Raw genomic sequence first — 1,153,433 nt, 5'->3', positions numbered from 1 at the left:
AGCAGGCATTTGTATCCAACAGATTGTAAATAAATAATTATAAAATGCTCTGGCAACTTATTAACATCTAATATCTAAATTTACTATTTTAAAATTGATCACATTTGGCAGAATTTGTTGATATTCATTTAGTAACTTAAAAATGTATCAACTTTGGACATTATATAGAAGTCAATGAGTAGGATGATTATGGATAACAATCTAGGGAATTTGGGAGGAAGTTGTCACCTCTTTAAGGTACTATCTGTTCTTGTTATTCAGTTTTTAGGAAGCAGTCTGCAAGCTCTTTCATACTCTGTAACTCTAAACTTTATAGTTAAAAGTCTAAAACAGAGAGGACTGTCAATAAATGTCAAACATACTGAAATTCAAATTATATTGGAAGTTACAGCTAAATCAAATAAAGAAATAAAATTAATCTGCATTACCTGAAAGTTTAAAGTATAGAATTTTAGAAAAGAGTTGTTTTAATTATTTCTCTAAAATAAATCACTCATGCTCTTCAAATGTCCTTGTGTTGTGTTCTCACTCACCACTGTCCTGGCTTCAGCAGCAAGACGAGCAGCGTATCTTGCAATCAGTCGGTGCTCATCATCCAGACGAGTAGATTCAAGACTCGACGTGTATCGCCCTGGACTGCTTGAACACATGCCACTGTAACATCGACAAACACCACTTTTCAAAACCATGTCACATTTAAGCATGTAATATACATATTTTAATTAAAAAATACAACAAACTTGAATCACGTCTAGAATATTTATATCTGCACTTTCTGAAGTTGAATAAAATAAACAATACAAATATTGGGAAGAAATGAAAACAGCTTTAATGCATGGAAAAACAGAATGTTACACAAATAAAAAGATACCGAATTTAGAAAGAATGAACAATGAAAGGAATACAAATTGGCTTATAAATATAACCAAATATGATAAAGCACTAGGAAAAACAATGAAAACAGTACTTGCAGGCCTAATGTGTGATAACAATAACTTACCTTCTGCCTGTAGAACGGCTATCCATAGAGCCTCCATCAAACGGTGAAGCAAAGGAACTCTCGGGAAAACCGTTATGGGACGGCAATGGAGATGGAGGACTAAAACACAAAATAAAGAATTCACAAATAAAAATAAACAATATTTGTAAACTTGAGCATGCAAGATTGGCTTTCTGAAACCAGATTTTACGCTATCACAGGCTTTAAAAAATACACGATATCTAAACTTTGCATGATTATTCTTCTTTATATGATGTAACACATGCGCCAACTTACACTATATGGGAGAGATTGAGCGTTTTCTCTGGCTCTTCGGGGAATCGTGGGATATTTGTCTTACCCTTCTCAGGCACACAGCGGAATGATTTGCGCAAGGAGTGACCAATCTGCTTACTTGGAGATTTCTACAAGCAAAAAAAGTTATTTTTTATACTCCTTTAACACATTTACTGCACTGATGATAGCCGTTCAAGCACATGCAGTCTCCCATTGCAACTGTTAGCTCAGTAAATATATTTTATCTTTTCTATGTCAGATGTTAATCAACTCACTGTCTGATGCTATCGAATTACCATCAACATATTCACATACCACAGAACACTTCTTAAATAGAGCAATACATTCAGAAGTCTAAAATTTCATAAACAAACTGCAATAGTCTAAGACTTAAAAATAATGTTATTTCACCATATGATACAACACAAAAAAGAACTTGCATTTAATATAATCTTGCATTATTTCAACAAATTAGATGTGCTGTATCAACTGATATTGGAAATATACTATTTAAAAACAAAATCAATTAATTACACAAATGCTAGAACTGACTCTACAAATTATCATAACTGACAGGAGACAGAGCTCAGATGCAAACAGACGCAGTACTTCACCTCTTACATTTCAGGTAAAATTCATTTCAGAAACAAAACACAAAATTACAAACACAGCATGGTAAACAAAACTGTGATCATATCAAGTAACTCACATAAGTTGTGTACTCCTTGACTTCATGTTCATTTGTATGTGGACCAGAAACACGACCACGCCAGAAGCAGTCTTGACATAGCTGATAACTATGACACTTCTGGCATCTGTATCGAAAACCTGAGAAACCCTCCTTCTGGCATGCATCACAGGCCATTGGATGAACAACTGAAATATGAACAGATGTTGTCATTAACTTATATTCATGCAGCACGTCCATTCCTTAAAATATTTACATAGATATGACTAAATTTCAGTTATCTCTTGTATTCACTGGTCAATAGCTCATACTCTTTTAGTTGTAATATAGATTTACAGAGTACCTAAGTTAAGAACACTGCTACACACAGTCATGCAAGTACATTAAATGCTTACTACAGTATGATCCATTTAAAAAGTAACCTTGACTACAGTGTATGAACCCCTTCACTACAAAATGCAATGGCAATATTAGATTCACGCAGACATATCCCATTGTAGCAGATGATGCGCTACTTGAAATCAGTATTGCTGTAATTTCAGCTGGTTTGTCACTCGATGAGCACTTGTCACAGACAAACATTTCTTTAAGGTTCAACATCTCTAATGCTAATAACAGCCAATAAATACACCCTCATCATTTCAATCCAATTCGCACACCATTTCCCTAAGTTCAATTTTATATTATGCTCTTGTTAGCTTATGTTCTTCCAAGTATCCACTTTGCTAGGGAAAACCAAGATAGCTGGCCTGTGAACAGATGTTCGAAAGAGGGATCTCCCAAACACGAAGTAGTGTTAACCACTTGATGTTTGGCTTCATTCTCTAATACCCACAATTTTAACATACCTTCACTCCACATTCTTCCCTCAGAGTAAAATAACTAGTTTAAATTATGAAGGATAACTTACCAGTTTCTACACTGGCAAGGCGATGTAACAGCGGGAGCCATACCAAGCAAGGTGGCCCAGGATCTGACATCATTGTATCCATGAAGTCATTGACTGTCACCTTCCCACCCTACATAACAACATGCTACAGAATATACTGTCAGTTTACACAGAAAGTAATAATAAATTGGATAACTTAGATATGCTCAAATACTCATCACCACTACAAGGTCCAATAGAGACACAGACTGTAGACAACAGCTGTCATGCTGGGAACTTCCTCAAAAAAACAGTAATTTTAGGCTCACTGATAATATTCAAAGTGTGCACAAAACATATGGAAGACAACTTCTCTCTCTCTCTCTCTGTGAATGTGTACAGAGTCATAATTAGGTCCTAATTTAAAGAAACTATAATTCTGATATGAACAAAGCTGCAGACATTGAGCACATAAAAAATGTAAATTGTAAATACAAACTTGAGCCAGTTTAGCAATCCACTGAAAAATCACACAAAAATTTCAATACAACCACAATGTCTTGAAATAACCTATTACTACACTTGTTTTATTAAATCTTTATGAAAAAATCCCTACAGAGCGTATAATACTAGGCTTGACACTAAGAGAAAATAAGTTATTAACATACCCCTGGAAATATAGATGTGGCAAGGCCTTCCGTATAACTGAATGACGGTGATTCATATACTGCTGCAGGCAGTGCTAATACCTCTTGGAGATATTCAGCAAACCTCCACACAACCATGTGACCATTCCCATCAGATATCTGAGAGAATATATCTGTAGACATTCATCAATAAGCACAAATCAGCAACAACAAACATAACACTTCTTAAACTTAATGGATTAGGTTACTGGGCCCTCAGAATCAATACTGAAACTATAATACATATAAAGATTTCTGTCTTCTGGGTTGTTGCACTGTGTAGTCTGGTCGATGTTAACCGTTTCAGAGGTCATAACTGCCTCTGAAATGTTGGTTAACATTGACCAGACTACACAGGGCAACAACCCAGAAGACAGAAATCTTCATACTCGCCGCTGTGAAAACCTCAAATCTTATATAATACATATCCTTAGCTGTTGGAGTAATACGCCTTGGATTTGGAAACTGACATTACTATAACAGGAAATAACACAAGCAACAGAGAAAATCATGAACATGCATCTATGCCCTCAATGGATTTACACTCACAATCTGTTTTTGAGGGATCCAAGGCCATACATGCATTACACTGCCCAGTCACTGATAAATATGCTACTGCAGAAATTAATAAAAAAAATTAATACAATATTCTTAATGAAGAGATAGTGACACAATTTTTTGACTAGGAATTTCCATTAGACTCTAAAGCTTTAAAATTAACCTTAATTGGGTGTGCTTCACATCCTACATGTGGTCCAACTGGCTGTGTCTCAGAAGAATACTACCAAAACCATTAAATCCCAGAATTAGTCTGGCTGAAAGTGTTGTGATTTTAAACCCCTATTTTTGTATGATAAAGGACAAATATCATTCCACATTGTTTAAAACCTATAATGATAATTGCACAATTTACACAAATAAGATTGGTCGTAGAAGTGTAACACACATAAAATGCTCTATTATGCTAGTAATTTTAAATTTAATCAAAAACACATGATGTGGTACTGCAGCAATAAAATTTAAGACCCCAGAAAACTTCTTATTTTTTACTATGTGCATTTTGATGTGTGATGACAGCACCAAGCAGCAGCAACAAATCCTTACATTGGAGTATTTTGTGGCCTATTAAAATAGTTAAAAACAGAATAAGAAAGGAGGAAGGGAAGAAGGAAAGATGGATAAACAAAGAGAGTCAGAAAGAAAAAGTAGTGGATTTTTTATAAATGCACTTCCAATGCTTGAATACCAAGAAGAAGAAGCCAGTATATCTTTCTGCTGTGAATGATTAAGCAAAACTGTACTTACACCTTAGTTTATCCATGAGCTTCCCTGCACACATTGTAGCTAATGCAACTTTGATAGAAAATACTCGGATTTTACCCACATTTTCCCTATAAAAACAGATAAAATACATTATTAATTACATCATATAAACTGTGCTTGATTCCTGTAGTAAAGACACTATAATTCTATATTGTATTTAGTACGTATGAGATTACAAATAGTAATGATTTTACTTTTTGGGCATTGTATATGCATGTCTTGTGGGTGTTTGGTTCAACTCTTGAACTGTATTCTATATTGTGATTAAATCTGAGATGGCAAAACAAAATATTTATTTAAAAGCCTGTAATAGTAAGCCCCCTGTCATGATTAAATTAAAGTAAATCAATACACCAATTCACAGATCAATCACAGCACATTATAATCTAACAGAACTGTTCTGCTCACAATAGTGACAGAGTTAACAACATTTTATTACTTTTCAAGCCAACGTGTTAGTCAAATATGGGACAATTATATACGCAATGGGACAAAACATTGAAATAAGAGACATTCTTGCTTATGCGGAACGTCTGACAACCCTTCTTAAGTCAACACTGAGAGGGTTAAAAAAATTCACTTCAATTTGGGAAGCTGACAAGTAACACCCATGGCTACATATTACCGACTTCAGTGATACACTGAATCACTCACACAGAATAAGCTGCCAGTAGCCAATTGAGCAAGAGGCCTGAACAGGACTCCACATGAACCTGCTGAGCCACTGGAAGTCTCTTATTGAGGTTATGGTATAAACTGGACACCAGAGTCTCCAGTCGGGAAACATTCACCTCTGTTTGAGGTTCCAGCGTGTTCAGTCCATTTTCTCGGAAAGCTTCAATCACATTCCAAATATCCACAGCATGGACTAGAAAACAAAAAATCAAATAAGATATATAAAATACCTCATCTGACCCTGTCACTTCATTATCAAATGTTTTATCACTTATGATTTACGTCACATATGCAGATAGGCTTACATCATGAGAGCAATTTATTTAAAGCAAATGGAAAGGGTTCAATGAAGGTCATGTTCATTTCAGAATACAAAATTAAAGCACCAGGGGTAAGTAAATCTCTCAATGTAGAATTTATTCTAACAGAGTTTAGAATGTTTATAATGCATATTTTTACTTGAAATCCTCAGTATCACCCTATCATATTGAAACCATCGTGCCAGAAGGGTGCATCAACATATCTGCATAGTCAGAGATACCTGGTCTAGCAACATAAAATAAATGGATGTATGTCAAGGCTTCAGTGCTAATGCTCTCCACGACCAATGCAATAACAGATCAGAGAATTTAAAATTAATGATAAATGTAAAGATTACAGTTTCTAGCGAATATATATATATATATATATATATATATATATATATATATATATATATATATATATATATATATATATAGGTTGAGTCAGAAGTATGTTTACAAACTTCGTGTACATGTTCCAGGATCAAAAATAAGAAAAAATGTTCCTATGAACATGGGGTCGCAAATGTTGAATTTTCAAAATAATAGTCAAAACTTTATGTTTACAGAAACCCATTTAGGGAAGGGAAGGGAGAAATTAACCCCCACATATAAAAACAGATACAGAATATGGCAGTGATTTGCACAGGATTCAAAACAGAATAAAAAATCAAATATGTGAAGTATTCCTGCATGCTCCAGACATGCAAGGATTAACATTTCCCCCCCCCCCCCCCCCCCCATAATCTTGGACCAGGCTTTCAGCTTAAAGGAGAAAATATTTTAATAACAAATTAATCTAAAGTGACTCGCAATTGTTACTTTCAGTTTGGCACTAATACTAAATAGAGATTCCAGCGAAATACAGCCAGGGAACACAGGGTAATAAAGAAATCCGTGGTAATTAAAGAATACAAGCAATCGGATTGGATAAAAGAGCAGGAGAGAAGGAAGAATACAAAAAAAAAAGGACAGCTTCCCACAACAGACACATGTTAAATATTCCAATGAGTGTTTTTTAACTTACGATTGACTTTCTTCTGCACAAATCGCAGTTTGCAAGCTGTGCGATAAGAAGCAAATCTTATCATGTCAAAGTTCTGACCTCGCATCTCTTGGAGTAGCTGGAGCCTATGATCCGAGGATGCACGGCCTGTGCCGTCTTCTGTGGCCATGCCTGCCAACCTCTGCTCAACAGAACACATTAAATCAGAATAAGAATGCCAAAACTTATTGAAAGTGTGTAATGAAAATTAGTTTGGAACTCTGCTACAATAATTACAACGAGAAAATATGGAAGGAAGTTATCCTTACATTTTATAAGAAATTATCCTGGTTGATATTCAAATTCGATACCACTAGAATATAAGTCAGACAAATACTAACCAATCCAACATGCATAGTCTTCCATAGAAATGCAGAATATTTTAAATAAATACAAAAGTAAATCTTCAAATAATGAAATTATTGTGTCCTGTAGTTTGTAGAGAGACATATTCTTGGTTATCTATTATAGTTTTCTTTATAAACCATGCATACACCTCATCCATTGATTAGTTATGTCAATAAAAAATAAATGATTAAACATTTCAGTCTTATTTTCTTGGCCAAGTGTATAGATTACAGAGTACTTAACAGGGAGTAGAAGAGAGAATGAAGAATATTAAATTGAAGAATGCAAAATGTAGTTGTGTCCTATTAAGGTATTATTAATAACAGACTAAAGGACTTATAATAATAAGTATTTCTTGTGCCCTTGGTTTCTTTAACATCAAGTACAGGTATACTTCCATGCACTCTTAGCCTTGACACTAGATGGAGATGAGTGGTCAGCTGAATGCTCTGACCACTTTACCCCTGAGAAAAGAACCCTGGTATCACTGCATAGGAGATTAGGTGAGCCCTAGAGTCACTGTCGACGTTGTGGCAAAAAAGAAAAACTACCCTGCCGGGAATGGAACCCAACACGCAGCCCAGTCACTACTAAATTGGCTAAGAGTTTGGAAAAATATTTGTTCACCATCCCACTCGTGTTGCTCCAAAGAATACAACTATGTATTATGAAGGCGTTAAACACGTGGCAGGCCAGTTAATGATATGTAATGAAAGATGTCAACACAATCTCAGTTCGCATCTGTTTTAAACCCTTGGAAGAGTCTATTAAACTGTTTTATGAATCAGTCTAATTTATACTGGAAGGTTAATAAGCAGTTAAGGGCATGCCTGTTCAATAACAACATTAACAACTGCGTAAGAACCAATTACGTTGACATTTAGACTACAGAAGGCATTCAGATAAATACATGCACGCAAAACCGAGACGTGAAATTTATGTAAATTAGGAGGTCTCGTTAAATTACGGAGCAGCTCCGGGCGGAACCCCAACTATACAGACTTCCATTGATACAAACCTTGTGTAGTAAATTTTATATTCAAGCAACAAAATGCAATATAACTGACGGATTAGCTTACTGAGCTTTTGAGATGGTCAAAGAACAGAATTTTACGTCCAGTATACCATTTTTACGGCTTACGAGAGTAAATAACGAGCCCAATGTCGGTAAAACGAGCATAAAGGTTATATGCAAATTCCCGCCACCATTTATGTACTAATTCGATGATCATTATCAATCAACACTACAGTCAGAGCTGCGTAAACATTTGCAGATTCATGGAAATCATTCATATAAGCAAATTCGTTATGAAAGAAATTATGGGTATTTTTTTCAGTAACGAAATTACATCACGCCCTGCTTTCATTAAGTGGTTTTTACAGGACAAACGTTCTAATTCAGCCGTAAAACCTAAACCTTACTCCCTCACTGCTGAATGAGAAGTAATGTTTTTTCTATGGTAATGTAATATGAATGCGCTGCTTTGTTCAACCCCTTTCCATCTATCAGAGGGGTGAAGAAATGAGGGAGGGTGAGTGGCCCCAGGAAACGAAATTATCAGAAACATTTGTGTAAAGGAAAATGATACAGGCAAATTCGCACACACTCCTTTTTACCAACTCCAGAGAAGGGTGGAGTATTCACAAAACCTCCAGCAGCAAGTGTTGTAGAAAATATATTTTAAACTAATATTTAATTTAAACTGATTTTTAAATCATATAAACGACATTCCTAAGGTCAGTGGCACATTAAAAAATAATGGACATAAAGAGAATCACAGCAATAAACAAAAACTAAATATAATCATTCTGACATAGTGACTGACTACGGGGTGGACGTTGTTTATACGTATGTTATTGGTTCTCCGACAATTTTCTACATTTTCCACCCATCTCTTCAGTATTCTGAAAATCTCCCACAGACGACGTGCGTGAACTTTCGCGCTCTCCCTCAACTGGGGCAAATTTTTTATCGATTAACCACGCACTGAATGACACAAATTAAACTAAACAAAGGAATAAGGAGTCGAGTGTCAGCGAAAGAGACAGGAACGAGAAGTAGACAGGGTGGTTGGTGTGTGGGTCTTCGGCAATCTTACGATCTGAAAGGAAATTTGCATTAAAGCGTTCTTGACGTCTTCTTTGGTCGGTTGGCCGTGAGAAGGCAAACCCCACGCAGATGTTCCTCTATCGAGCGGTTTTGGGGCAGACCAGAGCTCCCACAAATGGACCACGAGGACATGCAGTAAGCAGACTTTGTAACTGCAGTTATAACAGCAGAATATTCTTGCAAAATTCATAGTACATGCGCGTGTATTAGCATCATCGACCCTCTGTACAGTCTCAAGTCCTTAAATCTCAGCTTAAGTTTTATATATAAATATATATATATATAAACAATAATACTAGTTACGCTAAGAAGCCTTTATAACTGATTCAGTTAACAATCCCATATTTGAGGACCTCTCTCACATCCCACAACATACAGTGGACCTTTTTACTGTAGAAGAACAGAACTCCCTTATCTACTTGATGGCAATACTTCACTATACAGCTAGACAGAAATGATAAGTTCAACAACATGACCTACATGCAAGTATTAATTACATATCTTTAACTACCATGTAAGCAATATGCTATACATTATGTGATGAGTCTGACGTTAACAACCGATAAGCCAATTATCACTCGAGCTTTAATTAGCTGGAAATGTCATTCTTCGGTTCTGACTGAAGTACTGTACGTCTACTGTACAAACGTACATTTTACCGTCTCATATTTACTCGTACTGAGAGACTGGTGTTAAAAGGCAAATAATTACAATGTACGAATATAAAGAGCCGAGGAAGCCACACAGAAGAACGCTAGAAAATACGGTATAAACGTATAACATTTCTTAAACATGAAATACATTGACCGAGAAATTTTAAGACATATCAGTAGTTCTATAAGTAGCTGCATAACTGTCATTCATTTCACTAAATAACAATTGGCATAAAACCTGAATCTACAATTAAATGAGATTGGCGCGTTTTTACCAAACTTACCGAGTTACGACGGGAAATTCCAATTTAATTTGTTCCCATGACAAAATCCCCAGAGCTGGCCAAGTTCTGTGGTGCAGGTCTTCAATTCCTGTGAAATAAGAATGTGCAGAATTACAGAATTATATTATTTTTAGTTTCAGTAGTAAAATTCTCATAACCCACAACAATGTACTAAAATTAAAAAATAAAGAAAACCAAATGATAAATACGAGAAAAGCGTAACAATGCTAACGCTTTCGCCAGAATTTGACCTTTACGAAAGGCGACAGTGACGTCAGAGTTGCTTGGATGGCTGGGGATTCCCCAGGTAACCATGCGGTTTGTCCAAAGACGTATCGTAGCTACAAAGATCGAACGAAATGAGAGAATTTCGTACAGTAAAATGGAAAGGGCGCGACAGATAGGCTTCGTAACTAAGACGTCAGATATCAAAACCAATCGTGAAACGTAGTAAAATAAAAGATACAATTTCGCCGTGATTACGCGGCAACTTCTTCAGCATACGCGATGTGCGGACAGGTATAACGAACCAGCAGTCCGCTTGAAAACGGAGAGCATCATGTCGTAGGACCACACAAACGTAAGCCCATATTAACGTTTCTGTTGTTACAGCACTAAAGCAAGCATCACTATACCTAATCTGTAATACACATAGATTAAGCCAGCAGTTAGGGATATTACACTTTTTGGATGATCCCCACGCGCACATGTGCCCTCAAAATAAATACAAAAACTAAAATTTCATCACAACCACGAACTTCTGTTAAAACGTTCGGGATCAAACAATAGCCAGTTGTCCAACGTCTTCCATTTTTGAAAGAATTTAATTATTTTATAAAGTTGTGCGATTTGTCTCTACCTAAAACTGTAATATTAACTATACAATTATTTTGGAAATCCCTTTTGTTTCTATTGAATCTGACAGGACGCTCAGCTAGACAAGAAACTCCCATCTTTTACGAAAACTGAAGGCTCATTACCATGTTCACAACAGCGACCATTCCATATCCCGAGTCAGATGAATCCACCCCATATCCTCCGACCCTATTTCTCAAAGATCCAAGATTCGCCTAGGTCTTCAAAGTGATCTCTTCTCTTCAGACTTACCAATAACAATTATGTGCACAATTCTCGGCTCCCCAACTCTCTAATTAGACCAGAGTGTTTTAATGGTACGCCTACTGCACCATTACTGCAAAGGTAGCTCAAGCGACAACAGCTCTTCTGACGTGTATTTGCGAGAAAATGTTAAAGACTCCTACAAATATCCATCAAAGTATAATCTATGATTTCCGTAGTCTTCCTCAGTTCTCCAAGCAAATAACAAGGTAGCACCTCAGACAGACAATATCGTTCCCTGCCCATTGTTTCCACTTCACTATACATAATAATCCTAGAATGAGTCAACGCTAAAAAATTCGCACAGTTTAAAAGCGTCTCTAAACAACCTACAAACCAACCAAAAAATTGTGATGTGATGGGTGAACCGAGAACTAAGCTTAAATCCAACTACAATTCGTTTAAAACCTATTTGGCAGTGGAAAACGTACTTTAATACGCCACTATCGTAGAGCGACACTCATTTGAGTCTTAGCAAAATTCCATATAGCCTATCGCCGACCTCAATATGCAGCCACATACTTGAGAATGACGAGAAACCAAAGGGTTCAAATCCAGAGACAGCCCGGATGTGTGTATGTTTCAACCACCACCAATAATCTTACCCTTCGCCATAATCACAGTAAGATTCTGTATGAGATATGAGGTTCTCACGATGGTGAAAAATTCGATATAGATACTGCGATTAGTAACAGGAGAACAAAATATTCGAGAATAAAACGCTGAAAAGAAATGCTGGAACATACAAGTTTTAATATTCTAACGACAGGCAAGACAGGCTTGCAACACTATTTGTTGTATTTACATCACAATGAATTTAAGAAGTGTTAACAGCAGGATAGAAGTTGGAAAAGTATCCCGTCAGGTCGGACTATGTAAAACATGTTGAGAAGAAGGAAAGCACCTAGGACAGAAAGAGACGGAGGTAAACGTAGAGCGACGGGAGATGAATCAATACACGTGGATGTGGTACTGAGCAGAGAGGGGAGAGACGAGAAGCAGATGGGTGTGGGTACCTTGAATACAAGATGGGTGTAAACCAACGGGTTCAATATTACACCACGTTGCTCAGACAAAATCTGTATGTCTTTCTCGCTGACCGTTTTAAAATGTCTTCACCCTCCCTAACCTAAGCTTTCTGAAACTCGCAGGTCAAAGAATCGATTAGTGTCTACGAATGATAGAGATTAAACAGACGAAAAGGTCAAAAACATTCCTTACTCTCCTTTTCGTACAGACGATCTACACCTGGTTACTCCAAGTTACGCAGCTGCACTGAATACACTTACTTCTTATAATTCCGCTGCCCGTGATAGTCTGTTACTTCGCCGCTAAATAAAATCAGCAACCAGGCATAATTTATTGATTGGGGATTACATTTCTCAAATATCTTCCTCTACAGAATATGAATTTCCACAGACCAGACAAATTACACCATCCACACAGCTTCCAAACAAGAAATTCAACCCGAAGACTCAGACCGTGTTCACAAGAACCGGTCCCTGGTTCATATCCTGCACAAAATGATTCCTTTCCACGCCCTTAAAATCCATTTCCCTCAGATCCAACTTGACATCATCCTCCCTCCTTCGCCTGGGTCTTCGGAGTAATCTCTTCCTTTCAGGTTTTCCACCCAAAATTTTGTGCGCATTTTTCATCTCCTCCGTAAGCGCTACGTACACGGGAAATTTATCAAGGTAAGCGCCTATTAACTTTTCAAGAAGAATTAGCTTCAAGAATTCAGTTAGTTAGAATTCTAGGTGACTAGGATGCTAGAAACGGCCTAAAGGCTGCAAACCACTCGCTATGATGCATTAGATTGCAGTCACTGGTAAACAAAGAAATTGCGGACATCGATGGACTGGGCTGGAGCGGTCACCGGTATCAGCACTCCACTCTCTATCTATGAGGAAAAAGTATTATCTCGTCGTTGGTTGCCACGCCACACACAGAAAGTACGACGTTTAAGGATAGATGTGTGCGCAATGCGGGTCGAAAGACACGAGGCAGGGCCGAAAGTGAGGTGGGATTGGCTTACCAAGAACACCGACAAGACGAATCCGCTTGAACATGACTGTGGTAAAGCCACTTTTACACTCGGAACACAATTCACAGACGCTGATTATAGTCCTAAGAACACGTAGTAAAACTTGTTCCAGTGGCAATTCGTCCAATACGAAGCTCACTTGAAGTCACCCGGGTACAGCGTAAAATTCCAGGGCATTTTGAATTGCGGGGAAAAATAAAGAAAAAATCCGGTACAAATAAAAAACAACAACGCGGTTTTCAGTAACAGAAAAGCTAACAGGCCTACTACTTCAAAAACTGAAGAACGTATCTATTTAAAAAAAACTGATACATTGTCTTACTGTTGTATGGCACCAAAAGGTCTGCTGATACTTTCACAAATTTGAAACGCCTCTGCGATCTCACAACAAAACAGCTTGTATCACTTTTGCGACAACAAGAAATAATTTTATGGAGGTGAAACAAGTTACAGAACTCCAGTGACCATTAATAGTGCACATAACAGCATGTATTAGCGTCCCGAGACAGGCCATTGTCCACAGAGAAGACGATATGACCACAATGAAGTAATCCGATGAGCTCATTCAACTGGACCCACCAAACTTCTTGCTGAGAATAACAGTCCCACTTCCCACGTCGACTAACTGGCTACAACTCCAAAATCACACGATGAATCTATCCACGAAGATGTGGCAAACGTAATACAATGCATATTATACCATAACGAGTGGGATGGGGTGTTACATTCGTGCGTTTTTTGAAATTCTAAATTTCTCATTGGTCTAGATGCAAATTTCGTGCAGGTACGAATCCACTGCTGGTAGAACCATTCAAAAGGAGATATATATATATTACAGGCCCATTGCACATATTCTATTCTCGCTAAAGTTAAACAACAAATAGAAATATATTAAAATGGAACCTATTCAAATAATAGACTTTAATAAAATATTATAATTTCATTATTAATTCTGATCCTCTTTTTGGGTTATGGCATCGAATGTTGCCGACGTTTCATTATCTCCCGGAATAGTGCTAAGCTGTCTCGGTATGATACATGTCCCGCTCATCTCATACGCTTACAAATCTAAGCATACAATTATAATTACAAAACTAACGTCTCACCCGAGAGGTTCGTATTCGGAACGGTTGGGGTTCAAACTTCGGACCGACGACCGGCCATACTGAAAGAGGTTTCCACAGTTCATCGGGAAAATAAAAGACACAGTATCTTAAATAAGCCGCAACAGCTTCCCTCCACATCCTTCCCAATTCATTAATCATTCTATCATCCAACATCATATAGTCTGAGATACCAACTGCGTCGTTAAATACAACAGATTACATTAATCGGCTTCGAAATTGGGCCTCTATTCCGCAAACCCTTAAACCGATATTGTCGCGAACTAGGCATAACCTTGACCTAACCCAATTGCACATGATTATAGCCATTCAGAGACCTACAGTTCGGAATCAATAAGCTTTAGAGAAAAATGACCCTGAGGTGACCTTGAAATTTTTAAAAGCCTCTACTCGGCAAACCCTTAGTCTGAAATTGTGGTGACCTTAACACGACCTAGATATATCCATAACCTCAACTTGGCACGTGCATGGTCATTCAAATACCTGCAGTTGAGTAGAAAAAAGCGTGACAAAAAGGACCTTGAAATGACCATGGACATTTTAAAGGCCTCTATTCGGAAAACTGTTGGGTTGATATTGCAGTGATCTTAACATGACCTTGACCTATCCCTGACAACCACATAACATGAATATTGTCATTGAAATCACCTTGACAATTTTAAAAACTTCTACTCAGCAAACCCTTAGTCTGATATTGTCGTGACCTTGATATATCCTTGACCTCAACTTGACATGAGTACAGTCACTCAGATACCTACAGTTTGGCAGGAATAAGCGTGAGAAAAAATTACCTTCAAATTTTTAAAAGCCTGTACTTGTCAAACTTTTTGTCTGATATTGTATAAAACACTGTATGTAAGATGTACACGTGAAATCTTCCTGGTAAAAGTTGCAATTTTATGGCTTACTTAGATATAAACCTATATGCAGACAATAAAGAAGTAATTTTAAAACAATCTTTGCAATTAATAATTCATTATCATGGGAAAGTTTCTGTGCCTTCAAAGCACCTAGAATGGCCCTGGGGTATTTTAATTCTTGTATCCAACAAGCAGTAGAACCTCTTTCTATGGCAGTGAAGTTGGTGAAGAATAAACTGACCACTGACCTTTATCTTAAGCCAAGGTTAAGAATTAGTAAAGTTTTGGATTCATGTACTAACTATACCTCATGGAATCATGTGTATACACAGTGGAAACTTTAAATTTACCTTCATATTCACCATCCTTTCCAGAAAACTAAGAGCAAATCTGTGGAATATTAAACTGCAGAAATAAATTACCACTTTTCTTGACCATGAAAAATGTTTATTAATGAATAAGTTAAGAAATATGTTGCTAACAGCACGTCACATGTATTTACACTGTATGGCAATGGCCCACTAGAATCTAGTTAATTATTCTGTATAGTCTGATACAGTAACTTCAGGCATGGTATGCAGAGATACAAGGTTAAACAACAAAGTATCTTTCGAAGTTAGTTTCAACTTGCATTACTTCAGGAGACAGCTACCTCTCAGACAGTTTCATGCAAAAGCAGATAAAAATATACATAAACACATAAGCTGTTACTTGGAATATTATAAAAATAACCTCAAAAGAGAAACAATGTTAACAGATATCTCATTATATCACTTTTGGACTAACTGCTTTTTGCAAAAATAAAAATAAAAGAATTTGTCTTCTGTTTGCATGTCTACCTAACATTAATTAACATCTTTTTTGTATTATGAAGGACACATCACTGGAGACAATAAAAACATCATAATTTTAACCCCTTCCTGTTTCACACACACAAACATTATAACTATCACCATTAAATGTTATGACATCTAACCCCTGGAGCACAGTCTTTTCTGAGATGCTAATACTTGCTCAGACAGTCAATAAATCACTACATCTTGTTGAATCTGAATGCCCATTACCATCTTCACAAGAGCCTACTTCAGGGTCATATCCTAAGGATGAATCCAGATCACAACCTATTTCTACAAGATCCATGTTAATATTTATCCACAGGTTTCTGAAGAGCTCTCTTCCATTCACTTTTCTGTCTAAAATTTTGTTATGCTTTTCTCATTTCCTTCATACATGCTACTTGCCCATCTATCTTATACCTCTGTATTTGGTATCATTATTTGGATAAGAGTAAATTTATGAAACTCATCATTGTGCAATTTTCTCCAGCCTCCAATCACATTAGATTCAAATACTCTCCTCAGCACTTCATTCTGAGACACACTAAAATATATTTTTCTCTTAGGTTGAGACAAAATTTCAGACCCTTATATCTCAAAAATAAGTAACACTCATTAACCTCTAAAGTATGTGCAAAGTAAAGTAAATTCTTTATGATATTTATATTTTTGCCCAGTACACTGTCATCAGCACAGGCCAGAAGTTGATGTGTCACATTCAATTCAAATCCCACTATCTTTTCTTGGATCATTCTAATGGTGTATCTTAATTCAATGATGGAAAGTGTTGGTGATAAAGCACCTCCCTGTTCAGGTAATCCTGAATGAGAAATGCATCAGACAAATGTTCACTAACATGTTCACAATTGTTAACACCTTTTCAATACAATAACCCTTTTTGTATGTGTGTGTGTATCATGTAGTCTATCAATTTTTTTTCCAATGATATATTTTTAAAAAAATTGACCAAAGTTTGTTTCAGTTTCATGTAAAATGAACAACTGATAAGGATTACATTTTCTCAACAAGTTAAAAAAGTTAGAAAAAAAGATCTGTCAGCCTTTATTTCAAGTTGTTTCACATTTAACTTAAACAGTGAAATGGAACAGATGGAATTAAAGGGTCCAGTGTTTCCCGCACTCTACAGTATAACACCATAAACATTCAAGCAATCACATCCTCTTTAGAATCACTGTGTTACTTATCTGCAGGAGATACCTAAGTAAATATTATATGCTTAACAAGATAACCTGAGACCTACAGAGACAACTCTGTTTCCTTAACTTCAGCATTTTGTAGTGTACTGTACTATTTACTAAATTCCTAGGTAAGAAGTCCAAAGTCTGTCAACCTCACATATGTACACACAAAATAACAAGATGCTTGCACAGTGTTTATGAAAAATATTTCTTGTTGGTAAGTTTCCCATAAAAATAAGCATCATGCCAGAGGGCATGGAGGTGAAGCTCCACACATTCTAGATTTCAGATGGTGAGTAATTAGCTTCATAACTAATCATTCCTCAGGGAAGAATCAAAGCATCCAATGATTAGGAGGGTGGGTAGATCTCAGAATCATATTAGACAATGTGTTGAATAGGAAAATCATGATGCCTCTACAAAGAATCTAGAACCCAAGCAACCCAAGCCATAATCAGTCCTATTACTGCAGGACCTATTACAGCTTCATCCTAAAGTCTCATGTTATTTGCAAGTCACCAACTGAATATTAACTTTCAACAATTCTGTATAAATCTATAATTAATAAAAATGTTTCAATATTAATAGAACTGGACATTACTAACTGTTAAAGCTGACAGAAGACTTTCTTAAAAATGCTTTATCCTATGGATATCAGGATCACTAACTAGCCATCATCCCAAATTCGTAAGAAAAATTTTATGTATATTACATAGTTATTGCTATGACTAGTTTTCCAGCAATATAGTCATAAGTAGCAAATCTTCCTATTCCATACTAAGTTACAACCAATCAAATTCATACCATAACATATACTGTAAAAAAGACATACATTAATGGCACTATTCTAACACCTCAAACACTGGTAGAATTTAAAATTATGGAGTGTTGTCAACATCCGTTAACAAACACAATTTGAAGTGGCTATTAAAAATAACTTGGAATATTTCACACAACTTTCCAGTTGGTTTCCAATACCAGAAATATTTACCCAGGATATATTAAAGTTGCATAAACATTGAACCTAATACTACAAACATGCATCACCAGTGTACAAATATATTCCACTACATCGTTTTCATAATATGCAATAACAATGAATAGAGAGATACTTACTTTCATTTATACCGCAAAACGGTTTTACCACTTTTGTTATTTTTATTTTATTTGAGTATACAACTAACCTATGGTACTGTAAAAGGTTATAGGGCCATCTTGAACACTTCCAATTATAAAACAATATTCATTCAAGTCAACGCAGTAACGGTCTTTACTTTCTACCGATGCTGTAAATAACTTCTAAGATAAGAAATGTAATTAGAAAAAAGTAAAATAAAATACATTGCCGCAACTGTCAAAAGCCTAAACAGTTTCGGTCCATAAGGGTTTATTAACCAAGTACTAAAAACAAAACAGTTGTCATACATCAATACTCACTATCAAGTATGGCATGTATATACTTACGTTGTTTCACTCTGATCAGAATATTGCAAATTTCAAACAATATCTTTGCAAAAAACACATTTTTATACTCATAAAATCACTAGTCAATAAACAAACCGTGCAGCACTTGAATGTAGTAGCTTCTTAGTCCAGCAGATGACAGCACGCTTTAGAAAATAATTGGCGCCATATCTAAAACAAAGTGGAGAGGGTAAACACGTTGGAGCAAGGCTACCACACAAAGCGACAATTCTTCCGCGTATTCATTATTTTAATACTTTATCATATAGTTACAACCAAAGCATACTGACAATTGGTTCACATCTTTATCGCTATATCTTTAATTCAGAAAGATAACGAATGAAAAATCAATATATAACAGAATGAATCAAAATGCCAATCAATCTCAATATTTGGATGCAATGAAATTAAATCTAATCATAATAGCCACCTGTAGATAACATATTTAATTTTAATCCCTGTAAGAAAATGTATTGTATATTACTGTTAATTGTTATTAAAGCCTTCTACGGCTATTACTAAAATCATAGCATTTTAAAACACATGTTGACAATTCCCAAATTACAATGTATGCCACCTGGCGGAGCTTTTAAAATACAGAATGCTCTCTCCGATTTACACAGATAACTAAATTTTGAAATCTGGTTCTAAAGCATTCTTTCCAAACATACATTTTTCATAATTTATATTCATATAATATATCTGGTTTCTTCTCTAATGTCTCATGTTTATTGTTTGCTGTTTTGCTTTCCCCACAATTCTCAATTGTTCTTTCAACAAAATCCAACATACTGGTCTACATAGAATCGTAAGATTTCAGAAATGATTGTTTTTGCCAATAATTTTATTAACAGCAGAATTTATAACTGCAAAGTAAAGCTGTTACCTGTTTCTTTCTGCAATAAATGAACATGAAAACCTACAACAGATGAGAAGTCATTAAGAATGCATGTAGACTCTCTGTATGTTGTAAACTGTACCCAAAATTTTGTTACGTAACTGATCTAACTGAAATGATCACGTAGCCTACATTATTATTGTTACAAAAGGACATTGCACAAACTGCTGTCTGTATCATCATAAAACAATATAAAATATAGTTGTTTGAAGATAGAATTCAAACGTCAGCAAGATGCTGATATTAAGACTACCCAAGATATGTGCAGAAAAATCTTAATCTGATCCAGCTAATGGTCAAATGTGGAATCTTCTAAATAGGAATATGATGTGAAATCTATGTAAAAAGAAAATACAAATTTCTATCAAAGAATTATTGATTACTAAAATTATATAAACATCAATAAAACCTGAGTTCATAACTAAAATATTTTAAATGATCAAGAAATGCTTTAATTCATGTTGTTTCCATCCTTCCTCTCATTACATTTTTCAGGTTCCCTTAAGGATGAGTAAGTCAATAGGAGACTTCAGCTTCATAAAAAAAGCTTTTAGTAATATATACTATTAAACAAAGATATATATCTGGCATGCCTTTACACTTTTCTGTGTTATTGTTAAATAATTATGTTTCATGCATTAAAATAATTATATTTTTTATCAAGTCTGTATTTTCAAGTAACTGCATGCTGGGAACATTTTAACTTGTATAATAATTTTATTTATATACCAACATCTGTTGGTATTTGAATGAAATTATTATATGGGAAGGTACATGGTGGACAAAATATTTAAATGTTTACATTTATGTTATAAAACAATAAAGACAAAACGTTCCAATTTCTTTTTCAAAGACCATGACTATGGTACTAAACTTGAATGAAGACAAACTGTTTAGTTTAACTGTCACCACTGTAAAGGAAAAGGGAAAGAATTTCACACATGATTATTTTTTTAATAATTATACTGCGAGCTAGACAAACAGATTCCAACACTGTTGTATTGTCAGTAGAAAAATGTTTGGATATATATATGTGTACTCTTTGCCAGATGCAGAAAATTTAATAGCATGAAGATGTTGACCAATTAACGCAATTAAATGGTTTGTGCTTAAGATTAATTTGAAATAACATCTTATGACCACAGAGGATTTGTAGTGAACTCATCCTTCATCCAAGGAGTCCTACTACTTGTATTCTCTACAGTAGTTGAGGCCTGACCTAAATTTGAATGTAGCAGGAAGAAGAAGATAATTATTTTTATACTACAATACTTTCTCTGTGTAGCAAATATTGGTATTTTTGTGTTACAAAAATAAATACATTTACAAAAGTTTTAGAGGAAAATAACAGCACTTTTTGTGATAATATAAATCTCCATTTCACAGTACAAACTTTTAATCTTTCATATTCACACTATGCCATGAATCAGTCATAACAACTAGTCATGCATGAATTTTATGCATATTGAAAATTAGTAATTGCATTGCACTGCGTAAAACAAAATAGTAACCAGATACCAGTCAGTGGATTTTGTTACCTTATGTCTCAAAGTACATCCTTCATAATGATATGGCACTTGCTGAATTAAAATGGCATGTAAAAATAACAAAAGTTATGAAAACAATCAGGTTCTTTATACAGTATTCTTTCTAGGAACACATGTTTGCATACCTTATTCTATATTATGAAATGAAATATCTTTACAGGTTTGGTGATGATGTGGTTAAAATCCACACAAAACCATTAATAAAATACTTATAGGAAAATTAATTTTTAAAAAGTCAAATGACTACAGAGTAGGAAATATAAATGTTATTTAAACAATAATTAACTGTAACATAATTAGTGTGGCAGTGATAAAATAAAACCTTGGGTAGGTTTACATCTATGTGACTTCATAGCAATATTCATGGTTGATCAGTTCACTTTATGTTATTTTTAACTTACATGTAATAATTTATGTAAGCGATACTATTACCAGTCACTGTTATTATTTTTACATCAGAGAGGGCATAATAAAGTACAATACAAAATAACTGAGAAGTCACATAATTCGTGAGGATTACAATAGTTTTCTCTTAATGTAATTTTTGACAGTACTTTCCACAACACTAGCACATACACATTCCCTGAAGATGTTGAAAGTTATATCCTATTGTCTTTCAGCACATTCACTCCAGATTTGATTTACTGTTGATGTTCTGTCACATAAAATGATTCATGTAATGGTATATTGTTCCTATATTCAGAACCAGACAATCTGGAAATATGTATTTGCAAAATGACACTGGTACAACAAATAATTTCATTTCATGCAAAGTCCAACTCACATTTAATGCCAATAATATTTTGGAAAATTTTATACATTGCAACTAAACTAGAATTTTAATATAAACAACTAGGCTCTCTTTTCTTCAGATTTTCATTAATTGCCCCATCATTTACCAGGCTTAAACAAAACAAGGAAGCATCCTAGTTCAATTTTGTAATTTCTTGCTTAATGTTGTGCCTTAACAGCATTCAGAAAATTAACTCTTTATTACACATAATGCTCATATTCTCTAAGAACTAACACCATGTCTTAAACATAGTATTTTATCTTTTAATTACTTGCACACTTTGTGATGTTATAGTATCAAAAATTAAAATTTTAAATGTGACTGAACACAAATTTCTTCAAAATATTAACTTAAACTACAGGCTGTATCTTTGACACAAGAAGTCAGTACAATTACTTAATGATCTCTAATAGTTAATAAAAATCAGCCAATGATATTCAAAATATAAAGCATATAAATTAATAACTGAAACTATGTAGAAACCATTCTTGAGCACTGTAAAGTAGTACCCATACCTGACTTGGTGTATGGTAATGAATATACCCTTAAATATATTCATCCTGAATACAATGTAGTTGGTATGTTACATGCTTGAGTCTTGTCAAATGATTAGTTTTTGACAAGTAGTAATATTTAATAGTTCCTCATAAATTGCTTAGTGTGCAATGGCAAATGGTGATGCCCAGAAGAGTAAAGCTGATATATCTTCTTCATGATATCTATTCACTGCTAGCACTAATTTTTTGCATTTTATTCCATATATTAAAATGGCACCACATCAATCTATATTTCTGTTATACAAAATACTTGATTATGTTATGAGCACATTGTTTAAGGGATTGTTTACTTATGCCCTCACTGTTTTAAATATCCAATTCTTGTTGAAAACTAGGGAACACCTTTTCAGAGAGGTGCATTAGTGCATCATATACACAGTGGGTTGTCAACATGGTTAACTTCAGTAATTTCTGCAGAACAGACTATATAAGAGAAAGACCAGAGAGCAGTACACAGTAAAGAATTAAGATGACAAGTTTGAAAAAATGTCAGTACCTTCATCTGTAAAAATCTGAGAGTTTCACATTTCTGTTGATTTATAATAACAATAAAGCAAGTCTTGTAATGCTTAGATTTCATGTCAGAAAGTTGTTTAATTTCTACAATCATTCACTGACACGTATGCTTAAAATGAGAGCTGACATAATATATCAAATCATGATAAACGATAAATATACCTGAATTCACTGATTGTCAGATTTTAGTTTGTTAAAAATAAGATTATTAAATAACCATAAATCAACCAGAACCTGTAAATGAGTTTTTTTCAGAACGTTATATTATATTACCTAACTATAATTATTTTATTGGCCTGTTATACAATCTTAGATATTTTATTTATAAATACAGATCATATGATAGATTTATTATATGATAATTACTCTGTTCCTACAATAAGAAAGAATTTGCCTAGATTGTACATTTTCTGTTCTGAATGAATTTTCATCAAATTTTGTAATCACAACTGTATATAGCATTAATGGCACCTCCCCTACTAGTCATTAAAATTTAGGAAGCTGATATTCAATCTATCATGGCCCCTTGGAGTTGCCACCAGAGCGTGCAGCTACAGCTTGCAGGTAGTTTGTGCTGGCATAATTACAGAATTCACAGAACCCAGGAGCTCCTTGGGGGCCTGGGGCCCCACGAAGGCCAGGTAGACCTGGAGGAAGAAAATCATATGTAATACAAAACCTAACAGAACTTATTACCTTATCACACCATACTATATATGAGAAAATGAGATTACTGAGATTAGCTGCCCTCTCCTAAATATGAGAAAACTTAAAATATTAGACATTAACTACAGCTCTTACTATAAAACAGTAAAATAATTTAATATAGGGGAGAGTGGGACATGATGACAGAATTCTTAAACTTGCTGGAATTATAAATTATAAGGAAGAAAAGATAATGTAGGCTGAAAAATAGGTATTGTGACCATATACTAAAATGAGCTGAAACAGGTTGAATTACTGTTGTAAATAAACACATAAACAGTGTCTGAAACCATAACAGGCCATTGTGCCTAAGATGTGGAAAGTTGATGATGAGAATATTTAAAAATATTGTCTACACTGTGATGTTTTAAGCAGGTACTTTTACAATAGTTATATTTCTGAACACACAGTTTGCAAACATTATAGAATTTAACTATGTAATGCATCTAACACAACAATGAAATTGAAAGTAACTGGAAAAGAACAATGGGAATTCTAAGAAATCAGTGAATAAATAAGATTAAAGAATGAATTAATAAAAAAAGAGAATATGATGGAAAGATTTAATATATGGACAGGCATGGGAGAATACAGGAATATAAAGGCATCCATAGACAAGTTATGCCTCTTCTTTCTGGTTGATATTTGTAGAGTTTTTTGAATGCAAGCATATTTCTGTAATTTTAAAATGTTCCAGTCATCTTGTCTGAAACCATCTTATTCTTGTATTTTCATTGTAACATATTTGTTACTTATCTTCTGCTTTTTAGTTTCCTTGTTCTTTATCTCATGGCAGTTGGTATATATTCCTAGATGTTAATGAAATATAGAAAAACCACATAACTAAAACACTGATTTGTAAGTATGTATAAGTTACCTGGTCTTCCAGTCTCTCCTCTTTCCCCCTCTCTGCCTGGAAGCCCAATTCCATCTGGTCCAGGAGGTCCTATAAAAATGTTTTACCATGAATTTATCCATTGTTTTCAATTCTAATATGAAATACAAAGAATCAGTTTATATGATTTAAATTCAAAGAATTTATTACAGGAAGTAAGCCTGATTTGCATTATAAGTCTCCACCCACAATATACAGTAAACAATTACATTAACAAAGATGCTATATACATTCTGATAAAGGAAGTGATGTGTACCTGACAATATACATATTGTATTTTTCAAAACATGTCCAATGTTTGTCATTTCATAAAAAGTTCCATGATATACTTGTGACTCGTGGTTAGACAAACTAACCAGCAGGACAAACTTCACTCACCAGAAAATATATTTATGACTCACAAGCTTGTATAAAAATATATTAATGCAATAACTTTTAACAAATTCAGATGGTTATATCTTGTACTCTGCTCTACAAAAGCATATGGACTCCCTAGTACAGCTTTCATAGAGAAAGTTCATCCATTATTATTCTAACTCAGTGGGATAAAGCTGACCTACAGCACATATGATTCCCATTCCAAAAGTAGGTATAATTAATAAAACTGATTGTCTTGAGAAAGCTTCTTATTTGCTTTTCCTTCTCAACATCTGGTAAACTTAAATACAATAAGTTTCACAATTTGCATGCATCTTCAAATATTATTTGGGTGATAAAATCAAGAATGATAAGAAGGGCAGAAACTGTAACATACATAAGGGAGATAAGAAATACATACACAATTTTAGATGCAAAACTAAAAGGAAAGAAACTAACTAAGAGACAAAGGAATAATACCAGTTACATTACTGTGGATCTATATACCTGGTAATCCTCGTGGTCCAATGGGACCCTCAATGCCAATTCCTTCTGGTCCTCTATCACCCTTATCTCCCCGTTCTCCTTGTGCACCAGAAGAACCAGGAGGTCCAGGGACACCTGGCAACCCTGTGAAGCCTCTCTCACCTTGCAGTCCTGGAGGTCCAGGATCACCTACACAAAGACATAACTCACATGAATCCTTTAACTAGTGCAAATCATAGCATGATCAAAAACAAAAATTCATTCTTTTTGGTAAAGAATTCTACATTTGTAATGTATTTTTTTTAAGTTACTTTAATGTTATTTGAATGGTGTCAAAGAGATAGATCTTACTAAACTTTATCAACTATTTTGGTTAAAGGAAGTTTATAATTTTCTTCTTCTTTACAACACACTGATATAAGATCCTTGCATAATTAGTCAGTTATAGTTAAGTTGCTGTCACTTATGTGAAATGAAAGTTTAAGCATATAAATTAAAGTGCAACATTTAAAAAGGGATGCAGACACAACTGGTTCTTAAACTCTATCTTGTGGGAATAATGGATTTAATTCCTTGTATCATCAAGTTGCTGGCTAGACTTTAACTCCAGAGTTAATAGTTTAGTAGTATGCTAGTGTAATGCATGGCCAACTGTGCTGCATCACATAGACGATAAAGGTTACGAAGTAAGATATTCTAAAATGAAGTAAAACGTACAAGGGTTAATAATTTACAGATACCATGTCAACCATTGGGGTTGTGAATTGTGGATTTAGTAATTACATGTATAATAAAGTTCCAAGCATTGGTCAGAATACAAATGATTGACTATAATTGTCTTCTACTACTAATGTTAATGAATTGCATTAAATTACCAGTTTAAAGAAGCAAATTAAGTATAAAACTTATATTGTTATCTACAGTTTATGGCATTTTGTTGAGGTTGGTAGCTCTTCATTTGGATATACAGTTACTTAAATGGCAAAGCATGGTAAAGGATATTTATAACAAGGCCCAGTTATAATTGTTTTTTCATTATAATTTCCAGGGTTAACTATGTTACTACCTGTCATGTACTATCCATGCTATTTGCTAATTATATATAAGAGAAGAGAAATTTTAAACAGTATACATAGTTATAAAAACTGAAATGAACAGGGTGCATCATAAAATACCACCATATTTTAATTAAATTTAGTAAGAAATAGGATATATATATATATATATATATATATATATGAAAGTTGTAGTAGTCAAATATTAGTCAAATCTAAAAACACAAGACATAATATTCACATAGGGGATAAAGTATTTGGTGTTTTCTATTGCTTTCTTAATATTTAATTTCACTTGCATTTACATGCCAGTTTTTTCCCACTTAAATAACAAATAAGTATTTCACATATCCCTATGATTAATTTTACAGAACAGACACACAAAAATATGCTATGAAAACAAAAATCTTGACTGCATATCCCTTTAATATGAACATAAATCTCATGTTGTTTCACTTGAATTTAATTAAACCCAGAGAGTTATTTATAATGCACCCTGTAATATATGAAATTATGTAACATTTATAAAGTATAAAGGATTTTATTAATATGGGTAATAGGTATTTTTATGGAAGGGTCAGGTACCTGGGATGCCTGGGGACCCTGCATACCCTGCTCTACCATGTCTGCTTATACCAGGAGGCCCTGGGGCCCCGCGAAGGCCAGACGTTAATTCCTCCATACGATCTGTGCAGACAGCAAGGAGCAAGCAAATAAGGCTATGTTCATTATTGTAAACTGCAGCAATGAAGAGTAAGCAGTTGGTGATGTGGGTGCACTGCCTGGGAGGGTGTGCTGGAGGAGCTAAAATAAAATCAAACCTGGAGATCCCTGAAGTCCAGGTGGCCCTGATCGACCAGACTTGCCTCTTCCAGGAGGACCAGGGGGCCCCACTAATGTTGCTGTCAACTCACTCAGCTGGTCTACACATTAAAAATGCAACTTAAACTATTTGTTTACAAGTTTACTTCATGTTACATATGATAGCTTAAAAAATTTTCAGGACAGGAGACATATTTTGAATTCGGGAGCACAAAAATGTCATTAGACACATTTGCCTTCAAATTACAGTTCTGCCAGCAATCTACAGTTGTTCATAACTATTCTCTTACAAATTGCTGGCAAAATGTTTTATTAGATTGCTGCTCAAGCTGAAGAATTTCACCACTCTAAAACTTTCTATGCATCAGGCTCTCTTGTGGGATCTATCATGCCCTCTACTTTAATGGTAACTGAAAAATTTTGTTGTATTTAGAGGATGTGCATGCCTTAACATGCATCCTATCTGCCATAACATCAATGTTTCACTTCTGTCCTGGAATTTCTGAAGCTACCACTTATATGTTCAGTAGCAAAAGTATTCATCACATAGTAATACAGCATTGCCAATGGAGGTTTCTTTTAACTTTTTGAACTTTTTACTGTTAGAAAAGAAAAATGTGTTAGTCAGCTGTGTATTAGCCAGTATTTACAATAATTTGGGCATTATAACAATATGTCATCCTTGCATAAATGAATATATTATAAATCTCTTATAAGACAATAAATTTCATACAATTTTATTTGTTGTGGAACTTCTCAGAGGAGTTCAATGACTGACTAAATCATTCATAAGTTATGGTAAAAATATAAGCATGATCTGGCTTTCAAAGAACTAATCTGTAATATACAACAAACTGGCTAAAATTAAAAAAAAGAGGTGAGATCATTTCTTACCTCGAAGAACAGCTGCACATATGTCCCTGAGTTCAGATTCTGTAAAGCTGCGGCCCTGGTAAATAAACAACGATACTCCTAAATTAATTTGTTTACTCTATCATCCCACCCAGAAAATTCTATCCCCACCACTAAATAAAAAGTTTGGTGTATATTACTTCTCATCCTAAGAGTCAGCATTTTTATTGCCATCTTTCAAGAAAACTACCTTATGTCCTCCTTATGTAAAACATTTCTGACAAATGCCATGTTATAGGCCTCACATTAGAGGTGGTATACTTTGTTGCTATAAAGTCTGCTGTACTTACAGGACTGAGGACGCTCTAGCAAACTAAAGAAACAATACTGTGCTTAAAAGACTGGTTACTATAATTGCTGTTTTTGAACTTACAGGTGGGCCTGGAAGACCATGATTTCCTGACTGTCCCCTCTGTCCTGGTGGACCTGGCAGTCCTGGTGCTCCATCCTTACCAGGAATTCCCATATTACCTGGTATTCCTTCAGGCCCTCTTTCTCCTGCTGCTCCTCTTTCACCTGGCTGCAACATATGAACATTCATTTTAACGGTGTTTGTAATTTTTTTATTTTGATTAATCTTTGAAGATCAAGCAGTCTGCAGTGACCTTTAACATGACAATATATTTTATGAGAAAGAGTATAAGAAGATGGCAGCCTTCTGAGATGTTGCACCATGTAGTCTCATGGTAGTTGACTGATTTTTCAAAGGTGCCTACTGTCTCCATTATCAGACAATCAGTTATCACCCTGATGATGGAGGCAGTATGCACTGCTGAAATGCTGATCAACTTCTATGAGATTTTACAGCACAATATCCCAGAAGGCTGTAATCTTCATGCTTGCTGCCAGGAGAACCTGGAATTTCACAGGAGTACAAGATTAGTACCATTAATTCTGTATATCAGGGATAATGATGGTGAAACAAATAATGGGGAGAAAAATGGCAAACATGTAAACGCAACAAATGTCAGAAAATAATTTTGGCAGAGGAAAAGAATACTTTCAACAACTATGGGTATGGGTAACCTATGAATTACATAAAAAATGCTTTCTTAGAGATGGCAATATTGTGATGGAAGTAGGAAATCACTTAATCTTTGGTTGCAGTTATTACTCTAAACAGTTATATCAGGCAGAAATGCTTTTGAATTAAATTTATTTACTGTTACTTAATGTTATTTAAGTGAAATAACACATACTGAAGTTACAATAAAAAATTTTCCACAGTGGAAAGTACTGGTTATCTTTTAGTACCGGGTGTAAGGCACAGAACAAATTGCGAACCTGCTGCTGAACTTCAGTATGATATAACATGTACATGAATCGGAAAGTGTCTGTTTTATGTATGACAGCTGTACATACTTGCCCGAAGGGTCCAGGTGGTCCTCTGGGTCCCATTGCACCAGGCAATCCATTTCCATCTATTGCTGTGATAGTGTTGGGGATATAACTGCTATCAGCACCTGGAGGTCCAGGAGGACCTGGGGGACCTGGTGGGCCAGCAACACCTTGAAACCCTGGCAGACCAGGTGGTCCAGGTGGACCATGAGTACCTGGAACTCCCTGCAAGATATACATTGAGTAGAAAGCTTGTATGATTTCTGTCAAACTGGGACTTCCAAACAGAAAACTAGTTTTAGTCTGGTGATAATAATAAAATCTGCAGAATCAAAGAGAATCACTGTTATAAACATAGCACCACATGCAATCACCTTTTCATTGTAGCAACTTCAAGCAGGATAATGATGAAGAGAGAAGCTAGGTAATCTACTTCCTTAGCTCCCTTTAAATACACGCAACAGGCTAATTTGCTTACCATGGAACCTGGTAAACCTCTGGGTCCTACTGGACCTTGCTCTCCACTTTCACCTTTATCTCCCTTCACACCAGGCAACCCGATAAGTCCAGGTGCTCCTGGGCTGCCTATCTGACCCTGCACATAATACATTACTACCATAAATAACTGAAGTTTCTAAACTCATGGCATCTAAAAGAATATTTAAGCCTTTAGGGCCAAGTTCTAGTGACTTCATACACAGAAAATAAAAACATGCAAAAGTTTTTGTATGCTGCAATCCAATATGATACATGTCTCAATTATGGCAAACCAGTCTGATTGGTATATAACTTTTTCTTAAAATTTATCCTATGTGGCACCGTAAAGGTTGCTGAGGAGATGCCATTTTGCACTTTAAAATTTGATATTTGGCGTGTTACCACAGTTAAATCTGTTAGAGTCTCACCTCTGGGCCTTCCGGACCTCGTGGACCATTCTCACCCTTTGGACCTGGAGGACCCTGAAATCAAGAGTTATTTCAAACTATCAGAGTACTGGTTTCCCGCAGAGATAAAGATGTCAGTCATGGTTTTCTGGGCTGTGATTCCACATAGTCTCATAGGTAGTTGTCAGTGTTCCTACGGAAATGTTGGTAAACATATATGTCTAAACAGCATCATAACTAAGAAGACCATGCTGACATCTCTAACTATTAGGACTATTCAGGATCAAAATACTTATAAACTACATAGACTGGACTTACATGAAACAAGAAAATTTAAAAACAATCTGTAGTAACAGTATCCTTATGAAAATTTATCAGAGTGGGGTCTGTATGGAAAGAATGAGACTTTAAGGGTTAATATCATGTTCGGAGTACTTTTAAAGTCTATAATATACAAAAAGTGAAATGTAATATAAAAAGGACAGGATATGATGCATTTAAGGATTGTACAATACCTGTTCTCCCTCTTCCCCCTGTAAACCTTCTCTTCCTGGAAGCCCACTAGGGCCAGGCAAACCTGGTAGACCTGCTTCACCACGATCACCTTTAGCACCTCTGTCTCCATCTTCACCTTGAGGACCAGGAGGCCCAGGGGCCCCAACAGGTCCAGGGTCACCTGCAGCAGCTGCAGTTCCAGGCAGTCCAGGCTCTCCTGCAATGCCCGGTTCTCCCTTCTGACCAGGATTTCCAGGACCTCCAGGGGCTCCAGCTGGACCCTACCAACAAATGTCATCAATCTGCCGATGTTTCTTCATTCAGAATTGTAAAGGTTATACAACGGCAATGATACAATGACTGTAAAAATGAAACAGAAAGGACACAGGAATACACAATCTAGCAAACCTGTTTTAAAGTAATATCCAAATATTCCTATTTGAGAACAGACAAATACCTGACAAGTGATTAAAATGTTATGTATTTCACTAGATAATAAAAGGAATATAGATAAACATTCTTTCAAAGTTTTTTATTGGGGGGGGGGGGCACAGTATAATGTAGTTTTGTCAGTTATGAACTACTGAGAGTAATGCAACAGAAAACTGCCCTGTGATGGCATATGATGATGATTTTAACAATTTATTGTACTCTTTTTTCTTTCATCCCCTTCCAGTCTCTCTCTTTCATTTATTCTTAGGTGGTGTAATATAGTTTATGTCCTTGTAAACATATTTAAATTTCTTAACAACATCCTTAATATGGATCTATAAACAAATCATTTTAACCTTAACATTTTTTGTTTATGTTTTTCGACTGTATGTATTTTTCAGTAACGCTTGGACAAACGATTCTGAATGATGAACAGCAAATGATGTGGAAAGAAGTGGTCATAGTTTATTCAAAGATAATATCCAATAATTTACATAGAGAAACTAAATAAAACCATAAAAGTAATCTTCAGGATATCTGGTTACTAGGCTAAGATTCAAATCTGGGGCCTTCAAATACAAATTCAGAGTGCAACCAATTGTGCCGCAACGTTTGATCTCACGTATCTATTGTAATAATGTCTGTAGCTTACTGGCAGTCCAACAAGCCCAGCTTGTCCTTGAAGTCCAGTGGAACCTGAAAAACCCTGTTCACCCTTCTGCCCAAGAGGTCCAGGTGAGCCATCTCGTCCTGGAGGACCTCTTGAACCATCTGTTCCAGGCAGTCCTGTTAAACCACGCTCACCTAGATATGCATAAATGATACATTATTTGACCTTCAGATATCTAGAAAAGTGCACAAATTTCTAAATTAATTTATATGACTGTAAGTGATTTAATCTCATGAAGTAATACAAAATTAGTTTTGAGACAGAATAATATCTCCAAACACTTCTAACAGCCTTCCAATAAGATAGTGAAACTTCAAAGTAAAAGAAGCATAACGTACCAAGAGACTCTTAGTTATATCAGAACTTAAAATTATTCATTGTCAGGACTTTTCCATCCACGACGTTTCGGAGGCTGGTTCTGTCTCCGTCTTTAGGTGAGAGATACCTACTTTGTTGGGTCCCTTAGATAGAGCTAGTCACTGTCACTGGACTTGTCAATGAAACATAAGTACATATAACACTAAATAAAACAACAGGCCATCGAAAGATAAATTTGATCCAAGCACTCTACTGAGTTCCCATATATTCTGTCTTAATATGGGAAAATGCAAAATTTAATATATTAATATGTGACATTATGCTTTGAAGTCTCTCAGCAGACTTCACCAAATCAGCTAAGCTTATTTTAATTTCATGTCTGTAAATGTTATATGAACACCTGAATCAGTCTTTAACTAAGTCCCTGGAGTAGACTGTCCATCTGTTGTTATGAACCTGGACGTTCATCACACAACGACTCCCCACTCTCAGATACTTCAATACAGTGCACATCACTACACACTATTACTATCCATTTCTATACCTTTGTCTCCCCTGGGACCACTCTCTCCTTGATCACCCTGTGCTCCTTTATTCCCTTTGGGCCCTGGAGGACCCATAATTCCAGGTTCACCTGGAGATCCAGGAGGTCCAGCAGGCCCAGGAACAGCCTCGCCCTCCACTTGAGCACCAGGAAGACCTGAAGGGCCTGGTGGACCCTGACAAAATTAAACTTTGTTGTCTGCTGAAGTACCACAGTTTTGCTACAAAGGTTATACAGGCAGATAAAATGTTCATAAAATTTGGCTAGCATTTGTATGTACCTGGAAACATATACAGGAAAGTAAGCGTCATAAGTTATTCCCATAAGAAACTCCACAGATTAGTAGATGGCTCTCTTCTGGGTAATAGCACCAAGTAGTCTGGTATGTTTACCAATGTTTCAGAGGTCCTTGTTGCCTCCATCATCAGCAAGGACCACTGAAACGTTGGTTACTTCTACCAGACTACATGGTGCTATAACCCAGAAGACAATCATCCTTGGACTCACTGCCAGGAAAACCTCATATCCTACTTCAAATTAATTTAAATACAGTGAAACCTCGATGCATCGTTTTCGAAGGGGGTGGGAAATAAAAACGATGAATGCGGGAAAACGATAGATGCGGGAAAGCATTAAAATTTTAAAAAAAAACGATGTTTCTCTTTCAAAGTTACTTCTTTGTACCAAAAAAGTCTTTAATGGTCAACTGGTTTGTCGAAACTTTACGTTTTAGACCAAACAGAGCACTTTCCACGTTCAAAATGTTTTCCTCGTCACGTTCACTAATATTAAGCGCATAAAAGAACGACTTCACTTTTGCCAATGCTTCGGCAAAACTCGGCAAAGCTTCGGGCTCGCATTCGTCGTCTTCCTCTTCCTCACCACTCCCACCCCCTTTGCGGACAATAACAGGAAGAATGGAAATACTATTACTGCCGAACTCAACGAAACGTAGCTGTAGAAGACCCTGAACCGCTGGAAACGAGATGAACCAGAAGAATGAAAAGTGCCGCCAGTCTTTCCTTTGTACTTGTAATAAAAGCATTTGTGAAGAAATTCACACTGCACATGCCATCTGGCATCGCTGGAACGAAATATGAGTGTACCCTAATTAAAATCGTAAAATTTCTGACAATGAGCACCGCCATTCACTCCAACCATCACCCCTGCACCGCTGACCCTCATTCCAAAAGAATGTACTGGTTGGGCGACATAACAGGTTACCGCTACTGTGTATTCCAAAAACATTATGCGTCTTTCGGTATTAATTTATCTCTAAACCCAGCATTTTAAATTCTCAGGAACGATCATTGCGGGAAAATTGTGGGCCGGGACTAAGATTTTTGAACGATCGATGCGATAAAACGATAGTTCGAGGAACGATAGAAGCGGGAAAATGTAACATTATTTTATATGGGATGTATTCGGGACCGAACAAAACGGACGATGCATCCGGGAAAACGATAGTTCCGGGAACGATGGATAGAGGTTTCACTGTATATAAATATCTTCAATGAAGTCTTCGCAGGCAATCAGCTGTATCAAATGGCTATAAGAAACCAATATTTTGAGAGCCATCTGGTCCTCATCATCAAGAATCTACATCATATCAGATCCCTGAGGATGAGAACTGATGCAGATGATAGCCTGTGAATACTACATTAAATTCAGTCACCACAAAGCAATGGATCATGTATTAGCAATTTTTTATTTTATACCTTAAATTATAACACTTCTGGAGATTTAAGACTTTGATAATTTGTAATGATATGGTTTATTTGAATATCAGACAATAATAACTTGACTAAGCCTATTCTTTCAGGAAGTCCTGAAAGTAAAAAATCTACTCATTTAATTAATTCACACAAACAAACTAAAATTATAAGTTTTAAGAACTTACTGCAAGACCTGGAAGTCCCCTATTTCCTTGAAGTCCAGGTTCTCCTCTCTCTCCTTTCAGACCTCTTTCTCCATTACTACCATCTCGACCAGGTAATCCTGTAGGACCAGGCTCCCCAGACACTCCTCTCCGGCCTTGAGGTCCTTCAGGACCAAGTTCTCCTGGCAGGCCCTAAAACAGTGTATTACTTCAGTTAACACAATAGAAAATTAATGGGTAGTTTTCCTTTCCTTTGTTATAAACAGGGCTGTGGAGTTGGTACTAAAATATCCTACTCCAACTCTGGCTTCGCCTCTGAATCTTTCATAAAAGCTCAATATCTATCAATAAGGGTAAAACCAACTAAAATGGTAAATGGCACCATAAGAGATTTCATCACCACCACGTGAATCATCAGCCTACTTTTTAGACTTATAACCTATATTTAAGTATGTGTCTAATGGTTATTGCAGAAATCGGTTGATTTGTAGACACACTGTGTTCTTAAGGTACAGGAGCCAAAGTTACAAAGCTTTATTCCCACACCATGTGGCTCAACGTGTCGTTGGATCTCCCTAAGCATGAAGCCACCAACGGCTCACACGGTATAGAAATTGTTCTTAAGATTTTATATTGAGGTCGGTGTCGGTACATTTTTACCAACTGTGACTCCACCTAAAATTATTTCTGACTCTTGACTCCACAGCCCTGGTTATAAATAGGACGTTTCCACCATGCCGGCAATGGTATCTTTCTGACAAATACACAAAATGCTCTTACATAAATCATTAGGTTCAGAGAAGAAAGCAATAGGAAAAAAGACATTTAAAGGATGGTAACAAGTTTTAAAAGTGAAATACGAGATTCCTATATGATATGCATATAAAATGCTTCATTCATTTCAGTCTGCCAATAGGGTCATTACTGGATACAAACTTCTGATTGACATAATTCTTTAATAGGGAAAGACTTGAGTTTTCATATAACAAACCCCTACATCATAACCACAAGTTTCTGGTACTCACTGGTGGTCCAATTGGTCCTGGTTGTCCAGGTGGACCAGGCACTCTCTCTCCTACTCCACCACCTTCACCTGGTAACCCACGTGGTCCAGGTGGTCCCTCAAGGCCAGGAATTCCAGGTTGACCATCATCACCACGTTCCCCTTTTATTCCTGACAAACCAGACTCTCCCTAGGATTGAATACACAAAACAGATTTAGAGTACAGTATGGAAACAATAAATAGTGCGGGACTAACAATTCTGAATATGATATTATAATTATTTCTGATTGTAGATACTACTATCTGACTAACTCCAAGGAATGCAGACCTCTCTGTAAATGTGATAGTCACTAACATAGACTAGACATTCACACCTTTTATGGAAATTGAAGATTCATTACCATTCATCACAAGAAAACTCAAGTCATATGAATCCACAATCTCACAACCTGTTTCCTTAAAATCTATTCCAATATTACATACTGTATATTATATTATTATGTCTCCCAAGTGATTTCTTCCTTTTAGGTTTTCCAGCTAAAGTTTCATATTAATTTCTCATGTCTCCCATCCATGATACATGCACCACCCATTTCATCTTCCTTGCTTTAATAACCCTAATGTGTGTGGTAAAAAATACAAATTACAAAGCTCTTCATCGTGTACTTTTCTCCAACCTCCCATTACTTCCTCTGTCTCAGGTCCAAATATTTTCCACAAAACCTTCTTTCCAAACACCTTCAGTCTAGCTTCTTCCAATTTTGACATCCACTTCAAACAGGATACTGACAGGTTAAAGATTATGAACTGAATGATAGCAAGTATTCTGTGAGTTTAATATGATCTTAATTTCTTTGTGAATGTACTTTTTATTTATTAATGTTGATCCCAAAATATTTTTGCTTTGCTAAATTTTAAACAATTTATTAGCTACCTTTAAATCATACTTTTGTCTTGCATTCTACTTAACTTTCTCTGCATTCATTTCTAGACCGATCTCCTTAATAGTATGTAATATAGTTCCCATTGCTTTTCCCTTGTGATACATTCTCATCTCACAAATTACAATCATCAGCATAGAACTGAAGCTGACACACTCTATTTAATTCCAGTACTTGCTGATTTTCTTTGGCACCTTCCTACTGGCACATTAAAAACTGTCGAAAAGCAACACAGATGAAGCATTTTCTTACTTCAAACAATTCTGAATAGGAAATACACAAAACAAATGAGATTTTGGGTTCTCACAATCATGAAGATGTTGATGGCCTTCTGGATTGTGATGCTATGAGGATTTGTAGGTAGATACCAACATTCTGAACAAAAACACTGCCTCCACCTTCAGGCCTGAAGTATGAAGATTGAGAGAGTATGTTTGTCTGAAACACAATGAATCTGCCAACAAGTCTATATGGTGTTACTAACCAGAAGACCAACACTAAACATGAGAATAATATATATATATGTACACAAATTTTATTATAGTTTTTGTTGAAACATATTTTAATTAGCCTAATTAGTTTCATGGGTGTACCAAATTCAATGAGAAAGTTATATACTACTTATCTTCATATTATTAAACTTACTTGAAGTCTATAAATAGGTCCCGATTTTATTAAAAAAGTAGGTATTATTACAGAAACTTACCCGATCGCCTTTAGCACCAGGTAAACCTGAATCTCCTGGGGGACCTCTATTCCCTTGAGTTCCAGGCAGACCTCTAGCACCAGAAAGCCCTTGTGGTCCTGGTATACCCTGTATATTGACACAGGCCCAATTAGTTTTGTTGTGTTCTCTGTTAGATATTTATAATTACATTCATGAACTACAAACTTTCTACACATCATTAGAAAGTAATATTTTTATCAGGATTACTCATTATAAAATGGTAATTGTTTTAGTGTGTAACTAACCACAGTAAATGTAAGTTATAACTCATATTTAATTGTATGCAAGTTATTAATCTAGAATACGAATTTATGAAATAACTAGAATTCACACGTCTCTACACTACGTTCAATTAAATACTACATACTAGGTGTGTCTGCATGCTATATTCTGACCAGAAATACTAATGTTATCTCTGCTATGTTGCAAATACTTCAATATTTTTTTTAATGTACACTTCAGTCTACCTTGTAAATAAGTAATTTAATAAACAAGCTAATTCAAGTATTTACTAAGAAAGTATATTTTTGAGCTTTGATTCATACTTATAATATTCTAATACTTTTTTTAAAATTTCAGACTTAAAAACATCTTAAGACCTGGAACACTACACTAGAAAAATTCATTGATGAAAAAAGTCACTTTTGCAACCATCAGATTTTCACATTAACCATTTTAAACAATTGTTGCTATCAGTAATCCACTCAGACTTCACAAGTGGTATTACTAACTGAACTCATGACTAAATTCCATTAATATATTTTTGCATTACTGACAGACAAATGACATTGGTTACAATTTTATTGATTCAAATTCCATTTTCAGGGACCTAGCAATTTAACTATTTTAACAAACCTAATCATCACTATGTTCCTCCCTATAACAGTGGTAATTCATTACTGTACAACAGACAGCAGAAAACTTCTTCAAACAGCCTGGCTCTTATACCTCCACCAATAGGACCATCAACCACTTATCACCACCAACATCATCTGTGCCATTAGAAATACAATTTATCAGCTCCTTTGTATTAGTATAATACTTTCAGAATCCACATACTTGCAGCTGTTAGAAACTGAAATTTCTCCAGATGTTTATTTTTTCCTTTCCTTCTCAATCTGTCCCCAAATTTAGATCTTGTTTACCAGTACACTTCAACATACTGGATCCTTCCTAGCACAACAATACACTAATGCTTTCCTTGAAGCAATCTCCTCCCATTGTTACAAATTAATACTCATGTAACATTAGCTAATAATGAAGTACCATTATTGGACAATGTGCATTGACATTTCAAAAAGCAAGTCTCGATAACACAATAAAATTTCTTTTTACCAACTTTCAATTAATTTTCAATTATATTAAAACAAATATGTGTGTAACCACATGTAACATGACTGGAGAACATTGTCCTTGTATAACTCAAAATTATTAGAACAGTGTTTGAGTACAAAAGCAAACAAGCTAATTCAATTTTAGATGTTAAGAATGCATTAATGCTTCATTTTAATATTAATATCCCATACCTGCCAGTGGCTCCTACTTGTTCTTTTCCCATGAGGATTGACAAACAAGACTTTCTATATGCATTCCCTTTTACCCCTCATCCATGCTACATGCCTCACTTATATCATTCCTTTTTAATTAGTCACCTTAAAATACATATTCTTAAAAACTAACGTATGAATAAACCTAGACAATAGGTAGTTGTTCCACAAAACTACTCTTTATGATTCTCAGTTATCAACAAGTGTAGAATACTTGAGTACATAGCAGAATCTACTCCGTGAATTTCAGAATTTTCCACAACAATCTTAGAACTAAAGCAACTTATTGTTAAATCAACAGATGTAGAGGATCTTTGTGTATATTTTTACTTTCTACTCTAAGTAGGATAATTCATATTTAATTTGAAGGCAATTTTAAGCCTTTTCTTGAAGAGACATTCCATTATGAATGTATTTAAGTGATATCAGAAAGCTTATGAAATATTTTTCATCAAGCTCCTGAGACTCTTAGAAACTTTAATCACTTCTGTTAAGGCAAATATTTCTTTAATTCATATTGCAATGTGAGTATTAACAGATTCCCAACTAAAGCAGACTATATTGTTACTATAATACATGTGGCATGATAATGTATGAATGTGAATTCAGTATGCAGTGTGCAGTGATGTGTTTTGTGTAATGGGGTGAGTTACCGGCAAGCTGTTAGTGGGGGTTGGTAACCTACAGGGCGGCCGGGAGGTCCGGTAGCTCCCTTCTGGCCGGGAAAACCCGGTATTCCCGGCTCGCCGATAGGTCCAAGAGGTCCGATCAAACCCGGCAAACCCTATGTAAGACAACAAGAAAATGAGACAGTGGTGAAGAGGCAACATTATTTTACCAAACCTGAGAATCAATATACCAAGTTCCGCACCCACTTGTGTGTTGGAATTAACTAGACATAAGATTACTACATTTTCATATGTTGTCTAAATGAGCTCTCAAGAGTTACATAGTTCATATCATTCTTCCAACCACATAAATAAATGTAATACTTCTAATGTGAAAACCTAACACTTTACTATGCTTATTTCTTTATAAAATTGCAAATGAAAACTTAATGTTTCAACCTGGATATTAACAAAAACTATGCTTATATTTCCCAACAACATTTTGTGTAAAGTAAGATTTGAGGTTCTCACAATAGTGAAGTTGCCAATGTTGTTGTTCTGGGTTGTGACACCATGCAGACTCATAGAAAGATAGCTATAAAATAAGCAAACAAACAAACTATTAACACTATAAAAAAGACAATAGTGCCATACGCGTTTCAACCTCAAGAGGTCATCATCAGTGGCAACAGAGAAATTAATTCACAGGTACGGATGACGCAACAACAGCTCACCGCAGACCAGCTATGGCCATCAGACCATCGGATCAATAGCTAAGTGCAGAGTTCAACTCCTGTGAAACCAACATCTAGTGTAGTGTTGCTTGATATGCTTTTGTAAAATAACTCCACTTCATGATTTGTTTTCTAAACCATATTTAGACCAATTTTAAACCATTCTGATTAAATGAATTAATTTCCCTGTTGCCACTGACGATGACTTCTTGAGGTTGAAATGTGTATGGCACTAGTGTCTTTTTTATAGTGTTAATAGTTTGTTTGTTTGCTTATTTTATATTCTAATACACTACACGGTATGCAAAGTTTTAAAGATAGCTATGTTTCTCCAAAATGGCTGTATCAATGTGTGAGTACACATGGTATCATGACACAGAAGAGAAATATTGATGTTTGGACCAATATTTCTTCACTGTCTTATGGTGTCTATAGGCTGCAGTTATCATCAATACCAGTACAAATTGAAATTACTTCTTTTTTAAAATTTATAAGATCACAAAGCATGTTTTTTTTACCTTAACATCCAGGCTCTATAGGTATAGATATAGGGAAATATTCTTGAATCTACATTAAAAGAGAAGACAACTGTTACTAACAAAACTGGACAGTCCTTCTGAAGGACATAATAAAAAAAAATATTTTAATTATTATTTGGAAAAATGACATGTTTTGAGAGCTAGTTTCCAGAAGCAGCTGATTGTCACCATGCTGTTATGCGAACCTCTGCTGCCTCAACTTGTCATCCACGCTGAACTCCAGGCCTGGGTTAAAACAGAAAGAGAAGAAAAATACATCTACAAGGAATTTCACCTTCAAAGTTTGAGTGGTTTCGATATTCAATACTGCAAGACTCAAATGTGAGGGAGACAGAAATTTCATAGCATATAGTACACACAAATAAAAATTACTCTTTTGTAGTTGAAAATGTTACACACTCAGTGGAATCAGCTATTTTGGGCCATATTAAAATGTTGCCTTGTCAGGAATGTAAGTAAAGCGTAAAAGAGGTGAACATGATAAGGAGATAAAAAATTAGGAAACAAATAAAGAATAATTTTTAATATCAAACTGCTGAAATAAATGTAAAATTTACAATTCTTATAATTTTCATATGTACAAAGAATGAGGCTAAGGTCCAAGCTAAAGGTCAAACAGAGTGAAGAGCTCTCTGACACACCCCTTCAGCTTTGCGTAAATGTATATAACTAAAAAAATAATAAAAGTAAATGACATAATGAAAGTTGGACCTTCATATCCTGCATTAAAATGTACACAATTTTAGAACTGCATGTTATTACATAAATCAAGGATAGTAACTTGCTAAAGAGCAGAATGGCCAGTGAATCGGATTTGTGGAGTCAGCTTTTATCTTTATCCAGCAATCAAGTCAAGACAGGTCACTGGTAATACACGCTGAGTTAATTTTATAAAAGGAATTTCTTTTTAAGTTACTGTAGACTTGCATGATATAAAATATTCCTTATAAATGGAGAATTTAATTTAATTTGAATCAACGAATTTGTTTAAAACCACTCAATCTTTCTCGGATTTAATTACGAATACCATCAACTAAAGCTTACAGAAAACCTTAGTATTAATAATACAACAAACTACAAAATCTGTTAGACAAATTGGAACGATTTTGATGTGTATGATGTTCACATGACGTACTGGCAATCCAGGCTCTCCTGCTTCACCATGTGTGCCCCTCTGCCCTCTGATGCCTGGTGCACCTTGAGGACCAGGGACACCTGGAAGGCCTGGTGGTCCATTTGTACCCTTTCACAATCAAACAGTTTCACAACACAAACACAAGAAACATTAAAAACAAAACTTTTGGATCACTCACCTTTCTGAGTAAGAAAGTACTTAAGCAATCTAGACAAACCAAGGTAAATTCAATGGTAGAGAGACCATGAGTTAAACACTGAAAACAAAACTTCAGTATTTAAACACTGGAGATTTCTCCTGAAATGTACATTCATAGAAATAATTTTATATTTACACACACACATGTAGTTGACTGGAACAAAAGCGTGGTATCATTGCAGTTTATATTTTCATGTGGGAAATTAAAGCGTTAAGGTATAATTTATCCTCCGTGTACATTGCCAGATCTAAACCATACTCAAATGTAATCTGTTTTTCATATTTATGAGATTTTGATTTAATCTCAGATTTTGAACAAAACATACTTCTTTCTTTTTTGTTGGTAAAAGATAACTTGAATGATGGTTAAATGGTTAAAATTCAAATGTCTCCCTTCCATCATGCACCAAATGACAGGAAAAAAAAATAATTTGGTCACATTTAGTTTGAAGAGAAAAACTTGGATTTTTAAACCACCTTGAAAATTAAAATTAATTTAAAAAATATGTTTACAACAGTGTGTCAAAGAAACCAGAATTATAATAACTGTGCATCTTGAATTTAATCTGCTCTCAATGCGATTACTCTACATTGAGGCATATTCAAGGCACTGACGATTTCCATTATATATGTTGTCAGCAAGAGGGAACCTTTATGACACTACTTGTTACAGTCATAATAAAGTTAAATACTGAGTTTTTGAGGCAGCAAATCATTATGAGTTGTATACATTACAAAAATCAGTAAAAATATAAATTTGATTGTAGATATTATGACTACATTTATGTGTAAAGAGCATGAATTGTATTTTCACTACATAGACACAAATTTATTTCTTTGTAAATAATAATGGCTGCTGAATTTTATATAAATGTTGTTATTCCTTTTTACAAATTTTTATTTTGGGTGAGCCACTTACATCAGTGCCATTAAAGCCAGGTGGGCCCTGGGGACACACTACCTCACAAGATGGAGTAGCTGGCAATGGACTGCTTCTCTGAAACATTTGAAAAAGATTTTGATTAATAACTGACTTATATATCATTTTAATACATTAGAAGAGATTTATATCTACTATTAAAATTAAATTGAAATTAATAAAAGTTGACAAAAATTACACAGAGAAAGAAATTTCAATGCCTGAAGATAACGCTGCCCTCTGTCATTAACTCAGTTTAACATTCATAAATTTAGTAAGATTGGAGCATACATGGTAATGTGCTAAAATCACCTTGGGTTATCACATCAAAATTTAGATAAAAAAGTTTTGAGACTTGCTCTGTCTCCATTCTCAGATTGACTCTGAAGATAATATCAAGGAAAGAAAAACAGAAATTCCAAAGTTACAAATGTTTATAAATTTTAGAAATTCCTAATAATAATCCAAAATGTAATCTAATTTAAATAGGCTCAAGACTAAAATTGTACAAAACAAATGCTTTTCCATCCCTTTTTATGGCAGTAAAATTTAGATATTATCACAATGCAAGAAATATAAACTAACAGCTGCATGTGCAAAATGTTTATCAAAACAGTACGGTATATTCTTCACCAAGAAGAAGAAAAAATTTCAGAATTGAAACAGTTGGAGAAAGTATTGATTTTAATTAAAATCTTGTGTATAGGATAAAGCCAAAATTTTGTGACAGTCATGACATACAGCAAAAAAATCAGAAGCCCAAAATAAGTAATTCAATGGACCAGTTGGAAGATGTGGAGAGGGAAGATAGGAAAATAAAAGTGGTTGGAGGAAACTGATAAAGGAATGAAAGGAAATAATTTGAAAGATATTGGATTGATCAATAGTTACAGAATATGAGAGTGATAAATCTCTGAAAATTGCAAGAACGAGAACAAAGAGTTGTGTATGATTAATCTTTGTCCCAAAATAATGGTAAATGTCCAAGTTATTCAAACATAAAGAGAACTCATCCTATGATTCTCTAGGTGTGTGTCAATGATTGATTCATTTACTAATATTATGTTGGACACTGCCCATTGTTTAGACCTGCATTTAATACACATGATGTTTTTGAACTTTACTATACTTCCTCCTTCAGGTGACAGGATGTCAATTCTCATTACTTTTTATATTTAATATTAGTGGCAATGCCTAAGATTGAACCCAGTTCCTATTTGTTATTAGGCTAGCACTTTGTCACAAGGTTTCTTTTTCTGCTTTAAAAATTCTTCCTTGTTTCAAATAGAATTAATATGAAATTTGCAGAATCCTGAACAATTCTGAAACAAATAACCACAACAAACAATTAGCCTCCTAGCTATAATAATGTAATTTAGGGACTTACAGGCAACTCATCACAGCTTTCCCTTTCTGGGCGTGTTGGGTCACAACTCAGCACCATCCACTGAAGATCAATCTGAAATCATACCAATATTAAGCAGTATGCTTACTGGGACCAAGAAATACTCTTTGAAATAAAAGTTTATTATGAAAGAATCAAACTATAAACTGTTCTGTTTCAACAGACAATATTACAAAACATCTTCCAACTATAGTAAAATTGTCATAATTGTAGTTGTGTGGTATTTTTATTTCATATTGTGACTTATGTTTTCAGTTTCCTGCAATTGTTTATCGCTTACAATATCCATTACCTATTATTAAACATTACTTTAAATTCACTTTTATCTAACTGTTATTTTCTCCTAAATAGGTACTCATTCGTCAAAAAACTGAAGTCCTGAAACACATATGTCTTCAATCCAGCCAATTAGGTCTATGTAACTTGAAAGGCCGTCTTTCACTTCATTCCTCTTTCACAATGTAATACACATAACATTTCTAACTTACAAAAAGTGTATTTTATTTAGTTGTATAACATAGTGATTTTGTAGCAGCTGACATTCAACTACCAGACATCTAACTTCTGACATGTTCTGAGCCAAACAATTAATTCTGGAACCAATGAAACTACAATTATACACTAAAAACACTATAATTACAGGCAATAAGGTTCACTTGAGGTAAGTTCATAGTGCCAATCAGTTTGTTACAGCATTTTATTAGATGAAATTAATGTTAGATGATACTTACAAGTTGTGAGACCTGTAAAACAAACAAAGACAAAAACCGAGGTTAGTTTTGTGCATTGCATCATGTAACAGTGCAAAATGTGGTGCACTTTGTAGTGGTAAGAGAAGTTAATAAAGGTTAAGTTAGGAAGGGTTAAAATGTGTATGGGTAGAGGTTTAATTTATTGAAGGGCAGTCAACAACATTTTATATAAACAGTGACATAACTGTAGTAATTTTTGACCAACTAGACTAACACTAGTTTGCACACAGCTAGGTTCACGAAAAGAGCAAAATACTTTGTTCCTATAATAGGATTCATTATCTTTCCCTGGTGAAACTGTCTTCATATTTATGTCTATTCATAGACTTCCATCCTATGCTGACAGAACATGTTCTTGCAGTTACTAAGGTATAATGAAATTATATTTTATAACAATGGTGGAGACCGTGTAACATCATTTTGTAACTGACTTACAACTAAGGAAACATTTCCAATTTAATAATACAATTAAAGAACTTAATTCATGTTGGCATAATTTTATGCAAACCAATATCTAACTTTTACTGTCAATTTTTTTTTAAATGAGGGGTTTTCATAATATTCGTATTTCATGTCAGTTTTATTAATTTGTGCTGGTGCAATACACCTTAGTTACAAATTGTGATTCAGAGGTTTCATTAGAAAACTTCATAACTGCAAATTCTTCATGCTAAACTATTATTTTAAGGCTAATTTATGAACAAAAAAATTTGCCCTACATCTTATATATATATATTTATTGGATTTACTGACTGAGGGGTTCATTGAGTATTAACACATAAGAGCCACCAATATTAGGGATCTTAATATTTATTGTATGGGAAAATGTAATTTAAAGCCCTGTACTATAGGATGCTAGTCAGTCTTTATGTCTAGGGTTAACAGTAAAGGTGAATGGTAGTGAAATGCATGGCCAGCTGACTACACATAAGGCATGACACAGGGTCAGTAAACGTTAACAGCTTTGGGTGACTTTATACATCTAAAATTACACAAATTTAGTACACATTTATTTACATATTCATTATGTGAAACTAATCTAAGTTAGAACATAAGACTGCAGGTTACTTCTAAAGCATTCAGATTGTAAGCATATAACAGACTGAGGATTAGCTGTCTTGTGCTCCCTTTACCTCCTACGTAAAATCATACCTGATGTAAACTGTAAACAATGAAAACTGATACATACAGGCACAGTGTTGCGACTTCCAGCAAGTTTGGATATCGTGATGTCACCATTAACATCAATAGGGCCGCGTGGTTCCAGAAACTCTGCCATATTCTGTTCACAATCCACATACAGCACTACCTGGTCTCTGTACACTCCAAAATGGAGCTTGTGCCAGTTCTTGTCAAATACCTACCAGCAACAAATCAGGAGAGATTGGACTCACACAAAACCTTCTAACTCATGGAACAGATTATTTGCAGGAGAAATTACTCCTTCAGTATGTCACACACATGAGAAGCTAAATATTTACACATAACACCTGTACTGAAGAGTAACCATGAGTTTGTTTATACCAGTCCATTCTACAACCCTATATTATAAAAGGGTACTCATTGGAAGAAAGAATTATTTGTAAATGTTAGAATTACCATTCTACAACAATGTACCACAACATATACCACTCAGATCAAACACACTAGGACTCACCAAGCTGTGAAAAAAAAAAACTTAACATTTTTATAATTTTTAACTTCTTAACCATTTTAAAACATTATAACACGTAATTTTATCATTATTTATTGACATCGAGAATAGATAAAATGATCCCTAATGTAATAAAATAAAAGCAGACAGCTGAACTTGATGATAGCTACATTTGGCCAAAATATATTGTTCAAGTGAACAGACTGTATGAAAAGTGACATAAAAGAAAAACCAAGAATCAACATTGTAATTACTTTGTTGTGTTAGTTGCTGGGAAAACTTCAGATCATACATTACACTTTCTGTGTTGAAGGTGTTTAAGGGTACATAGAGTGCATTTGTATACACACACACACACCAACATTTGAGGGACCATCTCCGTCCCCATCACACAAATACATCATAGACCTCATGGTAACATAGATGGTTTCTGATACATCAGTGATGTTTAACCAACTGATACAGCTGATAGCCTAAGAAGATTTTATTAACAGAAAGTTTACTTTTTAATTCCTCAGTCTGACTTAATCCAACATTAAAAAAACATATTCCAATTCACTGTCAATCTGAGTACACCAAACTTAAAGTTAAAATAAATAAATAAATTCAAATTTGTCTTAATAGTATGTCACATATTAAAACAGCCAAAACTTTCAGTTGTACATACGTAATCCATATTTGAGTACCATTACCCTGAAATTCTGAAAATGACATTGTCAATTTTAAGCTGATAATTTTAAAATCAAAACAAAATTAATCAAATCTTGTGAGTCATTTATGTTAAAATAAATGAACTTATATGGACTCATTTTTATATAACTTTCAGGACATTCAATTTATCATATTAATTAAATACAATATTGGCTGCAGTAATAGCATAAGTTCTTACTTGTATTCATATTATTGCATATTGCATCTTACCGGTGCCTTATTGAAGACAAGCGTCTGAAGTCTCCCTTCAAAATTTGTTATGGAAAACTCAATTGACTCCTTCCTTGGATTTAAAGTGATGAGGAACTGAGGTTTGTTTTGAATGTCAGATATTCTAATTATATGCCAAGGGCTCTTTGCCAATTTTCGAGTTCGAAATGTACTGATGAATGAAAATTGTTCAGGTAGGCCCAATGGAAAGACATCCCTGCAATCAAATGGTAAATTTAAAATAATTAAATCCTTGATCCTGTCTCAAGGACTTCGTAGTTCAAACACACAATGTGTATATGTACAGTGCCAGCTGCTTATTTGAAAATTTTATATCAATATCTAAACATGCAATTTATAATTTGCACATAACCTGTAACTTCTTAATCTTTAGTGTTAAATAACAATTGAACTAGTCTTCAATTTTTGGCAAAGCAAATTTCACAAAAATGTATCATAATATTCTACACAGAAATGTAACAATAACAGTTCTTGAATATGAGTTTCTTAAATGCAGCACTTTATTGTTGTAGATTCAAAGCTGTGCTGTTAGAGAAAGGAAAGATGAGTGTTACCTAGTTGGCAGTGTCAGATCAGCATCTCTGTCTAGTCGATATGCTGTCTGCATTCGATTTGATCCCCTGACTCTTGTGACTCCTGGATACTGAGTCTCCAAGACATCCAATCGAAACTTGCGTATGAAATCAAATGCTTGGAGATCATCTTCTCCAGGTTTATAGTCTGCACATGGTCCATTGTTTTCTGATAGACTATTCAGTTCTGAAAGGAAAATTAAAAAAAGCAACACACAACATAGAGTTCTTTCTTTACTGCTATTGTAGCTCAGCAAGGGAGTTTTGTACTGTATTCTACTCCAACAAAAAGATTTTAATGCAAGAAAGACAATAATGGACTAAATGCAATTAAATAATTTTATTACATCTTCCAGAAACTTTGATTATATTATCTTCCCTTTGTTTCTAGAAAACAAGTACTGTATTTTGTACATATACAATATGGCCATGGCTTTCCAGTTTAAAATAAATCACTTAGAATTTAATTATATACCAGGAACAGTTAACTTCATAAGTAATGGAATATAAGGACTTGAAAAATAGGCTCAACAGTTGAAACTAATAAAACTCTCATAAACACAAATGAAATTAGATTCTTTCAAATTATACAAATGTTTCTCTGTTTCTTGAGAAAATGCCATTTTTGAGATCAAGGCTTCATCGATGATGAAAGTGGAATTATTCAGTACTTCTGCAAATTAACATTAAGAGTTTCTGCTAAATTGACATACTGTATTAAGAAATAATATGGCGCATGCAAGTACATGGCTATTGATTTTAAAACAAACTTTCCCACTGTTAGTAATGAAATTATAAGACGGCTTAGCATTAGCCAATATTTATCTGTCAGCATTTGGATATCCATGCAACATTTCATCCCTAAATATAATTCGTACAGTATCTTTAAATGTATGGTCTGAAGCCTAGCCTCAGCAACATCACTAACCGAGCATGACAAATGTCATTACTGTACTCAGACATCACTAACCGATAATGAATTATTTTAATAACATAGCATGACCAAGATCACTCACCGATCCTAACCTCACAAATGCAACCTGATTAAAATTACCATCATTATAACCGTGGAAGGAATTTCAAAAGTGGGCGGCAAAGTCTACACTGGGCAGACCGGACGTTCTATCGGAAATAAATAATTCCGCAAAGGAATACAGTCTCTCCTCATGCGTTCTTTGCAACTACAGACATGCTCATTAAATTTCAAACCAACGTGAAGTGATTTATGTCAAGATGTTTCTGTATGCCCTTGTGCCCATTAAGGGAACTATGCTATTGCATTACCATTTTGCCCGTAAGGCTTCTTTGAAACTGGTGCATGCTATAAAAAATCCACGTAAACACAAACATTTTTTCTTAGCTATATCGCTCGAGGGAAAGAGTCTCTAATTCATATATAATTTCTGTCAAGGGCCATTAGTATGCTGCCATTCTATTATGTTGTGATGTCTAAAAGCGTTAGGAGATACGGCTTTCTTACATGAAGCAATTTCTGAAATTATTAATTACACCATAAGCCTATCAATATCTTGTACTCTGCTTGCTCTCAAGATGTATCCACAGAAAAGCGTTCTGTTGGGCTGAAATTAAGTTACTTGCACAGAAGAAAGGGCTGTCCTTGAGCAATTTACGTGAAGAGTAGCCAGGCGAGAAGTGGCTTATTTTCTCATAAAACTGAGGAGCCAATGTTTTTTATGAGTGACCTGAGCGAGCTCATTTGCAGGAATTTCGTTGTGATTTCAAAACTGAAGATGAAAAAGTTTCAGAAGGTTCCTTCTCATTCCTTGACTGTGATTGGCGTTATATAAGCTCTCAACTTACCAATCACCACTTTAAGCCTGAAAATGGAAACAGTATGTTTCTCCGAAACGTCGGTATCTACCTACCAGTCTACACGACGTCGTAACCCAGAAGTACAAATCTTTACGCGCTCATATATCTAATATAAGAACAGGAAACATGATATTTAGCAAAGAAAGGCCCGTCATGTACAGATTCTCAAATATTTACTACATGTGATCATATAACAGTCTCACAAACACGACAACAAAGAAACGCCTTCTCGTCTTAAAATTTCCTCGTTGCGACTCGAACGCCCGATACTGGCTACATGCTACTGACAGGTCTAGAAGAACGTAGGGAATTTTCTTTGAAATTCAACACAACCAACTCTTAGAGGAAGTTCTGCATGCCTAGAAAAAACAAACTCTTGAGATAACAGACTATGAAATGATGACACTATAAGCGTCTTAAGTTTTTCACTTAGTTTGCTTTTTCTGTGAAAAGAAAAGCGGATGTTTCATAAATACTTTCAGCTGCTCTGCTGGGTGCACTGATTTCTTCAAACATTCCTGCTAATGTAACTATTAATAATACATGTGACAGAGTGCAGAAGACAATGCACCTGCAAGTTCGTGTATAGTCAACCCGCTACTGAAAAGAGTAGCATGTTCAGTCTACGTCCCACGGCTGACTCCCACAGTACGAACGCAGTAATAACTCACAAAGCAACGAACATGCGGTCTCCCACAAGGAACTCTGAGGGTTCTAACATTTTAGAATATCAGTTAAGTAGGATGTAGAGTGAGGGTCTGAGGAATGAATGGTTGGAGTTCAATTGCATGTTGGGATTTTACTTCACCAAATAGGTACAGCAGAAGCTATATCTTCTTGGGGTGGAATATAAAACAAACCTCTCCGTTTATAGTACATTGTGTAATATAAAACATAAAGACAATAAAAGTATAATTAAACCCATAACTTTTATTTTAAACGCTCTGAATAAGATTCACAGTAAAAAATCAAAGAGATGAGATTGGAGAGAGATGTAGTACGTATGGGAGAGGTGAAATACGCATACAGAGTATTGGACTGCCGAGAATAAATAACAACAACCTACTTATAGATGGGAGAATAATATTAAAACGAATCTTAACCAAATTTGTATGGGAGGGTGTGGACTGAATTTATTAGGCTCATAATACGGACCAATGACCGTCTCTTTTGAACAGGTTAATTGATCCCTGGGTTCCATTGGCTGAGTGGATCTGTCCCAAGGATACAGTCTGTGTGGCCTTTAATATTTATTTCTGCTGGTGGTTAGTTACCACAACAACATATTTGCTTCTATATCAGAAGTCTGTGTTCAGAGATAAATTTTCAAAGCACGCCTTTTGAAACTATACTCCAAAGTGGGCTTGGCGCATGGATGCGAGATGTCAGGTCAATTCCAAACCCTCTTCTTTGAATGTACTGTATTCGAGTTTGGGAACTCTGAGCTTCAGTACGATGCATGAATTATGAGTTATGGCTGGTGACATTAAGTGAGTATTTGGCATTTGAACTTTCTATGTGGGCTTGCGGCAGTGACATTCCATTCATCGTTTCGCCAGACTAGACTGCGAAACAGGGCGATCAAAAAGCCTTTATACACTTGTAACCTTGCATTTTGTCAATCTCTTTGGAAATTTCTTCAAGAGTTCAATGAGCTGTGTGACCGTCCCATTACTACAACAACATTTTGTATATTCCAAAAATCTCCCACTGCAAGTTATGCTAATGTCAAGCCCCACCTAATAAGTTTGTTCTTCCGCCATGTTAGTATTACAGATTGTAGAATGTCGAAAAATGCTAGAAAATCTGGCAGAGAAATGCTGCAGAAAATGACAACTCTCAGAGTGGGCTATAACACCCAAAGAAAACACACATCAAGCCACTGAAAGTTTAACGTGCTGAATCACCGGAGCTTAAAGTCAGAGTCAACAAGTTCTTACTACACAATGGAAAGCAAAGGGCTTAGTCGTGAATTATTTACACTGATTGAAGACAACTTCTGCTCAAGTTCGTACGCTCGTCATATCGGATAAGCTAGTCGACTGCGTTTTATAAACCACTGCAATCATAACCAATTGTTCATATCGCAGTTATTTATATAGGATTTGAGGTTTTCACGGCGGTGAGTCTGAAGATGGCTGTCTTCTGAGTTGTTGCGCCTTGTAGTTTGGTAGACGTTTACCGACGTTTCAGATATCCTTGCTGCCTCCATCATCAGGGCGATAGCAAGGACCTCTGAAACTTCGGTAAACGTCTACAAGACTACAAGGCGCAACAACCCAGAACACAACCATGTTTCAGTTATTTATATCTGTTCTTTCTTACATTGTTCTATAACCCAACAACGTGAGCAGACAAACAAAATATCTTTTACAAGTACAGAAGTAAAACGTCTTATAACGTACTTTAATATTAGATACTGACCGTGTAATGACTGGTTGTAAATTATTATAACGGCATTCATCTGATTAGTTTATTAGATCCGCCTATAGGGTTTAGAACTAATGACCATATCAACTACACAGGATATTTAGTGTCGAATGAGATAAGGTAATGAATGGTAAACCGGTAAGTATTGGAAGGCAACCGATGGTGGACTTTTCACTTATTGTACCAAACGCAAATTACCCAGAACAATAAAGACGTAAGTGTTGAACTTGTCTCAATGTTGACTTTATCTTACATGGAATTTAAGTAAACTTTTTGTGAAAAATTTCTTTGTAAAAATAAACTGAACTGAATTTGGGGTTAAATGAACGTTGCAGACGAAGAAAACACAGGAAGTCTCCTACAGAGACCTCACACTGATGTGTAAATTTTATACAGTGCAAAGGAATGTAACGTTTTTACAGCGCCACGATTAACTATGACGTCATAGTTGAGTGAACCTATAATTCAGATCTGCAATATGCTTTTGAAGTCAGTCTCTTCTACGAACATGTCTGCAGTGGCCTAAGCATGTCTCCAGATATCAAACAAAGAGTTCCTGGCAGAACTCTCCTATTGCGTAAATTTCTAGAGCTAAACGCGTGCTGTTAATGCTATGTCCAAAGAAGGTAAATTTATAATCAAACAATAAAATTAAATTTAGTTTGTTTGTTTGTTAGCATGCTTTACTCATGCACAGACGATTATATGACCAAAACCTGTCAGAGCCAAAACATTTTTATCTATTTAAATTGTAAATGTGTTGTTATTTATTGTGAAGAGCGTATTCTACGTTACATTTGTCACATGCAACTCAAAGTTTAGTACCGCTGCCATGTTTTAAATTACTGACTTATAAATAATTTTCCACAGGTAATTTATACAATATTTATAATTCATCTTACTACAAACTTTTGTATTGTCACCTTCAATAGTCTATTTGTTACAACGGTCAAAGTGAAAGTTGAATGAAAATCCGTAGGGTACCAGGTTGTAAGATTTGGCTGAAGGATTCTGACGAAAGCGTGTTGTAAAACTGTTGCATTTTTTGAACAATTTTCCTCGTATGATAATTTTAAAAGTTTCAAAAACATACTTTTCGAAAGCTGGTTCTACTTCAGCTATTAGTTTACAACTAAATTGTAGTTTCACATTCTGCACCATAGCAAATCGGTGAATACATGCGAATGTAAAATTTTTACAGTGGTGCCATGAATGCGTGCTGAAACAACTGACTGTAATTGGAATGAGGTTTATGTTTAATGTATTTGGACAGTAGGTTTGTGGGTTCTGCTAGAAACCCACGGTCCGTATGACGTAGTCTTCCGCCTTAGAGGAATAGCCATTAGCGGGACGTTCGAAAATAGTATCTGTATTTACACAGGTTGAATTTACGCTGCCTTAAGGATAATGAGCAGAAATTCAGTCACACAGCTTAGCCTCGTGACAGATGAGGCTGAAGGCTATAGATGTCATGAACATGAGATTCTGCTTACTCTTAGCGTCTAGCAGTCTCAATACTTAAGCATGCGTACAGTTTTCACAAGATAACAAGCTCTGTTTGACACATAACCCGAGGGTAACGTTTTTATTCAAGATTTTGAGAATCAGCTATGGGTATATATTTATTTACTTTATTCTGAAGAACACGTGTTTGAGTATGTATACATAAACATACATTTTCTCACTTTATTTTGATTTTAACGCACAGATTAGGTCAAAGTCAAAAGACGTTGCAAGATTGCTTATTAAACAGAACAGAGAAGATGGCGCTCTTTAATTACGGTCTTCTCAATCATTCAAGTCAGCTATAAAACATGACGTTATTTTGAGGGAAAGTATCTTAGGATGAAGTCACGACTATGATGTCAGAGTCGATGACATCGTAGAAAAGGCTGCTCGTCTTCTTCATCTGTTAAATTGAGCGCATCTTTATAAATAGTTCATAATGTTTCTAACTTGTCGAAAATCATCTCTTGTTAAAATCTGCTCAATTTTACACGGAAATTAATTACTATTTTTTCATACAAAACTAAGACGTATCTACATAAAAAAAATGGTGGGTGAACTCGATTCTTCCCTTAGTTGGCAGAGTGAAGCAGCCCATACACAATTACACGTAATTAATAGTTGATCCATTGTAAACAGGCTCACAAACACCAAAACACTGACTGCACTGGGATGTGGAACTCGACCGGTTTGTGTTGGCAGCCGCAGGCGGCGACCGAAGCGGACCTAACATGTTGCAGTCGTTTCTCTTTTCGATCGTGTTAGGTTCTTTAGATGTTTCAAAGAACGTGATCAGAAACAACTGCTCATGCTACGGAACACTACGCGAACCAACAATGCCACTGAGCAATAGGTTCTTTGATTGACCGTGCGCCTAGATTTCGGTAAGAATTTGTAGATAAACTGAAAATTCAATTCGATTATGAGGACAGACAAAACTACTGCGTAGAAAAGCTGCCTTCATGTCATATTATCTAACATTTTTGATTGAATTATTTCAGATAGACTTCGTCGATTTTGTGTCAGCTGAGAGGGTCACCTCTGAAGACCTTCGAATCTTTGGACTTTTCTTGTTTCTTTGGTACTGGTAAGCTGCAGCTCTCCCACTGTTTTCCCCAACCTCACTTAAAAACTTTAGGCAACGCAAATGGGGGTAAGCAGGTCATTTGTTAGGTATACGGATCAGTTGCAGCCTGCATTAGAAAATGAGGACTAATAAATTTTTAAACATCATGGAGAAACAATGTCTCCTATTCTGCATTGTTTATTTGGAAGTTTGAAGTTAATTTCTGTAATTAATTGTTAATTGGTATATTGTCGGTAATTAGTTACTTAAAAAAGGTCTGAATTGTTCCTTCTGTTTACTAATACAATGTGTTGTAACAATTTTCCCCTTCACTGTAACAACTAGCACCATAACAGGGCACTTTGTTACAAATCATCTCTCTTAAATAAACAAGTTTTGTGATGAAACAAAAAAGAATAGGCATTTGAAAAAATGTTATTAATATAGCCGAATAGTAGTAATACCTGAAGCCGTAATTGTTAATTTTGTAAATTTTAAGAATAAATGCACAAAAAATCGTAATTGAAAATTATAAGAACAAGCCCCCTTCTCCCCTACATATTGCAAACATCCGACGGTAAAAGAAATGTCACGCTTAATTATAAATAGTAACACTTCACACATCATTACAGATTATTTATAAACATTACAAAACGTCCAGATTTTATACATTGCAGAGAGAGAGAGAGAGATAAGGGACGCAGAAACGTGCCCTGAACCTCCTAGCTCTGCAGATTTCAGCAATGTGCCATCTTACTTACATGGGTTCAAATCACACGAAACTGTTGAGCTTACTTTACACTGTACATGAACTTATAATCTTGTTCAATGTTATGACAAGAACGTTATTAACAACATATTTATTAGCCGACGACAGAAGCTGCGAGGAACAAGGCTCATGCGTCTTGGACCGTTTAAACGCTGGGATTGTGGGTTCGAGTACCAATCGGGGCACGAACTGCATCCACGTATTTTATGTGCTGTATTGTCGTGTATATCAAACGTACACAGATTTTGTCAACTATGGAAATGGATTCATTGTTTCAACATTAATCTGAGCAAAGACGTCCAATGAAGAAATAATCTTTACACATAAAGCTGATGAAGGTTTATAACATACAAATTTCTTACCTTAATTTCCCTTCGATTTAAATTATTTGTACAATTTTTCACTTATGGCAACTGATTTAACTTAAGTTTATTCACTTCGTGAGTTGATCAAGTTTCATGTTTTGAATTCTTAATAAATTCTCTTGAATAATACCAGTCACAGATGGTTTTCGGTACGGATGGCAAAACACAGAGATACGAACTGAGATATCATCTAGCACCGGCAATTAGATGTTTTGTACGCAATAACATCCAGAGTCACTTGATAGAGTTCACTAAGCCGTAATTGTTTGTATAACAAAACATTTTTAGTCTTTATTTTGTTTTCCCACTAGAATTACCGGAACGCAGGCTATGGTTAGCAAGGGAAAGATTGGTACCAAAAAACCCATTTTATTTTCTTCTCCATGCCACTTATTGCAAATGTTTTCACCCGATAAATTCACATAATCATATTCAAGAAGTTGTTTCACAAACGAAATGAATGACGTTCGCTCTAAAAGTAACCACATACAAGCCAAGTGTCTCCGTCATCTTAATCACATCGCAGCACGCGGTGCAGAAGTGGCCGACTGGCCAATGGCATTTATGCAGAGCGAACTGAAACAACAAAAATACTTAACTCTGCTCTGTTATTTCAGATAATCCGATATAGTACTGGTCCTGATTAGTAAGTGGATGGCTGAGGTGTGGGTCCCATACTTTGGGCGTATAATTCTTCAAGTTCAAGAACCTGCTGACCTCGCTACAACAATGCAGACTCCTTCATCTGTCACAATGGGATGTTTAATGTGGGGATTAGGAATGCGTCAAAACAGCTTCTGTCTGAATAACTGACTCACCGCCTTACATAAACACTGATTACCAGACGACCACTCCCTACATACTGAGAGAGGATGGTTTGTAAGTAATTTAGCGACAGGGGATGTTCATTGGGGGTAAGTCAGGCATAGGGGGGCTAACAAAATGTTACCGCAAAGAAATTAGCATCTTTTATGGTCCGTTCTGAGATAGAACGAGCCCGGTAGCTGAACATGCCTCTGGAGTACAATGTACGTTCGCACGGGCTCCTTGTATTGGCTGCTTCCATAGCAACGCTCATTATTCACATCATCACACATTTTGTAATACCGTATAATTATTATTGGTGATAAGGTGTGCTGTTGTGGAGTGGGTGTAGCTAAGGCGACGGGTGCATATTCTCGTCTATTGTTTCCTGTACCTAGTTCTTACTGCAACAGGGTGTAGCTTCGCTTTTTTTTGGGAGTGAGAAGTTTTAAGGTGAGGCTATGCGTTAAGCAAATGATATTCTGTAGGAACTTTCATACATTCTCATCCCATGAGTTCATCACTAATTCAACATTCATGAATGCGTGATAAAAATCCTTTATTAAAACGAGGGAAATGAATTCAATTCTTTTTTAGTTATGCTACAATTCATTTACAGTGTTCTTTAATAAAACGATTAAGATATCTTTTAAATTATCTTTTCTCCTTAATAGAGTTGGCACTGTCCTATTGTTCCCTGTGCTTACACGACGGCAGATACAAACTATCTGTAAAGTGTGTCCAAGGTATCTTGCACTCGCCTTTCCAGAGGTCGTCTTCCATCACGTGGCAGAAGTCTCAAACTTCTCACCTTGGTGTATTGTGCTGATGATATTTGATGAAAGAATTTGTAATTTTTCAAACGAAAGATTTTCGTGGTACTAAGGTATCTGTTTTTGTACCTTTATTCCTGATTGCTTCAGAACTTTTCTCAAAAATAAATAATGAAATGAGCGTATCAAAATTAGTTCTTTAAAGCGGCATTTTAACGCTCTGTTTATGCAGTTAAAGACACTTGGTTTTGTGTTACTGAAATTAATTTATCAGATTTAATTTTGGTCCCCGAATTATATGTTATGGTGATGTTTTTGTAAAATGTAAATTAAAAATATGGTGGCCATGCAGATGTGTTCTGCATCAAGACAAGAAATAGCAAACGATTGTAACCAGTCATATTAAATCTCGTATAGAGCTAGTTCACTTCCTTATGTGCTACATACTATAAACATGATGACAAAGCAAACATTTTACGTTTTAGCTGACAAACTTCCGGTTGGTGTAAATCTATAGAACTGTATAACACTGTAAATTATGCACGGGGAAAGCTCACTAAGTTTTGTAACTATGCAGAATGGTGCAGAAGTCAAAACACACTTACAAATTAAAACCCCAATGAATATTTTTTTTGCCTTATGAACTTGCATTTAATTTGCTTTTTTATGTTTACCCTTACAAATACCTTTACTCTAAATATTCAAAATGGATGAGACAAAGATATTATATTCGAGGAATGGACAGTGAGTCCTGAATTTTGCACCACTCTATATGTATATGTTCTCTATTAATGTATCTGTATTTATAACTTATGGCATTCTTTCTTTGTAGATACAAACACACGAAAGGAGAGAAAGCTCCCAAGTTCTTTCTGAAACTTCATTTTTCCTTGCAGTCTTTAAGTACGCATCATATTTTAGAAAACGTCTCAGATAAACGTAGGGGGCAAATACGAATACTTTGCGTGATAATACGTTCTGGGAATTTTAATGCAATTCCGTTTCAGCTTCATAATTAGGATGTACGCTAGACCCCCCAAAATCAAATTAAATCAAAAACGGTACTTGATTTGAGAGATGAGACATGCGAATGGCTGGATGGATATCACATGTCCACAAGTCTTTAGAATGTATTAACTTTGTTCAGAGCACAGAACCACACAAACTCATTACACTCGTAATTTTGAAGAGACAACAACGAATTCATATTAATCTTATAATATTTAGTTTATCCATAATTAATAATAATATGAATCACACTAAAATATTTGGCAGTCCTCATGTTAGTCCAAATATATTAATATATATGTAAATACGTATATTAATTATAATATATTAATATTATAAATTACTGTTAAAGTGTTATATATAAATATAATAATAACAATTATATAATGTAATATGTATTAATTGTTATTAACACATATTCCATTCTTAATTGCATCGATAACATTATTATCCCAAGTAGGTACTACTTGAAATAAGTAAGCAAACAAGCAAGCAAATGTTTTCAATTGTGTAAAATAAAAAATCCCGTTTTTAACACTTCACTGTTGCAGATTGCTACTGAATCAATTCACAGCCCATCGAGTCGTTAATTTACAACAGTCAAGCTCAGATAGCAACAAGATATTCAATAATCAGTTCTGGTCTCCTGGGTTGTGACGCCAGAAACCCTGAAGATGTAGGAAATACGTTCAACCGAAACGTTGGTAGCCATCTACAAGACTACAAGACTACAAGACGTTAAGTCCCAGGAGATCATAACAAACATTTTCACCTCTGTAAGAAACCAAATATAAGACACTCAATCCATTTCTGACAAACTGGCATCCAGGTCTATTAGACTTCGAAGAGTGTGTATATATTTTACAAGGCAAGTCGTCGTTAATAGTAGACAACTGTTCAAAAAATTAAACAATCAACCTTTTGAGATTGATCTATCCTTGACCTGTGTTTATGAGCAAACATGCTTCTACAAACTTGTGATGGAGCTTTTGTGTTGTGTTTAGGTGATCTGCAGACATTTCAGAGACAGCTGTTTATGTCTTCGGCAATACGATGAATTTGGTACAGAATACAATTATCCTCGACTGCATACAATCGATTCAAATGGATATCGACGTTTCCTTATTTGTAAAACGGCCGGAGCTTAATGCTTACCGGCTCACATCAATACAAAATGGAGTCAGTGTCTGACAATCGAGTACATATAGCATTTAATAACGAAGTTTGCCTTTATTTTATCTTTCTTCAAGACATGCCCCTCTGAAACGTTAGCACACCACCATTCAAAAGTTCCAACACATCGTAGTGCAAATTTAACAGATGGGTCTGCTGAGAGCTTGAGGCTTCTAATGATATGGTTAGTGCTCGTTCTATCATATGACATGCGTCTTATAGATACGGTGTCAGCGTACCATTATCCTGGACATCTGCTTCATCGTCTTCGAGATCGTCGTCGGTGAAGAAGGAAATATAACCACTTTCTGCACGGGAGAGAATACAACAGTGGGTTCTCAACCTCGGCGTTCTGCTGTCGTACTCCACATCATATTAATTATTCGGTTTTTGTCCGTCTAATCACAATTCATATATACAATTTTATAATTAAGATAATTAAAATATCATTTTGTGTTCCTCATCGAACAATCGATTTACAATTGGAACATCTTTTTACAACATGTTTCGGTTTCTATATAAACCATCTTCAGGTGTAAAAATTAAAATTATAAACTTAAAGCTTAATTACAATTTCTGATATGCAACATTTTTACACCTGAAGATGGTTTATATAGAAACCGAAACATGTTGTAAAAAGATGTTCCAATTGTAAATCGATTGTTCGATGAGGAACACAAAATGATATTTTAATTATCTTAATTGTAAAATTTTATATATGAACTGTGATTAGACGGACAACAACCGAATAATTAATTAAATTTCACAATATGACGCAACTATATCATCTTATCCACATCATATGTTTCGGCGTGTTTTTTAAACCAGTGTTTCTCAACCAGAGACCCGTAAGTTGTGCTTACGGGGTCGACAAGTTGAGTAGATTCTATTCTTTTATTATTGTATTATTTAGTGTTGCTGTTAGTTCAGACTTTATCACTTCAACACTGGAGTAAAAACGTAGAATACTACACGTTGTTTGTATACTTTAATTAGTCTAAAGTCTGTTTAATTAAAATTTGTAAGATAATTTTTAGAGAGAGAGAGAGAGAGAGAGAGAGAGAGAGAGAGAGAAAGTCAGCGGTAGAGGTGTGTTGAGAAAAACTGGGTTAAACAATTCTGGTAACAAATTTTAACAGCTGATATATGGAATAACTCCATCTGCTACAACTTTGCTTAAAAGATACTAACGCCATTACAATTTGGTGTGGAGTACTTGTGACAGTATTTAATTTGCAATGTACCATATACCGAGATGTATTATTATTTTAAGCCAAAAAATATATTTTCTTTAAATGTAATTACAGAGAAAGAACGTTAACCTTATCAAATTCTGCGCGTTTGAAACACGTATGACTCGCTGTTTCTGAAAGAGGAAATGCCAAAAATTACACAGCGAGGAGCTTCACAGTGTATACTAATCATTTAATATAATTAAGATACTAAATCAAGAATGACCAACGGACGGAATATGTGGGGAAACAATGCACCCCATTCATGAAACAAAGTACGTCACGCAAAGGTAAGGATGGAACCTAACTTAACCTAAGCTAAGCTAACCTAACCTAACACAACTTAACGTAATCTAACCCAACACAATGTAGGCACTGAGTATATTGCGACTTATACATGACCTTGACACATGCATGACCTGTAAATGTTGTCTGCAACGTCACTCAGATTCGTACAGTTCTCTATGTAGTATATACGTGAGAAAATAGTATTGCGAATGATCTTGAAAATGTTTGAGGCCTCTTATTCTCAAACAGTATGTGTGATCTTTGTCGTGGTGTTGCCATGTCCTTGACCCATCCGTGACCTCATTTTAACATGAATATAGTCAACCGGGTATTTACGGTTTGGAGGAAATAAGCGTGAAAAGATATGACCTTGAGATTTTTGAAGACCTGTATCTCGCAAACTACTTGGCCGATCTTGTTGTGACTACCATATGACCTTGAACTCTATATGGCCTCATTTTGACATGAGTATGGTTAACCAGATATTTACCGTTTGGCAGATATAAGCATGAAAATATATGACCTTGAGAATTTTAAAGATCTGTATCTGGGAAACTAGTGGGCCGATTTTGTCGAGACTTCCATATCACCTTGACCTATACATGGCCTCATTTTGACATAAGTATGGTTAACCAGCTATTTATCGTTTGGCAGATATAAGCATGAAATTATATGACCTTGAGAATTTTAAAGACCCGTATCTGGGAATCTAGTGGGCCGATTTTATTGAGACTTCCATATCACCTTGACCTATACATGGCCTCATTTTGACATGAGTATGGTTAACCAGATATTTATCGTTTGGCAGATATAAGCATGAGAATATATGACCTTGAGAATTTTAAAGACCCGTATCTGGGAAATTAGTGTGCCGATTTTGTCGAGACTTCCATATCACCTTAGCCTATACATGGCCTCATTTTGACATGAGTATAGCTAACCAGATATTTAACGTTTGGCAGATATAAGCATGAAAATATATGACCTTGAAAATTTTAAAGACCCGTATCTGGGAAATTAGTGTGCCGATTTTGTCGAGACTTCCATATCACCTTGGCCTATACATGGCCTCATTTTGACATGAGTATAGCTAACCAGATATTTAACGTTTGGCAGATATAAGCATAAAAATATAAGACCTTGAGAATTTTAAAGACCCGTATCTCGGAAACTAGTGGGCCGAATTTGTCGAGACTTCCATATCACCTTGGCCTATACATGGCCTCATTTTGACATGAGTATAGCTAACCAGATATTTAACGTTTGGCAGATATAAGCATGAAAATATATGACCTTGAGAATTTTAAAGACCCGTATCTGGGAAACTAGTGGGGCGATTTTGTCAAGACTTCCATATCACCTTGACCTATATATGGCCTCATTTTGACATGAGCATGGTTAACCAGATATTTATCGTTTGGCAGATATAAGCATGAAAATATATGACCTTGAGAATTTTAAAGATCTGTATCTGGGAAACTAGTGGGGCGATTTTGTCAAGACTTCCATATCACCTTGACCTATACATGGCCTCATTTTGACACGAGTATGGTTAACCAGCTATTTATCGTTTGGCAGATATAAGCATGAAAATATATGACCTTGAGAATTTTAAAGACCCATATCTGGGAAACCAGTTGGCCGATTTCGTCGAGACTTCCATATCACCTTGAGCTATACATGGCCTCATTTTGACATGAGTATGGTTAACCACCTATTTATCGTTTGGCAGATATAAGCATGAAAATATATGACCTTGAGAATTTTAAAGACCCGAATCTGGGAAAATAGTGGGCCGATTTCGTCGAGACTTCCATATCACCTTGAACTATACATGGCCTCATTTTAACATGAGCATGGTTAACCAGATATCTATCGTTTGGCAGATATAAGCATGAAAATATATGACCTTGAGAAATTTAAAGACCCTTATCTGGGAAACTAGTGGGGCGATTTTGTCAAGACTTCCATATTACCTTGTCCTATACATGGCCTCATTTTGACACGAGTATGGTTAACCAGCTATTTATCGTTTGGCAGATATAAGCATGAAAATATATGACCTTGAGAATTTTAAAGACCCGTATCTGGGAAACCAGTGGGCCGATTTCGTCGAGACTTCCATATCACCTTGACCTATACATGGCCTCATTTTGACATGAGTATAACTAACCACCTATTTATCGTTTGGCAGATATAAGCATAAAATTATATGACCTTGAGAATTTTAAAGACCCGTATCTGGGAAATTAGTGGGCCGATTTTGTCGAGACTTCCATATCACCTTGGCCTATACACGGCCTCATTTTGACATGAGTATAGCTAACCAGATATTTAACGTTTGGAAGATATAAGCATGAAAATATATGACCTTGAGAATTTTAAAGACCCGTATCTGGGAAACTAGTGGGCCGATTTTGTCGAGACTTCCATATCACCTTGGCCTATACATGACCTCATTTTGACATGAGTATAGCTAACCAGATATTTAACGTTTGGCAGATATAAGCATGAAAATATATGACCTTGAGAATTTTAAAGACCCGTATCTGGGAAACTAGTGGGACGATTTTGTCAAGACTTCCATATCACCTTGATCTATACATGGCCTCATTTTGACATGAGCATGGTTAACCAGATATTTATCGTTTGGCAGATATAAGCATAAAAATATATGACCTTGAGAATTTTAAAGACCCGTATCTGGGAAGCTAGTGGGTCGATTTTGTCGACACTTTCATGTCACCTTGACCTATACATGGCCTCATTTTGACATGAGTATGGTTAACCACAAATTTATCGTTTGGCAGATATAAGCATGAAAATATATGACATTGAGAATTTTAAAGACCCGTATCTGGGAAAGCAGTGGGCCGATTTTGTCGAGACTTCCATATCACCTTGGCCTATACATGGCCTCATTTTGACATGAGTATAGCTAACCAGATATTTAACGTTTGGCAGATATAAGCATGAAAATATATGACCTTGAGAACTTTAAAGACCCGTATCTGGGAAACTAGTGGGCCGATTTTGTCGAGACTTCCATATCACCTTGGCCTATACATGGCCTCATTTTGACATGAGCATGGTTAACCAGATATTTATCGTTTGGCAGATATAAGCATGAAAATATATGACCTTGAGAATTTTAAAGACCCGTATCTGGAAAGCTAGTGGGACGATTTTGTCGAAACTTTCATGTCACCTTGACCTATACATAGCCTCATTTTGACATGAGTATTGTTAACCAGCTATTTATCGTTTGGAAGATATAAGCATGAAAATATATGACCTTGAGAATTTTAAAGACCCATATCTGGGAAACTAGTGTGCCGAACTTGTCGAGACTTCCATATCACCTTGACCTATACATGGCCTCATTTTGACATGAGTATGGCTAACCAGATATTTATCGTTTGGCAGTTATAAGCATGAAAATATATGACCTTGAGAATTTTAAAGACCCTTATCTGGGAAACTAGTGGCGCGATTTTGTCAAGACTTCCATATCACCTTGACCTATACATGGCCTTATTTTGACATGAGTATGGTTAACCAGCTATTTATCGTTTGGCAGATATAAGCATGAAAATATATGACATTGAGAATTTTAAAGACCCGTACCTGGGAAACCAGTGGGCCGATTTCGTCGAGACTTCCATATCACCTTGACCTATACATGGCCTCATTTTGACATGAGTATGGTTAACCACCTATTTATCGTTTGGCAGATATAAGCATGAAAATATATGACCTTGAGAATTTTAAAGACCCGTATCTGGGAAACTAGTGAGCCGATTTCGTCGAGACTTCCATATCACCTTGACCTATACATGGCCTCATTTTGACATGAGTATGGTTAACCACCTATTTATCGTTTGGCAGATATAAGCATGAAATTATATGACCTTGAGAAATTTAAAGACCAGTATCTCGGAAATTAGTGGGCCGATTTTGTCGAGACTTCCATATCACCTTGGCCTATACACGGCCTCATTTTGACATGAGTATAGCTAACCAGATATTTAACGTTTGGCAGATATAAGCATGAAAATATATGACCTTGAGAATTTTAAAGACTCTTATCTGGGAAACTAGTGGGGCGATTTTGACAAGACTTCCATATCACCTTGACCTATACATGGCCTCATTTTGACATGAGTATGGTTAACCACAAATTTATCGTTTGGCAGATATAAGCATGAAAATATATGACATTGAGAATTTTAAAGACCCGTATCTGGGAAAGCAGTGGGCCGATTTTGTCGAGACTTCCATATCACCTTGGCCTATACATGGCCTCATTTTGACATGAGTATAGCTAACCAGATATTTAACGTTTGGCAGATATAAGCATGAAAATATATGACCTTGAGAATTTTAATGACCCGTATCTGGGAAACTAGTGGGCCGATTTCGTCGAGACTTCCATATCACCTTGACCTATACATGGCCTCATTTTGACTTGAGTATTGTTAACCACCTATTTATCGTTTGGCAGATATAAGCATGAAATTATATGACCTTGAGAATTTTAAAGACCCGTATCTCGGAAACTAGTTGGAAGATTTTGTCAAGACTTCCATATCACCTTGACCTATACATGGCCTCATTTTGACATGAGTATAACTAACCACCTATTTATCGTTTGGCAGATATAAGCATAAAATTATATGACCTTGAGAATTTTAAAGACCCGTATCTGGGAAATTAGTGGGCCGATTTTGTCGAGACTTCCATATCACCTTGGCCTATACACGGCCTCATTTTGACATGAGTATAGCTAACCAGATATTTAACGTTTGGAAGATATAAGCATGAAAATATATGACCTTGAGAATTTTAAAGACCCGTATCTGGGAAACTAGTGGGCCGATTTTGTCGAGACTTCCATATCACCTTGGCCTATACATGACCTCATTTTGACATGAGTATAGCTAACCAGATATTTAACGTTTGGCAGATATAAGCATGAAAATATATGACCTTGAGAATTTTAAAGAACCGTATCTGGGAAACTAGTGGGACGATTTTGTCAAGACTTCCATATCACCTTGATCTATACATGGCCTCATTTTGACATGAGCATGGTTAACCAGATATTTATCGTTTGGCAGATATAAGCATGAAAATATATGACCTTGAGAATTTTAAAGACCCTTATCTGGGAAACTAGTGGGGCGATTTTGTCAAGACTTCCATATCACCTTGGCCTATACATGGCCTCATTTTGACACGAGTATGGTTAACCAGCTATTTATCGTTTGGCAGATATAAGCATGAAAATATATGACATTGAGAATTTTAAAGACCCGTATCTGGGAAACCAGTGGGCCGATTTCGTCGAGACTTCCATATCACCTTGACCTATACATGGCCTCATTTTGACATGAGTATGGTTAACCACCTATTTATCGTTTGGCAGATATAAGCATGAAAATATATGACCTTGAGAATTTTAAAGACCCGTATCTGGGAAACTAGTTGGCCGATTTCGTCGAGACTTCCATATCACCTTGACCTATACATGGCCTCATTTTGACATGAGTATGGTTAACCACCTATTTATCGTTTGGCAGATATAAGCATGAAAATATATGACCTTGAGAATTTTAAAGACCAGTATCTCGGAAATTAGTGGGCCGATTTTGTCGAGACTTCCATATCACCTTGGCCTATACACGGCCTCATTTTGACATGAGTATAGCTAACCAGATATTTAACGTTTGGCAGATATAAGCATGAAAATATATGACCTTGAGAATTTTAAAGACTCTTATCTGGGAAACTAGTGGGGCGATTTTGACAAGACTTCCATATCTCCTTGACCTATACATGGCCTCATTTTGACATGAGTATGGTTAACCACAAATTTATCGTTTGGCAGATATAAGCATGAAAATATATGACATTGAGAATTTTAAAGACCCGTATCTGGGAAAGCAGTGGGCCGATTTTGTCGAGACTTCCATATCACCTTGGCCTATACATGGCCTCATTTTGACATGAGTATAGCTAACCAGATATTTAACGTTTGGCAGATATAAGCATGAAAATATATGTCCTTGAGAACTTTAAAGACCCGTATCTGGGAAACTAGTGGGCCGATTTTGTCGAGACTTCCGTATCACCTTGGCCTATACATGGCCTCATTTTGACATGAGCATGGTTAACCAGATATTTATCGTTTGGCAGATATAAGCATGAAAATATATGACCTTGAGAATTTTAAAAACCCGTATCTGGGAAGCTAGTGGGACGATTTTGTCGAAACTTTCATGTCACCTTGACCTATACATAGCCTCATTTTGACATGAGTATTGTTAACCAGCTATTTATCGTTTGGAAGATATAAGCATGAAAATATATGACCTTGAGAATTTTAAAAACCCGTATCTGGGAAACTAGTGTGCCGATCTTGTCGAGACTTCCATATCACCTTGACCTATACATGGCCTCATTTCGACATGAGTATGGCTAACCAGATATTTATCGTTTGGCAGTTATAAGCCTGAAAATATATGACCTTGAGAATTTTAAAGACCCTTATCTGGGAAACTAGTGGGGCGATTTTGTCAAGACTTCCATATCACCTTGACCTATACATGGCCTCATTTTGACACGAGTATGGTTAACCAGCTATTTATCGTTTGGCAGATATAAGCATGAAAATATATGACATTGAGAATTTCAAAGACCCGTATCTGGGAAACCAGTGGGCCGATTTCGTCGAGACTTCCATATCACCTTGACCTATACATGGCCTCATTTTGACATGAGTATGGTTAACTACCTATTTATCGTTTGGCAGATATAAGCATGAAAATATATGACCTTGAGAATTTTAATGACCCGTATCTGGGAAACTAGTGGGCCGATTTCGTCGAGACTTCCATATCACCTTGACCTATACATGGCCTCATTTTGACTTGAGTATTGTTAACCACCTATTTATCGTTTGGCAGATATAAGCATGAAATTATATGACCTTGAGAATTTTAAAGACCCGTATCTCGGAAACTAGTTGGAAGATTTTGTCAAGACTTCCATATCACCTTGACCTATACATGGCCTCATTTTGACATGAGTATAACTAACCACCTATTTATCGTTTGGCAGATATAAGCATAAAATTATATGACCTTGAGAATTTTAAAGACCCGTATCTGGGAAATTAGTGGGCCGATTTTGTCGAGACTTCCATATCACCTTGGCCTATACACGGCCTCATTTTGACATGAGTATAGCTAACCAGATATTTAACGTTTGGAAGATATAAGCATGAAAATATATGACCTTGAGAATTTTAAAGACCCGTATCTGGGAAACTAGTGGGCCGATTTTGTCGAGACTTGCATATCACCTTGGCCTATACATGACCTCATTTTGACATGAGTATAGCTAACCAGATATTTAACGTTTGGCAGATATAAGCATAAAAATATATGACCTTGAGAAATTTAAAGACCCGTATCTGGGAAACTAGTGGGACGATTTTGTCAAGACTTCCATATCACCTTGATCTATACATGGCCTCATTTTGACATGAGCATGGTTAACCAGATATTTATCGTTTGGCAGATATAAGCATGAAAATATATGACCTTGAGAATTTTAAAGACCCTTATCTGGGAAACTAGTGCGGCGATTTTGTCAAGACTTCCATATCACCTTGACCTATACATGGCCTCATTTTGACATGAGTATGGTTAACCACCTATTTATCGTTTGGCAGATATAAGCATGAAAATATATGACCTTGAGAATTTTAAAGACCCGTATCTGGGAAACTAGTGGGCCGATTTCGTCGAGACTTCCATATCACCTTGACCTATACATGGCCTCATTTTCACATGAGTATGGTTAACCACCTATTTATCGTTTGGCAGATATAAGCATGAAATTATATGACCTTGAGAATTTTAAAGACCCGTATCTCGGAAATTAGTGGGCCGATTTTGTCGAGACTTCCATATCACCTTGGCCTATACACGGCCTCATTTTGACATGAGTATAGCTAACCAGATATTTAACGTTTGGCAGATATAAGCATGAAAATATATGACCTTGAGAATTTTAAAGACCCGTATCTGGGAAACTAGTGGGCCGATTTTGTCGAGACTTCCATATCACCTTGGCCTATACATGGCCTCATTTTGACATGTGTATAGCTAACCAGATATTTAACGTTTGGCAGACATAAGCATGAAAATATATGACCTTGAGAATTTTAAAGACCCGTATCTGGGAAACTAGTGGGAAGATTTACTCAAGACTTCCATATCACCTTGACCTATACATGGCCTCATTTTGACATGAGCATGGTTAACCAGATATTTATAGTTTGGCAGATATAAGCATGAAAATATATGACCTTGAGAAATTTAAAGACCCGTATCTCGGAAGCTTGTGGGTCGATTTTGTCGAGACTTTCATGTCACCTTGAACTATACATAGACTCATTTTGACATGAGTATTGTTAACCAGCTATTTATCGTTTGGAAGATATAAGCATGAAAATATATGACCTTGAGAATCTTAAAGACCCGTATCTGGGAAACTAGTGTGCCGATCTTGTCGAGACTTCCATATCACCTTGACCTATACATGGCCTCATTTTGACATGAGTATGGCTAACCAGATATTTATCGTTTGGCAATTATAAGCATGAAAATATATGACCTTGAGAATTTTAAAGACCCTTATCTGGGAAACTAGTGGGGCGATTTTGTCAAGACTTCCGTATCACCTTGACCTAAACATGGCCTCATTTTGACACGAGTATAATTAACCAGCTATTTATCGTTTGGCAGATATAAGCATGAAAATATATGACATTGAGAATTTTAAAGAACCGTATCTGGGAAACTAGTGGGACGATTTTGTCAAGACTTCCATATCACCTTGATCTATACATGGCCTCATTTTGACATGAGCATGGTTAACCAGATATTTATCGTTTGGCAGATATAAGCATGAAAATATATGACCTTGAGAATTTTAAAGACCCTTATCTGGGAAACTAGTGGGGCGATTTTGTCAAGACTTCCATATCACCTTGGCCTATACATGGCCTCATTTTGACACGAGTATGGTTAACCACAAATTTATCGTTTGGCAGATATAAGCATGAAAATATATGACATTGAGAATTTTAAAGACCCGTATCTGGGAAACCAGTGGGCCGATTTCGTCGAGACTTCCATATCACCTTGACCTATACATGGCCTCATTTTGACATGAGTATGGTTAACCACCTATTTATCGTTTGGCAGATATAAGCATGAAAATATATGACCTTGAGAATTTTAAAGACCCGTATCTGGGAAACTAGTGGGCCGATTTCGTCGAGACTTCCATATCACCTTGACCTATACATGGCCTCATTTTGACATGAGTATGGTTAACCACCTATTTATCGTTTGGCAGATATAAGCATGAAAATATATGACCTTGAGAATTTTAAAGACCAGTATCTCGGAAATTAGTGGGCCGATTTTGTCGAGACTTCCATATCACCTTGGCCTATACACGGCCTCATTTTGACATGAGTATAGCTAACCAGATATTTAACGTTTGGCAGATATAAGCATGAAAATATATGACCTTGAGAATTTTAAAGACTCTTATCTGGGAAACTAGTGGGGCGATTTTGACAAGACTTCCATATCTCCTTGACCTATACATGGCCTCATTTTGACATGAGTATGGTTAACCACAAATTTATCGTTTGGCAGATATAAGCATGAAAATATATGACATTGAGAATTTTAAAGACCCGTATCTGGGAAAGCAGTGGGCCGATTTTGTCGAGACTTCCATATCACCTTGGCCTATACATGGCCTCATTTTGACATGAGTATAGCTAACCAGATAATTAACGTTTGGCAGATATAAGCATGAAAATATATGTCCTTGAGAACTTTAAAGACCCGTTTCTGGGAAACTAGTGGGCCGATTTTGTCGAGACTTCCGTATCACCTTGGCCTATACATGGCCTCATTTTGACATGAGCATGGTTAACCAGATATTTATCGTTTGGCAGATATAAGCATGAAAATATATGACCTTGAGAATTTTAAAAATCCGTATCTGGGAAGCTAGTGGGACGATTTTGTCGAAACTTTCATGTCACCTTGACCTATACATAGCCTCATTTTGACATGAGTATTGTTAACCAGCTATTTATCGTTTGGAAGATATAAGCATGAAAATATATGACCTTGAGAATTTTAAAAACCCGTATCTGGGAAACTAGTGTGCCGATCTTGTCGAGACTTCCATATCACCTTGACCTATACATGGCCTCATTTCGACATGAGTATGGCTAACCAGATATTTATCGTTTGGCAGTTATAAGCCTGAAAATATATGACCTTGAGAATTTTAAAGACCCTTATCTGGGAAACTAGTGGGGCGATTTTGTCAAGACTTCCATATCACCTTGACCTATACATGGCCTCATTTTGACACGAGTATGGTTAACCAGCTATTTATCGTTTGGCAGATATAAGCATGAAAATATATGACATTGAGAATTTCAAAGACCCGTATCTGGGAAACCAGTGGGCCGATTTCGTCGAGACTTCCATATCACCTTGACCTATACATGGCCTCATTTTGACATGAGTATGGTTAACTACCTATTTATCGTTTGGCAGATATAAGCATGAAAATATATGACCTTGAGAATTTTAATGACCCGTATCTGGGAAACTAGTGGGCCGATTTCGTCGAGACTTCCATATCACCTTGACCTATACATGGCCTCATTTTGACTTGAGTATTGTTAACCACCTATTTATCGTTTGGCAGATATAAGCATGAAATTATATGACCTTGAGAATTTTAAAGACCCGTATCTCGGAAACTAGTTGGAAGATTTTGTCAAGACTTCCATATCACCTTGACCTATACATGGCCTCATTTTGACATGAGTATAACTAACCACCTATTTATCGTTTGGCAGATATAAGCATAAAATTATATGACCTTGAGAATTTTAAAGACCCGTATCTGGGAAATTAGTGGGCCGATTTTGTCGAGACTTCCATATCACCTTGGCCTATACACGGCCTCATTTTGACATGAGTATAGCTAACCAGATATTTAACGTTTGGAAGATATAAGCATGAAAATATATGACCTTGAGAATTTTAAAGACCCGTATCTGGGAAACTAGTGGGCCGATTTTGTCGAGACTTGCATATCACCTTGGCCTATACATGACCTCATTTTGACATGAGTATAGCTAACCAGATATTTAACGTTTGGCAGATATAAGCATGAAAATATATGACCTTGAGAAATTTAAAGACCCGTATCTGGGAAACCAGTGGGACGATTTTGTCAAGACTTACATATCACCTTGATCTATACATGGCCTCATTTTGACATGAGCATGGTTAACCAGATATTTATCGTTTGGCAGATATAAGCATGAAAATATATGACCTTGAGAATTTTAAAGACCCTTATCTGGGAAACTAGTGCGGCGATTTTGTCAAGACTTCCATATCACCTTGACCTATACATGGCCTCATTTTGACATGAGTATGGTTAACCACCTATTTATCGTTTGGCAGATATAAGCATGAAAATATATGACCTTGAGAATTTTAAAGACCCGTATCTGGGAAACTAGTGGGCCGATTTCGTCGAGACTTCCATATCACCTTGACCTATACATGGCCTCATTTTCACATGAGTATGGTTAACCACCTATTTATCGTTTGGCAGATATAAGCATGAAATTATATGACCTTGAGAATTTTAAAGACCCGTATCTGGGAAACTAGTGGGCCGATTTTGTCGAGACTTCCATATCACCTTGGCCTATACATGGCCTCATTTTGACATGTGTATAGCTAACCAGATATTTAACGTTTGGCAGACATAAGCATGAAAATATATGACCTTGAGAATTTTAAAGACCCGTATCTGGAAACTAGTGGGAAGATTTACTCAAGACTTCCATATCACCTTGACCTATACCTGGCCTCATTTTGACATGAGCATGGTTAACCAGATATTTATCGTTTGGCAGATATAAGCATGAAAATATATGACCTTGAGAAATTTAAAGACCCGTATCTCGGAAGCTAGTGGGTCGATTTTGTCGAGACTTTCATGTCACCTTGAACTATACATAGACTCATTTTGACATGAGTATTGTTAACCAGCTATTTATCGTTTGGAAGATATAAGCATGAAAATATATGACCTTGAGAATCTTAAAGACCCGTATCTGGGAAACTAGTGTGCCGATCTTGTCGAGACTTCCATATCACCTTGACCTATACATGGCCTCATTTTGACATGAGTATGGCTAACCAGATATTTATCGTTTGGCAATTATAAGCATGAAAATATATGACCTTGAGAATTTTAAAGACCCTTATCTGGGAAACTAGTGGGGCGATTTTGTCAAGACTTCCGTATCACCTTGACCTAAACATGGCCTCATTTTGACACGAGTATAATTAACCAGCTATTTATCGTTTGGCAGATATAAGCATGAAAATATATGACATTGAGAATTTTAAAAACCCGTATCTGGGAAAGCAGTGGGCCGATTTTGTCCAGACTTCCATATCACCTTGGCCTATACATGGCCTCATTTTGACATGAGTATAGCTAACCAGATATTTAACGTTTGGCAGATATAAGCATGAAAATATATGACATTGAGAATTTTAAAGACCCGTATCTCGGAAACTAGTGGGCCGATTTTGTCGAGACTTCCATATCACCTTGGCCTATACATGGCCTCATTTTGACATGAGTATAGCTAACCAGATATTTAACGTTTGGCAGATATAAGCTTGAAAATATATGACCTTGAGAATTTTAAAGACCCGTATCTGGGAAACTAGTGGGGCGATTTTGTCAAGACTTCCATATCACCTTGATCTATACATGGCCTCATTTTGACATGAGCATGGTTAACCACCTATTTATCTTTTGGCAGATATAAGCATGAAAATATATGACCTTGAGAATTTTAAAGACCCGTATCTGGGAAACTAGTGGGACGATTTTGTCAAGACTTCAATATCACCTTGATCTATACATGACCTCATTTTGACATGAGCATGGTTAACCAGATATTTATCGTTTGGAAGATATAAGCATGAAAATATATGACCTTGAGAATTTTAAAGACCCGTATCTGGGAAGCTAGTTGGTCGATTTTGTCGAGACTTTAATGTCACCTTGACCTATACATAGCCTCATTTTGACATGAGTATTGTTAACCAGCTATTTATCGTTTGGAAGATATAAGCATGAAAATATATGACCTTGAGAATTTTAAAGACCCGTATATGGGAAACTAGTGTGCCGATCTTGTCGAGACTTCCATATCACCTTGACCTATACATGGCCTCATTTTGACATGAGTATGGCTAACCAGATATTTATCGTTTGGCAATTATAAGCATGAAAATATATGACCTTGAGAATTTTAAAGACCCTTATCTGGGAAACTAGTGGGGCGATTTTGTCAAGACTTCCGTATCACCTTGACCTATACATGGCCTCATTTTGACACGAGTATGGTTAACCAGCTATTTATCGTTTGGCAGATATAAGCATGAAAATATATGACATTGAGAATTTTAAAGACCCGTATCTAGGAAAGCAGTGGGCCGATTTTGTCGAGACTTCCATATCACCTTGGCCTATACATGACCTCATTTTGACATGAGTATAGCTAACCAGATATTTAACGTTTGGTAGATATAAGCATGAAAATATATGACCTTGAGAATTTTAAAAACCCGTATCTGGGAAGCTAGTGGGTCGATTTTGTCGAAACTTTTATGTCACCTTGACCTATACATAGACTCATTTTGACATGAGTATTGTTAACCAGCTATTTATCGTTTGGAAGATATAAGCATGAAAATATATGACCTTGAGAATTTTAAAGACCCGTATCTGGGAAACTAGTGTGCCGATCTTGTCGAGACTTCCATATCACCTTGACCTATACATGGCCTCATTTTGACATGAGTATCTCTAACCGGATATTTATCATTTGGCAGTTATAAGCATGAAAATATATGACCTTGAGAATTTTAAAGACCCTTATCTGGGAAACGAGTGGGGCGATTTTGTCAAGACTTCCATATCACCTTGACCTATACATGGCCTCATTTTGACACGAGTATGGTTAACCAGCTATTTATCGTTTGGCAGATATAAGCATGAAAATATATGACCTTGAGAATTTTAAAGACCCGTATCTGGGAAACCAGTGGGCCGATTTCGTCGAGACTTCCATATCACCTTGACCTATACATGGCCTCATTTTGACATGAGTATGGTTAACCACCTATTTATCGTTTGGCAGATATAAGCATGAAAATATATGACCTTGAGAATTTTAAAGACCCGTATCTGGGAAACTAGTGGGCCGATTTCGTCGAGACTTCCATATCCCCTTGACCTATACATGGCCTCATTTTGACATGAGTATGGTTAACCACCTATTCATCGTTTGGCAGATATAAGCATAAAATTATACGACCTTGAGAACTTTAAAGACCCGTATCTGGGAAACTAGTGGGAAGATTTTGTCAAGACTTCCATATCACCTTGACCTATACATGGCCTCATTTTAAGATGAGTATGGTTAACCACCTATTTATCGTTTGGCAGATATAAGCATGAAAATATATGACATTGAGAATTTTAAAGACCCGTATCTGGTAAACCAGTGGGCCAATTTCGTCGAGACTTCCATATCACCTTGACCTATACATGGCCTCATTTTGACATGAGTATAACTAACCACCTATTTATCGTTTGGCAGATATAAGCATAAAAATATATGACCTTGAGAATTTTAAAGACTCGTATCTGCTAAATTAGTGGACCGATTTTGTCGAGACTTCCATATCACCTTGGCCTATACACGGCCTCATTTTGACATGAGTATAGCTAACCAGATATTTAACGTTTGGAAGATATAAGCATGAAAATATATGACCTTGAGAATTTCAAAGACCCGTATCTGGGAAACTAGTGGGCCGATTTTGTCGAGACTTCCATATCACCTTGACCTATACATGGCCTCATTTTGTCATGAGTATAGCTAACCAGATATTTAACGTTTGGCAGATATAAGCATTAAAATATATGACCTTGAGAAATTTAAAGACCCGTATCTGGGAAAGTAGTGGGCCGATTTTGTCGAGACTTCCATATCACCTTGGCCTATACATGGCCTCATTTTGACATGAGCATCGTTAACCAGATATTTATCGTTTGGCAGATATAAGCATGAAAATATGACCTTGAGAATTTTAAAAACCCGTATCTGGGAAGCTAGTGGGTCGATTTTGTCGAAACTTTCATGTCACCTTGACCTATACATAGCCTCATTTTGACATGAGTATTGTTAACCAGCTATTTATCGTTTGGAAGATATAAGCATTAAAATATATGACCTTGAGAATTTTAAAGACCCGTATCTGGGAAACTAGTGGGCCGATTTCGTCGAGACTTCCATATCACCTTGACCTATACATGGCCTCATTTTGACATGAGTATGGTTAACCACCTATTTATCGTTTGGCAGATATAAGCATGAAATTATATGACCTTGAGAATTTTAAAGACCAGTATCTCGGAAATTAGTGGGCCGATTTTGTCGAGACTTACATATCACCTTGGCCTATACACGGCCTCATTTTGACTTGAGTATAGCTAACCAGATATTTAACGTTTGGCAGATATAAGCATGAAAATATATGACCTTGAGAATTTTAAAAACCCGTATCTGGGAAACTAGTGGGCCGATTTTGTCGAGACTTCCATATCACCTTGGCCTATACATGGCCTCATTTTGACATGTGTATAGCTAACCAGATATTTAACGTTTGGCAGACATAAGCATGAAAATATATGACCTTGAGAATTTTAAAGACTCGTATCTGGGAAACTAGTGGGAAGATTTTCTCAAGACTTCCATATCACCTTGAACTATACATGGCCTCATTTTGACATGAGCATGGTTAACCAGATATTTATCGTTTGGCAGATATAAGCATGAAAATATATGACCTTGAGAATTTTAAAGACCCGTATCTCGGAAGCTAGTGGGTCGATTTTGTCGAGACTTTCATGTCACCTTGACCTATACAAAGACTCATTTTGACATGAGTATTGTTAACCAGCTATTTATCGTTTGGAAGATATAAGCATGAAAATATATGACCTTGAGAATTTTAAAGACCCGTATCTGGGAAACTAGTGGGGCGATTTTGTCAAGACTTCCATATCACCTTGACCTATACATTGCCTCATTTTGACACGAGTATGGTTAACCGGCTATTTATCGTTTGGCAGATATAAGCATGAAAATATATGACATTGAGAATTTTAAAGACCCGTATCTGGGAAAGCAGTGGGCCGATTTCGTCGAGACTTCCATATCACCTTGACCTATACATGGCCTCATTTTGACATGAGTATAACTAACCACCTATTTATCGTTTGGCAGATATAAGCATAAAATTATATGACCTTGAGAATTTTAAAGACCCGTATCTGGGAAACTAGTGGGGCGATTTTGTCAAGACTTTCATGTCACCTTGACCTATACATAGCCTCATTTTGACATGAGTATTGTTAACCAGCTATTTATGGTTTGGAAGATATAAGCATGAAAATATATGACCTTGAGAATTTTAAAGACCCGTATCTGGGAAACTAGTGTGCCGATCTTGTCGAGACTTCTATATCACCTTGAACTATACATGGCCTCATTTTGACATGAGTATGGCTAACCAGATATTTATCGTTTGGCAGTTATAAGCATGAAATTATATGACCTTGAGAATTTTAAAGACCAGTATCTCGGAAATTAGTGGGCCGATTTTGTCGAGACTTCCATATCACCTTTGCCTATACATGGCCTCATTTTGACATGAGTATAGCTAACCAGATATTTAACGTTTGGCAGATATAAGCATGAAAATATATGACCTTGAGAATTTTAAAGACCCTTATCTGGGAAACTAGTGGGGCGATTTTGACAAGACTTCCATATCACGTTGACCTATACATGGCCTCATTTTGACATGAGTATGGTTAACCACAAATTTATCGTTTGGCAGATATAAGCATGAAAATATATGACATTGAGAAATTTAAAGACCCGTATCTGGGAAAGCAGTGGGCCGATTTTGTCGAGACTTCCATATCACCTTGGCCTATACATGGCCTCATTTTGACATGAGTATAGCTAACCAGATATTTAACGTTTGGCAGATATAAGCATGAAAATATATGACCTGAGAACTTTAAAGACCCGAATCTGGGAAACTAGTGGGCCGATTTTGTCGAGACTTCCATATCACCTTGGCCTATACATGGCCTCATTTTGACATGAGCATGGTTAACCAGATATTTATCGTTTGGCAGATATAAGCATGAAAATATATGACCTTGAGAATTTTAAGGACCCTTATCTGGGAAACTAGTGGGGCGATTTTGTCAAGACTTCCATATCACTTTGACCTATACATGGCCTCATTTTGACATGATTATGGTTAACCACAAATTTATCGTTTGGCAGATATAAGCATGAAAATATATGACATTGAGAATTTTAAAGACCCGTATCTGGTAAAGCAGTGGGCCGATTTTGTCGAGACTTCCATATCACCTTGGCCTATACATGGCCTCATTTTGACATGAGTATAGCTAACCAGATATTTAACGTTTGGCAGATATAAGCATAAACATATATGACCTTGAGAACTTTAAAGACCCGTATCTGGGAAACTAGTGGGCCGATTTTGTCGAGACTTCCATATCACCTTGGCCTATACATGGCCTTATTTTGACATGAGTATAGCTAAAAAGATATTTAACGTTTGGCAGATATAAGCATGAAAATATATGGCCTTGAGAATTTTAAAGACCCGTATCTGGGAAACTAGTGGGGCGATTTTGTCAAGACTTCCATATTACCTTGACCTATACATGGCCTCATTTTGACATGAGCATGGTTAACCAGATATTTTTCGTTTGGCAGATATAAGCATGAAAACATATGACCTTGAGAATTTTAAAAACCCGTATCTGGGAAGCTAGTGGGTCGATTTTGTCGAAACTTTCATGTCACCTTGAACTATACATAGCCTCATTTTGACATGAGTATTGTTAACCAGCTATTTATCGTTTGGAAGATATAAGCATGAAAATATATGACCTTGAGAATTTTAAAGACCCGTATCTGGGAAACTAGTGTGCCGATCTTGTCGAGACTTCCATATCACCTTGACCTATACATGGCCTCATTTTGACATGAGTATGGCTAACCAGATATTTATCGTTTGGCAGTTATAAGCATGAAAATATATGACCTTGAGAATTTTAAAGACCCTTATCTGGGAAACTAGTGGGGCGATTTTGTCAAGACTTTCATATCACCTTGACCTATACATGGCCTCATTTTGACACGAGTATGGTTAACCGGCTATTTATCGTTTGGCAGATATAAGCATGAAAATATATGACCTTGAGAATTTTAAAGACCCGTATCTGGGAAACTAGTGGGCCGATTTCGTCGAGACTTCCATATCACCTTGACCTATACATGGCCTCATTTTGACATGAGTATGGTTAACCACCTATTTATCGTTTGGCAGATATAAGCATGAAATTATATGACATTGAGAATTTTAAAGACCCGTATCTCGGAAATTAGTGGGCCGATTTTGTCAAGACTTCCATATCACCTTGGCCTATACACGGCCTCATTTTGACATGAGTATAGCTAACCAGATATTTAACGTTTGGCAGATATAAGCATGAAAATATATGACCTTGAGAATTTTAAAGACCCGTATCTGGGAAACTAGTGGGCCGATTTTGTCGAGACTTCGATATCACCTTGGCCTATACATGGCCTCATTTTGACATGTGTATAGCTAACCAGATATTTAACGCTTGGCAGATATAAGCATAAAAATATATGACCTTAAGAATTTTAAAGAACCGTATCTGGGAAACTAGTGGGAAGATTTTGTCAAGACTTCCATATCACCTTGACCTATACATGGCCTCATTTTGACATGAGTATGGTTAACCACCTATTTATTGTTTGGCAGATATAAGCATGAAAATATATAACATTGAGAATTTTAAAGACCCGTATCTGGGAAAGCAGTGGGCCGATTTCGTCGAGACTTCCATATCACCTTGACCTATACATGGCCTCATTTTGACTTGAGTATAACTAACCACCTATTTATCGTTTGGCAGATATAAGCATAAAATTATATGACCTTGAGAATTTTAAAGACCCGTATCTGCGAAACTAGTGGGGCGATTTTGTCAAGACTTTCATGTCACCTTGACCTATACATAGCCTCATTTTGACATGAGTATTGTTAACCAGCTATTTATCGTTTGGAAGATATAAGCATGAAAATATATGACCTTGAGAATTTTAAAGACCCGTATCTGGGAAACTAGTGTGCCGATCTTGTCGAGACTTCCATATCACCTTGACCTATACATGGCCTCATTTTGACATGAGTATGGCTAACCAGATATTTATCGTTTGGCAGTTATAAGCATGAAAATATATGACCTTGAGAATTTTAAAGACCCTTATCTGGGAAACTAGTGGGGCGATTTTGTCAAGACTTCCATATCACCTTGACCTATACATGGCCTCATTTTGACACGAGCATGGTTAACCAGCTATTTATCGTTTGGCAGATATAAGAATGAAAATATATGACCTTGAGAATATAAAGACCCGTATCTGGGAAACAAGTGGGCCGATTTCGTCGAGACTTCCATATCACCTTGACCTATACATGGCCTTATTTTGACATGAGTATGGTTAACCAGCTATTTATCGTTTGGAAGATATAAGCATGAAAATATATGACCTTGAGAATTTTAAAGACCCCTATCTGGGAAACTAATGTGCCGATCTTGTCGAGTCTTCCATATCACCTTGGCCTATACATGGCCTCATTTTGACATGAGTATAGCTAACCAGATGTTTAACGTTTGGCAGATATAAGCATGAAAATATATGACCTTGAAAATTTTAAAGACCCGTATCTCAGAAATTAGTGGGCCGATTTTGTCAAGACTTCCATATCACCTTCACCTATACATGGCCTCATTTTGACATGAGCATGGTTAACCAGATATTTATCGTTTGGCAGATATAAGCATGAAAATATATGACCTTGAGAATTTTAAAGACCCTTATCTGGGAAACTAGTGGGGCGATTTTGTCAAGACTTCCATATCACCTTGAACTATACATGGCCTCATTTTGACATGAGTATGGTTAACCACCTAATATCGTTTGGCAGATATAAGCATGAAAATATATGACATTGAGAATTTTAAAGACCCGTATCTGGGAAACCAGTGGGCCGAATTCGTCGAGAATTCCATATCACCTTGAGCTATACATGGACTCATTTTGACATGAGTATGGTTAACCACCTATTTATCGTTTGGCAGATATAAGCATGAAAATATATGATCTTGAGAATTTTAAAGACCCTTATCTGGGAAACTAGTGGGCCGATTTCGTCGAGACTTCCATATCACCTTGACCTATACATGGCCTCATTTTGACTTGAGTATAACTAACCACCTATTTATCGTTTGGCAGATATAAGCATAAAATTATATGACCTTGAGAATTTTAAAGACCCGTATCTGCGAAACTAGTGGGGCGATTTTGTCAAGACTTTCATGTCACCTTGACCTATACATAGCCTCATTTTGACATGAGTATTGTTAACCAGCTATTTATCGTTTGGAAGATATAAGCATGAAAATATATGACCTTGAGAATTTTAAAGACCCGTATCTGGGAAACTAGTGTGCCGATCTTGTCGAGACTTCCATATCACCTTGACCTATACATGGCCTCATTTTGACATGAGTATGGCTAACCAGATATTTATCGTTTGGCAGTTATAAGCATGAAAATATATGACCTTGAGAATTTTAAAGACCCTTATCTGGGAAACTAGTGGGGCGATTTTGTCAAGACTTCCATATCACCTTGACCTATACATGGCCTCATTTTGACACGAGCATGGTTAACCAGCTATTTATCGTTTGGCAGATATAAGAATGAAAATATATGACCTTGAGAATATAAAGACCCGTATCTGGGAAACAAGTGGGCCGATTTCGTCGAGACTTCCATATCACCTTGACCTATACATGGCCTTATTTTGACATGAGTATGGTTAACCAGCTATTTATCGTTTGGAAGATATAAGCATGAAAATATATGACCTTGAGAATTTTAAAGACCCCTATCTGGGAAACTAATGTGCCGATCTTGTCGAGTCTTCCATATCACCTTGGCCTATACATGGCCTCATTTTGACATGAGTATAGCTAACCAGATATTTAACGTTTGGCAGATATAAGCATGAAAATATATGACCTTGAAAATTTTAAAGACCCGTATCTCAGAAATTAGTGGGCCGATTTTGTCAAGACTTCCATATCACCTTCACCTATACATGGCCTCATTTTGACATGAGCATGGTTAACCAGATATTTATCGTTTGGCAGATATAAGCATGAAAATATATGACCTTGAGAATTTTAAAGACCCTTATCTGGGAAACTAGTGGGGCGATTTTGTCAAGACTTCCATATCACCTTGAACTATACATGGCCTCATTTTGACATGAGTATGGTTAACCACCTAATATCGTTTGGCAGATATAAGCATGAAAATATATGACATTGAGAATTTTAAAGACCCGTATCTGGGAAACCAGTGGGCCGAATTCGTCGAGAATTCCATATCACCTTGAGCTATACATGGACTCATTTTGACATGAGTATGGTTAACCACCTATTTATCGTTTGGCAGATATAAGCATGAAAATATATGATCTTGAGAATTTTAAAGACCCTTATCTGGGAAACTAGTGGGCCGATTTCGTCGAGACTTCCATATCACCTTGACCTATACATGGCCTCATTTTGACATGAGTATGGTTAACCACCTATTTATCGTTTGGCAGATATAAGCATGGAATTATATGACCTTGAGAATTTTAAAGACCCGTATTCTGGAAAGTAGTGGGCCAATTTTGTCGAGACTTCCATATCACCTTGGCCTATACACGGCCTCATTTTGACATGAGTATAGGTAACCAGATATTTAACGTTTGGTAGATATAAGGATGAAAATATATGACCTTGAGAATTTTAAAGACCCGTATCTGAGAAACTAGTGTGCCGATCTTGTCGAGACTTCCATATCACCTTGACTTATACATGGCCTCATTTTGACATGAGTATGGCTAACCAGATATTTATCGTTTGGCAATTATAAGCATGAAAATATATGACCTTGAGAATTTTAAAGACCCTTAACTGGGAAACTAGTGGGGCAATTTTGTCAAGACTTCCGTATCACCTTGACCTAAACATGGCCTCATTTTGACACGAGTATGGTTAACCAGCTATTTATCGTTTGGCAGATATAAGCATGAAAATATATGACATTGAGAATTTTGAAGACCCGTATCTGGGAAAGCAGTGGGCCGATTTTGTCGAGACTTCCATATCACCTTGGCCTATACATGGCCTCATTTTGACATGAGTACAGCTAACCAGATATTTAACGTTTGGCAGATATAAGCATGAAAATATATGACATTGAGAATTTTAAAGACCCGTATCTCGGAAACTAGTGGGCCGATTTTGTCGAGACTTCCATATCACCTTGGCCTATACATGGCCTCATTTTGACATGAGTATAGCTAACCAGATATTTAACGTTTGGCAGATATAAGCATGAAAATATATGACCTTGAGAATTTTAAAGACCCGTATCTGGGAAACTAGTGGAGCGATTTTGTTAACATTTCCATATCACCTTAATCTATACATGGCCTCATTTTGACATGAGCATGGTTAACCACCTATTTATCTTTTGGCAGATATAAGCATGAAAATATATGACCTTGAGAATTTTAAAGACCCGTATCTGGGAAACTAGTGGGCCGATTTTGTCGAGACTTCCATATCACCTTCGCCTATACATGGCCTCATTTTGACATGAGTATAGCTAACCAGATATTAAACGTTTGGTAGATATAAGCATGAAAATATATGACCTTGAGAATTTTAAAGACCCGTATCTGGGAAGCTAGTGGGTCGATTTTGTCGAAACTTATATGTCACCTTGACCTATACATAGCCTCATTTTGACATGAGTATTGTTAACCAGCTATTTATCGTTTGGAAGATATAAGCATGAAAATATATGACCTTGAGAATTTTAAAAACCCGTATCTGGGAAACTAGTGTGCCGATCTTGTCGAGACTTCCATATCACCTTGACCTATACATGGCCTCATTTTGACATGAGCATGGTTAACCAGATATTTATCGTTTGGCAGATATAAGCATGAAAATATATGACCTTGAGAATTTTAAAGACCCTTATCTAAGAAACTAGTGGGGCGATTTTGTCAAGACTTCCATATCACCTTGACCTATACATGGCCTCATTTTGACACGAGTATGGTTAACCAGATATTTATCGTTTGGCAGATATAAGCATGAAAATATATGACATTGAGAATTTTAAAGACCCGTATCTGGGAAACCAGTGGGCCGATTTCGTCGAGATTTCCATATCACCTTGACCTATACATGGCCTCATTTTGACATGAGTATGGTTAACCACCTATTTATCGTTTGGCAGATATAAGCATGAAAATATATGACCTTGAGAATTTTAAAGACCCGTATCTGGGAAACTAGTGGGCCGATTTCGTCGAGACTTCCTTATCACCTTGACCTTTACATGGCCTCATTTTGACATGAGTATGGTTAACCACCTATTTATCGTTTGGCAGATATAAGCATGAAATTATATGACCTTGAGAATTTTAAAGACCAGTATCTCGGAAATTAGTGGGCCGATTTTGTCGAGACTTCCATATCACCTTGGCCTATACATGGCCTCATTTTGACATGAGTATAGCTAACCAGATATTTAACGTTTGGCAGATATAAGCATGAAAATATATGACCTTGAGAATTTTAAAGACCCTTATCTGGGAAACTAGTGGGGCGATTTTGACAAGACTTCCATATCACCTTGACCTATACATGGCCTCATTTTGACATGAGTATAGCCAACCAGATATTTAACGTTTGGCAGATATAAGCATGAAAATATATGACATTGAGAAATTTAAAGACCCGTATCTGTGAAAGCAGTGGGCCGATTTTGTCGAGACTTCCATATCACCTTGGCCTATACATGGCCTCATTTTGACATGAGTATGGTTAACCAGATATTTATCGTTTGGCAGATATAAGCATGAAAATATATGACCTTGAGAATTTTAAAGACCCTTATCTGGGAAACTAGTGGGGCGATTTTGTCAAGACTTCCATATCACCTTGACCTATACATGGCCTCATTTTGACATGAGTATGGTTAACCACAAATTTATCGTTTGGCAGATATAAGCATGAAAATATATGACATTGAGAATTTTAAAGACCCGTATCTGGTAAAGCAGTGGGCCGATTTTGTCGAGACTTCCATATCACCTTGGCCTATACATGGCCTCATTTTGACATGAGTATAGCTAACCAGATATTTAACGTTTGGCAGATATAAGCATGAAAATATATGACCTTGAGAACTTTAAAGACCCGTATCTGGGAAACTAGTGGGCCGATTTTGTCGAGACTTCCATATCACCTTGGCCTATACATGGCCTCATTTTGACATGAGTATAGCTAACCAGATATTTAACGTTTGGCAGATATAAGCATGAAAATATATGACCTTGAGAATTTTAAAGACCCGTATCTGGGAAACTAGTGGGGCGATTTTGTCAAGACTTCCATATTACCTTGACCTATACATGGCCTCATTTTGACAAGAGCATGGTTAACCAGATGTTTTTCGTTTGGCAGATATAAGCATGAAAATATATGACTTTGAGAATTTTAAAAACCCGTATCTGGGAAGCTAGTGGGTCGATTTTGTCGAAACTTTCATGTCACCTTGAACTATACATAGCCTCATTTTGACATGAGTATTGTTAACCAGCTATTTATCGTTTGGAAGATATAAGCATGAAAATATATGACCTTGAGAATTTTAAAGACCCGTATCTGGGAAACTAGTGTACCGATCTTGTCGAGACTTCCATATCACCTTGACCTATACATGGCCTCATTTTGACATGAGTATGGCTAACCACATATTTATCGTTTGGCAGTTATAAGCATGAAAATATATGACCTTGAGAATTTTAAAGACCCTTATCTGGGAAACTAGTGGGGCGATTTTGTCAAGACTTCCATATCACCTTGACCTATACATGGCCTCATTTTGACACGAGTATGGTTAACCGGCTATTTATCGTTTGGCAGATATAAGCATGAAAACATATGACCTTGAGAATTTTAAAGACCCGTATCTGGGAAACTAGTGGGCCGATTTCGTCAAGACTTCCATATCACCTTGACCTATACATGGCATCATTTTGACATGAGTATGGTTAACCACCTATTTATCGTTTGGCAGATATAAGCATGAAATTATATGACCTTGAGAATTTTAAAGACCCGTATCTCGGAAATTAGTGGGCCGATTTTGTCGAGACTTCCATATCACCTTGGCCTATACACGGCCTCATTTTGACATGAGCATGGTTAACCAGATATTTATCGTTTGGCAGATATAAGCATGAAAATATATGACCTTGAGAATTTTAAAGACCCTTATCTGGGAAACTAGTGGGGCGATTTTGTCAAGACTTCCATATCACCTTGACCTATACATAGCCTCAGTTTGACATGAGTATTGTTAACCAGCTATTTATCGTTTGTAAGATATAAGCATGAAAATATATGACCTTGAGAATTTTAAAGACCCCTATCTGGAAAACTAGTGTGCCGATCTTGTAGAGACTTCCTTATCACCTTGGCCTATACATGGCCTCATTTTGACATGAGTATAGCTAACCAGATATTTATCGTTTGGCAGATATAAGCATGAAAATATATGACCTTGAGAATTTTAAAGACCCGTATCTGGGAAGCTAGTGGGTCGATTTTGTCGAGACTTTCATGTCACCTTGACCTATACATAGCCTCATTTTGACATGAGTATTGTTAACCAGCTATTTATCGTTTGGCAGATATAAGCATGAAAATATATGACCTTGAGAATTTGAAAGATCCGTATCTGGGAAACTAGTGGGCCGATTTCGTCGAGACTTCCATATCACCTTGACCTATACATGGCCTTATTTTGACATGAGTATGGTTAACCAGCTATTTATCGTTTGGAAGATATAAGCATGAAAATATATGACCTTGAGAATTTTAAAGACCCGTATCTGGGAAACTAGTGCGACGATTTTGTCGAGACTTCCATATCACCTTGACCTCTACATGGCCTCATTTTGACATGAGTATGGTTAACCACATATTTATCGTTTGGCAGATATAAACATGAAAATATATGACATTGAGAATTTTAAAGACCTGTATCTGGGAAACTAGTGTGCCGATTTCGTCGAGACTTCCGTATCACCTTGGTCTATACATGACCTCATTTTGACATGAGTATAGCTAACCAGATATTTAACGTTTGGCAGATATAAGCATGGAAATATATGACCTTGACAATTTTAAGGACCCGTATCTGGGAAACTAATGGGACGATTTTGTCAAGACTTCCATATCACCTTGACCTATACATGGCCTCATTTTGACATGAGCATGGTTAACCAGATATTTATCGTTTTGCAGATATAAGCATGAAAATATATGACCTTGAGAATTTTAAAGACCCGTATCTGGAAAGCTAGTGGGTCGATTTTGTCGAGACTTTCATGTCACCTTGACCTATACATAGCCTCATTTTGACATGAGTATTGTTAACCAGTTATTTATCGTTTGAAAGATATAAGCATGAAAATATATGACCTTGAGAATTTTATAGACCCGTATCTGGGAAACTAGTGTGCCGATCTTGTCGAGACTTCCATATCACCTTGACCTATACATGGCCTCATTTTGACATGAGTATGGCTAACCAGATATTTATCGTTTGGCAGTTATAAGCATAAAAATATATGACCTTGAGAATTTTAAGGACCCTTATCTGGGAAAGCAGTGGGCCGATTTTGTCAAGACTTCCATATCACATTGAACTATACATGGCCTCATTTTGACACGAGTATGGTTAACCAGCTATTTATCGTTTGGCAGATATACGCATGAAAATATATGACCTTGAGAATTTTAAAGACCCGTATCTGGGAAACTAGTGGGCCGATTTCGTCGAGACTTCCATATCACCTTGACCTATACATGGCCTCATTTTGACATGAGTATGGTTAACCACCTATCTATCGTTTGGCAGATATAAGCATCAAAATATATGACCTTTAGAATTTTAAAGACCCGTATCTGGGAAACTAGTGGGGCGATTTTGTCAAGACTTCCATATTACCTTGACCTATACATGGCCTCATTTTGACATGAGCATGGTTAACCAGATATTTTTCGTTTGGCAGATATAAGCATGAAAACATATGACCTTGAGAATTTTAAAAACCCGTATCTGGGAAGCTAGTGGGTCGATTTTGTCGAAACTTTCATGTCACCTTGAACTATACATAGCCTCATTTTGACATGAGTATTGTTAACCAGCTATTTATCGTTTGGAAGATATAAGCATGAAAATATATGACCTTGAGAATTTTAAAGACCCGTATCTGGGAAACTAGTGTGCCGATCTTGTCGAGACTTCCATATCACCTTGACCTATACATGGCCTCATTTTGACATGAGTATGGCTAACCAGATATTTATCGTTTGGCAGTTATAAGCATGAAAATATATGACCTTGAGAATTTTAAAGACCCTTATCTGGGAAACTAGTGGGGCGATTTTGTCAAGACTTTCATATCACCTTGACCTATACATGGCCTCATTTTGACACGAGTATGGTTAACCGGCTATTTATCGTTTGGCAGATATAAGCATGAAAATATATGACCTTGAGAATTTTAAAGACCCGTATCTGGGAAACTAGTGGGCCGATTTCGTCGAGACTTCCATATCACCTTGACCTATACATGGCCTCATTTTGACATGAGTATGGTTAACCACCTATTTATCGTTTGGCAGATATAAGCATGAAATTATATGACCTTGAGAATTTTAAAGACCCGTATCTCGGAAATTAGTGGGCCGATTTTGTCAAGACTTCCATATCACCTTGGCCTATACACGGCCTCATTTTGACATGAGTATAGCTAACCAGATATTTAACGTTTGGCAGATATAAGCATGAAAATATATGACCTTGAGAATTTTAAAGACCCGTATCTGGGAAACTAGTGGGCCGATTTTGTCGAGACTTCGATATCACCTTGGCCTATACATGGCCTCATTTTGACATGTGTATAGCTAACCAGATATTTAACGCTTGGCAGATATAAGCATAAAAATATATGACCTTAAGAATTTTAAAGAACCGTATCTGGGAAACTAGTGGGAAGATTTTGTCAAGACTTCCATATCACCTTGACCTATACATGGCCTCATTTTGACATGAGTATGGTTAACCACCTATTTATTGTTTGGCAGATATAAGCATGAAAATATATAACATTGAGAATTTTAAAGACCCGTATCTGGGAAAGCAGTGGGCCGATTTCGTCGAGACTTCCATATCACCTTGACCTATACATGGCCTCATTTTGACTTGAGTATAACTAACCACCTATTTATCGTTTGGCAGATATAAGCATAAAATTATATGACCTTGAGAATTTTAAAGACCCGTATCTGCGAAACTAGTGGGGCGATTTTGTCAAGACTTTCATGTCACCTTGACCTATACATAGCCTCATTTTGACATGAGTATTGTTAACCAGCTATTTATCGTTTGGAAGATATAAGCATGAAAATATATGACCTTGAGAATTTTAAAGACCCGTATCTGGGAAACTAGTGTGCCGATCTTGTCGAGACTTCCATATCACCTTGACCTATACATGGCCTCATTTTGACATGAGTATGGCTAACCAGATATTTATCGTTTGGCAGTTATAAGCATGAAAATATATGACCTTGAGAATTTTAAAGACCCTTATCTGGGAAACTAGTGGGGCGATTTTGTCAAGACTTCCATATCACCTTGACCTATACATGGCCTCATTTTGACACGAGCATGGTTAACCAGCTATTTATCGTTTGGCAGATATAAGAATGAAAATATATGACCTTGAGAATATAAAGACCCGTATCTGGGAAACAAGTGGGCCGATTTCGTCGAGACTTCCATATCACCTTGACCTATACATGGCCTTATTTTGACATGAGTATGGTTAACCAGCTATTTATCGTTTGGAAGATATAAGCATGAAAATATATGACCTTGAGAATTTTAAAGACCCCTATCTGGGAAACTAATGTGCCGATCTTGTCGAGTCTTCCATATCACCTTGGCCTATACATGGCCTCATTTTGACATGAGTATAGCTAACCAGATATTTAACGTTTGGCAGATATAAGCATGAAAATATATGACCTTGAAAATTTTAAAGACCCGTATCTCAGAAATTAGTGGGCCGATTTTGTCAAGACTTCCATATCACCTTCACCTATACATGGCCTCATTTTGACATGAGCATGGTTAACCAGATATTTATCGTTTGGCAGATATAAGCATGAAAATATATGACCTTGAGAATTTTAAAGACCCTTATCTGGGAAACTAGTGGGGCGATTTTGTCAAGACTTCCATATCACCTTGAACTATACATGGCCTCATTTTGACATGAGTATGGTTAACCACCTAATATCGTTTGGCAGATATAAGCATGAAAATATATGACATTGAGAATTTTAAAGACCCGTATCTGGGAAACCAGTGGGCCGAATTCGTCGAGAATTCCATATCACCTTGAGCTATACATGGACTCATTTTGACATGAGTATGGTTAACCACCTATTTATCGTTTGGCAGATATAAGCATGAAAATATATGATCTTGAGAATTTTAAAGACCCTTATCTGGGAAACTAGTGGGCCGATTTCGTCGAGACTTCCATATCACCTTGACCTATACATGGCCTCATTTTGACATGAGTATGGTTAACCACCTATTTATCGTTTGGCAGATATAAGCATGGAATTATATGACCTTGAGAATTTTAAAGACCCGTATTCTGGAAAGTAGTGGGCCAATTTTGTCGAGACTTCCATATCACCTTGGCCTATACACGGCCTCATTTTGACATGAGTATAGGTAACCAGATATTTAACGTTTGGTAGATATAAGGATGAAAATATATGACCTTGAGAATTTTAAAGACCCGTATCTGAGAAACTAGTGTGCCGATCTTGTCGAGACTTCCATATCACCTTGACTTATACATGGCCTCATTTTGACATGAGTATGGCTAACCAGATATTTATCGTTTGGCAATTATAAGCATGAAAATATATGACCTTGAGAATTTTAAAGACCCTTAACTGGGAAACTAGTGGGGCAATTTTGTCAAGACTTCCGTATCACCTTGACCTAAACATGGCCTCATTTTGACACGAGTATGGTTAACCAGCTATTTATCGTTTGGCAGATATAAGCATGAAAATATATGACATTGAGAATTTTGAAGACCCGTATCTGGGAAAGCAGTGGGCCGATTTTGTCGAGACTTCCATATCACCTTGGCCTATACATGGCCTCATTTTGACATGAGTACAGCTAACCAGATATTTAACGTTTGGCAGATATAAGCATGAAAATATATGACATTGAGAATTTTAAAGACCCGTATCTCGGAAACTAGTGGGCCGATTTTGTCGAGACTTCCATATCACCTTGGCCTATACATGGCCTCATTTTGACATGAGTATAGCTAACCAGATATTTAACGTTTGGCAGATATAAGCATGAAAATATATGACCTTGAGAATTTTAAAGACCCGTATCTGGGAAACTAGTGGAGCGATTTTGTTAACATTTCCATATCACCTTAATCTATACATGGCCTCATTTTGACATGAGCATGGTTAACCACCTATTTATCTTTTGGCAGATATAAGCATGAAAATATATGACCTTGAGAATTTTAAAGACCCGTATCTGGGAAACTAGTGGGCCGATTTTGTCGAGACTTCCATATCACCTTCGCCTATACATGGCCTCATTTTGACATGAGTATAGCTAACCAGATATTAAACGTTTGGTAGATATAAGCATGAAAATATATGACCTTGAGAATTTTAAAGACCCGTATCTGGGAAGCTAGTGGGTCGATTTTGTCGAAACTTATATGTCACCTTGACCTATACATAGCCTCATTTTGACATGAGTATTGTTAACCAGCTATTTATCGTTTGGAAGATATAAGCATGAAAATATATGACCTTGAGAATTTTAAAAACCCGTATCTGGGAAACTAGTGTGCCGATCTTGTCGAGACTTCCATATCACCTTGACCTATACATGGCCTCATTTTGACATGAGCATGGTTAACCAGATATTTATCGTTTGGCAGATATAAGCATGAAAATATATGACCTTGAGAATTTTAAAGACCCTTATCTAAGAAACTAGTGGGGCGATTTTGTCAAGACTTCCATATCACCTTGACCTATACATGGCCTCATTTTGACACGAGTATGGTTAACCAGATATTTATCGTTTGGCAGATATAAGCATGAAAATATATGACATTGAGAATTTTAAAGACCCGTATCTGGGAAACCAGTGGGCCGATTTCGTCGAGATTTCCATATCACCTTGACCTATACATGGCCTCATTTTGACATGAGTATGGTTAACCACCTATTTATCGTTTGGCAGATATAAGCATGAAAATATATGACCTTGAGAATTTTAAAGACCCGTATCTGGGAAACTAGTGGGCCGATTTCGTCGAGACTTCCTTATCACCTTGACCTTTACATGGCCTCATTTTGACATGAGTATGGTTAACCACCTATTTATCGTTTGGCAGATATAAGCATGAAATTATATGACCTTGAGAATTTTAAAGACCAGTATCTCGGAAATTAGTGGGCCGATTTTGTCGAGACTTCCATATCACCTTGGCCTATACATGGCCTCATTTTGACATGAGTATAGCTAACCAGATATTTAACGTTTGGCAGATATAAGCATGAAAATATATGACCTTGAGAATTTTAAAGACCCTTATCTGGGAAACTAGTGGGGCGATTTTGACAAGACTTCCATATCACCTTGACCTATACATGGCCTCATTTTGACATGAGTATAGCCAACCAGATATTTAACGTTTGGCAGATATAAGCATGAAAATATATGACATTGAGAAATTTAAAGACCCGTATCTGTGAAAGCAGTGGGCCGATTTTGTCGAGACTTCCATATCACCTTGGCCTATACATGGCCTCATTTTGACATGAGTATGGTTAACCAGATATTTATCGTTTGGCAGATATAAGCATGAAAATATATGACCTTGAGAATTTTAAAGACCCTTATCTGGGAAACTAGTGGGGCGATTTTGTCAAGACTTCCATATCACCTTGACCTATACATGGCCTCATTTTGACATGAGTATGGTTAACCACAAATTTATCGTTTGGCAGATATAAGCATGAAAATATATGACATTGAGAATTTTAAAGACCCGTATCTGGTAAAGCAGTGGGCCGATTTTGTCGAGACTTCCATATCACCTTGGCCTATACATGGCCTCATTTTGACATGAGTATAGCTAACCAGATATTTAACGTTTGGCAGATATAAGCATGAAAATATATGACCTTGAGAACTTTAAAGACCCGTATCTGGGAAACTAGTGGGCCGATTTTGTCGAGACTTCCATATCACCTTGGCCTATACATGGCCTCATTTTGACATGAGTATAGCTAACCAGATATTTAACGTTTGGCAGATATAAGCATGAAAATATATGACCTTGAGAATTTTAAAGACCCGTATCTGGGAAACTAGTGGGGCGATTTTGTCAAGACTTCCATATTACCTTGACCTATACATGGCCTCATTTTGACAAGAGCATGGTTAACCAGATGTTTTTCGTTTGGCAGATATAAGCATGAAAATATATGACTTTGAGAATTTTAAAAACCCGTATCTGGGAAGCTAGTGGGTCGATTTTGTCGAAACTTTCATGTCACCTTGAACTATACATAGCCTCATTTTGACATGAGTATTGTTAACCAGCTATTTATCGTTTGGAAGATATAAGCATGAAAATATATGACCTTGAGAATTTTAAAGACCCGTATCTGGGAAACTAGTGTACCGATCTTGTCGAGACTTCCATATCACCTTGACCTATACATGGCCTCATTTTGACATGAGTATGGCTAACCAGATATTTATCGTTTGGCAGTTATAAGCATGAAAATATATGACCTTGAGAATTTTAAAGACCCTTATCTGGGAAACTAGTGGGGCGATTTTGTCAAGACTTCCATATCACCTTGACCTATACATGGCCTCATTTTGACACGAGTATGGTTAACCGGCTATTTATCGTTTGGCAGATATAAGCATGAAAACATATGACCTTGAGAATTTTAAAGACCCGTATCTGGGAAACTAGTGGGCCGATTTCGTCAAGACTTCCATATCACCTTGACCTATACATGGCATCATTTTGACATGAGTATGGTTAACCACCTATTTATCGTTTGGCAGATATAAGCATGAAATTATATGACCTTGAGAATTTTAAAGACCCGTATCTCGGAAATTAGTGGGCCGATTTTGTCGAGACTTCCATATCACCTTGGCCTATACACGGCCTCATTTTGACATGAGCATGGTTAACCAGATATTTATCGTTTGGCAGATATAAGCATGAAAATATATGACCTTGAGAATTTTAAAGACCCTTATCTGGGAAACTAGTGGGGCGATTTTGTCAAGACTTCCATATCACCTTGACCTATACATAGCCTCAGTTTGACATGAGTATTGTTAACCAGCTATTTATCGTTTGTAAGATATAAGCATGAAAATATATGACCTTGAGAATTTTAAAGACCCCTATCTGGAAAACTAGTGTGCCGATCTTGTAGAGACTTCCTTATCACCTTGGCCTATACATGGCCTCATTTTGACATGAGTATAGCTAACCAGATATTTATCGTTTGGCAGATATAAGCATGAAAATATATGACCTTGAGAATTTTAAAGACCCGTATCTGGGAAGCTAGTGGGTCGATTTTGTCGAGACTTTCATGTCACCTTGACCTATACATAGCCTCATTTTGACATGAGTATTGTTAACCAGCTATTTATCGTTTGGCAGATATAAGCATGAAAATATATGACCTTGAGAATTTGAAAGATCCGTATCTGGGAAACTAGTGGGCCGATTTCGTCGAGACTTCCATATCACCTTGACCTATACATGGCCTTATTTTGACATGAGTATGGTTAACCAGCTATTTATCGTTTGGAAGATATAAGCATGAAAATATATGACCTTGAGAATTTTAAAGACCCGTATCTGGGAAACTAGTGCGACGATTTTGTCGAGACTTCCATATCACCTTGACCTCTACATGGCCTCATTTTGACATGAGTATGGTTAACCACATATTTATCGTTTGGCAGATATAAACATGAAAATATATGACATTGAGAATTTTAAAGACCTGTATCTGGGAAACTAGTGTGCCGATTTCGTCGAGACTTCCGTATCACCTTGGTCTATACATGACCTCATTTTGACATGAGTATAGCTAACCAGATATTTAACGTTTGGCAGATATAAGCATGGAAATATATGACCTTGACAATTTTAAGGACCCGTATCTGGGAAACTAATGGGACGATTTTGTCAAGACTTCCATATCACCTTGACCTATACATGGCCTCATTTTGACATGAGCATGGTTAACCAGATATTTATCGTTTTGCAGATATAAGCATGAAAATATATGACCTTGAGAATTTTAAAGACCCGTATCTGGAAAGCTAGTGGGTCGATTTTGTCGAGACTTTCATGTCACCTTGACCTATACATAGCCTCATTTTGACATGAGTATTGTTAACCAGTTATTTATCGTTTGAAAGATATAAGCATGAAAATATATGACCTTGAGAATTTTATAGACCCGTATCTGGGAAACTAGTGTGCCGATCTTGTCGAGACTTCCATATCACCTTGACCTATACATGGCCTCATTTTGACATGAGTATGGCTAACCAGATATTTATCGTTTGGCAGTTATAAGCATAAAAATATATGACCTTGAGAATTTTAAGGACCCTTATCTGGGAAAGCAGTGGGCCGATTTTGTCAAGACTTCCATATCACATTGAACTATACATGGCCTCATTTTGACACGAGTATGGTTAACCAGCTATTTATCGTTTGGCAGATATACGCATGAAAATATATGACCTTGAGAATTTTAAAGACCCGTATCTGGGAAACTAGTGGGCCGATTTCGTCGAGACTTCCATATCACCTTGACCTATACATGGCCTCATTTTGACATGAGTATGGTTAACCACCTATCTATCGTTTGGCAGATATAAGCATCAAAATATATGACCTTTAGAATTTTAAAGACCCGTATCCGGGAAACTAGTGGGCCGATTTCGTCGAGACTTCCATATCACCTTGACCTATACATGGCCTCATTTTGACATGAGTATGGTTAACCAGCTATTTATCGTTTGGAAGATATAAGCATGAAAATATATGACCTTGAGAATTTTAAAGACCCGTATTTGGGAATCTAATGTGCCGATCTTGTCGAGACTTCCATATCACCTTGGCCTATACACGGCCTCATTTTGACATGAGTATAGCTAACCAGATATTTAACGTTTGGAAGATATATGCATGAAAATATATGACCTTCAGAATTTTAAAGACCCGCATCCGGGAAACTAGTGGGCCGATTTTGTCGAGACTTCCATATCACCTTGGCCTATACATGACCTCATTTTGACATGAGTATAGCTAAGCAGGTATTTAACGTTTGGCAGATATAAGCATGAAAATATATGGCCTTGAGAATTTTAAAGACCCGTATCTGGGAAACTAGGCGACGATTTTGTCGAGACTTCCATATCACCTTGGCCTATACATGGCCTCATTTTGACATGAGTATAGCTAACCAGATATTTAACGTTTGGCAGATATAAGCATGAAAATATATGACCTTGAGAATTTTAAAGACCCTTATCTGGGAAACTAGTGGGGCGATTTTGACAAGACTTCCATATCACCTTGACCTATACATGGCCTCATTTTGACATGAGTATAGCCAACCAGATATTTAACGTTTGGCAGATATAAGCATGAAAATATATGACATTGAGAAATTTAAAGACCCGTATCTGTGAAAGCAGTGGGCCGATTTTGTCGAGACTTCCATATCACCTTGGCCTATACCTGGCCTCATTTTGACATGAGTATGGTTAACCAGATATTTATCGTTTGGCAGATATAAGCATGAAAATATATGACCTTGAGAATTTTAAAGACCCTTATCTGGGAAACTAGTGGGGCGATTTTGTCAAGACTTCCATATCACCTTGACCTATACATAACCTCATTTTGACATGAGTATGGTTAACCACAAATTTATCGTTTGGCAGATATAAGCATGAAAATATATGACATTGAGAATTTTAAAGACCCGTATCTGGTAAAGCAGTGGGCCGATTTTGTCGAGACTTCCATATCACCTTGGCCTATACATGGCCTCATTTTGACATGAGTATAGCTAACCAGATATTTAACGTTTGGCAGATATAAGCATGAAAATATATGACCTTGAGAACTTTAAAGACCCGTATCTGGGAAACTAGTGGGCCGATTTTGTCGAGACTTCCATATCACCTTGGCCTATACATGGCCTCATTTTGACATGAGTATAGCTAACCAGATATTTAACGTTTGGCAGATATAAGCATGAAAATATATGACCTTGAGAATTTTAAAGACCCGTATCTGGGAAACTAGTGTGCCGATCTTGTCGAGACTTCCATATCACCTTGACCTATACATGGCCTCATTTTGACATGAGTATGGCTAACCAGATATTTATCGTTTGGCAGTTATAAGCATGAAAATATATGACCTTGAGAATTTTAAAGACCCTTATCTGGGAAACTAGTGGGGCGATTTTGTCAAGACTTCCATATCACCTTGACCTATACATGGCCTCATTTTGACACGAGTATGGTTAACCAGCTATTTATCGTTTGGCAGATATAAGCATGAAAATATATGACCTTGAGAATTTTAAAGACCCGTATCTGGGAAGCTAGTGGGTCGATTTTGTCGAGACTTTCACGTCACCTTGACCTATACATAGCCTCATTTTGACATGAGTATTGTTAACCAGCTATTTATCGTTTGGAAGATATAAGGATGAAAATTTATGACCTTGACAATTTTAAAGACCCGTATCTGGGAAACTAGTGTGCCGATCTTGTCGAGACTTCCATATCACCTTGACCTATACATGGCCTCATTTTGACATGAGTATGGTTAACCACATATTTATCGTTTGGCAGATATAAGCATGAAAATATATGACCTTGAGAATTTTAAAGACCCGTATCTGGGAAAGCAGTGGGCCGATTTCGTCGAGACTTCCATATCACCTTGAACTATACATGGCCTCATTTTGACATGAGTATGGTAAACCAGATATTTATCGTTTGGCAGATATAAGCATGAAAATATATGACCTTGAGAATTTTAAAGACCCGTATTTGGGAAATTAGTGTGCCGATTTTGTCGAGACTTCCATATCACCTTGGCCTATACATAGCCTCATTTTGACATGAGTATAGCCAACCAGATATTTAACGTTTGGCAGATATAAGCATGAAAATATATAACCTTGAGAATTTTAAAGACCCGTATCTGGGAAACTAGTGGGGCGATTTTGTCAAGACTTCCATATCACCTTCACCTATACATGGCCTCATTTTAACATGAGCATGGTTAAGTAGATATTTATCGTTTGGCAGATATAAGCATGAAAATATATGACCTTGAGAATTTTAAAGACCTTATCTGGGAAACTGGTTGGCCGATTTCGTCGAGACTTCCGTATCACCTTGGACAATACATGACCTCATTTTGACATGAGTATAGCTAACCAGATATTTAACGTTTGGCAGATATAAGCATGGAAATATATGACCTTGAGAATTTTAAAGACCCGTATCTGGGAAACTAGTGGGACGATTTTGTCAAGACTTCCATATCACCTTGACCTATACATGGCCTCATTTTGAAATGAGCATGGTTAACCAGATATTTATCGTTTGGCAGATATAAGCATGAAAATATATGACCTTGAGAATTTTAAAGACCCGTATCTGGGAAGCTAGTGGGTCGATTTCGTCGAGACTTTCATGTCACCTTAACCTATACATAGCCTCATTTTGACATGAGTAATGTTAACCAGCTATTTATCGTTTGGAAGATATAAGCATGAAAATATATGACCTTGAGAATTTTAAAGACTCGTATCTGGGAAACTAGTGTGCCGATCTTGTCGAGACTTCCATATCACCTTGACCTATACATGGCCTCATTTTGACATGAGTATGGCTAACCAGATATTTATCGTTTGGCAGTTATAAGCATGAAAATATATGACCCTGAGAATTTTAAAGACCCGTATCTGTGAAACTAGTGGGCCGATTTCGTCGAGACTTCCATATCACCTTGATCTATACATGGCCTCATTTTGACATGAGTATGGTTAACCAGCTATTTATCGTTTGGAAGATATAAGCATGAAAATATATGACCTTGAGAATTTTAAAGACCCGTATCTGGGAAACTAGTGTGCCGATCTTGTCGAGACTTCCATATCACCTTGGCCTATACACGGCCTCATTTTGACATGAGTATAGCTAACCAGATATTTAACGTTTGGAAGATATAAGCATGAAAATATATGACCTTGAGAATTTTAAAGACCCGTATCCGGGAAACTAGTGGGCCGATTTTGTCGAGACTTCCATATCACCTTGGCCTATACATGACCTCATTTTGACATGAGTATAGCTAACCAGGTATTTAACGTTTGGCAGATATAAGCATGAAAATATATGACCTTGAGAATTTTAAAGACCTGTATCTGGGAAACTAGTGGGCCGATTTCGTCGAGATTTCCGTATCACCTTGACCTATACATGGCCTCATTTTGACACGAGTATGGTTAACCAGCTATTTATCGTTTGGCAGATATAAGCATGAAAATATATGACATTGAGAATTTTAAAGACCCGTATCTGGGAAAGCAGTGGGCCGATTTCGTCGAGACTTCCATATCACCTTGACCTATACATGGCCTCATTTTGACATGAGTATAACTAACCACCTATTTATCGTTTGGCAGATATAAGCATAAAATTATATGACCTTGAGAATTTTAAAGACCCGTATCTGGGAAACTAGTGGGGCGATTTTGTCAAGACTTTCATGTCACCTTGACCTATACATAGCCTCATTTTGACATGAGTATTGTTAACCAGCTATTTATCGTTTGGAAGATATAAGCATGAAAATATATGACCTTGAGAATTTTAAAGACCCCTATCTGGGAAACTAGTGTGCCGATCTTGTCGAGACTTCCATATCACCTTGGCCTATACATGGCCTCATTTTGACATGAGTATAGCTAACCAGATATTTAACGTTTGGCAGATATAAGCATGAAAATATATGACCTTGAAACTTTTAAAGACCCGTATCTCGGAAATTAGTGGGCCGATTTTGTCAAGACTTCCATATCACCTTCACCTATACATGGCCTCATTTTGACATGAGCATGGTTAACCAGATATTTATCGTTTGGCAGATATAAGCATGAAAATATATGACCTTGAGAATTTTAAAGACCCTTATCTGGGAAACTAGTGGGGCGATTTTGTCAAGACTTCCATATCACCTTGAACTATACATGGCCTCATTTTGACATGAGCATGGTTAACCAGATATTTATCGTTTGGCAGATATAAGCATGAAAATATATGACCTTGAGAATTTTAAAGACCCGTATCTGGGAAGCTAGTGGGTCGATTTTGTCGAGACTTTCATGTCACCTTGACCTATACATAGCCTCATTTTGACATGAGTATTGTTAACCAGCTATTTATCGTTTGGCAGATATAAGCATGAAAATATATGACCTTGAGAATTTGAAAGACCCGTATCTGGGAAACTAGTGGGCCGATTTCGTCGAGACTTCCATATCACCTTGACCTATACATGGCCTTATTTTGACATGAGTATGGTTAACCAGCTATTTATCGTTTGGAAGATATAAGCATGAAAATATATGACCTTGAGAATTTTAAAGACCCGTATCTGGGAAACTAGTGCGACGATTTTGTCGAGACTTCCATATCACCTTGACCTATACATGGCCTCATTTTGACATGAGTATAACTAACCACCTATTTATTGTTTGGCAGATATAAGCATGAAAATATATAACATTGAGAATTTTAAAGACCCGTATCTGGGAAAGCAGTGGGCCGATTTCGTCGAGACTTCCATATCACCTTGACCTATACATGGCCTCATTTTGACTTGAGTATAACTAACCACCTATTTATCGTTTGGCAGATATAAGCATAAAATTATATGACCTTGAGAATTTTAAAGACCCGTATCTGCGAAACTAGTGGGGCGATTTTGTCAAGACTTTCATGTCACCTTGACCTATACATAGCCTCATTTTGACATGAGTATTGTTAACCAGCTATTTATCGTTTGGAAGATATAAGCATGAAAATATATGACCTTGAGAATTTTAAAGACCCGTATCTGGGAAACTAGTGTGCCGATCTTGTCGAGACTTCCATATCACCTTGACCTATACATGGCCTCATTTTGACATGAGTATGGCTAACCAGATATTTATCGTTTGGCAGTTATAAGCATGAAAATATATGACCTTGAGAATTTTAAAGACCCTTATCTGGGAAACTAGTGGGGCGATTTTGTCAAGACTTCCATATCACCTTGACCTATACATGGCCTCATTTTGACACGAGCATGGTTAACCAGCTATTTATCGTTTGGCAGATATAAGAATGAAAATATATGACCTTGAGAATATAAAGACCCGTATCTGGGAAACAAGTGGGCCGATTTCGTCGAGACTTCCATATCACCTTGACCTATACATGGCCTTATTTTGACATGAGTATGGTTAACCAGCTATTTATCGTTTGGAAGATATAAGCATGAAAATATATGACCTTGAGAATTTTAAAGACCCCTATCTGGGAAACTAATGTGCCGATCTTGTCGAGTCTTCCATATCACCTTGGCCTATACATGGCCTCATTTTGACATGAGTATAGCTAACCAGATATTTAACGTTTGGCAGATATAAGCATGAAAATATATGACCTTGAAAATTTTAAAGACCCGTATCTCAGAAATTAGTGGGCCGATTTTGTCAAGACTTCCATATCACCTTCACCTATACATGGCCTCATTTTGACATGAGCATGGTTAACCAGATATTTATCGTTTGGCAGATATAAGCATGAAAATATATGACCTTGAGAATTTTAAAGACCCTTATCTGGGAAACTAGTGGGGCGATTTTGTCAAGACTTCCATATCACCTTGAACTATACATGGCCTCATTTTGACATGAGTATGGTTAACCACCTAATATCGTTTGGCAGATATAAGCATGAAAATATATGACATTGAGAATTTTAAAGACCCGTATCTGGGAAACCAGTGGGCCGAATTCGTCGAGAATTCCATATCACCTTGAGCTATACATGGACTCATTTTGACATGAGTATGGTTAACCACCTATTTATCGTTTGGCAGATATAAGCATGAAAATATATGATCTTGAGAATTTTAAAGACCCTTATCTGGGAAACTAGTGGGCCGATTTCGTCGAGACTTCCATATCACCTTGACCTATACATGGCCTCATTTTGACATGAGTATGGTTAACCACCTATTTATCGTTTGGCAGATATAAGCATGGAATTATATGACCTTGAGAATTTTAAAGACCCGTATTCTGGAAAGTAGTGGGCCAATTTTGTCGAGACTTCCATATCACCTTGGCCTATACACGGCCTCATTTTGACATGAGTATAGGTAACCAGATATTTAACGTTTGGTAGATATAAGGATGAAAATATATGACCTTGAGAATTTTAAAGACCCGTATCTGAGAAACTAGTGTGCCGATCTTGTCGAGACTTCCATATCACCTTGACTTATACATGGCCTCATTTTGACATGAGTATGGCTAACCAGATATTTATCGTTTGGCAATTATAAGCATGAAAATATATGACCTTGAGAATTTTAAAGACCCTTAACTGGGAAACTAGTGGGGCAATTTTGTCAAGACTTCCGTATCACCTTGACCTAAACATGGCCTCATTTTGACACGAGTATGGTTAACCAGCTATTTATCGTTTGGCAGATATAAGCATGAAAATATATGACATTGAGAATTTTGAAGACCCGTATCTGGGAAAGCAGTGGGCCGATTTTGTCGAGACTTCCATATCACCTTGGCCTATACATGGCCTCATTTTGACATGAGTACAGCTAACCAGATATTTAACGTTTGGCAGATATAAGCATGAAAATATATGACATTGAGAATTTTAAAGACCCGTATCTCGGAAACTAGTGGGCCGATTTTGTCGAGACTTCCATATCACCTTGGCCTATACATGGCCTCATTTTGACATGAGTATAGCTAACCAGATATTTAACGTTTGGCAGATATAAGCATGAAAATATATGACCTTGAGAATTTTAAAGACCCGTATCTGGGAAACTAGTGGAGCGATTTTGTTAACATTTCCATATCACCTTAATCTATACATGGCCTCATTTTGACATGAGCATGGTTAACCACCTATTTATCTTTTGGCAGATATAAGCATGAAAATATATGACCTTGAGAATTTTAAAGACCCGTATCTGGGAAACTAGTGGGCCGATTTTGTCGAGACTTCCATATCACCTTCGCCTATACATGGCCTCATTTTGACATGAGTATAGCTAACCAGATATTAAACGTTTGGTAGATATAAGCATGAAAATATATGACCTTGAGAATTTTAAAGACCCGTATCTGGGAAGCTAGTGGGTCGATTTTGTCGAAACTTATATGTCACCTTGACCTATACATAGCCTCATTTTGACATGAGTATTGTTAACCAGCTATTTATCGTTTGGAAGATATAAGCATGAAAATATATGACCTTGAGAATTTTAAAAACCCGTATCTGGGAAACTAGTGTGCCGATCTTGTCGAGACTTCCATATCACCTTGACCTATACATGGCCTCATTTTGACATGAGCATGGTTAACCAGATATTTATCGTTTGGCAGATATAAGCATGAAAATATATGACCTTGAGAATTTTAAAGACCCTTATCTAAGAAACTAGTGGGGCGATTTTGTCAAGACTTCCATATCACCTTGACCTATACATGGCCTCATTTTGACACGAGTATGGTTAACCAGATATTTATCGTTTGGCAGATATAAGCATGAAAATATATGACATTGAGAATTTTAAAGACCCGTATCTGGGAAACCAGTGGGCCGATTTCGTCGAGATTTCCATATCACCTTGACCTATACATGGCCTCATTTTGACATGAGTATGGTTAACCACCTATTTATCGTTTGGCAGATATAAGCATGAAAATATATGACCTTGAGAATTTTAAAGACCCGTATCTGGGAAACTAGTGGGCCGATTTCGTCGAGACTTCCTTATCACCTTGACCTTTACATGGCCTCATTTTGACATGAGTATGGTTAACCACCTATTTATCGTTTGGCAGATATAAGCATGAAATTATATGACCTTGAGAATTTTAAAGACCAGTATCTCGGAAATTAGTGGGCCGATTTTGTCGAGACTTCCATATCACCTTGGCCTATACATGGCCTCATTTTGACATGAGTATAGCTAACCAGATATTTAACGTTTGGCAGATATAAGCATGAAAATATATGACCTTGAGAATTTTAAAGACCCTTATCTGGGAAACTAGTGGGGCGATTTTGACAAGACTTCCATATCACCTTGACCTATACATGGCCTCATTTTGACATGAGTATAGCCAACCAGATATTTAACGTTTGGCAGATATAAGCATGAAAATATATGACATTGAGAAATTTAAAGACCCGTATCTGTGAAAGCAGTGGGCCGATTTTGTCGAGACTTCCATATCACCTTGGCCTATACATGGCCTCATTTTGACATGAGTATGGTTAACCAGATATTTATCGTTTGGCAGATATAAGCATGAAAATATATGACCTTGAGAATTTTAAAGACCCTTATCTGGGAAACTAGTGGGGCGATTTTGTCAAGACTTCCATATCACCTTGACCTATACATGGCCTCATTTTGACATGAGTATGGTTAACCACAAATTTATCGTTTGGCAGATATAAGCATGAAAATATATGACATTGAGAATTTTAAAGACCCGTATCTGGTAAAGCAGTGGGCCGATTTTGTCGAGACTTCCATATCACCTTGGCCTATACATGGCCTCATTTTGACATGAGTATAGCTAACCAGATATTTAACGTTTGGCAGATATAAGCATGAAAATATATGACCTTGAGAACTTTAAAGACCCGTATCTGGGAAACTAGTGGGCCGATTTTGTCGAGACTTCCATATCACCTTGGCCTATACATGGCCTCATTTTGACATGAGTATAGCTAACCAGATATTTAACGTTTGGCAGATATAAGCATGAAAATATATGACCTTGAGAATTTTAAAGACCCGTATCTGGGAAACTAGTGGGGCGATTTTGTCAAGACTTCCATATTACCTTGACCTATACATGGCCTCATTTTGACAAGAGCATGGTTAACCAGATGTTTTTCGTTTGGCAGATATAAGCATGAAAATATATGACTTTGAGAATTTTAAAAACCCGTATCTGGGAAGCTAGTGGGTCGATTTTGTCGAAACTTTCATGTCACCTTGAACTATACATAGCCTCATTTTGACATGAGTATTGTTAACCAGCTATTTATCGTTTGGAAGATATAAGCATGAAAATATATGACCTTGAGAATTTTAAAGACCCGTATCTGGGAAACTAGTGTACCGATCTTGTCGAGACTTCCATATCACCTTGACCTATACATGGCCTCATTTTGACATGAGTATGGCTAACCAGATATTTATCGTTTGGCAGTTATAAGCATGAAAATATATGACCTTGAGAATTTTAAAGACCCTTATCTGGGAAACTAGTGGGGCGATTTTGTCAAGACTTCCATATCACCTTGACCTATACATGGCCTCATTTTGACACGAGTATGGTTAACCGGCTATTTATCGTTTGGCAGATATAAGCATGAAAACATATGACCTTGAGAATTTTAAAGACCCGTATCTGGGAAACTAGTGGGCCGATTTCGTCAAGACTTCCATATCACCTTGACCTATACATGGCATCATTTTGACATGAGTATGGTTAACCACCTATTTATCGTTTGGCAGATATAAGCATGAAATTATATGACCTTGAGAATTTTAAAGACCCGTATCTCGGAAATTAGTGGGCCGATTTTGTCGAGACTTCCATATCACCTTGGCCTATACACGGCCTCATTTTGACATGAGCATGGTTAACCAGATATTTATCGTTTGGCAGATATAAGCATGAAAATATATGACCTTGAGAATTTTAAAGACCCTTATCTGGGAAACTAGTGGGGCGATTTTGTCAAGACTTCCATATCACCTTGACCTATACATAGCCTCAGTTTGACATGAGTATTGTTAACCAGCTATTTATCGTTTGTAAGATATAAGCATGAAAATATATGACCTTGAGAATTTTAAAGACCCCTATCTGGAAAACTAGTGTGCCGATCTTGTAGAGACTTCCTTATCACCTTGGCCTATACATGGCCTCATTTTGACATGAGTATAGCTAACCAGATATTTATCGTTTGGCAGATATAAGCATGAAAATATATGACCTTGAGAATTTTAAAGACCCGTATCTGGGAAGCTAGTGGGTCGATTTTGTCGAGACTTTCATGTCACCTTGACCTATACATAGCCTCATTTTGACATGAGTATTGTTAACCAGCTATTTATCGTTTGGCAGATATAAGCATGAAAATATATGACCTTGAGAATTTGAAAGATCCGTATCTGGGAAACTAGTGGGCCGATTTCGTCGAGACTTCCATATCACCTTGACCTATACATGGCCTTATTTTGACATGAGTATGGTTAACCAGCTATTTATCGTTTGGAAGATATAAGCATGAAAATATATGACCTTGAGAATTTTAAAGACCCGTATCTGGGAAACTAGTGCGACGATTTTGTCGAGACTTCCATATCACCTTGACCTCTACATGGCCTCATTTTGACATGAGTATGGTTAACCACATATTTATCGTTTGGCAGATATAAACATGAAAATATATGACATTGAGAATTTTAAAGACCTGTATCTGGGAAACTAGTGTGCCGATTTCGTCGAGACTTCCGTATCACCTTGGTCTATACATGACCTCATTTTGACATGAGTATAGCTAACCAGATATTTAACGTTTGGCAGATATAAGCATGGAAATATATGACCTTGACAATTTTAAGGACCCGTATCTGGGAAACTAATGGGACGATTTTGTCAAGACTTCCATATCACCTTGACCTATACATGGCCTCATTTTGACATGAGCATGGTTAACCAGATATTTATCGTTTTGCAGATATAAGCATGAAAATATATGACCTTGAGAATTTTAAAGACCCGTATCTGGAAAGCTAGTGGGTCGATTTTGTCGAGACTTTCATGTCACCTTGACCTATACATAGCCTCATTTTGACATGAGTATTGTTAACCAGTTATTTATCGTTTGAAAGATATAAGCATGAAAATATATGACCTTGAGAATTTTATAGACCCGTATCTGGGAAACTAGTGTGCCGATCTTGTCGAGACTTCCATATCACCTTGACCTATACATGGCCTCATTTTGACATGAGTATGGCTAACCAGATATTTATCGTTTGGCAGTTATAAGCATAAAAATATATGACCTTGAGAATTTTAAGGACCCTTATCTGGGAAAGCAGTGGGCCGATTTTGTCAAGACTTCCATATCACATTGAACTATACATGGCCTCATTTTGACACGAGTATGGTTAACCAGCTATTTATCGTTTGGCAGATATACGCATGAAAATATATGACCTTGAGAATTTTAAAGACCCGTATCTGGGAAACTAGTGGGCCGATTTCGTCGAGACTTCCATATCACCTTGACCTATACATGGCCTCATTTTGACATGAGTATGGTTAACCACCTATCTATCGTTTGGCAGATATAAGCATCAAAATATATGACCTTTAGAATTTTAAAGACCCGTATCCGGGAAACTAGTGGGCCGATTTCGTCGAGACTTCCATATCACCTTGACCTATACATGGCCTCATTTTGACATGAGTATGGTTAACCAGCTATTTATCGTTTGGAAGATATAAGCATGAAAATATATGACCTTGAGAATTTTAAAGACCCGTATTTGGGAATCTAATGTGCCGATCTTGTCGAGACTTCCATATCACCTTGGCCTATACACGGCCTCATTTTGACATGAGTATAGCTAACCAGATATTTAACGTTTGGAAGATATATGCATGAAAATATATGACCTTCAGAATTTTAAAGACCCGCATCCGGGAAACTAGTGGGCCGATTTTGTCGAGACTTCCATATCACCTTGGCCTATACATGACCTCATTTTGACATGAGTATAGCTAAGCAGGTATTTAACGTTTGGCAGATATAAGCATGAAAATATATGGCCTTGAGAATTTTAAAGACCCGTATCTGGGAAACTAGGCGACGATTTTGTCGAGACTTCCATATCACCTTGGCCTATACATGGCCTCATTTTGACATGAGTATAGCTAACCAGATATTTAACGTTTGGCAGATATAAGCATGAAAATATATGACCTTGAGAATTTTAAAGACCCTTATCTGGGAAACTAGTGGGGCGATTTTGACAAGACTTCCATATCACCTTGACCTATACATGGCCTCATTTTGACATGAGTATAGCCAACCAGATATTTAACGTTTGGCAGATATAAGCATGAAAATATATGACATTGAGAAATTTAAAGACCCGTATCTGTGAAAGCAGTGGGCCGATTTTGTCGAGACTTCCATATCACCTTGGCCTATACCTGGCCTCATTTTGACATGAGTATGGTTAACCAGATATTTATCGTTTGGCAGATATAAGCATGAAAATATATGACCTTGAGAATTTTAAAGACCCTTATCTGGGAAACTAGTGGGGCGATTTTGTCAAGACTTCCATATCACCTTGACCTATACATAACCTCATTTTGACATGAGTATGGTTAACCACAAATTTATCGTTTGGCAGATATAAGCATGAAAATATATGACATTGAGAATTTTAAAGACCCGTATCTGGTAAAGCAGTGGGCCGATTTTGTCGAGACTTCCATATCACCTTGGCCTATACATGGCCTCATTTTGACATGAGTATAGCTAACCAGATATTTAACGTTTGGCAGATATAAGCATGAAAATATATGACCTTGAGAACTTTAAAGACCCGTATCTGGGAAACTAGTGGGCCGATTTTGTCGAGACTTCCATATCACCTTGGCCTATACATGGCCTCATTTTGACATGAGTATAGCTAACCAGATATTTAACGTTTGGCAGATATAAGCATGAAAATATATGACCTTGAGAATTTTAAAGACCCGTATCTGGGAAACTAGTGTGCCGATCTTGTCGAGACTTCCATATCACCTTGACCTATACATGGCCTCATTTTGACATGAGTATGGCTAACCAGATATTTATCGTTTGGCAGTTATAAGCATGAAAATATATGACCTTGAGAATTTTAAAGACCCTTATCTGGGAAACTAGTGGGGCGATTTTGTCAAGACTTCCATATCACCTTGACCTATACATGGCCTCATTTTGACACGAGTATGGTTAACCAGCTATTTATCGTTTGGCAGATATAAGCATGAAAATATATGACCTTGAGAATTTTAAAGACCCGTATCTGGGAAGCTAGTGGGTCGATTTTGTCGAGACTTTCACGTCACCTTGACCTATACATAGCCTCATTTTGACATGAGTATTGTTAACCAGCTATTTATCGTTTGGAAGATATAAGGATGAAAATTTATGACCTTGACAATTTTAAAGACCCGTATCTGGGAAACTAGTGTGCCGATCTTGTCGAGACTTCCATATCACCTTGACCTATACATGGCCTCATTTTGACATGAGTATGGTTAACCACATATTTATCGTTTGGCAGATATAAGCATGAAAATATATGACCTTGAGAATTTTAAAGACCCGTATCTGGGAAAGCAGTGGGCCGATTTCGTCGAGACTTCCATATCACCTTGAACTATACATGGCCTCATTTTGACATGAGTATGGTAAACCAGATATTTATCGTTTGGCAGATATAAGCATGAAAATATATGACCTTGAGAATTTTAAAGACCCGTATTTGGGAAATTAGTGTGCCGATTTTGTCGAGACTTCCATATCACCTTGGCCTATACATAGCCTCATTTTGACATGAGTATAGCCAACCAGATATTTAACGTTTGGCAGATATAAGCATGAAAATATATAACCTTGAGAATTTTAAAGACCCGTATCTGGGAAACTAGTGGGGCGATTTTGTCAAGACTTCCATATCACCTTCACCTATACATGGCCTCATTTTAACATGAGCATGGTTAAGTAGATATTTATCGTTTGGCAGATATAAGCATGAAAATATATGACCTTGAGAATTTTAAAGACCTTATCTGGGAAACTGGTTGGCCGATTTCGTCGAGACTTCCGTATCACCTTGGACAATACATGACCTCATTTTGACATGAGTATAGCTAACCAGATATTTAACGTTTGGCAGATATAAGCATGGAAATATATGACCTTGAGAATTTTAAAGACCCGTATCTGGGAAACTAGTGGGACGATTTTGTCAAGACTTCCATATCACCTTGACCTATACATGGCCTCATTTTGAAATGAGCATGGTTAACCAGATATTTATCGTTTGGCAGATATAAGCATGAAAATATATGACCTTGAGAATTTTAAAGACCCGTATCTGGGAAGCTAGTGGGTCGATTTCGTCGAGACTTTCATGTCACCTTAACCTATACATAGCCTCATTTTGACATGAGTAATGTTAACCAGCTATTTATCGTTTGGAAGATATAAGCATGAAAATATATGACCTTGAGAATTTTAAAGACTCGTATCTGGGAAACTAGTGTGCCGATCTTGTCGAGACTTCCATATCACCTTGACCTATACATGGCCTCATTTTGACATGAGTATGGCTAACCAGATATTTATCGTTTGGCAGTTATAAGCATGAAAATATATGACCCTGAGAATTTTAAAGACCCGTATCTGTGAAACTAGTGGGCCGATTTCGTCGAGACTTCCATATCACCTTGATCTATACATGGCCTCATTTTGACATGAGTATGGTTAACCAGCTATTTATCGTTTGGAAGATATAAGCATGAAAATATATGACCTTGAGAATTTTAAAGACCCGTATCTGGGAAACTAGTGTGCCGATCTTGTCGAGACTTCCATATCACCTTGGCCTATACACGGCCTCATTTTGACATGAGTATAGCTAACCAGATATTTAACGTTTGGAAGATATAAGCATGAAAATATATGACCTTGAGAATTTTAAAGACCCGTATCCGGGAAACTAGTGGGCCGATTTTGTCGAGACTTCCATATCACCTTGGCCTATACATGACCTCATTTTGACATGAGTATAGCTAACCAGGTATTTAACGTTTGGCAGATATAAGCATGAAAATATATGACCTTGAGAATTTTAAAGACCTGTATCTGGGAAACTAGTGGGCCGATTTCGTCGAGATTTCCGTATCACCTTGACCTATACATGGCCTCATTTTGACACGAGTATGGTTAACCAGCTATTTATCGTTTGGCAGATATAAGCATGAAAATATATGACATTGAGAATTTTAAAGACCCGTATCTGGGAAAGCAGTGGGCCGATTTCGTCGAGACTTCCATATCACCTTGACCTATACATGGCCTCATTTTGACATGAGTATAACTAACCACCTATTTATCGTTTGGCAGATATAAGCATAAAATTATATGACCTTGAGAATTTTAAAGACCCGTATCTGGGAAACTAGTGGGGCGATTTTGTCAAGACTTTCATGTCACCTTGACCTATACATAGCCTCATTTTGACATGAGTATTGTTAACCAGCTATTTATCGTTTGGAAGATATAAGCATGAAAATATATGACCTTGAGAATTTTAAAGACCCCTATCTGGGAAACTAGTGTGCCGATCTTGTCGAGACTTCCATATCACCTTGGCCTATACATGGCCTCATTTTGACATGAGTATAGCTAACCAGATATTTAACGTTTGGCAGATATAAGCATGAAAATATATGACCTTGAAACTTTTAAAGACCCGTATCTCGGAAATTAGTGGGCCGATTTTGTCAAGACTTCCATATCACCTTCACCTATACATGGCCTCATTTTGACATGAGCATGGTTAACCAGATATTTATCGTTTGGCAGATATAAGCATGAAAATATATGACCTTGAGAATTTTAAAGACCCTTATCTGGGAAACTAGTGGGGCGATTTTGTCAAGACTTCCATATCACCTTGAACTATACATGGCCTCATTTTGACATGAGCATGGTTAACCAGATATTTATCGTTTGGCAGATATAAGCATGAAAATATATGACCTTGAGAATTTTAAAGACCCGTATCTGGGAAGCTAGTGGGTCGATTTTGTCGAGACTTTCATGTCACCTTGACCTATACATAGCCTCATTTTGACATGAGTATTGTTAACCAGCTATTTATCGTTTGGCAGATATAAGCATGAAAATATATGACCTTGAGAATTTGAAAGACCCGTATCTGGGAAACTAGTGGGCCGATTTCGTCGAGACTTCCATATCACCTTGACCTATACATGGCCTTATTTTGACATGAGTATGGTTAACCAGCTATTTATCGTTTGGAAGATATAAGCATGAAAATATATGACCTTGAGAATTTTAAAGACCCGTATCTGGGAAACTAGTGCGACGATTTTGTCGAGACTTCCATATCACCTTGACCTATACATGGCCTCATTTTGACATGAGTATGGTTAACCACATATTTATCGTTTGGCAGATATAAACATGAAAATATATGACATTGAGAATTTTAAAGACCTGTATCTGGGAAACTAGTGTGCCGATCTTGTCGAGACTTCCATATCACCTTGGCCTATACATGGCCTCATTTTGACATGAGTATAGCTAACCAGATATTTAACGTTTGGCAGATATAAGCATGAAAATATATGACCTTGAAAATTTTAAAGACCCGTATCTCGGAAATTAGTGGGCCGATTTTGTCAAGACTTCCATATCACCTTCACCTATACATGGCCTCATTTTGACATGAGCATGGTTAACCAGATATTTATCGTTTGGCAGATATAAGCATGAAAATATATGACCTTGAGAATTTTAAAGACCCTTATCTGGGAAACTAGTGGGGCGATTTTGTCAAGACTTCCATATCACCTTGACCTATACATGGCCTCATTTTGACATGAGCATGGTTAACCAGATATTTATCGTTTGGCAGATATAAGCATGAAAATATATGACCTTGAGAATTTTAAAGACCCGTATCTGGGAAGCTAGTTGGTCGATTTTGTCGAGACTTTCATGTCACCTTGACCTATACATAGCCTCATTTTGACATGAGTATTGTTAACCAGCTATTTATCGTTTGGCAGATATAAGCATGAAAATATATGACCTTGAGAATTTGAAAGACCCGTATCTGGGAAACTAGTGGGCCGATTTCGTCGAGACTTCCATATCACCTTGACCTATACATGGCCTTATTTTGACATGAGTATGGTTAACCAGCTATTTATCGTTTGGAAGATATAAGCATGAAAATATATGACCTTGAGAATTTTAAAGACCCGTATCTGGGAAACTAGTGCGACGATTTTGTCGAGACTTCTATATCACCTTGACCTATACATGGCCTCATTTTGACATGAGTATGGTTAACCACATATTTATCGTTTGGCAGATATAAACATGAAAATATATGACATTGAGAATTTTAAAGACCTGTATCTGGGAAACTAGTGTGTCGATTTCGTCGAGACTTCCGTATCACCTTGGTCTATACATGACCTCATTTTGACATGAGTAAGGCTAACCAGATATTTAACGTTTGGCAGATATAAGCATGGAAATATATGACCTTGAGAATTTTAAAGACCCGTATCTGGGAAGCTAGTTGGTCGATTTTGTCGAGACTTTCATGTCACCTTGACCTATACATAGCCTCATTTTGACATGAGTATTGTTAACCAGCTATTTATCGTTTGGCAGATATAAGCATGAAAATATATGACCTTGAGAATTTTAAAGACCCGTATCTGGGAAACTAGTGTGCCGATCTTGTCGAGACTTCCATATCACCTTGACCTATACATGGCCTCATTTTGACACGAGTATGGTTAACCATATATTTATCGTTTGGCAGATATAAGCATGAAAATACATGACCCTGAGAATTTTAAAGACCCGTATCTGTGAAACTAGTGGGACGATTTCGTCGAGACTTCCATATCACCTTGATCTATACATGGCCTCATTTTGACATGAGTATGGTTAACCAGCTATTTATCGTTTGGAAGATATAAGCATGAAAATATATGACCTTGAGAATTTTAAAGACCCGTATCTGGGAAACTAGTGTGCCGATCTTGTCGAGACTTCCATATCACCTTGGCCTATACACGGCCTCATTTTGACATGAGTATAGCTAACCAGATATTTAACGTTTGGAAGATATAAGCATGAAAATATATGACCTTGAGAATTTTAAAGACCCGTATCGGGGAAACTAGTGGGCCGATTTTGTCGAGACTTCCATATCACCTTGGCCTATACATGACCTCATTTTGACATGAGTATAGCTAACCAGGTATTTAACGTTTGGCAGATATAGGCATGAAAATATATGACCTTGAGAATTTTAAAGACCCGTATCTGGGAAAATAGTGCGACGATTTTGTCGAGACTTCCATATCACCTTGACCTATACATGGCCTCATTTTGACATGAGTATAGTTAACCAGCTATTTATCGTTTGGCAGATATAAGCATGAAAATATATGACATTGAGAATTTTAAAGACCTGTATCTGGGAAACTAGTGGGCCGATTTCGTCGAGATTTCCGTATCACCTTGACCTATACATGGCCTCATTTTGACACGAGTATGGTTAACCAGCTATTTATCGTTTGGCAGATATAAGCATGAAAATATATGACCTTGAGAATTTTAAAGACCCGTATCTGGGAAAGCAGTGGGCCGATTTTGTCGAGACTTCCATATCACCTTGGCCTATACATGGCCTCATTTTGACACGAGTATGGTTAACCACCTATTTATCGTTTGGCAGATATAAGCATGAAAATATATGACATTGAGAATTTTAAAGACCCGTATCTGGGAAAGCAGTGGGCCGATTTCGTCGAGACTTCCATATCACCTTGACCTATACATGGCCTCATTTTGACATGAGTATGGTTAACCACCTATTTATCGTTTGACAGATATAAGCATGAAAATATATGACCTTGAGAATTTTAAAGACCCGTATCTGGGAAAGCAGTGGGCCGATTTTGTCGAGACGTCCATATCACCTTGAACTATACATGGTGTCATTTTGACATGAGTGTGGTCAACCAGGTATTTAACGTTTGGCAGATATAAGCATGAAAATATATGACATTGAGAATTTTAAAGACCCGTATCTGGGAAACTAGTGGGCCGATTTTGTCGAGACTTCCTTATCACCTTGGCCTATACATGGCCTCATTTTGACATGAGTATGGCTAACCAGATATTTATCGTTTGGCAGTTATAAGCATGAAAATATATGACCTTGAGAATTTTAAAGACCCTTATCTGGGAAACTAGTGGGGCGATTTTGTCAAGACTTCCATATCACCTTGAACTATACATGGCCTCATTTTGACACGAGTATGGTTAACCGGCTATTTCTCGTTTGGCAGATATAAGCATGAAAATATATGACCTTGAGAATTTTAAAGACCCGTATCTGGGAAACTAGTGGGCCGATTTCGTCGAGACTTCCATATCACCTTGACCTATACATGGCATCATTTTGACATGAGTATGGTTAACCACCTATTAATCGTTTGGCAGATATAAGCATGAAATTATATAACCTTGAGAATTTTAAAGACCCGTATCTCGGAAATTAGTGGGCCGATTTTGTCGAGACTTCCATATCACCTTGGCCTATACACGGCCTCATTTTGACATGAGTATAGCTAACCAGATATTTAACGTTTGGCAGATATAAGCATGAAAATATATGACCTTGAGAATTTTAAAGACCCGTATCTGGGAAACCAGTGGGCCGATTTTGTCGAGACTTCGATATCACCTTGGCCTATACATGGCCTCAATTTGACATGTGTATAGCTAACCAGATATTTAACGTTTGGCAGATATAAGCATAAAAATATATGACCTTGAGAATTTTAAAGACCCGTATCTGGGAAACTATTGGGAAGATTTTGTCAAGACTTCCATATCACCTTGACCTATACATGGCCTCATTTTGACATGAGTATGTTTAACCACCTATTTATCGTTTGGCAGATATAAGCATGAAAATATATGACATTGAGAATTTTAAAGACCCGTATCTGGGAAAGCAGTGGGCCGATTTCGTCGAGACTTCCATATCACCTTGACCTATACATGGCCTCATTTTGACATGAGTATAACTAACCACCTATTTATCGTTTGGCAGATATAAGCATAAAATTATATGACCTTGAGAATTTTAAAGACCCGTATCTGGGAAACTAGTGGGGCGATTTTGTCAAGACTTTCATGTCACCTTGACCTATACATAGCCTCATTTTGACATGAGTATTGTTAACCAGCTATTTATCGTTTGGAAGATATAAGCATGAAAATATATGACCTTGAGAATTTTAAAGACCCGTATCTGGGAAACTAGTGTGCCGATCTTGTCGAGACTTCCATATCACCTTGACTTATACATGGCCTCATTTTGACATGAGTATGGCTAACCAGATATTTATCGTTTGGCAGTTATAAGCATGAAAATATATGACCTTGAGAATTTTAAAGACCCTTATCTGGGAAACTAGTGGGGCGATTTTGTCAAGACTTCCATATCACCTTGAACTATACATGGCCTCATTTCGACACGAGCATGGTTAACCAGCTATTTATCGTTTGGCAGATATAAGCATGAAAATATATGACCTTGAGAATTTTAAAGACCCGTATCTGGGAAACTAGTGGGCCGATTTCGTCGAGACTTCCATATCAAATTGACCTATACATGGCCTCATTTTGACATGAGTATGGTTAACCACCTATTTATCGTTTGGCAGATATAAGCATAAAAATATATGACCTTGAGAATATAAAGACCCGTATCTGGGAAACAAGTGGGCCGATTTCGTCGAGACTTCCATATCACCTTGACCTATACATGGCCTCATTTTGACATGAGTATGGTTAACCAGCTATTTATCGTTTGGAAGATATAAGCATGAAAATATATGACCTTGAGAATTTTAAAGACCCCTATCTGGGAAACTAGTGTGCCGATCTTGTCGAGACTTCCATATCACCTTGGCCTATACATGGCCTCATTTTGACATGAGTATAGCTAACCAGATATTTAACGTTTGGCAGATATAAGCATGAAAATATATGACCTTGAAAATTTTAAAGACCCGTATCTCGGAAATTAGTGGGCCGATTTTGTCAAGACTTCCATATCACCTTCACCTATACATGGCCTCATTTTGACATGAGCATGGTTAACCAGATATTTATCGTTTGGCAGATATAAGCATGAAAATATATGACCTTGAGAATTTTAAAGACCCTTATCTGGGAAACTAGTGGGGCGATTTGTCAAGACTTCCATATCACCTTGACCTATACATGGCCTCATTTTGACATGAGCATGGTTAACCAGATATTTATCGTTTGGCAGATATAAGCATGAAAATATATGACCTTGAGAATTTTAAAGACCCGTATCTGGGAAGCTAGTGGGTCGATTTTGTCGAGACTTTCATGTCACCTTGACCTATACATAGCCTCATTTTGACATGAGTATTGTTAACCAGCTATTTATCGTTTGGCAGATATAAGCATGAAAATATATGACCTTGAGAATTTTAAAGACCCGTATCTGGGAAACTAGTGGGCCGATTTCGTCGAGACTTCCATATCACCTTGACCTATACATGGCCTTATTTTGACATGAGTATGGTTAACCAGCTATTTATCGTTTGGAAGATATAAGCATGAAAATATATGACCTTGAGAATTTTAAAGACCCGTATCTGGGAAAATAGTGCGACGATTTTGTCGAGACTTCCATATTACCTTGAACTATACATGGCCTCATTTTGACATGAGTATGGTTAACCACATATTTATCGTTTGGCAGATATAAACATGAAAATATATGACATTGAGAATTTTAAAGACCTGTATCTGGGAAACTAGTGTGCCGATTTCGTCGAGACTTCCATATCACCTTGACCTATACATGGCCTCATTTTGACATGAGTATGGTTAACCACCTATTTATCGTTTGGCAGATATAAGCATGAAAATATATGACCTTGAGAATTTTAAAGACCCGTATCTGGGAAAATAGTGCGACGATTTTGTCGAGACTTCCATATTACCTTGAACTATACATGGCCTCATTTTGACATGAGTATGGTTAACCACATATTTATCGTTTGGCAGATATAAACATGAAAATATATGACATTGAGAATTTTAAAGACCTGTATCTGGGAAACTAGTGTGCCGATTTCGTCGAGACTTCCATATCACCTTGACCTATACATGGCCTCATTTTGACATGAGTATGGTTAACCACCTATTTATCGTTTGGCAGATATAAGCATCAAAATATATGACCTTTAGAATTTTAAAGACCCGTATCTGGGAAACTAGTGGGCCGATTTCGTCGAGACTTCCATATCACCTTGACCTATACATGGCCTCATTTTGACATGAGTATGGTTAACCAGCTACTTATCGTTTGGAAGATATAAGCATGAAAATATATGACCTTGAGAATTTTAAAGACCCGTATTTGGGAATCTAATTTGCCGATCTTGTCGAGACTTCCATATCACCTTGGCCTATACACGGCCTCATTTTGACATGAGTATAGCTAACCAGATATTTAACGTTTGGAAGATATATGCATGAAAATATATGACCTTGAGAATTTTAAAGACGCGTATCCGGGAAACTAGTGGGCCGATTTTGTCGAGACTTCCATATCACCTTGGCCTATACATGGCCTCATTTTGACATGAGTATAGCTAAGCAGGTATTTAACGTTTGGCAGATATAAGCATGAAAATATATGGCCTTGAGAATTTTAAAGACCCGTATCTGGGAAACTAGTGCGACGATTTTGTCGAGACTTCCATATCACCTTGACCTATACATGGCCTCATTTTGACATGAGTATGGTTAACCACCTATTTATCGTTTGGCAGATATAAGCATGAAAATATATGACATTGAGAATTTTAAAGACCTGTATCTAGGAAACTAGTGGGCCGATTTCGTCGAGACTTCCGTATCACCTTGACCTATACATGGCCTCATTTTGACACGAGTATGGTTAACCAGCTATTTATCGTTTGGCAGATATAAGCATGAAAATATATGACTTTGAGAATTTTAAAGACCCGTATCTTGGAAAGCAGTGGGCCGATTTTGTCGAGACTTCCATATCACCTTGGCCTATACATGGCCTCATTTTGACATGAGTATAGCTAACCAGATATTTAACGTTTGGCAGATATAAGCATGAAAATATATGACCTTGAGAATTTTAAAGACCTGATCTGGGAAACTAGTGGGCCGATATTGTCGAGACTTCCATATCACCTTGACCTATACATGGCCTCATTTTGACATGAGTATAGCTAACCAGATATTTAACGTTTGGCAGATATAAGCATGAGAATATATGACCTTGAGAATTTTAAAGACCCGTATCTGGGAAACTAGTGGGGCGATTTTGTCAAGACTTCCATATCACCTTGACCTATACATGGCCTCATTTTGACATTAGCATGGTTAACCAGATATTTATCGTTTGGCAGATATAAGCATGAAAATATATGACCTTGAGAATTTTAAATACCCGTATCTCGGAATCTAGTGGGTCGGTTTTGTCGAGACTTTCATGTCACCTTGACCTATACATAGCCTCATTTTGACATGAGTATTGAAAACCAGCTATTTATCGTTTGGAAGATATAAGGATGAAAATATATGACCTTGAGAATTTTAAAGACCCGTATCTGGGAAACTAGTGTGCCGATCTTGTCGAGACTTCCATATTACCTTGACCTATACATGGCCTCATTTTGACATGAGTATGGCTAACCAGATATTTATCGTTTGGCAGTTATAAGCATGAAAATATATGACCTTGAGAATTTTAAAGACCCTTATCTGGGAAACTAGTAGGGCGATGTTGTCAAGACTTCCATATCACCTTGACCTATACATGGCCTCATTTTGACACGAGTATGGTTAACCAGCTATTTATCGTTTGGCAGATATAAGCATGAAAATATATGACCTTGAGAATTTTAAAGACCCGTATCTGGGAAGCTAGTGGGTCGATTTTGTCGAGACTTTCACGTCACCTTGACCTATACATAGCCTCATTTTGACATGAGTATTGTTAACCAGCTATTTATCGTTTGGAAGATATAAGGATGAAAATTTATGACCTTGAGAATTTTAAGGACCCGTATCTGGGAAACTAGTGTGCCGATCTTGTCGAGACTTCCATATCACCTTGACCTATACATGGCCTCATTTTGACATGAGTATGGTTAACAACCTATTTATCGTTTGGCAGATATAAGCATGAAAATATATGACCTTGAGAATTTTAAAGACCCGTATCTGGGAAAGCAGTGGGCCGATTTCGTCGAGACTTCCATATCACCTTGAACTATACATGGCCTCATTTTGACATGAGTATGGTAAACCAGATATTTATCGTTTGGCAGATATAAGCATGAAAATATATGACCTTGAGAATTTTAAAGACCCGTATTTGGGAAATTAGTGTGCCGATTTTGTCGAGACTTCCATATCACCTTGACCTATACATGGCCTCATTTTGACATGAGTATAGCCAACCAGATATTTAACGTTTGGCAGATATAAGAATGAAAATATATAACCTTGAGAATTTTAAAGACCCGTATCTGGGAAACTAGTGGGGCGATTTTGTCAAGACTTCCATATCACCTTCACCTATACATGGCCTCATTTTAACATGAGCATGGTTAACTAGATATTTATCGTTTGGCAGATATAAGCATGAAAATATATGACCTTGAGAATTTTAAAGACCCTTATCTGGGAAACTAGTGGGGCGATTTTGTCAAGACTTCCATATCACTTTGACCTATACATGGCCTCATTTTGACATGAGTATGGTTAACCACATATTTATCGTTTGGCAGATATAAGCATGAAAATATATGACATTGAGAATTTTAAAGACCTGTATCTGGGAAACTAGTTGGCCGATTTCGTCGAGACTTCCGTATCACCTTGGACAATACATGACCTCATTTTGACATGAGTATAGCTAACCAGATATTTAACGTTTGGCAGATATAAGCATGGAAATATATGACCTTGAGAATTTTAAAGACCCGTATCTGGGAAACTAGTGGGACGATTTTGTCAAGACTTCCATATCACCTTGACCTATACATGGCCTCATTTTGAAATGAGCATGGTTAACCAGATATTTATCGTTTGGCAGATATAAGCATGAAAATATATGACCTTGAGAATTTTAAAGACCCGTATCTGGGAAGCTAGTGGGTCGATTTTGTCGAGACTTTCATGTCACCTTGACCTATACATAGCCTCATTTTGACATGAGTATTGTTAACCAGCTATTTATCGTTTGGAAGATATAAGCATGAAAATATATGACCTTGAGAATTTTAAAGACTCGTATCTGGGAAACTAGTGTGCCGATCTTGTCGAGACTTCCATATCACCTTGACCTATACATGGCCTCATTTTGACATGAGTATGGCTAACCAGATATTTATCGTTTGGCAGTTATAAGCATGAAAATATATGACCTTGAGAATTTTAAAGACCCTTATCTGGGAAACTAGTGGGCCGATTTCGTCCAGACTTCCATATCACCTTGACCTATACATGGCCTCATTTTGACACGAGTATGGTTAACCATCTATTTATCGTTTGGCAGATATAAGCATGAAAATACATGACCCTGAGAATTTTAAAGACCCGTATCTGTGAAACTAGTGGGCCGATTTCGTCGAGACTTCCATATCACCTTGATCTATACATGGCCTCATTTTGACATGAGTATGGTTAACCAGCTATTTATCGTTTGGAAGATATAAGCATGAAAATATAAGACCTTGAGAATTTTAAAGACCCGTATCTGGGAAACTAGTGTGCCGATCTTGTCGAGACTTCCATATCACCTTGGCCTATACACGGCCTCATTTTGACATGAGTATAGTTAACCAGATATTTAACGTTTGGAAGATATAAGCATGAAAATATATGACCTTGAGAATTTTAAAGACCCGTATCCGGGAAACTAGTGGGCCGATTTTGTCGAGACTTCCATATCACCTTGGCCTATACATGACCTCATTTTGACATGAGTATAGCTAACCAGGTATTTAACGTTTGGGAGATATAAGCATGAAAATATATGACCTTGAGAATTTTAAAGACCCGTATCTGGGAAACTAGTGCGACGATTTTGTCGAGACTTCCATATCACCTTGACCTATACATGGCCTCATTTTGACATGAGTATGGTTAACCACCTATTTATCGTTTGGCAGATATAAGCATGAAAATATATGACATTGAGAATTTTAAAGACCTGTATCTGGGAAACTAGTGGGCCGATTTCGTCGAGATTTCCGTATCACCTTGACCTATACATGGCCTCATTTTGACACGAGTATGGTTAACCAGCTATTTATCGTTTGGCAGATATAAGCATGAAAATATATGACCTTGAGAATTTTAAAGACCCGTATCTGGGAAAGCAGTGGGCCGATTTTGTCGAGACTTCCATATCACCTTGGCCTATACATGGCCTCATTTTGACACGAGTATGGTTAACCACCTATTTATCGTTTGGCAGATATAAGCATGAAAATATATGACATTGAGAATTTTAAAGACCCGTATCTGGGAAAGCAGTGGGCCGATTTCGTCGAGACTTCCATATCACCTTGGCCTATACATGGCCTCATTTTGACATGAGTATGGCTAACCAGATATTTATCGTTTGGCAGTTATAAGCATGAAAATATATGACCGTGAGAATTTTAAATACCCTTATCTGGGAAACTAGTGGGGCGATTTTGTCAAGACTTCCATATCACCTTGACCTATACATGTCCTCATTTTGACACGAGTATGGTTAACCGGCTATTTATCGTTTGGCAGATATAAGCATGAAAATATATGACCTTGAGAATTTTAAAGACCCGTATCTGGGAAACTAGTGGGCCGATTTCGTTGAGACTTCCATATCACCTTGACCTATACATGGCATCATTTTGACATGAGTATGGTTAACCACCTATTTATCGTTTGGCAGATATAAGCATGAAATTATATGACCTTGAGAATTTTAAAGACCCGTATCTCGGAAATTAGTGGGCCGATTTTGTCGAGACTTCCATATCACCTTGGCCTATACACGGCCTCATTTTGACATGAGTATAGCTAACCAGATATTTAACGTTTGGCAGATATAAGCATGAAAATATATGACTTTGAGAATTTTAAAGACCCGTATCTGGGAAACCAGTGGGCCGATTTTGTCGAGACTTCGATATCACCTTGGCCTATACATGGCCTCATTTTGACATGTGTATAGCTAACCAGATATTTAACGTTTGGCAGATATAAGCATAAAAATATATGACCTTGAGAATTTTAAAGACCCGTATCTGGGAAACTATTGGGAAGATTTTGTCAAGACTTCCATATCACCTTGACCTATACATGGCCTCATTTTGACATGAGTATGGTTAACCACCTATTTATCGTTTGGCAGATATAAGCATGAATATATATGACATTGAGAATTTTAAAGACCCGTATCTGGGAAAGCAGTGGGCCGATTTCGTCGAGACTTCCATATCACCTTGACCTATACATGGCCTCATTTTGACATGAGTATAACTAACCACCTATTTATCGTTTGGCAGATATAAGCATAAAATTATATGACCTTGAGAATTTTAAAGACCCGTATCTGGGAAACTAGTGGGGCGATTTTGTCAAGACTTTCATGTCACCTTGACCTATACATAGCCTCATTTTGACATGAGTATTGTTAACCAGCTATTTATCGTTTGGAAGATATAAGCATGAAAATATATGACCTTGAGAATTTTAAAGACCCGTATCTGGGAAACTAGTGTGCCGATCTTGTCGAGACTTCCATATCACCTTGACCTATACATGGCCTCATTTTGACATGAGTATGGCTAACCAGATATTTATCGTTTGGCAGTTATAAGCATGAAAATATATGACCTTGAGAATTTTAAGGACCCTTATCTGGGAAACTAGTGGGGCGATTTTGTCAAGACTTCCATATCACCTTGAACTATACATGGCCTCATTTTGACACGAGCATGGTTAACCAGCTATTTATCGTTTGGCAGATATAAGCATGAAAATATATGACCTTGAGAATTTTAAAGACCCGTATCTGGGAAACTAGTGGGCCGATTTCGTCGAGACTTCCATATCAAATTGACCTATACATGGCCTCATTTTGACATGAGTATGGTTAACCACCTATTTATCGTTTGGCAGATATAAGCATAAAAATATATGACCTTGAGAATATAAAGACCCGTATCTGGAAAACAAGTGGGCCGATTTCGTCGAGACTTCCATATCACCTTGACCTATACATGGCCTCATTTTGACATGAGTATGGTTAACCAGCTATTTATCGTTTGGAAGATATAAGCATGAAAATATATGACCTTGAGAATTTTAAAGACCCCTATCTGGGAAACTAGTGTGCCGATCTTGTCGAGACTTCCATATCACCTTGGCCTATACATGGCCTCATTTTGACATGAGTATAGCTAACCAGATATTTAACGTTTGGCAGATATAAGCATGAAAATATATGACCTTGAAAATTTTAAAGACCCGTATCTCGGAAATTAGTGGGCCGATTTTGTCAAGACTTCCATATCACCTTCACCTATACATGGCCTCATTTTGACATGAGCATGGTTAACCAGATATTTATCGTTTGGCAGATATAAGCATGAAAATATATGACCTTGAGAATTTTAAAGACCCTTATCTGGGAAACTAGTGGGGCGATTTTGTCAAGACTTCCATATCACCTTGACCTATACATGGCCTCATTTTGACATGAGCATGGTTAACCAGATATTTATCGTTTGGCAGATATAAGCATGAAAATATATGACCTTGAGAATTTAAAGACCCGTATCTGGGAAGCTAGTGGGTCGATTTTGTCGAGACTTTCATGTCACCTTGACCTATACATAGCCTCATTTTGACATGAGTATTGTTAACCAGCTATTTATCGTTTGGCAGATATAAGCATGAAAATATATGACCTTGAGAATTTGAAAGACCCGTATCTGGGAAACTAGTGGGCCGATTTTGTCGAGACTTCCATATCACCTTGACCTATACATGGCCTTATTTTGACATGAGTATGGTTAACCAGCTATTTATCGTTTGGAAGATATAAGCATGAAAATATATGACCTTGAGAATTTTAAAGACCCGTATCTGGGAAACTAGTGCGACGATTTTGTCGAGACTTCCATATCACCTTGACCTATACATGGCCTCATTTAGACATGAGTATGGTTAACCACATATTTATCGTTTGGCAGATATAAACATGAAAATATATGACATTGAGAATTTTAAAGACCTGTATCTGGGAAACTAGTGTGCCGATTTCGTCGAGACTTCCGTATCACCTTGGCCTATACATGACCTCATTTTGACATGAGTATAGCTAACCAGATATTTAACGTTTGGCAGATATAAGCATGAAAATATATGACATTGAGAATTTTAAGGACCCGTATCTGGGAAACTAGTGGGCCGATTTCGTCGAGACTTCCATATCACCTTGAACTATACATGGCCTCATTTTGACATGAGTATGGTTAACCACCTATTTATCGTTTGAAAGATATAAGCATGAAAATATATGACCTTGAGAATTTTAAAGACCCGTATCTGGGAAACTAGTGTGCCGATCTTGTCGAGACTTCCATATCACCTTGACCTATACATGTCCTCATTTTGACATGAGTATGGCTAACCAGATATTTATCGTTTGGCAGTTATAAGCATAAAAATATATGACCTTGAGAATTTTAAAGACCCGTATCTGGGAAACTAGTGCGACGATTTTGTCGAGACTTCCATATCACCTTGACCTATACATGGCCTCATTTTGACATGAGCATGGTTAACCAGATATTTATCGTTTGGCAGATATAAGCATGAAAATATATGACCTTGAGAATTTTAAAGACCCTTATCTGGGAAACTAGTGGGGCGATTTTGTCAAGACTTCCATATCACCTTGACCTATACATGGCCTCATTTTGACATGAGCATGGTTAACCAGATATTTATCGTTTTGCAGATATAAGCATGAAAATATATGACCTTGAGAATTTTAAAGACCCGTATCTGGGTAGCTAGTGGGTCGATTTTGTCGAGACTTTCATGTCACCTTGACCTATACATAGCCTCATTTTGACATGAGTATTGTTAACCAGCTATTTATCGTTTGAAAGATTTAAGCATGAAAATATATGACCTTGAGAATTTTAAAGACCCGTATCTGGGAAACTAGTGTGCCGATCTTGTCGAGACTTCCATATCACCTTGACCTATACATGTCCTCATTTTGACATGAGTATGGCTAACCAGATATTTATCGTTTGGCAGTTATAAGCATAAAAATATATGACCTTGAGAATTTTAAGGACCCTTATCTGGAAAACTAGTGGGGCGATTTTGTCAAGACTTCCATATCACCTTGAACTATACATGGCCTCATTTTGACACGAGTATGGTTAACCAGCTATTTATCGTTTGGCAGATATACGCATGAAAATATATGACCTTGAGAATTTTAAAGACCCGTATCTGGGAAACTAGTGGGCCGATTTCGTCGAGACTTCCATATCACCTTGAACTATACATGGCCTCATTTTGACATGAGTATGGTTAACCACCTATTTATCGTTTGGCAGATATAAGCATCAAAATATATGACCTTTAGAATTTTAAAGACCCGTATCTGGGAAACTAGTGGGCCGATTTCGTCGAGACTTCCATATCACCTTGACCTATACATGGCCTCATTTTGACATGAGTATGGTTAACCAGCTATTTATCGTTTGGAAGATATAAGCATGAAAATATATGACCTTGAGAATTTTAAAGACCCGTATCTGGGAAACTAATGTGCCGATCTTGTCGAGACTTCCATATCTCCTTGGCCTATACACGGCCTCATTTTGACATGAGTATAGCTAACCAGATATTTAACGTTTGGAAGATATAAGCATGAAAATATATGACCTTGAGAATTTTAAAGACCCGTATCCGGGAAACTAGTGGGCCGATTTTGTCGAGACTTCCATATCACCTTGGCCTCTACATGACCTCATTTTGACATGAGTATAGCTAAGCAGGTATTTAACGTTTGGCAGATATAAGCATGAAAATATATGGCCTTGAGAATTTTAAAGACCCGTATCTGGGAAACTAGTGCGACGATTTTGTCGAGACTTCCATATCACCTTGACCTATACATGGCCTCATTTTGACATGAGTATGGTTAACCACCTATTTATCGTTTGGCAGATATAAGCATGAAAATATATGACATTGAGAATTTTAAAGACCTGTATCTAGGAAACTAGTGGGCCGATTTCGTCGAGACTTCCGTATCACCTTGACCTATACATGGCCTCATTTTGACACGAGTATGGTTAACCAGCTATTTATCGTTTGGCAGATATAAGCATGAAAATATATGACATTGAGAATTTTAAAGACCCGTATCTGGGAAAGCAGTGGGCCGATTTCGTCGAGACTTCCATATCACCTTGACCTATACATGGCCTCATTTTGACATGAGTATGGTTAACCACCCATTTATCGTTTGGCAGATATAAGCATGAAATTATATGACCTTGAAAATTTTAAAGACCCGTATCTCGGAAATTAGTGGGCCGATTTTTTCGAGACTTCCATATCACCTTGGCCTATACACGGCCTCATTTTGACATGAGTATAGCTAACCAGATATTTAACGTTTGGCAGATATAAGTATGGAAATATATGACCTTGAGAATTTTAAAAACCCGTATCTGGGAAACTAGCGGGACGATTTTGTCAAGACTTCCATATCACCTTGACCTATACATGGCCTCATTTTGACATGAGCATGGTTAACCAGATATTTATCGTTTGGCAGATATAAGCATGAAAATATATGACCTTGAGAATTTTAAATACCCGTATCTGGGAAACTAGTGTGCCGATCTTGTCGAGACTTCCATATCACCTTGACCTATACATGGCCTCATTTTGACATGAGTATGGCTAACCAGATATTTATCGTTTGGCAGTTATAAGCATGAAAATATATGACCTTGAGAATTTTAAAGACCCTTATCTGGGAAACTAGTGGGGGGATTTTGTCAAGACTTCCATATCACCTTGACCTATACATGGTCTCATTTTGACACGAGTATGGTTACCCAGATATTTATCGTTTGGCAGATATAAGCATGAAAATATATGACCTTGAGAATTTTAAATACCCGTATCTGGGAAACTTGTGGGCCGATTTCGTCGAGACTTCCATATCACCTTGACCTATACATGGCCTCATTTTGACACGAGTATGGTTAACCAGCTATTTATCGTTTGGCAGATATAAGGAAGAAAATATATGACCTTGAGAATTTTAAAGACCCGAATCTGGGAAACTAGTGGGCCGATTTCGTCGAGACTTCCATATCACCTTGAACTATACATGGTATCATTTTGACATGAGTGTGGTCAACCAGGTATTTAAGGTTTGGCAGAAATAAGCGTCAAAATGTATGACCTTGAGAATTTTCAAGACCTCTCTCTGGCACATAATCTAATCTAAACGAACACACTGATCTGACCTGATGTAAACTAAACTTATCTAATCTAATCCAACTTAACCGAAAGCACCGTAACATACAGTAACATAACCCTACCTACCCTTACCTAACCTAACCTAACTTAACTTAACCTAACCTAAATTAACCTAACCGAACCTAACGTAACCTACCTAACCTAACAACCAAACCTAACTTAACATAACCTAACCTCACCCAACCTAACCTCACCCAACCTAACCTAACGCATCCCAATCTAACGTAATATAACCCAACACAATGTAGGCACTGAGTATATATTGCAACCTATACATGACCTTGACATATCCATGACCTCTAAGTGTTGTCTGCAATGTCACTCAAATTCGTACAGTTCTCTATGTAGAGGGTGGGTTGGAAGTAAGTAGGCATTCAAAAATGGTTGTAACCTCTATATTTCCAATAAGAAATAATGAAAATAATTTTTATTTGTACCTTTTTAAGTGGGAATGCCTACTTACTTCCCACACACCCTGTAATTTACATTACATCAACACAATAATCAGAGAAATATTAAGTTGTTAGGAAACAGTATTCACGGAAGTCCGATATTTGAACCTAACCTCAGAAAGCTAAATACAATATACAACTTCACATCCTGTTTATGTAAAAAAAATGTCTCCCTTGAGGTTTCAGACCAAAACTGCATAGTGAATCCTCATTTCCTCCATGCGTGCTACATACCCCGCCCGTCACACTCCTCATGTCTATAACTTTAAGTATATTAGATGGTGTACAAATCATAAAGATCCTCATTATGTAATGTTTTTCGTTGTTTGACACTTCCTTGTTCTTAGGTCTAAGCATTCTTTCGTCTGTGCTTTGTTCTCAAACATCCTCACTATGTCCTTCACAAAGAACAAGTTTCACACATACATTTATAAACGATAAAGTGTTGTTAAATAAATTAACAATGAACAGAAAGAACAGTGTCCTTGCAGCCGAGGCACTGACCTTACCTGCACCACACCACAATGAGTGGTGACCCCGACCTCTGGGTATCTGTGGCATATCGCTCGAGGCTCGATAATGATTGCATAGTTTAATGAAGAAGCGGATACTCACGAGCGCTAGCTGTGTGCAGAACGCAGGTGAAGATCAGAGGCAAGGCAAACAGCATCACAAATCGAGAACATGACAAGAGCTGAGACTGCGGGAAACGTCTCCATCTGTAACAGAAAACAACCACGTGTGCTGGGAGTCTTGGAGCATGAGCGATGACTTGCTGCATAATTTAGGATGGTCAACCGAGTGTCTTAAGTAACTTAATAACTAATTAAATCTAAAGGTATGTGACGATGGTGTGTTATCAATATAACAAACTTCTTCGACATTAACCAAGGTCTTAATTTAATTAAAAGACGATGTTTCGGAAACTGGGATATGTCTTAATTCTCACGTAAAATCCGAATCATTTCAAAATATAAATATTCACCACTACAAAATTGTCAAATTTTCTATCTCAAAGTTCTGAATATAGAAAAATTAAAAAATCGATCATATCTCGGTTCAGCCCAATCGATTTCCGCAGACAGGGACTAACTATGTAAAACATAAATGAAAACAATAGTAAATGTATTCAGCGACAAGTTCGGGTATGGATCCACGCAGCTTCCTACACAATAGGTACTAAGGAATAAAGCGGCCGGAACGTAAAATCGAGTTCCCGCGTATTTCTATTAGAGAAATTATGAAGGCATGTTTGTTGGTAGCATTGGGAAGAAACTGCTGTATTATTATTATTATTATTCAGTGTTCTGTCTTACGACAGGTCCATTGCTCTGCCCAAAAAAAGCTCTCCAGTTTTCCCTATTCTCAGCTTCTCGTTTCTCGTTTTAATTCCTGGAACTTCATCTTCTAAACTGCTGTATTAGTTATAAATTGCACCGTAAAAATTACAAATATAACATGATTAAAATGAAAGGAAACATGATGATGAAACTTCGGTTTCAATAACAGGCTTGAAATTTTGTATAGTTGAGAGACTCCTCCAAGAGTTAATTAGTTAGTTCAGGCCAAGATTCGAGATGGATACAAGTCGGGAACATTACCGCTGTGTTTGCCATGTGGTAAAGCAAGCACTTGTCTTCCATGGCCAAAATCTGTCATTTCCTCTTATCTGCTGACACAACGGTCGCATTCTGTGAGAACTGTGTACTTTTCAAGAATAGTGAGTGTTTACTTTGAAGGCGTGGGTGATCAACTTTTTTGAGAGACGTTGCCCACTCACCAGACAAGACCATGTTCCATTATTATTCAAAACTTAATCTGCAATTACTAAAATTAATGAAAAGTTCGTGAATTGTAGGCTACTGATAGGTGAGGATGGAAGGATATTCTATACACGATAATGAATTTTTATAAAGCTCATTTAATGTTATGTTAGCCAAACATAGACGGCTGCAGGCTACCAGGCGAAGCAAGTCTTGGCTTTAAAACTTCAGCTTAAAAAGCAGGAAAATTTTGAAGGCGAAGCGTGTTGCTTTGTCTAATGACCTCTGCATGTAACTAGACTGGGGAAACAAGAAGTGCGTACGGGATTTTAGTGGCAAGATCTCTCCAAGGACGACCAATTTGAAGAGAGGAAATAAGAATTTAATAAAAGATTAAAATTAAAAACTTAAGAAAATAAACAGGTAAGAAAAAATGTGAAGTGGACTAAAGTGGCTTCCGATCATGGTCTTAACTCTAACCGCAAGGTTCCAAAGACAAGAAATTCGTAAATAAAATAAAACTTTACCTTGTACCGATTTCATCAAACATTTTTTTTTTTTTTGTTTCTACTCTGTCGAAATTCTTCGCGCAAACTTGCAAACTTTTTATGTTTACTTCTTTTAGGTCTACATCCATGTTGAGAAACCCGACATGACGCATCCTTCATGTGTGTTGTCCTTGTTTTTATTCTGTGTTGAACCAGCGAGTCTTTTTATGTTTTGCGGGGATTTTTCATTTATCCAAGAAACCCATTAAGGCGAAATCTTCCAAGACCGTTCTTTCTTTACGTTCGGAAGGAACAAGACAATAATGACACTTATACAGAGAGCAAGAGTGACACAAGATTGAGTTCGATGCGGCAATCCTTTGAGGTGACATTTATGGCCTATTCTGCGCAAAGAATTCTGTCTCGAAAAGAAGTCTTGTGTTTATGTCTTCGAACGACGTTATATTGTAACAGTTTAACACAAGAATTTACATTCTTTGGCAAAATAACTAAATATAGAGAAACAGTGGAGAGTCACAAATAAAAGAATAGATTTTATATCCACCATTTTTAAGCGAAATAATGACCAATTAAAACTTTATGTAAAGTAGAGTTTAGAAGTCAAATACAAATATCTTTCCTTCCATATTATTTAAGGCTAAAAAATAAACACAAGACCGCTTAAAAGAAATGAAGACTTCAAAAAAATTATATAAAATTACGGGCAGGCTTGAGCCGAGTATCTCTCAGAAGCATTAACGCTGTCCTAAGATATAGGTATGCTGAATTTAAAATAAACCATTTAAAGCCAAGTGGTATCTATATGCATTAAATTCGGTAACTCGGCTTTTTCTATTTACACGTTTCATAAGATTCTGGGAATAATCTGCGATTATTTCCTTAAGCAGCGTTAACCATGTGATCTTTGTAATGGAAATGCGTTGCGTTTTCTTTGCGGTACGAATTGTATGTTTAAAATGCTATTTAGATGAGCTTCAGCTTTGAAGGGTTAATAAAGCGATACAATGAGAAAGGGATAAAAGAATGTAAATTACTTCGCAGCACTGGAGCAGACAGTGGCGTTATTTAGCGCCGGTTAATGGACGTCATTAGATTTCATTTAAGAAAACTTTCCCAGTTAAAATATGACTGTCTTCCAGAATACTGAACCATTTTGATGATGGAGGCAGCAAGGACCCATGAAACGTCTGTCAATATCTATTAGACTACACGGCGAAATATCCCAAAATACAGCTGTCTTCATAAGCGCAGCCTTGAGAACCTGAAATTTCCCAACTGAATCAAATAGCGTCGATTCGGAAGAATGATGACGTTCCTTGTTATAACGTAGAAACGCATAAATAAGTTTTTGCAAACGAAGATGCATTGCACAAATTTATGGACGATACTTTCACAGAGCGAGCAAAATTGAGACCAGGTAAGAGTATGAAACTATTTAAGATTTGAGGTTTTCACAGCTGTGAGTATGAAGATTTCTGTCTTCTGGGTTGTTGCGATGAATCGCCCTGATGACGGAGGCAGTATGACCTCTGAAACGTTGGTTAACATCGACCAGACTACACAGCGCAACAACCCAAAAGACAGAAATCTTCATACTCTGATGATGGAGGCAGTATGACCTCTGAAACGTTGGTAAACATCGACCAGACTACACAGCGCAACAACCCAGAAGACAGAAATCTTCATACTCATCGCCTTGATTATGGAGGCAGTATGACCTCTGAAACGTTGGTTAACATCGACCAGACTACACAGCGCAACAACCCAGAAGACAGAAATCTTCATACTCATCGCCTTGATTATGGAGCCAGTATGACCTCTGAAACGTTGGTAAACATCGACCAGACTACACAGCGCAACAACCCAGAAGACAGAAATCTTCATACTTATCGCCCTGATGATGGAGGCAGTATGACCTCTGAAACGTTGGTTAACATCTACCAGACTACACAGCGCAACAACCCAGAAGACAGAAATCTTCAGCATAAAGCTACATTTGACACATAGGTCGGTCATTCTCGCACCTCACAACAATGACAGCCACAATAACCTTGATTAAGTTGTGTGTGTGTGCGCGTGCGTGCGAGTCCCTGGGAGCTGAATTTTATGGGGTCAATTTCAGAGTTCTCAAAAGAAAAGGGTGATGAGCAACAGAAGGGAAATAATTCCTGTGTAGTATTTTGTAATGCAGAAATTCCGAAATATTCTTCTGTGATGTTGCGCCGTGGTAAATATTAACAGACGTTTCAGAGGAGTTTACTGACTCCATCATTAGAGCTTCATGTTCGTGAGAACCTGAAATCTCTCCAAAATACTTCTTTCTTCAATCTTTAAAAACAACACAAAAATTTCTTACGTTACACCACGCCATCGCAATTCAATTTTATCGTCTCTTCGTTTCAAAGAAGCTGTTTTCTTCACTAGGGATTAATTTGTTATAGCATAGATTACAAAATACACAAAATTTCATATTCAACTTAGAGGAGTCGATAAAGGTGGTTAAGAAGGCCACGAAACAGCAACATTTAAATTAATAATATAAACGCAGCAAGACATTTTAGAATACCTTACTAGGTCTATTATCTGTCATTTTAGTTTTCCCGTTTCTACGAAGACACTCGCACAGATAATAAACTCATAATTACAAAACTTCAACGCTTATCTCACATTAAATAGGTAAATATCTCACACTTTCATATCTGTCCCAATTAATTATCCATTAATCATCCAACGCTGTATAATCTGAGCTGTTGACAGCACGCTATGTAAACCACAAACAGGCGTGAATATATGAACATATAAAATTATGAGCTAATTTCTCACTACTTTGCTCAGTAATATAATAATTATGCGACGAGAAGATCAATCTTTCGTGTTTCTGTTATCTTATTGTTATATTGATTAAACCAAGTGAATTGTAACATGAGAGACGTGTAGTAAAAATGCATATAACATTTTTATTTATGGATCCTCGAGGTAAGACCATTTGGAAAATGTAAGGGAAGGTATGAGGACAATGCTAAATACTTCTTAGAGAAACAGACTGAAATATGTGGTCTGTGTTAAACGTACATTGGATAAGAACAGTGAGTAATGTGTGACGACAATAACAAGCTTTCGGTTTGCATTAGTCTCTTCTTCAGTCGAGGAGCAAGTTGTTTGGAGCTACTTGTAAGTCACACGCCTAAAGAACTCCCAAAATGCGTTGTTTCCCTCCGAGGCTTTGGAATATATGAGGACCTCCATCGACGTTCACTGCCTGTGCACGGGGCGGCACTGAATCATAAGAATGGCATTGCCTTCGCGCCTAATATGGAGAGACAGGTTTATGGTATCATTCCGCGTGTTAGCCCCCTCTTAATAACATTCGGACCAGCTATCGGAGTTTCACGATATTTGATATGAAAACTATTCCACTACATGCCACAGAACTTTATTTGTAATTATTAATTTCCTACAATCGATGATACAAACATGGCGGGTGCGCAGACTTCTGAAATGGAATCGACACTAAAAGTTAACCAACTTTACTCCAGGATCATTCAAGTCCCGGGTCAGAGACGAAGCCCCTAACTTAGGACCATGGGTGTGATGATTTGCTGCTTGGTCAGGGTTATCGCACACTTCATGGGGCGGTGATAGATGAGTATGGAGCTATGGTGGAATGGTGATTAGCGGGGAGAAACCGAGGAACTCAGAGACGATCCTCCTCCAGCGCTTTAAGTCAACCAGAAGTGAAGCTGCGTCTCCGGGGAAGGTGAGTTTTGATGATGGAGGCAGCAAGGACCTCCGAAACGTCGGCAAACTTCTACCAGACTACATGTCACAACAGAGGATAGTTCTCGCCGCAGTGAAAACCTCAAATAAAATAAAGTAGTTGTCATTTGCTTCTCTCCAGATATGATTTGCTGACGTCGGTTCAGCACTAGGTGGAAAGATCTACGGACCTTGCATGGCTCCCACTTCTGTGCTGGCTGATCACCAAAAAAATGTCAAGACGGTGAGGGTGTGGGCAGTACAAGTCCTGTTAGAGGCTCAAAGATCATTTTATTGTCGCAGATAGATTCTGTTGGGCTAAACCGGTCCAGATCAATAACGCAATTACCGTAACGCTTTTCATTTCCTAAAGAACGTTTTGCCAGTTGATACTCCACGGTAAGAACATTACTTTCGATCTGCAGCTATCAAAACTTTAATTAATTCGCCTCATTACTGGAGTACTAAACTTTCCTAAGAACTCTTCAACAACTTGCCGATTTTCTTATAAAAGATTAGTACCCCAGTAATGAGGAGGTCTATTAAAATAATGGTAATCTATATATATAATAGTTACATCCTTTCCCTGGTGTAAGAAACAGCATTTCACGAAACTTAGTATGAACGTTATGAAACTGTAAACCACACAGTGTCGTATATTCAAATTATTTATAATCAATCGAACTTCTTACTATTTAATTAACTATTGCCAGTAATTAAAATATGGCGGAGGAGCGAAACTGAGAGTCGACAGTAGCACTAGCGATACAGAGCGTACTACAGGATTCTGAAATGATATAGGCTTTTCGTAGGCAAATAAATGTTTAAAAAATATGCATTGCTATGGTAGTTTTTCTTTCTTATAAAAGTAAAATAACCATTAAGGTGTTCGTGTAAAAAGTTTTCTTTGGCGTACACTTTGACAGACATAACTAACAAAAGAGTGAAGCGAGGGTGTGAGGAATCTGGTACAGGTGACGTGCCTGCAAAATATGTACGATATATTATAAGTAAAAAAATAAACATGGCGAATGTGCGAAACTTTGAGGTTACGTCCAAAAATTAAACGTACTGCACTCAATTAAGAAGTTCTTCAAAGTCTGTTTAGTAACAAAGCTTTCTGGACATACTTATTATTCCAAGGAACAATAAAAGAATCTTACCCAAGTGGGATTCGAGAGTAAGACCATTTACGCAAAATTTTATCACGCATAAACCAGTTTTCCTTATTCTTTCGCTACGCATATAACAAATCCAACTGCGAAATGAAACAAAAACTGCCATGTTTAGAAAGTGCAGGAAACCAATCACATCTAAGATTGTATATTGGAAAAGCATAAATTATAATGATCGAAAAAAATATCTGAAGAGTTACAACCTCGCGTTAACCGGCTTTGTTGTCTTTTTATCTTAGCAACGATGTCACTGTCAACATCCAAGTCATCAATCACCACCTTGACACGGGGCGATGTATCGAAATGTTCAAAAACAATTAGCTGTCACTGGAAGTGAAGCCTAAGGCATTCGTTTGAGCGGACGAATCAACAGCTCCCAATGGAGTCTTCTGACGTTATAATAGCTGTGGTTCAGAAATATGTAATAATTCTTTTGTCGCATAGTTGAGTAACCCCCTAATAATCGCCACCAAACAGTACCTACCCTTCACTTTCTTTGTACGGAAGATGGCTACATCGAAGGCAGACATGTTTACGTGCATGTGAATTCTGTACGACACAAGAAATTTGCAACAAGTTAAATTTAAATGGGTATAAATCAAAACAGATACGTTTCCAGACCAATGTGTATTTGTATTCTTTAGTTGTTCAGATTTATAAAATGAAATATTAAATCACTTTCTATAACGACATTAAATAGAGTTTTCATGTTAATATCACAAAATAACATGCGTCGATCATAGCTGATCGCGTGATCGCGTTCAAAGTTCAGATGTATGCACGTGTTTCTCTGTGTTGGGCTGCCCTGTGTACGTAGAGACCTCGTTATGGGGGGTCGGCTATCGTCAAAGGAGTCCAATCAGACATTTAAAAACGATTCAGAGTTTCAAAATTCAACTCTGAATTGAAACAGACAAGAATACCCATTCGCAATCGATAAATACTGTTAAGAATAATAAAACGTCAGCTGACGTCATTGTGTAGGTCTCTATAAGGACTGAAGTATTTCTTTGCAGATATTGTCCTAGATGATTCCACATAATTTATTATTCACGACCCAAAATTCCACGAGTTACTTTACTGAGCTCAGTCAGAACATACAGAATTACATTCGTCATAAATCTAATACAATTAAAGGAAACAATATTCCAGCTAGAAAGACAATCACCAAACCCGGGACGACTCATTGCATTTATCATTTTGACGTAACAGCGATCACCCGAAAACAAAGTGTCATTCGTTCCTTTGGAGATTGTGTTGCGACTCCGAGGCAGCATAATCGATCACAGCGTCTTGACGCAGGTGGCGAAATGATGAATGACATTCGGGCCTCTAAAGCTACACATTTTGATTAGATCTGCGATACAAAGAAAATGAAGCAATGCGTCTGAATAGTTTGCATACAATTCTTATTCTGTGCATGATTTTGTTCTGCTGAGGTCACGTATCTTCTTTATTCACTGTTGGCGATTTGTTAATTGCACTATGAGTGATGCTGAGGTTATTTAGCGAAAATTTAGATTTATTAAGAATAATTATTGCAAGAGTGTTCACACAGCCTTTTAACTCAGTTTTCTAATCCCTGATTGACTCACTCCTTCAAACCCTATATAAATCCCTCAACTTTCCAGTATCGCCATTTCAGCCCTGAAGATAGAAACATTCTTTCTCCGAAACGTTGGCATCTACATGACGAAAAAAGAAAATAACATAATTTCAACCTCACTTCGTGTGAACATCAAATCTCACAAATAAAAATATTATTGTGACGTCATTTGTATGATGACATTGAGTGACATTGATGGGGATGAATTGGAAGGGATATGGAAGGTGAGGAAGGTACAGGTGACTCAACGTAGCATATTTCATACGGCGGCGACTCGAGAGTTTATGTGATAACGTAACTAATAGCAAGAACATAAATAGCTTGCATTGCCTGTCTAGAAATGATTAATGACTACTTTCGAAGACGTAGGCGTATCCTCGGCAACTTACAGGCTCAGAACTGTTGACTCAGAACGGCGAAGGAACTACGTGAAAGCTCGTTCCACGATTTAACTAAACCTCGGACCATCCGAAAGCGAAACTCAAGAACGCTGGTTTGGCGTCATCGCAACTGACTTGTATTCGGAGGTACCACAATCAAGTCTTCCACACAGCGCCGATTAATTTGCCGAAAATTTACATTGTTTTTTTCAAAGTCTATGCGAATATAGGGGTACTAACCCTCAAAATAGGCCACAACTGCTTCCTTACCCTCCTTTGATTCACTGCAGATCTATGTGTTCCTGTCATGTCATACTTAGCTAAATAAACTCTGTGCTTGATAACATCGTTATTAAATGGCCTACACGTATAACTCACATGCTGTCACTTAGGACATTGTTGTTGTTTCTTATGACAACCGCGTAACAGAACGTTGCATAGGAACAGTAGAAAGTACAGATGTTGAAGTCCCTGAAGATGGAAGCAGTATGTTCCTAGAGGACATTTTTTGCAATCAATTTTCTTTGAGTTATACTGTGAAGCACAAATTTTAAGCTCGGAAATCAGAATACATTAATTCAATACCCAGGAAGTAAACGAATATTCAAAGCATTTACTTTGGCATTTTGCAATGTAGGGCTCTGAAAAACTAAACTTCATATGTTCTCATGGTACCTACAATTGAATTACACTTACCTTCATTAAAACGAAACAATTCACGTGATAGTCAATTCGCTACTTTACATATACTTTCATAAAAAATCTCACTAATTTCTAGGTTATGTCACTGTAAATTATACATTGAATTGCGCTAATGTTTAAAAAAATCGCACAGCAGCCATTTTAATTATGTCGATAATATAAAAGGTACCAAAAAGCAGTCTCCTTTGACACGATGTTCTCACTGACTGTCAATTGTTTAAAGACGCTATATCAAGTGCTGTGATAGTATATAGCATTTGATTAGATTTGAATATAATCATAAACAGAAGTAAAGGTATGGAAGAACCGAGAAAAACTAAATTCTCATCGAGATTAAGAGATAAGCCGGACGAAATTCAGTTAGGGTAAGCTTTGTCGCTCTTTCAAATCTGTCCGTCATTGAGTGTGTAAAGGTGAAGGTAAAATTGCTCTTGGTTCTTAAATAAACAGCATTTCATGCAGACGTATGAAGGAGTGGTGATATAGCTTCACGTATTTCTAACCTCCACATTCAACGGATGATAGAGTGTTAGTTTCACTCCCCGGCTCCCTAGGAAATAATCCCAGTGTTAATTGGACAGGAGGCTGGGTGGGACCTAGAGCCGGTTTGGACGTATTTGCAAAGATTAAAAATCGTGCACTGCCGGGAATCAAACCCCAGTCGCATAACCCGTAGCCTAGTCATTGACTGAACTAAACCGGCTGTCATATAGATGTTTGTGCTTGAATAAGAGGGGGCACAGTCAAAGACCTTCCAAAGAAGACGCATGTTTATGGTTTCTTCAGAACGGATCTCCGAAATCATAATTACTGCCGTGCAAATGAATGGAAGCGAAGTGAGCAACTGTGTCTTTATTACGTTGTTGCACGCAGCGAACCTTGGGCAGTTTAGAATCGTCCTTGACCGCCCTGAAGCAGCAGCCTTCTTACATGGGCGGGATATTACACGTTCCAGTAAAAGAATACTTAAAAAGAAAAGGACATTCAAAATTGACCATGCTTAAGGTTGCTTCCGAAACTAAAATAGACTTCTGCACTTTCAAATTAAGATATAATATGTACATACGCGGCAAAATCTTAGTAAAACGTGAATGCATGAGAAATTATTAGCAGCCGAAGAGTGGAGTGACTTATACGCCTATCATTGATTAGTAATGAAACTTAAATATTAATATTATAAGATAAGAATGGCAATGAGATCAAGGAGGGTGAGATGAGCACGGCGTAACATATAGAAGAAGCATACAGCATTTTTGTCGTAGGGAAGAGACCATTTGAGAGACCCAATCGTAGATCACAGGATAATATTAAAATGTATATTATTAATCTGGCTCAGAATACGAGCCATTGAATGCCTCTTGTAAACAAGGTAATACAGCTCCGTGTTCCATACAGAAGAGAAACTTCTTGACTGGTTACGAGACGATTAATTTTCCAAGAACTCTCTTCCACAGAGTTAGCTAAAAAGTTTAGAATTAATGTAACTGAACTGGTTGTTATTGAACCTAATTATAGTGAACATCAGAGTATTAAATTCGCGTGAGTTTCTTGATTTCAAGGGCTTCTAATCTGCGAAAGCACATATTATATTTGACATAGAGAGTTACTAAGTTAGATTTCATGTTATCAAGGCGGCAGGAATGATGATGGGAGCAACAAGAGACTCCGAAACGTCGGTTAATTTCTACCAAACTACACGCCACATCATCGCAGAAGACAGTTACCTTAATACCAGCCTCCAGAAGGACCTGAAATATCACAAAGTGAATTACTTCACGAAGATTCGCTGCTCAGAGCCTCCTTTGTAAACATGGGCTGAACCACTTTAACATGAGTTGGCATTACTTCAAGATTTAAGAGATTTAAGAGGTTTTCCCCAGCCTTTAGTCCCCGTAAAGAATTATAAGATCTAACAAAGAGACTGTAGATGTAACAAAGAGACTGATGTGTGTTAGTTTCGCGCCGTGTTGATACATAATTATCAGAAATTCAAAAACTTTCAAAGATGGGATGACGTTCATACAAAATTTCACGAAGATCCGTCAGTTGGTTCAAACATTTTAGAGAGATACTGACAGGCGGATATAATAAACCCATTTTATTTTACAGGCAAACAGTAAAGAATTCAGACTAATAAAGAAATGTTTAAATAGTACAAATTCAATTCTTCGTTATACTGCGGATCAGTTTGCAGTTTCACGAGGTTAACAAGGATACAGGTCCATTGCAAAGAGCGTCAAAGATTGACGTATTTAAAGACGTGATCTAGTGACTCTTTCATCGTACTTCAATTTGTTTAAATTAAATGCATTGATGCTTGTCAGGTTAGCAATTGCGAGTGACAATTCCATGCATGTTTCGCCATTAAGCCTTTCGTCTGACTGATCTGTGGTGAGTGAAGGATTGGGTTTATATCCGGATTTGTTTAGACACGTATACTGCATTAAGTCGTAAATAAATTCACGACTATCTAAAGTTTCAACTTGCATTATCTGCGGTAAATGGTTCCAGACCGATTTAAAAACGTTACATGATATTCTTCTTAGACACGATGCAAATTAAGTCTTACCAGCAACAAAGCCCATCGCACTTAAAGATAAGACGTCTGCACTCCGTGGGCAGAGGCAGAAACTGCTCATAGCTGTCATTATGTACTTCGGCATTAAAGCAACCATCCCGACCACTTTCGAAAATACACTAACGCTATAGCTCGCTGTCGGCGTTACGAATTTTAGGATTCCAAAGAGTTGCATATTTAAGTTATTAATAGCACTCACAGTTCTATAAAATCGTGTATAATACGTCACATCAGGACACAATAATTCATCAGTTTATTTCACCACATATACGTACATATATAAATATCTCTACATGTACAGGTGATATTAATATAAAAAGAAAATAGTTGCTTTTAAGTTTTTATTTATTATTAAAAATTTACAGAACAGCTTTAGGGCAGATGCTAAAAATGTCTACCATCTTAACGAATGAAAACATCTATCATTTTTAGTGTTTTATAGGATTCTACGAAGTGTTTCTGGGGTCAATGTTAACAACAGTCCTTTCAGTATTGTGTATTAGTTCTTTCAAGTATGGTCATATTGTTTAATTTACCATTTTACCGTAAACAACCACCGAGTGTGTTAGTGCAAATGTAACGTTCTAGACTGTTACGCGAGAGGTATTATTTATTATTTATTTAGTGTTCTGTCTGACGACAGGTCCATATGAACAGGATCCTTCCATCCTTTTCTCGGACTGGGACCTGTTCATATACGTTCTTGGCAGATGATCCAGAAGTGGTTTGCCATTGCCTTCTTCTGTGTGTGAATGGAGTAATTGTTGGGATGCCACGGAGGAAAACTCCGTGTTGCCTAGACCACGGCCTTGCCCAACACAAGTTATAAATTCGGGCACCGTCGGGAATCGAACCCGAGACCCCAGGATTACAAGGCCAGCGTTCTAACCGCTAGATCACCGTGTAAGGTAAGCGAGAGGTACCACGATCTAATTTCATCCGATTTGCTGTAAATTTTGGTTAGAGCTTTGCGTGGGTTTCTTCGGTCTCTCCAGAGGCACCATGAAACATCACGTCCTCTTCCTTCCAAAATCCACAATTCATGATAATCTTCCACACACATATTTCGTTATATCATTTTGCTGCTGAGTAAAAGACCTTAGGTCAATTAGAATTTGATTTGTCTTAAGCCTTTATTTTCCGAGTACCAGATTGATAATATCTGAAGTTGGAAATGTATTTTTAAATATCTTTAGATTAAATTAATTGTAAAAGAACACTTTAATATAAATTGTTAACTAACAAACGGTGGTATAAAAGTCCAAAGGTTCAACATCGCTGAAACAAACATACTATACAGGAGCTGCACGAAATAATCTGTGCTGAAAATCACGACGTATCTGAAAGAGTACATACGATCTTTAAATTACAAAACCAGTATTACAATGGACTACTTAGTATATTTAAATTAAGACGCTAAATGTGTGCACTGTGTTGACAAGCGTAACCACTTAAACTCTGAGAGATACAATCAGATGAATGCAGTGCTATAAGAGTACAGATGTACTCCAAGTTGGGAGTACGAGGACGAACTTATGATATAGGACGAGAAGGGGAATTTAAGCTGGGTGTGAACGTCTGTAATCTGTCTACACCAGTTCAAATACAGCCACACTTGTTTTAATATTTTTCAGCTTTAACGGATTAGGTACTATACCTCATTACAAATTATAAGACACTGAATAATTTCTTTGATCATCACAGCATCACCATACATGAAGACTTTGTTCTTGATTCGGGTTTTCTGTCATAATATATATTTACTTCTAGACAAATCTCGTTTATAATTAATAAACTTTCACTTTTATTCATTATTATATTGATGCCTCTTATGGTGTGTGACTCAGAAAATACATAGACATTTTAAGTTTCCCGTTTTATTCGTTTTCGAAAGACGCGGAGATTAGAGTTAAAAAACTCCGCGTATATCGAAAGTTAGCTATATACTGTAGTAACCGTAATTAAACTGCTTGATTAAGGGGCGGAAGGACTTCACCCTGCCTTACCCCGCGACCAGAAGTCAAAAGAATACGGCATTGCTACGGTACGAGTTCTAAGCTGTCTTCACTCGCCAGGACGCCGCTCTTCGTATAATACTTTAAAAGCGATGTTCCAGAGATCTAAGACAGAAGATCAGAAACTAAATTTTGAAGCAATAGTTTCCAGCTGGGAGACAGTTGAATAACCATGTTTTATCTCGTTTGAACGTCTTCCATAGTAAAGTGCTATTGAGTTATATTCAATCTGCAGACCTTAGTCGGTACGCTGATTATTAACAGCAAAAAGGAGTACGCTGCACCTTCACAACAACAGAAATGGGAGGTCCTAGACACACGGTATAATGAAGTGCTTGTATATTTAGCGAAGATGTAACCTCTGCTCTAACGCTGTTACACCTCCCCACAATCGGAAGCCAGTGACAGGTTCGATTATCGAATAATGTATGGTGTATCGATAAAACGCTACCTACTGTGTCGGTATGGGTCGTATAAAAGGTTTGATGTAAGAAGGGTGCAACTTCTAACATGCTAATTGTTGTCATCTTTGATTGATAAAAATGGGGAAAAAATAATGTATAATTATTTTCTATGCCGTAGGCCCACAAATATTTTACAAATGCTTTCTTTAAGATTTTACACACTTCTTTGGTCGTGTTTTTTGTTTATTGTTGATACGCTTCTACTATTGCTAAGCTAATCACTCCAGTATCGGAAATAACTTTCCATTGTACTTAATTAAATAGATCTATTTACTATATCAAGAAATGGCTCAAACACGACCAGCAGTATTTAACGAAAACTATATTTCATATCGAGCATTAAGCTTCTCTACGACTAGACTTTTCTCACACAACTGCTAAAGATTAATATGAACTAGACGTAGAGTCAAAAATACATATTATTTTATAGAAAATAAACCAAAATAATTTATTCTTACGTTTATTACATATCTCCAATACATCATTCAAATCCGTGTAGGCTAACAGATTCGTGGATAAAATACCCTGATACGGCCTTCCGTATGTGCGTCCATTTCTTACATTTTGCAAAAATAATGTATGCGCAACAATATCGTAAATGCAGTCAGTTGCAAAACCTGTGCAATTCATTAAATTTCTACTTCCTTCACAAGTCTATAAAAGTAGAGCTACATCCTTTTTGCACGAAATCCCTCATAAGTTTAATTCAGAGCTTCAATAAAAACACGTTGCGTGTTTACAGAAGTTTTGTTCTGACGATTACCTCTTCTTGTTCCTTACTTCACGCCCACTTCAGAAATTGTAATAAGATAACGCCGTATGTCTGCTCTAACACGTTCGTGGATATGTTTTGTTTATTAGCATAAATAAATTAGTGTGAATGTATGAAGTAATAATTTTACCAAACAATAGTTTTACGACCTTCAGCTAATACTTGCTGGCCCATAAAATTTTATACACTCTGGCTGCACGCTCGTAAGTCCTCAGAATAGGGGCGGATTGCGTGGAGTAAATGAATGTTTCATAAGACCTTAATACAGGCGACCACAAATTAAAAGGAATACAACTATTTATTCAGTGCACACATTGGAAAACTAATTTCTCCGCAACAGAGGCCCAAGTTTCAAGTTTTTGTTCACAGATGTTCGATGTGGTTCCTTGGTTCTTTCAGCACATTCCCCATCTGAATGCAAAATCGTCCTATTACGTAGGATTATTTCATGGCTACTTCTACCCGATCATGCCTTCTGTCGTATTGTAGCAAAGGAGGAATATAAACGCAGTTCTCGACTTAGCTCCAGAAATTAAAATGAAGGGTCGTAATGTCTGGTGACCATGCTGAGACAATCCACGATGCGGTAATTAGTCTCAATGGAGATAAGCTACGTACAGTAGGGGACTAGACTGGTATATAACGATATATTTTATTAAATATTTGTAGGCAGTTATTTTATCTAACCCAGGACAGGGGCCAGTGGCCGGCTGATGTGAAAACAGTAATGAAATTTTTGGTACCCTAATGATGCTGGCAGCAAGGACCTCTGAAACGTCGGTAAACTTCTACCGGGCTACACGGCGCAACAACCCATAACACAGCCATCTTCAACTTTTCTTTCATTAGTGTTCCTGTGTAATATTTAGAAGTTTTGCAGGCTTATGGATCTGAACGCTAAACCAGATGAAATTATAACTACTAATATCGTGTTCAAATTAATTATTATTAATATACTTTTGTACATTTTAATATAGGAATACGTGTTTTCAGTTGATGTGAACAAATAATAATTATTTAACAACTTAATTTTAAACTGTTTCTCACGAAGTTTTTGATCTGCAATCATTTCGAGACATATCCACAAATCAAAAATTATTTCCCTCTTATAGCCTACATAATTCAGAGACCATAACAAATATACGGCTCAGGAGGAAATCCCCCGTCAAGATAAAGTTTTATTTTCGAGATGTCGTCCTTATTTAGTCAAAACAATTTAATCAACCAAGCTATATTAGGAAAAGCTGGCCGAGACATCACAATTGCGAAGGCTATTGACTCAATGTGAGTGAATAAATGGAATGGGTAGCAATACTAGAAAGTTTGTTTCTTTCCAAATCACTGCCTGCTTGATCATTAGAGCAGCCCGGATATTCAGCATTCCTTAACGTAATCTGTGCCATTCGTATCAGCCAAGTTTCCTTACGAAGACAATCATAAACAAGGACCCGGAGCGGGTCCTACAGTAAATTTAACAAGTTCAATCCCACTGCCATTTATACAACTTTTGAATTCATTTGTCGTCGTATTTATTCATTTGTTTACGACGCTGTTTTACGTGTTGAGATTGTGTAGCCACATGACAAAAGGTATGATGATGATGATGATGAAAGCTGATGAAATGGGAAGAATAAGGAAGAAAATTGTGGTCGCCTATTTAAAGATTAGAATTTTGCATTTTTAAAAGAGTTGGCGCGAGAAACAAAATAAAATTTACGTTAGATCTTAAAGCCACTATTAAATATAACAGCAGTGATTAACTGAGTAATAAAAGATCACCATTATCGAAGTAACATCTGATTAGTTAGATTAACGATAACATTTTCTACGCAAAAAACGGATTTTAAATAACACAGTTTGAACAGATAACATCGCCGAAATTATAAACCGAGCAGACCTATAATTAATTTGAAAGTCACGTTTTATAATAAGAAGTTTTGGGAAAAACTTTTCAAGTCCATTTTGTTAAATTTTTAGCCTGTATGGTGAGACTAGAAGGAAATAAACATTACCGATTTCAAAATTTCCTGATCCAATTCAATGCACAATTTTCACTAAATACATATTTTTAATAAGCTAAATTTGTTTCTAGCTCAAACATTTGTACAGTGATCATGTCACTATTTCTAATATAAAATGTATGGGTATATTTTTCATTTATCTCCATACTAAATTACAAATATTTATAGCAATAAAACCGAAAGTTAAATATGTATAAATTTTCCGTGGCCGTCATATTATTGTTACATAGTACATAGTGGATCGCCCTGAAGGTGAAGACATCAAGCATCCCTGAAATGTCAACAAATTACATGGCGCAATATCCCAGAAGACATCCGAAAATTGTTTTCCGTTTATCGAATTTTTAGGACTTATATCTCATTACCCTTTCACAGGCGAAACAACCCCATCAAATATTCATATAATTTTCGTTAAAACTTTTACATCGCATCAGAGATGCTGCAAAATGATGAAAAGAAGACAAAAACAGGGCACAGCTGATGAGGTCCGAATATATTGAGACCACCAAGCGCGGTGCTGCGGAGAGAACAGTTGAGTTCCATTTCTGTTTGCAAGTAACGTCTCTTTTTTGTTAGTACGCTCGAAATTAATAGTTAAAGATAAAGTTGACACTACATGTCCATTAAGTTCCTTATCTGATGTAAGTTTCTAAGCCGTTCGTAAATTGGGTGGCCGCGCTAACAAGGAGCGTCGTATCTTTCTCGGACTCTCCGGTTGGCGGATTCAGATAAAGATACAATGGATGAAGAGAATACATAAACCAGTATGCAATCACAGCTTTATCATACTTAGCGACTCTTCTTACAGTACGCTATGGTACTGATGTTAAACTGGCAGTGACTCTGTAACGTCGGTCAATTTGTACCAGACATGGCACAACATTGAAAAAGACAGCCGTGAGAATCTGCAGTCTCATCCAAGTGCTTTTATTCCTCAGCAAACGGGAACAAAATACATTGGCTGTTTTAAAGAACGTGTGATAAAAACGTAATGCGTATGTCATAGGTAGAACAGCGATAATTTTAGGGCTGTGTAATTATAACCCCGTTGAAAGTACAATGGAGTGCTGTGCCTTCCTGAGCTTGTAAGTATGCAAAATCTGTTTCCACTTCTTCTCAGGTAAGCCCGGTTTGTTACAATATAAACTGCTAACAGCGTTTAAAACTCCGAACCATGTTCATGCAGGCTGTGTCATTCAAGTATCTGTAATTTATATAAAAAGAATTAAAACACCGAAGACTAGATAATAGTCTGTTTCATTCAGTTGTTTTGTGTAAGATTGTTCTATCATCACTTATGTGATTTTTGCTGTTCATTCAGCCATAAAATGAAAAAAAAAACAAGATTCGGTATGAAATAAAAAACTGAGAAAATTCGGTAAATGAACGTTAAAATAAAATTGAAACTAATATATTTTATCTCGAAGACGTCTGCTGAGTTGTTGCGCTATGTAGTCTGTTAGATAATGACCGACGTTTGGGGGATGCTGTGATCAACCTGATGATGAAGGTTGTAAGCACCTCTAAAACGTCGGTCAATTTCTACAAGACTCGACAGTGAAACATCCAATAAGACACATCTTGAACATAAGACCTGCCACTAATTTAGGTCATGACAAAATTAGTACACATGACATATACCATTCATGCGCTAAACAGCGAAATGTTGGTAAGATAAAGATCACATATTATAGTTGGCAACAATAAACATCGTGAAAGTTTCCGCATCCCCCCTCCCGGCCCCGCCCGTGAATTCGACCCAAACTCTTTAACAGTTTCATGGCCCTCGGGTCTCAGCAGTACAATGCAGCGTTGTACTTCAGCAGTTGCACTAGACCATGTTTGCTACGTCACTGCGCAGTAATGAATGCTTAATCACGATTTTCGTACTCCTTTGTTTTCATTCAATGTTATTTTACCGGCTGTGCCATAGCTCTGGGGGCTAGACGCTGGCTTCTCATGCTACTTCACTGGGATGGAGCCATTTCAGACTGCCTGAACAGTGCGCGTTAAATGTGAGGTTTGAGGTTCTAGCGGCGGTGACTATTAAGACGACCGTCTTCTGAGTTGTTCCACCGGGTAGTCTGGTAGAAGTTTACCGACGTTTCAGAGATGTTTGCTGCCTCCATCATGAGGTCGATCACAACAAGCATCCCCTAAACATCAGAGGTGCTTGCTGACTATCATCAGGATGATTAGCGAATCTGAAACGTCGGTAAACTACCAGACCTCATGGCTAAATAACCCAGACAACAGTCACCTTAATAACCTTTATAAGGTTCAACCTTTCCAAATAAAGTTTTAGGATTATTTAGTTATAATACTAGTCTATGAAGTTCATTACTATATTAATAAATATCTGATGTTTCAATATATCACAGGTTGAATATGCTAATTACAGAGAAGTGCAGATATTAAAATTAATTAGTATATTAAGTATTTACTACCTGAAGATGGCAAAATTAAGTTGAAACACGCAATACTTTTGATTTAAAATATACACAGTAAGGTGGTAATATGAATGATAAATTGTAAAATCGCGTAGTAGGACGTGGTAGTGTATTATTCCACGGCAGCCTGAATATGGAGGAGATACGTTCCTTCGAAACGTCGGTAATCACTTTCAAGACAATACGTTAACCTGAAGATTGAGACAATACGTTCCTCCGAAGCTTCGGTGACCACTTATAGCAGTACACGGCATAACAATCCAGAAAACCGCAGCCAAAATTCTGCATTGAAAATAATGCACTATTCGTTTGTAAACATTAAATGCAGTTTGATATTGTCTTTAATTTCTTCAAGTGACTGAATAACTTTTGTTGACGATCCACTTTATTTCCAATCACACAACACGACGCTAAAATAAACGATGCATCAGCTCCCAAAGTCTGTTATAAATGAACGAGATGCCAGAAAAATGATACATGGTGAAAAGAGAGGGTTGTGGAAGAAGTGGTCGTGGCATATCTGAAGATACTTTTTCGGAATGCCACTGAACGGACAGATGAAGATTAGAAAGAAATATCCGCTATGATAGCTGGTGTCATCCCAAATACAAGTTCAACGCTTTGCGGCTTCACTACACCTGCTACGAGCAATGCGGATCTACTTGATTCTTTCTTTCGAATTCCTCAGCTTTAATTAGATCGTTTCAAATAGATCTGAATGTTGCCCGGTGCGATGTTGATGCAGCATGTGCTGAAAAGTGCAAATAAAACGGTCCAGATGTGTTTTGTAGCTCGAGAGACCTGTTGACAGGAACATTTCGCGTTCCAAACATTCGTCGGACAGACAGCAAAAGGAATATTTGCAATGTCCGGAACGCGATGGTCGCATTCTTATCTCCAGACGTGGCAAAGCAAGTCAGGCGGCCGAGCATCGACTGTTACTACAGAATTATCTTAATGAGATTACCTTACACTCTGGTAAAGGAATTCTAAGAATACCACTGAGGTTTGTTGGTTTCTCTATATTAAATGGAGCTTCCTTAACTGTATAGATTTAATCTTTAGCCCTTCATAGGGTCGATCTCAGGGTCTATAGGTTTCACCTGGTTCTCGAAACTAAAGAGAATTTATTTTCTAAATATGATTAGCAGAAGTTCGTTTAAAATATTTAGAAAAAGGTCCGTATTGCAAAAAAAAAAAAAAAAAAAAACACAACGCTCCTCCATTACCACGACCAATTGGTTATTTCTGTTAAATAAAATTATCTCTATTGACACTGAGAAACATATGAAAAGCATACTTAAAAATGCACCGTTACCAGCCATTAAAACGCGTAGTACATACAGATGCCAATCGGCTTTAAATGGTTAATACAGTCTACTTAATCTGTAAAAGGTGTTGTGTTGTATTTTATTTGTGGAGTTTCTATAATCTCCTATTCAAAGTAAACAATTTTAGTGTTGATACCTTTCTTCTCTTGCGTTTATTATCCTACTTATAGAAACCATCGTCACTGGGAATCGAACCCAGACTAATTCTTTGGCATTCTGGTCCACGTTTCTGCAATCTCATCTTCCATACAAACGACTTTGGTCCAGATGCCATTCTTCTATAGTGCTTAGTTTCCGAAATCGAACTCAGGGACACTTTTTCCGGAGTTTTGTCTCTCATGTGACATCTTCTTGGCTTCAAGAAATAAGCATGTCAAATTTTGTGGAAATCGGTATATTCATTCTCGAGCTATAAGCGAACAAACACATAAACTCACAATTTCAACTTGATATGTATGTTTACTTACGCGATCTTCGGCTTTAAAGGGTTAAAGAAATAATCGCTGTTTACACTGAGAATCAAAAATTGCAGACTTTACGGAGTGTCACGCAGGTGGGGCAGATATTTTCCACTAGCCATTAAACGGTTAATGTTATGGGGAGAAAAAAAAACATCAATTAGCATATCAAATCTAAAACTTCTTGACGATGGTGAAGAGTCATTTGAATAAAAATTTCCTTGGATATTATCCATCGTCTAGTAAAATATAAAATATAAAACGTAAAACGACGTTTCGGAGATGGGACTCTATCTCCGTCTTCAGGTTCCTACACAGTTGAGATAGAGTCCCATCTCTGAAACGTCGTTTTACGTTTTATATTTTATATTTTACTAGACGATGGATAATATCCAAGGAAATTTTTATTCAAATAACTGTATTAGCAGTTTGTTGTTTGCTAACAGAGACAAACTAGGCGCAAGAAACCAAATAAGTCCACAGCTAAAATTAGATGTTTCTCCAAATTACAGGCCATGGACTGCAGTAACTTCTTATTTTACAAACACGTAAAACGAATAACGAGTGTTGCAGTAAAATAACAGGCATTTAACAAAAACAAAAGTCTTGACATGACGAAACTAAGAGGTGATTATCTAAATATATTTAAGAAATCTCCTAAAAACTGATAATTACTTGATGTTTCCTTCCCTGAAATAACCGTTCATTTACTTGGCATACCCCTGAATCCGTGCCACATTAGCATTTACCAGTGAAAAGTGTTTGTACGTACACCAACATAAAGAATCTTATAGTTCAACGTAACTCACCTTTACCACCTACTTTATAGCTATGCATTCTCTTTACGTGTTCACTGAAGGAGGCTTCTGTTAGCAACTATTCATTATGCATCAAGTTTTTTCTACCACTTCCAGACTTTGTAGAATATTCTACAGGGTGTCCCAAAAGTTAGACAATCCAAATCCGAATGCCAAATATTATATTATATTATAATTTCACATTAAGATTATGATTACAAAAACATATGTTAAAATTGCCCTCATAGGTATAACCCATTTGAACATATTTGTGAAAACTACGAAGAGCTACGTCGTTGATTAAGATATCAAATAATGTTTGACTTACTTTGAACTAAAAACCTCAGGAAAGCGTATCTGATATATTTATTAAACTGATTCATACGATTTCGTTCGGAAATAATGTTCAACTAAAACGTGTTGAGAACGAAATGTTGCATGTTACAAGAACAATTGACCCAGCAGCAACTAAGACGAAGGATCTAAAACTTCTTGACGATGGTGAAGTCAAAAGTCAAGTTCCTTCGTCTTAATTGAATAAAAATTTACTTGGATATTATCCATCGTCTAGTAAATATAAAACGGTATGGAGCCAGAGTATTATTAACAGAACCCAATACCATCTACAGAAAATACAAGGAGGCGGCACACATGGCACTACTCGCCAATCCTATCAGCCAGCCTAGTTTGGATTTATCTCCTATTTGGATACCTGTCATCTCTGAAGAAATCCAAGTTGGGCATCGAGTTTCGAATTAATATTCCTGTGTATTTATTCCCACCTTTTGTGAGTTTTTGTTTTTTGGCTTTATCGTGTTCAATGAATTTTGAGTTCTACTTCTATTCTTTTACGTCCCACGGATGGTTGGTGTGTTAATGCCTTTTTATTCCGGGACTTTCACTTTTTTACTTTGTCCGGAGATAGGGATTAGCTTTATCTAGTGGGCCCAACTGTGTGGGAACCTGAAGACGGAGATAGAGTCCCATCTCCGAAACGTCGTTTTACGTTTTATATTTACTAGACGATGGATAATATCCAAGTAAATTTTTATTCAATTAAGACGGAGGAACTTGACTTTTGGGACAACCCGTAGAACCAGTTTTATTAAGGCTACACGGGTATATCCCAGGTTAGAGAACGCATTCGCAAAATGCGTTCTTCGCCAGTTTGCATAGCTTATTAGCCTTGGTGTTCCTTCGTCGAAGACTCGCGTTAATTATTGCAGGAAGGAATCTGTGTTGTGAAACCAGTCAACATTACAACAACTTCAACACTGTAAAAGAGTCATAAATTGTGATTTTGGCTAAACCATATAAATACACCAAACAAGACTACTTTTCCTTGTGCTTCCCACATTAATTCCGCATCAAAAACAAGTTACAAACCAAATTTATATATTTTAATTATGTATTTGTCGCTACCTAGGCATTTGTATCAAGTATATTCTTTTTTTAAGTTTGAGCTGTCTCCATTGAAAAATCCCGATTGCATTGAATTCAGCTGAGTGAATCCCACATGCGTTATGGAAGTAATTATGAAACGGAATTTTCTAATAGTCTATCTAGAACAGTTTATTTAGAAAATGAAATATCGTAACAGGTTCATCTCGACCAAAACAACAGATATCCTGAGTGAGAATTTATCATTTCTCACGGAAAACATGTAGAGTAGCTCATAAGTCGCTTTACCGAGACAGTTTTTAGACGTTATACTGGTATTTTCTTGTGCAACAGAATGTTGAGATACTTTTCTTTTGTTTCTGCCAAATGTTTTATTATTTGTTGTCGACTATTCACGTAGAGTAATTAAATAAACTATTGTTTAACGTGATGAGTACAGTCTTGGTAAAACGACTAATGAGCTATTCCTTTTAGCAACAATTCACCTCCCCAGCCCTTCTAATTCACTATTTATAATCAGTCTCACATTTTTATCAGATTCTAATTAATCTGCCAAGTTTAAACCGCAGTGACGACTAATCAACAATAGTGTCTACTGTATAAAATAGAGCCGGTTCGGAAATCAGACGGAGGATGAATTTATTACAAATGACAAAACTAAAATTAATAACCCCCTTTAACGTTAATGCTTGAAACGAGAATGCGTAGTACAAATCTTGTATTTGTATCGTACGGCCTACGGAATACACGTGGAGGCACCATGACTTGAAACACAACTCTCATTAGCACACAGTAGGGGCACACATTTCCGAAAGATGTTATCATAATGGATTGGTATTCCTCTCCCACGCGTCTTTTTTCCCCTCAAAGCGGCACTTAAAACCAGAAACACGAAGTGAAAGCAATTTGAATAATGCTAACATTAGGCTAAACTGCGCGCCTAAGATAAAACTTAACACATTATCTCAACAGTCTGTCTATGTTATACATTTAGCGTCTTTTTCTTAGTCTTGAGTCTCTAAGCAGCACAGAAATTTCTGGAATGTTTTATACGTCTCTAAACGGTTATCTACCAGAGTCCACACCGCAAAGAAAACACAACGTATCTCTATCACAAAGATCAACTAATTAATATTGTTTAAGTAAATAATCACTGTTTCCTCTGAGAATTACATGAAATTTATAAATACACTTAGTGGACAAAATAAAGAATTCTGCAGGTGGTACATGTAGTTACCAGTGGTCTTTAAAGGGTTAAGATGCCAAACATGTAATGAAATATGAATTCTACCTAATTAAGGTAGCTTTTAAGTGAATTCTGCTGAATTCATGAATCAGTATGAGATGGATCGGATATATATATGGTTAACATTTTTATAGAAAAAAACCCAAAAATATAAAAAAGACCAATATCATTCTCAGAAATAACGTGTTGTGTAAAATGGACCGAACTGTCTAAGGGCGGGATTCAGTGATTGATTGTGTGAAGTTTCTGATTAGAAGGTAATGAAGTTTAATATAATAATCTAAATATGTTTCATATATACTCAGAATTAGCTTTCCCCCACATTTTGTCATGACTTAATAGTTTAGTATTTTGTAATTCTTGACCACAATTTTTAATGAAACGTGGATTTATGATCCTTAGATCAACTCAGCGGATCCATTTAGATGTTACTACTTTCCCTTCACGTCTAACGTCACACATCCTTCAATAAATGACTTCCAAATTTTGGCCAGACTAAGCCCATTATTAACGTTAATTTGCTCACGGCACTGAAAAGAATAATTTGGTACGGTCGCTCGAAACGGAACCTAATCTCAAACAGAAAACTTGCTACAAAGAATTAGATTATCTTCCTAATTTTCTTTAAAGACACTTGATAACTTAGTAGTTAATTGCATTTTTAAATAATCGGCGAACTAATGGGTAGACCAGAGCAGTGTAAAGGGCCACCTACTAAGAACCACTTTAGATACCTTCATTGAAAATAAGAAAACCTACTAACCTTGATTTTTAAGCTTCTATGTCTGGGACCACTACAAGTTGGATGTTACTCAGAATCTAAATTGAAAGAAGTAAAATTTATATCGTGACTAAACAATGAGACATTAAGGCGTATGGGGGTAGCGGAGGTAAAAATTCTACACTAAAATCGGTAATACATACAGGAGAATGGTCAGGTTTATGATATGGTTCTTTAACCCCCCGATTGCTGAGGTCTTCAAGACGCTTCAGAGAAAATAAGGAATCCGAAAATGCCAATCGGATTTGTATCCCTAGCATGCATTTTATTGGCTTGAATAGGTTATTATGTTTCACAAAACACTTAGAACAAAATTATAAAAATGTTTAATTAGATTTTTTGAATCGGCTGAAAGGGAGTGATGGGGTTCCAAATAAAGCCTGGTTTACATAAGTAACAACTAACATATTTACGTGTATATCAATTTGTTTAAGGTAAAACTTCAGGTTAATAAGAAACCTCACATCCATTTAATGCCTAATGGAAATTTATCTCTGTGTTTTCAAAGAGCGTTGTTTTAGTACAAAGAAAACCTTACGTTTACCATAGTCAGCGGTGAGCATAACTTATTCTGTACAAACTTTTAGTTGAGAATCCTGAAAGGAATAGACCACTCGGAAGACCTTTGCACAGAAGGGAATATAATATTAAAATGGATATTAGGAAAAGAATGTTGGAGCGTGTGAATTGGATTTATCTGCAGAGGACAAGGACTTGTAAACACGGCAATAAAACTTCAGGCTCCACGTTCCGTAAGAGGCCGGCGACTTCCAGACTAGCTGAGTATATTATAAGCTTCAGAAAGACCGTTCCATGGAGACAATACAATTAAGTTAACTTTTTGTCTCCAAAGTGTGTATAATCAAACATGAACATTGTCTACAAGGAACAGCTGTGAGTTCCAAGAGTAGCAAAAAAAGAACAATTATGAAACTGTGTCGTTAGACTAATGCTGGTAAATAAGCGAATCTATGACACAGAACCATGTACGACTACATTAGTCTGTCAATTCATGACAAGGAAAGCAGCTCCTCGCGTTTGGTGGCAATTACTGCCCTAATGCTAACACCAAAGTCTATTTCTGGACTAACACATAACCAGATACGAAAGTATTCATTTAATTTCAAACGCGACGCTCGCTTCATAAATTAAACACCATCCAGCGCTCAGAGGAACGGTGAATGTATCGGCCGCTCTCTGTGTCTAAGTTGTTCTGCTGGATTCTCGACAAAGATATGAGGCCAGAAGCAGGTCCATTCTTCATGTTAACGCGCTGTAATCGAATTGAATTTTTCGGTCTTTTTGTGGGCATTCTATATAATAATTTAAGCTCACGACCGACTAAGAATTGATCGTTCTAGAGATGCTAGTCACGTGGATAGGGAAGAAGCAACATCACTCTGTTGGTTCCGGTTTGATTCGGATAACAGGCCCGGTCTGTCAGACCGTCTTACAGGACAATACTAACTTCTCCATGCAAAACTGAGACAACTATTTGACACTTTCTAGCGCGTCGGGTCGTTCTTGTTCATCTTTGGTGCTACAACTGACTCGAACTGCTGTTGGTAAAGTCTAGATACACGTAGCCGAGCGTTCATGTTAGCTATGTTAGACCGGCTAACACTATGGGAAAAAAGAAAGTCTTACTTTTACGGTTCAATGATACTACACACGCACTTAATCCTGGACAGATTCAGGAAAAGGCAAATCACCACACTGGCTTTGTATCTTGCTGACATGGCGCTTAGCGAAAGAATCCATTCATTTCTTCCCAAAGGTCAATGAGTTGGTAATTAATTGCCTGTTGCACTTTTAACAATTGAACCCAACAGGTTCTATTTCATTCAGTACTACATCATTGACATCTAGATTCAGTACACAAGAAGAATTGGTTCATGTGTTTCGGAACATTCTATATATGGAGGTACCACTTTGTTTTGTACCATCTTATTTAAATCTACTGGAGCGTATCTTGTTGGATGGAGCTTTCCACAACTCCTATGGCTGCAACAAGCATGTGCATTACCGGCTTCAGTTAAAGAGTGACATAAGAATCGTCTTCTGCCTTATGTCTATTGAGAGCGTCAACGATTTCCCATTTTTCTGGGTCCTTCGTGCGCTGTACATCCCTGTTTAAGATGCTTCCACGTGTACATGTAATGTTGCATAAATTATACATTAATATAAATTATTCCTGTGAGGATACATATTTTTACCAATTTACATTTTCCAGAAAACAATCTTGACACAAATTTAAAAAGTTTATGATCGGTCTCTAAGAAACTTAAGAAAGTTGTCAATGGTCCATCAGTCTCGAGAACAAACATAAACCTAAATATAGCAAAATTTTGTAAGCTATTCGTAGTTATTCATGCTGAAAAACATGACTTTAACAAAAATCTCATGTTTTAAACATTTATTATTAATACACGCCATATTAATATCCCATTAAATGATTTTAATGTCGGCACTATATTAATATTATCCATGGTAGAGGATAAAACTGTTAATAAAATCAAGTTAGAGGAAGAGAGTTACTTCCCAAACGGACACGACCATAATTTACGCTTGTACGTACCCTAATATAAAAGTAGTCTAAATAAACTAACTTATCCACAACTCGTTTGTTCAATTAGGTATGATTATTTTAATTTCAATACGTCACCAAGTGCTTAATGTTTCACAGGTATGGATTCATGGCAGTTATCCTAAAGGCAAACCAGTCTCGTTAATTTCTTTGCCTCTGATTAAAATCAAATCACACCTCTGGATCTCATTTTAAAATCGTTGGTCTTACTCTACGAGTATTCCTTTTTTTATCATTTTACGTGATTTATACGTTACGAAATGTAGACAAGTTATTTTGTTTGGCTCCTACACACAAGAGTCACGTAACCCAAATCAAGAAGAGTGCGCTTTTGAAAAGGAGGGAACTATAACAGATTATAAAAAGTTACTCTGCTGCTACTTCAACTGATAGGGAAATAAACAAAAACTAGATATCGCAATATGACAGCGAAGTTTACTTCTTATGAAACAAAAGAGGAACGGAAGCCACATATTAGGTTCAACATCATATTTGCTTGACTGCTCTTTACTGCTTTCATGTAAATAAAAATAAATGTACCTCTTGGACCTTCAAACCCATCCACATGGACAAGAAAAAGAAGACCAAGGTTTTTGCTCCCATCATCTGGCTGATGTAAGATAATGTCTCGAGATATGAGGTACGCCATATTAGTCAAGATAGGTTGCGGATTGTGTTGTGATGAACTCTTAGAACCAGAGATCAACAAGAGACAGCGACTGGAAAAAGAAGTAACCAACTGCTCCATTGGGAAACGAATAAAATTTCAAAATATGCCCTCAAGGATAATGAACTGACAGTTTATTTGGAGGGGTGTCAACTGAAATCACGTTCTGTGTATTCCGTGGATAGATTACCGAAGAGAATATATATATACTGATCGAAATGTAGACGAAATCTCTACAGAGACTGTGTGGGATGGACCCCGTACAGAATGGCAGTAAATAAAAAATCTGGGCCCCTTGAATCTATGCTGTTCTGCAAAAAAAAAAATCAGTTTCAAATAAACAGCTGAACCAGAGAGATGAATGAAAACAGTGTTTAAAATGCATGTTCATTCATTTCGAAAAAGACTTTGAAAATGCATATTTATTAGACCACAATTCGCTTGTGTTTTGTTAATAAGAAGATAAGTAGATAAGGGTCCAAAAAATAAATCATATGTTGAGAGACATGCCTATGTTTTTAAATTGCCTGAAGCCTGATATTCATTTTAAAAACTGAGCACCAACTAACCAACACTTGTCTATATTTATACAACCTACAAACGTAGGCGTAGTGCAAAGAATTCTGGTTCTTTCGATCTGTTATTGCCTCTTGATTTCTATTTCTTTAAGTGGAAACTTTTGTTGCTGTCTTACGAGTAGCATCAACAGCAGGGAGCACGAACAGGTTCCCCTAATATAAAATTCTGTGAAAATCAGTCCAAAGGTTCTCGAGTTATTAGATGACATGGCATAAAATTCCCTTTTGTTTAATTATCTCGATTCTCTATCACTTTTATTCGAAAAACTTTTTGTTACCATAAACATGCAGCTGGTTACGGTCGAGATGCGCGCAGAACAGTTGGTCTTCATGTAAAACAGCGGAAGCCAACCTTGGGCCCGCAAGCACCTTGGTGCTCTCAGATGACCTTTGGAATATCTGCCAAAATTATTGTTCGATTACTTGCCACATACTCGCAGTATTTCCTCCGGAGACTGCTGAGCACAAAAATCTGAACACACAGTCGCAGTTCAATTAATTATTTCAAGTCTTAACTTTCCTTCCTTGTACATTCATATTGTGTCCACTATAAATTATAAGCTCCCCTAGTTGTTCGTCACCCAGGAAAGGCTTGCGAACCTTTACGTAAAATGTGCGATTATAAACAAAATTGGAATGTGCGGTCAGATTTTACGAACACACCCCAATATCAAATTCAATGAAAATCAGTTCAGCGGCTCTCGAGTTATTAAAGATGGACGGACAAACTAAAGACAAATACGGAAAAGCTAACAGATTTTACAGTTCTTCGTTGCGAAAAAGTAAATTATATCTGAAGAATTTTGCTTTATAGCAAGAATAAGTGGGGTCTTGCCCTGACAGAAATAAGAATTACAAGTTCTTTTTAAATGTCGGAGAAATATTTAGACCCAAGACGAAATCCGAGAACTTAAGCACCCTAAGCAACGGCAAAGAACGTGATTATTGGAGCTCCGAAACCAATCACCTCCAACAAATATGCAAATGGAACTGCAGCGCAGAATTATAAAAAAATGTACGTGGAATACAAATGATATTATTATTGAGATAAATAAAGCAGACAATTTTAAATTATATGAGTAATACATTGACTGGAACCTTATTAGCCTAAATGTTGAGGCTACTGGTCGTTTTATGCGTTACAAAATTTCATCAAGCAACAATTTACAACAGTCAGGTTGTTTCTGTAACATTTATATTTTTTAAAGATGGTTGTCTTTTGGGTTGCTGCGCCGTGTAATAAATTTACCGACGTTTCAGAGGTCAATGCCCTGATGATGGAGGCAGCATGGATTTCTCAAACGTCAGTAAATTTCTACCAGACTACATGGCTCAACAACCCAGAAGACAACCATCTTAAAACTTGAAGACTCACAATGTAGGATTTATATATTTTTTAAATGAAGTTTAATCGACTGCAGGTCTAATACATGGTTCATAAAGTTCTAATCCTCGATTGTCTCTCGATTTTGGTTGAAGAGGGTAACGTAATTAAATTTTATTTAAAAACTTATTTCGTATAATGCATATTTACACAAAATATAAGTTAAAATAATATATTTATGTCTCGCAATAATATATGTGCCATTTTATTTACGTTTATAGTTTATTTAACGGCGCGTTCCTTATACGGCGTTGAGTGACAGGCTGATTAATGAATTGGACAAGATATATAAGAATGCATTTGTGATTTAATTCACGGTAACACCGCGTCTCCGGGCAGGGATCTGAACCCGCGACCTATCGTTTATGAAGCACAAGTGTTGACCACTCGGATGCCACGTTCAAAGCTACTAAAAAATTTAACTGCGTCTGCTTTATGTAAATACGTAAAGGAATTAATAACTGACGGCCAAAAACATTTGAAATTCTAATTCATTTGTGGGTTTATGTTAATAGTATTTTAGTGAAATGACACTCGAGTGATGAGTGAACACATAATGGATACTAAACCCATCAAAGTAAGTGACCACTTTAGTAAATGCACACTTTTCTGGTATTGTTACATGTGTCAACTACTACACAAGCTAATAACAACTGCCTTGCAAACAATGAGGTGCTTATCAGACACTCAGGAAACCAATAAATATGTAATTATGGTATGTCTACCTTATACTGTATGAGCAAATGGCAAGATGTACAACAAATGGACAGGGTACCCGGGGATGGAGAAGAACAAATTTAGAAATTTAAATCATAAATTCAATGCACTTATAAAAGTTCTTAAAGATTTAGTCTAAACTGAAGAATTTCGTGGTTAATTTCTCTGAAAAAAATTATTTAATTCACATTGTTATAATAATGTTTCAAAAATATAAATGGAGACATCAGACGTGAGAAGATAATTACGGACGTATAACTGAATTCCATAGAGCTAAGGGAAATAGAAAAACTGTGAACAGGAAGAAAGCGGCGATGAGTGGACATAGTCCTATTTATGAATGGACACAACTCAATAAATGTACATATAATAGGGATGAGCCATGATTAAGTCCCGATTTAAATAAAAAAATTCGACTGAAACAAGCAAAGCTGCTGACATGATAAGAGGCACATCATATTGGAGAAAATTTCAAGTTTGTTTTTAAAATTTACATTTTTACAAATGTTTAGAATGGCTGTCGTGAGTCCATTTCAAAGTCATAATTTCTTTAAATCGGGACCTAATCGTGACTCATCTATATATGGAGTTAGGGGAATAGGATATAAAAACACAGTTTTATAATACAGTAGGTTAATTACATATATTATTGATAATTCGATGCTGATTACATTTCTTTTGACATCCCATTTAACTAATCCCATCGTGAGTCTCTTTTTAATAAAAGCGCAGACTTGTGGGAATTTCGAAAGGCTGTGTCTGTTACTCATTGGTAAATGACGTAGGCATACACCAGAGATGCTTAATTATTTCAAGCAGATTCTCGAGACGTTTTCGGCAACCATCAAGAGCTGGTTAGTCGGTCAGTCACTGAAGTGACGGAGACGAAGGCGAAGAAGTGATAATGACATATTACGAAAGCGGAATGTCAAAGGAGAGGGCAGCGTAAAATTAATTGGCCGGCCGAATGCATCTTTAACTTCAACAAGCGTAATCTGTTTAAGAGCACGAACAAATCTCATGAAGCAGATTTTAATTATGGAATTTTCCACAATAGTAGAAAGGCCAGCTGATATTCAATGGGCAATGATTTCATTACTTCAATCAAACCTCGGACCTCTCCGAATGGAAGAGGAGAATTGGGGAGGCCACGGACCGGAGAGCCATAGAAGAAGAAGAAGGAGAAGAAGAAGAAAGATTTTATTAATGTCATCACCCCTTATCAGTTCTCACCATCGAAGACACTGACCTAAGGTTTCTTATTATTAAATAACACTTGATTTAAGTAGGATTTGACGTTCTCACTGCTGTGAGCACGAAGATGACAGTCTTCTGCGTTGTAGCGGCGTATCGTCTGGTAGAAGTTCTCCAACGTTTCAGAGGTCCTTGCTGTCTCCATAATCAGGGCAATAAACTTCTACCAGACGACACTACAACCCAGAAGACAGCCATATTGGTATTTTATTCGGACGACTAACTGTACCACAGAAGCTGTCTCACTTTACTGTGTTTACTTCTACTGAGGTTTTGTTTTAATCATTCCGACCGCTAAGTTCCAACTCATTATGCTATTAATAGGACCTGCGTCTACCCCTTCTCTTAAGACGTGTCCCCTGTGTGTTTATGTAGCAACTTCGAAACTTAATGGCCAACACCAAGTTTGGTCATGCTTAATTAAGCGTCCAATGAACTGGTTCAGTAAAACAAGCTCGTGCTTTACTAACGAAACATTCATTTAACTGAAGACAGTAACTCCTTTAATGGCGTGCATAAAAATTCTGTTTGGTTAACTCTTGTTCAATGGATTCGATGGGTCTGACATGCAGCACGCATGACAGATATGATAAATATATGTTACAGTTCAGTTGGAAAAATTTGAAGGGAAGAAACAAATTGGATGTCCAAGGCGTTGATTATATGATAATATTAAAATAGATTTGAAAGATATATGGTATGAGGATGTGGACTGGATTCATCTGGCTAAGGTTAGAGACTCGAAGCGCATTCTTGTGAAGTATAATACACACGCTACGCCTGTGTTTGTTTTGTGCAGTTCTGTTTCGAGTTAGAAGTTTCAGCTCGATGAAGCTTTCACCCTTTGGCATTTTCTTTCCAGGGTTTCAGCGACAGGATGAGGGATAGATTTCGAAGGAACGTGTTACATCCTTCAGTAACGAAGTGAACTAGAACCCTGAAGAACGCAGCAGAATTTAACCCCGAAACATAGATAATATTTACCATTTTTGATATGGTGCGGTAACCAGGATCCCTTGTAAAGATTACGGACCGTTGTAAAACCCTTAAGTCTCCTTCACAGGCACGTTCATTCGTCGTCAAGCTGCGTCGAAGAGTAATTCGTAACGCGTATCAGTCCATGAAAGAAATGCTGAAGACAAGGCAAGAAGTTGCTGAATAATTCAAGGTATACTTGTTTATACAAACTGTAGAATTAATTTAATTCAGTAAGTGTAAAGTCGGTACACGCACAGCCATACTAAAATTTCAAGCACCCACCCATCTTTAGGAGAACGTGATTGCGCCATTCTTTACCATGGCATTCAAACAACGAACCGCCATTGATACGCAGAGAATGGAGCGTTATGTTCTCTCCCGCCTGTTGTATTATGATGCTTTCTTCTGTTTCCATTGAACACTAATTATGATAAATGCATTGAATTAAAGTTTACATTAAATACGCCGTTGAATCCAGATTATTTACAAGTACGTAAAATCGTTTGCAGAAGTTGGCCGACGTTTCAGAGGTACTAGAGGTGCAAGCATCTCTGAAACGATGGCAAACTTTTACGAGAGCACGCGGTACAATATTCCAGAAGGCTGTCACTTTCGAGACACTTCGACAGAGTTATTTTATAGGTAGGTTATGTTATTAAAGCATGCTTTATCAGTTTCAAACGTTATTCAGAATACAAATGTATGATGTACGCCAGAATTAAACTGGTGCATATACGATGGTTATTTCCTTTGAAAAAGAAATCAGCTTTACCGAAAATGCATGTTACTGGCCTGGATAATAATAATCCGTGGCGTAAGAGCCCTCTGAGAGCCAACGCCGACTAGCTGGCTGCTGGCCTCACGTTCACATGCCTAAGCAGAGGTGAACGATTATCCAACCAGATATAGGGTGACGTGTGGTCAGCACGACGAACCCCCAGCCATTGCTAGCTTTCCTGACCGGATTACGCTACTCATTGTACATCCCCAATTTACTCACGATGCTGGGTTGGCACCGGTCCCATACACCGGTCGAAAATCTCATGAGAAATTTCTTTCCCGAAGACTCGAACCAGCGCGCATTCCGAAGCATGATGCCTCAGACCGCGCGGCTACGGCGCGGGATTACTGGCCTGGATACTTTTTAAAAATAAACTATAAGATTGTTTCAGCCTTACGTAACAATTCTATATTCTTTAACCTTTTGACTTAGTCTACTGCAAGAAACAGTGGGTCATTTCACTTTAGTAAGATTTGTGAGTCCATCATCAGGGCGATTCTGATGATGGAGGCAGCGAGGACCTCTGAAACGTCTGTAAATTTCTACCAGACTACACGGCGCAACAACCCAGAAGACAACCATTTTTATTTTACTTCACTCTGTCGGAAGTGATATTCACCTACAATATCACACAGCGTCACAACATAGAATGTCATGATCAACGCGTTGCCCGTCCTGAAAACCTCAATCTCATCTTGAGACACGACTTTCGTTTAAAGAAACTACATTTAAACAGAGGACTGCTGTATCCATGTAGCACAGCAGTGATACCTTTCTAGCAGTACACCAAAAATACCAACTGGAAATTATGGCAGCGGACAGCAACAACATTCAGGTTCTACAAAAATATGTCTTTTACTCATCTTGTATAATTCCCTATATGAAACCAAAGGTCCACGTGTTTCTTAGCATAATTATAATATGCTGAAACTCGCCTTAAATCTTTGTAATTAATGACATACAGACTTCGTGCCCCCAAGGGCTGTATCCTGCATTTACTGCCTTTTAACTTCTTGCTGTATAATTAATCTCAGTAGACCCAAGTTTCGTTAGCTTAACGTCAAAATGAATAAATCTGACAACTAAATGGATTTACAACCTTAGTAACAAGCGGCGAAAAGCAAAGATCTAGTTGCTAGGTTCAAGTTTAACGTGTGTAGTCGTTGGTATTTGCACAGTTCATGTTTGGCTAAAATTTTAGACCTGATAAATTATATGAACATCATATTTCGTAAGGAAGATTATGATATTTTTCAGGTTATTATAATGTAGTGACATTGAACGTTTAGCAGCTGCGAATATCACTTATCAGTTCAGGTCATCCAAATTCCCACAAACGAAAGTCAAAAATATATTTATAAAAATATACGGGACCGACCGATGTCACTATGTACACATCAAAATATTGAAATTGTGTGTCCTCCTTACTGTCTCCTCACTGCTTAAATATGTAATTCGACGTGTGCCCTTCCTTTAATGCAGAATGGTGGTTCGGAGTACTTCTGTCCTACTGTCAGCGTGTGCTGTCTGCAACCACCTTTGGCGATGACAATTCTGAGATACCCGTTTCTTTAAGGTAGGTAACACTCAGCTGTTGGCAGCTGGCGAATTGGTGTTTGCCCAGTGAGGCAGACCGTACCACTTGATTGATCTACACACAGACGAAAAGCAATGCGCTGTTTTCGGTATTCGTGTGCCCATAAACGTTTCTTAACCATGAATTACAGAAAGCAGAAGCCGCTAATGAGATGGACTACTAGGTTCACTGCTCCCCACCGAACACCTGGGTATGTGGATTGATCGATGGCTGGGTATAGATCATTTGTAGTCGTATCTCGCGAGCGATCGGACAGCGTGACTGTCTCGTATTCCACTTCAAACGAACAAATTCGTGATCCTCGTTACACACCACAACCAAAGAAGCCGATCTAGAGCACGATGTTATATTGGGGTTGAGTCTACGTTCTGTTCACGAATGTTTTGACTGGTTACTGGCCAGACAACCGGGAATCGATTCCCTGCAGGGGAAAGGATTTTATTTTTTGTCCCAAGGTCCATACCAGGGCTGAGTTCAGTGTCCCCTATCTAATGGAAATGGTTGGCTGTTTCCTAAAATGCCGGTATGTGAAATGGCCATCTCGCGCCGAGATTAAGAACGTGTGTTGTTTCGTTTCGAATCTCCCATAAACCTTCATGGAGTGATAAATAGCTTCACCATATCATAAAACAAATGATGCCAGAGATGCAGAAAAGGAGAAAATTAAAACTTACAACAATTCGTTTCATAAGTGAGACTTCAGGTTCTCACAGCGAAGAGTATGAAGATGGCTGTCTCCTGGAATGTTGCGCCATACAGTCTCATAGAAGATGACCGACGTTTCGGAGATTCTTACTGTTTCCATAATCAGGACGATGAGTAACTAAACGCTCTGATGATGGAGGCACTAAGCACCTCTGAAACGTCGGTAAATGTCTACCAGACTACACGGCGTGACAAACCAGAAGAGCGACGTCTTCGTTTACGTATACATCTGTGGTTCGTTTAACGACGTTTTCTGTAACACAAACTATAGTAAAGCCTGGAATGATAGAATCATTAATACTTTGTAAAAATACTATCCCGGAATTTGCCTGGAGGATCTGAAGGAAACGACGGCAACCTTCAGTCAAAATATTCTGTCACCGGGCCGAGATATGAACTAAGGATATACCGGAAAAGAGGCAGGAGAGTTAACCACTCGATTGAGACGTTCGATGTACAAGATTTTTATACAATTCAAAGTCAGTCCCTTTATCCGATTGTTAGCTTGATAGGAAAATCGGCTATGTAACAAACAAGATGAGCGATGACACGTGTATACAAATAACCCTGCCATTGTGACATTTTCTTTCGTGTGGTGCAGTTAACGTATCCACGAAACGTTTAGTTACTGGCTCTGTGAAGTCCACAAATCCCTCAGCTCAAGGATAATTATCTGACGGATAAACTCCCGGAGTAAATGAACGTCTACTGACCGAATGCGCATAGACTCGTACACGCCCATCTCTGCTATTTGACCTTACGACACCGGACAACGATTTCGCAGTTCCGATTATAAGAAACAAATTTCGTGAGATCACGAATCCGTGCTCAGTCTTCGGTAGCCGCGCGGTTTAAAGACGACCTTCGTCAGGAACTGCAACAAAGGGAACCGGTCTTGAGTGTACGGTGTTAAGAGGACTTGAAAAGACTCGTACGGATATATTTTATCGCTAAAATATCGGCTAAGTTGGGAATTAATCTTCCCCGAATATGTATAATGTAACGGGATGACGTCATGTTTTCAAGGAAGTAAAACTTCTTGTTAAAAATAACTCTCGGCAACCGAATGAAAAGTAAAAGACGTGACCTGTAGGACAAGCGACAGGCGAGAGGATACATTTCTAAGTACAATTTAAATTAGTACACTTTCTTAAACATAGCAGACATAGCGTCAAAGATTTCCGTCAACCTTTTAGTACATCAACAAAATAAATAATTAAAAAAATAATTCATACTGTGTATGTATGTAAATTATCATTGTCTAAACCAGTTTTATATGATTTGGTATATCAATCCCTTATAAAAAGATTTCAAAAGAAAATATGGAAAAACCACGGAATTATTTCACATTCTGTCTCAAATAAAAGTCAGAGCATTACAATGAACGCCGACAATCTTGCTGACACCTTACAAATTTGCGCGCCCACCACGTTGGTATGGAATTCGACAGTACAAACGTGGCATGATATACATACCAAGTTTGATAAAAATACATCCAATATTCGAAAGATAATTCAAGCGTCCTGTTGTGGAGGTTTTAACAGCTTCCTGTTTCGGTCTGGTATACCATCTTCAGGCTTTTATTTTACATCATACATTGCATGGAACAGGAGATTAATATATATCGCTGAATATTATTGTAAATATAATTCTATCACCCGCATTATAACATACATAAACGTTCAAATTTTAAATGCTTAAAACTTGCTGGATCCAACATTGTATAGCCAATTTTTTAAAAGCTCTTCAATACGTACGTTATTATTTCAAAGCATATACGTTTTACAATCCAAAGTCAGAACGTTTTTATGTATCATAGTATTAGAAGAATATTAAGGTGTAGAAAAACTATCAATTTCAACGCTGCCTTTACGTACTTAAGGGCACATATTAACCTATTGAACTGTTCTAGCTACAAGCATTAAAACTACTACTTCCATATTTTTGTGGGACACCTTAAATATATTTCAATGTTTCTGTATATGTTAATACAGCAATTTAGGTTCCAGCCCCACTTTACAATGTTCTAGCCAGTTTATAGTGTTTTTATTATCTTATTGATAACTGCTGTTACCAGTTCTGTCCTAATATAATCGCTACAGACATTTTTGGAAAACTGCGTCCGCCAGCCTGGAATGCTGATGATTTGTTTATGCAGTGATGTGTGCGATCTGGTCTTCGTGATGGCGCACCTAAGCGTTCGCGTAACCGGGTACGACCAGAATGCCTCACTTGTTTACATAACCAAAAATGTACAATCCTGGACATTCTGGTCAGCCCACATCCCACCCGTGTGTTATCCGAGGTCCACAAGTCATTCCCTCATTGTCACCAAACATGGCTGCGACTGCAACTTTCGACAAATTTTATAATAAAAATACTCTTCTTTGTGTCCTTACTGCTTCCATCATCAGTGCCTCTGGAACGTCGGTAAACTACCAGACTACACGGCGCAACAACCCAGAAGACAACCATCTTCAGACTCACCGCCGTGAAAACCTCAAATCTTACAAAAGAAACTTTGTGTGGGTAGAGACGCCGCGGTGTCAAAAAGTTGGCAGTTCCGAGGCGGATGACTACTACCCGGCCTTGGATCGACTCAAGAGCTGTAACTTGCGTGACATTACGGCCACACCAAGACGGTTTATGTTGATCATAAGCCGTCTCACCGCAATCTAGAAACATCTATTAATAATCAGAATGGGGGTGGTACGTGATACATGAATTACACTTTGATTGGTACCTCCACCAGCTACATATATCATTTGAAATAGTCCTGTCGTGTGTCTCTCTTAGTGAGAGGTGGAATTTGTGATGATGGATGGGATGAAGAATATGTACACTCCGTATATGACGTATTCCTATTGTATGAAAGAACGAACAGTGGAACAGTGCAAATTGACATACTCAATTTTAAACCAGTAGCTCTTCAAGAGGCATCACTAGTTTGTACAACGTTACAACTTACGAACATTTCGACCCAAATGAGTTACACGAAAGCAGATTTCTTGCAAACAAGGTTTTTGTTATCTGTATGATTTACATAAACAGTTGTATCAAAATGAGTTTAGTGCTGGGTACATTTTATCCATCACCAACTTTCAAGCCTCGCTTTGGCACCCAAGACGGAAGCACTTCGTAAGCCTACATAAAAAATACACGAAGATAAAATGTACGCAAGCCGTAGCCTATATTAGACATAGCAATCAAAGCAGGTTGCTTGAAGTGACTGAGACAAACTGCGAACAACTTTAATCAAGATCTCTTTTAACACTAAATAGGACATTGGTTATTATATTTATCACCTGTTTTTACATTCAGTAAGTCTGCATGGGTTGCATATGATTCTCGGCGTAAACAGCGATTATCTCCTCAAACAATATCAACCACTTGATATCTGTAATGGAGACGTGTTGTTTTCTTTGAGGTTCGGGTTAAAGTTTTAAATGTTATTTGATGGTATGACACCTATTGGTTTAGAAATGGAGAAATCATAGAGAAATGTTAATAATATATGTAACTAGATGCAAAAAAAAAAAACTTTTAAAAGTGTTAACCACAATATTGAAACAAACCATAAAGCTATTCAGGCCAGTAGGCTAAATTTGGTCAGTGGTTTATTTAACGATGCTATCAGTTTCAAAGGCTAGGATAAGTGATGAATAATGAATTTGAAAGGATACAGAAGAAAACGGTCTAAACCTATTTTTGGGCACAATCCCGAATTTGCCTGGATGGGATGAGGAAATGACTATTCTGTTTGCATAGCCGGTCTCCGGGGCGTCGAGATACGAACCCAGAACCTTCCGAATGTGAAGGAGGACTGGTAATCACAAAGTCGCAAAGTCTGATAAGCCCGTAAAGCAATAAATAACTTAATTTGGATATGGGGGAATAAACACATAACGGCAACAAAGAAAAATGGTCGCATGTGAAGCATCGATTATGATCATTTTGAAAATGAACTGGAGGTGTGACAGGTACCAACGAAACAGATTAATAGTTACCAAAATGAATTTTCTTAGGAGATCGGACAGTATGCCTTTTTTGGTCAATGTCAGGAAGATAAAGTTAAGAGAAATCACGAGACCAGAGGACAAGTCAGATATTACATTAGAAAAGAAACTATTATGTTAGTTTGTGCACGTCTAACATATTACTAAAAGCAGTAATGAATTGGATACCTGAAAAAACAAAACAAAATGAAAGCCAAGAAGTTGGCATGAAGAAGCAGAGAGAGCAATGAGGAACAGACATTTGCAAGTTGAACAATGGACAGAGGAATGAGTGACGTCTGTTTACTGGAAAAGGGCGTCAGTCGATGTGTAGTCTAGTGGTAAGTGTTAGATGTTCATGCGTCACTTGCGCCACTGTTGTTCTGAGGCAGATAATCTGTTGCATATTTCTGGTTTAGCACTCATACTTTGGCAGTACAGATCTTACATGAACATCTGCTTACCCCCATATGAATCCAGCAAAATCATTTGCACATTGATTCACAATCGATAAGAAGTTGGTTTTGAAAACTGCATCGTGTGATGACTATTAGAACACGTGTTTAGACATGTAATTAATGACTCCCCTTTGTAACTTACATTCACATTTACATCACCTACCAGTAGATGAATGAAATCTTTGACAAATATCTCAAAAGCGTACATTTCAATCTGTTCAGATAACATCACAGGCTTCCTTACCTACTGAGCAAGACAAGTTGCATGAACAAACAATTAAATCAGTCATTCCCTGCCCAGAACAAATGCATATTTACTTACTCGTCCAATTTTTTGTGAAGAGCTATTATGTACGCCCACATTTTATCCATTAATTCGTAATTAATCGTATTAACAAGATTTCCTCTGAGGAAGTGTATCGAAGTATCTTCGATTATCTGTTGTGCTGTATATGTAAAAGCCTTGCAGTGGGCCAACACAACGAAAGAGTTAAATTAATTACCACATATTTAAAGGAACTCTTTCAAAAATAATTTTTAATTTAAACAGACCACGTGGCCCAATGCGTAATATCTGAATTTTACAAAAAAAAGATTCTTCGAAATTTACTGCAGAGAATTTTGTCACTGTCTCTCGAATATGAATGTAGTAACTATTTCTTATGTAACATAAATACGAAGTCCATACAGTGTGGCATCCTACAGCCTCCTTCGATTACTTTATTTTGAGTTAAATCAATACCTGAACATTTGCAATGTTTTTGTTATTTCTCTTCTGGAATGTTGCGTTGTAGTCTAGATCAGTGGTATTCAACCTTTTTTGTTCGCGTACCCCCTAATATAATTTATCTTCAAATTTGTACCCCCAAATTTGTTGGTGTATAATTCAAGTTATGCATAGTATATAATCCACATCTAAAATAAACCAAATAAATTACATTACTGATTATTCAGTGTTTAACGTAAATTTTTCTTTTTAAATTTCACGTCCCCCCGGGGGTACGCGTACCCCAGGTTGAATACCACTAGTCTAGAACAAACCGACGCACACCTCATTTCAGGAGACAGTCATCTTCATGCTCGCAAACGTGACAGCATGAAATCTCACGTATCTGAATAAATGTTCAATAGTTTATTAAGTAATTCTCCCACCTGTATCAAATATCACGGAACCCACAACCTAGTCACCGATAACTAAAGTTGAGTGTAGACTGAATAATGTCCGATATGCCAATCATGCTCATATTTTCTTTTTCACTGACGTGATGGTAATAAGTATGTAACCGCCTATTTTTCCGACAATTTTCTCTGACCTACGCAGCTGCATTACGGTCCACAATATCCTATTCTAAAACATTAAAGGCAATACATAACTATCCACTTTTAATGCAATTCAGTAATTCGTTAAATCTGATAAGCACTTCGGTGCAAAAAAAAAGAAAAGTAGACATGAACAAAATGCCATAAACTGAGATGATGTCATAGTGAGAAGTTAAATGCCTGAATCTGGAGGCCTGTCCCAGCATGGAGTAGTCTGGTGTACAACGCGAGGTCTGCTTTGCAGACATCGCTCTGTTTGTTAGCTCCAATATCGCTTACAAACAAAGTAGACTAAATGTCGTGTCACTGACCTTGCATTTCCAAACTATAGTCATCCATGCACATAGCAGGAACGGATTTAATACCGAGCAATATAGACCAGCGGTTTTCAACCTTTTTTGTTCGCGTACCCCTAGATATAATTTCTCTTCAACTTTGTGCCCCCAAAGTTGTTGGTGTATAATTCAAGTTTTACTTTGTATATAATCTACATTTAAAATAAATTAAATAAGTTACATTACTGATTATTCAGTGTTTATCATAAAATAATATATATATATATATTTTAAATTTCACGTACCCCAGGTTGAATACCACTGATATAGACGATGGCTTAGGGGCAATGGTTAAAATATTATAGTTTGTGATCGCCTTAAGGATAAATAAAATATTTCAGACTATTTTCTAGAAAAATTCGTTGTGGCCTCTTTACGTTGTGTCAATATTATTTTCACGCAAACTTCCAAAGAATAATACTGATACCTCAAACAAATCTGATTTACGAAAAGCGTAGTTTCACGTACAGTGACTCGATTTTATTAAATTGAAAAGTGTAGATATATATATACTTTCTAATTTTTGCATAAAGACTTAAATGTTATGATATGGGTCCAATGAAGTGCGTGTCTAGAAGTAGAAAAGAGGATAAGTAACGGACTTTTTTTTCTGTAAAAGTATAATTTCAGGTTTCCTTTACTACTTTTTTGACGCTACAGCTTGCAAAAATAAAGAAACTTGAAATGGCCGTGGATATTTCTAACCTGTCTGTGCGTTAGTCCAACAGCAGACGTCACAGATGTAAACTTGTCAACACATGAGCATGAAATACGTACAAAAGCCAATCTTATTTTGCGGAAGTGGCGGAGGGCGCAAACAAATACTGACAATGTTTTTACATAAACACCACATCGACACCGAGAGAGTTATATAAATTAAAAATGTACATTTTAGATTGTTACCAACCAAAGGACACTTATGCAAGATCCACAAACGTATCACAAGTTTGAACTTTGACTTGAGTAATTTCTCTCTGACACCGGCCACCAGCCGTGCTTTATGCAAGCCTGAGTGAGTGGCGGTGGAAGGTAAACAGAAGTGAGAAAACACGAACTTTCTGAATGAAGTGCCAGAATTATATACGATGCATTAATTGATTACATAATTCGAATTGAAAGTCTGCTAAAAATTTAAGTTTTTCAACACAGTTATATAAATTTCATTTAAATACTTAACCAAATTACACGCTTATTTTCAACCACAGCGATAAACCGGTTTCTTTTAAATACAGACACCAACAGATCTTTTGTTACCGAAGAGAGATACCAGTTTTACTATCGTTGCCTATAAGTGACGTGAATTTGAGCCCAGTAGCTTGGTTACAGCGTACTTTAGCCCTTTGCTAAGTTCTTGTAGATGATTCTGACATGTAGCACGCGTGGAATAAATGAAAAACACATTCAAATTTTAATCAAAACGCCTCAAGTTACTTTAACAAATTTAGTGTAGTTGGAAGGACAGAAATGTGGATCTCGGAGAAGTACTGTGTGATGAGATCGACTGCCATCCACTAGCTCAGAATCCAAAGGTGGGATTTTGTGAACACGGTAATCAATTTCGTACTTTGATAAAAGCATGGGATTTCTTGATCTGACGAATCAAGGACTCTTAACATGGAGTTGGGTGTGTGTAACATGAAGGGAATTGAACTAGAGAGTCTATGTTGAGATCCTCTGCCTTGATTTCTCTTTCAAGACTTAAGCCAAGAAAGACATGTGAAAGTTATATAAAATAAGCAACTTATTTGCTCATAGAACACTTTTGTCTTTAGAAGGATACATTAGAAAGAGTTCTGGTGCAAAATAAAGATATTTATCTATACGTTGGTGAAACTTCATACCCTGCTATTTGGATGTCAAATACCTCTGTCAGAATGAAGAAAAGTTCTTAGAAAAATAATACGAACTATACAGTGACAAGATAAAAAGCAAAGTTTTTGCTGGCACCGCAAAGCATGACCAGTGTAATTCTTAGTACTTGTCACTACAGAAATATCTGATTAAATGTCCAGTATAAGTTTATGTTCAAGAAGGCGGATATTATGGCAGTTTCCGCTGGGAAGTTGAAATGTCTTAGAATTAATATCTGGGTAGGAGGAATACGTAGGTCTATTTTATCAACAGACAGAAATTCTGAAGCTGATATAACAATAAGAATCTGAATATGTCAAATAAGAGACATGTTAACGTTTGAACAAAATAAAATAATAACATTAGAAATTCTTGTCCTTAGGTTTTCGCGACTAGAGTTCAAAAACGTTTGGTTTTCGGGGAATAGCTGGATAATAACCAGGTCTTCCGCTCCACCAATCAGCACCATGAAATCCAACTAGCCAGCTACTGCCTGTCCTATTTAAGGCTTCCAAAATCATTACGCATTCACCTGAAAGTTGCCAACCAAAATGTTTGCTGATCCGTTGAATAATTCTCAACATTTGACGCTCCTCATCACCGAAAGCTAGAAGTGCTTTTTCGTACTTTATTACTTTTAACACTACACTACAGCGCGGAGAATTGAATTGGCGTCAGATTGACTCTTTGGAGCTGAAGCTCGTCTAAATATTATTTAATAATTCAGTTGCTTCCTATAAAACACATAACGTCTCCATTAGAAAAGTGGATTGATTGATTGATTAATTCTTTTAAGAAAATAACCGCTGTTTACTCAGAATCATCCGAATTCCATGAATAGGCCTACATTTTGTGGGCAAAATGATGAGATCCTGTATTAAAGCAGGTAGTACATATAGTTAACACTAGGGTTTTAAAAGGTTACGACGATAATTTAGGGATAAGAATGCTCGAACAAGATATTAAGATAGTCGTTGAGTTTATATTTGGTGTATTGTTTTCCTTCTCGCAGTTAAACAGTCACGAAAGTCGTTGCAGCAGGCTTGACAATGCATCCATCTTGAGAATGGATTTATCTAAAGCCCCCCGGGTGCTGGTGTTTGTAAGACATGATGCGATTACAGTATAAAGGAAATGATTAAGTTTCCAGTCAAGTTTCAGAAACACTAGGGCATGGTTATTACTCAGTATGGAAACACGCAAGAAAGTGACAAGGCACAGAGATTCCTTTTCTTTAATACTGGACAAAACAGAAAGTTCGTTCGTACACCTCTAAACCTTGAAAGGTAATTCGTCAAGAAGGGCTTAATTTAAAGAACTAAAACGATTGACGATAATAATAAATTTCATTTCAGGTTCACACTTGACGAATATGAAGTTGGTTGTCTTCCAGTTTGTTGCGCAGTGTAATCTGGTAGAAGTTTATCCACAATTCAGAGGTGCTTGCTGCCTCCATCCTCAGGGTGACTGATTGCAAGCACCTCTTCATATTCGCCGCCGTGAGAACATCAAATTTCATACAGCCATTGTCTTATTTCCGCTTTCACCTTGAAGATTTGAATAAGACAGAAAACAATTGTAAGAGTCAACTGTACTTTTGGTGTCTAGATTTTGTCACATGCTGTACTTGTTCGAGTCACGGCAGTCTGATAATAAGATAAGTTTTCGAGAGCCGAACCAACCAGTCGTGATTTCTGGACTACTTAGGGTTACAAGTCCATGTTCCTCAATGACCAAGAATGATTTTACGCATTCAAAAGATTCAGTCAATCGTGGTAATCCGACGTTTCGGAGCCTGTCTCTGGCGAGCAAGAAACAGAACGTAAAATGAATATACATTAATAAATCTTTGTCCAAATGAATAAACTGTAAGTTGTAAAAATAAATCACTAAATGAATGTAAAGTATGTACAGACAAACGTAACATCCTTGAGATATCTTTAGATTTTATTAACATAAACAGAATTTGTGATACACAAAGTCACATATTGATCACAAAAAACTACAGGCCACGTAAGCCAGCCTGTAGAGAAACCTGTAACAGTCAATCTCAGTAACATCGAAGGACCAACATACAACAGCGACTGGTAGGCGTCATAGTACATTAAGTAAATCAACAGATATCTAGGGCATCATGCCAAAAGGGCGTATCAACAAAATTACTTATTTACAGGACGCTAAATCCTTACGATTATTTGGTTTGACAAATGCTCATTATTAGTGTTCATACGCCCAAATGTAACTGTCTGTACCTCTGTGCTAAGCAGCATCAGCATTACGTCCTTCTGGCATGATGACATACGTCCCACTATTTTCTGTTGTTGGACCAAATATCTACGACTATGCAAATATGCGAATACTCTTTCTGGCATGATGTCCTTTATTATTAACACCGACTATAATAGTAACACAGCTATAAGGTAACTAAAAATAATAAGTTTGTTGTATTTATATAGAGTGCAATATTAGGCTTATAATCAAACATCTTGGAATGTATATCCATTACTATATGACAAAATCAGGACAGGACATTAAAATTATTCAATCACCCTCATGTACAAACATTGTTAATACCCACTAAAAGGGAATATAAATAGTTTTCAAATGTTTGATGAGTGACATAAATAATTAATGTAAGACTTTTAATTTACACATTAGATGACCCTGAGAATAGTTGAATTTCGCTTTTATATGTCTCATATTTTTCACATTTAATAATAAACTGTAAGATATTGCGTTATGTTATTATTAAACTTGCTGCTTATAAACTGTTTTCAGTACCATCTTACAGAGAAACGTAGCTAGATTAGGCCTACCAGTGTGTGAAAACAAACGAAAAATTAGTCTTGGAATGGGTATCAACGCACGACTCAAAAACATTCAAAATGTCTGTTCCAAATGTCGGATAAACATTACACTAATCCATGACACTCATAAACGCATTCCATGTATTCCTACACTCGATTCTTACCGAGCAGTAGTTATAAACATCTTTGTACTTCTTATATTCAATTTCATTATTTAAAGTGATTCCACGTATTTTCTGTTTAATCGAATATAATTTTTTCCCCATTTTCGAACAGAAAATTTCATTTCTATGTAATTTGAGTAATCACAACACGTCACAAATGCATATGAAGAAAGCAAGAATTATTTTAGTTAAATTCTCAATCCAACCTCCAGTATTAGTTCATTGGAGATTAGTTTTTGTTCTACTTTATGGCACAAAATAAATGTTCCCATAAAGGCAGATGTCAGCCGAAATCAGTTTCATTCGTAGAAGATTTTTGTTGCATATATTGAGGCTTTTAAGTACATTCACATTTGTCAGTAGGTGTGTGTAACAAAACGAATGCTGTGATGCCAAGCATTGAAGTACTTCAATACTAATGAGATAATTCAAGAACCTGTGGGAAGCAGAATACTCCACGAGACGTGACCCCTGAGGTGAAGAAGACGATGAGTTTCTTGAGGAGCCAGTACACAAATAACAAGTGGAGCCCTTCTGAATGTTTATGAGTCGTCGCGAATCGCCTGCTCATTAAAAGCATTATTGGACCACCTTCCATGGTCATGTGACTTCTACGGCGCCAGCTTTCTCGAGCTTCAAGCTTCGTGGAGCCAGAGAAATGAAGACCAAAAGATCTGAAGTGCCTTATTTCTCACCTACATTCTACGGAAATTAATTATCATTTTTCCATTTGTTACGGAAAACAGAGTTATAGCCCGTTCATGATTGAATAATATAATCATGTACTGGGCCGATTATGTACAACCGCAATTAAGTCTCGTTTTAACGTCACCGACATATTTATGTTCGTTGTCTCGAGAATGAAGACGCTAATGAAAACTGGGGAAAAAAAGAAAAAAAATGGTAGACATGACGAGCATGGCAAGGATTTAGAAGGGGGCGGTTTTTTCCCATTTGAAGACATGCTCCAGAAATTAGTCCGGTGCAAATGAGGAAAAATAATGAAAACAAAACTCAAAATAGCTGTAACATGATTCTCGTTCGAACCGAATATCTTTAGAACTCAATTATACCTGCAAATATTTGTTTTGTACCGTATTTCAACCCGCATATAGAAGTATTGTGGGGGTTATTAAATCAAGAAGGGCGTGATAGCAGAACGTCAAAGAAAGGGAGACCTTCCTCTGACCGTATATAAAATCTGCATTTCCCTGAACTTCCATTTCAGCCCTTAAGATGAGGACAGAACGTTTCTCCAAAACGTTAGTATCTACCTACGAATCTACATGGAGTCACAGCCCAGAACATCATCGTTAAAATTCTATTCGCTTGGCTCCCTGGTCGAGCTAATCCAAAGTTCAAATGCGGGACTGGCTCTGCTAGGTGAATTGGTGGCAGAATTAGTTAACATCAGTGACTGGGTCTGTAGGTACACGGTATTTACTATATACTTTCTTTATGGACATCTGACTGTCTGTATCTAGAAGCAAAACTATGCAGATGTGTATCAAAGCTGACTGCGTACCGTTTTGTGTGAATATGTTTCATAGTCGTAATAAATTGTAATATGTATTGCAGTGAAATATTCACGTTATTACCATGCGCTTATTATAATGCACGTGAGATTATTAAAGGCTAAAACACAGGAATTGATTAGTATAGGATTTTAAGAACGTATAGTAAATAACTCACCTAATCTATTTCTTCGAAATTTATTGTATGGTTCGTTCAGAATATCCCAGCTCTGTTCTATTTAGTTTTTAAGTACGAAAACCTCTCTCACTTCAACTTCTTAATTTATGTTACTGAAATATTTGTTTTCGGCTTCAAAATTCTGATGGTACGTGACAAGAAAGTTCTGTTTTATTATCTCTTAAACCACCGACTACATCAAAATGCAAATTACAAATTTACTCTTTTTTGCAGACAGTCTTTAAGGATTATACCAGAGACAGGTTTTAGACCAAGTAACGAGTTAACTAGAAATATCTAAAATAAAAAGAGTCCACTAAAACATTTACAGACCCGAAAAATGCAGACGACAAATCTGAATTAAACGTTTCTTCGAGTTCACAATCTGTTTTATATAAAACTAAATTTAATATTTTTCATGTCTGCTTTTTTTTAAAGAGAGATTCAGGAAAGATAGTAAAACGATATACAAAAATATTATGGCAGAAATTAATAAAATTGCGAACACGGGAACATACAGGTTTGTGTTAAAATATCTGGATGTTTCACTGTAAAATTGAATGGACCTAAATAATAACGACTGTTTTTAAAGTCCTGTAGGCACATAACTTGGAGCAGGCCAGCATTCCTCTCATCAGATTAATCATCCACAATCATCCTACGATACCTAAGTCAACGCTAAATAACACAAGAACTTTGCATAAGTTCGCGATCCACTGTTTAAGAAATTATGTAAACAATGATTTAGCGCAGTTTTCTGTAGAGCGCCACTTCATGGGTCAGGATGACAACGTGACAAGATTAAGTGCGACACCGAGACAGAGCTATATATTCCAATCATGATGACAGACACAACAAGCTATGCGTTCTGCTTGCAGACCGACAAAACTTGTCGCACAAATAGATTTATAACACTTTATTGTCCATTAAATTCCTATTCCCTTGTCAAAGCAATCAAGTGTTAAAGGGTTAGTAATGTTCTCTGCACTTTTTCTCTGTTGCCGTTTGAGTTTATTCAGTGGAAGGTGTGACTGTTTGTACGGAGTTAATTTAATCAAACTGTTTATTTAGTCGCAGCAAATAAAGAACAAGAAATGTAACGATAGTTATTAAAAAGATCACGAAAAATTAATTAACCAATAATTGTGTAGGACGTACAAAGAAAGATACAATTAACAGTTTTTCTTGTAACATTCATTAAAAGCTATGAAGTCTGGAGCAAAGAAATACCATTAAGATTCTAAGGAAGCAATTTATTAGGGCGACAAAGAGGTTACATCAGCGTCAGAGGTTCTTAGCCTTCCAGTAGGCGTTACGATGAGGATGAAATCAGATTCGAACCTCTTGCTGTCTTTATCCTCGTGGTACGTTGCTGTTTGATACACTATTTCTGGTCAAAGCATCGCTCAAACAGCACTTTGTTACCCGAGAACTTTTATAACAGAAATTTGTGTTTGTGTGTGTCGATATATATTAGAGGGGACCGCAGTGGTCGCGCTGTCTGAGGCGCTGGCCTTGTACCTCTTGGTCGCTGGGACCGTGGGCTCGAATCCCACTCAAGCCATGGATGTTTTTCTGTGTTGTGTTGCCCTGTGTACAGGTAGAGACCTTGCGACGGGCCGATCCCTCGTATAAGGGGTCCTACCGAATGTCTATAGATCAAGCCAACGAAAAGTTGGGACCCGCAGTGCTGAGGCACTTGAAGAACGGGTCGTTCCCAGTATCCAGTGTATATATATATATTAGACACGTGGTTAGTGATCATTCCTAAAATAAGAATTTTAACTACGTTAAATCGTATTATATTCTTTAATTTCGCAAAGATAAGCAATGACTAATTTTTATATGCTAATTTGGTACACTTTTCAATAAAAACTTGTTTTTCCTATCTTTTAGTAGTCTGTCAATCAATTAATTTACTCCATGGAACAGCGTCCTTTAAGTATGATCTGAAGCTTCCACGGAGACTAAGTATAATAAATTCTTCTCTGTCTACCAGCCGTGTAAATTGGCTTAATGAAGAAAACACCGAAGTTTCGAGAACGAAGATGGTTCTCGAAATGTTAGTGTCCTGTAAGATTCTCACAGTCGCTCAACTGATCAAAAGAACTATATCTTCTGTAAAACAGGAGGGTTCGTTACAGTTTCCACAACAGCCAACCACTGCCCCCTATCCTAAATCAAATTAATCCAGTCCACATAATTACATCCTGTTTTTATAAAAGAAATCATATTCATCTTTCCGTTTATTCCAAAATATTTTGAGTGTTGTTGTCCCTTCAGACACTCCGGCTACAGTTTTGTCTTATATCTTATTAAAGAAATTTTCAAGCTCTGATACCTATTACCGTCGATATTATTAAATGGCGAAGAAAATACAACACAACATCAAATTAAAAAATGTCACAAACAAAAATATTTTAACATAATGTAAATTAGTACATACAAGTTTTTGTATTTGGCAGCAGATAAGTCGAATAACAGAAGGTCGGGTGATCGGGAGTCTACAGTAACTAGTGATATTTAGTTGGTGTGCCTTAATTCATAATTTATCGTCTGATTCAGTTAGTAGGGCCAGCTCATCTGCGTACAGTAGACCTATTACCGCAATTATTCTACTGGGTGCCTGCAACAACCGAATTCCATTTATAAATCATATTTTCCATTCTTGTAAGCTTTTGCTTATGTTTATATTAAATAGTAGGCTATATGTCATAAACCATATCCTGTCTGAAAGACTTCCTTAGTATCAAAAGTTACTCATATTTCCAAGCACACGAAAATAAATATCCACGTACTTTTCTTCATGACAAATATTTCCTTCATATTTTCCAAGTAATTATGTGTCAAAACGTAACTGACCTAATTAAATTTCGTTACTGTGCCTTCACGTCCTTCGTGAGAGATTAAAATGTCGGAAATAAGTTTCTCTATGTCAATTTTTGTTTTTGTGTCCAAGAGCGTTAGCACCGTAAACTTTAACATGTTGCTGGCAGATACACGCGACGTATCAATATTCTTTTTGTAAAAAGAATCACGCATCTGAAGGCCACTATGTTTATAACTCCAGACTTACGCATAATAATCACGTAGTGTGAAAAGTGAACGCACAATAAGCAGATAATGTCAACCCGTCCAAATTTTTAGTAAAAGAAATCGATCGACATACGAAATAACGTTTAATGTATGGAGTGCCTGTATAAAACAAGTGTACAACTGTTAGGTGTTCAGAAGTGTCAATGTTTAACACATCTTTGAAATCCTTTGCCACCTTATTACGTCATCATCTTCTCGTGGAGAGTGCAATTTTCACAAACGAGGCTCTAGCAACCGATCCATGGCAATGGGCGAATTTTACTGTCGTACCTAATTTTGAAAGTTTTAGTCGTGACAGAACAAAGTTGCATATATCGTGATATAAATTCCTGCAGAAAATTCCATAAAGCCGAGTCACGTCTGTGCATTTACTTTATATTTCACTGAAGACCGGCGAACCTAATTTTTAAACGAATTTCTGTTAGTTTGATTGTTTTCTTCATTTGATGACGGGAACACCCCCGAAACTGTACTGATTAAAAATACGATACATTTAATTGACAGCTAGAATCAAAATCAAAACTGCTAAAAATTCTTTTAAAAGTTTTAATCTTAATGTGCCTTCTTTAACTCTATAAATACTACTTTAACATTTAGAACTCTGCATTTTCTCACAGAACATATTTATTGGTTTTATGCCAATCTCAGATAAACAACAATTATTTCACTAAAACAGCATTAATCGATCGAAGTAATGGGGAAAAAGTGTGATTTGACGTTCTGAATATTCTTTACATAAGCTTCGTGCTTCAAAGGGCTAAAATAAAGCGTAAAAGTACACACCATTCAAAAAGTATCCCAGTTACTGGTACAAGCACACTATACCAAAATTTACAGCCCGTATCTTACCTGTGTCTCACAACCTGCTGAAACTTGCTTCCCATTTTCTCGTCTCTGTTTTTCGAAGTCGTTTTCCCCTGAAGTCAGCTCAGAATGATGATCTTTTCACTTTGTTTTACTCGTTTAACAACAGGCTAATGTCAAACACTTTACTGGTGGTACTGCCATCGCGTTGCACTCACATTACCGACAGGCAGTCAGTAACACTTAAAAAGACAATTACAACACAGTTTTAAAGCTAAACTCGAAGGTCATTCCTAAATGCAAATAGCCTGATTACGTATACTTTACATTCCAACATGAGAGAGGTAAAGAATTTTACACACCTAACTAAAATAAAAGTTCAGTTTGGGTTGTGTGTGACATTTTCTTGGAGCATGCTGCCATTATATATTCATAAAATATTTTATCTCAAAATCTGTACTAAAATAGCGTGTCAGATATAATTATAACGTGAGCAGACAAAGTCTGAGCACCGATCCGTAGAAGCTACGAAGCCACCACTGATGGTATAACACCAGATTCAGTAGCATCTAGAATTAATTACATACAATAATTTGTCAGTGACTTTAATAATATTACTGTTTGGACCGTGGGCGAGGGAGGGGTGACAAAATACCAAAACATATGCACCCAAATTCGAGTCCCATTCGCCCCTTTTGTCCATATTCTGCTCTATTCTGTGAAAAGGGAGGCCTTAAGATGAACTGAGACTTACCAGACGAGAGAGGCTGTAGACATACATTTAAAGGGGACAAATTTCAGTTATGAAGGTTCCCAGGCAATGCCCACTTGTCCTTCTGGTAAAGTCAGGTTAAAGAGAAGGTAAGGCATTCCGAAATGGAAAAGGCAGATCTTAAAATATCAGTCCCTGTCTGCAAGAAAACGTAACTCATCTCCATAACAATTATCAATAGCGCAATTGTGTTACGAATTGTGTTTTTCATGAGAATAATATGAAACCAATAAATAAGTACATTTTATAGGCAAAATGCCGAGGTTCTAAAGGTTCAAGCAGATGGCACATAGAATGTATTATTATTTTATGTTGTAATGAGGTGAGACTCTGCGCTAGTCGGCCCACTGATACTCTGTGAAGATGGAGCAATAGTCGAATGAGACTGACAGGAAAATACCGAAGGGCTCGAAGAAGAAGATTGGTCTATTTCCACTTCGCGTACTACTTGCACTATGCTTTACATAGTCAATTGGGGATGCGCGAAAGAGAATATTCTGTATAAGACAATTTGATTTAATATGCCCGATATAAGACTCGCAGTACAGCTGACCCGTGATTTGTTCCACACTTTTCTGATCACTATTCCGAGGGGTTTAGGTGCTTTATTGCATTATATTTGATGTGAATTTCAATTAGAACAGGTCATAGTAGTTCTTGCCTTCCTGACATCCAATTCTGTTTCCACACACACATCCTGCAACTTTCTCCTCCTAAAGTTCATACAATTTTGAGACAAATGTGAGTTACACAACATTTCATAATCAATCTATCATTTGTTCTTTCAACTTCACAGCTGGTTTATCACACCTTAAATATAAACCCTTGTACAGTCATTCACAAAATGTTAAAAGTCCTAACTTTTGTAGCCTTCGATCTGTGGGGTATTCAAAGACTCTCTATGACCCGTGAACGTCATTCAACGTCGATGAAAATAATTAGACCCTATGGACGGTGAAGTGAAATAGATTCGGCCGTCGCCGGGAGCCACTGGCATAAACCAAGCTGTCATGGTAGGCGAGCTTCGTATTTGGTGGTCTTGGTTTCGGAACAACAGACCCGAGACTGGTTATCGTGTTTCAGGGTTTCTATGGTTTTCCTCAGCTCCCCCTCACAGGGGAATCCCGGAGCACGACTGCATCAATACAGATTTTCCCAGTCACTGTACACACTTTCCTCTCATTACATTGACACTAAATAAACAATGAAATTGATGCAGCGTCTTTAAATAACCTACGCACTAACAAAAGCAATTATAACATTATTAACTGGATTCGTACGGCTATGACTATGAGGCGTCTTATGCTACAAATACTGGGAAAAACGCTACGAATTTTATCAAGAAGCAAGAGTCTTCCTTCGTAAGTTAATACATGAACATCTTGCATCCATGTTCGTGACCACCATGACAAAAGTCTACCACTGGACCATATCCTGAGCCACTTCTATCCAGTTTACATATTCACAATCTATGACTTTACAACATACTTTAATAATATCTTCCCATCCACGCCTATGGTTTTACAATTGTTTGTTCTCCCCATACGTAGGCTTAGCAGAAACTTGTATCTTTCCAAAAAATGCCGAGACGATTAGTCAACTAGTATTTCCAAAATGGCAAAAACTTCACTCCAATCATAACATATACACTACAACTACCGTTAGAGTAATAGTTTTGTAAATATTGATGGAGCTTAATAACTTAAGTACAAACAAACCTTAATTCATAATGTCGCTTCTCCATTAGATCTGTGTTTTATATAAACAGCGAAAAAGGCTAATGCACTGAAAAATGTAACACACAACCTACACTTTCTTGATATCTGTTAAAATCTTAGTGCAAAGATGTCCGCATATTATAGCTTTAACACTTGTCGTAAGAGTGCAGTAAACTCTTGTGCACAAACTAGAGGCGGACTGAGACTCTTAACTTATCTCGTGTTGCCGGCGCTATGAGCTAGGCGCTACTGAGAGCGAACCGCTTGGATCCGCTGTTCGAGGTAGGATGATCTGCACGGCTGAATGGGGCTTGGGGGGGGGGGGGGGGAGAGTGGACGACTCGAACCATTTGTAACCCACACGCCCTTGCATCACCTACAAGTCGACAATAATCACTGACGTATCTGAATTCCGGTTTCATCCAAATTAAAATATGCCCTTCTCCAACCACTGCTACAGTCTGTCTTGACGGAAAAAAAATTTACAAAATGTTCAGTTCTCCAAAGGTTCTGAATTCATTCTTCAGGTCAGAAAACATAACCCTCGTCGTAAAGGTCTAAATAATGTGACGCTCCTTGTAAAGTTTTCTTTTTCATTTTCTGTTACTTCATTTCTCTTAAATACGTAATAACGGTATATTTTTTTAACTTGTGTTGGTACAGCACGCGGTACACAGTCTGGCCATCCTTCAACCTACGTCTACAACTTTCTCTGAAATAAATAGCCGTCCCCCTCCAGCAGGAAACAAATTACATGTCCTGTTTTCACGGACACTTCGCTGTTAAGAACTAAGGACATTTCAGAAGTGTTTAGATATCGTAACTCAATACTGATATAATCGAAAGGACGAAATGGTGATTAAATCAGTACAAATGGCAAGTGACTGACAATCTATCTAACCGGAAACCATTAACAAGGCTCAATAAAGTTATGTCTTCTATTCCAAGTTTTTACCTGAGATTTGCCTCCTTAAAATTCCTACTTTTTCCCAGGCAAATACCAAACTTGGCCCGCCAAGTAGATGACACGGAATCTCCAACTTCTAAGTAGTGAATTTAAGATTAATAAATAAAGAATTTAACTTGCATTAGGCAGTTATTCGGTACGAATACGAATATGGTATTAAAACGTTTCGTAACAAGAAAGAACAGGGAACATTTTTTATTAGTGAATAGTTTATTATTAACGATGAAGAAGCTTATAAGAAAATTATAAAATATATTAAGAATGTAGAATTAAGGAATATAGAAGAACACTTATATAAAGTTGAGTTTAAATGAAAGAACCAAACTAGGATGATAAAAAATGGGAATAGAAGAAGGTATGTTTGTAGTTACAGGAATCATGCAATTGTGTGGCGCCACTGAAAATATATTCGGCCACGATCCTCAAAAAGTTGGTGTTGGACGGCCACAGTCTTCTGTTATGAGAACTCAACTCATTGAATGATGACACGAATGTACTCTTAATGTCATAAAGTGTGAACACGAATCACTTGATATTATTTTCGGTTACCTCCATCCTCAATATTCTTTAATTTCATATATTTAAAAAAGGTTTCTCAACACACATTTTTTAATATCATATCAGATGCATAGCAAACGGTATTTACCGCTTAGATTAAAAATAATTTTAAAATAATAATTAATAAAATAACAAATCAACAAGCTTATTAAAGACAATTGCTGAGTAATTCGTGGGCCTGTTAGTGTTAGAAAGTTGGCAGTATTTTTAATAAGTTGTTATGAAGTTTAAAAATCTCATTCCTCGGAGCTAGCTAGTCTATAAGAAAGAGCGAAAGTTGACGCAGTTCTTAGAAGGTTGAAAACCACTGATTTAAAACATCTTCAGACACTGACACGTCGGTAACTGCAGAGACAGCTAAAAACGTAATAACATGGTATAAGGTTCACTAAACACACATCTCGCATGCATTCAACTCCTTAACTTTATAACTGCTACAAACAGTGGCAAATTCCCCCAGTCGCATTCATAAATATAGGTATACAAGGCTGAGAAACGTTTACATTTAAATTAATTTAATGGTCTAGCTACGGGCGGAACAGAAATCATTCTGTGTTGTGCTGAGAGATAATTTTCTGTACTATAAATTAAACATGTGAAATGAATAATTGAGAAAATCTTTCTATTCCTTACTTTCGTAGTTTTCCTCCTCCTAATTCTTTTCCTTTGTCTTGTCGCCATCGCCCAAATTTTTTATCTTCCTCGATTGAAGAGACATTTTATATCCTGCGAGACTGTAACACCTCCCCGCAGAGAACATGTAGATTAAAGCCTTCTGCGACACTACGCAGTGTAGTCTCACGATAAATCACCGTCCTGATAATAGAGGCAATCTAAGCTCCTCCGAAACGTCTATCAATCTCTACGAGACTACAAGATGTGACAGTCCAGAAGACAACAAACTTCAGACTCACCACCTAAAGACCCTCAAATATCTAAACACGTGATCGTAATTTTAATTTACTGTGCTTTCTAAAACATGACAAAATCTTGGGGCCCTCTTCCCAGATTCGGAGTAAGGCTTATACAAATATTTATCAGCCATCAGAGTTTCCTACATCGTGTTTAAATTAATTATTTATAAATCACGATGTGGTGTGTATTATGTTCAATTAATACGAATACGGGGTTATTCTGCCTGCGGTCACTTTGAAAGAACCCATCTGATCCCTAGTCTACAGGGACTATCAAAGATCAGAAAAACGTCAGTCCAGCCGAGACAATAGGGTGGGTTGTGTGGACGGGTGTATTTTAGAAACAGCCTCAGTTGAACACAACAGGGAGCTGAATGCTAGTCTATCAAACAGGCAAGACCTACCTACACACGAGCAAGCTCTGCATGAATGAATATTAGCATACCGCACACAGGTACAGAGGCGAACAAGAACAGTGAAACGCGTGATGTTCAGATCGAATGCGAGGGCGAGCCACCAGCAAGTCAACATATTCCTCCACTGATAAGAAAAGATGCTTCTGCTTTCGCTTTACTGTTTTTCTTCTTATTTTTGCATTCAATAAAAGAAAGAAAAATGTTACAACTTGTACCTGAAAAACACAGACAAGCTACATAAATAGGATCCATTAAAGGCCATATTTTATTAGCACTCAAAATAATTCTGCTGAAAAGTTAATGTCGTGTCAGTCGGTGGACAACTGATACAAGCTTTACTGCGGATGGCATTAGAATCAGGTAGTGCCAGAGGATAACCATGTACAATGAAAAATCCGGTATTAAAAACGTATCTCAACGTTATGTTCTTATCAGGGATAAACTAAGGAAAATCTTATTCAGCGCTGCAATATTGCAAATCTTGAATTTTATTTATTTTGCGATGAGATTCATTGACCTCAAGATGGAGGCAGCAAGCACCTCTGACATGTAAACGGCGCAACAACGCAGAAGACAGCCATCTTCAGATTCACCACCGTGAGACCCTCAAATCTCACAAATTTTAGAGATTGAAATCATGATGTACGGAATACACATCACTAAAACTGTATACAGCTAGTAAAATTTTCCCCTCGTAATCAACGCGATCAGGACTACTACCACCTGTTTGTTACAGTAATGCTTGTGGATCAATTAGAATCCATGTCAAACCAGTTTTCTCGGGCGTGTGATCTATATGCATTACTAAATCATGTAAGTCTACAGTGTAAGCCTATGATTACGCTAATGACTATTCCTTAATGGGTTAACAATATAGGCATTTATGTCGTGCACTAAAAACGAAAAAAAGAACGTTTTTTGCAAAAATAAATCTATAAATTGCAAAGTACATTTGAGTGATGGCAGTCACAGTCTGAGTTTGTGAAAGTGAAATATGTTAACAAATGTATCTAATTACAAAATAATAACTTAGAACTCTGCTACATGAAGTAAACTATAGTTAGCTTTTTTAAATGGTATTTTATCTGTATTGAAGAGAGAGTTCTTAAAAAATGTTAATGCCCTTGCCGATAAAGTGGGGTAAAACGCCTCTTAGCATATTTTATTTTTTTGTCTATTAATTTTAAATTATTTTCATGTTTGGTTTATCCTACTCAGACTTCATAATAATCGTTAATGATCTTCCCAAATTTTCATTGTTTCGGTTTGTATTGAAATTTTTTTTGTTTATATATTTATATATTTTATTTCAGTAGCTCAGAGTGTATAGCATTGAATGAGATGATGGTAGTGAATAACGAATTGGAAAGGATGTGGAAGAAAGCGATCTTGGCCTAATTTAAGGTACTGGGAGGACCACATAAGGACTGAAGACAACCACGAAAAACTCCAATCAGGATAACAGGGCCGAGATTTTAACTCACGACGTCCCGGTTACGAAGCAAAAGTACGTTCGGTGTAGTGAACGGTGAGCGAGCTATTATCTATTCCGTGTTGTAAACATCTGTTGCTATTGTCTAATAAATTTCCAGTTTAATATTATTTAATGTATAATTTATCTTTTCTTTGTTTAATGATTTTACTTCCATTACTTAAATCTTACATTTTTAAAACAAAGTTTAGTAATGACAACAAAATTATCAGATCAGAGTTACTTTATAAAGTTTAATTTTCCGTCTACAACTCATGCTCATTAACATTTATATATTTTTAATTAAATCGTTATCGGTATTTTAGTGCAAGTAAGTTTATTAAACGTACTACCGAAGCTAAAATAGTACCTTCGTAGCAGTTTGGATCTCTTCATTTACATGTAATTTCATTACAAGTTTTTAGAAAAGTCCTGCACACAGAAACGTGTTAACTGCCACTAAATACGAGAACGGAAACTAAAAACGAAAATCTGTTTTTAAAAAATTAAAAGTGCCACTGCTCTTTCATCCAGCAGGCGGCAGAATTTTCAATTGACTAGCAACAAATAAGTCTCTCCAAACTAGTTGAGCTTTTAAAAAGCTACTTGGATTATAAATAAAGTGCTCAGTCATCTGACATTTGTTAAACGCAGTTTTATACGTTTACCTCAGGTACACATTCCCTTAAGAACCATTTTTAGTAAATACTCTCTGTCTGTGCATATTGGCTGCAGAAAAATGAAGGAACCACTTTGAAATCACGCTGTGTCGTGAGAGAGAATTTAACAAACCTAAAAACAAATTAAATATATATTTAATATCATTATTGTTAGAAATAATGTTAATCAGAGGCCTAATGCGAAATATCTTTATTCTCGGTTTACATTAAACAATTTCTAAACCTTATGATTTTGTGAACCGTGAACACATCGGTGTGACATTTTATCTCTTACTTTGAAGGGGGAAAAACATAAATAACAAAGGTTTGAGAAAAGTGCTCAGAAAAATACTTGATTTAAGAGGGCTAAAGCAAGTGAACAAATTAGGACGTTACATAACGAGAAGCCATGTGATTTACACAGCTTTCCTCTTATTCTTAGGACGTTAAAACGTATGTGGCCAGCCCATGTAGATACAGTGGCGGAATTTAAAAATTGTTCTCAAAATTACTCTTAGGAAACCTCTTGGGAAACGTCCACTTGAAGACAAGGAAAGAAGTTTAAGACTCGAACCGTGTACTTCCTGGATGCAAATCAATGGGGTCACAGCTTGAGACAACATATTTGACCACGCATACAAAGAAACATAAAATGTATAAAGAATCGTAATCCAACATGATAATGGCGGTTTCGATTAAATCTCGTTAAATACCGACCGCCGAATAATGGATTTCTCAGCGGGGCAGGGAGAGACAGTGATTGGACGACCCTCAGGTCGTATACTCTCAGTACTATGCATACACACTCCACACTCCGTCTGCAGTACTTTCGACTTCTTATCGTGATACTACTTGCTGCAAGAGCCAGGTTCGAGCCTTCCTCGCTTCTTTTTAAGCGAAGTTGTCGATGTTGGTCTTTCAGGTTTTAACGCCTTGTGGACTTCGCAGACACCAACGTTTCGGAGAAAGTATCCGTTTTCAGGGTCGAAGGAGGCACTGTTTTTCCCCAAAACGTGCTACGTACAAGTTTACACTACGTTACAACCCAGAAGACCAACAATGTTTCTTCACCGCCGTGAGAACCTTACATCTCACAAAGTTTCATTCTTTTGAATGTTACAAGAACCTGTTATCAGTTGTTAAAAAAAGGCTATTTCACTTGTGGAAAATGGCTGTTATTTCTGGACCCTGTAATTTCTGTGTAGGCTGTTTCATTAGAGATGGTCAAAAATAAACTGAAGATGATGTTAAAACGCATCTCCATGCAGCTGTTAGAATGGGACAGTAGACCAAGCGAGTCCATTGCCAGAAATCCAGCTCCAGCTCGGCATTTCTGCAGTCCTTGCGTGGGTTGGAATCAGTATGTTCACTTAGGGACAGTACCATGACCCCTTCACTAGCTAGCCACATTCAAGAACTCGAGCATTAAAAACTCACTGGATATCTGCGAAGAATTTCTCCATGGAGATTTTGTTCTTTCGTGTTCAACTAAGCAGTGCCATGCAGATATTAGAGGAAGTGTTTCTCGCTGTTGACCGCGAACTAATGCAAAGTATACTTTCCACCCTCACCTCCAGATAACCTCCTATCTCGGCATCAAATTTCACAGTCCTCCCATGCACAATAAGTGTCATACAATACGTCAATAAAAAGATACCATCGATACGCATTGGACCTCCAGGCCCTTGTTTTCATATCTATGAGAGACGTCGTCATTCATAATCGATGTCTGGGCGTGGCTGGTCTAATGTCCAACTCATCCTACACGACCTGCCTGTGATTACAGACCAGGGAAACGCCAATTACTATCTCCCGCTAATAGTTTGGTCGTTGCTACTTCATTGTGCCAGCGACGTTAATTGATTGGAATATTATGCATAACAGGTGAAAGGTACGAAGCCGAGTTACATCGGACGTCGCTGTCGAATGTTTAGCACACCTGTTTCGTATCCGAGAGACCCCGAGCTCAAGTGTTTGGCCGCCAACACGTACCAAGGTATTGGCCAGCCCCTCCAGGAAAATGCTTATTTACTTTTAAAATAAGTTATTACCACTTCCTTCCACAGCGTTTCAAATTCATCGTTCACAGACCATTAAACCATTCCACACTACATAGATCTAACCAACGCAGCTCAAAATATCGTTAAATAATCCAAGGATCAATTGATAATTTGGCTGGACAGAACTGGATAGCACATACTGTTCGTATCTAGGAGGTTCCCTCACGAGACACTCTCCTGAGGTTTCCAGTTATATTCCTTACAGTTTTAGAATGGACCAAGATCACTTCCTCCCACATATTATTCTGTTTGTAATTCATTATAATTCTCTAATCTCTATTCTATGTAACTCATACAGCTGTCATAACACCAGTCTTAGTAATGACGCGAAAGACTCATATTTGGGAGGACTCGTGTTTTAATTTCGTCCGGCAAATAGCCGTCCTGACACCGGTCTCCGGTTTTCTTCCTCAGCAGCAGCACCATGCCTTAAATTGACCCTAAAGAACAGCAACTCTTCTCAACAGAATCTTAACAAATGTTTCATGTAACATGAAGTTGTAAAACAAAATAAGACTTCCCGAATAAATTCCACTTCGTAGAAAAAGCTAGTGGGCAGTTAGTTAAGTAGCGTAGAACGAAATTTGTTTGGAGGATTGTATGGAATGGCCTGTGTTAATGTCCTATTCAGGAATATAACCGCCAGAACATCTAAGGACATTCTGTCTGTATCGAAATTCGAACCTGGTACCCTAAATTGCGAATTGGAAGCGTTACAGCTCTGACGTTAAGGTAATTTTAAGTCCCTTTTGTGTGTGAGATTTGAGGTTCGCAGGGCGGCGAGAATGAATATGAATCTCTTATTCGTTCTTGTACCTTATAGTCTGGTAAAAGAAAACCAACTTGAGGTGCTTTCTGGCTTCATCATCAGGGTACAACATCCCAGAAGACAGTCATCTTCATACGTTTTATTAGATCTATTTCGTCCCATTCAACTAACTTCTCGGAAGAAGAGTCCTTCTTCAGAACTGATAGTCGCGCATGTAATCAAAAAAATTTCCCGCAGTTTAAAGTTCGTTGCTGTGTTCATCCGAACAATAGTCTTTACGAGGCGAAGAGTTTGTTTTGCGAAGTGCAATGTGTCTGTTGACAACGTACCGAATTCATGTGTTGAGGCCGCCGCTGCATGGCGACAGGTTACATGCTACAGGCATGATATAATCACCTTGACCTCTGGTTCGACCCGTCCTCCCTGCAGGCACACCGTATTCAAACCACAGCGCAACCATCGCAGATGATCAGCCGGAATATTTCTTCTTCTTAGCTTCATTTTTGTGACGGTGACGAGTGTTAAAATGTCTGTCTTCTGGGATATTCAATCTTGTATTCTGTTTCATACGGACCGACGTTTCAGATGAGCCTACTTTCATCATCATCTTGGTGTCAGGGCGCTAAGTCATTGAATGTTATCGGATGAAAAATCTGTGAGTAACAAAAAAACTCCCCGAACATCATCAGTACCAATTATACCTCGGAAAACAGACTCTGCCAAACCTAGGGAGCAGTATTCATATAACATCTAACAAGTTCTCACTATACCAATCATTAGGTATCCAAGCATTTACAGATTCTGTCAACTACTGCACTAACTAGCCATCTGCGAGGTCCAGGTACCGGGTTACAGCATCCACATCACCAAAGTCACGCCTCGTCTTATCAAGCCAAGATCCTGCCAATTCCACTTAACACCAGGCAGCTATGAATTTGACAGCCAGCGTGTGCAAAACAAAACATAGGAATCATAGGACCAAGTGCGTGTGGTGTTTCCTTCATGCGCTGCCTTTTCTGACTTAGTGATCCACCATTAACATAGCGAGCGTCAATTTCGTTCACGTAAGACAGTCTAAAAACAGCTTAATTTATCAAGGCGCGCAAATCGTGTTCTAGTATTAGCGTCGATAGTATCGATAGTAAGTCTGTGTGTGAAGTGACAGATTATTTCCGGAGGGTGAAAGAGCATCATTTTGTTAGAAGGTTCCCAGTTTCTGCCTACTCGTCCTTCTGATAAGGATATAATAGGTGTGAATATCTCAAGATGTGAGAAGTATAAATTTGAGAAAGGGCAGAATTTTAATTTTCTAAATTACAAAAATCATTGCTCAACGATGTTTAAGGAAACAATCGCTGTTTGTTGTTAGAATCATACGAAATTCATAAATTCATTATGAGGGCTAAAAGTATAGTTATTAAAAGTTAAATCATATAGTTACCGTTGTTATTTTAAGGTACAAGAAAGCGTGGGGGTATAACTCCACTCGCCCATGTGTCTTCATAGAGGAGTGAAGTTATAGCTGCAAAGATTTTTAATCTAGATATTAAATTGGGATGACTGGCTAGTATCGCTCCCCGGCCATTTTAACCCAGAGGGGAAAACCCTGTCACCTACTGGAATAGACCAGGTACACACCAGAGACGTTATGGCCGATGTCACGAAGAGAAGAATTCTGTCCTGCGGATAATCGAACCCCGGTCTTCCGACCCGTAGCTTATTACTAATACTGAATCCCTGTACCTCTCTCCCTACAATACCATATTCTTTTACAAATTGATTACTTAGTTATGGAAATGAAACATACATACAGGCAAGGCCTCTTATTCACATGTTCATTTCAGACGCTTCACGCAAAGAATGCAAACAAAGAGATTGCATAATCAGTCATTTGAAAACGATGTAACTGCTCTGTCACGACAGTACTGCGACAGACTGGTTGACAGGAGTTCAATTCCCACTAGACGCAGATAAACACTCATCACGTCCAGAATGTCTTTTCAGCCGAATCTATTTCCTACTCTGTGGATACAGTAAAATCTTTCCTATGACTAAAGCAGCTGGAACGTGTATCTGGCTTCTTCTCTCTATCTACTGGCGGCATCTAGAATGAGCTAAACTTCATTTCCATGCTTCCTAACCACCTTCATGCAGAGTGTACCATTATTTAAAATGCAACCCAATTACAGTCATGTATTAAAGAACAAAAATAAAACAGAGCAGATTCAACCACGTGTAATACACACTCCCAAACTGTCCTTGACACCCAAGCCAAGGTCACTGTTGTTGCTAGGCCTCTGCGCACGCAAAATCGGTGCAGGTGCGAACATGGCGTATCCTCGAGCTGAAAGCGTTCATTCTAAAACATTATTTCTCATCGAATCAGTTTCTTGCTGTTCGTGAAGCATTTACCAACGAGTATACTGACGAATAAGTTCCGAATAAGACAACAATACATCTATTGGTAACAAAACACGGAACACAGGAAGTGTTGGTCTGTGGCAAGTGCTCCTCTAGCGATGAAACAGTCGATATTACGGCTTTATCGATTTCAAGCAGTGCATCAGTTGCAACAATTCAACACTGACATCGGTTTCATCGCTTTGTGCCAGAATGGTTTCATTTGGAGCAGTTAGGTTCCGTTTTAAATGGAACACACTGTATTGTTATGTGCAGGCCCTGGGGTAAACGTTGTCTTTTATCTCTCAAACACAATGATATACATTGGTCAGTAAATTCAATGAGGGCATGTTAAACAGAAGACTCACGACTGCGTGTCATATTCACCACATCCTGCTCCGAACGACTTGTCTCTATTCTCTGAGATGAAGGAAATATTTTGCTGATGTCATTATGCATCCAGATATAAACTAAACAATGGCGATGTGTGTGCTGGACTGTAATAAGAACGCTTCTGAAAGGCGTTATAAAATAGGTTAAATACTACATAAATTCATACAGGATAAGAGACAGCAAACATTTCAGCTCCAAGACTCAAGGCTTGTCTTTCCCTGGGACAGAGGTTTCTTAAACCTGAATGAGACATCAGGTTCTCACGGAGGCAAGAAGCTTGCTGTTGCCATCATCAGGACCCTGATGATAGAGACAGCAAGCACATCCGAAACGTCCGTAAATGTATACTACATTACACGACAAAACAACACAGAAGGTATTCGTATTTTCTGTATCATGTTTTGAATGTAAACATTAATAATCACAAATATTATATATGTACAAGGGAACAGAGAAAAACGCAGACAATATCCACACACTGATCAGGAATCAAACCTGTGTTGAAGAGATAGAATACAGTCTCAGTCTATGTGGTTAAAGTAATAGACTAATTCATTAAAAAAAACTTATTACTGATCAAGTCCTGAGAATCTCATAGTCCTCAGCTATTCAAGAAATTCCACTCCATCTATGAAAACCGAAGGTTCATGGCCGTGTTCGTAAGTTTGCCACTGGACCCTGCACTGAGCTATTTGGAATTCAATCAAACCAATCTACATATTTCTTTTAATATTATCCTCCTATCTATGTTTACACATATTGATTTACGACGAACATTTTGTGCAGGCCTGTATTTCTGAATCTCCATAATCGCACTGTTTGTCCCATTCATCACATCATCGTCTTTGATTTAATCACGCAAATAATATCCAATGAAGAGACCAGATTATTAAACTTCTCACTATCCAACTTATTTCATCCTTCTGTTACTACTCTGTCTGAAGTTCAGACTTGTTTTAGCGATATTGATACAGTCCCAATATAACACGACGCCATTTATGAGAGAGGCCAGACTTGTTTTTAAAACCTGTTGTTAATCTATTAACAATTTACTCTCATGAATAGCAATTATATACAGGGTTTCAGGGCAATGAGCAGCATGTCCCTCAAAATTAAACCACCCACACAATTATTCTGAGTTGCCCTGTGAACGTACAATTTCCTTCTGGCGAAGGAATACTGGAAATAAATCTAAGTAGCTTTGCAATGATGACGTAACGATCTATGTCACTGTCAGACAGTGATATGTCTTCCAACTTTTCTTGGAATCAGTTCACTTGAACAAACCTCTGTACCACTTTCCGATTCTCTGCTAGTATAATTTCTTTACCAGCCGCCTACGATCCTGGCATTTGAAAAACACACGTAAGAAACTATAATAGAAGACCGGTTAGATATATTTAGAATTTTAAAATAACCCTGTTATATTTTCCTCCACGATCCGTTAGGGGATTCCGTGTCTTAATAACATGTAATAACATTATACGTATATTACCTAAACGATTTTCATAAAACTCAATATGAATTGCATATCATTTTATAGGCACGACATTATAGAAACCACAATTTAACACTACGGTATTCAAATTACAGTTCTGAAGATTTTCATAGCAATAAATCTGTGAAAAAGCAAGCAACTTTTACTACTTTAACTTTGTATAAAAATTAATAACTCTAAAATTTCAAGTCGCGAAATATTCGTGTCTCAATGTAGGATATAACTGGTCAATATTTGTAACTTTTTATCACATATTTATATAGTTATAAGACATATATTCACTCGTCATAATAGTAGCACTAAAATTTATAAACGACCAACTTTCCGAACAACAGGCTACTCTACGCCAATGCCCAACGTTTAAATTAATATGAATTTCTTGTCTTACTTATCCATAAATGTATCTCATAAAACAGTTAATAACACCTTAGAGTATAGGCAACCCACATCACGTGATTGTTTGTATATTACCTGACGGAACGCCTTAAGGCTGAAATACATACAGCACTGAGAAGGCCGATTCGAAGTAAACTGACTGCGATAAAAAGTAGTTTCAATCGCGTATAAGTCCATTATAGAAACGCAAATCAGATTGCCTGTGACCAAGAACTAAAACTTATCACCAGGTGGTATGCGTTAAATCTGTGGAACATGCGTTTAAAAAGGTTGGAGCAAAAAGTAGCATTGAAAAATGCACACGCGTTATTCTTGAAAAGGTAATAAAAATAAATCTGAATTCACTCATGCTTGCAGGATGCTTTATTCAACCCATAAAGGCAGAGAAAATTATCTAAATTGGCTTCAACTTAGAAACATTTTATGTGCAGTAACACAAAGAAATTACACGCAGTAAGACCAAAGTCATTTGCTGGCAGTAAGTGGAGTCTTTGAGAATTGTAGTGGGTGTATAAATGAAAGCTTTTATGAAGATATTCTTAGAATTTCAGCTTTTAGTTTCGAGGACCTCACATACTGCGGAAATAAAAGCTCAATGGCTCGGCAATTTTCGGAATGGGCATAGGGCGAATATAAGATTCTTCTGTGGGCGTTATTAAATACAATTTAAAACTTGTTAAATTCTCTTTTTACAGTTTCGAGCGTTACGAGGAGAAAGAACACAAACTTCAAAAATAAAAATAAAAATGAATGGGAGAAATGAGTAAAAATTTGATGCTCAAATTTAGTATATGAACAACCATATCAAACCCTAAGTCCTACTAACGTAGTTATTGGTTAATGTTCTCTTACTATTTACTGTTATTTATAACAAACTGTATCACACCCAGAAATAAAACGTGTACAAAATATTTAGACACCCGGTAGAACTGGATCCTAAGATCCGCTCACGGGATTTAATGCGAAGGAAGTGATTTATAAGTTGAAAGTTGCGGGTGAAATATGTGGATTACAGCGCAGTATTGACATCTGGCTGCAGGACGTATCAGACGCCAGCCCCAGACATGCTGACCGCGTTTAATGAGATGTCTGCATCCATGTGGCTCGTGCGTCAAGCACACGAAATCATCAACATTTTTTGTACAGCCATTTTGCAGAATTAAGATGGCTGTCTTCTGGGTTGTTGCACCGTGTAGTCTTACAGAAGTTTACCGACATATTAGAGATTCCTGCTGCAAGGACCTTTGAAACGTCGGTAAACTTCTACCACATTACACGGCGCAACAATTCAGAAGACAGCCATCTTCTAAATAGATGTTATTTAAGTAAAAGCTGTCAGAAGTGTTACTTTACTTGAAAAGTAAAGTAAAGTAAAATAAAGCTGTCTCACTATACGCCATGTAGGCGCTTGGGGGGAGTGGGGTATAGCTCCTACTCATTCTTGACCTCGGCACTAGATGGGGTGAGTGGTCAGCATCACGCCCCCGGCCGGATTTACCCCCGGGAAAGGACCCCGGTACCCATTGGATAGGAGGCTGGGTGGGAACATACCAAATTTGGCATATATTGTGAACTAAGCCCATGGGTAGAGGAAAATGTCGCCTTTATCTTCACTCCGAAGGTCAGATGTGGATTTTTTCCTCCAAAACTTCGATATCGACATACGAGTCCACAGGGCATCGCCGTTAGAACATCAAAATTCACAGTCGCTTAGTTAGTTTGTTAGTTCCTCAGGAGGTTACTCCCATTTGTATATAAGGCCATTATTAATTATAAGAGAGATAGAAGTCACATGAGAGAAAAGTCATTGTTTTGTTCGAGCTAATACGACCCCTCGCGGATATATCGCACGATTAACCGATTAATAACGGTTGCATGATAAATCAGTTTGTTGTCGAAGATATATTTTAATCAGGTTGATTTCACTGCCGTTGCACTTTATTTATGAATGTGTAAAAGAGTGAAGTTGAGGCCAGGGGGCGAAGCTGTGTTCCAGCTGCGCATTCACGCAACCAACCTGCCGCGTTACTCAGAACCAGACAGGTCAATCGAAAAGTTAACCGCTTGTTTTTAAAACAGAAAACACGACTACAATTTCTTTGTTATAAACTTTGGTTAAAGTTAAATTTAATTATACTGAAATTCCATACGATTTAAGTATTTATGCGATGGACGTATTCTGGGTTATAGCGCCGTATAGTCTGGTAGAAATTTATAAACGTTTTAGAGGTCTCGTCGTCCTGATGATAGAGGCACCAAAGACCTCTGAAACGTTGGTAAACTTCTACCAGTCTGCAGGACGCTACAACCTATAAAACAGTTATCTTCGTACTGACCGCCGTGAGAACCTCAAATCCCATCTAAGTATTTATTTCGTTTCAAACATATGTCCTCTTTAGTCAGGTACACACGCGTCTGCTTTTACATTAAATGTGTTTTACATTGAATCTATTAAGTCTGATCAGAGTCAGAAGAAATTCATTGTTATAATTACTCTTATTTCTTTTGTAACTGCCTTGAAATGTCCTTGAGCGTAAATTTCTTTGAGATTTTAATAGGTTTTTCCCCATAATTTTTCGACTAAAATTTGCTATGCATTTACAGTTTCCTCCATGAGTGCTAAATGCAACCCTTGCCATCCTTCTTCGATTTGCTCGTCATACACCGTAACATTATGTCTCCTGTAAGACTTGAGGTTCTCACAGCGGTGAGTATGAAGATTTCTGTCTTCTGGGTTATTGCGCCTACACAGCGCAATAACCCAGAAGACAGAAATCTTCATTATGTCTCCTGTCTGTGCAATTTTCTATATTCTCATGTTACTTCTTCCTTCTTAAGTCAAAATATTCTCCCCAGCACCTGGACCGTAAGAGGAAACACTAGCTTTTAAAACAAACATAAAGAACGATATATAAATTGATAGTGCTGTTCTTCTTCTGGGTTTAAATTATGTAAACTGTTCGTTCCAGACTCGCTGAATGTTTCCGGACTGAATCTATTTTAGCGGAAGGCCCCTCAAGCTGCACAGTGATATGAGTTACGGCTTGTAATGTAATATAATCACGGCTAGGAACAATCTGAAAATGATATTATACGCATTCCGAAGCCACGAGCCAGAGAGAACCGCGGATGGCTAACGCGTTAAGCAGTCCCGAGGGCAGAGGCTTTAGTAAGCGGCCCCATCATTCTTCCAATGCGATATCCACGCACCGAATCGGACAAGGGGGACCTTCACCTCCACTAAAATTACTATCATGGAAGCTACACCTACAATGAAAGCTGAAACTATTTTATTTTATCCAGACAAGAATATCATAGATTTAAAATTATACATGTGGTAAGGAACCAGTTTGAAGACGCATTTACTTCGCAAGAAGGTGACTTTAACGACACTCAAACACAGTCCTACGTTTTATTTTGTTCCAGTTTGTGGGTAATAGGAGATGTGATTAAATAACTAACATTAGGAATGTGGAAGTTGGTCTCTCATTATTTTAGAAGATAAAGATACAATATCATTTATAAACCTCGATAGAGTGTACACTTTAGATCGCATGCATATTATTAGACGTCGAGCCGTTTCTGAATAAGTATACTGAACAAGAGCTAGTCACAAGTCAAAATTAAACTCGCCATAAAAATTTTAATGTAAATGTCCCATATAAAATTTTGCCGAAATCTGACAAGTGGTTCAGGAAATCAAAAGCAAGGCTTCACATTATACATTGTACATACGCCTTACGTATTTTACATAAATACGGCACAGATGTACCCTTTGGACAACCCTGGTCTAAACTTGGGCTGAAATCAAAGGCGATTAATCCCAAATACTTGTTATTCAAAGAACGTGGCCTTGAAGTTTAATTATGCTTTCTTAAGTGGACGGTCCTTTAGTTGAAATTATCGGAATCTGATTATATATGTAAGCCTGTAAGTTATGGAGTTCTGTCGCAAGAATTTCAAATGAAGGCTTGTGGTAACTTTCAGTTATCATTCTTCGGAACTACTAAACAAGATTGTTAATAGGATTATAAGACACACCAAATCGACTGCAGCATTATATCACAGAATGATTTAATGAGGAATGCCTCATATTCAGAAGGCTGACAGATCACATCCAATGACATAACCTGACGAAGGCCATTAAAAATTCGTCAGCCTCTTTCGAATATCCTTTATCAGCTGAACAAGCCAGTTAGGATTTGAGGCTCTGTTGTTACGACGCCTCTGCATAAAATGAAAGCAAAATGGAGATGTCATTCCTGACTGCATGTCGTCGTGTTTAAATTTCGAAACAAATGACAATTTTCCTTTGTAATTTGATATGAGAAATTTAGACTAAAATAATCTGGTTGAACATCATTGCCGCCTGTTTCAACAAAATAAACTCTTAATATAATAATCGATGTTCAATTATGCTTGACTACACAAGTGTTCCGTTGGTACTATGCGGAGAAAGAATTAAATTCATTTCTGAATGTGGCGACTCTGGTATCAATAAATGCAAACAAGGCTATGATGGCGCCTACGGTGGGGTTTGGTGGGAGTCTGGCTTCAGTCGTGAGGATGTTTTAAAGGTTTAATTTACGTAATAAAAAGGTATATATATTGTACTTTCAATGTGATTTAAAGATAATACTGTAATAAATTGTATTAATCTTCTACATAACAAAGGTTAATTCCTGTCAACTTTTATGGGCCATACAGTACTTGAATTAGTATAATAGGAAACTGACTCTTAAATTACATGTATTCTGCTAGCAGGTGTACAGCTAGTCATTTGTGAACCAGTAATGGCAGTAAAAAGGATAAAACTATAATAACAGTGAAATATCAGAAAGGAAATTCTTGCATTACAAATGCCAATTAGGATAAAATATCTTCTGATTTATCTAGAGATTGTACATGATAAATCAGGCCACCTTACTGAAGCCCATTCCATCGGAGTTCCTAGACTTGGCTACAGTGGCCTCTTCTGAACAAACAGATGAAGTCTCCGCAAGTGCCAATAATTTAGCGGCATGACTAACATATTTCTAGCTCACTGCACAAAACTGTCGACTTTAATCGTGAGGTTGAATAGAACCATCAAAATAATTTTTACTGATGTTAAAATACACGATTGTCTACACAAGTATTATAAAACGACGGAAGAAGTTAGCTGAAGTCACTTGTGAAAAATACCACAAACGTGCCCTAGCAACGACCACGACCACTTCCCACCAAGTACTCCACAGTTTACTATAATATAATCTACCTCTCATGGCAGTGGACGATAAATAACATCTGATACTGATACAACGTCATTGAAATTTTTTCAACAAACTGCTTTAAACAACAAAATGAAAAAAAAATAAAAGTCAGAATAAATAAGAGTTAAATTCGAATTTGAAACTTCATTTACAAAATGTTTCCCGTAAAATATTTAAAGCATGATTGCCTTAATATCTAATAGCTTCTCACGAAGGGCATAGCTTCAAGGAGTTAGTTGGTTAGTTTGTTATTAGTTAAATGTGCCGAAAATAGAAAAAAAAGTTCTGTTGACCAAAAAATGACGTCAATTTAAAATACATGTAATTCAGCTACCGCGAAAAGCCAGACGTTGTTATTAAGACCATCTTTTGGAACAGTTTTGATATGAAAGCTGGTTTGCTTTTCTTCACTCTCGCAACTTAAACATTAATTGCTCGAAGAATGAGATCGCACACTTAGCTTTATTCAAACAACAAGCGCGGACTAGGGGCCCTATTCGCTTAACATAATTCTCGTGAAACCGGCTACTTCTATTAAGACGGACGAAGTGGGGTCTCTAGTTCATAATCCGCAGCGTTCAATTTAATGTTCGGATAATACAGAGTAATTCTTTGTCTCATTTACGCAATTCAACATTCTTGTATCACGCAGGATGAACTGATCGCATTCCAACACTCACTCTTACGGATTCACGGGTATTAAAATAAGCTACGTCAACATATGTAGAATGGCTGACTTGCTCATTTCCACTTCCATTTTCAGAGAGAACTTAAAGCCATGTTAGTTCAAAAATAAAACTCTACAATCCTCAACACTCTAGAACAAATGGTATCGTCATACAGACTCTAAACGCGCACGTATATAGGCAAATACAAGCAACATATAAATATTCTAAGTAGGGATTATCTGATCTTTATATGACCACACCAAGGGCCCTATTTATTCTTTCCCTTTCAAAGTACTGGGTCAAAGAAGATAATCTCTGCCTGGTACAGTAGGAGATGCAAATTGTAGATCTGTAACTCAACAAACCTACTGGAGTATCATCCACACTCTACGCCGTAAAAAGTTGCGACCATAATTTTAATTTGCGCAGAAGATAAGTGATCTTTGAGAGGCTGATTCCATGGTCCATGGTCTTAAGCAGTTGATATTTATTGCGCCGATCAAGAGTTTTTACTTAGTGGTATGCAAACCGAAGGGTGACCACTGTCATTAAAGACCAGTAATTGGAACATTTTCGGAGCTAATTTATTCCAAGTGACATTTAAGTTTCTCGCGGCGGCCAGTATGAAAATTATTTCGTTCTTCGTTGTTGCAGTCTGGCAGAAATTTACCAGCGTTCAGAGACGCTTACCGCCTCCATCATCAAGGCGATGGTCCATTTCACATCATCACAATGCCTCTTCTAAAACAATTTTTATGTCATTCCCAATTACACGCCAAGTCCCCTAAAGTATCTAGGTTTTCGAAGCAAAATTTGGTAAGCATTTTATGTAACTGTTTCTGCGTAACAATTAAAATTCTGAAACTCCACAAAATATAACTTTCCACATTCTAGTCATTTCTTATCATCATATATTTTTCTCGGCACTTGTTCTCAGCGATCTTCATTTTCACTTCCTTGAGACTTACAGATCCAGTTTTCGATCCTTCGATCCGTATTAAAAATATAAATTACATTTCCACACAGCTAAGGATTCAAGAATCCTCCAAGAGTTCGACCTTACTCTTTTCCAAATTAAATCTTCGAAAGATTTTGTATTTTGATTACTAAAGAATTCTTCTCATGTTCTGTATGGCACGGAATACGTACGGCGAGAGTATAATGGATTGTTGTCGGCTTCTTCGTATTCGCTTGAAGAAATTTATGAATACCAGGATATAAGTGAAATTTGTATTCATCTTGAATCGGATAGTTTTGTCGTCATCAGTATCACATGTTAAGCTCCTGTTCTGTTCCTATTACAAGGATTAAATCTGATTCTTCCATCTTTGGTCGGACGTGCTTTGCATATTCTACACTTCGGTTTAGTGTCTCTTATAACATTAGCTTCGAGATTCAATTGTCATGCGTTCTTTACAAATGATCTATGAATTTCCTTCAATTCTATTTTATTTTCGTATTTATATAAATTATTCACATTTCTTATGTAATACCATTATTATGTTTATGATTCGTCATGATGTGGTCAGTAATCGGTCTGAAGAAAGACATTTCCTGCGTCTTCCATTCTTCTCACTTTCCTCGAGTTTGAGAAGAAATTTTTTCACATTTTAAAATTTCTGAAATCGTGGCGCGTGTTACAATCGATAGCGTCTAAGAACCAATACATCACCCTTTTTATTGAAAACTTATTATTAAATCAGAAGAACGTCTTACAGTCGATGGAGTCTTACAATCGTGAAAATGGGGTATTTCCAAAATCACTATTATGGAAAGGAAGATGACAGCGTAACTAGAATTTGGATCAAACCAGATTACAAACAGGTCTGAATGGGATAGAAGAGGTTTGTTGTTTCACTTGCAAATTTATGGTTTATTAAACGACATTGTCAGTAGCTCAGTTTACAAAGAGTCGAATACTGGAATGATTAATTAATCAGTGATCATAAATTGTATGAAAGGAAGTGGTTGTGGACTGATTTTAGATGCTATTCCAGACGGATCACGATTGTTGTTAATTTAAGTAAACATTCCACAATTTAGCGTTTAAATAAACCAGAATACACCGTAAAAGCTTTCTAAGAAGTACATTTCCATTAATAATACAATTTCATCTCATAAATACATATATTAGTTTACATAATATGAGCTTAAAAATTTTCGTGTATACCTGGATGGAGTGCAAAGGACAAACAGCACGAACGGAACGAAAAATAACTTCGGTTGGACAATCCAAATTACAGTGTCCACTTGGAACATAGTTATAAATGGGATGAAAATACTAAACAGGAGCGATTATTTCCCTAAACAGCATTAACTAATTAATCTTTAAAATGGAAAAGCTTTTCTTTGAGTTAGAATGTAAACTTTTTGATATTGTAATAGGTTTTCAGACAAGCAAACATAATTTCGAATTCTCAGAATTACCGTGAAATTTTAAATTCAGCGTATAACACATCTGTTGTATTTAATTGTAACTTTCAGTACGAATGTGGCCATTCTTGTAATTCAGTGTTTAGAGTGTGGCGATTATGTAGGGAGATCAAATCTCGCTTAAGTTTTCCGTGACCAAACAGACTTTCCAGCTGTGAATTCTATAAAAGCAGTTTGTCTGCTGATGTGTGCATTATGCTGCAGAGAGAATTACTTTTAACAGTGTCCATATTTGTACAAGTGTCATTTATTTTCATTCTTTTTATTTTAAAGAAATCAATTTGTCCACTTTCCTTGACAGACACAGAGCGTGTCTCTGCTCGTGACTTACTCTGATCACTGTAACAGTGACATAAGTAAGCCACACTTAACAAAAATTTCTTTAATAAGTAAAATAAAGAATAACAAAAAAGTATATAATTTTGGTTGTCTGTACCTTTGATTCATTGCACATTCTTTTCCTATCTCCTCAGAATCAATAAGTGCATATCTGATCACAACCACAGATACAAATACTCAAAATACTTGATTTAATCACCCTAATCGTACCGGATGGAGTTGAAATTATAAAGCTCGTCATCATAATTTTTCCACCCTCCTGTCACTTTATCCCTCTAAACATATAATAGATTAATAAATTTAATGCAACAGGGCTATAAATTCACTTGAGGCCTTTTTACACGACTGTCTCACAAACACATCGATATCAAATAAACATAAAGCTGCCAGTTCTAATTGGTCTGAAAGAGTAACTAATCTTTTAGTAAATTCATATTTATCGGGCTGAATTAAGGCTAGGATGATTTCATTGCTTACTGGATCCGTACAAGGCTTGATGCTTTAAAGTCGTTTATGTTGTAGAAAGTCACAGCTGTGGAGTAGCTAACATGAACTTTTTATTAAAAGTTATTAGCAAGCCTTTTAAAAATATTATTATACATTAAAGACTAATGATATATTACTCATGGTTTTTTACATATTAAAATTTATTCTCAATATTTTTTCGTCATGGTGTTAGTTCCGTGGGATTACAAACAACAAACGTTCTTAATGTTTATGAATATGTAATCAGGAAAACACGAGCAACATCTTAGTAATCCTTGGCAGGGTTAAGACCTTTAATTTATTCTGGAAGATTCAAAGTTATTAACTTGCACGTTATCAAATTTAATGCAATGTTATTAATTACAGATCAAGAGAGACCAACATAAGTATGTTTTATAAGCTACGTATAGAACATTTTAAATACAATTTCATACAACGAAAAAAATTACCAAGCGCAAAATATTCCTTCTTCTACAAAGTTAGTTTCGACAATGAAACTTAAAAATACGTATTTCTAAGTATATAGTCCTATTCAGAAATATCCTATTTGGTTTGACAATGGGACTTTGACACAGTTGTTTCAGAAACTGAAACACCCATAGAGTTGACTTCAAGGTTGGGATTTTAGAAGCAATCAGTTTAGAAATTCTTCCCTGATAATTATTAGTTCTGAAACTGGAACTATGAAACAGCCATTTTCAAGACTGCTTGTAAATTCTCAAAGCTCTGGTTCTGACAAAAATCCCGCCAGGTTCCTTACGCCCGTGTTGCTCTAATTGGTATTCTCGCTGCAGACCTGTCAGTAGCCGTCACTGCTATCCTTTTTAGTTGTCCAAGTACAATCTGGTTCACTGAAACCTCCCAACGAAATATCTGATGAAACTCAACGGCGCATGACATGACAGAATCTGACTTCCAGGGCTAACACTACCGACTAGTCTTCGGATTTGGAAGAAATCCGAAAACATCTTATCTTTTCCAATTCACGAGCGCGAGGTACCTTGGTTACTCGAGTGAAAAAATTCCTTTTCATAAGCCACGTCATGTCATAATTCATTTGTCTCTTTCTCTGCAAAGGAGATTAAAAGCAAAGTCGGGGCTAAGACTTATTCTACAAAGATATAAATAATGAAATTTACCTCAGAAAAATAAGTCTATATGCTAATATGACTCAAAGCGACGTAGCGCCAGAAGATGAAAACAGAGACAGGTGCTACTCGTATATATTGAATCTGAATTGTTTAAAACATTTTGACAATGGTTAATGTCTTGTCAAGAAACTACTCGTACGTTTCTACATAAACGTTTATTCTTTGTTTATAAACTGCAATGTGACGGTTTATTATAAAAGAAGCAAATGTAGAGTGACTTTTGAACATACCGCAGTGACACAAATTGAACATATTACATTAATTTCCCATTTTTCATAAACCAATCAATGCCAAAAAATTAAACTCTGAATATCACAGTACACAAACTCGTAATGAGGTTAACCATATTATAATTTATTTTTTAATTTCTAACGCTGTTAATTTGTTATAAAAACGTGGTTATCAATGTAAATCGTCTTGAAACTATTATTAGTTTAACACTAACATAGAACATCGTCTGAGTGGCCCTTCCTCTGAAGTTTTCCGCATAAAATTCTATTTTCATTTTTTATCCTCCATGATATAATTACTCTACCAATATTTGGCGAAGAATATATATTGTGAAGCTCCTAATTACGAATTTTTCTCTAATATTCTATTACATTCCCCAGTATCCTGTTTTCAAGCACCAAAACAATTTATCACATCAGCCACGGAAGAAATAAAATTTACTTCAAAGACGTTTAAAACACACGTTTAAAAATACAAATTCTGAGCTTACAGACTTCGAAATGTGTTACTTAAAGACGTTATAATACCTACTACAATGTTTTGGTAATTTCGATAATTATAATAATGAGTGAAATTTCAGTTCATGCATGGATATAGGCTATTCCACAAAGCTTTATCAACAGTAGTGGTTATTTAGCATCAAATTATATGAGAAAACTGTGTTCAGTGAACTTTACATAACGGAAGACAAAGCGATCTTAGCCTATTTTAATCTGAGGAAAACCAAGGATATTTCAGAATAGTCGGTGTTCCGGCCGAGATTCTAACAGGACAAGTCTCCAACCAACCAATCCAGTCACCAATGCAGAACGACTGCAGTAGGTGACCTAACTTGAAGGTACTTTCAGAAAGAGTAGAAAATAAAGAAGACTGGGAGTCTGTGTCTTCTCCCACGGGCGTTGTAAATTTTTCATTCCTCGGTTCACATACCTAAATTTTACATGAGGGTAGAGGCATAGAACTCGCGACCATCATGTCATAAATTGTATTACCGTCCACCAACACGTAAGGAGACGGGCCACATTGAATATTTGAAACAGTTTATAGTGAACTGTGTTTCTGACTTCGTTAGGTTCGGTGTATGTCACAACAGCCATGCCCGTTACGTCATTCTCGCACAAAACATTTTGGAGCCATAAGCCAAAACCCGCTTCAATACCCCTGATACAGGTTTTTACACGCCCCCTGGAAACTGACGCAGAGAATTTTGACGCTGCCAAAAGATGCTATATTGAGGTTGTGAGTTTACCGATGTTTTTCAACAACAAATTGGAAAACCGACGCTGCTACAAGTCGCCATATTTGGCATAAACAAAGTTCGTAACGACATCTGACAAAAGTTACAAACACGACGCCAAGCGTCGCGACACCTTTCATTATGACGGCCATGATGATGTGATTCTCTCTTTTGCAGTTTTGCAATGGAAAATATTTTTAAAGTGTAACTTCTTCTGGACAGACAATGGACAGACAATCTTGTTGGCCCAATGTTGTGGATTACGTAACAGGTTCTTATTGCTTTTGTGGTGTAATAATAATAAATTTTACTGTAAGACTTAGGGCATCGGCGGTGCTTTATTTAACGCATGTTTGATATTACACGAGGAACTTAGTGTGAAACTTAGAAAGCTTAGATGACTTGCCATGCGAGTAGAATGTGCGAAACACGGGGAGAATAAAGAATTTTTGTAAAGAAATATACTTGAAAAATCGAGAAGGATATTCAAAGATTGATCTTTGGATGATCTGTTTGGGTGATGGGAGGTTGACTTGTGACAAAAACAACATTTAAAGATTTGTTGTTTTACACAAATTAGCTTTCCTTATAAATATTAGACAAAGATTAAGGTAACTGTCTGATTACATTACAAGCATTCATAAACACGAAGACAGACGCGACAAGATCTTCAATAAATTATGTGACTCACTTTATTGGAAAGTTGTAAGCTACATTAGTTCTGAAACGCCCAATACGCCTGTAATGATCGTATGAGAAGCTCTGATATAAAATTTCTTCGCTCTGTTTACACAGACTTAGAAGCCTGATTACGTGTTACTAGTTCCTGGTTATTCCATGGCACTGTCTAATTAAGTGAGGATGCAAATTAACTAGAAATAATGGAACCCCTGGAATATGCTGAGCTAAAGTAGGATTAACATGCTCTCTTCTGCCAATAATTCTTTTTCAGGCCACTTTATCGACTTATATCTAGAGACAGGTTCAACAGGTTTTTGTATTGGATTTGCTCATACAATTCTTCCATTGCCTCTCACAAATTTTATCCGCCCCTTGCAATAAATTCTGCTAGCTGTTTGTATAATTAGACTGGACTTGCCATAATTAATTCAAATAAATTACCAGACAACCTACCGATAGGTCACGAATTATCAAGGCACATAGAAACATACAGAATTCTGTACTCTGATTTTGATTAAGAGGTTAAGCAAGGATCAACTAACAGACGATGTACGAACCAGGGATCATAGTTCTGCTAGTCCCTGTAATTTTTAAATTTTTTAACAACTTACGAACTTTGTTGCTAAAATTAAATTAATTTTATAACATAGGCTTTGTATAATAAGTACGACGCTAGATCGTATAAAGTCTCACTTAATCCCGTAGGATATCCTTCGACTTAAAATCTGAAGTTACTCGGCATACATAAGAGGTCCACAAGAAACTGCATAAAGTAATATACAGCTATGGGCAAATCCCAAAAGTAAGAATTTCGGAGCAATTAATTTCTTCTAAATTTCGTATTTTCAAAACGGTGAGTAAAATGTGCATTGATAAGAATACAAATTTTTGTTGTCCCATTCTCCTCTGGAAATAAATATATAAAGTGTTTAATTTTCAGTATAAAATACGGGTTACATGAAACACCTGCAGACATATTAATTTTTATATCGTAAGCAGGAGAGTAAATGTAGAAGAATAAAAGTTTTTAGAATATAATTTGGTTTGTTGGGTAGAATTTTGTTCCTCGAAATTTGTTTTTTTGTAGGGGTAGAATTAATAGGATTGCAATTGATATAAATAGAGCAATTTTTTTCTCACTACCTAAACAAAAGAAGTTGTTGAATTTGAAAGACTGTCTAGAGATTGCCCCTAATTTCTGTTTTGTCAGAAATTATCGTGTAAGTGGTAGTTGGTAGAACACTTTAAAAAGATTAAAGTTCTAGTAGGAGCTTACCGACGTTTCAAAGGTGCTTACTACTTTCATCATCAGGAGACAGCAATCTTTAGTACGAATTGCAGTCGATATTGGATAAGAATAGTTAAATGACCTGGAAAACCAGCCAAATTAACAAAACGAAGTCACTAAATATACAACTATCTATTCTAGTAGATGAAGGCAGAAATATATTACTACCACATCGGGGCTACGGTCCACCGTGACCGGTGACGCCTCTGAAGAATTTTTTGAACGGCAAAACTGTCCTCGTATCTAAATCATGGCACGAGTGTATACAGAGAGCGAAATAAATACCAGAAATCCATGGAATCGAAGTCTTAATAATATGTCGATATAGATTCATTCGTCACATAGGCCCCTCTGCCTTTAAACGAGACTAAACGTGATTTACACAACACAGTTGTTCAGAAGACACCGATGAATTGTAAAGCAATGAGAATTATAATTTTCGTAGCTGCTAACTACAAAATTATGTATGGGGTTAGAACTTGTATGTCTGTGCTATCAGCTTGTTTAATGCCTCAAGCAGCCGTAGCCTGTAATTAATTCCTGATAAAACTGAATAAATCAAATCATATGATTTCTACAAAACCGAATTGACATCTTCTTTAATGAAATCCCAATACAGAAGCAAATCACGGGTGCAGTCTGTGTTAAGATGAGCGTAGGATTGGACCGTTCAACACTAGAATCGCGGGTTCGAATCCTGCTAAATGCATAAATAAGTATTTGACTTGAGATGGACCGGTGCGTCGTTAAAGGAGTCTTAACGGAATGTATAAAAGCTTCATTCTTTTATAGTTAGTCCTAAATTGGAAAAGGACACAGGGCATAATTTATAATTTTCTAGAAGACACAAGCGTAAAAGAAATGCTGACAATAGTAGTCAATTCTGGAACGAATTTGTTGTGTAAACATAGGTGTTTTACGTCTGCCACATTTCATGCTTTTGTTTTGGTAAGAAAACTATTTTGTACAGTCCCAACAAAAAACAAGAGCGGAAAGGTGTTCTCCACTGCAGAACACATATTTTTGACAAGTCATTGATTGGCCTTAGTGCTCATCTATTACAGATAAGTCAATCGCATTACACACACAATGAGTGGCCAAATTATGTTTTTTCTTATTCCAAAATTGTTTGAAATTAAAGTTACAGGTCTTAATGCCTGCATTTAATATCATATGCCAATTTTAGCACTATAAGCCGCTTTTGTGAAAAATGGATTAAGCTGAATTTTGCTCCGAAAGGTTGGTACCCACTTACAAGTCCACTCACATCACAACCCAGAAAACACCCATCGACAACTTCACGTCCATGATAACCTTGTATTTAATAAAAAGTTTACAACCTTATAACTGGAGTAACACTCTTACCTTCATGGATCTGAGAGTTGAAAACTGTTGGTCAGTTAAATTAACCTAACAAAACACGTGAACATGGCCAGAAGTGATTATTCGTAAGGCCATGAAAACATCTGCATGATCTAAAGCTTTTATAAACAGTATTAATATTCTAAACTAATATTCAGTTCATATGCTTTACTACAATTTCTAACGCCTTCAACGTAACTTAATCCGAGGCCCGTCCATAAACTACTTGAATTTATTTGGCAGTAAATGACACACCCACAATCAGAAACTAAAGAAATTCAAAGTATATGTAGGTTAAGAGACATGGCAAGGGTATCTCCAGGGGCCCACGCACGCGACTGTCTGATAAAGAGGCAAGTTCGTGTTTTGTGAGTCGATTAAGATATCGATATTACAGTGGTAGGCGAGCTTTGGAAATGTAACTTAGCAGTAATACGTACACTGCTCGAGTCATATGTTGTATTTCGTGATAAAACTAACAGCTTCATCCTTCGTAGGCGAGAGATACTTTATTCTTTTCTTAAATTCATCTGGCCTAAAACATGCCGTTTTTCACCGACAGACAAGAACAGACATTTAAAAACGGTTACTTCTAAAAGGGTGTAAGTACAAATTTCAATTCTTCAAAAAATGACTTTGAGGTTTCTTAAACTGTTCAGAAATTAATGTTTTTAACGTACAATCAGAAATAAATCGTGCAATGTGTCGCAAATTCGCGAACTAAAATAATGAACTTCGCGGTGTTGTACTAAGTACTAAAAATTTGTATTAGTGAGGTTCTGAGTTCGAGCCTCGGCATACGTATGGCAATGCGAATGAGGCTTGGCATTGTTTCCTTCGTGATATATAGGTCTAACCTAAGCAGTTGGTAAGGTCTGCCCAAGAAAACAGAGCTTACAATTCTTGATGGGGCAATGCATTTCCCGACATAATCTAATTCCTTCTGCTCTGTGTCCACCCATTTGTGGGCTGGTCCCATCTGTCCGCGGAAGGCCAGAATGACGTCACAACATGCTTATATATAACAGTTATCGGCATAGTAAGAACTCTAGTCAGGGAAATCCAAAACACAGTTCTTGTTCTTTGGTTCTGTTTATGCACAAACAGATAAACTAAAAAAATATGTTAATTTATAACGTTTCTTGAACGTGTTAACAGTTTCTGGATCGCAGGCTAAGCAAAATAAATACCCACTTTCCCATTAATTTTTCCGACTATAAACTTGTAGTAATTTCAGTTCCGTCCCATGCGTGCTACATGCTCCGCCCGTCTTATCCTATTTCACTTGATCGCCCTAAAATAAAGATGGAACAAAATCTGTGTTTTCCTTTAAATGTTTGCATTCTTTCTCTATTTGACAATCATTCATTACTGAAAGATGGCTGTCTTCTGTGATGTTGTTCCTCGCAGTCTGGTAAAAGTTTACCCGCGTTTAAAAGGTACTTGCTGCCTTCATCATCAGAGAGATGAATAACTCATTGCCCAAACGCAGCAAGCATCTTCCTATAAATACTCAAATAAGGTGCTCAAAATAATTAAACTCTGAAGACTGTCTTGTCCAGTTCTGTAGAGAAAGATGCTTGACGTATTTCCTCAGCGTATAAACTTATGTCACTTTCGTACTAAAAGTGATAGGAGCGGGTCGGAAATTTTACGGCCAGATTGGAGACTGTCGAACGACAATGTGTCACGAATAAAAATGTCAATATCAAAATATGAGAACGGGATTGGTCCTTGCATCCATGTCTCATTTAATAGTCCTAGTATCTGGAAAATCGTAAATGCAGCGACAGCAAGTAGGAAGGACGTGTTGTAACGCCACGCGGACGGTATCAGCTCGCATTTGTGCAATTGGAACATTTAACCCAGATTATTTTAAATATGAACTCACATATCTAGAACAGCGTCCTGAAGCATGTGCATTACACTTCAACGCTGTACTCCAAACAGCGCAAAGTACCAGGAATTAGTTATGACTCTTACTTTGATTTTAAATGCTTTCAATGCAAATCGCTAAGTTTATGAATCATATTAGGCAACTTGTTTAATTCTAAGACGTGATATCACAGTCTCACTATTACATGCATAATGAAACAACCTGTTTGAATACTGACTGATCATTTTCAGGTGAAAACGAGACGAATCTTATCCAAGTCTGGCATTGTCAATTATGTAGTTGCTGTGTCATACTGTACATACCCCAAAATTGATTGCAGCATTTAAATGTGTGGAAACGTCTATTCTGTTAAAATAGTCTAAATTTTGAAATTGATTATATATAAGGAGCTAAATATATATATATATATATCTTTGTTTTTAATTTTGTTTATTCTGATACATTTTATTTCAGCTGATTTGCAGGTGCAAGTAATGTGAATATAGACTAATAATCCCTCCTTGTGCAAGATTATAAATAATCATAACCTATTTGAGGTGTACCTTTTTAAGTAAAACAAAGTGTATTTACATATGGATGTCAATAAGCATTTCCAACACACATTACATAGATATCCAAGGTTAAGAGTGAAATTTACAGCAGTAATAAAATAAAATTGGAAAAGCAGGAAATATTTAAGTTGTCAAAGATTTTTCCGAGTAGACTATTATGAAATTAGGAAAGTCCCATAAAGTTATTGCTACAATCATGCTAATTTGACATTTGAGACTAAAATAAAAGGAAGGCCTATTTTGTAGACAAACTTTTAAAGAAGATGAAGTTTCAGGAATTAAAACGAGAAGCTGAGAATATGGAAAACTGGCGAACTCTTTTTGGGCAGAACAACGGACCTGTTGTCAGACAGAACACTAAATAATAATAACGTAATATTTGTATCTTGGTTTGCTGAGCTTCAGAGAGCATAAAATATAACAAATCTGTAAAAATTAAACAAGTAAAAGTACTAAAAAGTTGTCACGTATAATTTGTGTTCTGAACGGTTGGTCTGGGGTAAGAAAAGTCGACCGGAAAGTAATTTATGAACACCTATTAAAATATTCTTACTTAGGAGGCCTATTCCTTCGGAACCCTAAATCACACGACGCCTCGCCATTAATTTTCTTTGTACCAACATGTGGCGCGTGGATCCTGATGTCTTCTACACAGTTCTACTGTGCATTTGCTCACAGCTACCCCAGAAGGCTGAGATTGTGTTTAAGAGTCTATGACATAATCACATGGGTCGCATGTCCTTATGACACACATGTTTTATGAACACAAATTAAATGCCAGCAAGGTCTCATTTCAGCTGTTTTGCAAACGGCAGACATACTGCTCTTGTTTGTCTGTACACACTCTACAGCAAATAAACTACTTCTTAATTTCATTCTTCGTCTTTCGTACTTTCTTTACATGAAGTGCACAATGGGTAAGACCCGAATGTACGTTTAGCCGCAAATGTAATCTGTGAAATCATTTAAGGAATTTAGGTTAAACTTGTTACTGGGTGGGGGGGGTGTTCACTGAAAATTGTAGGGTGAATTCAATATTGACCTTTTCAGCGCAATACAAATTTCACACGAAGGTCAAATCAAACTTCTGTTGTTTTAAGAAATGGCCGGTCATACATAAACAATTTTGATCATAATAAATAATAATAGTTTGGGCCCTTATCTCTGGAAAGCGATTGAGTCCAGCAGAGTAGGTTTTGCCTGAGGACTGGAGACAAATTCCAGTCTCCGAAACGTCGTATAATTAAAAATAGGATTACGGGTAATGTCTAAAAACTTGTTTGAATGATACACCATCGTCACAAGTCTTCAAATTTAAGCCTTAAAGAAATAATCTTCATGTATGAAATGATTTACCTTTTCATCAATATGTGCTGTGGCAGTTCTGTGTAAGATGGGGTCAGGTATCAGCTTTGTCGCGGAAATGTATGATAGAACGGATGTGCTCTAGACTACAAAATTGTTAAAAACCTGTTCTGGGACAGGATGTTCTGAACGAGATGTTTCACACTTTCGTTTGCCTCTTCAGACGAATATAATTACAGACTTCAGTTCATGCTCAGTCCCCATTTTGATTTTTGTCCGCAACTTTAATCGAATTTTCCTATCGATCTATAGTGTCATAAATCTATTAAGCGGCATAGGAACAGGGGTATGTGACTTCTCGAGACAACAAAGCAACGAAAAATACCATTAATTCCTGCATGTCAGAAACTGACGTAATAAAGCCGTACTATAGGTCAATGCATTGCCCCGTAGGCTGCACCCATATTGTATTTAGAGCATACTCAACCTCAAATAATATAATGGCTTTATGATTGGGTCAAAATGCTGTGTCAAGTTTGCCAAACGAAGTGTTTTCAAATTTTATTGCCTCTTCATATAGTGAACGCATGTGTGCGTCACTTGTCATAGTATACATGTGAAAGAGCAGAAATGTCACTCTTACCCGTCTGATTGGTTCGTTAAAACGAGATACAAGTCATAGAGAATGATTTCTGAAAATCAATCCGCAAGAAACCTAAATCAAGTAGTACAATGCATTATATAGGCCTTTCTTTGTTACATCGAGTGCAAAATGTCTGAGCATGCAAACTTCTGAATCTTTACATTCGACTTATTACGGCAATTTATCTTAAATTAATAAATTCCTGAGGGAGATTTCAGGTTATCACGGCGACGATTATGAAAACAGCTGTCTTCTGGCATACTACGCCATGTAGTCTGGTAGAAATTGATCTTCATTTCAAATATGTTTGCTGCCTCCATTATCAGGGCGATGAGTCACACGATATTGGCCTACAGCATTAATTTGTAAAAAGTATAGGCTTACTTTGCTCAGCATCTCTGAATAGGTTCTTTTTATTTGGCTAAGGAGTTCCTTAAATAAAATTTTATAATAAATTAACTGAATTTTATGTGACATGTGATTTGCTTTCCAAATAATTCTGAGCAAATAGAAGTAATAGGTTATTCCAAATATGGATCATCAAACGATAAATTTATTGCCACTTCTCTAGTGTATTTTTTACTGTTACAGACGCTGGATTTAAAATATTCATCACTAAAATTCAACAGCTAAAAAAATATGTGACGTCTGCTTCGAACAGCCTCATCTTTATGTGCCAGTGTGAGTCCTCGTAATACGATAAACATCCTTCAAAGCACTCGTATATGTCACACCAAGACGTTAGTTCGTATTCATACTGTGATTTATAAGATGAACTACATATACCCGGCATACATAAATGGTAGTTGGGTAGCCTGCCATTAAGGAAATTTCAAAACATCTTATACTTCAGATTCTCACGGTGACGAGTATGAACGACTGTCTTCTGGGTTACAAAGCGACGTGGGGTTGTCGTCCCGATATTTGCCTATGTTTACCCTAGAGGTTCATCAGGAAAAGTGAAATATATCCACGAATTTGGACTTCTGATCCAAAAGTTTGCACGGATCTCCCTTAAGGAATATAGGCCTATATTAATGTATACATAGACCCTAAATACGCCAATTTCGCCAGTGAATAAATATACTCTGCCAGGAATTTTTGGGATTCGTAAATCTTATTCCCGCTAAGACTACAAATTCTAATTCTATTCAGTAGACTGAATCATTACGAGAATTCTCTTTCGGAGTGGAAAATTCCAGAAAAGAAAGTATATACTGTGTGACACACAGAATACTAATATGCCATGTTTTGTGTCAGAGACTTGAAGAGAACAATGCTAGCTCAGTCTTTGTACTCCGACTGATAAATTATTCACTGTCATGCTCCCTGCCCCGAAAGGAGAGTGTCGAAACATTATCCAACACCATTTATGTAACGTAGAATTCAGTTTGATGGAAGATGCAAGATGAAGTCGGAAGACACTTATCACGAACTGTTGTAACTGATGTAACCATTTTCATAAAACCTAAGAGCAATTCTTTCCAAAGTGTGATTCGCTCGTTGGTGCAAAAGGCAAATAATTTACATGGATAGCAAAAATGAAACATGTAGACCCAACGGCAGATATTTAATGGTTCAATATTATCCTAAGGCAAATTCACCAAAAACATTGATACTGACACATCTACTCTACGCGTTTCTTGTAGAAAAATAAAGCCCTGTTTTTTTTCATAATGTTAAAATCAAGGTATAGTCAAGGTGAAAATTTCACTAGAGTAGCCAGTTCATTTTCGTGTAGGTTCCTTTATGGACTATACTTCTTCCTGAGAACCTAATAGTTGCTCAATTAGTCATGAAATTCCTCATCTTTTATGGAATCCGAAGGTACATTACTGTTACCATTCTTATACTGAATCCAGTTCAAATCTTTCTACTCTCTTTAAGACACATTTTAATATTACCCTTACATTTACGTCTAGGTCTCCCTACATATCGCTTTCCTTTAGATTGCGAACGAAAAATATATTCAATTTTCAACTCTTCTATTTATACCACATTCCCCGCCTATTCCATCCTCCTTAATTTTATCACACTAACATTTAATAAAGAGTGCAAATTATGAAATGCATCAGAATTCATAAAAGACCGTGAAAAGGCCTGGATATCAGAAATGTTTTTAGTCAGATACTGATGGGATAACCTCTTTTTTTTTTTTTTTTGGGGGGGGGGTCATATTTGATTGATGCTTACATATTCTGAAATTTGAAAGAATAGATTTGTGAGTGACCATGTCTTTAAGATCACATTTATGTAAATCGACGACAATTGACATGTAAAATTATGCGCCACTCCCACGCAGAGGGTGTCCCGTCTCGTCTCTAACTTGCCCAAACACTAATTAAAGCACAGTTCCATTCAGAGCGACGTAAGGAAGTATAATGACTAAATTGTTGACCTTATTTTCTTAATTTCGTTCTAATATTCTGCACAGGGATGCGAAGTTCTGATATTTAAAATTCATTGTGAAATCAGTTCATCGAACCAGCCTTTGCGTCAGACGAGGTGCTTATTACACATGCGCCCTGCATGGTCATGACTCGCGAGACATATAAATACAGAAGTTCCTATGGGAAATCACGACAGAATTTGTTCAAGTGTAAACGAGGACGCGATCTTTTTTTAAAATAATTTATAATCTACAATTTTATGAACCGTGATATTTTATTTGAATGTTTTAATAGCTCCTCTCTGTTGCAAACGTAATATCCGGAGTTTGACACAATGGAACTTAAAGAGGGCTTCGTACTGGGTCTAAGAATATCCTGCCTGATGTATATCCTTCCCACATTCAGTGGTAATCCACTGAAAGGGAAATATCACCCTATTGGACCGGGCACCGACGCTGGACTCTACAACAGAGGGTTTTTCGAAGGAGATATCGTTCCTAGCGTGGACGTAAGTATCAAACTAGATTACCACGTGTGCTATTTTACATAAATATTAGTTGGTACTGTGTGATATTTCACGTTCTCACAGTGGCGAGTATGAAGATGGCTGTCTTCTGGGTTTTTGCACCGTCGTTTCAGAGGTCCTTGCTGCATCCATCATCAGGGCGATCGCCCTGATGACGGTAGCCAAAATCAACCGTCGCAACCGATTTGGCACTACTCCTGCTTTGTATTCGGAAGATCCCTGGTTCAGATCTCGACTAGGAGACCAGATGTCCTGAGTTAGGTTGTTCGTGGTTTTTCTCAGTGCTGCAAGGCAAACGGGAGGATAGCGCATTTCTTCCGTATCCTTTCCAATTTATTATTCATCAAACACTTTATCATTCGATGTTATGCAGTCTAAGCTACTGACAGCGTCGTTGAATAACTCACGAATGAATGGATAAATACATCTGCACTTCAGTGGGTGAAATAGTGGGCGCAGAAGGCAGAGATCTGACTCAGTTCCTTGATCTTCTCAGATAAACTGCACTAGTAATCGAAAACGTAATGTATGTTCGTTTGTTTTATAGATGAAAAACGCAGTTGCTGACCCGGAACTGCTATGGCAATATGGAACAGTCATATATAAAACAGAAGATGATGTCGGTAAGTTGAATCACTTCTTTGAATAAAGTTTTACAACAGTCATTGTAAATCTTATTCTACCGAACGCTGCGGTTCAGTGGCTGCCACCCGCACTTCACATACGGGAAACCTGGGGTTAAAATCCTAGACCGAAGGCCGACCATCCTCATTCAAATAGTTTTATTTTGAATATCACGTCTTAATTGCTTCCTACTTTCTACTTCGTTCCATTGAATTAAAATTAATACATAAGACACGTGTATTATACTATATTTACTTCTCATCACACCATACTTGCATAAATTTTATCAGAAATCACCGTATTTTTAATATTGTCTTTTAATTATTTTAACTGATTTCCTCTTAACAAACGACTCTTATAAAAATGACTCTCTTTTACAAAACGGGAATTAATGTATTTTTTCTATATATCTTTCTTCCATCTCATTTTCGTGTTTTAAGTACACTGGGATTTGTTTTGAATTGAATGATGATAAATATGATGATATACAAGCAAGACGACATGAAGTAGCACATGCAATAAAAGGATGAGAGAATGCCACACAAAAATTTCGAACTTTTGTCGAAGTTTGAGGTCGAATCATGTTATAATTAAATAGAAAAAAATATCTGCAAAAAAATATTGTCTCAAAGCATTAGTTGCTCGGCAAGAAAAGCCGAAAATGAAACTAGAGCTACTTTACATTTCTCGTCGTATTTATGTGTCATTTCAGGGTGTCCAGAATCTCCTCAGTGCGAGATACTAATGAAGGCAATGGACCATTATCATCAGCATTCTTGTATCAGATTCAAAGAATGGACGGGCGAAAAAAATTACGTCAACATTTTCTTCAATCCGGACAGGTAATAATGTCTGCGTTAACAGAAACCACAAACTTCTAATTAAATTTTACTTCCCTTTAAGAAACTTTCTGTAAACAATTCTGGTTTCGATAAACAGTGTGAGAGATATAACACTCGTTCGGTATTGGGTTCGAACCCCATTCAGAGTGTAAATGTATTTACGTGTAAGTTAGGTGGTTCTGTGTATGTAGAAGCCTTACGATTAGCCCATTCCCTAACAAATAAATCCTACAAAACAGATTATTATACCAATTAGGGTAGCCTAAGACCCGTAGAAGTTAACGAAAATAATATTTTTATGTGTTGAAGAGTAATGCAATTTATTGCAGCAGTGTCTTTATAAATCGCGCTTAAATTACAAAACTTGAGGTATTTCTTAATAAAATTAATTAAATTTAAAACATCTTCACGGCTACTGAAAACAGATTCTTGCCAAAAAACACAACGTAAAATCGTGTGGTGCGACGACCATTTTGTTATCCTGTACAATGCTTTCACCTCAGCGATTCGCGTGGCTTTTATGATTTTAATGGGAATTAAGAATTAAACGGCTGGATGACTTTAGCGGTATGAAGCCAATCCGAAGTTTAAAAGTTATTAGGGGAAACACACACGCGTACATGTATACGGTTTCACAACTCTTCAGTTTTAAAGCAAGAAAGTGAAGCCAGTAATATGTGTGACGTATTGCTCAGTGGGGCCTGCTGGTCCCCAGTGGGACGCACGGGGAATGGTGAACAACGTCTATCGCTTGGACAGCGATGCTGGTACCTGGGAATTGTGATCCACGAACTGGGACACGCGATTGGATTCTGGCACGAGATGAACCGTCCGGATCGCGACAGCTGGATTTACGTGTACTGGAGCAACATCATCTCCGTAAGTGTTACAAATCACGTGGTTTATTTAACTATACTGTCAGTGACATACCATTTATCGTCCAATGGCAGCATTATCAACAAATAACAACTGTAAATGATTTCTAAGAAAGTGGCCGTGGTTTAATTTAAGAACCCATCGCGGTAGTTTCCTGGAGGGAATTATGTTCTTGGGGGGCAAAGCAGCCGAAACAAACTACTCGCCTATACATAGTAGCAATATCAGTTTCACTCGCGCCATCTTGGCGTGGTGATTGGGCACAGAGCACAAGTGAAATATTGGAATCATTCTACACACTACGGATTAGTTACAGAAACTAAGGAATTATATTTTGTACTCCACACCAGCTGCAGTACGACTTAATCAGCTAGGTCATAGCATCCAGTGGAGAAATGAGTGTGTACCAAGAAGATAATACAGCGATGAAAAGAAAAATGTATCAGGGTAAGGTTTGTGCTCCTTCAGAGGCCGATGAAATCCTCAGAATAGCCGAAATTCAAATCAGGTGCATTTCAAATTAAACTATCAGTGAGATAACAGATATGGCGGAAGTAGGCCTATATAAATTGACCGTTAATTTTTTTTAAATAATTATCCTACTACTTTCTTGGGCTGTAATTAACTTCTTTCGACGTTTCACGTGCAGGGTTTTGCATCAGCTTTCGCCAAACACGACCAGTCCACTGTCGACACACTCAACGAGAATTTCGACTACAAGTCCATAATGATGTATGACGAATATGCTTTCTCCAAGGTACGTATACCCTACAAACTTCAAGGATAACATATGTGTCAGCTACATTCACCTAAGTTTCATTACCATCTCTGTCTCATCACCATAACTGATAACGGAAGCAGCAATCACCTCTGAAACGTCAGTCAAGTGTTTCCTGACTTCACGGTGCAACAACGCAGAGACAGCCACTTGCCGTGAGAACCTCAGATCACATTTATCTTTTTCTACACTGGAAATGTTAAGACAGAGTAAAGCTTTGTTAGCACCATCTGTCAGTAAATTATAGCGCGATGTATACGCACACAAGTGAAATCCCATAATCCTTTGCAGGATGGCGTGTCGCCTACGGTACAAGCGAAGAAGCCGGGTGTGGTGATCGGGCCGATCTGGAAGAAGCCGGGCCTCAGTGCCAGCGACATTCGTCGCATTCAGAAACTGTACCAGTGCAAGGGTAATACAAAATACAATTTTGCATGTTCTTCTATCATTCTTTCTTGTTTTAATTCTTTTCTCACTCTTCCTCACATTCCTAAGCTTTCATTCTTTCGTATTCTGTTGTTTTCTTCCATTGTTCCCTGCTCACAATTCCCTGCTCAACTACCAACATTATTTTATAAATTCTTGTTATCTGTGGACTGTGGTATCCTGAGTTATGACGCCGTGGTCTTGAACGGTCTGTCTGAGAGTAGAACTGAATCGACCTTCGAACAGAAACACCGATTTCTGCAGGTGCACAGCCGTCCTGATACGATGTATAGAATTCTCTGTTCTCCATTAGTTGTCTTCCTTTTTGGTGTTTCTTGTCATTATTGTATTTTGATTATTTCATAGTTTACATAATTTAACACATTAGTCGAGTAACACACCCAAGTTTGTTCAAACAATGGGACCACTTTTAGTAATAAACAATTTTTTAAGACACCATTCAGCATGACATCATGACTTCAAGGTCAAGTCAATTCTCTGCTGAAACAGATAGTAGGTTACACATTAATTTTTGTGTAACCTACTCAAGAGAACCGTTAAAACCTCTCCATGCACTAGAAACATAACAATACGACAGATTCATGAGGATTGCCTTCGTGAGGCACAATTGGTGAGATGGAGCAGACGTCTAATTGAAGATATGCCTAAATAGCCTGGACAAATTAAGAATGTCGATCTTCATTATACCATTTTATAAGTATTTGCTTTAAAATATATTATTTGCAATATTTAAGACTTACCAAACTCTGAAGCCGTGATCGACAGTAAAGACCCTGACCTGGTTGTAGGTTGATTGATTCCTGGCAGAAGCAGAATTTCACATTTTAGGTTTATATTAAATTGTATATATATATAAAGAGAATTAAACTTCCTGAAAAGTCTCTCTCGATTCTGAAACGTAACTTTTAGAAGAGACAGAAAGAGAATGAGAGAGCGCGCGAGAGAGAGTGGGAACATATGATGTGAACCTTTCGCGGCGACGTAACTCAATAAAACCTTCTCGGGCGATCAGCCGCAGCAAGTGATGGCCTGAGAAGATTTTAAAGTGAGAACAGTTATGAGAGACACTGCATTTAACGAAGAGGTGGAGGGGCAAATCAATTTCAGGCTTTTTGATTCCTTACTCTATGGGGAAAATGCAGATTTACTTACTGTTAAGGCAATTGGTACGTATCTATATTTACCACTGGATTTTAAATGGCTAATGACAATTTCATGAGAAACAGTTCTTATTGTTGTAGGAATATTCCACATACTTCATACCACAAACTTATATAACAAAGGATTTGAATAGAGAATTTCACACTTGCAATTGCCATGGAATTAATCAGGTTATGTATCTCGCAGGTAACAATCCAAAGCCAGGATTCCCGTACGACGAGATCTGCAATTTCAACCAGGACACCTGCGGTTTCAAGAACGGAGGCTCGTCTGTTTGGAGTTGGAGGACAGTGAACAGTTCAGGTACTGAGTGATACCATTATCCAAAAGTAATTGGCCCAGAAACTACAAAGTTCAACACAGAGATTTCTAAGTGTTATGTTGGTGTCTTACGTCTCCAGGCAGAAATTCTTAAATGACATCGGATCTTAAGTATCAAGCTATTCGTAAAACGTACTAGATGCTCCTACCTTATTCATTTTATTTAAACGATTTTTCAGAATAACATAAAATCACTTAGAAAGCAAAACAGTCACCACGACAACTCCTCCTCCCCTCACACCTTCTGTCCGTAAGCCGACAACAGTTTTAGTTCCGCGACTCTACAAAGCGCTGTCGACGCAGGCGTTTCAGTCGAGATTTCTCGAACGGTTTCATGTGACGGAAATCAACACCGATTTCTCGAACCATGTACATCTGAATTAAAAATAAGTTAAAAAGTCTTCCTTCCCAAAAATGATATACATACACAGTGTGCTCACGGCAGGAACTGCATTACTTACCGCTGAAAGATATTGCCCTATTCGAGTCAAGTATCACTCCATAAGAAAATAAGGTTAACTTATAAGAGGTACTAAAAATTTATATCCCTGTGACAGAGTTCCGGTTCACCAGTGAACAAGGCAGTGTTTCAGTGGAATATCTGTGGAGATCGCTCTTCACGTAAAAAATACAAAGTAAAACCTTAGATTAACAAATATGCTTTTGAAAAGTAGTACGTCAAGCCGAAGTATACTCGTCAGCTAATTACATAATTTCGCCTCTGGCAAGCGGGCGAGCGTATGTTCCAGTAATTCATTATACAAATCGGTGATAAGCCGAAAAATATTCCGTATTCGAAGATTTCAGGCGTTATAGCTGTTAAATATAAGGGTACACCTGAAAACGGAATCCATATCAAACAGTTCCAAACTTTTAAAATTATCGTTATATCATCCAGTTTATACAGTTATCGGTTTCGAAGTCTGTGGATCAATACCCGTGCGGTGCAGATGGCTTTGTTATAAATAACACTTTCTCATTTAGTTCATATCATTGCCATTGCCCTGATTAAAAGTCCGTAGGCTATAATTGATTTGGCTTGGATGCCTTCACCCTTCAAATCCGCCAAGGACAGTATATCGTTTAATTGTTTTGTTATGAATACGTTACTACTGTTTAAGTTCCACAAGTCCGTTAATAAATAACTTTATGCAGATGGTTATGTGTATTCGTCGTTCGAGAAGGCTGGCGTCACTCCTGGATATTTCATGTCCGTTAACTTCCACGGGGTATCTGAGCAAGACAAAAGGGGCCCAATGGGGTGTGTTCGCTTCTGGTACTTGCTGCAAGGAGACTGCAGTATGTACATCAAGTTGTCGCAGGCTTACCTCAGCAGCTCCACTCAACTATTCTACGACCCTGAGACGATGTACGAGCTATGGGGTAACGAGACTGTCACAGGAAAGTGGAACCACGTAGAAGTTTCACTGTACGTAACTAGGCCGTTCAAGGTAAGCATACGTGGCACATGAAATTTGAGGTTCTCAAGTTGGTGAAGATGTCGATATTTAATCTTTTGAATTTTAACGCCACGTGGACTTGTAGGTAGATGCCAGCTTTTTAAAACAGCAAACTGCCTCCATCTAGTCCTAAAGATAACTATGGCTGTATTTTATGTTTTTACACCGTGTAGTATGGTAGAAGTTTACTAAAGTTTTATAGGGGCTACCTGCCTCCATCAACAAGGTAATTTTCCTTCTACTAGACTACAAGTCGCAACAATCTAGAATCTTTAAACTCGCCGCCGTGAGAACCTAAAATCTCACCTAGTCCTTAAAGTTTCTCCGAAATGCTGGTAAATAACACACAAAGCCAACATTTTCACGATTATATTCCGAAAAACGAAACATGTCTTAATTTAAAATACTGGTATCAGATTGGTTGAAAATGATGCTATTAATAGTACTTACATGTTAACCCCAAGGACAAAATATAAATATGTAGCACATGGGAGAAATAAGACATACCATACATACAAAATTATTCTTCGAAAATCGCACAGAAATAAACCATTTTTCAGAGTATAATACTGCAATAAATCTTAGACATATAAATTCTGTGTATTTAAGTTGGATTGACCCATCTCAAGACAGAGTCAAACTATGAGTTTCTGTGATGACAGGATTGAACCATTGTGTAAGAAAAGTAAATGGTAAATGTTTTGTTCAGTTGAACAGCAACTGCTCAAAGAACACTTTGTAATGTGAAATGAGTGTTTGGGTGACTGGATCAGTGTGTTATTACATGTCATATAGCAATACTAATCAAGTGATTCTCTGCTCAAGTGTTTACATTCACATCTAAAACCATGGTTTTTCTCCAGCTGATCTTCCTGTCCGGCTTCAACCAGACCTGCACATATGGAAACATTGGCCTGGATGACATTGAAATATTCTATACACCCTGTGAGACAACCAGCACCACACAGCAACAGCTGCACACCACTTTTTCCTTCAACAGCAGTAGTACCAGCACAACCAAGACCTCAGAAGAAGAAGCCACAGGATTATGTGTCACAGACACCCCAGTTCCAACAACCACAAATATCCCATCCCACTGGATAATTTCTCAAACTGTGCCCCACACCGCCACTCTGAAGCCACCACTTCACGATTTTACCATCTTCCCTCAAGACTTTATGAAACCTTTGACCACTACTGAATAAGAACAATGTTTGCTAAATACTAGTAACAGACTTGCAGCCATTCCAAGCAGTGATTTTATATATCTTAAGATAAATTTAGGTCCAACATCTGAAGTCATTCAACATCTTCATTATTATTATATATTTTGGCTATGTAACCATTATGGCCCCATGTGTAATTCTTAGAATTCAATCCAAGAACATTTGAAACTGTGAAGTCTTAAAATTGGCCTCTCCATCACATCTTCAGATACAAGAACACTGTATCTGCCCTAGATGTTTCAGCAAACAATCATCCATCATAGGGTTTTTCTTTATATTGTTATGAATGCAGCAATAAAACAATGAAACAAGAAATCTGTATCATTCAGTTCAGTTATAATTTCCTGACATGACATATTATAGAGATTCTGCCTTATAGGTATTGTGTTGATGAGTTCGGTCATGTTCTGGTCAGCTGTATATGAACATAACCAAACTTTTCAGTTTATAAGTCAAAGTATTTGTAGGTTAAATCATGTGAACACTGAGAATGACACATGCACTTATTTAACATCCTACTTACATGTCAAACAAGTTAGAAATATTTCCACATTGCAGAGACATTGTATTTTGATCTTCAGTCCCCCTTCCCAAAAGAACCGGGCTTTATATAAGTAAATTATTATAATTTGTTACCAACAGCACTTGCTAATTTCTTCTTCTTTAGCGCATAAAATGTGACTTGGAAAGGCTGTAATCTAAAATGCATATCCTAAGTAAATTAAATTATCAAACAAGCATTGATGAGGACAAATTTTAATAAACTAATTTTGAGAAAAATATGGCAACTCTCGGAACAAAAAAAAATAAGATGAGAATAATGGAAATGGATTTCCTAAGAAGAGCGGCTGGAATATCCAGAAGAGAGGGAGTGAGGAAAGAAAGGATTAGAGAAATCATGAGGGTGGATCGAGATATAATAGAGGAGATAGAGAAAAGACAACTGATTTGGTACGGACATGTGCAAAGGATGGAGGAGGAAAGGTTACCAAAAATGACTATGAAATGGCAACCAAAAGAGAGAAGGAAGAGAGGAGGACCAAGACCAGGATGGAACGCTGGAATTACAAGAATCATGATAGTGTGGAAACTACCTCCAGAAGGATGGGAAAATAGAGAAGAATGGAAGAAAATATTAGGCACCGAAAGACCGAAGGAACGGTCAAGAAACGGAAGAAGAAGAGAAAAATATGGAAATGTAAATAAAGAAATTTGATATGAGCTGAAAGTTAATTCTGACAAAGGATGTGATAAATTGCAGGTAGGAGATATTTGAAGGATGTATAATGATGATAATCACTAATCATATTTAAATACTTGATTTATTTTTTGTCACTATAATGCATAACACACATGATAATCATTCATAAGGCAGTTGACAATTCTTTGTAGATGATTTTCAATGGACATCAATACAATACTCCATGAAAAGACATAACTACATTTCAAAATATATTCAGAAATTTAACCCAGGCTTAAATTAATACTTGGGGTAGCAATAATCACAAAAGACACCCAAGCACCAACTGATGAAAAATTTCTGAACGGCACATATCCCTTGGCTTTGGCAGCTCAGAGCAAAGTAAAATTGTTGTTATTAGAAATGAGCAAACATTTCAATAAATATCAATATAAATTGTGTTCACCTTAAATTTAACTAAATCATGGAATTACTGGGCAGTATCTTGTAGCATACAAACAGCAAATCACAGTACAAAGTTTGAGAAACAGGAAGGGACAGGGAAGGAACTCATTTTTAAGTGTCGTGCACGTGGCAGTGATACATTGTGATTTTAATATTATTATTATCATTATTAGAAGAAAGAAACTGTTATCATTCTGACAGATGCAAGCCAACGTGGAAGCACAATGTCAGATTTACTGCAAGAAAAGAATGCAATCAAACATTTAACTATAGTTTCAATTGCAGTCTCTTAGTTGCCAGATGCAAACATGTTATGCAAAGGAAAGTGAATGACAGCAATCATTTTTTCTTCCCTAGAATGATGAGGTATTAGATTTCATTCCAAATCGCCAACACCACTAAATGTAATGTCTTGCAACATATTTTAAATACAATTTTAATCTAAATTTAGAAATGCAATCCAACATTCCTGACTAGTAAATGAATAACTGGTGAAATGTATAAATTTACACTGAATACCCAATAAAATATGTAATGTGTGTTTCTTCTACTACAAAAATTTTGAAACTCTATGGATAGATGCATCACTATATGAGCTTCAATTGTCTCAACAGTGCCCGTCTACCTATAGAATTATTAATATACAGCATTTATCTTTGGTTAGTTTTTTGACAGTTTACACAACTAATGAAAAATTTTGCAGTAAAGAAATTACTGTGGCATTAGGAGGTGATCACTAACAAAATTACATTTATCTATATCAGCTATAAATATTACACATAACAAGACCAGTGGAGTTCAAATTGCAGAGATCAGGTTACAATGAATGCCTAATATATCCTACCCACACTTTGAGCATTGAGGGAAGACTCCATATTTAAAGCACTTGTCAAACGCTGACAATAAATTTCCCTGTGCTAAATGACTACTGGAATTACAAAAGAGAAAATCGCAATGTACAAATATTATATAGACTGTTTAAGTAGGCCTGCCCTAAAGATAAAAAAAAGTTTGGCGCTTCGTGCTACTGGCTAAAAACATCATACAATGAAATAATTCTACAAGTCAATGAATGTCTGAAGTACTGGATTAGTTTCCCATCCCCCTACTTCACTTACAGGTTACTGGCCTACCCTCCTAAATCTCCTTTTTCTTCCCCAATGCGTATTCTTAAAAACCTACACTGGTAAATGTACTTAATCTACATTTAGTCAATTTTAAATCACTGCATCAAGACAATTTCATTAACGTGACAAGTATCATTACTTCTTGAAAAAAAAACCTGATTTGTTATTGTAATGCATTATAATATTACAAAGAGACACTCTCCAGGCTTGTCTGGACAAGCTGCTGGTGACCAACACAGCACTGATAAAAACCACCCAAAATTTCAAGAACAAAATTGTACCGACTGGTAAAGCAGGGTACATGGATCACACAGTGAAAGAGGTCACTGAGATCTGGGTATAAAAAAAAAAAACACAATGAGACACTCAACATACTGAAACACAGTAGGGCTACTAAGCAACGACAAATCAGTAACAACCAGTTAAACAACACAGATTATGTGATGACTGACAGCCTGGACCAGGACGAGAAGCTCTGAGAACCAGTCATGGGTATGAATCATCATTACGGAGGAAGACAGTCTCCTAAACCTTAGACTATAACTTCATTACATTATTGTGCGTACGCTGCAGTTTACAGTCCAGATAGATGAAGCATTTTCAAAGGCTTCCATTAAGGAACTCCATCTTAATGTGCGTATGCCAATGCTTTTACTTCGTTCAAGGATTTCAAAAGCAGCGACTTATGCTTGCAATACTTCCCCAATTTAAATCACAAACTACAAAACATATAAGGGGGTGATAGGTTTAACAAAAACTCACAAAATGGAATGTAAGCAATACCATAATTTATAAAAAGTCTGCTGCATAATATTATTTACCAACTCTTTCTGAGTTGTAAAGCTATGTGGACTTTTAGGTAGATACAGACATCTCCATCTTCAGAGCTTTTTCTGTCTACATGTGCCTAAATTTCTGTATTAATTATAACAAATTAATAAAAATGTGGCAGTGAAATGTGAAGCTTATGCATGCATTTGTTCAGGCACTGTTTGAATTTTTGTTGACATTAATATTTCACAAGTACAGTCATACTGGTGTAGGAAGGCGAAGAAGTGTTGAAGACGAGGTAAACCTGCATGATGTCATCCACCTTCCCACAGCAACTGTTTTGCATCCATACAAATAAATGCAAATCACATAACATCCTCGCAAAAAATCTGACATAGCTTGTTTTCAAATCAGGCTTTACACACATGAACAGACCTAAACCTCGTAATCAGATGTCTGAAAGCATGCACCTCTAATGCTATTGCTTATGACATGGCAATAGATTAAAGTGGCTGCTAACAAAGATTTGCATTGTTTCTTTGTATTTCAGCCACATAAACATTTATTCTGTAGACCTTGCACAACAATTTGGTAAAATGTAAATTCACAAGCATCTATTCCATCACCAGGTTCAATAATAAATTAATAGATACATAATTCAAACATAAACATGTAAGACTGTCACGATCTCTGCAAAACTCAGATTACATAAATTCATTTCATTCCAAACCCAAAAATTACGTCAATACAAAAAAAAATTTACCAGCCTCTTACCATTTGACAGATTAAATAATAATTATTTGATCATGTTCTCTGAAATCCAAAATAACAAGATTGTGGAATATTTATAACAAAATTGGTATACAATATAACCACGACGGGCCAATCCTAAAATTGCTACCATTTTCTTTAAGTAGCCATGAAAAAGAAAAGGACAATGTCAGGTGGTGAGTTTATGACCACAATGATACAGTGCAAATGGTCAGATTACATTGTAACATTAAAAGGGCCGATTCCACAAACACTTCCAATACTGATATATATCTACACATATCACTTATAATAAAATCTGAAAATGGACAGTACAGTGAATATCTGAATCACATATTCTAAATCTGACACCAGAAAATTAGTATCCTACAGACGAATGGAACACAGAAGAATCAAAGAAGATTTACATTCAGCCAAAAGAAATCTCTGCACTGCATGACTGCAAAAAAATGGGGTGTCAAAATTCATAGTATTCACCACATTTTACAGACAAATCAATGGTATCCTTACAAACTGCAATTGATTAAATGAACAGTTGCCTCAACACTGGACTGGAATGTGGGGGACCAGTGGAATGACCACCAGTCTCCTGACCTTACATATCTTGACTTCTACCTAAGGGACCATCTGAAAGCCAGGGTGTACGCAGTAAAATACATGTCGTGCATCTTTGGGACAGAACTGTTACCAGACAATGATGTCATACTACAAACAATTCACATCTTGCATTAGCTACGTCAAAACTACAATGCCGTCCATTATTTCAAACTTACGGAATATACTGTAGTGACATCTGCTAGGCAACAAATGTCAGAAACCAAGTGACCAATCCTGAACAAGTTACTGGAAACATCAGACCAACATATTATAAAGAATTTGAACATATGAAATCTAAACTTGTTTTAAAATAAATTATTCTGATTGCAAAAATGTGTCCATTAACCCTCTAACAAGTATGAACATATATTTGTATGTAAATGGAACTGGAGCACACACAGCATGCATGTTAAACTTACATTTTCTTAGTTTTAGAATGTTGATCATTTTTGCTTGTTGTATATCAGTGAAACTACATTGAAATTTTGTTTTGGATTTTGCAGTTATGAAGAATATTTCACTCACTGGGATAAAGTACATGGCAAGAAATCCAACGAATGTACAGGTTAAAATTACTTTATAACTATTAAATGCTCTCTGACTAGTTTCGTGTTGCTTTGTTGTATGATTTCCATTCTCCACAGTTCAATACACACATGAGTTTGGCACAAACCAGAAAACAGAAACTGCCTTTCAGCAGCAACAAAATCAGAGCATGAGAGAAAAAATGGTCCCCTTGTTTCAAACTTACAATTCCAAATGCAAAGAAATTAGTTATCTATGAAGTGCTGCAGCTATCCTTATCAATCTACTTCAGTTTATCCCAAATAATTATCCTACTTAAAGTGAAAATAAAGAAGTGGTACCAAATTATCTAGTTTAGAAAAAAATCAGCAGCAGACGACATAATATCAAACATAATCTCTCAAATAGAAGCAGCTGGTCAATCACACTTTAAATAGCAAATTAAATATCCATTAATGTATAAATTTCAATCATATCAAGGAAACAGAAAATAAACATAACTGGAACTTAGTGTTCACCTCCTTACATTCAAAAACATCATACAATATTTGACAATTCTCAGTCCTTTTCTGCACTATATTATAAAAGTATCTTGTTCTTATGACAATTCTCATCTACAATAAGTCCTTAGCATTTTTCAATTTTTAAATCAAACTTTATTCCCATTTACTTAACATAAAGAGAGAGATATCTGTAAGTTCCCTAAACTGTAGTATATATATATTTTTATAAAACATACTAATTTTAAAATTGAATCAATAAATTAGCTTTTCTAAAGGTATTACACAATAAAAACATCTATGTCATTAAGAGATCACAAGTTGATTCAAATAATATATTATATACCAGTGAACAAGAAGACAGAAGCAAGCCATTTTGTTACCTAATAGACACTTGACCTGCTTATGAAATACTTCACACAATAAAACACAAAAATAAGTTAACAGTTCATCTAAATTATAAGCTAAGCCTGGTTCTCAGCATTGCATTTCTAGCCAGAAAATGCCTTGACCTATCTATCTCCTTTCCATACAAACTTCTTTAAATCACTATAAATAATCAGTTAGTACAAACAGCTATCATGTGATTATTACTGATAACCTGTTTTAAATTTAGCCCAAATAGTCTCAAGGTAATACTTTTAAAAAAGTTATTACAAAGGGAACTACACATTAATATCAATGTATCTAACTGCATGATGGAAGATATATAACAGAAGACAAATCTAAATAAAAGATATATAACATAACATCAATCGACATTTAAATATATTGTTACCTTCGACCAGTGGACTTCAACTATCATTCCCTTAAGATTTCCAGTGATTCAGCCTTAGATTTTAGAAGTAATGATTTCCTGAGCACAAATTTTCAATTACATATTTCTGACCTATGCTTTCTTTTTCAACACAAACTAACAGAAATATGACAAAAATAGAATGGGACTGCTTCACTCACAACCTTATAAACCTATATATCTCCACAATCTTCTATATAATGACATTAATAGAACCAACTCAAGTTCTCTCACATCATACAGAACCCAATATTTTCATTAATTAATGATGTAACCTGCAATTGCACGTGGTCTGGTAACTTACGTCATAGTCCACACTTTTTCATCGCTTATACTCTTCATACTATGAACTATAAACCTCAATGGCCCCTATTCCCTTAAATTTGAGGCTAATACTGTACTGGACTTCATCCATTGCCTGACTGAGCGATCAACAGATAAGACAGCTTGGACGAATTGAAGATAGTACATTGGCAGTGGTCATGACACAATCTTGAGCACTTGACACAGTTTGGTTGTAAATTAGGAATCAAATTAACTGGCAGTGATGTCGCTACTACTGTGTTCTTCAAAACGACTCAGTTCTTTTTCAAGTTCCTGAAATAAAAATTATAGTAACAAATAAGAGCTTTACAAAAATTCAGATATAAAAACCGAATTATAACTGCCAAAATGTGATCATTTTAAACTGTTCCATATACATTTTGTATTATTAACCAATAACTGTTAGTTGTTAAGATACACACATAACTTGGCAGAATAAACAAACATGCATGATCCTTGTTCAAACCACACTGTAAAACAGAAACTGTCAGAAGCAGCAGATAAAAGACTGGAAAATAACATTCAAACAATACATAAACTACAGTGAAGGGCGAAGACACTAAATGTAATCATCAAATACGACATATCAGGGAAAGGTATGTGTGGTATTACAGAAATGTGGCAAATATAATTTTTAAACTTGGCACAAAAAATATATTTGAATGAAATAGAACAAAACTGTTTTCATAATCATATCAAAATTATTTCACTGATACAATACACTACAAACTACAAGCAAGAAATTACATCCATCGGGTTTCATAATTCTGTGACATCTTACCTGAGGTAGTGATGTTCTGGTCCACAACTTACTATGCCTGATCACACATTTGTTTAGCTGAATGTATAATTCAACTAATGTTTCCACTTGACAATGCTTTGTTATCTTCACAGCTCTAGCCAGTAAGTGCTTTAGCTCATCCACATCAATTTCTATTGTTCTTGTACCTAGATCTGAGAAATATTACAATAAACATTTCTGCACTTTTAGGAAGGCAAAAGAACACAGTAAATTAACTCCTTCAAATAATGTTCTTCCTTAACATTTTTTAGACCATCATTTCCTCATTTATTCAGTACTTCCATAAATAGTTAAAATCTGATTTATTACAATTCCAGAAAACTGCCTCATATTTAACAACATTAAGAAATGATACTAGATATCCATATATTAGTTCAGTTCATCTTACTTTGTAGGGCTGAAATCGTTCAATAAAGAGAGAAAACTGATGCTTCTAATACTGAAATGACACTGCAGACATGTAAAAACACAGCAAAAGCATTTATAACAAGAGTATAACATGTATAGTAATAAGAGAGTCATGAAATAGCCAGTATTCCCATCCCCTAACTGGCAGAGTTAAGCCACAGCAAATTATCCTTATCAGGTAACCTTGCCTATATGACCCACAATGTATGCCTCAAGAGAGGGATGAAACTAACCTCACGGGCGGGGGGGGGGGGGGGGGGGGGGGGGGGGGCAGAATGAAAAAGTACTGATAAACCCTGAAATCAGAAAGCAACATATCAAAGAATTATATGCCTTGATCAAGACATTTCAAAAATTAGAGCAGATTGAATAAGGATTAAATTTTAAAAATATACTTTCCAGTCTTAAAACAATGAACTCTCTGGACATTGTCTGCCATCTTGATTTGCTGTTATAAATACAACGTTCTGGAGACTGGACTGTCTCGATCATCAGATAAAACCTACTCTGTTGGGCCCAATCAATACAGCCATTCCCTACCTCCTGATAATATGGACTAGCTCTAGTCCCTAGGATGGATACAGAGTCCAGTCTCTGAAATGAAATTCTTTTAATAAAAAATCAACACGGCACCATCTTCTCGAACCTTTAATTTAACTTACCAGTCTGTTTCTCTACATATTGACTACTGAGAACACTAATACATTGCTTGCTGACTATTTCACCAGCATCATCTTGACTAGCACCATCACAAAAGCTGATTAAATCATCAGCAGCATCATTATCATTCAGGGTATCTTCAATAAATGACTCAGAGATACTTTGGCAGTGGGAAGACATTGGTGTCAAACATCGATTCAGAGTCTGAGAAACATCTAAAACAAAATACATTTTCAGAACTTTGTGTCATGTAATACAGGGTTTCCTAAATAAAAAGTGTCAACATAATCTTTCACATCAATTTATAGACATACTGTTTTTAAACAAAAATGTAGTTGCATCCAAGAGCAGCATAACAGCATATGTTGTACCCCATTCAATGCTTATTACTGATACCAGTAATGTTTGTACCTTGGTTCTCTTCATTTGACGACTCTGTCTTTGCCAGGGCAACATCAGCAAACAAAGTAGGACTTGCTGTACTATTCAGATGTTCACCATTAACTACAAGCAGACAATTCTTTGAGAGATTGCTATCATTGGTATTAAACTCCTTGCTGGCATCTTGAAACGCATCATCTATTCTCCAAGGTCCTCGATCTTCCTTGTGTCCCTGTGAGCTTGTATCTTGCATCAGGGATGCACAACTTGACTCCTAGAAACAGCAGAATTTCACAACTAGTTTCTCAAACCATGAACATGTTATCTCTTATGAGATTCAGTTTTAAAAGCCCAACTTCAAAAATTCTTTCAAATTGACATTTCTCTAACATAATAATTTCAGGATTCAGTGGTTCTAATGACGACTACTAGTTACCAAAAATATGTATCTGTAAACATTTTTGTTTTATGGTGATGCGCAATACCATATTTGCTCTTAAATATCACGTTCATAGTATGCATTTGTTTTATGCGATTTGTTCAAATAATGCATAAAAGGATAACATCTTAGGACATTACATAATTTAGTGTTTTAAATATGCTTACAGTTGAGGCATTGGTTGATGAAGGGGAGGCTGTATGGTTGGAAGCATGAGGTGGAAATGAAGACACAATTCTACGCATAGACATTTTTTTGTTCTTGGCCTTGATAAAACCTCTTGCCCAAGTCCGTCGCTTCTTAGGGCGGGAATTCTCACTCCCACTGCCCCCAAATTTCCAAACACGTTTCCTCATTCCTGTTGATTTGAGAGAAAAACGCTATCATGTATTAAATACATAAAAAATAGCAGAATCATGTAACTACAATATAAAAGATAACGTATCAAATTATATTTAACATTACAAACTACAGAAAAAATTAATTCAATTATCTTGTAATCTTTTTTTTATACAAACTGTAAACACTTCTCTCTAAACAGGGGTGAGAACAATGTGGCCCAAATAACCATAATTTATTACCATTTTGAATTTATGTTGTGCTAATGGGGATATGGATCACTGTTTTGAGTCACACAAAGATGAATTACTACATGAATGTCAATCACATCCACATATTCTGCAGATTTACAGGGCTGTCCTAGTCAACACAAATTTTATTAAAACTGCAATGTTACAGTTGTTTTAGTAGATGCATATATTTTCTGTAAATTTAAAGCAATGTGTCCTCCATTTTCAGGTTATTTAAATTCATATAAATTCTCCATGCTGGGTTAGAAGATGGTTCGTGCGTGTATTCCATCCTGTAGTATGTAAGGTAAACCAATGACCTGAACCATTTACATTTGTCCTCATTCCTAAGTTCTCACTCGCCAGTCCCCTTGGCCTCATTCTTCTAACGCTACATAAAACCACCCACTTCCCAAAACTCCATACTTTTGCCCTTAGTAGCAGCAGTAGGTACCTCTGAAATGTTGATACCAACCCACAGGTCCACACAGCATCACAACCCAGATCACCATCATGGATATCTTTATTGCTGCAAGAGCCTCAAATTTTGCAAATCAAATGCATAATTTGCATACCTGGACTCCCATTTGTACCACATGTGGGGACACTTGTTTGGTTGACTGACTTTGCTTCTTCCTCTTTGGTTGCTACTCCCTGTGATTCTTTGGATAACACTGCATTTTTCTGAGACTCACCTAAGCACAACAGAAGTATAGGTACATAATGTCACATTAATGCTTTGAAGTTCTGCAGTACCATTCTGCTCCCTTAATATACAGTGAAGCTATTTCATCCCAAGTGCGGCCACAAATCTTGAAGGGCCGCTCTGGTGGTATACTGGTTTGCATGCCACTTGGGCCCTTTTTGGTGATGCTTCAGAATAAACATCCCAGTATGCTAACCACAGATGGGGAATTCCCTACACAATTCACAAGGGTCAAATTCTAATTAGTCACTGTGAAAACATCATCACCTAACCATAGTTCAGAAAAACATGTAGATCTTCAAATGAAGGGCTATATATTGTTGCCAAATTTCAATGAAAACTGGAATTGGTTAACATTTCCTAAACCTTCCAAACATTAAATTGAATTAAAATCCATTCAGCTGTTCTCAAGCAAAGATTTGTATACAGATAAATAGATAGATGGATGGATGGATGGACAGACAGAGCAATTTTATTAGGCACACCAAATGGATGTGAACAAGACTAAAATTTAAAATACATGAAAGCAGTATAAAGCAGAGAACACATGCAGAACATATCTCCCTCTAACTAACGAAAAGTTTATTAGGATATGCACAGACCGTCTCTCAGGGATAAATGGTTAAATACTTAAAAATAAGTAAATTAAATCTTAACTGTACAAATCGTTTTACTTCGTAAACATGGTAGACAAGCAAAGGAATAGCCCATAAACCTAACCTTCATCTGGAGCTACTTGAGAAGCCCATGGTTTGGTGCGCACAAATTCAGGTGCAAACCTGGATGGAGATTCAGCCCGATGTCTCCTTGCTCGAGATATCTCTTTACACTGTTCTTCAAAGTCAGAATCCATCTCAGCTTTTATTAAAGTGTATGCAGTATCACGTAAAGAACAGGCACGGTGACGAATCAACTTATCAGCAGGATCTCTGTAATACAGAAGGTAAAGAAATCACTCACGGTTTTGAAACATGCTACAGGAAAATAATAACTGGTTTAATTTCAGTTGTCCCCAAACATAATTTTCACTGTAACCACAAGCATACCTGTCTGGATTATATTCCAGTGCATTGTGACATAACAAGTCAACATCATCAAGGAAGTCCTGAGCGCACACATATCGATGTAGATCTATTTTTGTCATCATTGTCTCCAAGTCCATTGGTTGCTTTATGATGGTCAAATAATCTGGCACTTCTTGGATATCAACTGGCTTTGTGAACATGAAGAACCTTTAATATACAAGAAATATATCAGTTAATAGTAAATATTATTACAACCAAGCAAACTTCATTCTACTGGATCTTAGTAATTCTGAATTATAAGATATTTAAAACTTGGCTTCACATGAAGGTTAGGCCATTCAGTTATTTTGCTCAGTAATTGACTTTATCTCTGGCAAAAAAATACAGTGACACTCATTTTCAGTATGTTTTTGACCATCCTTCTGAAATATTAAAAATTAATGGTAAAACCACGAAAACACAAAATACAGGATTTCATAATGTAAAATACTGAATATACATAATGATATATAAATAGCTTCACAAGTAAAACTGCAAGTACACTTGGTGCAAAATTCACATTACAGAAGTAGTTGCTAGTTATACACTGTTCATTAAAATGATGCTCTTGTTTTTCGAAATTTCCCAAGCAACATTAAGGAACTGACACTGCCAATAATCTTCTTGCTATAGTAAAGTTCTTGTTATATGTATTCTATAGCAGTTTCAATGTATATTTTCTGAGCATTTATTAAATACTGCAATAATGACAATTAAATCACAGACCTCACCTGTTCTTTCAATTAAAAAGTACTGATTTGATATGAAGATTCTATTTGGATTTTGTGTGGAAGTGGTGGTTAAATCAGTTTTTATAAAGATACACTATTCTCATTCCAACAACAGTGCTTAAAGTGTACTTACTAAATATACCAGTATTATGGACAAGCAAAGGAAACAAAACCCATAGCAAGCTTTGCACAACAAACATAACATCATGAAACTAGCAGTAAATTACACTTACTGACGATTGCGTGCAAGCTTTGCACATATTTCACGTAAAAATATTCGCAACTCTCTCAGAGTGGCTTCTTCCTTTTCATATAAGGCTTTTAGTTCTTCTTCAGTCAGCTTTAGAGGCTCTGGAGGAGGAGCTAAAGGGAGTTCTTCAAGATGATCGGCTATAGAATAAAAAAAACTATACCATTACTATAACCAGTTCAAGCACTAATATCATAATGAGGAAGCTAACAAACATTCACCAGTCTGCAAAACTATTACAACATATATGTAACTAAACTACCTTGTCAAAGCAGTGCCCTTCTTGAGAAGCTAATAGTAGGGTCAGCTAGTTAAGAAATTTACCATCTTTTATGGAACACAAAGATCATTACCATGTTCACAATAGTCCACCACCAATCATTATCCTGAGTAAGATGAATCTGATGCACATCTCCTAACCCAGTTCCCCCAACATCCTTTGGGATTAAAACATAATTATACAGTGCAACAGGAGAAAGAATTCAGCATTTCTAAGCAGAATAAAAGACAAAGAATGCTTCCTTCTTCGCATGGAAGTCTCCAAACTTAAGAAAGTGCTTAATCGTCACACTTTATTTCTTCACATTACATTATAATCTTGAATCAATGCAGTTTCTGTGGCGCAACAAAAAATTTTAACTTACACACTTTCCGAGGCTCCTTTGGTGGACGAACAGCTTCAGTTATGAATAATGGCTTGAAAAATGATTCCCTGTCACTTGCAGGTGGATCTTGCATAACTAACACCTCATCTCGATACTCACTAAACAGTGAGCGAACCTATATATCAAAAATGAAGGGAACACTGTAGCAATTTAACATAACAGTGCTTTGCTTTCAAGGTAATATGTAATAAGATCCAGGCTAATGTTAAAGATGATTTATGTGACAATGGATGAAGATAAATTTTATTAAAGTGTCTCAAATAAAAATTAATGAGAAGTCCTAGGAACCTTTTCAACATGTTCTTACTGCAAACAAAAGAACAAGCCATATCTTGAAATCCAAATCCAAATACACAATCAAAAATGACACACACACACACACTACAACTCACCTCATTAGGCAAAGCATTATATGGAACATCAGCTGTTGCAATAAGTAAAATTGGTGCACTTGGATCCAATTTGCAGAGATGTGACAAAAATACTGCATGAAGAGTCTCTGGAACCAAACTCCACCACTGAGCAATTGCAGGAACGTATATTACTGATGGCAGATTACGACGAGCCTCTTGAAAAATCTGTCAAAGTATATAATAAAAGTTCAATATAAAAAAATAAAATATTACAGAATACTGTCTCTTTTGCTGACTCCAGTGCACTATGTCATCAGATCTTATTTCTCTCGTAAGCAAGTCACAATAAAGAATGACACCTCACCTTGTATAAAAAACACACTCAAAAGTATGTTCACACAATAAAATACATCAACACACAATAGTGTTATTACTGGGTAATGCACAGTCTCCTAACATACATAACTTGACCAAAAGTGAGAGAATTAAGAAAACAAGAAAATACAGTGAAACCTCGATTCATCGTTTTCGGCGGGGATGGGAAATAAAAACGATGAATGCGGGAAAACGATAGATGCGGGAAAGCATTAAAAATTTAAAAAAAACAATGTTTCTCTTTCAAAGTTACTTCTTTTTACCAAAAAAGTCTTTAATGGACAACTGGTTTGTCGAAACTTTACGTTTTAGACCAAACAGAGCACTTTCCACGTTCAAAATGTTTTCCTCGTCACGTTCACTAATATTAAGCGCATAAAAGAACGACTTCACTTTCGCCAATGCAGGGTGTGCTTCGGCAAAACTCGGCAAAGCTTCGGGCTCGCATTCGTCCTCTTCCTCACCACTCCCACCCCCTTCGCGAACAATAACAGGAAGAATGGAAATACTATTACTGACGAACTCAACGAAACGTAGCTGTAGAAGACCCTGAACCGCTGGAAACGAGATGAACCAGAAGAATGAAAAGTGCCGCCAGCCTTTCCTTTGTACTTGTAATAAAAGCATTTGTGAAGAAATTCACACTGCACATGCCATCTGGCATCGCTCGAATGAAATATGAGTGCACCCTAATTAAACTCAAAATTTCTGACAATGAGCACCGCCATTCACTCCAACTATCACCCCTGCACCGCTGACCCCTCATTCCAAAAGAATGTGCTGGTTGGGCGACATAACAGGTTACCGCTACTGCGTATTCCAAAAACATTGTGCGTCTTTCGGTATTAATTTATCTCAAAACCCAGCATTTTAAATTCTCAGAAACGATCATTGCGGGAAAATTGTGGGCCGGGACTAAGATTTTTGAACGATCGATGCGATAAAACGATAGTTCGAGGAACGATAGAAGCGGGAAAATGTAACATTATTTTATATGGGATGTATTCGGGACCGAACAAAACGGACGATGCATCCGGGAAAACGATAGTTCCGGGAACGATGGATAGAGGTTTCACTGTATATTCAAGAAATTACATAATGAGAATAACAATATTGAAAAGAATGTTCCTTTAAAAGGAGAATAAAGATGAAGTTGTCTTCTGGGATGTTGCACAGCGTAGTCTGGCAAAGTTTATTGATGTTTCAGAAGCAGCACACACCTCTGTAATGTTGATAAACTTCTACCAGACTACAAAGCGTAATATCCCGAAAGACATCTTCATATTCAGTGCCATGAAAATCTGTGATCTCACTGAGAATAAAGACAATTAAAATCAAGAACTTTTCAGATTAATCTCATTTTATTGTTACTGTTAGTTATTCAATTACTTTAAAGTCCTGCGTCAACTGAGGTTATGTAGTAATGAACAAGATACACAATGAAGCTGTTACAGCGTATTTTATGGCACCTTCCAAGTATTCCTCTGAACCAATTCAGAAAAATTAAAAGTATTCAATATAGCACACCTCTCATACCTGAATACATGCTTCTTCAGGAGTTCTTCCTGACACCTCAAACAGAGATGACAGATCAAGAGTGTGAACAGCCACATGTTCCATATGGTGCAGAAGAGATGGTCCAAGATGTGACGTCTGACCTTGTCTGGGACTTGAACCAACCAACAGCAGACGTGGTCTATGAATGGTTCTAGAAGTTCCCACTATTTTTGAGTTACTGTAAAAAACAGATATAAACATATAGTTAATTCAATTTGTGTAGTGGAACAGTACTCGCTACAAGTGATATTCAGAATGTATTTTTTAAGAAGTGAAACAGTAAGTTACCTGGCAACTGAACGTGATATGCCCTGTGGAAATGATTCTTTCAATGAACGGATTGCATGATCAAGAGGTTTCTTCAGCAATGGTTCAATAAAAGCAGACAACTTTCGGCCTGCATTTGGCATAACTCGATGTGAAGCAGGCACAATGTGACACCTAGCTCGGATGAAATCAACTCTTTCAACCTAGTGAAAGCAAAGTTAACAGTAAATACAGCAACAAGTATATGTGGCACCTATTTCAACAGCACAACAAAAAATACATGAAGACAAGAAAAACCATGACAATGACACACAATCCAACCCCAAAGAACAGGAATTCACAATATAAATAAATTCTAATAAGCATTTAATCGTGTTTTCATATCCTGTTTTATTCATTTTAAACCCAAAGCTTGCATAAAGTATTATAAAGTGAACATAAGATGACCAAATTATGTTTGAAATATGTTGTTCCAATGTGACCCCAGTGTTAATTTGAAGGAGATACCAAAGATATTCACAGATGTGACAAAAGGGCCAGCTGTAATACAAATATATTAACATTTTTAAAATGTTAAATTGAAATCCTGTGAAGATGAATGTTTTCTGGGTTGTTGTGTAGTCTGGTGTAAACTTCTACCACACTACGTGGCGCAACAACCCAGAAGACGCCCATCTTCAGACTCATTGCCATGAAAACCTCAAATCCTACATGAAATCCTGTGAATTATAATTGCTGCCAGCACAGCCTTGAAGCGGCCCATTCACGTATGAGTCTGACTTGCGAGTTTGGCTCGGCGAGCTTGACTCATGAGCCGGGCTTGGATATATTTCACCACACATGCATAGCAGACTCGGCTCGTGACACCCCACTCACAAACGAGTTTGGCTCAATGGATCCTGAGCCGAACTGGACTCGCAAGCCAGACTCATACGTGGATGGGCTGCTTAAGAGTCTAATCTTCTTGTAGCACTAACAACACCTGTCAACACAATTACTATATGTTCTATGAAATTGCTCACCTTGACAGCATTGGGGTCAAGGAGCAACTTCTGAGAGGACTTATAAATCTGAGGATATCTTCTTCGGAGACCTTGAATTACAGCTTCAGAGCAAAGTGCTCTAAGGTCTGAGCCACAATACCCAACTGCTTGTTCTGCCAGGTGACTCAACAAACCAGCACTGGGAGGTTGTTCCCATTGGCTTACATGAATTCGTAAGATCTCTTGGCGCTCCTGCCAAAAAGAAAAAAAATCAATTCTATAAATCAGTAAAAGTGCAATGTTAAAAGTATAGTCTATTAAGACAGTACCACCGGTATAGAGGAAGGCTTTTATGAACAGCACTGTATCCACAAAATAGGTGATGTAAAGGGAATGAGAGATTCAAAAAGCATAAAATGTTATAAAAAATAAATTTATTATTTTTTTATTTAGTGTTCTGTCTGACGACAGGTCCACTGTTCTGCCCAAAAAGAGTTCGGCAGTTTTCCCTATTCTCAGCTTCTCGTTTTAATTCCTGAAACATCATCTTCTTTCCTTGCTTGAGATCATCAGTTATCTGTATCAGTCTTCTTCCTAGTTCTTGCTTTCCTTCAACCTGGCCTTCGATGATATCACTCAGTAATCCATTCCTTCTCATAATATGTCCCAGCCAGTTACCTTTCCTTCGTGTAATCGCCTGCAGAATGTTTCTTTGCTCGTTGACTCTCCTCAATACTTCTTCATTGTTCACTCGATCCATCCACCTGATCTTCTCTATTCTTCTCCAACACCACATTTCAAAACTCTCCAGGTATTTCTGTTCCTTCTTCCTTAGTGTCCAAGTCTCTGCTCCATACATAACACTTCACTGGTTTCTTCTTCATCTCCAAGCCAAAATTTATTATAATATAAATGTTATTAAAATCAAATCTGTAAAAGATTCATAATAGTTGAAACAATACCAGCTTTGTGAAAAGTACGCATTACAGAACATTACCTCTTACCTTTTTGGCAGGAAGAGGGAAGTATAATTCACGATCAAAACGACCAGGCCGCCGCAATGCTGGATCTATGGCATCAATACGATTGGTTGCGCCTATGACAATGATCTCTCCTCTGTTGTCAAGCCCATCCATTAGAGCAAGGAGAGTAGAGACAATACTTGCATGGATCTGGTCCTGCTTTGATGATCTTACTGGAGCCAAGCCATCAATTTCGTCAAAGAAAATTATAGATGGACGCTTCTGATAAGCCTGATAAATGCAAACAGTTGTTCTTCAAGTGTACACAAGACCTTCTAAACTTACAATGATATTATAAACTGGAAAGGATAAACCACTAGACAATAAAACACCACACATAAACACAAGATACAGTTTATCATTTTAAAAATCTGCAACAAAACAACATACAATTTCACAACTGTGACTTCATCCTTTATGTAATATTCCAAACCACTACTGTACCTGTTCAAATAACAATCTCAGCTGACGTTCAGACTCTCCAACCCATTTGCTCAGGCAATCAGCCCCTTTCCGCATGAAAAAGGACACCTTACGATCCCCTTGACTACACTCATTTGCCAGGGCTCGAGCAATAAGTGTTTTACCAGTACCTATGTCAGAAATCAATTTATTGATGTTTTAATGGCAGTGAGGATGACGATGATGATCTGGGTTTTAGCACTTTGTAGACTCAGCCCTGAAAATCGAGACAGTGTGCTTCTCCAAAACATTGGCATCAAGTCTACATGGCATCAAAACCCAGAAGAACATTAATCCGTGTAATTTGTCTGCTACTTTATGGAGATAATGAATAAGATGTGCACACCATATTTTAAGAAATATGTGAATTTATGGATGAATTCAAGGACTGTGTATGTCAAGTGTGAGAAAAAAGTGCCAATTCTTTCCTTTCATAAGTCATTAGATGAAATCAACAAACCTGGTGGTCCATGAAAGAGAACTCCTTTGGGAGGCTGGATATGAAACTTTTCAAACACTTCTCTGTACAGCATTGGAAACACAACCATCTCTTTAAGGCAGCGAATGTGGCTTTCAAGTCCACCCACATGACAAAACCTGATACTACGGTCAAGTGACATTGGGTCTACATCAGCTAACGTTGATACAATCTGTTTATGGTCTACAGGACCACGTGCATGATTGCTTGAAGCTGGAATAGCAGTTGCATTGAAGTTCAGTGGCAGACACCTGATACTGAAAATGTCAATATCTGAATTAAAGCTGCAATGAAGAACACTCTAAAGTAATTAATTCATTAAATTCTGGTTTACTTTAAAATTTACAATCTTATACCATTAACTTTTTTAAACCCAAAGTAAAAATTAAGCTTCAAATATTATATATATTTTCTATATAGTACATGTACATATTCTGTTACTTATTGCAAGTTTTAGTTTATAAACTTAGTATAATTCTCCCAACGTATTTCTTTCTTTGAGGTCTAACTGGAAAGAAACCTTAATTAAGTTATTCTACCTGCACACTTCAAACTACTTGCATGTCATCAACTTACCAACAGTCTCTAGTTCTCTCATGCTTCTATTAACCACTTAATTTAATCAGATTAATCAGCTGATCAGAAAAGATTTTGTGGACACTGAATGGGCGAATATGAAGAGTTGGGGAAAATAAGTTCCAGTTGTGCTTGACATTATCTTTCTGGACAAGCCATAATAAAAATATTTTTCTATTACACTCTTACTGTGAAGGGAGATTGTCATATTTCAGGCCAGCTTCTAGTTGGATAAATATGATGTCTTAGAAGTACAGCTATTCCCATTGTTAAAAATAATTCAGAAATAAAATCTGATACATTACAGAGGCAAAAATTATGACTACACAAATCAAACTGACTACAAATCCAACATATTATAAGCATTCACAAAAGAGTATGCACCTGTTACGAGTCTTCGTACGTCCCTTATTTTTCTTTCTATCAAACCTTTCTTCATCACTGCTGCTAGAAGAGCTGGCATCCCGCGCTGGGCCGTGGTGACGACGCCGCCTGACAGAACTACACAATACCGAACGTAGAATTCGTGATGAACGGCGTGGAGGATCTATAACATACAGACTCAATTAGGGCACTAAGTAGTTTCTATCCTGTGAACATACAATGCATAAGTCGCAGCATTACCATGCAGCGTGTTATTAGTTTTAATTCCTGGGATCTCTAAAAGTCACATAATCTTCATATAACTGCTTTATCAGAGAAGTATAGAGAAAACTTACCAACATTGGCCTGGAATCTATCAACTGTTGGTTTTGTCTTTCGCAGATGGTATTTTCCTGTGGGCCCATCAGCTCCACTTTCATCATCTGTTGAGCTGCGACTACTTTGTGTTTCAGTGGGCTCTTCCTCACTGCCATCTGTGTAAATTAAAAACAGCACATATTTTAAGGCATTAAAATGTAACTGATTAATCCTGTACCACAACGTCCTGTTATGTTATACAATATATTGTTGTTATAACAACACAATGCTGCAGTAGAGAATCGAAAATAACACTAAACAACAAATAAAGTTAAATGAGTAAATCATGAGAAATAAACTGTGTTGAACAATAGCAGTAGTTTGAAAGTAATACTTTTGTTACAATGGAGAATGTCTTACCAACATTAATGTCATGGTTCAGCAACAAAATCCATTTATAATGTCAAAGCATTCATAAGGTAGATTATGTTACTCCTTTAACAAAAGCTCGGAATGACTATTACAACTGATTCGTACCAAGTTTTGACTGAGAGAAAAATCAGGCACAGATCTAATTGGGAAAAGTAAACAGAATCTTCTGATTAAGTCCTGTGCTTTATCATGCAATCAACAACAAAATTAAAGCAGTTTTCATTATACATCTGATCCACAAATTCCTTCAATGTTTCCTTCTGAAGAACCATCCACTTACAGAAAATTCCCACTACATTTATTATTTTGCTGAGGTCCATGAATTTTAAACAACATATGCGAGACAATGCTGCATGAGAGAAACAACTCCATCATGCAGAATCTTTTTCATGGTGATAATTGTCAATTGGTCAAGACATTCCTTGCTCTTTATAAAACCCTAGTGTTCACTACCATAATAAAAAACCCACTAAACTCTATTCTGCACCAGTTCACATCCTCACATCATATTCAATATTACTCGCCTTTCTATACCTACATCTCCCAACTTCTTTTTTCTCTTCAGGTTTTCCAATCAAAATCTTGTTCACATCTCCTCTAAGCATGCCCATCATACCCAACCTCCCTTGCCTTAATCACGCTAACAACATTACATTAAGAGTACACATTATAAAGCTATCCATTAAGTAATTTTCATCTTCCTGATACTCAGAAAATATTTACAATATTTACATACATTATTACATTATACTATGTTCACAAATAAAAGGTCACCATGCAACCATAAAGCTTTGTTCTATAAAACTGAAATTCACCCATGAGCTTCGTCTGATGTGGTTTATTCTTCTGAGGAGAATACATCATGCCTTGAACAGGTCGACGAGGTCGTTTCACTCTTGAATACATGTCCTCATATCCCTATAGTAACAATACAACATATATTACAATGTTGGAGACATGAACTCAACATTTATGCTTTAAGGGCAAACATTGAAAGAATAAAAATCAATCCAATTTTTAATCTCACAGTAAACTTAAACTCATACCATGGGCAATGGTTGAGAAATTATGGATTAGAAAATTACATAAATTAGTTTAAAAAATTGCATTCATTGTTAACACAACTTTCTGCATGAGCAATGTAAGTACATCAAGCACAACAACAAAACCCAGTTCTCTCAAACATCCCTTAACAGGCTTGAATAACTGAACTATATTCAAACGCATACAATGCTCATATACTTACATCATCAATAACAGCAGGTTCCAGCTCTGACAATGTGCGTCGCTTCTTGTGAACCTCTTTTACGTCATCTTGTTCCTCACCAGGCCCCACTTGCTCCACCTCTTCTTGGCGAAGCCCCTTATCAACTCGTGTCCCAACAGGTTCCTTCACCGACAGAAACATAGGATAGCCACGCAGAGTCTGAGTGCCTAGGATCCAACTTGTATTAAAGTTGTCATAAATCAGCTTCCGCTGACGTGTGCTGCGACGTACACCTAAAACAAGAGAGTACTCTTTTCAGAAAACTGTTCAGCTTCTCAGAAAGGATACTCCTCCATGGCATTAAACTTAACTAAAACCATTTAACTCGTATATGGCAATGAATGAATTTATTCAGTGCAAATGGTCATTATATTGCATTAGTACATTCAAATGTAAATACAGCCAGAAGTAAAGAAATATCACAGCACAAATCAATCTTACCTTCTCCTTCCTGGTTGTCATGTGCATCGTGTTTCTCCGAGCTGCTATCATGTCCATTTATTCCTTGGGTGTCAATTTCCTCTTCTTCCTCCTCCTCCTCTACTTCAACTTCCAAAGCATGTGTCCTCATTGGTTTGGTTCTGGCTCCAGTATGATTCACATGGTGGCTTCTGGATGAATCAGCTGCTGAACTTGTCTTCTGTCGGAGAGACAGAGATGCCCTCAAATTTCGCCGACGAGATCTTTGTCTCCGAACTCTGATGGAACAAAACAGTTTTTCCCAAGAACTTTAACAAGATATTTAAAACAACTCTTTAGGAACAGAACTTCAGTTCAATACCACTGACACCAAAGTCAGCCAGTGAACATTATCCTTTGAATACTTCATTCCAGTTCACATATTCTGAATCAATTTCTCTAAGACACAATTTACTATATTCCTCCCACCTCCCTATCAGTTCTCTGAGCAGCATAATTCTGTATGAATTTCCTGCTGTGCCCAATCTACAACCTCTACACTATCCCAAAGTGATAAGGTGATAGGCATGAGGTACATATCAACAAGGATCTTCATTATATGATATCTACTCCTAACTTGCTTCACCATCTTAAGCTTCTCTTACAAAAACAATAGAAATAATAAAGAGCAGTACCTGGGAAAACACTAAAGAGTAAAGATTGTCCTGCTACGTGCCATACAGGCGCTTGGGGTGAGTGGAGGTATAGCTCCTCTTTTTCTTGACCTCGGCACTAGATGGGGGTGAGTGGTCAGCATCACGCCCCGGCCGGCTTTACCTCCGGGAAAGGACCCCAGTACCCACTGTAGAGGAGGCTGGGTGGGCCCCAGAGCAGGTCTGGATGCAGAGGCTACAGGAAAAATCCTCTGCCCCCGTCGGGGATCGAACCCCAGTCATCCAGCCTGTAGCTAGTCACTATACTGACTGAGCTATCCCGGCTCATGGGAAAACACTAAAATAATGCACAAACTTTATACAAGTGAAGCTGAGTCAAGGCAGAAGTTCCTTCATAAATTGAAGATGTTTGTTAAACTAATGTCGAGCTATGCACACTTTCTAGCAAATAGCTCATGGCCTCAGCAGCTCACTTCACACACCTTTTCTCTACCATACCCTTGCCTGATGTGTGTTCTTTCCTTATGTGATGCATCACATGACCCATGGCAACCATTCATTGTTTCCTTCTGCCCTCTTTAAGTTGATCTGGTGTAGACCTCAGGTTGCTCTCTTTTGCTGCTGACACCGAAGAACACAGACACAAAATTCCAGTCTCAGTAATGCTTTGAACAAAACGTTGCATATTTTCCAAAATTAAGTTTCAGCTGGTGACTTTAGTGATGCCAGGACAAGCATGTGTGCAGTAGTTTTTTCAGGCATGTTCCGGCTTTCAATTACAAACAAGTGACTAGTGATTTTAATCTTTGCATTAAAATTTAAAGTTCTCCTCAGTGTCTTACTGAGCCTCAGGCTTAAGCAACACTGCCACAATTTTCGTCATAAATTCCCCTGAAGGGATATGCGAGCAAGGATGGATATAACATCATTGGAGAACCATAAATTTGTGTGGAATGAATGGCCTGAATTGTAGGAAAATCTTTTTATGTGGAAAAGTTGTTCCTGTCATCTTATCTGAAAAGTTTGCCTACATAGTTTATATGAAGGAATTCTTTGCTTTGCAGATAAGCCACATTTATTACTGGCAACTTTTATTTGCCTATTCAACTTGTATACAAAGAAATTGAAAAATTCTCCATTAAATTTATATACATTTCAACTTTTAAATCCCTATTCAACTTATTCCCTAATACATTTAAATATTTCTAAACATTTACATGGCAGAATTCAAGATCTGAATGTGAACACAGAGAAACTCATGTGGTCTTATTAAACACCTTCACATGGGGGAATATATATATATATATATATATATATATATATATATATATATATATATATAAAGCTTTACGTGACAAAATGGGTTTCAACTACAAAGTACAGAAGTTTCAAACTCTTTTGCACAATTTGGGATCTACAAATGGCCTTTTGCCCAACAGTATAAAAAACATTAGCTTTCACTCTTCCTTGACGACAAGTTTTATAAATGGATTGCCCAAAAAATTGACAGTGGAACCACGGTTCCGGAGAATCTGACGTAAATACGTCTCTGTATTTAAATTATATTTCAGCAATAAATACAATGAAAGGAAGTTTATATATTAGCTTTATTCTAAATATTTCCTTTATACATGCTTTACAACTTAGTAAATAGTTTGATTAAGACTGCTTATTAAACTTGAATTAGTTACGCTTAAGATGGCTCTGTGGTAGCTGAGTGTAATGTATTGTAATGTAATAAAATGTAATTTAATGTAAGGATTTTTTCTCTATCCCCTGTGTCCAGACCGGCTCTGGGGCCCACCCAGCCTCCTCTACAATGGGTACCGGGGGTCCTTTCCCGGGGGTAAAGCCAGCCGGGGCGTGATGCTGACCACTCACCCCCATCTAGTGCCGAGGTCAAGAAAGACAGGAGCTATACCTCCACTCACCCCAAGCGCCTGTACACACGTAGCGGGACAAACTTTACCTTACTTGTACTTGTGATATTCTAAAACGTTTTTCCAGCACAAAATTATCTAGTCTACGACGCACTTCTTCTACAAGCGACTCACAGCTCAGCTCTTTCCGCAATAACGAAAGTGGACTGTTGACAACATTAATGTAACACAACAATGCCGAGTAAACAGATGATGAAACAATTAGTTTCTTAGGTAACAACAATGCACGCAAGCTGACCATTGTTGGTCCATATTTACACATCTTCGTTATGCTTTTTTGCCGAATGACCCTTCTGTATAGACGTATTTACATTTTAATAACTCCATTTTTGGAAATAGCACTACATATATTTCAATAACTTAACCACAAAACTGATGAAGATACTTTTAGATAAACATACACCTATAGGGCAATCCAAAATGGAAGAAAAGATTAGCCAAAAAATTTGATAACTCTAAAACTCAAGAGAGACAAATGCAGAAAACTTCAATGTAAAGATGCTATTGCTAATGTATGACATGATACATGTGATGTACAAGTACAAATTTTGTGCACCAATCCAGATCCTTAAATTGATGTCAAGAAGACCACAAGGAAAAGAGCAGGAAAAACACTTCCACTTCATACCCAAAAGCTGTAGTAAATTATGCAAGTAGCAGAGGTTACACTGACAGGGTAGAATGAAAGAGAGATTATTACGAAGTGGTAGAAATATCCGCCCCTCCAAACAAATAAATTGCAAGCAAACCTAGTTTTTAAGGCATCACTTTCAAGTAAGAAGAGGAAACTGTTAAATGTTGCTAGGTCACAAGAACTGTCACTTTCTAGCTTACAATGCATGGCAGTCAAGTTCAAGAAGAAGTCTACCGTGTCTGTCTCTTTTGACACAACAAACCACCATGTTTGAACCATAGTATACACGTAAAACTATCCATACTGTAAACGGTCTAAATTACACTGTAAGAACAGCTGACCATTTTCCTGACCTGCCAAGTGACACAATATTTTTTAAAAATTTAATAATACAAGTGATACGTGTGTCAAGTTAAGAAACACACGAGATTAAAATCAATACTCAGCATGAATGTAATCTCTTAAACATTAAGAATTGCTTGAAACAGAAAACCTGCTCCCATTTACTAGTCCATACTGAATCATCACTAATTTGCAGAACCTGCTTCACTGACTCAATTAGTTCACTGGCAGGGACAGGGTTAAGAAATTATAGCCTACCTCTCTCTTCTTTTAACAGGTGTAAAGATATCATCGTCGTCGTCATCATCATCATCATCAGCCTCCTCAAACATGGCAATATCATCTGAATCTTCCATCATTTCATCTTCTTCATAAATATGGCCTCTCTCATCAAGCGAGACAGACACTCTGCAACTGCGCAAATGCCGACGACGGGAACCCACTGCTACTGTAAACAAGCATACTCTAATTACTAATCTGGATCAGAGTTCTCCAATGTATATGCTTACCTGTATTCTTTTAAAAAATATATAAACATATTCATTGCAAAATAAAATGTATGATTTGATGTCACAGTAAGGAATTTCTGGTACAAAGACAGGAATGGCCAGTCTAAGTGAGATTTTAAGTTCTCACGGCAATGAGTATGAAGGTGGCTGTCTTCTGTGTTGTTGCACCATGCAATGGCATCCTGGGCTGTGGAGTCGGAGTTGGCCTCCATTATCAGGGCGATGAGTAAGCCGTGCGAGTGGGAAGTACTAGTCCCAGCCGGGCCACTAACCACTACTCTGCCCTTTTCAGGGTACATCCGGCCCTGGCCAGTGCTCCCTTCCAATATCCTTGTTTCACCTCCATCACGACCACCCACCTCCCTTATGTACAGTGATCCACCGGCCGAACTCTGAGGGGCCCTTAAAAGGGATGCTTTCTTGGACCTATCTCTTTCACATGCTGTGACATGCCCACACACTCCTATTGGTTCACACATCCTTGCCTGATTCTGATACCAGTCCCCACTGGTTAGGATTAGGCTATTCCTTTCCTGTCTGGTCCCTACAACTCCAGCTCTTTCCACTCGCATGGCTTACTCATTATCCTGATGATGGAGGCAACAAGTACCTCTGAAACATCAGTAAACTTCTGCCAGACTACATGGAGTAACAACCCAGAAGACAGTCATCTTTCAACATCAACCCCACTTGGATGATGACAAATAGAAAAATGGGAATGCTTACTGATCTTAGGTTTGGGTTCTAGAAATCACTTCAAAGATTCAGGAAATGCAAGACCTTCCATTACTTTTCTTGTACATCTTTTTCATCTACAGAAACTGAGTATGGAAGAATACTACCACAATTAACACAGGAGGTTTCAGACACCATGACCATTCTCACCATAATGACCACACACAATGCTGCAGTAAGTAGTTTCAGTATAAAATATTTTCAGCATAAGAAGCAAACATATGTAATAATTAGGGTATAATAGAATTTCACTACATTGATGCCTCCTTCCACCTGCCTCAACTACGCCTGACTCACATTCAGCCAACTGCTCAAGTTGTGATGTAGGAAATGAAAGGCACAGACCATTCACATCTATGGATGAGAATAGAATGTATGGTTTGGTTATCATATGGGATAATACAGTAGTAACAACCAGTACATTTTACTCACTACGACTGTGCACAACATTAACAAACGCTCCAACCTAGCCTAGTCTTTGCACAGACTCTTTTAAGACACATAAAATGGTGTCCATATGACATTCATTTCATCATTTTAATAGGTGCTATGATATCTCAATAAATTTGAATAAAGTAATGTGATTCAATGTATACCAAGAAGTTCACAAACACAAAGCCATGCTCATAACTAGATTTCAGTCCTTGAAATACAATAGTTAGTTTTAAGACTAGCACAATCCCAAGGAATTGTGCCATAAAGTAGTAAAGTACCATGTCAGTACATGCTTTTAGTGCCACGCCTAAGACTACCTTGTTCTGTGTAACGGGAGCGTAAGGTATAGTCTGTTGAGGTCCGGTCACGCTCATTATTGTTAAATACAAAACGGTTGCGTAACTCACGACCCCAGCCAGAACCAGACTGCGGAGGGTAGGAATCATCCTTTTCCGTTCTCCGCTGACTGGATCCACTCTCGGCATCCTGTAACCACATCCAGTAAAATAATCCATTTTCAGTTTTGCTTTGGTATGACGGGCTTTGAAGTTTATAAAAACAGGCTTGCAAAACTGAATGGAAGCAAAAATGCTTAGAAACAAAAGGATCTCACCTCAAGGATCTCCTCTTTCACGGACAAGTCTCTAACAGGCATAGCTGCTTCCAAATCTTGACTTACGTCGCAGCTTCTTGTCTTCACCATTTTCACATGAACAGCCAAACTGAGGAGTTGCAAATATTGCGACCCACAATTTTTTTCAACATCAATACCATTCTTGATTCTGAGTCTTCCGAATTCCCAGTTCAATGGCCGTTGCAAGTTGCACAATACACAAGTCAATTTTCACTTACTGATCTTCAACTGGGTCTAAATAACCTTTTACCATTCTGAAAATAGTCATTTCAAGTATCAATTTCACCACTCTAAACCACAGTTGTAATACATCACTCAGATCCAAATTTTAAATGATCCTAACAATAGCAACCAACGCAAATGATACTGCCTTCCTTTCGGTCGAACACACACCGGACACAGCCAAAATGGCGGTAATTTATCATTCATTGTGAGCAACATGTAACATGTAATATACCTTTCAAACATATTAAATTGAAGTTCGCGTTTTTAAGCATTGATTTGTACCCAAAGTTTGATTGTACTAGCCTTTATTAAATGTATTTGCGCAGTTACCAATGCAGATATTTTAGGAAAAATAACCTTATTTAAATCTTCAAGCAATACCCATATTAGCAAATAAATGGAAGTACAATACCCAGCCTGTTGAACATTAAAATCAGTGTACCACTACGAAAAATAAAAATAAAACACCATTCATTTATGAAATACTGGTATAACCTTGAAAGGGTCTGCTTTTTATCATACTGTTACACATATTCAACTTTCAGATGTAAAACTAGTGTTGTGTAATGTACTAGAAGTGTTTAGGCCTTAGGTACCTTGGAAAAGAGCTGTCGGGTAATATGATGTGCAACTGAAGTGTGTGCCCATTTTATGAATTAGTTTGCAGAACAGGACATCAAGCATGCTTTTACAAATCAGCAGCATAGTAACGTATGCTAAAAATGTTACTGGTAAGCGTTCTAACTATACTAGGCCTAGTACTTTTGTAATTGTGTAATCCTGCTTATACATGTCCATTATGTTTTGTCCAGTCAATATGATGACCTATATTACATGTATTACTGGTACAATTCAGGAATAACTTTAGCCTAAAAATTTGTCTAACTCTGTGTATTCATTTCTTTAATTAAACTTAATTTCCTTTCAGTGGATTACATAGACTTGGACTTCACTTTGTGGCTAACATGGATGCTTACACCCTTAATTATTACATTCCTTTTGCCATTGATTATAGTACTTCTCTTGTATTTAAGTGTATTGATTTTGTACATCTACAAATTGCATAGGTAAGTCTATTCATAAACAATCATTATGTTTCAAATATACATTCATAAATAAGTATTCATTCCTATAAATTTTCAAGGAATGACAGTTGGTGACTGGAGACATATGAAGAGGAGTTAGAAAATGTTTATAGATTTGAAGTAGGTGTAAGAATAAGGAATTAATTGTATTAGCAGAAGCTGATACTAATATAAATATACTACTAGAAAACTTAAGGTAATCCAAGTCCAAATGTTGTCATTCATGATCATATTCAGGAAAGAATATCACTTGTGAAACCTCAAGCACTTTATTTAGATGATTTTACAAGTCAGTACTTCTGATGTCCTCTTTCAGACATCGTTTACGCCATGCATATGAAACAGATTTCTGGGATGGTGCACGGAAGACTGTTGCAGCTGTCTGGGATGCCCATGGCTGGATCTGGCATGGTAGCAACTTATTTCTCACATCCAGCTACTGGAGACATTTCTCAAAGCTTTGAATACATTCTATAGTATAAAACATAGTTCATTGTTTAAAACATTATCCCCTTGTAATAGGCAATGCATGGAAGATGTTTAATTGCTAAAGTTAATCTCTTATTCAAAATTCAATCTGCATATAATAACTACAGTCCGCAGACCAAGAGAAAATCCCTGCTAGGAATTTGTTATACACAGTGAGTGACGACCCATCCTAAAAGCATACATTCCACAACCATTGAACGAACAACAGGCTTTCATGTGTTCTAATGGGTACAGCTTTAAGATTACCTCACAGCGGCACAGTGATTTAATATAGAATATTATTGCAACATCCGCAGAACACATTAGAGGTGCGCTCACTACACGCTAATCTCAACTGCTTGATGTTTTCAGTCTGTGTGTAGTAGCCTTAAACTGTGACATATCACACTTCCCACCAATAGCAGCCCTCTAGTCCAGCTGATAAGTAACATTCCCCCCACACCGACCAGAAATGACTTCCACTTGCAGGGATTTTCTCGTCATCTGTGGACAGTATGTATTTGTATGTATATTGTTGCAACACTGAACTTCGGTCAGTGTTGTAACATTTTTGCATCAATGAGAACTGGATCGCAGTGTTGCAACAGTTGTGACAATTATTTTCTTGGGTATTATTATTGCCTTTGTTATAATTGCATTTGTTATTCCCTTGGTGATCCTCTAATGTCACCCTTAATATTGGCATGAAGAGCACCTTTGGAATATCAGTGCGCTCAGAAGAATACACTTTTACGGTCTAATTAATATGACATGGATGCTCATTATTATTCCCCGATTTGTTTCATACTTTAAAAATAACTTGTGTAATGAACACTCCTGTTTGGTCAATGTTTTTTTATATTATAATGGAATATAAGAGTGTAGGCATATTTATGACATTGGTTTTCCATAAATTCAAGCCCACTGTTCTAATTTGGTCTAAAATTAACCATGTGGTTTGGATTTGTTCATTAAAAAATTTGATAATATTCACTAATCATTCTATCAGTCATTCTCTTCTATATAATCTAAGCAATTGGAAGTTTCATTAAATAAATCATTACTAAATAAATATTCAATATGATCACTACTTTCATTTGGGTAAGGGTATAAACTAGTGGTTCCCAAACTGTCCCAGTATTATTTTAAAGTAAGTTCACAGAAACACAGTGATGTTACTGACACTGTTCTTTTTGTTTTATAAAGAAGTATTATTTGTTGTAGTCTGTTCCAGTTGCATAGTTGAGGTATACATTAGCTTCCTTTGTTTTCAGAAGGAAAATTGTGAAACACTGCAAAGGTATAGCTGCATGAGGATGTGCTATGTCAAGGTGGAATGAAAGTAGATGGTAGGTAAGGGAGAATGTCCTAGAAAAACTTATAATTTCAAATGGACAGTAATGTATTCTTATCTTTAAGGAGTGAATGTATGGAGCAGTAGTTTGGGAACCACAAATACAAGCCCTAAACCAAGAGATCTCTGTGACATTTTCAACTGTCTTTTCCTTTAAAAGAAATGTTCCAGTGTACATTAATGCATAAAATCACAACTATGTCTTAAGTTCATAAATTGTAATAAACATGAAGCCATAAGCAGGAAATTGGGAAAGTTCTTGTCATTAATTATTGTTCTGATAATTTTAAACAAAGAAAAAGAATCTTAGTTATATTTTTTCAAGCACTTCCCCATTTTTCATGCTGCAAGGTGTGAAGGTCACAAAACACCTACAGTATGTACTATCTCTTTTCGTAAATTTCTAAGCCATATGATGAATTTCAATAAAAACTTATAATAGAAAAGGCTAACAAAATCTTATGTAGGAAATGTATTTCTTGTATGACATAATGGCCTGTCAGGACTTCAAATTTACATTGGGACAGAAAAGAAATTTGTTTGTGGTGAATGTATGTAATACCAAAAAATTTTCTGAACAAAAATTATAGAATTAGACAATGTATATTGATCATTTTTAAGAATTTGGTTTTATTCATTTATAATTTGTGTTAAAGGTTAACTAGCTGTAATTAATCATTCCTTTGAAAGCCTGTGGAATATGCCTTTTCACCATTTTTATTTCTTTGTATTTAGGTCTTCCAAGTACATGTGTCTTGAATTTCATTCCATTTCACTGAAAAATATAAAAAAAGTAGTAAGCAGAAAATGCAGTTGGGACTTTCAAAATATATAGTCCCTTTAAGCTTAAAGTGAAGGACATTCAGAAAAGCTGTTGTGTGTAGGTGTACATTTACTCCCATTAGACATAGTTCTTTGTTATCGAAAATTTTCATTATGGATATTTTCTTCTGCATGCTGTACTGTCCAGGTTATGAGGTCAGCGGTATGGAAAACATTCCAGATGACACCCCAGCACTGATCGTGTACTATCATGGTGCCATCCCCATAGACTTGTATTATTTTATCTCAAAATCTATTCTATTTAAGAACCGTTTGATTCATACAGTTGCAGATCGGTTCCTCTTTAAAATACCAGGTAAATATGAAGAATATAACTTCTGTAATTGTTATAATTGAATTTGTTGTGATCTAGAGCAGGAATAATTAACCAGGAGTGTACTATGTGGATGCAAGGGTGGTGGGTGTAGTGCACTGAAAAGAAATGTCTGTAAGCTTTGATCATGAAGGAAATTAAAAGAAGAATATTTGCTTATATATAGTTGAACTGAGACTTGTGCAGATTTTAGGTTTGCTGAAATTATCACTTGATTGTCATTTTACCTTTCACTCAACTGATCAAAACTCATGAACAACTTTCTATCCAAAGAACAGTATTTTTGGCAGCAGGCTCAGATAAAAATAGGATAGATTTAAATTTATTTCAACAAGATAAAGTTTGTATTAGATTTTGCTAAAACTTTGATTTTGAGTCTGGTCAGTTGTAGGCCCAAGATAAGGTCTCAGTTCAGGACTTAAGTTATATTATGTAAATGTCCTCAAATGCTGTTTTCAGCAAAAGCAATATTAATTTTGTGACCTATTTAACATGTGTAAGTATTCATAATTACTCAACCAAAGTAAACATATGAAAGTCCCACATTTTAAGTTAATGTGAAGACTGTTATTTACATAAAGTGATTTTATAAACTGTATGCTCTATCCATCTACACAGGCTGGTTAATCATCTCCGAAGCAATGAAGGTGATACCAGGCACAGTGCAGATATGTTCAAATATTCTGAAACAGAACAATTTATTAGCCATATCACCAGGAGGAGTTTATGAAGCCCAGTTTGGTGATGCATATTATAGACTTATGTGGAAAAAAAGACTTGGATTTGCAAAAGTGGCCTTGGATGCCAAAGTGGTAAGTAGTCACAAAGCTGTACAGAAATATTCATGGGTTTAAACCTTTTCTCACCCATGGCATACCCCCATTTGTCAAGGACATGATGGCACAACATAAAATTTCACCTCACAGAAGGGGATATGAAAATGTACATTTCCTTAAATATGTATTACATATATATCCTTGTCCTATAAGAATGCAGGCATATGAAAACAAAACATTACATGTCGATAAAACTATTAATGATAAACGAGTGTGTTTGTGTATTATGAACTTTTAAGTATAACATATGAATAATTATACCATTTCTTATAAAAATTTGTGGCACACCCGAAACTTTATGGTGGCACACTGGTTGTGGAACACATCTGAGGCAGAAATACAAGGACACGTTCCTTTCTTGCATCAAAATCACATCTAAATCTTTTAAATCCCACATTATATATATGTATATATAAGACATACTGAATGCATTTCAGATTGAGTGTTGTATCATTCTTTTCATTATAATTATGTGCTTTGGACAACTGATTTGTATAATGACAAACATTTGTTATCTAATACAGCGTTTCTCAACCTGAGCCAATGTTGAGTGGTACGCAAAACTAAGTAAGAGAATCAAAAGATAATATTAACATAAATAAGTTTTCCCTGAACGCATTTGGTTAGTGGTACATTTAATGTGTTAAATTAGAATTAGTGGTATGCTAGCATAAAAGGGTGAGACCCCTGACCTAATACATTTTAACTTTGATTTTTTAATAAAATCATAGTTATTACACATCTTGTCTTCTTTTGCAGCCAGTTATTCCAATATTCACACAAAATCTACGAGAAGCATTTTGCAGTGTGAGTTTTGGCAGACGTTTGTGGCTGAAATTGTATACAATAACAAGGTTTCCAATTGTGCCAATATACGGGGGATTTCCAGTGAAGTTACGCACACATGTGGGGAAGCCAATTCCTTACAACGGTAGCCTCACCCCTGAGCAACTTCAGATCAAGGTTCATAACATTAATAGATTGTATTCTGCACAATAACACCTTCAGATAACAGACAACTTATCACGGTCATTTCACTGTATCCCATCAGGCTAGTTACGTACGTTTTAATTCTGTTACATTATATTGTATTGGGTGTAGCAAAGGGTTAAATTTTTCAGTCTCATAATGTGGACACATAGGGAAACTTCATTTAGAAATACTTATTATTAGATGAACCCTCAAAAATATACTCTTATTCTAGAATAGATATCTAGGACATGTTTATTCCCAAATTAAAATTTATGTTGTGTAAGGAATTTAATTTAACTAGAAACTCATTACATTTTTACAGACGTTGATTATTAATGTTATTTATAGTACAGGTTTGATGTAATTTAAGTCAGTTATGGCAAACCATTAAACAAAGCCTGTTGTAAGGTCTTTATTGGTAAACGTCTGTATGGTGCATTTCCTACTCAGAATGGTCTGAAAAGAGAAAATTCTTCATTGCCATTGCTTTTGAACATGCCATAATTAAGGAAACAAAGGACATTGTAACTGAACTGGACACATCAGCTTTTGTTCTGTGATGCTGAGGGGGTACATAAATACTGTAACTCTGTTACATGTTGTTAATGGTATGGAAGATACTAATATTCAAATTCCAAATTTAGATCACCGACTAACCAATTTAAATGATTTTCACTTTGACATAAGAATAAATAGGGTAGACCATTTTTAAATCGCGTGCAGTTATGATGTTTATCAGTAAGATATTTCTTTACATCTTTTTCTTTTGTTTTATATTAAATTCTAGGTAGCTCAAGCACTAGAGGAATTGATTGAGGAGCATCAAAGAATTCCAGGCAGTATAATGCGGGCACTGGTGGAGAGGGTATATGCGCTACCAAAAAAGAAATCCAAATGATGAGCATATTATTGATTTGGAGCAGTTTTGTAAATGAGTTATCCATACATCGAACTGTAAGCACTGATGTGCCATTTGAGTGTCATAATAAATAATATTCAAAATATGTACATAATACCACCTGGATACAACAATTATTATTACTTTTGTTGTAGGCAAGCATTCCTAATGACTGATGGGACGATGTTGTGAAGTGTGTGACTTCTGCTGTAATTAAGAGATGTTCCAGAGGATGACCCAGCACCTAAAACATGCCAGGCCTAGTAGTAGTAGTAGTAGTAGTAGTAGTGGTAATAAATAATTTTATATATACATTGTAAATACATTACAAAGGTATGCATTCCAGGGTCAAAATAAAACATTGTCCTATTTATAAGTGTAGTGTCATGAAGGAGTATAATAAATAACATAGCCTGTGTAACAAATTAATATTATTTTCATATGCAATACAAGTAAAAATGTTTAATCTGTTCTGATAAGAATTGTGCAGAATGATATTTTTTAAACCATGACACATTCCATTTATTGGCTTATTTCAATGTTGCTGTCTTCTCTTGTAAATATAGTACCAGACCTCCCGTATCAAGAAAGCCTGCAACCTAATGCTTTTCAGACTTTAGGATTTTGGATGATTATGCAGAGGAATTTTAAAACAGTCAAAATAAATAATAAAAATTATATGCTGAAGTATGCTTTATCTACAGTTCACAATTTTTTTCATGACAAATAGAAAAACCTCAAAAATGTTGGTTGGTATATCTTCAGTCTAAAAAATTTATAAAAGCTCTAAACTTATGCTATATGCTGATTAGACAAGTTTAAACAAGAAACCTGCCTTCTACTAGTGGTAAGACCGTTAACAGTGGTCCCACTCACACATGGTGGTGAGTCAAAAGAACTATGATGATGAGCATAGGCAACTACCACCATAAAAATCACCAGGAGAAATGACAAATTTTAGGTCCTTCAGGATTTTGCAATGGCAGATATGGGGTCTGACACTATATTTACACTATTTAACATATTGTACTTAAAACTCTGTGTGATTATTTATTTATTTTACTCCAACATGGTTTTGTATGTAAATATTAACTATTCTTATATTTGTTGTTTTAAGTTACCTGACTTTATATAAAATAAATATATATATATATATGCATTTAAAACTCTGAAGCATTAAATTTGTTTTTCTTTATAAAGAGAAAAACTAAAAAATTTGGGGTGATATATTTTCATTGTCTAAATAACATGTAAAAGCCCACAGCTTATGTCATCTGTTGATTAAATAAGTGCAAACAAGGAAGCAACCTTCTGCAGTTGGCAGCAAAATAACTTTACTTCATATTTATTCAGAATGGGGACTTTAAGAAATAATTAAAACATTTTTTTCTGAGATTACTACAGAAGATTCTGCATATGTGTTCTTAAGGTATGCTATAACATTGAAACTTGTCTTTGTATCACTGTATATTTTTACTTCTGATTTGCTCTGTACATCTTATTATGGAACAACATGATTTCCAGTTGCAGCTTATGCCTCTTTTTTCTGGTGGAACACCTCTACATGTAAAATAAAAATGTGAAATTCTAAAACAATGTGATATTATCAAATGAAACTGGCATTACTACAAAAAAACTACTGTGTCATTTTAACATGAAAATGTTAAAATGTATTACCCTAAAAATAAAAATACTTTTATGAATACTGCTGGGAGTTTTAACGAAAGATAAAGAGTAGCAAAATACTTCCTATAAATGGACAGAATAATGTTACATATGCGTGCGCTTCCTATCTTTTAGACATCTTCCTCTTAAAAATGCATGGTCTAAATGAAGAGCACACCATCTCAATCTTTCTCTCCAGAGCTCGCTTCCTTGCCTCACCACTTCCCATGCCAGTAAACTACAAACAGCCTATAGTGTACCACTTTTCTTTATTTTCCTCCAAACACAGTGATGTACTGCTTATGCCCTAAGATGAATGAGTGTTTTAAAACAGCTTATAAGCTGCAACTCTAGAGACAGTTGCTGGCATTGGTACAGGCATTTCACTGTATTATCCTGAACTGATTTCCCATTAGAATGTAACTACATAAAAACAGTAATTAGTGTAATACCGTACAACTTTCAGTCATCTAACAAGATCTCTACTTCAATACTTCATTAGTGTAACTAAATGTCTGGCATGCATTACATGATCGAATGGGATTATTGGATACCCCTAAACAAGGCACCTTTATAACCCCTGAGCGCTAAAGCCTGTTATATAGAGCTAGTCCAAGCGTACCTTTCTATTCCAATCATTGAATCCTGCACAAGAATGCCTTTATATTCAGATCTTAATGTCTAAGAAATTCAGAAAATGTAATCTCATATACACATCTGGCATATGCAATTGTTTCTGTAGAGAGATTAAGATTACTTTTCTGGCACGAAAGCATTAATTTGACCGGAATAGCCGTTGTCTTTCACCACCATCCACAGTTGACTGTAATTAATACTAATGTTCATGAATCCTAGACTACATACTAAGGACGAAATTTGTATTATTACAAAACTTGACATGAATTTACACGTACTCGTAACTAATTAATACCTCTATCTATATCCTCTTGTGACATACACTGTGAGTGGGTGCCATTTTTTTAGTTGCTGTGAATACAGTTGGACTAGGAGATTGTGTAGGGAAAAGGAGTGGTCGTTTAAGGGGAAGAGGGCCTCTTTTAGTTTTAAAATCATACTGATTTGCGTCAGATTTAATATCTGTTTTTGAAGTTGTGTTTGTTTGTATTTATTTTTTAAGGGCCAAGTTTTTCAGTTATGGGTGTGGAAGTAGAAGTTGTTTCGCCGGGTGATGGTAATTAACCCAATTTTTATAAGGCTTGCTAAATTTGTATTTCTGTGGACGTGTCGACGTTTATCGTAATACACCTTTATATGCATATATTCTTTCAGGGCAGACATATCCCAAATACGGGCAGACTGTTGTTGTTCATTATACGGGTATGTATGATTTTGTAGTTCAGATTCATGGAACACTATATTTGAAACTTGAATATGGGTAACAACTTTGTCATAGTTTAAGAATGGGAATTTTTGTAATTCGGAAATATGCATATTCTGTTTGCATTTAGACTTTCTGGAAAAAAGGAAATACGATTTTCATTTTGTAAATCAACACCTTTAATTTGGATTTGACATTCGATATCAAAGATTGCTCTCTGCAGTACTAAATTAATAGCTGTTTTTCAGATTAATTGTATGTTTTTTTAGGTACTTTACAGAATGGTATGAAGTTCGATTCATCCAGAGACAGAGGAGTACCATTCAAATTTCGTATAGGAAAGGGGGAAGTCATAAAAGGATGGGATGTAGGGGTTTGCCAGGTAAGTTCACAGACAAGTTTTGGCGTATTTAACCACCCTATGACAGTAATGTTAACACAAGGAAAACTTGCTGGCTCTGTAGGTTATTGATTTTTTAATAATGTGTAATTATCATATCTTTCACTGGGATATAGCTTGCAAAATAGTAGGATTGTATGATAAGCTGTGTCAATATGGACCCATAGTCCAATATTTCAGAGACCTGCTCCACCTCCATCATCAGAAAATTATGTGATAACATCATTCCTGTATCCATATTGATACAGCTAGTTGCCTGAGAATATTTTATTGTATTTGGGTACCACGAAAGCTTCAAGTCAAATATGATTGTAAGGTGAACATTTCTTTCTGGTTGATTTGTTGATTATTTATGAACCAGTATGAATTGCTGAATGTATTTGAAAAATATCCTTAAGTGACTGCTTCTGATTGATGCATTTCCTGTACTTGTACAATCCAACACAGTCTTTTATTATGGACCAGACCACCCTTCTAAGTTTTTAAAACAAATGATGGTGGCATATGTTTAATCACAACAAATGTACTACAACTCTTTCAAAAATAAGAATGCTTCAGGTACTGATAAGAATATTGAATTAATGAAGTAATCTTTTCTCTGTTGCAAAGTCTGCTTATTCCATGTCAGTACCAAATAACACATCCCAGATGAATAGAAAACTTGTAAATATTCCCATCCTTTAAAACAATTGCGAGAAGTGACTGGGAACAACAGTGGTGTGAGCTTAGTAAAAATGATACAAAATATATGCAAAGATTCTAACAAGTATAATTAATACATGTGATAACAGAAGCATTACTATTATAACAACAGTATAACTTTAGAAAGGGGTTGTGATATTGCTTTGTGGATTGGAGCACTGGCCTCTTCCCTTGAATTGGTTGAAGCAGAATTTTATGTTTTGCTTACATCAATTTAATTACCCTAAGTGTTAGGTGATAAGTACAACTTGTGAAATTCCTTTTCATGAATTTTGCCCACTCTTACATCCTCATCAGGTTCATATAGTCTTCTGAGTACATTGTTTTCAAAATAACCGAAAGCCATTCATCTCGTGTGTTTTAAACTTATGCTTGAAATATCAAGTTGCATATTAGCTCATCGCTATAAACAGAAATTCTCATGATATAGAATTAATGCTTCAAATTACAGCATCTGGGATTGGAACCTCTTCGGTTGGCATGCATTACACTGCGTTAGAGATCATTTCCCAAAGAAGTGACTAGATGTTTTTCACGTTGGAAGATTATGTGATTGCTTCCAATTCTAATCATTTTAAGTGTGCTAGCAATAAAACTTGATCCATCTTTATAAATTATGCCACAAAAGATTTACATAGAATAAAGATATATTCGGAGCCAGGATAGCTCAGTCAGTATAGTGACTAGCTGCGGGCTGGATGACTGGGGTTTGACCCCGACAGGGACAGATAATTTTTCCTCTAGCCGCTGCATACAGACCGGTTCTGGGGCCCACCTAGCCTCCTGTCCAGTGGGTATCAGGATTCTTTCCTGGGGGTAAAGCACGGCCAGGGCGTGATAATGACCACTCGCCCCATCTAGTGCCAAGGTTAAGAATGAATAGGAGCTATACCTACATCCCCCCCCCCCCCCGCGACATCCATGGCGTGTAGTGGGATGGCTTTACTTACTAAAGATGTATTCATATGGGTCAGTAGTTTTGTTTTCTGAATTAGTTTCCAAATATTCCAATTTCAGACTCCAGATGTTGGTATAATAAAGTGTGTTATGGTCTTAAATCTGGTAACATATTCTAAATGGTTTCAGATGTGTGTTGGTCAGCGCGCTCGCCTTGTGTGTACGTCTGATTTTGCATACGGACCTCGTGGACATCCTGGAATATATCCTTTCTCAATTGATTTCTTTTTAAATTGTTTTGGATGAAGTATTTGAGTACTGTACCCCTCTTCATTCCCAAAAAACCATTCTTCTCTTTTCCTCTGCAACTCATAATTCAAAGTTTATGTTCCAGGACCATTTCCTTTTTACAAGCTCCTTCTAGGTCTTTCTCTTGTGTTGTCCATTTCACATTATTTTCATCTGTATTTTCTTCAGTATGACCCTTTTTTCTACAACTCCTATTTGGTCTTTATTCCAGGCTCTTCCAGCATTCTGCATGATAGAAGGAAGCCGGTTTTTGTTACAGTATTTTTCTGATTGTGGATGGTATTTGCCGTATCTCTGTTCTGAGTCTGTATACTTACGTGCTCTAATATCTAATAAAATTAAAATCTTTGACCCACAAGATTGAAAGTTTAAATTGTGCCTTGTGTATTTCAGTTTTTCTGTTCTTGGTTATTTCAGCATATAATACTCAGTTCATGACAATGTGAATTTACATGCCAATGTAATAGTTCCTAATTTCTGTATCCCATGTTCCCTTTTCTCCAGTCATAATTGAGATATTTATTGAGATCACAGTTTTCTGCCCTTCATGTTCCAGTGCATGTTTTTTTATTTTCCTTATTTACACAAGTATATCACAGAAGAATTATACTTGATGGATACATTGTTGTACTAGTTGTGACATTGTTATTCTTAACTTGCTGATACTATTCCACCTGATGCCACTCTTATCTTTGATGTGGAACTCTTGAAGGTGGAGCCATGAAGAGCGTCATCTGCTATCACTGAACTCCAATACTTCGCAACAAACCACTAGATTAACAATAAAATTATATAATGCTGTCTGTTCTGTCAGAATGTTTGTATTAATTGTTTTTGTTTTGTTGCTTGTCATCTAGGAATGTGTGATCCATAACAGGAATGGTTATTCAGGAAATTAAGCACATTCTCATAATAGTGTAACAGAATTGGATATACTTTTTTGTCATTTTTTTTCTTCTTTGTTGTAAGGTTGCTATCAAAATGTCAGTGGTGATGTTACCATTTTTATGTTCTTTCCACGGCACATACATGTGCTCCAATAAGAATAAAATATATCAGTCTAATTTAAGTTTAATATATTTGGCTGGTTTTGATAAATGTCATTAAACCGATTGTAATGCCCATTATTTTAAACCCGTTTTTATGTATTGTAATATTTTGTATCTCTTTGGGGTGGTGATTTACAGCTTATAAATGGCCAGGATTCTTATACTCAGAATAAAAATAATATTGTAGCTTAAGAGATTATGTTTAATATTCAAATGGTTTTGTGGAGACGTATTTGGATAGCCTTATGACTACAAACCTTTTAATAGGGCATACAATAAAATCTAAGTATAACTGACTTTATGTGGACTTATATTTCATTATAATGAAAGACAGAAACAAATTAATTCAGTAAGATTCATTGTTTTTACAAAGGTCAGTGCATTTTTATCAAATAAGTGGCACATCCTATGTCCATAATTATATTCACAAGTGTATAGGCAATCATTCATCCTGCTTTTGTTGCATAAAGTAGAATGATCTATGTGTGTTGTAACGAAGCCCCTATTTTCTTCACTCTTTCTTTGGCAAGCACACAGCATTTTTAGTAGGGTTCTTGTCCATATTTGTGTTTGCAACCCATGGGTTTAAACCAACAGGCTCCATTAGTTGGGTAAAATCCTGCTGCCTTTTTTTTCAGAGCTTCCACGCAAAATTAACTAAACCTCTTTTAAAACCTGGAATTTTCTACATATGACCATGGCATTTCAAGATGATTCATAATACTCTTATCTTAATAAACAGTAATTATTTGTGTTAGACAGAAAACAACAACAAATTCAGTATAATATATTTGTCATAAGGCATATACAATCAATTTGTACTGACTTACTTGCATTTTAGAGTAAATACTGCAAAATACATTTGCACTTCAAATACATAATTACATGGTTACTGAGCAATCTGTACACTTTATAATGTATATTTATATAAATTTTTACATAATGCATTATAATATGTACACAATATTATATACTACCTAGACTTACACTTTTAAGGGAACTCTGTCCACGTCCCCAAGCCAGGTGTACCATTAATATGGTAACTTGGAACACTTAGCTTTCAAACTTCTTGGATTCACTCAGTTTCCTTTTTTCTGTTGACACAATATGTAGTTGTGACGGGAAGGTAAGGTTTGTTTCACTCAGAGATGGTTGTCAATACTGGAGGATACCAATTTCTTTCTGAATGCTACTACTGCATATGAGAACAAATCTTGTGGATATCGTAAAACCAAAATCTGTTTTTAAGCAATATCAATCACATTTTGATATACCTTCATAAAAAGTTTTTCAATAAGTGAATTTGTTATGTTATTAATTCAAAATTGACAGTGTTCTGATTAAGAATGCAAATATGCTTATTCTAATATTTTAGAATCATGGTTCTCTCTTTTCAATTTTGTACTTTATAAAAGGCTTTTATTTAATATTAATTCTGCATAATTATCTCTGCTCAAGTGTCTTTCAATAGAAATTTGTGAATGTTATACTTCTAATTTTTATTGTTCTAAAAATCAAATTAAGTAATGTAACTAGAAAGATATCTAATCACACTGATCAGTCCTCTTGTAAATACTGCAGTAGGCATAATCACTGTCATATCGACACTGAGTTAATGTTGATTCCTTTCTTTCTCTTTGGCTGAAACTGCAGTGATTGACAACCACCTCACCTCAATATGACATTTGTGTCATATCCCTGCTCCTTGGAGTCCCGTTGACCAGACACTCTTCTAAATGGGTTCCATGTGAGTTTCTTATGTTGGTGGTGGCTTGTTACACTGCCTGCAGGGCTGGGCTGTCCACTTGATACCCCTGAGCTTGAACTACTGCTAGTTGAAACTGAGCCCTTTGGTCCACCTTTAGGTTGCTAAAAATACCAGTACATCTCTTATCAAGTTGTGTGTTAAAAGGATTACAGTTGTTTACTGAACAGGTAACAAAACTCGAGCTGTGGTTAATCAGAATATAAGTTTTTACCACATGTAGTGGCAGCACTTGTTTCATATTCAAATGTCCATGGCTCTCATCTATGCTGGCAGATCAACTATCATGATAATTTTTTTTCATGGTTTTCCTTAATCCCTCCAGGGTGTTACCAGGTTAGTTCCTCAAGGTAGGTCACAATCATTATCTTCCACCTCCTTAGCATATTACTGTAATCACCATATCATTCAACACTATATAACCTCTGCAAATGATACAAATGAACAGACTGCAATATAAGTTTGAACCGAAATGAATTGGTACTCCTTACCTGACAGATGTAGCTTCCAAATGTAGTGTTCTGATTGTAGAATATAGGGAAATGGACAGTATCAAAATATAACTTTAAATGATAAGTTTAAATTCTGTTTATAAACAACAGAATGTGATTGACTGACAGGCTGGCCCCAAGTATGTACTTGCTACAAATGTAAAAGTAAAATAATGTCTAAGCACCATGCCATGATATAGTACACAGTACATTCAGACTGAACACTCGTACATTTTGGAGCTGGAGAAAGGTGAATAATCAGCTTCATGCTGTAACTGCTTTACTCCTGGAGAAATTGCATCTTCCAGGAATCAAAGCTTATCTTCCGCCTGCAACCAGTTACTTCACTGACAGCTATCCTGGCTCATTCCTGTTTTTCATTAATACTGTATTTCTTAGTGCAAAATTGATACTGTACCAGCTAAGCAGCTATTGTCTAAGGCACAGAAAGGAACGTTCTAAGTTTTCCTTATTAATTCTTTACACACGCTGCAATTGAAGTACTTGCCCTTCTGGTCTTTATGTATTTGGCATTTGAAAAAAATTAATGAAAGAAATGTAATCCATCTTCACTCTACAGTTAAATCTGACTACTTACTGCCATGGAAATATACTATCAGAAGAAGGTTTATCTAAATAAAAATCAACATTTAAAATGTTAACTGAACATAAGACAATCATTCATCTTAATGTTACCTTTGTCAATAGCATCAGATTGGCTTTCACATTCACTTCATAACACATAAGACTACTGTTTGCCAAAGAGGCAAATTTCTGACAACTAAATTTTTAATTTAACTCATTCTTAACGTCAGTACTTTGGGCCTCTTTATCCCTATGGTAAGTACCCTGGTACCTATCTGATAGGAGGTTGGGTGAGCCCCAGAGCCAGTCTAGACATTTCAGTGAAGGGGAAATCCTGCAGAAGGCAGAAACTGGTGAATTAAGGATGTGCTGTGGCTGAAATGTGATTATTTGTATCAAAATTGTAAAAGTGTGGGGAGAACGAAGCTCCCTATAGCCTGCTAGATGGCAGTAAACTTTATAAATTAATGGGTTAAAGTACATGAACTGCTAATCTTTCCTTACCTTCAGGTAATTTCTGTCCATGAGTGTTACAAGTTTGAGGCTAAGTGTGTCTCCAGCATCTTTTATTAGTTTTACAACATCTTCATGTGGAGACCACTTGACATCTTGGTCACCAATTGTGACTATGAAATCGCCTTCTTTCATTCCTCCGAACTAAATGTGACAAAATATAAATTAATGTAGTTTCACTTTTCCCCTCTAAGCCTACTTTCCACAGTACTAAAATTGAGTTATATACAGCAGTTATTTTGCCCATCATTTTTTATGAATGTACAATATGGGGAAGTACAAAAATTACAAGTATTTGAAAATGAAAGCATTAAAGGAAAATATATGGGCCTAAGGGAGAAGAAATAAGTAGGGAGTGGAGGAATTTACTTACCAAAGAACTTCATATTTATATTCATAAGGTAGTTATATCAAGGTTTTAATGGGCTGGACAGAATAAGCAGAAAACATGCAGAGTTTGGATGGCAAACCTTATGAAGTGCAACCACGTGAAAAATGAACATGGGGATTGGAGGGTAGCACTACAATGCATGTGTAGTGGATGAAAGTGGACCACTATCAGATCTGATGACAAGTTTGTAAGTTAGAGTAAAACCTTAACATTCTAAAAGAATGACTATCTTTCTACATGATTTAAACCTAAAAGCAATGACACTGTCTAATCCAGAATTATGTTCCTTGGATTTTACATGTGTTTCAAGCTTGTGTTAACTATTAACTAAATACATGCTGCCATTCTTCCTTCATAGGTTAACAGTTATAGCTGACCAAGGACTTTCTAAGAGATATCTGAAGAATCATCATTAAAAAAGCATAACATTTTGCCCTATCAGAAGAAAGTTTAATACAGTTTAAATGTTCTCCACTTGTGTCGCTAAGATCCTTGGAGGTTTCATGACCAAAAATTGTGCAGGTATTTTTGTTTCCAAATACATGAATTGTGTGTAAGGTAGGAAACCTACATCAGCAAGGCTTCCTTGATCCACTCCAGCTACTATAACAGGCCCATCACCACGGACCGAGAATCCAAATCCTTCACCTCCTCCAAGCCTTTGCAACTGAATAGATCTTGGTGCTGTCCAGTGATGTTTTGCTGAAAAGATGGCTACTGGTCCAAGAAAACGAAATAGGTCGTCTACACGGAACTGAGAGAAGTCTGGTGGCGTCAGTGACAGCTGGAATTTGGTAGATGCTAAAACATTTAACAACGCATCTTAATTAAGAGTGGATAAATGATCTTATTCTTATTCAAAGCTTAGGTCTGCTGGCCTATTTTGATCCCATTTTTATTATGTGAACCAATCCTTACATCTCATAAATGTATTCAACACATTAGGTCTACAAAATAAGTGTGAAAATGAACCTCTGAAGAGGATTAAACCATTTTATTTCTTCTGAGAGGAAAATATTCAAGATTGCAGAAACAAGTAGCTGAGTAAAATCATAATGAAAATCTTTGAAACTAATTGCTGTAGATGATTCTGTAAAAGCAAATTTCTTCAGTTTAAGGATAATAAATTACAATGATATTCAACAATGTCTATAAAATTGTCATGCTTATGATACGCTTAGTAAGAAATTGTGGAATTTTGGTGCAGTACGACTACAGGTACTCTTCTAGTCATATTATATTTAAGTATAAACTGAAATGTTCATGTGAATAAATTGTGTGCATGTATGTACATGTTTACTTTGGTAATCATATAACCAAACTAATTAAGGGAAAAAACTACTGCCAAATAAATTTCATCAGGAAATTTCCACATGTAGAAAGAAAATAAAAATTTGTGGAGAATTATTTTCACTCTCGCTGAATACCCTACAAATTTGGTTCTTAGGCATAAGAGTGGCATTATAAATTTGACACAACAAAGTTGATACTGCCTGTTGTTCATATGTTAACTTTTGTGAAAGCAAGACAGTACAATGTTAATACCTAGAATTTGTGGAGGATCTAGTAACTCTCGGAAATCATCTTCTTCCTCTGCCGATGTATACGCTTCCAAGGCTCGGCTATGAGACTTTTTTAGCACTCCTGCAAGTGCTGCCTTGCCCTTGAGTTCTCTGCACATTCTGTGTAGTCGTTGACTTTCTTCATGTCTTAGCAGTGCTTCACGTAAGTGGGCACGGCCTGAAACAAACACACCGGTTTAATAAAATGTGTAATGTGTCTTGTTCTGGTAAACACATATGGGAATAGGCCTAGTGTGTTGTTGAGTAGAATTAATTAGAAGTATGAGTGTTCTCCCCTTGTTTACTGTATGGTCTTACTCTATTTTGTTGGGACAGGATTTAAGTTTGATGGCGGTTTTTGTCTGTTCCTTTCCCTGGTTTGATTACTTTTAGAGTATTTAGAATAGGCTTTGGTATAAAATTGCCCCCCCCCCCACCTCCTTCTGGGTCAAGAAATTATGAACTAAGGTGTTTGTTCCTAGTAGTGTTTTGAATTCTTTACGTATATTGTTTATTAATATGATTAAAAATTAGGCAAGAAAGGAGAAGTATTTGCTCAAGTAGTTTACAGCATGTCTCTGGTGATTTCACTGCTGTGAAAAAAATACTGAGTCCTTTTTCACAACTTCTTTACATTAGTATTTGAAAATTCTTGCCTAATAACTTTCTTTCTGCATCGTCTTGTGGGACTCGGATTTCCAGCTGTGTCTTTGGGTCAGAATCTCCATGGAGATACTGTAGAGCATCCTTGGTCCTGTCACTGAGTTGATTCAGTTCTCGGCTCAGAATTCCAACAGCAACGTAATGATGTGCCACAGCTGAATAATGCTCCTGCTTCACCAAAACAAGAGACACCCAAGAATAGGGAACATAGTCTTTGACTGGAGCAGATGAGATTAAAGCATGTACATTGCTGTACACGTCAGACACCTGTTAACACAAAATATTTGTGTGAGACTAAATACAAAACAATTTACATGTGACTTGTAGCAACTATAGTTTCATTACACTGCAAATACAATGGACACTGACTAAGGTGCTTTTGATATGCACAATATTTTACTCTGTGTATTGGTTATACTCAGATACTGACGTGATTTGGACTCTCAGAAATTAAAGACTATTAGCCAATGAAGAAGAATTTTCATGTTGGTACTTAATGCGAAGTGTTGAATATAGGGGAAATTTATGATAAGATACCTGTACTAACACCTGTTTACTGGACATATCTAGTCTGTGTAAGAAAGTGTATATTTTGTAAAACTGACCTGTGCTGCTTCTTGGGCAAGATCCAAACACAAGTCAACATCCCTCCGTTCACGTGACTGCAGTTCCAGTTTCTCAAATAAGCATTCACGAGCCTGTGCCTAAAAATGAAATATTAATATACATCTAAATCCTTCATCTGGAGTGAACTGAATTTAAATTGTGATTCCTTAAGTCTTTGTCTCTATAAATCAACAAAAGGGAAAATAACTATGTTCCTAAAAAGAAAATGTTCTGTTACTGTCAAGCTATGACTTAATGGGACTTACCAGCATTAGTTGTGACAACATATCCAGCATTTCTGGTCCAAGGTCCATGCTGGGTGCATTGGTGAAATTCTCGTGAATATACCGAAATGTTCCGGCAGCTCGTAAAAAACTATCTACAGCACTGTCCAATCCTTTGGGAGTCAGGCGATCCTGTTTTGCTCCAATCTGCGTGTATACTGCACCCATGTTGAACAGTACGCAGGCTTTCTCAAATGCCACGGTGCGCTGACAGCTAGGTACTCCAGTTAGAGAATCATACCTGAGCAAAATATCGGTTTTATTTACAGTTACTAAATTTGGGGATGCTTGCTACCGTGCAATTCAGAATCTTTTGTCTTCCAGTCTGCTATGTAAAAATATAAACATTAAAATATACAAAACTATAATTTAACCTGTTTTGTATTAGTGTGAAACCCAGTCATTTCCTTCAAAATTTCTTCCAGTTGGTAATTATCTTCACATTTAACGTGACAGTATCACCTGCAGCTAATACAGAATACTACTAAATCATGACAACAACACTACTCACCATTCAAAATAAATGCCAAGGCTCCGATCAGGAGGGAAAAACCTTCTCTCCACAAAGTACAGTTGATTATAATATTGGAACAATAGCGCCACACCTGAACTGTCCCGCAGAGGTGTCCGCATTGCCTGGAAACAGAGGTTAACGCTTCCTAGAATACTTTCATGAAATTACATGTCAGTTCACAACTGACTGCCTGTCAAGTCTACAGCCTGAACCCATGCAAAATACAGTGGATTAATCTCCTTTATAATGAAAGAGAGTTAGTAAATTTGCTACAAAGAATTCTTTAAAAAAAAACGTGAAGTGTCTTTCAACATTCCATGACAGTTTGGTTCAGACTACAGAAGAACTTCATGCTTGACTAACCACACTACTTAGAGTTTCCATACCAATTCATGGAATTGATCCTCTTACATTGCAATAAAAGACTTATTGGTAAATGTCACTGCTCTGTCTTCACTTCTCTTGAGTTCTTTATTACTATTTCAAATCAAGAAAGCAGCTCCACTACCAGCACAATTTATTAGTGCAAATGTCATCCAGTTTCAAACTAAAAATTATGGTATGAACTTTTACTAAGGTGTAAGATTTGAGGTTTTCACAGTGGTGAGTATGAAGATTTCTGTCTTCTGGGGTGTCGCCCTGATGACGGAGGCAGTATGATCTCTGAAACGTTGGTAAACATTGACCAGACTACACAGCGCAACAACCCAGAAGACAGAAATCTTCAAGATTTTCTTAGTTTTAGAGCAACCATTAGATTCATCACCGTTTCAAATATTCTCTTCGATACACTTCAAAACAAGGTTGTTTCTGAGTGCATCTTGCAATTAAACTTGCCACATATTAAACAAAGCAAGACATGTTTTGAACAGGATATGCACACTGTGTTGAATATACTTTTGCTGATTTTATTTATTGAGAAACAATGAACAATGTTATATGGCTGTTGGCGCTGCCATTGTTTTATATAATTTTATTTCACTCGGTGTTTCATTTCCAATTTTTGCCCGCCTGTTACGCACGTAACAGAACTGTGTAATTTTCCTATCAATCGATGCCACTGTCTAATGTGTCAAGATTCGTCGTAAAATGCGGAAGATCGTGTGAATGAGTTTATGAGCACATTGAAAACAGCATTTCAAAGGCCTTCTTTCTGATAAGCGCTTACCTGCCGAATGTCCATGAACTCTGCTATGGAATCTTCATACTGGCTCCCATCCTCACTGTAGTGTTCCAAAATGAAATCCTGTAATTTTAACACCAAATTAGCTACGCTGAAGGCATTCTCCAGCATTTTAACTCTATGCACCTCATCAACTGACAACTGAAACAATGCTACATATTGGGAACAACCTGTGTTAAACATGCAAGGCTTTCAGTCCTCTGATTACATTTTTAACAAAGTATATTGTCCTCTGGATCACTGACACCAATGTCAATGACACATAGTGATAGAATAGTGAGCTATCTTTGAAAGTCAGTGATGCTGGTTCACTCTTAAGACACGGCATGGTCATTGACAGTGTTGCCAACCCACAATAGTGAGCTGATGATGCATATGATATCAGTCTTTGAATTTTCACGACCTGGCAAGGTCTCAATCTTTTCTGTCTTGCTCTCTCAACGCAACAAGCAATCCCTCACCTTCGTGTTTGAATCCTACAATAGTATATAGCCTTATAAAGTGGCATCCTTGTCATTATTTTTTTAGCGGATAATATTTCATTATTTGTTCATCAGTCTATATTTTAAATTAGGTGAAGTGTTAAAACTAATTATTTTATGTCATACAGATTTTATAATTCACTTTCTTCATTTTGTAAGAAAAGATTATGTTGGCAATTTATCAATGTTATTCGCACTATAACGACTTGTCTCCGTATTTTATAATCACTTGCCAAAAATAATACCAACATGGCGATCATGTAAACTTCTGATGTGGAAACGACATTTGCATTGACGTATGGTCCTGAAATCCAATGTCTTAATGTACATTCATAAGTAAGCAACTTTTGATAATTAAATATCCATTGAAGCTTGTAAACAGCGGCGGCGAAGCAAATCACCAGGCCCTGAGTGAGACTGATTATAATAATTATCGCTGCCCCTTACGGAAAAGGACACGTCTAAGGAATTTAGGCGATTTCAATTATTATTATTTTTTAACGATTTGAAAACCGCATCTCTGCGGCTGACTCACGTAAGTTTTCCGCCGTCTCCCCCATTTTCACCCAAAATCTTTGTCGCTTACATTTACATCGTCTTTTATTTCAAAAAATTTAGAAGTGGCCCACTTAATTCTAGATTCTATCGCTCTACTTAAGCTTTCCGTTTTCCTTTAGATGCGCCGAATTCATAATTTCTTCTCAAACCACGACTCCCTTTAATACCCAAAATCGCAATAAACAAAATACACACAATATAGGGTAGAATTTGAGGTTTTCACGGCGGTGAGTCTGGTAATGGCGGCAGTATGACCTCTGAAACGTCGGTAAACTTCTACCAGACTTCACGGCGCAACAACCCAGAAGCCAGCCATCTTCTTTAATAAACGGTAGCCCTGAAAAATCTATCAGTAGCATTCGGGCGAACCTACAGGACACTGTACAAAGCAAAATGGAAATCTCTAATTAATAATTACGACGTTATATCGTGTCTTCACGTAACAATGGAAATTACTCCGGAAAACAACGCCCCATCCTCTGCTTCCACTTCCTGTGTATTTACCGCGAGGCTCTGGAATATTCCAGTCGCAATTTTCCGTGACAGTATACACGCATTGCTTGCCTACTGAAAACATACGAGCATGCTTTTTTTTTAGAAGAAATCCAGCAGCAACTTTCTTTAACAAACGTTAGGGTAAACAGCTGTTTATTCATGCACGCAATATCCATTGAGTGCGCATACAGACCCGTCCTTTGTTTGTTCATATTGACTATACAAGAGAAATCTATCCAATGAATTACACCGTCTTTCTACCGTACGTGTCTGAAATGTCAACACGAACACACAGTAACGTCTGATACTGGATATATGCAAAAATGGACAGCTAATTACCTCGTGACTCTGTAACAATTGCTAAATTTATGCAGCGTCTAAGGCGGAGCGTTCATGTTAACGGCTAAAACTTTGAAAAATTAAAAGTCTTCTGTCTTTATTTTCGTGGTTCAGTATTACTCCACACATTGGAACAATGCAGAACGCCCGCTGGGGGCTTAAACCTCAACTAGTTGGCTAACGATGCTTTTTTATTAATTACTTTTGCTATGTTCCAGTGATTGGTAGAACTGAAATTAAATGTAAGACTACTAACCGCGGCTCCGTGAAATAAATTATGCGGCTAGAGGCTTCAGTTCAATTACCTGTGAACAGCTTAAGAATAGGCGTGGTGGTTATACCATATAAAGTGTCAATAATCCTTTCTAGCATATTGCATTGACCCGCCAGATATACAAACAACAGGCCTATCCTTGTCGTAAACTTGTGAGAGTTGGCACAGCGTGACAATACGATCAGTGGCGGCTCGTGACATTTTACAATAGTCCAAAGAAATCATACTCGTTGTAAATCATACTTTTCAAACGCATTTATTTCTATATTGTATCCCTCGTTTTAATAGGTTGCTTACTGCAGACGCCTACACATTGTTAATGGGTGCTATCAACAGCGCACAGACTTGTTTCGTGAAGTGTGAAAATCTGGAAGTTATTAGCAGAGGGAAGAAGATACACAAACTTGGTTTTCGCATGTCTAATTGCGTCGAACGGATTGAGACGGAACCGATAAGACTCAGTGTCCATGTTGTGGACAAATCTACGACATTTCTTGACACCGCTCGGACATAGCTTACGAACTATTGTTACTGAAGGAAATGTATTGAAACTTATCGTTGACCCTGATGATGGATTACGTCCTTTCGAAACACTGGTATCTACCTACAAGTCCACTCGGCGTTACAACCCAGAAGACCAACGTAGACATCTTCATTGCCGTGAGAACCTAAAATTTTGTACAGAAACTTTGCGGTACGAACTAAATTCTTAAATATTATTTCGACTATCCTTGGTCTCAAAAGGTTAATATTTGTGTTTTATATGCCACGTCTTTCTCGGGTAGCTCAGTAGAAGCAGAGAATGGAAGTGTCACAGTTCCGGCAATATTTCTATATTATTTACTACGACATGTAAAACCCAGAAAGATGTAGGACACCCACAGTTAGCCATGTGTTACAAGTCACAGGACATTTATCCTACTCAGGAGTGCGGATAAGAGACGGTACTTAGTCACTGTCATATATTTAAGACTAGTTGCAATAGGTGTGACTTTCAGATGGCTTATAGTCGAGTCAGTGGCGGACAACTCGTTCCAGCAAATTCGTTTCCTTCTGCTGGAATACTCGTTCAAATTCCAGTGATTACTGTAGTGGATTTGAACGATGAAAAACAGCATTTCTCAGGAAAATATTTAATATATTTGTTATAAAATATAGGCAGTACCAAACGTCTGGCGGATACACGCTAGCTTTCTATCACGAAGACACGGGTTCAATTCCAGTGACTTCAAGTGAGATTCATGGTGGACAATGTGGCACTTCGGTTTTCCCCTCCACCATAGCTCCATGCTCATCTATCACCGCCCCATGAAGTGTGCGATAACTCTGACCAAACAGCACATCATCACACCCATGGTTCTAAGTTAGGGGCTTCGTCTCTGACCCGGCACCTGGCTGTACTTGGAATAAATGTTATTTTAGCTTAAAAATGTGGGATAATAGGTGTTTACTACCTTTATCATCGGGGTTATGATGGAGGTAATAAACACGTATGAAAATTTGGCAAACTTCTACGACGCTACACGGCGCAACAACCCATAAGACAACCATCTTCGTACCCACCGACGAGAAAACCTCAAATCATACAATGATGTAGGTCATTACCCTTGAATAATTGATGAACGAGAAGAGAATTAAATTTTCGGTTCGCCAGACATGTGGCCGCAAATTAACTGTCATCGGAAAATGATCACAGCAGTTTCACATTTTGCTGACGAAGCAAAGATAATTACAGGTTTCCAGGTATGTCAGGTACGCAATTTCGCAATTGCCGAAATACATTCGACGGCCAATAAGAATCTAAATTGCAGGGAGGCCATATTCTTATAAACATATAGTCATAAATGGCCTGAAGACATACAACAGAATTATAAAATCTATACCTCCGCCATTTTTATATGCCCTAACAATTATTCGGCAGAACATCGATGTGTTCAGTTAACTCCATGGAGCAAGTCTATAGACGTCTTTGAGAAAATTATAGCATCTCGGTTGGTCGAGTAATCTCTCTCATGTTATGATACTCAAAACTTCACTGTCGTGTTCACAGACATAAGCCAAAATAATCCAGGCCCTCATATACTGTTTAAGATCCATTTTAATACTATTTTCTCATCTACGCTTTGATCTCCCTTAAGATTTTCCTACTGCAAATGTGTACACCTTTCATATCTCATACCATTCTTCGACGTTCGACATCCAAGGAATAACTGCAGAAATATTGACAGACGCCAAGGTCTCTTAACCTATTGTGTCTTAATTCATATAGTGATGGGTCGCCTGAAGCACTTTCTTAACGTCGAATGAAATACGATCATCACGAATGGAGAAATGTAAATGAGGGAGGTCGTGCAAGTGGAATTACTCTCCCAACGGCTGCCTTGAAGGGCAAAGGAAAACAACAAATATTTTGTAGATTTTATTCAAAATACATAAATTTGCAGTTGATATAGTGCACATTAATACTCCACGGGCATAGTGTAGTCTGTAAATGCTAACCCTTTGCTGATTTACTGGCTAATGAAATGCAGATACGTCAGCACGAAGACGAACATCTTACATATAAAAAAAGCAAATTTCCTCAGAAAACACTTCTAACGGCGAACACTCGAGACTGAGAAGACGTACAGTACCTTCATTACCCGTTACAGCTTGTTGTTTTAGAAGATAACTTTACTTCTATTCGCGGTTTCGTGAAGGATCACACTAAGCTTGCCAGTCTGACACTGACATGCGCGGTATATATGCTTGTTTATATTTTATAATGCTGTAAAATATCTCCTCTCATCCATACGAATAACCGGTCCTTTTGCTGTGACACTATATATTGGGGCCAGCAGCCACAACAACAAATTGATTATCTGTCTGTACCAATGGCCTACTTGAAGACTAGTCTGTAATGAACCTGGTGCTCAACTGAATTGCTTAAACATCTTCACAACTACCTTCTAACATTCGATGGGCACAAACGAAACTTATTACGTTGAAATATTAACTCAAAACGGTTTCTGCTTTAGCCTAAGCACTGTGATGAAACCCATGAGAGTCTTCCTTGAAACTGGTCAAGAAACGACATTCTTTTACGGAACCTTTGAAACTGGTTTCCCCGTAAGCGAAAAATACAGATTAAAGGCTGTTAAGACAAAGTACTAACGAGAATAATTAGAACACAGAAAGTACCGGAAGCACCATCGCCCTGATGATGGCGGCAGCAGGCATCTCTGAAATATCGGTCAATTTCTACCAGACTATACGATGACTTTGTTTCCTAGTTGAGAAGACTGAAAGAGTCCTTGTTGTGGGGAAATTTGGATGTTTCGCTTCGGGGCCGTAAAATCATTCTGGGTGTTTTATAAAGGTAGGCTACATCTAAAGACTTAGAACTGTGTAATGACCTCTTCCATAAGACGCCATGTCTTATTTCTATGCGGAAGAAAACTGGATCCAGTTCACCTGACTCTATAAAGACCGTAATGGTATTTACGTGATATCAGATAGAATTATGAATCAAGTCTCAAGCAGAAATGTGAACCAGAAACACAGCTATGTCGTCTGTTAGAAATCTGACTAACGTGTCCTCTGGGAAACGTGCACTAATAAAATGTGTTGAATATTTCTTTGTAGTTTAAATTAGTGTTACATTACTCAGCTCATCAAGGAATATAGTCTGCTGTTTCGAGAACCAATAATTTATAACAAAACCCCACCGTAGTCACCTTCTTCTGGGCTATTTAAATCCAGTTCACATTCTTTACGGCCCGTTTTAGTACTGCCCTCGTCTACAAATACGTTCTTCAAGTGAGCTCTACTCTTGGGTATTCAATGTCAATATTATCATCGCCTACATAATTTTATATTACATAAAAATGTCACATGACAACACGTTTAAAAACTTATCACCCGGCCAACACCGGTTCTGTTTTTCTTCAATTTCGTGTGTTATAAATAAAAAACAATCAAACCTAGTCGATCACATAGTTCTCACGATACTTTGTCTTCATAATACGACTTTATTTCACGCTTTATTGATCTAGCAGAACGCAACACTTCACTTCAAGTCACTGCCTCGCTTCTGCCGCGTGTCTGTCTTTCCTTTCCTCAAAAACTATTCTTTGTGGCGGAATGATTTTGTCCACAACTATTCGCCATCACATGTTTTCGGATTAGAAACATTAAGATGTTTATAATTAAGTTTGGAAGGACAAAGTACGACTTGTAAGACTTGAGGTTTTCACAGCGGTGAGTATGAAGATTTCTGTCTTCTGGGTTGTTGCGCTGTGTAGTCTGGTCGATGTTTGCCAACGTTTCAGAGGTCATACTGCCTCCGTCATCAGAGTATGAAGATATCTGTCTTCTGGGTTGTTGCGCTGTGTAGTCTGGTCGATGTTAACCAACGTTTCAGAGGTCATACTGCCTCCGTCATCAGAGTATGAAGATTTTTGTCTTCTGGGTTGTTGCGCTGTGTAGTCTGGTAGATGTTTACCAACGTTTCAGAGGTCATACTGCCTCCGTCATCAGAGTATGAAGATTTCTGTCTTCTGGGTTGTTGCGCTGTGTGGTACGGTCGATGTTAACCAACGTTTCAGAGGTCATACTGCCTCCATCATCAGGGCGATGAAGATTTCTGTCTTCTGGGTTGTTGCGCTGTGTAGTCTGGTAGAAGTTTACCGATGTTTCAGAGGTCATACTGCCTCCGTCATCAGAGTATGAAGATTTCTGTCTTCTGGGTTGTTGCGCTGTGTAGTCTGGTCGATGTTAACCAACGTTTCAGAGGTCATACTGCCTCCGTCATCGGAGTATGAAGATTTCTGTCTTCTGGGTTGTTGCGCTGTGTAATATGGTCGATGTTAACTAACGTTTCAGAGGTCATACTGCCTCCGTCATCAGGGCGAAATCTTAAAAGTGCGGCTTTTTTCAATGTTCTACGCCGGAATTTAAATTATAGTGGCTGTTGCCGTTTCAGTGGATTACATTCAGTAGGCTATAAACCGTCGCTAAGTAAGGAACAAAGCAATAATATGACGCCATACGAAGTATAGGCCTAGGTTTTGTATAAAACATATTATAGTTTCATGCCTTCATGCTTGCTTGCGCTCGAGATGACATCGCAAACGCGCAAATAACGTAGCACGGCTGATTTTACCTCTCCTGTTCTGTAACGGCACGTTTTTGAGGGAAGGAGATTAAAATTACGAAAAGGACAAAGGATAGGAAGAAGTGGGAAGAGGAATAGCGCTGGACTTAAAAATGGGGAGTACGGGAGAAATGAGGGAATGGGATAAAGATAAGAAAGGAATAAAGGACAAGACGGAGGATGACGATACGAAATAAATTATCCCCAGGATTCCAACGGGCTTTCTACAAGTGTACAAACGCTAAGAAGTCAGTAATCCGCATAAAGGCAGCCACTAGATGACTGAAAGTGAGGTTTGATTTTTTAATTGGCCCATTCTTAGATTGTTTTTGCATAAAACTCTAAAAAAAATTCACGCAGTAAATCCATTCCTTTCGGCAGATACTTTCGGTTTAAGCCTAATACACACGAAGCCCAGTGTTCGACTATTTTCGTTCCTTTTCATCTTCATTTTATATTCTGTACACCTTTACCAGATTACCATTTTAAATTGAATTCTTCTGTTATTGTGAAGAGTTCGCATTTACGACACAAACTAGAGTGTGTGTGTGTGGGGGGGGGGGGGGGGGTTCCACTGATGTAAGTGCCGCCAGATAACATGACAAGGCCCGCTAAAATTAAATGTCATGTTTATGGCATGGGTCAGGCATACCACGTGGAAGCCGTCTTATATTTTAACGTATATTTTAAACGCTAACCGAGAGTTGTATAGTTGGTAGCGAGTCGTGCAATGCCTGCTGGGATCAGGGAAGTGACAGTTGCTTGCAGGTGCATCAGTGAACGCACTGTATGTATGTGCATGAACAATACATAAATGTAATATCACTTTTACAGGTACTGCAGACAATATGCTGAAATTACAGTCAAGCCGTCTTCGTCCGCAAGACAAGTCAACCCCCGATTAGTTCGTGTCCGTTAATACTCCGTGTCTTTCGGAAACCAAATTTGGACAGCTAGACTATAATGACAATTCATTCTGAAGCGAACATTCTGGAAATACTCAATCATGCGTATATAACAAAGTGGCGATAGAAATCTAACTCAAACACACTGTATTTCATAAGAATTAATATTCATAACAAAAGCGGACTGGAAAAATTACAAGCTGTTAAGTCTTTCGGAACGCTAGGCAGCTAAGTGAATGAACTTCCCCCGACCCACAACTACTTTCAGGCGTATTTGTGACTTACGTATTATTCTCCACCTCATATATTCTGCAATCCCTTAGATGGTATGTTCTTGTTTGCACAAAAAACTTAATCTGAACTTAACGTCTTCTTTTGAACTGAACCAGCAACACAAGAAACTTCGAGGATGAATTGTGGGTAATTACGTATTTCGGCTGCAGAAACAGATTAAAGTACAATGCTCGAAAATTATTATTATAATACTGTTTTGTTGTATTTCTTATTTTTGTTTTATCTTGTGCTACATCTGCAACCGGTCATCTAGTTGTTTATGCAGCTCACTAATAATACAGAAGTGGACTGAATTGGCATCATCATGAAAATAAACATTATTTGTAGGTTAAGTGGTGGCGGCGATTTCCAAACAGAAGACCTGTATGACGTCACGATACGGCATATCTACATGAAATTCGGAATAGGGGTGTCCTGGCAAGTACCAGAGTGCAAAGGGGCCAATTTTAGCAGGCAAGCGACTAGACCTTCACTTTTGTCTCGATCTTCAGTTCACTCCTAGGAGCGGCCTGGGATTGAATGGGTTAGCGGTCATTTACTGGGAACTGTCTATTCACGCCGGAAGCAAGGTTCTCGGTGGTTAACACTGGCATTGAAATCTGGAGATTCTTGAAAGGGGAAAAGCCTTAGGTTACGTAACTTAACCTTACGAGGCATCCGTGAGACAGCACTGCAAAGAACAGACCGTTTCTGAGATCACTGTTTCACGGTGCTGGCTGGCATGCAATTCATTGACTAGAAAATTGCTTACAGGACAATAAGGTTTGTTACAATGCTTGAAATTTTCTTGTTTCCCAGAATGGGAAAGGAATTCTGCACTCAACAGCGTGTCTAGGGTTGGGAAGAGGATCTTTGAAAAAATACAATGAAAAATATATCTCAGAAATTAAAAATTCAACTACGTTAATGATATAAATGTTGAATTACATCAGAATAAGCTGTCATAATGAGGCAAAAAAAATTGGTCTTCGTAACTTTTCTGTCGGCCTCTAATTACCAGAACAGTGTGTTTATCATACGGTCCCCGACATTTTTGGGGGGAATCATCCCCAAAATCGCTTCTAATAGATTCCTGGTAGCAAGCTATTGACAGAAGTAAGTTATATGTAATTATTTTGATATTTCCTTTAACTCTGCCTATTTGAAGACCGGGGAATATAGTAATCGGTTGGGAGATGTGAACAGAAAATGTGAAAATGGCACCAGAAGGTCTGTGAGAAAGAAGCCCTGCTCTGAAATCTCTCAACATCACAGAAATTTTTATGTGTACCAATACATTCCATATGGATGCGAAGTTTGGTTTTGATAATTATAAAGGTAATCCAGATAACAATTATGAAAATAAGATTGAAAACTTTGAACTCACCGGCAGTGGCGCGAGGCAGGACAGGGCATATTTTCCAGGATAAGATTAAAGACAACTGAGAAAATGGCTTCTACATGCGCATATAATAGAATATTTTAGAATTACCAAAATGATTTCAGGTTCTCGCAGTGGCGAGTATGTCTTCTGGTAGGAGTTTACAGACGTTTCGGAAAGTGCTTACTGCTATATTAAATAGACCCACATGAAGAAGAATGTTATATTGTCAAAATGTTCGTCATAAAAATGTGTTATAGTAGGCCGGTACCTGACTTTATTAGAAAATCATAATTCAAAGGCTGAAGTCCACGGAACACTTACACCACTCTTACAACGAGGCGGTAGAATCCTTTCATATAAACAAGACGGGAACGTGTACAAAAGCACACGGAATTCTATGAGACATGGCATATTCTCGGACAATAAAAGGCCCAAGCAATGCTTTATTTCCGCTGAATATGAAAATCGAGGTGCACGAGAAGCTATGAACAATAAAGTATGGAAGGCACGAAAACACACACAGGGCTACCGCTTCCTCCCACACACTTTAAAATTAATTATTCATTAATCATCCTACAATTCCAAGCCACATATATAGTCTAAGCCACTGACAGCTTCTTTAAATAAACCAAAAAAAAAATTCACTACCAGTAACTGTGTTTTGCAAGACCCAGAGATTTTACAACACGTGATGTACTTTTAAACAGCAATAAAACGACATCTTTTGTTACATAAAAAGAAATATTTCCAAATTCAATCGGCCTTGATATGAAATTTCAGGTTATCAAGGTGGTGAGTATAAAGATGACTATTCTGGGATGCTGCGCAGTGTAGTCTGGTAAAAGCGTACCGTCAGACTTTTCATCGCCCTGATGACGGAGGCAGCAAGCACTTGTTAAACGTCGGTAAACTTCTAGCTGACTACACGGCACATCATCTCCGAAGACATTCATCTCAATCAGCCTCATCTGGCTGATTAAGGAAAGCGTCTAAATGTAACTAGAATCAACGAACGAACATTCAAGTCTGATACAGATATCTTACCATTTTATCCACTGACGAGCTCATAACCCAGAATTAACCAAAACCCGCAATAACTTCATAGGAGTCCGAGGATAGTAAACTGCAATCATCCTTAATCACATAAATTAAAAATATTGACCCTTACTGACCTTGAAAGGTTCCCGGAAGTCGATTTCCTTGGTTTCCTTCAGGCCAAGTGGAATCATGGGCATGACAGGTTCAGTGCTGGAAACCAACGACCAACAACTATTACAGCCTATACATAGCACCAGGAACACAATAGAAAGTAGCAGGTTCAGGGCACATCCGTTGCAGAGATGAGTTTGTGTGTGCGAATGGTTCGTGGGTAGAACATCATTTCCTCCGGTTTCCTTTAAACCTTGCAAACAATTATTCAGCAACCGAAGTCCCCTCTACTTAAACTATTTGTATAACTGTATATTTCTCAAATTTTCATTGTATTCGTCACTAACCTTAACCATTTTTAATCAGTCGACTTTATTCTGACTTCATTTTCCTTACACAAATCTCACTGCCGTGTACTTGTACAACCAATGTTTTATAGAATTATCCTATAGTTAAAATTTTCTTCATCCTCCCTATATGAAACGTATAGTTCTACACACTCCCAGACCCTGAATACAAAATGTATTCGATTACCGGTGGCTGTTATCACTATGAAGTAGCATTCTACACGTAAAGATCACACTTGCGTTTCTGGAGCTATACAGCATAGTACACGCAATGAGGCGGAGAAAACACGGACAAGCGGCAATGCTCTGTCTGTTTTATGTGATAGAAGAAAGCATTTTAAAAAAACAAAATGGCGGAATAGCGGAATTTTTCATAGTCACCGTGCTCAAACAAGACCGAACCTTCAATCTCTGGAATTCGATACAAAAAAATTATAAACCACAGCGCTCTTAGCTGCTTACTGATGCAAAAATAATGTGACTTCAATAAATAATAGAACAAATAATGTAACGTCATTCCCGATTTCAGATCATCGTTCGTCGTGTTCATTCTGTTATTTTGCCACGCTGGATCAACTGCTGAGGTTATGTATTTGGCGTCGAATGACATATGACAGGGCGATCGGAATAAATGTACTGAGATTGTACAATATTTTTCCGAAATGTTAGTCGAGTGCCTGTTTTGGCAGTGACTTTATGATCCTCTTTGATCATACGCCGGGATCACAGGTTAGAACAAGTCGAAACATGTGGCCTAGATATCATATATCATAAATGGAACGATAAATAATACTTAAGGCCCAATTATCAAATCCGATATAGAAAAAGTATTCAGTTACAAGTTCTACATCTTAATCAGATTTGTGTTTTATGCCATGTACTAAAGTTTTCGTGTTGATTTGTGTCGAACAAAACCGATTATATTCGATTTGAGATACATGTAAGGCAGATATTACGTTGGACTAACATGAATCAAAATTCCCTTCATCGGACAGATTTTAATACGGATCCACCAACACAAATGCGAAGTAATATGGGAGCAGGCGGACAGGTAGAAAAAATGTCATACATGACCTCCTCATAACGGAAACATTCTACGAAATCTGAGGAGAAAAATAAAAATGCATTTCCAGACGAAATTTAGCCAAAAAGAAAAAGACATGTTAAGGGACCAGCAAAATACTGACGTCTGAGTCTACATAACAGCGTTCAGTCGTTCTGAACACAACCTGAAAGGAAAGGAAATTTCAAAATACGCTGCAATAAGGGCCACGGTTTCATTTTTATCCGTCATACAGAACCTGGATTATTATAAAATGGGCACAGCAGACTGACAGAATCTACATTCCATACTAAATGAGATATCAGACAGACAGACAGACAGACAGAACGTAACAAAAGAAAACAAACGACTACTTTTAAAGAGCAATTAGGCTGCTTCGTGCTGTCTAAGTCACCTCGAGCGACATAGCTTTATTAAACAATATATAATTAATGTGAATTTTAAATTTTCATTGTGGTGAGGTGGATGATGATGATGATGATGATGATCTTCTAGGTCTCGGAGCTGAAGACAGATAAACATTTTTCACGAAATATCGTCACCCATTGACGATTATACACGGCGCCAAAACCCAGATCATCAATATCTCATGACGTTCTCGTGCACTGAATTAATTCGATTAAAACTTTACTTGATTCATGTGTTTAATTTAACTGCAGAATACTTTGGTCAGTATAGTGACCGGCACGAGCTGGACAACTGAGATTCGATTCCCTCCAGGGGGCGGAAGTTTCTCTCTCTGCCACCAGGTTCAGACCGGCTCCACCAGTCTACTGTTCTACTCATATGGGGGGGAGGGGGAGGGGGGGGGGGGCTCTTCAGAAAACACACACCACTGAAATCGCTCTATCACCAGGGTTAAGAAAACATGGAGCTATACATCCATGATGTGGTGCTTAATTAATGGTAGAAATATCTCACCTGTCATTTTGATAAAGCTCCACTGAGCTGTTCAGTTCCGCAAGTTGTTCTTTGAGGAGCTGCAGATTTGAGTTGACAAAACTCAACTCCAAAGCCACCGTTTCTTTCAGCTTCCTGTTTGTAGTAGCTCTGGAAAGATAAAAAAACACACGCGAGGGTTCTGAGAGAAATGTACATTAAAGGCGAACATTTATACGTATAGGTCACGTTTTATGCACTTTGATACTAAATATATGTAGCAGTGCTTTTGATATGAAACCTATATTAATACGGGGTGGTGAGAAGCAACAGAAATTACAAAATTCCAAGACCGAATAGCTGGGCCAAAAACGGGGGAGCATACGATCAAATAAGCTGTCACGCTTTCAACCCAACAAACGACGAAGCTGTAGGTGACATCAGGTTCTGACTGTGGCCAGTAATCTGGTATGATGATGGAGGCAGCAAGCACCTCTGAAACGTCGATAAACATCTACTAGACTGTGCGGAGCAACAACCCAGAAGACAGTTATCTTCATCACAATGTTTTTTTGGGTTATGACGCCATTGAAATTCGTAGATGGATACCAAAGTTTCGAAGAAACATACTGCGTCCATCTTCAGGGCTAAAGACGGGAGACAATATATTTCGCCGAAACGTATCTACGTACGAGTGTGCATGGCGTCATAATACAGAACAACACCGTCATATTCTCCCTTCTTCAGCAAGCACACTGTTAAATAAACGAAGACATGGAGAAACAATGTAATTAGCCTACGTAGAAAGGATGAAAGTAAACTACAGGAGATGACACGAAATTACAACTTCCAGGGCGAATATTTAAACATAAGAACAAAGAGATGCTGAAATGAGTTTTAGATACCTATCCAGCGATCAAACTGCCTCAGCAATGAAAACATAAGTAGAATACATAAACTCACATCAACTTACCTGACTTATTAAATATACGAGACAGAACAAATTGTAGTCTTCCCCAGTACTTTTGGGTTATATGATTTGCTTTAAGCAGGCACACATGTGATTCGCCTGGTTCAGGACAGAGGCCACAGACGCTGAGCGACTATTAGCTTCTCAAGAAGATTCTGTTTCATGGAGTCTGGCACTATTCCAGCAACACAAGTCAGTTTTATATTTACGTAAAGGAACGAAGATCACATTTAGCATAAAAACATAAGACATGTCATAATGTAGGTAAAGCACTGAAGCCGGAGGGGGGCGTCCCCGCAGTGACATTGAAAATGCACTGCGTTCATCATTACATCATACATTAAACGAAGCATGTCTTCATTTACATTTTTCTCGTCTCCCTGCAAGGACGCAGAGTTTAATTGCCCGAAGCACGAAGCTGTTCCGACCATCACCTGCTGCTGTAAGACAATACGAGGGAGGGTATGCCATCATACCTACACGTTGCAAGACAATGCCTCGAAGGGTATTTGTTTGACGAAACAAAGAAGTGTAATGTCCGATGCACAGGACAGATGAATGTGCACCGTACACAAACAAACAGGATTTAGACATGGAAATCGTGGTGGTGGTCGGGGGCAACGTAAGTCAATATATTCCAATTTCTTAAAAATTCTTGTATCAGTACAGGCAACAACAGTATAGTATAAAAATACTCGAAAGGTGTGACAAATGTTTATATTTTGTCTTACTCATCGCCCTGATGGTGGAGGCAGCAAGGACTCTGAAACGCTGGTGAACTTCTACCACATTACACGACGGTACAACCCAGGAGAACGCCATCCTTATTATTCAAACAGATGTAATTGACGTAATGCTGTGCTAAAACACATTAACTCCCTTACGAAATTATAAGTAAAACCTGTAACTTTCTGCAAGGTCCTCAAATATTAAATATAATTAAAACCTTTCCAGCGATTCTCCAGTTTATATATACGGACACCGTCGGAGTTTCTCATAAAGCCCACTTTCCTCTTGTACAACTCATTCTAACCCCACAAATCTTGTGCTGTTGATGCTACATTAAGATAGCGTGGATTTGTGAGCTAACGAGCAGACAGCCCGCAGTGTTACTGCAGGAAATCCGGCAACTAACATTTACACAACTGTTATTCTACTCGTTCGGATTTTATTCCTTTTCTCGAGTTACAAAACCAGCGAAGACTACGATAAAACAATGATAAAGGTGGGAACACATGCCTGAAATCAAGGCAATGAAACAGCATTAATTTTAAAGGCTTTATGCACGAAAAACGTAAAACATTTAAACGTAGGCCTATTCTAACGTTTGCACCAAAAAGACACGTGTACAAACGAATAGACACTTGTGTACGATCTGTAAATTCACAATTCCTGCGTTCACTTTCAGCATTCAGTATTATGTAACTCACACTTCTGGGTGAATTTTAGTATTCTGAGTCTGTCTTCCGGAGATGCCTGGCAAATGCTTCCATTGGCACACAGCCCGAAGGTGAGAAGGGAAAAACTTTAAACCCAAAAAAGACTGCCTTCTGGCATGTTGCGTTATGAAGTCTGGTAGATGTTTACCGACGTTAAAAAGGCGATCACCCTGATGATGGAGACATAAGCGTCTTTGAAACGTCGGTAAACATCTACCAGACTTCATAACGCAACATGCCAGAAGACAAGTCATCTTCATACTCGCTGATGTGACAACATTAAATGTAACCTTTAAACTCATTTCTTCACAACTACACGAGAGAACAATTAAAGTGAAATTTAACTTAAAACGGTCTATCTAGATATGAACTTAACGTTCCATTAAGGATTAGCTGAAGGTCAACAAGGAACTTTGTGAAGGGGTCATCATGGACTTCATTAAAACCAACACAATAGTAAGACCATGGCACACACGTAGAAATAAATCAGATGCACATAAGCGATTTTATCAACTTTGTTAAATGCACAGGCGGTAAGACTTAAAGAGAATGGGGTAATAATCGGCGCAGAATCTATGCGGTATAAAAATTTGTATAAATTCGTTAAAGAGATCGCGATGTGAAGACGTTTCAATACATTTATAGAGGTGACACAAGAAATAATTCCCAGGCTACATGAGAATTTAACTCTCCGTAGAATCTTTATGCTGATGGCCGCGATTTCATAAGACGTAAGCGTGTTCATGTGCGTTGTGGCAGCTCTGTTCTAAGGGCCAGGGATTCATAGCAAGATCTATACCGCCCGCCCGGAGTTCCACACATATTTCAACTAGGAATTAAGCCTGCATCGTGTAATTGTTCCTCGGCGAAAAAGCCAGAACGTGATTCTCTACACTTTCGTTAACTTAATACTCGAGCTCTCGATTATTTTCGAGTTAGGACGAGAAGACGTTTAGCGATCATTCGCCTCTTAAAACTAGTTATTCGTTCCACCACATTTTATCATGTGATGTCATTTCTGATTTCACGTATCCAAAACGGGAAAACCTATAATGACCAATTCACTACGTAAAATTTAGCTGCGCCTTAATATTCATTGGGAACAACAACAACGTGTGTAGTCGGACAGGTCGTAAGGTCAACGCGGTCGCTAACATCACAGATTATTTTTCACTAGCCATTCAACTCCACGGTTAAATCTTCCTTGCGTTATGACGTTGGGTACACCAACGTTTCGGAGGAATATAATTTTAATTTTTAGAACGAAGACCACACAGCGTCGTAACCCAGAAGACCATTATCAATTTACAGGAAACCTGTTACATGCATATCCGCGGTTTTATTTCAACACGAGGAGCATAAATATCCTACCCACGGCCCAGATAGCGGCTGCTGCGCAGGCGCACTGAGCACCATTTTGACACGAGGACTACAAATTAAGATATTTGATGATGTATCACTCAGAAAATCCACGAGCATTTATACCTTTCCTGTTTCACGCGTTTTCAATATACGCTGCGATTGTACAGCAAGAGTAATTTACATTTACTTCGCGGCAGGAACTGAACTTTTCCAAACATTATTTAAATGAATTTTGGGTTTAAAGGATTAAGATTCATTTTATCATTGCCTAGCCTTACCAAATGACATATCATGGCATTGTTTGCAAAACGGCCCTAAATTGGTCATTACTTTCCATCTCATTACTTTCACAAATGCAGAACAATTTATTATGGACGTAAAAAGTTTATATAATAATGTAATATTAGATGTGGAACATTTCGGTTTTTTCATCAGTAGTTCGATGCTGATATGAATCTAGCTTATAGACAATTATTTTGATATGGGCTGTTCTGTCGACGTTTCGGAGAGTTTAATTGCTCCGTAGCAGTCCTCACCGACTTGTGGACCTGCACTGCATCAAATGGGACCCACAAGGCCTTGACGACATTCAGTAAAGGTTTGTAAGACGTCTGTAACCTCACAAACAGGATCCACATTAGCAATGAATGAGTTAGGTGTTTGTCCTGAATCATTCCCAGGTGGTCAGAATTACCGCCTGTCAGTGTCATTACACGGCGGATGAAATATGAGGCTACGTAATTAAAGACGTGCGTCTAAAAGCGCCTAATGAATCACTGCGGGGTCACTTCGATCTAATCCTCACTCCGCCTGCAGTACTGTTTCCCACAGAACAGCGCCAACATTGTCCTTACGTATGTGAAGTAATTGTGTATGCAATTAGCATTTGAAGAGAAAAGAAAGAGAATCCTGTCTGCCACGCCTTATGAAGTGAAAATGACAGGGTTGGGCGGGGCAAATGGGATGGGGCAAGGCCCCCCTGAGAAGGCACGCGCTGGTGCACCTGCATGCCAAGTCAGTCAACAATCGTGTCCATTGCATCACAAAGGAATGTCATAGGGAGTTATCACGAATGCACGAATGCGCGTTCTGTACAGACTGCAAAGGCAAAAACCCTGTATTTCATAGACCCTTGAGTCGTCGAAAGTTACTACTGACCACATCAAGAATCTTCATATTTCCCACCTACGTCTCTCGCATGAGAATTTCAAAACCAAACTTATGAACCTATTTTTCCCGTCAATGGGTGCTACACGCCACGCCCACTTCATTTAATCGCCCTAACAATGTCAGGGCAAGAGTACAAATGTGAAGCTATTAATTATACCGTTTTTCTCCTGTAAAGATATTTCCCTTAAATTTAAACATTCTCTGTATTTTTCAAAGACGTGGAATTTAGGGTACTGATAATAGTGATAAGTAGTATTAATAGTGATAAATACAATGACCTAATTAAAATCTGATTCAAGGAAATTGAAGACTTTACAAAAATAGTCATCACTGCTTCTGTTATATGAGAAAACTAATTTGTCCCTTAATTTCAGTCACAAGCGAATTATGTTAATCAGGACGCCGGCACACGGCATACTCACAGTGCTGATAACGGAGGCAGTAAGCACCTCTGAAACGTCGGCAAACTTCTACCAGACTACACAACGCAAAATCCCAGAAGACAGTCATCTTCCTAATCGCTGTCGTGAGAACCTGAGGTCTCGCCTAAGCAGGAGTTCATTTTCCACTTACTCGTGCGCAAACCACAAACATAGCAGAAGACAGAACACCAAAAAACCCGCGCAGTCTGTATGCGCATATAAGCAGATTTATGTGCGTAATGAAAGAACCACATCAGATAAGACCACACGCTCTGGTCGTGACAAAGCCATAAGGAATATCAAGTACGATGACAGGCGATTAATGCGGAATGCCAAATGCTAAGCCAAATTTAATTGTCTGGAACGTTTAATTCATACGGTAGCCAACTTCGTTAAACAGATATTCTGCTACCGGCACTAGTCTACATTTGAACAAATCTTTCAATGCATAAGCCTAGGGGAATATCCCGTTTACTATGAATTCAGGCATATAGCATCCAGTCAATCTCCCATGTTTAGTATGAGTATGTGTGCCTTAGCAGTGCATACGGATACAATGCACGTTACAGAACCTTTCAGACGTACGGCCGACATCAGCCGAATCGCAGTGGACAAAATGTAGGTTAACGTATTTGACATTTGTATTCCTTCATTTACGTAGAACTTCGTCGAATTTAAACATACTGCAAAATCTTTGTGTGCTGAAAAGTAGAGGATAATAAGCTCTGGTGTCATAATTAAATTCACACAGCTTAGTCCTCCATGAGAAGCTAACAGTCGCTCAGCTAATCAATTCCCCGCATTTTGTAGAACTCGAACATGTTACAGAGTTCACAACCATCCTGCTCTCAGCAAGATGAATCCAATCCACACCCTCACACCGCATTTATCTGTTTATTTAAAATAATTTTTAGTATTTTCGTCTCAACTAAGCTCTGATAACTTAAGTGGTCTCTTCGTTCGAGGTTTACGACGAAAATTTTGTATTAATATCTGATCTGAACATATGTACACTCCTGGTGCATAAATTACAGAGATAAGTATGACACAAACGGAGAAAGACAATATTGAGTAAGACCTATTTTAGGATGAATAGCGGACCTCATTTTAACGGCCAGAAAAATTATTTAGAGCAGGTGGTTAGATACTACGCCAACATATCTGAGCTAATGGCATACCAAAAGTTCAATTAATGAGAAACATTGTGGACGAGGATTAAAACGGAGGCCTTGGAGTAGATGAAAGATAAAAGGCTGTTTTATGGAAATTAACTCGTAAAAATGGATTGGATATAGGTGGCTCAGAATAGGATCCAGTTGTGAGCTTCAGTGACGACCTCTGGATTTCATAATAGCAGATAATTTCTGTGTATGATCACAATTATACAGATAAAATTCTCAAAATCGTTCGTATTATGAACATCTTAGGATAGACAAAAAATAAATATACTGTCATAAATGTTGTTTTTGCTGCCATTTTTATTGAAAGACTCATTATTCAAGTTTCCACGCACATTCTTATTATTGCCGGAGGAATCTAAAACTTCAGTAATTAACTTCCTGTCATTATATTTCTTGAAAAGAACTTTTACTATTGAAATTCAAAAGGATTTTTTCATTCATTTTGTTCCCAACTGATATTAATGTTATAGAAACTAAGATTACATTGACGAAAAAAAAACACCTCATGTATAATCAATACGTACAGACATACAAGTTTCTGTAAGTGGTTTACGGCTGTCATATTAAAGAAAGGCTATAAAAGAATTAATATTCAAGTTTCATTTCTAAATAGCGTTACTAATCTTCTAGCAGAACAGAGTTTTTATAAAGTCGAGGAACAAAAAATGTATCAATTTTGTGGCGTCACTAAGTTCTTTTAAGGTCATCGATGTTTTGAACTGACAGTAAATAAAACACTTGAGTATAAATTTCCGCATACTTTGCAGTCCAGAACGACTTTCTTTTATTTTCCAGGCAGCCACTGTACGCTGTTATTCTCCCCAGTCCATTTCCTAACTGCATTATAACTGATGCTCATGCAAGTACCTGATCGCTGCACCAACACTTTCAACTTATTTGGAACGCCGTGCTTTCCCGGCAACTTCTCTGACACAAGAGTGAGGCAAGGAAGTATAAATATTTCTCTTAGGCGTTGCGCTGGAGGCCAGCAGTTTCCGTTACGTTACTCACTTTCAGAGATAGCAAGTAACTGTATTCACTTCTAACGACGTACACTTCCCCGAGCAAACCTGCGCGTAATGCAGTAATAACTAGGCTCTACTGATACATGCTCTTGGAAACAAGTTTTCAAGTTCTACTTCTTTTGCAACGACGTTCCTCGGCAAGCCTCGGCGTTTCCTGTACTTCTCTCATAGTCTGTTCACTGCCTATTCATTTGAACAACATGTTTCGGATACATGTGGCCATAATCAGGTTCAATTCCCTGCTTTTGTGTCATTACACTAAGGATCTCCTCCCCGATGTCCAAAAGTAATAACAAAACTATATATCAACCTTTTCCAATTTAGTTAAAACTGTTGTTTTCTCTCTGTTGTGCGTGTTGCGGTGTGTCACTGTGAAATGAAGGAACCCGTGAAATGAATAGAACGTGCAAACGTTTCCTCCAATCTGAAATACGTCACGATTTCCTTACATTTTCTTTGCAACGCTCACTTTCGATACTTTATTGCTGATACAAGCTGAGGCTTTAACAGTGCACTTACTACGATGCATAAGCCAAAATTCGTAGTTTTCTGTCCTGTCTATCCTGAAGAATACCGCGTCTGCTCTCTTCCACATCCATCAAAATCAATCAGTCATAACCATCGTGTCATTTCCCATTAGACGTTATATAACTAAGCAAGAAACTTCCAAAGAAACGTCGTTTCGGCAACAGAAATCAGTAACCCGTACTGTAGAGCTGATTCATCAGCTTATGCTTTAATAAGCATAGATGTGAGCCCTAAAGGTACGGGTTCTCAGGCCTCTAGCACAACGGACCAGCGGGTCCGAATGCTGTTCGCTGCAACAAAGTCTGTGGGTTTTTTCTATAGGCCTTCAGACTGTATGATCCTCTATCAACTGAGTCATACCGCGTGTCTAATAGGATTAAGAAACTTATATACCATTAGACAAGGCGAAGACGACTCAAAAAGAGACTTACCGCCAATGCTAGCAACGACTTTCTCAATTTACAGTCTTCTTCAACACGATTGAAGATTTTATTTCATTGGTTTCTATCCGCTAGGGGCATGCCCTAGAAACTGAGGACCGTAGTTCGGTCTATCAGCTATTACATTATGTGCATTCCTACGTGTTCCGTGAATAAAAAAATTCAATGTGAAGATTGCTGTCTTCTGGGTTGTTGCGCCGGGTAGTCTGATAGGTGTTTACCGACGTTTCAGAGGTCCTTGCGATTCGCCCTGATGATGGAGGCAGCAAGACCTCTGAAACGTTGGTGGAAATCTACCAGACTACACGGCGCAACAACCCAGAAGACAGCCATATTCAGACTCACCGCTGTGAAAACCTCAAATCATACATAAATATTCAATGCCACTGATTTAGAACTCGGACGTCAGGGTCCGGAAAATTGGGACTGTACTCACTTGAAAAGGTTTTCTGCGCCTGCTCGGAGTCTTAGCTCTTTGTTGATCTCCTGATTGAGCTTGGAGCGTTTGTTCTGCAGTTTGCCACGGCATGTTGCCACGCGTGGATCGGAACCCTGAAACAATACAATTGTTAATACAATTACTTCGAATATAAACCAGTGACACACTGCATACAGTAGTTCCCTATACTGTCTGCAGTCTGGTGGATACTGACCGACATTTCGAAAGTGCTTGCTACCTCCATCAACAAGGCGATGTTGATGGAGGCAGCAAGCACCTCTGAAACGTCGGTAAACTTCTAAGAGACTATACGGCTCAACAATCCAGAATACAGCCATCTTCATGCTAGTCGCCGTGAGAACCTGAAATTTCAACGTTAAATATACTCAGTCATAATAATTGCATTATATTCCACAAGACAGTCAGCGTCTACCTACATATAAGGTACAGTAGTTCGTTCTGAAAGGCTTATTACTATAAAAAATTGAGATAATTATATGATGATAATGATTTAATCGAACATGGAATCTTCAGAAAGATTTAGACGTCAGTTTTATGAATACAATGTTTCAACAACGTAAATAAAACTAGATTCAAAGAGTAAAGCGACTTCACAATTTCACTCCGTTCCTCAGCAGAGCGAAGGGGACGCTGTTTGTCTCCAAGCAATTCACACAAAAGCACTATCATCTGACCCGTCGACCCTTGGAAAGCGTCTGTCATAACAAGCCAAGAGTAACGAACTGACACTTTCGTCCAGACAAAACCTTGAGCCACAACACATTTTCTCTAAATATTGCAAAGTGTTATGCAAAATCTAACACTTTCACTGAATAAAAAACCTTTGAAAATCAAGCGAGGAGTAAATTATTTGTATACTTAACCAGATATTATTATTGGTGTGACAAAAGGTGAAGGGCGAAATGGAAGGGCCTGTACCAGGAATGGGAGAAATGAAAATCCAAACAAACCTTTAGCCGGAAAAATAGTTGCACCTTCAATATTTAAGATATATCTTACAACCTTTCATAAAATGATACTCGTTCCTGACCTCATCTCTTCAGCGCTTAAGACAATTAAACGTCGTAAGGTTCAGAACCAAATGCATGCGTCTGATCGTACTTGTGCACCTTGGTCTACATACAGTATCAATACTCAAAGTTCTGAGAGTAATATTTGCACTTAAAGAGAGGTAGTAGCGGAATAATTCAGAAAATCAGGTAATGATGGCCAATAGAACAGACAGGAAACACGAAATGCAAACAATATTTTCGTCAGCCTTGGGACAAAGGCTGGAAAATGGGGGAATATATTTAGGGTTAAAGGAAGGGAAGGGTGAGGGACAAGGTCAATTAGAGACGTCACTTCAGCCCCAGAGATGAAATGCTGGTATCTTCCTGCGATTCTACACGGCGCTAATACCCTGAACAACCGCCAACATTCCTTCTAATTTTCGTTATTCCCGTAACTTAAGAGACCAAGCTGAAATGGAGTATGTATCAAGTCAATAACAATATTTATTTAAATATTAATGTTATGAAAGCCTATATTTATTAGCATTTAAGTAACTGTTCTGCCATTTGAATGTTGTCTTTATGCTTACTTTCTTGCATGAGCGCAGCTGCACTTCCAGAGTGAACTGAGTGACTCACTCACTGCTGTTGGCATGACGAAAAGTTGAGGCGTAGGTTTCAAGTGGTGTGGTGCCACTATCTGCTGTTTTCCGTGTTCTGGACTGTGTCGTATACAGAGTTGAATGCATCCGTGTTAGGCTTTGGTCATATGGACTTCTATTATTGTTTATATAGGCTCTCAATGCAATATTTATTAAAGTATTAAAATTGTCTTTCGTATTCCCAATACGTTAACAGTCCCATTAAACATCGGTAATAAATTTTCGTCTCTTCATTTAGCCTCTTCTTGTTCCTTCTTCGGGTGCTTCTATTTGTGAGAGGAAGAACGAATATGCGAAAAGGGAAGTTCAAATTACAGTCAACATTTGTTAGCAAGCACTCCAGCATTGCAAACGGCAAGTCATCAGCGAAATGAAGTACTTGATGTTTTTACAACCATCAAACATCTCTTAAGAAAAGGATATCGAAAAAAACACATAGCAACGATATTAGAACTATAAATTCTATCTCTTACTGAAATGTGAACTGTGTTGGTAAGGGAGAAAAATGCCAACATTAAAACATCTTCATATTCGTCGCCATGGGAACCTCAAATCTCACCTAGAATGAGAGAGTAACTGCTACATGTTTCAGAAACCAAAACTGGGTATAAGTATAAATTGTCGATAGCCACGAATTGTTCCGAATACGAACAGTCTACGGTAGCCACGAACTACACTACAACACCAATGCGTAGGTCGTAACAAGGAAGCTACCAAATCGACATTCGGGCAAGGACCTCAAGTAATCTTCAGATACGTGAGTCGTAGGTGTTTTACCTTAAGACTACTAGAGCAGTCAAGCAATCCCATTGTAATGTGATGACGATACCGCCTCAGGCGATAACAGGGTTGCAGGAAGTTTCACAACACACTTGTTCACTTTAGCGGTTCAAATAACGAAATGCGGAATTAATGAATTTTCAACAGCAGAAGTGTCTTGCCGCTGCCACCGACGAATACTTTCACTTGACCCGGCCAACCGGAAGTCTTAACAGAAGTAGACGACTACTGTTCGCCCTCCAGCTTATATCGACATCAACCATCCATTTGAACGCAGTGACGCAGAAACGGTGCTAACAACACAGCATTTAAGACAGGAAGTTAACTTTAATGGGTGAAAATGAGAACTATACACATTCTGTCTAGCTGCAGACGGTATGTTCATTTGCTGAAGCAATCTCTTTTCAAAATATTTACTAAGAAAATATTTCGTTTCTCCTTATGTCGTTTAGTCCTGAATACTTCAGTCTTATTCAAACTAGTTCTCCACTTATGCTGCTTTCTTCAGGAGCGTATCTACAGCGTAAATGGACAGATGGCTGCATTCATGTTTCTGCTTCAGTTACATCCTAAATAGCATTTCTTTACAACGCAGCTGTTTTCCCTCCCAATACAAGACCTTCGTTCCAGAGAAGTGAAAGCTTTCGTCTTTTCGCTGTCTGCATTGTATGTGCGTTGAATATTTCCTAAAAAACGGTCAAGACTCTCTGCTGCTATCCTGTCACTCCGCATGCCAATTGTAATTGTCGTCATATGCTACAAAATGTTACCATTAAACGTAAAACACTCACTGCTCCTAACACGTCACTTGTTTAAGTAACTCAATCCAATCATCTGCTTCGTGGCATTAAAATGCGCAGAGTTGTAAACCCTGTAGGTTACAATAATTGTAGCAATAAGCTCGAATGTTATTTTGAACAGTCAGTCGTCTTGATAATTTGTTAAAATCACACAACGTTTCGGAACCTGGTGTCTCCGTCACCAGTGAAGTTAAGAGAGAGGACTGCCCTACTTTGGTGGGTCTCTTGGACACAGCTCGAATCCACCACTGGACCAAAACAACATCTCGAATGTAACAGCTTGGCGACCAGCACTGCTAATCCGTCATCAAGACATCATTCTCGAATATCGGCCGAGATATAACATACCATGACTGAGGTTTTCGTATTCTTCCTCAGACTATCCAATAAAGTTCTTAAACATTATCTTAAAGTAGGCTGCTCCTAGTTCCACATTCAATTCTGTGAAAAGAGCATTTCTAACAATATCCTCGTTAAATAAAAGCATTATTCTATAAAAGCAATCTAAATATCTGACACACCGTAGTCAAAACCAGCAACTCACCCTGACTGCTAATGCTAGAAATATGTAAAACACGCAAATGTAATGAAAGGGTTTTTTTGCTGTATTCCAATAGCGTATTAAGAAAGTGCAAACAATGTTTGTGGTATACCATGACAGTGCAAGATACTGGAGACCTTATGGTAACCAAAACAAATATTTGGTTTCAAATCTGTGTAACGTGACGTCACGGTTTGACTCGGGTTGATGCTCTAGTAGTGCAAAGGTAATATGAGCACAGCCTACAGTGAACTGATCTCGCAGACTTAAGATCTTTCGCCTACAACCACGCCAACTAATGCACAGCTGCGTATAATTTAAACATTAATAGCCAACCGCAGCTCTGTTTCTCCTCCAGTAAACCAATTACGCAAATTTCCGCAATCTAACAACTTTTACGCTGTTTAATACAAAGACAAAGGATATGATTCTCTAGAGGTTTGTTTAAATAAATATGGCTGTCTTCTGGATTGTTCCTACGTGTTTTCTGGTAGACGTTTACCGACGTTTCAGAAGTGTTTGCTGCCTCTTTCATCAGGGCGATGAATAAGCTAAGCTGTGAGCGAGAAATAACCCTGATTAAGCAGCAAGGACTTCTAAAACGTCGGTAAACTAATACCAGACTACACTGCGCAACATCCCAGAAGTCAGCCATCTTCATGTTCGCCGCCTTAAGACCTCAAACCTAACCTTTAGAAAATGGTGTTGCTGACTTCGTTATTGACAACAATAACCGACGCTTTACATTAAGACCTACTTGCGTCTCTGTGCGTCATAGTACCTCGGTCGAGAATTCCGATGCTGATGGTGATGCTATGGTTACCACACTGAAGGCCGAAGATCCGGCTCTGGCAATTATTTTCCAAAATTCGTTCTATTATGTGCCGAGGCTTACAGAGTTATCTGTGTATAAACTGTTATACACAAATTACACACAGTGGAAAGAGCAATTGCCCGAACAATCACGATTTGACAATTACGTTCATGCGTCTGTAGCTTTCACCTTACATCTTCATTTCCCCACCCATCCCATAACTTTACTCTTATTACAGGTAATATATGCTGTAATCCATTTTATCGCCAATAAATTCCATACAGGTACACGATAACATACTCTTTACTTGCAGACATATCAGATTAGACCTCTAAAAAATATTCCCGACATGTACAATATCACATGGAATAATCTCTCAATATTTTATAGTTAAATAAAGTCATTAAGAACGTACAAAGTCAGTCAGTCGGACAAGTTTATGACCACAAAGTACAGGTACAATCATTTACATTACCGACTTTGCACGATCTTCAAGACACTTGAAACGGACAGGGCATGTAGCGCGCATGAAATAGTGCTTACAAAATTTGTCGGAAAGAATGAAGGGAGGAGACCACTTGGAAGACCTAAGCGTAGACGGGATGATAATATTAAGACGACCCTTAGGGAAACAGAATTGAAGAGTATGATTTGATTCATAAGGCAAGCTCTTCTTAACACTGTATTGAACCTTCGGGTTCCATAAAAGGGGAAGCTAACTAAAGAGTCTGGATTCAAATTTAAATCACAGCGGTTTAGTTATTAAAACTAGGTCTACATGAATACTCTTTATTTGAGAAGGATGAGGTTCTAGCGACGGTGGACACAAAGATGGCTGTCTTCTGGGTTGAATTCCGGTAGAAATTTACAAACGTTTCAGAAGTCCTTGCTGCCACCATCATCAGAGCGGTGAATATATGAATACATATAATAATGTGTCATTAAACATGAGCGGTATTCTGAGCCTGCTGCATAAGATTCGGATTGAAGTTGCTAATGAGGAACGTAGTAAATTGGACAAGTCTTACACATGAAAATTGTTTGGAAGCGTAAATTAATGAACACCTTAATAAGTGTAATCCATTTCATCGATTATTTTTAAACACACAAATTCAAGGGAAGCTGAACAAAAAAAAAATTGTGCGTTTGTGCTACATTAAAAGAATCACACTCCAGAAGTCAAGAACGAACAGACAGACAGACAGGAAGCAAGTCAGTGACCTCGAAAAACACATTACTGAAAGAGGACTACGGGCTGTGGCATTCAAGGTACTAAACCCGACCACAAGTCCATGCCCCTGAAGGCCCCCTTGTATATATCCGATTGAAACGAACACGGCTTAGCCATTCTCTCTTGCATATAGTTGGTAAGGAATTCGCGCCTAAATGGAAGATACGAACGGTTGAAATTTTACTTGCGTCATCTAACAACGAGTCTTTTAAACATCAGAGGCAGGTAGATTGGAAAACTGATTTTCACTTTAAATTCATCAATTGCTCTTTTGATTTGCGGATATATTTTTTTATTATTCAGTGTTCTGTCTGACGACAGATCCATTGCTCTGCCCAAAAAGAGCTCTCCAGTTGTCCCTATTCTCAGCTTCTCGTGTGGATATATATATATACACATATAATGCCTTTAATAAAGAGCCATTATAAAACACTGAACGAGTTAACAAGTATTTCAAAAGATAAAATTTCCTATAAAAATGGCATTTTTATATGCAGCGGTTGAGAGAGAAAAAACGCCAACACACAGAATTCCCAAGTGATTTTAACAGCCCGCTTCAGACAGTTATTTCAACGCCTTGATACGGTTCTAAATGAGGCCATTAGAGAAGAGATAAAAATAGCTTTGTTGCGATAACGGACAATGTGAATTACCACAAGGAGAAACCTTTTAAGAACGAATGCTGTCGGGTGGGATTTCACGTTCTCACGACAGCGAATATGAAAATGACTATCTTCTGGGATATATGTAGTGCAGTCTGGTAGAAGTTTACCGACGTTTCGGAAGTGCTTACTGCCTCCATCATCAAAGCTTCAGTCAGGATAATCTTTACCCCCAAATACCGAGAATGCAATTCAAAGGTGTTGCCGCGGGAGCCAACTTTCTCTGCGAATGCATGGAGTTGAGGTTCAGTTCAGTCACAGAGGACGATGCAGTAGACGGTCACCCTCACAATCGGCCCATTGTTACATGAACAAGAACATCGTGCCAGATAGGTGTTTGCTGAAGTAACCCAGTGAAAACGCGTATTCCTAAACACTACCTGTGAATGAACTCTTTGTTGTAAGTGAACGCCGAGAAGACGTTCATTGTTGTTTCTTAGATGACCGATACGAAATGGGAAGAGATACAGAAATGAGATGGCGGACCGCAACAAAAACACGTTGTTAAATGTTATCGAAATAACACGGTAACACATACGACGTTATTAAGGTATCCTTCTCCTTAAAGAGTAGCATTTATTTGTTATCTGCCAACTCAGTCATGTAACACAGGAAAAAATATTACAGATACCAAGTGATCGATTTTCATAAAGCTGTGCAAGTGTTACGCTACTTGAGACCCTACCAACATGGCGATTGTGAGCTCGAGCAAGAGACATTTTTATAACACAGAAAATAACGACATGTCTACAGAGCGAAATATTTTATTTTGATGATATCTAATGGCTCGTGAAATGTGTTTGGCAACACGTGTTCCAGTCAGTTCCATAAACCTCCCTTCCTCATTATCGAACTCTGTCAAATCCACCTCAATGTTATCTTACCACTTCCTCCTCGTCTTAAAACTGACCCGTTTCAAGATGTTCCACACTAAAATTCTGTATGCATTCCTTGTTTTCCTACACAACATTTCCTGAAATTAAAAATGTAAGGAAGTCGTCGTCCCCTGACACACATAAATTAGGCTGTAATACCCGCCGAAAAATATTTGAAGATGTCGGTTTTCTGGGATGTTGCGCTGTACAGTCTGATGGAAACTGTGCCACCGTTTCAAAGGTTATTACTGATTCCATCGATCGCCCTTTGAGCGCCTACGAAATGCCATCAATTTCTATGATACTACACAGCGACGCATCTCAGAACACAGACTAATTCATACCCGTCGCGATAAGAACCTGAAATCTCACGACAAATATATGCCGTTATTTCGTTTTCTCCCAGCCAACATTTATTTCAGTCACACGAAATAAACCAGCCACTCCTGAGGGGACACACAGCAATTTATACATCTCCACAGCAGGTCTGCACACAGGGGAAAAGACAACCAGCAGTAAATATTAACAGTATTAAACTACATACAGTAATCACTTATTTATCCTCTAAATTAGCCTACTCTGCAGCTGTTTCAGAATTCTTTATCGGCTGACAACACTTCTCACAATGCACCTGTTCTTATTTATAGTGATTTTATTTTTTCCTTTCCCTCTTTTTGTAACGGTTTGGAATCTGTATACAGCTCACGTATAAGGAAATGGAGCTGCCTCTGTGTTAAAAGACCTACACTACACTCGAGAGGAGAACCGCCATCACGTAAACTCCTGCTGTGTTACTATCCAGTCTCGTCTGCCAAGTAGAAATTTAGCTGCTGTCGTCTGTTTTGAATAAATTTACATGACGCTGTAATGCCTCAGATAATATAATAATAATAAGGAAATAAAATGGAAGGAAGTCTGAAATCACAAAGACATCACTCTAACCCCAAGGTTTGGTTGTAGTCGGTTGAAATTATGAAATGTTCATGTCAGAGTAGGATATAAATTCCAAGAATAAGATGTACGACAAGACAAATGGCTGCCTGAAAATTTAAAAGTCACAAAATTCAGAAGCAGAGAGAAAGATATTGAAATCTGAACATCCGTGTAAATTCCACAATGTTCCTGATTTATGTATAATACTGTACCCGATTATAACAAGTTTACATTCCTTATAAAAGTGGTCTCAAAAATGGAAGGAAGGAGTTAGTCTCAACTTAATTTTTAAACAATTCACCTAATTAAAAAACCTCGTTCTGTAAAAAACACATGTTAAAGAAATCTCGTATTTCGTCAGAAATAAAATGCACTGACAATGGGCAATTTTTGTTAAAACTGAACTACACAGATAATAAATTATTTTCACAGACCTAAGTGCTACATCAATCGAAAGACGTTCCAGACAGAGCGTTCAGGAACCACCAGTAAAAGAAACGAAACACTCTCTTAAGATCTGTACATCTTTCATCCGCCAAGTCTTTTTATAGATAACGATCGTGAAACACTAAATTGCACTACATGACTCTACGAATACGAGCAGGACCTATCTGTGACGTGATGTACATTTTGCCAATCATGTTTATATGAAGTCCACGGGCAACCACCGTAATTAAACCACAGCACAACAGGGAAAGATATGCACGTATCTGAGTCTTGTTGCACGTAAAAAATGGTTATTTGATCGCTCGAACTACAGTCGGTTCGAATATTTGGAGCTCCCAGCTTTCAATCTAGTATGACGCAAATTATGAATCAATTTATCCCAAACAGAGAACTGAAAAATCTGACTGTCACGACAGTCGAAATGTTGCCAACATTCTTTATTTAAATTTGTTTTCCAAGACTTGTAAAAATACAAACTTTAGCTGATTAAATCAAAATAATTAGTATATTAATTATAACTTAATGAGTTGTTAAACGAGTCTGACATGCTTTGGAAAGTAACATTGGCTCTCAGCTTGTTAGTGACTGGAGAAAACACTGCGTAAGTAAAGAAATAATTCTCTGACAACAGAAATCGAAAATACATTCAACACTTCTAACGTAAGACCGCCACTAGACACGATTCTGTGCTATTAAAACATACAGACTCTCATTCTTTGAGCTATACTCGGCCGCTGCGTACAGAATTATAACAATTGCGAGCTTATTGACGGGATACTTTGTTAACCCAGTCGCCTAACTTTCAAATATCTATGCCAGGACAGGAGCCAACCTCATGACAAATCCCAAGAAAGGAGGCAAAGCCCGTGGTTCCTTGATGCGGTGGATGTGGAAACTAGACAGGAAGATACAAGGTCGCAACGAGAAAATGCTATTACATCACGCCAAGTAAGACTTTGCACACACACTGTACCATTGTTGGTTACTGTTAAATCAGTCCTCCCTCAGCCTTGCAACTTTGTCAGTAATCGCAAATAAAGTTTAAAACAATAACCCAGAAGACAGCCATCTTCATAGACGACTGTCTTCTGAATTGTAGCGCACTGTAGTCTGGTAGTCTGCCAACGTTGGAGACATCCTTGCTGCCTCCACCATCAGGTACATTGTCCTTTCTATTAAAAGCTTTTACGAACCGTCAAGGGCTTAGCATAACCTACGGCTGCATCACGTCTAAATCCGACATCGACAAATTCCAGACAATTTCAAACACTCTAAGATGTGTATTCACGACATGAACACAAGTATAATCTCGTACGACCTAAAAGTATGAAGATGACACATTTAAACACCGTTTACACCTTGAATTACAATAATAATGAGGCATATCTGCAGGAATGCACATGGCATGACATAAACAACAGTAGCCTTCCTGATGTCAAAATAACAGAGGCGTTCTCGAGTGTCCGTGGTTAGAACTGATCAGAAGAACACAAGTGTAGGCCTGTGTACCGTAAAACAACGATAATTATTATTTCCTCGTCGACGTGCAGTGCTAATGAATTATCTTCACCTATCCACGACACTCCAGTGCGGAAAATACAAAGGCAATAATGTGTAAAGATAAACTGAAAATCATAACTTGCAAGTGTGTTAATTACACATGTTGTAATGAATACCGACAGACACAGGACACCGCAATTTTGCCAATAGAATTTTGTACCGTATTCATGTCTTAATCTTTCAATTCCCATTTTAAATTCCTTAAATTGAAGCCAAAGCTCGTCGAAATAATATTTAAGGAGCCAGTCCCTATCACGCAAAGAAACACAAAGCGTTTCCAGTACACAGATCATTTGGTTAATATCGTTTAAGGAAATAATCACTGTTCATTCTTAGAATCACGGGAAACTCATAAACACATACTGTGAGCGAACTGCAATTATTAATTATTAAGGCGCATGTAGGATTTAACGAATTAATTCAACCACTCTTAATATAAAATATGATAGAGATAAGACATTCCTGGGGTTGTTACGCATTCCATTCCAGTTCACATCCTTTGGTCTGAATGTCTTCTTCGCCACTTTGTTTACGTCATTCTCTCAAGGGAAAGATCAGTTCTCACAACCGACTTCATTATCTTAAACATCGCCTACTTTGTAAACTGGAGCTGCCAGCTAAAACTGGAAAATCGGGTATCAAACGTTCGGCTCAACCTTCCCTGAAGGTTGGATTGAGGTTCTCACGGCGGTGGGAACGAAGATGGCAGTCTTCTGGGTTGTAGCGCCATTCATACCAGCCCGATTATGGAGGCAGCAAGTATCTCTGAAACTTCGGTAAACTTCTACCAGACTTTACGGCGCTACAACCCAGAATACGGCCATCTTCCTTGAAGGTTGTTAACATTTCTTCGGCCGCGGAGTGTCAGTCAGTTCTGCACGGTCACGTGGAACTGCAATCTGCAGCCACTTGGTACGAATGACCGACCTCCGTGCAATTATCATCCACACACAGCCTCCAGCAGGTACTGGAGTGACATAACGGTACTAGACACAGTTCTGCTGACGTAAAGCCTCCCGGCTGAGCTGCAGGGAAAAGCAGGGAAGCAATTTTTCATGCGGAGTGAACACTTCGAAAGGTAAGTCTGCAAGCATATAGAAGCACGATAAAAACAATGCGCGTTTGGAGGCAGAAGTGAAAAATGATCTTGTACTTCTGACAGGCAGGCTTCAACCACTGCTAAAAACGGCGGTGAAAAGCTTTTGATGTTTTTAGCACTATGACGCCGGCGTCACAATCCTCATTTATACCATTGCTCTGTTTAACATCTATCATGGTTTCACTGACCCGTACATTTCCACGAAACTTTTCGTCGGCTGTTGTCTACGTACGTATTTGATTTTTGTTCCAAGCATGTTACATAGCCAACTCTCACTGCATGTAAAACCATGTTCTGGCGCAAGGTAATGGTTGAATTTGTTATTAACGCTGAAATATGGATGGAAGAAACTACACAATGAGGGTAGGATAGGAATCACAAGTAACACGCAAGCACTCACTCAAATGTTTAGTTCAAAAACATGAATATATCACTTAAGAGGTTTAAGAGTAAATGGGACAAATATTAAAAGGCATCTTAAACTAAAATGTTGTGAGAGCATGGACTGGATTAAACTGGCCCGAAAGAGGTCTAATGACGGGCTCTTATGAACATGGTAATAAATCTTACATGGGCAAAGCTGCCACAGAATAAAGCTACCTACTTCGAATAGCTTTACCCCCACGCCCTCGTACATCGTATTTTACTGCATGAGATGCAAAATGCAGTTCCCACGCCCATGTCGTTTCTAGCAGAAAGGTGCAGCATCAGCACACAACAGATGGAACGAAAATCCTAGCAAATATAACGGTACGTGTCGTGTGGTAAAAATTATCTTCGTGTCATTCTGATTTTAGCCTTGAATCGAAACAATATGAACTTTGAGATTCAACTGCAAAATAAGACAAGGAACTTGCATTCAAATAGGGTCTCCTGTCGTTCACAAAATTTAAATTCCACATTGCAGTCACAGCTCACGTGGTTAGTTGATCCAAAGACCTTATTTCAAATGCAGAGGTTATTTAACACAGATTGTCATGTTCCGTTTGGTTACAGCATGAAAGACAGATATATTTTTAATAATGTTCTACTAGGTTTTGGTGTGGTGTAGATTCATCTGTTTTTTTCCCAACGTTTCGCAATTTATGAATTTGTACAGCTTTTTGTGCGTAATGTTAATCAGATGGAGTTTATGACTGACTACACTGTGCAGTACTGATTGGCTGTCAGTACCACAGAAGCTAGTAATAACAGACCATTCTAAATAAATGGTCGAGATCATTGCAGGATGCAAAACTGCGAATAACAATTTCTGCTCCCCGCTTGATCCTGTCCTACGACTGCCAACACTAGGAACTAATAGCGAACTCTTCGTTTCTCGCCGTCTCGAATTTTACAAGCTGTGACACGACCGTCAGTTAACCAGCCACGAAACAGCGTTCAAGTCCATGCCGTTTCTCTAAACATATCACCACCACGTGTAAGAAATACAGATATTTCGCAAACTATTAAAATATTGTGGTATTGTTTTATGTTCTTGTTTCTCTGGCTGATGAAACCAAAGCAACAAACAGCAGATTCCCAGGCTATAAAACGGGACAGTTACTACCCACCATCTCAATGTTACAAGACTTTTAGATTTGCTCAGCATGAAAGCGGAAATATAAAGGAGACTATTAAGGTTCTGTTTGCTAGTTGTTTAAAAATAACCTGTGATAATAAATTAAATAATATATCCATTGCTAATAGTGGCAAAAAAAATGTTCATTTGTATGCACAATGGGTAAAACATCTGTTAACTTTGTTGTATTTTCTAACGCTTGATAAAACAACGTTGGGCTAGGGATTGCATGACCTTCAAGCTCAGATGTTAGCTAAACCTAGACTGCTAACACGCTACTTGCTTGTGTACTGGATTTTAACACAGCGCCCTGCATCACATTTCGCGCGATTTTAATCGCGTAACCTCTGTTGTGCGCAATGTTCCATATTGCAAATATTCATCATAGAAAACATACTCAACTGTCGAAACTTTCAAAAGCCTCGGACGTACAGTTAGTTATCCTGTCCATCGTGGTCTTCTCGGTTGTGACGCCGGGTGGCCTACGAAACCTCATGACGTCACAACCGAAAATGTCGGCACGACAAACACCTTCGCCCCCGTCAGAACCTCAGATCTCAGCTGCCATTGAGCATTATAAAGACTTCAATATAATCATAAATATCCAACTAGAACTTTTAGATGCTCTAGCCGATTATACGCATCGGTACAAATGCGCACTGTCCATACGCTACGCTATGACAGGGGTAAACTGTAATTTTATGCATGCCTTCCTCGTATAAGGCGCGTTTATGTCTGTCTGTTTTTGAAACTAGTGAATGTATATCGATTATATTCGGTATCGATTGTCTACATTACACACTTATCTGCGAATTTTATTTTGGTTAGACCATTCTAAAACGTGACGATCAACTCTAACTTACCCACGTTCTAGGAGCTGCCAACGAGCCTGTTTGAGTAACGGATTGACAGGAATCTTGACCTGGTCTAGTTAACTGGCCCGATAATAACCACAGCATCAAGATGGTTTTCATGTACCCTCTAGGAAAGTGAACAGTTAGGTTCCATCACGTCCGACTAAGAAGAGGGTATTCTGCGGAATCAGAATTCACCGCAGTCCAGAAACAGAAGTACCTGCCGAATACAGTTGTAAGAGTCCGAAGGTTCGCACTGCTAATATCCAAAATCGCCATCGAAAACGGTCCTGTGGCAGTTCGAGATCACACACTCAAAACATATTTCCTTGAGATACAGTTTGATATCGAATCTCTACCGGACTTCTCATGGATTTCCCCAGTCCTTCCAGACAAACACAAAAGGTCACATCTCAAAATTTGCCACAGCAGCTTTACACCAGTGTTTTTAATTCCAAGCTTTATAGAGAATTCAATTCATATCCTTCATTTAAAATGGTACACAGGGCCGACTCTATCAAATTATTAAACTGTCAAAGACGTTTCGAGGCATATTAAATCGCAAATCGCGTTTCTACCTGTATTACATGAAACAGAAGTTATACGTCGCTTTTGCATTTATCTCGTAACTGACAAATATGGGCAGCAGCTATTATGACGTAAGTTTCTGAACACGATTAACACTGACTTATCTCGTAGTTTACATGGTCTGTCCTTGTGGAGTAAAGGTTATTTGACTCAATTAATGGCGAACTAGGTTAGCTAAGGCATACTTCTGAAATTATGTGGACAAATAAAGTGTCTTCCACATCCGAATAAGGAATACAGGTCAACGAATGGAACGCATGGGAATGTAAAATGAAGACTCATCAATGACCTCTAAATGTGAATTCTACAAAACGAAGGTCTTATTGAACCTACCACTCAACAAACTTTGTCTGATATTGTCACCTGCTAAGAAGTTTAGATCACTGAAGAATGCACTGATTTTCTTTTCAACTGTCATTAACGAATAACATCAGCGCATATCAAATCACCCTGACGATGGAGGGAGAAATTACCTCTGAAATGTCGGCAAATTTCTATCAGAATTATGGAGCGATGAAGTGAAGGATGTCCGAAAAATCTTCACGCACGTCGAAACAATTCCTTTCATTTCCACATTCATACTGCAGAAGGCTGTTCCTTTCAATAAGTTCAACACTTACCTCAAGGCATGTTTACATGAATCATCATTTTCATTCGGATTCCTCTTAGCGTATTTGCTTGGATGAATGAATTTTCTGACCAACATCGTACAGGAAACGCCGTACGTTATCAGTTCAAGTCCCAAAAATATTCACACACATTACAGTGAGGTATTTTAATTAGCCTTGTTATCGGTCTCCGTGTGTTGTGTTTGTGGAAGACGTGGACGGTTGCCATTTTAAACAACTACAATAGATTAGGTAATTCAGCGTGTGCCAGTGCCAATGTATGTATTGGCTTAGTTTATTAAAATACCTTTATTTCATTCACTGATGTGTGTATATATATATATTTTGAGGGGGGCCTTATATAATCGGGCAACATGGCGATTAACAGAAACGACTAATTCGCGAACTTCTTTCGAGATAATCTGACGAACCAAAAGAGACTTGAATATTTTTAACAGAACATTTTGAAATCACACTTTCTTCACATGGAGTTTAGAACTCACATATTTCAACGTTTAAGCCAAATGCCATAGTTACGACCCAACAAAATGCATTCATATGAAACTTCTCTTAGCGTTACAAATCAACATTCTTTTCTCTGTAAGAGACAAACGCTAGCTTTTACCTTGTTAAAAGTTTCTAATTCCTTACCTTTTGACTCGCTCGGTGCTGCGCACGAATAACAGCTGCCTGGGCCATGACGTCACTGATAGACGCTACTAATTGTCACGTCGTCTGTCTCATCACACACAGAATATGACCCACTTTTCCTTCTCGAAAGTTTATCGCGGACACAAATGAAAATTCTAAATAATATTAACTATGGAAAGACAATATTTACACAAATGTCACAAGCCTCTATCGAAACAAAACCTGGTTGACTTCGAAATTTATAGTCACACTGCGGGAAGAAACTGTTTTCCGTTCTAAAGTACGTAATAAACTTCTGCCTCGCAATCGAATTATTAAACAATACGCTTTTAACAGACACAGCGTATGCCTACTACACCTCACTTCACTAGATACTGTTCAACGAGAACATAAATTTTCCGACTAAAATTATTTTGTAGTTTTATGTAGTCTTCCCGAATGATTCAAATCGAACACGAATAATGTCTGTACTGTCACCACACTGAGTCGCTTCTGACGGCGGAAGTTTGCCCAATTCGACGTCGGCGACGAAGCGTAGTAACGGTGGATCGCCGCAGGTGCGCTCACTGGGCCACGCGACTTAAGACTGAGTGAGAGGTTCTCCTCCTCCTCCTTCAACCACCAGAACTCTAGCAGCGACCAACAGCAGGAAGAGAAAAGGAGCGCCTCCACTGTCGTTTGGTCGACCGCGCGGTGTAACTAACTGCAGCACACGACCGAAGAACGGCAACCGGTCGCGACAGAGCATAACCGCTACAAGGCCACATAGCATCTTGATAGGACGCATTTTGGACAATAAATATAGTTGCATAATAACGAACTTCGTCACCTTTTTTATTCACTTCATATAGTTTGGATGATTAAACCAAGAAATATTACATGGGCAGGACATGTAACACGTATGAGACAAACAACCGATAAAAAATAGTGTTAAATCACCAAGGGAACAAACCAGTTCAAGAGAAATACTTTGTTAAAGGTTTGTTTAACAACGCTGTCAACAGCTCAATTTATACAGCGTTTGATGACGCAGCGATTAATCAATAATAAACTAGAAAGGACTTAGAAGCAAACGATCACAGACAAATTTAATTTACTATCCTGAGCATTTGCCTAGAAGAACTGAGGTAAATCTCGGGAAGTGTAGCCGGTCTTCGGGGCGATATCTCAACACCGGACCGCTTGAGTACAAAGCAGAAGTGGCAAACACTCAAGCGGTAAGTGAATGGTTAAATAATTATATGAACTGTTACAATTAGTACCTTACATTCCTGACATAATTTAATATATTATTTGCACTAAGTTCATAAGTAAACGGAAGGTGAGAAGGTAACTCAGATTTAATCTACCTAACCACTTAACACATTACTACTGAATTTGGCACGGCAAAAGTTGCCAAACCAACCTAACATACACTCGTACATTAACTCCAATGGACCTATTTAAATTCTCTCCAAACGAATGGGCACGTATAGGCTACTGAAGGACACGGAGGCTATTGAAATCCGAGGTTCGTCAACACAGCGTGTCAATGGTGCTCGCGTCATTGTCCTACGTGTTTTGGCTACGTGTTTTAGGCTACGAGAACAGGCTTGGTATACTAATTACTGTCTCGAGCAGACATGGCGTCCTCATTATGCTCTCGCTTTTACGACTTTCTGTATAAACGCATAAAAGAAATGCTAAATAACACTAAAGGCGTTTTAAGCTCTATGGCTACGAGTATAACGTGATTCGCTTTATGATCTGTTGTTAAGAACCTAACATGATTCAGCTTTGGAAACAACAGCTTGTTACAAATGTAACATCACTCAATTGACAGAAATCGTCTTGAGAAACAATAGTTGCTCAGCTAGTCAAGAAATATTCCCCACCCTTTATGGAACCCAAAGTTCATTACCGTGTTCCCAAGAGCCAGTCATCGGTTCCTATCCTGAGTCAAATTACTCCAATCCACATCCTCCAACCCTACTTCAGTACGGTCAATATTAATATTATATTCCTATCCAGGTTTTCTGAGTAACCTATTCCCTTCAGGCTTTTCAATGAAAATTCTGTACAAACCAACATTTCTCATCTCTCCCATACGCGCTACATGCCTCGCCCATCTCGATTCTTAGTAATATCTGGTGACCAAAACAAATTATGGCGCTCCTGATTTAAATGTAAACTATTGCAACATTCAGCTATGCAGATAAATTTCTTTATTCTCCTTTGTTACGACTATAACGCTGTTAAACTGTTTATGGTCTATTGTCAGGAGGATAACGTGATTCAAGTATGGATTTGTCGCCTCCTGATGATGACCAATTCCGGACCGCTGCCTGAAGACCACATACATCAACGTTTTCACGCTGGAGAAACGAAACCCTTTCTGTCTGACGACTACAATAACCTTCGTATGTATGACACATGGCAGCTGTGAATCTGAATCCACTTCGAGGACAAAATAAGGTTATATATGGACACGATACAGCAATAATCACAAATTTCCAATTCGATACTTCGATACGAAATGAGCTGGTGTTAGACAGGATAGGCGAAGGAAGAAGTCTATGGAAAAATCTTACGAGAAGAAGAGGTAAGATGGTGGGACACATTCTGAGGCACCCAGGATTGGTTAATTTGGTAATGGAAGGAACAGTTGAAGGGAGGAATTGCAGGGGGAGACAAAGATTGGAATATGTGACGCAGATTTTTGAGGATGTGGGCTTCAAAAAATATGTGGAAATGAAGAGATTGGCGCAAGATAGGCGAAAATGGAGGACCACATCAAACCAGTCGAAAGACTGATGACAAACAAACAACAAATTCGGTAAGACCAATTCTTAAAACATTAACAGAAATGAATATGGCTCTATTCTGGGATGTTGCGCCGAGTTATCTGGTAGAAGTTTACCAAAGTTTCAGAGGTACTTGCTGCCTCCATCGCCCTGGTGATAGAGCAGTAAGCACCTCTGAAACGGTCAGTATCGAGTTATAACAAGACGCGCACAGGACATACAGAAAGTATTTGTCATAAAATGTGTTTCATTCTTAATTTCAAGTTTTGTTAGATACATTTATGTTCCGACAAATATCTGGCAAGTTTCGCTGAATGCGTCATTTTTGCAGTACCATGAATATGATAAAATTCTCAACACAACAGGCTTTCAATATTTTCCAGGCCAGTGTACACTAAGCACAAAATGAGGGAATACATATTCCCATTTTGTCTCATACACACAATCACAAGACACCGATTTCTGGCTGGGAGTGCCTCATGTTCCATATCTGGTCTTTCATGACAGCCACCTGTGGGGTCAGCTGTTTAAGTTGAATAAGGCAGGAGGAAGCTGGCAAGCCATTTACCAATGAATGGCAGGGAAACAGCAAATCTAATAAAGACAGCAGACAGAAAGAGTAAGACACGGTCCAGTAACTGCAAAACAGAACGAAGCTTCGTACGCCACTATGCATTAAGTTGAATAAACTGTGTGACAACACATGTGTTTGTGTTTATGTAAACCACTAGAACTCCCTAGCAGTGTTTTATTCCGTGAGATTTCTCGTTCTCAAGGCGGCGAGTATGAAGATGACTGTCTTCTAGGTTGTTGCGTCGTGTACTCTGGTAGAAGTTTACTTACCTAACCTAAACTTCTATCAGACTACACAGTGAATAACTCAGAAGACAGCCATCTTCGGTATTAATGTTATTCGTAATATATTCAAAGACGCCGCCATGAGCTCAAACAAAACAGCGCTGATCAATGGATGATTAATGAGTAATGAACTGGAAACAGTCGTGGTCTATTTCATGGTTTAGCGGCATTTCCGTGTAGGAGATGAGGATATTCGGTCTCAACCTGGGAACTCCCCGAATACGGAGCAAACGAGCCGATTATTCGGCCGCTATGGAGGTTATAACGTTTTAGTACGAATTAGCAATGTCGGTAAGGAATCCACCACAAGAATGTATTAGATCGGCCAGTATCACACTGGATATGGCGAAGGGACCGGCGTATTTTGTCTTGGAGTAATAAGGCACACATTCAAGCTATCAGTTTCGCTTCTTCAGTAATGTAAAAAACAAAAACATCATAAGCATCAGTCCTGTTTATGAAAAATCTTGGCGTTCCAGCCCAAGACAAGTCCACCTACCGTCGCTTGTAATCATAGGTGTTTTCTAAGCACGTTCATACAGGCGGTAGGACACGTCGCACGGCATCTGTAACGACACGACACGGGAACAAAACCAAGTATCCTTCCACCTATCCGAATACGTAATCCTGACTCTCTACTGACCATGTAAGACGTACAAAGCTCACAACACTCACAGGCCTTATACCACTTACCGGAAGTTATAAGGCCTCTACTTCAGACGACAACACAAAGAAACAAGTTCGAATCCAGCGTTTAGAAGACCTAATGGTGGGCGCGATTCTGGCTGCGTTGTCGTAGGAACACGCCGGATTAAACGTTTCAAGTCAATTGTCCTTTGTTCTGAAATAACTAGGGGAAGAAGTTCTGTCGTGCGGGTTGTATCCTTTTTGCACTGATTTAATTTGCCCACTCCGCTGCTTGCCAAGTCGGGTGAAGCGCACTCAACCGAAGAAATTACCATATGCAGCTTGCTGTCGGTGCCACAACTTACAGGTGCAAAAACCAATTGCTGGAAGTGCACATCTCTTAAACAAGCCATTTTAATAACGTCAAAACGACCCAGGAACAAGTCTTCAAAATGTACGAACCACTCTCAAGCCTCTTCTGCCACTAAAGGGTGAACTGGTAGCACTGTAAGGGCATGAACCCGGATTCGAACTAGGAGCCGTGTCATGCAGCGTCATGAAGCTTCAGGCTATACATGATAGATACGAGTCAGATGTTGTTACATATCACAACAAGAAGTAACGCGACCAATGACGAATTATACCGGCTTCAGCGTAAAGATGGTTGAATATGAATCTGTACAGATTTTTCGCACTAATCGATTTCTTTAAAATCCTAAACAACGCACAAAATATTTTAAAACGGTGATCGACGTCTCCGTTTCTGCGATAAATATGGATGTTTCGTTGCTTCCTTAAGACGTTACACATTTATCTTCCGGTCTACGGCGTAAGTTCTTAAAGTATTATTTATTTAATGACGCTTTTTGGCTCAGATATATAGCGTCCAATGAGAGTATGATAGTGAATAATGAATAGGAATGGACGTGGAAATGTTTCAAGCGAATTAGCAACCTCATCAAAGTTCAGTTTCCTATTTATGGAATAAAATCAAATGTCCTTTAACACTAACGATAGATTTTCATAATTAGGCATTATTAAAGTAATGTGAAATATGTAATTTACAAAGTAGTATAAATTATGTGCAAACAGTAGCCTGTAATTTATCCATTCAAACTCGAATTTCATATAATGTTTAAAAATGTAGTTCCTACCGCAAAATTAAACACAACGCGTCTTCATTACAAAAATAAAGTTATTAATAATGTTTCGGAAAATAACCACTGATATTCCAAGAATAATTCGAAGTACACTTTGTGGACAAAATTCAGTGTTAATGAATTTTAAAGCAGGCCGTATATATAGTTGCCACTGGGATGTAAAGTGTTGAGATGTTTATCTACTAAACTGCAAATACTCTAAACCATGTTAGCATCGAGTAGGGTCCTTTGAGAGAAGTCAAATGTTGTATAACCTTGCCTGCAACATGTGGACAAAATGAAATATTTTTTCTTTCTGTCATGATTTCATGCATCAACAAATTTAAATACATTTAATATCGATGTATTAGTAACATCCGCCACGAAAAAATATTAATTAATTCCGACTATTAAATTTCTAGGTAGGGGGCAAAGAATGTTCTTGCAGCTGACAACTTAACCTACTGGCCTCGTCAGTACGCATGGCATTCAAACGCTTCAATACAACGATTTCATTACCTTACATCTATTATTAACTTCATTAATCACTCCTCCTCTGACTGGCCGGACATAATGAAATCATTCTAAGAATGCTGTCTAGTATTATACTTGCGTAGCTCGGCGTCATACTTTACCTCAGGATTCTTCATCCATGACATATCAAACGGTGCAGAAATGTAAATTTGCTACATATTCAACTGTTTATAAGGAGGACGCTGAAGTGTTTCTGAATTCTGAAGCGTCTACAATAATCATATAACATCATAGTTTGGTGTTTAGCGAATACAGAACAAGATGGTGACAATGAGTAGAAAATATGATCTGAGCAGACCATATAAGCCGTATTTCCTTTAAATACTTCATCTGTATGGGAAGAAAGAATTGTGAATTAATAAACTGTGATATGTGTCTCAGTATATATGATTCTTCGTTACCTCAAAGTTGCAAGCCCGTGTTTTCATGAGCTGCAATGCTTGTAATCTGTAACATACAAACCTATTTGCCTATAAAATTTGTACACATATTTATAATATATCTTCGTACGAAGATACGTCCTATGACCAGGTATTTCGTTAAGTCACTATGACGTTCATTCACACCAGAAGAATACTTTACAAAGAGTTTCATTTTCATAAGTTATCATAACACGAAATTTCTGAATTTCACAAAGCTGACAATTTGTTATAATCGATCTTACGGAATTTAAAAGCGTAAAAGTCTAATGTCCTAAAGTGGAACAATAGAATTCCGAATTTCCATGAGCAGTTATTAGCCGCGAGCAGGAGATAGGCACAGACGTACAGCCACATGGGCATACTGAGGTATAAGTGAATTTACACACATACTAATAACTAGACAATCGCTGTAAGGCTTTTCATGAAATTTGGTATAGACGTTCATCAGCAGTCGCCTTATACAGCGGGAAAAATTGGGAAGAAAGAGACTATTCATTTTATCCTAACAATCGTCTGGACAGTGATGGCAAGAGATCTCAGGAAAGCTGGTACTTCAGCCGAGGCTTGAACCACGTAGTTTCTAATGCACGTCACAAATATTACTTCACACATCTGGCTCCGTACATTTTTCCAGTGCCAACTTTGATGATTATGTGAAATCACTCTGTACAATTTCTGGCGCTGTTTGCAGGCTTTTGGATACGACCAACTTTATGGCTACTCAGACAGTATCATGAACTGCAAAATAGATCATGTATCTGTGAAAAGTGGGTGGGATAGGCCTCCATTATGCAAAGTGCTTCATCATCGACTTCCCATTTCACCGCCTGATTAGCCACGATTTTGCATGCAAGGACGTTGAACTGTGTGACATGTTGAGTGAGTAGACCGGTGGGCTATTTTTAAATATCAGTAAGATCAGGTTCGTATTTATTATTGTAAATGTCTATTTTCATGTTATGGCTAATATTTCTATTACCATGAATCTAAATGAACCCCGGGACTAGCACAGTAACTGGGACTCTATCATAAACAAGAATTGGAGTGTTACAAATAATTGCAGAATCTTCCGAATAGAGCACTTTGCCTAAATGACAAATTCCTGCTTCCTCTTCAAGATAGAAGTCAGTAACATTACCGACATGATCATTACTACACTAAAATACATTATAAATAATATAGAACCCTGTGAAAACCTCAAGATTTATAAATGAGTACGAGGTTGACGTGTAGATTGTAGAAATACGGCCGCGATGTCGTGCAGTCTTGTACCTGCTTACTAACATATTTAAGAATGTGTCGCCTCAATCTGCAGGGTTGAAGTGACACAATTAAAATAGCGGCTAGTCCAAGCACCTGAGCGTCCTTGATGATAACACAAATGTGGACATAAAGGTAGAGTCAAGCGCCCATTTTATAACTTAGTGACCAATGTTATGACAAGGGCTTCACGGCGCTACGTCAGCGCGCCACAAATTTCACTAACACTGGGCACGACGTTACAGCATTGTCACGTAACTGGCGTCTTGCAATGGCGTCGTGGAGAATGCCGCCGCGACTCATTTCTAGCCGTTTACACACATCTGTTATCTTCTGTCCACCGCTCAACCGCCCTGACCCCTCTTTCTATGCCTCCTAAAAACCTACCATAACCTAACATAGGTTAACCGCTTGATATCGGGTACTGTTTGGTTATCGCGACGCCTGGCGACGACTTGACATCGTTCCGAATTATATTCCACTAGGGGTCGGTTTCACAGTGTCGCTTCCACTGTCATCCAGAGACGTACGGTAAATCTGGCGCCGCCTAAAGACGTCGAATCGGTCAGCGTCGCGAACCCTGCAGTATATTTTATAACAGTGGCCAATGTTATGATAAGGCCTTCATGGCGCTACCCCAGCAAGCCAACCCAACCTAAACCAACCTACACTGTCGTCAACTCTCTTTTACTCTCTTCATTTCTCCTTTCGTCTCTACTCTTTGCCTCTCTTCTCCCATCGTCCGAGCTCCTTTCTTCCTTTCTCTTCCGCTCTCATCAGTATATTTATCCTCTCCATCTTACTTTGTACTTTCCACTCTCTCTCCTATTCTCTTCGTTCTTCTAGCACATTTTTATCTCTTATCTTCCCTTCTGTATTCTTCTGTCTTCGCCTCTCTCCACTTATCTCCTCTCATTTGTTCTTCTCACGTTTTTCCTTACCATATTTTCCCTTCTTCGCCTCTCCTCTCTCCCTTTACATATGAATTTTTTACGTATCTTCCCTCCTCTTGATGATTACGGTGATGACAGAAGAGAATAATTGAAGAAGAGAAGTATAATTCAAAATAAAATATTTTAGGAGGGGACTGGAATCAGTCTGAAAAACTGTGATACTTAAAAAACTTATTACATTCCACAAATGTGGAAGTCAGTTATTCCAGAAGCGAGAATTTCCTACTAGTTAGCAACATCGTTGGGCACAGTATTTAAGACGAATGCCGGAAACTGTCTCACATCGTCAGTCCTGGGTCGGAGAGGTCATTTGATTTGTTTGGGTCCGATAACCCGCCATCCATGTAAACTACCGTGTCCAGACACTCCCATGTTATCCGCTCGGCCTACGGGCATCACCAAACTAGAACCTCTCGCTGATTGTGCAACTGAAGCCTTGTTCGCCATTTCCGGGCTATACTAATTCCTGTATCAGATCATACACATGAAGAGACTTTTGCTTTTTCACTCTTGATTGTGCTCATTAAGGAACAACATTGAAACTTTTTCTATTCTTTTCCGCTACATACTCATTTCCCGTGATGTGTTATTATATGTTTCCTTTGCACCAATGTCGTAAGATAAACTTGTCTGTTCATCCGTTCGAATAATTCCTCTTCGCTAACATACTTCGATAAAGTACGGTATTTGGTGCCTATCCCAGGCGTCTGGTCAACGCGGTTTCGGTACACATATTCCCTAATCTGAGACTTACGTTCATGTATTCATCACAAAACGTGCAAAAACAGGACAACGTAGAATCGAATATGTTTGTCGACGTGCAACGTAGTTCAGAGGCGTATAATATTGGTCAGTCGTAATCATAGTAAACTACGGATTAAATCTGGGCATTTTTAACAACTCAGAACCCTTCCGCGCCTGAGTATATTTTTTTCTAAAATTAAGACTTTCATGACCATTTTAGAACAGGGACAAACTCCTATGCCACAGAAGAGAAATTTAGAGACTTAAGGTTAAAGATACATAAAAAGTACCAAGTCGGTGTTTTATAATGGGCATTGAAGATAAATAAAGCTAACATGAAGAAGCAAAATTTACAAAATACTAAGCAGGATTTGAGGTTCTCACAGCGGTGAAAAAGCCGACAGCTGTCTTTTGAGTTGGACCGTAGTGTAGTCTGGTAGAAGTTTACCAACGTTTCACGGTTCTAGATATTTTTACTTTGAAGCTGAATTCCTGTATTAACATTTCTGATTATGCGAAGCGAGACCTGCCACTTGAAATGAGGGCGGAAATTGTAACACAGTGACCACTATAGTTAAAAAAAATTGACAAGCTCAATTTCGGTATTAGCAACATAAGCAATGTAATTTTTTTCATAAATGCTATTGAATAATCTCTAAGAAATAAAATTATCAGACATAATTCATATTTCATTGACAAACACACAAGTATTACGCTTCTAAAGGAAATGTCTAATTCTGCCGAAGACACGAATCAAAAGTCTTCCACGCCAGCCGGCAGAATCCCATAGAACAACTGTTTAGGGTCTAGACTCTAGACAATGATTTCCAGAAACAATGACGACAATGAAGAAGACTTTTCCCCCTTACTTAAAAGCATTTATGGTTCCTTATGCAGTCTGGAATTTACTTCGTGTGAGTTTTGCCATAACAACCGCATCAACTTTATGTATTTTGATGAGTATAAGGGGAGCGGAGGTTAAGGCAGATATCTGCCATCGTACCACTAACGTCCTAGCAACCTGGAGTTATTATTCCTGCTTAGAAACTGGGCTTAAGTAACAACCGACGTGATCCGAAACACAGAACTTTCTTACAGAACAATTGATCCGATGTAGAGATTATTCCAACACGAATTTCAAGATAATCTGGTCCAAAGAACTTTACCGACTCTTACGGTACATCACGCTTCGGGCACCCAGTTATTCTTTCATTGTATTTCCCCTCCTCCTTTTAAGGATAAGGTACTGTAGCCTCTTGAAGTTCAGAATTATTTATTACCGTGAAATCTGTTCGACACGCTGGAGAATTCAAGGTCTCTACCGAACGAGGAAACGTACAAACGAGGATAAATATCCTGAGGAGATTTAAACCTGCGGCACACCCAGGACGTTAGACAATCTTAAAGTTGCCCTTCTGTCTGAAATCATGCATGTTATGAGAAGGTCAACACGCGCTGAACACCATGTCCATGTAACAAGACTGGTTAGTTTCGCACTTAACCGCTTTACATCGCGAAAAGAAGTGTCCGATACGCGTTACATAGGAAGTTCATTCCAATCATTTTGTCATGGGAAGATGGTTTGGCCTCGGAGCCTTTATAGACCTTGCAGCGAAGAGAAAACTCTATCTCTGCCGGAGAGGCAAGCCCGGGGTTCGAGACAACACCCAGTAACTTATTGTCATACAATGATGGAATTGTTGGTGATGGTGTTGCCTTATTATTGTTATTATGGAACTGTATTACAATGGATCATTAAATTCATTAAAGACAGACAAATACTGGTGATAGTACAGTAGGACAGTAATAAAAATCAATCAAATTAATCGGCTAGAAAATCTGCAACAGAATCCTGTATCCTATAGGGACAGAGAAATTTGGGGCTGCCACCGAGAGACAGGGAACACATTCAGAATATTCGACTAATAGTTATTTGGAAGACCGAGAAGAAAATCAGAGTATAACATTAAACGGGCCTTAGGGAGACATGTTGGCAAGATCAGATATAGATTTAACCAGCAAAGAACTGTGTCCAGATGAGGGCTGCGATGTCAATCTTCTGGGTTCGCTACCACATTGTCAATTTACTTCTGCTACCGTTGTTGTACATCTGAACCTCGGGATCTCTCGCAATCAACTTGGCAACTTACAAGTACTGAGTACTAAGCATCGTGGCGTTAAACGGTTAAAAATCTTCGTGCTACATGCGAGCGGTAGAATTCTTAAAAGGGAACTTGAAATGCGACAGATAAATGTCAGTAGGATAGAAAGCAGTGGTGTATCACCGATCTATGCAAACACCCGATCACTTTCTCACCGTAATTAGCTCGTTATTCTAATAGGAGGGAAGGTTTCGGTCACGGCGAACTGAATTTCCCATGAAATACTCTTCAGCGTTTTTGGTTTTCATGTTTCAGATTAGATGATGTTACGCATAATTGGTTCTATTGGGAGAAACGGTAACAAATTAGACGTGGGACTCAAATATACCATTACAAGCATGTCACGATCTGAGAAACGATTATGAAGGTATGCGCGTACAAATGAGAGGCACATGAACCTTGTCTTCTGTAATTTGAAATTACGAAAGTGGAAAAGCAATTAGGGACCACACAAGCATTTTAAAAGCCATGTTTCTATTCGATAGCATCTATGCCTTTTCATCTATTACGTCTGAACCTTCACCAATGTTAAGTCATACCTCAGATATGTTAAACGCCAGCATGTTAGATTCAATTTAAAAACTTAATTTCTTCTTAACTGGTCTTATTTTCTGATAAATGGCTTCCATCAACTGGTGGTAGGCCATTCGACTGCTTGAATCATAAATAAGGAATTCCATCGGAACCTGGCAGCTAGCTTCTTATATTCAAGTCATATTTTGAAGAAATTATTAGGTTAATCGGAAGCTAGAAAATTTATTTGTAATTTATTTTGGGTGCATGTTGCAAGGATTTTCGTATACATTCCATCAGAAGTTCATCTCTAGGGCCCGTTGTTAAGGAAAAAAAATCTTACGAAATATAAGGCCGAACAAGGTCCAGACCATATATACACATACATTTTAACAACGCTTTCTCAACTGCAACGGTTATTTAGCGTAAAATGCACAACAGGGATGTGCCTTCGACGGAACTTCTATACTTCGGGACAGAACGGTTTATGATTTCTAAATTCAATGAACAGATTTGATGCAAGAAAATCACAATTATTAATTTCCTCTCTTAAAATAACTTAAACATGCACGCAGATTTTGGCAAGGGACTGAATACGAATCTCACTGTCCTGTTCCTTGATGTAGGCATGTGGGTTATTATTCCACAGCTTAGAGGTGACTTTAACGGGTGTTATCCTAACAACAAAGAAGGAACTGCAAGCCATAATAACGGAGCCTTTGGTGAATAGTGGTCGCGGAGACTTATGCACGCAGCACTGGACAAAGTTGCTAAATCACTTCTTCAAGGTACCGGAGAGTACGTATCATTAAACATTTACAAAGAGATTCTTTCAAGCGGCCAGAGAATATTTTCACTAATAATAGTTATAAAGAAACAAAACTGAAGGTGCTATAAAATGTTCGAGAACAATGTTTCCGTTTGTATGAGCTCTGAACAAAGAGCAGAAAATAAACTCATAATGGAGATGACGTGTCAGTGCATATACATGTTCCATCTCCGTAACTACTAGGTTGATTTCGATTAAATTTGGTATTGTAGTTTGAATAAAAATTGTCTCACGCAATGCGACCATTACATCTGGTGTGACGACATTCCCAAACTGTGTGTTAAGTTGAACGTTTTGATGTCAAGTCTGGGTTCTATTTGTTTGATTTGTCTGAAGTCGCAAATGAATCCAATTTAAATCAACCAATCAATTAATTTATCTACCCCTATTTGGTCGATTCATACTAAACTGCGCACACACATACACACACAAAAATTACTTTCCCTATTGTAAAAAGATTTGGTTAGAATAACTTACCCCAACTCTTTTTCGTGCGTCCGTTCCTCCTGTATCACCTCGTACCCACTTCAACATGGCGATCTGGCATCATATATTTCAGCCCACTTCACACTTCACACTTTATCTCACTGTTTCAAGACTCTCTCACTTCACTTGAAAATTCTTCATCAAACCAGTTAAATAATAAACTTCAATCCTGTTTACAGACTAAATTGAAAACTACACGGTATACCCGTATGAATGTTTCCAAATTAATGCTACTGAAGTGGTTATAAGGTCCTAAAAATTACTACGATAAAATTAGTTATCGCTGTGATTTTAAATTCTCACGGCGGTCTCATCGCCCTGAAGATGGTGGCAGCAAGCACCTCCGAAATGTCAGAAAACGGCTATAAGAGTACTCGGCTCATCATCCCAGAAGATAGTTATCTTCAAATAATTTATCGCCTCGCGGCAGTAAGAGGCGACAATCGTGGTTAGATAATTTCCAATATTCGACGCGGCTCACCCCCGAAATCTGAATTTGTACAGTGAACTACAGCCGCAAAAACCTATAGACAAAAATTAATTTGAAATGCTGAAGATACCAAAATACGGCTACCTCTGTCATGGCTTCTTCAGAATAACTGACGACAAAGATCTTCAACATCGGCATTTGCTTCCTCTTAAAAATGACCGCTCGCCAAGTGGCCCACAACGTAATTAAAAGCCGAAGTCTTACTTTTGGGATTAAGAAAGAGAATGTAGTCTATCAACAAATCGAATCTCCTTTCAAGGTGAAAGGGAGAACACACTGAACACTTCCAATGCTGAAACATCGGAATTTACTTGACTATGTGAAGACAGAAAAGCATCGACTAATACAGACAGTTATATGGGGCTAGTTTCTAATCTTGAAATGCGATAACACGTAAATGGACACGATCACTCCATTAAAAATATAACATTATAGTACTTAAGTACCGCGTACTTATCAAGCCCGTTTGAATTTTACTGGTAATAGCCCGACCGTCACTCAAATTACAGTCGATTCAGGCCTACTCTGTATCATCAAGCGCGTTACTGCTGTGTAGAACAGTCAGCACAGCGATATAAGTTGGGTCTACTAAATGAGTGAGTCCTGCTAGATGTCTTCAAATTCACTTTCAGATATAAATCTGAATCGGAACAGCTCAAAAGTCGTGGAATAAAACAAATGGGTTTTATATACGGCAGATACTAATGGCCTCGCAGTATTAGTCGCACCAAATCAAACTGCAGATACATCGATGTCGTCAGATTCCGAAATAGACAACAACCATTTTCTCTAACACTCTTCCAACTCACCATTCATAATATCCCTTCAGTTCATCATATTATTATTGGACATGCAGTTGTAATAAATAGCTCAATTGGGGCAGCGAACAGTTCGTTGTGTTACATTTAAACCACCGAAGAAAGTTCATGCCTCAAAAGACAAGAACTTGTCATACAGATCTGGTCATGGATTTTCTTATTCGTAAGTCTGATACTTCGGTTAGGAAGCGAAGGGAGAAGCCTTACAACTTTCCTTATTATTTATATCCTAATGGTGTCGCGAGCATCAGCCTTAACCTCTTCCAACGGTGTATTCAATTCTATCAGACAAATGATTATAAAATATTAGAAGAGCTGTCCAACGAGACTGACTCGGATTCAGACGGTATCCAATCGAACCCAGACCAGGGATCTACTATACTTACTTGCATTATTCGTGACCTCTTCAGTCTATGTAAGCTTTGGGACATTATATATAATGTGGTGTATTTAACAACGCCATAAATAACGAAGTCTATATATCGTCGGATAATACGATAATTAATGAATAAGAATTGTAAAGAATACGGAAGAAAGCGGTCGTGTAATAATATGAGGCAGTATCCGAGCATTTGCTCATATGGTCTGAGGAAATCTACACGTGGGCTAACCGGTCTCATTGCCGAGATTAGAAACACAGGATCTCGAAGCAAGAGTAACGTAGGAGGAGTAAGGTCAAAACTGTTTCCTTACAAATCCTTCCCGATTCATCGTTTACAATATCTGACGTTAAATAACCTTAGCAGTCGTAAAATAATTTATTAAATAAACCAGAAGTCACAGCCCTCAGAATTCTACTAATATGAAATCTAACATTAAATCCTCTCTTCAGATTAAACCACCAAGAAAAATTAATGTGCGTTATTCACTACACTCAGGCAATTTCAGAGGTTTTACATTTATCACAACGTAAAATACAATCGTACAGGCCAATATAAATTGGTAAAACATTACTTGAGCCATCTTGCGCAACCCTATTCCGCTAAAGTAAAGTATGTAATATTAAGAATGAATAATGAAACTGACTTCTGAGGTGTATTCTGGCAGAAGTTTACCGACGTTTCAGAGAAGTTTGCTGCCTCCATGGTCAGGCAAGCAGCTCTGAAATATCGGTAAATTACACAACGCAACATACCATAAGGCAGACATCTTCATACCCGCTGCCGTAAGAACCTGAAATCTTACGAAGAACGAATTAAATCAATTATTTAAAGCTCTTTGTATTTGTCCTTCCATGTACACAGCGTACAATACACAGTATGATTTTCTAAGAGAGAAACAACCTGTCCTCAAGGTCAACTATTATTTATGAAAATAAGAGCACTTTTCTGAGCCATCGAACTACGATTCAGGTCACGGTTTTCCAACTAAGAATTCGTAGATACTGATAAAAAGTGGTATTCCTTGTTAAAACACGTTTACTATCACGAAAGAAGAGAAACTTCCGCTACCCTTACATGTCACGTTACAAACTCACGAGAGCGCAACACGGAACTGAATCACCAGCCACACCGAGATGCAATTAAAATAGCATCCGGTCATGTCTGTTACTCGCAGGTCGCTAGAACCGGAAAGTGCTATTCGGGTTTGTAACGAACACTGAATGATGAATTCTTCTGTTATCGTGTCGGAAGACAGTGCAAGAAGAAGTCGACCCCGGTAGGCGAGCGACATGAAGCCCGGTCTTACTTAGGCCGATCACACACTTGAACCGCTACTTCAAATACTCCGGGTCTCGAGAAATTCGTTAATGTATATGACACCAAATTTAGATTTCTATTTGATTTCTTAAGTTTTCGGCTCCGAAACGCGACAGACTTTTGTCCCTTTTCCTGATACTCACATATAGACATTGCAAACTTACGGTAGTCGGGACAAATCTGTGCATTCCGCGGCCTTTAAAAGTATAACGTAAGGAGATCAAAGGTGTTGGGAAGGTTAGCATATAATGTCCAACATTACTCCCCAGCGACAGTGCTTTGTTCCTCACTGTCCCAGTTTCTGCGTTGGTAATGTATTTCGTTTGCGTAGTACATGCGTTTCTTTTCCTTATACCCGGCAAGATTGTGACGTAGACACGGTTTCGTCCCTTCTACTTTAATGCAATTTTCGCTGAGCAATTAATCAAAAATGAAGAGAATAATCCCAATTCAGAGCGCTTGTATGGGCTAAAAGAACATTGCAGTTCCCTCCTAATGTCGGTTAGGGAAATTAAACTCAACACAAAGAACCGAGACCTGATCTTAATAGCCCAATTCTTACAGTGATTTCACGCCTTGATACGATACGAAATGAGGCCATTAGAGAAGAGATAAAAATAGTTTATTTGTAGAAACGGACAATGTGGACTGCCACAGGGAGAAACAGACCTGTCATCTCTTCAAGAAAGAACGTTACACCGAGAGATTTCAGGTTCTCAAGGTGACGAGTAAGGAATCTGCTGTCTTCTGGGATATTAAGCTGCGTACTCAGGTATAGTTTGATGTTTCAGAGGCACTTACTGCCTCCATCATTATGGCATCGCACGGCGTGTATCACTAATAAGGAAACAGAGACCCTGACATCCAGACTAAGAGAGTTTGAAGTCTGAATAGTAATTTAATTGTGGATGTAGAAGATTTATGATCGACTAGATTCTTAAACGAGAATAATTTATGTTAGCGACACTGTTTAACGTAGCATCATCGTACGAGAGTCGCCATTGCCTGTGTGAACGGTTGAAATTCATTTCACGCGACTTAACGCGCCGTTAGTTTAATTTCACGAATCATTCATTCTTCACTTTGTCCGGTAGCCTGGTAACTCCTGTCTCAGAAATACGAATATAGGTAATATCGGTAATCTCAAGTGGTAGCGGGTTTAATTTATATGCAGAAGATACGCGGTTCTATTCTCGTCCAGGACACGGGCTATTGTGATTATTATTCTCATTTTAACTAAAGAAACAAAAATATCACAATATTCTTATTGTTGCTACAGCTTGATTCTAACCTTCAATCACAGGTCTGATAGGTCGATTCTCCTTTTAATCACGATGATTTTTCGACAGCGCTGGTTATATTGTTAAATGATAGTTTTTCTGAGAATGATAAAATTGAAAGAATTAAGATGGATGCACCAGTGACCCCTCTGGAGACTCTGTAACGGTATTTTCCTAGAGATACTGAATAAAACCCGAGATACATCAGTCAGGATAACTAGTATGTGGGTCAAAATTCGAACTCTGGGCCTATCAATACAAAGACAGATTACCAACGAATCATAGACCCAGAGGGATGAAAGCGTCTTTGACTTAAATAAAAACTCCTAGTTGGAAGAAAAGTCCATTGCAAGGCCTCTACCTTCAAGCAACAAGACAGAAAAACGCGAACAGCCATACCCTAAAGGGGATTCAAATCGGTGATCCCAAATGAATCGCCAAATCACAATCTAAATAAGTATTACGTTCTACAACACACACAAAAAAAAAAACATCTCAGCAGCACTTTTAAATAGTCCGCAACTTCACAAAACACGAAAACACTTTTTGCACTTCACGTGACGTCGAGCGACAACAACCAAGCAGATCTGTACGGAAGCAGCAGCGTGTTGTAACAGCTGAACTGCCCATGTTACCACCATCGGTACGCTCTCCTTTCATCTAGGTCATGCCACATTAACATTCCGCCAACGAGAAAGTTGATTTCAAGCAAAATTTAATAGCCGTGCCATTTCTCATTAGCACAGAATTGCCCGGATAAAACGAAACACAAAACACTGCTGGAAAACAGTGTTCCTTTTGTGTTCTGAGTAGTGTGAAATAACCCGTGCGCCCTGTCGGAATTTTTAATACAAGAGCTATTACAACCTTTTTGTTGTTGTTTCAGTTTTGAATTTACAGTGGCAAATCATTATAAGTTCTTTGCTCATCGCGGCCAAGTAGTTTACAACCCCGCTTTGTATTTGGGAGGTCCCAGGTTCAAATCTTGGCCCTGAAATAGGCTATCCTGACAATTGTTCGAAGTATTCCTAGTCACTCCAGGCAAATGCATGGACGGTACCTTAAATTAGGCCTTGACAGCTTCATTTTATACCTTCTTCCATTAATTTCTTAATTAATCACCCTACTATTCCACGTTTAAATACACCACAAACAAACAAATAATCATTATACAAGTTTTAAAAAATTGATGGGGGGGGGGGGGAATTTCACTACCTAAAACACTCGTTTCAGGGCACAGAATATAAAAATAAAAATCATATTTCCGTACGATTAATCTCTAAATCTGCTAAATGTATTTCAATTAAATTTTGTATTTTGTGTGTGTGTGTGTGTGGGGGGGGGGGGGGAGTATCACATTAAAGTTGCAAATCGCTTTGCTGCTTTGGTGTATACCTTTCCATTCTTATTTAATGTATCACGTAGTCTATAGTAAATATGCCTAGTCTTGGGCCGCAAACTACGCGACTATCTACTTGTTAACATTGCTACACTGCCAGTTCTGTCTTGCGATTAGACGCAAAACTGTTTAGTAATAGCCTGTAATTTAAATATGGAACTTTGGCCTTGTGTGTCAAGTAACCTGTTCTACACTTTCGTAAAGTGGCATTGAACAAATACGCAAACGCCAATGGCATAGTTTCTGATGTACCATCGCCGGGAATGAGCATACGTGTACTAACACAGCAGAACATGTGCTGACACTGGAAGCGCTATCCAAACGCTATTTCTCTCGAGAAGATTTGCCATAACGGAAACTTCTTAGTTCCATGAACTTGTCAGAAACTGTAATCATCAGCCAGCCACATCGTATAACTTATTCTTTCCTGTAGTTAGACAATGTTCTCAAATTATTAGACTAATTAGGAACAGCTTAGTACTTCCTCGAATTTCATTAATTAACTACATTCTATAACATATCGAAACATTTTTACAAAAAAATGTATACATTCCTTCTACAAAGCTCGATATTTTAAGTCGTCACATTTATTATATTATGGTATTTCTAAGAAAATTTATGGGGTTTGGTTTTATGTTTGTGAAGTAATGAGTGTAACAGACCGATTATAATTCAACTCTCTGTACGAACCTCAGGACCAGCTGTCAAAATCTTTCTCACAATTAAACATGTTGATAGAGACTGCTTCATTGCCCGTTCTCTTTAAACACGCCGTTCAACGAACTCAGACGCATTCTTAATCAGAAAGGTGTCAGCCTCCACAGACTTGCTCTAACAAACTTGACAATCGTTAAGGCCACGGGTTCGAAGTCCGTTAAGGTCAGGTTTCCGCTTGTATCTTATTTCCCCACCGCTAATAATCAACACTCATCAGTCTCGCAATCTACTATTCTGCCAAGTGTATAAGTAGGGAAGGAAACATATGTTCAGGTTCATAATAAGATATTATCAGAACAGCGAGTGCCCTGAAGAAGCCGAAACGATTTCCGATAAAAAAAATCGGAAAAAGGATTTTTCTAAATTTGAAGACATAGGCATGCACTGCTTTAATATCATGGAACTGTAAATTGTTATCGCGACAGGTAAGTCAGTCAGCGACTGGCTACGAGTTATTCGGCTGGGATTCTGTTTCCGGCACGTGCCTTGCAATTTTCCTCTTCAACAACAAAATTAGAGCAACCACAGATTCATATATCCTTCTGGCCAAATTGAATGCGGGACTCTTATCAGGAGGTAAACATGATCACACACTTTATGTAGTACAGAAATTAAGAATTATTGGAGTCCTACCTCCGCGTCCTTATCTGCGTTAATGCTGTTCTGTTAGGCGCAAGGATTAAAGTGTTGCAGTCGTTATCACACGTTTTATGACTTCGAACGATGCCTCAAAGTCTCACACTTTAAATGGTTAACTGGTCGCAAAGCAACTTGAAAATGGCTGCCGAACGTTATGAAACACTTTACTTTTACTTACACTGGGACCGTGGGTTTGAATCCCAGTCAGAGACTGCATATTTTTAGCAGTATGCCTCCCTTTGGACTCATCCCCAGTCTAGGAACTTTAATCGTATGTCCAAAAAATCCAGTATACCGAAATTAATACGAAGCTGGGGCAAGCTAAAGAGTAAATTATTCGTGCAAACAGAAAATTTATAATTACGTTTATTACTTACGTATACTTTACCTGCATAAACCACATGTAACGCTAAATAAGAAATAAAAATTATCCCTAAGAGCGATGAGTCAACGGACGCCAGTAACCTTAATCACCATTTACTGCTATCTGCTTACAAAAACAACAAAAAATTACTAAAATTCTCGTGAATATTCGTCATTATCATCTGGTTGCGTGCTAAACACAGCGCCAGACCCCAGATACTGCATGTAAGACGTCATGACACCCATTCCCTATCCTACGTTAAAAGAGACACGAATTTATAGTTAACTTAAAGGTGTCGTCAACAACTTACATTACACATCACCAAATGACAGCATTACTAGGCTTCTACTATAAAAATTTGTGATTCCTCGTTGTCGTCAATAAATTACGTCATCAACAATGCCGAGTATAAACAAACTCGGCATTGTTGTGGAACACGACAATGCCGAGTACAACACAACAATGCCGAGTTTAGTGTCTTACTCAAGATTTTAAAACGCAACCAACCCCCCCGAAGGGGTTCGTTGCTTTTTAAAAACTTGACCAACCCCTCCGAGGAGCTCCGAAAGGAGCGTTCTGCCCTAGTAGTAAATAATGGGTAACAAAGGATGTGGAAGGAAGTGATCGTGGCCTAAAATACCGGGATATTACCTAGAAGGACTGAGGAAAATCACGAAGGTTTTCGGGCCGAAACCTGAACTGCGTATCTACCGAATTAAGTCCTTTTATGTTATGTATTAAAAATGCATATGATTATGGAAGGAAGACAGTGTCGTTTGCCAACCCATCATGTAAACTTCTTAACAAAAATAATTACATAGTAGAGGATTCATTGACACCAGCATTATTTTGAGGAAAATTCACAGATGAGAACAGCTATATTGGTCTGCTTTAATAAGTTAATTTGGTTAATCATTTCTACTTGCGTATTTGAGATGTGGGACTGTAATTACGTCAACTGATTTTATTTTTTGAAAAAAACCTTGTAATATGCCTATGAAGAATCAGCTGCGTGCGTGAGGATTGGTTAGTCAAATGAAGACAAAGGACTCGTCAGGGGACATTCTCAATCACTCATATTTTCGAGGAGAACCGTATATCCTGATTTTCCAAGAATGGTATTCATTTAAATTACTTTTTATACTCGCTCCTTTAAAATTAGCTATCCGCCACTCGTACGATTGGGTTAGCATACCGGTCTACGGAAGTCTTTGGGAAAATGTTGTTTTAATTCCCACGGACAACCTTAATTCCTAAATGTTCTGACGTGATTATGACGCAATCATAAGCTACAAGATATTTAATATTTACATAAGTTTATCTCGAACATGAACAAACAGATATGGCGGCTCTGATATTAATGTGGAAAAGGAGGGGACTACATGCCTAATTAAACAATCATAAATTATCTGATAACAAAAAATGTGCAGAAATAATTTTAATGAGACATACTGCGAGTACAAACAACGTATACCACTTTCCTTTATATAAGATTTCGGGTTCTCAAGGCGACGAATAAGATGTTAAGCTTTGTAATCTGATAGATGTTTGCCGAAGTTTCAGAGGTGCTTACTGCCTCCATCATCAAGGCGAAGAGTAAGCCATCTTCATGGTAGACCTTCCGATATCCTTGAAGCAAAGTCATGGCAACGTCCAAAAGCAATCAATCAGCGAAAGGCAATTTTAAAATGAGTTCTTGTACGTCATTAACGAAAACCTGATTAGAACCTTGACCTTCGCATCAACTTAACCACGTAACAGGGCGTTATAAAAACACCTGTTCAGCTGAGTCAACGAGAAAGCCTACTTTCACCTCTACCAACTGATTTTAAATAGCGCAAACAGTTGTTTAGCATTTAGAACACGGGCTTTAGCAATTCTTGACAAAGTAGGCCACGATAAATGAGAAACATTATTTTAATAAACTAAATCTGCAAGTAGTCTTGAAATAAGGGCTCTTGATGTAAGCTTCGATCTCAACTTTTGCATTTACCGATAAATGAAAAACAAACGAAAATGACGAATACACAAAGAAAGAAAGAAATTAAAGGAAGGGAGACAGAAGGAAAAAATTCATCAACTAAATAACTTAATGAGACACTGTAACATAAAGGTCACGAACAAGCTCTTGTACTTAGAAAACTGCACAGATTCCATTTTCAGTCCCTGTCGTCTCGTGAAGTTAGTCGACAGTTTTGTTGGAATTAGCTCCTACACATTCTGTCTCATTCTCCTCACGGTATGTGTAACTACTCTAGAACTCATATTGGTACAAATTTAGTACCCGGTGATTTCTCTACTTCTCGCAAGTGCATATTCACAAACTCAAAATTATTCTTTACTACAGAACGGAATACGGGCCTATATTATTAAATAAAAACGAGCCCAGAAATAAAAGAAGTAGGCCTAATTATTTAACAGAATAAAACAAAGCGTTCCGTAATAAATGTTGTTGCAGACACGTGCAGTTGTCCGGATCTTAATTTATTTAACCAGACTATATAAACCATGGGGCTATACTATATAGTGTTAAACGATAAATATTCACAACTGGTAAAATTCTGAATTGACACAAGACGCTGAAAGAAATGGTCGTGGCCAATTTGAACGCACTATTCTGGCACGGTCAGCATCCAATGTACCGCGATATAGCTACTTACCCAAAATAGGAGCATATCAGTGTGAACCAAACGTATCATAAAGATAAAATCCACTGAACATTAAATCAGTATACTACCCTAATCAAGTCCATTGAGCAGACTTCTTGAGAAGCTGACAGTTGTTCGGTTCATAAACAAATCTCCCAAATTGTATTTATGTAAACCGATAGTTCATCATCATGTTCACACAAGCATGCCACTGCATTCTTTATCTGAGCCAGATGAATCCATTCCACACCCCTAAGCCTTGTTATCGAACTTTACTTGAATCTCCCATGTCAGATAAGTTTGTATCCCCAAATGCACACTGCAACGTCCTTCATACTAATACTCCGATAAATATTAAGCTCCACATAATTGCACTTCGTCAAATGTGATTGTTACGTCATTACCACATAATTTATTCACGCAAAGAATGTGCACGATTACTTCAATCTGATAGAAGAAATACATTTACAGCCTATGTGTAATACTGATTCTACATATGAGTTTCAGGTTAACATACCATATATTTAAAACAATATATTGTTTACTGTTGTTTAACGACGCTGTAGCACGTGTACATTTCATATGGCAGAATTATGTAGTTAATATTTTTTATTAATCTGAAAGAAGCAGGGGACCAGACACTACCTCAGCATCTGTTCTGAATACTGAGTAAAACCACGAGAAGCATTTTTCAGTGTACCCGATGTTCCGAACGTGATAAGAACCGGTTAAGGTTGGAGTGATTGATGAACACTGGGCCAGGACGCTCGGTTCGATAATGGTGGAACAACTAAGTCGTGATAAAGTTGTTAATTAAAGAAGTGCAAAGGTAACATTTCTACCGGTAATTATCTTTCGAAAATACGTTATGAAATTAAGGGTACTACGTGAGCTTGCTGTTAAAATATGATTTGATTGGTCCTAATAAATTACCATTACGACAAAATCCGCGCGATCAGATACAAGGTCTATAAGCTTTAACTAAGCATTTCCACCACTTCACACTTTACGCATTGAATTATAAATAATCCAATAAAACAGGCAAGACAAATGAACACTACACTCCACTTCACTACACTCAGATCCCACATGCATTCAAATCGCAGTCCAATTTCAGTGGCTAAACTCTCTCACCTCACTTATTATAATAAAAGGTCACTATCACGTCCGGCACGGCAGTTATGCGAGAAACAACTGAGGAACGGGGTTTGTGGCAGCACTTTTCCCGCCACGCGCCATTACGTCTGGCCCGGAACCATCTGCGACTGCGCAATAGTACCACATGTACAGTAATAGCACTTCAATGATTACGGTCCGGTCACTCCGGACCGTACGATGACCACTTTACATGGTACAGCACTTTCGTTTAAGAACAGCATGCCACACAACGACACACATTTTTCCCCCTTAAGTAAATGTAATTTTATTTAACAACATCACACGTCAACCTTTCCACCAAAATAAGTGAGCGGTCTTCTTTAAATACAAAATTCAACGAAGCGTAACTTGCGGTAACTACAGCAGCAGAGAGATCACGAAAAAAATCACCAATTGTGTTTGTACAAAACGGTACTTTTACGATACAGGCTTACATCCCACAATATCAAAAATGCATTTCATCAAAACATAAGATTAACCACATATGGTTATAACACGTAACTGTTCCTACAATACAGAGTAAATCGGGTTCAAATCCTACATAAGGTTAATTCTAACATAAAGACGCAAAATTCTCATACTTTATGCAACAGCCATGTATGTATTCGTCCAACTAATCAAATGTAAACCTGAAGATAACTGTCTTCTGGGTCGCTGCGTCGTGTAGTCTGGTAGAAGTTTATGGACGTTACAGAGATGCTTGCCGCCTTCGTCATCACGGTGATGAATCACCGTGAGTACCTCTGAAACGTCCGTAAATTTCTACCACACTACATGGCGCCACAACCAGAAGACAAACATCATTATATACAGAGTACCATATTATTCAGAGTTCCCAGTGTTACTGGGAGAGACATTCAAAATGTAAGCCTACCCACCGATCTATACTTCCGACTACAGCCAATCCTTCGATCCTTTTGTACTGTGCACTTATTTTGTTAACCGCAGTTTCTCCGTTGAGTTATCACAACGAAATATTCACATTAATAAATGAACGTCGATTGAAGTGTAACTGAACTGAGGAGAAGAAAATTGTTTTGAAGATATTCTACCGATCGATAGCTCATATCAGCAACGTGTCTGTTTACTCGTAGTTTTCCTCTTATGATAAACTTAGATATAACGAATTTCAGTATGAGTCATTTCGAGTAAGCAGAATTTAGACCGATATTTTTTTAAAAATTATGCATGTGTTTTGTTTAGTATAGAAATATATTTGCAATACGCATGCCTATACGATTGAGTATTAGAGAATACTTTTCAATCTCGTCCGCTTCACAAATTCTGAACTGTTAAATCAATAATGAAACCACATGTTATCAGCAGATGTTACGATAAAATGTTTATCGCATTTTATACCGTCTGTTCGCATTAACATGCCATAAGGAATAAAACACTCCTTCCATGAAAAGCACGAAAGCTTGAGCAGTGTTACAATGGTTAAGGCATTGCTCAAACCGACGAAAACATGAATAACTTACACGTCAGGTCGAGCGAAAATGGCGTTTAAGCGTAACAATAATTGCTTCCTCTCCAATTCTTTTACAACCATCTTCAAGCATGAAAAGATTTTAATATTTGGTCCCGTTCTTCGTAACCTATAGCGCTCAGGCAAGCAAAAATAGCTTCTTGTACATTGTGACATATTAACTATAGGCATACAAAACAAATTTGACAATGTAGAATTTGAGGTGAGTCTGAAGACGACTGTCTTGAGGCTTGTAGCGCCGTGTAGTCTGGTAGAATTTACCAATCTACACGGCGCAACAACCCAGAAGAGAGCCATCTTCAAGTTCGGCAATGCAGGCATAACGTAAGAATTCTTTAGCGTTCGCATTGTGCATGCCTTTAGACACAGCGCCGCGTTTTTTTAAAAATTGAACTACGCTTTAAGAGTGACAAATCACCCAGAGTACATCCACTCGATTCAGATTGTCAAATATTAACATAGCGTTCCGACCGAATTCGAGAATTTGCATAAAAGATTGTGTTATATCGTACTGTGGCTACAAAAGAAATTAATTTTTTGTGTAGGAAAGCGTTTCCTGTACAAGCCGGGGCAGTTCAAACATTCACCGATGGTGCACAGAACGAAGTCAGTTATTACTCAGGTGTGGGAACATAATGGGGTTACGTGCACAAATTTCAGAAGATACGATCTCAGTGGGAATTGTTTCTAAGTGAGAACATTTGTCAAGACTTCGAAGGCGTTCTGTAATTTAATTATTAATCTGATAACTTGAGAGATAAAGAAAGGTTTGGGAACAGCTGCTTGTACTCTTGCAAATAAGAATAGTGTAGGCGAGATATCAGGTTCTCACGGCGGCAAGTATGAGACGACTTCTGGGATGCTGCATCGTGTAGTCTGGTAGATGTTTACCGACGTTTCAGGGGTGTTCATTGCCTCCTGATGATTGAGGCAGCAAGCACATCTGAAACGTCGGTAAGCTTTCACCGGATTTCACAGCGCTACAACCCGAATGACAGCCATCTTCTTGTTTGAACCACTTTTCTATATGGAGAAATGTTTAATATTTAATGGTACAGGAAAGAACGTGTGAATGCACAGTGCGTTACAGTTTTATCCTATGTCAATTTAACACAACGTACAAGCATATAGACACATAACTACAAGGAAATAATAACAGGATGCTGCGGTATGAACTCAACTGTAGTAAAATAAACACAGAGGTCAATGAGAAGTGAAAATAACAGAGAACGTATTTTAAGAATGTGTGAACTTGACTGACTCTTTTTCACTCTAGCCTTAAACAGATACAAGAGCACCGTAACTTCATTGTGTAAAACGGCCTTCATGATCTACGTGCTGATGCCTCGGGAGGTGATCAAGCGAAACGCACACATAACTGTTGCCGGCTGTGATGATATATCGCACCTACCAAAGACCAGAGGTGCTGACTAACAGTTAATAAGGCTGTTCCCTTGAGGCACCAGCTTCCCGTGTTCCTTCCCGACACGCCTCAGTATGCGTCACTAATAATATTGCAAAACAAAAATGGGGGATGCGAAACGTAATTAAATATGACATTCACGCGTCTGTAAGTCTTGTCTGACTAATTTCACGGTATATATTCTTCCTCCGTTATTCGGTGTTTACGTAACCGGAGAATCCTGTTCTGTGAAACCAAAAGCTTCATCACATTTAACTGCGTCGGCGATATAACTTTCAGAAGTACGATACAAAAACGTTCTTTTAATTGTAGAGGTCATATACTGTTGAATAAGCGATGAACAGCTAAGGACATCGGAGAAGACAGTCCTAGCTATTTCAAAGCCCAGACCGAAAAAGAAACTGAGTGAAGCCATATCATCCTAAAGAGCTAAATAAGCACTTCCATTTGCTCCTTGACGCTAATCCGAATCAAGTCTTGGTCTCCTCCACCGAAAATGTTCTCATTGTGGCGAGTCTTGTGTCGTTGGGCCGCGCAGTCTGGTAGAAGTTTGCCGACGTTTCAGGGTCGTTTGCTTCCTTCTTCATCAGGGCGTCGCCCTGGCAGCAAACACCTCTAAAATATTGGTAAAATGTTACCAGGCCACACGGCGCAACATAGCAGAAGGCAACTATTTCCTACAACTTTCCGGAGAACAGAGAACTCCTTAGATTGGGGATAAGTCTGTCGTAAGAAAGAACAACACGAAAACTACCAGAACTTCCACGCCCATATCAGAATTCGAAGCCGTCATCTCGCGAGTACAGAATTTCTTGATTACAGGATCCACATCACTAGCTCTCGGTTATTACTGCTGGCGGAGATGAGACCTAGTACCGCTCGCCTCTCACTTAGCAAAGCACACGAGTCAAACGTCGAACTCAACGATCCAAAATCGTGAAGCAAATATAATTTTCAATCTGATATGATCATAGAGATTTTTGCTCTTACCCAGTATCAAAATATAGAATACTGCAATGAAATATAACAGAAACAGAAATATTAATATTTTGGCACCTTATATTACGGAATGAACTATGGAGTACCAGTACCAGTGATCCACAGAAGCAAGCCCTTTTTTCGTTTTTCGAAGTGTTAGCTGGACTAACACTGCTCCGCTCTTGCTATATAACCCAAGTGCACAGTTGCCCAAGTGAACATCGGCAGAGACTTTTTACTGCAACCTTATTAACAAGACGTACTCTGACACATTCCTATCCCAAGGAGCAGAGAACATTATGTATGCATTCAGACTGGCGGCATTCGTAACTGACTAGTAGAGTCTATTATGATTCAAACTGGCACTGTGCAGTAGGCAGTATGAGCAATTAATCTAAACCTTTTCATGTTTCTTTTGTGGGAGACATTTCAGTACCACGGCAATAAAACGTGAACAACACAGAATAATAAAGTAGCTCTGTTATTATATTCACCACGCAAGAGGATTATCAGGTGCATAATAACATTTTCAGGGCCTCATGATATATGGGTACTGCCTCTCTGATCCCAAATAATGTTCTGAAGCCAGCCGATAATAAGGCAATATATGTGAAAGACATGTTCCTATTGAAGGGATTCAGCATAGCTCATACATCATTCGGTGATAGTGAGGCCTATCACTTTGAAATTCGATCTTACAAATGTGGCCCAGCATGTAACATACCAGTTTACTGTCGTTTTTACATTACCAGTTTAAAAAACAGAGAATAATTGGGGCGTTTTAATACTGCAATTACACGATACTTTAATGTCAATATACTTTTTTTCTTACTTCTTCCTTCATACATATCAGTTAATAACGTTTCACTGCAGAATTCAGATTATAATACTTTACTGCGCGTTCTGTTCACAAAGGGGCAAAAAAAGCAACTCGTACAGCGTCTATGGGCGGCCGCTCCCATCATTCCCCACGTCCCACCTCCGAAACTACTGAATTGTTTCAGGTGTTCATAAACTCGTGTTTCCCTTAGTGTGCAATTCGCGATTTCATGTGTTTACGTAGACGTGTCTTGAATGGTAATTAACGAAATCGTTCAGTCAAATTATATGACCAGTTCCAGACCAGATGTTTACCATAATATTAGACGATTCTCAATATTCGACGCGGCTCATCCTCTAAAGACGAAGTTACACAAATGCACGAGAGAACAATTAGTAAAATCACGAGTGTCTCTAATCAATAAAATGCATGATCTTTTAAATCAAAATTGTAATTATCAGTGATATGTCAGGTTTTATTCAAAAAAATTGTTTTTGATTTTCAAATGTACTTTATACAAAATCTGTAGGTACTTTGCAGTGAATTTCCATAACTACATTGCTGCTCTCTCTTTTACCCATTTGTATTTAGAAGAATATTTATTATCCTCAGAATTTTTTACCCAAATGTCCTTAATCTGTCCTTTTTTCAGAGGGACGGATTTGCAAATAAAATAACAGATACAGTAGTTTTAAATACTCACCATTAATATAAACCTAAGGTGGCCTTCCATTCTCCCTGATTGGCTGTAACAGGTTGACTCAAAGACGTTATTCAGTGTCACACGACAGTAACTCAGATCAAGTTTACATATCCATATTTAACAGCACTGAACCGAGTGCCAAGACTGCATGCGAGATTCAAGACTGTCTTCCCTGATAACCACGTTCTGAGTGGAGCTGGAGACCGAACTGCAAAACGTCAGAATGATCAATGTCACAGCCTTGCACGTGGTTTAGAAAAGTAAATTCTTCACTGTCTCTAACTCTTCAAAGATAAACTTCCGCATCTGCTGGTACAGAACGCGTATTGAACCAAACCGCCGTAGCATAACAGAACTAATCATCCATGCCGGAACTAAGGCTCAAACCGAGAACGTGAACCACATAATCCATTCGTGCCTGTTCCCGAGTGCGATTCTGATCTTTATAAAGGAATAATATTAATCTTGTTAGTCTTTTAGAATACGACAAAATCTTGTTGTATGTCTTTACGAGTCTGGAAGACTACTGCGCTGGAAATGATTCGTGCTGGAAGTGCAGAGGATGGAACAGTCACTGACAGGCACCTGGTACAGTGTCTCTTAATGCCACTCAGTGAACCATAAGTCATGCGAACTTATCAATCAAACAAAAACAATCAAGTTCCCAGCACCTTCCAACATTTTTCACAACCTGTAAGCGCATCTAACCAACAGCATTCAAATATCAGGTCTAATTTATTTTAAAGCATAAATGCGGGATAACTAAATAGTCGCTCACCTAATCAAGAACTTTCCGCCTTTTACGAAAGGTTCATTATCATATTCACAAAAAAATTTTGGCATATAGACCACGAACATATATAAAACGAGACATAAAAAACACAACAAGCACCTCTGAAACGTCAGTAAACGTCTACCAGATTATATCAACTAGGTGACATCTATATACCAACTGGTCTATTTCTAAAATTTTCTAGGTTTTAACGAGACACAACTCGTGCGCATATTTTCTCAAACCAAACAACTGTAACTGACATTCAGCGTCCGTACATTTCTCCAATTCAATTAAAAATAATATGGGTGGGGAATGTAGCACGTATGTAAGAGGTGAGAAATATCGGTCAATTTCTACCAAACTATACGGCGCAATATTCCACAGGACAGCCATTTTCATACCGTGAGAACCTAAAGACTCAGAAAATTGATGTTCCCTATATTTTGTTAATGTCGTCAAAATGAAATCGCACCAGCGCGTGCAACTCACCATTAAGAGCTACAGAAGAAGTTCTTGACTATAAAGCATCGGCAACAGCAAGTAGAAGAAGCCTAATGGGGTCAATGGAGTCGGTGAGAGGCTTAGTTTATTTTCAAGCACCACACATTCACCCAGGAGAAAGAGAAAGAGAGAGAGATGATTTCTACGTGTTTCATCTGGTACAGTCTCAAGTTGTACTTCCGATCGGTCAACCAACGAAGTTCCACTTGGAAACAGTCTGATTGGTTTTGAACGAAACAGACTTCGTGACGTGAAGAAAGTAGGAATGAACTGTTTTGGGAATGTCACTACCAATTGTTTGCGTCCACTGCTCATACTTCATCTCCCATGACGCAATGACCCTGGAGCAAAAAGCTGCTCGAGTTTCTCTTTATAATCCTGAATAGTAGAATGCAAATTACTCTTTCCGCATTTCTAGATTACATAACATGTGGGTCAGTCTTGTTAAATTTGCTTACCAGTACATTACAAACTAAAAACATACGTGTGGATGTTCCTTTAAATTTTACCAACAACCTAATATCGTAGAATACAAGTTTCTATAACCATTTGAAGCTCTTAATTATGCAGTTCTCCATTCTCATGTTACTTTTAAAAGACAGGAAATAATATCAAGATGGGGGAATGTACATAATAACGGCTATAATTTTTATTGTCAAATTTCTTGTTCTCACGAGGGCGAGGATGAAGATGACTGTCTTATATGATGTTGCGCCGTGTAGTCTCGTAGACGTTTACTGACGTTTCAGAGGTTACTGCTGCTAGCATAACAAGAACGACACTCATCGCTCTTATCACTGAAGCAGCAAGCACCTCTGAAGCTTCAGTGAACTTCCACGGCGCAACAACTCAGAAGGCAGCCATCTTCATGTCACCAAATGACAAATTAGGTGTGCTGATAGTTACAACAAATAATATATCATCTGTACTGATATCAGAAACCCGTTATAGCACCAATCTAGAAGCAGTTGGTATAGTGTTGTCGAATAAGTTGTGAATTAATCCCTGTGCCCCATATACTGAAGAGAGTATGCATTGCAATTTGTAATGGAGGATAAACCTGCTGTGCTGGAATACGGCCAATAGCTGTTGAGTTGCTACTTACTACTTATACCCATGGCGACCTATAATGGAGGAGCCATTCAACTCTTGTCGGCGCATCCGGACGGAGTCTTTAAACAGCCTCAGGCTGATAACTGGAAGGATCATCTTCATCCACAGCAGCTGTTTCTCTCTCGCCAACTACCTGTCTGCCTTTGGTATAACGGGATGACCAAGTTCCTTTTTTAACGTTCTTGTGTTTTTATATTACTTTGTCACGGTTGTAACAACCGAGTCCTTTCCAACAGGCGATCCTGTCCGACAACAAAAATTCCTATACAATGGCAGGCCTATATATACATATTTGTAGCCTTTCAAAACGAACAGTGGCATAAGTAAACACAGAGCGACCGCATTTAGATCATAAATATTTTCTAGGTACTGCCTTCGAGACTTGGATTTTTCCTGGTCGATGTTAATATATTGGAGATGGAAGTAAATTCATAAGTTTTCCATTGTTTTGAAGTTCAACCATCTGCAAATCCCCGGTCAGGAGAATTGTGTGAGGGGTAGTTTCTATTACCACTTCAAGTAATACATCTAAACTACTATTCATGATGAAAACATCAAGTCAGAATTCCAACACTCTTTACAAAGTTACTTAAAATTGTTGATTGAAAGTTAATGCTTGTAAGAAATGTATAGTACTGAATTTCATAATAGCATGATAATAGCAATTCTGAATTCGAATTGGAACAGAGTTTCTGGAACTTTTCACTCATGGTGCAATAACGAAAACTCAAGATTTCACGCAAAAACAAAATAATTACTTTTGATTTTCCTACTGAACCGTCTTAAAAAAAACATTGTATTATTCTCATGCCAGTGCAGTGTTTGGACCGAAGGTCTCATCTTCTGATTAACCGTTCATTAATGCAACTTTACTTATCACTTTCCTAATATGGTTTGCAATAAAAGTCGCCAGGATGTGTGACAGTCGTAAGTGTACAGGAAATAAGCGACAGATTTATTTTCTATTATCAGGGCGATCGGTTTGACGACGGAGGTAACAAATACTTCCAAAATGTAGGAAAACGCATGCCAGACTACACGGCGCAACATCTCAGAAGACATCTCAACTCGCCGCCGTGAGAACCTGAAAACGTCACCACGTCCAAACTGCCGCGCGTGCTTTCGTTCCCTGTTGTTCCACGTGTTTCGAAGAATCCAATTCCGAGACCCGTGAAGCATTTCGTAACAGGGTGAGGAATTGTTAGCATCCCCTCCCAAACCCAAATATGTAGGGTTACCCTTTATCGGCTGTCCGCGACACTTATGCATACGGAGAACCTACTTATTTAATTCAAGTTCAGTTCTTGGACAGTTCTGCTGCATAAAGTCAACTGCGTTAAGTGCAGACAAAGGGAAGTACCAATGTGTATCTGTCGTTAAGCACCACACTCGATGAATTCGTATGGAGGAAACGGAAGTAAAGCTACGAGTAGCCTTAACCTTGGCATTAGATGGATGTGAGTGGCCAGCTTCACGGTCCAGAAACCTTCCTTCCGATACGCACAGTACATAATAAGTTACTAACAGAGCAGAGACAGAAATTACCTGCAATGCTGGTGTCACCCATAACCAAGACACTGCTATCAAATTTCTGGGTTGTAACACCGGTGGACATACAGGTAGATACAAGCGTTCTGCATGAACATACTGCTTCCCCAGTTCTAAAGAAGAAGACAGTGTATTTCTTCGTAACGGTCGTACCAACATACGAGTCCACATATCGCAAAAACCCTAAAGACCGACATCAACATCTTCACCGCCGAGGCAACTTCAAATATACAGTAAGACGTTTAGAAATGTACAGGAAAATAAACTTAAAATCTTTCAACAGAAATTCAGCATGGCCAGTGTTTTTTTCTACGCCGTTACAAATGCATATAGTCAATGCTTCCAACAAGTATACCAACAAGTGACAATATGCAGTTTTCAACTTTCGAGCATAGCAAATCTGTAGTACAAAATAATACAGAACATATAGTCATATATTCTGTGGCTAACAGAAAAGTTAAATTTTAACACTACTTAATGTACCCAATATCGAAAAAAATAAGTAAAATATAGGCTATATATCTAATGATATATATTTTATTATGTTACATTTCTTTAGACAACGATCTCTCCTTTTAATAGACCTAATTAATAACATTAAATTTGAACTTAATGAAAAAGACAGTTAACTGTTACGGGCCAAAATATAAATTCCACTGAAAATTTAATGTAGACACCATAAATACCAAATTTAAACCCATTAACTACTATTCGAGATGAAACATGGCTTTGAATAAATAGGCAAACATTGTGATTCCTTTTATTTTACGCCGTTGGTGCAAAGAACTCTTAACGCATTCGTAAAGCGTGCTCAAAGACGTACAAACATGAGATAATAACATGTTTGTCATCACTCAGAAACAAAAACACACGAACAGTCTATGAGATAATAATAATTGTGTGTAAATTTCCCACTACCACCACTAATCTCGACGATACACGTTTATTAACAACCGTGAGAGTGAAAAGATAAACAAAACAATGCTGCAATCCTGAATCTTAATATTGTTCGTGAAACAGGAAAACAAATTCGCTTTTGCACCGATGAATGCTAGTAACGTGCTTTTAACCAAGATGGCTGTCTTCTGAGTCTTCGTACTCACCGCCATGTGAACCTCAAATCCTACTTCCCTTTTAACTGATGATATTCTGCTGAAAACTGTAACGCTGGGTAAATAAGATCTAGGTAGAACATGCTTCTATGTGATAACACTACGAACAACAATTAAGACTTACAGGCTTGTAGTTATAAGATACATTCTTATTCATATTTACATCAATACATATTTCGAGTAGGCCTACGTTACGTGCAAAATATGACATAAATTTTACCACCTCCGCCATGTAGAAACTTATTCCTTGTAAGATTTGAGGTTTTCACAGCGGTGAGAATGAAGATTTCTGTCTTCTGGGTTGTTGCACTGTGTAGTCTGGTAGATGTTTACCAACGTTTCAGAGGTCATACTGCCTCCGTCATCAGAGTATGAAGATTTCTATCTTCTAGGTTGTTGCGCCGTGTAGTATGGTAGATGTTTACCAACGTTTCAGAGGTCATACTGCCTCCGTCATCAGAGTATGAAGATTTCTGTCTTCTGGGTTGTTGCACTGTGTAGTCTGGTAGATGTTTACCAACGTTTCAGAGGTCATACTGCCTCCGTCATCAGAGTATGAAGATTTCTGTCTTCTGGGTTGTTGCGCTGTGTAGTCTGGTCGATGTTTACCAACGTTTCAGAGGTCATACTGCCTTCGTCATCAGAGTATGAAGATTTCTGTCTTCTGGGTTGTTGCGCTGTGTAGTCTGGTCGATGTTAACCAACGTTTCAGAGGTCATACTGCCTCCGTCATCAGGGAGATGAATATTCAATAACGGTTTAAAGAAATCAAGAAACGTTATTAAAATACCGAAGGATGAATATTTTGGGACGCGCCTTATCTTGGATTACTACCAATAACATGCAAAAATATAGATATGGTACCTGTGAAGCGATTACATCCGACAGCAACAACATGTTGTTGAATTAATCACTGCAACATCACGAAACATTACGTGAGAAAAGGCAGTACACTGAACCGCGACACTCAAGAAACTAAACGTATGTATCGCAGTTTCTTGATGAGACTCTTTCCTTGGCTGCATACGAAGACAATTTACTCGCGCCGAGAACAATGAAGTGCTCCGTCGCTATGTAATTACGAGCCCAACAACCGTAGCGAGCCATCTCAATGTGCTCACCTGTACAGGGCAAAACGACTACCTCTTATGCGTGAACTCGGCACCAAATTAGAAAAGGTCTGTCTGGCTGTCTGGAACGATGTCGGGTACCAGTAACTTGCGAGTACCTGCACCATCTATCCCCCCTACCCAACATCCCTGAAACAATATATCACCATACTAAATGGCGCAACAACCAATAAGACAACCATCTTCGTACTCACCTCCGTGAAAACCTCAAATCCTAAATGTTTTACGACTTTTACTAGGAATTGCATTCTTTTACATTTGAAGTCAATGAGAACGGGTCAAGGTGCCGAATGGTGGGACAAAAACAGGCAGAACATTGACCTCTGAGGTGTTGGAGGTGTGTGGAGTTCTTGAGACTGATGAAAATATAACGAACCAGCCGACCTCAAATAGACCACTGTAGCAGAAAAAAAATGTGGCAACACTACTACTAAATTAAATGCTAAAATGAACAGTTAATATTGGCTTGACATAACTCCGTATAATATCCAAATAAACTACAACATCTCTTTAAACCAACACCGTTTTCCACTTGTAGAATTTCCCCCCCAAACTACTTGCAGTTTGCTCATCCTTGCAAGCCGACTGGGACTGCCCGCCCATTCACTCAAGAAACACTACCGACCGACCGACTCACACAAAGAAACGGCTCCCGCACGATGGTATCGGTAGATACAGAGTGTCGATACGCTCCACGTATCAATATGAATTTATTATTTTCAGCCCCGGGCTGCAATTACCGTGGTATTGTACGGTATGTTGTACAGTAAGGCTTCCTGTGCTTGCAGGTTCAGAAGCCAATTAGCGTGTCGGGAACATAGATGTTTTCGATGTGTGAAATTAAACTATTTTATGACAATATGCTGAAGCGACTAACATAACACGAAGGTACCAAATACGAGTGCTGGCCTCACCACTATTTAACCTGACTTTTCATGGTTTCTCTCAGGCCCTTCACGTGAAAGCCCGGAGAGCATAATTGGACTCCACTCATTTCCAATTCACAGTACATAATCAACTTCTTATGTCATCCGAGAGTTATTAACCTCGGCTATATTCATCATTACACTAGCCGTCAACATTGTATCCTTCAAGGGCAAAGTAAAACTGTTCGACGTTGACACATGAAACAGTGGAGTCCAGATGAATGGAAGACAGTTCAGAACTCGCAGCGTAGCACAGCTAACAACGCTGTACTGTTGACTTTGAAGTCCTTCCATTGCCTTGAAGCATGCAATTGGTGACACATACAAGCAGATACTTTGCAGAGAATAGCAGACACAGGCGGCAGAAACTTCATACTGGAGTCGCTGGAGACCGATCTCGTTTGACCTGACATTGTCGACACGGCCGTAGAGAAACGCACGTTATAAAAACGCAATAAAATAACTATTACTTTCTGAATGCAAAACACGTGTCTGAGTATAAAAGGGGGGCAACATATGGCCAAAGCTTGTCATCTGCCTCACTATTCGAAACGTCCTTTGTGCCTGTCAGACTTGGCAGCTGTCTGCATGCACTGGGGAGCCATGTTCTTCCACATTATTATCTATAAAACCACTAAACGCATTTCGAATAAATGTGGTATCCGTAATCTAAAAATTGTCAAGCAACGTTCGTTTTCACCAGTATCGTTGTTTATAACAACCCTTTTAAAATTTTACTTCATACGGCAGTCAAAACATTTTTCTTATATTTTTCTTCAAAAATAGCCAATTCTGTAGACAAATTGGGCACAGGCGAAAACAATACAGAATAAAAGCATACAGCTATCTATATTTCGAATATTAATATATAAGAAAACAGTATATTATAGATCTGCTTTTGTGAAACCTTTAAATTCATATGTATTAAGTCTAATGCAATTCAAAACACCTTTTTTATTTTTATGGCGTTTATCATTTTCACTTTCAGTAAAGAACTTCAACATAAATGCCTACTATATTTCCTTACTATCGCCTTCATACCATTATGGCACAGAACACATGGCACATACCACGCATAATCCGTGGATGGCGCATTAAAATGACAGAGCGACCGAAGCTGCAGTACTAGTTTGGACGTAAGAGGTTCCGCATTAAATTTACTACAACAGTAGAGAGTAGGAAGGGAAATTTACCTGAACGTGAAATAGGAATCATGATACAGTCTGCAGGAGGTCAAGAACCTGAGAGAACTAGTCTGCAGACAAAATCTAAACGCTGGAGTCTCAGGCTGAGGTAAGGGTAGGCCTAGGCAGGGCTCGACTGTGTCACGCAAGTGAGTCACAAAGAAGTAGAAATGAATGCTGTGCAATTCGTACCAGAGCCATGCCAAGGGACGACCCATACAAAGAGTTTAGAATAAGGTAAGCTTCACTTACAAATAATTACTAAAACTGTGGTGATACGTTCTCTCTCGTAACGTTGCAAGCAGTGTCTTTGTCATGTAGTTTATTTCAAGAACCACTTGTTCTGATTCAGTATTTATTATGAGAAATACAGGACATTCCGAAAGCGTTTCATTCTTAGTTTATTTTAAATCGCTTTCTGAATCTTCCGTGGCCTATTTGTAGGGATTTTCCCAAAACTGGGCTGTAAGGACTGAGGAAAGCCTAGAAAAAACTCAGTCAAGTCTAGTCAAGACTTAAACCAGGGAATATCCCAATACGATACAGGAAATGTTCGAAATTAACATCTTTGTTACTAAAAATAAAAGGGACGGGTCAGTTTCGGGTTGGAATAAATGAATGTCAATCATGATATGAGTCTGTTATCGATATTAATTAATTATATCTTTACATTTCTAATTGAACTGCAAACAGCCTACGAAATAAACACACTTAGGAAGCCCACGCTTCCGTCTCAGATGTAACGAAAATGTATAAAAATGGCTGCACATCAAAACAATAAATGCCGGAAAATAAACACAAACACAAACAAATATAATTAATGTCTATAACTTAATCCAATATCTTACAAATGTCCAATGTATATTTAAGATAATTTAAACAAATAATAAAAAACATCACCCAATGTTGTGGTCGAGTGATTAGAACTCCTGCTTCATTAATATTCGGGAGGTCCCGGGTTCAAAGCTTGCCTCAAAGACAGTCCTTTCTGGCTTAATATTTTCGTGGCTTTATTCAGTCCCTCCAGGCAAACGCTGATATAATACCTTAAATGTGGCCGCTTTATTTCAAATTTTCTCACATTCATTATTCATTGAACATCCAGCTACGTAATTTAAGCAACAGAAAACTTCGGTCCATGTGCACGTAATCTCTCTACTGCTGACTATTTCGTCAGAAACAATATTTTACATCTCCGGGCAGTGTACTGTCTTTAAAATTTTATTAAGTCTGTAAATTGTTGAACATAAACGCCGATGAGGTATGTAATTTACCAAGAATGCGTTTTAAAATAGGCGTTCAACCCTTTTTATAATCTTACGCTTAGCCCATATTAAGAAAACATAGAAGATAATATACAAATAAAAACTTTTATATCTTTGCGCCTGTTCTGTTTGCCTGATGACACCATATCCACCCCATCTCCCCCTCTTGGGTAATTAAATTTACACTCTACGTAGTTATATGACGCACACTGAGTAAGTAAACAAACGATGTTGTCAAACGAAAGACGATAACATTAATTTATGTTTACTCAGTTTTAATAAGTTAACCTAAATATGTACTTATCCGACATGAAATATTGAGTTTGAAGCACAGTCACGTGTTTGTAGTATCTCTGACCCCAAATGGAGACTAACGTGAAAAAAACAATAGCATCTCCTGTGTAAGTGAATGTTGCGTGAGTAAGAAGCCAGCTACAATCACTATTGTTCGAAAAGCAGCAAACAATAAACTGAGCCCAGAGAAATGGGACGCAGCATCGGTGTTGTGTTCGCATCAGCACGTGCGCAGACTAGTTCTACCAAACTCAAATGGTTTCCCTGGGCTGAAGGCCTTATGTTCTGTGACGGAGTCCGGCAAATCACCTTCAAAGATTAAAATTTAAATGTGTTGAAACATTTTTGTAAATATTCCCCAATATCAAACTTTATTAAAATCTGTTCACTGGTTCTCAAGTTCTTACATTCGGACTAATGGATATGGCGAAACTAATACGAGATTTTTTAAACTTTTAGTTGATAATGCCCCTGAAATGTCCCCAAAGAGTAATTATAAAAATAGTGGCCAGAAGAGGTAAGGTACAGCACGATCTGTCGTCACCAATCCTAGGGGTAACATGCTTTCCTGTGACCTGCACTCAGTGCAAAGCAAAAAATTTAAAGTTTGAAGCTTTGCGACTTAAATATGAAAACTTGTACCTCCAACATTAAACCCTGGAGATGGAGGCAGCATTGTCCTCCAAAAGACTGGCGCCAACCAATAATATCACACAACTCGAAAGACCACCGATATATCCTCACCGCCGTAAAGAACACAGATCTCACTAATAATAATGGTTTACGTTCCGCGCAGGTTGGGAATTAAGATATTCGGAATTGAACTGGAGGAGTGCACTTGCCTGAAGTGTGGGCAGCCTGCGAATATCTGCAGCATCGAGATCCTAGTACTGTTCTTCTTCGCGGGGGTGTATCTCTTTATAGTGAGTGTTATCTTGATGACTCTCGCCTTCAGCACAAGAAACGACACATCTGCTGTGGGACAGCGTCACACAGGTACCACAGGGGCAATAAATACTTTGGTACTGATACGATTTTATCTGTGACATGCCAGATTAACCCAATCCACACACCCCAAATCTTATTTCCCCAAGGTTAATTTTAATATTATCCTCCTATCTACAGATCTCTTCTGTTCAGGCTTTCCAACTAAGATTTTGTACTCATTCCTCCCCATGCACGCTACATACCCTTCTCATCTCATCCTCCTTGATTTGATGCAAGTATAAATTATGAAGCTTCTCAACGTTCAGAGATCAAGTTTTACGCCCACAAAAACACCATGCAAAATCATGTTTATATACACTCTTTCCTTAATACCCATCATAATATAAACTCGCCTTTACTTCCTAGTTTTTAAGCGGTTGCTTTTTAAACCCTCTCCTCTCAAGCTCACTTCACCTTAATCTATTTCATTTCGCTCCCATAACAATAGCGGGTAAAGTTTATACATTGCGAAGTTCTTTGTTGTGTGATATTCTCCACGAGCTTCGAAATATTAGAAAAGTCACTTGTACAATTGGAACGTTGTACTGAAACCACATCCATGCATGACAGATAAACCCCCTAAGGAGTGCAATCAGCCCTCCTCCTACTCGTAATAAACTGCTACATCCACATATTTTCAAAGAGCTCTGTCTCCCAGTTTTCTCCTTCCTATAAGAATTCCAATGTTTGCTATTCAAGGACTCGTCGAATATTCTCATAATTTCTTCGCACGTCCAACCACTCCTCAATATCGTGGATACTATGATGTTGGCCGGTGTAATGACTTTTTATTCGTCTATTTATTCAAAAAATAAGGTTTTGTGCCATAAGTAATACATAATTGTTCCGCTAATTTATTAGTTTGTTCAACCATTCTCCTATGTCCTAAATACCATGCTGTTGGCTGCTGTCTTTACTTTAATTTAGAAAAATATAACCTGCTATTCTAAGAATTCGGTAATGTCATAACGTTTCACATGATTGTTCCATTCATTTCTTTGTTTGTTCGACCATTCTTGTGTCCTGGATACTATGCTGTTATCTGATGTATTGGTTTCTTCTTACAAAGGCTCATATACACCTACCTATGGGTAAACAGTATTGGAAAACAATTTACAAACAAGTTTCGTCCGTGTTAGCAAACAGTCCGCAAACAAACATTATACGTTTCATGTTTCCCGTTGGAAATGGGAAGTAAGATACGTGTGCCATCATTAACCCGAGCAAGTGCTCAGAATGTGAACATGCGAAAATACGACGCAGGTCAATATTTTGCAATAAATAATTTGTAGGAACACTTCAAAATTGGTCTGTGTCATTTTTATAAAATTTACAATACCACTTCCATCTTCTACTTCTAAATCACGTTCCTTCTTTGATAAAGTGCCTAGACCACAAACACACATGTTACCGCCTTTCATTTAGCAGAAATATACGTCGAGTGCAATTTTCATTCACAGGGCATTATGTTTTGAACCGGCTGATGAGTTAGCTGTATGGACGCAAAACTCTTTGGAATGTTCCGCAAACACAGTCGGCAAACTGTCTGCAAACATTCTTCATCGACAATGTCTCTAAATGTGTACAAAAGCCTTTGCTCTAATAATCCCGTTGCTACTTTCTTATTATGCTATTTATTCGTTTATCAAGCATTCTTCTGTGTGACTGTTATTACGCTATTGGGTGAGGTCAGCTTCTTTGATTCTGGTTTTTCTCGTGGTCGACCCTAGGTTTTCCAAAACGTCGCTTAGTCTTAAGTTCCTGCTCTTTTCCCTGTTTAATATATAGATATAACAATTAGTAACTCATAGAACGTTCTGCAGGCACACAACGCAGCCAAGCACCGGACCTCCATGACAGCCAAAGCGACGCCCACACACATCCCAGGCAATCAACACCCGTTGCTGGCGTTAGTAACTTCGATCTAGCATCACGTCTTCGCGAATTGAACGGAGATGAAGATCCGAGCACAAGCTACATGTCAGGTGAAGTCCTGAGACATCAGCATACTTCGTCCAGACCGGTGGCACCCCTCGTTGGAATGTCTTTCAACACAACCGCAACAGAACGGGTCCGTAGCAGGTATTCCAACACCATTTTGCAGTTACAGACTCCGAACTTCGACTAATATAACGCATTGTGAGATATCAGGTACTCGCGGCGGAGGGTATGGAGACAACTTCTGGGATGCTGCATCGTGCAGACTGGTAGAAGTCTGCCAGACCAAGACTAAACGGCGCAGCATCCCAGAAGACGGCCATCTTAATATGTGAAACTACTACGTAAATTAAAAACATAAAGCAACAACCAATCACCTATAAGACGCCAGCACATGTATCAAATATATCCTAGACAATTAACAGTGTCCAGCATAATTATTTGGTGCAAGACTATCCAGATATTGTAACTGCTTCAGGTCCACTAACTTCGAGGCTAGTCGACTTGACTTCCCCGGTCACAACACGCCAGCCAGCCATGGCGAAGATTCATTCTCATCTGGGTATTCAAGGCGGGACAGATCCTGTCCCATAGGCAGACAAATCGCAGGGCCTCACACTCCCAGCAACGCTTCCAGAAGGGTTTCTTCCAAAATCATTCAGCACAATCTGCAACCCGCACAGTACTGGGTCTAGGTTACAGCACGCAACGATTTCTTGTAAATATCCCAGAACTGAATAAAGTTTCAATGTATTGTACATTACGCTTTAAGGTAAATTATCAACGAGTAATCAAAGAATTGGGCAACTTGTTGACCCGTTCCGCATTAATAGGCCAGTCCTTTTCAAAATATAGGAGGTTTACACCTACAAGAATACACGGTGTCAAAATTCAGAAGACCACAATCCACAATCTACATTTTATACGTCGATACGAAGACGTATCACAGGGGGAAAAATATATAATATATACACCAGACAAATACAAAATGATCTGAGCGGTATAAAATACGAATTTAACAAAAAATAACCGACATAACGAAACGAAACACATAACTGAAAGCAGACCTTCAGCAGGTTTTTATACCAAGCGAAACAAGCAGCAATTCAAGCAATTTACTGATCCAGCAACTTCACTACAACTAAAACGACTGTCTTACAACATTTTCTTGACTATGGACATAAAACATCGGCCACTCCGCAGCCCGACCTGTTCGGTACTCGGTTAAGTATTGTTTCGCAAAATTACTTTCCCGACTTACATTGTGATTTTTCAAAGTCTCCTCTCGCAAATTACGAAACGGCACTGGACTGCATAAAATAAGGTAAGGCTGACATCTCCCTTATGCTCGCAAATTCATTATTCGCAATCAACCTACTACATCCCATTTGACGCTACACATCCTCACCAGTAGATACCACGATGTAAAATGAGCAAATATGTAAATGCAGTTTCTTCCTCAGGACCTTCACCACACCTCGTTTACTATATACGGATAAGGGACTTCGTTTAACACTTTAAAACCCAGAGGTAACTGTATATACCACACACTTCGACAATCAGTAACTCTAAATTTACTCAGAGAGCGTATATTTTACATATTTTTTTGTTTCTCATAATAAACGGCAATTATTTTCGAGCTGATCTTTATAATGCAGAAGCGTTGTTTCATCTGAAATAAGACCTGAATTTTTAAATGTTATTTGGAGGAGAATCTGTCACATTCATTCGACTTCAAAGGGTTTATTTAAGTCGGTCAATAAATTTTCTCTGGTGCCGGGTTCGATTCCCGGCGGTGCCCGAATTTATAACTTGTGTTGGGCAAGGCCGTGGTCTAGACAACACGGAGTTTTCCTCCGGGGGCTTCCCCGGTTTCTCCGTGGCATCCCAACAATTACTCCATTCACACACAGAAGAAGGCAATGGCAAACCACTTCTGGATCATCTGCCAAGAACGTGTATGAACAGGTCCCAGTCCGAGAAAAGGATGGAAGGATCCTGTTCATAATATGTCGCCAACCTCCTGGCGTAATAAAGAACAAGAATAAACTTTCCGCTTTTACAGAACGTAGAGATTCATTACTGTGCTCATAAAGGCATATCTGGGCTCCATACTGAGCTACAAGAACAGTAATCCACACTCTACTTCTCCTCTAAGATAAACGTAGATTTTATACGCCCACACAGGCTACGCCAAGGCCTCCCTCCCAAATGGTCCCTCCTTCCTTTGAGTAATTCACACCAAAATTATGTACCTTCATCACGTTGTTTGACTTGCATTATAACACAGCAATTCTGTTCCATGTTTACGTCAGACAAGATGAAGACAGAACATGTGTACTGAGTCGATTTATTTACCGTGAGCACTTGGATTCAGCGATAGCATTCAGAAAGCCAATAAAATGATCAAACAATACATCAAGTGAGTAAAGGAATATATGACCCTCTCTGTCAAAGATTAGATGCTTAGAGAATGTTCACATAATTATAGTTTATGTATGATGTCTGTCACTATGTACTTAGCTTACAATTTTATGGTGTTTGCGCATCGTCTTCCCACAAACAGGTATATAAAATAATTTTCAGTACACAATAAGCAGTTTTCGTGTTGTAAATATGGCATATGTGCGTTATTTTTAACAGTTGGAAATAAACAGTCGTAAAATAAGTTTAAATGAGTAACTGCGATAATTAACGTAAACCATTACGACTGTGCTGGTACAGAGAGTGTGTCTCTTGCGTCATAAATTTAACACGACTCGTATGAATAGCACGGGTGGGCTAGTAATAACCTCGTTTGGTGTTCAACCGAGTTCAGCGGGACATCAGATGACACTTTGTGTTTAACGGCACGGCAATTACTGCACAGATTATTCAGTGACGAATAAAAATAAAAGACGGTTATGTGTGCCAAATTTTATAAAGAATGCAACTCATGTAATAGTGTGGGTTGTTTCAAGATACCATCCAAAATGTTTCGGGGAAGGAATGAGGAAAACCACGAAAATATCAGTAACTCCAGTGCTCCGGGTGAGATTTGAACAAATTGTCCTGAGTAAAAGTCAAAGGCGACGCTGATGGATCAGCTTATTCGATCAATCACAAAAAATTAAACATATAAATACCAAACAAACTCCTGAATCGACTTCCAGAATTGGTCTGTAAAGTATTATAATTCATTACGACTGGTGAACAATCAAACCACGTCGGAGCAGACACACCAATGCACAATTCGCTTGCCAGCAGCCTGGCCGTCTTTTGTTAAGTTATTCGAATAGCGTATTATTGTAATATTCCTCATTTCACTGCAACTAGCAGAGAAGGCCCGTTTAAATTCAACGGGGAACGACTGCTTTCGTATCTTCATCCCTTACCCCTTTTCTGCCTTTATTTCATCCCTTTCGTAAAATTATCTCCTTTATATTCATTTCTAAAAGCTGCCTAATGATAGCAACACTTGTAAAATAGAATTATTACTGAGAACTTGGGCAGTCATGGATAATAATAGGTTTTCCTATTACATATATGTGTGTGTGTGTGTCGTCATATCGTATATTGGTACAGTCCCGTCCAAGAGTCTCACCCAATATTCTCTCATCTACACCTAGGTATTCAGAGTTATATCATCCTTGTAGGCTTTCGAACCACAATTTCTGTAAATAATTTGCAGTCTGTATCTGATAAGTAGTACATTCTACATCAACGAAGGACCTAAAATAGCAAATAACTTTCAATCATACATGAAAATACAGATTGTGGCAAGTAATTACATACACAGCCAGCACACGTCTAGCCTGATGTAAAAAAAGATCACGGGTTCGATTCCAACCGTAGGAAATTTACCTCAAGATAAAACCAATTTCTGTTTAATGGCAATAATTTATCTTAAAATGAGTGTGGAGTCAAATACCAAAATGTCGTGTATATCAAATATACCTCAACCAATGAACAATTGGCAACGTAAAATGTTCATACAAGGAAGAAGTACTGAAGACTACAAAGCTAAATTCATAAGTAATCGTGAAATTACGTTAAGTCAGATGAGAAAAAATTATAGTCCCAGATGGCACTAACTCATTCGAGATGGAGCGCGTTCTGAGTGGGTCTAGGAGTAGTGGGAGACACTGACTTTCTGTACGACATGCGACTTTTAAATTGCACAGAAACTCAAGAGCTGGTTTTTTATCTGATGTAAAACTCGTTTCATATGAAAGAGAATGGAATCTTTTTTTTTATTCTGAAGATACGAGATTGAAGGCAAACATAATTTATTTTGACTTTCTCACTGTGCTCTAACAGCTTCTTGTCGATGGACTATTAGTTCGCTGCTAAAGACGATCACTTCACCTCTGGCCACTTTCTCCACGAATGTTGGTTGAAGCGTACAGAACCTAACCTAACCCAAATGTTAAAATGGCATTAGTCTGTGTTTGTAATCATTCTTAAGAGCGTAAGATTACCATCACACAAGAATATTTGCAGTGGACAACACCATGCATACAGCATATGTCCGGACCGTAAGTTTTCTGTAACTTTAAAATTTCAATGTTTGAAATAATTCCGCAGATACAAATAAGTTCACTTTCACTAAACTGAATGCAGAGTAAAAAAAATGTCAATAAAATTCAAGAGTTAATAAAACTTTCTTCAGTAATATTGAAATAATTTCCAAAGTTAATAACTGGAAACTGAGTACCGATAGTCTGTAAAGACCTGTAAAACGAAAAGTTGAGCAACTCCATTTGTAAGAAAAAAAATACGCCCAGAGTTGCACGCTCAACTGGGCTGTGATATATACACAATACAAACATAGCTGTCACGCCCCACCCAGACGGCCGACATTTATTCAAACACACGAAACGCTATCGTGAATAGAACCTTATAAACAAGGGAAACTTTACTACAGAACTGATATATAACAGCCATATCCCAGTAAGCCACTCCACCATCCAAAAACAGACAATGCTTTATTACGGAGTATTTGGTGTCCGTCTGGCAGAAAACAGTACAAAGTATAACGTACAGCGACAGGACCGTGAACTTGTTTGTGAACGAAACTAAACGTATCCTACATTAAAGGACTGCCTCATCTGACTGTCTTCTGGGCTGTAACGCCACGTGGTCCACGGAGCCACTACCAGGAAAACTACAATCGATATATTCAGATACTTTCTCATCGCTCGATCCCAGAAGATGGCTGTCTTTTGGGATGTTTTGCAGTACAGTTCAGTATAAGTTAACCGACACTTCAGGCCGATTCGCCCTGAGGATGGAGGCAGCAAGCATCTCCGAAACGTCGGCAAACTTCTACCAGACTACAACCCAGAAGACAGCCATCTTCATACTCGCCGCTGCGAGATCTTAAAATCTCACTAAAATACTCCTCTAAACGCTTTTAATATGTGATCCGCCGTAATTTCAAGGCCTTCAACAGCTTCCCAAATGTAAGCCTCCTTAGGCTTCGCAACAGAATTTATTTAAGGAGTAATCAACTTCTCCTACAGCATAATTTTCCTTCGTCCTTCTTGGCTACATGCATTCGGGCATCGGCGATAATAACCTACATTCTGCGTCTCAGATTGCTGTAAAGGAGAGGGGAGTACAGAATTTCCATTGCATATACATACGTACGCGTGTAAGGAATTTCCTATTGAAATAATGACGTAATGTATGTGCACAGAGCACGCCATATTGTGAAATACGAAGAATATGCTAAGGTTTTAACACGTAATGTTATCGCAGACCTGAAGGCCGTTTAAATTAGCAACGACATGTTTCCATGCGTGTAAGTAATTCCATCTTTCGACTTTGTTCTGCCAACTGATTTCGCACCAAATCTATGTTTTAATTTGTAACGCACTTCGTACGCCTACCATTAACGAATGCCTACCTATTTTCCGACTATCTGGTAATAGACCTGCAGGTCAATACTAAAGATCCAATAGTTCTTATATTTGAATCCTGCTAATGTCTACGATCCTGTAAGATTTGAGGTTCTCACGGCTCTGAAGATGATCTTGGTCTTGCACACAAACAGGTAGATACTAAAGATGGCTGTCTGCTGGGTTGTTGCGCCGTGTAGTCTGGTATAAGTTTACCAACGTTTCAGAAGTTCTTCCTGCCTTCTACCAAACTACACGGCACAACAAACCAGAAGACAACCATCTTCAGACTCACCGCCGTGAAAACCTCAAATCCTGTACAGGTAGATACCAACGTTTCAAATAAACACATTGTCTCTCCACACTGCCATCAACACTGGCTTGCGTTTTACAATCTGCCATTCTACCTGTTACATGTTGAGGAAAAATTCACTCTGAAGCCTGCAGAACCCGGAAAACCATCGTCAACTTAACCGCCGTGTGGGTTTAGGTAGATAGATAAAACCTTTTGGAGATGCATAATGTCACCATCTTCAGGGCTTAAGATGGATGAAGTACATTTCTCCGAAAGAAGGCAACGATTAAGTCTTCAGCAATTTAATTACAAGGTTAATTAGTTAATCTCAAATTTTACTTGTGAACCTAAACACAATTTTAAAATGCTTCAAAGGCCATGTGGAATTGAGCCGCGTCCCACTTCTGTTCCGCTCAACAAAGGTTGAACCTTCAGGAGGATGAGAAAGTTTGTATGTGAGTGGTACGCTAACGTTGAATTACAAGGTCTGTCTTCAGATATACTGAAAGTAATTTGTTGGTACTGATTAGATACAACCGTCTGTAATTAGTCCCGAAGTTTCAAATATAGTCTGATCCTTAGGTTGAACAGTTCCAGTTCCCACGAACATAGTACACATCTAAGCTCGATTAGCCGCTTAGTATGTAGAGCTTTTTGAAATGCACTGGGTAAATGACCGGGGGATTTATAAATTAGTGTGTCGATTTGAAAAGACATGGGAGGTAAGGATAGTGGCCTATTTTCAAATACTTAATCTCTCTGAGATGACTAAGGGAAAACTATGACGACACCCCTCAAAAAATATACAGATCTCGACGAGGGACGAGTTTCCAGCCCAATACTTCCAGGATATGAAGCAAGAATGCCATATGCATCGAAGGTAAATTAATAACAACAATACTCTGTATGCATTTGATTAAAGAGGCAAAAAAAATACGAAATGCAATATAAAATAATGTCTGTGAGTTATCTTTGTGGGAAAGACAGAGGAATACACTGTAACTACCTGCATGGAACAGAGTCTTTCTTAATAAGTTAGCAATATCCTCAGCTAGTCAAGAAATTCTTTGCATTTTATGGAAACCGAATGTTTATTGCCGTGTTCACAAGAACCCGTCACAGTTCATATACTCGGGTAAACAAATTCAATCCTCACCACTAAACCTCATTTTCCTAATATCAACTTTAACACTACCCTTTCATCGGCAGGTTTTCCCACTGGTATCTTCCTCCAGGCTTTCCAACAAAAATACTTTAATTTCTCATCTTCCCCCCCCCCCCAATGCGCGCTACATGTCCAGCCCATCGCATTATCCTTGATTTGATCATCCTAATAATATCTGTTGAAGAGAACGAAGTGTGGAGATCCTCATTTCACGGTTTTCTTCAGCCTTCTGTCACTCTACCCCTCTTTGATATAAATATTCTCCTCCGCATCCTGTTCTGAACCCTCAAACTGTGGTCTTCCCCTAACGCATGTCACACACCCATACAAAACAACCGGTAAAATATGCATATAGTTGTATATTTTAATCTTCGCGGTTTCAGACAGCAGACGGGGAGACAAAAGATTATGAACTGCGTGATGGCAAACATTCCCCGAATTTCACTCTGTTCTTAAATTCCTGGTGAACGCAGTTTTGGTTTGTCGCTACCAAATTTTTGAAGACTGCTACATTTTCAAATTATTTATTAACAAACTTTTATATCTCTGATGCGGTTCCTTGTGCACCCTTAGGTCTGTATCAGTATCAGGCTGTACTCTTAAGATGCTCTTGTTCATAAGACGTGATTTTGTAGTCTCTAAATTGGCACGAAATTACAAACCATGAAGAAAGAGAAAGAACAAATGGTCCGAGCAAATAAATGGAGTTGGAACAAATCAAATTACTGCCTAATCCGTAAAGATATAAAAACAGTGCAGTACTTAAGTTTGCAGGTGGAATCCACTGAGAAAACAAGGGCAAGTTCCTCGCCCAACGAAAAGTAGGTTAGTTGGTTAATACTACTCAAGATATTCTTCTGAACAATAACTGTATGACGTCACTAAATCTAATTAATTCAGTGACGTCAAGTAGTGTATATTGATTCATATTAATCATCTTTCCACTTAAAAGCAATTATGTTCTACATCTTTCTTATCTGTGAACATAGCTATAATCCGTCTCATAATTGCGCCTATCTGAACAGATTAAGTTAAATACAGGCCTCCAAGTTGTTACATTTAGTACAATTACAGAGATATAACATAAATTCGTTCTCATGTCCGTCGTTTGGTGATACCATCATACCTCCCCTGTTATTGTTTCTTCCTCAGAGCGTTATTGTGAAAAATGGTGTAACAATAAAGTGCCTGACTTGAATGAAGAAGATGCTCGGTTCAAGTCAGTTTCTATCGTGGTTTTCCTCATCCTCCGGACGAATGCTAGGGCAGCAAGCCTACCTCCTGCGTCGACAGCACTATTTCCTCCACAAACCTTTCCAACACAATAATAAAGTTTGCAGCCGGCAGAGAATCGTTAAAATAACCTATGAACCTAACACTAGCTCAGTCTTCCCCCGGACTTCCCGGAGTGTCCGTAAGCTGACGAAAACATGGCGGTTAAAAAAAAAAGAGAGCTCGAAACATTAAAGAAGTACTCGTCTTAAATCGAATTCAGCAGATATCATCTTACCATTCTCAAACCCCTTCTTTATACTCCGTCCATAAAAAAACAATTATTGTTTTGTGTGCCCCAAAATGCTGCATAGTAATAGATTGGATGATAGAAGTTCTGCATTATTCAGGATACTCCCAATGATGTCAGCATCTATGAAAGAATATTATTAAAGTGTTGACGTCATTAAGATAGTCAAGGTTAACGAAGGACCTTATGACAAACTAATTTTTATTCCAAGAATTTCCGTCATATCTAATATCAAGGTTATGCTCAAAGTTATAACAACTTAGTAACAGTTCAAGCTGTAAAGTTCCCACCGTGTGTTCAGTTCCTTAATACGTTCAGGAAAAATGCTAAAATACAATCACAGAATGACGAGCTCCGTAATTTTCACTCTTTGTCATACATTATTAGACCTGTACAATAAATAAAGATGGTATGGGCGGGGCATGTAGAACGCACGAATTGTGTGAAAATTATTCAAAATTACTTTAAGTTCAACACATAGATACCGTGTGCAATTTCACTGTCCCGACACTATGCAGTATAGTCAGAGTTACTAACGACGTCGTTAAATAAACAGCAACTAATAAAACCAAAACTAATGCATTATAGGATTTGAGGTTGTCACGGCGGTGACTACAAAGATGAGTCACAACCTTGATGCGGCAGAAAGGACCTCTGAAACGTCGGTAAACTTCTACCAGACTACATGGCGCTACAACCCAGAAGACAGCCATCTTCGTAACTTCATACAGTAGATCCCTTCTTAATAAGCTAATATTTGCTTCTCTAGTCAAAAAATGTCCTCTTTTACGTAACCCGAAAGTGCATTACCGTGTTCACAACAGCCCGCAATAAGCCGCGAAGAAATTAATGAACTTACCTAAAACAGAATTCATTTCGGTGAGCGTCTCCAAGTGAGGAAAGCACCAATGAACTATGATTTCTTTCCTTCAACCATTCTACATTTTTTATGAATTAACAAATATCCTTCTCTAAAGAACGTGTAGATGAGACCTTGAGATATACATGTGTTGCCCTGAACTAGATCAGAAATAAACGTCACCAACTCATTCGTGGACAATTACTTATATTCCTTCATACCAAAAGCAGCACAACATACAATTAGGGGCAGGAACGTTTACATCTTGCACCTTTTACAGCTGCAATCAGCATTAACTTTCTGCGCCTTTTACAAATTAAATCAACATTAGGTTTCTGTAATTTTACAACCAAAATAAACGTTAGCTTTCTCAAACCAATACTCTATAAATAATTTTTAAACATGGCCGCAAATGAATTTGTTTTCTACTGTTATTAAAGTAACGTATTGGTAAGTCGACACGCGACGCACCTGCTCACCTGACGTGAACCTCAGCATGTCGTAACAGACTTCCGTAATGACAATTTTGTATGGGATTCCATAAAATCACTTGCTCGCCGGACCATATCGCACAACGAGACTCTGGCACAATGCTAGGACCTAGTGATACCCTACATCAAGACACGATCTCGTTTAATGTTTGTTCTTATCTCGGACAGGCTGGCAAAGAAACTGCTCTAGAAGTGCGTATGATGCTAAATATAATACAAGACCACTACTTATTGTAATAGATCGTTTCAAAACGTTAACAAATTAAGTGTTAGAAAGCAAAAAGTAGAAAAAAGTCAAAAGTTGAAATTAAGAGAAAAGTAAATATATTTTTAAATTTTATAACACCATCAGGTTAACTTTACAAATTAATGAGTGGAAGATACGAAGTAATAAATAAAAAATGTTAATAATGTTAATCTTATGATATTCTAAATTAACACGTAAAATCATATACTTAATGAATTGAATTATTATATTACTTAGGCATATTAATTAGCCCATTTTCTTTTGATTCATCACTCAATAAAGGAATTGAATTTAATTATTATTATTACTAATATGATACATTTTTATATTTAGTTTCATTGTTTGTTTTTGTATTTGTAATGTTTTACTTTTATTATTATTGAAATGAATGTAATCATTGTATTATATTTCATCCTGTAATGTTGTACAGTGCTTGACTGTTATTGGCCTTACCTGGCTGTTGTCAAGCACTTAAATAAATTAACTGAATTGAATTGAATTGAAAATTCACTATGCTTTTAATGCTACCGAGGTTGCACAGCCGAAATTAAGTTGCAGGGGAATCAGTCTGTGGCAAGTGTTCAAGAAGATACGCACTGACAATTTCGAACGGTATGCGAGATAAAGAAAGAATGTTGTTTTTGTAAGGTCATCCCCAACATCAGAGAAACTTTCTCCATAATGTTATATAGGCAGCACAGGCTCGGGGTCTGGCTTGGTGAAGAACCTCTCACTCTCCATACGCGCTGCACGCAGCCCGCCTGACCTGCTCATCAACAGACAAGTGGGTCGGCAGACCACTCGGCGTTCATCTGCCTCGTCTGTGGCCACTCACCTAACTGCCGAGTTCATGGATGCTGAATATATATTCCATTGCTATGTTCTCACCATGCAGTGCATCCAAATACCATCCTTGAACTTAAAAACTAACTTTACGAATAAACTATTTTCATGGAGTCCTTATGAAGCTAGTCGCTCAGCTAGACAAGACATCTCCCATCTTCTATGGAACCCCAAGGAGCGCACAAAATTTTCTTTTCAATACCCAGGTTCTCACGACGGCAGTTTTCATCTCCCTGATGATGCAGAACGTAAGTACCCCTGAAACGTCGGTTAATTTTTACCGGATTATGCGGCGCAACATCCTAGAAGATTGCGGCAGACGTGGCGTCTCGAGGAACTTACTTGGAGACTGAGAAAAACCATGAGGAAACTTCAGTTAGGACACCCGGCACTTCCGCTGAGATTCGAACAGGCTGCCTCTAAAGTACAAATCCACAGCCATACCCCACTTTTGTGCAGCCCGAAAGTTCGTCATGTTCTAAAAAAATCCCACACCAGACCCAATCTTCAGTCACCTAAATTCAATCCGAACCCTCCTACCATATTTTTTAAAACCACATTAATATTATTTTCCAATTTGTCGTGCCTGGGCAAATTTAATGTTTATGCATTTTCGATACTCAACCAAAAAAGTCATACTTATTAAAAGCCATGTCCGAAATAATGGAAGAATCAATTACCTCCGATGACCATGTGAGAAAATGTTACGGCATTGGCCGCGGATTAGCCCCAAGTTCTTGCACAATCGCCCACAAGTATCATATTCAAGGAAAGCCACAGTGAACTGGACCAAATTTGCTTTGGGTTTACATGGTAGACTGGAAATTGCTGCCATCGTGCTATGGAATGGCTTCTCAACAACACGTGATACCTGAAACCCCACAACTAAGTTCACAAGATTATAGAGGTACGCCACGGCACGTGACATCCAACGCAGGTTCCTAATGATACAGTATATGCATTCACCTTAGAGCATGAGTGGCGTATCGGACTGCAGCATGTCTCTGGTTGTCAACGATATCGTTTGACACAAACAATAACCAACCTAGTTGCATAAACGATTGTGATTTGTAATCGAAGGGTACACAGTTCATGTTTAGCCAGAGCATCAGTTACCAAGCTGAGGTTTCTCGTGGTTTTCCTCATCCAATCTATGTAAATGCCAGGATAATACCTTGAAAGAGGCCATAAAAATGTCCCCTTCAGGACATGTGGTCATTCTCTCATCTCGTTCAATGTTCTTCAATAGATACAGCGACGTTATATAAACTCCCCAACACACGCACTATTTTTAATCGAATGGTACGAAACCTACGATTTACTGCCTGTGTTGGCCTACTTCGGTATTTCATCAGGCCATTAAACAAAAATCACATCCTTACACGGATTTTACGCCATTGTCAAGACTTGTGTGAATTGTCTGTACTTTCCCAGTAGCAGCACTCTTTCTACCTGTCCGAAATAAGAGCACGCTTTCTTATTTCCTGCTCTGTGCAAAATAGTTCTCGTTTTACGTCGTATTTAACTCATTCTTCGTCAGATTCAACCATGTCGTATACAAGTAATGATAAACATCCTTTTGACGAAATCTGTATAACATCTAAGTGAATGAAAACTTTAACAATTCAGTTTTTAAATGTGGTCTTCGGGGTTGTTACGTCATTGTGTTGCAACGTATGGGAAGAACATGGCTGAAGGGCTACTCGCACATTGGGATAATTGGTTCGAAACCCACTCGGAGCACTGACGTAGTTTCTCGTTTATCTGCGTTATCTTACGTGCGTACAGGCATTTTGATTCAGATTGAAATCTCGCAACAAAATTTTCATGTAAAACTAGGGAGTTGAGCAAATATAAGCTGTCCTTCGCATCATCACATTTATCCTCAGATGAGAAGGCAGATTCAGAATAACATCATCATCATCAAGCCAACGTCTTCTTATTATGCTGTGACCAACAAAAAATATTTTCTTAAACACTGACATGATTCCCTTACGTATGAGAAAGTATGCACAAGTTTTGATTAGCATGTCCACATCCGTACAAAAATACAAAATTGTCTACTGGTTCAGTGCCACCCTTGTCCCTTCCGACTTCCTGCACTCCCACGTAACCTAACTACAGTTTCCTAATTTTCTTGCTATCGTTTTTCAAAAAACCTGGCCTATAGAGACTCTAGACATTTCAAGTTCCAAACGTCAGGTCAATTTTCCGTAGTTTAGCTTTCTCCAAAGTACTCGTCCATGTCTGAGGTCCTGTGTAGCATTTTGTAATATGCTAGTTGTTTACGGTGAGGGATTCTTGGGCCTCCCAGGAGAAGGACCACCCCTTGTCAGCTGTCTGTGACTACTTATTCAATATATTCGCAACTGCCCTCCATATCTGGAGGCCTTCTCCGTCGACAACCTGCAGGAACGCCGTGACGATGAATGGAATCTATTTAACTTGGAAAATATACTCAAACTGGAGTAATACCTTCCTATTTTTATTTGCTGTAATGGTGGGATTACAGCGACAGTGAACCCTGAATACAAATATCAGCATTCTCCCACCTACAGAACTTCATTATCGTACTTAACCCGTAATTTCCCATTCATCACTTACCGTCTGTACAAAAGTCTAGAAGTAACGATGGCCAGACCTGATATACAGGCACATCTGTTTAACAGTGAGTGCGCAAAAAAGCCCAAGGTTATAAGCCTAAAGTACAGGTAACTGGCAGCTGAGTTAGAAGTGTATCATATACCGCTTATGCTGTAAAGAGTCTATATCACGAAGTACGGGGCAGTCATGGAAGTAAGACAAAGCGCATGAAGAACCTCAATGCATGATGAAATTACATTCATATAAGCAAAGAAAATCGGACGTGATGAGCAGTCAGTCATAAAATCATTATATAGATACACAAGATGATCACAGACGAATTTAGAACTTCCAATGTTCTTGTTTGTTCTTCAAGTACCAGTAATAATTCAAATGTAACAGCAAAATTAGTGGTTAGAAATAGCTGGCTTTGCTACGGGGTTTATCTCATAGTAACCACAGCCCACAGACACACACGAACACTGAAATTCCCACGCAATAGAAACTGACAATTATTTAATTTTGTAACAGTCGCGTCGTTTCTTCATAAAGCATCAATAAAAGCCAAAAAGGAAAAAAACACAGAGGCAGACACGGGAGCGGACTATGATTATTTTTTTCCTTATAAAATTAAAATGAGGAAAGTGGGCAAATTCCTAACGTTAGAATCTTCATAAAGATGATTCATGCGGGAATTATGGAAACGTTAAGCAATGGCAATACTAAGAGGTTAGAAATGGCAAGAACAGTCAACTTGTGATCTGACTATCATTATCATTGAGAGACAAATTTTCACAAATATTAATTAAGGGTGTTAAATTCCGATCAAGTGTAAAATCGGTGTTTCTTAGTTGTTTTCAAGAAACATGAAGTACGCGGCTAAGAACGACCACGATATAGGCTGAACATAACATGCATCTACACTCCAAATGAAAAGATATGTTCCAACTAGTTTTGTGGCAAACCACTAATATCATCTAACTATACAAAACACGTTACTTAAGATATTATGAACGGGCCAGCTAAACCACAAAACGTTTTGTAAGTTAATAAATAGTCTTCATCAATTAAATGTTGTGAAGGTACATTAAATTGTGTTAATTGTCAGCCCAAATAACTCAACACTACCGTTTGTATTATAAAACTGCAGAACTAGCTTCATTCGACTCTAAATATTAGTGACTTCTAATGGGGGTGTGGCGAGTAGAGCGACGGGAATTCGGTGGCCGTTATCCTGTTATTCCCCCATTGCACACTCTGGGTCAGTAGTATCATTAGTCTAGCAGATGGCATGAACACATGCATTGTGAGTAGTGGACCGGTAAACATCACAAATTAAGAAATACAGCAAATATTATAACTACTGCTGAGTAGTACATTTCAATTTAGAAAGTTCTCTAATTACGTAAAAATTAATCTCTCTTCAGGACTTACCCTAATTATGGCGAAGTTTTCCTTCGTTATTTTCAAATCATCTTTATTCTTCGTAGGTGTCAATTTGTCGGGCGTATTCATTGCTGGAACATTGTTAACCTCGTGTCTCATCTCATCGTAAAAGTTTCGTAAAAATAATACGGAAGTACAAAACTCACACACTTTACACTAACTAGACACATTCACTACGAATCAAAGAAACGCCTATCTTACTTCTTAATAGTGTACACTCGTGCCGAGAACAGGTACGGCCTCAAGCTAGAAACAAAACAACACGACGCTTCGGAGTTCTACCTATCGTCAACAGAGGCGGCTACTGCTGCTCATGCGCATTGTCCGTGAAAAGTCTACCCATAACGTTTACCACATACTGGAACAAGTAGTGAAACTGTTTTAATTATAACGCGTTTGCAATCGGTACATTTCAATCCAATGACCTTAATTTTGTTTCATCGCACTCCAAACTGAAATGCCCATAATGTAATGCCCGACTTTAATTCAAACCTTCCATCTTACTGTCCACCAACTGCCCCTACAGCATTTAACCTAAAAACAAACTCACGGCACAATAGATGCTCTGAAAAGAATTTTTTTTTTAGATTACATGGATCTACTATATATATACATATTACTCCTTTATTGTTGAAATTTTAAATGTACAATAGTGCAAAAAACCACCACATGTGGCATCAGTGATAGGTATTCCATCAGAGGCATCACCAGATAAAATTTAATTTAATTGATTTAACACATTTTGACTGTTAACAGATGGCATAAGTGTTAATGTGTTCCAAAATTTCTTCATGTGACACATTGGGTCCCACTTTCTCTTCTTACATACCTCATGTAAGAAATGAAAAAATTGATTACAAATTTAAACAGTGTGTTGAAAGATCAAACAGAATGCGTTATTATATCTGCATCATTTATACTTAGGTTGATCATTATAAGTCAGTTTCTTACTCTACTGGACAATCATTAAGGAAAAAATTATGATATGCATGAGCACTGTGTGCAGGGTTGCTGAACTTAACCACTTGATAATTTAGAAAACTGTTCCTTGAATTTGATTCACTTCTCATAGAATAACTTACATAACTTCTTTGTAGTACAGACTGGATTCTTAAATATTATTTAGATGAGCTTTCACTTTAAAGGGCTAATGGAAACATTTTTTTGTGTGGCTACTTGCATCCATTTTAACATAATAGTGTGAATCATAAATACCTTATTAAATGGTGTACAGATGTACATTATCAGTAACAGCTGTCTACTTAGTTCTAGCAACCTCAGAAAATCAAAAGGCACAGTCCACTCACACAGCATTAACATAATGTTGCAGAAACTTAAACATAACATTAGCAGGCTGAACAGCAGCCACGATGGCATTCTTAATAAGTATAGGAGGAAAAATATAACACGGAGATATTCAAAAGTGAGAAAATTAAAAAAAATGTAAAGACAGACAACTTGGAAGGCAAATTAACAAACAGAATAAGATGGTATAACCATGTTTCAAACACAAATTATGTGAGATCCTAAAAATGAAAATAAGAGAGACATTACAAAAAGGGAGACTAAAATTAATCACGTCAATCTGGTAAGGACAAATGCACCACAGGAAAAGGGAAGAACACGAGAAGAAACTGAAAAGGAGCTGTGGGAAGTGAGATACAGATGCCCAGGCTTTATTGTCAGACAACCCATACAAACTGGAAATGTCTTAGGAAAAAGAATAAGAAACTGAAACTACTCTTAACATACTGATCTTAGAGAATATTACTCTTAATTACACAACTTTCAATTCTACTTTATTTCGTAATTGTAAAATACAAATATTTTACATCAAGTTCATTTCACTGAACAAATACATGTGTATGTGCTGCTTTTTAAACCATGTACTCTTGGATATTTTACTTAGCTTACTTTAATCTCAATTCAAATTATTCTGCACATACACCAAAATAGGTGAGGAATAAAATTAAATAACTAAATAAGATGTTTCATTCTGAATGCCACATTTAATTAACGATAAACATATGACTGTCCTGTTCAACAGGTGCGCTAAGTTTAATTTGCAGCTACCTCCATTTTGTCATCATATGACTGAAGTTCACAATTTCACAGTGCAGTACCAAATAAGTTCAATGTGAAGAAAATTCAACTTTTGAAATTCCATTCCAAAACATAAGCAATTCAACAAACCTGCTGATTATTCAGTTTCTATTACGTGTCTGCTTACCAAAGTGGCGCTTTAGGTATAATAACTGAGCTTTGCTTTCCAGTTCTGACAATTCCTGAACAGCTGGTGCCATTTGTGCCACATGGTTTTCATAGCCTGAACCTTGAACAAGTAAATATTTACACTTTAGTATGCCATCCCTGTGCCCGAAGTACTTACTAAAATTAATAAATAAACACACGTTGAATTTGTCATAGTCATAATCAATAACGAAATTATGTTAACAAGCTGTATTAAATATAATTTTAATGTAAATGTTACAAAATATTAACAAATTAAAATTACTGTACAAGGAAAAAACATCCAGAACCAAATTTATTCTGGATCAAAGCAAAATCCCAAGATACAAAGAAAATCAGAGAACCCTTAAATGTTGTTACTATTGATCCTGCAGTTTTCATAAAAACAGCCAGAGGCTGTACTTCAGAATCACAGGTCTATGTATGCAAATAAACCTACCTGCCTGTGCACGCTTCTGTCCGTAAGTCACTTTCCCATCAAAATCGTCTACTGGTACTTTGACATCAGGTTCTACTTGCTGGATTGTAACATTAAGATGGTCCTCTATTTCAGCCAGAAACTTTAAATAAACACCAAAGGTTAAGTACAGAGCACAAATCAGATTTAACATGCCACAAGCCAATTACTGAGCCTGTAAGCAGTATAAAGAACAGCACACATGAATATAAACGTATTACCAGCTACAATGAAGAAATTTCAATATCTCTAAAGAAGTCTTACAAGTGATGTACTTCACATGATAAATATTTCATTTCACTTACAGTACAATCCCTGTGCATTATTCAACTTGAAAAACAGTACCTTACTGTATATTGTCAGTGGATGTCCAGAAATACTTACTCTAGGTTCATTGAACCAAATACAGCATCCACCTTCATCTGTGAGCCTGGTGTTCCAGCAATTACGACCCCTAGAAGAACACCACTCTCCATGGTACCAGACCTTTTCTGGCACACTGGATACTAGCGAAATAGCCAGACCCATCCTTTCTGCTCGCCCAACACGACCAATTCGATGCACGTAATTTGATTTCTCATCAGGCAAAGTGATGTTGATCACTAGAATGTAGAGCAAAACACTGCAATGATATACAAAGTACAAACTTTGTGGTTTTACCAGACTAAAACAAAGTATCATCACATGCTATCAAAGTCTTAGGCAGCCCCAAAGATCATGATACATAGCAGACTTTTTAAGTGGGTCTAGCTCACCCTTTTCATATTACATTTATGATTTGTCTCCATTTGACAGATGAGTTGAAACCAACTGCAGCCATGTAACTTTTACACCATGATATAATTTTCATAATTTCCTTTGTAGGTCAGATGATGGTATCGAGTCTTTCATCTTACAAATTTCAATTATACATGCCATGCCTTAAATTAGGTGACTGATTCCTTCATGTCTGTTCCAATTCATTTACATTAACATCCCATAACTTGACACTAAACAGTCTGTGCTACAGTGGTGTTAAATAAAACACAATTTCTAGGCTTTCTATATATATATATATAGAAAGCCTAGAAATTAGAAATATTTACCCCTTTCACAAAAATGTCAGTACACAGTCCACAACACTTACATTTCTCTGACTCATTTCCATCTATGAAGTATAGTTACACCAGCAACACCCAAACAGTTTCTGCACAGGACAGAAATGTTCTGTGCCAACAGTCAAACACTTTAAATTGTGTAAGGAAATTCAATACACTTACTGAAAGGAAGACCTCTAATATCCAGTCCTCTAGCAGCCACATCTGTGCAGATTAGAAATTTGGCTTCCTCCTTCTTAAACCTTTCAAGGTTTGCTTTACGCTCAGCTGGCTTGCGATCTCCATGAAGACAAATGCAGGAGTATAGGTTGTTGCGACTATGAGAACCTCCACCTTGAATTAAACTGTGATACTTAGTTATGGGCAATCATCGAAGTGCCTTGATTTGATTCATTAGACAATGAATGGGAACCTACCAGTCTGTCAATGGCAGCAACTGAACCAAAAATATTTCAGTACTTATGAATTACAATCTGAACTAATGGTACATAAATTTTTTTAAATACTTTAACATAATTTCAGTCACACCAAGAGTCAAGAGGGACTGTGTGGAATATCAATTTGTTTTGTGTCTACTGTAATAACAAAAGATTAATCTCATTATACCCTCATCATATCATCGTCATCCTGCGAGATATTAGGGCATGTGACATGTTATGTCTCCTCAGTCACCTTCATAAACTCAAAAACATGCACAATTATCATTACCACTCACCTATTTGATTGAGATACTTCTCCAAGTTGTCACAGTCCAATTTGGTACGACAGAAAATTATTGCACGATCCATCTTATGTTCATTGATAGCACGAACACAATATTCACCTTTGAGCATCTTCACTGCTTCTGATAGAGTCTCTGGAAACATTAATATCAGTTGGCACTCCTTCCGCAGATAATGAATCACAAGTTTTTATTTCATAATGGATAAATTAATGGAAGCCTCTGTCATCAATAATCTGCAGGACTTTCATACGATCAGTAACTTATATTTTGTAAATCAAATTATTTTGAAGTCCAATATTAGAAGATTACATTTCATAATATTTAAATTTTTAATTACTGTTAACATAAGTGTCACTCATATTCTGTATGAAAGATAGTGTCTGTTAATCACATGCCTACTAAACAGAAGAGAATTTATATATTCCTGGAAATTTTGTAAAAACAGATTCTGAAAAAAACTTTATGAAGAATTCCTGTTACAAAATGCTGTTCAACATGAGCTCAATCTTTCTTGTTCAGCTGGACCATCCTGGCTAATGAATTTGTTACCTATCATAGGTCTCAAATTCTTAGCAAGGACAATCTTCCTCTCCAACACAGATAAATAACAGAAAATCTCCCAAAAAATGTAAGCAAGCATTTTAAGTAGGATTTGAGGTTTTCAAAGTGGTGAGTCTGAAGAGTGCTGTCTTCTGGGTTGTTGCGCTGTGTAGTCTGGAAATCTACCAGATCACACGGCACAATAACCCAGAAGACAGCAATCTTCAAGAATTTTGGGGAACAAGAATTTGGATTAATTACTCAACGCATCTAGCAGTGTTAAACTATAATTCAACATGTATATGTGTACGTTCCTATTCATATTATAGTTATAAATTTATCTTACAAATTCAAAATTATTACTGAATTTATTATTTCATGTTTTACAAACTCTGTAAGGCACTGTGCACTACTGTACATGTTGTTCACCTGCAGTATTGTTTCCAGGACGAACATTATCTTTGGCATGAACACCATCTGTCTGAACATGTTTTCGTAGGCTTTGCCAGCTTGTATCCTTCTGAGGGTCTACCATTACCACAACATGATGTACTGTTTCAGGTACAGCATCTTCACCCTTCAAATCAACCCACGTAGGAAAATGCATCAACCGCTCCTGTAAAACACAACGTAATAGTTCCCTTCACTCAAAATTTGTAATTGTTAACTGAAAAGGACAGTCTATATATTGCGTGAGATTTCAGGTTGTCTCAACAGCAAGTATGAAGATGGCTGTGTTTAAAGCTGTTGTGCCACGCAAACTTACAGCCATCTTCTTAACTTCGAATGCATGAAGTGTTGCTGAACAAACTATCATTTGAAGGCGTCGCCCATCAGATGTGATCTTGGGTATTTGCCTGTGCAGTCGATCAATCAGATCTGTGTATCCCTGCTTCAGCAGTCCATCAGCTTCATCAAGTACAAAGAAACGACACTGAGTGAGAGAGAGGTGTCCAGCAGAAATCAAGTCTTCCATTCTTCCTGGAGTACCAACAACAATGTCCACCTGAAAATAAATACAAATTTTCAACAGACCAACAAATTTGACATCCATTCTGTAACAAAACTTCTCTTAATAGGCATGCATTAATAAGCATGTACATGCATACTCCGACTTTGTTTCAGTCAGGATGCTCATATACTTACACTGTGCTTTGTTTTAGAATTGGTCATGTGTTACTTGGTGAAACTAATTTGAGAAATTTTGAAAAACTGATATTGAATGCAGACATTCCAGTGCATAGGAAAAACTAGAGATTTAATATTAAGAAGGGTGTGAACTATTATCTATTTAGAACTGACTGAACATTTCAGTTATCTGGTTAGCATTCCTACTTCATATGCTGAAGATAAGGGTTCAAATGTCAGCCTGGAGAATGACAATCCCGAGTTTTTTATGGTTTTCTAGAGTCCCTACAAGCAAATGCCAGGATAGCGGCTTAAATTAGGCCAAAACTGCTTCCTTCCATACATATCCTTTCCAGAAAAACTACTCTTTAGGTATGATAAAAAATATGAAACCTCACAAATCAATGGGTTACGTATAATGGTAAAAGCATTCATTCATTTTGACTCGCATGTTTCTTTACTGTAACTGATTTCTTGCAATTTATGATAAATCAAAACAGCACTTGAGTGCTCACAATACATATATAATTTTGTTCAAGAATTTTCTTAATGTCATTAAACTATTACATGGTGCCAGACACATATGACAAAAAAGAAAAGCATCATATGCTTATGTCTGCAAGTGTACAAGGGTAAATGCGTAATAAAATCAAATGTACAAACAAAGACAAAAATGAACAATGTTTGGTACTGGTGAATGCTCAGGCAACTTTTTTCACAAAAGCTGTAATACCTGCTTTGTTCTCTGGTAATTTTCCAACTTCAACTCTCATAATTATGAGAACTTAAGTGGAACAATGTATAATTATCATATGAATAAAACCAAATTCTCAGTAATCATTTATATCCTGTACCCCACAAATATAAGTTTCATAAAATGAAACCATCCCTTTCCTATCATATTTACTACCCCAGTAATGTCTAAAAAATAATAACTACCCTTAACAAATGAGACAATGTTTCTCCATAACTTTCTGACAAGAAAATAACATAGTAACTTACCCCAGCATTAAGTGCAGATATCTGATCCTTGACATTTACTCCACCAATGACTAATAACTCCCTTACTGAAGGATTCTCTAGATGTTTCTTGAATTTTACAATCTGGTTGTAAGTTTGTTCAGCAAGCTCACGAGAAGGCTAGACAAGAATGATAAATTATAGTTTGTATACACATAACAAAATGAAAGTAACGTCACAAGAATTACAACAATTACCAAAACAAAGAACCAAAAACATACAAGAAAAAAACTGGTCTGTCCAATCTTCTTCAACACAATGTTCACATATTTGTCTCCATAAACCTAAACATAAAAATAATGTTGTCCCTGTATCTTAAGCACCAAGAAATGAACCTTGTGAAAAAGCCAATTAACAAAAAATAAAACTAATAAAACAAATAGACATAAAACATGCTTTCTTAACCTCAGCAATAGATATGAGAAAGTAGTCAGCTTCACACTCCATCAGTTTTATCCCATGAGAAAACCTCCAATACAAATAAAAAGGAATAAGCAAAGATACAAAAAAAATTAAGAAAAATGTGTGAAAGATTTAATTTGTCCTCAAAACAGGTTCTCACATAAAAAGTGGTCTAAGAGAATGCATTAAATCAGTGACAAAAAAGGCACATACTATAAGAGCAACTTACTTACAAAAGAACAAGAATGCTCATGTACCTGAATTTCCCTCCTTCTCACATTATCATCTTTTCAGGATATCTTATACTATGAAACCGACACTTTTTTCAACCAACAGTGAAAAATGAATTAAAGGACAAACAAATGATAAAATGCTGCAGAAACTACCTGTCTGCAGTAGTGGATAAATATAATAGCAACACAGATTGGTAATTCTCAACTGCCAACACTAGCTAATTTCATGAATAATAAAACTGTTACAAGGAACTAGATTTAAGGTGTTAACTAGAGAAGTGAACTATGATAAAGTAAATAAATATTTCCTCTTGTTTGCTGATGCTAAAGCTTACCTCAATTATGATAGCCTGTGGAGCATTTTTGACAGATTTGCTCTGTGATGTAGCACCTCCACTTCCTACATCATTCTGCTTCAAGTTTTCCTTTGATGTCTCACACAACGCAATACAACCAGACTCAGGAACATATTTAAAAGGTTGGGCACCAAAATTGAATGACATTTCAGCATTCTGAGGAGCACAACACAAATCCAATTAATGTTGCTGCCATGTCAATACAAACTTAGAATCAAATGTTAAGTGCAGCATGGACTCAGGACACAAGTGTCCACAAGACTCCATATACGGCTTTTTCAAATGCAAGCAGGGCAAAAGTGACATAAACATATATGTCTTGAAAAGGTATTAAATGTTAATTATACTTCAGTTAAATTTGTTCCCAAATATTACATGCAAATTAATATGCATAATCAAGAAATTTATGAAGTGAGGAATTGTCATTATCCAGTCTTTACATATATCACATGAACTTGAATGACAGCAACATCAATTAACAAGAGCACCCAACTTAATCTTTCTTGAAAGCCTGACCACCATGAACCTAATATCAAGTGGCCGACAGTTGAATCCTAAATGCAGTTTTTAGCACTTTCAGTATTCCATTTGCTGTCATCTCAACTTTCATACAGAATTTAAAAACATACATCTTCTACTTAATATCTGTCATTAAAAAATCTGATTTGTTCAATTAACACATATGTACAAAATGATTAGTTTCTCAAGACAAATATAATGGCAACGTATTATCAGAGAGGGGAAGGGGGGGTGACATCAGGATTAGTTGCCTGCCACCTACATCACCTGCTTAATATTTCTACTTTCTGCTTCATTTCCTTACAAATAACTGTTCTGGAACATAATGATCATATTTTATTATCAAAGAAATGTATGTAGTATCTTGAAGTAGTGGTTTTGGCCTACTTGGCAGCTAGTCTCCTTAAAAAATTGAGGAAAAGTGAAACATTTCAGTTACAGTAGATATTCAGCCTCACAACTCTTAAACACGGTTCTCAATAAAGAATGTCTGTTCCTCTAAAACTATTTTACTTTTGCTTGTTATTATACATTTTTATGTAAGTAACAAATTTAAATACTTTATTGAGGTTTGATGCATACTTTTTTATGTTTACGTCTACATTTGAAGCAATACGTAAATTCAGAAATAGGTTCATAAAAATAATATGGTCTCACTTACCTTAAGAACAACAGCTGGAAAGAAAGCAGACGACTTAAGCTGTTGTGGTATGGTGAATGCTTCCCCCAAATCAACACCATTCTTGGAAAATTTAATCTCTCCAGAACCCAAGTCCAAGTAACAGCCAATCACATCATGCATACCAAATGCTTCTCCATAGTTATCAAACTGTTTATTGTTTGATTTCTTGCCTGTTCCTCCAAAGCCAAATCCAAACCGGTCTGTCCCAAGGTCAAGACTTGCCTAATAATTGAATTAAACTGTGCTATATAGTGTAATGCCAATCAACACAAGAATACTCAAAAGAAAACTGACATATAACGGGGGGGGGAAGAAAGGCCATAAAATATGCTGAACTAAATGTTGTTATACCCTTCCCAAATTCAATATGCTCTATCTTCATTGCAAACAGTTAATATTTACCACTGCTAAAACAATGCAACACAGTTGAAACAACTCTTAAGTATAAGATATACCTATGAGCAGGGCTGCACACATTTCCTATAAATTTAGGAGCCACTTCCAGAAACTAGGAGCCAGAATACATGCATCAGAAATGGAAATAATATTTATATACATTTGATCACCAAAGCAAAAGTTTCCACCCACACACTGCAACTGGAACTACACTACACAAATTTCACAATGTTACATAACTAACTAACTCCCTGGTAGCAGAACCCGCAGGTTCAACATTGGCAACACCAAAACCCGCAACTCGCCACGATCCTGAGCCAACTCAATCCATTTGCCATCCTCACAACCCACCTTCCTAAGATCCATCTTCATGTTAATGTTACATAACAATATGCAAAAATAAAAACCATCAAAATAATACGTAGAAAATCCTTGGGGTTATAATGACAATTTTAGGTGCCATAATGACCTAGCACCTGAGATTTGTGCAGGCCTGCCTATGTGTAATTTGAACCTATAACTTCTAATTTTTCTTCTCTACATGAGAAAGTACCTACTTGCTCAACATATTTAAATTATGTTCTTGAATGTGCCCATAAATGTTTAAACACAAGTCCAAGTACTGTGCTGGTACCTGGCTATATTTTTGGTCCTTATTAATACTAGATGTCCAGATCATTTGCTACAATTTGGGCCAAGGTTACTGAGAATGGATGTGCCGTTCATCTGTAGAATGAGTGCTATAGAGCCAGCCCCAATCCTGTGCAGTCCAGTCTTCTCCGTTCACTTACTACGAGTGTGATATTACTTCTTGGTCACAAAAATGATGCCAACACAAAGTACAAAATGTAAACCCAGAAATGACTAATGATAGTGCAACAAAACAAGCAATGGTAAAAAACAAGAACACCATCAAGAATGAAGACAGTGAAATATGAATAACGTTATAAATCAGTAAAATGGTGATAGGTTTATACAGCATACACCCGTCGATGGCTGAATGTAGCCGAAACTAGCAGTGTATTTAAATGATGTTTTAAATCTTTTAATATTATTTTATTATTATAATTGTGTGTGACTGTAACTTTTAATATATATTTTAATATACGAATCACAATATGACGCAATTACAATATCTGCTATAGAGCAGTTAAACAGTTTCGTTATACATGAAATATAACTGCTATTATACCATGACTTAGTTTCCTAGAAGTATGAAGTGGAATTTAATCCACAACAGACAATGATATTTGTATGTCGTTAACTGTGTGCTATCCCACCTGTTGTGTTGACCAACCAACTCGGCAAAGTCCTTCATCTGTAACAATGGCCTCATAATAATACTTCCCCTTTCCTTGAACCCCTTTTGTGGCACGACAGCCATGCCACTCCTTTTGTTCCCGTGACTGACAGCGCAATCCATCTGGTGTAACAGCTAATGCTGTACCTCGATCAAAGAAGCTTAAAGTCCAATGTGGAGCTAAAATGAAAGACCACAGTCAATTTGCATGAAATACAGACATAATACATGTTCTTAATTTGGTATGTTTTAAGTACCACTAAAAATTCGGAATTTCTTCATTTAACACTTACAGATCTGTACAATGATTTTACTTCCTTTCCCAGCTTCTAAGTCCTTTAATGTTTCCCACACAATTTGAATAATTGGAAGGCAGAAAGCTCCAGTTTTTCCACTACCAGTCTCTGCTGCCATCAAGACATCTCCACCACCCAAAATGAGAGGGATGGCTTCTGCCTGGACATCTGTTGGAAGCCTAAATATTACAGATAAAACAGTTGGAGAAAAAGTAAACTGAAAATGTTTAAACTTAAAATAGGTCATAAAATATTACACACTTCACTCTTGTTGATTAAAAAATATGTCAACCAACTGTGTATCAGCCCACCTGCCAGAATTCAGATAAAATGCATTATTTTATCTCAGTACTATTTTTTCTTTATCTTTAAAACTGAATTTGTGCTTAAGTCATTTATGACTTCATTCTGCTCACTCCCCCCTCCCCTTTCCAATTTTATATGTACTTCCTGGAAGCAAAAATTGATACCTGTATACTCAGCAAAACAGTTCTGTCCATAATGAATAAGAACGCTTTGCCACATAACAGAACTGCTCCATTCTTTACAGTGAAAGGGCTGTAGTTTCCTGTGCTGATCATCATCCTTACATTCACCCTACTGACCATTGGATGTAATGGTATTTGCCCTATGAGTGTTCCCACCTCAGATATGTATTCCAGACTTATCTATGATCAGCAGAGACTAGGGAAGACAATACCAGACCACCCCCTGGAGATATCAGAAACCCACCCACCTGAAGCTTTGGATATAATAAATTACAGGATGGACCATTTAAAATGCAACCCCAAAAACAACCACATACTGTGGTATAAAAACAAAATAAGAAGCATGTCCAACCCCATGTGATACTTGGGTCAAGGTCACCCTTGTTGCTAAACCACTCCCCAAGTCAGTTGCATAAAAGTTGTGGAGGTGCAAAAATTGTGTATTCACAAGCAGAATGTGTGTCTACTCTCAAACATTAATTTGCATCAAAATCATCTGCTGCTTTCACTGTTCATGAAGCATTTATCAATTTGTATTCTTACAAGAAATTACTGACTAAGACAACAATATACAGAATGGTAACAAACTTTAAGGGCACATGAAATGTCTGTGTCCCTGAGAAGATGGTAGACATCCTATAAAGCTGTTCAGCATAATAAAAAAAAGGAAACTTGTCACCAAAGTTCACAAATACTGTTAAAATCACAGTCAAATTTTAAATGGAACAACCTGTAACAGAGTAAAATATGGTTTATAAAAATTGAAAGCACCACAGAATCTTACATGACATACTTACATCCAATCCATTTCCTCAACTGCTTTGCCTATTTCTGGCAAAACTCCCATTTCTGAAAATAAACAGTTTTTGGTTGAACCAAAACTCCATTATTTACAATCAACATCAATAATAAAATCAATCCATCCAACCTTCCATTGCATATGAAAAACTACAATTACTTTCAACCAGAATAAACTCCTAAGCAGTTAGGTGAATGATAACTCTGCTAGTTACAACAACTGAATCAGACACAGACCTCTATGATAATATACAAAATCATCTACTTATGTTAGAAATACTCTTGTCAAGACCAACCAAGTGATATCAATATGAATGTTCTTCAGGCTATCAGGACTCAAAATCAAATGGAAAAAACAAGAACTTGTATCACCTAAATTGTACTTTCTAGGAAAATGATCGGAAAAATTTAAGATTTAAAACACAAATTTAAAGTACTGAAACCATTTGGCCTAAATCAATATAAAAGATGGCTGTCTTCTGGGTTGTTGCGCTAATAAGTCTGGTAGAAATTTACTGACGTTTTACAAGTGCTGATGGAGGAAGGAAGCACCTCTAAAACGTCTGTAAACTTCTTCTACCACACTATACGGTGCAATAATCCAAAAGACAGCAATATTGATACTCACTGCTGTGGGAAACTGAAATCTAAATAAACATCCTCGCTAATCTCCACAAAATTAAAAAAAATCAAATAGTATTTCAACCACGCAGAATTATGCTTAAATTTACGATTTTTTTTTATAAAGCTCCCTTCTTCCCCAAAACTTTTCATGCAATAATGTGTCTTCCACCGTTGTAGGTTATACCGGCATGTTAAAATAAGTGCATATACAAAAATAAATGAATAAATAATTTACAGTTAGCACAATGAAGGTATTTAGTGGCCACAATTTTTGAATCAAAATGTATTCTGATACGACTATAACTTTTTTCAATTACTCTATTTAACATATCTTCAAATCAAAGTCAAATATGGTGCTCACAGACTTTACAGACATCAGACGGACAATTACCTTCAAAGGCTGTCATCTTGATGAAGCGTGGAAATAAACAATGATCACTATGAAAAACAGGATATTAAATTTCAAGCAAAACTTTTCCGATCTTCACGGCATCCAACACAGTACAACAAAACACGGACACCAATAACACGTGCATTAACTATATTACGTTACCACCATAGATAACTCACAGACAAGTGTATGTAATATCGGGCTTTTATTTCGAGATATCAAATCTTACGAACTGGAGTGTTTCCAAGGATTGTAGAAATCATTCATGTAGGCGTACGTTCATGTGACCCTTTGCAGGCAGATTCTGTATTCACAGGGAGGATCTGTGTGTGTTGAAGAATATCTGATGTATCGCAGCAATAAATTGTTTTATTGATGTTGTGTGGAGAAATGATCAATACAATTTCAATAAAGTCACTAGGAATGTATATTTGAAATACATACCATAAATAAACAAAATTAGTCTAGATTAAATGTAATTCTTCTAAATGGGAAATAATAAAGAAATCATCCTATTTTGCGAATCTGTGTATTACCTGATTCATTTTCAATTGTCCGTTGTAGTTCATTAAAGTTCCTGTACTTCTGACTGCTATCTACCCATAGCTATGCCCATTTCAAGTAATGTGTCATCATCAAAGATTTTACTATACATAAAGAAATCAATACAACCTACTCTGCCTAACCTTAACACAAGCCTATGGAACTTATACATTTCTGTTCAAATTTTATAATTTGTTCTTGGAAACCTAAATAATATTAGAAGAAGAAAAGATTTAACCATTACATGGTAAAAAATAAGACATGTAATTATGCTTTACAAGTATATGATTAATTTCAACTGTTATAATCATTTGTTTAAGACTGACACTTCAAAACTTCATTCAACTCAGCAGTATTACATGCAGGAGAGGCACATCAAGGCTCAGAAACAGTAGTAAACACAACACACAGTTTTCTATAGTACTGTTATGAAATTTTATGTTTTGACATGAGGGCAAAGAAAGTGTTATTTTCCAACATCTAAAAGGCATAATGGCCCTCCGTAGGCCAACTGTTTGACAAGCCTGCTGTAATATGCCACCTGGTTACTAGTTGTAGTATAATTCCTTCCAAATTACCCAAGTGATGAATATGTCTCTGTTTCAAAATCATCTACTTTCTGAAGCCTGATGAAATGGTATCAAGGAGTAATTTCAATGACAGTCCTATTTATGACTGCTTGTTGAATGGTATGGTCTTTAAAACCTTGACCAAGGCCAACTGACCTATATACAGCATTTACATCACCAATGCTATTTTTTCCTGCCAGATTTATCTACTGTACAATAATATGCAAAAGTCTGTTCATAACATTAAATCCTTCTTTTCTTAATTTCCTACAATAAAAAGCACACGTGCAAGAGTTAATGAAGTAACACATATCACATTATTTGACTTCAAGTAAACCTATCCAATTTTTAATCACTGAAACTAAAAAACTATATGTTACCTTCAATCATATTTGTAGCTTAGTGCATTATATTCTCTCCTGTACTTTGTGTGCCAACAATTTTAGACTCTTTTTTATGAAACCTACTATACTGCATGGTCAGTTATATTGTGAAGCCTATGTGGTCAGCATGAAAGATGAAATAAAGAAAGAGATAACAGAAAAGCTGCTGCAATACTATAAACATGGTAGGTTTCATACATTTTCACAACATAAAACATTAGTTTAAATTTCACCCAGTTAATGCTGCTGTAATTTCTTATAATAACCTCATACTTTTTATCATTCCACTGGGGTTACACAATGTCTTAGACTAAGCACAGCAAATTGGGATCTGTATTGAATCCCAAAACATTCAGAATGATTAGTTTAGTTTTTAATCTCCCTTAAGTGATTACATAAAATGCATACATAATGCCAAACTTGAACACTTCTCATAACAGTGGACATAGTAAAAGTGACAGGAACAATGAAAGCATTAAATCAGCCATTTATGTTCTTGGATATTACTTCAGAATTTAAATGGTGTCTGTTATAGAAAATAATTAAGGAATAGATGAGAGAAGTAGAAGTTTGTTGAGTGATACATCTTAAGGGAAGAGACCACTTCAGAAACATGATCACAGATTTTGTCAGCTGATTCAAGATAGGGACCAATGGCAGGCCCTTGTCAAAACAGTATCAGACCTTCAAATTCTGTAAAAAGAGGCTAAATTGAATTATCAGATAAGCAACTATCAAATTCTAAAGGTAGATCTGATATCATGTAGTTAATTCTTTTTTGTGAAGTATTTCTTAAAAAAGTTCTGTAACTAATTCTTCCACTTCAGGAAAATGGAAGAGTATTATCAATTTATTTCATGAGGAAGTCAGAGAAGGGAATGAGAATTTCTACGATGAGCGTTACCTCTGGGTACGACCTTCTGAGAATAATCTGCAGTTCATCAAACAGCAAACTGTGAAAGCTGGATGCTATCAGCTGGTTAGCATTGGATGTGGAACTGGACTACTGGAATGGCTTATACATAAAGCTACTGGTAATATCTAAAATTGCTAGAAAAGAAAAGAGTTATTTCAGCTTAGGAAATCTTTAGTTTTAAATTGCTAGCTAGCAAATGATTATGTTTAAGGAAAGAAGTAGAAAATATTCATCAAAAGAACCTCACACAGTCTGCGTTCTCTGTTGTATTATCTAGTACATTATCACCACATTTTACCCAGATATGAAAATTTACCAAGAGATTATCAACACTTGGTCAAGGAGGGGTATTATTTAGCAGGAATCCCTTGCAAGTGAATAAATGTGGTTAAACTTCACCCTTGATTGTCATTAGGTTTGGAGGTTACTGGCATAGAAGTGGACCGAGGTTGGTGGGAATCCTCACATGCTCCACCAATTTTCTTGCCATTAATCTATGCAGATGAAACACATGGAAGTGACATCACTACAAACAAGAATGCAGCTCTCCTGTTTTGTTATTTCAATAATGGATCAGCATTTTCTGAATATATGAGACAGTATGAGGGTAACTGCTTCATTGTGATTGGTCCAGGAGAAGGGAGAGGTACACACACACAACCAGCACCTTTCAATATTCAACTTGAAAGTGAATTTACTTGGAAACTGGAAGCTTTTCAAGAAGTTCAATGCACAAAGGACTTCATTGCTGTATATGTAAAATCACAGTCAGAGCTTGAAGTATCTCCTAGTAAGATTGTAAGGCTAACACAGCAAGATCATTGTCCTTTCAAGGAGGTCCCCTGATAGACTGAGACTTTTGTCTTAGTCCAATGTTCACTCAGTCTACAATTAAAATTGAATCTTGTAGTGCACATATTAAAATAATAAAATAAATGTAAGAGTATTAACTAACATATCACCAGCACTTCAATCCTTTCAGATACCCTGTAAGTGACTTTAAAAAGCCAAGAAGACAATAAAAATGGCTATTGTGTCATGCGGAGATAAGACCATTTCTGACAAATGCTGCCCTTTGAGCTACAAACGTGAATGTTCAATCTCTACTGTGTGAAGAGAGGAATACCAGACAGGGAAAGGATGTCAGTTGATATTGACAGTAATCCAGCTTCAAGTATAAGCTATTCACTGACACACTTGTATTAAACACATCCACATACTATGACTGAATGCATTTGTAAGATGTAAGCTCATAGTTTGACATCATCACAAGTTTTGCAATTTTAACCAAATGAAAAAAGTTTCTGATTCTGACCTATATTTATGATCTATATATACATGAAATATGACATGTCACTTATAGCAAAAATAAAAACTAACAAAGACATCAACTGCCCTGATATTTCATATTACCTTGTTGGTACATACATAATGACATTAGCTTCTCCTTCTACATCTAATAAATAATGGGCTAATAGTTTCCATACAAAAGTAATATCTATTTATTTATGCACATATGCTTACAAAAATAAATATACTGTACAATAATACTTTGTTATCAAAATCAGTTCTATACATGCACAACATGATAGAATCTAACAGAGAACATCTCGTATACAGTAAAACCCACACATACATAAATGAGTATTTGGCCACTTGTGTGTCTTTAAGCCCTTATTATACTGATTGTTAATCAATATGTTTAGTCTTGACTCTTTAAGTGAAATCATAAGGATTTCCTCATTATTTACAGGAACACTAAAGAAATTGTATACACAAAACTGAATTCTGCCAACACAGAGATGCAGACAATTTTTGCCACCTGTTGATAATATAATTAGTAAGAACCTACAGACACACAGAGAGATGAGAGTAAACAGTATAATTTGTTTACACTCAGCTTTCTCATCAGAGAGGAGATTTTGAAGAAAATATGTCATAAAAGCTGCCACATACATATGGATATAATACTGCAAACATTTGAACATAAATGCCTCAATCTGAATGTCTGTACTGTGGTACAGAAAAGTACTGTGATCTCACTTAGACAGAACATAGTATAAAAAACGAATCAGAGATTATAATAACCATTAAGTACATCTACAATAAGTTTGAAATCAAAACAGTTATATTATAGAACTAAGCATTTTCATGGAAAACATATCTGTAACTGGATCCCCACTATAATGTAGTCTGTAAGTTCATAAAAGAGAGCCAGGTAGTTCAGTCAGTACAGTGACTGACTACAGGCTGGACGATTGCAGCACAATCCCCAACAGGTGCAGACGATTTCCTTCTAGCCTCTGCATCCAAACCAGCGCTGGGGCCTAGCCAGTCCTCCTGTCCAATGGGTACCAGGGGTACTTTCCCCAGGGGTAAAGCATGGCTGACGAATGACATTGACCACTCAGTACCATCTAGTGCCGAGATTGAGAATGAGTAGGAGCTATACATCCTCTCTCCCTGAGCACCTACACAGTGCATAGCAGGATAGATTTACGTTTATACTTTGAAGACAAATTACACCCATGTCCTTTCAAAGTTTTAAAACAGAAGGTTGGGTCCCAACATAAATTTTCAATACGTGCAATTTCTATGAAGCCACATCTTCTCCAATTTTGAATTTAAGTTCTTGAGGTTCTTTGATGTCCTGAATGTCTCCTGTAATCTGCTCAGCTTCAAATTCTGGTGTCAGTGGCATCTGTAATTTACAGTACCCTTTAATGTGCAGCAATTACAGCTGATGCATGAGAAAACACTGTCTCTCATGGTGAAAAAGACTGTATAGAAATGGTACAATGTTACAGAAAGACACTCTACAAATAACAGGCTAACCTGAAATAGCAGGACTGGATGCATTTTTTGATGATCATGAAGCATTAATGGATAAATGCTGAAATGGTTCAATTGATGAGCAACAGATGTTTCTCCATCAAGAAGTTTTTAAATAATTTTATGGCATTTGTTTTGTAATATGACAAAATGAAGTCAGGAGTTTTTAACAACTTCAAATGATAATTTTTTTTCCTTTTATAAGTGTTCCCTTATTACAAGAAAAACAATCCAGTTATGCAATTACAGGATTGATTTTCAAAATAAGTTGGAAGCATAACACATAAATGTTCTTAGCTGAATGTAGTCAGGGTTATGTGCCTCATTTTTCCCAAACATAATGCTGTATGACACCACATATTCTCACAATAATATGTGCTAACACAGCTCACTTCATATGTAGCAGAAGTTTAAACTTTGACGATTTAAAACATGAAATAGAAATGGCAGCCCACACTATCCACCTTAAAAACATTCAACATTTAGAAAAAGCATTTAGGTAGGCAATGTGTTTAGTTAATAAGCAAATTTAATATCTGTAATACCAAATTATGGGTGATGAGGAAGGCAACTGTGAATAAACATGCAATTTTAAAAATGAGTGTTACCTCTGTTACTGTCTCAATGTTGGCTACACATAGAGTCTGCACATTTTGTGACACAGGTTGACCACTGGTGTCACTGTTAGCATCCAAATTTTCTACCAAGTGAATCACAGAGTCAGCTGACATTTCCACTCCAAACTGCCCTTCAACTTCCTGCAGTCACAAAATGTTACAAGTTATTGCCACTCTTTCCATTTGTAAGAATGTTGTGTATGTTATTTTAAGAAACTTTTATAGATGTTATAACATTACATGTATGGTGTACCTGTTGCATTATGTAAAAGGTAAAAAGAAGAATTTTAGTAAAAATTCTACACAGTCATGTTCACATACAATACTTCATAAACCATTTTAAACATAAGTATTAATTCTTAAACAGGCAAAATTAATTCCAGTTTATGTTCAATCTGCAGGCCTTATTGCAGAAAGTCAAGTTCTGAAGGATTAAGTATCTGAGAATTCACAAAAATGAAGCTAATATAAATTGGAAATGACAAAGAGTGAGAACGAGGGAACTAAACAATGCATATTCTATGTCCCAACAGAAAATCATTATGGTCACTGCAAACTTTACAAAATGTGTCAACATCCAACATTTCAGTCTATAACTTTTAAAATCAGATACAAGGTGCGATCGGAAAGTTTCAAGACTGTGTCAATAGAGGGTGAACCGGATGTAGTACGAGCTTCTGCCGCTAGGGGGTGTGGCCTACATTCATAGTGAATCAGCGTGCCAGCCGGCATCATCGAATTAGCATTTGTTTCTTAGTTACGGGCATTTTGGTAGTGCATTACACCGACCCTCCTGCGATTTCGGAATGGCGTGTGCATCAAATTTTGCCAAAGACTCGCCAAAACAGCTACGGAAACCTATGAAATGCTAAAGCAAGCATTTGGGGAGTCTGCAATGGGTCGTGCACAAACTTTTGTGTGGTATTCACGTTTTAAAAATGGCCAAACCTTTGTCGATGATGACGAGCGTTCTGGACGACCATCTTCGAGCACAACGCCCGAAGATTTTACGAAGATTCGGCAGGCCATTCACGAAGATCGACGTCGTACCATCAACGACTTGTGCGACATTGTTGGGATAGGCTATGGGACCTGTCAGCTGATTCTAAAGGAAGAACTCCACATGCGACGCATCCTGTCTGAGGACCAGAAGCAGAATCGACTTCTCGTTTGTCAGGAGCTCAAAGATCTTGCAAGAACCGACCCCAACTTCCTTTCTAAGCTCCGTGTGACTTCTTCCTCTTCCCAAAGATGAAAATTCAGCTAAAGGGAAGGAGATTTGAGACGATAGAAGAGATTCAGGCAGAATCGCAGATGGTGCTTGACAGGCTGACAAAGAAAGATTTCCAGGGATGCTTCCAGGCTTGGCAGCGGTGCTGGGATCGTTGTGTTCACTCCCAGGGGAACTACTTCGAGGGTGATGGAGGAATTTAATACCTGAGATAAGTGTACGGATTTTATACGCGCAGTCTGGAAACCTTTCGATCGCACCTCGTACATACTTCAGTGATAATACTTTAACACTTTACACAAGGAAGTTCTTAAAATGTTTGTTGTCAGCAGTATATCTGTGATGTATCATTTCATTCATAGTTTATTTCACAATTCTGTATCATTTTCAGTGTCCATTTAATGTTAAATGAGACAAGATGATAACTGTTCATGGTGAATGAAAATGGACTGAGAGGGCAGCCACAATGAACAATTTCAAGCCACTGTTCCATCATCCACTTGGAAGATATTGACAAACACAAAAAAGTCTGTGGTCTAAACTGGATAACATTAAATTATAATTAGAGAGGCACATAAACCTATGAGGGTAGTTGTGACCTGTCTGAGGGATAAATTGGTTACCTTTCAAATACAAGTCAACCCAATTATCTCTTGAGATAATATTCTTTCATTTTACCTTTCCATTTCAACAGTTTCATAACTGAGGAAATTAAAAAACATTCAAACATATACATAAAAACAAGAAAAATTAACTTATAAACATTCTCCATTACTAACCTCTGAAGTTTGCTGAAGAAGTCCTTCCACAGCACTACCATTGTAGATGAGCTGCACATCATCAGCAGATTCAACATTCTATAAAATAAGATCCGATTTTAAGTATATTTACTATTAACACAAGAACAGTATAAATTACTAAAAGCAATTGATAATACAAAATTAAAAATGTATACATAATTTTTAATTTATGTCTTACTTATTGTATTTCATAGCCTACTTTACTTATTTTATGAAAGAATTAGGCTTATGAGTCTGTGTGTGTGTGTCCTGCTTTCAATTTCTTGAACCATCTACTCAAATTTCACAAAAAATGACATGAGTATTATCCTATTGGAGGCCATCCAAACCTAGTATATTTTAGTTTCCTATAATCAGCATTAACATGGCAAATGTATAAACTGTGAGGTGGTAATGACACTTATTCCAGACCTCAAACTATGCATGATAGCAGATAATTTAATTTCTCAAAGTAATTGATGGATTTTGATGAAATTTGATAATAGCAAAGTAGAGTGATGAATTTTGCTTTTTGTTTATGTTAGACCTACAAAACACATTCTGAACGTGACTGTCTAGTGTGATTACCTTGTAACAATATGTTTCCATTTACAATAATTGAATATCAAGTCAAATAAAGTATGCAACATTTAAAAAATGAATTTAAAAAGTATGTTCATCATACACATTTTCTGAATTTTTAACACAGAAATATAAATTAAGCTCAACTACATTTCTTTACGGATTTAACAGAAATTCTTATTATTAGCACTTATTATATTATAATTTGTTCTCCATTCTGGTAATAAGCATATATATGTTCATTTTCTCTGCATTTACTTTTAGTATCTAATAATGTAGTTTCAATGTATATTGCATCCTACAATTTTCTTACATTTCCAAAAGTCCCTCTATGTCATAAACCAAAAAGTAATTGTAAACAACCATTCCAGTGGCTTGAATTCCCGTCAACACTTTATTATTACTTTGTTGAAGAATATTTTCATGACTCAGAACAGATTTACCTCATGTAATGTGCCTTCTCCAGACTCCACAGGAGTGATTATGTGGGAAATGTTGATAATTGTTGGAAGATGAGACTTCTCCAACCTGGATGGATTTTCTCTTTCCTGAGTTTTCTTATTTGAATCACTCTAAAGAATACAATTATCCTTCAATCAGTTTTTCTGTTTCAAGTTTAATTAATAATAACCTTTATAGAACAACTTCCTACAGCTGACAAGAGATTAATACATAATTTTAATTCAATAAGTTAACTGATTAAAACAGTACACACTGTCAAGACAATAATATTCACATTCAGTTGATAATAAGCATGTAAAAAAAACACGTGATCCAGTGCACTTCACAACTATTCAATGCATACAAAACATAAATGTACAAAAGTCATAAGCAACACTAACATCAACCAATTCTAAAGGGTTCTGATATTAATATATTGTAATAACTATTACTGGGTTTCTTGGCTTGTCTGTAGACTAGTATTCAGAAGAGAATATGGTGTTTTGGAAATTGGATCCATTTTTATCTTCAGGAGAAAAGGTGGGGAGTACCTTTGCAGCTGGGTCTGTTAAATGGAATTAATTTCAATCACTGGACAATAATAGTCAATCAACTGAAGCCCCTATAAACAGGTTTTAGCAACAAGTGATAAGACAGTTTTCAATAAAAACTGTATAAAGTTCATGAAATTGTAAAATTAACAAAGCAACTGTTACTCCTCACTGAACTGGTTATATTAAGTAAACTGAAATTAAATTTTCTCTGAGATAAAATTTCAGTTAATTTCAATTTCAAAACTAAATATCAGTTGCAGTGGTGCATACTAAAGCCAGTTTAACAAAAGCAGTATTTCCAAAGTTTACAATATGAAAGAAATGATGATTTCATGTATCAGTTTCTTTATTTACCCTTAATCTGGAAACTATGCAACAATTTAGAGTACTGCAATGCAACATTTTATAGCAACCAGGGCTTATTTCAGTATATCAATACCTACATGCTACCTTGAGAGTATTTCCAGTAATTAAAACTGTGCACAAAGAATTGATTGACAAATCAGACACTTTTTAACTTACTTTCCTTTCTTTAGGAAAGAAAACAGGATTATGTGATCAACAAGCAATTAAAAACCTGATATGTACAATATGATTCTATGACCATCTACACACGAGTACAGAACACAACCCATAAGCTAAAATACATTCTATAGCTGAACTGCAAACTTAATTACTTAAACATAAAATTAATAATATTGTAAATCTATACTACAAGGAAGTAGGACTTATGAGTTTTGCAGCTTCCATTCAGCATCACAGACAAAAACATTGTAATTACAATCACAGGAAGACCAGGATAAAATACCTGAGGTTTTAGACTGTGCTTTCTGTGTCTGTTAGTTGGATATGACTCATTTTTATGTTCTGCAACATGAGCCAAGTAGTTGTCTTTACGTACGGATCGGAAAGAACATGAATCACAGTTAAACATCAACCCAGTCTCCATACCTGCAAAAGACAGTGTAGATGAAATACTATTTGATAACAATTAGAGCTCTTTACATAGAAATCAATAAGCAAAGAAACCTAATTTAAGGTTTCAAGTTAAGTGGCAGTGAAGTGAGTAGACATTAAGGTTTAAAAGAATAATTTTATGTCTACATTTTAATAAGAATTCCAAAACTTCACTAAGTATGTTCCCTGGTTCCAGTTATACTATGTTGTACATAGACTGACAGAATAACTAACTAACAAACTCACCAGGGTGCTTGGTATTCAGGTGAGCTTTATATGTGCTGGACTGAATGCAGGCATAAGAGCAATGTGGACACTTGTAAGGTTTATCTCCAGAGTGCCGCATCTTGTGCCGTCGAAGAGAATTATGATCTGCTGTTGCATACTCGCACTCATCACAGTGGAAAGGTTTCTCACCTGTGCAGTAAAAATAATGAACTGAAACAACCACTCACTGGTCAAAGGCATCAACATAGATACCACAGGGAATGTAGTTTGGCATGTTGTAGGATTATAATAAGTTACTGTCACTTATTGTTTCCTTTACATCTAAGTCAATGTAGTAATAGATATTTCCTGTAGTAGTTTCATATTTAGTATTTACAGATTCGACACTCTTATCCTGAACTTGACATGTATGGGAAGATATCAAAAAAGCATTTTATGATAAAATATACAGTAACCAGTATAACTAATTTATAAATATGTCATATAATGCTCTTTTAACTGACTTTCTTTTCAAAACACCCTCCTGAATGAAATCCTGTACATGCTATAAGTAGGCATAGCTAGAGACAGTCTAGTGAACAGTAAAAGAGATAACTAAGAGAATTCATACTGAACAAAATAATTCATGACTTTGATTCCCTTCCTATTCTTATATTATAATCAACATCTGGTATTTTTTCATTTACCAGTATGAAGCCGCATGTGCATCTTCAGTGTGCTACGAGAGGAGGCAGAATAGCCGCAGAAGTTACAAAGGTGTGGCCGCAATTTACCATGAACATTATCTTTGTGAACTCGCAACATACGTGGATTAGTGAAAGAACGGCCACAGACATCACATTCTCCACCAGGACCAGTTTTCTGCTTCTGTTTTGCCACATGAATAGCCTGCAGTAATACATAAGTCATCAATTCCTTTTAAATAACTACATGCCTATAGTGTACTATAGTCTACAACTGCATAAGTTATGCAACATCAAATACATGGATGATTATGATGATGAATTAGAAAATACTTTAAGGAAGCATCCCTGGCATGTGACTGAAAAACTGAGGAAAACCACAAAGAAACCTCAATCAGCACAGACAAGATTCTAACTTAAAAACCTACAGAATAAAAAGTATAGGTGACTGTTGTTATAAGCAGGGGCTGTGTTCTTGCAAATCATCATGTATACAACTCATGCAGTGAGAAACATGGATTTTCTGAGTGGTACACCATGAGAGATCTTAATTTGTAGTCCCTGGAGTGAAAATTGGGGGCGAGTCAGTAAAACTGCATGTGCAACTCAGCCCCTACCATGCAAAAACACAGATAGTGAAAGTATATATGAGAGTCACCTGTGGATTGTTGGGTTTTTGGACTTTGTCCATCATCTGGTTTTGGACAAAGTCCAAAAACCCAACCATCCAAACTGTATTACACCATCATCAGAACCCTTCAGATTATACCTACATAAGTGTTAATACTATAATGTGACATTTGGTTCCAGCTATTTCTTTCTCTCAGATTTTATGCATCACAGACAATAAATACTCTCTGCATTCATTAAATCTTAGAAATTCTGAGTTTTAATAAGCTTCTGGAGTACACAAAAATTACCAAATACAAACAATTTATGTAGCATGGATATAAAACTGTTCAGCAAGATTTTTCAGAAATTGCGCAATTTGATAATTTAGTGAAATCCCAGGTAACAGTCAACATTATAAAAGCCAGGAGTATGACCAAATCAATAAATGTGTTTTATCATGGGCATGTTCACCATCTCACCTTGTGATTACGTAGCTGTTTTTGGTTCTTAAATCCCTTCCCACAAGTATCACAGAGGAAAGGTCGTTCATCCCCATGGATTCGATGATGCAGATTCATTAGTTTGCTGTAGCTATAAACACAGCACTGTGTCAGGTACAGACATATCATGAACATAATGGGTCAGAAGCAGTAACATTGCTTTCTTACAAATTTCAATATAACAAAGACCTCTATATAATGAATAAAACTGTAGGCCCCAGAAAACAAAACATATTTATACATGGTTTCACTCAATATAATAAATGCTAAAAGATGTTCTGTTTGTACAACAAAACTGCTTCTGATAAATTCAGTTGATCACCAACCCTCTTACTGAAAGGAAAGAAAAATTAATTAGTTAACTCTTTGTCAGTCAATATTAGCATTATCAAGTCAAGGAGGAAGAGATGTATTGATAAAAGCAAAATGCACACAGCATTTTTGCTGGAAAGTCAGAACACCTAGGCATAGATGGGAGGACAATATTAAAATGGATCTAAGGAAAATAAGATTAGAGGATATGGATTGGATTCATCTGGCTCAAGACAAGGATAGGTGGTGCATTCTTGGGAACATGGTAATGAACCTTAAGAATCCATAATAGGTGGGCACTATTACCTTCTCATGAAGGGTTCTGCCTCATAGAATTAATTATAAGCTTATATTCACAGTACCTGTTTGTTTTATAACTGCACTGATCACAGGCAAAGAGTTCCATGTCAATCACATGGTAACGCCAAAGGTGAGTGCTGAGTGACTTCCAGTGGGCTGTTTCCTGCGAGCACTCAGGACACAGAAACTTCTCATCATGATGGCAACGTCGATGGTACTCAATGTTGTCGTGGGAACGCAAACGGACTGTACAACCATCTATATCACATCTATTTAAAAAAAAAAATACTTACACACATTCAAAGTACTTTATATCACACATCTCATTATGAACTGGTTCATGCAATGTAATATAAGGAGATTTATCATTATGACAGGAAATAAATTAAATAAACTGAAAACAAAAATACCCTAGAACCTAAGCTAACAGACATCCTTCTAAACATAATGTCACAGAATTTCAGCCAAATACAAATGCTGTTTAGAGCAAAAGAGATATTTAAAGGTTTTAATTAAAATAACACTTCAATGACAGATAAAGTCCAACAGATTATGCATAAAAGAGAATTAGATTGTGTTAAACCTTTCAACATTACAAATGGAGCAGTTGTGTTGATATTTTTGGCAAAAAAATTCTAAAATATACAGACAGCTGTCACATATATTTTTTGTTTTGAGAAATTCAACAAAAAGAAGGAAACAGGACAATGCCTTAAGTTTTAAAGATAAAGTAATAAACATAATAAGCCTATTAGGATGAACTATAGCTCTCATGCTGAAATTCTGACAATGTGGTGAATATTTTCTGATGTATTCATAAATCTCTTTATCAACAATGGTGCCTTTTGTACTTTTACCCTCAACACCACTGCTTGTCTGGCTAGTGGAAATAAATGTCATACTGTATGAGTCACACATAAACTTCTACCTTTCTAGTATAACACACACACTTATTCAGGCTCATTAATGCACATGCATTATGGCATCATGAGGACAAAAAACCACAAACCTGTAACCCAACTCCTTCTCCATGATTTCCTTCTGGGTAGAAGATAATTTTCGATAACCATTATCAGAGAAGTTCTTAGAACCTTTCGGCCGACCTGGTTTCTTCTTTACTGATAGGTATGTGCCTTGGTTAGACTTCAGTTCTTGTCTTTGCTCCTTCTGCCCCAAAGAATTATTTCCCGCATCAAAAAATACTACTATTTCAGAGTTGGTCCCTGATCCAGCTTTGTGTTCTGTATCAGTCTTGATCATCTGGATAAGAATAACACAGTTAATAAATAAATTAACTGATTAATTAATTTAGTAATTTCATATGCTTAGCAACAATAGATAATCAGTTGTAACTACAAAATTGATAAGTAAATTTCATGCCGTAAATTGTAATTATCATTTTGCATTCTACACAAAACCCATAACAATAATTGCTCCCTTTTTTGTGTCTACATGGACACCATGCTGCCATCAAGGAAGCTAGCTTAGAAAACAATTATGTTAAGTATATTTCCAAGGACAGAAAAATAAAAGTGAATCAGTTTGATAAAAATATGTTAGTAGTTTTTACCAATTTTAATTGAAGTAAATTATTATTTTACTGAACTTCATTGTGTAAGTAAATTACTTGCTATTACCTTCAATTCACAGCCATCATCCAGTGTTATCTTTGTACGCTTCTGCTGTATCAGAGGATTGTCATCTATGACCAATGTTCCCTCTCTTACATCACCGTCAGACACACCATTGCTACTCAGACTGTCTTCATCCCTAACATCATTAGCAATAGTGATGTCAGAATGAGAGGCAGGGGTTTCCTCAAGCTCAGACAGTGCTTCGCTGTTCAGATTCCTCACTCGAATCTTGCCGCACTCATCAATTAATACTTCAGGAGTTGGAGAACAGCTGACTTCCATGATACTATTGGTAACATCTGGCATCTCTTTATCATCATTGCGTTCATTAGCCATTTCAGGAGGGTGAGTTTTAACTATGCATTTTCTTCTTTTCTTATCAAACTTGTTCTTTGCTTTAACATCCTTATACGATGATCTGATTACTACTTCAAGTAATGTCCTTAATTCTTCATCTCCCACTTGATGATCTTGTGAAAGATGAACCCTGAGAGACTTAGAAGTAAAGAAAACATTTTTACATCCAGGACACTTAATGTTGTGTCTACTTTTCTGTTGATTACCTGTTAACTGTGAACCATGTACAAGCTGAACATGCAGTGCTACTCCTTTCTTTTCAAGTGTCAAAAAAGGGCAAAATTTACATTTGTAGCAAACAACTTGTTCTACATAATTCTCCAGTTCCACATCTTCAATGTTTTGCTTCTTTGTCTCTTTACTACACTTTGTATTTGTACGTTCATTGCAAGCTTTCTCATCATTGACATCCTGCAGTTTTCGTTTTCTTGTCATATTATCTCTTGATCCATCACCCCCAGCTTTATTATTAACTTTAAGATTTAAAGAATTTTCAGAATCCTCTTGTTTTATAAACACTGAAACAATTCGCTGTTCAGAATTCACATCACTACGATGAGGCTTTGTTAACAACTCACTTCCACGTTTTGGCATATCAAGCTTTGAACCTATGTCTCTTTCAGTCAAACTGGCAGTTATAATGTCATTAGGAGCCAAATTAAATTTAGAAACTGTCCTACGACAGATGGAAGATGTATGTTTAATAGCACTTGCATCAATTCCTACAGAACCTATTACCCTAGGGTCTACCTGATGTCTCATGACTCTGTTTTCCTCTGATACCTGAGTGCTACCTGTGGAAGGAAGATTTGAAATAGAAGTCTCTTTTTCTGCAAGTGAAACACTGGAAGGTAAAGAAGCTACAACAATATCAGAACGTCCATTTGTGTGGTTTAAAAGGTGTACGTGATGCTCCATTAACCTGTCTCCTTCTGCAAGGTGGATCTCATTTAAAACACCGATCACTTTGTTATGTTGGGAGTCTATATTAATGTTGCAACCCAACTCCACTGTATGACCCAATTCCAGATCTTCTGTCTGTGTTAGAGTTGATACTTTATCTGCAGATGATGACAGGTGCATTACCTGTAACAAACAACCAGTAGCAGCTGTAAAAAAATATGTTCTATTCATTTAAAAAATTTTGAAATTAATTTTCACAAGGAGAAATGAGACAAATATAGTATAAATAGTGTTTCTAAATTGTATTTGTCACATAGTTCTTGCTAGTTCTAAATTACTAACTTGTCACTAATTTAAACTTACACAAAACTTAAGAATAATCATTACATTGATACACATAACATAATTAGGACTCCACGCGATGGACTAAAAGTAAGCCTGTATCTTATCACTTAATACTAACAAAACCCTGTTAATATATGTCATCTGAACTCTTCCATTCATACCTGGTGCTGAGTCATTAGCTCTACATGATGTGGGCTTTCAGATTCAAGGTCTAAATGGCAACCATCTGATGCAAGAGCAGACAGTACTGATGAGACCTGACTGCTGCTCATGGTGGGAAGTACACCAGCCTTCGACAGTTGTGACAAGATCTCTGCTGGAGATTGCATTGCGTATGTTGAAACTGACTCCACAGATGCATTCTGGGTTGCAAATACCATTGTTGTAGTTGTATTGCTCGCTGACAAGGAAGGTACCGACACACTGATGGAAGTCACGGGTATTGAATCTGTACTAGAAGTAACTGGAATCATGACCCCTGGAATTATATACTGCTCATTAGATAACAATTATCTTGAGCAATAATTCATGAATAGTGCATAAAAATTCACAAGTAACTGAAATCAACTTTCATTCAAATTCGGAGATATTTCTCTTTGGTTCATAGATTCTTCTTTGCAATGCTGCATCAACTACAGAGGTTATTCAGTGTCAAGTGAGATGAAAGGATAATTACATATAGAGATAGTGAAGGAAGTGTTTATGGATTACTGCAAGGCACTGTTCCAACATGAGGAAAACCAAATTATCATCAGGATGGCTGAAGCACTCACAAAGACTTGAGTCAGGTACCTCAGGTATGTTAGCACTGAGATAAGCTCCAAAATTTCTTAAGGCAAGAGACAGACACTCATCACAGCCTTCTGTAAAGGTTAAATGACTAAATTCATTCTTGTAATAAAATTATAATATAAGAACAGTGTTAAAATATACTGTATATTCATAAGCATGTTATGGAATTCACTCACTTGTAAAACCACTACAATTACAAACTAAAATATAAGTAGCCTAAAGTTATTGACACATTTAAATTATTTTTCTTCTTCAACAAATAATAAAAAGAAGAAGAATGATGATGATGATAACAATAAACATATAATATACATAAGACTGGGCACTGAAATCAGGATCTGGGAGCCCATTTTATTGCAGATACATACCAGATACTCCAGTAGTTGATGCAGATGTTACAGATGTCATAGTATTTGCAACCGAGATTGGCAAAGCCATACTTGAAGTCACTCTTACTAAATCAGAGATGTCTGATGAGAAGTGAGAATGTTGCTGGACTGGAGTTCCTGCAGTGTTGGGGCTAACTGATGGAACAGCTGTACTAAGGTAAGATTGAACAGAACCAGTAGCTGGAACCACCTGACCAGTAGTTTCAGAAGCAGGGACAGGTGCTGGATTAATACCGGCTGTAGTGCTGGAAACTGGTATCAAACTGCATGACATGGGTAACATATTAGAAGAAACTTGCACAGGCATGGACAAAGGAACTGCATTATCAGTAATTGGTATAGAAATACCTACAGAATGACCATAAATTGCACTTGAAGTTAGTGGAATTGTAATTATCTGGCTAATATCCTGTGATGATAGGACATGATCATCCACTTTGCTTGAAGAAATGCTACTGGAAACAGGAATGACGATATGATTTAAATCAGATGATGAATCACTATTTGTCTGAAAATTTAACGAATGTGAAACAGATGCATTCTGAACTGAACCAACCTGACTCAATTCTTCTGTAGAATCATGACTTTCATCTAATTTAATTGGATTTGTATTGCTACCCTGGGTGGGTCCATCTGAGACAGGAGTAGAAAGTACTGAGATACTAGTCCGAGATGTGCAATCAGGAACAGACATAATATCAGTGCTAACTGGTACTACTTTACAAATGGTACCACCACCATTATCACTGTGGCCATTAACAGAAACACTAGAAGAGTCATTGACTTTGCCATGGGACAATGCACGCAGATGACTAGTACAACGAGATTTCATTTCTGACATTGGCGGAAGCGGAGTAACCTTCTGGGAAAGGTGGTGAGAAGTATCCAAGATGGATGGTTCCATTTTTGGTATGGATGAATAAACTAAGGTAACAGAATTCTCTTTAGAATGTGCAGAAGTCTGGGTCAAGACATGAGATTCAGTGGATCTGTGATCTGATGACGACAGTGACACTAGAACTTTCAAAGAATTGGTTCCAAGTTGAGGAACTTCATATGCTGGAACCTCAGAGAGAACAGGTACATTGCCTGAACCACCACTGAAAGAGGTTGGCATTGCAGTAACAATGCCTGGACCTGGCAAAACTGCTGAAACTATATTCCTGGGAGATAATGAAGCTGAGCATCTGAGTGAATGAATATTCCCTGGACGTGGAATTTCTGAAACAGGAGGCAGAGGACCTGATGTTAAAGACATGAGAGGCAAAGTTCCATGTGAAAATGTTCCAGGTGTGAAAGATACTGGAGGTAAAGAAACAAGTGGCAAGTTTCCCAAAGGTAAAGATCCTGTTAAAACAGTTCCAGGAGATAATGATTTTGACTGACATGTTCCATGAGTCAATGCTTTTGAAGGGAAAGATACCTGTACATTTTCAGGAGATAATGGACCAGGAGAAGAAGATAATTTTACATCACTGACTGCAATTGCCTGAGTCTCAGTTACACTGTCACTCTTCTTGCCAGTCATGTTTCTGAGTGGTTTCTCTTCCTGACCAGAGTAGCTGAAAGATAACAGTGCCTGAAAAGTAAAAAAACAGCAAGTAACAAACCATCAGTCTGATTGTATAAATCACCCTTGCTATTGTGTTAAATTGTTCCTTAGGATTCATTCATCGCCTAAATAAGAAATTACAATGCTTCAAAAGTTGGATTCTACTTCCATCATCACGTAAGAAAAGGAAGACAGAAAAACCTGATCATTGGATTCTCTGGTTTGGATAATCTTAAACCTGAAAGTATAATCAAATTTTTAAAACACTGTTATTTTATATCATTTAGTTGATGGGCAAAGTCCAAAAGAACATTTTCACACAATATCATGCACCATTGTCACAAACCTTCAAATTTCTCCCTTGCCAGTTTGGCAGATATTCATTTGATAAAAAAATTCCCTGTACTCCTTCTTAAAGCAAAATTGAAAACTTCTGTCCAAATGGGAAAATTATGGATTAGAATAACTGCCATCTTGTACAATACTGCCTATTGTGATAAAAGATAACAGAAAATTTGACTTTGTATGGGTATCAATGTTGGTCATCTGGTTTGTGATGCCATTTGGACTTGCAGACAGGTACCAACTTTTTAGAGGAACATACTGCATTTAGTACCTACCTATAAGTTTACATAGTGTCACAACCTAGAGGACCCACGTTGACATCTTCACTGCTTTGAGAACCATATATCTTACACTGGTATGGGTAACACCATTGGAAGTAAATACCTACACAAATACAGTAATTTCTACTTGTCTGAAAAACCACAGCAAAGATTTTGTTGCTCTTACATTAATAAGAACAAACCAAGTAAATACCTGCCGCAAAATTCCATCACCAGATAACAGCACAGGTGTCTCAGATGACAAATTTATAGAATCTTGCTGATTGACAGATGGAACAACATTCACCACATCTACATGTTTCATTTTTGATAGTTTAGCCCCTTTCTGCTGATGATGTGGACTTGCTGACACTGCCTCACCATTTGGGGAAATTTCTGTGATTTGGTCAGCTTTATGTGAAATATTTTTCAACTTTTTCCCTGCTACATGACTATGGCTTTTGCTTTGGGTACTCTGTACTTCCTGTTTTGTAACTTTCATGTCTTTAACATTAATATTTGAATCCCAAACATAGAAACAGGCTTACAAAGTTCTACAGTCATCCATCCTGCAACAAACACAATGGAACATCTACATAAAATTCCAACATTTTAAATGTGCCAAATTAATTTTGCTTATACTACCTTGGTATATACTAACAAGGTTGAGTATAGAACTGCGGAGGAAGTTTGAAAAAAGTGATTATAACACCCTTCATAAATTTTGAACTCAACATATGTATAAAATGATTTACTACAAGGTTATCAGCAACGATTTTAAGAACTTTCCATCCCATCCCTCACTAAAGGAGAGCTTTTTGTACTGATTTAACTAATTAACTAATCATGTATCAAACAGTCTCAATCCATCTGAATGGAAGATATTAAGTGCACTAAATGATCCGTAACGTAATTTTACACTTTCAAAGTACGTTATGAATATTTAAAAATATATGCAAACCATGACAACAGAAGCAGGGGTTATAAAATCCCTACACATAGAAATCAACCTAGTTTCTATGGGCAAAGTAGTAATGATTTTAATCATCATTACTATTCGCAAAAGTTCTGCGGTGATATAACTTCAACCCATTTATTTATATAACGGCATCCTGTTAGGTTACGCCCACTTACTTTGCCTACTCTCTACACTCTGTACTTCCAATGAAGTGTAACTTTTGAACAAATTAAAGAAACTACATCCCTTTACCTGCTATGAGGCTAGTAAACAGCCTGACACTTGGGTCAAGGACGTTCCGCCTAGGCTGGCTCCTTAGATTAGTAACCAAACAGACATAAACTCAATAACAAACCAAGAAACAAGTCAAAGGGTCCTCCGACTTCATTGCCATCTATGAGAGTACATTTTCTGTCAAGGGCTCATGCTCACAGATGATAAAGACCAAGATCCACCTTTAGTTATCGAACAAAGTGGTAATTGTTGGCACTGTCGGTTTATGGGGTTGTAACTACGAGAAATTGTACTTTAATCCTTACTACCACCCCCTACTTTAAGAGCATGGATGTTACAGATTTAATTCGAAGTATTATAAGGATTCTGCAAAAACAAGTTGCGGACTGCCAACTTCATGAAGAAGTACAGAACGTACTGAACCATTTTGAGGTTAGGAATCTCTCAAATATATAGCAATGACATTCCATATATATGTATATATACAAGGCTGAAAAGATTTGCAGATTCCTGAATTTTTCATTGGTGAATTTCATTTTGTCTAGCTATTTGTATGTACAGTTTCTATAACCCTCTTGGTGCACACTCAAGGGACCTAACCACAACATGCTATGCCATACAATTATGAACATCCCACCTGCTTTGTATTCAGAATATCCCAGGTTCAAAACTTAGCCCAGAGACCAGCAATCCTGACTGAAATCTTTTGTGGTCTTCCTCAGTCCTTCCAGGCAAATGCTGAAATAGTACCTCAAATGAAGGCCACAGTAACATCCTTCTGCTCTTTCCAATTCAGAATTTATTCATTATCTCATGGTTTGACAGCCTCATAAAATGAACTATGGCATATAAAATTATGCCACCAAGTCTTTTTTTGCCTTTAATGCTAGGAGCAAAAAGGGATCCAAAATGGCAGATGTGGAAAATCAATTTAATTAATGTGGTGCCACTGATCTAATCAATGACTACCTATTTTTAATAAATGTTGTAGTTCCTTGGCTCTACAACCCAGTTGTGGGTCTTTGCCACCTCCTTTTCAAAGTTTTCCTACTCTTTGATGTGTGCATTTGTGAGTGATCAGCCCACTGACTGCACAATTTCTACTCAATACCTGATTTGACTGCCAGAACCATCTAACAGTGAATCAGGAGTGAATTCTGGGTGAGAAATGGCCACTGAATTTTGCTTATGAAACATCTCATTCATGCTCGTAAGGTTCTTTTACATACCGTAAACCTAAGACATGGGAACACTGGCTTTAATTCCCCTCCAAAGGAAGTTGTGCTACAGATTCTTATCACCCTTAAAAATCCATAAACCTCAGCCGTGTTTTAACCCGCGAACCTAGTGTCCAGCAGCGAGCACACTAAACACTAGTCCACCAAGAGCGACTTTTAATAAATGTATGAGCCGGGATAGCTCAGTCAGTATAGTGACTAGCTACGGACTGGACGACTGGGGTTCGATCCCCGACGGGGGCAGAGGATTTTTCCTCTAGCCTCTGCGTCCAGACCGGCTCTGGGGCCCACCCAGCCTCCACTACAATGGGTACCGGGGTTCTTTCCCGGGGGTAAAGCCGGCCGGGGCGTGATGCTGACCACTCACCCCCATCTAGTGCCGAGGTCAAGGAAGAGAGGAGCTATACCTCCACTCACCCCAAACGCCTACATGGCGTATAGTGGGACAAACTTTACTTTACTTTATCATTATTTGAACTATTTCATTCAGAAAAATTATACAATATAAAAAAAGGTATGCTGAACATGAGAAATATAGATTTAAAATAATTCTAATAGCATGCCAACTATATCCTGTTTGCTACATCAGGAAAGAACAAACAAATATGTAATCAAGGGATGTCAAATTAAAAAAGTCTGTATTACATTACTGTAGTACAGAACCTTTCACAGATTACTCCAAAAAATTATCTACCTACACTATTTAATAATGGATTTAAAAACTTGAAAACAATGATCATGGAAAAATTATACACCATGAACATAAATACTCAACATGAGGAAGAATATAAGGACATAAAATAGAAACCTTAAAAAAATAAGAATTAAATGCTTTATCAGATCTAAAACTTCTTGACGATGGAGAAGAGTCAATTGAATAAAAATTTTCTTGGATATTATCCATCGTCTAGTAAATATAAAACGTAAAACAACGTTTCGGAGATGGGACTCTATCTCCGTCTTCAGGTTCCTACACAGTTGGGCCCACTAGATAGAGCTAATCCCTATCTCTGGAGATAGAGCTAATCCCTATCTCCGGAGATAGGGATTAGCTCTATCTAGTGGGCCCAACTGTGTAGGAACCTGAAGACGGAGATAGAGTCCCATCTCCGAAACGTTGTTTTACGTTTTATACGAGGCGCGTCCACAAAGTACGTTTCCCACTCGTCCCACAGCTAGCAAACCTTATATTGCGCGAAGCGACTGTGCGTACATGATAGAGCAATGACGTAGCATGGCTCATGCACTAACGGCACTTCCCGCGTTCTCACAGTAGCATCGTTGCAGCTGTTGAAGATGGAGGTTCTTATTCCAGCTCCCGCCGACTGTGAAGAGCGGTCAGTGATAACGCTAGGCCGCACACGGCTCGACGGACAGCAAGTCTCCTGCAGGAGTTCAGCTAGGAGGTGTTTAATCATTCACCCTATAGCCCGGCCCTCACTCCCAGTGATTTCCATCTTTTCCTACACCTCAAGAAATTCCTGTCCGGTCAGCGTCAGCGTTTTGAGAATGACAGAGAGGCGGAGATGGTTGTCACACAGTGGTTCCAATCCCAGGCGGCAGACTTCTACAACACAGGTATTCAAAAGTTGGTCCCACGGTATGACAAATGTCTCAATTCCGGTGGCGAATATGTCGAAAAATAGCTGGACACTTGCTGTATCTGTTGCAATAAATATTTCCATGAAATTGTGTTTTGTTTCTGTAAACGGCCCCAGGGAAACTTACTTTGTGGACGAGCCTCGTATTTACTAGACGATGGATAATATCCAAGAAAATTTTTATTCAATTAAATGCTTTATCTGATAAGTTTCAAAACTTAAGCTTCTTCTTTATCATGACTTACGATGTAATAAACCATTTTCCAAAAATTTGAACAAGTTAACTTTTATTCCATAACTATCAGCTTATTTATGCTGCTTCTGTACAATCATATAATCATCCATCCACCAAACAGCATATAAAGGTATGCTGCTCTAGAATCTTCATTACTAGAACACTGAAAGCAAAAAGATGGAAACTTTATTTCCTTCAAATGAAACACTTTATCATGTTATGAAATCACAGATTTTAAAACATATACACATACATACACTGCTCTTAATTATCTTTCTTACGCATGGATTTGGATTGACTAATCACTGATTTTGATGCTACATCAAACTAAGTACCTAACACTGCAACAGTTTACTTCCATTCTCCCTTTTCATAATCAAATTTGGAACTGATGCCTTCTATAGGATTTACTCTAAGGTCAATCATACGCTTCAGCTGTGCTTTCTTGCTTTCTTCAGAGAATGATGTAGGCAGTTCTTTGTATACTGAAAAGAGGAAGACCTTAAATGAAATGTTAGTCTTTATATGTGCAATAAAATAATCATAATGCAACATACAACAAAAATAATTAATTCATAGCAACAAAATCTATGAAACAGAATGAATCAGGGTATTTATGTATAAAAATACATTTTGTTTCTAATATATATCAGCAAGTTTTCTGCCCTATTAATTAAAGGTTCAACCAGAGTCTTGGTTCCTTTATTATTTCTGAAACATGCAATAAAAATTCTAATTTCTTAATTAAAATAATTTCCACCACACACGGTGTTTCACAAATGGTCTTCCACACACTGGAAAGATCATTCTTTCTCCAACAAATGCACTGACTTGCTACAGAACATTCATAGATAAAAAATAAAATACCATGAAAGACCCACAAATAAAATTCACACCCAAGACAAGATTTGAGCATGCCAATTACAGAACCAAGTATAGACTTATAATAATGATTAATGGATTCAAATTTCATATACAACACCACAGCTGTTTTCTCACCAAACAGTCTTTCCAAGATGAAAACCCAAATCCCAATGGATATTAATACACATGCAATTCCAATGATGGACTTCCATTCACCAGTTGGAGCATTCATTTCAGTAAATGTCATACAAAAACTGGCACGATAAAGGGCTTTCTTCTCCTCCAAGGTCAATTTTCGCCAATCTCCCTTCTCTTTTTCTCGCAGAGCCTACAATTAAAAGAAATTACTTTTCACTGTGATATAAACTATTATATACACACATTATAGATACTGTTGAAACCAATATAAGAAACTATGTAAAATATCAGTGTGTTCAAACTATCAAGTCTCCAATTTTTTTCTGTGAATTTATAAAACATAATGTAAGGCACCACTACATATGTTTATTGCTTCCTCCTCCTACAAAATGGCAGAACTATTCATACCAGAGAACAATATTTTCATATCAATCAGCAACATCTAGTACCATTTAATAATGGCATAAACACACCTGAAAGTAATACTCTACTGAAATCTTCACAGCATAAAAACAAAAATGCAAAAATGTAAGGAACCGTTTAAAGGCTACATTAAGCGGAACCTGGAATGAGAATCTGTACAGTAAATATTCTTAAAACAGAAAATCATCAGGCCCTACTACGTAGTTTCAATCTTTGGTTGTATGTATGTTATCTGTAAGTCTACCATGTATCATTCTTTCGTTGTATTCTGATTTAGTGTTCTGTGGATTATTTAAGTTGTGGAGTTCACAAGAAAAGTGGGTACTTCGGTTATCAGGACACATCGCTTTAAAAATAGGTTAGGTTAATGTGTGTGGATAAATGACATATACTTGAAAGTTATTATATTTTATTTCAATAAATGACAAATTGTTATATTTTATTTGGATATGCATGAGATGTTAGTTGTTGTTACAACCTGTCTCCAGAGTGAATGGTAAATCCCAAACTTTTAACATGGTACCGAACAGCAATAAATAACTGAACGAACTAACAGATAAAAACAACTGAGTATACAGGTATACTGATACGCATGCACAGTTTTCCGTCCAATCCAAGTCCAGATATTCAACTCTCCCGTTTTGTGTCCTGATAACCAACAAGTACCAAAAAGTGTTTTCACTTGACACTAGAACAATAAAACATTTTCTAGCCCCTATTAACTCTGTGCCCCCTCCCGTCTTCCAAGCCACATCTATTCCTTTCTCTTGTGGGTAGTACAAGTTATTGAAAAATCACAACACTTCCAATTATGATATATTACAATACAAATGTCTTTATTTTCCACAGTGTTTTGACATGTGTGTATAGTTGAATGGCACCTTTTTGGGGGTGGTATATGACAATTAAGAAATTGTCAAACAAATTCTGTTGTTAAGGCAGGTTTTATTACATTGGCAAGAGCAAAACAAAAGTTTAGTGATAAGTCTAGCAGTAAATCATATTATGTTGGTAAATGCTAAAAGTGCTCAAAGAATATGGCCACTATATTATAAAGTTCTTCTCATACAAAAATGTACTGTTTACATGTTCATATCATCCACTTTGGAAATTTCACAAAAAACAAACATAGTATAACCATTCTGACATATAAAGAACTCTTGTAAATAAATATAGAATGTTCTACTGACTGAAACATTTATATAAAACATACTGAAGCTGAAAGAGTTCCAAATCATCAAAAGAAAAATTCTCCCATTATCTGCAACATACACTCACAAGATGAATTAGTCTAACGGAGAAAATGTGTTTCAATGTTATACATACAACTGAAGTCAGCTAAGGGTAAAAATTTACGTATAATGTTACATATTACAAAGCAAATAAATAATTAGCTTGATGTGCCATCCACATTAAAATTTGTACATATTTATTTTGCCACTATAATAGGCTCTGACTTCGCACAAGCTTAAGTATGCTCTCAATATAAGATAATGTCCTGAAGATGTCTGTACTTACTACAATGTCTGGTGTGCTTTCCTTGAAGCGAATTGCAGGCATTGGGAAATCTATTCTGTCTTGGTATGAATACTGGCCATTGAAACCAAACCCAACAACTTCACGGTTTCCAATTCGGCTACGTCCATGGATACAGGCTTTCTGAAGTTTCTGCACTTGTCTCAGTGATGAAAACAATAATCGACTAGCCATACTATCTAAAAAGTGCAGTGGCATTTCATTAACTCTTCTGAAACTTTTAAAGCATGTTAATTCAGCAGTAATACTGTTTACATTGTCAAATCAACCGTCAATTTTTCTAAATAAGTCGTACCAATTACAAGCTGGCTCATTTTCAGAAAAACGGCTTCACTTGTCAAGCCGCACAAATTTAGCAAGCTCCAAGTCTCAAACAATATGCAAAATTATCATGAAATTGTAGGAATCGAGACAAATGGGCTCACTTACGATTTACAATGAAGAAAACCCCGCAACACTAATACTGTTCATCCTAATGTATATCTCTCTAATAAAGGGAAATTATTCCACCAAAAATATGTTAATGTCTCAGATTTTTCTATAATTAGTATACTTTAAATGTACATTCATTTCTACACATCTTATAAATAATACATCAATAATCTTAAGTTTACACAAATACGTCCATTAACAGAAGAAAGTTGCTAGCCATCACCAACAGCAGACAGTACAATAAACTTTAAATTATAATCACTACAGTTAATGAATGTAATATACTAATTAACAGAATCTATTACAAACTGTTGCGCACATACAACAGACAAACTACGTAAAAATTATACTGCAATACATCTATTTCTACGAACCGTTCAGAGCTCTAAATATCAAGATGGTACGAACCAATCCTCAAACCCAAAAGGAAGGTTATATGACAATATCAGAAATAACAACAAGAGCCTATATTCACGTAAATATTTACGTGATATTCTTAAATGTGTGTTTTAACTTAATCCTAATGTCATAAGTTTCTTATTAAAACAATTTTCATTATACAAAAATATAAGAATATTTACATTCGATTACAAGGATCGATGCCTCGGTTTTGAGGTTATCAATCAAACACAATCGATGGTATCGTTGGTGATCGAATGATTCTTACTTTTCGATAGCAGAATGATGGCAATTATGCACATTATTCGAGCAGAAGAGCCAACATTCGAAAAAGAATATTTTAATTGAAAAAAATTGAAGGTTTATATATATCTTATTATTTCTCTGCCTTTTTTTGTGTATCCTTGTAAGGAACTAAGCAAAGGTTTTATTGTGTCGGCCTGTTTATCAAAACTACTCTTGGAAATTTTCGAGGTGGGGTGCCCACTGATTTTCAGAAGGGCCACGGAAGCAACCACAAAGATATTAGAACCCTAAACTTTTTCTTAGGAGCTTGATCAAGAATGTTGAGAGACTCTTTCAATACTGATCCAAAATGTGATTTGTTCAACCAGATTCCCTTTATAGCCAATAAGTAGGTTGCCAACCCCTGGTTTAATTTAATGACACTGCTTCAAGCTTACGCTATATGAAGTTAAATGATAGGATTATTAATGCTTAATCAGTTGAAAAGGATGCAGTCTTGACATTAACTTGAAGCGATTGACAAAGGTGAAATGAAAAACTAGTTATGTTGCTTTCTTTGAGAGCCTGAAATAAGATGAAATCTTCATCTCCCATTCATGTAAATACTAATTGTTTCCATATGGGGTTCTGAAATTAATCTTGTATGATTCTGCATATGTCAATACCACAAAACTTTATTTGCAGTCATTAGTTGAATATGACTAGCTCTACAGCACAAGATCTTCCTTGAGATTTTGCCTCAGCTAGTTAGATATTCCCTGCTATAATGAATCTTTAAGGTTGACCACCAGGTTTACAAAAGCCTGACCCTGAACCCTGTCCTGAGAGTATTCAATATATTTGGTGTCTTCATCTGATTTTATAAAATCTGACTTATACGTAGTATTATTGTCATCCTATATATGCCTATTCTCGCAAGTCATGACTGACATAGCATGAAAATGGATTCAAATAATTTAACACCAACTTTATAAATGATTGTGAATTGTTGTTTCTCATTTAGAACAGCCATCTAGCCTTACTTTACAGTAATTTTTAAGAGAATAAAAGAAAACAGTTTTTATTATGTTTATTTCTTACAAGAGGTTACATAAAAAAAGAAGTCTCTCTCACACACACACACACACTCATTCTCTCTCTTACAGTTCAGTGGAAATGTAGATCATACAATCTGGACATCTGCTGCAAGAAGGTAGTTTTTCAAATGTGCAAGATCATCATGTGAGAGACCAGTGCTTAAAAGTGGACTCAGCTGGCCAGGATATGCAACAGACAGCCTGTGCAGACTCTCTGCTAAATGAAATCTTGGTTCGCTGACACCTAACAAAACAATGTTATCATGTTAAATACATGCTATAAAATGATATAAAAATAGCTTACCAACATTTTTAAACTCAAAAATAAAATACAAATTGCGAGCATTAAATATAAAAAAGAGAGATGAAAGAATTTATATAAAGCCTGTTATGTATCAAACATTTTGAATGTATATAGCTCTTTCCTTTCTACAATCATGGAATGTCAAAACTTACAGGTCATCTTAGAACTGTACAAACAAGGCATTAAGCCATCACCCCTCAATATGATGTATATGATCAAAGAATAATACAGGACTGCATACCATGCAGAGGATCATGATCCTTCTTGTTTGCATAGGCCAGTTGTGAATAAGCTGCTTGGTATCCAGGTGTATCCTCAACTTCAACGTAATGATCATCTGGTAATGTTGACTCAAGCACTGGTAACTCAAAAAAACCAATAAGAGTTTGCAGAAGTTGTGCCCTGCAGCAAACAAATTTATCACCAATTTTCACTTAATGTCTGAGACATCATCAAGCTCAGTCAATAAGAGAGCTACAAAATTTATTATGAAATTCATTGCATATTTTCAATAGTACTTCTGCAAATAAAAAAATCGTTAATCTTGTTACAAATGAAATTTCACTGAATTTAAGAATTTGACAGTTTTAATACAAAAAATTAAAATGCAATTTTCAACAGACATGTCCAAACAGATACTCAAATCATTCAAAACTGATATAAAAGAAATAGCCATTTAAAACAATGTTTACCAGAGGTGAGAGTAGGAGCCATCCATCATCTCCTTGCAGTTACAGAGAATATTTGTGATCCCTACTGCTACTATTTTGCGTTCAACACGACCTGAAATCTTCCGAACATCAGGGAAGATTACTTTATCCAGAAATCTGCCAAACATCCTGGCAGTAGAAGAAGAAAAACTCATTTTTTATCTGAATTTTAAAATGTACTTAATAATACTTCCTACATAAATGGAGGTAGTGCAAATGATATTATTCACTTCATCTCCCTTAAGACACATCTGGAGACTTTCAGTATTTTTATGTATTTCCTTTATTGTCAGTCATTTGTTGGAAGACAAATTTGCTACCTGAAAATGCTTGACTGTAACAGAAAACTAGGAAAAAGGAGGAGTGCTAGTGTAATTTGTATGGAAACTAACAAATAGTTAATATGAGATTTGATAAAAATAAGGTATTTCACCATGTGACCCTGAAGAAGGATACAGAAGATTTCTCTGAAATGGCAGCATCCTTATTACTTCACATGGTATTATAAATACAATACAATGGAGTGATCTATATTTCTCCGTTTAGTTTTATTCAGATGATTTACATGATAATTTCAGTGACTCCACAGGAACAGCATTTCCCACTTACTTTGGCTGGATACTGTCAACCATTCCTACAAGATTTCCAGCTCCATATTTGACTGCATATAAGGAAAAGAAGACAATCAAGCCTTTCACAAATTTTGTCGTCTTTGATGAAGACAAACGATGAAACAGGAGAACAAATACTTGCTTCATGTATGGTGATAGGTTATCACTGAAAACAATCATACCAATAAATTATATGAAGCATACTTACGCATGATTAATAATGCACCAACTTGTACTTCAACAACAGACTGCAACTCTTCAGTTATTTATGATTTTTCAGAGTAGACTTTAATTTATAACATTAAAATGCCTATAATTTTGGTATTAATTAAAACACATAAAACTGTAACTCTGAGATCTGTGAAGCAGCAATAATAAATAACATGTGCAGATTTGATTAATTTGTTGTATTTATTTCTAAATCTTGCATATGGCTGTATGAAGCATAGTGTTGTAAGTATTTACACCAGTTTTATAAATTCTGGTTACGTTGGATTCATAATGTACCAACTGTAAGTCAACTTCCTTTCACAGTAGAAAATGTTAAGGAAAATAATTTTATTATTTGAACATTCGTAATTCTTAGCTACAATTATCTGGTATAAACACAACTTTTTGTCACAGAACACTTTTCCAGTAAAACTTACACCTAGTAATCCTTGTGCTTCCTATATTGCCATACTTTTGCCTCAAAAATACTGAATTTCTTGGATACCACATGATTACCATATTTACCCAAACAACATGCATATCTTTTTCCTAAAACTGTTACATAAAAACTAAACGTGCATGATATTCAAAGATTCACTTGTTGTTTTTACAGTCTTTCATTTGTGAATATGAAGTGACCATACAGGAAAATTAAAATAAACATCATCACATATTCTTGTAAATATAACATGTATAAAATAAGCACTACTTACTCAGGAAAATGCTCAACTAGAGATTGTAACAAGTAGAAACCTTCATGGTCATTAACTTTTGATGCAATAAGCTTCTGAAACACTCCCAACAATCCACTCTGAAATACACACAAGTTAAGTTTATTTTTCTAATAAGAATCACAAGAATTTTAAGATGCCCAACTATCTCACTTCATGACATAAATATTCTGGTCCAGTGTGACAGAACTGTTGCACCTCTACACATATCATACAGCGACATCTGACTGCAGTTATACTGTACAGGTAAACCTCGATTTACGCTGGGGATGCGTTCCTGGACGGACAGGCATAAATGGAATCGGCGTAAATTGAAACTCTTTTTATAATGTAAATCAATGGGAAGTCAATGACATGCATTCCCGGCACCCAAACATTGACAACTTAAGTTCCTCAAAAATTGACTTCGCCTTATCCGTGATAGCAATTTCAGTCAAGGGAATGTTTTTTCAATTCATGTCATCCACCCATAACAACTGTAATTTCTCCATTCTTTCTAAAAGTTTACTTCTGCTATAACTCACTTGCGTTGCACTTACTCTCGTACCCTGTTGCATTGACTGTTTTATTTTATATGAATTTTTCATTATGGTAGTCAAAGTGGAAGGAGGCAACTTCATACTTCTGCATACATTAAGATGGGTATCACCACCTTCTATTCTATCTTATCTTATCTTCTAACGCAATAGACCTACGCAACTTTTTAGCAACATATTCACTTCTCTTACCAGACATGGTGGCTCTTCTACAATTTATAAGTAAGAAACAGTTGCTACTGCAGAATAGTAGTCGAACAACAACACAAACATGTTTAACACACAGTTTTCAGCACATTCAATGTGTCAACAAGAAGCGAACTGAGCGCATTTTTCCTTACTCCCTTATCAGGCTGTGCGCAAATGACTCACCGTGAAGAGTGACCAATGCTCACGTGATTGTTGTGCAATTTTGGTGGATTTTTAGGAGATTATCTCGCAACTACTTAGCAATGAGTGCAGAGGTGACTGTGTTTATAATTTTTATTCAAAATCAGCGATGTAAGAATTACGATTCAGTATAAGAATCAGTACAAGAAACATTGTAAAACGTTATAATAGTAAAATATACATTTTTTTTTTTTGACTTGCTGGTTTCAAAAGCGGCTTTATTCTGAATTGGCGCAAACTGAGGTGGCGTAAATCGAGGTTTACCTGTATATGTATAATTTTATCTGCCTAACTTTTGTTGAAATAATAAACATACACAAAAATTTAGCTTAACACAGGGAAAGCACATAATGTACATCAGGTCTCTTTTGCAGAAGTTGATACACTTACTGCAGATGGTGTGATGGTACCAATCACACTTTTTCCAGCATACAGTGCATGCGCGCACACACACACACACATTTATCATTTGGTACATGAAAACCATTATAGTTACAGAATTTTGCTGAAACAAAAGCTTCACATTTGTTGTCATCGTTTATGTCACAGATGGCTCTCATGACATTTTATATTAAAACAAAAGGAGAGGGGGACATTCTAGAAAAACACAAAGTGACAACCTTCTGGAAAGATGCATGCCATATGTGATGAAATGAAATACTTTGAGGGGGGGGGGGGATAGATATATATATATATATATATATATATATATATATATATATATATATATATATATATTTTAGCTTCACGAGTAGATATGGCTGCACAGTTAGTCAAAGGATTTTCAACCCAGTAGTAATACCTAAGGCAATAAAGTTTTTGAAAATAAGGTGATTTACAGGAAAGCATATTTTATACTGTTTAACAAATGAATGAATTCTTAGAATGACATATGGCTCTAGAATATATTGTTAAACTATACATTAACTTACCAATTTCTGCGAAGCAGATATTTGAGCAGCTCCAGTTTGAACAAATGCTTGCAGTAGTTGTACCAAAGGATGAATGTTACCAGGGCGCTCCCAGAGCACAGGAGCAAGCAAGCAAGGGAACAGAATCATGTATGGCTCTGGTATTGTACCACTCCCATGCTGCTCCAGAAGGAGTGACAAAATTTGGAACACATATGGAACAAATTCTGAGAACACAGTAAAAAAGAAAACACACACATGACAAATGTGAACATATATGAAGAAATCACATCACCTACTAAATACAATTCAAAAATGAAACAGGAAATTTAAATTCTCACCACTCAGTGACACTTCAAGGGTGGCTCATCTCAATAATTATAAAAATGATTTATTTCAATTCTACTACCAGATAATTACATTCAAACACAAAAAACTTTCAGTCAATTTTCACCTAACCCTATAAGTAGTTTGAAGATAGCATAAAGATAGTCAAGGATAAATGTACAGAATATTTGTGTCTAATAATGTTCAGGATGTTGAGTAAATTTTAAACAGATTGGATTAATGGCCACATTTTTATGAAAATTATCACTAACATCATGCTACTGGAGAGCACAATGTCTTTTTTGCTTTTAACTGATGATCCCAAAATGGTTTAATATATATATATGCAACTTTTGCCAAAGTCGTCTTTTTTGTAGACTGTAAAAAACTGAGACTACACAAAATTCATATTTATCATTAGTGCTTATGGTATAGTATGAGAAATGCTGATGCAGAGAGAACACAAACATACCTGTTACCATGTATCTCAGTAGCAGCCAGTAACAAGTACCCATATGTCTGCATTCCAACCTTGCTTTTATTTTATTTTGATGACAGTTTTGAACAATGGAATTTTTATAAAATCACAGAATATATGAACAGAATGTTAGCATTATTAAGTATTTAAAAAATATCTTCATCTAGCATTGCTTCAAATTTTATATGTTCTGAAGGATGAAAAGTCTCCAAAAAAACATAACTAAGGAAAGAAAACAAATGTGAACTGTTTGGCACAGCACACATGAAATGAATCTGCAGTACAGGAAATAAAGTTAAATATGATGAAGAGCTGATAGAATAATTATACATCACATTCATTCTACAAATTTTGTAATCACCCTAATAATGGAGGCAGTAAGCACATCTGAAATGTAGTAAATTTTAACCAGACCACATAGTGCAATATACCAGAAGACAGTCATTTTTAACATACTGTTTTGTTTTAAAAAATTACAAACATGGCAAGTATGCAAAACTCTGGTAAGCTTTGAGACAGTGGAATTCTATAACAGCACAAATTATACACTGAAATATATCACAAAGTTGTAAAACTATTAATTTGTATCTACTAGCCTCTACATACAGATGATCTTACTTATAGCAGTTTCATTAGTTTTGCCCAGAACTTCTTCTTTCTATCATACAAGTAGTTTCTGCTTTATAGTAATAGGTTAGAATGGTTTCAACATACCTTGAACATCTTGCTGAAGAATTCCCTGAAATATTGGGAACAAAGCTTCTTCAAATGAAGCCACTGCATTTGAATCAGTGGCACAAACAATTCTGAAAGAAGTAAAGAAATGATCAATCTTGTTCAATCTGACTACCTCTAACTTCAAGCTAACATGTGTCTACTGTGAAATTTTGTAAACAGAAAAATAAAAATATATATAAATGAATGAAAAGCTAAACTGGATTGCTAAGACACAACCATTGTATGTAAATATCTTTTCTTACCTGTATGACTTTTACTATTACGGACTTTCTATAGTACACTATGCTCATTACAATGAAGTTATTGCTTAACACTTTAAATAGCAAGGTTTATTTAAAGAGTGATGACAAAATTTAGCATAATCTAACATAAAGCAATCTTTCTCAGGCTAACATTAAACTCTAAGTTAAAAAACAAAGTTGTATGTAACTAGACAGATTCCTATAGAAATATATTGTAAAATGAAAATAACTTTCTCAATTACAATTCGCTTACCTGATAGAAATGCTAAGTGTTTCAAACAGATAGTGATTGAAATGAGGGCGGCTTGGATTGCGAGCTACAAATGATAACTTCTCTGTCAATTTGGGTAACAGCTCACCAAGAAATGGAATAACATGTTCCTGCAGAGATGAAAAACTACGCATCACAGCTGCAAAGACAAAAACGTAAAAATTAAAATTTACTCTGTATATATAAAAAAACTAAACAAAACCTTCAAGAGAATATAACATTCCTTCATGAATTCTCAATACCTTTTCCTTTTGTTTACAAACTAATATAAATACAAATGTACTTTCAATAACATTATGAAAAATTTATGACATTTATTCAAACATTAAATTTATGGTTCCAGAGTTATTATTAGGTAAAGCAAAAATTTAAACTCAAACTTGCAACATTTGTTCAATGTGAGCTTCACAATTTGGAGGAAGGAAACTTGACAGATGGGGTGGAAAGAATCGACCTTCACAATTTTACAGTTCTAAACTTTATGTCATACAAATTAACCTGAGATCAACCAAAAAATTATGGTTTACATTACTGACATTGGCTACGCATAAATGAAATCTTCAGCTCTTCATGGTTACAGCTGACAGATATTAGAGGGATTCAGATTGGGTCTGGGCCCTATCAGTGCAATCAGGGTTCTATGAAAGGCCCTAACAAGATCAGGGGTGAACAATGGACCCATCAGTAGCGTGACTGCCTGGCACAATTAAAACAATGAAGCTAAGAGATGGAATGAAAAGGTTTTGGCTGTTTACAAATATGCAGTTCATATAATACAATGTATGCTACTAATAGTCTAACCCCAGTTCTGTAGATTCTTGTTCAAAAATAAAGAAGAAGAGCTAGAAATAAAAGGAGTGGACTGTATGTTGTGTTAAATATTTTCAGTATACTTATACTGTACTTGATGTTTATAAATTATTAAATATAACAAAGATTACAGCTATTCCATAATAACACTATCTTAGGTTGCTTAGCCTTACTTTCTTTAATATCAAAATACATAACAGTTTATCAATGGTATTACCTTTCATAACATATGCATTTTCCTCAGAGCCTGGCAAATTCATTGTTTTAAACAAGTTATTCAAAAGACTTGGTGCAACTGGAACTATTTCATCACTCTTCACCCTACAACAGAAGATTAAATTCTATAATTAAATAATTCTAATATAATAGACGTACTTCAGAAGTTTCCTGTAAGGCAGCAAAAGTTTGCAATGGTTTGGTCAAGCGAGCTATCCTTAAACCTGGCATTAGTACAGGTGAATGAATTATGAATGCATTCATTTAAACTCAAATTGAAGTGGTTGGTTGTCCAACATCCCATCATAAAGAAAGAATGTACAATATAATCAACACTTTGAAAGTGATGCACATCATATTTTTACTCAAAGATTTCTGTCTTCCGGGTTGTTGCGCTGTGTAGTCTGGTCGATGTTAACCAACGTTTCAGAGGTCATACTGCCTCCGTCATCAGGGCGGAGGCAGTACAACCTCTGAAACGTTGGTTAACATCGACCAGACTACACAGCGCAACAACCCAGAAGACAGAAATCTTCATACTCACCGCTGTGAAAACCTCAAATCTTACATGTTTTTACTCATCAGAGATTTGTGTCTGACTATCCCATACCACTGTTAATGGTACACTGTTGCATCATTCTTGGATGACAAGCTGCAATCTGCCCTGTCCCAAAAAATAAACCACTGGAATGTGCCATCACTTTCTTCAAGATGTGCAAAGCTTGAAGGCTTGGTCATGAAAGGTGATAGGATATCCTCCTTATTCCCTGGACATGAATCCATGTGATTTCTTTTTGTTTGCTTGGATGAAAGAGTCACTTCAGGGACACTAGTAAGAATGTGTAGAGGCCACTGATAAGGCTGACACAGTACTTTTACACTGTCTGAGCACAGATAATTACAGTACTGTAACTAACTCTATGCCTCATTGATGGAAATTGTATCAATATTGGTGGTGAATACACTGCGTAGGGGACACATGTTATGTTAATATTTAGATTAATTTGTTATTACTGTAGTGTAAGCTGATCAAATACAGGAAACTTCTCAAATGTCATTCATACATAAATGAATTGTTAGTTCATGCACCTATCTGTACACTGTGTTTTATTTCAAATTTTTTGATGGAATGAAGGCCTAAATGTAGAATTACAATAAGAAAATGTCCCCTTCTGTTCCCCAAACTCATTTATAAAAAAAGGCACAGCATTTCACAGAGACAAGATATGGTATGCTGAGTCAAGAAACACACAGGAGTAAAAATGTTTAAGACATTCCAAATTCTTATACTTACATGGCACTTCCATCAGGGGTTTTCATGACCAATATCTTTTCAATAGCACAAGCTGCATAAGTATGCACAACTTGGCTGTAAGCAGTCAGATGGCGCACTAGCTGTGGGATTGACCCCACTACGACCTCTCTTGGTAAAATAGTACGGAATATCAGTACATATTTAATGCTGTCAGCTATCAGAACAGGCAATGTATTTACTGTCGGTAAAAAGAATAACACAAAACATTATCAAGAGTAACGATGAGCATTAAAATTGAAAACCATCACAAACAACATTCTTAGTGACCATATCAATAACATCAACAACAAAATATTGAACGGACCAAGTCCCTATATTTGAAGTTTGCCATTTTGGTGTATGGTGGTAGAGGTGAAAATTATGCCAGCAATGTTTAATTCCTTATTAAAACAATCTTATAACTATGTATTCCTACTGACAAAATAAAAAGTTACCAAATGTACCCATAAGCAGTACTGAAATAATGAAATTGCTATCAGTCTCTTAATATGAATTACCACTTCTTCTTCTACCTCAGCGCTAAAGCCTGGGGTGGGCTTTGGCCTCCCTATGAATTACCACAGACTAAAGTTTTATCATTCATCACGCATATCACATGATTAAAAAATGATTAACTGCCCTTTTGCAGCATATGGAAGTGAAGGCTGGAGAAAGAGTTTCACAAAATACATTACTTTGTACACTGGATTACCACAAGATATAACAATTAACCTACTATTACAAGTACCTGCTAAACAAGGAACTGACAACTTTCCCTTTGTTCGTACCACCAATCCACTATCAACCACTTTCAGTAAAGTGGATCCTGCACAAAATCAATTGATTTATTCCATTTTGTGCATTCTTCATGCTTTAGGATAAGTAAAGAATACCTTATAGGTCCATCCATGTTTGTCTATCATATTTTTCAGCTTAAGAATTAGGCAACATACATGGCTTGAGACAGACCTGGGGTCAAGACTTTTAGTGTTCTATGTCTCCCCCCACCTCCCAGAGTTTCTAGCTCACATTCTGCACCAGCAGGGTTCTTTCTCCCTACATCTTTGCCTCCTTTGGCTTGCCTCACTTTAGGGCCTGGATCACAAGGCTTGTTCCAACATAGTTTTGTCCTGCTGGACCTTGCCCTGGGTTAGAAACCACTGGGCTTCTATAACCTCAGGTTAGATCACCCAGGCCCTGATAACATCAGAAGTGCTCTCAAAGGGCTTGACCACACAAAGGCTAGGCCACCTCCGAGGACTCCACCCCCTGGGTGTCTCGAACTTTCAGCAAGATATAATTATTTTTGCCAATATTTCCTAAATCTACCGAATTGAAAGCTTGCATATATTGCAATGTAAAGTTATTTTATCAATGAACGTACCAGCATCTTTCTGCAGTTCAGGCAAGACATGTTCATTGGCGAATGATGTCAAATCAACAAGTTGGCTTGTCTGAGTGATACCATGACGCTCTGTCTGGCCTTTAGACGCTAGTGAAGTCACTAAATACAGTACTGTGTCCTTGTCTCTCCAGTTCTGCCATGGGTTCTCTTTGTACTTTTGAAGCATAACCTTATGAACAATAAAATATAACACTACACAATCTCAAGATTTTGCACCATTACCATGCTTAAAATTGTTCATTTATAAATAAAACTGCATAATTTGTTATGCTATGCATATTTCATAACTTGTTTTATATGATATTATCAATATTAGTATGACACTGTTTTTGTACCACCTCACTATAATACAAGATACATACCTGTACATAGGAGCTGAAGATTTCTGTTATTTTTTCCTCGAAGTACCGTGACAAAACCTTGACCAAATCACAAGCTGCTCTCCGTCTTGTATCTACATCTGAACCCTCAATATCTCGACGGATATATTCTTCAGCATTATCTACAAACAACTCCTCATCTGAAACTGAACGTATCATACATACCCTATGTATTGAAGGCTTCATGACTACATCTCATACACATTCCATATAGCAGAAAGACATAATACAGAAAGCCTGGAAGAAGTTAAATCTATGAGAATTGGGCAGTAACTGTACTCTGCTGTAAGGTGCTATTATTATCTTTCAACACTTTAAATGTTACAGAAGATGAACTGGCTTCTATTTTACTTCCTACCTCTGAAGACCATGTTTGGAATGATAACCTTCTCACATATGCTGGTGAGAACATTTACATCTTGAAACAGGTATCTGTAATGGGACCGGTCTGCCACAGTCGCCAGAAACTGAAGAGCATTGCTTACAAGCTGAAAATATAAGAATTAAGAATAATGTAGCATCATCTCTCAAAAACATCTGTATGAAACTAGGAAATAAAATATTTGGCTAAGTTTTGTATTATAAACTTTTTGAACAAAACCTGGATATCCCTGGCTAGCATAAACTACAGCATGTCACTTTGCCTAGGACATCCAATTCTGTTACTTGTTCTACCTCCCCCCCCTTCCCCCTCCTGACATCTGTATGATCTGAGAGAGAATATGTATCCTGTGCCATCAATTGACAAATGAATTTCTTGAGGTCACCAGTAAATAGCAAGAGTGCTGGTGGATGTATTATTATGCTATGTATGGTGCTCCAGGCTAATGTATTCTTGAACAACATAGTCATGATGCTGCCACTATCCTGTCTCATTTAAAATAATCAATTCTACAGTACTGTAAATTTCTGCAAGTTTAATACCTCAATTTTTATGCTACATTAGGAATATCCAACCACTTATACAGACTGTGAAACACAACTTACCAGATCATACTTAGGTTCTAGATCGGTGGTCACCAGAAGGTTCCAGACAGAGGTCACAAACTGGGGCAGATAAGGCTGAAACTCTTCATCATATTTTTGTGCATACAGTGCAATGTTATCACAGACCTGCGATTTCAACTGTTCCAAGAGTCCTGCATCATCTTCATCATCCTTAAAGAATTATTAAGATTTTTGCAATACCACAGTTACAGAAGAAGATCCAACTAAATTAGTTCTATTTATCACCACTTACATAACAAGACTGGAAAGGTGTACACTGAAATTCCAAAGTTGTTCTTCATGTCACAACATGGGCAGTAATATGAACATGTTACTTCAATAACAACCATGGTTCAAAGAAATTGTAAGCCTAAATCACTCTTGCTCAAAAGGGACAAAGTCAACATTTTTGTGATAATGTAATATTATATATATTGTGAACCAACAATTACCCCAGTTCCCACAGTTGTTACTATGTGTTCCAACAATAACATAGGTTCCCATTCTTGTAACAATTCATTCCAACAATGGCTTTGGTTCCCAAATAACAAACTGTACACACTCTGCCATCCTGTGACAAATGTTAGAAAGTATTTGTATGTTCTGACCAACATGTAGAAATGAGGAAGCTAAGAAATACTCAGCAGGCAAAGGGTTCAAAAGGACTTAAAAATAATTAATAAGGATTTAAAAAATAACTTACAGAAGTTTGAAGACATTTCACATCTGCTGTTAGCAAGTTGTGGAAATTTTCCATCCAAATTTTCATGTTATCTTCAAAGAATTCTGGTAAATCCTTAAAAGGAAATAGATTCATACAATTACCCTACTGAACTACTGTAATTTAAAAAGAACAGAAAAATATACCCAAGTGCCCCTTTATCAAAATAAATACAATTAAAACTTCAACGTGTATTCCTCGTTTTTCTCTTATTCTCACAATATATGGGACTTCCTAGTTGCTAAATTTATATAGATTTTACTTTACAGACATATTTTATAAAATTTATAGAAAAAAACCCAACAAATCATCAGTAAACATAAGTAAAACCAAATGTTATAAAAAATATATAACTATTTTATTCTGTTAATAAGGCTGCAGATAATTGACTGGCATGTTAAAAAGGTATTACATCTCCAATAGTGTACAACCTGAAGCAACATTATGAAGAGTGAGATAACAGATGAGGTGGGACATTTGAAAACTCAAGTTCTAGGATACATTTTCATTAAATATGTGGAATGGACCACAAAATGAAACTATATAAACTGCCCAGAAGTATAAATGTGATTGACATACCTACTTTAGAATATTCAAGCACACTAGTTCAAAAAACTTGAATCACATCAAAATGACTTTCACATTTATTCAGGAAAATGGATCCACTATTACATCATCCAAAAGCAACTACACGAAACAAGCAGCCTACCTTCATTTTCAGCACATTCAGATTACAAAGTATATCATTTCAGTTCCAAGGCCAAAATTTTCAAACATATATTTATAGCATATTTTAAAAGAGCACTATAAATCTAAATTAATAAATAAATATGAGACAAAAATAATTCAAAAATGATGGTTAAATAAATATGATGGCTAAACAAAGTACAAACACATTTAATGTTGTCAGATACTTGGAATCTAAACTGTTTTAAGGCAGTGAAAATTATTCAGTAGACTGGGACTTCTAATAACATGATTGGAAATGTGTACTCTTTGGAGTACACGGAATTCAAAAGGTGTTCTTTACGCAACTGCCTAGTTCCTACAAGAACAGAGAGATAAACATGGACAGACCCTTCGTCATTCATGCTAGTACAAGAAGACCACCTACAAATTCATTATGTCAAAAGTTTTAAATGTAAATTAAGTTGTAAAGAAAAAAATACCTAGGACCATTATGTAGGCCTATATTAACTTTTAAACAATAAATACTTCAAATTCTTACCTGGAAATTGAGGGAGTAGAAGACTTTACAGATGATAACAAGAGAATTATAAATTACTTTGAGTGCCTCAGTGTTATTCGCATGAACAGTTGTTAAATTTATTGTTGCCTGAGGAGAAAGGAAAAATAATTGTCACGCCCAATGAAAATACAGAAACTAAGACATAAAATATTAAATCCAGAACTTATTTTAACATTAATGCACATTTTTACTTACTGCTTACCTGGAACAATTCTGTGAGAGGTTTAGCAAACTTATCCAGAACAAACTTTATTTCAGTCCAAAGCTCTTGAGATTTGAATTCAAAGCGATATCGTTTAAAAAGGGAATGAGCAGTGTGTAAAACACCATTGATAACATGGAAGTCACCTATTTATGAAAGAGAAAATCAATTTAAGTTAATCTTATGTATAGTTAATATTCTGAAATGTAATGTTGAGAGATCATAACCCAAACCTATGCATGGTGTTATATCTTGCTACAGACAATTTGTTACATGCATGATGATAGAGAATCCAACAAACAAGTTAGTAAACTGTATTTCCACAGCATACTCCCATACCACAAAACTGATTTTAAAATGCAAAATAACTGATAGTCATGATTTTTACATTTTTGGTATATGGTAAATCATAAAACCAGTAAGTTTCATCAGGACCCAAAATCATAACTTTTAAGTTCAAAATACAATAAATAAAGATGACTGTCATCTGGGTTCATGTGACTGGTAGAATCTAATTTTACTGCCTCCATCAGGGTGCCCTAATGATGGAGCCTAATGTAGCAATTTGTGGTTTTGCCTATTTAAATCTAATGGTAATGACATACAAGTACCAGTAGCAAATTTTTCAACCATCTGTGATATAAGGTCTGGCCACTTGTTTGGGAAATCATAGCGACCAATAATGGACACTGCATCACTTAGCTGTTTCTGGATTGCTTCTGGAGAGTGAAGCATCAAGTTCACTATAAGTTGTTTGACTGCTTCTCGATCTTGCATGTGAATCCGATCACCTGCATCATCATCCTGGAAAGAATTAAAGATCAAATAATTTACTAGACTACATATTGAGAGCATAACCATTATATATCTGTACTTGATAAAATCCACTGCATTATACCCAAAGCAATGGTGTATAATATTACATCTGCTGTGGGAAATATGCTACTACTATGTAAGGCACAGTACCTCATAAAGCGAATACATATTGCCATAATAAATGTGCGTCACAAAAAAAAATGCACATCTGTAGTAATGCAGCTCAGTGAAATCTGAAACCCACTAAATTTGTCTCATTTTGCATTTCAGGTGGAGGACAATATTCATGAGTGATTTTAAGTTATCCTGACAACTTCCTGGAATGACCAAGAAAAATATAAAAATCTGAGTCAGAATAGCCAATCAAGAATCCACATGGCTTGTTGATATTCCTTCCTTTACAAATTCACGTGGAGCCAATTTACTTTTTCATACAGCAGTAAATTAAAAAATGCACCATACCCTTATGTAAATTTAATGAAGACTGAAGAACTTAGACAACTTATTATTAAGATTAAGAATAACTGTGCCAAAATTTTATTCAGCCTGAAAAATATGCTGAACAGCAACAATAAAAACACTGAACTCACCACTTTCCAATTTCGCTTAACATAATTTTTGAATGCAACAGCACCTGCAACTCGTATTGTTTGGTGGACATCTTCTTTGTCAACCAGATGTAACAAAAGCAGGGGATAATTCTGATTAACTTCAACTGATTCAAGGAATTTCTCAGCTGAAGAAAGAAGAAATGTCATCAACATAACAAAATATAGCACATAATGTTCTAATTAACATGAGCTTAAAGACTGACAATGTCACTGTGACACTCACAAGGAATAATGGAGTGTGATGCATACACGGAATTATGAACATGGCTCCAGAAATATAATTTAAATCTACTACTCATTTTAAAATGATCATCTTACCCAACAATTCATAGTATTCTTCAGACACACATACTCATACCTCATAACAGGTCTCTTGTGTTACATTCTCAATGAAAAATAGGCAAACACATTTCTGGAATGAATGATAAGAAAGCAACCAGCCATTTCAGTTGCGAAGTTAGCATCCATTTTATAAGCAAGAGATCCCATGTTCCATTTTGTTACCTAAGGATTGGTCTGTCCTACTATGTTTTGTAGTTTTCCTCAGCACTGCCAGACAAATATGAGCCACTACATTAAATGAGCCTTGACTACCTTCTTTTACATTTACTTCAATTCATAATTACCTTCTCATTCAAAACTATAAAATCTGAAATCTAAAAAAAACTGACCTATTTTAAGGTTATATCTGGAGAGAGAGGGGGGGGGGGAAAGAAATAGATTATCTGCAGTAACAGGCATGCATATCACCTTCTTATTTACAGTGCATCTTTGTTACTAAGTCAAACAACTCTCATTTTTTAACTATAGGCCAAAATTACTACACTATTTGTTTTGGTTCTTGGCTCTATTCTACCCTACATGATTAGCCTGTGCAGATATTATCCTGTTTGCGTAAACAGATAAAACATGTAGTACACAATAAGGGCAAGAATGAGAATAAAACAGTGACATATCTGTTGGGAAAGTATCATAACTAGAGAAATACAGTGGTGTGAATAATACAATGTTAAAAACTTGTTATGAATACTGAATTTGGGGAAGAAAAATATTGAACTTTCACGCAACTGATGTAATAAAAATAAAGAAGGTAAAAAATATTTCACCATCTAAATACTTTTACTTTCATAGGAAAGGTCTATATTGACAGATCTTTAACCACACACAGTCTAGTGGTAATCACTATGGTCCACCTTATTAACAATCATTAAGTATGTAATTTTAATTTAAATGTTGTGTGTTTCTCAGTATAAACACAGATTATTTCCTTGAAGAGCATTACAAACTGATCTCTGCAATCGTGAAGTGTTGCATTTTCTTTGTGGTATGGACTGAATTCTTAACTACTATTTTGACAAGCTTTGGCTTTAAGGGTTAAAGAAGAAATTACTAAGTAATTATTCCGCGATATGGCACATGAATAACTATGAGATGTGAAGGGGGATGAAACAAATTAGTGGAATTAATATTTTTGTTGGAAAAATTAACTCACCAGGTCTCCTGACATTGACATCAGGGCTCAATGTATGTTGGAGGTAATTTGAAAGGGTTCTTAAGTTGTCATCTGTTAACTCCATACCTACAAAATCAAAACTCATAAATTAGTCCATCATTTCATCAAGACACTCAGTACTTCTAGATAGTAAACAGCCCATTCGAAGTACCTTACAACACACTACTTGAACAAAATTAGCCAATCTTGAGCAACACACAGTGCATCTTTGACTCTCTTTCTCTCAAAAACAGTTTCTTTTGTGGCAATCTGCACGAATTTAATTGGCACATAATTTCAAGTTTATTTCCATTAGCTTTTTTTTATTAATGAATTTGGGATAAAACGTAACAATTTTCTAACCAATGAACATGGGGTCTGCCGAACAATATTATTTTTACCATTATTTTTTTAAATAATTCTCCTCGTACTCTGGCATACAATGACCAGGAAAACAACTAGAAATACTGAAATTATAATACGTAATATATACAACTACAAATGTATCGGAAATCCAATAACCTCCACTAAATTCTTTATGAACGTTACGAACACACACACACATATCTGATATGAACCCTAGCAGTATAGTTAAAAAACTACAAACTAAATTAAATTTGCTTGAAAGTTCATACATCAACACGTACCTAGAGCTACAATTCTAAATAAAATATATCAATAAAGTTTACACATGTAACACCACAAACTTCAGGCACACATACATAAATTTGTATAAATCGTTGGATATTGCCGGTAGGTGTCACTTTTAGTCAGTTATTATCAGGATGTTTGTAAGCATAAATAATCCAAACGATAAGTGTACCGAATTTCGATTATAAAGTTCGATATAAATTTATCTCAAATATCGATTTCCTGTGCTGTTAGTCGGTATTCTGTGTGGTTTGGTACAATTGTTTTGTACGTAAGATATATTGACTGAAAGGAACGTGAAAAATGGTACGACCTTACCATTTTTAAAATTTATTTAATTTCTGATATTTCTTCATAGTTTTAATGCCGGTGTTTGAGCTGTTCGTAACTGTGTCTTTCCTTTACAGGCCAGTGAGGTGGAAGAGACTATGAAGAGGATACAATCCCATAAGGGAGTGTTGGGCACAATTGTTGTAAATTCAGAAGGTAATTAAATTTTGTAGTGTCATCGCGTTAAGCTTTTTGTTGCACAGTTACACAACTCACTCTATGCTTACTATATATATATATATATATATATATATATATATATATATATATATATATATATATATATATATATAAATAAATTGTCATAGAACTCCTTTGGACGTCTTTGGGGCTGTGTCAAGGATATTGTATACAGCAAGAAGTGAATTATGTTGTGGACATGCACCACAAAATTAACAGAAGTATTCACTTCTGTATATCCTGCTATGACTGTCTGGGTCTTGAGTAAACTGAATATTGCTTTGACATATGCAGAGTTGTTAGAGTAGAGTAGAGTTTATTTACATTCCATAGATCCTTCTTAGGACTCAACCAAAGGATGTAGAACATGTCATTTCATACAATATACATACACTTCAGAACTTTCAACACAAGTACAAGAACGTATTTCACATATCAATGTACATAAATTCCAGATTCTGCAATACAAGTATGAAAAATAATTTTACAAATTAATATACATAAACCTCAGAATTTTAAATATAAATACAAAACTAGAAGCAGCTCACATTGAGTTGTACTAAATAATACGAGTGTTTGGACATATTTGCTGCTATAGTGAAATGAAAACCTTCCATGTCACCATTGTACATAAATATAATTAAGAAGTAATAATAATAATAATTATTATTATTATTATAATGCTCCATGTTGAACCTTCAGTGTAATGCACTTATTATTTATTGGAAATAATCATTCATTGAATAATTTTGATTGAATGCCATTCTGTATTTTACTGTTTATAAGCACAAAATCCAGTGTATATTTCCCTCAGACGTACTTTTCAACAGGTATCCCAATTAAAACAACAATGGACAACACTACTACTGTTCAGTATGCTGGACTAATAAGTCAGCTGTCGGACAAAGCAAGAAGTGTAGTTCGAGATTTAGACCCCACCAATGACCTCACATTTCTTCGCATTCGCTCCAGAAAGCATGAAATAATGGTTGCTCCTGGTAAGAAAATGTTGGTGTTACTAAGACATAGAAAAATGTGTTATATAATTTGTCTTTGAAGCAGTTTTAATTTTTAAAATATTTTAATGTTTTTTTTCAGATAAGGAATTCATTTTGATTGTCATTCAGAATCCAACAGAGTGAATTATGTTTCAGGAAAGTGGACTACGTGGTGTGAATATCTTGGAAACATTATGTTTAAAATCATAAAATTACCTTGCATCCAGGAAATAGGATCTTAAATCTTTCTGTGTGTAGTTTCAGAAAGTAAGCTTCTTATATCAATTATTTATTTTAATCCGTCACAATATAATTTTATTTAAAATTTCTTATAATTAAGATAATAAAATATCATTCATGTTCCTTATCGATTGATCGATTTACATTTCGGAACATTTACACAACATGTTTCAGTTTTTATAAAACCATCATCAGGTGTAAAATATATCTAAGAGCTTAAAACTCAATTATGATTTCTGTAGTTTTTTGGTGATGTTTCATTATATTTGTTTTTCCATATTTGGGCGAAGGTGTTGTTTTTCTTAAATGTTATTAGATGTACATATCGGCCAAAGATGTGGGAGTGAGTGTCCAGAAGTACTAGTGTCTTCGAATAGGTGTGGGTCAATACTCTTGACCCACACCTATTCGAAGACACTAGTACTTCTGGACATATCGGGACACTCACTCCTACATCTTTGGCCGATATGTACATCTAATAACATTTAAGAAAAACAACACCTTCGCCCAAATATGGAAAAACAAATATAATGAAACATCACCAAAAAACTACAGAAATCATAATTGAGTTTTAAGCTCTTAGATATATTTTACACCTGATGATGGTTTTATAAAAACTGAAACATGTTGTGTAAATGTTCCGAAATGTAAATCGATCAATCGATAAGGAACATGAATGATATTTTATTATCTTAATTATAAGAAATTTTAAATAAAATTATATTGTGATCAGACGGATTAAAATAAATAATTGATATAATATTCACAATATGACGCAATTACACTATCTTAAGCTTCTTATGTTGTACCTTCTAATTCCAACGTGTCGCATCAAAATATTACACAATATGCTATTGTTACAGTCACAATTAATAGGTATTGTATACAGAATCGTGCTTAATCTTGCTTGTAACGATATTCATTTCTACTGTTAAAATATACTTTATCATATAAATTGTGTTATATAATGTTGGTAATTGCAATATTCATCCTTAAATGTCAGTATAGGATGTGAGACATCCTTCCAGTAGTTCCTTTTCCTTGCACACTACAGTATTTCAAGCACTTGTTTTCATTTTTTAGGTATAACACTTGTGTTGTGGTGGGCTAGTTTTGTAAAAATTATCAGTGTCCATCTTCAAGGAAGGTGAACAATATTTGATCCACCACTTCTATATTATCCACAGCCTAATGGACTAGTACATTTATATAAATGTAAATACATGTAACAATCCACTACAAAAGCCTAAAGATTTAAAAAAAAGTAAAGTAATTCTAGTCTGTGGTTGTAGTTTTAATTACAAGTAGATCTAAAGATAAAGACAAGGACTGAAAGGATGTTTATGTTGTGGTGAGGAAGGAAACAATGCAAATTAAATCAAGAGTGTAACAGTACAGAATACAGTCTTTTCTTTCTGTACTTCATCCTTCTGTAGTCTTGATTTTACTTTATTGTAACTAAATAATTATTTACACAGCCTTGTGTACACAAAATAAATGTTTCAAATAAGAATTATAACTCATGGTGAGGTATGCATCATAAGAAATGTTTGTGTAATAATTGACTATTTTGATAAACTTGATAGACTGAAGATGACTATCTTCTGAGATGTTGCACTGTGTAGTCTGGTAGAAAATTACTTATGATTCAGAGGTGATTTGCTACTACTATCATTGCCCAGATGATAGAGGCAGTAAGCAGCTCTACACCAGTTTCTAAAACCATATGGTTTTAAATAAATTAAAGTTTCTGATCTTTGTAAACTCAGATATTAATTTTAATGACTGTATTCATCTCCAAGTGCATGAACCATATTTTATTAAACAATTATTGTGTACTATAAGAAACATGTCCTGTATTAACTTTGTGTATACCCCTGATGATGACCCTGGTGGTCTGAAACATGTTGGGTGAATAAATTTCCAACATATATTTTGATGATATTTTTATTGTGTTAATGTAAAGGTATGGCATCCAATGTAAACATTAAATTCATACTCCACATTAGCCTTCATAGAAATTTTACTTCAAATTACTCTATAAATATATACAAACATAACACTGAAAAATATATGGCTCACATCATGAAAAGGCCTATAAATATTATGTACAGTTAATATCTTATTGTTCACTTGTGTATCACATCACTTTACAGTACACATCAGATTTCTTAAGATACATTACAGTTACTGGATTTTTATTTGCACTAGTATAAAATTGACAAGAACAGGGCCAGATACCTTCTGTACCATTCTTACATATGTGGTTGATCCTTATTCTCTTTTGTGTGTGTCTGCATGTTAGAAACATGCTTACTGTCCACATAGCAGGTGAGAAGGCTGGAAATACTGGAAGCATGCACTGGCATGTGATAACAGCTTTCTCACACTCTCACTTACTGCATGCCTCAGTATGCCATTGACTACTGTTTCTGTTCAGACGTTGAAATTTCTTCCTGACCATTTAGATTTTGTCTTCATTGGTTATGAAAATAATTTATCTCAATTTCTTCAGTGGGGGAAAAAAAGAGAGAGAGAAGAAAAGGAGAGGAAAACTGAAACTGCTAGACTAACAGTAAATATTGTAGCTGAAGTTAATCCTTTTGTAAAGTTTCTTGTCATGTGTGAACCCACTAGAGAATTCTTTTTCCATATTTAGTTCTGGTAATAATAAATAAATACTTTATCTCAATTTTCTCAGTGGCAAATTCAGGAGACTTTGAAAATGCAGAACAACCTGTAAATGTAGCTGAAGTTTATTCTTTTGTAAAGTTTTTTGTCATGTTTGACCCCACAAAAGAGAATTATTTTTACAATTTCAGTAATCAAAAATTAGTTTATACATCACTACCTTTCAAATTTGTATAATTTTCACAACTTTGGAAGTGAGCTTTGTGCTGCCTTGGCTACAAGTAGGCTGACATGGACTTTGATTTTCTTATTTCAGTTTTACATTAGTTCTGAAGAGATGAAGATAATATGTGAAGGAGGAAGCGCACAAATATGTGAATGTGCATTCTACTGAAACAAAGTTAGAGAATGTTTGTGTATATGCATACTTATGAAAGTGTTAACAACACAACACATTCGTATCTGTTTAAATGGAACAGAAATTAAACAATGATATAATTATTACACAGACCATCCACTTTTTACTTCTTTCACTTCAAACACTGAGTATAAATAAAACTGAGTAACGCTACTTCCCACTGATGGCTGGTAGATTTTGGTTCCAGTTTTGGAGACATCAATACAGTTAAATAAATATTACAGTAAAAATTAGCATTTTCCATTAAATCAATTGAACTCTTTTGGTACGCTTTGTACTTTACCCACAACTTTTTAATTTCAAGTCAGTTGTTAATGTAAGCTGTGTGAAACTACCTTACAATCCTTAAATATTAGCATTCTTTTCACATATAAAAATATTTTCTAATGAGAATTCATAAGCTAAATGTTTATTATCCTTGAGGTTCTGAGGTATTTGTGTCATCTGCTAATGCAGAATTAAAATTTGACTGAATGTGGTTTGTTGGAGAGATTCCCTTTGGATGACAATACATGTAATATAAAATCATGAACATAATTCCTATTATAAAAGGCACAGTGGAAAATATGAGCAGTGGTAGAAAATACCATGTATTTTTGACTTGAGGATATGCCTCTATGGCCCACATCACAGTTGATATCAAGTTCTCTACAAAGCAAACTGTGTAATATACTAAGTACCTTGTACGTGTTCTGCCCTCACTGGGTGTGATGTATGTGAAAATGTAGACTAACCCCAAGGTAGCAGCAAAGAGGATTTCACCTACACGTTCCTTCGTTGTAGCACCATTTGGTGAGGATTTGCAGAAGGCTGTTCGATCCAGCAGAGATAGCCATGTAGTCATTACCAACCAATGGATAGCACATGCTAATGCTGTCCATATTGGAAATAAAGTTGCTATGACACTTATTGATAATATACGTGAAACTGAAATTAAATAACAATATATAAATCATGATCATATACCAACTAACTTTGATAATTTAATGAACTTCTTATATGTATTCCACTTGCACAAATATGAACATGTTCTTCTGGGTTTTGGCAATATTTAAGAGAAACATACTGTATCCATCTTCAGGGTTTTTGGCACTATGTAGATTCATATGTAGATGGCAACATTTTGGAGAAACACGCAATTTACATCTTGAAGTATGGAGACAGGGTGTTTCTCTGGAGCACTGAAATCTACCTATGAGTCTACATGGTGCCAAAATCCAATCATCATCCTCACCATGAAAGTCTCAAATCTCATGAACATATGTTCCTGCTATTGTCCAGAGCTGTTACTTGGAAACTCGGTAACTTCTTTTTTGTATCCTAATGTTTCTTAATAATGTCTAAATTTATAACACAGAAACTCAACAATGAACAGCTGCCTGAAATGAGATAGATAAAATAAATGTGCATAAACTCCACAGAAAAGAAGAAAAATATATTTCAAATTTAAAAATATGAGCAACTGGTGTACAGCTATCAATGCAAGAAACAAGCATTGTGAATTAAAAGAGGCATAACTTCAAGATAATTTTACTATGTAGAATCATATATTTCAGGATTCTGTGAATAATTCAATAATTCTGAATGCTGTGGTCGAGTGGTTAACACTCCTGGTTTGTTTTTGGGAGGTCCCAGGTTCAAATCTCAGCCATGAGACTGGCTATCCTCACTGGGGTTTTCGTGGTTTTTCTCAGTCCCAGGAAAAATGCCAGGACAGTACCTTAAATTAGGTCACGATCACTTCCTTCCACGCCCTTTCTGATTTATTACTCACTATCATCATCTCATTCAATGCTATACAGTCTGAGCTACTGAAAAAGCATTGTTAAATAAAATATAAATAAATAAATATCAAATCACAAATATCTGTCATACTTATTTTCAAATAACAAACTTGTATGATTTGAATCTTATTAACACTGGTGAATGTCTGTCAACTGAATATTTCATTATTTCAAATGGGAGACCATGTTTGTTTTTCAGACTACTTAAGTGTAGTGAGTGGACAATTCTGTAGTTTTCCAACTAAATCATACCTGTTATCATAAAGTGCCACAAGAAGTGCATTACTGTACCACTCCAAGAGATATTATCTTTCTTGTCTTGAACAAATCGTATAGAGCGGTGATATGAAGCCATAGACCATGCCATGCTCAGTAGTGAGCTGATGATGGAACCAGCTTGATGCAACCCTTAAAAAAAGACCAGACAATTATTGGAAGAAAACGAATGCACGTTTGAACTTATGCATGTGAGGGCAAGCATAACTTCATATGGTAGCCTGTTACTTGTAACTAATTTGTCCATATAATATTCTGAAGTCCTACTAATGACAATAATATATTCAAAATTTGTAATTGTACTTATACCTTCTTTTTTATACGTCTCTGACAAATTCATATCTGGGAACAGGTTAAGTTAGAGTTGCTTAGTTGCCAAACTACTATACAGTGAAATAGCTCTATCTCAGAAACCATTCAGAATAGGACATGTACATATACATATTTTTGCTTAGAATGACCAATACTATGACCTCCCAGAATATTGACCTTTCCTCCTGGGACACCTGTATAGTGGATGCATTTATAAATATGCTGTTGAAATTGCAACAGGTTAACCTTGTTAAATTTGCATGTATGCCCACAAAAGAAGCTGTTAATACCTCACGTGTTGTTAGTTTTCTTTGATCTTATGGCAATGGTGACTTACACTGGAAAGTTGAACCATCTCTAGTATCAACTAATAAAATAGATATTTGTAGAATTTGCTGTGGAGCAGCTTCTAAGAAACATTCAAACACACGCAGTAATGCCACATCACAATCTTCCTTCAGCATTTTTTCATAATACCGCCACTGGTTCACACTATCTTTTTGTTTCTCTGCACGTCTAGATTTCAGTGCATAGCTTAATGAATCACAGTACCTGTACAGAAATAATTAAATTAAAACATTATGTATTCTGAAGTATTTAGAAATTCTATTGCTAATTATTCCTTTTCTAACATTTCCATTTAATCTATAATAATTAATTATTCCTGCTATATAAATTTATATTAGGAGCCTGTGGCATGGGGGATAACACCATCATATTCTACAGTTAGTGCAGGCCTTACCTGCAAAACATGAATCAAATAATTGAAATAAATTTACATCCTCTGGCTTACTAATAAAGATTACATAGATTTTCATTATATTATCAGGTAATTCATTATATCAAGATGAAACCTTATTTTCAATAAATCAGATAATGTTAGATGTTATATCAAACCAGAATGAAACCTGTCTTTTTTTAAGGACCAACACTTAATTCATTCAAATAATTGATATCCTTGGATAGGCACTGTGACATAGCCTGATTTCTCCTAATTATGGAAGCCAGTACTCTTTATTTTGAGCAAACTTGGTTTCACACATATATTACACAGTCACAATAACAAATAGTACCTCAGGACTGGTGCAAGTTGGAGTAGCAAGACAAGAATACGAATTACCCATTTTCTAGATGCCATCTTTGATACTGAATTACTTTCCTTATCCAATGCATACCTGTAATGCAGCCACTTGATGAAAGGGTACAGCAAACCAGTAGAACAACATTATATTTATTACAGCCTTTAGAAAACATCACATCAGTGGATAAGTTCATCAAAATACACTGTCAACAGTATGCAACAGAAAACAGTTAAATGTAGAAAAAGCAGCATGTTTTATTTGTAGACCATCATATCATAAGAAGCTACCACTGCATACATTTACAGTAGAAATGGCAGTTATAATACATGATTTTAATATCATTAATTCATCAACCTATATTTGCAAAAATTCCATCAAAAGAATTGCATAAAATTGTAATGTCAGATGGCATAATAAATATAATTAAGAATGATTCACGCAACAGTAAGAACGTCTAATTTCAAACCACATGAATATGAACTCCTCAAACAAAACAAAAATGAGACTATGAGCAACATAGTACTCACATTCTGATACTGATGATAGTGTTCACCAAAGCAGGAAAGAGTATAAATAACACGGTAAGAATAAAATATTCAGTCCTACCGCCGTGGAAATAACGGTAGGCTAAATTAATATCTAAGCCAATATCAACTATATGGCTAATTATCGACACTGCCAGAGCAAATATGTCGAAATTAGTAACATGGGCATTATTTGGTATATAATCCACTTCATCTGTGGTATACACTTTCGCTTGAATTGTATTACTCTGCAAAGTGACTTCTTCTTCTTTATTATAACATGGACTCTTACTGTCACTTATTAAAACCGAAGACATATTGGAGTAGGATGTATGCTGTGCAATATAATATCAAAAGTGATACATAATTATAAATCTCACATATTTTATAAAAACATGACACCTGTCAAATTCTGTACGTACGCAGAGCTAGGAAATTGCTTAGATTAATCGAACTCACAGATGATCGATTATTTAAAGTTAATAAGGACTGTTATCGTCATCGTTTCTAATCCTTGTTATTGAAGTATGAAGTTCTCAATGAGGAGGTTCATGGTTATTTATCATAGTATATAATTTTTACGTTCATTCTTGATATCGTTAGAGACGTCAAGCGGACCACTTGTAGGCATATATTGTTATTGTTACGAATAAACAGATTGACAATTCCAAATACTGAATTTTTGCAACCTATTCGATAATATCGAAATTGTACAGATCCGTCGTGTAATCGAAACTGTGGAATAGGTCGATTAAATAACTTCAGGTCTGTGTCAAAATACTGAAAAAAAGAGGCGTACACCCAGAAATGGCGGAATGTGTTGTTGTCAACTTCTCTAGTGATTCTGTTAGAATTAGGACTGATGACTTAAGTAACAACGTATCCGAAGAAAGTCATATTCAACCAGGGCGTTCTGTATTTGGCATATACCACATAATTTGTCTCCTGTTGTCAATAACGACATTCGCGCTCGATGTTGGTTTTGATTCTTGGTTGGCATACTTTTACTACCGTCAAGGACAAGGTGCCTATTTCGCATTGACGGTGACATTTCTTATTTTTCCTGCACTTATTACAACGGCATTTAGCCTGAGATGGTATGAATTTTCCTGCTATCTAACAAGTGTTTTTTATGAGAGAAAACTAACATGAAACATGTTTGGAACGCTAGGTTAAACACGGTGTGACCTGTGGGTCTGGGGCGGTATGGCCGCATGTTTTGGAGAGAGTAGTCCATTAATGTATCATAGTTTGATCGAATGTTAAGGCTCATTATCGTAGTATTTATTGGATTTTTTTTAATCACTGCAATCAAATTATGACATATTATGGTTAGGTCTGTATTTATATGTAATATGCACCTCATCCTCAATCAGCCCCATGAATGTTTTAATTAAAAAATTAATACTGTGGGTGGAACAAAACCCATGCGAACATCCAAAATAAATATATGTGTTTGGTCTTGGTTGTACTTTTATATTTATTCAACAAATAAGTAGGGTGGCAGGTAGGTTGATTTTGATTAGTTGAGTTAATTTCATTTCGGCTTTCATTGTGTTATATCAGATGCATAAAACACATTTTGAATGCCTTGTATGGTTATTCCCTTTCATTGTTCTTATTTTCAGTTTATGATTCAATATTACAATAAAAGCTAAATATAATGCAAGTGAAAGCTGCTGTTATAACAGAAAATTCACTCATGAATGCCACTTAGCTTCATAAATATTTTTAGATTAATGCTTTTAAATAGTTGCATTGATGTTGTCAGTGTTGAACCTGCAGGTTCTGCTACCAGCGAGTTAGTTAAATACTGTTGCTTATAAGAGGAGATATGTGGAGTATGTCAATAGTATGGTAATAATTTTAAATGAATAACCTGAATATTTATTCTCGTTATGTCTGAACAATTCTAGATGTGACACAGGAAAGACCATCCATTTTAAATTTATTGTCATCCTAATTCGCATTTGTCCTGTTCTAGCTGCAGTATGAATGGTACCTCTCTACTTTCAGGATATCTCGTTTCAGTCATTATGTACGTCTTTGGCCCATAAGTTTATTTAGTATTCTGGTTCATGTAATTCTTTCAACACATTGGCACATAATTTCTTCTATGTGTATTCTCTGTATTATAATAGGAAGTTTGCAAGGATTATCATTTTCCTTTACAGTAATAAATTATGTATGTTTCAGGTACATAATTGATGGTGATGAACCTACTCTTTCAAAACCCCCACTTTGGAAATGGGTTCTACGGATCATTATGTTGTTGCTTCAGTTGGCACCAATACTGAGGTATTCTGACATTAAGATTTTATTCATAATTCATGTGTTTTGTTATTTTTTTCATTATTTTGTTAGCTCGTGAACTTCAAATAATTTTCTTTGACATGAGAATAAAAAATGTATTTAAAATATTAATGTATAGGTTTAATATCTGTTTTGTCACTTTTGGTTGTAATTTGTGGTATTAAATTAGCAAACTTAAACAATCTTAGCACACAGATTTTCACTTTCAATATATAGGAGACTACTGATTCCTCTACCTGGATATGCAACAGACCAAATTTCTTCCTTACCTTAATAAATCCATTAATCCATTCTCCTGCCATGGTACACTCTGTGAAGCACTTATTTAAGGCATGAAATTAGTGACAAATGTGAAGCTCTGGGGGGGGGGGGGGATAATAATAATCAAAATAAAATTCATAGACAAAGTACAGTAGGCATTGTTAGTCTTATATTTGGTAGTGAAATCTGAATTACATGTTAGGTTGGGCTAGGCAATGTATAAGTACTTGTTTTAGGCTTAGTTCTAAAAGTCCAGTCATTTTTGCATGTTGCATAGTTCATTCTTCATAGGATAAGTAATTGGCCACAGAATCTTGATACATAAATGTTGAAAGTATGCTTTCAACAACCCTCTCATTGTATGGATTTAATGTCAACCTCTATTAACAGATTCAAAATTGACAAGAAGATATATTTTTGACCTGTCAATTGGCCATTTTAATTTGTTAATGTTTTATAAATTTAAATTATTAATAATTTGATTTGTGTGATCTAATAATTAGTATTATAGTTTCTCAAGAAGTACAATTGAGAGGACTAGAAGACAAAGAGGATTTAGAAAGAAATGGACTTGGTTTGGCCATGTAAAGTGAATGAAGGAGAACATTATCCAACATGGAACTGAAAGTAAAGGAAGATACTGATTCCGAAGTAAGGATAGATGAGGAAAGAGGATTCAGATGTCTCATACTTACTTCTTACACTAGGATTTGGTGTAATTTGTGCAGTTGTTTCTATCTGCTATTTTGTGAATCAGTATGTAGCAAACCTGTTATATTGACATATTTCTAATTTTACATTTATTATTTTTTGATAATGGATTGTAAAATTACTAATTTTACATTATACATAATGACACTTTAACTTTGTATTCATTATTTGTAACCTAGGTACTGTGATGCACTGGCTTATGGCATACATAGTATTACAGCTGGGAAGGCAGGAAATAGGATACGGCAACAGAAAATGTACAGGAAGATGTTGGATGAAGATTCAGATGCAGCACTGCTCAGATTATTTCACTGCTTCCTGCATGCTGCACCTCAGGCCATCTTACAGCTCATGATTCTCATCTTCCATGCTAATCGATCAGATGAAAGCTCTATTCAGGGTAAAGCATATGTCTGGCAGTATAATTTTCAAGATATGTAATATATTTACAGTGAATTAAATTTACTCTCGCCATGTACATAATGCTAGTGCACGGACTGTGTTTGTGTTAAATAATAAGAAACTAAAAACTACGTCTTTTACAATGCAGTTTTCAAAGCTTATCATGTTTGTAAGATTTGAGGTTTTCACAGCGGTGAGTATGAAGACTTCTGACTTCTGGGTTGTTGCGCTGTGTAGTCTGGTCGATGTTAACCAACGTTTCAGAGGTCATACTGCCTCCATCATCAGGGCGGAGGCAGTATGACCTCTGAAACGTTGGTTAACATCGACCAGACTACACAGTGCAACAACCCAGGAGACAGAAATCTTCTTATCTTGTTTATATTTCAGTGTAATTTAATTAAAGTCTAGTTGGTGTATATTATGATTTTGCACATACATACATACATATATATATAATGAAATTAAGATTTTTATACAGCAATCCAAGCCTGGGCAGTGATATGTTCACTAGTATCAGTGGCATGGTCACTTACATCATATCACCGTTCAGTGAGATATGCCCGAGATGACAAGGAAAAATTAGAATGGCAAGGAGCTGTCATGCAGTTTTGCTGGCATCTCATGAGCACAGGTAACTTCAATAAGTTTTGCAATTATATGTGAACTAAAGTAGAGGTACCCATCTCTAATTACCACAGGCATGTAGGAAATGTCACATCTTCATAAATTTGGTAAGGAGATTGCCTTAATATAATGGTGTTTCCATCATTTTATAGTGTCAAGAGTGCTGGCTCTCAGTCTATTAGCATCATTATTCCCAGCATGGATGGGCACAGTTTGTTTATGCCATTGGTGTGTGATGTCAGCATGGCTGGCACTGGCACATCAACATACTGCAGTTTGTGCTAGTCGATGTGAAGAGTTATTGTTCAGCTTGGTTCTTGGACTTGCCTACATCTTGGCATTCATTGCACCTCGAGATGGACCTACAAGATACTCATATTTGGCCTATTATCTTGTGTTCTTCATGGAAAACACTGGAGCTCTTGTTGTTTGGTAAGTGTTCTGTAGATTATGTAGCTGTTGCTCTGCTACTTTGGTCACATGTAAAGATTGTAGTATTTGAGGTTTTCATGGCGGTGAGTCTGAAGATGGCTGTCTTCTGTTTTGTTGCGCCATGTAGTCTGGTAGAAGTTTACTGAAGTTTCAGAGGTCTTTGCTGCCTCCATTATCAGGGCAATGATGATGGAGGCAGCAAGGACCTCTGAAATGTCCGTAACCTTCTACCAGACTACACGGCACGATAACCCGGAAGACAGCCATTTCAAAGATTAAGTTGTATGTATTCTTAATGTCAGCACTAGCTGGAGGTAAGTAATTAGCTTTTCATCCATTGGCTGTCTCTACTCTCTGTGGAAATTATTCGTGTTTTTTCCGTCTAATCACAATTGTATATAAATAAAATTATTATCTCTGTGGAAAACTCCCTCAGTACCCGCTGATTAGGGCAATATGTAAGCCCCCATGCCCTTCTTGGCATAATGGTGGTGAGAAGAACAAACAATTATCAAGCCCACAGCCAGTCACTTTGCTGAATGCAATATCATGGCTGTCAAACAAATATTTTGAGTGTATAGCTTTTTTACTTAAATTTTGTTGTACTTGATGCAGGTGTGTAGCAAGCAGCTCAGCTCAGAATCCAGTGCTGTACTATGGTGCTGTGGTAGCTCAAGTAGTTGCCTTTCTTCTTGCTCTGGCATTCATGTTGCTGTATTATCGGTATTTCCATCCTAGTGGAACATCAACTACTCTTAGCAAAAGCATCTCTATAACAGATCCTGACATGGATCTAGCAAAACCAGGTCAGAGTAAACAATTCTCTAGCCAACAGACACTTTAGCATACAATTTTTAATCTATTTGCCAATATTATCTGCAGTGTATGTCAATAAAGGAAAGGGTGTCAGGGTAATTTATAATGGTAGTTTATCTTGAATTGCTTAATTGCTACCTTGTTTTAACCCTTTCATTTTGATGGACAGACCACTTCACAAGCTTACTGTGCATTATAGGTGGAAGTTTTCTGGCAGACTCTGATTTTTTACTTTGAGAAATTTTATAAAATGCAGAACTGTATGAAACTAATATTGTAGATAAAAATGTAGTTTTAGATGAAATTATATATATTTATATGTGCAGTAATGAAATATTTCATTGATGTACAAATTCTAAAATTTAAAAAGCAGGTGAATACAGCAAATGTACATTTTTTATGAGCAGCCTGAGAGTTAAGTGGCATACCCAGTGATACAGTGAAATTTTCTTTGGAAAATCAAGAATCTAAGGTTTCTTATACTGTGTTTGTGTTAAAACATAATTCAGCACCATACATCCAATATGTATTCTGATGAGTGTTATCTGCATACTGCAAGTTAGAAGTTATATACCTGTTAACAGCTTATTACTGTAAACTAATGTATTTAAGAGCTGTGTAAATAGTGTATGGGACCATGGACGTTCTTACTACCTCAAATTTAATAGGAAATGATACATAGTTACATTGTTAAGATAAGATTACAGAAAGAATTGAAAGATTAACCCTGTTAATCATGGACATACATATACTATGTATCCTGATGAACATTTTACCTGTTGTGAGGGACATCCTCATTACAGTCTGTTTTATGGTGCTCTAGTTTGTTCTTTAATCAGTTGAAAGTTCAGACCATTGATTTTGCTCTTGGATGTTGGGTACAAACATGGTTTAATCTGCAACACATAAACAGTGAAAACAAAGGGCTAATATATGAGAAGTGGGGCTCAAAAATGTGCATTACAATGGCACAGTGCAACAAATTAGATTCTATGCATGTGATTTTTTATTTATTGTTGCAAATCAGCGTGCATATAGCATATTGCTTTCATTGCTATGTAATTGATTTTGCAAATATTCCCACCTTCACACATTATAGAATTTCATGTATGATGTAATATAAAGTATTAACTATGTATTCGAATGGAGTTGAGGTAGTGTGATCCTTATTATTTTGAAATGGCTCTTCTGGACTTGTATTTCTGTTTTATAAGTTAAAAAAATTACAGACTATGTCTGCAGTGCAAACCACTTAAAATGTACATAAGGACTGCAGTTTATAAAAGTAAAGGTCTTTAAGCACACAAGTTCAATTTTAAAGATGCAAACTGGAATCCTTTATACCATAAAAAATAATTGAATTATCTGAGATATATTCTGGGTGTCTGCTATTCATATCTAAACTCTAAGCAAAACCAGTTAATACAACTTAGCCAGAATACAGTAATATACTAACACTAAAACTAATAATAATAATAATAATTTGGCACATTTATTAAGACATTAAGAAAGAGCAGGAAAGCCAACTAAAGACATGCTCTAGAAAGGAGAGAACATATGAAAAAATGCAGATAGTACAGTACAGATATGAAATTTTACATTTTATCTTCTTGGCTTAGAGAAATTGGACATGTCTGTGCTGTTTATATGTATTTGTGTCCTGGGAACTAATTTCACTTTCCCTTCATTTTATATGTAAGAATTTGTCCTCCCCCCCCCCCCCCCCCCATTTAACTTGTGGAACTTCATTAAATGCATGGCATTAACATTCCTGTTCAAGATATATCAGTCATAATAGCCAGAACATTGCTATTTGGAGAATAGAATCCATCAATTAAACAAAGCTCTTGAATTGTAATTGTAGATTTATCTTTTCATCTAAAGTAAATGCAAATACTGTGGATATCTTCATTTCTAATTTTGGGAGTATTTGGAGAAAGTGAAAAAGAGATGGCTGTTTTCTCTGTTATTGTACTTTATAGTCTGGTAGAATCTTACTGACATCTCAGAGGCAGCAAGCACCTCTGAGACGTCAGTAAACTACCAGACAACATGGACAACAGCCTAGAAGAAACCCATCTTCATACTCGCCAATGTGAGAACCTGGAACCTCACAAAGTGAAAGGGAGTTCCAAGTATAATCTCCAGGCTCAACTTTATATTTTGAAAGTAGTGCTGTGTACAAGTAACTATGAAACAAATTATATAATTCAAATTGATAATAGACATTGCCCACGACAACATTACTAACATGAAAATGGGCCATGCTTTTACTAAAGAGTTTTTTAAAATTATATTAAGAGATCTGAGAGTAAAGTTTGATCTGTAAATTGTTCAGATAAGTGATATGAGTAGATTGTGGTCTTTTGGGTTGTGATATCTGTTCACAGTGTTGGTAACCATTTATGAAACATCCACCATTTTACAACCTCATTAAGGCCATAATATGTGTAAGTTGTTGGTTTATTTCATTATAAACTGAAATCTTCATGAGTTATACTTGCTGACTACTATTATTACATATATAATTCAAAATCTCAGAATATTTTGTTTATATGTATTTTTATTTCTGATTTTTTATGCAATCCAACAAACTTAGAAATCCTAACATGTCATAATTGTAATGGGCGGCCATGTGCTCGATCTTGTCAATATTAGCTTTTGATGGGACCAAGAACAAGTTATTTTGTATAGCTTATATTAGAACTATGTACAACATAATCAAGAAGTTTCATTGTTGTAGCTATTTCTTGATATGTTTGCCAAGGAGGACCATGATCTGATACTAATATATACATTGCCTTCTCAGTATTGCAAACAGATTTGTTTGTAATATTCTATGTAATCTGAATTTTGGTGCCAAATTGTCTTCATATTTAATAATGAATTGGCATGAATGGACTCTAAGGTTCTTACTAATTAAATACAGAAGGAAGTACATTATATAAGTATTATAAAATTCCCAACTAAGTATAAATATAATTTTATTTAATATTCATTGTAAATGCATGTATATTGTTTACTTAACATTTATTGTAAATGTATGTATATTTTTTAGGTATTGTATATGTATATTGCCTTTTAATCCAAATTTTAAGGACTTAAGGGCTTATCATGTCATGTTGGTTGAATATATGATGTGTTTTATAAAAGTTATTATATATCACTTGTGAGAGACATTTCTGTGACTAATGCATGTTACAGAGTCCTAGGTTACTTTTTATAATGTGAAAACCTCTTGATTTTGTTAAGTTTCCCTAAAACATTTTTTCCACAGGTGTTTAAATTTGAATATTTAGAGACTGCTGAGACATGATGCTATCCAAAGCCCATTCTTATTAAGAATATGTTTCATACCAGATACTAATATATTCATTGTTGGAACATGAAAGTAGAAATATAAAGCACAAATTCAACAGTAGCATGCAGAATTACATCTTCAGTTTATGTCATGCTATTGGTTCTAAGATCCAGGGAGTAGTCAGAATTTTAGGTAATATTGCCTAGTGTCTTTAAATTCTTTGACTGTAGAGTATCTTTTAGCTCACTGGCTCCTGTAAGTTGGAAAGAAAACATACAAGTACTTCCAAATATAGGGGACATGGTGGTCTCAAGGTAAGACACTAGACCCTCATTCAGAGGGTCCTTGTTTGGATCCCCATTCAGATCTGTGTGCAGAATCTACTGATCATAGAATGTCTTCACTTATGTCAAAGGAAAGTGAAGTATACCAGGCCCCAACTGTGGCTGTGAGCCTCCATCTCCTGCAGGTATTTGAAAACCCACCCACCTACTTCCAAATGTTTGTCAAAAGATGGTAAAGCATGCACAGTTTGGCACTGACCATAAATATCTCAAAATTAAAATGCGTTGGTTGGCTTCTCTCAAGGTTACGTTCATGTGTTGATGAAATTATTGGGGATCATCAGTGTGGGTTTCAAAGTAAATGCAGAAATTAGGAGCAGATTGAATTTGGGGATTGCTTGCTACCATTCAGTTCAGAACCTTTTGTCTTCTCTTTTTTGTCTGCTGTCTAAAAACAAATATACAAAACTATAATTTTGCCTGTAGTTTTGTATGGGCGTGAAACTTGGTCTCTGACACGGAGGAACGTGGACTGAGGGTGTTTCAGAACAGGGTGCTAAGGAGAAAATTTGGACCTAAGTTGGTTGAAGCACTAGGATGCTGGAGAGATGCATAATGAGGAACTTCATAAGTTATATTCATCACCAAATATAATTAGATCAAGGTAAGGAACCTTTGGGTTCCATAAAATGTTGAGAACTTCTCGAGTGGGTAAGCGACTGTTGGCTTCTCAGGAAGGACTCAGTTCCATGGAGTAAGTCAATAAGTATTGATTACAGACCAGAATATCCAGTCATAGCAGTTAAAGGGCTAAAACAAATTCATTTGGAAAGTGTATTTACATTTTTTCCACAGAAATGCGCTTTTATACTGCAGATTAAGCTGTTAAATCATATTTTTAGATAACATTTCTTATTTATTTTTCATGGTCCATTAAATTTTATTTCCAAGTAACCCAGGCTTTGTGAACTGTGATATTTTAACTTTTGGCTGTGGTAGAAGGTTTATGTATACTAAATACACTATGATCTCTCACAAAGATTTCCTCTGTATGTGTGTGAATATATGTATGTTTGTTTTAAATGTAATAAGATCTTTGAGCAAGTACATTATCCCTTCCTATGCCAGGTGTAGACAAAGATTCTTTGATTTGCATATCAGATGAAAAACATTCAGGAATTTAGTGGGCATAAAGTGCTCCTGCAGGTTTTCCAGCATTTGCATGAGATAATCATTATTGTATGAGGTGTTACCAAAACATTTCCAGACTGAACATATTCTTTGTATTGCATTTAAACACATTTTAGCAGATGTTCACTGCTGCCCCCCTCAAAATAGTTCTCCTTGTGACCTTATACACAACCCAGCAGTTTGGCCATTATTGGAAACATCTGTGGATGCCCTGGGTTTTAAATGTCACCACTTTCTGCAATTTTTCTCTGATCGTCATAATATTTCTTCCCTTTGAATACTGGCTTAAGTTTTGGAAACAGGAAACAGCTACACTGAAACTGGATCTGGGGAATAAGGAGTGTGACAGTAAGTCATAGTTTCTGGCCAGAAATTCCTATACAGAACAAACAGTGAGCTCCATTTCAGAGGGCATTTTCTTCCTGTGGATATGCAGAATATCTGCATAGAAAAGCTAATTTCATGGTTTGACCCTGCATATCTGTTTATTTTAATAACACGTTTCAGAAGGATCCCATGTTGGGACAACATTCAGCAGAAGAGTCTAAAATTAGTTTCATATTTGTGTGCTGCAGTGGAGTTAGCAGACAGTATATTGAAGCACACTTCAGATATATGACTTCACTCTGGATAGTACAATGCCACTTTGTTCCCTTATTAGTTTTTAAATAATATTATGTTGGCCAGCTTCTATGTTTAATTATTTGTTGCACCATTTCATGTCTTCCTCTTATTGCTGCAGTTTATCTGAATATTGTCATCTAAAATGAATGTTTCTATTAATGCAAATACAAGACAAATCTGAAAATGCATTTGAATTTCAGATTTATAATGTGTTTATTATAAGAAAATAGAACTGTATATTTGTGGATGTTAATAGACTTCATTTTGGTAGGTATAATAAAGATGGCTGTCTTCTGGGACATTGTATCATGTAGTCTGGTAGATACTGACCAATGTTTCAGAGGTGCTTACTGCCTGCATCATCAGACAACATGGTGCAGTATCCCAGAAGACATCCATCTTCTTGTCACTATGAGAACCTCAAATCTCACTATAAGAATAACCATACATAGACATTTGTATTTATCTTCAACACAAAAAATTGGTTTAGTGGCAACCTTCTTTGTATTGAGATAAACTACCCATGCACATACTTAAGTTCACATGTTTATGTTACAGGTTCAAAATGTGTTAAACCACTTTAATGAGTAGTTTTTATAAATAAGCCACTGTAAGATGTTGTACAGCTATATTTTTGTGACAAGCCATGTACAATTTCTAGTTAGTTTTGAAATAAAAATGTATAAATATATTTTTATTGTTCATTGGAGTACGATATTCTTGTATGAGTGATACTCCATAAAGCATTTTTGTTACCTTGTGAAATGTGTATTAAAATAATGTTTTGTCCAAAAGTATCTTTGATGTGAATTATGAAGATGTTTCAGGTAGTTTTATAACAATTATTTTTCACTGTACAAACATTGAAAACACAAACAAATAAAGAGTAAGAGAAGTTCCTGAATTATTTTTGGTTCACGTACTGATCAACATTATTACCTCTTTGTAGAACTTAGTTGTATATTGTTTATATATTCAGAACTTGAAATGTCTGCATTTGGTGGCCACAAATAACTGCCTTGGACCTTTTATCCATTCACATAACTTGTTTTCATTCCATTTATTTTATTTTCTGTAGTTCCATTGTTATTTACCATCTTTATCTTTCTCCTGAACTCTCTTAATATGAAAATGGGGACCTAAAATTCTACTTGGTTCACACACACACTGTACCACCATGTAATGACATCTAGTTCATAACTACATCTATTCCAAAAGCCTCTATCTAAAACATATCCACTGAAGGAATCCACTTACCTTTTTATGTGGAGGCTAAGAATGAATGCATCGTCTTTATGTCCTGTGTATGTTGTTTTGGCATAATGTTTGCACACAGTGGAAACTTTACATTTATTTATATACTATATCATTATTACTTGTTTCATGAACGAAGTATTGTTCTCATACTTACGATATTACCCAGCTTACAAAGATTACAGTACCACTGCCATTCTGAAAGACAACAAATTCTGTGAATACAGATTGTAGAAGACTAATAATCTTATAAACTAATTTTAACTGCCATACAAGTTTTTTACAGTATCTGAAAGTTTACTATCATGAAAATAAAATGTATTTTGTGTCCTGATGTTAACTGGCTACACTTTATGCTGTATTTCCATTAACACTTAAGAATTTCTAAGTAATCATATGAAACTGAAAGCATTATTCTTTAGCTGCCAAGTAATATTCCCATTTTAACAATTATCATAAAACTGTTATACTGGTAACTTTCTGAAGATCAACATCATATAAAAACACACTAAGTGGTGGCATTTCCAGCATAAAAGTGTGTACCGCGTCCATATTGTCAAGGAATAAAAAAGTATTAAATAGATAATCAATGGTATGACCTTCATGGTGACTTTCCCTAATACAGCAACTAAATTATACTAATCAGAAGACAAAATATTACACCAGACCTAGTTTACACATCCTAAGGAGAAAATTTATGTGGTTTCCTTTAAATCCATTATACTGAAAATCGATAATGTAAACTGTTGAATTTACAACAAAATAAAACCTACACAACTGCACAGCCGCCCAGGTATTCCTACAATATTAGCGCATAGTCATATGTGGAAAGAGGAGTTGCCATTTGCAAACAGTGGATCAGGTTATTGACAGTACAAATATTATACTAAAACTTTTAATTACCTGTCGATTTAAGAAAAAAAAATACATACTGAAATGTAAAAGCAAACATAGTAAGTATATGTGGTTATTACTATTTCTACAAGCCAGTTTATTTTGTAACATGTGACTTTCAGATTTAAGCCACAGTGAGGTTAGTTCAGTTTCTCCACCAGCACATCAAACTGATTCCAGACACAAGCTCACACACCATAAAAGTTAATATACCATCAAATGCCACTGGTAACTGGTAACAAACATCATATTCTTTAGATCAAAACTGCTTACACTTTGGTATGACAAAATGTTCGGACATCAACTACCAAACGTACTGTCTGTTCTAACAAAACATTACATACATACATTTACAACTTTCCCATTACAGGGAACCATCCAAACTTGCAACTTCAGAAGTACATTTTTATATGCTGCTCATCAGTAGACACAATATTTTTGGAGAGGTACATGCCTGTTTGCAAGAACAGAGATCAGACTGTTTGAAATTCTATTAGTTGCATCCTGCTAACCAATGTATCATAATTTTGTTGAATGTTATTCTGTTTCATTCCCTGCATTTGTTTGGGTTAAATATACAGGAGTTCCTCCCCCTGACTGTTGTGCTACCTGTAAAAACAAACAAAATAAAACAGAAAATTATATGAATATGGCTGTCTTCTTTGGTTGTAGTGCCCTGTAATCTGGTATAAATACCAATGTTTCAAAGGTCCTTGCTGCCCCCATCATCAGGGCATCTGAAACACTGGTAAACTTCTACCACTACAAGACACTATAACCCAGATGACAGTGGTCTTTATAGTCGCTGTGAGAACCTCAAATCTGACACAGAAAAAAATATGACATAGCCGTGTCAAAAGATTTCATAATTGATTTTTATCACCCTTAAAAATCCATCAAACCCACAAACCTTGGGTTCAGTGGCAAGCACTCTAACCACTTGTCCATGGAGGGCAATGAGAAGGAAGCTATACAAAGTAGAATAAGAAAATAGTTGATACAGACAAGACCAGTGCTTATGGAAGGACTGAAGAAGAGAGAAAGCTTTGTCAGCATCAACCAAGTGAAAATGTCGATGGATGAAGATGTAGCTAAGCGAAATAGCTATCATTCAGTCTTATGCTTCCACTGAGACCTTTACACTCTCACCAGTATTTAACCATTTTCTGCTTTCATAACTGAAGGCTATGGTACAAAGAATGTAGCTCATTTCTTAAACAAGAGGGGAAACAAAGTGAAATTATGCAAGTTTGCAATATGCAGCAGGATTCACATTACTTTATAGCAAAATGTTTGGAATGTTTTGTTCTTTTGTGCACACATACATGTTCACCCTAACGATGGTAACTGCAACGTTGGCTGAAACATTAGATAACTATCAACATTCAATGTGGCTCACCTTTCAATGTAAAATTTTTACAATGAACTGAAACTGTGAAAACTTAAGGCCAAGAATTACACAATACCTGGATGATTTGTGGCTGGGTTGCAGGTTGTTGAATAGCTTGGATTGGAGCTGTCTGGATAATGATTGGCTGGTTTGTTCCACCTTGCATTTGCATTCGGATCATTTGAAGTTGAGATGGAGTCAGTTGAATCTAGAATTAAAGATCAAGTCCTAGGCTATCTACAAAAAACAATGCTAAAATCTCTGTTTCCAAACAAGTCACATACTGGTGTAGGTAGGATGACAATATAATGGATCTGAAAGAAACAGGATTTGAGGTGGACTGGATTCACATGCTTCAGGACATAGTCCAGTGGTGGGCTCTTGTGAACACGGTAATGAACCTTTAGGTTTCACAAAAGGCAGAAAATGTCCTCACTTGTAAACTATTAATATCTTGAGAACTCTATTACATGGAGTTGGTAACTTTTACTGAAAAGCTTCATTGCCCTACTGATATCAGAAATCATATCTCTAAGGCTGTTATTTGAATATAAACAACACAGAGCATATACCGGAATCTGCTGAATCTCTCCATTCGGTGTGACTATCTGTTGTACTATCTGGATCCCACCACCCTGCTGCTGTTGTTGCTGCTGTTGAGCCACTGCTGCCACAGCTGCCTGATTTGTCTGCTGCAGTTGTATAACCTGTGCTGTATGTTGTGGCTGAGTTGCTGCTGTAACCTGCTGCTGTGCAGATACTGATGTAGTAGTGCCACTGTTGGTAGCAGCAGTACTTGTTGTTGTCTGAAATTGTTATGTTAAACTGTGTTGTGATTCCTACTTATGATATTAATATTAACATGCAAAATTTGTTTCTGAAGGTTAAATTTTCATACAGAACAAATGGAGTCTACAGACTCAATGCAATATTACAGGAACATCTTCATGTAGGGAAATTCAGGAGAACAAACATTTTGGACTACGTGGTGATAACATTAATGTACTGTACTGAATCTTGCCACAGTTTAGGAACTTCTTTGTTGGTTGATTATTTGACTTTCTTTTACAATGCTGTATGAAGTACTGATGCTATGTAGCATCAAATCATATAGCAGGATGGTTGTGAAAGATGAAATGGCAAGGGTATGAGTGGTGATGGTACAAAACTAAATTATTATTCAAGCCATAATATAAAGGAATTTAAACTTAACTATTACAATTCAGTTTAAATTGTTTCAAACTGTGGCCTATTTTAAGGACCTAACCAGGCATATGACTAGAGTGACTAAGGAAATCCCACAGAAAAACAAGTCATGATAGCTAATTTCCAAAGGATTTGAACCAGGCGCCTCCCACGTGTGAGTTTCAAGTGCTATCATGTCAATTTGATAATTTCTTTGTTATGTGGAGACTTTTATTATAAAATAGTTCCAATAATGGAGTTTTTACCATACTTCCATTGGCAACACTGCAACTGCTAGATGCCTGAGTTACACTGTGTTATGCCAACTCATGCAATGAGTTTAAGAGACATTCAATATGGAAAACTATGTTGAAACTTTTCCACATCAAAGCTAGGATTCTAAACTAATGAACCCATATTTCAATTTTAAAAAAACAATAGGGTCATTCTGAATCTAAATTTAAAATATGATTTTACATGTCCTAACCAGTTTGATGTTGTTACGATGTGGTATAGTCGGCACAGTAGTTTTTTGCTGGTAGAGAAGCTGGCGGACGGGCCTAGTCTGTGTACCTGAGGTGGCAAGATCAGTGTATTTCTTTTGTTTCGGCGTTCAGTCTGATAAGCTCCTCGGTGCAGTCAGCATTATACTACCACACAAGTGACTCTTTCCTAGCCTTCCCCTTGAAAATTCCACCGGCCAAAAACTACTGCGCCGACTATAAATGCTAACATTTACAAAATACTGTGCTATAAGCATAGCACGCAAGAAGGACAGAAATATATTTCAAGGTTAGGAACCATTAATGACCACAAGTTTGCCTCAAGTATCACTGAAGCTGTAAAAAGTAGATTATGTACACATGAACAAAAAACAATACAAAAAGACAGATGTTTAATAATTGTATAAAGGTAATATATAAAATAAATGTTTCTGTATAGGGGTTACTTTAGAGTCAGAGTTGTCTTCTATTACAGTAAATACAATATACCTCCAGGATATTTTAGATACCTGTTCAACTGCTGGATTGGCAACACTGACAGTCTGCACTTGTCCAGTTGCAGGCTGCACTATTTGAATTGTTGGTACTGCAGCTGCTGTCTGGGTACCTGAACTTGACTGTTGGGCTGTTTGTTGCAAAGCAGCTTGATGCTGTTGAGCCAGTTGAAAATAATAGTGGACCTAACACAAAACAAAATATTACTGGAACGCTAACAAATAATATTACCTGAACACCACTTATTAAAAAAAACACACACAGGCCAACACCTCCTCAATTCACTTTGAGAGGGGGGTGAGAATAGAATGGGGGACTGTTCAAGAAATAAAAAATCCTTGATCATGCAACCTACACACACTTTAACTACTGCATGCATGTTATTCCTACTGACTTGACAGACATAGTAGTTCATTTTTTTATTGTAATTCAAGAGTGTCACATTGATCTGACATCCCTCACCTGATCAGGATTCATGGAAGTAGTTCGAACACTAGCATCATCACGTCCTCTGTTGGGCTTTAATTCATCTCGAGGGACAATGTCAATTAAGAAATCAAACTGGTCAAATTTTGTGATTGCCATTGCTATATCATTTCGCTGAAAGTTAAGAAATCAATTATATGATGAGTGCAACAGAATTAATAGACAGTGCAGTTATGCTGTGTAGGAAAACATGCTGTATGTTATAGACTGAACTGTTCCCTAAATATTAAATATTTTACTGATGTCCAAATTTTGAAAATCAGGTGGAGATTAACTAACACACAGCCAAATGACAATTTTTTCTCCATTAATAAATATGTAGCAAACTTTATAATAAATGCATTTGTTCTGATGTTACATTAATATGTATAAACAAGAACTAAAGTATATGTATAAAAGGAAAATAAAATGTGTCAACAGAACACATCCAAGTTAAACGTCTTCAGCAGCATGTATATATAAGGTGAGAAAGAAAATATAAAATATCCAAAGACAATGCAGGACCTTGCGATATGTGGTAAGTACTCCTCAGTTCATCATCTAATTCAATTTGAACAGGGATAAGTCATAACAGCAATTTACTAAACAGGTGGAACAACATTATACTCCAGTATACTATAATTAATAACATTATTATGACACTCTGTTAGGACATTATCCATTGTCTGTTATTTGAAATAAAAAAAATGTTAATCCAGAATATCCTACCACAGTATCAAAATAGTGCTACTGCAGCACTGTCAAGAAACTTTCGAATGACACTATCTTGCTAACCTGAAGTGTTCTCCGCTTGTTATCTTCAGTATGCACCCAAGCTCGAAGCGTTAATTCATGAATAAATATTTCTGCTGCTTTAGCAAACAGCATGGGTGCTTCTGCACTTATCATCTTCACATCATCATCAAGCTTCATGATCTTCTTTATTCTAGCAAGTGGAAGTGCCTGTGTCTTCAAATCCAGCTAACAAATGGTCACAAAAACAGCAAATGCAATCATAAACTGTGGAACAAAAGGCAAGAGAAATGGAAAAATTCTCGGAAATCATTAGACCATACTATAATTAACTGTTCTTTTCCACCATGCATTTTGTTCAAGAACAAAAACTCTGAAAAAATAATCAGGTTGAAGTGTCCCATACACCATGAAAACAACTACCACATGTAAGTCACAATCTGTTTTGAAGGCATGAATAATATATCACAGCCAATAGCAAACACTTTCAGCATATCCTGTAACATAGATAAGTAAACTTCACTGTACAATGTTCCTGTATTCTATCATTGCAGCTGATCAAGCACATTTAGCTGTCAAATAGTCTCCTTATATCATGTAATGTATAAGAGAATGATCTTAAAAGAAGTCTCTAAATTCTTTGGTTAAAAGCTTTAATCTATGTACTATTTCCGTGCAATAAAACCAATCCTAGCTTGGGTGGAAAAATATTAAATCAATACTACTATTAAACCATCCTGGGGTATAACATTAATACTGAATCTTAATGCATTCGTATGAATAGAAAAGCATTTGCAACTTCACTTCAACTGACTCTAGTGTGGTCTTTCTCTAAGCTCCATTTTCATTCCTTAATGTGTCCTCCAGTGACTGCTAATCAAACCCAGGCTAAAGAAATGAGAACTCTTTCAATAAATCTTTCGTACTATAGCAGAACAATTCCAACTCTCTGTATAACTAAACTTAGGTACTAACAGTTCCAATTTTACGAATCTCTTCAGTAACTTTTGTCCAGAATGTGGCTAGTGCTTGTTGAGCTTCTGACTGTGACTGGGTAACAGCAGGAGTTGTTGCTGGTACAGATGTTTCTCCTTCTACTTCTCCGTCGGCCCTTTAATAAAACCAACAATAACATAATAATAAGACCTAACCAATACAATAATATAAATGAACTGCACAAATTAAACATATTTTCTAATCACACATTGATACAATTACAGAAAACCAAGAAATGTACAACTTGAAAGTGATATTTAGAAAGCTCTTGGTTCCCTGCCATTTTGCTACAACAGGTTTATACATACGCGTTCACAAAGAACACAGACATCTTGGGAGTTGTACTATGTATTTATGCTTAACAAAAATATTAACAAAATGCTATAAATTTTATTCGCGCGCTAAATCACATAGCACCCGCGTTTAAAAGAACTGCTCAGAACCAATCACTGCGATTATGAGATGCTCTCCAATCACTAGACAAAATGGACACAACCAACCACCTGACTGGCCAAAATACAAGTATGTAGTTCGAGAATTCTCCACGCAGCACATTAGCGGTAGTGCTATGAATAAATAATGTTCGATAAATTTCGACTTATAGTGGGATAATGTTAATTAATCCATTCATTATATTCGCTAGGTATGAAATGAATATTATGTTGGTGAAATGTAACCTGACTGCGCCTAACTGATAATAAAAAGGTTCAATTTTTGTCCTTGTAAGAATACTAGTACAATCTCTGATAATCGAATACTTTAAACGATTACCCATACTCGATAGCAGAATGTAACTATCGAATAATGGACATAACGATTTCATTGGAATTTAGGACTCGAAGGGAAGTGTGCGTAGTGTTTAGTTGATGAATGTATTTGTTCTGTTCCGTAAAACGCTGAGGTCGATGTAACCAGTTAAAAGGTTACAAAAGATCTTAATATTTTAATAGTGGTACAATGGCAGCCGGCAACAGTGCTGAACGAGCCGCAGAAGAGAGAAGGAAAGGAGTTTTAAAAGCACAGTTCTATTATGACTCCTTTAAGAGAAGGTATCAGTGCATTAAAACGCACTTTGAAAATACTCCACAAAAGGAAAATCCTCTAAACTATAAATGGACAAAATTTGCAGAGCCCTGTGAGATTGCAGTTATTGACCTACACGACCGACCCTTCCCTCAGACACCAGACGATTTGAATAAGACGTTGTTGTCTTTGGTTGGTGATCACAGATTAGATATTGAACAAGATTTCTTTAAGGGGCTTAAACAGCGGGTTTCCGGTATGCAGAAAGTGTTAGAGCAGTATGGCTTGGCTGACATATATAAGGTGGACGAATATAAAATGGACGGTTAGCATTTTCGGATTTTGTTTATTTGGACCAGTTTGTTTTGAGTGAGAAAGAGGTTCAGGACGATGAACCATGTTGGTTAGATGAATCTGGAACACTAACCGACCACGCGGAGCCCGAGAAGACAGAGGAGGAACGAGTGAAACGTCGAAGAAGAAGGAGACTTTTCCCAAAGAGGCATCGTTTGGAAGGACCAGTTGTGACGTTAGCTGACTCTCACACTAGTGGGTCTGAGTCATCTGAGACAGAGGAGGATGCGGTAATGACACAAGGAAAGAGGAGGAGAGAGTGTCAAAGAGCATCTGAAAATAGCGGAGTGGTTGAACAGTATGTAAAGGATTACTGGAGAGTGGTTTTTGGTAGTACCACTGATAGAATGCAAGTTGAGGCAGTTATCCTTCTTCATGATGAAGAATTGAAGTTTAGTGACGAAGTCTTCGAGATGGGAGGCTTTTCTAATATTGATAGTAATTTTTTGGAAGTAATTGATTATGACGAACTGCTCTTCAATTTTCTGAGAAGAGCATGTAATAAAACTAAACAATTTAGACTTTTGAGAAATTTGATAAACGAAGAGAGATTATTAGGTAAAGGTGAAATTATTATAACAAGATCTATGTATATATTTTGCTTTTTGGATGCAACCTATCATATAATTTTTGGATCTAAACCGACTGTTGAGTATCATATTAGGAGCAGCGTAAAGGAGGTGGCATTAGGACGATTAGTCAAGATGAAAGAATGCCATTCGATGTTTGATGTGTGCGAAGGATTGGAGCAAGTGATCCAACGTTTGAGTGGGTGTTGCTTCGGAAGAATTGTTCGTGGCAACCGAGAGAAGGAAGAAGTCATCTACATTCCAGGGACCTTTTTCGGAAGATCAGTGAGTTTAAGACGTTTAGCTCACACAGTAAGAGAGTGGCGACGAGATATAGTACTACCATATGAGTATGTAAAAGGTAGTCTTGCTAAGGAGTTAAGAGAGAAAAGGCTCGTAGAAGAGCATGTTGGTGACCCAGGAGTTACCCGAGTTTAAAAAAAAGATATTAAAAGCATTTCATTTATTTGCTCGCATGGACACAAAAACTTGTCTAAAATTTAAACTTATTTAATATTAAACTTTAACATAGTTGAATTGAACATTATGTGTATTTACATTTTTATTTAGTGTGTTGCATTGTAATGTGACATTCATGGTAATGTAAATGGCTGTTAGGGTTGAGCCATGTCGAGTGCTGCAAATTATCCATTGTTTGCCCATATGCTGGATAATTTAAACATTCAACACAAATCAACCCAGAAAGCCAAAATTTTACACTGGACTCCTGCAAGAAAAATCTAGGGATAAGGTTCATAGTAATACAGTAATGGATAATAATACAGCCAGTTTCATGATATCAGATACTTAAAATGTGGAATGAAAATAGTATGAGTTACTTGTTATGGGGGAAATATCTGGCCACAACTGTGAAACAACCTCAGGAAGTGCATTTCTTGGTTAAACAAATGAAGCAAAGTAATCCAGTATATATTTCAGAATATTTTAATAAGAAATTCTTGAACAAGTATAAAAAGAAAATACAAACATAACAAAGTCGTATGCGTGTGACTACTTTTAAACATAAGAGGTTGTGCTAGAGTAAGATATTGTTTTTGACTAGTGATGGTAATCATCGGCTGGCTGTTTAACCCAGAATCCATGGGGTGCAAAATGATCATGGTGGCCATGAGTTGTTGGTCCACGGTATACCTTTATCTGCACTCTTCCATAGTGACCTAACAGGAAAAAAGTTTTTGTGTTAACAATAAAATATATGAGTGCACTAGCATAACCAATTTCCTGTCACTGAACTGAGCCACTGCTAGGCCTGCAATGGTCTGACCTTCCTGATGGTTGAAGAGGCTGGTTTTCTGTTGCCTGCGAGAATTCATAGAGTAGAGTAGAGTAGAGTTATATTTGACAAGGTAAAGAAAAGAGGACAAAGTTTTCAACAACAACAACAAAAGTTATTTTCACATTATGTTTAATATTGTGGACACAGAGGTATCTTATGTTATAGACTTTAAATGAAACAGCCTAGAAATTCTTGAATAATATGTAGCACTTATCTTGGCAGTTAGCAGATTAAGTTCTGAACATCTGTTGTAATAAAAGACAATAACTAAATAGTTCTACATACCATGTCCTGTAGCAGCAGTTTGAAGATCATTGGCTGGGAGAACTGTTCTAGGAACAAAGGCAGATTCTTCAAGTTGTTGGTCTTCTACTAACGGGATCAGCTTAAGTGTATGAGGATATGGAACAGCTGCACTTAGAGCAATGCAAAATGCTCCTACTAATAGGCACAAACTTGCCTGTAAGCAGTTAAAAGATATTTTCATTAATAAATAACACAACCTATTTTGTATATTAATGCCATCAGTAATTAAAATCTTACCACTTGAGTCATAATGGTCTCTGATGTACTCCTTGAAACTGAATGCTATATCATTGGATGTTGGTGCACTTATATACCCACAGGCATCAACAGTGGCCATAAGGAGATGGTACAGGAAAGTTATTTCTTTACACACAATAGAGGAAAAAGGTAGCTTCATAAACTCGTAACAGTTGCAAAGTGATATTAAAACGTCACATAAAAAACCGTGATCTCTTAAAAGTACAAGAATTACAAAAGTTCTTACTGCCATTTTAAGCTATTTGTTTCCCATTGTAGAAAGTGAAACTGATTTCAGATTATACAAAGAAAATAAAAGACAGGAGTACTAGTGAAAGTTAAACCAATGAGCCATATCAATTCTTGATATAAAAAGTTTTCTGGTAGAGGAAACAAGTAAATTGTGCCATGGATGAGTACACGTTGCTAACTAAAGTATAAGTTGATTTCCATGAAAGCAATACATTCACAACTTATAAATCAGTCATGATGTCTATTCCATACCTAACATTTTAAAGGTCTTGGAATGATCTCACGTAAATTTATGTTCTGTAAGTACCAGGTGTTATCATTTTCAATGGGTCATAAGTTATTTTATTGTGGTGTTTCAAAACAAGAAAAATATGACAAAATGGTATTTAAGTATTATATTGAATTCATAGAGAAGTTGAAGCAGCCAAATCCTCTTTGAACTCTTTCCTGTGCCATTTAATTTAACTGTATCATATAAGACAGTATAATATATGACCAATTTATACACTTTGTATACTACACACTATAGTACCTGAAGCATGTCAACAGACATTTTATTTTACATTGAAGGCAGCAAAGATTATGTTCTACTTTTCAGCTGAAAAGGACAATTTGAACCCCAGGTGGTTAAAAATGATAAAAATATAAAGCAGCTTCTATATATATGTATGACAGTCTTTCGGCAACAGACTTTCTTCAGTATGAACTGTACCTCTGAGAAGCAAACTTAAACTTTGTTTTTAACGTAGTTACCTTTCAGCAGAACAAAACTATTTCATCCAATTCAAAGTGCTCATTCCTTCTGTACAGAAGTAAACTACTTCAGCTTCATATCAAGCATATGAATTGTATCTTCCACTTCTTCGTCACTGGAAAACATCTTTCCCTACAGCAATGTGTTCAGAAGTCTGAATAAGAAAGTCACTTAGCTCCAGGTCCAGAAGTACAATGGATGACTCATTTGTTGAAAGCCACAGTAGACTTGTGTGGCATGAACTCCAGCAGCAGTATGCATTCACAATCCAAGATAACAGTTGACATGAAATTTGCATTATACTGGTTATGGCTTATGCAAGAAAGCATTCCAGTTGATCAACTCACGTTTTTGGAAAGTTCTTATATTAGCATCCACATGACTTTATTAACCCAAAAGACATCTTTGTTAACATAGAGGTAATTTATTGGTGTTGTACTTTGAAATGATGATTATAATAATTGTATAACAAAGTAAAAATAATAGTGACTACTAAACATACACTACTGGTAGCATATTTAAAATTAATAATTATTAACTGACTGGTCTTGGGGCCATTTGCTGAAATATGCCAGACTTGGCTATTATTTACAATAGAGCTTAAATTTGTTTTGATATAAAGTTTGTCTTATAATCAGGCCAACTGACCATTATAAGATCCCCCCAATATGAATACAGTATCTTTCTCTAAAACTAGTACACAGTGTTACATCCAGTATATCAACACCACCCTATTTATAATTATCAAATTTTGAGAAGCTAGATCTTCTGTTGAACCATTCATCTTCCTGTGACCTTTTAATTTCAGTAATGGAATAGCATCATTCACCAAGTCTTTACACTATATTTCACAGCATGACTTTATCATTTGTGCTCTATGGGTGCAAAACTTGATCTCTCACTTTGAGGGAGGAACACAGATAGAGGCAGCTAGCTCAGGAAATAATCCAGTGGCAGGCTTCTGTGAACACGGTTATGAACCTTCGGGTTCCATACAGAAAGTGGGCTATTCTTTGACAAGCCAAGTAACAATCAACTTTTCAAAGAATATCCTGGACCACAGATTGAGTGACTTTATAACTATTTCTGGTAGGAATGAAGAACACAATTATCAAAGAATAATACCCTGATATTACTATACAACAAATGATTTCAGAATTACTTTTATACCTTCACATATACTGAAATTAATTTTTGTTTGTTTCTGTAAATATAGTGGTATCATATTAGTACGTTTTTTCATTGTCAGCTTTCACATCATAGAAATCCAATTTTACAAAACAGTAACAGTTTCTATGCCTGAAATTTATAATACTCTTCAGAAATCATAAATACACATGCAGTATTCACTTTTATACAAATTCATGCATTTCCACTCATTATACTCTTCACAGTAGCATCAAAATTCCTGAAAAAAGTGAAACCATATATAAAAATGCACATAAGTAACCAGCATAAAGTAAGTATTAATTACTAAGGCAGTAGACTTTGGATGGTCTTGTAACTCAGGTTTGTTGCCAAAATTACATACAAACTACTGAATGAATTTTTGTAAAATTTCTGATGCAAATAACAACTTTGAAACCCAACAAAGGAAGCTGTACTAAGAATGATCATATTTACTACATTTTAAAGAATGTTTTAATATTTCATATATGTGTGAGATATATAGACAATATACAGTTGCACTTACTTGGAAATAATTGGATCACCAGGAATATGGAAGGGATTACATACAACATCAGTATAAATAGTATGCAGCTTTCGAAACATCTGCAAACAGAACATAAGTTCAGTCCATTTATTTTGAAAAAGATTCAAAGTTGGCAGACAATCTCTTCAGCCACATATTCTTAAAAACATATATCAATACTTTTGGGTGATCTATATTAAATAACACATTGCAAGTCATTAATTTCATAAACTGTCCTTTTAACAATTTTTGATTTTAACATTAACTAATACTCAGCTTGACTCACTGGAATGACAAAAAGCAAAACAGCTACCCTGATTTGGTATTTTTCAGATTATCTTAGTTCTGTGGTCACTGTCCATGCTGTGTCCCACTTAAATTAGGGCATGACAGGTTATGCCAGCTAAAATCATCTCTGAAACAACAAATATCATAATTGTCCATTTGTTCTACAAAGACACCTACCGTTCTTACTTCATTATCACGAAGTAATGTATTAGATGATTCAACAACAATAATAAATTTGATTTTGGTATTAGTTACATAACCAAATCTGCATTTTGTCAAGGTAGACTTAGAAATAGTTTTAAAACAAACTGGCTAAACAAGCAGAATTTTTTTAACTCTTACTGTCAGTAAAGTCATGTTGTTCCAGTTTTTCATAGCTATGACTATTTCTTCTGCAGCTGCATATTGCACTGCACATATAATAATTTTTGGCACAAAATTTCTTTTCTCCCCATACTTATTTCAATACGATTCTTCTTTAACAGCTTAAACAAGCAATAAAAGGCTGTCACTATGTAATATTCAAATCACAAGAACTGCTATGAAAAAAAGAGCATTTAGCTGTTTTGGCTTAGGCCCTTCACAACATATTTATGGAGGCACACAAGTTGAAGCTTGAGTAGTCTCAGCATATAAACAATTTATTGAGTGCATTTTGAATTCCTTGGCATAGGACCAAGCAGCAGACTGACTCAGGATTTGTGTAAGTGAATGCACAGGGATGATCGCATATTAGCAGATGAAGGATAAATGTATAATTGCTCAAAATAATAACACCACATGAATTCTAGAATCATGCAATAGCAATAACTTAATACTTATCGCTTTCCATTTAAGACAATACCACTATTTTACTGTATACAAAAACAGCACTTACTTTGTACTTTGTAAGAATCCCCTAATTTGAATGGTATTGATAAATATAAAGATGATAAAAAACTGATGGAAAAAAGGCTATAGTGCTAGAACTGCTATAATATACTTAATCTTTCTATATACCACCTGAAACTGAATTTTAATGAAGGATACATTTTGTGTTCCTCTGTGGAATACAGCAAACCAAGATACAATTCTCTCACATCTCCACTGGTTTTACCAACAGATGATAACTTCTCTTCAACAACATCAAGGGAAGTGTGCACTTTGTACTGAAATTGTAGGTCCAGCTCTGGATTTAGACATGATATGTACTTTGGAGAATTCTGAAAATAAAAATAAACTATGGGTACTTTTATGTAAAATTCCACGATTTGTAACAAAGCATGTTCAAAGCAAGCAACACTGTTATGTACCAAATATTATGTCACACTGGTTCAGAGCTCCTTCCTTTATCTATTATTCAGTGTGCTCACCGTACTGAAGGAAGCCTCAAAGAATAACGGTACCGTAAAGTTTGTCGTATATGGGCATCACTGCATAATACACGCAAACTGCCAACTTCACATTCCGATAGCCTTATCCTCGGGGAACATTATATTGGGACGTGGGCTTCATTATGCTTACAAAGGCGCAATTTAATTTTCATGATTAACTTCAGTGATAACATAAATACTTGTCCCTTACACTGGCAGTATATAGAAGTATTAAAGCTCATTAGTCGACAGAAAAAGGACCTAAATCAAGCCAACCTAACGTTGATCGAAACCACCCTGCACCTGTACAGAAATCACTTAACCTACAGTATTTAAAACATTATTTATTATCCTGTTACGAAGTTTTGTCATCTTTATTGACAACTTCCTGTCAACTCCAACTAATGTAATTTATTTAAGCTGAATAATCTACATGGTTAAACAGCAGCCCCCAACCCCGTTTGCAATTTGACGGAAACTCATCCCTAAACTACGTAAGATTTAGAAAATCAGTGTCTACTGACGAATATTCGTGGATTATAAATGTATCAATGTTCATGTCGTTTTTCCTTAGTACAGATATAAGATGCGAATAACGTCGGTCGAAATTAACTATGAAAAAACTTACTTCTTTCCCAATGACCGTAACACAAACCGCCATGTTTGTACGTTGTCGATTGTAAGTCGTTGAGGAGCAATATTTCGATCTTGCAAGTACATCACTAAACAGAATGGGTTTAGCTGCTTTTCATACGCATGTGATGTTTAACATGTTTTAGATCCGTTCAATTTTGGATGGCGCTGGCAGTGTGAAAAGCTGTGTGATGTAAATACATGAAGTTGCAGGTTAGGAAGATAGGATGGCAGAAGACAACGAAGTTGCAGATTCGGATATAAGATCAAAACATTCCATGTGTAGGTCATTTGTCCGATTTATTAATAATACCGATCGGAAAGTGGATGTCATATGGATAAATTTTGAAGGACAACATGTCAAGTATAAGACACTTCCACCAGGTGCATTTTTTGATGCTAATACATATGCTACACATCCATGGTTATTCATAGACTCAGAAACACAAGATAAACTTGTAGTAAAGTCTGAGGAAGTTTTCCGTCCTGAGCCATGGTATCAGCATTTACATAGAGAGGAGTTCCCACGCAGGGCAGAGCGAACACACGTGTACATTACCATTCCATTATATACACTTCGTGAAAGGTCACTGCAGGTTGTAAGGAATAATCTGTCACAACCTGATGATGCATTCAAATTAGAACTTCCCAACTCGCTGCAAAGAGAACTTGCTACCATGGTAAAAGAGAGTATGACACCTCGAAGTATTGCAACATATTGATGCCATATAATTGCCAGTTGTATTGTGTAACAGCCAGAACATGAATGGCCAACAGTGTTTTTATTTTATATTCCAACAATATTCAACTGACATAAACATGACATTGTGATTATAAGTGGTGCATTTATACTAGCTTCAGATTAGTAATGTAAATTAATTTAAAATATTCATTATATTTTTCATCAAGTGTTATTTCTTCTATCTACAAATTAAATATGTTCATTCATATCTTAATGTATGTTTTTCCTGAAACCTTATGCTAATTTTTATGGTGATACTCATGATTATTTAGTAGAGTTTATAGTTTATTGCTTGAAGAAAGCTATTTCTTAATGACATGAAGAAAGTCATCTTCCTTAATAATCAACAGGTGAAATTAAACAACATTCAGAATGAACATTCAGTAAATATAGAAGAGTATTGATTATCTACAACATGTGACAATAGTACTAGATGATTATGAAAGACAAATATGAAGTATCCAAACTGAATCTAGCAATGTGATGGAGAATCATTTTTCATACTTTGTTTGAATACTCTCCAAGGAACTGGTTCAGTTTTCATGACCTTTCATAATAATTTTGTTTATAAGAATAATGAATATGCACCAACACCTAATGACAAAGAGCCATTAAGGACAGTAGGTAGTTCCTGTGACAGTTATTACAAAGAGGTTGATTAACAGCCATTAAATGTAGGTAACACATCATTTATGCTACTTGGGTATATACAACCTGCATTAATTTATGTATAATTAACAGAGACTGTTTAAATCTCAGTGCAATGTGTGAAAGTTATCTGTGCTAATGTGAACCTTTGGCTACGAGAAATAAAATTCATATTAACTTCAGATCTCCATAAAGACCAAAATAAGGGTAATTAATTTTTTTTACACACATTTGTATTTTCTGTGTCATAACAGGACCTTTCAGTGTAAATTATAAATGTATCTGCATTTATGTTTATAATAGCTGATTTACTGAAAATGATGTAGTATCATTTAAGTTCTATTACACTGCTGCCTCAATGGAACTATTGTGTAAACTTATATCAAACTGCACAGTACTACAACCCAGAAAACAGCCATCTTCATACTTCCTTGTTTTCTTTCCTTGAATAATTGTATTCTATATTATCAGTGTGCTGCATCAGTCAATTACAGGTAATATAAGGTAAGTCATACAGTACTATCTTGAAATAGTTTGCTTTCCAAGTTGCCTGTTGCATGTACTCAAAAGGCCCATAATTGCACATACTCTTATACAAGTAAAATAGGATATAATACATGTAGTGTAACAAAAATTAACTTTTATAATGAAACTGAGAGCTGAATAAGTTCAGAAAATTATTCTTCTGAGTGTGTACATGGCTTATACTTCACAAATAGCTGTTATGGAAACTGATATTTTAGGTTATCATAAGATGACCATGAGACAAATCTTTTGAAACTAGGTAAACTGATGTGCCTTGGGATACAAAACTGTGGATAACTTACACTATTATGAAGAGCCTTCAGGATCCAGGGAATTGGAAAGCAGCTAGGTGAATAAATTGAGTCAAAATCTTATCAATTTTCAGTACACCCATTTCTGAACTTTAATGTTACTCAGAGGTGTTAGAACAGATATTCAGTATACTGTAGCAAAAGCCTGTGGTTTGGTTCCATTCTATGAATCTCAAAACAATATAATATAACCTGTTTCACAAAGTAGTAGTTAAAATTATCCTTGTAACTAATATATTACTCTAAAAATCACACAATCAGCCAGCATTATTCTCTCATCTAGTATTAGTCTGCCATGCTGCTGCAATAAGGTTTGCTTACCAAACTTCCTCAAAATTCTCCATGCTACATGCCTTCCTTCACTTAATGATTCCAAGAGTACTATAAAAACATACAATATATTTTCTCCATTTCCATTTACTCAGTCTCCTTTCATAACAATGCTTAGATATGGGTATTATCAATTTTTTTTCTCAAAAATATCAGTTAAATTCACATGCTTCCCTTACTTACATTTATAATCAAATCAATTTAAACATAATTTTCAACAAAACTAGTGAAATAAACATTTAGATCATTACATATTTTTAAAATATTACTGTGAACTTTCTATTGTGTAACATTACTCCTCCAAGCATAAAAGAATTACTTACTGTGCATAATATTAAGGAAAAAATGGTAAAAACTGCAACAATTCAAAACCAACTGCTTTCCTATAAATCAGGTTAAATTTTCTCAACAATCACTTTAAATGTAGTAACGTTTATAGATGTTTTGGGCAGTAAACTTGAAGGAAGAATGTTTCCAACAGTTGCATTCAACCTCTAAACTTTATGTAGCAACTAGCCTAGAACCCAAATTTGAGTTCATTACTTGCACTTGAAGATTACATAGAACGCTATTTCTTGGATACTGCAATCCATTATTAATTATGTGATCCAGCAACAACAGTCAAGTTTCCACATACCGGTACCGCAAATATACGTCATACACTCCGCCAACTTAAAGCAATAGGTTATTTATCTGTATGTTGGTAAAATGCTTTTGGAAGCTGTAGGGATATGCAGCTATTAATGTGATATCAGAACATTCGTTCTGACATCTATCCCAATTGGCTTAGAATTATTTGGAGATGGTACGTACTAATCACGAAGGATGCCGCTAGTCACTATATTCAACGCTCACTCGTGCATGGAACCTTTTCTTGAGAGTCACAGAGACTTTGTCTTTCTGTAATGGTTTGATGTCCCGTCTATGTTTGTTTCGGATCATTACAATACTGGGTTGACATTGCTTTCCTGTGGAAATAACATCTATTTGTTTCAATTAATACATACAAAAATGCTAAATTTGAGTAAATAACATGCATAGCCCTGTCAAATTACCTAATTACATAGTTATCCCATTAATCCCAATGCTCTCTGACTTAGAATTAAGCATCCTATTTCGAAATTCAAAGAGTATGAGACAGGAATTCGGGATTGGAAAGATATTAAATAGGCAAACTGTTTTCCTTAATAATGAAGCAAATTTCCGAATTCCATTTCTATAAAACTGATCACACAGTGCGATTATTTACGTTGTATGAAAGATTCAATTGCGTATGGTTAATTAGCCTCTAAAATGTTTGGTTTGTTTATTGTTATGGCAGATTCAACATGGCTACTTCAGGATATGTGACTTATTTACTTTTTATTTTTACTTTTACGTTGTGTACAGGTATTTGTGACTTTGGGCCTGTTTCTTTTTGATATAATTACTTAAGTATCTGCTGATTTTCTCAATATTAACGTGTATAATCGATTATGTGTAAAGTGGTTCATTCTAAACCTCATCTTTTATATTTGATTCCAAGGGCAATGAGCTACGTAATTTCTTCTTAGGACCTAGGTACCGTGACCTATGTTAGTTAAACCATGCAATGATGTATTGTGTTTTAATTTGTTAATAGTGTGTTTTAAACATATAGGTGATTTAAGGGGGATGCTGCAAGAGAGTGATGATCCTCTAGATCCACCAGAACCTCCTGAGCCTCCAGGGAGTGAAACAGATCAAGAACATTTAAGACTACTAAATGCTCAAACAAACCTTATTCTCTCTTCTACTAAAAAGTACAAATGCCATTCCTGCGAAGCACCAGATTGTACAACAACAGCTCCATGCACATCAGCACTGGAAGTATGTCATACTTACATGTAATTGTAGTATGTGATTGCATGCAGTTTACATATTTTGCTCATTTGGTGGGATTGATTTGTCTCGTGTTGTGACTGAAATTTTGTATGTTCAATTTAATTCCATACATATTATCTTGGTATGGAGTGAATGTCCGATAGTGTAAAACAGGTTATCACATCAATGAACGTGCTTGAAAATTATGTTAGATGATTAAACAAATGTTAGGTAATTTTGGTTTAGTTCATATCAGACTGTATTACCATTAAGTGGTTCTATTGTATTTTATTGCCTAAATAATAATAACAGCAATAATAATTTGCTTACTGATAGTATGATAATACATACAAGCTTTCATGTTCCATAACAACAGGATTTCTGGGTTAGGTGAATAACTATCAGTTCATCAAGTAAGCCCCATTAACTTATAATAAATTTGTAATCAATTTGTTTGAATTTGAATTACAGAGGTCTTTACAGATTTTATTGAATGGTGTGTTATACCTTATTTATCTTTAACCTTTATTTTAGTGTTGGAAGTCCCGTGTGCGAGATTCAAATGGTGTGGAGCGTTTGTCTCGAGGCTGCATCACCAATGCAGAGCAGATACCTCTTTACTGCAGCGTACAATCGTATAGCTCTCGTTCAGGGCATACAAAGCGTCATGCAGATGGACAATATGCAATAGATTGCTGTACTGGAGATTTCTGCAACAATGGTAGCTTTCCTGATCTACCACCGATTGTATACAAGGGTATGTTTTATAAAATTAAATGCTTCTGTTCTACAACTGTAATTTGTAGTATTGGACTTTACTTGCAGTGTGGCCAACAGATCTAATGTAATCTAAAATATGTGAAATGTAAGTGGAGAGTCTGCCTCTGGAAGAAGTCTCATTCTTTTCTGTTAAGCCATACTCTTCTGCTAGTCATTACATTGCACATACTCTGTTGGAATCAATATAATTGAGAGACCAGTGCAGAAATTGATGCATTAACATGTCACTATTGTGAGCTTGATAGTTTTGTAAATGCACAGTAAAACCATTATAAGATCCAATGTGAGTAAAATCTGGCAACTTATCTTAATCTAACCATGTTGTCACTTCCTTACTGGAGATGCATGGGGGAGATTATCAAACTTTCTTGAAAGAATGAATGGGCAAGCCATTGGAGGCTACTGTTTACCTTTCTGCCGGTAAAAACAATGTCGCACTCATGTGCATTACAGTGAAACCTTGATGCATCATTTTTGGCGGGGGTGGGAAATAAAAACGATGAATACGGGAAAACAATAGTTGCGGGAAAGCATTAAAAATTTAAAAAAAACTGAATTATTCTCTTTCAAAGTTACTTCTTTTTACCAAAAAAGCCTTTAATGGACAACTGGTTTGTCGAAACTTACGTTTTAGGGCAAACAGAGCCCTTTCCACGTTCAAAATGTGTTCCTCGTCACGTTCACTAATATTATGCGCATAAAAAGAACGACTTCACTTTTGCCAATGCGCTTCGGCAAAACTCGGCACAGCTTCGGGCTCGCAATAACAGGAAGAATGGAAATACTATTACTGCCGATCTCAACAAAACGTAGCTGTAGAAGACACTGAACCACTGGAAACGAGATGAACCAGAAGAATGAAAAGTGTTGCCTGCCTTTCCTTTGTACTTATAATAAAAGCATTTGTGAAGAAATTCACACTGCACATGCCATCTGGCATCGCTGGAACGAAATATGAGTGCACCCTAATTAAACTCATAAAATTTCTGACAATGAGCACCGCCATTCACTCCAACTATCACCCCTGAACCGCTGACCCCTCATTCCAAAAGGATCTGTGCTGGTTGGGCGACATAACAGGTTACCGCTACTGCATATTCCAAAAACATTGTGCGTCTTTCGGTATTAATTTATCTCTAAACCCAGCATTTTAAATTCTAAAAACATGGCGTATATTTCGTTATAATTTCTCAGAAATGATCATTGCAGGAAATTTGTGGGCCGGGACTAAGATTTTTGAATGATCGATGCGATAAAACGATAGTTCGAGGAATGATAGAAGCGGGAAAATGTAACATTATTTTATATGGGATGTGTCCGGGGCCGAACAAAACGGACGATGCATCCGGGAAAACGATAGTTCGGGGAACGATGGATAGAGGTTTCACTGTAATATTATGGTCTTAACTAATAAAACATTATAACTTGATGTGTGGTGATTTGTAAATACATTTCTGTTTAGCATTTGTAACACTGAAACATGTGATGTTAATTTTAAAGCTTGTTTGTGTTGAAAGAGGAACTTTTGTGCATGAAGACAGAGTAAAGTCTATTTTTGGTAGAAAATACTGAAAAGCACATGCTCTCGCATGTTTTGACGTAAATACGTCTATACCGAAGGGTCATTCGGCAAAAAAGTGGAACGAAAATGTGTAAGATCCGTGTCAACAAATCGACAACAATGGTTACCTGTTGTTGCATTGTTGTGTTACATTACTGCCGTCAACAATCCGCTTTCGTTATTGCGGAAAGAGCTGAGCTGTGAATCGCTTGTAGAAGAAGTGCGTCGTAGACTAGATAATTTTGACATTACATTTCCTTACATTACATTACATTCAGCTACCTTCCTTTCATTGTATTTATTGCTTAAATATAATTTAAATACAGAGACGTATTTACGTCAGATTCTCCGGAACCGTGGTTCCACTGTCAATTTTTCACTATTTTATTTTGTTTTTTATTGATGTTACAGGTCAGGTGCCACCTTACCTAGACAGTACAAGTTACATTATGAAACTCACACTTGCAATACTTGGTCCAGTGTTAGCTCTGGGTTTATTGGGTGCACTGGTGTTGCTTTTGATGCGACATACGCACAGAAAGAGGCTGATGTCTGCACGGAACATGGCAGATCCAGAGACTTATTATGCGTCTGATGACCTTCTCAGAGTAACTGCAGCAGGAGACAGTACACTCAGGGTATTTGAATGTTTATTTTCAGTCAGATACTAAAGAAACAGTGATGATATTGAATATAATTTGAGGTACAGTGTAAGACTGTAATCTTGAGACTTGTGGGGTGAGAAAGTGGGGCGAAGGAGGAAGGATGAAAGATAGCATTAGCCTTTAATGCTTCGGACTTCCTGCATTCCTTGGAAGTCTCAAGATTACAGTCGCGTACAATAATGTCATTTATGTACTGTCATATGGAGTGATTGAAAAGTCATACAACTCATTAACTCATTAGAGGTAATTATAAATAATTTAAGTTGGTTAAAAGAACAATATATGTGTTGCATTTTATTATTGTGTAGTTGGAAACCAACAGCTGGAGAATGTGGAGCATTTCAAGTACTTGGGAAGCATAATCACGACGGACGCTCTATGCACCAAGGAAGTAAAAGCAAGGATAGCCATGGCCAAGGCAGCTTTCGTCAAGAAGAGGATACTTCTCACTAGCAAGTTGGGCTTGGAGATGAAGAAGAAACTAATGAAGTGTTACGTATGGAGTGTCGCGCTGTATGGAGCAGAGATTGGACACTCAGGAAGAAGGAACAGAAATACCTGGAGAGTTCTGAAATGCGGTGTTGGAGAAGAATAGAGAAGATCAGGTGGACGGATCGAGTGAACAACAAAGAAGTATTGAGGAGAGTCAACGAGCAAAGACACATTCTTCAGGCGATTACACGAAGGAAAGCTAACTGGCTGGGACATATTATGAGAAGGAATGGGTTACTGAGTGATATCATCGAAGGCCAGGTTGAAGGAAAGCGATGACTGGGAAGAAGAAGGATACAGCTAACTGACGACCTTAAACAAGGAAAGAAGATGAAGTTTCAGGAATTAAAACGAGAAGCTGAGAATAGGGAAAACTGGAGAGCTCTTTTTGGGCAGAGCAATGGACCTGTCGTAAGACAGAACACTGAATAATAATAATAATAAGCCTGCACACATAATAAATCCAAGATGTTTGTAGCTTGCAACATTTGTGTATTGACAAAAAACTGAGGCGTCAGGATGTTTTTCAAAAGTACATGCCATGCTTATCATTACACATTACCTAATTCCACATTTTTACTTGGCCTGCCAGACTGTTTTTGTGCATGAATTTACTGTATCAGATAAGTCTACAGTATTTTCAATAAAATATTTCTGTGATACAGGCAGTGTAAATGATTAGAAGAGTTCCATCGAATCTTTAGTGTTGGGTGAAGAGTCTGCGGAAAACATTCATTAAAGATGCTTTGTACAGAAATTATCTTCGCATTTAAGAAGATGTGAAACATATTATTGAGACATGCATTTAAAAAATTACTAAAGCATCTCTGCTGAGTTTCAACAAACATACAAAAGAGAATAAATGTGTGAATCACAAAAAATGGTCATTTTCAACAATTGCTGTGATAATAATTGTAATTATTTTTTATTACTTCCAATGATAGGCTGCTCAAGAGAATGATGGTTGGCAAGGGGGGCCTGCAGTTTTATGTGAATTCCAAACCATGATGGGGGTCTCACATTCTTCACATTCCCAAAGTTTTATCTTTGATGGAAGTGAAGGTCCAGAATCTGAGTAGAATAAATTACACACATTAGACTAGGGAATGAACTTAGAACCCTCTGAATGAGAATCCAGTGTTTTACTATGAGAAAACCACATATGCATGTGTCAGAAAGTAAGACTCGCGGTTCTCACAGCGGTGAGTATAAAGATTTCCGTCTTCTGGGTTGTGCTGTGTAGTCTGGTTGATGTTAACCAACGTTTCAGAGGTCATACTGCCTCTGTCATCAGGGCGATCAACGTTGGTTAACATCGACCAGACTACACAGCGCAACAACCCAGAAGACGGAAATCTTCATGTGTCAGAGTGTTTAGAACTTGTAATTCATCAAAAAGAATGGCGGTCTGTGTTGTAGGTTATTTTCTTCAATACACATGATTACGGTGTTTCTTTTCTATGTTTCTCCGGTATAAATACCATTTACAGTTTGGCATGTGCAAGGTAATGGGAAGCATTCATTATTTGTTTCAGGAATATCTTGAACACTCTTTGACATCGGGTTCTGGATCAGGTTTGCCACTACTTATTCAGCGCACACTTGCAAAGCAGATCTCACTGTCAGAGTGCATTGGCAAGGGCCGATATGGAGAAGTTTGGCGAGGAGTATGGCACGGAGAAAATGTTGCTGTAAAAATATTTTTTTCACGAGATGAAGCTTCATGGAGTAGAGAAACAGAGATATACAGGTTATGAACTTCCCAGTAAAGATAATTATTTTTCAAACAATAATAAAATTGGCTGTTGAATAGATTTTGAATTGCTAGAAGTTGTGTTGTTGTCTTCAGTAATATGTAGTGATGCAAAAATTGATTTATTGTCTTTTTATCATACACTGATGTGGAGTAGTGGTAGTAAGGCTCTGGTATAAAATCCACGCAACTTAATTTTACTTCTCTTTTTTTTACAATTAAAAATTATAATCACAGATTCATGATAATAGATTTAAAAGTTGTAATATGTTTAGCTGGAGTCTTAAGAATAAAAGCAAATTGGAAATGACCAAGATTTTTCACTAACTGTAAAAACAATAGATATTGGGATTCAGATTTCTGGTAACTAAATCTTTTAGCCACTAGTATTGAAAACAAATAAGAGTTGAATGTTAGGTGTCAGCTATATTATCTTGTCATTGGCAATTAGGCAATTATATTTAATTAATATAGATCTAGTTTTTCTTCATTTCCATTCTTATTCCATATTTAAAGTGAATTACTTTTATTTCATTCTATGGTGAATAACCATTTTGGCTAGTATGGCACAGTTAAATTACATGAACCAATCCACTGGCCTGCTTTAAATTATGATCTTGTACTGACAGGATAGAAGTGTAGGTCTATATACATGAGGTAAAAAAATTAATTAAACTGTTTTGGTATGATTAGGTGGGCTGTACCCTAAGGCTTAATTAGTAAAACATTTTCCTGCATTTGATTAAACTGCAGATAATATTTAAATTTTGTTTTCTTTCCTATAGCACTGTATTACTACGTCATGAAAATATTTTGGGCTACATAGGATCAGACATGACTTCACGCAACTCCTGCACACAACTGTGGCTCATCACGCATCATCATCCGCTTGGTTCACTGTATGATCACCTTAATAGAACCACTTTAACTCATCACCAGTTTATGAAAATATGCCTGTCCGCTGCTAATGGCCTTGTTCATCTACACACAGAGATCTTTGGAACACAAGTAAGTTCATAATAGTGTATTTTGTAAAGAATTTTTGCATAAATATATGTTTAAGTGGGCCACTTTTGTATGTTCAGTAAATTCTATTTTACAAGAGTACCTTTCTGTGTGGATCCTTGGCAAAAAAGAAGAACAGGGATCATCATCTAGGGTGCTGTGCTTTAAACCACGACAGGAAACATTAATTACAAAACTATATTGTGATACCAGAAGATGAATGGAATATCTCCAAGTGTCTAAGCATTAGGCTAATACTAATATTATTATAGCAAGCATTCATAATATGAAAAAAAGTGTTCAGTATCATGAATGCTTTTTACAGCTTATGAATTTTCTGATGTATAAAAATCTTCCCATCATCAAGAGCATCAGTATTTTACTTGTAACAACCCATTAAAGCTCATTATTTTTTCCATGTTATAATTATTTCATAAGGACTAAATTGGATGTGATTACTGCAGCCTTTATTATGTGAGATTAAAGAATATAAAATAATTATTGATCACTGACACATTTTGATTTTTTATACAATGTGTGTATTCTACCGCCACGGTGGTCTAGCGGTTAGAACACTGGCCTTGTAATCCTGGGGTCTCAGGTTCGATTCCCGGCGGTGCTCGAATTTATAACTTGTGATGGGCAAGGCCGTGGTCTAGGCAACACGGAGTTTTCCTCCGGCTTCCCCGGTTTCTCCGTGGCATCCCAACAATTACTCCATTCACACACAGAAGAAGGCAATGGCAAACCACTTCTGGATCATCTGCCAAGAACGTGTATGAACAGGTCCCAGTCCGAGAAGAGAAAAGGATGGAAGGATCCTGTTCATATGGACCTGTCGTCAGACAGTACGCTAAATAATAATAATAATAATAGTGTGTATTCTACTGTGGCTGTTTCCTGTAACAGGGTAAACCAGCAATTGCTCATCGTGACATCAAGAGCAAGAACATTTTGATGAAACTAAATGGATCATGTGTGATTGCTGACTTTGGTTTGGCAGTGACACATGTTCAAGCAACAGGTGAAATGGATGTTGGTGCAAACCCAAGAGTTGGCACAAAACGCTACATGAGCCCTGAGGTTCTTGATGAAACGTAAGTAGTTTGGTGTTCATATTACTCAAAGTTATTGGAATATATTGAAGGTAATTATTTTTGTAAGTTTGGCGATTTCCTATTCAGCATTAGTATGCACACTGCCTTTGTGTTATTTGTTCATAAGGGTTTAAGGATTTTGGGCTAGAAAATTGTGTTGCATATATGTGCAGTATCCCCCTTTTTCCTCTGTATGCTGACTGCATTTTTTTTTTTGTGTTGTGGAATGCAATGTTACATTCTTTTGGCTGCTCTGCCATGTGCATATACTAAGACAAATATGTGTCCTTGAACTGCACAAACAGGTTTGTCGATGGTGAGTGCCTTTTCAGGTTTGTTACTGAAATTGAAATTTTTTGGTTGGGTTGAACTGTGGATCCACACATAATGAGTGATATCTGTTAAGCTTGTGTGTACTGTTATTACAACTGCAATGGTAACACTGCTAAATGTTTTTCAACCTTACAGAATAACGATTATAGGACTATGTCTATTATATAATTGCAATGGTAACCTGTTATGGGAATCTTGGCCTAATGACTTGTATTACCGTAAGTTTGTTAGGTCCTGTAGAGGCTCATCAAGTATATGCCATCTTCATAAATATGAGCAAAATATCTAAAAATACATCACTGGTCTCTTAAATGCTAGATAATTTAAATGAAAATCATCTCAAGTTTGTTCTGTACCTCTGCTTTAAAAACAGTAGTGACAAATTTGGCTTTGGGACAACAACAGCTTTATAATTTGTAATTTTAGTTGAAGAGACTAGTTTGTTGAACCCAATACAACCTCTTGCAGAATCTGTGGTCTCTGTGAAACACCTTGCATTTGCAAGGTTGCCGTGGCAGAAAAAATGTTGAAAATAGGTTATATTGCCTTTTTGAATTCAGTTTAAAAACTTTTTTTGTTCTTTACTTATAGGATCAATACAGAGTGTTTTGAGTCTTATCGCCGTACAGATATCTATTCATTTGGCCTAGTGCTGTGGGAAGTTTGCCGGAGAACTTTGTCTAATGGAATTGCTGAGGATTACAAACCTCCATTTTATGATCTTGTGCCAAATGATCCCAGTTTTGAGGACATGAAGAAGGTGGTTTGCATTGACCAGCAAAGGCCAAGTTTGCCCAACCGATGGGCTTCCAATGCGGTAAGATTTTGTTGATCTATGGTTGAACAGTGCAAAATCAGTAAGTTTCAGACCTGTAATACAGATCTCTTAATATGGGTAAGTGTATAAAAGGGAAGAATGAATCACGGGATGAATGTGGACTGAATGAGGTAGCAGAATAATAATGCATCTGACTTGGCTTCATAGTTATGTAGTTTGAATCCTGTATGGAGTCTGACTATCGTAAGATTGTGGTTTTCATCAGTCCCTACAAGAAAATTTTAGGCTATTGCTTTAAAATATTTGTGTTTACTTTTCTCCTCCTCCCCATAATCTCATTTGACTCTGATTAGAAATTTCTAGAGAAGACACTTGCCACATTCATTTTTCAGAACTGCCATCTTTTTATCAGAATAAACATGTTTGGGAAAGGGTTCAAGCAAAGAAAAAAGTTCTTTTTCTTTAAACACATGCTTTAAGCATAATAGCAGTCTCAAATCTTCTATTATGTGAAGGTTGTTAACTTTGTAGAATTTGAAAGTTTTCAAAGTGACATTAAATTTTATTGTCATTTGCCTGTACATATATACCTATACATAAATACAGTGTCTTCAGTTGTATGTATGGTATTACAAATACTATTGTTCTGTGAGGTTATAAATTTTTCTTCATCATCCTCTCATCTTATTCTGTATTGTATAATTTCTACATTAGAAACACTGTCACCAAGTGTCCTGAGAATCAGTCAGCCATACGCTGTCTAATGAAACCATTGTGTAATGCGTTTTTCTGTATATACTTTAGTTTTACAAGTGTGTGTGTATATATATATATATATATATATATATATATGATTTATTTGCTTTCCATCGTTTGTATTCTAGACACTTAGTGGGATGGCAAAGCTTATGAAGGAATGTTGGCATCATAATCCCAATGTTCGCCTACCAGCTCTTCGTATCAAGAAAACCCTGGTGAAACTTGCATCTTCCGATATACATGTGCATCTCGATCTTGATATTTGATCAGTTCCCAACTTTTGGTTGCATAACCAGATATTTTGCTACCATTTCTTAAATATTATGGTCACATTTGTCAGTACTCCTCCAAACTGGCTTCTTAAGAATCCTCGTCAGCCTGAAATATCACACCAGAACAAACTTTGTTGGAGATGTGTGCAAGACCTCAAGCCTAGTCATTGGGAAGTGACTGGTGGATATCAAATGTTTACATTAAAGGAGCAGATGTTTCCATTAAGAGTTGTGCATGTTTGGACAATGGAAATTTCTGTTTATTGCTTGTGGATTCAAATAGTTGGCTACCATGAAAGCCAGTGGTTGGTCTCAGGATTATTTGTACATTGTGTTAAGTGATGTCTGTCATATCAATCAGCTGAATGTTCAGAGACCTTTTGAAGTGCAAGTGACAGAAGGCCTTGTAGTAGTGTTTTAAAATGAAATCTAGATTCAGTAGTGTTGGCTACTGTGTCGATGTTTTTTCTATTTGTTACATACGTTATGTGTTTTATCATAGTCAAAATATTGATTTATCTGTATGGTGTCAAGTGAAATCCGTGGAGCAGAATCATTTGCAAAGTACTGATTTCTTGGTTTTATGTCCCAGTGTAATGATAAGTCATTTAATTTCTGTCACTCAGTTTTTGTAATTTTTCATTTCCCACTTTACAAAGTTTCCATATGTAAATGTTATTGCTAATTTTAAAAAACTTACCAAGAATTTTGAATAGTTGCAATATTTTCTTCCAGTTTTGTTACTGAATGTCCATAATTGTATCTAATGAGTCATTGGACAAAGTAGTAGAAAATGACTGCAATGAATCAGGGTTTATGAAAACTGACTTGTGCTCCATGAGTATCAAAGCTCCCCTCTTCACTGCTACAAAATGACACTGTGTACATAATACACAAAGAATGTATGTCCAAAATCGTTTTACTTTATTTTCATGTCATTTATTCCTTCTACTAAGGTTCATTATGAACAATAACATGAGTCCTGCAGACTAACCTTAAAGATATATTTCCAAGGAAGCTGAGAATAATACAAGTGCATAGGAAATTGTGGATAAAGGAGTCATCTTGTCTTTCATGTATTTCAAGCCATGGCAGAAGAGAACTTGAAGTGGGGAATAAGAAAGTGAAATTATGGTAGTAGGAAATTATGATGCAATATTAATGAAAGTGAACATTAGAACACTTCACTGGAAGAATAGATTGTGGTTAAGAGATGTCTGCAGTATTTATCTTTTCTGTTGTTAAGATGTCCATTGAAAATTGCTAAGCGATTTCGTGTATCTGGTGTTTCTAAAGTTGGTCTATATTTTTGATTCAAGAAAGAAGTTAAGGCTGTTCTTCTGGTGGTGTTTAGGACAGCATTTTCATAAGGCTGCTTGGTGTTCAACTTCCAATGTAATGGAATAGTGAAATCATGATGTTCATTGTTAAACATTATTCAGTGATATGAAGACTTAGGTGATTCCTTTATACTTTTACTTTAAAAAAATTGGAATACTTTCTATCCTTTTTCTGTGTTGCAAAATTTACTGTTGGCCTTGGCAAATGTAGTTTGACATCGAAAACAGAGAGAAGATGCAACTAGTTACATGGGAATGTTAAATGGGAATGCAATATTTTTGTTGTGTTGCGTCTGAGGTTTACTGTGTAGCATATAACATTGATTGTAGGTTACATTATTTATTCATTTTTTTAAAGTAAGTTTTGAACAACAGCATCATGAATGTGTTTCATATGCTATCTGGAAAATGAAAGATCAGTTGAAATAACTTAGCAATTGAAAAACAAGAAACACATGTGCTGTATTTTTTATCTTTTTAATTTGGTGGGTGTGAAGTTTTGTAACAGTCTTTTAGAAACTGGCATTATGTGGAACACAGTATGAAAACCACCGTGTTCACGTGCCACAATTGGTTTTTAGAAATATACAAGTTACTAGTATATCTCTCTGTAATTATGAAACCATTTTATTCTTGAGAATTTCATCCACCAATTTCTCAGAACATTATGAGGAATTTTTAGATTCATTAATATGTTCAACTTTTTCAAGTGACATTTTATGAAGTTTGCAGTATTTTTGATAAAGTTCCAAAGCAGATGTCAGTGCCATATTACTTATACTTTAATTAAACTTATTGCTTATAAATTAGCATTTATAATGAGACACATTTACCAGCTCTTATGATGCCATAATGAAAAAAGAACCCCAGATTTTTACAGTGTCATTTTACAAGACCATTTGATGGCCTGACTTGAGCATTGCATTGATTTTTTTATGTACAAATATGCAGACTTAGTATACAGAGGTTAAAAATTAAATCATCAACAACACTGTGACATGTTTTAACACACTTTTGAATAATTAAATTCAACAGAAAATAGCTTTGGAAGCACTGGCCACAAGAGATTGTGGCAAGCCTAGCAGAACCTGCCTCATCAACTCATTTAGTTCACTTGTAGGTGAAGGATTAATAATCTTAATTTACAAATGAGACAGAAGAATTTCAACATATTTGTTTCTTAGGTATGTATTTAGGGAGATGTACAAGTAAGTGTACTGTTCTGGGTTTATTTGTATACCATCTTTCTAGTCAAGTGCAGTGTCATTTTATTATTTAGGTTGGTATGATCAGAGAAAATGGTAACATGCGTTTATGATACTGCAGTGATTCTGTAACTAAATAACTGTAAAATTAGTTACGTGGATTGTGCAGGTGAGCATAAAAAATTGAAATGCTGTTAATACTTCGGTTATGAATGTTTATGATAATGAATAGATTTTTAAAAATTGTGGTAATGTAAAATGTTTGTTTTTAGCATTATTTTATCACATCCCTCCTTATGTTCCTAGCAATAGTTTGATGATTGTTATACGAGCTTGATTCAAAATGGAGATGGCAATTTTAGTGCTCTGTCAAATTGATAGTTTATTGTTCAAATAGGTTTGCACAGTTCTTTTATTACAAAGTAAAACTGTTGTTTGGCATATTTACAAGAATGCGTAATCTATAAGCAAAATACTTCAATTATTGATTTTATTTTTGTCCAGGGAATTTTGACCCCTGTTTATATATCATGATGACTTCAGTGTTACATATGCGTCAAGGATCTTGGAGTTGGATATTCTGTATGAAATGTCGAATCTTGGAGGACAGTTATAAGTATTTTTCTGCTAACTGAAATGCTTCTTTTATTGTAGGGAAATATTCTAAACTGGGCACTTTGTGACTAAATTTAAAGCTTCTTTTTTTCACCTCTTACATTTTTAATACATTCTATAACTTATAAAAACTCAGCTTTTTGGTTTCCATTGAATTTTAAAATGTTTTTGTATGAGATAGTGAGGAACATATTTAAAAAATTCAGATAAAATTTAAGTAAAGTGATGTAATTATTTAAAAATAACTTTGGATGGAGAACTAGGGAAGAGCTCGTATTACTAAGTAAACATGAAATGGGGGCTCATTTTGTTGCACAAAGAATTTAATTGGCATTATATAACACTCAAACATGAATCATCCAATTATATTGTGTTTTGTCTTGCATAAGTTTCATTAAAATATAATGACAACACTTTTATAAAATTAGAAAACTTTATTTCCATGTGTTGTCACATCTGAATGTCTCTCAGATTGTATGGGACCCAGATGTGTAAATTTTACACATTTTCAGCTTTCTGTTAATATCACATGAATCACTGATGATACAATACTATCTCCACATAAAAGTTCAGCACATATCTGTCTTTGGTCCATTAACAACAAAGTCCTCACAGCCAGGTGACATGCCTTTTGGCTGCTGCTGTGGCTGGTCATGCAGCTCATAGTTTGTGTTCTTTACTTTCTCTCCCTTTGAAAGGCATGCATCCATCTTGCCACTATGCAGTATAGCTGAATTTAATGTCTGCAGTCTTCTTGCAAGCCTTTGTTACACTGATGTGTATTGTGCCAAGTGGCTGCTCCCACCTCAAGAATTACCTCCTTCATTCTACTGAGGAATGCTAAGGGTAGAAAGTTCAAAGGCCATTCCTAACTCCAGACAAAAGAAGTAAGCCGCTTGTGTTGTAAAAGCTGTTCTCATATGATGGGCATTAGTCATTAACATGCTCATGTAACAGTTCAGAACAGGAAATATGAAGTAATCATGGTTGCACAATTATATTATTATGTCTGCAGTAAGAGTTCTAAGATATTTGAGTCATAAGTACTTTAACAGTTACATAGTAGTTTATATATATACAAGGAATACAAAAGCAACACACATTACTTGCATGAAATTATGTTAATATTTGCAGGAGAATTAACCAAAGCTTTGACATTGTTTAGATTCACACCCTTCATTCAATCAAGCCCTTTAATACATTCTCATTAATGTACATAGTAATGAGTTTTGCCAGGTATTACTGTATTTCTTACACCGGTTTTTTTTTCATACAACATTGGTTTGAAAGTAATAAAATTAAAGGAAGTGAGACCACTACTTGGGAAAATATAATTTCCTTTTCACTGGGTGCTTTCTCTGCATTCATTATCCCCTTTCTATTGGCAGTAAGACTGTAAAGCAGGACTGATAAGTGGTAGCATTTGTATTTAATAATTCTGTAATATATGTGCGTCTTCTGAGAATGGAATATTTGACAAAGGAAGGTACTTTATTTCTTTATTAAGATCCTGTTTCCATGTTTTAATTATAGCTTTTAAATTTATACATATAAACTAGGTATTTTTGTTTTGTGTACAACATTTACAATGCATACTGTATTTGTGTAAATGATTACTGAAAAAAATTAAAGAAAGCAGTCATACAGTTTTGAAAGGAATTATGATTAGTGTCATATTTTGTTTGTTTTGTGGATATTGGTTATTAAAGTTATATTAAGTAAGATTGTCGATGTTGGTCATCTGGTTTGTAACATTATATGGCTGAAGGGTAGTTCTGAAGATGGAGGCAGTATGTCCCTCCTAAACGTAGGTATCCACCTACAAGCCCATGTATCAGTGTAACCTAGAAGACCAGCATCGCCATCTTTTCCACCATGAGAACCTCAAATCTCATTAGTGACATCATAGAAGTAAATTTAATTTTGTATTACTGTTGCAGAATTTTATACTGATGTATAAGGCATGTTAAATGAAGGGAAGAAGGTAAGGGTACAATAAGGTATAATGCTCAAAAATCTGCTTGTTTAGCTTGTTGCATCAACTCTTTCTTACATTCAGTCATGTATCTGAAATTTTTCCTTTATAAAGTCACTTCCTTTGGCAGTAAAACTTTTAAATGAATGAAAATCATCTAGGCTGTATGAAATCCAGAGTATTCTGTGATCCAGTTGGATCACTACTAATAGAATTTCTTGAGTATTTTGTAGCTGACTGTAGGACCATCATGTAAAAATGTTTTTGTGCTTGTTACTGAAACAATAAGAATTATTAAGTTTCAAACTTTTAGCATGATTTGCTTGCAAATGTTAATGCAAGTCTGAGTTCCTAGGCCAGAACTTGCCATTATTCCATGAGTCTTTCAATCATTTAGTTGGCAGAGCTTCCTACTAGCTGGAAGCCATCTTTGATTTTGGTTTCCCATCATTTAGGACTCATTTACTCTTTTGTGGATGAAGTATTTTATGTATAATTTCCTGTCAGCCTCTATTGCTACGCACTGAATATTGCAAGGGGAAATTGAAATGTGACATAACATTACACATGTTAAATTCTATCAGCATTATTATGTCCAGTCATTATCATAAATGATGATAGTTTTTGAGACTGTGTGTTTATACGTGCTTGAATCTGTTATCTTAAAACTATTTGGAATAAATGCCTTTGCATTCTTCTCTTCAATTTACATTCCATACTGGTTTTATGGGCGTATAGCCCATTTTGTACATAATTATTTTAAATTGGGTCATTGAGAAATGCATTAGAAGCTTTCATATCAGAAATGGGTAATGTCTGTGTATAACTACTAAAATGTAGCACAAGGACATATTGTTTTCTTTTATTTATGGTTTATTGTATGTGTGTCTTTGGGTAATAATTTGTTCTATATTGATTGGTAATATATACATGGCAATAGAGGGAGGTAAGTTATAAATGGAATGTTGATAAAAAATAAAGGAGCTGTTTATCATGAGATCATTTGTCTGAAAAGGGAATGGAAAACTTGCTCATAAATTTTCAAAATATCTTGTACATAAATATTAGGCTTAGTTCACATTGGAGATTCCAGGAAGTAGGCTTGCTTGGTCTGTAGAGTAGTGTAAGAATTTACAACTGTGCCAGAAATATTTATTTTGTAAGTAGCAGACACATAATGTTCATTGATCACATAATGGTCTATTGGTAGTAATTTCACATAATGTACTTCACTGGGACACTGGAAAATGATGGATGTTTGCTGCTTCTGAATATGGATAGTATTTTCTATATTGTCTGATTAACTCATGGAAATATCTTCCAGTTGGGCAGATATTAACTGCAGAATGTATTTGAGTGCTATATGTGCAATTTTGTAAGTTGCTGTTATCTTGGAAGACAATAATTCAGCTCTGTTTTGTTTGATATATGCTATAAATATTATTATAGTTTACTGATTACTTTGATATTGATTGTTGCTTTCAAGTTCCATTTAGGATTAATTGGTTCTTAGGTTATTAAGTGGCAGTGTATGAACTGTAGAAGTTATTCAACATCAGTCCTAATTAATTAAGTTATCACATTGATTATTCAGCACAACTTCATTTAAAATATTTCAGTAATATGCATTTTGTAGTTCTGTTAGAATGCATTAATATGTAGAGCATAGAATACTTAATGAAAATTAAGAAATTGGAATAATCATGTCATAGGATCAAATTCTGTTTTGCCATTATTAAAGAAGGCACAAATCGCTACCATCCAGTATCCATTCTGACAGTACTTCAGCAGTTTTATGTCATAGGCCATTCAGTTTGATTGATAAATCTTGTCTTTTCCCATTTTTGTTATTCTCGACATGTAGTATTGGTATTTGCAGTCTTATAGCTGTAATCTTTGCCTGTCGTAAAATTATCACTATAATGCAGACCAAGTTAGCTAAAGAACCCTGGGTTAACAATATTAGCAGAAGTCTGGTATAAGTTAATCTGTTATATTTTGTGTGCTTATTAGTTCCAGCTAAGTATTACATTTCATACTTGTTAATAAATGTGAACAGGCCATTGTTTTTACAAGTAGAGATGGATTTAACTTTGTGTTTATTGAAATGATTGACCTTTATCGTCCTTGCATTGAATCTTATGCGCATTCCAGATCTACATGCATTGCACCATCATTCTGCATACCATAGACCATGGAGTTAAAAGTTTGGTTTGGGTTTAAGTAATCTTTTCCTGTACGATAAAGGTTGACTAAACTTTTTTTAATGTAGTTTTATACATTTACTTTATATTATTAATATGACATTACATATCAGGATATTTCTAATGTTTTTATCTGATTTTTCTTTGATAGTTGTCCATATCAATACATATTTTAATAATATTGTAATGCGCATCTTATAAGAATTCACTATTCATTAGCATTTAATTTAATATCCATAATACAATAACATTATTACGTATCATGTTGTGTACAAAGTTATGTCACATCACTAATGACTTGGGAGAAATAAAATCACTGTTTGTAAAATAAAATTAGAATGTTTTAGACTTCTTGATTGTTTTTAAAAGAAATGTGAAATGAAGTATTTTTCGTGATATTTTCACTGTATCATTTGATTTTACATTTTAATTCCAATAAGTCAAAATCATTATTGTTATACTGTACATAAATGTAATATATGTATACATATACTTTAACACTGAATAAAGTAAGCAATATGTGACTTATATAAATAATTATTTGTTTTTTAAAATATGATTAAATTTTGCTAAGTCTTCTGTTAATTGCTTTACTGTTTAGACCCATGTGTAATAAGTAGGAACTGGAAAAACCAATAAATGGAATGAATTACAAGTGCCACTGAAAAGATCTAATAACATTTTCAGAACCCACTACTTAACCTAAGTGAGGGAATTTTTTGACTGCATGTTTGTATGTAACAAGGAATCTGGTAAGTAACTGATGTACTTCTTTAAAGGACTCGTACCATACTGTATCCTATATTTCTTCAGATATTTTTATGTTGATTGTAACAGTTTAAGTGTCAGGTTATTTATAATGAGACATTTTTGCAGTGTTGAAAAATAGTTAAGGAATGCATAATCCACTAGTAATTATAAAGTTTTGTAATAACTGAAAAATAATGTTCAACCTTTGAAGTAGCTATTATTGTTTTAGTTCATTTAGTGATGATTACAAATAGTAAGACAACTGGGATAATGGGAACGACCTGTTCTTCAAGTGCCTGAGCACTGCGGGTCCCAACTTTTCGTTGGCTTGATCTATAGACATTCGGTAGGACTCCTTGGACGAGGGATTGGCCAGTTGCAAGGCCTCTACCTGTACACAGGACAGCACAACACAGAAAATGCGGACAAATATCCATGGCTTGAGTGGGATTCAAACCCATTGTCCCAGTAACCAAGTGGCACAAGGCCCATGCTTCAGACCGCGCGGCCACTGCAGACTCCCAATAGTAAGACAAAGGGATGATTAATGGTCATGACTCAGTTTACATGTTATTCTTTATTTTTTGTGGTACCATTATGTACTGCTAGAAAAGTAGAACAAGTAGAACAGTTGTAAACAAGAGAATCATAGCTAGCTTTATATTCTAATTTCTTTTTAAACTTCAGATTAATTTTTAACGACAACAAATTAAGATAGTAGATACAAATAGACTAATTACAAATAGCAGGAACCAGAAATACAGCAAATAGTGCCATTTTACAAAAGAAAAAATTGTTAAAAGAGTTTATATACACACCTATGGCACAAATGTGTTCTTGTGAACAAAGTAATGAACCTTTGGTTTCCATAAAAGGAATTTCATCACTAGCTGAGCATACTGTTTGCTTCTTAAGGATTCTATTCCATTTACTTAGTTACTTCTAATTGTACACTTAGAAACTGAAATTAATAGGTGTGGAGCACTGAATATGACAAATTAAGTGCTGATACATGTAGACAGGTAATATAAAATACACAACAGGAGTGCTCCAAGATAAGTTTCAATGCAGAGAAGCCCCATATATTAGTTGTTGAGTAAAGTTTCACCGAAATGTAGCAAGTGTAGTAGAAAACAACAAAATATTTGGCTGTTTAATGTGATCGATACTATAATTTAAAATGCCAGGGAGAGGAGAAGGTTAATTAACATAGTGACATGGAATATCAGCTAACCTTCTTACCTATCGAGACACTGATGCCTGATGTGGAAGGTGTAGATACTTTGGAATATAGATGGCAATTATGTCTCCTCTCTACAAATAACATCGAAAAAAGGGTTGAACACATGAAATATTCTGTGATGGAAATGTATAAATTATTGCAACAAGAGTTTTGCAGTAGTTCAACACTGGAGTGGTTAAAATAATGAAACACATTCACATTTTCTAAACGCGGCATGGCGCTTGAAGCGCGTTTGATAGTCTGCAAAGTTTGTATTTGCTGGTTTTGCAAATCTCGTATTAAACATTTTATTGAAATATATTAAATTTATTTTACTTGTTTTAGGAGTTTTCCAGTGTTGATGAAAATCTTTTGCAACCACGAATGTTGCTGTAATCAAATGTAAGCAAGCTTTAAGTGTAGTGTATAAGGAGGACGGCGTTTTGAATTGCCACACAAGGGACGTTCGGGTCACCTTTTCATTTTTGATGTCAAGGTTGTGGGGTTCGATCCAAGAATGTAACAGTTTGGGCGCAGCAAAATTTAGTCGCATGTGTGCTCAGTTCAGGAAATGCAAGGATTGAATGCCCAGTAGGTGTGTCATCTGACGTTTCTGGTTTTGGAGTTTATCACTAACTTTCATTTTTATATTATGTAAATATTTATTACAGGTATATGACAAGAAAATATGAAAACAAATACAACAAGGAAAATGTACAGGTGGAGGAAGTATAATATATGGGCATATGGAGAGTAGATGTTTATTTAATGAAGTGATGTATAAAAGATTCTGTTAGGTTATTGGGATAGGGGCTCCGTATGTTCTTGTGCTCATAATTTGTTTTTCTGTATGTTGATGTATGTTGTAATCTCCTTTCTATTTATACTGGTGGAATGTTACCTTGAGTATGTTTTCCTTACCATGATTAGTAACAGCGTGAGTGTGTTGTATTTTTCAAAGTCTTAAAAGAGTGTGATTTTTAAAGCTGTTATTTCTTTGATAGTCAGTGTTGATTTGATAAATTATTGCATTTTTCCTTCTTTTTTTTTAAATTGGTTAGATTTGCATAGCAACCGTCTTGCACCTGCTTTGATGGTAAGGCAGACTGCTCCCAATATTCAACATTTGGAGTACTAATATGCTGATAGAATAAATATGTTAATATAAATAAATCAGTTTTGGAAGTTCTAAATATTTTTTAATGCTGAAGCTTAAAATTGGGACATTTTAAATTGTATATGTAAAGAATCAAGTATCTACGTACATCTTTTCAGACCTAAAGCATCTTGGAAAAAATTGACATTGTGGTTTCAAGTTTGGTTTGATAATGGCAAGTTTTGCGGCCCAAGCGGCTATTAGATCAAAATGGACAGACTTGGTTGAATCTTCTCCATTCGACGTTCCTGGTGAGGTGTCATCAGGAGTGAGAAGTGTGGTGGGATGGCTGAAACAGGTTAAATTCTTAGATCCTTACTGCACTGTTCCTTTTCATTTTTGCTAATGTTTGACTTTCATGTTCACTCTTAAGTGTTTTACTTCACTATCTCTGCATGAACTCTGTTCCGTATATCCAACATTTAAATACCAATTTGTATGTTGAGCACTATAAAGGTTTATTGTTGCCATCTTGTCAAGCGAAGGTACTACTAGTACAGACGTGTACCTCTTACTGTACATTTCATGTTACTTAAAAAGTAGCATGTTTTTGTTTAAAAGGGTCTGGCTGTTAAACAAGCAAATCATGACAGTAGAAGCAAGTTAAGGAATATATGCGAAAAATAAAACCATTCTGCAGGAACTCATACATGAAGCTGATAAGGGGTTAAAACTAAATGCACCTATGGCACATGTTTTGCTTCAGAATCTCTGTTAGTAGTTGGTTTTTTATGCCTGCTGTTTTTAAATATTCTAAATGCTTGAGCATATTTGTGTGATGCAGGCATCATTAGAAGTTCGTCAGGCAGGCCGTCGTACTTTGAACACATTATCTGGTGGTGCTATGGGAGGCTGTTCACTGACCATCCTTCATTACAATGATGTATATAATATTGAGTCCAGAGTCACAGAGCCTGTCGGAGGAGCTGCACGTTTCTGTACTGCAGTAAAGTCTTTCTTACATCTTAACCCTCTGGTTCTCTTCAGTGGAGACATCTTTTCACCGAGCATGTGTGAGTATTATGAAGGAAAAGGTACTTATAAGAGAGGATTATTGTTACAAAGCAAACACACATTGAAATATGGATATTGCATTTTCTTTACTGTGTGTTGACTTGTATGATTAAATATGTTCTGTTGTTTTGTCATGTCTTTAATGATTAGTACTCTGGTGATTGTTTGAAAAAATGGAGTTAAACCACTAATCTCTCTTTTCTAAACATGGTTCTGACTGAATAATTCACGGTTATATGAATGTGAATGTTGTAAGGAGTTTAATTTTTATGGGGTGAGAGGGAAACCTGTTCAGTGTTATGAATTATTTAGTCTGTATTGAATAAGTGACTATTTTATGATTCATATTGGTTTTGAACTGTGTTCTACACACCACAGCATTTGTTTCTTGTTAAATTACCAAACATCATTAATGCAGAATGAAAGAATTAACTTGTGCAGTAGGAGGATGGAAGTAAAGTAATTCTCAGTAAAAACTGCAGGATTTTGCTTGGGTTTTAGCATACAAACCAGGACTTGGTTGTCTCTGTAAATATTGATTCTTTTTTTCATATAATTCCAATAGGTTAGATTTTGTTATGAATTTTTTGTGTTTATGCCTTCATTCCACTGTTTATCATGGGTTCTGATATTACATTTAAGCTAACTTCAAACATCATGCTGAGTATAATGAATTATTCTTGGGCACCAGTCATGTCAGGTGGTTGAATGGAGGAAACACCAGCATTTCAAGAACCATCTTTATCCTCATTCTCAGGGTATTGAAGTTGTAGGAGATCCTGTCCATCCTCCTTATGTACCTGCCCCAGCCCTGTATTATTGGCTGCACATTAGTTTCTGATCACACATCATGCTGAGTGGATTTTTGATGATGTGATGTTTTTTTAAATTTGGCAGAACATGTATGTTGAAAAATCTTATTGGAGTCACATCAGTCATGTATTGGTGATGTGTGGTGGAAGTATGTATATATAATGAGTACTGTTATCTAATACGTAAGCTGCTGAATTACAGAAAGAAAAAAACTATTAGTAGTTGAACAGCATTGCCAAGTAAACCTTTGAGGGGCCAATCCATCTAGTCAGCTACCAATTCTGATTCAGTCAATATGATACATGTAACAGATGTTGAATTCACTATTCCTTGTATGCATTGTTTTCATGTATTTTAAATGTCTTATTCTTATTTCAGAATATTATAATTTTTTTGTTGCAGTGAGCTCCTTCACAAAGGGTGAACAAATGGTTCCAGTACTTAATGAATGTGGTACTCATTGTGCTGTTTTTGGAAATCATGATTTTGGTAAGATGGCCAACCCCTTATTTATGAGGTCATTGGTGTGTATGGTGTTTGTATATTTCTACAACATATTTCTTTTCAGCCCTTTTTTCAGTGTAAATGCTTGGTCATACCAAAATCTAATAAACATATTACTAATTTTGAAATATGGGGAATGTAGAGTCAGAAAGATGAGAGATTGTGAATTAAAACTGAGCGATTCTGAATGTATCAGATGATGTTAATAATTGGGCAGCAATAAACATGTTACATAAGAAACAACAGGTTTTATTAGTTTGTCTATATGAAAATAACATCAGAGGTATGTACAAAAAGTGTTGTATAAAAATGTTGCATAATGACTTAATTGTTATTTGCATAAGGTAATCTTTGTTACACTCCACATACAGAATTCTCGCTTGCACTGATTGGCTTTTGAACTATTTGTAACATGATGAGTTAGTGTAGTGTGAAGTAAGCCCTTGACTTTCAGCATGCTGATAAATGTGTGTGGTGTTGTTTGTTGGTGGTGTTGGCATACTACTAATTCATATGTCAGAGATTTGAAATGCTGATTTTCAGTAATATCTACAAAATCTTGTAGGAAGAGAGGAGCAGTTACAAGAAGAAAAATTCACAGGGAATTTACATGAACTGCCATTTTTATAGGGCAAGCTCTCATTGATAAATAATCTTAATTTTTGTAGAAAAATATGTGTTTATAATAATGCAAATAGTTATTTTCTTTGGTTAATAGTATAAATGTGTATTCTGTTATAGATTTTGGTTTGGAAGTATTGAGAGATTTGGTTTCTCAGACAAATTTTCCATGGCTCATGTCAAATGTAATTGATCAGGAGACAGGGCGTCCATTAGGAGATGGGAGAATAACACATGTAATTGACTGGAATGGCAAGAGAATTGGCCTTGTAAGTATTTCTTACTAATTAGGATTTGAGGTTTTCACAGCAGTGAGTCTGAAGATGGCAGTTTGTTTACACAGCACAACCCAGAAGAGAGCTATCTTCAATTTATACAAAGTTTAATATTTTGTATTTGCAGTTCAATAAATGTCTGTGTTAGGTGTGAGTAGGCTAAGGAAGTTTATATGTAAGTACAGAAGAAAAAACTGGAAGGAACTGGTTACATCAGTGTTCTTTTAAAGTTTGAGATCCATTTCTGATATGTACATAAACTGATATTGTGTATGGTAAAACAGTATAAGGAATAATTGATTTATTTGTGTGTTACACTTAAAATTATTCATTGTCTGGAATTTTTCCATCTTCCTTGTTTAAAAGGAGAAACCATGACATTTCAGAAACTGGCTCTATTTCCGTCTTCAGGTGAGAGGTACCTACTCAGTTGGGTCCTTCAGTCCAGTGATGGAGACTAGCTCTATCTGACGGACTGAACTGAGTAGGTACCTCTCGCCTGAAGATGGAAACAGAGTCAGTTTCTGAAACATTTTGATTTCTTCTTTTAAACAGGGGCGATGGAAAAAGTCCAGACAATGAATAATTTTAAGTGTAATCCACCATTGTCAGAATCCTTTAGAATTGAATTATTTGTGGGTTATTTAACAATTCTTTTTCAGTTACATGTGGTACATGGTGTCAAGTGATGGGATTGCTGCAGTTGATGAATTATAAAGAATGTGGAAGGAAGTAGCCATGGCCTGTTTTAGGATACTATACAAGCATTTAACTGGAGGGACTGAGGATAACTATGAAAGCCTCTGTTAACAATAGTTGGTCTCCAGACAGGGATTCAAACTTTGACCTTCCAAAGTGCAAAGCAGGAGGGCTATCCACTCAACTGTTGTGTTCAGTATGAAGAATAATTGTGTTCATACATTGATGTTGGTCGTCTGGTTATAAAACTGTATGGACTTGTAATTACATGCAACCGTTTCAGAAGAACATGCTGCCCTCACCTGAAATGTTGGTATCTGCTTACAGGTCTGCATGGCATTACAATCTAGAAGACTGACACTGATTTCTTCACTGCCATAAGAACTTCATGTTACATGTGTTCTATATGTTTTAGTATAATGTGTCTAGGTACTTTTATGGAATACACAATGCACTTTTATTACAGGTTGGGTTGGTTGAACAGGAATGGCTGGACACACTAGCCAATATTAATCCTGAAGAGGTAACTTTCCTTGACTTTGTTGAAGCTGGAAGAAAGCTGGGGGCTCAGCTCAAACAGGAGGTGTGTTTCTCATAGGGTTTAAGAGGCATGGATTTTTCTATAAACACAAATGACCAGAAAATATTGATGTGTTTCAGAATTCACTAAATTTGAAACAAGAATTTCTTCATGATCACAGGAATGCATGCAGAACTTCTGATGAAGAGAATTCTTGCAAAGTATTGGTTTAGGATCATGCTCATTGGTAGGATTTATAATTAGTGCTATTTAACATTCAGTTTTTATCATCAGAGAAATACTAAAAATGACTAAGAAAATTATTAATATCTAATATTAATTTCTATCAATAACAAAATGCATACACAGGAGCTTTAAAATTTGTACTTTCCATCGGGTCAAGTAAAGTTTATATGGACAGGACATAATGACACATGAGGGAAATGAGAAATGCACATAAAAGTTTTCTCAATACACTGGATTCTGCTGATCAGTATCCATTTTTTTCTTCAGAATTGTTGATTATAGTATTAAACATATGTGTGGATCTGTGCTCTTACCCAACTTCAGAGCCAAGTGGTTACCACTCTTGCTTCATGTTTGGGAGTCTTGAGTTCAAATCTTGGTCTGGAAACTGGCTATCCTGCCAGAGGTTTTTATGGTTTTCCCTCAGTCTTTCCAGACAAATGCCAAAATATTACTTTAAATTAGGCCACAACTGCTTTCTTCTGTATCCTTCCCAGTTCCATATTTGTCACCCTGTGATGTGACACTAGTTAGTGCTACTGGTAGTGTTGTTAAATAAATTACAAATACCTTCCATTATATATATGAGAAGATCTGGTAGTTATATGCTTCATTTTGAAATTGTTCTCATTTAATTGAATATTTTGTTGTCTTGGCAGGGTTGTGATTATGTGATAGCATTAACACATATGAGAAATCCAAATGATGTGAAGCTGGCAGAAAATGTGGATGAGATAGATCTGATTCTGGGTGGACATGATCATGTATATGAAGTTAAGCAAGTAAGTAAATGTAGGATAGTTTTTAAAGAATGCTGTTCAAAAGCATTAAGGGTTATGCCAGTGACTAAAATTGAATAATAATTTAGTGTCTTAACTCTTGAAAAACTATTCTTAATCTCTGTACCTTGCATTGAACATAAATGAGTGGCTGTGTGATCAAAGCAGTATTTACGCTCAAAACATCGGAGCAAACAAAATGGTCAATTATATAGTGTTCAGTTCTTTTGTGTTTATTAATATATTCGTTTGTTTTTATACAGGACACTGTCACCAATTTAATTATTAGTTACAGCACATGCACATATATAGCTCTTACATAATGCATATTTATATTATTCGCAGATTAATGGAAAGTATATAATTAAAAGTGGAACAGATTTTCGTCGTTTCTCCAAGATCGCTTTAAATTTTGATAAGGCATTAGTTGATGTAAGTGTGGAAGAGATAACAGTGACATCTGCATTCCCAGAAGATCCAACACTCAAGCAATTACTGGATAAGTATGCAAGTAAGACAGAAATATGTGATCAGTAATTGTACATTGATATTAGAATATGTAAAACATTTCACTCATACAAGTAGGAACTGGATAAATAGGAAATGGTGAGGCTGCAACAAAGTTTTGAAAATTAATTGCAGGACGCAATCCAACAACAGTCACACAACTGTGGGACAATAATGAAATCAGAAGCCCCTATGTAATTTACTCATAATGTTCCCTATGATACTTTAGTTAAGTTCATACCTATTGCTTGTGCCATTTGTACACAAGCTATACAATTGCAAACGTGTATTCATGGGCAGAATGTGTGTTTATTCTTGAACATTTCTTTTTATCAAAATAATTTGCTGCTGTTCATGATGCATTTGGCAGTGCATGTCATGACAGCGAAGTACTGAATAAGACAACGCTACACCAACTGGTAACAAAATTTCTGCACACAAGAACTGTTTGTCTGTGATAAGTGGTCATTGAGTGATAAAACAACTGAAGTTATGGCTGTACTTATTTCAAGTGATATGTCAGCTCCAACAACAGGATATGGTTCATAGAATCTTGTCTTGGTTTCATCATCTTTTATATGAATGGGCTCATGTGTAGTAGTTCGAATTGTGTTTCAAATGGAACGTTCTGACATTTCTTAACCCTTTAGTATTTTGCAATGATATATCTCACAAACTTTGCGTTTTGTCGTTTGGATGAACTATCTTGTGAAATATTAGTACATGTGGCATTTCTCTTGGACTATGTCTACAAATTCTAAAGTGTCACATAGCAAAGTCATCATAAAAGAATAGGGAATTTGTGCTTGCTCTGTTGCTTGCTTTGTTTTTGTGTCAACTGAAAAATAGTGCATGAAATGTAAACTGTCAGAATTTTTTTTATGCTTTTGGCAGTCACTTGAGAAACACAAAATACGTTTTTGACAAACAGCCAAAGTGTTAATGAATGTTATTTGATATGTGTATACCAGAAAATAAGGGCTTCTTTCTCTGTTCTGTGTCCTAGAAGTAGAGACATGTTTTTTTTTGCAAATATGATGTTGAGAAGTTGTTTATTGTCACTTCTACTTCAAAAACTTCCATGAGCATGAAAAAAAACTGGAGTTCTTGAATCATATGTTTGTGTTTGACATTATAATTATATTTAATCATGCACACATACTCTTAAATAACCAAGAAGAATTTTCCTTGACAATATATTAGATTGCAGGGCTTTAATAGTTACAGCATTGTCTGCAACCGTATACACACATACACACATTTTGATAATATTAACAGCAACTCTAACAGAAGACCATAATGTAGGTGTAGAGGGGAAGATAAATGTTGAAGTAATTTGTTACTGTATTTACAGTTGAAAACATTTTTCCCAGGTGTGATGGAAGGAAAGATGGATGAAGTCTTAGGCTCATTTTCAGTGCCTCTTGATGGACGATTTGAAAGTGTTCGTACTGGAGAAACAAACTTGGGTAATTGGGTGTGTGATGTCATCTTGGCAGCTACTGGAGCAGACCTAGTTTTGTTAAATTCTGGGACTCTGCGTTCTGATCAGATACATCCTGCTGGAAACTTCTCAATGAGGGATCTAGTCACCATAATTCCCATGATGGATCCACTTATTGTGATCTCTGTTACAGGTAGTGCCTCTAGTCCACACTAAATTATTCAAGAGAGCATACTGAAGCCATATGCAGGATATTATCTTATTGATAGTAGTTATCAGAATTTATATATCCATGCTAGTTGTTGAAACTTGGCATAGTTGGTAGTAGTAAAGGTGTATTATTTTTCTGAACCAGGGATGGTCCTCAATCCAGATAAATGGGAGTTGATTTATGTTACACTGATTAATATTTAAATGGTAATAATTGTAATTATTTTGCTTTTCTCATAGGGCAGGACATCTTGGATGCACTGGAAAATGGTGTAAGCATGTATCCAAAGTTGGAGGGCCGGTTCCCCCAAGTTGCTGGTATTAGTTTTGCATTTGATCCACAACAGCCACCAGGGAAGAGAGTTGATCCTCAGTTTGTTAGGATAGGCGATGAGTACCTCGTACCTGATCAGAGGTATCGCCTAGCTACCAAAACTTACCTGTACTCAGGCTGTGATGGTTACTCAGTGCTTAAAAATGCAAAAGTGTTGGTAAGTTCATCATCATCTTGCTTTCTTTTTGCTTTTATAGTTGGAATTTCATGCAGGGCTCTTTATACTTGTTTTATACAGTTGGTATCATATTAAATGCTGGTTACTTTCCATTTAAAATTGACTAATGTATATAGTATTCAGTTATCTGAGATAATACATTAGTAAAACCAGAATTTATTTTTATATATTTGCAGGTTGATCAAGAAGTGTGCCCTGAAGTTGGTTTAGCAATTCAGAACCATTTTCAGGCTATAGATATGTGGTTAGGGAAGACAAAACATCATTCTAAACACCGCCAAAGCCTAGTCACGCTTTCACGCAGGTATCTTTTTTTTATTCTTGTTTACAAATTATGATTCCTTTTTCACAAGGAAGAAGTGCTGAACTTTAATACTTTAATTTATGCTTGCCTGAATTTAGGTTTTAGTCGAGTCATCAGAAGTATTTGTAATTCTGTTTTTTATCATCAGAAGAACAGTATATAATGTTCTTTTGGATAAAAGGAGTGTTCAGTAACATCCAAAGATGTTTTACATACATATTTATTACTTTGACAGAGATGTTACAATAAGTAATAACAAACCATGTATTTGTCCACACAGTTACCAGAGTCTTTGAGGTATTTGCCCAACAATATGATATCTGTTCCATTCCCAGTGACAGGAAATCAGATATCAGTGTTTGCACCAACTAGCATGCCTCATCTTTCACCTTAACATCACGTTGGAAATGTTTTCCTTTGAGATGCTTTATCAATGGTTTGAAGAGGTCAAGGCTGTACGGTAGATGGGCAAGACATTCCCATTGAAACTGGACCAGCAGTTGCATTGTGACACTGGCTGTGTGGGCATGGTGGTTTTAGTTGTGCAGTAGTGGTCTTCATTCATAGTTATAGTTACATCTAGCGGAGATCATGAGAAGAACAAGATTTTTATGTGTTTTAAGTGTGTAGATTTAAAATATTTCTAGCGATTTGAGATACATCAAACACAACTTTTTTCATTTTCAGACATAGTCTTGTTAAAATGTTGGATGGTGCAGGAGGTGAATTGGATGGTCCACCACCTATCCGAAGAGCTAGCACAGTTGATGTCAGTACAGGAGATAATAGACACTCGCCCAGTCCATCTCCTCCTCATCCTCACGCTCATCCAAATCCACATCCACATCCACCTCCACATACTCACGCTCAGTCACGCAGCAGACTTACTCGAAGAGCTAGCTTAGACGACTTAGAACAGGAATCTTGTAAGCTCTCTCCTAAGATTGAGGGAAGAATAGTCATTCTTACAGATGAGGTAAGATTGTGATGGAGTATGAGGATTTTAGTTTAGAAATACAACAGGAGCAGTGTTTTTAGTTAATCTCATAAAAAAGTGTGGTATAAGTTTATTCAAGGTGGCCATGAACAGGATGTAGGTGATATTTTATTTGGTAACTAAAGTATAAAACAGGAATGTTCCATATCCTACTCATCCATAATTGAATATTTCTAAAATTCCATTAATGAATATGCATATTTGTAATTCAAGTGTTATGTTCACGACTGGAAGTTGCAAAAATGTGCCTTTTAACTTAATCATATCTGTCTGTCTGTCTGCCTGTCTGCATGTAACAACTTTTGTTGCCATTAGTGAAGAAGAAGGTGAAAGGTTCTGCCAAGATATACAGTAATTGACCATGCTGTCAAGGAAGGTGGGTCCAGCTGTGATGTATGAATATAGTTGGTTTTTGCTAAGGAAGGATGAAGCTGTTCATAAGAGGAAAAAAATTACTTTATGTGAATTGAGTTTTTAACTAAAGTAGCATGTTTCATCTCAGTGTCATATAATTTTTGTCACTCATATTATGAGAATTTGTTTCATTACTGAATAAATACTTACTCTCTGTTGAATAAGGTCATTATTTCACATTATGTGGTAAGGGGTATATTTATATACGACAACATAAAGACCATGCATGTAACAACTTTTTAGATGCCATTTTTTGTGATTAGTGTACCCAGTTTAGTCTAAAACAACTTATTTTATGTGTGTTACTGAAAAAATGTGAACTTTGTTTTGTTGTGTAATTTCCCCTCTTTTCACCCAGTATACAGATACAAGCTATACCCTAGTGGTTACTGATTGTACTGACATTTTTGTGACATTGACTTGAGATGTACAGAAACAACATTTATATATTTTTCTTATGTTCCTTGTGAGTGCCAACACTCTACAGTACTGTACTGTGCCCTCATGACCAAACCTTGGCAATACTTGGTTGCTTTTTGTTGTCCTTTTCAGAGAAAATTTAGTTTGGTTGCCTTAAACCTTGAATTGCATAGGTCAAAATGGAAGTTCTGGTGTCATATTTTCATTTTAGATTTATTTTCCAAGTACACTCTTTAAATGTTCTTGTTTATATCATTCTGTGTAAGAAGGAGGTTGATTACTTGGTTTCACAGAAGTGAGCTGGCACTGGAATGTGATATAGAGATAGATTTAGAAACAAGTGAATAAGTATAAGTAGGCTATTATAAAAGCAAATTATTGTGGCACAAGTAAACAAGATAATTAGCTTGTGAGAAACTGTGGTGACAGGTTGTTCATAATACCGGTAATAATTTTGTATTTGTTGTAGAAACGCCATGAACTTATGATGGAAAGGCAGAGGCTTGAGGAAGACTCTGTGATTCCAGAAGTCGAGGATGAATGTTCACCACAAGGGAGCATTGACAGAGCAGAGATAAGCTAAGTCTTGCACTAAGCAATAAATTTTACTCTTATGCTCTCAAGTGTAGCTCAGTTATAACAGATTTCACTTTGGTTATACTGCCAAGCTGTTGAATGGTACAAGTTGAGTTTGTATATTGTATTCTTCCTTTTTAGTATTATAATGTAAGAGGAGAATATATTTAACTGCAAATTACTCTGAGTATTATTATTCCAAATATGGATTTTTAAGCCATGACAGACTATGTGCTGAGTGCACAGGAGAAGTTTGTAGTGTTTTCATCTTACATAGAATAGGAACCATACTGAAGAATCATGATTTAAATATGGACATTGATATAATTACAAATTTAAAATGATTCTTCCATCTACTGTGTAAACAGTTTATAGTGCATAGAAGTACCAGCTTTCTTTGGTCAGTCAAAATGTACGAAGTGCTTCCCAGTATGTTATTATTACATGTTGAAGAATGTAGTTTCTTATTAGTCTGTTTATGTATTTTATGATGATTATTTCTCATAGAGAAATGACATTCACCACCCTTATAAATGCTGTGATATTTCTTTTCTTTTCCTTGTATTTTCTTCTTGTTTGTAACTGATTTTGTTATAAAAGGGCTATGCAAAAACCATTCATCTTCAAATATAAAAGAAATATTCAAGGATTTATGGCATTAATACATTTTGAAATTGACCAACTTGCATAATTAAATTTAAATGGAAGAAAGTCTTTGTATCAGTCCCATTGATTCGTCTATATGTTTTCTTCAAATGTGGCACATCAGTATGAAGACATTTGAGGCAACTTTGTTAATATAGAACTCATTCATTAATCTAGTAGCTGCACATATGTGAAGACCAAATTAGTTGCATAACTCCAGTATATGTAATACTGTCATTTAGGAGAAGGAATCGGTCAGAAAAAAATCTGCGTTAAAAAGAAAATATTAAGACAGTTGGTACTTCCAGCTATTTAGGATGTATTATATCTGTAAATTGGAACGGTGTGAATGGGAAAACACTCGGTTACATCATATCCTTACTTTATACTCAAATCATCGCTGGCCTCAAGTTATATATCAATCCAAATTACATTACATGCTTGTTAAACCACCAGTAATATGTTGTCCTGGAGGAAGATGACTTCTGAAAAGATGAAATCATTTTTGTGTTACCTATAAATCTAAGTGGACGTATTACTAAAAAGAATGATGAAGACAATTTGGGCCCATGTAACATGTTTATACATGATTTACTTTGGCTCTGGGTTACTTCATTTAGAGAATACATCACTTAATTTTATATGAGCACATTAATACCAACCATTGTCATGAAGAATATATAACTGTTACAAAAACCTTGGATTGTCAAGATATTTTACTAATTTCAAACATTTCATCAAAACAAGTGGAAAGTTAAGCCCAATGGTTCTTGTAGAAAGTAGGGCTTCATGTATGACTGAAAAATTTGTTGGAAAATATGGTGTATAGTTTTTCACACATAAACATTCTTAGTTTTTCTTGTTATCTGATTGAATTTTTAGTCATATTTTTACTTCTAATGTAGATTAAAGGAGGGATACTTGTGAGTACATCACATTTACCTGCAAGGAAAATGTTTTTAGTAATTTCAGTGTTTAATAGCATAGTTTATACAAAAATTGTATAATAAATAAAATGTGTTGTTCTGTAAATCATTGCTTTTATAACAGTTTGATGGATATTGTGAGGTTAAAATAGAACTAAATATGCCTTGTGAAATTTTGTGGCTATTTCCTTTCATCTCTAAATTTTAAATTTTATGTTTATATATCTGTTCAGCTCATGAATACTTGATGCTTATATACATTCTCTTATGAGTAAAGGCCTTTATTGTTCTTTTTTTTACAGTTGTAGTGAACACAGTACAATTTAGGCAGTTCATACAAGTTTTGTAGCCTCTTAACCCTCTTAGTGCCATGAGCTGATTGGCCTGCCCATGTGGATTGCCAAACTTGAAGTCAACCATGTCTGTCTGTATTTCCTTATGGTCAATAGATGGCATGGAATACCATATGTAAACATAACAGGTGACTGGCCATGCTTTTGGAAGGTAGATATTATTTTTTGTAATGTTGACTGAGAAGACAAGAATAACATTCATGAAACAACTGGTGTTTGTGGGTGTAAGCATAGTGAGTTGTGCTAGAGACATTTTTGTTGTGGGAAGCTCCATTTCTTTTAGCAGTTATTTTATGAAGTGTGGTTCTCTTGAAAGGTGTGTTCATACACACATTTATCAAAGAAAGATATCAGCTTAAAAATAGCATTTGTTATGAATTTATTTCTATCATTCTGCACTTTACTTGCTTTTCTAACTTAGGGGGTAGTTCCAGGTAATGACTTAGCACTAAGAGGGTTAAAACTAATCTTAATAGTTGCCATCATTTGGCATATTCTTAAAAATATTGTTTCTTGTTTATAAAGTACTGTGAAGAATTATTGTCACCTTTCATCTTTTAAAGCAATATCCATTAAATAACTAGTCAAAAGCTTTATGCAAGCTTGACATGTTCACATTTTTTATAACAGCACATTTTGAAGCCATTATTGTCTACAGATTAAACTACATAGATGATCTGAAAGAATAATCTAGTGTATACAGTGTAATGTTTAGAGCTTATTTGTATGTATTGCACTTGCCAAGATATTACAGTTTTCATTTTGGGTGAAAGATTCAATTATGTAAAATGCCTGCACAAATCTTGGGCACCCTGAAAATTTTGTGATAGCATCTAGAATTTTCTGCATGTTATTCTGATAGATTTATATTTTTACATATTATTACATAGAATTTTCAAATTCACACCATATAGTAACATTTAAAATGTGTTTTTGATCTTATGTGTGTAAATAGGTATTTAATTTCATAGCAGCATGCTAAGAATAGTATTTCCATTTTCTGATTGTGTGTATTTTTTTCTGTTTTTTTCCTGAATTTGTACAAAATTTGTGCAGGCCTGGTGTACCATGTTATGAAACATGGGTATTCATTGTTCTGTTAGGATGACCAGATATCTCATATATGGTTAACAGTGTGAACAGTATTGACTTCTTCAGTTTGGGTTTTAATCTCATTTGTAGTTTCAAAAGAGGGAGTAACTAAAATAAGAATTACTTTATGAAACAGAATGTTTTTTAAACATAAGGGTTCAAGTGAAATTTGGGTATTTTTTTGGTGTTGTAGTTAATATTTCCTGTAAATTCTGTTACAGAAGGTTTTGGGGCATGTAAGTTCACTTGAACCATATAACAGTTGTAAGTAAACACATTGGCCAAGTTTCTGAAAGAAACTAAATGCATCTTAAATCATACTGCATTTTTGAATTATATTATTGATTTTTGTATAAATGGATTAGAAAATTAAAAATAACATCTTGTCTATACTAGTCTTTTCTGGTCCCCTTAGCAAGTTGAAACTGTCACCATTTTCCCTCCACTCGTTTCTAGTCACTTTTTCTGCCAAATCATCTTAAAAACCATTTTTAAACAGATTACTGTTTTTCACAAATAACTGTTAATGTAGTTTTTACCAGTGCTCGCTTTATTACAGTATTTTAATTTTTTTAACACTATACTGTAATAAATGCTTAGTGTGTTACAAGGTTTATCATAGGCTTCACAAATCATTATTTTTATTGATGATGATGCTGCTGCTACTATTACTAATGCTGCTGCTACTACTACTACTAACTTCTACTACTATGAAATGTTTTATTTTTAAGAACTGTGCAGTTGTGTTTGGGTAATGCCAGATACTTTTTGTGCAAGAGTGATTCTGCCATTGTAGTAATAGTAGTAAATACAATACTATATTATTCTGAATGTAGGTAGCATATAGTTAGTCAAATACAATTTTATGTAATTTAATACAATATGAAATATTTATCTTCCTGCTGAACCATGTTGTTTGTAAGAGGAAATTAACATTTTATATCTCTTCTAGCTTTTATTTTGGAGGTTTGAGAAGCAGTTCTTGTCATTAATGTTAATAAATGTTTACAGTTTAGTAAACATCTGAAATTCCACATAGCATTTGTATGGAGATACCCCAGTGGTTGATAACAATTGCCAGAATTACAGAGTGGATGTAGGTAACAATTGTTATTCATTGTATTATTCAGCCAGGAATAGCTCAGTTGGTATAGTGACTTGACTAGACTAGACTAGACTATACTATACTATACTATACTATACTATGGGCTGGACAACCAGGGTTTGATTCCCAGCTTTAGCTACTGTATCCAGACTGACTCTGGTAACCACCCAGCCTCTCTCCAGTGGGTACTAGGGTTTCTTTCCCCAGGGGTGAAGCTGACCACTCACCTCCATCAAGAGAAGTGGAGATATTCCTTCATATCTCTTTGTGGCATGGTGCCTAATTAAGCACCAGCTGCAACTTTGCTCTTTTTTACCATTTACTATGGCACATTTGAAAAGTCTGAACATATTTGTATTTCATGGTTGCATATCTTTAACAGTTGTGAAGCCATGCATTTGTTTCTTATAATGCAGTTTACGTAAATGCAGTTTCTAAACTTGTATTAGTGCTACTTTAGAAATTTCAGTAACTGAATTAAGCAATGAGTATTATAATACAGTAATTAATGATGGATTGTTGTTTCATGCATTCATGTAGGAGATTTGAGAAATTACATGTATTTTTGAGTTCACAATATTTGTAGTTTGTTATATGTCCACTTAATAGTGTTTGCAGTGATAGAGGAATGCCATTTTTACACGTTGCTGATGCCTAGTACTATAACCATCTGCCTCCTCTTGTAAGCACTGATTGTTGCTTTAATGTTTGTAAGTCTTATTATGATTATTCAAATAATTGTTGTAAATACAGTGACAAGTAGGTTTAAGTGCATTGGCAGAAAAATATAAATACTCCAATTGTTTATATGAATTATAAATGTCCAGTCCAACATACATGATCTTTGTTTCATGGAATATATTACATTTGTACAAAAATTATTACATTTACACCACCATGGTTAATAATACTGGTTGATATATATATAGGTATTCTTTATTTTTATTACTCTTTTGCTTATGCTCAAGTAAAGCAATGTAAAAGACAACGACATGCCTATGTAAGACAGTAGATACATGGTACTTACCAAATACTCACTTTGAATTTTACAGAGCAAATGACAGGAATGAAACAAAAAACATTTCCATAATTACTGACTGAAGTAAAGAAATTTGCTTGGTGGATGCATTGTAGGACTATCTTGTATTACTTAAAAGTAATTGGGTAATCAGATATTGACCACTGCAGAGAATGTTGATATGCTTTCTAATGTCTTAATATTGATGCATTGATTCACAGGTAAAAGTTTTCATTTACTTAAATTGAAAATGTTCTATAACTGTAGAAGGTGGAAGTATTAGATAATAAGCACTTTGCTTCTGTAAAAGATCAGTATTTGTGGATGTATATGTGTTCATTAGTAATGTGACCTAATATTTTTCTGCATTTCTGAAATGAGGTTGATACGGTAGGAGACTGCTTGCTAATCCAGAACAGAAGTACCTTGTTTTGTGTAGACAAATGACACCAGATACAAGCCACTATTTGGTTTCAACAAATTTTGTGTAAAAGTTTTGTTCTTGGTTTATTTAATGATGCTTTAGCTCGGCATTAAATGATAGGATGATTAGTGAATAAAGAATTGCAGCAATAAATATTATGTATATTTATTTTAATTGAAAATGGTTTTGGTTTACACAGTATTATGCAATTAAAACTGAAAATTATGGAAGTAAATTTCTTTGCTTATGTTCAGTTAATTGTGTGAAGTGTTTTGGATTATTTTCTCAGTCTTACACTTATAATAATTTTTAATCATCATCCTCCCATGTGACATTGATAAAATTACAGTTTATTCTTGTTCAGTTCACATTTGTAATTACACTATTGATTGACAATTTACAAATTATGTGAGAAATTAAAAGTAAGATTATCAGCATTGTAAATTATTTTCCCCATAGCCACATGTGTAATTCACATAGCCTTTACAATCTCTTTGCATAGAGTACATAAAATGAACACATAATAGGAGGTTGTGAGTCTTCCTGCGTGTTTCACCTTTAAAACTGCTGTATGGCTTTTGATTAGAAAATAGTATTATTAGAACAGATCATCAAGCAAAAGGGTTGTTCCTAACAAAACACAGATTCCATTACAATCTATAACAATTATTTCTAACACTTTTTGATATGAGATATATTTAAAAATAATTTATGCCTGTATGAATATATGTACTGTTCATTATTTTTGTAAATCATAGATGTATTGGTATGCAGTGTAGTAGTATCTGTATTGTTTAATAGGTCAGCATTATATTTGTGTCTGAATTATGAACATCAGGACTGAAGAGGAATGTAATTCACAGGAATGTATTTGGTAAATATGTTTTCTCCAAATTGGTGTACAAATTTTATTGTGCTCTACATTGATGCCTTCTTACTAACTACACCAAATATTTGTTGCTTGTAGATCATGATACATCCATTAAAAAAAAGAAAAACCAATAAAATATGTAAATATTTTTGTTACATGTTCCGCAGAAAAATTATTTTTAGACATTACATCCTTCCTAATGTTGCTTGTCCTGTTTCATCAATTTTTATATCCTTGCCCACATTGGTAATACACATTTTCAACACCCATAACCCTTCCACTGCAGTGAAAGTACATCTTTACACTGCACAGATGTTCAGAATAGGACAAAATGAGATTTTTGTGTGCACTCATTTTGTGTAATAAGTACTGTACTTATGGCAGACATCAACATTTAAAGGTGTAGGAGAGTGTCTATGGGTGAAAGTCCCTATTTAAATGTTTTGGAGAATATGATAAATGTCTTTGTGGTAATGGTCATCCCTCCATATTCATAGCTAATGTTCCAACAATATATTATCATAAATTTTCTTCAGAATGCTTCCTTTCGTGCAGCTACATGAGCTTTTCAATATTTAATCCATGCATGCTACATCATGATACATTTCAGTCTGTGCTTTGTTGTACCAGCAGCATCTAGTAAATTTAGCATATTTTATTTTTGTGAGATTTCAGGTTCTCATGGTGGTGAATATAAAGATGGCTGTGAAGTCTTGTAGACATTTACTGACATTTCAGTAAGCACCTCTGAAACATTGGTAAACTTCCAGATTACAAGGCGCAGCAAATTAGGAGACAGCCATATTCTTCTATATAGGTAACCAGTTGACACAGCTGATTGCCCTAGAAGATTTTATTCATATTCTTTTATTTTTGTATTTTCTGCATATCTTTACCTTTCAGAAGACATGGAATGAAATGTAAAAGCTGAGAAGAGGGAAAATACTAATACACAATTCACTGAAAGGCTTCATATGTGTATCAGAGTCCATGAACATATGCATTATCATCTTAGGAAGGTATATGTAATTAATACAGATGTATGCCTGTATGTAGTCATAGCCACAAAGTAAAATTTTGTGAAAAATGGGCCAGTAACAATTGATTTTGATATTTGTGTAATAAAATAAGTTTTTAAAAAAACACCTAGACAAATGAAGTTCTGCATGTTATACTGAGATTGAACATTGCTGTTGAGTTGTTAGCATTCCTGCTGGAATGTCCTGGATTCATATCTTGGTCTGTTCTTTGCTACAAAAGCTAAGCAGTTGAAATGTGTCATTAAATACATCAAGAATCTATCAGTCATGTGTTGCCAAGTTTACATTACGTGACATTTCTGGATTAATGCACAAGTAAAGTTTACATTACATGCCATTAAATGTTTCTACAAGTTTCTCTAATTATTAATAAATAAATAAATTACTTTCAATAGAGCAAATAATAATAATGAATTGGAAAGGATGGTGAAGAAAGCATGTCTGTTTTAAGGAACTGCCATGGCATTCACCTGGAGACTGATGGAAATGGGCGTAGTTTACTTTATTTGGATATTAAATGATTCGTAAGAAAGAATATATAGATCTAAAAATAAATTGTGCTCAAATAATAAGGACTGCCTGCTGGTCATGCCTAAGTAATGGCACATTTCATTATAGAACAAGGGCATAGCATATACATACTTACAAAAACATACAACTGTTCTGCTAATAACTTATAACTAGTCTTTTATGAGGCATGTTCAGCCAGTTTTATTATATTTAATAACACTAATTTATTTTAATATTACTAATACATATAATTTCTATAAAACAAATTAACAGCAGTCCAAGTTCATTTTATATAACTTGACTTCTCAGCACAAAATCAGTCACTATAAATCAGCTTTTGGACCCATATTTAGGGGAATGGCCTGCAATTCTGTCCTCATACACAGAAATTCACCAGATACACACATGATTGTTAGACACACCAAGTTCAGCAACCACCAAGAAAAAGCACTGGGAAAGTGACCATTATAATACCAACAAACGATCAAATGGATAAGATGAGCAGTTGATGAAAAGTCCAAGCACTGCTTTGTTCGCTGAACAATAAACCACAACCCAAGAGCTCTGTAACAGATACAAATATATTTGTCAATGTCTTACAGTTGGATCAGGGACAGATGAAGAAAGTGGGAAACAGGATTTTACATTATGATATTTGTACAGCTCATCTAGTCAAATCAAGGATTTTGGATAACATTTGCAGACCATCCAAGACATTCATACCTCTCTTCCATCTCAGAAAAGATGTTTATCAAATTTGAAAAGTGGTGTCATTAATAGGACAATATCATAATTAGTGTTCTGCCAAGAACTTACCCAATTAATGCATTCAGAACAAATGCTGTTATAATGAGTTTGCCACCAAAATCTCGTACATGGATTTCCTGTAAAAAAGAAAACAGAAAATTATTAGTTGGTAAATCTTTGCTTCAAAGAATATTCAGTGTAGCATAAATATAAGGAATGCAAGTAATATTATGTTTGACACTTTTGATAATTATAAATGTTTGCAAGTGAGTCAATATTGTCAACATACTTATATATTTATACACATCAATATTGATTGAACAGTTTCCATGCTATGAATATCTTCTCACTTGGAAACATTAACTAATTCTACTTAGAACATCTTTATTGTTTGACAACAATTAGCTTTTACCATCATGATTGAAGACAAAGGAATCATGATGAACTTACACAACATATGTGGCAAAGAAGCATGAACATTAAACATAACTTAATACATCATAGTGTGATAAATGTCATTATTTAAGTGCTGTGTATTATTGTTTGCAGAACTCTTTTATGTATGGAACCCTCAACTTTAAGGTTACTTCCTACAGGTATCAATTTGCTTGCAACTTTACCATGATGTGGAGGCAGATTATATCAAACTAAACAGTCACCTGATATTTAAAGAGATGATCAAGGGATCTAGATGAACCAACAAGAAGGTCCATGAAAACCATCCACAATCCCAGACCAACATACAAAACACACTGGAGAGCTATTATTTGTGATATTATAAGCAGAGGATCCCACGTTGTATTACGAAACTGTCCGGTCACCTTCTTCATTATGTCAAGCGAAAATGCTAATAAAAATATTAATTATATTGATTTACAATTCTATACCAACACGGGCACCATCTGTGCTAGGTTAAGACTGACAGACAATTCGTATATTCATTCCATGTTTCAGTTCATCAAAATATTCTCCGAACAAACGTAATCATGTCAGATTTTTAAAATAATGTTCCTCATTATACGTGTTTGACGCCAATACCGAATGAAAACTGCAAGCTTCACAGTATTTTTACACAAAATCACCAACTGCACCCCATCCAGCTGTTCTACAGGTTTGCAAACCTGAATTGTGACTGCATGTTCTTCTCATCCTTTAGGTAGGTATAATTCTTGTTACCAATGTACTGAGATGTGTCAGGTATTATTTGTAATGTGTGATTTTGTTTCGGTTAAGAACTCGATTTAGTGGCGTGGTTAATCTAGCATGTGAAGGGCTAATTTTCAGGGCAAGCGCAGAATTAACTGTTCTTTTTCTGCAAAATTCGAGGTAGTGGGTGATATTTAGTAATGGACTTACATTGTGAGTGCATCCCATGTGACCAATACCGCAAGTAACATTATGTTAGGTGAGCTCTAAGTTGTATTTTATTTACTGCATTGATATAGGATAAGACAGAGAAGATACGTATTGCGAAAATTGACAGTGGAACCACGTTTCCGGAAAATCTGACGTAAATACGCAAACGCAGCAGTAGCGTGAAGTGCGATCCGCCTTTATCCCTTACCTCAAACTTTGTTCAATTGTAAGAGACCACGATGTCCACCGGCAATAATCCATTTAATCAAAACTAAAATGGAGAGAGTGGAGGGCAGTATCACAGATTTCTTAATAATTCTTATATAAGATAAGTACTTGTGATATTCTAAAACGTTTTTAACAGCACAATAATATCTACTCTATGACACACTTCTTCTACAAGCGATTCACAGCTTAGCTCTTTCCGCAATAACGAAAGCGGATTGTTGACGGCGGTAATGAAACATAACAATGCCGAATAAACAGATGACAACAAATAGTTTCGTATGTAAAGGAGTGGATTGTAATAAAGTTGCATAATTAATAATAGTTTTTTTTATTTTCAGATGCTACGTTTAGTTTAATTGCTGTGGGCGTTCTCTGGGGTGCCACGAATCCACTTATCAAAAAAGGAAGCTTAGGAGTTGAAAATGTCAAGGCTCCACATCCTTCAATGCAATTACTCTACGAGATTTATTACCTTGTGTGTCGATGGCAGGTTGGAATTTAAGTGTAGTATACTTAAGTGTGGGATTTCTCATATACAAGGGAATTTGAGCTGCAATAAGAGGATAAGTTTGGCTAGTAATGGGATGTTGATGTGTTGTGAATGTTCATTCCCTAACTTAGGATACAAATTATGTGCTTGAGTCAGTGATTTGATCGCCATTTACAAATAAGCTGCTGAGGCCATGGATCACACCATCAGGGCCTCAGGTGACTATTCAAGATCATTGTAGTTTGTGGTATAAATAATATTTTTTTCAAGGGGAACATTACCAGAGCATATATTCAGTCAGTTTCTATGTACCACATGAAAATGTTATTAATGTTCAGTGCAAGAGTATAAAGAGAAGTTGAGGAGTGTACTTGCTAATAACATTGTTCTATATGCTGAAAACTGAAAGAAATGGTTAAATTAGTTCATTGTAAGTTTTGTAATACTTGAAGATGGCAGACTACCACGCAACAACCCAGAAGACAGCCATCTTCAGACTCACCGTCATGAGAACCTCAAATCCTATTTTATAATAGTTACTGTGTAAATTGAGATATCTATTTAAAACTGGTAAATTTCAGTTTTTAGACAGATAGAAAATTTATATATAATAATTGAATTAATACTCCTTCTTTGTTGCCAGAACTTCATTGTTTGTTCTACTCCCACCGTGTTAGATTTGTTAAATAAAGAATATTTTTGTACCTTTGACATGCACATTGAATTGTAGAAATGAATACAAGTATAATTTCTCAAAACAGTATTTTAATAAATACGTTTTGTTAGGTTTGTTGTCATTGTGACACTGCCACTGTCAACAGATATGTGTAACTTTTGTGCAGTATAAACTGTTTTCTACTATGTTATACTTATAAAAAACTAAATTGGGAGTAACATTTTTAAGCATTCTGATAGTTTTATATAGTAAGAAAGCTTATCATAGCCAAATGTTTGGTCTTGTTTACAGTACATGATACCATTCATCTTAAACCAATGTGGCTCTGTGCTGTATTACATTACATTAGGAACATCAGGTAAGATCTTCAGTATCATACATTTAACTTTTTGCTTGCTTGCATGCTTGCTATATATAAAAAAACACTAAATCTGACAAAAAGGAGAGCAGTTCCAAAAATAACCTTATATTACATATTGAAACTGTGGATTTTTTAACCCTTCCCATTGATGTGGAAGGGTGAAGATAAAAAGTTTCTTGCTGGGTTATGTGTGTTGAACACACTCAAACCTGATTAGAATTCACCTGATTCAAGTCTGCCCACTTTGTACAAAAGGCAAAATTTTACAACCATGTGTCTGAACATGTCTCAGAATTTCAATATTTCAGTTAAATTTTTTGTCTGTTGCTTAAAGTGTCTCAGTTGATATGATGTTGTGAGATTTAAGAGAGCTGTAATTTAGAAAGCCAACAGTTACAAATTACAACTGATTTAAAATTCTGAATGAATGTGATAGGATGCCCTGTCTTAAATGTTCATCTTTGTATCTTGGACTAGGGTATTAACAGAATTTTTTAATTTAATTTATCAAGGAAGAACAACATTGTGTAGTTTGTAGTCATTTTCCTGTTGGGTATCCCGACAATTATTTGCCTCAGTTAAACATCCGTATAGGTAGTGCCATTGATTGTGAACCATTCTGAGTCATTTTTTCCTCCTTTTTTAGACCTTACACTCGCTGTGCCAGTTGCAAATTCCTTAACATTTGTTGCCACTGCATTGTGTGGCTGGGCTGTGGGTGAAGAACCACATGATAGGTGTAAGTGGAAATACATTTTATTTTAGGCATAAGGAGCTATTATATCACTTTAACCTTTGAGCTTTTAGCACAGTTTTCATGAAGCTTTATGAAATTCATTTCTAAGGTTACCTTGATGTCAAATTATTATTTTTAAATCCTTATCAACAATATCAGTCTGGTAGCCTTTTGTATTAAATACGACTGGACAGCCAATTTATTTTGTTTCATATACTGAGCTTTAATCAATGATTTCTGTAAAACTGTTCTGTAGCAATTGTTTTATATATCATGTTTTAAATGGGTTGTTGATGACCCAAATTTTTTGAACAAAAGATTTTTTCTGAGAAGTTACTTTCACATACATTTTAAAGTAAATTGTTAGTACTTCAGAATTGGGAAGAGAAAACATACTGGTTTAATTTGTGAATAATTCTGTTTTACAGTAGGGCATCGCATATACGGCAGGTTAGGGACCAGACCTCCGCCGAAAAGCGGATCTTTGCCTTTTTTTCAGTTGGAAATGCATATCAAAGCCTAATAAGATGTTTACACTATCATATAGTAAGTGCACAATAGCGCTAGGCCTAAAAAAACGATATGAAAGTAAAATGAATATCAGTAGCAGCTGTAAACAGACTAAATCAACGACGAGAAAATGGCACCGGACGCACTTCTCTGACTCAGCTGTTGAGCGCGTGGGGCATATGCACGCAATTGAAAAGCGCTGTATTAGTGGATCACCGAAAAGCGGGGCCCTACTGTATTGATAAAGAAACATGAGTTTGCTGTGCAATATATAACTTGGAAATTGAGTTGCATGTATTATTTATTCCTGGTATACAGCGTACAATAAATGTCTTCCATACAGACCAGTGAAGTCTTGAAGACACAAAGTGAAATCTCTGACCTTATTAAGAACTCTCAGTAGTGCCTTTTTCTTGTCATAATTCGATAAATGATTTAATCTCATTCCAGGTTTTATTAATTCCTTTTCCTCTTAAACACATTTAGAATGAATATTATAAAAATAAAATATTCTCTAGCTTTACTGGAAGTGACATAAGAACTTTAACAAAAGTTTGTTTCTGTACTCATTTTTAGTGAAAATTTTCTTTATAACCTATATAACCTTTGATATTCTGTCATTTTGATGTATTTGTCCATTATTTAGTGGAATGTCAACAATGTAAATTAATTTACTAAAGTATAATTGTAAGAAGAAATTGTGTGGCCTTTTAGTTTTGTTTAGTGTAAGTGTGGGCATGATCTGTTTGTTAAGTATGTGTAGACTGACATGAAATTCAGAACATGCTTTACAGCAGGGGTTATCAACCTGGTCCCTACCGCCCACTAGTGGGCGATTCAAGCTTTCATGGTGGGCGGTGGGTTTTTTGTCCATTGTTACAAATTTTGTTCTTCCTCCATTAATCGAATACATTGCTAACAACTTCGCGAGTTTGACTTTTTAAAATATGCTTTTGCAATTTACTTTTGAATTCCATCTCTAAACTTTGAATATAAATAATAATTCACCGGACACTTTTCGAAGTATACTCGTGGACGAGGGAGAAACGAATGAGCTCTGTGGCCAAAGGCACGAGTTTAGAGCGCATAACGAAGGCGGGGGCTTACCACCGGCCATCACTCAGTCTTCGAGCTGTACCTCTTTCATGGTGGTGGGCAGTACGTGTGGCACCGGTGGGCGGTAAGGAAATTTTACCATCAACAAACATACAAAAGTGGGCGGTAGGTATAAAAAGGTTGACGACCCCTGCTTTACAGTAAGTACATTTTATTTGTATTATATTTAAAACAACCAGAAGAGTTATTTGGAGTTTGTTGTATAGGTTATTTAGGGATACTGAAGTTTTATGTTGAAAGATGGCATGAGAATGATTGCTCTTGGTAGAGGGATCTTCTGTAAGATACTGACTGGCCGAAGGTAAGGAATAGTCTAGGTACTTTATCACAGACAGTCCCAATCAGGTTTTGAACTGTTTACTTTTTAATCTGAAATAGCAGAAACACCAGCAAGTTACGTTATATTCCTGAAGATTAATGCAGAAATATATGAAGAAGATTTCTGTCTTCTGGGTTGTTGCGCTGTGTAGAAATCTTCATACTCACCCCTGTGAAAACCTCAAATCTTACATAGATATGATGAACTCAGTAACAGTTTATACAAGCAACTTTATGGATTGTCTTGTTTTGCAGATACATATTTTGGAATATTGCTTGTTCTATCTGGAATTGCACTCTGCGTCCTTGACAAGATATGAAAAACTGGAACACTTGGTGGCAACCATTAACATTACCATTTCATCATCATACTTTCAAGTATATGGCTTGATTGGTCTGCTGCTGGTATTACCAGTATTTCCATGTTTTAGAGGTCTTCTGAAATGTCTCCTTCCACAGGGTTGATAATTTATAGTATTTTCTTACATATGTTCAGAGCTTGTTCTTTCTAGTTAGTTTTGTGCGGTTCTGTCAGAAATTGGTGAAATTTGTAATTATGTCATTATTTCATTCATTTCTTTATTTATTGTATTGTCAACATGGTTAACCCTCTTCCTGTTCCATAAAGTACATTTTATCTAAAACCTTCTTTCACTAATCCTTATGACCCACTCTTTACTCTCATTTGACATGTTGGTCTAGCAGTTGCTTTATGAATTTTTTGTCCCATGTGTCTTGACTCTAATGATTATTTGAAAATTTCATTTATAGTCTTGTACATAAACATTTATGTTTATAAAATGTTGCTATCATTATCATGTTCTAATTTTTGAATGTGTTGGTAAGACTGCTGATGAATTATTTGTATTTTTAAATAGTGATTGACTTCATAGATCAAAATGTTTTTTTAAGCAAATAGCATTTGACACTTTGTATAAAACACTCCATGCTGAGTTGTGCATCAAGGTACATTACTTGTTTTACAAACAAGTAGTTCATATTTATTTCACTGTATATTTTTAATTAATGTTCCTGTTTTAAAAGGTGCTTTTTTTGGCATATTGGTACTACAGAAACAGTTTGGTGACTTGTATATCCTTCACCAGCATTGGCAGTGATCTGTTGATGAATGTGTAATTGGACACAGCACTCTCTTCTTCAGGCTTAACATATGGAACAGTGATGTCATCTCCAAGGATCCCTCTTTACACACTGAAAGACCACTAACTAACTAACTAGATGGCTTACCGAACCCGAAGGTTCATCACCGAATTAACCAAAGCCCTCCACCGGACCCTGTCCTGGGCCAACAAAATCCAGTTTCCTTCAACTCCTATCTCCCATAGATCCCGCCTGACATTATCCTCCCGTCTACGTCTAGGTCTCCCCAGCGGTCTCTTCCCTTCAGGTTTCCCAACCGGTACCCGGTGCACACCTCTTGTCCCATCCATGTGCGCTACATGCCCAGCCCATCTCATTCTTCTCGACTTAATCACCCTGACAATACTGGGGGAGGAGTACAGATTTTTAAGCTCATCATTATGCAGTTTTCTCCATGCCCCATCGTCTTCCCTCTTAGGCCCAAATATCCTCCTCAACACCCTGTTGTCAAACACCTGCAATCTGTGTTCCTCCCTCTGAGTGAGTGACCATGTTTCACACCCATACAAAACAACAGGTAAGATTATTGTTTTGTATACTTTAATTTTCAGGTTCTTAGAAATCAGACGGGAAGACAAAATATTTTGAACTGAGAAGTAGCAAGCATTTCCAGAATTTAATCTCCTCCTAACTTCCTCATGAGTGTCTGAAAGACCACTATGCTGTCTTTTATGTAATATGTGTGTTTGAATATGACCAACAATGCAGATTATGTGTGTCTGACATGCCTTCTTCAGTGGAATTCAACTTGCTGATGAACCACTGGTATTATTAATAACTTGTAGCAGCCATCTGCAGGACTCCCAGTGATGTGTTCTGTTCCCGTGCTGTGGTATCATGTTTCTGTCACTGGTTAGGGTCTGTATTTTGCAGGCATGAATACACGTGTTTTACTAAAGTTGTAATTGTGTGTGGTAATTCTTGCCTTGCCATGAATTCCTCAAGTACCTACACTTCCTCTTGTTAACAGCAATCTTAGCAAATACCTGTGATGTAGATTCATGTGTATAGTTTTAACAGGTCACTGCTTGAAATATCTGATTATGTTGTTATCATTAAGATTAAATTTATGAAATCCTTATGCAGTATAATTCTCAGCATGATAATTGCATCACAGATATATAATTGTGTTCACATTCTTATGGTTAGAATAAGGGCTTGGCATTTCATGTTCAAGAAACTGATTAAAGATACTTAATGATGTGATTGCAACCTCAAATGTGGCTTTGCTTAGATCCTCCTTTAATCCAGTGGTTCTAATGCCATGCCTTTTCTCACTTCAGTTATCCCCTCTCCCATTTATTCAACCAGGGCTATGGCTTGCCAGCCTACTCCTATACTTATCACAGTCTTTCTGTGCACAACTTCTTCATAACCTTGATGGAGGCTGTACGTTTCACTGAAACATCAGTAAGTATCTGTCAGACTACATGGTGCTACATTTCAGAAGACAACAAATTTATAGTGTATCTTACTTCATTGCTCTAAGCTACACCACAGAAACAATTATCATAGTTCAAGATCATTCCTCTGACAAGTCAATTAGTGTACTGTCTGTAGTAGTTATGAATCAGGTAGACTTAACTGTTACAAATTTATTTTATTAATCTTAAAACCTCAAAATAAATTATTTTTGCCTACTTTCCTTATTTTGTAAGGAAATAAAAGTTCAGTATGTCTGTTATTCCATTTCAAAAGTCCACCCCCACCCCTTAATTTTTGAAACAGTTGATGGATGTTCTTGAAACTTGGTATATATAATGTGATTAAAGCCCACACCATCTTTGATCTTTTCCATTTCCTGCCATCTGAATTGCCAACATGGTGGCCATGTGAGCTGAGGTAAGAGGCAATAGTGTTACTTTATTTATGGTCTTAAAATGTTGTGTGATAATAGACCTTCAGAATGTATGAACCATTTATTGAAGTAATTACTGTTTTGTAGAACTTGAAACAGTAGCATTACTTCTGTGTGATCTGTTTTTTAATTTGATGGCAACATTCAGTAATTTACCATCAGTGGCATGAACTGATTTTTCCGCTACCTGATTAGTCTTGATGTCTGTTAACAATAGTGGTAATAAACTTGGCTGTTAAAACTTGAACTATTTAAACAGTTCTTCAGCTGATTAACAGATTAGATTAGGCACTCGCAGGATCAAACAGCAGGTGCAAGGTTAATATGTAAAATAATGGGGAAGTGGGATTATGAGGTGTACTGGATTGGGCTTGTTTAGGGTTGTGTCTAAATAATTGTTTTGGTAATATCAGTTTTGGACCGCTGGGTTCTCTTACCAGAGAGTTAGTTCAAATTTTATACTTTGCTGGACATTCTTCTGTTTTCTTCAAAGTGTGCTGTCTAACCTCAAATTTAAAAATATATTTCTTCAACCAAGGTTGTATTTGTCAAGTCTGCATTTATAGCTGTGTGTAGAAGATCAAGGAGTGTAACTCTTTTGTTATTAAGGTGAAGTAAAGCTTTAATAACAGGAACAGTAAACTTTGTTGGAATCTTTATTCCTTTTGATTTACATTCATTTTGAAATTTGCATAAAAAGCTTGAAGGTAGTTAAAAAAAGGAAGAAATAAAGGAAATATAAAATCACAAATGTTTCACACTACAAGAACTCAGCACATTTAAACATAACAATTAAAATACATAATTAATGAATTAACATTTGTGGTATGTTACAACTCAACACCATACTTCAGGACTCAATTTACATGTGGTTTATTTATGTTCACATGACTCAATAATTAATTTATAAAAATATAATTTTCTACAGTTATATACACATCATGTCATTGATTCTTGCTTCATTTCGTGTCCTTTTGTGGTAACTTCTGTTTATGAATATCAGATGGAACTTGGTTACCATTACTCTGTGAATGTTGTACCTTGTGTTTTGTGTTGCACACATACTTGAATCTTGAAGTCAACATACTGCATATCTGTTAATAGTTTTCATAATTAATCTAACATGTTCAAATGTAGTTATGATCATTGTTAATGTATTTCACAATTCAGGTGGCTCTAATAAAATATTGTTTTAGAAACCTGCTATTTATAGGTTTCTCAGCTGATTGCATCAATATGTTAAACTCAAAGAGAGATACTATGCTGTGATTTCTAATAATTTGTAGGAGATATTCCTTATGTCACTACATTATCAGACAACATTGCACTTCATGGTAAGATGATGCTTTTACCCTTCAATCTGCCTGATATATATTGTCTTTAAAATACCCTAATATTACCATATGCACCATCTAATGGTGTTGTGCCCATGGACAAACCATTCATTACATTTTTACCATAGACTGGTGAGAAGAAATTGTAGAATGTATTCCACAACTGCACTGGATGATCTTTCTCACATATTCCCTCACCATATAATTAGTTTAGTTAAAATGCATACTGATATACCGTGATGTGGTAAGTTCTGATTTGCGTGTACAGGATATATTATTCATAATATTTCGTTTTCTAAAATTTCATTAGAAATTTTAAACTGGTTTACAAGGTTACTTTGTGATGTAATTTCTGACATCAAGACTTTGGTTGTATTATGGCTGACTTCTATTCCATAAAGTAATAATGCCATGTTTGACTCTAGATGTGACAAAATCTATATGCCTTTACAAATACTAAATTAAACATATGGTTCACACTTATATGCCTTACCAAGCTTTTAATGTAGATTTTGTTAGATTTATTCTACTAATGCAATTGGCCTGATGTTAAGACTAAATTAAGTAGTAACGATTAGTTTGGGCCTTTATCTCCAGGAAGATTTGGTTATATAATATCCCACTCTTTGTGCTGTCTACGGCATTGAGAGTGTTTCCATCTCAAACTATACCATTGTAGGTGTAGAGATTTCTGTTTGTGATACAGTAATTTATCTTAGTAATTAAATATTACACTTGTTGCATTGTTAATTTGAATTATTGTTAAAACCTGCAGCCTACATTTAAGTTTCCAGAGCATGTGTCTTTTGCCCTTTCAAGGGGAAATATCCTATATGTATCTAACATGACCATCATATGCACAAGAGCATAAGGTATGGTGATACTTGGAATAGAAACATTGTGATTGCTATGGCGTAAGAAATTCCGCATGTTAAAATTCATGTACCAAGTGCACCAATGAATAGTAAACTACCATAAACATTTCAGGATTAGAATCTCTAGGTTAGTTCTTATATTCTACTTCAAGTGGCTTTACTGAGGATCAAAAAATTTATTTCGTTATTGTCTCCGTATACTGACAACCAGGCCACTGAGCTACCATTTTGGCTCTGGAGTTTGTAACCCAGGTGTGATGAAACAAACTTACTGTATTGAACATTTTTACAAAAGAATGTGAAAAATTGAGCTACATTCCTTGCTTCTTGTTGCGTAACTTAAACCAGCCTGCAGTGAGTCTTGAGTCTTTTGGCATGGAAGCTGACCGAGACACTTTTGCTGAACTTTTCTTTGAATTTCCTTCATTTCCTTTTGTGGTTACAGTTCTGTAACTCTTACTGCTGTTAAGCTCTACTGCTGAGGAGTTCAGTGCTGAATGTTTCTTGGAATTCACACTCCTGTTTCTGTTTTGTTTTTGGTTTAGAGATTCTACAGATGTGGATTGGTTCAAAGCTGAGTACTTTTTTTCTGTTGGTGTTCTGTCTCTGATATACTGTCCCTGATTGGTCCCACTCTTTCGACTTAGTGATTCAATAGACGTGGCCTTGTTGACTCTTTGCTTCTTCAGTGTTGTATGGTTTTCTTTACCTCTATCACCATTACTTTTGTATCTGTTCATACCACTACTGCGATTAATTGTCAAGTTTCCACTTGAGTTCTGGGATACAGGCACTTTTGGAGGCTTCCCACTATCATTTCGCCCTAGAGTTTTATTATCACTATTGTCATTATCATACCGGACTTCTAGACCTTCCTTATAATGTCGAGGTTTCCACGGAGCAAGGACCTGTAACATTATTAAAATAATTTATTATAAACACCTGTAACATATAAAAACTGCTAGTAAATAATTTTAAAATGGTCCAGAGTTAAATTTATTGGGAAGACCAGAACAATTTGAAGAAATATTTATGATGAAACACGGATGAGATTAAATTTGGGAAGTGTAATCTACCATTCCATTCAGAACATTTTATTTTACTGTCTTCTTCCTTAATCATTGAAATGGTAGATTGTGTGAAGTATTATATTCATAGTAAGAGAGTTGGACTGTGGGTTGGGAGCACCTTCCCTTTACCTAGTAGTTGGGTTGATATACACTTACAGAAATTGAACGTGACACAGTGCGAGATTGTGGTTGCAATTGATGTGATGAACCTGCTGTGGAGGACAGTTCTTCTCTGCTCTGGGCTCTGCGTGCAACTCCACTACGCTGAGATCTGGGTGGGCCAGGAATATCTCCCACTGAAAACAAAGTTTATAATCTGTTGTTAGAAAAATGTAACAGTAATTAAAATAGTTGTGGGGCATAGTTAAAAATTATGAAATTAAAGTTCCATGAAAGATAAAGTTCACTCTGTGCCTCACCGCCGTATAAAAATGTAAAGGGATGGAAGGGAGAAAGTTCTGTGCATTCTAGCCTCAGCAGTAGATGAAGTGGTTAGTTTTACATTTTGGCTGTTTATTCCTAAGGAGAAAATCTTTGGTAACCATTTGATACTTGTATGGTCATGTGGCTTACAGACCTATACTGGATGTGGTGAAGATCAACATACCAGCTAGTAGTTGGACAGACTAGTGTGACTTAGGTTTTTATGTGAAAGATAAGAGAATAACCCAAAGCATGTTAATGACTCACAGTTTCTAATGAATTTTCTTTTTTGTTTGTTTTGGATTGTGGTTCCATTGGTATTTTCGATGTAAAATAGTCTTATCATTCAGGAATTTTAAGCAACACTTTTCTACATAATTAAAACAAGCTATATATCTTATCTGCTGCAACAGTTCTAACCATATTGCTATAAAGACTGAGCATTAAATTGCTTCATGCAGGTGTACACAATGATGTGTGTGATCTAGACCCCTTTATGAAACAACCTCTGCAAGCTATGTATCTTATGCAAGGTCAGCCATGATCCAATTTTACCTGTCCTAAGAGGATGGTTCTGTATTGTGTGTAACTCTTACATTAACTACCAATTTTTTATACTTTCAGTTAATGAAATTAATGTTAGTGCTTCTGATAAAGTTAATATGCCTTTTCTGATTGTGTAATTAATATTTGCTGCAATGAAAACATGCATCCCTTCTACTCCTCACATTATGAGCCACTGTCTTTGAGCTGTTTGTAGTGTACTGTACTCAGATTATTAGTCATTTTTGTAGTGGTATCTGAGAATATCTTAATGAGTATTGTCCACTGTAAATTAATTGCTACTTGTGATAATAAAACCTCACATGTAGTCTTACATTTATGTTCCTTTATTTATGCAAGTATATATTATTTTTAGTCACTGTATCTCTTATTAGTCGCTTAAAATTAATTGGAAATTTATTTTAATTTTTGTATAACAAATTTTTTCATGGATACACCCCTTTCATAAACTGAGGAGTTCATTTATTATAAGATATAATACAGCAATGTAAAATATCTGATATTTAACACTTTTTATTGTGGCACTGTTGCTCTTATGCTAACGTTTTACTAAACAGCCTGCATGTTTTTGTGTAGTAACTTACAGTAAGCTTGGTTGGAAATATATTTACAATTTGTACTCACCAGTGGCTGCATGCAAGTAGACAACAGATCTTTGTGATTGCTGACTGCTGTCTCCTTCAGTGGTGCTCTCAGCAGAGCTGGTAGCTACATCTCCAGCACTGCGGTGATGACGTAGACCTCCTGCCCTCAAATTCCGTGGTGGAACCTGTAATCTGTTATTACTGCTGATGCTCGTACCATTAGTGCTGTTGTTGTTTGACTTATAACGGCGTAGAGTCTGATGATTTGGCTGGTGGAGTATTGATACAACAGATTCCTGATCTGTATCCCCAAAAAATCTCAGGTTCTTGTTATTACTACTGTTGTTATTGTTGTTTTGCTTGATAGTCTTGTTCTCATCTTCTGTTGTAATGTCCATATTCTTATCATGTTCCTGCATAAATAAATATATAAGCCTCAGGCACATTTGATGCATGGGTAATTGTTAATTGAGTGAAGCCTATGCAGGAAGGACCTCAGAAAAGTAAGCCCAAACACACTCTGTCATTACCACCTGTGGGCCCATTAAACTATGTGTGGTTGTTTTCTTTGTGCTCTTACTTAGCTGTTTTCATGAATTCAGGTGTCATCGTCAAAGACCTTTACTAGTATAAGTTGGATCATGATTTGCATATCAAATAAGACACCAGTATGTTATTTGAGTGGAAGTGGGGGGGGGGGGGGGGGGGGTGTTTTTATGTGCATTTACATTACTGCAGAAAATTGCTCCATTTATCTGCATGCTTGAAGCAGCTTAAGAATGGATGAACTGATTTTCATAAAATTTTATATTGCAAAATTTTTATAGAATTTCTTGACATTTTCCAGTTTTGGTTAAAATCAGGCAACAATATCAGACACATTGTGTGAAGATCCATATGCATTTCTTTGTTGCTATAGTTACCTTGGTCAAAGGTCAAATTATGGTGAATCTGCCAGAACTGTTCCACTCCTTTATACATTTCCTAAATTGCTTAATGTACTATTCCTCTAATGCCTACTGGGACAATAAAAATCACAACATTTCTGAGTTAGTGTAATCATTCTCTTGCTTTCAGTCAATGCTTCCTAAGTAAATGTATGTTTTATTGCTTTGTAAACTCATTTGGTACAAATTGAATACATAGTAGTTTTACTTACCTTGGCTTTGTTCTTTCCTCTTTTAGTGAGCCTGTCAAGGGACTTGAACCAGCCTCCCCCTGAGCCATTGGAATTCTGTTCCCTGTTCCTCATATTGTTGATGCGGGTAAGTGTCGCTGATGAGGGTTTACTGTTAACTCGTGGTGGACTGGGGCTAGGGCTCGGTGTGGCAAGTCTTTGTCTGACAGGTCGATGAAATTCTTCTGCTTTTGGTTCCTAAATGTAATAGAAATTTTGTATTTCAAAATGTCTTAAAACAGTCTGCAACAGTTATTTTAGAATTTCTCTGTGTAGTCACAGTTAACATTTTATTTCTGAAAAGTACATCAGAAAAATTTGGTTTCTGATACTTCTGTGTGGACTTGTTTTTTTTTTTTTAAAGGTATGTGACACTTGCTGAAGCCAAATTATTCTGGGACCAGTTTGTTATTAGTATGCCTATGATGGCTTAGCCTATTGTACATTACCTTCTGAAGTACTTGGGGGGGGGGGGGGAGATGTAATAGTGAATTAGGCTTATAGTTTGTCATGCTAGTTTTGTCACCTTTCTTGTAGAGTGGGTTTAATATTGAAATGTTAGAACAATCAGGGAAAATAACCTCTATCCAAAGTACTATCCAGACATTCACCTGAAATTAATGACCTTATGACAACTACAATTTGGCTAGCCAGTTCATGAACTGAGATTTGAGCTAGGTGCCTCCAAAATATAATTCAGTCTACATGTATGACACAGATTGTAGGTGTGTGCTTTAAAGTATTTCTCTGCATTTTTCCCTTTAGAATGTGAGAATATTATTGACATAAATGTAACAAGATAAATTTGAGGTTTGAAGGTAGAACCATTTAATGAAGGGGTAACAGGTTAGTGTCAACACTACTCTATGTAAGAGACAGGCCACCCTTATTTTGTTACCTGAAGCAGGCATATAATTTAGTAATCAAACATTTAGCTGTCTTATAAGGGAACCACACTTTATTACAGGAAGTCTGCTACACTTTCACTCAAGACCCAGTCTGACTTCTGGTCCTTATAGGTAGGTCTGTGTGTTTCCTGTTTGTAGTAGCCCCTTTATAAACAACTGTAAAAGCAATTACAAATCATGTTGCATCATAGTCTAGATTTGTTATCCTATGGCTATCCATATAATATGCACATTATTTGTAGATTAATATCTTCATAGTATTCAGTAAAATAATATATGGTGTGGGTGTAGCAAGAACTTATATGTCAGATGTTGATAGGTTACCTTGCTGTTTGTTTGGCTGTAACTTGAAAATTGGCTTACTTTTTATACCAATCAGTATGAGAGAGCATAAAGCTGAATATGAAGTTTTTGAATTTTAATATTAAAAATGTATCCAATGGGTACCCAGTGCTCTCTTCCTGAGAGCAAAGTGGCCGTGGCATGAAGCTGACCACTCACCTCTATTTAGTGTCAGTTAAGAATGTGTGGAGCTATACCTCCACTCCCCCGTACATCTTCATGGCATGGTGCTTAATTAAGCATCAGGGACATTACATTTACCGACTACAAACTACCCCTTGAAATGGCCCTGTAAATTGTATCTCATGTATTTATTACTGTAATTTTATTTGCTAATCATAAATTACAAGATGCTTTAGCAGGATTTAAATTAAAACATTTGTGAAGGATGTGTTGTCATGAGCCATTTTAAACAAATTTAAATCCACACAATGCATTTCCTGAAGATCAGTTTTGTTTTTATTCAAGCTGTGTGTGCATCTCAAGTGGTCTCTTTTGACAAAATTTAACTGAAAATTTGTACACACCTTTTATTTTTAACAAATCCAAATGATATACATTCAACAAATAATAATATTAACGTGCCTGATCATGGAGGCATCAGAACTCTCTTACTTATTCACATGCCTGTTTATTTACTGAACCAGCTAGCCACCCACTGAGTCAGTCTGTTGGTCAGTTGTGATTGGATATTCAAGTATTGAAATATATGCAAGTCTGTGCAGGAATGTTTCCTTTTATGTTACAAGTAGCTTTAAAAGAGAAAGGTTTGGGTGTGGGAGTATGTTTGATACCTTAGTCTTAGCAGAGCCCTACCCCTGGACTTAAGTTACCCAAGGACATTAACCTACAGCTGTGAGCTGACCATAACTTAATATCCTATTCCAGTACCTTTCACATGTCAAAACTGACTATATGTTCAGAATTATATAGGCAAAGGTATCCAGAAGTGATTGCTTACCTTCTGCCACTTTTCCTTCAGATTGCGCAGTTTAGCCATTCATTTGGTCAGAATATGTGGAATGAAATACTACTTATTGGTGATGTAACTCTTGAGGTGGTATTACTGAACTGGCTGATCTTATGATACTGAAGCTACTTTGCATTGGGGCGGTACCTAGTTCAGATCCCAGCCTAGAATTAGCTATGAAGATGGCTGTCTTCTAGGATGCTGCATCATGTAGTCAGGGCAACTCCCCTGATAATGGAGTCAGTAAGCACCTCTGAAATGTCAGTCAGTATCTACCAGACTGTGTAGCGCAATGTCCTGGAAGACGGCCATCTTCATATTTGTTATTGTTAGAACCTGAAATCCTTTCAAAAATCAGTGATTCTGATTACTGTTATTTTGTGTTTCTCTTCACATTCTTAAGATGTATTCTGGAATATAGCTTCAAAGTAGGCACCTGGCCTTTTCCCCACATCTCTTCTAAATCATTCACAGTTGTTATATCTCATCTCTGGGGATGACTCAGCCCTCTGTCCCGTGTGGGTACTGTGGCTCTTTCCTTGGACATAATGTGGCTGGATTATGTAGCTGAACACTTAGTTCCATCTAGTGCTGAGGTTAAAAATGCATGGAACTTTAGTTCCATATCCCTTTTATGTCTTCAAAGTGAGGTGTTTATTTGTTTTATTGGTTCACTGTATGTTTGACTGATTGCTTTGTTTATTTGTTTGTTGTGTATGAATAGTATTTATTGAAGTATTCGTGATAGAGTTGTATTAATGCCAAGGATGGTTGGTTCATCATTTACTTGACTGAATGAGATGAGAAGATTACTCTTCAAAATATAATTCGCCCATTTCACCGCTTGAGCAAATCTGCTTTGTTTAATCCCGAGGCATCCTGTTAGTGATGTTCTGTATTGTGTTAAAGAACTGTTTGATTTTCCCTTTACTCATATGGTTACCATGAAGTTTGTTTAGAGAACAAAGAAAAGCTTAAGACTTTCATAATCTCACCAGGATTAGGTACTCCTCCTGGCTAGAACATATTGCTTCTTGTATCTGCACTGACATGATATACATTAAAGGAGTAAAGAGATGGAATAAATATATGTATTTGTCCATGGTCTAATCACCTGGGCAGTAGGATGAACAGTGTACTTCCAAATTAGGACATCAAGGAGAAAAATTTACTTTAATATAGGCACCGTACATGTGTTTAATGATTTCTGGGTTAATAGTCAACTTGGTTGTGTGGATTATCCAGGTCAGTGATGGAAAAGTCAAGGCACCTGGATAAATAGAAGTTCTGTTGTGCTGATGACTACTTATGGTAGACATGTTTCTTAGGGCAGTGAATTTAATATGTTATAATGACATAGCATTTCTTCATTTATGGCTCATATTTCTTTCCTCATGCTCCTATCTCTGGAGCCATGCACTGAGTATTATTTGATCTGTTTGAGCTTGTGCTACAGATATATTTTGATAATTTCCAGTAATAGTTACACTTAATTATATTTAAAGCAGTGTCACAGTCATTATATTCAGCGTTTACCTACTGAAGGAGCAGATGTAAGTATTAAGTGTTCTTTCTCCTGAAGTGTCTAATGTTGAAATTGCTTGAATTTTTTTTTTGTCCAAATGTTAGGAGGAAAAAGTGGCAGTGTAGATGCCAGCATTGTCATTGATTTACAAGTCCCAGTATTAAAATTTAATTTTTGTTTGGTAACTTTTCTAAAATCATCCTGAAATACTCTGTGTCCCAAAATTTTCTGGACTGATTTAATTACCTATGAAAGGCTGACTCTATATGTTGAGTTTGTTCCTAAGGACACAACTGTCAGTGGAAACTATTACCTGGAAGTTTTGAAGCATTTAATGGCAAGAGTTTGCTCACAGTATCAAGAACAAGGCTGTTGGTTACTCTTGCATGACAATGCCCCAGCTCAGAAAGCCGTTGTCATTCACAAGTTTTTGGCATCCAAAGGTGTTGTGGTTCTTAATCGCCTCCCTTACTCGCCTGATGTGTCACCTTGTGACTATTTTTTGTTCCCTAAACTAAAACTGGAAATGAAAGGCACACGTTTTGATGACATTGAAGACATTCAAAAAGCTGCTACCAACTTCCTGGAGGCTATGCCTAAGGACTTTCAGCAATGCTTTGAAAAGTTTTATGATTGTTGTAATACGTAAGTATATTGCTGCAGATGGAATGTATTTAGAATAATATGCAATAAAAAATTAAATTACTTGAAGATAACTGTGTTTTCTAAACCAGTCTAGAAATTTTTGGGACACTGTGTAAACTAAACATAAACTGATAAGAACAAATTCTGATTACATGGATGTAGAATTTATTCAGCTTGGCTTAAAATTTATGAAGTCTTCAGTTTAGACAATGAATTATTCATAATTTTGTATGTAGAAATAATAATTCCTTGATGGGATTTTCTTAAAAAGAATGGCACACACAGTGAATGCTTATAGGAAATGTTTTAGCTTTATGTAATGCATATGATGCCAGTGAAATAGTCTTGACCTTCATGAATGAAACATAATGTTATTAAGATTAGTGATTCTTTTATTACTAACAGAAGAGGCACAGTACAAATTTAAAAGTCTCATTATGTGCAGAAATGGGCTCTTATTGATGCACATGGAAGCATTAGTGCACTGTAATATCATCCTTTTATTTGTTAAGTCATGCTGAGAGAAAGATACCATACAGGTTGTTGATGGCATAGTAAGCCGATAGCTAGCTCTAGAAGCTCCATATATGGATGCAATGAGAGGAATGTGGGTCAGGACACTCACTCACAGCCATCCAAGGCAGTGAAAGTTCAAATTTAATTGTAGAGCTGACAGCAAAAGTGAAGTATAACTTTTCATACTACACTTTTGAATGTGCTAGTTGGTTATTTTGTTATTGTATGACACTACTGATGAGGCTGTTCAGTATTGAATGAGGTGTAATAGGTTTGTGAATATTTAATGTAATGGAATTTTATGAAGTATAGACGTTACTCAGTATCAAGTGAGATGAGAAAGGAAGATTATGTATGACAAATTGCAAATTGTGGGGAGAAAGTGGTCACGGATTTTTTTTCCCTGGTAAAGTTTGAAATTCTTATGGTAATTAGAATTTGAATTTAAATTGGGTACCCCTGAATGCAAGTCAGGTTATGGCAGCTTGTTTTGAAAGTTCTTGTAGGATGATTAAGGAAAGATGTAGGAAGAATCAGTCTTTTTATGTTTAAAACCCCAGTCAAGGTAATGGGTCCCATTCTGGGATTTGAACCTAGCATCTCCTGAAAATGAATCGCATACATTATTGATTGATATTACATTATTGTTTTCAGTATTTTGAACTTTAAATATTTGCAAATGATTTTTTGCATATGTATTTGCCCTTTATTTTGTTTTTGTCATACTCATATATTTAGTTTTATCTGTATTTACTTCTATTTCAATTTATTTACTAGCCTAGTAGAGAGTTTATGCATTCTTTGTTATTTTATGTATATTTTCTCTCAATAAATTAATATCACCACACTCCCATTTCTGTTGGACTTTACAGAGGGCATAATATTCTAGAGCAGAACTGAGAAGCAATGGGAATATAGCTTATGTAAACTTTGCCACATTGTAATTACCTTGGCAGTTTCTTGAGTATTATGAAATCAATTAAAATGCATGCATTATTTCTATCCTCACTGAATCGTAGGTATTTCAAAATAAATACTATTAACTGTATAGAAGGAAAATAAAATAGACAGAATATTGTGTTTATACTTGGAAGTGGGAATGGAAACAAATTGATACATTATGTGACTAATGTGTTTAGACAGGTGTTAAAATAAACTTCATGCATTTACTTCTGGCTGTTGGTATGTAAGTTGTCTTCTTAGTGACATCACCATTTGTCATTGTGGTTTTATTTCCATAAATGGCGTGACTCATTAAAGTGTAGAGAGTTAAAGATCTGCATGACACTGGGTGATGTGAGTCAAGGTGAAATCTCATCCATGCACAATGTGGTTTATGTTTTGTAATGGGTTTAAGGAATTATGACTTACACAGCTGTCTCTCATGACAGTGCCTTTATATATAAGCAAAGACATGAGCTTGTGTAGGTGATACTTTGCAAGGAGAGGACATGAAAGCAGTTGCTCAGTTGCTAATTCTTTGTTCTAGTCTGTAGCCTTAAATTCAAGTGTCTCTAACCTGCACATCACAAATTATATGACATCATGCCAGAAAGCATCTGTCATCATCATTATTGTTGTTGCTGTCACTTTATATTATCATTTCTTGACATAATTATCCCAGTTACAGAACAAAATTTATTGCTGGATATATTTCAAGGCATTGCATACTACATATGAGAACTATGTAGCATGTCTTCTGTGTTAATGAGCTATGTTATTTATCATGTATGTTTTTCAAGTTATTTATTTGTTTATTATTTTTTTAACAATGCTGTCACTGGCTCACAATGTATAGTGTCAAATGATAACATGATTAATGGCTTGGAAAGTGTATCATAGGAAGTGATTTAATATACTATTCCAGAATTTGACTGGAAGGACTGAGAAAACTGCCAAAAATCTTCAGTCAGCATAGGTTGCAGGCCTGTATTTAAACCCGGGATCTGGATAGGAAGCAGGAGTTCTAATCGCTTGGCTGGTTGCACTGATGTATATGTTCTTTGAATCAAGTAAATACCGGCTAACATATAGCTGATTGACATATTTTTGTTCACTAATGATGAAGGCATTATAGACACCATTATTCTCGGTGAAATGTTGTTTTTATATATTCTCCATTTCTACTTAAAGATATTAGATAAGCAAGAGTAGCCAGCCATAAAACTGACTGGCTACAGACAGGATTACTGGACTTTGATTCCTGGCAATGGTGGGAATTTTTCTCTTCACCACATTCAGACCAGCTTTGAGGCTAATTCAACCTTATATTGAATTGGTTCCAAGGACCCTTTCTCCAGAGATAGGGTGGCCAGAGTGTAAACTTATCTCTCACCTCCTCCTTGTACCAAAGTGTAGAATGTATGGCTCTCTACATCCACATACCCTTGACACCTTCATGCTATAGTGCTTAAGCACAGGTGCAACACAATAGAAGGCAAGGTTTCAGGTTCTGATGGTGGTGAATATGAAGATGTCTGTCTTCTGGGTTGTTGTGCCATGTAGTCTTGTGGATATTTATTGATGTTTCAGAGGTGCTTGCTGCCTCCATCATCATTATCTTAACTCTGATGATGGAGGCAGCATGACCCTCTGAAATGTTGATAAACTTCTACCAGACTATGGATTACAACAACCCAGAAGACAGCCATTTTCATTCCTGCAGGCATCTACTGTGACTCAATGCATCTCTGTTTTATTACTTCATATATGAGTTTTCATATAGCAAATTCACTTTACCATGATTTTCATCTTAGTAATTAATATTTGGAGTTTATCAGTCAGTTTTGATTGATGACTGGTAATATATGTTATGTAGACAACACATCTTCTGCAGTATTTAAGGTGTGTGTGTATATATATTCTAATTACATTCTGATTTGTTTCACATCAGCATAAATTCAATTTTTAATCAGTGGCATAACCTCAATACAGTGATATGATTAAATTTAAAACAAAATAAAGGAGCAGATTTTCTTTTTCACTGAACTTTTTGCATTGTCAGCTAACCATGACCTAATTGTATCTATGCGAGAACAGTAGTTTTCCTCTCCTTACAACAAAAATGACATAAGTACTTCTGATAACAGTGTTTTTATCCAGAACTTTGAATTGTTGTTTCTAGATCATCCATTAAATAAATCATACTATAGTTAAAATAATTATACGAAGGAATAAGACATGTTTTGAGTATAATTTATGTCATAATGAATTTTGCACATACTTTCTCTTGATAGACAAGAATACAGCTCAAGGTATCAATTGTTATATTATCATTATTATCAACATGAAACTCTTCTTCATTAGTGTTGTGCTTGGACCTGCTATAATTGTTACTTTGTACAAGTGATAGAATTCCTTTTATGTGGAACAGTCTACTGGACAACACAGAGAAACATGGGCAAATATCTACTCCTCGATTTAAGTTAAAACTCGTGACGCTGGTTTGTATTTGATACAGAGATACAGATGCATTTTACACATTGGAGTAGAAAGCAAATGAAGACATGACTGATGTTCTAGCAAGCATGTTCTGCCTCTCATTATCATTAAAAATAAATCTGTCCTGCTTGGAGGAGCAAAGGAGGTATAGCTCTTACTCATTTTTGACCTTGGCACTATATATGAGTGAGTGGTTAATGCCTTAGCCACTCTTTACCCCTGGGGAAGTGACCCCTGGCACCCAAAACTGGTCTGAATGCAGAGGCTAGAATATGAATCCTTTGACCCTGCTGAATATTGAGCCCCAGTTATCCAGTCTTTAATCAGACACTTCACTGACTGAGCTACAGATGCTTATGTCTTCATTATTACATCTACTTCTATAATGTTTGTATCTTCTAGCATATCATTCCCTATATATTTAGGACCTAGCCTAGACAGCTCCTTAATTTTGTACACAGTTCCTACAGTTAGGATTCAAACAGACTTCAGTTATATTTAAATTATCCAGAAATAGTGGTTTATGCCAATATTTTCCAGTTCTTCCAACTTCATACCCCTACTGAGACTGTATTTAGTAGTTTAAATTTTATCTCATAAGAAATGTGGACAATTCAAAAGTTACCACATTTAACAGAATCCTTTATCTTCCCAACTACTTTACAGAAATCTGAAGATTAATACGGGTGTATAAAACTATGATTTTATCTTTCATTTTGTATAAGAGTGGAACTAGGTCTTGCTGTAGGGGAAGAACACACTGGGGATGTCTGAGAACATCTGACTGAGGAGAATATTTGGACCTATGAGAGAGGAAGAAAGGTAGAGATTTGTTTAATGAGAAGTTGCACAATTTGTACTTATCTTCTAATGTAGTTAGAAAATCAAAATGTGTAATGGGTAGAAAATATAGCATGTGTGGGGCAGAAGAAATGTACTATGGAATCCTAAGAGTAGATGGGAGAACAATACTGAAATGGATCATAGAAAAATATATTGTAAAGGGGTAAACTGTATTGAATTGGGTCAAGACAGGGTCCAGTGGCAGGCTTTGTTGATGGACAGTTGTGAACCTTCAGATTCCATAAAAGGGAGAGTTTTGATGAACTGATCAACTGCTCATCTGTCTTTAATATGAACATGCATGATTATGTAAAACCTGAAATACTTATTACGTTCTTTGTTTTTGATCTGTTCTCTTAAGACTTAACAAAACAGCTGATGGATAAAGTCTGAAACAAAGAAGGCAGTAATATAATACCATTTCCAAAGACACCCAGGAAAAAGTGAAATACTTACCTTCTCTTCCTCCACACCAGCAGGTTGTCCTCCCCTGTTTCGTTCTTGGTAAGATGGTCTTGGAGTACCTTCATCCAAATCTGTGTTGCTTGCCATGGTGTGGTGATCTCTTCCTCTGTAAGATGACTGGTAGGCTGTGTCTTGATCCATATATCCCCTGTCCTTAGGACTTCTGGGTTCTGAAGGTTTCCAGGTTTTGTGTGCTGATCTTGGTGTTTCTTGTCGTTCAAGCTCCATATTGCTATACCTAAGATAGTTTTTTTCTCTGTGGGGAGTTCTGGGACTTTCTTGATGTAGATCAATATCACTCCCCCTGTACTCTGTATATCGAGAAGTCAGGATATCTTCCTCATCTTGCTCTTCTTCAGTTACTTTCACTTTTTCCACTTTTCTCTTGTTCTTTTTTGTTGACTTTTCGCTCCGTGTAAACAACTGTCTCATCTTATCCATTGTTGAACTCTGTTTCTTTTTTGTTACTTTCTTGTCTCCATTTTTATGTTCGTTTTCATAATTCCCCTTTGCTTTGTCATCATTTTTCTTGTATTCTTCTGCAGGATCTTTTCTATATTCATCCCTTTTAGACTTTTTATATTCTTCATATTCATCATCTGACAGCAGAGGCTGCTGGGTTATTTCAGGTTTTGTTTTTAAAACGTGTGTATGCTTGTCCCTTGAATTACTGAAGTCTTCCTTATTTGATGGTACCCAGTGGCGAATGAGTACAGTAGATGATGGAATGGCTTCATTATGCTTCTGTTCTTGAACAAGTCTGGTGGAAGTAAATGTATTATTTGTTTTTGTTTTATGATGTTCATTTATGTCACTATAATGGTTAGGGCTGTTGTGATGGGGAATGTTTTCATCCATTTCTATGTCGTCATCACTGGTGTGATTACGAAGCTTAACTCTGGTTACATTTTGTGTGTGATAGTTGTTTACTGACACTTCAGTATCATGGATTGGTGGTTTATTATATTTTCTGTTGTTTGTAGAAGAGTCTTTGGTACGATAGTCAACTTCAATGCCAGAGTCTGCAAATAGATCTTTCTTACCATGACTGTCAACTTCTGTTGCAGTAATAGAAGGTTCAAAATATCGATTGCATTTTAAGCCATAATTTTTGTCACTTTCATGTCTTATTTCTTCCTGCATTATTGGATTTCTGTCATAGTCGAGCTGTGAGTTAAGAAAATCACGGCGGTTGCTGTAAGTAATATCTGTTGCAAATTTTTGATTAATTTCATTTCTTGCATCCAGAAGACCTCCTTTGTAAGCGCCTATGTCAGAATATTTGTTGCTTGTGAAACGATCCTTTCTTTGGCTTTCAATTCTGGATTCAAGCCTGTCTCGTCTGGAACTGAGATCATTACTGTCTGTACTATGAGGCAAGAGCTCTCTTCTGTCCCTACCATAATGTCCATGCCTGTCAATTTCATCTGGAGGAATTATCCTAGCATCAGAATGGAATTCTGACTTATAGTTTTCCTTTTGTGAAAAATCACCCAAGAGATTTTGTCTTACATCATCCTTTCCTTCCCCATTGCGATGGCAGTGAAAACCATCATTATACATCCCTCCACTGTAGCTCTCTGAAGTTATAAAATCTCTCCTTCTGGAATCCATTCCATCAGCTCTTCCTCTTGCAGAAGAGTCAGTGGTGTAATTTTCATTTTCATATCTAGATTCATGTACAGTATATTCCTTCCTTGCATTATTGCCACTGTAATTTGTTATAATTTCTTGTCTTGAAGAGTTTTGTAGGGAGCTTCTCTCTTCTTCACCATTTCTTGTCCTTCTTTCCACAAAATTTCCCTTTGATATGTAACTGTTCCCACCACCATAACTGTCCATCACACCTTTTCTACCATAATTGTCCCCCTCATTGATGTAGTCCTTTAAGTTCTGTCTGTAACCATTGTGCTCCATGCTGAGACCGAGTCCCTCGTCTTCGTCTGATCCTTGATCTGTGACTTTCACTGTTACCTTGTGCTGTTGATGGAAAGGATGTAATGACTCCTTTGAGTGTGCCTCTGAAGGATAGGCCTTGGTTGTCTCTACCTGTTGTGCGTGAACTTTTGGATGGATGGCTTCTTCTGGTTGTGACTGTGTTAAAGGGAGAACCTTAGTGTGCACTGTCTGTTTGCTGACTGCTCCACCATTACTTCCTCCACTGACTACAACCTCTGCGTAGATCACTTGTCCATCGACTCCAGTGGGTGCCCTTGCTTCAGCTGCTGGTCCACCACTGAGTGGGCTGTTTCGTGTGGGCTCCATTGTGGGCGTACTGGACCCATATTGGTGTGCTGTAGGCTTTGTATATGAGAAAGGCAGGTTATTGTTGTGTTGGCGGTATTCAGGTGTGATTAAACCTGGAGCAGAATTTACAACACGTGGAGGGCCACGGGTTCTGTTGAAATCTTGACTGAGACGTTTCACCATAGCATCTACTGTCTGACCTCTTGTCAGAGTAGGCTTCTGTGTAGGCAATTGGCTGCTGTGGAGCATTGTACCTTCGCTGTCACTGGTATAGGTTTTATCGGGATCTTGAAGGGGCTGAGTGCTGTTCTTTTCATGGAAGTAATCTTCACGTGGGAGAATCTCAATGATTGGAGAGAGCTGTTTTTTCTTCTGCCCCTCACCATGCAGGTGGTGATTCTGCTCCTGCACAGCAGTCTGTGATGTTGATTCTGAATCACTGTGACTTTTCTTCAAAATTATCTTCCTAGGTCGAGCTGGAGATCTGTCAGAATAATCACTGTGTATCACAAGGCTTTTATTTTTGTTCTTATTTCGCCTTGTGAGACGATCTAGTGACAAAAACACACCTGACTGTTTGTCCTTAAAACTATTCTTTGCAGATTTTCTAGTGCTAGCATCACTTACACTTCTTTTCAACCCTATCTTCTGCTTCTTGGTTCTTTCAGGGGATATTGAGGAATGGTCCAGATCATTCAGACTCGAAGAATTATTTCTACTGTTCTTAAAATGACTTGTTTGTTGGTCTGCTAATGCATGTTTATTTTTCTTGGGCACAGAGCGATCAAGTGATGAGAAGACAGATGCTACAATATTCCTTCCCCCACTTCTCTTTGTTGATTTTCTATCTAATGATGATAGTGGTGATTCTTTATCTAAACTTTGGGCATCAGTGTTGTGTGATCTTTTGTTACTTTTCTTGTGTTTTATACTGTTTCTGTCTAGAGATGATGTAGGCGATTCTTCTCCCAAGCTGTGATTACTTTTGGTATGATAAGATTTCTTGCCTTTTCTTCTAAGAGGAGGAAGTGTGCTAAATTTCCTATTTGAATTCACTGTGTTTTTACTTTCCTTCTGTGTTTCATCTAAAAGTGATTGGCTAGAGCATACAACACTGTCAGCTTGTGCCAGAACACGTTTGGCTTCCTTTGCTAGCTCTCGTCTTGAAAGACGAGTAGGACGTTCACGGCGCACTGCCAAGGGCACCAAATGACCCTCCCCATCTCCAGTAAGGGCTCCAATAACCCTCGGAGCACCAGGATTACCTAGAGAGACAAAACCTATTGACAAAATTTTGCAGTCACATTTTATTCTAAAAGTAACCGGGTTACCATTATTTCTGATTACAATTTCATATTTTGTATCAAACTCTTAAAGCATGAGAAGTAAAAGATAAGATTTAGGACAATACTTTTATTTTCCGTCGTTACACAAGCTTGTTGTTAAAAATCATATAAAATTTCACATAAAATTGTTACATTCAATAACAACGGACACGCACCTCACACACAACCCGATATAGGCACCCAGGCGCGTCTCCAAAATTAAATGGAAGAAGCCTGAGATGTAATAAAAACGGATAAAAACAAGCAATATAAGCAGAGCAACAGATACACCAGATTTTAATTTTAATTTTGATAGACCTGACGATGATAGAATTGTATATCGAAACATGTCGTCAATTTTAAAATGTAACAATTTTATGTGAAATTTTATATGATTTTTAACAACAAGCTTGTGTAACGATGGAAAATAAAAGTATTGTATTGAGGAACACAAGCATGATGCAATTAAGATATAAAAAGATTTAGGAATCTGTTAATTTTCTTCAACTTAGTTATTTAGTCTCTTACTTAACTATATATATAAGTTCATTCTCCCTTCATCTCTTAAAATTCTGTGCCCCCTCTCCCCCCCCCCCCCGCACAATAAAAATAAAAATAAAATACTGGTGTTACCCTTTCTGAGTTCATAATTCAGAATACAAAGTATTCAATCTAATATTGTATTCAGTTTTAATATTAGTACATGCTTATATAATTGGTTCTTGACTTACTTATTCGCTTGACATGAACGTCTCGATTAAATGAGACCCGAGGCCGTGATGAGTCCGAGCGCTGAGAGTCAGAGCGGCTCACATCCGGCATTCCACCTCACACCATGTCACCACCATGTATCCTGCACACACAGAGCAAACATGACATATTTATTTCTTGTTTAATTTACAATTGTTGTCCAGAATTTATGAAGGATGATGCAGGCACATTTAAATGAAGTCCACCTCTTACTGTTAAAGTACAAAATGGCATGATGCTTCATCATACTTGACTTAATGCTTAATGGCACATTTGTATTGCTGAAAATGTTGGTGGATGGTGGCTAGCAGGGGTGGAATTTTACGAAGGTATTCCATTTTAAATTACATAATATTGAATTTCATAAATGGAATGCAGAGGTGGCAGTTTATAGAGGGGCAATATTTTGGTATTTGTGAATATTTTGAACATGTAATATTCTCTATTATTACCATACTTCCATTCTTAATTTTTTTTATTATGCACATAACATGAACACTCAGTAGGGAAGTTGTGCGTGTCTGTCCATTGTGTTATTCTTTTAATATATTTGAAGTGAGGAGTTTTGAGCCTAAATACAGATCCTTAATCAGCACTTCTTTATTTTGAATCGAAATTATGAGTGAAAATCCTAAGATATGAAACCTGCCCAACAAAATTTCATTGAGGAACTCCTAAGACTTGAGAATATTTATAACATGTGCCACTAATGATTTGAAGGGCAGACTGCTATGTATATGATGTTACAGTTTAGCCTGCTTCAGCTAACAGCCTTACAAGGTGAGAGCAAAGATCTGACAGACTTAAGTAAGCTAGAACTGTGTGGCTTGAAACCTGTATCCTTCAACCATGTGTATAGACAAAAAATGAAAGAATTAAAGTCTGATAAAAAATGAAGAAGTTAAATGAAAACAGAAATAAAAACCTTTCTTACAAAATATATGACTGGACCATATTTGTGTAGGATGTTAGGTAGGCAGCAGAAACCAGAAACTGGATTGTCAAGTCTGACTCAGTAATAAAGAAAAAAGGGTCTGGGATACTTGTTAGAAGGCAATGCAAATGTGCACTGTTCATGGAACATAACAGACAGAGCTACAGACTGCTGTGTATGATAAACTTAGGTTCACTTAACACAAACACTTTGTCATATCAAGTAGTTTAGGTAAATATAAATTAACAAAATCTAAAAGTTCAACACATGTAATACCACAGTCCATTGCTTGAGCCCATTCTTAATCAATTAAGTCAAATAGTATTCATGTCTGTTTCAGCATCTTTATACTTAGATATAAAACACTACTTACTATGTAGGTAAAAGTTGACATTTAATTTGCATGGCTGGAATTGCTTATAACATTCTCCTTCACTGTCTCAGAGAGTCTTATAATAATGCATTCTAGCTAGAAGTGAGTGTGTCTACAAATATTTTAGGTGGAAATTTTTTTGCATGTATTCTTATGACAGAATCTGTCTTCCATATCTGGTCTGTTTGCTGTTTACTGAACCTTTTGCTTCTTTCAGTTGTCAACTATATTATTTGTGAATTAGTTCTTCAGTCTCATGCCAAGAAATTGTACAGTCACCATTTTGCTTTGTCAATTTGTAGTCATCAGAGTAAGGTTTCCACCTCATTTTGCACACTTGCTTATGTTTGCATGTCTGCTTTGCATGCTGGAGTTCTGTGGCTTGAATCTCAAGGTCAAAATAATTTGGGAATTGTGTATTCTTTTCTTGGTTTATGACACTGTCATGCTGGTTTGCCTCCCCTTTTGCACTGGCCAGAGACCACCTCTAACGATAACACAGAACATAACTTGTTCGACATCTTTCATGTGTGTGCTGAATACCATCCGATTGTAATCTGAATTCTTTATAACGATGAGTGACTCCAGTAATATTACATTGTGTTAACAAGATAACTTACAATTATTTCTCATTCAAGCAATCTGAGTATTAGAATGAAAAATTCATTACAGGTACAATTCTGTCATTTTATGGACACTTTGACTTTGCACTGCTTTATTGTTTGACTATGCAACATTTTGCCTTTTAATTTTCTTAAAATAGAGAGGATAAAATATTTTTAGCTCAACTTGTATCTAATGCATTTTTAAACAAACTGACCATACACTGCCTGAGAGAGAAGTTTATGGGAGTGGTAGGTACAAATGAAAAAGAGCGCACTCAAAAGTGTCCATAAAATGACAGAATTGTACCTGAATATGAATCATCTACTTAAATTATGTAACATCAAATGTAATATGGTAAGAACATTATGAAGTGGTTGCAGAATATTTCAAGGTACTATCCTGGCCATTGAGTAGGTGGGACTGAGGAAAACCTTAACCTGGGTACATAGATGGTCCTTGGCCATGATTTGAAGCAGGTTCTTCTAAATTGTGAGTCAGATTTGTGCTCACATGCTCAAAATCTGCATTATGATGAAACAGCCAATGAAGAGACTCCCTCCAGTTTTATGTGAACAATTTTGCTCTGTGACAGATAGACAATGCACTAGGAAGCATCTGACTTGGCAAGAACATGTGGTTAAACAGTGCCCTGCCTTGCCCACATAGCCATGGGTTTCTCATGCCTGAAACTTTATTCAGATCACACACGTAACATGTCAGGGAGAACCAGCCTCTGTTTGCATTCATCTCAATGTTTAATTGACATCGTGATATCAGGTACTTCAAAGAATTGTGACACTGTGTTGACCTGGAATTTGAGGTTAGAGTTCTTTAGAAGTGGTCTAATGGTTGTGGTATGAATTGAAAGAAATTTTACCATATACGAGAAATGTCTGTGATTAGTATCTTGTTAATAGTCATAAAACACTATAATACAAGATGCATAAAACAGTGAAATCTGAATGAAATGCTCTCAAGTCTAAAGACTGAGATGCAAAACAAAAATGTATTAATTCTTGTATTTGAGGTTATGTAGCTCTTGCATGTTAACACGATGGAAATTGAGTATTCAGTTATGTCTTTCATCATAGTTTTCTGTTGTGTAACATTACAGCTTTTCAGTTTTACAGTAGCAGTTTATTTATAGAGTTTTAACATCAGTCATTATGACTTTTGGTAAATTAACATAATACTGTGTTAACCTTCTTCTTTTGTTCATTGACAGTTATTTTACCTGTAATTATCTAATGAGGCAAGAACAGTAAGTCAAAATTATGTAGCAGAACTCCTATCCTAATTATGTGTGCATGTGTCTAAGTGAGCCATCCAATGTGTTTTCAGGCCTTGTCTTTGTCATGAACTTCCTTTCCTTCCACTACTCATAATTTTGTTAGTAGAATAACAATCCCACACTAGACATGATTATGTAACATTACTGAATGACACACGTGCTTATTTTATTGAAAATTCATTTGAGGTTGCTATTGACAGCTGAGATATTTTTCTGCAGTACGTCATAGCAGAACGCTAAACCACGAAAAGTAAATTGCTCCTTTTACTTAGTTCATAATGGATTAAAAGTCTTGATAAGTTTTGAACTTGGTGATCTGGAACCTAACAGCTGAATAGGGTGGATCAAAATTATCTGCACAAGTTTCAATTTTTAATATTTTTCTCAGTTTGTAAGAGTTTTTGTAGTTTTTTTTGTTTACTTCTTGGTTCATAATCAATATTAAAATGAAAATAAATGGAAGAAAGTGTGTGTGGCATATTTTAAGGTAAAATTCTAGTATGAATCTGAAGGGACCAATTAAAAGTATAAAAAAAAACTAGTAAATTTGACCATTCTACAAACTGAGATTTGGACCAAGGACTTCTGGAATATGAAATAGGCTTACTGACCAGTGTCGTTAACCAAAGAACCAGTGGTATATTAAAATTTAATTTCGGGAGGTGTTTTGAAAAATTAACTGAACAACGTTTCATTTCATCTGTGCAAATATAATTAATTTATAATAACTTTTTGTTATGAAACATGGCGGTAGGATGGATCCACAAAGCACTCCTCTCAATACGAACGCCCAACAAAAACATCCATCCAGATATCCATCATCCATCTCCTTCGACGTCACTAGGGCAGTATAAAATATCACCTGTCTTGGTCAGTCGGACTATACTTTTTGCTGCCAGCACCAGGCTGTGACGTAACATGCAGGCATTACTGGGAAGTGACGAGACCTGTATATCGCATCTACCTTAAGAAGAGCGAAATGTACATTAAGACGCCTACAGTCTGTTCTACATCGAAGAAGCCTGTGACGCTAGGGCTGGACTGGATTCCAGTACCACCCACGTCATGCAGAAAAGAGCATAGTTCCAACCACACGGAAGAAACTGTTCTGCAAACATTATTATCGCTGTGATTTCACATCGGTTGATCCTCACCGCTACAGCTGATAGGGCAACACCCTTCGTGGGTTCCGGCACATTTAAAACTTTTAAAAACAAGGAAACGGCATGTCTCTTTTGACCTCATGGCGAACCACCAATTACGTAATTTTTGACTGTTTTTGGAAAGTTGATTATTGTTCATTTGCATTTTATATTATGTCATTATGTATGTTCGCAGTTACTTGATTTTAAACAAGTGACCCTCGTGTTTTACAACGTCGTGGACGATGGATTTAAGTTGCAGTTAGAAAAAGTAGGGGGGGGGGTCCAAGCTTATAGTGTAGAAGGCAGTTACTCTTTGCATAAACTCGCTTAATCGTTCGTTTTACTTGTAAATCATCATAGTTACCACTGCTTAAACATTAGTTTTCTCATTCATAATTTAGATGTAAGTTTACCTCTTATATCTATGCGTGTGATGAGCTTTTTCATGAATTCGTAAGAGTACAGTTTGAGAATGTCTGAGGAAAACGTTTGTATGGAAAGAAGAAACTAATTGAGACAGATATGTAATCTATTGCTTAATAATTTATAATCTTCGCGTAATATAAAGAAATTTAATAACGACGAAGATGAGACAACCAAGACATGCAAACACGTATGGGAAAGCAAGGAATGCACACATTCTATTTTAAGAAAACGTCAGGAGACCTAGACGAAGATTGATAGTTATATAATATTAAAATGGATTGAGAGGGATAGGTCGTGAAAATATGAACTACATTGAACTGACTAAGAAGGAAGTTCAGTTGACGGATTATGTGGAGAAGGCGTTTAAACTTTGAGATTCATGAAAGCTGATTTCTTGGTCAGATTAGTAACTAGCTGTTGTTCATTGATGGCTTTGGAATTAGTTGGGGGTAAGCTTTGGCTGTGTTAAGCGAATATCATATAATTCTGTGCGTTTCTTTACTTTGTTAGGGATCAACATCTAAGGACAAACATTTGGTGCATATGTGAAATGTCGACGGCAGATCTGGCACTACGTGAAAAAATTTCCCCGAGAAGACTTCCGGAAGTAGAGAATGAGGTATTTGTGAATTTTTATTCGTTAGTTTATGTGATGTGTTTATCCTCTTACGTTCGTATGTTAAACTGACCACTCCCAACTCGTCAGAGCAATTATGACGTAGTCATTTACTCTCTCTGAATTATGCTTGTTGCTGATAGACCTGGGATAGTCAGTTCAAAAGGGTTCCGAGCAGAATCATATTTTGTCATAAGATGCATTGTTTTTCTATTATTTACCTCGGTGACGTCACTTTCAATCGTGACTTTTTAGGCTGTCAGATTTCCGGTTTTAAAATACGGGGCATCCTACTGAGAGGAAAAACTGACTGGCTTGTTGACTCAACATACACGGCAACACTAATATAATATGAAACAGAAGATGTAGCTATGCCGAGTTCTTCATTTTCGTTAAAGGACTCATGAGATTTTAGGTTTGACTTACGTAAAGGTTGAATTTGTCCCGTAAGTAAATTTTCGTTAGTGAATTAACGTGAATCAAAATTACTTGCGATAATGCTCTTTCATTTTCCATAAAATTCTGCCGAAGGATTAAACAGATATATGGATGTTCCTATAGGTTCTTAAGAAGATATGAAGAAAAACTTCATGATAATAGTCTATAGTTTGAGCTATTTTTAAGCCTTCTTATGGAGTATGTCCCGAACCTTACTTACCAAAAACGACCCATCGCACAAAATATTAGAACGTAATATGAAACATAGGCCACATCGATGTGGGGATTGTTTCAATAAGTGCGAAGAAAAATAATTTACAACTCTGTGTAGTGCGATTCCTGTAATGTGACTGTCTTCGCAACAGCTTTTGTGTCTGAAATAATTTAACGTCAGTGCTAACGGAGCTTGCAGAATGGAAGAACGCATTTGGATAATATATATACTCCATTGGAGTACAACATTCCGCTTTTGTCTTCGGTAATGGAAGGAGATGTTCGTGACATTCATTATTCATACAAACGCTTAAGAATACCTGCTGAAGGCGCGGTTAGCAGTTTTCGTGGCGGTCTTGCACGTGCTTAGAAAACCTCAGGAGGGCCCATGCTCCCGTTTGGAGCAGAATGAGTTGCGTCAAAGTGTGACGTCGTTTTCCCCTTTATCTAACCTAAAACTTTTGTTGGTTTTTAAACGTATCTTTATTGAGCCCACATTCGGATAAGATGTTTGTGGTCTGTTTCTTGCTAGTTTATTCTACTCTGATGTTGTTGAAGAAGCGGTAAATTACGCGTTCAGCCTTTTAAAGAATAAATGTGTTGTTTGTGATTTGAATTGCAGTTTACCGTGCATGACTGAAAAGGCAATTAGTTAATTATGATGACGACATTCACACGGACACAGATTTCATTTGATGTTTTTACATCACCCAGATGCTGAAATAACAACGTTTGTTCTCATGAAAGTTTCAAAAATTGAATTTCTTGACCGGCTGCCAGAGGTTGAACGCACCGTGAAAGATCATTTTTTGAGGGAGAACTTCCTTTGTAGGTCGTTGTCTGGATAAAAAAAGTCTACGATATTTCGGAGGTTGGTTCTGTCTCAAACTTTACGTAGATGAAAGTCCAACTGCTCCGTTTAACCCGTTGCAAAAAGCTTTTCCTTTATTAGGTTTTTCGTCTTCCAGTCCGCATATTTCATTTCCCAGAGAACGTAGTGGAGTTAAGACTTGGAAGTTTTTATCTTGGCTTCAGTGTAAATTGTAGTCTTGTGAATTTGTGCTATGTATAGTCACCTTGATGTCTACCAACGTTTCGGAGGAACTTACTACTCCCATCTTCATTATTGCTAGGAATGGGTAATTTGCGCGTTGGATGTGGTAGCCGTTTATCAGGATGCCTGAGACCTTGATCTTTCGTCACTCGTCAATGGAAACACTGCCTTCTGACCTAATGAATACATCCCGTACCACAAAGAAAATTTTCTTAATCTGCAATATGTAATTTTCCCAGGAGATTGTATTAACGGGGCCTTTTGATACCAGGATGTCCCACTAAAACTTTGTATGCCTTTACTATTTTCCTTCGTGGATGCTAAGTGATTAATTCATCTTTGTTTTAAATATATGAATAATATTAGACGAAGAATAGAATCAACAAAACTGTAGACACACTGCTGATGATTGAATACGAATTACGGATGTGTTTACTGGTTATTAAATGACACTGATCTGCAGAGGTTATGCAGCGTCAAATGAGACACAGCAGGGTAACTGAGTAATGAATTTGGAAGGAAGTTGGAGAGAGCTTGCATGTCCTCTCACTAACTTGACGAGTTTGAGTTCCGACTGTTAAGTTTCCGAATGCACAACACAAACTCCATGGCTGGCTCTTAACAATGTCTAAAACGGGACATATTTGGCCATGGAGTCGAAACTGGTGACTTCACGCGTTGTTCAAACCATATTTGTAAGTACAAGATACAATCAACTGAACTCAAGATGACAGCCTTCTTGGATTTTGCGTTGCGTTGTCTCTTAGAGGTTGTCCGACGTTTAAGAGGTACAGTTTATTAAGATTTTCAATCAATGGCAGTAAGTAACAAACAAATAGAGTTGGACTTTTGAAGTTCTGTATGGAGACATCATAAATTAACCCATAAATTGCACATCAAACTTTTCTTTGTATGCTTCCAGTTACGAACTTGATGACGTTACACTAGAGTCACCGAATTATGTGTCGTGTGAACATTCTCGTTCTTCGCCTGTGTTTATTTCCGCTCCATTCCGATACACATTCTGAATAGAGCATGCTTTAGTTATGCACAGTAATGGATGACTAACTAACTAACTAACTAACTAGATGGCTTACCAAACCCGAAGTTTCATCACCGAATTAACCGAAGCCCTCCACCGGACCCTGTCCTGGGCCAACAAAATCCAGTCTCCTTCAACTCCTATCTCCCATAGATCCCACCTGTGATTATCCTCCCATCTACGTCTAGGTCTCCCCAGCGGTCTCTTCCCCTCGGGCTTCCCAACCAATACCCGGAGCACACCTCTTGTCCCATCCACGCGCGCTACATGCCCCGCCCATCTCATTCTTCTTGACAGTATTGGGGGAGAGTCATGGATGACTACATTGCATATTTATTAATTTATAGTTTTATAGATTAAAGCATTTAATGGAACGTAGCCGTGATTACATCTTTCCAGAAGTGAGTTTCACCGGATATTTTACAGTAATTACGATGCAATCCAAGGAATAATGCAGTAAAAGAACACAATTCCAACACAAGACCTCTTCAGGAAAGAACGCCTGCGATGCCCACGCACTCTTGCGAACTTGTCGGTTTGGTCCGCGCCCTGAGAGACCTTGACGGATGCTGCCATTGCGTCCATGACGACAAAGAAGTAGACGCGTGTCCGTAGCGGTTTCAAACGACACCGTGTCCAATTAAAGGCCCTAGGTAAAATAGGCGTGGGAAGATTTAGTATAATAGTGGAGATTATAGGCTACTTTAAAATAACAGAAAAGTCTGCTCCAATGTGGAAGGCATTTAAGTTTTCAGATAGATCCTTTGGGGTTCTGTATCTTTCATTGTTTACTGGAGGTACAGCTTATTGTTGACTGACTGATTAATTGAATCTTGGATTCGGTTGCAGAGGTTTTTAGTCGGTGCACATGATGACGAATGATAGGGTGATGGTGCATGATGAATTTGAAAGGGAGTGGAAAAAAGCGGTCGTAGCCTATTTTAAGGGCATACAAGATACAGAACTAACTACCTTTTACACTTGTGTCAACATTTATTCACTTGTGATAGAAAAACGCGTTTCGATCATTCGACAATCCTCCATTATCTTCATGCGTCCTGCAACATTTAATTCAACAAGCTCTTTTACGTTTTCTCTCAGTATTTGCCTGGAGGGACTGATGAAAACTGCGAAAAATCGCGGTCGAGATAACCGTCTATTATAAATATACAGAGGCTTCTGCGTGTCATGTTTTATAATTTTACGGAAAGGATCTCGCTAATGAATTTGAAAATTAATATCGACTGTCACGGAAATTTTGAAGTCTTTTCAGAGAGGACACGAAACAGTCCTGGTTTAGTCCATGAGACAATATTAAATAATATTAATAATACTCTAAATATTTCTGACAATGGTTGATTCATTGTAGTAACACTGTATTGGAAGTTATCCATTTTCTGATGTATATTTGACATACACGACGTTTCGGGAGTCAACTTTACTCCCGTCTTCAGGCTATAGGGTGTTATGATACTTTTTTATTATTAGTGAGAACGCTCGGGATCGAACCCGGAATCTTTAGAATGCTAGGCTGGTATGCTAACCACTAAAACACTGGTGTTAAGACGGGAGTAGAGCCGACTCCCGAAACGTCGTGCCTACAAAATACACCCAGACAATTGACAAAGTCTGACACAGTGTTCTTGTAATATTAATGTTATCTTTGTGAAATACCATTTAGTAATAACAACATAAATATATATTAAATGTTCGAAACCGTGTTTGTTGCTTCGGAAACCCCGGTTTTTGGTAGTCGATTTCGAAATTCATTTTCAGGCTGAAACTATTAGTTGTAGAAATGAAGTAGGTGGCTGAACGGCTGTTTTTTGACATAATTGGATGACACACGTGGGCACGTGTTTGGAACACCATTCGAACCTCTGTACTTCTGTCCGGGAAGAAGGACACTTGGCCTCTGATCTATTTAATGTTGGTGCCCTTGGAACATACCATACACTTTTAAATGAGTGCTTACGACGGAGCTAGTTTTACATAAATTACCATAAATGCTTTTAACTTATAGATACGTATTCTAGCTACGTACTTCGTAATGTTTATTAAGCGATTCCTTAACTGTTCTGAGTAGTGTCTGGTTCTAATTAAGTCTCAGATTTATAACTGCCTGTTATTACTGGCGCCTGGCTCTGTCTCACAAGCAATCATTGCCAGCAAAATTTCTTCACTTGGGTAGCGCGGCTCTCGATTAGGTGTTAATCCAAGTTGGTGGTAAAACTAAGAAGAAAATTGAAATAATTCCTGAAGATGGTTGTCTTCTGGGATGTTTTCTGCCTCCGTCATCAGGGCGACTGATCATGGAACATTGGGCTTTCTAAACGATTCTGAAATCCTAGATTAGACACGGAATTACTTTAATTGTTATAATTTGGTAGAGTTTTAAGCTGCAATGAAAACTCGTTTTGTTCGTTTAACTTACATAAAATTTCCATTAAATATGAAGCCAACTACATGGAAAACATCGCCGTATTTACACAACTTAGTTTTGTGATCAACACTAAGCATGTGTACCAGTTGAATAAACAAAGGCGTGATGATCATCAGTTGTTTAATTAATCACTTGTATGACTCAGGCATCTGAAATACAAGTATCTCCAGTCTTCAGACACAAGTAAATGCTTTGTTTCTTGCATATCCATACCTACCACTGTTGATTATTTATTATCGCATACCAATATTATGTTGTCTGAAATTTTAAGGAAAAACATGGCAACCAATCAACCACCTGAAGTTACCTGACGCTTGAAATATCGAATATACCAAATATATTTCAGAAAATGTATAACTTATTATTATTTTCACATATTTTTGGAATCAATGTGTCTGTAACGAATTAACCGCTGTCACAAACTACGGAGTATCATCAGTTGACTAGCATAAAAATCTCAATCAGATAAGCATCTTAAGCCATTTATGTTACGATGTCTTCAATGTGTTTGCCCTTAACATCGACGACCTCACGGAATCTCGTCCCAAAATGTGATACTACTACAGTTTGGAGGATATCGCTCAGTAGATGATTTGAGCTTCTCCAAAGTCTTTGGCTTTCCCTGGTACCCAAACGAAAACAAATGGCCTGAGTACTACGGCGTCAGCAAAGTTTCTTCAAATTATAATCACTCGTTGCGGAGTTAATCAAGGGTTAGAGGGTGTATGATTTGCCTTGGGATCCAATGTTTCCTTGTCTCCACCACAGTGACTTCTGTCCACGAAACTTGACTGAAGTGTTCCAATTCACTTACCTGTTACCACACGTGCAACGAAGCAGAAATGTGATAATGTAACGGAAGTGGCTTGTAATAATGTATAGGAAAAAAATAAATAAAAGTTATATATAAACAAGTGGTGCGTGGTTTAACGTCAAGGACGTCTGCAGTGACTTGCTGTTTCAGACTCAAGAAAGCGTATCAGATATTAATTCCTTTTTTTAAACTCATTGTAGGCCTATGTAATTTACCGTTCAAAAATACCTTTCATTTCACATTATAAATACAGATTTTCATCAGGTTATTCGATCATGTTGCTTGTGCTAACAAGTGCATTGTATTAAAGTAAAAGTAAAAGGTGGTAGTTTAATAATTAATAACAATAGATATAAAATATGAGGTCTGTACAAGAAGCGAGACAATGAAAGAACATCGAAGCTGTTTCCACTTCACTTTGAACAAATAAATATATATATATATTTCCTCCGGGGGTTTCTCCGTGGCATCCCAACAGTTACTCCATTCACACACAGAAGAAGGCAATGGCAAACCACTTCTGGATCATCTACCAAGAACGTATATGAACAGGTCCCAGTCCGAGAAAAGAATGCAAGGATCCTGTTCATATGGACCTGTCGTCAGACAGAACACTATATTATTATTATTATTATTATTATTTAGTATTATATATATATATATATATATATATATATATATATATATGCTGCCATATTCAATTACTATGCCTCCAGGACGTTTCTTTTATTGACACTTGTTTATTAACTTAAAATGATAGGTAAGGAATCTGACGCGTTTCACAAATTGTAATAATTCTGACATGATCCAAAACACGTTAATTAAATATCGTAGTTCGACTTTTTTTTCCCAACATTGTGGCAACCTCTCATACCAAGGCAAGGATTCTCACTTGATGTGTTTGTAGCCTAAGAGATAACAGCTTTCGTATTAGATTTTCAGATTTCTCAATATTAATTTAATGTTCCTTACGGAAATGCTACTTGCGATGTACAGTACTGACAGATGATCACACCCTACGTCGTGCTTCGTATTAGGGAAGTCCCCACTTGAGTTCCTGCCCGAAGTTCGGCTGTCGTCACAGGTTTTTGGTGGTTTTTCTGGGTCTCTTCAGGAATGTGCTGGGATAGTAACTTAAGAGTTGGCAACGACCATTTCCTTCAGTATTCTTCACACTTAACGCTACATGACATTTGATTGAGAAATGTTATTAAATAAGAAAACAGTAATATATCGTAAAAGTCTAATCAATAGAACTTTACTCCATTCAATAGATTATCAATTATGTCATGTTTTCTTCTGTATACAAAATTGCAGTCATGTAATTACATTAAAAGATGTTGGCATGACCTTACATATATTTCTGTCCCCGCATTTGAAGGAGCTTCATGAAAATTTGTTTTCACTTCATGTCGTTGAAGGTACGTACCTACCTTCGTAACATCTTAGTCCCTACAACCAGTATGATGGCCTTGCTAAATTGTGATGTGGAAATTACAGGGTGTTAGCAGTACTTAGTGCACGGCCCTGAAATACTGCATCGTAGTGGAACGTCGAAAAATGTGTAATGTGTTCCGTAAGACATCAAACTGAACAGTCTTTTAACCAGCACCCCTGACAACCTTATTACCATATCAGACATACGTCACACAGTATGAAACAATGGTAAATAATGCAACTGACTAATATTACGTCATTATTAACCCTTCAAAGCCCAGTGTTAACTGTGCCCTTACATTAATTAACTCTTTGTTCATGCCCAACTAACCGATTACTTGTCCATTGCCCTGAAACTTCCTTGAGAAGTTGGTAATGGCTCAGGTGATCAAAGATTTTCTTCGTCTCGAACCCTAAGGCTCGTTACCATGTTAACAAAAGCCAAGCCGTGTTACCACAAGTTCTCATCGTTACAGCGATTACATTTTATTATCCTTCCACCTACGTTTGAGTTTATCAGGTGATTTCTCTTGTGGTTTTCCTTTCAGACATTTTCTTTGTTCATGTGATTTTGTTAGGGTCATCGCTGTAGGTATAACTAATTTACCTGGCATATGGTTTGGTTTGCGCAAAGCGTTACCTGATGCAGTCTTGTCGAAATATTGACAGAGTACTGCAATATATTGAACATTCTCATCCTATTAATTTGTACAGTTCGGTGAGACAACGTCGCTTTGGCACTGGGCCCCTGACATGAGAGAATATTATGGAGCGTCGATGGAATGGCACTGACGGGCTAAACACGAAGATAAGTGTCTTGTGGGTTGTAGCTGCTTCCTTCATCAGGGTGATCATCGCCCTGATGATGGAGATAGCAGGGACGTCTGAAAAGTTGGTAAACTTCTACCAAGTCACACGGCGCTACAACCCAAAGGACAACAGTCATCAGGGTAAACGAACTTCGAAGTGGTATTGACCCAATAATTTGATAGTAGGAATAAGCGCTGCATGATTTCATACGAGTTTTGAAAATAGGCTTACCAGAGAAAAGAGGCAATTTTTATAGCTTACGGCGTTTATCCTGGCGCGGTGCCCTGGCTGTTCAGAATATTCAATTCTTCGTTATTCAAGTGCTGGTTGGATTTTTACGTGTTACCACGCTCGTCATGAAAAATCCCAGTAACTTAATTCAGTTAACGTGAATATGCACAGTACACAAATTCAGTGAGGTACAATTATCTTGCATCATCATACGGAATATACATCCTTCCTCTCCAAGTCTGAAATGTTAATATTAACATGAGAATTATGGTAATTAAATGAAAAAGTGTACTATGAGCGGGCTAATTAACACGTGTAGATGAAGCAGGAAGTTCGTTGAAAGTCATACTTGGAAATCCTTGAGGACATAGACCGCATGGAAGACTCAGGCGTGTATGGGAAGATAGCATTGAAATAGCTCTTTGAAAAAAGGTTGTAAACAGATAAAATGCATTGAGCTGTCTCAGAATAGAGTTCAGAGGGTCGCTTTTATAGTGACAGTTTTAATCCTTGTGGTAATGTAGTAGGGAATTTGTTGACCAGGTCAATAACACATCTACTGAAGGAAGACCTCGTTCACATTGTTCATATAGATTTAATGTGCCGATATGATATTAATTTCGTTCATCTGTAGCTGTGTTCGTTAGTTGTTTCACATATTGACTAACATATTTATAAATAATGACTGTAATTTTTATATACTACTAATGTACTTTATTGCTGAAACGAAACCATTTTTAATCTGATAAACAATGAGAAGCAAAGAAATGAAGCAGTGTTTAAATAAGTTCTCTTCCACTTAACACTATCCATTATAGTCATTATCTCGCGTCGCATCTTCCTTAATTAACTCTAATTAACATATGTGATGTTCTGCCTTGAGTATTCGCGGTTAGTATCTCTCTATGCTTGGGCGATCAAAGAAAAGTGGTCAGCTGTTTGAGGCATGAAAGACGTATAGGGGAAAGGGCTAATCATCAAATCTTTGCACAAACCCTTGACTGCTAGTGGAGCATAACTAATTTATAAGAGTACATTTTGGATGCTGTGCTAACTGTCAGATAGACGTAGAAGTGGTTTTTTTTAGGAATTATATGGAAGTAAGACTACCAGGTTTCCGCCTTTCATTTATGTAGGGCTTTGAAACATATCAGTAGGGGAACATACAGAGCGTTTCTCAAAAGGTAGTATTGATATCCCACATTTAGTTGCGTGATAAATTATCGCGAAGTTAATGATTGGGAACCACAACGTATGGGCGTTTTCTAAGTCTCACGAAATCGAAAGTTTTGATGTGGTGATTATCTATCAAGTTTTATAATCGGTAGTTGAAGGATCTGAGCCCATTACCGGCCATTCTGCCGGAAGGTTTTCATTTTACTCCATACAGAATGCTCTACATCCAACTCAAATGATTCATTGTTTATCGTTATGAAACTGAAATATAAATACGGATTTCGCTACCGCCATCTTGTTACTTTACATTTTACAGAATATTGCCTTCAGAGAAGTTGCATGTTGTAAGGATAAAACATTAATTGTCACTTGCACCTCAGATGTTTGCAAGCCTGTTGTACTGATGAAATTACACGTTAAGACGTGGAGAGTCTTATAGTGGGATGATATTCGTACCATCACTTATTTAAAAGTTCTTAGTGGGGTAGGGGGACAAGCACACGGACAAGATGATGCCACAAGCCTGTATTTGTTTATAAAACAATGAAAGTAGGTTAGAACGACAAACACTGAGCAATACAGAGGTGAAACAGCTGTCGTTGTTCCTGCCAGCAAATCTGGAAACATTACATCTTCCTGCGAAGTGTAATATTTATACTTCCAAAGTATATTTTCCTTGAACGCTGAATAAATTTTCAAACTTTTGTCTGAAAAAACAATACTGGTCTAAAACCTCTGACGTAGTCATAAGTCAGCTAAGAATAGAAGCTCACAGCCAACAAAACTTGCACTGAAGATGGCTGCCTTCTGGGTTGTTTCGCACTGTAGTCTGGTAGATTGCCTTGATGATGGAAGCAGCAAGCACCTCTGTAACGCCGGTAAACTTCTACCGGACAACCCGAAATCTCAAAACTTGCTATCTTCGGTGATCGGTTTCGAAGACTTTACATGGAATGACAGGGCACATAATACAGGATGTTTTAAAATGAGACAACTACAATTAACGCGATATTTAATGATCTAGAATTCGTCCCACGTGCGTCGTAGCATTTATTACAGCTCTCTTATGCGAAGTTAGTTTCAGTGATTCTGCCGACAATATGGCACGGATAGTGATAACAGGTCGGGGACTTTGTCGATCACAGAATTTTTCCCCACACCCTGTCTATTCCCAGCAGCCACTCATCCAGAAACGATATTGTATCCAAATGCAAATTGGTTAATATCCCATTCAGATGGACAAATAAACGGTCGCAAAACCCCTTCTTCACCTGGGATCTCATCAAGGCTCCAGCATGACAAGTGCGTCATACCGATGACAGTAGCCTCTACGAAGATGAAGGGACCGTACACCTTCATCTTCACCAGAACTTCAAAACTCCAAAACACTGCTCTCCATCCAATAAATCACTACGCGGCACAGCAACCTAGAAGATCACCGTCCGTAATTTTTACCTTGTCTGGTTCGTCGAGTCTTTAAACTCGCTGATAATTTTCAAGTTTTTTCTTTCTTTCTTAGCCTTTGTACAAAGAAGTGTTGATTTAGATATCGCACGTGTGTCGGTGATGCACGGAGTGGCACTGTCCCGGTTATCTTTAAGAAGAAAGTAAACATAGGCAGCGAAGCGGAACCCATCCGTTGGTCATTATGCCTCACAGGGACCGCTCCATGTGTGTGCTTTGTACTTGTCTTTGTCCCAGCTTCTTCTGAAGGCTTGCAGGCAGCTGACCAAGCACTGGAACGCCGTCCACAGACAGAACGGCCGAATGGACCAAGTTAACTACTTATTCTCCAGCCAAATTATAATTCAGATAATTTCAAAACATGCCATCACTTAATAAACGGCTTAAGCCTTGAAGCAAAAGTGTGGGACGTTTCATTGCAGAAACAAATATTTAGGATATAATGCTGTATTTAAATTCTCTGCGCCATGAATGCCGTTTGTTTACAATTTCCCACGCGGAATAAAGTTAATAAATTCGCTAGACTGGCAAAGGTTATTGATTTTATATCCTCGATCATCATCGTCCTGATGATGGGGCAGTAAGCACCTCTGAAACGTCTCAGTTTATAATAAACTACGTTGAGCAACTTCCCAGAAGACACCCATATTCGTGTTTAAGCTGTGTGCGACATAATATTAAAATGCGTTATTGATCACAGTGTAAAGGTCAGACCACCGACTCCGGTCGCCGCGTGGTTTAGCTAGAGGGTTCGAATCCCTCTCCGACCTAGTGTTTTGCCCTGGATTCTGTGGAGATATGCATTCCAGTGGACTGCTCCGCTATCTGATGAGTTCTGCCGATTGTCTAAATGCAAAATTGCGAAGACAAGACTACAACAGGACTGTAGCATGGAGAAGTAGAAAAAAAAATAACTTTCTCATCTTGACCTGTCACCAACATAGCATAATTCTTCTATGTTAACAATTATCAGAAAGTTTCCCGTACTGAATGTCTTCATTGTATCTTGTGTTACGCATTGATACGTAATGGTAAGGTTGACAACGTCTTCTTATACTATTATTTTTGCTGTTAATTAATTGAAAGATTAAAGAAAGGAAATCGCTTTCCTTAATACGGAGAGATAAACAATTTCAGTTTGCACGTGAGATTTGGTGGTGTCAGAATTAGAAGTAGCCCCGTACAAAAAGAGAGTCTCTTTTCAGAACGCACGCACTCATTCGCCGTCTCTTTGAGCTGTCGAGTTCTCTAATTAAACTGCCACTTTCTCCCATCATGCATTTCGAATTGTCGACCAGAACTGAAACCTCCAAAAAATATAGCGTAGTTTCATTTTTAAGTTACCGGCATGGGAACGATACTGGGCTGGAATTAAATTCTTTTAATATTTTTGTTGTGGCCGTCTTGCCGAATTTAATTTAAATTGAAGCGGTTAGTGAGCTGGAACATGTGGCTGAAGAGACAGACGCCACCTCCGTATTGAGCGTTCATTTCGTTCAAAGAAAAACCACACGGGCATTGCAGTTCTTACTTTATAAACAAAAGCAGCGAAAATGAAACTAAAATTCTTTAATTTAAGTATCAGGCTTCGCCCAACGTGAGAGGGACAGACACTCCTAATACCTTACATAATTCTGATTTAACACATTCCATATATAGTAGTAAATGGCCGAAGTCCGGTTGGACCGAGGCATTGTACCCATACAAACTGCGAATGCAGCCTACTTAAAAATGATTATTACCAACATTACACTTTAAACGTTATTTTATACGCTCCATTAAACAGGAGATATGTTTTCATTTTACAAAATGGTATAGCAACTTTCGTGGTACTATTATCCGAGTCGTTTTATAAAAGAAATGTGACACACAATGATGGAAATCGATTTTGTAAAATGAAAGGGTCGGAATTTATCAAATGGACATTTATCGACAGTTCAAAGAACAATGCTAATGTAAAAGTGTACGCATTTCGTGAAAGACTTCGGTCTACGTACACATCAGGACATCATGTCTGACTTAATTGTACGAGATTACCTTGATTGGAGATTGGATTGTGGGAGGAAAGTGATTTGGTGTGGGATGTGACTGGAAAGGGTGGAGTAGCTTTGGGGGAAAAAAAAAGACTGCCGGACACCGAACAGCAGTGACCTTCTGCTAGGAGACAGGTTACTACTCATGCTTTGTGATAAGTTTTGTAACATGAGTTTGGAATGGAAAAATTTTGCAGGAATTTTTCGCTTCATCATCTCGCCCCTGGGGAAGAATGAATTTTATTCCTTACGTTCTATTGCAATATAGGAGGGTGTGCACAGGATTCATTTTGCTGAGAATAAGAACCAGTATAGGTCTCTTGTGAGCACAGCGATGAACCTTGGGGTTCCATAAAAGTCTGACAAGTGACCATTAGCTTCTCAAGAAGAACCCTGCTTCGTGGAGATAGTTATATATAATTTGTGTCAAGTCCGTCCATCTGTAGCTTCTAGGCGACCTTCTCTGTACATACTTCAGGTATCGCATCGTGTTCTTATTGTTCGCAACTGTGTGTGGGCGCCTTGCTGCTGCTACAGGTCATGTTCTTAAGTTGGTGTTAGCTGTTCGAGGTACGCCTTGCGTCAGCGCATTGAAATAACTGTGGTGGGAGAAAGAAATTGAACTGAACTGTGCATGGCGTAATCTTTGATCACAATGATCAATTTTAATTAATTTATACTGTAGTGAATGTTTGTTGAAGTAAGCTAAAATTTATTTTCGCAACTTATTTTTTGTGTTTATCCAAGCAAACTAAAACGTCACTTCTTACAATTTTTCGCTTCTATGACGTAAACATCACAGCCGGTCCTGGTCGTATTAAGAGATGGGAAGGTTCAGAGTGTCGTGAAAAGTGTTTAAATACGACAAAATTTTGTTCGATGAAGGAAGTTTTAATGACGAAAATAACAAATTTAATGTCAGAGGCTTGGTTAATTCCAGAACCCCTCTGCTCTGTGACGTCGACATTTTGGTGGATTCCAGAATAAGTAGTTCGGTCAAGAATTTCATGAAGCACTAATCATGATAATGTCACCGGGGCACACCTTTCTTCCAGGAATATGATTGACAGTTCGTATTTTCAGGTTGTGGATTGAAATTCTCGATATTTTCAACAAACACTCGGTCCTATTTCTTATTATCAGAGTAAGTTTCCAATAAAACTTCACAAAAGTGGAACAATAGAGGCTGTCTGAATGACGAAAGGCAGACAGATAGGCCAGGACTGAGGGGTAATGCAAAAAACTGTACATTCTGCGGTGTGTGCCAGTTCACGGCAGTCCAAATACAGTTATGACGTAATGCGGTAGGAGTGAGTACCGCTAATTTTGAAGACGCTTCTTTGTTTTTCATCTTATGACTAATATGGTGATGCGCGTGGTTTGCAGACACAGAGCTAAAGGCTGTTAGTAATGTTTGAACTTTTTTCCTTACCTAGTACCAGTATCAGATTCGTTAAAACAAACCCACACTATCCATGCAGATGAGTGTTGTGCAATTACTATCCTAATGTTGTTCGTTGTTAATTTCCATATTCATGTTGTATATAAAGATGACTGTCTTATGGGATACTGAGCCGTGTAATCTGGTTTAGTTAGTTTACTTGGCGATGAGTTATCCCCCTGATGATGGAGGCAGTAAGCGCCTCTGAAAAGTCTGTAAACTTGGACCAGACTACAAGGCACAGCATCCTAGAAATCAATCAGCCATATTCATATTCTCCGCCTCAACAACCTCAAGTTTCACAAACTGTATAATGTTTCAACTTCAGTAAGTCACAAAGAAATGGCATTTGCCCTTTCCATGATCTATTAATGGGTCTGCTATTGCTAAACTAATTATTCGGTAGACCAGTTGTTACAATTGATCTCCATGATTTAGGTTGTGATCTTCTGGGTTCTTAAGCACTGTAGTTTTCTCGTTGTATACTAATGTTTCGGAGGAACATGCTTGTTTCATCTTCAGGGTTTATTGCGATGGAAGCAGCATGTCCCTCCGAAACTTTGGTATGATTACACAACATTAAACAGGACACATGGCCCCAATCGGTTCTGCATTATTTTAACCGACATGCGATTCGTAAAATGCAACCTTGAATTTAATTAATTTAAACCACTATTATGAATATTATATATGTATCCATTGTCTGGATTTAAAATATTAGTAAGTGCTCCAATATTTTTTGACTTTATCTAGAAAATTAACGAATGGATAAGTGTATGATCTTCCACTCTGTAACCAGTTAGCATCCCTTTACGGCTGTGGGGCATCAGCCCGTTCAAGTGGAAATGACTTTTATGTCAGTGAAAAGTTTCCAGATGTGAGTCTGACAGGGGACAGTACGTGTGGTATATCAGCACTGGAGTTGGGTGGTCTGGGGTTTTAACTGTGGGATTTTTTACTAGATTTTATGTATATCGCAACTAGACAAGATCAAGTTTTATGTCAGTGATTTGAACATTGTTCTTCTACGACTAATCGGGAGTAATTATTGGACGGTGAATCCATTAAATACGTGGTGGTACTGACCAGCCCATTCCAGGGCCTCCTAACATCACAAGATAACAAATATCCGAACCTCAAGTGTGATGATTCCTGCTCTGTACCCGGTGCTCGACCATCCTGATGGCTGAGTCCACACGGCCACCCTGAGTCAGGGGCCACTTATCCCAGAGTTTATTCTGTGCTCAGTAACCTTCACGAGGAGTTAGTATGCATTTTGGAGTATTCGGTCGAGTCTTGTTTCAATGTAACATACGGTACAAGCCTTGTCCTGAAGTGTATGTAGTCGTGAAGTGGTAGATGAAAATTCCATGGAGGCGTATGGCGATGGTTGATATCCATTACGCTGTAATACTATAAAAATTTTGTACTGTCCATTTTGTGGCGTAAACGACATTTTGGGAGTTGATTCTGTTCCTGTCTTCATGTGGTTGGTTGTCGTTACCCTGAGCATTTTACTATTGCTGTTGAAAATAATATCCGTAAATATCTGTCATTATGACAACCGACAACTGGTCATCGATAGATTTATGGCGTACGTCTCAGTCATGGGGCAGTGTCCATTGTAATTGTAAATGATGCCGAAGCGTTACATGAGTAAAGTTATACGCTCGCGTGTTACTTTTTAAGAATATTTTATATAAAGTTCTGCACACAAAACTGACAAAATACTGATGATCTGAGAGACGTCACTCACTGTCTGACTGTCTATTCTCTGAAATTTTGCACTGTTATGAATCACACTGTGCATGCAACTTACGAAGAAGTTAACAGCTGACTTGCATTTGGGAGGTACATGCTTCGAGTCTAATTCAAGAGACAGAAATTCGACCGAGAAGTTTTTAAATTTTCCTCGGTTATTCCAAGAAAATTCCTGTTATGTACCTTGAAACGACTTACGGGCAATTCATTTCAAACCTTTTTCGCTTCAACATATCCAGTTTTCTGAAGGCCTAAATAACTTCTGCAAAAGAGTGTTGTTTAATGACCGATTGGTCAATACCATTAGATGTTTGGTTGGAGATCAGTCCATAGCTTTTGCATTACAGACCACACAGAACGTAGCGAAGGAACCTATAAGCTTCGAACCCGCTACCCCAGTGGGCGGACGGAGAAGGTCTAATGGACTTTATACCGCAAATTTCCGTTTCTATAGCACCGATACTTTCTTGCAGCAGTTCGCCTCGAACACGGAAATTATTTGAAACCCACAGTTCATTTATAGCCATATTCGCTTGCAGGCTATTGCGATGTCTTTTCTCTTCCTTGTGACGACACATCGTATGTTCATCATGTTGCCTATCGCGTTGCAATGAAGCATTTCAAATCTGTGTGGCTAGGAGTTGGAAGTAACAAAAATGGAATGTACTATGTTCCAGTACAAATCTGCTGTTCGCAGAGCTAATTTATTTTTTTCAGAGATTGCAGAGCCTGCAGTTGGCAATTATGTTTTAGTTTCTCTAAAATTAATTTGAATGAGTATTTTTTTTATAATTTTTATATGATATTAAAATGCACAAAATAAAATTTACAGGTCTTAGTGAGGTGCGTGTTTTATTTACTTATTATTTTTCGATGTGCGCTTTACTTAACAAAGCTGTCAGTAGGATGAATTGGAATATATATAAGTAAAGCTGTCCCACTATACGCCATGTAGGCGCTTGGGGTGAGTGGAGGTATAGCTCCTACTCATTCTTGACCTCGGCACTAGATGGGGGTGAGTGGTCAGCATCACGCCCCGGCCGATATATATATATATATATATATATATATATATATATATATATATATATGCTCAAATTTATAACTTGTGTTGGGCAAGGCCGTGGTCTAGGCATCACGGAGTTTTCCTCCGGGGGCTTCCCCGGTTTCTCCGTGGCATCCCAACAATTACTCCACTCACACACAGAAGAAGGCAATGGCAAACCACTTCTGATCATCTCTGCCAAGAATGTATATGAACAGGTCCCAGTCCGAGAAAAGGATGGAAGGATCCTGTTCATATGGACCTGTCGTCAGACAGAACACTACAAATAAAAAAATAAAATATATATATATATATATATATATATATATATATATATATATATAAGGAAACGGTTGTGGCCTAATTTAAGGAACTACCTCGGCATTTACCCGCAAGGGCTGAGAATATTAGAGCCACGCAAGGCTCAGAATCACGAAATAACTCAGGATAATAGGTTTTCGGGCAGAGATTTTAATGCGGGACATGTTCTGTGATCTGTATTTAATATTATGTGACAATTCATAGTATGATAAACCGACAACGACCAGAAGTTGATTCACCAGACAATCAAACTAGCAAAACCAATGCGCATATAAATGAATGGGATGAAAATTAAACATACGGACGGACAGAAAGGCCAGATCTCCCAACTGTGTTTCCATTTCATTCACTTACACTAAGTGTAACTTCACTTTATCCAGTCTGCGCAGGAGGCAATATAAATAAGGTTACATCATTTCCTGTGTGTGAGGTTGAAAGAGTTGCTGGTAATTACCTTATATTCTGGTATAGGGTGTAACTGCGTAGAAAGACAGGGAAAACCTTCGCCATGTCCTTCTGAATGTCAGCAATTATCCATTGTTGGAAGTTCTATACAGAAGCGAGTTAAGATGGATTATTACGTACGAGCGTGTCACTTGAGGTAGAAAAACAGACAAAACTTAATGTCATATTTCTTTGTTATTTCCAAGAAAAGTAAAAGTGATTCGTGTCTTGAAGACGTCGAGAAGAAACAAAACGTACAATCAAAGGCAGTGCACAGCGGTCCATGTTATCATGCACGGGTTCGTATACCATTAAGAAGAAATATGTCTGCATTGTCTCATTACACGGAAAATGTAGACAGGAAGTACGTCATCACCTGTCCATATTGAGAACGGAGCTGACATTGGCGTCTGTAACAGCGCGAAGCTTGCAGAGTAGCCCTCAACAGTGAAATATATTCATAACTGTTCGTGGAGGAGTGGCTGAGCTGAGGCTACTAATTCCCTGTTTAAACAGATATTCGATTTACGAATTTTCGCTAAGAACGAAAAGACGCCAAGCTTTTCATGTTTCCAGCCCTAACAGCAATTTCTTCCACAGACAAGTCATCATCCCTGTGATTTCTTGTTGGTTGCGTTCTGTGCTCAACAGCTTTGGTCTCTTTTTTTTTTTTTCAAGTTTATCTCAAAATGTCTTGTATCCGCCATGGCTTCAGAATTTGTATGTGAAGGTTGATATTGGTAAATTCTATTAAGTGACATTTCACTTTCTCTCACCATCGTCAGGGCGATGAGTCACTTCACCATGTAAATGATGATTTTAATTTAAAACTTTTGAAGATGATATAACGTCGTATTGTAGTTAGATATATTTTTGCATTCTCGTTGATTTTCTCTAGCAATATTTTGAACTCTTATTTTTATTTTCTTGCTGTGGAGCAGAGTCCTAAGCTAAGTGTCGCTCAGCTTGTTAAAACGTTATTTACTTCTTATTTAACCAGAAGGTTCATTACATGTTAACAAGACTGCAACAATCTTCTGAGTCTAGTTTACGCCCTCAAACCGTACTCCTTTAAGGTGGCTTTTAATATGAATACTTCATCCTCTGTTCGTGTCTCCGAAGTGGTCTCTTCCCTTCAGGTTTTCCGACAAAGAAGGCGTCCATCCAAGTGATACTCAATGGCCTACACTTTACCTTGGTTACATCATCATGTGGACTCCGTCCTTCACTGTACTAAATGTACGTGGGATCTGCCAGAAGGTTAACCGTGCGTGGATTGTCATTTGCGTGTTGTTGCTTAAATCCTGACACCAGACTAACCTGATTGTAATTTAAAATAATTAATACGTGTTATGTTCGGCTGTAAAATCATACGAGATGTGGTCATGTTACAGACATAAGCGTTTGTGGATAGATAATATTAAAACGGATCTTAGTTTTTGGTATAAATATATTATATTTTCACAGTGATAAATGACTGTATGATCATGAGCGCGAAGGTGAGAAGACGTTGGAGAAAACAGTCATGGCCTATTTCTAGGTAATATTTCATTATTTGCCTCGAGAGGTCACCAGCATCGACTTCAGTCAAGACAGATGATTGTTAATTATAAATTCGAACTCTGAACTTACCGAATACCAAATTATAACCACTACATCGTGATATTTTGTGAAACTGATCTTTCAGAAATTTGCTGTGTAGGGGAAAATGGCGTGATTCTCTGATAACACCGATGGACGTTCAGATTATATACCAGGACAGCTGTAAAGGGTAAACGCATAAGGACGTGAAATAATGTGTTTCCGCCCCGTTATTTTAACTTGCCATTCTAGCATCCACCTAAAGATTCGAAGAAAACCACGAGAAATGATATTTAGTATCTTCGATTGCCTGGTTCACAGTCTTTGTAGGTTCCTCGCGACCACATCAAGCGACAACACGTCTGAATTTTATTCGGAAAGTAGACAGTTCAAGTCTCGGCATTGTCATATTTATTCATGTTTTTATTTCGTAGTTGTTCCAGGTGAATGCCAGGATAATTTAAAATTATTCATGACGTATTCTTTCCAAATCCATTTCATACAGCGTCGTTAAATGACGTACAAACCTCCCGAATAATAAGCATTCTACGCGAAATTCATATCGCAGTATGTGATACACTCACATATGTTCCTCTTGTAAAAAGGAGAAGTGGACGAGAGAGAATTGTCGTTAGGGAAATTCTCTCAATTAATGTTCTTAAAGAAATGGTTTGCTCAAAATTAGGTGTTTTAGAGAATTATGATGGCTAGGTTGACCACCCTTGTGACGGGTATCAGTTTGAGGGTAAAGCTTTTAAAACCTACCATCTGCTCCATTCTTCTCCAAGAGATATAGAAATAATGATAGCGATTTGAAACGAGTGGGATGTACACACATCTCTCCAAGAAACTGCTTATATTACAAAACAGTTGCTACATTATTTCCGTACATGTGGATTCCTTTCACGTGGTTGTCTACGTGGTCTGCCTTATTTGTAGTTAAAATGTCTGTTGCGATCTGAAATTGATAGTTTTGCATTCAATGCTGACTTTTACGTCCTTGAATGTAATGCAGGTGAGCAAATTGAAGGCGATTTTATGGAAAGTAACTATGCAATAATTTACCATAACTATTTGTATTTATCAACCGCTTACAGAAGGTTTACTGCAAATCCATAAATACGTTTTAATTAAACAAATATTCTGCACTGAGTGGCGAGTAATTGGAAACTAAATAATAAAATAAACTATATTTTACTGCAATTGCAGAATCACAAACGATTGTATTAATCCCTATTAAAACACAGACATGCTGTTCACACTTGCCTTCAAACCGCTGTTTTAAAAACTGTATTTAAACTGTAAAATGTCGGCGATGGTATTCCTGACTATGAAATGGTGTTTTCCATCCGGTTGGTTTCATAAGTGAGTATATAAGACATTTGCTGAGTGTAGAACGTTAATAAAATTATAAATATATTAATGAGCACGGGGACTGTACACGTAGAATTTTATGTTTTCACGGCGGTTGTTTCGCCGTGATGATGGAGGCAGCAAGGACCTCTGAAACGTCGGTAAACTTCTACCAGGCTACACGGCGCAACAACCCATAAGACAGCCGTCTTCGGGCTTGTGCACCTTTTCAGTAAAATGAAACAGAAAGGCAAGTTTAGGTAAGAATTTCAGGGATCGTTAAAATTCCTTTGGCGGTTCCGGTTAACGATTGTAACCTCCATAATACCAAGGTTCTTCCGAAAGGACAAAAGTAACTTGTCTGAACTCGATTCGAAAGACCTCAACATTAACGTTTCACCATTAGAAGCAGGTTTGTAATGTCTCTACACGAACTCCTGATAGGATAATTCTATTAACTGCACGTGTGAAGCCTGTTAGATTGATCACAAATTATTTGAAATTTTAATAGTTCTGTGGAAACAATGACAAAAGACAAGGTCGCCTGCTCAGTTTTCGACTCTCACTGTAGGTATGAAAGAAATTAGTGTTTAAAACAACGATGGGTTACTAGCATTTGCTAGGCATCGGCTTCGAATGTCGGCAGGTGACCGGCTATCTGTGTGTGACCAATTTTATGACCTGTACTGGCTTTTTCCTATATTATACCAGATTCCACGATTCATTATGATCCTAACACACTCCATTAGACGCTGCATATTTGCATTTAAAATAATGGAGTGACGTAACTGAACTCGGCCCAAGAAACAGACACGTGCTCAGAGTGTCAATGACACAGCGAAGTCTTGTTACCTAACGCCGCTTTTGCACTGAACGTTTCCTCGCGACAAACTTTCAACAAAGCAAACGCTCCTTACTTTCAGCTACAAATACGTCATAGTTTCGTTGATTTATTGTTTTGGTTTTACTTTCGGCGGTCACTGTTTGAAGAGACATGCAAAGACTGGTAATGAAGTCACCAAGGTGTTCATATCACCAGTTCCACCTGAGATTTAATTTTAATTTTGGGACAACATCCATTCATTCGACAGCCAATGCAACTTTTCGGATGGACGATCGGATCGCGCAGAACTCCATTATTATAAAACGTCAGAGAGAAACTGAGAGGAACATCCTTGGCCTATCCCAGGCAGGATTCGCTAGCGCTCGGCCTAGGACTTTAGTCGCCTCATTTCCGTGTTGAAGGACATGAAAATTCGGTTATTTCGTTTGAACCAAAAACCGAATGTAACGCTCGAATGATTAACATTCCTTCTCCATATTCGGGAGGTCCCACGTTCGAATCTCAGCCCGATGTCGTCTCACGTGCTTGACGTTTTTTCGTGTCCTTCAGACTAATGCTAAGGAAGTGCCTTAAAATTGGCCACTTCTGTCGTGTTTTAAATTAATTTCGACAGTTCACTTCATCATATTAATCAAAACTGTAATACGAGAATCAATCGATCCACGGATGAGAATATCAAGGACAACGCTGTCCCTAAAAAATCGAAGCTGGTGACCCAACTAAGGCAGGAGCAGCGTGCAGTGACTGAGAAAATCAAAATCAAAACCAGTCTGGACGAGTGTCTCTGGAATTCGATCCGCACGCGTCCAGAATATGGAGCAGACAGGTCAGTCCTCGGGCTAGAATTAAATGTGTTGAATTTGTGTAACGATGCTTCGTATGGTTTGGAAGGCCAGGCTGTTCTGTCTCAGAAACGAAGCGCCCGCTCTGTGGAGTGTTGGTGGCTATAGATAGAGAAGACTTCTTAGCTTCTCGCTTCGGTTGCTTTTACTCTTGGGGAAATGCGTCCCGGTACCGATAGAATAAGCTGGGAGGGTCTGTGTGTGTTGGCGAAGATAGAAATGCCATTAGTTTCTGAGAACTTCTTCTGCCTGGAGTATTTTTAATTGTCTCGATCATTCAAAGTAATATATATTTCGATATATCGCAGTCCGACTTAGTTTTCGATTTATACACGATGTAGAGTCCAAATTGTTCAAATGATAATACATTTTAATTTTTAAACGCATGTCAGATAGCTACTTCTGTACCTCTGTTTTATATTTAGGTTAAAGCGTTCCATTGAAATTCACGTTAGTGGGAAAATACAGGGATGACAAATATATCTTATTCTTAAGCCTGGAATTAGTAAAAATAAGCGGTTAAGATTTTCCCCGCCCTTGTGATGGCCGCTGGAACAGTCGCCTCCATTCATCCGGCCCTTAGCAGACATCAAGTTTGACATAGCTGTCATAGGAGGTTTAAAATGCAATAATCTTTGGATGCTAGAAAAAAGTATTTAAATATTCGAGAACGAAACTCAGTCTGTGTGCTTTCCAAATATGTGGATGGCAGTCGCCTGCCTTGGTACACTTTACCGCGGCTGAGTCACCTGTCTAGAGGAGAAAACGTTCTTTGTTTCTTATTTTCGACTTCCCACTCTTAATGACAAGGTTAATGAAAACAGTGACTCGTGTATCTGCTAAAAAGAAGGAGATTAAGGAGTGAGCAGGCGACCGTGACATGCCTAAATTATGCCGTCTTGAAAAATCACGAATAAACTCGTCGTGTAAGCCCATACCCGGGGAAAAAGAGCGAACCCGAGTCTTTAAAACGTGAGATGGGTCGATAACGTACTAGGAACTGGGTAACGTCCGTTTATAGCTGTTATTGTTGCTGTAAGAACGTTAATACCTAGGTTTGTAGATGATACAATGATGATGGCATTCGAACGTGACGTTTCAGAACGGGGCTGGGATGACACGAAAATGTTAAGAAGGTGAAGTTGCTGCCGTGTTTGTAGCAAATATTCTTCTCATACAATTTATCTTGAGCAAGAGTTAAAACGTGGACTGCAGGTTCCAAATGCGTTCCCAGCTGTATGAATCCCTCTCTGATTCTGATTTTGATCCATACGGAAACATTTCTTTTCTCCATTTGCCTTGTTTCTACGTCTTTGCTTGCCTGAAATTTTAGGCGTATTCCCATTTATCAACATAATTACCGAAAGTACCCGTACCTCGCCTTGAAAATTTTCTCTGCACTGAAATATCCCTAATGAAATTCCATCATCTTCTACAAGTCTACCTCTTTGTAGATTTTCATCTTAAACGACAATTAAAGTTAACGCATTGCAGGAAACAAACTCTGAATTATACTTACATATCATTAAATTATTTTTAATAAAAGGAAGCGATGTGTAATCGCACATATTTTTTTTAAATATCTGCAACAGTTGCGCCGCTCAGTGATCGCGCTGTGCATTAGAATTTCGAAGAAACGACACAGCTGTGGACTAATCGCTTTGTGCATTGTGGAAACCTATGTGGTAGCCAAGAACTGGCTTGCATGGACACGACAATAGTACGATAAATTGTAGTTTTTATTACCCACTACAAACCCATGCCTGCAACTGGCCTGCTTTAATTGAAAGCAGCCCAAAGAAACTAAAATGCTGCCCATTGTTGTCTTCTGGGTTGTTACGCGAGTCGACTTGTAGATTAGTACGCGGCGTCACAGCTTATATAAGTAGTTTAATTATTGCTGTAGAATTTAATATAATTCTTGAGGGAAGACGATAATTTTTCTAGATTCTATACTGTATGTTTTTACCTGTATTAGATTATACTGGAGCGTCATGTGACTGAATCAAATAATATTTTTAACATAATCCTAACGTAGACATTTATCCAAATACGACAAAAATGTATACTTTTTAGATGGTTTGAGACGTGTTTATTGTGTTGTTGTGTGAAGACGGCCAATATTAATATTATTAGTTACCTGTGTTGTTAACAAAACCAGTGGACTTATTGAGGAACCTCATCGTGTCCTGTCCCAATGGGGAGCTATAACTGGGTACGAGGATTTTTGAAAAACATGAAGATTGCACGTAGAAGACGAACATAAAGAGGGGAGGTTAATGATATGAAGGGACGATTATGAGCATGTGAACTGCAATGAATTATCTCAGAGAAAACAGGAGAGACCACTGATAGAAAGAATTTCATGAAAGGATGGGGGTTCTTATTGGCTGACGAAAATAAAAATTTGGTTAAGTTTGTCTGCACATGAATTGACATCTTCAGAGCTGCAGTCTCCAAATCTACGCTGGACATTTGGATCGCCAACCTTCGCAAGAAGACGGCGTAATAATAATAAGAAGATACATTTTTCGTACTATGAATAATTTTTAAGCAACTTTACTGGCCCAACAGGATGCACAAATTTAAGAGCCAAAATTAAATTCAAATCTGGTAAGCAGTTGCGAGCATGAGACACCGCGATGGTCAGAGTGGCGAATTGTCGTGACCTCTGCATTATTAATTTAATTTAGCATTTCATACAGATAATGCATAAAGCACTTAAATAATTTCCGGGAATTTCTTTTTAACACAGGGAAATATTCACCTTCACGACAAGTTCAGTACATGTAGGAGGCTAAAGGTCGGGCACATTAATCTAAACTGCATCCACTCCTTGCAGTTACATAACATTTTTGCTTTGTACCTACCCATCTCTGTCTTCGCTGTCCCTTTGAGTCGCAACAGTATGATGAAATTACGTGACAATAAAAAGTCTTGTTTCGTAACTCGTAATGTGTCATCCATTTTTATTATTGGTGCTTCTGTGGGTCTAGAATATGTAAGTTAGGCCAGGCCTGTGGCCGAAGTCTGTGATGTCGACGCTTTTTACAGACAACAGAATACAAATAACGAACCAGAATAAAATATGGAGGAGTAGAATAATTTATAAATTAGCTAAATTTTACAGCATGCGTGGTATACTAAGGAGAACAGTGAAGGAAAATTCTGTGATGACATGGCACGGTCTGTTTATTAAACATTATCATTAAATACAGTTCATCGTAGCAAAATAACTGATTAGTAATCCTATTTACTGGTAACAACTATAGTTCTCATTTTCCTTAATACTTAAGAGCGTTTTATTAACTGAGCAGGTTATGTAGCGTCTGTATGGGCCGTATATCTCAAATGCGTTTCTTATAATATTACATTTGGGTAGTCCACGGTACTCCTGGGTCTTGCGGAACACAGTTTGGGAATTACTAGGATAGAGGAACGAGAAGGGCTGTCAGATTTTTGATGGCCAAATCAACCAGCAGCCTGAACTGTTCGCTTTAGCACATGCTTATTAATTAGGTTAACTAGTAAAACTTAAAATTTATGTCATCTTCTTCGTGTGAAAATGACGTAATAGTCTTCATTCTCCGCTGCTGTAACTTTTGAGCACACGCGTTCACGCATTCCTTTAAAAGAACCCTCTCGAAGTGCCCTTTATCCTCGTGTTCATTGTAACTTAAAGAGTGTTTTTGAAGAATTGCGTTAATGCCCATCTGTAGACACGTTATACATAGATCTTCTCTGAATATATGGCGTTTGATGAAATCTGTCCAAACTCAAGCGTTTGTTCAATAATTTTAGTCCATATGTGAAAAACGAAAAATATCACATTTCATTTAGGTATAAATAAAACTTCCTTCTATAAATATTGACTAGATAGATATGTATATGTCAGACAAAACGTTCAGTCTGTAATGAGATAAGTTCTGTTACAGGAATTCGTCTGACGTCATGTTATTTGCGTGATAGTGGTTGTCAAATTCTGTAGCGGACCCCGTGAATGTATAAATGACGCCATTTGTTGGAGAATTTTGCCCATAAACTGTGACATATCGCCTCTTGACTCAGTAGCTGTGAAAGAATAAGTATCTCTATCTTACCTCAAGTTGGAAGTACATCCAGAAAGGCGAAAGACTCGTTCGTTGTTGGTGTTTTGTTTTCGTTCAACGCTTTCTCGCTAGACTCTGGAAGGGTATCACGTCACGAAGTACAATCAATCGGTAAGCACAACAAGAATTAATCACAAACACTAATGTTAATCCAGTCTCTGGTTAAATTCGCAGTCACAGTGATGTCATGTTAAGATCGGCACTGCAAGTGATTCATTGCGAAGTTTCGGAGCGCACTGTTAGCACGAACCGCTGTTGAGGGCTGACTGAACAGGTGAGGAGGATGTTGGTCGGAAACCGCCTTGAGATCATGGCAGAGAGACAGATACTCGGGCGGGGAGTTGGAAAGCTAAGTACGTAAACGGAGTGGGAGAAGAGGTAACACGCTCAATAAGGTGACCAGATAATGGAATTGTAAATTGTAAACCATCAACAGGTTTCATGCTCTGCATCCGTACATATTTATGGTCTTTATTTTTTTTAAAGAAGTTTGGAGGTTTCAGTGATTGACTGTGCATTGCTCGATGGGAACGCGTCTTATTAGTTGCGATAGAATATTTTAGTGTGACAGTATCAGTCCGTGGAACTGATACATCTTAATTCCATGGTTTTGATAACAGACATTGAATATTTTAAAAATATTTTTGAAGTTTAGGACGTCAGGATGAATGCATTTATATTGAAAAATAAAAGAGTATAAACATTCAGTTTCTGCATCAAATAAAACACTTACTCGTCATTATAAATATCAATTGGTCAGTGCTGTTTGAGGAAATAATTGTTGATGACTGTCTTCTGGCTTATAGCACCATGTGGTCTGGTAGAAGTTTACCAACTTTTCAGAGGTCATTACTGCCTCCATCATCAGGGCGATGAGTTGGTAAACGTCTACCAGACTTCACGGCGTTACAACCCACGAGACCGTCTTCTTTGGATCACCCCTGTGTAAACCTAAAATCCTTCACAGGCAGATTTAACTTAAGAATCCACCTTGTGAGTCTTCCTGTGAACCGACATTTCTGTGGCATTTTATGACATTGTCTCAATTAAGTGCGCAGACATTGTTACAGGCGTCAGAGGATGACAGCATCGGCGAGAACTATTAGAAACCCAGAGGCGTAATACTTGATGTGCTTCTGGCAGTTTGATCACACACAGAAGATGTAAGAAGCTGTTTTTCTTTTTACCTTTGGCGGTTGCTTGTTATCCTTGTAGGCATATGAAGTTTCAGCTCAGTTTATTACTCTAGCCTAAGATCACAACTGTGCCGTACAAAGTGGTTATTTGAAACACCCTGATACGTGGCTCAAAGTAAGTTATGGAAGGGTGTTACACCGAGGAACTTTAATCCGTAAATGAGCGGTGTGAAAAATACGTTTCAGTGTTATTGAAGGCAAATAGCAAAATTATCCCTTAGTTTAGGTACAGCTCCTTGAAGGCTCCTTGAGCGGTGGACACGCATTCTTAACGTTGTGTGCAGATGTACTGCCGAGTTTAACGCCCAGGCCTATTCTTTTTCCAGTGAAACAGTACGTGGCGCCCAATCTGTGGGGAGATTTTTGGGCCCCGGAATTGTTTTGTTCATGATGGAAATAACAATTTATCGCCGGGAATCTAGCACCTGCTATCCGGTCAGCTACCACTTATGTTTATGACTGAACTGTCACGGCTCAGAAGATGCTGGGAATTTCTTGTTTGTCAGATTCCTTATTTTTGGGCACAAATCCGCCATTTTATCTCGTGAAATTTGAATGGAATTCGACAGATGTTGTTCAGCTACTTTGTTAGATTAAAGGCGAAACCTACAGTGATAGACGAGGTGCGATCGGAAAGTTTCAAGACTGCGCCTATAAAAACCCGTACACTTATCTCAGCTATTAAATTCATCCATCACCCTCGAAGTAGTCCCCCGGGAGTGAACACAACGATCCCAGCGCCGCTGCCAAGCCTGGAAGCATCCCTGGAAATCTTTCTTTGTCAGCCTGTCAAGCACCATCTGCGATTCTGCCTGAATCTCTTCTATCGTCTCAAATCTCCTTCCCTTTAGCTGAATTTTCATCTTTGGGAAGAGGAAGAAGTCACACGGCGAATAAGGAGGGTGCGGGATGACGGCCATGGTGTTTGAGGCCAAAAACTGCCGAACTTTGAGGGCGGTGTTCGCTGGCGCGTTGTCATGATGCGTCGCATGTGGAGTTCTTCCTTTAGAATCAGCTGACAGGTCCCATAGCCTATCCCAACAATGTCGCACAAGTCGTTGATGGTACGACGTCGATCTTCGTGAATGGCCTGCCGAATCTTCGTAACATTTTCGGGCGTTGTGCTCGAAGATGGTCGTCCAGAACGCTCGTCATCATCGACAGAGGTTCGGCCATTTTTAAAACGTGAATGCCACACAAAAGTTTGTGCACGACCCATTGCGGACTCCCCAAATGCTTGCTTTAGCATTTCATAGGTTTCCGTAGCCGTTTTGGCGAGTCTTTGGCAAAATTTGATGCACACGCCATTCCGAAATCGCAGGAGGGTCGGTGTAATGCACTACCAAAACGCCCGTAACTAAGAAACAAATGCTAATTCGATGATGCCGGCTGGCACACTGATTCACTATGAATGTAGTCCGCACCCCCTAGCGGCAGAAGCTCGTACTACATCCGGTTCGCCCGCTATTGACACAGTCTTGAAACTTTCCGATCGCACCTCGTAAATCACGAGGTGAGTTCTGAAATGATATCAGCTCTCGAAATAAAATTGTGCTCTAACGGCGGAAGCTATAATTAAATTTTAGCGTCTTGAGATCGTAATTGCAACGTGTCTGTACGTCTGATATTGTTTCTGGTAGCTACATGCATTTAGATGCTGGTTATTGAGTGCTATGTTAAGTTAAGGGTGTGATTTCTTTTTGTATAACATCTGACTTCATAGCCTACTGCCGTAGTTTCATTGTTCTGTCATGAGCTTAGAGAATCCGAAGGTGATTTTATTGATTGCTATTTATGACTGTTATAAAACATGACTGTCAAGTTTTTATTAGGCCTATATACTGCTGTATGTTCTGTTGTTTACGATCGAACGTCCAGATTACGTTTGTCGAACGAAACGCGAAGGAAGCGTCCTGAGGTTTACGATTCAAAATTATGTCCGTTCTACAGATTAAATTCCAGGCGGCGTTAAAAATTTTCTCACTCCAGACCGACCTCCAAATGGAAAGGGAGCGATGCTAGTGGTATTCAGTATAGAGTTATGAAATGACGTGATAGCATAAATTTAAAAAGTAAGCCTGTGTAGTGTTTGATAAGACATTTCTTTTTGATAGTTACGGGACAGTCACATGAAATCTGTAATTAGCTTGGCGTTTGACTGCGCTAACTAGTGAATCATTTTAGCCAGACTTGTGAGATGTCTGGAAATAAGATCATAAACCTTCCTACAAATTTCGTGTCGACAGCGATAAACTTGGCAACGATGCGAAACTCTGAAATCGTAAATGCTAATGTAACATTAGCTGCGACATTTAGTGTACTTGTGGAAATTATGCACTCAAGTGGATCGGTAAATGTTATAAATTTACAGTTTCTGATAGCCTGAATATATCCTGTATTCTGAAGAATTCAAAGGAAGATAGACATAATTCTTACCAGAACTGCTTGTTATTCTGCTTGGAGCGAAACGGCATGGCAGGACGGCTTAAGCTACTATTGTTCCCCGCGTTTTCTTTCATGATGTTTCTCAAGATGTTGGCCAATCAACTGTCTTTACCTGCTGACAGTGAAGAATTACTCACAACATTGATGCTATCGATATATGATCGATAATGAAAGTTGATGGAGTGTGTTAAGGGGCAAGGATATTGAAGGGTGAAGGTCACAACCTGTTTTAGCATGCCCTCTATTTATTCGTACCGAATTGTATTTTAATTTTTGTGTATATTCATGCTTCAACTTATTATCATTTAGCACTATTCCTGATTCTCAATACGAACGAAGACGAGGTTGTTCTTTACCCAACATTTCAGTTTTCCGTTTCCACACCATGGAATGTGTTTGTTTGTATCACTTTACGCCTCATAACTAACTAACTAACTAACTAACTAGATGGCTTACCTAACCCTAAGGCCCATCACCGAATTAACCGAAGCCCTACACCGGACCCTGTCCTGACCCAACAAAATCCAGTCTCCGTCAACTCCCATCTCCCATAGATCCCGCCTGACATTATCGTCCCATCTACTTTTAGGTCTCACCAGCGGTCTCTTCAAGAGAAACCAATGCATATAAAATACGAGGGTCGCTCATTAAGTAATGCCCCACATTTTTTTCCTCAGAACATATTTATTCAAGATGGCTCAAATTTAGTGACAATATAAATCAATGTTTCCTTTACACATACTATTTTTCCACATAGTCCCCATCAACTTGTACGGTTTTACGCCAGCGTGGAACAAGTGCATGCATGCCTTGCCGGTACCAGCTCTTGTCCTGTGCACGTAGCCATGTCCTCACTGCTTGAATCACGCTCTCGTCATCTTCAAATCTTGTTCCGCGGATAGCATCTTTAAGTGGCCCAAAGAGATGGAAGTCGGAGGGTGCCAGATCTGGACTGTAGGGTGGATGGGGTAGCACCGTCCAACCCAATTTGGTGATTTCTTCCCGGGTTCTCAGACTTGTGTGAGGGCGTGCATTGTCGTGCAGGAGCAAAATTTCTGCTGGATGCTTGTGAGGCCGAACTCGTCGAAAACGCTTCTTGAGGGTTTTCAGGGTCCTGATGTACGCGTCTGAATTGATGGTCGCACCTCTTGGCATCACATCCACAAGAATGACCCCATCACTGTCCCAAAAGACAGTCATCATGACTTTTCCGGCGGAGGGAGTTGTCTTGAATTTCTTCTTTCTCGGTGATTGAGGATGATGCCACTCCATTGACTGCCTTTTTGTCTCTGGCTCAAAGTGGTGTATCCAGGTTTCGTCACCTGTAATGATCCGGGACAGAAAGACCTCTCCCTCAGCATCAAAACGCTCCAACAATTCAGAAGAAATCGTTTTCCTTTGAATCCTGTGGTCTGCTGTGAGACGTCGTGGAACCCATCTTGCGCACACCTTCGAATATGCGAGAGCCTGGATAATTGCAATCACACTTCCATTGCTGACTGAAAGCTGTTGGGCCAATTGTCGAGTTGTGATGCGCCGATCCTCACGAATAATGGCATCCGCGCGGTTCAACATGTCTGGAGTGGTGGCTGTGGCAGGACGCCCAGAGCGCGGCAGATCACGGAGCTCGGTTTCTTTACTTCCTGAAGCTTTAACTCTCTTAGCCCAGCGACCAACGGTGCTCCTATCGACTGCACAGCTTCCATACACAGCACACAAACGTTTATGAATGTTCACCACCGTTTCTTTTTCAGCAACAAGGAATTCAATTACAGCTCGTTGCTTGTAACGAGAGTCGTTCACAGACGCCATTTTAACAGTTCACTACAGCTCCGCCATCGGTTGGAATCATTTGAAACTCCGTACACGAACGCGGGAAACATCAAATCTCAAGCATGTAAAAGTACACTTTTCTATCTTCATTATTGGCTGAGAAAAAAAATGTGGGGCATTACTTAATGAGCGACCCTCGTACGTATATTACAGCCAGATATGTTTGCCAAAGGAAATATTTTCGATATTAAACATTTATTTACCTATGCATTTTGGAACTATAAACTCATATGCTACCAAAACATCACCTCTGAAGATCTGGGTTGTTGCTACATGTAGTCTGGTAGAAGTTTAACGACGTTTCACAGATACGTGCTGCCTTCATCATCAGGCCGACGATGAAGATCGCTTACATCTCGCGTATTGAGCATATGACAGGGACTTCTGCGTATATTAGTCATATTTGAAATAAACTTACAAGTAAAACGTGTATGAGAGCATATCACAGTAGTTTCTTTCCATATTAAAAACTCTTACAGTAATTTGTATTTTACGTAGCCTGTACTGAAAATAAACCACACACCGTGATTTATAACTGTGTAATCTCAGCCTGATGCAAAACAGAAAGATTTGCAAGCGAGTGAAATGTCTCTGTGTGTGAGCTCTGTTCTTTGGAAAGCCTGAAGGAAAGATATCACTTGTTAGACTTAGATGGAAGAATAACTTTAAATAATTTCAGGGAAATAGTGTGTAGATTGGATTCATCTGGTCCAGGATAGGATCCGGTGATGGACTTTTGAGAGTGGATCTGCAGGTTCCATAAAAGGCGGGATTTTTTTGACTGACTGAGTGACCATTTGTCAAGAAGTTGTACTCCATGGATTCAGTTCACAATTTCATCTCGTCTCATTCGACGCTAAATAATCTCCGCAGTCAATACTTTGTTGTTAAATAGTCTAGAACCAACAAACTGGAAAGTCGCAGTTTCAATTCCGGCCCGGATTCGGGTTTTACCCCGAGTTGCCCGAAGCAGTCACGTTTTGTTACGTAATAAAATGGACAGTTGCTTGTAGGTTGGCACCTACCGTTGCAGGTAGCAACAAACTGTTCTGGTCAAGTCTTTGCGAAACTTTGTTTGCGCTTTGTACCTCGAAGAACAGAGTTCGAGTCTTCTGTATCGTATGAAGGCGAGCTAAGATTTTCCAGCCTCGTCTCTTGGTTGTTGCATCAGTCTGGAGAGGGTTTAGTTGTTTCTGAGGTTTTTGCTGAAATACGATGAGCTGATGTCTCAGTTGATCAAGAAGTTCTCTGTCTTTTATGGAATCCGAAGGTCCATCGCCGTGTTCACGGAAACGCTGCTGCTCCCTATCCTGAATTATCAGGGCTATGATGGAGTTATGAAGCACCTCTGAAACGTCGGCAAACTTCTACCAGACTACACGGCGTAGCAACTCAGACGACATTCGTCTTCATATCAAGATCTTATTTCTTTCCTCCTTTTCTGTATGTCGAAGTCTTATTAAGACATTATTATTGTTATTATACCGCTGATTTAAACATCGTTTTGTGTATAAATTAAAATACGTGTCTCTGGACATTATTATGGATGTTGGTCAAATAATTTGTGTATGAGATGTTTTTTCGCGTGCTACTTTTAATCTCGAGAATTACATTTCATTATCCAAGCCAACCCAAGTTAAACCCCCATATCTCTGCGAGGGGCTGTTATGATATGAGTGTGATTTTTGGCAATTACGTGTAACGCAAAGGCAAATTAATAGGTCGGATTCCAACCTGCAGTCTTGTAAACTGAGGGTAGAGGCAATAGAAGTCATCTGTCATGACTGCCGCGGCGGTGCGTGATAACGCATACTAATTAGAAAAGTCGATAGTTATAAACAAAGCACTCAGTTGATTCGTAACAAAGGCAGTGCCGTCACGAGACTGCGTTCCTCAGAGTGGACGGAATTCCTCTGGGTACTTATTCTTCTTCCGTCGGCGTTGTGCCCCCTCCCCACTGCAGCATTGCAGTACAGTGCACTGTGCGTGATTTTATTCCGAGCCTCGTGATACTGCTAACGTGAGTACCACCAGTTGGTATGAACTTGTTTTGTGCGACCACTTTCCCACATCAGAAGACCAAGCATCCGACACGTCTGTTGGAGAAAATATTTTGTGCTTTTAAATTTATTGAGAAGACTCAGTTGGACCAGTCTTTCTTAAATATCAGCAGTCTTTTGTTATATACCATAATGGTATTTTTTATTATTGTCGATTGTTTAAGAGTAACTCAGATTTGTTTTTGTACCGTCGGGTCGGATTCGAACCCTAGTGACATTATGAACAGGATCCTTCCATCCTCTTCAGGTTGACAGGGACCTGTTCATATGCTTTCTAGGCAGGTGATACAGAAGTGGTTTGCCATTGCCTTCTTCTGTGTGTGAATGGAGTAATTGTTGGGATGCCACGGAGAAACCGGGGAAGCCTTCGGAGGAAAACTCCGTGATGCCTAGACCACGGCCTTGCCCAACACAAGTTATAAATCTGAGCACCACCGGGAATTGAACCCGGGACCCCAGGATTACAAGGCTAAAAATACGTCAGTTCGGATAGGCGGTCAGCAACCGAGATTTGAACCTGGGACCTTCGGAATGCTAATCTGCTCTGCCATCCTGCTCGTTAAGAATTGTTTTTTAACACCTGCTCAGTTTAGTTGAACAGACGTGTCAACAAGGCGTTCTTTGCACGTCGTGGCACTGCAAAGGGCCCGCTTTCTCGTTCTCCTAAACTCTTTTTCTTGTCTAGGACTGTCTGGTTGCCAACTGGGTATTGGAAACATTCTGGTCCTATTTGTCCATCTATTATGATTATAATCTGCCAGTTTATGAGACATTGAGCAGGTGGGAGTAGGCCTAACGATATGGATTTGAAACTGAATTCGGTCAGCACAGCACCCGATTTGCGTCTGCGTGAGGTTACCGGCTGTTCACAGTTTCTCATTTGGGTTATCTCTCAGTTTTCCTCAGTCTCTGCCGGAGAATAGGCGACGGCCGCATTTTTTCAAAATTCTTACCTAATCTCCATCGTTATCGGCTTCCCATGTTATCGGACGATATGCATCGTGAAGTAGCCAAATAATCAATCTGTCTACGTGGAAAGACGAATGTGGTAGAAGTTCACCGACTTTTCAGAGGCACTTGCTGTTTCCATTATCGGGGCGAAGAAATCTCATTTAGTCTTCTTGGAGGTTTTTTCTGTTTAACCATCGTACTTTTGAGCATTTATTTACCACATCTTCGAATCGAGGCCCAGTAAATTATTTTATCTTTGTAATTTATTTTTTCCACGCTACTATTCACACGTAGCTTTTTACACTTCACACACTGATTTAATTGACAATTGAAAATACCATATTTAGACCCTAAAATGTTTCATAAGTTTAACATAATCTTAGAAGAACAGTAGGACGCGGTACACCTTCACGTGTCGTATGTTCTGTTCTGCCTTGTGACCGTGCATTTAAGCCAGTTTTCGGTTTATCGTAGCGTCTCAGAGTCGTGTAATCTGAGGATGTCATTGAAGGGGTCACTGCACATTGTAGCATACTGTACCGTGTTAACAAGGAGTGGTTAGCAACTGCGTAGTGACCAGAGCATGCAAACAGGATCATGCAGACCGGTCGTGTGTGCTAATCTCTTACGTCACACATAATTTGAATTATCTTGGAACTGAAAATAAAATGCAAATAAAAGTCGCATCTTGGGTTTTTATTTTATAAATATAATATTTTTCTGTAAACACAAACAGGTATACTTAGTAAATAGTCTATAATTACACAGAACTGTTGTTTCAGTTTAAGATGTTTTGGGTTCTCCTTCGAATCCTTAATCATTTAAAGCCTACACAAATTGCCACAGGAAGTTGAAATTGTGGGTTTTGTGTTGTTCGCTTATAGCACTAGAACCGATATACCGATTCACACCAAACTTGGTATGATTATTTTTTTGAGACCGGAAAGAGGTTTTATGAGGGTCAGAACTCCGGAAAAAGTGTCCCGAGAGCGTATGATGAGCTTTCGAGCGAGAAAGAATAAATGAAAAGAAAAGTTTCTGGAATATTTCCACAATAGCACTGTTCTTTACTTAATAATTCACATCACCATTACGAAGATAATTTTTTCAACGCTATTTGTGGAAATAATCGCATAGAATTTCCCAGAACATACAAAGTGCAGACTTACAGATTGTGAGGAAGGCTTCAAAAGTTCAATAATTTGAGGCCTTTCTATATGTTCTTCTTGCTTAGAAAACATTTTTTAAGTTCTCGTGAGAGAACATGCAGTTTCTACACGTGTCGGCCATGTTTGCTTGTTTGCAATGACAACGCGCTGTTTTACCGGTGGGATTCACGCAACCAGAGACCAAAATTTCTGCGCCGATGTATCTGTACTTAATAGCTACTTTAAAGAGTTCTGTGGACTGATTTTATCATAAGCAACGGCCTACAAGGGCCGTCATTTTGGGATTTGACCCGGCCCGGCGATCCCCCCAACCGGTGCCCAAAGTTCACCCGCTCACTGCAGGCAGCCATCGTCATGCAAGATCATTGTTCGTAACTGTTGAGATAAAACATTTAAAGGACTACGTAGCCCATTACGTGAGAGTCTGGCGTCAACAGAAATTCAACCTACGCCTGTTTTACAAAAGAAGTTCGGATAAGGACGGGCAGAAACATTGCAATTCATCTGGAGTTGGACTGTGGGCAGTAGGCAAAGATCGTGGCAGAAAGAAGCAGTGTGTATGGGCGGGAGAAGAAAACCTGTGGACCTTGAGATTCAGTTGGCCTCTCGGGCTGCTTTTAGTGGAACAGTGAAGGAAAATGTTTAAAATAGATGGAGAAATCTGTTGGAAGGTTTATCTATGTGTTTTATTCTTCTCTTCCTTCCCTTTTTTGTTTCTACTTTGCCAACTTTTCCTTTTCTAGAGTGTAGATCCACAACATACTTCATAAACTTTTGTATCTGAGCGGTTCTGGAGGTAGACGGACAAAGAGCGAGAGATTGTTATAGACATGTCTTTATATCGACTTTATTTGCCCTTTGTGTAGGTTCGCTCTTGTCCGTTGAGTTCCAACAAGAAACTGAATACTTTATTCATATAAATTATACGTTACAGTCCATGCACTTAACAACGATTCACTCGTTCTACCAATTTCTTTTGAAGTTCAAATCTGGATCCGATATGAGATTTTATGTGAAAAGTCGTAACTTTAGCCAGGCTCCAGCTTCTTACTAGCTGGGCTGGACGGACGGTGTTTGATTTCGAGCAGAGAACTGATAAAAGTTTCTTTCACACTTCCACTCTCCTTTTCAGTTGGTATAAATTTTTTAACGCCCATCTCTTATAAATTACAACAGTCCCCTCTCCGGAATTATGTTTCAGGTACTCTAATGTGTAGTAGTGATTGAGGATTACTGAAGATGAAGTACAGTCTAGTACAGTGGTATTCAACCTTTTTTGTTCGCGTACCCCCAGATATAATTTATCTTCAAATTTGTACCCCCAAATTTGTTGGTGTATAATTCAAGTTATGCATAGTATATAATCTACATCTAAAATAAATTAAAGAAATTACATTACTGACTATTCAGTGTTTATTATAAAATAATATTTTTTTAAATTTCATGTACCCCTTAAGATGTCTTCGCGTACCCCCGGGGGTACGCGTACCCCAGGTTGAATATCACTGGTCTAGTGCAGTGTCTTACAATTTCCATCATTTAACTGACGTCGTACCTGATTCGTTCTTGACATGTGATTCTGTACAGTTGAAATCGGATGCAGAATCTTCAACCATTACAAACATTTCTTAAGAAACTAAGAAAGTAGAAATTTACCACTTGCCAGCAGACGTATAATAGCACATAATTATTGTCATATGGATGTCATGTTCCAGCAACGTATGGTTACTGTTCATATTCCAAGGTAAAACCTGAGAGTAGACTGCATAATTAGAAGGTGCATGTACCTCATATCACAGTAACAGACTTTTACTTGTAATAAAGCTAGTTGTGCATTTTGACATTTCTTCCTACAGAAACAGGTAGAAAGCTATTAAGCAGTGTTCTGACTCAGTAAAATGTATGTTGTTTTATAATTGATTCTTTGTGCCTCTCACTTTTGCTTTCATTTTAATAAATTTCAGTAATAATATTACATTAAGATGCTTCTGATGTCGTGAGAAAGTTATTCGGATGAGGAAAGCAAGAAACACAGAAAATTTTGGTAGGGAAACCTTTTACAACGCGGATATTTAGAAGACGGTCAAGATAGACAGTGTTGAAACATATATTAAGGAAGCGTGTTGTGAGGATTGAATTGGTTTAAACTGGCTCAGGATCATGGCAGTGGCAGACTGGATGTAACAGTAATGAAAAGTCAGATTGTATTATCAGATGGTGAGGTAACCGTATTTAATAGCAACGAAACTAAGGACGCATAATTGGGGTTCGCTTTCCGAAAAAGAGGATTGGTCGTATTTTCTCACTACTAAATCTTCAGTGATCATATCAAGGATGATGAGATGGGCGGTGCATGTAGCGCGCAAGACCGGCTAACTTGGCCAAGGTGTTTTGCGATTTTCCTCAGTCCTTACAGCAAATTTCGGATAGTAAGTTAACTTCGGCTATGATATCCTTCTTGCATAATCTTTCCAATTCATTATAGGCTACCTTTTGTATTCCGACGCTATAATGAAGTGATCAGTGCTAAAGTGGTTTTAGTCAACAAAGGTTTAGGTGTGTTATATGGGTATGTTTTCAATTTATTCGCTGTAAACAATAGAAATGCATTTGTACTGCTGCTAATAAAACTTCCTAGCGAACTACACCGCATTACTTTGCACTTTGTATATAGTATTAACGAGAAAACGCATTTTATACAACATTAAAGGAATATGACTTGTGCTACTTTAGCTCTGAGGAGTTCATTTAGTCTTAGATACAGACAGTTGCCTTAAATAAATCACAGATAAACACAGAATAGACGCTACATAAATCTAATACTTGATTCACTACCGTAAAATAATCTATTAACCAATAAATAAACAATAAAGTACAGTTTTTACACCCCTGTATTAAGTGTCTTGAAAAAAATGTACAGTTATTTTCCACGGATCGTTGGTTTTAGAAGTTGGAGAAATAAATTACTTCAACAGCATAGATTCCACTGAAGGACGAAATTATTTAAGGTGGAGTGAATTTCAAATGGCGAAGAATGTATTTAAGATAAAGTACAAATGACTGCCATTACCTTCAGTTTGTTCACAGGTGGTCCGCTAGCTAACACAGTGCACTTGCGTACGCAGACTTCAGCCTGCTGTATAGTTTGTCATCTTTAATTGACGATCATGCAAAAGGCACTGTTTCTTAACCGACGCGTCGCCGTGCTTTGAATTCAAATTCGTTTTTACATGTTTAAAATTAGTTCACAAATTGTAGTAACAACATTAAAGTCCTATTAAGCCCAGTTCTGTTATCTCGCCGACCCTTGCTACTAGAATATGTTTTCTACATTATTATCATCTGGATGATTGTCAGCATCTCTGTATTTACTTCGTAGACTACCAGTGGAATAGCTATTTTTAATTCTCATATTTTGTCTGGTACTCACCTCTTAATCATTCTTAAAATTTTATTACCGGTCTCACAAGAGTAAAGCCCACCTCCCCACCTACAAACGCTATCTTAATCCAGTACGTTCCGGTCCACACCCTCAGACACTTTTCTTTAATATCTGTTTCAATATTATCCTTCAGTCTACAGATACATCTCCAAAGCAGTCTCTTACCATCAAGTTTTCTGACTAAAGTGTTGCCTGCATTTATCTCCCCGTGCGTGCTACGTGTCCCGCTTACCTCATTTTCCTTAATTAGATCGCCCTAAGAGTATTAAGATTACGAATTATAAATCTCCTTAGTAATCTTTTCGTTATTCTGTTACTTCGTCTTTCTTAGTTCAAAATACTTTCAACACCCACCATCTTTGTTGTTCCCATAGAGTGATTAATCACAATTCACAGCCATGCGGCTTATAACAATTTTGTATATTTTAATGTTTGTCGAGATTCTAACCGAGTAACCGCACCGCCCCAGGAACACAAATCAGACTAGTTACCTTTGAATTCACTGTATGGCACGAGGAAATAAATTATAGATATCCGCGGTTTGTTGTTTATTTAACGACGCTGTTAGTATCTCATACCATATGGCTTCGATGTAGGGATGTGATTGGACTGAGCTTATTTGAAGTGCTGTACAACTTTTTCACTTTTAGCAGATACTTATGAGCCATAAATTTATTCTGTATTAAATTCTACGTTTAGCATCCGATGTTGTGCCACTTTTAACGAAACCAGAACCGCTCCTGTCCTGGAAGCTGGGACAGGGTCGTCTCTCACGTGGACCACCTGTAGAGCCTGTCGTTGAGATGACTGTGTGTTCCAGCGTCAAAATTCATTGTCAACTTCATCGTTTATTACTAGCTACAAGGTCATGCATAGTGTTTGTAAATTACGTATGGGGGCTTGGCCCAAGTTTTTAGGGAGAACGGACATGTTTATTTTCCCATTTCCTACACCTTATAATTAAGTAAGATAGGCATTGCGGTAAGTTTTTTGTTACTGTCGATTGTGCGCCGAATGATAAACCTGTTGAATGATAAATATGTACCAGTCTGAACCCTGAAGAGATGAAAAGAAGACAGTCGGATATTAATTAATGCTTTCGTCCTTCAATTAACACTTCTTAATGACATCTGCTCAATTTGAATGGCCGGAAAATTATGAAGGCCTGCGGGGGATTAGTTCTTTTTTTATTTTTTGTTGGATTGTTTTGCAAGTTATGGCGTCATACCCATGACTTACAAATACAAATCTCTTCTCTTCAGAAGTTAAAATAATTTTTATTCTTGATGTCTGACAGAACATCGTAATGAGGTTGCAGACTTGGGTGCATATACGTTGCAACGTTAAACTACCATGGTACAATGTTCTGTAGGCCTATAGTTAAGTATTTTACGTTATATTTTTAATAGAGAAATGTTGAGTCAGTTACTTATATGTACTATTAGAAGACTCGTGACAGCTTCCATTTTACAAGAAAATCGGGCACAATTGAAATTTCTTCTGATCGAATTTAGCTTGAGCTAAGTGGCATCAGCTTTGAGAGGTAATTAGTGTAAGATATTCAGTTATTAGTGCAGAATTCGTCGTATGTTGTATTTCAGATTTATTACATTATTTTTCTAGCTGATTGCTAGATTCGTTTGACATTTATTTAAAATATACTGCATTTTTTATCGAAAAAAATAACAAATGCTGAAATACTTCAAACTTATATCTAGACAATCTACCATAGATAACAAATTATGGAACACATTTTATAAAATTTCTCTCGACTTTACGTAGCTTACGTACAGGTGATGTGGCGTCCAGTAACATAACTTTCACACACGCCATGCACTATTTTAATCTATTTTACTTTTAATACAGTTTGTCAAGAGGCATTTTATCCTCAGAGAAACGTTTTCCTTGTTCATCGAGTTAAATCTGGTTCATATCTTTAAGACCTGTTTATTTGAGATATACTATAATATTGTCAACCAAAAGCCCAGGTTTACCAATTGAACTCTTAGCATGAAGCTTTCTAACGACAATTTTGTACATTCTTCTTGTATCTTCAGTGTTTCAGTTCTGTCAGCTTGTTTCAGCTTAGCAATAGAAGATGAACAATTTCAACTGTCATTCAGAATTTAAAACTTTTCACATTTTAAGTTACACCGAAAACAGGATACAAGCGTGAAGCCTGAAAGAAGCGTTCTGGTTTCTCGCCTCGGCGTGTCATGCCGAGTTGTGGCAGCACTCGTATTATTACATCGCGTGTTGTAACTGCTTTATAGGCAGTCGTTTTGGCTGTCACGCAATGTGTGTTGCATAATTTTGTGGGCGTAGGCTTACGTTTCTTTTCTCTGCCCCCCACCCCACCCGGGGTGTGTGTGTGTGTGTGTGTGTTAAAGGAACTATTGAAATGTAGAGGCAGTGATACGTTTCTGGGAATTCGTTATTTGCGTTCCATAAACCACAAAGTTTGTTATTTTGAGATTTTTATTTTTACTCGTCGCTTTATATGCACTGATTTATGACGTTGACATTGAGAACGACGTGAAAGACAAATGGGCCAACGCCTGTCATACCTCGTGGCACAATTTTCGTCCTCTCTTCTGGTCTGTAAGAAATAAATTATTCGTCTGTCAGGTTGAGATAATGAGAAAATTGCAGGATACAGGTGTCACGTGTTTATGTAACAAGGGACTGCTTATTAATAAAGTCTTCTTGGGCTATCAACCGTGTTAGTTGGTGATCAATCGCCGACGTTTCGAGGACACAGATGATCCTCGAAACGTCGGCGATTGATTGATGAATTGCCATGTCGAAAAATGTGTATCGAAGATCCTGAAGTCTATGTAAAGGCGCTCAGGTAGGGTCTGAGGAAAAGCTCATAAACTTCATACAGAATGTGAGATATTAAGATTCCAAATTCATACGGCGGCAAGTATGAAGACGTCTGTCTTCTGAGATGTTCCATCGCGTAGTCTCATAAAAACTGACCGACGTTTCAGAGATACTTACTGCCTCCATCGTCAGGGCTTACTCATCGCCCTTGCGATGGAGGTAGGAAGCATCTCTGAAACGTCGACCAATCTTTACGAGATTACACGGCGCAGCATCCCAGAAGTTAGTAATCGTCATTTTAGAACATGTCTCGATCTTATTATATTAATTATGTTTGTAGTATGAAATTTGTGTTGTGAACCTTTACGAGAGATAGAAAACTCTGGCTAACTAACTAACTAGAAGGCTTACGGAACCCGAAGGTTCATCACCGAACTAACCAAAGCCCTCCACCGGGCCCTGTCCTGGGCCACCAATATCCAGTCTCCTTCAACTCCTATCTCCCATAGATCCCGCCTGACATTATCGTCCCATCTACGTCTAGGTCTCCCCAACGGCGTCTTCCCTTCAGGCTTCCCGACCAATACCCGGTGCATACCTCTTGCCCCATCCATGCGTGCTACATGCCCCGCCCATCTCTTTCTTCTTGACTTTATCACCCTGACAATATTGGGGGAGGAATACAGATTTTTAAGCTCATCATTATACAGTTTTCTCCATGCACCATCGTCTTCTTTCCTAGGCCCAAATATCCTCCTCAACACCCGATTCTCGAACACCTGCAATCTGTGTTCCTTCCTCAGAGTGAGAGACCATGTTTCGCAAGAAAACTCTGGCTATTGAGTAGAATGAGGCCTGTTGTAAGTATGAAATTTAAATAGAATCCGACTCATTTGTTATTTTAATTGTAACTGTTTTTGCAGCAGGCAGGTAACTGAATGAAATGTCGTGCTGTAAGAACAATGATTTATTATTCCTTCAAATGACCCCTGCCGTAAAACGTGAGTAAAAGAAACAATTTATTAGTCAACAGAAGAGCTGGTTTTCGATCCCTTCTCTGGGTTTTTTTTTGGCAGCTACCCAAGAGTGTATTACGTATTTGGCGCCGAACAATGGAGTTGTGAAACTGATTTCTGGCTTTATTTTATTTTTCACAATAGTACTTCATTAACCGAATAATTCCACAAATATATATTATTTAATTTATTTTTGTTGCATTATGTAAAAATAACGGAAATGTGAACTTTTTTTTTGAACATTTCACCTCTCTTGTGACCGATTTAAAACCACAGTCGTTTATTTTCAACACTTTTATTACGCTCCGTCTTATAAGGCTGAAGTTATACACGGCAACGTAAGGTAACTGACCAAGTTAATTCCTTTAATACTGTACCGTGAACAAATGACAGGTGTAATGCGATAAATACCACATGACCGTATTATCGATAGTGAGACCCCAACAACCATACCAAGAAGTACAACTGTATGGAACTTTTAGAGTCGCTTGGAAGCTTAGTGATTCCTGCGTATGTGCTGTAAGAACGTATGTGATTGTGAATGTGTGTACGTACGTGGTTATTTTATGTTATCGATTGTGGTAGTTTGGGTTGTGACGCCTTTTTAACTTATATGTGATTTATGGACGTTTTGGAGAAGTGTATCACCTCCATCTACCCTGAAGAAAGAGGCAATAAGTTTCCTCCAAAACGTTGGTGACCATATACAAGAAATGCGACATGACAAGCCGGAAGGTAACAATTGACATTTTCACTGCCACAGTCACATATTCACGAGAATCTCAATTTCACAACATTACGTTTCTATTTGATGTAAGCCCTAACAAACAATGTTTTCTTTGTTTTGGCACAGACATTCAAGTCCAGTAGCATGTATGGATGAAATTTTTATACAGAATTATTCTTACAAAACATTCTATATCAATTTATTTCCTATAGGTTTGCAACGTCGAGTTACCTCGTTGTTGCACTACATAATTTAATTCCAGGTGCAGGAAATTACAGGAAGATTACGAACGCTTTCCTTCTGAAGAGTAATTTGAGATAATAAAATGCATTGTAATTAAGTTACAATTTCCATAAATATTCCTTTGAATTTCTCTTGTGTGCTTTGGACTAATCGCTCGTACTTTGTGTGACAGATGTGTGTGGATGTTAGCTGCTGTTTCATTCCACCTCGATTAAGCATCCCATGTACGCAACTTTCACATTCACAACATAATCGGATTTCGGATGCGTGAAGTGATGTGGTCAGTGAAAGCGGGAGTTACTTTCACCTCAGCGACCAACAGAAGGCCACTGGACGAGGGTGATAGTGCTCGCCTGTTTGATGACGACAGTGCTGCTCTGTAGCTGCAGAAAAACTAAGTGGATGGTGGAATGTTTGTTATTCGGAACTAAATGCTTTGATCCTTGTTTATTTTTGAGAACAACCGACTTACTAACTCCGTGGCACAGAATCTTCTTGACCATCTGATAGTTATTCAGCTGGCCAGTAAATTTCCTGTCATGGAACTCGAAGGTTCATAACCGTTATCACAAAATCCTGTTCTACCCAGTTTATATCTTTATAACCTGCTTCTCTGAGTACAATGTTATTTTTTTTTTATATCTTAACTGCGTCATGTTTGTGTGAATGTTAATTTTGTTCCCTCATCTGTCACGTAAGCCTAGACCTACAGAAAGGCATCGTTTGTTAACTTTCCATACTAACTTGTTTGTGAATTTGTTTCGTCTCCTGTGCGTACTGAATGTCCTGTTCATCTCGTCTTTGTTTTTATTATTGCCTTAACAAGTCGTAAGGTACAATTTGGCTGCACGCGACAGAGACAAGCGACCGAGGCAGGCGACAGAGTTACGAGACCGAGACTGGTCGCTTCCTGTCTGCTCTCTGTACAATCGTATGAAGTACAATTACGAGCGCGAGACAAAGACAGGCGACAGAGACAAAGCACAGGAGACCGCTCTCGGACCAGTAGTGTCTCGCGACGGGCTCAGGCAGCACGTGTTTTGTTGAGTAAAATAATGGCAGAAATTAAATTTACTGGTGACCAAGATGAGCAATTGGTAGAATTGGTAGCAGAAAACCGACCACTGACGACCGACAGAAAGATCCTTCTTCGCGTCTGGTTTTGAATATTGAACTCAAAGGTTTTCTTTGTTTCTTTCGCAACAAATAACACAGCAACACATCATCTTCTTCGAGTAACCTTTTTAGAAGCATTTTTTACAGAATATGTGCACGTATGTCTCAACAAAACAAAGAAAACAAACACTTTGCCGCATGTCTCGGTCGTCACCTCAAAAGTGTGTGGCGACAAGCTGCGATGTGTCCGTCTCCCGTCTCTGTCGCCTGCCTCGGTCGCTTGTCTCTGTCGCGTGCAGCCAAATTGTACCTGTATCTGGTTCAAGGTAAAGCAACACGCAAGTCTAGCATTTGTGTAATTCAAGTACATACTATCCAAAAATAGAAGGGGTCTGCAAATTGGAAAACGGATGGCTGTAAAATTTCAATTGTTACCCTAATTTGATTGAATCTGCAAAGAAATGCTCACCGGGAAAGCAATTTCTTTGGTTGCTGACCACTACGAACGAGTGCTAACTGGAAATAATGTATATTATATAAGTTTTGTATATTTCAAGAAACATGTGGTTCTCATCGGGGATATCTGTAGTTCTTCATACTACTGACCTCATTGTATTCATGCACAATACAGGTCTGCTTAGCACAACAACCAGAAAGAACATGGCGACTAACCACTGTCTAGAGGTGCAAACGTCACCCACGAAATCACAATTATGACACGTAGACCAATGAAAAAAAGAACATTGTGCGCTGTAATGGACGGTAATGACCATCCTTTACCCACTTAACGTGGTTCCAGTGTCCCGCATCAGCGAGCAACAATAGCATATGACACATTGCTTTCAGAATGGATTTTGAATCCTTACCTTCGATTTACTTTGCAAATTGCTTGGTAAAAGTGTGATTAATCTAAGGTGATGTCGGACTGTCCCGTAGACCTTCCTGTTGAAAAACCCGGGAACTCGGCAAAGTGACTGACTACGGACTCGCTAGTTGAATTTCAGTTCCCGGCCAGGACAGGGATTTTTCTCTTTGTCACTTCCATCCAGGTTTCTCTCTGGTTGGCGTTATACCAGTTGCTGCGGTGGTAAAGTGGCTTACCACTACCCCTAAGTATATGGCGCCTTTTCGACGGAAGCTTGTATTTTTTACCTCCATACTCTGATACGTCTCAATGGCGTACTGCTTACGTTTAAGCACAAGGAAAACTTTATCTTCGCCTTTGTCTACCGGTTGATTCTAGCGGCTAAGGGGTCTGAGAGCGAAATGTTTCTTAAGTAACATTTCTAAGTGACAATTCCTAGCTCTTCGCTCTGCGGTAGGAGGTCTTTCTTGAGCGTGGTCTGTTATTCGTCTGATAAGCATATCTCTCGTTCAGAAATTTGGATTTTTACCACGGTTATCATAAAAGATGAGTAATCTGACCATACACGGGAACAGTTCGATTTTGTTCGTGTCTTCACTACCCAGATGTATGAAACCCATTCTGAAGACGAATGTGTTCTTGGATGTTGCGCCGTGTAGTCTGGTAGAAGTTTACCGACGTTTCAGGGGTGCTTGTTGCCTCCACCGTCAGTACGATGAGTAAGCCGCGCACGAACAACTTTCCAGAATTGAACTCCGGTCTTCTAGCCGGGAGTTAATCACAGAACTCGGTGATGTAGACCGATAACTCGGCTGCAGGTGAAGTTTCTTTAAGGCATCTTCGGATATCAACACTTGACGTCAGAGACGAAAGGTGGTAGAAACTCCGTGTTCTTGCTTTAACCTCTGACAATTTCACCAGCCGTTTTACTTTTTAGTCGCTTTTCCTGTTTTTAAATAGTTGTAAGTCGAACAAGTATTTACCACTAATATGTCGTAGTGGACATGTCAGAATGTAGTTATAGTGATGTATAAACACGTGAAAAGTTCAGCTCTTGAGGAATGTGGATTTCTCTTTTTGCATTTGACGTGAACTTCTGATCAAAAATGTCTGCGTTACGTAGACAGCGAAATGATGGAGTGATTATCGTGTTCCGTACTCATTGAATGAGCGTCAGACGGATGTACTCGTATGTTAGACCGTGCATAAAGACGCTAAAAGATGTCCTGTGTTCTGGGATATTGCGCCGTGTAGTCTGGCAGTTGTTTACTGGCATTTCAGGGGTGCTGAGTCGCCGTGATGGTAGAGATAGCAAGAGTATCTGAAATGTCAGTGAACTTCTGCCAGATACACGGCCCAAGATTCCATAAGACAAAAATCTTTATACCCTCCGCCGTGAGAACCTTAAAACCCACCCATAAAGAAGCTTGTTTATAACATGGTTTGTGCTGGGAATTAATTTCTTTATTTCATGCATGCATATTTTCCATCCATAGTTTGTTTAGTTAGTGCTTAATAGAACTTTAATTTTATATTGGCTGTAAGTTGCAAGCCTCAGAACATAAGAATCCTTTCAAGTTCGTGAATATTCATAGCTATCATAAACATTCATGTTCGCTATCAGATAGCTTTTTTTCAACACGTGTCTGGTAGCTGAGTGTCGCCGACAGAGGGAGCTAAATATGCATTATGACCGAATAAAGTGACTCTAAAATGTTATAGGATGTTCGTTCTGATGATGACGGCATTAAAGACCTCTGAAACGTGGGTTAGTTTTTACCAGACTACATGGCGCAACATTTCAGCAGATATCTTCATATTAGTCGCCTGAGAACCTGAAATCTCACACAGCGAGGCTCTGTTTTTGCTGGTTGTGAAGCTAGTCAAGGAATATAGGTCAATTGTCTTCTTTTTATTGACGTTACAGCCAATCTAGAATCTTACATCTAGGCCTACCACTTACAATCACAAATACTTAATCATTATAATTCCTTGGACGGGAATTAGTCCATAGTAACACTTTTATATTAACAGAACAACATGGATAAGCCCGAACGAGCTTGCATTCCTCGAGCGGATAAAGGAAAGACTAATGGTTTCCAGCATTTATGGCAATGTAAATTTTTCCGCTTACGTGCCGAAGGCCAAACAAGCATTAAGAAATGCTCACTTTTGACGAGCCGCTGAGATTCCAAACTGTTTCGCAAACATAAACAGCAATTAGCTTAGGATAATTATAGAAGCTTTGACTAAACTATATGGCACATTCGGCGTGGCAGATGGTCAGATGCATTTTGTTTGGAAGAAGAATAAGAAGAGCATTATTTGAAACCCTGAAAAAACCGATTAGAATTTCTGTGTAAACCTGTATCTTTTAGCGTTTGTTACATTTAAACCAACGGAATTTTTTTTAATAAAAATCGAATTGAATTTAATACCACGGTGCATCGCCCAGTACAACATTGGCTGTGCCAGTGAAGTGTCTGGCAACGACTTTGGATGACCAGTGTTTGATTTCGGGCACAGTCAGGAACGTTTATTTGTATTAGGGAGTTAAGTGTAGTTATGAGACTCCTTCACTTTCTGGTAGCTCTTTCCCGGGGTTAAGGCGACCTGAGTGTGAAGCTGATTACTCCATCTGCTATTGAAGTCACTTTCGTCGTACACCTTCAAGGTTTGAACCGAGCAATAGACATATAGAGTACTGGTTTATTAGGTCACTGAATGTCGCTATATCATCATAATCGTAATAATAATAATGTATTTTTTCAAAACATCTAGTTAATATAATTTGTATAACGATTACCATTTAGTGAACTGCTTATTTGTGACTGTTTATTATAACAGAGGTTTATTAATAGTCCCTGTATATGACAGTGACTGTTAAATGTGTATTGTGATACGTCTCATTTATTCTTGTACATATGAATATGCTTAAATGGCAGTAGGATGTCTTTACACATCAAAATCTCCTGTGGATTTATGCTCTTGCTGTCTGATTCTTTTCTACCGCAGTTAAATTTACCACATATTTCACACGATAATATATTATTCAATTTATCAAGTGAATGCCTTTGTTATGTGGCGTCGGTACGTTCACCTGAAAGTCTACGATCTTTTATGAATAAATTTCAATGGATAATGGTAAACCCGTGTCCATGCGAAATTAGTCTACTTGACAGATTTCGATGAAATTTTGCATTGAAGGTCAAATTACAGGTTGTCCGGTCAATTTAATGTTTGATCTTGTAAGTACAATATAACCTACAACTTTGCACGAGTTTTGAGTCGAAGTGTCGATTTTCTCAAAAATGGATTTTCGTAAAAATAAGGGGCACATGCTATGAATTAAGACCAGTTAAATCAGTCACTGATTTTGCAGTATTGACTTAGGTAGGATTTGAGGTTTTCACAGCTGTGAGTCCGAAGGTCCTTGCTGCCCCTATCATTAGGGTGCCCTGATGGTGGAGGCAGTATGACCTCGGAAACGCTGGTAAACTTCAACCAGACTACACGGCGATACAACCCAGAAGACAGTCGTCTTCATCAAGGCTATCGATGTATGCATTATCAGAAAGGACGCAATGAAAAATACTTGTAGAATGTAGCACACCTTTCTACTTTTATTATTTTACACTGGACCTTGCTTTATTTATAAATTCCTTTTCCGATCTCTTTTTTATTGCTTAACAAAATTGTAATGTGAATAAATAAGTTGCTTTCATGTTGTAGTCTTCTCTGGTGTTATGTACCAATACAGTCATAAGTTATTACATCCGTTTACTACCATTAAGAAGATTATATTTTGTAAGTTATATGAACACGTGCAATTACTTTCTGCCATCTACAATTTTGTGGCTTTACGTCGCTGCTTATGCGTTTCTGTTTTTACTTAAGGACTTATAATATATATATTATATTATTATATTATATTATATTTATATATATATTATACTTATAATTTTTATACACCTGAAGATGGTTCTTTTAGAACTGAAACATGTCGTGTAAAAAGTGATGTTCTAATGTAAATCGAACATTTCGATAGAGAACATCATTTAATATACTTTAAATATTTAAATGTTAATTTTAGTAATATTTTAATATTTAATAGAATTTTATTGTGATTAGACTGACAAGATTTAAACAAATATATATTTATCACAATATGACGCAACTTTATCATCTCTTAAAGACTCTTTATTTAGCTTTACTGAATCCATGCAGTTTCAGTCTGTTCTCGATGCATTTGATTTTACCCTTTCAAGTCAAAACCAGTAATATTTGAATTTTAAAGTATATGAGTTACTTTTTTGTCATATAAGACATGAAGTTAGTTTAGTGTCTTACTCAAGATTTTAAAACGCAACGTTGGTTGCTCTAGTTTAAACACAAGGAAGAAAAGTCTTTTAATTGTATAAGTCATGTTGTGATTAACATGAAGTTGTAATAAGCTGCGTGTTTAAAAATTTAGTTCAGAATTGAATGAACATATTTTTTAAACGTTTTCTACGCTATTTTGGGTACCGCATTGGACTAGGTGTTGATTTATTACAGACACAAGTTTATTTTTCACGGTTAAGGTACTGCACAGTATACAGCCATAAATTATATAGTGAGATTTGAGGTTCTCACGGCGGCGAATGTGGTGACCGTCCTGTGTTGCACTGTGCTGTGAACATATTGTGGGAAATTTCGAAAAGTTCCCTACCGATTAGGTCTGGTCAAGAAATGTATTATTGCGCATATATTTATCAGATTTAGGGAATAAAATTTAGCTGTTATGTGAGTCAAGAAATCCCATCCTTCTATGTACTCCTATATACTTGTATATAATCTGAAGGTCTTGCAGTATTCGTTCAGCTTTCCGACTGAATCCGCAGGACCGACGGACATGTCCTGTGGACCGAGCTATCGGTCACCATTTTTATCCGAATCCTTCAAATGCAAATATGACATATGTCATTGATGCGTAGACACTGTCGCTTGTCGGAGATACAGTCAGTCATTTTCTCAGTCTCCGGCTGTCAGATCGGATCTGTCAAAAGAGAATCGCAGGAAAGATCAAGGTCGGTCAAGATCACGGCATTTATTAACCAACTAAAGCACAGTGGTAACTATATGTACCATTTGCGTAAACATTCAATAACTCTGCATTTTGCACGCAGTGTAGTCATGGGTTTAATAAGAAACTAAGAATAAAGATCGATTATTTCTTTAAACAACATTAACGAGTTAATTTTTGTAATGTAGGCGAACTGTGTTTTCTTTGATGCAGGTTCTGGAGGTTTAATAATAACAATAACAACAACAATGATAATGAATTAACTTCGGCTTCATAGAGCCAACGCTTTAAAGCACAGTGGCGACAATATGTACCGCCTGCTTTAATAGTCAGTAACTGCCTTTTACTCACGGAATATATTTATGGGGTTCGTTTCGTGATGCCTTAGTCAACTAACCTTAGCTCTTGGTACAAATTTATTTCGAACTTTCTGTGTGTATGAGTCTTCTTTATTCAAACACTGGTAAAAGGATGAATCATTCACCGGCTTTGTACAAAATCTGTGCTGTTGAAGTTTCTTTTGGACGATATTGTACTTTCTATTAGATCGATTTCAGTCAGTCTAGGCACGAGCTTTCGTAAATTCTCTTATACTACGTCAGAGAATGAAAGAAACAAGGATTATCGTGTTTGTCGAAATTTAATTACCATTTAAGTGACACGTTACAAAAAACAGTTATTATTAATGTATATGTCCAGTTAAGAAATCGTAGGCTGCATTTTGTGTACGATTCCGTCTTTCGGCCACATCATTTCTAAGTTGGTAGTAGCGCATGTCTGCATCAGGACAGAGAAGCCCCAGATGTGTAGCGGGTGGTATCAGGATAGCACCAAGGCGTAGTCATTCTGACACCTACAGTGCCTGGTGTACAGCATATTCAGTGGTGGTGTTCCCAAAGTAAAACAAATCCCAGAATGATTTATCAACGGTGTTTTGGCAGTAGTTGCTGATAATGTCGTGACTTGGCGAAAATTATTATGTGAGATATTAACGTTCTCCGTTATCTTGATCCTAGTCGAAGTAGGTCATCTGAAAATATGACTTATTGACCTCTCGACAAATGCCACTGTCTCATAATGTTCAATTTTGATAAATAATGTGAAATTAAATATCTTGTAAATAATATGGCATTTAATTTAGCAAAGTGTTGTTTTGATTCAGAGTTGCCAGATGTTTTGGATTCTGTGATTCAGAAATGCACTGATCCCGGATGTAAGTAATATTTCTTAAAGTTTTGTAGAAACCTGGTTTTGTGTGATTGAAAGTGTAACAATGGTATATTAATGAATGGAAATGCAATATATTCATTTTACCAATTCGTATTCTTATGTTGGCTATGCTGTTGCCCTGTAATGGCAGCCTAGATCCATAGGTGGGAAATTTTCTGTTTGGTGTGGCAATGGCTACTTGTTGTTCTTTCGTCGAAATATCATTTAATTAAATGTATGCAAACTATTTTGCACCGTATTGTTAATTCGTAGTTGTATTTTAACTGTTGTGTGTATGAGAAGAAATGTGTACAAGTGAGTTTATCTTATCTTGACTCAGAATACAAATTCAGACATTTGTTGTATTTCCAATAAGAAATAGTTACAAATACTGGAAATTACATTTATTTATAGGTTGCTGTGGGTGTTGTTCAGCATTGCGGCCCCGTTACAAGCGGCTTGTTGATAATATCTTCCCAGTCAATCCCCAGGTTTGTTATATTTACATCATCAGTCATGGTTATGTAAAGAATCAAAACTCGCCCAAATAATTATTTGCCAATATACACCATTTAACCTCAGGACAGGGCTCCAGGAATACGGCCACTAACCCTTGGGTGGTAAATATATTTTATTTTTGGTCCAAATGTAATAATAAAATGTGACTTATTTTCATCTTGTGTGAAGTACAGAGTGGAAGGATAATCTCAGGTGGGATCTATGGGAGATAGGAGTTGAAGGGAACTGGATTTTGTTAGCCCAGGACAGGGTCCGGTGGAGGGCTTTGGTTAACTCGGTGATGAACCTTCGTGTTCGGTAAGCCATCTAGTTAGTTAGTTAGTTGGTGAAGTACAGAAAGTAAGTCAAAAAATGTATTAATTTCCTCCCCATTTTTCACATTAAATGCTGAGTTTTTAAATATTGCCTTATATTAAGCACACAGTTGGATGTCCAATGGCAAGTACATTAGTGCTTATTTCTGGCACCATGTTGTATGAGACTGGTATTTTAACTCATATTCTGTTAATAAAAACATGTATATTGAATACTGTTTGTTTTACTGTCTAATACTTTATAATACATACTATGAATTTGAAATACTCATAACATATAAGGACTGAAACATTCTTTTCTCTGTTATTTTAGGAAGAGAACACTTCTACATCTATTCTGTCTGATTGTCTTAATTTTGTGACTACTGTTGATAAGATTTTGTGTTGGTAAAAATCACAGTAAATTTCTCTGCTCATATGTCCTGCAAAGCTCAGATCAGATTTAAGTGTATCATTAAATCTGAAGTACACATGCCAAAAAATTGTTAAAATATACTCAGAAATAAAGTAATGCTTTCTAGGGAAATTATCTTATTAAATATATGCTAAGGAAGTGGTGACAGTATTTTGTTAAATATGTGTGTGCAAACTGCTATTATGAGTGCATTGTTTCTGCAGGATGGATTGGTTAAAAATAACATGGAGAAGCTGACATTTTATTCACTGTCATCTCCAGAAAAATTGGATCGCATTGGTGAATATTTGTTCCAGAGAGCTAGCAGAGACATTTACAGACGGCGAAATGGGTAAAGGATAACAGTAGTTGACAACTTTTATAAACAATGGAGGTGGCTGTTAGAGCCAACACTTGGTAATGTCATTTCTGAAAGACTTAATTCTTTGAAAGAAACTAAGATTACATTTCAGAATATATGTATCTTTTTCACTGCTCACATGAAACATCTGTTTTCTGAAATGTTGTCGTTTTTCTTACAATAAAATCTATTTTTTTTATGACTTGTTCCTCTGTCATATGGATGCATGGGTCAAACTAATTAGAATTCAGATAGTTGCACTGTTGTAGCAGTGACCTGTAATTTCTGGTGAAAGATGACTTTATCTTATTGGTGATCTGTGACCCCTAAGTCTCCAGGTTACAAATTGAATGCAAGTGATATTATCTCAAGGAAGGTCCGACAAGTAAATAACTTGGCAGATGCTTTTGTGTGTTTTTGGCCAGAAATTGCTTTACTCAAAGTGAAGTGTGTAAAAGCAAATTGTCATTACGAGAAATCTACTTGTCTGGCCAAATATTTGGTGTTTTTTTGAAGAATGATCTGCAGTATTCAGTCCAAAGCTTGTAAGCAGAACTCTTGTGTTCTCTTGATTTATAGCCCCTGACATTTTTAAACTAATGTATATCTTGTTTAGATCTAACTAATTACATGGAGCAGGAAACTTATTGAAAAGCTAATAGTTTCTTAGCTGGTCATTACCAAATGTTTATTTGTCAAAGAGCCTACCACTAGTTCCTGTCTGAACCCTACCCATACTCTTATATCCTTCTTCTTTAAGATAATTTTAATATAACTGTTACTTATAAATTGTGAATCCCCCTGTTATACAACTTTTTCCAGCATCCTGTTCCTACCTTCCTCATAGGTCAAAATATTTGTGGGTTATATAATCCTGTACTGAAGCATACATTAGCTGATGGATTAATGTGGTGATCCTACTCAAATCAATATTTTTTATTGCTTTGAAGTGTAAAACTTCTTAGTTTGTTGTTCTTATTGTTATTAAACTGCCAACTTTTACAGTGCTAGAAGAACTTTCTCATAAAATGTTAGTGTTTTGAAAGTTGTAAGTAGAGTTTAATTTTTGAGTATTAATTATTTAGTAAAGCATATTGTTTTGTAGATTTGTTGTCATTGCTATGGAAGCTATGGACCAGCTGTTGGTAGCGTGCCATGCGCAAACACTCAACCTGTTCGTAGAGAGCTTCCTCAAGATGGTGCAGAAACTTCTGGAATCTACTGATCCACAGCTTCAGATTCTTGCCACCCAGTCAGTACGTTGAATTTCAGATGTCAATTTGACCTTTATATTCTGTAACGGTAATCTCTTTTCCCATGATATATATTCGCAGCTGTGTTTTCTTTTCCAGCTCACATAATGTCAAAATCAAGCTGAAGTGCCAAAGACATTTAGAAAATCCTCTGCTTATCTAAAATCCACAAACATTTTACTGGTAAATAATTGAAATGTTATTATTTTACATAAGTGTGTGTGTGTGTTCCACTCTTTCCACTGTAGTGTCAGACAACCCTCTGAAATGTGGTTTAGTGTACTAGAGTGTGAAGGATGGGTTACACACACTCCACTTTGCATTTAGGCCTATGACCTTTCATTGCAGAAGGCTGTAGTAGCACATTTTCAGTCTTATCCTAAATGCACTGTTTTTTTATATATTCCTTACACTTATACATATGCAGTCCCATAGCTTGTAGATTGTTACCTCAAATCATTTGAGTTTGTTTTTTGTGTAGGAAATGTGACCATAAACTCCATCTTGCAAATGCTGCAAGATGGACTGCATCTTTTTTATATACAGTGTTTTTTGTCTTCAGTCTCACCATCTCACATCAGTTTTGATACAACAGTTCAAAATGCTGCTTAATAGTGATAATAAAAGCAGTATTTTTGTTTCATTGCAGTTTGTGAGGTTTGCTAACATTGAAGAAGATACTCCATCCTATCACCGGCGTTATGATTTCTTTGTATCCAAATTCTCTTCTATGTGTCACAGTAATCATAATGAACCTGAACTTCGAGACAAAATTAGGGTTGCAGGCATCAAAGGTTTACAGGTTAGCAATTTGTGTTTTTCATGTAAGTATATAAAACTTGTGTTCTATATAAATGTGGCTTAAATTTATGGATTTGTGACATTTATGTATAGTGTGTGTGAGCTTAAGGTGTCCACAAGCAAACATGTCCACAGTGACGTAGTGGGCTGTTATGAAAATTAATATTTCTTAATAGCAGCTCTTCATGATACATAAAATCTTTGTTCTATACACAGATATTAATGAAATGTAACATTTGGACTTCTTTATAAAACCCAGAACAATATTTTTAACTGTAATTTGTCACTCAAGGCTCCTGAGTTCAAAATCAAAATTAATTTTTAAAGATACCTTAATCAGTATTCATCAGAACTGAAAATTGCTTACACTGTATTTGTGTTACTATGTCAGACAGAAAGTTTATGCTGTGTATGAAGATTTATGAATTCTGAAATAGGATGTTTTGTAGATGGTTCCTTGAAATGCCTCTTAAAAGTGTTTTACTGAAGTTCTGATATAAAGTAAAATGAACTTCATGTCATAGGGTGTGGTCAGGAAGACCGTATGTGACGATCTAGTTGAGAACATCTGGGAAGCAGTTCATATGGACAAAATAGTTCCATCTCTTCTTTACAACATGCAGAATTCAAGGTGAAGATTATTCTTATCTAATGTAGGAATTTTACAGTGTCGCGTGTTCTTTGTGTTCGTGCTTCGGCTATTCTTTTCAACATAATAAACTTTTAAAGTGCACATTTAAGAAATAATTATAGTATTTATGCAGAGGCAATAAAAAGTGTATTAGCAGTCAACAAATATAAAATCATACATTAAATTTTCTTACATGAGGCAAATTTCAGAATAATATGTTGAAAGTTTTCTGTATCAGTTGTAGACAATTTATATTATTTGGCTCATCATCTCTTTAAACCTTGGGGTAGGTTATTGTACTAGATGGAGATCACTGAACAAAAGTCTCTTACTTAGTGAATGCAATAGAAGCTATACCTACTCTCTCTCTCCAACCACCCACATGGCATATAGCTGGACAGCTTTATTTTACTTAGTGTCATCTAGATCAAACTTTAATAGTACGTATGCTTGCATATTCCATGTATTCACTCCTGGCCTGTATCATATGTTTTTAGGTATCATGTGAAGGAAGCTGATACTCCGGAACCTCCACAAGAGGAGCACGCTGACCCTCCTACTTTAGCTGAAACCTGTATGAGAGAGTTAGTGGGAAGAGCATCGTTTGGACATATTCGTTGTGTCCTGAGACCAGTACTCAGGTGTGTTATAATAAGTAAATGATAAATTTAACAAGAGAAGAATTTCTGTGCATAGATCACATATATTTTCAGTCCAAAAAATCAATATGCTGTACAGTTGAGAATGATGTGCTGTAAATATCTGGTGCATTTTCAATTAACTTTAACAAACATCGACCAGACTACACAGCGCAACAACCCAGAAGACAGAAATCTTCATACACCTGTTCCTTGATTAATGAGTGTTTTCAACACATGGGCCACATGCTGCCAACTAATGTGTTTTATGTGATACATACGAGGCGCGTCCCAAAAGTAAGTTTCCCACTCGTCCCACAGCTAGCAAACCTTATATTGTGCGAAGCGACTGTGCGTACGTGATAGAGCAATGACGTAGCATGGCGCATGCACTAATGGCACTTCCCGCGTTCTCACAGTAGCATTGTTGCAGCTGTTGAAGATGGAGGTTCTTATTCCAGCTCCCGCCGACTCTGTAGTGCGGTCAGTGATAACGCTAGGCCGCACACGGCTCGACGGACAGCAAGTCTTCTGCAGGAGTTCAGCTGGGAGGTGTTTAATCATTCACCCTACAGCCCAGACCTCGCTCCCAGTGATTTCCATCTTTTCCTACACCTCAAGAAATTCCTGTCCGGTCAGCGTCAGCGTTTTGAGAATGACAGAGAGGCGGAGATGGTTGTCACACAGTGGTTCCAATCCCAGGCGGCAGACTTCTACGACACAGGTATTCAAAAGTTGGTCCCACGGTATGACAAATGTCTCAATTCCGGTGGCGAATATGTTGAAAAATAGCTGGACACTTGCTGTATCTGTTGCAATAAATATTTCCATGAAATTGTGTTTTGTTTCTGTAAACGGCCCCAGGGAAACTTACTTTGTAGACCAGCCTCGTATATAGTTTTGTAATATTGATTGCTCTGTATAATGAAAACATGGATGCCAGCTAAATTAAACATTTATTCTAGTGTTAAGCCTTATTCTTAAAAATAGCAAATAAACAAATTTGTTTATGGAAATTATGCCATCATGAAATTCCTGTAAATGTTCTTATTTATAATCCAGCAATCCTGAGTGTGGTCCAAGGCATTAATGGCTGAGACCCTCTGGAGTTTGTTATGCATTGCATGTCCTTAAAAGGTTAATATTAAAAAAATAACTTTTCACTTTTGTTTCAGACATTTAGATCTCCACGAGCTTTGGGTTCCAAATCAATTTGCACTTCATACCTTCAGGATTATCATGTTTTCAATTCAGGTAAGTAATTTCGGGGGGTGGGGGGTGGGGGGTCTGCATAATTGTAAGAGGAGCTCACAAACTAACCAACTAGCTTTATTAAGCTCTGTGTACCTTCTTTTGAATATGCCTTTTGCTCAATTAGAAACTCTCGACCTATGAACCCCAAAGGTTCATTACTGTAATCACTGAAGGACTTGGAAAAAATATGACCGCTGCTATTTGTTCACTACAGATCCAACATGAATTGCCCTGGGGAAAGACCTGGCCCTCTGTTATGAGAAGCTGGAACTAACTGCCTGTGCAGTGGTGCAACCACCATATTTGCATAAGATCCATTTTAATGTTATTTTTGCCTTCTATACTTAGGTCTTCCAAGTTGTATTTTCTTTTCAGAATTTTTAGCCAAAGTTTTTTGTGCATTTCTCATCTAGGACATTTTATTATGAATGTAAATCTTTGATTTCTGCAATTGTAATAGGAAAGAAAGTGAGTTTTTAGGCTTTTGCATGAGTATTTTAGCATAGCATTGTAACATGTGTGGCTTGCATTTGAGAATTATTTGATATGAATCCTTGCCAGAAACTGGTTATTCTGATGGATGTTTCCTCTGTCCTAAATATATAATACAAAAGTATAAAAGCAACATGGCTAGGTAGATAATAAAGTTAGATAGTGTTTTGTTATCAGCTCAGCTGCACTAGTTATTGTGACTATCAACATTTAGTAAAGAATCAGACTGAAATGTAAAATAAATATTGTATAAATTTTATTTAAAATGTGTTATTAGGAATTATAATAAACTTTTATTTCAATTAATTTCAGGCACAGTATTCCTACACTGTGATAGAAACATTGATGTCACATTTGGATGACAACTCAAAGTCAAACCCCAAGATTCGAACTAGTATAGCAGATGTATTGTCCAAAATAATTTCAATTGCTGCGGGTGAAAGTGTTGGTAAGATTATAATTTTAATAAATTTGCTGTGAAGGATTTAGAACATATACGTCACATTATCCCTAAATGACAACTGTCAATAAATAGTTTTATGTATATATTTTTTAAAAGAAACACATTATTTTACCAGTATTTATCTCTTAAATTTTACATGGATATCATATTTACTTTACTATAACAGGCTTGTTAATAATAAATCATATTCATATTAATTGCTCTTGTTAATGCATGCTTCAGTATGAAAAACCTCACAAATAATTGGACTTTCTGTAAAAAAGCATTATAAAAAGAATAATGTTACCAAAATGTTTATGAAATAGAATGTTAACAAACTTCAATGAGTGTGGTTATCTGTTGAGTTTACGTACATTGCATCTGCTGTGCCTGGAAACACTGCTAGAAGTCACTGTTTGAAAGTCCTTTCAGTACTGTCACCAGATTGCTCTTATGTTTTGAAGTGTAAAATTTTATATTTTTTCAAGGATATTTTTAGTGTCAGAAACATGAGAAAGATACTGACACCAAACTGGGTTAGCACAGTGAATGTTTTAAAACTGGAATTTGTGTCTTGTCTGATACTTGCTTTGACAAACTGTTTTGTATGAAGATGCACTACATTGTGCAGAATCTGTTTCTGCTGTGAAGATTTGTTATTTTTCTATGATTGCAGTGATATAAGCATTTCAGTCATTGAAGGTAGAAAGTGTGGATGATTGTTACGGAGGAACAAATTTATATTGGATTATTCACTTGATATCAAAAGAGCATGCTGTCATATTTATAAACTGTGATTTTGACATTTATGATTTCTTATATTTATATTTAATTATTCTATTTGCCCACCACAGTTTTGAACTGTGTGCTTATTGATTGTAGGTCCATCAGTGCTGGAGATTATCAATTCTTTACTGAGTCATTTACGATTGTCAGTTACTCGTGAGGACCCTTCTGATGAACCTCAGGCTCAGCGTGCTGAAAAATTATACCAAGAAGCACTCATTAATGCACTGGGAGAATTTGCAAACCACTTGCCAGACTACCAGAAGATAGAGATTATGATGTTCATCATGAGTAAAGTTCCTTACCCTGCACTTGATCATCTCCGAGGATTTAATGGCCCTGGAGATGTGCTATTGCAGAATATTCTGCTCAAGTCATTACTAAAGGTACTTATACATTTTCTTATGTATGTCTGAGATTAAGGACAAAATTGTTTGTCTCTGAATTAGGATGATGCTAAAAGGAGGTGAATAGTTGTTGGTATACTAGTAATAATCTGGAGGGTATGGTTTCTGTTCAACTACACAAATTTTTTTAGGTCGATATAGTGAAACAGTTGAAGCTATGATTTTAATACTGCATTTATCAGTATCAGTAAATGTAATTTTAACCTTTCACAGCATAATTGTCGTTCGTTCAAAGTACATGTCTTACCCTTCCAGGAAAAAGATTGGTGCATAGATGCGAGATCCATAGGACTATGAAGTTTGGAATTGCAATAACTCAAGTTATGCAGGAATTGGCTGTTAGGATGACTCACATTTTAGCAACCTCTGCAGTGAAAGAGTTGATCAGCTGTGGCAAAAACATTATTGTGTAATATTTTTCCAGGTTGGCACAAAGTATCAGACGATACACTTCAATACTACTTTCCCAATGTCTTTCTTGGAGCCTTTACTTCGTATGTCACTGGCTGCAGATCCTGATATGCGTTTGCTTGTACAGAAAATCCTACATACGTTGATTGATCGACACCATAACTTAGAGAAGTTACTTAAACCTACGTAAGTATGTGTATTAGAAGTCGGTAGCTTTGCATTGTTTGTACTGCAGTAATCAATATTATGGCCTACCTGACATTCAGTGAGGCAAATAGGAGATGGGGATGAGCCTCAGCATTAGCTCCCCATCATCTGACATTTGGAAAAGGCCATTAATATTATAGGCTTAAAATTCCAGTTGTGCCAACCATGTGAAGACAGATATTCCATTTCTGTTTCTTCACATTGGGCTGTAATGTTACATTTTGTCTATGACGCTAGTGAAAGCTTTTCATAATTTTCTAATTTAGGCAAGTTCTAAATTTTGCTTTGAAAATGTCATTTTTAAGAGCATAATTAACCTGCTTGCTAAACATAAGTGTCCCTTGGTTGCAATAGCTCTCTGGTTACAATAGTCAAAAAAATATGTGGTAGGTTGTAAGTGAAACTGCTAAACTGTAGGCTTTTTGAGTGTTCTATTTTGTATGTAAGGGATAATCCTCTGCAGTAAAGTGTAAGGTCTTCATGTATGAGCAAATGCACCATCTGAGGTTGATGATGAGATTATAGAAACCTGTTTATAAACATGATTTCATATTGACTATGTCATTAATGCCGTTGGGTGGCCTGCATTGTCCCACTTTACACTGCAGCACTGTAGCCATAAGAGCAGTGATTATTCATAAAAGTCTGATAAGCAAAGCCATAGAAAGATGAATCTTCACTAGGTGAATTGTTACCAGTTGTTCATTTTGCTATTGTATATTATGAGTTCTGTTGATCACACTATTGAAACAATCAGTTAATTAATGCATGTGAAAGAATCTGTTACAGCACTGTTAATATTTATAAATTATTAAGTTTCATATGTTATTGTTTTTCAGTTAAAATATTTACCATGTTGTTGGAAGTTATACCCACACATATTGGCGCTTTTTATTAAATTACTGCATTATAAACATCTTTTGTTATTTTATGTTTGTACAAATAATAAGTATATCATTATGTCTTCATATACAGGAAGTACATGATTTATAATGTAGACACAAGGAAATTTTGTGTTTACTTCAGTGTAAGCAATAACAGCGCAGAAGCAATGTTAAACAACAAATGTTTTAGACTCAGAATACGTAAATAGTTTTGTTACATATTGATTCTTTATTTGTAGTGTAAATATTGGTGATCTGGAACTTGTACTGGAAAAGAGTTCCCGCCCAGACATAATTTTTATCCGGAAGCATGGTCCAGAGATTTATCGTAGTCTGTATGAGAGCCTGGAGCAAGCAAACAATACAGTGGAGAATATCGAGGCAGTGTACACGACACTGGCATTGCTGTGTGTTGAGTTGTCTTCTGAAGAAACAGTTATGGAAATGCTGCGCCTTGTTGTCAGCATTCAGGTGCAGTACCTCTTCTGATTTGTACTGAACATGTTTATTTTATATGCTTTTATCACAGGCAAAAGCATTTCAGTAACAAAATTATCGTGACAGCATGTGTCCATGTTATGTTATTCTGTTTTCTGTCAAGGTGTTTTAGTTGCCAACTTTGTAATGCATAGAGGAACTTGTTACAATAGAGTTGTACATTTTCAGGATACTGCACTTACAAATGGATCACTTAGTGCTGCTCAGAAGTACAACCTGCATGCTGTGGTGGTGAGCCTGCTGGTACTGATACCCAATGTTGTACCTATTACTCCATTGATGGAGTATGCAGAGAAGGCAAGTTTTGTCTTTCTGAAAACCTGGATATACTTTCTTATTGCTGTAATGTGGAATGTTAATTAATCAGAGTGACATGAGTTAAATTAACAAGAATCAGTTTTCAGAACATGGTGCTTACTAAGCTCTTTAAATCATCTGACTGTAATATATTATAATTTTACGATATCTTAAAATCTGGATTACTAAATTCTTGGACTTTGTCTATCTTCTTGTTTTGTAATAGAACTGTACATTTCAGAAGCTAGATCTACTTCCGTCCTCAGGTTAAAAACGTAGAGTTCTTTTAGAAAACCAGACACTGGACAAAGTGGAAGAATTTAGTAATCCCGATTGTAACATACCATCATTAAGACCCCTTAAAATATGCTTCACTAAGTCTTGTATGGGTCCATCCCCATGAGGTTTGGATGTAATAACTTGCTATAGTACATTTACCTATGTATATTTTACACCTTAGCAGTGGTTTAAACATTTGGCGGTAAACACACCTACATAAATTTGTTTCAGTTTGATAGTGAAATATAAATGTTGTTTATTTTTTATAGGATGTAACCGTTCAAAACATACTTGGTTCTTTTTTAGGTTATTCAATGACATTGCAACAACTGCATTTCTTTGTTTGTTTAATAATACATGATGACATGCCTTATTTTTGAAGAACGGTAAAGATGAAGAATTTTATCTTTTAGGTTTTGCAAGTACAGTAAATTGTGCTTGTGATTTGTTAGGTCTCTCTTTCAGCAGTTCCGAGGATCACGTTTCAAGTAATGAATTTTGAAATGTGGCAGGTGATTGAAGCTCGCCGAAATGCTGGAGCTAACCACTTGCTGCCAGAATTACTTGTTCACTATGACCCTGATGTGTGTCTGTCTCCATCACAACTGGGACCAGATGTGTTGGTAGATCAAGTGGCAGTTACAGAGAGCCTGAAAGGAGCAGGCTTTGATGTGTCGAGGCTTCAGCAGGTGACACCTTATGGGGCTGGTGGTCCACCAGGTGTGAATGTGGGCCATAGGCACTCGTGGGTTGAGACTGGGATGCGGACCAGTGTGGCAGATTTAAATTCCTTTCAAGTGGAAGTGGATAGTGTTTCATCCTCACCTGGAGTTCAGAAGGTGTGAATATGTAAACATTGTCTGCTTCTTAGTATTACTGTATCATAGCTGTACTAGTTATTTCTCATTGGACTTAATGCAGTATGTTTTTGAGATGAATCCTTTTACATTTTGTAAATGTATTGACAGCCTCTGTTTTACATTTTTCAGTACTGATTACATTTTAAAAACAAAGTATCAGCTTTTAAAACTGATTAAAAACATTTGGCAATAAGTGTACACGCAATTACATTTGTAACCCTTGAGTTTCATAACAATTTTTTTGACAAAGTAAATGACTGTCAACTGCTCAAGGAATGCAGTGTGTCATGGAATTAATGTCAGTCAGTCATGTGCTCTACTTTTAATATTTACACATAAAACTCATAGATAAATTTGTTTGTTTAGAAACACCCAGAGGAGGAACTAACATTTGAATCAATGAAGAAACTTCTGTCTGAACCACCAGAGAGTGCTAAAGAGGCAGAAGAAGAAAGAAGGTTGCAGTTGAGTGAGACTTTTCGTACAGCAGATTTCCATGATTTAGTCGATCGCACACATGCTAATGTGAGTCATATTACACTTATAACTTAAAGTTAGTATAGTCTGTTGTGCATTTAATTGGATTTCACATTCTGTTCTTGTTTTTGCAGAATTATCCAAAGTAACTCCCCATTGATGACTGACCCACCCCACCTATCATTTTCTTATATTGTTTGACACTAAATAACCACTGAATTTGGTACATCATTGTTAAATAATTGATTAATGATACTGTATATTATTTGATGCTGCATAATGTTCTGTAAAATAACTGGATAACTATCCTTAGTGGTATTTCAAATGTATGCAGAGTGGAAAGTGAAAGTTGTACTCTATACTTCATTGCACATACAATAGGTTGACATATGTGGGTTTATGTTTGGTCTCTTTGCATTACCTTCCAAATTCATTATTCTTCTCTCTTTCATAAATATTCAGATCTGGGAGCTTTTTGGGTGTTTGTTATTTATTATAATTTTTCTTGTTTTATTTTAGAATGATATACTCCAGAACAAGCTGAATGAGATTTTCAGTAAGCTGTCGACAGGTTTGTCGGATGGAATTCGTCCTCCGGCAACTCCCACGCCAGGAACAAAACAGGATAATGATCCCTTGCATTCTAACAATCCACCAACATATGAAGTTCTCTTTCCTGAACTCTTTGTGTACTGATTGCATCTTTTGTGTAGAATTATGATTTTGTCAACTCTGGTATAGTTCCTCTGAATGTAATTTTAATTGGCATTTTTTGATGTCATTGTATCCAATTATATCCACTGTTATTAATGGAAACACTTCCTTATTACACTGAATGGTAAACTCATTCTTTTTTTGCTGTTTGTTTTTACTAAAGCAACTGTTTCCTCTTAAATGGACATCAGAAAATAGACTGTAGTCTTTATCTTCAGTCTTAAGTGCATGGAATTTGTTCTTAATTGCATGTCCTAAAATGCATTGCTTAGGTCTTCGTACACTCGTGCATTACGTTACAATCTAAACCATCAGTCCAAGTGGTGGTGTAGTTTGAAGCACGCTTGCTGTCTTAGACCTAGCAAATGCTCGGGCAGTTTTTTTAGAATTATGTGCAGAGAACAGATGTTTGTGTTCATTTCTTATATCTGCCCAGAATTCTACTCATTACCATTGTAATCCGACGAATGTTGAGTGTCTGATGTGGGCTGACCACACATGGAATAAATGATTAGTGGTTGTCGGAACTGAGCAGACTTTGCACAGGGCAGATGGTGGTGACTCGGTTAAAATTTGATTGCATCAAGATTACTAGTTTAAAAAAAGGCTGTATCTTTTGTAACAATCCTTGTGCTATACAAGAGAGATTATTTTATTTGCATTTAATATTGAGGAGACAAGGTGATGAGAAATATGTGATCAAGGATATGAAAATGTAAGAGAAAATTAAAACTGCATAGACATGGATTCCTTCACTATGAGATTGGTAGGCAGAAGCTTGGAAGGTCAAAAAAGCATAACTGGATGCATTATAAGTATATGATGGAAGTTTTTTGTATTTTGGTTTTATTTAACTATTTCTAATATATGAGCAAATAATATATCCCTTATCACAATTGTAGCTTTAACGTCTCTCATGGTGGTGGAATAATAAACTGAGATGAAAAAAAATTGATGAGGGATAAATAAAGAATGTGATAATATATATGTGGTATGGATAGCATGGTAATGAATTATCGTTGTGTCTTTTTCATATGTGTGGGACTGTAGCTTGTTTGTAGGTAACCCATGACAAATATTTGAACAGTGCAAGCTGTTGAGATTTTTGGTTCTCAGAGTGGGAACATATTGTCAGTGTGTTAGTCTTCTGGGTTGTGATGCTGTGTACACTTTCTTTGAAATTGGTATTACTGAGATTGTATCAGACTGATATTGCTAGTGTGTGTTGTAGTTTTCAGTTATTCTGTATATTATGTACAGTTGTTATGTTTTAAAAACTTTTGAAAAAGGAACATGTAAGTTGTTATTTATTTAATTGCAGTTGATTTGTTAGTGCAGGGGTCAGCAACCTTTCCATTACTACAGGCCTCAGTGGCTATTTATATCTGCCAAGCGCCAGAGAAAATAATGTCATGGGAAGGAAGTTAAACTGTATTTCTTTAGAAGATGGCTGTCTTCTAGGTTATTGAGCCTCCCTGCTGCCTCTGTCATCAGGGCAATTCACCTTGATGATGGCGGCAGCAAGGAGGCTTAACCTAGAAGTCAACCATCTTCAGACTCACCACTGAGAAAACCTTAAATCTTACTGTATTTCTTTAAGTTTAACTGACATTTTCCTCATATTGCTGATGGAGAGCTTCTTTGAACATCATGGGAGTGGGAACCATTGTTCTGTGATAATTCTGTATGCTGCATTATGTCAGGGAAAGTGTTCTGTCATTCTTTATTGTTGCTGATCTGTGGTCAGGATTGTGGTTCATAGTGACCCACACATATATGAATTTTTTTCTCTCATACTGGACTGCAAAGTAGTTGCACTTCCTGTGGGGGATTGGTTGTGTAGGAAAAGAGAGTTGTTCCTGACACTAATAAAGCACCTGCACTGTTATGATATATGAGGTGTGTAGGTTTGGCTCCACTTTCTTGACGTCCGCACTAGATTGAGGTGAGTGAACAGCTTTACGCACCCTCATATGTTTTTTGTTCGTATACATGTTTGACCTTGATTGTGGCAATTTTTATGGAATTTGATTTGGGGGATAGGTGCCTGAGGTCAGTAAAATGTAATTAGGCTCCCTGTATTGGTCCATTATGACTTCTGCTTACAGTATCTCAATATACATAAGTATGCAGCATAAGATATGGATATTAATATCTGCAGTTTTGTTTGAAACAGCTGTCCATAGGGTGACTATATTAACAAAGAGCAGAGCTTTGTGACAGCTATATTTGCAATAATAGATTTGCATTGGCAATATGCAAATATCATTGTCAGGCATCTAAGTAACCCAAAGAACACATTTGCAAAATTATGCCATCCATAATTAGTGAACATTTTCTCACTCTCTTGTTTACGAAGTTGGCCACTAGCTGATCGACAAGCGGAAGTGCACAGATAACTAACAGTAGAGGTGACAGACGGAGGCAACGGTATTGACTATGCTGTGGCTGGAAATGAGCGCGAAAATGGTGCATGTGTTTGAGGTAGGTTTTTGCAGAAACGAAAAAAATTGAGCGAATTCAGTGCCGAGTGGAAGAAAGTATGGTTATTGTAGCAGTGATTAGATCGCCATCGAAGGAAGGAACTGTTTGACTTCTTGCAACGAAAAGCCAACCTTGCACGCGTAATACTGCAAATGCTGTCGTCCATAGTGAGAGGTTAAGGGTAAGTCATATTGTGTCTTTTTACAATTATGGAATTTTACCCATGATCTAATGTGCAGTTTAAATAACGACTGTGTTCTGTCTTTCGTAACTGTTTGTGACGATTTTTTGCATTATGTGCGTTTTAACGGAGCGAGCGATGTCTCAGACAGGAATGTAACAAATACTCGATAGCTGAATCGGTAACGCAACTGAGCGCCGTCCCCAAGGGGGCGCAGGTATCTTAACATTTTGTGAAGCTCGGCAACGTTTTAATCATTTCTGCTTCCTCGTTCCCCTTTTTCCTGTATTTGCAGCTGCCCCTGACTTTTAACTGTTATTGTGGTGTGCGTATTAATAATGAACAAGAATACAATTGGGCTTGTTGAGATTTCAGCTAACATGAATTATCTCAGACATGGAAATTTACGGAACTAACGTATGATTTTGCCACATTCAACGCTAGGGCGGTGCACAGACAGTAAGCCGGGTGCGTGATTTCTCTGTGCGATGCCGTGGGCGGCCGCCTTCCACAAGTCATATACATCTGGCGGTTAGCTAGTACATTAAGAGGTAGCCGGTTCGATTCTGAGCCGAAGTGCGTGTTATGCTAAAGGGATATTTGTGTTTATGGCAGATGATAATATTACCCTGCTGGCGTTAATTGCTTTCTTTATCCTGCATTTGTTTACAAAGAATGTTGCTGTTTCCATGCCCGAGTTGTGTTTTGACTTATGTCCGTGGCAAGTCTACCAGAGCCCTAGGTAGAGAACCATATCTATGGTTTGTGGTCATCCCTGAGCAACTATTTGACTGTTTATTTAGTAAATCGAAAAATTCCCTGGTGTAGAACCCTAATGTTAATTGCCGTGGAAAAATATCCGTTTACATTCTCACATCTTATTTGTTTAAGATTGATAAAAGTGTTTTTCATTTCATCAGGGCTGTGGAGTCAGTACTAAAATCTCCGACTCCGGCTTCGAATTCGACTCCGACCAAAACTCTTTCGTAAAAGCTCAATATGTATTAATAAGGGTAACTAACTAACTAACTAACTAGATGGCTTACCGAACCCGAAGGTTCATCACCGAATTAACCAAAGCCCTCCACCGGACCCTGTCCTGGGCCAACAAAATCCAGTTTCCTTCAACTCCTATCTCCCATAGATCCCGCCTGAGATTATCCTCCCATCTACGTCTAGGTCTCCCCAGCGGTCTCTTCCCTTCAGGTTTCCCAACCAGTACCCGGTGCACACCTCTTGTCCCATCCATGCGCGCTACATGTCCCGCCCATCTCACTCTTCTCGACTTAATCACCCTCACAATACTGGGGGAGCAGTACAGATTTTTAAGCTCGTCATTGTGCAGTTTTCTCCACGCCCCATCGTCTTCCCTCTTAGGCCCAAATATCCTCCTCAACACCCGATTCTCAAACACCTGCAATCTGTGTTCCTCCCTCTGAGTGAGAGACCATGTTTCGCACCCATACAAAACAACAGGCAAGATTATTGTTTTGTATACTTTAATTTTCAGGTTCTTAGAAATCAGACGGGAAGACAAAATATTTTGGACTGAGAAGTAGCAAGCATTTCCGGAATTTAGTCTCCTCCTAACTTCCTCACAAGTATCATTTTGATTTGTTATTGTTGTTCCCAAATATTTGAACTTTGTAACCCTTTCAAAGGATTTATTAGCTACCCTAAGATAATTTTGCCCGCCTGTCTTCTGATGACGAGATACTAACATGTACTTAGTTTTTTCTGAATTTACTTCCAGCCCCACTTGTCTACCAGCCTCTAGTAAAACTTCTGCGTTCCTCTTTATTGTATTTATATCGTCCCCCAATAAATTAACATCATCAGCATATGCCAATAGCTGATGTGTCCCGTTCAATTGCAAACCCTCCTGCCTACCTTGGACCTTCCTGATGGCGTATTCTAGCGCAAAGTTAAAGAGCAAGGGAGACAAAGCATCTCCTTGTTTTAGACCGTTCTTGATGAGGAATGTCTCAGATACATATTTACCTACTCGAATTTTGCTGCAGGTTTCATTTAAGCACATTTTTATTAGACCCACTAGCTTCTTTGGTATACCAAATTCAATAAGAATATTATATAGCACTTCTCTCTTCACAGAGTCATAGGCTTTTTTGAAATCTATAAATAACTGATGTACAGTCCCACCGAACTCCCATTTTTTCTCTAGTATCTGACGAATGCAAAAGATCTGATCAATCGTTGATCTGTTTCGTCTGAACCCACACTGATGATCCCCAATAGTTTCATTCGCATATGGGGTTAATCTTGCCAAAAGAATGTTGGATAGAATTTTGTATGAGGTTGATAGCAGCGATATTCCTCGGTAATTACCACACTCAGTCTTGTCCCCCTTCTTATAAATAGGAATAATTATGGATTCCTTCCATTGATGTGGCATCTCTTCCTTATCCCAAATTAACTGAATAAGCTTATGGATCCTCATATGCAACCCTTTGCCACCTGCTTTAATTAATTCGGCCGGAATCTGATCAATTCCTGGAGATTTATAACTTTTCAACTTCCCAATGGCTAGTTCCACTTCATCTAAGCTAGGTTCTGGCACCAACAGTTCAGCTGTATGCATTTTAATCTGTCTAATATCACCAGTATTATGAACATTTAAGAGCTCGCTAAAGAAATTTTTCCACCTATTCACAATTTTTATTGGATCTGCAAGCAAATTGCCACTATCATCCTTTACCAAATTAGTCTGGGGTTGATATCCTTTCTTAAAGTTATTAATGCCTCTGTACAGGTCTCTGATGTTTTTTTCCTTATTATTTGTCTCAAGTTCAGCAATTTTGCCCTTCAGGTATTCCCTTTTCTTAGTCCTAAAGGTTCTACTAGCCTCACGTCTCACGTTACATAGATTATCCGCATTTGTTTTGTTTGGGTTCTGCAACCATTGAAATTTTGTTTGCTTCCTTCGATCTATTAATTTTGAACATTCTTCATCAAACCACGGTTTATTTTGCTTTCTCCTGTAGTATCCTAGTTTCTCTTTTGCTGAAATTTTGATGCAGTTTCTGACATTTTCCCACTCCCTGTTGATGTCCACACTTTCATTATCCTCATTTGTCTCTAAAATTTGAAACCTATTCGAAATTTCAACTTGATATTGTTCCTTTGCCTCTCCCTCACTTAATTTTTTCAAATCAAATCTTTCTGTGTCAAAATTTTGTTTAGTTCGTCTACTTACTGAAAGCCGCTCCCTCACTTTTGCTACCACCAGATAATGATCAGTGTCGCAATCTGCTCCTCTGAATGATCTCACATCAATTACATTTGTCTGCCTTCTCTTATCTACTAAAACATGATCTATTTGATTGTGTGTTCTGCCATCTGGGGAAGTCCAAGTGTATTTATGAACATCACGGTGTGGAAATTTTGTACTTTTTACAATTAAATCTTTTGACGTAGCGAAGGTCACTGCTCTGACGCCATTATCATTACTAAGTGCATGGAGACTCTCGCTGCCTATTGTGGGTTTGAAGACATCCTCCCTCCCAATTTTTGCATTGAAATCTCCTAGCAGAATTTTCATGTGATACTTGCCAAATGTATCAAATACTGATTCCAATTCTTCATAAAAGCTATCCTTGATATCATCGCTTTTGTCTTCAGTTGGGGCATGAACATTAAGGACAATGATGTCGCACCAACGTCCTTCCAAAATTACGTAAGACAACCTGTCACTAACAAATTCTACTCTCTTAACTGCTGCCCTAATTCTGCTATGAACAAAAAAACCCGTCCCTAGCTGATGATTGTCATTCCCCTTTCCATAGAAAAATGTAAAATTGTCCACTGGGATCGTGCCCTCCCCCTCCCATCGCACTTCCTGCACTGCCACTAAGTCTAACTTATAATTCCCTAATTCCCTACACACTGATTTCAGTGCCCCAGCCCTATAGAGGCTCCTAATGTTCCAGGTACCAAATCTCATGTCCTTTTTCAATTGCCGTGGTCGTGCCAAAGAGTCCGTCCTGATCCGAGGCTTGGTTGATTTTTTCGTAACACATATTTTTTTTAAAGGTGAAAGGTTGTTAGCCCTACACCCAACCCCCAACCTGGAGGACCAGGGTATCACTCTTAGTCTAGCGCATCTCCTTAGACCTGTCCGGCTTGGGTGACCCTACCATGAGCCGAAGCTCAGGCCGGCATAGCCCTAAGGGTCATTTGAGCACGCAAGCCTCCTCACCCGGCAGATTGCCTTCGACAAGGTGGTGATACCTTCGAGAAGGATTAATAAGGGTAAACCTACTAAAATGGTAAATGGCACCATAAGAGATTTCATCACCACCACGTGAATCATCAGGCTACTTTTTAGACTTATAACCTATATTTAAGTATGAGTCTAATGGTTATTGCAGAAATCGGTTGATTTGTAGACAGATTGTATTCTTAAGGTACAGGAGCCAAAGTTATTCCCACACCATGTGACTCAACGCGTGACACGTCGGCGGCTCACACGGTATAGAAATTGTTCTTAAGATTTTATTTCGAGGTCGGAGTCGAGATATTTTTACCGACTCCGACTCCACCTAAAATTGCTTCCGACTCTGATTCCACGAATCCGACTCCAACAAAACAGCCCTGCATCCCATCAACATTCAGGTCTCCCAAATTTTCTCTTTCCGTGTAATATTTTGAAAGCATTTGTTTCTCAGCATCATGCACGTTACCTCGACTACAAACCCATGACACAAAGCCGTTTACGAAATGTGTGGAGGAACGCTGTGTGGGGTGACATATGAAGCGTCTCTCAGTACTCGTCATAATTACTTTATAGCAGTTATGAGGGGGGGGGAGCATGTCATTGTCTCTTCATAATAAGCAGTCTGTGGAGAACACCAAATTACTCATTACTGAAGGGTTCAAACAGGTGGTGCCCTAGATATTACCACGACGTACTTCATAAATATCTCAGTGTTTGTAGAAGACGCCGAAACTCCTACTGAGCCCTGTTTACAGACTGATGAGATTGATGTTCACGTTTCGGGCTGAAGTTTGAGAAGCACCGAATACGAGCATAAAACCAGTGCTGAAGTAACAGAACGACTAAATTCGTTTCCTTTTGAAATATTTGTAGTGCCAGAAAACCTGTTTGATTATATTTGCAAGAAGCCAGTTTTACTGAAAAGGGATTGTTGCCCCGTGTCCAACACCCAAACTGGAGAATCACCCATTGTCATCTCTTTCTTCTTTCTATAAAAATTCGTGATTTGTCGTCTATCAAAAAATGACGTCATCAAACAATGTTATGTTATATTTGTTTACTCGGCATTGTTGTACCAACACAACAATGCCGATTAAACAAATGACTTGAGTAAGACACTAAACTAACCAACCCGAAGGGCGGTTGGTCAAGTGTTTTAACCCTCCATTCGGGGGGGTTGGTTTAGTTTCTTACTCAAGATTTTAAAACATGACCAACCCCCCGCAGGGGCGGTTGGTCAAGTGTTTTAACCCTCCATTCGGGGGGGGGAGGGGGGTTGGTTTAGTTTCTTACTCAATATTTTAAAAACTTGACCAACCCCCCGAGGGGCTCCGAAAGGAGCGCTCTGCTCTAGTATGAATATAAACCTCGTGGCAAGACCTAGGTAAATGATGACTGTGTTCTGGGTTGTTGCACAAGTATTCTGACAGCACAGAGGCTCTTGCTGCCTCCGCTATCAGGGTGATCGGTTAGGTTGATTTTGAATGGGGAGGAAGAGGCCTTGGCTAGGTTTAAGGATATATGAATACAATAAAGCACTATATAAGTCGTATTGTAAATAATAAGCGGAATGAATTTGACGTGTCTAGTGTGTCGCGTAGCGTTGTGTAACTTTTAAGTGATCGTGGCAACCCGAGTAAGAGGGGATGTCCCGCCTCTTCAGTAATCAATACAGATAATGTCACGGTATGTATCACTGATGCAGTTAAATGGATACGAAGTCGGAAGCTGTTTGTGTTCTCTGAGTGAATCCATCATCTGTGCAAACTCCCAAATGACTTGAGATTTCAGATTCTCACGGCGGATAGTGTGAAGATGATCTCGTCTTCAGAGTTATTACGCCTTGTAGTCTCGCAGAAGTTGACCGACTGTACGGCGAAATATCCCAGAAGCCAGTAATTTCCCTAATGATGGGCAGAGAGTGTATAAGGCAGATCAGTCATCTCATCATGTTACGTCTAAGTTGCTAATAGTATTACTCAACTCTTTCCTCGTTATTTTGACGAAATTGCGTTCTGAAATCTGTTGTGCTAATTGAAGCTAATACTTCAACTTAAGCGAGAGATATAAAGGAGGAAGATGGTGGGGGGGGGGGGAAATCGAAGGAAGGAAAGAAGTGGGGGAATGTATAAACTGAGGAGAAAGGGGGAAGGCGAGAAGCTTGTTAACTTTTTCTGTGTTAAAACTTGCATTAATTCTTTTGGTGAAGTGAAAAGTACGTTAATTCTTTGTAAGTATTCTAAATATTCTTTTGTGAATAAGTAATTAATATACTGTATGGTATAATCTATTTTAATCATACGAATTACGGTTTAAATCTGGAATGAATATCGTGTACTCGTATGTGTTGAATGACATCAACATTTTACAGTAAAAATTAATACTCAATTATATACATTACAGTATTTAAGTAGGCATTTATGTATTTGATTCAGAGTAAATATGCTAAGATTACTTGCAAACAGATCTTGATTTGCGTGTTGTAGGCTATATTGTATTTTTCATGGCAACATGTTCTCCGATTATGAGGGCGTTTGATAAGCGAATAAGCATATAGCGTTGCGATGCAGTCTTTGCTGTGTAATACAGGCCCTACTCTACTTCTTTGATGTAAAATAATCATTTCTCGTGGCAGAATAAACTTAAAATTGTGCCTTCTGCGGTTATGCTGGGTAAAATTATGTGAAATTCGAGTTGTAATTGGATCAAGACGAGGTTATCAGAAAAGCAAAACGTTAATCTTCCGTTAATGACTGTGAACACGAACAGAGAAGGTGGTTAAATAGAACCAGTTAAGTAAACTTCACTCACTCAAACGTTGAACCAATAAAGATATACCAGCGTCTAGGGGCAAACAAATTGATCGATAATGGCTTTTCCTGGGGTCTCCGGTACCGCTCATCCCTTACAGTTTTCCTCAACCCTCTTTCGCCCCCGTGATCCCACCGCCTGCTCCATGTAAACCCCCATCCCATTACAGCTACCTGTTGGCAATGGGAGGCTGTGTGAGCCACGTATGCGTTTGCGCGTCTTTCATTGCTGCCAACTCTACTGTCTTTACCCCAGACCTATGATGGGACCTCTGGTTAATATTTCAAAACCCACCTGTTTCAACGTTCAGAATGTTTGAATTTTGCCCACAGAGGGCATTTATGGGTCATTTTCAGAATAAAACAATTTTTTTTCTTGTTTTCGCTCAATAAATTAATGTAGGATAACAGACCAGAACCTTTTATATCTCATTCAATTCCAAAAACTCCTAATTTTCTTGGAAATTTTCGTGTATATATTTAAACAGGATTGTAGCTAGAATCTGTTCTTAAAGTATATTTTGCACAAATGGATTCTGTCCAGATTCTTGCCACCGTGTCTTAAAACGAAGGCAGAACCTTTATTTGTAAGTATGTATATAACTAACTAACTAACTAACTAACTAACTAACGGACTGACTAAGTAAAGATTCGACCACTTAATCCGTATCTAACTAGTACCAAAGGCCACATTTGGTCGCGATACTGAACTAGGTCATTACATTTCACATCCTCACAATCTGTCCAGAATCCGTTTTGGTCCTTTCGTCTCCTTTTTCAAGTGGCAACCTTCAACGACACTTCGCTACCAAAATTCTGCAGGTTTTTCTTGCTTCACCTATTCGAGCTGCATGTTAACGAACTTCATGCAGGAAGATTTTTGCTGAGAAGCTAACAGTAACTCAATCAGTCAGGAAATTTCACTCTTTTATGAATTTATAAGGTTTATTACTGTGTTCACCACAAGCCACGTATGAAGTTCAACGTTATCCCATTATTTAAATAACTCAAGAATGCAATAATAGGTTAGTAGTTTGTCACATTGAATTTTATTTTTGATTTGTAAGAATGTTAAAATCATTTATTTATCTTACAGCGAAGTATGAACACGAACGAAGTATACGACTGATGTGTTATAATTCATAATAGTAATGGACGAAAGGGGTGAATATGTGATAAAACTGGATTGAAGTTTGAATGAAACAAGCGAAACAGATGAAAAGTGGTTGATGTATGAAAGAGTGGTGACGATTAAGCAACACTCAATTACCTCGTTGGGTTACGGATTATTGGCAAACCTTCAGGTACAGTCCTCCACGAAATGTGATGCACTCGGGAAGAATTTGAGGCAGTGATGTCCAACGTAACAGAATTTCATTGGAGCCTAGAGGATTTATTCTAAAAAGTAACGGAGGCATAATTTTGTCCGTGAATCCTGTCCAGCAAATTCCTTAAGATTTGACATGACGGAAGAAGAGAGTTAGGTCACATTTCAGTTTTTGACAGTTTTTGTAGTCTGGTAGAAGATTATCGACGTTTCATAGGTGCTTCCATCATTGCTCTGATAGGATAGAGAATGAATCTCTTTGTTTTATATTAGTGTGAATTGGAAATTTATCGAGTAAATGTTTACCTGTATGAAATCTAATAGACATCTCATGCATGTTTCAGTTAACTTCCCACGTTCCTTCGATATTCAGGATTTAATTACAACGTTGTAGGAAAGAAAAACACTTTTTTCTAAGCTGAAACGTAGTTTCTATAACAACAAGTAGCTGTTGGCGCTGATTCATTATATTTTCATATTTCCCTAATATGCATATTATGTAATGAGAAATATTTTATTTATAGTGCATCTGTTAGAAATAAATTCGTCAGTGTTGTCCACGAATAATGTTGGATATGCCAGAAACAGGATATAAGTTTGTGTTAATTTGGTACAATAGAGCAGCTTGGAAAATTACTGCTTTTTATTTTGTTCCCCTTGTTAAAAATACGTACATTTAAAACAAAACAATAACAACAAATCAATAGCAGGCAGACGTTGTGGTAGAAATACTCATTATCGGTGCAGTAATTATTGGAGCTGTGTTTTAATTTAGACCCGATGGTTGAACCATTGTAAATTTGAAAATGGTGGCTTGTAGAAGGTTTATACAAATTAACCTGGGTGGCAACGACCCGTGGTGGAGGTCTGGTATTTGTTACCTCATGTTCATAAAGTTAGGCTTTTCCAGGAACTACGAAAATAAACGCACTGAATGTGATATGTATCAAATCAGGTGGAAGAGATAATAACGGACTAATAAGTACGATATGATAGCGTATGTATACCGTGGAGGTAAAGCTGGAAATATATCATAGAATAATTGACCACAAACTGAAAGGGAGATAAGAATTTAATTAGGGAATAGAAGGTATATTTTGTGTAATTATGCATGGCTTAATGCAGCCTGTGTTTACGTTAGAGTCACAGAAAGATTAAGAAGTCTGTTAGCCACGTAAATGTAAACAGATACTACTTGCAAGTTTTGCGAAGAGAACATTTACTCTGAACTCAGAAGTAATGGTCCAGTCTTATCCGGTCACATGAAAAATCAAATTGCCTGTTGCGCTATTCCGTATTCAGCTGACCGAGTTCCTCTCATTTATATACATTTTAATTGAGAAGGTTATTGCTTTTCTCGCTTTGATGATGAAGGGTTCTGACCCGTTACTGCAGGACTATTTTTCGACTAGCCAAAGGATGTGGGACCCGAAATTGCGCACAGGTTGGTAGCTCGGCTACCTAGCGAAGCAGTGAGCGCGGCCGATCAGAAATGTGACACGCTAGCTAGTGCGCGGCCTAGTGGCGTCGCGTCGAGACGCTGCTGTCGGAGACGCTCGTTGTCCGTGGAAACGACGCGAAAATGTGATCGCTTTGTGCTTCCTCTTGTGAATCAGCAAGCTGTCTAAATTAACAGAAGCGTCGTCCATTAACACTCGAAACCGGACACTGAAGCAACGTATTTTCATCTATTTAATCTGCGCCGGCGTAGATTTCTATCAGTATTAAGATTTCAAATTTGCACTATGTTTTAAGCCGAACTCGAAATTTACCTCGACATTTTTATAAAATATCTTACTTAAACATGGCAGTCAATAGTCCTGGTACATATCCTGTAAGCCCTAAAAGTCCAGTACCTAACAGTCCAGCTGCGTCAAAAAGCTCAAGTTATTTTAACTTTGCTCCGCCAAAGAGCCCTGGAGGACCAAAAAGTCCGAATCACCATTGTCCTAAAAGCCCCGGAGGCTTTAAAAGTTCCACTCATTTCAATTTTGGCCCTAAGAGCCCTGGTGCCCCTAAAAGCCCTACTAATGTTAACTGCGGTCCGAAAAGTCCCGGTGGTCCGAAGAGCCCTGTTAATTTCAACGTAGGGCCCAAAAGTCCTGGAGGTCTTAATAGTCCAAGACAACAAGTTGCATTTGGCCCCAAAAGTCCTGGTAGTTCAAAGAGTTCCGGTCATTTCACTTTCGGACCTAAGAGTCCCGTTGGGCCCAGAAGCCCAAGCGCAGCTCCTAGGAGTCCAAACGGTTACCACAGATCGTCTTCAATTGGGTCACGGAGCCCAAGTTGTAGGGCTGAGGGAAGTAGCGGTTCATTCTCGTCGAATTCAAACATTTCGAGCACTGGCACTCTTCAGAACTCTGTCGTGGGCAGTGCTCACGATGTAAGTTCAACCGATACCGCTTCCACATCGTCATCCTCTTGGACCAGATGTCGGAGATCTACTTCAGATTTGACAGATCTCATGGAGGAAGAATGCTCCACTACTGCAACCTCTTTGTCCCGACCGTGTTCGCCGCGGAGTAGGGCGGGTAGTATCAAGGGAGGCGGAGGACTGGCGTATCTCGCGTCGCGCCGTGGCAGCAGAGATTCGCAGGTGTCCCAAGCATCCGCCGAAGACGTTGGTCCACTTAACTTCAGTAGTAATCCTCGGGGACGCCAGAGGAGGAAATCAAACTTCCTCGAACTACCAGGTAACTTCTTCATGCACATAATTTTGCTGGGCCTTCTTTGTTCCCTTGAACCCACTGTGTAAGAAGTAATGTTTTTTTATCTGAAGCTTTCACGGCGACCAAGTGTAACAAATTCTTCTCGGGCTACCGGCCGTGTAAAGTGGTTTAATGGAGAAAACACCGACGTTTCGTAGACCACCTTACACGGCTGGTGGTCCGAGAAGATTTCATTATAATGTTTTTATTGATTATGAAGTATTAGCGTTGTATTGGAGGTTAACTCCCCGTTTTATTATAATCTTTACAACTTTTTGATATGTCTTGTGTTCTACGCTGTTTTTCTTTACATGTTTGTTATGTATAGGATGCGTCACATTTGTCCAGTGTACATAAGGTACATACCATTTCCTTTAACTCTTTATAACATAGTGGTAACTATATATACCACCTACTTTAACATTCAGCAGTTTTGCATTTTGTTTATCCACTTTTTCATAGTTCCCGAACACGTTTGTTCATTGTGTTAATTGAAATGAAAGTGGGAATTTTGCTTAATACGAAGAGTTTTACACCAATTCTCACTCAAAATTAATCCTGAAACATAAATTTCGTAGACAAGTAGATAGGAGCGATAACTCGGCACTGTGTTCGCATGACCAAGTCTTACTAGCTAAATTACAAATTATGATACAGCAACAAAACAGCAAAGCAAATATGAACAAAAATGTGTTGATGGCCTGTTTGTGTACAACATTTCACACGCCCAGCTCCATTGTTTTATTAGTTATCAAATCAGAAGTGTAAATATAGATTTCGCTCGGCAGCCATGTTATTTTACGTTCGAAAGGAAGTTAACTCAAGAAAAGGTCTACAGTAGGTGTCACTCAAAACACAGAATTAAAATAACAGTAAATTCAAAGTACAAATGTGGGGTTACCTCTACTGGCGTGATGTGCACACTAAGTTTTATGCAAATGCGGCCCTTGGTTCAATATGTAGGGGAGGGACAGACACGCAGATATGATATCGCAAGCCTTTATTTTCTTATAAATATGTAAAGTAAGTTACAAAGGAGTCTTGCTGCGAAGGATATGCAGATTCAGGTAGGTGTGGGTGATATTGCCAACACACAGAAGGTGACGTGGGTGGAGAAATGTAGAAATTGTGTGGGTGTTTACGTAGCATTGCTTTATTTTGACAAATGAAATGAAGATTAGTAACTGGGGCCCACCATTGCGTTACGGATTCGATTGAGCGCCAGAAACCCACGGATTGTAAAAGTTTCTTTCCAGTTATTCCGTTTTATCTGACATCAGATTTGTCGACTGATTAATATTAAAACTTCAGTTACATATCAGAGTTAATTACTTTTAATGTTGCCAGTTCTCATACACATTTCACAATCTGAAAACGGAATTGATGGGTCAGGACATGTATGTTTCTCCTCGCATTATACATAACGCACGGCCGTTTTGAATCCCGCACTGTACCAACGTGAAAATGTCTGATTACGTTAGTAGTTTACGCGCGTAGTTAATTTGTCACTATCTTGGATAAGTTGGACACGAAGGAAAATAAACAGAATCTAGGGGGACGACCCATTGCAGACAACGGGGTAAAACGTGCCAATGTTGGTCCCATATAAGTTAGGCAGCAAGTTAGTCCTTATTCGAAGCAGTAAAAGTCTAATATTTACATAATTTTGAATGAATAAGTATGACAGATACACAAATCTGTCAACGAAAATAATTGAGTAATATGTGAAATTGTTTACCTAGTATTTATAACTTGATTCCACGAAATTTCAGTAAATTATAAAAGAATGTTTGAGTGCGGTTCTAAATCCTGAAGGGTTTAAAGTACCACATATAGTCGATAGAGCAAAGTTTAAAGGATTACTGTAACAAACAGTGATTTAACTCATGCGCGGTTAGGCAGTAACACAGATCTTGTAAGCATTGCTTTACAAATTAAAGGAAAGTGATGTGGACATCTATAAAGTAATTCAAATTCCGCTACAAACACCAACCTCACACGTGAAATTTAATGTTTGGAAGTAAGAAGCTTAACGTAAGAGAACAATAATTGTTCAGTTACACAGTTATTTACAATACAAGGAAACCCCATAGCCAATACAGATTTCCTAGTATTGTTAAGCTAAGATTCCACGGTGGACTGGCCATGTAGCTAGAACGAGAAGACACTTGAATAGATAGAGACTTTTGTTGGAGAACGTCCACGTCCAAGATTAAATTATATGGAATGGCAACATTAAGATCGATCTTAGGTGCACAGCTTTTGGAGATGATATATATACATGACGCTGGCTCAGAACCGTATGCAATAGCGGACTTAGGTGTTATCAGTGTTAATCTTCTGGTTCTGCTACCACAATGTTAGTTGAATCGTTAAATAGCGAAGTCTGTGAGTTGAGAGCTATGCGAATGTGTGACGGTAGGATTGCCATTTCGAAGCTCGCTATTCATGCACCCTGTGAATTAGTCCCACATGAAGGTGCATTGAAGAGATTGATCCTAGTCCGTGGAGGGAAGATGAAGAAAATAATCTTCAGAGACGCTGTAGGACTTCTTGAATGGAGGATCAGCCAATGGAAAGGGCTTTTCCATTGAGGATAACACGAAGATAAAGCCTTGGGGCAGATGCTCGTTTTGAGGTTGCCTGATCCCACACACACACTTTAATGCGCGCGACCGTCAAGATCAGCGGAAATTGAGTTAAATATGCATTTAGTTATAAAGAAAAGCCCACAATCGAGTGGTTAGTACTCTTGTTTCATATACAAGAGGTCACGGGTTAAAAATTTGGCCTGGAGATCTGTTTATTTACACTGAAGTTTTCTTGGTTTTACTCTTTTACTTAAGACTGATACCGATATAGCAGATTCACCTTGAATTATACCACGATATCCTCTCCCCCCACTTCCTTCCAAACGCGACATTCACCTTTTGAATGTAAGCGTACTCAAAAGAGTACACTTTTACAGTCTTATTCCTGCTCGGCACTTCTAAACGGGCGTCAGATTTGTATTGTTCCTGTGGGATGTAGTTTGGGGTTTCGACAATCTTCCATTCAATGGGTGTGTTAAAACTGTATCAAAATTTTGATCACGGTTAAATTGTGCTAGGTTTGTGGAAGCTGTAAGAACTGTGAATTATTTTAGTGTGTGTAAATTGAAGGAAGTGGTATATTCCTATGAGTTTGTTTTAAGAAGACAGTAATTCATTTTGGATCGCGTCAGTGAAGTCGCTTGACAGCATCAAACCGCTATTGCACCCGAGTTACGTAAAACTCAGTGGTCCAAGTCTGCTAAATGTATTTAGCGTTCATGGTATGACCTAACGGGATTGAACATGGTTAATTTTCGTCTTCAGTATACACTGGTGAGTTGACAAGAGAAAGCTCTGAGAAATATGTAGGTAAATGTTACGAATATTTGTTTTATCGATATGAATTTTAATATGGCTACAGTTTCAACTGTCGTTTACTCGCCACTGGCATGTTTATTAAGGCTGTTGGCGAGCATAAAATATTTGTTTGAAGTATATTGCCGGGTAATGGACGAGTGGATTTTGTGACATGGTTGTTAGTTAAGTGACGTTGGGTGGACTGTATGGGGCATAGGTATTGCACATCTCCCGATAGTTATTTGGTCGTTTAAGAAATATCCGAATGTAAATTACTTCTCTGAAGTAATGTGAGGGAGGACAGTTTTGTCAGTGAATTTACAGGCTGTGTGCTGGACCCCTGGCCTTCGATGTCTAGCGTGGACAGTGATTTTTCTTTCCGCCACAAAATCCAGACCAGTTGTGACGCTGTACCAGCCTTATATCTAGTGGGTAGAGGGAGTTTGTGTGTGTGTGGGGGGTTACCTGAGTCTGGTAGCTGAATCATAAGTTAGTGCCCATAAAATTCTATAGCTCCTACATGCTATTTGATGTTTAGTGATGTTGCTATGTTGTTTGCCATCGATTCATCGAACAATAGTTCAGATCCATGCTTCAAATTTTAAACTTAAGAAATTTATTCTTGGCTCTGTCAGATACTTCTTACAAGACATATTGGGAATCCAGCAATGGTTCCGTCGCTTAAAGCCTCGTGTATTAAAACTGCACTACATATAGACGAACTTATCGTTAAAGGATGACGACCTTTGAAACAAACCCTGTCCCTTGCATCCGTCGGGTATTTCATCTCTTTTTATTACATCAACCTATGTAACCAACTCTGTGGAGTTCTAACTTAAATTTATATTTGAACGGTTTGTTTTAGTGTAATGAAGTAGCCATCATTTGCAATTTTATGACGAACAATTGCTTTCTCTTAACCGCATTACTCAAAGTTGCACTATTTAAACGTAATTCTATTAAAATGCAAGAACGTAATTCAGAAAATAGATGAGATTTCTTGATGTTTTTTCCATCTTATTCTTTAGAAAATAAACATAAATTAAATTGCGTTTTCATTTTTTTTATGAAGAATGACGTTTGTAAAGTCTAGAAAGCTGCCCGCATGCTAATTTTGTCACTCAAAAGTTTCTCTCTCTTATTTTGTTGCTTTTGTATCCTTAACCGTTCTTTTCGCTTGACAAAAGAGTCGCTTGCAGTAATGAAAACAGATTGCAGTAGCTGTCGGGTTATAAAATAAATATTAGCCATTTTAAGTTGTTTCTTTGCCCCTTAAAATTCATGAACAATGAAACCCTTTGCACGTGAATTATTACAGCCAACTTAAGAAAACAATTCATGATTTCCTGAAGATTTTTCTTATAGTGCAGTACAAGCTGTAGGTTTTGTTGCTTGTTTTCTGGTCAAAACGTTGAAGCCTGCTTATTAATCATTTAAAATCAAAGCTCGCCTAACAACCTTGCAGTTGAAATTTTAGGTTCATGTGTTCGTTCGCTTCGAGCTCAATAACGGATATACCAATTGACACCAAACTTGACATGCTCATGTCATGAAACCAGGAAGAGATCATACGAGGTTTAAAACTGAAAAAGAGTCCTGAGTTCGATTCCGACTGAGGACATTTCCCGTGGATCGGAAACTAAGCACGACAGAAGAATGGCGCCTAGACCAAAGTAGTCTGTTTCGAAGACGAGATTATAGAAACAGACGAGTCCTAACGAAATTTTATGAAGCTCTAAAACTGAACCCAAGAGAAAAGCGGTGCCAAGGCAAAATTTGTTCATTTCGGAGAGGAGATTACGGAAACTAAGGTCAGAAGCCCTGTAACTCTCTGGGGTTCCATTCTCGGTAAGGAATTTGGGTTCAGGGGATAGATTATTCCATAATACTCAACAACACGTGACCGTCGTAAAGACACACATGACATGTAAGAACCCATTAGCCCGTCGGTAGGCGTTGTGATTCCGTTATATGATGTCATATTTTGCACAAATGAGCCTATGAATGCCACAAGACTCTACGCTGACAAGACGCTGGAAAATAGACGCCAAGCGTCGTGACACCTACATGTGATTCATAATACCAGACGAAAAACACACGACGCTGGCAAAACGATGCAGAGCGTCGCGAAGCATATCGTCGAGACGCTGACTCATGATTACATTTGGAGGACCGATGATGACGAGTGTCGCGATGCTGACAGAATGACAAACGACGAAACAGTTCTGGAAGCGATATGGTACGATGCTGGCAAAATGACTAGCAGTGTTGAAACACAGATTGTCCGACGCTGACATTAGACACCACGCTTAGCTTAGAATATACTTGGGATGCAATCCGACATGACGCCGGAAAAGCGACTTACCTTGTCTTACCAGCTGGCAATGACGGCGGTACGGAGTTAAAATTCCATGATGGGGTGGCCCTCTGAGTTGTGTACTTTATATCGAATTTCAAGAAACATCATCAATTAGTGTTTGTGTCCGTAATTGGATCATGGAAAGTGAAGACAAGGCATATAAAGTTTATTAACACGGCTCCGAAGACTGCAATCCGTTCTGGCGAAATGTTAATTGGGGAATTGATCGTATTAACTTCATAACGTTGTACAGATTAGGTAAAACAAATAAAAAGCTTTGTTTTGCTTTCATCTATATGAAATGCCATAGAATTCCGAACACAATGGAGAATGGTACATTAACAAATTGCGTTCATCACTATACACGGGATATAATTTAGAGCGAATGTTTCAAACTTCGTGTATTTCATACTCACTGCCTTGATGTTTTATACAGCCGTTTACACGATATTCAAGAGAAAATTTATGTGCCCTAATCATTTTCAGAGCAGTTAACAGAGTTTTTCTGACTTATTTGCTTCATGTTCCAACAGCGAAATCTCCTAACTTCCACTCGAGGATCAGTGCGAGTGAAGGGCCATTTATTTAATCCTTATCCAGATAAATGAACGCTGTAAGTATCAGCGAAATGTTAGCGTTGGTTGTTAGTATTAAACATGTTAGTGGGGTGTGATGCAAGGACAGCATAACATTGAACAAGCTCGGAAAGTGGCGTCTACCTCAAAATTTTCCTCGGTAATTTTGTGCAGAGTTAGAAAACCCGGACGCGAACCGACTACCCTGAAAAATTGTCCATAGTTGTCCACAGTTCCTCTAGGAAAATTTCGTATTGGCGTCCGTCTCTACTCAACATTCATGCCAACGTACCACACCTTACTCGAGCGTACATAACATCGGAATTTGATACATCGTCTTAAAATAACCTAAAACGCAACAAGTATTATCACGAATATAGTTATAACAACTTTCACATTGTAATTACAGCTGTCTTCTCACTTGACTAAGACGAAATAACGTTGAGTAATCTTGAAAGCAAAACAATCTATCGCTTAGAGTGGTCTTATCAGGCGTCGCAAGATGAATTGGTATTGTACTGAGAGTTTCTACATTTAATTAAGACGCAGCTGCTATTCACACTTTGGGGGGGGGGGGAAACAAAACAAAAACGATAAGCCTGTCTGTAAAAGCCTTGTCCTGTTCCTACGTTTTGTTCTGAGCATACACTTTTTGTTGATCTGTTTTGTTCCAACTGAAAGGAAGGAATTATTAAGAATGATTATTCCAAAGAATTTTGTTTTTCATTTTCTCAGTTCTGAAAGAGCGACATTATTTTAGTAGATACGAGGTGTCGGGTTAGTTCAGTGAGTGTAGTGACTAGCTACGGGCTGGACGACCGGAGTTCGATCCCCGGCTGGAGCAGAGGAATTTTCCTCTAGCCTCTGCTTCCAGACCGACTCTGGGGCCCACCCAGCCTCCTATCCAATTGCTACCGGGGTCCTTTCCCGGGGGTAAAGACTACAGGGCGTATCATACCAGATGGCAGTCGTCGTCATGCATAAACTACTCAGGAATGGAATGTATTTGCTTGTATGTCATAACACTAGCAGAGTTTAGTGAAATGTTTAGAGATTTAAGAATAGGAAAGTAGCAATAAACGACGGATTAAACGTGAAACGTTCTAAAATATACCCCAGACTGTCAATCTAAACCTTTTAACTGTTGTAATATATGTTGACGCACATATTAAGTACCAAATTGATTTTAAACATCCATAAGAATTTCCAGTCTTGTTTAAAAGAAACGCAACACATATGCGCAGGGGGAATACTTTTTATATGAAATGTTTGCGACACGTATGTTTTTAATGGCTGTCACAGAGGGTTTGAGTCTAAGCAATTGACTCCACAGAGCAGAGTCCACCTTTAGTAGCTCAGATTGTCTAATTTACCGAATTTAAATATCATGTTAAAAAGTAGTCACATTTCCTTTCTTTTTACGTATGATTTATTGTTTTCACAGCGGTGAGTATGAAGATTTCTGTCTTCTGGATTATTGCGTCGTATAGTCTGGTAGATTTCCACCGTTTCGCCCTGATGATGGAGGCAATATGACCTCTGAAACGTTGGTGGAAATCTACCAGACCATACGGCGCAATAACCCAGAAGACAGAAATCTTCATACTCACCGCTGTGAAAACATCAAATCATATCTTCCTTTCTGTTGTTTGCAGTTCCTGACCATATCAGACCCAGGGTGTGCAGTTTGCCAGAGAAGCCGTACAACCCTCGTTGCGGGGATGACCTCTACAGGTTACGGACATTTAGCATCACGAACAAGGGCGGTGTTGTCAACTGTGGAGACAGCATCATAAATAGGCGGTCCAGGAGCAACACCAGCGTCAACTCCACCGCCAGCAGGTAAGAGTCAAGTCGCACAGACGTCAGAAACAGACCCCTGCCTCAAAGGTACACTGATATTCTCACAGAATTTAGTAGCCAACTACTATGACGTAATAAACTGTGAATAATGGTTCCTTCACTGATGTAAGTCTTGTACTTAGCACGGAGATTTAAGTAATAGGCCGTAAAATTGTGAATTATGGCATAAATAAGTTATATTTACTACGCGATTGGCGACTTTGAGGCATGGCGGTAAGTTGTACTTCTCGATTAGTCTGCTGTATGAGATATTTTAACTTAATTTGCAGAGTGGTTTATGATATGTTGTCTAATTTAGATTTAAACATAATAATGCCCTGGTGCTTGGGGTGACTGTTGAACTCCACCGCTTCGCGCAGCAGTCAGTGCGTGGCCGAGTTCAGAACTTCAATATTTCGGCACCGCAGAAATACCTCGCGATGTTCTGGCCATTATGCGAGTTGTAACTGTGGATTGATGCGTATTTAGTCGTGGGTTAGGAGACTCGACGCTGTCTCACGCCATTGGTAGCCTCCTCCACACTTTCTGCGCTGAGATACACTTGTCTTCAAGTGGAGTTTTTCATTTTAAATTTTCATCCACACTTTAATCGTAATTAAATGTTGCTAGGTATGAGTTCTAATAACAACAGCTACTGTTGTCTGTGCCAGGTCCCTGTAATCGATGGAGTCACTTTTATCTTCGCTTGCTCTCTCTTTCAATAATCCGTGCCAGGTTCGAATCTGACACCGTTCCTCCAATTTGTTTGTACAGCTGAAATGTCTCGTGACTGTCCAGTCTCCCAGATTTTTTGGATCGATCATTTGGGGCTGCGTAGGATTTACATCTACAGTAGTCGGAGTGAGCCTGTGGGGCAAGGGGGTCAGGGGATCGGGAGGGGTAGCAGGCAGAGAGGCATACATTGCCTAATATTTGTCAGCGGCAGTAGTTCGTAGCTCGTTGTCTCAGTTTCCATGTTGATAATATAATATATTTTGATTACACAGTACATAGTTTTATTTTAAATATAACTACAAGCTAGTTGTTTGTTTGTCATCAGTCTTTCGATTGGTTTCATGTGGTCCTCCATTTTCGTCTATCTTGCGCCAATTTATTCATTTCCACATAATTTTTGCAGCCCACATCCTCAAAAATCTGCGTCACATATTTCAATCTTTGTCTCGCCCTACAATTCCTCCCTTCAACTGTTCCTTCCATTACCAAATTAACCAATCCTGGGTGCCTCAGAATGTGTCCCACCATCTTACCTCTTCTTCTCGTAAGATTTTTCCATAGACTTCTTCCTTCGCCTATCCTGTCTAAGACCAGCTCATTTCGTACTTTACCAGTCCACTTAATTTTCAAGATCCTTCTATAGCACCACATTTCAAATGTTTCTACCCTTCTTCTTTCTGGCTTTCCCACTGACCATGTTTCGCTTTCGTATAGCGCTGTGCTCCAAACACGTAACTTCAGAAAAATCTTTTTTAATTCCAGGCCAATGTTTGACACAGTAGACTTCTCTTTTTGAAGAAGCTAGTAACATAGGCGAAACACACATCTTTGTATAGGGCAGGCAAGGAATTCGTACAGAATATGATAGGGAAATTCTTGGAAATCGTTCACTTCGAAGAACGAGACATTTGAGTGAATAATTCCCATGTAGATCTTGGCGACATTTGTTTGAGGTGGATGGATGTAGCTGAGGTATATAGCTGGAGATCCCCACACAAACTAAACAGGTATTCATACTCCTAAGTTGATGACCAAGAGTCTTTGATGTCTCAATAAGAAGTCTGAAGTGCAGATGCTCTCAGCAGATTAATGGATTTTGTGAAAAACGACAGGTGTATGAACTAAAAGACACAATAAACTCTTGCTGTGTTCATTCTGTTCCTCAACTTCGTTTCATTGCGAGGTGGTACTTTCTTCTCCAAAACATTCTTAAATTCATAAGCTGAGGGGGATTTTTTTTTTACCTTGAAGAAAACTTGGAAGGATAAGAAATTTTCTTTTGAAATGATTTGTTACAAAGTATAACAGTTTATCAAGCAAAATATATAAACCAGTAAAATAACATATAGAGAATTTTAACAAGTAAAACCTGCACGGAAAATATAGTATCACAAGGTGAAATAAGTATGTAAGATTTGAGGTTTTCTCGGCGGTGAGTCTGAAGATGGCTGTCTTCTGAGTTGTTGCGCTGTCTAGTCTGGTAGAAGTTTACCAACGTTTCAGAGGTCCTTGCTGCCTCCTTCATCAGGGCGATCACCTCCGATGATGGAGGCAGTTTTGGTATTACATGACGTGGTATTATAAATGACGTGAACACAGTCATAAAATTAAATTATCGAAGCTGTTCTTGTCACTGTTTTGATTCGTTTATTACGCTATAGTTCCGATAGAACCGATAGATCAAAGTAGAATTTGCTGGATACGATAACCAGACCTGCGCTGTGTTGAGATTCCAAGCAGAGACTAAGTTCCATGCGTTACGTCTTTCAGCTGCAGTAAATTGATTTCATTATATCACTCTAAAGGAATCCCGATTTAAATGTAAAGCGTTTTAAACTGTTTCCATTACCATACACCTTGATTTAAATTTTAAATTGCTTTATTCCCGACGTATCATATTTCACTATAATTTATTCTGAACTGAAGTGAACTTCATACTACAATTTTCTTTGAAACAAATTATGAACAAAAACGATACACCATCTCCATTATCAGTATCGCCAACCACCTGACAGACACGGCAGTAATTCTCACATTAACAAGATCTTTTACCATTCTTTTATTTTTCAACTCCGTATCAACTTCTGTTGGTACGTAGCATGGAATGGTGTGAGTAGTGACTAAATGGGAGTGATGTTGAACAAAGTTACCGCCGGTCATGGCATATTTAAGGCACCATTGTGAGATTTAATTGGAGCGACTGACGAAATCAAAGAAAATTCCAATTAGAATAGTCCGCCCCGAGCCGGGATTCAAACCGGATACTACCAGAATGATAGACTAGGTGGGTTATCGCGTGTCCTGTATGAAGTCCGAACTTCCCCGTATGTCAATATCTGTTAGCAAAGAACTCAGTTCAGGTACGAACAGAGACGTATATTTTCGCCAAGATACTGACAATGAATAGAAAACCCTTTGTTAGGTATTTGCCATGTCGCAAGGCGTTTCATGTGATAAAGAATTAAACATTATGTTGTCATGCAGAATGTTTGTAAAATGAGCCTTTTTTTAGTAAATGAGTTTGTTTGGTTAGATTTATCTGTAATGTAATAGCACGGCTGTGAAGATGTCGGTGTTGGTCTCCTGAGTTTTGGCGTCGTGTAGACTTGTCGGTGGATGCCAACGTTTCGGAGATACATACTGCCTCCACCTTCAGGCCTGGATTGGCGATGTTTGGAAGTGGAGGGATGAATATATTCTGTTCGAATCCAGGCACAGTGCCCTGACTTGTAAGCTCATTATTTTCCTTAGTCCCTTCAGAGGAATTCCGGAAGATTTTCTTAACGAAGGCCGCTGCCTTGCGTCCATCCATTTCGATTCATGTTGCAGCGTTACACGACCCCTGAAATTGCAATAGAATGTCAGGTTCAAGTTTCCGACAAGCGCTACCTGTCCCATTTTGTGTTTGGAGTTACATGTTTCAACGTTTCGTTCAAGCTTTCCAGACTGATTGAAAACAGACTAACACCAAGTCTTCCTGTTTCTCCAAACACTCATCCTACCTCCAGTCACTGTTTTTATCAACTTCTGAAGAAAGTTTGAAGCAGTCATACAAATAAATCACACTCTGTGTTATTTCCGGCGTCACGTACGGGGAGAATATCCTCTCCATCCACAGCCTCTGTACGCTTTCCCTTCCGTCTGTTATATCTGATAATGGCTTGTCTGTTCTTGGGTACACCTTCCGCATGGTAAAGTAAATATAGGACATTTTTATTTCTCGTCCCTCTAGGATCGCCATAATCAAACACTTGTCACTAGCACAAAAGAAAAATCTTTTTATCTCCAAAGAAGCGTCTTCTGTTCAGTTTATTTCAAAAGCCTTTTTTAATTTTGTCTTTGGTGTTACCCAGTTTTTAACTACATTTTGTTGGGTGAAAATTGGATCGCCGTTTCTTCCATAAAGAAACGTGGAGTTGTAAGATATTTAATTACCGTTTGGTCATGACGCAATAAATTCATTGAGAAACCACATTTTACAAATGATTTTGTAGGAAAATCAAATTAAATACAAGACTGGTTGAAATAATTTCCTCAAGATAGACTGTATCCAGTCTTACGTTCAGCAGATGTAATAATGTTTACATATTACTAAATAATGTCTCCTCAACATCTCTGTTGTACTTAAAACTAATTTTAAGTATTTTGGCATTAAAATAGCATTTCACATTTCTTTAAATTTGTTCTTTTGGACTTTGTCAATATTGTAAATATGAAATTGCATCGTTTCTGAAGTTGGATTATATTAATAATTTGCATAAAATTATAAGCTGTACGTATAATTTTGTAAGGGAGTTAATGCGCATTAGCAGAGCATTAAGTGGGAACACATTTACAGTCTTTGTTGTTGTATGTGCAGAATTTATTCTAAATATTTTTCGATATATTGTATTCCTATATTTATCGAGGTAACGGGAAAGGTAAATGATTATTTAATGTCATACACGAAGTGCGACCAGCTTTGAAACAATAGCGTTGTGTCTACAGTGAGGTTTACATAGCCACAAGAGACGAGTTTGGTAGTGAGTGAACTACTCGTTTTAAAATTTTCCCCCCAGAGAACTAAGCATCTAAACTACCGACCAAGCAACGCGAATGTGAAGAATTAATAGAGACCGAAAGCCATCGTAAGTGCGTCGCGGCTTTATACGCGCAGGAGAGCCATGGCTCGCCCGCGACTTGACCACCTGTTGACAGAGTGATACGTCTTGTAGAAACACACACATGCAAGAGATTATCGCTGTGTGAGGTTTGATATCGGTGTTACAGTCTGATCTTGGCCTCTGTAATCGGTCCGTAGGTTTCTTAATGCATCTGCAAAGGCTGTAAGATTATTTAGCGTCGAATATTATACGTTTCTCAACTGGGGTGTCCCTGCATCATGTTTTGAAATAAATCCTTCGCATTTAAAAATAGTTCGAGGTAATTATTTGATTGAACTCGTTCAGCCGTCGTGTCATCTTTCCGGCATGTGTTGATGCTTTGTTAAATAGTTTATCCGTACACATTCTTCATACACGTCATAATTTTCCATAATATTCCGTTTTAATGACCAATCTCTTTAGGCTTGCCACTTGTTCCTGAAATGTTGTTAATCTGTTTAATTTTCGTGTGAACTGCATGCGTTATAATTACCCTGATGATAGAGGCAGCGAGGACCTCTGAAACGTCAGTAAACTTCTACCAGACTACACGGCATTACAACCCAGGAGACAGCCATCCTCAACCTCATCGCCGTGAAAACCTCAAATCCTACAAGTCCTAAAGCAGCTCGAATGCGTCTGTTATTTTGGTTAAGAACACATTTTCATTACGTAGTGCTGTTTTAGGCACGGGTTTAGTATTGACTGATTTGGGACCTTCATATTCCTGGCCGTGCCTGTAACATTAATATAGTCCAGGGTAAGTCCTTGACCTGTTGGCTGTTACATCTAGCTACTGTCGGTTTTTCTATTATTTTGGTGCCCTCTTGTGGAGGCGATCAATAGTAGCTGTGCAGGCTGAGACAGCACATTCTGCGGTCCGCGGAACTTACCAGTACGTGCACGCCGTGCCCCCTGCGCGAAGGTACTCACACGTCACGCAATCCGGACGCACTTGGTCTGAATCGCGAAACAGAGACGCGGAGAGATTGCAAATCCGACGCCGTATTTCCTTATGGTACGAACTTCCAAAGCTAAGTCTAAACACAGAACGATGATTACATAACGTTGATTACTGTTCTTTGCAATCTTGTTTGGAACTGGCGGAGAAAATTGTTTCCTAGCAGCCAACGGGAATTGCTGTCGCTAAATAATCCTGGCTCTCCATGAAGTCTCATGCATCTGATAAGAGGAATATTTCTGAATCAGCTATAGGAATCTCCATTTTGTATAGAACAAATTTAAAGACAACTTTGCATACCTTGGAACTAAGCACAACAGCTTCCTTCCACATCCATTTTCCATTTTATTATTTGCTAATCATTCTGTCATTCGACACTATATAGTCTGAGTTACTGAAGGCATATTTAAATAAACTACAAATAAATGATATCAAGTGTGAGGTCATGCACAGTTCAGTTAAATGTTTGTCCTCCATTTCGGGCCACCGTACTTTCTCAAACCACGGCCTGTATGTTCCGAAGAAGTGAACAAGGCAGAACTCTTTCGAAGAGTGCCTCTGTAATTCTGGTGTGCGATCGAGCTTCATCACAGCAGAGAATTTTATTCATCAGAATAGCCTCCTCAATGAGCACTGTACAGAGAAGTGAGTTTGTGTATGAGAACGATCGTGGCTTGTTCCGAAGGAAAGGCTTTCACGTTATTCTACTCATTCTTGCTAGGAAGAAGCTCGTTTTGAAAGCACAGATATCTTGTCTATAAGAGAAACTAAAATTTGTCTTCTGGAAGAGTTCTTCCATTTATATTTACTGATTCTGAAGAAGAAATCTGACTAGAAGACATTTCTATATGAAAAACGTCTATAGAAGGAAATTTCATAGACGTTATTAGACACAACATCGAACCCTTCGGAAACGACACATGATCAGAGTGAAAATGTTGCTTCGTGTTAGAGTACACATATTTTTCAGTTGTGTTCTTTCGACTCTGGATGCGTAATTTTCCTTGGTACTATTTTCTTTCACACAGAGATACGTTGTTTCCAAGGCGACACTGCAGTGACAAACAAGCTTTTTTTTGGCATTTTTTAAAATTCGAAAAAAAATATTTCAATTAAAATCTGATGACCTTAGTGGGGTTCGTAATTTAGATCTATGACAATACCACGTCCTACTTCACACTATCTCTCTTCCTTAATTCAGGTGTCGTTTAAAGCCTGAATATTGCGAATTCACGTGCCTTCAATTACATATTGATGAAAGTTTAACGAAAATCGGTCATGTGTTCCATTGATTCGTGTACGTGAATAAATGTGAGATTTGAGATTTCCACAGCGGAGAGTATGAAGATTCTGTCTTCTAACCCAGAAGACAGAAATCTTCATACAAATAATAAATATTTCTGCACTCTTCAACTAAAACATATAAAAAATCGTACCTGTGAAGAACCATGTCTAATCTTTTAAAAATGTTTTTTTCTTTAAACCATGCCCTGTTTTTAACCTGGCAGTATCTAAGTGCTTTGCTCTGCCAGGTACGTCGTGTTTTGTATGACATTACTTTAATCATTACAGTTGCCATAGCAACTAATTCAAATTGCGATGCGTCTTCCTCTGTCACTCCGTACTTCCATTTCACCAAGAATCGAATACCCGAGCGGTGCACGTTGAAGAGAACTTCATATTACACGCTCAGACGTGTATTGTGTTCCTTAATTAGGAGTATCGCGTCGTGTAATCGCGAGAGACAGGCGCAAACTTCATTGATCGTCTGCAATGAAGAGGGAAAATTTGGTTTTTCTCGAGTACTTTAAAACAACTGGTATCTGATATGTTTTTTCTGACAAATTCCATGGAGGAGAGTCCTGAAAGAGCTCAGCTAGTCAGTAAATTCCCCGCCTTAAAAAGCCGTTTTATTTCTGTATGAACAAGAGTCCACCACCGGCCCCTTTCTTGAGCCATGTCTAGTCCACACTCTTCCACCTTGTTTCCTTAATACCAGGTTAATATTGCCCTCCTGTCTGCTCCAAGGCATTCCGAGAAATCTTTTACTTTCATGCTATCGGACTAAAATTTTGAACCCATCTCCTACATTACTTTATACATTCATCTACCACAGACCCATCTTAAGCGTAACTAATTCAAGTTAAATAAGAAATGTCTTAATCAAACTTTACTCAATTGTAAAGCATGTATGACGTATTTACGTCAAATTCTCCGAAACCGTGGTTCCACTGACAACTTTTTAGAAAATATAACCCGAAAAAACTATGCTTTAACGTAAGCATACGGAACTGTTGTAATTTGCTTTGTGTTTTGCACGTTGAAATGCGCGTTGTCGCCATTTTGCGAGAAATAATCGAGAAGCTTTCGCCAGGAGATCAGTCAGTGACATCAACTTTTCCTCAAGTTTCGTGTGCGTCGGCTCATGGGATCAAAGTTCTGCAGAATCACACACTCACACGGAAAGGATGTAACTTGTTCAACAAGCTTACCTTAACTTACCAGATAAGATAAATAAGGATAAAGAAGAACCATGAACTTCACGTGTAGTTGAGGTAAAGTCAACTTAAGCCGGTAAATATTCCATGCCTTGACTAGTATTCACTGCCGTTCTCCATTCCGATATTTTTCGTGGTTTTCCTTCTTTCGGACAGTGTAGTACCCTGACATAAGTCATGTTTTCTTCTTCCATTAGTTTAGAAAACTGAAATAACCTCAGCGTTTCATACAACGTTTTAAATAACCTGGCGTAACCTACAGGTGTTACATGATTGGTTTATTCCGTCTTTCATAAAAATGAGTCATTACTTGAAGGAAGCAGGGACCATGTATCAGTCTTGTTCTCACAAGCATCTACTTGGAATGAAAACGCGGTTAATTAAATGTGATGAAAGAAGAATGATACCAGCCGCCTAGAGACTCAGTGGCCACAATCCAAGCACTTCCACTTCCGCTAGTATTGACTCATTTTCCTTGTCCGATATTTCATCTTTTATTGCCAACTCTTGTGTATCCAACGAGTATGTATGCAGACCACTCGTCTGGACAGGCGCCGTCATAAATCATTTGATTTCAACTAGTTTTTCTTTTTTTCAAGCAGAACTTTGGCTATCTCTGAAACACATAGTTGAGTGCCAAAAGGATTTATAGGCTACGAGGACCACTACGAGCAATAATGTTACATGAGATGGACTTGAACATAACAATTTTCTATCTTACTGCTGATTTTGTGTCTTCTTTGTGAGGTGATGACTTTTTTACTTAAACTTTTCTGACATCTGTCTTCGCAGTTTCTGCTAGTTACGTCAATGTATCGCATGTAACCCTGAGATTGGAAAGTGTGAAAGGGATCGATCGTGACCTAATTTAAAGCGTTATCCAAGCATTTGCACTGAGTTACTGAAAACCACGAAAAGCCTTAGTCAGGATAACCGGTCTCCGAGAACCAGGAATTTCCCGAATACAAAGCTGCTAACCAATCGACTACCAAATTCGACTGTTATTACTTCTCTAAAGAATTTATACTTGCGTGATATTAAGAAATTCGGACACTTGCCTCTTGATACTGGTAATTTAAATAAGCAGACGACACAGAAGAGAATAGTTCATCTTGACGCTGTCATGCACACAAGTCGACACATTGAAGCTTCGATCAGTTCTTATAATCATTAAACAAATTGTTACCCTATTCAGCCAGGAGGGATTTCTCTCCCTGTCTCGTCCAGTTCTCCGGCTTCCAGCTGTTTCACCATTAGCGGAATGGTGGCTGGACTCCCAGCAGCTGCAGCTTCGCCGTCCTCTACCCATCCCTAAAACGTTTTAATGCACCCAGCATTATTTCAAGCTTTCTCTCTCATGCTTCCCGAGGAAGATAAATGTCAGCACTTTTATTCAGGTCCTTCATTCAATCTGTTCATTCATGTCTCTTCGGAGTTTTTTTGCGTTTATATTTCCATGTATATTTTAATATTTGTTTCATTCATAACAATGCTTCAAATAATATCAGTTCAAATTGACGTAATCGTGTCTTGTAGCTTCTAGCTTGTATTTAATTAAGTATGTTTCGTGTTTTAATCCAGAATCCATTTGTGCTATAAGCACTTGCCGGGAACACGTTTCAGGAATTTAAATTCTTTTAATCTCGTTCCATAATTACGAGAACTTTGCTCGGAATCGCAGTGGTGTTCAGTGTCTTCTACAATTTGTATGCGGGAAATAAAATTTGGCTATCCATGTGCTTAAAAAGCAAGACATGAAAATAGAGAAGGTTTCTTTAAGCTTTACGTATTTTGACACACAGCCATGAACAGAACGGACTTCGAACCTACGGTCCCAGGTGGGTACTACCGAATACACTAAGCACCTTAAATGGCTAAACCACTGATGTCGGCCATAAACTTAACTTAATGCAGTAATCTGTAGACTTTCGAGAGCAATTTTCTTAATGGCAAGGCAACTTTCTAACCAGAGATGCCAGAGTGGTGTGGACCTAATCGAGAGGGATGCAATACACATTCAGTATTAAAGAAAGAAAAATCATTAAAGCAATCTTATATAATTGTATACAAATTTCTTCGAGGAATTTAAGTTGTTTGCGTGTTGATTGATCTGATTCGACTATCAGCAAATTATAGAAATCAGATTCAGAGATAAATTACACCTTTATACATAGGCATTCCTTTATTATCAGATTTGCGAATGTTTATACCGAAATTATTGTGAAGATGGGGTGAACAACGTGAATCTGAGATGAATGCTGAAGGAGAATAGGCTTTAAAAGAGATTTACCTCAACCCTCACTCATACCTTCGAATTTTCAGAGGTTAATTTAATGCAATAAGTTTTGATGGAGTTGATCAGAAAGTTTACAGAACTTTGTTACCGGTTGAGTGGCTGCGGGCATTGTCAGTTTTAAAGCTGTGGAGGTTTCGAGGCAGTTACTCCTGTGCTGTGACGGAAGTTGAAGCAAATGGAAGGTGCAGCGAACAAGTAAGGAAATGCTTCTGAAGCGAATCAGAATTTGATTTCTCGCTTTTGCGAATGCCGCCGGTCTGGGCTGTTGACGTCAGGACAGGCTCGGTGTCTGCTTGGGTGGTGATGTGATCACTGGGAATCTGCAGGTGGTTGCACTGCTGTTTGCGGACTTCCGACCCACTCATTTCAGTGCGTAGAGAGGCATGTAAATCTTCGTGGAAACTGTTTGTTATTGTTGCCCCAGGTTTACCAAAACAAGAATATCAACGTCTGCGGAATAGAATTTTATATATCCAGTCATTCTCGTATTGTTACAGACGGACAAAGACACGGGGCGAAGGTAATAAGCACTTGAAACGTGGTTAAGAACACGTATAAAATAGAATGGATAAGCTGATGAGTTACACAATGTCGTTTCGCATTGGGAGGTAGGCACTATGTCAGCTTTACGCTCCGACCTATTTATCCCAGACGAAAGAGCCACCGATGCCAGTTACATATGAGTTTCTGTGGGACGGGACGTGACAGCCAACAGTAAAATATGAATCTCTCTGGTTTCGAACCCCTGACCTCTGTTTTGAAGCCATTTTGCTGAAGAGATATCGCGGTTCATGGCTTGGCTCAACAGAGAAAATGTATTAAAAGATACTGTGCTTTGGATATCCAAGATGTGAAGGCGGAAGTTGGGCCTGTCTCTGAAGGCACTTTAGTTATCTTCATTAAGTTCGTAGCAGAGATCATGTCTGATTTATTATTCTGTTAAACTCTGGTGCCTTAACGAGTTTAATAACGTAAACATCACAAGAAGAGGATATAAAGTAGGCGTAATGATAAAATATAAATATGTAATGCAGATACTGTTCCCGCGTCAAGACTGGGAATTAAAAACGGGAGAAAGGAGTGATCTTCCTGCGCACTCCGTCTATTGCTATTCAAAACACATTGCATTCCAGTAGTACTCAGTAGTGCAGCGCATTTTTTGCACGAATAGTGTATGCAGGGGTGGACCCATGTTTTTGCGAAGAGGATAACGTTTGGTAACTTGTTTGACTTGAAGATCGGATTCGAATCCTGGCAGACAAAGTTGTTCTTTTCGCCACCGGCTGTCGAGTCCACTTAGTTTCCTGTCCATCAGTTTTATCCCAGTGGTTGAAGCAGCTGGAACGTGATGGCCACTAACCCATCTAGTGCCAGTGTTCGCCAGTGCTTTCAAGACGTCTTCCTTTGTAGCAGTAGCAGCGTCACCTTCACGTATGCAAACACTTCATTTGAACAGCTAACAGCTGGATAAGTAGAGCGTCTATCTGTTTTTGCAGGCATAGTAACCACAGCAACCCGAGTGGAGTGAGCCCCGGGGAGCGGTCTCCGTTCGAAGGATCCTGTTGTGGAAGTAGTTACAACAACATCAGCTCCGAGGCTAGCGTGGAGGAGATTACGAAGTATCGGGTGGTGCTGTTGGGGGACGCTGGCGTCGGCAAGACAGCTCTCGTATCGCAGTTCATGACGTCGGAATACATGAACACGTACGACGCTTCACTAGGTAATGATTTCACGTATCTTTTACAGGTGACTTGAGAATCGCCGCGTGTAACTAAAACGCGTAAAACGGAAAACGTGTAACAATAGTCAATTGTTAAACTGGCGCCAGGATTTTTGTTGCTGCGTTTGTCATCTGCATCATATTCCCTGATAAGCCTAGAGAATGTTAGACGCAAGTAATAGGCTTTAAATGTTGGCGGTGAATAGGATTTTGATGCCGGATATAGAAGGGGCGTATAACGAGGGTAACCTGTACTGTATAATACGGGATTATCCGTAATCACAACACACTGTCTTCTGTAACCAATTGCCGTCTGGTTTTCAAGACACGGTTTTGGGACTGTAAGGTTTGCGAGCTCTGATATACTAGTTCATGTACAGTGTCCCTAAATGGCAGTGGACGCCGTGTAGTTCCCGCTGGCGTAGGGCGTCGTCGCGGAGGCAGAAATTTAGTGTTGTCAGTGGTGCTCATTTATACCCGCAGAATCTTGCGCATGACACAATAATTGCTGAAAAATTGCTGTTGAAACCTCAGACAAGGCTGTGTGTTTATTTTCTGAATTTTGTATAAATTACACGTGGAAGAGAACCGTTAAGTTAAAATGCAACGCCCTGACAAGAAAATTAAAATGTATGCAACCTATTATGGCTCAAAAAACCTTTCTTGGTTTCATTGATTCCAGTTCAGTTGTTTACCAATCTCCTCGCGTGATACTCGCTGGAGCTTTTCAGCTCAGACACAGGAAAACCACACGATGAACCGTCCGTCACTCAATTAGACCTTCAGTTGGTATTGTCACTTCACTCTGATAAATTGTGTGCTGGGAAAAGGCAATAAATAAATCTTAAGACGTGCCACAGTCAGAAGTGCTTAGTCCATTTACTTTCAAACACGACTGGCGTGATATTATTTGAAATATTAAATTAAAGATAATGACATAAACAAAAAATAAAGCGCGCATGAAGTAAACGTGAAAGATTTTATTCAAAAAACTTTATGGACAACACCAGCCCGAAGACCTAAGCATAGATGTTAAAAGAATATTAAAAGGGGTCTTAGTCAAATGGTGTGTGAAATGTGTACTGGATTCAGCTGGCTTGGGACAGGGTACAGTGCAAGTTTCTTGTGAAACTTCAAAATTTATATAGAGGCGGATAACTATTTTATCACTTGAGCGACAGTATTTTAAAGGAACAAGGTGTTCTCATATATTCGTAGTGCATTTTTAAATAAACATTTTTCTACTCACCCATTCTGATTATGCTTTTGTCTTATATTTGTGTCCTCTGTTTAGAATTGTTAAATTATGTAAAAATAAAATAAAATAACGAGCGAAGTAATCGCTGTTATATTTTAATTTTCGTGTTTTTTTGGAAGCAGAGAACCATAAGAATTTTTGAACATAAAGAAAACAGATTTTTTTCTACTTGTAATTCTCCTTGAATAGTTTTGCTGTAATGCCTTTTAGATTGAAGATTACGCGCAGGCTTGTATTAACCAATTTTTTCCACGAATTTCTTTCGGAATTTTGACTCCAAGACGTGACATTATTTCTTTTCTCTTGATACATTTTTCTATACTTGTTTTTTTATCGGCTTATTCTGCGCTGTATTTATAAGTTCGCAATCGAAAATCAGCTTTAGTAAGATTATTCGGGTCCCCATTGGATTGAACTTTCTGATTTTATATTCTATGCAAAATAAAATACTTATTGTGGTGTATCTTTGTGAGATACATTTAGAATAAAATGAGATTTTCTATCTGTGTCATACGTATATGTGTATCGTAAAAAAATACGCTCTTTGGAATATTTGAATAGTATTAATTACATAGGCCTGCATATCCCGCCGTCATTATCAAAGTATCGGAAAATCCACTGATTTATTTCATGTGAATTTAATCAAAATTATTTTAGTATTTTGAAGTCAAGAAATGCGGACGGATGGACGAAACGAAGAATTGTTGTATTTGTTAATGTTCTGTAATTCTTGCAAAGAAAGGCATTTAGATTCTTTTCATAAGAGTGAAATGCTTAAAGTAAGAAAAAATTATGATAAAATGTTACATACAAGTACTCTGTAAAACAACCCGTCTTTGATAAAATCGGAAAATTTAAAATATAAATTCGTGTAGATCATGAGTTTTACAGAAACCTGTATTAATAAAATCAAGTGCACTAAATGGTAAACACCCGTTCAGTTGAACCTGTCTGAATCAGCCCCTTTGAAATGTATGCACACAATATAGACACAATTAGTGATATTCCGATTGTGTCAAAATTTCAGATAAATTATATGAATTAAATTAAGAGAAAAAATAATAGGTCGGCTATTTTTATTAGTATTACGTCTTTGTCTATTTTCCACATCAGTATAGAATCAAACATGTTTCAAGGAATTGTATTGTGTATTGTTGTGAAGAAAAGTAGTTTCTTAGGCTGGAAGAATAATGTACTTTTCAAAAGATTGAATACAAAGCAGAGAAGCAGAGAGGAAAATAATCGGATCAAAGAGTCGTGACTTGTTGAATAATAGAGGACATTTCATAACAAGGAATTGGGTAATTTTTACAGCTCACGTAATCTACATATAATATAATGAATGACGTCCGTCATGTTTGTATGTACTATTATTATAAAAGTTGCCATGGTAACGCTAATAAGCGGTTTTCGACCTGTATGTGTCTGTTATACCATTGCCATGGTAATTCTGTTAATGGATTCCCAGCCTTGTGATCTGCATTACCGAAAATTTACAATCTCGTTTAGATAGTACAATGGAAACCTACAGACATTCCACCGGATCGCACTTTAACGTTAATTTTAAATAAAAGGGCAGTTATCCGCGGATTCAATACTATATTCACATCGTTATCATGAATACTCCAAAATAAATACTGATTATGACCATAAATTTATTGCAGTTGAGTGAACACAATGGTCTTAACATGTCTGTCAAAATTAGTTTTATTTGCGTACAACTTAACGCTTGTTAAAAAGGCCTTAAAACTTTGACTTATATTATATTACTCCTAACATAACCCGAGGCGAAATAACTCTTCAAAGAGCTGCTCTACACGGAAACTTTAAAACCTTCCGTATCTTTTGAACTTTACCTCCGTCTCGTATGTCCTAGTTCATTAAAAATTAAATGAATAACCATAAAAGTGCGCAGCGGAGAAATGAACGCTGAGGCTCGAACTCACTCGTATGTCTGTCTGTCCGAGCGTTTCTCTTGGATCTGAGCGAAATGTGTAGTCGTGTTAGCATAGAGAAACGCTGCCATTGGCCAAGCAACTACGTCTGACAAGGATTAGAAAGCGGGAAAGAAGATAATTACTGAACACAAATACTGATTGGCTAGAAAATACTTTAAGCATAAATCTAGCCCAAAAGCATTCACCGATTTAAATTAGGACTTAAAATAAATCGGTTTAATAAGCGCTTTACACACGTTGAAAATGTGTAAAGGTGATTAGTGTAAACTTACTGTGTTAAGTATGTCCCTTGTCACCACGGAATCGCTCGTCCTTAGATTGCCGGTGGAAGAAGGCCTGCAGATATGGAGGGTAGCTGCGAATATGTTGAATAGGAAGTCGAGGGCAGCCGACAAGGGGTGGTCCTCCAGATTAGTGGTTGGGCGAGCGACTAACGATTCCCCACTAAGAAAAGCCAGCATGAGAGAAATGTCGCTCAAGGCCTCAGACTTGGGAGGGCTGTTGTGAACCGGATGATGGACGTCCCGTTTACCTAAATGGTGGGGAATTTCTTGACTTGCCTAGCGTACTGTTAGCTTCTGAAGAAGTACTCTGTAAGAAGCTAAATGTATGAAGATTTCGGTCTTCTGGGTTGTTGCGCTGTGTAGTCTGGTCGATGTTAACCAACGTTTCAGAGGTCATACTGCCTCCGTCATCAGGGCGATGAAGATTTCTGTCTTCTGGGTTATTGCGCTGTGTAGTCTGGTCGATGTTAACCAACGTTTCAGAGGTCATACTGCCTCCGTCATCAGGGTGATGGGCCATTCTTGTTTTCTCAGTCGCTTCAGGCAAATGCCGGTACAGTACATTAGATTATGATATGCGTACACTATTGCTTCTAAATGTCACTGCACACTGAATGCATCATGCATGCTCAGAATTTAATGATTATGTTACTCATTGACACGAGAAGGGGATTTCGTATTTACGTACCTAACCACTTGTTCGTTGCCTGCAGCGAAATAGTCTTAATTGCACTGCGCATTGCTTGTGATGCAGTGGGCCATTCGCAGAAGAGCAGGGTAGGGAGTTACTTGTTAACGCACCCAGGGTTCAATTCCATCAATTGGCAGCGGTGCAAGGTGATAGCGTCTCTTCTGTGAACACAATTCCAATATAATGCAGAGGGGCTCATTGAACCGACAGTGTTCAATTTCAGACAACCATGAATAGATCTTTCAGGGACTTATGTGTGGGAGAACACACTGTCTGATGTAGTCTTCAAAGTGACGGTCTGTGCCTGATTCTGAACGAAGCGCCTATGAATAAGAACAATGGTTTACCGACATCTTCTTTGTGTGGTTAGCACTCCTGCATTATATTCGGGGGATTCCAGGCTTAAGTATTGACTCGGGATCTGTGGGAGATAGGGGTTGAAGGCGATTGGATTTTGCTGGCCGATGACAGGAACCGGTGAAGGGATTTGATTTATTCGGTGATGAACCTTCGGGCTCCCTAAGCCATCTAGTTAGTTATTATGTTTGTAAATCTCATTAAAAGTTCAACATTTATAAAATTTCTATGCCTTCGTTGAGCGAGATATGTTAACGAGTCAGTGCTATTTTGTTCTTTAAAGAAACTAAGTTTTATAACCATCAATTCTAAACCGTGGTGTTGAATCTCAAAGGATCCATCTCAGTGTAGTTCACAGTTTATTTCTGTAAGATACTTTATCGGACACTCTATTGTAACGACACTCAGAGATATAATGAATTAGTCTATTAGTAGCCGACTAGTAATAGGAAAGAGACCTCCCGGAAAATCTATATGTATATGGAAGGACTTTATTAAAACGTACCTTAGGAAAGTAGGGCAAGAGTGTGGATTGGATTAATCTGGATTAAGATGGATATCAGTGGCGGGTACCTTCGAACATATTAAATTGACTTTTGGGTTTCATCAAGTTCGGAGAATTTTATTCTTTGAGCTAATAACAACATATGAAAAAGGACTCCGATCCACGAACTTAGTATGATACTAATATTGTTTATATTAAAAAAACAATAAAATAATATAATACTCGTTAAATTAATCGAAATGTTTGACGGATGAATTTATTTAATCGGATTACTTTCGTTGTTACAGACTTCCCTTTTCTGTAAATTTTTCATTAGTGCACGTATCAGGCATGACATTTCATTTGTGTTCTCCAGAATGTAAAAAGGATTAAACTTGTCGCTTACCACTGTCTGTTTTATAACAGAATGTGTAAGCCGATTTCCATATAAAAATAGACTGTAACGATGGAAAATGTATGCTTCGCAAATACAAAGCGTTACAGAAATAGAGAATAATAAAAAATAAGCCTGGAAGCTTCCATAAGGGGTATAAAGAAGAGTTTGAAACAACCGAATATAATTTCTCAATTTAATATAAATTAGTGTGGCATCTGCAGATACTTTAATGGCTTTGAGAAGGCTGGGAGTCATTAGCTGGAAACAAGGTGTTGGGAGCGGAGGTGCGGAGGACTGCCTGATGAGGCGAAGCCCCAGCAGACAGTAGCTCCAGAAGGAACAAAGCACTGAAGAAAAATAAAGCACCCTTTTATCTACAAAGGAAATTGATTAAACTGCGTCCAAAACATGCAGATAAAAGATTATGATAACGTTCAGTATAATTTATAACGGTCTATCAGTTACTGAAACTATATATTTATTTACATATGTACGCAACCATATTTCGGTTCTCTGAGATCCGCCATCATGCGACGGATCTGTATATTACAACCAGTTACATGTTGAAATAAGTAGTTTTTTTATAGTGTTTTATTTTATAACGTTTAAGCTAGAGGAACGCCCTTCATCGGCTGTCCATAACTGTTTAACAAATGCAATCGTTCTTACCCTCAACCCCAAGACACTCAATGCTGCTCAGACATGGGATTATTTTGGGGGAAAGAGACAACATGGGAGACAAAGGCATAGATGGGAGGATAATATTAAAATTGATCTTAAAGGAACAGAGTGTGAAGATGTGTACTGGATTTTACTAGTTTACGATGGGATTCAGTGGCGGGCTGTTGTAAACACGGTAATGAACTTAGTAGTTTAATAAAAAAGGGGTTTCTCTTGGCGAGATTACCACTGTCATCAGCTTCTCAAGGACGCTTCTCCATGTAGTTCTTTTCTGGATGACGTCGGTTGCGTATCAAATTAGCGTTTGAACAAACATGTACAGGAAATGCGCATTCACTTCCGTCGTCTGTGAGTTTGTCATTTGTACAATAACCGTATCATTGCACAGGCACATCTCGTTAATTTCCACAGACAGATGGTAGAAGGCCTCATTATACCACCTGTTGCCTTGACTGTCATCGTTATCCGCGTTGTAAAGCGGAACCACGGTCTCTCTTTATCACAAAGGACATGTGTCCTCATACAGAAAACTTTGCACCATTCTTAAAAAGTAGGTCATAATTTAAATTGATCCATAGGTATGTAGAAAGATTGATAACAGATGGTTGGATAGATTTTTTAACAGGTGATAAATATACTAACAGTTAAGATATATGCAGATACCACATCTTATATTCTCTGTAGAGCCACGGTGGTCTAGCGGTTAGAACGCTGGCCTTGTAATCCTGGGGTCTCGGGTTCGATTCCCGAATTTATAGCTTGTGTTGGGCAAGGCCGTGGTCTAGGCAACACGGAGTTTTCCTCCGGGGGCTTACCCGGTTTCTCCGTGGCATCCCAACAATTACTCCATTCACACACAGAAGAAGGCAATGTCAAACCACTTCTGGATCATCTGCCAAGAACGTATATGAACAGGTCCCAGTCCGAGAAAAGGATGGAAGGATCCTGTTCATATGGACCTGTCGTCAGACAGAACACTAAAAAAAAAAATTCCCTGTGTATGTATTCGTATAAGCCCACTTGTGCGTATGGATAGATAGAATATCCTTGCAAGTCCTCAAAATGCCGAAGACACAGCGGTAATGTGTCGTGTGTTTCAAATGGGGAAACATGGTCTCTTACTTTTACGGAAGAACAAATTACATATGAAAATATTGTGGCAAAAAATATCTGTATCCTGTTAAGGATCGGGCAAGTGAGCTCTAACATAGTTCGCAGTGAGGAACTGTTTTATTATGCAGATTGACTAATACTGTTATGATAGTACAATTTAGAAGGTAGATTGAAAACGAGGATTTAATTTCTAGGATTATTTCGGATATGAACGAGATATTTGAAGGGTGGGACACGCTGTCATTGTGTCTTTTGTGTACATACGCAACTCATAACAAGTGCTTCGCTGGATATCCGTTTGGCTATGATTGGAGTTTGTAATTACCGCACTGTTCATTAGAGGGAAGAATCAAGGTACCGAAGTAATCACCGTAAAATCTGTTCATCGGGAGTCTTCTGTGAACTTCGTTAAACGAAATATTAGAATCAGAGATGGCTGTCTTTCGGGTTGTAGCGCCGTGTAGTCAGATAGAAGTTTACCGACGTTTCAGAGGTTCTTACTGATGATTAAGGCCATAAGTACATCTGAAACGTCGGTCAACTTCTACCAGATTACACGGCTGTGCATTATCGTAGAAGACAGACATCTTCACGTGTAACTTGCGTGTTGTGCTGTTAAGTATAAGGCTGTAGGATATACGCGTATACTGATCAGCTCTGTTAGCAGTATTAAGACTTGTTTCTCCAACAAATAGACGAAGGAAAATAATATGTTCAAAACACAGTAGTAAAGGATGAAGTCTATTATATTCCCTGTTAGTTAAAAGTTCTGAAGTAATTTCAGTTGTCATTGGAATAATTGCTTTCCGCTTCTTTATTCACATAACAAAAGTAAGTGATAAATGACGCCTACCCGCTTGTTACTCTTAAGGTCATTTTTCCAGATGCTGGTTTCTGCCAATTTATTACGCGTTCTCTCGAGGCACTGTAAGCTACAGCGTTTCCTGGAAATCACTTTATGTCAGGCGAAGACTGAAGGACGAGATGTGATAGAATAAAAAGCTTTATTCTGGGTTCAGGTAGGTCGCGTAGGCTATGAAAAGATGAGAGAAGATCTGGGACGTAATAAAAAGGAAGCAACAAGACTGACAGGATGAGCTATTATCTATGATGATGATCACGTAGTTTTCATAGGTAAAGAGCTCGCTATTATTACAGTCTCTTAGCGAAAGAGACGCCGTTAGATTTCATGTATAATATATGGACAGTTTTCCTGTAAGATCAAGTTTATATTTGTGTTATATTTATACTTCGGTCGTGTTACACACGCCTGAGTGTTTTAACGTGTGTACCTGTTTATGTGTTTTTAACATCGTAAAAATGATAAAGGAATTTCTTGATCGTGGTTCTTCCAAGATAGTTTACGTGTACGAGGTGCGATCGGAAAGTTTCAAGACTGTGTCAATAGAGGGCGAACCGGATGTAGTACGAGCTTCTGCCGCTAGGGGGTGCGGCCTACATTCATAGTGAATCAGTGTGCCAGCCGGCATCATCGAATTAGCATTTGTTTCTTAGTTACGGGCGTTTTGGTAGTGCATTACACCGACCCTCCTGCGATTTCGGAATGGCGGATTTTCATGAACAAAGAGTGTGCATCAAATTTTGCCAAAGACTCGCCAAAACGGCTACGGAAATCTATGAAATGCTAAAGCAAGCATTTGGGGAGTCCGCAATGGGTCGTGCACAAACTTTTGTGTGGCATTCACGTTTTAAAAATGGCCGAACCTCTGTCGATGATGACGAGCGTTCTGGACGACCATCTTCGAGCACAACGTCCGAAAATGTTACGAAGATTCGGCAGGCCATTCACGAAGATCGACGTCGTACCATCAACGACTTGTGCGACATTGTTGGGATAGGCTATGGGACCTGTCAGCTGATTCTAAAGGAAGAACTCCACATGAGACGCATCGCAGCCAAGTTTGTGCCAAGGCTCCTGTCTGAGGACCAGAAGCAGAATCGACTTCTCGTTTGTCAGCAGCTCAAAGATCTTGCAAGAACCGACCCCAACTTCCTCTCTAAGGTTTCCTCTTCCCAAAGATGAAAATTCAGCTAAAGGGAAGGAGATTTGAGACGATAGAAGAGATTCAGGCAGAATCGTAGATGGTGCTTGACAGGCTGACAAAGAAAGATTTCCAGGGATGCTTCCAGGCTTGGCAGTAGCGCTGGGATCGTTGTGTTCACTCCCAGGGGAACTACTTCGAGGGTGATGGATGAATTTAATACCTGAGATAAGTGTACGTGTTTTTATAGGCGCAGTCTTGAAACTTTCCGATCGCACCTCGTATGCAAATGCCTGTTGCAGGAACACTGAATTTGCTCTGATTTCAGTCTTATATTCAAGAGCAGTAGGAAGACATTTTGTCATTCGTATTCACAGGTTTTTAGTTCATAACATACTACCAATATTAGGTAACCTTAGGAGTGTAAGATGATGAGCATGGCTAACTGTATGCAAATTATGCATAACCGACATTTCTGGTCAAAATACTTGTCTGTGTCACAGACGTTACTGGAAGAATTCTCCAGCGAGGCCAACTTGCAAAAAACGAATGCTCTGTGACCTGAGATCAGGCCGTTCACATGATCGCAAAGGTCTCTATCAGCAGTTGGAATCTCGTATTCATGCTAACACACGAACGGTGGATGTGGGCATTTGTTGGGGTATCTTCCCTTATCTTACGGGACTTTCGCTGGCAGAAGTCTTGCATTTTTCTGGTATTGTCTCTATAAATTTTCTAAAGGAACTGTAAACCAGTAAGGTTACTGATATTGAAGTGACGTAAAATTATAAATGAGAACTTCATATAAGGCTTCTGGTAGAGGAGTGAACTGGTACATTCAAATAAATATCGATCTCTTATTTTCCCAGTCTCTCGGCTTCAGCTTATATTTATGGTCATTCTGTCATCTCGACTTTAAATACGTTTTAGGATTCATACAGTGTTATCGAATTGTCTACGAAATATGGAAACAAATTTATACAGTTACGTGCTTGTCGTAATTGTTTTCTGCTGTTGTTTGGTGGCAGCAGCAGACATAATGTGGGAGCTCAGTGTTCTAATATTTTCCAGCCCCGTGCTTTTGGAATAATATTCCTTTCAGTCAGGCATCGGTCAGGAGTATAATGGACGAGCCGTGTACGCTGTGCTGCTTCCAAGCGATCTTTCGCCCTCCTGCACGGACTGGAGCTGATTCAGCTTTGGGGGTGGCCAGCCCCATGTGTTGAATTAGAAAGCTGTACAGACAAGAAAACAATACATTGCGACTGGCAGTTTCGTTGCTTTAGAAGGCTGTTGTGCTTTGCTCAGATATATAGCAAGCAGGATTTACTGAATACAAATACAATTTATGATAGTGAAATTTGCAATATCCTCTATACGACCCAATGGTCAGGCTGCGTGAGGCTCCACCAATCTTTAGTTGGCCAAGATAAAGTTTTTCCACTATTAGTGCACGGAAGTGGGAAAATAATTAGAAATTGTGCGCTGTTAAGGACACCTGCAGTGAAACGCAAACTATTAACTTGCAGGATTTGAAATTCTCACAGCGGTGAGTACCTAGAAGAAAACCATCTTAAAAAATAACATTATATGTATGGAAAAATAATTTCTTTCAATAAAGATTTTGACAGTGGTTGATTCATTGCAGGAACACTATGTTGGACGTTACCCATTGTGTCAGGTATATTTTATATAAAAACGTTTCAGGAATTTCTGTGCTCCTATCTTCAGGTAATTATTATATGCTGACAGGTGTTGTTATGATGATTCTGTTTTGATATTAATGACAGTGATTGATTCGTTCTGGGTTTGGTGCAAACTTTGATACTTAGATCAAAAGAAAACAAAATTTTTCGATATATTATCAACCAGTCACATGAAGACGAGAACAGAGCCAACTCTCGTCTACCTCAGACATTGGCCAGTGTCAAAAGCAATCTTATAGTATTTCCATGTTACTTTTTTGGTTATCCACGAAATTTTCATGTTTTTTTATTTATTTTAACATGTCATGTGATGGGCCTACTACATTATGCCCTGTTTAATTACACACAGATAAACTTGGCAACAAAATTTATTGCTGCCCTCATCCAGTCTGTATACCAAACACATCATATTTTATGCTTTCCGCGTACGGACTTGAACAGAATCATACGTCAGACCCATGGTCGAAAGTTCGTTCGACCATGGTCTGACCATCAGCTGGGTGCGCATGCCCGGGATTGGAAGGTAGGAAAACGTCGTTGCAGCTCTAACCTTAGAGCAAACTTTGCGATCCCACGTTTGAAATCCCTGAGGCCATGAAATGTTTGTGTGCATGCCAATCATCAGATTTTTCGCCACAATTCCCCGCAAAACCCTTACGGCCGAGAATTGGTTTCACTACGTTAAATCCGAGAAAAAATGCGAGAGATAGAAAAATCTTTTACCAATTTTAATAATGAGTGTGAGATGGGGGTTGGTAATATGAAAATGTTAGACACAGTAGAGAATGAATCTGTTACAAGGGACATGCATTAAGGAAACTGTTTTGAGAAATGAACGGTTTCGACAAATTCCCAGCTTTTAACGGACCCCAAAATTTCATTACCATGTTTACGAGAGTCTGTCACTAGACTCTGTCCTAAATCAGTTGAATTAGTTTCCTACTCTCATATCCTGCTTGTACGAGGTACATTTTAGTAATTCTCCAGTCTTGCCTCGTCTCCGAATCGATTTCTTTCCAGCCGATGCTCCACTGAAATTACGCATAATTTTATCTCTTTGATGCGTTCCCCAGATCTCCTCATCTTATCCTCCATTTGACCACGTTAATAAAGCGACAGAATTATAGCGGTTAGCGAAAGCGTGTATAACGAGAGTCACCTGTGCTGCATGACATAAGGATAATCTGGAAAACTGTTAGCACAGCAAATTCTTCTTTCTCCTGTCTAAACAGGGTTATTAATTTCTTGTCTGTACTGAAAAGCTTAAGAAGTCTGATAGCAGGAGGCCGCCCTACGTTAATATTAGGACATTGTCTTGGGAGGAATAAGTCCCTTTGTGCGGTTCAGAGAAGAAATTTGCCGATGGGGCTGTCTGTCCACCCCTTGGTTAGACGAACCTGTTGCACTGCCTGAGCCTCCATTTATTACTGCAGAATCGATTGTTGCTATAATAGAAATCCGTGTGCTCCCAGCACGGACAATAGCCGGCAGAGTTGCGTGGCTAAGAGTGGGGTGGGCGAGGCGTGGCTATGAATGAATGAATTGGAAACTGCCATCCTAAAACGCTCTAAAATCAAGAGAAGAGGTCTCAGTTGCCAAACTTGTTTCGTTTAAGGAATGAGCTGTAAATATTTCTCCACCATTTTCGGACGTTTCAGGAGCCGATAGGTGAGTCAGGAACATTGATATCTTCCGTGTAACATGTTTTTTATTAAGTGATATTTGAGATTCTCACGGCGACGATTATAATGAAGGCTGTCTTGTAGAGGTTTATCGACGTTTCAGAGGTACCACCATCATTGTCATGTTGGTGGATGGAACATGCAGCTATGAAACGTCGGATTACACGGCGCAATACTAAAATATTTTTGTGCTAATACAAATTAAAGTTACTAAGCGACAGTTTAAATGAAACACTTTCAGTACTTGTGTTTGATTTAATTTTATACGGCTGAATTAAAAAAAGTTGTTTTCTGTTATGTATAATTAGTTCTGAACCGTGCACATTGCAAGCAGGGCGAAGCAATGGACGAGACGTGAGAACCACCTTTGTGATTTGTAAGAATCCTTCGAGAGACAATCCGAATAGTCGATATATTTACAAATTGCAATAAAGTGATGACCATATCTGTTCCGCTCTGTTAGAATTACAGGTCTACACCCACCTCTTTTGTACCAGCCTTTAATTGTCCTACGCATCTCCACACACTGAAGCCACGAGTTCTTGCTAACACGCCACGCGTGTGTGTGTGTGATAACAAAATTAGAATATTATTTTGATATGTTAGCAGTTTCCGCTTCACATGCTGAATAGATCTACAGTATGTGTTGGCTTGATTCGTGGAACCAATTCTCGCCTGCACGCTTGCATTTATGCAACTTACGTTTTATCTTATATTTTACTATTTTATATCCCGTATATACGGGTGTCTCAAAAATATGTTTACACACTATGACAAGGTGGTCATTTCTAGCACCTACTCTAGAGTCACTGATTTACTAAATTCCAACTGACGTATGTAAAGGTTTAGTTTAATACAATGTCTTTATTTCTTTCATTGAATGTGTGTATACTTTTGGGACAGCCTGTAGATATGCTTTCGCGTGTATGTGTGTTTGTGTGTGTCACTTAGCATCTCCTTCCGGTTGTCATTTTACGCGCACACATTTCCAATATCTGTTGTGTCCTCTGTATTCCGCGTCTTTTCCACATCAGCTATCCAATTTATTTCGGGACGGCCTCGCCGTCAGTGCTCAGCAGGTTCCATTTCCACATTTTCCATGGCCATCTGTATTACTGCACTCCTGCCTACTTACAACGTCCCAAAGGCGTTCGTTATTTTTCCTAAAAACTCTTCATAATTCTCCTTTATTGTGCGAACTAATTTTTAATTTTCTGTTATTGTTTTTAAGAGTTTGGTATCTTATATATTTCCTATTATTTTATTTTATTTATTTTATTTTTCTTATAATTTTATTTCTTGAAGTCCTGCTCAGAATCCTCTCATTGAATTGTCTGTTTGTTTCCTTGTTGAAGCTTGATGACTATAACCAATTTTACAATTCAAAAATCATGTCAGTTGCCTGACAATCATTTGACGGTGATCAATACTCAGCTCTACATGTAACATTGGATAGCGGAATATTTATCCATAACATTACCGTAATGAACAAACAGTTTTATTATTTCAGTAGTAAAATTTGTTTTTTTTAAAGGCAGGGTGGAAAACGGAGACTTTTACTAATTGCTGTATCTCATTTCGTCTAACTCAACTTCGCGGGCTGTTAATGAACAACGTGCTTCATAAACGCAATAATTGTAGTTCGAGCCACGGTTCGAAATTTGGTTAACCCGACAGAAGTTTCCTCAGTCCCTCCAGGAAAATACCGAATAGCACCTTACATTAGACCAGGACTGTTTCCTTCCAAACACTTTCCAATTCATTATTAATTAATAATTCTACAATTCGGTGCTTTGTAACTTCAGGTACTGACAGTGTTGTTAAATAAATAAATTAGAACGTTAAAATATGACCTGCCGTTTCCTTCCACACCCCTTTTCAGTCAATATTCACACAGTCGACCTACAATTCGAAACTACGTCATCTGTAGGTTAAAACGGTGGGTTTAGATAATTAAAAAAAATCGATCGTGTGATCCTCCAAATCTGTCACTGTTCGAAACACAGTGCAGCAGTTTGTGAAGACGTTAATCAGACTTTCAGTCGATACAAATGTGTTTAATGACACGACTGCAGTGTAATGTCGTCACTGGCGCATGGAGTATAGTAGTTAGTAGCTCGTGATAATTTGTGTTCATGTCATGACCACCTGTGTTTTCAATCTGTCTGCTCGTGTGGAAACGAGATTTTATTCATGGAGGTTTTGTTAGGATATTAGAGTCGCGCAGGGTTGTGACCGGAACGGATGAAATGGCAGTTGACACAACACAGCACAGTACCAGCCTCTGCCATGCCCTCGAGCACCCCCTATTAGCAATATTTGCAGACAGTGTTAAGGTGTAGGCTACAGTTGCACACATCAGAAGCTTAATCTTTTTACATTAACTTACCGATATTGCAGCCATTGTGATCATTTTACCTGCTGTTAGGGTTCCGAAGGCCATCTAAATGCCTTCCATGGAAAACTCTCAAACACCATGTAGCCTGTTACCGCACTCTTTCCCCTATTTCAGTCAGAGTTTGTTTGTTTTTAGTTTGTTTACAGATACAGATTATTGTGAGACAAAATATCGTTTGGCACCTTTTTTCGGCGTACTCTCTTCTATACACAGTAAACACTGTTGTTTTACATTTAATGAGAGCTTAATATTGTTTTCTATTATTTTTTCCTCGTCCTACTTTCTCGTTTGTGTCTAACATTGTCAAATGTTCTCCTAAATGTATGAGATATACGCTATGGCGAATCAGAACACCAAACCAAGAAAACCCTCGAGAAGCGATTCGTCACAATCATGTCAAAGCATCGCGACGCCTGCATACGACACAAGTTTACCAACGTTTCAGAGGTCTTTGCTGCCTCCTTCATCAGAGCGATGAGTTGGTAAACTTCTGCCAGATTTCACGGAGTTGTAACCCACAAGACAGCCAGCGATCTTTATACTCGCTGCCTTGAGAACCTAAAATCCTTCTAAGGATTACCTTATTTATTCTTGCTTTGTTGTTGATAGGTAAATTCTCTAGTGACAGTACACATTTAGATTAATTTAAAAATGTACGTAGTCGGAAGTCTAGAGCTACTTTTGTTAATCGGTGTTATTTGTCTCTTTGCACATGAACTGCTGATCTTTATAATCACAAACAATAGCCTCGTTACTATGACTACCATGTGATAGTCCCTCGAGGATTTTCTTTTTCACGTGGATTGTCGCTGTCTACACTATGAGTGCTTTGAGAACTGCTTCTATGGTTTGTTACGGTACAGTTATGACGTTGATATATGTGCAATTTATTAGATTCATCTGAACGGAAAATTCTCTTTTTCATATTTATATTCCCTAAACAACATGTGCGCTCCTCACCTCGTATGTCTAGGTTTTTGACATGAAGAAAGATGATACAGATTAGTTTTAGAGAACTTACAGGGGATATAGAAAATAGATTCAGATACTGCTTGGGAATACCAGTATATGCAGTCGGAGTGAATCAAAGAATAATATTAAAATGGATTGTGAATATGTGAACTGGATTGAAGTGGTTAAGGATGTGGTTCAGTGGTGGGCTTTGTGGTTGTTGTTGTTATTAATCTCCGGGGTAATTAAAAGCTTGGAATTTCTCAACAGGTTTAATAAAGAGGAAATGATGGATGAACGTTCCATATGAACTCATTTATTTACTTGACGACGGCTGTCTTCTGGGTTGTTGCGCCTTGTAGTCTGATAGAAGTTTACCGACGTTTCAGAGGTTCCTGCTGTCTCCAACAACTTTCAACAACCCAGAAGAGATCTACATTCATACTCGTGAAAGTGAAATGACACTCTTCTCAATAGTTGCCATGCTCTATATCTGTTAAATACACGATATGAAAGTACAAGTAGATTATATATTTGTTTACATGTTTAGTCATATGCTTAATGCAGTAGAACCCGATCACGAACCTTATGGTTAAAAAATTCCAACTGTGGAAACTGTAAAATATTTTTGGTGTAGTGCAGTATATGGTTCCTGTTGGCAGTCTCACTCCTTTTATAAACGAGATTCTGGTATCTGAGGCATGAAGGTACAAAGAATCCTTTATTACGTGTTGCGTTGTACGAATGTCACAACAGAATTTAGACGTGGTTATTTTTGAGGTTTTCAAAGCTTGAGTTTGAAATTGTTTCTTGTATCGCCATTGCTAGTGATTCGAACATGAACTCGTGAACCAGTCGAAACTAAACGTGACCCGTCTTTTTTCGTTTTTTTTGCAGATGACGAGTTTGGAGAAAAAACCGTGTCTGTACTTCTTGATGGAGAGGAGTCTGAGATGATCTTCATTGACCACCCGAGTGTCGAGATGTCGGTAAGTGAATATATAAGTAAAGTAAAGTTTGTCCCACTATACGCCATGTAGGCGTTTGGGGTGAGAGGAGGTATAGCTCCTCTCTTCCTTGACCTCGGCACTAGATGGGGGTGAGTGGTCAGCATCACGCCCCGGCCGGCTTTACCCCCGGGAAAGGACCCCGGTACCCATTGTAGAGGAGGCTGGGTGGGCCTCAGAGCCGGTCTGGACGCAGAGGCTAGAGGAAAAATCCTGCCCCCATCGGGGATCGAACCCCGGTCGTCCAGCCCGTAGCTAGTCACTATACTGACTGAGCTATCCCGGCTCAACGAATAAAAAGTTGTCAGTGGAACCACGGTTCCGGAGAATTTGATTTAAATACGTCTATACGGAAAGGAAGTTTATATATTGGCTTTATTCTAAATATTTCCTTTATACATGCTTTACAATTGAGTAAAGTTTGATTAAGACATTGCTTATTCAACTTGAATTAGTTACGCTTAAGATGGGTCTGTGGTAGCTGAATGTAATGTAAGGTAATGTAATGTAAACAGTAAACAGATGACGTTTCCTAGGTAACAACAATGCCGAGTAAACAGACGTTCCCTAGGTAACCATTGTTACACTTTTTCGTTTCCATTTTTCGTTCCCCTTTTTCGTTCCCCCTTTTCGTTCCACATTTTTGCCGAATGACCCTTCCTTATAGACGTATTTACGTCAAAAACAACGAATGTCAGCACATTATATGACCGCCACAAACTACTAGTCGTGATATTAATGTAAAGTGAAGATTGCTATTTTCTGGGTTGTAATGCCGTGTAGACGGGTAGAAGCTTGCTGACGTTTCCGAGGTACTGACTGCCCTTATGATGGTTATAGTATCACCTCTGAAACGTCGGTAAACTTCTACCAGACTACACGCATCAGACATCTTTTCTGAATTTTCTTCTTTTACAATTTCGTTAGATAAATGGTATTATTGCTCCTGTACAGTAGAAATCCTTAACAGAAATTCAACACATGCCATTTTGTTTCAGAGAAAACGGTACAGAACCTTTGTTCAGTTATTGAAGCCGTTTGTGGAATTTTTATGGTGCTAAACCTATAGAGACTTGCAGAATGTTTCTGTCTGATCGTTCTAGGTCATGCGTGCTGTGAGGGGCTAGTCCCAGAAGTTGTATTACATTCTCCGTACAATGTTCGAAATATTCGAAACCAGTAAACTTGTATGGCATCCGTGGTTGTTTAATACGAATAAGACTGTGTGTGGCGTTATAAAACATGGAAGCCATGTCACAAGAAAGAATTCGGTAATTCTCCGAGTCCCTCTTGTCTATGATAGAAGTTAGTAGAAGTCCGTTCTGTTGCACCGTGTCTTCCAAACGGAGGGGGTTAATTTTTTTTTGAGGGATAATTCAGAGAAATGAGATCATACCTTGCACCCAATATTTATTAGCTGTGTGATGACGAAGATTACTACGACCACTGTCACCAAACGGGACACATTTTACATGCAACGTCGGGACTTACCTCGATCCTAATTTTCCACACCGGTAGATAGGGTGAAGTGTAAGTGGTGAGTACCCATCGTTCGCCTGATTTGACTTCAACCTGGAGATTAAGTCGTACGATAGGAAAATGTCTCAAAGAACTGAGGCATGAAATTGAGATGTTTTATGTCTGGTTCCAAGAGAAAGCCTTAGCAACATTTTGTCGCTGTATTGTTTTCAGCCATTAGCAATGTCTGCGTGTCAGTAGCAGATAGTTTGAAAGTCTGTGATAGTAATATATGTAAAACAGAACAGTGCCTTTTCACGCCTCGAACTTCTTACTTTGCTGAACTACGTCTATTACGTTGAGCCTTTATGAAATTTATGGCAATACTATTTTCTAATAGAATTAAGTACACAGAACGCTCATAGTGCTGAGGACATTTGCAAGACCGTTACTGTGGATGAGATAATTTCTCGGTCCGTTGTCAGGCAAATTTGTTTTTTAGAGGACGGAGGGCTGTGCTTCATTACAACAAGAACCTTTTGCTGTGTCTGCAGCTCATAACGGATACTGTCCAGTTCTAAAGATGTAAGAATGTATCCATCGCAGAATTTCAGAATGTATTTGTCTCCGCATGACGTTAGATTTCTTCTATCATATTATCCAATCATAGAAGCAATGACCCACATTTATAAGTTACAAAGTAAACGAACTGTAACAAGTGTATAAAGCTCTGGATGTTGTTTGTTTCCTAGCAACGTGTTTCCAAAATAGTTACCAATCTTACGTAAGAAGAAACCTAGTAAAATCAAACTGTAGTTAGTCCCATTTGCGAATCTGTGCAGGTTTGGTTATAAGAATTTATTGTATTGTCTTAAAAGAGGATGGAAGGAAAAAAGTTAGTGTAAACGAAAGTTAAAAAAAAGAGAGATGAGGAAGATAAGATATGGAAAAGTTGAACTCAATGTAGGCTCTAAAAATGCCTCTCAAAGTAATTTGCCTTAGGTTGAGAAATGCAAAAACTTTGTGGAAGTTTCGAAAGTCAGAATACAGACTGTCATAGACTGTGGGAGATCGCGAGAGATTATGAATTTCGCAGTTTGAAGATTTGTTGTCTGTTAGGGAAAAATGAATGACAGTTTATAACTAGCTTAATTTATTTTACCACTTGTTTTCATGACTTCATAATGAACGTTTTTAAAAAAAACAATTCCCATAAACCTCTTTGAAACTTCCATGAGTGAACGTCGGATAATTTAGGTACAGAAATTATTTAAAGTTTATTCTTTAATAGGAGATAACGCGACGTTAGAGAATGCATTTAAGACAAAGATTCACAAATAATACAGGGGAAGGGCTTTGAATAAAGTGTCTGATACTGCTACTAAAATACATGGCAGATCTTCTCATTTCTGGGATGTGGAGCTGAGTAGTCTGATAGAAGTTTTACCGACGTTTCAGAGGTGCTTACTGCCTTGGTCATTAGCGCTTTGATGGTGGAAGCAGCGATCACCTCTAAAACGTCGGTACAGAAGTCAGTCACTTCATTACGATCAATTTTTTCTCGATAATGGAAATGCAATTACAGTTGCTTTTTTGAGGTAATGTCTCTGGTAAAGATTCGCTTTATCATTAGTATGTTGGTGTTAAGAAAGCGAGAACTTGTTTCGAAAAGCCAGTACACTGATGTTCGAGACGTGTTCTTGACTCTGTATCACGTCGGTCCTTGTTGCGCTACTGTAAACCGAGGCCACTGTTGAGCACTAACGTTCTTGCAGTTGACCCCTTGTCATACATGTTGCCTACTGGAGTAGAAAGAACGCGGCAGATATGGACTGGCCCATAATGTGTTCTTTGTTCACGCTAGACTGTTAGGAACGCTTAATAAAATACCAGCGTAGGACACAAAATTAAAAGAAAATAATGCAAACAGAAGCAACCTTTTCGCTCTCGTTTTTCATTACTGCTAGTAGAATTATGCGGCGTCTTTGTTCTGTTTTGCAAACACGTGTTCTGTGTTTGTTTTAACCTGTGGCTTTCATTCAGAAGGACATCTAAAACCACTACCCGCTATGGCAGCTCTGTTAAGCAGATCACTTGTACCTTATTTTGTAGTGCGGTGGGCTCATACGTATTCATGAAACGAGAGAGAATATCGATTTTTAAAGCATGCATAGGTAGAATGGACTTGTCAGCGATTTATCAAGGAGAGAGAAAGCCACTCATGGAGTAGATGCCAGGCAGAGCTGTTACTGTAGTGGTTGACGGGATGATAATGGTCGATGGATATTTCGAGTGCTGGCTGCGGTCCTGAACTTCGATGTATCGATCTTCCTACCGTCAGTGAGCGTACGTTTGCCTTTCGCTTACGTGTTACTTAACACTTACATTAGTTTACTTAATTGTTTAACAATGCTGTCAGCAGCACAGGCTATATAGTGTCGAATGATATAATTTCTAAATAACGAAATGGAAAGGATATGGAAGTGATTGTGGCCTATTTTAAGGTATCATCCAGGAATTTGCCTGAGAAAAACCACTAGAACTTTCAGTCGGGTTATTTGTTCTCCGGACCGCGTAAAGAATGTCTGACTGTCAGTTCTTCTGTTTCATACTCGTGGTTTTCCTCGCATGTATACAGTAGGGATAACTATTCGCGTTGATAACGAACTCGGTTCTCCACAGTGAAAATCCAGCATGTGTGTAGTCTGATCTACGGTTATAAGGAGTTTCTCGGAATCTGATGTACAAATCAAATGTTTTAATCCGTGTTTAAAAAACCTGAGTAATGTAAAAAACCATTTACATTTCTTTATATCAAGTGCCGTCTTTTATAAAATTCGAACAATATTCCTTTAAATATACTATTTTATTTTTTGATGTCCGTGTTTATCCTCGTTTTTACTTTCAGGTATAGAATTTTATCATAGACCAAAACATCTTTCTCTCACATCCTTTCAGATCACTCTTTCACAGTGATCCCATTGTATTGTTCGACGATTTATAACCACAAGATTTGGCATAACATCGTAAGATAAGTGAACAACCAACCTGAGTAAAGCCCCGATAGCAGTAACCTGCCTTCTAATAAGAAACGCTGTCTTCAAGTTTAAGGACCTGCCATATACATTGCTGTAATAAAAAGAGACCATCTTCTGTCAGTCCATCTTCTCTTTTCACATGATGCTTTATTATAAAGCACACATTCGTACTTAAGCGTAACTTTCAGCACAGAAGTAGAGTCTAGTCTGTCTGGGTTTTATTGCCCCCTCAATGGTGGCATCTCTCAACCACTTGACATTTCAGGGGACGTATTATGCAAATATACCCAAGCCTCAATGTTTGTTAATTCGAATGCAAAGTAACTCGCTAACATTGACGCTGATTACCTTAACAGGATCTAGGTTACGGTTTAAAGCGCTGTGACTTTAAGTACGGGAATAGAGCTTTCATTTTAGCCGTGTTAGCCCGGCTAACATTTATAAAAATAAACACTGTTAAGTCTTGTGTCTTACTTTCTTGGTTCAGTTGAAATCAATGAACTGAAAGAAAACATCAGAACGGATAAGATAAAATGCATCGTTAGCCAGTTCCAGTCAGCCAGACGTTGTTAGCCACGTAGTCGAAGCTTACTTTCGTCGCGAGCGGAATAACACTCGTACGAAGACTGCTGCCTCCATCATCAGAATTCCCACTTCTCCCCCTCCCCGCTTTGTTAAAATACTTAAATTTCTTGAAACTTTGTCGCAGTTAATAACGCGAGATTCTCCCAAGCACTGTGACGAAGAAAACAATTGTTATAATTCTCAAGACAAAAGTAAACAGTAATAAAAACACGGCTTCATACGTCATAGCCATGGCCAGCTTGTGAAATTAAAAGCAGCAAAAACAGCAGCTCCCAGTATTATTTACATTGTTATATAACATGTTTAGATGACTTTAAATTGTGAACAAAAAGCTGTATAGATTAATTTCAATTTAGGGGGAAAAAGAAGTGAAATTTGCCGGCCATGAACTCACGCCGCCCCAGTCGGCCGTATTTTTTTTTTCAACGAAGTATAATTAACTTCGTCAGCAGCGAATGCTCTAGTCGGAAAACCGAGTAATGAAATGCGAGAGTTGCTATCAGAACGAATTGGGTTCATTAAGAGATGCGACTTATTTCGCTTCGTTATCGTTCTCAGGTCTGCTGAAAACTTCTTCGTATTTCTAAACTGCTAATCTCGTGCCTTTGTGGATCTTTATTATGCTTGGTGTCTCTTTAAAATCGTTACTTTTTCGCAGTAAAATAGTCAAGACTTTTATGTATTACAGTTCAAGTATTCATACAATATTAATGACTATTATTAAACTGTTTCTGGAGCCGAGTGTAAAAGTCCCTTTTGTTTATTGATGGAAGCGTTGTGTAGCTTCACGCTCCTTCCAGTCTATCCTCAGAGAATGATCGTTCAGTGTGCGTCAAATATGTCGCTGGGTGGGCACTAGACCCGTTCTGGACATTGTGGCGTAGACAAATTTCTGCGATAGTCGGGAATCGAACAAAGGCCATGCAGCTATCACCTTCGTTTTCAGCAAGATTTGGAAAATAAGTGAACCGCCTTTTCACAAGCCACGGTCTTAATATTTTCTCGTACAGTATTTATCAACTGAGGTCGGAAAGTTTTTTCCAAAATGTCCGCTATTTAATTACATTCTTCTCATTTTGTATGCCACTGTATTGCTGTGAGTTCAGAGCATTTTTTTTTTGCTTCAAAATTTACGTAAAAACTTCACAAAAACTGTACCTTCTATATATTTTTCGGTTGATCTATATTCTGTTTAATAAAAAAAATATGACATAATTTTGGGTTGGGGGTTCACGTTGCAAGAAAGATTGAGGGCGGATCTGGAGACCACAGATTTTGAGCGTTGGTCTCGTATGTTGGCATTATACAGGGTGATTCAAAAGGTTAGGGCGAAACTGAAGGAGTGTATAGAGGGACTTAGAGAGAACAATTTTCGAATAGGAATCCATGTCCTCCGAAGTTATCCTGAGTTAGTTGAGGCCATTGAAGGTAGGGAAGTCTGATAACATACCTGTTGTAAATTTGGTTTGTTTGTAAGTTTGCCAATGTAATCCTTGTACATTAATAAAAAAACAATTAAGCTAGTAGGAGAATAGCAAAGTACGATTATTTCAGCGGTATGTTATCAGACTTCCCTACATTCAATGGCCTCGATTGACTCAGGATAACTTCGGAGGACATGCTATTCGAAAGTTGTTCTCTCTGAGTCCCTCTATACGCTCCTTCAGTTTGGCCCTAACCTTTTGAATCACTCTGTATAAACTTTGTTCAGAATGTTCAACAGGTTAGCTTGCTCTAGCACAGCATTTGCCAAGAGAGAATGTTACATGGATGCAGCCAGTTTCAAGTATTTTCATGAGATGTTCCAGAACAGGAATCGAGCTCAGATCTTTCAGTGTCTGCTAACATGTTTCGATGAATTCGAGGTATGCGGAAGAAACAAGAGCTAGTAGGGACGAATGAAGGTTACAAAGCAAGGACGATAAAAATCGCAAGATTGGAACGAAAATTTATAAGCCCATAAAACGACGTACTTCTGACCTTTGTGTTATTAATGATGATGGCTGGAGCCGCGCTAGAGGAACGCTCAACATGCCTACAGCTCGAAAATCATTTCTCTATCAGCGATGAATGTTCGTGAGCTGCAAACGTATTCCAGGCAGAACACGTTGAACCTACTCACCATAAAGTGAAATTTATCTTAGGCTGTGGGATTTTCTTCTGAATTGGTACATGCGAGTCCAGCCATTTTTAAATTGTAAATAACTTTATTATTATTCTCACCATAATCATTATCATCATCATACAAATCTTATTACTATGTTAAGAATAATGTGTGCATGTTAAATTTGTAAGATATAAACTACTCAGTGTTGTTTGTTGCCACAATGTTTTTACTTATTTATAAACAATACTTCGCACATAACTTGTGTGATCTTTCTTGATGTATCCCCATATAAAACTTCGTAGCTCCAGTAATCCGCAGATAAAAATCATAGTGCTAATTAAAAATTTCACACGACAGACATGTTTCTTATATTCTACTAAGAAATTACCTTATCAGATTTGCATATCTGTTAACATTAAATATTTTAGGACCCTAAATATTTATATTAATCGGTGCACTGGTGGTTCGATCTTTCAGGTCTTTTATTACTTTGCTACTGACTTACGAAATTAAAACATTACTTAATAAATTTAAAATTAGAATGTCTTGTTGGAGCAATCTCCATTAGCACAACGTTCATACAGAGTTTCGTGAAATGTGTCACTTGGTTCAAAATTTGAAAGTAACACACACACAATGATGATATGGTGATTTCGTAAACCAATTTTTTTTTCCAAGGTGGGAACGAAAGCTAGTATGGCGTTTAGTGAGAAATAACAGAGACGGTGAACGTGATAATGGCTTCCTTCATGATGCTGTCTCTGGTTGCCTGTACAGACCAAGGACGATCAACAGGGTAACTTGGTAATATTGAATTCTCGGCCATCTTTGAGCAGCTAACCGACTCAGACAGAGACAGAGGAAGGCCGTAATGTTCGATACAGTTGAACTGCGTCTGTCTGTCTGTCCGTCTCCTCGCAACAGTTCAGAAGATCCGACTCTCATTTCCAGAAGTTTTATTTAATCTCCATGCAATAAAATCCTTCTACAGAATCTGATAATTTCTTAGCCATTGACGAATTTACCCATCTTTTACGAAACTTCTCAAATGTAGTTTCCAAATTTGTCAAATTCGTTTATTTTGATTTCTGGACTCCTTTCGGCCCAACACCGCATGTAGAAGTCGTTTATAGACCTAAAATAGGCTAGCCCGTTTGTTCATGACCTACCCATCCACCATGGCTATCGAACCGGGCGTGAACAATTGAAAACAGAAGTTGCTTTCAGAGTTCGTATGAACTGTGTGACAACCTACTCTCTTTGATTGCGTTTCGTATTGATTTATTTGGACGTCGCTCGAACATTGTTCACAAAACAATAATTTTTCTTTCTGAAGAAGAACTTGATGGTCTCTCATGCAGCTTTTACAGAACCTGTTATAAATTCATGGTACAAATTTTGATGATTTTCGACTCAAGGACTGTATTTCTGTCGTGGTGGCTTTCCACCATCATAGAACCTCAAGGACTATCGTTTTTCCTATCGTAGTGAAATATTTTACGTTATTCTGTTCTTAATTTTTCAGGTATTTATTAATTAATTGAGCTGAGTTCTTTATACACCAGGTTTTCGCAGACCGCAGCCTAATATAAGTAACTTTAAGGGCGACATTTTCTACTACACATACTTTATTATTGTTACTAGAAACTTGCGGTTACCTTCCGCTGTTCCATCTTACATATCCCTGATTTTATTCTTAAATTTACAACTAGCTTCATGCAGATTACAGTACAAGATTAAGTTGGTACAAGAATTGCAAGCCAAGATATCCCTAAAAAAAACTCCTACAATACTTCTGCACTTTCCTTCGCCCTTCTGTAAAAATATTCTCCTATATTCCTTTATCTAAAACTTCTTGACGATGGTGAAGATTCATTTGAATAAAAATTTCCTTGGATATTATCCATCGTCTAGTAAAATATAAAAAATAAAACGACGTTTCGGAGATAGAGTCCCATCTCCGAAACGTCGTTTTACGTTTTATATTTTATATTTTACTAGACGATGGATAATATCCAAGGAAATTTTTATTCAAACCTATTCCTTTATGTGTTATTACATCAGAACTTTCATGAAGTGCGTGTCTATAGACAGATCTCAGCCCATACAAATGCTCATGAGACATGTCTCGCTTTGACATTTCTGGATACATTTTTACAAAAGTAGTTTATGTCTGGAAATGTGTATAAGAACTTGCATGAGATGCATGTCTATTGATATCGCGACACATCAACCGACATTAATGATCATACATTTTGTATAAAATGCCTCCCGTGTTGACATTTCTAGATACATCTTGTACATACGTACATTTATATATGGATACACATAAAAGAATTTATATGAGACACTGTATATTGGCAAAACGAGAGACTTAGATACAAATATTCATACATTTTGGCATTTCTAGACACGTTTTGTTTTTGTTGTTGTGACATTGATTTGATGTATGTGCACTTAGCCAGCTCTTTCTATATAAAACAAAGAACTTTACCGGTGTTTATGTGCATTTTCGCAGATTGTGATTTTAAATTGTCATACAAAAATTGTAATTTTGTATTTTTTGTTACAATGACGGCATAGACAAAAGGAAAAACACTATCGTTAATTGATAAAATAAAAAGCAGTATTTGGTACATGAAATCCAAATAAGAATGCAGGGATACTAACGTTCGCTACTGTATTTCTGAAACAATTGGCAATTACGTAATTTGCACAAAGAAGGGAATTGTGAACAAATGACTTAATATTAACAGTCAGTTTAATAATGAATTGGCATAAATAAATAACCAGCATTAAATCTGCGTGTGGGATCGTTGATGTACATAGATAACTATGGGAGATGTAAGTTTATGTACATGTACACTACATATATAGCAATTACGTGACTTGCAAGTCTTGTGCATTTGTGAGATTTAACAGGATTCTCAGCTTCTATTTAGGTAAAATTTACATCGGAGAAACTATAATTTACACTTACTTAATACTTCGTTCTTTGTCAATGGTCGTGATGCTCTGCAAACTAAATGACTTATTGGATGATACAGAAATTGTTTTCGACACGTATCGCCTGCTTCTGAACAATAATTTCAAAAAAGATATCGTATCGCTACCGTTCCGGTATGATCACTTCACGCTCAAATGCGCTGTACGATTTCGACAAGCAACACGTATCACTTATACTGCGTGTGGGGATATCTCCTGGAATGATTAGTATACTGTAAACTATACTTTGGAAAGCTAATCATCTATATTAACCCACCAACTGAATGGGAATAATGACGGGGAAACTCAAGTTCTTTCTGTAATGAATGTCTGTAGCCTTGTGGCTATAGCAGAGAATTAATTCCGTATGGAACCTATTTTACAGGGCGGCTCATTTTAATACACGTAAAGGACATTTACATTGAATTTCCGTTTCCATCAGGAAGGCTTTTACGTGCGTTCGTGCGAGAGGATTTGCAGCGTTTTACAATTTTCGTCCTTTGTTCCGGCTTTATTGATCCTGGGACAGGGTACTGAACCCACTGACTCCCTCGTATTTACTCCTTGTCCACATGTCATGAAGAGTAATTGATCAAAATGTAATAATGTGCAACTTTAGCTATTATTTTGCATGTCACATTGTGATTAATCACGTAGATGGTGTATTTTTGTACCAGAGTCCCACGTCGCAGAGTTCACACCCCATCACACGCAGACAGCGATCTGACAGAGAAGTGATTTATCTGTTTCTACAGTCCTCTATTGTTGTTTTGTCTGGCCTAGCCGATGTTAGACTTCTTAAAAATACGAGGGTTTCTTTTTCTGCGCCTTTATACCCCTGCGACCCCAGGATAGTTCAGATTGACAGTAAACTCTTACGAAATACCGGCATCACTCATACTTTGGCATGGAAGCCATGTTTCACTCTGCAAGATACTTTGCCGTTGTTAATCACATTAGCACAATATGATTTATCTGGAAAACGATACTGAAAGTAATTACGTCTTGTCATTATAACCTATTATATGAAACCCACCCGGCTTCCTGTTTCCTTATTGCCTCTTCCTTCTGCGGGTTAATGTATAAAGTGATCAGCATCAGTTGAGAAGTATGTTATTGAAACAGTTGACGTACTTAAAATTTTAACAGAAAGAAAGAATAACTTATTTATGTGTCACAAGGAACAGGATACAAAATTATGCCCTAAAATTTGTCACACGGTCTCTTCACATACGTAAAGGATGAAATACGTAATTTACAGAAAGTCCGAATTGTCGTAATTTTTAAAGTACAGTCCCCGTCCATCACATCAATCTTGAAGGACTAGAAAGCAATTTTACGAATAACTAACGAGAAGCCAGTTTTCTGGCCTGGCTTGCTGTGTTGTAATTTTTCCTGTGGGACAATCCGAGCTTCGTTTGCTCTCTAAGGTGAATACCACAGATGGATTGATCGTATCCGTAGCTTTCCACTCAGTACATGTGTACCACAAAGAAGGTCTGACTTCGAGACTCAGTCGATGGGTTTGCGGAAGACTTAACTTTGTTTTCTCCTTTCCATTGTTCCTCCAGTGGTAGTTATTTCTTCTAACTGAAGTGGCTTTAATGATCGATTCTCTGTTATTAGAACTTTACCGGAAGGTTTAAAGATGGCTTTCCTCTGGGTTATTGCGACGTGTGGTTTAGCAGAAGATTACCAACGTTTCGGAGATCCTTGCTGTCTCCGTCATCAGGGCGTTGAAACGTTGATAAATTTCTACCAAACTACACTCTTCAACAACCAAGAAGACAGCCATCTTCGGACTCATCGGCATGAAAACATCAAATCTGATTTTGGAAGGTTTGACTTTGTTGCAGTAAATTCCTGGCATTCAAATCTTGTCTTCGCTAGTTCAGTCCAACATACATCTTCACAACCTGCTTCAGTAGTATACATTTTAATATCAAATAAGATTTGAGGTTCTCACGGCGCTACAACCCAGAGGACAGTTATATCAATTTTAATATTGTTATGTCAATTGAGTGGTCAAACAGGGTTTTCGCTTTGCAAGACATTTACTCCCATAATCGAATATACACTATTCATTCTCCTAGTCGAGTTCAATGTCGCAACGTTCAAATTTACGAATGATTTACTGGATATTTTGAATTGTGACTTCGTCCTGCAGTCTGGTGACTGGACTGCGTTTTCCCCTACACCATCATCGTAAGCAGAGTCTTTCTGTTAACCATATTAATTTGTTGGGGCATAAGCATCCAGAGTATGCTGATAATATACGTCTCTTATTACATTCATTTCGGAAACCTTCCGGTACACACAAAAATCCATAGCGCTAATTATGTCTACGAGATTAATATGTGTCGTTAAATTGACTAAAAATGAAATACCTTGTTTATTACTTCAGAATTCTATACCTCATTTTAATATGACAAAGACATTAATTCCATGAATTAAGAGTTTGTAAAATTCGCGTAATAAAGAATCGATATGAGTCACGTAGGCTACTAGTCTAAAGCTTGCCAGATTACCTCCTGAACCAAATCGTTAGATCTAAAGCATAAATAAGCAAAATGACAATACGTATGTAACCACACTTCGTCGACCCGCCACGTTGTTGATTTCTGTTTGATGCGGAACGTTTGTGTTAACCATTTTAGCCTTGTTAGCCCGGCTAACATACTGAAAACAGACTCTGTATTTGAATTTAGTTAAGGGGATGTCCCGTGGCAGAGGGAGTTGTGTGACGTGATTTATGTCAGCAATTCGGGCCAGAGGGTTCGCCCGCTGACGGAGATTTATGAGCTAGGAAAATTGCACAATCTTGTTCATCGCCCCTTGTAATATGACGTGGTACACTGTGGCTGAGCTAACCAGTTCACAGTTCCACTGTCTGTGTGACTGCTTGACGCACTGCGGCCGACGACCCCAAGGACAGACTTTCACTTGTAGCTTTGCAATCTGGTTAAAGGTCACACGGCAGAAACTTTCATTGCTTCAAGTTCGTATGTTAATGAAAAGTACTCTCTGTCTCGTTGAAGGACACACTGCCTGCCTTGCTTGGTTTCGTTGTCTTATCCAAGGGCACTGATATAAATGACTTAGATTTATTGATTCTTGAAGATGGCTACCATTTATTCTTGCAGCAAGGACCTCTGATAAGTTCGTGAACTTCTACCACATTACACGACTCAACATACCAGAAGACATCTTCAGCTGGATTTCTATCGTGACGACCTTTTCCACCGTGCTGATTTTAGCCTAAACCGTCATCGTTGAGACCTAGTGAACCTCGTACTGTCGACCTTGCATCCTCGTAGTCGGAAATTACTGTTGTAGCCAGGAACATCTTGCATGTCGTGAAACATATGATAAAAATGTTCTGTCTGATGCTGCTAGCCTGTCCGCGCTGTAAAAACCGTTTTCCAAGAAGTTTCAAAGTCATCATACTGTGTATTGTCTGTTTTAGGTTGAAAATTCCTTGTCGACTTACGAACCTCACGCATGCGTCGTAGTGTACTCCGTTGTGGATCGCGCCACTTTCAAAACTGTAGAAGATATCCTCAACTACCTTTGGCGCGAGAACTATACTCAAGACAAGTCTGTAATTCTTGTTGGTAACAAGGCGGACCTTGCCAGATCTCGGGTTATTCCAACCAACGGTGAGTAAAAGATGCATTTTCAGACCTAATCTACATTAAATCTGTATTCTTAGTACCTTACGTCTTTATCATACAGAATGATAAAAACCTTTATTCATTCATCTTGGCCATTCTTTATTAGGTTTGGTGTGTCAAACTTTTATTCAGGATGTACCAAACTAATCACCAAAGTTTTGAAACAGAATCATTGGGAAGACGATCAAAAGTCAAAGTGCTTCAGAAGAAGGTAATCGCTTAGCTAGTCAAGAATCCACCCCCCTCCACTTTTATGGAACCCTGATGCGCATTGCTATGTTCGTAATACACAACTCTCATCTTGTTTAACAAGACCCGATCCTTCCATCCTGTTTCTATAAGATACATTTCATACTATCGTCCTGTCTGCTACAAGGTCTGTCCTATTCGGTAATGCCTTTGGTTTATGTAGTGTACGGATTTATTTTCTTTCTAGCCGCAAACCAGACAAAATGAACAGTTGTGTTCTGGCTACTGTCCTATCATAATATAGGATCTACACAAAGTGTCCAAGTAATATCGATAACTATCGAAAGAATCAGTATGAATCAACTATAACTTATTTTCTTTTCAGGAAAATCACTCAGTAGAAAAAGAGGGTAAAAGATTGCTCTCCGCTCCAATTCAGAATGTATTTCTTAAGATTCCATTTTAAATTGCAATTGTGTATACCTTTCGAAAATTCCAAAATTCTCTCCATCATATCCATTGACCTGAATTGTCATTTGAATTGATTTTAATGAAGAATCATTTGAATATTGTGGTATTCTTCATTTCTAACCCATATATTCACAAAACCGTATTTCATTTTTCTTTCTAACGTTTGTTCTTTTACATTTAAAATTTGTTTCTTATTCTGTGGTCTGCTTCCTTTGCTGTGTATTTCATTGAAAGTTGAGGGTTTGCCTGCCTGTTGTGATGTCTAGTGAGAACATAATCTAGAGTACATCATAATAATGATAATTTGTTTTCTCTCAGAGGGCAAGGCTCTGGCAGCATCACGCGACTGTAAATTCATTGAGACGTCAAGCGGAATCCAACACAATGTAGATGAGTTACTCGTTGGAATTCTGAAGCAGATTCGACTTCGAGAAAGCCGTGAGAAGAAGCGACAGTTGCGTCGTGGGAGTAAAGGTGGAAGAAACCCAAACAATTCACGACTCCATGGTTCCAGAACTTCTTTATCTTTGAATATAGCACGTGAGATTTTAAATAAAATGTGTATGAATGACAGCAAATCAAAGTCATGTGAGAATTTGCATGTCTTATAAACTACATAGCAAAAACATTGTCGTAAGTAGACATAACTTCCACGATAGCAAAGTCTTACCTTTCTAATAATATGTAGAAACTTTTAAGGCTGTATTGTGGTAATTTATCCCTGTTCAGTTGGTACTGCGTGCACAGGACTACAGCCAGCTCTGCAAGTACACACAGTAACAGCAGCAGTTTATCTCTTTAAAGTATGAGTTCGTCTCAATTGTATGAAGAATTCAGTTCTTACCTCAAAGAAAACACAATGTGTCTCCATTACAAAGACCACTTGGTTAATGCTGTTTAGGGAAATGTAGATATTTATTCTGAGAATTTTATGCAAAACATAAATACACTGTGTTTAAAATGCAAGGATAATGTAAGTTAATGCAGTGGTACACATGCGTACAACCGAGCTTTAAAGAGTTGTCTTGGCGGACGTTCTATACTGTAGAATTCCGTATGAGCCAATGTTCATAAGTACTATTTGAAGTTTGAGACAGGTAGGAAACATATTCTGGAATCTGGAAAATTTCCTCTCCTGGCTAATAAATTTGCATTATCCATTCATCAGTCATGTGATATAATTACAAAGAAGAAGAACCTTAAAACTTTTGCTGCTGTGTAACTCATATAAGTCTTCTCCAGCTATAAGCCAAATCATGTTTAAATAAAATTCCAGCAATTATGATATGCTATCATCTTGTAGTTTTATATTATCATCTTTAATGATGAGAAACTATTTCTGCCATACAGCCAACAACAAATATATTAATGTGTGGCAGATCTAGAAGACAGAAATCTACATTACATTAATTTGGTATTAAATAAGTTTCTCTTGGATTTTCAAAGTGTTCTTTTGTGACAGATGAAAATACATACCAAACATTTTACAGATGAACAGCTAACCTTTATTGTCTGTGTGTCACTGCTTACATGCAGTTGAGCTGGCTGTGCGTCACTCTAGCATGACGCACTAACTCTGGAGTTCAAGTCTGGCCAGCAGCCCCATATTACAGGGGTTTAAACCCCTCTGTTACTGTGTGATGAAGATGAATAGGCCTAAACAGTTTTTCAGTCAGGCATGAGAGTCCTTATTCTCGTTCTTCATGAAAGGACCATATTTTAATTTGTGACTGTAACTTTGAACATGCCACTTTTCAATTGAATTTTGATACAGGCATTGAATACAGCATACCACTGACTTCATATCATATGATACCTTAAAGGCAAGGGAATGTAAAATTATTTATGTCAATTACATTCATTTCTTTGGCTAATGGAGAAGCTTACACTCTTTATTCATTAATCTGGAATGGGTCCATTTTTAAGATTATGCTAGAAGGAGTATCAAGTGAAATGAATATGAACATATACTTCTTGTAACACTCAGTAACTTTTCAAAATAATTTGTATGCAAATCTGACAATGAGATGTGAAAATTTTGGTAAATAGTATTGTCATTTGGTTGATTTAATTTTTGAATTGGAATATTTAGTGCTACTTTTTGTGGCTGCAAATGTCACAACTTTGTGAATTGTAAGTAAATTGAGAAATAATGCAATTTATTTCCCTGAAAAACTGAATCTGCAGTCCTGGTCTGTGTTGTATGACCTAATTAGTTGTCAGATGTTACATTTTCTTGTATGTCTGCTAATCATCATAGAAATGAGGTTAAAATGTAGCAGGTGTATTAGTTTTTTGTGCTATGTCAGGTGAAATGCATTGATATTGCTGCTTTTTGTTGTCTGTTTAAATATTCTTCTGCAGCAAAATGTTAAAACACAGTTTTTATAGTTTTGATATCTTTTTAATTGTTGCGCAAAGCAATCTGTGCATAAATTATAATACAGTTTTCATAAGCCAACTGTCATAACTGCTTGTTATGTTAGGGTATTTGAAAGGTCTTCTGAGATTTGAGCGTCTCAATGCAGTGAGGATGACGGTGTTGTTTTTCTAGGCTGTGACACCATCTAGATTCACTGGTACATAGCAACATTTTGTTTGAGGGCTGAAAATGTAGACAGTATATTTTTCACATATGTTGGAATGCACCTACAAGTCTATATGGTGTTAAAAGGCCTTACTTTATAACTGATTGTTTACCTAATAAATTAGAATGCAATTATACAGGGTGAGTCAGAAGTATGTTTACAAACTTCTTGTGCGTGTTCCAGTATCGAAAATAAGAAAAAAATGTCCTATGAACATGGGGTCACAAATGTTTCATTTGTGAGTGATGGCGGTGTTGTAACAGACATGTGTCTCAGTGTTTCAGAGAAATCAGAAGCCTCCGTCTTCATGGCAACAGATTATAATACTTACTGTACAAAATACATGGGCAAGTAACTGGGTACAGTAAATGAAAACCTACTTCATTGTAAGCCAAAATGCTGTGAAATTCAAAATATCAGTCATTGTCCTGATGTCAGTAAAATACTTAAGATTTAGTGCTGGACATAAACTTTGATTGATTTCTAGTCTGTATGTTATTCTGCTTAAGAAACACATTATTTGAGTCCTGCCTATGGGAACTTTGTCACATGGCAGGTAATTCTTGCCATCACCTGCCAGGCATGTGTCTTTGTTCACTCCATAGGCATCGTGAGTAGAGTGTAACAGAACTCCAGTCTGCATACGGCCTGTTTATAATTAGTGCTGGACTGCTGCTCTGCCGTTTCTGTCTCTAGGATTAAAGTTGTGTCCAAGAAAGAGGAACTTATATTTCAAAATCTTAGTCTGCAAATATGTATTCACATCTGCCACTTTACAAGATTTCCCCACAGTTCCATTTTATAAAATGTGGTCCATATCTGATTTCAGTCATATCGCCCAGAACGATAGAGACCGCTTACTTCTTTGAAACATTTTAAACCAGTGAACCAAAACATGGTCTCAATACTCAAAATTGGAAACTTAATCCCCTGTTAGTTTGTGTTATTTCATTAATTTATTATATGTTTTATCTTGACTATAACAAGAAGGTGCCCATATGCCATGAATATGTAGAGAACAATGTGGTATAGCCCCACACATTCTGAGCCTATACTTTAGATGTTTTCTTTTCACAGAACTGCCTAATAAATTCTCTCTCTCTCTTCTATTCTCTGAGAATAATCTCACCATGTTTACAAGGCATACTTTATTACACTAAATCTATAATGAAATAATAAGAAGCAAATAAATGAATAATGATATCATACAGTGATGTAGCAGTGGAAAACAAGATGTGTGAGAAATAAAAGACTGTTTTTTACTTATGAATACGGGGATATGCATGTGCACATCACGTGTCTATTGGACTGCTTACATCACAGGTATTTGCTTAACTCTAATGGACAGTATATGGGCACTTTCCCACTTTCTTTTCAAAATGATCATTTTAACATTGTTTATGTGTGAAGAAAGACTTAAAGCAATATTGGCCGCGGTTAGTGCATCTTGAAGTTCGATATGTATGATATTCAACGTGATATTATGTTTTGTATTTAATATTGCCAATTGTTGTTGTTTCATGTATTATGTTGACAAATAAGAAGGTCCACTAAAAATATATATTTTAATGGAACCATATGAAGTAGAGCAGGCCTAAATAATTATAAAAGTAGTAAAAAAATTTGCTGCTATTTTTATCTTGATATAAAGATAATACATAAACATGACTAAAAATTGTAAGTAGCTTGTTCGTTAGATGCTTTCTGTGAGAATATATTTACAGTTTCAAAATTAATAATTTTTTTCGTTTTCTATATTTACATTACAAAGCAAGGAGATAATTAAGATAACTCATGGTGTATATTGTATTGGGTGAATGCATGTATTAATATACAGGCATTACATTTTTTCAAATAAGTATTTGGTTTGTCTGTTTACCAGTCAGCAGTGTTATAACGGAACTCATTTTGATTTCTACTTAGTTTAAGTTAGATCCTACTGCAGCGTGTCTATTTCAAAACTGTGTATACAAAATGAACAACAGTATGTACGCACATGCTTGCGCTGTGTTACATAACTAATTCATGAATCCATTCCAGACTGCTTATGTTTCTCAAATGCAAAGACACTTCAAATTAACATGGGATCATATTTGGCATACAGAAATTTTAAACTTACAAATCATGGATTCCTACCCTAACATTTTTCTCAGGAATTAACTTTTCTATTTTTGCTTTATTTACACTTCTTTTGTATCTTAATTTTGTTTGTATTATCACTATGAATCCTGAAGAAAATGAACAAAAGCTATAGAAAGCTATAAAAGCTATAGAAATGGCTGAATGTGCTGTAGTGAATACATTAATGTCAGTGCTCTCTAGTGAAAATAATCTTCATCTGGTGAAATATATATTAATGTAACACCTGCAATCACATAATATGTCTGTGATTGTGCATTTCCTACTCATCTTTCTTTCCCAAAAATTAAATATATTTTTAGAATATAAACTGTTTGGAGATATGTTATTCCAAATCTAATTTTTTTAATTAAATTCTGACATATACTGTCATTTTTCCATCAGTGAATTTGTAAATACACTATACTGTAAGAATGTATATTTTCTCATTTAAAGGTGTTATATGCAAGAGTAAAAACTACAAGTTAGTAAGATATAAGTAGGCCTAAATGTAAAGATTGTCATAATGGCAAATGGCTAAATGTCAAAGTTATCATACTTCACTCTTCATCAAACATTCCCAAATTATGTACTATACATAACATGTATCAGAGTGTGTCATAAGTGTGACAATCATTAAATGTACCTTCTGCATCTTTCATATCAGTCACACTTTCAACTGAGGTATATTTTTTATGCTATAACTATTTCTCAGACATCTAATGATCCAAGTATCAAACTTCCTTACTTGTAAAGACTTTTGTACTGTCTCTTTATTTGGTATTACTAGAAAATATAAGCATTGCGTCTATATAACGCATGGTATGTAAAAATTAGTTCATAATTTAACATTTTCCCCTTTACCATAAATTCTTTGTGTTCCCATTATAACCAGAATTTTGTCATAGTGCACTAGCATCTGGAATGTGGAACAACAAGGTAAGTCTTATAAAGATGCTTGACTATGACAGCACCTATTGGAGCAAGCTGGTGGGGGATAGCATGAAGAACCAGGCTATAGCACACTTGCGATAATGTGTGTGTTGGAGTGATCATCATAATAACAAAAAAGTTGTCAGTGGAACCACGGTTCTGGAGAATTTGACGTAAATACGTCTATACGGAAAGGAAGTTTATATATTGGCATTATTCTAAATATTTCCTTCATACATGCTTTACTTTTGAGATAAGTTTGATTAAGACATTGCTTATTTAACTTGAATTAGTTACGCTTACGATGCTTATTTAACTTGAATTAGTTATACTTAAGATGGGTCTGTGGTAGCTGAATGTAAGGTAAGGTAATGTAAGGTAATGTAATGTAATGTTTTATAGGTAACAACAATACCGAGTAAACAGATGATGTTTCCTAGGTAACAAAAATGCCGAGTAAATAGATGTTCCTTAGGTAACCATTATTGTCGATTTGTTGATAAACAGATGACGTTTCCTAGGTAACATAACAATGAAGTTACACTTTTTCGTTTCCCAGGTAACATAACAATGAAGTTTGACGTTTCCTAGGTAACATAACAATGAAGTTACACTTTCTCGTTTCCCTTTTTCGTAACACATTTTTGCCGAATGACCCTTCCTTATAGACACAAGATATGCCACAGCCATTTTTACTAGTGTCAGATCTATACAAGCTGTATTAAAACAGAACACTTCAGTGTGAATGAGATGGATATGTTTACAGATAAGAGTTTTGGACAGAGAAACTCTCAAATTTTCAGTGCGTTGAAACCTTCCAAACTTTGGTGTCTATCTATAAGTCCACACGACATTATAACCTAAAAGACGAACATCGGTATCAAAATTCCGTGAAACATCAACCTGCAATATCATCAAATCGTAGGATAATTTTTAACTAGCCGTTTTGTATAACGTGCCAAAAATATCTTAGTTTTAATAATAGGTGGCAGCGCATTGTGGCACTAGAACGGAAGGGGCGTATCGTTTATTGTTGGGCGACCGGAAGTATTTATGAAGGTTCAATCTTTAGAAAGTTGCTTGTTTTCGGCTTAAACATCGAGAAAATGGTAATATTAAGTTTGTATGTTTTAAATGAAATGAATATAATACTATGTTAGGATATGACAGTGATTTAACTCTTTTTGTTTTATTATGGACAATTGTAACACACTATGTATTGCATTGCCCACTTCGTGTCAAATGTGAGTTTGGTTATGTTATATTAGGTTCATATTTACTGTAATAGTGGTAATGTTTCTTGCTTCAGCTTAAAATTTCCTGATGTTACAGCCAATGACGCCTCAATTATCTCCTGTTGAGGATCAGGAAAAGCTGTTGGGCGAGGCTTTGGGAGTTGTCAAAACTCAGGCACTTCAAATGAAAATGTGTCTTGATAGAAGCAAGCTTATGGATGGACTTAAACACGCCTCAACTATGCTTGGTGAATTGCGGACGTCTTTACTATCACCTAAGAGCTATTATGAATTATGTATCCTTTATTGTCACAGTCTGTTTTAATATAAAACAACTGGCATAAGCAGTTACGAGAGACATGTAGTGGAATGTGATATATATGACATTCTTTTTTGTTTGCCTTTTGTCTGAAACTCTTGTTCCATCCAAAGTTAAAATCAGAAGAGTTTGTGCATTCCATCAATGAAATCTGTTCATAATATGTGGTGTATTCACTTTAACATACACATAAGATATGGCAATAACTGATGAGCTTCGTCATTTGGAATTATACCTGTTTGATGAATTCCAGAAGGGACGCAAAGTTGCTGATTTGTATGAGCTTGTACAGTATGCTGGAAATATTGTACCCAGATTGTAAGTATGTTTTCACTAATATTAAGTTAAAGTAACTTGTATATGTATGCGTGCATTTATTTAAGATGTCTTTGTACAGTGTATATTTCAAATTTATTGTAGTGGTAATACTAGGTTTAGAGACACTTGAAAGTGATAATGTTTATTGTCCAATCATTGGCTATATTCATTAATCATATGGGCCGGTATACCTGCTATTGCGAACATGGTGCCTTCAGAATTTTCATAAATACATTTTAGGAGCCTAAAGTTTTGCATTTTGATAATATATTTCTTGACTGTGTTTCATTGGTTATTTGCTGTTACATGAAGCATGGTTTTTGAAGACTCTTGTAACATGAGTGAAGCTTATAGGTAATGTCCAGAAAGTAGTTTGCTTCACATCCTCTTGTTTGAACAGGTACCTGTTGATCACTGTTGGACTGGTATACATCAAGACGAATACTTGCCTTAAGCGCAATTTGCTGAAGGACATGGTAGAGATGTGTCGAGGAGTTCAGCATCCTCTTCGAGGCTTGTTCTTGCGGAACTATTTGTTGCAGTGCACACGCAATGTGTTGCCAGATGTTGCCGAGCCAGAGGATGAGTCAGAAGGCTCGGTATGATGATGTTGATAATTGTAATTTTTTTCTTAATGAAATGTTGATGGGGACTTATAACATGAGGGCTGTATTGAAGATTATGGATGAAAATGTTATGACTTGTTTTAAATTTGAGAACAAATCTGCCAGAAATGTTATCCTTAACAGAAACAATTTATTTCAAGTGTGAGACTCATGTGGGAAGAATTATGCTGGAGTCAGTATGGTTTAAAACAGTGCCATGTTTATAGTATTATTTAGTGAATTGTTTTTTGTTTGCTTATAGTCTGTATTCTTAGTAAGGAAAGTGAGATTTATGTTGTTATTGTAAACAAGTCTAAGAGAACTTTGATGTCATAGTGGACAAGTTTAATGTTATTATGACAACTTCTGTATTGTCAAAGAATATCGTAGCATACTGTGTTTTTTGTACAGGTGTTTGTATTATATCCTGTTGTAATGATAGTGTTTTTATTACCTTGTGAACAGGTTAAGGATTCCATCGACTTTGTCCTGATGAACTTTGCAGAGATGAACAAGTTGTGGGTGCGTATGCAACATCAGGGACACTCACGTGATAGGGAACGACGGGAACGTGAACGGGAGGAGTTGCGTATTCTTGTGGGCACTAACCTAGTTCGACTGTCGCAACTGGAGACTGTCAACCTTGACAAATACAAGAAGGTAAAATATTTACTTGCTTCCAAGAACTTTGCAGGCTACAATGTGTATTGTATGAATGGTAAAATTGGTGATGAATTATGCATGGCAGCGTGGATTAATCAAAATAATTTATTAAATTTATTTTACACACTGCAAATGTGAACTCATATTTCCTAAAATAAAATTAAATCTTCCTTCTTGAACAGTTCTGATTTTGTGTAAAAATGTGAACATTTTTCTCTTTATTTTCATTCATGGTTACATAGAACATGAGCAACATTATTTTTCAATGTCACTATGTAATTGTTTCTGTAAATTAAACTCTGCCTCACTTTCTGAAGCTGCATCGATTTATTATAGTTTACAGCCTGGTTTTTCGTAATCTTAATAGTATAGATTATTGCTTTCACTGAATTCTGGATTGCATGTCGGTGTAGATTTGTTGGGTTTTAGTGTATCCACTATAAGACAAAACCACAACCTAATAAGTTTAGCCAACTAATCATTGTTGGGGGTTGGTCGCAAGGCTAACAACCTTGCACCGTAAAAAGGAAGATGTTTTGAAACCTCAATCGAAGCCTCGGGCAGACGGACCTAACAGAGGACCGAATGGAAGAGAAGAATTGAGGAGGCCATGGACTGGAGAGGCATAGAAGAAGAAGGACTTATCATTGGACCAGATAGTTGTTTGGTCCCTGGGAAAACTCCTCAATAGGATTTTTATGTAGTAGGATGACTGTGTAAAAAATTGAGAAAGATCTGAAATAGAGTGATGAGGAATTATTTTAATGCAACATCGCATCATTCGGTGGGATTTGATAAAACCATGAAATACCTTTGACACGATGTTGATTCTGCAGACCAGAGATCTTCTGGGTACAAATTGGAAGTGCAAACCACTGGCCTCGGTATGTTTTTCCTTGAAATGATTTTGGTAAGCGTAATAAATGGTTTTCAGTACATTTGTATTTCGAAGGGATTAAGCCCATATGAGTTTTTATATTTGTTTATTGTAACTTGTCAAATGCTGAATGTGTTTCTGATGCTCAGTAAAACTACATCTATACATACTTCTTGGTATCAGTTTCATGCATTTCTGGCAGTACATTACTGAACTTAATGAACAATGTACTATACAAATATTTTTATCTTTAATATTTTTATTTTATTTAATTTGATTAATTTTTATAAGTTCTTAAATTATCCTTTGCAGCTGGTGTTACCTGGAATTCTAGAGCAAGTGGTCAGCTGTAGAGATGCAATTGCACAGGAATATCTGATGGAATGTATTATACAGGTAAGTGTGAATTATGATTAGTGTAGGGTCTCATTTGCATGACCATATTATTTTATGTGGCAAAATGGTTCTTGTTGCAGGTTTTTCCAGATGAATTCCACCTGCAGACATTGCATGCATTTCTCAAATCATGTGCAGAGTTACAAACCGGAGTAAATGTCAAGAATATTATTATATCTCTCATTGATCGACTGGCTACCTTCTCCCAGAGGGCAGATAGCGCAGTGGGGTCTGCTGGCATCCCTAGTGATGTCCGTCTCTTTGACGTGTTTTCCGATCAGGTTGCGACTATTATTCAGGTATGGTTTACCAGCTACTACAGCAGCTACATTTTTAATTATTGTTAAATCACTACAGTAGAGAATTTGAGCTTCTATTTATGCACACTACTCAAGGTATTATGTTTTATTCACCGTTCATATGTGTTTAGATTTAAATTTATTGTTTGAGGAGGAACCAGAGTGAGAGATTACTTGCTGTCATTACTATAATGGTAAAAAAATAACACGATTTTCTCCACAACATATTTATCAATTCTGTATTTGTCTATTTCCATAATATTGCCACACCAGTATGATTTTAATTTCAACAATATTTTTGTAAAAATATTCCTCTGATCCCCTTAATACATTATCTTCACAGAAATATCTTCCAGCATGCAGTCGCATAACCTTTTTCCATGCCTAACACAATGGAATGTGATGCTGTTAAATGTTCTGTCCTACCTATGAAGAACCAAATACATTTTCCAAGGAAAATTACTAAAACTCTACCATCTGTATATCTTGAAATAAAAAGTTCAGTTTGATAATGGTGTGTTAATCATATTGTGCCCATTGTGCCGTCTGTTACAGTCACGACAAGACATGCCACCTGAAGACATTGTGTCCTTGCAAGTATCACTGGTGAACCTGGCACATAAGTGCTACCCAGATCGTGTGGATTATGTTGACAAAGTTTTGCTCACTACAGTGCAGATCTTCCAGAAGATGAATGTTGACAGGTGAGTAGCCCTATTCTTCCTACCTGGTACTGTATTTTTGCTTGTTAAGGTTAACTTACATATATTTATTGGAGGCCTTGGTCTTAATTCTTTCATCATTAGCAAAAAGAATATTAAGTGCTGTACATTAGTCAGTAGGCCTATTCAACCAATTTTAGCATTCAGCTATCTTTCAGCTTTCATTCCTTTTTGTGTATGGTCAAATGCCATTAGAGCACCGCACTTTGTCCACTACCAGTATTGGCATTAAAGCAAGGGTGGTGGTACATTGAATTTTTATATTTTCAGGTGTATATACATGTATTACTGTGCAGTATATTTTTTGTAACGCTTTAGTTAGGACCTTAGGCTAAATATGAGACGAAATTGTTGAGTGTGTTCTTGAATTTCACGACTTCTAGAATAGTACAGTTTCATACAGTACCTGGTATATGCTTTGTTTTATGTTGTTATATTTGTGTTTTTGTTGGCTTGATTTGGCAAACTTAAGCAGTGTTGTTATGTCGCAGGATTGAATACAACACTGCTGTATCTCGTGAACTAACTAGGCTGATGAGGATTCCAGTTGACAACTACAACAATCTCTTAACAGTTCTCCAGTTGCAGCACTATGGCCCTCTATTAGACCTCTTTGACTATCATGGTCGAAAGAACTTGGCTGCTTATCTAGTCACTAATGCTCTTGAAAATGAGACCCTAGTTCCAACGCAGGAGCAGGTAAGAAATTTAAATAATTTGATAGTTTAGTATTATCACTCTGTTAACCATTACTGGAAATTTCTGTTTAGTCTGTCTTCACACAGATTTACATGAATTTCTGTTATTTCTCCATACTAAGCAGGATTATGCACATATAACACATCTTTCTTGTATTCAGGATGCATCTAATTATATCCAGAACCATTTGTCACATTTGGATTAAACTGGTTATGTCTTAACTAAATTTGCTATGTAAATTTTATTTTCTCTCTTTTGACTTTGACATTTGCATTACAAACTGAACAGATGTTGAGAAAATTATGTTTTTGTAGCATAAAATAGACTCTCTTAAGATCATAACCCATATTAAATGGCAGGAAACATTCTGGCAAGACTTCCTGATGCATTATTCTTCCATTGTGTTGAACTGCTAGATCTCGAACAGAACCCCATTTCCTAAGGACCTGACTAGTTTTAACAAATTCACCATATTATGTGCTTCCCCAGACTTTTATTACTTGCATCAAACTAGAAGTCTGTGTCAATGCTATTTTGTCTGAACTTGTGAAAAAGTGTCGTTAAAAAACTGCAAATAAATAAATATAAGTCTGTGTGTCTTCTGTGAGAAGAAGTTATATTGTGGTGTTTAGATCTTGGCAAACATGCTACAGATTTTTGTTACATTATTCAATGTTGTATTGATCTAGGTAGATGCTGTTTTAACAATGCTTTCACCATTAATCCAAGATCAGTCAGACCAGCCCCCTGGAGAGGAGGACCCAGAGGATTTTGCTGAGGAACAGAGTTTACTGGGGAGGTCAGTAAAGTCAACAAGTAGTTGAAATCAGTCCTCTGTTTCATACAGGAGAAAACAATTATATGGACTTGCATTTATATTACTAAAAATTAGACCATGAAGCAGATGCTGCTGTGAGCATGTAGAACACATCCTCCGCTGCTGACTATTGATTAGTCAATGCACGTACTGTGTCTACTGCCCCTTTACATCTTCATGTTTGTGGCTTCTTGTATTTATTCTGTTTTATTTGATGCAAATATGTGCAGGTTTATACACCACTTACGCTCAGATATTCCTGACCAGCAGTACTTGATCCTTAGCACAGCACGGAAACATTTTGGGGCCGGGGGAAACCAGCGTATCAAGTACACACTACCGCCTATAGTTTTTCAAGCATATCAGCTTGCCTTTAAATACAGGACACTCAGCAATGAGGTATGTATGACGGACAATTGGCAACTAACATGCCTGAGAAAAAATAATTAAAACACGAAATTTCTCTTATTAAAATAATTTCTTTCACACAGTGTATTTATTGCCCTGCAGAATTTTCACCGTGGGCTTGCTTAAACTGTTTCAGTCTTCTTTTCTAGATATCGTAGAGAAGTTAAAAAAACTCAGTTTTCTTTTGAGCATACATTTGATTCTGTTGTTCATATCATTGTCAGACTCAAAATGATTATTTTACTTCTTAACTTACAGTGAAGAATCTAATTATTATGGTGCATGAACCATGACTTTAGTCTCATTTAATTTGTTTGTTGGCAGATCTGAAAGTGGTATTCATAGACCCTGTTGTATATTATCCACTCATTTTTTAAACAGTACTTTTTTTGTTTTAGTTTTGATACAAAAGGGTACAAAGAAAAACAGTCCTGAGTATATCAGCTACTATAGGGTTCATCACCAGTTAATTCAAGTCCCTAAAAATTATTGCTGCCTTTGAATACTGCATGAATACACTTAATACAATTTCAAATCATTACCTGAGTATTGGAATATTCTGTGTCCATCATGAAGTCTTTGGGAAATTGAGCTTTAAATTCAAGAATTACATACCTATTTCATGTGTTTTTTTTTTTTTTGGGGGGGGGGTAAGATTTTTCATGTCATAAGTATAAACAGCATGTATTATGAAGATTAACACATTTTCTACCATGTACTCATGTATTGGTGCTTTGTCAAGACTTCCTCCTTCAGACAGCATCACGCCATTAGAAGACGGAAAATGCCTCTTTCAGAATACTTTGTTCACAGTTTTATTTATTATCACTAGATGATGCATGCAGCTACTTTTTGCAGTTCCTTGAGTTAATGATTGATGGCATTTCATTTCTTTACCATGCAATGCTGCAAAACAATAAGTTTACTGTTAAAAATGACTGGGCTGAGAGGTAAGTCAGCATATAATGTCTGGGGACAGAATAAATAAAATCACACTGTTTTTTGAGCCAAACTACAGTTTTTATAATTAGAATGTTTGTACTTGAGAGTTCTAAATCCATTTCTGTTGAATTTCGATTAATCTGCCTGAGAATTTTTTTTTCTTTGAACACATTATGTAACTGCACCGCCTTATTGACTGCTGGATGTAGAACTGTTATGTTTATATTTTAACATTCTTCTCTTTCCAGGATGAGGTGTGGGAAAAGAAGTGCCAAAAAATTTTCCAGTTCTGTCACCAAACAATCACTGCTCTTATCAAAGCAGAGCTGGCAGAACTTCCATTGCGACTCTTTCTTCAAGGAGCTATCGCAGTTGCGCGTATGGAGTTTGAGAACCATGAGACAGTTGCATATGAATTTATGTCCCAGGTTTGTTCCTGAAAACAAATATAAGGATGCTGAATTTTTGTATTGAGCTCATGCAGTTGTTAATGAAGTGTTGTAATAGAATTAATTTAAAATTAGAATATTTAATTTATTGTGCAGTTTACTGTAAGTACAATAATTTGTACATGTACGTATGAGTTTGTTTCCATCAGCTGTTCAAGGAAAGCAGAGTGTCACAGTTTTTTTGTTTTACTGCTATAAGCTTTATGCCTTTAGTTTATGGGTTGTATTTTATTATAACCTTGGACTGAAATTATATTGTAAATTTATTCTTTAAGAAAAGAGGTATTGTGAATTGTTAAGATGTTCTGAGAAGGTATAAATAGTTACATAATTTTAAAAATTCTTATAGGTTGTCATAAAATCATGTACCACAATCTGAGGTGTTTTTTGATAATAATATAACATTCTAATTTTTTTTTGTACAGTAACAAAAAGGAATTATGCCTTAGATCTATCTGGTTATATATCTATAAACTGTCCAGGGAAGATAGGTACTATGATGTTAATATGTTGTAATGGTTTTTTTGAACTAAAATTATTTTTCTAGGCATTTTCCCTGTATGAGGATGAAATCTCAGACAGCAAAGCTCAGCTAGCAGCCATCACACTTATTGTTGCTACATTTGAGCAGATGTCATGTTTTAGTGAAGAAAACCACGAACCCTTGAGGACGCAATGCGCATTGGCAGCCTCAAAACTACTTAAGAAGCCAGATCAATGCCGTGGTGTTGCCACATGCTCCCATCTGTTTTGGTCTGGCAAGAATGTTGCAACTAAAGGACAAGAAGTGAGTAAATGTAGTCTTTGCATGAAAAATGTCTAATTTTAAAATGTGAATAAGTGTTGTAAGTAGACTATACTAATTATTTTTTATTTCTGTAAAATAAAATACAATTGTATTGGTTTATTTCGTCTGTGAAATGAGCGTTATCTGTAAATTCAACAATTTCTGGACTGTGCAAATTTCCAGTTTAATACACATAAAATACCATAGTTGAGGGCTTGATTTGTTATTTATCTTTCCAAGATGCACGAAGGAAAACGAGTTCTGGAGTGCCTCAAGAAAGGTGTTCGAATAGGAAACCAATGTATGGACCCATCGGTGCAAGTTCAGTTGTTTGTTGAACTCCTGAATCACTACATTTACTTCTACGAGAAAGATAATAATCAGGTAAGTGCTGCAATGTGTGTTATCTACTTGTTACTGATATTACCCCGTCTGCTGGCACTTTAATTGTTTCTTATGAAGTGAAGATAGACACAGTTGGGAGCAGCAATACATGAATAAATATGGTAATGAATTAATAATAATAATAATAAAGCCCTCTGAGAGCCAAAGCCAACTAGCTGGCTGCTGGCCTCACGTTCACATGCCTAAGTAGAAGTGAACGATAATCCAACCAGACATAGGGTGATGTGAGGTCAGCATGACGAACCCCCAGCCATTTCTAGCTTTCCTGACTGGATTACGCTACTCATTGTAGCTCCCCAATTTCCTCACGATGCTGGGTTGGCACCGGTCCTATACACTGGTCGAAAGCTCATGAGAAAATTTCTTCTCCCCCGAGACTCGAACCAGCGCGCATTCTGTATCGCCGGTCCGAAGCACGATGCCTCAGACCGCGTGGCTATGGTGCGGGTTGGTAATGAATTACACACTTGATATATTTCCAGGGTTTGTGATTTTTAAAGCTGTTACATTTTAGGAACACTGATAAGTAATGATGCAAACTGGAAAGTACTTTCCAGCCATTTGCTTGTTTTTATCAGAGTTTTATGGTAATACAAATATTAGTATTTGATTTTGGCAGGTTACAGTACAGATGCTGAACCAGCTGATCAGCAAAATACGAGAAGAGTTACCAAATCTAGAAGCTAATGAGGAGACGGAACAAATAAATAAGCATTTCACGAACACTTTGGAACATCTTCGGAATAGGTTAGAATCTCCAGAATCGGAAGGTTTGTCATATGATGGTCTTATTCTATAGATATCACTGAGATGGAGTCCATTCTGGCCCTTGAGTCATGTGAGTAATTATTTTCTGGATGTGAATATTTTTCAGCGCAGTGTGAACAGGTTGTAATTTGTTTGTCTCTCACACTCCATGTTGTTGGGTGGTGGAATTATCAAAAACAGCGCTAACATTATCGACAAATGCATATGCGGGTCTTATGGTTCTTATGTATCAGGTGTGTTGGCTGAATTTGTGATTATTTCAGGCTACAATTCAATTTGAATACAATTGAAGTTAATAATTTTCTTTGTACAATTTTTGGAATATTGATTTATTATTTATATTGTTTGAATTACAATTCATTCTGAAGAAGATAAATTTTTGACATACATGTTTTGTTGATGTTGAAACAGAAGTCAATGGTGTTTTATTTTGAAACATATTATAAGACGTTCTTTGGCTCACATTCGAGTGCCATTTGTAATAATTTTATATCCTTTGAATAGTAAGTTACAATAGTTTTTGTTGTTTTGCACGTCTATAGTTTCAGATTCTATAAGATATTATGGTGGCACTGTAGTGCAAATTAGTAATACTCTTAATATACCAAATTGAATTCATAAGTAAATTTTCTGCTTTGTTTTTTTGTAATTCATGTTCTAGTCTCCCCATCATTACTAATTCTTCTTCTTCTATGGCTCTCCGGTCCGTATTTGGTCCATAGCCTCCCCAGTTCTCTTCCATTCGGTCCTCTGTTAGGTCCGTCTGTCCGAGGCTTTGATCGAGGTTTCAAAGCATCTTCCTTTTTATGGTGCAAGGTTGTTAGCCTTGTGACCAACCCCCAACCTGCAGGACCAGGGTACCTGCCTTAGTCTGACCTCTCCCCCTCGACCAATCTGGCTAGGGAGGCCCTACCAGTAGCTATGCTACCGCCAGCGTAGCTCTTGGGATCACTGAGGTATTCAAGCCCCACCACCATGACAAGGTGCAGGTACCATTAAGTGGGGATTAGATTATTTTACTAGAATTTTTTTTCATTGTGCTATTTTGATGTTAATGTTACACAATATCGGACCTCTTAACACAATAATTATGTCAAAAAGGGAAGGATTCTTATAAAGATTTTTGGTATTGGGGTATTTTGTAAGTGTTGATTTATAAAGTGTACACTCATTATAGGCCTAATATCCAAAATAGTAATTTTTGATAAAGCTCAACTTGTGTTACCTTGAGTCAGAATTTCTCAGAAATTGTCTGTATTTGAACAGAGTCAGAGGAAACAAAATGATGTTACAAAACTGATAGAACATGTCTTGTGGTCAAATCATTTGACTAATTACAGCATTTTATTTAAGATCTTCAGTGACAGTCCTAAAGTCCATGCTAACTTACAGTTATATCCTGTTAACTCAGAATTGCCTTTAAAATGTTCTTACTTCATCTTCTATGGCTCTCTGGTCCGTATTCTGTCCATGGCCTCCTCAATTCTCCTCTTCCATTCGGTTCTCTGTTAGGCCCGTCTGTCCGAGGCTTTGATCGAGGTTTCGAAACATCTTCCTTTTTACGGTGCAAGGTTGTTAGCCTTGCGACCGATCCCCAACCTGGAGGATGTTCTTACTTTGATCTATATTAACTGTGCATCATGTGCATGCCTAATCTGTGACAGATGTGTCAATACATGATTTTGTACGGCATTCGTGAGCCTGTGCTACGTTTATTGAGAATTTTTTATTTTCCGCCTTAGTCAGAAGGGCTTTAATGTTTCCCACACTTTTTCATTTGTAACATAGAAACCCATTAAAGGCAGGGGTAGAGCATTTATATTAACTGTTAAGTGGCCTACTGTAGTTAACGTGTAGGACCCGAGGTTTTCGTGGTGGTGAGTACAAGATGGCTGTCTTCTGGGTTGTAGCATCATGTAGTCTGGTAGAAATTTACCAGCATTTCGGAGGTATGTACAGCCTCCGTCGTTGGGGATGATGGAGGTGGAATGGTTAACGTGAATGCTCTAACCCAGGTCGAAGTAAATTTGTAATCGACCTTGCTGTTTCTCACGTAAAGCCTGGAAAAAAAATTTGTGGTTGACTTTGTAATTGTGAACTTGTTATTGAATTAATGTAAGCACCGTTTTCACTTATCGTACAATAAGTGTGACAAAACTGGTGTAATTATATTTTTGCACATTGAATTCCTTTTAACTCTGCCCTTAAAAGTACGTGCAAGTGAGAGTACAATAGAAGAAGTAGGGCTCTTAAGATCGTGTTATTGTTAATTGTATATATTGTAGAGAATTGTAAATTTGCTGCTGTAAAATTATTGAAGACTTCTCTTTTAAACTGTAATACTTTGACCCCAACTGAATATGAAGTGAAATGAAAGTTAAACAGACATGTTCTATTTTATACGGCTAGTGCATCGAGTATGTTGCATTGTTTTGTTACGTGTAATTGAATAAACATCACATGTCTAAGTAAAAGACCGTTATGTCATTTCTCAGTTTGGCCGTTGACTGTAGGGCAGAATGAGGACTCGTCTCGCTTTTGTCGTCTGTGGTCCCTGATGACGATATGTGAACCATTGTTTATGCTCTTGTATTGTGAAAATTTTTCTAGAAAAATCTACGATGTTTTACAAGACGAGGGTGAGCTGCGTCGTGTTTTTACTTATGTGTTGGTTTAGTAGCATTTTATTTTTCTCGCTGATTTGTAAGTAGCTTGTGTTCATTTAAAACATAAATGAGGATGTTTTAGGTTCTTATGAAATGTATGCTTTAGGTTATATATATTTTGTGTACAAATTGAATATATGAAAGCAGTCCGATGCGTTTTTATTCTTCGTTCTATGTTGTGTGTTAGCTGGGGGTAGCTCAGTCAGTTTGGTGTCTGACTAGGGACTGGATGACGGGGTTTGATTCCTGTCAGGGGCAAAGGATTTTTCATTTAGTGTCTGTGTCCAGACTGACTTTAGGGCCCACCCAGTCTCCTATCCAACTATCCAATGAGTCCTCTCCCCGGGGTAAAAGACAACCGGGGATTATGTTGACTGCTCGCCTTCGTCTAGTGCCAAGCTCAAGAATGAGTAGTGCCTCTACGGCTTTACAATTTGCTGCGTGTTTCACCAATTTTGTTATTTTATTTCACCCGACATAGCTAAGTGCTGCCCAGCTTTGCTTCTCAAGATATGGGATGATACCAACTACCAAGTTATTGCGGTTAATGCCACGATCACAGGGAACTAGAATTTCCAGTACTGACGTTGAAGGTGTTCAGGGTATTTCTGAATCATTCCTTTCTATTACTCTTGAAAATAAAGTTATATTTGAGTAGAGGGTATAGTACCTTTGAATATTTCTGTCTTCTGGGTTGTTGCGCTGTGTGGTCTGGTCGATGTTTACCAACGTTTCTGAGGTCATACTGCCTCCGTCATCAGGGTGATGAATCGCCCTGATGATGGAGGCATACAACTTACAAGACAGAAATCTTCATACTCGCCGCTGTGAAAACCTCAAATCTTATATAGTACCTTTGTTGTGTTTGTTTTGATCTTGAGGGCTGAAAAGTGTGCTCTGATGGTTGATTAAATTAGTAAGTTTACGCTACTTTCGTCAGCTCTTGGCTCGGATCTTTGCATGTTGTAGAATGGTGTGGGAGTGATGTGTGCTGTTTTACATTTCTATTTGTTTTTGGTCATTGTAACTGATGTACCTTCGATAATTCTGGATCCAGTGATATCGAAAGGAGTTGAATTAAAATGTAATTTGGCTTTGTGTAAAATATTTTTGAAGTATTGTTACATCAAAGCACTGAGTGTTTGCATTTAATAATTGAAACGTTTCACTCTCCAATTTTAGGCAAATTATTTTTATGAAACTACATTTTTCTTTAACATTTAAATGTTCCTTTGGCACCTGTTGCCTTTTGTGACAGGACTCCCCACTGTTTTCATTTAAATGACTTGAAGCAAGTTTCCGCTCATTTTCAGTTAATTAACATCAATGTCTGCAACATCTGTTTTACGAACAGACCAACTTCCTGTATAAAGTTTCACCATGCAATTTATTGAACAAACGCTGATGAATCGCTGCCACAGATTTTTTCTTGTCATTACAGAGACGATTTCGAGGTTCAGTAAGCACATGCTGTTTCTCAGTTATTATTTCACGATTAGGCTCCGTGGCATAAGACTCAAAATTAATTATTGATAGAATCTATGATTTTAGACGAACACCATGCTTTGAAAGAGGCCAAAGTGACTAGTCTCACATCCTTTTTGAGTTCATTGAACTTCAACAGTTGATATAGTGTCATTAAACCTATTCTGCCATAGCTTGATAGATAAGTAACAGAACACCCAATTAAAATAAAAGCTCACCGAGCACTTTACAGTACCTGATCATTATACATATCAGATACCATCAACCTCATTCAACGCTATATAGTCCGAGATGTTATATTGATAGCATCGTTAAATACATCACAGATAAAATAAATAGTATGTCTTAATCACTGGAACTCATGTATTGATTATGTAAGAAACAAACTAGAAAATGGCAATCAGTGTATAAACATTCCCTCACATGTATCACCGCTTATAGAAAATAGCGTGAACAAAGGGTGATTTTCATTTTTTACTCAGCTCCATTGTCTAAGACCCAGAAATGTACACAAGACAACCAGAAAAAGTGGATGAAGACGAAAATGAAGAATGGGAGAGGAAGAGGGCAAATAATATAGAAAAGAGTTGGGTTGTAAAATTGGACACACTGTACAAAACCTGAGAATCCCGTACTAAATGTGCTGGGAGTTGGAGAAAGATCTGGCCCTGTATTGTATGTCCTTTTAGAATGGAGAGTCAAATAAATTGCATCAGTCACGTTTCGCTCCGAAGAGACCTACATCAATCGCCTTTTGTTCTGTATAACTTCCTCTTTTTCAAACTTTGTGACGTCATTTCATCAGTTTCTCAAGGTACTCCGTGTATATACCTGTTTTGTCACATGTACCGCCCATCATTGAACAGTAAACGGCTTTAGCACTGTCGTAGTAATAAAATTGATTAGAAATGAATCGTGTTCCGATTTGTCTTCATACCTCATACACAATTAGCAGGTTCATTGGAACGGTAGCTCGCCCAACTTTCAAAGGTACCCACTTCAGATCTAAGACAGGACATCACGTATTATGATTTAGGCTTATTTAAATTTTCTTCACTGCTTCCATTCAAATTCCAGGATAATATATATGAATAGTCACTAACGTTCACTCTCTTTTCGTTTCGTCACGTACAAACAGCGTAACATTTCATTCTACGCTAAATAACCTCAAAATCTGATATAGCGACCTTAAACAAGCTTCCATGCTAATCGGCGATTTGGTAACGTTGGAATTCTGACAGGGTTTAGACGTCTTGACTGAGATTTTCATAGTTTTCCTCAGTCGGACCAAGCTAATGCCGGGATGGTAAGTTAAAATATACCAAGACGTCTTTAATATCTCTGTGTTTCATGATCGTATAAAATAAGTCTTATCCTGTCAAGTATACATTACGGTTAAATTTATATTAAAGGATTGCCCTATGGATCGCTTTTGCATGAAATCGAGAAATCTCATTATCTCGAACGAAAGTTAACCAAATGCATGGTTACATTGTTGAGAGGTTCACGGTGGGAACTGTTACTTGGGGGGGAGGGGTTTATGCTTCACAAATCGGTGAATGACATAAACAAAATGAAACGAAAACTGGTAGTCGTTATCTCGACAACATTCACGTGCTGCTGTGCTGATATTCGAGAGCTGAGAGGAATTGCAAGATGAAAAAGAACGAAGTAATATTTTAATACGGGTTACGCAGAGAAGAATGAGACTGAAGCCTGAAGCCTGTAAAGTTTGCTTTCTTTTCAAAACCGTTATTGACTAGAAAATTGTTTGTGTGGTTGATTAAATAACATTTAGAACTAAGTTCAAATTATAATTATTTATCAGCGGTGTTTCATGACCTATAATGGTAAGGGAATAATTATACAGTTTGCTTCGTGTATTCGTACACGGACAATGCAGAGAAGGCTCAATGATTAAGACATGTAAATTTTTTATTTGTGATTTATTTAGTTACGTTGTCAGTATAAGATCTCGGACTATATAGCGTTAAATGAAAGGTTGATTAAAGGATAAGGAATTGAAATGGATACAGAAGGAAACAGTCGTGGCCTAATTTAAGACACTACGCTGCCATTTCCCTTAAGGAACTTATGAAATCCACGATAAACATGTCGCAATGGACGGTACCTCCCGAAAATGAAGCAGGAATTCTAAGGATTCGCCCGTGACGTTGGATGTAAGAAAACACTTAAACTTAAATCAATTATAAATTGTAGATCCATTTTTGAGTTGATAGAAACGTTTGAACAATATGAACTGATGAAATAAGGCATGTGTTTCGGAGGTTTTCGGTGGTTGTGTAGGAAACAGATGAAGAGGATTGTAAGTGGTATTATTGGATCTGGGACTTTGTCCATAATATAACATGTGACTTTGATTTGTTATTAGAACAAGCCAGAAATAAAAATAAATTAAATTGTAGAAAGTGAGGCAATTCCTATTTTGCTGTACATAAGTGTAAGTTTGGTTTAAAAAAACAGGCAAAGCTTCCGCATTTTCCTGTCGCTGCGCTGCGTACTGCTACCATTACGACTTTCTAGCTGTTTCTTCCGTCACTGAACCATTTTTGTCAACCCTTCCTTTTCTCCACTATCAACAAGTCTGGACGAGTTCAGTGGCAATCCCGTCGTCTAATGTAAACGACAGGTATTTTATTACTCTCATGTTGCCTGGCTTGATTGTAGGTAGCGAAACTGTCGTGCAGACACGAGACAGGTGCGTTGTGGTCGCTAGTTGGTAGTAATTAGGACTATTGTATTTATTTACATGATATTACTGTTGTTAACGTATCAGTTGTTAAAGGTAGGTTTTATGTGGACGTCACTGAATTGGCTTTGTTGTTATGTGCTGTGTGTGTGTGAGTGTGCAAAATATATAATTATGTGTTCAAGTACAACGAAACCAAAACGGACATGACGTGTCTTCTGAGAAACGTGAGTAAAATAATGAACTTTCACATTTATCAATTGAAATAATCCTTGAATACATTGTTTTAATTGGGTAGAAAGCGTGGTGTAGGTGAAACGTGATAGGCTGTGTGGTCTAGTACATTTTATGCTATTTACACCCTCTTTGTAACACCTTAAAACATGACGTCAGAATGACATGACGTTATCACTCAACATGGTGTCCGGTGGAACTCCGAAAGTTTTATCACCTCCGAAGCAGTTTATTAGAAACTTTTACTACATATTTTGCAACTTATAGCGCAAATAACACAAGAAGGATGGAAGATACTTGATAATCATTGACATCTGTGAGGTCTGAGGGGAGGGTTGAAGGGGGTTATATTTACTTCAGGGGCGACAAACCTGAGATTCTTGAGCCTAATACATTGTCGTGTGTGAGTGCCATTCATTTTGTTATTTTATTTTACTTTGTTCTGTTGGTATTTTATGTAAAGGAGCGCTTTTGTAGGCCTTATATGCGCGCGTGTGTGTGTGTGTGTAAACGTTTCTGGATAATGTAAATTATGAATAATCATTTACCCTTCTAATGGTTTACTACAACTAATTAGAAAGCTGGCTTTGCCTTAATGTAAGAAAACAAATATTTGTGATTATACATACGAAAAATGCGGAACGACGCTACAAAATTAATAGTTCTTATTACTAAGATTGTTAAGTACGATGTCAAGGGGTAGGGATATTGGGCTACTGAAGAGTAAACATAGCAGGAAATATGAGTGCACGTAAATAAAGTAAAATAAGTTTACTAATGTTTAAGGAAGTAGTGGATCTTTAACAAATGAAACTGGTCCATATTTTCCGCATTCTTCTATTCAGTCCGAGACCTGAACGCCTAAACCTCATATTTTAAACAATAGAGTCATTATGCATTACCCTTTAAGTTAACCTTACCTCTTGATATCTTCAGTCTCTGTTTATAACAGTCTTGAATATCAGAATTCGAAGAATTTGAATATGACATTTGTTTATTAGTCCAGAACATTTCTGCTCAGCATAGTCAGAACGTAGTATTTCTGGAACAGAAAATGTTTCTTCTTGCACAGTTTTGTCATTGTGCTGCTGCTTAATTTGATAACCTTAGCCTCTCAGTAACTTCTTTGAGAGTTTTTCATTGTGTTAAACAATCAAACTTTCGTCAAGGAAATGTTTTTAGAAGTTTCCATAATGTTCCTGCTAGGTACGCTAAAACGTAATGACCCATATCAATTCTTTTGTGCATGAACTGGGCAATGTTTGCTGTAGTGGGTGGTGAGTTGTGGGTGTATACGAGTAGCACAATTACCCGGGAAAGGGCGTTAGCTTTGTAGCGTGCAGACCCATGCTGCATCGTCTTCGGAGGTAATGTAGCGTTAGTGAGGTGTGGAAATTGTTACGTATTCTGAGCTCCCAGAAGAAATGGATGAAATAATAATAATAATAATAAAAAAATAAAATTAAAAAATAAATAAATAAAAAACCCATAAAACACAAAAACAACAACAAAGTTATTGAGAGAAAGAGACAATCCAGGAAGCAAATCCGTCGCTGTACCGCTGTGGTAAACTTTGGTGTTATTATATACGGAATTAAAGGTGCCATGTTATATTGACTGTAATGAATAGGTATTCGTGATTTGTTTTGCGTTCAATTAATTTTTCGTGTTGTATTATTTTTATTTATAATAAACAATAATAGATAATATACAAATGGAAGAAGAGATTTACATAGAATGGCTAATATATATGTGTATATAATATTTGGAGCTAGTCTATATATATCACAATGAACTAAATAATCTGTATAAGATTAAGACACATATAAAAATAAAAATTCACATACGGTAATTGAAATTTGCTATTATACATGTTATTGTATGCACACATTTTTCAAATATATAATAACTTGTTAATATAGGCTATATATTACATCTATGTACAATTATGATTTTATATACATATGCATCTTCGGAAAATTGTATTTCTTTGATATGATTTTTACGCTAAAAGTATTAAGTTTGAATCTTACACAACTTGGATTTAAAGTAGTTTTTGGTGACGTAGTAAGTGCACCGTAATCTGGAACTCACTTCCCCACGACAAATATAATTCCATCAGTTCACTTAGTGCATTTGCAATTTGAAATAATAATGTGGACAGTAAACTGTGGGAAGGTAGGTTTGCTACGGAAATATACATTTTTAAGATGAGACAGCTCTTATGCATCTTCAAATAGTGCAACATCATTCATTTCACTGTTCTAGAACTAGTACGTTTGTATTATAAAATTCTAACTTGCTTTGCATAAGCTTTAGGGGGTCCATCGCAAGAGAATTTTGAAGGGTGAATATGAGGGTGAAGGAATCATATGTCCATGAGCACGTCAAGATATACATTTCGGTTCTGTTAGTCTCAAACCCAATCAAAACGGAGTGTGAAAGGAGGCGGCAAAGAACCTGACCTGTGCCAACCGAAAGAGTGATGAGTAATACAACTGCGAACCCAATACATAGACGTTGAGTGGGAAAGATGTTAGTCCAGAATTCAAAGATGAGAATGATATTTGGTCGCAATGGTCAGTCAGAATTCCCATTTTATATGAAGATATAAATTATATTTTTGGAGCTAAAGGAAATTAACACAGATGTTGCAGAAATAAAAAACAACAACTTATTTTTTACGTAGTACAAAGAGTTATCACGTCTTAACATTTTTGTTCTGGCTACACAACACTTATCTTCTAAATGACTTAAACAGAAATCACAGGGTGAAGCAAGTAACTAAAACATACTCTTTATCTTAAACATCATTTCTTTCCCAGTTCCAGACTTAGAGAAAAATACGCACTTTTATGTTATGCCTAAAATTTACAGAATGCTGCATTTATAAATTAAAAACTTACAACTTATTTAAATAACAAAGTTTTAAGGGCTTTATTTAGTGATACATGCTAATTTTTAGTCAAACGATCTACAAGAATTGAAAAAGTTGTCAGTGGAACCACGGTTCCGGAGAATTTGACGTAAATACGTCTATACGGAAAGGAAGTTTATATATTGGCTTTATTCTAAATATTTCCTTTATACATGCTTTACAATTGAGATAAGTTTAATTAAGACTTTGATTATTTAACTTGAATTAGTTACGCTTAAGATGGGTCTGTGGTAGCTGAATGTAATGTAAAGTAATGCAATGTAATGAAATGTAATGTAATGTAAGGTAAGGTAAGGTAAGGTAAGGTAACATACGTACATTTTTAGACAAGTTTAAAAATGTATGAAGTCGAAGAGGAGAACAAAATGTCAATTAATTAACAAGTTTTTCATAAGTGATGAACATTCTGTGCTCAAGAAAATATAATACGTTTATTTTTTAAACTTGGCATTTCTGGACTTTAAAACGAATGATTAATTAATAACGAGCATTGTTTATGTTTATCAGCTGTGTGGTCATATTGCGGACACACGCTGCTAGAAGCGACCTTATATGAATACTTATATATTGCCTATTTAAAGAACAAAAAATACCTTGAAGATACTATGTAAGAGAAACAAAACTCATTGAAAACAACTGGCTGCTGGGATATTGCGCCATGTAGTCTGGTAGAAGTTTACAGATGTTTCAAACCTGCTTGCTGCCACCATTATCAGGGCGATTATAAAAGCGCTGATGGAGACAGTAAGAGCCTCTAAAACGTTTTCAAATTTCTGCCAGACTACACGGCGCAATATCCCAGAAGGACATCCTCATACTCCCCGCCTTGAAAACTTTAAACGTTACCAATATATCCATCGGAAACAGTGGTTTATTCTTACGATTACATTGATAACTGGAGCATGACCGAAGGTTTTCTTCCCTTCGTTCTTCCAGAATATGAATATGCAATTGTGTGTTCGTCATATTTAATAACATATGGGACCCTTGAATTCAGTGCGGTGTGAAAGTTCAGGTATCTTTATATTTTACCAGTTTTTAGATTTCATTTATACTCTGTCGCATTATAATTTAAAGAATAAAATTTTAAGTTTGGAATGTATATTTTATCTTCATATTTGTATCTTTATGTAGGGCCGAAATCTTCGCCGTCAAACATTTCGTTTATTTCCTCTCCTTAGCTCAGAATGACTAATTACGCGTTGCGAAAGAAATCGGACTTACGAAAGTATTGTCTTTCATCTTGTACATTTCATATACAGTGATTAATTCTGTCGGATTTGTATTTGACATCAGTTTTTGATGTAATCTGCGGAAACGCAGTACTGCAGTACATGAAGATGGCTGTCTTCTGGGTTGTAGCTCTGTGTAGTCTCGTAGAAGTTTACCGGCGTTTCAGAGGTCCTTGCTGCCTCCATGATGACGGGGGCAGCATGGACCTCTGAAACACTGGCAAGCTACTACGAGACCACACGACGTAACAACCCAGAAGACAGCCATCTTCAGACTCACCGCCGTGAAAACCTCGAATCATACACTGCAGTACTTTTAAGTTATTATGACAAAGTAATTTTGCAAATACAAATAACTACTGTTTAACATATTATGCTGCAGCGGAGTGTAATTTCGACATCAGATTAACCGAAGAGAATTATGGCAACTATTTTTGATCGTGTGTGGTGACATACATTTCGCCTTAAATTGTAATACGTAATAATTATTTTATGATCCATTTTTAGTTAATTAGAATCATGTTAATTATTTACGTTTAATGTTTGATTTACTTAATTTATTTCTTATCAGCGCTACAGATTCGGACACGCAAACTGTTTAAATATGTACTTAATTCCAAACATCAGCCATAATAGGAAGATTATTCAAGACAAATCTCAAAAATTGAACAGCATTGTTAATTATTATTGTACCACTTGACTTATTGTATTTGAGTTTGGCATAGTTCATAGAACATTTTGAAACATTGAATTACAATCAAAAATCATAAAAGGATTTTACAAATCACGTAAACGTCATCCACCAATCCGTTACACAAGGCTCTGTAAGTCGCCGGTACAAATCAGGAAAGTTTCAGGAAAATATGAGCTTGTCATAAGCGATACTTGCTTGTTTTCTTTGCGATACGATGTTTAAAATAGTATAGTTCCTAAAAGAGCAATAATTTTCACAAAATATTAACCAAATCCTATGTACAAATTCTGGAACGAGAATACAATGACACTTTTTAGAACGTCGCTGTAATATACATAAAAGTTTTACAGAATGTTTCATGATTAGGCCTATATAAAAACATGTAATGTTACACAGATACTGAATTCTCCTCCATTGTTTTCCATATAATCTCAGCATTTAGACATTCAAACATATTCAACTACATTTGTCAAACATAACCTTTTTCTGACAACTCTGAAATAGTCTTGCTTGTAGAGGATATGTTTGGTTGCCACAGGCATTAACGAAATGCGACCCATGCCATGTTTTACATACAACTTAACCCCTTCGTATTATATAGTTACATGAAAACAAAGAACATACAAATAACAGTTACGTGGTTGTTTTGATATTACCCGAAATGTCCGAACAATTGTCATTTCCCATTGACATTAACATGTACATAGGGACATGCAGTCCTTCAGGAGAAAATACTAGAAAAACTACGTATACTATTTGGAGTAATTGTTAATTAATATAGAAATAACATCTGAATTTTACCTGTTGATCTGGAAATGATGGCAAATTCAAAAGATTAACAGTATTGCTAAGTAGATCCAAGAAATATGGAAAATTATCAGTAACTTTTGTTTAGTTTCGACGAATATTAAGGCTGAATCGTAGAGCTGTGCAAGTTTGCTTGCCTGACGTGATCCATTCAACTCATTTTCGGATCCAACTATGAGCTTTAATTTTATAACACACTTTAATATTCTAGATAAAAGTTTCCTACAGGTTCGTAACATAGCAATTTGCTTATAAAATTACTTTTATGTTCTTCAAAACTTACGGCAAATATGTGTGTTGGGCCTTTTATACAAATACTAACAAGGTTTACTCGATTGCTATTACCTTCGTAACTTAAATTTGAGGCCACTGCAAACATTTTCTTGTCTTGAAAGAATGGTTTCTCGAGGGAATATATTTTCATGGAATTTTTGTGACATTAAGAAACTTTTGTTCATAGTTCTTTATATATTTTTAGATCAGTAACCAGTCTTCCTTTCTGATTTATTTCTTATGAAATACTTCTTGAATCTACTTCATGTTGTATTTCTTATTTATCTCTTTAATTTGAATCTGTCGGTCTTGTTTATTCCACCATACAATATCAACTGGATGTGACATTCCACTTTGTTAATTTTTTACGCAATGTAAGTGAATGCTCTTACAATATTAATGAAGCGGTGATATGTATTATCTGTATATATAGAACATATAGTGAAAAGTAAGCCTTACTCATATTCTCATGTCGATGGCTAAGGCCTGTATTTCACATACAAAGTGTTTGGCGAGATGGCTGTACTCATGTCTTCAGGTGGTGATTAGTTGTCATTACACTGACACATTTATTCCATAAAATGTTCTCGAGCAACAAGCCGTGTCAGTTGTGGACAGAAACCCAATATTTCGCACACCATATCCGCCTCTATTATCAGGGGAATGGTGATTCCCCTGATTATCCCTATCTGTCTATCATGATAATTATTTACATAATGTCATGTTCTTATAAGACGATTCGTAACATAGAAAGCGTTTTCGTGTCATGAAATAAGTATCTAATTACGATCTGTAAGTTTCGTTACCATTATATAACATGGTTTTTACAGAATGCTCCAGAATAATTAAATAAAATAAATAAAAACATTTCAATAAACTAAACCATTACATACGTCCGCATTGGAACTTGGTGAATTAGCGAATCTGTTGCAAGTTTTTTTTTAAACGCTCCCGTTAGCTTCTTGGCAAAGTTGACAGCTGTGAGCAACTGATAGACAAGTGCCCATCAAAGGCGCTGCTGCTGGGTGTACATATTTTTGGGACACCCTGCATTTAATTAAATAAGAGGAATAATGATTCTTGCCTCTGTTCAATGTAACATCCCAACCGCTGATCTGCTTAATAAGCAGTAGAATTTATGATTCTTTACGACATAATCGACTACGTGTTCTTTTGATTTGCTCTGACAGATTTAAAATGTGTCTAGAGTAGATGGAAAATAAGCCTGATGAGGTAAGCGTTATGGGAGAGGACACGTAGATCTCACTCTCGTTGAACCTTAGATGAAGTTAGCGCTGCTCTGGCAGAATTCTTTCTGCTTATCACGACAAAAATAATAATCCGCTTTAGATTGTTTCTAGCTTCGCAACACCGAGTAACATGTCCAGACGTGAAGACCTACAAGCCATACATTTACTCAGATTGAAACCAACAACCAACCTATGAAGACTTCCGTGTTTAAAAATACTGCCTTCTTGTTTTTCATGTAGCGGAGACTGTAAATTCACTCCCACGTCACACGTGGTATCCGTTCTAAATTTGCTGCGAACCTAGGCTTTGTAAATTTGAGAATGTGGTTTGTTTTAATTTTCAGTAAAATACCTCTGGAGCTTGAATGCCACTTAAAATAATCAGTGAATGATAGTGATCAGATTGACTTCACCAACATCATTTAGGTGACTAGATTCATGATTCTTCATTCAGCAGGCGATAATCACATGAACGAGACATTCCCATAGGAAACAACGACTTATCCCTTCCGTCCACAAAATGCCTATCTTGAGCCAACTTAATCCATGTTATATCATACAGCCTGTGTGTCTAAGACCAATTTTAATATTATCCTCCTAACTATGCATACACTTTCGACTAGTTGGCAGAAGGTGTTTCGATGTTCATGTGCCTCTGTATGTGGATACATGTTAGATTTTACGGTAGTGATTATTCTATTAATAAGAACAATGGATTTAAGTAGCAACTTATTCATTCCGATACTAATAGAATAGAACGAACAGCTCAGAAAACGAAGCATGACTGTAAATCGCTACACTGCAGTGTAATGAGAAGGAAATTGGGCTTCATCTTGACACTGAATCAATACGAGGATATAACATAACATAAAATTATAGTATTAAGTTATATGGGGTATATGGGACATTACGACTTGTAAGATGCAAGTGTGGAGATATTGTTATCATACATTATTTATTGTACAGTGAATGTTTGTTAATTGGCCGAATAATGAATCTTAAGCGGATAACAGAAGTTACGAAGCCATTTCTTCTCAACACGAAATCGAACTCATAATAATAATAATAGTATAATGTTTTAAGCAAATAGTTAAAATGAAAACGAATAGGCTTCAAACTTACGAAATTTTTTATGGTAGCTGTGAGTTTATTAATTGCAGGAAACATTGTGAACAATATATATGTCATATTGATAGTTTCAAATGTGCCTAAAATACTAACTTGGAGATATAAAATTGTAGTTTTGAGTATAAGAGGTAACACGCAAGTCTGAAGACAAATTCCATGATGCTGTAAATTAAAGTATGTAATACATTATATTTTACTTTATTTAATGCTAATTTCGTTTTCATGCCGTAATTTGACGAATGACGATCTGGAAACTAAGTCATGCGTATAATTGTTAAATTTTGTATCGAGGGAATGTGACTTTGAGAATTTAGATGAAGTGTGTTTAAATTAATTTTGGCCTGCTTATTGTGTGGTTTGGTTGTTTTCTGTGTTGGCAGCCGCCAATAAGTATTACAACTGAGTGAACTTCAAACCTGTAAAGAACTAATTAAACATCAATACATATCATGTTTGATTTAATAAAATTGAACGAACTAGTCTGTGTGCTGAAAAGGCAATGTAACCGTGAATTGTTTTGTGTGTTGTTACTGAGTAATGCTGTGTGTTCTCTGATAAAGTTGAAACTGTCTTTTGCAGGCTTTTGGCAGATACTACTAAAACAGGAAAGAGAATTCTGTTGTTTTTATGGAGCGATGCTTGACTTGTACCGGGAAAACATTATAGCGCTAGGCAGTGAGTCATGCAGCTCCTGGCAGGAGTCGGAAAGTGACAGTTGCGTTCAACAAAGTCTACAAGTGACTTTAGGAAAATATACAGAGGTTTTACTGCCCTTGTTTTGTGGCATATTTCTTTAGATTTTTATTAGAGGAAGCTAACGAAAGAAAAGAAATGCAGTCTGAATTATATCGCGTGGAATCAACACCGAGACCCCGATGACAAATGTAATTTAATGAGATGTACTTAGTTGCTTCTTAACTTTTCGAAATGATATCGAGTGACGGAAACATTCGATCTGTTATTGAGATTTGATTAGAATTATCCTAATGTGTGATATTGGCTGTCATCGAACGTCGCAGCGGAGTAGAGACTACTCCTGCCTCGTATTCGGGAGGTCCCGGGTTAAAAAAATCTCGGCCCTGAGACCGGCCGTCCTAAGTCTTTTTCGTGAGTTTTCTCAGTCCATCCTGGCAAATTTCATGGCATACCATAAATTAGGCCATAACATTTTCATTCATATATTTTTTCGTTCACTAATAATTTTTTCTCATTGATTCTATATAGTCTACGCTACAGGTAGTGTAGTTAAACAATAATAATAATCCGTGGCGTAAGAGCCCTCTGAGAGCCAAAGCCGACTAGCTTGACTGCTGGCCTCACGTTCACATGCCTAAGTAGAGGTGAACGATCATCCAACCAGATATAGGGTGACGTGTGGTCAGCACGACGAACCCCCAGCCATTGCTAGTTTTCATGACCGGATTACGCAAATAAATAAATAAAATATTGGCGTCTATGCTTCTAACTGAAACGGGTGCTGTGTGACTAAACTTACACTACACTCATAGAAAAATACGCATTGCAACGGCGACACTAATTAATTTTGAATTGTCATGATGACCGTGTTCTGGGTTGTAGCTCCATGTAGTCTGGTAGAAGTTCACCGACATTTCAGAAGTCCTTGTTACCTTTATTATCCTCATTTTATGAAACGTTGGTAAACTTCTGCCAGACTACACGACGCTACAACCCAGAACACAGTCATATTCGTTTTTACTGCCGCGGGAACAACAAATCCTACTTAACAGTTACCTTCGTCAGTTTAACCGGTATTGGAAAAGAAATTTGTTACTTAACGACTGCACGTATCACGTCGAGAATCACGAATGAAGACCGAGAGAGGGGAAAGATGTAGGACAAGGAGGGCGTGACGTGCATAAAGTAACATATAAAGAGGAATCTGTAAATCAGGATTCATACTGCTGATTTAATGAAAAGTGCCGCTAATTATGAGCAACTTGAGACTTCAGGAACATTCGGATTTTTTTCAGATAGTTCCTGAAGAATATCGAGCACGCAACCTTCACCTGCTGGATTAATTTAATTATCTGCACCTTCTGAAAGCTATTTCTCTGAATTGGCGATATTCTTTTAAGAATGTAAAACTCGTACATGAAACTTAATTTGTTTCTTCTTCATACGAACTTTCCTTCGGTTTTACAGTTACAGTATTGCATTTGAGAAAAAAAATTACCGGCGTCTTTGATTTAAATGTCTCGATTAATAAGTAGCTATCTTTATAACACGAAATTAAAAAATCAGTATATGCAAGTTTCCTTCCTGTGCACTTCGATATTAATGTTTGCTTTAATTAAGTAATTAATTTCTGGTTCTTTGTAGGAACGTGCCTGGTTTTTGTATATTCATGTCCTTTTTGTTGTTACTTTGTAGTAGTGGTCTTTTGTGTAAGCGAAATATTCAGTATATGGGTCTCATAAAATATCATCATTCACATTATTTACTCTTACACTTAACCGAGATAAGCATCTAAATTATTGCGCTCCTGTCTCACCCATTGTTCGCATTTCATCATTTATAGTTGCCTGTGTGCCTGCAAGCTTCTTACACGATTTCAGACAAATATTTTTTTTGCAATGCTTTCTTAAGTATTCAGTCTGAATTTTCTTCTGGTACTTAGTATTAAGAACTGTTTGTTCGTCCAAGAGTATGAAGTGAACACGTTTTGCAAAAGTACGTGGACTCGAATTTTCCGCAGCTGTTCTCACGACTTCATCGTCATTGATATGTCGAAAGTTATCTTAATGTTACTGCGATTAAAGATCTGACAGAGGTCGGTAGGTTTACAGTGAGGAATGTCACATCCATTTTGAAAGTGCATGTTTAAGATAGCAGTATCCATAGGACATGAAACAGAGTTAAGTATGGAACATTGGGAATACTAAAAATCTGAATTACAATGAACTACTTATTTAAAAAACTGTCATTATATCTAAGCCATAATATGAAAGACTATTGCTATGTAAAGGAAGGTCACACCTGTACCTCTAAGTATCGATCCATTAACGATAGAACACTATCAGTAATGGGTCAGTGTTTTAGAAGTGTAGGAATTTATAATTACTACTTTCCAATTAATCATGTTAATTGAAGATCTCATTTTGATTATGTACGCTCATCATAGCTAAATTATAAAGTAATTTTAAAATACTTTGAATTATAAAACTTATGACACAAATTTAATATGTATATAAAATACAAGCATAACAGCTGATATACAAATTACTTAGATTTCTCACGGAAACAACAACACTGAAATTTTATCCTTAAGATATACAGATATATATATGCTGACTGACGGTTTTCACTTACATTAGATCATTCCTCAACTAAAATATGGACAACATACTTCTGTAAAATCAAGACAAAATACACATTGGTGCATTATAGTACACATATGTTACGTTGAAGTACTATTTTAAATACAGTTGAACATCAAACAGCTGACTTATACGAAGCATGAATTTTTATGGTGATGAAGACATGGTTGTTGGAAATTATAGTACTATGGTTATACGGTGCAATATAGGATATAAATTACAGAGTGGTGAGTCAGTTTGTTTTAAAATGCTAAATAACTGACAAACAAAACACAAACCAGAAGTCATACCCTCACTACCCTCTATGACAAAACAGAACTGGTAAGATTAGTTTCAAATGCATTGAGTTCCTCATTTATAATTGAAAAGAGAACTTTTACACCTTTAGTCATCAACATGCAGTGATATATTAATTTCATACCAGTTGAGTTTCTGTACTAAAAATGTATTACTCTTATGACATCACAGTAAATATATTCTACAAATTCTGGTCCAACTAGATCTTAAATATACAAGTTTGCAAAAAATATTTTCTGGGGATTACAATTTATATTATTATTTATTAAGTTTTTTACTGTCAGAGTCATAGTATTTAATTCATACTGCAACTAATAGCAAAATGACTTCTGAAGCTTTGCATAAGGTATATCTGGAGTCACCTAATGCGACTATTCTTAACCCCCTATGATCCAGGTTATCTTTTTCAGAACAAAAATCATTTTTGTCATAAGCAGCTTACTAAATCAAAAGTTTTAGCGTGCTTAATCAAAAAACAAAATTTTTAACTTAACGTGAGAATAAGCTTTTTGTTATTGTTGATATTATAACTGCACAGGATAAACTATTGTATTTAATTTGTTTCAGTCGGAACAATGAAGATTTGTTACTTTCTGTTCTAAAGCAATACTTCTACTTACTATACTTATTGAGCCAATACTATTTTTGAGCTCTTTCCGCCATCTTCCAAAACGTATCTATTTGTCGATCGATATAATTTAATTCACAAGCATTGAGTTGCTTTCATCCATCTAATAATTAAAATTAGCGTAATAAATGCGATGTTCGTGCGGACCGATTGGTCCCTAGGTAGAAAGTAGCAGAAAGCTGAACGATTTCTCTGGCGCTCAAGCTTACAAATGACTCCACGGCAAAAGCATTATTGTTTTATCGCATTTATCTTCAAACACATCCAATTCGCGCGACGGAATTACATGTTCAGTAGTTCATGACAGTTTACCGATTGCATTGCTATAATAATTTGTTTTCGTATTATCGGAAGAAGTTTGTTGGATGTAGTGTAAAGAACCCTACATACCTTGTACCGTAGAATTTAGTTTATGTAATTCCAGTATGGTTATTGAGAAACCACTAAATTGAAACTGAAAAATTTGTTAGTTCGCCTGAATACTTTTAATGCTAAATTAATTCATTTAAATTCAGGGAGAAAATTATACCGTAATTGTTCTGGATGTCAAATACTGATACAATCTTCGCTGACTTGAGACTTTAAAATTAAAAAAAAATGTTCCTCTGAAAGCCTTTCCACATAAATGAAGGCACATTGAAGGGGATATTTATGTAATATTTTTAATCCTTTGGTCATCAAATATTTGGTCTATATTTCCCCTCAGTATTTGAAGTTATACTTTTAGTTGTTTATGTTAGAATTAAACGTTTTTATATTTTATTTTTCCTATTTAAATGGACCCCTAGGTGTGGCGCAATATATTCATATACTATATCTAATATATTATGAATTTAAAATTGGAGTACAATTTGATCACATCGTTAAAATGAGTCACCAATGCAAAAGGTGAATTGATAGTTTACTTGTATTTAGGTTTAATGCTAATGACTAGTTTGGTTTTGATATATTTGCTTGTCGCTGGCAGTCAACATCGAAGCAACAACTAATATCAAATAATTCTGAATTAGCCATTCCCAGACACGAGTCTCGCAGTATCTTTAATTACCTGGAATGTGCATGTAGTCTAGTTCAGTTTAGGACCTGTGCTGTATACCTTGTATTGATTATGTGGTAATTGTTGCTAAATATTGAAATGTCATAAATTTAGTTCAATAATAGCGATACTGTTTTGTATCTTTATCACTGGTTAGAGAAAGGGTTTCCTTCTTATCCATTCGCATTAAGTGCTTTTGATGTTCAGTCATGTGTAATTTTTATTTTGCTACACTGGCTGACATATCAAAACAGGCCTACATTCGTGTGACTTTTTATTATGTTAAACAGATTAAACGTATTTTGAAAATTAATTTTGTCTGATTTTTATTGCTAAATTACTAATTGTAATACCCACTAAGTAGAATTGTAGAGATGCGTTAATTCGTCATTTTAATAGTAAGTTATTTTTCATTAATTTGCCACAAAATTTGTGCAATATTTCAGTAAGTTTTTCTGAGTAGGCCTGTTTGAAACATGTTTTGTGAAACCAACAACACACGAACTTTTTCAGCCATTTTCTGAGCAGCTGTTGTGTATAATTACTCATTTTCTTGCGTGCTTTTATGTGGACTATGGATAAGCGACGCAATTCATTTATAGATTATTGTGTGTATTCGTATTTATTCACAGTAAAACCCTGTAAAATGTTCCGCTACTTGGAAGCACATCTTGCTGATTTGTTTCCACATACTCATTTTTTATAGCTTCTGACATTAGGATACCCCAAACACATCTTTTAATTCCCATACCACACATTTATGCATTCGTTTTAACAGAGACCTGAAGACATTCTATTCTGATTATGTTTACATGCTTATTTAGTTGAACAATGGTATAAAACTGTGACTATTTGGTCAGTCTAATTTAAATATAAAAGGGTTTATGTCTGCAGAGTGAGACAAATTGTATTTATTTTTAATCACTTTTAAAACGTGCGTATTTTGGAACGTTATAGTAACAGCTTCGATGGGTGTTAATAATGAAAGTTTAGGGAATGCTTATGTTTTGTTTTTGATTACTAATTGAATCACAAGTATATTTGGTGTGTAGTAACCCCATTTTAAAAACTGTAGTTTTAAAAATACTATTGATGCCACTATAAAATTATATGAATCTACATTCTAGATATACGCTGCAAAGTGACTTATATTTATAATTATTTTGAATAAAAAATTCCTTCTTCCGTAAAATAGTGTCTTAAAATGTTATTATTAATTAATAATAGGCTATTAATGTGCGCATACGCACTGTGCCTGTGACTGTGTGTGAGATACTTGACCGAAGTTGGTTAGTAAGTGTGCAAACAGTGCAAAACAGATTTTGTAGTAACCGGGACTCTATAAACACTTACGCTACAGTAACAAAATATTTCGGAATAATTAACACACATATAACTGAACGTACAAAAGCATGACACAGAAATAATTTACGAAAATAAAAGACACATAATCGTATTACATATTTGTCTTTATAAGTTAAACATTTTATAAAAATTATCAATTTAAACATGTTACTATATTCTATTAACATGCTGAAACATGTTTATCAAGAACTCGTACATGTCATTACTTGTCGTAGCCCATTTATAACGACCATACATTGTATTGAGTCATCTTAAAAATTGCGAACAGCAAATTTACTCAGCGGTCACCTCACGTAAGTTCCTTTACACAACGGTCGGCAATGGTGGCCTGGACTGCCCAAACAGAAGCGAGTTGTCGAAAAGAACACTAGTTCGCGCAAGACCTGTGCAATTCAAGCTACCCGCAACCAGTAAATGCAAACAATACTTTCCTTAGTATCGTGTCAAAAATTAATTTCGTCTCCTTCGCAAAAATTGATGCAGAGTCACATGAATATCGGACAAGAAAGATATTTAAATAATTATTTTCAAAATAATAGAACACGATAAATTGTAAAGTAATTAATTATCAGTAACTAAGTATGACGCAGAATCAGATATTTCTTTCTAAAAATGTACAATTTTATTAAATTTATTTATGGCTGTGGATTTATAGAAACTAAAGTTAAACCGTTTCCTACGAATTTTGATAAAGCCATGTTTATGATTCCTTTTAATTTTTAACGGAATGATAATATTTTTCCTGCATAAAATTTTGTATCTTCATTATTACTTTAAGCCATTTAAAAATGCATCACTTAATACTTATATTATTGCATTTTTTCAGAAAATATACTGAGTTCTCCGTGTTAAGAGGCTAAATCATAAGTATTTGTCATTCTTTATAAAAAAATTCCAATCTAATTATTCAGTTAATCTGATCTGTCATAAATGGGCTAATACCTAATCCTTCTATTTATGGCTAATTTCTACATACTAACCTATGTTTTGTAATATAAACAATATAAAAATCCGTCCATTCTTTTTGAAAAATTACACTTTAGAGAACATGTAAGTTTTCACACGACTTTGATTTGGAATCCCGTGCCCAAACTTTACCAAGGAGGCCCTTCACCTTCAGGCTGGTGGACGTTCTGGAGCCCCTGTATGGTTTGTGACCCCCTGATCCACCCAGGGGGGACTTGTTTCTGTTCTTCTTGCGGGAACAACTCCTCTTCCTGAACAGGTCCCTTGCGCGCTCCGGGTTTTCCAGTTTGAGCCTGATTTGTGTAAGTATTCCCACAAGCAACTCGTCCACGTTGTGGTTGATGCCCACCGAAGTCTCAATGAACTTGCAGTCGTAAGATGTCGCCATGTTCTTCCCCTCTGCAGCAAACGAGATGAAATATGCTTAAATTTGTAGTTCATTTGTTGCAGCCTTAGACTTCCTTAGTACTGCTTGTATGGAGACGTTTTTGATTGTCCATTTGGAGTAGAGTTTAAAGAATACTGCACAAAGTGATCTTAGTTTGTCCTAAGGAATTTATCTGGAAGACTGAACAGATTAAATTGTTTGCCTAAGTTACGACGCTGTGTTAGGTGTTGAGGTTGTGTAGAATTATTTGTGCTAAGATGATGGCGAATGAAAACTTTAAAAAGGTGTGGAGGGTAACAATTGTAGATACTTAAATGATTTTACTTGTTTTTTTTTGAGACACTGAGGACAACTGCGAGAAACTACAGGATAGCTAAGTTACCTCGTGCAAACGACTCAGACCCGTTAATGCCGTGTCGACCTGATCGATACGACTGAATAAAAATACGAGAAGCTTAGCTGAGGCTAGTTTTTATTCCGACCATATCCGGGAATTTGCCGGTCGCTGCTGTGCTAGACTGCTGTATTTAAAAGAGAAATCCAGAAGTGAAGTTTGTAATGTAATGGCATTTCCTGCAGTAGAAGGCAAAGAGAAGAATAAACGACGTCTGTCAAGAATACATTTTATAAAATTCAGGTAAGAAGGCCAGGTATTCATTTTTCGATATGTTCACATGAACTGAGCAATATCTAATTGTACGTAATGCACATTTACATTACATTCAACGGCCGTGAAACAGAACGAGCTCTGGGCTGATTAACTGAGTCTTTAAACGTGGCACGCCTGAATATGGTAATACATGAGACTGAAGTAGGGGCCTGATTTATTTTCTTTAGCGGAAACCTTTGAAGACTGTTGAGAAATGTTTCTACAACATATAAGCCTGTGGGAGCTGGAAGACGTGGAATTCCTGAAGGGACGTCTAATTTATCTGAAGGAAGTATATCAAGACGAAGAAATAGCTGTGAAGCCGGAAGTGTGCTTGGACTGACACGTCTTATAAAAGATAATTCAAGATTAGACGTCATTTAATTAATTTGTACCATGTAGTAGGAAGCGTAAACTGGCATCAGTACTCTTCCTTACTTGTCATATTTACGTGGAGAGAGCAAGAAATTTCTCAGAATACTACAAAATCGAATGCCCCTTGGATGTATGCAGAGCTTCAAACGGCGCTCACAGAGACTTGCAGTGGCCTCAGCACAACTGTTATGATCGTGCATGTGAAATTGACTAACAGTCCTGTGGATTAACAGACTGATAGACATACCTTAATTCTTTTTTACATGTCCTTTAGATGATCTGAAAAATACTAGTAGGCCTATAAATGTTGATAATAATATTAATAATATTTGACTTTAACTGAATTGCTTTCCGGAAAGATGTTATAATAATTTTAGATTGCGAATATTAGCCTAAGAGATATTGAATATTTTCTACAGGTGCTAGGATTTCTTGGTTGGGGGATTTAGGTCATTGAAAGGTGAGTTACATGATCCAATTAAAGCGGACATGAGGACGTGAAACACCTGAATACCAGGATTATCTGTTTGGACCACTTATTTATGTTTTGTGAGACCTTTTAATGTATCTCATTCAAGTAGCACTGCTGAGATGAAGCGTTATAGCAACATCACGCCATTAACTGAAGGTGTGCTTATGATTATCCAAGGGAAACTTGACTTAAGTTCGGTCAATGTACTGTGATGGGAAAGCCGGGTCTACAATGCATAGGAGATGAGTTTAAACAAATCCAATTCAGTCTGTGCTGCTGTGTTTATCTTTAAGAAAACAGAAATATACACGTAGTCGCTACAGGCTACATCCTTATTTCTCTCGTAAACATTGATCTGTCAAAAGTATAGGAAATTACTTGAAACTTTAATAAGGCAACAAACTTCAGTTTTGATTACAAGTAATTATGTGGTTTTTTTCTGAACACGTATTGAGAAGAAAACTGGTGATGCAGCAACAAACAACTTAAGTCCTTAGGGCATTTTAATTTAGCACATATTTTTCTTTTACAAAAGTTATAAACAATTTGCTCGTCAGTCTTAGATTTATTCAAGTGAGCTCTGCACTTGCACACGTTCTGAAATCTCGTAGAATATGCGAATCAAAGTTTTGTCTCTAGCAGTCACGACGAACATAGTAACAATCGGTACTACATACCGTAATATTTTCTTACTTGATATATTTATGACAAGGAAAATTTGCATACTTCGACTCTGTTTCCAGCATATTCTGACTCAAAGGAACTGAAGTATAAATTAATAACTTACGTTTAAATTTCGCTTGCTTATACAGTAATATTATCCCACTTATATCAAAGTGTGTTGTTATTTTTATCATTACCACAATTATTGCCAGGATAATTTCTGATTTTGAGTGTTATGCATGGAGATATTAGTCCGTTACAAGAGCTGTAGTTGCAGGTTGGGTTCAGTCAAAATCGGCGAAGTATTGCCTTCTATTAACCCTTCATATCGCGTAGTTTTAAATGTAAAAGATAATTTTATATACAGACTATATTTATTACACTAGTTGTCACGTTGTGTCTTGTTTACTTGATGCCCTGACAGCTTTGTCACTGGGGAAATGACGCGGGTACTGATTGGATAGGCCCTTAGGAACTTTGTGAATAGGAAGTCCTGCCGTGTCAGGAAACGACTACGGTAGAACGCGCTCAGAATTACCTTAATTTAGTGTCTCAGTGGAGCTCTGTGTTAAATTTACTTAGCTGTACACTTTATAACTTAAGAGATCCTCTAAAGTAACATTGAAGCAAGGAGACAATTTGTAACAGGTTACATACGCCCTCTTAAAATGGTATACTGATGTTATATGCGACTTGTTATAAAATAACCGTGTTTCAATGTGGGACAGTACTAAATAATTTATTGACTGTGACAGTTAGATTCGCATTATTTACGCATAAACGTAACGAAATTGATATTTATATCAAAATAGATGGTATTGAATATGATTATCGCACTGTGGTGTGTTTTGGTCTCGTGCTAGCATTTGTAGGGTCTCCTAAGTACGATGGTAGGTAGTCACTAAATGTTCAGTTAGTCCATGTTGAAGCAACAACAGCGCATTAGACTTAATTACGTTGAAAGTACAACATACATTTCTATTTTAAGTTTAGCAGAGGCTGAAGTATATTAATTTAAATCTTCTCGGACGCGTGAGAGTGGAGCTTCGGAAACTGTATCTTTTTCATCTTCATGGGTAGATGATGATGATAGTAATAATAATAATAATAATAATAATGGGAAGAGCACACATCTTTATAAATACATTAACGTGGTCAATCGTTAACTCAAAGTGTATATTCTAGATGCTGCTATGAATAAGAATCGAGGGGAAAATTTCGAAAATAATTAAATCATCCGTGGTGATGGAGGCAGAGGTAGTCTCCGAAACATTTGATACTGACTCCACTCTCTCACAGCTGATCACTCGGAAAGATTTATTTGCATCCAGTAATCGCAAAAGCGCAAAATCTTGAACCGTCCTGTCATTTGTCTTCGAAAAAGCCAACTCGTGTCTCCAGCTGCCTCATGCCGTAACAGCAGGGCCTGTACTAATTGTCTTTGTTCTTGGAACTCACCTTCAGTGGGAACGGTCCTGCTCCTAACAAGGTCTGTCTTGTTTCCCACTAGGATAACAGCTTTTGAAGACACTGTGTCGTTCTTCCACAGACATTGTAGGATCTCCTCAGCGCATCGCAGGCTAGCTCTGTCCACCGTCGAGTAGACGACGCAATATGCGTGCGGTTCGTAAGATGAAATGCAGTTTTCTGGCTGTGGACAAATGCATATTTTCACTTTTTCATAATTTTGTACTAAAGGAATTTTTATTTATGTCATCATCTCCGTATGTGTCTCCCTTAAATCTATTCAAACCGTTTGATGGATTTCTATAAGACCTGGTAAAAAAACTGATGTCACTGGATCGTCGGTAGCGCAATTTTCTGTGATTGGGGTCTAATAGTTCTTGGGGAAAATATGTCGTGTATGAGGAGTTCTTTCACTTTTGTTGACTGTAAAATAGGAAGATGGTGGTCGCGTAATCTTGATTTAACTTCAGATTTGATTACGATAATGATATATTGGAGCTAGGAACGTCGAATTTTGAATTGAGATTAATCACAAGCACAATAATTACAAATTCTGTTTATGACAACGTCCATAATTTATCAATTACAAACATGGTGACTGTGTACAACCTCTGGGTTATATATGTGATATTTTTAAAGCAGTTGGAATTTATACTCGTGTGGTTTATGAGCAGAAATGATAATTAAATTGTGTAATTACTTATTTACAGAATTTTCTATTAACACCATATAGTTCGAAGCAATTGAATTAAAGTGTTATAAGTTCTTCAGAAAACTTATATTTTGTGGGTCAGTATTTAAATATATATATAAATAACATCTTGTCTTAATAAAGATATTAAATAACTTAAAATTTAGTAAAGATTCTTTCCAAAATGTTATGAATAGTGGCTCCGATACAGGTTACAGCGTTGTTCAATGGCGCACGCACAAGCGAAATTTCACAATCGGCAGTTATCAAGATAAGTTCAAATAGAAATATAGGTCGCTCCTTCCCGAATTGAAACTGTAAATCTCAGATTACCGTTATTCCGTTAGATGTCGTCTTTGAAGTCGAAACAAAGTAAACAGTTCGGTCTTGGTAGTTTATTCGGAAAAATTTCTACACGAAATTAGTTAAATAATGTAGCTTCTAAGTTAATACGTTGAAGGTGCGCTAGCAACTAACAGAATGCGGCAGTATGTGTTGATGCACTGTTCCAACATTTGTCTGTAGCGACTGAGGAAAACTATGGACACCTCAATTCAGAATAAGTGGTCTTATGTCAGGACTTGAACCACGGGATGCGACATCACCGCTGTAATTCTGTAGATCGATCCCAGGCAGATAAAGTGATAAAGAGTACCACGATCGCAATGTACGGTCCTGTAAAAAGGGCTAATGGAACGCTCACGTAATCAAATTTTCTCGCAATTCCATTCTTTCATGTTTCATCCTATCATCTCTTTATTCTCTTTCTCCGACTATAGTACGTTTTGCTATTTTCATTATCCAAGGGAGTGATTTTATTTTTTATTCCCCCATTTTGCCTGTGTTCGGAAGGAGTCCATACCAGCGCAGGGTCTAGTGTGTGGTGTAGGGAAGTTCTGCCGCCTGTTCCACCGGGTGTTTGGTTTGACTCCACGTGGCTAAGTCCGGAGTCCCTTCACCCGTAACGTTTGATCCGAAAAGTGACAAACAAATTGCCCTATGAGGGACGACTCCAGAGACTGTAAGACTATCAATTGTGTTATGAATTGGTAAAGAAACCTGCGATTTCCTGATACGTACAAGTGCTGTTGACTCCGTAAAACGTAGATTAGTACAGGATAAAGTGAAATTAATAGCAGAGTTCAAATAACAAAGAACCACTGCTAACTGTACTACGTGCAAATAGATTCTTCTCTGAATGTCTTTGTTTTCTTTGTTTTAAAGTATCTCTATCCGTTGTTTTAAAAAAATCTTTAAAACCTTAATACCTTCCAAAAATTACTACGTTGAAGACACCTATTTTATTAGATTCCATACACAGAGTGTTCTCGATATGTTACCGAAAATGCATTATTATTATTGTTCAACATGTACTTTTTATATATTTTGTGTTGTGTTGTCGTTTTTATTGGATTCCCTTTCAGTGCTTGGTACGTTAATCCTCTTGAAAAGCATTTTAAAAACTGAATTTAATTGAATCATACTTTTGTTGTTAAGGGAGGAAGCGATTAATTTATCTGAAAGTAATATACATTGAGTGACCTTGCACAATATGCAAGGACCATGAACATTATTAGGCATCAGAATATAGATCATCAATTGGCAAAAATCTTTCGGGCGTCTGCACAGATGGACCTGGTGCATGTTTTACTTTTCCTTCATTTAACGGGGTTGTCGGAATTTCCCAAAAAGATACTGTAAATTGCAAAGGATTTCGCTTGAAATACTACGGAGTGTGTGTTTGTTGGATAGCTGTATTGTATATCAACTTTGGTGGCTGTGAACGAAGCCAGAAACAACTGAATTTATGCATTAGCGGTCCACAAAATACTCCATAAATTTCAAGGTACATAAACTATGCGACTGAGAAAGTAACGTTAAACAAATTAAGACAAAATGTTGGCATAACATTATTTTACGTCAGCAGTCAGTTGGTATTTAATTAAACTATAAAAAGGAGACTGCATGATTCTTGGTTGTGGGAGGTACGTATATAATGTTCCGAGATATGCAAAATTGTCTTCGTATTTTCATAAAACTGATTCAGATTCTTTGTGGGCTTTGGATGTTTTATGCTTAACTCTTGCAGAAAAGAGAACAAAGATCAGGTTGTTAACGCTGAATTCAGATAGAATTTCAAAGCAGGTGGTAGATATAGTTACCACTGGGTTCCTTTGAGTTATGAATATGGTTAAAATATGTATCTATATTCGTAAACAGTACGATATAGACGGATTTAGTCACCATACCTAAATGGAGGAACTGAATAGCAGCCCACAAGAAATAGCTCCGGTTGAACTAGCGGTGGCTGTGTCGAAATTGACCTAGTGAAATCGATGAAACACTCACCGACATCTCGGAGGACGGGTGATCGATAAACGTGAGCTCCGACTCCTCTCCGTCCAACAGCACACACACAGACTTCTCCCCAAACTCGTCATCTAAAACATAAAAGATCCACTTCACAAGTACTTTCGAGGAAATATGCAATTGAACGTTTCAAAGTAACTAATACGCCCCCCCCCCCCCCCCCCCCGATATGAAGGTACGCACAGCACATGTGGGTCCTGTTGTCTAAAAACGTAATCAACGAAATACAGAGAGCCGTAATTTTAGCTATTGTTTTGTGTGGGTGTTTAAATTCGTATCTTATATTAAGAGAAGAAAACAGATTGAAATTTTATCAAAATCCTTCGAAAGTTTCAGAGGAAGATTGGACGAACGAACAGACGGGAAAGAGAAATTAAACATTCTGAAAGGCACATTGAACTGTGTCCCTACTCGACTTTGGTCCAATCCAATTTGCTTTAAAAAAGGTTGAAAAGTTAAAAGGAATACAGAATTCTTTATAAATGGAAACGTTTGGTAAATTCAAGAGCATTGAACAATATCAGTTGATGATCAGTTAATGTACGATGCTTCTTTAAAACACAGATATCACTTGGAATAGGCCTATTTTTGGTTTTCGTCTATTTCCATACAGCCCTTCAGGACATTATAGGCTATCGAATGACAATTATAACTCTCACCTATCGTGGTTCAGCGTGTGGAATATTTTTGTTACCGACGTTATAAAATAAAGAAGTGATAGTTTGGGATGGCCTCTTACGCTGTAACGTTCTTACCAAGTTTTGTAATAATCGGTAAAATACTTCAACATTTGAAGAGAAAGCACACAGCATGGTAATTCTATAAGCTTATTTCATTTCATTAAAGAAAATATAGCAGGTCATTAAAAATGTAACTGGCAACTGACTTAAGCCTGCAAAAGCTTGCATATAGAACAGCTGTACGCATAAAGCAGGATTAAGAAGCTTATATTACAACGGCCAGAGTTTGACACTGCAGGTGTGAGCTCGTGTTTTTGTGTATTTAGTAGGTTTATGCTTTAGTTCTTGGCCAGGACAGTAATTGGACTTACTGAGGATTTCCGCGAGTATACTCAATGGTTTGAAACAGTGCGTAGTCTTACCTGTTCATTTCTCATTTTTTCACTTCACCGCTCACAACAATTTGACACAAAGTTATGGAAGTGTTACTAATTTTTGTATTTTTTTTAATGATATTCAGTGAAGACTTGCCTCGAAAGCAAATTGTATGTTGTTACTATTGAATCAATTGCAGATTTTGTGGAGAATTCTGCACGTTTTATATTATTCTTCGTAGCAGAACTTTAAAATGTTATTCTTTCATTAAAACCAAAAAATATTTTTCTTAATTTATTTCCTTTCATCTTGCCGCTTTTGTGCCGAGAGTAGTGGCCTTCTTTTGTTTCGACATGCAGGAGACCGCGCAAGACAGAAGGCATTGGATGTCGTGGTAAATTGGAAGAAAATTACCCATGACGCACACAAATGTCCTCATCACCACCTACGAATTTTTCGTTGTATTCAATAGCTCAAAGAGACGGGTTGTGTTATAAAATGAGAATCAACTGGCAGACCTCATCTGAGGCACCTCTTGATTAAATCTGATGTCCTTCCGTATAGAAGTCAAAGCAATCAATTTCAGGGGAGTATTTTATATCTTGGGAAACCAAAATCTATAATTCAATGTGTTTGACGTGCACCCAATACACAAGCGCTCATTGGTACTCTTTCTTTTGACGGAATTCAATTAACGACTTCTTTGTATTACATAAGAGGCCATTAATTATGGACGAAGCCAGAGCTTGGGGAATGGGAATATTTCTTGCGTCGTTACTGCAGGTGAAAATTCAGATCGCCTTTAGATTGCAAGGAACGTTCTGGAGTGTTGGTGAAACTGCGCTGTACGCTCTCCTCTGACGCAATAAATCTGGCCGCGGAAACCATCTCCATTTAATTTTTCCCTCCCCTCAAATTAGCTCAACTGTGCCCTTTGTAACCATTAACTAGAGCCTGCTAGATGGACCAAGTTAATGCTGATGACTTTGCAGAAGTAGAGCAGATCAACCCATTCCCGAGCTCGGTTGGTATGTTGGATCATAATTTAACGACGCTGTACCAGTTGAAGAGTTTATTTTGCTCTGAATCAGATGAAAAGAGGAACAGAGCAGTTAGTTTTAATGGTAGTGATTCGGAGTATATGCGGAGGTTAGTTGGTTCGAATCTCGGCTTTGCTACTGGCTAACTTGTTTGCAATTATGGTTTTTCTCAGTTTATTCACGTGAATGTCGTCTCCTTCCTCTCATTTACGTACTCATTATTAATAATTATCATACCATGTAACGCTTTAAAATCTCAACTGAAAGAGCGTTGTTAAATTACGTAAAAAGTAACCAGGAGATACCGGGGTACAGTGAACTAGAAAGGACTACATGCTGTTGTATGACTCGTCATTGATCTCGATGTACTAAGCAAACTGCTTAAAATGTTAAGATAACAGCTTCCAGTGCCAAGACTTGGTTCATTATATCATACATCCGTTTCTGCGCAATGAGTCTTTTATGAAATATTAACAACGGATTATAATTTAATGGTCCGATGAGATCAGAAATGAAACTATCCAGAAAAATGTATCGGGCACAAACGTTTAGGAATTAGCCGATAAATGTAGGGTGCTTCTTGAGGTGAAACATATGGATGAACAGACAAACAAATAGAATTTTATCTTTATGTGTTCACTTTATGAATTTAGGACAAAGAACGCGTAACAAAATTTTGTGTTTTGTGATACATTATGACGCTAATTTTAGTACCTTCGTTAAAATAATAATGTTTTTCTATACTGCTGTAAAAGTAGCAAGAACATATAAACTATGATTTCTAATTATATTCTCACTGAAAGGAATGCAGCATGTTGCTACAGTAATTAGTTTCCACATACGTCTACTCGTGTGGGAGCAGTGGACGTTTGTTTCACTCTTATTTAATTTGAGTTTCAAGTCGCAGATAAAACACCGCGATGGTCTTTTGTTCGTGTGAGTTACGGCCTGTGTAATTAGTTGCAGGTACGAAGTACATGACATATATAAGAAGACTTCGTGTGGATATTTCAGCCACATTATATACTAGAAGAGTTCGCTATGCGTTTATTTAATGCTCTGTGGAATCTACAGTCTGCTGGGTCATGGGCCTCATGTATTGACGATCTAGTTAGCGTAGTGAATAACAAGACTGTTTTCTGGCTCGATGCACCATGTAGTCGGTTGAAGTTTGCCAATGTTACAGAAGTGCATGCTGCCTCCATCATCAGGGGTATGATAAATGATGGTAATGGTGGAAGCAGTAAGCACCTCTGGAACTTCGGCAAACTTTAACCAGAGTACACGTCGAAAAAAAGTCAGAAGACAGCCATTTTCATAATCACTGCAGTTAGAATCTGAGATCTTGGCGTAGTGGTACAAATGGTGGTAGCATATAAGCTACTTAAATTTCGATCATAGATATTCTCGATGTGCATTTTTTTTTTTGGGTGCAACTTATAATCCCTGAGCGGAAATGATATTCTTTCTTCGTGATAAAAATTATGTACTAAACTGCACATAATCACAAATTATTTTGATAACAAAGCAAATGACACAATATATGTCTAATACGTTCTTATTTGTAAATCATTACAAATACAGAACATTGCAGAACATATTTACAGAGAAATATGTACATAACGAGCACGTATTTTGTTTCATTCGCCACTTGTTTGTAATAAGAGCAATTTTCATCAAATTTTAAAAAAAATTAATTTTAAATAAAATGTTACAGCCTACTGTATATTACAGAGTGTCGATAAGTACTTAAATAAAATTGCACCGACAATTTTTCATGCAGACATTCAGTACCAGATTTAATTTAATTCGGTCAGTATTTCTTAATGTGGAACCTCCTGACAGACACACAGGCGTTACTTCATCGGTATCCTTGCATGCAAACGAAGCATAGAATGCAGTTCTACCTGATTTGAATCAGACCGATGCTGTATTAAGTACTGTCTAATGATTTTTTGAAACGTGGTATTCGATCTGTGCACGTATCGATAACGTGCTCATTAGTAATCAGTTTGTATAAGAAGAACGTCTCAGTTACGAGGCATTGCTTTCACAAAGTTAAATTGATGCAATCAGAAGGAATGAAAACAAGAGGCAGTCATTTTTGTTGCGTGTGAAAGTTTGACATGGCCACCACGCGCAGGTGCGTGTATTTATTATACAAGTGCCTGATTTATCATCATACCATTACCTAGTTACTCATGTTGATTAAAATCTCGTTACCATTGTTGTGCTTGAACTTTGGCCTTGACAGGAAAAAATATCCGAAGCTAAAACTTCCCTTTCTTTTAATGTTAAAATGTAAGCTAACTTGGTTTTATGGATTCTGTGTGACTGGACGGAATCTCGCATCAGTAATAAAATACCGCGTATCATCATCATTATTAGGATCCAGAATTTCCGAGCGATTTTGACTAAAACCAGTATGGTAAATATAGTTGAAAACATCACATTTTTATTGCAACTTATCATGATTTCGATGTTAACATATCTCGTTCTCTGAATGAATTTATAGTAAATAACCTGCCATTTATTGTAACGGCGATGCTTCAATTAATGGATTAATTTAAAGATAAATCGTTGTTAATCTGCTAAAATATATGGTGCAGTACACCTGTATCTGTACTCTTCAGTTCGGGTCGTTGAGTCCTTTCTTACCCCCGTGGACTCTAATCGCCACCACGGGACTGAATGAAACCGCAAATGGAACGAAGGAGTAATCTATTCTCGTTAAAGAGGGTCCAGGCCCGACCCTAATGTATATGGCTTCGTGATTACAGTTCATAAGGGAAGTAAGGGCACATTGCAACAGCGCCGTTTGTCTCTTTGTTTCTTTAAACTAGCGCACTGCTGAGAGCAGCGAAAATACCATTACAGTGCTTTCGTCAGTACGGTGATGAACACGGACATACGCTATTTGTGAATGAGATAAAATAATGATATTTCTAAATTTAGAAAAGAACGAAGGAAATTAATCTTTTCCATACAGACACGAGGAATCATGCCTGTGTACTCTCTATTTATTCCATTCAGCATTAGACCGCTGTAATTATCTTAATCAGGAAGCATGCATTACTAGCGGCACAACTTGGAAATAGTTACATCACGTTTTTGTAATTTTATTACTTGAATTCTGTTGTAACGTAATGGTTCCAGAAAGGACACGTGATTAATATGTATCACTACGTTTAGTATAATCGCTAATACTACTGAGGAAAAAATCAAATCTGAAATTTGTTGCAACGCGCCACGGCCGTCCCTAAAATCCACACGCACTGAGGGAACGATTGGTTTGAAGTGAAATAACATTCGGAATTCGCAAGACCATGAGAACTGGGAAATTTCACTTAAATTTGATATACAAATATGCACGAAACCCTAAGAAATAATTTTATTTTGGTCCTGTCGATCTACTAACAATCTCTGGTTTATATTAATAAGTAAATAAATATATATTAAGTATTAATATTACAAATACCATAGATATAAAATCTAAAATAACCAATTTTAAAACGCTGTAGTCTAATCAAGACACGTAACACGAACACCTAGTGAGTTATTATGGGCCTATATGGGTACAGTCTTCTGTAGGCAAAATTATTTTCACTGCCTACAGGCTTGGAAGACTATTGAATAGAAGCCTTACTGAAAAGTTTCCATATTTCTAAACTTTCTTTTAACATTCAGGTAAGGTTGTCCCTTCATGCTGGAATAGAATTGAAGCTTGGTTTAATCCAAGTATAAGTTAGAGGATCAATAGCTAAATAAATGCATGTGACTGGAAGTGAGTCTCCTAAGAACGTTTCTGTGGACTGAACCAAAAACCGCAGGAGTTGGCAAAGTGAAGCAGAGGTTAGCGTTCCTTTTCATTGGCATCTCCCAGAACCGCATCTACCAAGCATTATGCTGTGTTTATGTGAAAAGAAAGGTTTACTTCTTCAGCGTAAAGGGCGTGGAAGAAGATTCTGACGTGTATGCCATTAATCCAACTTAACTTATTTCTTGTTTTACTCTTTTAAGTTTTTATTGTTTTATCTGCCGGATATTAAATTTTTAGTTTAGCCTTTCTTACACCAAATAAAAAACAATCCCGCCGGGTATGCAATTTTTTAATTATGGAGTTTATAATTTGGGAGAAATTAGAAATATACAAGTTAGCGAAGTGTATCAGTGGGTTGATATACCATATAACCAGTACCACAGACTTTGTGTTGATATTATACAAAGTTGAAATTAAGTTAATTTATACAGTAGATAATTACGTAATTTCAGGCTCAAAACACAAGCACATTCAGAATAATTTAGTTATTATTGTCGATTCTCATCATCTTACTCCTTACTACAGCTGAAAGTTTTACGTATTAAATTATCGATGAGAAAATGTTTAATCATCGGTTCTTAATAAAGGGAAGAAAAGTTACGCCTGGAATCTGATGAAGCAAATAAGCAGACATTCGTTATTAAAATTATATATTATTCACATACCACTTACTCATTGAGCATTTAATCACTTATATTGTGCAGTCATTCGGCAAAGACCTACTCAGTTAGTTCACTCACCAACTTTATCGCTCAGTCACTCGCCTATTAACTCAGTTATGTGACCTATCGGTTATGCATGCAAATATTAAACCTTGGTTACTGAAAGTAACACTTCGATAATTAAGGATTGAACAAAAATATTGTTATATGTAAGTGCTGAATTATTTTCAAATTGTGTGATGGTGGCAGTATTAAAGTGAGACCTGTCTTGCACTCTCAGGTAAAAATAAGGTTTGAGTATGTCTGAGAACAAATTTCTGAGGAAAAAAGAGGAGGCTTGAAGCGATTACATTGTGAGAAGCCTGATAACGTAATAAAAATTACGGAATTGTTTAATAGAATCACGCAGCACAAATTCTCCAGTACAAGATTCATAATTATAGATAATCAGCGTGATATATTACTAGACTGAAAAATGAAATGGAATCAGATTAGCTTAGCATTTAATAAACATGAAATACATTTTAGTCTAAAGACTTTAAGGAAAATAATTACACAGAAAACGTAGCTGTAGATGGGAGGATAATGTTTACGGATCTTAAGGATTAAGAATTACGTGAACTTGATCCACCTGGTTCAGGAGAGGTCCTGGTTTCGGATTGTTCTGAACACGATACTGAACCTTCGGGATAGGAAAGATGTGGGGAATTTCGTGACTAACTGAGCGGCAGTTAACTTCTCCAGAAGGTCTTTACTTCCTGGATTTAGTTAGTAATCTCAAGTAAATAGTCTCACCGCGGTACTCGAATCGACGAGCCGCAGGTATTAGACGGCTCTCGCAGTTATTCCAACTTGCTACGACGCTGTCAGCAGACACATACGAGACAGGGGAACTGGTAAAGCGGAGGACGAATAATTAAATAAGAGCAGGTGGTGTGGTAACGGCTAGGTTGAGACTACCTCGAAACGTAATTAATTTGCATAATACAGTACTTAATTTTTTTGGTTCTGTGATGTGCACATTTGTTATTTGTTATTCGCTGATAATGGAAATAAGGACCTGGAATAATTTGTATCTGTAAAGTCCAGTTCTCACATTCACAACATATTTCGCTATGAATAAGATCCTCCTGCATCTACGTTTATTTGTACAAAATAGCCTGTTATTAAATGTTTTCAGCCAAACATTTTCCACAGATTACTTGATTCACTCATAAGTCATCGTCAAGATTCTTTATATAACTACCTTAGTACACGTTGCGAAGTTCCTCAACATGTGTTCGTACACTCCGTGTCTCGGCTACTTCACATCTCTTAAGTAAACACAATGTTCTGAACACGTTTCTCTTAAATATATTAGAGCAGTGTACGTACTGTAAATTCGTTTGTGATTTCATTACTGGAAACGACAGTACTTCACTTTTTAACAATCCGATCCAGCTACAACGAACAGAAAAATAATATTTCCAGCATGTCATGTAGACACGCTCTTCAGTTATGAACAACTGTTCGTCCAGGTTATGAGAACACTTCCACGTTTACTCCTTCAAAGCCCATCGATTGCAGCTGTCCATTTGACAGCTTCATGATTTTAAGCACGTCTCTCAACATGCCTCTTATTGTTTCCCGGATAAGTTCGTTTATTTGCTGACGAGCGTATCTGTTGGGTGGTAGTAAGTTTAACTTCTATTCTGGAAGTACCTGGTTCAAACCCCGCCAAACTGTGGCTGTCATTAAAGTTTACCAACGTTTCAGAGGTACTTGCTGCGTCCATTATCAGGGCCTTGATGATGAAGGCAGCAAGGACCTCTGAAACGTCGGTAAACGTCTACTAGACTACGCGGCGCAACAACCCGGAAGACAAGCATCTTCAAAACATTTTTAATTACCACTAACGTCAAACGCGATTTGTGTTGATATCTCGTTAACCTGGCAAACTTCATTTGAAACATTTGTACATTTGTTTGTTATGCCGAGTTTAATGTAAACTTTATGTAAGCCTATCTATCTATCTATCTATCTATCTATCGATCCATTTATCCATTTTTAAAAAAAATTGCCTTGAATTTGTGTTTGAAAATCCCGTCGCCTTCTTCTGCCATTCTGTACTTGCGACGGGTTTCTACTAAAAACACGCTGACACCAGTGCTAATATGCCCAAGGTCGACTAAAACACTCTGACAGGTGTTTTGACAGTTTAAGTAGACCTAGTGCACCCGATGATAACAGGCATCGAACGCATCGCATGTACAAGGGAGATCCATTATTTGATTGTAGCGATGCGTGTAGGTTATATATATATCTTTTGTGCCTGGTAAGATGGGACGAAGTCGGATGTAATTTGTATAGACAAAGTCTTTGTTACCGAGTACGAGCAATATACCATTTTAACCCGATTATGAAGAACAATATAAACAAGAAAAAATTAAGAGAGTTTGCGAGCAAATTTTTGGATCAGGAACGCTAATTTCAAGGATAAAACTGTAAAAAAAATATATATATTTTTTAAATACAAGGTCTGAATACTTTGGCACACTAAAACTGACCTATCGCATTTTATGTGCTGCGACTGAACCAGCCGTGCGCTGGAGCTCAGCTTGCGTGTTAGGCGGGGAGCTTGCCGTCGTGGTACAAAGTGCGAGCTATTTGTGTGAGTAATCATGACCGTTTGTTAACCTACTGACAGCGGGATAAATTTAGATTCTCTGGAGTGGCGTGCTGAGAAGAGAGGAATTAAAATTAGAATATACATAGAACAAAGGGAACGCCAGCCGCTGGCTCTTTGAGGAGCATCCTCGGCCAATCTTAGGCAAGAGAACAGAAAAAAAAACTTTTATCATGTAACATTATAAGAGGCATCAGAAGTATATTGCAAACTAATATATATGACAAGTATAAATAAATACATACTATAAGGTAATTAATTCACAAATTCAGTAAATTTTGCTGATAGTCGTGTCGAACGAGCCACGAAATATTGAGGTTCTCACGACGACGAGTGTGAAGACTGCTGTCTTTTGAAATAATGAATCGTGTGTTCTGGTAGATGCTGACACGTTTCAGAGAATCATACTTCCTCCACCATGGGGCGAAGAGTAAGGACCTGGGGGCACCTGAACCACGCCCAGGGAGGAATGAGGACTAGACACACTAAACACATGGGACAGGAAGTACAGGATGTAGAATCAGGATAGGAAGGGACAAAGGTTACAAGGAACAGAAAGAAGAAAAGCAAAAATGCAGATAAAATAAATGATTGAATATCCGGAAACACGAATAAAAATCTGATATACAGAAGAGAGAAGAAACTCTTCTCTGAAGTTGATAGTCTTCTGTGACATGGCTCCGTTAGTCTGGCAGACGTTTACCGACGTTTTAAAGACACTTGGTGCTTCACAGACAGGTCCCTGATGATGGACCATAAGGCGCAATATTACAGAAGACTACCATCTTCATACTTGTCCCCGTGAGAACGTGAAATCTCACCAAGCTTCGCTTTTTTCAATCTCCTCTTTCATCTAACCCACTTCTCCGCGCACGAATTACTTTTTGCTCTAATTATGGAGTCGGTGAACGCCTCTACACGTTCGTCAGCTTCTAGCAGGCTTCACGACGCAACATCCCAGAATATAAATGTTCAATTGCATATTATTTAATTGCTGTGTATGCACTGCGGAAGTTACTTATCGTCGGAAGAATCAAAAAATTTGTCGGAGAGAAAGCGATAAGACCTTTTTTCAGTTTATGGGAGACAGAGGCGCCCGGTCGTATTGACGGCAGGTTACCGCCCTACTGTGGAGAAGCTCTCGCAACGTTACCAGTGTTTCTAAAGGTGTTTATTTCTCAACACACAAAATCATTTTATAATGGAGCTGTGTACGTAGGTTACTTCCCTAAACAAAACTGTTATACGAATCTTAGAAAAGCACAGTTTAATCTCGTAAATGTGATGTTTCCTAAAATAAAACGATCTAAAGATAAACATAACATTGCTAAGATGCAACTATGTTTACGAACGTGTTGTATAAAGTTGTTTGTTATCGTTCTTTTCAAATGTCCATTATACAAGCAAATCCACAGCCTTATAGATGTTCCGCTCTGTGTTACTGCTTTCAAAATAGGGAAAGGAAGCTGTGGGAGGTATAAAATGAAATTTAATGTTAAGTGGAAACTTAAGCTACCACGTATAACGTGTTAAGCTTTTATAAATGGCATACCTAATAATAGTAATTTTTTCTTACTGATCTGTGGGTCTGCGTAGACCTGTAAAGCGGTATTCTCACACACTCTTTGATCTAGCTCCATTGAACAAGAGACTCTGATAGTCGTTCTGCTTCAAAAGTAGTTTACCGCCATTTATAGAACCCGAAGGTTCATCACCGTTTCAACAAAAATTCGAGATTAGTTTCTACCTTGACCCAAATGAATCAAGTATGCATCCTTACACCCTATTTCTTCAAGATCCATACTAATTGGATTCTGTTGGGCTCTGATGATTGTGTGATATAATCGGGTTTATTGGGTTTTTGAACCTTGGACGTTGGACAAAGTCCAGAAACGCAATAAACCTGACTAACTCCATTTTAATGTTAGCCTGAATCTTCCAATTGACCTCTTCCCTAACGATTTTCAGACTAAACCTTTTATGCATTTCTCATCTATCCCATTTGTGCTATATGCACTGCCCATTTATCGTCATTGATTTTATCCACGTTATAATATCGATGAAGATCAAAGAATTTAGGGATCATTCTATAATAATTTTGTGTAATATCGCTCTTATATAATTTTAACCAATGGTACCAAAGCACATAAAATAATTATGTTTCAATACACCAGTATCAGTTCTTACAAGTCTACATAAAACATTTTGATGTTATAGGTCTGGTTGCTACCCTTTATCTTCTATACGTCTTCTTCCACGTTAATTGGTTCGTAGTTTATCGTATCATTTATAAAGGGCACTTCTAACGTCATATTCGGTATACTGTAAATGCCGCTGGATTCGATGCATTTCCATGTAACTATCGGACCAAGTGGGTCACAGTCCACGGAGTTGGACACAAAGATCCCGAGAGTACTACGAACAGAATTGCATTCTTAAGCCACTATATAACAAATCCAGACAGAACTGAGGAGACGTGTTGCCAAGATAATTGAATTCTTTAGCATGAAACTGGTGCAAGCAAGAAGAACTCGTTCTGTTATTTTATTTAGCAGATAACTTGTCCCGGACATTTTGACACAAGATTAACGCCGGTAGAGTTACAGATGACCGTCATCTGGAATACTGAGCCGTGTGGTCTGGTAAGGCGATCACCTGGTGATGAAGGTAGCAAACACCTCAGAAACGTCGGCAAACGTCTACCAGACTACAGGGCGCAACATCACACTCGCCACCTTTAGAACCTGAAATCTCACAATGTATTTAGAGTTATTTAGTCTATGTTTCTGTGAACTCAGTATTAACTCGTCTTCACGTCTTTTAAGTTTCTATTTGTTCTCTAGGAGCTTGTAAAATAAAGCTGAACATACCTCATTTTAGCCGCAGTCTTTTGATTCCTGACATTAAGACAGATAGTAACTAGTGTCTTTATTAGAGACAAATTACGTAAATGGATGTGAATGCATACTGTTGTTCTTTTACATTTAAAGTAATAAGCAGATATTCTAAATTTAAGATTCGATTTATTGGACACGTGTATGGCGCCACAAAGTTAGCGTCACTCACAACTGATTTATGCTTTGTTTACAGAAGCACTTCTTTGTGGGGCTGAAATGACGTCTGTTTCCAGTTCCCAGGGTCTTGTTGGATACAGACAGCGTGTTCTTAAACACAGTTCTGTTGAGATTTCAAGCTCTCGTGGAAGCGAGTAAAAGATGATCGATTGTCTTCTGGACTGTTGCGCCGTGTACTCTCATTGACCGACGTTTCAGAGGTGCTTACTACCTCGAATAGAAGGGCGATGAGTACTTTACTTTAGGACCGAAAACTAATGTCGCTGGAAAAATTCATGGCTTCTGATAGTGCGACATAATTTGTTCTATGGCGGTGGTTCAGATGTAAGATTTACTCTAGGACAACAAAATTGCTGCTGCACACATGCTCGAGATTTGTTAATAAAGTGGAGGGCATTTTGTAAGTGACCTTTTGCGACTATAATTTTATAACATGATTACTTTTAGATACGATATTTGGATTAAAATGGCTAAGGAATTTCTGATGTTATTATATTGATACTGATAATGTCAGTAATAATCATGAGTAAGTACAAGGCGCTTCATTTTTCATATTCTAGTACGATACTTTTTAATTTACGTGGTCTGTAATGTTTATTGAAGTTTTGTAATGAAAATATCTTTCTTTGGAATATTGTGCCGATTTAATCTTTGAAGTTATTTCGAATACAGTTACTTGATTTTGAATAGAAAATATACCTGTGTGGTGCTCAGATAAATATGACTTTTCTCGAGTAAAAAACTTATTTTGAAGTTCCATGCAACAGAGGGACCAGAAGTATAGATTCTTTGTTGTGTGCGATTACGTATTCATTGCACATTTTAAATGCAAATCTGATATTTATACTCTGTCGTATCTCTGTCTTCAGGGAAAGTTTCCTTTACTGGAAAGCACGAGAGTACAGTACCTTACCTTCACAGATACTAAGATAGCAGAAAGTGATTCAATAAAAACTGAATAAAAGTTACACATCATATTTTAATCTTCTGTCTGCATCTCAAGTTTAACAGATCTGTAACTTCAAATTCGTTATATTTCAGAAGTTAAATTTAAACTGTACTGCTGTAGATAACTGAATAAGTTTATTTAAAAGATTTGTGTGGTTAATTTTAAAAAGGCAAACGAAAATAACTATATTGTGTTTCTTGAAAACAATAAAGTAGCTGTATCAAGGAGAATACTAAATTATTAGTGTGATTTTATTCCAAATAACACTGTCATGTTTGAAAACAATTAGACCATACAAAGTGATATAGACAGAACAATATTTTTTAGCTGTAAAATTTGATAGGTCGAAATAACCTAGGACTTGGTATACCGGCCGCTATAATAACTTAAAGTGGAGTTTTGGTGGTAACTGCGATGGTACATAACTTGACTATGAGACTAATTGGTGGATTACCAGGTTGTAAATCCACAGTTCATGAAGAAACGGTATAAGGAGTAAATTAGCTCAAAAATAATAAGTATGTCATCAGGGGTACCCGATTTGAACCTTTCCTGACTAATACTTTCGTAGTTTTCGGTCCGTGCTGAATTACTACTGCCTTTCGCTCTAATAAGAAAGGGAAGAGGTGCTATTGGGCTGACATCAAACCCCTGCGCTTCGAATTTTCGACACAGGTATTTGTCTTACTGCCAAAATTATTGAGAAGAATGCAGCTGATACCCGGAAATACTTTCCTATGAAGAAGCATGTACGTATCATGTAATTAAACTATGAAAATTAAAGTCGAAATAGGGCGTTATGTAAAGTGATTCTTAAATGAATTAAGGTCACTTAAACTTACACATGGAAATGACGGTGCAATTTGAGTGTCGTATGTCAAGATTTGCCGAAATGCAATAAAGGACTCAACAAATTTTTCGTAAAACTTAATGTTGGAACCTAAATAAGAAGACCTTTAAATTAAACAAACTACATATAAATAAATACGTGGGCATTCACCACAACGAGTTTGATTGAAATTGATTTAGTAGTCGGGGCTCTATTTCTAGCGGAAATGACGATTCTGAAAGGTGGTTTTGGAACTCATTGGTTTTTCCTTTTCGAAATGCACCTAATAAAATGGATTGGGTGACTTACTATAGGAGAAAATACTAAGAATCTCACCTTTGAGACTAGGGACTTCTCACACTACAAATCTTATATGTCCTGCTTGAAGCCCGAGACGTGTGTGAGTCAAAGTCATGTGACAGCAGCTACCTGGAGTACAATACTTCTACCCGACTCAAGTCTGTTAAGCAGACAACGGCAGAAGGACGTCACATATTGACTGAAATTCTCCGTATAGCATCTGATCTGCTAACATAACAGGCTGACACAAAAGTGTCTTTGCTTGAGCTTGTTTTTTTTAAAAATATCCTTATTTATTTATTTATATCTTCGCTACTTTATTTTGCCCCCCCCCCCCCCATTTATTCCTTCCTTCCTTTCTTCCTTCATTCCTTGCAGTCATGTTGATTTTTCTACCTTGCTACGCGCTGTTATTTTTAGCAGCAGGTCGCATTATCAGTAGAATAATGCGTATTTGAAATGCTGAGGGCAAAAATCTACCTCAGCTGTTCGCCGTTAAGAAACAAAGCGTGTCCAGTGGAGCCGTCCCGGTTAATCCTTGAAGATTGCCTTTGTTCGGATATGTTATGACTCACGCTGGCCTAAATCTCTTGTAGCTTTTATGTTTGGATTACCCTGCAGTGATTGAGCTGGCTACTGTCCGTAGCTTGACTCTATTCGAATTTAATGGCAGTTGTTTGCTGGACGTATTATTATGTGCTCATAAAACGTCACAGCATTGCAGTAATTCTTTTATTCTAGGAGACGGCGCTTGTGAGATTTCTGAGTTAGTACAACTCGACGTTCTGTAACATTTAGAAATTTCATGGTTCCTCCCAGACTGTAAAGTAATTATCATATTCTTTAAGGTTTGTGTCTGTAGTGACAATTTCAAAGTGATACCTTGGTATGTCCCCTTAATGCAAGGTACCCAAGGTACCCAACGCCGTCCTGCCCTCTCTTCTAAGGACTTCGCTTCTTGATTGCTGTTATGATGTCGACTACATTGTTTCATATTTTATTAGCATGATGTGCATAACGTGAAAGTATAATGGGAGGTCAAGTCTGCCTCACTTCCCATTCTCATACCGGGCCTCTGAATTATTCAGTGGATGTTGGTGGGATTTTCTGTACACTGAAATAATCGGTTTAAAATATTTTGATCCCGTCAGTACTTGTAGCCCCTGCTTTAAGTTACGTGAAGCACAAGTCATTTTTTTTAAAAAACGATGTTCTGTTCATAAAGATTGTACACGATCTGTGTGTATATATGACATATATCTAATTAAGATTTGTGGCTTCTATTCGAAATATTTCTCAGCACTTAACAAATACAATAATAAAATTAACAGCTTTCAGATCTGTAATATCAGTGGATAATACACCAACTGACAAATTTGTTCGCTCACGAAACATGATGTGGGAATTAGTTTGTTATATTATTCGCATGCTTGACGAAATTACCACCTCGAAGCTGTTATGTACTTACCTAGAGATGTATCGTACGCATGAAGGTATTCTGACGTCATGAACTGGTTGATGAGAGAGGACTTTCCGACACCCGCTGAGCCTAACATGACGACCTTGTACCCTGTCGGCCCCGGATTGCTGGTGCTGGATTCTCTCGAGGAAGCCAAAGACGTCGTGGCACTGGTTCTGGCTGAGCCAGGGTAGGAACTGCCACCAGTGGTCACCACTGCTCCTCCACCAGCGGTCAGATGTTCCGTGCTGCACACAGCAATCAAAAACGCATTTTATTTAGTAATTCGAAAGTTGACTGTTAGATGTTTAAATGTTTGTATGGAGAAGGCAAAGGTAGACTGGTTACGTTTGTAACTTTCTGTATTAGTCTTAAATTTATTCCTCGGCCGTAAATCGGCCTCTTTTCAAGAGGCTTCCCCTCCACAATTTTGAAATTTGTTCTTGTTTTCCCAGCCGGGTGCTCTATTTCTAGCTCATACTAATGTCTGCAATTTTCATGTAACTTACAGGAAGTTTAATGGTTGCATAGAAGTCTCATCTACTTGAAAGCACAGTTTACACTGTGTAGAATGAATGTCTTCTGATAGTTTGGAATAACCTGAAGCAAAACCACGATGATTAATGGTTTTCTTGTCGACGACGTCACTTTGCTCCGTAACTTAGGTTTGCAGCAGTGCAAATTCCCCTCGACGTAAAGTAGGCTATTATTCTTTAATGGAACATGGACTAGCTCAGCAGTAGCGCGTCTGACTCTCATTCGAGTTGTATCGATATCGAGATGGAACTCGCTGACTAACGGTCTGCTTTGAAAACTCCGGGGCACAAAGTTAAAAGGTACGAAGCCCGACAACTTCCATATTTTTCTCACCGAGCACCACCATCCTTTCATCTGATATTTGGTACTGAAAAATCAAAGGAAACTTCGCATTTTTCACGAGTGAAGTCACTAACTTATACCACAAGTTAAAGAACTCTTATTATTTTGGTGTATGCAAGTGGCCATTTATAATAATTTATAGGGTACTCTGGACTTTGCATTGTGGGAAACTACAATTTTAACTATCTTTTGTTTTCGGACTTTAAGCATGACCTCTAGTTCTGAAGGAAGAACACAGTATTGGATCTAATAAAGGTGACGTAACATAGGAATGTAGAAAATAGATCTAAGTTACGAAAAGCGACATGCATTTTGTGCACATAGTATTTTTAGGGTGATTAGAGGCATCATGTGGGAATAGTATAGGCATAACATGAATAAAACAGTAATAAGTGACTGCACAATTTTGGTCAAGAGTTCGTGGAAAGAGACGCTTGGGATACATACGAGTAGACAGGATGATAATATTAAGAAAACAGTGGACTGAATTGAACTGTCTCGGAATAGAAACCAGTCCACAGGCTTCGTGATGAAGATGATAAATCTTTGGTGTTATGAAAGCAAAATGTTTCTAGATGGAGTTGTAATCCCCTAACGGGTTTCATTTGAACTTATTAAGAAAGATGGTGGGATGGTTGGTTAGTTATTTATGCCCGAATAACAGTAACATGAACAAAAAACAAGAAGAAAGTTATGCAATTAATAAGTTGCGTAAAAAAACGATAAAAGTGACTTTGAAAGCGTTTTCATAACCAAGAACATTGTTTTAAAAAATATGTGTGTACAGTAGGCGGTTTGTTTTATCGTTATTTTTGAAACTGTTAATAATGAAAGAGAATTCCTATTCGTTGTAGACAGAGAGAAAGGGATATATATATATATATGAAGACGACTGTCTTCTGAGATGTTACGTCCCATAGTAAGGTAGAAATTAACCGACGTTTCAGAAGTGCTTCCTACCTCCTTCATCAGCCCCTAATTGTTAACGTTTAGAGAAAACTTTATTACAAAATTTATAGACAGGCCTACGTTTATAATCTGTTGCTAAAATTGTTTGGCATATCGCAATTCTCAAATTGCCCGTTATGTTCGTGTTTAGTTTGAAATGTATTGATGCTCCGCACAGTAGTTTTGTAATTTACAGTCGACTAATTATAGACTATTCGTATCTCGCGCAAACTGCATTATAACTCGTCAGAAGACAGAAGGCCTCCATCCACATGGTGGATCGATAAATTCATAAATACGTCGTTTATGACTACATTAACTGAAAATTGCATTCTTCTTGTGATAGTGATTAGCGTTTAATCATGAAATACTAACAGCAAACTAATTAAATGATAACGGTAATTATTGTCGTAGTAGTAGTAGAAGATACAATAATGGCAGTAGTAGAACTAATAATGATATCCTTTGTAGCGATAACAGTGTGTCGTCGGTATTATGTTATGTTTTAGGACTGTGTTATCTGATGATTTTATTCAGCGATTAATTATTACGGATGTCACCAAATTGCATGCTTGAAGGTAACAGCAAAATTGTGTGTTTTACAAATTGAAATAAATTCGTAGTACTGTTTTAGGCCGTCACTATTTTCTAATATAAAAGCTAGAAATATGAATAAAACACGAAATGTGAGAGAAATGTGAAGTTTTATGTGCGTGGTGATTCAGTTTGTCTTCCATTCGGCATTCAAGTTCTTGCTACGGCAGTGAGAAGCATCTGAAAGCTGGAGACTGGAAAGTGCATGTGCATTTTCGAATAAAATTTTCCATGTCACCGATTTTAACTCTGCTTGTTACTTGTTTTAGTTACCTCCACAGCTGAAAAACTTCACGGGGCAGCAAGAAGATAATCGATATCTCAAATTTTTTGCGTACGTCTGAATTAAAATATTGTCTGCGTCTAAAGTGGTTCTATGCTCGAAGACCAAAAGTAAAGGTGTAGACGCTAGCACCATTTCAAATTCGGGTGGTCCCCGTTTCCAGTGTTGGCCCCGAAACTGACTATCCCAGTTGAGGTTTCTTTGTGGTTTCCGTCAATCAGTCCAGCCAAATCCTGGGATAGTATCTCAACATAGCGCACATCAAAACCCTTTCCTCTTCACCATTCCACTGTCTGACGCTACATAGCCTGCGAAGTTATTAAACTTCGTTAAATAAGACATCAAGTAACGAGCATCTGCTCTCACAAAACGTATTTGTTACTTAATTCCGCTAATCTGCCCTTTTGAAAGCACACGAGAAGTAAAAGTCTGATCTGTTATTTTTCCCGATGTAGCCGCGTCTGGTCTCTTTGTCTTGAAGACGCTTTTGATAAATACCTAAGTCACAATCCCGTTACACTCAGTTACATCCGTGAAGTATGCATTTATTTTGCAGAGCGCTCATATCCAGACGCTCTCCAGTATTTTATGATAACACGCAAAGAGAAGAAAGCACAAATAAGTATAAATAGTAAAAGCTGTTTCAGTTGACAAGTGGATTTCAGAGATTCGCAGAATTAAACGACGTGGATTCAAAAATTGCTTAACAAAATAGACGTGTGTGTAACATGTCGCCGTATAGACTACAGAGGTCAGTGACTCGTGGTTTTGTCATAGCTCAGGTGGTTGGTCGCCGACTTCTCACCGCAAAGGCCCTGGTATGTACCCTGGGGGAATTTTTAGTGGACAAAGTTTCACCGGGACAGGTTTATATCCAAGTCCGTCTCCTTTGTCCTGGAAATGTCATTCCAACTCTGCTCCATATTAATTCGTTTATCATCTGGGGGATGTACAGTGGGCACAGAGACATAGTATTATCCCATCGGAACTGTTACAGTGACACGATGACTCGTCATGTACCGTCCCAGGATCAAAATAATTCTCGGAGCTGAAATTTTGTTGTTTTCGATTTTCGTATGAATTACCACACGACACTTTACGAGGATCCGTCCTTAAAGACGCTGTAGTGCGTCCAGTGTCGCCAGTTTTGCTCATATGTCGCATGTAAGTTGTGTTGTTATCACAGAAAGTTGGTAACTGTTAAGATGGGGAGATATCCAGAGAAGTGATTTCCATACCGAGTTTCATTGAAATCTATCAGTGCCATATTTGGATCAGGGGGAAGAATGGACATACGCTGTGTGATAAAATAAAGGCTAATGAGAGGTGTTAGTAAAACAGCATCGTTGGTTTTCGCCCATTTAATAATAATCTAAGTACAGCCTCTTCAATTACGCACCGGATGAAACTCTTAGTTGCATGCGCTTATTTTATGTACAGGATTGGGTTCGTGTCTTTAACAGAGATACTCTCCCAGAAAACACAGGCATAATTGAATATAATACTGAAGTTATGAAAACGACCATGACAGTTATAATAATGATTATCGTCTTTTCAAAGTATAACTCTTAAGATAGGTCCGGTTTGAATGTGTCTGCTTCGAGCTACGTTTTATGAAATTTAGGAAATGTAGGAAAGCGAAAGAATGCTCCAATCCTGAATACACTGTTCCCAGACGTGTACCTTGAATTTAGTGTCTATTTATTTCAGATATGTTGAAAATTGTAATTAACAATTAAAATATTACGCTGTTTAAAGAACAAATAAACCTCATTCCAAGATCTGGGATATTAGACTGAAGATGAAGCATGTTATATTATTCCTTTCTGTTTCCAAAACAAACACTTTGAACGAAATACTAACTAAAAATTATGAAGTTCTTCGTTATATAATTTTCTCTATTCTTCTGAAACTTTTTTATTTTTTAGGTCCAGATAATCTCCTCAGCAATTACAACGCAATATAAATAGTGTGCCGAAATGTTAATTTACCTTTCATCTCCAATTCGGTTGGCAAGTCTGAAAAAAGAAGAGATTGTTTGTCTTAATATAAATCTGTTATGAAAATAATTTTCTACTGCTACTCATTAGTATAGATAATTAAGAATAAATAGAAAATCTTATTTCAGTCAGTACATGGTAAAGGATTACTCTTCCACGAAAGCAAAAATTGTAACCAGGTGAACCTCGGTTTTACAGAAGCAAGAATTTCGAAGCTCTCTCTTGGTATCAGTCTGCCAGTTCATACAATTTTGCTTAAGCTTGATCGATTTCGGTCTTTAAATCTTGACTGTTTATCTAAGATACATTTTAACCTCTTTTTATACCTGTGAACAATAAATGTACACCAATAGAAACGAGGGAAGCAAAGTTACAAACAGCGCTTTTTAAAATCTCTCTTGCGCTCAGGTATAGGGCAACTTTCTGCTCTTATTTAAATGAATATTTGGTAATAATTTTGTGTGTGAACTATAAGGTGGCAGGTGGTTTAGTTTATAGCAAGCTTAAGATAACGTCATCACGACTCACTGCCAAACTTCGTATCTGTGGAAACATCCTAAAGGAAGCGAGGGTGTGAAAAGGGTGTGTGGCTGTCTGCAGTCTTGAGGCGTTTAATCTCGTGGCAGGGATTCTGTGAATTCGCCTCATGACAAAGTTGTCACTCGTTCATCGTTATCGCCTTGTATTCAGAAAGGAAGCCTCGATTTCGGACGTATGTACTGTCGTGGGAAATTTGCTTTGTTAGTTCCTGGATTATTTTACCTGCACTGTATTAACCGAACACGCCAATTAGCATCGAATGTAGTGAAAGGTTGGACGCGAATTTTTATCTGTGAGAAGGAAAATGATTGTTTCTCTATTTTATGAGTACGTTTAACGTTGTGTTTTCTGGCCAGATGTTCCATTGAGAATGGCTGTATTCTGGGTTGTTGGTCTGTGTAGTCTGGTCAGGACGATAGCCCTGTTGATAGAGATGGCAGGCATTTCTGAAACGTCTGTAAAAGTCTACCGGACTACACGGGGAAACAGTCCATAAGACAGCCATATATTAATACCCGTCGCCGCGAGAAACTAAAATCTCACAAACCAGGAATTATTTTGATCTAATTGGACACGTTTTGTTAGTTGAGCTTGCAGAGAGTTTTGTAATAAATGTGATTTTATAAACTGTATACAGTTTTATAACTAATTGCACAGCGAACATTTATTGACGTTTCCCGGATGTGTTTTCAATACAGAACAATCTTATTTTTCATGAATATTTAAATTCGTCATTTACGAGCTTGACCCTGCAAAACATTGTAACTAATTTCCTATAAATTCCCAGAAATGTAACTATATTAATGAAAATTACTTACTCTATCATTTATAAATAAAAAAGATTGATAACTGGTATGGGACCAGTGTAACATATCGAGCTTTTGATTCCAGTTTTGCAATTTTTCCCCTTTTAGACCACGATGTAGCGGTGCATTATTAGCCTCATCAATTCCGGTGAGTAATTTATGGCTATAGGAAGCCATGATTCTTCTTTTATTATGAATATGTGGATGACGGTTCCGCTCACTACGAAGCATCAGTCAATTAATCAACGAACCAGTCAGTACTTGGTCAGCCATTGACCAACCACCACCACGGGCCAAGAATTTGATGCGTTCTGTCAAAGAGTCAGATGATTGATACGTTATTTGTCGACACTGATTTAATTACTAACGTTATATGTTTATAATTCCTGTCTTTGATAACTGGATTGTGATGCAATATAATTTCCGTACGAACTGACTAAACGTTTCTTATAGAAGAAACTGAATTTTCAGTTTCACTGTTACCAAAGCCAAAGTGACAATCCTTAGCAGAACGTGTGTATAAAATATTAATGACTTATTGTGATTGATCTCTGTAAGGGGATTGTGATATTATACAGCATTGTATCTTCCCTTAAATTTGTACTTTTCACCACCATTGCTATCCCTTGGATCATGCCAAATATATCCCATTTCTCTTTTATTTAATTCAGGTCTTGAGTAGGTTTCTCGTATCGGTAATGCAAATATCACCTTGAGACCAGGAAGTTACCTGTTGAGAGAAGTCGTACAACCAGGTAGAAGCTAGTCAAGACGTACGTTAATCAAGTAATCGTCGGAAAGTCGGTCACGCAGCCAGTTACTGTGAAATTGTGATGGTTGTTGGACCATGCTCTTGCTTGCGATGTAAACCATCTATTCCAGGAGTCGAGCACAGAACGAGGCTGGTTTATTTATAAGCGTTTCTTTAGAAGTCTGTTTACTAAGCTCAAACAAGTAGGTACGTTTCTTTTAACATTGTACCTTCTTAGAAAACATAGTCCGTTAAAAATAACTCTACTAAAAAAATGGCATATTTCTCGCGATTTTTTTAACCCCTTAGAACCGAAACTTTTCTAAATAATATTTAAGAACTTAGTCCGTACCGCAACGAAAACACAATCCACCACTGTTACGGAAATAAATTTGTTAATGCTGTTTGAGGAAATACAAGGAAGTACAAAATGCAGGATTATCGATTGTTAAAATAGGTGTTACATATATCACTGCAATCTAAAGGGCTAAATTGTTTATAAAATACAGGTTTTCCAAGAAGATATATACACACAACCATTACATACGTCAGCATTGTGTGTACGTCTCTTTTTGGACGACCTGTATGCTTGCTGTTGGTATGGAACGAGTGAAAACACGTAGGTGCTGCTGTAATAACTGACTTGCCGTTTGTTTAACATCTTCGCCATACGCCACCAACATCTGACGTTTACGGCATCAAATGCGAACAGATTGATTCCGGTGAATCCAGAACGATACAGCTGAAAGCTTTCGTGGACTACTACTGTAAGGCGTCTTAATGTCCTAAGAATACCCACAATGCATGTGACGAGAATGTAAATGATATTTTGCCTAGTAGAAATATGTACGATTGTAAACGAACCTCAGGCCGTGAAATTGCATTGCATCTTGGTAAGCCACACAGTTGTCAGTCAAAGACGCTTTTATTTTGAGTGGAATTTGACAGTAACCATTCTTAAATGCTTTTTATTCTGTAGTTTTAAATAAATTAGTGTCATGCCTTTATATTTAACGAAAGTGAAGTGGTGTAACACATAGTTGAAATGTGTTTCAGGATCTATTTTAGTATTTAATAACAGTGTAGTAGTAATGCGGTAAATGTAAAGATGACCTGAAGATGGGTTTATAACCCGAAACATATCATGGCAACTGAATTAAATACTAAAAATAATTCAAAATTGTTGTGTGTAGACGGATAAAGATAACATTTTAGATACATCTGCTTGTCTTCAGTCGCGTGATGGACTAAGTAGCAGATGTGACGTAGGGCGTGATCATCCTCCACTGTTACCCATAAATCAACTCGAGAATGGATAATCCGATTTTAATTCAATTTTAAATTGGAGAGATTTAAGGCGAAGTGTTGAAACATTTCAATTTTTATTTCCATTGGGCAGTTTTTACTATCACTTTGCATAGGATCATAAATGCTTGTTTGTGCTTTTCTCCAGTACAAAAATGTCACGCAAACTATTTTTTTTACTTTCCTTGGATAAAAATATAAATATGTTGCATAAATTGATTTTAGCTTATTTTTATAAGTATGCAATACTACTAATTAGTTACAGATTATTATAATCAAAGTTGACGTGTGCACTTAATTTCAGTTTTCGTCCTCCGTCTGGCGTCACCTGACATTTCCCCACCACGGACATTTTGTGTGAAATCGAAGCAGCTGGACTTAGTCGTAATAGAAAATAGTTTTAAGTTCTGGCCAGACACAGTAAACTGGATTTTTGTACAATAATTAAGAAACATGATTTTGGTTCACAACTGAAACACGAGTTTGTAGACTGTTTTGTTATTGTGGACATATTCACAGAAAAAGTCCCAATTATTAAACACAACTGAAATCTTTTCTACAGTGCTACAAGTCAACTTTCATCTAACCTCATATTTCTTTTTTGAGATTCCATAATAGTTATACGGTTACCATCACGAGCCATTTTCGTACTGATATGTTTACACTTTGTAACAAAAAGCAACAACGTTACTAACTTACAGAATTACGAACATATAAGTTAACTGGTCGAATTTATTTCTCAATTATGATATTAATATTTAACTTCCAGCACAAAAGAACAAAACGCGAGGCAGCCGTAATGTATGTATGCATGGGTCAGTTGCACAGGTAAGCCACGGCTTACTGATCGCCCTAATCGAGGAGGCAAGGACCTCTGAAACGTTGGTAAACGTCCACTAGGCTAGGTGATGCAACATTCGCATCATTACGCAACATTTCCAGGGCCTGTCTTTAGACGAGACCTACATGAGACGAGTAGATATTTCCAGTCCAGTGCACGAGTTGTAATGTCAGCGACCTCTGAGTTCGGTGCGCCTTATGGGATTGTCCTGGAGGATTGGACTAAAATGCAGGAAAGGGGGTTTTGTTGCACTGCGAGGGGGGAGGTAGAAGGGGGAAGATTTAAAGAGGATACGATGTTTGGAACATGCAGTGTTTCTTAGCTCCTTCGAGTTTGCTGTTATTGATCTGACTACGCCATACGAAGACCCACTAGTATAATATTTTTCGAGTAGCTGAACGATAAGGCATCAAACTGGTGGAGTATGAGAACGGCCGAAACTAAAATAAAGACAGATCCTTTCAAAGTAAACACTGAGACACTAAATGTAGAATTTCAGCCCCCGTCTACCGTGAAATATTCGGGATCACAGAATTTAGATGTCTCCCGTCAAAATACAGTTGATTTGGTGCTTTAATCACGAAGGGATCAACACTGTTTAATGTTATTGATTGTAGGCGTACGTGTAAATGGTACAACTCTCTCCGAAAGTAATCGATTGGCCGACGATGGTATTATCGCTTTCTGGACGTTCCCGTTACTATGTAACTGACAGCGCTGCGTGTAGATTGATCTGAAATTTTCGTGACACGGATCCATAAGAGTGGCTAGCACCTGTGAGAGACCGTGACTTGTTAGAACCGACGTATCATTACGATCACAAGGTACGAAGAACCCACAAATGTATACGTTGATTTCGTTTACGTTTGAACATCCTGTGTCGATTGTTATCATGGACCGATAAATAGTAGCTGCTATACCTAGAGAATTTTAAATTTGGAAGAATCAGATATTTTACGTTTTAATATCATCAGTACGATTAGTAACGATGTCTTCATAACATTTTACGCAGACTCAAATTTAGGAGCGTTCGCAAGTGAAGGCTCTAAAAATGTCATGCCTTAAAGTCACTGACTTTGCGTTTCATGAAACAACACAAAAATTGCTTACCGGATTTTCATTAAATTTGATACGGGGAAGATTTACGTCAGTTTTTTCTAAATATTCCAATTTTGGTTGAAATTGGACAACCATAATGGGCCGTGTACATGAAAATTTAATATGCGTTTCTGCACGCTGATGTGACCTCGGGAAATGCCTAGCTAGACAGGTGCCAGACGCCCTATCCATGAATGTCATTGACCCCAGATAACAATGACGTCATTGACGGCAAATTAATTGTAAATTCAGAGGCAGAGCGAAAACGCGATCATTGTTACACGGTGTGTAAATTTCCTAACTTGTTTATATTCCTCAAATAATTATGTGATAAAAATCTAGCTTTACGAAGCGATCTCATATGGTCTCACTGTTGCTTGCACGTCATGAGTTAACAGTTACTGTTACTGTAGGTTTCAGGTATCAACTAGGAGAGACCTCCGGTTATATTATCTTTATAACAATTTTAAATAATATTGGCCAGTCTTTGTGTATAATATTCATATTCATGATGGAGTTATGGGACTGGAAAATGAAACGACATACGCACAGCTTAGCAGGTAGTTCAAGAAGGACGCTCTTTTCTTTCGACTTCTGAACAGAATTTGAAAAGATTGAGAACCGAGATTTGTCAGATTATCTGTTTTCTTCTGTGCTTATTCCTTCCTGTTTTATTTGTTACTTATGACACTCCTCACAGGGCAGCAGCGACGTAGGTCATGAATTTGCTATTTTTAGCTCCTCAGAAGTACTGTAAGTCTGACAGCCTCTTCAGTCTCGGGTTTTATATTTAGTCGCCGTAAATTCATTGGCTTTCTGTGTGAAACGCTTGGTTCACATGTCGTTAAAGTAGTTGTAAAGCGCATGAAGCATTCGTTCCATACAAAGAGTCAACACGCCAACACTTCCTTTATTAAGTCTTCTTCGCTCTTTCGCTTGCTAAGAAGAGAGAAAAGCCTGTTTGGATACTTAACTCATTTGTTTGCGTATTTAAGTAAAGTCTGGTATAAAACTATAATGTGCAAAGAATGTATTACGATGATCAAATTAGTGTTGTATGTTTATTCAATTACATTTTTTTACTTTGATTGCATTTAATAATAACAGTATTACATGAAGCTCGTCTCAAATGCCTGTCTTTATGGTGATAGGAGATTGGTAAGCTCAGACAACCGGGTTTGGATCCCCGGCAAGGTCAAAAGATTTTTCTATTAGTCTTAGCGTCCAGATCGGTGCTAGAGCCTACACAGACTCCCATGAAACTGGTGGTAAGGGCCCTTTCCCCGGGAAAAGTAGCCGAGGTGTAAAGCTGACCACACCTCTCCATCCACTGCTGAGGTCAAGAGAAAATGGTTTGTCTTGACTACCGCAAGCCTCTTCTGGCATGGATTGTGTTTCTTAGGAGTCAGGGAAATCTTTACCTCCACAGTGCTACATCCCACAAGACAACCATGTTCACATTGTCGTCGTGAAAGCCCCAAATGTCATAAATTATTTCGTTAAATGGCTGATTACTATTTCATAAGGGCATCAGTATTCTCCCTTGCAGTGTAGAAACATAAAAGTTGAATCTTCACCCAGCTTAGCGTGAAACATCAAACTGAATGTTAAATACTGACTGATGAGGGTTACGAAATGCAAGTGTCAGCTTTATCTTACAGTTTCACGTTTCAAAGTCATTAACGTCAGTATATGAAAGGCACGAGACGTTAAATTTAACGCATCATTTACCAAATGCAGCTGGCGATAAAAAAATTTAAAATACGGAAGGGTTAGTCAACTAACGTGACACCTAATATCTGTTCTGATTGACAATCGGGATGAATTTGAAACTCAGCACGAAGAGAATGGTAGATGTAACGCAGACGTCCTTTGAGAGGGATCACACAACCACAAGGCTTGTGTTATAATAGGGTAACAGGGAAAAGAGGGCAGACAGTCCATGACCTGAATAGAATTTGAGATCGCGAACAGTGTCTGAAGAAGTCTCAGGCTTTTAATGGAATCTAACCTCTAAAATCTCTTATACTAGCACTAATTATCGGAGAGGCTGACACAACTGCAATGCGTCTGACCTGAATTCGTGAAGTACCGAGTTCGAATTCTTGCCACAGCTTCAAAATTGTGGTCAAGATAATTCGTGATATTTCTCACTTCTTACTCAGAATTCCAGTAGCGGGCTTAGAAAGTTTTATCTTGCTTCGTTCCTCATCTTTCCCAATCCCAATTGGATGCTACATAATCACCGGCGTTGAAACGACGTCCTTGAATAATCAATTCTTCGTTTCACATGGAAGGTCTGACTCATAAGTTCAGAGACGAAGCCCTAGACAGTGGATAAACAATCATAATGCCTGTATCTTTGCAAGAATGTAGTCACTCATACTATACGTTATTTGCTGGTGAAACGTACAGTGCAATCTCTCAGTATAGAGAGAAACGAACAGGTTAAGTAGAGCAGAAGGTAAATGTAGAGAAACCTAACATCGAACGTGGTAATATGAAGAAATAGCAGTTGCATAGTGACAGAGACGAAGTGCTGTTTGCCTTTTCCGTGATTTTCAACTGCTTCTATATTATTTGGTTAATTAAGGATGGGCCATTACCCGCATACACAAGACCCCACAGATTTTTGAAATTTGGGAATGATAAGGAAATAAATATGTCCTTATTAGCTTACGAGGCTCAACCCAGTGACAGTGAGGGAGTTTGGTACAAACTACATTCAAATAGTTTAATTAATGAGAGAGTTTTATTAGAGGGGGAAGGATAATATTGAAATGGATATTAAAGAAATAGGCTAGGATGGTGTGGGCTAAACTTGTTTCATTCAGGAAAGGGATCAACGGAGGGCTGTTATAAAAACAGTACTGGACCTTCGGTGTGCAAGAAAGTCAAGACATTTCTTGTCTACTTGGGCAGCTGTAAGTTTCTCAAGAAGGAATCTGCTCCGTGAAGCGAGTTTTCTTAGAATTTACTAATGAGAATATACGTTTTTATAACAGTGGCTTCGTAAGGAAAATACTGAAGTTTGCCCATAGTCTATCAGAATGGTTCATCCTGTAAATTTGTGTTCTCATTAAGAGTAGAAATGAGTTTTTCTCGTTTAATAAGAATAAAAGCGACACTGTTGTAAACTTCAGGTTTTCAAAACACGTAAAATAGACATACTGTATAGTGATATTTTTATAATACTGTTTATTTATGTGGTTTATTTAATGACGCGTTGTCAGTAGTTCAGACTTTATAGCGTCGAATGGTAGGATGATTAATGAGTTGGAAATAGTAGCTATGGGCGGAAGCGGCCGTGGCCTAATTTAATGTACTCTCAAGGAATTCTCATGGAGGGACTGAAAGAAACCGCGTCTCAGCCAGGATAGCCGGTCTCCGGGCCAAGAATTGAACGCGAAACTTCCCGAATACGATGGAGTGCAAACCACTCGTTCACGATGTTCTGTAAAATTTCGTGTAGGCCTTTAAAGAGCAGTGATTCCACTGACTCCCTCAGCTGAGAACCCAGAGACACGTTTGCCCAAAACCGTGATAACCACACGTCGCCACAACCGAAAAGAACACAATCGACATTTTCACTTCCCCGAGAACCTCAGATCTCACGTCATCTGTGATTTTACGCTTTGTAAACAGAACAGTTGATGGAGCGTGTTGGTTTGGAAAATTTGCCCTAACGTGGCTGTGGTGATGTAGACATTGTGGAATGCTTGCAAAAGTGTTGCACCGAGGCGTCTATACAATTGTAGTGCTAAGTGGGAGAACCTCTGGTGCATGGTGCCCTGTCGTTTGACAGCCAGGGGGGGGGGGGGGACTACGAATACAAACCTAATTTAGTCATGAGTTTGGTTGAAGTTTGTCTTGCCAACACACTTTTAATTCCAAACTACGTCCCTGCACCCACACGTTTTAGAGAGCTAAGTATGGAAATTTCGTTGTATAGAATTATAATGTAGGCCTTCACTCGTGTCCTATGGGCCTAACCTGTTCAAACAGCTGTCGGTTTTTAAAACGCATACAGCTAGCAGTAAAAATACTCTGGCAGCGCGATGTTGTGGCCTTGGAGGTAACGTTCCGCACATTCTTAAACTCAATATTGGATGGGCGATCGGCTTTGGTTGTGACCGTTTAAATCCATGGTAATATCCATCTGTTTCCTTCTGCCTGCGTATAGTTTTGTTAGGAGCTTGGTCTACACAAACATTTAACTGTTTACTAATGACATTTTGTCTGAAAATGACGACCGCAGTGTTCGTCTAACCGTTTAGGGTATTTCAAAAAAATGCCGAGGCTCAAATTCGAAAATCGATCTTATACAGCAGACATCGATCAGCGAAACGTAAGGACAAGTATTTTTATAAAGAGATATTGCAGGATGGAAACAAAAGTAAAGCCAACTTACGAAACGTCGTGTATATCAATATACGTCAGACAAGGGACAAAGTCCAGTGCAGTGTTTGTATACCAAAAGACCACTTGTTGAATTCGATAAATCTTTTTGAACAGTTGTCTATGGAAACACATTTGAATTTAAAATGTACTGGCACACCAACTGAGAAACGCAAACAACCGAGAATAATACATGCCCATGTTGAAATACGTTTCTGCTGTGCTGTTGCTGGCTATATATTTTCAGAATATATTAATATATATTTGTGTATGTGGGGGGAGTATGAAGAGGATTGTGTACTGGAATTTGGAATTAGGTTGCCACCGCGCGCACTAGAGACTTTGTTGGAATTGCAGATAGTTGGAAGGACTGTCGTGGAGTCTCCAGAGATCAAGTGCGGGCGAACGAGTGGTGCAGAGACGCAGCAGACTACAATGTTTAGGAGAGTTTAGCATCCGAACGCTTATTTCTCATGTGATTGAGAGGCTTTACGTGAACAAAAAATAATTTTGCACATCTTATCTAACGTAAAGGTGCTTAGAAATTATGTACTTTAATTGAGAATTTTATTCTAGTTTTAAGTCCCAATCTAATTGAACGGCCAATTTCTTGGGATTAGTCTGGTTAAATATATTATAAACCAGTAGGTCCACCATTCTTCATGTCAGGGCAGAAACAAAATTCAGACACAAAATATTTGCTCTATGTAACTAGTTAATCTACATCCTTAATTCTCACATGAATGAGGGAGTAAGTCGGCTAAAGCGACAAGACATTTGACTTTCATTCTGGTGGTAACCGATTAGATTCTTGGACAGAACACCAGCTATTCTTATTGTATCCCATAGCCGTTTCAACTACATGCACGCGAATGATAGCGTGGAATCTTAAAATGTACCACGTCCACTGCCTTCCATGTCCTTTATAGATCACGTATTTAATACTAATACCACCCATTCGCCTCTTTAATCTTTGGAGCTGGCACAGTATCGTTAAATAACATATAGATTTACATTACACATAAGGTTAATTTCCGCGTCGATTAATAAAGAATCAGCGTATATGTTAGTAATTGACTACTTCCATTGGAGAACAGTCCTTCGTAGAAAGGGAAAAAAGTTGTTTAAGTGGTATATTTCTCGCCTGTTATTGAGCCCGACGGCCCATTACCGTGTTCACATGAATCCACAAGGTCTTAATAGAGATTACGCCTTTCCTTTATTCATATCGTATTGAGGACACTAAACTTTAGCCCGGGAGATGGAAGCAGTATATTCCTCCGAAACGTTGGTATCTACCTACACGTCCACACCGCATTGCAAGTCGGAAGTCCAACGTCAACGAAGTGTTCATTGCTTGTGTATCTCGGGTTGCCGCCACTCACCTGTGGCTGGAGTTGCTGGAAGTGACGCTGTTGTTGCTCCTGGAACGCCTGCTCTTGAGGGAATCCCCGCGGTTCACGACTCCTTTACCCGTGATGCTGAAGTGCCTGAGGCGGTAGTATTCCTCCTCGACGTCAGTGTTCGGCATACTAGCCACGCGGGACCTCTGTTGTGGCAGGCATAGGTAATTGGGTCGCCCGCTGTTCGATCGACTGCCCGGAGTTTTTACAGACTGCGACCGGCTGTGATGAGGACTCCCGTACCTGAAATGCAACGCTGTATCAACTACTGGATTTAAATTAGACTTATATGATGCGGATACGCTTTTCCCCTGAGAACATATATCTGTTTCTCAACCTCATCTTCGTGATGGCGCACGAAAATTTTGCCCGATATCTCACGAGCTGTTAAACTGTCCATTATCTTATTTATTTGTTTATTTCTGTTTGAGCTGCGGTAGCTCAGTATGGCGTCTAGACTACGTACCAGGCAACCGGGGATCCCTGGCAGAGGCAAAGCATTCTTCTTCCAGCCTCTGCGTCAAGACCGGCTCTGGGGCATAACCAGCGTCTTAACCAGTGGGTACCAGAAATACTTTTCCCGGTTGTAAAGCGTGGCTGGAGTATGACGCTGACCGAGGTCCTCAGTTGATCAACAGAGTTAATGGGTGAGATTTCAGATTCTCATTGCGGACAATATTAAGATAACTGTCTTGTGCGATGTTGCGTCTTGCAGTTGTAGAAATTGACCGACATTTCAGATATTCTTACTGCCTCAGGCCTAATAATGGAGGCGGTAAGTACGTTAATGATTTTCATAAAACTTTAAACTTTAACATAGCCATTTGGTCCCGTGCTGGTCTAGGACAGTCCCCTTCCACGGCTTATTTCTCTAAACTTTCTTATAACATAGGACCATCTGCGCTTTGATCTTTCAAGTGATCATTTCCTGTAGAATTTTAAACTAATTCTGTATGCCCATTCGTTCCTCTTTTCCCTTAACTTTGCTACCTGCCGTCCCTACCTCGTCCATATTCATTTAATGGCTCTAACAAGTTCAATCCTTTAACCCATATTGGTTAACACCAATCTATTCCAATGTATTATATGTATTAACATGTAATTTTCTAAAGACATTTATTTTGAAATTATAAAATCTTATCAGGAATTCGTTTGGCGAGATAACGTGACGATTAGATGAAATTATTGACAACCGTGTTGACGGCTTTTAACGCAGAAAAGCTCTAGCTTATGAACTTCTATGTTTGACAGAAATCAATAAAATTATATAATAATTATACGGCATAATAATTATTTTACTTACGAAAACTTTTAATTATTTGCAAGAAAACACTGTGGAACGATCATTTGAATTATCAAATATAACAGTCAATTGATGTACGTAAATCCATTCAATTTATAAAATTGTATTGCAATTACGTTTCAATACTGTCAATATAATTAGGATTACGTAATCGAGCTCTGTATACGTAGTATTTGTTTCAATATGTTATCCATGCACATCATTGTATGCATATACCACCTGACGCACTCCATTATAAATAGAGATTACTCTTTGAATAGATGCTTGTCTGGTCTATCTGCATGTAATTAGTTATGGCGAACAAAAGAATTTCGACAAGTGGTCAGCTTATTTGTGTCACGAACCAGTATTCACAGCTATTCAGTCGGATTATTATGTTTGAAAAGGTTCTAATATTGACATTTTAAACCTTTCACGTCCTCTGCATGCTCATGCCAGAACACCATCTGCTGATTTTTGTGTTCTACTCAAATTTGCCAGTTTTTAATTATCCATTAGATAACAAGTTAAGTAGAACGAATAGCAATAGAGATTATTTTCAGGTATTTGTGTCTCGACTAGATGGACATGAAACCGCTCTCAGAAGCCATACCCAGACATTTCAACTTTGTGGTCCAGCATTAGTGAGGGACATGAGTCGTGTCGTTCATTATACTAAAAACGCTGAACATGATAGAACATGACGTTTTAATATATATGATGTTTGCGGTATTATTATTATTATTTAGTGTTCTGTCTTACGACAGGTCCATTGCTCTGCCCAAAAAGAGCTCTCCAGTTTTCCCTATTCTCAGCTTCTCGTTTTAATTCCTGGAACTTCATCTTCTTTCCTTGTTTCAGATCATCGGTTAGGTGCATCAGTCTTCTTCCCAGTCCTCGCTTTCCTTCAACCTGGCCTTCGATGATATCACTCAGTAATACATTCCTTCTCATTATATGTCCCAGCCAGTTAGCTTTCCTTCGTGTAATCGCCTGCAGAATGTTTCTTTGCTCGTTGACTCTCCTCAATACTTCTTCGTTGGTCACTCGATCCGTCCACCTGATCTTCTCTATTCTTCTCCAACACCACATTTCAAAGACACTCCATAAGTAACACTTCACTAGTTTCTTCTTCATCTCCAAACCCAACTTGCAAGTGAGAAGTATCCTCTTCTTGACGAAAGCTGCCTTGGCCATGGTTATCCTTGCTTTTACTTCCTTGGTGCATAGAGCGTCCGTCGTGATTATGCTTCCCAAGTACTTGAAATGCTCCACATTCTCCAGCTGTTGGTTTCCAATTACAACGTTCAATGGTTCTGCTCTCGGTGCTATCCTCATTATCTACGATTTTTCAATGTTGATTTCCATTCCATACTCTCTACCTGTTTCCACTAACTTGTCCATCATGTTCTGTAATTCCTCTTCCTTCGCCATGGCGGTAGTATAACATATCAAAATTTCTTTTGCCAAATTTTAAGTTCTCACAGCGGCGAGTATGAAGATGCCAGCCTTCTGGAATATTGCGCTGTGTAATCTCGTAGAAATTGATCAATGTTTTAAAGATGCGTACTGCCTCCATCATCAGGGCGATGAGTGAAGACCTTCTACGAGATTACACGGCGCAATATCCTAGAAGGTTGTTATCCTCAATATTTATTTCCTTCTCAAACAATAACGCTGATAAAGATTCGGTAAATCCTTCGTCATGAGTGATTGGATGATAATTCCAGCTCAGTTATTCCGGGTCAGGGCCGATGTGTTGTGTAGCATACACCGTGCCACTGGGACGACCTGCCTAAATCCCACTCTCGTGACTTGGTGTAATTGGGGCAATAGCTCTTCGCCCGGCTGGGTAATGAAGCTTGCGTATGCAAAGCCACGCCTCTGATCCACGTATTAGGTTAATTTAAGCAACAAAGGCCTGTATTATGTAGATCTCTGTCTAAGTCTCTTCGAACGTTCTTTCAGACAGACTTATAAAAAATTTGTTTGACAACTCTGGGCTGAAATCTGCAACTATGCAGGTAAGAAACATAAGCTCATGTGGTAGGATAATATTAAAATGATTCTAAAGAAGTACTCTATGACAGTGTAAACGGGATGCACTGACAGAGGGCAATGCAGTGACTGACTACGGGCTGGACGACCGGGGTTCGATCCCCGACGGGGACAGAGGAATATTCATCTAACCTCTGCGTCCAGACCGGCTCTGGGGCCCACTCAGCGTGTTGTCTAATAGGTACCGGTGAGGGTAAGGCGTGGTCGAGGCGTTACGTTGACCACTTACGCCTACTTAGTGCCGAGGTGAGAATGAACAGGAGCTATACTGCTCTCCCCCCAAGCGCCTACATGGCGTATAGTGGTACAGATTTTTTTACAGTTGACTAGACTAAAATGCAGTACTGTCAAAAATCTGATACTACCAAAATTAAAATTTTCTTTTCAAGAAATGTAAAGCCTAGTTATATAATAACATATCATCTGGTTCTATGGGAAACGAAGCCTCCATGACGAAACAAATATGTTCTTATGGCAATCCAGGACACAGTCTTAAAAATTCCACAAGTGTGTTGACGTAATCTCCTAGTGTTTAAAAGATCTCAGACGAGTAGAGAATAAGGATGTCAGCCGAACGAAAGACGTTAAAAATATGTGTGTGTGTGTGTGTACAAAGGCACAGAATAATCGGTCGGTGGTGCATACGAACTATAAAAGTATGTATGTGTTATTTAAATGGCCTTGACGGAGACCTTTAAGATTGTTTAGAACAGATCGTTTTGGAACGGCTTGTTGATGTCTGGGCAGATGAGTGATGGTGAGCGGTGTGGTATGGTGTAGCTAGCTCCATGCTGATGTAAGTCAAAGGGATTAGAAATTTTATCTTCTAATTCTGGTTTTCTGTGGGTTGTGTGCTGTGTGATCTTACAGGTTGTTACCGGCGTTTCGGAGGAACGTATCGCTTCCATCTTCAGAGGATACGTTTCTCGTAAACGTTTGTCCTTTGTTTCGTATGAGTAACTTCATCTTTCCCATCGGAAAAGTAGAAAGTACAAATCCGAAAATATTATCTGAAGAACGAGCGATAGTCTTTAAATACCTTCAATTCTTGTAAAAACAGCAGTTAATTTTTATCGGATTCCAGCGCCTCCTACATTAAAATACCGAACAGTGTCATTCTTTCATCAGGTACTGTAATCAGTTTGAATAAACTGTTTATTTAAATATAAGGAACTCTGATTTTCACGTATCGCGCTTTTCTCTTACGATTGGAGTGCAGAAAGAATTCGAAGAAAAATCTGTTAACATTGGCACGGATTTCTGTAAGGACATAAACTATTGTGTATTTTTAGTGTTACTTTTAACGAAGAACTTGTGCTTAAATAATACCACATTCCGTTGTCAAGAATTACATCCGATTATGAAATGAATAATTATAGACGTACACTTTCAAAATTTTACAAGGACATTCCACAGCATGGAAATTATAAAGGCACGTAACTTTTATTTAACGTTTTTTTTTCAAAATAGCGTGTCTAAAGATCTGGTGAACAAGTAGGATGGATTTTCAGGTCGTGAGGAGGAAGAATCTAATAATCTAAATATAGGTCCATGTGTTACAGTTCCGCTAGTGACATGTAGATGTTCCCGCTTTTCTGAAATATCCCGTGTACGCAGAGTTATTTTCAGTTCTTATCCCTATCCAAGGGATTCCAGCTGAATACCACAATTTCGTGAATAAAATCCCTGCAAATCATTCAGTAGAAGTTAGCTCACGGCAGCGAGTATGAAGGTAACTGCCTTCTGGGATGTTACGCAGTGTAGTGTGGCAAAATCTGACCGAAGTTTCAGACGTGCTTATTGCTTTCATCATCGCCCTGATGATGGAGGACTTACGAATCTCTGAAACATCGGTAATTTTCTACCAGACTACACTACGCAACATCCCAGATCTCCGCCTTGTCTCCGTTTTTCATAAATTCAATGAAGCGTTAGTTAGAGCACTGTTGCTCTCAGATTTTAATTTTAACTAAGATTTATGTCATTATACGATTTCAGGCAACTCTAAATTTTGTCGGCTACAGCTAATTTTTTCTTTGAACAGTGGAGAAGCTCCAAATTGTGCGGTTGCTTACGTGTAATTAATTGTGCCTAGATTATGTCTTAGCAGATTTGACCAATTTGTATATATCATAATGAAGGAATCGAATACGTAATAGTTCCTGTTACTGACTTAATCATTCTTAGCTATGGAAATGCTGGACTGCTTCATATGTATTCTCATGCTTAGAAACTGATTTTGTCTATCATGTTGTCAGATATTATTCTGGGATACGTGAACGTAATCTAGTGCAAGACATCAGCCGACAGAAGGATTGAAGCTAGGAAGACCCAAGAAAAGTTGGGTGAACCAATCTTAAACCCGGGCACAAGAAAGACCGAATGATCTAATCCGTGATGTAATGGATGACGAATTTTATATGGGGAATTTCCCGTGGTGAATCTTCGCTAATTCTCGCAAACTCTGAGCTTTTAACCCACGCCCGCTGTAAGTCTCCCTCCTTCTTGTACTACCCGCAACATCGCGCAAATGTAGCGTTCTCATTTCTTGCTTTCCTCAGGTCCTTTGGATTTCACACTTGTGGATTTATAATGAACATGAAATTATACAAACAAAAATCATTTTGCAGTCCACTTTTCATCTGGACGTTTCATGGAATTATAATTCGATCTTATTTCAGGCGATAGTCAAATTAATCCCCTGTTTCTCGTCGTGTTCTAAGGACAAAATTAATTGTCTCCATATCATGGACACTGTTAGGCTTCGTGAAATACTAAACAAATTTCATTTTTATGTTTAAATTCATAGTCCTTCATTTGTATGTTTCGTTGTTGCAAGAGAGTTTCCCATTTTACGTGCTCCTGTTAATTTACTTTCAATACTTACTTGTTATCCTAATAGTTTTATCTTAGTTTTTATATTTATTTTGATGTTGATATGTGGCCTGTGGTGTTCACATATACTTTTAAAGGAATTGAATTATTACTTATTATTATTATTATTATTACAGCTATTTCACTATTAAGTCAGACAAAATTTTAAATTATAGCATTCCACTCACGTTCAGACACTTCTGTTATTACGAATTAATTAACAGAAAATTATTTTCATTTATACGCTTTGCTACTGGACATTTTACAGTCATTTAAATATTTTAACAGTACACAAATTATAATCAAATATATTTGAAGATATAGTGGACATTAAAATATACGAACTTTGGCCTGTAATCAAGTTGCCTCGACTAATATTCTGTTTTACGACAGTGACTCATGCTAGCCAGCCACATTCGTCCAAAGGTCGTGCCAGCAGCTCACTCAACGTGGAAGCCACGTGGTTACAATGCCTGTAAGCTCAAATATAAATAAACAACGCGATATAATTTCCCCTTTTATGCGTTCTTTTCACTTAAAATGGAAGCAATTCCTTCCTGGCGCTTTATATGTAAATTCGTTCGGTCGATTTCGATTGTTATTTGATATTGCGACTACTGCGGTTACTACTACCAGATCACATGGCGCAACATCCCAGAAGACATTCTTATTCACACTACAAATTATTTGAAGAATTTTATTGCGGCCATTTCGGTCTATTACAACTGCGTTTCATTAAAGTGAGTTTATTACATCCCTATGGGCTAATTTCGCAAACCATAGGCCTAGCATTTATAATGCTTTATAACGTATTGTTCGCTCATATTTTTATTAGCTCTGTAAGTAAGAGGAACGTAATGTAATAATTGCATAACAATACTTAAATATGCAAAATAGCAGTGCACGCATTTGGAAAATGTATGTCTTCCAAACTGAAAAATATCTTTCCATTTCTGTTGACTTGTTTTCAACTCCATTTTGTGTTCATGTATCTAACGAGAAGAAATTTGAAATTTGATCGTATTGGGAATGGAATCCAGATATGTGTCTTGAAGACGTTTATAAGAGCCTTCTCAATTCCAAATGATGTAGGAGTTCCTTTCCGACAGATATTCCGGTTTCAAACTATTATTTAAGAGGAAAAGTTGATCTCAATTTTTTTTTCGAAATGTAAACCTTCTATTTACATCGACTTTTTGAGTTGATTGTACTTCCGAGGATTACTTGGAACATGAGAATAAATATTTATGCTGAAAAAAACCCCTTTTTACCAGAGGGAAAAAAGTTTACATGTGTGAAAAAAGGTGAGTGTATGTTATTTCATACAATTTTAATACTGTTTAAGTACTCCATGAAACCTAATTTTGTGACAACCAGATCTGACGGCAATGAAATATTTAATCTCAGCGATTGTAGAGAACAAGGCGGAGAGACATTTTATATATTATTCGTCTATAGTCGGTCACTGCTTTACTATATAAATAAATTTCAAGTCAACATTTTCACTGACGGGAAGACATTCTGAGATTGTGATTCAGGACGTTAAATGTTTGACGGTACAGTATTTAATATTTTGTAAGTAAAAATGGGAATAGTGTTGTTAACTGCCAGTTTCATTTATCTCACAATGTAGGACCTATTTCCCTGTCCCTCATTACCGATATACAAACCTGTTCGTAACTTTTAAGGTGATACGGAGTCCGCCCTCTTAGTACGAACCATTACTTTTATCCCTTGTTATCGGAAATCATGCATTAATAACAGTCTAGTGGAACAAAGCTGTTACTATCAGAAACTGTACTCACTTCATCTCAAAGTCGTGTAGCTCCTGAAGGGTGAGCGTGTTTGCTACATCTAGCAGCTGCTTCATGTTTTCCTCTCGCTGCAACTTGGTGACTGACACTGTCTTCGCCGAGTCTCCAGACTGCGTTACCGCCGTAGTCACACCAACACCACTACTAGCACCACAGTTCTTCAGCAGCACCGTTGCTATTGTCGGACTACCGCCAGTCACTGATGGTTGTTGTACCACGATCGTGGTAGCCGTAGGATGTCTCATTGGCAGCGGTGTAGCTCCTGCTATCCCAAGGGGATTTGTAGTTGTGTTCACTTTCGGCGGCGAGGTAGGGATATTTATATTAGTTCCCTCTCCGACGCCTGATGACGTAGCAGTCTTTTCCAACACTTCGTCTTCTCCTCCGACTACTGTGCTAGCGGTTCCTTGTAAAACTCCCGCCTTTTTCAGGAGAACTGCTGCGGTTGACGAGGAAGACGATGACGACGCCAATACTGCTGACCCGCCTGCAAGACTCTTGTCACTTCTTCCTTTGTCTACTGTCGTGGTGACATCCGTCATGATGCTGTGCCGACGGAAGTTTTTGTCGAACACGCGCTCTTTGTCTGCAGTGTTGAAAACAGGTTTTGAGAAACAGTCGGAGAAGAAGTCAACACGAAGGTCTGGCGGAGGGTGGTGTCCGTTCATGTTGCTGTTGGTTTTGCTTCTTGCGTCAGTCTTCTGTCTGTGGTGGTGGTGGCGGCGGCGACTAGAACGAGGCGACTTTGTTGTTGTCGTCGTGGAGACGCCATCTTTTATGTTCTTGTTATTGTGGATAGACGATTTTAACAGCGATATCTTCCTCGTCTCCTCATCGGGATGCCCAGTATGTTCCTCATCGTCGACTTCGGTTCTGACAAAAATGAAATGTTGCTCTTTAGAAACTGCTCCTAAAAGTGGTGTTGGGGGCGGTGGAACTGGGTTCGAATCATCTGTACTTGAGCCGCTATAGAAATCATCATCTTTCTCTAGCGATAAGGATGTCCCGACAATGTCGTTCATGTAGTTAATAGGCTTCTTGTCGGTGTCGGTGTCTGTCTCGCCGTCCGTCACGGTTATCATCGTTGCCACAGTGTTGGCTGAATCCGTGCTGGTGTTAATGGTGTTGTTGGACGACGTGGAGGTTGTACTGCTGCCCATTATCACGACCTTGGGAACTGGCTGTTGTGATGGTTGATGTTTCTTGTTTGCTCGACTCCCACCGGCGGATTTGAAGTGAAGGCGTCTTAAGGCTGAAGAGGCGGTGGAGAGCAAGTCGTGTTCCCCACCACTGGGTGGTGTTCCTGAAGAGGAGAGAGAGGATGTACTGGACATTGGACCCGACCGCTGGAGCACTGTCATCTTGCCCTTACACGGCGAACCCTTGCCAAACCCCTGCAAGAAAAAAGAGATAATTGGCTTTTAGGACTACCACATATGTAAACACCAGTCGTCCACTGAACCGAGAGTACGTTTTGAAACATTATATCAAAGTTTAGTTTAGTTTGATTGGTGACATTAAGACCAATGAGGGATGTAAAATTGCAAAGACAGCATTTGGAAATTCTTCGGACCACTACGTAAAGTGTTCTGCTCTTTGTATTCGTTTTAAATCCCCATCCTCCTGTACGAGGGCTTCTTCTTGGAAAAACAAAAATGCAATCATCGTCTGTTACAGAACTTAATTATTTTCGGGATACTAGTACCAGAATTTGTGGAACCCGAAGATATTGTGAAGAGCTTGCCACCATTTGTTATCACGAGTTAGATAATTCTAGTCAACATCTTCATATCTTGTGTATTTAACATCCAGTTACTATCCTCGCATCTACTTGAAGTTTTCAGAGTTGTCTCTTCGTTTCAAGGAGCCGAGGTAGCTCAGCGAGTACAGTCTGACTATGGACTGGACAACCGGGGTTCGATTATGATTCCAGCCTCTGCGTCCAGGTCTTCCCATTCAAGCTCCTGTCCAGTAGGTAACGGGGGGGTTCTCTTTACGGGACAAAAACCCAGTTGGGGCGTGATGCTGACCACTCACCCCCATCTAGTGCCGATTTCAAGAAAGAGTAGGAGGTATGCGTTCTCTCCTCTCAAGCGCCCACACGGCTTGTAGCGGGACAGCTTTGCTTTACTTTATCATGTAAATATTTATAGGCTTTCCCATGCGTGCTACATTCCCAGCTCATTGCCTTTTCTTTGATATGAGCGTTCACTAATTCTGTTTGTCGTACGGTACAAGTTATTAAGTTCCTTGTTATGTGGTGTTCTAAGTCTTCCTGTTATTTGCTTCCCCTTAGTTCTAAATAATCTCCCCAGCACCAGTTAACCACAGTCTGTATTCCTCCCTTAATGCGACAGACAAAATTTTACAACATTACAAAACTACGGGAAATATTATAGCTTTGGTTTGTATCTAAACATATCATTTTCACAAAGAGGTCGGGAAGACTGATTTGCAGCAAGCATTGCCCGGGTCTCTCAGTTTGTTTGTGAATGCAGTTCTGATCTGTCACCGTCATGTCCCTACACAGGATTTTTCGAAACATACGGCACCGTGTCAGAGGCGTTTTCCTAAGCTCAGAAACAACGACGAAAGTCTGCATAAGCTTCGTGTTTAAATTATGGTAATTTTATTTTGGATGGAGGAAATAAATAATTTGTAAAAGCGTCCACAATGAAGAGTTTATTTACAAGTCGCTAATTTTAGCGTTACATATTACTATTCTGACAACAAACCATAAAAAATGCTGTCTTGTCCTTGCGCGCTACGAGTCTGATTAAGGATTGTCACACGCGTTCAAAAATTCTAGATTAATTAACTTGCATCCATCTTCACTCTGTTATAACTACGCTACGCGGTTGACTGCCGTATATAAGCAATAATTTTAAGATGTCCCCATAAATACTGCAGGCGTTTCTTTCTTTAAATGGGTTATAACTCGGAAACGAAGCATCCAAGGTCCCAATCTTAGATTGACATTTCGTTGCTTTCATTCTCAGATCACGCCCTCTAAATAGGTATTGTGCATTTCGGGAACACGTGTTTTATCTGTACCATATATTCGAACGATTTATTGGCTGTGAAGATGGCTTTTCTGTGGGTCATTGTTCCCTGTTAGACGTTTACCGACGTTTTAGACAGCAACCTTTATTCTTGAAGCCGAGGAAATATTAGATTTCTTAATTCTTAGCTGGTTTCATTCCTCTACCTCAGTGTTGCGCAACCTTTATACACTCGCGGCACACTAAATATTGTTTGATCCAAAATTTATTAACTATGTGTAAACGTTTTAACCTAAAGATACTTATTTATATTTGTAAATGTAGATTGCAGAAAAATACATAGAGTGGCAATAAGAGTAAAGGGGAGTTATACATGTTTTGCTGCAAAGTGGTTGTGTTGCTTTCCAATTCCATTTAGTAGATCTTGTCTGTCCTCAGTCTGCCCGATCATAATAAAGAAAATAAAAACTTATACAGGGCAGAAAATAAGATTAACAAATATTTATTTCTTTTGGTTATATTTATAATACGAGGTGAACATTTCGTGACACACCTAGATGGCGTCCGCGGCACGTCGGATGCACATCACTGCTCCAACAGATATGAAAGATGCGTCATGAAGTATTACTGAAGTTTTCTCCTGCTCTGCGTCCAAGTATTAACTGTGTGAAACTTAATCTTCCCTATGGAAATACATTTACACGTGGACCTAAACTAACCCTGCGACCACTAGCTTAGACTGTCAATCCCACAAGAGGGGACAGGCCTCAAGTTGTTGATATGTGATAAACTGGAGCGTGACGTGGTTTCTGCTGCAGTTGTCACTTGTGGGGAGAGTGGATTAACTTGCACGTCGGCTAGTACTTGGGACCAGCTTGCCGCAGAACGACATTCACTTGAGGAACTCGGACGTGTTACAAGACGTGGGTGGCACGCATCGTAACACTCACGTTGATTAATGTGCAGGACAAAGAACACTATACTTGTCCCACAGATGTGAAACATGAAGACAAATGGAAGAGTTTGAAGACTAGCTTTCCGGGAAAATACCGTAGTCTTGAATTTCCGTGTGGTGGTCGGAGCCCCTAGTTCGCATTATGCAGAAAGCACTGTCATCAGGACTCAAACCCAGGACGGATTTTCGGAGTTGTTACCTTCTTAAAATCCTCTACTGATTGTCTTTTCCGTTCTCGACATATAAGTTAATACAGACACATTATTTCAGTGTTACAGCCTATATAATATCTGTTGATGATGGCGATTGTAATTTTTGCCTGCACGAGGGCCCCGTTTTCTCCTCGCATGTGGTAACGAACTTAAAAGATTCGCTCTTAAGCTGAACATTACAAAGTTGCCTAGAAATGTCTTCATGACGATAATCACCGTTTGTTGTTTCAGACGATAAAACGTAAGAAGGTTTTCGTGTTTAATGATAGCTTAATGTTAATGCTATGCTGCTAGCGTTAAAGCTTAAAAAAGGGGTTATAATATGGCCACTTAATACTGAATACGAGATCTCCTCGTGTAAAAACCAGAACCTGAAACAGTTGAAAGTAGAGCAGCAGTTAAATGGTCGTAGGAAATTTGAATAAAGCTTCCTGGAATATTCTTTCTGCAGCAGTAGTTAATTTTAGTTGTATTTAAGTTAAACATGCTAATGAAACAAAGGGTTTAACAGATTTAAAAATCGAATGCAAAGAAATTGCAAAAAGAATAAGAACGCTTGGATATGACATAGGTTTAATGACCTCATCAGCTTGTAGGGGCACTGGTTTCTGCCTCGCCCCACTCATTCACTCTTAGTTAATTGCCATCTTCTGTAACATCGTAATGTTGTTTTATGTAAACGTGAAAGTGCAGCTAATGAACTTCTGCAATAAAAAGATACAATGTTCTGAGTTACTTATTTGAAGTGAAAATGACGTTTGATAGCACCAGAGACAAGTTTTTGTGTGTTTGATCTTTTTGTACTGGTAGATTGAAGCGTTGATACCGGCGTACGAACTTTTTTGATCAGTGTACAGACATGTGTAACCCAGGCGTTATTTAAACAATTGGAAGTATTTTCTTAAATGTGGGACTAAGAATTTCATTATTTTCAAAGTAGTCCTCCTACAAAGTGGATGCGCACTAAAATCTATTATATAAGTTGATAGGTTTTTAGTTATTTGATACCATGCTGTATCAAGTACTGAGGTTAAATTGAGTCAACGTGCAACGGGATTATGGTGTAAGATTAATGCAGGCATGGGGAAATGACAGCTTCTATTTTATTACGCAAAGATTGAATCAGTTAAATTGTTTAACATTATTGCTTGAATGTTAATGGTAAATTTGGAATAATGCGGGACAAAAAGGAAGTCATGACCGATTCTGAGATACTATCGTAGAATATTTGCGTTAAACTGAAGAAAATCAGGAACTTTAGGTTGCATGAGTACTCGACTGGGATTTGAACCTGCTAATCCCGGGTGCCTGTTAGGTATGTCAATATGTAGGGGTAACTGCACTGCTAACAGCCCAATTCATGTCAGTTTATTTGTCAGTCCTAATCCTCCGGCAACCTTTTCGTTTCACAATTCGTCCTCTGTGCAGCAGGCCTGTGATCTGGGAGATTTGTATTACTCGCTACCCAATCGACAATTAACGGCTATGATGAACAATGGTGCACACAAAATTACATTCACTGAAGGATGGGGGTTGATAAACATTTAGCAATCACACATCGTTGTTACGTTTATAACGTATTGTCAACGATAATAGGTAGATGCAAGCAGGCAAGCAAGTTTACAAATGTATTTTGTTGGCATTCTTTACAAAGCAAATTTTGAATGTACCGGACAGCGTTTCGTTGCTGTTTTTGTCTTACTTAACACTACGTGAATAAAAGTTGCATTGTTCCAAAAGTCTGTCCCTAAATTCGATTCAGACCAAGCGGCGCTAATTCTGTTCCCACTTCAAAAGTTCGCCTTTTCGCCAATGTCCATGTTGGGACATTTGATGGCTGAAGTTTAAAGACGTCAAGGATCAGGTTTTAAGAATATTATTAAATTAATTTTTATAATATTGATGTCTATAGTTGAATCAGGGTGTAGTGGAACGGACGCACTACCTGAACCTCGCTAACTTAATTCCTGAAGGGACCCATAAAACCCGTTCTCTATTCATATAAGGACGTCAGTGAAATATACTTTCCACCATCACGAATATATGACGTCAAGGAAAAAGGACCTTACAAAAATGATCAAAATGGCATATGTAACGCATCGTAAAATTCTCTTATACGCAAAAGAAAATTCACTACGGAGAGTACATGTCTTCTGTGTTGAGGCGCTTTGTAGTCTGGAAGACGTTTATGCTGTCACCATAATGAGGGCGATCAGTGTCAAACGATCGAAGCAGTAAGTATAACTGAAACGTCGGCAACTTTTAACAGACTAAACGGTAATCCAGAAGACAGCCTTTATACTCTCTCGCCAAATACGTCATTGTCTAGACATCTAAGGTCGTTTGTTCTATACTGAACAGTGACTTATTGCAATTTTCATGTTTCACGTAACACAGCAGAAATAAGGTCACGGTTGTAGGTGGTTACCAGCCGTTCAGGTGGACGTATCGTCTCCATCTTAATTATGAAGCAAACGGCTATATGGTAGTTCTCTTTAAGAGGTGCTCGATTTCCAGCAGAACGATAGGATATATTTTAATTACAGAAATATGATGACGTAAATTAGTGCCGCCGTTGCAAACATGCGTCATCACCGCGAGTGTTTCGTCTCGCACTGAATTTCAATTAAAACGAGCGGTGTTTTAATTAAAAGCTTCATTTTATTTCCATTTCAACGATGAAACGAAATATTCGTTAATAAGTTGCGTGGATTCGTACAGAACACATCTTTAATAGCGTACTCTTGCCACGACATTAATTTTATTTTTTATATCAGCTAGAGAAGTGTTTTCTGTATTAGATACGCAATTTTATTTGATTAGTAACCAATTTTGGAAAATTTTTGCAATTTTTAAAAACTGAAAATTGTTTAAATTACCAATTATTTTTGAATTTTGAGAACTTTGGAAATACAGGAGATTTCTGTTAATCGGAGCAGCCATTTATTTGGGACAAACCAGAACCTACTCGACGCTACCCGACCCGATCTGGCTCGTCACGTCCTGTTCCGTCACGACCCAACACGACAAGACCCGAAACGACTTGACCCAACGCATCCCAAACTAACAACCCAAGTCAACCTAACCTAACCTAACCCTACCAGACCCTACCATCCCAACCCAGTTTAACCTAACCTAACCCAACCTAACACAAGAACATTTTACAGTTACGAAGATAAAATTGTTAAGGCTTTTTGAGGAAATGGTCGTAGTTTTCGTTTAGAATTATACTTACATAAGAGGGTGAAATCTTATAAATTGTCAAGAGTGTGGGACAGATATGTACTACTAAGCTTTTGATGGTTGAACGACGTTAGATTTGCTCTTATCTTAGTTCGCATGTCCAGCGTACCGATTTTATGTGTCTGGGAATTCACGAAGTTCGTAGGACGTTTCATTAAGTGAATTGTTTCAGAAATGCAATCAGAAAAGTAAGTAGGCGGAAATATGCTCTTAAGTTTAGAATTGGTTATGCCAGATAAGTTGTAATCATAGAAAGGCATATAAAAATAAGGATATGTGAAGTAATCTCAATGAAATTAAATTCAAATCTCATCGAATACAACTAGTTTCAAATTAGAATTGCCCGACGTTTTGGCTAAATTTCGCCATCTGGGGTATTCATACGCATAAGCTTCTGATTTTTTCCCATCTGATATACATTACTTGTTTTCGTTGGATGTCAATCTTTCTCCGCTGAATTAGCGGCAATTCGTTTTAACAAGGGCTTCGCACAGATCGTTCTCTGATCTGGCACGATTCAGGCACCACGATTGCCGCCTCCTTGTCGTTACAGTTGCCAGGTTCCGTGGGTGGCTGACCTGTATAAATCTTGTGAGGTGTCCAAAGGTTTTATGCCTTTTCCTGTGTCAAGATGCATGCTGTCACTATATAGGTGTCTCCCAGAGGAGTCATCGTGCTAAATCTGAGCTCCGCCTCGGTTACATCATTGTCGCTGTTTCTGTCCTCGGGGTCGGAACAAGCCTTCTGTGAACCTATCACGTCGTCAACTCTTTAAACGTTCGATGTCACCACTGGTAAGAAAGGGCTGATGCTAATTATTCAAATTACTCATGCTTCTTTCCAAGTAGAACACACACACAGAAACTTCTCGAAACAAATTGGATGCGATGTGACTACACCTTTGTGCAAAGCTTCTTAACATACGTCTAAATTGTTTCTCGGTATTGTTCCATTAGCGGTATGCTAATGAAAGACACGTTGGGGATAGAACGTGAGTTACAGTTTTTTTAATAAACACATGTAGGAACTAACTAATATATATATATATATATATATATATATATATTTATATATATATATCAACTTTTACTCGACAATTGATGTTTATAAATCAGTAAAGTGTCTTTACTTTTAAGTTTCTTCTCTTCCCAGAATTTTCGAACTGTTTTGAAAATAAACTTAGGAGGGAAGTACCGAGATTTTGACTGATCTTCATCCACCATAAGCCACAAAATCGTGTAGTATGTGGAACGTTAAATTCAGTTCAGTTAACATTCTAAAACAACAGATTGATAAAGTAGAATGTGGTCTTACATATGTTACCAAGGTAATCATAGTAACCATGGTAACCAAGGCAGGCTTTAGGTTTCACTCTCAGATTTTCTGCGTGCAGGACCGCACGTACGACCAAGTTCTGAAGGCGACTACTCTGGTAGTAAGTAATATAAATGATGCTATGATGAAGCCTATGATGAGGTCTGGTTAACATGGTAAAACGATAATGTGGAATCTTCCATGTTATAACCTATACCCGGTCAACGCTAAGATCATTGACCTCAGACAATATTGCGATCACAGTCGTTGAAGTTAGCGTCGTTTGTTGTGTATTTAAACTTCTGGCATAATGAACTGTGGTTGGAGATTAATTTAGTGACTTACATGAATAATCACTGTAGGTGTATACAGAGGCTACCAGCAAGAGAACTGAGTTGGGTCAGCCACCTATCTTGTTTTACAAGTTCTACATCGTCGTTAATATCCTCTGTGCGAGTGGACCACACAGCTTGAAGATATATGTCGTGTGTATGTAAATTTGTAACTCATATTTTAATGCTATTTAATGTAGAAGGTTAATTTGGTTGTACTCGTATGGAACAGAATTCTAGGAAGTTTTACAGAAAGAATGACGGTTCTAAGATGCATGTAAAATTTCCACTTTACACCGATTCCCTCTATTCGATATTAAAAAAACTCCTAGGTTGAATTTTAAGAGTGTTTTATAACAAATGTCTTTAACACAACGATACGATCCCTTACTCTTAACTGGAAAGTGTTCTTTTTTAATTTCACTTCTTAGATCTTTGGTTTTCCTTGTGTCTTCTATGTAAATTGCTAGGAATAATAACTTATGGGTCACCATCACTGAGAAGAGTTACGTAGCTTCCAGTGAGATTTGTTAAGAATCGTGAATCGTAAGTCACTTGCTGGCTCTGTAGGAGTCTACTAAATGATCTCATAATACAGATATTTTGTTAGTCCTCATGTTTTAAATTTTTACAGGTTTTGTTGGAAATATTTCGTTAGGAAGAATACTCAACGAAAAATAAGGAAATATATTTTCTATCTCTGTTTAACACATAGGTAGTATGATTTGCTTTTAGAAATTTGATTTGTAGCTATAGTAAATTAACATCATGACCACCGAGGTACGTAACAAAGGAAATGAATGTTTATCTTACATAACAACTGGAGGTTGCGTGAAGGTTAATATTGAAACTGTATTTTAAATATTTAATCAGCAATCGAAAGGTTAATGATGTATATTCTTGGCAGTTTTGTAACATCTGTTTCGTCTACAATTTAACGGATATGGCGTTTTTTTTTCTCACCATTGTTGTAGAGAATATAGGCCTACAAGTTAGTTCTTCATTAGTCACATTTATTTTAATTTGAGTCCGTTTTCTTGAAAATATTATGGACGTTAATGTGATATAAACAGAATACGTATATAATATTCACCCAGTGCTTGAATAGTGACAGGATAGAGCTAATTAGGTTAAAGAGGTCTTTGATATATTCGAGCACTTAAGTTAGTGTTGCTTTTCTGGGTTGTAACGCTTGAATGTGGAGACGGTATGTTTCTCCGAAACATTAGTATTTACTTAGAAATCCACACGGCACAGAGATATTATTTTAATGTTTTTAAATTACCCAAATATGAAAAATATTTTGTAAATATTTCGCTGCAATATCAGTAATAAATGAACACCAAGAACAAGGTACGAACTTACTTTCCGCGTTTCATTGTTTCGATTTTAATTATTTAAGGTTTATACTTTCTGGCTCATGTAATATTGCGGTGTCATCCGTATTTTAGAAACTTCAGAAGTGTTATCTCTTTGCATTTTTCTAAATTGTTTTTTTTTCGTTTGAAGTTACACGTTTTACCGACATATGTATGGGGATATAGAAACTGCAAGGTTTCAAACTGAAGTATGATTTCCTGACCTCGCTTTGTGTTAATGTACTAATGAAGTGGCGTAATACGTATGTATTGCTCAAATTCTGATGAGGTTACATACACTTGATCTAATGAAATGTAGCAACTGCTCTTGGTAGTATGTTCGCGCAGCGCCAAACGAAATTCCTAACTGGGCAAGTGGCTCTTGGCTGGAGTTCAGTTTGACATGACTGGCTACTGTATGAAATACATACACTTTGAATCTATGCAAACATTATGGTTGTGTGAAATGTATGCATAGCAAACATCTATTTAAGAGGGAGAGAGAGAATTCGTTATGTAATAGTGAATATTCATCATCACATTGTCACACATTCAATGTATGAATATTTCTCGTGGTTTTGAACCTCACCTACATAAAACACATTAGCAATGTTTACACAAAATTACAAATTAATCTGTAACACAGGCTGTTCATTAATAAAGTCAGAGCAACTGTCACTTTCGGGCTCCCTGCAAGAAATATTAAAATGCAGTGAAGTTTATTTGATTGTATTAGAAGAGCGATACTTGACTCTATGGGGAGTATCTTCTAGCGTTTGGCGGTGAATAATGGCGATTCAAACGGAAGCCTGAAGTGACCTTTCATTCAACTTTATCATTGAACGCACTGTAGAATGTCTTATGTAAACAAACAGTTAAAGTATGATCTAATAGCATAGAAGTTCTTTGGACGGCAGTCAAATAAACATGGAATCTAACCAGAAATAAAGATTCCAGGAGATAATGATGTCACATCACACGTTTTCCGCTAGAAAACAGTCCCATTAGCTGACAATCATGGAACACGATCTCCGACTTTGGATGTGATTAATTATTTCCTTAATGCAATATTTTGGTGCCATGCCTTTGTATCGCTCTGTTTTAGTAAACAGTTTTATGAGTGATCTGGCGCAAGATAGAGTATTCACAGGAGTGGATCATTATTTCACCATTCCAGAAACAAAACTTCATCCTTGATGGAGCAATCACTTGAGAAAATAAAGGGAAGAGACATGATGTTGAATAAGATCAGTGTTCGCTTGAAGAAGGCTTGAAAGTGATCCGTATCGAAGAGGACTCGATTCACGCTTGGCTGAGATAGTAGTTGATGAAGAAATGAGATCAACTAAAACGGTTTAAAAGCGAAAGCTGCAAGTGAGAGAATTCTGAGAATTTGAGCTCAGACTTAAAAAGGCGAATTGCAAGTACATTTAACATATCTCGAAGGTAATGGCTGGCTATGCACGCGCTTCCATATAGATAACGGAAAGATGGAAGGCTATAAAGAGAAAATGAAAGAGAATCTTTTCCACTCTAGAAGATTTGCCTAACGGTGGGGGATAAGCCAGTGTTCTTAATGGTGGATGTTTAAATCAGGATACAGAAAAACGCGAAGTAACCGCAAAACTCTCAGTAGTATTGGAAATGACCTAAAGCTATGCATCTCTTTTTAAAACAGAAAATCTAATTTACTGGGAATGTAACTGACACCCTCTCCAATTCATTGCTTTCCATTACAGCCATTGATCGTGTATCCAACAGGGTAAATGTCAGTGTGATGCGAAACACTTGTGTCAATTTTGGTGCTTTTAGTGCACGTAATATGAAACATAATTGTTTAAAACTAATGTTTACATCAGCGTAGATGTCTACATTAACCCGTCGCCTTGCACCAGCACAACGCACTATGTGACAATTATCTGTAAGTTGGCTCTCTTCTGGGTTATAGCGCCGTGTAGTCTGGTAGACGTTTGCCGACGTTTCAGAGATACTTGCTGACTTCACCATTAGGATGAAATGCTGGTAATCTTCTACCAGATTACACGGCGCTACAGCCCAGAAGAGAGCCATCTTCGTACTCACCGCAGTGAGAATCTCAGATCCTGCTTAGTAGAAAACTGATGAGCGGGAAAATGCATTCATGAGATCTGTATAATAAATGTAATTAATACTGTTTATTTTGCAAAACAAATCCCGTAGAAAGAATGGGCCCCTTCGCTAGTAAGAAAAAAGAAAATTGCATAAGAAATTTTCTTCCTGTAACACAGGATATGTGTGTACCACTGCTTAGTAATCAGATGTTTCCCGTCTCTAGATTTCATTTCCACCGACGAGCAATTTAATTTCTTGTTATGCTTTGAGCTGGTATAACATTTCAATTTCACAGTGCATATCTTGAGCTCTATGAAACACAATCCTTCCACGTCTGTCACACATATAGACCTATTTTAAAGCTTATTTTGACACCCATCGTAAATTGTATCTGCATGCAAGCTGTAGACCAGTAAGCACACTGGTCGTTTCGTTATATGAATATTTAACTTAATGGTGATCATCAAGTTGAATTAAGTTTAAATATTTAGATTGGAGTGACATACCGCATACAGGTACGGCTGTTACGCTCTTCAAACAATCTGAAATATTAGCTTGATCCTAAAAGCAGTCTGAGGGGTCTAAGCCAATTTTCTCGAAACCACACATAATACAGTAAGCCGTGAGATTTCAGGTTCTCATGGCGGCGGGTATGAAACTGGATGTCTTCTAGGATGTAGAGCTGGTACAAGTTTATCGACGTTTCAGAGGTGCTTAATGCCTTCATCAGTGCACCTGTGAAACGTCGATAAATTTCTACCAGCCTACACCGCGCAGCAACCCAGGAGATAGCCATCTTCAGTGCGTGTAAACTTTGGTGACGTCAATATAACAAGAGAAACAAGTTGTCTTTTTATTCTTATTTGTTAAGAATAAAGTACAGAACAGCTTTACGCCAGATTTTGCCACGTTGTGGAAGACGAACAAACATTTCCTGTCTTCAGATTTCTTTTATCAGTCGGTGTATTGTTGGTTTCGTCTGTACTTGTTTGTCAGGATGCGTATTGCTCTATGATACACGAACAGCAGCAAAACATTCCTATTCGAAGTAACGTTAAACAATTGACATACTTTTTGCTCGTGAATTCACCACGTTCTCACCCTCACAGCATTTGCGCAACTTTCGTGAACAGCGGCCTAGGAACCAGAGTAAACTTGACTTGAATGCCACTGGGAAGGCTGGGAGATTCATCACTTTAGTTCACCCGATGTTGTTGGAGTGATCGTGTCAGGAAGAATGAGATTGAACAGGCGTGTAACACGCGCGGGAGAGGTAAAAATGCATGCAAATGTTTGTCGGAAAACTTCAAGATATTAAACATAAATGTAGATAGGATAATAATATTAAAAATAAATTAGACTGGATTTATATCGGGACAGGAATTTGTGGAACACTCTTAGTAACACGGTAATGATATTTAACGTTCTTTCGAAGGCGGACAGCTTATAGATTAGCTAAGGCACTGTTAGCTTCTTCATAAGTATTGGTCCTAGTAATTAGTGATCGGTATTATGTTAGTGCTCACCTCTTTACATTCTTCTGTCCTCTTTGACGAGGTTTTTTCCTGCTGTCGATTTTTTTTGTTTTGTGTTCTGTGTAACTGTGGAACTGTCATTCTGACAGCATCATTCAAACACCGTTTAATGGCATGAAAACAAACTAAACTACCTGAAATGTCACTTGTTTCCATTAGCTCATTCTGCTCGCAATTGAATTTTCGGTGATACATTTTTATGTTCATTTCCAAAGGGAATTAGCGGAAACAGCGTTATAAATTTAATGGCTGTCATAAAACAAGGCCGTTAATAGAACAGATTTTCGTGTTCATTAGTATCACTTCATATTGTGCTTTGTATTTTAGTGAAGAGCAATGGATCTTTAAACTAGATTTATGTTTTATCAAAATGCCAATTAAATTTGTTTAAGCAGGTTTAATCAGGTTTTTTTGCAAGTATATTTACAATTATTCGCACTAATATAAAAATGAACAAGATGATATACATTGGTGTGAATGAATTTCCATTGTCTCAGTTTTGGGGCGCTTTTGTAACCCTGCGGAGCTCCTGTTAAAAGTGCGCAAATCCGTTTGTCGGTAGACATGAAACAACATTTTTTGACTAAATATAAGATTGGAGAATTTTACGAAAGATCGTTACACAATTTCAAATTTTGTTTGTGACGGGCGATTTTAAAAATCTGTCTATGTAATAAGCAAGTGTTGGTTAGTAGCTTACATGGTTGTTGATCGTTTGCTTTTAAGGAATTTTGTTTCTTACGTAATAATATTTTTATGAACTTTGTTTAGTTATGTGTGTTTAATTAAATAGACTGTCCAATAGCGAATTCTTCATTGAAAGTGGACACATATTCCGAAGAGACAGGGGCTTTTCTGTGAACAGGTCCGAGCTATCTCATATTAAACAGTGGCGTATGTATACTATTCACCGTGTTGAATCCAGCATGATTTAGGTCGTGCTTAATGATTGTAAATCAGCGTTTCTCAAAATTCTATTCAAATTTTTTACGGTTCTACTATCTTATGTCAGTTCCGCAGATGTGCTAAATCGCACGTCGTCGGGCGCTGCATTGCCTTTCATTTGTTTCGTTACCAAAGCCATTTGTATTACTCTTTGTGGTACGGAAATGGATTTTCCAGGAATAAGCACATGTTACGGGGAAGCCAGGAACGTTTACATGGCTGCGACGTATGTTTCGATTACTGTTGATCTACATTTGACTTGTTAGATTGAATACAAATGGATTTATGTATTTGTTAGTGACCTTTGTTGATGTAGTGGAAATTAAATCCAACGCAATTGAATCGCAGGTCAAAACAGGAATTCATAGCAAGCAATCGACTTGTCTTTCAATATTCACTTAATCTATTCAAGCAATAATGTATTTCATATGATGAATAAGACAATCACAGTTGAAAAATCATTTATCTTATCGGAACTGATGTACCTTGCAGTATTTGTCATATTAATATTACAGTACAGTGATCACTCTGCCACTTGGGCTTTATAAGGGCAAGACAGACTGGTTTTAAAATACAATTTAATTTCTACGTTTTGACGAGGTTTTTACCTGGATTTTCAGCTGAGAGTCGAACTAGAATCCATAAAGACATGTCTGTAAGTTCGACGCACTGATCCTCGAGCTTACATACATGGTATTAATAGTCCACTATTAACCTTTTGTGATAATCATTAATTTTGTCAAGAAATAACAAATAGTAAGATTTGAGGTTTTCACAGCGGTGAGTATGAAGATTTCTGTCTTCTGGGTTGTTACGCGATGAATCGCCCTAATGACGGAGACAGTATGACGTCTGAAACGTTGGTAAACATCGACCAGTCTACACAGCGCAACAACCCAGAAGACAGAAATCTTCAAATAATACGTCACTTCACGGCTAGAACTCCATGATTCGCCACCAAGCACTACAATGTTTTCCCAATTCGAATCAAGTGTATCTCCATAAATCAATAACATCAACTCGCCTTATTAAAACATTTTCTGTCTGAAGCTGGGAAGAGATGGTTGCGTTCAACTATATCAGTGAACGCAATGGATCTACGTACTACTTGCCGTGGTTAGGCAGTGGACAACTTACAATTTCCTTGAAGTGTAAGCGTTTCTCAGACTCGCTGAGAAAGCTGACAGTCAATATTTATTACATCATTACTTTATGCGGACAGAGATGCTGGCGATATTTTTGCACGGAAGTTGGACGTTATGCTGTAGATATAAACTGGACTCAGATTGTTTTAAGCTAATTCAATTCCCAGTCCAATCAGTCAGCCATTCTTTTTCCATTATTTCTCATTAGTTCGTCCTGGTCCTATCAATCATTCGTTGTGGGAGAGACTTCGTTTAGATTCATTGTGCTACGATCATAGTTATGCAAAAAGTTGTTAACTGTCTGCCTGTCTGTCTGTGAACAAAAGCCCTTCAAACCTGTCGTAATGAGTAGGCTGCTATTGCAACACTTGTTAATCCAATATTTACCATTGGTTTTGTTACAAAACGATCTATTAATAAATACAGTGCATGGAATTGAATTCAGGATAGTTATAGTAGTTTTAGTAACTGAAAAGTGACATCTGTGTTTTTTAAACAGATAGCTTATTGAGATCCCAGATTTTGAAAAAAAGTTTTATTTTATCATATTGCTGAAAGAAAAAAAATTATTTCACAAACATGAATAGGAAACATTGCACCATAATTGTGTGCCTTAAAGATGTATAAAGTTCGGTTCTTTTGATAAAAGGGCGGTATTTTTTGTGTCGTCAAGTTTCTGTTATGGAAAAGCCAGCATGCTCGGAGAGTAAAGATTTAATAATAAGAAGGTACAAATCGACTATTAATTTCACCCCTGTTGCTTTTCTGTTGCCGAAATTCACTGCAGGTGTAAAATGTCATTAAGTCTTGAATAAACTGCGTTAAAATTAACAGTTTTGAAAACGTCTGGACTTGAATTGAAACTACTTAGTAAATGTGTTTAAATTTCTCTATACATTCAGAAAAGTAATTAAACTCATACTGTGCCTCTAAGTCAGTTGAAATTACGAAATGTCATAAGATAAATGTAAGGCTACGAAATAAAAAATAGAATGCGAGACAGAAATTCAGACAGGAACTGAGATTTCTGAACGACGCGAATTATTATTTCCAAACATGGAATCCTGTAAGGAATAACTTCAAGGTTCGTACAGGTCACCTACTATTCTTAGGATAGTAAAATCTAGGGGGCTGCTGTGTTCTTTTACGAGTCTGAGGTGGGCCTGACAAGAACAGATTACTGAATTGTGTAGATAAGCCTTATGAGAAAAACAATTGAGACAAAGGATGCGTTAGAAAATAGAAAGATTAAACTCTGACTAATAATCTATGATGTTTGATGATGAATGACAGTTGCTCCATTGGCAAGCTTTGACATTAACGGTGATGAACGATGAACATTCTGGTTCTGTCACCAAGAGTTTGATACAGATAATTAGTTGGTAGAGACTTGGGTATCATATCGTGTCCAAGCATAAGCTATTAGCTCGATATTCTCCTAGTGGGAGCGACTGAATCTTCAGACAACTTCGTTCAGGATGGTCTATTTCCTGATTCGATCAATAAATCAAATTTTAAGCCAATTTCTCGCGCGCGGTTTACTTATCGCCTTATTATGGAGGCAGCAATCACCTCTGAAACGTCAGTAAAACTCTGCCAGATTGCACGATGTAACATCCCAGAAGAGAGTGTAAAGAAGGCCACTGTTTGCTGTGTCAAAGTAATATCATTCGATCCGCGTGAAGTGGCTCCAGAAAAAGCCAATGGGAAATCTCAGTCGGTACAACCACTAACGCGATTTATATTCGAACTTGAAACCGCGAATCTACAGAGCTACCACTACACAGCCACGCTCACATGAGTCAGGACGGGGCCCGCCTGTGGGCTGTTGTGATGATGGCAATGAACATGTGGGTTCCACAAAATACGGGGTATTTCTCGACTAGCTGAGCTACTGTAAGAATCATAAAATAACTATAATTTTAGTTATTTAGCCGAATCAGCGCCATTAAATAATCTAAGAATATGCATTGTCGAAGATTTCAAAGGTATTTGAATTGGTTTGAACTTCAGAAAACTATTATTAATCTTCGTGTTTTGTGACACTTGGGATTAAAATGTTTCTTGTGAGGAAAACGTTGTCAGTATTGTAAGAAGCTGTTGTTTCACAAGGAACCTACAATTACCGAGAGTGTCCACGTCAGATGCCAGGCAGTGCCTAAAACAGAACTGTGGGGCCATTGTGCAGACATGTCCTCCTGATGCCTTGGCAGCTCGCCATGGCGCATTGTTTGTTTCTCGGAATAGACACACACATGTTCAAATATAAATTTCATTTCCCTCAATATTTGAGAAATTAAAATATTTTCTTTGGTATTCTGTAACGTTAAGTGCTATTACTCCGGCTCAATAATCTTTCTAAAATTCATGACGGCGCTGAATTTGCTCATGTATTTAAACGAGTTGCTGTTCGTGTTTGGTAACTGGTACTTTCAACCTATCCCCCCGCTGATTCGGCCAAGATTCTGCCTTCTCAAACTGATTTCCGTGTCTCAAACCAATAACAGCTCTTCCTTCCATCGGTCTTCGAAGTTTCTATACGTCAGTCATGGGCGTGACTTACTCATCACCCTAGTGACTGAGGCAGAAAACGCGTCTGAAACATCGTTAAAGCCCTGCCTTACCAGTGGATGAAAAATGACAGAAGACAGTCATCTAATATACTATCAGAGTCCATAGTCTTCGTGGTTAAATAGGATAGAAGTTGTTGCAAGTTGCTGTGGGATACAATTTATGTCGGATGGAAAGCAGTCGCATTTCTTTGAAGCATGAAGATTATGTAAATAATGCTTAAAGATTCAGTCGGTACCTCAACGCTTCTCATTACAGAGATCGCTTGATCAATGCTGTTAAAGGGGCCACTGTTCTGAGATTTATACGAAAACCATAATGCAGACTTGCTGAGTGTTACAACAGATCGTAAGGACATGTAGTTACCGGTTATGTGACAAGAGGTTATGAATTCTGTATGTGCGCATCCGGCAGTAATCATCGAACGAATTGGCTGCCTTTTGTATAATTCAGAAATTTATCACTCTAAAAGTCTATCTGATACAGTATTTTTAAGTCCGTGTTAACAGTTTACTCTAGCGAAATTCTGTGGTTATATTTTCAAGAAAAATGAAAAACAAACTTCATCAGGATAAATTCTGTCCGGTTTTATTACTTCATATTACGTTGCTCGCCATTGAGAGTTCAAGCTTTCTGAAACAACCGCTTCAAATCCCCGAGGTCAGGTTTCAATTCCAGAAAGTGCATATATAATTTGTGGTAAACAAAGTAAAATTAGGACGCATTTAAATTCGGCTTCTTCGTGTTTATCCAGCCAGTCACAATTTCATTAATGCTTAACATCCCCGAAGTGTTCAATAGGTCGGTAAAATGTAGGGTTGGTACCCAAATTTCACGTTGCGCTTCATACCTGTCATGCAGGCTTCCCGAAATTATTATCAAAATTCCGCCTTAAAATAGCTCACCCTTTCCTCGTGTTAACATTTAATTTTTATCAAATTCTGCCTTCCCAGCGTCAGTATCAGAATTGCGACTGAACGCAGTAAGACCTTGGTTAGCACATTTTCTCGCCCCCACTTCTCATCGCTCTGTCTTCTCCACTTCCAAACGCTTTTTGGTCTGTTCAACCCTCCTTTATCTGAGAAACCTTCATAGCCGAAAATTTGTCCCCCCTCGTTAAATCTAGTTCCCTTCAAGAATTGGTTAACAGTCCGCTGTTCCCCTCCACCAATCAGCACCATCAAATCCAACTTGCTGCCTGAAACTATTATAAGAAACGCCTAAAAACTATTTATTCTCCCTGAAGATGGCAGCTATACTATTTGCCGAAACGTTTGATAATTCTCAACATTCGACGCGGCTCAACCGCGATCTAATATTGAAACCTAAGGACAAGACTTTCTCGCCGTTGCTCCTGATTTAGTGTTTTGTCTCTGATTGTGTAATTGAAAGTGAAGGAGTGACGTATTTTATTTTGAGAACTGCAGGAAACCCATAATGCACGTGGGTAGTGTACGCAGTCAGTGCCTCAGACTATATCGCTCAAATTCGATATATTAAAAGCGTAGTTAAATAAAATAAGAATATATTCATTAAACAATCAGTAAAGCATTAGTAGACGGAGAACGAAATTTCCAACAGTCTCTTCAACTTGTTTCGTGTTCCCTCATTATAGCAGGACAGGGAAGAATGGTTTAGATATCGATTACGGCGAAATCCTGCTCACGGAGGGAACAGTGTTCTCGAAGGTACACAAACCTACAGCCCATTGCTTGCATCCTCTGTACTCAGAGGTAGTATTTAATCTGAAACGTTCGATGTTTCTGTTCATAGAATATATTTGCATCGAGAGACCGAGAAGTGACACAACAAGCGTGAAATTGTATTTCAGATGTAAGTATTTTGGCCACCGTACGGTTTTATAATATCGAATAACTCTTTGTAATGAATAAATATTTGTTGCCTAAATCGAATATTTACTTTTAAGTGAATAGTTAATAAAAGTTAACAAATATGTACAGGAAATTACTCAGTTTTTGTAAACCTGTTTTAATTTATATCGATCAGCTACCAAGATGCTTCAAGTAATTGTCTCCATTTTAAAACCTATCAATTTTTGAAGCGATAAGAGAGCGTAAGTGTGACCGCAGATCTTGAAAGGTTGAAAATTCGCTTTCCGTAAAAGACGGGGAATGTCACCTTGTCAGTAAGGACTGTGTTTGGTCATCCCGGCCTCATTACGTTACCGTTAATTTTTTTCGGAAATAGTAACAGACAATAATTCAAGTTTTATAAGAGTGAAAGTAGACAACCCGCTCTACTTTGTGGTGTCCTAAACCATAAATTTGTACGTCGGACGAAGGAACAGCAAAACAACTAAACTTGTTTCTCTGCAGTCAAGCTATGTAATACTTTCTTCCAAGTCGTAACTTGTCACTTCATGTCTCTTGCACGTTCATTTCAGGAAGCCGCTGTCATCTTGTCAGTGTGCGTGCAGGTCTGTTACAGAAACTTGTGCCTGGATAACTTGTCACGGGTTTGGGGACAGAATAAAGTGTTCCGGGTCGATCTCATAAAGCCAACTTGCTTATTGCGCACATTTGAGTTCGCACAAATCTATTTTGTGTAGTGTAAGTTTGTTATCTGCCAATGAAATGTAAATGAAGCCCAGAGCTTAGCTTTCGTACGCTCGTGCGAATGTCGTTATGTGATGGCATCTCTATCGGGATTATATTTTCTTCGTTATCGATTGCCCGATTTAAGGTACATTACAAATGTTTCTGGATATACTGAGGAAATCATAAAAAGAGTTAAGACAGCCGACATCCGCGTTGAAATTTGAAGCCGGGACCATCTGAATCGGAAGCAGTTCGGCGTAAGAAATTCGATATTTTCATATAAATGTCAGTACATCGTAATAAGTAGTAATAAATATTATTAACACGCCAATCACTTTGGCTACACTTTGTATGGAATCTGGGCTGCGGTTTTGAATCGTCCGGGCAGTGGCATAGTTTATTCCAGATGCAAAATAAAACTTATGCGGCATATTCTGACGGCACATTTCGGTGAGTGACAATAGTACAAAACCTCGTTACAAAGGACAGTGTGACTTTCAAGGAAAAAGTTACTCTTTTCACCAGTAAATGCGACATTTGTGTAAACACTTTGACCGGCAGTGGAATGACGAAATGCAGTTCTTTCATCATTGAACTATGAATGGGAACAGAAAATACTCTAATAGTGCAGATATAAATAGGCCTAGAAAGATGTGTGTGTGTGGGAGACGCAGACTTACAGTAGCAACAAATAAGGAATCGCTGTGTAGGATCTGAGGTTTTCACGGCGGTGTTTATGAACATGGCTGTACAACCCAGAAGACAGGCAACTAAGAAAACACTGGTCCAGCCCCAGGGTAATAAGTCAGTAGATGACGAGAAGAATTCAAAGGGACCCTCCTTATGACTGGAGTTGACACTTGTATGTTCTCGGCGTACTGATATTAACACGTATAATTTACTACGCCACAGAGTCATCGACCTAAGCCCAACTGTGCCAACACTGCTGTTTATTTGTGTAGCAGCTCATGAAAGTGGGTGGTTAAATAAATCACTTCGCATTTTTCTGTTAATTGCTTCTATCTTGCGATCGCGTTGAATAATCACGATCTCCCAGAAGTCTAATAAAAACTCACTGTTATTTCTCCGAAAATCCGTCTCCCATTGTTATGAAATATTCTTGAACTTTTTCATATGCGTTTCGGAAAGGATTGCTGTCGTGGACTTCCAGCCGAGTGTCCTCAATCAGTAATGCACAGACCAATGATGTCATTAGGATCAAATTGTACAGGCGTCTAAGAACTTTCGTGAAGCCATTCTAATTGTGTTTAATTCACTTCATATTCGTGTACTTTTCTTGGATGTGGTCGTGGGACTTGCAGATGTGAGTTGAGATCTGAGATTCTCACTACGGCTAGCATGAAGATGGCTGTGTTCTGGGATATTGCACAGTGTAGTCTGGTAGAAGTTTACCGACGTTTCAGAGGTTCTTCCTGCATCAATATTCAGGGCGATGAGTAGTAAGTCGTGCTGCTTGCACGGAAGATCAAGACGCCTATATTCTGTTTGTGTCACTTTGTCAAACACAAACACCACTGGAATTCTCTGGGTGTGATCGCGAGTCTCCGCGGTGAGAGGCCAAGGACTAACTGCCTTAGGTGCTCATTTAATATTAATTACATTAAAAGTTCTGATTGAAGCAAAAAGTGTAAAATGGAAGAATTAGACAAACCGTGATCTTGTCAACGTAATTGGCGTTGAAGATAAAACCCCCTTTCTTCCGATATTAAACAATGACAGCTACTGCTCTGAACTGCCTTCATGGTTGATTTGTTGTCGTGGGGGGGGGGGGGGAGCGAACTTGACTTATTTCAAGGTACAAGCCCGGAATCCGCCTGAAAGAAATCCCACACAGCCAAGTGGCCTAAGGATTGCCATTACAATAAATTGTCAGATAATTGTGGTCCAGTGGCTTTCGATTTCTGTTAATTATAACAGAAGTGTGTTGCGAACTTGCTGTGTTTATAAATAATTCCATGTGGTTACATGGTATTGTGCTATTTAGTTAAATCGCTAACATCCTTTTGGTTAGTGACAGTTTCCGCGTATAAATACTGTTGATCTCTCGTGCGTGCTTTGGGGGCAGAGTGCCAAAGAAGAAAGACCTAGTTGGCATTACGCCGCTCGACAAGTAGGGGTAAATGTACTATGCGTGAAACGTAAACATTAGCGTACAAGACCCAGGACAGTTTATCTCGGTTAACCGTTTCAACACACACTCATCGAAATAGGTTTTACATTTCAGTTCCTACCTCAAAGAAAGCACTTCAGTCTCCATTAGAAAGTTGAATTGATAAGTGCTGTTTAGGGAAATAATTGTGAGAACCAAGCCAGAATTATAAATACACCGTGTTCAAAGTATAGAGTTGTTGAATATGAACGCCGGGGTACATGTAATGAAAACTTTGCTCCGAAGGACTCTTATAAAGCCAAATATATAATTTACATGGTATAACGTATTACATTCTGGACCCACTTTCTTTATTAATGACGCGTGCCGTGTCATCAATTACCACGCAATTGAATGTCCAGGATTCGAGTCCAGGAAAGGACAGAATTTTCTTCTTCGCTACAACGCCCAGATCGACTGCGTCTCATCGAGCGTCCTATTGAAATTGACCGAGGGTTGCCTCCCCATACGTGAAACCGTCAGTTCATCTCCTTACAGAGCCCAGGGTAAGCCTACTTGTAGCTTTACCTTCGGCTATGTCTAAAAGCCTTTATGGTGTGGTGCTTAATTACATAAGTAACAGGGTGTAAAGGTTTGGACTGGATTCAATTGTCTGGCTCTGTTTCTATTTGATTGCTCTTGTCTACGCTGTAACGAACCTTCGGGTTTTGTAAAACGGCCTGACGTTTCTTGACCAGTACCGAAACGGTCAGTTTCTCAAGGTCACTGCTGTATAGAGTTAATAGTTGAAGGTTAATTTGAGCGTGAAATCAAACTAATTTAAGCAGTCTTACGGCGTGGCATAATTAATATAATCTCACTTCAGTGGGTTACGCAAATAAATTCAAGACAGTAATAAAGTGAGAAATATGTGGATATAACCAAAGCTTAGGAAGTTATTTACTTATGAAGTGATTATGAATGGACTTCATTTCCTTCCCAGGAATTGACACGAACTAGTTAAAGAGATATGATAGTGTAGCTGGTATAATTTTTGGGCATTTTCAAGAACCGAAATGTTACCATTCAGGAGAACAATATTCTTGGGGTCTTCTGCAAAACTTCTTTTTATGTGCGTATTTTCTCGGTAGTTCGTATTTAGGTGAGGCTGAAAACAGAACGTTAGTTAATGTGTGACGAATCTTTCCAGGTATAAAAAATGGGGTTTTCAAATGAGAATGCCTCTTTATGTGTTTCAGTTCACTTCCCTTATTTTCCGAACGTATGCACCATAACGTAAGGAATAAAGTCGTGCACAGTTTATTGTAAAGTAGTCGGAGAGAACCTGTGTGTTCGATGTCCGTTGGAATTAAAAGGCCCAGGGGTCAAAGGAGCGAGAGGGGCAGCCAATAAGAAAGCTTACATACTCCATGCTGTTAACATTATTACCCAGCGGCAGTAATTTGTAGTTAGCTGTCTCAGTTTTTATTTAAGTAATGTCTTTGTTTCACTTTGTATATGCATCATTTTCTTCTATCAACAAGTTTCTGACGTAAGCAAAGGGTGCGGTTTCGTTCCAGGAAGTGCTTGAAGAGCGGTTAGTTTCACGATCCAGCCGCATATACCCTGAAAAGAATCACCTATGTCCATCTGAAGAGGTTTAATGGGCATCAGAGCCTATATGGAAATAAAAGTGACAAAGAAAATTGTTGCCGAGAGTCGAACCCTGACCCTGCATTCCACGAACAATAGTTTAACGACGAATTTATACTGGCTTATTACAGAATTCCAATAACTGAATCTTAATTATTACATTTTTGTCGAATTCAACGTTGGTTAAAATTTAGGTATCATTGTCGGGGCGTATTTCAAAGTCTTGATTTGATGCCTCGGTGCCTTGATGCCAGTACTTGTTTTATGGCATTAGGTACAGCGACGTCTGCACACGACATAGCCCTATGAACATATTAGACACGAGGGAATATTTCTTATCTGATTTATAACCACATATTTATGTCCCTTCTCCACACGAAATTTCAACCCTTCAGGCAATGTTGTATTTTATTTATATGCATTAAGAGGAATGTACAACCAAGTTCTCATTTTATTTTGTTCCTCACGCAGAGACTGTAAGCGTTATCCGCCTCCAGTCCTCTGCGTTATTACACCTCCAATTCCAAACTTTTTAAACCCAACTGCATAACTGGACAGTTTGAGTCCTGGGATATATTTTACGCTCCAATTACGTCGTAGACGTAGATGATGATAATAAATAGTATAACTCGTCCCTCTGTTATGTGGTTTTGGAACTGATGGGAACATATGAACTGCTCTGATATGTTTTATGTGAAGCTATCCTAATTTGTTTGCAAATGTCAGTACAGACTCATGAACATGCAAGATCGTGTTATGTTTATAACTATCATTACACCTATTAGGTCAGTGCTAGGAACAGTTATTAAGGCCTTCTTAATTTTTAAACGTATTAATATATTAATTTGATTTTCGTCAAGAACCATATTTTCTGCTTTTCACGAACAATTAGAATTTTGTATTCTGATCTATTTTGTTCCCCGTGTATTCCTAAAGCTATGGTAAGACATTAACATAATTCAATTTGTGTTAAGAATGACTTCTTACACTTGTAATATTGCCAATTATAAACAAACCAGTAAATTGACCGCTAAGAATGTAGACTAATTCTAAAATAGTAACTCACACATTCATAAATGTTACCCCATGAGGTCTACATTTTCATTAATAGCAAGTGACCAACAACCTAACCTAACCCAGCATTTACTTATTATATACGACAGTAGACAGAGGGATAAAGCTGTATTTAAACCAGATGGTAAGTGAATTCGGTAATGGAGTGTGTTACTCTGGTAGGTTTGTGGATGCAGAATATGTTGTTTAGTTTTACCGATATAAAATTCACTACGATTTGTAGTTTTAAATTTAAATGTTTATGGTATCAGTTAAATATAATAATATTTATCTGCCATTCTCGTTCATAAGTACTGATGGTAACAGTTCGCTGTATATAGTTTTATCCAAATCTAAATGTGATTTAAGAAGAAACTGATACTTAAGATTAAGTAACGTTGATCAGATTCGTATACATTTTTGATCTGAATGTAACTATTATGTGTTTTTCTCTTTTATTACTCTGTTTTACTCTCAGGAGAACAAAACCTGTGTGAAGTTCTGTACGCTTTCACTTCCTTGTAACTTTATGTATTTCTGCATGTTCCAACACTTCCTTGTCACGAAGCAGTGCAGATCGCACTAAAGTTTGTGATGTCAGAGCACTTTGAAAGCGTCACAACGCGCCTCTGTTCCCCTCTGAAAATGCTATGGCGGCCAAAAGGAAGATAGGAAAGTTGTAATGCAGGTTAAGAAATTGAGAGCCATCTCACACTTCTCAGTGTTTCCAGGACACACGCTATTCTAGTGAGTCCAACACACTTTCAGCGCCTAACGAAATTATTTCTTAAATATTCCCTTATAATAGCAAATGGAATCTACTGTGCACGTGCTTTAAATAATGCTGGAACATAAGAAAGTTGCTGTTACTCGTTCATTTATGAAGATGATTATAACGATGATCGTCGCCCTGATGATGGAGGCAGCAAACGAATTTGAAACGTCGATAACTTATGCCAGACTACACAGCGCAACAACCCAGAAGGCTGTCTTCAAAGATTTTGAAAGTCCTAGATAAAATTCTATATTACACAGTCTCGTATCGAATAATACCGGGAACTCTTTCCGTAGGAAAAAACAGCCGGAGCTCGAAGCTTGTAACTTATTTCGATCTGGTGTAAGGGTTTAGATCGCGTAGCGCTTTACGTCTGTCATTCCTGTAGGCTTTCATGGCGCAGTGCTTAGCCAGCTCATACTTTTGTCTTTGTCTTCTGTAATTATTTGTGCTGTCTTCCTAGAAATAAGTCATAAGTAATGTCGCCGGCATATAGATCTCGGTGTTTGAAGTTTACGACTCAAATTAAATTCAAACCAAGCGAATGTTGGCTGTTACTCTTTATGATCCTCGGTAGCGATGACTAGACGGTTCATCGTTAAAGTAAAACATACTTAAATGCCATTTTTCTACAGCTTAAGCGGTATTCGGCTTTATAGCCTTCTACTTTTATCTTTCGCGTCTAATCGCCAATTTATCCTCCGTTTACCTTTTAATTCCTCGTTTCTAGTTAGTCCTTCTTTCATCATTCAGTTCCTAATCTCAGTTTCGTCCTGTTTTTACCATTCTCTTCTCAATCTTTAATTTATGTTACTTTCATATTCTGCTTAATTCATCCGGCGTTCTCATCTTAATTCTTAAGGCCACTTGCTTTCATTTTCTGTTCTACATTAATTTCTAACACCTTCCTCGGTCTTCCACGTGATTGCCCTTCTCGAGGAGTTTCAACCAATAATCGAATCTGTCCGTACGATATTAATTCTTTGGCTCCAGTTTTATCGATTGTACTTCCTTTGAGTGTTACAATCTGGTGAATATCTGTACCGTATTCCTGTCATCTTACAATTTGGAATGCTGTAGTCTTAGGACTGTCACCGGATGCGTTTGAAAAGAATTTCTATCTACCTACGTCTTTCTGTTTAGGATATTCACTTTTGATTTCACTACGAAATGAAAATACAACATTCAAAATAAAAGTGTTACGAACTGTTCTACAACCCTATTACGGAAATTCATATTTTTGTTCGCATTACAGATATCGGTGTGTTCTGAGAAATATTTTTGTCATCTCTCTGAAGGAACTGAAGAAAACCGTGCGAAACTGCTATCAGATTAACCGGTCTCCCTTAAGAATCTGGAAGCAAAACTCTCCCGTACGCAAAGCATTTCTAACTACTACAAAGAGAAATTACTTTATTCGCCTGGTGAAACTGAAGACAAATACGGTATTTTAACGATTGCTTCCGAATGTAAATGAGGCACATCACGTCTTTAATAAGAACTTGGACGAAGGTCAGTCGGGCAACGAATGCAAGAAGGAAACATTCAAGTGGACCATTATTTCACTGCCAGTCTCTCAGCCGTGCTGTTGTACCACGAATCTGGCGACAAAGCCAAGTTTAATTAATAAACGTCATAGTCCGTTGGACGTGTAACAAAAGGTTGCGGTGATGGTTCTTAAAAGTCCTAAATTAATTCTGTTGCCTTTCCTGGAAAAATGTCTTTCTCGTCGGTAAAGAAGCTGACTGTTTCTGTAGAATGATAGAAAGTCGCGATCGAGGTTCTAGCAGTCATGTTTTGTATTCAGGAGGTCCTAGGTTCACATATAGATCCCGAGATTTGCTGCCCGGACCGAGATATGTCGTTGATGTCGAGTGGCTTCTGTCAAGATGGTAATGAACCTTCGCTTTTCATTGAAGGCCGGAAGTTTGTTATCTTGACTCGTCTTTTCAAGAACATTCTGCTTCGTGGTGATGGTTGGTTTACTAAGCTAAACATTCTAATAAGCTTCAATTTCTATTTCCTCCTTTTTATTTTTATTAATTTTTTTAATTATGGCTTAATAAAGTTTTTGCGCAAAAGGCAGGATTCTGATAGAACATTAGCACATTACAATATCTAGATAATAACGTGAGACAGATATCCGTGCGCAGAGCGGGATGATAACCATCGATCCACATTTTTACGTTGAATAAGACCTTAAAGCGATCGTCATTTGTGAAGTTGATTTATATGAACGATTTGTCATTAGCTTTGATTTTAATTTTATGCTTAGTTTTACTTATTTTGATGGTAATAAATGACTTCTATTAAGCTGGCTAACTGTGGTTGCTCGCGTAGGCAGAGGGAATTACATGTCAGGTCAGAAAATTAAACTCGTAGGAAAACGAAGAGAAATAGCGATGCATTAGGTTGCTGTTTGCAGTATAACAAGTGACTGTCAGCCCGTAGCTCTCACTAGGGATCTGCGATCCGTACGCGAGCAAGAAGGCACTTAGTTTGCTGCTTCGTAATGTAAGACATTCACTTGTCGCTTCGACGAGCTGATGCTGATGAATTCATCCCCCTGATGACGGAGGCAGTATGACCTCAGAAACGTCGGTAAACATCTACCATACTACACGGCGCAAGAACCCAGAAGACAGAAATCTTCATACTCATCGCCCTGAAGACGGAGGCAGTATGACCTCTGAAACGTTGGTTAACATCGACCAGACTACACAGCGCAACAACCCAGAAGACAGAAATCTTCATACTCTGATGACGGAGGCAGTATGACCTCCGAAACGTTGGTAAACATCGACCAGACTACACAGCGCAACAACCCAGAAGACAGAAATCTTCATACTCATCGCCCTGATGACGGATGCAGTATGACCTCTGAAACGTCGGTAAACATCTACCAGACTACATAGCGCAACAACCCAGAAAACAGAAATCTTCATGCTCATCGCCCTGATGACGGAGGCAGTATGACCTCTGAAACGTTGGTTAACATCGACCAGACTACACAGCGCAACAACCCAGAAGACAGAAATCTTCATACTCACTGCTGTGAAAACCTCAAATAATACATAGAATTGCTTATTTGATACATTTTAGAGCTCACAATACCATAATTATTATTGTCTGCTTTAATTAGATGTTAAATGACCTCTGTAGTTGTTAAAGTGTATTTAACCTACTTAAGAACTGACATCGTCTAGGAACATTACAATATTTTTATTAATTTTCTACTTATTCGGACCTACAGCATGATTTGGTCCAGCACCTATCCTGCTTCAGAGCAGTTATAAATTCTTATTATGACAAACAGGATTTATTTTATTACAGGACGAATTTAGTGAGATTCTAACCAATGATCAGTGTCCGGTTCGACCCAGACTGAAGCCCTGCGTTTGGCAACAGATACAATCCAACACCATTATCTTGATAAATCTGTTTCATCATTGGACATCGAACGAATGGAAGTCTGGTCTTTTGTGCTAGAACTATTCAATTTGTTGTATACTTGAGGGAAACAATTTTCCCTGCATGTCCACCGCATCATAGTGATGTACCGTTCACAGTGAGCTACAGAGCGAAATAATGACCTGGGCTTCAGAGTGATTGTTGTACAAGTTCATAACGTCATGGATACCGAACACCGACGTTATGAATTATTCTTAAATAACTGCCATCCCCATTCATGTCGTTATACAGACTACATGAAATTTGATGTCCTATCCTAAATGTTACTCCCATAAAAGGATAACGTGATATTTTCAAATCGTTCTGTGTCTAAAAAATAAATTAAATACGTTATACCAGTGTAAGCGAACAATTAAAGGCAATTACGCACAGTACGTGAAAGGTGATGTTGCTAGCAATAAAAATATTTCGCTTATAAAACTTATTAACTTTCCCTCATTTTAATCTAGGCATAATTGTTTTATTGTCATTTGGATATAAATAACGCTGTGGCATATTTGACATGTGCAGCACACAAATATATCTACAAGCGCGTCTTTTATGTAGCCTTCAACTTGCTTCCAGTCATTTGAAAAGTTTTTTCTAACAAAAAACTAAAATGTTTGTGTTTTTTAGGTTAGGAAGAAAATTTCTTTGATGAAAAGATGAAAAATATCCCCACTATCGAACGCTGTGAACTAAATAAAATTGAACTGTATCAAAGGCCTTGCAGCTAATAACCAGTGAGGTTTTGACTCCGTACGAAACGTCAGATGCTTTGTTCGTACTCAGAGTTTTGTAAGGGTTCCTTATGCAACAGTCGAATATATTAAATGCACTGGCTTTTGAAAAGTGCGTGTGTAAAAACGTAATAACGATATTTTAACTTATTTAACACGGCCAGTCATTAAAATATTCGGCACAGATAACCGTACTTTGAAAGATCTCATTTGTGTGTGGCTTATGCTTTCAAATATGAATTTCTTTACACGTTTTTTCAAAATTTGTCAATGCAATTTTTAATACAAGTTTAATGGAAGAAGGTAATTAATTTATGATATGATCTTATGCAGTACATCCATTTAAAATCCGGTCCTCACGGAAGTGAAATGTAATTATTTTAATCCATTTCGCTAATTTGTCGCGTCTTAGTTTTCAGTTCATAATTTTTTGTTTACCAGTGTCAAATTTAATGATTTAATGATTTTAAAAGTTCAGTTTTTTTGCCTCAAAGTAACCACAAGACTTCTTCATTAGAAAGATCAGTTAGTCAGTACTGAATAAGGAAATAATAGTTGGGATTTCGGGTTCTGACAGTGCAAGTCTTCTGGGATGCTACACCGTGTAATCTGGTAAAAATTTACCGACGTTTCAGAAATTTTTGCAGCCGTCATCATCAGAGCGGGAGTCGTTTAATCGATCCCTCACGTCTTGATTCTAACAGTGCACTGTAAATCCAACTGGATTCAGCATCTGGGAACAGCTTCATGATTGGTCAAGAGGCGGTTGTGGGTTAAACAGCCGTTGGTCGATTCCATTGCTGTCGCGTCCGGAGCTCACCGAGCGTCTCTTCCCATGCATCCTAAGTACTTGCTGTGGACACAAGGGTTACCGCAGCTTTAAGACTCGAGTACGAATGTAGGAAACAAGAATTGCATACGAAGTAGCTTACTGGCTGAATCACGTGAGGGCAAGGGACGTAGGCGTATGAACAGAAGGGACGAGTATTTTAAATAATTTAATTTTGGTCTTTCTAACGACGTTGTCTTTATCCATGACTGTACCAATGTGATTAACGGGTGATGAATTGGAAAGGTAACGCAAGGAAACAGTTGCGAGTTACTTAAAGGTACTAGTCCGGAATTGACTGAGTAAAAAACACGTTAACCCTTGGAATAGCCTGTATTCGAACAAAAATGAAAGGATAATATTAAAATATAACTTGAGAGAACAGGAGTTGAGATTGTGGATCGGATTTAAGTGATCTAGGATATTGACCAGTGCCAGGATATTGCAAAAAACGGTAATGTGGTCTAGTGTTCCGTAAATGCCGGAAATTGTTTCCCTCCCTGACGAAATATAAACTTATCAAGCAGGTATATAGGTTACTCAGAGGGATTAGAACTCTTTAAAAGCTCCCACTCCCTGATTTTCTTGAACGGGACTTTCCATTGGTCCAGACTCCCTTCTCTTTCCCGGTACTTGGACCATGAACTACCCACTTCTCAACAACCTCACTTCATCCTTGAAGACAGAGGCAGTATGTCCCTCCGAAACATTGGTATGTACCTACGAGTTCACGTGGTGTTACAACTCGAAGACCAACGTTGACGTCTTTGCCTCCGCGAGAATTTAAAATATAAAATAGTCGTTTACAGATTCTTACTACGCACAGAACTCCTTTAAGGCTGCTAAATCTATTCACCTGTAAATGCCTGCTCTTTAAATGGGTAACACCGTTCAGCTTCTGCGTTCTTTGAAGTCTCTCCGTTTCACGGAACCAGGCAGCCTATTTATTTCGTTCTGTCTCTGTCTCGGAGGAAATTGAGTAATGCAACTTCGCAGTCCGGAAGAACGACGGGATTTCAGAACGAGATTCGGTTCCTTTGCTTTGCATTAGCGCGGTTTCCGTCTCAGCTCTCTATCTCTGAACATTTTCCGGCTCCTAGCAGAGAACAGCTCGAAGCTGGTAAGAATCTTAGTGCGATATGACAAGACGTTTTTACCGTCAGTATTCGAAGATGGGCAACGTCTTTAAATATTGGTGGAGAGATCGTAAAATTTCTGGATTACCTTATCTTATTCGTAATTGTGGCACCGCTGTTTAATTCAATGTTATAAATTGGTAATAACAGACTTTTAGTAATGCATTTGTATGCCTATTTACTGTTAAAAGCATTTATCCACAATCTTTTGTTTATTGAATATTATATCTTATTACTTTAATATTAATGTAACTTATTTTGTTTAGTCAATACTTTGAAATGTATGCGTTCCTCTTCATCATGGATGTCAACACTATATACCGTCACGCATAAAGATTTACCGTTTATAATTCTGTTTTCCTTTTTTGTACATATCTAGTTTTGTTTTGATAAATTTGAGTTTCCCTTGTTCTTTGTTAAATATTACTTTAGTGTGACTTCCTGAAGAAATTTCCTTCTTTTAAGCAACCGAAACATTCATTAAAGTGGTCACAAGACAAAAGTCGCGTCATTAGGTTCTATGGTGAGACGGTTTAGCTATTATTTCACATTTGCTTCTAGAAAATTAATTTTAAAGACGGTTGTGTTCTGGGTTATAGCACCGTTTAGTCTGATATAAGTGTACAGATGTTTCATAGGTCCTTGCTGCCTCTATCTCGTCAGTTAAAAGCCATTTTTTCGGACCGCAGGCTAATACAGATATATCTAACAAGGTTACTCAAAAATAATTCCTCTGACTGTAAACCTATCGTTTCCTTCCCTATTCCCACTTATATCTTCATAGTCGTGTTGTTTAATATACATCCAGTTTTATACAAGTATTATTTTGCATCCGTTAATTCTACATCCATATTATATTTTATCATTCTCTTACAATTTCCTTCATCGTAAAAGTAAACAATTTCCTGTTCAGAATATACTGTTCTCTCCCTTTCCTTCTCAGGAAAAGTCTTAATACAAAATAAAAAAAACTTTCTCTCTCTATCACAAGCGCTCCTTTTACTCAGATCCATTCGTCACCCCTCAGCTTCCAAGTACCAAACCTAACCCACGTCTCTCTTTTTTCTCCTCCCATATTTGCTTCAGTTATGAGCAGATAGTCGGGAAATAATTACTTCCAGACATATATATTAAATGATCTACTTTAAAATATTATGGGCTTGTATGATTTGAGATTTTCACAACGGTGAATATGAATCGCCCTGATGACGGAGGCAGTATGACCTCTGAAACGTTGGTTAACATCGACCGGACTTCACAGCGCAATAACCCAGAAGACAGAAATCTTCATTATGGGCTTATTTGAAATAGACACATGATACAGGATTTTCATTACGACTTTCAGTTGGACATCAGATTTGGTAGTGACAGGATTTGATTTTTTTTCTCGATATATTTTACAGTTATTTTACATTATCTCTAAAATTGAACTCAAGATATTAATTTATAATTTCTTTTTTCAGGCATTGTTGCTGTGATGTGTTAGTCGCCGTTACGAAGAACTTTATTACTATCAGAGTGAATAATAAATACAAGTAAATTTAGTGTTGAATCCAGCCCTCTTCAACTAATTCCAGATTTAATTAGAATCTTTATTCGTCACATCTGTGGTAAGTGAACAGTTATGATTTTTATATGATGACAAGTTTACTAATGTTACATTTATTTTTCCTTACAACTTGAAATATGTTTGTTGATATTGCATTAATTTAAATGAACAAATAGATATGTTATCTCGAGGAAATGTCCCATACCTGAGTAAATTATGCAAGTACGACAAATATCTTTATGGTTTGTGTGTAGTGTTTTATATTCACGCAATGATTGTCTTTGTGTTCATAGCAGATAAGGTTCTCGGCAGTGATGTTATTTATTGTGATCCTATCTACAACTGTAACCCCTGAAATTCTTGCGTCAGGGAAAAGAGGTATGCCAATCTTAACCCGGTTATATTAGCTGCACCAAAATACGAGATAGAAGGCTCTGATATTAGGAATCGTTAAAATCATATCTCCTAACTCTTCGTCTATAAGTAGTGGAATCTGGCCTGGAAGGAAATTTTATTTTCTCATACTGGCTGATAATATTTATATAAATTTTACAAAACAAGTTCTGTCGTCTGCATTCCAGACCAATATTCAGTTGTTAAAATAATTTGGCGGGTGTCAGTTTTCAGTATGGCCCTGAAGATGGAGACACTATATTTCCCCGAAACCTTCAAGTGCACACGACGTCACAACCCAGAACAACATTATCGATGTCTTCACCAAAACTCTCTTAATATTTGTACTGTAACTTAAAACTTTCCGAAACGATGATTTGAAAAAGTTTTAATTCTGTGAAACACATTGGTAATAATACGTATCACCTAATTTAAAGATCAATAACTGTTAATTATTCTACAGTATATTTATGACTTTTATATGCTTATCAGAATAAATAGCAAGAATTGAAATTCTAATAGTTATTTAGGGGAACATCGGTTTTAAAGGCTTAAATAATAGACATCCATTGACATTTATAACTTTAAAAATGAGATAAGAGACATAATACATGATATCACTGCAACACTTTTTATCGTTATTAAAGAAAATTAACTCTTTGTATTCTTCCTAATTGCGTTTTCTAGCAATAAACGTAAACCAATTCCGAAGAACTTAAATAAGTGAATATATTTTCGTACGATTATCACATGGAATTGACTTGTGTTTTAAGCAGTAAAATATGGCATGACTTTTTACAGCTCTGTAGACAGCATTTCCACTGCAGTTTGCTACAGACAAAATGATGAAACGTACCGTAATAAAAATTTACTTCGCGTTCAGTACTCACGAAAATGAGTATTATTATTATTAATAAGATTCTTCCACGTACAGTAACAGCTTTTTAATGTCTACCGACGTTTTTATTCGAGAATTATTATCCTGAGATCAGTAAATACCACGCAGTACCTAAAACTTTATCCAAAAATTGTATTCTGCGCCTCAGTTTACCGTTATCTCTAATACTTACGATAATGAAGCACTAGAAGATAAAGTAATGATGGAGAAGTTGAGTCAGCACAAAACCTCATTTATAAACATGAGTTTGAGAATATCTGAGATCAGATTCGTGTTTCAAGATCTTAAAAGCTGCTACGCTCCTCTTGCTTCCCGGGAGCATCTTCACACATAAGCATCAGACCACATTTCAGGGTACTTTGTGCTCAGACACTTCAGCTTGAGGGTACAGCTTGAACGGCAAAAGGGGAGTGTCTGTCACTTCGTAGAAGAAAACGGATTTCAGATGTTCCATTCCTCTATGACTACATTTTGATCTTTCCATTAGCAAACGAAGTTAACGCATATCGGATTTGAGGTTCTCACGGCGTCGAGAACGATGGCTGTCTTCTGGGTTGTAGCGCCGTGCAGTCTGGTAGAAACCTGTTGACGAGTCAGAGGTCCCTGCTGGCTCATCGCACTGATGGAGGAGGCAGCAAGGACTTCTGAAACGTCGGTAAAAATCTACCAGAATACACGGCGCAACAACCCAGAAGACAGCAATCTTCAATTTTTATAAGTCTTGGGTCTTTCAGTTCTTGAACTCGCTAGTTATTAAAGATAAAATGTTTATTTTTGTTCTATTTTCCCGTTTCTTGCCAAGATTGATAATTTCTGAAAATATGACATCTCTTGTTTATCTAAGTGTTCATATTATGAATTATTATTTTCATAGTTATGATAACAGACAAGACGACAGCGGAAATTTAAAGGTTTGTGAAAATAGTTCGTTATAATGTGAAAATATGTTCTTTTGAAATTGTCCATCGTCTAAATTACAAAATTGCGAAACTACTACGACGTTTCTACATGGCGTGTAGCGGGTCAGCTTTACTACAACATTTTAAAAGCTACATTCTGCTTCCACGTTTCAGGGAGGCCAACAAATAGGTTTTCTGCTCTCTTTTTTTACCTCATGACGAAAGCAGAATAAAGCTATCGAAACGTAGTTTTATCATTTAGAAGATGGAATAAGTCCAAGAGAATGATCTCTCACAAGACGTCAGCAGTCATTTGGAATGTTTATTTACTGAATTTTAATAATAAACAAACAAGTGCATTATTTAAGTCATTTGACTCTTCCGAAGAACGAGTACTTTCACTGGTACCATGTACTGCTTCGTACAAAATGATCTTTTTGTAACCGTGTCGCTAGCAACAACAATGCTTTGACGTCATGCAACCCCACGAGGTGGAAATATTGCAGAGGGATGATTCGGTTACCCAAGCACAGATCAGAATAATTAACGCCTGGTTAACGAATGAAAGGCCTCTTCAAAGAGACTGGATCATCCCGACACACATTGGTTGAATGTGATGAAATTGACGACAAAAGTGACGTCATTCTGTCATGACCTTTAAGCTTTCAGCATTATTTGTTCTGTTTCGAACACGGAATTTATGCCCGTAGACTAACAGAAAATTTATCCAGTAGTATTACTCAATACTGATTATGGTAGTTCAAGCGATAATGCATGCGACTTGTATTCTGGAAGTAGGGCTACTGTTTTAGAATCACGTCTGCCGTATCTGCAGCGTAACAGAAGTTCCTTCAGCATTACCATAGAAATTCTGAAATTACACCTTAGAGTAGGTCATCACCATTTTTCTTTCTTAAGTTTATCGTACTTGCATAATCTTTTAATACTTATTTTTGGTCTCTAGGTAACGTTTGCAGTTTATTTAGCTTTTCTATATAACTAAAATCTTTAAAAAAAACAAGTGGTAAGCATTCCTGCTCCGTATTGAAGCGATGTCTAGTTCTGTTTGCTGCTAGGGGTCAGCTGTTCTTTCCGAGGTCGTAAGGTTTCCAGGCAAATTCTGTCTTGGTGTGTTCAAAGGGGCCACGATACTGCTCATGGCCCCCTGTTCTAGCAGTCACCATCTTCGTAACATTTCTCAATCGATGCTATGTAAATTACCAGTTGACACAGTTTAGTTGAATATTCACATTTTGAAGTGCAAGGCTAACAAACAGAGCTTTATCCTGTAGAAGCAAAGAAAGTGATTAAGCCAACTGGAAGCCATTATATATCGTACAGGTTTCACGCGGACAGCCGTGGTACCAAGAGATTTAGAATTTACTGCGTTGCATAGATCGTTTATTGACTTTGCTGTGCTCACAAAGTGGGAAAGCAATTTTCTGAAACTAAGTGTTTACAGTATCTGTACTGTCTCTTTACACCTGCAATCTAAAGAGAACCACATGGTAAGGCGTAACAGTGTAATGCGTCGCGTGTCTTGTCTCCTGGCCAAATTTTATTTACTGTAAAACAGTAAAATCTGATTGGTTTACGATCTAGGGTTCTCCATCATTCTTTTCGGATGCTATTAACATTTCATGCTTCGATGAAATCGCGTCATAGTACCTACGTATTTTGCCTGCAAGGCAAATCTCCATATTTTCGCAGTCCTTGATATTATATAAAAGAAACTATCGCAATGTCTGTGTGATGTTCTCTTGCTTTGCTGTGTAGATTTATAATTATAATTCCACGTCTCTTTCCATTCTACACACCTGGTATTTACGTGTATTCTTGTATGTAATAAATTCTCCAACTCTGTAATCAGCCTTAAGTTTCTCCCGCTTGTCAGTATAGATTTAAGTTTTAAGGAGCGAACAAGGAGCTATAGTGTTATAGGATTTGAGACTTTCGCGGCGAGTACAATCAATAAAATCTTCTCGGGCAATCAGCCGCGTCAACTGGTTATCGTAGTAAACCGACATTTCGGGAACCAACTCTGTCCCCATCATCAGGGTTCTGATGTGACTGGATACACAGTCGACTTCCGAGGTATCCAGTCACATCAGAAACCTGATAAAGGGGACAGAGTTGGTTCCCGAAACGTCGGTTTACTACGGTAACCAGTTGACGCGGCTGATTGCCCGAGAAGATTTTATTGAGCTATAGTGTGTTATTCTGATGATGCTAATATATCTAGTAGGCAAATAGAACCTCAAATCGAAACACGGAGAAATCTTTAACGCTTTAAAAATAATGTAGCTTATTAATTGGCGAAACTCCCACAAAACGTAGCAACTGTACAGGGATTTTTGGATAAGCTGTTGGCAACATTTACCTCAGTATCGATGTGAAAGTTAACAGGGAGGATCACGTAATGTTTCTTCTCAAAACATTTTATTCTTCTGGTGGTTGAGTCGCTGCGTGAGGAAAATATCGCCTAGCGTGTTTTTCTCTTCGTGTTACACCAACCAGGCACGCTATTTACCAGCTTTGCCAGACATTTTGAAGAAAGAGGAAGTTTGTGTGATGAACATTCAAAGGGACGTAAAGATAGCTCATCTGTCACAAAGGAAGAGTTTATCAGTGCGACAATGGAGGTAATAAGTGTGATAGAGTAAAGCCATTCCACTGTCGTCACAACAGGCAGCTGTCTCTGACAACATCGCAAAGGAATTCTGTCGTCGTTTCCATACAAAATTAAGTAGAGTCAAACGATTTAGTTTTTCTCTACGTTTTGTGTACGAGACACCCAGACTTCTGGTTCTCAGGTGAGACTTTCGCACCCATTAGGACGGTTCTACTAACAAACATAATATTTTTGGTCTTAGACAATCGAAGGCTCACTCTTATTTGTCGGTCGCTACCATAAAATGTTTCACTGCGTTACCAAGTGTCGAAATATTCATTAATGATAGAGTCACCCCTGATGCTTAACTTTTCTTGGTGAGGGATGGATTCTTACGCCTTGCACGGATAGTTTGGTTTCTCTGCGGGGAAATTATGGGAACGGAGATCATAATCCCGAAAAATCTGTCCTGAGTTCGAGTCCTGATGAAGATATTGGGCTTAAGCTTATTTTTATTAATTTCTTCTTAGGATATTCAGTGATACGGATCTAATAATCAGCTTTCGATAAGCTTTCGGCCAATAAGGATTTATAAGAAATGTAAGCATTTCTCGAATTTTGATGCTGCTACACTGCGAGAACTCAGCTACTTATTTATAAATTTTTATGTCACCATAGTTTCATGTGTGTGCGCTGGTTGTAGGCAGAAAATCGAGGTAAAACCAATTTGTGCCCGTGTAGACTCGCAGCCCGTAATTGAATCAGAGGACAGACAGATACACACAGTTTGTTAGTAGTCACCGGTTCCGGGGAAGAAATAGTGTTCCTTCGGGACTCTAGAAAGGAGAAAACGTAATAATACAAAGGGCCAACAGTCCCTGTGAGCGGGGCGCTTGATTCAGTACGCTTTAAATTTTAAAATAAAGGCAGCCGTGTTTTGTGTCACCGTCTTTTACTTTGAGAGACAGAGGCGAAGGCTGATGGCCAGGTAACAAAGACTTTTGTGTGCGTGGTACCGTGGTGGTTAAATATTTATCTGTGTTGTCTTAAGACTTCACAGTGTCCCTTGATAATTTGCCAGTACCTGGAGTCCAACCACGGTCTATTTTACGAAGGTGAACTGATTAATGATTTTTAATAAAACTTTACCTTTTAACGTAAGAATTATATAAAACCCATAAATGCACTGTGGGCATAATTCAGAGTTCTTGGTCGTTAAATAATGGGGTACGTATATTTAGAACTGGGTTTTAAGGGATCAGTAACAATTAACTAACAGAGTTAATAAATAGTTAAAGATGACGACCTTCTGGGATATTGCACCGTGTAGTCACCGAGAAGTTTGGAAACGTTTCAAAAGTGCTTACTGCCTCCATCTTCAGAGCAATAGTTTCTGAAACGTCGGTCAACTTCTGCGTGACTACATGACGCAGTATCCCAGAAGATTGTTACGAACTTTCTTGACAGAATTAAAACCTGCAGTCTCAATAAATAGTTGTTTATCTGGAATTAACAGAGATTTAAGTACGCAATTAATAGAGGTCGTAGTGGACACATATGTCCACGTTGAACTGGTGGGGCGTAGCGTGAACCGGGGCGCAGGTAATGATCTCTCTCGCAGGATCATTCCGACCGTCAGGTCACAGGTGGTAGAGCCCAGCTCCGAAATAAATGCGGTAGCTTTCCGATCGACATTCGAAATGAAGCAGACTTACTGGGCAGAACATGATCGATTGTTTGGATTTTATTCGCTGGACTCTTTTGAACTCTCAGGACAAGGTTTATGTATCCGTTATACAGTAGCAGAACCGATGTGATAGTTGAAACGGCATACAAGTATCGTGTCAGCATGTCCAAAACAGGAATTATAGAAGAATACGAACTTCATAAAATTGTTACTTCATTTAACCGAATTGTTACCACATACCTTTTAGTACTGGATTACACGATAAATACGAATGTTAAAGGAAGCATAATTCCAATACTTTCCTGCAGAAGCTCAGAACTTCTGAAGATAGAAGCAGTATGTTTATCCGAAACGTTCGATTCTACCAACAAATCCATGCGGCTTTACTATTCCTAACACTACCATCGAGATTTCCACCTCATGAGAACATCAAAACTCAAAATTACACAGCATCGTAACTCAGAAGACCACAATCCAAATTGTCCCATAGAATTTCAGTAATGTTTCTTCGCGAAGCTTTTCAGTCAGGATTAGTAAGACAAAATAAGGGCTCACAGACCAAAGCTGAGATTATTACAGAAACAAAGGTCACAACCTGCACAAAATTATATGTTTCGGCGCTTGGTTTACGTTAGAAAAGGCTGAAACCTCGAAATTGAGTGGGTTATAGCCACGGTAAAGGCGATTCATTTATCTTGACAAATAAACTCGACAGTAGCAGCGAACCCGACGCTGAACGTTGCGAAATATTTTGTTGTTGGAGCAACCCTTAGACCTAATTGTAGTAGAGCTACTTATCGTAAACGTTTGTTCCCACAGGGAATTTGCTACAGCCGTAACGTACTTGGCTTACGTTGCATAAACCCTGTTGTTGGTACGTCTTCGTCAAATAAATCCATAAAGAATTATAATATGTATTTGGTGTAATGTGCAATGGATATATAGGAGAAATACAAATAATGCAGACAGAAGTGGCATATGTCTCACTTTGATATTAGGTAACAATTTAAACCAGTTTTAGTGCTTGTCTGAGAGCTGGCTCATAGACCTACTATAATAGATCTTTTGGTACGTCACAAATTTTCTTTATTTGTAGGATTGCTGTTCTAAGCGACACAAAAGTCAAAAACTCGTATGCATAATAGCACTACCTGCACTTTTCAAATGAAACGAGCCACGTACGGAAAATGTGTTATTTCTTCGGTGATTCTTTTTTTTTTAGATTTATACATTATCTGCACGAAGTAAATAAAATTAACTGATAATGGGGAGATTATGTTTGTATTCAGCCCGTTCGTCCACGCATTACTTATCGGAAACTGCTCCAAATATTTCGTTAACATTTTTATTGGATAAAAGTTTGTCTGGCGAATTCTCTTAAAGTCTATTTTGCAGTTTGTTTCTACTTTGCAAAAGCTAGAATATAACTTTTATACTTTTAACAATTCTCGTAACAAAAAATATTGGTTCTAACTGCTCCAGGGAACAGTCAGCGCCCGTGACGTGGCGTAAATAACGCCTTTTTAATTTCAATGTACCGCAAATTGCACAACTTTCCAATCTTGCCTTAAAAACAAAGAGGTTTTTGCTACCACTTAGATTCAGTAAACTACCCATTTACTCCACAAAGTAATTCATCTACTTAAAAAGTATTGGTTATCGATAATCGAACTTTGAATAAAATTAGGTTTAGCATCCCAGGTATTGGACGCACTGACTTCATCTTTCCCTTGCACTGAATTATATGATTGATAAGAATCTTATAATGGATTTTGTTTCCATCAGACTTTCACTTCGAGTGCAATCTCAAACCACAGAATAAAAACACTGAGGCAGTATTCCTATAAGGAAAGACATTGTCGGAATAATACCAATAACATAATTATGTTGTAAAATGTAATCTGTAATGAATGTTGTTTTGCAAATATAAGTTTGGTTGCTGTCAGCGAAATAAGTGAAGTTTATCGTAGTTCAAGGTATTTTTTAAACATTCATAGACGTTTAGTTAAATAATAATGAATCCAATCCGTTTTACGGACATCACAAAAGTTGCCAATAGATCTTACCCTGAGGCAGTTGAACCGAATTCAAAATTTCATAACATACCTAACATTTTTATAAAATCCTTTCAGTGATGTTTATTTATCCCAATCGCTGTCGGCGCTTTAGGTTTTAAAATGGCCATTTTGTATGTAGGGTTTTTTGTCCACTTGCGTGTAATATATTTTGCCCTTTATTACAATCCTGCAAATACGAATATTTGCTAAATTCAAGATCAGTAAGTTTTATGACTTTCACGATAACTTACGTCGAAATATTTTTATTATTACCAATTTGTGATAAAACAATCTGGAAATAATACAATAAAAATATTTCGACGTAAGTTGTCGTGTGGCAGAATTCTGCCTAGAGCGAAGAGTCGTTTAGAAGTCTTGTGAAAATGGCTGTAACGGGACTGAACATTTATTTGACAGCCTTTGCGACTAATTTTCTGGTTCACTAGCGTGAAGTTGGTTAGTGATATTCAGACAGTTTCTATTACTACACTGCATCTGCTACGTAATTTCTTTCTGTCACAAGTCTCTTTCCACCCGAGTGGTTCTACAGTCAGGTGATTCTGTTAGAGCTCGGCGTCATTTCTCTCGGTCTACAGCGCCATTTTTATCCATTTGCTTTTAACGAGTTGTCCAATGTAGGACAGAAATAAAATATGCGACATTAACATAGCTTATACAAAACCTGATTTGCACAGCCCATTTAATCCACATTGGCTACAAAAATAAAATGATTCTGTATAAATTGCATTAATCCGCTAAACTGTTTTAAAGTACAACCTCATTAATGTCAGTACTGGATTCACTTAGATTAATACAAATGAGAATCTATCACCAGACTACTTATTAGTTTACTTTGACTCATGTCTTTAAATTCGTTCTTTTGTTATATGGGATTTGAAGCGTATTCATTCTACCCACCCTCAAATGGTGAGAGAAAGAAAGTGTTCCTCTACAGTAGTTTTCGTTGAAAGGAGAATTTTCTTAATCTACATTAGTGAACATCAGTGCAAAAAGAATCTACTGCCACCCATGTAAAAGTAATTTCTGCTCGCACCAGAATGACAGTAAAATTGAGTCGGTTCTGCAGAGTCCTTTGCTAACGTTTAAATTTATTTAGACGAAGTCTACTGGAAATAATTGTAATCAGATCATTTTTCTATGTCATCATCAGCATCATCACCGTTGATCGAGTCATCGCGCTATAAATATTGCCATTAGAGCTTGGCGGAAGTGTCCTATCAATATTCGTTTTGATTATGTTGGAGTGTAGTATATTTTAACTTTTAATTTAAATTATATTAATCGTTGACAGTAGAGAACAGACAGCGTAGCTGATTAGATTATACACCCATCAGTGGATCCTTACCAATGTATTATACAGAGTGTCCCAAAAATATATTACGAAATACGAAATGTTAACTTTGTTATCGATTTCCGTGAGTTGTATTTAGATAATTATAAATTTGATTTTTTATATTTTTAAATCTAGCAGAAAGATGGCGCAAAGCTACTGTTTTCGTTATCTATATATCAAATTTCTGAAGTTTCCGTGATTGGCAGATACCGTAGTTTAGTGTTATCTGCGATAAGACTCGTTGATTCTACAGTCACGGACTAAATTCCTGTTTTACTCCTTGAAGGCTGTTATGAAGGCACCGAATTGCGTGCTTATATCTTTGAGAAATATACGATCAACTTTGGCTGTGTCATGTATTCGACTGCCAATCAGTGTTGATTCTGTACTTTACGTTTAGTTATATTAATCAGTTTTGGGACATTCGCTTCAGTGACCTAACTTTACCCAACCTGAGCTGCCTCAACCCATTCTTCCGGACTTGGAAATGACGTCCGTCCGTATGAATGTAATCACTAAACAGCCGTTGCAATGAAGTAGGGGATGTTTCATCATGAAATTATGCCACAGGCGACATTTTCTAACTCCTCACAATATGTATTATCATCCTGAGGGGATTTCGAAGTCGCGACGTGAGGGAACGACACCCACTTCGAACCTCATCTCCCCAGTACCGAGGGCTCAAAAAATATACGAGCATTTTTATTTTTATTGTATTTGCTATATTTATGAATTGTTTTACAACACTATCACTAGGTCAGACTCTACGGCGTCGAACGATACGTTGATTATTAATCAATGAATTAAAAAAATGGATGTTGAAGGAAGATTTCCTGGCCTAATTTAATGTACCATCCTGACATTTGCCTTGAGTAAAATAGACAGCTTTAGTCAAGTTAGCCGATCTGAGGGACTAAAGATTTGAATCTCGTGCCTCTCAGATACGAAGCAGGAATGCCAACCACTCAGCCGCGAAGTTATGTTTTTAATATGTTGAATATGTGATAAAATTCGGGGGAAATTTTTGTGATATCGGTGGTGTTCTTGTTGTTTGCAGTATGTATCTGTAAAATATATTGGTATCTGCGTTAAATTAACGTCAGATTTAGTGTCAGGACACATGGAAGCATGTAAAATGTATCTTCGAAACTTTAGTAACCCTTCTACTAGCATTTCCATATCCTAATACAGGTAGCGTCTCTGCCAGTTGCACAGATGTTGATGGATTTTGTATGATAATTTTCGTGGTTCGAACTATGTTTTCAGGCCATACAATATTTTCATCACGTCTGCGCTGACCTCACATGATTGGACATTGATCAAAGCGAATTCGGGGAGTACATACACGAGGAAGGCATGGTTTAACTTAATCGCTGGTGGCTTTATAGGGCGTGTCTGTTTTCATCCTGCTTATTGAAACGGAAGTCGAGGCGAGGAAATCCGAGCTTAGTTGTCACGCTCAGGCAGACAAACACACTCGCGTCACAAGATGGTATCTCGTTCAGTGCATGTAGGTCAGTGTGTTGGAAATCGAGAGAAAATGTTCAAATAAATATGACAGACGAATAAACAGTCTTGTCAGCTGCTACTGCAAACCGGACCGCGCTGCCTTTGGTTAGAAACCCCGTTCCAGATTTCAAGGACGGTAACTCCGCCGACTTTTATGTTGGAAGAACCTGGTTTGAATCTCGGTAATGTCACAGACGGCCTTGATTTATTTTTCGTGGCTTTCCATTGCTATTCTTGGCGAGTGCCAGAACAGAGCCTTCGAAACGGGCCACTGCAGTTTCCCGGCTAACGCTTGTTATTTTATCACATACTGCGTGTGGCACAGTCGTCGTTTGATTAGATTAGATTTTCAGCAAATCAATACATTCTCTGCCAGTTGTACAAATTATTCCGTGTTTGTTTAATGTCAGTGACCAGTTTTTACAACCGTAAAGAGCAGCAGGAAAAATTATATAATCATAAAACTTTATGCTGTAACGTGATGGGAAATTCGTAGATAAAATTTCTAAACCAGATGGTTTAAAGTATTCTCCGAATTTATTCTTCTCGTTATTTTGACTTGTTAATTTAGTTCCCACATGTTTAAACTTCTTCACGTTGTTTCCTGTATATAACCAGCCTCTCATATGATCTGTTTCTAATAAACACTGTATCTGATAGACAGCAGATAAATACTCGACGAAGCTGCGACTTACCTACAGGACCATTTCGAGACTATTTATCATTAAGAATAAGTGTTAATGTTCGTTTTAATATTGTTATGATCTCGCCTACTTTCTGAAATAACACATATTGAGCCGTATATTAATTAGTAATAACAGTAATTAATTAAGTAATGAAGTATTTCACTACGCTTTTGTATTCTTACAAAACGTAGTCCTTTTACAAGGTTGTTTAGCCTAGTATATCGGCTGTCACCCATTTTCAGACATAAAATCCATATTTCCATCTTCTTCTCCGATGCATTTTTCTTGGAAGAATGTTGAATATAACTTTTATATATTATATTAATTCTTTCCGGGTACTGCTTCAATTTCCTCTTGTAATTTTTGTGTCTTTCTCGGAATATATATTTATATATATATTGACTTTTCATTTTTTCTCTTAAACTTATATACTTACTAGGCGTCTTGGAAATAATATCTGAGCTGCTTCAAAGTCTTTGTTATTTCTATTTATTAACACCCACTTTCACTATTGAATTTGATGCAGGCTTCTATAATATTCCATGAATTTCTAATCCATTTTCTTTCAGACTTCCGTTGAAAAATGTCATTCAGTTTTGATTTACAATATTTTTTCTTATTTATTATACGTAACCGGGTAACTAACTCGTTGATATAAGATCTCGGAGAGAGTTTAGTAGCTACTGAAGACCCCAACATACGAGGGTCGCTCATTAAATAATGCCCCACATTTTTTTTCTCAGCCAATAATGAAGATAGAAAAGTGTACTTTTACATGCTTGAGATTTGATGTTTCTCGCGTTCGTGTACGGAGTTTCAAATGATTCCAACCAATGGCGGAGCTGTAGTGAACTGTTAAAATGGCGTCTGTGAACGACTCTCGTTACAAGCAACGAGCTGTAATTGAATTCTTTTTTGCTGAAAAAGAAACTGTGGTGAACATTCATAAATGTTTGTGTGCTGTGTATGGAAGCTGTGCAGTCGATAGGAGCACCGTTGGTCGCTGGGCTAAGAGAGTTAAAGCTTCAGGAAGTGAAGAAACCGAGCTCCATGATCTGCCGCGCTCTGGGCGTCCTGCCACAGCCACCACTCCAGACATGTTGAACCGCGCGGATGCCATTATTCGTGAGGATCGGCGCGTCACAACTCGACAATTGGCCCAACAGCTTTCAGTCAGCAATGGAAGTGTAATTGCAATTATCCGGGCTCTTGCATATTCGAAGGTGTGCGCAAGATGGGTTCCACGAAGTCTCACAGCAGACCACAGGATTCAAAGGAAAACAATTTCTTATGAATTGTTGGAAGCGTTTTGATGCTGAGGGATCATTACAGGTGACGAAACCTGGATACACCACTTTGAGCCGGAGACAAAAAGGCAGTCAATGGAGTGGCATCACCCTCAATCACCGAGAAAGAAGAAATTCAAGACAACTCCCTCCGCCGGAAAAGTCATGATGACTGTCTTTTGGGACAGTGATGGGTTCATTCTTGTGGATGTAATGCCAAGAGGTGCGAGACGCGTACATCGGGACCCTGAAACCCTCAAGAAGCGTTTCCGACGAGCTCGGCCTCATAAGCATCCAGCAGAAATTTTGCTCCTGCACGACAATGCACGCCCTCACACAAGTCCGAGAACCCGGGAAGAAATCACCAAATTGGGTTGGACGGTGCTGCCCCATCCACCCTCCGACTTTCATCTCTTTGGGCCACTCAAAGATGCTATCCGCGGAACAAGATTTGAAGATGACGAGAGCGTGATTCAAGCAGTGAGGACATGGCTACGTGCACAGGACAAGAGCTGGTACCGGCAAGGCATGCACGCACTTGTTCCACGATGGCGTAAAGCCGTACAAGTTGATGGGGACTATGTGGAAAAATAGTATGTGTAAGGGAAACATTGATTTATATTGTCACTAAATTTCAGCCATCTTGAATAAATATATTCTGAGGAAAAAAATGTGGGGCATTACTTAATGAGCGACCCTCGTACTTTTTCCTTTAAAGAAACTCTGCCATTGGATCCAACATTGCGTAAGTTAATCCTTTTTATATTTTACTTAATTATGCAAGATCCATTTTAATATTATTAAAACTTGAATCAACAAATCGTCCCAATTCCTAAGTGTTTCTTGTGCTACGTACGCAATCAGTTAGAAACAAAAGGAATGTCCATAACCTCTGTTTCGAAATATTCCGCCCGTAAAGTACCTTAAATGTTATTCGTTTCATACTGCTTAACGATGGGTTTTGACGTCGTGTGGACTCGTAGGTAGATACCAGCGTTTCGGAGAAACATATTGCATCTATCCTCAGGGCTGAAGTGAGTTTATATAGGACCAAAGGAAGCATCTGTGTTTACTTGAATACACTGTTGGATTCGGTGACGAATTTCAGTATTTTAGGTGTTGAATTACTGTTTACTGTTTTATTTGTGAAAGTTTGTTTGAATAGGATGTGTCTTGAGGTCAATCCATTATCTGTTAATTAATTTCGGGTGTTACTGGTACTAATATCTCTGTCCCGCGACCTTGTGAAGAAACGATTGCACTGGAGACATTATAAGGTTTAATTACATATATTACGGTTTTAGATAGCTGCAAAATGTTTATGATCATTACAATAATTTCTTGTGAAATTCGATATTTATGTGGCAACCGATAGAAATGTGTAAAATAAAGATAACTGATATTCCGTTTCAGAGTCACGTGGTAAAATATTTGTGGTGACATTGTAATATTTTGGTTAGCAGTGTTGAAGTCTCGTGTTATCTTTCGTAATTACAGTATACAATACTAGAACGGGTTATTCAGTTTTGCTTTGAACCTACCGAAGGAAGGTCAGTCACAAATGGTAAAAAATTCGTTGTTTTTAGAAAATAATTGCGAAAATCATCTGTTTTCTTGTCATGTGCCTCGATCTGAATGTAAAAGGGCCTAAATGTCCTGTGACCGATTTCGATTAATATCGATATTTCAGACCTGCAGAAAATTATGTCTTGACAATTTGATTTTTGTTTAGTGTGATGGTTTGAAGGGGCACTTCCTTCTTTAAGTGTGTTAACAAATTTCTGTATGTACGGTCCATTGTGATAAAGATTTAAAACTGAAAATGTGCATTTTTACCATAGTGAGATTCAAAGGAAAGCCATTGCAGACTGATAAACGTGAAATTGGCCTTTACTCGTAAACCAGGCAAGATGTAGATTAGATACACCGCCACTGGGTCGACCGCATGATACTCGTGTTTGATCTAAAAAAAATACTGCGCTAACAACATCCGTGGCGTATGATGCAGATGATTGATTGGCCTAGTTTCTTGTTTCAATATGGCGCGTTAATCTCATCAGAATGGTAAAATATTATAGACCTCATCAATACCCAGATGGCGGGACGAGCATCGCGTAAGCACTCAGCGATGTTTATGACTGGCAGACCATGCATCTTAATCTTTGAGTTTACATTAGCCCATCTGTTTTTTTTTATTTATTGTTTTTTGTCTCTCTCCTATTTTATAACATTGATAAATTGATTTTGAACGTTATATCACTTCCATTTGTAATAATAACCAAATTTTCCGCTGATGATGCGAGCTTACAATTACCTCCAGCAACTACCGGTGGACGGGGTCTTCAGCTCTGCCTATAGGAGATTAGTTTGAGATATTATTTCGTCATGACCTATTTAGAAGTCCTATTGGAAGTGAGGAAACATTAATCTCAGTATGATCACATGGAAGTAACTCGCCAATTGTTACTAAAGTGAAAATAATATATGTTTGAACAGTCTTCGACTGAGTGTGTTGCTTTGTTAAAACCGGCATTAGAAATTTTATTGTAACACGGATTCGGAATGTTTGTATTAAATAAGAACAAGGTATTTCATGTTAGGGGAGCTTTATACTAAATACTAATCTTAAAATTATACTATATCTCTAAAGCCTGCCTACCTCTTTAATGTAACAAAATATGATCCAATAAAATCTAATCTAATCCATCAATCTATCCACCCATTCACCCAGTCTACAGTACGTGAGGTCGCCTCAAAAGTAGATACTTTCCTGCTACACACAGACACACATATCCTTATCCAAACGGTTTCTCATGCCTGGAAACACTGATAAAACCAATTTAATGAAAGATGGCTGTCTTTTATGTGTAGTCTCGTAGACGTTTACAGACGTTTCAGAGGTGCTTGCTGCCTCCTTCATCAGGGTTTACTTTTTATTTTTGTGAAATTTGCAACATTGAATTTACTTAAAAAGCACAGATACGCGATATCAATTCATCCTGTCGTCATAATTGGGAGAATAAAGTAATAAGCTAGGGTTTAATTACGTGAATTGGTCGTTGGCATGGAAACATTGCAGACATTTTATTAGTAAAACCACTCATGAGATTTTCTTTTACATATCACATTCCCCTTTTGCTTGCTTATGGAATGCTTTCTGATGCAAACAGGGATATTTTTACTATTTTTATCATTAAGATACCGTCCTTTCTCGTTCTTGTTTGATTCTCAGAAAAAGATAGACCGTGTACCACAGGAGAAATCTAAACACACGTCAAACTCTTCTGCATAAGATGTGTCACGAATCCGTATAAAGGGAAGAGTTTGTTCTTTGAAACTCCGCTCACGGCCAGCAGAGTATGAAATTCGTGATTTAAATCACTGTGATAAGTTTCACAGACGACGTATACATTTCTATCTTTTCAACAGCCGTTCCGGGCCAAGTGTTACTTCTTTAATATTATTTTATATAAACGAAGTACTTTTAGCAAAATGCAAGCTTCAAGTTCAGCTGGTAGAACGCATTTCATATATTTGATATTTCTCACTTATAAATTTCAGTTTATATAACACGAAATCATTCATATCTTCACAGTTTGTTGAACTTCGCCTTTATAAATGTCATGGGATATTTTGATGATGATGATGATGATAGAGAAGGCGCGGGCATATTCTATTGCAAATAATATTTTGGTATATAAGTTCCAAAATAAACAGTAGCTTCAATTATTTAACGCACAAAGAGGCGTTCAGGTGTTGCAGATTATTTTTATACGACAACTGATGGCCTTTAATGAAAATTAATTTATATATTCTGAGTGTACAACTACAGTGACGTACCAGGTAATAAATTAAAATTGTATACAGATGTATGTATAGCGTTGGAATTAATGTTTTAAATGTGAATAGTACAAATGTAAAATAAAATAAATCACAGGCAGTGTCCTACGCGGGATATAAATTTCGTTTGAAAATCGTTCTTTTTGTTTCTTAAAATTACAATCATGGCGAATGTGTAGAATTGTGAGGTTATGTATAAGAACTTAGAAGGCACGCACTTCAATAGATGGTAGTGTTCGCCAGTTACTAATTCTAAATTTGTGCTCGAATTTCTGATCTTATTAAGCCAATTATACAACAGTGGTTGAGTAGTAATGCCCCAATAACTAGTCGGCTTTCATTTCTAACTTGTATTGCTCTTTTGCGTGTTGCGTTGTTCCAGCTAATTGTGGCAGCAATAAGCCTTTCAATGAAAGGATAAAACAGAGATTACAGGAAGAATAATAAATTGTTTCTTCTAATTATTACAAATGTGTATCTACTTATGACTGTATCATATTTGACCCAAATCATCACGCAAGTTGAATATGTATCATGTATAAACGTCGTTTAACCCGAGGATTTCATTGCATGTTTCCGTTCCTGTATTTTGAAAGGATTATACTTTCTGTTCAAGAAAAAGCATGTTGTACCGTGTGAAACTAATCACTTGCTTAATGTTCGAAGCGCAAGCAGCCTCAGGTTTTATTTTCATGAAACCACATTATTTCATGTGTAAGCTATTGTATTCGTATTTCTCCGACACGTTTCATCCAATTTCTGTTTTTTACATTACGTTTGCATTAATGCAGGTACGGTAGAAAAAAGCTGTGGTTCACTATTCATTAATTTGATGAGACAAGTATTGAAGGTTTAGTATTAGACAATTTTCATCATTAATAAATTTCCTGTAACACGTTCCTGTGCCCCTATGTAGTGCCCAAAGGAAGTGCGGCACCTCAGTTAAAGTAGACCTACAACCAAGCCCATTGTATCATGCTTTCAGACGACTTGTTCAAAGTGTGGCACATTCATCGCCCTGATGACGGAGGCAGTATGACCTCAGAAACGTTGGTAAACATCAACCAGACTACACAGCTCAACAACCCAGAAGACAGAAATCTTCATACTCTGATGAAGAAGGCAGTATGACCTCTGAAACGTTGGTTAACATCGACCATACAACACAGCGCAACAACCCAGAAGACAGAAATCTTCATACTCTGATGACGGAGGCAGTATGACCTCTGAAACGTTGGTTAACATCGACCAGACTACACAGCGCAACAACCCAGAAGACAGAAATCTTTGTACTCATCGCCCTGATGATGGAGGCAGTATGACCTCTGAAACGTTGGTTAACATCGACCAGACTACACAGCGCAACAACCCAGAAGACAGAAATCTTTGTACTCACCACTGTGAAAACCTCAAATCTTACATGTAGGAAGAATATTGCCCTTAATTAACTTCGTTGTGCAGCTTATTTCCTAAAAAATATACAATCAATGTTACAAAAATTATGTTTTTTTAATTCTAATGTTCGTCACAGGCACCATAAAAATTTGACGAGTGTCCTACCCGGATTCGGTTGAATCCATTTCTCTCGTGTGGAGTCTGTGTCTGTCACGTTCGCCTTACTATAGTCCAGTCCGTACTTTCTTCGTTTAGATCTGTTTTTATCATAAACGTAATTTGGGAATGCTTTTTTAAAATCTGAAATGTCTCATGTTCCGCCCACGACGCAATTAAACTACTGCTTTTACGTAGCAAGTATTAAAATTATTGTTCTGTTGGATTTTAATTAAACTGTTAAATATATTGAACTCGACTCGCTTAAAGTTAACGTTATAAGGTTATTTTGTGTTTTATGGATCCATTGAACGACACATAAAACTTAAGTTTATAGGCGTGTGCGTCAAGCCGTTATTAATGCACAATATGGTTGGAGAAATTTAAAAGAAACTTCGATCTTCAGTTATAGGGATTGTGTTTCGTTAAGAATTTAAATAATGACGTCTCAATTTTATTTGATGATAACATATACCGTAAGGCGTTTGATGAGCGCGACGAGGTACAAAATTACGAAATAGGAGAGTAAGAGAATGATCAGACGAACGGACAGATGATGGATAGTTAAATACGTGAATTTATGATGGATGAATGTCGGTGTAGAGAGGTACACGTGTTGGTGTGGGGATGCAAGTAATAAGAAGGAAATATTTTTCTGAGTTACTGTATGTTTAATTTGCACTCTGTTTATGCAGAAGACAAAAGGTGTGTTTACTTGACAAGAAATTTTGATTGTTAAAGAGAAGCTCTTTGAATATGCATAAGGGAATGTCTCAGGTGTGAGTAGAGCCTTCTTCTGCATGTATGAAAAGTGGGTCATTTCTTTTCCTGATGTTTTTATGTATTCAGCAAACAGACGACTTTTTAATTCTATTGGAACACTATACGTAGTAATGCGTACCTATATTACAGAAGCCAGGAGTCTTCAATGTACTGTTGTATCCAGGAAACGTGTTATGAAAATCAACAGCATCCATTAAGGCTTGGCCGAACGGAGGTTTCAAGTTGATAGGGCCGAAAATTGCAAGTTATTATTCTGGTACCTTGCTTGATATTATAATTTTGGATATTGTGATAAACTGAGTATTATATACCACGATGAGTACTGGTAATGACTATTGGCTGGTCGACCGGAGTTTGATTCCCACCAGGGACAGAGATCTTTCGCATCGCTATGGAGTTAACCTAGCGTCTTGTCTAACGAGTTTCTGGGTTCGTTACCCTCGATAAATCTACCAAAACCTGAAGACGTCACCTTAAGTGCGTATTTTAAGAATGTAGTTCATTACGTCCACTTCCCCATACTTCATGGCGTGCTATTAAGGATGTGGACAGTTGTGCTTCGTTCTTATGAGTGATCGTAAAGCGACGTTTCTATGTAAATGAAACTGTAAGAAGGGAAGTTGAATTTCTTCTGTGATGTTGCTTCGTGTAGTGCAATAGAAGTTTACCTGCGTTTTAGATGTGCTTGCTGTCTCCTTTATTAGGGCGAGACTTGGTAGATTTCTAGAGTGCAACATCCCAGAAGATAAGTCATCTTCATGATCACCGCCATGAGAAACTGAAACCTCGCCACATCAGATTCCGACTCTCGGCTTGGTACAAATTTACAATTTGGTTTGAATATGATAAAGATTAATAAAGGAACCCAGTACAAAATTCCGTTTAAATTTTTTGATATAATAAAGTCTATGTCCACTTTTACGTCTATAACCGTGTTCTTGAACCACGGCTATGTGTAGAAAGCTCTTTGGCGAGATCTGCTTTAATTGTTTCGCTAGACTGACATCACTTTTTTTCAGAATTCAGCTCCAATGCTGTGGTTAAGGATAAACAATTCCGTTTGTACTGTAAACAGACAATGACCATGGGTGGATCTTTTACCTCTGTGTCTTTCAGTTTCTCTGTGTCAGTCCACAGTTGAGTGTTTTGAAGTGCATAACCTTTGTGACAAATACGATTAATTACTGTGCACGTCAGGGGACCGCTCATAAGCGCAAACTTGTCTGACCTCAAGTGAAATTCCCTGGGAATAATGGTAACAGTCTTGCAAAGTATACCAAACGCAGGGAGAATGAAGGCAGTGTTTCTTTTGTAAGGTAATATGTTTAAATAATGCTAACAACAACAATAATAAGCATTATGTAAGATAGTTTTAATTCAACTATCAGTTCAGGCTTACATTCGTGTACAAATCGTATAGCGACATGTATCTATGCGCAATGTTTAAAGTTTTTAGAGCTTTCCGAAAATTGTGAGATTTTAGGTTCTCACGGCCGCGAGTTTGAAGATAAATATATTCTGTGTGATGATAAGACAGCAAGCACGTCTGAAACGTCGGTAATTTTCTGCGCGACGTAAAAAACCACAAGGGAATCATCGTCAAGAACATACTATATTAAATCGGTTTCTTATTATTTGTTACGATTCAAATTAGTGACATAGTAATTAATGACAATGGCAGCAAATAAACTCACTTCTTCTTTAAAACTGTTTTAAGATTTGGGTCAAATGAGGGACGAAATGCGAAAACGGACACGTTAAAAGAAAACAGAGCGAGTAAAAGTCAACGTGGAGCGAAATTCGATATCTGAGTCGCTGTTCGTCATTCTCTTGTTAACGAGGTCGCTGGGGACGCTTTTATATTCAAAAGATCATTGTTACGATCGTCTTTTGTTATACACTGTGCCTTTACAATGACCTTTCCCCTTCCTTTTAAAACATAGAAGGTTGTGTGGATGTAACGCTGCTTCCATCAGTATTGTCTATCGTCGGTCTAATTAGTACGTTGCATTTCGGTTGTACGTTGAGGGGAATAAATGTACAGCTCATAAGCAAATAATCATATATTGATCGATGTTTGGGTGTTTTCGTTGTCTTAAAGGGTGTTTCGTCTTTATGTGAGCATCATTTTGTCCTTCCGCCTAAAAGGATTCACGCACTAAGAACAAATAAATCATAATAAACTAAAGGCTTTAAAATAATATCGTATTCTTCCGTGCATTTTCATGTTGTGATTCATAAGTAAAATGATTTTGGTGATATTTTGAAAAATACTTCTGATGGTGGCATATTTTAACAATGTGTGTAACGTGTTTTAAAGTAAATTCGGCAGTGGAATGACTACGCTATGAGATAAACGATTGGGGGTTTGACTATGCAAGGGAAGGAATTTTTATTTTTTACAAGGCATCCACATGAATCTCAAGTCCACCCAGACCCCTTCCTTGTTAGTATCGAGGACACTATTTCCGGTGGTAAATCGGCCGAGGAGTGCAGCTGCCAGTGTTAAGAATATGCGGATTAATGCCTCCAGTCCTAACATACGTCATTATGGCATGATTCTTCTTCTTCTATGGCTCTCCGGTCCATGTTCGGTCCATGGCCTCCTCAATTCTCCTCTTCCATTCGGTCCTCTGTTAGGTCCGTCTGTCCGAGTCTTTGGTCGAGGTTTCGAAACATCTTCCTTTTTACGGTGCAAGGTTATTAGCCTTGCGACCAACCCCCAACCTGGAGGACCAGGGTACCTGTCTTAGTCTGACCATTCCCCCTCGACCAATCTGGCTAGGGAGGCCCTACCAGTAGCTCTTGGGGTCAATGAGTTACTCAAGCCCCACCACCACGACAAGGTGCAGGTACCATTAAGTGGGGCTACCAGTAGCTCTGGGGTCACTGATATGGCATGATACTTGCTTTAAATACAGTTATACGTCTTTATGGGTTTGTGCTTAATTACGCACATTGACAGATTTAACTTTACATGAGTCAGCCTGTAGAAAGTACAAAATGACTCGGCGAGTAAGGGGAGTATTTTCGTCTGTTGAGAGGAAATGATGAACCATCCAAAGCCGAAATATTGAATTTATACGGTGACATAAACGGGCCAGGTAGACATACAAATATTATTAACTGGTTCGAGTCCAGTGGTAACTATATGTCCCACCTGCTTCAATAAACAATAACTTCATTTTGTATTTATCTGTTTCGAATGGTTTTCACTGTAAACAGGGATTATCTTTTAATACAGTATTAATTACTTGATCTTTATAATGGTAAAGTATTGTGTTTTCTTTGCGGTGCGGACTAAATGATTAAATACTATTTACACTAGCGTCGGATTCCACGGCTTAAAGCCAACATTCGAATTCCTAAATTGCTTCATATGAGTGGCGAGTGCTTTTTACACAGTTTTTTCCCCCCATTTGTAACGATGTTGCCAGAAATGGTTGTCAGCATGGCTTTCACATGACCACAATGAGCTGCTTCCTCCCGCACTGTCATTCTATTGTCCTTTAATTATCGTGCTGAGTTATTAAGCGCGACATTGTTCTGTGAAACATGATACGCCGTCGGTTGTTAGAATGATGCTTTCGGTACTGAAGACGTCAGGATGTACCAAAGGAGATGTTACTTAGTACGTGGCATGCAAGTAGCCTAATTGATAATCGACTCAAGAAAAACGCCCTGCTGGTGTTGTGAACTATGCTGAAGCTTCCCGCATGTCTGGGATTTCTCTTTGAGCCCTCTAAAGCTTCTCTTATTCCAGACACGAGCTTTCACAAGGATTCTACATAAGCTCAGCTCTCTAGGAACTGCGAGGCAATAGCAAATCAGAATCCACAGCGTTATCCTATCTAGTAGTTTTTGTTCAAGATGAATATTAATCGTTTACAAAACTATTTTTGAATCCCAACAACTTTGATTCCAGACAATGGAGTATTGGTGATATTTCAGGTTCTTACGACAGCGAGTAAGAAAATTAATGTTTTCAGAGTTGAGGCCTGTTTAGTCTAGAACAGTGGTATTCAACCTTTTTTGTTCGCGTACCCCCAGATATAATTTATCTTCAAATTTGTACCCCCAAAGTTGTTGGTGTATAATTCAAGTTATACATAGTATATAATCTACATCTAAAATAAATTAAATAAATTACATTACTGATTATTCAGTGTTTATCACAAAATAATATTTTTTTTTAAATTTCACATACCCCCTAAGATGTCTTCGCGTACCCCCGGGGGGTACGCGTACCCCAGGTTGAATATCACTGGTCTAGAATAAGTTATACGGACTTTTTTGGGTGTTTGCTGCCTCCTTTACCAGGGCGATGAATTTGTTCATCAAGCACCAAAAACGTCTTAAACGTTGGTAAACTGCAAGACTACATTGTGCAACTTCCCAGATGACAGTCATCTTGAACGTAATGTTGATGCTATATTTCTTGTTAATGATTTAAAGTTAAAAATTGTAGCCTCGTTTTTAATGTTCTGTTTATATGTAACCACAAAGTAAAGCAGAGACCTTCGCACTTCTATTGGAACAGTATTTTCATTCGGCTCTCTGTCTGGGTTCATGGTAATGAATTTTGTATGTTTTAGCTGTATTACTGTTTCCTTTGAAGACACTTATGTTTGTTATGTAGAAACTTTTAGTGTATACATTAGTTGCATACACATTTACAAACACATATGTATACACCTCCATTTACGTAATTTTATTATTCTAAATCAGGGGTTTTCAGCCCGAGGAACGCCTGTGGGTACATTTCTGTAATATTGTCTTTGTTCATTGTGTCCCAACAAGATTTGTACATAGTATATAATACGGGATATCAGTTGCTCACCGCTGTCAACTGTATCACGAAGGTAACGGTGGTCATTTTTAACACTTACACTACATTCGCTAATTCACCAAGTGCCTGTGCTGACATGTGCAGTGGTTTAGTTTAGTGAAACGTTTTGTCGGATATTCTGTAAATGTTGAAGAATGTTAAATGATGCCAAAAGAAGCACTTCCTTAACGTTGTCAGCATTGCAAGTATCCTGCCTGTTGTCGAACCGAAGGCCACAATTGCTGCTTGTCGCAAACTGCGCACACACTAGTCCACTGTCTTTTAATTAAATGGTCTTGCAGTTTCAAGTACAATTCGCCGCGCATGTGCGGCAACATCTCCGACATGTTCATTCTGCGTGTTGTCTACACACAACAGTGCAAGCGCTGTTAAAGTGCTTTAATTTATTTGCGTTTTGATGTAAAGTCAGCGGAAAAGTGACGTCTGAAATCGATGATTTTGTATTATTATTATTATGTATTATTGACTGCAAATGGGTTTTTACCCTGTGGCAGTGCTCCTACAATAAGACACAAAACAATAAGACACAACAGAACAATGAGACAGAACAAAACAATAAGACACAAAAAAACATAAGACAACAAAAAGAATAAGACACAACAAAACAATGAGACACAACAGAACAAAGAGATACAACAAAACAATGAGACACAACAGAACAATGAGACACAACAAAAACAATAAGATACAACAGAACAATGTGATACAACAAAACAATGAGCAAGAACAAAACAATAAGACACAAAAAACATAAGACACAACAAAAACAATGAGACACAACAAAACATAAGACAACAAAAACAATAAGACAAAACAATACAATGAGACACAACAGAACAATGAGATACAACAAAACAATGAGACAGAACAAAGCAATAAGACACAACAAAACAATGAGACACAACAGAACAATGAGATAATACAAAACAATGAGACACAACAAAACAATGAGACAACAGAACAATGAGATAATACAAAACAATGAGACACAACAAAACAACACACCACACTCAAAATAAAACAACTTATAAGATTACAAAACCATATAACCTAAAGTACATAACTTAAAAATTAATACCAACTAGACATAAGACAGTAACAGTAATGAATTACATGTATTGCCCATTTAAACATAATTTTTAATGGTATTTATTAACATCTTTGGGATTTCAGCCCCTCTTCGATACGACTGTCTGGTCACTTCTCCACGCTTATCTCCCAGTTCTTAAATAATTGTCAGAGTCGCATACAATTCGATTTCGTCAGAAACTGTTCTTACTTGTGGCTCGGGTCTCTTTTTGTTTCTCTCCTGCTGTGTCTACCTTCTGTTCCGCTCACCACGTACCAGAAGTGACGCTGAGAACAGACGAGTTAATTAACAAGACTGCCACTTCTGGGATTTGACAGAGGGAAGATCAGTGTCTCATCTTTGTTGACATAACGAGTGTAGGCAATAACTAATTTATAGTACTTCTACTGTATAATCTATTTCTGCAGTTGTTTTCATTGTTTTGATATAGAAACACTTTGATTTTAATTCTTTGAGACCCTAAAGAAACAATTGTGTGAATCACAACACTGGTTCGCGTTACCTTCTGACTACTAGACGCTTGTATGTTGTGGCATGAGAATATCAGGCTTTATTACGCTATCAGATTATTGTCAGTTTCTGTCACAATAATGAACCGGAAGCTAGATCAGACAAAGGAAAAATCCTGTTTACCTGGCTGTTTGGATTGTATGAGGTTGCAGCATAAAGGAAAGCCTTGGATTAACGTTTTCTTTTCGTGTATGGATGTTAAAATGAAAGTGGTTACTTCTTTAGAACACTGTTAATTTACAATGGTACTGTACGCTAGATGAGCCGGGATAGCTCAGTCAGTATAGTGACTAGCTACGGGCTGGACGACCGGGGTTCGATCCCCGACGGGGGCAGAGGATTTCTTCCTCTAGCCTCTGCGTCCAGACCGGCTCTGGGGCCCACCCAGCCTCCTCTGCAATGGGTACCGGGGTCCTTTCCCGGGGGTAAAGCCGGCCGGGGCGTGATGCTGACCACTCACCCCCATCTAGTGCCGAGGTCAAAGAAGAGAGGAGCTATACCTCCACTCACCCCAAACTCATACATGGCGTATAGTGGGACAAAGTTTACTTTACTTTTTACTGTACGCTATATTTACATAAATACTTGTGACGTAGCCGGTCCGGTAATGCTGTAATATTATTATTTTTAGTCTTTTGTATTAACGTCTTCCGTAGTAATGTATTTTTATATTCTGCTTGTTTTATTTTTTATGTTTTTATTGTGTTCGTGTGCTCATCTCTGTGCTGTATCTGTAATTGGCCTTCTGGCTGTTGATACAGCACACTAATAATAAAGAAATAATAAAGAAAGAATTATTATTATAGTACATTTATATATTTAGTTTCATTTGTTTGTTTGTTCTTGTATTTATAACGTTTTACTTTTATTATTATTGAAATGAATTTAATTATTTGTTATATCTTATCCTGTACTCTGGTTTAGTGCTTGGCTCTTATTGGCCTTAATTGGCTGTTGTCAAGCACTTAAATAAATGAATTGAATTGAATTAAATTACGCTAAGTCATCTCACATGTCCTTTATATTCCCACGATTTTGCGCATGAAATGGATATAATACTATTTCCGAATGGAAATTAGCAGGTCACTGTATTTTGTAGTGACCTGATTCGATGAAAGGTTTCTGCACACTTCTCACGTAGCTGTGCTTAGTTGCTATCACCATCACCAAGATGCTGAACTGTCTCTGTGGCCAAGAGGCTGGCCTTTAATCTCAAACCATGCAGTTAACGTGTAGACAATGCCATCTGTTCGGAACTACACCGCCTCACCCTCCTTTGACCCCTGTTATCGTCATGTACCTATGTACTGTGAATGGCTTATTGCTCGATAGGAAATTGAAGGTTGTTAGGCTTATTATGAGGTAGTGATCTACCTTTCGGGAAGCAGTTTAATTTAGATAAATCTGCTTATATTACGTTAGATAATGGACAGTCAGAACGGCAAAGAAATCGCCCTGATGACGAAGGCAGTATGACCTCTGAAACGTTGGTAAACATCTACCAGACTACACAGCGCAACAACCCAGAAGACAGAAATCTTCATACTCACCGCCCTGATGATGGAGGTAGTATGACCTCTAAAACGTTGGTAAACATCTACCAGACTACACAGCGCAACAACCAAGAAGACAGATATCTTCATCACCCTGATGATGCAGGCAGTATGACCTCTGAAACGTTGGTTAACATCTACCAGACTACACAGCGCAATAACCCAGAAGACAGAAATCTTCATACCCACAGCTGTGAAAATCTCAAACCTTACATGATTGTCTCGATAGAGTAACTATTGGTAATTAAATTTAAAAGTGTGCCAAGTTTAGGGCATTACGAAATGCATTTTTATCTGAAATTCTCACAAGAAGAAACATTTCCGTAGTCGTGGGTGTAGTTGGGAAGATGACATCAGTTTATAACCGCATTTAACTGAGCCGAAGTTGTTCGTTAGTCTTCTCTTTCCTTATGCTTATATAATAAAGTGTAATAATGTAAACTTATGCAAGGGGTGTATATTTTGGGACCAGTATAAATATTTTGATGCCCGTCTTTATATCTCAGAGCAGGATGACATTCATTCTGGTTGCTTATTTTGCGTCGCATTCCAGCGTATATTAAACAGGTCAAAACGTTGACACTAATGTACAGCGTATGGCGTTCAGCCTGACACACACTTATGAAAGGTAGTTCAAGGCTTTCGCCACAGTTACAGCGCTCCCAAACCGTCTCAACGGACTACGAAGTAAGGAGGTCACGGAGGAAAATATGAAAATGACAATCTTTTGGAAACTCAGTCTGTTTTCACCATCTTAATAGAAAGGTAATATTTTTGTGTATTTAGGCCAATTTTTAAAAGGTAAAGTAAAAGTAAAGAATATAATAATAGAAAACTAATGAGTTAATTTAGTACTTCCAATGTTTATGAACTTCAAACAATTTATACTTAGAATGTGCAGTTTATACAAATTCTGCAACAACATCAAAATAAACGTATAAACTACAAATATGTTGACCGTGAAAGAATTTAAGGTTTACTCAAAATATTATGAAATTATAAACTCTCATTTTTACATCAGGCGACATGTTAATTGAATTTTTTTGTCGTCTGTAAATGAAACTTTGAAGATATTTAATAAAAATAGGTGGCGTGAGTTGTTCTTAGAACTAATTTTTCCTTTAATAGCGTATTTATTTTACCCCATATGTTTTATATTTTCAGTACGCTTTTATGTAATGCATAACGTGTTATTACAAATAAAAGACTGGAAATATAGGTCTGACTTATTGTCCTCCATTATTCAAAATCAAATCATTGGATTACTCTCCTGTTTTACTCCCAATTCTTTCCATTTTATTTAAAATTATTTTATTATTGGCTTATTTTGTAGAATAAAGGCACATACGAGTTAAAAAATTCTTTAAAGTTGTTATTTTAAATATGCCCCACCCACCTCACTATTTACAATCAGTTTATTTGCATTATATTCTCAACATTTATAATAACGACCTACTTTCCTACAAATAGCGCATTAATCCCAGTTATATCCTTTAATCTATGCCGTAGTTACACCCGTATTTGCATATTTATGTATGTACGTTACCTCTCCGTAAGTACTTACCCTTCTTCATGAAATTGTCTTTGTATGTGCTTACAGCTTAAGCGTTTTACTTCACAACCTGAGCTCACATATATAACAGACGCTCGGGTCCCGTATTGCACAAACATACGGGTCTCTGGTAGTGCTAGAAATGTTAATATTCATTTCTGATAAAATAATGTACCGAAAACAAGAGAAAGTGTTAAATGAAAAGATAGTGGGTATTTTTTAATCCCGATGTCTTTATTAATCACGAAACAGTCACTTCTCAAAGAATTGTTTATTACTTAAACAGACATATTCTTTGACATTTTCCTTAGTCTGTTAGTTAAAACACATTCGCCGCTTTCATTATCAGATGAAAATGTAAAAACTAATCTGTTGTGGTCCAAAGAATAAATCTAATCTGAATCCGCCGATTGAAAATTATAACCAGAATTTGCAATCCGCGTTCTTTCTCAGACAGACTTCGTAAAAACGAGCCTTTCTGTACCTTGCCACTACCCTGTTAAATTTAAATTTCAAATTTAAGCCCCCTATTTTCTGTGTCCGTGTCACATTTTCGGAATAACAATTCTTGCATACTTGTTTTTACAGTATAATTTAGAAATATAACACGTAGGCAACAAAATTTTACGCTCAAATTATTAGGCAACCGGTACCGACTGAACAATACTCGCTAAAGTTAACTTCTTCTCTCCCTTTGTAATTTCGGCTTTGCTGTTCCGTTCAGGAGTGCCGATGTTTATGGATTTAAATCGCTATTTTGAAAAAAACATGTCGGAAGTCTCATCTGTTTCACACTGGTATTTTTTGCGAAATTATACCAATGTAAAAATGTTGTAAGTGTAGTAGTGTTACTGTTTACTACTTATCATAATTTCTTTATAAAAAGTAATGCTGAAATAGGTTGGGTATAGTTACTCCTCACCGTTAACCAACATAGTTCGTCTCCCGAGACTTTCGTAATCAGGATCGTCATCAGATACGTCACTGTTCCACGAAAGACAGTTGAAATTCGCAGAGTGCAGATGCGTAATTGTGATTGTGATGGCAGCATCATATAAACAATGATAATGTGGAAGACAATGAAGATCGAGATACGTTTGTGGAAATTCTGATTAATGGCTTCTGCGCCTGACTAAATCCACAGATAACAGTCCTTCTGAAGCTGATAGTCGCTCAGATAGGGAAGAAGTTTCATAAAGTTTATTACGATACTCAGAAGCGACCGCCTCTCGACTCGATCCTACGCCACAGCCTCACATTTCATTTCTTTAGGATCTATTCAACTCTACCGTTCCATCTACTTGTAGGTATACTAACTGGTCACTTCTCTTCAGGTTTTTTTCTTTTCTTTTTTATTATGTAGACAGTTCTCATTTCTTTATTCGTCCTGCGTGCCCCCTCATTTTTCTCTCCTGTTATGTCCTCTCCTTCAGCTCAAACATTCTCCTCAGCATCCTGTTTTCAAATGCTCTCTGTCTGTGTTTTTCTGTTACAAACAGAAATCAAATTTATACCCCTACAAAACAATAGAAAACATTATAGGATTTTTAGGCAGATGATGGCTAAATAAAGGATTCTGAAATGAATGGTTAACAAGAATTCTCGGAATTTAATCTGCTCGACATATTTGTGAATATAATTTGATTTGTTATCGTTTTGTGTTTTACTTCTGAAGGATTTGTTACGAAATGTCGCTATCCAGTGGTTTCGTCCACGTGCAGAATTGTTTTCAATCGCATTCAGACCGGCCCTGAGAACATAAGCTTCTTGTAAAACGATATCGATGGCGATTTTCAAGGGTTATAGCGACAGGGGCATGAAGCTGACAACAACTCTTGTCTAAGGTCGTGGGAAAGAATGGTGGGAGCCATACCTCCACTCCCTAACACGTTTTATGTGGTGGTGATTAATTAAGCACGGGGACTGTTTTACTTTTGGGTTTACCGTTGAAATTGAATTAATGTGTTAATTTAGTTTTCTATATATTTCACGTTTCAGTCGATATATAATTAAAATTTATGCGTACAAACGTGTTAACTTTCAATGAAGGTATAGTTTGTATTACTGGGAAGTTATTACCATAATATTTTATTTCCGATTTACTTACAAATTTACGCTTATTGTAATGTATTTATTTAATAATTTTTAAATTCATGTATTTAATTGTGCAGTTATTTCAACTGATATGCATTTTACGTAGTAAGACATTCGTTATGCTGCTCCATGAAGTGGTTTTACAAGTTATAGAACACGTGTGGTACCGAATCACTTCGTTAACGAAATTTATCTGCATATCTCCCGCTGTTGACATACAAACGTAAGACAATATCTGTCATTTGTTTTGTACGGAGGCTGAGGAAAATAATAATAGGCAATTCTGGCACAAGAGTCTGAATCCTTTGTTGATTTTTCTCATATGGAACGTCATACATTCTTGGCTTTATCAAAGAGAATTAAATTCTGTTCATATTAAATAGCGTATATTAGAGTCTTTGTTCTTCTGCACAAGAGCTGGTTTGGCGCACAGATGATAGCAGAATCTTCTACAGTAATTAATTTTGAACGGCTGGAAGTTGGTTCGAAAATAAATATAATGCAACAGCCCAAAAAAGAACATATTGTTATGAGGCCTGATGGATGTGTGTAAATTCTCTCATTATCCTTGTAAGGTTTTATTAAATGCTTCTGAGAAAATGATTCTTCAAATAAAAGAATACCCGTGGGTCAGTTGGAGGTTTTGTACCAATAAAGACGGAGCACATACAAATGTTTCCAGGGAACTTGCTAAAGAACTTGCTTTGTCCTTACAGCATAATACGATAAGCAGAAGGTACGTCGGCTCTGTTTAGAGAGCTTATTCTATTTCATTATAAGGCTACATGCATTTCTAGAGTATTCTAACTATTAAGTAAGGGAAAAAGTTCATCGTCTGTATTTGCAGAGGGACAGGGAAAATGTATTTGCATTTTCTAGGTATCATTAAGAACCACGAACCTCTGAACACAGGAGTAATGGCTGTTACTGTAATTAGTTCGATCACTTCTATCCTTTTGATGTCACACGATCTCCATATAATACGGCTAGCAGTTTCTTTTTCTAAAATTCAGTTTGAGAGGTTATAGTATGCTTAAAAATGAGTTCTCATTACAGACCCTTTCACACGACGATTACACGGTTCCAATTCATTTTACAGTTCTGCAAATGAGAAAACTCTGCTGTTTGCACGGAACGTAATTAAAGACCCTTTTTGTTCAGCACTTTGAAACCCCGCGGAATATAAAGGACAGGGTGACACGTGCAGGGACTTAATTTCCGGCGTCAGACTATCAGAAATACAAGTATATGATACATGTAAGGACTTCTTATGACTGCGTTTGTTGTGTTCCTTGTAGTTAGTTAATTTTTTTATCGTTAAAGATTTCTGTCTTCATACTCACCGCTGTGAAAACCTCAAATCTTACATTTTTTGTCGTTACTTAAGTTTACAATTTGTAACATTATCAACGGGTAAAAATATTTTTCACGGTTTTTCTCAGTTTCTGGAAGCGAATTCTGTGATAGTGACGTTAAGTAGGCTATGACTGCTTTCTTCTTAATCATTTCCAGTTGAATATGTATAAACCACCTCATATGACTAGATGCTGGACGGATTCTGCTGTTATTAATTGTCGCTGAATCCTCTAGAGCAGAAACATGGAAACCACCCTGAAACGAAGCTTTAGGCAGCAAATGTCCCATAATGCGTCAACGAGTACGAATATTCGCATTCTCTTCACGTTTATCGCAGATTAAAATTTTCGGTGCCCGATGCATTTGTCACGCTTGACCTCATTCAGTGTAGCCTCTACAGGTGATCGATTTGCTTGTTCAGTCTAACGGACCGATCTCTTCATGCCTCAGATAGGGGGACATTGGATAATTTTAGTATGACCGTGAGATCAGAAAGCTACGCTCATTCTAGTTATGGCTGCCATCCTCAGGGCAAGTTGTTTGTCGGGCAGAATGAATAAGTTTAATTATCATGTATGTGTAGTGTTGGAAGACCCAGGAGTAGGTGGAAGGATAATATTAAAATAGAGGATATAGGGTCTATTACAATTGCAACTATTGTTAAAGGTGTTCCAAATTCATAAGGGTGCTATATTTTAAAAAAATAATTAATTAAATATAAGCAATATCTGTGTAAACATTTAAATATGGCTCTAGTTTACCTGAAAGACGAAAATATTATTTTGCTTTATCTTATAATACGCCAGTATGTTGGCAAATGAGTGTTGCAAATGCTTCCTATAATATAATAGGACCTCGTCCTCATATTTCTTTCACTCGGCATGTCCTGATACCTCGTTAAACAATCGTCAGGTAAACACAAATATAGATTCCAACATGGAGTCCTACAGAATTATTACCAGGATTGTAAAAGTTTAAGCTTTTAGTTTCCTCGGCTCATACCAACGTAATTAAAATGCCATCTTGTTTTTTACGCCCAGAAGTATGTACTTTGGGCCCAATAACATGAATTTACGTAAATGCCTTCTATACAATACATGATATATTAAACATTAACAAAAGTTGGGCTGTTGATGGCTTATGCCGTCTGACCAAAGACTGCAGGCGACGAACTTGGAAAACTTTGGCTTATTGGCTGTGACGTAAGCTATACAGCCTGTTCCATGCCCTCAATGCTCCCCTGAAGAGCCATCGTACGATGTGGACATTTACGAGCGCCCTCTGACTAATTCCTGGTCAGATGGGGTATACTTGAATATTGCCTCGGATTGAACCTAAGTTTCTGCAGGTTTCAGTTAACAACCTCATTATAGTAGCTGGTGTGTCCTTTTGTTACGTGGCATGTTATAACATGCCATGCTCTTGATTTAGAGGCCCTGCTCTTGAAACTTCACTAGCTTGGGGCCCTTCATGGTTTCATAAAATGTTCAACATCATTTTACTGGCAGCAGCTTTTCTGCTGGTAAGTGTGTTCAAGTGCTTCTATTCAAGGCTCTAGTGTTTGCTCTTAGGTCCACAGTTTTTATATTTTACGTCACATTTGCATAGAGTGAAAGAGGATCTTAAATTGCTTTGTTTTTAGTTGATGTGCGGTTTTCTGACTCTAGAGAAAATGTTTTAATGACGTATATTGAAAGAGTGCTGAAGAAGAAACACGAAAATTTTGGATTTCAATAGAGTTCGAATCATGTTTTCAGAACATAGGGACTTTTGAATTCACGAAGGTAAGTTTTGGACTTTTAATTTGGTTCTCTCTGGTTTACTTACTTTCTCGTCTTTTTACACGTTTATTCTCTACGCTGAGGTTAAATAAAGTTTCAAGCAGCCCGTTTGCTTCTACATAATAAATGTGTGTTTAGATATTAAAAATGTTATGTAGTTATCATTGTTTCAGTAGAACATACTGCCATTGTATTCAGAGATAAGAGTGTCAGAATAATTTGTGGTGCTCTGTAGTTTTAAGACTTGTAGGTCGAACTTCGGGTTTGAGTTTGGGTTAGGTTAGGTTTCGGCTTCGCGTCAGGTTCTCGGTCTAAATCTGGTTTTGAGTTTGGGTTTGTTTTCATGTTTGGTGGTTGTTTTATGATTAGATTTATTAACGTTACCCTTAAAGTTATCGTTAGGTTAGGAATAGGTTTAGGCTTAGGGTTGTGTTTGGGTTCAGGGTTGGGATTAAATTTGATGTTAGTGTCAACGTGAGCAACTGTTTTAGTTCCATGCTACCAACCTGCACAAAAAGTAACCATGATGCTAGTCTATGGATGTTGTAGACTTGCAACCACTTTTCTATTTATTGTGTAGAGACATTTTAACACTCTGCAGAACGAGCTATGCTTTCGCAGAGCGGTGATCAAGGGACGCGGCCTACAATGCTGTACTTGGTATTGTAAAGATAGGGTTGTACACAGATGTACAGAGCTGGCATTCGAGTACTTTTCCGTTGGAAATACGCTAATGTTTTGCTCAATGACCTTTTCGGTCGCCATTATAATTTCCTAGCAATTATATTTTTATTTATGTTAAAATTAATTTTCCTCCTGGACCACATCTCGAAACACTAGAGTAAGATTCTGATGTTCTAATTCTTTCCTTCCTCTAATTTCTTTTGCTCGAAATTTTGTACATGGTAATTAAAAATTCTCTCTAGCATTGTCACTTCTCGTTTGATGTTGTCGTGTACCTCCCACCGCTGATCGTAGAAACGAAATTTCTGAAACGTATGAAGGAAGAAGGAATCCAGAGCCTTAATGCAATTGTCTTTTAAGAGTTTCATTCTGACATTTATTCTTTACCGCTTTATTAATGTAGCCCCACTCTCAGGTCCTTGTTTTTAATATATCAAAAACATTAAATAATAAAACTCCCAAAACCCTGTATCACATGCCTGTTTTACTTTCACGTGTTTTTGCTGTAACCTGAATATTACTTTTTTTCAATCTACCAAATAAAAGATGCTTCTTTAAAAACGTTGAAGTGCATTTATAGGGGTGGTAAATGAAAGTAATAAAACCGGATAAATTTTAATATATCTTTTCAGTGAAGAAATGGGTGAAAATGATTTCTTTTTTCAAAAAAATGTTTCACGCTAGGAACAACAAGGAGTTTGCAAGAATCTCATTCTGAATAAACAATTCTCTGCGTGATATAAAATCTTCTCGGGCAGTTTATCTTCATCATAGAAACTCAATGCTATGGAACTTGCGAGTTTTATCACCATAGTCCCAAAATTTCGCCAAATCCGATGCATTTTGATATAATTCGTACTTCGTAACAGTCTATTTTATGTGAAGAATTATTATCCTTAGTTTGGAGTAGCACCCCTTGTCGACTGTCCGCAGCCCCCGGAATATATAAAAATTCCCGGGGTCGTTTCCTTTTAAGTGAGCCCGTTCTACATGCCATGAACTGTTCGCTACGCTGTGATTAAGACACTGGGTCTGTTCTATCGCAATTTGTGGCTCAGATTCAATATCTTCAGCATTTCTCTTCCGTGTGCCCTTCTATTACTTCGAAGCGTCGTATTTTATGTGATTAACCCAATACTCTCTTCTTTCTCTCCCTTCGTATTATGACAATGGTTGTTATTCAAAAGTGTGAGTCGTTTTTCTTCTTTGATTTTCTAAGGCTTCTGTCTTCATTAATGGAATTTCTTGTTATACGAACAATTTGATACAAGATACACTTGGTTATTCTGTTTGCTTCTTCGAGCATTATTCTGTGTTGTGAATGCTTCAGTGAAGTTCCGCTATCCTTATTATGACCTGACCTCGCTTTTTGTTATCAGCTCTAAGGTAGCTGTTTATTTTAGCTGTTTATAGACCTTTGTCATACAGTTTCCGTTATTCTTACTCGTCCATTAGTAAAACATTGTCGTAATTTCGCTTTCATAAGTCTTTTATTTCTGTGTTTTTTCTTATAATTTTATAAACTTTTTGGTACAGTAGTCTATCCGGGCCCATTCAATTGTAGCGTTTTTTGCGTTGGTGTCCTTCGAGTCCCATTGCACGGATTTGACACATAAAGAAACATAACAGAAAATCTTTCGAATCGAGTACTTATACTGTGGCCGACATTATGAATATTCAATTTAATTATTTTGTGCTGTTAATTTAAACAATATCTCAATGAAGTACTAACACTTTAGTTTGTCCTTACCGGTCCTTACATACAGTCATTTAGGCATTCAAACAGGCTTACATAGTCAGAACCGAAATCTGTTGGCATCTAAACAAAATCCTATTGACTATAGTCACGCAGTCTGCCTCATACACGTGTTTCATCTCCGTTATCTAGTGGGTGAGCCTATTATTGTTTCCAAAAAGACTTTCCGCCTCATTTGTTTGATTCATATTCTGGATTTGAATTTCCAGTTTTCTCGTTATCTCAGTTTCAGATACTTCAAACTTATTACGTGTCTAACAGCCTTGCACTAGTCGGGGTGAATCTGTACGTTCTATGTCAGAAGGAAAAGGCCCTTTGATCAGAGGGGAGAAGGGGTAGCAGATAAAGAAGCATCTGTCCGTGCTATAAACAGTATTTCCCTGCGGAAGTACTTTGTAGCTGGCTGTCTCAGTTCCTATATCGATAATGTATTTCGATTACATAATATATTGCGTCTTTCTTTCACTCGCAAGAGTGACATAAGCAAACTAACGATTTGGTCCCGGGCTCTGTACTTTGAATTTCCTGCTCACAACGCAATGATTGTGTTTTCAGTCGGTATGTTACTCTTGTCGATATTTCACATTATATTTGTTAATGATTAGAAACTGACACAAAAACAATTGCAAGTTGTCTTTACTTTCAGCATATAATTTCATCATAATATCATGTGAAGGTCTGTAAAATATATTGATTCTTAGCGTGTGTCGACTTTCTTCGTCAAATGTAAAATTTGATACGAACGTAGCGTAACACAGAGGCAAAATGCATCCACGTGTGTGCCTTTCTTGTTGCAAAAAACCTCTAATAACCATGAAGAAATATTTCATAAGGTGCTTTTTGAGTGACTAGAATGCTGCACAGGCGCCCCACACGACAGAGTACGAACTTCTGGGAAAGCTCTTCAGGTACATCAACTAAGTGCAAAATTTAATTTTAAAAGTACGAGGTACGTCACCATCTCCTTCTTGTCCATAAGCATCCAATAATTCCACGTTTGCTGTTAAGGATTTTAATGTAATTAATTTGGCATTGCATGTACATAGAAATGTTTATCGACCAAATTAGACATGAGAATTTAGATACTGACGACAGTAAAGTTATAGATGTTGGTCTTCTTAGCAGTGAAATTATGTGGACTTATGAATAGATATTAACGTTTCGGAGGGAAACACTGTCTCCATCTTCAGGACTAAAGATGGAGGTTATATGTTTCTCCGAAATGTTGGCATCTACGGAATTACTGCTTATAAGAACAACATCGAGGTAAAATAATTCTATGTAAAATAAAAAACTTCTGGACTTGTCAAATTATTTCGTATTATTCTTAAAACCTTCCTATATTGTTGGAACTCATTATAAATAAAGCCGTGTACTGTAATTGCTTCCAAGAAACCCAAATTTTTGACTAATGAAAAGTTAATATTCACCCTACGTATCTTATCCTAATTTTTAGAGTAGAGCTTTATTATTGCGTTTATTTAATCAGGTAATAGGTTGTTATATAGTTTCTAGCAGTTTATTTAAATCGTAATCCGTTACCATATTCATCGCCATCTTCAAGATAGTGTTTTGAAGCGTCAACGGGCCCTGAAGAGATTCTGTTCCTATTGCTATCTTGTTCATGTCCTTGAATTTCATTACAACCAGCAGTTCAGCGTTGCTCTCGTCGTCTGCTGTGCAGAGCCAACGCACTAGGACTGCGAGCAAAGTGCTCTGCAGGTTCCGTTCAACAAATCGCTAGCTCTATAACAAGATAGATGTGAAAAGTTTACAGCAACTTACTCAAGCTACAAGGCAGAGAGAACTCCACACAAAAAGCTGTATGCACTGCAAGACACAAACACCTCCTCACACCACTTCTATTAATTTGCCTTTTTTACGAATAACAAGTTCATATCTCTAAGTCGATAAGTTATAAGACAGGGAAAAAATCGATGTGTATATGAATTTATGGTATCGGTGTATCGCGTAATTTATGAACAGAATAACATTGTTTATTATAAAATGCTGAAGAAAGTTAATTTTGTACGTTACAGAAAATTGGGGGTTCGTTTCTTTTGTTTGTTAGGAAGAAATGATTGATTGTACGAATAACAATGTCAGTACATGTAATTGACGCCAGAGCAGAAAATCGGACTATTTTATTACACCCATTTTGACGAATTTCACATTTTAATTAGACCAAAACCTCTTTCTTCATTCCTTCCTTCCTTCCTTCATCCATTCCTTCCTTCATTCCTTCCTTCCTTCATTCATTCATTCCTTCCTTCCATCCTTCCTTCCTTCCTTCATTCCTTCCTTCATTCCTTCCTTCATTCCTTCCTTAATTCCTTCCTTCCTTCCTTCCTTCCTTCCTTCCTTCCTTCATTCCTTCCTTCATTCCTTCCTTAATTCCTTCCTTCCTTCCTTCCTTCCTTCATTCCTTCCTTCATTCCTTCCTTAATTCCTTCCTTCATTCCTTCCTTCATCCCTTCCTTCCTTCCTTCATTCCTTCCTTCATTCCTTCCTTCCTTCCTTCCTTCATTCCTTCCTTCCTTCCTTCCTTCCTTCATTCCTTCCTTCATCCCTTCCTTCCTTCCTTCCTTCATTCCTTCCTTCATTCCTTCCTTCATTCCTTCCTTAATTCCTTCCTTCCTTCCTTCCTTCCTTCCTTTATTCCTTCCTTCATTCCTTCCTTAATTCCTTCCTTCTTTCATTCCTTCCTTCCTTCATTCCTTCCTTCCTTCCTTCCTTCATTCCTTCCTTCCTTCATTCATTCCTTCCTTCATTCCTTCCTTCCTTCCTTCCTTCCTTCCTTCCTTCCTTCCTTCCTTCCTTCCTTCCTTCCTTCCTTCCTTCATTCATTCCTTCCTTCCTTCCTTCCTTTCTCCCTTCATTATTCCTTCCTTCCTTCATCCCTTCCTTCCTTCCTCCCTCCCTTCCTTCCTTCGGCGGGTAATTCCTCGACTAACCCCTTGAGGACTCTGTTCGTGGAATTTGTCCGTCCGATGGTTTGTTGTTATGTCTTTATCCCCAGTCGTTCCGGATAAAAAAGTTTTATTGTATCTACGTATGTTTTATTTGTTTTCAAAATTTGTTTCTGAACAACTGCATGAAACCTCCCTCCCTCTTTTGCCCCACTTATTACTCAGGATGACCTCATTACTTAAACGTGTGGTCTCCACTGCTCGGTCGTTATATTAAAGTAAGGAAATTGGTTTATTGAATTTGTTTCGGACTGTCACGGACAATTTTAATTAAATTTTAGTTTTATGTTCGTCAGATGATGGGAACAGTCATTTTGTCCTAGCATGCGATTATAAAATTCATGCATCCGAGGTAAATCTAGAATTAATTACACCACTAATGATGAAATTGGGCATTATTTGTGCGGTGAGTTAAATAACATGGACCGGACTAATAACGGTTATAAGCAGCTCACAGCTTCGGTAAAATAAAAATAAATAGCGTAGTTACAGTTCTCGATACAGCTCTGCTTTGCAGGCTTATACCGTTGACCACGTAATCTGTGTGTGTCATGTCGGTAATTAAATGGATTTCATCTGCAACGAAAATGATTTTTAAATCATTCTTCTTTTCGTCGCCAAATTCCTTATGTTTAACCGCTTACATAGTCTTCGTTTGTTCAGTTTCAGTTGATTTAAACAATTTCCCGTATTAATCTTTACATTTAACATTATCGAGAGAAACCCTGGTCTTGGACCGTAACACGAGCCAGTTCAATTCAGCTCACATATTCACAATTTATTTATTAAATGTTAATTTCACTATAACCTCCCATCTAATTCAAGGGCTCCCAAATGCTCGCTTACAAATAGGTCTTTCTACAAAAATGTTACTTACAGCTTCAATGTCGTCTTTGAAAACAATGTTATTCCATCGTGTGTGCTTTTGCTATATCGATGAGGCCTTGTATTATATTCCCTAATTAAATGTATTTAATTTATATATTGTCGTTCTTAATTGTCTTTGTTTATTGGAACAAATTTAAGGATTTCTATAAATTTGATATTAAAATCATCATAAACGCTATAATGTTGTATCATTTTAATCATCAGCATAACTATTACCAACAAGTCGCCTAATTTGAATTTTGCGTGTGGTCTCACTTGTTGCAAAGTGAGGTGTCACGTCCTCGGAAAATGCACTGCAGCTGTTGTTAAGTGAATATCTGTAGGTTGTCGATAACAGCAGGACGGTGGCGCGAAATCTACGCTTAGTTTTTAATTTGACTACGATAACTGATGATCTATTGGAGCTGGGAATATTACATTTGGTATGAAGATAGGCGATAATCATGTAAACACGTTATGTCTGAAATTGGCTGCTATTTATACGATCCACAAGTTAAAGTAAGATCCGATACACGTTGAAGGACTGATATTTATCGCATCCAAAGATGTTATAGTTTAAGAAAGCGGAAGATACAGAACACATTCTTTGTCCCTAGACCATTGCCCCCCCCCCCCCAAGTAGATATGAGGAATGGATTCACAAATATGTTCTTGAGAAATATGAATTCTAAGAAGGCGTACAATCATATACTCAGGATTAAGTTGAATATTCAAAGTGATCGACAATAAAAGAAGCTTCCAGTTTAACTGCACCTAACAATTAATTGGAATGTTTTAGACAATTTAAATTGCGTATTCCACCAACTTGACAAGAGACTTGAACAATGCCGACTGCTGTGCTATGCTGCCGAGACAAATGGGATTGTTTTCATTAGTGCATGAGTGGTGTATGCATTTTTAAAGCTGAGCATTCGAATCAGCATCGTACCTGGTGAGATTTGAGGTTCTCACGGCGGTGAGTAGGAAGATGGCTGTCTTCTGGGTTGTAGTCTGGTAGAAGTTTACCGACGTTTAAGAGGTGCTTTCTGTATCCTATATGGCGTCGAATGATGAAAGTATTCATTATAACGTATCGAAATGGTATGGAAGGACACAGTAATCACCTTTTCTTTTTAGATACTCTTTCGGCATTTACACAGGAAAGACCACGAAGCGCTTTACTCGGGTTAACCGATCTCCGAGCCGAGATATGAACCCAGGTTTTCCCCAAATATAAAGCAGAAGTACTAACCACTCGATTGCGACGTTTGGTGCATGCGTTCTACGTACAAGGTGTCCCAAAACAATGTATACACACAACTATGATATACGTATGTCATCATTGTGTGTACGTACTTTTGGGACATTGTGTATATGTGTTTGTGTTAGTAGTAGGAACCATCAGGACGGTGAAATGGTAAGTTTGTTTGATGACGGTAATGGATATTCGGGATCCAAAAACACGGAAAACCTCTCCTCTTGATTGACTGAAACAGCTGTTGAAGTAAGGCCCACTGTTTGCCGAAGCAGAGCTGGGGTAGTTCAGTCTATAGATGGACGACCGGGGTTCAATCTCCGGCAGAGACAAAGGTTCTTTTCTTCTAACCTCTGCGTCCAGCCCGACTATGGGGCCCACCCAGCCTTCTGTAGTTCCGATTGTCAAAACAACTGGTACCTATAGTTACCAATAGGCTTTAAATGGTTAATCGCACACTTCTCAGTCAGATATCTTTGACTTGTTCTGCTTTAAAGTTTCCGGCACGGACTTAACGCGAGTCTGGCGCTATAACTTGGACTGTTAGTTTCGCTTAGAGAGCAGATCCCCCCCCCCCCCCCCCCAATTTCTGTCTTCCTACTGCGCTGTGTCTCAGCAAACATTTTGAAGACACCCTTTGCGCGGCGGATCCACTCAAGCAGCTGACCTTTCAGTCTTCTGATTACATTGGGAAGCTATGATCAAGCGAACTGTGAATTTCCCTGCAGCGAAATTGTATTGTCAATCAATGCTTTGACGTTGTGGTTTGTCACGTGGTGCTGTAGCTTTGTACTGCGTAGTAACCGACTTTGAAACGCACCGTATATCCAGGGCATTCTGGATTTTCCAGGTACAGATCATGAAATCAGGTTTCGCAACGGCATTTGTAATTTAAACTAGAGGGTTAGCACAGCAGCAATGTCTATAAATTACAGGATGTAATTACATTGAAAGTAGCGAATATTTACTCGTGTAATTGATTTGTGTATCAATAAAGAACGCATTTAGAAAATATGTATCACATTTATAGTCGTGAATAAATACCAATAGATTAATGTCGGGAAATTTTGCCATTCAGTTTAGAATATTTTATTTTCTCGCCTCATATCCAAATACGTGAAGGTATAAATATATAAAACTATAATTTTGTCTCTTATTTTTTGTGTGTCTGGAAATCTGATATCTTAACTTAAGGCAAGAATACAGATTGATGGTATTTGAAAATTGTGTACTGAGGAGAATATTTGGACCTAAGGCAGAGCAAAGAATTTCATAATGAAGATCTTAATAAATTTTATTCTTCACAGATATTCTTATGGTGATTCATTTAAAAAGACGAAGGAAACGAGGCATGTAGAAGATATCAGAGAGATAATAAATGTATATATATTTTAGTTGAAAAATTTGAAGGGGATGGATCACGAAGCAGATACGGGCTTTGATGGGAGGAGGTTAATGTTGAAATCGATGATCAGAAAATGTTGTGGGATTGAATTAATCCAGCTCAAAATAGAGAACAGTGGTAACCTATTGGAAAACGGTATGATTTTTTTTCCAATTAAATATAAGTCGATGAATTTATTGAGAGGCTGAGCGATTTGGAGCTGCTTACGAAAGACTCAACTCTTTGAAATTAGGAAAATATACATGTTCCTGAATCAAGTTCCTATCCAATATCTCTTAGTCTCTGTCACGTTTAGCAGCAGGCCTACATGAAACTTCTTTGAAATTTAAATTTACGAATAATCAATCTAAAGCCTGCGGAATTTTCATCTGAATTTGTTGCCATCCATAACACAAAAGAAATCGTTTGGCTACAATTATATTGTATTTCTTTTGTTAATATCATATAAGAACATGATAAATTGTATAATGCCGTGTAGAAATGATACAAAGTAGGATTACAGTCTGGTATGACACACCCTGAGAAGCTTATACCAGACTACAGCCGATTTCACTGTATACCCTGCAGCTTTCACGCTTCGTTCACGTGGAGTCCTCTCTTCCAAGGCAAGCTGGAGCCTATCGGAAAGGAGTGGCGGGGTCCAGAATGCGACAGAAGAGGCGGAGAAATTCTGCCTTTTTCATTTCAATCTGCCTGACATGTAAATCCTCGACGTCTGCGCATTATACGCAAGAATGAATGTTTCATTTAACAATAGCTTACAGTACTACTTTTATTATTATTTATTTCATCTGATAGCATTCTTGTCTCGAAGTGATACAATATACGATTATAATTTGAACGAAATGCAAAAGCCTATATTCGAATAAAGGCATAAAGGAAATAGCTGAACAGTGAATGGGTAATTCAGGGGAATAATGCAACGTGTAGTCAGCAGGAGGGAAGAATAGCTTTGATCTGGCTGAGACTTCTGTCTGTCGGGGGAATGCATCGAGACATGGAGGAATATGAAGAGTGACAAGAACGAAAAAGAGAATAACGAAAGAAGGAAAACGATTGACAAAAGAGAAGAAAAGGAAAATAAATAATAGAAAATAATTTATTATTTATAATTTATGACGTATGCATACATAACTTCTTGTAGCAAACTAGTCAAGAATTTCCTTGCTGTTAACGGAATCCGAAAAATCTTTTTGGAGATCACGAAAGCTAATCCGTAATCCATATGACACGAATCCAACTCACACCCTCGCACGATATTTCTCTGAGATCCTCTTTAATAACTTGCTCTCGTCTGTACGTTCCCAAGCTGGCCTATTCCCTTCAAGTTTTTTTTAATAAAGACTGATATATATATATATATATATATATATATATATATATATATATATTTCCTGCCTCGTACGTGATACAAGTCCATTCCAAATCATCTTCATTGATTTTATGACCCTAGAAGTATATGGTGAATATTATAAGTTACGTATCTCATCGCTGAAATTTTCTTTGGTAACTATAATTACTCTCTCTTAGGTCCAAATAGGTTCATTCTATTTTCCTCTAAAACGAAATTGTTTGCGATGACTTGGGTATTAAATATGTTAACACTGTACTTGTTTAAAGTTTCATATCGTAATAAGATGATTACGGCCTTCTGTAATATTTCGCCGTTTGGTATCGTAAAAATTGACCGACGTTTCAGAGGTGCATTCTGCCTCCATAATGAGGACTTGCACGAAACTCCTCGACGCAGTATCCCATAAGTCTCTTATCTTCGTATTTGCCGCCGTGAGAACCTGAAATCTCACAGTCATGTCATAATCATCATTTAGTGTCACAGGCCAGTGGCTCAGGTGGATAGGTTCCGGATTTAATCCCAGGTCAGATTATGTGGAGTTTTCGTCTGATGAAGTGGCACTGGGGCAGCCCCTATCTCGCCAGTTACCATTCTACCAGCGCCCCTTTCAAATCATCACTCTTGATTCACGTGGCGTGTCCTTTGGACCACACATCACCGCAGCCGCGCTCCGTTTTAGGGTTTCAACCCTTATCAGTCACTCCACTATGTAGTAATGTTAAATTTTCATAAAAAAAATTACTCTCATAGTAGTTGAATATGTATAAATTTGTTTTACTACATGTAACGTAAAGGTCCTATATCGAATGCCTTTATTTTTCTTAGAACCATAAAAGTTACAGCTTCCATGTCGGGAATATGACAATAGTTGGAAAAATGATATTATGACCACTAGTGCCAAGTGTTTATTTTTAAGTTTTACGATTTTCGTCTATAATATTTATATCCGAACTTGAATCTTACTTATACCAGGGACGAAGCGTTTATGTTAACTGTTTTAGCCCGGCTAGCTCGTTTAGAAACGAAGAATAAAGAAGTCTTTTGCATTAATTTCTTGGTTCAGTGGTACACCATACATTGCAACACAGTAGAACCGATTACATAAATCAGCGGCTTTAATGGAGAAGACACAATAAGGTAATTATATCTATTATAAATCTGTTAAATTTTATTTTTTGTTATTACAGTGTTTCATGTGGAATAGCTGGATTCAAAAGTCAAAGTTTATTGTGTGATAAACTGATTTCTTTTTCAGAAAATTCGTTGAATTTTAAACAATGTCTTTCAGTATGCAGTATTTTTGTAGTTACACATACAAATAATGAATTATGGAGACAATTACGTACAAAGGGTCTGCATAGTATATATTCATTTTATGTGAAGGCTGAGACAAGCGGAACATGAACTGGAATTTAACACTAAATGGATACAAAGTTTTATTTTAAAAACCACATTGTCAAAAGCCATTTTTGAAAATTATATGTAGGTGGGAGTAGAAATTTGCTAGTAAAAATGGACCTCACAAATGCAAGTTGGATTTAATTTCGTTTAGCGGTCTGAATATGAAGCCTGCCCTGACACTTTGGGGGTCTCCGAGATCAGTAACCCAGAAGATGACTGTCTTCTAGGATGCTGCGTCCTTTATTCTGGTAGGAATTTACTAACGTGTAAGAGGTTCTTACTCCGTCCATCATCAGGACGATGATGGAGATAGTGACCACCTCTGACACTTTGGTAACCTAGCTTACTACATGGCGCAGTCTTCACACTTACCCCCATGGAACCCGAAATCTCAACAAAAACCCAGAAATTCTCCACCTGTTAATAAGTGTTAGCGTTGTGAAGGAGATCTTCCATTATAGAGTCAGTTAATTTAGCAACATATTTATTGTATTTTCCAACTAATTTCAGTTTTTCTCACTGTTTAACACACACACACACGTGTCCTAAAGGCAGTGTCGTGTTTGAGACTAAGGAAGAGAAGATACTGACTGAAGATTATGTGGAGACAATTGAATGAAAGTCTTCCGTGGCAATTTCCTGTATCCGAAGACGTTTTATCCTCTTACTTTCCTAATTTAAGTCGTGACAAATCACTAGCGACTTTTATCTTGACGCTGCTGGATTCCTTATTTTGTTACAATAAGCGTATGTCCTCCAGACCTGCTTTCTTAGCTGGACTCCTTTTTGCTTCTCACGCAGTTTGCATTGCACTCGAATCACAAGTGAATAGAAAAACTCTTAAGAGTTCTCATTCTCCTAAGTCAGCAAGTAGCTGATCTTCCCTGTGATTTCTGTCAAGTGGGGAAGCGTATTTGTACTTCGCATTTCTCACGTATTAAAATGACAATGCAGTAATAAGGCATGTCCCTTAATAGCACACATTTGAATCTTGCTGGAAAATCAGCACTTTGCTCTAACACTGATCGTTATAAAATATGAGAACGTACGTATATAAGTTACTGGTATGGTGTATACATAAGAAACATGTACGTCATGACCCTTGTAAATAATTTCATGTTACATGGGTATCTTGAGCAGTTCATAATTATTTCCATGGTCATGAAATACGCTGCTGTTACGTGATCAGAATATTTATCATTGTATTTATAAACGTCGGCTGCTGGGAACTTACCTGATCAAATTCAAACCAGTTCATCTTTCGTTTTGTTTCTCAGTTGTCGTTTTCAATATTAACCTCGAATCTGCGACTAAGTCGCCAAGAGACCGTTTCCTTTCAGTTTGTCCTACAAAAATAATACAGGACCATCAGATGTATTTCTCATTTCCCTATTGCATCTTAGCATATTTTTAGGTACCAGCGCAGTATTCGTCTAGGTTAATTAAAGGAAACCACTGTATTTATAAAGATAGTCGATCCTCTAGCCGAGATTCTATTTAATATCTTCAGAGCAGTAACAGTATTTGTTACTATTTGCAATTATCCTGAGTGTAGGTAAAAAATTATAATTAAGGATTACACTCAAGTCCACAGTAATTTGTAGTTCAGTGTATCCATTCATTACAGTAGAATTAAGTGAAAATGAAATCCTGAAAACTGGTTCTCCAAACCATCGTGTCAAAAGCCAGGATGTTAGTAACACCGCTCGAATTCCTGATCCAACTACTTTCAAAACCACGAGCTGTTGTTTAAATCAGGTCCCTTGTTAAATTTCCAATAGCAAAAAAATCACCTATCCACCAATCAACCAACGGAATGCTTCTGTGACGTCATAGATCAATATATATCCAACCCACCTTTCGATATTGATTGTGACTGAAACAAATGCCGTTAGATGCAAGGCTCAGAAACGTTGTACTCGAGCTGTGAGTTGGTTACTTTTGTGCAACGTGTCCAATGACGCTCTGTAAATTGTAATGTTGTCGGATGGCAATTTGATTGTGTGCACGATGAATTGGAAAGGAATGAGATGAAGTATACGTGACGTATTTAAAGGGGATATTTTTGAGCTAGCCTAGAATGACAGAATAACTGCGGGTCCCGAATATCGTCTGAGATTTGAACTGGGTACATCCTAAATCATAGGCACGGGCGTTAACTCTGCTTGTACTTACTCGACCGTTTGTTAACTAAACTGTGTGCTCATACAGTTTATTGTTATTCACGTCATCAAATTCAAGGTGAGATTTCAGGATCTGAAGGCGACGGTTATAAAGATGGTTGTCGTCTAGGATATTGCACCGTGTAGTTTGGTAAATATTGACCAGATTTTCAAAAGAGTTTATTATTTTAATCAGAGTAATGTGCCCTGATGATGGAGACAGAAAGCTCCTCCGAAAATTCTGTCACCACAGCTATCTTCACGAATTCCATGTTGCTGTCTGCAGACGGACTTTATATGTCTTAATGTTACTGGTTCATATACTGGGACAGTCTAGTCCAGTATATCTCCGCAACGTATTAGCCTGTAATATTTTCCTCCCTTATATACGCTTCTAGCCCTCCCAAGTGGCATGTCCCTTTGCTACAGCGATTTACTTCCAAGATGCCACTGCAGTGTTACGCGGTAGAACGGCTGTGAACGCGAGATTCCTTGAATTGTTGAGAAAAGCTTTTACTTGCATCAGATTTTCCGCCCTTACTTATAGAATTTAAGATGAATTTCAGCTGAAGCGCTGGATATTAGAGTGTGTTCTTATAACTAATAAGAATAACTTATTAAAAAATGTTCATATTATTCCCTTCAAACAAAGTGCATTCACGAGGCAAGATATAAAAGGATACGTTCTAGTCTGTATTCTGAAACGAAATTATTCTTGACATACGAAAGATACTAAAGAATTTGTTTGATGCGGATCCGCCAAGTTTGTAAAATAACTTGTCAGTATTTAAATTCGCGTTTCGTGTTATCAGTTGTAGAAGTCACACATCCGAGGTTAAAAAAGTAAAAATGTTAAAAATTGATTTAGACTCATTAAGCTATATTTTGATGGGCATTGTGTGATAAAAGATTTATGTTTTATATATCGATACACGTGTTTCTGGAGTTTGATCTACTCTTGCCTTCAGATGATTGATCGACATTTTACTGACAGGTTTATTTATTCTAAGATCAGTGGGCTTCAGCGATGTTCTTCTGGGTTTTGGTACTGTCTAGTCTCGTAGGTAGAATCCAACTTTCCGGAGAAACACAGTGTCTTCATCCCCGAAGATGGAAGCGATTTTGCCCTTTATCTGTTGCAGGTACAAATCTGCTGTCAGGCTCAAAATACAGTTAAGATACCGTACAGCAGACACATAAACAAAGATACGATTTCAGTGGAACACATAAGCCTCTGGTCTGTGCTCAAGGTGTTAATTTAGTAGACAAGAATTAAAATACAGTAAATAAAACCACAGAAGTTCTATTAGATACTAGTAAGGAAGTTGGTTTGGAAGGACACGCAGAGAAAAATATGTTAATGTCTCGTAACCAGAATACAGAACTGAATCATAACGTAAATTAGCTGACGCTTCGTAATATTACAATCCAAATTCTTTGTCTTTCAGACTGTTATATAAAAATATAGAAATTAAATCATATGGAATAGCTGTACCTGTATGACTTGTTATATTAAGGGAGAATACAGACCGAGGGTGTCTGAGAATAGGATTCTGGGAAGATTATTTGGTCCTGAGAACAATGAAGAAATAGGAGGCTGTAGAAAAATACGTAATGAGGAGCTTTATAATTTGCAGCCTTCGCCAAATATTAGGATCGTATACTCCAGCAGGATGAGGTGGTTGGGCATACATCAAGCAAAAGGACGATGGAAAATGATTTTATTGTCTTGGTTGAAACCCCCTTCTAAAATAGGTTTTAGGGTACACCTATACTAAGCAACGCAAAAATATTCCGATTATCTTAGTCCCATGGCTCATACCAAATTCCTTAAGCATCTGTTAAATAATTTGAGAGATTGAACATGTAAAATGACAGGCAGACAAATATGTCTTCTCCATTAAACACTTCGTGTATGACTTTCCTTGAAAACAGCTTGCAGTTGAAGCTATACTGTATTAGTAATAAAGTGATATTTTTGTAGTAAAAATACATGTAGATTATGCTCCAGTTCACTGTGGGATTATGTCTAACGTCTCCAGTAAACAAGAAGAGTATTGATGCTGCAGTGTTTCAGAAACTCTTGTCTCACTTATGAATATTTAGTGGCTTGTAAGCAAAATGTATACATAAAAGGAACATGAATCTAGTATACGACTCAATTGCTGTAGCTTCTGTAAGTGTAGTATGCATGCATATTCATCATTAAACAATTTTCACAGTTCACGCTGTTAAGTTACCTGCAAACGTGTAAATATGCACCGTCACTGAGTAAAATTTGAACAGTTGTAGGATACGGGAACAAACGTCTGTCAACACTTGGCCGCTGTTTGTATTTGGTGAAGTGTATTTTACAGATTAAACAAATAATTTTATTCCGTAGTATATTGTTTAACTTCGGAATCATGTTACATTTCCCTTTGTTGACTCGACAAGTTAATTTTTTTTCCATTGCTTTATGTTAGCAGTAACAATAAATACTTGCAGGCAAAATTGAAATGTGTTTCTAGACTCATCACACAACTGCACCTCTAATATTATTGTTGTTGTTATTATTATTATTATTTCCGGTTTTTTCTAGAATTCTGAACCGTTTTAATGGAAGTTTCTTGCCATTGTCTTCTCCTGTTTTGAAAATCATGAAGAGAATTTTTTATTTTTTCATGGTGTCATTTATTTCTTGCTATTTTATTGATTTGTTCTGATCTGTTTGTCCATACTTTCTAAATATATGTCCCTCCTAAAGGAGTTTAATTAACTTTTCCTTTTGTTTTATTTTCTATTATTAGTATGCCATTTGTTTTTATTTATTTCATCCCTTAAACGGATTCGCCCTGATGAAGGAGGCAGCAAGGACCTCTGAAACGTCGGTAAACTTCTACCAGACTACACGGCGCAACAATCCAGAAGACAGCCATCTTCAGACTCAGTCGTGAAAACCTCAAATATTAAATATACTGCAGACAATAGACAGTGTCCTACATAATGTTGCTATAAGGAATAAATTGAAGTCACAAACCCGTAGGGGATGAAACATGAACAGCTCGTAATGGGATTTCGAAGAAGGATTCCTATCGTTTGGATTCCTAAATTGTAGTAACGTAAAATTTAGAAATCCAGAAACGAAGTGAAAGACTGGCCTGAGGGTTACAACATCAGAATGATGACCACGTTGCCTACAAAGGACCCCCCGTGTATGAGCTTCAATAAAGCGTTGTACGAGGGAGTGCGATGTCATATTGGCGTTCTGCGGGCATCAGCGACACAAACTGCCCTTTTCTGAGAGTTGAAAGGGTCTCGCCGTCACTATCACCACATTCATACATGAAAATCAGGTTATGGAAGTGTCAGTAACGGACTGGCTTGTGTTGACAGAATGTCATTCAGTGACGGAATGACATCGATCGCGTATCATTAAAAGTTAGTGCTGTACCCTGGAGTACATAGTTTCTAAATGCCATATTTTTGATTTTGCGTTCTTTATTGGACACTGTGCTCGTTTATTGCTGGAAGAATTTTGCTGGTAACAAAATTAATCTTTTATAACTCACAGACCAATGCACGAAATCCTCCTGTTTAAATTTTCTCCCTCCAATCTTTTTCTCTGTCTTGTTGCTACGAGACAATATACGATATACCTAATGCATAAACCGATTTATATTCTCCGCTGTTTTGTCTCTGGCCAACTTTATGCGGTTTCATGCATAAAAGATTACCTCTAGACGACGCCAGAATGACAAGCAATAAGAAAGGCATGAAGTTAGCTGTTTTCTGGATTGCTGGCTCCTTGTAGTCTGGTAAACGTATACCGACGTTTCAGAGGTGCATGTTGCCTCTATCATTAGGGCGATCTCCCTGATGACGGAGCATCAACAATTTAACGTTGTGTTTTAAATATCCTTTGTTAACATTATTTGTATTTGTGAGGTAATATCAGGGCTATTGCAGACAAATATTGTGAAGACTTCAATAACACAAAAGAATTCACAAATATAAATTCACACAGTTCGTCAGGGTGTACAAAGTCTTTAAACAAAGGTTTAATCGATTAAAAATGTATCGTGTTAATGGCAATGGCTTGAACTAGGTCGGAGCCTCTCCAGTCTCAGACCTGTCAACTTCAACTTACGAAACCACACCATCGTATTCTTGATGTATTCTACTCTAATTAAGCACTTAAACTGTTGTGAATTCTTCACAAGCAAACTTATTCAACTGTACTATTATCTGATGACTGCAACTTCCTTATCCAATTACAAATGTCCTTGTGGTTTAATGATTTATTAGGAGTGTGTACGCGTGTGGATGGTCATTGTGGTAATTATATGCACCACCTGCTTTAATAATTAACAGCACTGCGGTTTTCCCATAGAATGTATTTATGGGCTTCGCTTGATAATCGGTGCAATCAGTGATCATCTCCTTAAAAATTAGAAACGAATTTTTATGGTAGAGACTGAATTATTAAATGTTGTTTAGATGAGCTTCAGCTTCCAGGGGTTAAAAAGCCAAGTCATTCTAACGTCTGTTGGTACGGAAAACTGTTACAGTCTGTGCTGCTGTCCAGAAGCTGTGATGGCGAATGGAATTTATAGCTCTTTGGGCCGCTGCTATAAAAACGAGAACGTTTATACCCTCTCCTCTCCTTTCAAATGCGCCCTTCCCTGTATTTTACGACACCACTCTGCCCTGCAAGACAGCAAGGGATCTGTCCTTTTGGAACACAAGCGTAATTAATGAACAACGCAACGAGGCAATACAACAAGTATAAATTAATCAAGGTAAAACGGTATAAAATTGCGTATCTTTATAACGACATTGAAATTACTTGAAAAAACACAGAACTCCAGAATCATTAACAGACTTCATGAACCAGAATCATACTTGATAACCTGATAAGTGAATAGTTTTGTCAAGAAACTTTCTGTTCGCGGCGAACGCAATATTCACTCCTCGCAGCTCCTCGGGTTTTTAGGCGTCTGAGAAATAACATATGAATAAGGACCAAGTGTTACGCTTCAATGAAACAACAATGTTATATTTCGTTATCAGTTAACCTTAAGGTCCACAGACAACAAATTGAAAGATAGAGGATTATAATATAACGAGTGTCAAGCATTTTCCACGAGTTTAATCTCCCATTAAATTGTCGAAGTTCATCTTCTGGGTCGCAAAACCTTGTGAATTTTTAGGCAAATATAGTCGTTTCGGTGAATCGCACTGTCTCCACCTTCAACCTAGTAGAAGGGGACAGTATGCTTCTCCGAAACGTCGGTATCTACCTACAAATCCAAATTGCCCTAAATGCCAAAAGACCAAGGTTGACGTCTTTGCCATCGTGAGAGCTTCAAATGTTTTTAAAGTTTTTGTTGAAGAAGGGTTTTGTTTGTTTCTGTATCCCCGAATATTTTTCAAGGTTTTGTTAACTACGTCTATAGGCTGTTACGATGTTGTAATCATTCTAGTGTTTTAAGGCCAACATCCACATTAGTGTCTAACACGAGTTGTGTTTGTGCTAGGTTTTAAGCCCATGATATAAGAACCGTAGGATTGTCTTGTTACTTAGAACCACAAGTTTTCAAACGCGTGAGTGCTTAATCCTTCCCACTTCTGTGTCGACATCAGATAGTAGAATGTATTCAGGTACAGTCTGTTCAAATACAAGCCTCCAAGTCCTATTCATTTTCTTCTAACTTTACTCCTGCTACAAATGACGAAAGGCAGTTGTAGTGGATTTTATAGCGGAATAACATTTATATAGGCAGAGAAATATATAAATCCTTTTTTTTTATTTAATCGAGGAAGTTGTATTTACTGCTTTAAGATTACATAAATGGAAGTTTAAAGGGAATCTTTCTTCCTGAACACAGACATTACCATACCAACGACTTGGGCATTAAATTTCAGGTCTTGAAACGTACCAGAGATCCTAGAGATTTGCTAAGCGAATCCAAAATAATTTGTGCCGCTCTACGTACATTTGTTATTCCTAACCCCCACTGGAGATTAATATTTTAACAAGACAGAAGAACTGTACTTTTAAATGCTTTAACGATTTTTAATACCTCGCTTACCTTCACATCCATTCATTCCTTGTAAAACTCCATTTCATTAATCTGTTATAATCCACTATTTTGATACAAATAACCCATATTTCCCATCCAGACGGCAATACTTCCCCGAAAATCGGCTGATTTGTCTGGCAGTGGTGCACTCAATAGGATACTGGAGTGGCAACGGGCGAAATTTGTGACGAAACTTCAGATTTTACGTAAACCTACAATCTGATGTTTCGGAGATTTTCTCACCGCATAACAGTCGAAAAAAAATTGTGTTGTTTTATTTTATGTATTGTACTCGGTTAAGTGGATTTGGAAAAAACGGTGTGCTATTGAACGGACACACTTCCTATAAATGTTTTGACGTCGCGTGAATAACGTATAGAAAAATAACCATGACAGGAAAATTCTCTGCGGCCGAACACTCAGAAACAAAGGGCAAATGTGAAATTCTTTGCTGCAAGAGTTAATTGCTGAACGACGTAATCTGACAATATGAAGCAATTCCTCCATTCCTAGACACCAACTCCAAATAGGACATGAAATTATGATATTGCAGCCGACATCAGAATATATTTAAATCGTGTAACTTTCAAGTTGCCCCTAATTGCTTTATCAATTAAGTACCTTTCGTTTCATATTACGAGTGAACAATAATTATGTGAGATTTTAGATTCTCACTGCGGTGGAAATGTCGATGTTGGTCGTCTGGGTTTCAAAGCCATGTGGTCTTCAGGGCTGTAGTACTTCAGCCCTGAAGACGGAGACAGTACACAATTTGATTGTTTCAGCTTATTCTTCTACAGATCATACGACCACTAAAATGGAAATTATCCTTCTTCCATAACCGCGGCTTTCAGAACTTCTACCCGTAAACACAGAGGTTAGACAAATAGAAATTGGTTTATATCCTGAACCGTGTTCATGTCGTGTACAGCTACGCGCCTCTGACAGATTGAAAGCAGAATTGCTTTTAAGAGAGTGGAACACAGCAGCACTTTAAACTTAATTTGCTTTGATTTACAGAAACCTATTTGGCTTTTTGTAATGTAAATATAAGTGTATCCTGTTGACTCAATATTTGTACACGACAATCAAAATGCGAACCACTTTAACATTCCGGTCTTCATTTACTATTGCGGATTTACTGTTCCTGTTGACTTATAATTGTTTGCTGGCTGTACGCCGTGCTCTGTTTGCGTCACGTGTAAGCCATGTGGATGTTACGCACTTGCGACTTCATGAGGCATTCAACTGCTCTGACGCCATCTCATCTGAAGACGAGGAGTAGTCATATAATTAATCTCCTTTAACCGGACACAATTTTAAACCGTTTAACAAGAAATTTTAGGAAGAAGAACTCATGTTCCCTCTCATTGAGACGCTCCCAGCTAGAGACGGGGCAGAGGACGCCGTCACATAGAAATCAATACTAATGCAAATTTTTGGTATTTCCCTGAAAATCTAAGTAGATCTAATTGCAGGTCTTTACAGTTTTATTTCAGCTGATTTCACCTTTCTTTTGCTCAATCTCCGCAGCTGCATATCAACATATGCATTGCTATTACTTTAAACGATATTAATTGTACGCTTTTTCGTGTTTTTCTGTCTAGGTTTTTCTTACTGTATCACATATCCCTTGATTTTATTAAGTTTTGATAGGTTTATTGGTCTTAATTTTGTCTGTATCTCCTAGGCAAGTTTTTTTCTTCAGAAATTTAGAATTAAATTTATTAAATAATTTTAGATATAAAATATACGGGGAATTTTATGAATGTTTTATTTACATCTTGGAACGAAGGCCTTAAAACTGATTTAACTACGAACAAATACAACAAACTAAACTTTGAAAGGTTTGCTGCCATATGGCAGGTTACTTTCACAGTAATTCCAATACATATACGTAGCTAACAGCTGCCTTGAAGAACTCTTGTATATATGAGTCTCACTTTCTCTGCTCTGACTGACAACACAATGGGGATTTCAGTCCAGTTAATAGAGCCGTCGATACGTCCTTCTATCGATCATAGCCAGCGTTCTCCGGTGTCTGTTCCACGAGCACAATCCCCGTTCTGTACACAATATGTCTTTGTAGCCACTACATTTCCCCGCGTTTTATCGCCTATGTACAGCTCCTTTCTCCCCTTTTTCCTTCCGATATAATCTCTCGTTCTTCTCCCTTCCTTGCTTCTGGTAGATTTTCTTCCTTTTATTCTAACACCACCCTTAGGCGTTCTCCCAGTCCCTTCTTGACGCCCGAGCCATGCTGACTGGCAAAAAATCGATGAGAGTATCAAACGGACGAGAAATGGGAGATCCGGGATGAAGTCTGAGTAGGACACGAGGGACGAAATCCGCTGGCTTCCAAGACAACAGGTTTAAAAAAGTGAACTCCGGTTTACTGCAGTAACGTTTCTTTTCTCAAATAAGTGTTTGCACTATGGTGCCGAGTCACCTCGTGCTGAGAAGTGTGCTTCAAGACTCATTCGCGACTGAAAGTTTAAAATATACGCCAATTAGCTTCGACATGTCTGTGTGTGTGTGTGTCTGTCAGCATGTCAATAACTCAAGAAACACTGATGGGAGTTACGCGACATTGTACATTGGGCAGTTTTGCTCAAATTTATCGACTCATCTCAATTTCTTTTAATATCGAACAATACTGACAAGCACTTTGTATGAAGTCGCACATGGCCCAGACAATTCTGACGTCACTGTACAAATTCGAAAAGGTCACATTTTCACGGGACGAAAAACCTCCTCTTCGTAGGTACTTAAAACAGAGAATTCAACCATTGAAAAGCCAGAGATAATAACAGAGCGAACGTGCCAGAAATATTACGTTATGCTCACATTCCATAGCTTGTAATAAAGTCTATGTTATGGTTTTTGACTTATTATAAGACGCTCTATAAACCGCAGAAGTTTTTACATTCGAATAATACTGTGAACGGTGAAATTAATGTTAATATTAGCTGCTGAAAAATTCGCCTATTCTGCTTTAGCAGAAAAATTTCATATTGCCCTACATATCAGCATTTATGTTGTTATAAAGGGCTCTTACCATTGATAAAGTGTACGTAAGAGGACGCATTTTGCTTCGTCTTGAATTTTGTTCCGTTTTGTAACAACGAAGCAATGAATCGGTCAGACATTTGTTAAGAAAGGGGAATCGATCCATCGCGATACAAATGAGAACATATCACAGAAAATGCGAACATAGCATTCATGCCGCAAGCAGGACCAAGCCTTGGCTCTCGGTGCTATAGTAATCCAAGAGCATAAACTCTTTGTAAGTTGTATCAGTAATTCCAATAATCTAGCTCTGGTTTTGTAGAAGACAAGTCTGAATTCAAGGTCCTTGTTACATTGTATTCAGTCAGCTTGGCTCAGGTACCGTACCCTGGAAGAACACTTTGACTGATTGGTTCAGAAACAGAAGAGACACTTTAGAACCTTTAACACCACTTAATGTACTGAAAACGTTACAAGTTTCTTTAGTTAGATAAAGTTTTCGTAAAGAATGCTGGTATTTCTAGTAATTATCGACTTCTTTAAAAAGATAAAACAGCACAGTAATTTGATACACATAAAATTATGGCCGTTCCATGGTTCAGAGAGACCAGACTCGCTTTAAATTTGTGCCGGGCTAGAAACGGAGATGGTATTGGAATGAACCCTCCCCCCAAAAGGAACTTTTGATACAAATCACAATTTGTTTAGTTGTTCTGTCTCGTCACATGTAATAAATATTTAAATTTGAAATTTCGACGTTCTGTTGTGAACACCCTGTTTCAACCTTCTCTCCTCTTCTCGGTAGAGTGCCTCTAAAGAAACTTTCACAAACGGATAATAATTTCATGCCCGCTTTCCTCCTGTAGTTTACGGGAGAGGAGGTCCAGCAATTTATATGGTGTTCTGATCTTGCCCCCGTTAAAAATTTGCTACAGATGAAGTATGTAAGATTTACCCCCTTTCATATTAACGTCAGCCAAGGTTTACGAGGACGTAAAGTTTCGTATAATTTTATAAAACGATAGCAGATAAAATGTCTGAAAGTGATTTAGAGTTTCAGCAATGACTAAGTTACTACTTTAAATTTCATGCGAAGATTGTTTGTTTCTAAAAAGTTAAATCAATATTTTGGTCATATAATTAACAGAAGATTTTATGAGTAAGACGAAAACGCATAATAAGTATTTTCAGACAACTGTTACATGACATAACGACATATACAATTTAGTCATATGTAAAAATAACTAAGCTGTTACTTGCAGTGAAAGTTGTTAACTAGCGATTATCCAGTGCAGTACCCGTTTAATTCGGCTAATAGGAAGTCACCATTTCCCGATTTCAAAGCCATTTATATTGCACACTGCAGAGGTTTGTCTACACGTGATCTGAACGCCGCAGGTTGCAGTTAGCAATCATTTGCATAATACTAGTGTTCTGATTAAACAAACACACGACACCGGACGGAATTACACTGACTTTCCTCCAGGCGACCTAACAGCATGGGCAACTACCATAACCAGGTTGAACCAGAAGATTCGACACCAGGTGCTAAATTAAAGCTCCGCTGTGTTAGCTCGACTAACATTTTAAAAAATGGCAAATAAATTGCTTTGCTATCATTGTACTTCGTACACTAGAACACAGCAGAAGTGATCAGATAAAATGAATCTTTCACCAGCTCCAACCAGCACTGTTAACCACCTTCTTCAGGCTTACGTTACTATCTCTAATATGGCAGCCATAATGTCAGACTCAATGTAACACTAAAATATATTAAGGAATGGCATATTTTGCATTAAATGTCTGTAATAATGAACTATTAAAGAAACGCGGCGATATTTTCTAGGGGTTAAATTAAGGGGACTGATAAAGTACGAAATGAGCTGGTGTTAGACAGGACAGGCGAAGGAAGAAGTCTATGGAAAAATCTTACGAGAAGAAGAGGTAAGATGGTGGGACACATTCTGAGGCACCCAGGATTGGTTAATTTGGTAATGGAAGGAGCAGTTGAAGGGAGGAATTGCAGGGGGAGACAAAGATTGGAATATGTGACGAAGATTTTGAGGATGTGGGCTTCAAAAAATATGTGGAAATGAAGAGATTGGCGCAAGATAGGCGAAAATGGAGGACCACATCAAACCAGTCGAAAGACTGATGACAAACAAACAACAAATTGTAGTTAACAAAGCTGTGAACAGTTTCTGGTGCTTATAGAATGGCAGAGAACATCTGGTCCGTGCTTTATGGCTGAGTATACAGCTTTGTAAAGAAGATCTAATATGTTTGATGCGATGAAGTGAAAGTTAAAGTGTTTGCAATGAAGTTATTACTGAAATATAATGTCTACTTTGCAGTAAAAACCATAAGCACATTAGTTAATGGTGAAATTACTGCAAGTATCTGGCTGTACGCATTATATTGGCTGTCTGAGTGAGGCATCTCTTAAGAAGCAGGTGGTCGCTTACTTGATAAAGAAATTCCTTACTTTTGTCGGAACCATAATTTCATTACTGTGCGCACAAACGTTTGCCACTGGACACTACCCTGAGACATCTGTACCTAGTCTGCACTCCTACGCCCGAATTCTTGAACATTAATTTTAATATTAACTTTCTTCCCATTTTTCTATCACCTAAATGGCCCTTTCTCTCCAAGTTTGTCGACTCGGATTCCAGGACAAGGTCCGAAATTTCATTAAAATAATGACCGGTAGTTTGAACTGAAAAATGTCGCGTGTTCCGCTTCGCTCTTCCACGCTTACAGTACACAGTCTTCATTGTTTTTAAGTCTTGCAGCGAGAGGCCCGCGGGAGACGTAAATTTCTGTTTATTTTTCTGGACTCTTTTTATAATATCTTCCTGCTTTAATTCCTGAGACCAAGTAGTCACATCCTAACAGAGTACCAAGAAAAATATCTGTAATTTTTTTTTACTTTCAGCAAGTTTTTAAATTCTCTTACGTCCAAATATTTTATTTGGCATTCTGATTTCAAATAACAAGTTGTCCGCAGTTAGAGAATATGTTTCACAATCACCCAGGACACTCATCGTAAAGAAATTGTAGTACGTATTTAAAAATGCCGTATTTGTCAGAACTGAAGAACAGGTGGCACTATTCTGATACAACGTCTGACGTAGTATCATTAACCAAGTTGCATCGTGATGACGTACTCTCTGCTAATGGCATTATCAGTTATGCATTAGTCACGTGTCGTACTCAGTACAATGGTGAAATGAGAGAAGTACGCTAGTCCTCTAATTGAAGAGCCCAGTTCAGTGAGTGGGAACAAGCTGCCATTACGTCATTGTGGCCAGTTTAAAAGCCTGCGTAACATCAAAACTTTTACAATAAACTTCTAATTCAGCAGTTCCCAAGCAAAAACTGCCCGCGATCCCAATCGATTTTAAATGCTTTGATGCGTCGTATTAATACAGAGTAAACACACATGATCTGAACAGCTTAAATATTTTAAAAATTCTGAATGGTATAGAGGAATAAAAACACCATTGAAGGAGAGCCTAAACATATTTTGTAGCATAGAGAGTGACGTAACTCCTACGATGGTCACTTCGAGGGCGACTATTTTCAAGGTGGTAAAATGGCTATTGGACCCGATAAATCGTGTGAGCTCGAGTTCCACCCACGAAATCTATGTCCACTGTTCCCCCCTCCCTTTTACCATTATCTTTTTTTAAAGTACCTTAAAAATCGTCTATACACGAAATCAATTCGCTTTCTCACTTTGAGTCGCCATCTTACTTCTGTGCCAACAATTGCGATCCTAGTGGCCATAGTAGGAATCACGTCTTTTCTCCCACATGATAGAAGTAAAATTTCAAGTTTTTTCGATGGCGTTAAATTTTGTTTCTGTACGCCGTTTAATTTTCATTGCGTAAATGTTTAAAACCACTTGCGTCATTCGCGTTGTCTGTATTTTACCGTAGCTACAGATCTTATAAATTCCTTAACAGTATTCATAGCGTTATAAGCGTTGATTTCCAAATTTAAATTATGTTTAACCAAAAGAATTCTTCATGACTTTAGTTTTTCTTGTACCCTTTGCAGTGTTATACTGTCAGTATGTATGAAAATATATGCATTAGCAAACGACAAAATCGGGTGACTTGCTGATTACATTTTTTGTTGTTGTTTGTTATACTTACTGTAAATGTTTAATAATTTCTACTAAGAATTTGTACCTAGTTTTCTAACTTCCGTATGCCAAGTTACGTGTATTTAATTTACAGATTTTCTGCGATTTATTTTCAATTTAACTTCAGTATCTGCAATTTAAAATCCAATTTAAGCTAGATATTTACATGTTCAACTGTATTGTCTTTTTTCTTGTAGCCTTATATGCTGCTGATGTGAGTTACTATATTATATTGACCTGTTTTATTTATTTCTAGCGTCACTGTTATTTTGTTTACATGTGTTTACTGCTAGTTGTTTATTCTACTGTTATTTAATTCCTTGCATATTTAATCTTCATTTTCTTATTCTCGTCCTCTGTTATTTTGTTAAAATACTATATTCTATTGTAGAAATTTGAGTCGAGATGTGTTTGTGGGTCCCTGTCAACCTTTTCTGTAGTACTACAATTTATAGACACCAACAAATTTGGTATTACAGCTTTTTAAATATTTGTATTTTGTGGTGCCGATATATGCTGAACGCTCTATTGGTGTAACTGCCTACAAATTATTCAAAACAGCCTAGACACATTCTGTCAGCATTACGTTCTAAATAACATTGCCGTGTGCTCTGACACACGCATTGTTTCTATATTAGCTGTATATTTGTGTTTACATTTTGATGATCTTACAAAATCCTCAAATACAATCTTCATGTCACAGCTAAAGATCACGTACAGTGTAATTACAGGAAACAATTCTGAAGATTGAAGTGACTTCAATCTAAGAATGAAAGAGTTTTGTATATTTATTTGCTTTTTTCAGGGACCGGAGCGAATAAGTTTCACTTATGAACAGTTTTGTTTCATTCCATTTATTATGAGACCGCACACTAGATAAACATAAAATATTGATTTATTTTAACCCCTATATCTTAGTGTTGTGGTCACCTCTAATTTCAAAAATCAGCAGCTAAGAGACTCAATCATGACTGAATTATCCATAGTTTCTCAGTCTTTTCAGAACAGTGCATTACTATTACATTCAGATTGGACATCAGTGTATAAGACTAGTTGCACTAGTTAGCTTAAATTATGTATATCAAATCTAAAACTTCTTGACGATGGTGAAGAGTCAATTGAATAAAAATTTACTTGGATACGATGGATAATATCCAAGTAAATTTTTATTCAATTAAATTATGTAATCCAAAAAAGAACGTGAGTCCTGGTATCCATTTTGGAGCGACAGAATACACGTTTCAGTCATGCAAGAAGATGCTTTATATTTTAGGCATTGCCAGTAACATGGTTGAAAGGATTCATTTCACGAATGAACACATTCGGGTCAGACGATGTGTAAATTTCCAACCGCAGTGTCTATAAGCTGGTGCATGTGTTCAGGATCGCAGTGAAGCAGCCGCTTAGTGTCGCACTGGAACATGTGTCATGGCGGAAACGTTCATTTCCGAGATGTATAATCCATTCCCCAGATTTCTCTCACCCCGAGCTTTGTTGTCCTCCAGGGTTAACAATTTTATTGTTTCTGGATTCCCCCCCCCCCCCCTTTCAGGCTTCATCTGCGGTAAGCGACAGACGGGACTCTGCTCTGTAGCAGTACGCCTCACCGCATCATTATGGTAAATTTCTGCTAACTTTGCAAATTGGTCTCTGTAATAACGCCATCATAACAATATCTCTCCCCCTATTAAAACTGTAACTAATTGGGAACGGGCTTCGTTGGAAGTACTAAGAGTTCATCATAACAAACAAACATCAAAATGCTGGAACTACGTAAGGCCGTCAGGCTGTGATTCAATTTCAGGCCTTTGCTTTATTCTGCAGAGTTTAGATACTGCAGGGGAGAATAAAATTTATCCACTAAATTTTGTAAAGGCTTAACGCACACTGGAAGTTCGCACAGACTTAATTTCTTTGATTTGGTGTTGTGTCGAAACGGATATGTTCTGATGACTGCAATCGAGAAGAATGTGGAAGGAAGCGGCCGTGGCCTGTTTTCATATTATCCTGAAAAATATTTTGAGATAATTCAGAAAATCATGAGATACGTCAGTCAGAATATCCTGCCCCCTGACTGTCCTAGAATCATATTTCTTCTTTATGGAAGTCAGACACGGAGAATATGTGAAGTAACGGATACAGCATCGCTAAACCAGCAGTACGTGAATGTTCTCACTCTATCCAGGCACATGATCAGATAGTGCATTATATTTGTCACGACCACCTACTCTTAAATTCCTACCTATTTATAATTTATGACCATTGTGGGTCTCGCCCACAACTGAGGGCAGCTCAGCTCAACAAATGCGTGGTCCAGCCTCAGTCTTCCCTCCCCCTTTTACGTGATGCAAGAAAGTAGAATATAGTTTTAGAAAGGTTGTGACTTTGTAGTTTTATAATGTAGACGATGGACAAAATCCAAACAACAATTTTACACATTATAACGCACCCTCGTCTAAAACATTCAAACTTCGACGTTTCTAATTTATTATTAACGGTGCTGCTATAATATGACTCCTTATAATCTGAGCTCCTGACAGCCTCATTAAATAAGTCGCAAGTATTACCTTCTCTTCTTCTTATTTGCCTTAAACGTGATTCCTCTTGGAGGGGTCTGCTAATAATGCTTGTCCGAGCATCCTCGATTCGGCTAACATTAGGCTCTGTAGATGTAAAAGTCCCTTATAGTATTATATTCCTCTTAGTATTTTGCTTGCAAAAGTTTATAGTTTGCCCCATTACAAAGCGATTGAATTATAGCTCCGACTTTTCAAAATGAAATCATAACCCTTGTTGATATCTTTGTAGACTTAAACGTATAATTTAATTTAATTGCATCTGCTGCTTTAAAAGACAAAATAATTATTCGATATAAATGGCTGAACATTTATAAAGTTATTAAAATTATAGCTAATGGAGCAGAACAGCTGACACTTAAAGCAAAAGGGATAAATTACTTCGGATAGATGGCAATAAGTTTGAATAAATTAAGGTAGAAGTTAAGTATCAAGAAAGGAAATGCAGAGTTGAAAGAAAATATTCCCTAACTCGCATAACTCCAATTTAGAAATAATTTTACAATTATTTTTAAAGTATGTTGGGATTTTTTTTTTTAGTTTCGTTTGTAGTCTTTATTTTTAAAAATTCAATGGCGGCATTTTGGAATTTTGCTAGAGATAGACCTATGCAATTAAGAACATTGCAATGACTGTACATGACGGCTACCAAATGTTGCGGCCACGTGGTTGGCATTCCTGTTTTGTATTCCGGAGGCCCCGTGTTTAAACCTCTGGCCGGAAATCTGTTCTGTTATCCTTTCTCAGAATCGTCATAGTTTCTCTGAATCCGTCGCAGAGAATGCCACAACTTCCTTCTTTGATATGTTTACTTACCCTTCATATTTCATTTCATTCGACGACATATAAACTTTGAAGCTGAAAAATTGTATTCAAATAACTCCAGAATCAGTTTGCAGTGGCAATAAGAAAGTATCGATTGTTCATGTTTGTGAGTTGGAAGAACGTAATAACTTGCAATGCTGTGAGATGACAGTTTGTTGGAAAATATATGTTTGTAAAAATATCATACCTTTGGGGAATATTTTATTTGTAAATTTTATATAAACTTTAAACAATACAGAGGACGTATAATATACGTTGACAGCTTCTTTGTTTCTTTACACGTAGCATTTGTGTAGTGACGTGCTACAAGTGCATTAATAAAGTTTTATACGAAAACATTCATATATTTTTTGTTATTGAGTGTACAGTGAAAAATCATAAAATCCTTCAAAAGTCGTATAAATTCTATTCCCTATGTGCTAATCGACTGAATTTAGTGTAAACAGCTACAAATATAATTCCGGTCAGCAGATTTCCGTGAAACGAAATCATTTGGTAATTTGTTTTGCATAATCCATAAGCACCGTAAAAACACTAACACAGCGATGAGAGTTTTACTGCGTGTTTAATCACTGATTATCTGTTGTTCACAGAAAGATGCCCCCAGTCTGCAAGGTACAGCCGTTAGGAACAACTTCATGTAAGTTTAATGCAATTGCAGCTGTGCTATTTTCTCTAGAGTCTTCTCATCGAAGATACGAAGGGTTAAAGCATGTTAATAATTAATATAGAATGCGGTCTTGCCTAATTTATCATTAAAATGAAGCCACGTAACTGTGAGTAGCCCAGATATTCCTGCGGGAACCACGTTACATGGTACCTAAACACTTTTTGTATATTTATTATAATTTGACTTAATATAGTAACTTACGTTCTGGGAAATTTAATTTCATGGAGGATAGTCATTCCTTAGAAAACCGTAGTCTTTAACCAGGTTCAAGAAATTTTCATCCTATTATAGATCCCAAAGATTTGTTATCGTGGTCACAAGGCCCGCAACTGGACATTATCTGAACCCGTTAGAACGCAGTCCACACAATCACACCCCATTTTTTCTCATTAATGTTGATATTAACCTCCCCTGTACTCATAGGTATCTTAAGCAGTTCTTGTCCGCAGGTTTTTCATGTAACTTTTTTCTTAATTTCATCTTCCCGATACGTACTCGCGTCACGTGTTTCTCTCATCTGATCCTTCTCTATTTGGTCATCGTAGTAGTATCTGGTGGAGAGCTAATATTATGAAGATTCTAATTCTGTAATTTCCTCCATTCTTCCGTCAGATCCTCACTCCTAACCCTAAAAGTTCTCCTCAGTACTCCGTTCACAAACAGCCTTAATTTATATACTTTCTCGCATAAGGTGAGAGACAAGTCTCCACCCATATAGGATTATAATGTAGTACATCCGCTTATTAAAACCACATGACAAGCCACCTGTTATGAACATGGAATTTCCTGTTTGATAACCCCTGAGTAACATTCGGCTATTCATCTGTTTCGTTTTGTGCGACAACAAAGCCCTAGGACGTCAAACTGCGCGTAATAGATTATGTCAGGAAGCCATACCCAAGACCTTCTCCGTGTACTCTGTGTTCCTGTAGCAGAAAATTCTCATTATAAAACCAGAAAAGTGGTGCTGCATATCTTCCGGTAATCAAATTAGTAGCCTATCTCTGAATACTATTGCCCGTGTAAATGCTTGATACAATTTCTCATCGAACCCAATTAGAGAACCTGATGTGTGTGTCCATACGTTATTCCCCTCGGTTAAGGTTTAATATTAGTATTAAAGATAAAAATTGTCCATTTTATTAAATTCTGTATTAAAATCACAACACTGTATACATCCTCATCCTTATATGATTTGCAGTAATGTCTTACAAAAAGCAAATAACGCATTTATAAATCACAGTTGTGGATTAAACATTTCCTGTCTTGTTTCTGCCATTCATAAAACAAAATAATCGAACGGTCCTACAGCGGAAAGAGCATTTACACAGGGAAGAGAAATGTGAACAATTAACCTTCTGTAGCTCTTAGATTGCGACAGTGCAAAGGTCGAAGTTGTTATTTTTATTCAGCACGCTGAACTCTGTTTCATCTATATTTCGTTCAGTGCTCAATGTACAAACGTCATTTGGTCAGTCCTCGGGAAAGAAATAAATGAATGAATGCGTGTGTTGAGAATAAGAAGACGAGTGAAAAAGTGCAATTTAAATTTTCGCGCATTTTCCAAACGCATTCTTCATGATTTTTCATATCTAATTGATAGTGATGATTATTTCTTGACGAATAAAATACGTTATTTCAGATATAAATTCAATTCAATTCAATTCTATTCTATGCTATTATAAAGCAAAGTGTAATATATTTTCACATTTTATGCGATTTGCAAAAATAAATTTTATTTCCACTGCTCACACTTTGAATTAATGGTTGATATTCAAATGGATTACAGAAGAACACGAATTTAAATAATTTTATGCTATATTTAGTGCATTCCAGGAATGCAAGCAACTTTTCTTGCAATTATATGTTTTGTATTACATATATTCAATTATAATATCAATGACATTATGTAATATATTTTTAAGCTAGAATATGAACATAGAGGGTATCTGAAACATTGAAAAATTATTTTGTATTTGCACGGCTTATCGCCCAGAAGACTTCATTACATAAAGTTGCCTTTCCTTTGTTGTGGCTAGGCAAGATTTCTTCGAACACTTTCGTGTTCCATGAAGCTTTATCATGAGATACTTAGTAAACTTTTTACATGTTCGTCACTTTTTAATTAAGCAAGAGCAGTTTTATAAGTTCCTCCTCTTGTTTCACAGTCATCTAAATCATTTGGTTAGTTTACTGACTCGAAGTTTGCTGCAGGTATTATTCAGGTTCAGATACTTTCTGAACGCATTCAGTGAGCCCATCATTATTTAACTAAACGTTACAAAGAAATCCAAGATAGTAAAAGGAATATATTTAAAAGCGTCAATTGAAAACTGAAATATAGTGTTAAACACTTGTATATAAAATATGCAGCAAATTATAACGGTAATTAATAACTTTTTAAGTTACGTAAAACTTAATTTTAATCATTATATACATTTGTTAAATATCGCTTTAAAGTAAGTGTATCAAAATAATTTAGTATCTAAAACACCCTGCAATTCTTGCGAATAATGTTAAAACTAGTATGCATTTTATTTTTAATCGTTTTGCTTGATCTGGGGATAAGGAAAGTGTTATTAAACGTACTCATAACATAATAATTCTGGCTCGTTCGAAAGAATTTGACCCTAGACCTTTGAGAATGGCTTAAGTGATATGTATAGCTGGAGATTACTCAGATAACCTGGAGATTCTCCACCATTTCACCTCCAAGTCCATTATTATTGTTAAACTTGAACCAAAATTAGACAACTTTCCAGAGACTTTAGTAAAACCTCCCAATATTAAGTTTAATGTATGTCCGCTGGTCGTTCCCCGATTTTCACATGTTGACAGATGGACAGACGTATAAAGTAAAGATACAGACACATTATTTGGAACTTCTGTTGTAAACCCGCTTAAAAATTTAAGCATGTCAAGGTACACAATTCCGGTCATAGTACAAGGACTGATGTTTGAATGATCATATTCTGTGGCAGTGGCTTGGTCGTGGAGGTCAGAATACCTACCCTGATTTTATACCAGCGAACTTCTTTTTTAAGCGGTTTGTCAGTGAGAAAGGCTTCCGCCCATCATCCTTAATTCATGAGAACACGCTGAAGAAAGCTTTCACTGAATCCATTACAGACGTCATACTTGTCATGTTGTGACGTAAGTGGTAAGACGTTGATCGCCAATGAGACGTCTGCAACATCAAATTAAACGTTTCTGTATTCACTATAAATGTTTATATATCTTTAAATTCGCAAGGCCGCTGCTTTGTATTCGTTCTTTGTAATACGGCCAGCAGCAGAGCGAACTTAAAATAATGCAGTACTGAAGCAAAAATATAAACTTTCTGTCTTCAAATCTTCTTTAACTTATGAAATTGTTATGGGGTTTGCCCCTGCTCGCTTCTCTTGCCAGCCCCGCTGGGGGCCTACTATCTCTCTTCTTTACATCCATTTCCTTTAATCTCTTCATTTTAGGAATTTAAGAGAAGAAAAATGAAGTTACTAAACACCCGTTATGACGTCGAGTTCCCCTGTCAGGAACTTTAGAACGTAGGTTTGTTGTAATCGTTGTGAGTTATTGGGAGTTGAGGTCAGTGGAATGTTATTGGGATTGAACCAGCTGGCGGTAACACATTTATCCTTGGAAAATATTCCATAATGAAAAGAGATGAGATCACTTCGGATATTTAGACATCCAAGGTGAGGATCATATTCAAATGTTCCACGTCTTAAAGATATTTGGCGTGATCAGTGGGCTGTTTGATCTGGCCGAGTATTTGTCAGTGTTACTGTAGCCGGTTCTTCTGCTCGGAGTAATGAACCTTTAGGTTCCGTACAAGATAACGAAATTCTTGGACATGGCAGCCTTCTGGGATGTTTCGCCGTGCAGTCTTGTAGAAGTTGACCGATGTTTCAGAAGTGCTTACTGCGCCATCCTGCTCGGTGCTAATGTACTAAAAGTTCGCTGCCTTGAGAACCTAAAATCTCTGCCGAAATTCTTGGTCATTTGAGGGACTGCCGTTTTATAATGAAGGACTTACTCCGTTTTGTTATTATTTCGCCTGGAGATTAAGTAATTAATAAACTGGACTGTCTTATAATTCGGACAAATTAAGGAAATGTGTGAACGGGAGAAATGAGGAAATGAGAAACGGAAGAAATGGATAACGAAAAGAAACAAAGGGTATGAGGGATAAAGAAAGGCAAGAAATCATTCCCGATTTAACTTGAGCGATATTTTAGACTAGTGTGCTATTTACTGTCACTTATTGTTTAACGGTTTCGCCGTGAAGTTAGGCAACTTCGCCGATACGTGCGTATAGCACGCAGTCTGTATGAGAAACTGAAGGCGATAACCACATACGTTCTAAACCTCGCTGTTGAACAACGATCCGCAGCTTCCATAATATTTTCGTGCCTGCCACTTTCTGTTACGTCGCTCACAATGGTCTGACGTCACACATCAAACACAATCCTAATAGCATGTGAGCTGGAAACTTATATACAAAGGAAAAAATATATGTTTGAGAAAAATTAAAAAGATAAATGGAATCAGTTGACAGCATAAAACGTTCTTTAAATCTGCGTATCTAATGCTACCGGCCCCATACGTCTGCATGGCGTGGTGCTTAATAAGTAGCAGCGAAAATTTACTTTTTGCTATTACCTTCATTCCAAAAACATAAATAATAATGTCCTCGATAGAAGACCTTTCAGACACCTGGAATAAGATTGCTTTATAACCTGCGTATCTCTTACTAATATTTTGCTTACATTTCGTATTGCAAATTTATCATTAATAAAGTTTTCAAGTTTGATCCACAAAATCCTAACAGACTGTCGCTTGAGTCACCTTAACACGAACTGGCAAACCACTCTGATGGAGAAGGCCGTACGAAAGCTGGAGGCGGTTAGCTGCCAATGTCAACAGCCAAAATCTCAGTCCGGATTACCCGTGAAACCAATTATACCTACGGTATTATCTCACGATACCATTGCCATGCGGTGTAAAACGCTTAGGACTCACATTTAAGCACTGAATCATGTGCAGCTGTCCTACAATGATTAATCTTTCATGGACAAGTGGTAAATATATGTACCACCTTTTTTAAGAATCAGTAGCTCTTTATTTTGTCCACAATTTTGTTGCGTCTTTCATATTTTTCCCACTAAACCAGCAATTATTTTCCTAAACAACATCAACCGATTGGTTTTTGTAACAGAGACCAGCGCTGTGTTTTCTTTGTGAAACGGATTGAAGTTTTAAATAGAATTTAGACGAATTGCGGTTTCAGCTAAGTCACAGATCGTGTGTCGGTTTGACAGGAAGATTTACAGAATGCAACTTTTGTTCCTGTAATTTTGTTTCGAGAATCGCTCGCTTATAATGGTACAAATGCAGTTGCAGGTTTACCTTGCTGATAGTAAGGATTATCCCGACTTGTGTTCACTAGACTTTTTGTAGGAAAGGGTTTTCCCCTTTGAACTCGTCAAGAATATTTTGTTCCTGCTGAGTCTGTGTACAAACAAGCTGATTTTTTTATATCAATGGTTGCAGATGTTAAGGAATCGTTTGCTCGACCCCCGAAATCAGTTATCCTTACTTCGCTTTTGCACCAATACTGCCATCTAACGGAGCGTTAGGTTTAGATTTCCAGCATAAGAGGTGTCAACACACAAAAATTTAAAATATCTCTACATGTAAACTCATTTAAGCGTATCTCATGACCGTATATTCACGGACAGTGTTTGCTGCTCACCGCTATATAATGGCCAAGACTCTAAACCTCGTAATTTATGTGATGCAGGCGGGAATGTTTCGTCCGTCGTGTGTATTAAACAGTGTACACACAGCTATTTCATAATTGTTTGTTATCGACTTTGGTCTTGCAACATAGATGCGTTCCACATCGACCCGAAGACCGGCTGACCTGTCAGAGGTTTTCGTCAGTTCCTCCAGGCAAATGCCGGGATATTACCTTATATTAGGTCACGCCGCTGCCTTCCACACGCTTTCAAATTCATTATTCATTATTGTCCTATCATCCGACGGTATATACAGTCTGAGCTACTGAAAGGGTCTTTAAGTAAATTGTAAATAGATTAATAAGTAGGTTTTATCCTTAAAAACGTTGGTATCCGCTTACAAGACCACACTGCGTTATAACCCAGAAGTCTGCAATCGGCGTCTTCAGAACCTGAGAACCTCAGATCTCAGATACGTATGAATATCATTACTGTCACTTGTGCCAGTTTATTGTCGTTTCCAGTTATTTTTTCCCATCGCCTGTTTTCTTCGTCTTCGTGGTAGATTATGTAAGGCCTATTTAAGTCTCGTCTCTCTCTCGCTCTCCTCCGGTTCGTCTGGGTAGCCTGTTATAGTTCATTCTCAACGTAATTTATATTTTGTGAGTAATGTAGATATTTTATTAATTACGGACTATTTGAGTCTGAATTGGTTGCTGTGATGATTATGTTAAAATGCTATCCCTAAATTCAACCAATTCACCTGTTATAATCAAGAATTAAACTCAGTGACTATAACTGGTATAACTTAAAAAGTACACTACAATACACGTGAGACGTGTTGCTGATTAACATTGTAATATTTCAATTGTTTGCGTAGGTTATTCGCATATTCTGTTAATTTTGACACTGTAACCATCATAACCTCGTGATCTAGCTCAGGCGTCTAGAATTTAGCTTCTCACAGCGGAGATCTGAGTTTTAATTCAGGGTTACTCTAAGTGAGAATTGTGGTGGACGAAATATAAATAACGCAGATTATATATAATCATTATACCGTTATTATTTTCCTCATCATGAGTCATGCGTTAACGCTGACACAGCAACACATTTTCATTGTTATCTGTGACCTGGCATTTGACTGTTAAAAAATAAAACATGGTTTTCGGACCTCCGTAACTTCGCCTGTAATATATTTTTTCTACCTGCCAACTTCGCAGTGCGGAGTGTACACAAATTCCTCCATTCCGGTGGTGATTTAAAAAAGTTGACAGTGTGACTGTACGGGTCGTTTAAAAATTCGGTCAAAGCAAATATTTGTTTGATGTAATGGGATACAGTGAGCGTAATCACGTATATAATCCTGCTGACGTATGCAAATACTGGAGAATTAATGAACTTATGAAGTCTGTTGTCTACAAACTGCAAGATAGTGGGGACATAATTCCGTGATCGTAAACACAGATATATTATGGTAGTCTCCGAGAAACCATCTCTTATTTTGCTCTTAAATTGCTGTTAAAATTCTCAGTTTCTTCTGCCGCGTTTTACGTATAACGCTTTCTTACATGTTCCTATTTATAATCCATTCTGTAGAATGAATCCTCTATTAAAATGTTTCTTACTCAATTTGTATATCGTTTAGGTGTTATTAAAACCACAACGCTTCAAATTTGTTTTATTCCCTTCTTCAGGTGAGATGAGGACCTTGATGTGGTCTACGTTTGGGGCTAGCTTTACCAGGGGCTTGACGAATTAGGCTTCTGTCTTCCTTTTTCCAGAACTGGAGATTATTTTATAAGTTAAGCAACTACTAACGTTTAAAGAAGTGCTATTTTAATTAATGTCCTTCCTGTCTCCATCATACTACATGGTGTGAGATATTTGAACCTTGAAGCGTGTATATGACGTGCTAATTTGTATGCGTGACTACTAAGTCGGTATTTTACTAATATCCTAAACACATGGTATTTTAATCTGAGGGCTGATCATGCAATACCTGCATTCAGATACGTGACCTCCAGTTAAACGTCACTCGAAGGTTCAAGGACAAGCATTATAACTGAAGCACAGTCCTCTCTTAGAAGCTAATAGTTGATCAGCCGGGTAACATATTAGTGAACGCCAGTCATTATCCCATTTAGTTCTAAGATGTCTGTCTTCTGGGTTGTAGCGCCGTGTAGTCTGGTAAACGTTTACCAACGTTTCAGGGGTCCTTGCCGCCTCTATCGTCAGAGTACTGAGTTTAGTTCTTTGTATCGCACCCAGCTGAATAGTTACCCTCACGTCTTTTACAGATCCAGCTTCCAAAACTTTGTTTTTTTAAGAATACCAGACGATAGAAAATATTAAAAATCCGGTAACATAAACTGTAGTAATATTAGTCAGAACCCTTTAGAATAAATTGTTCTGTATTTCAGCATTCGAAGTCGAATTAAAATGAGCATTTCAAAGACAACGCTTGTTTCAAATTGTATGTACAGAATGAAGTAGATTGACGCTATGTAGTCTGAGCTAATGAAAAAGGATCGTTAAATAAACTATAAATAATTAGAAATAGAATAAAACGGAACTAATAACAAAAGAATGTATTTTTTGTAAAGTATTCACGCCATTATAGTATAAATCTAAATCTCTCTGTATAAAAGATCCGTTCGAAACACGTCACATACGTCGTGCAGTCTGCAGGCCTCGCGTGCGGTGTGAGTTTCCGTAATTTATTAACCAATTTGTCCTGTCTTCCAACACTGCGAAGTGTTCTCCACTCTTAGTGTCGCAGGGTCACAGACTTCTTTACTCATCACCTGCAGACCACTACTGTTGGCAACTGACGCAAAAATAAATTGTTCATTACCTCAGAAATGTTTCAGTAAATCACAGGGAAAGAAAGTACATTCTATTTTAACGTATGGGCTATGTATTTACCACGTGAGTTAGGATACCAAAGTAAATAAAGTGATAAAATAATGGCTAGAAGGCAGAACTCTGAGCTGTCTATCCTATTATCCAGTGGCTGTCGGAATCAGTTTTACCGTGTTAAAACGCCCGAAGAATATATGGTTTGTAATTTTACCACTATGTTTCCTGTGCACTAATTTACGACTTTAATATTGAGATTGAGGGACAGTTTTATGTGTACACATAGTAAGAGCTGTGTTGATGAAGTACAGCATGTAATGATAGGCTATATAGGTCTAATTGTAGTTACACATCTGATTATATAAAAATAAATGTATGCTACAAAATATTCAGTCTCAGATTTCAATTTACTTTGTTGATTTGAAGTGTTTCTGATAGCGAAAAATAATGATTCAAGTCCATTTAAAAAGACAATATTTAATATTTAAAACAATGTAATTTTGTAAAAATGATTTAGGAAATTGGATGATCATCTTCATATGTACATTTGCAGTTACTTAAAATCCTTATGCAATTTAGGCGCTAGTTAATATTTAGTGGTGTGATATACAGCGGATTCCGGTTAATTGGGACACAACGGAACTTGAACAGTTTGGGCCAATTAAGTGGCTGCCCCAATTATGTAAAGTTCCACTTAAAGAGTTAAAAAGGTTTGTTCTTTAAGATTTGTCCCAAATAAAAGGCTGCCCCGATTAACCAAAGGCCCAATTAACCGAAATTACTTGTATTTAAAACGCTTACAAATTTGTCGGAGCAGATCACGAGGTCACAGAGCAATTCATTTCTTTTCTGCGACGTATTACAAGTCAGGATGTAACAGAATAACTACTAACTCGCATATTTCCTATTGTATTTTTAATGAGGAATAAGTTCTAGGATAAGTAATTAAAATCACTTCTTAGTCTGGAAGAACAATAATAATGGAAACTATTGTATTGGTTTCCATAATCAAAATTAATTAAATAATGAATATTGAATGCAGAATGAATTCGTACAAATATAAATTCGCAGAAAACTCAGTTGTATAGTGACATATAATACATGAAGTTGATATAATACAAAAATTATAAGACTTCATCATTTGATATTACGCTGCCTAGTTTCTGGAATTTATTCTCCTTCTGCAAATTCTGCTATCAGATCATTGTGATCCAAATTTGTAGCTATTTCTTTCTCGAGAAAGAAAACATAGCTAAGCCATACAATCCCTCTTAAAATATAACTTTTTAAAAATATTTATTTTAACGTTCTAACCTTGTAAGAACTTCGCTTTGATATTGCTAGTTGAATAATTTCTGTATTACTAAAAGGGTGTTTAGGTATTAAAACGTTTGTATGGAGAAAACATATCACAGCTCTTCATAAAGGAATCGACCCGCCATGATTAACACCTTTCTGAAAACTAGGCAGCAGAGACAATTCAGTTGTTGCCTTTTAGTCGCTTTCGTAACCAAAATTTGCGTGTTAATTTCGGTTTCTCTTCCTGTCCGTCTATTCGCGTGTAACAAATCGAGAGCCGCTGAACGAATTTTTACTAAATTTTATATTGCTGAATTCTTCAAAAGATCTGATAACAATAGTAGTCTCATTACAGGACGTACGTACACGTTAAAGTGGTAGTGGGGAATCCCTAGGTGGGGTATCTCCTCCATCTAGTGCCAAGGTTAATAATGTGTGGCGCCATCTTTCATTTGTCCATACGTCTTCATAGTGTTGTGCGTAATTAAGCCTGATGACAATCTGACAGTAAGTCTTTCTAATATTATTTATTTTACTTATTTATTTAACACTGTAGGATGTCGAATGAGTTGTAGCATATATATTCTGAGTCTCTCGTGGTATTAAGTTAATTATGAATATAATTTTAGTTTTGTTCATACCTCTGTATCATACATTGTTTAATTCTGTAATGAGGCTCACACATTGGAAAGAATGACACCGAATCTGTAACATGTGACCCAGTAATTTGTCATTAACTCTGTTAGACATTAGCTCCCGTCTGCTTGTCAGGTTGTCCTGTTGAATGAAGCATGACGCCATTTGAAGCGCACACTCTATAGCATAACTGAACGCTTGCTGTGTGATGGATACGTTTTAAACTATTCATGTTCATACTTGTATAGCCCCTCCCCCTCCATTTATTCATTTCTCTAGTCACTTAGAATATTTTCACTGAACGTCGAATAATTGACATGTTTAGAATTTTCCAGAGTTTTTATTTTTATAATTCCATTTGTGAATTTCCTCTTAGTCATCGCTCTGTTCGCGTGTTATAACACAAACTGCTGAAGGAGTTTCGATTAGATTTGTCGAGTTAATTGAATTGTGATGCATATTATATTTATATCAAAATGTATCGATATTTAAATACAGCTTGTGTGTGTGTGGTATAGACCCATTTAGTACGTAAATTTTATTTGAAAATTTTTATTTTTGGTATGGTGAGTATCTAACAAATTATGTAACTCCGTGTAGTAGGGTTTTCCATAAGCTTATAGCCGCTCAGTTGATCAGGATTTGTGGAATTGCAAGGTTTGTCATAGTTTTCACAAGAATCCGACAGTGAAACCTATTTGGAAGCAATTGAATCCAAGTCACATTTTTGTGATTTGAGACTTATTTTAATATTATATTCTCATCTTGGGCCTACGTGGTGTCTTCAAAATGTGCAAAAAAAATTCCCTGTGTAAGCTATTTCTCATCTCGTCTGCTTAATCTTTTTCCTAACAATGTAAAATAATATCTCCTGCTTGTGAATTCCGTGTAAGTATATTTTTACTAACATTGGTCATTGTCGAATAAAGAATTAACTGGCATTAGTACTTTAATTTCTGGTGTTCACAGGTTTCATATACAGATTTTCAGCTGAAATACCTATGGAATATCTCCAGCTAGCTGTTTCAGTTTAAAAAGTGTTAGAAAAAAGCGAAGGCAGAATTGCCTTCCAAGTTGAAAAATGTATTTATTTCTAAAATAATAGATTTGTTTCAGCACATAATGTCAGTAAAGTATGTAAAAATAATTGTTAGCCACAGGCCTGTGTTTTCGGGAATATATTTTCAACAACGCATTAAAAATAATGTTATAAACACCAGTCCGCACTGTTAATAATTGAACTAACCTAGCAGTACAAAATCAACAATATTATAACTGTACAGTACCTGCCTACTAAATTAATGAAATCTTTTCAAATCTCTGAAGTTCAAGTTATAGAAAATGTTTATTTTCCTGGCATTATGTAAAGTTCTTAGAAATTCTTTGTTACAACGAGTAAAGATAATTATTATATAAAAACTAAATGCTCAGATAATAATTTTAGTCTGCGAGATTTGAAGTGGGTGGGGAATCGAGAAAACTCCATAAAGCAAAACTTTTTCAATTCTAACACAAATATAATCACTACCCACGTATTTTGGAACTGAATCTGCGATAGTCTATTCATGTCATTCGTAAAGTTTATCTTGTTCGGTTCATATGTAAGTAAATCCTACACTTTCTTATATATATATATCCACCAACGTAGCACAATATTTTCGATAGATATCGAGTCATATTAAGTTCTGATCTCAGGATTTATAGTGTTCGTATATAAATATAGATCTAATAAGTATATCTGAAGCCGTAAGAACACTCATGTGTGACGAAAGAGGTAAACGTGGCTTATTTTTTTAATGGCCGGACATACGTCCCCTTTAGACAAAAAAGTTAAACACAGACAAACTCGAACTTTTCACTACAAAGCAGTAGGAGTCTCAGGAGCTCTAGCGTTGTAAGAACAACCCGGCAAAGTGCCCTAGAAGTTCGACAAGAAATTCGAGGAACAAGCAGTTAGACATTTTGATTTTTTATATTCGCTGTTTTATAGATCTCGAATATAGTTTGTTATGCGTACGCCAGCTGTGGCTATTCTAGGGATTTAGAAATCTTATTATTTCTGTTAAATTGTCCGATTTTGGTGCTGTAATTTTAAAAACATTACTCTTTCTGCGTCTTGTAGGACAAGTTCCGTCTCAACATTACCATCCAAATTATATAAATAATTGAGAATAAAAAGTGCTTTCAAAAATTCTATACATCCTTAGGGGATAAATACATTTTATAAACATCAATATTTGAAACCATGAGCGTTTAAGTACCATCCGGGCAAAAACTTAGAAACTTTTTTCCAAGTTGTTCCACATATTTTTTTACTGGTATTGTTACGGCGAGTACACAATTTTTGATGTGATGGGTATTGCACGTAGCACGCAAGTAAATTATCAATTAGTTCAAAATGTATGGCTGGAAAACAGTATATAAAGACCTAGGCGTAGGTGATCGAGTAGTCTTAAAAAGAATGTGAAATCTTCACTGTGTGTTGGCGTGACTTAGAGTCCACTATGAGGTTTTTTGAGAATGGTGACGTTTCTTTGTCTTCGTAATAACGAATTTATCTATCACGCACCTGCCTTTAGTCTGCACTTAGTTACACCGCTCATTGGCAAGTGAATCAGTTCAACAGCCGACATACACAAGTAAGTCTGTTCTGACAATGCATAGAGATCAGACTTCACGGGGCGTGTAAAAATATTTTCTTCTACTTAGTTTTTAAAAGAACTGAGCAGTAATAGTTTCAGGGGAGGTAATTTCTTTTTAATCCAAGTTTAAAAGAATTTCTAATACGTAGTCATGTAATCTTTTATACTGTTTATAAAAAAGCAGAATGTTTTGTTTCAAGCGTTCGGTCAAAGGGCCTTTGCTAATTTTATTAAGAACGTTAGCGCTTAATGGAATACGTGAAGGAAAATGTTCAGCGGTCGTGTAGAATTGCGGTTTCTTATGAAATGCTTTGAATTTCTAAGGACGCCTTTGTGGAACTTGGAAGGAGTTGCATGTTGTTCTAAAATATACTTAAGTTTTCTGCTTATTTAACTTCGCGTCATGCCAGTCAAAGTCTGTGAGCACTTCGAGATTTATTGTCACAGAGACGTTCTGATTTAGGCTCTTCTTAATTTTACTTAATTCTTTCAGGACCGTGTTCAAAATGGGCCACAACTGCAACCTTCCTAGTCTCTGACACTTCATTCGCTACAGTCGTAATGTGGCTATTATTTCATAGCCTAAAATTGTATAAAACACGTGGGTCGTTCGGGAACATTATGAAGTTTGTCTGTTTGATTCTTACGTTACTTAACGGCGCTGTTGTAGACTCAGATTTTGTAGTCCTGCAGTACAGATTAATTAATTTATCGTTCGTTGGCTCGCTCATGCGTTCATTCAGTTGTTTATTTATTTATTTAAGATTTTAAGAGATAAAAATATAGATCGTAGTTCCTGGAATGTGACACTCTGAACTTTCTAATTGGAAGTAGGTGTTTCGAAGATACATACCGTATCCATATTCAGATTTTTCCGAAAATGCAACGTTAACAGAAAGAAAGATGGCGGAACTGCCGTTGTTCAAGACTGTGTCCAATAGAAGGCTTAATTGTAAACATGTTGAACGATAAATGATGTAAAATAGAATTACTTTATTTAGGTTGTTAGGGACTTAGTTAAATGTGTGTGTAGGCCTGTATATGAATAAATAAATGGATGTATGAAGTTTTAATGTGTAAATCTGCGGACACCCTTGTTATATATTTACCATAATGACATATGTTTGAAATGCAACTTGTTAATGAGCTCTGTGTGATATGCAAAGAGATAATCTTTATAGAATGAAACTTTTTTTTTCAAGAACTTTTACTGTCTGATATGAGCTTCATGGACAGTAGGTTTTACATAGGTATATAAAATCATATATTCAAACATAGAGTCCATGAAATAAATATGGAATCCACTCCATGAATTTTAATGTAGAAAGAACCTCCCTACATTACCAAACTACGTCCAGCTTCACACACAAACACAGAGCTATGATATAGCCCCATTTTCTTTAAATTTATACATTTTATGCTAAGAAATGATATAAATAAAACGAAGTTTAACATTGTGGCCAGTGTGGTGAGATTTGCGAAATACTTTACTGCTATAAAACCATTTTTTTTCAATTTCTTCTTTACGTAAATTGTTCAGTTGTATATTCAAAGATAATAAAATGTATTCTGAAGAATAGAGTCCAACATCAAAAGCAGAAACACACAACATACACGTGACACATCTGCTTGAGTTTCGTGTCGGGATATCCTTAATGCAACACACAGACGTTCAACTTATTCTGTTATCGCTTGCTCTGGGAAGATCGGCCCTCGGCGTCCAACTCATTGTTACATTAGGCGACCGACATTTATAATTGGATCGTTAAATAAAATTGTCCGCTCGTTTTGACAAAATGGTATAAAACTTCAATTAATATGGAAATTTTATCTATTCATTAACAATTTAATAACGCAGCGGGGCTTTGTTTTTACGTTTTCAATTGCTAGAAAAAGGATTCTACAGACGCCAATCAGATTCTGATTAAAACCAAAATCCCACAAGAATGCATTTAAATACAGCTCATTCTAAAAACATTTCTTGCTCTACACATTAAAAATGGTTGATCCGTAAACAGACGCTCCTTTAACACTCCTGGAATAGTTTTAAATGCGCAGAATTCATGTTGATAGCGTAGGCTTTTATATTACTTCAGTATCTGGCTTTTGTAGCCATATGGGAATACGAAACTAATTGTAGGTCAATTTAACCCTGTTGATCCCCGTGTTGTAAATTACTCCCATATTATTCGTGATTAATCTGTATTGTTAGCTTTAATACTGCTCGTCATTAATGCGATATCTAGAGAAGGCAACTTTTCATTTACTACATAACTCTTCGTCCTTAAAACTTGCCCCACTGCTAAAGTAGATTTCCACGTATATAAGTAGCCTAAAACATTGACGTCAGCCATTATGTATAGCTGAAGGAGTTATTTTAAAGAAGGTAAAGATTTAACGTTCCAGAAGAAACCTATGACTTGAGTTCGACTCGACTCGTGGTTTTGGGAAGAATTCTGAACCACCAGAAGGTCGTACATTGCATATGCCTGGTGTGTATGGTTAATTAACTCACCAGTTACCTTCATCCATGATATGCAGCTATCTTGAGTAATTAAGAATGCGATAAAAATTCCCTGTTACAAAACCCGAAGATCCATATCTCCATCAGCAGTAAGCAAGCTAAAGATTGCTTTATATTCTGAGTCATTTGAGCTATTTTTATAATCTGTTTCTCGTTTATGCCCGTTTAGATTTTTCTCCCATGTTCTTGTTCCTAGTGTTCTCTTTCCGTTAGATTTCTTTATAAGTATTCTGTGTTTTTTCCGTGATATACGCACTATCCGCGTCATCCTTTTCAAAGTCAAAATATTCTCTTGGGCACCTTTTTGTCAAACACTCTCACTCACTCGTCTCATCTACATGATGACGCATTTCATTCTCATGGTAATGTCGGTCAGAGGCCTCAAAAACTGGACCAGATTTATAGATGGTGAGAAGAGTCAGTAGTTTGTAACGGATGAAATTACGTTCATATGTTCAAACTGAGCACACAAAAAGTACTTTTATATATTCATTGTCAGCCTCTCTGAATATATCACCGTTAAAAAAATGCTGTTTCATTCAAGTATTAAAACCACTGTCATGTTTCGACTCACAAGTAATTTTGAGATGGCAAATATTACTGTGTCATATGTCATACATCATATTATTTCTTGGGCTCTAGGATTTTTTACAAGTTAACAGCGGAAGAATATGGTTAAAATCTATGCCCTAAGCGAGGTTTTGAACACACGATCTTAGAACCACAGGCACAGTACTCGAGATAAAAATTCATTAGAATTAAATTGCATTTTTTTTAAAAATCTTATGGGGTATTTTTTGTGACATAAAATTGGCTTACTTTTCTAGCAATTTAGGCAGTTCGACAGAAGATGTCTGTCTTCTGGATTGTCCGCCGTGGAGTCTGGTAGAAGTTTATCGACGTTTCAGAGGTGCTTGCGGCAGCGCTACGACCCAGAAGACAGCCATCTTCATACTGGCCTCCGTGAGAACCTGAAATCTCACAGTTAAAATCTATGGTGCCAGAAAACTGCTTTGGAAGTTCTCTGACACTAATATTGCAAAGAGCAATTCTGAATTTAAAGAAACTTAAATATATTAACTACTTTCTTCTCAGAACAAACACTAATTTCTGCAACTCTGGTTCTTTATGTATGTATTATCAATTTACATCTCATATTCCCAAGGCGAGGATTACAATTCCTGTATCAGAGATTATCCCCAAAGTCCCTGAAGTAATTTCAGTTCATTCTTTGCTCTGGTTGACATTTTTAAAGGCAGAAATTCTTTCTTATTACTACCCCTACCTAAGTTCTCATTCTCCTTTGTTCCTTACACAACCAGAATTTTCTATCAATAAAATCTTCTCGGGCAATCAGCCGCTTCAACTGGTTACAGTAGTAAACCGACGTTTCGGGAACCAACTCTGTCCTCATTATCAAGTTTCTGATGTGACTGGATACACAGTCGACTTCCGAGGTATCCAGTCACATCAGAAACCTGATAATGGGGACAGAGTTGGTTCCCGAAACGTCGGTTTACTACGATAACCAGTTGACGCGGCTGATTGCCCGAGAAGATTTTATTGATTGTACTCGCCGAGAAACTCTAAAATCCTATAGCATTTTCTATATTGAAGAAGGGTGGGTGCCTTTACAAGCCTTAGAAACTGAACACCCAAGAACGCCTGAAGAAATCAAACGAAATGAGCAAAAAGACGTCCAATAAACAGTAAATGTTTTATATTCTTATTATATTATTGAAGTGTTAAATCCGCTGTAAAATGTTTTATCATTCACGATTTACGTGTTTCGCATTTATTGAAGTGGCATGGAACGAAAATATAGCCTCGTATTTCTACCAACCTTTACGTTTATTGCAGTTCGATTTGAGAGATCGACAGAACTGCTTTGGAATTTATCAATGAACAGAATCTCAAGTCCTCATCCCTTGTAAGGGATCGTGTAGAAAATAACTCTTCAGCCTACAAAGGAAGAGGTCTGGAATTTTTCTCTCCTGTCTTCTGATAGGATATATATATCTTATCATTTAAGGTTCATAGATTTAGAATAAATTCCATTTTCTTGCGACTTCCTTATGAAACGTCTACATTCCTAAATTTGTAAATGTGGTCCAACCGAGATTTAAAACGTATTAAATTCTCTAGACGATCACTTTATTTTATTTCGCATGGGTGCTCCAACGGGACCGTACTTTGAATGTGGTTTGCATTATCAAACTTCCCCTTTAAATTATTTAGAATAATTATGATGTTCTGATCTGTGACGTCATGTAGATTCGTAGGTAGACAACCATAGTTTTAGACTGTCTTCATCTTATGGCCATGTTGGGAAGCATGACCACTTTGTACGTACATATTGAAGGGAACTGTAATTTTCCAGCTTTCGATAGGAACTGCAAAAAAGAATTTTATTGTTTTCACAGGGCAATATTTTACCCGTGTCGCTAAACATTGTAGTGCTTGGCGGTGAGTCATGCAGTTCCAGCCGGGAACCAGGAAGTGACAGTTGCTTGTAACATTATCAGTGAAGGCGTTGTATTTAACCGGCCCTTGTGAGAAAGGGTCATTTATTATCGATATTTGTGCTTTCTTATATATGTAAATATATTACATATTCGCACACTTACATAAACGTTTACGAGAATTTCAGAATAACGAATAAAGGACGATGTAAACATTTCGATTGATCCAAACTGTTATGAGGTTTTTACTGTTTGTGGCCTCAGAACCTGTTATCTGTCTCCTACTATCCACAGCCTACAAGCAGATTCGAACTAAAGTGGGAAATGAAATGTTGACAAAGCTTTAACTTTCTCTTGAAACATTTAGAAGTCACAGTAGAACCACGTGAGGTGATCATATTGATTTCTTGCACTCTGATGACACCAGGGGATGTGCGCAAGAATGGCATAATTCACGCAGTCTACTCATTTATGTCACTTGTAGTTCAACAATAAATAATTTTGTTTTATTTTATTGTTTGTGGTTTATTCAACGACGCTTCCAGCAGCTTAGATATACGTAGAATGATACGATTGTTCATGAATGGTGGATTGAAGAGGATGTGGAAGGACATAGTCGTTGCCTAATTTGAGGTGGAGTTAGTTTCATTGATACGGATTCGAATTTTAACTTTTAACTTTAAATTTTAAGTTTTATTTATTCATTCGAAATTCCAGTAATAACCAGGTATACATGTAGAATTTGAAGTTTTCACGGCGGTGAGTCTGAAGATGGCTGTCTTCTGGGTTGTTGCGCCGTGTAGTCTGGTGGATGTTTACCGACGTTTCAGAGGTACTTGCTGCCTCCATGATCAGAGCAACGGAATATCATCTCCCTGATGATGGAGGCAGCAAGGATCTCTGACACGTCAGTAAACTTCAACCAGACTACACGGTTTAACAACCCAGAAGACGGCAATCTTCCACCAGGTAGACACTTCTTTCGCAAAGTTGGTTTCGTCATTTAGAGGGCCTCGGATTCAGTGTGGGGTACCTCCCGCATTGCATGAATACTGATTATAATAAATGGTACGGAATTTCTGTAAAAAAAAAAGAGTCCCTTAGAAATAAGCCACTTGAATGATCCGCGGAAGTTATTAAAAATTGGATTTCAGAGAATAGATTTCAAGGATATGAACTGAACTGACTCGGCATTGCGTTTAGTAGTGAACATCTAGTTTGGTCAGTGGTGTTGAACCTACGGATTCTGTTACGAGAGAGTTTGTTAGCTTTTCATGTTTTATCATACCCTCCATGCAAAGAATCTGCTGTCTTACCATGAATATTCACGCCATTTTCTCTGCCGTATTTCACAGATGCCATGTCTCCATTTAAACTCATACAACAGATGTGGCGAGATAGATAAATATCGATTGTGTTTGAATCATGAGTCATCTTTTATCTGCCTCTCCAGTTACTGATATCATCGAACAGATCACGTGAGGTATGAAGTGGCCTTTTAGTTAAACTAGAGGGGGAAAAGATAAGATACTAGTTTAACGTTTACCAAAATAAAAACAAATCATCTGCAATGGGGATATGTAAATGTCTACTGTAATTTCTCAGAGATTACGCCCATGGTCTGCTGTGGAGGTATGACACCTGGCGGGGAAAAACTTTTCTGTACCAGCAATTATTCGATACAGACATCCGCTATTTTAGTCACGTTCTGTATCTTATCTTAGTGATGTTCCGTTAACAGTTATGTATTTTAGTAATGTATCGCTATATTTTTCTCTGTTACTAATTACCATTGTTTTTATGGTTTTATTGAATGATGATGTGAGTAGCTCAGACTAATGTAGCATCGAATGACAGACTGATTAATGAATAACGAATAGAAAAGGATAAGGAAGGAAGCGGTAGAGGCCTGATTGTTTATTCTGTCCCGGCATTTGCCATGAGAGACTGAGCAAGACCATGATAATCCTCACTCATCACATTTCACCTCCGGGCCGAGATATGAAGCCGAGATCTCCCATATACGAGGAAACAGTGATGATAACTCTTTCCTTTTAATCGTTACGAAACTTTTTCTCAGAATATAATATTGCTGTTAACTGATAAGATCTGTTCTTTTACATTTGGGAGGTCCCCGTTTTTTTGGCTTAGATCGACTACAAGTTGTTTGAAGGATTTTTCTCAGTCGCTCACATCCAGTGATGGAACTGGTTCCTTCCTTAACATAGGCCACCATGCCTTTATTTCACTCCCTTAACAATATGCGTAGTAGGAAGATAAACCCTTCAATCGATACGTTCAGTTTGAAGCCTGTTCGCATACAGCACGAGTTTCTGTATAGAAAGCAATTCTGTTATGGCAGCTTCTAATTCAAGTTAATATTCACGGTCGCTACAAAACTAAAGAGTCTGTTGGCCGAATTTAATTATTACTTTATCGGACGATACCGTTGAGCTGTGAGCTCAGTCAATAAGGTGACACTACTGGACTATTCGATTTTCTGAGAGGGGGGGGGGGGTGTTGTCATTTTCTCTTAAACACAGTGTTCGCCGGTTTATCTTACCCCTTATCCAATTACTAAAGCTATAACAAGTTAGAAAATGTACACAGAGCACAGCAATTCTGGCCACAAGTTTGTCATTGACCTTTGACCCTAGCGCCACAGTACGCCATTGCCAGCAGTTCCCGAAGTCTGACTTTTTTCTCAAACGAAAGTAAGGTGTTTCTAGAACTGCCATGTTCTTTACAGATTTAGTTGTAACAAAACATATATGTAGGAGTGGCACTTAAGTCGCCAGGTGTAAAGGAAAAGTGGTACATAAATTTTTCTGAACTGTATTCTCACACACGTGCAATGTGTTTCTTACGTTCAGAAGAGACATAAAATTTCACAGCAGTTCAACAGACGGCGAAAGTGTCTTATTTTTACAACGATTAAATCAATGAAGATTGGGTGAGTTGTTAATCTAGCATTAGGAGATGAAGACGCATACAAAACTTTCGTCTGTAAACCTCAAGGGAAAAGACCATTCGTAACCTAGGAGTCGATGGGAGGATGATAAATCTTACTGTTAGAGAAGAAATCTCAAAAGGACGTACTTTGCTTAAATTGGTTCAAGTGGTAGGATTTTGTGATAACGGAAATGAACACGTGGTTAATAAAAGAGCTGTGAATTTATTTACGACCTAAGAACAGGTAACTATGATTGTTCTTAAAATGATTTAGTTGCATGAAATTAATGTTTATATTTTATGGGGGTAAACGAAGCAGCTTCTTGAAATAAATGATAAGCACTTTGTCAGTACGTAATTTAAAACGGATATGTTAAGAAATGGCTGACTCGACTGTTTATGAAGCAGCAAATTAGTACTGGCTTCGGCGAAACTGGGGAAAACTTCACCTGTGGTCGAATTGCAGTCACGTCTCTTTGAAAAGCACAAGCAAAAATTCCTGGACGAGCAAACTTCTTGGTAAACCATTAATACAATCACGAAAACTTATTTCCATCGGAGTAGCAGTAAAATGTTTTGTGATGCTGAACAAACACGACTTCCAGCAACTTCAAATTTGTATACGTGAAATGTTTTCTATTTTCTGCCTTAAATGAAATCACCTGTTACTCTTGTACGTGAGTGTCGCGGTAAATTTACCTGCCTTAGCTGAAGTCACGTCGCCCTAACTGGAAGGGAAATGTATATTGAAAGTTGGCAGCAACATGCATACGAAACAAGAAAGCAAAATATATTCCAGTTTGAAGCTTACGCGTTTTCCTATTTAATTAAATTACTACTGTGGCGTAATATAAGGCGAGTCATAGTCAGGTTCCGATTTAATAGAATTAAAAATCTGAAACGAGCAAACTACGGTTATGATACGAAGAACATCATATCGGAGGAACTCCAAGTTTTCATAAAATGTACATTTTTATGAGTACTTAATATGGCCGCTGACAGTTTATTTCAGAGTTATAATTTTCTTAAATCGTGACCTAATTGTGACTTGTTCTGCAGATCCCTAAAAATCGCATTAATCTTTAGGCGAATATTTTTATCATAGTCCTTATAATATTTTTGATGTTCATTTGTTGCTCATACAACTCCAGTGCTAGCTACGAAAGTAATTAATTTCGGTGATATTACACAAAATGTTTTTAATGCGTTGGGTATATTGCATATCTAAAATTCTTTAAAGTAAAATTTATGTTGCTTGAAAATATATAAATTTAAATTACTAATCAGGTTTATGCTTGGTGAGCTGCTCTCTAGAAATTATGTTAAGATTGATTTAAGTTTCACGTAGCTTAAGTTATAATGTGTTTACTCCTTACAAATTCGTTATTCTGCTACACGTAAAATCAAAATCAAATGTTGCACAAAATGGTACCAGATGCAACTGTCTCTCCCGATTTACTGTAGTCTACAGTCGACGTCAGTAACATGAAGATCCAGAATCGATTTCCCCCCCCCCCCCCCCAGACTGTTGTCTTCTGAGGTGTTGTGCCGTGATGATTTAGGCAGCAAGTGTTCGTAAACTTCTACCAGACTAGAAGGCACAATACTCCACAAGACGGCCATCTTCATATCAATAGGAAGTTACTTTTATATAATAAGCAATTCTTGCGTGTATGTAGATGGGAGACAGGAAGAAAAAAGTTTCTGAACTCAGTGGTACCAAGCATTTGCCGAATTTGGTCTATTTTTGATTTGTTTATGAACATAATTCTAATTTGTTATTGTAATTTTAAAATTTTGGAATGGATTTCATACTTTAATAAGGTTCAGTTTTGGTTCAATGAATATTTACTTCTAATTGTGTGAATTCTGAATAATTTTTCAAGTCTGAACTCAAACTTTGTTCGTAGATCGCTGTGCTTGCGACACAGACCGGTGGCGAGCTCTTGTGAACACAGCAGTAAACCTTTCGCGCTCTGTAAAAGCGAATAATTTATTGGGTAGCTGAGCGATTTTCAGCTTCCGAAGAAGGTCTCTACCCCAGAGAGTTAGGTAAATAAGTATGTAGGCACAACAGAAGAGAAAACTATTTTGGGAAGGATTGCTGAAGAAATGCGTTGAGAACCTGTAAATTTCGGAGACTCAACGATGGATCTAAACAATGTCATGGATGCCTAAGTTTGTCATCTGTCTCTTAAACAAAATCTAATTTTCACTACCATTTGGAATATTTATATTTTTCAAGCTTGATGATTCTATTTCTGCATCATTAACATACTGTTCACGTCATGTACACACAAATTCGTTACTGCAGGAAGAAATCTTAAGTTGAACGCTATCACAATACACAAAGAAGAAAAAAATTATACTTGAACAATACGCAAAATAAGGGTAAGAGTTATGTCGGAGCCATGTGAACATCTAATTTCGACTTTATTACCAAATTTAATCGACATCCGTCAGTTTCGGACGGACGGGTACTAGTTTCACCCCACGTGCTGGTACGTCATAGCGTTCAGACAGAGTACGAGGTATGTGTTTACCTGTGAAGATCGTGTCTGTGGCAGGCTCGAGTCCTGCCCAGCTGTGGAGCCGTGGTTCTGTGGACTCCCGGTGCGAGATCGCAGCCGGGCCAATGCGCTCCGGAGACCCTCCGTCACGCTACCGTAACGCTACCTTACCGATGGTTACCGCCAAGCACAGCCCCACTGCAACAGAACAGAACGTATGACGGACCGACCCGCACTAGGCTCTGTCCACTCACTGACAGAGGATATGTGTTAGCGGTACAAGCGGCCATGTGCCACTGATTCCTCCCCCTTATCATTATTTTTTGTATAGGTTCTCACCGCGAAGAATAGGCTACCTTGATCACCTGATTACCATGGTTACTTTGATTACCATGGCAACCTGAACAGTCCCGCGTGGAAAAATCACAGCAATACGCAACTATGTAGGGAATCCTCCACAATTACGTCATCACCCAGCCATTTAAGCTTCAGACAAAACACTCACGAGAGGAACATTAAGTCCCAGGTAACTCTGACGTAACTGGCTCCATTTTAAAAGGTCAAAGGTAACTTGCTCACATTAGTAAAGCAATATACAGTTATATATGAACATGTGTAGGAGTCCTGCTTACAGTATGTATGTGTATATTCGGTACAGTTTAAAAAAATCTCTTTCATGTTGGATTATATCAGTATCAAAAGCAGTTGGTATACATTTCACTATGTAAATAATAGTTCTGTTTGATTGCCATTTGGTCAAAGCTATGTAAATTTAGCGATTCAACGCGACAATTCAATGTATCGTTTGACTATTCATAAATGTAATAATTCTTTTAACATTTATTCTTTCTGACACTGCCATATCCTAATCCTTTAAAATCCATCTTAAAACCAAGTAATATTTTAGAATCATGGCTGCGAGTATGAAGATGTTCAGCTTCTATAATGTCACCCCGTGTAGTCTGGTAGTTTCCTGACGTTTTAAAGATGCTACTGCCTCCATGTTCTGGGCCATGAAGATGATCACCCTGATGATGGAGGCAGTAAGAACCTCTAAAACTTCAGTGAACTTCTACTAGACTACACGACAAACATCCCAGAAGACGGGCATCTTTCTGATTGTTGTCGTGGGAATCTGAAATCTCAAACCAGAAGACAAACGTTTGAATTTTAATACTGCCCTTAGATATATGCGTAGGTCTCACAAATGCTTTCTTCCCTGCAGGTTTTTACATCATAAGTCTCAAATAAAGCTTTATTGGCTTTCTCGAAGCTGTGAATTGTACATGACACGAAATTCAGACCTCTTTAAGATCTATAATTATTAAGAGTGCTTGTTTTGAAACTGGGACAGCTATTTTCATCCCCAAGGTTCCAAAGATAAACAGTCCATTCCTCTGATCCCGCAAGAATAATCAGATCACGGGTATCAGTTTTATAGACACTAATTGATCATTTTATTCAAAGTCATTACATGTCAGTTTTAGTTTACGTGATTAACAGTAAAAATATGGCGGTCGTGTGAAATATGTGAGCTGAGAACAAGAATACGTAGGGTCTCTAGATGTAAACGTATGAGAAATATAGGCCTACTTTTATTGGCAATGTGTTATGCACTGATAGAATGTACAAACATCATAAATTACGTTCTGTTTCGAATAGTGAGAAACGGTGGAACACTGTAATTCTATATATGTACGGTGGCATGGTATAAAGATACTGCTGGGAAAGGCCTGTTGAAATTCTTTACATCCTTGATCCCTTATCTCTTTTACGACTTTCCCTTCTTTTTTTGTATCTTCATCTCTTTATCTCCTTCCAAGTGTATTCCTTTCCCATGCCTGTCACCTCAGAACAACAGCGAAAAATCCGTAACACCCAGTAGCGTACTGTAGTTGAACGTTTTCGTCGCCTAAGTTAGAAGTCCTTCTGAAAGCTGCATAATAGAAGCATCTTAAAACATTTTATCATATTGCGTCATTATGATCATGTTTAGGCCCCTACAACTGCAATCAGACATGTATTTAAGTAAGCAAACATTAAAGAATTTTTATATAATTCAGGTATTCATTGTGTGGTATTAGTAGTATTAGTGTTTGATTTAGTCCTTAGTGCCCCACACCCAACAAATATGGTATCAGATACTTTTAATTCTTTCAATTTATGAACATTATATATTAGTATATTGGTAAAATATTTAATACGATATTATGGCTTCGAAATATTGAAAGCGCCGGTAGAACTCTCTCCCTCAGAAGACCTACAGTACTGAGGTTTTTACATGTTTATGTTTCATTTAGTTACCAATTACATTGATTGACCCAGTTCATAGAAGAAACATGGCAGTTCAATTTATTGAGAGCAGAAGCCACTATCTGCATTTTCGGTAAACATTACAGAAAAATTACGCAGAAATTTTCTATGGACAGTTGCTAAGGATTCCTCGCTGATTTTGCGTTTCCTCATGGACGTGTTAAACTGCGAATTAATATTCTGCTGTAACACCGTTAACATTTTCTATCATAAAAAAAGCGTTTCTTAGAAGAAAAATTAAAAAATGCATATTACACTATTAAAATCTTACGTTTAATTCATAATTTAGTTAATATCTTTATGTAATCTGTTTGAAACATGTAAGATTTGGGGTTTTCACATCGGTGAGCATGAAGATTTCTGTCTTCTGGATTGTTGCGCTGTGTAGTATGGTCGATGTTTACTAACGTTTCTGAGGTCACACATCGACCAGACTACACAGCGCAACAACCCAGAAGACAGAAATCTTCATACTCTGATGACGGAGGCAGTATGACCTCTGAAACGTTGGTACACATCGACCAGACTACACAGCGCAACAACCCAGAAGACAGAAATCTTCATACTCTGATGACGGAGGCAGTATGACCTCTGAAACGTTGGCACACATCGACCAGACTACACAGCGCAACAACCCAGAAGACAGAAATCTTCATCGCCCTGATGACGGAGGCAGTATGATCTCTGCAACGTTGGTAAACATCGACCAGACTACGCAGCGCAACCACCCAGAAGACAGAAATCTTCATGTTTGAAACATGTTTATCCTGTGTTAAAAATTACGAACAAGGTGTCTGTGCAAATCTTTGGTATTTTATCCCGAAAATTTAACTTCTCCGGAAGGTGTACTGGATGAAGTTTTTCACGGAAATGGATTTTTAAATGTATACGTATTGATAGTTTCTGCTGGATAAAACATGTCAAATAAAGCGGACGCTGTACATTCTTCCTACAGCTTCTTGTTATTGTACTGCCATTGCAGTTACTTAGTGCATAGGCAATATTTCACTATAATCACCTGTTGCTTTTTGTGTCTTCACCACATCGGTTATTATAATGAATATTTCGTTTTTCAGTCATGTACGAGTATAATTTTTTGGTGGTTATAAACAAACTGAATCCTGTTACTGCGACGTAGTAACTTTCATCTCTGCTTTGTTCCTGCCCTGAGTAACGTGCTTCATAAAAGTAATAACAAGGTTAGGCCTAGACTTACTTCAGAATCAAAATTTTGTAAGAAATCAGTCTGCGAATAATTTCTGCCGAGGACCAAACCGCTGGTATGGACAGCATTTCTTACGGACATTGGAATTTAACTTTTGTGGTGGAGGAAAATTGTATTTCTGCTTGATATATATCGTATTTTAGAAAACAGTTATGCTGAAAGATTTACATTGTAGCATTGTTTTATAATACAAATCATTATTTATTACCTGGATCGTCCGTGACGTAATTCTAGTGTATAAAGTTTAAGATTGTATAATGTAAAATAGTTAATTACGTACTGTAAGTTTGAATGTATTCAGAATTAAGCGATTAGCTTAGCAGTTAAGCTTCGATTTGAAGCGAGTTTCCAAAAGGTATTCAAGATAAATACAAAAATTTAGCCCAACTAAACGTTTAGAGCGCATAGCTAGATAGATTCCGTTGAGGTTAGCGCTGCAGGAACGACCACGTGCCTTACATATCTGCGAAAGAGGAAGAATGTTATTGATCACGAAGAGACTTAAAACCTGCTAGCAATCCGGAGCAGTCGCGTTTGTCTGCTGTTCACCTTCGGTCAGTATTGACTTCTACACCTTGTGCTCACTCAGCAAAGCCAGTCCCATCGTAACAGAATATTACCATCACGTAATGTCGCTATTATACAGCACTTGAAGTCCGTCATTTCAATTTACTTACCCAAAACCTAAGATACATTTTAATATTATTTTTCCATGTGATTGATTTTCAAGACGTTTCTCCATAAAAAAGCCATTGTACATATATAATTTTTCTATTTTAATTCATTTTGTTTCTTTTCAAGGTACGACACGACGTTCGACAGGCATTATATTTAATGGTAAAATAATGTTTGTAAATATACAAGTAGAAGAAATGCAGTTTTTGCCAGAATAATAGCAGGAATTTCCAGCATTTATTTTTTGTCCTCATTTCGCTGGAGCCAGGGTAAAGAGACAAATCCTAAAAGTTAAGAAAACGAAAAACATTTTCAGAAAGTTCTCACAAATTATGTTAATTGATTTTTCTAGAAATTTATAAAAAAAATTGTCTACGCAATTTACACGTAAACTTATGACTGAAGTGATAGTTTTGTTAAACGACAGGTAATTAGAATAAATATTCTGTGGAGTAGACACTATGATCGGTCGTCATTTGTGGACATGCACGTCTTACATTGCCACAGGCGAATTTATACTGAACCTAAATTTTGTTTGTTTTATTCATTACAAGATATTTACAATGTAAAACACCTTTAAAATGTTTAGACCAATGAGTTATAGGCTTACAAGTTGGAGATGTTGTTCCTTATTATGCTTATTGTAACTTGAATTATACTGTACCACGCACCTCTTAATGAAACTGCATTTTGTGTCTACTTCGCGATGTCCAGTTCCAGCATTTTTTAACAGCACTATGAATAGTTATAACATGATTGAGCAACATTTAATGAACTTTAAATTTAAATGTGAAATTCAGAAGCCATGGAAATGCTGTTTGTGTTCTGATGATGTTCACTGAAACAATATTTTATCCCGTTTGATAGGACGAGAGAAAAGTCATGAACAACCGAAATTTAAATTTATACGACTGTTGCGTATTAATAATAAATACAGAATCAGGCCTACTGTTAATACAAAACGTAATATTTTATTCGTTAATTCTAGTCTAAACACGCTATGATTTTTTTTCCGTAAAATAAAGCAACTGAAAATACTCGCGGGAAATATGTCACTGATCAACAGTGACAGGATTAACAATGTTTACGACGGCGATGACGACAACAACAATGTCCGCGCTGACGTAACGCACGCGACGCGAAGCGACACGACGGTGGAACCGTAGTGCGCTGTGCCGTTGCCAACCAACTACTGGGGGAGGAACTCAGACCAGGCCCATGCCTCTCCAAGTGCAATAGTAAAGTTACAACCGCGCTTCCCCTGCCAGCCACCACATAGACTTCCCGCTGAGCATGCGCTTCGTGTGAAGTGGCATGCATACATCTTCACTTATCGAAGTGCAATGCTCGAATGGCGGGGGGAAGGGGGGGGTCGTAATAGAGAATCTGGATGGTAATTGCTGTATCAGGCAAATTAGTAACTTCGGTTTAATTAATGTAGACAAAGCTTCTATGAGGAAACAGGCCATTTTGAAGAGCTACGCATATGTCGGAGGATTTTTTTTTATACTATAAAAATTTCTGATTCCCCGTTGTCGTCAAAAAATGACGTCATCAAACAATGTTACGTTATATTTGTTTACTCGGCATTGTTGTGTTGGTACAACAATGCCGAGTAAACAAATGACTTGGGGTTTAGTTTCTTACTCAAGATTTTAAAACGCAACCAACCCCCCGAGGAGCTCCGAAAGGAGAGCTCTGCTCTAGTACTATAAAATAAAACGACTGAATTGATCTGTCTGGTGATGTAATTTCAGATATATGCCTTGGTCTCCATGAAAGGGAATATTTTACTACATTATGAATTACCAGTTACCCGACGAATATTCTGTACCATAATTACTGCTATTTTCAAGTAAGAACGCTGTTCCAACCGGTTGACGTTCATTCTCGACGGTCATTCCGTAATGTTCCTTTTTTCATGCCTACTATACCTACACCCATCCACACCTACCTGATCTGACTATGCCAATCGGAGGAGTAAATCGTGCCCTTTAATATGCATATTTTAAACTTTCTTCAATATTACGTGTTCGCCCCCAAAAAATTAGTTGCCATGACTTTTGAAGTAACCCTCGTAACTAACATCTGGGGTGAAGTTGTCGATGTTGGTCTTCTGGGATGTAAAGCCGAGCGGACTTGCAAGTAGATATCAACGTTTCGGAGGATTATACTGCCTCCATCTTCAGCCCGTGCAGCTCTTCTTCCCTGTATTTGATTGATGGAAACTTTTCAAACATACCTGTGCAACTCAGACTTTCCGGGTTGAGCCGCGTAAAATTTTGTAAATTATCCAACTTTTCGATAAACATTATAATTACCATCATCACCCTAAAGGCACTGTTGCGCTTTAGATCATTCTTGTACTGTGATGCAGGATCACTGTTGCGGAACACTTTGTTCCAAAACTGACCTCCTGCCATTCATGTTTCGTACCCCTGTAAGTTTAACTAGACAGACATGGATGGAACCATAGAGCTTTTCCTTCTTTTATTAAATCACAGCTACTCTTTAACAGGATACGCCTGAATGTCACAGGTAAATGTTTTATATATATTGTATGATTAGCTCATGTGATCTTGTATACCGTTAGAGGTTTTTAGGGTAACCGGGAATAAACTTCTGACCATTTGCTGATTTTAAGTACGATAGGGACCAGCTCAAAAATAAATATTAGTGAAAATCGTTTTATTATTGTATATTATATATTGAAGAGGCTTATAAGAAGTGTCACGTACACCTCCAATTTCCAAGTATTTTTAAAGTTACAGACATAGACCCTTCTCTAACAGGTATAACTCCATGCTCGCTACGCCATGTCAATATTTGAATTGCAACGTATAAAACACTCACCACCGAGCAAGCAATCCCGATTGTCGTGGTTGATAAGTACTAAACGTTGTTATGGTGACAATCGATTGTTAAACAAAAGATAGAAGCCTGTTGAATCGTTGAAATAATGGAGATTAAAATGAAAGCAGAAGTAAACAAAGATGTTGCTGTTATGCGTCATGCGTTGCTTCATCAGTTGTCTCATAGTTAATAAATACCATCTGTGTACCCTGCGATCAAGGGCTCAACTGCTTTAGTGCCTTGTCATGTCATCATGTCATCAGCGGGAAAAAAGATGCGAGTGTTTTGTTTCTTGTACTAAATTTGATAATTTTCTTGGTAGAGTTACACCCCACAGAAAAAAGGGTTATATTTAGCTTGCCAGATTTATTTATTATTTTATTTAGTGTTCTGTCTGACGACAGGTCCATATGAACAGGATCCTTCCATCCTTTTCTCGGACTGGGACCTGTTCATATACGTTCTTGGCAGATGATCCAGAAGTGGTTTGCCATTGCCTTCTTCTGTGTGTGAATGGAGTAATTGTTGGGATGCCACGGAGAAACCGGGGAAGCCCCGGAGGAAAAATCCGTGTTGCCTAGACCACGGCCTTGCCCAACACAAGTTATAAATTCGGGCACCGCCGGGAATCGAACCCGAGACCCCCAGGACTTGCCAGATACGGGTCTTTAAATTTCTCAAGGTCATATTTTTTCACGCTCATTTCTGCCAAACCGTAAATACCTGGTTGACCATACTCGTGTCAAATTGAGGCCATGTATGGGTCATGTGGTGTTGTTTTACGATGGGTTAGGTTGTCCTGGAGAACTTCTATAGTGTTCATCGTGTGGTCGTTGAGATGTCCTGGAGAAGTTCTGGAGAATTCAAGGATACTTCCTGGAGAAATCCTGGATAAGTCCTTGAGTAGTGCCGGAGAAGTCCTGGAGAGGTTATGATTATGTACTTTTGTCCTGGAGTAGTGCTGGACAAGTCTTGGATTTTTATGTGGAAGTCCTTAATGCGATCAGTATTTGACAGGACTTATTGCTGTGATCAACTGTTGAGCTTAATTGTGAACGTCAAACAAAGAGCTAAGGAACATCACACTGATAAACATCACGAAATAAATTAAAGCGAATTTTAAAGGCTGATATGCAAAAGAGTCTTTTGTAATCTGTCTCACTAATGTCCGACTTTTGTGAAACTTACCTGCTCAGTCATTGCTTGGAAAATGTGGAATAATATGTGGCATTAAAGAATCTGACGATACTACAGCATTTGATCGTCACTGGTTAATACAAGAAAACCTCCCACGGTTTAAGTTCTTTTGATTGTATACAATACAAATATGTTATAAAAGTAGGCCAATGCCATTTTGGTAATTTCCGTGAAAAAGCAATTTCGATAAACTCGTGTGGGCACCTATATAATCTGCCATCATACAAAATTGGCATTTCTTGCTACAATGTTTTATACTGAATATTAATAGGATTTATATTTCGCGTTATGCCCACGTTGCTATAATTCGTTTTAGAGTGAAATAACGTAAATATGTAATGCAAATTTTTAATAGATCAATGTCGCAAATATTTATCCAGTACATAAATCTGGCGGATCTCACGTTTTGTAATATCGTTAATTTCACTATGTTGTTATAATTAAACGTGCGGATTTTCAAACAACCTACTTATATATTTTGGTGAAATGCAAATATCGCCAAATAAAATTTTGTCCTTTTAAATGAAAGTCTAAAGTGAAATATTCAGCGTGAAAATATTAGAAATCTGTTACATGCCAAGTGCGTCTTATGTGTTGATATTATATTCTTGTCACTGGTTTGTCTTTCTTCAGAAATTCCAAGTTCACGACTTTGCTCTGCAGTTATGACTGACATTTTTACTGTCTGAAACACGTGTAGGGCCCACGACGTTGCGAGAGTCGACTCTGCTTGTCTTGTAGAGACTACTTGTTATTGCACTGTCGTTATTCGATATACTTTCGATATTCGTGGCAGTGGTCGAGAGGTCGAATCTGATATCTTTTGATCACTAAACGTGTATACTAATCAACAGTACGTCGATGTGCACATAGCAGTGCGACAAAATTTTGAAATATAGTGTGTAACTTATTTATTACACCTTAGTAGACAGTCATTAATGATTAATCTGCCGTTGATACAAGCTTTCAGAGAATCATAAGTTTGTGACGTATCGATATCAGAGTGTCCGCACTCAATGCGCTGTTCCTGAATCCATGGAGTTGGTGCTTTTGGCACAATTCTATGGGCAATATGGATCCTGCAGCTACGAACGGTACACAATAACGAAGCGGAGTGAAGAGAAGTTGTAAGCGAACTGAGGGAGACATGACAGAGGATTATAATTTAAACTCAAAGATAGGAACATCTCTGTGGATGGTTGATGTGTCTACACCAAGCTCATCTTTATTCTAGAATATGTCGTTTTGTTTCCCACCTGATCGTCATCCATAAGTGCTTGTCCTTCTAGTAAATTTGTGTTTGAAATGCTCCTGCTTGATTCCTGTGAGAAAGTTAGATTTCTACAGCTTACATAACAATAAGTGATTGGAGTGGGGAGAATTTCCTAATGAACAGGAGGAGGTTTAAGATATGAAATTCAAAGATGCCTTGGTCAGGTAGAAGTAACTTTTTTCACAAAATATGTCTTACCAGAATGCGGTTTGCATTTTTATTTAGACTTCATATTGCAATTTAATATAAATTTATTGTTTTCTTCGTCTTATCCAGCTTTTGTTGTCCCCCTTTGGTCTGAAATTCGTAATACAGAGAAACATAACGCTACTGTTAAATTAGCTCGATTGAAAGAAAGGAAGTGAGATTCCACGTTCTTACGGCGATGTATATGTTTATGGTAACTTTCTTGGATATTGCGTCGTATAATCTCGTAGAAGTTTGTCGACGTTTCAGAGGTGATTGCTGCTTCCATTATCAGGTCCTTGATATTGCATGGACCAATATCACAGAATAAATGTATAATGTGGCAAATTGACATAGCACTGATAAATTCATGGATGTTCTCTACACATCATAATGGCACAAATTCACTTCATGCAAAATCGCAGAATAATTAAAATCGTGCTGGATAAATAACAGAAGCACCAGTACTAGAATTTTTGTGTGGTCTTCTCTTTTCTCTTTTCAGCTCTGAAGCTAGTCGTGATGTTTAAAACTCGCCACTCAGACTCTGCAATTTATTATCAATTTCAAAACATTTAGTATACTAGAGCAACGCGCTCCTTCCGGAGCGCTTTCTCTGTCTGATGTTTTAGTTCTTTACGTCGCTGTTTAGTATATTCTTTAAAGTTTCTTATTGTTGTTGTTAGTCTGTGTGGCACTATAGCTGCTAGTGGGCCCGTTGTCAAACCTTCAGAAGATACACGAGTGAATATGGCGGAGCAGTTGCGTAAAACCGAAGGACTCAGAGAGAAACCTGATTTAGACCTACTAAAGTTAATAGCTCTCGTCTTAATGTGAATTGCTAGCTGGGGAAGCAAAGTATTGTAAGAATAGGAGAGAATAAATGCGAGGGGAAAAGAGATTTTCTTTTTCAACTTTCGATTTTCGACGCTATTTTACCACAGTCGCATAAATCAAGGATTATCTGCACTTGTTCCACTTATGCCCTGATAAAATGTTGGCCTGTTTAGAGAACCCACTTCTAAACTTTCCCTGAATTACAAACGGTAATTAGATGTGTTCCACTTGTGGTCTGATAAAGTATATTTCAATTACAATATCTTATCGCCGTGCCATTCTGTACTTTTCACCAGCAGGTGGCCGGACACGTGTATTGGAATTTACCTGTTCACGTAATCTAAATTAAGGTCATAGGTAAGGCGCATGCGTGATTAAGAACGGAAAAGTTTAACTTGTGTTTTAGCTTGGTGGAGGATAGTCGATTATGCATTACAAAGAGACCTCAAGGCTAGTTCTTCAGAGAGTTCTGGACACATCTCCCGAAACACAATGAGCTTGAACATTTGCTAGGTCGTCAGGGGTGTTTTAGTCTGCACAGAGCAAGTCGTTCCTGAAAAAATAATCTAAAGAGTTGAATGTTTGTTACCGTGTTCACATAAGCCCGTAAATGACCATTCACGTTATAAGCTATGCAGGATTTGAGGTTAATATATATATTTTGTTTATTTATAATAAATTATATATGCCTTCCTTACTACGGAGAAGTAATGTTTGTCTCACAGAATTATTGGGGGGGGGGATTGAAACAATTAATTACCCTCCTCCTGCTGCATATTTATAGTCTTCCTGTATAATCTGTTGAGTACACAACTAATAAAAATCTGTTGTCACGTCTTTCCGTACTTAAAACTTCTCAATATTTCTTCTTTTTCTTCACCGTTTCATAAGTTTCATCTCAGTCTCTGGTTTCTTCCGTAATTCTTTGCAGTCCCTTCAAATTTTCAGTATCCTAAACTCTTTTCTTGCCCTTTCTTTCTAAAGTAAAAAGTAAATATCTGAAACAAACTGTTTGAATGTACCACGTTTCTTTCTTGAATAACTTCTTACAGTCATTGTATTAAGTTGGATGTTGATCTGAGCTCTTACACCGTGGCTGTGTACTGATGTTTCGAGGAACATATCGCTTCCACCTTTACCTTGAAGATGGAGTCGATATATTCATCCGAAACGTTGATATGCATGGCGTAACACCCAGAAGGATGCCATCTGTAATTCACATTACCGAAAGAAGCTGAAATAATATTTTATAACTGCTGGTCTTTTTAATCTAAGACATCAAAGTTGTAAAATTTGTATTTATATTTCTTCAAGGCACTTTATTTTATAGTCTTACATGTTTTGTACTTTTGGTCTTTTGTAATATAACTTACACCCAGGAAACCAGTTTAAATGATATGTAACGTCTGTTGGCAAAGTAAATTCAAACTTCTGAAGAGTTCAGTATAACTTGGTCCTCTTGCAACATAAAGAAGAAACTTAATTGCGTTTCTGCAGCTCTCATTAAACTTTGACGTCAAAATGTTCTTGATTAGTCCAGTAGCAGAGTAAAGGTCAAGCCAGAGGCTAATGGGGACCGCATAACAAATATTCCTGCAGTGATTTGGTTCTGGGAACTGGGAGATATTTTAGAAATGAATTATAAAAAATTATGCTTTATTGCAGGTAATGCGGTTTCCTTGTATTCGGGGTATATCGGTTCGATTGTCAGCGCGTAAGTACCGGATTTCCAAAATTAGGTTCTCCTAACGATGGCTGCTTCCTGGGATGTAGCACCGTATATTCTGGTAGGTATTGGCCGACATTTCAAAGGAGCTTACTGCCTCCATCTTCATCCCGAGTTCATCCCAGTAGCCAGCGTTCTTTATGCTCATCACCGCGGGAACTTCAATTCCCACTGAGATTTTTCTTATTTCCTTATGTTCTTGAAGGAAATTTTCAGAATACTTACTATTAAACCAAGAATGCTTCCTACCACTTTGTTTTAAGATTTCATTGTGCTTGAAAACTTGTCTTTTAATACTAAATAAACACTAAAGTTTATTTAAAAAGTAAATATATCACACTACAAGGCGCAACATTCCAGAAGACGGCCATTTTAATACTTATAATTCCAAATATCCATGGTTAGAGCGTAATTAGAGTTGTGAAATATTAACCTACATTTGAAAACATTTACTTCCTGCAGTGAAGTAAGAGAGACGAATTTGCAAAAGTAACTTATTTACAAATCGTATTTCTTTAGGGGGCAATATGCTTTAGTCATTAAATAAGAGAGTCCTAAATAATTGTAATTAAATGATCTCGAGCGATCCTTCGTGTCATTATGAAATGGATTTCCACCATTTCGGAGACCGACTTTGTGTCCATCAAAATGGATAAATGTGACATTTATGATGATGATAGAACAATCTTCGAAATGCTGGATACTCGTTCCATGTTGGTGCGAGTGATAGCCCGAAAATTCTTCATTGCATTCAGTACCTGTGAAAGCTTCAAATCCCGAAACAATTGTATTTCAACAGTTACCATCTCCAATGCGCGCCGTATTTATTACTCGTCTTTTCGGAAATGAAAAGAGGATACGTCAATAGCGTATGTCAGCGAAGACTTGTTTTCTACAAGTTGAGACAACATCTGCGTGTGTATGTCATACAGGCCTGCAATTAAAACTTGAAACTACGTCATTGCAATTGACTGCCATCACTCTAATTAGCACGGATTTTTAAAACAAAGAAAGCGAGCGTCAGTAAAAACCCTTGTGAAATAGTTTCGTCACAGAAAATGAGAATCCCCTTTGAAAACTGTGTTATACTTTCTCTAACAACAAGACACGTACGTGTGTCTTACATCAAAGACAAAGGAAACTGGGTAGAAGAATAATTTTCGTTAAAATGTTTGTTCACACTTTCTTTCTTCTATCTGTTGCATATCTCCCATATATTTTTGTGTTAATTTAACGAATTCGAAACTTCTCTGGTTCCTTGGTCCTTTATTCAGTGAACTTAGGTATTTATCTCAGTATATAATTACTTAAATTGTCTCCTAAAACATTGTATAGGTGCTTCAGAATATAAGCAGTTTAATTTTTATTAAAAACAATGTTTAGATAATTTATAACCTAAAGAGTTAATTTATAATTCATTCGTGGTCACTGTATTTCGTATTATTTATTTTATACTGCTTCGCTTTATGACGTAAAACTGATAATCAGTTCCCTTTGTAGTACCTTGAGCACTAAGGGCCTATTATATAGTTCATCGCAGTGAAATTTCCTTTTCACAGTCACTAAAACAGCTAGCCATCAGAAGAGAGCGCGGTATGCCACAAGATGAAACGTAAAGACATTAAACTTGGTCCTATGATTCAGGTCACTCTGTCTTTTTGGCCATTTTCTATGCTGTGTTATTTGAGTGATAAGAAATGTATAATGATAAGGAATGGGCGTCATTACAGCCGGCAAATATGTGGGATTTCTACCTGTTACCTCGTCAATGCGAGTCATATGAGTTACCACTGTGAAAATCCTTTTGCCTGTTATCCCTGACATTGCAGAGTACCATCAAACACAATTATTCTATCCCAATTCGAAGCTCTTGGCTGACTCACACCACCAATTCAGCTGGAAAGTAGGGCGCTCGTTCACCCCATGTACTCATTGAAATGCAAGCAATATGACTGCCAGTAAAACAAACCATGACGACAGTTCTTGACACCAGCGTGCTTATTGAACGGTAGTCAGTGCTGATGGCGCATGACAGTACGATTATCAAGTATCATCTCCGATGGAACAGCTCATCCTGCACTTAACTGTGTCCAGGACACTTTCAGGAATCCATAAGGACGCCTATTTAAGGCGAAAATGCAGAGTTACGTTTATGATAACGAACTTTGTCGTCGAATGGTTAGCTTTTGTTCTCTGGATTCGAAACTCTTACTAAGCACTGTATATCCTAGCTGAGACATTTGTTTTGTCCCTCCAGTCTAATGTTGGTTAGTGTGTGTTGACTTTACCAAGACGAACTTCAGTTACCTCGTCTTGAGTATTTTGAACGTTTCTGTAGATGGACATGCATAAACTCAAGTTATTTGATTCTTGCATTCGGCAAAGGATTTTGGAATTATATGCAATAAAATTACAAAGACACAGTAGCCTCATTTTATCATTTTCTTATCAAAAACAAAGCTGAAGAAGCAGTCATCAACAACTGTTATCATAACTTCATGGTACATGTTCATAAAGAAGCTTCTTTAAAAGAAATTTAACAGAAGTGACCTTCCTCAAGAGATTTGATTGTAAAATTATTGACATATTCTGTCTCTCTCCCGCGCACGCACGCATGTACATACACACACACACTGCGTTCATTACCCTATAAAACGCTCGTCATAATTACTGCCGAAGGAAACGCATAATAATAAATTAATATTAATGAAATAAATAACATTAAAATTATATTGTCCTAAAAGCGAAATTAATACTTTGTCGTCATATGCCTCTCTGGCTGTAGTTTCGTCTAACCTAGGTTTGTTGAAACTTTTTTCCACACCGAAAAACAAAACAAAAGGATCCTAGCAAATCTTACATTAAGCATGTGTTGCTTGAAACTTGTGGATATATTTTTATTCTCACTCCTTCACTACTTATTTATAATGTTTCCTGTAGGCAGTCAGATTAAGCTGTCGATGTTGGTCTTCTGAATTTTAGCTGAAGGTTGAGGCAGTGTGGTCCTCATGAATGTTGATAGTTAATAATGAACTGGCATATGCTTGGAGGGGCTGAGGGAAACCAAGAAAAACTCAGTCCGGATAGCCGGTCTGCAAGTCGAGATTGCAACCTATGACCTCTTGGGCTGATAACCACTCGATCACGACGTTCGGTAGGATTGCATAGACATTGGCTGGTTCAAATATTGATTGTCATACCTGACGACATAAAACTGCTTAATATACATTCTTTCATGTCTTTGTGGAAAATCTCCATTCTAAATTTTACACGGTTTATTAGTTAACATAAAAAACAAACATAAATCCTTTGCTGCTGTTATATTGCAATTATTAATATACCAGAATTATAGGAAAAAAAAGTCACCACGCATATATTTAGGGCTGTTTATTAAATATTGTTATTATCACTACCACCTCTCAGTTTCGCAATACTACGATGTTGGTATTGTTTCGTCAGTCAGTATCCCGGCGATTGTTGTAAACGAAATCGAAAACTCATTTGAATATTATCTATTAGGAACATTCGTATATTCCGAGAGAAACAGTATTTAATCTGCGTAACAATGAGTTGGCCAGTCTGCGAAGCTCGTTGCCATCAAGAGTGATCTAAGAACTTGATTCGTACGAACGGATTTCATGATCGATATTTCATTTAAATTCTGAGTTGTAAAGGTTTTGCTAAACTCTGCAAATTTTATTTTGGTCCAGAATGGCTTACTTATCATAAAATTGTACAGTTTTCTCAAGAACGGCTTCACAAAATAGACGTGTGAATAAGAAAAAACAGGGCTTTGTTAAGATTCATAACTTTAAACGTTTCTTATTTGTTACGTGCTGAGCGGAATTCAACAAAATCATCAACACCCACTTTTAAATATTTTTCCCCAAGTCCATTCTTATTTAAGTTCAGATTTTCTGCGTTCTCGTCTTTTGATGCATTCTAATTATTTCGTCGTCCTGATATCAGCTTTGGCATTTGGTATTCAGTAGCACGTGCTTTCAGTACTGCAACATATGTGAACGATACTACATCGTACAGTATCGGGGGTCGAGGCCGAATCTCTAGCAATTCTGCTTTCTGTTTAGGAGGTCCCACGTTCAAATCGCAGCTCAAATACCGGATATCCTACTTGAAATGTTACTTGGTTCTACTCTGTCACTGTCAAATACCGGGATAGCGCCGATGAAAAATTAACCAGAGAAAAATATTTTAAACCATCTTATATTTGAGATTCTGACCGCAGTGAGCATGGGTTCAGACGCCAATGATAAATATATGTCAGTATTATTTACATTGTACGAAATTAGCAACTCTGCCCGTGGTTCACTGTTGCGCTTATAACACACATGTAACTAAATCATACCTGTAGAGAAATCGGGACAGTTGAAAGGCGGTTGGTTTATAATTTAAATAGCCTTGTGTCGTCAATATCATGAAATAGAATTGTTCCAATTTACTAACCACGTATTTCTACTGTTTGATGTTTAATTGTCTGTACAGAAACAACGCAGTCAGTTCATGTGATGGGTTACCTGATCCAAGTAATATTATATCGACTCTCCAGTGTGGAACAACGTAGTCTACTTTGCAGTTTATTTTGAGTTAGACACTTTTTTCTACGGAATTTGGCAAAAATTAATTCTTACTCAAAATTTTTATACGACGAAGTTCAAGCTCGGAAAATGTATTCCATACCAGAACGCATGTAATATCCTCATGCGTTCTTTGGAACGTGGATTTAGAGGTATTAAATCCGCCTTGTTCTATAGTTCCCACATTGGCCACCGGATCTTCCGTCAATTTCTTATCACCTCACGTAGGATATACAGAAATATGATTTTGAATGACACGTCAAATTTCATCCAAATCCGTCCAGTGGTTCTCGAGCTGAATCGACTGGAAATACGGACGGACAGACACGATCAGCTCATTCGTTAATGTTTTTTTAAGGAAATAATCGCTGTTTATTGACATTTCAGGTTTCCAGGGCCGCGAGTATTAAGATGACAAGTCTTCTGGGATACTACGCCGTGTAGTCTCGACGTTTCAGAGGTGCTTGGTACCTGTATGATCAAGGCGTTGATGGAGACAGTACGCATAGGATGGACCAGGCCTTGCTGATGAGGATTAAGACTCATACGCAGGTCGTGTTGATCGTTGCATAAGAATTCAAGACTGGGCTTTCACGCGAGTTTATTGATCAACGAAGAACTGCTGGCAATCCTTCCTGTGATGAACTGCAGCATTGTTAATCGATATGAGTGCTTTGTCTTTTGCTTCCGTTGTGCGTCAGCTTTTTGTCCTAGCCACGTTCACCGAAAGGAGACAAAACTGGGCACATCCTAGGGTTAGACTGTGGGCTGTGTGATTCGTCTTTCCTTCTGACCGCCTTCAACAAAGCACTGCGCTGTACTAGCAACAGAACCGTTTATGAAGTACCCACAGAAACCACTTCTGTACGATATCACATATTGGAATGGAGTACGGGACAAATGTAACCTACAGCATTACAATGTTACAGTGTATTAATTATACTTCTCCTACATTTTGTAGTTATCTTACATTTCTTCGGCGATGTTTATCATCTGTAGTTTATACAGTATTTAAAAACCTACTTGGTATGCAGTAAAACGCTTAGCTTTTGTTCACATTCGAGGACGTTGAATTACTGATTCAACAGTGGTATTCGACACTGATATATTTTATCGTAATAACTTGACATGAACTGATGTCTGTGAAAGAGGATACCAAGCCCCAAAATGGATTATAGTGAGCGCCAAGGAAAGAAAACAGCTAAAAAATAAAAATTTGTTTTAATATCGTCGACTTTCCATTTAGACTGTACCCTGGACGAAGTGAGATATTTAAACAGGCCCATCTAGCACTCAGCACACTTGTAATTTGATTTGCACTGTTCTTTAGTATCAAAAGAGGCATTACATTTGCTTTATTTTATTTTCTATGTCACGCTAGATCCAAATTTGATTGTAGATGTGACGTAAAAAGATAAGTTTTCTTCAGAAGAAATAAATTTGTTCTGACCTTTTGCATTTAACCTAATGTTTTAAGCACGTATTTTATATTCCAATCTCGAGAAAGTAGCAGTTAAAACAGAGCCGTAACATCTTATTCACTCTCTTTAGCCGCTGTTTGAGATCCCATTCATCTTTTGTTTAAAATTTTTGTTCCTATATATTGTTTTAAACGTGTCGGTTTCTGTGAAAGTTGTTACTGGATGAACACAGATGTAAGTAAAAATATAACAAAAAATCTTATACGTGTAATTGAAACCATTATGGTCAGAAGACTTACTGCATTTGAAACGTCACTGAAATGATCGTGGTTTTTCACTAAGAATCATACGAAACATTATGAAGTGTAGGTAAACCGTGGTTGAAAGAGGGCAGATAGGTTTACATCGCTAGGTATCATGGAAGGATGTAATGACATTTCGGTGACGTCACTAGTTATCATAAATGCATTTGTTGAATATCATGTGAACATTGCTGACCTGTAGCAGGAAAACATTTCCTTAGAACCAATAGCAGTTAGGAAAATGTGTTGCCTAAGTTGGTGAACCTGAACTCCAAGATTTTGCGGGTAAATGGGAACACGAGACAATTTGTTTTACGAGTGGTCGAATAATGGCTACACAAACGAGGTTATTTACGTTGTTAGGGTCGAAATTAGGCTTGCAGTCTGAAGTCGTTGTAAAGTAAGTAATGGCTTTTGAATGTTATGGGGAGTTATAATTATACACTCGTTATTCAGTATTAATTTGTAAATGTTAACCTTTTCAAAGCTAGTCTCAACCGTTAAATATGTGTGTTAAAGCACTTATTGACATGGAATTGGATTTCTTCTCACAAAGTACTTGAGATTTAGTGTCAGGAAAACAGAATTAGACCTGTCATACAGTCGTATAACCTATAAAACAGCCAGTCTTGGAACCCCCATTATTTCTGCACGTTGTTATTAAACCTTCAACAGAAGTAGCCCATTGAAATGTTTGTAATTTTCTTTGTGATTTCTAGTAAATTGAATCGATGCTTTATTTTCAACAATATTTAGGAAAGGTCGTGAATTACATCGACTATTGCAGCTGAAAACTAGTGCAAATGTTATGAACATCAGTGAAACCTGCCAAATTGTCGTATGTCTCGATTTAGCAGCTTCGGTAATAGGGGTCCCATTTGAAAAGGTAAGGTAGCAATAACAATTGTATACGCAAAATACAACGTAATTAAGCACACGGTTACATTGGTACCAAGATTTCTGTGTTTACCAAAATATAAAAACATTGATAGAAACTCTTTCATCTGCATTTTTAGTAAGTTTCTATCCCTTTTCATCTGATCCATTTATATTTTCATATGCATATTTCTCTGTGAAATACTTTCATTTTTGTTACAGCTTGATGCCATAAGGCTGGCAGGTGTTACTAAAAAAATTTACACGTCTTTTCGTCACACAGTCGAAAAGTTATTAGGTATAGGTAAATGCATTACCATCAAGGATCTGTGTCTTCAGTTTGGTGTTAGTGAGGCAATGCCATTGGCACAGAAGCTATTGGAAAAGTAAGTGGATGGAGGTATTATTTCTAATAGAATCCACGGGTCCAGTCATGATGGTTATTAACCTTCACATTTTATAATTGGGAATTTCTTAAACAGCTGAATTACTTCCAACTTTAAGTTTTGAGGTTATCACAGTGGCAAGTATGAAGATGGGTATCTTCTGGGTTGTGCTCTGTAGTCATTTAGAAGTTTGTTGATTCAGAGTTATTTGATGCCTCCATCATAGGATATTGTAAACTTCTACCAGACTGCATGGAGCAATAACCCAGAAGAATTTTTAACTATTAATCGATTATGTTATACCTTCAGTCACGTGGTTTAGTTTATTATTAACATTCACATAAATCCATATGAGGTTTTCCAGATTTAACTTCAACAGTAATTAAGGGTTAAGTATGGTAATGGTGTTTATAATGCATCTTGATTTGCAGATATGTAAGTGAAGATGCTCGTGGGATGGTGGAAGATCTCAATCATCCCATGTATAATGTTGCAGCAGTCATCACAGCTTGCAAGTATGATTTAATTATTGATTTGTGAGTTATCATTTCTGTTAAGGAAGGAAAATATGCTAAAGCAAAGAGCTTTTAAAATTGATGACATGAATTACAAAGAAGAGTTTAATATTAGCACTAAGACTATATACCATACTTTAAATCAGTTCTTAGTAACTACCACAAAGTATGATTCTGCGTCGTCAAAAAATTAAACAGTTACTATTCTTAAAATATTTTAATGTCAGTATGATATTTTATGGACTCATGGCTTTTAAGGATGCCACAGTTGCCAGATTTTATATCTGCCTGTAAATAATTGATTTTCATTTGTGTATTGGTTTCTTGAATGAAAGTTAAAGTCATGACCGGTAGTCAGCAAATACAGTAAATGATGTATTTTATTTGTTATTATTTATTTAGTGAAGTGGAAAAATTGTGTTGTGTTATTGTCAGAACAGAGGTGAAATTTCAAATCTGCAAAAATATAGTTTATTAGGAGAAGCAAAAAGTACTTCTTGTCTGCTTAACCAGTTGTAAGTACATCCTTCACGTAATGTATTGGTTTTATATGTAGGCACTGCAAGCTGAAAGTGGACCGTGTAAAGCTAATAGATATGAGCCATATCCAGAAATCTGCGTTCCTGAAACTTGCAAGCACTTTTGAGAAATATGCAAAACAACTTAATCCCAACCCAAAGTTTTCATCATGCAGTGTTGAAGTAGATGAATATAAGCCAGCAAGTCTGCTGAAGAAGATGGAAATCTTAACAAAGGGTATGTGACATTGTTGCTGTAGGCTAACCTAAAGAACAGTTCTTGAAGAAACCATGTCTGCAAGCAGAAGAATATATCACTGTCTACCAGTCTCACCTTCACGTGATGCACCTCGATTTTCAAGTAAGGCTTGGTAAACAAAGCATTGTTGTGTAACTTACTTTCAATATGTCTGAAATGCTTAAGTTATTTAGTTTTTTAATTGGGCTTCATTTGTAATAATGAGTTCACAGGGATAAATGATGACTACTTCTATTCAGTGCTGGGATAGCTCAGTCAGTATAGTGACTAGCTACGGGCTGGACGACCGGGGTTCGATCCCCGACGGGGGCAGAGGATTTTTCCTCTAGCCTCTGCGTCCAGACCGGCTCTGGGGCCCACCCAGCCTCCTCTACAATGGGTACCGGGGTCCTTTCCCGGGGGTAAAGCCGGCCGGGGCGTGATTCTGACCACTCACCCCCATCTAGTGCCGAGGTCAAGGAAGAGAGGAGCTATACCTCCACTCACCCCAAACGCCTACATGGCGTATAGTGGGACAAACTTTACTTTACTTTACTTTACTGCAGTTCAGTAAACTTGGAAACAAAAAACTGATGCGTTTTTAGGGTAGCATTTCAGTTCTTTTATGACTCCTATGTTTTGTAATCACATATCCAAACTATTGACCCTTTCTTATGTGTTTGCTTTTATTGTGATGTTGCATGAAGGAGAATCAGTATAGTAGTTTATACAGTAATGTAAGAACTTTTTTCTCCCATTAGACTCAAAGATGCCATCTTCAAGGAGTACACTGTCTGCTACCTCCAATTTACAAAGTTATGAGGATTGGAAGAGAAGTATACTTGAAGACTGCAATAATGTGGAATCCTGAAGGAACCATATTGGACCAACTGTCATTTATGGAAGTCTTTCACCTAAACTGGAGTCTTTCATTTCTTACTTGTCTTGTCACACTCTGTGCTAATTTTGCAGATGATTGAACATCAGATGGCAGACTTTTGTATATGGAAGTCCATTATAATTTATTGCCAAAATGAATAATGTATGAACTAAAATGTATTATTGAAATATAATTAATGAGATATGAGAAGGTACTTCCTAGTAAAGTGGATTTTTACAAGTAAACAGCTATATTAGTTATTATTCTGAATATTGATGTATTGTGTAGTTTGACAATTGGCAACATGAACTTGAAAATAGACATTCCTTGAATGAAGCCAAGAGCATGAAAATTATGAGCTGTAAGATCTTGTATGTAGTTTTTATCATGTAACGAAATAAAGTTTCTGCCTCTATATGTGTATTTTGTTTAAAATTATGGTTTAGTGGTTCAAATTAAAGTTCATTTTGATTCTGGTTACCTATTACATGTGAAAACTGGAGGTCAATTTGAGGACACATTTTTCATAATTTTCAAATAATTTTTATTTGTGTACAGGAACTTGCTCCAACCCTTTTTAAACATACAGACATGTTATTTGGACCTTAACTGTATATTAACCATAACCCAAGCTGGTTTTATGTATAAAATAGATGATAAACTGAATGTAATTTAATGTCATTTTTCCAGTTTGGAAAGTAAAACTACGAGAGACATAATTATGCACTTTTCAACATAAAGGTCCAGAAAATTGAATCTGTTAAATTGATCCAGTGTTTATGCAGCAATGCCATTGAATGCATGTGATACGTTATTATTCTTGCAATGGGGGTGAAGCTTAGTCTCTGTGGATCTGGGCATGTATTGAGTTCTTTGTCCATTCTCCAGATGATACATGAATGAATACGGAGCAGTAGAATGATACTAATGGGAAAACTGAAGGACTGTCAGAGAAATCTGTTCTAGTGCCATTTTGTCCACCACGTATCCCACTTGGACTTACCTGGGCATGAACCCAGACCTTTGCATTGTTAAACTGGCAGCCTACTGCAATGATAATCACAATATTTTTCCAGAAATTTGTTAGTATCACAACTAGATCAAGGACTTTCTGATTTCTTTAAGTATTAGCATGGTTTTGGGCAGTGTGAGCTACTTAAGTAGCTATGAAAAGTAGCAGGGTTAGAAAGCTAATAGTTTAATTATTTTACAATGTGTTTTTTCAGAAGTCTCATAACAAATTTGGGACATTTTAATATTTTAATTAAATAGGTAACTTGAGGATATAAGTAGTGCACCAACTAGCTATCCATGTCTATGATTGAATGCGCTGCCATGTTACTATGAGGATTTTGCCATGTGTGCGAGGCAGGGAGTAGTTCCTTGCTAATTTAAACTTCGCGGTAAACGTGGTTATAAGGCAGAAGTTGGTAATCTGAGAGCCTGTACAGCTGACATTTTTCTCCCTTCGAAGTCCAGTTTTACCGCTGTCAAGTGAATTTTATTCTGAGTAATATATGTTTCAATTACACAATTATTTGAGTTCGCCCCCGTGAATAAAATCAGTGTGATTGTAGTTGTCAATTCTCGTCGATATATGTGCAACTGTAATGGAGTTTTCGTGATAGTTCTGGCGCGCGAAATGTTCATATTTGATAAGATGCTCGATGTTCGTCACTTATGGGTTGAATGTTTTATTTGTGTGTAGGTAAATCGTTTACGTGGAGTTATGTTATATCAAATTATTTTAGAACATGCCGTAATAACACCGAATTTGGTGCTTCTAAACTTGGTTTTAACTCATATTGAGGTTAATGTGTACATTGAGATTATTAAGAGGTATTTACCATACGCCTACAGGATGGAGACAATTTCATATGAACAGTGGACCTATTTTATGTAATAAAGTAGATTCTGTTAAACAACTTGTTGGAATGAAGATATTAAATGTAGCAGAAAAGAACGATGCTGCCAAGAATCTGGCAGGTTATCTCTCTGGTGGAAATATTAGGCGCGTAAGTATGAACTAAATGTACTGTGGTGGAGTAGGGACTCTGCCACCACTGTCACAATCTTATAACATTTCTGATTCATAACAACTTTTCTGTTATGATACTCATGTCAATTACATAACCTGGCTCTGGTACTACTATTACTACTATTTTAAAAAGACGCTAATAGCCAGTGTAACTGATGTGCTTATAAACGTACAATATAAGCAGGTTTGGGTAATGTATAAAAGTGTTGGCAGAAAAGAGAGACTCTCTATCCCTCCTGAAGCTTGAAGTCCTATTTTATCACCATCTCATCCTTTCAGGTGGTTGTCTTGCAAAATTTTGCTTTCTAGTTTCAGCATGCAGTGCACACCCAACTAACTGTAAAATTGTTTGTTTGGTGGTTAGGATTCAAGTACTGTATTTTAATAACTTTAAAATCATAATTACATTCCTCCTTTTTTACAGCGGGAAGGACTGTCCAAGTTTAATAAAATATATGAATTTGAATGTAATGTCTTCAACCAGAGATGTCAGATGATCATGACATCTGTTTCTGGACATCTGCTAGGATTAGAATTTGTTGGAAGTTATAGAAACTGGCAAGCATGTAACCCTATGGCTCTGTTTGATGCTCCAGTAAGCAAGCATTGCCCGCAAGATTACCAGCAGATCAAGGTACTTTTTGTGGTGTATAAATATTTATTTAAGCTTTACTTAATGTTATTACTTCTAGGAAACAGTGCTTCAAATGTCATGTGTCTTTGATTTATGGATGTGTAAATGTGGTAGGTAACACATCCCTGCAGATTAATAGGAGATACATTTTTAAATAATAGTTTACAGACATATTTATCTTTATTTGCTGTAATATTTACATGGTTGGAACTATCTTCTTATTTTATAACATTTGACTTTTTTTTTGTTTGTTGTCAATCTCCAAAATATGCATGTATGGCATAATCAGTTCTTTTTATTTTCAAGTGTTAAGATTAAGCAGGAAATAGCTTGACTAACTAAGCACCTATTATCTTTTCAAATAAAATATGGTACCATGGAACTATTTTGTTGTATAATTGTTTGTAGTTTTTCACCTCTACCACCAAGGGTCATTGTACATAACACTCCTGTACATTTGATGTCAAAAATCAGTTTAATCAACATTGGCACTTTGTGCACTGTCAGTATATTGGTCTTGACTTAATGGGTTAATAATCTAAATCTATTGAATGTTCATTTCACTGTTAAACATATATTTTTGCACAGTGTTAATGATGTACAGATTTAATTTTAAAATGATAAATATAATTGATAGAGTATAAAATCTGCTCTGTGGTTGTTTACTGAAACAGTTTTTAAAATTTCCACTGTAATTTCCAAAACAGAGAAAGTCTTGCTGGTTTATAGTTGTCATAAAACAAATGCAAATCATACAAGCAATAGAACAAGCGTTAAATATTTTCTCTTTTGAAGATTTTTATGGACGGTTCTTGATTGTTTGTTTCAATACCAGTAACTTAAGTGGAATATGTGCCTTTGTACTTTGATTCATTTTAATCACATGAAGGTAGGAAGCAGTATGTGAGGTAATTACACTGGAAACAGATGAAGCTGTGCTAAATAGTTTGCTTTACATATGTACTTCTATTTTGGCTTGCTAGAGAAATGTATATTCTATAATGTACCAATATTTGAAGTCTCAGATTACAATATTCAGTAAGAAACATGTCAGAGGAAAATCAATTGATATAAATATATTGACTTTTATTTCTGATTTAAGCGCACACTAGAACGGGAAGTTCGACAGTGTGGATCACTCATAATTTGGACTGATTGCGACAGAGAAGGTGAAAATATTGGATTTGAAGTAATCCAGGTTTGTCTTGCAGTCAAGCAAAATCTTAGAGTCTATAGGTAAGCTATTATGCACTCCTCAGGAAAGTAATTGAGATCTTAGCTGACACTGGTTATTATAAGTTTTATTTATATAGTCGTATGTAGCCATATTATAGTTCAGTAAGCGAGCGATGATTATTAGTTTAAGGTGTGTCTTTTGCTATTACTTCATATTTTCATTTAAAATAACATGAAGTATGGCTGTCAGGAGAAACATAGCTGCAGAAATCACAACATTGTATTTTCTTTTTGATTATGCTCATTACTAATAACTTTAATTGATTAAACAAAATCAGTTGAAGAAACTGTATCACATGCAAATAAATTATTGCATACAACACATGAATCAAAATGACAGATATCTCATCATGTCATGCAGGGTGGTACTGGGACAGTTAGGCCAGCTGAAAAGAGTTCTTATCACTGTACTAAGTAAATTTTGCATAAGGCTGTGAGAAAGTTTGTCATCACTGATGATCTTATCCTTTGTGGAATCTGCAGTCAGCCAGAAGTCTTCGTAGTTTTTGGTTTGATTAGTTGTCACGAAAAGCAAAATTTAAAATTGTAAGACCTGTAGTTTGGTGTTCAGAGATTTTACAGCATTTTTTTTTTTTAAGAACTGGGGAAAAAAGGTCATGCAGTTTCTTAGCACTGAGTGTCATGACTCAGCATTAATGTTTATGAATTGAATGGTAGTTTTATATAAATTCTCTTATGGTTCTAAAGGTGTACCTGTTACATTAATTTCAGTAGTCATATAAACACTGATATCTATGTTTTTAAGTTGTGCAGCTGTGATACTTGGGATTTCTGAGAGTGATGTTTGTATCATTATGTTCTTTATATAATTTTAGAGCAAAGTTTTCAGAGATCACAGCACAGTCAGTACAACGAGCACTGCAAACACTTGCTGAGCCAAACAGGAACATCAGTATTGCTGTTGATGTGAGACAGGAACTGGATCTGAGGACAGGTAAGATTACGTTACTCATCCCAGGAACGTGTATATAGTAATGCGCTGTTATCCATTATCCCTTTCCTGTTATGTTTATAATGTTTAACATGGTGTAATGGTTTTAAAAGTTTCTCCACTGTAATATAAATAGAGTGGGTGTCCCTGTGGGTCATATATGGACTATGAACCTATCATTGTTTCTTTAAAAATAGATTTGTCTTCAACTGTAGAAGTGTCATTCACTTGCTGTTGGCATGGTTTCTTATGTTGGTGTAATTATTTATTTTCTCAGGTGCAGCCTTTACAAGGTTTCAGACTCTAAGACTGCAGAAGGTGTTCCCACAGAAGCTGAGCGATGCACTCATTAGCTATGGCAGCTGCCAGTTCCCGACATTGGGCTTCGTTGTAGAACGTTTTAATGCAGTAAATAACTTCATTCCTGAACAGTTCTGGAAAATAAAAGGTAAGTTTAGGCTGGGTAGTCTTGTGTTTCATGTTGGATCTCCGGAGGTTAGTATTTTAACCCATTACAGGTAAACTGTTATAATTTAAGTTTTTCTTGGTTTTATTTAGGTTTTAATGGTTCTGAGGGATGGGTTTTACTCACAAATGGCTTATTTTATATTTCTGTACTTTTTTCCTGGTACTGATAACTAGGACCTGAATGAATTTGTTGATTCTGTTCTGGATTTTGACGCCATGTAGTCTTGTAGGTTGTTACCTGTGTTTCAGAGGAACATATTGCCTCCATATTCAGGGTAGAAGTTGCATTTCTGTTAAGTGTTGGTAACTACCCACAAGACTACATGGCATCACAGTCAACCTCTTCGCCACTGTGCCAACCTCAAATCTCAGACTAATTAATTTTTTAGGAATGTTGTGTTAGACATGGAAGCATGAAAAGCTGTTGCCTGTAACACGACTAAAGATTTTCATATTGGATAAGATTTTTGTTTCATAAAACTTGGTTCTGGCATGATGTGCAAACTATTACTGACCTGACGTATTTTACCATTTAGAAATAAGTAAGTTTCTTTACCATTATAAAAACGTCCTTTGTGAAAATACACTCAATCTTTCGATTCTTTCTGTGTTATGTGCATAATTTGTATGTTTTTGTAACATTCATAGTTAAATAGTTATCTTTACCTGAGGATGAACATATTGTGTCCAAAATTCACTGTGAAATTCTTTTTTCAAGTTTTCTGTGAGCACTGACTGCTCTCAGACTATGGTGACACTATTTTATGTCTGAGTTTCATGTTTCTTGTAGTGATACATACAATAAATGATCTGTCTGTGGATTTTCGATGGAAACGAGTTCACTTGTTTGATCAGCTGAGTTGTCAAGTTTTGTATGAGAAATGTATGGAGCAACCTTTAGCCAAAGTAGAAAATGTCCAAAGTAAACCTAAGAGCAAGTGGAGACCTCTTCCTCTCGATACAGTGGTGAGTTTAAGAAACAGTTAAGATGTAAATAACTCTTCTGAATTACTGACATAAAATATGCAACTGAAGGAGTGCCATAGAAGAAAAACACTTCTGAACTTGGGCTTTTTAGTTATGATATAAAACAAATTATTTGTTCTTTCTTCAAGATCAAGTATCTATGTACTTATGTTCTTTAAGTTTTCATATCACCAAGTAGCATAATATAATGCTATCAGATACAACTCTTTATCAAATACTACAGTGCAATATTATAATTATTATGATTGTGTTTTTTAACTTTAATATGTGTGTTTAAATTGTGACATAAAAATAGCATTTGGAAAATCATCTGCCTGTCACTGCTCTTCAAAACTTGTATTACTAAAAAAGTTTTTGAAATGCGGAGTTTGTATTTTTTTATATTAAGCACATATCACATGCCATAAATATGTTTTGAGAAGGCATAGAATTTTTCATTATTCAGTGGACTACAAGATTTTACAAAAGCTGTACAGCAGCACCTCACCAAATTTAGAGGGCATCTTCCTAAAAAGAAAAAAGGCACTGTGGATCACTGGACAAAGCCTTATGGGAGTCTGGTTCCCACAACTGCTGTTTGAACTCATCAGAATTTGACTGATTTGCCTGTTCCTTCATGAAACATAAAATGTGCATGGTAACATAAGATAGGAGTACAGAAAAGTTTCATAAAAATATGCATCGTAATAATAAGATGACTTACCAGAAACATCCTAGATGTGCTTACATCACTTTTCCATTTATGTTTACATTTTTTAGGAAATGGAGAAACTTGGATCCAGGAAACTGAAAGTGAATGCTAAAGAAATAATGAAGATTGCAGAAAAATTATATACTCAAGGCTTCATCAGTTATCCTCGAACAGAAACTAACATATTCCCAAAGGAGTTGAATCTACGTAATCTGATTGAGATGCAGGCACAGGATCCTGACTGGGGAGGTGATTTTTTTAATCAGAATATTTGTTTGCCTTATTTATTAAATATATCCTTGATGAAGTAGATTTGTGCCAGGAAAATGTTTATATTGTCCAGGGTTGTCCAGCCCATTCACATGAGCTCGATGCAGTGCACAAGTTGGTTTTGTGCTGTTTGCAAGATTATCTTTCTTTTCCTAAATTATGTGTTAATACTTATCTCCTCTTTACAAAAAGGTGGCAGTTCTTACTAAAAAGTATGATGCATAGTGCTTACTAAATATTGCCTGTCGTTTTTTAGTTTGTTTCACATAACACCTAATAAATTACTTAGAGAATTACTGAATTAATATGATATCCAGGATTGTATATAATTTTAAAAAGGAAATCGTAACACTTCCTTGAATGGATATATGGCTTTTAGAAAGGAAACAGTTTTTATGCTAACTCTGTTTTGTTTGCATGAGTACACGTTTTATTTCTTAATTTTATGGTCTGTGATTTAAAAGGCAGGCCCGTATATGATTTTTCATAGGGATGCATCTTATTTGAATGCCTGGAATTAAGTCCAGACTGAAAGGGCCTGGTTATTTAAATTGTGTTTGATAAAGATTAATAAATATGAACATTTCTGATGAAAAATTCATAGATATGGTAGATGATTGCATAAAACTAAACTGATGTATTACTATGGTTTTCAAATTACTTTCCTGTGTTGTTGATGCTGAAAATTGCATTTTTCTTTTATCGTGATTTTTACCAACATATGATTTTTTTTTTAGTTCTGAACAAATCACTTTTATTTTCTGTTAAATACAAAGGTATGTTAAGGTTTTGTACATCTTACATTTTTATTTTACTTTTATTGATTTTTCCACAGAATTTGCAAATCGTATTCTGCAGGATGGTCCAAACCCTCGTGCAGGCAAGAAGTCTGACCAAGCTCATCCACCCATTCACCCTACAAAACACACTGCAGCTTTACAAGGTAATTAAAACTGAAATGAATAGAGTCTGCATGTATGTTTCACTTTTAACCTTTGCTTTGGCTGTGATTTAAGGATCTTATTTGTGTCCTGCTGTCTGTAGTTGAAGATTGTACAGTCTCAGAAATTTCCATGAATCAGTATTTGCCTCCTTGGTGTAAACATTGCAGTGCAAAAATAAAGAATCTAACCACTGAAGAAGTCTGTGACATTGTGTTTTCAGTTTGAAATTGTGTGGTGGCAGTAGTGATTATGATGACTCTAATGGTGTGTTACGAAGCATACGTTTTATTTAAATGATAAAAATGTGAAAGAAACCTCATTCAGGGTTGTCAGGTGGTAAAGAGTTGAAGAGTTAAGGCTGGGTTTACCATTGTTTTGTTACAGTTTGAAAATCCATGAAGCGTGACTGGCTTCTAGTTAGTTGGTTAGGTTGTGGTGGTGATGGGAGTTTTGTGTGTGTGTGTGTATATATATATATATATATATGTATATATAGGTTATGTTCTACATAAATACTGCATATTGTATGTTTCAGGGGATGAAAAACGAGTTTATGAGTTTGTGGTACGGCACTTTCTTGCGTGCTGTTCCAAAGACGCTGAAGGATTGGAAACAGTAGTTGATATAGATATCGCTGGTGAAAAGGTGACATCTTATGTAATAATCTCCTTGAAAGGATGATATGAAAAACCCTTAACTTTTTTAAGTAGACATTTATCTCATTGGATGCTTTAGCTTTGATTTTAGAAATATTAAAGTAAATTCTTAAACACACCTAGCCTGTGTGACTAATACGGCCTGAATGTAATTTCCTCTACAGTTTTGTTAGGTGCTGCCAGTGTGTTTTTTTTGAAGTCTGTAAATTTAACATGCCATAATATAAATACCCAGAACTGAGACGTTTGCACTCCAAATTACCCAGTTCAGACATAAATTCAGGTCCAGGTGTCATTACTTAATTTCACAAAAAAAAATTAAATTGAATGATTTTCGTTTATAGTGGTCAGTGGCAGTTGGCACACGTCTTCATTTTTTGAAGCTCTGCTGAACTAAATCATATAAAGTTGCATACTGTCTGATTTTAAAACTCTCTGCATACCTAAATACTTTGTAATGATAAGAAATTGAAGGGTTGTGTACAAAAAGGGTATAGCTCCCAAACCCCGGTCATCCAGTCCATAGCCAGTTTCTGTACTGAACATAATAAAATATTAATAATAAATGTCCATCTACAAAGCCTCTTTATACCACCTGAAAATGGTCTACATAGCACGTAGTCTACGTAGACAGACGACATTTACTGTTAATTTTATTTCATTATGTTGCAATGCAGGATGCCTTGATAAACATTTTGCTGTATGTAAATCAACATTACTTTTCTTTCACAGTTTGTAGCAAATGGTTTGATGATTATTGCTCGCAACTATTTGGATGTATATCCATATGAAAAGTGGAGTGCCAAGGAGATTCATGTATATCAGTCTGGACAAACATTTGAGCCAACAAGCATTCAGATGACAGATGGAGAGACCAGTCCACCACACTTACTGACTGAAGCAGACCTCATTGCTCTAATGGAGAAACATGGAATTGGTAAAGTTTGTAGGAACTCGGTAAAAAGTTGCTTGTTCATATCATAATAATAAAAATAAAATGACACATGAGTATGATATGGTATTTTGGTTTAACTATTTTGCATGTTTTGAAACAGGCAGTCCAGAAGGCCCTGTCTCAATTCTAAAATGTCAACAACAGCAACATCAAATTTTGGATCCTTTCACCTGTTTTAATTTAAAGTTGATATGTCTCTTGAGTGGATAATGGAATTGTTCATTATGGTCTCTGTTCTCATATCTAAAAACACTTATTCTGTTTCTTGTACGTATTTTAATTGTGTTGTCTATTTAGTAATGTCACTTCATTAACATGTCTTAGGAACATAACAGAAATTTTGATTCTTTTTTATGTCCTTTTCTATTATTGCCACATTTCATTGACATGCAGGGCAATGGAGACTGGCATTTGCATGTAGAATATGTTTGTATATCTCGATGAGTTTCATTCTTTAATATCCATTTTATGGTACATTAAATTAAACCTTGCTGTTTTATTACAGATATGTCATTCTTGAACATACATATAGTAACCTGAAAGGTTGAAACTTAGTATCATGTATATATTTTTACAACTTTTTATTGTCATACATAGTAATTTCTTTTATGTTTTTTTATTATTCTTGGTTGAAGAGGTGTGTTGTATGCATTCCTATTTTATTAGCCTATTTTCTTAATTTGCTTTGACAAGAATGACTCAGAGCTTGTACTTAAATTTCAATAGAAAATTAAGTTTGCTGATAATTATTGTGTCTTTTGTGTTAAGTTGTACACTTGGGTTCTGCAAAGATGATGATGGTATAATGTGGAATTGTAATTGGCAGGAACGGATGCGACTCACGCTGAACATATCGAAACTATTAAAAGTCGGATGTACGTTGGGTTGCAAAATGGCTCTCATTTTGTACCTGGTCAGCTGGGGATGGGTTTGGTTGAGGGCTATGATAGCATGGGATTCCCCATGTCTAAACCAAATCTGCGTGCTGAGTTTGAAGCTGATCTCAAGAGGATCTGTGATGGAATAAAGGATCCAAACGTTGTTCTTGCAGAGCATCTTACCAAATACAAAGAAGTATTCCGAATAGCTTTGCAGCAGGTAAAAGGTTGTGGTGTTGAGGGTAATGCCTCCTTGAATGTTCTTATTGAACTTGCTTACTAACTGCTTGGCAGGATGTGGTAGGAGCATCCAAGGGACAGGTTTAGCTGCTCTCAGTAATGGAATGTTAGTGACAAAGGTGGCTAGCAGAATGAATCTGTGGCATGGTGTTGACTCTAAAACATGGTAACTGCCTGGTATTCCCGTGTTCTGAAAGTCTTAGCTTCGGTAAAAGTGAAGACTGGTCTGTGTGTAGAAAAGTCTACATTATGTCTGACCAGGAATAAAGCCTGTTTCTGAGTGGGAACCCAGTTTATTACCTCTAGATTACCAGACCCCTTATAAAAGATGTTTGAAACCCAAAATTTGAAGTGTAGTACTGAATTTCTTTGTGTATGTCTATGGTTGACATAGCCATTTAAATGCAATTTTTGTACAAGGCAACAATTCATAGCTATGCAGTATAGCAGTAATACTGAAAACAGAGAGGAGTGGAGAAGGGGCTTTCAAAGTCTTGAGAATTATCTCAAGCAACATGAAAATATTTTATTTCCTAACAAAACACTGTGAAGGAAAGATTTTTGTGCTGAAAATATAAACATATATAATGGCCTAGATGAATTTGTTTTAAAATGTCTGTGATAATTTGCATTTTAAAACAAATCATCTCCTCAAAGAAAACCCTGTTTAAGCTATTGCAGTACTGTTAGTAAACTTCATAAAAAATAATATTTGTATCTGTAACATAAATGTAAACACCAGTGAGGGATGCAGAATTACAAAGAACACATTTACATATACTCTGTACTCCATACTGTCTTGTTTTACTTGTATGAAAGTACTCATAAACTTCCTGATACATGTTTGAGCAGGCAGAGAAAATTGATGAGGCCTTAGGTCATTATTTGCAAGAAACAGCCCAAGTACCTCCACCAGTTCAGGCTGAAGAACAAACTGTCGGTCAGACTGTGCTCAAGTGCCCTCTCTGTGGAATGGACATGGTTTTGCGGCGTAAACGAGAAGGCACAGGAAAGTTCATCGGTTGCATGGGGTATCCAGATTGCAGGAATGCTGTATGGTTTCCAGGCAATGTTGAAGATGTGGTGCTGAGTGGCGAGTCCTGCAGTGAAGTATGTAACATAAGTATATTTTGTGTGCATCTTGTATTCATATTTATAGTAAATGGCTGATGGCACCTGATTTGTGAAGAATTAATCTGGAGTTGAATAAATTTGAAGAAAACTTGGATTTTGCATCTGTTAAATTAATGTTGCCAAAGGCATTACGCTGTATGTGTTATCTGTATGTATGTATAACTTTCAAAACCAATACCTCGTGTTAGACAAATAAACAGTCAGTATATATCAGACAAATGAGTTTGTTAAAAATTATAATGTGAATCAAATTTTCAGTGCGGAGAACACGTACAGAAACTGACGTTCAATTTCCGTCGTGGTTCCTTGCTTCCATGTTACCCTGACCATTATACTGGGTGCATAGGAGGTTGCGATCCTTATTTTCTTGATGCTTTGGACATCAGACATAGCTCAGTGAGGCTGGTTCAAGGTGAGTTACATTAACCCTCTGAAGCTAATGCTTGTCTAAAGAATATTTAAGAACTCTGTGCTGGGGGGGATCACTTTACTATTACAAAGGTCACCTAATTAATGAGAATCATAAGAAACCCACAAATACAAAATGTAGAGTAATTTATTGTTGAAGCAGGTGGTACATATAGTCACCACTGAACTCAAAAGGGTTAACCCAACTTATTGTAAAGCATTATACCACATTTTAAACTTACGGTAGAAATATAATTTGCCTATGTGAGCATATATGAAATGAAATATCTGTATAATACATGTGATACCTTCATTAAGGTGTTCTCATGTACATGCAGAATTTGTAGGCTTTGAACTTGCTTTCTGAAGTATAGTAATGTGACGTAACTACAGTTGATGGTCTTTTAGTTTTTGTGCCACGTAGCATCTTGACTGTTTACCATTGTTTCAGGGAAGCATTGTCTTCATCTTCAGAGCTGAAGTTAGGAGAGTTCTAAAATTGTGAGATTCTTTTCAGGTACTCACCCAAACAGAAATACAGGAGGACAGCTTCCAGGGGCACCAATCACAAGTACTTCAGTTGATAGCGGACTGGGAAGCTTAGACCACAGTAATGGGTCAACAGCCTACAGTAGTTCTGTTCCATCTGGTACCCCCATGGGAACCAACCAGATGAGAAATGGCAGCATGCAGGGACGTGGACGAGGAAGGGGCAATAATCGTGGAACTTCAGGCCTTTATGGAAGAGCAACACCAGCTTCAAACAATACTGTTTCAAATCACCATGAGGTAATACAGCAACGTATTGGTCTATGTGAATATAAGAGGTTGCAAAGATCACAAGCAAACATATGTACAGTGTATTTTTCTGTGACTGAAGGTAAGCGTCTTTGTCTCATCTCTCTGTTGAAGGATCTAATTGGGATATTAAATGTGAACAATGGAAGTAAATCTTCAGCTGCGTCAGGGAGTGGCAGAATACGAGGTGTGTTGGATAGTGGCAACCCACATGATAATGCTATTGTGTGCAATTGCAATGTGGATGCCATTCAATTGACAGTGAGGAAAGAGGGGCCCAATAAAGGTTGGTTTAATTACTGCAACCACAATCCTTTCCCTGTCTGTGAACTGATGTAGCCAGTAATGCAGGTTCTGGCAATGCCTGATGATCCAATCAAAACTTCTTGCTTTATGTCTTGTCCTGTACTTTTTTTAATATATTATTGTACATAGAGATTTGACAGTAGTTTTTTTATTTCTGGTTTGATATTTCAAATTTTCCCACTCTTAAAATTCAGTTTATTGTGAGCTTTTGTTGTTTAAATTTGTAATTCTGTGATTATTTCTTAACTTCTTTCTTGCTGCTCTTGTGAAATGATTCTTACTTTATACCTATTAATCCTTTTTCAATGCCCTGCTTATATATTGTGAATATGAAGTATGTGTTGAAACTAGTGACAGTTAAAAAAAATGTTTATATGTGGGATTTTCAATTTCTCCTGCCTAAGATGAACAGTATTATGTATAATAAAAAAGACTAATTTGGTATGGTGTTTTTCTCTTAATACAAAATTTATTTTCAATTGGTACTTTGCATGAGTGTCATAACATTTTTATTTATTTATTTCCCTGGAGTATTCTAAACAGTAAATGTTTATTGTTTAAATTGTAAAATGAATATTCTGGATTAGCTGAACATCAGTGAAACTGTTTGGATCAATATTGCTTTTTCTGCTGATAGCTGTATAGCATTCAGGACTCAAACTCGTGTAACAACACTCATGCAGGAAGTGTTGAATCACAACCTGAATATTTCAGGTCGTCCATTCTACAAGTGTGGGAAACCACAGGGACAGGGTTGTAACTACTTCATGTGGGCAGATGATGTGGAGAATAACCCATCTCTCATCAATCCAAGATTTGACAATTGTGGCCGAAGTAATAGCACAACATTCACCAGCAATACTTTCTCACGTCCTTCCTGGGAAATGCAAGGTAAATGCTAAGAACATTATGGGTGTTGTTATTTACTTGTGAGGCAAATTCATTATGAAAGAATACTTAGTGTTTGTCTTTACTATGTGTTCTTTGACTGATTTTTATCTGGCACATTGAAGTCTATAAAATGACTTTCAGTAAATTAAATAATTCAGTACATATGGTATTTATTGCCCCAAATCCTCGTCTGGAGCATTTTATTCCCCTTGGAATCATGACATGGTTATCCAGGTACCATACAATAATATTTAGTCTGTTTATTTTTCATAATCATTTTTTCAGCTACAAGTGGTCCTGGAGATGATGGTGAAGTGGTCTGTCAATGTGGAATGCCAGCTAAAAGGTATAGCTGTTAATATTTTGGATATGGGGTCATCTATCAGTTTTGTTGCCTGTTTTGCATGCTTTTAAAGTTTCTTTGATAGGTATGTGATTTTTTCAGTCCCTTCAGGCATGTACTGGGATATTGGCCAAAAATATGTCACATCTGCTTCCACATCCTTCCCAATTCAACATTCACTGTCACCTGAATAAGTGCTGCATAATGTATGCAGTTGAAAAGTTGGTATTAATAAAATGAAGCTCCCATTCTGTGGACACATATACTTTTTCCTTCTTTCTGCTCCCCTTTGGGTTGCTAAACAAGATTGAAGCTCATGACTGCCAGTTCTAGAAATAGTAATAGTAGTAAGTTGCTGCTCAAACTGTGGGGTCATCTTCCACATACTTTCATCCAAATAGTTCTTCTGAGTTTAGAATCATCAGCTGCCAATGCTCTCTGGTTACGTTTTGGCAGCAGATGATGATCACCAGAACTTATTTTGCTCAGCCACAATTATGCATGCACTGCTTTCTAATTTTGAATACAGATATCAGATTTAGAATTATTACAATTTGGTAATGCTGATAAGGCAGGTAGTTGATTAAGGAAAATTTAATGTAAGTTATTTAATAAGTGACACTGGTTAGGGTCTTGGAATCCACACTGTAGTTTTTGCATCAAAAGGGTAAGGGTTATTTTTCTGTTAATTAGTAGAATGTTTTGCTACTTGTTACTAATTTTTATTTTGTGCTGTAAGAGGGGACTTTGAAAGATTGGAAGCAACTTATTTCTGTATTTTATTACTATAGAAAACATTCTACCTTAATTCCTAAATAAACTATGCGTACTGCCATTTGCTTTTAGGTTAACTGTACAGAAAGATGGTCCAAACAAAGGACGTCAGTTTTATGCATGCCAAAAACCACAGCATGAACGTTGTAATTTCTTCAAATGGGCAGATGATACTATACCTGGTGATGATGGAAGATGGGATGACACCACCTCAGGTTCAACATCTAGGGGACAGGGTGCAGGTAGGAATTGTCTATTTTAAATGAAAAATCTGTTTTGTTGATTGAAAAATTGTTTATTACTTATGTTATTTTCTGAATAAACAGTACAGTTGTCCAATGAGTGATATTTCTGCGCAACTGTTGAATTATGCAAATGATTCTTCTTCCATAAAACAGTGGAATTATCAGCTAAGTTTTCAATACCATGGTTTACATTTTTTGGGCCCATCCATAGCTTCATATAAATAATTAGCTGTTTTGTCAAACTTTATGTTTCTTAGTTTGGTACATTAACATACTCATTCTGTGATAAAGTTTTAGGTAACCCACATTTAAGGTTCTTCTTTTGTCTATATTGTAAAAAGTGTCATGTTTAGTTGAATGTTAAATACAGATTATTTTATATAAATGCACATATACAAAGTTTCCATGTACTGAAATTTGGCTGACATACATCACACTTTAATTTTGTGAAATACAATATTATAAATGGACAAGCCACATCTTTGCAGCTACAGCAAATTGCCTTTCCTCCTATAACACTATTATCAAACAGTTCATAAAAAATGTATGAAGCACCATAGAAAAGATACCACCAAAAGACTGATGGTGAAAATTTGATATTAAAGTGTAACATTACAATTTGTAAGATATTCGCTCAGTTTAAATGCAATAAATAACTTTTTAACAAATGAATGTTAAAGTCTAATGAAACTTGTACTAATGATATTCCAGTTTGTTAAGAAATGTGTCATAAATGTCTTCAGCATATTACATTTGTTATTTGGACATGTGATTCTAGGACGAAGGGGGTCTAAGAGGCCAGGACCAACTTCTTCAGGACCTCCCAAGAAGAGAAAGTGTAGTATATGCAAACAGGAAGGTAGTATTTTGTTTCACGTCATTCCTCTGACATTGTTCAGTATGTGGCATAAGACTTTCATAATATCTGGCTGCAGTCAAAGAAACTCAGAAGTATCTTATATAACACATTCAGCAGCAAGACATACGTACCAGAACGGATTTATTATTTTTGATATTAATTAAAAATCTCATTCATAGTATGAATTTTACTCCAAATCGCAGATCTGGCCAAAACTCTGTATGGCTAGAATTTAACTTGTACAGCCTAAAGTTAATGTACTTGTGTTTGCATGCTACAGCTGCTTAACTTTTATCAATAGGCATGTTGATACATAATTATATGCCATATTTACAGTTTGTTCCACTTTACATGTACATGTGTTGGCAATATGGTCTGTTTTATTCCTTTGGAAACAGTCTTTGATGCTCTTCTTTGCAAAGATTTTAAAACTATATGCAGTATCATTTCGACTAAAAATTGCTCTCTGTACATTGTCTTCAAAATCAGTGACTACAATTGGTCACTTATGAATAAAAGTGCACTCAAATGATTAATTGTGTTGTTGTGTATCATTATATCCTTTTGTATACAAGATATGTCTGAATGATCCTGCTTTATGTTGTAATGCTATCCTCTGTTGCAGGTCACATCAGAACAAACTGCCCAAACAAATAAAACTATTCAAGAATATATAAAACGAAGAAAAATTGTTATAAATATCAGAGGAGTTTATAGTTATTAATAAAGGACATACATAAGGCATATGTTTGAATGTAATTTTATGAGATTAAAAAGAGAGTATGTACGTGTGTGTGCGTGCTTGCGCTTGTATCCAAATTGTATATAGATCTTTTCTGTGTCTGTGACGGTGAAAAAATATGAGTGATCAATGAGCAGACATTTATTTTTATACTGGAACATATTTTGAAGTAACTGATAAAATATTTGATGAAATGCCTATCCATGTTTGTGATGAGTTGTTTTCAGGGGCCCTTCTTTGAAACCCATTTAGTAATCTGCATATGTCTGTCCACCCACCTATACATCCTTTGATTTAACTGAAAGAACTTCCTATACCTGACAAGCATAACACCATGTTTGTAACTTGATGGGTGGGGGCAACACTAATGCAGTTTGTATCAGTATTTTGGAAAACGTCTGCCTTCATTATCATGGCCTGATGTACTGAATAATGTGACTGCCAGTTGAATTTATACACACAGCCATCAGAGCCCAGTACAGATAGGAAACATTTACAGTTGTAGAAGCTGAGTGTATATATGCAGGACACTTCTTGCAGATCAGCCAGCAAGCTTCTGACAAAGTTCAGGCAAAAGAATGTGCACGTTGGACAGATGGGCCATAACATTGAGACAGAAATGTAAGTGAAATGCATTGTATATATGCTTGATCTGGTTAGGTCTGGTGGGTGAACATAGCATTGGGATACTGCTGTATTGGCTAGAATGTCAGGCTTAGTGAAAGAGGTTACATCCCAAAAACTTGGTAGAAAAATTCATTTTAAGTTCATCCTAAAACCTGACTACCAATATACTGAAACAATGGAAGGACAATAGTTTGCATTATGGATTTTCAGGCTAAGCAATACAGTAATGACATTACCTGACTTTTAAGCACATACTGCCCTGTGGACTAACTATGAGAGTAAATGATAGGAGAATTCCCCAGATAAAGAAAACGTGATTAGGAAGATTAGATGAACCAACAATTTAAAAACCAGTGTATGGTTACCAAGGACTGTGTTTAATGGATAATCTTATCGCAACTAATCGAGTTCATTCTAGTCGTAATTATCTGACTTCAAGAAGGGCATTACTTCCGTGGTTCAATGTTAATCAGTTTTATGTAAACATATTTTTGTTTGAAAGTGTGCCAAGGAGACCTATTTAAGTGAACGCTGTATTGTTTTATAACACTTTTGGTTCACTTATGGACAGAGAAACTGGGATCTTAGAACTTATTGTGGTTAACAGTCGCAGAGATGGGAAACTGATTATGAATGTAGTGTGCAAATTTCTGAAGGAAACCGCTGTGACTAATGTCAACGAACCTTGTTACAGGTCGAACTTCCGACGCCCGATGATGAATATAGATGGTACTGAAGTCTGAACATAAACATTATTTCCTTGTTTGGTTGTCGGACATTTGTGGGTGCTATTATCTTTGTGTGAGAGAGTTCCTTGGTATTATCTATGCCCTAGAACAATATGGCTCTTAAGTAGATTCAATATGTTCGATACTTAACCTATCTTCAAAATTGTATAAATTATTGATGAGGATTGGACATTAAGATGGCATCTCGTAGTCTCACAGAAGTTTTCGTTTTAATGCGAAATAATGCTATGCAAAGTAGACATATTTATTCTGAACAAGTAAGTGGTTAGATTGTAGTCATCTGGTTTATGTTTCTCTTTTCCGTAAAAAGTTGGTACAAGATGAATTTAAAAATATTATGAACGCGAACGGACTTTTCAGAATATTTTAAATTTACACCGCGATTGTGTTCCTCCAGTACAAATAATTAACATTGAGTATTCATATGTGTTATGTGGCCTGAATATGTATTTGTATATTCACAGCAAGTGACAGATCGGATGTCTCTGGTTGGTTCAGATATTGAATCAGGCCTAGAACTCCGCAGATCAGGAGAATCACGGATGCCACCTGCGTGGGCTGATGGGCTAGAAGAGGCTCAGTATTCACTTACTCGATTACGAGCCAAAATTCATGATCTAGATACCCTTCATACTCGACACCTCCATCGACCAACTTTAGATGATTCATCTGATGAAGAGCAACAGATTGAAGCACTTACACAAGAAATTACTAGGGTGAAACTGGTTTTTGTAGTAGCAAGAATTAATGTGATTGTTACATAAGTGACATATGATGGGTTTTGGTTTGGTTCACTATTGTGCAAAACTTATTTTGTGGGAAAGTAGACACTTTATCTAGTATTGTGCTTGCTTACACTTCTATGTCAAACATATAATTTACATGGGTGCCCACACAATATATTCAGGTTTTTAAAATGTTTTATTTTTGTAATCATGATACAGATGTTTGGTGCAGCCCACCGTCTGATCCAGCAGATACGTCATCAAAGTAGTGAGGGTGGTCGCCAAGAACAAAGACTTTCTTATAATGTTGTTTCATCATTAGCTGCAACATTACAGGAACTAACAGTCAACTTTCGAAGGTCACAGAATTCATATCTCAAAAGTAAGTTTTTTAATCTGTACAAAGTAGCCTATATGCACTTTGAATGTTCTGCATATTCTGCTCTTTCATAAATGATGGATGTATGGTGTTCCTTATCAGCTTTGCTTTTTTTAAGGTCATTCATGTACATAATCTAAAATACATTAATTTATTACTGATACAGTAGACCACTATTGCTTCTTTTGTATTTCTTTTTATTCATTAGTGTTTGTAAATGTTTATACTTATCTTATAATTACAGCATTATAATATAATACTTAAATTTAGAAATGTTTATTGATTCAATTTATGAACAAATAAATTAAACATATCAGTTACAAAAATTATCTCATAGAATGCATACAATAGTAATCATGAAATGAACAGTCACAAGACTTTTTTTTTTCAATTTCTATATTGGTACGCGGTTGAGCTCGAGTATTTGAATGTATGTGGTAACTGCCCTATCATCATATTCAGTGCCTTATAAACTTTTATTACTACAGTACTGCTAACCTGCAAATAAGTACAACTCTGATACTAAAGCATGTATTTTTGTACATTCACAGAGTTAAACTCAAGAGAGGAACGTTCAAAGCAGTATTTTAACACAGTATTGGATCAGGACTTATCACAAGGTGTTGACTGGGAAGTGGATATTGAAGCAGATAGTATTGACCACCAGTTTGGTCTGGGACCCACACCTGGTCACCTCACACAGCAGCAACTACTTTTGCTAGAAGAAGACAATACACGGATGGCAGCTCATAGAGAACACGAAGTACGACAGATAGTCAAATCTATTGTTGATCTAAATGACATTTTCAAGGACCTTGCACATATGGTTGCAGATCAGGTAAAAACTGTTTTATAGACACTTCATTCAGCATTAATAAAGTAACATACTATAATCATGCCTGTGTGTGCATGTGCGCACGCACATAAACCAGTATAGGAGGTTTTTTTGCTTGGTTTTGCTGTGGTTCTGTAGGTCATCTCTTCTTTAGACCCTATCTCGGCAGCTAGGGTATTGGATGATGATGACCAATCCAACAATTTTCATAACACAGATTCAAGTAAGCCATAAGCCACTTGATGATCAAAATGTGGAAGCACCCCATTGTGCTGTAAGAGGATCCTGTGCCTTGTCTCCAGAGGCACATCCTTCATTATGGATGCTGCTTACATAATAGGATGACCCCAAAATGATTTAGTGAGCAGAAATCTCTTGTTTTGAATAAACCATAGTGAACATTTTGAATAGTTATTAGATGTGTCTCATGAAATGTAGCAATAAATTCATCTGACACTCTTGTTTATTCTTCATACCTTCAAACCATCATAGCCCTGCAATGGTTGGAAATATGATCAGTGTTGTGTTACCATTTTTTACTTGAAATTATATATTGATTTAACCCCTCCCCCACCTTCGCCATTTTATTGCAGAACAGTTGTGAAACATTCTATATTTAATAGTGAATGTTTAGTTACATCTCATGCTTCAAGGTAAGGTCTGCAATGTGAGGTTTGAGGCTCTCATGGTGTTGAGTATGAAGATGACTTGTGTTCTGGATTGTTGTGCTATGTAGTGTGGTAGAAGTTTACTAACATTTTAGAGGTGCTTGCTGCCTCTGAAATTCTGTGAAATTTTACCAGACTACATGATGCAACAACCCAGAAGACAGTCATCTTCATGATCTGTGATGACCTTCCCGGCCTCTGCCAACATAGGCATGGGTATGGAATCAGTTTCTGAGGCAGAAGGACCTATAGGACTATTCTGTTACTCCCAGAGTGTGATCTTGAGAATAATGGTTGGCAGAAAAAATCTATAGCTTAACATGGGCTTCAAACCATTAAGGGTGTCTGTTATTCCTCCCACAGTTTTATTTTTAGCAGAGGTAAAGACTTAAATGTTTGAACAGACATGTACACAAATTCTGACTGGGGATCAAACCCAGAACCCTTTTAATGTGTTACGTGTTACCACCACATTCCTGTTTATGGCTAATAAAAGTTTAAGTATTTTTATCACCCTTTTTTAAGTTGAATCTATTATTAAAGTATATCCATTCTGTCTCTTTTAGGGTACAATTTTGGACAGAATAGACTACAACATTGATCAATGTCAAATTCAGGTACATCAAGGCTACCAGCAGCTTCAGAAGGCCGACAGTTACCAGAAAAAAAATAGGAAGATGGTATGCATTCTTATTCTTGCATCAGTCACAGTAATTCTTCTCATACTTTTAATAATTGTTAAATCATAATTAAGTGGATGTATTAAAAACTCAGTTGCTCTCTTGAAAGAATCTTCTGTGCTTCTGTACATAATATTGTCACAATGCAAGAACAATTCGTTGATGTTACAACTTTATTCCACAATAACAAAAACTGTGTTGGATCCCCCCCCCCCCAAAAAAAAAGAATGAATTTTAAAGTATTTACTGCTAGAGCTGGGGTTTTACATTTCTTGGAGATGTTTTATACTGTTAGCACTAGAAATTCCAGATTTAGTGTACAGTTCTTTGTAACTTAATATTGGTAGATATGAGGTTGTTTGAAGGTTTATTTACGTGACTACACATTACCAAATCACTGGTGTTTCTTCTACCTCATAGTTTCCCTCTCCTTCCCATTATTATCTGGTCCTTTAGTTATTTTCTTAGCACAATGCTAAATCATAGACAGTTGTGCAGTTGTGTTTTGATATTTTATTGGGTTCAGAGTTGATGTCTTGGCCTCGTGTTTGTTCTGTGAATCCTATGAAAGTACAGTCATGAAAGTGAAACTGGAACAGTAGCAAAAGGCACACAGCAAAAAATTCGAATGACACGAACAAAAGGCAGGCTTATCAGAGGCGAATCCAAAGTCTGTTTTGATTTTTTTTAGCACCCATAAACATGGTGTAGATTTTACTGATTAGAGTGTTCTGAATTATTATGTCAAAATACTGAAAGAGTCGTATTATCTTCTGCAGTTTACTCTCTTTTACCATAGACAAAGAAACCATTTTTAAACTATACAGAGAGTGAGACAGTTTATCATTGAAAGCTGCTGCACTTAACACCATAACCTCAAAGTCTATTGAAAGTGTAAAACTTACTTTTATTTCTCAGAAAGATCATCAAGAAGGGAAGTTGCTTTGCTGAATAGTACATAGCATTTGGAATTCATAGTGTTTTTAAAAATCATAGGTGGTACTATTCTATGTAGACTGATTGCACATGATACTCCAATTGTCAGATCACGCAAAAAGACTCCATACACAACATGGGGATTTTCTACACTCCAGGTGTCACTGTTATGACTGTTCACATAGACACTTAAAATAAAGTATGTCTCGTTAGAATATGAGACGTGGATCAACAATTTTTTCTGACTTCCAGTGACTGAAACCTCAACAGTACTGAATTTTTTTTGTTGCATTCTGTCAGTATAAGTGTTTGCATGTCTCCAATTTTGTAGACCCATAACTCTAAATAATTTTGTTGTACTATAAACTAAAACAATTGAAATGCCACATGGTAGAGCAATGTGGCACTGTGATTTTTAGGGACTATCTTCTAGTCAAGGCCAGAGACAAGCTGTGGACTCTTTAAAAAGGCAACACATAACTGTCATATATCAGATGCCTAATTTTGTATAGACTAAACTGAAGTTTTTGTGGGGGTGAAGAGGGAAAATACAAGGGGGAAAAGTACTAGGCATTTGGTAATGCCTGGTGATGTAAGTGATCCTTTAATTAACCGCTTGTTTATTGGTGATGTAATCTCACTGTCTTATTCAAGTTATAAGGAGAGATGTGCTAAATTAACTCCCATCAATGTTGGTGGTATTAAAGCATCTCGAATGAATTAGTCTGTCCATTTTGGCAGTAAATATGTCAACTTTACACCTGGCGATACACATTAATATTATATATGCACCAGACTCTTTAAAAGAACAAATGAGCTTTCAACCCTTCAGTTTCTGATCATTTTTTTACTGTGCACAAGTTGCATCTTTACTTTTTGGAAGTGAAGCCGTATTTACATCTACCATATCAGGATTACTAAAGCTATTTATTTCAGGAATTTCAGTATTGCTGATTGCTGGTACTTGTGAGCGGTAGTTAAATTTCATAATGTGAACTTTTTTCTATTCTCTAACATTAGTTTGTATTACATTATCAAACAGTAGACACACCAGAGTGCCATAAAGCAGTGGCTGCAACAGCCATGTAGAACACATTCCAATGTGGCAGATGAAAAATAAATCAGGGTGGTAGAGGGTAAGGAAAGGATGTAATATCTACTTTGTAAAATTTTCCAATGTATGTGGGCTATAAGTAAAAGTATGAGGTAGTAAGCACCTCTGAAACATAAGTCAGTTTCTACCAGACTACATGACGCAACATCACAGAAGACAGGCGCCTTCATACTTGTTGCCAAGGGAACCTGAAATATCACCATGTAAATAATGTATATAATATTTATCTGTATTATTATTGCTGTTATTAAAACACATGTTTACAATTTGTATGTTTCTTACAATTACTGTGCACTTCAAATGTGAAAGATAAGACTGCTAAATTCAAGAAAAATTTGTCAATGTGCCTAAGCATCAAACCTTGGGAGGGCATAGGATGAATGGAGGTAAAGCTTATTTTGACCTTTTTAAGTTCAAGTTTGGATTTGCTGGGTAGCTGTCCACAACTTGTGCAATCTTTCTTTCTTCTTCTTCTTTTCTTTCTCTTTTTCTTTCTTTCTTTTTTTTCCCCCTTGCTCTATTTCCTCTCCCAATTGCTCAATCTTTTAATTTTGAAGCTGTCATCCAATCGTGAGTCATGTTCGCATATTTAACAGGAAGATTTTAAACTCCTTAAAACACAAAGGGCAGTGATGAGCAACCTATGGCTGCTGTGGCCTGCTGGTTTTCATGGTATGACCCGTAAGTACATTCTTCTAATGAGAAACTCAGAATTCATCTCAATATTCTCAAAATACTCAAAGCAATATTTACATGATATTCAAATTAAGATCATTTAAATATTTAAACCCCAAAATGACTGTCATATGGCTGGTGTTTATATTTAATATTCCAATACTGAATAAGATTGGGTGACCTGGCAGCATTTACTTCAAACCCATGTTAACACTTATTCTTGATTCGCTATGTGTGACATTAATGTTGAAACTGTTTCAGCTAAATTTCAGATGGAGGTGATAGTTTTGAAGTGTGATACTGACCTGAGAAATACATTTTGACTTCTTGAATTTTACACATTCTGTTTACCTGCTGATAGGTTTCCAGTACTAATTAAACATGCATTCAAATGATGTGTCAAGTTCTTTTCAAACATGAAAGTGGTCAAGAGTAAATCTGAAAATCGATTTGATGAACAATAGGAAAGCTGCTACCAAGTTGCTGCTTCACATATGTCCAAATATTGAGAACTCGGTGGCAAAGAAACAGTGACAAGCTCCTAACTTATGTTCTTCCACCCTTCAGAAATAAAACTGTAAGTCTTAAAAGTTACCTTAATATTTTTCAATGCTTTAGTAAAGTAAAGCTGTTCCACTGTATACCATGTACATGCTGGGTGTGTGTGTGTGTTAGATCCTACTCATTCTTGACCTCAGCACTAGGTGGGAATGAGTGGTTAGCGTCACACCCTGGCCACACTAACCCCTGGGAAAGGACACCGGTACCCATTGGATAGAAGGCTGGGTGACCCCAGAGCCAGTCTGAACACGAACACTAGAAGAAAAATCCTCTTCCCGTCAGGGATCAAACCCCAGTCATTCAGTCCGTAGCCAGTCGCTTATACTTACTGATCTATTGCCTTAGTACTAATAATAATTTAGTATTGTTATAACTTTCCTCTGTAAAGCATAATGTAAAACTCTGTTAAAAAATCATGACTTTGACAGCACCAACTCTACCAGTCTTTTCTAATTTAGTTTATAATGTCCAAATTGTATATCTTTGCCGATTAAATTCTCTTTTTTTATTGGTATGAACAGTATAATTTGAATCTATGTAATAATATATTGTAGTTTCTCTTGATAACTTCTTCATTAGCCATCTTATTCCAAATGAAATCATAGATGTGCTACTCATTTTATCATACTATATAGTGGTCTAGCGGTTCGAATGCTGGTCTTGTAATCCTGGGGTCTCGGGTTCGATTCCCGGCGGTGCCCGAATTTATAACTTGTGTTGGGCAAGCAAGGCCATGGTCTAGGCAACACAAGTTTTCCTCCGGGGGCTTCCCCGGATTTTCCGTGGCATCCCAACAATTACTCCATTCACACACAGAAGAAGGCAATGGCAAACCACTTCTGGATTATCTGCCAAGAACGTATATGAACAGGTCCCAGTCCGAGAAAAGGATGGAAGGATCCTGTTCATATGGACCTGTCGTCAGATAGAATATAGACATTAACCTTTCAGAAGTATCTTGAGATTTCTAAGCAGTTTGTTTCATTGGCCCACTTAATGGTACCTGCACCTTGTCATGGTGGTGGGGCTTGAGTACCTCAGTGATCCCAAGAGCTATGCTGGCAGTAGCATAGCTACTGGTAGGGCCTCCCTAGCCAGATTGGTCGAGGGGGAGAGGTCAAACTAAGACAGGTACCCTGGTCCTCCAGGTTGGGGGTTGGTCGCAAGGTTAATAATCTTGCACCGTAAAAAGGAAGATGTTTCGAAACCTCGATCAAAACCTCGGACAGACGGACCTAACAGAGGACCAAATGGAAGAGGAGAATTGAGGAGGCCATGGACCGAATACGGACCGGAGAGCCATAGAAGAAGTTTGTTTCATTGGTGTGTTAGAGTGATGGGTGAATACTTATATACGTGTATGACAAAAATTAAGGCAGCAGAACAAGATTTTCTGAAGATACTGCTTTAATTCACTTTACTGTACCATACGAAAAGCTATTTTAACTCCACAGATACATTTTATTGCAAACAAAAGGATTTCATCATACATACAATTTTTAAAATCACAACCATAATTCTTAACTAAAATTATAACAATTTATTTTATTGAAACTATTGCTATATAAGAGATAAATATTTGATTTATACATATATATCATTTATTATGTTTTCTTAAAAATATGCAACCTTTATCATTCATGATTTGCAAATGATCTGCTTCAGACAGTTGTGAGGCTATCAGCAATGAATGTACTTTAGTGAAGCATTCGGATAAATACATCATCCAGTATCTGAAGTACATGGTGAAGAATCATTGTTGCTATTTCCATTAGGACTGTCCGTAGATGAACTGTTCTCCCTCTTTATGGAATGTCTCTCATCAGTGCCAGGATCTTCAACTGTCAACATAAAAGACATAGTGGAAACATTTACTGACAATGCTGAGGATTTATGAAGTTCTACACTACAGCATAAAATGTCAATCTTTCTAAAGTGCAGGGTATACTATTTAAAATTAACCCGATAACAATCGTGTACTTTGGTGCAAAAATGAAATTGGAATTAGGTCCACCCCCATGTAATACTCTCACAACCTCTCTCGTGCACTGCTCATGACAGCTGTGCAAGAGCTATACAGGTGTGTTCATGAGCAGTGTGTTAATTGTGAAACATTTAGCGGTGCATATCCAAACAAGGAAGTACCAAAAAAGACCACTAAGATTTTGTATAAATCCCCAGCCATGTATGCTATTGTTTTCAAGAAAAGTCAATTTATGTATTTCCCATTTCAAAAAATCATTACCATTCACAATTTGGGGCTTCTACATTAAACGTAGTTCTACTTCATAAGTTCACATGCTTACCATGTTGGCATTACTGATGACAGAAAATTAAACAATTAGTGTACAAAGGTAAAGGAAGTTGCTTGTACTGGCATGATATTCATATAAAGTTTCATGAAAATCAATCAATTGGTTCACAAACCTTTCAAGTGTGCACATATATAATGAGGATACTATGATAAATGCTTACATTCTTCATTAACATCTTCACCACTTTTATCCCTGGAATAATGTGATTCTTTTAATGAGCCTGTTCTTGAATGATCAGATGTAAGATTTGTTGCAGAAACTGCAACTGTTTCAAAAGTTTGTCTTGTTTTGCTGGGACCTGCTTTGGCTTTGGTTTCAGCATCATCATTATCATCTTCCTCTACATTGTGACTTCTCTCCATCACAGCTGCAATAATGCAAATCACATATTTCAAATTAATATTTTTGTTTGTTGTGGTTTAAAACACTTACACACACTTATGAAGTAAGTCTGACTTCTGTTGCAACTTTCAGCTGCCTACCACACATAGAACACATGAATGTGAATTCGAAGTTCTATATTGTAACACCTCACAATATGTTATTCTGGGAATAACTTTACAACACAGTGACCATGTATTTAAACTTCTTTATCACACACCCATAAACCTGTAACATAATTTGTGTTTTACTTATAGTTACTGTACTCAATATAAATCTGATAGTCTGTCTTCACTGGTGAGTCTGAATAACAAACTAAATTAACCTACCTCAATCTTGTCATCAAATTCGGATTTGTTGGAGATATATATATATTTTACATGTGAACCAAAAACAATCTTTGCTACCTTGGCTCCAGAAACAAGTCTTTTAATAAACACAGGACCTGCATTTTAGACATGAATGCTACATGTCAACATAAGTGGAAACGTTTGTTGTACCCGACAATGTAAAATACATACAACAGAAACATGAAAAAGGCTTACCAGAAAATGCTTCTGGATACTGTGAAGCTAATTTAGTTGTCATTACTCTTATTCTTTTAAAAATGCTGTCTAAATCTTTTTTCATTTCTAAGAGTAGTTGTGTGTGCTTTTTAAACTCTGTACCGGCTGATTTTAGCCGATTTACAGAAAGAGCATTGCAGTTGGTTAACATTTCATTTGTCTTTTCAAATCTCTGTAACCTGCAACAATGAAACTGCCCGTTATTATCAGCTATGAAATTATGCATACATAACCTTAAACGTAATCAGTTAGGTAAATCGTTAATTCACACTGCTTACATTTGCTTCTGTGCTCTAATCATAGCTTCTACATCTTGTTGGTCAACTATTCCAGCTAAACCTTGTATAAAAACCTCTGGTGCTGTATAATTTTGAAAACATTCTATACTTCCCAAATCACTCTCAGGAGTATTTTCAGCCATTTTGGGATTCCATCAGTGTTCCAACTTGACGAGTTTGAAATTTACAGTCAATCTATTAACGAAGGGAAATTCTCTTTAGAGTATTCTTTCCAATGGGACACTTTTGTTATTAGAAACAGATTTATATTCATTCATGCAAGTGTAAGTGGACGAAAGCAAACAAAACCACACGTGCAAACGACGTAGGGATTGTGTCAATCTACTGGCCTCATGGATATGTCGAAGGCCGAAAGAGTCACAGTTGCTATGGTAACGAGCGTACTATTCATATGATAAACATAGTGTAAGATACCGGATCTAATTCTGATATCTCTCCAGATGTAAAAACTGATACTTATAAAAATACACAGACACTTTTTGTTTGGTGAACTTTTATCATCTCTGTGCTAGAAAGAAGGCAATGTGTGTAATTGTAAGAGTAATACATTTATGTGGATACATATTCGCAGCAGATGTCCTTGCGATGCCAGTTATTGAATGGAGAATTTTACCATACACATTCCATTTGATTTAACAATCCGTCAAAACGTTTGTGAGATTTTTTGCAACATTTTTTTAAATTTAAAATTGGCAGTGCAGGTGACATCGATCACAAAAATGCCCTGTCAAAATTGCATCTGATGCTCGGGCTCTCCTTTTTTATCTCAGTTATTGCGTTATATTGCGCCACCCACCCTCCGTAGCTAACACTGCTGCGACACGGTACAAGCTTGCAAGGGTAGAGAAGGAACCACGAGCGTAACATTCCCCAGCTGTGACTATTCTGAATGTATGTATGTCTGTCTGTCTCAGTGTATGTATGCCGCGTACCGTTGTGCTTGTCTCTCTCGGTGCTGTAGCTCGCTTTCCATGTGGGCATCAGCTGCTACGAACCAACAGCTGTCCCGTAACAATCAGCGAAAGCGACGTTGCCAGACATGCCATAAACGTGTAATTTCAGGAAAATTAAATTGCTAGTCACCTCAATTGATTGCTATAAGACATAGCTACATTGATGTTCTCTCACGGTTCCTGTGGCCGGAAAAGTACTTGTTTGCACAGAGTAATGAAAAATGTAAAATCCGTGGTAAATTGTAGTTTGCAGCTTTTTAAAACATCTGGCAACGGACATATTGGTTCAGGAGTAGGAAATTTGCAGTATGTTTCTGTAAAATTGACACCGCTACTTTAATGAGGACGGGTAATTCATCATACCGGTACGTATCTGTAACACGGAAAATATGTGCATGGAATTCGGTTATTGTGGTTGTATTTAAAAATGTCTTGGTTATATGAGAGATAAGGAACCTTTGGCCTTAATGATAGTACACTTTCTCGGAATGTTCACATTCTGGGGGATGGGTTAGTATGACAAACATTTATTAAACATTATTTAATTCTGGCCGCAGAAACCCAGCAGGTACATTCACGAAAGGCAAGCTACAGCCTGTCCATACTGCCAGATTGCGATCGAGTGTCGCAACCGCTCTCAAAGCGCTTTTGATGGCTCTCAACCGCTGCGAGCTGTCACCCACACTCCTGACCCTATCAATTTGCAGGCTGCCTATGTTTTAGGCGCGCACTCCATCCATAGTTTAGATTACCAACCTGCCTTTACCATGCTGTGAGCTCGATGGAAGCAAAAATGACGTAAAAGTATGTGTTTGATAATTCTTTTTCATTACTTCCCCATTTCCATGCCTAAATGTTGGTCTTTGGGGTACACTCAATTTATATTTTGAACTGAGCGACTTAAGCATGTGTTACTTAGAGCAGAAAATGTTTGCGATAATGTGCGCCCTTATGGGAAACACGTGACATTTCCTTTTTAGAATTACTTGTACTGCTTTTGCTTTGCAGAGCGCATTCCATGCTTCATAATGGTATAGATGAACCGAAATATGAACGACATTTTAGCAGGAGTTGTAATTAATATATGCGGCATGTATTAAAGGATCAACTATAACTTCAGAATTAATCAACCCTCCAACACAGACTCTTAGAATCCATCTTTGGAGAAATGACTCATGTTTTATTCCGGGTTATAGTTTATAATAATAGAGTTAGCCTGAAAGTAACTGAATTAAAACAAAAACAATAATCTAAATCACAAAAAACATAATAAGATGTCGGAAATATTATTTAGTGTAACTGTAGAATTATATTAGTTCGTACAGCAGTGTACATGTAGTAATAGACAGACACATAGAATATCTAGGTCCAAGCCCTGGAATATTCTCTAGAAATCGTGAAAGGGTACTACTGGGCCAGGATACAGATTATCAAACCACATAGAGAAAACTTCTTGGATAACGACTAGTCGAAAGACCCAGAAGATTACAAAGACGTTACAATGGTCGAAAAATGGCATTTATTTGCCTAACCTTAGGACCACAAGAAGAATATTAAGTTAAACATTATAACTTATATTTAAAATATTAAAGAATTTTGTATCGAGACTTTAAAATAGGCCTTTTAGAATTATTTAAGTTCGAAAAGGATTCTTCCGAAGTGCGACCAGAATAAATTTTTGTAAGAGTAGAAGAAGATGGAATAAGTTGCACCCCTCGAGATTTGAGCAGATACCTGCGACGTAGGGGGCCCTGTAGGCAAGTGATGTGCTCATTCTCCATAAGATCAAAGATATTTCTCACGTGTTCGTTGCTTTTCACTGCTCCGCTGTTTGAAATATTGTTACTTCGTTATTATTTCAGTTTACGTCAAATCGGAACAAGCACGATGTTTGCCGGTCTGCTAGTAACGTAGCACGTGACTTGTCAGGCTGCCGCATATGTCACAGGTATGCACGTAAATCTCGGTGCCGCTTTTGATTAGTGTGTCATCATTTGACCGCTACTGGGGCAGATCACTTCGTCCGGAAACAGAAGTTTGTGTCTAGCTATAGGTGCCTGTCTCCTGTCTCTCTCTTTCCAAACTTGAGCTTATTGTAGTGGTGATTTTTCAACTGCCACGACCAGTCTTCGGGACTTCATTCATTCATTCACTGAGTTTCTTGCGCCATGTCAATACATCTAGGAGTCACATCCAGACGTCACATTGCCCCTACTAACCGTTCCATATAAATACCATCTTCAGCTGCAAGTATGTCTCAAATTACAGACCCTTAAAATTGTTAACATTTTTTTTCAATATAATTAGTGTTGCATTTCTGTTGTTCTTGCAGGACAGCGATTTACGATGTGTAAAATGCTGGTTATTTGTTTGTATTTTTTTTCACGACGGCATATTAAATGGTGACGATGGTGAGATAGAATGAACAAGACTATTATTCTGAATATTATAGATAATGGCTAGAATATAATTCGTCTTTATCCTTGCAATAGCTTTTAAATAAAATTTGTAATCTCTGTTTTCAACATCAGGGTTTGTTTGCTGCACTCCGTAAGTAGCCTGCATTTAACGCGGCATTAACATATGTAGAGACTTTGTGTATGTAGTTATTTAGCTATGCTATGTCAATTAATTAGGTTATTTAGTGTCGTATCTCATCAGGGTGTCTAGCTTTGATGCTACGTTGTTCAAGGGTGACTTTGTCTTCTTCTGTCTGTTCTATCACAAATGTCTTTTTACAGTTCAATGTACAATTAAACTTTACGTTACTTTGTATTTCACTTCAGTGTCAACTGACAGTCGAAAATACAACGTAATGTCCAACTGTATATTCACAGTTAGCAGTTATCACTCTACCTAAGGAAATGACGTGGAATTGCTATGCCGGATAAAACCAAATCATGCATAGTTTTGCTGAACACACTGTCAGTTGCTGCAGTACAGCCTATTACAAACTAGCTGTCCATAGACTGTCAAATATTTAATTACGTTTTGAATTCTGAATTCTCGCGTTAAGGGCAGAACATATATTAAGAGCGTTTGAGAACTCTACACCCTGGAGAAAATTACCCAATGAGGAGCTCCATAGATAATAGACATTGTGGTTTCATAAAATGCAGGTAATTTCTTTTCTAGCTCTGTTTACTAAACTTCTCAAAAAGGTGTCTACTTAATGAAGTTAGTAACTTTATTCGATGTCTGTATAACGCATAGTAAGAGTATGCGATTAAATATATCGATTACTTGGCACAGTTTGAAATGATCGATTATCGGAGGATACGTTGTTGGCATGACACTCTAATTTATTTTAAAACAAATAGATTTGCGGAAATATTTTTCTTCCTAGAGAATTACTAATTATATTGTATTTGGCAACGCAGCGAACAGGGAACACGTGCGCGCGCGCATGGCAGCAAACTTTGGCGGGCGGCTCTCACGAACAGTTGAAGGCACATCGTCTGCTTCACTCGTTGCGGTAGCTTCGGTGTGGCTTGTTGGGCGGGACTTATATTGCAAACAAAGTAGTCTGTCGCTTATCGTCAAACGTGGCAGTATAACCAGTAGTCGCAGTAATAGGTTTAGTTCATGTTGTCGTTACATAGCGTGTGAACATAATCGTGATTGTTACGTAAATATTTACTGAAGAACATTTTCAGTTTGAAGAAATAACCATCTCCTGATTGAGTACTGGAACTGCCTCCGTTAACTAGCAAGGTAAGGGAAGTTTCCAATTAATTATTATGACAACTTTTAAACACGCAGATTATACAACACAGCATATATCAGCGCCATATTAAGTATATCGTTTTTGTGAATTTGTTATTGTTGTCAACTTGGGGGTAAACGTAGTTATAATAGATATTTATACCAAGTATGTCAGTTGTCTAACTATACTCTCAAGTCAAATGCGCTCTGTAAAGTACTACATTGTTAGAGTATTGCGTTTGTTAAAATAATGTGTTTCCTGTTATGGAAGAAGGAAAATTCGAAAGTGAACCAGAGTAAATTCGCCATTTCTGTATGTTAATACCAGGATACAGACGTAACATAGACAGAGCGAGGTGGCACCAGACACTGTATGGGTTATAATAGTAAACACGTGGGAAGTTGTCAGGTTCCATTACACCCCGCGTACCTTCAAGGGAAATAGTGTTCATATAAAGCTTCAGGTCGTAGCCGTGTTGAAATTGTGCAGAGTAATTATGATGATCGAGCGGTCGAAGGTCATCGAACGTGTGGCCACTCTGATACTACGTGTGGACAGACATACTTTCACTCTATGAATTATTAATTTATCATGGAACGTGAGAAACGTTTTATTCTGCTCCGTACTGACAGTTTAAATCTACAATTTAAATGTATTGTCAAGCATGGAAGTTGGATGTATGTATTTTGTTCGACACCATTTCCATGCTTACCCATAGTTTCCATCGCGTAGGTCTCTGGTAGGTACCGTAAATTTACAAAAAAGAATCTTGGGCTACTTTTCGCAAATTGTTATCACCCGAATACAGTTCTTTTCGAGCTCATGCGATGTGAGGGTTCTTAACAAGGCTTGAATACAAGACATGAATGTCAAAACAAGTCTAAGAAATATAAATGTGTGGTGGTGATTAATAAGAATAATATGAGAATCTGATGTCACAAATCGATCTACTTGGTAACATTTTAATAAGGATATGTTTCCATGCATCCATATAGTTCATCTATAATAAAATGTATCGATGGGGAACAGGCTAATATGGAGTAATAATGGTAAAACACAACTGGAATATTCCAATACAAGTTTAACTAGGAATTATCAAGGTGCGACTATGAACAAGGAAAATAAGTTTAAGTTTCCGTTAGGAATGGGATTAGTAATGGAAATAAATGTCCAGAAAACACGTCTGTGGCCCATGGCCGAAAGGGGCAGAGAAATTGGGTGGCATTAAAATTCCTGTTTTCCCAACTCTTCCCCCTTTATGTCAGCTTCTGAAATAAAGAAAAGAAAACAACAATTTTGGCGGCAGTGTACGTGATACGTTTGTAACACTGCAAGTGTTCTTTGGAGACGGCAATAGGAAAGGTGACAAGAAACAGATGTCTTTTGCGGTGGTAGAAACGTGGGAAATGGTTGCTGTAAGGTGACCTTGGAGTTGTAGTTCTCTGTTTAACGGGGAATGGTGCCCGGTATGTGTTTTATTGTTAAGTGCTGAGTGCACCTGTTCTTCTTTAGACGGGCCGTAATGCAATTTCAGCGCCCTGTCTTGAAGGTCTAAATGCACTGGTATTTTTGCTCAAAATGTGACAGTAAAACATTTTTTGCATTTGCATTTATTTTCTACGTGTGCAGTTCTGTAGAATACGTGAAATGAAACTTCTGCTTTTATATTATTTCTTTTAAAGAAATTATTTTTGGTCTGTCTAGTTCTTATCTGCATTTTCTCATAGAAGTTGTATGGTTTGGGTTGAAAAAAAATCGATTTAAGAGTAACTACAAAGAAAATTCACTGTTTTTAACCGGATGATTAGGTTCTGACTAATATCTGTCGTGTGTAGTCTGTGACCTCTCTCTCTCTCTCGCAATAAATACATGAATAATACTTATCATTTAACGACTGTCGGGAAATAACAATATTTGCAGAACCGAAGTGTATAAATATATACAATCCATTTTTTTAATAAAATTCTGATAAAGTAAAAAAAAATGTAAACTGTAACTGACGCAGTTTAATAAATTTTAAATACGTAGAACATCTAATTTCACACACACAGGAATTTTATTATTGCATTCGGTGTTTATCAAAAGCAGTGAATTGGTGTTACAATAACATTTCGATAATTTCTTGGAATACTGTCGGATGAGCTTATATTTTGAAGGAGGAAACAATAATACACATGTAATTTTGGTATGGAAACGTTTTGAAAGGCATCCACTTGAAAGACCGAGAAGAAAGTAAGAGGATATTGAAATAGTTCTTAAGAAAGTAAGTTACGAGGAAATGAACGGGTCCAGGATCGGATACTGCGTTGGTGATAACGTTGCTGAATTTCCTGCGTCTGTTACCGGGTGTCAAATAAATTGATACTGGCCCAAAAGTTTCTGATTTTCTTAACCCAGTTTAAGTGAAACATCAGTAGCAGGACTGTTATGTTATTGTAACTGACGTTTGAATCTTACGTATTGTTTTCACGTTTTTATAAGAAGGGTACTTAATTCATACACAAGCTAATTTTATTTGCTATAGGCTAAACTCTGTGAGGAGATTGACTCTAACATTTATCTTTTATAATATTTTTTTTATTTTTTATGTTGATTATAACTTGGATGATGTTGAAATGTTGTTTGTCTTTGTTTATCTTATGTTTTAATTGTTTATTATTTTTGACTAAATCGAGCCCCTGCTGTCAGTGCTGCAGGCAGTCTTTACTTGCTCAGATGTCACTTCTTCTGGTTTAATGTCTGAAAATTAACAGCAGCACTTGACACTCAGCCGATTGAGAAATATCCTGCTTTTATAGAACCTGAAGGTTCTTCACTGGCATAACCAAATCCCGTCTTAAATTTCTACCCTGAAGAAGTTCGTATCACCACACAGTACTCTCGTAACATTTCATTTTAATGGGATCTTGCTATATATGTCTTTGTCTCCCGACCGATTTCCTCCCACGAGATTTTGCAGTCAGAGTTTGGTGTCGCCCCCTTGCATTTTAAATGTCTGACTCATCACCGTAACATTACATTGAGTGTATAAATTATAAAGCTTATCAGAGTGTATTTTTTCTCATTTCCCGTTCGAGTAAACGACCTCCTTCGAAATATGCTATTTCCTTGTTGGCGCAGGCTTCCTAGAACCCGTGATTTTGATGCCAGAGGGATTGTGTTGTTACGAAACAACCCGCGAACCAACGAAGCATATTTTTCGAAAATGTCCAAATCTCAAGCCGGACCAGTGGATTTTACAGTATAACAATTCGTCTTCCCACACAGGACTTTGGGTAAAGCAGTTTTTGCTTAAAAATGCCAGTTGCTTTCCGTATTGAATTTTTAATTCTATGTAACTGAAAATCTTCAAAGAATCTCATTTTGAATTGCTCGAAGGCGTTGGGATCAATATGACAATACACGTTCGTAAAATGACTACCAGGCATTGCAGAAACTTGAGAATTCTTGTGTGTATTTTGAAGGTGGCCGTAATCACTAAAGGTTGCAGACAATATATTTATTTTACAGAATCAGGCTCGGTCATCTATTTAGTTTCCAGACCACATTTGCTGTTCATCGTCATTATCAACAGTTTTTCTTCAGTCCTTGAAGGACCTTGGCCTCCTCACAAATGGGAGGTTTCTAAATATTTTTCGACATCGGTTAGAATTCCTTGGACGAGTGACCAGCTCGTCGCAAGGCCACTACCTGTACAGGAGAGCACAACGCAGCAAGACGGGGGCAGTGATTGGGATTCGAACCCACGATTTCAGCCTCCGAGTGATGAAGGGCCAAGCGGCCACTGTGACCGGGCGGTTTTCCACAGTACCTTCCGGCAAATGCAAGGATAGTGCCTTAAATAAGATCATGCTTACTTCCGTTGTTATTATTCCTAATGAACAATTTTATCACTCGACTGTATAGTCTTAGCTATTGGAAACGTCGTTAAAAACATCATAAATAAACAAAATAGTAATAATAAAATCTATTAAGTACGAAGATGTCTGTATAGATCGTAAAGAAATGAAACTGATTCATGGATTACTATTATAGCGTCTTACACTTTGTCACTTTCGGGGTGTTCGAACTAGCGGTCCACCGATCCACTGGGCGAAACCGTACTGCATTGATGTCAAGTTTTTGCTCCGACTTACCCTTATCAGGGATTAGAGCCCTGCCTTGTATCTGCGTGTGAAAGTAACCAGCCCATGCGCGGAACTGTACGAAACTGTAACATTCAATCACTAATGTTTGTTACATCGTCTGAAGACAGGTTGTTCAACGACGTTATATCAGCTGCAGAGATTTTGTAGCCTTTAATGAGATGCAAGCGTGGTTATAAATAGTGAATTTGAAGGCGTAATGGGAAAGCGATCCTGACCAGGAGTAACTGGGGAAAATCATGTGGAAATTTAATAGCCGATGCCTCTAATGGATCTCATAACGCCTACTTTTCTGTTGCACAGACTTTGTGTTCCTCAGACAGTACGCAATGCCTTCCATGGATGATGTGTAATGAGTCAACCACTGTGAAAAGTATTTACAGAATTTTACGTGAAAGCCAGTTACCAACAGGCGGGATAAATGCAAAATCCTGAAACGTCGTATTGGGACAGCTTAGATAATAATCGGTAGTGTCCAACATAATGGCTTTCTTCTGGGTTGTTGCACTGTTCTTTCTGGAATAAGTTTGCCGACGTTTCAGAGGTGCTTGCTGTCTTCGTCATCGCCCTGATGTTGGAGGGAGAAAGGACCTCTGAAACATCTACAGCCTTCTACCAAACTAAACGGCGTAACAACCCAGAAGACCTCCGGTGCTCAGGACGTTGATAGGGGCAGCAAGCACCTTTGAAACGTCGGTAAACGTCTAGCAGCCAGATGGCAGATTTCACAGTTGTGGTGCAATTCATCAAAAATCGAATCGTGTTGTTTTTGCTTGAAATAAGGTTATAACGGACCCATTTTATTCGAGGTCATCTGCAGTTGAATCCGCTATCTTGTAGTGACCGGTTTACAAACTACTGTTAGTTGAGCTGAAATCTACTGTCATCATCATCATTGTAATCTTGGATTCATGCACAAAGACACTGAGAAGTGCAATGTGTTGTCTCGTCTCTGCAGTTTATAATTGTGTGGTGTCATATGTTTTTATGCACTGAATCAACGTCGAAGGCTTCGCTAACATATGGACCAGGAGAACTTGTCACTGTTTTGCATTTTCTAAGTGAAGATTTCTGTCTTCTGGGTTATTGCGCTGTGTAGTCTGGTCGATGTTAACCAACGTTTCAGAGGTCATACTGCCTCCGTCATCAGGGCGATGAATCGCCCTGATGACGGAGGCAGTATGACCTCTGAAACGTTGGTTAACATCGACCAGACTACACAGCGCAATAACCCAGAAGACAGAAATCTTCATATTCACCGCTGTGAGAACCTCAAGTCTTACATTTTCTAAGTGCTTGGCCATATTTATTAAGCCGTGTCAAAAGGTATTCGTTCATTAACGAACCCCGTATAATTTATCTCTACAATTGAACCTAGTGAAATTCCATCCTGAAATTCCATATACTTTTTTACTCCCTTGAAAATGAGCATTTTTAGCATCGGTGACATTTTCTCATATTTTCAGGTTTTCGGGGAGACATTACGTTCGTCTTTTTCATTCACTTTTTTAAAAGTAGCTTTTTGTAAACAATACGTAAACCTAAATGATACCGAAACGTTTAGACATCTCTGCTGACGAACCATATTATAGCATGGTTATGTTATTTATCGTTTATAAAACCCAGTGGTAACTCATTTGACAATAACACTGGATGTGTTTATGAACTTCACAGGTGGCTCGTGAAAACCCGTATGGCTAGCTTAGACGTACATTAAAACGTTTTCTGAAAAAGAATCAAATCTAATATGTTCCTGGAAACTTGCTTTCTACATTTCAAGGGCTTCTGATGCAATCTTCCTTCGGAAAATGAAATGCAGTCCGTCTCACCTGATAGTTGCCAAACCCGATCCTCTTTGTTCTTAAGCAATGCATCTTCTGTGCAAGTAGAATGGCTTTGGGTGATAAATTCTATCTCCAGCACGTGGGTTAAAATCTGAAATTTCCTTAATATATTTTTAATTCTCTACGTAAGATTCTGAGGGGTATGACGCACTGTTCGGATGCCATACAAAGTTATCGTTGTAGTATTTACCACAGATTGAACACAATTTTATTCTCTTACTTTGTGTGGCATATAAAACGAAGCAACTGAGTAAAGGAGTAAATTTGTATGTAACTGAAGAAACTTTTTGTTCATAAATAAAACATATTATATAGCACGGATGTTTAGAATATCTTTGTGAAAATGTGTACCATTGAAGAAAGTTATTATTCTATATTTTCCCGATGATAATATAATTTGTATTTATGCATTAACACGAGTAACTTGGGTCACTGTTAGTTATTACCACGTAGGTCCATAGTACATAACATAGTCAATCCGATCGAAGTTGTTTCACGGTGTTTAAATTACGCCTATTCTGTTGCTCGAATATCCCCATTTAGGTTTTAGATAGATCACTGGTAAAGCAAATCTGATCTGCATAATAGAATCACATTTGAATGCGAGGTTCATTTGTTATTACTTTCTCCGTTAATCTTGTTGTTTCATTTCTCCTGTGACGACACAATTCTGTACAATTTGAACCATTTGAAAGGATCTGGGGTAATCCCAAAATACTCTCAAAGGATGACTGGCGAAACTTTTAGAGAAATATCATTACGAAACTGTAAATTTGATTTTAACGTGAACCAAGCTCTGGTTCCTACATGTGAAAGATTGGATTTACTGTAAAGTAAAGCTATCCCGCTATGCGCCATGTAGGCGCTTTTGGGGAGGGGAGGGAGAGGTTGTATGGCTGCTACACATTCTTAACCTCAGCACTAGATGGGGTCAGAATCACGCTTCACCCCCGGGAAAGGACCTCAGTACCCACTAGATGGGAGACTGGGTGGGCTCCAGAGCCGATCTGGACGCAGAGGCTAGGGGAAAAATCCTCTGCCCCAGTCGTCCAGTCCGTAGCCAGTGACTACACTGACTGAGCTATCCCTTTTTTAAAAAAGTAATAAAAATCAGTGTCCCTTCTTATTTAACCCTTCACAACTGAGCGCTGTAACGTTCAGTACCTCTGCTTTATTCCCACACGTTGTTATGTGTTTCGTATGATTCTCGTAATAATAATTATTTTCCTAAGCAGAATGAACCATCTTTAAATATCGTTTAGATGACGAGCTTTGAATTCAAGGGTTTAAACAAATATAAGCCTTTAGAAAGATGTTTGTCTGCCTGGGGGACAGAGCAGGCGTCTACCCCATACACAGATGGGACGTCACACGCGGAAATACGTCGGCTTATCATCTGTCGATGTTGGAAATAAAGAAATGGTTCCGTTCTGTGGCGGGGGGAAGCGAAGGGGTGTGATATTGTTACATTCAGCCCTGAAAAGGGATGGAGGGTGAGAAACATGGGGTATTTATTTTAACTACGACTTCCACCTGCTTAAGCTTTGGCCCCAAATATTCCCAGTAGAGCGAAAAGTTTAGCGATAAAGTCTCGACGAAACAATGCGGCTTCAAGATTGCTTTATTTATTCTTTCAAGCATTTATTGCACAAAGTGAAAACAGTTATAAGCTTTTAGCGAGGTGATATTTATGTTTGTTCATAAACACATTTTGGAAGCTTTCTGTACTCCTATGTATACTCTTCGTTCTTGTATTATAAGTCGAGACATCGTGACACTTCTACGTAGTTGAGACACTTGTTCTCTGCAGGTACTTGCACGTCGAAACAAGTTACTTTTCTCCTGAATCTCTGGAGGCAACTGATCACTTGCAGAGAACAGCGTTAATTAATGCTACAACACTTCGTCTTCCTGAAGCTGTCTTCCACTTTTCCTTTATAAGGCAAGCTCAGACTTACCTGGATAATTTGTTTTGTTTCGTGTGCGTTCTCTGCAGATAATGAAGTCTGCCCGAATGTCAGGGTTCCGAAACTGCTGAAGATATTTTTCTTATGGAATTTGATATTTGCGGTTTACATTAGACTTTGCTGAATGAATTTTATTTCGGTTCGTATAGGTCAAATATAATCCATAGGCCTACTTTCAGTAAAGCCCAAATCGAAAGTCGTATCTTTTCTATATAAAAGGTTCATTGTGGCAAAAGTTGTTTAGAACTTAAGATGTAGATCCGATTAATATTTGCAGTGTGATTTTAAACTATTTTGAGATGATACAGGCCTGTAAACTGAATTGGCGAAATACGAAGGAAAGTAGTTATGAATCTGTGAGGTGTAAATGGGTTTACAAAAGTTCTGGGTTACTAAAAGCATTAATTGTTCGAGTGTCGTCACTAATTTTGTTCGTAGACCCTTCACATTTTAAGTAGCTAGCGAGTTCTTAGCATCAGGTTCAGTAATGGCGGGCAAGGAGTTGCCGCCCGTGTGGAAAGTAGATTAGTCTGATCAGGTTCAGTGATTGTGCAAAATCACAAACAAAACATTTGGAGTACACACAGACACATGCACACTCCTCCAATCGGCACTGCATCTTCCACTCCTATTAACGCTTTGAAGCACTAGGCTCATCTAAACAAAACAGAGTATTAAAACGTTTACCTTCCTCAAAGAAAACAGTGTTCTTTAGTCCAATTCAACGTCCCCTCCTGTTGTCTGATGATGTAAAGGGCCGGTTCCCGAAACGTCGGATTTAATTTGGATGGATAATGTCCAAAAAATAATAATTGTGAGATTTCAGGTTCACACGGCGACATGTATGAAGATGACAGACTTTTGGGATCTTGTTAGATGCCCCGAGCCCCAGACGATGGAACGTAGGTAAACTTCTACCAGACTGCATGTAGCAACAACCCAGAAGACTGTCGTCTTCAATTATCATGTTTTTTTATGACATCGAGTTCAGAGATATTATTGTTTTCTTCTGAGGATAACTCAAAAGCCATAAATACACTCTGTGTAGGGTGTTAAAGCAGGTGGTACTTGCATTTACCACTGTGCTTTATAGAGTTAAACCGTAGATTAGCTGAACTGTCACTAGATGCATGCAGAATTTCTGCTTGCAGTCATGAACGCCTTTGTACCTTGGGAAGTTTGGGGTTTTCATGGCAATGACAACAACGATGATGTTCTTCTGGGTTTCGATCCCGTGTGGACTGGTCGGTAGAAGCCAGCGTTTCCGAGACACGTACTGTCTCCATCTTCAGGGCTGAAGTGACGATGCTGGGATTCATAAAGATTATATAGGTTGGAAAGAAGGGGAAATCAGAAGGAATGGGCCAATCGGAACGGAATTATTTACCCAATGCGTTTTAATATTATTCCCCGTCTAAACATATTTTTAGGATTTAAAACCAAAATGTATATGCAATATTAGCATCATCATTGCAGTTCTTTTACAGGCTTTTTGCGTCATGTTTACTCTGAACCAGATTTGATATTTATGTCAATTGGTTTAGGCTTCAGAGTGTAAGAATTTTTTTTAAAGTTTGCCTTCTGTATTTAATCTGCATAGCTCCGTCATCTATTTGGGGGGGGGGGCATGGTGACTAGGCTACGGGTTGAACAATCAGCTTTCGATTTCCGGTAGAGTAGGATATTTCTAATCGCCGCAACGTCCAGACATGCTCTGAGACTCACCAAACCTCTTACCCAATGGTTAACGGTGTTTTTTCTTCTAGGGCAAAGCGACTGGGGCTTTAAGCCGACCGTACTTTTTCTAATGTTGACGTTAAGAATACGTGGAATTAAAAAAAACACCCCTGACAACTTTATTATTATCGTCATAATTATCATCACTGTACACTTAACACCCTTCTCGAAGGTATCACCACCTTGTCGAAGGCAATCTGCCGGGTGAGGAGGCTTGCGTGCTCAAATGACCCTTAGGGCTATGCCGGCCTGAGCTTCGGCTCATGGTAGGGTCACCCAAGCCGGACAGGTCTAAGGAGATGCGCTAGACTAAGAGTGATACCCTGGTCCTCCAGGTTGGGGGTTGGGTGTAGGGCTAACAACCTTTCACCTTTAAAAAAAATATGTGTTACGAAAAAATCAACCAAGCCTCGGATCAGGACGGACTCTTTGGCACGACCACGGCAATTGAAAAAGGACATGAGATTTGGTACCTGGAACATTAGGAGCCTCTATAGGGCTGGGGCACTGAAATCAGTGTGTAGGGAATTAGGGAATTATAAGTTAGACTTAGTGGCAGTGCAGGAAGTGCGATGGGAGGGGGAGGGCACGATCCCAGTGGACAATTTTACATTTTTCTATGGAAAGGGGAATGACAATCATCAGCTAGGGACGGGTTTTTTTGTTCATAGCAGAATTAGGGCAGCAGTTAAGAGAGTAGAATTTGTTAGTGACAGGTTGTCTTACGTAATTTTGGAAGGACGTTGGTGCGACATCATTGTCCTTAATGTTCATGCCCCAACTGAAGACAAAAGCGATGATATCAAGGATAGCTTTTATGAAGAATTGGAATCAGTATTTGATACATTTGGCAAGTATCACATGAAAATTCTGCTAGGAGATTTCAATGCAAAAATTGGGAGGGAGGATGTCTTCAAACCCACAATAGGCAGCGAGAGTCTCCATGCACTTAGTAATGATAATGGCGTCAGAGCAGTGACCTTCGCTACGTCAAAAGATTTAATTGTAAAAAGTACAAAATTTCCACACCGTGATGTTCATAAATACACTTGGACTTCTCCAGATGGCAGAACACACAATCAAATAGATCATGTTTTAGTAGATAAGAGAAGGCAGACAAATGTAATTGATGTGAGATCATTCAGAGGAGCAGATTGCGACACTGATCATTATCTGGTGGTAGCAAAAGTGAGGGAGCGGCTTTCAGTAAGTAGACGAACTAAACAAAATTTTGACACAGAAAGATTTGATTTGAAAAAATTAAGTGAGGGAGAGGCAAAGGAACAATATCAAGTTGAAATTTCGAATAGGTTTCAAATTTTAGAGACAAATGAGGATAATGAAAGTGTGGACATCAACAGGGAGTGGGAAAATGTCAGAAACTGCATCAAAATTTCAGCAAAAGAGAAACTAGGATACTACAGGAGAAAGCAAAATAAACCGTGGTTTGATGAAGAATGTTCAAAATTAATAGATCGAAGGAAGCAAACAAAATTTCAATGGTTGCAGAACCCAAACAAAACAAATGCGGATAATCTATGTAACGTGAGACGTGAGGCTAGTAGAACCTTTAGGACTAAGAAAAGGGAATACCTGAAGGGCAAAATTGCTGAACTTGAGACAAATAATAAGGAAAAAAACATCAGAGACCTGTACAGAGGCATTAATAACTTTAAGAAAGGATATCAACCCCAGACTAATTTGGTAAAGGATGATAGTGGCAATTTGCTTGCAGATCCAATAAAAATTGTGAATAGGTGGAAAAATTTCTTTAGCGAGCTCTTAAATGTTCATAATACTGGTGATATTAGACAGATTAAAATGCATACAGCTGAACTGTTGGTGCCAGAACCTAGCTTAGATGAAGTGGAACTAGCCATTGGGAAGTTGAAAAGTTATAAATCTCCAGGAATTGATCAGATTCCGGCCGAATTAATTAAAGCAGGTGGCAAAGGGTTGCATATGAGGATCCATAAGCTTATTCAGTTAATTTGGGATAAGGAAGAGATGCCACATCAATGGAAGGAATCCATAATTATTCCTATTTATAAGAAGGGGGACAAGACTGAGTGTGGTAATTACCGAGGAATATCGCTGCTATCAACCTCATACAAAATTCTATCCAACATTCTTTTGGCAAGATTAACCCCATATGCGAATGAAACTATTGGGGATCATCAGTGTGGGTTCAGACGAAACAGATCAACGATTGATCAGATCTTTTGCATTCGTCAGATACTAGAGAAAAAATGGGAGTTCGGTGGGACTGTACATCAGTTATTTATAGATTTCAAAAAAGCCTATGACTCTGTGAAGAGAGAAGTGCTATATAATATTCTTATTGAATTTGGTATACCAAAGAAGCTAGTGGGTCTAATAAAAATGTGCTTAAATGAAACCTGCAGCAAAATTCGAGTAGGTAAATATGTATCTGAGACATTCCTCATCAAGAACGGTCTAAAACAAGGAGATGCTTTGTCTCCCTTGCTCTTTAACTTTGCGCTAGAATACGCCATCAGGAAGGTCCAAGGTAGGCAGGAGGGTTTGCAATTGAACGGGACACATCAGCTATTGGCATATGCTGATGATGTTAATTTATTGGGGGACGATATAAATACAATAAAGAGGAACGCAGAAGTTTTACTAGAGGCTGGTAGACAAGTGGGGCTGGAAGTAAATTCAGAAAAAACTAAGTACATGTTAGTATCTCGTCATCAGAAGACAGGCGGGCAAAATTATCTTAGGGTAGCTAATAAATCCTTTGAAAGGGTTACAAAGTTCAAATATTTGGGAACAACAATAACAAATCAAAATGATACTTGTGAGGAAGTTAGGAGGAGACTAAATTCCGGAAATGCTTGCTACTTCTCAGTCCAAAATATTTTGTCTTCCCGTCTGATTTCTAAGAACCTGAAAATTAAAGTATACAAAACAATAATCTTGCCTGTTGTTTTGTATGGGTGCGAAACATGGTCTCTCACTCAGAGGGAGGAACACAGATTGCAGGTGTTTGAGAATCGGGTGTTGAGGAGGATATTTGGGCCTAAGAGGGAAGACGATGGGGCGTGGAGAAAACTGCACAATGACGAGCTTAAAAATCTGTACTGCTCCCCCAGTATTGTGAGGGTGATTAAGTCGAGAAGAGTGAGATGGGCGGGACATGTAGCGCGCATGGATGGGACAAGAGGTGTGCACCGGGTACTGGTTGGGAAACCTGAAGGGAAGAGACCGCTGGGGAGACCTAGACGTAGATGGGAGGATAATCTCAGGCGGGATCTATGGGAGATAGGAGTTGAAGGAAACTGGATTTTGTTGGCCCAGGACAGGGTCCGGTGGAGGGCTTTGGTTAATTCGGTGATGAACCTTCGGGTTCGGTAAGCCATCTAGTTAGTTAGTTAGTTAGTACACTTAACACGTTCTTGTAACCGATCTTTCACAAGGCGTACTGTAACGCGGGGTTATAAGAATTATGTCGCTGTCGGAACTGGGCGAGATAAAATTCGGTTCTTGTTTTTGTGTTTCTGTGATAGACGTGAACATATGCGTGGAACACGTGTTTGCAGGTGTTGCTAACATTTGCTTGTCACATACTGCGCAGCTGTTACTCGTGATCCGATGCATAGGTCGACAGGAGAAATGTGTACAGTGATTTTGGATATCCGGAAATCGTCGAAGCTTGCGCCTTGTTGCTTTTTTTGCTGTGGATCATAATCCATAGGAAAAGTTGTAATAGTTAAGTGTCGTGGATTCTGGTTGGAGCTACTCTCTGGTACCGTAGGTTTTGTGAACGGATCTCAAAACATGATTACTGGCTGTTTGTCCTCTGGGTAGAAACGACTTCTCTGTAAATACCAACTTTTTTGAAGTAACAAATACATTAAAATAAAATTAAAGTAAAGCTGTCACTCTATACGCCGTGTAAGCGCTTGGGGGGGAGAGGAGGTATAGCTCCTACTCATTCATAACGTCGGCACTAGATGGGGGATGAGTGGTTGAACTTCATAAAAAATATAATTTGTGTACAGATTGGACTAATCTGGCAGTGAACGGAACAACTTAATGAAAACCTCAAGAATGATTTTATTCCATGAACTTAATTAGTTCGCAAGACCAAATATTTTGGTTGGATTTCACAGTAATTTCCACCGTAACGAAGTTTTGAAGTTTTAGGCTAGTCTGTCACAACTTAATGAGATTCTATAGCTGTAAAGAGGAGGAAAATATTCGAAACTCACACTTTGTATGACAAAATGAAATAAGACAATGTTTCATATGAGAATAATCGTGTTAATATTAATGTTATTTATACACATTAATTCCAGAACAGACCGATGTTATGTGAGAAGTTCTTTGTGTTAAATCAGGTTTGTTGCACAAATACTATTGCAAATTGTTAAACAAATATCAAACTAAATACCACCCTGGTGTTTGTACACAACCCTCACGAACACACAGCGTAATCCTAATTAACAGACGTGTGGATGTAATAGTTCATATCGCGAAGTTAGTTGCAGAGCGACACAAGTCTTCTGTAATCGCACTAGTTAAGCATGTCTGCTGGTGCTGATACTAATAGGGTCATTAATTAATCACGAAATACGAGGCATGTAGAAGGAAGTGGTCGTGGCCTGCTTTAATGTACTGTTCTCGATATACTTGGACTGACGAAATGTCGAAGTCATGATAGCCGGTGTGTTGGCCCAGATTTGAACCTGGGGCCTCATAGATATGAATCATGAGTGCGGTATTTAGTAAGAAATTGTAAAGAACACGATTTGAAATACTTGTATTTCTTCTGCAGTGTCTTATGAAATGGTGTCTTTTATCTCTGTTTTGGAATGAAAGTTGCACCACTTTTGTTACAGAACGAGCATAATTTCGAACACATACACCGCCTTATTTATTAATCACATCCCATTGTCCGAACTACAGCAGGTTTTGTAATCCTTGCACGTGTTATTGTGCCGAGCGTGAGCATGTGCACACACAACTGGTCTCCAGCGTTCTCTGAAGCCACCTGAACTAGCAGAAAGCAGAGGCAGAGAGAGATAGCAAATGCTACCACATGTGTTTGATACTGTAACACGTGCTAGAAGGCCTGTCATTGGAAGTGCCTGTTTCAACAGATGTATTCTGTTTTTGTTTATGATATGAACCCAAAGTTTTATTACATGCAATATTATTAAAAATGATAGTGTTTAGTAGATGCTCGCGAACGCGCTTGGCAGTACCTTACGTGTTTCTCCAGCTGTTATGGCTAACTAATTAACTAAATAACTCCATGGAACAGAGTCCTTGAGAAGTGTAAGGCGGAAATAAATTCCCCGCCGTTATGGAACCCTAAGATTCATTACTGTGCTCACAAGAGTCTGCCACCGGTCCATATTCTGAGCCAATCCACACCCTCTCGCCGTCTTTCCTGAAAAACCATTGTTATGAACCTGAATATATTGAAATAAATTGTCAGAGCTTTTACTTCGGCGTTCTGGAAGTGATAATTTTTTCTTCAGTTCAAGGACGACAACTTTCAGTTTATTTGACTTCGATCTGCGCTATTTAACTGCGTCAAAAACACTTGGTGTCTGGGTGAGATTTTAGGTTCTCATGGCAACCATGAAGATGACTGTCTTCTGGGATGTTGCACCGTGTGAGTGGCGTTTCAGAGATACTTGCTGCCTCCGTCGTCATGAATAACTCATCGCTCTGATGATGGAAGCAGTAAACACCTCTGAAACGTTAGTATGTTTCTGCCAGACTACAGGGCGTAAGATCCCAGAAAACTGCCAGTCATGGCTTTTTTATTTGAAGACAACAGCATTTTTTAAGTTGTCTACTGTCGACTGAATTCACGCAAATTAGTCTACAACCGTGTAAGACTTGAGGTTCTCACAGCGGTGAGTATGAAGATTTCTGTCTTCTGGGTTGTTGCGCTGTGTAGTCTGTAGTCTGTAGACCAGACTACACAGCGCAACAACCCAGAAGACGGAAATCTTCTTAGTCTACAACCAATTAGATTGTAGGCATAGCACGTATTATTATCTCAGTGGTGCTTATTCCATTGGACTGTAATGTTGTCTTATTATAGACATAACATGAAGCCAACATAACTATTATATTTAACTCTGTTTAAAATTTTCATGATTAGAAAGTTTTTGGAATAATTTTCTTCGGCGGTAACGCGCACTTCGTTTCAACAACTTGACGCTTTCTTTATTGACGTAATGTAGGCGCGTCGAATAATTATACCACGACAGAAAAGGATCATACGCATGGATACGCCTCTGACACGTCAGCAGAGAAAATATAAACTTGCTGAAATGATACCAATTAATGAAAGCTGTCAAAACAACACTTTCCATGTTTATTAATAAATAATTATGCTAAGGCCATATGTTTTAACCGTTATAGCGTCGTTGTAATACTAAAATACAACGCATAAAGCTAGAAGCTACGTCGATTTGCATCAACATAACAGTCCATGCATAATGAGGAGCTTCATAATTTGTTGGTCTGCTCATCAAGAAAGATAATTAATTACGTTTGTTGGTTACGTGTTGTGTTGTTTAGGATTTATTTCAATGTGAAAATTCCTACAACCACAAACCAATAACCAATAATAGCAAACCAATGCAAAATTTTGACTGAAAAGCTTCGTTTGACATCACTTGGGAGATATCAGCATAAAGTGAGCTAGAAAATTTACCCATAACTTAACTTTACGCATTTAAGTCTTCATGTAAAGTGCCCGTCATTTTTGTCCGATTTCAACCAAAGGTCTGATGTCTCGATAAATGTTAGTAAAATACCCCGGTGTCAAATTCAGTGACAGTCTGTTCTGCAGTTCTCGAGTTATCGCTTGAGTTGAGACAGACAGACAGACATAACGAAGGTAACTGAAGTTCTTTCGCAACTTTCAAATGAAGACTCGCCCAAAAATCGATGTTACATTTTCTGAACATTAGAAGTGGATCCGATAGGTCCAGAATAAGATTCAGTGGTTTTTTGAACTCCGGGTAAGATTTCCGCTTGCAGTCTCTTACCGAAGAGACGTGCTCAAGAAGACCCAGTCTCTCAGTCCATCGGTGTATACGTCAGTTGATAGTTTTTAAAGAACAATCATTAGTGAAAGATTACGTAATTTATCTCACCCAGCTTTAGCTTCCAAGTACACAAATCACGTGCTCTTAGTGTCTTCTTTAAGGCATGTAAATCAATACTAATACGCCATAAAGCGTGTTGGCTGTGTCGTTGCGTACTAGAATCGCGTACCTGGGCTCGAGTATTGGCCAACTCGATTTTCTTTCATCCACCAACTTTGTTCCTTTACATTAGAAAATGAATTCCTGTTCCAATTTCAAAGATTTGTATTTCTCTAAAATCTGTATGGCACTTTTTTAAGTGGCGCTAGTGCCGATTCCACCTCACAAGTTTTGTTAGCCCGCCATGTTGGTAAAAGTACTATTGTGAGGTAGGTCCCAATGGCATAACGCCTTTACGAAATTTTATCAAAATCCGTCAAGCGGTTCTCGATTTGATTCTTGCGGACAGGCAGACATGTTTGAGTTCATATCTTGCATTTCATGCGTAAGAGGACGCTGAAAAACCAGTGTTTGTGGCAATTAAACATCCACGCTTTGTGCAAGATCTCAACGCATTAATAGACAAGCCAACAGCATCGTCTGAAAGAAGTTAACAGAAAATGGCTGTCTTGTCCAGATTGCCCATTCTCAACGGGTCTCCCCAGTTTGGTTTCATGTTAAATCTTCCTTTTGAAATCAGTTAACATTTAGTATAGGTCAAAGCTATAGCCCTGTAGGTCTATTACATTTGCGCCTATCCCTCCCGGGATGTTGTTTCATCCGTGTGCTCTTGATGCGCTACTGAAATTATGTTTCTATTAAGTTGTTCCCTTTCAGATAGCTGTCACTGTGACCTCTGCCATTTACCAGTGTCTGCTGCTACGATAGGAAATGCAGAACCTTGTCGACATTTCACGGTACAGAAATACAAACATAAACTAGGCTTATATTTCATTATTGTTCGCATTACCGAGTGAACTAACTCAGCCTAAATAGTTTTATTTGCATTTGGTAAGTGTCCATTTAGTAGACTATGTGAACCACGCATTGAAATTCGACATGAAGATGAAAGATATGCCCTGATCGTCGCGGCGCCGTTAACGAAATGTGTGAAACGCGATGCAGAGTCGCGAACAAAATCTCTGAGACTCTTTCAAGAAACAGATGAGCTTAGGGATGCTATTTTAACGGTCCTGGCGGCGGGCGACGCCGAGAAGTTCGAGTACTTTCGTAGCGCCGACGTCGTAACAGGCCATATTTAGAATGTTCTTTGAGTGGAAGTGGCAAAGCAGACGCCGGGAGTTGCGACGCCAATCGCCGTACGCGGTCAAAGGACGTTCTAGCAAATGGCTACCGGACCCTTTCTGAGACTTTGGAGAAACGACGTCGGGTTTTGCGCCTTCATTCGTCACGGCGATGTCCAATCGTACCACACTTGGCATTGGTAGTAATCTACATGGCTCAGGAACGATGTTTCAAAACGACGCCGAGCATCGCGTCTTCTATAATCCTGACGTGGTCAGAATACGCCTTATACGGCATTGGTACTTCAGGAGAACATCTGCAATAACTTTGCAAAACCGATGCCGGGCTCGCGTCGCAATACATCTCGACGTCGAAAGAAATGGCAATATCTAGCATTAGTGATGGACTTGGAGGCGTTTAAGATGTCTCAAACCGACGCCTAACGTCGCGACGCCCTTCAAAAATGCTATATTAATACACGCTAGCATGTGATTCGTATGGAAAATGAGTTAGAATAACGACGCCAGTTGTCGCGACGACCCCAGAAGGACCTTATATAGAATCAGTATCCCTCTGCAAGGCCTTTAAGAATAAGTTCCAAAATAGACGCCGAGCGTCGAGACGCCAATCGTCTCGACGCCCTTCAGAAACGCCATATTAATGCACGCTAGCATGTGATTCGTTTGGAAAATGAGTTGGAGAAACGACGCCAATCGGTGCGACGCCAAACGCCGCGACGCCGCCGAAACGGTCTTATTTAGCATTCGTGTCACTCTGGAAGGCCTTTGAGCAGAAGTCCCAAAATCGACGCCGAGCGTCGCGACGCCTGTCGTCTCGACGCCCTTCGTAAAAGCCATATTAATGCACGATAGCATATGATTCGTTTGGAAAATCGGTTGTGAAACGACGCCAGGCGTCGCGACGCGGCCAGAAGGGTTTTATTTAGCATTCGTGTCACTCTGGAATGCATTTGAGCAGAAGTAACAAAATCGACGTCGAGCGTCGGAACGCTAATCGTCGCGACGCGCCCAAGACACTCCATATTAGTGTAGGATCGCATAGGATGCGATTGGATAGTTTGTTGGGAAACCGACGCCGGGCGTCGCGACGCTCATATTCGCTAAGACGCTGCAACCCGACCCTTGGCAGTCGTGATAGTTTGCATGAACCAGAAGAAGTTGCAAAACCGACGCCGAGCGCCGTAGACTATTAATCTCGATTCATTTCAAAATGCCAACGTCGTAATGATATCTGGCAAGCCGTCGGAAATCGACGCCTTCAATATAAGGGTCCATCTTCGTGACGATGAAAATAGTCGCCTTATATCGCTGGTGAGCGTCGGGAAACCAGTCGACGCGACGTTACAAAAGTGACGCTCAGTTGCAAAGCGTAAAGCAAGAACAGCGAATTTGTAATGTAACCTAACCTAACCTAACTTAACTTAACTCAACCCAACCTAACCCAACCGTACCCAACATAACCTAACCCAATTGAACACTACCCAACCTAAATTTATTTATGGCAAGCCGTCTTACCCTAACTTAAACAACTCTCCTCTCTTCCCTTATCCTCTCTTCTGCTCTCTGTTCACTCTTCACCTATCCTCCCTCTATCCCTCGTCTCGGCTATTCCCCTATATTCTCATCGCTTTTCGACCCCTTGTCTCATCCAGTGTCTTCACATCTCATCTCTCTTCACGTCCCTTCTCATATTATAATTTGGAGATTTATTTTTGGGACACTCTGTAGTTATTTCTGCTGATAATGCTACAGACCAAAATGTGCTTAGGGAAGTTGTAATTTCAAATAGATGTTTCGTTCTTAGCACTGTGGTAACAGCATTTTCTGCACATTTACAGGTGAAGTGCTAAAGATGTCCCTATAAATACATCAAATTCATTGCACTATTTCATGTTTCAGTTGGTAACTGCTATTAGTGGTGTGATGAGGAATTACATATTGAATGTAACAGATAATTTGCATTTCGTGGCCAAAATGTCGTCTGTCCCCTATTGATTATGTTGCTGTTAATGACAGGGCAGCTGAAGTGTTCCAAATATCGCACTATCGATTATGTTGGGGGAGAGTCATGTAATCGTTCGGAGGTCCATAATGAGATGTAAGTGAAGCATTGACAGCCAGTGAAGAAGTGCTTTGAGATCCAGTTTAAAACAAAAATTGTCCGAGATCTAATTGTGTGTAGTAGTTACTACTGCTGGTTCGTTGTCATGAGACACGTGGTTCCAATCTCGGCTCGGGAATCAGCAAACCTGACCGTCCTTTTCGTGACTCATTAATTCCGTTGCATAATGTACTTCTCTTTCACAACGTATTGCCGTGAAGTTATTTTTCATTAGAAGTATGTGATACTTGTAGTTGAGATAATTACGTTAAATTCACCAAGAGAGATTTAATGTGAGACCACGTGAGACGTATTTCTTTGGATAAACTGCAATGAAATATGGCATAGTTGTGGAAAAGGTTTTTCTTGAATGTGTATCGTGCTTTTAATTCTGATCTAACAGGAAACGCTGCTTAGATAAATTACTATTTTCTTTTTGAAAGATAATAGATTTAGAATCGAAAATATGATTTTTTTTTTGAAGTCTGATTATTTCTACCATATTTAAGGCGACCAGAGAATATCTGAACTAAACATTCGTACACTAAAAAATTAAAAATTAAAAGTCTTTTATTTCCTGTTGTGAAATATTTAATCTCAAATAAATTATGCTCAGGAGACAAAGGTCACGAAGACGTTAAGATTTTTACAAGTAACAGTGTATCAGTCGTGGTAGACGTACTACATGACATCACATATCGACTCAGCAGACATTTTATTAAAGGTGTTAAAGGAGCCATAACATTTTTCACCCGCTATGGTCCAGCCACCACATTCATAGCAGACATGACTACTGTATCTACTGTGACCTGTGATATGGAAGATAAGTCAGCAGTTCTGTTTCATGCCGTGCTAAAACAACGGGTTTGTCATCCCCCCTTTTTTTTGTTTGGATCAAAAGTAGCAAAAATATTGTATGTATCAACCGTCTGTCAAAGTTTTCGTTTAACATCATATGTAATTATATTAAATTGTTTTTATATTTCAAAATAAATTTTTACACTGGACATGACCAGAAGCGGAATTTGTGATGGACATTTACACGGGTTATTTTTTATCAGAGTATTTTCATAGTCTGTTAACATTTTGTTACCTCACTCACTGCACCACGTATAAGCTCAGTTTCCTCTCGTTATAGACTGTGGTGTTCAAAATACTGGATTTAGTGTGAATGTGTTATAACTTACCTATCCGCTTATTTTATGAACACATTCGACCTCTCCATACTTTATCCTGATATTCGTATTCCAAGGGACACATAAGTATTTTTTTCTTCTGTAATGCCTTAGTCTTATTGTTTAGGATTAGTCGCCTATTACGTCCATTAAGGAGAATATTTTTGACAAGGCAGCGTCACTGTCTCTGAGCTCGTCAAGAAATGTCGCAGCTTTTATGGAAGAAACTCTCCCTCCCTATTACCAAAAGAATCATTACAGTATTATCTTACGACCTAGGCCTAATTTTTTGCAGTCATATGCAATGTTTTCAGTTCCTTTCGTGTGGATTCTGTGTGTGTTGTAATTGTGATCGAGTTTTAGATTTCTTACCATTGCTGATAAAGAACTTGTTACCAACTCTATTTTGAAAATACACGTGCTTAATATGTACATTTAGGGTACTATATTAAAAAGTTTGTAAAATGAATTGGGTAAATCACAGTTTTTAAGCCACCTTTCCGATTAAATTTTGCCCCTGTTATGAATTTTAATCATATACAAGTAAATCAAAATTTCGATAGACTATAAAAAAATACATATTGCGATTCACATAACGCGCATTTATGAGTTCACTTGTCACATTTGTAATTTTGAACGCGTTGTTTGTCATATTTTAATAAAACATGAAAGCCTTGTTACAGGCCCACAAGCCCGGTGGGCCGCAACTGGCCCGCGGACTGTACTTCGGACAGCCTTAGTTTAAGAGTTTAAAGCCGTGTTCTTTTATGTTGTAGATGATTATAATGTGTTATTTAGATACGTGGCAGAGCTATTTAAATGAAAGATTAGGTCTGCACAGGACAAAACAGAAAACTGGCGTTGATGGCCAAGTCCCTAGTGGGATAGAACCCACGACCCAGTAGATGATACATAATGCATTTTTCTGGAGGGTTGTGACTCATGCGACATTCACAGTACGGCGTGCAACTTCTCGTGGGAACGATATCAGGTATCTGACACCGGACAGAGGTTGTGGCGTTCGAGTCTATTGCTTTGCCCCCTCGCAATGGAACTGCTGATCGCAGGAACTTTATACAGGTAAATTGGAAAGGTGGGGGCCCTGCTAACAGTATTAGTGTCTGAACGCAATTTAAGACATGGTTGATGCATTGAGGGAACATATAGTCTGCGCCTTGCGGCTGAATTTAATAATCTGTAGTTGGTACAAGTGAAGTAAGCGGAAAGGGACTCTTCGTTATTGTTTGTTTTGGAAGAAGCCGTCCTAAATGTAGTTTCGTGATTTTCCTCGTATTATTATTGTCGTATTGGTCTAGGCAACACGGAGTTTTCCTCCGGGGGCTTCCCCGGTTTCTCCGTGGCATCCCAACAATTACTCCATTCACACACAGAAGAAGGCAATGGCAAACCACTTCTGGATCATCTGCCAAGAACGTATATGAACAGGTCCCAGTCCGAGAAAAGGATGGAAGGATCGTGTTCATATGGACCTGTCGTCAGACAGAACACTAAATAATATAATAATTGGTCTGAGTAAGTTCTTTTTAGTTGTTTTACTGATATTATTATTATCATTATTATAATTAATGCAACTTGGAATAGGTCATGGCTGCTTACGATATCGTCTTTCCCTGTTTATCATTTTTCTATTTAGTCTGGTCTGCCTAGCACCCAACAAAGTAACACCGCGGTAGCAGAACCCACTGGTTGGTCGCCGTCAATACCAGAGCCCCCATTGTCTTTAAATAACCTCCACACGAGTGACCCCAATGTTGATACATAGGCAGTGCAACGTAGTTCATTGTAAATTGCCCGCAGGATTAATATTTCTGTTACTTAACAATGAAGTTTTATCTGGAAGCTTAGCAGTCTAGTAAGAAGGAAGATTATGGTGAATTGCGAATAGGCAAAGGTTTTGAAGATGATGGTCGTCACTCGTTTCACGACTCTGCCCCGTCATGCTTCTAGAAATACCGAAGAAAGGTACAACAAATCTCAATCGAAACAGACTGTAACGCAGCCGGTAATCGAACCTTGCATCTCAGAAATACAATGCTAGAGCGTTATCCAAATGCCTGGCTTCAGGGTAGGCAACACGTCAATCTAGCAATCCAAGTTAAAGACCACCAGATTAGATGTACTTTGATCGTACGATGAGGCGAAGTGATCCAAAGTAATCCGGACATCCTGTGGGCCTATAATTTTTAGTCCTAAAAATACTTAACGTCTGTAAAATTTTGATAAAGAATGTAATGAGCAGATATTGACTGCCTTTTTTATGTTCCCTGAACATTGCACGTAAATCGTAGGTATTTCGTGGAATGAAAAAAGAGACTTGGGTAAAGAGTTAATAGGGTAAACATAACATAATTGATTTGATTCATTTCTTAAGTCAGTGTGCCTAAGCTATTTCTGGAAAAAAGGAATCTATATTTTTCATTACAATTTTTGGTATTTTATACAATTCCTAGGTAATGTATGACTTCACAAGCCACGGTGGTCTAGCGGTTAGAACGCTGGCTTTGTAATCCTGGGGTCTCGGGTTCGATTCCCGGCGGTGCCCGAATTTATAACTTGTATTGGGCAAGATCGTGGTCTAGGCAACACGGAGTTTTCCTCCGGGGGCTTCCCCGGTTTCTCCGTGGCATCCCAACAATTATTCCATTCACACACAGAAGAAGGCAATGGCAAACCACTTCTGGATCATCTGCCAAGAACGTATATGAACAGGTCCCAGTCCGAGAAAAGGATGGAAGGATCGTGTTCATATGGACCTGTCCTCAGACAGAACACTAAATAAAATAAGTAAGACTTCGGCTGTTGGGTGTGAGTCGCGTTGAATGTTGGGTATTAGCAATCGTTTCGGCAAAGATTGCATTTACCATCTTCAGGGTGAATGTGCAGTGGGGGCGAGTTCTGGTAAGTGGCGAGCTGGGTCTGATGATGCTGATTGGTGGAGCGGCAAGAATTCCTCAGCATTTTATACAGTACAGAGAAACTCGCTTAGAATCTGGATACAAGTTCCTTTTCGGATCGCTGTTATTTAGAAACCAAATTTTGCTTTGTAAAGCGGGTGTTCCGCCGAACTCGTGTATCGCATCCATAGATTATATGAGCGCACACACACGTGATTTCCACTTGCAGTATTGCCAGCATCACATGGAGCGTTATCACCTGGGAACGCTGTGCAGTTTAACTTCGATAAATACACCTGCTGCTACTGTGGCTGTGCAAGGAAACACCTGGCTTCTTGTATGAAACACGGGCGATATATCGATCCGATTCGATTAAAGTTATAGCAGGTAGAACACTCTAACAAACTAATTTTCGTCTCTGTTTTGTGGTAACAGACAAAATAATGCGTCGGTGTTTATGGACGTACAACAGAAGGTTAAACTCACGTGTTCTGTAAATAACTGTTTTGTGTTAAAATGGTTCTGAAATGAGGTGGGAGGGTTAAGAATGAGTAGGAGCTATACCAACCTCCTCTCCATCCAAGCGCCTCCAGTTTTTTTAAAAATAGAATGTACATAATCTTAAAATGCTGAGATCAAAGATTGTAAAAGCCTTGCAAAATTTAATACCATATTTTCTGTAAGATGTAGAGTGGAGGTCCCATTCTTATGTGCTTAGCATTTTAGGAATGCTAAATTTGGTTCGAAATCTTGGACGGTGAATGGGAACTTCATCATATATTTTGATTACATATTAAAAAAACAGATGAAATTATAAAATACGTATACGCTCAGGGAGATTCGAATACGACACTGAAGTTTTTGAGGATCCTGCACAGAACGTGTTGGACTGTGTGAAAAATCTAAATTAGATATATTTTGATGTCGAAGTTCCCTTCAGTCTTAAAGACAGTAGCATGCTTTTGGCAGACCGAAGAAAATCGACAGCTGTTTCGACACCTGTAGGAACAGAGGAGTAGCAACTGTCCTTGTTGTAGAACTTACAATTCCTCTTACAATTAATATGTCGACTCACCGTTTACAGATGCATTTCCTTGTGTTGATCGCATCGATTTAAAGGTTTTAATATTACCGAAAAGGGAGGCCAAAGTCCACCCCGGGCTGTAGCGCCGAGGAAGAAGAAGAATATTATATAAAAATATTCTTTTAACTTTTAACGTGTTTTTTGTGCACGGCGCATGAAATTAAAACACAATAGAAAATTTCGTCCTCATTTCTCGTCTTTCAGTATTGCTGTCAAATTTCGTTTATTGAACGTTTATACTCCACGTTCTTGGGCTGGTTTAAGTCTTCAAGGTAGACTCACCGTGACGTCTAATTAATTATGTGTAAACTCATATCTACTTCATCAGATTCCTCAAAGAATTTTTGTTATACAAAAACTATTAAATGACGTCATTGATGTTACTGAACTAAAAATGTAATTACATTATTTGTTTTTGTATATTTAACAAAATACAGGAAACATTTATTTGACTGCAGCGTACCATGTCTATTGTTGGCTAGCATCTGTAATAAATTAAGTCTATAACTGATGAGGGATGAGAAATTGATAATAATACATTATAATGTGTAATTGAAAGTTAAATTCACGTTTATACATTTGTTTCTCATGAAGATAACTAAAAACTTATCGGTAACCACTTAATTCTAAATAATTTGAACTAATGTTACTATGCGTTATTTAAAATGTAAATGCTTGTATCTTTCACGTTAGCTCCAGAAAGTGTAATTAATTTTGATGTAGTTCTGTAGAATTAAATAAGAGCAAAATGAGACCATGTTGACACGTACCATATATTATCATCAGCAGTCAAAATGTTTAGGAAATTTTCGTATTTTCTGATTATGTATACCGCGCTTTCGTTTTTTTTATGTATTTGCATTGCTTGATATTTCATTTTCAGCTACAAGTTTCGAACTAGGAATAACTGCATGGTGGTAAGAAGCCCGCAAGCCATCGCGTGTATGTGGGACATTACATGATTCGTTACATGGGTACCCATACAGGAGCTACTCGAAAAATCTAAATCAGTAAATCTATTTTAGGCTTCGACGTCGTTAATTAAAACATCATGTCTTGGTTCAAAAGCTCTTATAATTGTCAGATGATTGATTTGATGTTACCGTAGTGTCATTTTTGTCAGTCTCTTTCAGTAGTCGGTATATCAGCCAGTCGGTTCATTCATTATCCTATCCATATATTCATTCTTTAATTATCTGGGTTCTGTAGTTTCATCAGTTGATACAGCGTCTTAAAGCAACCGATTAATTAACTGTAACTGTTCATGCCTTCATCTTCATTCATTACTTTTGCATTTATTCAATGATTGAATGTAGCAGGTATTCTTGGATCCGTTCGCCATTCTGTTTCTTATTTTCCGTGACATCTTGTTTAGCATCTTCGCTGTTTGTAAAGTTCTTGATGCGATTTCCCATTTCATTCTCAGTTGAGTGACAGTCTGGTCCGAGAGTATCCATTCTGAACGTGTAGAAGCAATAAGCAAATTCCTAAAATCCATTTTATCGACGTTAACTGTTGTAATATTTATGGTTTCCGTTTTATTTTGTAAACTGTGTTCCACGATGTCACTCATCTTTATGGTGCGATCAGAAGCCGTGTTTCTTCTCTAAATCATTGAGGGAACTTGCTGAAACGTCTGGATGAATGGTTCCGTATGTCATCGGGGTAATGAATGAGATCTGCTGCTACTACTGAACCAAGCGTCCCAGATGACTGGCCGTCTTCTGCGCTGTAGCGCCGTGTAGTCTGGTAGACGTTTACCAACGTTTCAGAGGCCCTTGCGGACTCCATTATTAGGCGCTCGTAACTTGTCGTAATACTAGACTTGCTAAAGCTCCATAAATGGTGGGATGGTCTATACGAATTGTTCTTTGTTGTTAGAAATGGTTGTCTGTATGGGCGTAGCTTGAGAATGATACATTGTATATTAGCAAGCTCTGTGATTGGCGTTAGTTGTGTCTGAAATAAATTCGCAACTGAATTTACAATCTAATCATTTGCATCATTGACACAACAAACAATTACAATTAAAATATAATTTAAAACTGGCTGCACTTGGAGATGGCTGCCATCTGGATTTTAGAGCCTTGTAGTCTGACGTTTCGAAGGTGTTCACTACTTTTATCGTCAGGGCGATGAATACTTATCTCCATGTTTAGAACAGTCCGCCAGTTATTGAAGAGCCTCTGATTTTGACGAACCTAAGCAACTGTAAAAGAACGTAAGATTTGAATAATTATTACATTTAGGATAAATATCATAAAAATAAGTTGAGGATCATGTCCAATGGCTTGCGTCAACTGATATGTTTGTTAAGGTTAAGATGCAGATTTAACCTCGTAATCGGGACAACCGAATAATTGTCATTGTTTGAATGGCATCCGAAATGAGCGTCGGTAAAGGGAGAAGACTGCACAAGAATTGCTTGAAACCGAACCGAAATATATGTATACATTTCTAAAGATGGCTGCAAGAAACTGGTCAAATTTTGGAACAAATACATTTAAAAGAAGGGAAATTACATAGAGACATAATACAACTTTTCATCTTGCATCGCTTTCCTCTAAACATGACAAGTTTACACCAAAATCTTAAAGTAGGTTGTTTTGTTCCTCAGTAATTTGATGAATTAATTTTGTGGTTTTTGATATCGGTGGTCATAATTGTGGGTTGTTGGAGGGAAAATTGTGGGTGGAGTAACGAGAGAGACCCCACAGCACATAATCAAGTGAAGTTTTATTCAACAGAATTCCCAGGGTGCCATGAATATTATTTCACGAGCTGCTGAACAAAGTGGAGCAATTGTTTCCCAGTGTCTGCAGGCCAAATAATCACCTCTGGTTAGTGCATTATGAATGTTAGCTATTAGCGATTTGAATACCAGTTCTGTTTTTGGTACAAATAAAAGAGATTCTTCCCAACTCATACTGTTGCATTGTGTTCCATGTATCCAAGGAGATAATTAAATTTTTAGTTAGGACCACGATTTCTTCTGTAACGGTTTCAATTAGATATGACGCCTTTCGCGATGACCCCGTCTTCTATTCACTCGAGTGGTTAGTACCTCTGCTTCGTATTCGAGAGGTCACGAGGTCATACATACATATACATACTTGGGCAGCACAATTAATGACCAGTGGGATCACTCCTTGGAAATAAAGTGCCGTATCGAAAAAGCCAGAGCAATGTTCAGCAGTAGAGACTTAAACTTAAACACCAAGTTAAGACTACTCAGATGCTATATTCTCTCTGTGCTTTTATACGGCGCTGAATCGTGGACGTTGACCGAAGCTGCTTCTAAAAAGTTGGAGGCCTTCGAAATGTGGTTGTACCGACGTATTCTCAGAATTTCCTGGATTGACCGTGTAACCAACACAAAAGTTCTCGAGGAACTCCGCAAAGACGTCGAGGTTGTTAACACCATAAAAAAGAGAAAGTTGGAATATTTCGGTCATATCATGAGAAATAGTGATAAATACGGGCTGCTTCAGCTGATAATCCAGGGAAAAGTATTCGGAAAGAGGGGACCTGACAGGCCAAGAATCTCGTGGCTTCAGAACCTAAAAACTTGGTTCTCGATGTCCACTGGAGGGCTGTTTCAAGTAGCAGCCAGTAAAGCTCAAATTGCTATGCTGATCGCCAACATCCGGAACGGATAGGCACTTTAAGAAGAAGAAGAACACGATCGAAGACATCTTCATATGTTAAATATTTTTGTTATTTCCTTAACTGGGATTAACTGAAGCAGATATGGTCAAATATATGGCCTTTCTCATGACATTAATACAAGTCAGGGATATACGATAGGGGGATGTTTGATCATTCAATTAACTTACAAATTCTTAAGGGACCGCCTGTGACATGGTGTTTCCCTGGTTTCGAAAATGGAACAGAAATCATTTCTATTTGAGTATAGATAGCATGAAAGTCATAATTATTGGAGTGAAACTATGCATGTGCCTTGTCCATTGTATCCGTGAAGTCATTAAGTTCAATTCCCACTCCTAATGGTTTGGACAGCTGACATTAATGATATGCGAACAACATGTTCCTACCAACATGTCGATATTCCATTCGGCCGAGCTCCACAGTAAAAGCAGAACGTAATGTAAACTTTCTTTGTTCAAGGTTTAGTGATAAAACATCTTTTTATTTCGAGACTATTCTATAGTCATCCTGATCGACTCATAGACATGATTGTAACAGACATTAATTAGCACGTCTGTAACATAGTGATCGATAGTTATAATTCTGGCATGTTGATATTCATATATCGTTAGATTTTAGGTCCTGAGTACAAAGATGACTATCTTCTGGATCGTTGCTACGTATAGTCTGGTAGAAATTTATCGACTTTCAGAGGTACTTTCTGCCTCCATCATCAGGGTGATCCACTGGACAGTACGAAAGAAAAGTAAGATTTCTAAAAAAAAATCCACTTATTTTTGTTCGTGCCTAAGAAATTCATGAAAATAGTAGGCCTATTGTCATACAGCGATGTCTACAAATGACGTGATGTACTGAAATGAGTGGCGGACTCTGCTTGGAGCTTTGTACTTGCATTTAGAGTCGAGAGAGAGAGAGAGACGTGGAGAAAGTCATAGGATGGGATGATCAAGGCACATGTAACATATGTGGAGCATCTGGTGGCAAGCGACTGTTATTGTACAGTACCTGGATAACAGAGATAACCTCAATGCAGTTACAGTTCACTCGGAAGCAGCTTCGAACAGCAGCACATGATAAATATTTATCTGGTGTTGAAGGTGTTGCGCCCGTATGTCTAAGGCCACATGTGCACATTCCTCTCCCGATACGGAAACGACTAACAGAGTTCGCTATCTGAATGTGGGTTTCTTCAGTTTGCCTTGAGAATGTTGTGGTGTTCCGTCTACAGAATACTTAGAAGAAAAAATACAGGGAACGTATAATGCATGCATTTATTCTTGATTAGCTCTCTCAGCTAGGCGTACAAGGGAGGACAGCGTTAAGATGGGCCTCAGGGAGATGGGAATCGATGGAGCGAACTGGATGCAACTATCTCAGGATGAAGTCCGGTGGTGGGCTTTTGTGAAGAGGGTGATGAATCTTCGGATACCGTAAATAAAGTGGGCTATTATTTGAACAAGCCGAGTGTACAATCGATTTTTCATTTGTACCTCAGGAGTTGCTGAAAATTTGTCTGTAGGAAAATAATTACCATAGAATGCAGATTCGGGCACACAAAGACAATGTCTGAAGAATGTGTATAGATCTGTATTGGTGGAAATCTTTCTACCCTTGTCTGTTTTTTTACATCCGTCCTGATCTTTGCCTGTTAAGGACTACGAGAGATCGACAATTACAAGGGTTAATGAATGAAGTGACTTCATGGTAGCCATTACGAGCTGCTGTTGAATTGAAAACGTTTAAAATTGTAGCAGTGACTGTTACGACCATCGACGTGTTTTCAGGCTAGGGAACGTAAAGAAAGGAGATTTAAATGTTTTCTGTTGCTTACACTTGCGCCGTTGAAAATGATTTACACGAGACCATTTCTAGGTCTGGAAATGATTTTCCTCCCATTTCCCACTGGAAAGTGCTATACAACAAATACATTGAACGTTCTTAGTTTTAGGCGTTATTTGCTCGTAACATAAGGTAGAACGCCATGTGGGAGTGTCGTATTTGTCTCGGGTAAACGGCGTTTCACTGGTAGACTCTTATAATGTGTCTCTGAATATTAGTTTCGGAGAATTTCACTCAGTGACGCGTGCCATTTTCATGAACTTCTCTTTTCTGTTTGCTGAACATTCATCAACTCGAAAAGGAGCTCATTTAGGCAGATGAATAATCAAACACCCAACATCCAAATCGGTGATCATCTCTTGTTAGTCATAAGTAAATTATAAGCCTGATCCAAAACTCAAAGCTTCAGGTACTCATCTTTCTCCGTGGCGGTGCTACAACCCAGTTGGATCCACGACTTCCTATATTCTTGTTGTTATGAAACCTTGGTTCATGTATGAGCTGGGGCTTGTTAAACGGGATCATTCCATCACAATATAAGTACAGGGTATACAAAAGACAGCATGTAAAGACGTGAATAGACATCCATGCTTCGACCAGAGTACGAAACCGTGACGGCAGTAATTGACGCCGCTGAGGTCGACTACTGTTCTATCGACTTGTGATAGAAACTGTGGGACGTTCGGAATCTCCTGGTATTCTTTATCTTTTGTTTTGGTATTTAGTGCGGTTTCAAGGCTGTTCTGGAAACCAGCTCTTTAAACAGGAAGTCTCCTACCACGCCACATGGCAGCAGTGCCACCAACCGGATGGGCTTTTAATGGACGCGAAAAACACCAAATATAAGCGGGTTTCGAACCCGCACCCTGCGTCACATCTGCTTTATTTCTGTCGCATGTGAGCCTCCAGCAGCAGCCGACTGTCCATGTGACATCTGTCCCTCATACAGGAGCCTCCACGGTACTTCAGCTACCTCAGAAGCACAGAGCAATTGCACACGTGAGAGGAATTAATGCTTACTTAACGTGCAAATTGTTAGCATCTATTATAAACGCTTTGTCACCAAACGTTATTAGGACGATCAAATCAAGAAGGTTGAATTTGTGAGGCACGTGGCGCTCGTGAGGGAGACGATAATTGTTCACGCATTTTTTCTTGAATGCCCGAAGGAAAGAGGCTACACGGAATACCTAGGTATAGATGGGAAGATAATACTGAAGTGGAACTTAGGAAAATAGATTTTGATGCCGTGGATTGGATTAATTTGGCTCAGGATAGGGATCAGTGGTTGGCTGTTGAGAACACGATACAAAACCATCGGGTTACATAAAGACGTGACATTTCTTGACTAACTGAGCTACTGTTAGCTTTTCAAGGACTGGGCTCGAATAAGTCGGTTTAGTTAGTTCATTCTTATATTATTATTGTTCGAATGGTTCACAGATATACATGGCCATAAAATTGGCTGCCATATTTGAACTGTTTTATATTAATTCATGCTGTACATCTAGATATGCATGCGTGTTAAAATATTTACTGGGCGTAAGAAATGGCTGTTGTTCGCGTGCAAAGCAGACACGCTTCTGTTTCCGTTTACTATAGCCCACAACCAAGTGTGGTATGGGTTCAGGCGATGAAAGACGCCTGAACTTTCATGTGCAGCCAGAACTCTTCACCCATCCATCCGTCTGTCTGTCTCACTGTGCTTAGAAAGAAATTGATGTAAGGCTGTTTTGAGAATAGTGAATCTCCTGTTGATGTTTCTCTTCTGGGCTGTAATGCCGTGTCGATACCAGCATTTCGGAGGAACATACTGCCTCCATCTTTAGGGATGAATTCAGCACAGGAACAACTGTGCCCTGTTTCTTTTCAAAAACAGCGGGACTGGATTCTAATCGTTTAAAGCGACTGTGTTTAAGTCTTATAACGCAAAACGAGTATTCCGATTAGGGCGTTGCTTACCACTTAGGTGTCGACTAGCTTGCGATATTACGTGACTTCACAACATATTCAATGCGCTAAGTTCAGTGGCAGGTTAGCTGTACGATGTTCATTCGCTAGCCGAGTGTCAGCTGTTTTGGAATTGTTCCCAACTGAACCTGTGCCGCACGGATTGTCATGTGGTTTTGGGCCCAGTTTGTGGTTTTTAGCGCATTTCATTGGAAACGTACTGTTACCTGTACCTCACACATGAAACCAGAGTGGAGTGGGTGGCGGCAAGGAGGAGGTGTGGAGGGGTCCTCATGGGTGAAACACCCCCCCCTCCACCTCCCCGTGACCCCATGTCCTGGTCAACTGGCCGCAAACCCCAGCTAGGCTCCACTGCCACTGCAGACCACGGCCTCCCACAGGCTCTTTACAAAGGGGGCCTTGTTTGTTAGTGACAGCTTTTAACCACCCACCTCAAAAGAGAGGTTTTTTCGTCTCTCCCTCTCTTCCTCTCTTCCTCCCTGACTCACTCTCCTTTTTGTGCAAAATACAAACACAAAAACCTCCTAAACCACATTTACGCTGCGTATAGTCTGGTACGGAGTAAATACGAAACTACTTTTAAAATAAAGTGTTACTTGCAAAACACAATTGTTCGGTTGGTTGCTGTGTTACATACCTACGCTATATCAACTGCAGAGTTCATGTGCAGCCGAACTAGTTACGACAGCGTGATTCTGAATGAAAGAAAGGGTGTGAAACTGGTGGCGACCCATTTTAGGTTAGTCCCAGTATTTACGTAGAAGAACGCAATAGGAAACACGAAACAAGATTGGTCGGGCCTGAGGATTTATCTGGGTGAAATAAAGTTAATTATCCCGTACTTCTAATCGAATTTGAACGTAATTGACCGTTATTTGAAGGCAAGGCAGTGTTTATTAGATCACGAGCACTGGGACCCGGTTACCTGCATATCAGGGGTATTCTCTTGCGTTAGCTAGGGCGTTCAGACCGACTGCTAGACCCACCCAGTCTCCTATCCAGTAGGTACCAGAGGACTGTTTGCTCGGGTGTAGAAGCCTGGATCGTGAAGCTAACCACTCACCATTGATGTACGAATTTTACTTTGTCCATAAATTAGGGGATGATTGAAAAGCGTGTAATTAATTATTTATTTATTTATAACAAATGCGTAAAAACTACAAAACTGCGGAAAAAGTATGAACGGTGAATGTTTTATGGTGAATAAGGTGTTTGTTTGCTATAAATAAATAATTACACGCCATTCAAACTGACCGTTAATTTATGGATACTCGGTATTTATAGACTAGTGTAAAAGAACTTTGAAATTCGAAGGGATATGGTTTATTACCTATCTTAATCTCTCATCTGTTTCCTTTATCTCTTTAGCACATGTATTTTATTTCTACGTATTTTATCTTCTTTTACGTCTTATTTTCGTGAGTGCTTTTCCTAAATTAGGGTAAGAGTGAGACCTTTGATTAGAGGCGCATATGATAATGAAAACCGTGTCAGGCCTTGGAGTCGTATATCGAACCCACACCTTCCATGAGGCAGGGAATGTACGACACACTTTATGCAAAAGAAGCAAAAATAGGTCCTTCAAGTGACTCATTTGCCGATTCCGTTCTTGGAGAAACTATGGCGAATCTTGGCTACAAACTATTTAAATTATGCTGTGTTTAGCTGATACGATACGCCCCTGTACTTCCTGCTGGTCCACTTCTACTAACGATTTAAGTTGTATTTGAAATTGTGAAAAAAAGTAGTGGCCATTAATATTGATTTAGAAGACCATTAAATAAATATCGATATCAGTCGGCAATTTCCATCAGAATATAAATGTCACTTTCGAGAACTCGGTCGCTGGAGTTTTTTTTTTGTATGTGGCATTTTATTGTTTGGTAATCAAATATCCCGAGCTTATCTCCATGTCGCGTACAATTTCATACAAAATATTCTCTTCCGTGTTCTATATTCCCTTTGTTTTTATGAGGAAGCTCTCGGCTAACGAGGATAAACATAGCCTACAATGAGGACTGAAAACAGTTGAGGAATACATTGTTTTAATATTCGAATGGAACAGGCATTAATATATAGTTAAAAATTAAATAAATAAAAAACAAGAGACGCGTGAGAAACAAGCCAATGGTTCTGATATAGATGCAGCAATGCCAGGAATACTGATGCTTTTTTGTTTACATCGCCACAACCATATTTTGCATTTTGATGTTCACGAGGAAATTTAAAACCAATTAGAATCGTACGGACGCCACGGCATAGGGAAAACAAAAACGCATTATACAACAATCACTTGACCATTTACATTTTCCATGCACATATTCTCATCAGTGTTTGAATTTTTAGCAGAACAAGCAATTAAGTGCCTCGCAGGCAATGCTGTGTATGTTTCGAGTTCTCCCTGCGTTCCACTTTTAATGGTCACAAAGAGGTTTGTTTTGTTAACCTTCAACAATCATTTTGAAAGTATTTATCACGATGTATTCTCACTTCCAATATCACTGTTACAAGTATAATGATAACGTAATATCGCTTTTAATGTTTAGATTATATTGCATACTAAGCGGTTGTGTTAATCGCGAGAATAGTTTTAGGGGGTATTAAATGAATAATGCAAAGTTAGTAAATATTAATATTCACATTAATATTTAAAATTGAAGAAGTTTATATGTGTTAGTAGTGTCTGCAGTGTTACTGAGTGAAAATACGTTAAGTTTTCACGTTTCTTGTCGATGTTTCTTTCCCGAAAGGTTATTTAGGTCTGGTCATTCGATAGTGTCGATAGATATCATAGGAAAAATTAAGCCAACGACATTTATCTTTACAGTGTAGTGTGCAGTAATTAGTTTCAAAGATGTTCGGTAGAATTTTGCCCATTCGTTCTGTATGAATATGAGTAGTAGGTTGGCCCAGTCGCCTTCAGGTCGGTTGCAATCTAAATTGGTCGAATTGTGAAATATATTAATATTATACAGAGGTAAAGAGAGAAAAGTGGCTGAATATTAAACGATAGTTTCATTTTATAAGAATATGTTTGAATGAAAATTTATATTTACAATTTTTCAGAATGTATCTTAACAGAAGAGGTATTAAAATTAATTGTTTTTGAAAACTAAAGTTTTCTTCTGATGAAAGTAAAAAAAAACTTCTTTGTAACAACAGTAATGGAATCCACGGCTTACATTTAAAAATAACATTAAACTGCCTCTAAAGGAAGTAATAAAGTTTGAGTGTTGCAAACCATGGCTGAGAATCTCTTAGCGGGATTACCATGGCAACATACGCATAATACTCTTATAATCATTATTCCGTATGGTCGAAAACCGCTTAGCAGCGTTACTATGGCAACAGTTATAGTAACAGTACGGACATCGCTTATTATATGCAGATATAAATAATCATATTTTAGAATATGTTTATATATACATACATAGTCTATTTTTTCTTTGAATCAACGGCTCCACTATGATTTAAGATTTCATAACCTCCGAACAAATTATAAAAATTATAGAATAGTTCAAATATAATGACTGAAATACAAGAATAGCAAAATAATTGACTGCAAAACACAGAATAATGAAATACAAAACAGGAATTGGAATACAAACAACTGGTACAGAGAGATCTTAGAATAAATTTGCTTAAATGTAAAGGAATTTGACAGCTGGATGCTTATTTTTTTTTATTGTTTTTGCTGTTTCGAAATAGACGTGGCAAGCTGCGCATTGAGTAGGCCTACGAATTCTCTGATATGAGGCAGGCAATTTTTATGAGCATCTATTACGTTTTATTCTGTTCAACTCGTTGTTACGTATCTTCAACGCCACTCAGTGAGTCTCCTGTTGTGGTTATAAGGGCCTCGTGCATTGTTAGTTAGAATTCACAGACACCAAAGTTTCGAGAGTCTTGTCCATCGTCAGCTTACAATGAAAATCCACTAAATTCTAGAAACTTGTTTAGGGGAAAACTGGATTCAATAAACAGACCGGGATAACCGAGAATGTTAGCCGAATAGTTTTTATATTGCATTTAATTGATTTTACTGTTGGAGAGAAAATGAGAGTACGTATTCGACCACGGGTCAGAGAAAGTCCCCCCCCCCCCCCCCCCCTGCACGATAGACGCTCGGTCCGGGACGATCCAAAATTCGTTGAAGAGTTTATGTAAATCATTCTGAAGATTTTTCTGAACAGGTGATATCTTATCAGCTCCATAAAACAGAGTCAATTTTAAGTCCATAGTCCTTGAATCAATAATTCCCTGCCTTGTATGGGATCAAAAGGAATATTACCGGTTTTACAATGACTCTAGTCCCGGGGATGGACGGATTTGTTTCCAAAGGAGGATGTTTTGGCATGTAGAAACTGAAATTGCTGCAAGGGCGTCTCGTGATGAAGGTTTTAAAAAAAGCGTTGATGAGATATACCAATTTATTAAAAGTACAAAATTACATGTTTCGCAAGAATTAGTTTTTCTCTGTTTCCCACCTGACCTTGCTAAACTAACGTAACGTAAAGTAAGTAAACGTGGTTAAGTGATCTCAACAGAGCTGGCGTAATAAACTTGGAACTTTTCTTCCCATAAAACTACAGAAATGTAGAGGCACAAACTTAGGGTAGGTAGGATGTCGGAACAGATTTGATCGCAGCCCTTTTAGATCTCAAGAAGAAAGTTAAGGGTTCAATTTGTTTGTGTGTAGGGGGGGGGGGGTCCTGTGTTACGAAACCAAGGATCTTCCGGATATTGAACACTGAACTTCCGCTTTCGGTGGCACAGTCGGGGGTGGGGTGGGGGTACGTGTGAACAGCCAATCGCATGTCGTAAAGCTTATCTCTGGTATGTGTATTTCTGTGACGGAAGTTTCTTGCCTAAAAACTTGTTTCACACCCAACACTGGAAGAGGTCTGCAAAGTATCCGGGCTCTTGGGGCGTTTGACACGACGCAGAACACGCCGTCACCAAGACAGCGGCCCGCTTGTTACATTTGAATAGCTACATTGTTTGAAAACTCAGCCAGACTAGCAGGTCCCTCTGGTTTGCTTTGAGTCTTGTCTCGCGAGGTGAAACTGAACAGAAACGGGAACTATTTGGCGCCACAACGTAGATGGCTGTATAGTGGACTGAGTGTCAGCGAAGTCCTGTCTGGCAGTTCAGCTCGGGGATGCGGCGCTGATCGGGAAAGTTGTCGGGTAAAGCCACGCAGGCATGTGAGGGTGTGAAGATATGACATCGGCGCTACATGGAGACGAATGATTGCCTTCACGCCCCGGCCGTTTTACCTGCGAAGAAAGAAATGCACGATCTATATGGTGGGCTTGGACGCTGTGGCGAAGACATATAAGCTGCCGTACCGGGGATTGAAACTCGGTCGTTCAGCCTGTAACTTAACTATAATGATTGACAACTGTCCCAGTTTCTGTTTAGGACCGCATATGAAGATGGCTGCCTTCTGTGTTGTAGCGTCGTGTAATCTGGTAGAAGTTTACCAAGGATTCAGAGGTCCTTGCTGTCTCCATCATCATTTGTTATCTTCTACCAGATTACACGGCGCTACAAAACAGAAGACAGCTACCTACGTATTCATCGCCGTGAGAATCTCAAATATTTCTTAGGATCGTATATAATTGTTTCTCTGGTTGGTAATGGGTTTTTAAAGACGCCGTTTTATATTGAGATGTTGTACTGTGTTATGAAAAACTGTAATTTGGCTATTAAGTAAGATTAAAGAATAAATAACAACCAAGTGATTGTTAAATGTGTATTGCACGTACGATTTGTAATTTTAAGTTTACAAATATTTGAGGCAAACCAGTTTCATAAACTGAATAATTAATATGAACTTCTTTATGCGTCATTATCTTAAAATCTTTCTTGTTACCTTGTAATATAAGCCATTGATGTTGGAGAATCATCAGCAGTAATTTTACCTTGTAGTCTCTCAGTCTTTTACTTGCAGTCATTTCTATCCATGTGCATTATACTGTCAGATAAATATTTCGAAGTGAGCCTGAGAATCTCGATATCTGATGATGAAAGTGGATGAAGGGCCTGTTTAGTGTTGCGTTAGACGAACGTACGGAAATAATGGTTTCCAGATGACTAAATTTAAATTAAAAAAGATGTTTGACGAATATGGATATCTTCTGGGACGCTGTCTCTTGTAGTCTGGTAGATATTGATCGAAGTTTAAGGGGTGCTACTGTTTCCACCTCTGAAACGTCGGCCAGTCTCTAGCGGATTACACGGCGCAACATCCAGAAGATATTCATCTTCATAGCCGTGACAGAGGGAGAACCTAAAATCTCACCAAGAGGTTTGTTTTCACACAAAACAGTTTCAGAATGCTCAGGCAGCACATTGCCGTTTATTCAATCGCGCTGTTTATTGGGAAAAGAGTTGCAGGTCTGTCAGGAGGCGGGTAACGCTGTTCACGTCTGGTTGATTTGTGCTCTTTGCCAAGATACAGAATCCCTTTACCACTTTTCATTCCTATCATCACGCAGTTCTCGTCCTACTGCAGCAGAGGGAAACTGAAATATGCCAATGACTGTAGAGTTCTTCCTGTTGTTTACCATTACGTCACAAACTCGTATAAGCGACCTGTATGTAGTTGTACAATCGTTGTGGACATTTGCATCTTGAGATCAAAGGTTGCCTTTACGTTCCAGCCCAGCCAAATTGATTCAAATTCAAACATTTATGCTAGCTTAATGAGAGATATTACCAAAATAAAGTACCTCGAAGAGAGAGTATATAATGTTGTCTAATAACGGTCTTGTTAAATTATTTATCACTAATATGTTTCTTAGTTATGCTGTTAACATCAGAAAAGAAAATTGAATTTTGTTGATTGTGAATGAAAAACAAAAAAGACAAATTTTTGACTGGTGTTTATGATAACGATGATTTTATGGATGTAAGATGTGTTTCACAAACATGCGATTAACGTTTTTGTAATTAACATTGCGTCTATTCCTGTATTAAATGTAATGGGGGCCATGAACACTGAAGAAAGTACACAAACAATTTGAAGCAGAATCTCGTCCAAATGGTATTTAAAAATTCAGTTCGTACCGAAAAGAAGACATACCATTTCGCCATTACAAAGATCAGTTGGTTAGTGTTGTTTAAGGGAATAATCGCTGTGTACACTGAGAATCTTACGATAAATACATACATACAAAATGAAGTAGTTGAAGCAATTGTAAAGTATAGGTAATATTGGATTTTAAAGGGTTAAGGTATGAATTGCATTTTATATAAAATTATCACTGCGTTTACTGAACAGTCTTTCTTGAGATACCAGGATGTTTAATTTCCCGCCAAAAACTTTCAGCCAAGTATTTACATGACATGGATCGCCACTGGTTTCGAACCGCTATAGCATCGCGGCGTTACTTCAATGGGGGATGCTGGAGCAAGGCTTTTTTTTTTTTTTTGAAAGAAAAGGGAAGACGAGCAGGATGGAAGGTTGTGTCTGGTTCGGACCTGCCTACATACACCGACCGGACTGCTGGTTAATATCGTCTTATAGCTGACATTACATGCGGGTTGCATGCTTGAACGCCTGCTCGTCTTGGGCTAAACACAGAGCCGGATTTGACGGGAAGGGGTTGCAGGAGTAAAGTCTTCCTTTAATAACAGACGGGCAGTCACTAGCAGATATACATCTGCAGTTATTATAGACTCGTTGACGTTTCTTTTATAATTACAGCGTGTTTCTAAAACGGAAACTACTTGTTAACGATGGGCACTCACCCAAACTAGACATTCCCGACAAACCATTCATCAAACCATGTCATCAGCATCGGCGTTGTTGTCGTCAACAGCATCGATTAGGTCTATTGAAGCCTCTTTCCTCTTCAGTCCCGAAAATCGTATTACAGTGTTGTCGCTCGGAAGAGTTCAGTCGAAGTACCTGAAAGTAAAGTAAGGTTTGTGTTGATTCCTGTCTTCTGAGTTATAGCGCCGTCAGGACTGACGATGAAAGCAGCAAGGACCTCTGAAACAAGACTACACGGCACTACAACCCAGAAAATAGCCATCTTTGGACTCACCACCATGAGAACCTCAAATCGTACTAAGGTTGATGTTGTTTAAATCCCCCATCACTTCAGTGCTGTCAAATATTTGCCAATGCCTGTTCACTTTTAATAAAGTTAAAGTAATATCATTAGTCATGATAATATCAGCTACGTGAACCACTATTTAGCTCGTCATTCTTGGTGTAAACTTAGAAGAGTATTTTAGAAAATATAGACAGTGGCTTTCATCTAGATATGTCGTATTACGAAAATATTTTAGAACCACAACCCCTTGAATCACATTGGTAGCTACATGATTCACCTTCTTTAATGTCCATTGGTCCTGCATTTTGCGTACATAATATATTTAATGGTTCCATACGATTCTCAGAATAAACAGCGATTACTTAAACAGCATTAACCGACTGATATTTTAATGGCGACGTATTGTCTTCTTTGAAGTGGGGATATAAATATTATTTGTATTAATTAAATTTTTAAATGGCTGATATAAGTAAAAGAATTCCAACGTTATAATATTTATGGTATTTGTGTTTAACTCGTATAGTATATGTTGAAACCATAACAGATGATCATAAAGTTCTTTCGTATTCATTTTCCACGTCACGTTCAACAGATTAAAATGTCAGCCGTCCTGAGTGACCCATGTTGCAGCCTGTCTGGTAATATAGTATAGAAAATACTAATAACATATGACGGTGTCGTACTGCTACACACACGGGAATGTGGATGATACCACCGGATACGTGTGTTGGTTGAAAACTAAACCCATATGGTACAGAATCGTTTTTTGAAACGTTGAATCAAGTTATTTCCCCTCCGCTGCACATCCAGACTACGTCCAGTGATATGCTTCAAATAAAGTGAAATTTGTATTTTGGACATGCCCAGTATACATATCGGAATACCGTGATGTCTGTGTGGCTGATAAATAGTCCTTTCTTAGGCAGAAACTTTTATAGTAGCTGTCACCAAATTGCATGTTCCAAGGCCACCGAAGGACTTCGCCTTCTTTACCGCTCGGCTCTGAGCCACCATTGCTAAGCTGCGAGTTCTGAGTTGTTCTTACTCACTTGGGCTCTGCTTTTCGTTGCAACGTTGTACGACTTTGGTGTGATCTTGGATCACACTGTTTGTTGACGGCTTCTGTAAATGACTGGTCCTACTTCGCTTATATTTTAAATATAAAGAATTATTTACCGTAATATTAATTTTTGTTGGTTTTTACTCATTTATAGAGGATAACATTTTTACCTGGCTGACTGTTGTCCGACTGCCGTGGTAATTCCTTCGATGGGGGTGTCTGACGTCTTTTCTGCTAAGTGATGACGTCATCGCTAGGGTTTAAGTTTGGTTTTGTGGGGTCGTTTCTCGCTGGGGAATCCTCCATGCGATTTCAAGACTCTTATGTGAGCTGGAACTAATGAGTTTCTTTTATGTGAAATGCCAGTTGTCCGATTTTGACGAAATACTGAAAGTTTCTGGTAATTTTAGAAAAAAATTACAGTGTCAGATGTAATGGCAATATGCCCATCGGTTTTCGAGTTTTTACAAACGGTCGGGAAGACGTGACGAAACGAATCGACGCACAACTAACCCTCGAACGAGCCTAAAAATGGCGATCTCCGTCGACGTGCTTTGGCCGTGAAATGGGCAGTCTATAAAAATTCGATTAAAATATCCGAAATTAAGTTCGCAAGACATGTTGACGGAGTGATATTATTAAATTGACAAACTGGATGAAAGTATTGGAATCAGACTAAGCGTTTTCGAAAAAAAAAGCCGTCTGAAGATTTCAGGCATTCGCAGTGTTTTGGCCACACGTCTAACACAGAAAAAGATAAATTTCCCACTTCTTCGTGGCCAGAAACTATGCGTGTTGGCAGCAGGCCAGTTGGTCACTTTGCCTTGAAGATGAAGACAGCCAGATTCGCTGGAACGTGGGCAACCAGACCGCCACAACACGACGTCATCATCGTCAAAGATGCAGAAAAAATACAACAGACAATGAAGATGTAAGTGGTCCAACCTTTCAGGAGCGAAATTCGTCTGAAAAATATCAGAGTTAGTCACAGTTAGGTCTCGATTTAAATAATTTATGAAATAAATAAAGCTGTGGATATGATACAAGGCCCTTGACAAAACTTCATTTCAGAGTTACAATTGCTTTTAAATCAGGACCTAATTGTGGCTTAATCTGTATTTAAAAATTTAGCTTGTGCGACTCTATTATCAGAATTAATTTATGCCGTTTAGGTACATAATCGTTCGTTAGTCTGAGAATCATTCGAAACCCATAAATACTCTCTTTGTGCAACCGTTCTGACATTGTTGCGAAAATCAGGTCACTGCCTTACAGACTAAGTTTCTATCAACATAGAAACCTATTCAGAACGCACAACAGAGTGATTAAGGAGTCTAAATTTCGCCATCCATTCTGTATTATAACTTGATTTAGTCTGTACAGATGCATTGCGTGTAGTATATGCCTGCTTGTTTCCTCCTCAGCAGGTATTATTGAAATGGTTAGTAATTTGAACATATTTCCCCAACCATAGCACGTGTTGTGGTGGCGCCGGGGGGGGGGGGGAGATAGATGTATTTATTAGTTCCGGCGCCCGACACCTGCCGCGCTACTGTTGTAGCAGGTGTGGCAAATCTAATAGCTATACTTCTTTTCAGACTACTCTCAAATCAAAGTAATTAGTGATCAAAATTGCTGAAGTATTTAATTGCTAAGCCGACGTAATTTGGTCGGGTGCGATTGCAGATAGAAGAAATCCTTTTCTACGTCAATTGCAAAGTGATTTATAACAGCACAAAATTGTTCTCCTAGGAGCAAGTTGGTTCTTGTGTAAGTCACATGCAAACTGATTGTGTTGTAAAAGGTGTAATTATTACAGTCGTGACGACTTCGCATGAGCTAGTAGCGACGTGCTATTGACGTTCAGATTGTACATTTGGCCTGATTTCATCATCATCATCTCTTTCTGTCCTCCTTTTCACCTCCTCATCATTTCTTCTCTTATTCTCTGTTACTTATAAATAAACGTTTCGGGCTACCTGCCTATTCACTTTCAGCTGGAGTGAGTTTGATAAACTGATTACGTAAGTGGAATGTGTGGGACATCTTTTTTTGCCTTTGAAAAGAAATGTTGATGAATTTCTCTGATAAAAATGACGCGTAGACACACATACAAAGGCAACCACGCGTTGCGAGTTTAGTACAGATGTAGTGGTCCACAAATTCAAAGGTTTCTTTTGTTTTATTGTTATTGTGAAATTTTAGCGAAACGTCTATGTTTTACGTATTTGTATGTGCCATTATTTTTATATTTTTTTAAAGATTACACTGCAGTGCGTAATGTTCAGCAGCCATGTTACATATTGAAATAGGCCTACTCAGTGTGGATCTTGTACTTGATACAAGAAACGGAAATTATTGAAGTGTTTTGACAATAATGGAGGAGGATACCTGTTCTGTTAGTTCGAATGACATGCCGTTGAAGTGAAGATTGTATCACTGGACGTTTTTAAATAAGTTTTTTAAAACAAAAGCTTTAGAAAGTGTTTTCATTTATGAAAGAAGAATAGAAGCTGTACAGATGAGATTCCTACGTAATTAAGTTGGAGTAACATGAAGAGACCACATTGGGAATGGTGATATTCGGCAACAACTGAAAGTAGAAAATATAACTATAGAAATCGAAAATTACAGTCAAAAATGGAAAGAACATGAAGAAAGAATGCCCCAAGAACGCCCCCCCCCCCCCCAAAGATGATATGGAATGTAAACCAGAGGGAATAAGAGATCTTCGAATACCTAAAAAGAGATCGATTGATCAATAGATCCAAGTCTTTGATTCGGAGCGGGGGAAATCAGTAGCCAAACCTTGGAAAGGAAGAAGTTTTCATTTATTTCCTTACTTTTATATTAAACACCCAGTCTCAGACTGAACAGTAGAACATATGTTTTAACCATCGTTATCAGGTTTTGTTGACAATTAGTGAAGCTTTTTAACCAATAGATAAAATAAATTATCGTATTTTAATTAATATAATTACAGTTTTCTCATCCAGGAGTATTTAATCGTGTCGTTCTGTAAGGAATTTTACTATAATATAAATGTTTATTGAAACTAGTCTTTTATGTTGCTACAGTAATAAATTTCTGTTGAATGCATATGTAACTGTTCTTTAAATGTTGTAGGAAAATTTTATTACGCATTGCATTAGGTGACACATTATTTCTTTTTTAAAAATGCGTGATACTAAAGGCATTATCCTTAGCCAGGCCATAGCACTTTCATGTAATGGGGAACGCAGTTAGCTAACTGAAATATGTTTGCTGACCTCAGCTATAAATTAGAAGTGATCAACAGAAGCGTGTGATCTGCGGTGAAACTTGTAGTTGCCATTTGTCTTGTTAATCTCTGTGAAATAATCCTTCTCGACACTTTTTAATTGACACCCGTCGCCAATACGATTTTAAATCCTTGAATGTAGGTTGGTTGACGCGGTAGTATGTGAAATAGAATTTCTATATGAATACAGTGCGTTTGATCGATATTAAAAGCCAGGGTTTCTTATTCAGTTGGTGGGAAACTACCAGGCGGCATTCAATTACGTTCAGAGTCCAAAGCAGACTTACGAATTCTATTCTGAGCCGGTGACGAATACTACAGAATTACAGTTACATGAATGCCTACCCATGTAATGAATTTTATGTACTAAAATCAACCCCAGCCTAGAACAAATAGATCCATATCATTTTCCATGATATGGTTTCGTTGTCCAGTTCTCCAAGCGTGTTCGTAAATAACTCAAACGCTAATGCGTGTTCACGTTTTCTGCACTCTAAATCAGCGTTTCTCAACCTACGGTTCAGCGTTTGTCAACGTATCGTACGCGAGCCAATGTTGAGTGGTGCGCGAACTTAGTAAGAAAATCAAAAGATAATGTTAACATAAATAAGTTTTACCAGAACGCATTTGGTTAGTGGTACATTTAATGTGTTAAATTAAAATTAGTGTTACGCCAGCGAAAGAGGGTGAGAACCCGTGCTCTAAATACGTGAGATGGACGCATACAGACTGACTTGGTCATTTTCTTCCGTATGCATGCTGCATCTTCATAACTGATCACCAAATTTCGATGATATTGGGCGAATTTATATTTGTGTGATTTGAGATTTTCACAGCGGTGAGTATGAGGATCTCTGTCTTCTGGGTTGTTGCGCGGTGTAGTCTGGTCGATGTTTACCAACGTTTCAGAGGTCATACTGCCTCCATCATCAGGGCGATTAGTATGAAGATTTCTGTCTTCTGGGTTGTTGCACTGTGTAGTCTGGTCGATGTTTACCAACGTTTCAGAGGTCATACTGCCTCCATCATCAGGGCGATTAGTATGAAGATTTCTGTCTTCTGGGTTGTTGCACTGTGTAGTCTGGTCGATGTTAACCAACGTTTCAGAGGTCATACTGCCTCCGTCATCAGTTCGATTCAGCGCAACAACCCAGAAGACAGAAATTTTCGAATTTATATTTAGTTCACATTGAAGTATCTATAACTGTGTTTGTATTTATCGCAACGTCCTTTGTGAACCTCGCGTCAAAAGAACGAGATTTTACCGAGTTTGTCAGTTCCAGTGCTCCGAAGCGCTCGCCGGCAGCTTGCGCGCTGTAGGCGGCCATGCTCCGTTCGTTGGCAGTCTTGATAATTGCTTCTAATTGACATGTTCTGTTATTATTCGTCACCAGACACGCAGCAATGGGCGTACTATATAGCCACTGGTCATTTTAAACATTTATATCGAACATATTATCGTTAGTACGAGGTATCGTATGCCTGGAATATGTATATTTTCGTGATTTGTTTTAGTTTAGTAGAATTCTATAAATTTAAACTCACGCATTGATTCACGCTAGTGGCTGTCTTCATGCTTAGGCCATTTTATCATCTGTGAAGATGTCTCTTGAGGAATTACACAGGGCTGTCGTCACTGTCGTCATAGTGTATGACGACGTGGATTCGATTCATCTACTTCAAACCGAAAGTCGTAGTTGAGTGGTCAGACCTCCTGCTTCGTGTTCGGGAGTTCCCGGTTTAAAATCTCGGCCCGAGAAATCCGGCTATCTTGACGTTTAGGTTGTTATGTGGTTTTACTCAGTGCCTCTAGGAAAGTGCTGGGATAGTACCGTCAATCAGGGTACTACCACTAAGTTCATTCTCAAATGAAACCAGTTTGGGATCGAAGTGATCTGGAACAATGGCGTCATGTTTCAAGTACGAGCGAGAAATGGAGGGTATGGGCCGGTCATGCTATTTTTTTTTTTTCGTTATTTACAGGCTATATAGAAACAGCAGATATATAGATTGGATACTACGAATTGTAGCAGCAAGTTTTCATTTGTGGAACTCCATATTAGGTTTCACCCGCGGGATGTAGGGTGGACTCCTGTGTACTGTCTGTATATGAATTATAAATGGTAGCTGTGGGAATTTTTGTAAACAACTTGCATTATTTACCCGGTGAGTGTGGGAGGTGACCAACAAAACAAGTGGTCCCACCTGTATTTATTCTGTGTGTTTGCAGCTGGACCTATGGAACATGGCGTGTCTCGTGTACTTCGTAAACTATCGGGCCGGGGAGCGACGCAAAAAAGGCGTCTGATTGAACTCCCCGTTGTCTGTGCTCAGACATTTGCTGATTTTAAAGAGCTTAATCCGTTAAGACAGAAATATGTAATAATACTTACTACAATTCTGTTCAGAATCGTGTATCTCCCCCGTCTCATTATGAACACGTATACGAGGTGCGATCAGAAAGTTTCAAGACTGCGCCTATAAAAACCCGTACACTTATCTCAGGTATTAAATTCATCCATCACCCTCGAAGTAGTTCCCCTGGGAGTGAACACAACGATCCCAGCGCCGCTGCCAAGCCTGGAAGCATCCCTGGAAATCTTTCTTTGTCAGCCTGTCAAGCACCATCTGCGATTCTGCCTGAATCTCTTCTATCGTCTCAAATCTCCTTCCCTTTAGCTGAATTTTCATCTTTGGGAAGAGGAAGAAGTCACACGGAGCTAAATCCGGCGAATAAGGAGGGTGCGGGATGACGGCCATGGTGTTTGAGGCCAAAAACTGCCGAACTTTGAGGGCGGTGTGCTCTGGCGCGTTGTCATGATGCGTCACATGTGGAGTTCTTCCTTTAGAATCAGCTGACAGGTCCCATAGCCTATCCCAACAATGTCGCACAAGTCGTTGAGGGTACGACGTCGATCTTCGTGAATGGCCTGCCGAATCTTCGTAACATTTTCAGGCGTTGTGCTCGAAGATGGTCGTCCAGAACGCTCGTCATCATCGACAGAGGTTCGGCCATTTTTAAAACGTGAATGCCACACAAAAGTTTGTGCACGACCCATTGCGGACTCCCCAAATGCTTGCTTTAGCATTTCATAGGTTTCCGTAGCCGTTTTGGCGAGTCTTTGGCAAAATTTGATGCACACGCCATTCCGAAATCGCAGGAGGGTCGGTGTAATGCACTACCAAAACGCCCGTAACTAAGAAACAAATGCTAATTCGATGATGCCGGCTGGCACACTGATTCACTATGAATGTAGGCCCAACCCCTTAGCGGCAGAAGCTCGTACTACATCCGGTTCGCCGTCTATTGACACAGTCTTGAAACTTTCTGATCGCACCTCGTAGATTAAAATGTACGAAAAAAGAATTGTGTGACTTTTTGAGATTGTCACCGGGATGAGGGTGTCGATGTTGATCTTCTGGGTTGTGATTCCGTGTGGACCAGTACGTGGTTATCAACGTTTTGGTGAAAACTACTGTCTTCATCTTTACATAATTTAGCCCTGATGATGAAGACGGCATGTTTCTCCGAAACGTCGGAGTCTACATACAGGTCTACATTTACGTTAATTTATTACCCCCACCAGCCCAAAATTTGAAGTAAGCCGGATTCATGTCTTGTCATGACACTCTTAGAGCTAACTAAGTGAACTGTACTTAATCAATATGATTAAGTCTCTGCTGATGGAGTTTGAAGATTAATGTCGAATATCGAAGTCCAGCATTTGGACTTCGTACTAAGGGAGTTGAATGCAGTTCGCATCTTCGCAATTTATGAATTTGAGATCTGTTTTAGTATATATATATCCCCCCATGTTTTAGCTTGTCTTCCAAGTGACCTGAAAAAATGATATTACAGAACCTATTTTATGTCGTATACTTTAATATTATTCCATCCCAAGATCTAATTTGTGTTCCTATTGGCCGCTCAAAGTCGTTGATGAAACCAAATTCAAAATCGATGTAGAATATGCTTAAGTTCCGCAAACAGTTTCATTCTTAAAATCTAATTAGTCGCCAGATGACAGCCAAAGTAACATTGTACAGCGTGAGGATGGTTATGTCAGCATTGGTTTGCCTGCACCTTTTCAAAACTGTGTCGCTTTCGTGTGCCTCGAAATGCATCCTGTGCTGGTAAGGGGGACTGAGCATATTGTAGCAAGCATACAACACTTCATATTGACATCGTTTCTTGAACACGTCATTTACCGGGTGCACATTACACTGTCATTCGTGTTTACAGTTGTATTGATTCCAAGAACACCTTCTGTTTACTATCGACTTAGAAATTCTATGTCACGGACCTGTTAGAGACATGAGGTATAAGCCCATTTGTCTGCCAGATAAGCAACACAAAGCAAACCCAACCCGGCCACATATTTAACCATCTAATAACTATGCAAATGACACCGAATTCAATGTCTTATTTTTTACCGACAGCCAGCTAATTGTTAAAGAAATGTAACACAGTCCGACGTCTCATTAAATGTGCGACTAGAGATTTTTAACTACTCTAAATAATATTTAAAAATTACTTTCTAACCTCAAACTAAACACAACTCATCACCATTACAAATATCAATTATTTAATGCTGTTTAGTGGTGGCCATTTTGAACACCTAGGCCAGATTCGCTATTGTATTAAGTGCCAATGCTGACGTATATAATAGTTTATTAAAATGTATTTATTTTGTTCGTTGGATATGTTTATTTATTGGACCAGCCTGTATAGACCTTCAAACGGTAAAACGATTATGAATGATGAATTGGAAAGAATATAGACACAGACGGTGGCGACTTATTTGAATATACTGCCGCAGAAATTTCCTGGATGAACCGAATAATACAACAAAAATATTTTAGTCATTCGCAATTGCAAGTCTCTGAACCCAGTTTTGAACCCAGAATATAACAAATTCGAAGCTTGAATATTAACTATTCTGCAGCGTCGTTTGGTGTTTATTGATAACCTCTTTATAACATTACCATGACGACGGTTATAACAAAACACATTTACAAGTATATTCACTTAAGGCCAAAAATCCCTTAACAGCAGCTGATTACCGACTAGGCAGCCAACCAATCAAGAGTTGTTTTTGTATATATAGATTTTCCTGGGGGACTGAGTAAAATCAGGAGTTTAATCATTGCAGTCCTCTACTGACTGTCGAATCGGATACCTCCCGATTGAGAGTTCTGCATGTTGACCTTATTCTCTGTGTAACGAGAATTTCCTATGAACAGTCTTCAATATAGACTGAAGGGGTAGTTTTTCCCCCTTTGAGACACGTACATTGACTCGTATATTATTGTGTTCCGCCAAAGAGGTAAACTTTTGGGAGAACTTTATCAATATGAGACCAGCACACACCCTTACCCCCTCACTTGTACCACTTGCACATGAAGGCAACGGAGAGAAAGCGAAAGCCGCAGTAGAATTATGGTGACGTTTTTATCGTAGGGCCTACTACAATCCGCGACACGGACGATGGCGGCCGAGTTTCGGACCCTTCTGCGCATCTATTGTCACGTGCCCTCATGAACCAGTCAGCTAGTCCCTTTCTGTACGCTAGCTCGAGTAGCAGCTTTGTTCGTGTTATGTGCGAACAAATTGTTGGTAGTCAGCATTAGACATACATTGGCGTGTTAATATTAATATATGGAAGGCGAATGTCGTAGGCTCCAGGTTTTATACAGACAGGCAAGAAAGCTGGCACATGTTTATGTGTGTGTATAATATTATATATATATATTTATTTATTTTACTTTCTTTAGTTCTTCAGTGATAGTTCGAAGGCATTTCTTTTAAATAGGCCCCGACAGCTTTATTACAGTTTCCATTTCATCACTGTCAACATCGGCCTTCGATACTATACGATTACGCGGTTCACAAAAGTCTCTAAATTAACGAATACCAATACTTTCGTAATTTAAGTTGACAAGCCCAAGTCTTGTTTAATATTTTGTTCGTAGAAGTATATAATATCGTTTCGTGTTAAAAATTGTTCATTTCCCACTGCTTTCTTTATTTTAATGTAGATTTAGCCGTAGTTATGGACAGGTCTTTAGCTGACATTCCAACTGTTTTTATCAGTATTTTCGTTGAAGTTTCAGAGAATCCTTCGTATTCCCTTGATTACACCAATGAGAACTGCAAAAGAAATATCATATCTCCGGTTCATAAATCGTTAATCCTATTCTATAATTCCATGTTAGAGATGATTAACAATGTTTTCTTTTAATAGCCTCCAGACTTGGTTTTATTTAATCGTGGCTATTTTATATAATTCTAGGTAGCATCGCTGTACGGAACAATAACCTATTTTACACCAAGCTTATCTTGTAGGCATGGCTGTTTGTTTTACATATGCGAACAGGGACAAACAGGCTGCTGCACGTTCATGATGCATTAAACAACTTTGAACTTCGAATTGCAATCCTCAGTTTATTTTATTACTCGGTTCCTGCAAATAGTACGTGCTAATGGAACTGCACGCATGTTTCGCCAATCCAGAATTTTTAATTGATTGTGTCAGCGTCCTGTGAATTTTAGCAGGTGTTATACGTTACCTCGGAAACATACGCACACAATCATCGGCTGAATAAATTTTGAATGAATTAATTTTCGAACATACATACAAACCCACACACACATTCACTTAGCAGATCAGTAATTCTTAAGGGTCATTGAGGACAGAAAACATAATTTCTCATGGACACACGAAAGCTCCAACATCAGAAATTCTGTCTGATATCGGAATTATGTGGTGCTGATATACAAGTTTGTGAGAAGATAGGGTATAATATTTAAACGGATCTAAAACATAGGGTTCCAGGGTTTAGACTTGATTTAACTGGATAAGACTAGAGGTCACTTATGGAGTCTCATGAAGCCGGCAATGAAGCTTTGGGTTCCATAAAAAGAGGAGAATTTCTTGAGCATGTGAGCCACCATAAACTTCTCAATAACTACTCTGCTTTGTACTATACAATATCTTACGTCTTAAAAGCGAATTATAATTTTAATAGGACAGATATAATGGGCGAAGTATTCCACGTTATTCGTATTTATAATGATAATGGTCATAGGAATCTAATTAGGAATATAATAATATTAATATGTATACTTTCAACTTTTTATATTTGAGTCTTAAAAGTAACATATGGAGAGTGGGAGCAGGCTAAATGAGCTAAACCATGAAGGTTAATAATAAAATTATAATTTATGCTTTATGGGTTTCCCAGATTGGAGAAACATTATTGACAAAATTCTGAAGAGTCTGAAGTATGAAAACTAAGCATCATGGGTCACTGAAGTCAGCGAACATAACATAATACGTAGCCTGCGACATATGTAACACGTTCTACAAGTAGATGCAAAAGAAACTTGTAAAACCCAGTGTAATTCGTTTGCCCGTAATTGTAGAGATTAAAACATAGTCTAGGTTAAGTTGAATCTAGGAAACTGGTTTGTTGACACTGACGGATTTATAATGGTCAGGTACAGGACAGTGGAACAAACATGAAAAATGTAAAAATAAATGTATCAGGCGATAGATCTGCGAAGTAGCAAGAGGAAACACTAAGTATATATCAGACGGATGACCAACATTAATCATGACGCAAAGAATTATGGGTACATGCCTACTTGTGGTTTTATTAGCAGTTTGTTAAATTACATAGTTTCATAAGCTTCAAATTACATGAATTTCTGTAATTACCCTGTTCTCTATTCTGTTTTCCTTTTTTCGACCCACCACAGAAATGGATAGAAAGAAAAAAATTACAATTTACAGACTTATGTTACAGCAAACTTTTCAGCTGTATACGCGACTAGAATATATGAACGTACATTAAATAATTTTATGGTTTAATGGTTTCATTACACAACATTCCAGGCGACAGAATCTTGATATATTTCCCTTATCAGCGTTTTAAAAGCAAAAATGTTATTGTGTTTTGTATTGGAAAAGTTCTGTAAGTCTCACGAATTTGGGGGGGGGGGGGGGGTAATTTGTTGTGTTATTTTAAAGACGCTCTGAATATTCGTGATCTTGTACACATTCTTTACATTCGTAATTTGCCTAACTCAATTTTGTAAATCCCGTCTTAGTTGTTTCTAAACATTCTCAAACATTCCAAGGCTTACCTTTAAGTAATTATACTCAGCAGTTGCCGGGAAGTCTTCGTGAAGACGGTAGTGGAGTCCTACATCCACCCAGTTTGGATGTCAAATCATGACTTTAATTGAAACATTCTGAACCACCACGTTCTATCCAGGAAAAAACACCAAATTGCCTTTCCCACCATCTCCAGCACCCATATGACAAATCGACACGTGCATTATCAGATAGGCGAGTTGGCGTTTTCCTTCGCTCGTGAAAATTAACTTTAACTCTTTTAATATTTAAATTCACTTCCTTTAAGAAAATCCCAGATGAAGATTGGGTGCTGTCGCTAATAAACCAAAAATTCCCAAATCAGTTTATCCATTTCGTATTGGGTTAACCATTTCATTGTGATACCACATAGATGACTGCTCTCTTTGAGGTAGGAAAATGTAAAAGAACAATGAAACGCGGTGCTTGTTCTGTTGCATAAGCTGCAGGGACTGGTTCGGTTCCCAATTTCAACACGGTTTCTGCTTCAAGTTTATACCTCTGGGGACTAAGCTTTTTTTTTTTTTTTTTGCGAGTTAGTGTTGTAGTAAATAGCGTCTAAATCTCATCCTTACAATTACGTCGCCACGAAGGGGAAAAACATGCAACGATGAGCTCTCTTTTTCATGGGAACACGTAACTGTCTGACTCCTCCCCGGGGCTCTTATGTAAACGACGTTTCTCCAGCATTATGGTATGCAAATGAGGTGACCAACAGCTTAGTAACGATATTCATGGCTCATTTGTTCGCAGCTTACACGGTTAATTTCTACTGAAGCGTTCTTCCCTTCGCCAACCCAAAGGATTTTCAATTTTGGAGGCCTTAATATTATTTTATAGCCCGTTCTCTTCGACGGTAAGTTGGGACGAGGGGCGAGAGTTAAGGATAATGTTGCAGGTTTTTACTTAACTTGACATTAAAGATAATGCCTATACCGTGGTGACATCTATTGGATTGTGAAACGTAATAATTTTGTGATTTACGTCGTGGAGTTGGTACAACATGTGTTGCGACCAAAGTTACGGGATATGTTTCGAACAGTTAGAAGTATTTCAGTCTCCTTAAGAGAGATGAGAATTGCGTATAAAATTTTGGTTGGGAAGCCTGGAAGCTAGAGACCGCTCAGAGTAAATATGTATAGAAAAGAAGTTTATATGAAAACATTTTAAGGAAACATATTGAGAGGCTGTGGATTGAATTAAATCTCGCTCAGGATAGGGAATGATGATTGACTGTTGTAAACACTGTAATGAACATTCGGATTCCATAAAAGGCTTGGGATTTCTCTACTAGGTAAACGACTGTAAGCTTTTTAAAGGACTCTGCGCCATGGAGTTAGCTGTTACGAGACGACGTTTGACAATTACATTCACGTGGTTCATTTATGTATTAGCTCGAAAGAATATACCTTCACGACAAATATTTCTGCTTTGCATCTTTGAGGTTAATTGATCGTTGGGTAATTTAATGACCTTTTCTCCAGCACATACGTCATATTCTTTCGAATAGCAGGGTAATTATGAATGACGAATTCGAAAGGATATGAAAGAAAATTGTCAAGGCCTGTTTAAAGCACTGTCCAAGTATTTATACGGAGGGATAAAGGAAAATAATGGAGATCCCGCTAAAATAATCTGTCTCCCGGTGGAGATTTAAACCCGTAACGTCGCGGATTCGAATCGCGGGAGCTACCGTGTGAAATAATTCTTAAAGTGGTAAAATTAAAGGAAAGTGAGATTTAGAAGCTTGTGATGGGACCGTTAGATCTATATATTCTTAACTCGTGGTGCTTGTTAACAATGGTTGCAGAAATTTGTCTGCAACCTATGTTTTGACATAACCTGTATTCTGCAGCTGGTCTCTCCGTCATATGCCGTGATTTCAATTACCGAAAGACCTCCTTAGAATGTCTCTCAGTGATGGTTTCCAACCATCGACTGTAGTGTGTATCCACCCTGCCTATCATTTGCAGTACCTCCTTGCTGGGCCCCATATGGCGCCCCCAGACCTCTGCCCCCATCCTTTTGACCACTACCCCCCTTCCCATCCCCTGTCCGTCCGTCCGTCCAATATCAATACTCATATCATCGATGTCTGCACTACAGTCCAGCTGTGGTTGCGAAGGGAACTTATATTGGAATTTTTATAGCAAGAATTTGGAAGAGGGTGGATATCCTCACACTAGGGACTGAGTGTCCTGTCCCTTCTGCTGTATCACAAATGACTGTGGAATCCCCCAATGACAAAACTTCTGGACACGGTTCTAACCTTATATTAACTCAGTGATGGTTAGACATGCCACATACTTTCCTGTTGAGATGTTAATCTCGTTCTATTACAGACAGTTTCAGATAATAAGATGTATTTTTTTTCTGAGTCGTTGCACCATGTAGTCTGGTAAAAGTTTAAGGACATTCAGAGGTACTTGCTGCTTCCATTATCAGGGTACCCTCAGCTTTAATGATCACCTTTAAATGTGATTTCGACACTACATAATAACCTCCTTAGTTGGAATTGCGTAGTTAAATGTTTTAGTTTTCTCATCTTGGTTCTTTAAAACCTCGTAGTAACTACATATGTCACTTCCTTTAACAGTTCTCACATTTTGTCCACAGATTTTATTTAAGGGTTTCTTACGATTCTCAGAGCAAACAGCGATTATTGGGCGATGTTCCGGGTTTCGACGCAGCGTAGATTCTTAGGTAGATACCAACGTTTTGGAGAAACATAGACTTTGTCTTCATTCCTTAAAAGTAATTAATCTTCATATTTTTTAATGGAGTGATGCTGTGTATTCTTAGATCTAAGAACTGAATTTTTAAATAATATTTATATGAGCTTTGGCTTCAAATGGTTGGGTTTATGTTTTTCAGTATGTTTCCTTTCACCTCTATTCCGTATGTAGGCCTGTTATCTAGGTTTTTCCTTGCAAGCAGCCGACAGTATTGTTCGTTCCAGCAGAGGTATGTTCTATGTTCGCAGCAGTAGATGGAACCGAAGTTGATCAAAGAGGAAGTTCCTGACCGTGACACTGGTTCTTCCAGCTGCAGCAGCAACAGCAAGGAGCCCCCCCGGGGTGGTCGCCAGCCCACACCACCGGCGCACTCCGAGGGAGGTGGGGGTCATGCTACCAGAACGCCCAGATCAAAAGGTAAGTTCGTCTGCCTGAGTTCTTTTGAATTCGTCTATTTAAGAAATTGCAGTTGAATTTTGCTTTAAGAAGCAATGGAGGCGGAACAAGTAATGCGGACTGAAGCGAAGTTTGTGTCATTAACTGTCGATCTTTAACAAATTGGAATAATTCCTGACTTACTTCAGGGAATCGTATTGTGGGCCGGTCCATCGTTATGTCTTCACCATTACGAGAAAATTAAGATGACGCAGTTAAAGTGACAGAGACCCGCGTCTTAAGACAGGAAGCGCCTTATACAACGAGAGAATTAGGACAGGATACTAAAAGTAAAGTAAAGTTTGTCCCACTATACGCCATGTAGGCGTTTGGGGTGAGTGGAGGTATAGCTCCTCTCTTCCTTGACCTCGGCACTAGATGGGGGTGAGTGGTCAGCATCACGCCCCGGCCGGCTTTACCCCCGGGAAAGGACCCCGGTACCCATTGTAGAGGAGGCTGGGTGGGCCCCAGAGCCGGTCTGGACGCAGAGGCTAGAGGAAAAATCCTCTGCCCCCGTCGGGGATCGAACCCCGGTCGTCCAGCCCGTAGCTAGTCACTATACTGACTGAGCTATCCCGGCTACTATTTAATTATTAATCAGAGAACAGGACTGTGTTTTCTCATAATATTTCTAAATTTTAAAAGTTTTTGACATTATTGGATATTATGACCATTTAATTCGTCGAACCATTTAAAGCTCAGTGGTAATTATATGTACCATCTGCTTTAATATTCAGTAACTACCTACTTTGCCGCCTGGGTGTATGTATGGGTGTCGTATGGTTTTTAGAATAAATAGCGATTATTTTCTTAAACAGCGTTTCCCAGTCGATATTTTGGAATGGAGATGGGGTTTGTTTTATTTGTGATGGGAAATTAATTTGTAAATACCATTTAAATGAACTTCTGCTTCAAAGATCAAGTTACTAAGTGTTATAGGACAATATCAGCCATTGTATAATATTACTTATTCTGATTATTTGTAAACACAGCCTGGTATTGAGATTACCTCTTTAACATAATCAGAAGTTTGATATAACGGTTAAGTATCCATTAGTTTATTACAGAAGAAGTTTAGACATTTTGTATTACTTCAACGAAACTCGGGGTTGAGTGTTTGAAAGATAAACCCATTAATGAAAAGAAAATTGGTTGGTCGCATTTTTAGCGCCACACAACTTGGAGCTTTCAATGTGATTACTTCTAGTTAAAGCTCAAGTCATTGTAGCTTTCAGATATGGGAAGTGAGATTAAGTAATGTAATTCTCTACCCATCTAACTAATAACGAAGACTAAAAAATCATCAGCCAATCTCAGAAAAGAGTAGTTGGCCCACATTATTTTCTCTTTAAATAGCTCAGAGCTATTTGCTTGCATTACTTGCTGGAGCCTAATCTCACGCGCGCCATTGGCTTCGGGAGGGGAAAAATGCAAATTATATATTTTGGTCGGTTGGAGAAGGCAGATAAGGTTCTGTCTGGGGGGGAGCGACGGGAAATAATAATAAGGGTGAAGTGGGGTTCGAGAATGGAACGTGCGAGGGAGGACAGAATTGTGAGGAAAGATACATAGAGGGGGGGGGGGAGAGAGAGAGAGAGAGAGAGAGAGAGAGAGAATAGCCGGTAGAAGAAACGCGCAAGGGCGTGTGACACAACTGTTTTTCCCAACGTTAATTTTTTTTCCAATTTGTTGATTGATTTTACGGTGTCATTTTGAGTTGTGTAACGTATTTCAGTACTGGTTTTGTTTGTCAATAAAATTATATTTGTGTAGTGTCTTGTTGAATTTACAGCTAGAGGTTATAAGAAATTTTACAAGGAAGGTGGCTGTCTTCTGGGATGTAGCGCCGTGTAGTCTAGTAGAAGTTTACCAACGTTTCGGAGGTCCTTGCACCGTACATCATCAGGGCGGACAGTGAACTTATACTAAACTACACGGTGCTACGACCCAGAAGACAGCCATCTTCTTCCCCTTGTTCTGTTTCGTTAAATAAGTGACTGTATGGAACTGAGGCTTTGTTGGAAAGTTAATTTTTGTAGTCGCCCAGATGGTCAGGATATTCCTCGCCCTTTATTTAACACAAGTGTCAGTACCATGGTCACGAGGTCCAGCCACTGGACCCTGTCCTGACCAATAATAGAAACGGCAAGTCATCTTTGAGAGACGTTTTCAAGTTACAGCGTTGCGTATTATACTCATTTTAGCCTATAATTGTAATACTAAACATGTAAGCGGAATTAGTTGACCCTTTGAGTCACGAAGTTCATCTACATAATATTTAAAAATTCAGCCCTGCCCGAAACGAAACACAACACTCTCCATGACAAAAGTAGTTTGGTTAACGTTGTTTAAGTAAATAATCACTGTTATTTCTGATAAACATATGAAACCAAAAATACATTTTTTGGACAAAATACGCAGTTACTGAGTGTTAAATCAGATGGTTCATATAGTTGCCACTGTGCTGTAAAGGGTAAAATTCTTAAGCGCGTATGTGTTCCTAAGCTCAGTAAAGAGAATGCACTAGTTCTTTTTATCAGTTTTAGCGCCTTCTTAATTTGGCGATTTTTGACGTTATTTGGTGCCGCGTTGTGAAACATACATCACGATATTCTAGCAAATCCGCCTTCTGTCTGACCACCATGAGCGCCACCCATCATTTCAAACCCTAGCTCCTCCTAACCACGGGAAGTAAATACGGATAAATATGTGTTCCTGTGACACACAGGTTGGATTAAAAGGAAACACATCCGAAGCAGGTGTAAAAAGGGGGGGAAAATCCATAACAAATAACACGAGGACGTGGTTGGGTGCCGATTTCGAATGATAAAATACGTGACGCCAACACGTGGATGTCATGTTGCTGATGTATATCTCCTCTTTCGGATTGTAACAGCTTGTGTATTTTTTTTTGTCCTGTAGACAGGACATCGCAGTTTGATAATGACTCCTCTGCCACATACTCTGGACCGGGGCGACTGTTTGTTGAGATAGAGTGATTGTGTCTTTAGTATGAGCGATGTTTCTTGACGGCTTCGTGTTTCTTTCTGAATCGTTCATTAATATCGAATAAAATATTTTCACGTCAGGTTCTGTCTGGTGTATTTTGGTTTATACCCATAATGCATTTGAAAACCATTGAAGGTGGCCATCAACTGATCAGAAAGTGGAGGGAGTACGTACGTTTTTACATTGCAAGCAGTAACTTATTACAACTTAACATTAACATTTAAAACTTTTATTTGTGTTTCTTTCGTGATAATTGTAGTGGAAACAACGTAAATTTTAAATAATTGTTTTATAGTTTCTAAGAAGACATGAGCGTCCTCAAAGCGGTTCGGAACGTTCAAAATGCCGTGCTTCTGTGTTTATAAGAGCCTACCATCAGTCCTTACCCTGAGCGAAGTGAATGCAGTCCACACCCTCAACATCTATTTTAATATTATCCTTCCATCTACATTGTTTTCCGTGTGGTCTTTTCCCTCTTCCCTTCAGAGTTTCCAACAAGAAGCTTGTAAATCATTCTTCATCTCTCCCGTGAGTACTACATGGCCATTAGAACAAGAAATTGTTCTGTCTGCCAACATGCTCCAGAATTTGATGTCGGAGTTTGGAATGGATCTGCGGTCCTTGAGTTGTTTACCTTCAATACAGTCTGTGGGTTTGATTTCGTTGTTTCATTTAATGACAGTCATCTTAGCCAAGGATCAAACAGGAAATTTCCTTTGTTGCGAAGTTGAAATTGACTTGGTGTCATTTTATTCTCAGGTGTTTGTCGAAAGGAAAGTGGGTTTTCTGAGAAACAGCTAATGAAAGACTCCATCGTGTGTTGCCATGGCAATTTCCCCTAAAGAAATGAGAAGGAGCGCGAGGCGTGTGCCATTTCTCGCCTTAAATTCCAGCTTAGAATCGGTAATGGTGTCCAGACGGCTGGAGGCCTTGTCCTCTCGCGCAGCGGTTACTTCGAGTGACGCCACACGCACAACTGCCAGCGATTTGCATTAGATCCAATCCATTCTTACGTCGTACCTTTTTCACTTTTTTTCTGTGAGAAATATGACGTATTTTATCTCCTCTGAAATCAGTGACCCGGAAAGATATTTATCAGGCAGAGCAAATCACGTACACGAAATACAGGCGTCTTTAATATAATATCTTTATTTGTTTTGTGCTGTCTTTGTCGCTTTGTTGTTAGTGCCACAGTCTTGAATGTTGGATTACAGCGTCAGGTTTGTAGTTTGGCTGTCAGGAGAGAAATGTTCATTTGGCCGTCTTACCCGGGCTCACGTTAAAAAAATAAACATAAAAACTCTTTACTTTCGTAGTTCACTGGTACTCTATGCAATAGGACACAGAGAAAAGATCAGATTAGATGCATCTTTAGTTGCTGTTAGCCATCTGGTCCTGGTTTAACGTGAGCAGCACATTGGGAAATAGGAAGTGCATTCAGAATTTTGTTTGGGAGATTTCACTCGAAGAAGCCTATTGCGAGAGTGCAATGCGCGTGAAAAGATGGACAACACTCAAAGGGATTTGAGAGAAATGGGATTCAAGGATGTGAACTGAAATATATAACTGGTTCAGGATAGGTTTTCGTAATGCCAAGGAATTTGTTGACGAACTGTACTTCTTGTCACAGTAAGTGTAAATGCCAACACATAAATGACAATAGTATGAATTATAATTTTAACAGATTTCTCCATGTGCATATATTTAAGTAATATTATATATGATTTTATGTAGAAGACAGGGAGTGGCTCACTTGGAAACTGAAGTAAATAATTTTGATTGCCTAAAGATAAGATTATTAATACGAAATCTGGAAAATATATTTGGTTAATGTTGAATTCCGTAGAATTGCTCATTCTCGGTTACAGTAACAACTTGTTGACTTCTCCCATTCGTGACCCCGTGTCCTGTCAGAGGGACAGAAAGTGTCACCAACTTGTATCACTGCTGATGGGGCGCGCACCCACTGTGGTGTACTTGGGGTTTGTTACGAGATGGCGCTGAGCTGGGGGCTGAGGTAAGGGGAGTTTATGATACGTCACAGATACGGGTGCCCCTATCCACCATGGCTTTGGTACAAAGACTGTCCCCCATCCCCTGTCTACCGGGTGTCCTTCACCACCCAGCCCCCAGAACCAACATCCCTCATCCTGTAATTCTCTCCTTCATTTAGCACAAACATTCTATGCTCCATCTCTTATTACAAGTGTGGACTGTCCCAGAATTACAGATACAATTGTAAATTAGTTCGAAACTTCTTCACTGTCTTTGTGCTGGAATTTCGGCTAGTGTCATACTGAAATCGTTGTAATACGAGGCTCATAACACTTGCAGTAGAGTCCCGATTACCCGATCTTCGGTTGTGTGGTGTTTCGTTTGATCGGACGTGCCGAAAGTTGTTTCGGGCGCAGATAGGCAGGTCCGTGCCTCGTCGGCGGTGGCAATGCCAGCAGCTGGTCGACAGACACCGCTCTTAAATCGTTCGGTCAAGAATTCCACGTCCTCACTTCGCTCCTATTTGTATGTAAGCTTGTGTCAGTTTGTGACGCACGAATCGACACGAAACTTTCCTCCCGCGGAGTTGGCCGTCGAAGACGGCAGGAACACTTGTTGACACCGCCGTTTTATCTGAGCACCGTAATCGTGAATCGTGTTAGATCGTGGTTCCGACACCAGCGATTATTTCCTGGCTTTCTTGTGGTAGATTCGTCTGTTAATTTCTTCATGATTGAGCGACATAATGTCCCTCTTGTATTTTATTTATTTGTGGCAATTTGTCCATCTTCTAAATGATAGAACTACAACGTTTCGAAATCTGAATTCTGCTTCCGTCTTCAGATAAGAAGGCGGGGGATGGGGGTTATTGGACAGAAAGCTTGTCTGCTGGTCCTTCCAATTGAGCTAGCCTTACATCCGACGCTCAGACATTACAGCATCCATCATCCAGCCAAATACCTCTGAAACGTCGGTCACTTCCCAGAAGGCTGGTCGTCATACAGTTCCATGTCATTTGCTTTCCTGTGGCACACCTTGAGATACGTGTGAGATGGCTCATCTGTGGACTGCAGCACCTAAGCTGGAGCAAATTGTTTGTGTCTGCTAAGTACACGCCAGCACGTGCTGCAGTTCATCCTATCGATCACTCGACTCACAATACATCGAGATGCAAGAAGAAGCAGTCCAAGCAAAGAGGGCACGCGCAAACCCTTCACCACGTACAAAAGGAAGTAGGACCTGTCATGGAGGTTGTGGAGCGGAAACATTTTCACAGCAGGAAGTGTGATCTTGAAGGAAATTAACGCCACGGACATACAGAATTAACGAGGAACAAATCTAACTCAGCAGAGAGCGTTGTATGAGAATAATGTTTCCGTACAGGCTGTGAGGTCGCGTGCATATCGCAGGTACGTGAAAAAGAAAATCAGAAAAGTAATATTTTTTAGAAATAAACAAAAATGGAGAATGTCTGTGTTTAAAGAATATACAATTGACATCATTCAAAGGAAAGGAAATAGTTTTATCGAGACATCATGCCCTTTGAGTCTCTTTGCATCCCTTTATAGCTTGGGAATAAATTGTTCCATTTTGACCAGTCTTGGTATAAACGTTATGCCATTGGAGGTCACCGGAATGTTGTACTGTTTTTATACAGCCATTAGTCGCAATATGACGGCCTGACGGCAATAGACCTAAAAATATGCAGCTTCTTTTAAGGCAATGTTTTGTAGAATGCAACACAAGAAATATCCATTTAGTTCCCAGTTTTACAGCGGTTAATAAAGAAACATTGGAGCTAGATGCGTAAAGTGTAGAGACAACTTATACAGACCGATTAAGGAACATACTGTCTCCATCTTCATTACTGAAGATGTGCGCGAGGGTTTTCTTACTAGCGTGCAAATGACCGATTGCCCGACTGGCAGAAATTCGATAAATTATATGTTTTTATCGAGCTATAAAATACATAACCGCAGCCAGAATATCGCATATGAACACTTTCGTCAAGTTTATATATTTTCAAAATCTATTTCCGCAAACCCTACTATAAATCCCCCCCCCCCCCCACTTTTGCGCTTAGGTATCACAGCTATTTTGTTCTGTGATATTTCCCCACAAACATTTGTGTTCCCTGTTTACAAAAATATGCGTGCCAGATGTTTTTTTCCCATCTCTAGGCGAATAATATAAATTGTTTGTATAATTTTCGAAATTCGACCGTTACTCCTTATATTCTTGATCCAATTGATCTCCTTGGCACGCTTTCTCAGACACACCCAATCGGGTTTTCTCTTCCAAAACGCATTAGCGATAGTGGAATCAGACGGAACTTAATTTGGAATTGACGACATTTCACGTTAATGCGGCTGTTTACTTAATAGACACATTTGACATGGCGTGATCTATTCTCCGTGTTCTGATTACCTTCTTTTCATGTTCCTTCAGTAAGTGGAATTTAACATTTAAAATTCCCATTTCCGACACGAGGAAGCAAAGCGTGATTGTGTGTCTTGTAATTCTATGCAGAAGTCTTGGCGTGTTTGCACTGGCGACTGTACGAAACTGTCTTCAGACCACGCGTTCATTCTGTTTGAAATTAATATTCAGTTTAAAATGGCCAGATTTATTCGTGGATATAATTATGGACATTGTTTGACCGGTTTGCATTCAAGTAGGTATGCCAATGGATGCGATTATTGCTGACACGACACGCCGTCTTCAACACATATGTGATGTGCGAATAATGCCACTGTGTGTAGTATTTTACTCTGTTTGTGATAGTACGAGATTCAAAAAACTGTTTGAAAGGGAAAACTTGGAAGATCTAACGGTAGATTATATGATAATATTAAAATAGTATAAAATAAACAGGATAGAATATAGTGATGCGGACTGGATTCTTCTGGTATTGAAAAGGGCTCAACGGAGGGGTTTAATGAACTCAGTAACGAGACTTAGAATTCCATAAAAGATGTAAAATTTCTTGACTGGTAAAACTGCTGTTAACTTCTCAAGAAGGACTTTGTTCCATGGAATTAGTTAGTGGATCTCTGAAATATAACCAACTCTCGTTGAGGTAATTTGTAAGAAAATTGGAATGCAAACTATTTTGTGTCACATCAACTTGACGTATCCATTTTGTGTAGGGACATGTTATGATTATAGGCTTGCTAGTAGCAGAAGTAATATTAAAACCTGCAAGGTCTAATTCACCACGCCAACGGTGGGAGCTTCGAATCATTCTTCTCCCATTTCTTACCGAGGGTTACAATTGAGTTATTGCTTTTTTTTTTTAGTTTTACGGATATGTGTTCTGCCGTACTTATATTATATAATGCAAAGCTTGGAAGCGTGGGCATAATCATGCCTTATTCCATAGTGAAAGTAGCCTGTCGGTGTGACAGTATAATGACCTCACGTCTTGTAATTTGTCGTCTGTGTCAACGTTTCTTCCTTCGCGTTCGTGATCAGTTATTAAATCATGTACGACTACCATCTTTGTTTGTCAAAATGGCAGTCGTAACTGGGTTTTACTCAGAGCTACGTAGCGGTGCAGGTCTAACTGTAAGTGAACCAGACTAGAGACGCATTTATGCTAAATTTAGGAAAAGAAATTACAGTTCTTTCGAAATAATCGTAAGACGTTGCAGAAGTCATGTCACTTATCATGTGTCGAGTTCTGTGTGTCCTGGGTTTAGATCTTGAGCTTGGGACCAACTATCATGACTGTGGGGCCTAGTGGTTTTCCTCCGTCTTTCCAGGAAAATGTTGAGGCAGTGCTTTAAAATAACGCACTACTACAGCCTTCACAAATTACCATTATTAATCACCCGATACTGGATGACCTACGTTTAAGTAAGTGAATAAATAAACAGACATGAAGCGGATCGTCTGTGTTCGCTAAGAAAAATAATAGTAAGCAAATAGCAACAAACACAAATATTTGCATATTTTAATGTAGGAATGTACGAAGTGAATTTTTATTTGACTCGTTATCTTCTGTAACAGATAGCTGTTAATTATCGATAAAAACTTACTCTGCATTATTATAAAACTGTTTAATCACTGTTACAGAAGCATCCTACTATTAGAACCTACATCAATCCGATCCATGACATGGCATTCACTTCCTACTCGTTTTTTAATGTTAGGTTCTTCATTAACCTCGTGTCACACTCAAAGTCAATTCTCATGTTTTAATTACTCTAAGGAGACTTCATGAAGTTTTATAAATCATTGAATTTGCCATTCATTCTTCTCATTTTTCCTGCTTCTGATACCATTTTTAACTTTATTTTCAAATATTTTCTTTTCCTAAATGCGTCAGAAATCAAGAGCTGAACTTCTCAATAGTAACAAAGCCATTAATGTGTTTACATTTTAGCACTGAGTTTCTAGGATTTACTTTGCCCGTAATTTTGTACCGAACCTTGCTTTATGTTTATTGATCGATTCGATGTAATATATAATATTTCAGTTTAAGATCAGGTACATTTCCAAAAGAATTTATCGGGAATCGTTACGTTACAATTTTCTCGATGCATTTTATTATATATTTTCCATATTCTGCCAAATAAGTTTTTCTATGGCCTTGGACACTCTATATAACTAGTGTTATTATTGTCGTGTGTATGTGTGTATTTATTTTTGTTAAATAAATCACCACCAAGTAACCATTAAAAGAAAGGCTACCAGGTTCTGTGTCTACTGATTTTCTTGGACTCTTCCAATAGTTTATTCTAGATCGAAGCAAAACAAATGACGTTACAAATACAGCGTGGGCCAATGTAAATTGTAAGCGCGTGCCACAGACGCTTTCTTTTGGGACTTGACATCTCGTTCAGGCGCATTTTAATTAATGTAGTAAGCTACTTTGGTATGTTTCGTCCTCAATTAAATTGATCTACAGTACTTATAATTAAATCCGTGTAATCTCTTAGATCCCTTTTTCTGTAAAATGGAAGGCTTGGTCAGTGTTAATTTATACATTGGAATCCGAACTGATTTTTTTATATAAATAATTTTATTTATGGAAATGAATTAATGGTAATCGAAAAACTACTGTAGTATCACCCTATAATGTTTAAGCTACTGTGATCGAAAATATCAAAATTTATTCAAAAATGTACGTCTTCAACACAATTCTCCGATTCAGTTTTCCCGAAGCGACACTACTTTACATAGGTTCATGAAATTCGGTATGGTAATATATCTTAGACAAATATGTAGCTTTTGTTAAGGTAGAAGTCTGTAACAGCATTTACTTTGATGGCTATAAGCAGCGAACAACCGGAAGTCTGAATGGAGATAGTCGATAAACACATTCGTAATTACGACTATCAGGTCTAGATGAAACTCAGGTAAGTCCACGTTGGTATTTCTTCAGGAGAAGCAACCAAAAACAACTTGTTTCTTGCTACAGACTCACAAATTATGTAAGTTTGTTTCCTACTTGTACGCTGTGTACTCTCTGTTATCTTAATTCGTTCTACCGTCAATTTGTAAGTCGATTTTTACTCCATATGAAAGAAAACTCAAAGAGTGGACTTAACCTGGTTGTTGCACTGACAGTTTATAATCATCGCGTTGTTTCGAAGCTTTCAGATATTTCGTAGTTGGAATCTACAGAGGGGTTGTAGTAAAATTTTGCATTGATATGTATTAATAAACCGCTTGTAAATTATAGTCCTTCCAAGCTTCACAATATAGTTAGTTAGATCAGTGGTATTTAACCTTTTTTGTTCGCGAACCCCCAGATATAATTTGTCTTCAACTTTGTATCCCCAAAGTTGTTGGTGTATAATTCAAGTTATACATAGTATATAATCTACATCTAAAATAAATTAAATAAATTACATTACTGATTATTAAGTGTTTATCATAAAATAATATATTTTTTTTTAAATTTCACGTAACCCTAAGATGTCTTCGCGTACCCCCGGGGGTGAGTTAGATGAATTTGAAGGAAAGTGGGCATTACACGTTCTTAGAGAATTTCCTGTAGCTTCGTACTTGAAACTGTCCGCGTGGATTCTACAGCAGAAGACAGCAGGAAATCCAGTCCGCCGCAACCTCCGGGTAGCGGGCACAAGAAGGTCTGAGGACCGATTTCGTTCGCTCGCTCACACGCCGACCGACCACTCGGCGGCCTTCAGGTGTTGCCGTTCCCGTCAAGTGTTTCGACCGCGCCCCACCCACCCGCGCATTAGCTCACACGCCCAAGCAGGCCAGCGTCAACCACGTCGACCGTGACAGCGACGTTAATTTCAGTCGAAACATTTTCAATCATGAGTAGCTCTTTTCGTCTTTACGACGTATTATTCGTAACTGCAGTTTAGGCTGTTGTTTGTCTTGGTCACCAGTACCGTTACTTAACCCCCTGAGGTTGTTCAATCACAATTTTTATTTCAGTTCTTATTGTGTTACAGATCGAAATATATTTTACTGCGAGATATTATAAGTCACACGAGTAATTTCTAGGCCGAGATCGATTGCATATATCGATTATTACCCTTCATGTCAGGAGCACATCTGCTCCATCCGCAACTTGGGGCATAATGACAAGTAACCAACAAATTTCGTATTATTAGACGTGAGAAAACATATGATTTAATTAACAAAGGTATTTTTTCCTCAAAGTTGCCTCTTTTTTATTATTTTATTACTGTTTTGGAGAAAGTTTTTGTTTGTATGAAATTTTAAGCAGTTACCAATAAGACATTTCGAAGGAATCACGAGCGTTAATGATTCATGTTCCGTCATCGAACTTGACATTTCACTTATAAAATATGTCAATAAAGTATTCGTGGCATTTTTAAAATATCCTACCATTCCAGAATTGTCCAGGAATAGTATAAAAACTATTAAATACCTCAGAATGGCCTGTTAATGTGCTGAGAACCCATCCCGAGACTTCTTGGGCACGAATCTATTGACCGTGAACAGTAAATTCTATCTGCAACAAGGGACCATTATAAAATTGCAGTGAACGCGTTTTATAATTATGCGTGTTCGATCATTGTTTATTAAATCGCTACGTGATTGATCTATTATGAGATCTCACGTGCTGGTTTTAGGCAGCAAATACGCTGGAGGTATTGGCTGTAACTTTGCAACACACACACAGGCGTAACAAAAAATCAAAAAGAAAAACTTTCAATTCTCGTTTATGTGGTTACATTACAATAGCCTCAACAAACCATTTCGGTTTTTGAAGCAAGCAGGTTTGTTTTCACAGCCGGCCATCGTGTTTTATAACCACTGGAGCGACTGAAAGAAACAGTAAAAAACGTCAATAAATTCGATAGCGTGACTTTCAGAATACAAACCAGAGCCTACGTGTCATTAGTTTGCTCTGCAAGCTACACACAGGGAAGCAATTAACATATTTAACTAATAGTTAGTTGAAATGCAACGGGAAGTGATTTACTTTTCGTATCGTTATCTATTTTTGCATTTGAAGATAATATTAAATTATATTTTGATAAATAAAGGAATCTTTTACCTCTCTAAAATTTTGATCGAATCCCAGATGGGTAAATGAATGTACATTGTCTTAGTATTCTGTTTTTCCTTTGTTCTATGCAAATATAGACACTGCAGTGGGCCGATCCACCGACTAGTGACCCTAAAACTGTATAAAATATTTGTAATCACAATAGAAAAAGTTATTTTTTATGATGAAGAGTTTGGATGACGTGATTCTTGGCGTTGAAGCAGAATTTCGAATGATAGGTTACAGAGATGTGGGGTAATCTGAATGTTGATGGAATCATGTGAGATTTTTATGATGGTGCAATAGTACACTGTAGCTTTCATTCAGCCTCGTAACTATAGCCTTTCCTAGTAAGACCTTACACCGTGCATGTACTTCACAGACAGCACGTGTCAGAACACATTCACATGTCTCTTCCGACATTTCAGCTGAACTGTAGTGTTTCCTGTCTCTTTCAGGATCTTTGCAGATCCTTGAACTCCTGTTAAAAGTCTGGATAGTCTGAAACACAGACAGACAGTTCACGCCTCCTACGCTAGAAGTTCTGGTTCGATCCTTTGACATTTCCATGCATTCCAGTTCATTGATTCATCTGCATTTAAATTAACCTTCGCGTCCTGATGTGGATAATTAAACTTGTGATCCCAGTTAGATGGACTTGTCTTATTGTTTCTGATTCACAGACGATAAGAACGAACATTAGTGAATCATTCCACGTTTTATGTTCTGCCTGGCAGTGGATCAGTATTTGTGTTTTAGGTGGCGATGGTGTGTGTATTCCGCACGAAGCGAAAGATGAATCAAGGTACACGTAGCCCTGTTTTCATGGTATTAATTACGTCAGTCTCCTCAAAATATAATCAGCAGAGTGGAATTAATCCACGACCTAGCTCATTTCGCAGAGAATAAGCATAACGAAATTATTTTTTTAAAAAATAATCCTCACGTTTCCCAGAATCGTAACAAATATTAAGGGAACCCGAGGGCTCAAAGCTGCAGAAAACAAAGCGCACACATCTCCCTCACTGATGATGATTATGATAACAATAATAATGATAATAATAATGTAACAATAGTTGCGAGGTTTAGAACACGTACGGCGTTTGACTGCACAAAGACAGGTGTCGCGGTCATTGATATTCGTATGCATTTCTCCAAGTGTTCTTCAGCAAGACGCATATTAGTTATTGGATTGATGTGTATCATTAAGCCGAACAGTTGCTCAACATAAACTGCCAGACAGTGGCAACATTAACAAAGTTTGTACGATATCAGGTAACGGAGAGATTGACATAATATTACAGAAACTACGAAAGAAAATAGTGGGCTTCGAGTTGAGAATCTCGCACTACATTGTTTGTGTATGTGTATATATGTCTTATATTTATTCATATATCTTATAAATTTGAAGTTGTGGGCGAATATATACATGTATATATGCTTACCCCTCGAGAATGGATAAAGGAATTTGTACCAAGCTGGGCATACTTATTCCTTTAGACAAAACACAGAATACAGGGGTGTGAAAAATCCGGAAGTATCCAGAGTTTGATTCGAGGTGAGGGCATTTTCTCTAGCTTGGAAACTAAACACGATAGAAGAAAGGCGCCAGAACAAAGGCAGGTTGATTTTAAGAATAGATTAAGAAAACGAAGTACACCCCTGAAAATCTGTCCTGACTTGATTCCCGATGAAAGCGGTTTCAGTAGGTCGGGAACGAGGCATGACGGATGAACGGCGACACAAGCAGAGTTTCTTCTTTCGAAGAGGAGATTACGAAAAAAGTCGACGCCCGGTGAATATAACCTACATTAACCGAACCAAACCAAATCAAACTCAACCTAACATGACATGACGACATTGACCTAACGTAACGTAACATAGCCAGACCTATCAGACGTAACCAAACATCGTATCCTATCTTGACGTAACCAGACCTCGGGGCTGGGTGAAAGCTGCATTATCTGGAGGCTTTCTGTACCATCTGCAGTCGGAAGGCTAGTAACTCCTTATCAGCGGATGTAACGTAGCAGAACAGAGAAAGATACGGTAGTGTCAAATCACAGCACATTAATCTGTTGTCACACTTCCTTGCAAGATTCACTTGTTACAGATGTAGATTCTGCTGTACGAAAACCATGTCGTGTGGGCCCTATAACTCCACGGCGTGGCGCATAATTAGGTTGCCGATCGAGAAGTTTTGAGAGCTGCTGCCAACCAATCCTACAAATAGGATTGATTGCAAAAGAAGAAGACGGGGGAGAAGGTCTCCAGATATAGAGGATAGCTGTATTAAATAACCGCTGACAGGTGACACGGAGTGGTACTTTGCTTCTTGTAAGGTGGCGGACTGGCAGCTGTTCACAGTAAAGAGCCAGCATGTTATGAAATGTCGGACCTGAGAATAAACAAGCATATGTGAATAATGATAACAATAATAATTATTATTGTTATAACTCTAATTATAATTAGATCCTTAAGAAGATACTGCCGTGCTTGGTAATAATGACAAAAGTAGCTGAAATAATAATAGGTGTTGTTTTTGTAGTTAAATTAGTTGGTTGAACTGAGGACAAACAGTATTTCCTCAGTTTTAAGAAGCACTTTTTTCCTGATTCTAAATATCCGAGATCGGGGTTCGTCTTAAAATCGAGGAATTACCGTGGTTCGAATTTACTGTAGTTGTAGAACCTCTTAGAAAGTTTGACACGTGGAAATTGCGACTAGTAAGAATGTAGTTTCGATTGGCGTGTAAGAGACTCGAGCCCAGTGGTATTAACTTTTCCTCCGATTGTGTTATCAGATTGTTCGTTATACAGAATAATGTCTCCTTAATAAATCTTTATTTGAAGAACCGTCAATAAATAAGAATCAGTCATAATGCACATTCTTTCTTGCATTTCTTTTTTCTGAAAATGTTAATCTGTATTAGATATGAGGTTCTTTCACTGTTACCATGCTGATTTTGTTCTCCTGGGTTGCAAAGCAGTGCGGACTTGCAGGGAATACTAACGCTTCGGAAGAACAAACGGCCTCCAGATTCAGCCCTGAAGATGGAGACAGTGTGTTCCTCCGAAACGTAAGTGTATATATGGCACCCGTACACAATTACAACCCAGAAGACAACATTAACTGCATAGATGGGATTTCAGGTTCTTATGGTGGCGAGTATGAATATTATTGTTTTGTAGTGTAATAGAAATTTGCCGACGTTTCAGAGGGGCTTACTGCCCTGATGTTGGAGGCAACAAGCACCTCTGAAACGCAAAATAAACTTTCACAAGACTACACAATGCAATATCTCAGCAGACAGTTATCTTTATCGACAGTATTATATACAAATTTATTTGATTTTCGATTCTGCAGTTAATAGGATGTATGAAGCCAACACCTTATTGCCAAAGAAGTGTAGAAATAAAGGGTAGACAGTGTTTCGGAATAATACTCAGGCCATAACTAGAAACATGAAGTGAAGATAACATACAAGGCCTGTTCTTGCTTAGACTGTCCTGCTCGACATGGGTGTCGGATGGGTTGCGTAACAGCTTGGTGTCTGTGGAATAACAGTGTGAGTGTGCGCAGCTGTGCTTGCGGCAGGCCGATAGCCCAGGTGTATTGTCTGGATGCGAACCACGCGACGGGCGCGCTAATCCGGCTCAGAACCACCACTCTCCCTCGCGTCCCACCCCAGTAAACATTTTCTGTCAGCTCTTTCTGCTCAGCTTGGCCCGAAAAGAATATCTACAAAATATAGCTTCCCCTCCTTCCCACCCTGCTTAGTGGCAAAAGATGCACAGAGCGAACAAGGCTGCACCAGGATTACTTGAAACGAGTCATGACACAGCAGAGTATTAAACTGTGTTGCGTCACACTACTTTACAAAGATTGTGGTTTCGGATTCAGTGCGCGCAAATTTGTCTTCGCCTCAAGAACCGTCCAGGATAACGAAATCTGTGATCTTGATCTTCTAGCCCATGTTTGGTGTTTATCGGTTTATTTCAAAAATACTTTTTAGTCGTTCAGTTCTTAAGCGTGTAGCAGAGTTTAACTTGGAAATTACTGTGGGTTATTACTATTTATAGTTTATTTAACGACGCTTTTGCAGTAGCTCAGACAATAAGGCGTCTTTTGAGCGGATGGTAATGAACATTGAATTGGAAAGGATGTGGAAGGAAGCGGTCTTGGCCTAATTTAAGGTACTGTCCCGGAATTTGCCTGGAGAGCAGAATTATTTTCACGACGAAATCGAAATCAGTGTAATTCTTAGAATGCTTGCGAAAAGTCGGTGACTGGGTCGGAATCCCTTCGTGGAGAATTCCCCTTCTTTCACAGGGCCATTTTCTGGCGAACGGCCCAGAATTGTTACGCTCTGCGTACATTCCTAATTTGTTTCTTCTCGTAAAGTTACCACGAATCACTTCCATTAATAACTGATCTTTCGTTCATCTTCATCTTCAGTGTTTTGGGAAGTGGGGGGATGATAACGACCCTTCCCAGATTTTATTTTTGACGTAAATACGTCTATAAGGAAGGGTCATTCGGCAAAAAAGGGAAACGAAAAAGTGTAACAAGTGTACCTAGGGAACGTCGTGTTTACTCGGCATTGTTGTTACCTAGGAAACGTCATCTGTTTACTCGGCATTGTTGTTACCTATAAAACATTACATTACATTACCTTACATTACCTTACCTTACCTTACCTTACCTTACATTACATTACATTACATTACATTACTTTACATTACATTACTTTACATTACATTTCATTACATTACATTACATTACATTACATTACTTTACATTACATTACATTACTTTACATTACATTACTTTACATTACATTCAGCTACCATAGACCCATCTTAAGCGTAACTAATTCAAGTTAAGCATTTTTGTTACCTAGGAAACGTCATCTGTTTACTCGGCATTGTTGTTACCTATAAAACATTACATTACATTACCTTACATTACCTTACTTTACCTTACTTTACCTTACCTTACCTTACCTTACATTACATTACATTACTTTACATTACATTCAGCTACCACAGACCCATCTTAAGCGTAACTAATTCAAGTTGAATAAGCAATGTCTTAATCAAACTTATCTCAATTGTAAAGCATGTATGACGTATTTACGTCAAATTCTCCGGAACCGTGGTTCCACTGACAACTGTTTTCCTCCATATTACGAGGGTACTGAAGTGACCCAAAAAAACAGGCAGGATCTTCTATGATCGTGATACACGTAACCGTATAGCGTATAGCAAATAGTGTCGGATCCTCTAAGTTCCAAATGTTTTGTTTCATTGACTTCTCATTTTTACCATTTATGCTTTATCTGACGACGCTACGTAAATTGATGTTTGCGTTGCGTCGAATGGTGAATGACAATGCGTGTTAAAACTGACGCAGCGCAGTGCGAAGCGGTCCTGACCAGAGTTAGGTTGGACGTACTGAGGGAAACGCATGAACGTCAATCATAAAGCGAGTTCCAGGTCGAGATTCGAAGCTGTTCGATTCCCAAACCGAGGCAGACTCATTTCTGCTATGATTATTTTATCGGCCCGTTGAACTACTCTGATGCTTGTTTTATTTATCTGAGGTTGCCCTTTATTCACAGTGTCAACTTTTGCCTTTTTAAATGTTATGCTTGCAAGATTAAAACTTGTTTGCTAAATGTCCTTTTGTCGTCTGATTGCATACGTATGAACATTGTTTAATTCATCTGTGGATTTTTATGTTGTTTTGCATTACGATTTTAAAGTAGACGTTAAAAACGTACAAGTAATGAATCGTGCTTTCTACGAATGGGGGTTAAAATTTGACCTGGACATTTATTTTTCTGGATGTCTGCAGGTTAAATACAAAAGTGAAATTCATGTTTTCGTCAATGTCTTCTCTTCACGAAGATATCCGTCTTCTGGGTTGTTGCGCTGTTTAGTCTGGTCGATGTTAACCAACGTTTCAGAGGTCATACTGCCTCCGTCATCAGGGCGATGACGCCCTGATGACGGAGGCAGTATGACCTCTGAAACGTTGGTTAACATCGACCAGACTACACAGCGCAACAACCCAGAAGACGGATATCTTCATACTTACCGCTGTGAGAACCTCAAGTCTTCTCTTCACCTTGAAATGTATTTTGTTCATTTTTCGGGCAACCCGAAGATGCGAAGAGCCCTTTTGATTGACTGCGCATCTAAGATTGCAGATTCCATGTCTTCGATGGTGTCCAACCGCTTGCCTCCTTGGTTCTGAGTGGTTTAAGGAGGTGAAAAATCACACTGTTAGAAAAATGACGTAGCACTTCCCATCGTACTAGATCTATAACATCTCCTGACGCCTCGTCAGAATACGGACGAACATTTAAGTGGAGGATAATGACCCCTTTGGACAGTCGTCTACTCCTTTTGGTTATGACTGCGGTCCTAAGTTGCATCTGAGTATATCACAGTAGTTGGCTGCATTCGAGGATGAAAATAAACAGGATCTTCGTTCACTGTCGTGGCGGGGCACGATGCATGTGGCGTGGTCTGTATAGGTTCACTGCCGTCTTTAAACGACTGACGCCATTGGAACACGGAAGAACGTGAAGATCTTCTTCGCCTAAGTGTAACTGAAGGAGGGGACGCATATCAGCTACCCTTTCGCCTCCGTAACATAAAAATATGACTCTGTACACATTAGCAGGCGCCATGTTATAGACTGGTCGTATGTTAGTTCAAACGAAATACTTACCTCTGGTGTGGGTAGCCAACATACCAGCACTTATTCCCCTAGAAGGGTGAAACTGCAGTTATGAATTTGCTGTCCGGAAAAATAAAATTCCCAGGAAAATTTAAGAGACTAGCAAAATCGAGAAACAATTCTTTCGTCTTAGGCTGCAATGGCGGTTTTTGTAATTATATTTTAGGTTAATTTGTTTTTATTTTCATAGTGTTTTATGTTCAAAAAGATCATCTCGTAAATTCTGTTGAGTCCTCTCTCGACTTACGGGAAGGTTACTCTGTGGATTCTAACTGCGTTTGCAGCCCAATTGTAACACCTGATTAATGGCAAGTGTTATCGATTGGAAGGATGCGGACAAACAGCAGACAGGCGAATTCCCACATTTATTCCATTGCCCTTTTGGAACAATACGTTTTATATCCCAGATGGTGATATAGGCCTGTCTAAAGTCATGCGTAAATGGCGAAAGACATTTCTCGACTTTTGTAGCAAACTGTTTCGAAGCAGGAACTTTGCCGCAAGTGTTCTGTGTCCTACTTTTCGGTTAGGCATATGTCATATAAAAATTCATAAATAGGCCAGTCGGACCCGGTCTATGTGAACATTTTCCATTTCCTGGGTTTAGATTTCTAAATCGTAGGATTTTTTATGTGTCTAAATGAATAAACTTTCCAGGTTGACAATTTTTTGGAAAGAATGTTTTTTTTAAAATACTGTAGACTAATATCATCTTACCATGCCGGAATTCTGACTTAGGTGACTAAGTAAACTTATCTTTAAATGAAGTGTATGAAATCGATTGTCCATGGTCTTCCTCCCTATCTGTGTTAACAACATACACATGGACTTTATAGGCGTTTTAAATTTATACAGAATTGTATATTATCTTTAAAAATGTTCACGAATGGGACCCTCAGAATGACACCTTTTTTCTGTGTGTGGGTAATTTTTCCCTTAAAGTACTGATTTATTCAAAATTAGAAAATAATTATAAATAAATCTGTTCAAATGTATATTGTTCCGAAAAATTGTTAGTAGATATATAAAATTCATAGCTACTAAATTTCATAACTATAAGATTTGTAGATGTTGAAAAAATATACCTTAACATGATAGAATTAACATTATGGATTAACCTTCCATTAAAACAGTACACAGCGCTTCCTTCCATATTTCTCCCCATTTATTGCTTACAATTATCCTTCCTACACAAGTCAGACATTTTACATAGCTTCCCAAATAAAGTAGTAATTAACTATATCCTCTTAAAGCAGAATCACAGACAAACACCAGTTTAATTGTAATAATCCGTTGGACGTTCTCTTAATGATAGCGAACCGCGTGCTAATGTCGTGGAAATAGTGGGGCGTGCATACATACGTTTACAGAACCCTTAAAACTCGGCCTGCAACGTGCTGTAAGAATAATAGCCATCTGCTTTCAGTCCACCGTCACTCGCCTCTCCGTCAGTACGATCTGTGGTGTTTGTTTTACTTAGAAATACGAATCTAATGGCGTGATTCATGAAATGCAAATGCTCCCTTGAGACGCAACGTAGAGTAAAATTTATCTCGACCCTTGTTTGATTTCCCAAGGGAGCAGTCCAGGGCAGCTTTATATCCAGGCTCTGGGTTCACACCTTCTCTTCCCTGTTTCTTTCGCCGATGGTTCTGCGACGTAGGATTCCTGCTGTATGTTACGACGTACAGTGTTGTGAGCCCAAAAGCAGACGCAGACAGATGGTATAATATATAAGAAAAATGATCTAAAAAGAAACAAGTTCGGACCGAGCACAAAGCTACTGAAGATAACCACTTGGGAGTGTAACGCGTCAGGCAAAATAAGTTGTAAATAAATGTTATTTAGTTATAAAAGTGGTTGATTGGTTTGTTTCGCTGGTTTTGCAGTTTTGTTTCGCCTCTGTTCTTAGGCGCGAGGTTTTTGTCTTTTATTCGGGTAACTTGCTCGCTTTCTAGTTTCCCTCATTTGCCTTGTGGCTAGAATATTATTACGCCAAAACGCAACATTCCCCTTCCACCGTAATCTCTTACGGCATCTGTCATTGTGTGTGATTTGTAGCCATCAGCAGCTGTCATCGACATAATTAATTTCAGTACTACCTAGAGCATCGTTAAGTAAATCACTATTCTTTCGATTTCTCGAAGTTCACACCTCATTGCTGGTACATTACCTGTGATAATACATCGAATCTCTTGCTATAGGACTATTGTTGAGCCTTCCTACTCACCGCCTTGGGAACCTAAAATCCTACGTTGTTCAGCTTGTCAGAGAATCGCCAGTATTATGTAGCCACAGGTGAGGTGAGTGTTATAAGCTCTCGTGTTGTGACCCGTTGGGTGTCGTCTTCAAGCCAGAATATTTCTCGCTGTAGGCATATTCGTGTTTTGTTTCTTTCGTTTTACTAACAACAGCTGCATGCGTTTTAACCTGTCACAACATAAAAGTTAATTTCTTTATTGAATGACGCTGGTGTTGTTCCTGATGAGGGTTATTACAAGGCTGCCATTTTACCATTTTTAATGCTGGTGTATATACCAAATTTTGCGAAAAAGATCTCTTATAATGTAAATGCCAGATTATTCTGTACAGATAAGCATAAATCCCACATTTCTGTTCATTGCTGCATCTTATCTCTCAAATTACTTTATGGACCTCACTTGTGGTGTTCAGTTAGGCGTCACATAAAAATTTCCACAAAAATAATCCGTGTCTTACAAGGGAAACAAATATATACGACAAATTACAAGTCAAGGAACAAATTTTTGGAATGGACTATCTTTCATTTTCCAAATGTTTGAGTTTTCTCTTTTCCCAGTGAAATTTAATATATTTTGTATTTTAAATTGACTCGTTATTTAAATATGTGTTTATTCCTGTACCCCTTTATTTTGCTGTTACTCTTACTGGATACTTTTCCATGTTTAAAGAACCTTCTCGGGCATTTCTGTCTGGCACAAAGTGTCTTCTGTTCTCCACTAGACACCTTCTCTGAGTATACAACCCGATTCTAGCCTGTTATGTTCTTCACATTTTTAGAAGCCTGTTCCGACATGTGGTAGGTTCTTCACAAGGAGACGAGTCCATCTATAATCTACTTATGTGCCGACTGGAGAACACATGTCATGAGCGGGACTCAAACTAGAGGTCTCGTTGTGTAGACGGCATAAGGACATGCGAGCCTTAGGTCGCGCGGGCCGTGGAATATGAACCAATATCACGTGATTGTAACTAATTAAAAGCTGTGAATGTCAGACGCAAGCACATTTTCAATTGAAATGGTATAAAAACATTATGGATCTGCAGGTGCCAAGTAAAACCTTCGATACGATTTAAACTCAGGAATAAAATGAAATGGTATGTACACAAGTCACTGTAATTTGTTTGCATAAAAACTAAGTTTTCTTTTCGCTATCATGAATGTCTGTTTGTGCGCTCCGAAAACAATTAGGTCTGGATCGAAGTATATTTAACAATTCAAAACGACTTTGTCAAAGTTATGTAATAATTCACAGTTTTCATCTTGCACGCCTATCTAAAGCAGTTTCATAAGGGACTAAATTCTGAGGCTGACGTTCGTATGCAAAAGGCGAATGCCAAAAATAATCGGAGGTCCTGGGAAAGTGACTTTGATTCAAATCCTGGATTAGTTGTTTGGACGTTGCTACACATTTCTCATCTTCTAATCGTTACGACAGAAACAACATTATAAATACAGCAACAAACGTTTCAGAATAAAATAACAATGTAAGATTTGAGGTTTTCACAGGGGTGAGTATGAAGATTTCTGTCTTCTGGGTTGTTGCGCTGTGTAGTCTGGTAGATGTTTACCAACGTTTCTGAGGTCATCAGAAACGTTGGTAAACATCTACCAGACTACACAGCGCAACAACCCAGAAGCCAGAAGTATTCAATAACAATGCAAGTTTATAATTTCGCGGATGTACAAAGTCCAAGAGACCAGCGTAGCAATTATCACGACACTGAGGATGGTGACGCTGTTCTTCTGGATTTTGGCGCCGTGTAGACTCGTCGGTAGATGTCAGCATATCGGAAGAACACGCTGTCTCCACCTAAAATGCGCCCAAACCCAGAAGAACAGCTTTATTCAACTTCATTAACTCAATTCGACTCACCATTACCAGATACCTTCAAACTTCAAAGCTGTGTACCGATCCGTCTGGAATATCTCATTGGATTATTATTACATTATTTATTTTATTTAGTGTTCTGTCTGACGACAGGTCCATATGAACAGGATCCTTCCATCCTTTTCTCGGACTGGGACCTGTTCATATACGTTCTTGGCAGATGATCCAGAAGTGGTTTGCCATTGCCTTCTTCTGTGTGTGAATGGAGTAATTGTTGGGATGCCACGGAGAAACCGGGGAAGCCCCCGAAGGAAAACTCCGTGTTGCCTAGACCACGGCCTTGCCCAACACAAGTTATAAATTCGGGCACCGCCGGGAATCGAACCCGAGACCCCAGGATTATAAGGCCAGCGTTCTAACCGCTAGACCACCGCGTATTCTATTATTACATTAATGCATGTTATAAATTAAAAAGATGTTAAATCCATTGAACTGACTGGGTACAGTGTGCAGTAACGAGCCCCTTTGATTGCATTAGCAATGGTAGGTTCTCGTAACATCAGGGGGGTTCTTGACGCATGGTCAAGAGAGCAAATGCCTCTCTCTTATATAGGGCAAGACTGCTACATCTACGCTTTACAAGAGGGTTGGAGAGAGGGAGGAAATCCGATGGTATTGGACATGAAATACTAACCCACAATCTGGCAGGCGTGTGGTTAACAGCAGAGCAGAAACAAACTACGCTCTCAACAGCGATCACAGAATTTAAGTGCATTATTCTTACGTCTTCAGTTATGTGGGCATGGGGTCAGAAGCCTCCCCGTTTCTTACACACTTTTAGCTGAGTTTAAAAAGAAAGTGTGTGTGTGTGTCAGTTTTGAATTGCCCCGGTGTATACGGTAGCTCGTCAGCGTTATAAACTTTTCGTGGTACGTACAAAGTAAAAGCAGTCCGTCCTCTGCATGTTTTTGCTGCTTTTAGTTTAGTTTGGGGGGGGGGGGGGTTGAAGGGTGTGTGGGCTGTTGGGGAGGGGGGTGTTCTCTCATTCCCCCCACCCCAAAAATGGGGAGGTGCTCGACAAGTCCTGTCACATCCAACTGCCATATCCTCGTTCTCTCTCCCTTCACGTACCCCCCTCCACGCCTCTCTTTATATTGACTCCAAAAAAGAGAGAGACGGAGACTAAAAGAGAGAGAGAGGGAGAGATTGCTATGTCGGTTGATTGCATGTCAACGCCATCTGGTGAGCCCGCGGCGAAGCGCACTTGTGTTAGTACCGCCACCAATTCTAGCCCCTGCTGTTTGGGCTAGGCTAAAATATAACATGACTTGCGAAGTACGCACCACACCATATGATCTTGCACCCACTGGCCGCGACGTCTTTAAAACATGCTCATCTGCAAAATTACAGCACGCTCCCCCACTACTACACCTGCTCAAAAGCTGTTTCTGTTGAGAAATGAAATGACAATTACAAGGAATCGTATTCATTAACAAATTTATCAAATAGAATGAATTTAAGAATTATGTTTTTTTTTTCCATTCAAATTATGGCATAGAAGGTGAACCTTAGACCACAAAATTCCAGTTAAAAACAAGACTCTTTCGTTGTTATATTCTGAGTAGTATATTCTACAGAAATCTAAAGTGACTTGTAAGAATTTCACCAAAAATCCCATACGTAGAAAGTCTTCGACGTTTTGGAGGTTGGTATGTTTTATTATAGTTTCCTTCATAAGTGCGGGTTACAATTTCTTTAAGTTGCGGTATAGTCTAGCAGTGAATTCAAGAATATCATTTCCAGGGTTTGAAAATCAAATATTTATATTGCATTAGACATTGTGACAAATTAATTAATTGCATTGTTCAAATAATGCCCCTTCATTGATGGTTCTTCGTTTTATAATTACTCCATGTAAGGAAAATTGCTTAATGTCATGTCGTTCTGAATGGACCTATATGAAGGAGGGGAGGTGGTTGTGTACCTGGACAGACTGATAGGGATAGCCGTCTTCGAACAAAGATTTCAAACCGGTACCGTCAAAATACGAAGCCGGATGCCAACAACTTAGCCACTATATTCGGATCATCTGACACATCTCAGGTCCTGGGACTATACAGGCCTTTAAGTGCAAATTGTGGTCAGCAATTTAAGCTAGCCTCTGTTCACAAATGGAAACGTTTGAAGGAAGGTGGGTATCACATCTTCAGAGAACTTGTTTTGAAATCGCAGGCTTTAAATATATTTTTGCGATAAATAGCAGCTGATGTTGGATTGAAATGGTTTATTCCGGATTTCTGGAATCAAATTTCACGGGTATTTTTTTACTGAAAATATGTAGGAACCTGGAAACTTTTCACTGTGTTTTTGATCTCTTATTCCTCTTACTGCACGCAGGCCAGAATGTACGTTCACGGGTTAAAAAGGCCACGTGCTTTCAACAAATATTAGTTGGCTAAATCAATACTATAACAAATGTGAACTAAAATTGCCGCAATATTTTAGATGTGCTTCCTGGAAACCGAACGCCCGCCTACCCAAAGGTATCAAATCGTTGCGCACTCTTTCAGTTTTGCTGTCTCCTTGTTTGCTTTACGCTTCTCACCAAATGCTTAAGTGAACGCACCATGGTGAGGTCATGTCTTTATTCGCTCCCGTGCCCACACACCTCGTCTCAAACCCGACTTAATGGATTCTGTAGGGGAGCACTAAAAAGTTTGGGAAATTGTTATTTTTTCCTCTCGTGACACAGGCTCTCAATCATAAACTGCATCCTATTGTATTCTGTATTATCAGTTTGTGGCGATAATGGTTATATATGATTGTTACTTAATGTTAAGAAATTAATTCAGCGCACAGTATTAACCGTTCGAGAACCTGTAAAGTGTAATTGATGAGTAGGATTTGAGGTTTTCACGGCGGTGAGTCTGAAGATGGCTGTCTTCTGTAATTGATAAAGATATTGAATGATTATCCATCAGCTGTAGAGTTGTTGAGCGTCGAATGACGTTGTATTCTACGATGAAATTGACATGGATAAAGCTGTAACGGCCAGTTTGAAATGATTCTACTGCCACGGGACTGAATAAAATCACGATACATTAAGGGAAGGATAGAAGGAACCACTGCCGAAACTTGAAAGCTGTATACAAAGCAGATGCATTATCTCTGTTCTAACCTGTTCGGTACTCTCTGAAAAATTGTGCAGTAAGAGTTATTCCATGTTTAACGTGTCTGTTTTCAGTGTCTGTGTACAGCGAACTGTTGCGGGTCTAATTATACTTTTGTACGTTTTATTACGAACTAACCACGTTTTCGGAACCGTACAAAAGACAACAAAGTACATGTAAAAATAACAAAGAGAAGTTCTCTATTATGAATAAAAGAATAACAAACAGCACACGTCAAATACAACAAAGTGGAAAACTGTATTTTGTCTTTTATAGCACGCACACACATACATACACACACGCGCGCGTATCCAGCGCCGTGTCACGTAGATATTGCAAGTGTCACAAAAGATAATTAAATAGCGATGACGTCATATACCCATTGACTATATAAATGATCAAAGGATTACTCTTTTTTTAAATATTAGAATATTTTGTTAAATTAATGTGAGTTGATGGCAACATGTAGAAATAAAGCATTACAGAAAGAACGCGTTTTGAAGTACTTTAAAATGTTGAATAAGTACGACAGTATACTGCTGTGCTCTGGTGCGAAGGCCTTTTGAATCTTCGTTCGGAACTATACATTTATTGAAGACAGAAATCTTCATACTCACCACTGTGAAAACTTCAGATCTTACAAAAACTGTTGTTTTAGTAAGCAGTTAAAGTATATTTAAACTAAACTGTTCAGGACCGAGAAGTAAATGGAAGAATGGTGTTAAAATGTTTTTTAAAACATTTTGTTAAAATGTGCGCTTGTTTCGACCAGTTCAGGATGTCAGCGAATGACAGTATTTTGTTATGACAGCGACGAACTTCCCCCCTGAAATGTTGTGAAGTGTCTTATAACGCAAAATAACAGCATAACAGCCAAGCGTAGTCTGTGTGTAGCTTTCTGTATGATGGTTGTGACTAGCAAAAGATTCGAGCCTCGCGTGAGAAATGTAATGCATAGATACATTTTGGTGTGTGTTGAAAGATCTACAGACACGGCAAATGTGCCAAATTTTGTTATTGTATCTGACAAAATAGTATTATCTTACCTTTATCCCAGTGATAAGTCAATGTGTTTTATAATTATTTATTCATAGTTTTGTTTTAAAGCATATTGAAGTGATCATTATAGTATTCCCATAAATGCTCGTGTGAGCTTCAAATTCCCACCACAATAACTAGGAATCTCATCTTTCTAAAAATTTCGTCCAAGTTATTCAGCTGACACCATCCCACAGACCCAGCGACCACGCCTGTAGATGTCTGTTTAGACTACAAGCCCAACTGAGGAGTCGGAGAAGTTGCCGCTCTGGCAAGGCGTATTGTAACACTCGTTTTCCTTGTCTGTCGTCAAATGTTATGTTGACGCGTGGTTCGTAGGAAGCGTGGAGGAGTTTGCTCAGTGGCCTGTCGTCACTTCCATAGCTTTTCTCCGTTCTTGCACTACAGCGATAATCATTACATCCAAATTCTTTCAGAATCTTTCTTCCGTCACTTTGTAGATCGTGTTCTGCTTTCCTTCTGTTTTAATACATGTCTAGGTATCAATTGATCTGGAATTTATATTTGTATGTTTTTGCCGTGGTTTATTTAACGAATGTTTTTTACCTCCGTAGGTCATATATCGTCGAATGAAAGGCGACTGTGTTTCATTTCGTGATGTATTTGTCACTGAAAAGCAGTGTACCTGTAAACCATTCCCTGCAAACAGAACCCAGAGAGTGTGTGGACATAGCGATAAAGTGCATGGCGCTCACTCAGAAGTACTTGCTTCAAATTCCGGCAGGAGATGTGTTGTAATATACCTTAGTTCCAATCGTATACAAGCATCGAAAGACCTGTCAAACAGAAGTTTAGTACTCTCAGTATTTTTCAGTTTTAAAATCCTGTTTTATTATTTAAGGAGAGTCTAGTTAAAATGATTCCGGTTTTTAAATACGGGAGCATATTTACGTTTCATACATCGTAACAACTTTTTTGTCATTTCACGGAGCGCCTTTGGACCTGCAAACCCCCTCATTGAAATATGAATCTGTTTCCGTCATAGTTTTAAGCTGCTGGGTTTCGACTCACTATGGTATCGCGAACTTGTGGCGGACTTTAAGAGCGCATTTTCCATTGAGGCACATTTCACTTTTCTCTCCGTCTACCTAGAGACATTGTTTCCATGAGTTTGTTTTCGTACTTCAAGCTTTTACTTTACTTTGTGTCAGTGTCTTGCATGCTAAAGCGACGGTTTAGAAGATTTCTGAAACAATTTTCTAGATCAAACAGAGTAGGCAGGATATCACGTCATAATATTACAAACATGTTTACTTTCTGAGTATATCTGTCCTACACACGCACCTGGGTCTTGGCGTGGATTACACGGGTCTTAGCGAATGTTGCCGGAATCTAGTGCACCCAGCAACCAGAAATCCCAAGCAGCGGAGATGTGTAGACTAAGTGACAGGAGTCAGGGGTTATAAATACTCTTTGTGGGCGAAATCCAGAGTTATTGAATATTAAACAAGGCGGAATGTATGGTTACATTTATACTCTTGAGTTAAGATAACTTGTCTTCCGCCCTAGATATGGACAGAGGACACCTTCAGCGTGTAGCTGTTGCCTTAATCGGTTTAGGCCAATAACATAAGGTCGGTTTCCGTTTACTGCTAACGGGTCGGTTATTCTGGGCGAGCTCGTGGTTTTTCTAAGTGCCTACTGGAAAATGGTTTGATCGTACGTTTAGATATGCCACAGTTGTTTCCTTCCACATCCTTACGAATTAATCATTTGCAACGATCCTAACTTTCGACGGTATATTAACCCGAACGTATGAGAAAGCATCGTTAAATAAACTAAGAAACGTAAACTCAAAAGATGGGACATAACACGAGTTTATAAGAGGATGGCAGTGGATTAAATTACGGTTATCATGATTATATGAGTGCTTGTGTTATTTTTACAAGTGTTTGTTATTATTTAGTGTTCTGTCTGACGACAGGTCCATATGAACAGGATCCTTCCATCCTTTTCTCGGACTGGGACCTTTCATATACGTTCTTGGCAGATGATCCAGAAGTGGTTTGCCATTGCCTTCTTCTGTGTGTGAATGGAGTAATTGTTGGGATGCCGCGGAGAAACCGGGGAAGCCCCCGGAGGAAAACTCCGTGTTGCCTAGACCACGGCCTTGCCCAACACAAGTTATAAATTCGGGCACCGCCGGGAATCGAACCCTAGACCCCAGGATTACAAGGCCAGCGTTCTAATCGCTAGACCACCGTTTGTAAGGTTATTTAAAGCATTTTTTTCAGGCTAATTATAAAACATTATGCCTGTCCATTTATACAGAAACACTGTGGCAATGGATTCTGCACTTGAGATTCATACACATTACTGTTGTGAGGACGGCTTTTATTGTCACGATCTATTAGTATTTTAATTGGCACGACTGTACTTTGCGATATTATTTTCTTCTTCGTCTTAAAGTTTGCTTCACTTTGTACTAACCCAACCAGCCAACCAGCCAGCACTTGTTATGTGGGAGCAAGGTGGAAAGTAGAAGGAGAAGAAGAAGAAGAAGAAGAGTGAGACAGCAGGATGTGATTTGCCTGTCACCAACAGATTGTCTGATGCTTCCTCGCTGCTGTAAAATACAACAGATACTGATTAAATGCCAGCGTTTCCCCTGAAACCAAATTCAGGACCTAACAAGTTGCCAATAGCAAAGTTTCAGAAATTAAGTAGAGGAAAATTCTAAAGTGTAATTCGGACGCTTTTGGGTTTTAGACTTCTAAACGAGAGACAAAGTAACATGAATGTTTGCCACTACATCGAACTTATGATCTGCTCCTAGCATTTGGGTGGGTATTTTAAACCAAGAGGGTAAACATGAACAGTACGTAGAAGCTTATGGGAAAGAATATCTTGGGAGATAGCCCAATATATGTACGTAGATGGGAGACTTAAGTATTACATTAATTTCACAGGTATGTGTTATGAAGATGTGAAATATCTCAAAATAATATTTAGTAAAGGGCCTTTATGTTGCCAGCGACGAAATTTTGGGTTCCGTCATAAGAAGTTTCTCTATCATCTTATTCATTTATCAACTAATGAACGAGGATTTCATACCTTCGAGCTACTTTATTGGTTAATTGAGTGCATGGTTGTTTTTGGTTTTTGTCTGAAAGTTATGTTTAGAACATTGGACTAAAGAAGTATTGTTATTTTGGATACGATTTGAAAATCCCATTAGCCTAAGTGAGTTCAGAGGGGTAATTCGTATAAAAATTCAGATTTCGGTGTGGAAAGAATTGCATTTCGTGAGAGCGTTCATCACACAAGAATTTTATTTACATAATATAAAGTTCTGAGGTCAAGGTTAAGTGACAGCACCCAATAAAATATCATCGAAACACTAGTTGATGACAGATAACGGATTGGGAAAGGCGTGGTGCTTATTAGTTACATTTAAGGACATTATTTCATCTGTGTAAGATACTTATCGTTTAATGGGGAAATTATTGAGAATTGTGCATTGGTGAAGATGTTGAAGGAAACGGTCGTGGCCTATTATAAGACGCTATTCCAGAACATTTTCAGAGGAACTGAGTAAATTCACAAAAATAAGATTATATATATATATATATATATATATATAATTTTGGTGTTGAGGTGTGAACCCAGCAACTCCCGCGAAATTAATATCATTGTATATATTCCAGAATAAATAATACAAGTGAAAACAAAATATTAACAGCAAGGTAATGACTAGACGTCTCAGTAACCACACCGATGGAGCCTCCTGAAAATGATGAGGATCCCCAGATTAATGATAAATACATAATTAATGAAGCCTAATCACGTCGAATCAGATGTTGCGTCAGTGTCCCGTCATTGTCTACCTTTATGCTGTACATGGCGGAGGGTTTTCCACCTAAACTTCACACAAAAGACCATTTTGTATCTGGTTTAAATAAAGCACTGACTAAAGATAATCATGTAACAACAATATGTTAAACATGGCCTGTGATTCGCTCAAAGTGTGACCGCTTCTCATTCGGAAAATTACTGCAGTGAATCATATTCATGTTGAGTGGAGTCATAACCACTTGATAATTCGTTTACTATTTTTCTTGTACCATCGGGTCGGAGCCGACCCCTGGGGATATTATGAACAAGTTCCCTCTGTTTCTTAGGCAACTGATCCAGAAGTGGTTTGCCGTTGCCTTCTTCTGTGTGTAAATGATGATGAAAATGGAGTAATTGTTGGGATGCCACGGAGAAACCGGGGAAGATCCGGAGGAAAACTCCGTGATACCTGGACCACGGCCTTGCCCAACACAAGTTATAAATCCGGGCACCACCGGGAATCGAACCCGGGACCCCAGGATCGTTTACTATACAGTCTTTCAAAAGGATGTTTTCTTCCGATTATCGAAGTTATGTAACATCGGATTGGGTCCCTACTCAGAAGTTTGACCGTCTGAGAACACCGCGTACAGAGGTAACTTTGTTTTGTGATCCGGAAAAGTTCATTCAGTCAAGTGACGAGCTGTGGGTTCGATAATCGTGGTTTGATTCACGACAGGAGCAGCGATCTGTTTCAGCAACCGCATTCAACCAGATTCTGAGTTCCTACAGGACTCCCAACAAGTGCGTGTATTGGGTATCTTCGCCGAATAAAGCGACCGGAGAATGAAGCTAAGCTTTGGCATCAGTCTAATGTTGAGATCTGTATTGCAGGGAAATTTATCTGCAATTCCTTATAAGCCTTTGTTCCGTGGTGCTTAGATGTAAGAGCAACTTTACCAACAAAGAATTTATTTTTACGAGCTCAGACCTAGTTATTTTCTCACTGTAGCACAGGCATACTTTTATCCTGAAAACGTATACGTACAATTAAAATACGCTTTGTTACTCAAAGTGTTGTACCAAACAAACATTACAATTACAATGTGTAGGGTTTTATCGAAAAGCTTACATATACCCACATTATCAAGAGACTGCTTCATTTTCTGTAATACCTAAGTTTGTCACCGTAATCAGAAAAGTTTGCCATAGGATACTGTTTTATTTATCCGTCATATTTGTTGAAGATCACGCCCAGGTCTCCCTACCAAAATATTTGTAAATTTCTCACTGTCGGTAAGCGTTCCTCTTAATGTAATCGCTGTATCAATATTATGCGAAGAATTCAAATCACGAAGTTAGTCATTATTTACTTATCACCAGTACTGCGTTACTTTGTCTTTCCAAGGTGTCAAACGCAGAGGTCGGGTGGTTAACACGTCTGATTGCATTCTGGTGACCCAGGGTTTGAATCTCGGCCAAGAGATCCGCTAGCCTCAGCCCCACAAAGCATATGCTGGTGTATTAATACAAAATACTCCACGCTCCGATTAATTCAACGTCCTTACCTATTTGTAATCAGAAATCCTAACATTTGGCGCTGCATAATTTTCTCAGTTTAAAACGTTTTGTTATATAACCCTTTAACCGACAATCTCTTTGTTCCAAATACGTTTTCTGAAATCATAATTCAATGTTCTTTCATCAGTGGAGGACTGAAGAAGCCATTAGTTTGTGCGCTATAAATTATACTCTTAGGTTTGTATTAGTTCTAGTTGAAAATGCGTCGTTAAATAACTCAGAAGGCGATAATATATTTTCGGCGCTTTACTTTAAGCATAATTTTATGTTATTTAATTAAAGAGAGGATGGGAAACGGTTAAGTTGCGTTTTATAAGTCACGGGTGTAGTTGTAAAGGATTATAAGCCCCAAGCGTTTAGGAAATGTGAGTTCTAACAAATCATGTTTATTGATTATAAAAATATGTGTATATGATTATGCAATTTACACATAAACTTGAAGTGATAGTTTTATTAAATAAAATGTTATATGAAATAAAGGCTGGAAATAGCAGTCACACTAAGTTGGTGATGTTTTAAGGTGACCCATTTACCCTTTCAACCGGCTAAATGGATCTGTTAAGGTCGTATCAACTGAAGGTACGTGCCTACTGAGCTTAACGGTTACCAACGAAAACAGTATCTAGATGGCGCTGTTTATCCCCTGACTTCATTTCGATCCTCTGACAACAAACAGTACCCTCTCTCTTCGTTACGTGAATCGTAAAAAATGAGCCCAGAGGCCTTCAGCTAGTGATCGTGTTTCTTCCAGCGTTTGTTGCGTCCTCGTCGTCCATCCTCAAAACGTGACGATCCCGCTAGTATCGTGGCTTGGGAAAGACGCGACGCCTGGTTAGAAGCACGTTCAGCTTACAGGTACTGCGCACATTGTGCTAAGCTACCCAAATAAAAAGTAAAGTGCCCTTTAACCAGGTCTACATCACTCTCCGTGGCGTCGCAGACACTTTGCGAAAGCCTGTTTAAAATTTAATTTCGACTGGTTCGTGTATCTCAGCCAATTTCTTAGCGATCCTTTGAACGACGCTAAACGTCGTGGTCAGCCCCCTGCTTCGTATTCAGGAGGTACCGGCACACCCCCGGTCCAAGTCAAATGCTTCGTATATAATGATTTTTGAAATTTTTTGTTGTGTGTTTATTAAGCCGTGTTAGATCCCAGGCGTTTGTCGCTTTAAGGGTCTATGTACTTATATGTTTTTTTTTTCACTCTGTTTCAATACTAGTACACTGTCCTTCAAGAATGACGTAAAAATCTAAAGCAGTCAACACATGTAGTCGTAAATATACCACAAAGCCAAAAATCACCAACCAGACTTGCTTATTATATCGAAAGATAGATTCTAGGTAGCACTTTTATCATTTCCCTTACCTAGATAAGCATGTTATTGGTATATGTATGTCTCTTCTCCATTTTCTAAGTCTATAGGTATTAACACTCTTTACCAGAACATAATTATTTCTTATTATTCCGCCGTATTTATCAAAAGTCCTCATTTCTCACACCCATCCTTTAGTTTTCCTTTTATATATTCAACATAACAATCGTGAGCTTTGGATATTTGGTCATCTACGAAATTCCATGAATGAATATTGGTATATTCAATCGGTACATCTCCTAGACGATCTCTTTTGCATTGTATTATGGGTTGTTGGGACAAAAGCCTCTGAAACGTCGGTAAACTTCTGCCAGACAACACGACACAACAAAAAATTAGACAGCCGTCTTCAAACGAGAAGTGTTTTTTAGCGACAGACTGCGTTATATTGAATTATTTATATTTGAAATTCTCAATTTAAGGAATTACAGATGGAACAAAGTCTGAAAATGGTGCCTGTGGAGTGTTGTGTGTAGTGGGACGAGAGGATTTTCGTTTGAGAACGTTGAACACACATCAACAACAGTAATTAATCACCTTGAGGTGATAATCTGTACTGCCTCCCCCCCCTCTCCCGACTATGTACACTGTAATGCGATTCTTTCGGTGAAGGTTGGGGGGCACGAACAAGTGTACCCCTGTCCGTCCCGCGGTGAAGGTACAAACTTTGGTAATAAGTTAATGCAGAGGGAAGTGCTACCGTCTGCTTATTAGGTTCCAGAACTACGAACGCTTCGGTGCATTAGTGGTATATCCACCAGGGCATATTCAGTGACAGGATTTGCACATAATTATATTTAAATAAAACTGGGAATCTGTGCTTGATTTTGGAGCACACAGAATTCACAGACGTTTTGTTTCCGATTTTGCTTCTCATATTACTCTTATATTTGATTTATTGCAGTTACATATCTTGACGAAAAAGCTAATCAACAGCAGAAATATTACATTATTTAGTTTAGTTGTCTTTGTGCATTAATAACTGTAGGCCTATATTTCACTGAAAAATTATTGGAATAAATTTTAAATCTTCATGTCTGTTCTATGTCATTAAATTCATTTTAGTATGAGTTCTTTCCGTGAATCTGAACAATCGCACATTTTATATGAAAGTAGGGTTATGGTGGACCGATTTTCATTTTGTGTATCCGCATTCTGAGTGCAAGTTTTTTAATCGTTGCACTTGACGGTATGAAATAGGTGATTAAAATTAATCGTGACTATTCTGAAATGTTAATTTTAAACAATTTTCATGTAAGAATTCAAGTACTGTGATATAATTTACCGAAGGATTCTCTGGTTATTTTTATTTTTTCTTAATCGATTCTTCTACTTATCGATCACAGTTCAGATGCGGCTGCGAAGCCTAATGTAAATAATTGAATTAAATGAATCGGGAAAAAGTAATTTTCGGTATTGAATAAAAATAATGACGTATATAATATTTTAATGTTATACTTCCTTGCTTTTGCACTTACCATGTTTGGTTCGAATCGTCATAGTCTATCTATATATCAGCAGTGGAATTAATTTCACATTTGCTCAAAAGCTGCAGATACAAATGATGAGGATTAATTTAAGCCCACTCACTTTGTTGCTTCTGAGAATGTAATAAGACAGGGGTATGTTAGTTCTTGAGAAAAGGAAGACTAGGTCCTTTGTACAATAAAGTGGACGGTCTGTTTGTACCTCATATACCCACGAGTGTTTTGTGAATTAATACAGAAACTGTATTACACACAAATGTGCGTGGACTTACGAATATCCGGAGGCCGCACTTAGAACAATTCAATTTACAAGGATATAATTAAAAAAATTTATCCTGTTATTGTCTGTAGTGTTTCATAATTTTAAGTTATGTGATGAATGAAGTTGTATTCCCGAGAAAAGGTAAATTTGTGGCAAGAAACACCCTTTTCGTATATACACGTGTTGAACGTAACCTAATTTAACTTTCTGTGATTATCAGATGTCATATCAAGTAGAAGTTATTTTTAACATGAATAATAAATTACCGGGGTACCCCCCCCCCCCCAAAAAAAAATCGTTTGTTCTTGTGTTAAAAACGTTCTCTTTCGAATGCTGTCAATTCTGCCAAACGCTACCTGCAATTTTTATTATTTGTAGTGTAATTTAACTTCGCCTTGTCCGCCAGACTGCGTCAAAGTAATTCTAAGCATCGATACTTTTGTTTCTGAGACTGTAATTTGTGTATGAATTTCACTTTCAGTTAAGATTTAGTGTGGACGCCAACACAAACGCAAAGATTAATGAAACAGCGATTCCTTCGTATTATTTAGGACGGTCAAATTAATGAGAATAAGATAGGCGGAACGTAGCACGCATGGGTACATTAAATATGCATGCAAAGTTTTAGTAGGAAAACAAGAAAGGAAGGGGCAACTTGGAAGACCTTAGCGTAGATGGGAAAAGGAAATTAAAATGGATATTACAGAAACAGAGTGCGAGGGTGTGAACTGAATCTACCTGTCTTAAAATAGGATGCGGTAATGAATTTTTAAAATAACTCTCTTGAATTAATGCTTGGTTATATTGAAATCTTAAAGTTTTGTTTTTAAATTCAATTATTTTACTAGATAATTTCACTTCAGCAGTTTGTAATGTCACTTGGTTCAGGCGACTTGATGACTGATAAATTGATAAGCCAGTGTAGCACAGTAATAAGGTAATATTGGTCGAGTGGTTTTATTGACTTAATGAAGTGGTTTGGTAATTAAGCGTCAACTGTTTAATGATGTAAATAAATAATAAGGCAATTTAGTTTCAGTGGCGGTGGTAATAGAATAAATGACTGAGAAGACCTTGTATAAATTCAGCAATGCTGGTCTGTGGCAGAGAGCCTTGTGTTGTAATAGTGCGCAGATATAACATTAATTATCGTTTAAACTGTTAATTTTCTTTTTTGGCAGTTAAAGTGTCTTGTTTTCAGGATAGAGGGTTTCTTTTACATGTACTTATGCCACTCATTCACAAGAAACGTTATCCCACGTTATATCTGTGACAATAAAAGAACAGTATAAATATCTGTTTGTATATAAATTCATATTCATAGCGAATCGTGTTGCTATTAGCGTAGGGTTGGCGCGCACTCCGTGCCTTGGCCTCGTGGTGTTGACCAGCACAAGGGTTGGGGCGCTTACCTACACAACACTACACTCTGTGTTGTAATAACACGTAGGTCTCTCTCTCTCCTTGAGGTTCCGCTGGTTTTCACGTGTCACTGGCAGACTTTCAGCCGCTGAAATTCTCTTCTCTCTCTTTGTCATCTGTGGTCTTTCATATCGTGCATTTCGAAAACATCCTCTTGCTAACACATAACGTGCGCAGGATTGTTCCCCAAATGTTAAGGCAAAGATAAATAATGTGGGAAGGGAACTTACGTCATTGACGCCGCTGTATGACGCTGTGTTAATTATATCGAAGTTCCTATGAACGGGCAATGTGGACAGAAACGAACGTGGTCAGTGTTAGTGACTTCGATGGTACATTGACACAGTGCATCGAGCTTATGAGATGTGTAGGTTATGAAGTTGTAATGGAAGCGGTTTGCTTGTGACCTTTTAAAGGATTATGTCAGTGTTTGTAAATCCTAGTACAGCGAAGTAAATTCTTGTGGTTTATCGAACTTCCATTAATATGTCTGCTTTTGCAAAAATTGCTTAAATTAACGTATAATGGAGATGACGTATCTGCGTTTTCGTTCGTCGGAATGTTTCATTACCGGAAGTTCTGAGCGGATTTCGATTAAATTTGTTATTAGGGGGTCCACTAGACGTCGAGCGAATTATGTTTATGCTGAATTGCTGTTGGACTTCGTCTACCGGCTAAATTATAGAATTGCAAAAGCTTCGAAATTTGGAATCCCCTTTTGCCATCAGGTGAAAGAAAAGGAAAGGCCAGAAAACTTGGGTGTTGGGCCCCCTGGTTGAATCAGCCAAGTCCTGGTGTGAGCAGAATCTAGCATTCGAACTATTTTAATTTTATTATTTAGACGTGGAACAAAGTCTAGAAGCTGAATTTAAAACACAATTGTCAGAAACCTCAAAATGTCGAATTATAGTTTTCTGTATTACACATAAACGCACTGCATCGACGTTTCGGAGGAACATACTCCCCCATCTGTAGCACTGAAGGCTGTATGTTCCATCGAAACTTTAGTTTACAACTAAAATACTATCAGGCACAGCAGCTCGGAAGAGTACTGTCTTAACCGTGTTAAGTCGGTAATTATATGCACCAATTGCTTTAACAATCAATAACTGTTCATTTTGTATTTGTGGGCTTTATATGATTTCTTTTATTAAGTTTAGTTTATTTTCTGACTAATGTGGTTTGAATACTTGCTATACTTGGTTGAATAGGTTGTTATATTTTCATGACAAAAGTATTAAAGACTTAAAATAACAAGGGTCCAGGTCTGTGGCACAACTGGGGGGACGTGTAGATGTTTTTTTTTTCTGTTTTGTCCTTTTTTATACCTGATGACGAAAACAAAATATAGCTATGTTGTATTACGAGTTTACGACAATATATAAAGTTCAAAAGAATAATTTTTACTCATTATGTGTCAATATTAGAGTAACTCGAAGATGGGAGTAAAGGTAACTTCCGAAACAGAATGTGTGCCATATGAAACGTACTTCAGACCCTGGATGGCGCAGTTCGGGGTGTTTCATCAAAGAACTTCACTGGCGATACTTCAACGATACTTCAGCTGGTAGCACGATGTTTGTGAACGTGGATGTAGATGTTCCTTTGAACGTTCCACACTGAAGCAGTCACAACCAACTGTTAACGGAGAGTTGAAATAACTAACGCGGTCTCTCGCGCGTTCCTGAATGCACCCGAACAGCATAGAGACAGAGAACGCGAAAGAGAAAGAGAGGGTTGAGAGATAAGTAACCTTCTATTGTTTTCTAAAACACAACTAAAAAAGTACATTTTCAATTTTCATACCAATATTTGAACTTGGGGTATTGTACAGGTAAAGTGACGTGATGCTTTGTGTAGGCATTCTTTTTTAAATCTGTAAGTAATGTTAGTTAACAAACCTATGGAAATATTGATACTGTGAAAGCAATGCAGTTACGTGTTCGCGGTGATACCTCAACGTTCAACACGCAATAAGCAGGAGAAGAATGTAGAAGTCATTGTTTGTAAAGAGTAAAGCTAACTCAGTTTAGCCTTAAGATGACTCTCTTCTGGATTGTTGCGCTGTGTAGTGTGGTAGACATTTACCGACGTTTCACAGGTTCTTACTGCCTCCATTAGCAAGGTGATTTATCGCAAAACGAATATTTTTCCTTCGTATAATTTATTTTTATCGTTATTTTATTGGTATGAATCTTAATGGTAACCACCACCATGAAGTACCGTTCCTGTTGAGAATACAGTGTTTACTCAGATATGGGGGGGTAGCCTTAATAGGTTAAATAAGTAGTCTCGGACAAGCGACAAGTGATGGTTCTCAGTTTGGGGATTGGGCGTGGGGGCTAAGAACTCCTCATCTTAACCAAAAATAAAACAGCATGCTACGAAATGTTAAAAGGGGCCTGTCCGTGGTACCATCATGATAAAAACTCATCTTGAAATTACTTACCATGAAATATCCCTGTATGATACTAGAGATTTATTTTTACTGAAATTGTCAAATAAGAAACAGATTCAAAGCAGAAGGAATTGTATTTGTGAAACAGATATTTCGTTTCCGGAATTGAAAGGGTTAAAATAAGTGACAGCTTCTTGTCTCATCCTATTCGGAGCTGAAGCAGAAACACTTGCTTTGACCCACCTGGGGTTTATACCCAGAAGCATTCTTGAAGCAATTGTTCGCATGAGGTGGGGGGGGGGGGGTGCTCTCGGTTTATTACATTTCCACACTCGGCGAGGCATGAGCACAGGATTACAGTAAGCGCTCTGCTCCGTGACATGACGTAACGAAACGGTGTTGACGTTGAAGAAGTTCTCGTCTGGAAGGAATCTTATACACGTTATTTTTCCGCCTTGATTTTAACATAGCTTTAATTACATAATGTGATAAAGCTTGTGTAACATCTTTGTTATGGGTTGTAGGCTTTAAATTTGCCTCTTAAATTCTTGGAATCGTCGTGTCTTCAACACGTAGAGCATGCTCATTAACTTGTCAGATACGCATAGAAATACTGAAATTCTTGAAGACTTTTGTCCTCTGGGTTGTTGCGCTGTATAGTATGGTAGATGTTTAACAACGTTTCAGAGGTTTCAGATGAATTGCCCTGATGACGGAGGCAGTATGACCTCTGAAACGTCGGTAAACATCGACCATACTACACAGCGCAACAACCCAGAAGACAGAAATCTTCATACTCATCACCCTGATGATAGAGGCAGTATGACCTCAGAAACGTTGGTAAACATCGACCAGACTACACAGCGCAACAACCCAGAAGACAGAAATCTTCATACTCTGATGACGGAGGCAGTATGGCCTCTGAAACGTTTGTTAACATCGACCAGACTACACAGCGCAACAACCCAGAAGACAGAAATCTTCATACTCACCGCTGTGAAAACCTCAAATCTTACTGAAATTCTTATTATAATCTGAGTTTCCTCGTTTCATTGAGTGTATACTTATACTATTGTGCATTACAGTGTAAGGACAATGTATGTTACATATATTATTCTGTATTTTGTATTCCGGCTACCTGCGCCTTAACTTAAAAAGGAAGTTGGGAACCCTTGCTTTATATGAAAGCAAAATTGGAATTTATACAACATTCCACTCTCTATGGGTTTGGTATGATTTAAGTGAAGAAAGGTAAAATAATATATGACTGACTATTTGTATAATTTTCTAAATCAGTATTTATTTACAGTATAATTTCTTTGATGAGAATTCCGACTATCTCAGTGAAGCAAGAGGCCTTTACAGAAATGACGCTAACGAATAATCATGCCGCAAGCGGGCTTCGAGCCCGTGATCACAGCGTTTAAGGCCACACGCCTTTGAGACAGCACAGTCACCGAGTCTGATAAATTTAAATAGCACTTTTAGCGACATGAATATTTAAAAGGAGGAGATGAACTTAACAGCTGTAAGCAGATGTCGTTCTTCACTACATAAAATACTAAGCACTGAAGTTTTATAAAGCAACAGAAAAATTAAATGTGCATGCATCGTCCATAAAACCTGCTATTACGTATCGATCAGAAACACTGATGTTAAGAGAAACTGAAGTATATAATTTATTAATATTCGGATTATAAATGGAAGACACGTTATTTATGGACGTACGAACATAACAAAGAATGACTTGTGTAACTCAGAGTACCCAGTTTTAAACGACATGGAATCAAGGTTCATTAATAGTTTTTAAACCTTGTTAAGGTGAATTATCTTCTCCTACAGCTTCTACTACACGTCTGCCAGATGCCAACTTGAATAATTTCATGTGACGTTTGAGTTTTTGCCATTTTCAACATAATGAGAATAATTATGCCCGTAGATATCTATTCGTGGTGTCCCAAAAAGGTGTATATTTCAGTGAACAAAGTAATTATATTTGAATAAACTGAACCATACATATGTCAGCATTGGCACTTGGTGAACTAGCGAATCTAGTGCATGTGTTCAAAGTGACCACCGTTAGCTTCGTTGTACAGTTGACAGCGGTAGGCAACTGACTGACAAGTGGTCGCCAAAGTTGCTGCTCTGAAAAACATCTTTTTGTTACATTCTGTATGTGTGATGTGGGGGACGCACCCAGTAAAGGACAGAGCATCGCACAAAACCTCTGTCAGTTTTAATCCGACGATTAATTTAAACATTTACCTATATGTGTTCTCACTGGAACCTAATAATTATTTTATAAGCACTTTACTTGTTTCTTTATTATACAGAATGTATAATTTAACATTTAACCCAACAGTAATAGCGGACATATCAGCTTCGCTTTATTTACTCTGGATTGTAACAACCCGGGACAGCCCAGTCAGGTTCTATGTCGCTTTGAAATAACCCATAGCATGAATCTGACCACTGACCTTTATTTACTATCGAGGTAAAGAATGTTTGGGGCCTTAACTACAATACCACAAAAGGAAATTCGTGGCACAATGTTTAGGCATAGGAACAACTTGGCCTTTTACATTTGTCTTAGATCGTAATAAACGTTCAGCACGTTGAATTCAGACGCTGCCAATCTCTGTATTAAATCAAATGAGTGTGTGCGTCGATTCAATTCTCAAGTAATTTCCCACATGATATGCTGTGTACTGTCTGTCTGAGCGGAGAATTGACTGGACCTTTTTAAAGCCGTTACGTCATGCTGAATGCTGTCCTGAAAATATTGCCTCTCGCTAAATCGTTCTCACTGTTGGAGTAATCTGCGTGGTATTTGATATTTGACCCTACTAATATATTGAATTTTGTATAAATTATGAAATAGTAAAAATATAAGAATGACACAGAACTCTACAAAGCTAGAAATTTGATGGAGAGCTGAGTGTCAGCCGATGTTTCTCTGCGCCTGCGCTGATGTGTACTTCTATTTGAAGGTCGAGTCAGTTCTCCGCGCAGGCAGACAGTACGTACACGCGCTTTTCAATAATGTCCCTCTTGCTTGTAAGGCCGTTTGAATGTGTGCCCGTACTCTACCCCAGTGCGGCACAGTGCGCCTGGAGCTTAGGCTATATGCAAGCAGTAGTACAGCAGACGTGTCCGAGTCGATATTTTCCTTTCGGAAACTCAGCAGCTGTCTCTGAACTGAGCGAGAGAGAGATGCCGAACATGGAAACGGATAGATTGTTGGTGAAGGGGGTCTCTTTGTGTTCTCCAACTCATCCCTGTCCTCTTCCCACGTCTCAACCCCTATAAAATGTTTCTCGCCCACAAATACCTTGTCTCACCTAAAAGAAAGAAAACAGAAATACGTTATTCTCGTAAATAAATATGCAGGATATGAATGATTCATTTTCCATATGATAAAATCATTGCTGCATCTATTAAAGTGGAGCCGCGATGTGACGTACAAAGTCAGTACTGCTGCTTCGTATTCGGTAGGTCAGAGGTTCAAATCTCGGCCTGGAGATCGGCTATCGAGGCTGAGACTTTTTCGTGGTTTTCCTTAGTATGTCAAGGCATATTCCAGAATAGCGTGTTAAGTTAAGCCGTGACCGCTTCCTTCCATATCCTCTCGAATTCTGTGTTCACTAATCATCCTGCCATTCTGCGCTGTGTAGTATGAGCTGCTGACAGCGTCATTAAATAAACTGCGGATAAGTAAGTATAACTCGAGGTTCCTTTACTGATCTAAGAAAGAGGGTGCCGAGTGGCCGCGGTTCATGGCACACGCGATCACAGGACGAGCGAACGCTGTGATAGCAGATTTGGATTTTGCACAAATCGTGGGCATTTACGTACCTCCCTGTCGTGGCCACAATATCTCGAATTTGGGAGTTCTACCAGAGGTTAGCATCCTTCCAGTAATAATGCAAGTAAGTGCTTCCCAGGACTAAGCGTATTTGGGGAAAAAATCACTTAATGTAGGGAATGAGTCCTCTGGATACAGAGACTATAGTCTGCCGTTAAAAGTAGTGTTAGCCGGGCTAACACGGTTAACGGACAGTTAATAATCAAAATTAATATAAACATAAGAGCAGTCTTTTGGTTGTGTTGGTGCGACGGTGGAACTACGTACATGAAATATTTACTCATGGTAAAGGTGCCCACAGTATGAAGAAGGGAACAGACACACATATTTGATTTTGATTTTTCACCATCTGGCTTTACTTGGATCAACGGTTATCATACTAACTAGATTTTAATTGCACGTTTTTCCACTGATTTCGTCATGACTTCAAGATTTTTATTAGTAAACATGGACCGTCTCAGGGGTAGTATAAATTAGGACAGAAGATTTTCAGGCATTAACGGCCGACCTTTGAGGGTGGCTCAGTGCCTTTATAATTTTATGTAATTAATGTTTGATGGCTGAGGAAAAAACGAACCCTTTGCGTGTTTAAGTTGGCCCTTTCTTTATCTGATTGTTTCTGCAGGAAGATATGTTATTCTGAGATGAAAAGGAAGATCTATGACGAAGCGCAAACGTTGTGGGAAAGCTGTGTTGCCACATCGTCCTCTAATTGCTCTCAACACAAGCAAACGGCAGATTCACTTACAACATACATCGCAGATGGTGCTGATAGCACATAAATTCCTCCTGCAGATGATAATATTACCTTTAAGGTTTTATGATGATGACTGTACCATCGCCATGATAAGAATATACATTGTTGTCTTGCTAATTTATGCGTGATACTGTTGGCTTTAGGAGAGACGAAGGAAATGTTTGTTGGTGTTGGTTTTCTGGGTAGTAACGCCATGTAGACCTGTGGGTAGATTCCTAGATGACGTCTGGGTTGTTGCGCCGTGTAGTCTCGTTGAAATTTGTCGAAATTTTATAGATTCTTACTGCCTACATCATCAGGGCGATCTTGTCTTTCCAAAGTACTGAATTTTTACAATTTTTTTTAACTATTTGCTACTTAAATCTGAAGGTTTGTGACAATGGTGTATTGTTAAAACAATGAATTTTCTACACATTTTAGATAAAAATCAAGACGTTAGATAATTTCCAGAAAGTTTGATGTTTTGTTTATTAATTTTTCTCTTTTTTTTCTATCCTTTTTTCTCTTGAAGAGACGTTAACATGTCCCTAGGTTTCTCTGAGTTCACTTATGGATAAAATCTTTTGTTGCATCTGGCACAGCCTCAATTTTTTTCGCTTTTCTACATCTTTATGTTTTTGTTACGTAAATTAACATCGTCAGGGTAGACTATAAGCTGATGTGTCCTATTAATTCTGGTCCTCTTTGCGTTTTGCCCGTTACTAATGACGTATTCTAAACCAAAGTTATTTTCATAGGAAATGCAACGGACATACACTTACCTACGAGGAATATTGTCTATTATCTGGATAGATTTTTGCGGTTTTTCGTTGGTTGACTTTCTCTGTCTCGTGTCATGGAAAGGGGTACTCATAAAATGTAAGTGCATTCACTTAGTCTAATTTATTTGTAAACTATCTTTCTTCCTGAATGCGTAGATACAGCCAGCCTCCAAAACTTCTTTCTTTTTTATCCAGACAGTACTGACAATACTCCATTAACGACACTACATCGTAAATCATTTGGTAGAATGAGCAAGTATTAGTATATTTGGGATCGTAACCCTGTGCTCCTGCGTCATCTTCTCCGACACTGCAGTGTGGCGTGAGGTCTAATTGGAATACTGCAGGGTTGTGGGAAAATAACTCGTTACCAAATTATTGTATTATTTCATTTCTTTCGACTACGCTTGCAGGTTTGTTTATGATAGGTAGTAGTCAGGTATTAGAATACGTAACACATTATGATTTCACGTTTAACTGCATTAACTGTAAAATAAGTTAAGTCTCTAAGAATTCTTCGATAACGAGCTTTATATGGTAAGGCGTTTTCAAAGTTTATCTGTAAAGCCAAGAAGCTATACTGGATTTTGCAAAGTATTTTATTCCCTTGTTCTTGTCTTTGTTATTTTATTTTGTTTATTTGTAATTTTCTTATTCCATTGTCCTTTAGCAATAAAAAACATTCGAGTTGCCTTTTCTGCGCCGCTCCAGTGTTAGCTGTTTCGTTCGGCTCAGATCAGCACCGTGGAAGTGTTTATTAAATCTGTCCCAAAGGACAATGTGGGGCAAAATGTTGAGCTAAGTTTGTTATGAGGATCGTGTGTAGGGTGTTCTTGACACGACCCTCAGTGGTTGCAGCGTCGCGACGCCAGCCGTCTCTCTCTCTCTCCCTCTTTCCCTCTCCAGACACAGGTGTGCACTATTTAATCTCGCTCCCAGCGGTCACCACACCATACCACCAGCGCGCGGTGTGGGACACTAAACTATAATAAACTAACCCTGCTAGGAACAGCAGTGCTGCAAATATGGACCAGGAAAACACACAGTTTTGGACACGCCCTAGAAAAAGTTAGCCAGCTTTTTCCTTGTCCAAATTATATGAAACGTTAAGTGCCTTATCCTCCTGCTATATTTCCTAACTTTTTTCTATCGGTGCGCAAAGCAAGCTCGTAATGATCGGGTTATTCCTATCCGTCCGAATGCTTAATATTTAAAAAAGATTATCGTATTTAGAAGAATTGTGGTGTAGGAGGTTTGGGAAAATTTCGTCTTGATTCATATTGTTCCATTATAACACCTGCTTTACATGAAGTTAAAATATTTCTTGATCGTATTTGTCAAAAACTATGTAAGATATGGGTATAACATTTATTATAGAACATTTTACGTTGTTATGTAGTGTATTTAACTTAATATAAGTACAAATTATGTATACCTCAATGTAGTGTAATTTACAAATATTTGTTGTTGATTATCTTATTAAATGTTATCCTATAGTCTAGTGTCAAACAGCAGTAAACTTGCAAGGAAACAATTCTTACGTTTCTGGTCAATCCCATTTGTTCAAAATCCCAGTGTAAGCAGTGCCTTGGCCACTCACAAACACATAACTCCATTGGACTGTCCAGATGTTGGGTCCCATAACCTCGAAATGCTTAATCAAAATGGCTGCCAGACACATTTCTCCATTTGTACGAACAAGGCCACAGGACTCCAAAGCTACCCCGCCCAAATCATCAAGAATCTGGCCACATGATTGAAGTTCGTGATATTTCAGGTTCTCACGGCAGCGAATATGAAGAAGACCATCTTCAGGGAATTTCGCCCTGATATTGAGAGTGTGAACCCCTCTGACGATGAACTCCTACCAGACCACACGGATGGCAATAACGGGTGTTTTACATGATGATATATGCGTTGCTTCTCGATGGTAACTCGTTTAATATTTATCGGAGCGAAAAATGTTTTGTACAAAAATATAGAGAAAAGGAAGACGTATGTTATGCCCAATACGATTTACGTAAGTTTTGCTATTTTCGATACTGTTGAACACGGTCATCTCATAACTCGAAAATCGTTGAACTCATTCCGATAAAAATGTGTACTGGAGGTCTTCGCTCGTCAGCCCCCGGCTTTCTTGTATAGTGATTCCGAAAGTGTATGCCATTCTGTGTGGGCACATTAATCAGATGATTTTGAATAAGAAAATTCTTTTAACATGGGTCTGTTCGGAAAAAAGTTGAGGGCTCATTAATATCTAAGAGAGCATTAAGAGTTAGCATCCACAAATGGAAAACATAAGGAATAACGAACGAAAGCATCACAGTTATTTCTACGTGCGCACGTTTCCTAACTTGTTTAACTTGCTGTCTCGTAAATCAGCTAGAAGCCGCGAAGAGCCTCAGTCAGGATAGTTGGTAACCCGGTCGAGATTCGAACCGGATGTCTCTAATACAAGTTTAGAAGGTTACCGCTGCACTAAAGTTCTTTCGGTTCTACAACCAGATTAATTAATTAAAACAACTTGGTAATTTCTTCAGATAATAATTTAATGCTTTAGGTCGCCGGGACTGTGAACTGCACAGTTGTACAGATGTGTTCTCGAAATTTCGTGGAAAGTTTGACCTGAAACTCGCAGGACGACAAGGCGTGCTTGCTTGGATGCTTATTATATGCCACTTAATCATTTGACATTTGTTGCCTGACACCCAGTCATTAGCAGCCACGCACATCGCGTGCTTCGGCGCAACACAACTTAAATTATTCCTGTACTAATCGATATCATTCGTAAATTGACCATGCGATAATTTGTTTTGGCGCTGATGGAGGAAACAGTGCAGGAACTGTCGCCCTCAGTTATTGAGGATGTCAGTAAAAACTGGAATCGTAGCAGAAGCCGGAATTCGATTAAATACAATTTCTGTTCTACCGTCGGAAATGTTTTATTGGCGGTTACGTGGGTATATGAATCGCCTGTAGCACTTGCCGATTCTCTTTTGTTGACTTTCTTTAACTGATTAAAGTCGTGGTTAACTTTCTCTTCAAATCAAGTTGGACGAGATGTATAAAACACGTAGCAGCCCGGGCAGTTATTATAACTTCAGCTTTCTTAATTAAATACGTGGATCTGAATCTTTCTTGAGACGTTAAATAGTAAACACTGACAGTCAAGAATTCCCTGCTTTTTATAGAAACCGGTTGGTCATCGTCATGTTCATAAGAATTCGCCCTGGATATTTAAACTATTGCGTATACATGAGATCTGTTATTGATATCGGTCGCTACCTACATTTTTTTTCTTCTCCATATTCGTCTCTGTTAAGAGTAGATATTCTCCGTGATCTGTGTTTATTTCTTCGACGAAAACTGTTATTTTCCCGAAGATTTCTGTCTTCTGGGTTGTTGCGCTGTGTAGTCTGGTCGATGTTTACCAACGTTTCAGAGGTCATACTGCCTCCATCATCAGGGCGATGAGTATGAAGATTTCTGTCTTCTGGGTTGTTGCGCTGTGTAGTCTGGTCGATGTTAACCAACGTTTCGGAGGTCATACTGCCTCCGTCATCAGGGCGATGATTATGAAGATTTCTGTCTTCTGGGTTGTTGCGCTGTGTAGTCTGGTAGATGTTTACCAACGTTTCAGAGGTCATACTGCCTCCATCATCAGGGCGATGAGTATGAAGATTTCTGTCTTCTGGGTTGTTGCGCTGTGTAGTCTGGTCGATGTTTACCAACGTTTTAGAGGTTGTACTGCCTCCGTCATCAGAGTATGAAGATTTCTGTCTTCTGAGTTGTTGCGCTGTGTAGTCTGGTCGATGTGTACCAACGTTTCAGAGGTCATACTGCCTCCGTCATCAGGGTGATGAATCAGAAACGTTGGTAAACATCGACCAGACTACACAGCGCAACAACCCAGAAGACAGAAATCTTCATACTCACCGCTGTGAAAACCTCAAATCTTACATGTTATTTTCCTACCATCGTAATATTATTTTTGCAGGCTCTCAGTGCAGGCACATCTGCCTCTTTTTTAGCAGAGGGCACGCGTTTAATTAGGGACTATAGAAGCCGCCATGTTGGCCCACCCCTCACCCCGTTAAAGTCAAACTTTTCGTAGAGCACAGATGACCCATTTTCATATAGACTGACCTTTTAATTTACACCTTATTACTCGAAACTATATACGACAAATTTTCTGTAGGGAAACAACCAAAAATCAAAGCGGAAAATTGGATATTATCTCCTCCCACTGTCTGGTCCTTCTCGTTTTACTTGTTTTAACTACATTATGCGATATTTTGAACGTCTGCCAGAGAGAAGTGCTATCCTCAGTACACAAAGACAAAAGACAATCTAAAATTGAGAATCGGTGCGAGTCACAAGTTGAGGTCTTGGCTTCCGCTACGTCACATCCGGTATTCCCCGCCATTCACGAAAGCTCTACATTGAAACCAGAAGAACACAGAAGCTGGGATCGCATCGCGCCTCAAGCACATTTCTATTCAAACATTCCTTCTTACGGAGCAATAGAACAACATCGTTTTCTATATGTGCCTTTATAGGAGTAGACGTAATTATTGGCACTGTTAAGGTAAAAGATAATAGGAAAGGTCTTGGCCCCCTCTTCTATACCCATTCAGGCCATTTTGCTAAAAGACCTCCCACTCCTTCCCCCTCCCTCATATACTGCCAACAAAACTCTACCCTTAACTCAATCTATTATGCAAGCCAAAGCCGTCCCTAACACACAATACGAGCTATATATCGTAGTGAGCGCCGAGTATCACAAACACCTGATTTTGAAATACAAGCCGAAGGAAGTTGTCAAAACCAGATTTCACGACTGGAGAAATATATTAGAGAAAATCTTAAGATCCGCTCCCCTTGAGCTTTCCCCCCCCCCTTTCTCCCCCTTCCCCCCAGCATTTCTTTATGGCATGGGCACTGCTCTGTTATGCACACAACCCTAGCATTTTAGCAGGACAATGGAAGGTTGTGAGTGTGATGTTTAAAAGGTATTAGCGAAGTTTATTGGGAGTTTCTTTCAAGGTAAATAATTGATAAGAACTTTTTAAATAGGTCTGCTTTCATAAAAGATGACAGCTGTGAATTTTAAATAGGCATTCTGAAGGGATAATCGCTGTCAGTGTCGCCCAGTGATGAAAGGTCCGATTATGAATTGAATTTGTATGTAACGATTGTGCACTGTTTTCCTGCAAGACTAAAGCAGCTGTGTCATAAGTCAATTAATATTCTTTCTTACATGACAGAGAGACAGCTACGTGACTTCCTCTACTAGCTTCCGACCGCAGTGATTGATAACAAATAATTGATCAATAATTTATGCTGTTCGTGGATTTATATGGCTTAGGACAGGGAACCAGAGGTGGTCTTTCGTGGACTCGTTAATTAAATTCTCTTTTCTATGAAATAAAGGGGAATTATTTACTGGCTGAGCGACTGTTAGCTTCTTAAGAAGATCTCCACCCCATGAAATATGTGTTTACAGCGGGGAACTGAGCGTAAACACTACAGTTGCTTCAACTGAATAAAAGATTTTGAAATGTCGAGATGTAAAAATTAATCGCTTTGCGTAATTTTTTTTAGGACGCGGCGTTTGAAATTAATTAATAGTCATCCCATAGTTTTTCAGGGTGTTTCGTTTTTAGAACTACTAAGCGTTGACCATTCAACAAGGTGTGACTGTTCTTTTGTGCAACAAAATAAAAGACCGTGGAGGAAAATCCTTCTCGAAAAGTGTATAGTTAAGTTGAATCGCCCTGATGATGGAGGCAGTATGACCTCTGAAACGTTGGTAAACATCGACCAGACTACACAGCGCAACAACCCAGAAGACAGAAATCTTCATCGCCCTGATGACGGAGGCAGTATGACCTCTGAAACGTTGGTAAACATCGACCAGACTACACAGCGCAACAACCCAGAAGACAGAAATCTTCATCGCCCTGATGACGAAGGCAGTATAACCTCCGAAACGTTGGTTAACATCGACCAGACTACACAGCGCAACAACCCAGAAGACAGAAATCTTCATACTTATCGCCCTGATGATTGAGGCAGTATGACCTCTGAAACGTTGGTTAACATCGACCAGACTACACAGCGCAACAACCCAGAAGACAGAAATCTTCATACTCTGATGACGGAGGCAGTATGACCTCTGAAACGTTGGTTAACATCGACCAGACTACACAGCGCAACAACCCAGAAGCCAGAAATCTTCATACTCACCGCTGTGAAAACCTCAAGTCTTACATAGTTGGTACCGACGTAGGCGAAATAAACATCACAGTCGAAATCCTTACTTCACTTAACCGCAGCGGATACTCCCAAAACAGCTCATGAACCATGCACTTCCTCTGCATTGCGACTGAGCCTGTGTACGTATAAAAGCATAACCCCTGTAATAAGGGCACCCTCATCGTTCTTTGCACGGGTTAAATTCTGTCGTCATCACAGTAGCGACGCATTTAACGATCTCTGGCCTAGACCGCATGTAACGTAACGAGTTCCAGCTAGGACCGAAGAGTTGCACTCTTATATCTCGTCTAGTAGCTCAAGAGATGAAGCGTGCAGTCGCAATCTCTGGATAAGCACCGGAAATAAGGTAGAATCAGTGGAACAGGAGAGTAACTGGCAAACACGTGACTGTCTGCCAATGCTGTTTCAAGGTGAACAGCGCCGAGTCTTGATTCGATCGTTCATCAAATCCGGGCCCTGTTTATGGGTTAGGTCCGTTACTCTCACTGGAGGCTTTTGTGGTCATTTTCCCACGGAGGCGGGTCTTATTCTTATTGGTTCAACACCTCCCCCTTCTCGGGATGTCGTGATTTTTCCCCCCTGACATGCTGTAGGTAGAAGAGAAATAAAGGATTTAAAGAGGGCGTGTCATCCGAGGTGTTGCATTATGGCAGCCGAGACACTAAGTAAGGTGATGAGAATCCCGCTCAAGGCATTGCTGTAAATAGAGGCAGATTTCCCCACGAAATAGTCTGAGGATTGTGGTTTTAAAATTGGTTTTGAATCTCAAGAGGCCAGAGCTGAAACTCAAGAATACTTGTATTTTGCAACATTTGTAAATGTTGATAATATTAATTGTAACTATTGCATGAGAATAGCATTCATATAGAGAACAGCTTAAACCTGTAGAATTTGAGGTCTTCACAACGGCGAGTCTGAAGTTGTTGTCTTCTGGGTTATTGCGCCGTGTAGTCTGGTAGATCCAGAGGTCATCAGGGTGATGACATTCATAGCAATAACCAAGAAGACAGCAATCTTCCATGTAAACCAGTCGGGCAAGTTGTTTATTTTAATTGAGACATGAACTTTAAATTGTTGCCTTTTTACGTATTTGCAGTTTTTGGAAGACTAGGTGTAAATGCTATTAAAATTAATCTTAACATGTAAAGACTGATAGTGTTGATAGGATTAAGCTGGTTTAGGACACAGTCTAGTGTCAGTTTTTCGTAAGCACGGTTATGAAATTTTGTGTTCCATAAAATGACTTTTTGATTAGACTCGGGAAGTACTGAAGAAGACTCTTCTCCAAAGATGAAATTAATGGGAGTTGTAACAATACTGGCCTGTAATCACAGAAATTTAGTGTAGTGAATATTTCAGATTACTTTAGGACGATTTAATATTATTAATAAAGTCTGAAAGCTTGACGTCATGTATGATTTAATATTACTTTGTGGGTTTCCTCAAAACCTGAATTATTGCTGTAACAGCGTGTCATATAATGATGTTTCATGGCGACTGAAAATGATAAAATCCTCTCGGGTTCTGCGTCCTGTCAATACCGAGGGAAAGTCAGAATTGACGTGGCTGATCGCGCGAAAGGATTTTATCGCTTGCGGCATGTCGTTGATATTGACTTTGGTGCACGTGAGACGCGGAATGTGGATATAGGCGTAGAAGAAGGAACGAAACTTGGCATAAAACTGCTTTAACGCCTTTCTGGCCGCCTAAATTCTAAAATCGCTTACAGGTCCTTGTACCCTAGTTCGAACAGCCGTCTGTGGTCTAGTACAGCGGTATTCAAACTTTTTTGTTTGCGTACCCCCAGATATAATTTCTCTTCAACTTTGTACCCCCAAAGTTGTTGGTGTATAATTCAAGTTATACATAGTATATAATCTACAACTAAAATAAATTAAATATATTACATTGCTGATTATTCAGTGTTTATCATAAAAAATATATATTTTTTTTAAAAAAAATTTACGTACCCCCTAAGATGTCTTCGCGTACCCCCGGTTGAATACCACTGGTCTAGTACACAGTGCACCTGAAACTACAAAGCGTAATTCTGGTGCTTTATTATGCCAGTTAATCGAGATGCTGTTTTCGTTTCGCGCCCTTATTTAACGACGCTCTATCAACATGATGTTACATATCGAAATACATAGTATGTTTTTATTTATCTAAGGTTTATTTAACGACGCTGTCTGTATTACAGACTGTATAGCGTCGAATTTTAGGATGATTGATTCTGAATTGGGAAGGATGTGGAAGGAAGTGGTCGTGGCGAAATTGAAGATACTCTCCCGGTAATTTTCTGGAGGTAGTGACGAAAATTGGGAGCAATCTATCAGGATAGTCGTTATCCGCGCCATGATTGTACCTTGAACCGCTGAATTTATAGCATGAATTCTGAACACTCAAGACACTACTCATGGTATAGACCACTTAGTATGGATGTATAATTAAGCCTGTATTGAACACTATATAATTATTTCCTAAATCGACTGAGGAACTGATGAAAATCCTGTCGTGACATCTGTACTGGTTTCGAACCGAATACCTCCTTAATTCGAGCGTTATATTTTTATAAACCGTATTGGTTACAAGAGAGACAAGATAATTTTATGGCAGTACCTACCATTTTAAACGGGAGATTATTTCAATGTCTTCTGTGTGACCATTTTGGAATCAGTCATTACCTGCTTACTTCGCCGAAATGGCAGTACGCTTCGCAGCAGTCATTTTTCAACACGCGACGCGCTTACAGGTGCCGCGTTACGAGCGCAGGTGTGTGCAGACACAGGACTACTGAATGGGGGTAAATCCGGGACCCGTCACATCCAGAACGCGGCAGAGAAGACACATTGCACCCCGATCCAGGCTCCTTTTAATCAAAACTCGTGCGCCGGTATCAGCTGAGAACTCCCACCACCCACGTCGTCTGCTGCTGTTCCTAGCGCTTTCAGCTCGTACAATCCCGTTTGCTCTCGAATCCGAATGCACCTGGGGCGTTGCAAAGAAGGAGAAAAAGGATTTTCGCTCATTTTCACGTTCAAATAATGCCAGAAGAAAAGAAACGAAAGCATAGACTTCTGTCAAATAATTCAGTTTTCGTCTCCCTTCATCTTTGTTGTACCAAATTTAGGGCCCAATTGTAAGTATTCCCGCCTCGTATTCGGGAGGTCCCGGGTTCAAATCTCGACTCGGAGACCGATTATTCAATTTTATTTGTTATGGTTCTCAGTCCCTGCAGGCAAGTGTGACTAATACCTTAAATTATTCAACGTATGATTCTTTGCTTATCCTTTCCAGTTTATTATTCATCCTGTAATTAGACGCTGTTTTATTACAGTCTAAGCTACTGATAGCATCGTTAAACATAAGCAAATAAACCATTAATAATAAACTACACATTCGTTGTTATAACTGCAGAATAAAATAAATATTACTTGGGGGCGTTTCGAAGCTCCGTTTTGTATCTTTACGTATCTGCGATTTTCTGCTGTCATTTATTGTTTCTCGGGCGTTTGCTTTCTGTTGAGGCACGCCAAATATCGAGGTGGTGTTTTCAGTGTTCGAGAGACCAGAGGTTGAAAATTAAGCCCGGATATCGTGAATCTGAACTAACTAAATTCAGACCATACTGGTTCTGAGACAGCAGCTGTCTTAAAATTGGCCGCACCACATACCTGTATTTATGTTGGGTGAGTGGGGCAGAGGATTGCTGTTCTGTAGGACGCCTTCGAACGAGCTGATCTCCGTGTCTGGAAGAAGCTAATAGCCAGAAGTCCTACCTTCTCCGCATGCTGACGTAAACATTCAATTTCCGAAACGTCGTGATTGAAAATCCTAAGACGATGGACAGTGTCGAAAATATTCATTGTGTTAATTCTATATTTGAGGTTTTCACGGCGGTGAATATGAAGATATCAGTCTTCTGGGTTGTTGCGCTGTGTAGTCTGGTCGATGTTTACCAACGTTTCAGAGGTCATACTGCCTCCATTATCAGGGCGATGAGTATGAAGATTTCCGTCTTCTGGGTTGTTGCGCTGTGTAGTCTGGTCGATGTTTACCAACGTTTCAGAGGTCATACTGCCTCCGTCATCAGGGCGATGAATGATATTCGCCCTGATGACGGAGGCAGTATGACCTCTGAAACGTTGGTAAACATCTACCAGACTACACAGCGCAACAACCCAGAAGACAGAAATCTTCATGAAACTGGCTGTTTTGGGATATTGCCTCGTAGAATTTTAACGATGTTTCTAAGGTTCTTAGAGTCCAGAAGACCAACATTGACACCTTCATCGCCGTGAATTCCTCACATCTCATGCATGAGTCTTGCCCTCGTGTGATAAGAGAATTATTAATGCATGTGTCTATGTAAGACAAGTTAGTACTTGAAAGAAAGGCTGTGTAAACGCAGTTTCTGGAGCTAGTTCAGTCCCCTGCCATTTGCTTGTGAGTGTGGGGGGGGGGGGGGGGGTCATAATGAGGGAGAAAGAGATAGAGTTCTCCTTTTCATAAACGTATTTTCCGCAGTAATTATTTTACTTGACACACTTGCTGAAAGTTTCAATGTTTGCTGTACAAATATAATTTATCTATGTAGTAGGAACACTGTTTAAATATTTGTCATTGTCTTTGGTCGTAAGGCCTGAAGAGTTTCTGAATTCATAGAAAGGTATCCTTTACGTCTTTAAGGATTAGTTCCTTGATGAATCATCGCTGTGATGATGGAATCAGTAAGCAACTCTGAAACGTCGGTAAACATCTGCCATATCACACGGCGCGACATCTCGGAAAACAAATATCTTTATGTTTCAAACAAGATAGTAAATGTGTCTATGGCGTAAGAATTCTGGCTCTTTCGCTGCAATTTGACCTTAGACGTTTGTGAATGTTGGGGAATCCCTCGGCTACTTAACATGAAATTCAACTAGGAAGTGCGTCCTGTGAATGTTTTATTGAAGCAGACATTTCGAATGTAGACGCGTCGGTTGTTTGCAAAACTGTTAAATTAACCAAAACAGATCTTACAATTCTTCAATAATAATTGTATATTAAATATTTGACGAAAGCTCTATGAATAATCTTGAAAATAAACTTTGAAACAGGACTCATAAATCTTTTGTTTCCAAAACTGGACACCTGTTGAGTTTAAGTTCCAAAGTATTGCAATATCGTTATATAAGCAGAAAAACATTATCTACAAACCTTGCAGTAATTCACTTGTCAATGTGGCTCCCGAAATTACGTAGCGTCGTTATATAAAGTAAGAGACAGGATCCGTAATATATTCACTATTAATAAAAGAACCTCGTAGGAAGTTTTCAGAATTTTGGCGTTGCGATTTATAAACAGTGCCTTTTAGCGCTGGAACAGTTAACATGAGTCAAGCGCTTTAATTCACATCAAGACATTAACCGGTTGCAGTCGCTCGAGGTGTCCCGAGCCCTTTTCTACCAGGTACCCTTCCCGTTTCCACCTAATATTGAAAATACAATCAAGCCTCGCCCCATCTACATCACTCTTTTCGTCTGTCTGTACATGTTGATATTTTTCCGTCATAACAGAACACAGCCGTGGTTATGTAATGTGTCACAACAGTACGAGCCAAGGTTTCTGGTAAATGCAAAAATGGTTTAAGACTATAAAAGCTGTAAAGAAATGTTACCTCGCCTTTCAAGCGCAGTGGACTCGTCGCTTTCCCAGCGTAAATGAGGCCAAGTGATAGAACGACTAATCGAGAAGTTGTTTATTGAAAATTTGCGTGTTTCACTTGGAGAAACAATAAATACAAAGCAATAAAAAATGAAGCAAGGTGAAAATAGCCACTGGCATTTACTAGCATAACAGTGGTCGCTCAATAACAGACGCGCCATACGATAGCATTCTGTCCCACTCGCGTACAGTAAAAAAGAGTGTATAATATTAAACAAAATAGACAGTACTTATTATAGTTCGCGACTGTAATCTTGAGACTTGCGGGGCGAAGAAGTGGGGTGAAGGAGGAAGGAGGAAAGGTAGCGTCTGCCTTTAACGCTTCGGACTTCCTGCAATCCTTGCAAGTCTCAAGATTACAGTCGCGCACTGTACATATCTCGGAGACGACGTATATTTCTGGTTATTTAAACCAGGGCTGTGGATTCGGTACTAAAATCTCTGACTCCGGCTTCGAATCCAACTCCGACTCAGACTCCTTCATAAAAGCTCACTATGTATTAATAAGTGTAAACCTACTTACACCGTATAGAAATTGTTCTTAAGATTTTATATTGTGGTCGGAGTCGGTACATTTTTACAGACTCCGACTCCACCGAAAATTGCTTCCGACTTCACAGCCCTGGTTTAATCATAGCTGAATATGTCAATGTTGGTGATCTGGGTTATGACGCCGCGGGGCTGAAGATGGAGGCGGCAAATTCCTCCGAAACGTTGATATTCTTCTGTAAGTTCACTCGGCGTCACAAGTCAGAAGACCACCATCAATATCTTCACCGCCGTGAGAACTCAAATCTCAAATAGTACTAAATATATTACTTTCTAAAAAATTATTTCGTCCTGTTGGGACAGAGGCTTAAGTTATTTGTACATTCTCATTAAAATCGTGTCTGCGACTTGTTCTAAATCGTTAACTTTATTAATTGTCTCTGTTGAAAGGTAGATATTGTAAGTCGACGGACGGGTTTGTTGAAACTGGGCACATGGGCCACTTTTACGCTAAGATACGGATACATTATTACAGCAGTTCCTATTCCGGATTGCATAAAAACCAATCTCGCTTTATGCAATGCGATAATATGCCTTTGTTGTTGGGCCTTTCGCTTTGTGCATTTCGGTGCAATAGTGATCGCATAGTGGCATCGGAATGATCTGGCGCCAAATATTGTGATCGAGTTGTGCCGCGACGGGGGGGGGGGGAGGGGGGGGGTATTGTGGAGCTGACAAGTTGCAGGGGCGGACAGGAGGTCGTGCTTCAGGGCGTCCTGCATATAACATGCTTTTGCCTAGGGCTGCTTTTAACATAGTGCCCGCCAGTTAAAACGTCTTTCAATTTACACTACTAATTTTATTCATTTTTGCTAGCGGCAATGTTAGATATTCAGGTATCGTTCCTGCAAATTTCGTTATTGGATAATTGTTCCAAATAAACGCCAAGATTCCTTAAGACGAAGCTCGTCTTATTAAAATTTAAACATTCACGCCTTATCTGAAAGAATGCACAGCGCATAAGGATCGCAAATTCAAAAACATTTATAACAACGTATGATTAATTTCTTGCCTCGAATAAGGCTGATTTAGTATGCGGACTTGTTTGTTCTGGCGAGGTTCAATAATTCGTCCGTGACATAAAACGAGGGATAAAATATAACCAATATAAACTTTTGGTTACTCGTGTACAACATGCAAATGATACCGACAAAATATTTAATCAACATTTATTCAGCTTTAATGAGTTGCGGTACTGGACGACATACGATGGCCCCTTTTTTTCTGTATATTTATCTACACTGTCTCATTTTAATTTCAATTATGCTGGTTTTATTATTCTGTTACATTTTGTGTCATGTGCCAATGAATATATATAGTGCCTAACGCAGGTTAATGGAATTAAAAGTTTATTTAAAAAAACCTGTTTTGGACGCAGCATTGTAAATGACAAATCCACACTGTGACGTATAGTATGTGTTAACTGTTTTCGATTCTTGTTACCAGTGTCCTCTCGTATGGGCTAACAGGCAGGACATAATATGGCATGCCATCCGGTGGATGGGTGAGTGAGTGGATGGGTAAGTTCTGAACGCCCCCAGCGGTGAACTAGGGAGACGATCGATCAAGAACAAGGCACAGCCCCCTCCTCTATAACAAGGGAACCTGCCATCTGGCGCTCAAAACTCCTTTCTCGTGGACTCGAGAGTATTCGGGGGCCCCCAATTACAACAATAAGAATACAAAAAATAAAGAAATGGAACGGATGTTACAGAAATATAGTTCTGAAACAATACATTTTTCTGCTATTAACAAATCGAATGACATATGATGCGTCATACTTGTCTTGTAATTAATTATGTTTTGTACAACAGCGATTATCTGGTAGAGGCTTTGTTGTGAGCTTATCCCGCATTCAGGGAATTCTAATTTATATCTAAACAAGTTAGGAAATGTATATATAGCTTTAACACTTCTGGTGCCTTCGCTCTGTTATTGCTGTACATTTTCAGTCCGTGAATGCGCTATTTTAATACCACAAGTACCTGTGGAAGATGATTCGTTTAACCAAAACATGGCCTTCGACATTTCCGAATGGCTCCAATGACATTATTGTCTACGGGCAGTGGCCCTTGCGTGGGCGGACGTCTGAACGTGTCTGGCAGGGAAGATGCTGTCTTCTGGGTTGTTGCGCCGTGCAGTCTCGTAGAAGTTTACCGACGTTTCAAAGGTCCTTGCTGCCTCCACCATCAGAAACGTCGGCAAACTTATACGAGGCTACACGGCGCTACAACCCAGACGACAGCCATCGTCTGCCTCACCGCCTTGAAAACCTCGAATCCTGCTTTGAATTGAAGGAGTTTCTAAATGCATTCTTTTGTATTTCGTGACCAAATTCCTCGTACGTTGAAATATTATTTACAGCGCAGTGTTTTCAGACAGCCTTTTTTTCTTTTCTCTTGGTGCGAAATCAAATTCCTCAGCCAGTAAACTGAGTGGCTACGACCGGGCTTCGATTCCAGGTAGGGTGTGTTAGGATTTGTATCTTTCGTACCACATCCCGAACTTCTGTGGGCCTTCCCAGTCTTCTGACCTCTTCCCCCTCAAGACAAAGCCGCTGTTCACCTCGATCCATTTTCAGCACTATTACAGCGTCGGGATTTACTTCTAAGCTCACATTTTTCATGGCACGATGCTCTGGAACAGTTATAAATTTATCTTTACTAGAAATCAGCAAGAGTAGAAGAGTTCTTTCTTCAAAATCCTATTAGTGATGTGCTTGTATTTATCCGCTTGTCCTTCGGACTGCCCTCTGTCCGTGTTTTGACTCGGTTATGAACGTCGGTGTTGCAGATACGGGTTGTTCCATATTTATTAAAGCCTGTTATTAGAATCATGACCCGTCTCAGTACTTTTTCACTCCGTGTCAACACTGTTGATATGACGGCCCTGGAGGTTGCAGGTGAGAGCAGCTTCAGTGGCATTCGGTATGATGGCAGTAACATGAATCATTTTACCTGCAAGCAACATGCAATATCTAAATGTAGAAACTGTAACTTTCCGAAATCCTAAAATACACCATAGCAAAGATGAACGGTTTAATAATTCTTTCTTAACACACACATCAACGACAAATTTTGGAGAAGGTTTGAAAACTGTGTTATTAATATTTGACCACATAAAAGCACGGTGGTAACTGCATGTACCACGTGCTTTGGTATTCATTACCTCTGATGAGAAGCAGAATAAAGAGCTATTATTTCCTTAAACAGCGCTAACCAAATTGATCTTCAAAATGGACAAATTTTATATTAGACTTAAAGTAGGAATTGCATTTTAAATGTCGTTATGAAAGCCTTGCCCTTCAAGCGGTATTTTTCTACATATGCCATCAAAGTTTATTTTAAGGGCACTTTTTATTTTATTGTATAGGCCTTTAATTATTGTATTTTTTCAAAACTTTGTTAAACTTCCACATTTTGCAGTCTATGTTCATAACTTTTTATATGAAACTACTTACATATCTTACTCATGCGAAGTTACATGTTATTTCTTCTAGAAAGATATTCAGCTTATCAACAAATTGCCTGCTGTTATCAAATCTTAAGGTTCATAATCTACATCATAAATTCCTGCCATGGAACCCATCAATGAGTCAGCTGAACGTCATTCTCAACAATTTTTTGTACAACAAATTTTAGTAGAAACCTTATCACTGTGCTCTTTTTCGCTAAGTGGATTCTTTGCTTGCAGATTTCTTACAATTTTGTAGTCGTCTCTTGTTTGTCCCATGCACGTTAAAAGGATTTTCTCTGTGAACGTACAACATCTGATGAACTGTAGGTATTTTGATGCTGGTCTTCTGGGATGTAACACCGTGTGGGCTTGTAGGTGGATCCCAACGTTTCAGAGGGAAATACTGCCTCCATCTTCAGGCCCGAACGGCGTAGACAAACAGTGACATCCTCACCGCCGTGAAAACCTCGAATCTCATATTTTTTTTGTACATATGCTTGTAAATTTGCGTCTCCTCAATGCGAAGCAGGATCGGAAGTTTGGATAGAAGAGTCTGTGGCTAGGTGTGAGATGTGGTCGTTGGGAAGTTGAGGGGGCTGTGTACACACAATTACCGCATCAGAACTGGTAGAAAGAGACGGCAATTGCGGGGAGCTGGGAGTTTTACAGTTGCGATCTGGTATCTGAGGTGAGCAGGCGATCTGGTACAGCAGCAGCGTCGCTTTAGCTATGGTATCACACACAGCAGCGCGCTTACAGGAGCGGAGGGTTTAGAATGGGACCGGTGGTCGTGTATAGTTGTGTGAAACATAGCATGTGCCACGCTGGAGTCCCCGTGTCGCATCGGTTAGAGGTACGACTGCGGAATGGAATTTTTGAACTCAGTGAACTGGAAAATGGATGCAATTATGTAATGAGCAGCTTTGAGCTTTACGTTTGATGTAATTATGGGGATTAAACAGAGAACATGGTGATGGGCGGGTCATATTGATTGCATTGTAAAGTATGAAGTAAATCGAAGATTTCCGTCTTCTGGGTTGTTACCAATTGGCACATTCATCGCCCTGATGACGGAGGCAGTATGACCTCTGAAACGATGGTAAACATTGACCAGACTACACAGCGCAACAACCCAGAAGACAGAAATCTTCATCGCCCTGATGACGGAGGCAGTATGACCTCTGAAACGTTGGTAAACATCGACCAGACTACACAGCGCAACAACCCAGAAGACAGAAATCTTCATCGCCCTGATGACGGAGGCAGTATGACCTCTGAAACGTTGGTAAACATCTACCATACTACGCAGAAGACAGAAATCTTCATACTCGCCGCTGTGAAAACCTCAAATCATACATGACGTAAATTATTGGGAAAAGTAGGGCAGATGAGTATCTGGGGGTAAATAAATAAAAACAAATGTTAGGAAAACATTCGAATTAGACTAAATGGCTCAGCCAAGTATGAATGACGGGATATAAATGATGTTCAGTGAACCGTAGTAGCTGTTTAAGGAAGACATTTTTATAGAACTTGGGTGTGAGGATATGATGACCCTAATTGTTTTGCTCCCTGTGTTTCAAGTTTTTGGATGTGTTTTGTTGAACAATGGACTCAGATAAGAAGGTCCCATAATAATATAGATCCCAGTAATACTGAAACAAGTAAGGAAACGTAAAAATACATAAAATAAATAAAAAGGTACATTGGTGTATTTTATGCTTTCTTGAAACGAATGACGTTTTGTGTCAAACCACCCACATGTTTTACTTTTGAAATTGACCCATGTTCCGATATGGTAAGCATTTTAACTGCATACAGAGAGAAAAATGTACACTTCAGCAATACGTGTAAAGTCTATAAAATGTTAGGTCTTATTTGTACCACAAGAGTGCAGTTTAGAGAGAAGACTGGAAATAAGATGTTTTATGATGTAATATTTGCCGCGGTTTTCAGCAGCAGTGGGAAAACGTCATTGTTGTGCAACGATGACCTCAAGTGACTATTGTTCAAGAGTAATCTATGGTCATTTTTGCAATGCATTGGCATGAGATGACAGCGCAACAGTATTCTTCGCAATATGACGTGGAGAGAACCTTTTGAATGTCTGTATACTCCAAAGAGTACAGCTTTTCAGTCTTGTTACTCACATGGACGATCTGAAGTTTTGACGGCGGCGAGTACAAAGAGGCTTTCTTCTGGGCTGTAGCCAGAAGAAGAAGCCAGCTTCGTTACTCGGATGTTGCAGATGTCCTAGTCCTCCAATTGATGCTTTTATGAACATTTCGTTAATAAGTTTTCTGTACTTGTAAGTGAAATGTTCTACATTTCATATGCAGGCAGTTCTGTCGCAGACACGCCCCGCCTTCACCCCCCCCCCCCCCTTCACCGATGTTGCGGGCTGAATGATTGCCGTGATTAGAATGGGTCAGGATGATCTTTGTTCGAGGATTTCGTCATTCGGGTCGAAGGTTGCAGAGTAAGGCCTATACGAAACGGAAGTTGGTGTAAATAGAAGCTTATCTGCATCTCTGATTTACTCCTGGTTCGGGGAAATGGACTGGAAGCTATGAGTATTGCATTTAAGGTTATCATTAACAAAAGCGAAGTGTTTAGTGCAAAATTACGAAGACAAGCCAGTATTTCGTTAAAAGTAGATGTTTTTATACAGGCCTGTCGATGTGTATTCAAGAAACTGATCGTTGTTTCCTGTCTTCGTCTTCAGGGCGACAGCAAATTCGCTGAAGACAACTATCTATGAGAGCTTTAATTCTTTTGTCATTGCCCTGTTTCAATGGAGTATCCCAGTATTTGTTTGAACTTATAAAAATCAGGAAACGTTTAGGATAAGCGGTTTTCCAGGTGAGAATTGGTACCGAGCCACCTGATTTCGAAGTGGCTTCAATTATCACTGAACTCAGAACCCCTGAGTACGCTGCTTGAGACGAGGATGAGTCGCTATCTTGGACCGCTGTGTGGTGACATGCAGTATCTGCTAGAGCTATCATGTGCCGGCTTAGTACACGAGGGCTGTACGTGTCTTATCTACGTATGGACAGAGCACACTCGTCGCAACTATGACCCCCCCACCACCACCACTTTCTGTCGCCCTAACACCCCCTCCCACCCTCGTTCTGAGCCCGGTTAAACTGATAAAGGTAAGGTATTCCAGCGGGGATCTGTCTCATACCTTAGCAGAAGAAGAGCCCTACTTTTTTGGCGGGATTTTAATTTGGTTGACAGGACATTATTTTAATACTTCGCTGTTTGTTTGCCGAGCGTGCCGGATCAACGTGTGAGTGTGTCACGGATGCAGGAAACTGTGTCCCATCACTCTAAGGCCCTATATGGTCGCTTTTCGTCTGTTCTTGCGTTTTTCGTTCGTTCATCGTGGAAGCCACGAATTATCTGTAGTCGATTTGTAATGTTTTAGACAAATATTGGAATTTCTTTGTGTAACCTTGACTCAGACACAAAGTAACAGAAATGTTTTCCAAATGGATTCCTTGCGATATTATTGTTTCTATTGTTTTAATGGTTCTTTGTTCCAATTATATCTGTTGTTAACAAAGTTTTCTTAATTACGAAATTGTGGTTCGCGATCCCCTTGTGGGGAAACTAAATGTTTCGTATAATTCGCTGAAGAAAGGAGGGCGCAGGATTTGAAGTCAGATTCACAAAATAAATTTGTGGCCACACTTCTTAGGTTTAAAATTGTTATTTTCTAGTCTTTTGCGGTTTAAAGGTCATACTCGATCACTCCTGCTTCTTATGTGAGATGTCCCGGGTTCAGATCCTAGCCCGGAGAGCGGAATTCCTTACAGAGGCTCGTCGTTTTCCTCAATCCTTTGACGCAAATGTCGTGATATACCTTAAATTCGGCCACATCCACTTCCTTCGATTCTTATAATTCTTTATTCAAGATTATTGGACGCCGTATACGGTGTAAGCTACTGACAGTATCGTTGAATAAACCACAAATATGCCTAAATAAATCAATTTACATGTTACGTGAAATTCCTCGTCACTGTATTTATCGTCCTCAGGTTACGGAAGGGGGAAACGGCTCTCAGATGGGGGGAGGGAGATGGTCACGTGTTACTTACCGTTGTTCGTAGTATCTTTGTTGTTACTTTAGTGTTAAAAAGCATTTATCGTAAGTTTACCTCAAGTCAGAACAGTCACGATGTTTTAGGTCTGTTGGTAATAAAGCACGTGATTTCTCCAAGTCGCATACGTCACAGGTATATACTCAGCTCTCGCGGACTATACCTGATATTCACCCCCAAAATTCACCCTGTTGTAAGGGTTGTAAGAGTTCACTGCGCCAGACATTGGTTCCTCTCCTTGCATTTCCTTTGCTGTCAAACGCAAGAGCCAGGAAGAATACAGACATCTCTTATAATGAGCTGGGGAGTGTTAAATAGAACAATAGAGTAAGACGCGTTGAAAAATAAGATGGATTATTTGTACATTACGTATAAGACGTGTTGTTTCGACTAAATAGGCATACGTAAGATGCTCAGTAATGGAGCTGCTTATATTAACGGGAAGTGTTACACAATGTAATTGCATATTCGGTTGTTTTACGACGTTTTGTGCTGTTTTTCTTATTTCAAGGGCTAGACAGTTTGGTCTTTTCTTGCTGAGTCTAATATAACGAATCTTGCAGACACGATATAACATTTGGGACGTGTAGGATTTGAGGTTTCCACGGCGGTGGGTACGAAGATTTCTCTCTTCTGGGTTGTTGCGCCGTGTAGTCTGGTAGATGTCTACCAACATTTCAGATGCTTGCTGCCTATAAAACTGGAGGGGACAGATTTCAGTGTTTGGATCGGGATTAAACCTGGATTCGGGCGCGAACACTGTTTTCTTTTATCACTGTTCTATAGACGGATAGAGTCTGAAGAAAAGAAAGGCAGTGATAGGAATTCAAACACTAACTGTCGCTTGTGATACGTCGTTCTCTATGGCACTTAAGATTACAGTTTTCGTTCCCACGAGATTATAACAGTCAGAGCTGTCTTGCTGTTATCTGAGTGGCCAAAGTACCATATCCCATGTGTGTGCATCATGATTGACCCTAAGCGATTTATTGAAGCAAAATTGTTGTATTAATAACCCTTATATTTGGTTATTATCTGTTCCAACACGTGATTAAGGTTGAAACTCTGCTTTAGGAACGGCTTATACATTTAGCTTTCCGTTTGCTCTCGCACTAGACCCAGAATACAGTGTTTGACTTATCAGGTAATTACCCAGACACCATCTGGCGGTGGCAGGGCAAGGCATGTCCCTTCAACCCCGCCCCGTCCCGCCCTCCCATTCCAACGACCACGTCAAAACTACCTCAACTTGCACAGACTTCCGAAACGAATTTTCCAAACAGAATTCTAAAAACTTCAAATTATTGATAACTCGTAATTGCTAGAACAGGACTAATGTATGTGTTGCATTAAAACTTGGTCGAAAAGTAGTGTCCCTGGTAAAGTCGTATAGAAAGGGTCGTGTTTGAATTAAGCCCTTAAAGCTGAAGCCAGTCTAAGTAGAATTTGAAAATGTATGTTCTACCTCGACGAAAACATATTGCACCCTTCGCAAAGATCAATAGAGATTAATACGTGTGTGGGGAGGTAGTTACTTATTCTAAGAATCATAAGAAACCCATAACACATTTTGTGAATACAGTGCAGAATTACTGGATTTTAAATCAGGTGATTTAATAGGCACGGCGCTTTGAAGAGTTAAAAGAAATTTGTATAACGTGAACAACAGCTGATGTTGAAACTTATATATCATTTCTTTTACTTTATGTATCGTTAAATTAACCAACTGGTGCACAAAAGTGATCTACTTCATTAGCTGACATTTAATTGCCTGGTAAAAATTAGGATCTGAATATCAAACCGTTATTAGATTGCTAGGAGTCAGTCGTGGTAAAAAATATATTGGATAAAATTCAATCTATCTTGTTCAAATCGTATCAGTATCGCAGTTTTGCCCCTTCTTAAAACAGAATGTACGCTTCGCCTACCTCATGTGGCGGAAAACTGGCGTCACCTCAGGGTAGGGTCATGATTGTAGATTTGTTTTCTCACCAGATTCTCTCTACGTCTGTTTGGCTTCGGTGGTCTACTGTTAAAGAGAAATAATAAACAACAGAAATGTAACTGTTTTATTTGGGAATATTTTTTAGCTAAATTCCCCCGGGGTTAGGAAGATACAGCGGGAAATACAGAGCAATGTGTGTATGAAGAACAATACTGTGCAACAAAATACACATGTCGATAGTTTACCATCGAAACATCTCCTTCAGTTAGAATTTTTCGAAGTATCGGTAGTTTCAGATATCACCACTGGGTACGATCTTGAGCCGGTTCAGTCCAGAGCCTGTGTTTTACTTAAATTTTAAAACTACACGGCCACCCCGCTGCAACCTACTTATTTCGATTTATGTAGCAATTATAGGTGGCGTATATGTCACAGGAGTTCGTTGCCGCGTAATATGCAGAGTCTCCCACTTTCTACCATCACAAATGAGCAAATTTTTTCACATCTTCCTTTTTAATGACCAAATTATTCACCAATATGTTTTTGTTTTACATTATTATTGTTTGTACATCCCCAAGATTATACATGAGTAAATATAGAGCAGCGTAGAAATACTACTCGCTGGAGTAAAACCGAAGGACTCAGGGATGTAAACCTGTCAACTACAAATCCCACACGGACTGACCTGGGCTCGAACCCGGGCGATTAGCCGCCGGAGCTATGGCACGGCCCACCACTATCCCTACTAGCTTCTAGTAGAGCTTCTTTGTTCCTTATGGCATTTATGTTTTCACACAAAAATTTAACCTCATCAGCTTGTACCGGAAGCTGATGTGTTCTATTTGGTTCCAGTCCCTCTTCGTTGCCTTCAAAAGAGCATCAGTACAATAATATTAGCCAGAATTACCCAGGACCCTTTGAAGCCTAGTGTACTTACTGGCTTGGATTCCATAGCTGGTGTATGACAAAGTTATGACTACTTGAATGTATGTCTCTCTGTTACACGATAAAAATATTTATACCGCGTCTGACCACGGAATGCCGGTTTCGTCAGACAGCGTTCGCGAATGTTCACATCGTACGTGGGCTCCACATAGAAGCAGAGAGGGTAGTAATGTATACCTATATAGCTTACGTCGCAGTCAACAAGGCAGTTTCCAAAGTTCGCCACCGGCAATCCCTGGTCAGACGCGATATACCACTACTACCGCGTTCACAACGGCTACTACAACTGCTGCCCGAACAAAACACAATCGAAATCGATCATATTTGTGTGTGTGTGTGATAGGGGTTTTGGTCTGGGGGCGAAAAGGGGGAAGGGGGTCAGGGTAACACGCCAGGAGCGTTGCGTGATGGTGACACCGACCTCTATTATAGGGTTCGGGGAGGGTGGGAGATTGAATATAGAGTGACGGTTTACAAACCGCGAACCGCGACATACTTTGGCTCGTTCATCTGACTACTTTTTGTTTGATTTTTTTTTTGAGATTTTTTCTTTTCTCTTTCATGTATAATCTGACACGAAAATTATAGGATTATTTTGTAAAAGGTTTGTGACAGTTGACGATCTCGTCACACCATAATGAACTACATCCAGGAATATCATGATATAGCGGAATATATTTTGTAAAGAAATTCTGTGCTAAGATGTTTGCTACTTTTGCAGTGTTAAATGGTCTGACTCTTGAAAGATGTACATCCTAATCGGAATTTGAATCGCTGTCCTAAATAGCGTAATGAGGATGAATCATCGCCCTGATGACGGAGGCAGTATGACCTCTGAGGTAGACGATAGTAAATGGTAAGTGTTCAGAGACAAATAATGGCAGTGGAAGTGGTATATACATATCTGGAGGCGAATTGATGGAGGATATGATGATAAGTTGGGTAGAGGGAGGTGGGAGGTGGAAAAGAGGGCATTGCGAGGGCTATTGAGAGGTCTGGTGGGAAAGAAAGTCTGTCAGCCGCTAGTGACAAGTAGTTCTGCGAGCTGATCCGATGTAATTCCCGATAATTCACGTCAACAGCCGACCGCCGCTGGGGTCAATCGGTTGGTTGGAGGTGTTTTAATTCGTCCTCCCCAAACCGTCACCCACCCTTGTGAACGCTGACGAATTTCACAGAACATCAAATGTGTATTGCATTAAACGGTTATGGTCGATTCTCTAACCCACAAAATCAGCACAAATCCTATTAGTGCTTAAACCAAGATTAAACTTTCGATGTGGTGCTTAGCACTTTTTACGTTGGACGTTATAACAACACATTAACTCATCGATTTTCAAGTGCCGCCACACGTCTCCTTTATAAAAAAAATGAGCAGTAATTCGTTTTCAGTTTGATCCTGATTTTGGGATTGCATTCCTTCTGTGTGCGGTGAATTTACATCTAAATACTTTATTTTTGTGAGTTGGTGTGTTTTCTGGTTCTTGTGATGGCGCTAATGAACATTCGGGTTTCACGAAAGACAAGGATTCTGACTAACAAGGAGAGTATTGCTCTATGATGTTAATTAGTTTGATTAATCCTGTTTTTAGAAAGATGGCATCTGACTTCGTTTGTCACAATTTTATTCGAGAAAAATGATGTCACGGCGCAATCTTCGAAAACACCCCCCGATTTAAATAAAACTCGATATGGCCATTTTGATGTTGATTTAGTTTCCTGCGTTCTAGGAGCCACCTATTGAAGGGCTTCAATGAAAGCTCACATGTATCTCTTTATACGAGTTTTGTTATATGCAACTTGTGTTCACTTCGTCCATTCTAAAGGTCAGTTAGTAAATTAATCTTCTGAAGCACAAAACTTATCTGAATAAATAAAATTTTAATTCTTAACCACAAAAAGAATGCCCCTTTCAAAGCACATTTGGTTAAAGCTGCTGAGAGAAATAGTTAATTCCTGAGATTTTAAATTATCGACGTTTCGGAGGTGTCTTCTGCCTCACGTCATCAGGACGATCGTCCTGAAACATCGGTAAATTTGAATATTTCTGTAAACATTTGGTTAACATCGACCAGACTACGCGGCGCAACAACCCAGAAGACAGAAATCTTCGAGTTTAACTCTTTGTTTGCAGGAGCCACGAAGGAGCGGGTGAAGACGCCAGACAGTCCAGAGGGCGCTCACCTAATTCTGTCGTCTGCGGGCGGTAACTCCAACTCGACTAGTCCCACCACTGCCGCCATTTCAAGCAGCACCACGACGCTGAGATACGCCACTCAGAGTGGCCTGACTACGGCGCTACAGAATGGCGCCAATGGTCAATCAGTCAGCACCGGAAATGTGTCACCTGTGTTGAACGGAAGTGGCGCCAGTGGAGGTGAGTCTCACACACTATGCTAATTTCACTCCGGAAACGCTAGTTGGGGGTTTGTGTTTTGTATTTTGTAGCGAACTGTCTGGATCAGTGAGGAAATCGTCCAACTTGAAACATGAAGGTGTGTCACAAAATTCAGAGGGTACGAGACAGAAGGTAAATAAATCGCAAAGTAGGGTTTTGTGTTGCTAAGAATCTCAGTCTGTGCATCGTAGAAGAAAGAGTAAACTACTTATTGAGGAATGGAGAATATTACCCACAACAGACGTATATCTTCAAACACATTCGTAGTTCGTGCCGTAGCATGAATCGGACAGGAAATGGCTTGCGAGAAGAAAGAGAGACGGAAGCATCATGATCAATGTGTACATGGAAATTTAACATTAAACTTGGTGGAATTTTACATTCTCATGGCGGCAGGTTTGTAGATGAATGTCTCCTGGGATATTATGCCCTGTACTCTGGTAGACGTTCACCGAAGTTCCAGAGGTACTTACTGCCTCCATCATCAGGGCCGTCGCCGTCGCATCATCCCAGAAAACGTGTCATCTTCATAATTTGCGCCAGATTAATCTGAATTTTCAAAGAGTAACACAGGTTTTATCGACTGCTTCGATGTATCTAGTGTGTGGACTTCGTGAAGAATGGTAGTTTAGAATGCAGAGCATTGTATATGAGGCGAAACATAGGCGACATTAGTCTGCCATATCCTTTGATCTGTAAAGCAACGATATTCCTGCCGATAGGGCACGCGAGGCGCTGCAGTGTGCATCTGTTCCCAAGAGAAGTCGCCAGTTGTCCACAACATTATTTATCACATGTTTCCTTTTATGACATCTATAACCAGCATTTTTAAACCCTCTCTTTATGTTGCGCTTTTTGGGAAGAAAATCAAGATTATAACTTTCAGTTTTTATCATAAATAAATTTTTTAAAGTGGTTCTAGTTCACTTCGACTGCGGATTCATGTTTACATTATTAATACACAATTCTATGTTGTTGCGCCATGTAGTCTGCTAGAAGTTTACCGAAGTTTCAGTGATTCTTGCTGCATTCGCCGTCATCAATGCTCCATTGCCCTACAAAAATAATTTAGGGACATTTACCATCAGACAGTAATATATCACTTGGCAGCATCTATTTAACATTGTACTCATATAATAAATGTTACATGTGTAGGCTTTATGTTCTTTCCGTGGAATAGGACAACTTTCTTTGGTTTTGCAGTCATTTGAAGACGTGAAGTCAAATCAACGGCTCATTGAGTCTGGATATCTGTGTGGGGAGGATGCGAAATAATTGAGTGGATTCTGTTTAGAAGTTATCACTTGGTGTGGAGAACGGTGCAAAGGTTTTTACCTACGTCGTACTCTGAAATGTGAACGTCATTTAGGTTAATTACTTCAACGTTTATATTTCCTCTTGAATAATTTAAGATTACTGTTATTATTATCATTGTTGTTGATACCACAGCGCTAACAATCTGCTCATTCATAATTTTAGACAACTCAGTAAACCCGACAATGGAAACACTGAAGGCATTGGAGCTTAGTAAGAATGTATATCAATACACATCCATTCTTGGTTCAGAGACTTTTTTGTTTGTTTAATTCTAATATAAACGGTATATTGCAGTGTAAATTATAATGTAAACTCTTTTGTTTTAATGACAAAATTGCTGCTATAATTATATTTGTAACTCTAGAAATGTATCGGTAGAATGATGACATAAATAATAGTAATAATAATGTGCTAATAATGATGATAATTTATGATGATGTCAGCTATAACATTAACAATGACGAACTGGAGCTTATCTTCGGCAGTCAAGCAATTTTAAGATGTCGCTTCTCTCTGTTTGACTTTTCGCTAAGAAAGATGGCACCATTCTTTCCAGCAACCGATCATTCTGTTCGTGACAGTTCTCGGCGTTGGACGTTTAATCAGGCGTGTTCTTGTGTCACCTATGTCACGACCTGTCACTACCATTCATGAACATCGTCCGTCTATTCTGAGAACAATGCGATCTAGGTTCAAAACCCGGAAACTTATTACTGGAATATTAATACTGACGTGGCGGAAGGCATGTCCAGTCCACTGCAGTTTCAACATAACCACAGTTCGACAACAACTAATACAAAATCAGTTTGAAATATACTAAAGCCCTTCGAAACCGAAATTTATCTAAATAATAATTAAGAATTTAGTCCTTACCTCAAAGAAAACACATTGCGTATCCATTACAAAGAGCAGCTCTTTAATGATGTTTAATACGTACGTACGTACAATACTTTTCACTTTGAGAATCTTACAGAACCCATAAGTACACTCTGTAGGCAAAATTTAAAGTTACTTATTGTTAAAACAGGCGGTACATATGTGTACAAGTAGTGTTTTAAGCATTTCTGTGAATCAGGTAGTTTAGCTCAAACTGTATGACCACTGTCCCGGGGGGGGGGGGGGTTCCGACTGAGTGTCGTCCTTGACAATGGCAGTGTTGATTGAGATTATCGCAGTTTACCTCAGTCCTTTTAAGCGAATGACCACGCATTCCACATTTGCTTCATCTACATTTATTTTCAGTACATTATACGTAATGTTCATCTCATACATGTCTCCTCTTTTAATGCTAAACATCTTCTGCTGTTGAAAGAAGTGTTGTTAATTAACACAGACTTCTACTTCCGTTTATGAGGGCGTTTTCCTGTGATTTTAGCCATCTTGTGTTCAGTGTTTGTGACTGTGTTTTTAAATAAAGAGTTAAAAAAATAAGCACAAAGTACGGTGCTATGTTTGCCAAAGCCTTGTTAGCGTTTCTAGTACGTAGCATTATTTAAAACTTGTATGTGAACTACTGTGTGTCTGAGCAGAAAATTAACTCGACGTTCAAACGGAAATACCTGTCTCTGTGCAGGCGCACGGTCGTTCTAATACGCGGTGCAACATCATCAGCTAACTCTCGGAAAACTCGGGCAGATGGCTGTCTTCTGTGATGCTGCGCTGTGTAGTCTGTTAGACATTGACAAACGTTTCAGAGGTCCTTACTGTCTTCAAATCCAGGGCGATCACCCTGATTATTGAGGCAGGAAAACCTTCTTAAACGCCGTTCAATATATATCAGATCCCATGGAGTAACATCCTAGAAGATAGCCATCTGCAAACTCGCCCCCATGAGAATCTTACATCTGACCAACAACAATATAAATATAATTTACTTGGTTTCTTCTGATTTCAAGATAGACTTGTTAATCTCTTAAACTCTTGTGAATACGTTAATGTACCTTGAAATACGGAAAATTCTTTGACTAACTGAGTGTACTGTTAGCTTCTGTAGCAGGACTCTGCTCCAAGGAGTTGTTATCTGTTTGCGTGAAGGATTCATCCCAATGCCATGTACAGTAAGTGGCAGTGTTGACCTGCGACGTCTTATTTCAGGCAGCCTGAGCCCACCGCTGCCTCCATCTGCAGCCCTGTCACTGTCGCTGCTGGACTCCCATGTCCATGGCACGAGCAACAGCGGACGCACTCTGGGCAAGATGAAACGCTTCCTGAGCACCTTGGTCCAGTTCGGCAATGACATCGCTCCTGATACCGGCGACAGGGTCCGCGCTCTCGTCTTCAGCCTAGTCGTACGTTCCCTGTCCTTTCTGTGGCGTGTCTGACGAATGAGCGGAAAGTAACAGTAGTGAGAGAACGCAATCAAGTTTCATCAAATCGGCGAATTTTAAGATTCTCACGGCTGTCTTGTGGGATGTAGTGACGTTTAGTCTGGTAGAGCAGTCGCCAAACAAGCTTGCCAGTGAAAGGTACGCAGAACTTCGTCAAAACTCGTGAAAGACCGACATCCGCTGCCTCCTCTCCACTACTATCACCGGATGTGGTAACCAAATTATATTTCTGCGCATTCCAGATCACCGGCAAGTTTGTTTGGCTTTTGTTCTAAACAGTGACCGAAGTGCCAGAGGATCTAACAGCCGCCACCATCAGGTCGATGGAACTTCGCCCTGATGATGGAGGGAGAAAACGTTTTCACAAAGTTGGCTTTTGTCTTCTGGTTTGTGACGCCGTGTGATCTTATAAGTGGCTAAAAACGTCAGAAGGAACACATCACCTTCTCAAGTATGAATTTCAAACTCAGACGATCACAGTCGACATCTCCGTTACGAGGTGCAGAAACCTCAACTTTCACAATCTACATTTCTTATTGTGCAAAGTCGTGGATGTGAATGTCGACTGGACTCATTTGGCTCAGGGTATTATCCAGTGGCAGACTCTTGTGAACGCTGCAGTAAACATTTATTAAGCGTCGAGTTGATTAGGGCGGTGAATTCTTAGCTGAGTGACTATAGTCCGCGAGCCATGAGAGTAGACCTGACATCTTTGAGGGAGTTGGGGGTTGAATTCTGTGCTACTAGCGGACCGAAAAACACCCGCAGCTTATACAGGCCGTACGTTGTGAGCTAATGTACTGACTGATAGCACAATATTCTTAGGTAAGTAATACATCACCAGCGTATGCGCAGAACCCATTTTCCCTCTGCCTCATAAGCAACGGCTGACAAGGCCACGTCTACTCTCGTGCCTCGCGGACAGCACGGTCTTCTGAATGCCTGTGTTTTGAATTCCGTCTTCCCTGTGTTGCAGAGTAACAGCATAACGATTGAAGAGTTCCATCACTCGCTGCAAGACGTTACGAACTTTCCGCTTCGCCCATTCGTGGTCCCGTTTCTCAGGGCTCATCTGCCTCTCCTCCAGCGCGAACTCAACAACCTCGCACGGCTAGCCAAGCAGGTTAGTCCCATTCTGACAAAGTAAATCGGAGCAGTCGAGACTTGAACGCACGTGCTCAGTACAGAATCAAGAGTTCCTCAAGAATCCCGCCCAACGTCAGACACCGGACTGAAAATCAAGTTTTGGTGGTTTTAGCGGCTTAAACCAGACATACAAACAAGAATTCTGTTGAAGTTGACTGTCTTCTGGGTTGTAGCGCCGTGTAGTCTGGTATAAGTTTACCGACGTTTCAGAGGTCTTTGTTGTCTCCATCATCCCTCTGATGGAGGCAGTAAGGACCTCGGAAACGTCGGTAAACGTCTACAAGACTTCACAGCCCAACAACTCAGAAGACATCCATCTTCTAAGTGACTCTTTAACAGTTTGGTGTTGCAAAAGTGGCGGTTGTTATGTCCACATCTGTACCGATCTGGAACTTACGTCGCCTGCGAATGTTACTAATTTCTTTAATTCCACGTCCAAAACATCGGTTACTGCGTCTGCTGATATTTCCTTATGCCAGAAACAAAAACTGTTAAAAGGAAAGGAAATGGTGGAAAGAAACTTTTGCAATAACTCGATTTGCAGCTAGGTTTTTCGTCATAATTTTTAGTATTACTTCTTCTCACCCTTTTCCTTTTCGAATGAAGAGGGGGAAGGAGGGGGTGAATGAGAATGAGCAGGGAAAGAGAATTTCTTGTGTTGGTGTCTAAAATGTTACAAATATTCTGCGCACACCTTGTGAGGTGATAAAAATTAAGGGAACTAGCCTGATGATAAAGAAAACTGAGACAGAAATTGAGATCCTTAAATCAAGAGGTCGTGCCGTGTTTTTTTTTTAAATTTATATGAGTCTTGCTGGTGGTATTCAGCGCCTGCTTTGAGTAGCATGCGCTACGTGAATACATGAGAATTATCTTTAGGGTTTCATATGAGTTACTCCGCCATCATTCTCTGATGACATGAAATTTGATGTTACATATGTCATGTTTATGAAGTCTTCATCTTTATAAGTGAAAATAATGGATAGAAATTTATAACTAAATTGTGTAATTATTAATTTTAATTTTGCTATCATGGACATTGATGTTGAACTATTTGAAGCAAAGATGGCGATATAGGAATTAATTCGTTGAAGAGCGTGAACCATCAGATGTTTGTAATTTAGAGACATTGTATTTTTTTAAAGAAGCGAACACTTCGGATGAGCTTTGTGTTTCAAAAGGTAAATTAAAAAAAGAGACAAATTTGTGAGATACAAGAATTAACGAACTGTTTTTCGACGCTGGACCGAGAATAGTTGTGTATCGCCTTGCCCATTCGGCAACTTCTCTGGCACGAACGTTACACGGGTTAGTATAACGAGCATCCTCAGGCAATTTTGTCCCATCTTTTGTGGAGCTGTTCTTACGCGCTGTAGTAGCAGATTAACTTAGGTTACCAATAAGGCAAAGATATCTTAAAAGACTGTATTTTGATTTAAACAAGCAGATTGGATTATCGTACTGGGATTGGTTCTTTACCTGGTCATGGTGCTTTTTGACTTCATTCTCTCCCGCTGGATGACGCCTTGAAAGAAATACGACCGCTTCCTATCCGACCCTTTAACTTTCACTCTGTATAATTCCGCGCTCAGCTTATATGGACGTCTTGGGAGTTGGGTGTATTCCTTTGTCCACGTGAATGGTTTTTAACGTGCTGACAGATGTTTGTGTCATTTTTACGATTAGTGGACACAATTGTGATCGAACCCGGCTTATTTTTAATATTAGTTTAGTAGTCTAACAATTAGATCACTGAGACTACAAGATAAAGAGCCCGTTTCTTCATACAACGGACAATATTTGCATGAGTAATCATTGTGAAAGACAAATATAGATTGTGGGACGTAATTACTACGTACGTAACGAAGTATAATTTTAATTATAATACAAAAGGTTGATTAACTGATTAAGGAAGGCGTAAAATAGAGAATAATGCAAAAGGTAGCGAAGTGTTCATGGGACTATCCCCATATATTCTGGATATACTAATTAAAACCACGAGAAATTTCAGAATAGCTGGTTTCGGGACCGGGACTCGAACCCGGGACATAGTGCATCTGTGTGATGTTACTCATACTATTGCATTCTGTAATCCAGCGAATGAAATTCAGAGGGAAACCTCTAAGAAGGAACCATTTACTTTCGACTCTGGAAATAACACGTTCGGATTCCGTTATTCCGACCTTAACAAGAGCTCCGAGTTTGTATCCGGCCAAGTTGTATGTACAGTAATACGATTTAACACAATTTGTGTAAGACCTTTTACAAGGGAGTTGGATTGTGCAGAGGGTAGCTGAGGTCCCGGCGGGGGGGTTATGAGGGAAGCGGTAAAATCTTAAGTCTGATCCATTTAGCAAATATGGTACCCTCACCCTCTTACCGCCGATCCTTCTGTTCGTGAACAGGATGCAAATTGTCGCTAATTAAACATACTGGTGTGTTCCGAAAATGCTAAAGGGGAAGTCAGCTCGGCTCGAAGAATTTCTGAAAAGTACTGTGGAAAAAAAAGAACAGTGCTTTTGGGATATTGGGAAAATTCGCCGGTAGCTCGAGAGGTCGTCATGTGACTCGGATTAATGTATCTTGACAAAGACTTAACGTCATCTCTCGCCTCAGGCGACAATGAAGTTTGGAACGCTGGCGAACTTTTTAATTTGACAGTCACATGTTTAACTAACTATATAAAGCAGAAACATTATTGAGAAGATAAATCTCCACGTCTTTTATAACCCGATATTTCATTACCATGTTCACAAAACCCTGCTTCTTGCCTCTCTCTTGATCTAGATGTATGCTGTGTATATATATGATGTTAAGTCATTATAGCTGCAAATCAGATGTGCAAGGAAGAGATCGTGACCTATTTTAAGCTACTGTTCTAATATTTTCAATGAGAAACTAAGTAAACCCACTAGGATCCTGTTAGGACGGTCGTCTTTTGAGCCTATGACTGAACCCAGGACTGCCCTAATACGAAGCAGCAGCGGTACCACCGCGACGTTTTAAGATCAAACCGAATTCTTGCCATGAAGAATTTATTGTCAGCAATTTCGAGCCTCATAAGAAAAGACGGGTTGAACTGATTAGATTTGATCTGTTTTGTCTGGAATAAACGAACACAGATAGGAAATAAAAATGAACGCAGTTGGAGACGATGTACTCCTAATTGGAGTACACATCTTGAATGCCGCTGGTGCTATTTGCGGAGATAAAGCGCTTCCTGCAGCCCGTAAAGGAAAATACGTTTCCTTCTGTGGTGGTTGTGGTTCCGCGGTAGCTTCGCCGAATTTCGTGATCTGAGTGTTTATTTATTTTACTTTAGCTTTCGGTTCCTCTCTTCTCTTCTCATTATAATTCTTGTTTTAATCCTTTATTTTCTTTTGCGTATCTTCGTTTGTTATTCCTTGATTGAATTCCATCTCCCATTCACTTTGCTGAATTTAGAAAATGCTCCTAAAGTACAGACGACAAAGTGGAAACTTTGAATTTATCATATTTCTAGCCTTTTCTCTCCCACTGACCTGGCTTAAAGTCGGAGTAGTTTCAGTACGTTTTCCTCTGCTTTTAATGGACGGACGAGAGCACAGATCTGATTGATGTGTTTTTATTTCCTTTTACAAGTAAAATCATTTCTTAAAACTGCTAAATCTGATGTTTTGAAAGGAGTGTAAGGGTTTTTTTTAGATCAGTGTTTTCCATTTTCTTTGACTTCAGATACATCGCTTTCTTTGTACAGTTTTCACTATAAATTTTCATAATCCACTCCGCTCATTTTCTTTAATGTCAGAATCTTTTCCTTTTTCCTGCGTTTCTTACTTTAAATTACGTACATTTTTATTGCATTCTTTCTGTTGGCGGATTATTCTTCGTTTGCTAAAACGTGTTTTTTATACAATGTTATATGTATATTCTCGTATCATGTAGATCAAATTATAAATAATTCTTTTTGCAAGAATTCTTAATATCAGCGTTCGCTTGACTGCCGAATATAAGTAATGTTATCTGAGTCACATTGCGCTTTATTCGAACTACAGTGTTGTAACCCTCGCGGCGATCGTAAGCCTCAACTAAATGGTTAACAGCGCCTGGCTGGAGGCGGCTAACGATGTGTTTTATGGAGTACCACTGAACCACGTGGATGGCTCGTATTAACATTGCCCTGAAACTGCATTCCGTGAAGGACAAATTTTCCGACACGTTTATTAACTATCAATTGCTCACGGAATACACAGTACCACGGAGTTAGTTATTAACGAGGTGGACTGATGATTTATCGTAACGAAATCCGAATTACCATGTTTACGTGATCCGTCATACAAAAATTAGGCAAGTGACAGTGACAGGTGTGCATGCAGACATCGCGATAGCAGCGCAATAACGGCGTAAGTCACAGTTTTAACGTTCACACAATTTTGCAGTCTCTAAGGCAGTTCCTGTCATCTTTCGCGTCCACAGGGAACTTAACATTGGAATTCATTTTCGTAAACGATGTTTGAGCGAAAGAAGCGATTGTAGATACAGGAGACTTTCCTAACTGTAGCATCAACGGTGGAGTAACCGAAACAGCTCCACGTTCTAACTTCAGGGGTGGCAGCACAGCTGCCATCCCTTTGACTAGCAACAGGAGGACACGCGGTTCGAATCTCTGATACTTACATGACAATTTTCTTTGATCTTTTCCCAGTGTAAATTCCGAATTGGTGTCCTGAAATAGGCCCTTGTCCTTAAGCTTTCACTTTCTTGTACATTCATCATTAATATTCGCCCTTTGTTAGTTTATTCACGGTCCATAACCTCTAAAGTTGATTTCGTTGGTAGGGTAGTGTGGTTGTCTGTGTATAGGAGCTGGAAGCTGCCTCCTTAAGGTCTTCTTTGAGAATTATACTTAATTCTCAAACACGCCGCCACCTAAACTGATGGCAACTCGTGTTAGAGTGTTTTGGGCTTTCTTTATTTTATTGGGGATTGATTCGGATCTGTACACTCTTAAGTATAATTTGCAAAATAAACATTAAGATAAACACAAATCCCGTGTCAACCAAATATTATTCTGATCAATAATACTGTCAGCAAAACCTTGTGAAACATTTACCGATCCATGTTTGAGAAATTTCACGCCCTACTTATATAATTACATTTTTATTAATTTAAAACTTTAGTTTGAGATTTTCGTATTCTAGAAAACGCAAAGAACGTGACGCTACTGCGTTCATAAATCCCAGTCGTGAAACTGCGTCAGATATGGAGATCGCGAATGCTTTGGGCTTGCGTAACAGCTCGCTTGGATTTGAGTGTAATAGTGTTTAGAAACGCGGGAAATTCTGCAAAAAGTTTCTTAAGTCTTGTGTTTGTTGCTAAGAAGTGACTTTCGAAACAGACTGTCTCTTCTGCCTTCACCTCAGTGCATATTAATTTGTAATCCCAGTGTAAGGTCTGAAGTATTGATTAAGCATGGGCACAAATACTGTTTTAAGGCGAGGGATGGCTGTTGAAAGAAGAAAGTAAAAGAGAAATTGCAAGACGCTTTGAGAAAAGACGCGGTGGTACGAAGGTAAAACAGAGGGAGTGAGGAAAACATTTGAACGTTTTGGTTTGTTGCTAGTGAATCGGTTTTTTTTTTTGTATATTTTCCCGATATTCCATCCCATACGAATCTACCATCTGGCAATACCATCACCGACTTGCTTTCAAAGCCAAATGTTATTTTTATCAAAGAACACTTTAAGTTTTATTATTTTTATTATTAAAGAATGACAAGTAAGAAAAATACGTTTTGTAACTGTTAAAAACCTGGACCGTATTTTATACTGGCCAGAAAACAGGTCACCACGTTTGAAAACCTGTTTACCTGCTGTAGCTATGCCAGTTTCTCGCCCACATTTTTAACAAAATGTTACTGTCTGTCTAAGTATGCCTTACGATTAATTTTAGCATAAAGCTTATCACATTAGTGAATAAACGTAGCGTGCATGTCTGTTTACTTCGGAAGCCGTAGTTTGAATTTCGAACTCGGCTGAAACCTAAATTAAAATAGAACAGGAACACTGTTGAAATATTACTTGAGACATCGGTTATCATACTTTATCATGCAACTCTGATCGGTTAAATTGGTAAAGGTAATGGAGTGATTTTATTAAATAAGTGATGGGCAGAGAAATGACTTTTGTCCAAGATTAATTTATTTTAAGTACAGTTATTTTCCAAATACAATATTGTCCGCTTCAGTTTACTTGATGTCTGCACTACATGACGATTTTGGGCAGGCTCGTTACGGATTGGTTTATGCAACGGGACGGCAAAGAACGTAGTCACTGATCATGTAGCATTACACACAGTGGCATTCGCTCCATCGTTAACACGTGCACAGTGCGTACGACGGAGAAATTTTATTTTCGACATCAGTCTTATAAGTTTAATTAATTATTCTTGTCCGTCTAATCACAATTTAAAATTAAAATTAAGATAATTAAAATATCATGTGATGTTCCTATCGAAACATTCGAATGTTTCGATAGGAACATCACATGATATTTTAATTATCTTAATTTTAATTTTAAATTTTAAATTGTGATTAGACGGACAAGAATAATTAATTATTAAATATATATTTTCACAATATGACGCAACTATACCATCTTATAGTCTTATAAGTGTTTATAATTAAAACAACAGCGTGTCGGAAGCTGGTTCTACTTCCACATTCAGGCACGATAATAAAGTCGTACTGTGTTGATCTTCAACTGACACTCACAATAACAAATTGAATCGAATTATATTCAGTAGTTCCGAAAATTAAATACGCAGATGGACAAACACGCCCCCGTGATGATGACTGTCTTCTGGGTTGTTGCGCCGTGCAGTCTGGAAATGTTTACTGACGTTTCAGAGGTACTTGCTGCCTGAGGGCATTAACAACTGAAACGTCTGTGAACTTGCCAGACTACACGGCGCAACAACCCAGAAGACAGAATTCTTCATACTCATCCCCGTGAGAACGTTAAATCTCATAAAAATTGCCCCTCGTTTATGAATTTCATGCAAATATATCATAAAAACCAAAGAGAGATGTGCCGTCGATTTTAAAAACCGTGCAGCGACCCTTCCGACGAGGCAGCGAAGCCCAGCGATCTCAGAAGAGCCTGCTGACGCGATCTGTGTTTTTGTTTTGCAGTCGCCTCAGCAGTATTTGCGACACCACGAACACGTGGTGCTGGACCCGGCTTTCTCTCCAAGCGAACCATCCGAGATCTTCCACTCCGACGTCACAGAGAACGGCAAACGCCGCGCTTCCGACAGGTACAGTAGCATCTGATTGGTTTCTGGCTTTGTAACTGACTCGACTACTACAACAAAAGCAGCTTAATATTATCGAATGTATTTCCCAGCGCCATTACTCTGTGCTTAGCTTTTTAAGTAATGTCTTTGCATTACATAGCATGTGTTTGTTTTTCCCTCTACCCACAAGCTATTGACGTACGCGAAACGCACTGTTTAGTCTCGTGTACTGTAAATCCTCCACATTAGGCTTACATGCCATGGTTACACTGCCATGATTTGGTCTTTTAGAATTAATGGTATCCTCATTCGTTGTCAGGTTTACAGCTTACGTCGCCATGACTAGTGACTGTACTTGTAACGCTTTAAACATCAAGTTCAGTCATGTTATCCGCGAATTTTAACACGATCCAAATCAAATCCTAAAACACCTCTAAAAAGACCTTGATGAATGACAATTTCAGTCATTAAGAACTACACGCGTTGAAAAAAAAAATCAAATTTGGATCGTAACAGTTGTTAGCCAGACATATAATGCAGTGGTTCTACTGTTAGTAATGCAAATTTCTGTTTGGGCTCGGAGTCCGTAGCAGCGTTACCATAGCAACGGTTATAATAATTTAATCATAACACACTGACACAGTATTATAAACATCCCATGGCAGAATTATAATAATTTATGTGTGATAGACATTTTCCTATTAAGATAATCATTTCTTTGACCTTTAGCTGAAGTTTAGTTGGGGTGATTTGTACGTAAATAAATATTATTTAAAGAACAACTAGAAGCCATCAATAAATAGAAAGTACGTGTTTGTCTGGCCATGTAGGTATCAATCCAAAGTACGTGTCAAATGAATGGATACCCAAAGATTCGTTATGCGCGGAGAACTGAATATGTTTTATTTTCCTGAAACGTGTTTGTATTACAAGTAAATTATAAACTACAGGGAAGGAGGTGTAATTCAAAGAATATTAGAGAACGTAAAAAAGTGTTAAAACAAGTGTAAATATATTTATAAGTTGACATAAGACCAGGGAGTCGTGTACAATATTGTAAATTTAAACCACGTGACTAATAAATGTCTACGTCAGTGATACTTATTTCTACAGAAGACGAAAAAAGTCAAAAGACATGCGAATATGGGCCATGTCTATTATTATAGCTTTTTAGATGCTGTAGCACAGAGCTTAGATATAAATAAGCTTTCCTCAAACGGTTCCACGAAATTTATCTTTTGTGTCGACGTTCATTTGTTGCAGGCAAAAATTTATTGTTGACAGAACTAATAAACAGTACAGATTCTACACTGCATAGGTTTCACAAAACTGTTCCTTCAATTTTTCAAAGTTCCATATAAGTTGCACGTAAGATAGTAGTTGAACTCATGTACTTCAAGATGGGGAGGAGTGGCCAACTGTTCTTAACGCGGTTATTATTATTATTATTATTATTATTATTTAGTGTTCTGTATGACGACAGGTCCACATGAACAGGATCCTTCCATCCTTTTCTCGGACTGGGACCTGTTCATATACGTTCTTGGCAGATGATCCAGAAGTGGTTTGCCATTGCCTTCTTCTGTGTGTGAATGGAGTAATTGTTGGGATGCCACGGAGGAAAACTCCGTGTTGCCTAGACCACGGCCTTGCCCAACACAAGTTATAAATTCGGTCACCGCCGGGAATCGAACCCGAGACCCCAGGATTACAAGGCCAGCGTTCTAACCGCTAATGTAACTTTTTTTTCGTGAAAGTTGGGAAACTTGATTCGACGATGATTACCTTCTGAAGACGTACTCTTACCTTGCGAATAGTTACGTATCGATAGAAAATGAATGAAAACACCCAGCTTTGAAAGTAATTCTTCGAATTCCGTATTTGCTTTTGAAGTTGAAACATTTGATCTGACAGACATGCCTTGCACTCTGCCTACCATTTACACCTCTAATTTATGCACGTACGCACCTACGCGTAAAAATATAGACATAGGCCAAACAATGCCCCTGAAATTTTTACCATAATTCACAGGATACGCCAATGCTTAGAATCGTCCACGCTTACCACGTACTAAATTACATATGCTAGATTCACATCGCTACAAGTAATCACACCAGATTAAATTCATACCTATGTTATCATTTCGTTGTATTATAATATAATTGTTTGTTTAGAAGGGACGTTTAATAGCTGTTGTGAAGCGAATTTATCATAACATCACTGTGAAGGTATATACTAATTCATGTATAAAGTGGGACTGAAAGAAACTATACAAATGTAAACACAGTGACGTGTATGGGTTTAAAGTAAATCATCATATCTTCTGTTACAGCCTTTGTACGCAAATATGTCGAATTCTAAAAAAAAGAAAACAGGATATATTTCTACAAATATCGTCACAATTTGCGTAATGTTTGTACGCATTAATATTGCACTTAACCGGAAAAAATAACAGCGAGTGTAGCAAACACTGGCTCAAATTCTCATCCTGCATGTTTTGTGTCCAAACACTACGCCAACATGGCGCCCAGAGGTTCTCCTACACCCTGGATGAAACTGCACATGGCGCTTATGCAGCAGAATACAGACGCAGTCACAAAAAGATGTCTAGAAAAAAAATACGCAAGACGGAAGAGCATCGTAGTTTATTTGTTCCTTTCGTATAATATTTAGCTCAATTAGTAGACGCATCGTAATAAGAAGAGTTGATACACTTTTTATTCCCTTTGCGAAGTTGGAAGGATTGGCTATCTTCCTGCACCATGTATCTTGGATAAAAGACACTTAAAAATTGTTGATAAGAATTCACCTTTAGAACGCTGGTTTTAACTTCCTAATCACTTTTCACATGCATTTTTTCAATCCTTTCAAGATCTCTTATTATAACTACTGCGATTATTCGGTTGTGTTATTTTTAATTTCCTGCTATTATATGTGTTGTAGTTGACACACACAAAATTAATGTTGTGAACCGAGTATGGAACACGTGCACCTTCACACTCGATCCAAGGTCGCCCTGGTTTCTGGGCCGCAGCTCATGCCAATTGCGTAAAAGTTGTGGACTTACTAACATGGTACATTCAAGGTGTTCATTTTCGAATATAGTACTTCTTCTGCAGAACAAGTGCAAGTGGTTAATCCTGTTTAACCTATTGAAGCCGAAACTCGCCAAATTAGACTAATAATTAACAATTTAGTCCGTACCGCGAAGAAAACATTCACCATTACAGAAATTAATTTACAAGTTCGGTTTAAGGAATCAGGCGCAACCAATACATGCAAAATTCGGACTACACTACTTTTTTCATCAAAATATTGTATACGTTTCTCATTTCCCGCATTAGTGCTGCACGCCTGTTTGATTTAATCGCCCTGTTAGGAAAGCCGATAAATAAGTTTATTTTGTAAAGTATTTTAAAATCGTTTAATTTGTTGGAGGATTTATTTTAAATAACATATCAATTCAATATAAAATGTATTCGTGACTCTAAGATATTACAAATTTGATTGGCAACAATTTAAATGCCTGAATTAAGTGTCTAAGTACAGAAATAACGTAATTTTTACTTGTCCGTCCCCTACATTCCTGTTTACCTTAGTAAAAGAAAATTCTCCCCCAGTCGAAAAGCACTAACCTTGGAATTGTTCTAAGTTAAATGACGTATTGTCATGGCGCATGCAGCGTGAAAATAATTTATGTCGGGTGACTCGTTTCGTATTCACCTCCTGCGTGCCCTGCATTTTATTCAGCTCTGTCTCAGAATGTCATCGTTGGTTCTCTAGTCCTATACTTATGGCAGTAGCAGAAGGCGCCATGGGCCATGTGCCTATTCTCTAAGAAAACCATTATTCATTTTAATAAAACGCGTAGCAGTTGGAACAGTGTAACAGAAGGCCCCGGTACAGTTGCACTCAGAATTAGACGCAACTCACATTAGCCAATGAAGATTGATCACAGAGCTGTACATTCCATTTCAATACGCTGTCGAAAATTCAAGAATGAAGTAATTTTGATTTTTAAATAAATGGATACAGATCGAGTGAAATGATTTTCCGAACACTCCACTTGTAACGAGATGTCATAAAGATGCCATTTCTACGAAGTCCATGATAGTGTGACTGAATAATTTGTTAACGACCTAGTTGAGGGCGCTTTGAGAGACATGCACTGCTCCAAATGGACTCTGCATTAATATTGTAGCACGGAGACACAAAAAAAGATTTTGATGGAGCTCACTCTCATAGCCACAAAAACATACGGACATACTGATAATAAATACATCACTTCATAAACATCGCCTGATACTTTTCGACCAAGTGTTCATATAGCCTAGACCTACGTATTGTCTGATAAATTCACGTAATACTTAACTGACAACATTTAAACTGGGACGTAATTGTAAAAAAATGACGGATCATCGAACGAACAAACACGAATAAAATATGTTAATCTTTATCGAAAGAACATGGAACATGAAAACGGAATAAATTATATATGTTATAACTGTTCACAGACTGTAACGAAAGCTTGTCTTTATATAAGTACTTGAGTCCTTGGATGTTCATCACCTCACTGACATTCTTAAGGTTTCTTATTTTGTTTGCACTGTATTCACAATGATGTCAGTAGAACAGCAAAAAAACAGCATCGAATGATTTTGTACCCTGTAAGAGAGTTACACCGAGATTTATATAGGTTTAATACAGTGTAAATTTGAAAACGTAATTGAAGGCCCCGCACGTAAATGTGCATATAAAGCTTAATACTAATGAAATATCTGATTATCCGGATCAAAAATTGTTTTTCCGTAATCTCATCCAGCCTGTAAAATAAGAAGTTGACCTACGCCTAATCGAATGTGTTTAGACTTCTCGCCCAACAGATGTGTCGGAGAAGTAGTCTAAAGAGCACGGGTGTTTGAAGTTACACAATAACAGATTTAGCCTGTTAAATATCTTATCGCCATTCACTTTCTTCGTCATGTTTTACGGATTAGGATCTCTGATCTCTTCCAAATGAGAATTATCTTTTTAATCTGTGAATCCTTTTCTATTTCGTATTATTCCTTTGACAGGCGAGACCTCTATCTACGCAGAATGAGCACAACACAGAAACACGCGGATAAACAATTTTGCTTTGAGTGAGATTCAGACTCACGATTCCAGTGTTCGGGAAGAGAAAACCCGTACTCTCCCCCCCCCCCTCCCTCACGTAGGCCACAAAACTTTTATTTTGTATTATTACATGTAAACTATTTACACTCCAAGCACCGAAACGTGTTGCTTCTGATTTGGGCACTGAACAAAAAACTTTCTTAATACGCAATTGTGCATTTTAAAATGCATCAAAAAGTTAATTAAATTAATTTTTATATATCTGAGTACCGATCCGTTTTTTATACTTAAAAGTTCTTGTGTTCCACGTAGACTCGAATAAAATCTGTTCTTTTTGCAGTGACGCTGAATCAGGGTCGGGGAAATGTTTGCTGAGCTCGTATGAATAAAGTATCAAAGACCAAGGAATGAACCATGGGAACAAATTGCAAGAATCCATGGATGTCGAACGAAGTCGCAATATATGAAAGAGTAAAAAGAATGTTGAAAATTCCTTTATAAATCTAACATTGATTTTGTACTGAAGGGAGGCGTGGCTTCATTATTCATCATTTGTTGACGATATATCACTGACAATCGATCAGTGAATATTAGTGATGATTTTCCGACATTGCAGGACTGTAACTATTCTCAGATATCCATCGTTATTTTATAGATTGAATGAATTTTCTGTTGAAAACAGTTGTTTGGAAACGCTAGAATATTTGAGTATGTATGTCTTATACAAGTGAAGGTAGCTTTATTAAGCTTTTATTAGCTATACTGTACTTAGGTATGAATCGCGCTAATGTGAACATACTTACGCTAAATTTTATGAGGAAGGCTGCTGATAAAACTGAAATGGCAGGTGACTGTACCTGCAACTTCAATATCTAAATTAGTATTTGTATTTATCTCATAAACATTTGAGATATCGAAAAAGGCAATCAAATAAGAGTCGTAGGGATCAAAATTAGCGAACAATTTCGTGTCTTACGAGCATTTGACATTTTTAGACAATATTGAGAAAATTATTTTGTAGAAATTATAATGGGATCTTTGAATCATTTTAAATGTAAAATAAGTCTTGAAGAAATGCATGCTAGAATTGTCCATTTATATTCTAATAGAATTTTATCATACTTTTCAACCGCAGTCTATCGTTCGTTATTAACATGCATATAACATGAAGTTTAATACTCGTATATCAAGTTGTAAAACTTTTGTCTACTAGTTTTCGATTTGATAAATATTTAATGAGATAGAGAAGTTTGTTTGTCCCTTCAAATAAACTGACAGCTCTGGTTGGCTGAAGTAGTATGAAAATGTCATATGAAGAGTCTCGGTTAAATTTTAAAATCTAAGATCTTTCCCTCGACATACAACTTCAAAATTTCGATCAGAATCTTAAGTTCAATGCCGCAGAATTTTGCTTTAGAATAAGATGGACTCTGATCTTCACGGAATATCAGAAGACCCTTAACTCAGCTTGCAGAGAATCCGATTCGCGTTTTGGATCAGTCGTCGTTCGGTGTTAACATTTTAAATGTTAATTTACTCGTTTCATTCGGTCCTTGAAAGCAGAATATCGACGAAAATCACTACATCGGAGTGGCTACATTGAAACTGCCCATCGTATTTTAATATAAACCTCGCAACAAAAATAATTGTATTTAACATATTCTTGGCCACCGACGCTTCTCGTGGTTTCTGTTAATGGTGGGTGAGTCAGCTGTTGGTTGATTCATAGATCATTTAACGGAGCTGTATCAACTGTCAAATTTACTTCTTGTCGAAGGAGATTGGAGGATAAATTTGAGAGTATGAGAGAGGAAGGGACAGAACCAAAGACTCGAGGTTAAGAATCTGCCCTCCTTAATCCTTTGTTGATGTCGACGTCATTAATGAACCGAGCCTAAATATTAATTCACAAAGATCTATATATTTCTAGCTATATTTTACTAGTAATGTACTTTAGGCGGGAAGGAACCATATTGTTTCTATATCTAAAGAATGGAAACGAAGCTTTAGAGTTAGAGGAAGGGGGTAGGAAATCAGCACCACCTGGTGACGAAAGCCTGCAAGTGGATGTAACAGCTGGTTCTCTCCAACCCCCTTCCTCAATTCCGAACAGTCACATACAAAATGCAAAACACTGAAAGGTTCGTAGGAGCCTGGCTTTATCGTTATGGTTATTCGATTGTTTTATATTTCGGTGGCGATTTTTGGTCTCGTAATCTTTCAAACGTGTTCACTAAGCCGTTTACGATTTAATTCAATTTTCTAATCACTTAAAAAGCACCTGTCAAGTTAAAAACGTTACGACGAATAATATAATATAGAAACACGTGTCTACTAGATGCTTGATTGTATTTCGTAGTGGTTCAGCGAATGCAACTGGAGGTATCTAAAAGCATACGACGCGTTCTGGTATGATCCTTTGGCATGTTCCTGTAGATCACGAAGATTAATTGTAAACTTTGTATAAGATAATGGATCTGGAAGGGTCCACGACGGGGACACAAAATGGAATTGGGACAAAAGTTTCTTCTCTTCAACATTTAATCTGGGAGGGGTAAAAGACAGGTCATCGATTGCCGCGTTTCCTAGTCCTAACGGCACAGCCGCCAAATATCCTTACTGTATCTGTTTCGAGATGTGTGCTCTTCCCATAATTCACCTTCATGTTTCACGTGCTGTTCTTATTATTTTTATTAACTTGGCGCTATTGTTGGTGGGTATACATAACCATTGTTTAATTTTGCTTACAACGTGCGACTTAATCTCGGAACCTTGTGGTTATTACAGTTATTATGTCGACATTTGTCTGTAGTTAAGATATTGTGAATTGGGGAGATTCAGTAGCAGTTGTTTCTTAAATTTATAACTGAAATTGTTATTCAGATTTTGAACTATGTGTACCAGTGTGGTCAAAAAAAACATGGCAGGCACTTCCAGTTCGACAAAGTTTTGTTATTGAATGCATTAATTAGTGAGTTATTTAATTATACGAATAAATTAATATTTATATTAAATTTTAACATTCGTGTTACTTTTAATTAATACATAGATAGTATACAGCCTAACGATTGACTATGCATGCGAAAATTATAATTTTACAGTTGTGATTTATAAATATGAACAATTTTAATCAAAGAGTAAACTACACTATATTCTTTCATTTTTATCCTCCCGAAAAGTACATTCAAATTAACTCATACCCCACAAAGTTGTTATTTTTTTATTTGTTCTAAGCCTGTATACACGATTGAGGCTCTCTGTTCTTCAGATCCTCTAGGTTAGAGCCATTATAATACCTTAAATTAGACCCTGAACGCTTTTTAATTAATTGTTCATCCGTCGCCCTATCATATGACTCAGAAATCTTGTTTCAGACTGACTAGATCAGGAGGCTAAACTGATTAGACTTTTGTCCTCCTTTCACCTGAAGACGAAAGTGGAACTAACTTCTGAAACGTAACAGATTAACACAACAGGATAAATATGCCATTTTTGTAGGAAATTTTTTTAAAAAAACATGATTTATTGTCTGTCTTGTATGGCTGTTTATACCGGTAATTCTTAAAATTTTCCTTAGATTGCTTTTGTTTACCGAATTATCAACGACCGTTTATAATTCAACCTGAAATACGTATCGTTGCTAGAAAATGTCAACCTGATTGTCGAAGGACAGAAACCTATGCGCGCGGCATCCATTACAGAAATTGATTGTGCGATAGAAGTTTCGCTGTACGTACTATTGTACTGGCATATTCAAGCATACTCGGTTAGTCGACGCCCCAAAACGAATACTTAGCGATTTCGGGAAAACGTAAGACCAGTGTGTTTATCTTTCGACGCGTTACGTCCCATTCTTCGATTTTCTGTCTCGTTCTGAAACCAGCGACCGATGGAACGAGTTAGAAAGGGACAGGAAATGAAAGAGACAGAGACGAAGAGAGGGAAAATAGCAAAGGAAGATAAACACATCGGCACACACTGGGAAATGGACCAGCTGTTTTATAAATACAGTCGTAACCGCATTGAAACAATATCCTCTGCTCTGACGTTTTCCTCGCTGGATGTTGCACCGACGTGTAATGCAATGACGATGTGACCCAAAACTTGCATGTACAAAATTGAAGGATTTTTACAAGTGTTGCCAACCTTAGCTGTCTGCAGGGCAGTGGAGACTGCGGGTACCATGACCACAAAGCGCACTTATGGTTTTATTCAGTCGCCAGGACAAATAACCAGTTTTCATAATGATCACGTCATCAACATTACGTAAGCAATTGCTGTGAGAGTTGCAATGTGTTTTCATGAAAGTAGGAACCTAATTCTTAAATATTATTCCAAAAACCTCTGCATATTAGCTCAAATCCTAGGATCCAACTTCTCGCTTAAGTGATAGCAATTTGCTTCGTGTTTAGAAGTACGCGGTTTGATTCTCGGTTCGCAGACCTGCTGTGCTGACGTTTTCCTAAAATATTCAGCCATTTATAGCATATGTAATCGTAAATCTTAAAACAATTTGCACACATTACACGTTTCTCTCGATTTACAAAACTTCAGATTTTTTATTATTATACGTAAAGTAATGAAGGTTATAATAAATATAATTTTGTATTCTTTGTTTACGTAAACTATTATTATTATTATACTGTAACTACAATTCCTGCTGTACAATGATAATATTTTATTTAACACTTCACCAGTACTTTACAGGGTTAAATAGGTAATAACTATAATCAGAGACTTACTACTATTCTTATGTTTATGACAGCTTAGTATTCTGTGTGATTTCTCTTGGAGTCGGGAACCAGTAGAAATTTTTATATTGAAATTTATGGAAATTTCATTGTCGATTTACGAATGTTCACCCTACGAACAGTTTTCATCCAAGGAATTGCGTTCCAAATCGAGCGATGGGTTCTACATTCATCCTGTACCAGACGCTTTACGTATTCGTTATGGTTTTGTTTTATAGTGTGCTAGTTGTCTTACCGAAACTGTAATATGGAATGAGCGATGTTAAATGCCATGTATGCTTTATTATTGTGATCACCAGTTACTCACTTAAAAATACGTGATATTTAAATGCTATCTCGGATTCTATAAGATAAATTGATTGCTACAGAAATGCAAAAACCTTTATAATAGTTCTTTAAATGTTACCAAATCAACTAGTGAAAATGACAGAAACTCGATACAGTCTGACCCCGACAAATACATAGAAACTTCATTCCAGCTGCTTTTCAGGAATTATTCCAGTAATAGCACACGTTAAGTATAAAGTAATGTAGCGTTAGGGGAACATGCAGGCAGCCTCGGGCGTAATGAGTAATGTCATCAGGAATGACCGCCTCCTGATTGGCGGCCATCGTACTTCCATTGTTTTTAAAATGGGCGAAAAGAACGGCGGTAAACATGACTGTCTTCTAGAATGTTGAGCCGTGTAGTCTGGGAGAAGTTTACCGACGTTTCAGAGGTGTTTGTTATCTTCATTATCATCGTGATGATAGAGGCAGTAAACTTCTCCGGAACGCCATCAACTTTTCCAGACTACACGGCTCAACATTCTAGAACAGTGGTATTCAACCTTTTTTGTTTGCGTAATACCCCCAGATATAATTTCTCTTCAACTTTGTACCCCCAAAGTTGTTGGTGTATAATTCAAGTTATACATAGTATATAATCTACATCTAAAATAAATTTAAAAAATTACATTACTTATTATTAAGTGTTTATCATAAAATAATATATATATTTTTTTAAATTTCACGTACCCCCTAAGATGTCTTCGCGTACCCCAGGTTGAATACCACTGTTCTAGAAGACAGCCGTACTCTTTTACGTAGCTTCTTCCTTTCTTTACAAAATATTTGTAGGCCTACATTTGGTCCTGAAACATGGCGTAGTATTGAATGCGAAAGCAGGAAAAGTGAGGCCTGTTGAATATTAAAATTCCAGTCCAGTAGCAAAGGTCATGATGATTGATGCATTACCTGTGCTACAGCGAAGAAGGTCTAAAATGCTCCGCTTACGTGTGTCATGCAATATTCGAAAGCTTCTGATGATGGTGACACTGGGGGTGGAATGAGGCAAGGGAAGGTAACAGTCGTGCACGGGAGAAACGAAGGTATTAATATGAACTGCAAACAGAATTCCATCCATCCAGCCATCAATGCGCAAGCAGGCATGTGGATCTGTGAAGGGTCGGTATTCAATGATGATGCCTGTCCGCACCGGTAAGCTCTGATTCCGTGCTCATGGACCCCCACGGAACGGTAATTTGTCAGCACACAGATTGACAGATTGTTCAGCCACGCCTTATCAATTTCGAGAAGAAAATGTTGATAATATAGCAACTATATTCCGCCTTCGCAATAATTTTAATAGTAATTGTTGGGTGGACGGCGGCGTGTTTGAACATTAATATTTTATCATCAGACTGGTTTTCGTGTGCAGTGCGAACGCTATTAACAAGAAAAGAATCATGCTTGCCATATTGTAAAGTAGCTTCCTTAAAGTGGGCCCATGATGGAATTACACGCAAAATAGAACATAATGGTGAAACATGCGAAAATAAATCGTATATTACATATAATTACCATACGCAATGAAACAATTCAGTTTACCTCCCTGGGAAATCTAGAATTAATATCGCGGTGTAGCGGCTAGTAAAGTCCCGGGTTCAAATTTTTAGCTATCTTGACTGAGATTCCTTTATGGTTTTACTCAGTCCTTCCTGATAGACTGTGGGACAGTACGTTTGAAGTATGTAATGACTGATTCTTTCAGCATCCTTTCCAAATCATTTCGCTTTAAGAGATTTGAGGTCCTTTCGGAGGTGAAGATGTCGATTTTTTCTTCTCGGAATTGACACCGTGTGAGTAGATACTTCAGCCCTGTAGACGGAAGCAGTATGTTCCTCCGAAACGTTTATATCTACCTGCAGGTTCATACGACGCCTCAGCATCGACATCATTCCGCTTGACGCTGTCTAACATGTGTTGCAAAATCTCAATCAAGTCAAACAAGAAACACAAAAATGTAGTTGTTTTAATGGACCTGCGTTCACTTCTCTCCAGTGACTTTGAACAGTACTCAGTGTTCTGATTGCAGCTATTACGAAAACGGACTTGCTGGCTCGGCCGAGACGTGTTCTGGCGAATATCTTCCGACCCCTAAGCGCCACCACCCACACAGCAGCAGTAGCCACCTCCTGTTACAGCATGGTGGAGGTCTCCTGTTCTCCCCTGGAGCCGGTGCTGGAGGATCGGCGGCGTCCTCTCACCCCCACGTACCTCCACCTCCACATCTGCATCCTTCTACCGATTATCCGCAACAGTACGGGTATGTCCCGTATCCAGGCGCTGCCCACTGCAACCCTCGAGAATCCAACGCTGACCTCCTCGCGGACAGGAGGCACGGCGACGAAGAGTGGAAGAATATACACGTGGTGAGTTGCCGCATGGCGCGTGAGACAAATCTAAGGCAGCATGTGCGGATTCCGGTGACTGAGCAGTTCAAAGTCCACAAGATCTCTGGCCGTTCAAACACTGGGATCAGCAGTTTGAATCTGGCTTGAGCCATTGTTGTTTATTCGAGATTTTCTGTCAAGGACTCCTCTGAGGGAGCTGCGTGTCGCTCGGTTGATTACCGACGTCAGTGTCACAGGCACTCATTTCCGTGAAACTCGTGTGAACAGCATTTCGTCAGGGACGTTCCCATTTTGATATCATGAACTTGTCATCAACGATGATGGAGGCAGCAAGGACCTCTCAAACATTGGTAAACATCTACGAGACTACAAAGCGCAACAACCTAGAAGACCGCCATCTTCGTAGTCACCGCCGTACTCAAATCCTACATGGAGTCCGGATTTCAGACTGACATGTTTGGCTATGATCCGATAGGTACATTGATTATTTTAGCAGACTTTTACATTTTAATGGATAGTTTAGCTAATATGATAAATTGAAGACGAGGTAATTCGACTCGAATCATCACTTGACTGTTCTACAGTTTTCAGGAAGACACTGAGAAATCCTGCACAGTGCCAGCACCCAAAAGTAGGATCCACATCAATAAATAAAACTCATTTGCGTTCCACTGATTATGACAATCGGCAAAAATGCTTATTTTGCAGATGCTGAATTGTATCTTAAGTATGGTGGAGAAAACAAAGCGCGCACTAGCCATCTTGCAACATCGTGGTGCTGGTTCAGTAGAAAACGGCGCTGCTGGCAGTGGCAATTCAGCGAATGATTGGTTACGAAGGTCGGCGCCGACAGATGCCAGTGAAGCCAGAGACATCAAGCGGACAGCAGGGGAAATCATGGCACAAACTATCAGGGTTACAGAAGACAGAGTCGCAGAAGTTAAGAGAAGAGCGGGTAATAATGAACAGATGACATATTATTTCTCCATACCCCGCTCTCCTCGTCCCTCATCGTTGTTGTTGAACCTGGTCTTTCTCTCACTTTTTTTTTCTCTCCATGCTTTTGTCAGCCATTCCTCCCCTCTTCATTAATAATAATATTGTTAATACCACTTTTTTATCTGATCCCTGCTAATACTCGTTTTTGTGACATTTTCATTTATTGTTGTTGTTTTAGTATTAAACATAAGCTTAGATTTTGCACTAAATTAAGCGTACTAATATAAAACCAAAACGTGACAGTGAAACTTGGGCAATAGAAAATACGACAGACCCTTAAATTACTCGAGGTGAATGGATAAAATTAGAAAGGACGATATCGGAGCAGAGCGAGAAGAAATCGTCAGTCATATGTCATAAGTTATTTAATTATTTGATAATTATATGCAACTGATGAGGCTGTGTAGCATTGGGTCACGATAGGGGTAAGTGTGAACGACAACTCCAGAGGACTTCGGTAAGCCTATCGTATGATATTGGATGTCATACTGACGTTTGCCTGGACTGACTATGGTGAAATCATTGAAGACCTGACAGAGTAATTGGTCCCACGCAAGAACTGTAAAGTACCTCCAAAATGTAAGTTAGATGCATTACAGCTGTATTAAGCCACTCGGTCATTATTTGTAATAAAATACGGTGTTTATTTATTGATTTTTAAACAATCTCCTCCTCCATATCATATCCTTTCATATTCAGTTGCTGCACATTACAAGTTTCATTTGCCGCATCTTAACGCATCAAGCATTGGAAATCACGTACGAGAAAACATCGTGCTTTGACATGACAGTGGTTTCTACGACTTTCTCTTTTAGAGGAAGCAGTGAATGAAGTGAAGCGACAAGCAGTCGCAGAACTGCAGAGGGCCGTTGCAGCTGCTGAAAGTAAAGCGTGCGAACTTGTCGCGACGGAACGAGCCAAGATGGAGAAATTGCTGCTGGAAGCACGAAAGCAGGCGGCTGAAGAAGCTCTGGCAGCAGTTGTTGTAGCAAATCAACAGCAGCAGCAAGCTGAAAGCAGTGAGGCGACAAACTCGCTTCCAGCCCCTTCTCAACAGAATGTAAGTTTTAAGTGATTCTAGAAACAACAGATTTCTAGTATCTAAAGTTTGATTAGTGGGGTCTGAGGCGTGGGCCTTGTGCCGCTTGGTCACAGGGACATGAGTTCGAATCCCACTCAAGCCATGGATGTTTTTCTGTGTTGTGCTGTCCTGTGTACAGGGAGAGGCCTTGTGACGGGCCGATCCCTCGTCCAAGGAGTCCTACCGAATGTCTATAGATCAAGCCAACTAAAAAAAAAGTTGGGGACCCGTAAAGGGTACTGGAAAATGTACAAACATTGTTAAACTGGAAGAAGAAGAAGAAGTTTGATTAGTTTTGCACTATACACTCTTAGAATGTGTCATGCATATATGACACATGCGAGATTTTTCTCTTGTAGATAAATATAGAGTAAGGGTGCTTGAAGAGAATGTTTAGATGCGTCCAACTACACGGAGCAGAGCCCCTCATGAGAAGCTCAGCTAGTCAAGAAATTCTCTTTTATGGAACCCAGAGTTTCATTATAACAATCACAGTAGCCTTTCCTCAGCCAGATGAATTCAGTCCATACTGTTCCACCCTATTTCTTGAAGATTCATTTTAATATTATACAAGTTTTGGAAGGTAAATGTTTTTCTATTTTGTGAAATGCTTACAGAATATTAGTTGGGAAGCCTAATGGGAAGAAAACTCTTGGAAGACCTAGGTGTAGATGTGAGGATAATATTAAAACAGCTCTTAGGAAAATAAGTTGTGAAGGTGTGGATTGGATTAATCTGACTCAGGATAGGGACCAGTGGTGGTCTGTTATGAACACAGTAATGAACCTTTAGGTTCCGTAAAAGATGGAGAATTTCTTGACTAGTTGAGCATACTATCAGGTTCTCAAAAAGGACTTCATTCGGTGGAATCGGTTAATTATACGACAAGAATATTTGGCATCGTTGCTCACGGAGTGGCACAGCCACCAAATATTCTCACTGTATGAACAGCTCAGTTATCTTTATGTAAAAATAATTTTCATCTGAGTTTGCTTCTTCTTCTTCTTCTTCCGTTTCTTGACTGTTACTTCAGTCTTCCGGTGCCTAATATTTTCTTCCATTCTTCTCTATTTTCCCATCCTTCCGGAGGTATTTTCCACTCTATCATGATTCTTGTAATTCCGTCGTTCCATCCTGGTCTCGGTTTCCCTCTCTTCCTTCTCTGTTTTGATTTCCATTTCATAGTCTTTTTGGTAACCTTTCCTCCTCCATCCTTTGAACGTGTCTGTACCAAATCAGTTTGCTTTGGAATTATTTTATCCTTGTATTCTGTTGTCTGTTGGTGAAACATCGCTACAACCTCATCAAACATCAAAAAAAAAACAGTGCTGCTCAAACCAGAAGCCACAACTTAGGTTTTACCTAAGTCATCAAAACTGATGTCATTAAACCATGGAAATGAGATGGGACACTGTTAGAAGTGAAGCCTGCAACTCTGTAATTTCCCAGAATAATGAATATTATTTCTATAAATCTAAAAATAATGATATCGTACATGTATCTGGAGATATAAAGATGCACCAATTTGTAGTGCAGATATAATTTGATTATTTACAGACTTGCTGGAACTGTGGTAGAAAAGCAAATGAAACTTGCAGCGGTTGTAACATGGCACGATATTGTGGAGCTTTCTGTCAACATAAAGATTGGGAGAATCATCACCAAGTATGTTGTGGCCGATCAACAAACCCGACTTCTGCGGCTGACAAGAATGCGCCTACGCGTTCAGCCAGTAGTTCACGTTCTGGAACACCTGTAACAGCGTCGTCTTCAACGAATGCGACAGTTGGAGCTGGCGAGGCTCGCGCCAAAAAGTGACGATCTGCCCGTCCCCGTCATCGACTTCAGCGTCAACGCATTTCAACTGGAAAATGCAAAAAATAAGGCTGTAGTTGCATTGGGTTACATGAAAATATGTATATGGCTGCATAATTTTTATGCATTTGAAGAAGCTGAACATATCTTGTGATTTACAATTCCTTCCGACAATAGCACGCGTTCCCCTGTCTGGCACGTAGGTTTAAACTCGGCACGAGGACATTCTTTACCGAAACAGACGGTCGGTATCAAAGCAGCAGTTTTAAGACGTGACTAGAACAGTCATTTGTCGTTAACATTTGAGTTTTATTTGAAGTGAACTCATGTTACTCCTATATTGTAGTGGTAAACTTTTATTCAGTGTTCTGGCTGAGAACAAATGCCATTAAATTCTTTTAGCCAAAATTGTGATGAAAAACACAGTTTAGTGAATTCTCACAATCATCGTGGCACAGTTTTTTTTTTTTTTGAAAATGCCGGTCTAAGAAGGTAAACTGGCCAGTGTTCGATAGGAAGTGAAAATATGACTGCATGAACTACTGACAACATAGAAATGCAGGTGTAATATTTATGACAGCTACTGTCAGCTAGGAAAAGAATTTATCAGTATTACTATTAAACACTTTGCTTTGTATATTCAAGTTTCCCATGTTTATAAATTGAGTTATAGGAACTGGAAAGTATAAGAATCTTCAATCTGAGAGATGACCGAGATAGAAGCGTACTGTGTGAAGACTACAGATTATGTTATATTTTGGATTCAGTATGCAGCATTGCCTTCAGTGCAAGTCAGGCTAGTCAACATCCAAAGAGTATGGATGTATATTTAAACAACATTGTTTTCTGTTATGACTGTTAACGTATTCAGTGTTTCTCTTTTATGAGCTCTGAACAATTTTTCCAGCAGTGTGTTGCCAAAGATTTAACGGAATATATCGAGTGAGGTGCTGATTATTCTAGTCACATTTGTAAATGTTCTGATTTACTGTTTTGTAATTTGCATTAATGTGCATGCATTTGTTATTGGTCCATCAGAATGTCTATAATGCAGTTTTTTCTTCTTTTTTAAGTTTGAATATTTGTGACTGATTTGTTTGATGGACGATTGTTTTCATCAGTCGGCTCCCTGTGTTTGTTTGAAGTCACCTTGGCCCTTTAAAGAAAAAAGAAAATATTACTTGGCCTTGAACTGAAAAAGTAAATAGTGAAAGATGACTGTCAACGTAACCTTCACATCCCAAGTGTGTTTGGTATTTAAAGCACAATCTCACCATAATGTGTACTAACTTTAAAAGTATCACTTGCTCAATGCTCGCTAATCACAATTTGTTATTTGTGTATAAAATTAGAATTTATGTGTTCTTGGTATCTTGTTAGGCCCCTTTTAGATATGAATTTCATTAAATTCATCAGAAGAATCACTCATGTTTCTGTGGAATGAGCATTTTCAAATAAACAATCATTGTCTTTTTTTCCTCTCAATGCAACCAGCAGTTAATGTATCCGGCATTTCTGATGAATGAGGATTTATTCGCTATCATCTCTGAAGATGTGGTTGACTGCTCCATTTAAAAAGCTGTACCACATCTTCCAAGACATTGGAGATTTTCTGCCATTTAGTGGGATCTGAGGTTCTTATGACAGTGAGTACAAAGACGGCTGTCTTCTGGATTGTAGCTGCCTCCATCGTCAGGTGATCACAACAACCTATAAAACGTTGGTAAACTTTTGCCAGATTAATGCTACAACGCAGAAGACGGCCATCTTTGCTGCCATTTAAATGTAGCTGCAATGGCAGGCAGGATACCATTTAAATACACCTATAAGGGGTTAAAATGGATGTTGATACAGGTAGTTGTTTGACGTTGCAATTCAGAGTCACTACATGATTGTTTAAAGAAAATATAATGTAGCTGTATCTTAAAGCAAATATGACATTTATTTGGTTTTGTGTTTTCTGTTGCATACATTTCCAGAAACTGTATCTTTGTCTTAGACTATACAAGTTTCACTTTTAAATATGAAACGACGGTTTTACAGAGGAATGTTTGAATGGGAATGATTAAGCCTATTAAGAGATGAAACATTGCTGTTAAAGCAAACATGAAGAGTTGCCCAAAGTAAAATTCTCCCAGTAGTTCAAGAATTGCATTCATTTTTATTTCATTTAATTTCCAGTCTAATAGCAGCCTGATAATGCCACAAAAACTGAAAGTAGCAGCTAGTGACCATTTACCTGAAAACCAATATCTGAAAACTCAGTTTCTTGCCGAGGTGTTTAAATTTTTTTATAATTAATAGGAACAGATAGTTTTAATTTAAATTTGTACGTGTTTCCGATTTCAAATATGGTATATATAATACCGTACGTGTTCTATTGTGACTCAAATAATAGCCCAGGCTAGTGGTGCATACAATATTTATAGTAGATGACCGTGGACTCTCCAGTCACATACATTCCACTTAGCATTTTTTTTAAGAAATCAATCGTCATCAATTCCTGCCTCTGAGATACTCATTAAACAATCACATTACGCTGCTTTGTTATTGTCTCTTCACTGAACAAAACAAGTGGAGACTAGTTTTTGCTGTTGTGTTTCAGAAGAACGGAACCTCGTTTTATTGGGAGGTGCATGTTTAAAGTCTCTCATCTGTTTTTTTGTGAAATTTGTCAGTTTTGCATCCAATTCACCGTTTCAGAGTGTATCACCACATTTCTCTCTACCAGAGAATCATATAAATGCATGAAAGGAATGGTTAATTTAAGAAGTGAAATAAACATATTTTTAACAACCTTTATCAGCCATGTGTCAGTGCTTACATGTGTGTCCAGTCAGCCGTGTGTCGCGGTAACACCCGAGAGGCATTACTTTGGGGGAGTCCAGGCACAAAGAGGGAGCAGAAATATCATATTTCACTCACACTTTACCACATACACAATTTAAATTATTCAGAATTTATTCTTATCAAGTAAATATCAGTAACACAACAGATGCATTGGAGACCAATCATAATATTTATATCAGTAATTAATATTAAAATTTTAACAAAATTTAGCTTGACTTATGCTCATATGAAATTCTTAGCATATGTATGTTACTTTGTAAAGGAACAATATTTAACATACTATTAAATTGCCACATTTGAAATAACAAAATAATACAAAAATGGTCTTCCATGTTTTGAAAATGTTATGAAATCAGATCACATTTCAACTTGATTTCCCTGAATCTCCAATAATATCGGCAAACAGCTTCTTCTTGCGGAATTCCTTTCCTTGCAAATCTCTCCACTCATTCTCTTGATGCTTATAAAGTGGCAGGTAGTACTTGCTTGCGAGAATGCTGCCATACTGGTTACTATTCATGATTGGTTCTTTAGCAGAAAGTTCATCCATGATTAGAATTTTCTGTTTCAGGTTTGCTACATCCCAGATTGCATCCAAACTGCGTGATCCATGTTTTGTGCAAGCCAGTGCCACATACAGTCCCTGGTAAGAGAGAGTGAGAAAAAAAAATTAGTTGTGTACTGTATACTGTTTATATACTACAGTTCAGGGGTGCTCAACCTGTTCCAGATCTCGAATCTGGTACTTTAGTGCCTCAGAAACGTACAATTAACTTAACAGAGGGTCATATCTTTTATTTTAAAAATGCAAAATTACAGTTTCATTCAAAGTAATAATGTGGAAAGGGAGATCCCAAAAGAAAACAATTTATAAAGTATATTTTAACCTTTATTGGCAGTGTATCATGGCTTATGCTTGGTCCAGCTTGCCATGTGTTGTAGCATTCTTAACAATGGAGTTTAACAAAACTAACATAAGTTGTGTAGAACATAAGTTTGTGGACAAAAAGATTTATTCAGTTTGGACTTTCATTAAAATGTGTTTATCAATTCATATTCACAATTTTTTGTGCCCCCCAGTACAGACAAAGAAATAATAAACCAGCTCCTTGGACTCACCTGTAGTTTATTAATCATTCTATCTCTACTTTTTTCACCAACATATTCACTCTTCATAAATGCATCCATTACATGACTTCCTTTTGGGTCAGTCAACACTGTTTTAAGATCACCAATGTTCATATCCAAAAGACTATTTATAACCTGAATTGGTTTGTTAAAGTTGAGCAGTGTCTGAAGTATTAATGACCCATTCAAGTGAATGTACAACTCCTTAGAATTAGCTTGCTCTTCATAGGTGACAAGATTTAATGCAAGTGGAGACAGGAATATCTGTCTCTCTTTAGGTTCTATGCAATGCAATGCTTTCATTAGCATTTTCTGAAAGTTTCCTTGTTTAGTTGAAAGCCGTTTGCAAGCCTGAGCAAGACTTAGAATCACTCCAGTATTATGACTTTTCAAAATTTCTTCAAGATGTTCTTCTAGTTCGCCATATATTGCTTCAAATTCACCCTTTTCGGTACAACAATCTAGTAGCTTCTGCACTGAAAAATTAGCAACAGGATGTTGTGACAGAGTTGCCAAATGGTTTATAAAACACTTTGCATATATCTGAGTGTACCTCTTGGGTGATGCATTGGTTATTGTTGCTTCTAAAAGACGCACAGCTGACACATCTTCAAACACAGACAATATGGTGTGTTTATCTGGGGTGTTTGATTTATGTTCACTGTTGTCTATTTGATCTTCTTCCTTCCGAAGTGTAAAACATTCATCCAGTAATTTTAAAATAAGTTTCTCGGTAAGTTCATGGTCAGTTTTCTTCAATACAGAAAGTAACGTCTGCAGTAACCCTGATGTTAAATGAGCGAAAGGCAGATCTGAAATGAAATGTGTGACACTAGAAAATGACAGGTTCATGTTAATTTTGAATAAGGCTAAAACTACCTCAAATTTCTGATAAAAACCTAGGACATGAAAGGTATCCCAGGATCAAGTTGTAGTTTTTTACTAACATAGAACTTGTAAATAATGGCTGAGACTTGAACAAAATCAAAATATTTTGAAGTGCAAGTATTTATTCACATATTTTATATACATCTTATTGCAGTGTGTTCAGTAGTCTGACAGAATGATATTTTGTGGAACAACTGTCCTTTATGTGCAGAAACTTGCTTTCCTAATCACCGTAAAGCTCAGAACTAACTTCTGTCCTTTAAATAAACTCCTCCTCCTTTGTTCCTGTTCAACTCTGAATAACATTTCTTGTTTGTCATGATTCCATATGAGCCATGAGCTATCTACATGTACAAAGACATAAATGAACAGCATGCCAAAATTAGATTCCTCTGGCCTCACTTCCTAGTGGGAAAGTCACAGGAGCAGCCAGTCTAAGTATGTATTAAAAAACAGGCACTCCATTAAATTAAAAAATAAATTAAAATATTTGTTTTAATATCTTAAACATCTCAATAAATGCTATGATTTAAATAATACCATGGTCAATTATTAAAATATCTATGACATTATTACTGTTGTTAAGTGTATATAATGTCACTGTTATGAAGTTACTACTAACCTTGAAACTGTGGCCAAGCAGACAACCGATGTACTAATTCTCTTAGCAGTTCTGTATATTCAGAAGGAACTTTAATGAATGCTATTGATGGTTTAGTTGTCTTTATGTTGGGTTTAATATGTATCTTGTAGTTTTCACCTGTTGTTCTGGACAAAACTCCTCCAAGACACTCAATAACTGTTCGAATTACGTGATTGGCATATGTATCCCAGACAAAGTCCTCCAAATTATTTAGTACAAACTTGCTAACTTTTATAACCCAATTTGTGAAGTCTGCTTCTTCTGACTGTGTGTCTGAAATCTAATATTCACATCCATTAAGCATTAAATAAACTGTCAAAGAAAGTTAGTTTGAAAATACAAACTATTTGTTAGTACATACTTACCAGTCCTCTCTGTAATACAGTTAATAACAGTGTCTCTAATACATGACTTCCATATGGATCAGAGCAGATGGGCCGTAAATTTTCTCCAAATGCTTCCATGAACCTCCTTAAAACTGTATCACTAGCTGCAGGCAGCAGTTTATCAAGTGCTGTAGAAGTAAGCTGATTACATGAATAATTCACCTCTTCATTAATTGTTTCATCGAACACATTATTGGTGAAAATAGCTGAAACAAATAGAACGTTCTATTTACAGTTTTAATATATCATCATAATAATTATGGTCACACGAAACAAATTCAAATCTGTTGCAATTTAAACAACCCAAAAAAATTAAGGCACAGCTTTTTGACTAGGAGAAACTAGGAATACCGTGCCAGTTAAAAGTAAGTAAACTTCCTCATTCTGCAGTCATTAAACAAACAATCTGGTGTAACAATAAACAGTTGTAAAATCATGCACGTATAACTTAGTCATAACATTTTGTACTTTAAATCTGCAAAACTTTAATTACAGAACAGGGGCAGCCCTACGGCCACAAGAATAAAGGCAATATAAATACAATAAGTTTGGTTAGTTTGGTTATACACGTTCGGTACCTTTCTCCTCCTCAGTTTCAAAGCTATCTGTTTGAAGAAGTTGTAACACACGGACAAAATATTGATATATGTCTTCGTTTAGGTGACTTCCTCTTCCGAATTTTCCTTGTTTACCATATTTTTTTGCATTCCTAAGAAACGACTTCCTCTTTCTCTTCTTTCCACGATGTTGAGACTCCATTTTTCTTATCTAAAATTATCTATGTTGCCGTGCAATTGACTGTATCACAGGCGCGATCTGATGTGTATTGCAGGAGTTTAAGAAATGTCGCTAGAAAATCATCACGGAAGCCGTGACTAGTACTCAACGCTATCTGGTGGAAGACAGTAAAGCAAGAAGTAACATGGCGTGTGTTTACGATGTTACGTCGGAAAGGTAATATTCTTAAATATCCCGTTAGAAATAACAATATTTTTGTAGGAAGCTTGTAGTGTGAATAATAACATTGAGTTTTATTGGAGCGACGTATAATTGCATCGGTCCTTTATGTCAATCGTAAACATTAATTTCTTTAATGAAACTAGCCAACATCTGTGAGAAATTACGGATATTCATTAGGCTCTGAAATGCGTGATGTATCGTATCGTATGTACTTGTTTTGCATGACGATGACAAACTACTATCTGAACATATTCGTATAGTCGATACGTTACACCGGCTCCGCTGCTGACGTATCCAACGCTAGCCAATAAATGAGGTCGGGATCTTCATAAGGAAGACATTCCAGTGATATCGATTTTCTGCTAATTGTTTTGGAGTATCGGCTGTCAATGATTTGTATGTGCCACCTGTTTTTTTCTGAATTGACCATAGAGCTATTGTGGATAGTTATAATTGTTGGGCTGTGTATCTGTAATACATATAGTCTGTGACCGTTATTTGGTTTATCAAATCTTTCAGATATGTACGTTGGTAAAAGTGGTGTATATTTCCTGTTGGTGTATCCCCTCCCCATTCACGTTGTGATGTTCAGTTGTCTAATCGTATTCTTCTCGCTGTGAATGTTGGTTTGGTCGTCTGCTGTTCATTTTCATTCTGTGCGAAGTGTGAATTTACGAATTCTTTAAATAGTTGTATCGAAGAAGAAGCGTTAACGATTGAATGCTCGTTCATATGGTTATCACCATTTAGTGCTGCGATTTCTCTGTTGAAGTTATAATAGAACTGACAGAAGGTGCCTATAATCGTACTCTCGTAAGTATTTCTGTTCCTGAAACTAACGATTGTTGCGATTATAAGTATATGTATAATGTGTGCGATAGGTTTTCATGGAGTAATAACAGACTTTGTTTACCGTGTGTGTAGCTGTCGGTTCATACCTGAAGAAAAGAGACGTAGGCCTAGTATTGGGCTGCGACCACGTGTTTGGGTATTAGATTGTTTAACTTCCGCGACTTATATGTGATACGCAGAGCTTAATCTGTAGCTAACGCACACGTTAGAAATGTGCTGCTACGTCACTACATATGTTTAAATTTTTTACCTGTACCCAGAACCGTCCACACATGTTTAAAACTTTTGAACGTGTATTAAACATTAGAAGTGTAATATTTTCTTTGTGTTTATAGAATAGCTCTTAATTATGTGTCAGGTAACACATTGGGATAACTTAACAACAGGGTGATCTCTTGAGCCTTTTTTACTCACAAGATGTTTTGATGCAGATACATTATTTACTGACAGACGCTTGTGGTTGTAGGAGTAGAGTTAAATGGATGTTCTCGTTTTGTGTTTGCAGAAGGTGTTTCTCCAGCATATTCTAATTCTGTAAAAATATTAGATTCCGATGTGTTAGTTTACGGTATGTATAACTTAGGTTTTCGGGTGAGAACCGCGTCGAATGTTTGGTGTTTACCAACGTTTATGTTATATTATGTTCTAGTAATTGTAACTACAGTAAGAAGTTTGGCATTGGAAAACTGTGTGTGCTAAAGAGGTGCATGTTCACTGTTACGAATGTATGTTTTCCTCAAGTTTATCCCATAAGATACAAGGATACAATTCCCTTCTCAATCTGTTTTATTTCCTTGCGTTTACTATCTGAATGTGGTATTCAAATTACTGATGCAAAAATGTATTGGTCCAACTGTTGATTTAGCCGTTGTACTACTGTTAAGCGACTTGAAATTTGCTCCTTAGAACCTTTCGCCGGACATTTCTTTGAATGTTTCAATGAGCTGTAGTACACAAATTCCCCTCACCCTCGACGTACCCTGCTTTTAATAAGCCTGCAGAAGCCGTCGAGGAATAAGGGGTGAGTGTGGGTAGACTGCATGCCTGATTTTGGCAATATTTGTAAGTAGTTTTGGTATGTGTTGCACGCCTTGGGTTAATTCTACAAGTTTCAGAGCCAGAAGTTCATTGTGGTGCAGAATGCACCATTTTTGTTCAAAAGTAGTAGGCATAAATAGATCGACCATGCGTTAAAATCTGTATCGTGTTGTTAAAAAAGGAAGTTCGCAAGCTGTGGACAGCATTGTTTGTCTTTAATAATGAGGTCTGTTCAAATTTTATGTTTTACTGTTGATTTATTTTGTCAGGTGCACACGTCACCTGCGGTTGCTAAGAGACCACGTACGGCGTAATGCATAAGTGGCCTACGTCCATTACCGTTTCGTCACCAAGTGGATACCTACATTACTCAGAAAGTTATATAGGCTATTTGTATTGAAAAGCCGTTTCACCGCGTGTCACCACGGCGTTAAATTATGTAGAATGTGCGTTTTATGTTATCGTACTTAGTTTTTAGAGCATGAATCTGTAATACCCTACAAGTGTCTCGTTCTTTCGTATCTCCGTTACTTTACGCCTTCGCTGCCTGGTGGTTCCTATGATACCATATACGCACGTACGTTGTAGTGCTGTAAGTGACCACTGCCGAGAATAATAGAAAATATGTGTGATCTCACATTTCATTTTAGGGTGAGTTAAGAAGTAAGCCTAATGGTTTCTTTGAGATCCGTTGAGTCGTTTTGGAGGTTGAACGTGTGGACGGACAGTGTTATATTCCCAATCTGCATTATTTTCATGCACTCTGTACAAGGACACTGTTTCATGTTTTACTAAATTCAAAGTTGCGGTGTGGTATTTTTCTTAGTTTTTGCACTGACCACAAGCAAGGATGTGGTTAAGAGAATGGCGCAAGAAGTCACCGTTGTACTTGATAGCAAATACGTGAACTGCAGCTACTTATATTATTTCTTAAAAACATAATCTGTAGATGGATGATATTGGTTCACATATATTTAGCCAGCTAGTCAGCTTAGGCTCTCAGAGGGCTGTTACACCACGGATTTTATTTATATATATATAATTTCCTGTCTCATGGAATACACAGCGCGTCTCCATTACAAAGATCACTTCGTTGAAGCTGTTAGGGAAGTAATCGCTGTACTGAGAATTATGTGGAACGTCGAAGTACACTCTGTGGGCATAATTAAAGTTGCTGAATATTGAAGCAAGTGGTACATTAAAACCCAGTGGTAACTGTATGTAACACGTGCTTTTAACAATTTGTACCCCTGAATTTTACACGTGAAATGTATGCCAGTTTATATTTTCGATGATTTTTCAGAGAGTTGCCAATGTCTGTCACTCTTGTGCTGAAATAATTATAACTGTTGCCATGGTAATGCGGTTAAGGGATTTTCAGCTTTATGATTTCCATTACTGAATATAAAACGTTACCTCGTCTGGTTAACAACTGTGTTGGTAGATTAACATGCACAATTAAGATATTCTTATCTAAAATTTGAAAGCGTGAATTGTTCTTGCATCAGCGTAATCAAGGGTTTAGTGAGGTCAAGATTATTATAAAACTGTTATATACACTTAAGCAGCGTGCTTTATTTAGTTTTGTGGTTGCTAAAGGATCGTGGACTTTCAAAGGAGGACTTTGCACAGAGTCTCGCATTCTTAGTCACGAGTTTGTTAGGTTGTCGTCATATACGTATAATCCTTATTTCCCGTAATCGGGACCCATCCTGTTTACTGCCTGCAGATCATGACCTCGGCATCATCCACTGTGCTTTGCATTGATAAGGCAACACCATATAAACAGTTGGACTGGTGAAATTCATTACCATAAAGAAATGGAGTTTGTAGTTGATTACATAATCACAATTTAAATAGCCCTGTATTTGTCATTATGAATGAAGTGATGGAAAAGCTAGTCCCAACAAACCTGCCTGACGCTGATTCATAATCACTCAATGATATTTATATTATTGTGTTGTTGTTTTCCCCATTCGTGTTAAGTGTCCATCTTGTTTCAGTTTATTTCCCTAAGAAATAGTTTATGTCCTGGGGTTCAAGTAATATTTGACGACAAACTTTTGGGTCGGGCCAAATGGTCCTCTGGCCGGTGAAGTTCTCACATTTCGGCATACATCTACGCTTGTTTGTAATTCACCGTACACTCATCTCGTACAACGCTAAATAGCGTCTGCAGTTGATACGGTCATGAAAATCCTACGGAGCCAGCTTAATTGGAGTATAACGATTTATCTGGAAACAGCAGTTTACTTTTAGCATGTCTGTCATTTCAAAATAGCAAGCGCCTCCGCTCATACGTAGCCCCTTGAAAGTAGGCAACTTCTCTTGTAGATGTTTGTAGCGGCTATGCCTAGGTGCCCTTTGGAAGGCGTGTTCGACTCACAACCAGAATTTCGTACAAGAGATGTGGAAAATCTGTTGCGATGGGATTGAATATTGCAAAATGGACTGGCTGCTCCGGATTTGATAACTATTTACTACAGTAAGACAGCAGCTATATTTGTTTTATTCGCCTTTCAGTTTTTCTCGGGTTTACAAATATTTCAGAGCTCACCGTTTTGTCTTTTCCATTCCAACTATGTATTACAAGGCAGCATTAGAACAGGATGGAATCTTTTTGTTATGTTACGATACAACCGAATCGCTGTTTGATATATGCCTTAGAACAGCAACAAGTGGACGTCAAATATAGACCAACTAATACAAAGACTAGAGATACTTAGAATGTGTGTGAAAGCAAGACAAACGCCAGGGCCCTGGAGGTCGTCTGAAACAATTCCAAATAAACTCTTTCAATTTTAGACTCCGCTCGTCGTGATTCGTACACTGAACACAGTTTAGAGAAAGTAGACGTCATTACTTTTGCACGAAATGCCTTGTTGATCACAAAATAAGTGAGAACAAAATTCAGGACCAAGAATAGTCTAATGTAGGCTTATATTTCGGTTTGTAATTTTGAAAATATTAATAGTTACTAATACCCAGTTCAAAAATTAGAGCTAGTATAAGTTTTTGTATTTGTAGGCAGAAATGTTTGTTGTGACTGAGGTAACTCTAGTACGAAACGATTAATAGATTTTACTTTCATACATGCCACAAAACATGAACACTGGAGCGCAAAAGTTAATAATAATCTGGAATACGATCACATTCTGCTGTCTTATCTTCCGTTTTCTGTAACTCCATCGATCAGAGACACTCTTGAGGGGCTGATAGTCGCTCAGCTAGTCAAATTTATGGAACCCTTACATGAATAATAGTATTCTCTTACCCACGTCTATGTTTCCCACGCGATCTCTTCCCTTTTGCTTCTTCGACAAGAATTTCTTACAGAGTTGTCTTCCGTTTCATTTTCTTGAAGGCGTTTTGTTACAAATTGCATATTTCTGAATTAAAGATGGCTGTCTTCTGGGTTGTTGCAACAACCCAGAAGACGGTAATCTTCAGACTCTCAGCCGTGAAAACCTCAAATCCTTTCTCAATTAATTTTAAGATTTTAATGATACAGTATTGCCACAGGATTTCAATGTAATGTTTCATTTAATGAAGGTAAAATTATAAAGAATCTCTTCCTTCCCTTCTGGATGGCACTGAAATTTTGAAAATCGACTGTGAGCTGCCTTATTCAAACCGAATGACATCGACTAATAACATTTACTGAAACTCAGATTTTCGAAATAAATTATAAGTTTGTGAAAAGTAAGGCGATGACTAAACAAATGAATTTTTATGATAGGCCACACTTAATGAAAACTTCGTGATGTTTAATTTATAATTTTAATTTTGTAAATTTTTCAACAATGTAATTGGAATGCTGAATGGGCCTATGTTGAATGTAACTTAAAACCTTTTTAATAATATATTAGTTTCGTCTTAATTGTGACCATGTTTTGTAATTTTAATCATAGCAGATATTAAAATAATCTTATTGAAGTAACAAGTGTAAGAGGACCTTCACTGATTAGATATAACCAGTTTTGTAGAATACAAAGTTATGCTGATAATTTTGTTTGTTTACTTATCTAATGAAATATACGTGGAGAATGTGAGGTCTGTTTCCAAGTAAGCCTTGGCCTGTTCCCAAAATCCAAAGTTATGCATTGATCTCCAGCTGCGAATACGAAGGACAAGCAGGCTGTACCCATGTACCTCGTGACATAGACATCTTTTTGTAGACATTTTAGTTAGTATGATACGTTTTATAATGAACGTAACGATAGTATGATGATTAAATTAAATTTAACCAAGTCAGATAGTGAAACTTTAAGTATAACTGTGTAGCGTCTGAGACACTAGGCTTTGTTTAGTATTGATGCCAGAATATTAAAAATCGGAATGTATAAGAATTCGCAAAACCGTGTTTTATATTTTGTTTCCATTTGCAGAACGTCAAACTGAGAGACGCTGATTGTGTAATGAATAGTGTTATGGACGACATTGAAGACTCACAGTAATACACATCCCTAGGGCGGAAATCGAGCAATTTTGGTTTTTCCTAGGCATGCCTTAAACCTCACAGTCACTTGGACCGACTGCGAAAACAAAAATGTGGCTTTATTTTGAACAAAACTGAATTTCTGAACGAGATTTTTATATTTATCGTGCCAGCTATAGGTTTAAAGTTACTCTGAAGTCCATTGATATATGTCTAGAATATATACCGTGTTTACATTTATAAACTCAGAATTTGTGGTTATAAGTTTAAAAAATAACCAAGGTCTTTGTCTAATGACCTGTGAGTTTGTACACGTGCCTTTTATCACAGTTTATATAAGGCCTGTTCAATGTAATATCGATTATCTTCCACGCCATAAAGGAAGACTGTGTAATGACGAGAAGGGAATTTTCCACGAGCAAGTGACCTTGATGTCTGACACTAATATCTAAAGGATTTTTAAAAAAACAGTGATTACAAACATTACACTTTGACCTTAGAGCGAAGAAGTAGGAGGTACATGAATAAAACTGCAAAAAAAGGGGGGCCCTTAAAATTTGTACTCTTTGCCAAAGAAACAATTTAGGAAATTTACTCATAGCATATCAGTTCTGGTGGGTCCGATTCTGTCCACTATGACCCCTGTTTTAAATTTTTCAAAAAACGACTTAGGCCTATTGAGAAAAAATCTATACTAACGTTTTAAGATGTATATCTTTTAGGCGTTTTCTGACATGGTATATATATTACGCAGTACAAGTATAAATTTCTGTCAGAGTACCGATAGTATACAACTGATGATTACTTCTATAAGCAAATGATATTTCGTCTGAAAAGACTATCGTAACCAGTGAAGTGTGCGAAATTCTCAATTGAAATCTTCGGACTCACCACCGTGTGAAGATCGTATCCTGAACATCGAATATTTTTTACAAAACGTCGAAAACGCTTGTAACGTGTAATTGCGTAACATTGCTACTACAAGACGAGTGTATTTGGCAGGCATCTAGAGAGAGCGGGTCTCTATGTCTCTTTCCTACTCTAATGACATGTCATTTTCGTTTGTACGCGAAATAAAACAATCCTGTAAGGACGTCAAGAAAATTATAGAGTAGGTGCTTCTGTGCGTGTGTAAGTTTCTCAAAATAAGAAGTAAGTGTGGGTAAGTACGCAGCAGGCTGTATCACGAATAGTAGCCCCAGACTCTACATTCTGCATGGAAATATACACGTGTTTACATCACGATTTAAGATTTAATTATATCAAACTCACTTTGCAGTTTATTGCGGTGTGTTTTGCGGGCGGGGGGGAGATACTCATCTCATGTTCTCTACTATTTTGCTTTCTCTCCTTTAACTTTTACATCGACGCAAAGAATATTTATTTCTGAAATTTAAAAATCGTCATTAAAGACTTTAAAAAAAAACAAATCATTTCCTGCATTTGAAATTTATGCTTTATGTAAACACCTAAATTGCATATCCGTGACTTTGATGTAAGTTCCGTGTGTTTATGCATAATCCAGCTCATTATTATTTCTGAGTCTGAATACCCATGATTCTGCCGTGGTTAGGAATGCAGCGCGTACCTCACTGTTTGCGATAAATTGCGATACGCGGCATAGCGCGTTATTGACTTTCATGTACATACGAATGACATTGCTGTACCAAGAGTTCCATATTATACTACTCAACAGATGTGCGGTACAGCACTGTAAATATGCTAAGCCTGTGTGGTGTAGAAGCATCACAGGGGAATACGTCACCTTTGTTTCTTACACCACCCATCGTGTGAATACGTTACAAAGGAATGCTACTCATCCTCTTACAAAACTGATTTGAAACTCTGGACATCCAAGTAATGTATTTTGTAGCTCGCTGTCTTATTTCGTATGTCAGTGTCTTAGGATTACATATTATATGCGTTTACATTCTTTTTGCCCTCAAGCTACTGACGTAGGCGAAATGCACTGTTTGGTCCCCGCTACTGTACCAGAAGACCAACATGGACGTCTTCACTGGCATCGCAAGCCTTATGCCATTATCGGACATCGCAGAAATTAGAGAAACTAACACACAGCACCGAATAGGAATGTCTCTTGAACAGTAAATTACGCTGTTAACAACTGGCAAAGTCTGAATCATATTCCATAATTAATCTCATTCAGATTATTCTCTAATTCATATGTCTTCCCGTAATTGTCGTTCATTGGCAAAATAGATTTTAATCTATATTAATAGTTATATAACATCAATAAATGAATCTGAAAGACAATGAGTTATTCATAATCGCAAATAACACTTGTTATGCATTGCGGAACTATGCATAAGCATCAGTTAGCTTTGCAGTGTGCTATTGTGTACACTGTAATGAACTGTCGGGTTCGATAGTAGACGGGGAATTTCTTGATTCTATATAATCTCGCTTTGTATAAAATAATGCCGATGAATATGTTGCCAAATCTCACATCATATATTAATACAAATTTATGTGTTTTGTAATCTTAACCCCGCATAATCAAGGTCTTGATGGATTATGTTTTAATGACCTTGATTATGTCGAGTTAAGGATACAAAACATAAATTTTGTGTGACATTGACGATTAATGAAATAACATTGTTGGAGAACAGGATGCTGACGCGTGATATATAGGCCAACAAATCTTGTCCGTGTGGTTGAACTTCGTAACCACTAGGCCTAAGTAAATGTACTTGTAAACTTCGTCCGCCGTCTAAATTATAAAATCACGATTTTTCGAAAGCGGTTTTCTGCTTCCACCGTCAGGTAAGAGAAATAGGACAGGAGACCTGTTGGGTCCATCCATTTCTGAGGTTAGCTCAAGTATTTGGTCTAACAGAGGGGTGTTCTGTCCTAAAGATGGCTGTCTTCTGGCTTATTGTCCCGTGCAGTCTGGTAGAAGTTTACCGACGTTTCAGATGTCCTTGCTGCCTCCATCATCAGAGCGATCCGGGGTTTAGTTATTTCGCAGATAAAACTGATTTTCTGTTACAGGTGCAGTCGTTGCCCATCCACGCGACGATCACATTCTGCCTGGAAGCAAGTTTCGCCCGAAATCGTTGTTTTATATCAGATTGGACCGGAACATACATCAATCAAACTGGCGGAGGGCGAATCACCGCTCAAATAACCCACTAATTTGGTGAGTGGAAATATTTGTTTTATTAATTTCCATTTTGTAAACTGAGAACATGACAGTTCATTACCAGCGCATGAAGATTGTCCTATAATCTTTTTTTCTCGTCGTTCTGGATTTTTATAGCAGGAAGGCAACTTAAACAGTGTGAAACGTAAGGTTCTCGCCGTGGTGAAGACGATATACCAACGTTTCGGAGAAATATAATATCCATTTTTAGGCCTGAAGATGGAGACAGCATGTTTCTCACAAATGCTGGTATCTATCTACATGTCTACACGGCGTCACTGCCCACAAAAACAAGAGAATTAAAATTGTAGTTCCAGCTCGAGTATGAGATCATTTCTTTCCCTTCTACACTCAAGCTACTGATGCATGCGAAGTGCACGGTTTTGTCCCGAATCACATACCTGTCTTGATAATATCACATGGGGTAAATAACTGGGCGTTCTCCTCCCCAGATATTCAAACTAGTGACAAGTCTCGACTTTGGCCCAGTTTACTGTCGCAGAACCTGCAAACATCACCGCTCTTCTTAGAATCATAAATGATGTCTCGTAGAACCTGCATCCAAGAGCGTGGACACGTGGGAGTGTGTACATTACTTTTCTCAACTGGGATATCTTTATACTCCGAACTTGTGTACCCTAAGAGTGGATGCCAAATGCTCCAGTTGGCAACAGATGATAAAATGAATGTTGCTTTTGCACAATATACTTATGTGGCTTCCCTAGAAGAAATAAAGAGTCGAAATTCCATGAAAATTAAGAATAGAGGGCAAGACAGAAAAATTCTCTGTCCCCATCTACCGATCAGAATGGCGTAGCACTTACGCGCCTGACTTATGTAGAGTGTCCCATAAGTTCCAACGCATAGGCGAACGTTGTTATTTGGCAAAATAAAGGAAAATTGTAAAGATGGAAAAGCTGTTACAAATCATGAGCTTCAAGTCTCAGGTGTTTGGATTTTCTTTTTGCCAAGGACGAGCACCGTAACGGCGTAGGTTAAATAAATGCCAGCACTTCAGACTGGACGCACACGATCCATAACAACCTTTGCCTCTTTATATTTTTCCGTGGTTTGCCAAATGACTCAGTTTTCTTACCATCGCGGACTTTTGGGACACATTGTACAGTCCCGAGGCACCAGATTTGGAACTGACTGAAACATTTATCCTACTGTATCTTCTTTCAGCTGGTTTCCAGAGATTTCCGTTAACTTACAATTTAAATTAGCGGAAATCCCTTACTGGATTCCATGTACAAATTGATCGCGTAATGGAAATTCTGTTTTTATAACCACACATGAGCCGGGATAGCTCAGTCAGTATAGTGACTAGCTACGGGCTGGACGACCGGGGTTCGATCCCCGACGGGGGCAGAGGATTTTTCCTCTAGCCTCTGCGTCCAGACCGGCTCTGGGGCCCACCCAGCCTCCTCTACAATGGGTACCGGGGTCCTTTCCCGGGGGTAAAGCCGGCCGGGGCATGATGCTGACCACTCACCCCCATCTAGTGCCGAGGTCAAGGAAGATAGGAGCTATACCTCCACTCCCCCCAAACGCCTACATGGCGTATAGTGGGACAAACTTTACTTTACTTTACTTACATGATATACGGATTCAAAGATTGTTTATAACTTTTATATACGACGTGTTTATAAAATGTCATTCTTGTGAAGCCATTATTTTGAGTGTAGTCCTATTAATCCTTTAACTTCCATTGTTAACTATAAGGACCTTCTTCTTCGTCAGTTGGCGGTGCAGTCCTTGGTGGGTCCTGGCCGCCTTAACTATAAGTACGACCTGTTTTTTAAACAGTAACTGCATTTTAACATAGAATATATTTATGGGTTTAATTTGATTCTCAGAATAAACGTCGATTATTTTCTTAAACAACATCAGTCAGTTTCTGTTTGTAATGGGAAAGTGTTGTGTTTGAGGTACGAACCGAGTTTTTTAAACATTAGTCAGGTGAACTTTGGCTTCAGAAGGTTAAGTCTTTACTGAAGAGTTCTGGTGGTCCTGTCAGTACGCTTGTCCGAAGAACTGTTAACGAAATTTGGTATGAATGACCTTTTATACTGTACTTCTGAGGTGATCGCAGTACCTTTCACTTGTACCAATAATCTTCGGTATCTGCTTCGCCTTCACTTATGCTATCTTTGTGTTTCAGTCTGTAGTTTTTTTTTTTCGTTTAGTAAACTGAAGAAACGTCCGTTAGTAAACACGTTTGTTTCCTACCTCGAATATTTTTTTCTGTTATATCAGTTTGTAATGTTCTTCGCATTACAACGACGCTAGTAGACAGACCGCTGAAGTTGAACCCGATGGCTCTCATGAGGGTCACCTGAAAATAGATTTTAGTACAGCGAGAGCCATGAAAATGTTGGGAGAGTTCTTAAATTGTTTACCAATGTTGTGTGAGGTTCACTGATGGGTCACGCAACGAATTTTTTTGCCCACAAAAAATCGCATGGGAGCCAAAATGTTAAATACGTGTTCAGTTATTTTTGTTTGAGTTATTTTTATTTCACAACAGTGAAGTATCTCTGTATTATCCTGTAAGAGAAACCGAACTTGGTGGGGTCTGTAGTGCTGGCCTTCCGTGTCGCACGCTTCATACCCATATTCTGTAGCGCGTGGCAGCTGGCAGGTCGCCCTACTTTAACGACGGCGTGCCACAAGGAAATAAATATTGGCGTATTACGTTTGTGAGTCAGTCAGCTGGAAGGACTGTGTTTATTTTGGTTTGCGACGCGAGTATTAACGTCTTTAAAATATTTCATTGACGTTCATGTACCCTGTACTTAGCTAATGTCAACCTTACGCACACGTGGCGTACTCACGAACGAGACTGATGACTGAATTAAAACATCACAGCTAATTTTGTGACACAGAAAATTCTAGAAGACCGAATCTTGGTGGTACAAACGTTATATCTGGCGTGTAGCGATGCCACAACCAATCTGTGACCTTTATGATTTTCGTCATTTGTATTTCGGTTAAACTGCGTGGCGCCTCCGAAAGAATATCTCTGTAACAACATTTCCTGGCGAGTCGTCGAAGTATACTGGGCGTTCACTATTAGACCGGAACGCAACTGTCACTTCTCGGCAGGAACTGCATCACTCGCTGCAGGGTTTTCCCGATACGAGTGAAGTATCGCTCCAAAAAATCAATAAATTCAACTTACCTTGAAATCAGAAGCGTTGAAAATTATGTCCCTGTGACCGTTGTGTGTACACTCTTTATTATTCGTAATGGCCGACTTTCACTTGTCTGGAGTTGTCCTTCGGTATCTAATTGTTATTTCTACTAATAAGCGATTCTTAGCTGTTTCCGTCGAAAACTGAAACAACCCTGTGGAATGTATTGTGTCAGTAGAAACAGAACGCTATCATTTCGAAAGATAGTGCTATATAAACGAATAATTTAGTGCAGAAATTTAAATACTTGAGAATATAAACCAAAGACAATCATATTTTAGTGTACGTGAAAGTTTGAAGTAATTATTAAACGTTTTTTGTCAGTTTTCCAAAAAGAAACCGGTATTATGTATACGCGTGTTTATTATGAAATTGTTCTCATTCTTTCTTGTCTTTCGGAGGCATAACAGTGTTCCACTAGCCCCATTTCGAGATACGCGTGTTCTTGGTACTGCAACCCGATCTGTATATGTCTGTAGTAGAGATTTGTTAGATCATTATTAAGACAGACTCTTTTGATGCATGTCGTTGCAAGATACATACAAACGTTCAAACATCCGTTCTCCGAGAAAGATTTGAAACCGCGATTGCAGTATTTTAGAGCACTAAGACGGTGTCAAATAAGTAACGAGCGTAACATGGAGTTTAATTTGCCGGGGGACGAACGTAGTCTCAAATCTAGAATGTTCTTGAAACATCGAACAGTGCGAACATCCTGTTTAATGATCAAGTACCTTTGTCTGCTTAAAGTGATGAATTCACAGTCATTAAATGCCAATTACTGAGTATTCACTAGTTGTTGTCCTTGGCCTTAGCAGTATTGTATATTTATGCTATCCAATTTACTCAGGTGAGAAAATGTGTCAGTGGTATGCTTGAACGTCAGCATACGCCAGGCTCAATTGTTACTCTTGAATGTGACCTAACGAAGAATCGATTGATCGATTCGTTTCTCATGACTCGGCAGCTTTATTCCTTTTGTGCGTCGGAAGGCTGTGACTAGTGTGGTTATAGAACAGCGGTGGAACGATATTGATGGACTCGAGTAAAAATGCCTGTCCCATTGCCACTTTGTCCATAAATCCTACGCGGACTGACCTGAACGCGAACCCGGGCCTCTGATTTGAGAAGCGGCTAACCGCTCCAGAATTCGTGAGCGACGTCGAGATATTTGTCTGTGCCTTGTTGATCGTTCCGTACCGCCTCCTGCCACCCCTTTGTATATTCGGAATATAAAGCTGGAGTTTAACCATACGATCGCGGCGTTTGGAGTTTCTTTGTATAGTTCGTAAACAGATCGCATAAAATATTAATATTATAAAAGGGCGTATGACGTACTGGCCTTTCTTAATGCACTTATTCGCTGTTTTTGAAAGTCAAACTTGTTACTAAAATATCTTGTTCCTAGGTACTTAGCTTGATTAAACTGTTTGTTACTGGCATGAAAGTCTGCATGTACCCACGATGTTGACAATATAATAACTAATGTGAGCTTATTTTGGTGGTTGTTTTGGGTATTTTCCCATCTGTGCAACCTGTTACTTCATTATACTGCGTTTTACCCTTGAACATCTCACGTCTCTGCTGACTGATTCATTCTTTTGTATCTTTAGGAGTTAATATAGGTTAAAAGAATCGATTTGTACCTCCTTGTTCTGGGTTAAATATATGAGGTAATATTCTGTCGCAATGGTTGGCCGCTACAAGTGCGCAGGGGGGGACCGTGAAGCGATATGACATTACGGAAAGATAAGTCATTCCTTCCGTGTATAGATCAGATGGGCTGTACATGTAGCACGTGCAGGTAAGGCGTGTGCCTGCTTTCTTTTTAAGTCAGCCACCGATTGTGTCCAAATTAAAAGAGGGAAAATATTTTCAGTTATAGTATACATGCACAAATAGGTTCTTTGTTGTCTTGTCCCCCGCCCCTGCCGTTTCCATCTTTTCTTCTCCACTCACAGTGATGTAGTTGAAGCTCAGAGATATCTTGCGGAAATGGTACGTGGCTCGTGATTCATCTATTTTAAATAGGTTTTCTCTTACGGGCCACAAAGATTCATCGCCATAATTACAAAACCTTGCCTTGCGACCCTGCTCAAGGGTAGTTTGCTCTATTTCACGTCTTCACAACCAGTTTCTCAAAGTCTTTCAATTATAGTATCCCATATACCGTAACGTCTTCAAAATCATCTTCCTTTGAGGTTTATCGGCTAAATTTTTTATGTTGCATGCCCTGAACATCTCATTTCTCGTAATTTAATCATGCTCACTATGTTATTCCACTAGCCATACTTTGAAATGGTAAATTAAGTACGTATTATCACGTTTCTTATCAGCCCAGCAAATTTTTCTGAAACGTTGGTATCTACCCCGGAGTGTACACAGCTTCAAAACCCGGAAGAACAACATTCATCTTCACCGCCGCGTGAACCTCAAATGTCACATCATTGAAGGTGTTTACATACCAGATATCACAGAATAATGAAGATATTGATTATCGAAATCAAAAGTTAGAGTATTAAACCCATAAAACTGGGAAACAGCACTGACGCCTCATTTCATGCTGGCTGTTGAGTGGAACCGGTCGATATCCTTGGCATTCCTGATTCCTGTTGCGGCGTAGTGCTAGAGTGGAGTCCACGAAGCACACATCCCTCCAGGACCTCCTCAGCAGACGTACGTAAGAAGCGTGTAATTCTATTCGCGGATCCTTTGCACCCTCTAGCATCGTGGTCTCTTATGCCACGATTCGTTTCCTTGATATTTCAACTTGCATCGCGGATATCGGTCTGCTGTGGACAGTATGAAGTGTGGCCAAAATTATTAATGAATTGTCCAGGGTACGTTGATGTAGTTTTATTTTATTTTGTTTTAACCTGTTCTCAAACGCATGGTATAATACGGAAAGCACGCACTACGTAGGTGTTATTGGTCAGGTTACGTCTTACCGTGTGGAACGATTAAATAAAAGCGAAATTCTTGTCGTTCTTGATGCCGGTTACGTTCTTTAAAGCACATAATCGCACTGTAAATTTTGTTTCACTTGTCTGTATGACGTATCTTGTTTGTTCTTTCACTTGCTGGAATCTTCTTATTTTATTTTTATTTATTTTTATGTTTTGCCTGTGTCATGTTTCTACTGTTCGTGTTTTTTAGATTTTCTCCGAATTCTCCCCCTTCTTGTTTTATCTCATCTCTCTTGCTTTTCTAGCCAATTGAATGGCCTTTGTATCTATCACTGTCACATTTATTTTGTAATGTCTTCATGAAGGAAGCTAGGATGAAAGTGATATGGGGGAAACAAGACAAAATTAAACATTTGTATTCGATTCACATAGTTTGAAGAAAACTCTTGGCATAGGCCATATCTCTAAGAGTATAAGAGCTAATAATACCACATTTAAAATTATTGAAGCAGCTTGTTGATATAAATGGGTTGACCTGCGTGAGGGTGTAGTCCAGGGGCGGGTTTTGTGGTCACTGTTACGAATAGGAAATTTTTTGATCAAATGACTTGCAGATTATGTGTGTCAATCAGTCGTAGTGCATTATTTCATAGACACGTAACGCGTATGAGCACACGGTCAAAGTTGCACAATTTTTCACTGTTACCAATTAATCACCTTTTAAGATATTGTAGCAAAAGCCTCTTGTCACAGAGTGAGTCAGTATCAGTCGATCGATCACTCGGTTATTACGAGATGTTGAGTAATCTATTGCAAGCTTCTTTAACGTACTCATTTTGAATTTATTCCATTGGTTCTGTAATTAACTCTTATCAGTGACATGATGGTGTTCTGCACAATACAACGTAAGGCACGAAATACATTTGAGACCAGAAGGAAAGCGTGTTAACTGTGTAAGCCGCGATAGCCCAGCTAACATTTACTGTCGTGGTTCGCTGGTACTCCACACATTGCAACACAGCGGAACTGAGAATCTAAAATGTATCCTTAGCCTCCTACAGCCAGCTAGGCGTTGATTAACCAGCTCGCTAACGATGAAATGTATCTTATCGTTTCTGTTGCGTTCTACCGTAATTAGAGCCGAAGAATTAGTTAAGAATGGGAAAATTTTGTTTTATTTTTATTTTGCAACCCGTTGAGCGCAGTTTATACAAAGTTACAAGCCGAGAGATCGTTATCGCTGTAGTAAATTCAGTCACGAAACGTGTAAGCATCAGTAAAACCGCCTCTTTGCGCGACTGTTTCGTACGCAACACAGCGATATTAAGGACTCTCGAATGGAAGTAGAGGAACGGGTCTGGTGTGATTTAGAATTGTATGCAGTGTCTAGCTATTTGTTTCATACATTTCGTGAAATAATGTACAGTCATCTCTAGCCAACTGCGGTTGCTGATGAAGACCTTGTGGGAAACTTAGAGCGCCGAATTGGAAAGGATGTGAAAGTTTGCGATTGTATTTTAATTTAAGGTAATATACTGACATATACGTAGAACAGGACGTTTTACTCTTTGCCATGAATCCTGCCTACCCAGTATCGTCAGTGAAAGAAATGTGTGTGTGTGTGTCAGGATCTGGACTTCGTAGCAACAATAAGGTCAAGATTAAGATGGTTGGGCCATGTATTGTCTGTCTGAGCGGAGAATTGACTCGATCTTGAAACTATTATACGTCATGCTGAATGTTTTCCTATAACTATTGCCTCTTACTACATATGTTCCCACTGTTGGAGCAATCTATAGGTAAACTGTGAAATATTCAACATGGATCAATGACATGAACCACTAGAAAGCCATAAAACTAATGGAGAACTGAGTCAGCCAGTTTCTATGCAGCATATTAGAACGGCCGTGCGCCAACATAAGAACTGTACTTCTGTTTGAAAGTCGAATCAGACAGACAGTACTTTGAATGAACAGTCAAGGGTACCAGAAATGGCATTGGAGGAAGAAGAAGGCAGGGCAGAACTGTGGAAAGTGGTTAGACGCCGACCGTAACGTCATGTTTAAGACGGGCGTGAAAGATGGAGGACAGAACAGTGAATAGATGAAAATGGAGAAAATTTTTGAGGCGGCTAAGATTCCGTAGGAGTAAGTATGGGCCGTATCTTAAGCACGAAGTGTTTTAGATCTCATGGGATTTGATACCCTTTTGACTGTCCGGCTAATTGACAGCAGCGCTGCTGTTTGAAATGGAGTCATTTAACATACTCACGAGCACTTAGACAAAGCAGTTAACACTGGCACGGCCTTTGCTAGGTCAAGAACAGCTAATGGCCATGATGAAACGAGTGTTTATCTTCGCCAACTGTCGTCGTCGTCGTCGTAAGTAAACACGCGTTCCGAGTTCGTTGTCACTTTATGAGGAAATGTTCTTTTATCTTCAGTTTACAGTTGGTTACATTTCATTTATTATTTGTCTATGTCACGCCTAATTATAAGATGGTAAGAGAATAATGAATTGGAAGAAGTGTTGAAGGAGCTGTCGTCGATACCCTGATGATGGAGGCAGCCTACACCTCTGATACTTCGGTCAGTTTATACCAGACTGCGCGGTACTAAAATCCATAAGACATCTAAGTTCATACTCGTCGCCGTGAGAACCTCAAAAATCTCACTAAGTTTCAGGAGCTGCTCAGATGGGTCCTGCAGAGTCGGCTGGTCGAGTCAAACGTAAATTGTTGTATTTGTAAGACAATGGACAAAGTGCAAAAGACAGTCGATATTATCGCCTTATTTTCCTGGAGGAACTGAGGAACCTCGCTGAGGATAGCCGGTCTTCAGGCTGAGACTTTAACGAATGCGAAGGAGAAATGCTAACCTCTCCTTCCGCAAAGTTCGGTAACTGGTTAGGCATTTATGTGTTGTCAGAATGCAGGAGAAAGTCATAATAGGCTGTTTTTTTTATTTGTAGTGTTCTGTCTGACGACAGGTCCATATGAACAGGATCCTTCCATCCTTTTCTCGGACTGGGACCTGTTCATATACGTTCTTGGCAGATGATCCAGAAGTGGTTTGCCATTGCCTTCTTCTGTGTGTGAATGGAGTAATTGTTGGGATGCCACGGAGAAACCGGGGAAGCCCCCGGAGGAAAACTCCGTGTTGCCTAGACCACGGCCTTGCCCAACACAAGTTATAAATTCGGGCACATTAATTCCGCGAAATGATTCATTTATCCATACCATTTACTTCAAAACATAAATTTCTGTACAGATAGAATTAAACGTTGTTTTACAGAACTAGCTCCTTTTCTGTGTGTACTGTATTGTAGAAGTTAATTTCATCTACTTACATAACCTTGTGTATTAATGTGCTTTATTTTCTTCCTGTGTACTTTGTTTAATGTCTGCTTCTATTTTGAAACAACCTAAAATACGCTTTTATTATTCAAATGACGTTCTGCTTAACTACCGACCGGTCAAGGAGTACCGCTTTCATGACCTCTAAAATGAACAAGCCAAACTGCCAGTCACTCCCTTCCTATTTTTTATTAGGCGTGCTGTTGCCGTAACTACTTAACGCCAGTAACTGAGATGGAAGGACCTTTTTATCCGCGTTCTAGGCTTGACGTGGAATGAAGGAGGTGGCTTACGTTGCATGTAAAAAACAGCATCTGTATACTCGTAATCAGTTTAAAAAAACTCTGTATTTAGATCTAGAGATAACATGGTAAGATTTCAGGTTATCACTGCGTCAAATATGAATATGACTCTTCTGGGATTTTGCCCAGTATAGAGTGGCAGGCGTTTACCATCGTTTCAGAGGTGCTTACTGCCTACATCATCAGGACGATTAGTAAGCAGCGCGAGGGATTTATGATGGAGGTAGCAAGCACCTCTGAAACGTCTGTAAACTACTATCAATCTACGTGACGCAACATCCCAGAAGGCAGTAATATTTAAAAGCATGGTTTAGTTTCTAGATAATATTACGAGTTTCCAGCCGATATTTCTTGCCATTTGTCCGCGTGCTGTAGAAGTAATTATATAATTGCTGAGTCCTCTAAATAAATTGTATACCCATATGAAAATTGTATTAGAGCATGAACGTTACGGAGAAATTCGTCAAAAAAGGGGGGCACTTTCCCGCGGGTCCCGTTGGTGTATTTTAATTTGGAGCCGATTTCCCCCTCCGAAGAGCCACTGGCGCTCCGTTTGTAACCTGTGTTTATTTCCAACCTTGACTTGTCTTAGGCGTTCTAAGACGAGAGCCAACAAAATTGCAATAAAACACTGAAGTTTCGCAAGTCACAGTGGACGTTGCGTCACACCACAAACTTTTTTCTCAAAAAAATAGGCCCATACGCATTTAACGAGGGTTTCCTTGTCAGTATTTATTTTTACTTGTATATTAATTAGTTTTGCACAATGTCCCGTCGCCATGATTGACTCAGAATCATTTAACAATTGTCATCGTTCATTTAACGACGTCATAGTCTTTATTTGTTGCTGTGAAGAAAAATGTTTATAACTGTAAGAAGTTCGTCTTCGTTCAGACATTTTGATTAAATTCCGTTACTTGAATCGAGTCGCTTATGTTTCAAAGCGTTTACTTTATCAAAAGTATCATGTTATCGTCTCTTCTGTAAGAGATTGAACCTAGGTCTTTCGTATCAAAGCATTAAGAATATGAATTTCGGCTTCGATTTCATTTTTTCACGACGACCAAGATAACTGTCTTCCGAGATGTTCCGATCGCCCTGATGATGAAGGCAATAAGAATCTCATTGTGGCACAAGACATTCAGCCATCTGTATGAATTGAGAGTGTCAGAGGAACAGGGTGCTGAAAAGAATATATTGACGTAAGCGGGAGTCTGGAGAATATTTCATAATGAGGGTCTTCATAGTGTAAACTCTTTAACATGCCATATTTGAATGATCAAATCAAGGAGGATGAGATTGGCAGGCACGTAGAATGCATGGGGGATATGCTCCTAAAGCCTGGCGGGACAAATTAACTGCACGTAGGAATCGCGTAGAAATGTCATGTATTCCTTGCAGTGGGTGGCGGTAAATTTCTAGATTATTTTATTAATCTGTATGAACTACAGGGATTATCAGAGTCCAGACGAATGAGAGGATGAGATTTGAGGTTCTCATGGCTGAAGATAGATGGTAATCTGGGTTGTGACGCCGTGTGAGACTTGGAAACGCAGTTACGTCAAAATAATTTAAATTTTCTACATTTTAACTTTGTTCTTCTCCTAGTTTGGAAGACAAGTTTCTTATGCAAAGAGAAAACATAGTTTTTCTTTCCCTTTATTTTAGTGTTTGCGTTTTGTATATGAAACGGGGAAACAGACACCGGCCCTTCGTTTCTTTGTAAACAAAATGTTGATTTGGTGAAGGACTCTCGGGCTACAAACCGCGTCAGGTGGCTGAATGGTGAATACACCATATCCTGTGCAGCTTATAGCCCGAGAGTCTTTCATCAACTTTTGTCGCCGCGAAAGCTTCACTTTATACAAAATGGTTATTTGTTATTGAAATGAAGTCCTGGCCTAGCCAAGTCCATGTTTGGACCTCGACATTGACAGTTACTTCGTTATGTTTATGATTAAAGGTTATCATGGAGTCTGAAATGTCATCAGTAAACGTTATAACAGACGAGTAGCTAGGCTTGCGTTATTGATACTCCGCGAAAACGCCTTTGTAGGGTCTGCGTTATTGTATCTACGTCTATGGAGAGTAGAGATGACCCTGTCTTGGGTCAAGGGTTCCGTTGCTGACTCCGGGCACGTTCTCTGACAGCAAGACAGACGCTTCATAAATTCCATCTGTGGCACAATTACTTTTACCATCTTTAGAGCCTGATTTGAAATGCATGAAGTTTTGTACAAGAAAGTACTGATAATGGGCCTTGATATTTCATGCTGAAAGGCGTGAGCTTGATCCCGACGGAGGCTTCGAAATTTTTCTTGCTGTCACAATGTACGTAAAGGCTTCTGGAACTCATAATGTGAGTTTGGTTCGTCTTGGCAATGAACTCTACTGCAAAGCTCAAATCGAAGTTATCGATTTGTCAGAAACGACTCATCGAACGAAGAATTTGCACGGATTACGATCTACAACTTTTATGTTGAGAGTTTGTCTGTCCGCATGTTTACACTTTAGATCCTGTAGATAGATTTTCACGAAACTCAGTATGAAAATTGTGCAATTAGAGACCACCTAAACTTCATACTTTTCAATTTCCTACAGTCAATAGTAAAAATATGGCTGTCGCGCGGAATTGTTAGATGGGAAAAGTGCCACTAATGGATCGCTGAAAAACATGTAATTTTTTTAGGTTGGACAATAACAATATGGCTGCCGTGCGAGGATTTTCCTTGGCTCTTTTACTTTGACAGTTAATGAACTATTGGAGCTAGGCGTTTCAAGCTTGGTGTGGGTCGTCTGGGTAGGGGATACCGTGTACATTTTTGGGTGCGTACCAACATTTCGAAGGAACATACTGTTTCCATCTTAAGCACTGAAGTCAGCCCTGAAATGGAGGCTTCCAATACTAGAAGACCACCATAGACATTCCTACTTCACAGATGTTTCTGCGTGTATTGGAATGGGAAGACTATCATGAATTCATTCATCTTCAATGGATTTTGAATAAGATGGTTGTGACTTCGGCCCATAAGAATGTACTAGATATGTGAAGGATAACCCCATACTATAATATTTGTTTTTAAATACTGTAAATCCTTGTTCTTACATCAGATTGAGAAACCAGATCTCACACGTAACAACTTTTCGCCTTAAAGTAAAACGTTGCGTGTCGCAACATTTTGAAATAACAAATGTTTCCTCCCGAGTCGCCTTACATAATCAAATTCCCGTCTCTGAGGAGTAGGTTCAGCGCACGGAAACAAACCACTGATGTACACATCACGTTAATACGAGACTCGTTATCCACTTCTCCCGCAAGTCCATTGAGAATGACTTGGCAAAGGTATTTTTGGATCGTTTGTTTCCAGTCTTACACTGAGTTCGACAGGCCGGAAGACAACATTAGCTCCAGCGCTCCGTACGCTGTCAGCTTTGCTAGAAATAAACGCCAGAATCTGTCTGTACGAATCGGATTCCATTCTGTGGAAAGAACTGGCCTGAGATGCTATAAGAAATTACACGTTCAGTATTACGGTATGTCATTATGCTGAATGTGTTGTTAATAGTAATCTAGAGTTAATTATTAATAAGTCTTCTCGGACTACGAGCCGTGTTCGTTGGTGATCAGTCGCCGACGTTTCGAGGACCTTCTCTGTCCTCATTTTCAAGCCTGATAGCCCAAGAAGACTTTATTAATTAAAGCCGCCGTGAAAGCTTCAAATCATATAGAGTTAATTATTTTGTGTTTTTAGTGTTAATTAAATTAATTTCATAATGATATTGAACTGGATTGATCGATGGTTTTATATCGACTTCACTGTAGTCCTACTGGTTATTAGAGGCTGTCGACGTATTCAACACGTCAGACTGAAGCTTAAAAAATAATTTCGTATTGCAGCTGATCCGCGAAAAAATGTCCAGCTTAAAGTTAGGCGCCATTTTAAGTGCATCATTTCCGATGGTCATCCTATTACGCTTATGATGTCGATTGTGGTCTCGAACACTTCTGCCCTTGGGTCGATGATCATAAGCAACAGAGTTCGGGCTCCGTCTATTTCGGTTTGAGACTTCCTCAGGGTTCAGGATCGAACATCGGATTATAATTGGAGGTAGGATTTGAGGTTTTCACAGCCGTGGGGTACGAAGATGGCTGTATTCTGGGTTTGTAGCGCCGTGCAGTCTGGTGGAAGTTTACCAGCGTTTCAGAGGTACTTGCTGCCTCCATAATCATGGCAATGAGTCATCGTCCTGATGATGGAGGCAGCAAGGGCCTATGAAACTTCGGTAAACTTCCACCAGACTTCTCTGCGTAACAACCCTGAATACAGCCATATTCCTTCCTAGTTCGTCATTCGTAAAGGTTTTGATATTTCTCTTGCGGTGCCTTGTGGCCAGTGCAGTTGGTGTGAGGACATAGTTATGCCAACCAAGAAAACAGGGATCAAGCATGTTTGAGTGCTCACAACAACCCTGGCATCTAGTACGATACGTACGTGAATTATTGCGTGTAAGATAGAAGCTCGTCTGGTATGTACGAAGGTCCCGCAGATAAGCTACCTTGGCGTAGGTGTTGCGATGACGAAGCATGGAGAAGTCAGTGTACGGCACTGATAGAGTGGACTTGATGTTTCAGTAGTGGTTGCGGTCGTTGAACACGTGCAACCTGCCGTAACATTTCTCGCACGCAAGACCGGCCACTCGTCTCTCGGTGGGGTCCAGCATGAGAAACTTCACTATCCAGGGCGTGACCATTCCAGATGATGCTGCCTATAAAGACGTCGTCGTCATAGGTATGTACCGGCTTCAAAATATTGACCTTCACTAATGGCATTGCTAGAATTTCGATTGTATGCAGAGAGACCTGTACCAAGTATAGCTACTCCTTGGAGGTGCAGGAACACGCTGCCTGAAGACTGTTTGTGCTGGGGCTTGGGATCGTGGCACCGTCCACATTCGCTGAGGCACACGAGTAGTTTGGACCTATCGTAAGACGGGTCAGAGTAGGAACCGGACGTAGCTGATGTCTTGACTGGCGAGATTGCGGATTGTATGAGGGCTGGTAATTCCCGCGTATAAGTCTTTATGTGGAAACGTTTTTTTTTTGCGTCTTGAGAGACGAATCAGTCTGAACATGGAATATTAACAAATGTGAAATTATCAATTCTTGAAAATTATGCTTGTCGTACCTCTGGATTACACACTTTATAAACCGTGTTGGCTCCTTTAAAAACGAAGAATAAAAATGCAGTGTTAGACAGCTTCACTCAGCCAGGTGCTCAACTACCTGTCTCAACATAGCCTAGCTAGACCTGTGTTACAGTACAGTTTATCTGATCAGTTCTGCTATGTTCTGGTATATAGAGTACCACTGAACCATGAAAGTAAGACAAAGTGTTAACCATTTAACATGAACGTGGTTAGCAAGGTACATATCTTCAAATCTTATCGACTCAGAAGGTTGATTTAAGTGGCATTAACTTCCCAGATACATCAAAATAATAAAGATGCTACAAAATGTACCACTGTTCAAGTCCAGATGCTTGCAAATGGTGTTACATGCCATTATTCAACATTAATGCCATTTTTATCGTGCTGTGAATTTTCATTTCATAAACACAATAAGCCAAATGTAGACGAGTATTGGGTGTGAAATTAGAGCGTATCATTTACAAGTATCTACACTTTTCAACCAGACTCCAATTTCTGTGCTTTCATGTAGATCTCTCCAAGCTACACAGCTACGTCACCCAAGTACACCAGGTTCTGTTACAAAATCTTTGACAGTCAAAAATGTGTAGAATCAATTTATTCTTTCGGAATTTTGATAAAGTTACAAATTGACTTATAAAGGAGGTACTGGGACAGGAGACGTGTTCCAAAAAAGTGTAAGTTTTTCTCTTGTGTATTGCTTTTTCAGGGAATGGTCCCTCTGGTATAGCTCTTTCATACCTTTTAGCAGGAAATTGGCCTTATTATAACGGAGCAATTCACCCGGATGAAATGCTAACAGCACGACTTTCAGGTGCCCCTCCTGGGCGCTCTATTGTAAAACAGGATCTTCGTTTCTTGTCGCAGGTATGTGCAGTTTCTCTGGTGTACTAAATTGTTGTTTTCAGGCAACATTAGTTTCTCTGATACCGTCAACTGCTTATTTTATTTCTGCATAACTTTCAGTGGCAGATGCACTTACGTTGCCATTGCTTTGGTTAATGTGACGTGCTGGGAAGTATCAGGGTCACTCCATTAAACACCTATAAAGGACGAAGAGCATTTCAGTTAACTGTGTTAGTTAGTTAAGGTACTCAGGAAGATAAGACTTAGTAAGGACGAAATAAGTGGCGAACTTATAATATTATATAACGAGAAGCTGGATGAATTGTACGGGTGACCTAGCATAGTGAGGATAGTGAAATCTAAGATGCTCCGATGGACAGGACATGTGGCACGCGTGAGCGAGGCAAGGGGTACATACATAATTTTGGTGGGAAATTCTGGAAATATTGTGTGAAAAATACTTACGTGGTGTCAGAAAACATGCTTTGTTAATGTCATCAGTTTTTGGGAGTGATTATCACAGTGAACAACTGTTAGGCTTAATGAAGAACATAAAATCAAGAACCAGCTAACATCTGAGTGATGAACATTTGGAAGAATGCGAGTGAATCACAACGAGAGAAATTAAACCAGATGTTAAAATATATCTGAAACAAAAATTTTGCCAAATATTTCGCTAATGACTGATTTTGTTAAAGAAAGTTATTGAGGAATATGTGAACCTGTTTCTGGTACAGGTAGCTCTCGATTTATGCCGGGTATGCGTTCCTGGACGAACCGGCTTAAATTGAAACTCTTTTATAATGTAAATCGATGGGAAGTCAATGACATGCGTTTCCAGCACCCAAACATTGACGAGTAATATAATGGCATTACATTTAGAGCTCTTAAATAACGTAAATAAAATAAAGGGAATTTAAAAAAAATATGTTTTATACACTTAAAATCGGAAATTCGTTGGTCCCCGCGATTGACTGTGATTGATGTGTACAGTCATTTCTGCTGTTATGCGATAGTTGCATTCACGTAAGACGCCGACCTATAGAAAATCGCGTAATAAAAATAACCCCGGTACCTCCGCAGAGATTAAATTAGTCCCTTGAAAGGTTAAATCGCCAGGAATGAAATTGCATAAGAGCAAACTCGCATATGCAAAAGTCTGCATTTCACAAACAGATTTTACCGATTCATCGATCTCATTGGAGCCAATTCGCGTTAACGAAACATACGTAATTGCAGAGGTGACTGTATTTATAATTTTTATTCAAAATCAGCGATGTAAGAATTACGATTTAGTATAAGAATCCATACGAGATACATTGTAAAACGTTATAAATAATAGTAAAATATATTTTTTTCACTTTTTGAATTGCGGGTTTCAAAATCGTCGTTATTCTGAATCGGCGCAAATCGAGGGCTACCTGTAGTAAGTTGATAGATGCATGTTCAGTAATATGTATTTACATATAGCCTTGTGACCCATGAATCAATAATCAAGGATAAATGTGGAGAATGTTGAAACCCCCTGGTGTTGATACTTAAAATTCTCCTGGCAAACGAGAATTTACACATTATCACATATGATGTTGGTAAAGTTTTAAATTTGTTTAATGGTGCAGGGACTTGAAGGACGCTCGAACAACCCAGTTTCCTTGCTTATGGACACACTGAATCACCCGTGTGCAGACTTGGGATTGGAACTGCCTTCCTTGTTGGAATGGCACCACCATCCAGAGTGTCAGGTGGATCACATTGTGTTGGGAAAAGGTCCGCCTGGCGGATCTTGGCAGGTAATATACTTTATATTACTCTTAAAGAAGCAGATCAACTAACATTTCTGAGACATGGTCAGCCACTCCGGCTATTACCCTTTTGAACTCGAGTGACGTTTTCTTGGCCTCGGGTATCGGCCTACTAGGCCTGTCATACCTTGTATCAATTGTTGCATATGCAGCAGAAACTTGGACATTGGGAAGGAAGGAGATACAGAAGGTGGAAGCAATGGGTATGAAGTTTGTGAGGAGTGTGTTGGGTATGACAAGGAGGGATAGAGTCCGGAATGAGGGAGTTAGGAAACGAATGGATGTGAGGGGTGTGGTGGAGAGAGTAGAGGAAGCAAGAATGAAGTGGTATGGACACGTGAAGCGAATGGGAGAAGGGCGGATACCACGACACATGAAGATTTGTGTCTTCTGGGTTGTTGCGCTGTGTAGTATGGTCGATGTTTACCAACGTTTCATCGCCCTGATGACGGAGGCAGTATGACCTCTGAAACGTTGGTTAACATCGACCAGACTACACAGCACAACAACCCAGAAGACAGAAATTTTCATACTCACCGCCCTGATGATGGAGGCAGTACGACCTCTGAAACGTTGGTTAACATCGACCAGACTACACAGCGCAACAACCCACAAGAACAGAAAGCTTCATACTCATCGCCCTGATGACGGAGGCAGTATGACCTCTGAAATGTTGGTAAACATCAACCAGACTACACAGCGCAACAACCCAGAAGACAGAAATCTTCATACTCTGATGATGGAGGCAGTATGACCTCTGAAACGTTGGTTAACATCGACCAGACTACACAGCGCAACAACCCAGAAGACAGAAATCTTCATACTCTGATGACGGAGGCAGTATGACCTCTGAAATGTTGGTAAACATCGACCAGACTACACAGCGCAACAACCCAGAAGACAGAAATCTTCATACTCATCGCCCTGATGATGGAGGCAGTATGACCTCTGAAACGTTGGTAAACATTGACCAGACTACACAGCGCAACAACCCAGAAGACAGAAATATTCATACTCATCGCCCTGATGACGGAGGCAGTATGACCTCTGAAACGTTGGTAAACATCGACCAGACTACACAGCGCAACAACCCAAAAGACAGAAATCTTCATACTCACCGCTGTGAGAACCTCAAATCTTACATATTTAACTACATTTAAAGTAATAATCACAAGGAAAATAAGTTGAGTTGTGAGTGAAATTGATGATGGTGTAATCATTGCTAGAGCATCTTGTTGTATGGAGAAAATAATGACTACAATAAATTGTGGAGGTAAGTTATGTAATTCCACCTCAAGTTAGTGATAATATTAAAGAAGCCTGTTCCAAAACATGATTCTGTATTGGCTGTTTGCTTATCTGTGTTTTTTAATGTATTTTGGTGGCCTACTTTGCAATGCTGTTGTTGCGTGAGCCGTAATATATTCTTAAGATCACAGGAGGGCCCTTTGAACATGAGGTACAATTTAAATTCGTTTCTTTGAATGCTTAAATTTTCAGGCTTTAGCCAACATGGGATTTGAATATGTTGTCCCAAATGTTGGACTGATTTTCACACAGTACCTGTGTAAGATCCACTTATGATTTATGTATTTCAACCTATGATTCACTAAGAAGTCAAATTTCAATTTACATAATTTTTTAGGCTCAATTCAACATTGGACCTAAATATATTTTCTGAATAAGTCTGATACAGAACCAAAAAGCGTTAAAGATGATGTGATTACATTCATATCATTACACGATGATTTCTACAGGCAATGGATGGAAATATCCTGACGATTAGTCTAGGAAGTTGGATGGAACTGCCCGGTGTGGACTTTAGAGCGTGGGAAGCAGCTGGAAATACTGGCATGAGCAGTGGTCCCACTAGTTCACGTGACAGTCGTGCATCTGTTTCTTCGCTGGCACGTTACTACTATGACTACGTCCATAATCAGGGTCTCGCTAAATTTTTCCGGAACAGTTGCGTTGTAACATCTGTTCTTCCATTGGACACCTCACATTCCCAGGTACGTCATATATATAAGCTTTATAAAATAAAATAAAATTATTTACTATATATAATAGGTTCTTATTAAAATATTTTTCCTTGAGCACATTCAGTTTTAAATAACATTTTCATGTATCTTCTTTAAAAAAAATTATCTTCATTCACTGACTTCCACCTGCACACACAATAATATTGGTTACCGAGTTTATTCATGCAGTGTTCTGCTCGTCATTATTAGTTTGAGAATGACTGCTGTATGGCAACAGAAGACTTGCCATTGGATTGAATCCCCTTGCATTGGAAATCCTGGCATGAATAAATAATCTGGAAGGGAGATTTGGGAAGGGACAGGAATGTCACAGGATGCAAGATTGTACAGAACGCCCTGAAATATAATAATAATAATCCGTGGCGTAACAGCCCTCTGAGAGCCTAAGCCGACTAGCTGGCTGCTGGTCTCACGTTCACATGCCTAAGCAGAGGTGAACGATCATCCAACCAGATATAGGGTGACGTGTGGTCAGCACGACGAACCCCCAGCCATTGCTAGCTTTCCTGACCGGATTACGTTACTCATTGTAGCTCCCCAATTTCCTCACGATGCTGGGTTGGCACCGGTCCCAGACACCGGTCAAAAATCTCATGAGAAATTTCTTCTCCCCCAAGACTCGAACCAGCGTGCATTCCGTATCACCGGTCCGAAGCATGATGCCTCAGATCGCGCGGCTACGGCTTGGGATGTCCTGAAATATAAAGGAGCCCTAAATACTATATTACTTCACAGTAAAATGATACTACATAATATGTAGTACCGAAATCTACAATGTGTGGAGCATCATATATCAGCAACAGGCACAGCTCTGTGAATACATGTACAGTCCATGACTGTAATCTTGAGACTTGTGGGGTGAAGGAGGAAGGAGGAAAGATAGCGTCTGCCTTTAATGCTACGGACTTCCTGCATTCCTTGCAAGTCTCAAGATTACAGTCGTGGACTATATATTGGTCTAGTGTTGTATGTTTTCTTTCTGCATGAAGGAGAAATTATCATGCCTTTAGAAAGTTGGAATTAACCAAAAACCGGTGTATTAAATTACATATTTTACAGAATAAAGAAACCATTGATCCAGAAACAGGAGTTCAGCACTGTGAGCCTCGAGCACTGTGGCGGGTGGAAGGATTTGATTTGTCAGATGGCATCCCATTCTGTTACATATGCCGTCGAGTTGTATTGGCAACAGGCCAATCAGATCTCCCAAACAGGTTGGGTGTATCCGGAGAATTGAATAATCCCACGTGGGTTCTACATGACCTGAGGTCACTGGAGGCAGCACTGGACAGACTGGTAGAGGAGGAGGAGGGAGACCGAGAAGGCAAGTTACATTTTTATTTATTTATTTTTGACTGCAAATGGGTTTTTACCCGGTGGCAGTGGTCCTACATTAAGACACAACAAAACAATAAGACACAAAAAACATAAGACACAACAAAAACAATGCGATACAACAGAACAATGCGATACAACAAAACAATGAGCAAGAACAAAACAGTAAGACACAAAAAAACAATGAGACACAACAAAACAACACACCACACTCAAAATAAAACAACTCATAATATTACAAAACCATATAACCTAAAGTACATACCTTAAAAATTAATACCATCTAGACATAAGACAGTAACAGTAATGAATTACATACGTCATGAACTGATGCACTCACATTTCATCAGGACCTTCTCTACACTTCACTACACTTATGTAGCCTTCCCATCCTCACCCCAATTTACCCCCCTTCACTGCACCCATCCATATATTCCCTTTACTTTACCTCATTTATCACTTTTCTAACCTTCTTTCTAAAAGTACTTGGTTTACAGGAGAGAGTCCCTAAAACATCAGCAGGTAGCTGGTTCCAGAGTTGGATGGTCCTATTTACATGGATCTAGCACCCAAATTTTACCTACTGTCTGGCTCATGAAGATGCCTCTGGAATGGATGTTAATCAATTTTTTTATTTTTGAGATGGATGCTGAATTTTATGTACGGTTCAATATCAACACAGTAACCTGTAATATATTGTGCCAAATTGTGAAGGGGAACCTACACAGACCTGCAATGTCAGCGCTTTGTGTGTGTTGGTTTAATTAACTTCCTAAAATTAAATTTATTTGGGTTTGAGGATGTAGACATACTTGTAACCACAGTAATACCATTATATCATTGTAAACAGGATACTGTAAAAAAAATTGCATTTCTTGGATTCAGGAGTTCCAACTGAGCCGCGTTGTGATCCTGTTTTGATTGTGGGTGCGGGACTTAGTGCAGCTGATGCAGTAATAGCAGCCAGATTTCGGTCACTCCCTATTCTGCATGTCTTCAGGAAGAAGGCAGGCGCATTGGGGAAGCAGCTACCAGAAAACATGTACCCAGAATATCACAAGGTCTGTCTAAGGTAGCAGCCTAGTGTCTGGCCTAGATTTGTTAAACAGTCTGATTCTTTCTTCTATACCAGCTATGTTCTCAAAAACCCTCAGTCTGAATTCTTCCATTAATATAATAAATCAGGTTTTATAGTTGTACAAAACAATGGGTAAAATTATGGTTTGTGTATTTTAACCTTTACATATTTAGACAGCAACGATTCCTCAAATTAGTCTATCTCATTGTGAATTCAATTTGGATTTGTTACAGGCATTCCCAAACATCCGAACTTGTCACATTTTTTAAGGATTTATCAGCTACCTTTATATTATGATTTTTCCTGTAGTTTGTTGACGAGACATGAATGTACCCTTAGTTCTTTGCGTTTACTTACAGGCCAATTCCCTTACTAACATCTAATTGATCTTCTGTGTTTTATTTATGCCATTTATATTTTGATCAAATAAATTTTCACCAGAAACTGATGCATCCCATTCATTTCCAGTCCCTCTCTTTCATCTCGTATTGTCCTAATTGCAATTTCTCAAAGCCAAATTGAAAACGGTGGTGATAAAACATCTTTCATTAGGGTAGGAATGGCTTTATGAGTCACATCCAGCCACTTGGTGGAGAATAATGATCAAGGATTGTATCCGATACCTTAATTATTTTTTTTAGGTACATCAGATGATGGGCGATGGTGGAGCGACTTACCCATGTTACACAGCCCTGGCAGAACACAGGGTACTGGAAATCTCATCAGATCATAAAGTGTGTGTGGTTGGACCAGATAATGTAGCTTCTGTGCACAGGGTATCGGTAGTAGCAATTCTTATAGGGTCACGGCCCGATTTGAATTTTCTACCTCCTGGGCTTGGTCTGGGTAGAAAGCCTTCAGAGCCAATTGACTGTCGATCAAACCCCATTGACGTGGACCCTTACACCCACGGAGTCGTCAGGGCTCCTCCAGGCATGTATACTTTAGGGCCACTTGCCGGTGATAACTTTGTGAGATTTCTCCAAGGTGGTGCTGTTGCTATTTCAAGTCATGTTAATAAAGAACTACAACACCAAACAGTTTTGTGACCTGGCACTTCTTGGATCTTCAAGGGGCATGTGTTTTGATAGTCCCCCGAAGGATTGGTTATTTGGTATGCCACGAAAATATAAACCGGTGTGTTCTGCACAACCTTTATTTCTGATCTGACAATCATGTCTTGTTTTTCGAGGTTATAATGACATTAAATCACTTTCTAGCTCTTTAAAGACTGTTGTTGGGTTTGCGCATTTAAATAACCAATTTGCTGGAATTATATTACCAAAAATGGAGTTTCTTGTTTTGTCAGCTAGGTTTCAAACTGAAGTCAGAAAGTTTGAAAAATGTTTATGTCTGCACAGTACACCTGCTTTTGGTAATGAATGTCAACCTCATTGGTATTAGTAGAGTGTACTTGCTGTAATGCCAGTTGTCATTTTCTATGTTGCTATTTTTATGACAGTATCTGTAAGGCATGATCACTCTGTCTAGAATGAATTGTGTTAATTTGGAATTCAAAATCGGAGTGCTTTATACGTACATGCGATGTTTATCGACCCTGTTACACAGAATAATAGTTAACACATGCAGGTGATTAGTATGGTGAAATTAACTATTTAAACTTTTGTGCGAATTTAACACAAAACTGTGTGAAAATTCTTGTGTTCAGGAGATGGTGTTCAAAGGGGGCACCGGATTACCACACGTTTGCAGTATCAGTTGATTATGATGCACCTACTGTAATTGATGACATAATTTATGAAAATCAGATTGTTCCCACTTGAACATACTGTCATTCATGTAATCTACATAGCAGTTCATAGTACAGAACTGGAGTCTTCAGCACCATTATTACTAGGGTTTGGATGTTCATGACCTAAAAAACCGAGAAATATGCCCCAAAAAATAGCTAAATATGACCTAATTTGTTATATAAAATTTTTTGCTAAAACTAAAATAAAGCATTTTGTATTACGATCATGTTATTTATTTACATATGCATGTACAACTACTGCATTACTTGATTTCCTAGAAATTTTAATCCAAAACCTCAGTCGCTTTAAGTTGTAAATGCCTCGTTTTGGATCAGCATTAGATGTTGAGAATACATGTTCCTATAAAAAGAAGATAAATGTAAAAGAAGAGCCTTTTATGCTTATCAAATTCATTAATTACAAATAAATAAAATTCAAAATATGTACCTTTCTTCATTCTCCTTTCTTGGTAGCATTACAATATCTATAACGATGTGCATTTTCAAGGTCTCGAACGAAAATCTTTGATTGTCGCTCAATATGTACTTGTTCCTTTTGACATTGCACGACATCACTGGAGAATATTTGAAGACGGTTAAATTATTACTCCAAACTTTCACGTACATCTGCGCCAACTGCTTCTAGGCGAGAAATTATAGTTGCTATGCCTCCATCAACTTGTCGACTTCTGTCTAATTTCTTCGGAAACTGTGCCATATACGGTGCAGGGCCCATTACAAAAAGGAGGATATTGTCTCACTTAAGAAGGAACCAGAACGGTCAGCAAAGAGCGTGCCAATAACGACATTCGCTACATATCTGCCGCAGACATCCGTTGTTCCATCAATCGAAACCCAAATCTTATTGTCGCCGACAGTACATGTAATTCTTTTTAGAACATCTTCATAACAGGAAGGTAACTTGTTTTTTTATAGTGCTGATTCGTCTGGAATTAACTGAGTCATGCATTTCTCCAAGAAAGTTTTAAACTGCTCATTGTTCACTTTGTTCAGTTGGCAGACACCGTCATTTCACACAGGTCCTTTGAAAATTCTGATGTTTTGTTTGATGGCGAAGGTGTCGCAGTGTTAGTGAACAGAAGTCGTTGCTCGCTTTGATGACTGGTTTGTCGGCTCAAATTATTTTTATGTTTTGGCATATCACAATGTTGTTGCACATTAAATCGCTTACCAGCTGTAACTTTGACTTCACAAAGTTTACAGAACAGAATTGTTGCATCAGAACTAAAATATTCCTCGCCAAAATCTTTAATGAAACCTCATAACTTCGCGCTTTCAGAACACTTAACTTTTGGCATCTTAACTAACTGAAGGATTCACTGTAAATGCCTGAGAAATGTAGTCACAAACAAGAATTTTATTCTTATAATATAACCAAAATATGCATTTTAACTACAAATATGACCAAAATGTACATATATATGAAAAATAAATGTCTAATTGTGATTAGAATAACCCAACTAGTGTTTAATTTCAGTTTACAATGAAAATAGAAGTCTGAATAAAAATATGATGTCAAACATCCGAACCCTAATTATTACTGTCAAATGTATATATTTAATATATATCACATTATGTAAAACTATTTTATTTGACTGGTAACTGTAAGTGAATGTACATTCAAAGAGTAGGAATGTGAATTTAAGATGGAGCAGAATGTCATGATTCTTATTTTGTAAACCAGGGGACCGAATGATCTAAGCCTGATTCCAGATCTTCATGTCTCAGCTGATGTTCATTTACCAAATTTAAGCTGGTTATTGTGTTAGTCATCATCCTGTCAGTGGGAGTGAATTGAATCCTGTGCTACAGACAATCTCACATCTGCAGTTGATTTCTGTCTCATTCAGTTAAAAGAGTAAAGGATAAGTACTGTTATAAAGTAGCGAATTGTGGATGATGTTGATTAATGCAGATATTATTTATTAAAGAAAATAAAAACCACGTTTTTTTAGCTTTCATAAATTATTACCCAAATCTTAATTTTTTTGTAAAGGTAGAGTTGTCCCTGGTACTTATTAAGCAACATGCCATGAACATGTATAAGGAGTGGAGGCATAATGCTACTCTTTGTTAACCTCAGCACTGGATGGAGGCGAGTGGTCAGCTTCATGCCCCATCCTCTTTATGCCCAAAGAAATAGCCCCAGTACCCATTGGATTGGGGGCTGGGAAGGCCTGAGACCTATTCTGGTTGTGGTAGATAAGAAGAAAATTTCTTGCCCTTGCTGAGAATAAAACCCCTATTATTCAGCCCATATCACAGTCACTCTGAACTAATAATAGCATGAGGGATTTGGACATATCCTTGAGAACAACCTAGAAAAGAAAATTTGTTGATGTTTAACCCCAACACGCATAAACACGGAGTAGGGTCCATAAGCCTGCAATCCATTTTATCTCCCTGAAAAAGGAAAATAGGCTAAAAGATTGGACAGGTTTAAATCTGGTGACCAAGGACTCCTCAGTCCTTAACAAATGTTTACCAGATATTTCAAGTAGTACCTTGTGTGGACTGTAGCATTATACTGCAAGAGCTAATTTCTTTTATTGTCCAAACAACTCGATCTAGTCCCGCGCCGTAGCCGTGCGGTCTGAGGCATCGTGCTTCAGACCTGTGATACGAAATGCGCGCTGGTTCGAGTCTCGGGGGAGAAGAAATTTTCTCATGAGCTTTCGACCAGTGTATGGGACTGGTACCAACCAAGCATCATGAGGAAATTGGGGAGCTACAATGAGTAGCGTAATCCGGTCATGAAAGCTAGCAGTGGCTGGGGGTTCGTCGTGCTGACCACACGTCACCCTATATCTGGTTGGATGATCGTTCACCTCTGCTTAGGCATGTGAACGTGAGGCCAGTAGTCAAGCTAGTTGGCTTGGCTCTCTGGAGCTGTTATGCCACAGATTTAATTTTTAATATAACAACTCAATCTTTGTGTTGAGACTGTGTTCTTAGAAAAACAGGACTAGTAGTGTTCATTATTTGTATAGCAACTCCGATGTGAATCAAGAAGTCCACTGAACACAGATTCCTAAAACCACATACTATATTTAATTTTTACATCTGTCAATATAAGAGGTTGTAGTAATGGTTTTGTAGGTTCACAGCTTTAACCCTTTCAGATATAAAGTTCATCTAAATAATAATTTAAAATTTAGTTCCTACATCAAGGGAAACATATATATATATATATAATGATATTGAGTTGTTGAATGTTGAAGTAGGTGGTACATATAAGTTATCTCCAGGAAGGTAGTTTTTTTTTTAGTACAGCACAAGAAAAATTATTACATAGACAAATACAGATCAAAAACATGTTTTAGTAAATAAATGAAATGTTTTATTTTTAATTTTAAAAATATCAGCACTATGAAATCACATATTTAAAAGGTCTCTGCAAATTTTAACATATATATTTGAAATGTAATTTTCGTCAAAAACTAGTTTAGTAACTGAAAAACACGACGCTCTTTTCATAACGTGTCGAAATTACTAGGCGGTCTACAAAGGTCAATACTAAACTAATTCACCCGAAGCCGAAAGAAACGTGCTTATAACATTATGCTTATGTTGGCAACATTACATGGACGTTTAGAATGATGGAAGATGCAATTTCATCAGGAACTGCAGTATAATCCAAAATACCCATTCTCCACTCCCGTGAAGCAGTCCTAATACTGCAACGGAATATGGATTGCTGTAGAACTTAGGCTTAGGGCATGTGTAATGATCTTATATTTTCATAAGATGGTGACACTGGTTATGGAACCGGATGTGCAATTAATAATGTTGATTCTTATTGGTGAATTACAGGGGAGAAACTAAGATCATTGATTGGTTAATATTCCTTTTAAATTACAGTTGGTGAAATTGTTTCAAACTGGAAAGTGTAACGGTTATCAGTTGTAATAATGGCCCAAAATGTTAACCCACTTGTGAGTGCTTCAACTACTGATACAAAGACGGATGAAGAGACACACAGTCATTCCCAAGATAATCATTCTGTAACGAAAAGGTAGGTATTTTGTGCTTGCGTTAAGTACACCAATGAAAGATGGCCCTCATCTACAAATATTTGGAGTAATAACTCGTTTTAAAAAACATTTCAAATGATATTAAATTTATGAGTGAAAAATGCATTATATCGTTACAGTAACGTAATTTATATACAGAACACAATTTATTTTGAAAATACATGCCCATAATTATGAACTTTAAGTTACGATTTCTTTATTCCCAAAATTAATGCACGATTTTTATTTTCCTTTCGTAGGTTGCAAAAGGAATTGATGGAATTAATGGTACGTATGGCCTGACGGAAGCAATGTATAAAAATTATTTTTGCTTAGGTTCTTGCAGGACTTATTTAGTTCAGTATTTTATTCTTGTATCTCTAATGCAAGTTCACTGTTTCTCATGTCAGTGATGGATTCTTTTGATTTGTTGTATTGATTTATAAAGTGGGTAAAAAATAACTTTACTGAATTATATGTTTTTCTTTAGAGTATGTTAATTATTTTGTGTAATTCCCCTTACCATTCTTTCCATAATTCATTTGGCATTATTAACAATAAATGACATCAGGTCAAGCAGTAGTTCTTACAAGAGTTTATGTTGTTGAATCTGTTAAGATAGTAAACCTTAGTCTTCTTATAAATATATTAACTTTGTGTTTTGTGCAGCTATTACCTTATGAAATTTGAAATATTCCTTCTTCATTCACCTGCCTAAACAACTGAAAAGAGAACCAATGTTTGATTTTAGATTCAAACATAGGTGGCCTCTGGAACTATTTTGGAGCCTACTACAAACTGAACTCTTTCAGAACAATACAACATTATTTTATACAGTGTGTCACACCATTGTCAGAAACCTTCAAACTTAGTCACTGAGCTATTGTAGGTTATAATGTTATGTGTGCCAAGTAAGCTGAAATTGAATTATTTTATCTCCTCCCCTAAAGCAGCCCACCTTCAGGTAGAATGGTCTTATCACAAAAGCTAACCATGAGATAAGAATGTTTGTCAAACCTTAAATAAAATATCACATTTCTGCAAGAGTGACTAATGATAAAAACATTTTTACATAAAATATAAAACAAAAAGATCTGTATTCTTAAATAAAATTTCTTTAATGTCTTGCACAAATTAATTATAAGAAAGAATTATATCTTCTTTTGTGCAGGATAGTTCTAGGTAGATTTTGTTGTGCAGCAAATAAATGTTAAGAGCAATGAATTACAAAGAACATATTTGGAAATTGTTTACTCCCATTCAGAGTACACTTTTAACTGTTACATACTATCACAAAACCATTTATTTACTTTCTTCATATGATTATATTGCAGTTACATGTAGATTACGAGCCATAATGCTTTGAGTTCTACCTATGACTTTTCTTTCAGATAAATACAGATAAAAGTGTATCAGCATTTCCTGAAGGAGAAAGCCTTTTTAAGTGGATAGGAACCATTTCTGGTCCTAAGGGAACGGTAAGTACTGTTAAATATAGTGAACTTCAGCAGCACTACACAGAGTCCATCTCCTAGTAAGTAATGTACTTATGATAAATGTCTGTTTGTGTAACAAGTGATGGCAATGTTGATAATGAACAAAATTGTGCGTACCTGGCACTTTATAAAGTACAGCTTGACTGAGGAATATCATGTTATTGCATTCAGATGTAATATATTTATAATTACATATATTATGCAATACAAATTAATTCTGCATTAACTAATAAAAGTTAAAATTCTTAAACATGAATTGACCTTCAGTGTGCTTGTTATTGAAAACAAGACAGCAGCATTTATTTGATTGATGCAGGCTGGGTTGGCTTAACTGCTTTGTTTATTTGCAACTTTTAATAAATTGAACAAATGAAACCTTATTACTCCAAACGAGATGTAATGATTCAGCTGTCATGACTTGGTTGCCAGAGCCTCATTTATAAAAAGGGGGTGCACGACATGGCATCACGATTGGAAAGGTTTTCTCTTGTTAATAATCAGTTACACCCCTCAATCCACTGTTGATATTTCCAATTGTGAGTAACTGTTGGAGAAAGGCAGATGTATTGAATTGTGTGCAAAAGTAGACAAATGAGTTTGATTGGAACGCTGCAGTCAGGTTTTGCATTTGCCTGATAAAATTTACTACAGAATCGTTTCATACAATGCAAGAAGCGAAGAGTGATAAAATTGATGTGCTAGTTTTATATATATATATATATATACACACATATATATATGTTACCAATATGGCCCAGGTTTGGTAACCTCTTACTAATTTGAGAGAATAATGCACCCTTCACTTTAGGCAGAGGCTTTCCAAAAGGAAGGAGACTCCTAAAATGTCGAATTGTAGGACAAAAATATCTGCATAAAATGTACAGTTTTGGTGTCCCCTCCTTACAGAAAACCAGAAACAAAGTTTGACACATGTGGGCATGCATTATTGTGCCGAAGGAAAAGTGCATTTGTTGTTTCTCTGGCCAATGTGTGTGTGTGTGTGTGTATGTGTATGTATGTATATATATATATATATACACACACATTGGTATAACATAATTTCCAAAGACAGACATTTCACATAACATTGGCCAGAGAAACAACAAATGCACTTTTCCTTCGGCACAATAATGCATGCCCACATGTGTCAAACTTTGTTTCTGGTTTTCTGTAAGGAGGGGACACCAAAACTGTACATTTTATGCAGATATTTTTGTCCTACAATTTGACATTTTAGGAGTCTCCTTCCTTTTGGAAAGCCTGTGCCTAAAGTGAAGGGTGCATTATTCTCTCAAATTAGTAAGAGGTTACCAAACCTGGGCCATATTGGTAACATATATATGTGCGTTAACCTGTCTCATGACGTAGATATCAGTATTATAAACACTGATTGATCAATTTTTGGGAACTTCGTATGAATGTCTATTTTGGTACTTTTAACTTTCATCAATATCAACATGGTGGCCATGCGTGCTTGTGAAATGGCGATAACACTCAACACTCGGTGTAGGGTTATGACATTTTGTGAAATGATCTGAAAATTTTTCTGTAAGTTGTATTGTTTCTGTTTTTGATAGGTGTATGAAGACTTGACTTTCAAATTGTGCTTGGAGTTCCCTCATAGTTACCCATTTAGTGCTCCAGTTGTCAAATTTATTACATCAATCTTCCATCCTAACATTGATCAGCTTGGAAACATCTGTCTTGATATTCTGAAAGAGAAGTGGTCGGCTTTGTATGATGTCCGAACAATTCTCTTATCCATTCAATCTCTTTTAGGAGGTAAGTTAAAACTATAGTCATACATTGCCAAAAATGTGGAATATGGGTACACAATACAGCAACAGATCTTTGATGGTCAACCTGATAAATATATAATACATGCTCTTACTTAAGCAGATTATAGTTCCTCAGTTGTTCAAGAATATCCTGCCATTTGGATCCTGTCTTGAATTGGTGTAATTCAGTTAACATCTTCAGAACCTATTTCTCTTAGATCCATTTTAATATTATTCTCCTGTATGTACCAGTGCCTCCCAGTTTGTTTTCCAACCAAAAGTATGCATTTCTTGTTTCCCTAATGGCATGTGCAAGCATAGGTTTAAGATTTTTGAATGTAATATTAATTCACATAAATCTTCTCACCATATGGAAATTTTGAGAATGTTTGACCTTTCATAGTACCCTGTTGCTCTTACTGTTCAATGTACCTTTTTCATTTCAAAGATTCCGAATACAACATCTGGTAACCTGTTGTCTCTTTCCTTGTTGATGCTTTTATCATGTTAATATAATTTACAACTTCCCGCAAAGATAATGTGAAAATAACATCTGCTACGACTCTGAGGCGGGTTTTCTGTTCACGTGTTAAGCCAGTTCAATTCTTTTTCAGAACCCAACAATGACAGTCCAATGAACGCACAAGCGGCTGTTCTATGGCCAGACAAGGTTGAAATGAGACATCGTGTTCTCGCTGAGCACAAGAAGAGTGAATCACAGTGAAATTTACAGATGACGTCTGAATTAAAGACCACGTGATCTGTGACTTGTCGTGTTTTGAAATTGTCACCAGTGTTTCTAGTTTTTTTGCAGTGCATGCAACTAAGAACCACATCGATATTTGTTGATTTGATATTGTTTTTCACAGATTTTTAAAACTATTTATTTTCAATTTCTTCAGCATGCATATCGTTATAATTTTGAATAACAGTCGCATCTGACCACACTGTATGATTGTACATGTTGGATATTCTTACATGCCTTTGTTTTTCATACATTTGGAATGGCCTTTTCAAAACTATGGTTTATTTCAGTGTGTCAAGTCTTTGGTCAGTAGAACATAGTACAAATTTTTCAGTAGTGCCATCATATAAACAGAAATAGTGTTTGTGTAATTTTTTTATAAACTTTCATAAGCATAAATAAAATTCTGAATTTTAATAGTAATATTTGAGATATTCATGTGGTACAGGGAATAAATTTGTAGCTAAATTTATTCTGTTGCTGCAGTAGTCATTAAAACCAAATGTGCAAAACTAAGATACACACTTGCCGAGTCCTCTGAGACATTTATAGTTGTAATTTTTTCCATTTGTCATGTCATGACGTGTCTATTTCCCTTTCTTCAGATATAATCTATAGAAAATCAAAATGTTTTTTATTTTAAAAATATGTTTTATTTGTATATTAATAGATAATATAGCCGTTCTGCAGAATACAATATCTAATGTATATGTGTTACCCTTTTGCATACGATGAGTAAAATACAAATTGAAGTTCCTTTCCACTGGTGTACATTTTCATTCATGTGTGAAATTCTATAATGTTAAAATTATAAATAGTGTGAAAACTAAATAATGTTTTCATAAAATGTATCTTATTTTCCTTTTGCCCTATTGACTTCTATTACAATGAATTATTCCTACAAAATCATGTATGTAAAAATGGGATTTCCCAGTAATAATTCTCTGTATCTTGTACTAGTATGATTATACTTAGTACAGATTATTAATTCCATGAGTGTTATTTACCCCAACCACTTATAAATTGTTTGTAACATAATGAAATTATTAGTATTAATTTTTTTTATGTTTCTGTGTAGTCATTGAATTCTATACAGAGAAATTTCCATCCCACAGCTCTTTTGAGCTGTGGTGCTTCAGAGGACAATCCGCACGTACAAAATAGGGTTTCTTGCTGACAAGGTTTGAACTTGAGGGGC

General features: G+C 37.4%; 37 protein-coding genes and 3 long non-coding RNA genes across 95 annotated transcripts in view; 23 read left to right on the top strand and 17 right to left on the bottom strand.

Annotated features, from left to right (window-relative positions):
• Dyb (Dystrobrevin) overlaps nucleotides 1-19,080 on the bottom strand; it is a 35,382-nt gene extending 16,302 nt beyond the window's left edge. For 3 of the 8 annotated variants that reach the window (XM_022071087.2, XM_087342907.1, XM_087342908.1), the window contains exons 1-11: nucleotides 18,908-19,079; nucleotides 10,259-10,346; nucleotides 6,846-7,005; nucleotides 5,496-5,709; nucleotides 4,824-4,909; nucleotides 3,501-3,652; nucleotides 2,875-2,983; nucleotides 1,986-2,152; nucleotides 1,277-1,404; nucleotides 1,001-1,099; nucleotides 534-654 (exon numbers count right to left, since the gene is read on the bottom strand). In XM_022071087.2, coding sequence (XP_021926779.1) covers nucleotides 534-654; nucleotides 1,001-1,099; nucleotides 1,277-1,404; nucleotides 1,986-2,152; nucleotides 2,875-2,983; nucleotides 3,501-3,652; nucleotides 4,824-4,909; nucleotides 5,496-5,709; nucleotides 6,846-6,993 — 1,224 coding nt within the window. In that variant the 5' untranslated portion in view covers nucleotides 6,994-7,005; nucleotides 10,259-10,346; nucleotides 18,908-19,079. Of the gene's footprint in view, nucleotides 1-533; nucleotides 655-1,000; nucleotides 1,100-1,276; nucleotides 1,405-1,985; nucleotides 2,153-2,874; nucleotides 2,984-3,500; nucleotides 3,653-4,823; nucleotides 4,910-5,495; nucleotides 5,710-6,845; nucleotides 7,006-10,258; nucleotides 10,347-18,559; nucleotides 18,798-18,907 lie in introns of those variants that run through there. The other 5 variants (XM_022071088.2, XM_022071089.2, XM_022071084.2 and 2 more) reach the window with 3 other exon arrangements.
• Nucleotides 17,665-28,515, top strand: LOC147874820 (uncharacterized). The gene is made up of 2 exons (XR_015533658.1): nucleotides 17,665-17,735; nucleotides 27,461-28,515. It is a non-coding gene; the product is annotated as an uncharacterized LOC147874820 (long non-coding RNA).
• LOC110833266 (uncharacterized) lies at nucleotides 20,164-187,758 on the bottom strand. Of its 6 annotated transcripts, none has more exons than XM_087342900.1 (25): nucleotides 187,499-187,758; nucleotides 185,054-185,250; nucleotides 131,649-131,752; nucleotides 60,654-60,722; nucleotides 48,670-48,874; nucleotides 48,095-48,311; nucleotides 46,709-46,879; nucleotides 44,750-44,821; nucleotides 43,363-43,440; nucleotides 42,246-42,353; nucleotides 37,662-37,769; nucleotides 36,036-36,203; nucleotides 35,032-35,202; nucleotides 33,132-33,306; nucleotides 32,252-32,403; nucleotides 31,188-31,448; nucleotides 30,694-30,747; nucleotides 30,267-30,383; nucleotides 29,813-30,013; nucleotides 28,824-28,970; nucleotides 28,433-28,487; nucleotides 27,538-27,639; nucleotides 25,683-25,850; nucleotides 24,801-24,869; nucleotides 20,164-23,865 (listed from the first exon to the last, which is right to left on the bottom strand). In XM_087342900.1, the coding sequence occupies exons 2-25, from the start codon at nucleotides 185,086-185,088 to the stop codon at nucleotides 23,735-23,737; spliced, it is 3,138 nt and encodes a 1,045-aa protein (XP_087199026.1). In that variant the 5' UTR covers nucleotides 185,089-185,250; nucleotides 187,499-187,758; the 3' UTR covers nucleotides 20,164-23,734. The 6 variants fall into 6 exon arrangements, with proteins under 6 accessions (XP_087199026.1, XP_087199027.1, XP_087199028.1 ...); XM_087342901.1 differs by lacking the exon at nucleotides 27,538-27,639 and adding an exon at nucleotides 27,302-27,403; XM_087342902.1 differs by lacking the exon at nucleotides 42,246-42,353 and adding an exon at nucleotides 39,915-40,013.
• A 34,368-nt stretch (nucleotides 187,759-222,126) lies between these two features.
• Nucleotides 222,127-233,304, top strand: LOC110830837 (meprin A subunit beta). Its single transcript, XM_022066166.2, has 9 exons — nucleotides 222,127-222,421; nucleotides 222,987-223,062; nucleotides 223,776-223,905; nucleotides 224,601-224,784; nucleotides 225,431-225,538; nucleotides 225,851-225,971; nucleotides 227,354-227,470; nucleotides 228,644-228,939; nucleotides 229,812-233,304. The coding sequence occupies exons 1-9, from the start codon at nucleotides 222,248-222,250 to the stop codon at nucleotides 230,151-230,153; spliced, it is 1,548 nt and encodes a 515-aa protein (XP_021921858.1). The 5' UTR covers nucleotides 222,127-222,247; the 3' UTR covers nucleotides 230,154-233,304.
• LOC110830836 (ATPase family AAA domain-containing protein 2) lies at nucleotides 231,478-259,051 on the bottom strand. 8 transcript variants are annotated; one of them, XM_022066155.2, is made up of 25 exons: nucleotides 258,640-259,051; nucleotides 258,344-258,512; nucleotides 256,606-256,795; nucleotides 252,800-253,056; nucleotides 252,338-252,591; nucleotides 251,907-252,009; nucleotides 250,698-250,835; nucleotides 250,363-250,525; nucleotides 249,385-249,659; nucleotides 248,907-249,055; nucleotides 248,445-248,693; nucleotides 247,480-247,692; nucleotides 246,479-246,660; nucleotides 246,170-246,368; nucleotides 244,298-244,483; nucleotides 243,885-244,020; nucleotides 243,224-243,380; nucleotides 242,242-242,427; nucleotides 241,916-242,124; nucleotides 241,065-241,184; nucleotides 240,088-240,278; nucleotides 239,512-239,755; nucleotides 239,103-239,315; nucleotides 238,012-238,184; nucleotides 231,478-237,503 (listed from the first exon to the last, which is right to left on the bottom strand). In XM_022066155.2, the coding sequence occupies exons 1-25, from the start codon at nucleotides 258,727-258,729 to the stop codon at nucleotides 237,441-237,443; spliced, it is 4,509 nt and encodes a 1,502-aa protein (XP_021921847.1). In that variant the 5' UTR covers nucleotides 258,730-259,051; the 3' UTR covers nucleotides 231,478-237,440. The 8 variants fall into 8 exon arrangements, with proteins under 8 accessions (XP_021921847.1, XP_021921848.1, XP_021921850.1 ...); XM_022066156.2 differs by having other exon boundaries at nucleotides 256,606-256,792; XM_022066158.2 differs by lacking the exon at nucleotides 258,344-258,512.
• Nucleotides 259,052-259,335: 284 nt separating this feature from the next.
• LOC110830838 (DGAT1/2-independent enzyme synthesizing storage lipids) lies at nucleotides 259,336-267,359 on the top strand. 2 transcript variants are annotated; one of them, XM_022066167.2, is made up of 8 exons: nucleotides 259,340-259,616; nucleotides 259,814-259,952; nucleotides 260,287-260,381; nucleotides 262,763-262,930; nucleotides 263,567-263,760; nucleotides 264,544-264,747; nucleotides 265,544-265,710; nucleotides 265,810-267,359. In XM_022066167.2, exons 1-7 carry the CDS (start codon nucleotides 259,568-259,570, stop codon nucleotides 265,652-265,654), a joined length of 960 nt encoding a protein of 319 aa, XP_021921859.1. In that variant the 5' UTR covers nucleotides 259,340-259,567; the 3' UTR covers nucleotides 265,655-265,710; nucleotides 265,810-267,359. The 2 variants fall into 2 exon arrangements, with proteins under 2 accessions (XP_021921860.1, XP_021921859.1); XM_022066168.2 differs by lacking the exon at nucleotides 265,544-265,710 and having other exon boundaries at nucleotides 259,336-259,616.
• An 812-nt stretch (nucleotides 267,360-268,171) lies between these two features.
• Nucleotides 268,172-272,311, top strand: Fkbp12 (peptidyl-prolyl cis-trans isomerase Fkbp12). The gene is made up of 5 exons (XM_087342898.1): nucleotides 268,172-268,511; nucleotides 268,610-268,657; nucleotides 268,928-269,040; nucleotides 270,847-270,920; nucleotides 271,633-272,311. Exons 1-5 carry the CDS (start codon nucleotides 268,475-268,477, stop codon nucleotides 271,688-271,690), a joined length of 330 nt encoding a protein of 109 aa, XP_087199024.1. The 5' UTR covers nucleotides 268,172-268,474; the 3' UTR covers nucleotides 271,691-272,311.
• A 478-nt stretch (nucleotides 272,312-272,789) lies between these two features.
• Rhp (GTP-Rho-binding protein rhophilin) lies at nucleotides 272,790-376,827 on the bottom strand. Of its 6 annotated transcripts, none has more exons than XM_022066179.2 (13): nucleotides 376,540-376,827; nucleotides 302,828-302,943; nucleotides 293,897-294,025; nucleotides 291,589-291,664; nucleotides 280,558-280,635; nucleotides 279,387-279,511; nucleotides 278,858-279,116; nucleotides 278,591-278,689; nucleotides 277,979-278,252; nucleotides 277,306-277,500; nucleotides 276,332-276,561; nucleotides 275,361-275,513; nucleotides 272,790-273,884 (listed from the first exon to the last, which is right to left on the bottom strand). In XM_022066179.2, exons 1-13 carry the CDS (start codon nucleotides 376,648-376,650, stop codon nucleotides 273,684-273,686), a joined length of 2,046 nt encoding a protein of 681 aa, XP_021921871.2. In that variant the 5' UTR covers nucleotides 376,651-376,827; the 3' UTR covers nucleotides 272,790-273,683. The 6 variants fall into 6 exon arrangements, with proteins under 6 accessions (XP_021921871.2, XP_087199022.1, XP_087199023.1 ...); XM_087342896.1 differs by lacking the exon at nucleotides 376,540-376,827 and adding an exon at nucleotides 354,359-354,406; XM_087342897.1 differs by lacking the exon at nucleotides 376,540-376,827 and adding an exon at nucleotides 348,446-348,490.
• Nucleotides 356,676-361,976, top strand: LOC110830846 (uncharacterized). Of its 2 annotated transcripts, none has more exons than XM_022066184.2 (4): nucleotides 356,676-356,843; nucleotides 359,090-359,289; nucleotides 361,104-361,362; nucleotides 361,697-361,976. In XM_022066184.2, exons 1-4 carry the CDS (start codon nucleotides 356,764-356,766, stop codon nucleotides 361,911-361,913), a joined length of 756 nt encoding a protein of 251 aa, XP_021921876.1. In that variant the 5' UTR covers nucleotides 356,676-356,763; the 3' UTR covers nucleotides 361,914-361,976. The 2 variants fall into 2 exon arrangements, with proteins under 2 accessions (XP_021921876.1, XP_021921877.1); XM_022066185.2 differs by having other exon boundaries at nucleotides 356,718-356,971.
• Nucleotides 376,828-378,328: 1,501 nt separating the features above from the next.
• Ddx1 (ATP-dependent RNA helicase Ddx1) lies at nucleotides 378,329-390,454 on the bottom strand. Its single transcript, XM_022066138.2, has 14 exons — nucleotides 390,253-390,454; nucleotides 389,237-389,288; nucleotides 387,949-388,130; nucleotides 387,636-387,835; nucleotides 385,939-386,181; nucleotides 384,738-384,914; nucleotides 383,750-383,887; nucleotides 382,386-382,625; nucleotides 382,049-382,235; nucleotides 381,071-381,211; nucleotides 380,518-380,688; nucleotides 379,643-379,860; nucleotides 379,241-379,361; nucleotides 378,329-378,883 (listed from the first exon to the last, which is right to left on the bottom strand). Exons 1-14 carry the CDS (start codon nucleotides 390,266-390,268, stop codon nucleotides 378,756-378,758), a joined length of 2,214 nt encoding a protein of 737 aa, XP_021921830.1. The 5' UTR covers nucleotides 390,269-390,454; the 3' UTR covers nucleotides 378,329-378,755.
• Nucleotides 390,455-391,780: 1,326 nt separating this feature from the next.
• On the top strand, nucleotides 391,781-393,617 carry LOC110830829 (uncharacterized). The gene is made up of 3 exons (XM_022066139.2): nucleotides 391,781-391,932; nucleotides 392,575-392,781; nucleotides 393,079-393,617. Exons 1-3 carry the CDS (start codon nucleotides 391,821-391,823, stop codon nucleotides 393,507-393,509), a joined length of 750 nt encoding a protein of 249 aa, XP_021921831.1. The 5' UTR covers nucleotides 391,781-391,820; the 3' UTR covers nucleotides 393,510-393,617.
• Nucleotides 393,618-394,141: 524 nt separating this feature from the next.
• Nucleotides 394,142-411,208, bottom strand: LOC110830826 (uncharacterized). 7 transcript variants are annotated; one of them, XM_022066133.2, is made up of 15 exons: nucleotides 411,079-411,208; nucleotides 410,083-410,437; nucleotides 407,691-409,290; nucleotides 406,692-407,008; nucleotides 404,929-406,368; nucleotides 404,301-404,551; nucleotides 403,354-403,560; nucleotides 402,659-402,770; nucleotides 401,571-401,772; nucleotides 400,903-401,073; nucleotides 400,508-400,650; nucleotides 399,148-399,276; nucleotides 398,123-398,200; nucleotides 396,104-396,253; nucleotides 394,142-395,364 (listed from the first exon to the last, which is right to left on the bottom strand). In XM_022066133.2, exons 2-15 carry the CDS (start codon nucleotides 410,368-410,370, stop codon nucleotides 395,257-395,259), a joined length of 5,196 nt encoding a protein of 1,731 aa, XP_021921825.1. In that variant the 5' UTR covers nucleotides 410,371-410,437; nucleotides 411,079-411,208; the 3' UTR covers nucleotides 394,142-395,256. The 7 variants fall into 7 exon arrangements, with proteins under 7 accessions (XP_021921825.1, XP_021921824.1, XP_021921827.1 ...); XM_022066132.2 differs by having other exon boundaries at nucleotides 411,003-411,118; XM_022066135.2 differs by having other exon boundaries at nucleotides 406,692-406,993; nucleotides 411,003-411,118.
• Nucleotides 411,209-411,341: 133 nt separating this feature from the next.
• LOC147874819 (uncharacterized) lies at nucleotides 411,342-414,619 on the top strand. Its single transcript, XR_015533657.1, has 2 exons — nucleotides 411,342-411,492; nucleotides 413,614-414,619. It is a non-coding gene; the product is annotated as an uncharacterized LOC147874819 (long non-coding RNA).
• LOC110830830 (cytochrome c oxidase subunit 4 isoform 1, mitochondrial) lies at nucleotides 414,170-418,052 on the bottom strand. Of its 2 annotated transcripts, XM_022066141.2 has the most exons (5): nucleotides 417,902-418,052; nucleotides 417,078-417,274; nucleotides 415,134-415,326; nucleotides 414,470-414,619; nucleotides 414,170-414,297 (listed from the first exon to the last, which is right to left on the bottom strand). In XM_022066141.2, the coding sequence occupies exons 2-4, from the start codon at nucleotides 417,267-417,269 to the stop codon at nucleotides 414,486-414,488; spliced, it is 519 nt and encodes a 172-aa protein (XP_021921833.1). In that variant the 5' UTR covers nucleotides 417,270-417,274; nucleotides 417,902-418,052; the 3' UTR covers nucleotides 414,170-414,297; nucleotides 414,470-414,485. The 2 variants fall into 2 exon arrangements, with proteins under 2 accessions (XP_021921833.1, XP_021921832.1); XM_022066140.2 differs by having other exon boundaries at nucleotides 414,170-414,619.
• Nucleotides 418,053-418,136: 84 nt separating this feature from the next.
• Nucleotides 418,137-421,270, top strand: LOC147874818 (uncharacterized). The gene is made up of 2 exons (XR_015533656.1): nucleotides 418,137-418,286; nucleotides 419,318-421,270. It is a non-coding gene; the product is annotated as an uncharacterized LOC147874818 (long non-coding RNA).
• Nucleotides 419,227-436,676, bottom strand: Cse1 (chromosome segregation 1). The gene is made up of 21 exons (XM_022066137.2): nucleotides 436,538-436,676; nucleotides 435,891-435,977; nucleotides 434,378-434,523; nucleotides 433,583-433,775; nucleotides 432,972-433,117; nucleotides 432,749-432,856; nucleotides 431,503-431,595; nucleotides 430,800-430,970; nucleotides 430,171-430,300; nucleotides 429,795-429,958; nucleotides 429,412-429,601; nucleotides 428,028-428,226; nucleotides 426,735-426,838; nucleotides 425,690-425,846; nucleotides 425,171-425,262; nucleotides 423,673-423,878; nucleotides 421,797-421,894; nucleotides 420,872-421,039; nucleotides 420,245-420,391; nucleotides 419,794-419,954; nucleotides 419,227-419,492 (listed from the first exon to the last, which is right to left on the bottom strand). Exons 2-21 carry the CDS (start codon nucleotides 435,973-435,975, stop codon nucleotides 419,335-419,337), a joined length of 2,916 nt encoding a protein of 971 aa, XP_021921829.1. The 5' UTR covers nucleotides 435,976-435,977; nucleotides 436,538-436,676; the 3' UTR covers nucleotides 419,227-419,334.
• A 23-nt stretch (nucleotides 436,677-436,699) lies between these two features.
• On the top strand, nucleotides 436,700-440,222 carry robl (dynein light chain roadblock). The gene is made up of 4 exons (XM_022066142.2): nucleotides 436,700-436,847; nucleotides 436,949-437,027; nucleotides 437,882-438,049; nucleotides 438,150-440,222. The coding sequence occupies exons 1-4, from the start codon at nucleotides 436,845-436,847 to the stop codon at nucleotides 438,191-438,193; spliced, it is 294 nt and encodes a 97-aa protein (XP_021921834.1). The 5' UTR covers nucleotides 436,700-436,844; the 3' UTR covers nucleotides 438,194-440,222.
• Nucleotides 440,221-445,768, bottom strand: LOC110830859 (XK-related protein 6). The gene is made up of 5 exons (XM_022066198.2): nucleotides 445,320-445,768; nucleotides 444,784-444,885; nucleotides 444,048-444,262; nucleotides 443,375-443,530; nucleotides 440,221-442,265 (listed from the first exon to the last, which is right to left on the bottom strand). Exons 1-5 carry the CDS (start codon nucleotides 445,631-445,633, stop codon nucleotides 441,751-441,753), a joined length of 1,302 nt encoding a protein of 433 aa, XP_021921890.1. The 5' UTR covers nucleotides 445,634-445,768; the 3' UTR covers nucleotides 440,221-441,750.
• Nucleotides 445,769-445,922: 154 nt separating this feature from the next.
• Nucleotides 445,923-457,185, top strand: LOC110830840 (XK-related protein 4). The gene is made up of 6 exons (XM_022066172.2): nucleotides 445,923-446,413; nucleotides 447,513-447,614; nucleotides 448,781-449,001; nucleotides 449,485-449,637; nucleotides 449,783-450,062; nucleotides 450,678-457,185. Exons 1-6 carry the CDS (start codon nucleotides 446,124-446,126, stop codon nucleotides 450,904-450,906), a joined length of 1,275 nt encoding a protein of 424 aa, XP_021921864.1. The 5' UTR covers nucleotides 445,923-446,123; the 3' UTR covers nucleotides 450,907-457,185.
• Nucleotides 457,186-458,413: 1,228 nt separating this feature from the next.
• On the bottom strand, nucleotides 458,414-464,816 carry Nf-YC (nuclear factor Y-box C). Of its 2 annotated transcripts, XM_022066173.2 has the most exons (8): nucleotides 464,522-464,816; nucleotides 464,193-464,328; nucleotides 463,260-463,445; nucleotides 462,462-462,599; nucleotides 462,014-462,184; nucleotides 460,389-460,622; nucleotides 459,893-460,024; nucleotides 458,414-459,035 (listed from the first exon to the last, which is right to left on the bottom strand). In XM_022066173.2, the coding sequence occupies exons 1-8, from the start codon at nucleotides 464,542-464,544 to the stop codon at nucleotides 458,964-458,966; spliced, it is 1,092 nt and encodes a 363-aa protein (XP_021921865.1). In that variant the 5' UTR covers nucleotides 464,545-464,816; the 3' UTR covers nucleotides 458,414-458,963. The 2 variants fall into 2 exon arrangements, with proteins under 2 accessions (XP_021921865.1, XP_021921866.1); XM_022066174.2 differs by lacking the exon at nucleotides 464,522-464,816 and having other exon boundaries at nucleotides 463,260-463,484.
• A 2,272-nt stretch (nucleotides 464,817-467,088) lies between these two features.
• LOC110830839 (uncharacterized) lies at nucleotides 467,089-468,241 on the bottom strand. The gene is made up of 3 exons (XM_022066170.2): nucleotides 468,000-468,241; nucleotides 467,742-467,916; nucleotides 467,089-467,337 (listed from the first exon to the last, which is right to left on the bottom strand). The coding sequence occupies exons 1-3, from the start codon at nucleotides 468,009-468,011 to the stop codon at nucleotides 467,219-467,221; spliced, it is 306 nt and encodes a 101-aa protein (XP_021921862.1). The 5' UTR covers nucleotides 468,012-468,241; the 3' UTR covers nucleotides 467,089-467,218.
• Nucleotides 468,242-469,409: 1,168 nt separating this feature from the next.
• On the bottom strand, nucleotides 469,410-473,108 carry LOC110830844 (trafficking protein particle complex subunit 2-like protein). Of its 2 annotated transcripts, none has more exons than XR_015533655.1 (5): nucleotides 472,967-473,108; nucleotides 472,016-472,188; nucleotides 470,985-471,251; nucleotides 470,699-470,778; nucleotides 469,410-470,413 (listed from the first exon to the last, which is right to left on the bottom strand). XR_015533655.1 is itself a non-coding variant. In XM_022066178.2 (5 exons), exons 1-5 carry the CDS (start codon nucleotides 472,997-472,999, stop codon nucleotides 470,368-470,370), a joined length of 420 nt encoding a protein of 139 aa, XP_021921870.1. In that variant the 5' UTR covers nucleotides 473,000-473,108; the 3' UTR covers nucleotides 469,410-470,367. The 2 variants fall into 2 exon arrangements, 1 of the variants encoding a protein (XP_021921870.1); XM_022066178.2 differs by having other exon boundaries at nucleotides 471,164-471,251.
• A 90-nt stretch (nucleotides 473,109-473,198) lies between these two features.
• Nucleotides 473,199-474,725, top strand: Vhl (von Hippel-Lindau protein). The gene has a single exon (XM_022066177.2). It carries the CDS (start codon nucleotides 473,199-473,201, stop codon nucleotides 473,691-473,693), a length of 495 nt encoding a protein of 164 aa, XP_021921869.1. The 3' UTR covers nucleotides 473,694-474,725.
• Nucleotides 474,726-476,650: 1,925 nt separating this feature from the next.
• Nucleotides 476,651-494,858, top strand: sax (type I BMP receptor saxophone). Of its 2 annotated transcripts, none has more exons than XM_022066175.2 (9): nucleotides 476,651-476,916; nucleotides 477,167-477,375; nucleotides 477,904-478,126; nucleotides 480,122-480,348; nucleotides 482,403-482,617; nucleotides 483,406-483,628; nucleotides 484,535-484,722; nucleotides 485,647-485,872; nucleotides 486,718-494,858. In XM_022066175.2, exons 1-9 carry the CDS (start codon nucleotides 476,856-476,858, stop codon nucleotides 486,856-486,858), a joined length of 1,713 nt encoding a protein of 570 aa, XP_021921867.1. In that variant the 5' UTR covers nucleotides 476,651-476,855; the 3' UTR covers nucleotides 486,859-494,858. The 2 variants fall into 2 exon arrangements, with proteins under 2 accessions (XP_021921867.1, XP_021921868.1); XM_022066176.2 differs by lacking the exon at nucleotides 476,651-476,916 and adding an exon at nucleotides 476,941-477,087.
• A 1,471-nt stretch (nucleotides 494,859-496,329) lies between these two features.
• Nucleotides 496,330-514,775, top strand: LOC110830860 (uncharacterized). 6 transcript variants are annotated; one of them, XM_022066200.2, is made up of 13 exons: nucleotides 496,334-496,577; nucleotides 497,451-497,629; nucleotides 498,116-498,344; nucleotides 499,561-499,647; nucleotides 500,404-500,552; nucleotides 501,724-501,840; nucleotides 502,683-502,805; nucleotides 503,148-503,313; nucleotides 504,683-504,946; nucleotides 505,204-505,454; nucleotides 505,652-505,779; nucleotides 506,467-506,755; nucleotides 508,080-514,775. In XM_022066200.2, the coding sequence occupies exons 2-13, from the start codon at nucleotides 497,504-497,506 to the stop codon at nucleotides 508,191-508,193; spliced, it is 2,043 nt and encodes a 680-aa protein (XP_021921892.1). In that variant the 5' UTR covers nucleotides 496,334-496,577; nucleotides 497,451-497,503; the 3' UTR covers nucleotides 508,194-514,775. The 6 variants fall into 6 exon arrangements, with proteins under 6 accessions (XP_021921897.1, XP_021921892.1, XP_021921893.1 ...); XM_022066201.2 differs by having other exon boundaries at nucleotides 496,334-496,766; XM_022066199.2 differs by having other exon boundaries at nucleotides 496,334-496,770.
• Nucleotides 514,644-518,062, bottom strand: Sys1 (Sys1 golgi trafficking protein). The gene is made up of 3 exons (XM_022066219.2): nucleotides 517,577-518,062; nucleotides 516,987-517,054; nucleotides 514,644-516,734 (listed from the first exon to the last, which is right to left on the bottom strand). The coding sequence occupies exons 1-3, from the start codon at nucleotides 517,745-517,747 to the stop codon at nucleotides 516,494-516,496; spliced, it is 480 nt and encodes a 159-aa protein (XP_021921911.1). The 5' UTR covers nucleotides 517,748-518,062; the 3' UTR covers nucleotides 514,644-516,493.
• Nucleotides 518,063-518,084: 22 nt separating this feature from the next.
• Nucleotides 518,085-524,774, top strand: LOC110830869 (transmembrane protein 234 homolog). Of its 3 annotated transcripts, none has more exons than XM_022066222.2 (5): nucleotides 518,085-518,322; nucleotides 518,840-518,991; nucleotides 519,959-520,025; nucleotides 520,675-520,767; nucleotides 524,421-524,774. In XM_022066222.2, exons 1-5 carry the CDS (start codon nucleotides 518,316-518,318, stop codon nucleotides 524,426-524,428), a joined length of 327 nt encoding a protein of 108 aa, XP_021921914.1. In that variant the 5' UTR covers nucleotides 518,085-518,315; the 3' UTR covers nucleotides 524,429-524,774. The 3 variants fall into 3 exon arrangements, with proteins under 3 accessions (XP_021921914.1, XP_021921912.1, XP_087199013.1); XM_022066220.2 differs by having other exon boundaries at nucleotides 522,964-524,774; XM_087342887.1 differs by lacking the exon at nucleotides 524,421-524,774 and adding an exon at nucleotides 521,193-521,648.
• A 447-nt stretch (nucleotides 524,775-525,221) lies between these two features.
• Nucleotides 525,222-618,392, top strand: stmA (Protein EFR3 homolog stmA). 4 transcript variants are annotated; one of them, XM_087342881.1, is made up of 16 exons: nucleotides 525,222-525,711; nucleotides 551,017-551,125; nucleotides 605,633-605,760; nucleotides 606,875-607,025; nucleotides 607,672-607,824; nucleotides 608,348-608,454; nucleotides 608,952-609,095; nucleotides 610,268-610,346; nucleotides 611,151-611,286; nucleotides 612,163-612,452; nucleotides 612,898-613,070; nucleotides 614,215-614,446; nucleotides 614,642-614,770; nucleotides 615,562-615,888; nucleotides 616,276-616,434; nucleotides 616,906-618,392. In XM_087342881.1, exons 1-16 carry the CDS (start codon nucleotides 525,605-525,607, stop codon nucleotides 617,080-617,082), a joined length of 2,601 nt encoding a protein of 866 aa, XP_087199007.1. In that variant the 5' UTR covers nucleotides 525,222-525,604; the 3' UTR covers nucleotides 617,083-618,392. The 4 variants fall into 4 exon arrangements, with proteins under 4 accessions (XP_087199007.1, XP_087199009.1, XP_021921909.1 ...); XM_087342883.1 differs by lacking the exon at nucleotides 525,222-525,711 and adding an exon at nucleotides 531,761-531,842; XM_022066217.2 differs by lacking the exons at nucleotides 525,222-525,711; nucleotides 551,017-551,125 and adding exons at nucleotides 603,449-604,185; nucleotides 604,596-604,672.
• On the bottom strand, nucleotides 526,368-578,308 carry LOC110830866 (bloated). The gene is made up of 7 exons (XM_022066216.2): nucleotides 578,010-578,308; nucleotides 545,713-545,834; nucleotides 541,401-544,921; nucleotides 531,737-531,952; nucleotides 530,618-530,990; nucleotides 529,163-529,302; nucleotides 526,368-528,844 (listed from the first exon to the last, which is right to left on the bottom strand). Exons 2-7 carry the CDS (start codon nucleotides 545,801-545,803, stop codon nucleotides 528,248-528,250), a joined length of 4,938 nt encoding a protein of 1,645 aa, XP_021921908.2. The 5' UTR covers nucleotides 545,804-545,834; nucleotides 578,010-578,308; the 3' UTR covers nucleotides 526,368-528,247.
• Nucleotides 618,393-629,623: 11,231 nt separating the features above from the next.
• Nucleotides 629,624-688,379, top strand: LOC110830862 (uncharacterized). Its single transcript, XM_022066210.2, has 6 exons — nucleotides 629,624-630,829; nucleotides 638,823-639,009; nucleotides 651,138-651,361; nucleotides 668,222-668,313; nucleotides 681,971-682,163; nucleotides 683,157-688,379. Exons 1-6 carry the CDS (start codon nucleotides 629,941-629,943, stop codon nucleotides 683,447-683,449), a joined length of 1,878 nt encoding a protein of 625 aa, XP_021921902.2. The 5' UTR covers nucleotides 629,624-629,940; the 3' UTR covers nucleotides 683,450-688,379.
• Nucleotides 688,380-689,209: 830 nt separating this feature from the next.
• Vps35 (Vacuolar protein sorting 35) lies at nucleotides 689,210-702,010 on the top strand. 2 transcript variants are annotated; one of them, XM_087342884.1, is made up of 15 exons: nucleotides 689,210-689,586; nucleotides 689,787-690,008; nucleotides 690,226-690,349; nucleotides 690,750-690,948; nucleotides 691,420-691,614; nucleotides 692,807-692,890; nucleotides 692,971-693,189; nucleotides 693,745-693,893; nucleotides 694,403-694,610; nucleotides 695,300-695,409; nucleotides 695,658-695,826; nucleotides 697,026-697,205; nucleotides 697,774-698,013; nucleotides 698,254-698,397; nucleotides 699,038-702,010. In XM_087342884.1, exons 2-15 carry the CDS (start codon nucleotides 689,801-689,803, stop codon nucleotides 699,215-699,217), a joined length of 2,409 nt encoding a protein of 802 aa, XP_087199010.1. In that variant the 5' UTR covers nucleotides 689,210-689,586; nucleotides 689,787-689,800; the 3' UTR covers nucleotides 699,218-702,010. The 2 variants fall into 2 exon arrangements, with proteins under 2 accessions (XP_087199010.1, XP_021921904.1); XM_022066212.2 differs by having other exon boundaries at nucleotides 689,216-689,586; nucleotides 689,810-690,008.
• Nucleotides 702,011-717,778: 15,768 nt separating this feature from the next.
• LOC110830847 (uncharacterized) lies at nucleotides 717,779-898,114 on the bottom strand. 2 transcript variants are annotated; one of them, XM_022066186.2, is made up of 9 exons: nucleotides 897,591-898,114; nucleotides 892,740-892,904; nucleotides 769,027-770,429; nucleotides 760,990-761,250; nucleotides 749,857-749,883; nucleotides 745,171-745,409; nucleotides 729,288-729,379; nucleotides 726,239-726,431; nucleotides 717,779-722,632 (listed from the first exon to the last, which is right to left on the bottom strand). In XM_022066186.2, the coding sequence occupies exons 3-9, from the start codon at nucleotides 770,394-770,396 to the stop codon at nucleotides 722,307-722,309; spliced, it is 2,508 nt and encodes an 835-aa protein (XP_021921878.1). In that variant the 5' UTR covers nucleotides 770,397-770,429; nucleotides 892,740-892,904; nucleotides 897,591-898,114; the 3' UTR covers nucleotides 717,779-722,306. The 2 variants fall into 2 exon arrangements, with proteins under 2 accessions (XP_021921878.1, XP_021921879.1); XM_022066187.2 differs by lacking the exon at nucleotides 749,857-749,883.
• A 13,377-nt stretch (nucleotides 898,115-911,491) lies between these two features.
• Orc6 (Origin recognition complex subunit 6) lies at nucleotides 911,492-915,137 on the top strand. The gene is made up of 6 exons (XM_022066190.2): nucleotides 911,492-911,709; nucleotides 912,066-912,195; nucleotides 912,408-912,571; nucleotides 913,003-913,086; nucleotides 913,643-913,842; nucleotides 914,604-915,137. Exons 1-6 carry the CDS (start codon nucleotides 911,639-911,641, stop codon nucleotides 914,711-914,713), a joined length of 759 nt encoding a protein of 252 aa, XP_021921882.1. The 5' UTR covers nucleotides 911,492-911,638; the 3' UTR covers nucleotides 914,714-915,137.
• Nucleotides 915,138-916,142: 1,005 nt separating this feature from the next.
• Nucleotides 916,143-932,371, top strand: Top3alpha (topoisomerase 3-alpha). Its single transcript, XM_087342880.1, has 20 exons — nucleotides 916,143-916,737; nucleotides 917,185-917,394; nucleotides 918,497-918,630; nucleotides 919,467-919,585; nucleotides 919,860-920,030; nucleotides 920,841-921,016; nucleotides 921,797-921,977; nucleotides 922,834-922,941; nucleotides 923,478-923,587; nucleotides 924,331-924,535; nucleotides 925,380-925,651; nucleotides 926,524-926,781; nucleotides 927,064-927,217; nucleotides 927,731-928,002; nucleotides 928,126-928,297; nucleotides 929,032-929,208; nucleotides 929,494-929,554; nucleotides 930,398-930,567; nucleotides 931,349-931,429; nucleotides 932,055-932,371. The coding sequence occupies exons 1-20, from the start codon at nucleotides 916,537-916,539 to the stop codon at nucleotides 932,084-932,086; spliced, it is 3,264 nt and encodes a 1,087-aa protein (XP_087199006.1). The 5' UTR covers nucleotides 916,143-916,536; the 3' UTR covers nucleotides 932,087-932,371.
• A 1,227-nt stretch (nucleotides 932,372-933,598) lies between these two features.
• Syx16 (syntaxin 16) lies at nucleotides 933,599-939,152 on the top strand. The gene is made up of 5 exons (XM_022066209.2): nucleotides 933,599-933,804; nucleotides 934,012-934,263; nucleotides 934,492-934,654; nucleotides 935,203-935,489; nucleotides 936,721-939,152. The coding sequence occupies exons 1-5, from the start codon at nucleotides 933,724-933,726 to the stop codon at nucleotides 936,901-936,903; spliced, it is 966 nt and encodes a 321-aa protein (XP_021921901.1). The 5' UTR covers nucleotides 933,599-933,723; the 3' UTR covers nucleotides 936,904-939,152.
• Nucleotides 939,153-941,521: 2,369 nt separating this feature from the next.
• LOC110830872 (kxDL motif-containing protein CG10681) lies at nucleotides 941,522-943,837 on the bottom strand. Its single transcript, XM_022066224.2, has 4 exons — nucleotides 943,661-943,837; nucleotides 943,362-943,561; nucleotides 942,596-942,802; nucleotides 941,522-941,961 (listed from the first exon to the last, which is right to left on the bottom strand). Exons 1-4 carry the CDS (start codon nucleotides 943,801-943,803, stop codon nucleotides 941,843-941,845), a joined length of 669 nt encoding a protein of 222 aa, XP_021921916.1. The 5' UTR covers nucleotides 943,804-943,837; the 3' UTR covers nucleotides 941,522-941,842.
• Nucleotides 943,838-948,096: 4,259 nt separating this feature from the next.
• Nucleotides 948,097-1,107,980, top strand: nvy (CBFA2/RUNX1 partner transcriptional co-repressor nervy). Of its 3 annotated transcripts, XM_087342878.1 has the most exons (11): nucleotides 948,097-948,348; nucleotides 965,950-966,029; nucleotides 1,004,686-1,004,851; nucleotides 1,075,248-1,075,490; nucleotides 1,078,923-1,079,116; nucleotides 1,080,132-1,080,278; nucleotides 1,087,473-1,087,597; nucleotides 1,099,799-1,100,135; nucleotides 1,100,826-1,101,072; nucleotides 1,101,932-1,102,176; nucleotides 1,103,755-1,107,980. In XM_087342878.1, the coding sequence occupies exons 3-11, from the start codon at nucleotides 1,004,689-1,004,691 to the stop codon at nucleotides 1,104,013-1,104,015; spliced, it is 1,962 nt and encodes a 653-aa protein (XP_087199004.1). In that variant the 5' UTR covers nucleotides 948,097-948,348; nucleotides 965,950-966,029; nucleotides 1,004,686-1,004,688; the 3' UTR covers nucleotides 1,104,016-1,107,980. The 3 variants fall into 3 exon arrangements, with proteins under 3 accessions (XP_087199004.1, XP_021921838.1, XP_021921837.1); XM_022066146.2 differs by lacking the exon at nucleotides 965,950-966,029; XM_022066145.2 differs by lacking the exon at nucleotides 965,950-966,029 and having other exon boundaries at nucleotides 1,004,683-1,004,851.
• LOC110830834 (nucleolar protein 9) lies at nucleotides 1,106,956-1,110,727 on the bottom strand. The gene is made up of 5 exons (XM_022066147.2): nucleotides 1,110,486-1,110,727; nucleotides 1,109,887-1,110,113; nucleotides 1,109,501-1,109,801; nucleotides 1,107,982-1,108,802; nucleotides 1,106,956-1,107,505 (listed from the first exon to the last, which is right to left on the bottom strand). The coding sequence occupies exons 1-5, from the start codon at nucleotides 1,110,664-1,110,666 to the stop codon at nucleotides 1,107,227-1,107,229; spliced, it is 1,809 nt and encodes a 602-aa protein (XP_021921839.1). The 5' UTR covers nucleotides 1,110,667-1,110,727; the 3' UTR covers nucleotides 1,106,956-1,107,226.
• A 15-nt stretch (nucleotides 1,110,728-1,110,742) lies between these two features.
• On the top strand, nucleotides 1,110,743-1,146,157 carry LOC110830835 (oxidative stress-induced growth inhibitor 1). 6 transcript variants are annotated; one of them, XM_087342879.1, is made up of 10 exons: nucleotides 1,111,449-1,111,680; nucleotides 1,120,208-1,120,355; nucleotides 1,133,487-1,133,652; nucleotides 1,134,752-1,134,908; nucleotides 1,136,036-1,136,193; nucleotides 1,137,792-1,137,962; nucleotides 1,139,732-1,139,986; nucleotides 1,141,076-1,141,340; nucleotides 1,142,237-1,142,412; nucleotides 1,143,071-1,146,157. In XM_087342879.1, the coding sequence occupies exons 4-10, from the start codon at nucleotides 1,134,839-1,134,841 to the stop codon at nucleotides 1,143,476-1,143,478; spliced, it is 1,503 nt and encodes a 500-aa protein (XP_087199005.1). In that variant the 5' UTR covers nucleotides 1,111,449-1,111,680; nucleotides 1,120,208-1,120,355; nucleotides 1,133,487-1,133,652; nucleotides 1,134,752-1,134,838; the 3' UTR covers nucleotides 1,143,479-1,146,157. The 6 variants fall into 6 exon arrangements, with proteins under 6 accessions (XP_021921842.1, XP_021921846.1, XP_087199005.1 ...); XM_022066150.2 differs by lacking the exons at nucleotides 1,111,449-1,111,680; nucleotides 1,133,487-1,133,652 and adding an exon at nucleotides 1,110,743-1,110,861; XM_022066154.2 differs by lacking the exons at nucleotides 1,111,449-1,111,680; nucleotides 1,133,487-1,133,652 and adding an exon at nucleotides 1,111,135-1,111,263.
• A 1,854-nt stretch (nucleotides 1,146,158-1,148,011) lies between these two features.
• vih (ubiquitin conjugating enzyme vih) lies at nucleotides 1,148,012-1,152,998 on the top strand. The gene is made up of 5 exons (XM_022066194.2): nucleotides 1,148,012-1,148,218; nucleotides 1,148,477-1,148,504; nucleotides 1,149,608-1,149,694; nucleotides 1,151,290-1,151,494; nucleotides 1,152,105-1,152,998. The coding sequence occupies exons 1-5, from the start codon at nucleotides 1,148,115-1,148,117 to the stop codon at nucleotides 1,152,212-1,152,214; spliced, it is 534 nt and encodes a 177-aa protein (XP_021921886.1). The 5' UTR covers nucleotides 1,148,012-1,148,114; the 3' UTR covers nucleotides 1,152,215-1,152,998.
• Nucleotides 1,152,999-1,153,433: the final 435 nt, after the last annotated feature.

Source organism: Zootermopsis nevadensis, unplaced genomic scaffold (assembly GCF_977971745.1).
Source record: "Zootermopsis nevadensis isolate Lab colony 2312 unplaced genomic scaffold, Znev_1.0 Znev_ptg000004l, whole genome shotgun sequence".
Classification (NCBI taxonomy): domain Eukaryota; kingdom Metazoa; phylum Arthropoda; class Insecta; order Blattodea; family Termopsidae; genus Zootermopsis; species Zootermopsis nevadensis.
This window is presented reverse-complemented; position numbering and strand designations above follow the sequence as displayed.

What these genes read in the sequence shown, in the direction of transcription:
- Top3alpha (XM_087342880.1), top strand. Translation starts at nt 916,537, where the DNA reads ATGTGTACATTGAGATTATTAAGAGGTATTTACCATACGCCTACAGGA. An exon ending in ACAGGATCCTGACTGGGGAG is followed by an intron (nt 921,978 to 922,833) that starts GTGATTTTTTTA and finishes ATTTTTCCACAG; the next exon opens with AATTTGCAAATCGTATTCTG. An exon ending in TAGATATCGCTGGTGAAAAG is followed by an intron (nt 923,588 to 924,330) that starts GTGACATCTTAT and finishes TTTCTTTCACAG; the next exon opens with TTTGTAGCAAATGGTTTGAT.
- nvy (XM_022066146.2), top strand. Translation starts at nt 1,004,689, where the DNA reads ATGGAACCGAAGTTGATCAAAGAGGAAGTTCCTGACCGTGACACTGGT. An exon ending in CAGAACGCCCAGATCAAAAG is followed by an intron (nt 1,004,852 to 1,075,247) that starts GTAAGTTCGTCT and finishes CTTTGTTTGCAG; the next exon opens with GAGCCACGAAGGAGCGGGTG. An exon ending in AGTGGAAGAATATACACGTG is followed by an intron (nt 1,100,136 to 1,100,825) that starts GTGAGTTGCCGC and finishes CTTATTTTGCAG; the next exon opens with ATGCTGAATTGTATCTTAAG.
- LOC110830846 (XM_022066184.2), top strand. Translation starts at nt 356,764, where the DNA reads ATGATACAGTCTGCAGGAGGTCAAGAACCTGAGAGAACTAGTCTGCAG. An exon ending in CGCTGGAGTCTCAGGCTGAG is followed by an intron (nt 356,844 to 359,089) that starts GTAAGGGTAGGC and finishes CGTTCCGCGCAG; the next exon opens with GTTGGGAATTAAGATATTCG. An exon ending in ACAGAACGGGTCCGTAGCAG is followed by an intron (nt 361,363 to 361,696) that starts GTATTCCAACAC and finishes TAACTGCTTCAG; the next exon opens with GTCCACTAACTTCGAGGCTA.
- Syx16 (XM_022066209.2), top strand. Translation starts at nt 933,724, where the DNA reads ATGGCATCTCGTAGTCTCACAGAAGTTTTCGTTTTAATGCGAAATAAT. An exon ending in TTACACAAGAAATTACTAGG is followed by an intron (nt 934,264 to 934,491) that starts GTGAAACTGGTT and finishes ATCATGATACAG; the next exon opens with ATGTTTGGTGCAGCCCACCG. An exon ending in CACATATGGTTGCAGATCAG is followed by an intron (nt 935,490 to 936,720) that starts GTAAAAACTGTT and finishes TGTCTCTTTTAG; the next exon opens with GGTACAATTTTGGACAGAAT.
- Nf-YC (XM_022066173.2), bottom strand. Translation starts at nt 464,544, where the DNA reads ATGTCTGTGTTCTTTGTGAACGC. An exon ending in TCTGTGTTCTTTGTGAACGC is followed by an intron (nt 464,329 to 464,521) that starts GTATGTATAAAC and finishes GTTTTATTAAAG; the next exon opens with GGCCGACGGAGAAGTAGAAG. An exon ending in CCAATCCAGCAGTTGAACAG is followed by an intron (nt 460,623 to 462,013) that starts GTATCTAAAATA and finishes TAACAATTTCAG; the next exon opens with ACAACAACAAGTACTGCTGC.
- LOC110830826 (XM_022066133.2), bottom strand. Translation starts at nt 410,370, where the DNA reads ATGAAAGTTACAAAACAGGAAGTACAGAGTACCCAAAGCAAAAGCCAT. An exon ending in AGCTAATGACTCAGCACCAG is followed by an intron (nt 406,369 to 406,691) that starts GTATGAATGGAA and finishes TGTTTGTTACAG; the next exon opens with GTAATGCACCTGTCATCATC. An exon ending in CCTGAATACCAAGCACCCTG is followed by an intron (nt 400,651 to 400,902) that starts GTGAGTTTGTTA and finishes TGTCTTTTGCAG; the next exon opens with GTATGGAGACTGGGTTGATG.
- LOC110830834 (XM_022066147.2), bottom strand. Translation starts at nt 1,110,666, where the DNA reads ATGGAGTCTCAACATCGTGGAAAGAAGAGAAAGAGGAAGTCGTTTCTT. An exon ending in TGAAACTGAGGAGGAGAAAG is followed by an intron (nt 1,110,114 to 1,110,485) that starts GTACCGAACGTG and finishes TATTTGTTTCAG; the next exon opens with CTATTTTCACCAATAATGTG. An exon ending in GAATGATTAATAAACTACAG is followed by an intron (nt 1,107,506 to 1,107,981) that starts GTGAGTCCAAGG and finishes CTCTCTTACCAG; the next exon opens with GGACTGTATGTGGCACTGGC.
- LOC110830859 (XM_022066198.2), bottom strand. Translation starts at nt 445,633, where the DNA reads ATGTCTTCGGTTTTAATAAGTGACAGTAAGAGTCCATGTTATAATAAA. An exon ending in CAACTTGCACCAGTCCTGAG is followed by an intron (nt 444,263 to 444,783) that starts GTACTATTTGTT and finishes ATTTCTGTACAG; the next exon opens with GTACTGTGATTCATTAAGCT. An exon ending in GTGGCACTTTATGATAACAG is followed by an intron (nt 442,266 to 443,374) that starts GTATGATTTAGT and finishes ATTTAATTTCAG; the next exon opens with TTTCACGTATATTATCAATA.
- LOC110830847 (XM_022066186.2), bottom strand. Translation starts at nt 770,396, where the DNA reads ATGACAGTGCTCCAGCGGTCGGGTCCAATGTCCAGTACATCCTCTCTC. An exon ending in TCCAGCAACTCCAGCCACAG is followed by an intron (nt 749,884 to 760,989) that starts GTGAGTGGCGGC and finishes TTCTTTTTTCAG; the next exon opens with ACTTGCCAACCGAATTGGAG. An exon ending in AACCGAATTGGAGATGAAAG is followed by an intron (nt 745,410 to 749,856) that starts GTAAATTAACAT and finishes TGCTGTGTGCAG; the next exon opens with CACGGAACATCTGACCGCTG.
- LOC110830872 (XM_022066224.2), bottom strand. Translation starts at nt 943,803, where the DNA reads ATGGCTGAAAATACTCCTGAGAGTGATTTGGGAAGTATAGAATGTTTT. An exon ending in GTATCCAGAAGCATTTTCTG is followed by an intron (nt 942,803 to 943,361) that starts GTAAGCCTTTTT and finishes GCATTATTGCAG; the next exon opens with CTGTGATGGAGAGAAGTCAC. An exon ending in TGAAGATGTTAATGAAGAAT is followed by an intron (nt 941,962 to 942,595) that starts GTAAGCATTTAT and finishes TTATGTTGACAG; the next exon opens with TTGAAGATCCTGGCACTGAT.
- LOC110830862 (XM_022066210.2), top strand. Translation starts at nt 629,941, where the DNA reads ATGGCAGTCAATAGTCCTGGTACATATCCTGTAAGCCCTAAAAGTCCA. An exon ending in AAACTTCCTCGAACTACCAG is followed by an intron (nt 630,830 to 638,822) that starts GTAACTTCTTCA and finishes TGTTGTTTGCAG; the next exon opens with TTCCTGACCATATCAGACCC. An exon ending in ACCCGAGTGTCGAGATGTCG is followed by an intron (nt 668,314 to 681,970) that starts GTAAGTGAATAT and finishes TGTCTGTTTTAG; the next exon opens with GTTGAAAATTCCTTGTCGAC.
- LOC110830840 (XM_022066172.2), top strand. Translation starts at nt 446,124, where the DNA reads ATGGCGGAATGTGTTGTTGTCAACTTCTCTAGTGATTCTGTTAGAATT. An exon ending in ACGGCATTTAGCCTGAGATG is followed by an intron (nt 446,414 to 447,512) that starts GTATGAATTTTC and finishes TGTATGTTTCAG; the next exon opens with GTACATAATTGATGGTGATG. An exon ending in ACTGGAGCTCTTGTTGTTTG is followed by an intron (nt 450,063 to 450,677) that starts GTAAGTGTTCTG and finishes TACTTGATGCAG; the next exon opens with GTGTGTAGCAAGCAGCTCAG.
- sax (XM_022066175.2), top strand. Translation starts at nt 476,856, where the DNA reads ATGGCTACTTCAGGATATGTGACTTATTTACTTTTTATTTTTACTTTT. An exon ending in CATGCACATCAGCACTGGAA is followed by an intron (nt 477,376 to 477,903) that starts GTATGTCATACT and finishes CCTTTATTTTAG; the next exon opens with TGTTGGAAGTCCCGTGTGCG. An exon ending in ACCGATGGGCTTCCAATGCG is followed by an intron (nt 485,873 to 486,717) that starts GTAAGATTTTGT and finishes TTTGTATTCTAG; the next exon opens with ACACTTAGTGGGATGGCAAA.
- LOC110830839 (XM_022066170.2), bottom strand. An exon ending in AACTGCTGCTACAGGACATG is followed by an intron (nt 467,338 to 467,741) that starts GTATGTAGAACT and finishes TTTTCCTGTTAG; the next exon opens with GTCACTATGGAAGAGTGCAG.
- LOC110830837 (XM_022066166.2), top strand. Translation starts at nt 222,248, where the DNA reads ATGGAACTTAAAGAGGGCTTCGTACTGGGTCTAAGAATATCCTGCCTG. An exon ending in ATATCGTTCCTAGCGTGGAC is followed by an intron (nt 222,422 to 222,986) that starts GTAAGTATCAAA and finishes TTTGTTTTATAG; the next exon opens with ATGAAAAACGCAGTTGCTGA. An exon ending in ACTGGAGCAACATCATCTCC is followed by an intron (nt 224,785 to 225,430) that starts GTAAGTGTTACA and finishes TTTCACGTGCAG; the next exon opens with GGTTTTGCATCAGCTTTCGC.
- LOC110833266 (XM_087342900.1), bottom strand. Translation starts at nt 185,088, where the DNA reads ATGGGAAGCAAGTTTCAGCAGGTTGTGAGACACAG. An exon ending in GAAGTCGCAACACTGTGCCT is followed by an intron (nt 44,822 to 46,708) that starts GTATGTATCAGT and finishes GTATGATTTCAG; the next exon opens with ATTGATCTTCAGTGGATGGT. An exon ending in ATGGTCTTCCAGGCCCACCT is followed by an intron (nt 28,488 to 28,823) that starts GTAAGTTCAAAA and finishes TTTATTTACCAG; the next exon opens with GGCCGCAGCTTTACAGAATC.
- LOC110830835 (XM_022066150.2), top strand. Translation starts at nt 1,134,839, where the DNA reads ATGAGAAACTTCACTATCCAGGGCGTGACCATTCCAGATGATGCTGCC. An exon ending in ATCTTCGTTTCTTGTCGCAG is followed by an intron (nt 1,136,194 to 1,137,791) that starts GTATGTGCAGTT and finishes TTAATGGTGCAG; the next exon opens with GGACTTGAAGGACGCTCGAA. An exon ending in GGAGGAGGGAGACCGAGAAG is followed by an intron (nt 1,141,341 to 1,142,236) that starts GCAAGTTACATT and finishes TCTTGGATTCAG; the next exon opens with GAGTTCCAACTGAGCCGCGT.
- LOC110830829 (XM_022066139.2), top strand. Translation starts at nt 391,821, where the DNA reads ATGAAACCTACTATACTGCATGGTCAGTTATATTGTGAAGCCTATGTG. An exon ending in GCTGCAATACTATAAACATG is followed by an intron (nt 391,933 to 392,574) that starts GTAGGTTTCATA and finishes CTTCCACTTCAG; the next exon opens with GAAAATGGAAGAGTATTATC. An exon ending in GCTTATACATAAAGCTACTG is followed by an intron (nt 392,782 to 393,078) that starts GTAATATCTAAA and finishes GATTGTCATTAG; the next exon opens with GTTTGGAGGTTACTGGCATA.
- LOC110830844 (XM_022066178.2), bottom strand. Translation starts at nt 472,999, where the DNA reads ATGGCGGTTTGTGTTACGGTCATTGGGAAAGAA. An exon ending in TTACGGTCATTGGGAAAGAA is followed by an intron (nt 472,189 to 472,966) that starts GTAAGTTTTTTC and finishes TTTTATTTTCAG; the next exon opens with AATTCTCCAAAGTACATATC. An exon ending in TCCACAGAGGAACACAAAAT is followed by an intron (nt 471,252 to 472,015) that starts GTATCCTTCATT and finishes GACAAAATGCAG; the next exon opens with ATTTGGTTATGTAACTAATA.
- Sys1 (XM_022066219.2), bottom strand. Translation starts at nt 517,747, where the DNA reads ATGAAGAAGGTGACCGGACAGTTTCGTAATACAACGTGGGATCCTCTG. An exon ending in ATCATCTCTTTAAATATCAG is followed by an intron (nt 517,055 to 517,576) that starts GTGACTGTTTAG and finishes TCTTTTTTACAG; the next exon opens with GAAATCCATGTACGAGATTT. An exon ending in GTTCTGAATGCATTAATTGG is followed by an intron (nt 516,735 to 516,986) that starts GTAAGTTCTTGG and finishes TATCTGTTACAG; the next exon opens with AGCTCTTGGGTTGTGGTTTA.
- Fkbp12 (XM_087342898.1), top strand. Translation starts at nt 268,475, where the DNA reads ATGGGTGTGGAAGTAGAAGTTGTTTCGCCGGGTGATG. An exon ending in TGTTGTTGTTCATTATACGG is followed by an intron (nt 268,658 to 268,927) that starts GTATGTATGATT and finishes ATGTTTTTTTAG; the next exon opens with GTACTTTACAGAATGGTATG. An exon ending in GGGATGTAGGGGTTTGCCAG is followed by an intron (nt 269,041 to 270,846) that starts GTAAGTTCACAG and finishes AAATGGTTTCAG; the next exon opens with ATGTGTGTTGGTCAGCGCGC.
- robl (XM_022066142.2), top strand. An exon ending in AATTGTTGTAAATTCAGAAG is followed by an intron (nt 437,028 to 437,881) that starts GTAATTAAATTT and finishes ACTTTTCAACAG; the next exon opens with GTATCCCAATTAAAACAACA. An exon ending in TGAAATAATGGTTGCTCCTG is followed by an intron (nt 438,050 to 438,149) that starts GTAAGAAAATGT and finishes GTTTTTTTTCAG; the next exon opens with ATAAGGAATTCATTTTGATT.
- LOC110830866 (XM_022066216.2), bottom strand. Translation starts at nt 545,803, where the DNA reads ATGCCGGATGTGAGCCGCTCTGACTCTCAGCGCTCGGACTCATCACGG. An exon ending in CTGGTGTGGAGGAAGAGAAG is followed by an intron (nt 531,953 to 541,400) that starts GTAAGTATTTCA and finishes TATTACATTTAG; the next exon opens with GAACCAAAAGCAGAAGAATT. An exon ending in CTACTTGCATGCAGCCACTG is followed by an intron (nt 529,303 to 530,617) that starts GTGAGTACAAAT and finishes CTTTGTTTTCAG; the next exon opens with TGGGAGATATTCCTGGCCCA.
- Vhl (XM_022066177.2), top strand. Translation starts at nt 473,199, where the DNA reads ATGGCAGAAGACAACGAAGTTGCAGATTCGGATATAAGATCAAAACAT.
- stmA (XM_087342881.1), top strand. Translation starts at nt 525,605, where the DNA reads ATGTTCTTGAAACTTGGTATATATAATGTGATTAAAGCCCACACCATC. An exon ending in TGGTGGCCATGTGAGCTGAG is followed by an intron (nt 525,712 to 551,016) that starts GTAAGAGGCAAT and finishes TTACTTTGTTAG; the next exon opens with GGATCAACATCTAAGGACAA. An exon ending in GCCTTGTTGTCAGCATTCAG is followed by an intron (nt 614,447 to 614,641) that starts GTGCAGTACCTC and finishes GTACATTTTCAG; the next exon opens with GATACTGCACTTACAAATGG.
- LOC110830860 (XM_022066200.2), top strand. Translation starts at nt 497,504, where the DNA reads ATGGCAAGTTTTGCGGCCCAAGCGGCTATTAGATCAAAATGGACAGAC. An exon ending in TATTGTGATCTCTGTTACAG is followed by an intron (nt 504,947 to 505,203) that starts GTAGTGCCTCTA and finishes CTTTTCTCATAG; the next exon opens with GGCAGGACATCTTGGATGCA. An exon ending in TTAAAAATGCAAAAGTGTTG is followed by an intron (nt 505,455 to 505,651) that starts GTAAGTTCATCA and finishes ATATATTTGCAG; the next exon opens with GTTGATCAAGAAGTGTGCCC.
- LOC110830836 (XM_022066155.2), bottom strand. Translation starts at nt 258,729, where the DNA reads ATGGTGAAGACAAGAAGCTGCGACGTAAGTCAAGATTTGGAAGCAGCT. An exon ending in TGACAACCAGGAAGGAGAAG is followed by an intron (nt 252,592 to 252,799) that starts GTAAGATTGATT and finishes CTCTTGTTTTAG; the next exon opens with GTGTACGTCGCAGCACACGT. An exon ending in ATATCACGTTCAGTTGCCAG is followed by an intron (nt 246,369 to 246,478) that starts GTAACTTACTGT and finishes TGTTTTTTACAG; the next exon opens with TAACTCAAAAATAGTGGGAA.
- Orc6 (XM_022066190.2), top strand. Translation starts at nt 911,639, where the DNA reads ATGGCTACACAAACGAGGTTATTTACGTTGTTAGGGTCGAAATTAGGC. An exon ending in CAGTCTGAAGTCGTTGTAAA is followed by an intron (nt 911,710 to 912,065) that starts GTAAGTAATGGC and finishes AACAATATTTAG; the next exon opens with GAAAGGTCGTGAATTACATC. An exon ending in GCAGTCATCACAGCTTGCAA is followed by an intron (nt 913,087 to 913,642) that starts GTATGATTTAAT and finishes TTTTATATGTAG; the next exon opens with GCACTGCAAGCTGAAAGTGG.
- Vps35 (XM_087342884.1), top strand. Translation starts at nt 689,801, where the DNA reads ATGTTACAGCCAATGACGCCTCAATTATCTCCTGTTGAGGATCAGGAA. An exon ending in TAAGAGCTATTATGAATTAT is followed by an intron (nt 690,009 to 690,225) that starts GTATCCTTTATT and finishes CATACACATAAG; the next exon opens with ATATGGCAATAACTGATGAG. An exon ending in AGGATGAGTCAGAAGGCTCG is followed by an intron (nt 690,949 to 691,419) that starts GTATGATGATGT and finishes CCTTGTGAACAG; the next exon opens with GTTAAGGATTCCATCGACTT.
- Rhp (XM_022066179.2), bottom strand. Translation starts at nt 376,650, where the DNA reads ATGAGACACGAGGTTAACAATGTTCCAGCAATGAATACGCCCGACAAA. An exon ending in CTTGGCATTTATTTTGAATG is followed by an intron (nt 279,117 to 279,386) that starts GTGAGTAGTGTT and finishes TATTTTGCTCAG; the next exon opens with GTATGATTCTCTAACTGGAG. An exon ending in AGATCCTCCACAAATTCTAG is followed by an intron (nt 276,562 to 277,305) that starts GTATTAACATTG and finishes TAAATGTTTTAG; the next exon opens with CATCTACCAAATTCCAGCTG.
- vih (XM_022066194.2), top strand. Translation starts at nt 1,148,115, where the DNA reads ATGGCCCAAAATGTTAACCCACTTGTGAGTGCTTCAACTACTGATACA. An exon ending in AATCATTCTGTAACGAAAAG is followed by an intron (nt 1,148,219 to 1,148,476) that starts GTAGGTATTTTG and finishes TTCCTTTCGTAG; the next exon opens with GTTGCAAAAGGAATTGATGG. An exon ending in CATTCAATCTCTTTTAGGAG is followed by an intron (nt 1,151,495 to 1,152,104) that starts GTAAGTTAAAAC and finishes ATTCTTTTTCAG; the next exon opens with AACCCAACAATGACAGTCCA.
- Cse1 (XM_022066137.2), bottom strand. Translation starts at nt 435,975, where the DNA reads ATGGAGTTAACAGATGACAACTTAAGAACCCTTTCAAATTACCTCCAA. An exon ending in CTCTCACAGAATTGTTCCAG is followed by an intron (nt 432,857 to 432,971) that starts GTAAGCAGTAAG and finishes CTTTCTCCTCAG; the next exon opens with GCAACAATAAATTTAACAAC. An exon ending in TAGAACCTAAGTATGATCTG is followed by an intron (nt 430,301 to 430,799) that starts GTAAGTTGTGTT and finishes TTATATTTTCAG; the next exon opens with CTTGTAAGCAATGCTCTTCA.
- LOC110830830 (XM_022066140.2), bottom strand. Translation starts at nt 417,269, where the DNA reads ATGGCTAGTCGATTATTGTTTTCATCACTGAGACAAGTGCAGAAACTT. An exon ending in AAAGCACACCAGACATTGTA is followed by an intron (nt 415,327 to 417,077) that starts GTAAGTACAGAC and finishes TTTTAATTGTAG; the next exon opens with GCTCTGCGAGAAAAAGAGAA. An exon ending in CATCTTGGAAAGACTGTTTG is followed by an intron (nt 414,620 to 415,133) that starts GTGAGAAAACAG and finishes TCCTCTTTTCAG; the next exon opens with TATACAAAGAACTGCCTACA.
- LOC110830838 (XM_022066167.2), top strand. Translation starts at nt 259,568, where the DNA reads ATGCTTTTACAAATCAGCAGCATAGTAACGTATGCTAAAAATGTTACT. An exon ending in CCATGGCTGGATCTGGCATG is followed by an intron (nt 260,382 to 262,762) that starts GTAGCAACTTAT and finishes TGTACTGTCCAG; the next exon opens with GTTATGAGGTCAGCGGTATG. An exon ending in TGGCCTTGGATGCCAAAGTG is followed by an intron (nt 263,761 to 264,543) that starts GTAAGTAGTCAC and finishes CTTCTTTTGCAG; the next exon opens with CCAGTTATTCCAATATTCAC.
- LOC110830869 (XM_087342887.1), top strand. An exon ending in CATTACATTAGGAACATCAG is followed by an intron (nt 520,026 to 520,674) that starts GTAAGATCTTCA and finishes CTCCTTTTTTAG; the next exon opens with ACCTTACACTCGCTGTGCCA. An exon ending in TGAAGAACCACATGATAGGT is followed by an intron (nt 520,768 to 521,192) that starts GTAAGTGGAAAT and finishes TCTGTTTTACAG; the next exon opens with TAGGGCATCGCATATACGGC.
- Ddx1 (XM_022066138.2), bottom strand. An exon ending in TTGGTTGGTCAACACAACAG is followed by an intron (nt 386,182 to 387,635) that starts GTGGGATAGCAC and finishes TTCAATTATTAG; the next exon opens with GCAAGTCTTGACCTTGGGAC. An exon ending in ACAGAAGCGTGCACAGGCAG is followed by an intron (nt 378,884 to 379,240) that starts GTAGGTTTATTT and finishes TACTTGTTCAAG; the next exon opens with GTTCAGGCTATGAAAACCAT.